At 45.1% G+C, this 1,153,433-nt stretch overlaps 45 protein-coding genes, 3 long non-coding RNA genes and 1 other non-coding gene across 139 annotated transcripts in view; 21 read left to right on the top strand and 28 right to left on the bottom strand.

Annotated features, from left to right (window-relative positions):
• LOC116424550 (uncharacterized) overlaps window positions 1–93,338 on the bottom strand; it is a 114,264-nt gene extending 20,926 nt beyond the window's left edge. For 3 of the 6 annotated variants that reach the window (XM_076367529.1, XM_076367533.1, XM_076367532.1), the window contains exons 1-3: window positions 92,819–93,336; window positions 92,264–92,511; window positions 9,555–11,228 (exon numbers count right to left, since the gene is read on the bottom strand). In XM_076367529.1, the coding sequence (XP_076223644.1) occupies window positions 9,555–9,711 (157 nt within the window). In that variant the 5' untranslated portion in view covers window positions 9,712–11,228; window positions 92,264–92,511; window positions 92,819–93,336. The other 3 variants (XM_076367530.1, XR_004234488.2, XM_076367531.1) reach the window with 3 other exon arrangements.
• A 246-nt stretch (window positions 93,339–93,584) lies between these two features.
• Window positions 93,585–99,916, top strand: ppan (Brix domain-containing protein peter pan). Of its 2 annotated transcripts, XM_031971112.2 has the most exons (8): window positions 94,773–95,681; window positions 95,968–97,413; window positions 98,016–98,134; window positions 98,240–98,520; window positions 98,603–98,813; window positions 98,900–99,226; window positions 99,298–99,631; window positions 99,705–99,916. In XM_031971112.2, the coding sequence occupies exons 3-8, from the start codon at window positions 98,117–98,119 to the stop codon at window positions 99,791–99,793; spliced, it is 1,260 nt and encodes a 419-aa protein (XP_031826972.1). In that variant the 5' UTR covers window positions 94,773–95,681; window positions 95,968–97,413; window positions 98,016–98,116; the 3' UTR covers window positions 99,794–99,916. The 2 variants fall into 2 exon arrangements, with proteins under 2 accessions (XP_031826973.1, XP_031826972.1); XM_031971113.2 differs by lacking the exons at window positions 94,773–95,681; window positions 95,968–97,413 and adding an exon at window positions 93,585–93,722.
• A 19-nt stretch (window positions 99,917–99,935) lies between these two features.
• On the bottom strand, window positions 99,936–110,580 carry LOC116424546 (uncharacterized). Of its 2 annotated transcripts, XM_031971084.2 has the most exons (6): window positions 110,313–110,580; window positions 109,936–110,170; window positions 109,600–109,834; window positions 100,968–109,532; window positions 100,717–100,887; window positions 99,942–100,632 (listed from the first exon to the last, which is right to left on the bottom strand). In XM_031971084.2, the coding sequence occupies exons 1-6, from the start codon at window positions 110,464–110,466 to the stop codon at window positions 100,486–100,488; spliced, it is 9,507 nt and encodes a 3,168-aa protein (XP_031826944.2). In that variant the 5' UTR covers window positions 110,467–110,580; the 3' UTR covers window positions 99,942–100,485. The 2 variants fall into 2 exon arrangements, with proteins under 2 accessions (XP_031826945.2, XP_031826944.2); XM_031971085.2 differs by lacking the exon at window positions 110,313–110,580 and having other exon boundaries at window positions 99,936–100,632; window positions 109,600–109,764; window positions 110,009–110,074.
• Window positions 110,581–110,977: 397 nt separating this feature from the next.
• Window positions 110,978–114,498, bottom strand: LOC116424556 (leucine-rich repeat-containing protein 40). The gene is made up of 10 exons (XM_076367535.1): window positions 114,351–114,498; window positions 113,387–113,580; window positions 113,097–113,300; window positions 112,897–113,020; window positions 112,574–112,743; window positions 112,291–112,433; window positions 112,018–112,218; window positions 111,580–111,912; window positions 111,313–111,498; window positions 110,978–111,244 (listed from the first exon to the last, which is right to left on the bottom strand). Exons 1-10 carry the CDS (start codon window positions 114,496–114,498, stop codon window positions 111,139–111,141), a joined length of 1,809 nt encoding a protein of 602 aa, XP_076223650.1. The 3' UTR covers window positions 110,978–111,138.
• Window positions 114,499–115,194: 696 nt separating this feature from the next.
• Tsen54 (tRNA splicing endonuclease subunit 54) lies at window positions 115,195–118,604 on the top strand. Of its 4 annotated transcripts, none has more exons than XM_031971100.2 (7): window positions 115,195–115,344; window positions 115,503–115,563; window positions 115,636–115,788; window positions 115,872–116,211; window positions 116,286–117,065; window positions 117,152–118,305; window positions 118,379–118,603. In XM_031971100.2, exons 3-7 carry the CDS (start codon window positions 115,748–115,750, stop codon window positions 118,518–118,520), a joined length of 2,457 nt encoding a protein of 818 aa, XP_031826960.1. In that variant the 5' UTR covers window positions 115,195–115,344; window positions 115,503–115,563; window positions 115,636–115,747; the 3' UTR covers window positions 118,521–118,603. The 4 variants fall into 4 exon arrangements, with proteins under 4 accessions (XP_031826960.1, XP_031826962.1, XP_031826961.1 ...); XM_031971099.2 differs by having other exon boundaries at window positions 115,222–115,367; XM_031971102.2 differs by lacking the exon at window positions 115,503–115,563 and having other exon boundaries at window positions 115,197–115,344; window positions 118,379–118,604.
• A 165-nt stretch (window positions 118,605–118,769) lies between these two features.
• On the bottom strand, window positions 118,770–127,592 carry Su(var)3-9 (suppressor of variegation 3-9). Of its 7 annotated transcripts, XM_031971108.2 has the most exons (9): window positions 127,412–127,576; window positions 126,675–126,738; window positions 126,460–126,570; window positions 120,289–120,522; window positions 120,036–120,194; window positions 119,726–119,955; window positions 119,509–119,653; window positions 119,199–119,368; window positions 118,770–119,118 (listed from the first exon to the last, which is right to left on the bottom strand). In XM_031971108.2, the coding sequence occupies exons 1-9, from the start codon at window positions 127,481–127,483 to the stop codon at window positions 118,882–118,884; spliced, it is 1,422 nt and encodes a 473-aa protein (XP_031826968.1). In that variant the 5' UTR covers window positions 127,484–127,576; the 3' UTR covers window positions 118,770–118,881. The 7 variants fall into 7 exon arrangements, 3 of the variants coding, with proteins under 3 accessions (XP_031826968.1, XP_031826966.1, XP_031826967.1); XR_012998533.1 differs by lacking the exons at window positions 118,770–119,118; window positions 119,199–119,368; window positions 119,509–119,653; ... (1 more) ...; window positions 120,036–120,194; window positions 120,289–120,522 and adding exons at window positions 120,935–121,869; window positions 122,103–122,155; window positions 122,257–124,338; XR_012998532.1 differs by lacking the exons at window positions 118,770–119,118; window positions 119,199–119,368; window positions 119,509–119,653; ... (1 more) ...; window positions 120,036–120,194; window positions 120,289–120,522 and adding exons at window positions 120,935–121,869; window positions 122,103–124,338.
• A 38-nt stretch (window positions 127,593–127,630) lies between these two features.
• Dhap-at (dihydroxyacetone phosphate acyltransferase) lies at window positions 127,631–132,650 on the top strand. Of its 6 annotated transcripts, none has more exons than XR_004234493.2 (9): window positions 128,381–128,642; window positions 128,889–129,238; window positions 129,312–129,722; window positions 129,805–130,312; window positions 130,382–130,665; window positions 130,758–131,011; window positions 131,092–131,449; window positions 131,867–132,036; window positions 132,367–132,650. XR_004234493.2 is itself a non-coding variant. In XM_031971105.2 (8 exons), exons 2-7 carry the CDS (start codon window positions 128,956–128,958, stop codon window positions 131,413–131,415), a joined length of 2,064 nt encoding a protein of 687 aa, XP_031826965.1. In that variant the 5' UTR covers window positions 128,381–128,642; window positions 128,889–128,955; the 3' UTR covers window positions 131,416–131,449; window positions 132,367–132,650. The 6 variants fall into 6 exon arrangements, 1 of the variants encoding a protein (XP_031826965.1); XR_004234491.2 differs by having other exon boundaries at window positions 131,585–132,036; XR_004234495.2 differs by lacking the exon at window positions 128,381–128,642 and adding an exon at window positions 127,631–128,021 and having other exon boundaries at window positions 131,092–132,036.
• On the bottom strand, window positions 131,618–134,223 carry LOC116424561 (uncharacterized). The gene is made up of 5 exons (XM_031971122.2): window positions 132,676–134,223; window positions 132,326–132,593; window positions 132,089–132,272; window positions 131,849–132,018; window positions 131,618–131,764 (listed from the first exon to the last, which is right to left on the bottom strand). The coding sequence occupies exons 1-5, from the start codon at window positions 132,771–132,773 to the stop codon at window positions 131,618–131,620; spliced, it is 867 nt and encodes a 288-aa protein (XP_031826982.1). The 5' UTR covers window positions 132,774–134,223.
• A 165-nt stretch (window positions 134,224–134,388) lies between these two features.
• PKD (serine/threonine-protein kinase D3) lies at window positions 134,389–141,131 on the bottom strand. Its single transcript, XM_031971098.2, has 13 exons — window positions 140,981–141,131; window positions 140,237–140,525; window positions 139,868–139,999; window positions 139,587–139,792; window positions 139,211–139,490; window positions 138,162–138,319; window positions 137,969–138,030; window positions 137,757–137,886; window positions 137,545–137,677; window positions 137,268–137,453; window positions 136,441–137,187; window positions 136,282–136,367; window positions 134,389–136,172 (listed from the first exon to the last, which is right to left on the bottom strand). The coding sequence occupies exons 2-13, from the start codon at window positions 140,499–140,501 to the stop codon at window positions 136,059–136,061; spliced, it is 2,499 nt and encodes an 832-aa protein (XP_031826958.1). The 5' UTR covers window positions 140,502–140,525; window positions 140,981–141,131; the 3' UTR covers window positions 134,389–136,058.
• A 65-nt stretch (window positions 141,132–141,196) lies between these two features.
• GluProRS (Glutamyl-prolyl-tRNA synthetase) lies at window positions 141,197–148,619 on the top strand. The gene is made up of 13 exons (XM_076367523.1): window positions 141,197–141,345; window positions 141,664–141,871; window positions 142,172–142,354; window positions 142,433–142,842; window positions 142,971–143,322; window positions 143,400–143,571; window positions 143,648–144,049; window positions 144,153–144,606; window positions 144,675–144,911; window positions 145,005–147,365; window positions 147,471–147,862; window positions 147,940–148,083; window positions 148,162–148,619. The coding sequence occupies exons 2-13, from the start codon at window positions 141,829–141,831 to the stop codon at window positions 148,325–148,327; spliced, it is 5,316 nt and encodes a 1,771-aa protein (XP_076223638.1). The 5' UTR covers window positions 141,197–141,345; window positions 141,664–141,828; the 3' UTR covers window positions 148,328–148,619.
• LOC116424549 (uncharacterized) lies at window positions 147,409–155,629 on the bottom strand. 4 transcript variants are annotated; one of them, XM_076367525.1, is made up of 17 exons: window positions 155,561–155,629; window positions 155,045–155,479; window positions 154,476–154,606; window positions 154,290–154,391; window positions 154,082–154,206; window positions 153,824–154,007; window positions 153,639–153,742; window positions 153,440–153,556; window positions 153,246–153,361; window positions 153,127–153,175; window positions 152,823–152,999; window positions 152,518–152,731; window positions 151,405–152,442; window positions 150,677–150,834; window positions 150,424–150,571; window positions 148,722–150,344; window positions 147,409–148,249 (listed from the first exon to the last, which is right to left on the bottom strand). In XM_076367525.1, exons 3-16 carry the CDS (start codon window positions 154,596–154,598, stop codon window positions 149,409–149,411), a joined length of 3,591 nt encoding a protein of 1,196 aa, XP_076223640.1. In that variant the 5' UTR covers window positions 154,599–154,606; window positions 155,045–155,479; window positions 155,561–155,629; the 3' UTR covers window positions 147,409–148,249; window positions 148,722–149,408. The 4 variants fall into 4 exon arrangements, with proteins under 4 accessions (XP_076223640.1, XP_076223639.1, XP_076223641.1 ...); XM_076367524.1 differs by lacking the exon at window positions 155,045–155,479 and having other exon boundaries at window positions 155,561–155,622; XM_031971093.2 differs by lacking the exons at window positions 147,409–148,249; window positions 155,045–155,479 and having other exon boundaries at window positions 149,491–149,641; window positions 149,766–150,344; window positions 155,561–155,622.
• Window positions 155,630–155,883: 254 nt separating this feature from the next.
• On the bottom strand, window positions 155,884–163,927 carry DNApol-zeta (DNA polymerase zeta catalytic subunit). 3 transcript variants are annotated; one of them, XM_031971087.2, is made up of 18 exons: window positions 163,664–163,927; window positions 163,421–163,568; window positions 163,165–163,351; window positions 162,971–163,064; window positions 162,412–162,891; window positions 162,106–162,334; window positions 160,613–162,016; window positions 159,293–160,545; window positions 159,052–159,202; window positions 158,606–158,971; window positions 158,352–158,540; window positions 157,944–158,256; window positions 157,554–157,872; window positions 157,247–157,495; window positions 157,052–157,165; window positions 156,554–156,972; window positions 156,246–156,474; window positions 155,884–156,169 (listed from the first exon to the last, which is right to left on the bottom strand). In XM_031971087.2, exons 1-18 carry the CDS (start codon window positions 163,679–163,681, stop codon window positions 156,002–156,004), a joined length of 6,330 nt encoding a protein of 2,109 aa, XP_031826947.2. In that variant the 5' UTR covers window positions 163,682–163,927; the 3' UTR covers window positions 155,884–156,001. The 3 variants fall into 3 exon arrangements, with proteins under 3 accessions (XP_031826947.2, XP_076223637.1, XP_031826946.2); XM_076367522.1 differs by having other exon boundaries at window positions 163,421–163,582; window positions 163,637–163,688; XM_031971086.2 differs by having other exon boundaries at window positions 155,885–156,169; window positions 163,637–163,927.
• Window positions 163,928–164,656: 729 nt separating this feature from the next.
• On the bottom strand, window positions 164,657–165,468 carry Ggamma1 (guanine nucleotide-binding protein subunit gamma-1). Its single transcript, XM_031971125.2, has 2 exons — window positions 165,300–165,468; window positions 164,657–165,026 (listed from the first exon to the last, which is right to left on the bottom strand). The coding sequence occupies exon 2, from the start codon at window positions 165,000–165,002 to the stop codon at window positions 164,790–164,792; it is 213 nt and encodes a 70-aa protein (XP_031826985.1). The 5' UTR covers window positions 165,003–165,026; window positions 165,300–165,468; the 3' UTR covers window positions 164,657–164,789.
• A 361-nt stretch (window positions 165,469–165,829) lies between these two features.
• Window positions 165,830–168,624, top strand: CCT8 (chaperonin containing TCP1 subunit 8). The gene is made up of 5 exons (XM_031971111.2): window positions 165,830–166,007; window positions 166,529–166,831; window positions 166,918–167,562; window positions 167,637–168,077; window positions 168,149–168,624. The coding sequence occupies exons 1-5, from the start codon at window positions 165,948–165,950 to the stop codon at window positions 168,335–168,337; spliced, it is 1,638 nt and encodes a 545-aa protein (XP_031826971.1). The 5' UTR covers window positions 165,830–165,947; the 3' UTR covers window positions 168,338–168,624.
• A 31-nt stretch (window positions 168,625–168,655) lies between these two features.
• On the top strand, window positions 168,656–170,319 carry Gip (hydroxypyruvate isomerase-like protein Gip). Of its 2 annotated transcripts, none has more exons than XM_031971123.2 (6): window positions 168,656–168,800; window positions 169,120–169,327; window positions 169,418–169,529; window positions 169,617–169,789; window positions 169,864–169,983; window positions 170,050–170,319. In XM_031971123.2, the coding sequence occupies exons 2-6, from the start codon at window positions 169,132–169,134 to the stop codon at window positions 170,235–170,237; spliced, it is 789 nt and encodes a 262-aa protein (XP_031826983.2). In that variant the 5' UTR covers window positions 168,656–168,800; window positions 169,120–169,131; the 3' UTR covers window positions 170,238–170,319. The 2 variants fall into 2 exon arrangements, with proteins under 2 accessions (XP_031826983.2, XP_031826984.2); XM_031971124.2 differs by lacking the exon at window positions 168,656–168,800 and adding an exon at window positions 168,804–168,842.
• A 72-nt stretch (window positions 170,320–170,391) lies between these two features.
• LOC116424560 (palmitoyltransferase ZDHHC2) lies at window positions 170,392–178,269 on the bottom strand. 5 transcript variants are annotated; one of them, XM_031971119.2, is made up of 9 exons: window positions 177,720–178,267; window positions 177,119–177,145; window positions 176,926–177,020; window positions 176,717–176,837; window positions 176,336–176,559; window positions 176,103–176,232; window positions 175,885–176,011; window positions 173,756–173,886; window positions 170,392–171,848 (listed from the first exon to the last, which is right to left on the bottom strand). In XM_031971119.2, exons 1-9 carry the CDS (start codon window positions 177,865–177,867, stop codon window positions 171,838–171,840), a joined length of 1,014 nt encoding a protein of 337 aa, XP_031826979.1. In that variant the 5' UTR covers window positions 177,868–178,267; the 3' UTR covers window positions 170,392–171,837. The 5 variants fall into 5 exon arrangements, with proteins under 5 accessions (XP_031826979.1, XP_031826977.1, XP_031826981.1 ...); XM_031971117.2 differs by lacking the exon at window positions 173,756–173,886 and adding an exon at window positions 175,043–175,129 and having other exon boundaries at window positions 177,720–178,266; XM_076367536.1 differs by lacking the exon at window positions 170,392–171,848 and adding an exon at window positions 175,043–175,129 and having other exon boundaries at window positions 171,855–173,886; window positions 177,720–178,269.
• A 405-nt stretch (window positions 178,270–178,674) lies between these two features.
• On the bottom strand, window positions 178,675–181,299 carry ifc (delta4-sphingolipid-FADS-like protein ifc). Of its 4 annotated transcripts, none has more exons than XM_031971243.2 (7): window positions 181,137–181,299; window positions 180,952–181,059; window positions 180,555–180,731; window positions 180,086–180,225; window positions 179,799–180,012; window positions 179,468–179,679; window positions 178,687–179,377 (listed from the first exon to the last, which is right to left on the bottom strand). In XM_031971243.2, the coding sequence occupies exons 2-7, from the start codon at window positions 181,031–181,033 to the stop codon at window positions 179,237–179,239; spliced, it is 966 nt and encodes a 321-aa protein (XP_031827103.1). In that variant the 5' UTR covers window positions 181,034–181,059; window positions 181,137–181,299; the 3' UTR covers window positions 178,687–179,236. The 4 variants fall into 4 exon arrangements, with proteins under 4 accessions (XP_031827104.1, XP_031827103.1, XP_031827102.1 ...); XM_031971240.2 differs by having other exon boundaries at window positions 178,689–179,377; window positions 181,125–181,288; XM_031971242.2 differs by having other exon boundaries at window positions 178,688–179,377; window positions 180,952–181,231.
• A 473-nt stretch (window positions 181,300–181,772) lies between these two features.
• On the top strand, window positions 181,773–187,115 carry LOC116424621 (tyrosine-protein phosphatase non-receptor type 11). Of its 2 annotated transcripts, XM_031971239.2 has the most exons (13): window positions 181,773–182,009; window positions 182,097–182,125; window positions 182,628–182,750; window positions 182,865–183,059; window positions 183,212–183,374; window positions 183,497–183,609; window positions 183,685–183,956; window positions 184,033–184,112; window positions 184,188–184,370; window positions 184,463–184,639; window positions 184,821–185,037; window positions 185,130–185,281; window positions 185,380–187,115. In XM_031971239.2, exons 3-13 carry the CDS (start codon window positions 182,674–182,676, stop codon window positions 185,545–185,547), a joined length of 1,797 nt encoding a protein of 598 aa, XP_031827099.1. In that variant the 5' UTR covers window positions 181,773–182,009; window positions 182,097–182,125; window positions 182,628–182,673; the 3' UTR covers window positions 185,548–187,115. The 2 variants fall into 2 exon arrangements, with proteins under 2 accessions (XP_031827099.1, XP_031827098.1); XM_031971238.2 differs by lacking the exon at window positions 182,097–182,125 and having other exon boundaries at window positions 181,775–182,009.
• A 152-nt stretch (window positions 187,116–187,267) lies between these two features.
• LOC116424606 (arginine-hydroxylase NDUFAF5, mitochondrial) lies at window positions 187,268–189,283 on the top strand. 2 transcript variants are annotated; one of them, XM_031971211.2, is made up of 4 exons: window positions 187,268–187,475; window positions 188,145–188,594; window positions 188,657–188,841; window positions 188,918–189,283. In XM_031971211.2, the coding sequence occupies exons 1-4, from the start codon at window positions 187,462–187,464 to the stop codon at window positions 189,202–189,204; spliced, it is 936 nt and encodes a 311-aa protein (XP_031827071.2). In that variant the 5' UTR covers window positions 187,268–187,461; the 3' UTR covers window positions 189,205–189,283. The 2 variants fall into 2 exon arrangements, with proteins under 2 accessions (XP_031827071.2, XP_031827070.2); XM_031971210.2 differs by lacking the exon at window positions 187,268–187,475 and having other exon boundaries at window positions 187,813–188,594; window positions 188,918–189,275.
• Ufc1 (Ubiquitin-fold modifier conjugating enzyme 1) lies at window positions 189,225–190,554 on the bottom strand. Its single transcript, XM_031971215.2, has 4 exons — window positions 190,089–190,554; window positions 189,788–189,919; window positions 189,509–189,676; window positions 189,225–189,428 (listed from the first exon to the last, which is right to left on the bottom strand). The coding sequence occupies exons 1-4, from the start codon at window positions 190,209–190,211 to the stop codon at window positions 189,342–189,344; spliced, it is 510 nt and encodes a 169-aa protein (XP_031827075.1). The 5' UTR covers window positions 190,212–190,554; the 3' UTR covers window positions 189,225–189,341.
• Window positions 190,555–190,608: 54 nt separating this feature from the next.
• LOC116424607 (SAP domain-containing ribonucleoprotein) lies at window positions 190,609–192,564 on the top strand. Of its 4 annotated transcripts, none has more exons than XM_076367714.1 (8): window positions 190,609–191,042; window positions 191,312–191,405; window positions 191,494–191,555; window positions 191,633–191,866; window positions 191,936–192,064; window positions 192,150–192,221; window positions 192,325–192,408; window positions 192,495–192,564. In XM_076367714.1, the coding sequence occupies exons 1-8, from the start codon at window positions 190,992–190,994 to the stop codon at window positions 192,519–192,521; spliced, it is 753 nt and encodes a 250-aa protein (XP_076223829.1). In that variant the 5' UTR covers window positions 190,609–190,991; the 3' UTR covers window positions 192,522–192,564. The 4 variants fall into 4 exon arrangements, with proteins under 4 accessions (XP_076223829.1, XP_076223828.1, XP_031827073.1 ...); XM_076367713.1 differs by having other exon boundaries at window positions 191,312–191,408; XM_031971213.2 differs by having other exon boundaries at window positions 192,325–192,564.
• A 1,614-nt stretch (window positions 192,565–194,178) lies between these two features.
• On the bottom strand, window positions 194,179–213,387 carry LOC116424675 (uncharacterized). Of its 7 annotated transcripts, none has more exons than XR_012998592.1 (17): window positions 210,824–211,981; window positions 209,710–209,894; window positions 209,393–209,589; window positions 202,382–209,301; window positions 202,093–202,304; window positions 201,722–202,025; window positions 201,467–201,645; window positions 201,209–201,395; window positions 200,890–201,122; window positions 200,408–200,807; window positions 200,226–200,334; window positions 199,826–200,162; window positions 199,720–199,764; window positions 199,529–199,645; window positions 199,354–199,456; window positions 195,658–199,279; window positions 194,179–195,529 (listed from the first exon to the last, which is right to left on the bottom strand). XR_012998592.1 is itself a non-coding variant. In XM_031971391.2 (17 exons), the coding sequence occupies exons 2-17, from the start codon at window positions 210,966–210,968 to the stop codon at window positions 197,109–197,111; spliced, it is 11,844 nt and encodes a 3,947-aa protein (XP_031827251.2). In that variant the 5' UTR covers window positions 210,969–211,989; window positions 213,169–213,387; the 3' UTR covers window positions 194,179–197,108. The 7 variants fall into 7 exon arrangements, 4 of the variants coding, with proteins under 4 accessions (XP_031827251.2, XP_076223819.1, XP_076223820.1 ...); XR_012998593.1 differs by having other exon boundaries at window positions 194,179–195,522; XR_012998591.1 differs by having other exon boundaries at window positions 194,179–196,314; window positions 197,019–199,279.
• Window positions 212,978–347,109, top strand: nAChRa3 (nicotinic acetylcholine receptor alpha3 subunit). Of its 6 annotated transcripts, none has more exons than XM_076367708.1 (17): window positions 212,978–213,131; window positions 229,073–229,330; window positions 230,284–230,324; window positions 230,398–230,596; window positions 262,452–262,495; window positions 316,224–316,343; window positions 327,176–327,315; window positions 327,468–327,512; window positions 330,700–330,809; window positions 331,619–331,799; window positions 334,627–334,742; window positions 335,957–336,125; window positions 340,767–340,903; window positions 341,674–341,832; window positions 343,186–343,368; window positions 343,690–343,903; window positions 344,303–347,109. In XM_076367708.1, exons 6-17 carry the CDS (start codon window positions 316,292–316,294, stop codon window positions 344,498–344,500), a joined length of 1,704 nt encoding a protein of 567 aa, XP_076223823.1. In that variant the 5' UTR covers window positions 212,978–213,131; window positions 229,073–229,330; window positions 230,284–230,324; window positions 230,398–230,596; window positions 262,452–262,495; window positions 316,224–316,291; the 3' UTR covers window positions 344,501–347,109. The 6 variants fall into 6 exon arrangements, with proteins under 6 accessions (XP_076223823.1, XP_076223825.1, XP_076223824.1 ...); XM_076367710.1 differs by lacking the exon at window positions 212,978–213,131 and adding an exon at window positions 213,731–213,891; XM_076367709.1 differs by lacking the exon at window positions 212,978–213,131 and adding an exon at window positions 218,984–219,161.
• On the bottom strand, window positions 214,379–219,011 carry Atac3 (Ada2a-containing complex component 3). 3 transcript variants are annotated; one of them, XM_031971077.2, is made up of 8 exons: window positions 218,584–219,011; window positions 218,080–218,182; window positions 217,840–217,998; window positions 217,563–217,760; window positions 217,158–217,494; window positions 216,808–217,077; window positions 216,460–216,734; window positions 214,379–216,371 (listed from the first exon to the last, which is right to left on the bottom strand). In XM_031971077.2, the coding sequence occupies exons 2-8, from the start codon at window positions 218,140–218,142 to the stop codon at window positions 216,114–216,116; spliced, it is 1,560 nt and encodes a 519-aa protein (XP_031826937.1). In that variant the 5' UTR covers window positions 218,143–218,182; window positions 218,584–219,011; the 3' UTR covers window positions 214,379–216,113. The 3 variants fall into 3 exon arrangements, with proteins under 3 accessions (XP_031826937.1, XP_031826939.1, XP_031826938.1); XM_031971079.2 differs by having other exon boundaries at window positions 216,460–216,689; XM_031971078.2 differs by having other exon boundaries at window positions 216,808–217,074.
• LOC116424545 (dynein regulatory complex protein 9) lies at window positions 221,559–228,407 on the bottom strand. Its single transcript, XM_076367712.1, has 7 exons — window positions 228,087–228,407; window positions 226,865–227,056; window positions 226,346–226,444; window positions 225,584–225,824; window positions 224,601–224,807; window positions 223,949–224,080; window positions 221,559–222,758 (listed from the first exon to the last, which is right to left on the bottom strand). Exons 2-7 carry the CDS (start codon window positions 227,023–227,025, stop codon window positions 222,561–222,563), a joined length of 1,038 nt encoding a protein of 345 aa, XP_076223827.1. The 5' UTR covers window positions 227,026–227,056; window positions 228,087–228,407; the 3' UTR covers window positions 221,559–222,560.
• TRNAN-GUU (transfer RNA asparagine (anticodon GUU)) lies at window positions 289,633–289,706 on the bottom strand. Its single transcript has one exon. It is a non-coding gene; the product is annotated as a tRNA-Asn (tRNA).
• A 1,680-nt stretch (window positions 347,110–348,789) lies between the features above and the next one.
• LOC116424544 (uncharacterized) lies at window positions 348,790–351,899 on the bottom strand. 2 transcript variants are annotated; one of them, XM_031971081.2, is made up of 7 exons: window positions 351,430–351,899; window positions 350,980–351,272; window positions 350,693–350,836; window positions 350,472–350,586; window positions 350,229–350,403; window positions 350,036–350,151; window positions 348,790–349,983 (listed from the first exon to the last, which is right to left on the bottom strand). In XM_031971081.2, exons 1-7 carry the CDS (start codon window positions 351,640–351,642, stop codon window positions 349,897–349,899), a joined length of 1,143 nt encoding a protein of 380 aa, XP_031826941.2. In that variant the 5' UTR covers window positions 351,643–351,899; the 3' UTR covers window positions 348,790–349,896. The 2 variants fall into 2 exon arrangements, with proteins under 2 accessions (XP_031826941.2, XP_031826942.2); XM_031971082.2 differs by having other exon boundaries at window positions 348,790–349,975.
• Window positions 351,900–355,263: 3,364 nt separating this feature from the next.
• LOC116424579 (poly(ADP-ribose) glycohydrolase) lies at window positions 355,264–359,016 on the top strand. 3 transcript variants are annotated; one of them, XM_031971160.2, is made up of 12 exons: window positions 355,296–355,667; window positions 355,742–355,854; window positions 355,928–356,088; window positions 356,170–356,286; window positions 356,383–356,541; window positions 356,605–356,858; window positions 356,963–357,063; window positions 357,188–357,347; window positions 357,425–357,743; window positions 357,814–358,048; window positions 358,122–358,371; window positions 358,446–358,590. In XM_031971160.2, coding segments are annotated over exons 2-12 (1,857 nt in total). In that variant the 5' UTR covers window positions 355,296–355,667; window positions 355,742–355,754; the 3' UTR covers window positions 358,447–358,590. The 3 variants fall into 3 exon arrangements, with proteins under 3 accessions (XP_031827019.1, XP_031827020.1, XP_031827018.1); XM_031971159.2 differs by having other exon boundaries at window positions 355,264–355,388; window positions 358,122–359,016; XM_031971158.2 differs by having other exon boundaries at window positions 358,122–359,016.
• Window positions 359,017–359,452: 436 nt separating this feature from the next.
• On the top strand, window positions 359,453–377,581 carry bchs (WD repeat and FYVE domain containing 3 bchs). Of its 5 annotated transcripts, XM_076367907.1 has the most exons (47): window positions 359,690–359,722; window positions 360,237–360,526; window positions 360,627–360,863; window positions 360,974–361,219; window positions 361,289–361,447; window positions 361,538–361,730; window positions 361,807–361,993; window positions 362,065–362,246; window positions 362,337–362,688; window positions 362,757–362,878; window positions 362,955–363,238; window positions 363,306–363,572; window positions 363,637–363,927; window positions 364,002–364,375; window positions 364,451–364,740; window positions 364,905–365,120; window positions 365,196–365,597; window positions 365,685–365,821; window positions 365,899–366,082; window positions 366,232–366,503; window positions 366,585–366,814; window positions 366,897–367,064; window positions 367,138–367,346; window positions 367,427–367,614; window positions 367,708–367,856; window positions 367,940–368,138; window positions 368,213–368,573; window positions 368,660–368,864; window positions 368,934–369,354; window positions 369,429–369,638; window positions 369,707–369,895; window positions 369,979–370,272; window positions 370,345–370,580; window positions 370,666–370,921; window positions 370,998–371,209; window positions 371,283–371,415; window positions 371,493–371,646; window positions 371,713–371,947; window positions 372,037–372,260; window positions 372,344–372,597; window positions 372,666–372,893; window positions 372,973–373,164; window positions 373,243–373,414; window positions 373,480–373,726; window positions 373,841–374,095; window positions 374,384–374,581; window positions 374,653–377,581. In XM_076367907.1, the coding sequence occupies exons 2-47, from the start codon at window positions 360,518–360,520 to the stop codon at window positions 374,765–374,767; spliced, it is 10,338 nt and encodes a 3,445-aa protein (XP_076224022.1). In that variant the 5' UTR covers window positions 359,690–359,722; window positions 360,237–360,517; the 3' UTR covers window positions 374,768–377,581. The 5 variants fall into 5 exon arrangements, 4 of the variants coding, with proteins under 4 accessions (XP_031827017.2, XP_031827016.2, XP_031827015.2 ...); XM_031971157.2 differs by lacking the exons at window positions 359,690–359,722; window positions 360,237–360,526 and adding an exon at window positions 359,453–359,580; XM_031971156.2 differs by having other exon boundaries at window positions 359,595–360,526; window positions 369,985–370,272.
• Window positions 377,582–379,330: 1,749 nt separating this feature from the next.
• On the bottom strand, window positions 379,331–382,301 carry LOC116424610 (uncharacterized). Of its 2 annotated transcripts, none has more exons than XM_031971219.2 (7): window positions 382,135–382,301; window positions 381,691–381,872; window positions 381,188–381,554; window positions 380,528–381,113; window positions 380,312–380,457; window positions 380,133–380,232; window positions 379,331–380,026 (listed from the first exon to the last, which is right to left on the bottom strand). In XM_031971219.2, the coding sequence occupies exons 2-7, from the start codon at window positions 381,705–381,707 to the stop codon at window positions 379,902–379,904; spliced, it is 1,341 nt and encodes a 446-aa protein (XP_031827079.1). In that variant the 5' UTR covers window positions 381,708–381,872; window positions 382,135–382,301; the 3' UTR covers window positions 379,331–379,901. The 2 variants fall into 2 exon arrangements, with proteins under 2 accessions (XP_031827079.1, XP_031827077.1); XM_031971217.2 differs by having other exon boundaries at window positions 382,062–382,278.
• Window positions 382,302–382,883: 582 nt separating this feature from the next.
• LOC116424609 (uncharacterized) lies at window positions 382,884–386,093 on the top strand. The gene is made up of 2 exons (XM_031971216.2): window positions 382,884–385,088; window positions 385,166–386,093. The coding sequence occupies exons 1-2, from the start codon at window positions 383,388–383,390 to the stop codon at window positions 385,217–385,219; spliced, it is 1,755 nt and encodes a 584-aa protein (XP_031827076.2). The 5' UTR covers window positions 382,884–383,387; the 3' UTR covers window positions 385,220–386,093.
• A 4,540-nt stretch (window positions 386,094–390,633) lies between these two features.
• LOC116424674 (uncharacterized) lies at window positions 390,634–392,148 on the top strand. Its single transcript, XM_076367909.1, has 2 exons — window positions 390,634–391,055; window positions 391,919–392,148. Exons 1-2 carry the CDS (start codon window positions 390,915–390,917, stop codon window positions 392,111–392,113), a joined length of 336 nt encoding a protein of 111 aa, XP_076224024.1. The 5' UTR covers window positions 390,634–390,914; the 3' UTR covers window positions 392,114–392,148.
• A 1,461-nt stretch (window positions 392,149–393,609) lies between these two features.
• On the top strand, window positions 393,610–411,174 carry Root (ciliary rootlet coiled-coil, rootletin). 3 transcript variants are annotated; one of them, XM_031971129.2, is made up of 27 exons: window positions 393,610–393,757; window positions 401,354–401,446; window positions 402,218–402,442; window positions 402,520–402,722; window positions 402,781–403,162; window positions 403,239–403,391; window positions 403,475–403,777; window positions 403,885–404,121; window positions 404,198–404,334; window positions 404,401–404,561; window positions 404,620–404,750; window positions 404,810–405,172; window positions 405,239–405,598; window positions 405,658–405,850; window positions 405,932–406,291; window positions 406,362–406,547; window positions 406,637–406,881; window positions 406,952–407,167; window positions 407,250–407,451; window positions 407,513–407,625; window positions 407,696–407,872; window positions 407,933–408,040; window positions 408,104–408,283; window positions 408,363–408,575; window positions 408,652–408,957; window positions 409,024–409,407; window positions 409,481–411,174. In XM_031971129.2, exons 1-27 carry the CDS (start codon window positions 393,749–393,751, stop codon window positions 409,760–409,762), a joined length of 5,922 nt encoding a protein of 1,973 aa, XP_031826989.2. In that variant the 5' UTR covers window positions 393,610–393,748; the 3' UTR covers window positions 409,763–411,174. The 3 variants fall into 3 exon arrangements, with proteins under 3 accessions (XP_031826989.2, XP_031826991.2, XP_031826992.2); XM_031971131.2 differs by lacking the exons at window positions 393,610–393,757; window positions 401,354–401,446 and adding an exon at window positions 401,473–402,118; XM_031971132.2 differs by lacking the exons at window positions 393,610–393,757; window positions 401,354–401,446 and adding an exon at window positions 401,473–402,118 and having other exon boundaries at window positions 402,202–402,442.
• Window positions 400,942–411,966, bottom strand: LOC116424567 (uncharacterized). 2 transcript variants are annotated; one of them, XR_004234496.1, is made up of 5 exons: window positions 411,917–411,966; window positions 411,490–411,565; window positions 411,353–411,409; window positions 411,177–411,247; window positions 400,942–401,242 (listed from the first exon to the last, which is right to left on the bottom strand). It is a non-coding gene; the product is annotated as an uncharacterized LOC116424567 (long non-coding RNA). The 2 variants fall into 2 exon arrangements; XR_004234497.2 differs by lacking the exon at window positions 411,490–411,565 and having other exon boundaries at window positions 411,917–411,953.
• A 196-nt stretch (window positions 411,967–412,162) lies between these two features.
• On the top strand, window positions 412,163–419,787 carry IntS1 (integrator complex subunit 1). 2 transcript variants are annotated; one of them, XM_031971126.2, is made up of 14 exons: window positions 412,165–412,414; window positions 412,556–412,736; window positions 412,856–413,337; window positions 413,424–414,713; window positions 414,786–414,961; window positions 415,043–415,195; window positions 415,283–415,960; window positions 416,032–417,822; window positions 417,888–418,202; window positions 418,281–418,743; window positions 418,815–418,939; window positions 419,005–419,195; window positions 419,272–419,544; window positions 419,619–419,787. In XM_031971126.2, the coding sequence occupies exons 2-14, from the start codon at window positions 412,571–412,573 to the stop codon at window positions 419,732–419,734; spliced, it is 6,219 nt and encodes a 2,072-aa protein (XP_031826986.1). In that variant the 5' UTR covers window positions 412,165–412,414; window positions 412,556–412,570; the 3' UTR covers window positions 419,735–419,787. The 2 variants fall into 2 exon arrangements, with proteins under 2 accessions (XP_031826988.1, XP_031826986.1); XM_031971128.2 differs by lacking the exons at window positions 419,272–419,544; window positions 419,619–419,787 and having other exon boundaries at window positions 412,163–412,414; window positions 419,015–419,186.
• Window position 419,788: 1 nt separating this feature from the next.
• Window positions 419,789–422,525, bottom strand: LOC116424602 (nuclear RNA export factor 2). Its single transcript, XM_031971205.2, has one exon. The coding sequence runs from the start codon at window positions 421,559–421,561 to the stop codon at window positions 419,951–419,953; it is 1,611 nt and encodes a 536-aa protein (XP_031827065.1). The 5' UTR covers window positions 421,562–422,525; the 3' UTR covers window positions 419,789–419,950.
• udt (protein undicht) lies at window positions 422,509–425,617 on the top strand. Its single transcript, XM_031971204.2, has 9 exons — window positions 422,509–422,714; window positions 422,893–423,132; window positions 423,218–423,375; window positions 423,445–423,592; window positions 423,667–424,093; window positions 424,160–424,314; window positions 424,417–424,656; window positions 424,727–424,959; window positions 425,037–425,617. The coding sequence occupies exons 1-9, from the start codon at window positions 422,663–422,665 to the stop codon at window positions 425,211–425,213; spliced, it is 1,830 nt and encodes a 609-aa protein (XP_031827064.1). The 5' UTR covers window positions 422,509–422,662; the 3' UTR covers window positions 425,214–425,617.
• LOC116424673 (protein FAM32A) lies at window positions 425,538–426,420 on the bottom strand. The gene is made up of 3 exons (XM_076367908.1): window positions 426,232–426,420; window positions 425,844–425,976; window positions 425,538–425,769 (listed from the first exon to the last, which is right to left on the bottom strand). The coding sequence occupies exons 1-3, from the start codon at window positions 426,315–426,317 to the stop codon at window positions 425,647–425,649; spliced, it is 342 nt and encodes a 113-aa protein (XP_076224023.1). The 5' UTR covers window positions 426,318–426,420; the 3' UTR covers window positions 425,538–425,646.
• A 332-nt stretch (window positions 426,421–426,752) lies between these two features.
• Window positions 426,753–428,389, bottom strand: Arl8 (ADP-ribosylation factor-like protein 8). The gene is made up of 3 exons (XM_031971206.2): window positions 428,244–428,389; window positions 427,524–427,840; window positions 426,753–427,444 (listed from the first exon to the last, which is right to left on the bottom strand). Exons 1-3 carry the CDS (start codon window positions 428,364–428,366, stop codon window positions 427,324–427,326), a joined length of 561 nt encoding a protein of 186 aa, XP_031827066.1. The 5' UTR covers window positions 428,367–428,389; the 3' UTR covers window positions 426,753–427,323.
• A 353-nt stretch (window positions 428,390–428,742) lies between these two features.
• On the top strand, window positions 428,743–430,406 carry LOC116424604 (uncharacterized). Of its 2 annotated transcripts, XR_004234501.2 has the most exons (4): window positions 428,743–428,995; window positions 429,067–429,134; window positions 429,208–429,290; window positions 429,533–430,406. It is a non-coding gene; the product is annotated as an uncharacterized LOC116424604 (long non-coding RNA). The 2 variants fall into 2 exon arrangements; XR_004234500.2 differs by having other exon boundaries at window positions 428,743–429,134.
• Window positions 430,407–431,405: 999 nt separating this feature from the next.
• On the bottom strand, window positions 431,406–509,790 carry LOC116424691 (very long chain fatty acid elongase AAEL008004). Of its 4 annotated transcripts, none has more exons than XM_031971422.2 (7): window positions 509,507–509,790; window positions 450,965–451,122; window positions 443,810–444,000; window positions 440,727–440,810; window positions 438,098–438,154; window positions 437,689–437,794; window positions 431,406–436,046 (listed from the first exon to the last, which is right to left on the bottom strand). In XM_031971422.2, the coding sequence occupies exons 2-7, from the start codon at window positions 451,020–451,022 to the stop codon at window positions 435,568–435,570; spliced, it is 975 nt and encodes a 324-aa protein (XP_031827282.1). In that variant the 5' UTR covers window positions 451,023–451,122; window positions 509,507–509,790; the 3' UTR covers window positions 431,406–435,567. The 4 variants fall into 4 exon arrangements, with proteins under 4 accessions (XP_031827282.1, XP_031827284.1, XP_031827281.1 ...); XM_031971424.2 differs by lacking the exon at window positions 509,507–509,790 and adding an exon at window positions 506,894–507,093; XM_031971421.2 differs by lacking the exon at window positions 509,507–509,790 and adding an exon at window positions 481,967–482,512.
• A 4,206-nt stretch (window positions 509,791–513,996) lies between these two features.
• Window positions 513,997–572,709, bottom strand: LOC116424576 (very long chain fatty acid elongase AAEL008004). Of its 7 annotated transcripts, none has more exons than XM_031971150.2 (7): window positions 545,706–545,864; window positions 544,958–545,107; window positions 544,352–544,424; window positions 530,580–530,770; window positions 518,912–519,049; window positions 518,038–518,280; window positions 513,997–517,578 (listed from the first exon to the last, which is right to left on the bottom strand). In XM_031971150.2, exons 3-7 carry the CDS (start codon window positions 544,410–544,412, stop codon window positions 517,219–517,221), a joined length of 993 nt encoding a protein of 330 aa, XP_031827010.1. In that variant the 5' UTR covers window positions 544,413–544,424; window positions 544,958–545,107; window positions 545,706–545,864; the 3' UTR covers window positions 513,997–517,218. The 7 variants fall into 7 exon arrangements, with proteins under 7 accessions (XP_031827010.1, XP_031827009.1, XP_031827013.1 ...); XM_031971149.2 differs by having other exon boundaries at window positions 544,962–545,107; XM_031971153.2 differs by having other exon boundaries at window positions 544,958–545,088; window positions 545,706–545,833.
• cdi (serine/threonine kinase) lies at window positions 546,213–646,702 on the top strand. 7 transcript variants are annotated; one of them, XM_076367650.1, is made up of 9 exons: window positions 570,692–570,826; window positions 570,923–571,078; window positions 573,026–573,396; window positions 573,591–573,640; window positions 588,320–590,403; window positions 622,148–622,269; window positions 635,225–635,771; window positions 637,588–638,121; window positions 640,075–646,702. In XM_076367650.1, exons 5-9 carry the CDS (start codon window positions 588,838–588,840, stop codon window positions 640,588–640,590), a joined length of 3,285 nt encoding a protein of 1,094 aa, XP_076223765.1. In that variant the 5' UTR covers window positions 570,692–570,826; window positions 570,923–571,078; window positions 573,026–573,396; window positions 573,591–573,640; window positions 588,320–588,837; the 3' UTR covers window positions 640,591–646,702. The 7 variants fall into 7 exon arrangements, with proteins under 7 accessions (XP_031827001.2, XP_076223765.1, XP_076223766.1 ...); XM_076367651.1 differs by having other exon boundaries at window positions 573,023–573,396; XM_031971141.2 differs by lacking the exons at window positions 570,692–570,826; window positions 570,923–571,078; window positions 573,026–573,396 and adding an exon at window positions 546,213–546,410.
• A 148-nt stretch (window positions 646,703–646,850) lies between these two features.
• Window positions 646,851–674,286, bottom strand: LOC116424575 (uncharacterized). The gene is made up of 7 exons (XM_031971146.2): window positions 673,149–674,286; window positions 653,275–653,521; window positions 652,599–652,798; window positions 652,295–652,498; window positions 651,494–651,721; window positions 650,257–650,720; window positions 646,851–649,720 (listed from the first exon to the last, which is right to left on the bottom strand). The coding sequence occupies exons 1-7, from the start codon at window positions 673,201–673,203 to the stop codon at window positions 647,999–648,001; spliced, it is 3,120 nt and encodes a 1,039-aa protein (XP_031827006.2). The 5' UTR covers window positions 673,204–674,286; the 3' UTR covers window positions 646,851–647,998.
• Window positions 674,287–675,740: 1,454 nt separating this feature from the next.
• On the top strand, window positions 675,741–790,742 carry LOC143174564 (uncharacterized). 4 transcript variants are annotated; one of them, XR_012998715.1, is made up of 6 exons: window positions 677,525–677,710; window positions 682,230–682,352; window positions 728,676–728,782; window positions 757,378–757,475; window positions 789,382–789,524; window positions 790,095–790,742. XR_012998715.1 is itself a non-coding variant. In XM_076368092.1 (5 exons), exons 2-5 carry the CDS (start codon window positions 682,288–682,290, stop codon window positions 782,471–782,473), a joined length of 345 nt encoding a protein of 114 aa, XP_076224207.1. In that variant the 5' UTR covers window positions 675,741–675,820; window positions 682,230–682,287; the 3' UTR covers window positions 782,474–782,496. The 4 variants fall into 4 exon arrangements, 3 of the variants coding, with proteins under 3 accessions (XP_076224207.1, XP_076224206.1, XP_076224205.1); XM_076368092.1 differs by lacking the exons at window positions 677,525–677,710; window positions 789,382–789,524; window positions 790,095–790,742 and adding exons at window positions 675,741–675,820; window positions 782,399–782,496; XM_076368091.1 differs by having other exon boundaries at window positions 789,382–790,742.
• Window positions 676,657–677,541, bottom strand: mRpL55 (mitochondrial ribosomal protein L55). Its single transcript, XM_031971419.2, has 2 exons — window positions 677,388–677,541; window positions 676,657–677,076 (listed from the first exon to the last, which is right to left on the bottom strand). The coding sequence occupies exon 2, from the start codon at window positions 677,073–677,075 to the stop codon at window positions 676,746–676,748; it is 330 nt and encodes a 109-aa protein (XP_031827279.1). The 5' UTR covers window position 677,076; window positions 677,388–677,541; the 3' UTR covers window positions 676,657–676,745.
• On the bottom strand, window positions 678,787–699,670 carry Ctns (lysosomal cystine transporter cystinosin). Of its 6 annotated transcripts, XM_031971414.2 has the most exons (10): window positions 699,142–699,670; window positions 698,123–698,354; window positions 682,268–682,319; window positions 682,094–682,184; window positions 681,811–681,990; window positions 680,854–681,094; window positions 680,661–680,780; window positions 680,276–680,564; window positions 680,087–680,189; window positions 678,787–679,542 (listed from the first exon to the last, which is right to left on the bottom strand). In XM_031971414.2, the coding sequence occupies exons 3-10, from the start codon at window positions 682,305–682,307 to the stop codon at window positions 679,443–679,445; spliced, it is 1,164 nt and encodes a 387-aa protein (XP_031827274.1). In that variant the 5' UTR covers window positions 682,308–682,319; window positions 698,123–698,354; window positions 699,142–699,670; the 3' UTR covers window positions 678,787–679,442. The 6 variants fall into 6 exon arrangements, with proteins under 6 accessions (XP_031827274.1, XP_031827270.1, XP_031827276.1 ...); XM_031971410.2 differs by lacking the exon at window positions 698,123–698,354; XM_031971416.2 differs by lacking the exon at window positions 698,123–698,354 and having other exon boundaries at window positions 682,268–682,316.
• Window positions 714,018–1,109,623, bottom strand: LOC116424631 (uncharacterized). Of its 3 annotated transcripts, none has more exons than XM_076368087.1 (13): window positions 1,109,346–1,109,623; window positions 1,108,413–1,108,720; window positions 1,031,451–1,031,528; window positions 912,460–912,619; window positions 821,469–821,607; window positions 818,861–818,925; window positions 810,011–810,262; window positions 801,615–801,932; window positions 795,564–795,861; window positions 793,801–793,946; window positions 737,443–738,306; window positions 736,548–736,793; window positions 714,018–733,082 (listed from the first exon to the last, which is right to left on the bottom strand). In XM_076368087.1, exons 4-13 carry the CDS (start codon window positions 912,545–912,547, stop codon window positions 732,991–732,993), a joined length of 2,508 nt encoding a protein of 835 aa, XP_076224202.1. In that variant the 5' UTR covers window positions 912,548–912,619; window positions 1,031,451–1,031,528; window positions 1,108,413–1,108,720; window positions 1,109,346–1,109,623; the 3' UTR covers window positions 714,018–732,990. The 3 variants fall into 3 exon arrangements, with proteins under 3 accessions (XP_076224202.1, XP_076224204.1, XP_076224203.1); XM_076368089.1 differs by having other exon boundaries at window positions 1,031,451–1,031,523; XM_076368088.1 differs by lacking the exon at window positions 1,109,346–1,109,623 and having other exon boundaries at window positions 1,108,413–1,108,940.
• Window positions 881,939–906,891, top strand: LOC143174565 (uncharacterized). The gene is made up of 3 exons (XR_012998716.1): window positions 881,939–882,245; window positions 906,556–906,708; window positions 906,778–906,891. It is a non-coding gene; the product is annotated as an uncharacterized LOC143174565 (long non-coding RNA).
• Window positions 1,109,624–1,153,433: the final 43,810 nt, after the last annotated feature.

Genomic DNA, 1,153,433 nt, shown 5'->3' with positions numbered 1-1,153,433 from the left:
ATTAGGATAATTAGGATTAGATATCTTAGGATTAGCTTTCGTACTCGACGATTTTTCGCTAAGGTGTACTCAACATTTTCCGACGAGACGTAAAGCTATTCGTTTCAATATCCCATGTACTTTAAGTATTATTAAGATCCAAATTATTAAGATTCAAATGTTCAATTCAATATTAAACCTTGCGTAACGTATCAACACACAAAACATCGAAGTAAAATAATTCTGTCTCTCAATCTACATAAGATAATCAATTGTGTTGCGAAAAATATCGTCGATATTTAGTCAGAAAGTAACGAATATTTTTCACGAGAAATATCGTCGAGTGCAAAGGGTTAATCTTCTGGTAAGCTTGAGTTTTATTTAATCTGTGGCGTCTCGGATATTGCGATGCATTTCGGTCCGCGAACCAGGCACGGCCGCAAATCGGATGCGAGATCGATCTTGGATCACCGGTCGCAGAGAATACACAGGAAAATCCGACGAAGAAGATATCGACGCGCGACTCTGTTATGTTATTCAATAGCAAAGTGGAAAATTTTTCCCCCCTCCCGCCGCTGGGAACGTTCTACGCGGAGCACCCGATCCCGCCGCGTCCGCTTTGCAACGGTTATCAACGACGAAATCGTGTGACGCGTATATATCTCTTGCGAAACCGCGCAAAGAGGCACGCGTGAATTTTCTCGGAACCCGCATCCTACGGCTGAATTTTTGTGCCCCGATCCAATCTAACGTTCTTGCGCAACGATCCGTCGAACGATCGAGAACTTCGACTGCCTTCCTTCCGAAGGGACAGACGCGAATATTCGCTGTACAATTGGAATTCGCTTTTGGGAACAGTTGTGAGTCAGTAATATGAATTTTTACCGATCGATTTATAAAAATCCATTTATAACGCGTTGAATGCCGCATGATTTCATAGAGCGAAATACCCAGATCGAAAAATATATTAAATCATTCGATGGAATTGCATCATTGCACGTCCAGCTGAATGTCACATTAGGCAGCATTGTTTATAATATAGAAATCTTTTCAAATAATCATCGTTTAACCGAGTGATATAGTGATCCGATTCGGTTCGGGGTCACCGGTGACTCCCATGGGTCACTGCAGCTAATTTTTATGGTATCTGTAGTGAAAATGAAAAATGCTATACCTTCGATATTTTAATAGAAATCTAATTGATAATAGAAGGTCTAATAATTCTAGGGTAGTTTCTTTGATTCATTAAAATGTTTAATATTATAACTATGGGTCATCGACGACTCACGGCATTCTACGCGTTAATTTACGATTCAGCGACGAGCAACGTTTCTCGGGAGTCTCTTAATCGAACCCGGGGATTTCCCCGAATTATCGTTATCGAAGCGATCAATGCCGATTCCGCGGTGGACGAGAAATCGTCGAGGACGCGGCGAACGCGTCGCCTCGCGCTGCAAACGGCCGAGGATCGGGACCGAGTGCACGCGCCGCGGCTCCCTAATTAGCGTTCGTAGAGCGTAATAACACGCGGCGCGAATGCACGCCGATTCGCCTATCTTGTCGCCGGTTTCCACCGCTCTTCCCCCTTTTTCTTTCCTAACGAACGCGGAGACGGACGCCGATAGAAAATTGCCGCGCGGACGAGCCGGTCTCTTTACGACTTCCCCCGGTTCGCCGGGGACTGCTCAATTCCTTTTTGTCCGCCGACGATCTCGAGAAAAACAATTGTAGTATCGCCGGTTCGCTGGACGTGTCTGGTCAGCCGGCGGGTCGCGTGTATTATAAATAAATAGACGGACTGCGAGCTATCGGGGGATGATCGAACGAAACGACCGACGCGTGGTTTCATCAAATTTAATCACGAGGTAAGCTCGTTTTTCGTTCTCGCCGATCGAAGTAGCTTTCATTTCACCGTTGAAGTTTACTTTAAACGTTCGTTCGAACATCTGAAATCTTACTTCGACGAACGCATCTACGCTCGTCTAGTGAAAAATCCAAAAATCGCGAGACGCAAGCGATCGATCCTCGTTATTCAGTTATGCGCCGGAAGATCGGTTTCAAAGGACCGTCCGTTTTATTTTGAAAATAACCGAGCCGCTGGGAAGGGCGAGAGATTCAGCGCGATTTCACGAGAGGCGGCGTGCACGCGCGAGACGGTCGGTCGCGCGAGATTTATCGAGTCTCGCAGTCGTTTTCTGCACTTGGCCCCCTTGCTTCGAAAGAATTTCGGTCACGGCCCTCTTGCGCCATTAGCCTCCGCGCCACGGTAGCCGCTAATGCGGCTGTTTCTGTGCTGTGAGCGTGGATCGGTGTGCGCGGCCGTCTGTGCCGGACCGTCCGTGAACAGGTGAGCCCCGACCGGTGTTCCGTGTATTCGTGCGCGCCCGACGACGTAGCCTGCTCCGTTCTACCTGCTTACGGCGCTTTCGACGACGAGCTGAACCTGTTCTCCGCCGCGGCCAGAGGTCCAGCGTGTCGCTTCAAAGCCAAACCACGTACCTAGCACGGCTTTCACCCCGTCCTCTAACGTCTCTCTCTCTCTCTCTGGCCTTTCCAGACGATTTTCCGTAATCACGCTTCACGAAATTAACGCGAGAAATTTTGTCTAACATTGCGCGAGATGGGGAAATGTTGGTAACGGTAGCTAAGGTAGCTAACGTGTGGCAAAGGTAGATGAGACGGCTAATTAATCGCTGAATAAAGTCGCACATGATATCGTTAACCCTTTGTCCGAGTGCTCTTGGCTTCTCACTTTGAGGTGTACGTCGTTAGTTGATTCAATTACAGCTTAATATGCTCTATTTATTTATTCAAGAATATTTGGGAGTCATTGCAATGTTACTTTTAAATGATACAATCGTGATAGTACAAATAAATATAGAAAAAATTGTTAGAACAGGTAGACACAGGACTGCTAAGAGTTAAAGGATCATTAGCTGCTGCAAAGTAGACAACAGTGATACACCTGGTAGCTTCTAAAAGGTTAAAGTGAAGAGTAAAACGGTATACAAACAATTCGTTCGCTTGTTCTCGTTTTCACGCGAACATTTCCCCGGTTCGCATCGGCTGTTACTAAGCGAATACTTATCGTTCGATTCGATAAACGAAGGTTCGTCGGTCGACTATCGGCAGCCCTTAGGTGGCTATCACCATTGCTGAAAAGGACCCGTAGATCCGATACCCACATGCCAGCGTGCAGCGCGACAACGCGCGCAGACACCGGCGAGGGACGACGCGACGCAGACAGCAGCGGATCCGTAGCGGCCGCCACGAAATGCACGCACGATGAACACCGCCGAGTGGTGCATTGTAATTCGTCACAATGGCTGCACATCCTGGTGTACTAGCCTTTGGCACAGGTGCGCGATTACCTGCGTGTCAACGACAGACAAACGTCGCTTCTCGTGCGCGACGCGTTCGCGTTCACGTTCACGTTCACGTTCGCGCGCTCGGCCCGCAGTCCGCCACGAGTTTCGAAAGCGACACATTTCGAGAAACGCGTCCGGCGAATCTCGATCGACCTCGCGGGAAAATCGATTGCTCGCTTTCCATCCAACTAATTAGGTTTATCTGCGCCTGCGTGTCTTTACACTGCGTTTTCCTTCATTCTCTGTTGCCTATCGAATTTTGGAACAATGTCGGTTTACCTGACGATCGGAAAATCATTCTAGAGAGTACAATTGCGAAAGTAATTACTGGAAGCTTGTCTCGTCTTTTGGATGTATACTGTATGAAAATTACGGATAACTACTGTTTCAGAGACTTGACGAGGAAAGAAGCAGCGCTAACGGGAGTCGAGTATCGCAAGGATCGAACCCGGCGAGTTGAATAAACACGGGGAGCGACTCACCGTCGCGGATAGAATTCGTAGAAGTTCGACGTCATACCGTCGACGCGAAACTCGCGGCCGAACGATCGTTTCCGTGTCAACCGAGCGAACGTACGTTTCCTCCTCGCCGGCGCGCGTTCAATTCTTAGCGATGCCGGTCTCGTCGCGTCGAATTTAACGCATTCCGCTCACACCGCGACACCGCGAGCCTCTTTTGGTTCGACTCGCGTGGCCTGTAAGTAGAATGCGCGTGCATCGCACTGCAACTGCATACGCTCGCCGTTCGACGGTTGGATCGTACGGGTTCGCGATAAGGGTAGCTTCGAATTTCGATTTTCAATCTTGGAAGCTCGACGTTTTCCTGGCTTTCGATTGACCTGACCCTAGTTCCTATCGCTACGCCGTTTGAAGCTAACTAATCGCGGAGCGTAATTAGAAAGGTTATTTGCGACAAACGAACGGTCATCGTTTGCTCGGTTAAACGCTAGTGCAACGGGTTAATCATTGTTCATCTATAATTGCGATCGTAGCGAGCCGCAATTAAACCAGCGAGATCAAAAATAACGCACGTCGTTCCCTTTTTCTAAATCGAGAGGCACCGCTGGAAGGCCGTCTTAATTGCAGCCGCATAATCGTTCTCCTTCGCTGCTGAAAAACTGATAAAAAGTGGCTTGCGCAGGTTCTGGTATCACCGATTCGATCACTCGCGTCACGAGTTTCGCCGTTTCGATTCGCTGTTAGAACACCGATTGATTAACCGTTCGCAGTTGTGTCCGCTGTAAATTACCGAGGCTCTTTAACCGTTGCCATCGCATGGAGGCTGGTACTCGCGTAAAATGAACGTCTATCATCGTATCGAATTAGCCTAAAGTGGAAAACAAACGATGAACTTCGTTTAGATACTATTCATGATCGCGCATCGCATTACCGCCGTCCGTTCCGTGGAAATGAATTCCGAGCAGCGTCACATCTGCATATAAATGCGATCGCGAGGACTTAATAAAAAGGATAGTAATTTCTTCTGTTCGCTGATAGAGTTTTTTCCCTGGTCACGCGATAAGAGCGAGTTCCGATCCGAGGAATCGTTAAAGGTCCATTCCTCTCGCACGCATTTCTATTTACGACATCGATTCCGCGACCTTCGAATCCCTCTCTCTCTCTCCGAGTATTTTCTCGGCGAGCGATAGATCGATTTCATCGAATAAATTCAAATACTTCGAAGGGAAAGACCCCTTTCTTTTAGAAAAATGGAAAAACGAACGGAAATTTTGAGCGCGATTCTAAATTCTACTACGATACGCGGAGCAGCGTCGCGATTTTATCTTCGATCGGGACCTTCGAAGGAAGCACTTCAAGTTTCAACTCCGAATTACGTATTCGGAGGCCGTCCCGAAGGGGTTAATACGAATGTTAAACGGCCGCGCGTAATGGGACAAGCCAAGCGCGCCGAACTGCGTGTCTTGTGCGGGCATCGAAGTCTCCGGCTCGAGCAGCTGTCCGAATCTCGCGCGCCACGCATCGAAGTCTCCGCGATCCGACGCAGAAACACCAGCGGACTGCTCGCGTGTTTTCCTGGCGACGTTAACTTTTCTATACGATATTTCGCGCGAAATAGCGCGGCAAGATTCCATTATAGAAAATCGAACGCTATCGAACACTACGAATCGGTCGGACGTTCGGTTTTCCTTGTAACGGTTCCGAGAAAACTAGAAGTCTAATTAAATCCGCTCCGAAGCATGCATTATCCAGCGTTCTTCCGACTCGTTGTGCTCGTCATAAACGACAAACGAATCGAATTAACAGTCCGGACGCGAGGTTTTGCCTCGCGTGATAGAACCGAGGCGTAGAAAAACTCCGCGCGGACGATCTGCATAAGCGACGCGCGTTTTAATAATCGCGCATTGATTGCACGCAATTGTTCCCCGTAGATCGGCGCCGGGATAAACCGTTGACTCTCATCTAACGGGGAAACGCAATAAATCTACGAAGTGCATCGACATCGCTGCGTATCAATATTCAATGGTTTCTTCCTTCTCGACCGGCAGCGAAGCTGCGAGCGAAACTTTTACGAATTGCGCAACTCTTTCGAGCCAGCGATCGTTCCGAACGTTGGATTACGAATCGATTTATCCGATAGACGTATAAATAACAGCTGCTTCTAGGTTTCGCGCGGACAACTCATGCTTCTGGTCGATGCAACGCGATATTCCGGAGCGGCGCTCCTGAAAATCTAATTAAAAGGAATCACTCTCCCGCTGGAGATGAGTGGATAGTGGATTGAAACTTTGTAATTTCCCTCGATTCTTCGGTTCAATCGTAAAACCGCAACAGACTTTACGATCGCGAGGCTCGCCGCGGAATCAACTTTTATATTAATATTCGATCGTCGTAAAAATCACTGTACCCGGTGCAATCACCGTCGTAAACGGTCCCCGAGGCTGCGAATGGTGGCCCGATCGCGAAGGTCCGACGCGCATATCCGAACGCACCGGCTGCACGGTTCCCGATGCCGATCTGCTGTTCGAATCGACATAATTTGAAGCGCTCGCGTGCTTCGTATCTCGAGGATCTCGCCGCGTCAGCCCACCGGCCCGCCTCGCGGTATTAGCGGCGCGTCCGCCGGCTCGAACCTGTTGGTTTACCTAATGGCAGTCATTGTCGCGATACGCATACGTTTACCGGCCGCGATAAAGACGTTACGATCTAGCCGGCGATAAAGGGGCCGAATTCGCGGGCACCGCCGCTAATCAACGGAAGCGAAACGGTTCCGCCCCGGTTTATCGCGTGACGATCCGGGATCCGGAGGTGGTTCGCGGACAATTTCGGCCTTTATGACGAAGTTGAAATTTACGTCCGCCCTGCCCGCTCTCCTCCTCGTCAGCCGTGACACGATCGTCCCGCGTTTAATCGAGCCGCATCGGCTAACGACGCGCTTCACAATCGTCGCGTACCCGAGGCGAATGAAATTTGCACCTGCGAGCGGCGTAATCGAGCGCGCGAGCGGACGCGCGCGGGGCCATCGACTTCGAAGCGAGGAGAGCAGAGGGAACGGAGAAAAAAGGGGGAAATAGGGGAGAAGAGGAGGCGGCCGCTGGAAAAAAGGAACCGGTTCCCCTGTCCATTTTTCTAAACCAGTTTAGGACCCAGCAACTCTTCGCCCGGTCCAGTCTACTCACTATACCGTTGTAAAAGAACCGCGTCAGACTATCATTCCGCGCTACCGCGCCGAGGAATAGGCGCCCCCGGGCCTAAAACCCAATTAACGCGTCCTCCGGGCAGCGAATTACGTAACTGGAAATCAGCATTAGGAAACTAGGAATTTCGATTTTATACCCCCGTCCGGTTCCCGGCGGGATCGTTCACGGGATCGTTGGGTTTCGATCGACCCTCGCCGCGCCGTTCCCTCGCAATCGGCTCTGAAACGAGCCAAAGGTCTGCGCGAGTCCGTCGAAAGTCTTCAAGGAAATTCCTAATTATCGCGGACCTTCGGAAATTTGTATATAAACTCGGAGATTGCATCCGCGGCGATGAACAATTAACCGTAATGGAGTCTCGGTTCCTTTCCAGTTTCCCGCGAGCCTCCGCGGACGAGCGTAACGATCCGTTTAATTCGCGTTTTTACCCGGCGGGGGGGAAAAATTCAATTCGCGCGGCGATACGCGATCTGCCGCCGGTGATTCTAATATTCAATGTTCATTACGGATTCTATTCCCAGCGTAATCGGCGCGATCGAACGGCGAAGCGTAAAGATATCGTCGCTAATTCCATTTGCTTCGACGGGCGACCGTTTTGCGTTGTGATTGATGGACGCTCCGCCGGGACACCGCGGCGAATCGGCGAGCCGATTTTTCTGGGGCGACCCCCGTTACTTGGAAACTGTATCGCGCGCGGTTCTCCCATGGAAAAGGAGAGAATCGCTCTCTCCCGTGTACGCACAATACCGTTGCTCGCGGATGGCTGTCGCGTTAGGACGACCGTTGCTCGAGAACAAGTGCCGCGACATCAATGAAACGCTTATGCAATCGGTGTTACGGGAACCGTTGCGTTGCTCGCTCGGTTTCGTTCGCGTACGATTGGTCCCATTAACGCGTCGACCGTGTCACGGTGTTTACCGATCACCGATTCCGAATTGCTCGGATACTCGAATTAACGATACGACGGAACCTCTGTTGCGTAGGAATCACAGATACATGGAACTCAAGATGCAACTTTCTTTTACCATTCGTAGAAATCGTAAAGCAGAAAAGCATGCTCCTCGACCGAGCTACTGTATCGCGTCAGTTTCGACAAAAACGAAATCACTTAGCAATCACCGTGCAAGAACGATAAGAGCGTAACATCTGTAAAAGTTTCGTCGCTCGAATCTCCCCGTGAGCGTCGCGGGCACACAGGCTCGTATCAAAAACTCGTTTCTCGTTCGCAATCTTCCTCTCGTTTCAGCCTTATTTGCCGCGCTAATGACGTTCGCTTATTTCGCATACTATGTATCAGCTGCTAAACCAAAGACGCCCGCTCTTATCGGGCATCGTGGCGCAGCGACCGAGAACAATTTATTGCGGCGTAAAGTCGCGGGACGAGCGTATCGACGAGGAGAAGGAGCGAACGGTCCCCGGCGCCCGGCCGATTTCGTCTCGCTAATGCCCCCGAACGATCGAGGGACGAGTCACGCAATTTGCGCGAAAGAGCCCGACAACGAGCGGATTACCAAACGAAATTCGCGAACGCTGCCCGGCTGAGTTGCAACGGCACCTGTGCCGTTGCGTGCGTGCGCGCGCGCCTTAGGTCCTCTGCACCTGCGGATCGAGCCCGAAAATACTCTCTCGCGGTCGCGCTCGCTCGCGCGCGCGCACTCTTTCTCGGAGCGAAGAAAGCGCGTATCCTCCCCGAGAGTCGATGGAAACCGAGAATTTTAATGAGCCACCGAAAACCGGCTCTCTCGCCAATCTCCGCGGTTCATCGATCCTTATCCCGGGACCAATGTCGCCGGGAAAAAATTGTTATAATTTCTCATAACGTCGCCGGCGGAATTTCGCCCGCGGGACTAGCGTTCGTCTTCGGGCGAGTTTCGAATACCTCGGGTTGCTGTCCGATCGGTAGATGTCTGCCGAAGATTCGGGACGGCGTCGTTGAATTTTAATTAGCGCGCTTACGGCGCGACCGGCTACTTTTTGCGCTCGACGGCGTCCTATCTTCGTAATCGCGGTTACATGAAATTTCCAAGGTTTTTTGCAATCGCGGCGGACGACTCGTGCAGCCGTTGATATCGTTATCGACCGCTTCCCACGGTTGATCATGGAAATATGAACGCTTACGCTGGTACCGGTCGCGAGGGAGAGGCGAGAGAAGAATAAGAACGTTAACCCGTTACAGACAACAATCTGTGCAACGATCGTGAATTTCTGCTGCCAGTGAACTAGTAGAGATATCGTTTCCGAATGAAACGTCAGTTCACCTTCAATCAGCTCTCTCAAGAATGGATTAACCCTTTCGTTACCACGTTTGACCCCCTGACCGTTTTCATATAGTATCACGAAGAAACAATTGACGCGCAAGCGATCTATCGTCTAGGGTTCGCTAAGATCTCGAAGACTAAAGTTCGTAACACTTTTCCGAATAGCAATCGATCAATCCATCACGCTGCTTTCTCGCGCGCAACGTGTCCGATCCTCGCTCGGCCCGACGCGAAACGCGGTCGAACGGCGTTGGCCGGCGAGAATGTAAGGGAAGAATGCGAAGGATGACTTACATTGGTGTTTGTTAACGATGAGGCTGAGGGGTTCGGCGCTGAGCGGACTCTCCTTGCCGCTGCACGGCGGCGGGCTCTTTCCGATGTGTTGGGTGGTCTCCAGCAGCCTGAGCTGCTGCTGGTGCAGCCGGTTCTTGATCAGGAAGATCTTCGGCATCCTGAGGGACGTTGGCGCGCGCTAACGTGTCACACTTCACCCCGTACAGTTTCACGCCACCATTCCCACGGCCGGCGGCGCCGCGTTCCTCAGAACCATCAACCAACACCAGAACCAACAAAACGCACTCTCCAGTCTCCGGCCGAATGGGTTCGGAACTTGGCGTATATCCACTGTCCAGGTGAACGATATACCGCGGCGTTCAAACGGGAGAACGGGACGTCTCACTCCGGTACGCGAAGGAAACGCGATAAAGGAAATCCCAAGTGTCAATGGCAACCGGTCCGCGCGCTCGCATTCCACGCGAGATCCACCGTGCGGGAGGGTATTCGTTGTACCGTTGCCCGATTCGAATCCGACGCGATCACTGTTCGTAGCCACTGTCAACAACGAAGCCACGGGTGTCCGCGAAGCGCGGAGATCGATAAGCCTCTCTGTCTTCTCAGTCCAAGGTCTCTCTTTCCTCCCACTGTTGTGTGCGTGCGTGTGCCTCCTTCTCTCTCTCCCTCTTCCCTTTCCTTCCTCCTTCCTTTCTCTCCCTCTTTCGGCTCGGTCTCAGCTCTGTCTCACTCACTCCTTCCCTATCGCGGATTTACAGTTATCCTGAACGATCCACGGAGGCCATGGATCGCGTAAACGCACACGTACGACCGACCTCTGGTGAACGACTGAGGCTCCGTTGCTTCCACGGCGGCCGGGGCCCCGAGTCCCCGGTCTGGCCCCCACCAGTCCCGGCCGGCTCCCCACTCTCCGGGCCGGCTGACTGGCCCGCCTTCCCCCTCCAGGCGGCCGCTAGTCCGCGCTACACCCCATCCTGATTATTTGGTCGCTTTAACAACGCGGAGCCGAGCTGGAGATGGAAACCGCTCGGCGGACAGCGCGCATGCGCCTAACGGAGCATCGTACGTGTGCTGAAGCGTGCGAGTAGTCTCTTTCTCCTCCCCTCTCGCTCGCTCGCTCGATGGTTTCCCTCTCTCTCTCTCTCTCTCTCTCTCTCACTCTCTCTTCCTCTTTCTTTCCGGCACTTGTCCTCTCTTTCACTCTTTCTCTCCTACCGTAGTCGCCTCACCGGTTCCGCCGCCCAATCCCCTCCGCCCTCCTGTTCCGAGTCAGTCCTCCTGTCTCGTTCGCGTCTCTTTTTAACGGAGACTCTCGCGCGTCTTGTCCCGGGATCCTCTTTCGTTCCTCTTTCCCTCCTTCGCCGGTCCTCCCGCCCTCCTCGCCTCACAGCGACGTTCCCCTCGCCTCCTCCCGGTCCCGCCGCGACGCGCTCGCGCGCATTGTCTTCACCGGTAGCCGGTTTTGTCCGACGTACGGGATGCGGGCTCGTGTTTTTCCTGCGATTTTCTTATCTTTCCCCGCGGACGCCCGGCGAAGAGGAAGCGCCCCGGCACTCGAACTTGGCCCATTTTCTGGAAACCCGATCGACGCCAGGGAACGCGCGCCGAGATCGATGCTTTTGAGGTTTCTTGACTCTTACTCGCGAGGAAATTCAGGTCGCCGGCGAGCGATGCGTTCTGGGGAACCATTTTCTTTATGTACTCTTTCAGTGGATACAGTTCATTTTGGTTGTTCTACAGTTATTTACTTAATGTTTCGTTGTTATCGACGTTAGAGAACCAAGTTCCTTACGTGCAACACGGAAATACCGAATGCATTCCTTTTTTTCTCGGCCGAGTTCACGTGTTTTTGCCGGAGACTGGAGAAGCGCGCGGAGATTCGTACCGACAATGCATTATGCAGCGTAAAAAGTTTGAAAACAATTTCTAACTGCACCTCGCCGTTGCATAACATTACGCGAATTATGCGCTCGTCGTGTTTACATTCAATCATTGCCAAATAACAAGGGGAGAATAATAATGGCGACGGCAAGAATGCACGCGGCAGCTCGGATACTCGAAAGTTCAATGCGCTGCACCATCGTGAGGGTCAACGGTGACCTACACCACGTACCTGAACTTCGATTCAACAGATACCGAGCCGATAGTGGGTCAGGATTCCCGCGATCTTTTCGATACGCTCGATAAGAACACGGATCGCGCTTAGAGGCTTCGATTGTATACCCCCGGAACCTTACCACTACCTTTCACAAACACGTGCATGTTCTTTCTTCTCGTCGGAATCGTAAAAAACCTCGGTATCCATCGTAAATCCTCGATGATCCGTTAAAATCTCTTCTAAGCCACCTTTCTCGCTGCACTCCTCAACCGAGCACAATGCCCACGAGAAAAAGAACACACACGTTTCTCGTTAGGGGTTGCTTTCAGCCTGCACCACGCAAAATCTAACGGAAAAGTTCTACAAAAACCATCATTATCTTCTTTGTCTTTATTCGTTCTCTCTCTTTTGTGTTACTCTCTTTGTTTATTCTTAAACATTTACGACAATACTTCCATCGTATTTAGTTCTCCTGCGTTACTTTGCTTCTTCGTGATTATTCATTTCCCATCGAAAAGCTTCCTATCATAAACGTCTTATCAATTACTCTCTTTATTCTTAAACGTCTACCATAATACCCCCATTACATTTCTCCTACGTCACTCTGCTTCATCTTCGTGATTATTCATTTCCCATCGAAAAGCTTCCTATCATAAATGCCTTATCAATTACTCTCTTTATTCTTAAACATCTACCATAACACCCCCATTACATTTCTCCTCATTATTCAGCTTCACCTTCATTATTCATTCCCCATCGAAGAGCTTCCCTTCGCAAACGGCCGATCGAGATTTCGAGGAAACCTGAGTTTCCGACGCAACGAATTTTCCTCGCGCAGCCGAGTGGTATTTCTGCTCGCGGATCTACGAGGCATGCGCGCCGAGGAGAATCCCCGCGTCTACGCCACCTGTACGATCCACGGCGATTGCACGCACGGCCCTCCGGTGGACGTACGTATGTACGCCGAGCTACCTATACACACGTGTCCGCGTACTGGTTTATGATGGACGCCCAGGCTCACGGTTAAGGCTAGGTTTCGCGTCTCTAACCACTATGTCGGTTATGCTGTCAAGCGGTATACACGTAGCGGCGTAAGTTTGAACCGTGCTGTTACGCCGCGGCCACGTAACTCCTCGCCTCTCTCTACAGGGTGTTCGGAAATTCACTCGACTCGCGGTCGCCGTTTCTGCCCGGCCAGAATCGATTCGCGCCGGTTCTTTTTTTTCAATTCAGCCGTCGGTCGTTCGACGTTTGCACTCGATCGAGTCGGCGCTGAATCGATTTACGTTGATTTCTCTTTGAGTTTCTTATCTTCGCGATGGCTGCAGGTTGTAAACTAAGTTGCAAACGAATGACATAATTACTTGAATAGCAAGAGATCAGTGTATAGATAACCTTTTTCTATTTTTCAAGCACTCGATGTAGAATTCACCTTCGTGTGTGGCAAGGTTTGTGCACTTTAACCCCTTGGCGTATTTACTTTCGTTACTAAGCTCGTGTAATATTCTACTATCGATACTTCGAAGGAAGTACTACGAAATCTTCCATTCTACGTCAAGTGGAATTTCATTTGAAGATAATTGATGATAGCAAACTAGTTTACTTTGATCCGTGGGTAATGAGCAACATTGCTTCTTGTTACGTCGAACGCTGCACGATTTCACATAGCAAAATACACAAAATGGAAAAAGTACAATATTCGACTTGCTTGGGGTCACCGGTGACCCCCATGGCATTCGAAGCTAATATTCGAAGTTCTAATTTCCGAAGATGACCGAGACCTTAGAGCTGATTTACGTTCGCAGATGCTATAAATACACGAACAACTGGCAGCTCGGTTATTGTTGATGCCAGACTCGCTGATTGTTTCCGGCGTTTTTCTGTACTTCCTCGATTACCGCGCGCGTCCTACCGCTATAACAGTAATCCCGGATAAGCAAGGGGTTACGCGGCGAGCACCGAAATTTACATTTCCCACGGCGCGAATTCCTATCTTTTCTATAGCGTACGCCCACACACGTTCATCTGCGAATCCCGGGGAATTCATGCGCGTGATTGCGCTTCCTCGAGCGGTTACAGTAAATTGGAAACGAAACTGCATTCGATTCGATTCGATGGCACGTTAACCCTTTGTATACTGCATCGATACGCGAAATATTGAAAGAAAATAGCTTTGTTCCCTAATTTATGTGTGATTTCTTGATAAATTCATTTTAAAGAATCTCGTCTACATCCGATTGGAAAGTATTGAATATTTCAAGTGAAAAACTTCCGAGTTAAACCGAAGGGTTAAACCGAAATGCAAAGGGAAATCTCCGTGGCACGGGACGCGCCGAGCGCATAGAAGCACCGTCTACGCCGGTGGCGCAACAGGTTAACGATTATGGCCGCAGGATTTCGTGGAGGTTCGTACGAACGCTAACGAGTTCTTTTCCCGGCGGACTTCGCAACGGGTGAGATGCTCGACGGAGATTCGTTCGGGGCCCGAGCTTTGAAATTCAGACGGCGACGTCGTAATGTGACAATACCGAGTCTGCGACGTGACTTCTAATTTAATGGGAACGAGACCAACTCCATGGCCTGTTAAGGATCCCGCCACTCCTGTCAACGATCGACGCACTGTCGCGCTAGATCAAAATGTTCGCTTCGTACTTCGTACAATGCGTCAGTTTGAGAGATACTGAAATAAAACAGCTTTGTTCCCCGATGCGATCTCTGTTCGAGTTCAGAACATATCGTCTGTTCCTCGTCAGAAATTTTTAAAATATTTCCAGCGAGAAACCTCTGATAAGATTGCAAAGGGTTAATGTAGGTATACAGGAAACGATTGATCTATTTAAGAACAATCGACTGGCACTCGATGTGAGAAGTTTACAACAACGTGTCAGACTCGTGAAGATTTTCAATATGATTTAACAAACATGAATATTACTCAGTTCATTCGAATTCAAAGTAAATTTCACTCTTCTGTAATCAATTATTATACTTAACCCTTTGCACTAGGGAGGTGACTCTCACCACTTTTACAAAATATCGTCTTCATCTCATCAGAAAATGTTGAAGTATTTCTAGTGAAAAACTTCGGAGTGCAAAGGGTTAACAGCGAACATAAACGCAGAATATATCCACAGTTTTCCTCTTTTTCCAATAAATTATCAACGACAAATTATCCGTATCGATCATAGTTGAGAAAGAAATTAATCATAGAGCAAGGGGTTAATGATCGCCTCGTAGATCGATCGAGGCGCGAGCAATAAACTCAAGTTATTTATAGTTCGACTAACAATCTCCAGCTCGAAGAGAAAAAGATAAGGGAAATCCCTCGGCGAAACCTTTCTCGGACGCTCCGGAGGCCGGAGCCACTTGTTCGAATCTCGAGCGAGAAAAAACCACGTTGAATTATGTCTTCCGACCTCGGCCGGATTCAGCAGGTATTCTACAATCTCGCCGGATCTCGTGTATGGGGGAAACCGAACATTTCGAGAAAAATCCGGCGCTGACCGAAACGTTTACGACCTTCTTCACGGGGGACACGAGATGGAATCTCGGCCGACCCGGGCCCCGCCGCACAAGATTTCCCTCGTAGATTTTCTGCAGCTTCCCAGAGGCAGTGCGTCGAGCGTTCCGCGAAACATAAATAATGCTCGAACGTAGAAACATTCCGTTTTCCTCGGAGGTATGTGAAATTCTTACGTAACACCGCGTCGGAGCGATCGTTTCCAAAAAAGTAAAGGAAACGAGGGGTTGAAGTCTGAAGTCTAATGCGAATCGCTTTAAGTGTAATCTATTTACGTCAAACCGATCTAATTAATCCTCGTTTCAACCGAATGTATACGTCAATCGAAGAACATAGCAGTGTTAACACTATTTGTATCAAAGGTATCGAAAGATAGCTTTCGAAATTCTATTTTAAAATTCTTTTCTCGGTTTAATCATTGCTCCTCCTGAAAATAATCTTAGCACCCCGAATTTCTGTTGTTTCCTCGGTAAATATTATTACGATGTTTGATTTGAAATGAATTTTGGAAAGTAGGTGGTCTGTAGAGAGCACTGTAAACGATTTATCTCACTAATGATATTGAAAATAACATAATACTATAATCTACTTGAAAAACATCACGACAAAGAAGCATAGCAACGAAAAAAACCGATATCACGCCGACGCAGGCGCGCAAAGGGTTAAGCGACAAATCGAAAGGAGACTTCCATCTTCGGTAGAAACAGTGTGAAATGCAGTCGTTACGATCGACACTCTCCACCGGACAGCCGACCGATTCCCCGTCGAAGGTTCGATTTGCATCGAGGTCTCGGAAAAGAACAGGTTCCATAGAACGCGGCCGAGGGCCCCGGGAGTGACGCAGTCAGCGCGTCCTTTTGAAAATGAGACGTAAAGGGCAGGTAGCCGAAGTTAAGACACTCGATGGGGAGACGTCACCTATTTGTGTGTCGTTAGACGGCCACACGGCGCGTCCCTTTGTTCGTCCAGCGGACAAGAACCGAGGCCCGGCCCGGGAACTCTCGCTGCGCTTCGAACAATGCTCGGAAAAACTGATTCGAAGATAGACCACGGCCGACCTGCGAGTCAACAATGGAAATAATTATACGGGACTTTTCCAACGGGACGCCTCGCTCGCGAGCAACGCGCATCGACGGGAGAATAAGCGACACGTCCTATAAACCTCCGTGATTCTTCTCGTTTCTCGGAACTCGGTTTTCACGGTTTCGAAACACGTTCCACATCTCTCTCTCTTCTGGAAGGAAGATGCGAAGGAACGGACGATCGAATCCTTTGGTTTCTCGGATATTATTCTTTGCGTCGGTGTTGGGCAGCTAGCTCTTTGGCGACTCTGGAATTCAAGCTGCGAGCATCCCTTAATATTACACGATCTTAGGGGTTAAGGGTCGCTGGTATCCTCATCGATTGAAAATTAAGGCAACGAGTAATACTAAATCCTAGCTGAACATTATTCTAAGCAACACTGTCGAATATCTACCGATTTACAGAGCACAGCGGTCTGCGCATATCGAGCAGAATCGGTGCGCCAAGATCGTGATCGCGAGCACTCCATCGAGCAGCGCGTATCGATCAACGCGTACGCGCGCGACAGAGAAAAACGAGCGAAAGAAGAACAGAAAGAAGTCGGAGAATCAGAGCAAGAAGAAGAAGAAGAAGAAAAAAACGAGCAACACTGCATCCATCGTCGAAAGAGCACGACTCGCGTCAGCGTCGGCTGAAAAGCGTCGAGTCGCGTCGCGTCGCGTCGATGTAAAAAGAAAAAATTATACAACGAGCCGTTGCGCAACCGCGCTCGATCCTTTTTCTATTTTTCGTGTCGAACAACTATCCGGCGCAAATAGTCCTCTCCCCCTTTCCCCGCGCGGTGCTTCTTTTTCTCCGTTCGTTCTAACGACTGATTCATATTTCCTCTCGCGGGCCGCCTCGCCGCGGCGGGGAATTATGTAAAGCGCAAAGGCGTTGTAAATCGCGGCGTTCTCCGCGGCTCCCCTGCCCGGGAATTAATAATCCATCCAGTCGAGAAGATTTGTTCGTCCGTTCCTCTGTTTTCTTCGCTCGGATCCGCGTTGCGAGCCGATTTGCATGTTTCGGAGCCGGTCTCGGTGGTGTTCCCACTGGCCGTAATTGCGCGGCGAAATCGCTACGCGGTGCGGCGCGGCGAGGCGAGCGCAACAGGCAATCGCGAATCGATACGCGCGAATTAATTTATTCACCGGCGTCACACGTTCCTCGCGATCGTACAATTTTTCGATCGTACCCGCGCATTCCGCACGCGTGTCGCCAGTTAATCTTCCCGCGGCGACGTCGCTCGAATCACCGCGGCAAGGTAGTAGATCAGTTTAATTAACGATAATGTTGCCGCGCTGCTACCCCGCGGCGAGGATCTGTCTCCTTCGCGGCGGAAGTTCCAGGTAGCGAACGGAACGAGTTACTCGTCGATCCGATTGCACGGTGGAACGGGTAATACAGGATTCGCCTGGTGAACGAACCAAACGAAATGAAACGAGCGCGCTCGGAAAAAATCGAAGGATACCGACGTTTCCATTCGACGAGCGTTCGCGTCGGTCGCACCGGGCAATCCTGATTTTCCGTGGAAATCCGTGATATTGCCACTGTCGTGTAATCAGAGCGAAATGCGAGTAACGAGGAATCGTTCCCTTCGACGATCGATTGCACGGTATCACCGTAATTACCGGCGAACCTTGCTCTTACCATGGAGACCGATTATCTGGGACGAGACTCGAAAATGGAAACGGAAATAAGATTAAGAGGAACAGTCGTTGGTCTCTGGTTATACGACGAGTCTCCATCCGCTCGCGAGTGAACAGTTGAGAGACAGAATCATCGAAAGCGTAGCCGCAACGAACAAACGATTCGTTGTATCGCGATCGATTAAAGAAACGGGCGAATCGCTCGGTTTCGAGTGGTCGCCGATGGTGACCATTAACATTCGATCGTAAAATTTATATAATTGATCGAGTTTATAATCAGTAACGATCATAAAAGATTTTCGTTGACGACGTAGCCACTCGTCAAACATACCAGTCGCTCGATTTTTCGGTATCTTGTTATTTTTGTCAATTTTCATGGAATAAATACTATTCTACACTAACAGAGCCTACTCTTTGAAAACAGATTATACACTTTTCCCATCAAATGAATAAATCACCAATGTTTAATCCCAATACAAGAAACACGAAGTTTCCCGATTTTCCTTTCCTCAACCTAACCACATGGCCTCCAAGCGACTCGCGAATATATCGATATCGGGAACTCGAATCGCACTTCGTTCTGCCGGTTGCAAAAGGAACATTCGGCCGTTCGGCTTCGCAGAAGTACGTTTCCCCGGCCGCGGGCAGGGAAACGGTGGGAAAGCAAAGGTTCAGGGCGACGCGACGCGAGTTAGAGCGGCGATAACACGCCGCTCCGCCGCTTCCATAAAAGGCACGGGATTCTACCTGGCAGTGCGGCGGATCGCATTCCGTTCGATCCCGTCTGCGACCGATTAAAAAATCCTCCCGCCGAATCGCGTCCATTCTTGGTTACGCAATTGCGCTGTTGACCGCGACGTCCTCGCTGACGATTCGATTCGACGATGAAAACGATCCACCTAACCGAGACCAATATCTGGGACCCTTTCCCTGGAAGCTCTAATTAGAAGCTTAACCCTTCACTGCGAGCAGCGCCTATAGACAATTCGAGAGCCTAACAATGCGCACTGACCTATTTACTTCTTACATATTGCCATCGCTTCTTACTCCCACAAATTATCTCTCCGCCATATCTCTTTTAGTGTCATGAGAAAGACAGGTGCCTGTGCGAAGATAACCGGAATTTACTAAGGTTTGTGAAAAAGCTCATAAAAACCAAAGGAAAAGTGATATGTACATCATTCCAAAAAAATTCTTGCAATGAAATTAAGCCATTTATAATGTCTTATAAATTTATTCTGAGATAGAGTTCTCTCGCGATGCGAATAGTAGCTATTGGACGCGCAACGATATATCGTCGCTGGCACTTTTCGCAAGTGTTGCAACGATATATCGTCGTCCGGCGCTAAAAGGGATATACAAGCGCGAGATCGGTCCGTTTGAATTTTGAACGAACCGCAGTCGGTGGGTTAATTAAAACGGTCTTGTTGTCTTCGGGACTGCCCTCTCTCTCTCTCTCTCTCTCTCTCTTTCTCTTTCTCTGTTTAATGGGAGCAAATATGCGGCTCGGAGACACGTAACGCCCGAGACCGAAAGGTATGTATGGTCGGTCCGCTGCTCGACTGGTGCAGCGTATCGCTCGGGCGCTCGGTCGGTCGCGCGCGCGTGCACACGGGTTCTTGCGAAACCGTTCCTCGTCCGAGACTGCTTTGGCGTCGTTGCTTGGTCGTGGTCGTGATCGTGATCGTGGTCGTAATCAAGAGTCAAAGTCAAGGTCGAGATCGAGGCGAGAGAAACACCTTATGCAACCGCCTCGGCAGCGCTCGCAGAAACGTTTCCAGAGGGAAAACGGTGGGGGGACGCGGCCGGCCGCGGCAAACACGGATCGTTGCGGCACCGGTGACCGGCTGCGCCGACGAAACAGGTATGAAAGAACTGTTACGTATTCCCGGGAAAACTGACTGCCGGAGAGAGACGCGTTCCGAGGAACGGATCGACCGACGCCGCGCCGTTCGCGCTAATAAACATTCTTCTCCTCTCCCTTCTTCGTCCTCTTCTTTCGCTGCCGCTTCTTCTCTCCGCGCGTGGTTTCTTCTTCTTCGTTGCTGCTTCTTCGTCTGTCGCGGTTCCATTAGGAGAGATCGCGGATTCATCAGTGAACGACCGAAGAGGAGAATCTTAAATCGGAAGAGACTCGTCCGAGGAACACGCCGATTCGGGCCGATTCGCTTCTGAGAAAGGATTAACTCGCGGACTGCGCTAATCATTCGTCGCGATTAACCCTCTGTTGGTGCCCGAAGGCACTCAGAAATGCGCTTGATACTGGCGCTAGATATTGCTTTATTAGGTCACTAGATGTATCGTGAGAAGCGATGTTGAAATTTTCAGCACGATTCAATAGAGTACAAAGAAATAAATGATATTGTTTTAACACTAAAACTACCAGAGGGGTTAAATGACCCATGATGTCTTCTTTTTGCAATTATTAGAAAGGTAGCAAACGTTTCTCTGAGAAATTATTAAAGAAATTCATTTGACACTATACAAATTCAATTGTGAATCAATTAAAATCTGAATAGATGCACCCTTGGAGTTTCTGTAGCGAAATTTTCAAAAGTCAATTGAGCTGCTTGGTAGTTTTAGTGTTAATGAGGTGGAATTTAGCATCTCGATCGTTCGAACATTCTCAGAAGTGTACACTTAACGAAAAGCTTAAGCTTCTCTCGACCGAATTTCTACCGTATGGTACAGCTGGTGCGCAAAGTCTGTCAACGGGTTAATTACCCTTAACGAGGGTAATCGACCTAATGAACGAACGGGGAATCGATCGCTCCTGTGCGGAAGGTACAGGTCTGGCACGAGTCGCGATAGAAGCACGCGAAAACAATGCACGATCCCTAGGGATCATCTGACCATTGAAAGGGGTAGCTTTCCCGGCTTTTCACCGGGAAACCCTTTAGCGTCGCGGCGAGCCTCGATTATTAGCTCCGGCGATATCCGGCCAGCAAGGCGGAAACAATCGCAGGTAAACATTCGGCCGTCGTTGCGTCGACGTCGACGGTTACCTGCACTTTCTCCCTCACCCCCGGTTCGGGGTTGCCACGGATTTCCCGAGGCGATGAACGTCTCCGACCGAATTGGCGTTCGGGGGCGTCGCCGCCACTTTCGAGGCGAACGCTCATTGTCACGAGCGGCGATCCACTCGCGCGAACAATGGCCTCGAGCTGGCCACGAGCTTTGTTCGCCGGGAGACCGCTTTCCCGCAGCGTTGGGCCGACCCACCGACCGTCGGAGTATTAAGCGCGACAGTAAATTTTGCGGATTGCGAAACGAGTGACGCGCAGGTTTAATCAACGATGCAAATTGAGGGAAATTCGAGCATCTTCAGGTTCAACCTTGTATGGTTCATACTAAATCTAGACATAGAGCATGGAATCTTTTTTAGCAATACATAAACATTTTCCGACGAGATATAGGTGATATTGTTTGAAACTAGTTTAACGATAATTCATAGGTAAATTAAGCAACAACATAGTTTTGTTGTATCGAATCATGGTGACTGAGAGTCACGTCTCGAGTGCAAAGGGTTAACGCAACCCAATGAGATTTACGTTCGTTGAACCATATTAGAAATCTTCGCCTCGCGTCGGACATGATGCTGTAAGACGAGGGTTGAAATGAAGAGGGGCAAGGGGAGACGTCCACTGGCGACGCTCGGCCCGATAGCAATGGCGGAATTAGTTTCGGCACGACTTTGTTACTGGTCGAGCCGCGAACTGAGGTGGAGCGTACCGAATCCCCTTGCTCCTCTTCGCTGTCAACCCAATGGTATACAATGACGAGTGAGACTCGCAAACATTTCTAGATTAATTGAACAGAAACCAATGTTGTTCATTGCCCACGGAAGCAAAGAAATATTTGGCTATTATCAATCTATTATCAAGTGAAATTTCCGCTTAACACATTAACGCCGGCGTGACCCACCAGGTCACACATGCCTTTTTTTAAACAGGGTATAAAAAGCGCCGGCGTCAACGTGTTAAAATAGAATGGAAAATTTTGATCTTCCAAATCGTCGATAAATTGTTACACGAGTTTAGTAAAGAAAGTAAATAATAAGTCAATAGTCACTGTAGACGATCGATGAACGAATCGATCGAATTTCATTGTCAGAATCGACAGGTGCGACGGGAGAAGCGCTAAAGAGCGCTATCACTTGGGTTTTCGAGGAGTTGTACGTAAGCGGAGTTTCTAGCGTACAAATGCACGCGTTATGCAACGACCGATATAATCGATGAGTGATCGCACCTCAGGTGGATTTGATGTAACGATGACATAACGCGTAAATTATAATTCCCCGGAAGATTGGCGGAGGCGTTCGCGATCGCTACGATTTTGTAGAATGACGTCTCAGTCGGTCACGACACACGGAACTGTAACAGGAGTATTCTAATATCATCGTTCGACAAAGAAAATCTGCAAAAACAGGTTCACGCTGCATCGGGGACTAAAGATAGCCGCGGGAAACGGGCGACGCGACTTCCTCGACCTACCGATGCGCGACCGATCACTTTTTTACGAAAGCGACTCGCAGCGCTGGCATTTATACGTTTTCCAAGTCTAATCGGTAATGGTCGAACTGGATTCGTCGGTGTTACACGTGCCAGAGGTTTCTGGAAAAAAATTTCTGAAAAAAAGAATTTCTGGAAAATCCCTAGGAACCGACGTGACGTTTAATGTGCTAATGTGTTAAGTTACACGGACAACGAACGGCCACGCGAACGAGAGGAAATCAGAAGCGACGTTAGTTCGACCGGGACGCGACTGAGTGATCGAATCCGGCGTTTTGAAGTTCGCGTTCGGCCGGCGGCGGCCAGTCAGCCCCATCGCCGTAGGCAACGATGATTATCGTCATCATCGCGATCGTTCCACGTATCGCGGACCGATGTCGCTAAAATCCGGCCGGTCGTTAGTCACGGAAAGCAATCTTCCTCGAGTTTTCACGGCGACACGTACCTCGTCGGCTTCGTCTTCTTCTTTCTCCTTGAAGTTCAATGCCACCAGAGCTCTCCCCCCCGTTCCCCCTTCCGTTCCTCCGGCTCCCCCGCGAGAGTTCCGGTTGCAGCTCGTCACCGGCGTCCCTTTCTTTCCGTCAGGACGTCGCGTACCGTGACTAGGCTCGCGGGTTACGTAACCATCGGCTCTGTTCGCTTTTTCCGTCCCTTAACCGTGAATGATTAACCCTTCGCGGACGAAGATTCTTTGAAATTCACGAAATCTTCAGCAGACGAATTGCTCAGATAATAGGAAGAACAAACTACGTGCTGATCTCTCGCTGTTTGAGTAATTAACCAGTTAACTGTGTTTGACGAGTTAATCAGTCAGTGTTACTAGTTAAACGGTCGATTCATAGGCTACACGTTAAGTGCATGCATATTTCTGTGTTTCGGCTATTTATTTCGAAGCGTATAGCTTCGCCAGTTGGAAACTCGGATTTTACCGAGCAAAGGCCGATCCGGAATACTTGAACGGGTTGTATAATCGTCGGATCTATCGTAAATAATTGGACACGCGGTTCGGTCGTCGAGGAGTCGGTTCTCTCGGAAATCTGGGTCAGAGCCCGAGCACAGTCATCCCGGAATGAACGATTCCATCATAAAAGATGATTCGACTCGGTATTCGACCACGTCCTTCGACAATTTTTCATCTCCGAGGATTCTCGCGTCTCACTGTAATAGATTAGACTACCATAGGAATTCCATCTGGATTCACGCGTTTTATCCCTGCCGCGCTCGTACGGCTAACTGCGAGCATAAATCGCGATCGACTGACTCGCCGATTGACCGTTCGAACGAATGAAATATCGAAGGGGGCCTGGTAGACGTCTCAATAATCCGGGGTGGCGTAATTTGCGTGGCGGTCACGTTTATTGGAAGGCGAATCGTTTCATAATTCATCGGTTCCTCGGGGAAAGGGAATCCGGTGCGATATTCGCGCGTCTCGCGCGTCCCGTACGGCGCGCGATAATGCCCTTTACGACGACGAGCGACGCGTAAACGTCCGGAGCCAGGTCGTTATTCATCTCCGATCGCGTGGCCGCTCGCGAGCACCGAATCACCCGGTTAACGAATAGTCCCCGCAACGCACAGGTGGATACGAGCGACGAGAGTCGACCTTTCGCCGTTCATTTCGCCAGTCAGCTTGCTAAGACGACTGAGAACGATGTGATCACCGGAGTTTCCAAGTTGTTCGAGGAAAATTCTAGTAAGACGTTGCATCAAAATCTATAGTAACATAAGTAGCTAATCATGCAAGAAGCACGTCTATATCTTTATCAAATCTTGAATAGTACTAAATTCTCCAACCTTTCGCCGTTCACTTCGCTTGCTAACGCGTCGACTGAGAACGATGTAGGGATCACCGGAGTTTCCAAATTGTTCGAGGAAAATTCTAGTGGAAAAGTTTATGTTGCATCAAAATCTGTAGTAACATAAGTAGCTAATCGTGCAAGAAGCTCGTCGATATCATTATCAAATGTTGAATAGTACCAAGTTCTGCAACCTGTTCTCTCACTGGTATCGAAGCTCAACGTCTATTACATAAGAAATGTATGTAAACAATTCTCAGTTTTAATTACCAGTGTTCTCTGAAATCGGAACTGATCCGATTCGCCTCGGTTTACCGTACCTCCGGCGAGAAGCTCTCGAAAAAGCAAACGGTAGACATTTAGACTGGCGTCGCTCCCTCGGACGAGCAAGCCAAAGACGTGATCATGTCGACGGCCAGCAACAAGGTAGATTCGAGCGTGACAAGGTTGACAGGTGGTTTTTATCTGGTACCGGCTTATCGGAACGCTGGACACGGCAGCAAACGGACGAGACGAAGAGAAAGAAGAGTGCAACTCCGACGACGACGACTCCGACGACGACAAGATGGCGGGAGAGGGAGGCGCGCGCTGTCGAAGAGCCTCGACTGATCCGAGGTGGAACGGCTACGGAAAATTACGTTGTTACGAGGGGCTGCGCCGAGCCGCGCTGCGTCGAGCGCACGCTCGAGCGAACGCAACACATCCACCATTAAGAGGTCTCGACGGAAGAGGCCCTTAATTGGTCAAGCCGGCACGCTACCGCGGGAAGTGTACGGGACCTGAAGACGTGTCTTCTTCTTCGTCGTGGTGTTGCGTGTTGCCTCGGTGCACGCACGCACGCACGCGCGCGATCCCATTGCTACACTCGAAACTCGCACGCGTGCCTCGCGGCTGTTAGCTTCAATTTCTCTTCTTTTTCGTTCGTGACGCTCTTATCGGCCGCGGAAGATGTTCGCAAGACAACGTCGCCGGACGAACGCCGACGGTCCGATAAGCGGATCAACGGCGTGCCGCGAATGCTAATTAATTGTTCGGCCTGTAGCATTCGTTCGGAGCAGAGATTCGTTGGATTTCGTTAATGGGCATAGTACTCTGTTCGGCTTGGTTCTTTTTGTTCGGAGAAAGTGGCGGCCGTAGTATTCGAGGTCTGATTGAGAGGAAGGTCGCGAAGGGAGGGGTTAATGCGAGCATCGTCACGTACTTGTGACGCTTGTTTCCTATTTCAATTGCTTTCGCGTTTCATGGTAGGCTTTACTATCACGCTGGAACTGACTTTTCGAAATGTTCTCATGGAGACCATCAGTAGTGTTGCTATTGAGATCTCCATCGAACAATTCGGTTTGTTGAATTAATTTCTGTAGTGATTTCTCAGATGCGTCTGCTGTTTCTCGATAATTGTCGAACGAAGAAATCGGTTAATGAAGTATCGTAACTGCGAAGATTGTTGCTGAGACGAGCGCTAGTCGCGAAATCTCGCCAGCATTGCGTTAACTCTCGGTTAACGGGTTAGGGGAATAATTTCGCGAGCTTCTCGAGGTTCGCGGCGCAGGAGCGTTCGGTGAAACGGTCGGTCGGGCCGCGCGGCGTGGAAAAAAGGAACGTGGCTCGAACAAAAGAAGTCGCGGAGCTATTCTCTCGGTCTCGCCGGCCGGCTGGTTCGTCATCCCGCGGTTCTAGCCGAGCCACGTTAACGGTATAACAACTTGCGACGCGGCTCTACTCGGAAACCGTCCCGGCGTGGCGCGCGCTCGGCGATGCTCGCGAACCCGGCGTATTCGAATTCCCCCGATCCGTGACTTTTTGCGCGTCCGCCGCGACCGAACGAATTCTACCGGTCTGAACCTGTTAACACGTCGACTGCCGCGGGAGTCTTCGGTGTTTTGCGCGTCGCTGATCCTTTCGTAAGAAGGACAAATCGAACGAATGATTAGCAATTACTCGTAACATCGTAACGAGTAATTGCAGGGGAATTGGGTGGACTGCTTAGCTGTCGATCGGATTAGTCGTCTGGTTACTATTATTTTTTATTATAGAAACTATTATCGTTACGGTTATTATCCATCAACTTTGGCCACTGTAGATTTTGGCATATTGAAGATCAAAAACCGACACTAAGAATATGTCCTTAAGCACTTCTAAGAAAGTGTATTAAAACGATCGAAACTGGATCGAACTGAACGGGACCAATCTAAACTAATCAGATGTAAATGATATGCGACTAACGGAAGATGTAAGTGTTGAAAGAGTTCACTTTCGTCTGACCCAAGAAAACGCTGCTGCGGTTGTTGTCGATACGAGCATTTCAGTTCGTTTCGAGTGCGAACCGAACGCCTATGAACGCTAAGAGTACACCGACAGGAAATATTCCAAGCGTCTTCGGCGTCGACAGTAGCCAAAGGGTTAATCCTATTAGCAGTTGATCCAATGAATTCTCCGATCGCAATTATCCTCGAGCGATTCGAGAGTGGCAGCGATCGGTGACCGGTGCGGCAGTCGACGCGTTAACGAGACCAGCCGTGTGCACGCGTGTTCGCGTTCGAGCGGTCGCGAGAGTGGGAACCGGAGCGTTATCGGAGAAGGTCGGAGTTATCGCGGCGGCTTCGCAGGGGAACGCCGTAACCTCGCCGGGGATCTGCGAGAGAAGGCGAGGCCAATGAATGCACGACGCCGAAGAACGGGAAGGAAGGTGAGGCGCGATCACGGTTCTGACCTCAACAACTCTGGCGAACAGAAAAAAACATCGGGGTGGGGGCACCGGCAACAGAGAGAGGGAAAGGGAGGCGAACGGAGGGAAAGGGAGGACGAACAACGGAGAGAGAACGCTCCAGAGAAAGAGCGAGGAAAGCGGGCTGAACGGGTTGAAGGTGCCGGAGAACGAGCAGGAGAAGGACCAAGGATTCAGCGGTGTAGGACTCGCCGGTTACGTTTCACCGTTTCGCCTTCGGTCAGCTTGTGGCTCGACGATAAAATTGAGCAGTCCAGTAGATTCCCCAATTTTCCTATAGAAATTTCGAGGGCGATTCTGTCAGTCGCAGCGATTTTTATGGTGAACTCTTTGAAAGAGGCACTTGATAATTGATAGGCACTTGATAATTGATAGACATGAATGATTCAAAAGTTTCACCGTTTCGCCTTCGGTCAACTTGTGGCTCGATGATAAAATTGAGCAGTCCGTCGGTTTCCCAATTTTCCTATAGAAACTCCAAAGCGCGTCTACTAATCTAACGCAGCGATTTCTACGGTGAACCTTTGAAATAGGCACTTGGAACTTCGACGCCTAAAATTGAAAGTTACAAGAGAACGACTAAATTAAGAACTTCTCAAGAAGTTCAAGAAATTCTCGTCTACGAAAGGGTTGAGCGTCGTCAAAGTCGCGGGTAGTTCGTCCGAGACGTGACCTTTTTCCGTTGAATTTGTCACGGCGTTGACTCGCGAGCGGAAACTTCTGGGAACCCGATACCCGCTCGAGGCGTGTTCTGGAGGCAGAAATGATTCGCGCCTCGGCGCGAATGAATCTCCGCTGGAGCCGCGCGTTTGTCACGCGAGCGCCGCTCTCGGACAAGATCCCGACTTTCCTGCAGAAGGCGGAGGAGATTATTCGCCCGGCTCCGGCCTGTGAGAAACGTCCAGTCGCCTGGATTTATGTTTATTACGTTGCGGTATTGAGGAAACGAGGCGGAGGGCTCGGGCTCGCGCTCGGCGTGGAAGAAACACGAACAGGAGGGCGGAGGAGGGTTTTTCTTGTTCGCTCAGGTGCGCGCGAGAGGCAGGATCGTTCGTTCGTTGGAACACGGAAACTCGGCCGGACGGCGCGAGTAGCGGAAAATTGAATTTGAATGGCCGTTGGTTACTCGAACGGGAGAGCGGGCGGAATGCGGGTAACGCGTCTGATCGTTGCACGCCGACTCTACTTATCGCGATCGAAAGTTCTCACTCGGATACGGCGACTATGGATCTGTGAAATCGAGAATAACAAGGAATCCTAATGAAGCGTGACACGCTTGCCGCGTTATCGTTCGGCTAAACGAGCTTTGACTAATCGGGATCCGAGCAATTATCGTAAACGTAATTGGGAATCTATGAGATAATCTTCCGAGCAGTTGGAAGTATAAGGTATCATTCGCTCGTCGCGAATACGATAACGACAGCAGAGCGGAACATCGAACAGGAAATCGGTTCTTCCGCGGAAACGATCGTTCATCTTTCACAGCCGAATTTCCCGGGCAGGTCGTTTCCCGAGCAGCGCGGAGCTCGCGGTGGATTTCGTAACACGCTAATCGTTCGGTGGTGCAACGAAACCGGTCCGGTCGCGTGGGATCGGCAACGGGTTGCAGCGGCCTTGGTCCACGCGTCGAAGATACAGGAACCTCGCGCGATCGCCGGACCCGTACGATGCAGCGATTTTTATCGAGCGGCGGGTTTTCGCGAAATCGGCCGCGCGAGCGGGTGGAACGAGCGGGCTGGGCGTAATGGAAGGTGCGTGTGCGAGGGCACGGGCAACACGCGAGGGACGCGAGGGCGCGAGGTATGCGCCTGTGAGAATACGCCGATGTGCCGCTTACATTAAATAAATTACAGTGGCCGCGGACCGGTAACACGGGAACGCTGTTACCTGCTCTCCGCCGAGCATAAAGCCGCGTCTTCACTCGAGCGAGCCGCGACCTCGATCGTCCGGCAGGCTGAAATGGAACTTCGGGTTCTACGCTCGTCGCGAACGAAGCTTCTACCGTCGTCCGCAATTTTTCCGCGATAGTTTTTCTTCCTGCGACGAGTGGAAGAGTGAAAGTGCCGTCTCGTTTCTTGAAATTGAAATAAAACTCGTTAGGGCGCAACGAGGCAAAGCGGATCGGTTGAGATCGAACGGCGAGAAACTAATAGTCGAAACTTCGAACGTGTTCTGTAGGTTTCTTATTAATAGACAGGAATTATTTCTAACACTCGGAAACCTGCGTGTTTCGAGCAAAAAACTGAGTTAGAAATAAATGATTCGATCGAGATCCCGGTGTGAATTGTAAGACGAGGGGTTTTTCAATGTTTTAGTCTTTTAGGATTCTTCCGTACCGTTTCAGTGAGAACATCGCCTAACACGCTCGGCTCGGCTCGGCTCGACTCGCGAGCGAGCGAGCGAGCGAGCGTCGAGCCTCAACCAGAACCCTTCTCCGGTTGCGAACCCCGCGAGTCGAGACTCGTTTCTTGCCTCGCCACCGCGCGGAGGAAGCGGCTTCTAATGGTCTCTTCCCATGACCGTGCGCCTCCACCTTTCCTGCTTTCCTTTCTTTCCCTTTTCCCTCTTTCCACGACACACTGATTTCCCTGCTCTTGGGAAAAGATTGTTTCAGCCGGGGCTCCTCGAACTTTTCCGCTTGGCGAGTCTCCCTAGTCGAGCGAATATCTTTGCGACTCCGTGTATAGAGGCATAGAAATTAGGAATAGGAATTCAAATATGTTCTGGTAATAGATTATGATGAAAGTCAAGTGAATTTGTTAGTTCCGTTGAAATTTCTGTCGAGTCTTTCGCTAAAATTTTAGAACGACGCGACTTCGCGCTGTTTCCGAGCCTGTTCCTCCTATTTTCTGGTTTCTTGGTTCCCTCCGGTTCACGCTCGGACGAAAACGCGGCGCGCCGTGTCGACCAATGATTTCCCGGTATTTCCGGGATTTTCCGCGAGGCAGACGCATTTTTTTAGCGGATGCCCGTTAGCGTTTCGAACCCGGTGCGTTCATGCAGCGTTTCGCATCAATTATAATATTAAAATATTGCAAATATTGCATCAATTATAATATTAAATATTTGAATGAATCTTAAAGGAAGTACCCTAGAATTCTTCGATCTTCCACACATCCGAATTTTGTACTAAAATAAAAGATCGAGGGAATGTTATAGCATTTTTCATTTTCACTGGAGATACCATAGAAATTAGTTGCAGTTGCCGATAAATTACAAAACCATCTGGAGTGCTAAGGGTTAATTTTGAAGTGACGAAGAATCGAGTGACCGACATTCCTCCAAAGAATGCAAGATGACGTTGAGCCACGTTAGCAGCGTTCTAAAAACGACGCGCAGCGTTCGAATTACCAGTGGCGCGCGTAATGGTTGCAAGCCGTTGGCAAAAGAAGCGACACGGCCGCGCGTTCCGCGAAAGAAAGATACCGGAAGCGACGCCTGTTGACCTGTTTCCTGCGATCGATCGCCGGCTTATCGCGGTCCCGAGCCAGCATGCGGCCAGGGAGTCACCGGGTACCAGCATGACGAGTCGTCGCGATTCGCCTTACCGTTGCGCCGCGCTCGTAAACGTCGACGGCGAGATTCCCTCGGCCCTTTTTCGCGAAAACTCTTCCGCGCGCCGTACGAACGGGCTTCGAACGTTCACAAAACTTCACCGAACGCTTCCGTGTCCTTTCGAAACACGTCTGCGCAAGATGATCATGGTAGAACGCTGTATATTTCAGTTGTTTTGCGACAGATTCGATAGGAACACGGTAGGGATCGAAAAAGAGGGACTCGGTCTAGTGGGACTCGTTAACTGTACCTTAACCCCTCGTTTTACGATTTCTTTCGCGACCGTTCCCATGGGAGTAGCGTTACGCTTAATAATCCGCTGGAAAAAGAAAGAGCCTCGGTAATTTCAGCGGCGTTGACTCCCTTTTTATACAGCTCTGATCGGATTCCTCGTCTCGAGTCATCGTTCTGTGTTCTAAACTCCGTTATCGACGTTCGGATCTCTATTGAATGTATGTACGTTCTATTGCCTTGGTTTCGCAGCGTGAACACGAGGCCAAGGTGTCGCCCCGGGGTTAAAGATATGGGATAGTCTATAAAGATATCGCGCACGGTAATGCGCGTATCGGTGTAACCAATAAGTAATCCGCTATTTTTACGATCGATTAACCGTGTAATATACGGCTCGAGTAGCTTGTCTACATTTCTTTGACACGGACGTGGTTACAGTGTTGAACAACTGAACGTACGTTCAACGAAAATGGAAAGACAGCCGATTGAAATGCTCGGAAGGAACGTTGGAAACTTCAGGAAAGGTTAACGAGTGAAGTACACGCTCGAGCGTGAACCGTTCGAAAGGAGGCACGCGAACGCAAGATCTCGATTATTCTAATCTCCCGATTACGGTTGAGCGTTCGAACGCTGCCGGTTTCGTCGGTCGATCGTTGAAAAATACGGGAGCAGCGCGAAACGGCGGTAAAAATGAAAGGAGGTGTGCACCGAGCCTCTGACATCTTAGGAAAGTCCGATCGAAATCGGAACAACTGGTTTCACTCTCGAGCGAGCGGTATCGAGTGTGCGAGAAACGGTTCTTCGAGGTGTCCATACGTTTGTACCGCTTGCAGGGCGCGCGGAACCATCGACGGACCGATCCGCGCCGATCGAGTCTCCGCGGGATCGCGGCGAACTGTCGCCGCGACTCGATGATCGGTGGAAAATGCGAGGCAACTTTTCATCGAATAAATCTTACTTTCAAACGAACCGATTAACCGTTTGCGGACGAACGTCGAGATTTCGAGATCGAATGTTCTTGTTTGGACTGAGTGACGAACATGATTTAATTGCTTGAACAGCAAGAGGTCGCGTAGTTTCTTTTTATCACTTAACACTAGGTTTACTGCCATTTATTGTACATTTCGTTCTATTATTCCTAAAAGAATCGATGCTCGTTTATTTAGATTGTAGAAACTGGAGATTTGATAGTACGTAATTGGAGTACATGTAAGTGTGATCAATCAAAATCGGCGTAAACATTTACAAAATATTTCTAAAATCCAATATGCGTCAATTTGCGTTCCGTAAACCTAGTGTTAAGCAATCGGTATATAATCTGGCTTCATCTGAAGCTTTTGTATATTTCGAAGAATCGTCAAACGTTTTGCTCCTTATTCTTCTGTAGTAAGTGGAAACGGGAAACCATGATCAGACGCGTTCTCCAGGATCCATCGGAGAACGCTAACCTAGTAGACATTCAAATTCAATCTGTGCAATCGAGTTGCAACAGTTTAGTCTACATTCTTCACCTGTCACTTTGTATACACGCGAATCATACGTTATCTAGATAAACTGTCAACGTGACACCCCGTATCTCGCACTGTTTATAATGCAGAGACAACAGAGCAGAGTCAAATGTCCCCGTGCGAGAAGCTGAACCGGTTGAAATCAGTTTTCCAACGAAACTGCCGAGCAGAGGTTGCCGAGGGGTGGTCCAGCTCCAACTGGAGAACACACGGCTGCACGTGGCGAAACGGACGTCGCGGAAACACGAGGAACTTCGCTCGGATTCGATGACTCAGCTAACCTACTCTCCGGATGTTGTCCCACGGAACTGGCAGCCGATCCGAGCTACATTCTCAATCCTCGAGCTTCGATTCATCTCGTGCCTCAACGTTGACTCTCCCTTCCGAGGAATGGCAATCATCATCCCTTATGACAGAGGCGGGCAAACCGTGGCGCATTGGATGATTACAAGTGGATTGCATCATTTCGCCTACTTATTCTTTAAGGACTTCAATAAACGTGCCTTTTGAACTCGTAAATTAACGAATTTAATTGCGAGATCGAGTTCGTTTTCCTCGTCTAAGCAGATCCTGCTGCTATACTATAACTAGTATTATTATATATACTATAACTCTCTATTCTCCTACACAACCGTGAACGTAAGACAGTCGAAGAGATGCTTCAGTTGTGCGCATCTAAACTCGTCTATGAACAAAATTAGCGTATGGCATGCAATGAATGACTGGTTCTGCATATGACAAACGATATCATTGCAGAACACGAATCGAAAAGATTGAGGAATCGATGTAGCTCTCAAAGAAGACAATATCAAGAGATCCACTGTACCTTTCCGAAAGATGATACGTTTCTCTACCAATTATCTTTCGATCTACCCTCGAGACGTGCGCTACGAGTAAGAAAACTACCGCGCAAGTCGAGTTCCGAGCGAAACGCTTCGACAGATCGAGGGAAGAAGCAGCGAGCAGCGATTCTTCCTGTCGTACACCTGTACGCGTACGCGTGCATGCGTGACAGAGAGAAGAGAGAGAGAGAGAGAAAGAGAGAAAGAGAGAGAGAGAGAAGAGCGCAGCAGAAGCAGCAGGCGGGGAGAAACGCACGGAACCCTAACCTGGCGCAAGTTGACCTCCGCACCTGGATTTGCGATCGCGTTCGGTGTCGGGTATTTAACGGAACCCGCGAAGAAAGTAAAGTAGAAGGCTGGGGGCCACCTGCACAGCTGGCCTTAGCCTCGCGCGCCGAGAAAAAACACGTCCCTGGAACTCGTTCGTTCGACGTCTCCGTTGAACCGCGCGCAACGGAATTTGTTTACCGGCCGACCGCCATAGTCGGAATCCTTGCCCGGGAACGACGTCGGGCAAACCGAACAGCTCTGTCGAGCTTGTAATCGAGGCGATCGTGACCGTAGATCGGCTCGTTTAATCTACAAGTTCTGTTCGCCTGCCGCGGAACCTCGAAAAGTTGATCTGAAACCTGTTACTCGTTTCGCAGGATTTTCATTGATCTTCGTATTGGAAACTTCGCCTCTGGCGATTTTGTTCTACGATGGGGATCCTAAAGTTGGTTAAACGGAGCGTGAACGAATTGTTGTTAGGTTGCAACGTTTAGGGCGAGTTTCATTGATATTCGTATTAGAAACTTTTCTTCTGGCAATTTTGTTCTTCGATGGAGATTCTGAAGTTGGTTAAACGGAGCGTGAACAAATTGTTGTTGTTAGGTTGCAACGTTTAGGGCGATTTTCATTGGTATTCGTATTGGAAACTTCGCTTCTGGCAATTTTGTTCTATGTTAGAGATTCTAAAGTTGGTTAAACGGAACGTGAAGAGATTGTTGCTGTAAAGTTGCAATTGTTCGAGGTACAGCTTCGATATACAGAAGAAATTGAACGTGATTCATTGTTGGAACGACGCGATCGGAGCCCATATAAGCGACCGATCCACCTGACCCGATCCATCGAAATAGCCGGGCGCCTACGTGTTCCGCGCGAGCGTCGACGTCGTTCATCATCCTTCCAGGAAGCAATGTTCCCCCGATACGCATGAAACGAATATTTGCCGGGACTGACGCAACCTCTGGATCGTTCCGGGTATCGATCTTCGATTGCGCAAACCGGTGATTCGAATTTTTACTTCTCCAATGAGATCAGAGTCGAGCAACGCGCGTAATCGCATTGTATATTGGTAACGATCATCGAAATATAACTGATCGTTCCACTACAGGCTACCTGTTTACTCGATGATTATCACTTTATCATTGTCCGATGATCAAGCGGATGTCATTCGTAAAAACGCTGTCGAAGTGCAAAGAGAAAAAATTTCGTAACATCTGTTCGATTCGGTGTCTTTCAACCCTTTTCCCTACAATTTATTTCTCAACTATGATCAATGACTGCTTCGTCAATAATTGATTAAGAAAAGAACAGAATCAGAGGAATATTCTATATTAATCTCTCCTCTAAAATATAATAATTTATACCAGAAGAACAATATTTCATTTGAATCCAAAAGAATCCAATAGTATTCATGCTTCCTGTTTAAAATCCACACCATGTCTGACGTTATTGCAAGGCAAAAGGTTACCAGAATCGGTCTACACCGTTGCCACGTAATTCTACAACGGTGGTAATCATTATCAGGCATACAGTGTCAAGTATTAGAAAGCATTAGACTATACCATTGCTCGAAAGGATCGGTAGGGCAGCGGATTCGACGTATGCCCCGGGTCGAATCGATCGTAGCGCGCAGTCGATCCACGTGACCGGCGGAACCTTGAACGAAGCGACGGGCAACGACCTCGCCGAGATTCTCAAAACTCTGGGCTTTCCTCGATGTCATCTTCTGGACCGTCTCGCTTCTCATTTGTTTCCCCTGGTGCCGGATTTCACGACGCCGACGGGGGACACGCGACGAAAGGGGTCAACGAGGGAACAGGGGAACATCCTCGGCGAATGGTTCACCCAGTGTTCAACCCTTTCACTAGCAGCGTCCGCTATCAAGCATCTACGAACATATTCGATTCTTCGTGTCACTGCAAGAGTTCACTGTTCGGAGTTGGCTGGGTCACGAACTGACCCACCGTTCGCTTAACTTTTTACGGTGTATGCTTGAACCCACCCTGAAAAGTCACTCGTAGACGTACAGTTGAATATTTTGAAAGCTTCTCGTTCTAGGCGATGCTATGAGCTAACGGTAAATACGCGAAAACAAACATTTCGAGTCGAAACGCTTTGGTGAGTTGTCGAGGTTATTAAGGTTGAATTGTGCGGTGAACTCTGTAGCTTGGGTTGTCTTGAAAATCGAGTGCTTCGAAGGGTTGCAGGGAAATTCTATCGGACGTCGCAACTAAATACAGTTCCAATCGAAATGAACCTTCGCACTCGAGAGGTCATTTGCCATTCGATTTGATATAAAAAATCATCAAATCTTATTACTCAGTAAAGTTGAACAATCTACTGAAAAACTACCAACAGCAAATGGTTGAACAAACATCCGCTGTTACTTTACATCCGAAACAAACGAGCGGATCAACAAGACTCGAACGAACCCAAGCGAATCTATCAACGGGCCGACGTGATCCTGTGAACCGAGGTACACGGAACCGGAAGACGTTCGGCAGAACGGGACGCGGAAGCCTCTCCGTTCTCCATGATCGGCGAGAGGAATGCCGGGCTTACCGGTGGCCGGGGACGCGCAAAAGCGCAGGCCCCGTGTGCCGAACCCGACTGGTTTCGTGACCCGGAAAATCAGCGAACCTCGCTAGTTCCCTCTTCGACCGGGAGACATTTGCGTTTCCGGTTCTGGCCGAAGGCTGCGGCGGCCGCTGTTGCTCGACGGCTGCTGGAATTCAGTAGCAGAAACCGAGGGGCGGCCGAGAGGAAAGAGACCAACGTAGGAAAGAAGAGAGAGAGACGCGCCGGTAAAAAGGAGGATAGAGTGGCCGAGAGTTAGAAGAGGCCAGAGGAACAGAGAAAGAGAGAAAGAGAGAGAGAGAGTGAGAGGGACAGGAGGAAGAAGGCCAGCGAAGGCGGAGAAATAAAGAAGGAAGAGGCAACGTGGACTCTGGGTTTCGCCAAGAAGACGTAACGGTAAATCCGCGGCCGCTGGCGTCCGATGAACCCACTCTCAGCCTCGCACGGCCCGTGTAGCCTGCTGAACACGCATTCTTACCTTGTGTCCGTTTCATGCTGCTGCTGCTGCTGCTGCTGCTGCTGCTGCTGGTGCTCTGCTGTTGTTGCTGTCGCTGCCACGCAGCTGCCAGCTGCGCGCAGCGCTAATGGATTCGCACTGTTTCGAAGCGAATTTATTGAGATTATAGCTCGCTGATCGATTACGATGATTAGGAAGATCGATGGCCGATGATTCTGGGAGATGCAGGTGTATGCTCGACGAGTTGTTTGCCGGTGAACCGGCGAGGGTTCAAGATGGACGGGGTTGAGATTAGAACTTGAGACGCGAGGTCTTAGGGGTTTGTTTGTAGATTCTGCGAGGGAGGGAAACACTGACGTTCATTTTGGAATTACTGGTGTGGGTAATTCACTTTATTTTCTGCCTATAGAATCTTCGGAATTCGGTTCATTGAAATTGCATCGCCGATCATCGACGCGTCGAGTAATTTGAACGATGGGCTCGCTTAACCCTTTGCTGGGAGAGGTGACTCGCCGCTGGATTTTATACAAGAGAATTATAGTGTTGTGGAATATTGAAGTAGAATAGCCTTGTTGCTTGATTTTTCGTTCTCGTTCATCAGCTTGGAACATCGTTTATACTTAATCGAGAGACGTTGCAGATTTCTAGAGGAAAACTTTATGAAACCGACCTCAAGTTGATAATGTCGGTGCAAATGAATTTCTAGTAAAGCCTGGATAAAATTCGACGCGTAAGAGACGGTCTCCCGTGAGTCACTCGACTCGAAAGCACTCGGCATCCTCGTGGTTTTCCTTCGGTCGGGCCCGAGCGGGGCCCGAGGCCCGAGGCCTGCAACGCAACGGGCGCGCGGCGAGGAGGGGCCGGGAGGGTTCAGCCGGGTTGCGTCATCGCCTCGAGAGAAGGAAAGGGTTAGTATCCGGAAATTGGGTCGTTCGAGTTTGGTGGACTTTAATCGGCCGAGTGTCCACCTCGCGCCTCTCGAACTTTTGCTGATCTCACCGGTCGATACTGCCGCTCCAAGGTAGCTACGCAAATGATCCCTCGGGGAATGAGATTCGCTCCAGATAAACATGTTTCGCGCACGCAACAAAGCGGGTTAAATAAATAACTGAAAGTAAACGTCGTTGGAGGTCGGCAACGATACGCGGCGATAAGCTCATTCAACGAGGAACACTGTGTTAACCCTTTTACACTCGAGAGGTGATTCTCAGTCACCATTTGGTTTGATACAATGAAACTATAGAATCTGATATTTAATATTATACCTTGTACGACGCATCAATTTGAGAAATATTGAAGTAAAGTAGCTTTGTTCCTGAATATACGTGCGATTTCTCTTCGAATTAGTCTCACAAAATATCGTCTTTACTTCATCGGAAAATCTTACAATATTTCTAACGAAAAACTTTCGAGTGCAAAGGGTTAATTAACGTATCTTCCGATTGTCGGGAGGAGGAGTTGCTTAAAAGCGAAAGGGCACGGTGCAAGGGCCGTGAAATCTCTTGTTCCGGCCGAAATATTGTAATTTCACGGAGCCGAGCAGCGATCTACTCGAATAACAAATGAAGCCTACTTACGAAACTGCACGCGACCTTGAGGCCTCGCGCAGTCCCAGAGTTTCCGAGGGTAAATAATAACGACGTCTACTGGAAACGCGTTAAATTGCGTAGAATCGTCTTTGAATCGGTAATTTAACCCTTAATGAAACAGTATAAACGGCGCGACACTTTTACTTACTGTATTCAATGCCCGAAGTTCTTCCAGTCTGTTAAGGGCTGAATCTACAATTGCACAGAAACTTTCCAGTGCAAAGGACTGATCTTCTAAGTTAACGATCGAAGATTGTTCGCTAGAAATATTCGACATCTCCCGGACGCAGACGATCTTTGGAACTATATATATGTATAGTTTAACCCTTTACAAGTTTAAAACTTTACAACGTTTAACCCTTTGCACTCGGAGCTTTCCAATAGAAAAACATTCTACACATTCCGATGAGACACATACATTACTTGAAATGAACTAACGAGAAAGCGAACGGCAGTTAAGAAACAAAGCAATTTTATCAAAATATTCCGCATTAATAAATATTAATGCATCATACAAAACTGAATATTCTATAAAACACTAATTTCGTATATCGTATCAAGTGCCGACAGAGAGTGTTCTTTCGAGTGTCAAGGATTAACTGTACAAAGCTTGAGCAATCGAAGGGTGAAATATGCATAAATATCCTCGTTATAGTTACGAGTGTTCCGCGGCGAGATACATGAACGGTGACGAGCGTTATCGAGGGATCGGTGCAGCACAGAGTGCGGGTCGCCGCGCGATAGTCGATGCGGGTCACACGCACTCGTTGACCGAGGTGAAAAGTGAACAACCCGGAGGGAAATTGCGCTCGCGGCCGACCGGGCAGCCAGGCAGGCCAGGTGAAATGGAAAACGGCGGACTCTCATCTGCGAGTCGTATCGTTTACGTAGCTCGCCGTTAATTTCTCGTCGGCGAGACGGTGTCCGGTTACGTGCTCTCCGCGCGGTCCCGATTTATTCCGCGACACGTCCGTTCCCCGATTACGTTTCCCCCGCGCAGATCCTCGTCGCCGCGAACGAAACGATTTCCGTCTGGCCGGCGCAACCTCGAAGATTCAACGAGGAACGGAAGTCGACGACGACTGAGCCGCTTAGAAACCAATGCGTTTAACCCTTTGCGGACGGAGATTCTATAAAATATGCGAAACCTTCGGCAGATGAAGCTGAATTACTCTCAATTGCTTGATGAATATGAAATAGGGAACTACGTTGTGATATCTTGCTGTTCGAGTAATCAAATCATTCGTCCACAACTACCATACCAGTCAAAATGACTAGTTTCAGAGAAAAGAAATCAAGAAATGATTTTGAAAATAAATAGCTTCACTCGAATACTATAATGAATATCTGGAGAGACTGGTTTCTTTCAATGTTTTATCTGTCGATGTATTGTACAGAGTTTAGTATTAAATAAACTTTGTAATTTTACTGTGTTGAATCTGAATTTTACTATGATGAATATTCTCAATGTTTCTTTTCCGGGCTTAGCCACATAGAAACGCGCATATTGCGAGTCGTCCTATTTCGGGAGCCATGTGCCCGATAGATCTCGCATGCATCCTATGAATGCATAAAATCGACGGAACGACGGGACGCGTGATGCAACATTCGGAAAGCGAATGAGGCTTCTTCGTTACATCTGTTTCAATGTTTCCTAAAGAGGGTACAAGAGCTTCAAACAACTTTATCAGAGCTTCAATAAATCTTTCTTAAAGAAACTACCCTAAAATCATTAGAATTTCTACACATCCAAATTTTGCACTAAGGAAAATAAAAGATCGAAGAAATGTTAATGAGATACCATAAAAATTAGTTGCAGTTGCCGATAGATTACAAAACCATCTGGAGTGCTAAGGGTTAAATTAAGATTCATAACTGCGTCGACGCAGTGGCGGCAGAAGAAGAAACGCCCCGAAAGATCGGAGGAGTACGGAGTACGAGGAAGAAAAGCTGGCGTGTTCGACGCAAGAAGTCCAGGCATCTCCTCCTCTCATTGTCAGGAGGGCAAGGATTCGAGGCGAGGAGGAAGCGCGAAAGGACACACGGAGGAAGGGAGAAAGGACAAAACATAGTGGAGGCAGAATACAGTTATACCGCGGTCGGTGAGTTCTTGCGGCGGTCACGTTGCCCCGCTCTTCTTTTCATCTTTCCTGCCATTATCTCCATCCCCGCTTGCACTTTAATTAGCCCGGCTCGGGAACGAGAACCGCCGCAAGAAAAATACGCGGTCCGACCAACAAAATCCGAGTCGAGCGAAAAAAATACAGGGAACTCTTCCTACAAGTCGAACATCGAAAGTTTGTCGTTGTCCTCGTGACTCGAGCAATGCAGAGTCATCCTTGTCCTCGTTCGATTATGTATATTCCGACGTATAATCCAAGAATCCCAATTATTACAATAATTTATATAAACAGAGGAACCTACATAAATTAAGAAACAAACCTATGTTTTATTCTCATAGAAAACTCAATGCCCAATAAACTCTTGCTTCTTCATTAAATATAAAAACTCCATACACTATTTAAACTTCCTACATCATATCACACCTACATTTCCTTTCAAGTATAATAGTTGATTACAGAGGAATAATATTTACTTCGAATTCGAATGAACCGAGTAATATATATTTGTTGAATCATGTTGAAAATCTTCACAAGTCTCACTCGCTGTTGTAGGGCAAGGGGTTAAACATCAAAGTTTCCGATTTCGCCGCGCCAAATCGAACGGCGACCGAGAGAATCGACTCCCGGGAGCAAAGGGTTAATCGAGTTCCCGGCGTGCATCGCGTCGCGCAAACGGAGCAGTAAAAGTCGCTGTTCGAAGACCGGTCGATCGTTCGCTCGCACTTTCTTTCGGCGAGCCCTTGTTCGATTCGGCCGGCGACAATGGGATCCTCGAATCGTCCCACACGCGGCGCGCGCGATCCGCGTATACCGCAAGCTCCAGAGACACCGCTCCGCTCGGTTCACTTTTGCTGGTTAACGGTAAGTCCGTCAAGAGTCAGTGAGTCAACGAGTGAACGGGGGCGCAGCCCGGTCCCCACGCACTCGGCCCGATCGACCGGGAATCGATCTTCTTACGCGCATGCATGCCTCGATGCACCCTCCCCTCTCCGCCCGGAACGACTCTCCCCACCTGGCCGAGCTCTTTTTCTGTCTTTCTACCCCTTCTTTTTCTGTCTTCGAGCCTGCTCCTCCTCTTTCTACCCCGGCTCCGATCCGCGCCAACGCGCGCCGTCGATCCTTATCGCTCTTACTGTCCACGTACTGCTTATCCGATGACGCAATTCTTACGTGACCGCGCGCTACTTTGATCGTTACACCTTCGGCTTCTTGGATTTCGACGGTTACGCGGGGATCCTGTACTCGCGCCGTGGTTTTCGATTGAACGCGGAGCGGTCGAGTGGTTTCGGGATCGAATGGAAGCGGTGAAGCGACCGATTGCAGCGATTTACCCTTCGGTTATGGGGGAATTTTTCGTTGACGTGTGTTTGTAAGGAAGCTTATTGAAATTAAATGTGAAATTATCACGTTTATTTAACCCTTTGCACTCCAGAAGCTTTTCACCGGAAATATTCAGTAATTCAGTATTTTCTAAAGAGATACAGATGACATTTTCTTAGATTGAATTAAGAAATCTCACATGCATTGAGGAAGAGAACTTTCAATATTTCGCACATTGATGCATTATACAGAGTTTAATATTAAATATCAAACTTTACAGTTTTGCCGTGTCAAATCATTTGGTGAGTGAGAGTCACCTCTCGAGTGCAAAGGGTTAATAGAAGGATAGAGTGGAGTAGTAGATGATCTGTATTTCTATCTTTTGATACATCCAGGTTTTCAAGATCTTGCCTACGAGTTATCAATATTTCTAATGATCCGTCTAAAAAATCCCTTGTTTCATTCCAAGTCAAAACAAATTCGTCCTGAAGCTACGGAATATAACGAAACGTTCCACGGCTGAGGATGTTTCTGTTGCTCGGACACCGCGCGGAGAAATCTAGTGGCGTGACGGTGATCTACATTCGGTAGATTTAATTTCCCAGCGCTAATTGGAAGCGAAGATTTCAATTTAGGAAGAGTTGCGACATATGGGATACGGGGCTTGGAAAACGATCTTTCTGAAGCTGGTCGACCGTTTTCCCTCGGACCAGGGTAATTACGAGCTGCTCGGGTTAGCGTGCTCGAAGGGAAAAAAGAAAGAGGAATCCATTGAAACCTGGGTTTTAGACCCAACAGCCGCGGCGGGGACCAGCGAGACGTACCTGGGGGCGAAAAAGTGGCCTTGTAACCTTTGATATCCGGGCTATAAATTACCTGCCCGTTGGATGGCCGGCTAAATCCGGGGGCAACATATGTTCCTTACGAATGAATGATCGCATTCTCACGAGACGCTGGCTTTTAACGAATCACCGAGGAACGACGAGGCGTTTCGAGCTCTACATTCGATTTCCCTGCTTAGAAGCCTGTAATTAACCCTTTGCACTCCGAGCAATTTTTAATATAACTTCTCAGCAACTACGAATCAGTTTTAATATGAACTTTCAGCTGCGAGCGAGCCTCTGTAAGAGATTTAAGACCCTGCTTTGTCATTAAAAAAGCGCGTGTACATTTTAAAGTTATGTTTGACTGAAAACGAAGTTCTAAACTTATCTTATAATGTCAAAAGAGTGCAAAGGGTTAATATTCCGCGATCGAAACGAAAACTGCCCTACTTCCGATTCTCAAATTCGAAAGTGCTCTTGGAGAATGTCTAAAGAAATACTAAAGAAAAGCGTTGTTCAGTTGAGAAAGATATTTGAAAGGAAAATATAAATGTTCTGACTAACTAGAAAACAATCGTGACACAAGATAATGTCGAATGAGAACGCTTAGTAACATAACTAAGTTGACAATGGTGTAATGCAAACGTAACGTCAAATAATGAATAATTCTCCTTCCTTCGTTTGCTATAATAGGAAAACTATCGAAAAACGGATAAGACTTCTACAGCTTAACCTGTTAACTCGTCAACTATCGATGCTTCCACCTTAAGCACTAATATTACGCAACTCCAGAATCTATCCCCGGGAAGATAGCGACCGGCGAGCTTGAACAATAGCTGACAATGAAATGTGTGGTCCGCGTTCCCAAGATCCCGCCGCCTAATGAATCGAAGACGGTAATGGCGAGGATGAAGTGCGCGGCGAATAGACGGTAATGAGATTACAAAGGTGTTCGGGACACGTCAGAGACGCGGCCGGGAATAATTAAACCCGAGTCGTTCCATTAACGAGCGGCTTAACGACGCCTGGACGTCTCGCGTGCTCGGCCACGAGTGATCGCGAGCACCGCCGAGTAACATCCGTAAGCTCGTTTCCAGGCGAAATGTCTTCTGTGTTCACCTATAAACTCGAAACCAACCCTTCGCGGTGGAAAATTGATTCCCAGTCACCACTTGATCTCCCAAAATTACCAACTTTTATACAAGTATCAAGTATCTTGCCGTACAATGACCAGTGAGACTCGCGATGAAGATTTCTAAACTAATTTAAAAATAAAAACTCGAACGTTTCGCCGCAAAACGAAATTTACACAACGTTACAGTTTGCCTGTAACCTGAATCTTCCGAATTTGCATGAAGCTCTGTAGGCTACCGGGGGTACAGGTATATAGTTCACCGCGCCAAGCACTTTATCATTAACGAGTCGCCGGGAGAAGCAAGTACGAAGCCCGTGTTATTTATAGCCCCACCTATAGTGTAACCTATGGTCTTACGTTGATCACAGGAAAACTATCTCGTTCTACAGGTTCTACCGCGATTTTTCCGCAAACGAGTTACAACCTGTGTTCGTTACTAAATATCATACCCTATATAGTGGCTGAATTCCGTGTAAATCGCCGAATTGCGCGGCGAAAACTATCTCGTTCTACAGGTCCTACCGCGATTTTTCCGCAAACGAGTTACAACCTGTGTTCGTTACTAAATATGTATACCCTATATAGTGGAGGAATTTCGTGTAAATCGCGTTGCGCCGAATTGCGCGTAAGGATGGGCCAGAGAGCGTCCTTCGCGGCGAGGCGTGTCGATTACCGTAGGTAAATTGCGTGACAGAGCGACGCCATTGAGGAGAACCGGCGCGGCGGACCTTGACAGTGCCGAGGACTCCTTGACGGTACTCGCGGTGTCAGTGAACCGGTCTCCGCAGGACGACGGACAAGCGGGAACGATCAAGGATACGCATTCTGTGTCGGCTAGCATCGCCGTGTCTCGCCTGCTCGTTCCTTTCTCGATTTTACTCCACTCCATTTTGCGGTTCCACGTGTTACGTAAAACGCCGAGCGTTACGATGGCAGCGAGGGATCGAGAAACATCTAATCCGATGCGTACTGTGTTCGAACGAACAAGTCAAATCGACGAGAACAACGCGATTCTCAAACGAGGAGTAATTAACGAATGCTGTCTGTAGTCGTCACATGCTCGTTACGACAAATGACGACAATAACTTGAAATTATTAGATTTTTCACACATCCAAATGTTGTACTGAGAAAGAAAATAAAAGATCGAAGGAATGTTATAGCATTTTTCACTTTCACTAGGGATACTATAAAAATTAGTTGCAGTCGCTGATAGATTACAAAACCATCTGGAGTGCTAAGGGTTAACTTGGGTTTTAAGATAACGCGTGTACTCGTCGAACACGGTCAACCGGTCAAGGGGATTCCGTTGATGATATGGGACTTCGTCGAGCGCCTACCGATGCGACGCGTTAACGCTAGATTTATGGACGTTTATTCTACACTTTATTCTATCGTTCTCAGAAAACTACGCGTTCGTCTCTATAAATCGAGAAAATTGTAGCTTGAAAACTAGAGCATTGCAATGCGTATTCGTCGAATCGCACGAATCAAAATCGACTGAAACTATCATTAAATACCGTTCAAAAAGTTCAATATCCGTCGAATCGACGGATTCCGTAAATCCGGTGTTAATTCGACGGAATCGTAATCGAGAAGTGATACGCTCGGTTCGGCGGACATTCTACCGCATTCCGAAGAAGATAAAAGTTCCGTTGAATCGCGTTAGAACAGTCGGCCGTGCCGGGAGATCGGAAGATCGAAGATGCCGTAAATGTTCGCGGACGATGGTTTTACTGTTTGTTATTACGACTGTCCTGGGAACACGCGTGATTTGCGAAGCGAAGGACGACGGGACTCTAGCGGTTCTAAATTGCCGTAGCTATTAGCGGGATTCTATGCAATTGTGCTATCTGTTCCGGGCAGCCCTCGTAATTACGTTTTCGTAGTAAAATATGTTCGGCGCAATTTGCCGTCTAATGGGACAAATAACGACGCCGATATCCACGGTGCATTAACCGCTAATTATTATTATACCGGAGGACGGATCGCGCATCCGCGATAAGTGTTCGCGGTTGATTGCTTTTCGCCGAAAATACGCGGCGCCTCCTTTCCTGGCCTCGATCCGCGCGTGCGCGCTGGTAAGAGGATTTCCTGCCAATCCGGATATTCGCCGAGAATGTCTCTTAAAATATTTCTATAGCACACTTGCACGATTATCGGGATAATCCCTAACTGGATTAAACCGAACAATGAGGAAATCGGATTCAAATTCTGAGGAGAAACTAATCGAATTGAGAAAGTTTGTTTTCGGACTTCTTATCAATAGACATTCAGTTTCGATATAAGTAAATTGAGAATTAAGGTTTATTTTCAGACTTCTTATGAATAGACATTCAGCTTCGATATAAGTAAAAGAAATTTTAAAGAACTTGGGAGCCGTTTTATAAGCAAAACACTGAAAAGAGAGAAATATTCGATGAACTTTGGGTGGAATTTCTGTAACTGTGATTTTTCGTCTCTACTGGAAATGAAATTCCCGAGTACCAAATGACTCCGTCGTTTTTGGAGAAACGCATTCGCTGAAGGACCAGATGGAACACTACCGTAAAACGAATCCGTATTCACGGAGAGACGAAGATTGCTTAGGGACGAGCAATAAGCCGGCTAATTGAACACTCCCCTCGATTCGATTGAAAAGGGTTCTACCGTTCGGTTACTCGCAAATAAATCATCGTTCTCCGATTCCGCACAGCCCATTGTCGAGAAAATTGCCCCTCCCCGTTGCTCCCGAGTCCAGTGTAGGCGCGACCGTCGTTAGAGACACAATAATCGACTTAATCCTTTAGTCCCTCTCGCTCCCGGCTTTCTTTTTCTCTTGTTTACCTTGGACGGAGTAGCTCGTCAGCCGAAATCACGAAGCGAACTCCGGGAAATCTAAGTATTTCACTTTTAAAAGACGCCATAAAACCCTCCCCTGGTACCAGGAGAACCATAGACGTACCAAATGCGAAATGTTTGGGAAATAACAACTGCAGTCATCGGGTTTATCAACGCGAGGACCGATGCTGCAGCACCGTCAATATTTCCGATTTCTATTCTTCGAGACAATGACTTGTTTAATCGAGAAGTAAGCTTGCCATCGCAATCGAGTGCTCATCGACTATTAATCGCGATTGCCGGGAACGAGGCAATCGAGCTATTTTACGACAGGATTTGCCAATGGCTTCTCGAATGTTTACGGAAAATATTGACGGTCCCATGGGACTGCTGCTAATCCTCGAGGTGTATAAAAAAAATGCAGAGCCAGAGAGCCGAAAAGTAAGAAGGGTCGCGGATTTCAAAGGGTAATCCAGAGATTCTCGGGCTCAACCCTTCAAATACGTTGTAAACCACCCCGACGGATTGCAGGCTTCGGTTAATCCTTCGAGTGGCACGCAGAGTCAACTTTTTCCATGTTTTTTTTTTCTTCCAGGCCATTCGGCAAATAGAAACTTCTGCTTAGGAGCTCGACGCTTTTTTCGAATCTTTTTCCGACGTTCAGATTAGAGCTTGTTACGGGCGACACGTTTTTTCGCGACGCGGAAACCGAAAGTTAAGTATTCAATAAGCGAAGTCATCTTTTTTCGCTCTCCGAGATGTTAGCAAAAAACGGCCGTTCCAATGGCGCGTGCAACTAGCCTAAAGAAATCACCCATGATCTTTACCACCGTTCATCGTTCCTAATTAATTGACACGTTGAATTCCATAGGGATCACCGATGATTATTTAAAATTTCTATATTACGTTTCGTGTATTTTACTTCATGGAATCAAGAAACATTCAACGTATTGACTGTGTTTGTTTACAAATGCAATCTTTTCATATACGTGTGTGTAGACGACACGCAAAGCAAAGCGAAAAACGCTGCAGCTTTAACGCGTTAATCGACTAGCCCATTATAACGCGTCGAAATGGGTCGTCGCGGTCGGTAATTATTCCCGCTGCATCGGGGCAACTCGTTATCATAAATACAGTATCTATTCCAGCATATCCTGTTCGTCTAATCGGAATGCGTCTAGGAATATCGGTCGAGGCGACCGAGTAACGCCGCGTTCGGAGCAATCAATTTTCGAGACTTCAACGACCGCACAGGCGATCTCCGCCGCGATACCGTGTCGCAAGCACGGCGCGACCGATCGGTCGTTTTCTGAACAAAACTCGATAACTGGGAAAGTATCAGTGATAGAAAAAAATTCTTCCGACAAAAGTTGTGGGGTACAGAGCTAAGTATACGGTGGTTGTATCTTTTTTTACACTGTAGGGATAGTATGAAGTTTGTTCAATGACAATGGATATTTTTCGATTCGAACGTTATGTGAATAGAGAAACTGATTCGCGGAAGTATTACTATTTTCGAAATGAGAATCATTTTGTATAGCAGAGACTAATTAGCGATATATTAGTAATCTGCAATCTTCGTTACTTTTACTCCCGCGTCGTCATAAATTAAACTTCGCTTATTACATAGGAAGATTCGTTTCGATACATGGTTTCCATGCTCTATTAACTCCTTAACCGAAAGGTTTTTCCACGCAGAGGATCGATTAATGATAATTAACTCTCCCGAGGTGCTCGGCTTTATTCACACTCAAAATGTTCGTCTTCCTCCGCGTTGCTCTTGAACAATAATGTTACATCAACTGATACGCTGTTCTCAGCGTGAAAAGTTATCCTTGAAAAAAGCTAAGCGTGCCAACTCGGCGTCGCGTCAACCGCGAGAAACAGCAAAAAATGTTTATAAAAATTGACTCGGTGGTCGTCGGCGTGAAGGGTAATAAAGGGTTGAAAGCGTGAGTAAAGGGTCGGCGCTGACCGCGTGTCTGCAGAGCGCGGCCATCGAGGAAAACGAAGGATCTCCCGTAAATTCTCCGAGCTTTGAGGAACGAGAAAAAGGCAGAAAGAATCGGGGATATTAAGGCGATTTCGCTTTTTCCCGACTGTGTACGGCCACTGGAAAAGCGCCATAAACTCCGTCGTAAAAATCAGACTCTCTGAAGCGACGTTGGCGAAAAAAAACCGCCGATTCCGTTACGGACAGTAGGCAAGGCTTAAAAATGGTGGCCGCCTCTCGGGGCTTCCTCGAGAAATGTCCGTTTATGGCCGTGCACGCCGCGGAGGGTTGCCAAAGCGTGATGCTGACGCGACGCAGGGTCGGTCAGGTATGCGCTTACCTGACGGATTTACCCGAAAATTGGAACGATCGTGGAACAAACGCCTTCCCCCCTTATTTACTGCCCTTTATTACCGTCCCCACGGAATCCCTGCGACCCTTTGCTGTCGCGCTCGTCTTAGCTCCGTAATCCTTAACTTTTATTTCCCTATTTTCGTCTAACTTTTATTTCTGTCTCGGCCATTGCGCCTTCCCATTCCCATGCCGATTCTGTACTCTTTCCATTCTACCTCTGTTTGCACTTCCGTTCTCTAATCTCCGTTCACATTCACCGTGCACACTGCGTGTTTGCTAAATACACCGAAGGCAGCCTATTATCATTTTACTATTATTATTATTATCACCGCTCCCCATTGTCTCCCTCTCCCGTGGATAAATTTGCATTCGGATAAGTTGAAATGCATCGGTGCAGGTAACCGAATCCGTGTTTAACTTAAACAATTCCACTCCGCGGAGGACTGTCCGTACGGCGTTCTCTTCCGGCCTCGGGCCTCTATCGGCCAGCAAATATTTGCAGCTACAAAGGAGTCATTCGATATTTTAGCTCGCTGCGCGTCGGACACGTTAGATGCTCCGTTGACCCCTGTGTTGCTCGCAAACGGGACACCGGACGAGCTACGCTTTTACATCGGCCGCAGGACCGTTCGGGTTTCCATTTTCCGCTTCGCGTCACTTGCCTCGCTTCGGTCACCGGTAAAAATCATCGTCGGGCAATGATAGTTGCATAAAAATCGCGTTCTTACTGACGTCAGAGTGCACAGGTGCTCCAGATTGTCCAATTAACCGTCTCGTGTTTCTACAAGCCAGAAACCGCGATCGAACCGAATTTTCGATCCACTTTCCCTTTCTTCAAGTATAATTCTCAATATAATTGCACCTGACGACAATGCACCAGGAAACAAACTCGGAGAGCACACTTGTCCCGGTTCCCAAGCTCGGAAGGATTTCGGAGCAGGCCTTCCCGATCGAAATTCAATCGATCCCTTTCAGACAAGACGCGACTTCCTTCCTCCGCCGGAGTTTCGCTCTTTGTCCTAGAGTAATGGAAAAGAAAGAGCGAGGGGCAGGGAAGCAGGGAACCAGATCTATTTTTCGCTCCCCTAGAACCTAGAGCTGGTGGGTCCTCGTATTAGAGGCTATCCATCCATCCATCCATCTATCCATCGGTCCATCGCGAAGGAGCGTGGGAGTGAGGGACAGGTGGCTCGAGATACCCTGCCGTATCCTGCACTCTCTTCAGTAGCACCTTACCGTATATTCGATATTTCTGTTCCATATAGCCGGGGGCACACCTTGTGGGAAAGCTCGGCCGCGCACCGATCGGCCGGCCCGGAAAAAAGGGACCGCGCGATCGGTTCCTGAAACGCCCACTATCCTCGCCTCGAAACCCACGAGACTCGAGGATCGACCGCGGGAAATAGCTACGCGGTTACTGCTGAACGCTTGATAGTAAGATAGGTTTGCGAAGACAAGATAATGCCGTTATCGTCGCGGAAAGAATATACCTATTTCTGGCAATCAACCCCTTGGCCTATGATTTCTCAACTCTGATCGATACGCAAAATTATAAATTTTGGGATTCACCGTTAACCTGTGTATACTGCATCAATACGTGAGATATTAGAAAATAGTTTCGTCACCTAATTTATATACGATTTCTTGTAAAATTCATTTTAAAGGATCTCGTCTACGTCAAATTAGAAAGTATAGAATATTTAAAGTGAAAAACTTTCGAGTGCAAAGGGTTAGAAGCATCGAATATCTGAAATGATCTTAAAAATAAATAGCTTCACTTGAATACTATAATGAGGGTTTGAAGAAACCGGAAATAATTTATTGTTACAATTTTTATAGTGATTACTATTTCTAGTGTTATAGTAGTTGATTACAGGGGAATAATATTTCCCTCGAATTCGAATGAACTGAGTGCTATATATATTTGAATCACGTTGAAAATCTTCGCCACGAGTCTCGCTCGTTGTAGGTCAAGGGGTTAACCGAAGATCGTCGTCACCCGAGTGCACGTTACAAGGGGAACGATATATTTTCGATTGCATCGATCGCTTATGGGCGAACGTAGAATAATTTGCGCGTTCCGCTCGCAGGGAACCGCGGCGAGCAATTAATGGGGATATACGCGAGGCGGACGGCCGCAAAAAATTAGTCGAAAAATTGCTGAAAAAGGAACGAGGCGAGCTGATTAACGAGCAGGTTCCCCTTAAACGTTCGCCGCAACGGACCACCCGTTCAGAAAATCGAGCAACCCGATCGGCGGCTTATAGTCGGCGCATGTTGTTGTCCGTGCGCGAACTGCAACGATTATCCGCGCGCATGAATCGCGCGAGCGCGCGTTTAAAACGGGACAGGGGGGGAACGGCGGCGGAAAAAACTGCGACAAAGAAAACCCGGTTGTGTACTCGTCCAGTCGGTCGTCTGGCCAGATCGAATTATCGTGTTCCGTTCTGCACGCTTCTCGCGGTTCGTAATTCTCCTTCGATTACGGTTTTTAACGTCGATTCCACGGGCGAACCACGGAACGACGTGTTTAAGAAGCGCAGCCCATTTGTATAAATACCTGCAGGGGCGCAGCGCGATCTCGAAAGAAGACCTGTTTACATCGTTGGGTCAATGTTTCGACGATGGCGTACGATCGTCCGGTCGCGGCAGTCCCTCGGAATTTCCCAGTGTTCCGACAGAAAACCTGTCCGCTAACGATTACCACTGAAATCATTTATTTGGCATCGAAGCAATTTGCCGGCAAACAAAGCGTTTGGCTCGCCGATCCCTCGCCCGTAAACGAACCCGTATTGTTTCGCTTCTATTATCACCGTCTATCCTCGTTTCTACTATTACCGCCTATCGTTAACGTTGTTACTCCGTCGAAAACTTTCTTATTAAGGCGAGTAAACCGATACGTAATAAGAACGAATCGATATAAACGCGTACACGATATTGAGGTTATTACGCGAGGAACACTCGATTCGATGCTCGTCGATTTACAGGGAAAAACTGTGCTTCGTTCGGTTTTAAAGGAGAAAAACGCGTCGACGCGAGGCCGGTTGTACAGGCGTCGAAACCAATTGGGAACCTCTGTTCGTAGGAATGTCCAATGCGCGCGGAGAGGATGAGTAATCGGAAACACGAATGTTTTTCGCGGTCGAAAATGGCCGTGAAACGCTGGAACGCCGGCTGGCTAATTTGGCAGGCACGGTTTCTCGAAAGGGTAAGCGCGAAGAGGAATCACCTGTGCAGGTGACGTCCGCGGCAAGAAGATGACCGTAACCGCGTCTCTAAAAATAAACCCGGCACGTACGAACGGCCGCGGAATCCTGAATGACGAAATCAAGTTCCGTTACGAATTCCTGGGAGGTACCTTCTGGCACCGCGTCTGACGTAATTTTTCCAGAATTACCGCCGGCCGCGATAATCGACGGACCTTCGTTAAAAAATCACGCGAAACTTCGAACGACCCGTGAATCCTTCGACGGGAAACGCGTTCCGTCCTTTCGTTTCGCATTCTACAGGCTTCGATTCGTTGAAGATGTATCTGTCCAACGAACGGAACGTTGTTCCTCGATTGTTTACACAATTGCAGATAAACAGTCGATTATCTTGTCTACTTTTTATTCGACACGTTTCTCCGTTTAACGCTGAAACCACCAGATGCATCAGAATGACCGATTCCTGATTTCTTTTTGCAATTATTGAAAAGATAACGGATGCTCTGAGAAATTATTAAAGAAATTGATTAATGCGCAAAGTGAATTGTAAATCAATTAAAGCCTCAATAGATGCATCATTGGAGATTCTATAGAGAAATTTCAAAAAATCAATTTAACTATTCAGTAGTTTGAGTGTTAACCCTTTGCGGACGATTGTTGAAAGTATAGGAAACCTTCTGCAGATTCTGCTAAATTAAACATTGAATGCTTACATCGTAGAGAATAATGGAGCTGCGTGCTGATTTCTTATTGTTCGAATAACTAGATCATTTGTTTGTAATTTGGTATTTCAAACGTGTAAGTTTGATTACGCAAAATGCCGACGTTCGTCTGCAAAGGGTTAAAACAGCGAGGGTGAAAGACGTGATAAAACGTCCCTGTATTATCTGTCTATCCCGGAGATTAGCATGCAATAAAGACGTTATAACGTTAATAATAATATCTGGAACAAGCTGGGCTGCGGCACCATAGGGAAAGAGGACTCCGGGCTAATCTCGTGAAATATATAAACATCGTAGAGCCACGGGTTACGATGCACTGACGATCGAGCCGCCTCTAAAGGGCATTAGCGGTTATTGAGAAAATAAAGCGGGCCTAAAGGGTCGGTCTTCCTACCGAGAGTCCCGAATAATAATGTCCCAAAGGAGTAACTCGTATCCGACCGACAATTTAGCAAATAAGCCTTCCAACGAAGTCGGAGCTGTAAATTTGCCAGCATCGCTGGGCGTCATTGTTCGCCGTTCGCTCCACCCGCTCTGTTTCGTCCGCAGAGAGGTTCGGTTAACCCCATCTTAATCTGGTTGTCGTAATCCTGATCGTATTTCATCGGTTTCCGGACACTCGATTTCAAACGGCCTTTCCGTGAGGGTAATCGTCGTCGAAAGTGTACTGTAATCGTCCTTCGTGTTGCGAGACTGTACTAACCCCTTGTACAATGACGAGTGAGACTCGCGATGAAGATTTCTAGACTAATTTAACAATGTTGTTCATTGCCCACGGATCAAAGCACAAATGATTTAATTAGTCGAGAAATTAGTACATAGTTCTGTTTTTTGCTGAAAGTCTTGTATATTTCGAAGAATCTTCAGAGCTAAAAGTTAAACCTTTGGTCAGCGTTGAAAGGTTAGTTTGTAGAAGATGTTTTTATACCGCTATTAATAATATTTTCAATCTTAGAGGACATATTCTGCACTTTTCCTTTGTGAGAAGGTTCAATTACAGTCGCGAGACGAAAACGTTGGCCGGAAGACGACAAAAGGCACGCATCTCCGATTTTTCTTTCTCACGAAACCGATCTGGTCCCCGTACACGCCGGTCCCATTGAAAACGTGGCCGAACGGTTCATAGAAAACGAATCCATTCAATATTCACGATCCCCCTTTCTCGCCGCTGGAAATACCTCGAACGAAACCCCTTTCAGCCCGGTCCCGGCGTGAACCAGCGTTATTATGGCGACCCAGATTTCCCTGTACGCGGAGGTGGCACGCATCTGCTGTGAAAACATACCGAAAACGCTGAGAATTCGGTTTCGAGGACCACGCCGTGATCCCGTTTCCACGGGAAAAATCGCAACTCGAATAATCGCCGATTTTTACAACACTTCATTCAGCATCGATCTATCATTAACCTCTACGTTAAACTGTATCATTTATTACGTACATCTAATCGAAAGGTTCTATTCCATTCTCTATCAAATCCGAAGTTCCTCGCAGGTCTCACTCGTCATTGTACGGCAAGGAGTTAATATGTCAAGATCAAGGTCATACGAGGGTCACTCTTCGTACAACTACAAAAACCTCCGGACATATTATAACATCGAGAAAGTCAAAGCCGAGCGGTCACAGGTGTTGGTTAAAGTTGTGTATACAGACGACATTGACTTGCGAGGAATCAGTGTTGTAAATAATTAGCGAACATTCTGCTAACCCGTCGATCGGCTTTCGCGAGCGAGCGACAGACGACGAGGCAACGACGAACAAAAAGACGGACACCGTGCGGAGAGGAGATCCGCCGAGGTTCATTGTTAGAAATCGATTGTTCGCGGCTCCGTCCGATTCCGGCGCGTTTCAATGGGCATTCTGGGCCAGAGAACGGTGAAGTTCGCGGGTACGAGTCGAAAAGCGCGGCCGGCTCGGGCCAGAAGCACGAAAACGGAAATGCGTGCGGCACGAACAAGTGCCGGCCACGACAATATGCTCGGCCGTAACCCTGCTATCCTCTTCCCATGACCCGAATGCATTGTGCGGACGCGCTCGCTTTATCTCTGCCCGCGTTCGTCTCTATTCTTCCCGAGCCGATACATCCGAGGCGTCGACGCACGCGTCGCGATCATTGACGGCGCACGAATGCACGCACACCGAGTCCTCCTTTTCTATTGGCGCGCTCATTATGCGCGCGACCTGAAAGGCTGCCACTCGGACAATAATCGCGAATCATTCAAGAAGTTCTCGGAAAATGTGCGACCACCCTAATTATTACCCAAGGGGTGAAATGATTCGATACAGCGAAACCATGAAGTTAAATATTTAGTATTTTAAATGAAGCTTTGCATTGCTGAGTGAGATATTTAAATGAAATAGCTTTGTTGCTTAATTTATCTGTGAATTATCGTTAGATTAGTTTCAAACAACATCACCTATATCTCGTCAGAACATGTTGAATATTTCCGTTGAGAAACTTTCGAGTGCAAAGGGTTAATAACATCGATGTATCGGTCGTAGAAGCCAATGCAGTACTTTTTAGTTACTCGAGGATTCACTTTGATTGTTCTAGATCAGAAAGCCCTTCGTAGCTTCGAAATATGTTGTATCGATACTTCTTCCCGGCGCGATTCCGACGGTCTTTTCTCAAGCGAGCTCTTTCCGGTCGGTCGCGTTGTAAATCAACGGCGATGGTTTCACGCGGATTAGATAACGCGTCGATAGCGTGCTCGCGGATCGCGGGCGAAGCGGCGAGAAGAGGTTGCACGGCCCAACGATATCTCTATTTAACGCGTTCGCTGTTCATCTATCTGAAATTGAACTGGCCGGATAACAAGCGGGTTTTTTTCAGAGCAATAACCGCCAGCCTCCTTTCAGCGTCCGCGCAATCCCATTCCTCGCGGTTTAAAAATAGCTCGCGGGTTGATTATACTCACAATGCGCTCGCGATTCCCCGGCGCGCGCGGATTACGAACATCTTATTTAAAATTATCATGACCCATATATTGGTCACGCAGCTGTGAACCTGTTAATGATAAAAACATCGCGCACAGAGCCCCCGGCGACCGGCCATCTTTTTATTTCAGTTAGGTACGATCCCCCGCCGTCGACTGGTTCGCCGACAAATGCGATTAGGATCTCGACGTTCGCACGACACGGCTAACCTGTTAGCCACCCCTTCAACGCCAATGAGATCCTAGCACCGGCTCGAACGAATCCTCCGACCAACGTCCCGTAACAAATCTCTGAAAGCTCTAAGACAAACACGCCATCGATCAGCTCTCGACCACTCTCGGCCAGATGAAATATCATTAACCCCAGGAACGACGGAGCAATATACCATACACGATAAACGTCCGTAATCCTAGCGTCGAATCGATTATAAACCATTCCCTCATCCCACGATCATCGATCCGTTCCATCCTCGTCCATCGCGAGCGAACGGAAGACTACGTCGAGCTACGGCGAGATCGACAGCGCGATCGATCCAAACATCCCTGAAAGCAACGAAAGCCTGACATCCGATCGGCCCGCCGATCCCCGCGTCCGGCGGGCTGAAAGGTCCCGAGTGATGAACTGCCGAACGCGATTAATAAAGTCGTCCCTGAGGCAGCCAGCGGCGGGATCGTTTTTTCGAAAGGAACAGAAACGAAGGAAGGGAAGGTAAAACCGCGAAAAGATGAAGGAAACGAGAAAGAGAAATACGGAGAGAGACGGAGAAAGAGAGAGAGGGGGGAGGGAAGAGAGGGAGCCGACGAGCCGGCGAGCCGGGGGGTGGAGAGGACAGGACAGGAGAGAGGAGGAGGCGAGAGGAAGATAGGCGAAGCAGGGAGAAAGAGATCGCGAAAGAGGCGTCGGAGCGGCTGTCCTTGGATGCTCGCGGATCGGTGGCCACCGGCAGTCAATGACCTAACAACGCTCTTGTATCCACGTCGGTTGGCTCGCTTCGTTCGCTTGGTTCGGTTCGGTTCGCTTCGGCTCGCCCGGCCCTGCCGCTGCAAGCTCAGCGAAAGGCTGGCTCTCTTGCCCGACGCGAGAACCAGGGAACCAGGTTTTCTGCCCGGGAGTCTCGAAGGGCTTCGTCTCGCCTGAGACACGGCTCCCATCGCCTCGACGCTTCGCCCTGACATCTCTGATCGACCGCTTTTCCTTCGCGTTTCCTCCTCCGTGTCGTACGTCTCAACCGCTCCCTCGACACCGGTACGTCGGAAACGAGATAAGCTTCTTGCTCTTGCTGTTTGAATCCGATGGCTCCGCTGGCAGTTTGCGCGGAAGAACTACCTGCATCGTTTCTCTATATTTATTGGTGTGGATTTAATGTTCTTTCCTCGATGTTAGGATTAGTAAGAATAACACGATATTCTGATTATCCAGATTAATCGGCTAATTAAGGGCTTCTTCTCGCCTGAGACACGACACCAATCGCCTCGACTCTCGGCTCTGACATCTCTGATCGACCGCTTTTCCTTCGCGTTTCCTCCTCCGTGTCGTACGTTTCAACCGTTCGCTCGACACCGGTACGTCGGAAACGAAATAAGCTGCTTGGTCTTGCAGTTTGAATCCGATAGAACTACCTGCATCGTTTCTCCATATTTATTGGTGTGAATTTAACATTTTCCCCTCGACGTTAGGATTAGTAAGAATACCAGGATATTCTGGTTATCCAGATTAATCAGCTTGTTATCGTTGAAATTTACCGTGTACATTATACTAATGTTTCCTGTCTACGTTACACGACTCACTTCGCTACGTCGAACGAAACGACGACCGTTGTAAGCGAGGAAGATCCTGGATGTCCGAGTATCTCCTAATCGCGTCTGTAGTTGTTCGTCTCCGCGGCTTCGCGGTCTCATCGATGTTCCGCCGCAGCTCGGTTTGTAAGGCTCGCCGATAACTCGAGGCGAGAATTCCGCCCGCTGGAATATCTACGATTCCTCGTGTCCACGGTGCAGATCGGCCCATTCGATACCCTTCGCTGGTGATCGAGGAATGCGGAGATGATTTAGCTGGACTCCCGAGACGTTCCACGCGCAGGTCGCATAATCGAATGGATTTTATGCGATCGTAACGCGCCGCGCGGCTCGTTCCGGTGCCGCCCGGTCTCCGGCGGGTTCCAGCCTCGCCGAGATACTTTTGGCTTCCGGTCGCGCTTCGAGATGCGTCCCATTTCTCCGTAGACCTCTCCTCAAAGTTCTTTCTCTAAAGATCGTCCCTAACGCGGTGAAACTTGACCCTCAACTTCGACATCCGAACGAGATCGCTAAGCAACGTCTTTCTTCCAAAGGTTCTCTCGCCTGTCGTCTTAAAACGTATTTAGGTGACGTCACCGGCCTAAGCGCATAGCCGACGACTCTTCCGCGGGAATTACGCGAGCAGGAGAGCCGCGAAACCTAGAATTACGCCTGAACCGCGGGCAAACTTGGCCGAGGGAACGGGAATGAAATTGCTGCTATTACAGTAGCCAACTAGATCTCTTTTCGTCGCGATTCACCTGCGACATTCGCCGTATCTAGATTTCCACGATCTCCACGCGATTCCCTAATAAAGAACACTCATTCGACATACCTTGATGCACATTTAATTAACACATCATTACGATCTCCGCGTTCTGCATAGACCAACGCGCAGCATAAAATGGCGGTAAGCTATGGCGCCAGGAAATTCAGAAATCGCAGCTTCATCGGCAGAAGCTGCTTCATTGATACAAGAAATCTAAACGCGATTGCCATTTCATCGAGTATCGGTATCGATGAACGATCTCTGTCATTCGACGTAAACCGACGCGTACCAAGAGACAGCGGCGTAGTAGAAACCGTTGTTACACCGACAGAAGTTGTTTAATTCATGTACCGCAGCAGATCGGCTCGTGGAACGCTTGGAATGCGATAATCAGATGAACGGGCGACCAAGTGGGATCGGTTTTATTCGCCGGTACCGGCGGAGGGCTGTTTGTCCGTATAACGCGAGGAAAACGAGGCGCGGCGCGCGATAGGAAGATGGCCGCGAGTTCGGCCGTTTACCCGAATACGGGAAAAATGTTGACGGGATCGCGCTGGCACGCCGGCGCAGGAAGATACGCAATAAATCGGGCCCGGGTTCGGAACGCGGCGCGGCGCGGCGCGGCAGGAGAGCCGCGTGTAGCAGCGGTCCGGTTAAATCGACCGGCTCCGATCCGAGGCGTGCATGTGAGTCAGTAAGACGTTCGCTCGGCACCGCCACACCCCGAAATGCATTTTGCATTCCGCGCCGCGGCGCAACCGCGAGCACGGGCCGCCGCACGCATTCCACGAGGACCTGCGCCGCTGCCTGGCTTTCGCTGCAAGGTGAAACACTTCCGATAGCGGGCCTGCCGGCGTTCTTGCTCTTGACATCCCGAGGATTTATACAGGGTGCAGCGGAGCACGCGAGTTTCCAGTTTCGCAGGTGAATAAGGCACCCGCGGATAACGAACGCGCCTCGAGCGAGTACCGATCCTATTCGAGCTCGCCTCGAGGTCACGCTTTAGCGTCGACGATGATCGGTGGACCGAATGTAACGGTTGGCTCGAGAATTGTTCCCTTGTCGATTGTTGTTGTTTCCGATCGAAACTACGTTGGTAACGGTGAGAGTTAATGAGTCGCTTTGAAGCCGATGCGGTTTAGGAAAGAGTTGGGATTCGTGTTCTTTAACCCTTTGCACTCCAAAGTTTGTCACTAGAAATATTCTATTTTTATGAGGTATAGATGAGATTTTTTTTAAGTAACTTAACGAGGAGTCTATTCACAAAATAAGGGAACAATGGTAATTTATTTCCACATTTTGCGTGTCGACAGATTACTCGAGACTTAATGTTACACACGAAATTTTACAATTTTGATGCACAAATCGAGTGGTGACTGAGAGTCAAAGTTAATAGATTGGTTTTTAAACTTTGTTGTTATTCGTTTGATCGGGAGAGTGTTGATACAGGCTGTAAGAAAGGCTGCGAAATTTGATACGCCCTGTATACTTGCGTCGCCCGAGGAAAATGTCTCTCGGAACCTCCGAGACTTCGAGACCCACCCCGACTGTTTCCCTAGTGATCGCGTGAGAGCTAATTCTAAATGATCATGACTTATCATTACGCTAATGGCCGGGTAGCCAAGCTAAAAGTATATTAGTTCTAGAATTAATTGCTACTTAAAAACAAGCATTTTATGTACGCGCCGTACATGTAATTATCGGGATACAGCCATTCGTGAGCACCTTTATGAATAGATCCGCAGAAACTGGAATCTCCGGAAAATCCCCTTGATACGCTGGCCCTTTAATAATAACGATAATCAAGAAATCGAAGGGAAATCACTTGGAAATCGAAACCGTCGGTGGCAGGTGCAGCTTAATTGCTTATAATGGGAAAGATTAAGTCCTCGCGAGAAATATCTTACCAATTTCTACTATAATTACTTTCAATATCACGATTGTATCTTGTGTAAGCACGATTTCAATCGTTTGTTCTTAAAAATTTGGAAAACATTAAAATTGTGCTTACAAATAATCATGATATCGAGAATAATAGAGAATAATTACAGAATAACTACAGTAAGTACATAAATTGATAAAATATATATCGATTGCATTCAATCATTCGTTCACGGATATTTGGGAAATACCAAAGTGTCGTATCAAAGTATAATTAATTATAATTAAATGAAATAATACTGCTACAAGCTTCAAAGTGGAAAACGAAGAATAGACCGCACGCTTCGAACCACGAAACGTTCGAGTACAAAAAGCGCTGGTTTTTAGACAGTCCGCGGATAACGAGGAGCCAAACGCTTAACCGTGCGGCATCACACACGGAGAAAACGGTCAAGGACACCGTGCGTGTGGATGCGCCGCGCGCTAGACCACTCTAGAAAGCTGCAGTCGCCGGTGCATTTTCCGAGCACATCGGCTAGACTCGGCCTTCGCCACTCGACTACAGCCGGGAGAAGGTCAGGACCTGGATCACCGCTTTCCCCCTTGAAATCGAGCACTCGATTATCTTTCGCAAATATTATCATCGCTTCGCATTGCATATTGAACACCTGTATTTGAATATTGCATCTCGCGGCACGAAACACGTGCGCTTGGAACGCGAGATGAACGTTTCGAGGTTCTATTGCCTTCGGCTCGAAGATTCAGCGACACGGCTCGTGAATTTCGAGATGCGAGGAAGAGGCGAACTTAGAAACCAGGCCTGCATTTCGTCCTAATAGTCGAAAATTCCGAAAATATAACATACTCAAAAATTCCGGAAATATAATACTTCGATTCCAAAGAGGAACTCTGTTGTCTCCAAAATGCAACGAATCTTCATTACACTTATGCCTAGCACAAGGTTTACCATTTTGACCCATTTCGAACTTTGAAATTACAGAAACTTGCATCTTTTAAAGAAAATGTGTGATTTTGTTGATAAGTGAAAATTGACCCGTGTCGGTATACAAAGATGTCGATGAACCAAGCGTTATTAATATCGTCGAAGAACGATTGACGTATTCGTTCGTTAATTTCACTGTTCCTCAGTGTAAGGCAGTAGCTCGTGAATCACTAATAAATAAATAATAACCCGGACTCGCGGACGATCATTCGAGGCCGGCCGTCGTGGTTCGATTCGAACAGCTCTCCCGGAGGTTTCGCTCGCGGAGAGCCGCGCCGATCGAGCGTGAAACGATTTCGCGCGATCCAGCTATTATCGCGGTTTACGATCATTGGCTACGCAGCTCGCTTTTTTTTCGGAAATCTGTTTATCGTAAATGCCAGCGGAATACGCGGCGCGCCGGGCCCGGTTACGACTCGGATCATTTTTTCACGCCGCGGCGAACGACAATTACTCGATAGTCTTCAGATTTATAGTGTCCGTTAAACGGCGAGGAATCGGGGAAGATAAAGAGAAAGGGCGAGATACGCGCGCGCGCGAAAAAGTGAACTGTTCAGAAGCAGTTTCCTTCGTTGCGTTCGATTATTTCTGTTCTCGGTTTCATCTAAGCGCGCGCCGACCGCCTCTCCGTTGTTCCGCGAAGAATGTCCCAGATAACCACGCGGCGAACGCGAACAGCACGAAACACAAAACTACAAACTCTCCTCTGGAAGTGAAAGATACAATCGCATTTCCCAGAAACGCGCGAGGACGCGTAAACTCGTTTTCCGATTATCGTACATTGAATTTTCGAGGAGCACCTTACGATCACCGTTCGATTTCATACACTGGAACTAAAATCCAATATCCGATACTAACATTCATACACCACAATCAGAAACAGAATAACTCTGCTCGTACATTACATACATTCGTAAGAACCGATTCATATCTCCTAACACGATCTCAAACGACTGCAAACGGTTGTCTTCAACACTTCCTACGTCTCGTTCGGAACGCAAGCTCGATTTGCGTCCCGTAACACGAACGGTTGAGGCGAGACGCTTAATTGGGGCTAATAATTGTCCCGTAGAACCGGAAATACCAGGGCCGGTCGAACGGTGCCCGAAAGTCGTGACAATTGCGTCGGCGACAAAGAGGGCTTCCACGAACCGGTTGCGTTCGGGAAGTTCCCTCGGTCCCGAGGCGAATTGCACGACCGTATTTTATCGGGGCACCGGGCCCTGCCGGCCGACGGGGACCGTTCCGTGCCATCGAAAGTGGATCGCGGATTACCCCTGAACGGGCTCTGCGACCGCTGTAAATGTAGGCAAACCGAGCGGCCGAAGAAAAGGAGCAGGCCGACTCCTGGAAGGATTCGCCCTCGGCCGAGGCGTAATTTCCCTGCTCCGAGGAAAATGCGAGAGGCCGGGAGCTCGTTTTACGACGCGGCCATTACGGCCGGCCAGTTTTCGCAAAGCGAGCCCCGGCCGAACAATGGCACCGCAATTAAATTACGTGTAATCGGGTCAGAAACGAACCGGCCCCGCTTCCGCGAATCGAGCACGCCCCTCCTTCTGTTCTTATCCTTCGGCTACGGACCCTTTTGCGGCTACCTAAGGGAGGCTTACGAAACCTTTCGTTTATTGCTCGGATTTCCGAGCCCGCCATGCGTCGATTGCCACTGGAGGCTGAGTGTTTTATATGCCGTTGCTTATTATTCTTTTACGGCGAAGACAAGTGGTGTTGTAAATAATTATTAATAACTTGATCACAGGTATAAACAGCGGCGTAAGGTCCGGATTACGACTCGTTAGGCCCAATACAGATTATCGTCCCCCTCAGGGCCCGCTCCCGATGCATTCAACGTCCTCGCTCGGTCCATTGTTCCCCGTGAAAGAAGGTAGAGTGAAATCGAACCGAGCCCGGACCGGGGACCACGTGTAAACTGTGAATCACGCGCTGTAAACAACCGAAGAATATTCCAATGACCTAACCAACGGATCGAGAGCCCGCCGAAAGTCTGCACCGGTGGTAATAACTGTTCATTTCGGCGGAACTGCCAATAAGCGTGAGTGTTGTCGCTTCTGTCGAAATCCGTGCAACAGGTCCGAGTATGGAAATCGCTCGTTTGTTTCTTGTCGTGGCTATTTTCGAACGACCTGGAAGCTCGAGTTATCGCCGATCGAAGCGTTAACTGTTTATTAAATGCAACCTGGAAAAGACGCCGAAGCGAACCGAGATTCCGAAGATAACGGGCATCCTGAAGTTAACGAAGATTTCGAAAAAATTCCGCGCCGGACGCGCCGACGCGACGCCCGATCGATCCGGTTTGGCCCGATATTCAGCGTGGCTTGAACTTGCGGTAGGAAAGGCTGTTCGGGTAATTTTCCGGCGATGGAAACGGAAAGGTCGAGCAGACGCATGTCCTGTTTTTAAACCGCGATCGCGTGATAACTTTTAACATTGATAATAAGGCAATCGTTTAGTATTATTCCGACAATTTTTCTCGACTGGTCAACTATCGGTGTTTTCACCTTAACCCTTTGCGGTTCGAAGTGCTCTTGGTTCCTCACTTTGAGGTTCACGTCGACGTTCATTCAATTACAGCTTAATACGACGCTCTATTTATTTATTCAAGAATATTTGAGAGTCATTGAAATGTTACCTTTAAATGGTACAATTGTGATACTGCAAATAAATATAGAAAAAATTGTTAACCCTTAGCACTCCAGGTTGTTTTGTATCTATCAGTGACTGCTACTAATTTTTATAGTATTCCTAACGAAAATTAGAAATGCTATAACATTTCGATCTTTTATTTTCCTTCTCAATGCAAAATTTGGATGTATGGAGAATCGAATAATTTTAGGGTGGTTTCTTTAAGATTCATTAAAGTATTTAATATTATAAGTGGTGCAATATTGGAACCTACAGAGTTCAAAGGGTTAAAGCAAGTAGAGGTTGCAATAAAATAGAATGTTGACTACTAAGGGTTAATCATTCGGTTATTCGTGATTTCTCCTGGGAACGCTTTCGTTGCTCGCCTGAGTGAATTAATTGATAGTTACCGGCGAGTAACGCCGTTCAGCGTGCCGCGCGGGAAGTGGACGCGCGGTTTAAGTATCCATGAAACGAAGCTGCAAGCGTGCGCGAGTCGCTCGCGTTAACCTAGATTGTTTTCTCGTGGAACGGTCGTGCAAATGGAAGCGCGAGGCCTTGATCTTGATAGATAGAGTCGCGGCTGGCGAGGAGAGCCAGGGAGAAAGGGAGACGGAGGAAAAGCTCGACGAGGGAGTGGAAAATCGGCCGACGAATCGCGTCGCGTCGGTCGCGAGCGATCGAGGATAGACCGGAGCCGGGCGAGTATTATTCGCTAAATGAAGAATAAATTCGATACGACTGTTATTCGCGAGTAACGAGTAACTCGGGCAACGAACAACCGAATAACGATTAATCGTAGACTCGTTAGTGTCACCTAAACAGAGTTTTATTCGAATAACGTGCAACGTTCCGACGTCGGAATCGCGAAAAGCCGCAACACTGGCCAACCGAGCGTTCAACCTCGCCACGCGATTTCTTCGCTCGCGGTCGCCAGCCGCGATTAGGCTTACGTAACCGATCTCTGGATGTTATTCGGATAAACACGATATTCGCGTAGGAAATCGTTTCGAGCGAAACCGCAGTGATACTGCGTCGGCTGTCTGTCGCGAGGAGCAAGTTTTCTCAGGCAATCCTCCGTACCTGCTTCGATCGGATGAGATTTTGTTGCGAATAACTTGGAAGTATTACAGATCAAAATACAATTCTTGGTTTCTTTTATAATTACTGAAACGCATAGATACTTTGAGAAGCTATTAAGGAGACTAATTTAGTGCCTATATTGATAAATAAGCCAATTGAAATCTCCCTTGTCGTACAATGACGAGTGAGACGTGACGAAGATTTCTGAACTAATTTAACAAGAATCAATGTTCACTACCCACGGATCAAAACAACTATTTTGCTATCAATGTATTATCTTCAAATGAAATTTCCACTTGAAGTAGAATGGAAAATTTCGTTGTATCTCTTACGAATTGTCGATAGTAAAATATTACACTTAGTAACGAAAGTAAATACCACGCCAAGGGGTCAATAACTACACACTCATGGCTCAAAGAAATTTGAAGTCAGCTCAAGTACTCAGTACTTCCAGCGTTAAAGCGCCAAAGTCTACCGATTCGTACTATCAAACAGATTCCATCTATCCTTCCAACGATCCACTTTCATCCCCCTTCGTGCAGCCTTTTCCCACACGAACACGCCGAAGCGCAATGCAGTTTCCGAGCCGAGGACGAGAGAACTACAAGGAATGACTTTCGAACGGTTCAACCGTATAATTCCGCCGCGTCGAATCGGCCGGCGACTACGAGTCGCTTCTCGAGTGCAAAGGGTTAGTAGGAAATTACTGGCAGCGCTCGGCGTCACGGGGGAAGGGGAAAGTTCAGAAAAGGAGCGAATTCAGTAATTCCTCGCGCGGAACGCGGAGCCGGGCCGGGCCGTTCCGAGCGGGATCGGACGGAGGTGTGTGTACGCGTTAGCGCATGACGTCAGGTAATTTCGAAGCGGTGCGTGCCACCTATGCACGTTAAAGGCCATGGCGACGGAACGTCGGAACAAGATGAGGAAGGTGGAACTGGTCGGAGTCGCGGACAAGACACTTGTTTACTCGAACGATCGTGGCCTCCTTTTCGGTCGTATACCTTCGCTAATTCACTTCACTTCCTCTGCCCCCGCCGTTCTTCTCTTCTTCCTTTCGTTCGTTCTTTCTTCCCGGCCCCCCTCTTTCGTTCCCTCACTCTCTGTGCGTCTGTCTGTCCCCTCCCTCTCTCTCTCGTTCTTTCGCTGCTTCTCTTTCTTCGTCGTTCTCCGTCCCTCCGTACGTCTACCTGTCTCCACTGTCCTTTCTTCGACAGATCCTCGTTGCGCGACACAGCTCGCCGGCAGGACATCGTAATCGACGAGGTCCCCGACGATCTCGCCCCGTCCCACGTCTATTTTATTTATCGCCGTGCCACGCTGTCGAGAACCATCGGTACCGGCATCGAAAATCCTGAGCCGCTCGGTTCTGCAGGCTTCCTCCGACGATTTTTAACGCGTGAACGCTGGCGAACGTAGGTGCGAACGACGACGGCCGTCCTATATTCGTGGTATTTCGAGTAACAGAATACAACAATGTTATTTTGAGAGCATGAGATCTAGATCGAACTCCACAAGAGTGAACTAATCGAGCGAAATAACAGAATTGCTCTTGTCGTCCGTCAGCGACTTCAAAGTGAGCGTCGACGCGCGTTAAGCTTGAAGCATCGGAATGTTCAGGGTCGTCGAGCTTCGGTATTTAGATCATGTTTAAGCGAATCGGCATTTTCACCGGTTAAATAGATCGGCGAGCTACTCGGGGAATTTTTCGAAGTATTTCGTGGAAGCTTACGAAACCGAGAGGCACGGAAAGGATCGACGACGACGGAGCGACTTATCTCGCGGTACGCTCGACGCGAGGATCTCGAAAAAGTCGTCGGGCGTAGGCGATCGAGCATAACGCGATCGCAGCGTGCTTTCGGTTCACCTAACCCGCGAGTAAATCCTATTTATCTCGATCTCCGCGAGCAATTCCCTCGAAAAATCGCCGCCGTTAAGAGGCATATCTCGGCGTAATAATATTTGCGTTCCGTTCTCTTTTTACGGAACGCTCGCTGCTCCCCGAGGAAACTGGCGTTAATAATTTACGACGAAATCGCACGGGTCGGCCGAGAATTTCTTTCGCGGCGCACCGCCACACCACGCCACGCCACGCCGCGCCGACTCGTTTAATGGATCGGAAAGTTCGAGCGGAGCGAGAGGGCGAGCGAGCCTGGTGGGAATCCTGCAACGAGAACCGGGCATTCCTGCTCGCTAACAGGATAAAGGATAAACGTGTCCTTGAGTGCGACTGCCATCTTCGGCGGCGACTTTGCCGCGCGAGCGGTATTGAAACGTACCGTAGGCCCGTTCTCAGTCGCTGCCCGGTTATAAAACACCGAAACCTTCCCTCGAGTTCACCGTATTCGCCCCGCCAACTCCCAGTCTTTCCGTCAACCCACTCATCCGATTATACCATCGATCCTAAATAAAATCATCAACTTCCACGACGAGAAATTCGAGAAAATTCGAGCAAATTAGGGGCGTAGAGGTGTAATTCAGTTTTCTGCCACTCGAAAAAATTCGAGAAAATTAGGGACGTGGAGATGAAATTCAGTTTTCTAGCATTCGAAAAAATTCGAGGAAATAGGGACGCAGAGATGTAATTCAGTTCTCTAGCGCTGAAATTCGAGAACAAGTACTCAAAGTGGAAACGATACTTCGGTATCGGCTCGAAGGCGCAGAACGTCGAATAATTCGATCGAGAGGTTGTAAATGAGATAATCAAGTTTCTAGAGAGATTCCGGCGAAATTAATGACATCCAAAGGCCCTGCATAGAATGAAAACAGTGTCCAATGCTTGAATCAAGGAAGTGCCCGTTCTCGCTATCGCCAGGCATCCGCGCAGAACCGGCAAAGCGAATACGTTTCTATCCTGAGTAAACTGATATTTCAGCCGGTTGCTCGAAGTGCAGAGTCGAGGTGCGCTGCAAACGTAGTTACGAACGTCCAGTCGCGATACGGTTGCGCCGGGACGGGTAAGGTTCCCGGCGGTGACCGTCGCGCGTGATTTCATTCCGGCGAAGGTGTCGGCGTTCGTCTGACGCGCGTGCGCTCTCGCGAGACCGTGTTCGTCCCATCGCTAGACCGGCGAACCCGGCTCGCCACGATTGTGCGAGCCAAGCGGAACGTGTCCTTGACTGCACGAGTCCGCTATGTCCTACACACCCACCTACCGGCCGGACACCGTGAGCCGGAGCGGACCAGCGGAGGAACGCGCGACCGCTCCGCGCCGCGGAGGATCCGTATGCGCGGAGACCGAGGCTCGATCGAAAAACGAGCAGCAAAGGAAACCGGCGGCGAGCGGAGAGGAGAGGCCGGCGAGAGGAGGGAGAAAGGGACCGGAGGCGGCCGAAGGTACCAGGCCGCGGCGGGCTACGCGGATCTTAAGCTCCCTGCACACGTTCGGGCATGTTGCGATGCACGGTTCGACCCGCGGTTTTCGTGGCGCGTGTTGCGATGATCGCGACTGCTCGGAACGAGAGTCCTATTGATCGGAGTTTGAGGCTTCGAACATCGAAACTTCGAGGATTGGAGCATCGTTTGGAAGTTTCACGATTCGTACGTCTGAGAACTTCGGTTAAGTACTTGGACAATGCGTTCAATCAGCTGAATCGCGTTAATCGACGCCGCAAACGCGACAGAGACTCCCCTAGCCCCGCGTTGGGTGCTAACCGCCCAGCAACGCGAAGTACGTGGTTCGGCATTAGCGAATCCGCGTTAGAAGCGACTGGCGTCACACGACAAACCGAGGAGAGTCATTAGCGCGGAGGCAGATGACGCCGGTGATGCAGGTTTTACGCAACTCGAGGTATCGGGGCGCGCATGGCAACCTGTTTCGGCGTGTGCAGGGGGCTTTAACTCGCGCAGGGCGCACACCGAGAGAGACTGCGAACTGCAAACCGCTCCGGCTCGGCTACGACCGACCTTCCGATCCCGTTTTCTTCCCTTCGAAAGTCCTTGCCTGGATATCTCGCCTTGTTTTCTCCGCCGGCGCTGCCTTTAACCCTCTCACGGCCGCACACGCTCCATCGGCGACGACCCGGTTTTTCGTAACGCGCCTCCTCGCTCGCCCGTGTCTCTTTCTCGTTCGCTCTCTTCAATGGTCGCTGTCGCGTCTCTCGTCGCGAGCAGAAGGTCCTCCCGAGGGACGACGAGAACGCGGACTCGAGATGAATGATCCTTCGGGGACTCGGTGTTCCGATGCACAGCTAACCGGTGAATCGTCGTTCGTTTCGATGTGGACGATAGACGGTGCGAATAAACGCGTCGAAGATGGTGGACAGTCGACGAAACGCCGGTTAACCCCTTGCCGTACAATGACGAACTCCTGATGAAGATTTCTAGACTCATTTGGCAGCAATCAATGTTCATTACCCACGGACCAAAGCAAACAACTATTTTGTTATTATCAATTATATTATCTTCAAATGAAACTTCAAATGAAGTAAATAGTACGCCAAGGGGTTAAGGGTCGCTGGTATCCTCATCGAAAATTAAGGCATCAATGAGTAATACTAAATCCGAGCTAAACATTATTCTAAGCAGCATCGTCGAATACTTCCTACTACTACACGAGCTTAGTAGCGAAAATAAATAGTACCTCAAGGGGTTAATAAGGTTTACACCTGGTTTGTTTTCCAATTTAAGGAAACGATAATGTACCACCCGCTTTTCTCTGCGGGACGATTCGCTGTAACGAGGAACGTTTAACGCGGACAGACCGCAAAAAGGAAGCTTTGTTTGCTAACCGTTCCGTCTATTTTCGACGAGGGGTGAATACTCTGTGCTCTTGCCACCGGAGATGATAGAAGTCTGGGGTTTCCGGTTCGTTGAACTGGAACCAAGGCAGACTCCGGGATTCGTTCCGCGATGCTCGATCATGGAAGACCGGCGGCTGCTTCTGGGAGAGAACGCCCGGATTATCGACACTTCGGAACAATGCCTTTTGTCTCGATGATTAACTGTTAATAGAATTAATTAACCCGCGACGCGCGTTCGCGAGAAATGCTCGGAGACACGGGTTAGAAGGGAACGGAATCCGAATGGACGATTAACGAGGGAGAAGAAAGAGGTCAACGATTAGTTTAACAGTTTCCTCATTAATTTCGCAAACTTATTATCGTCTTCTGAATATTTAGGACTGGTATTCGAAAATCATTCACACGTGATTTGGTTACTGTCCCTTATCGACTCAAGAAACGCGTTTCGAGGATCGATTAAGTCGGCGACGAATGGAAACGCGTCAGTTTCGCCGGAAGAGAACTCGATTAGACGACCCGTACACGTAACGAGATCTTTACCAGCGATTCGTCGGAAACGGAGGAACGAGTACGTTGCTCTTATAACACTTGAAATCATCATCGTCTTCCGACAATTACGGCTGTCGCAGCGCGACGGTCATACTAATTCGGTCGCCGGCCGGAAACAAAACTTGACCGGAAATCAGACCGTCGTTTCGTCATCGGGAAGGGAGTTTGAATACACGATCGAGTTCCATGATTCCCGGTGTTCCAGCTTGTCGAGCGCAATTCGCTGATTTTCTGAAACTCTGCTCGAGCGTTCATCTGCAGCTAGCTTTGAAGTTGAACTTCGAACGATTCGATGAAGAGAATTGCTTGAATTATTTGATCGGTCTGTACGATGACGGTCACTCGGATTCAACGTGAAATTCAATGATGCGTACAATTAACGAACATCTCGCGTCGGTTTCTGAGGACAATAGAAATCGAGTTTAACCGATAAGAGTTTGCTTGTGCAACACCGTCCCGCGCCGCGTGACCGAGGACGCTCGAGCTGTTGACGCTACCGCGGCTGAATTTTCGCAATGAAAATTACTATTTAATATGGACGAAGCGATTATTTCATCGGGAGTGCGATTCACGCGCGACACACTTGTGATTCATCCGTTCGAGCCTGGCGCGTTCGAATTCTTTTCGTGTCACAGTTGTTGGCGCTCGACCGTCTGCCCGCCGTCCGAAAACAACCGACTAGTCTTCGGCCTAGAGCCTAGTGTGTATTTGCGTGCGCTGCCGCAAAAATTTTAAGTATCCATCCGCGGTTACCTCAGCAATTGACATAAAGGAAGCGATTCGCTCGCGGTTTCGGATCGTACAAACACGCGCGAGGTTATCGTATCGAACGTTGAAAATTCTGCTCGCGTCGCAGCCGTGAGCTAAAAATCTGAACGCAAATCAGCCACGCTGATTTAAACGAGGCGAGCGCGTTTTATTTACCGCAGCGAGGATGAATAGAAACAGTTACCAACCGTTTGCCACCGCGATCTTCACGTTACAGTATTATCGAGTCACTTTCGTCGGATAATTTATTCAAATTAGCATCCGAACATCAATTCACCGTTTCGTATAGTATCGTTTACTCTATTTCATAGCAGCGCTGGCAAACGATGCAGGATAATCATCGTTCCTTTTTGCGTAATCGCCGAGGAACGCTTCATTGTCGGAGAATCGGCTTATCTTTGTTTATCCGGTCGTTACCGGCTTTTAGCCCGTAAAATCGCGATTTCGCCCAGTGCGCGACAGTTCTCCAGAAACGGGTCGCGACGTAGACGAAGTTAGACGGTAAGAGCCGGTACGTATCGTCGGAAATGAAAAAGCTAATGGGGGACCGCGTATAATTAGCGGTCGCGGAGTTTCCTAGTCGCGACGTGACAGTCGAGCCGGCTCGAGAGGAGGGAAAGGAGGACTCGGAGGAGAGACGTGACGACGACGCCGACGGAGACGGACGGGGGGAGGCGAGCGAACGGGAGAGGGCAACGGAGAGAGGGCCACTGTCACTGCCAGGGCTACGGTGAGGTAATATCAGATTCCATGCCACGAGGCACGCCGTCCGCCATCTTGGTGTACGCTGTTCTCCACCGCGACTTTGTCGTTCCTCTCCGGCCGAATGCCTTTCGATTCGTTCACCGCGATTCGAATTACACAATTGCTCGCGTGTTTTCTTGACACTATCGTCCGTCCGCGACTCGGCTAAGGAACGCTTGTCCAATTGATCATCGTCTTCGATTTGAACCCTCTGCGCTCGAGAGGTGACTCTTAGTCAGCGCTTGATTTGATATAGTTCAATTATAAGGTCGTATGTAATAAGCTTCGAATACTGCATCGATACGTGAAATATTCGAATAAAATAGCTTTGTTTCTTGATTTATGTGTACTCTCATTGGTTGGTTTTAAACGTCGTCTATATCTCATCGGAAAACATTATCTCCAGTGGGAAATTTTCGAGTGCAACGGGTTAAGTCCGTTGGTTCGAATCGAATGAGACACGAAGAAGCTGGGTTCATTTTGACCCAGATTCTCGTAGCCAGCCGATCGCGTCGAATTCGTCACGATCGACCTATCTCGTAGAACGCCGAAAGAAGCGTCGCAGGAGATTCGCTAGCCGAGGATAGTCTCAGGCACCGGTGTCCACGAAGTCGTCGAAAATGTCCTTCTGGCAAAACAATCGCCCGCGGCAAGACAACCCGGAATAAAGGAGACGGACGCGCGATAATCGAAGGGAACGGGCACAGGCTTAGCCAGCGGCGGTCGCAGGAAGAGAAGGCGCGTCGTCCAGCGGATTCGAATTAGGAACGAGGAAACGCGGCGGTTGGTCGTTGTTTAGCCGGCCGAGGGCGATGACATCCGGCCGAAACGAGGCTTCCACGTCGTGGAACCGAGCGGGCTCGTTGTTCGCCGTCTCGTAGCCTTCGCTAGCCGGGCAGCCGTGTGGTATGTGTTCTGTCGACTCGGCTCGGGAGAAGAAAGAAGGAGAGTCGGAGTCGACCGACGAACAAGGAGGAAGTGGCTCCGAGCGGCCGGAGAAAAGGAGAAGGAATTCGGTGGCGCGAGCGAGTCGCGGAGAACCAGCGAGAGAGCGAACAGCGAGGAGGAGGAGGAGGAGGAGGAGGCGCGTAGAAACTCGGGAGGGAAGAAAGAGACGCGGCGAAGACACACGGAGGGAGAGGAGAACGAAGAGAGGGAGAGCGTGGCATCGCAGGACGTTCACCTTTCCTCTATGGACTCGTGAGCAAGAGCCGCGGCCGCCATTACACAATCGTCGGGTTCGCTTGGCCGCTGCTCCTCGGCCACGGCCGCCATCTTGGTACCGGTCGGTGCGTCAACCACGGTTCAAGATCTCTTCACGGTGAAGGTCCCGAGAACCTCTCTCTCCGCGCGGCGAACGCTGCACGCCGCGCGGAATCTCTTTCGTTTCTGTCGGTCGCTCGCAGTTGGATAACGTCTGCCCGTCGACGACGGTAACGTTACCACTGGGCTGAGGATTTTCATGCGTTTATGGGAAATTTGAGAGTGCGACATTGCACAAGGTGTATAGGGAATATGTGAGATGTCTAATTCGCGTTTTCTATGGTGCTCGCTAGGGGAACCTTTTTCTATCGTACTTCAGTTTTCTAGTAACAATTCGAATTCGTTTAGAGATCGGCGGTCTAGTTGCGAGAGCGCGCTCTTTATTTGTCAGGAGCGAGGTGCTCCCTCGCTATTGGGAACGGTTATTTATAGCGTCGGTGTCTTGAAATAATTATCGGCGCGGATCGCTTTCCTTATTCTCGCGCACGCCGCGCTCCCGTTTACGGGCGAGCGAGATGTCCAGCTATCTCGGCGCGATTATCACGGACGGGTTCATAAATCCTCGGATATACGGGTCACCTCCGCAATTTGCCTTGCTGAAAATCGTCGCGAAAGTAAGAACTGGTTCGTGGGACGGACGCCGGATCCAAAAACTGGCAGCGCCAGGCTAATCGATCGGGAATCCCGATGTTCTGGTAGGTTCTTCGCGGCGCATGTTAAGCGGAAATTTCGTTAACGCTCGACGAGCCAGCTTCTTCGCGGAGCCGGATCGCGAATGCCATTCGCAAAGTAACGTGTAGTTTCGCCGAGGATCCTGGATACGGGGAAAGCAATAAACCGCAGAAGAAATTTCGAAAAACTTGCGCCATACAGGGAACGTTTTATGCAGCGGGTAGGAAAATAATTAGCAGCCGGTTAGGCGTGCTGGCCGGATCGGATCCGTTGGAACGACGCGTGCAGGAATTACACGATTCCGCTTTTAAGCTACCAGGTTAGGGGATCTCTGAAAATATCCTGGCTGGATAGCTTCTACCGCGATAAGCGATTGCGTGACAAACACGGGATACACAAAGTAGACATTTCTCGCATATCCTGCACGCATCGTCTTATATCGGGTATCCTGTCATTGCCGCTACGATAAAAGAGACTCTAAATAATCCCATGCGATAGAGAGAGAAAAACCTGTTCACGTAGACGTTTATTTTTTAAACGAACTTCGCACGTTCGCCTGTTGCGTTTAGGAAAGAAACAACTCGAGTAATGCTCGAAATCTTTCAAAATTTATACTGAACACGCAACAATATCTGTACATTAAAATATTTGATATCTCCCGAATGTACGTCAGCTCGTAAAGCAATCGTTCCGTCGTGTCGGTCGGCGTTACCGACGAAACACCCTGTACGCTGTTCCGTTGGGTTCTTACGATTCGTGTTTCCTGGCTGCGAAACAGAATTTATCGTGTTTCTTGCGCGCGGCCGGTAACAGACACTCGTGAAATCGTTAGTCCGTACGCCGCGCGGAAAAGAAAAACGATCGCGGCGGGCGCGGCGGAAGAGAGGCGATTCCTCTCGTGGAACGGAATATGTATCGTGGGAGATTCGAACGCATGGGTAGGAAGCGTCGGGCTAGGAGCGCGTGTACGCGTTTGGCCAGCCCACGTACCGCGTGCGTGCTCCTCGAGCGCGCGGGCGCGTCGGTCGCCCGGACATTACGAACCACGCGATCCAGTCACGTGGCGGGATTACGAAACCCAAAACCTGCTATCAAAATTTCGTGGCGAAGTCGACGAACTTTCCTTTCACACGAAAACCGGAACTATCCGAGACTTTTATCGTGAGAATCGCCGTCGACTAGAAGGATACTCTGGCTACAACCTCGTTCTATCCGCGCGACGAAGACCGAGACTGCCACTACAATAAGATCATTAAAGGAGTTTAAGAACTGGAATTACTGGAACTTCGGATAATGCAAATAATACGAAACAAAGCAAGAACGAGGAGTCGGAGAATCGAAAAGATTCCTTTCCAGCCGATCGAGGCTACGCAGAATTGATCGACGATCAATTGTCCGTGATCCAGCGGGGAAACGAGACGCGCAATAGAAATTCTTCGGAGTATCGATCGCGCCGAGTTTTGTTTTACTCGGATCTGTCCGAAGAACTGAATTGGTATCCAACCGGCGAACGTGGTAGCTCCGCTCTTGTTAGTCGCCACGTTGCCGGCTCTACAAATTGCGAAATTCCTCTGCGTACCTGTCGGCCATTCTGGATATTCTCCCAAGTATCTCAAGCGAGTCCACGGCCGTAAATCTCAACGACTAGGCCAGTGCACTGACCTTCCTATCGAATCATTTCGGCTAAATCTACCGAGCTGCGGCTTCCTCTTTAACACCGGCTTCGTTTCAATTCACGAAATCCCGTGATACTTGAATGTCTCTCGATTATTCGACATTCTCGCTATATCCTCTCGTTGGACACAGCACTTTGACCCTTTTGCAAGTTTTTCACTGGAAATACATAACATTTTCCCATGAGATATAGACGACATTCTTTGAAACTGACTATAAACACGCGTAACTTAAAAAACAAGGCACGTATCGATGCGTCGCACAAAGTAAATGCGTTGCATACCTCCATTGTAAAGGGTTAAACAGTTTGATAACACTTACGGAGACATTCTCTCGTATCTGACGTTAGTGTACATATTGCAACCTGTTTGCACGGTGAAACATGGGAGAAAGGTTACTGTTATTTTCGATTATTAGGCAAGAAACATCGGAGAATCTGAATGGCGGTCGTTGAATGATAAGACAATGAAGATTCTTCGCCGGACGTCGAATCGGTGACCAGTTGAAACGTCATGAATAAATACCGGTCGGCGAATAAAACATTCATGCTGCAGCGGGGTTAACGTTGCCCGGTTGGCTCGACGATTTTACACGCACAAAGGACCGGTCCTCATGCGTATTCCATTCGCGACTCTTCCTCGTTGGCCAGGGGCCCGCGGCATTCGCGCACGTCCACGGACAAGGAAAATCTAAGGTCAACGGCGATGCTCGGCGAAAAACTGCCTGTCGAAAAATCGCGGAACGATTCGACCGATTTTCCATTTCCACGCTCCATTCGCTGGTCAGCCTATCGTCTTGCGTTTCGATCATTAGATTGGAAGACTACGCGTTCAGACGACGTCAGTATCAAATGTGAACGTCCGTCCTCATTGAACAGAATCAATGATTCGATCGGTAGTTCCTTCGAAACCAATACTATCGGAATTATAGGAGTGTACATATTAAGATTCTCATCAGCTTGTATCTTCATCGATGCGCAGATAAATTTTCTATTTGCTAATTCCTCGCCTATACTTCCCCAACTATTGCAAAGAAACGAATCAGGTATTTTTGAGCGGTTCGGTGGTTCCAGCGTGAATGAACATTTATTCCATTAATATAACGAATAATTATTAACGATACGTTCGAGTGCCGAGGGTTAACAGGAGGTCCCTCGTTAACGAATTTCACGGTGGTTGAATCAAAGCGATATCGCGGCGTCCGATCGAGCCTGGCTCGATCCGTCGAACCCTCCGCCTCGTCCGGCAAGTGCAAGGCAACAGTCCTTAGGCGTTTCTCGGGACGAGACCGTGCGTGAACGTGCGTGAACGTCCGTGCATAAGTAGGTCGGTCGGTTTGGTCGGCTGTCCCGTTACCGAGGAGGGACACGTGTAATAACAAGACATTACGCGGCTCCTTCTATTTTTCTCGGCGTTCTCACATTTTGTTCCTCTCCTTCTCCCTCCGCCGCGGACACGGCCGAACGGCGGCGGCGTAAATTCGCGACCTTTCAGACGCCGGCCTGGCAGGGCGCTAATTAAAAATTCGCGCCGCTCGCCAAGGTTCCCGCGCGACTCTCCTAAAACGCGCTCCGTGCCGCAATGTTTCGCGATCGGCGTTTCCCTGGATGTAGTTCTTTCATTTGCGCGAGAAATGCTCTTTATTATTACAGGTGCATCCTACACGTTCGATTTGCAGTGCACACTTCGCAGTCGAACTTGATCTGCGAACCAATCACTGAGCCATTCCTTTCGAACAAATGTTCCTTTTCAAGGTCGAAGTTTCCTCGCGGAATGTAAACTACATTACGATTTGTGCGAGAAACTCGAAATAAGTCGCTCTAATTGCTCAATTCTAGCGTTTAAAAACATTGTAACTCAACGATAGACAGATCAACCCCTTGGCATACCATTTACTTTCACCGCTAAGCTCGTGTACCATTTTACTATCGATAATTTGGAAGAAATGCAACAAAATTGTCAATTCTACTTCAAGTGGAAATTTTATTTGAATATAATGGTAATAGCAAAATAGTTTGCTTAGATCCGCGGGTAATGAATAACATCGATTGTTGTTCAATTAGTCTAAAAATCTTCATCCCGAGTCTCACTCATCATTGTACGGCAAGGGGTTAACCGGTGGTTGAATCAAAGTTTTCTGAAGTTTTCATTTTTTAATGAACGAAATCGATACTGTTTAAGAATGACCAAGTAGCTGAATCGCGGAGCTAATTTTTCGATATCGGATTAAATTTTTTACACCGATCGCTGCTCGATCCAATTGGGAGTCGAGTGTACCCACGATTTCAATTTCTCGCGCACTGCTTATCTCCGATCGAAGGCGGAGACGGTTGATTAAGCAAACGCGATCGACCGGCGGACTACGGCGGCAATATAACGCGTCTCGTTGCCCGCCGCGCGACCACCGCCCCGCTAATTCCGAGATCTGTCGACGAAGTCGGCTATCGCGACGACGAATTAATTCAGCCATTAAATTTGCATGTAAACCGCGTACTAAACGATGTATTTACGACACGCGTGAGAGAGCCCGGCCGACGAAAAAACGGCAGCGCGGCCGGACCGCTGTCGAAAACCGGATTTCCCCGTAAAATGTATCGTAATCTCGGACTGGTTACGGTTTGTCGCGCGATTACGCTGCAACGCTCGGAACGCGGAGCCTCTCCCGGGAGCGGAGTGTTCGGATGACAGAACAATCTCGTTCCCCTGACACCGAGTTCATTAATTTTCCGTATCTCTTGTGGATACTGAATTATGGGGATTCGGTTAATCAGAGTGTGTCTAGGAAATTGAATCTAAACGGGAATAGATACAGCTATGTTCGCTTGGTTCGTATTAATCGAATTTCACAGGTAATTTTCGTTTCGAAAATTCATCGATGGTCAAATAATTCGAATGAAACCACTGATTACACTTGTACGATATGGACGACATTTTTTGGTAATCAGGAAACATACTTAAGATAATGAGAAAGCTATTCTCTATCGATATTCCACATCAATGCATTGTACGAATTTTAATATTACATATAGGATTTTATGATTCTATTATATCGAATCAAGTGTCGAGTAACAGTCGCCTCTCGAGTGCAAAGGGTTAAGCACGTTCGAACATCCGCACTTAAATAAAGGTAGAATTAGCAAACACCGTTCGCAATGGCGTCGATCGTCTTTGTAGCAACTTTTCAAGATCGCTAAGTACTCAGTTCAAGCTACGGTTCCTCCAATGAAGTGGGAAAACGCTCGAGCACGCGCGTTAGGCGGGATCCGCGACCCGATCGAGTCGGCGAAATTCGGTTGCGCAACCGGGAATCATTCCCGAGAGTGAAAAACCACTTTTCCGCGCGTTTCGTGCGGGAGAGGGACTCGGAGCCGTCGACGACCGCATTAATTTCTCGCTTCCGCGGACAAGCGACGCGAGGACGGTTCGAAAAGAGAAAGAGAAGCGCCCGTCGCCGGCGCGTTACGCCGTTCAGCTGTAATAGTCGGTTGAGTAAGAAGAAAGCGGCCTTGCGCTACTTTCCACCGTTAGATAATATCGGTAATACGATTTTCTCCGGCTTCGGAACTCTCAGCTGTGGAACGCGGGAGGAGACGGCGCGAATACGCGTCGGCCGTACTCAAATAATCGGTTGGAGAATCCGCCGACAGTGTTTTCCATTGACGAGGATCCGATATTCTCGGATCGTCGGAAATCCAGTGACGTTAGGTTCTCGATCGACAAGCTTCCAAGTGTAATTATGCGCTCCATTGCAGTTCGCGTGATTAGTGTGGACGCTTAGATCCAATTCTCGTATAGAAACTATAGAGATCGATTCCTTAAAATTCCAATTGACATCTCAACACTAGAACTGCCGAGCAACGAAACAGCTATTTAGAACTTGCTATAAAAATCAGTAAAGCAGATTTACGATTCGAAGAGCTTAATTAAAAATTAGAAATTCCTCACTGAAGCGTCTTTGTCATCTTAATAAAGTCAAAATAAGAATCTCGAGCTTCTAGCGTTAATTCAGGCATCGCCCAGCTGTTTCGATAATTCCTCAAGCAAACATTCGCCTCCTTTCGATAACCTGCATAAACCCGCGACGAATCGTTCCATCGTTAGAACGGCCGAAAAACAGTAGCGCTACCTCCGAAGTGACGCAGTCGAATTCGCGCGAGAGCCGATCCGAACGATCGGTGGGGGTCAACGGGTCCGGAGAAACAGGCCGAGGGATTCGGCGGGATTCAGAATCGAGATGCCCCGGGTTCAGTGGGTCAAGGTTGTGGTGAGAGTTCCAGAGTGATCTGTCTTGGCTCCGTCCCGGTCTGGCAACCGTTCACGAAAGAGAAAGAACTCGGAGAAAGAGCACCGGACGGCGACTCGTGCCGGTGTATCACGGCCGCGGCGCTGGGGGGGAAGCGGCGGGAGGGACGTGGAGGGAATCCGCGGGGAGAGAGAGGGCAGACAGGATGAACAGGCATCCGTCCCGTGAGCGTAACACTTTTACGGATTACGTTTTCGTGTTGCACAATCGCGCGGTTGCGCAACCGCCGTTAGATAATCGCCGAATCGGCTTTTCGGGCGAGCCGTGGGGACCGTTAGACGTTTCACGAACAGGTTGCTGCCCGTAGAAATGGCCGGCGAGCGGGCGAGCGGGCGAGCGAGCGACGGGGTTAGCAACCGGTATACACGGGGACGGCTCTCCTCCGCCGCCTAGGAAGAGATCCCTGCAAATATTTGCTCGGAAGTAGACCGTTCTCGAACTTTTGCCACGGCCGCGGAGCGCGGCGTTCGTGGAACGGCCGGGAACTTCTCGCCGAGATTCAATATTTTACGAGCCGTTCCGATGCGCAAACGGAACGCGGCGTCGTTGAACCTTGCGCTCCGAGGGAAACGGTCTCGGCTATCTTGGGTCGCGTTCGAACGTTTTACGATGTTTGCTCGCGGTGTGAACGCTCTTCGACGCGCTCGTTGTCGGGAGAATGTCGAGCGTTTCGTGAGATATTATATGATTGGATATTGTTTACCCTTTGCAGTCATTTTTAATATGACCTTTCACGCCGATTCCTTCTGATTGAAAGAAATCGCACAGCTGTTCGTATTTCTGTTTACCTTTGAAAAGGTACTATCAATATTCGTGGAAAGTGATCGAATTATTGCGCTGCGATCGTCTTCAAACTTTGTAACCCGTAATTACGCGAAACGGAAATTTCAGTTGCTATCCTCGTTGTTTACATGCTTCGTCGTTTTCTAATACTAAGGAAAATTCCTGCGTCGCGAGGAAATCGGGAAATACTCGCGGATTCGATGGAATCCGGGAGGAACAAAGAGGAACGCTCCGCGCGGCTGCTGAAACGCGTTCTCTCGCGATGAATAAAATCCGTCGCAGTCTCGTACGCAAAGATCCGTTTCTGGCGAGCCGAGCTGGTCGCGAACGTACGCTCCGTAATGGCGAATCGAGTCAGTAGGGTCACTCTAACGGGCTAACGGGTCACAATAATGGCGTGCCGTGCATTACGGATACGCTGACGTAATCGTTTGACCGGCTCCTGCCGTTCCCGGTGGGCGAAAGTTCGAGCCCCGCCGGGAACAATCGGAGTCGAAGGTTATCGCGGGTCGCCTCGGAAATTGATCTGGTTCGGTGATAGCCGGCGCGAATTCGCGTATCGCGCTATTAGATCGGTGCCGACTTTCCATTCGGTCAGCGAAACGTTGCTATTCGATGTACTTTGTCGTTGAGTAGCTCGTAAAATAATGTCAATGATAACGGAGAATTATCGCAGTTATCTTCGGAATAGTTTCAAGGAAACACGACCTGATCCGCTAGTCGATTAACAGTGAAACGATGGAGACAGCGAATCAAAGAACAGAATCAGACGAATATCGCGGAAAAGGATAGCAAGAAGGAAACGTCATAGAGTCCAAGTTTTGTAAAATTGTTTCGTTAATAAAGAACAGAGTACGTTGAATCTCTCGATCGTTTGAGATCTGTAGTTTGACAAAGACCAGTCTCGAAGCTTGCTGAAACAGCTCAATACTTTAGCAGTCTAACTGTATTGTAACAGTTTCCTGAAAATTCTGAAAGATAGATTCGATCGTAGCGAATCGAAGAGGAGGAAGAGTCGAATTGGAGAAGAAAGGACGCGTGTCTGGGCGATTGTCGTCGGGGCACCGTCGGAAACGAGCGGATCGCGCGCGCACAATGATCCATTGCGGCAAGTAGGCGAACGTAACTGTTTTATTAAACCGTAAGCTGCGTCTTCTCGTTCGGCCGGCGCTTACGTAATCGAAAACACGGAGAGTGAAAATCAAGCGTGATCCTACTTTCGTCGGCGAGAAGAAGCGCCTCCCGGCACTTTTGCCGTGGCCGGACCGTATCAACCGACTAACGGCCGACCTTCCGCTGTTCCCAGTCCTCCTCCCTGGACGTATGAGGTCATCGGGATCTACGCGTAACGATCTAACGTAACGCCAGTGTAAGGAGATCGAGCGCGACCGGCGAGTCACTCGTTCCACGGAAACGAGCGAAACGCGTAGTATTCGCACGCGCTATGGAAATTTTCGACATTTTCAGCCCTTTCGCTGGAAAGCTGTTGGTTAAAATCGTTCGAGAGCTTTTTTTGAATATGGACCACATTTCGGGGAATTAACTTCGATAGAAACGAATAAATTGATTTATATTGAATCGAATTACTACGATTCACTGGACTGAACGATGATTATTCGAAAAAGCTGCTGTATTTATTTATTTAGGTGTTTAAAGATAAGAGAATGGAATACTTTCTTGAAATTTTGGAAAACGAGGGAAGGGAATCTTTATCGAAGGATCAGATCGTGCCGGACCGATTCGAGATTCAAGATTTTCGTAATTAAAGGTGAATTGGAACGAACGTCGGGTTCGCTTCTGATCGCCGCTGGGCAGAAATGAATCGATCGGTTAAAAATAAATGGCCACGATTCAGGGACAAATCGCGCGTTCGAAATGGACTGGTTACCATCGCGATCCATCGATCCCTGTCCCCGTTAGCCGCTTCCCGATCAAGGCTGCGCCACAAGGTTCAACGGACGTACGAATCGGAGCACCAGCGGTGCGTGATTCTCGCGTTAATAATAATCATTTCCATTAACCCCTTTCCTTACAGTTCCCTTCTCAGCTATGAATAATTCACCGAATTAAAACCGACAAAAATTCTAGTCATATGCTCCCTCCGAATCGCCACGCTGAATAACAGAAGAATATTTAATTCTGTATTCGTGTTGGTTAAACTCTGTTCGAAATCTCTCGCGATTAATTCCGATCGCTCAATTAAGGGATACTTTTCACGAAACACTTCATCTGTGAATTCAGAATTTCTATCGACCGCGTATTCCCCGTATTATATAATTCCCCAGTTTTTTAGTTTTCATTCTTCAGCGGCTTCCCGATCACTAGCAATCTCCGCTGACCGCTAACTGCCGATTACTGACAAGCAGTGTTGATTAACTGGCCATTACCGGCCGGCGCGTACGGAGCCATTCGAGAATAATTATTCTTCCGCGTCTAATAAAGCCGAATAATGAACGGCGTTTAATAATTCAATATACGCGCGAGTGATATTCGCGCGTTATATTTACCCCCCGCGCAGGCTACGATGGCCGCTCGAGATTTACGATAGCCACTCGACGCGTGTACCCGCGAGCGAGGAAAAACGAGGAGAAAGAGGGGAAACAACCTGCTCGCGGCGCTCGAATTCTAATAAGTTAATTTAATATCCGCCAGTAAATCTGGTCTAGCGCGCGAGCGCTGGGGTTTAATCGGAGGATTTTTCGAACGGGATGTTTGCTGGCTGAACGCTCCCCATCGACCGGCCGTTTCACTTTCTCGCTTTCGTTCGTCGCGATGACGCCTGCGGGATGCAAAGTTGAAACGGCGAGGATAACGTTAGCGTAAACGGTACAACCCGTGAACTGTTATCCTCGGCGTGGAACAGACGAGGGGACCCACTGGCCCAGCAGCGATCACCGCGACGCCTCAGTTCGCTTAACAATGTCGATTCGTCGACAGTTCTCTCAAAAATCCTATTACATCTGTGACCAACGCTGTTTCCCGAGAATACCGAAGAAGCGGTATCGGGAATACAGTAACCACTGCGCTTTTCCGATCGGTCTATCGATCTTCCGCAGTCGGTTCTGCGAGTTTTGGATTTAAACTTTCAGGATCTGTGTCGATCGAGCGTTCGTTCCCTCTTCGGTGAGTACTATGGATTTTGTTAAAAACAATGTAGTTCTAATTTATCGAGGCATTGAGGTATCGAATCAACTTATTGATTAATCCTTTGCGGTGAAATGAAATGTTCTTATTTGAAACTTCATATTGCAATTATTTCAAAACACCCACAGAGTACTGCTGGTACTTGTGTCTTGATTGTAAAATCATAACGACACGCATGTCGTTCGAACAGTTTCGAAAAATGATCTCCCGAGTCATGGCGCTAATTACCGAACGGTTATAACCTCGTCGCGCGCGATCGATTAAACGATTCGCGAAAGCCGAACGTCTGCTTTTCGAAACGCGCGACGCTCTTAAATGTTATTCCCTCGGCGTTCGACGGCGTGATTAATAGCGATTTATGAAACGTCATTAGACTTTCAAAACGCGTCGCCTGCTGTTTTCAAGCGACTCCTTTTGCTAAAACCGAAGCGTACGGTATTACGAGGAGCCTTGCGAGGAATAAAGAGAAAGAGAAAGAGAGAGAGAGAGAGAGGGGGGAACGTGTTAGATGGGACTTCGAAACGCGTTAAATCATCGAATCATTAGTGTCTAATTCCCACTGTTTACGACATCGTCTTCTGCCGCGTTTATTTTTAGCCGACAAGTCCAATGACGATCTAATAGATGTACACAGCCGATGATATAGGCAAAAACGACCGTCAAAAGTTTCACGATTCAGATAAAGATCGGATTCGTAAGATTAAATTCGGTGTTACGACGTTCGTCGCATAAATTCGTTAATTTTAATGGCACAAAATCGACGAGACGCTGTTCGAAATGGCGGACGTCGAAAGCGAGCTTGTAGAACTTCCACGGGAGCACGAGCAATTTTGTAAGAAACGACGAAAGACAAGCGTTATCGGCGACCTTGTTGGCGACCGTGTCGGTTTCGATCTAATGGCCGCCGGTCGGTTTGAATAATACATAATTTCGAAAGAACATCAGCCGAGAACCGCCTGCTTCCTTATTAGACCTAATATAAATAACCGATGACTTCACCTCTTCAAGGATGCAGACGTATACTTCAACGAATGATCTCGGCCCGATATTAAACGACTCAATCGTTCCGCGCGGACAGCGTTTTCTTTAATATGTTCATAAACACCAGCGTACGCCTTTACGGCCAAGATGGCCGGCTACGTCAGCGGGGGACGTTCGCGAAACTCTGTCCGAGGGAACCGGATTAAAGGTACGTTTCCACGCGACGTTAATCCGCCGCCCCGCGACTGCGCTCGCCGCGATCATTTTTATCGTGGTTTATTCGAAGAGAAGAGAATCCTAACTTTCACTCCACACCTGCGTTTACTCTCGACGAAGTGGAATATTCTCCGGTAATCTTCGTTAACCGTAACAAAGCACAAATACTCGATACCATAGATTCCATGAACTTCAATATCGATCTCCTTCAATTCGAAACTATCCTCTCGTTTCCTTGTAAAAGCTTCTCTTACTAACAATCGGTGACGATTTTGCGTTCATGAAATGGGACCAAAACCGATGCCCGAACCGAATGGCACTGTTTACCGGGGAAATTCGACGGTCAAGAGGTTACCAGTCGCCATGCGACCGGGCGCGGGTTAAAAGAACCATCGAGAAGGTCCGTCGGGAGGGGAGGGAGGGTCCGAGGCCGTTTCGTTCGATTCACGTTCGTTAGCACGGGGATGCAAAGGGGATAGCGCGAAGCAGATATCCTGCGCGGTTGGTTGGCAGCCTGTAGAAGGGACGACGATGGCGTAGCCGTCGAGAATGCCGGTGGAACGGCCGAAGGAACGGGTGAGAGTGGGACAGAGCTCGAAAAAAAAGAGAATCGGCGAGCAACGGCCAGAGGGGCGGGGAGGGGAAAAAGAGGAAGACGGAGAATAGTAACGCGGAATGCCCGGACAACGCTCCCGTGGAGCTGGGGCCAACTAACGGTCCACACCACCACCATCGCCGCCATCAACTTCGATGGTCCTCATCATCCTCCTCTTCCTCCACCTTCTCCTCCTCGTCCTCCACCTCCTCCTCCGACGCCACCGCCGCCGCCTCTTTCCACTCCTTCCGTCTTCGTTTTTCTGTCCTCTTCTTCATGACGTCGTTTCAATAACGTATTACACCGTAAGCCGGTACCCTCCGACGACCGGCGACTCTCAATCTTTTCTTTCTTCTTTTCACCCTGGTAATTGTTCGATCGTCGCCTATAATCGCTTGTCCTATGAGTTTCGCCGGAACCGTGATCGATGGGACTGCTTTACCGTGAACACTTTACTCGAGCAGAGCTATGTCGCGTGTAGAATTGAAAAGCTCTGATGGCTCTTTCGACAGTCCTCTGTTTTCGAGAAAAATGCTTCATGTTTGCATGATACCGTAAGACGAGGAAAGGACGCCTGCAGGTTTTGAATCGCCGTGCTTGGAATTCTGTTTTGCCTCTGTTTTTCTTTGCTGTCCTTTGAATTATAATCTCTGGATAACTTGTATTTTGTTATTGTACAAATATCAAACTCACTTCTCTCGGAAACGGGGAGCATTATCAACAAAGTCACGAAGCCTTTTCATTTCTAGGTGTAACACGCATTAGTCACCGCTTGATTTGATACAGTACAATTACGAAATCTTCTGTGTAGTATTAAGCTATCGTTTATATTCATTAAACGTATTAGAAGTCTTCGCCGCGTCCACCGCGCGATATTCCAAAGAAACAGGTTAATTCTCGAGTGTTCGAGCTCGTTACCCTTGAAAAGAATGGTCTTCGGTTTGCAATTGTTCTTGGAGCTGAAGCGTTCCGTTGCGCAAAATGCGACAACGTGCAAGTATATACACGGCGGAAAGTATTGAATGCATCGGAGGACCTTGTAAGGAAGGTGAACTTCGATTCGACGGTGACCTTTGCAGACTCGCCCACAATAGTAACGCTCGCGCGATCTCCGAGCCGCGAAGTAAACGCGAGAACGTTCGCGATTGTCCGCGGATCACGCGTGAAATCCGTTTCCCGTCGGACTCGACGAGATTCCTTTCGTTTCGTACGGGGCGCTGTAACGAGCCAGCTGTTCCCGGCCCCTGAATATCCGTAAGTCACGCGGAACTCGCTTACCGGTCTTCATCATTTCGCCCGGCACATTGCCGGCCAACAGATTGCCGCGTAGTGACTGGGCATTTTCAGCGACCCGTTTCAAACTTTGATCGATCACGACTCTATCGGGCCATCTTTCCAATTGAATGTATGTAAGTACATACTGGAGGATCGAGGAAGCGGAGACTCGCGGACAAGCTTCGCGAGGCTCGATCAAGTTCCTCGACGTTGAAGTTCCGAGACGTTCGAGGCGTACAGTATCGTAATTATTTCGTCTTATGTATTGAGTCGCTCAGAAGTCGACGCGGCGAGGTCCGGAAGAGAAGAATCGAGGAAATTAATGTTTTGATCGAAGCTGTCACGGTGCCGGACAATTAACTCTTTACGGAACGTCGACATTTCCATGCAAATTGTCATGTTTGCCATACAAAGTCGTAAAAGAATTGAATGGCTCAATCAGCAGGAGATCGGTACGTAGATTCCACTCGTACTATTGTTTTACCGATCGATGTATAATTCAACTCCAACTGCTGAAGGTTTTGCATATTGTGATACATCTTCGTCCGCAAGGAGGTCCTCGTTGCGTATCGTGTCCAAGCGTTTTCGGTCACTATCCGATCCCCAGCGTCCGAGATCCTTCGCCTACACCGCATTCCTATGCAGTCGGTTCGCGGAGGTTACCCGGATGCGTCCAGACGCATCTTACATTATGTTAAACACCGACGTACACACAGTTGCCATTCAAAAGAAACGGATACCGTTATTAATTTCTCCCCCGTCCTCCCTTTTTCCGCCTATCGATCGCACGCGTAAGAATCATTTCGCAGGGATTCCCGAAGGATCCGAGGACTCCGTCGTCGCAATCATGGTCGACGTTCAATCGTGCTTCCGATGGGTTCGCGATGAACCTCTGTCCGTCTTCTTGTCGAAGGATAAATTGGATTTCAAGACTGGGATCCGTAAACCTCGTGGATCCTCGAGCGATTCTCACGCAGCGGGAAGTCGGTCGCGCAACCGACTCCGGTATCCTTGGGAAGGACCGTCGAAATTTCCTGTATCCGTGGAGATCCAGGTACCGATCGAGATAAAGGAGTTCCCGGCGCGATCGGGGATTCGAGAAAATCTCGAATTACGAAGCCGAGATCCACCCACCGTGGCCGGCTGCGCTGTCTGGCCGCCATTAGCGTTCGTTCCGCGATCCCGTTCTCCTCGGTGGCTGGGTTAGGCGCAAAGAAAAAAGGAAGAGCGAGGTTTTTGTCGCGCCGCAATAGCACCGCAGTCCTCGAGGTGGATCTCGCCGGAAAATCCTCGAGGCCTACGCAACCCGTTGAATGCAACACAGTGCGGCCGAACGACCGTTTTCCGGACGAAACTTAACCCTTTGCACTCGGATGTTTCTTACTAGAGATATTTAACATTTCTTTACGAGGCGAAGACGATGTTCTTCGAGACTAATTCGAAGAGCAATAGTACATTGAGGAACAAAGCTGTTTTATTCCAATGTTTCACGTATCGAGGCATTATACAAAGATTAACACTAACCCTTAGCTCTCCAGGTTGTTTTGTAATTGATCAGCAACTGCAACTAATTTTTATAGTATTCCTAGCGAAAACGAGAAATGCTGTAACATTCCTTCTTTAAGATTTATTAAAATATTTAATATTACATCTGGTGCAATATTGGAGCCTACAGAGTTCAAAGGGTTAATATCACATTCTATAGTTCTACTGTGTCAAATCAAGTGGTAACTGCTAAAACTAGAGAACAAGAACTAAACCTATGGTGGTTATATTTTGTTCTCACGCGGATATTAGGAAGTTTTTTCGATGACACTATATGTTGCGATTCGGCTCCAACGTCAGAAAAACAGAGGGATGGAATTTCTTCGCGGGAAATTTGTAGTTTTCAAATGAGAATCATCTTGTATGTAAATAGTCGAATTCAAGGGTTTCTACAAGCGGCTGCACACTGCGAGCATCGCTGCAAGCGACGGGCTCGAGGCTTTCGAGATAGCAGAAGACACGTTGCACTCCAGCGAATCGTGAAAAAGGCTCAGACCCGTCGCTCGTAGCGACGCGTGCATGCTTCAACGTATATATAAGTCTTCCCGAGACATTCCGGTGGACTTCTTTCTCCGTCCCTTGTCTTCCCTCTCGCCTCTGTGACTCCTTTCTCTTGAGCCGTTCCCCTTGTTCCTCCGACTTGCAGGCGTCCGGAGTGCGCGCGAAGTACTCCTCGTGACTTGTTGCTAGGAGATCGCGGCAAGTGTGCCCAATTCGCCGGTGAATCCGAGAAACTTTTGCTGGAGGAAAGTTTCGGGGGACAGGCTCGTTTGGCGGAACCTCGCGACTCGTTTAGCACCAGAGAAACCTCTCCGGCGATCGGAAGAGTCGAGGGGTCTCCGCCAATTCGCGCCTCCTTTTTTCGTTTGAAATTCTGCCTAGATACTAGCTATCGTGCAGCATTTATTTTCAGGATTAATTGGCATGAGCGTGAACGGCAACGTTAGTCTATGTCACTGAATCTGTATGGTACCCCGTTCGTCTGTGTCCGGAAGTTTTGCGGCCAAGTTGGGGTGATTCTTTTCTCTACGATCTGCATTGTTTCGCAATTTCATTGTAGCATTGGATCCAGTAATTAAGACTGCCGCTCGTACGGCATTGCTCGGCGAACGGTTAACTCTTCCCAAGATCTAAACGAACATCGATTCTTCTAGGAACAATACAACAAACCGCGCAACAAACATCCACGAGTCTATCCTGGATCCACTGATAAATACGAAAAACCCGCTATTTAAGAATCGAACGTTCGTCTCCGAAAGTCTCGTTCATCTCGGAAGGAATCGGTCGAAGCCGGGCGGGGAGATCAGAACCACCCCGTATCATAGAAGCGATCGCGATAACCGAATGTTAATGCCGGTAACTGTACGCGGTACTCTTTCCCGTGGCGGGTCTCGCGTTTCGAAATTGATTAGTATCACCGACGCGCAACGACTTCAATTAATCGGATTAATATCGCGTTACGCGGTTGCCTCACGCGCGCTCCTTAATTCCGATAGTCTCGGAAGGATACCCTGAGAATGCTTCTCACCGGTAATTACCGAGTCTGGCCGATCCGTTGAACGCTTTAATAAGTTGTCTCATCAGGATATCTCTGTTCTGTATCGTGCTCGTTACGTTGTCCGCTCTCGTTCGGCCGCCTCTCCCTCTTTCTCTCGCTCGCCGCGCGGCGGCTGATAATTACGGCCATTGTCGCCGTGACGAGGCGACGGATCATCGGTTCTCGACGCTTATTACCGGCGAATAAAGACGATCGCCGGCCGAGGAACGAACGCGTCGCGTCGGCCGACGCCGGGGACACGCGCGTCCGTTACGCTTTTCCAGCCGGGGCGCGTTCGTTCTGGCTCCGCGCACAAAGGATCTCGGAAGCGGCGTACAATGAAACGCGCCGGAGGTAAACAGAAGGGGAGGAGAGGAGAGCCTTGTAAATTACAGGCATCCTTGGAAACCTGCGAGGAGATTATCTGCGCGGGAATCCGGCGAGAGACTCGCGCGCCGTAGGTGGTGCACCAATTTCCCCCGGTCTCGCGACGAGCCCCGGGAAACTAAGTATCGATTGTCCGGCACTGGCCGTGAATCGCCCAGCGTCTATCGCGGACCGAATTTCAATGAAAATATCAGGTTTCCTTTGCTGCTCCCCTTATCTATAGGAGAAACAAGCGTTTCCGCTGGGAGCATTCAACGCCGATGTAAGCCGATGTACTTGGTCGCACGTGTTTAAGGAAACTTAATCTTTCAAAAGGAATACGTGAAATTGTTATTATCCGAGGAAAAGAAGTACGCTTAGGTGCTCGTTAGAAACAAATTATTTTAGTGAATAAATAGTACGCGAGTATCGCGAATCTCCTGTTCTCATGGATTGTTTGATGAAAAATTGAAATTCTGTATGGTAAATCGTGATTACGCGATGCAATTATAGAGCAGACTGCGTTCACGGAGTCTTCCATTGGATGCGATTAAATGCATTTTCGGCGAAGTATATAGAAAAGCAAGGATTGAAAGAAACGGCTGGATACCGACGACGATTCCGCTCGCCGTCCATTGTTGACCGGTCGAGCGAACGGTCGTCATTCGCTAATTTTCCAGGATCCGTTGTTTGTCCTTCTGTTTTGCATAGTGTTATGCAATCTCGTCAAGGCGGAAAATAACGACCGGGCGGTTGGCACCGCGAGAAACAGTCCAGCTGCGCCTCGGACAAAGATCGGATCGGCGAAAGAGGATACGGGGGAAAAAAATGCGACGAGCTTTCCAAGGTAATTCACCTCGCGAGTTCGAGCGTGCACATTCACGGAGATGCAACGGGCATTACGCATTCGGCCGACGTTCCTTCCGGGAAAAAGGTAGGAAAGAAGAGGAAAAAGGAGAGAACAGAGGAAAAAAGAACAGAAGCGGCTACGAGGAGCGGTTTTATTCGTGGCTGACCCGTCCTCGTGACCCGTTTCATGGATCTATGCTCGGCCTACGTGCGGACACTTCGAATTTTCGTATTATACGATTATTCCGTGTCTGACCGGGTCAAAGAGAGACGGAGAGGCAGACGGAGAGAGAAAGAAGGAGCGAGAGGTTTAAAACGCATTAAGGTACGTTTATAGCGGAGCTGCGATAATCGATCAGAGCTGCGATGAGAGCGAACCGAGGAAATACGTAATTTTGCTTGAAACGAAAGCGTCTACGTTCAGCATTCAGCTGCGTACAGTTACTTAATCAACGATACAGGCGTTGCGAATTCCGTTTCTTTACTCTAGTTTCGTCGCGATACTTTATCTCGATAGTGGACATAGGAGAGCTAAGTTGATACTGTAGTACTAAGTTGATTAACTAAGTAATTAAGTAACTAAGTACTAAACTAATCAAGTAACTAAGTTGTTAACTCAGTAATCAAGTAACTAAGTTGATTAACTGAGTAATCAAGTAACTAAGTTGATAACTTAGTTGATAATAGTGTAATGCAAACATTGTAACGCGAAATGAGTAATAATTGTCCCTGCTTTTCTTTGCTGCAAAAGAAAAACTGGGAAACGCTTAAGATTTTCGTGGTTAAATTTCGTGTATTAAATTTCTAGTTCTAATATTAAATAAAACGGAAAATGTTCTAAATAATGAGACGTGGTATATAATGAAGTATATATAATAAATAAATATATTACGATATATGATTTCATACAGCATATTTCCTTCGCGATTTAATTTTGTTCGCGCAGCTCGAGAATAAAGCGCGCGTAACCGGCGAGATATTCCCGCGCGCGCGCGATTTGAATCGTTTCGAATATGCACATGCGCACATAGCGTGCGTTGCTCGGCCGGCTAGCGCGTAATATTATACAATATTCTCGTTACGATAATCACTTCCGACACGTTAGTTACACATCGGTTCGCGAGGCAACGACTGGTAGACCAGCTTTACCGCAATTTCCACGGACCGACGAATTATCGCAATTATTTTCAAAAGCGTTCCGTTCGGAACACGTGTGCGCCTTTTCGAGGAACAAAACCATTCGTTACTGTTACCTAAGAATTGTATCCTAGGCGAGGGTTCTTTTATTTCGATGACTATAAGCTAGTGTAAGTTTCCGAGTACGTAACATTCGGTACACCTTATATAAGATGTCTAAATAATCGTTACCAATGGTAACCGAGTGGATTATGGTACGACCGGGACAAATCATTTGGGCCCAAGGGCACGAGATAAACTGGTTACGTGATTTTTCGACTATCTGTATAAATCTGATGATTTTTCACGAGAATTACCGAATAAATAAGTGAGGAAACGGAAAAGTCATTGAAAGGTGACGGTGAATAAGAACAACTAGTTGATTGCTCCCCCCCCCCGGTTAATAGGTTAAGTCAGCGTTGGTCGACCGAAGCCAAATTGGATTCGATTTCGCGTGCCCTCGGCACAAACTAGCACAGCAAGATCCGAATCTTGCTCGCCTTTTGTTGATACAATCAAACGGAAACATCGTACAAAACAATTGTTACGCACACGTGTACACTGGCATACCTGTTCGACTGCTGCCTGCTGAACTTCCGCGCAGTAGGTTACATTTCACACTGCCACCGGATTTGCAATCCAAATTAACGAGGTATGTTAATCACGGCGAATGTACACCAACAATATAGACTTTCAACAAATCGAAAACATTGCACATCACGACAGGACACTCCCGGGCAACGGACTGTAATGCGTCAATTTCAAACTTGTAACGGACGTCCAAACTACGCAGGCGCACGCGCACGTTTTCGTTTCATCTGAAAATATCGATAAATCATAAACGATTAATAGAAATTCATGGAAACGCCCTTTTACTGGGGAGTATAACGGTATCGTTTAGCGTATAATACTTTGAGTCATACAGTTCTTTATCAAATGGTAACTTGTTTAAACAATTAATGGAGATTGCCATCCGTTTATACGTTTAGACGTTCACACATTTATAAAGCAAAATTTCGGATACCTATTTACCATTGTCGGAGCTACTAATTAATACAAGATAAAAAGGTAACACAGTCCAAATTAATAATGTAACTACTTTACATCTGATAAAAGTATACTAACCGTTACCCACGAGCCTCTGTTCCCCAGGATGGTAAACAGGAAACTACAAAAGGTGTGACTTTGTGTTTCCGAATATGCGCGAACATGCCGTGACCTTACAGGTGACACCGTATTTGCTATTGATTTCACGTATGAAATTCTAAATTGTTTATTTACCTAGCCGCGACCCTTCTGACCATTGCAGACGCATCGTAGACTAACACTTTGCCACGTCACCCGAATTCGTAACACTATTTCTCACAGAAACTTGACCGTTAATTATCTTGATGACGTACCGAACAAACGGAATTATGTTGGATACACGAGATACAAGAAAAATAGTAGAGTAATTATCAGGAAGAATCTTGACCTCTCAGTTTCTGGTTAACGAAGGAAACTGTTCCGAGTATCACGTGACATAGTGCTAAATGTATACCCTCGATTTATGAGTGTTTAACCGAACTAATTTGTGCAGCGTCGATAACAACGATTTGTACCTAGCTTCCCTGCCACGCGCCAGGACTCTTGCTTCGTTAGCTGTAGGGTGGCGCTTCATCGATCTGTCTTCGATCTATTTGAACGTGGTTTTTCTCGAGATGAATCGCGTTCGTTTTATTACTGTATCGCGCGTGAAACGTGCTAAAACGTTAATCCTAGAAGAATGTCGGCGGCTAGAACGAGCACCTTCGAACGCATCAGGAATCCGCTCGTTTCTACGGAAAGTATCGGTAACCATGAATCGTTGACGTCGAATAATATCAGCAAGCACGAATTCGGCAATTTCCAGGACACCGGCGACTGGATAGAATGCGAATCCACGAGCTACCCGGGGAATACGTACTTTTTTAACCTGAGAACACGTTGCAGTACGTGGATAAGACCAGTCGGCCGTAACGTGACACTTCAACGTTTCCGTAAACATCCTGTAAGTAAACACAGTGCTCTTGAAAAAGAGCTGTTCTTCATGCATAACTCATCTGCTAGGCTAGATTGTTTATTGTTTTATATGCGAGATAAATACATAGATATCTATTTCATTAGCCCTCGAGTACCTTAATTGCTTTTTAATTAACGAACACGTCCTAATAGCAAAAATATTGTTTTAAAATCTTCTTCAAAGCCACAGTTTTTGATACGAATAAAATACTAGTAAATGTACATATGTTTAAGAAATGAGAAAGTATCAACTAAATGCTCTATAGATGGTATTGATAGAAATATTGAACGATATTTAATCAACGATAATTTAATCGGCCATTGCGTCCCTTAATCGCTAAAACGAAGCTGTGTTTCTGCAGAGGGTATACGATAAGAATTTCACGCGTGAACTAGACAACGCGACGATGATCGTGTCATCGGAAAGCGAAGAGGATTACCATTCCTCACAAAACAAACGTTCCAGGTCACCGTCGATCACGAATAGCCCCAGGTTTCGAAGAGCTCGCGAGAAGATATTCGCGTTGCTCTATTGCAACGCCGACATAGGCGATTGCCTCAACGACAGCGACAATAATAATGTCGACGATTTCGTCCCTGACACTCTCAAGGACCTCCGTCACGAGCAGGACAGATCTCCAGAGTATTACGAGGTCTCCGGGCATTTCTTAACGAACGACAACGACCACGACAAGATTCGAATTTCGAAGGATTGCCTGCGCCCGAGTTCGCCGGCGAAAATGGTCTGCGAGATGAACGGAGTGAAAACGATTAGTTTCGAGCCCGGCGAGATGGAACTGCCGCCCGGCGTAAAGAGGACGAACCTCAGCGACAGCAGCGTGACCTCCTCTTCGACGGGGGGCACGCTGAGACCCTCCGTGCCGAATAAATTCGAGTTCGCTAACCTAGGCACAGGAGTGCAAAACCTCTCGAGCGACTCGAGCTCGAGCTGCAGTTGCTCCACGTGCACGTCCTCGGGAACCAGCGGATCTTCGAGCACCTCCAGCGGCTCCAAGAGAGAGGAATAATTCCAACGCTCGCATTAGTTATTATATTTCAAAAAGATACTGACAAAGGTCAATCGAGTCGACTGTTTATGTTTTTAATATGAAAGATTCTTCAGATTTCCACGCAACTGGCACGGCAGTTTCCTTTCTTTAATTACGCCAGTCAGCAACTTGGCTTTTTTTTTTTAAACATTGACATTTTTGAGGTTTGAGTTTTTATGGAATTCGATACTCTTTTTTTCACCGTAGACCCAACGCTGTTGGAGTCGTGAGAGTCTAAGTTTTATACTTGAACGAGCTTCGCTGCAACGACAGCGTGTAACGGTTTTTTATGTTCGATGACAATTGAGGATGCACACGTGGCAGAGACGAGATTGAGTTTTTATTCAGGATGAGACGGTGAAATTAAGGAAAACCTCGAATTAACGGGGTGCGAAGGAACGTCTGGTGTCCGCCGGTGAATACGCGCGATCGGCGAAGCGTGTGAAACCAGTTTCGTTGGTTCTTTTTTTTCCTTTTGCTTCATCAAACCGGCTTATTTAAATAAATACCGTCGGTCATTCGTCTTTCGAGACAAACGAAATTCATCCGTTGCCTGTGCGAAACACGTAGGTACTACACACCGCTTCCAGGCATTATTGGTACTTTACAGGCAGGCTCAGTAAGGTAGGAGTGCCAGGCGGAGGGCATTCAGTGGGTACAGGTGCAACGGTGCGCCTTTAAAGCCGAGTTTCCACGCGTCTAACCGTTGTTGAATTCCGTAGGGAAATAAAGAAACTTGCACAATGCATCTTGAAAAGTTCAAAGATTTTTTTACTAGCTCCATGCCAGCTTGTACGTGTCTCCGCCTTCGTAGACTGCCCCGGGAAACCGTAATTAAATATGAACATGATTCTACAGAATTTATTTCTTCTATTATAGAGAAGTTACTGTAACTGAACGTAAGTTTCAAGTGTGTATCTTCACACGTTCGCTACTAGCGCTTATTTCGGTCCCCTCAATTATATTCTCTTCAATCCAATCTAAACAAAATATTAAATCAAACTGAAACAAGTCATTGAGTTTCTAAATATAATGTAGTTTATCATTTCTAATAACAATATCTATTCATCTCATTTCCATTATAAAATATAAGATTACAACCGTCAAATATGTGACGCTAGTAGCGAACGTGTTGAATTACATTCAAATATTCGATTGAATTCAAACATATTCACTTGGTTGCAGCGTTCCAATGGATGCGATAGAATACCTGGAACGCACAGAAGACTGAAGTAAGCTTGGATTATCTACAATCCACTGGAACACCGAAATAAAGTTACAATTCGGTGGTAAAAATCCGACGACACAGGTTCCTCGATTGATCCATGAATTAAGAGCAAGATTAACCGACGATAATTCTAACCGATCCCGTCACGCGATAACCACAGGACTGGTGGGGGCGGAGTTCGTTAGATAGCGGAAGAACGAACGGACCTAGCCACCTTTCTGCATTTCGATTTCCTCGGGGCAAACGATGCCGGCAAAAATCACGGCCGGTTTCTCGGCACCGGCATATGGCAGACGTTACCTCAGGACGCAGCCGGTGCACCGTACCGCGACTATTATCCGCGTCGCCATTAACGAATCACACAGCGCTCAAAGCGTAACGGCCACGGAGGACGAAGCCGGAACTACCGGCGTGGAATTTGTCTTCGTCGCCTGGCACCCGATGGAGGCTGCATCTTCTTGTCCGAGGAGGAGGAGGAGGAGGGTACTGGCCGCGCGTTGAACGGTCCTACGTAACTGCGTATGCAACATCGATTAATCGCGCGAGCGGTTTGTTATTGTCGTTGAGGACATTGGCCAAACGCGACGCGGCAGCACTACTATTCGCTGCTTAAAGCGTACCCAGGATCAAGGATGCGGAACGGGCCGAGAGACGGTGAACTCGCGCGTCGTGTACCGATGGAATATTAAGACGTAACATATTGGAAAGCTTTAGGATGGATTTAGTGGATTGTCCTGCGAATTTTCCTACCGAATGATGGCAATCAATGATGGGTTTATCTTGTAGTATTGAGACAATCACAACTGGTATATGAACTATTGAGATTTCTTTAAACGTAAGCTTATCATTGCTGGATATCAGTATCAGTGAGTCTATAGACCCCTAATGCTACAGTGGTACAGTTATGAATAAATGATATGGTATGTAAACCAGTAGCGTTCGATTCAATCGTATGTTTCTGAAACAAAGGAATATAATAGAAACGGTTTGGAAGGGTCTAAGAAAATATCAAACGTACACGATGAAAAGAGCACGGCGGTGGTAGTGAGATTATTCGTATACCTTTTACATGCTCGTTATTGGCGACGTAATTTCAACGTGTAACGAGTCTCAAGGGGTCCCCGAACACGGCCAGGTAGATAGAGATCGACGCGCTGGCCGTGAACTTTGCACCGTGAGAAGACTTTTCTTTGCTTAACAAGTCGCGCATCGAAGTTCCCGCGCTTGCGAACAATGAATCCTTCCTTCTAGGCGGTGAACAACCGTGGTCGTTTCCAGGATTCATAATGGGAAGGGAAGTGGTGTGGTTTTGCAATCTCTTGCCGCGGCCTTCCACGGGGTTCAGGCTTAAACACCTTGTCGGCGAACACGCTGGAACAAATTGACACGTTGACTGTTATGATGTTTGTAAATGGATGTCGTAATGTTTAATTAATATCTATAAAATTCGTTTTCTCATTGAGATATCAAATGGAAATTGTTCTCTGTAGTCTGGAAAAGGGGAGGTTCAAACGATTCGAGAATGTAATTAAAGAGAGAGATGGAAAAACGTATAAACTTTGCATATAATACTCATTAATAGTGGTGGAATTAATTACCTAGCCGACACACGGGTTAATTATTTCGGGGCGAGAATAGTGAGACATTCTTTATTGCTTACAGAAGAATTTATGATAATATGTGTTTTGAAGTTGCTCATGGGAACATTAGTAACAGTGAATATATTATCTGTACATTGTATTCTTTTTTACATTCGCGTCTTAATTATTCAAGTGAACGAATTTTCTTAGATAGTAGTAATAGCGAAATATCGAATTTGTTACACACAACGCATTAAATTTAACAAATAAATGATAATAAAGTATCTGAATAAGATATTTTATACAGATGAGAAGATATAAAAATATATAAAACTGATTTCTCCGGGCGATTAAGTAATTACTAAAGAAATTCGCTAAATTATACTATGAAAAATAGTATAACAGTGGTTTTCATTGTGTTGAAGGTATCTGATTATGCTTAGCCGCGCGTGATGACAACTTCACAGTAGTCTAACTGTGTAAATACACGTGATAGGAAACTTAACCTCAAATCAACGCAAAAACCATGGGGCGTCGAAAAAAGGTTTGTATTTTCTTTATATTTCTATAAATTACAAAACTTGTTACAATCATAAATGAAATGAGTGTACCAAAAACTGTCTTCCTTCTAAATGTGAACATTATGTAGGGTCGTTGTGTAAAAAAAAATAAACAAATTAATCTGGAAGAAAATCCAGATGTAGTGAAAGCACCTCATTCGTTTGTTATTCATCGTGGTTTACCTGGAGAGCATATCACAGAACTTACTAAAGATTTCCGTAAAATTATGGAACCATTTACAGCATTAACATTAAAGGAAAGAAAACGAAATACAATTAAAGATTTTGTATCTATTGCCAGTGTGCTCCATGTTACACATATGTGTATTTTCACGAGGACAGAGCAATCAATGTATTTTAAGTTATGCAGGTATGAGTACAATTAATATTTTACACTTCTATCGAGTATCAATATAGAATAATTGAGTGCTTAAAGGATAAGTACATTGTAGATTGCCGAGAGGACCTACGCTTTCATTCAAAATACATAGCTTCTCTTTAGCTCGTGATGTGGTATCTATGTTAAAAAAGCAAATGGTATTCGAAGAATTATTTAAACATTCTCCACTTGTAGTATTAAACAATTTCAGTGGAGAAGGTATGCAATTAAAGCTTATTGCTTCTATGTTTCAAAACATGTTTCCTACAATAAATCTAACTAATGTGAGTACCAAAATTACCTATGAAGTAGGTGCATTATATATGGCACTTAATATTATAAAAACATATTTTTCAACACTTCATTTTAGGTAAATTTAAATACAATACGTAGGTGTTTGTGTTTAAATTATAATGAAACATCAAAAACGATTGATCTTAGGCATTATGCTATTAGAGTTGTGCCTGTTGGTTTATCAAAAGGTGTTAAGAAAATAGTACAAGCTAAAGTACCAAATTTATCAAAGTGTAGTGATTTTTCTGAATTTTTAACAAAAGAAACTGTCTCTGAAAGCGAAGCAGAAAATGACCCTGCAAATGAGATCACATTACCACAGACATTATCTTCACGTGGTAATTATGCAAGTAGTAAAAGTGCAATTAGATTATCTGAATTAGGACCTAGATTAACATTAGAGGTTAGTGATCTTTCTCTGTTCAAGATTAAACATTGATTAGTAGTTAGTATCTATGGTAAAAATCGTTTTAGTTAATAAAAATTGAAGATGGACTTCTGGATGGCGAAGTACTTTTCCATGAATATGTTCATAAATCAGAAGAAGAAAAATTACAAATAAAGAAAAAACGAGAAGAGAGGAAAAAATTGAAGGAAAAAAGAAAGAAGATACAGGAACGAAATAAAAAACGGAAGGAAATAGAGAAAGAGGAACATAAAGAAAAATCTCTGAAGGGGATACAGAAAAAGAAAGAAAGCGAAATATTATTACAAAAAATTGCGAAAGAATCGGTCGCAGAGAATGTTGTGGAAGAAGATGATGATGCACAATATTACCGTGATGAAGTAGGAGAAGAACCCGACAAAGGTATTTGCAACCTTTTAATTTTCAATTAATAGGATTTACTAAGGAGTTCTAATTAGTATATTTTTTAATACAGATCTTTTTGAAAGAAAAGTTGGCGAAAAAAGACCCAAAAAATTTACACCTAAATACAAAACAAAAAAACTAAAACTAAGTCAAACGTGAACATTTGAATAAGATAATAAATCGTAAAGGTGATATGAAATACATAAAATAATCTTGTACATTTCATAGTAATATTCCGAATAAAATATTTTTTAATAAAAATAATTTTATATGATTATAAAAAGTATATAATTTTTATTTATTATTTATTAACCATATAATTAAGTCAATAGTTCTCAAGTAAAATCCTTATTATGAATCACAGTACTAATATTGAATTACTTACAAATGTCCGATATATGTATACTGATTATTTACATTATTTAGAATAAATACATGAACGTATGGTACAAATTAGGCTACAGAAATTTATGCAAATATAAGTTTTCATAGATTCATTTATGTATGAAAATTAAGGGGTGTCCTCTCTCCACCTTTTTCAACATTTAACTCGACAAAAAATAAAATAAAAACTTTAATGAAGTTCTTACTTTAGTATGTTGTGCAGATCCATCTATTTTATATATGCATAAAGTCCTAAGCCTAACCACGTAGTAAACTAGTTTCCCGGTTCTGTTTAAAGTGCCAGTTAATTGCACGTTGTAGCGTATATACATATAAACATCTTATGTTCTTTTAAAAATACTGTCGCATGGAAATGGAACGGTTTCCATCGTCCTAGTTTTAAAATGATATAATGTAATCGAATATAATGAATTACTAGAATATCTCTTTAACGGTGGTTTAAATGGTCAACGAGCAACGGATTCTTGCGTTCTCTCTAATTCTTTGAATCTATTTATCTCTGTCTCCAGTTCCTTAATGCGCCGAGCTCGGGAACGGCACAGATCTTTCAGCAGTGCGTTCTGTTTCTCCAGTTTTTGTATTCTCACGTTATCCTGTGTAAATAAAACATAAGAAACGTATATATCACAAATTCAAAAAGAAATTAGAACAGTAGGAGTATTATAGCTTCAACTAACCTCGACAACGCCGCTGTTACTGCCACAGAAACGTACAAAATTGCTAGGTATCGTCTGACAACCCTGATCTTTCCTATTAACACGCCAACGTCTACAAATATCGCATTCCCACGCGTTGACATCGTTCACGGTCCTTTGAAGTTTCATTATTTCCAAGTTCAACTGTTTATTCTGTGACAAAAATCGTATAATTACCTTCTCAATATTACAAGATTATATACATTTATTTACACTTTTGTTTACACACGTACCTTATTCCGAAAACCAAGCAAGTGTTCCTCCAACTCCTTGCACTTTCTCTGATACGGAAAACTCTCGCTTTGAATCTGAATTTCTAACGTTGCAATTTTCCCATTTTTCGACACCAGCTGCAATTCCAACTCGTGGATCTTCTTGTTCAACTGCTGACACTTGTCCTCGTATTCGCTGATATGCTTGTCAGACGTCTCGCTCTGCAACTGCCTTTTTACACTTTCATTCTGTACATTGCTTCTCGATTGAATCTGAAGTTCTGCAATCTCGCTTTTGAACTTGTTATTCTCCTCCCTCAACAGCTTCAACGTCTCCTTTAATTTCGAAATTTCCACGTCTCGCTCGTGAACGGTCGCTGCATATTTCCCCAATTCGATATCCAGATCTTTATTCTTAGTTGCTAAATCTCGTATCTTGTTGACACACTCTTTAAGCTCTTTATCCTTCTGACTAAGCAATAACTCTTGCAACACGTCGTCCAGTTTTTCACCTTCCCTCGACAGATTCGGCTCGTTCAGCTTGCATTTGTACACCTGCAATACCTTCTTAACTTCAAGATTTTCCTTCGACAAATTGTCACACTGCCGCCTCGAATCCGCCAGCTCTTTCATAATCTCATACTTTTCACCTTGGAGTTCGGTAACACGGTTCCAAGCACCCTCTAAATTATTTGGTACCTTTTTGCTGAAATCCCTTGATTGATTCATCGACACTTCATTGATCCCACTGGTATCGGCATTGTTCTGTTTCATTTCTGTCTGTTTCCTGAAAGCGTTCAGTTTCGACTGCAAGTCGAAATTCTCTTTCTTCAGTATACGAATAACGTTCTCGTTCTGTCGGAATTTAGTGTCCTCCGTCTGCTCGGTGTCCATTTGCAGTCTCATTTTAAGGGCATCGATCTGGTCGCGGAACTTCTCGTTCTCCTCGGTGAGATTCTTCAGTTTCTCTTCTAATTCGCTGATGCGAGCGTTCTCCGTTAAACGGGAGTGCAATTTGCCTTCCAGCTCTGAAATTTCAATGTTTCGCTCTTGGATTATCGACGCGTACTCCTCCAGTTCGTCGTCCAGTTCCTTGTTCTTTTCTTGCAGCTGCTGCACCTGGCTCGAATATTCTTTGATCTCCTTCTCCTTTTGAGTCAACATCAATTTCTTGTACTCCAGCTCTAACGCGACCGTATTTTTCTCCAATAGAAGCTCGTCCAGCTTACTTTCGTGTATCAACGAGCTCGAAGCGTTGTATTTGGTTTCATAGGTTGACAACGTTTTCTTCATTTCGGTGTTCTCCTGCAGTAACAGATTATACATAGCTTTGGCGTCGGTTAGCTCTGTTAGAGTCTGGTTCTTGATCTCCTGGAGTTCCGCTACACGGTTGCACGCACCTTCCAAATTACCTTGCAACCGCTTGTTCGCCTCCTTCAGCTCTTCTATTTCTGCCTCTGCTTTGATCTTGCTAGTGCTGTTCCTGAGTTTCCGATCCAACTTAGCGTTATCTTGTTGAAGCAGTTCGTAGCTTTCCTTCAACTCGTTCAGTTCGTCTATCAAGGCAACATTTTTGTTGTTCAATTCATTCAACTGCTTAGTTAATCCGGTATTTTTTATTTCCTCCGACTTCAACTTGTCTTTGATGATGTCCAGTTGCTCCTCCCTGTCTTTCTTCAACGTCTCGATCTCCTCCTTGTAGCGTTCAATGACTGCCTTTTTATCATTGATGTGTTCCTTCAACATTTCGTACTCAGGCATAATGGTTTCAAGCTTTGTTTTGTATTCGGACACCATGTCGCACTTGTTCTTTAAAATCATTGCAATCTCTTCTATGTGAGCAGTCTTTTTATCCACTTGCTGACTCATTTCATTGTAGGCATCCGTAAGTTGCTCAAATTCTGCATTCATTCTCTCTATGTACTGATTGTTCTTTTTTATCTCAGCTGCATTCGCCTCTATGATATTCTTCAATTGTTTCTCATTGGCATCGAGCCCCTCTATGACACTGTTCATCTCGATGTTCTTTGTTTTAAAGGTCTCTACATTGTGTACAAGGTCGTTTATTCTTTTCTCGTACATCTCCCTCTCAGATGTTAATTTTGACTGGAATTCCAATTCCTTGTTCTTAAATATCTCCTGCGCTTCTTTTTCTCTCTTCTGAGCTACAAAGATTACTCCCTCTTGTTTGCTGTCAATCTTGCACCGTGTATCGAGTTCTGTTTGTAAATTGTGCAAGTCCATTTCCAGTGTCTTCATATTCTTCTTAAGAGTTTCGTTATCGTGAGTGCTCTCTCTGAAGAGATGGTTCAGTTCAGAAATCCTGTTTTCATATTCCTTTTGACAGCGTTCTCGTTCCGTCAGTTCCACCTGCAATTTCTCAATCTCAGCTTCCAATTCCCTCGCCCATGTTGTTGCCCGCTTCTCCGTGTCCACGCATTGCTCAATTTCATCTTCCAACACCTGTTTCTCCCTCTCGAAAGTTTCTCTCAAAGTTTTGATCATCTCTTGCTCCTTCGAGACAAGCGTTTGCAGCAGGATTATGAAAATCTCGTTCACAGATTTGCTGTAAAGATCAGTAGGTTTTATGCTACATTTAAGCGATTTCAATTCCTGCGTTATACATAATTTGATATCATCTAACTCTTTGTAAAGTTTCTCTACGTCTCTCGTTAGATCTTGCTCTTTACAGGATACGCGTTCGTTGCCATTCATTACTTCATTGTACTTTTCCTCCATGTTCCTTAATCTAGTAACCTCTTGCTTCAAATTCAGATTCTCATCAACATATTTGTTCAGCGTATCGTTAAGCTTTTGCAGATTGTCCTCAGATTCCTTAATGCGATGCTCGTATTGCGTGGACATTGAATAGAGTTCACTTTTATGTCTCGTTTCTAAGTTATTCGTTAATTCGTTTAATTCAGCTTCAGTCGCTTGTAATTTCTGTAGTAACACACTCTTCTCCTCTTCACTTTTCTGAAAGAGTTCTTCCATGTGGCAACCTTTCCCTTGGAGCTCTTCGCACAAACATTCTTGTTGTGTCAGTTTTGTTTGAAGATTTTCCACACGTGCCTCCAATTCCTGCACTAACTCCTTACTATGTGCCCTCTCATTTTCCAATTCCTCGCATTGCTTCTTCAATGCATCCGATTCCTCCTTATAATTGCTGGCCATGGAATTTAATGCGAGCAACTCCTGCTTCTGACCTGTAACTAAATCCAAATCACTTCTCAAGGAAGAAACACGTTCGTTCAGTTGATTAATTAACACATTCTTATTCTCCTGTTCAACTCTGAGACCTTCTAATTCTACCTCTAAGGTCAGCCTCTGGTTTTCAAATACTTTTTCCCGTTTAGAGAAATCCTCGATTTCCTTACTCATATTAGCCAACTCATTCTCTAGAACTTGTACCTTCTCTGCTGCGATATTCTCATTCGCAGATATTTTCTGTTCCAGCTCTTCGTTCGTCATCTTCAAACTATTAACTTTCTCCAATAAACTTGTCTTCTCGACTCTGAACTGATTCAGCATTGCGGTGAAATTAGTGCTATTCTTCTTCAGATCATCTATATCGCTTTTCAGCCGATCAATACAATTCTGAACTTGCTCTAATCTGTAGCCCTTCTTATCAGAACGGTTCTTCGGCGAGGAATTAATACCCGACACATCTAGAATCATGTTGCTCTGAAGCTGTCCAAGCTCGGTGCACTTGTCCTCGTACATGACGGTCAACTTATCGTGGTCCGCTTTCAACGTCTGCAGTTCATCGTTCAAATTTTGAATTCTCTCCTCGATGAAGCTCACATTCATATCGTCCACGAAACTTACACTCACGGACATATCGCGTCCGCTTAAATTTAATTCCTGATTAGCTTTGTTCTTCAAGACCTCGATGTCCTCGCACTTGCGATCGAACTTCCTCTGCAGATCTTCCAACTTTTGATTCAACGCCTTGGCCTCGAACTTCAGAGCTCTCCGACTGTCGTTCAAGTTCTTCAAATGAGCGCATTGACTGCACGACGTTAATTTCAGGTCGCTCAACTTTTTATTTAAACGAGTTAAGTGGTCGATCTTCTCTTGCAACATTGTAATTTTGCTTGCCACAGCTTCTTGATTCCCCTCGTGTACAATATCCTGCGTGTCGTTGTCAGCAATCTCGGTCCCATCATTGAGCACTATCGAAGAACGTGAAGTCTCGTGAAGCGACTTTTCGTTGCGAGAATTATCAAGGTCTTCCATGGTTTGCAACAGATCATTCGAGAATTTTGTGTTCTCTTCTGACAACGTGGTCACTTTGCTCTTCAATTCTAGAATCTCTGCCCTCAGCATGTTGTTCTCGGATCTCAAATCTTCTGCACTATCTCCGGGAGAACTTTCATTCGTTGCCAAGGACTGTTCTGTCATCTTTTTCAGCATTTCGCACTGTTCCTTCAACGAATCGTTTTCTTCAATCTTATCTATTAAATCGGTGGAGAGTTCGTCGTTCTCCGATTGCAGACATTCGTTTCTCTCCATGAGGACAGCTATCTTTTCCTTAAACATGCATTCATGGTCATACAGGAGCGACTTACTTTCCTTGATGCTCTCCAGTTCCTTCTCCTTGTCCGCAACAGAAGATGATAACTCAATGTTTTCAGCCGTCAACTTGTCAATTTTATCTCTATAAGATGCAAACAATTCTTCCTCGTTACTGACCTCTACCGATTTCGAACGTAACAATTCCAATTGATCATTCAAAGCTGCCAAGTTGCTCTCTAAAGTAATTTTCTCGTTGGTAACTTCAGAGATGCGAGTGTAAAGTTCATCGATTGTCCTTTGAAGATTAAGCTCCGCCCGCGCTGCATTCTCTTGTTCAGTAGTTAATTTAGTAGCCATCTCCATATTCTCATTTGTCAACAGATAAATAGTCTTTTGTAAAGTCTCTATGTCCTGTTTAAGACTTTGAACGTCGTATTTTATCTCTTCCAATTCCTGAGTTTTTAAGTAAAGATTCTCTTCTAGTTGACTCTTATCTGCCTCCATAGTCAGCATTAAAGCCGACACGTCTGCAGTGCTGTCATTAAATCTATACCAAGAAGTAGAAGACTGATTGTCCAGCTGGTCTTTCAGGCTTTGATTCGCAATTTCAGTGTTTGTTGTATTCTGCAGGTCTTTCAGGCTTTGATTCGCAATTTCAGTATTCGTTGTATGATGCAAGTCTTTTATAGAATTCCCAAGACTACCATCCTCATTGATACAATCACCATTATTTTTTGTTTCGAACACTGTAGCCTTCTTATTCAGTTCATTAATCTGCTTTTCTAATTCGCAGATCCTTTCGGCAGAGTTCTGTTTCGAAGCTTGATCCGTATTAACCAATGATTCTAATTTAGAATTCTTTTCGTTCAACTCAGTAATAATACAATGTAGTTCATTTTGTTTCAACATAAAACTTTCAACTTTGTTTTCCAGTTCTAGTATTGTTTCTTTTGCTTTCATAATTTCTGCTTGTTCAGCTTTGGCTTCCACTTCAGATGTTCTTTTATCCAATTCCATACGCAGTTCATTTTCAATTGCAACCTTCTCAGAAACCATACTTTCCATCTGTTTTTTCAGTTCTGCAATTTGCTCTATCGCGTTTTGAGTTTCAGTCTGCTTTAATGTTACTGTAGCTGTTAACTCAGAACGCAATTCAGCAATAATACGCTCCAATTCACTTTTCTCAGTTACTGATTTGTCAATTTGTTTCTCTAACTCTGAAACCTTCTCTTGCATCTGCTCAATTTGAATATGTTCCGTTGTTGTTTTCGCATTTATTTCTGAAGATTTCTGAACCAATTCTGCTTGCAATTCAGAATTATGATGTAAAAGCTGATTCTTCTCAGACGTGATCCTTTTAATATCATCTTCAAGTTCGGCAATCTTTTCCATCGATTTTTTGTACTCAGTTAGTTCTGATGCTTTTGTTTCTAATTCTGAAGATATCTGGTTCAATTCAGCATGTAATTCAATATTAGTACGCTCGCATTCACTTTTCTCAATTGTTATACATTCAATTTGTTTCTCCAATTCAGAAATCTTCTTCGTCGCCTTCTGATTTTCGATTTGCTGCAAACTTACAGTTTCTTCCAATTCAGTTTTTGTGACTATCATATCCTTCACCTGATTTTCTAGGTCAGACACTTTCTGCAGTCCCTTTTGGTGCTCAACTTGTTCTAGCGTTATTCTCGCTTCAAATTCGGAAGTCTTTTGATCTAATTCAGCCCGCAAATCAGTATTAACACGTTCGAGTTCATTTTTCTGATTCTGTATATCTTCAACTTGTTTTGTTAATTCGGATATCTTCTCAATCATCATCTCCTTTTGACATTCAATCTGTTCTAATTGTACTACCTGTTTCAATTCATTTTTCTCTGTTGCTAGGTTTTCAATTTCCCTTTGCAGTACAGAAACTTTTTGAATTGCTTCTTCATGCATGGTTTCCTTCAATTTTATAGCAGACTCAAATTCAGCAATCTTCTTATTTAACTCAACGTTGCAATTTTTAAGTTCCTGTTTCTCGGTAATAAGATTCCTAACTTGTTCTTCTAACTCCAAATTCTTCTTTACAGATTCTTGTGCTGCAATTTGCTCCGCTATACTTTTTGATTCCAAACTTGATTCTAATTGAATCTTTAAGTCAGCGTTAACGCGTTCAAGTTCAGTCTTTTCTAAAGTCAGATTTTCAATTTGTTTTTGTAACTCGCAAGCTTCTTCTGTCGTTTGTTTTTGTGTAACTTGTTCCAGAATAACTTTTGATTCTTTATCCGAGATCATCTGATTTAATTCAACCCTTAAATCTACAGTAGTCTGTTCCAACTTGGCTTTTTCAGCTGTAATTTCTTTGGTTTGTTTCTGTAATTCTTCTACTTCTAAAGATTTCTTGTTTAATTCCGTGTACAGTTCACGACGAATATGCTCGAACTCTTTTCTTTCGGATATGATATTGTCAACCTCTTTCTGTAATTCTGTAATTCTTTTCGTTGAATCGGCGTTCAACTCTTCCACGCCTTTTTTCTCTGACATAACACTCTTAAGTTTCTTCTCCAATTCCAAGATTTTCTTTATTTCCTCTTCTCTTATACTTTCCTCGGACATATTCTTTAATTCCAACTCTGTTGTTTTTTTCTTAAGTTCTGTACGTAATTCGCGACTCATATATTCAAATTCGTCTCTTTCAGAAGTGATATTTTGAATTTGTTTTTTCAACTCTGAAAACTGTTTTCCCACTTTTTGATTTGCATCTTTTTCCAAGATATTTTGTTCTTCAATTTCCTTAAGTTTACCGCACAATGCACTGATTATACGTTTAACATTGTTCTCCTCTGCAAGATTCAGAATTTTAAGTCGTTCTCTCACTTCTGGAGTGTATTCCACCATGTAACATTCTGAAGCTGGTTTCTCTTGTTCCATTTCTTCCAATTTCTTTATTCTCTCGTCTTCATCCGCATGACAGTGAATTTGTTCACATAATAACTGTTTTTCCAGAGTTGTGAACTCACGAAGCTCTACGAATTCTTTTGTCAAATCTGTTATACATCGTCGTAAAACATGTTTTGGCGTGGAAGGGGATGCTTGATAGCTCATCGTTTGAGTTGCTGTATTGCTCCTCGGTGGCGTTGTATTAATTTTCTCTGGTGTTATACTGTTGTTAGATTTAATGCTGCATACATCATCCTTGAATGTAACACGATGTCGGCGTTTTGTGATATACGGTTCATCTTCGCTGTCGCTGTCTCCGTTTACCCGGTCACGTTCGCTCTCAAATAATTCTAACTCAAAATCAGTAAAAGCTGTTTGAAAAGTTTGGTTCATTAGATCAACAGATTGAATAATACTCTTTCTATGTGACTTAACGCTGGATGTTTCTTTTATAACTGGTAAACCTGGTGCCGGTTGGAAAACAGGTAACTGTTTATTAAACATTCCGGGGCCACCCCATGTCTGTCTTCTCTTAGACTTGGACTTGAAGGAATCATCGCTTGGTGCATCTCCAGAAACGATTCGAGTTTTTAGTAACTCTATACGTTCTTCCAGTAACTGGTTAATACGTTCTTTTTCCTGCAACTTAGATTCCATTTCCTCAACTTCAGCGACCCGATTTTCGGTTTTTATTTTATGTAATTCTGCCTGGAGTTTCGACAATTGTTTCGCATAACGTTTCAAAAGCGCTGCATCAGACATCACTTCGTTCACTTGCGGTTTATTCTTTACACTTTTCGCCCGAGATGCGAATGACAATGTACATTGGGTTTCATCTAAAGCGGCGGGTGTCACGGCGCAAATTATAGCTGTCATAGCATTGCCACCTAAAGAATTTTGAAGTAGTCTTGTTAATTTACTGTCACGGAAATTTACATACTTTTGTCCATCTTGCAGTTCGCTCAATTGCATAATTACTAAACCCAGTGTGGAAAGAGATAAATTAATATGTAGGCCTTCTTTAAATCTTTCACCAGTTGCTCCTGTTTGCCGTGCTCTTTCAGAACCGGCAAGATCCACTAAATTTAATTGTGACACTTGAATTGCACCATCCGAATCTCCTCCAGCTTCTCTACTTTCAATAGTCTACATAGATAAACATATAAACACTGAAATACCATATGCAGAATATTAATATTTAATATCTACTTACAATTCTAAATATAGTATGACTCCTACTACTCCGCTCATTCATGTTAGTAGTTCCTGTTCTTCTATTCTTATCACCCTTCTTCATTATAGACATCATATTTTCTGGAGAGTTTGTAATCTCTTCTTTGCATTGTAAAATTATCTGTCCAGTGTTATCTTCTTTTAACTTCAAATCAATACCACCTCTATTTAATAAATCATTAACTTTCTCCTTATAAATCTCTAAATATGATATTCTAAAAGATAATAGTGGTGCAAGAATTAATCTTAATTTTATCCTATTAAATATAATATCAATGACACAATAGTTCTGTTGTTAATGAAACTTTATGCCAACCTTAATAAAAATTCTCGTCCATTTGTATTTGTGATGGCATCAAACATGTGTTCAATAGCAAGTGGTATAATACCTGGTTCCTCTAATGTACCCATCATCGTATATGTTTTGCCAGAACTTGTCTGGCCATAAGCAAATACGGTTCCATTAAATCCATTTACTGCGGCATCAACAATAGGTTTTACTATAGTATCAAATACATCTGAATTCGATGCGTTCATGTCAAAAATATGATCTGTGAACAAACAACAACCAAAAACATGGACATATATATAATAAGAAATCCATTGAAACGAAATTTAATACATATATCTCGAATGTTGAACAGTTACGGATAATTAATAAATATAATTCATTAATAAATAATTAATAAATACCGAAGCAAAATCCTCCATCTCCACGTTTCTTTATTTCCGTATCCGTGGATACAATAGAATTTCCTTGAACCACCCATTGAATAGTCTGATTTTCGTCTTTCTCACGTTTAATTAAAGGTCTTACTTTAATCGCGACCTTTATACTATCCGACATATTCGCTTAACTAATCACTTTGACAAAGTATCTTAACATTTACTTCCCTCGTTCATATTACATGACGATAACGACTCGCATGTTATTTCAACTGCCGTTTAAAAAAGCGTCCCAACCAACTTCCATTTGAATTTGAATTCTCTGTCATTTGATTGGTTGCTACGAACATAGATTTGCTACGAATGAGATGGGTAAATATAAGAAAGAATGGCAACAGTACTACACAGTAGGTACTTCATACTTTTTGTACGTATTTAAAATATTGTTATTAATATACGATATATTATATATTATTACACATGAATGTTATCAGTATATAATTTCATATGATTATAACTAATGTATTTTAATTCTTGTAAAACTGAGCGGTCACCTCTATGGTATCGCCATCATGTGGCAGGAATATAATACTATCCACTGAACAATACAATCTTAAACCTTTTGTCACAAAATATGGCGGGCACTTTAAATTATGTTCTGCTTCATGTAGTGTTCGATAAGTTATTAGGCAATAATACATTTATTAAATACAGTATAGTAAATAAAATAAAATGTCAATGATGTTGCATCATTAATGCGCAAATTTTTCAACGCATATTTTAATTAATCTGTCATCTTTCATACAGTGTTCTAGAATCAACAATTATTAAATAGCATTTTTATTATTGTATTTCACTGAGGTATTCTATCTCTGAGATAAGCAAGTATCTCTTCTGTAGACTTGGCCAAAATTGCTTGTCGTGGTTGTTTAAAGCAATTCCCTGATAAAGATAAAGTTCTGCAAAAAGAGGAATTATAGTTTGTAATTTTTTTTAAAGATATAGATGTATATATACTTTATCTTACCTTAGATTCTTTATATTTCCAAGTTCTGGTGGTACATATCCAATATTATTATTAGCTAAATTCAATATAGCAAGTTTTCGTAACTTTGTCAGAGACGACACATCAATATCAGTTATTAGATTGTCATTTGCTATAAATATTTCTAATGGCTCAATCGCATAAATGGATTGGGGTATTTCTTTGTACCTGTATTACATGTTTTTACATGAACCTATGATAATGCTAATGATATAAAATAATTGAAATACAACTAAATACACGTAATACCTGTTAAATGAAATATTAATTTCTCGTAAATATTTCAATAAGCCAAGGTTGGAAGGAAGGGATTCTAATAAATTTTTACTTAAATCCAATGTTTGTAAATACTTATATTTTTCACCGATCCATTCTGGTATACTGTTTAATTGATTAGATGTTAATTTTAAATCATCAACTCTTTCAATTATAGATAACTGATCAGGTAATTCAGACAACTTATTTCTGCTTAAGTCCACTGTGCTTACATCAGCTTTACATGCATTTTCCAATACTTCTTGTGACAACTCAGTGAGGTTTTGTCCAGCCAAACTAAGTAATTTTGTACTTTGCATTGTATATCTAGAATATTATAAATGATTTCAAAATTATTTACTATTAATAATTTCATTCTATGCAAATAAAACTCTTGGAAAATGTGTAACAAATGTGTTCATAGGTACATACTTATCTGGATATATACTTGTATTAACATCTGTTACTGCATATTCTTTTGTATTTAAATTTGTACTATTAACAGTTTGTCGTATGTACTTTAAAATGCGAGATGTACCGCATCGTATTATATCGGTTCTTATATTTTGTACATCATTTCCATCAATCACAAATTGCTTTAAATTTGGCATTACACCAATTATACTTGGCACTCTATAAAACAATAGCCTTTTTAAACACATTCTATTACATATAATGACGATATATGTACATAGAATAACATACATGGTAATGTTATTGTTTGATAAATCTAAAATTTCCAGATTTATCAACTTTATTATTTCTTCAGGTATCGTATCAACTTTATTATTTCCTAAGGTCAATATTTTTAATTTTCCTACACCTTCCAGACATAACATATCAATCTCCTAAGAAGTGTAAAAATGAATATTGCATACTTTCTATTATATAAGATACTGTAGTTAGCATGTTATTTTAATATTAAAAGCAGATTTGAGACATAAATCTTGTTTGTAAACTAACTGTTATATATGCATGTAATACATACTACAATGTTATTATCAGCCAAGTGTAGTACTCTGAGAAGTGTACAACCAGACACATTGGGAAATATTGTTAATTTGTTTGTTTGCAACATCACTGTTTCTACCTTCCTTAATTCACCCAGAGGTGGTAATATTTCCAACTGATTATAACTTGCATCAAGCTTTTGCAATGCTATTTTCAAAGGAATGTGTAATTTCTATTAAATTATTACATCATATACATGTAGGAAGAAACAGTGTGAAACTGTTATTTAGTTTTTTTAGTTCTTATTGTATACTACATACATAAGAAAATAATGAACTTCTTTTCAAAATGAAATCTTACCCCTCATATTTGTTAAATCAGGTGGTAACTCTTTTAGCATATTATGGCTTACATCCAAGGACTTCAATCTTACTAGATATCCCATTCCCACTGGCAGACTTGATAAATTATTGTAAGATAAATCCTATATACATAAAGTACTTCAGAAATGTTACTATATACAATTGTTGTAGTGTATGTAAAAATGTATTATAATTTACCAAATGAGATAACATTATTAAATCCCCAATTGCTGAATCAAGTTCCATTAAACTATTGTTCTTTAAGCATAATTCTTGTAGCTCATTTAGTTTATAAAACTGGTCAGGTAATTTTAGTAACTTATTATTCGATAGATTTAGTATTTTTAATTTGCTCAAATTCCTAATTTCAGGTGGTAGATCTTCTAATAAGTTGTTGTGCAACTAAAATTATACAGCTTTAGTATGTACAAATTTAAAGATAAACACTATCTATGTACATATACATTTAAATTACTATTAATACATACAAGCAATGTTGTCAATTCTGATAAATATTCTATTTTTGAAGATATTGTAGTTAAGCTATTACAACTTAAATCTAATATTTTAAGTGGTTCTTGTTCCCACCATCGTTCATTTTTATGTACATAATCAAATTCAAAGTGCAACTCTTTTAGCTCTTCCTCTGTTAATGCATTTATATACCATACTCTATCAGGAACTGTAACACATTTCAATATTATTAAAGCATACACATTAATGATTACTACTTTAAAATATATATGTTTGCAATAGACATACAAATTTCATAAGTAATAATGGCTTACCTTAATGGTGATCTTGTATGTTATGATCACAACTATTGCTTGATCTACTGCATTATGCATAGTCTAACATGCAAAGCTATCTATGTACTGAATGTAAAAAAATAATATTATGAATACCATAACATTTAATATAAGTTATATCTAATTTAGATATAATTTTCACTTGTTGGCAAAAATATATCAATTACAAAATGAAACAATGCTATGAAACACGAAGCAAATAGCGCACAATTATTTATACCATAGCTTTTATACCCATAAACCATTGATATTTGCAAATATATCATTGATGATAGTACGAATAAAATATTTGAACTGTGTTATAGAACTTTATGCTAAGTTAACAGCTACAAAATAATGGAACAACCGTTTATCATTGCCAAATTAACAATATATTGTCTCGTTCATTGCATTTACAGAATTAACGCTGCTAATACAAAACTTGATTTTATAATGTTATTATCATTTAAGATCTTTCTCTGTAACAAATGTTGAAATAACGTCAATTGAAAAGAGTGGAATAATAATATATATAATATAAATATGAACATGCAACATTAGCTCCTTTATGAGTGCAACATCGAAGTATTAAGCATCTGAATGATTACCAAAGTGTATCTAAATTAACATCTAAACAACATTCATTTCCAAATGTTGCAAATACCCGTGTATAGCCCTCTCGACGAGAGATTTAGATTTCCGCTGTTTCTTGCCGATATAATGTTAACCTCCGACAATTCGGCATTATCGTCATTTTTTGTGCGTTGTTTAAACACCGCTAAATGATTAATTTTTTTCTTAACGCCGCTCATGTTGTACTTATTGTGCCCATTATGTACTGATCGACATTTTCGGTATAAGATGATTTAATGATGAATCTTCCCCCTCTTTATTCATAATGACGCATCGCATAAAGCACAAGTTTTCTAGTATATGCTTACGCTGAAAACCATTCAGTTTATTTTCAATAGAAAAAGCGAGAAATAATTTACACGCACCACCTTGCATAATTTGATCATTAATTGTATCTTATTATTTACTTCGAGTTCACTTTACCGAATACATAAGAAAAAATTCTAATGCAAAAATAATTAAATAATAAAACATTCTTTATAAACGAAATTCAGAATAATATCTCAAGGATCGATCGATGTTAAGGATTTACATTTATCTTTATATACTGAAATGAATACATTTATATTTTTTTTAAGTTTAATAGACTTCCGAATAAAAAAGAAATGGAGTTTTCCTTGACATTTATTTTGTAAATCTCTCGTGACAAATGTGATCAATGCAAAAGACCTATACATGCGTATACTTCTTTTGTACATGATACAAAAATTCGTTTTTTTTTCATACTTTAAAATTGAATTTATTTTTCAAGTAGTTAAATATTGAAAAATACTTTAACAATTTGTTGCTATATGATACGAGCTATGGTTTTCTTGAGTGGGAGTACCCCGAAAATGATACCACATATCCAACACAAAAAGGTCTAGTGCGTGTGTAACAAAAAATTGTCATTATTCCTACACCAGAAAAAATAATATTCATAGTGCAATAACATAACGTTAAAATGAAAGGTTCTATGTGTACACGTGTATACGTATATATTTTAACCTTGTATAAGACGTACCATATATCCGAGTATCATTAAAGTGAGTTGTATGTACCTACAAAGGTAATTTAAAAATGTGTATGATCATGTATGATTGTAGTTCATTGACATATGCAAATTTAAATGTTTACTATAATTTTTAAGTTATTTTTTACTTAATGCTGGTATATTTCAAGTTTTATGGCTTGTTTCCTACAGTTTCTTTAAAAAATATAATCATCATAAAAATTAATGTTACTTAAAACCATTCAGATTGACAGTAAGTTGAATTATTAAAAATTAATTATTCAAAATGAAGATCAATTATGTAAATATATAAATTTTTATACAGATGCTTTACACGCATTCTTCATGACAAAGGTAGTGGGACTATGGTGTATTCTATTCATGAAGTGACCGATTAAAATAATTGTTTAAAGCTGTACTAAAACAGAAACAAGAAAATGACAGAAAAAGGAAAGAAATTACCTACAAATTCATTAACGTGAGTATTCTATTAATTTTTATAATCATTATTTTCTAATAAGTGTGCAATTATATTAATTATTAAAAATATATGTATTACAGGGCAGAGGAGCTATTACAAAATAAAGGTATTAAATGTAATGCTTGGGATGAATATGAAAGATCAGCCAAAACTCTTCCCAAGACTGGTATGAAGCAATTTGAACCAGATGATTCTTGGTTACAAAATATGCAAATTGAGAAGGGTATTAAGTCACGTAAAAATTTAATAGCTGTAGAAAGAGTAGATCGTATTTCGCAATTAGCTAGTGCTGAATGGTTACCTCTACAGAAAAGAGCTAGGGTGAAGAAATATTCTGGTCAAGATTGGGGTAATTTTGGCTTAGAAAAGAACTGTGCCTTGTATTTGTTACCAGAAGAAGCATTGTTTCTACTAGAAACTGTATGTTATTATTATGTTAAAAATTGAATAGTTTAACATGGTATGGGAAAAAGTAAGGTGCTATTTTGTTTTAGAACTGTTTGGAACTTATTTGGAATAATGTACCATTGTCCATTCAACAAGCTTACGAACTTTTAATCGATAATATTGAATGTACAATAGAGGAATACAGAGTTTATAGCCATTTAGCACGTTATGGTTATCGCATACAACGTTTCATTTATGATACAGAGAAAAGCACAAGAAGCGATGAAAGTAATACTGTAAAACGTAAGGTTATTGTTGAACCAGAAAATGGTCTTTGGAAACATACTAATAGTAATGCAGATACAGACAATGAGAAACATGTCAGTGATCAAGAGAATACACCTGTAGATGCTAATGATTCTAAACCTTACTCAGATGTATGCGAATATACAGACATACTGGATGATGTACGTAAAGTTATAGATGATCTTCTTGATGCAGTAAAAGATATTGAAAGTGAAAAAAATGATACAGAAAATTTGTTATTGGACACTAATGTACCTACAGAAAAACACAATCAAGACAAAAGGAAACGAAATTCTAAAGTTAAAATAATATCAGAAGAAACTTTACCAGGTAGTATTAAAGTTATTACAGATTCCAAAAGAAATTGTTTGAAAGGAAATAATTCAATGATAGACTGGCGATCAGCGCGAATACAACGGAATGTTAAATTATTGCCCAAAAGAACTGATAAAATGCTTTTACCTACTCCTGATGTTTCCATACTTGATTCTAATACTAAGAGTCTTGAACCAAGTTCAGGTAAACATAAGTCATCTTCACCGCTCAGAGAAGAATCTCAAAATAAAAAATCAAAACACGAGGTAAAATTTGTAATAAGTACAATAATAATGTCTTTTTTGTGTTGATATATTATAATATCAAAGTAATTTTTTTATTTTATAATTAGGTCATAGAACTTTCTGATGATGAAGTTGAAGAAGTACCACAGCCTATGTCACGGATGGATCTATTAAATTTAATTCCAAACATTGCATGTCAGTCAACTGTAACAGTGAAAATTTCTAGAGGTTATATACCACATAGTATAAAACCTCAAAAAAATATTTATCGCTATGAAAATAGAAAATTAAGAAATTTACAACAAACAGATAAAAAGTTGCAGCAACCTGGTCGAAATGTAGATACTTCAAATGGTAATTCAAGTGGCAATACACCTCAGTGTAATAATGCATCAACGAGTAATAACATTAGGAGGAACACACATATTGCTACATTGAATCACAATTTAGCAGCAGATATACACAATGTTTTTATGCAAGATTACTTTTCTATGGAAGGTGGACAGTATACAAATTTTAACACTAATTACATGTACAATAATAGAATGCCATTTGCATACAGTCAAAATTCTTATTGGCACCATAGGAATACTATATTTCAAAATGTCTTTGTGGCTCTTGAAAATCATAGTGCAGCTATTCAGAACAGATTCATGTCAGTACAAATGAACAATTTTTCAGTGCCAAATATGGGTAACAATATAATCAGAAGTTTTGTTGCCCGGAATCAGTTGTACCATAATTTTCAACAGAACTTCTTACCACCAAGAAAGTTATGTCACCACGGAATGGTAGAGAATATGTCAATTCGCTGTAGTGTAGCTAAAAATGTATCTGTATATGAACCTCGTCAAAGATACTGGCCACGTAATCATTACAAAAATTCCAATTTCTCGAATCGTAACGACGAAGTCAATCAGGCATCGTTTAAAATACTACCTGGAACGTCTTCCTGGTCAGAATTAAAAACTAAATGGCGAGAAGAAAAAACAATCACCATTGACGATAAAGATTCGCACAAAGATGACGAATGCGATGAGATACAAGTAGTTGGTCGATTAAGAAGCCCACTTATCGGGCCAAAAAATGCAAGTACTCTTGAGGAAGTTTTTAGCAAGCTTAAAATAATCAAGTCTGCGCCCGAGAAGACCGTAAGAAGAAAAAAAAGTAGATACAAGATATCGTACAATGTTTATTCAAATATACATAATTATAGAAAAGCAAATCCTGGTCCACCACTTTACCGGATAGTTGTAATCAGGTAACTAAAATTTTGTTACGTTAATAAATTATACTTTTGTCAGATACAACTTCATTTCTCAATTATATTTCAGGCAAGATGATCCATTTTTACAACCAATTGAATTACATCGTTTGGTGCAAGATGCAAACAACTCACCAATAATGTTAGCCTGCGTTTCAATGTCAATTTCATACATTCAACCAGGATTTGTATGTATACCTAATTTAACATAACCAAAATAAAATATTTAATTACGTTTATCCACTCTTTAAAGTCTGTTTATTTCACGAATCTATTTCACGCCAATTAATTATATACATTAACACATTCTGAACTCATCAACCATAGTAAGATGTTGAAAGGACAGAATAGCAAACTAATATACAAGAAATATATAATTATTAATATTCTCACAATTACTGCAAATGATTGTTTCACGGAGGATAGGAATTACAGGAATGATGCATCATATACTACACAAATAATGTGTATTTCGAACTTTATTATAAACGTTTCAAGTAACATTTCACGTTGTAGAAAGTGTTTTCGGTTTTGTTTTATTGTATTTTTGTGTTTTTCATAATATTCATGGAATTATTTTCGATCTATTACCGGTTCTATTGTTTGCCCACCACAAATTTGACCCCAGCCGATCAAACGCCAGTGCTTCTCAATACGACGAGACAACGCGATCTTCTCTTCGATTTCCGTACACACGGGATTGGTTAAGCTGATTTTAGCCAAATCGGCACGAGTGGCTATTACACGACCTCCGGTACTCAGAGATCCGATATTTACCAACAGTACTTCGTTCCTTGATAATTTAGGTACCTAAACGTTTCACCATATTATTTCATAGTTCTCATGTAATAAAGAAATACACTAGTTTATACGATGTACGATGATCTTACCCTCGCAGCCTTCTTATCACCTTCTGTCCGGACCCCTAACAATCGTTTGAGTAGATAGTACGATATTTCCAGTTCAATAAATATTTTTGGCAGAGCCCCTACAGCTCCCAAAATCTGACCGACTAGACGATCCGCTCGGCACAATGTTGGTTCAATTTTTGTTCCAACACCTTAAAATGTAATACACAAACCTTACTGAGTCCTTCGCCTTCATTAAGTACATAGATGTGTCATTAATATATTCAAAGATAAAAAAAATTACATTTAGCTTTAAATCTAAATTTCATACTATGAATGTATTATGGCTTACCAATCAAGCCACCTGGAACAGCAAATTGAAGTTCATTTTGTTCAGCGAACAATGATACTATTCGTGAAAATATGGGTCGACAAGTCAGTTTTCCATCGCTATCTTTTGATACTAATCCAGGTCGTACTTCAATTTCCATGCCCACCTACGACGCAACGAACGTTTTAAATTACATACAGAAAATGTAATGCAAAGATAAAATTAATAACTATCGTACTTTTAATACTCCTCTTAAAATACTTCCCCCAGCTACACCTCCTTTCAAATCATCTACCTCACAACCAGGTTTATTTACGTCGAATGATCGAATTACAATTAATCTCGGTTCCGAAGTAAAGTCTCTTAAAGGTACTGGAATCTTCTTTGTGATGTACTCACACAAGACTTCAATGTTGTATTTTAATTGCGCTGATATTGGTATTACAGGTGCTCCTTCAGCTACTGTACCTAAAGAAGAAAAACGAACTCTTTATTATATCTCTGAAAGCAATAGAATAACAATTCATAAATTATGATAATCAAAATACCTTGCACAAATTTCAAAATTTGTTCATGCTGCTCCTTTGCTTGAGCTTCTTTGACCAAATCTATCTTATTTTGCAGGATTATAATGTGTTTCAGTTTCATAATTTCAATTGCAGCTAAATGTTCAGATGTTTGAGGCTGAGGACACGATTCGTTTCCAGCTACAAATAAATGTTTTCATTAAAATCTTTCAAAGTTATCAATATTAAATGAGATTGATCATAAGTAAAATGTTATTTTGCAAAAACTGTGTACCAATTAGTAGTAAAGCTGCATCCATTACAGCTGCACCGTTCAACATAGTTGCCATAAGAATGTCGTGACCTGGACAATCTACAAAGGACACATGACGTACAAGTTCAAATCGTCCAGTACAGACAGGACGCAAACAGGGAAATGTATCATCTTTGCTTGATCCTCCAGATATATAGCATCCTGGTCTTGGACATTTTTCATTGTTGCATTTGTAAATCTTGGCATTCGCATAGCCTGAAATGAATCAAATTAAACAAATTTATTGTATTACTTTAACTGAACACTTGGTTCCTTATCTCACATTAACAAGAATTTCTTTTGGTCGAGAATTAAAAAAAGGAATACTATACTAAACAAATTTGACCTCAATATTTAGTTTCAGGAACTCAACTGAAACACTGCTTTGTAAAGGAAATAATTTAAATAAAAAACAACGAGATCAATCATTAATTAAAAAATTTAATAGTGATAATATTTTACATTTCTTTGTAAATACCTTATAGATGCTTAAAGCGTATAATAAAGTTTTCCTATAAATTTCTTATAAATATACAAAATGTTCATCTTACAATCGCTTAAATTGTATAATAACACACAATAATCATCTAATTTTAATTAATTACAAGTAGATTAGTAAAATTTCAGATTATAATTTGAATAAAGCTTATTTTATTAAATAAGAATTTTATATACATACACATATTACCATTTCGTAATGAGAATATTTATATTACGAGTATAACTTGTTGAAACTTCTTAATGTACATGGCAATACCACTAGGTTGTACTTTGTCATTTCATTTGATTCACTATTTACCTCCTATGTCTTACAAACATAATTTATTTTATAACTAAATGAATCAAGACAGTTAAACAAATCTACTTTGGATAGAACAACATAACTTCACAGACATATCAATAATAAACTAAAGGTATTCTATAAATTTTTCTATGAAATGTACAGCATACATAAAAACACAAATTCTTGATAAAAAAAAAATTAGGAATTCACAATTTATAATTTTTTAATTAAGTGTAGAGTGACTCACATAATCAATCAAATGTTTTAAGAGACATTATAGTTTGAGCAAATATTTAAAAAAAAATAATATACAAATTCTGATGTGTGTAAATGCACATTATACTGGTAATAAAAGTAAGAAAAATGTTTCTCAGATAAAACAATTTCATAGACCTGTTAGACAAAAATTAAATTAATTATGTGTCTCACTGCAAGCACAACTAATTTTTATGGTACTCTGATAGCAACATACAATTTGGTTAATAAAAATAAACATTTCCATATTAAATAGTCATTATATAATAATATTTTTGTATGCAAAACATCAATCTCCTTTATTTGAACATTATTATAATGCATAGGATAGGCTTAAGCAACTTGTCTGTGCCAGATACAAGCATCTGTCGTTGCCCTTGGGTAACGTTCACGGTAGAGAGTGTGGATAATATGTTCTTCCTCACTATAAGATCATTGCCCGAAGAGGCGTGGTTTTCAAGTCAATGTCTAGCTACGCCCGGTGACATGAAGAAATGCCCGTATGGACAATGAAGTGCCCAGCCCTGTTATAGAGAGTCATACTTAATTTAAGCTCATTTAATGTAAAAGTAGATGACTTTTAATTAAAGTGAGTAAACATCTGATGGTGTCAAGAACATTTAGTTTTACACTAAACTCATCAGAAACATTCAGAAACACAACAGCACAATCATTCCTCTTTCACGTCATAATTGCTTCTATAAATATTCGTGCTCATGTAGAATCCATATCAAATTATACACATTAAATATCGTACCTTCTAAATACCTCTGACCAGCTTATCCGAAGCTTTATTCTCATCGAAAGAGACTTGAAGATATAAAAGTTATAAGATATGCACATAAGTATGTTTTATTCTCTAGATAAATCTTTCAATAGAAATTTGAAAACAGTTTCTAAAGTTTACTTACTGCTTAATCAATCTTTTTTAAATGAGATGTCATATTTAAGTTTCAGTTCTCCTTCTGTCCTGTTCAGATTATGAAACGTTAGTTATGTTGGCACTTGAAGGACTATTTTATACGATTGAGAATAATCGTTTTACAAATGAGTAGATTATCTAATCTTACAACGTTTGCAATTCTTAAACAAGATAGTTTGGATCATTGAAACTGAAATTAATGTGTATACAGTTTTATGTAATACTAATGCTGTGTAATAAATTTAAAAAAGAAAATATCAAAACAGATATTGTCTACAATTTCGAGCACCGCATTTGCATAAAGTTTTACTGTACGACGAGTCTGACATTGGCGTTTCCGGTCGTATTTCAAATTTGTCTTGAGATTCGGTAATGCCTGTATTTACATTGTCTTTCACCAATATATCTTCCTTTAAAGTTTCGCTATTTCCAGATATCTGGCATGTATAATCAAAAGTGATCTCTTCGTTCTTCTTAATGTCTCTGGTCGCGAACAAGGCAAGTTTCGGGAGATTCGGATCAAGACAATCGATCCAAACAGCATAGACTGCCAAGTTTGGGTCACAAGAATGGTTAATAAAATGCGAAATATTACCATACACTGCAGCATCAACAGTATAAGGACATTGTCCTTCAGTTTCATTATAATCTAGATCGAATAGATATGTTCTACCAGCAGCATCATATTCTTTGCCACGTTTCTCAGCTTCTTCACTTGTGATCACCTCACCCACATACTGTGTCACAAAAGACCCTTTTTTAATTGACTCTAATGTTTTCACACCCCAGCCTCTTCCGTTAGCAGTCCTAAATATACAAAGTTTCATCTCTGTTCCGCGTTGTACTACACGATTAATACAGCTCATATCACATGTACATCTCTTGTTGCATTCATATATTGGTGTACCAGGTTGAACTCGTATTTTACACGTGATAGTATAAGGGCAGTATCCGCCATATTGTCCAAAACAACATTCTGTTTTGGAATTACAAGTTCTGCATTCACAACCAATGGGTGGATCATCGGGTATTATCACTCCAGCACCAGGTAAATAATCATCTATGTAATAAAAGTTTTGTGGTGCTTTTTCTAAATCTACTTTATTTTCCACCCTTATCAATGGTTTACCTTTAGTAACAACATTCATCTCTTTTTCCCAAAGTAGTAATGATTTCAACTGTTCTCTTCTTAAATCAGAAATCAACATACACAGAATACCATCTCTTACAAACTCGTATCTTGTATTTTTAATGTATTTCTGTCTTAAAAAATTTGACATACTAGTAAATAATGTATCTTCATTAACTGATATAGATGTTATTGTTTTTCCCTTATATGCAAGTTCTTTTAGAAATTTTTCAATGTCCTGTTTGGTTGGGTAGAAGTTTGCTTTCTTTTGAAATGTAGTGAGCAATTTTAATCTATTTCTTTTAAACTCCTCTAACATATCTGAACAATTAATTAAATTTGACTCTGGCTCCCAAGTATTATATTCATTGCCCCAGTTCTTCCATTTAATTAAATATAATAACTGATCACCTTGTTGTTTTTTTCCAAGAATCTGTTCTACTTCCCATAAATCATTTTCTGAAGATGGTAAATTTATTTTATGTTTTTTGTCATGTTTTACATCTTTTAATACGATCTTCAATTCCTTTAACTTAAAATTGTCTATATTGTACTTTAGTTGTAACTTCTCAAAGTAGCTACCACTTTTTACATTAAAATTAGTATTATCACTACTATTCAACTTATTCAGTCTGGTTCTTTCCGTACTAGTTTCCTTTTTATTCTCAGAATACTGTGTGCTTCTGATACTGTTTCTACTTGTGACTTGTGTGTTATCTTCACAACTGAAAGATGCATTATTATTGCTCAAATATGTATCTACAGTCTTATCTGAACTAGCGTCTTCTAAAGAATTAAAATTTTGTTCATATTTTGCTTGTTTCATAGATGGTTGAGTGTTCCCTGGAGAGGCTGGTCTTTTTCCACATGTGTAGAACATTTTGTTCGTGTCGATAAGAGTATCTTCTATATCCCCACTGGTATCCTCCTCTGCATGAGTGTCTGTAATGCCAAACATTTAAAGGATGTCATTCTCTCCAGTCATATATTTCTGTTTCATTTAACTTGTACAATTGTGCTTCCCCGTTTTCTTAGCATTAGCGTATCACTTTGCATTCCAAAATATTTTGCAAATCCTCTTCGTTCTTCTCTTTTGTGCAAAGTGCCAGTGTAAAAAACTATTCCTTATCAAATTATATTAGTTATTTACATTTTATCGCATAACATTCACAAAGATATATAAATGCGAACTGACTAAAGCACACCTTAATAATAACTTCTATCAGACTTGTTTCTCAATTTTCATCTTGCATTCAATAAATCTTTGAAATATAACATATATAATAAGTAAACCATGTAACATATGTACTTTTTTTTAATATTTCAAAAGTATCTTGCACTTTTTATTTACATGAAGTTTACTTTATTAAATATACCATAGATTTTCTTTATTATATATTACTTTCAAGGATTTTGTTTTCAAGAAATAAAATGCAGATAATTTTAATATAAAAAATGTGTTTTATTGTTTTTTAATATATGCGTAATACAAATATGTGATATGTTGTACATTATATATTAGTTACATAAAATTATTCCAATAAATTCAAAATATATGCATGTAAAAGATATTCATTATTACATGTAAAAATTTAATAGCATATATATAACTATACTTACCTTTGTTCAAATTTTATAATTAAAAAAAAATTATACTTACATACACAACTATTATTTATGCACTTCTCATGTTAATATATACAATTGCAAAACTTCTAGTATTTGTAAAGATATTTATTAAGGTATGCTTTAATCAACAATCCATATAAAACGTTGAATTATTACATTTCACTATGTGCCAACCGTTAATTATAACAAATGAACACATATATCTTGAATTTATTGAACAATAAATTTAAAAACAATATCACTACTTTAATCACTTATCCGTACAAATCGAAAATTAATCTTATTCAATTTTAAAAAAAAAGAGGGAAAAACTACTTTTGACATACGTTAATCAATACACTTCAATGTTGGGTAAAAAAAATTAGTATTCAATGTACCATTTCGAATACTTGAATGTTGTTTAAATATTTAAAATGAAGGATATTATATGCCAAAAAGTGTCGAGAAAAATAACAAAATTATATTGTTGTTCTCACCTTAAATTAAGAAAAATAAAATACAAGTTTAAAACGGTTATACGGCGTAACCGTTAACTAGAATTCTGTAAGAACTAGAAATATAAAACAATCTTCATTGCGCGCGATCCGGAAATACACCCTTTTATAAGATGGCGCTAATACAAGCGACATTAGCGCCATCTTTACGACAAGTATAAGAACTGATGAACTGCATATGCATCTCATTAAGACTCACATATGTATACTTATGTGACACAGCAGACAAGAGAATTGCGGGAAGGTTGTGAGACACTGGTAAGATAAGCTTCTATTGTGCAGCACTGATATTGTGTAATATACATATGACTCGAACAAAAAATTTAATCCAGCATAAGATTAGTTTTTCCTAATCTTATAAAATGTACACCTCATTCGCGTTGTTCGCAAGAAAAGCCCTGAAAGGAATGCAGGTCGCGTTGGTCAACTTTCATCTGTTCTCATATCGTTTTCGATACTACTTTGCTATTCGTCAACATGGTTACACATAACCAATCAAAAGCATAAACAAAATCCCTAGCGAGAGCCCCCCCTTGCCCCTGTGCCGTCCCGAGACTATTCACGTGAACAACGCGGTGTCCCTTACGTATGAACTATGAAATCATTTCTAAACATATAAGAAAGCAAGAACTGGAAACTAACAGTGGCATCGACCGAAGCCTCTAATTTATTATTATTCTGTAGTTTTATCTGTTTATAAATCAGATTGTAAATTAACTTTAAACTATAAAAAGGCTTTTCAAAATTTCATTCACAGTAAAAGAATGCAATGAATTAATATTTCAATAGTCATGGTAAGTAACGTTTCTTAAATATAATTTGGTTGTACATATAATCAAAATATTAATGTAGAAAATAAAATTTGATATTGATATTACATGCAAAGTACATATTGCTCAATTCATTAAATATAACAACGTGAATTTCTCAAATTACTCACCAAGTTTAATAGTAATGTTCCTTTCTAATTCATTTTTAAAACGAACAGTCTGTACTCCTGATATAGCTTTTACAATTGTGGATTTTCCATGGGCTACGTGACCAATGGTACCTATGCAAGAGTTTCATTATGTTTTGTAATTTATATTGTGTGCATTTATGTAATTGTAAATTACTTGTCAAGTAATCTTTGAACACAAAATGTTGTATAGTTACCGATATTGATTGTAGCTTGTCTACTGATGACCTCCGGTGATAATGCAGTTAATTTACTTACATCCTGAACAATAAAAATTTTATGAATCTCAATAGTATATCCACAGAAAATATATAGAACCACAATTAAAGAAACATACATTAATGATATTTATAAAAATCACTGTCTGCTTTTAATCAATTTCTTCATTGAACCATAACATATTAGAAAATGAAACGAATGCTTGTGTTCAAATTATAACAATGACAAATATTTTATTCACATCGGATAAATACTGAAAAGTTTTATTAATTTGATTTTATCACACTATACAACTACACTTATATATAAATTAAATGTATGTAAAATAAACATAATAAAAAATTCCTTTGTTATGTGCCAGCTATTGTTTTTGCGGAAGAATGTTATAAAAATAACAAAATGAACTCGAACGGTAAAATGTTAAAAAGAAATATGTAAAAGGTTATAAATATAATGGAACAACTCTGAACCAACTCCAGATGTCATTAATAATTGTCACAGGATAAATAGTAACGTGCTAAATAAGTTCTCCACGAAGTGGACGCTATTTGAACGCGATATTACTTCCTTTCGCACATAGCAATTAAAATTTTCATTCAAATTATCGCGAGCGAAAAGTATTACAGTATGCCAGCAACGGCCAGTATTGAGGTTATGGAAAGTATAATGAAAGCTTGTCAGATTACAAATGCACATCGGCTTCGACATTACTCACTAGCTTCGACAGATCTTGTTTATAAAGATTCGGTTGACCAGTAGTCACTCCTAATCGTTCTTCACCACCCATAATCACTAAGTCAATATTCGCGATATGCAAACCACGCGAGGAACACTTCAAAAAAGGCAATAGCTCATTTAAAGTCGAGAACACCGACGACTCCTATACTGAAAAGAAGCTAAAAAACTGTGAGCAGCGCCACGTGGAAACATTACGAATTACTGTATCCTCGCGGTATAAGCTCGGTAACTAGGCATCAATAAATAGAGCTCTTAAGTCTTACACTACTTACTTACACCGATACTTGCCTACTTTGAATAAGGATACTCATGTATTTAGAGGGAATAATAAACGATGGTAAAAATGAATAACCTGTAACATACATGCGCCATTATTCCGGAAACATACGTAAATGGTAATACAAAATGGGTAACTAACATTCTTATATGACGAAGACGACAGTAAATGAAGATTTACTTGGTCAACAACAACGATATAACAGGAAAAACTCTCCAGTGCTACTTATAAGCTGTATTAGAAGTTCTTATTGCCATCAGTGAACTTCTACAGTTTGTTTCACATTGCAAACCGAATGGGAGCGTATAAGGTAGGTGCAACGAGTTTATATCGTGTGACTGGAACATTATTTCTCACTCTCGTTATTAACATGGGGAAAGATTAAAACGATAGAGAGAATAACTGTACATTTCTAATATAGAAAATAATATGAGTCCCCATCACAAGAGTATTGGACTGTTTATTTATAAATAAACGAGAAAATTGTTTTTTTTTCAAGAAATTTATGAATTATTTCCTTAAAGTCATGTCGCCATTTTAAACCATATACAGAAACTTCATATATTAACAATTTGTTATAATCGTTAATACACAGATCAAAAATTGAATGTAAATTTGTGTAAATTTTTGTTAAAAATTTGTTGTGAAAGTTCTTTTACAATGGGTAAATCGCAATTCAGTGAATAATTCATTTGAAAGCGCAAACCTTGGCGCCATTTGTAAGAAGTTGAAAAGTGTGATCTTAATTTAAATAAATATTTTATTTGTAAATATTGCTCGTACATTCCGTAATAATATACATTTTATTAATGTAGAAATTCAGATATGCAAAATAAAAGTGTTATTATTAACATCTGTTTTCCGTTTAATGAAACGGCGCAGTTGGTTATTAAAGAGCACTTAATTTAACAACAACAGAGTATTTTAAATGGTAATTATACAAACAATAATATCCGTCGAATAGACAATTTATCATGAAAACTATGAAAGTAAGAATATAATCTGCAAACGTTCAATAATAACTGTTTCCGAAATGTAACAAAATTATATGAAATACAATGTAACTTACGGTCGTGCAAACATGTTACGTGTTCGCAGAATAAATTTTTAACGTAATTTGAATTGAAAATGAGAGAAATCTGATCGTTGGACTTTATTTTTCGTGTTTTCTTTTCAGCGAAATATCCATTTATGACAGACCGTTGTTAAACCGATGAAATTAGTATAACCGCTCTACGTTTAACATGGATGAATACGTAGATTTGTTACTTGCAAGACGAAAAGATTGTGATATTTTATGGGCTTCTCGATCTATGGATCCACTATTACCACATAAACTTTCTTTAGAATCTAAATATTCCAGACATCAAATGATCGAGGCAGTATTAAACGATGAAAAAGTTAAATTAGCGATTACAACTTTGGCTGCAGTACAGCATGAGAGCATAAATAAAGTTGTAAAAGATGCTCGTGTAATGATTAATGAAATGGCCAGTAAAGCATGCCTAGCTACCGTTCGCTGGTTAGGTAAGATGAAGATCTACTAAAAGAAATGGTAACATTTATGAATGAAATTATTAATGTTTGTATTAAATTTTAGGTATCATTATTACAAAAGTTCTTAAAAGAATTTTCTTAAGTATTTACATAAATGAGTCTACATTATTGAGACTACAAAAGGAAATGCAAATTTCTCAAGTTCAATATGTTTATGTCCCTTCTCACAGAAGTTATTTAGATTTCATATTATTATCATATGTTTTGTTTTCTTATGATATGGCTCTTCCAAATATTGCAAGTGGTATGGACTTTTATCAGATGCATGTAATAGGAGAACTGTTAAGAAAAACAGGAGCTTTTTATATGCGACGTAGCTTTTCTAATGATTTATTATACAAACGAGTATTTCAGTCATATGTAATGTCTCTAGTAGAGCACAGTGATAGAGCAATAGAATTTTTTATTGAAGGTACTCGCAGTAGAAGTTTGAAAAGTATAATACCAAAATTTGGTATGTAGAAATGAATGATTTTAATATAATTTTATCATAAATATCAGCTATCAAGAACATAATTTATAATTGACATTTTCAGGTCTTTTGTCAACCATTTTAGAAAGTTTACTAGAAGGTGGAGTACCTGACATTCATTTTATACCTATAAGTATCAGTTATGAACGACCACCAGAAGAACTGTTATTTGCATATGAACTTTTGGGTGTCCCAAAACCAAAAGAATCTACAGTTGGCCTTCTTCAGTCTTTATCCATTTTACAGAAACCATCTGCTTATGGGTCTGTTTTCTTTAATATTGGTGAGCCTATTTCTGCTTGCAACTTCTTAAACATGGAAGACCGTAAAGCAAGAGTGTTATCACCTTACGTAAAACTGCCATCAACTGTTCTTGAAAAATTGGCATACTGTGTAATTGATTCACATAAAAAGAATACTGTTCTTATGCCTTTTAATTTAATTGCTTTGCTGTTCAATGAAAGGAGCCAAGTGAATCTTGATAATCCATATACATTAGATAGTTTAGTTAATGATTATGTTTGGTGTAAAAACCTTTTACAAACATTTAATGCAACTGTACATTCAACAAAGTAAGTACTTTTAAAAAAGCAAAAGAATTTTTTTAAGATACAGTCATTATTAAAGAATGTTTTATGTAGGTCATACGATTTAAATGATATGAGACAAGAAATATTAAATGCTCTGAAAACTCAGGAAGAATTACTCACACTTGATCCATTAGAAATTTTAAGATTGAAACAAAGACACAGAGGAACAAAGCTACAAATTAATACACGCATTAAAGGCCATACTCTTTCAGAGAAAATAATGCAAATAGCAGTACCAGTTATCAACATGTCAATTTATTTAAACCCAACTCTTTCTTTTCTAATAAAACCTGCTATGGTGACATTAGCAATAGGAAAAGAAGGAGTTGAATACGGTAATGTTAATATTAATACCTTATTTATTATCCTTTATATTCATGAGTAATGGTATATAAAATATAATGTATCTTTATTGTTTTACATTCAGGTTGTGGTTTTGAACGATATGCATTACTCAAAACAATACTAAGCACAGAATTTGCAATGCCCCTAATAGATGATGAGTCTCTGATAAAGTTAGAATGGGAAGAAACATTAAATGTTCTGTTGAGACTTAATTATATAAGTATCCAGGATGACAAATATACTGAAGGACAGAACTCACAAGTATTTTCTCTTTTGTATAATGTACTACTACCATTTATAGATGCCATATATGTCACATATCTTGTCTTGTTTGAGGTAAAGTTAAAAATATATTTTCATGGTATTATAAAATTGTTGTATGTTCGTGGGAAAACATTGCTTTTTTTTAATTATAGTGGGATGAATCAACCGATATAACAATACAAGCTGTTTCAACTGAAGCTCAAAAACGGATAGAACAAGCATTTTTTAATGGAAATGAATGGGGGAAACATCCTTATTCATTATGCCTTGATTTATTTTCTACATCGATAAATAATCTCCTAGTGCAAGGCATTTTAGTGCCAGCCGAAAGACGGTGTACATACCAAATTGATAAAATTCGATTGGCATTACTTCTTGAAAAATTGCAAAATCTTTCGTTGAAACGACCGCCAATTTCATATCGTGATATTGTATTGTTATCTTTTACACCGCCAGCTATGCCGGCCAAGCTATAAACATAAGTAAAACTTCTCTAAAACCTTCACTACAGTAAGTTGAACTGGTTAAACCAAGGATTTATTTAACTCTTAAAATTTTGTAATGCAATTCGCATCACAGCCATTAATCTAGTCGATACGTGATCATCTTTTAAAATTATTAATTCCTTTTATAAATTTTTCATAGTAAATTATTTAATATATTACAATTGCGAGTCGATTAAAAATTAGAGGTGTATTTGTCCACGATATTGAGTATTTTAACTGTCTCTTCGTCAAATGCGTTTATGGATTTTCTCCTTCTACCGAGGAGTAGAGTTGTTCCAGTGGGGTTCGGTGTTGGATTATTCATGTTTCTAAATAAAAGCTAAAAAAGATAATTACATGAGAAGACAAGTATATGATTATTTGCAATATCGTAATGAATTGTATACAGTTAAGTTAATAATACCATAACTAATCGAACAAGGTATACTGCAAACGTGAGAAATGAGATAGCCATCAGTGCACCTTCTAAAGATGGAAATCCTGTGGCATTATCGTGAGAATCATAACTGTGATCATAATGATCTGTGCCTCTTTTTTTTCTACCGGGTATTAGAGTCTGCGTGAGTCGAGATTCTTAAACAATAATTATAAGTAAGTATCTGTTCCATGGATTTCTATATTTCTTATATAAATCATTCATTACCTATCTCAGTTATTAATGTTCGTTCAAATGTTTTTAAGAACAAACGTTTCCCCTCGCTAGATGTAGATTGCTGTCTTAAAGTTTGATGAACATTTTTTAGTATATTCAATGGCAAGTATTTTAAAATATCCATATCATTTGAATTTATCGATTCATTGTAATATTCATTGTTTGTCTCCTTCTCCTGAAAAGGAAAGCTCATTAGTAATGTTACTGATAGAACTAGTGCTACCTTACATTTGTTATTGAAAAGTCTGTTTCCTCTTCTTGTTTTTCAGTGCTGGTTAGGAAAGAATCTTCTTCATTGGTATACTCATGAATCGTAGTGTCGCTATCAGAATTCTTAAGCTCGTGCACCACGAATCTTCCACTTCCGTTCACCGAAATTTCTTCGCTTGAGTCTTCGCGAGGATCATTATTATACATGAAAGGAAATTGATTTTCCGCAGGGTTTTGGGAAAATGGAAATGGTTTATGGAAATGGTCCAGTTTCGAGGGGGGTATTCTATGTGTAAAAGGTGTAAGATTTTTAATAAAGTATTTATATGGATTTTTTCATCTATTCTAATATAATTCTTCACACATACCTGTATATCTTCTTTTCATCGGAAAACTGTGGCATATCAATCCATTCTGCCAAACTGATGTTCCATAAGAATATGCTCAGTATACTTGATATTAACATTTTTAAGTTGAATAAAAAAATTTATTATTGTTCCGTCTTTACTGAAATGACGTAAATAATATTTTCACACAATAAAAACGGGAAATATCAGTTTATTTGTTGTGCAAATGTCGCGTTCTAGAAAATGCACGGATATCGTGTATTTGAATTATTACAGTGACTAACTGAGAACGTTCTCGGATACGTAGTGTGACACTCAGCAGGATGTTATTATTTCAAGCAGAAGTTCTGTTAGAATTAACGAGGACAAGACGAACAATGATATATTCTCTATAATGATGTCAATCGACGGATTTCCTTAAAACGTTGTGAAAGTTTTACATAATCTTTTTAAAATTTATAACGCTAAGTATCATTCATAATTTATTTATTCACATTATTATAAGTACAATAATGATTTAACATTTTAACATTTTTATGAAAATTTGTTAATTTCACTTAAAATCTATAATCTGTTATAATTTATTACTGCATTTCATTTAAGTACTTTTTATCTGGTAATTGTATAATTGCAAGTGATGTAAATAAATGGAACGCATTATTAGCTCTTATGGAACAGAATGCACGTGTAAACATTTTTAAACATTCTTGGAACAATAAAAATTTTTTTAAAATATATATGCAACAAATATCTAAGTAGTTAAATGACACATTAGACTCATCTTTTACAACAAATAGTGGGAAAACATAACATGAACCATATATCAAATTGTTACTGATATTACATTTGCATATATAAAACATTCTATGCATAATAATACCAATCTAAATTGCAGAAATTCTCCTACACATAATAAACATATAATTCTTGAAAAATGTTGCACTCATATCTATACTTATTATACCAAAATTATGCAAAAACTGTGTTCCATAAAATATTTTGCTATCATAAAAATAAGCATTACAATAAACGCAGTATACGCATCACATAGGTAAAAAAATTATTGTACAATGATTTTTTAATAACATAGGCCGTGTCATGCATGTACATACACTCTACATTACATTAATCAAATATATATGTACTCCAAAAAATACCTTGTAATAAAAAATGTAAATAAATTATATGTGAGATTCAGTAAATTAACCGGTGCACTTGTAAAATAATTTTACGTTAAAAAATGTTATCTTTCAAAAATAATCACCTTGTTAAAAAATATTTATTTACGATCGAATAAACGCATTATTTTTATTAAAATGCCAAATATCGCTATCCAAGAGCAACTCAGTCTTTGTAAGATCATTCATTACGTAGTTTCAAACTACATTTGTTTACATTTGAATTTTAAATTAGAGGTAAATTGTTTTCTCTTTCTCAAATATGAATTTTTTACTTCCTTACTAAGAATATACTTGATCCTATACCTATTCTCCATTATCTTTAGTAGTTAGAAATATTGCAAAACACTGCTTTAATAAAAAATATTAAAAACTATTATGTTAGTATTATAATTAATTTGTTATTAACTCCTTCAAGATGATTATGATAAACTAGTTGTACACTATGTGTTCTTGTTTTTGAATCTTAAATTTTCATATATGGAAAATATATCATCAAATTATAATGTACGTATATCTACCACATTTAATGTGTTTCATAAATAATGGAAGCAAATACAATAAAGGAATGCATATATTATAAAAATAAAATATATAAACCCATCTGATTTTCTTTAATATCTTCTAAGTTCACTGCGGAATGTTTTTAATTTACTTCTAATAAAGTGATAAAAAAAAAAGTCATTAAAAATATACAGAAACTGTTCAGTAGTAAAATGGAACAATAAATACATTCAGAACACTCAACTCATTTCTACTGTATGCCAATGAGCGAATAATTTTAACAGATTTTTGATTGCTACTTCCTAATACAAAATTTATCACATTAGCGATTATGTCCACAATACTATATAGGACATCCTTAAGGATATTTCCAAGAAATGTCCAATTATTTGAAGTGTACTTACATTACAATTAATTTCTTTCTTTATAATCAGTACAGGCGAATGTTTGTAGTTGGAAGCATTAGGAAACAATATTCATGTTATGATCTTATTATAATACTTTGCAAGGACAGACTACCAAATGTCTATGACTTCATTAGTAAATTGCTATGTTTTCAAAAATCAGATGAGAGATATAGACATTGAAGCTTCTAATTTTTAAGTTTAGACACTTTTAAGAGAAAATGCGGAGTAAAAATCTTTTTTCTTTATATTCTTGTCTAATTCTACAAATTTGAAAAGAAGCTTCTACATGTATATAATCTAATCCCATCATTAATTTCAAAGACATGCCAAATATTTAACCAGATCGTTTCATTAATGTGACTACTCAAAATATCTCTACAATTTACAGAACAAATTTTCCTTAAAACAATGGTATAACTTAATTAGGTAATCTTGAAATCTGAGGAAGTTTGATTTCAATAAATGTTTCGATATTTATAATAGTACAACTTTTTTTTCATTTCTATTTTACTGAAAACAATAAAAGTATTTTCAGTGATCACATTAACTTGGTCATTCTGATCATAGTACACAATGCGTAATGCGTATTATTTGTAGTTCTTTGTATGTAATATATTATTATATTTATATAAATCTACTAGCAGTACTTCCAAGCAACATTTGTGCAATTATGAACTATACTACAGTTTCAACTCTATATTAAATCAGAAAATATGTTAGATGTCATTCATGATACAAAATTAGTATTTATAAGTTACTTGTAAAATATTATGCATTTAGAAGAATATTAAAGTGATATAAAAACGCAAAATAATTATTTATCTAAGAAAACGAAAATTATGTAATTGTTATAACATATTACACAATTATACCATGTATACCATTCTTTAAAACATTTGTTGTTATACAATCTGATAACTACAATAAAATCTCACAATATTGAAGCATATTTAGATCTGTTATTTAACTTTCACTGAAGTTTTAGAGTTTGTATGCACATTACTGTTGCATTTCACTACAATATCTTGTTCAGTGTCTTATCTTACATATTGCAGTCTGATCAAAATGTCATTAAGTAAGATTCTTATTTCCTACGCAAATATCTTGAAAGATACGTTCATCATTGATGCGTTGGTTTACTATCAGTATTCTAACATTTAAAATAAGAGATAAAATTGTACTCCCTTCTACGAACTTATCCAAGTCAGGCACGAATAAAACGCTGTAAAGTGGCTCGAGCTTTTCGAGCCCAACCTTTGTGTAATGACAAATTATTTGGCAATGTTTTTATGTTTAATGTAGGCGAACAATTCTGTCATGTGCGTTGATTACTGTACGCCAGCCACCGAGCATCATCACTTTCATGAGTTAAATAACGATAACCCACTTTTGCCTCTAATTCTCGTAAATCACACCACGTTTGATAATCCTGAAAAAAATAGAAAAACTTACAGTTGGTTGTTCCTAGTGTTGTGAGGTAATTTCAACGTTTGCATACGATACATATGATATTTCTTTAAGATTTTTTAAATGCTCACTTGTAGCCATGTATGCTGTAAACTTTTGTCTACAGTGTATCGTTTCCTTTGTTTTACTTGTAATAAATTATTTATTAAATCAATTGCTGAAAAAAAGTAAATTATATTTAAACAGCATTTATCATTAAAAGACAAATCATAAATTGTCAAATTCTATACCATCCGACGAAATCTCTTTCCATGGATCAGGAGGATACATGAAAGCAGCATTTTGAATTTGTTCATTAATATCTTCCTCTTCGTTAAATGGGAATGTACCGCTTAAAGATACATAAATAATTACACCAACACTCCACATATCTAGAGATCGATTGTATCCTTTGTTCCTTAAAACTTCTGGGGCTAAATATGCAGGAGTACCAACAACGCTTCTTCTGAAACTTTTCTCTCCTATGATTCTTGCAAAACCGAAGTCGCACAGTTTTACTTGGGTAAATTCATTGTCACTGCTTAACAACACGTTTTCTGGCTTTAAATCACAATGCACTATATTCTTACTATGTAAATGTTTCAGCGCTATCAGTATCTGTGTAATTAAGAATTTAGTGACTCTCTCACTGAGGCGGCCGCGTTCCGAGCTCAGTATCATTTCTAACATATCTCCTTTCAATTTCTCCATTACTACAAATATACGTTCTGTAGTTTCAAACATCCGTTCTAAATTAACAACACCGCTATGAGAAAGATTTTGTAGAATAGCAACTTCATTTTTAAGCTGTGCTTCTTGTTTTGTAGGAAAACGTAGCTTATCGATAACTTTTATGGCAACTGCTCGACCGCTCTTACGATGAACACCACCATATACAGTACCAAACTGACCAGAACCCAATACCTCATCTGGAAAGATCTCATACAACTGAGACATGTCTGTGACATTTTCTTCTGGTTCTGTAGACTGTTCTTGACCTAAAATAGTAATAAATTTATTATCAAATTTCTCATAAAAACATGTACATGTGTACAGTAATAAGAGCGAAAATACCCACTACTCGATACAGTTGTTACAGGCATAAGAGCCTGTCTAATAATAGTTTCCCATGATCTAGCTACGTGTACTCCAATTCCACTTTCTGGAGGAGGAGGAACTTGGCTACAATTATCTCCAAACGAAGAATCTTCCCCAACATAATACTCAACATTGGCAGTTTTAAACTCAAAACAATGCATTGTGCCTAAAACATAATCAGAATATCATTAAATAAAAATATAACTAATGTTTATTTTATGACTTTAATAGAATAAGAACTTTAATTGAATACATACTTGAACGAGACGTTTTTGCAGTTTCAATCGATATTATTTCAACTAATGGAATTTCTTTATAATATTTGGAACTACTTTCACTGTGAAATAATGTTATAGCTTTTGTGTCAAGACGCCAGTAATGTTTTTTTCTCTAAAAAATAATTGAATGTACTTTTAAATTTGATTTTAATATAATCGTTTTTACGTGTGTGTGTGTATTAATTTTTTACCATTGGGTCAAGGTTTGTAAAATGCACCATCCAACCTTCTTTCAGAACTTTTGACCCACGTCGTTTTCTGTGCTTTATACTTTGCACTATACGCATTAAAGGAATGTTATTGCTTGGTGTGGAACTGCAACTAGTAAAATAAATTTCACATATAATAAAAAATTAATGTTGTACTACACTCGCATACCTAACTATTGAAAGACCTAACTTACCTCGATGGTCTCGACTTTTGAAATTCATCATAAATAGTATCATCATTGCTTGGAACTTGATCCTATAACATTAATTCAAATGAATACAATTTGCTAAGGATTTTAGTAAATTAATATTTTATAGGGCTCATTATTAAACATAAAAATAGCATTACTATATATGATACTTCATGATATTATAAATAAATTTTACAGTGTAATCTTCAGAAGATTTTGTTTCATCTCCTGCAAATGAAGAATGTTGAGGGGGTGATGGAGATTCAGCATCACTATCACCGTCGCCTTCTTCATTCCTTCCATCGCATTTACCTTCTGGTTCACTGCCAACTCCACTATCAGGATACTCATTACCTGTATAACAATTTACATTAGAACAGTACTCATTTATGTTGTCTACTTAGGTCTGCCGAAAGTTCTATCTTCGTAATTAGAAGCTATTTTCTGTTTAAGAATATTAAGAATTATTTTCATTGGTAAAGGTAACAACTAACATAAAATAATACTCGAACAGATGCATCACTTGGGAATTACACACAAATATTTATAATGTGTACTGCATGAGCTGATTAAGAATTTGACATATTAATCAACAATTGATATCAACTATTTTGAAGCTGTTTAATTACAGAGAATATATGTGATATAATATCTTAAAGAAAAACATACATTAAATTTAAAAAACTGTGCTAATTAATAGAAAATTTTGCTTGCATTAGAAAGTGTAAGAGCTTTATATTTGGTGAGACTAAGGAAACTTATTTTGCTTAAAATTCAACAAGTAGTGATAACAATAAGTGGAGAAACGATTATAGATTCTAGCAAACAGAAGGTATGAAATTTTACACCATGATAACGTAAGGATATATGCGTTTTTAAAGGTATAAGAAAGAATCAGGAATAAAAATGGAAAGGATCGCAATTACTCTTTATATTCTTCAGACTGCACCTTCGAATTATCACCTACTCAGAATTATCTAGGATTTCTTAATAAAAGAATAATTTTATTATCTATAGTCGGCTTGATTCGTGTAACTTATAGACAAATTCATATTATTTAAACAAACCGCAATCTTCCAAAAATAATATTGAAAGTTTTCTTAGAAAATGGGAAGAAGTCACAAATTATATTTTGATATAAATATTACAAAATATATTTATGACGTTTTTGACACTGAGTTTCGAATCGAGAACAAACAGAACTTTCCGGGAAACCTAATGAATAATGAAGCAAATAAATAGAACCTGTATTGTCTCGTGGATTTTCTCCGGTACAGTCTTTAGGTATTTTATCAATACACTTTTTATGTGCATTATACTGACAATCTTTGCATTGGAGGCCTTGTTTAAATAAACCTCTTAGCAATTTTTTACAGTGTCCGCATACAGTTGGCCTAGTGTATGTATGCACCACAAATGTATGCGGAATTTTTATACGTGTTGCAAGTTCTCGTTCGACCCATACTGGTCTTCCTCCAAGTGAGGGAGAGCGGGATTGTTTTGGAGCCATTATACTTGGTATTGTCTGAATACAGGAGATGATTACAATATACAAAATATAATATTATAATAATACAGAAAACTAAATAGGTTGTATGTTAGGTGTTACAAAAAATCCTACCAAAGTACTACTATTTTGGCTCACATTCGGCATATTATTTGTACTATGATTATCATCACTGATGCTGGTCAAACTACTGGTAGATCCTTGACTCGGAGATCTGGGTACATTTAGCATTGCTGAACTGCGACGTCTTTGATTGACATCTTGTGAGCAATTATTAGGTATTTTAATAACGCATCTTTTATGATAATTCATTCCACAACCTGCACAATAAAAAACATTGAACTTAATACATCAATCATGAGATATATTGTTATTATATTTTAGAGTTTATTTACCTTCACATTTCAAACCTTGTCGAACAAGACCAAATAACATTTCTCCACAAAAATCACAAAATGTTGGAACCTTATATGAGTGAACACTTAAAGCATGAGAACGAATGGGAACTTCCTCGTTTGGCACTTGTGCTGAGACAAAAAATGAACTAATTATTTGCTAAATAAATATTTTTACTTTTATTTCATTTATTTGTATTTTGAAGCAATTATATGTTTCTGTTTTAGAACATTAAAACATACAAAGCACTTTTCCTAAGTTATTTTCAAAATTTGTCTTCTAAAATAGATTCTGTGATTTATAATACTATTGTAAAAAAATGATTGTTGTAAAAAGATAATTGTTATTAATAAAAAAATAATATGTACCAGTCAAAACAATCTCTACCAAAGTTTCATCAACAACTTCTGTTGTATTTGTGATCAGTTGTAATATATTGGTAGAATTATAATCATGCTTAAATAAAAGCAATCGTTCAAACAAGTGATTCAAACCATGCTCAGGACATTTAGTGTTTATAAAATCGCAGGCAAATTCTTTAAGAGCCCTAAGAGTTAACGTGCTGCCATCAACAGTGACAGTGTCACGAGTCAAACCAAATTGAAATAAAAATGTTATTTCTGGTCCCTCCATGTTATATGTATTATTATCTGCAATCTGTAAACACATTGATAAGTCAATATTCCTTGAATAAGCTCGGCTAGATACACAATAAATTTATATATAAATTAATTAAAATGCTATACTTAAATATTTCTTTAAAATAACGATAAAAAAAAGTTTTATTTTCTCCTCAAAATATAAAAATATTATTTTTTTCAGAAATTATATTGCTAGAAAAAAAGGTTCTTTTTGGCCAAAATAATTACAATTGTTATGCAAAATAAATGATTACCGAAACCAATTTGCAATTAATTAATGTATCTAAAAGAAATACTAATAAATAAGTAAACCAATATTACTCAATCAATCGCGAATATTTCCACGAATTTTAAATTACAGTCGAACCATATGAATTTCCTACAAAGGAATGAAAAGGAAAAAAAACAGTAGACTATCTACTGCAACTGAAATAATACTTATTTCTTTTAAATAATAATTGTATTACGTACATTGAAGTAAATTGACAGAAGACGCTGTTTGTCTATGTAGCCGCTCTCTTATCAATCAAATTAATATCGATAGAACATAATTAATGTGACAACAGATCCCACAAGTGTCACCGATGAGCGTCAAATCCATTCCTGACACACATTCGTCGATGACATTTTACAGTTATCTCCAGGTGACCGACCCACCTTCGCTGTACACTTCTATCTGTTATACAGTACCCTCACGATATTAGCTCGGAAACTAGGTCTCCCTAGGAGCTCTTAAACCAGCAGAGTATATGATTTTCGAGCTCGGTGAATTCAATGAAAATTTTGCACCATGGTAGAAGTTAAGAACTCGCATATTATTTGCACGCCGCCACTCGGTATGTGAAAGTAACAGACTTTAAAAGTTCGCTATATTGTCACTAAAACAGAATATTATAAATTAATGTTCATCTTCAAGATTCTTAGGTATACGATTTTTTCAATTTAATCGTATACGATTAGTATCTCTGAATCAATTTTTACTTTGATCTTGAAATTACTTGTACAATATAAAAATTATGAAGAAATTGTTATTTTGTTTTCTTCACATTAAGTTCATCGATTTAACATTGTAACAAAAATGTAGTTAAACTCTTTGTAGCTTTTTCTACAAGTATTTCTCTCTGCAAGAGTTGTCACAAAGAATTGAGTTTTAGAATAAAAAGAGAATGTCACGATGGACCTTGTGTATCATCACTGTAGAACTGGATTCCTATCTATGGCGGTGTCATTTATGACTATACACGTGGTGAAGGAACAGTTCTAACCAACGTGAACATACTTATAAAAGTTACAATTTAATTAAAAAAATACAGAGAAAAATGACACATAAACTTACGGTGGATTCAAAAAATCCCCCGACTGGTAAGTTGTATCTAATTATCGTACACTTTTAAGTTAAAAAATTCTAAGACTACGTATGTTTCGAAAAAAGTTGAAAACAGATGTCAGACTGGTTTGCCGACAATGTGATAATTAGTTTTCTTTCAAAGAATTTTAGTTGAAAATGTTATCACTATTAAATTTTCATTTATTAGTCACCAAGAATAAGTATGTGCTTATTAGAGTATTATCTGAAAATCTGATGCAAGTTTTGGTATAGTGATACTAGAATGTATTTCTTATGTATAATAATATTAATTAGAATCTATTTAATTTATGCAGAAGCTTTGATAATAGTACAACTAATTAACTCTGAAAGTAAAGAAAAAATCGAGGTAGTTTGGTGTAATGATTGGAACAATAAAGGCAATGTCCAATTAAAGGACAGTCAAAATAAAGTATTAGCAGAAAGGAGTAGTGATGTTTGTCGTTACTTTGCTAGGACTACACATACAGATCTCTATGGTAAGTGCACATAAGTTCAATGTTTTATTATTTGATGAATCATATGTATTACTTTTATTTATTATGTCTTTCATTTAGGAGGTGTCAATCCTCTTGAAAAAACTGAGGTTGATCATTGGCTTTCCTTTGCGATCGGACCTTTAGGATCTCTTCCATTGAAAGAAAACACGCTGCAATATTTGGACAATATATTAATGACATCTACTTGGTTGGTCTCCAAACAGTTAACATTAGCTGATATCTTTGTATTTTGTGCACTTTTGGAGAAGGAGTTTATAACAAAGTTTAAAGAGCAATTTATTAACATAAGTAGATGGTATAAACAAATTCTATCACTGTCTGCTGTTGCAGAAGCATTATCCTCAGTTAGAAAGAATGCCAAAATGGTTGTTAACAATGCACGATCCGAAAAGGCTGCGAATAAGCAAACTGGCCAAAGGAAACAAGAAGGTAAATTCATTGAATTGCCTGGAGCAGAAATGGGAAAAGTGAGTGCTTTATTTTTATAATGTAGTTTGTATATTAAACTCATGCTCAAATAATAGTAATACTTCAATTTTATATTATTCGTGTAGTATTAAAAGAATACTATAAAATAAGTCTTATTTTATGATAGGTTGTAGTACGTTTTCCACCAGAAGCAAGTGGATTTTTGCATATTGGTCATGCCAAAGCAGCTTTGTTGAATCAGTATTATGCAGAAGCTTTCAAAGGACAACTTATTATGAGATTTGATGACACAAATCCTGCGAAAGAAACTGTGGAATTTGAGACAGCTATTTTGGAAGATTTAGAATTATTACAAATTAAACCAGATCGATTCACACATTCTTCTGATTACTTTGATTTGATGTTGGAGTACTGTACTAAATTAATAAAAGAGGAAAAAGCATATGTAGATGATACTCCTGCTAATGTAATGAAAGAACAACGTGATCAAAAGTTAATGTCATTAAATAGGAATAATTGTGAGCATTAATGCTTTTGAACATTAAGTATGGTATTATATTTGGAAATTCGTAAATTAAACGTATTTATTTATTAGCTGTTGAAAAGAATCTTCAATTGTGGAACGAAATGCAACAGGGAACTACAAAGGGACAGGAATGCTGTGTTAGAGCAAAAATTGATTATGAATCAGCAAATGGATGTTTACGAGATCCAACAATATATAGATGTAAACCAGAGCCTCATCCTCGAACTGGAACGAAATACAAGTATTTATAATATATCTAAACATATATGAAAAATAATATAAAATGTATAATGTAAATTGTATTCCCTTTTTATTAGAGTGTACCCGACATATGATTTTGCTTGCCCCATCGTCGATGCTATTGAAAACGTTACACATACTTTACGTACAACAGAGTATCACGACAGAGATGCTCAATTTTATTGGATAATCGATGCTCTAGGCTTGAGACGTCCTTATATATGGGAATACTCGCGTTTGAATATGACCAACACAGTACTCTCTAAAAGAAAACTAACTTGGTTTGTCAATGAAGGTCTCGTTGATGGATGGGACGATCCGCGGTTTCCAACAGTAAGAGGTATTTTAAGAAGAGGAATGACCGTCGAAGGATTGAAACAATTTATAATTGCCCAAGGTAGCTCCAGATCTGTTGTTTTCATGGAATGGGATAAAATATGGGCATTTAACAAAAAAGTTATTGATCCAATTGCTACTAGGTAAATTGGTTTAAAAACCTTTGCAATCCCATGTTTGAAATCAATATTTTAGTTTGAATATCATTTATACAGCAGTATATAAGCAACTTGAATTCATTTTCAGATATACTGCTTTAGATTATAATAAACTTGTACCCGTTCATATAACCAATGCAAAGGAAGAATGGTTAACAGTTCAAAATCATCCAAAAGATCCCTCTAAAGGTACCAAACAGGTGCTAACAGGTTCAGTGTTATACATAGAGAAAGATGATGCAGACGTATTAGTTGAAAATCAAAACACAACCTTCATCAATTGGGGCAATATATTAATAAAAAAAATTGAAAAAAGCAATGGAGTTGTTACGAAAGTACTAGCTGAATTAAATTTGGAGAATAAAGATTACAAGAATACATTGAAAATCACTTGGTTAACAAAACCTTCTGATACCAGTGACGATGATATTAGTAAATCTAGTCTAATACCATGTTATGCTGTATATTTTGATCATATTATAAGCAAACCAGTTTTGGGGAAAGATGATGATTTTAAAGATTTCATTGCAAAAGCTACAAGAGTAAGACTTTGATCTTTATCAGTTGTAAATGTAGTGAATCAATATCGTCAACTTTATATACATTTTAGGTAGAGACACAAATGGTTGGAGAAACGGAATTGAAACGTGTGAAGAAAGGAGAAATTATTCAATTACAAAGGAAAGGGTTTTTCCGGTGCGATATACCTTACGCATCTGCCAGTCCATTTTCTTCTAGGGAACAACCCTTAATTCTATTTCATGTACCGGATGGACATGCTACCAACCCCTCAAAAACTCCAACCACTACACCAACAAATACGAACAAAGAAGCTTCACAGAAAAATGTGTGTAATATATTATAATTTCATAAGTTAAAAATACATAAAAAATTTAATGATGCATACTTTCTAATGTTATATGTTTGTTTCGAAATATAGGGTTCCACGCACGATGCTAACGTGATCAATGAAAAAATTATTACTCAAGGCGATAAAGTGCGTGTTCTAAAATCCCAGAAAGCAGACAAAGCTGCAATTGATGCAGAGGTGAAAATACTTGTAAACTTAAAAGCCGAATATAAGGCATGTACTGGGAAAGAATGGAAACCAGAAAAGACTCCAAGTAAATTACCACAAACCACAGCATCCGTTAATTCGGATAAAAATAAATTGTCCGATGATATTGTTCAGCAGGAAAATAAAATTAAGGAATTAATGGAAAAAATAAATCAAGAAAATCAACGCCTTTCCACATTAAAGACAGAGTTTAGAAATAAAACAGGCAATGAATGGACAGAAACAGGAAGTCAGAATATATCACAATGTAATGCAACAAGTGTTGATAAAAAACTTAGCCCGGCAACTGATTTAAAAAATACAACAGAGCCTACAGTTGATCAACTCTCTGAGAATATACAAAAACAAGGAGACAAAGTGAGGCAGTTAAAAGCATCTAAAGCTGAAAAAAGCGCTATCGATCAAGAAGTAAAGTTGCTTCTTAAGTTGAAGGCCGATTATAAAGATGCAACAGGTCAGGAATGGAAGCCACCTGCTGCAACACCAATTAAAACCGTAAATAAAGAAGAACTCAATACTGATCAGCTTTCAGAGAGTATACAAAAACAAGGAGACAAAGTGAGGCAGTTAAAAGCATCTAAAGCTGAAAAAAGCGCTATCGATCAAGAAGTAAAGTTGCTTCTTAAGTTGAAGGCCGATTATAAAGATGCAACAGGTCAGGAATGGAAGCCACCTGCTGCAACACCAATTAAAACCGTAAATAAAGAAGAACTCAATACTGATCAGCTTTCAGAGAGTATACAAAAACAAGGAGACAAAGTGAGGCAGTTAAAAGCATCTAAAGCTGAAAAAAGCGCGATCGATCAAGAAGTAAAGTTACTACTTAAGTTGAAGGCCGATTATAAAGATGCAACAGGTCAGGAATGGAAGCCATCTGCTACAACACCAATTAAAACCGTAAATAAAGAAGAGCTCAATACTGATCAGCTTTCAGAGAGTATACAAAAGCAGGGAGACAAAGTGAGGCAGTTAAAAGCATCTAAAGCTGAAAAAAGCGCTATCGATCAAGAAGTAAAGTTGCTTCTTAAGTTGAAGGCCGATTATAAAGATGCAACAGGTCAGGAATGGAAGCCACCTGCTGCAACACCAATTAAAACCGTAAATAAAGAAGAACTCAATACTGATCAGCTTTCAGAGAGTATACAAAAACAAGGAGACAAAGTGAGGCAGTTAAAAGCATCTAAAGCTGATAAGAATATCATTGATCAAGAAGTAAAAGTTCTCCTGGAATTAAAAAGTAATTATAAAATGGTAACTGGTGAAGAATGGAAACCACAAACGTCAGATGCAACTTCCAAAAAGAAAAAAGATATCTCTAAGACTGAGAAACAAAAGAATTCTTCTAACAAAGAAGTAGTAAAAAGTGAGGGTGTAAAAGATGCGGACAGTGGAAAAACTGGAACCAGATTAGGAATGGAAGTGAAGAAAGAGGAAAACTTTTTCGATTGGTATTCTCAAATCATTACTAAAAGTGGTATGATTGAATATTACGACGTGTCTGGTTGCTATATTCTTCGCCCGTGGAGCTTCTCCATATGGAAAATAATAAAGGATTACATCGACAAGGAAATAACACAACTGGGTGTACAAGAATGCTATTTTCCTATTTTCGTTACACGAGCAGTCTTAGAAAAAGAAAAGACACACATAGCAGATTTTGCACCAGAAGTTGCTTGGGTTACAAAATGTGGAGAATCGGATTTAGCAGAACCAATTGCTATCAGACCAACGTCAGAGACCGTCATGTATCCAGCCTATGCCAAATGGTTGAAGTCTGATACTGAACTTCCTTTGAAGCTTAATCAATGGAACAATGTAGTGAGATGGGAATTCAAGGACCCCAAACCTTTCCTACGTACAAGGGAATTTTTGTGGCAAGAAGGACACACTGCTTTTGCTACTAAGGCTGAAGCGGATGAAGAAGTACTGACGATTTTAGATATATACGCTAGAGTGTATGAAGATTTATTAGCAATACCTGTCATTAAAGGTCGTAAAACTGAAAAAGAGAAGTTCGCTGGAGGTGATTACACTACCACAGTGGAAGCTTTCATCTCCACAAGTGGTCGTGCTGTACAAGGAGCAACTAGTCATCATTTAGGACAAAATTTCTCTAAAATGTTTAATATTCAAGTGGAGGGTGCAACAGAAAGCGACGAGAAAACATTCGTTTATCAGAATTCGTGGGGTTTAACAACTAGAACGATTGGTGTCATGATAATGGTATGTATACAAGATCAAGATACCGGTTAATGAGAAACTCATAAATTTAAAAAAATGTTTATTAATACAAAAATATTTACGGACAAAATGTTACATTTTATGTAGGTTCACGGGGACGACAAAGGTCTAGTGCTCCCACCGAATGTGGCTTGTATTCAGGCTATTATAGTACCTTGTGGAATCACAGCTAATACAACTCTAGAACAAAGAGAACATTTATCCGCTGAATGTAACAAACTACTGGATGAGCTTTCAAAGGACAAAACAGTTAGAGTAAAGGCTGATTATCGTAGCAATCGAACTCCTGGTTGGAAATTCAATCATTGGGAACTGAAGGGAGTGCCTGTAAGAATTGAATTAGGACCCAAAGATTTGGAGAAAGAACAAGTCACATTTGTACGTAGAGATACTTCAGAAAGGGTAGTTGCAAAAAGAATCGAAGTGCTTTCCGCATTACATAACTTATTGGCTGATATACAGTCTAACATGCTTGCAAAGTAAGTAGATTTTATATATTTTATATATGAATGTTTTGAACCGTTACATATCAAATGATGGATATTTTTCTTAATAGAGCGAGGAAAAATTTGAATGAGCATATTAAACGTGTTGACAACTGGGATGATTTTTGTCCTGAACTCAATAAGAAGAATATACTCTTATCACCATTTTGTGGAGAAATATCTTGCGAAGATAACATTAAAGCTGATAGCGCTCGGTAAATTTGATTTACATCACTACTTACCATTCAAATCCCTTAATGCAATGTAAATATGTGTCTTTTTACTATTTATAGTGAGAACGTAGGAGAAGAACTTGGAACACTCTCAATGGGCGCTAAAAGTCTTTGTATACCTTTTGAACAGCCAGCCTCTCCGACCCATCTAAACGAACAAAAATGCGTTTATCCCGGTTGTCAGAATAAACCTAAGTTTTATACACTTTTTGGTCGCAGCTATTAAACTCTTTTTACAAACAAGATTTGCAGTAGTTAATAAAGTATTTTAAAACACCCGTTCTTAATGACAGTTTTATTACAATTATATAAATATAGTTCCGTTTTATCGCCATGTTGATTTCAAATACTTTCTTCACACCATATAATTAGTTTCTTTTTTCTTATATGTTTAATAGTTCTTATTCAAGTTTATTTATTGTGCTATATTTATTCGTATACTATTAATAAGATACTATTTAAAAATCATGTATAATACTCGGTATAAACTAAAATATAGTGTGACATAGAAAAAACGATTAACTTTGTATATAATAATAATAATACCTACAACCATAAATAGCAGTGAAAATCATATATTGTACATATTAACGATAAAATTCGATTTATAAAATACATACAATAAAACATGAACAACAATAATCAGGAAATATAACACCTATGATGATAAATATAATTATTTACTTGGTTGAAATTGCGCATAACAGATTTTACTACAATTATACAGATACGCAACAACATAAGTGTATCGTGCAAAGATCAAAACACATTTAGAAGTAAAGGGACGATTAGAAGGGAATTTTCGAATTTTTCTCGCGATAATTAAGGCAGCAAACATAATGGTTTATCCTATATATTTACTGTTGTCTCAAAAATAATAAGTAAAAAAGGAAAACTCGAAAACTTAATGACTATATTTTTAATAAAACACTTACTTAATACCAAGTAAAATAAAAATACAAAGATGATTTATGCAGTTTTTAAGTAAAAATGCAATAAATTCATTAAGTTATGTATATATATAGATAGATATCTATTTTTACAAGACTTAAAAATAATATAGTATTACTAAATATGTTAGATATTACTACATACAAAAACAGTGTCTATCATTATATATGTATTAGTCTCAGGAATGCAGTTTTTGCGAATAATGTAGTTAGATTAATATTTTCATAATCTGTAAGTATAGATATACATAGATAGATATATACATATTTATATCACGTTATTTATTGAAAGAAAAGCATTTTTCAAAATGACATTTAATGAACTTCAAATCCTGTTTTTGGCGAGCGAACGAAAAATTATTGAAATATTTTGTCCCTCTTCTTATATTGTCTGGAGATATCACTATCGTTCTTTATGTCATTTCTTTCGTTATCTTCACTTCTATGGCTTTTCAATTCTGCTACCCGACCTCCAACCGTGGATAACGTAAAATTTCCAAGATGCTTTGATTCGTCTATCACTGAACCCGAAACGTGTCTGTTCGTTATATTAATTCTTTCGTTTAAATCGTTCCATACCTTTAATAAACCTATATCATCAATATTTTGTTCGTCATTCTTTTTTCTATCTTTCGAGAATAACTCTAGGTTAGTATCAATAAGGCTCTCTATTTTTTTTAGATCAATGCTTATTTTAAAATGGATTCCACTCACACTTCTTTTGTTCTTCACTTTATTATTTACACAGTGCGATTCCGTTAGGTCAAAAATATCATTCTTGCCAAAACCTTCGGTGTTAGTGTTCTTTTGTTTCACATTGTTAATATTTTTGAAGTGCTTGTCATTAGAGTGCGTAATAAACTCATCCGTATCGAAAGTATTCGCAGAGTCGTTCACTAAATTAACGTTCTCCCGGTAACGCCACTTGCTATCTTCTTCGATCACTTTAGACGTATTGTACATTTTGTAATGTGTTAAACTACTGTTTTCACTTTGATTATTACCATTATCCGCTGTAATTTTACAACATATCGGATCCAAATTTTCCTTGGCATCCTCGCAATAACTCTCTGACTGGCCGTTAATAAATAGATCATGTTTGCCATTATCTTTACAAATAGGAGTACTACTCTGTAAGCTATCACCAGGCTTAAAAATCGAAGTAATTTCGCTGTGCGTTCTCAAATACTTTTGTTGGATGTTCTTCCATGTAGAATCGAAACCAGCATTGTTCTTCATTATAACCGAATTCTCCATATTAATATTTACAGAGAACTTATTATATAAAACCATCTGCAAAGTGATTACGATTAATGCATGTTTACAAATGAACATGTTGTATTATTTGATTAAAAAAGAATACGTTACTAACCAGTAAATTATTCGAATTACACACACGGAACTTCAGATCACATAAGCGTATGTATTCTGGTATTAGTCGATAGTTATCACTTTCGGTGTTTTTATTTTCTTTTTTCTTGAAATCGCTGACGTTGGTTCCGTGGTTTGACATGGTAGCCCTACAATTCAAATTTCTAATGTAGAACCGAAATTTTCTAATTACTTTGTAAACAGTTTGATTGTCTTTAACTAAGAAACTATGGATAGAAGTAAATGATATTCACATCTCAATATCGTTTTGCGATTTTTTTTGCTCCGATGTTCCTGATGGCAGAAAAGAATGTCTGAAGTATCCTTTTGCAAGGTCAGTCCCTTCATCTGTTGGGAAGTGTCTGTATCTTGAACTGGTAGCAGCACGTCTGGTGCCTGCATCCGCGTCACACTGTTAGAATTTCAAATTATACATTGAAGAGAAGGTACGGGGAAATAGACTTAATATACAATCCCCGTACCCTGCTACTTTGGATAAGAATCAGCCCTTAAACTAAACAACAATTTTCATGCCATAAAGAGTAATATATACAAAATAAAACTTCACAACTCAAACATTTATTTCTGTCCTTAAAAGTAACAGATACTTAGTTGCCTGTGTATATACATATATATACACATACGCACAGGCACACACACAAGTATATATAATATCAATGATACGTTAACAATGTACTTTGCATTAAATGATACCAATCCAAAGTGTATGTAAATGAAAGATGAAATTTAGAATATGGGAAGAACTCCCTCCAAAAATGAATTTAAGGGTTAATAATATGAGATTTAATTTCATATCACTTTATTTTCATCATTGATTGCACAGGGTACAGAGATAACTAATAGAAATATAATGGTTTTATTCCTCTCTGTGCATGTGCCTAATTGAAAATATTTTTCTACTTAGAGAGTGTATTTGGTGTAAAATAAAAATGTACAATAACATTCAAATTATGTTACTTACATTTTTTATATCTCCTTCGATATTTTTGTTTTCAGATATTTCCATCTCACTATTAGTTTCACTATTACTGTTGCTTCTTCTTTTACATTTTGATGATACTGAAATATCATCATCATCATCATCATCATCTTCATCATCATTATCGCCATCTTCATCATCATCATCCTCATCATCATCATCTAATATCTTCAAAATATTTTCTTCTGTGTGGTTTACATTAGGTGTTTGAGTATCGAATAGAACATCAGTATTTCTAACTAAGCGTTGTTCAACTTGAACATGCGACTGATATTTTTTATGTGTCTTAAACATAGTTGCAAAGGTATTACTATTATTACTTTTATTGATTTGTGTACGGTCTGCATCGAGTGTTGGAATTGAAATATTATCAGCAATTTTTTTAGATTCGCTAATATTTTCAATGTCTACAGATACAGGTAATGACTGATCCTGTTGTTTATATGCGTTAAAATTTTTTCTCTTTTTCGATTTCTCTTCTAATGCACTGATCGAATTCGAAACAGCATTATCAATTTTTCTTTTCAATCGCATTTCGAAATTATCACTTTTCGATCGTGAAGAATGTGGTCTTGAACTAGAATTTTGTTGTAAACATTGAGCATTGTTGATTTTCTGTTTGTCATCGACGAACGATACATTTTCAAATTGATCGGGTGTTAAAGAAATAACATTACTAATTCTGATATTTGAAAGCGAGTCACTAGAATTACTATCAGTTTCTATATTTAGTATCGTTCTGTCCAAATCAACTGATTTTAGATCTTGTGAATTGTTTTCTTCCAATTTACCAGTCTTTACTTTTAAATCCCTTAAATTATTTATCAAAGTATTACTATCATGATTTTGTTCTGAACTGTCTGTACGTAGTTTTTCTTTTCTAGAAGCACTAACAGTTTGTACCGTATCGTCGCTTTTGTCTTTAACATTATTGTTGTTCAATGGACACAAATCATTCTGTACAGGTTCATTAACATCGACAATTAATATTGTATTTTCCAGTGAACTAATAGATGCATTCTGTAACATTGGTGTTTAAATTTTAGAATTTATTTTATTTTAGTTAGTTAAATTTTTATAAATTCATATATTTACCATCTCATCATGACTATCGAGCGTAATAATACTATCATCTGAAGTAACTGTTGTGGATTTGCAATGTTCAGTTACTGAATTGAGCTGTTCTTTAGGTGAATTTGATTTAGAGATGGGAGTATTTTTATTATTTGCGTATTCTTCTACTTTTGTTATATTCAGGGCCGTATGCGTTTCTTCGATACACTGTTGCCTATTGTTGCTTTTGTGTGACCTGCCAAACATTATGCATCTCATTATTAGTATTAAATGAGGCCAATAACAAATATATAAATTGTGATATCCTATAACTTATGTATACTAACTGTTCCATTTCTTTGGCAATTTCGTATTGTCTTAATTTGAACGATCGTGGACCGGGACGTACGTTAATGGCACGTATCTCTTGCGTTAGAACAGGAATCGTTATGTCTGTTGTACATGGTAATTCTGTGCCAACAGAAATATCACTGTCACTTTCTTCTGAGTCAGAATCATTTCTCCTGAAATAAGTAAACATACATATCAATCTTCAGTAATATTAATAACTTACAGTACTATTTTAACTTTATAATATTATTTAATTATTTTGAATAGTTACAATAGATAAATGAAAAACAGAATACATACTGTAATGTACTTAGAGATGTGTTTGTATTGATATTTTCTTTGGATTTATCTGAAAAAGAATAAATTACAAAATGTTATTGATAAGTATTTTATATAAAAAGTATTTATCGAAACTTTACCTAAAATGGAAATGCATTCTGAACATTCCCAAACAGGATTACTCCATTTAAGTTGTCCACATGCCATATGAATTCCTTGAGATCCACAAGTTCGACAAAGTGCCAGCTCCCACTTTCTGTAGTAATATATTTTGGAAATAAAATAATATACAAGAAGTATTTCATAAGAAAATAAAAAATACATTTTCACTTACGCATTAAAACTGGTATATTTCCTGCCCTTAGGACATAGACATATTGGAGCATCGCATTGATCGTGTCTGTATAAAAGTTCTTGAAATGCATTTGGTTCAAGTTCCCAAGAAGCATCTCTGAAAACATGAACATGTTGTTAGAACTGTAGTAACTTGTTATTATTTAATATAAAGTACACCAGATTCTTTTCTGACTTACTGTCTAGGAATAAAAATACCAAATTCTAACATTTCTTTCTGGAATTTTCTTTTATTATTGCACAAGGGACACTTAAAAAAATAACCAGCACTCATAGCCAGTTGCTGAAACATAATGTTTGTTATTAAATAGACATTTATGCATACTCAAAAGATCCTGTACATTCTGAGAGATCATTAACTTACTTGAACACATTTTCTATGAAACCATGTATTCTTTTTACAACATGGGGCCCATATTGTATCAATTCTATCAGCTGGATTCACATCATCATAACATATATAACATTTAATATCGGTAGTTTTCTCTAATTCACTTTTTACTTTAAGGTCTATTTTTTGTCTTGGTCTATGAATTTGACAATATGACCTACAAAACAATAATGAAAATATATACATGTCTAAAAAAAATATTGATTTGCAAATAAGAAATAAAGTAGACACCTAAATTCACCAAAAAATTGATTTAAGGATCCAGCCCTTAGACCACAGGGATAATGAAACATTTTTTTACATTTGATATTACAACACCCTAAAGTGGCACCACCTTTTTTACAGTGTGAACATACCTTGAAAAATAAACAAAGCTTAGTAAAAACAAGAAATTCATTCCTTTAATATTACTTATGTTTTGTTTAACAATATCAATTACCAATCGTTTTCCTCTACGTATCTCCTTTTGTATATCTGTTTTTAAAAATCCCAAAATGCCATCATTGTCACCTCCTTTTTGTTCCATGTTTGAAGATAATAACTATAAATTATATTATACGTATAAAAATATTATAGTGTAAATATGTGTTTTATATAGATTATAGAAATTGTATAAAGTATATACCAAACAATAATAATGTGTGACAATATCACCATATTCATAAAATTTTCCAAATTGTAATTCATCATCATCTGGTAGTCCACAGAAGCAGCAGATCTTCCGGTCAACTGACTTAAGTTTCGACATTGTATTCACTTCAAAATTAAACAAATAAACTTATAATAGAATCCATCAATAATCGACTGTTTAATATTAATTAATAAACTTTAATGTAATTTGGAATATCTTGATGTAATGTAATAATATAATCTATGTGTTCTCTAAATTATATACAGCCTACCTTATTTCTATTTTAAGAACGATTACAAATAAGAAATTATAAATTCATTTACAAAATCAAGAGCATTCTCATATTCTTTTATACATGTAAAACAATTCTAATTTGAATATTTATATCGTCAAACTACTTAGCAGGAATTCATCTTCTATTGATGTAGCTTATAAATATTTCTTTATGTTACTGTATGCGTAATTAGATGGTAAAACAAAAATAAATGCTCACAGTACTAAACATCTTACATGTATGAATGAAATACAAATGATATGATAGATGGAAATTTCGTAATGCTTACCTACAATTTTACAAGAAACTCCAATTACGTGTGTTGAAGTATGTATACATATATCAAAAGTCTTTTTGGAATTTTTCGCTTTACAAATGCATGTTCAAAAGGAGTATGATCATGGTGTACATACGACTGCAGCAATTTGTAGTATGTCGATAAACCAAATAATCATAGCGATAAATCACTGTACTTTAACGTGATTTAAAATGCATTTTCACAAGTTTTTATTAACCGAACCGGTAGTCAATGATATGGACGCCAAATAAAAAAATTTTGATCTATTATACTTTGTGACAGGATCCCTCGTATTTACCATTCAATTAATATAGTCGCCCCGTTTCAAAACCAATACTGCGCGGGAAAAGCTTCGTGTGTAATGTGAATTAACACTACAAATCGGTGTTCACATATTCAGTGGCATTACGGATTCTGCATTGATAACTTTAACAAATTCAACGAATAGAACTTCCGTTAGATTAAGCGGTCAAATGCTTTTTGATAAAAACGTGGTAAAACACTTACGAGAAATCATAAACCACTAAGAACGGACACATCCCGTGGTACACAATATGAATGGTATGACAACTATGGCGGTACGATTAACGTTCGCCACTAGAGGGCTATGATATCCACCATTTTTATGAATTCTTCGTTAAATAACAAAATTTGTTTGAACACAATGGAACTTTGCTTAATCAACCCTCTATTGTCTGAATGCGCTATTATTCAAATAAAAAGTCCGTAACACGATGATTAATATGAAAGTTAATTTCATATTATCATTTTCTTTAGATACTGTTAATACATAATGTTACAAGTCTTAAAAATATATTATTAAAACATTAATATGTAGTCATAACAACAGAAGGTATATTCTTTATTTTTCTGTAGTATAAAAATAATTTTTTACCATAATTCTAAAAATACAATAGTCTCAAACACAAGGAAGAATAAAAATCTCTACTACGTGTTTCCTTTTTCTGTATGAAAAATATCACGGTTGGAAATGATATTGTTTAAATATGGTATCTGAATCAGGTCTCTTCGAGCTTGAACTGAACGATACAGAACTGGACAGTCCAAAGACTCGCATTTTACATCGTCCAAATAACCGGTACAGGATTGGCAAATCTGAAACAAAATTGAATGAATCTCTCATACAAAAATAATTACTGACACAGAAAAATTAAGAGCCATTATGTCATACCGTGGTAAGTTTAGAATGAGTACGTTCCAGCCACCTGGTTTTTTCATGTAAAATGATAACCGCTTGATTCGGATTTGCCATACAATTTGTACAGACATCTTTCTGCGATTGACCTCCGCAAACAGCGCATATAGCTGTACTGAAAAATTGTCGAATGGTTTGTTTCTGATTGTCGGTCAACAAATTGATTGCTTTGTCAGGTGTCTGTCGGTGAGACATTTCCCTATACCTAAATCCAAACATATCAGTGTGATAATTCAAAGTAAAGAAAGAATGATTAATATGATATAAAAGATATTTTCTTATACCACGTATTGACATCGATCCCAATTAGGTTTAAACACCGATTAAGGGGTGGTATGATAACCTTTGTTACATAATACATAGAATTTGGACTTAAACCTTCATCTAAAATCACTTCCATTGGAGTTCGTACACACTGAATGAGTGGTTGGTTTGGTGCTCCTGCTACTATCACGTAACGTACTCGTTCACCGGTACGGGGTATTGCTCGAGGATCTTTGCGCATTAATCGTCGCGTTAATTCTAGCGCGGGAACACAAGCGTTAGGTTTGTAACCTTGTAAACCACGGAATTCCTTTGCAAAAGTCAATTCTTGTATGGATATTTTCCTCCGTAGAATTTTGTCAAACTGTCTGGTAACGTACAGCTTTAATAAGGAAAGATCTTTAGTATCGAACAAAATCTTCAATGACTTTTCAAGTATCTAAAAGTAAAAATTGATTATAGTTAAGTAACATTAGATTAAATTTTTTGATAAGCAGATTGAACGTTGTTTGGCTTACTTTAGCTGCAGCTGGACAACCATCTCTACGGACAGTCTCAATACCTTTAGCTAAGAATTCAGGTTTCTCTTGATCAGGAGACTCGTACATGTAACCACAATATCTTTTCTTAGTCTAAATACAAAATGATTTCTTAATGTTACACATTTTAATTATTAGATATTAAATATTAACATTATAGTAGAAGAGCGTTACTTGTAGTATTGATGGCTGTAAAACTTTCTCAAATTTCAGTTTTACTGGAGGAGGATTGGCCGCAGTAACTGTATCAGCAATTTCAGCTCCAATAGTAAATGCATCATTTTTTGATTTTCCAGGCAAAAGGATGAACAACGAATCTGTGTCACCATAAACAACTTGTGCTCCCCATTTCGGCGTCGATTCTACAATTTTAATTGCTCTTTCCAGTGTTTCTCTTCCTTTGCTAACAACACTATCTCCAACCTGGAAGAATAATTATAATTACTTTTAATTACTTTTAATATAAGTGCATCATACGTACTTCAATGCAGGGCATTCTTCCACTAAAATTAGCAGATGTATAACCGTATGTAACGTTTGCAATTAATTTAAGACCCAATTGTTGCGAGTGAAGCATTCGTTGTAGTACACGATTCCCACTTTCATGAAGTTTCATAGACTGTTTCACCATTAATCGTGTATTTAAAATTTCAGTGAGCATACGTGGTAATATGCCAAGACGTACTTCTGGTTTTACATAGGATACGCCGCACGGCGCAAAATTTATTTTATTTTGTATCTTTTTAATAGTACTTGCTTTTACTTTTAATGTAGCTGCACCAAATTCAAATGGTTCATGCCTGGAAAAAATAAGCAAAGCATATGTATTGGACATTTCAGTAAGTATGAAAACATTTAATATTATACTTACTGGCCAACATGTTCTATTCGACCTAAACATGTAGAGAAACAATAATTGTAAGCAATAATAATACTTGGGTATAAACTCTGAAAGTCTAAAACAATCAGAGGATCGGTATAGAATATAGATTGTGGTTCCATAATAAGAGGCAAAGATTCAGGTGCTCGCATTTTGGCTCTTTGTTGTACAGATGGTGAAATGGGAATATAATTTAAAGGTTTTGCAAGTCTCAACATCATCGATTCAACACGGAATTGAGAACCCCGAGAAAATACTTCATAAAATTGTATTCCGAATAGTCGTGCAAGTTCACAAGTCCTTCCTAAAACATTTCATTGAATTAAAAATAAAATAATACGTAAAGCTTGTAGTCCATTGTATTATTATAATTTGTATATTACTTGGAGAAATACCAACCAATTACATCAAGATGTATTAGTATTCTCAGCGTGCCAACAACCCTTATAACATAATGAGAGATAACTTTCCATTGTACTGTTACATTATTATACTTCCACCAATCGGTTAAATGTTGAAAAGTAGGACAAGAAATTCTTTCCCGTAGAACATGGTACATAACATTTTCAAATGTATAATTCAATAGTGCTGTAAAAAATATAAATGTAACATGATATACAAATATTTTTATTTTCCTGAAACATATATTTTACCTATTTCGTGTCGCATTATTCTCCATACATCAAGAACAATTCGACCTGGTATCTTTATGTCATTAAAGTTGTCTTTATCTGATGTCTGTTCCTTCAACAAGGTTGGAATAGCATTTGAAATTCTTGAAATTTGCCATACAAGATTATTAAAACCTATGTGGACGGCTCTGTGTAAAATGTAACCCCATGAATGAGATTCTATCTCCCAACCAATTAAAATATCTGGATCACAATGTCTGAGTAACATTATCAGGCTATTCAGTAAATCTTTTTCACTTGATACATACGATGTTGTGCACATTGCACTAGTTGAATAAATATTTTTTATTTTTGAATTTTCCATAGAAGAATTTACAACAATAGCCCCTGAATAAATAAATATTAATTTTGTATTTAACCAGTAATGTTTAAATAATGTTAACATAATATTATATTTCCATAAATACCATGTACTATTTGTTCAGTGTCCGAAGATGATGGAATATCATTGTAAATAGCATAGAATATTGCTTCAATTGGATCATGTTCTGGGTCAGGAAGTAGTTTACCACGTGTTATGACATGTATTTCCAATGACAATACTGTTAAATACTGATGCTATAATGATTAACATAAAAGATTATAGTAATATTTATCATAAAACTGCATCATTTTATTAAAAAAATGTTATTACAGTGAAATATTTACCATAAATTGACCTCTAGCATTCCGAAAATTTTCATCTGCGACATTACCACTATGTTCTTTCACAGAATACTCAATCTGACCATATGAAATTCCCAAATGCTGTGTGTCATCATTTTTATATAATAAAGGATTTTCAAGCATTTTTTGTAAAGAAGGGTTGAGACTATCATTAGACTTACTCGAATGGTATGAAGTATCAGAAATTTGTGACTGTTTTTTTGGATGTTCAATATTATCAGCTTCAGGATTACTGAATTCATATAATTTTCTATCAGAGTCATCATTTAGTACATTTTCTTCTCCATTTTCCATAACTTTTACAACATCTAAATTTCTCTTTATTTCAATATTTTTATTATTCTTTTTTAGTAAATATTTTTTAGCTTGTAACCAAGTTCTAACACTCCTTAGAAGTGGTGGTTTAATAAGAGGTTGAATCACTATTAAATTATGTTCTGTGAGAACTCTTTTTATGTCACAGGACTTTATGTTAGATCCAGAAGGATAAAATTCATTTATTTTCACTCTACGCCAAAGTTTAATACCAGTGACTCTATCTAAAGTAGACTTGAAGGGAATCACATCATTAATATTGTTATTTTTTATAGAATTCTCTTTATACTTTAGAAGATCAGTTTTATTACTAAAAAATGCTCCATTTGATCTTGTAATATTATATGTTATTATGGTATTAATAATTCTTTCTCTAGTTGGTGGATTAAATTTTGTTGTAATAGTAATTAATTTGTCTGTTGTAATATTGCTTGTAGATTCTGATGAGAGGAGGTTCAAATTGTCTGCTGCAGATTCTAATTTTTTACTAAGTAGTTGAGTATATGTCATATTACAAATATTTTCATCATTTTCAATATTTTCTCTCTCATCTTTTTGTAGTACCTTATTTGATAAATCATCTTCATAATTTACTTCCTCATTGTTTCTCGTGCAAGTTTCAATAAAACTTTTATTGTAAATGAAGTTTGTCATAGGAACAATAGGAAAATCAGTGTTTTCATACGACTTATTCGTAATTTTTTCTGCTAAAGACAAATGTTCAGAATTTTCGTCAATATTATCTTTTACAGAATCAATTTCTTTATTATTAGTATTGACAAAACTCAGTCGTTTACGAACCTCTTTATTACTTTTAGGAGTAATATGTTTTTTATGCTCTGTCTTTACTGAATTATCTTCTATACAATCTAAACCAGTAGACTCTTTGATAGTTTCAATATTATTTTCAGTAAGATGCACTGAAATATATAATCCATAAACATATCAGTGACAAATGTTAAATACATTTCAAATAAAGTTACTTACCTTGTTCTACTTTAGATGATGAACTATAAATTTTCTCACGCAGTACACTCATTCTCAATTGATCCCTGTTTCGCTTTGGTGTATTAATCAAAGATTTCGAACTGCACTGTCCATCACTTGGAACATTTTGTTTTTCAAAATATTCTTTTGCTTTTGGAGACATTATTGTTATATTAAGGGGTGAATATTTCCCTACAGAACGAGGACTTTGCAAACCTTTTGCTTTAACTGGAGTATAATACAATTCACTCTGTGACGTATCCGAAATCATGTTACGTAGTTTCGGAGATTTCAAATTCAAGTCTTCGAATTCCAGCTTCCGTTTTTTCGTTGCAATATTTATAACATTTTCTTCAGTTTTAGTTTTTGTGCATGACTTGTAAATGCAAATACGTTTCTCTTGTCTGTTGGTAGAAATATCTGAATCCAAATCAGAATCACTAGAACTGTCTACTGTGTTACCATCAAATGGCGGTATTTTTATTCTCATTGAAAAATTGTGAACTATGGAATGTGATTCATTATAATCAGTTATATTTTTTAAATTTAAATCATTAATTAATGATGTACAATCTATATCGTCTATATCATATACATCTAAATCTTGATGGTCCCATTCATTTATATTTAACATTTTCTTAGAACGTAGATGTAATAAATTCTCTCTAATAATATGTGTAGATCTTTTTTCTGCATTCTTAAAACCACATATTTGTTTCTTAAAAAAATTAACGTGTATTGGAAAACTGTACACAATATTACTAAATAATGTATTATGTATTGTATTAAATGCAATTAATTTTGGAAGAGAACATTCCAATAAAATTTGATCCAATCTTTTCCTTACATCTGATACTTCATTGGAGTTAAATTGAAACATTATTATTGCTTTTTGCAATACATCATCAAACTGCTGTATTTTACGGAAGTTCAAACGATTTAACGTTATATATTTATGAAATAAATGTATGATAGTTTTTTTTTCTAATTTACGAGCTGAATTTCTTCGTATTTTTGTTATATCAGCTACAGATTTTTTCATTAGCTGTCTTCTGCTTTCAAAAATTAAGTCATTAGGACCATCATATTGTGGAAAATTTAACAAAGATATATCTTCAACATCATTTTCAAGCATATTAGATTTTTCATTCCTATTTTCAATTTCAGTTGTACTTAATTGACTAGCAGCTTCAGAAATTGTATTCCATGAACTAAGGTGATCTAAATCTAAGCTTGTAATGTTTAAATCTTCAATTTCATCATCTTCAATATCTTCTTTTAGTTCATTATTTAATACTGAATACTGAGATGCTAACACACTATCATTGTCTATAGTGATATCTTCTTCGTTTGTTTCTGCTAAGTCACCTAGCATGTCAATTAACTCCATATCATCTATATCCACTAAAAATAAGTTAAAAATCAATTATACACAACATACATAAAAAATTCTATTCTTAAAAGATACTTTATCAGTCCTCAGTTTTACTTACAAACACTATCTATAGTTTTATCTTGTGATAAAGTTTGTTTTGATAAATGAAGTTCCTTAATATTTAATGATTCATTGCTCACTGGTACTTCATTTTTATTTTTTTCATTTAGTGAGTGTAATTCAAAATGATTTGATACACCTGAGGCATTAAGGATATTATTTTCATTTTCTACTTCTAATGGATAACTAAGTGCACTTGGTGTTACTGATGCTGTTGTGTTACTCATCTTATTGCAGAAAAAAATAAGAATTAATTAATATTTGATTTAAATAGAAGCTATATATTATACTACTATTGTCATACCTTGGAAATAGTTTGTAGTCTTTGTATCAATCTTTTTTCTTGATAAATATCGTTATCAGTTGGATCATAAATTCTATCATTTGTATTTGAATGCAGTAATTGTGATTCAGGTTGCTGTAAACCTTTGGCTTCCCTTCTATTCTTTTCATTATTCCAAATTGCTGCAATACCAGGATTCAAATCTGAACCATTTCTAATTTCTTCTATATTCAGTATTTCAGTTGCTTGTGCATCTACTTCTAATTTACATGTACTTTGTCTAGTAATAGATTCAGGAAGGTATACTAGAGAATGAAATGAATTAGAAGGACTTTCATTTTGAGAGTTGTCCTTTAATTCTATTGTTCTATATTTCCTATGTTTAACATCTTTCAATTTTATTAAGCTCATACCATAAAGATTATAATCTATCATAAATTGTAATATGAAAGGGATATGAGCTTCATGCGGTTGTAGAGATTGACTAAGTATTGTGCCATTCTGTAATAACAAATTCACTATTACCCATATGTAATATCTATACAATAAAAAATTGATTAGAAATATACAAATTATTTACTTGTAATAAATCAGCTGCTCGTTTAACCATTGCTGGATTATAGAAATATATTTTAAAAAACAAATGTTCCTTTTCATGATATCCATAGAGTGGACTAAAATATATATTCAATATGTTAATAACATAAACTAGAAGAAAAATTTACGTATTCAAGTCTTTGTTGACTTCTTAACAAATTAAGATAACTTCCTTACATTCCAGAAACTTGTTGGATTTTATAAACATGTTGATTTTTCGATGATGTTGATCCTAAAGATACATTAATTGCAGTATCTATTGCTGAGGCTAATTTATACATATAACTATCAATGTTTTCTTCTATTATACAGGGTACATAAATGTATGGAAATACCCCATGTACATGCAAACATGTTTTTATACCTGAATAAGATAAATAATTATGAGATAATTATTATAGAAAAATTTTAATAAGATAACATTATGATTTACCAGATGGAGTGGACCCAAATATTCTAATAACTGGTACATGTTTAATTTCTGTTCCACGAAAATCCGAAAATGTTATGTCTAATCCTGATAATGGTGAAGATTGATAGCTATCCAATGTTATCAAACTAATAGTAAACATACTTGATACCTGTAAATAAAATACTAAATAGTATTAATAACAGTATTAACTACAGTAAACAAATAATTAATACTTACCGGTTCAATTTTTAGTAAGACGTTTACCTTTATGTACCATGGCATGTGACATTCGAGGTTAAATTAATAACCTTTATATTAAATTCCATGATTAATACTGAAATATTCTCTATAAAACAAAAATTATTAATGCTAGTAGATTAAAATCTCGATAGTTAAAATCTCGTTAATTAAATAAATCTTGACATTTTTAAGCATTTTCAGCCTCATCGTCATGCAACGATCGAAGTTCCACTTCGTTCGAAACAGTTAATCGGTTTCAAATGTTTCTGTATTTTTCAACCAATGCATTAACCATAAAAAATAAAAGATTAGATTTCGTAATTCATGAAAGAAAATGGTATTAATTATCATAAACATATATGATGGAAAAATAATAAAACTTATATTATTCATATTACTTTATTTTATTAAAATTTAACATTCTTAAACATACTTATTACACACTTGTATACACTTGCATAATTGACAATATAAATACTATCAAAATATTCTTATTTTATATGAAAGTGGCAAACCTTCCAACAATAGTTTTGTAAATACATCTTAATCGGAAAAATATTGACATACAATATGGGTATCATCTTAACATGTTTATAAATTTTATATGTATATACATATTTCAATACAGTAATATCAGATATTCTTCTATTTTTCTGTTTGTCCAAATATTGTAATTCCTCAAATATTTCATAAAATCAATATTATATAAAATAGACTTTCACTTTCAGTATAGAGTACATATATTAGTGTGTAAAATTGTTGTATATAAATATGTATATATTTTTATTGTACATTTTTAGGCCAATGGTATAGCAAGAATGTGATATTAGATGTTTTCATGAGATTCATTTTCTTGCTGACTGCATCCAATGTATAAAAAAATAGATTTGTTTCTATGGAAGATTGTTTATATGGAAGCAATAGTAATAAATTGAATTGAATATAAGAAATGAATTATACGAATGACTGTAAGTGTCATTGATACAAATAATAACCTAGATAATTATACAATAAATAAAATGTGTCATATACTTTAATAATTCCACAGAGAAAGAGTTTTCTTTGTTTTTATGTGTGAAGATAATAAAATAATTTGAATACTTGGAAAAAAAGATTGAATTAATATATTCTTCACTTTAAGCATGCTAGCTTAAAGAATGGCACACGAACTTTTTTCACGAAAGGGATTAGACTTCTGAGATGAAAAACCAACCAACAAGCAATCTTCTTGTTCATGCTCGGTGATATATTTCATAATATCTTCCACAGCTTTGCTGACTGTAATCCTCTTTAGAGCAGCTTCACGACGAAGCTGCTCTGTAATTTGGCGTTGTTGTTGTAAATTTGTGATCACCATATCCATAACAGTTGCAGACAATAAGATTTTCTATCAAACATTTGAAAAATATAACATATTTACTTCATGCTTTCTTTGATGTTTTCATTATTATAACTGGATAAGCTATCTATATATTTTCCTGAATCAATTTTTTAATTTCTATTCACTTCTTGTATCAATAAAGTAGAAAAGTGACAAAGAACTTTAATGAGTTCCACCAAACGGAAAAATTTATTAATTATCGCTTCCAGTCGGAAAAATATTAATTATTTGATAAATTATATACGCAGAAGTACTAAGAGATATATATTTATTACTTACCAATTTTACAACAGCTTATAAATACGTAAATGTCCGTTTTTCCTGAAAATTCTCAATGTTTATCAGAGCTTATAATGAAAGCCTATCCCTTTAGGCTGGTTTTCATGGCAGAAATATCCTTTATTGTCATTAAGACTCTTTTTAATAAATACGTTTGTTAAATATTCTACTATAAATAAAACATTTACGCTTGAGATATTTTTAAGAATTTAATTTCATACTTGTTAAATATACGATTATCTACAAGTACTAATTTATTTTTATATCGCAAAAATTATAAAGCATTGCCGGTAATAGAAGTTTCCAGAAATAAATGCGTAAAACTATCAAACTCATAACATAAAGTGTCTATCATTTTATTTACCTACAACGTTTTCAACTTAATTGAAATTCTTTATATCAAGTACAAGAATGACATAAAATTTACCATAAAATTATGTCTGTATTCAATTTTTCTTCAAATCTTCATTTAAATTTAACTATTAATACTACGGCGAACATAAGAACCTCCTCGATGGTATTACACGCATGCGCGCTATAAGTTGTCTTCGAAATAAGACCGAAGTTTTGCTTGAATAAAGGTGTTCTGTGGTAGAATATCAATTGTGAATCGCACGTGAGCAAGAGATCGTTTAATTTCCAAAAATTATGGCTTTACACGTACCAAAGGCACCGGGCATAGCCCAAATGCTCAAAGAAGGAGCCCGTGTAAGTTGAGGAAATCGTCTGTAATATTTTACAATAGATATTTCCCATGTTTCTGTAACATGTTATCGAACCACGACAGAATAATGTTTTCCTGTCGATGTGAATACGATGAACGTTGCCTTTTATAGGCATAATTCATTCCATATTATTCAAGCTATACTAAAAAGTATATTTCTGTTGGATAAACTAAAATTTCTCATTTACTCCTTTTTTCTTCCCTTATTACTTTAGCAGTTCCTTACCGGTTCATAGCCTATAAGTTGTCAGTTTAATTACAACGAGTACGAACAGAATTCGTACATTTCAATTAATTAGGATTCGCATTCCAATGAATATTTTATTCGTTATTACAAATATTCTACATTTTATTATTGAATTATACGTTATATATTAATATATTCATAAAATAAACTTATTAATAAACTATGAATATACATATAATTTTAATTTTTTAAAACAAATATTCAGTGATTAGCTGCCATGAAATTAATAATTTAATATTCTTTTTGCCTTTGTATTAGTATTTTTCAGGTCTTGAAGAAGCTGTATATAGAAATATACAAGCTTGCAAATTATTTGCGCAAACTGTAAGAACTGCATATGGACCAAATGGCATGAATAAAATGGTTATTAATCATATTGAGAAACTATTTGTTACTAATGATGCTGCAACAATTATTAATGAATTAGAGGTTGAACATCCAGCTGCAAAATTATTGGTTTTGGCATCCAAAATGCAAGAAGCAGAAGTCGGTGATGGTACAAATTTTGTTATAATCTTTGCTGGAGCACTTCTTACTGCTGCAGAAGAATTACTTCGTTTGGTGAGATATTTAAATATTAATATAATTGCTGACATTGTTGCTCAATATCATAAAATGACATTTTAATGTAATTTATTTTATATTAGGGAGTTAATATATCTGAAATAATTGATGGATACGAAGCATCGTTAAAGAAAGCTTTGGAAATATTACCATCACTGGTTTGTCATGAAATTAAAGATTATAGAGATGAGGAGAAAGTTAAAGTTGGGATAAAGACAGCTATTATGAGTAAACAATATGGAAATGAAGATGCTCTCACTTCGCTTGTTACAAAAGCTTGTGTATCTATTTTACCTGAAAAAACTACTTTCAATGTAGACAATGTACGTGTCTGTAAAATACTTGGCAGCGGCATATCTAGTTCTGAAGTTGTACAAGGAATGGTATTCAAGCGACAAGTGGAAGGGAATATTACAAAAACGGATAATGCCAAAATTGCTGTTTACACATGTGCAGTAGACATTATGCAAACTGAAACAAAAGGAACTGTATTAATAAAGTCAGCAGATGAACTAATGAAATTCTCTCGAGGAGAAGAATCTCTATTAGAAAGTCAAATAAAAGCAATTGCTGACAGTGGAGCTACCGTTGTAGTATCTGGAGGAAAGTTTGGTGACATGGCATTACATTATATGGAAATATATAATTTAATGGCTGTTCGTATACCTAGCAAGTTTGATATTAGAAGATTATGTAAAAGTGTTGGAGCTATTGCATTATCAAAATTGGTAAATAATTTTATTTTACATATTTCATTATTGCAAGAATAAAAAATCTTTATAAAAAAATTCTTTTACATTAGATACCACCAACAAAAGAAGAGTTAGGGTATGCAGATTCCGTATATATTGACGAAATAGGAGAAACTATTGTAGTGAAATTTTCAATAAGTGGCAAAGACAGTCGTATTAGTACCATAATCGTTCGAGGATCTACTGAAAACTATATGGATGACATTGAACGTGCAATCGATGACGGTGTAAATACGTTTAAAGGAATAACAAGAGATGGACGATTTCTTCCTGGTGCAGGAGCTACTGAAATCGAACTAGCATCACAGCTTGACACTTTTGCAGACACCTTACCAGGTTTAGAACAATATGCAGCACATAGGTTTGCAACTGCTTTGGAAATATTCCCAAAAACTTTAGCAGAGAACAGTGGAAGTCATGCTCCTGAACTTTTGTCAAAACTTTATGCAGCCCATAAAGAAGGCCAAAAAACTTATGGCTTTGATATCAATGTATGTTTCTAATTAATTCATTTAAAAACATTTCTTTTAAAAGAACATTACGAATAAATGTCTATTTCTAGGTAAAGGGTACAGAACTCGTCGATGCAGCAGAAGCTCAAATTTTAGACTCATTCTTAACAAAGCAATGGGGCTTGAAATATGCCGTCGATGTTGCATGTACTGTTCTTAAAGTCGATCATATTATAATGGCGAAACGTGCCGGAGGTCCGAAAGTACCAGGTGGCGGTGTTCATGATGACGATGAGTGATAATATATATAAAATCACCTTAATTCCTTTAACCTTTATGTTTAACTTATAATGTTGCACTTCATTGGCTTTCAGTGAATTGATCTTAAATATCATATGCGAAAAGTATTTGTAAAAATGTTTATGCAATCATTTACGTCATATAGATATGATATTACAACGCTTCAAATTTTTTAACACGTAACAATTCATAAACTAAATTAAAGTATGCGCTATTTTATACTTTCCTTAAAAAATAAATACATTCAATCCTGATATATTTAATAAAATTTAATTATACTATGTTACTTTCTTTCTTTATTTTCCCTTGACTAATTAATTGTAACAAGAAAATATAATAAATATATTAGAATTAGCAATATCATTTTTTAAATTTGAGATGTATTAAGCAATGTTAAATGAACATGATGGTACATGAGTAGTAAGAAGAAATTTGTAAGTTTGATAACATCTTAAAATTGAGGTTAGTATTATGATTACTTATCTATATTAAGTGCCTCTTAAGGTATAGTGTTTATATTTTTTAATGAAAAAATCAACTTTTTAAGTCAAATAAAATTGAAAAAATGTAACTTTATGTATGTACAGTAATTATATAATTTAAGGAGTGATACAGTGAAATATTTATTTCTACATAATCACACTAAAAAAAGATAATTCTTATCTAATTATGTTATAGTAATGTACACTTTATTTAGAGGAGATAAGGCACTTACATAAGTCATACTTCTATAATATAAAATTTTCTTTACTACAAGTAGTAATAAATCTAACTTTAAAAGGAAACAATCAACATGAGTCTAAAGTTTGCTACCAACTTGTCCTTCATGTTTATGGAGACACCATCTATTAAAGAAAGATACAAATTAGCAAAAGAAGCTGGTTTTAAAGCTGTGGAAAGCGGTTTTCCTTTTGGTTTTTCCATTAATGATGTATCTGAAGCTAAAAAAAATGCTGGCATTGAACAAATTCTCATAAATGTTTACACAGGTATTTATAAACAAATAAAAGAGAAAACATATTGGAAATTATTATTTCAGCTTTTTCATAAACATTACATTAAGGTATTTATTATAATAGGTGATGTATCAAAAGGAGAATTAGGATTTGCAGCAGTCCCTGGAGAAGAAGAGAACTTTAAAAAGAGTATTGATACAACAATCAATTATGCAAAAGCATTGGACTGCAAAATGTAACAATATCTGATACACTAATTAATTATAATTACGAATCTCTATGTAAAATTGAATTTCTAACTCATTTTGTATCTGTTTACCAGAATCCATGTAATGTCTGGTAAAGTGAATGATCCAACACATGTTAATGATGATGTATATGAAAAGAATCTTTTGTACGCAGTTGAGAAATTTCAGAAGGAAGGAATTACAGGTGTTATTGAACCTATCAATAGTATTACTGTTCCAAATTATTATATGAACAGTTTTGAAAAAGGTAATCATGAAGAAGTAAACAAAATTCATCATGCTAATAAATATTATCGTTATTAATATGAAATTTTAATACAGGTTTAAAGATAGTGAAAAAAATAAATAATCCAAGTTTAAAATTATTACTCGATGTGTTTCATCTACAGCAGATATGTGGAAATATTACAAAAAATATTAAGGAACTTTTGCCTTATATAGGTACAGCTTAATTGTTATATGCATATGTAAATAATTGGATTACTCATTTCTTTTTTTCGTTTGTAGGACATGTACAAATTGCTCAAGTTCCAGACAGACATGAACCTGATACTCCTGGAGAGATAGATTATAAATATATACTTTCTGTCTTAGAAAAGGAAGGATACAATGGATATGTCGGTTTGGAGTATCGTCCAAAATCATCTTCAGTGAAAGGATTAAGTTGGATGCAAAAATATGGTTACAAGTTGTGATAATACTGTTTCCATACAAAATAATGATTATTGTATTCTTTAACATTACATAGGAAAAGAATAAAGAACATTTTACAAACATTACATGCATTTTAAAATGTGTCATATTTTTTACAATTAAATTTTTATTATAAACATTATATACATACGAAAAAAAAGCAATTGAATTTATTTTATATATATATGTGTGTGTGTGTATTAATTGAATAAATGCTTTATAATAATTAATGTATATTGTCGCAATAATTAGTTTGTGTTTCCTGTTATTTATAGTAGACACAAAAACAATGTATAACGAAAGTTTTAATACCTAAAATCAAATTTCCTTTACTTATTTTACTTATTGCTTGGTAAACTTATATAATATGTTCTTTATTTAATAATTCATTTTTTTCAATTGCCTGAAAGGAAATATATTTTAACTATTTGTTATTGTATTATACTATAAGGTTTACAAAATACATAAATGTTTAAAAACAGAAATATACAATACAAAAAATGCAAAACAATGTATTAGTACAAAAAATATGAGATGTTTAAAGGAAATTGTTCTATGTTTGCAAGCATGTTACATGTATCAGTCAAAAATTGACACATTGTAATCAATTATAATATGTACTACTGTTGTCATTTCTACTATACACATATGGTTAACAGTTTACGAAACTGTTTATCATATTTTGGTAGAAACAATTGAAAGTTTAAGCACAATATGTGTTCAGTAGAAATTCGTTAATTGAATTCCTCCTTTATTAAAATTAAACATATAATTAAATTAGTAATAATGCGGCTAAAACCAGTAATAGTTTTGAATAAAGTAGTTATACAAATTTTTAAAATCTTTGAGACAATAGTTCATTTGTTTTAGTATGTCTGAAATAGGAAATGTTTCATAGTTTAAAGCAATTTTTCCAATTCTTCATGTATTTTGACAATTATATAATTGTCAATAATTTCATTAATAACCACGGTATTTCTATTAATATTTAATATTCACTGAAATCTTAACTGTGTATTATACATGTCTGTAACATTCACGGCAGTAATTTCTTTTAGTTATAATTTACATCGATCATTGTATCAATTTTTCATTTTCTTATGCTTTAAAGATAAATAATCTTTTAATAGCAACTTATTAGCATTTAAAGACGAAGCCATTACAAAATACAATAACAATTACATATGCTATTATGTATAATAGCTTCACCATTAATGACATTGCATGTTCGAGTCAAAAAACCTAAGTAAATTATTATGTATTTTAATTATTGTAATAATTTTCCCGTTAATGTACGTAGAATATGATGTATAAGACTGTTAAACTCTGTACTATACGTAGTCTTTACATTAACCCTTTGTACGAGGTAAACTCGTTAACAGGGTCAATAATTTATCTGATAAGAGTTTTGTTCATAGAATACTTAGTTGCAAAATAATGATACATTTGCAAAGGATTTATGTAGAGACTTTGAAATCAGCCTTTGTTAAACATTAACAAAGAGCTGTCTGTCTGTAATAAAGATGAAGGAAATTTAACTGCTGTGTCAAACAACTTCGGTTGTATCCACCAGTGGTTGATTTGCATCTGCAGCAAAACCTATTACAGTAGTGCTGTAAAATATTCGAAATGTATTTAATCAAACTCAAAGTTATTAATACAATACTTTCAGATATTTTTAAAATCGTAATTATAATTTTAGTAATAAACAATAATGTAATTATTTAACATTAGCATTTCACTTATAAAAAATAATGTTAGATGTTAGTTTCTAAAAGCTGTAAAAACATGAACACATGCGACAATACAATTTTATTATGTACAGTTTCAAAAATGTTCATATTGATGATAATTCCAATAAGTTTCTCACATTTCTAATTTCTATTTTGCATACCTTCCTTACAAAGAGTTCTGCTGTCTTAGACATTAATTCGATACATGTGGGAGTAATATCTTTAAACATAATATATATAAAAATGCTTTTGAATTTTAACTTAGTAACATGATAAGTTACAGAATGTTAAAACAGATTAAATGTACAATTAACACCATTCTATTTAAAGAACGAGAATTGTGGATTATTATATCAAAATAAGTATGTAATCATATATTTTTGAATAAATGTATAGTTATAATTTGAATCAATTAGGAATGATTACAAAATACATTAGTAAATTCACACATATATAAAGTTAAAATATAATTAGATTTTATAAAATATGATATGCAGAGTCACATGCGTTTTTACTAACAAATAAGCAATTACAATGTTTCAGTTTATCATTTTCATGAGTAATGAAAGAGATAAAATTACTGTAGTTAATTTTAAAAGTGTAAATAGAATTATTAGATAAAAGTTGAATTCTAGAAATTTTGTAATAAAACGATTTAATTGGATTAAAACATACAATCACAGATGTAACAGACAAATGTACCTTAAATTTTTTAATTATTTATTAATTTTATTAGCATTGTACGATAGAACATGCGTATCTACAGAAGTGAGAATAATCTACAATCATGCATAGCAATCAACTCTAAAAACTACATTGGATACATTAAATTTTAACTGTATAGAAAAATTTGTTCATATTCTACAAATACATACAATTTTACAACATTACCAATTTATTCTTCTGTTTTTTAGTTATGGTTTTATTGTATAATAGACAGTAACATTTGATATTTATCATGTACAATATTTCATATGTATCCTGTACACTGACAGATACACAAGGAATGTAATTTTATTAATATATAGTTCATACAATCTTTATGGACTTCATTAGGCGTAGTTCTTTATCTATAGTTTTATCATACAAATTACGTTTGTACTAAGTATTATAAAAATGTACATTCTCCATTTGACATTAGCCTATTCTTAAACAAGTATACACATTAAAACACTGATCTCTTTAGTTTAAAAAAATCTGTATAATGGAAGTTGTACTTACATAATGTAAGAGTTCATAAACCGTTTATCGATTAATACTCATAATCAAAATATGTCACACTGTTAAGAAATAAAATGATTAAAATATGTTAGCTAATTAACCCTTGAAATCTATATCCACCATATATTTATGACACGAAAAAGTAGTATACCTGTTTTTAATAATATCTGTAAATTTCTACTTTTAATAGTATATATTCCTTTCATTAATGCTTGACACTTTGATTAAATTTATAAGGACAGTGTAGAATAAAGGGTTCACATTAACAGTAACTAATTATTTGTCTTAATCATGTATACAGCATTAAAAATGTTCTAAAATGAACACTAACTTTTGTGTCATGAGGCAACGATAATAACTCATTAAGAAGGAAAAGAAGAATAGTGTAATGTATAAGCTCATGTGAATTATAGAAGTATTCACAGGACCAAATCTATTTCTTTTATGGATGTTATAGACAGAGTAATTGCAGCTAACAAAGCTTTGCATCAGGAATACTGTAGCATGTTGTTGGACACTGTATTTAATTGCACAGCCTCAACGTAGGGATTCAAACTACACAATACCTGCTTGCGACCCATAAGGAGGTGGAGAGTCAAGCTCGGTCTCATCACCCCACTGTTGGGTAGTATGCCCCAACAGAGTATGCGTGTCTTCATTGCACAGCCGTTCAGGAAAGTTTACCCCATCGCCAAAACTGTAACCCACACCCTACCTTCTACTCGATGTTATCCCACATGTACTCAGAAGTAGCGTAACTACTCGCTTTTAAATATCGTAGGCTCGGAATTTACCATGAATTTTAATCTTTAAATATAAAAGTCTTTTGCACAGTTGTTTGTGACTTATTATCTTCGATGTGACAAATTTACAGAAATAATGTTATAGTTATGCCACTTCTAACAATTTATTATGTATCAGTCTGTAGGAACCAGATGCACAATACCTCTCAAAATTGTAAGAAATTTGTAATCATAATCGATTAATGCACAATATGATGCATCTACCTAAAAGAAAGAAAGAACACGTGCACTGTTTAAATATCAATTTAAAATGAAGCTAATACCTATTTTTAAATCCGTCACAATTAATGCTTATCTGCAGATGAATTGTACAGACACAGATTTAAATTTATTTATAAACGCTGTTATAAATACCATCAATGTCAAACATATATGTCAAATATTGTACAGACTTAAAATAGTGATAACAATATCTTTGAATGTAATATACATATTATATTCTTTAATGTATTGTCGCAAGTTAGGTTTATATTGACTACAGTTTTAAAATTGCTTAGCAACATATTTTAATAAGTATGAAAGCACATATACCATGAGTGAACAAACAAATAAAAGGCATGGAGTAAACATTTAGTTACAGTGCCCAAGTCATAACTTTGTTAGTATTATTACAAATAAAATATCAAAGTTAATAGTAACTGAACAAATTTTACGAGTGTAATAACTACTCTTTATGATATTGCTATATATATTAGAAAAAAAATATATGAACACAATGGAAATAAACAGTTGCATGCATCAAGAAAGCAACATGTATGCATGTTCATTACTTTGGAACTCTGTGTAGAATAAACAGGAAAGGAAAATATTTAAAACAAGAGATGTTTCCTTTATAAATTAAATGTATAAATCTAAACAGAAACAGGAATAAAGAAAATAAAACAAAAATATGAAGAAAATGTTTTCCTTTAAATAATTATATACAATAACAATTAATGTTACTATTCAATGAACTATGAACTGCCTTTCAATCAATGATGTTATAATGAGTTCCATAGTAAAAGTTATTACAACTATCAATTTGACATTTTACACTTTTATAATGCTGACCTGTTTCGAGTACTGCCCATGGAGTCGTAAGTATTGGGTGGGCCTTGATGTTGCGCGCGTACTGCATACGTGACACCGTTTCCAAGACTAAAACACAGTCAACGCACCCATCGCGATTTAACTAATTAATATAGTTACTATTAGATAAAATAATGCAGTATAATCAATTGAAATATTGAAGAAATTTATAATGAATAGTACCTTGCTAATAGAGATAATATTTTTGTCTTTTACTTCCTAGTTTGATGTTAAACGAAATGAAAAATTATTTTATATGATTCTGATTTTTAAGGCAGTTTATAAATCTATATATATATATATATGTATATTTACAAAGTATAACACTTTTTATCATTTTACTTTACCATTTTCTTCATTTCATATCTTATCTGTGAAATGATAACTTCTTCCTGAAGTCATACTACATGTCTACCTGAGTCATATATCAAAGAAGGAGTACGATATGTATACGATACGTATAAATAACGCTACAGGTTGAATGTAGTTTTATAAGAATTCTAATTTTCTATATATAGTCACATTTAATATTTAAAAATTCCAACATCTGTAATGAGTGATATCTAACATCCATGGATATACACTAAATTCTACTTTGTATATTTTTTGTACATATATGTAAGTACATACTTACAATTCATGCTTATTACATAATAAATATATTATTACACACAAAATAAGTATGAAATGTAAGTAGTTAGAAAAATTGCATTAGTTTTTCATATTGTGCAAGTGGTTCACAGTTTAGTCTTAAACATTTTATATTATTATAGTGAAAACATTGTTAAGAAATATAACACTTGAGTCATGTTTAAAAAACATACCTAGTAAAAACAGGAAGGAACCATAGTTTAGGATTATCACCGAACACTTCTTGAAAATTATTGTACTTTCCAAGACTGAAACCATCTTTATCCTTTCCTGTACGGAACATAGGCGGTGTAAATGCCTCTGAAAATGTATTATAACAAATAATATTTAAATTATCTAAAATGTTATACAGTGTAATAGGACATGCTTTTTATTTTAACATTTTATTTACCTAATGTTGACCTATTATGTAAAACCAGATAACAATGGTACAGAAAAAGAGAATTTAGGCTAACTGTGAACATCAATGCCACAAAGAATAAGAACAGAAGATGAAATCTACCCATTCCATCCAATTCTCCCTGAGTAATAAATGTTTGTATCATTATAGGAATAAAATATCAGTTTTAAATATAATAAAATAGTAAACAATTGGATTAAACTGTTGTGCAGATTTATACTTACTTTGCAAAAACGTATAAAATACTGTAAAGATGTAGCAGTAATGAATATACAGTAAAGAAGAGCATACGCCAGAAACAACATGAAGAATTTGTAGTTGTGAAAGCCTACGCAGTTATTTACCCATGGACAATGGTGATCCATTTTTAAAACACATGTCCTGCAGACATTACAATGGTGTGCTCGATCTGGCTTAATTAACTGACATTTCTCACAGACACGTATTACTAAAAAAAGTAATATATATGAAATACGTACAATATCCACCAATGAATTGTTGTCGCATGACTATTGATCATAAAAAGTCATATATTAATTACATTTTAAAAGGACTAAAGGACTATAGATACATAAATAATTATATGAAAAGGTAAACAAACACACCTCCTGTAATGGTAAGATTTGTGACTGGAAGATCTTGCGCAAATCTTTCTAAAATTTGTCTTCTTGCTTCTTCAGTTTCAGCTTGTTGAAATTTTATCATTTCTACATCTGGTATTCTAAACTATATAAAAATATACATGTATATATATATATGTATATACATAAAGCATTTATATAATGTAATAATTACTACAGAATTTAAATTTTACCTTATCCGGTATTATTACTAAATCTGTAAATACAGTTTGCCAATACGACCATAAAAACATTAGGAATAAGGCATGATAAAAAATCAGGTAAAAGGCTGTCAACAAACAAACACAATGTAATTAACAATTTTAAATAAATATATTTCTTATTCGTAAAAATATTATTTAATTGTATAAACAAAAATTTACATACCTTTTTGAACATAATTATCTACTGTATCTAAAAGAAGAAAAACAAGATTAATAGCAATATATAACTTGCATAATATAATCAAGTATTGATACACACAGTGTTTAAAATTAAAAAGTTGAATAGGAAAAGTGGGCAAATTAAATAATATTATTAAAATTTAAAATATCAAACTGAGACTAAGCAAACTTTTTAATAATAAAACCTTTAATTTTTTTTAATCGATTTTGATGTAAAAATTGAAAATTATACTAGAAATTATTTCCAATAAAAATTAATATTTTTATTTTATTCATCAAGTATATGTTTCATATGGATTATGGATCTCAATATGGATCTGGAAGTAAAAGTCTATGTAAACAATTCCACTCATAAACTCATACAGATTGTACACAGCAATAAGAACATTTTTAGATATTGTAACATTCGGTTAAAGGAAACATTAATTTATTGTTTGTTCTGCGTGTATTCAATCTTTCTTTAGGCGACAGATTTGATTATTTATTATAAACAAACAGTAAAAAAACAGAATTATTTAAAGAAACATTGATGGTAACGATAAATGGTGTTGTTGGGTATGTTAGAATCGAAAAATGGTACTTACAAAAACATAACTGCACCACATAAGCATAATACGACCATACGATAATCGTTAAAATGAAAATAACTGGTATCCAGGTGACCGTCTTCATAAACCACCAACAAGATCCGTCTTGCTTTCCCATTCTATTTACTGTTTTGCAGATATGCATTTGTGCACAAGATTATTCCCCGTTTACGTATACATTATTTTTTTCATAATCAAAACTCTGCATCGTCGCGGACACCTTGTACGAAGCACATACATGTAATTCGATGTTCCATCGAAACACAAGCCATTGTACACTGATTCACTTGATTCGTTCCGCCCTAGACGACATGCGTGATAAACGATAAACGAATATTCCTAGAAAATTAGCCTTTCGTGTATCGTTTAAATTTCCTTCGAATCGATCATCAAACAGATTTAATGATTACAGAATTAACTAATAAGTATGGAAATCTGTTATTGTCATGGATACATCAACTTATAATTCATATCGATAACTGCTTTTTTCTTTTCCCATTCTTTCAAACATAAAAAAACCAAATTATATATTGAAAATGAATCTTCAAGCTTGGAGTAACTAAATGCATATGCATAGAGCTGAAGTACCACTTACTTATTTATGATTATGTTGGTAACATGATTGAAAGCATCGTTTACATTAGTTGCAACTTTCCCCGCGCCAGTAATTCAAAAACAGCCATGGATCATATGAATAAACCATAATGGCACTGCGGAATTGCCTTAAAGGAATTTTAAAAGATATAAATTGATCCGTTAAGAGATATATTTTAAAATGTAAATACATGTTTAATAATCTGTAATGCTTAACTAAACTAAACTGTAAATTTTGTACGTTTATGAAATATACAGATATGTAACAAAAGTCTAATTATTACATTATTGTTCTATAACTTTCAAGTTACATATACTTAAGTTTCTACATAAGCATTAGTGAAGAATACGATTATTCTCTTGTTTTGAATACATGTTTATTTAATTAAAGCATTATTATTTACAGTAAAAAATATATTGATATATGACTAGATTACAAATGTATGGAATATATATTTCCATTGTGCGCATTCGCCTAGAAAGTAGCGTAGCAATATCTTTAACTTTTTTTACTGTGATTACATATATTATTTCCTTTATTATATTTCAATTATTTACAGACATTGTTAAATCCAATTTTTTCTGGCTTTAAAACTTCCAGTTTCAATTTAAGTACTGTAATAATGTAGCAGGCACTAATACAATTTTATAAATTTTCATTTAGAAACACGATATTTAAAACTTAAAAAAAGTAGTATGTCTTCAAAAAAAAACAGAAAAATTTAAATATTTACATTTGAAATTAATTGAATTTCACCAATAAAGCCATTTGGTGACTGTATGAAATTTTTAACATGTAATACTGGAAAGAATATAGTAAATTAATCATAATACTCAATATATTAATTGTGTATATAAATTTAACTTCTAAATTATATGATTTCAAAGTATATAATTTTGGAAAATATGATATTTCTACGTTATGAAGAAAGTCCTCTATGTTTCCTTTTTATTCTAGCATAGGGACCAATATCTGGATCAGTAACAAAGTCGTACAAAACAGAAGTCCAAGAATTATGTTGTGGTAAATTATCATAAAATTCGGGGGCTATTCTTTTCACCTGAAAAAAGTGAAAAATTAAAAAGAATTTATACGGCATTAATATTGTTAATTTAATGTTTTTTAATGAATAAAAATAATCTATACTCACCTCTGGTAATCTTGAACCAGGAACAGCAGGAAAATCATGATGTTCATTGTGATATCCAACATTAAATGTAATCCAATTTAATGGACCATAGTAACTGTAGGTTTCGAAACCTTTTTTATACATATAGTGTTCTGATATAAAATGGCCAGCTACAGGATGTAAACCCATAGCCAATGCTGAACCAGAAAGTAAATAAACTAGAACTTTTCCACCTGCACAAAATTTAGCACGTATATAGTATTATACTCATATTATTATTCTTAGATAAACATTAATTTTACAAATATTTATACATACATTTGAATGGTATTTAAAGAAACTTAAAACTTACCAAATAAATACCATATGAACCCATCAAATATAAGTTGTATTACTAAATTAATAAACTCCATGTATGTAGGTGCCAATGGATAAACAACTAGAGGCCTAAAGGCATAAAAAAATGGCTGTAGAAGTACCCAACAGAACTTTCCGAATGTTGTGCAAAATAATTTGGCTTCTATTAATGTTGGTAAATCAGTATCCAATACTTCATCTCCTTGATACTATGGATTACACATTAGATTAATTATTAATCTAATTTTGTAATAAAAGGTCATATTGTATTTGTGTACTTACACGATGGTGTATAAGATGATATTTCTTGAAACTAATAGACACTGGTATACCTATAGGTAAATTGGCAAAATATCCAAATAATCTATTGGCCATAGGTCTGGAATGACCAAAGGCAAGATTATGTGCTATTTCATGTATTGCTGAAATATCAGAATATATATTATTAATATATAAATATCATAAGTTTCAAAAAAAGAGAAAAATATTATATATCAGAACTGCATAAAACATGTAACCGAATTATCGTTTCTTAACTGTTTATGAACTTGATTAGACAATATCTAATACTTTATCTGCGCAAGTGGCATCACATTCAACAAATACTAATGTACTTCGATTGAAGCATACCTATACATTGAGAGTTATCTTGGAAAGATACACTTATTTCCTCTTCACTATAGTCTTAATAGTAACCATATCTTAGTCATAGATTAAATTTTATGTATTAGTAAATAGAAGTTATATGTACCTAACATAAGAGAGTGATTAATCACCCCTCCGAAACAATATGCTACAAGGAGAAGCATTGGATAGCTCAAATCTTTTACAAAATACAAGGATATAAATTGAGTTAAAACCAATCCTGTGACTATCCATTTGAACATTGGATCGTATCCAAACAGTCTTTTTATTTGCGGATATTTTTCTGAAATGGAAAAATAAATGTTATATTTTAGATGCAAAGCATTTATTCATTTCATACGAGTACGCGCGCGGATGTGTGTGTATGTGTTTGTTGACTGATTAATTTATTTCTGCTCTTACATTGATAATGGTTTGATGTGCTTTGAATAACATAATTGAAATTAGAATAAACAAACTAAGCAAAAAAAGAAAATTACACGTATACTATTTTGTGTTCATACCCAATATTATTTTACGCCGTGATGCATGCGGTTCTTCCGTGTAAACCCATTCGAAATCGGTCCTCGAAACATACTGACCCATCCTTGCATGAATAATATTTTTCTAAACTTCAGTAAGTTTTTATTTAATACAAAAAAATTCAAGCTATGTAACATATAGCGATCTTACTTACATTAATACATACTAGCAACTATACCATACTCGAGGACCTTTCATAACCGGCGGAATTGCCTATCAGGAATATTAATCATTTAGGTTCTGATTACAGCGCGATCTGTCATAAGAAATATAAACATACGCACGTCAGATACGTCAAGTGCTGGAAAGCTGGCACTCTCGTCTGAGTGGTCAGATTCTGGTTCTGGTATATGATTCGCTGAGACACTCTCACGCACCAATCGCGTCGCGCGCCAAAGAGCGCGAAGAGTTATCCTATGACGTCACGAGTGCCAGCTTCTCAACACTTTCTTCGAAACAGCGGACGGTATGTGATTGTTTAATAAGAGCGTCATAAAAAAATCAAGTTCAAAATCAAAAGATATTTTAAAATAGATTAACATTCATTTTTATTAAACTTACATATGCAAATCTTTAATATGCTTTCTATTTATTTTCATAATGATATGCTATATTCTTCGTTGCAAAAATATTAAAAATTTTTAAAAGAAATTTTGTTTCACTTCTCTGGCGGTAAATTTTGGAAACATAAACACAATTGTTATAGATAGTTAACAATGCGCGCGGTAGTAACACGTATTTAGTTACTTCGTTCCATACGTAAGCGAATTTGATGAAAACGGCATTAGGTTCGGTAGTCCGTTCTCCAGGAAACGATATCCACTCTACAGTTCGCGAAAATCTATGCCAGAATGTTTTAGTGCTTTCGGTTTTTTTGTTTTCGTGCAAAGTGAATATGTCAAAGACCGTGGCGATGTGTAGTTAGCGTTAAGTCGAAGGCAATTATAATTGTGAATTATAGGCGCGGGTATCGATGAATCGTTATGAATTATTAATAACCAGGTGGTCATAGTTGGATTCACGACATGGCATCTCGCAGGTGAGGCACGTTTTTATAGTTGCATAAAAGAACACGTAATTATTATAATTCACGGACGTTCGCTGAACAGGCCTACTTATTTATCAGTGTTAACCGCGGATTCGTCAAACTCGGAGGTAAGGTGTACGCATTTAAATCATTTAAAACCGTTGAATTTTCAATGCCTAAAAATGGGAAGAACAATTCTAATTTATACAAATATCCGTCATGGATATTTCTAGATGCAGATATTCACACTTTTTATTAAGTTAATTATGTGTGTTCTCATATAGTTTGGAATCGAAAGTTTAAATTGTTTAAGCAGAACTTGTAATTGCGTTCTACAATGAATTCTCTTGTACCTCCTAAAACACGTTTAATTATTGTTATCATCTTTATTTTAATTTACATTAGTAGTTTTCATAGTTAATAATTCAAATAAAATTATATCTTCTACATCTTATAATGTTTCACATTATATTTCTAATGTTTTGTCTTTTAGAATTTATGTTGGAGCAAATGTTTTGAACCATTTATACAGTATCTACCGATTTCTGTAGAATAGTGTTTATATCGTATAATTATTGTTTTCATACAACTTTGAGGAAAGTATTAATAATGACATGATATTTGTTACAGATGGTTTCATCCCAATATTTCGGGTTTAGAAGCAGAGCGTTTATTAATGGAACGAGGTTATGATAGTTCATTTTTGGCACGCCCAAGTTCATCCAACCCTGGTGATTTTACATTATCTGTAAGGTAAGAGCATAGTATACATTGTGTTTATTATCTTCTCACATAATTGTACATATTCTTGAGAAAGGATTGACTCATGATAGTTTTATAATCTGTGTTTTTGTATTTTCATCTCAGACGAAATGGTGAAGTAACTCATATCAAAATACAAAATACAGGAGACTTCTATGATCTTTATGGTGGTGAAAAGTTTGCCACGTTATCTGAACTTGTGCAATTTTATATGGAAAACGGGGGACAGTTGCGCGAGAAAAATGGAGAAATTATTGAATTGAAGTATCCTTTGAACTGTGCAGACCCAACAACTGAAAGGTATTTATTTATTCAAAGCGAAACATAGCTATTGTTTCAACAATAATTATAACAATAAGTTTTGTCATGCATTGGAACATTTTTTCTTGTGATTATTACTTCAAATGCACGCATATAGCATGGTATGTGTTAATAGTAAAATATGGGTAAAGGTGGTTCCATGGCCATTTATCAGCTAAAGAAGCAGAACGTTTAATGCTGGAGCGAGGTAAAAATGGATCATTTCTGGTGCGTGAATCCCAAAGTAAACCTGGTGACTTTGTATTATCTGTACGCACAGATGATCGTGTTACACATGTTATAATACGATCTCAGGTTAATTATATCTTTTATTACATGTTACTTACATATATCATTTTTTCAATACTTTTCAATTTATTACAATGTATAATTATAACTTGTGGCATGTTGATATTGAAAGGTAACAAATGTTATAGGATAATAAATACGACGTTGGAGGAGGTGATAAGTTTGACAGTCTAAGTGATCTGATAGAATACTATAAACGTAATCCAATGGTTGAAACAAGTGGAAGTGTTGTTCATTTAAGGTAGGAACTGCATAAACTCAGTCACTATTTATACATGTATATTTTTCTACATATATTTATTGTCTATTTATCAAGGCAACCTTTCAATGCTACCCGTATAAATGCTAGTGGCATCGAAAGCAGAGTGAGGCAGTTGCATAAAGAAAATGGCTGTTCAAATGGATGGTTGTGCTGGAATGGAGCCACCGGTAGTAACGAAGTGGGAGCCGGACGTGGTAAAGGAAAAGCTGGTTTCTGGGAAGAATTTGAGTCACTGCAACAGTTGGAATGTCGTCACTTATTTTCTAGGAAGGAAGGTTTACGTCCCGAAAACCGCGCAAAGAACCGATATAAAAATATTTTACCTTGTAAGATGTTTTCTAGTTTGGTTGTTCTTAATTGTTTTGATAAATAATTGTTAATTTCCATATAATTATTACGTAGTTGATCACACAAGAGTACGCTTGAAGGATGTAGATCCCAATGTTCCTGGAGCTGACTACATTAATGCTAATTATATTAGGGTAAATTTTTCTGCATGAGTTAATATTTGTTTTTCTCACATGTACTGAAACTTGTTTGCACATAAATATTTATAGAACGAAGAAGGGGACGGACAACCTAACGCAGTCATTACCGTTGGTGACGGTGGTACATTTAATAAATGTTATATCGCAACACAAGGTTGCCTTCCCAATACAATACCAGACTTCTGGCATATGGTATATCAAGAAAATACCAGGGTAATAGTAATGACCACCAAAGAAATGGAGAGGGGAAAAGTGCGTTACTTGAACGAAAATACATCTAAATTATTTAGAAGTTATGTATTTATACATGCACACGCATATACATATATATTTATTTATTTTAGAATAAATGTGCTCGTTACTGGCCAGAGGAAGGCGAAGTTACAGAATATGGCGGTGAATGGAAAGTACGTGCTTTGTCTCGCACTTCAACAGCAGATTATACACTACGAGAATTTATTTTACATGGAAATAAGCCGTGTTTTGCAGAATCTAGGAGGATTTATCATTATCACTTTCAAGTAATTTAATATCAATTTTAATGGAGTAATGGTAATGTTCTTATGGCAGAAGGCAACATTGTCGGTCATTTTAATAAAAAAAAAAGTATTTTGAAACATACTTACAATGCTGTTACTTCTCTATTTGAGCAATGTCTTGTACAGTAAAAAGTAGATTGTGACATGTACATTAAACTTGTAGGCATGGCCTGACCATGGTGTTCCTTCAGACCCTGGGTGTGTATTAAATTTCCTTCATGATGTTAACGCAAGGCAAGAATCAATTGCTGCGTCTCTAACATCAAGTGGCCAGAACGTGCCTAGTATAGGGCCAATTCTTGTGCACTGTAGTGCTGGAATTGGTAGGACAGGAACATTTATTGTTATTGATATGATTCTTGATCAAATTAAGCGGCATGGTAATATTCAATTCATAATATATTCTGTATTTTATTATTTTGGTATAATTGCTGTGCGTTTTTATAAAACTTTATAAGCATTCTATTTGCAGGTTTGGATTGTGAAATTGATATTCAAAGAACGATTCAAAGAGTACGTTCACAAAGGTCAGGAATGGTTCAGACAGAGGCACAATATAAATTTGTGTATCTTGCTGTATTACACTATATTGAAACTGTATCACAGAGAATGCAGGCAGAGCAGGTAAACAAATATATGTAATTAGCTTTACCTATATGTATATATATATATATATATATCTCCAAGTGATACTCATACATGTTTCTTTAACGTCTTTACAGAAGTCTCTTCATTTAGGTCGAGAATATACTAATATTCGTTATAAAAGTGAAACAAACGCTACAACAAATATTGGTGACATACCTATACCTACAAGTACTGCATCGACTATTACAACGTCAGCACATTTCACGTTATCCAGTCCTATCAGTAATTTGAGGCCAAAGTAATTCTTGTTAATATCAGTTGATTATCGAGATCTTTGAAAAGCAGAGAAGAGGCTTTGTTACTCTCATCACATGTGGTTTAAAGCTTTGATATTATTCTCGTAACATGATCTGTTTGTAAAAATTTCATTTTGCGAATTGTTCAATCGTTTCTAATATTTCTGAACATGTACACTATGTGTTCAGAATACATATTGAGTGAGTGAATGAATGAGTGAGAGAAAGAATAAAAGAAAGAGAAATAGAAGGAGAAATTTAGTTGCTTGTATCTGTATGCAGTGCACAGTTTTAATTTCGAAACGGTGATTATTACTTACAGCATGTTCGTAAAGACATAAGAGAAAAAAAAATATATATATATATACATATATATATAAAGTAAAAGATTATAATTCCAACATTTTATAGTTGATCACTTAAAAGTAATTAGCAACGTTTTAAAATTAAAAATTGTATTATAAAAAAAATGAAGAATATTTTTATGGCAATTGAATTGCAGTAATATTCCAGAACATTCGAATGAAAGGTTTTACTAATAATTATTTCAAGTATATTACAAATATATCATTGCTTTCATACAATTAGCTTGCTATCTGTATTACATCAAATATTAATTAGGTAACAAATTTATCTGAACATAGACGATTATTTTTTATGCTTATTTCTAAGAACCAATAGTAGAAAGGCTTTTTTATGGTATACATATTTTCTTGAATATACAACGAAACTCCCTAAAGTCTCTTCAGTTTCAGGTGTAATATTATATATTGTACCTCAAAATGTATAATGATATTTGTTTTTTTTTCTGTATTGTGATTATATAACTGTACAAATTTTGTTAGTAATATCTAGGACTGACTTTTATATAGAATTTTTCTTTTAATATTTACCCAGGATTATGAAACATTTATTAATTGTAAATTTTAACATATTAGAAGGCAGAACACGCTAAGATGAAATACATATAAATAATATTTGTATTGCAATTAATGATTGTTAATATTAAAATAATTGTACTTAATTATATTGTTAAACATTATTGGATTGAACTCTACTGAATCAGTTGTGTAGACGAAAATAGTATATAAAATAAGAAAATGTAAAAATGTCGTGTTTCAAATCATACAAGAATTTAAACTAGCACAATATTTATAATCTTACATCTATGTTCTAAACATTTTTATTAGATTCATTTTCACGCTTAAGTAAGGCTACGTAGAAATTACAATTTTTTATAAACTTACTACATGCTTCTGCTATGTATGTAAATTTTTCAATTTTTATACAAGTTCATATTAAATTATGTACACATTTTAATATCAGTAATATTTTTTTTATAGACTTTTTATATTACGAATTACATAAAACCTTTACTAACACATTATACAAATTTATCCATAATAACTCTTAGAAGTATACATCTGAGTGGGTCCTGCCTTGCAAATTAAATCAATAATTCGGTACCTTTAAAAATATTTTATAATATTATTTTGAAACCAAAACGAGAATCGCTTTATTTAATTGTGTAATATATTTTTTTTTAAATTATTAAAATAAATTTTTAAATGACATTGATTTTTTTATATGGTCACATAAAATTGTCTTGTTTGACTAATATTTCAGAACGTAATACTTTTTATTTATACGCTGTCATATGATACTATATTTGCACTAATATATTCTTTTAATGAATATTTCAAATAATATATTACATTAAATGTAACAGGAATACTCGAAATATGCACACAAATTTACTCAGAGAGAGAGAGAGATACACAGACACACACCCACACACAGTCACGCGTATATATGATGTAGGATACCACGTGAATGTACAATAACTTATCTTTGTCTCTTGAAAGATATATGTGATTTTAGTAAGAAAATATTCATTTATGTATAGAATTTTTCTATGCAATGTTTTCTTACAAGTAAGAAATGAATTACAACACTTTTAACTGTAATGATAAATACGTCGTTATAAAAATGATGTAATAATAAAATGTTATGATGATAAAACATTAGCGTTACATGAATTCTAGAATTATTACAAAGTTAATTACCTCCTTTTTACGTTTATTTGCATTATGATATTTGTATATTATGAAAATATCAATAAAAACATCGATTCAAATTGCAGATATTAAAATGTAAAATTGAAGAAAATTGATTCAATATTTTTATATTATTTTGAAAAGATGAATAATAAATGATTATTAAATGTAATAATAAAGTACGTTACATTTATTCAAACACAATCTTAATTATAATTTAATTCAAGAGATAACATTTTTCGATCGTAACTCGTGAGAGCTGTATAGGTTATGTTATGAAGCTGTTGTATTATATGCATTATCAAGGGTGATATTTATCAGATATTCTGAACGAATATTCTATAAATATTATTATTATTCAGATTACACGATTGTTGGAAGGAAACAAAACATAAAAATGTTAAAATTTCATCGGATCAAGGAAACGCATGCATTATTTGAATGTTGCATATTTCGGCAGACATTTAACAATCAAATTCGTCGTATTGTTAGTAGTTCATTGAATTTCGCACTACCATCTGATAGTGTTATGTACGTTTTCGACAGGAACGCAAAACTTCTTCAAAGAGAACGAGCGGCGTCAGCATCTGATGTAAAACTATATGATTACATCAAAGATGAAGTAGGTTACAGACTGTCAGATAGAGTATTTGATATAAAGAGAAAATTCAATAAAACACTTGACTTAGGATGTGGTCGTGGTCATGTGTCCAAACACCTCTCTGCGGAGTCCATAGAAGAATTAATTTTAATGGATATGTGTCCAAGCTTTTTAGATCAAGCGAAGATTGCAGAAGGAATTAAAGTAACAAGAACAGTTATGGACGAGGAAAATTTTTCATATGAACCGGACAGTCTAGATTTAGTCATAAGTTCATTAAGTCTTCACTGGGTGAACAATTTGCCAGGCTGTTTTGCAAGTATCAATAACAGTTTAAAGAAGGATGGAGTATTCTTAGCAGCTATGTTTGGTGCAGAAACATTATATGAATTAAGGTAATTTAATGTTCAAGGAAAACAGGATTATTAGTACTATATGTATTACTATTTATCTCTAGGAGTTCTTTGCAGTTAGCAGAGTTGGAAAGGGATGGTGGGATTTCAGCTCACATTTCACCATTTGCTGAAATTAGAGACATTGGAACCTTGTTAAACAGAGCAAAATTTACAATGTTGACAATTGATACAGATGAAATAACTATTGGCTATCCAAATATGTTTGAGTTAATGTGGGATTTAAAAGGTACCTATTTATTTTTTGATTTACAAATAAATATGTATTTTATTCATGCATTATATTACAGTATTTAATTTTGTAGGAATGGCTGAAAATAATGCAGTTATTAAGCGAAAATTACGTTTAAATAAAGATACTCTACTTGCTGCTTCTACAATATATAATGAACTGTATGGAAAAACTAAAGAAGATGGTACAACATTTGTACCTGCAACATTTCAAATAATTTACTTAGTAGGTTGGAAACCAGACCCTTCACAACCAAAACCACTAGAAAGGGGCACTGGAGAAGTATCACTCAAGGATTTATACAAATTAGATGAGATTATAAAAGATACTAAAAAAATTAAAATAGATGAAGATAAGTGAGATGTAAATCATTGTAAATATTTAGTAAAGAAATTGGTATGTTTATTGTACAAACCTTTCCTTAAGATTAATACATAAGTTAACATTAATTAACAATTAAAGAAAAATTATTTCATTTATATTTTACAATAACAATGTTATGATTTTTTATCTACATTATCTTTATGTGCTACAACACCTTTCTCTATAAGATCAGGAATTTCAACTGCCATCCATGGTCCAAGCTAAAAATATCAATTTGAATGCTTACAAAACTATGATAATTTATTAATTAATAATTATAGTTGTTAAATGAAAATCTTACTCCAAGTGCCATGGCATGGGCAATTCCAAATTTTGGAACATTCCTTGCCCATAAGGGTTTGAAATGATCAGTAAGACAAATTTTTCCACCTCTATACATTTTTGCAGTTTTACCATCTAATTCGGGTAAAGCAATTTCAGGTGCTGTTGTCGGATATGTAACTGGAATCTACAATTATCTTTATATTATTTATTATATCAAAATTTTTAAAGCTTATTAAGTAATTGAAATTATTTCAAAGTTACCTCTGTATATACACTATCAAAAAAAGTAACTTACATCAAACTCAACCTCAAATTCATACTTCAAGAGATTGTGAATGTACCAACATTTTCCAAACCATCTTGTACCCTCTTTGTTTGATTCCAAACGAAACCAGTCATTGTCAGATTCTTTATTATTTTTTACATACTGAAATGTATACAAAAATTATGTTAATTAATAAAGTCTGTAAAAATTAAAACTCAGTATCGTTGGATAAAGCTACTCCAAACGTGTTTATAACGAAAGTAAAAATAAATTAAAATTTGTAGAAGGATAGTAACCATATGGAAAGCATACGTAGTGAAATATTATTTACTTTAATTAATGCTTGATATTCTTCCTTTAATCTTTGCACCCATAGATCCTTATCTCTGGGACCCGCTTTTGTTTGTAACAATGGAATGTTACTTAATGTTTTCTTCGTCGATTCATCTACCATTTTGAACTACTACTACGGCTATCATAAATGACAGCTGAGTACTTAAATTTTTGTATCGTTTTGAACTATGATCACACGCGCTTCATATTAAGTTTCGAGATTCTGTAACAACCTTAGGAAACGTGAATTGTATTATCGATATGTCGAATCAGAATTTACGTATGAAAATATTATAAATCTTACTTATAATTACGTATCTTTAATTTAATTATTATAATCACAGATATAATTAATTGAAGTTGTTCTTGACAAAACAGGTTTATTAATACTTGGTGCTTTATTTTAATAACATTTTTATTAAAATTTCTAACGTAAAGAATAAAATGGAAAATTAAAATGAAAATATCATCAAAGTAAACCAATGAATATTAATGAAGTAACGAAGCGAATTTATAAATGTCTCTGTTTTCTTTTCATGTTAGTGGTAAATTACCGGCGTAATAGATCTGTCGATAAAGTATTATCTATGTACATAATTCCTCCTGTAATTGCGTTAATAAATTTTGGGTATTAATCGTAACCACCTTAAAATTAAATCCATAATATTTAGATTGAATTTATGGCATTGAACAATTTAATAATGCCTCTTTTAATTATTTATATGTTTAATTAAGATCCAATCGATTACTAGTTTGGTTGCAATCATGAAAGTAGTAGTGCATCATACTTTTATATTGTTCGCGATTTAGTTTTCTTAGTAAGGCTTCAAGAGTAAACTGCAACGGATTGTGACATGTTAATCGGGAATCGAAAAGAATTATCAATTGAAATAAAATAATCATGGCTGATTCATCTTATGAAAAAGGACTGACGGAACTTTCGAAAATGAAGGTAACTCGCGTGCATTCTTGTTGATATCGTTCCACACCCGGGAAGATAACCTCAAAGTTACTTTTGTGCACAACAAAAAATTCCTCTATTTACAATCTTGTTTATACTGGGAATGTGTAGTTGTTTGGAAATAATTATTAAGTTAATTGGGAAATTTTGTCAGTTCTTTCTTTCGAACTGAAAGAAATCAAGTTTTGTAATTGAACCATTTATTATTTAATTTTTAATATTATGTCCTTTATTATAGTAAATATGTTATTGAATATTAGGTTGCAGATTTGAAGATTGAATTGAAACAAAGAGGACTTCCCACCAGTGGTAATAAAACTGAATTGGTCGAAAGACTTCAGTTAGCAATTCATGGTGGTATATGTTTTTAAATGTATTTTGAAACATACTTGTTGCTTCCTATAAATATTACATATTGATAAGACAATGTTTTCCTTGGTAGACTCTGCATTATCCTTGGATGAAACAGCAGAAGAGATTTTAGATGAAGATGCAGTCCTTGGTGTAAGTTGAACAACATAATATGTAGATCATAATTTGATTTTTAATAATTCAACTGTAATGAATCTTTTCTTGTGTAGGACGACGAAATAGAAGAATTATCAAGTAAACCAGATTCTCAAGAAGTTAGTGATAAAAGAAAATTATCCACAGAGAGTAATGTGAGTGCAAAAAAAATAGTTCTAAACCGTAAACCAGTGATTGAAGAAACTAAGAATGAATCGACAGAAAAAATTGAAACTGACATGAAATCAACTGAGACTGCACCACCAGAAAGAAAAATTATTAAATTATCAGAGCTTGGTATCAAAGAGGTAACAATTAATATTTTCTATTGAAACTTAAAAGTCAAACATGTTAACATAACTTGTTGAATTGTTTAGAGATTAGAAATGAGAGCTAAAAAATTTGGAATGCCGCTGTCAGAAGCTGCTAAAAAGGAAGCCAGATCTGCCAGATTCAGTATTAATAATCAAAACAATAAGTCTGCTGCTTCTGTAAAAACACCTGTGGTATATGTTTATCTTTAATTACAATTAAAATACCACTTGATACATATATAGGTATATATACATAATTCATTATATTTGTTTACAGCATACAACATACGAAGTTTTAAAAAAACGGGCTGAAAGGTTTGGCATGTCTGTATCTACTTTAATGGAGAAGGTAATAAATAGAGCAAAATAAAATATATATTATTCAATTTTGCTTGACTGTAAGTGTGCGCGCTCGTTATATATACGATCCTTACAAATATAATTGTTTTCAGGCCGAGTTGGAAGCCAGAATAGAAAAAAGAAAAATTAGATTTGGCGAAGTGACATCGACTAATGATAAAGTACTTCAAAATAAAGTTAAGATTGTTAAATGATATTCAGTGTTATATACCAAAACAGCATCTTAGATTGCAAATCTTATTCTAAGTTTTCTTATTTTCAGTACAATCTACAATTATTGTATGCATAATAAAAGATCATCGTATTTGTTATAAAATACTTTGCACAATGAATATTAAAGATTTCTCTTTTGTTACGTTAACTATTGGAAGCGCGTTTCACGTCTTGCAGGAAATAGTGTAAATACACTCGATACTTATTTAAATTTTCTTAAAACATTAGATGTAACAAAAAGATATTACATTCAGTATTACAACACTGTTGCTTCTGATTCATAACACATCTCTTAACTTTGTTTTCACATTATTAAGTCTACTTCCAATCTCCATATAGGAATAAATAGTCCGCTTGCGAAACAATGTATATTCGTTATATCAAAGTTTTATATTGGTACAAATTCGAAGAATGAAATAAATGAAATTTCATGTTAACACAGGAAGAAGTCGAACTGCTTGGTCGAAAGAGAAAAAGTATTCTACGAGATTACTTCAATATATTGAATTTTATTATAAAATGTTTGTATTTAGGCTACAACATGTAATATAATAATTGCGTTTGGTCTAGACCCTTACGAAAAGAAAAGCTAAACTGCACCACATTTACAGTTGTCCCAACGAGACACTTTCGTCAAGTTTACGTTTCAAGGAAACATTCGTAAATGTTTTCTCTGTTTTTAGTTACGCATTCAAAAGGTACACGCGTCAATTTCTTATCCATTGCCGAGAGATAATCACTGTATTATTATATCACGCAACGTGTTCTGTAAGAAATATACGAACATACATATGTATACATACAGTGTCTGAAAAAATTGGTTTTCCCTCTGGGTTTTATTCTCTCTTTATAAAGGTCAGTTAAAAACAAGTCTTCGGTTATTGCGAAAGACATAAACGACGATCATCTTTTTTTATTAAAGATCGGGCTCTAAGATTGAGAAGTGACGTAGTAGCCACGAATTTGTATTCAAGAATATTTTATAGAAACGTTACGCACGATCAATTAACAGCCATTCGATCGAATGAATTCGTAATTATTCCTTGAAGCGCACCCTAAAAGACGAATGGGCCGAGGACACACACGGTTATGTTAAAGAAGACGATAGAGATTGTACATTGAAACGGTATAAAACCGAAATACATCATATAGGTGTAAAAATAATGAAATTATAGACATAGTAAACATTTCTCTCTTTCTCTCTCATTCTATCTCTCTTTCTCTCTCGTTCTCTCTCGCTCTCGCTCTCTCTCTCTCTTTCTCTCTATGACAATTATACGATGTGTAAATTGTGTTATGATAATTCACAATTTGGTCATTGACCCATCACGACCAGTGTCCTATTTTGATGACCGGACTGTGCATGCTTATGCAACTTCGTATCTTCGCTTAAGAATTTAAAAGGAACTGAAATATAATAAAATTGTTCTTTCTATATTTGTAATTTCATCAAGTCAAGAACAATATACAACTTTATGAAATTCTATTAAAGCTTGAGTCTTATTGTTCTCTTTTTTTTGTCTTCAAGGAGGGGAAGGGACTTCCATGAAAGATAGAAAGATTGCATAAGGATCCACAGTCTGCCGGTGAAACTTTCATTTAAAGTTTTCGCGGTTCTCGTAAAGAATAATAACAAAAAGTTCAAATAAAAGTTGTCGTAAATAGAACGCTGAATATTAAATGGGACGAAGACGGTCCACGAAGTAAAGGAAACTATTCCAAGCAGCTAATCCTAAGATAATGTATTTCCTTTTTTTATTTATATAACTTCTATTTATATTAGGTATGCACGTATGTGTGATAACTAAACAGATACATGATCTTTGTGGCGCAAAGAGACACTACCAGCTTTGCGATCCGATCAAAGAGCAGGAGGCTGTCGCGCTGATAACAAACAAATAAATCATAAAAAGAAATAACATTTTTCTTTCTCTCACTTTCTCTCTCTCCTTTTCTATAAATATATCTAGATTTGCACGTAATCGTATCTGTTCAGCGAATCACTCGATCGAATTAGTTTCCGTTATCTTTCCCGTCTCTTCCTCGCGCGAATCCGCTGCTTGAAATCGAGGAGGGGCCGTCAAGGAGGATTTTCTTCGAGTGTTTCGAGCAAAGGATTCGACGCGCGAGATTTCCCCTCAAAGCTTCGCTATAGGTACGAGCAATTCTGGCCTCGAGTCGACACCGTGATGATTTATAATAATACGACATGTTTGCGTAATATATCTTAATTAATTCTTTATACTTTATTACATATATATCTCTGTATGTATATATATATATTTTTTTTTCTTTTACTTAAAAGCTTGAAAAGCGTCTTAAAAAAAAAATCTTCTGATACAAAAAAAAAAGGGAAGAACGATTGAATAAAGAAATTTATATATATATATATATATAAAGAAAGAAAAAAAAAAAGGATTTGTTAGTCTTTATCGGTACGGTTGCACATGCTTGAACAAAATCATATACATTCGCGCCATAGATTACATATCAATTATGTATTTGTAATTGCACGCCACAATGGAATTAAAATTTCGCCGTTTTCCATAATCTCTGTTGGCCGATTATCTATACACACGCTCTCCTCGTATCGAGTTAATTTAATGTATTCCCTCCTCCTCCTCCTCCTCCTCATCCTCACCCTCATCCGCGTTTCCTCCAGTTTCTACTTTCTTAGAATTGGACTCCCGGCAGCCTCCTGTTCTCCGATATATAACTATATGTATAATCAATGCTCTTGTTCCGTCCTCTTCTTTAATAATATAATAATAATCAAGTAAAATTTGTAAAATACAATATTATTACTACCTATATCGTAAATTCTTAATCTTCTTCATTTATAAATAATTATAGTAGTAGTCTTCACACCATTTGTTAATTTATTATAATCGGATCTCTTGCCGTGTTCGTTCGTTTTTCACTTCCCTCGCGTATTTTTTTCTCCTCCCCCTTTTTTGTTTCCAATTTAAATATTACATTTGTGCCCTTTGCACTAACTCATTTTATAAGTATTCCGAGTGATCGCTGTACGTGTCCTCCGTGGTGTGTTGTACATGTGGTTTTCTGTTCGTTTATACCTGTATACTGGTAATCTGTATGAATCTGTATATTTCGTGTATATGTGTATGTGTGTGTGCGTGCATTCGTGCGTGTAGATTGTGTATCGGTGTGTCTATATATATAATACATGTAATATAATCTAAAGGACTTACTGTATTTACATATGTACACGTAACAACGGTGCGTAGTCCGAATTTGTTAATAATTTTTTTTTCTTTCTTTCTTTCTCGATTTCTCCGTTCCGATTACTACTAAGATCGACTTCTTTCAACAGCAAACGTTTATTTGGGAAAGGACGCCTACGTATCTACGCCGGATTTTCGAGGTCGGTTCTTTAATAAACTGTGCATTACGATTCTCATCGTTTTTGTATATATATATACATACATACATATAGATATATATATATATATATATATATATATTTATATATATATACTAACGGGGAGAGAGTTAATAGTTAGTTAAAATTCTGGTCAGATCTTCGTGTAATCCTCCACTAGCGTAAACGCGATTATATTTCTCTATCTGTCCGCGTTGTAATCTAACGTGTGGTCGTTATTCGCATCCATATAAATTTTAATCAAACCCGGAACTAATTACAAAAAGCTTACAATTCTTAGGAAATAGGCTCCATTGTCAGCGATTACTATATTAATATTTCTTCCTTTTATATCTCACTTGGCCAACCTTGGATTTGGTTTCGCCGGCTTGTTCTCTCTCTTTCGCTCTCGTTCATACGACGCATTCTCTCCCTCTCTTTCTCGCTCCCTTGCTCTCTTGCTCTCTTTCTTCTCACGTTTTCATCTCTGAAAGTGTAAAAACCGTCAGACAACTGTTTGCTTAAGAGGTCGAAGAGGAAGACAATTCTAACTCTACGCGTGTACCTTACGTGTTAAAACGTTATTACAGTACGATGTTAGTAGAAAATAATGCTAGAACGTACATCGTTGTCGTTCACACGTTCAGCACGATGTGTCCGCGTTCCGTTCGAAGCAGGACCACCCCTTCGTTTCACTGATAATTCTAACGGTACGTTAAAAGACCGCCTGTTTCGGCGGTAAACGATAAAACAGTAGGTCGAACAACTACTGACCTACAGTCTGTCCAACGAAGCGAGATAGTTTCAGCTATCATTCGTTCTCGTGTACCTTCATCGATTCGTTTCGTTGAACCGACTACATAGGTCATTTAATTGGTTAGACATTGTTGCTTCTTTTCCCTTGAAATTCCTATAGGATGTAGTTCGCTAGCTCGCATCGTTCTGAACATGTAAACGTTACCGCGGATACTCTTTCATTCGTTATTTCGTTACTTCGTTATTTCGTTACTTCATTATTTCAAACATTTCAATGCCCCGAGACACATATATTATATGTATATAATATATATCTAATTTTTTTTTCTTTCATTTACGATTACATCATTACACGTGACTAAAGCTCCTTCTCCCCACGTTTTTTTTCTTTTATCTCTTAACCTTGTCCCTCTCGAGCAAAAGTTGCAATCTTACCTGGGCCGTCAAAACACGCCTCCACGCGGCGCGGCACGCCACTGCCGCATTTTACCTAACGATTCAGGGTTGGCCAAGATCTCACTCATGCTACGAATCAAGATCGTCCTCTCTCTGGCTACTAAAGTACGACACTAAACCACCGAACTCTCCCGAGCCCTCCTCGTCGTATTGTTTATTCCCAGCGGCAGCGTCGTTCGGGTGCGGTTGTTGTTGGGGCGGCGGTGCTTGGGGAGGTGGCGGCGCTTGGATGGGTGGTTGATTGTCCGCGGGGGACGAGAAATGGTCCGCCGGGTACGGAGAGCCTTGATATGCGGCCGCGTCGTCGGCCGTGGACATTGGCGGGGGTGGTGGATAGGCACCGTAATGGTAATTCGGAGGAGGCGGTGGATGATACGGCGAGAAGTTGCCGGGGGGTCGATTCGGCGGCGGGGAGGGTTGCTGCATATTATGGTTGACCGGCGAAGCGTTCGTGAAGGGTGGCATCTGATGCCTGGGACCCATGGGATTGTCCGCGAACCTGGACAACGGAGGAGGCCCTCTGACGTAAGGAGGGGGCGGCGGAGGCGTGGGACCGCCTCCTTTGGCTAGAGGACTTCCGGCGGCCGGAGGAATCATCGCCGGCCCGGGTCCGAGCGGAGAGCTGCGGTCCCTGTTATTGATCGATATAGGCCCACCGCCGGATGGAGACGGGTCCATGGGATGGTGAGGCGTGTGATACATCTGCGGACCGGGCACCCTCATCCTCATGGGCGGAGTCCCCGTTCTTACAGCTGCGAAATGGGGCGGCATAGAAGTCTGGCCGCTCTGCCTGTACGGCGAAGGGATTCTTCCGCGTGGCTGCATATCGTAACCCGTTCTAGGACCGCCCAATATCTGTCCTCCAGCGTTCGGCCCGCCAAAGTACTTGTGTCCCATCGCCGCGGCTGCGGCGGAGAACGACTGCGGACTGCTCGACACGGGCTGAGACTGAAGCATTCTGGTGATAACGGAAGACTGTTGCTGATTGTTCGGCGGTAACGACGGGTAGACAGGTTGCGTGGTTGGAGTTTGAGAAGCGGGCGGCCCCTGCGTCGTGACTACGCCGGCGGGCGGTGTGGACGGTGCCGAGCCAGAAGTGCTGCTACCTGGTGTAGGAAGTACATTTGGTATATCGCCAGGTTTGATCTCCGGATTCGAGTCGGTGCCTATGCCAATTAGACCAGCTTCGGCAGCAGCCTTGGCTGCTGCCTCTGCGGCTCTAGCTGCCTCCAAAGCTAGAGTCTTTTTGCCCTTACCACGCCCTCTTCGTTTAGGTTTCATTGGGGACCCGTCAGGATTGAAAAGTTGCCCGTCCGGTCCTGTCATCATTGGAATGTGTCCTTCGCTAGATCTCTCTGCCTCGGGCGTCATAATCGTTGACATACTGGATACCATGGTGGGTGACATATTGCTCGTTACGTTCTGTGGCAAACTAGTTGGTAAACTGGTAGATAAACTGGTGGGTAAACTGGTTGGTAAACTGGTAGGCAAACTAGTCGGTAAAGTGGTAGGTAAAGTGGTGGGTAGAACGGTAGTGTTCAAATTGGGAGCACCATCTCTGCGCATTTGTTCGGCGAGGATCTCGGCTTTACTGCGGCGGCCCCTTTTCTTCTTTTTCGGTATCTCCCCGTCGGTACCCTCTGGCGCATTAGGATCTCGTTGCCTCTCGGCAGCTAATATTTCTAACGCCTTTAGACGTGCCTTCTCCAATTTCTTGGCTTCGCGTTCTTCTTTCTTCTTTTTTTTCGCTATTTCAATGGCTGCAAGCTCTAACTGTCTTCGACCGTATTCTTCGTCCTCCATCATCATTTGTTCCAGTTGCTCGTCATCTAAGTCAGCCAATTCACCGGGACCGAGACCTGTCAAAGATCCTTCTGGAACATCGCCGCTAAAAGAACCTGCCACCGACATTGTGGTAGCAGACAATCCGACGTTCTCCGAGAGATTGTCGTCTATTTTAGAATCTATATCTGCTATGGGATTGTCCATAACGTTAACCATGAGATCTTTCTCCCCGTCTGGGTCTTCCCGTCTTTGAATTACTGAACCGACCAGAAAACTTTGCTTTCGTGCCTTGTTCTTACTACCAGGTTTGGGGCCAGGTTTTTTTCTTTGTTTCGGCGTCCCATCGTTCATCGTTTTCCGTTTACCTCCGGGACTTTTGCTTTTCCTTGGTTTCCTGGTTTTTGGCGATTTGTTTTTTAGCTTATGACCATCTTTTTTTGGATTATATATGTCTCCTATAAACGAACGCGTTTAAAATTAATTAGCATTCAAAGTTCAAACACTTTGTTTCCAAAGTTTCCAAAGTTACCTGAATCAGAATCTTTCTCAATGTCGTCGTTTACATCTTCACCTTCGTTCACAACGAATTCATCTTCGCTTTCTCCAGTTCTCCTTAGTGCCTTTTTTAATTCCTTTAAAATCGGAAGAGATGTATAATAGTTTTCAAAACCTTTCCTTTCTATATTTGACGATTGATTTATTACCTCTTCGCTATCCGATGCTATTTCCTCTTGATAATTAATTTTCCTCCCTCGAGTTCGTCTGCCTAAAATTTCCTCCTCTTCCGGTTTGTTTTCGTCTGGAAGTCCGCCGTAAATGATCTGAAAGTATTAATTGAGAACACAGGTACATAAAATTGAAATACATTATTGAACAGACATAATGGCATACGTACCTTTCTACGGATCATTGGAGTTTTCTTTGGTTTCATCGTGTTTTCCTAAAATAAATAAAAATTCAATAAATAAGAGAATAGAATTCAATAATAAATGTATACTTACCCTTTTTTTCTTTTGTTGCGTAACTTCTGTCGCTGGCAGAATCGTCGGTATTTCAGATATTTCAGTATTCATACCCTCCAACTTTTCATCTTTCGCTTCATTTATGTCCAGATTTTCATTATTCTCATTTACATTCCCAAGTTTGACGTCCAACGCTTCTTCGGTCACTATAGGTTTTATATTCTCTAGCTGTGACTGCGGTTTTATCGCCACCTCCTCGTTTGAATCCTCATTATCACTTTGATTATCAGACTCGATGATACGTTTTCTCTTTTTTTTCTTTCTACTTTTCGTTTTTGGCAATGCTCTGTATCTAGATGTTGATATGGTTCTACTTCTGAAATGAAGTTACAAAAAGTTCAGCTGATAATTCGACCAGATAACAATAACGGTGTCTTACTTTTTCTTTCTCTGCCGCCACGAGTTGTCGCTGTCTTCGTTATCGGAGTCCCAAGTGGATCGAGATTTCTTCCTCTTCGGTCTATCGCTTTCCTCGCTATCATCGTTTACTGTGAACAATTTGTTATTCATAATTTTCTATTCTATGTAATAGTCAGCTTTAAATCGTTTCATTACACTTACTGAAATCTTCTTCGTAGCGCATAGTTCTGGCCCTCGTGCTTCTACGAACTGACCTGGAATCCCCCTTTTTACCGCGTCGTTTCACATCAGCAAAAGTACTCTCGTCGGAGGAGGTTAAATGATCATCGAAATCCTCTTCCTCCTCTGAACTCGTCCCCTTAAAGTCCTCGTCGCTTTCTGGATCGTCTTCGCTGCTTATGTCGAGACTGTTCAATTTCCTGTGTTTCTTACGCGATAAAAATTTCTTCACTCCTCCTTTGTGCTCCTCTTCTTCGTCCTCCATGCCGTCCTCTGCCTCCATTTTATATTCCTCGTCGCTGTCTTTCTCTGATTTTTTATCTATATTATTTTTACTCTCTTGCGCCTCCTCCATGTTTAATTCCTCATTTTTGAAGTGAAGCTGCACAAGAGTTTTCGTTAAAGGTACCAATTAAACGTGAAAACTGAGGAGTCGTGTTAAAGTACACGATTAATTAATTTACCTCTGCTTCCTCTTTCTTCGCATTTACTATAGTCGCTATATCTTTCCCTCTTCCTTGGTTCCCGGCACCCTGAACCGCTTCCACCTCATCCTGAATGGCAGCGTTAATCATAGCGTCGTAATCGTTGAATTTATATCTATTAGCTGATCGCCTTTCGCGTAATTGGTATACAGGTTCACTCTCTTCGCTGGACGATGTTTCTGAACTCGAGGAAGAGGAAGCAGTCGTTGATTCTGAAAATGTTTTCATGTATTTTGGTAATTTACAATAAGAAAACAAGAAATCTTTAATATAAAATCGTTGAGAGAATATACAATACCATTGTCAGACTCTTGACTAGACGCCTTCGATTCTTTTTGGCGTGGCGCTTCATTTTTATGAAGAACATTATCCAAACTTATACCAACGAAAGCTAATCTTTTCTTCCTTAACACTTCGTTTTCGTGGCGCTTCGCTAATTGATCATATGCTTTCAAACTTTCTTGTAATTTGGTCACTAACAGATTCTGAAATAAATGTCAATGATTAATTTTTTATTATTTAAATTGGTTGAACACATTGTGAACAATTAACTTACATGTTGACACGGAGGACAGAACCAATCACCTTCAGGTATGAGCATAAGAGCAGGTCTTAGACAAGAACAGTGCCAACCTTTGTCACAAGAATCACATAGCAATATCCATTCTGGATGATCTGCTTTGCCACATTTTTGACAAGCGTATTCATCATCTGCTTCTTCAACGTCACTCTGAGCTAAAATTACAAAGATGAGGATTAAGATTAGCATGTTGATTAGCAGTGTTGATAGCATTCTAATCACGTGAAATACCTTTTTGGGCAGTTCTAGCTCTTCTTAATGGTTCGGACTCCTGATCCTTTTCAAGGTCACTTTCTGGTGAAAATTCATGGTCGCTCTTGAAGAGCAATGACCCTTCACTCTCTATTTCCTCTTCTTCGTCTTCCTCTTCGTCATTTTCGATTTCTTCGTCGCTACTGGAACCCGAGGAACTTTGCCATGGATTTGCTTCATTAAATTTAGATAACATTTTCTTCTTCTTTCTTTTTCTCCGTTTCTTCTTCGACTTTTTTTCTTTCTCTATTTCCTTGATCACGACTTCCTCCTCGCTTTCAGGCTGAAAATTATTACAAGTATCATAGAATACGTTGACGTCATTTCAATAAGGAAATATTTAAATTTACTTTTTGCTTTTTCCGCTTCTTCTTCTCTGTGGGGTCTTTCTTCTCTTTCTTGTCATTTAAAGTCTCCTCCTCGATTCTTCGTTTATCTGCTTCTTCTTTGATCTTCAATTGTGCTATTCTCCTAGACTGTCTGACCGGTGTCTCGTTCTGGGTTACTCCTGACTGTTCTTCGGCAATGTCTCTTCCAATCTCAAGGCCCAACACCATTTTTCCTGTAAAGAATATTTTCAAATAAAGTACAAGAAATGACATTGTTCCTCATACAAATAAAAATGACACGGTGGCTTACTTTTCTTTCGCTTTTTCTGTGAAATTGGTGTCAAGTTCAAAGAGTCATTGGTAGTCGCTGTCCCATCAAGTTGAATCTCAGGCGATACCTCTGACACCTGATTACTTTGAAATTCATTATGCTTTGGGCGAGTCGAACGCGCGTTCCCCCTGTAACCACGTCTTCGTCTGCCTCTAGGACGTCCTCTCGCTTTCCGTTCGATCACAACCGAGTGAGTAATACTTTGATCGTCGCTACCGTCTTTCACTTCCAATTCTTCAACTTTTTCGGGACTACATTTCACAGCTTCGTCTTCTGAACTGATCGTTACGATGCGACTGTTCTCCACAGATTTTCGTAGTTGTTCGTCCGGTATACGTTTCGCGCGTAGCTTTATCCTTTTACTTCCCATTATTTCCTCCTCGTTCTTCTGCTTCCCTCCATCCTCCGAGTTGGACTCGTGAAAACTGTTCCGCCTTTTGCGGGAGACCTTCGTGGGCTCTGTAGAATCTAATTTCCATCCGTCATAAATGAGTTCAGAAACGGGTTTAACGCGTAAACCTATCTTAGGCACAGGAGGGACACTGTCGTTCTGTTCATTCTCATCTAACTTTTTTGGAGTATCTTCATCCGTACATGCTAAAGGATCAACTTCTTCAGAAGCAGTATTAAATAGATTCTCATTATCCAAACCCATTGAGTCATCCGATACCAAAGAGATTGTTTTGATTTCGATACTCTGAATCTCTGAATTTCCTTTCCCCTCTTCGTCTTTACAGCTGCTCTTTTCTTGGTCATCGGTTGGTGTGTTATCTGCTGTACCAGGAATTGTATTAGATTCATCCTTCGTTAGCTGTGCAACTCTGGTTTTGGAAACTGGATCCTCGCTTATTTTAATTTCACTAACTGGCGCGTCCACCTGATTACAACTGTCCGCACTTTTGTCCAATTGCACTTTAGAAACTGTTAAATTATCTAATACTTGTTCATTGGAGTCTATACAAGGAGGTTTGGATTTTAATGGAGGAACATCTTCAACGTCAGTAACATCGTTCAATCTTTTACTAGCTTCCTTTTTATAATCGTACTTTGTAACAAGTTCTGGTGTTACTTCTTGCACATTAAAAATTGCAGTGCTCTCGTTCTCTTTCAAAACAGAACTCTCTGGAAGAGGAACTATAGATTTATTCGTAGGATGAAGAGGTTCTCCAAATTTTTCATGGTTTTCCAAAATATTCAAATTATCTGACTTCTCGGGTATAAAATTTACAAACTGTAAATTGTCCATAGGCTTGAACTCTTCTGATATAGCTGGAATACTATTCTTACATATTTCTGTTTTATCTATGTTTGATGATATATTATCCAATTTCAATGGTGAAGTGTTTGGTATCGAGTGAACGGATGAATCGATTTCCTTTTCTTTATTTAAGTGGTTTTCATTGTGTAGATGTGTATCAGATTTTCTTTCTTTGTCGATAAAGTCTGATAATTCGTTAATTTTTTTACATGAATCCACAGTTTGAAGTTCCTCTGCAACATGTTTCATTTCCTCGTTCTTATAAAATTTAATATCATTACCTACATTTGTTATCAATTTGTCCTCCATAGGCTTTAAGTATTGTTCTTTTAAATTTACATGGATTACTTCATCGTTGACATCGTTAGATTCGCTAGACCGATTGACTTCTTTCGTTAGTTCAGGTGGTTTAATTTCATTTACAGGACATACTGTTACAGAACTGCTTTTTTCCTCGACAACCAAGTTTTCCACTTTCTCTGTATTAGAAACCGAACTGTTGCTTTCTTCTGTAATTTTTACAGTGTTTATTACATTGTTCGATTTGGTTAACGTTAAATTTATACATTCTTTATTTATTTCATTCCATATAGCTTCAGTATTCATCTCAGACGAAGCTGACGACATATCAGTTTTTGTTAACATTGAACTATTGTTCTCTTCTGAACTATTTACATTTTTGCTTTCATTTATTGATATGACTGATTTACTATTTAAATCGTGTTGTACAACATCACGATCTTGCTCTTTTTCATCGATTCTTTCATCATTTGTTTCCTTCTTTTTGCATTCAGTTTCAACATTTATCATTTTTCCAGTATCCTTTCCTATTAACGATGCTGACTGCTGATCGTCAGTGAACGAGCTCTGTACTTCATTGGATGTCGTGTCATCCTTCAAAGTTGATTCTTCTTGACTTTCTTTTTCAATTCCCTTGTCAGCAACCGTAGTTTCTTCTGAATTACCGAAAACATTATTTTCAGTTTCAGGCGATTCAGTTGTAGCAGGTTCGAAAACATCGTCACTACCATCATTGGAATCGCTGCTTTCATAATTTGCAACTAAAGATTGTTTAACTTTCGTTGCGGATTCTGGAGGATTCACAGGTTCTGTACTCGTTAAAGATACGGCTTCCTCTGATTTTTTAATGTCCTCATTTTCCAAAATAGTTACATTTTCGGAGACATCACTTGTTAACTTTTGTTTCTGATTTTCCAGATTGTCCCCTTCAGTGGAGTTTGAAACAACTTTGCAATAATTTGTGTTATTCTTCTCTGAATTTTTGGATTCCACCGTGGTATCAGAAGACTTTGGGTCAACATTCGCAAAACCGAGGTTTCGCGTATTTTCATCTTGGGCAACGATACTAAGTGCATTAGTTTTACTTTCTTCAACAGAAGACGAATGTATTTCGGATAAGGTATTTTTATCGCACGTCGAAGTTTCAGTTGATTCATTAGATTCCAACAATTTATCATTTACAACTGTATTCTTATTCGATTGTTGATCAGCACAGGAACTTTGGCTTTCCAATGCAGCATCCTTAGATTCATTCGCAGTTTGAACCAAGTTACATAAATTTATTTCTTTTATATTTTCAATAGTATCGGATTTGGATGGTTTAAAATTATTTGTGTCAGGTACTATCTCTGGTAATACACTGTAAATAGAATATTCATCTTTAAAGGACGATTTCTCAGAATGTAGTTGCACTTTATCACTTTCTTGTAATAAAGTGTTTTTCGTGCAAGCATCATCCGAACTACTTATTGTAGGAACTAACGCATCTTTGTTACATTCTTCGATTAACTCTGAACTAGTAACAGCTGAATTGTCCGTGAAATCTAAATCAGGGTTAACATCAGGCACAGAGTTTTTGATGACCGAGTCAAGTAACATATTCTCTTTCATTTTTTCAGAATTTCCTGAAATCTCCTCTTGCATGCTTGTCTCCTGCAAGGCATCCGCTTGTTCACTGCTTTTATTATAATTACAACTGACCGAATCTACATCAGAATCAATTTGATTTTTCATCATTCTCTTATCACTGTCTATCGACCGTTCCTGTTGGTTAGTATATTCTGAGAAAGTATCAGTTTTTTCACTCTGTTCACTACACCTTTCACTTGCCGAATCGGATTCTTTATCAGAAGTCTGTTCTACTTCTCTACTCGCTGAACTATCCACCTGTTGATAAGTGGAACACTTAACTTTACTCGCATGATTTGATTCGGAACAATCATTATCATAGTCTGTTTCTGGTTGTGAACTTGAACAGGAATTATTAATAAATGCTGAATCTGTTCTCAATTCACCATCTTTATGGATTATTGAGTCAGATGATACACTTTTAGTTTTATCTTCTGAACAAGAGATTGGAATTTCTGAAGTTTTAGCGATACTTTCAATGTCTGTTCTTTCATTTTGTAATTGTCCTACAAATGTACTGCATTTATCTTCTAATGGTTCGTGTTGCATTGATTCAATAGATGAATTAGTAGGTTCTATTGCAGATGGTGTGACAACTGTACTTTCGAGTTTTGTATCCGAGTTATCTTTATTTATATCATTAGTGCTATGAGGTTGTGAAATTGCATCTATCCCCTCTGTTCTTTTAGGTTTCATATACTCATCTGTTGCATTTGCACTGCTAGAAATGGGATCTTGTGTAGTATCGCTAACAGAGGACTTTAAATTATCTTCTGGTTTTGACTTTGATTCAGATTTAGAGAAATTTGCCTCTATCTTTGATACTACACAGTGTTGTTCTTCTACCGAATATTTTGAAGAAACCGATTGTTCCCATGTATTAGTTGGTTCTTCAACTAATTCCATTTTGCTCTTGTTATCATCCTCGCATAGCGAATTGTCGGATTCAGATGTGTACGATTTAACCTTCAATGAATTATTATTCATTTGCGTTACGTCAAAATCGTCTGACTTGTAAGAAGTAATCATATCTTCAACAGGTTTTGAGGAAGAGACACATTCGTATTGCAACGTGTCCGACTTCGATTGTATAGTTGTTGAAACTATATGATCAGATTGTGATTCAAATGGTTCTGGTCTTGAAGTGTACGATATACAATTAGGTCCAAAAAAAAATCTCGGTGGAGATGTTGTAGGTTTACATTCGTTATCCACTTTTTCTGAAGTGTCAGTCTCCTGTGAAACCACACTGTCAGAGTCACAAATGTTTTGTAAAACTTCTTTATCGTTTATCGAATGTGTCGAAGGTGTCGCTTCTGTACACGAATCAAGAACTTCTGAAGTATCCGCTTGACATAAGGATATAGACGAGTCGCATTGAATAGCATCTTGGATCGACGCATTTTGCTTTTGTTCTCCAGAATTATTCCCGGTGTCTTCTTCAGAATGCATCACTTCTAGACTTCTCTCCTGCAATCTTGCGTGCTCGTTATTTACAGAGTTCCCGTCTACTTTAACGTCTTGCTTTCCGCTAGTCGAATCCTCGCATTCAGCTTCATTCTTCTTCGATGATATGTCTTTTTCATTTGATATGATACTACTGTCGCACTCTGTTTTTTCGCCTGGCTTCCCCACGTCCCACCGCGATATCCTCTTCACAGAGCTGCTGGTGTTCTTAGGTATAATTTGAATGCCTAACGTTGGTTTGAACTTTGGCTTCTCTTGCGTAGAGCCTACAACCTGACAATTACTCTTTACAGTATCGCTAGACTGGGGAAAGTTTCTATTCAATTTTATGGTACTTTTAGTCGTTACTAGCGAACTAGGAGATACTTCGTTTACGAGACTGTCCTCGGTCAAAGTTTTATTCGGTGACAAAGACGAAGTAGCCGAGTCAGCTTCGTTTTTTGATTCGTTGCTTTCTTTATTGTCAGCTGATGCGTCTTCGCCAGGATTGCCTGTCTGACACTCTTCACCGGATCCTTCTCCGTAAAAAAAAATGATAGGTTCTTCTACGGCTTCGCCAAGACCAGGGTTCACGGCATCGCAATCGCTGCCGGATCCTTCACCTTGAATCATCATCATCGGTTCTTCTATAGCTTCACCAACCTCGTCTCTCCAGTTTGCACCGATAAGCGATCTCTTATCCATAGACCCTCTGATCGGTATCACGTCAGCTCTTATTCTCTTCAACATATCCTGTTGTATATCGTTCCCTTCTAAGGAGCGTTTCACTGGTGTTGCACTCATCCTCAACGATGTTATTTTACTTGGATCTGGAAGTATCGTGTAATTTGGTAACCTATGGTCTTCTTTCGTTGGTAGTCTCGCGGTATTATGGTACGGCGTGGATGCCATTTCGTAACTAGGAAATGACATCTGCCTTTTACTCAAGTCCGCTACCATCGCATGATTGCGCATCATTACAGCCCGAGCATCGTACGGTAAATTTGTAACCTCTGGTTTATTTAACTTTTTCGTACTAAGGTCCATTTCTCTATGCTGAAAATCTTGCGTTCTATACCCGGGAGAGGGTAAATCCAAGCTTTTATTAAATTTTCGACTAGATAAATCTATTCCAGAGAAATCCATTGGCCTATTTTGTTCATTAGCACCTTCCCAACCTCTAGGCAATGTAGACAAATCCATACCCCTATGTCCTCTTAGTACATTAGCTTTCTCCGATTGACTTCTCGCACAAAAGTCTTGTGGCAATCTGTCGTCATCTCCGTTTATTGTATTCCCCACAATACTCCCTGATCTTGCCAAATTTTCAGCTATTTTTTCTAAAGATTTCGCGCCGCTTGGCTTTTCAAGCTTCTCCGATTGTATCCTTACGAGATTTGCAGCCAATTGATCGATTGGTTTAACGGACAATTTACTATGCGTCGTTGGCATATCTGTCGATGGATAAGAAAGATTATTTTTACTAGGCAACTTATCAAGTGTTGGTTTCATGATTTGTTCCATTAAATCTTCGTGTTTCTTCACATTTAGCGCTGTACCTGTTAGAGTTGGCCCAACAGTCAACTTCTCTTCGTGCAATTGTTTCATTTCAACAACATTTACCAATTTAAGAGGGGAAGTAATAACAGGTGTTTCAATTGATTTAAGAGGCATTAACTCTTCTTCATCAGTTTTAGAACTACATACTGCCATGTGTTCTTCCGATTTAGTATTAGTCACAGTAAGAGTAACTGCAGTTTCTTGAGGTATATTCATCTCCTTTTCTCGAGTTGCAGTTGTTTCTTTTTCCAATAGTGCACCAACTTTGCCATTAACAACTTTCAAAGGCGATACCGATACTAAGGAAGGTGTTTGAACAAAATTCGGTTCTACTACTTGATTTTGTATTGTTTCCTGAGAATCATCTTCTTCTGTATTTTGTTTTGAACTGTCATCGTTCGTTATTTCATCCTCTGCATCCATTTCTTCCTCAACACGATTGGCTTCATTAGCATTACTTTGCTGTCTTTCATCTTCACAATCTTCACCTTTGTTCTTTTCTAGTTCCTTTTCTTCCGTACCTTCAATGTGAACACCATTCTCTTGCACAGTTTCATCTTCCAAACTTGGAGATGTTGTTATTTGCCCCGTATCAATAATGGGTTTCTCAGAAATTTCTAGACTATTACTATCTTCATTGATTGGAATAGCTGCAATCTCACCATTCGACAAGGTGTTTATAAGACTTACAACACCCTCTCTGTCCCTGGTATTAACAAAACATTAACTAAGCATTTACATTAAAATGTATTTATAAGTTGTTCGAAACATAGAATATGTGCTAACTGAAAACTTACTTAGCTACAAGTTCCCAATTTTCTTCATCTAAATCTTCCCTATAAACCCTTATATTGCACTCTTCGTCGAGCTGACACCAATATGCCAAACCAGATTTATCTCTGCCCAATGGTTCCACACGTAATTCATTAGCTGCCAATTTATTCACTTCATTTTTAAACTTTTGATTTAAGTCAAATTGTGTCTCCAAAAGAACCTGTAATAATAAAGGCTTTCCATGTAGAACAGACTGAAGTCGTTAGATTTTTGCAAGTATAAATTTAAACTTCATTTATCCTTATTTTTATAAAATGTAGTTAATTCATTTAGTTTATACTTTGAGTAAACGTAGCTTGACAGCAATGCGGGCTTTCTTGTAACCAAAACGTTCAAGCTCCCATCCATCCTGATTAGAATACGTATGGCAAAATTTAACCAATGCTCGTTCCCACTTTTCTGGTGATACTGTTTTACGCGTTTTGCGTAACAATTTGATGTGTAGATCTATCAATTGTTGCGGTACTACAATAAAAACAATTAATTGTAGTGAAAAAAAAAATACACATTCAAATACAAGTAGTTAAATAATCGATTCTTTGTAAAACTTGTATTAGTTTCCTAAAAAATAAATGACAATAAAACACTTCAAAAAGAAAAATAACATCATAATGCTGAAATGATTTATAAAGAATCTAAAAACGTATATAAATTCTTATGGGATTTTTTATGTGGATTGGATTGTTTATCAACCTACCATTAATAATACACTTGGCGCGACAAATAAATATCGCCCGCGCTAATTGACTTTCACGCGCGTTCCCAACAAATCAATCATTTCTCGTAAAATGATATTGTCAAGAAAAATCAAACGACGACCGCCGTATGAATGAGTTTTGTCTTTACGGTGTACATTTGAAAGATCGCCGCGCGATTCATAACTGGCAATCACGTGTAACCGACGTTGACAACAAGGGAGGTGGCAGCACGAGAGAAAATAACAACAGACGAGAGAGAGCAAATCGAACCTGCCTGTCAATAATATTATTGAAACGTATCGATGAATCGTAACTGCTAGGAATGATTAAAAATCGTTGGTCCAGTATCGTCGGCCGAATCAACACGGACGGAGAGTAGAAAGAAATAAAAGACGAGGGAAATCAGTGAGAAACCATGACTAAAATTCCGCTGAAAGCAAAAAGGGATAAAAACAGAGTTACCAGTAGCGTGTTTACTCTGTTGATAGAGAATCGGTGGCGAACGATCCGTAAAGCTAGCAGAACTGGGAATAACGAGGAAAGACGACGAGCAGGGGAATAGGTTCGAAACGCGGATAGAAAAACGATAATATCAGATGCGAGACTTTTGGCCTCGCGGGGGCGGGTCAGTCATTCTCTCTCACTCTCTCGCTCCCTTTCGTACGCATACACGTATGCAGGCTCGAGTTTACTCACCATCCTGTGTATTCTCGAGCATCTCTTGAAGGCGTGCAATATCCGGATAAACGATGCCACAGGGCTTGCCAAAGCACTCGAGGAACGAGCAGATCACAGCGAAATTTGGGTCACTCGCGCAAGAGGCTTCGTTATCGGACGCCATTTTTCCGCCGCTTCTCTCTGGGCCCGTCGCCGCTAGGCGATACACTACGCTAGGCGGCCTAACAACTCGTATCGCATTTTCGTAAAACCGCCTCCGCTGCTCGAGGCCGAGCGACTGCGGGACTCGTGTACGGTTCAGAAAAACGTCGAACACGGTCGGGAAGCGACGAAACGCCGGCCTTTAACGAACGTTCCGACGCCGCTTCCCGCTTCTCCTTGCCTCGCGCTCCGCCGATATATATACTTTTCAATGTTTCTCTCTACCTGACGCTCGCTCACACCCGCATCGAGGGAGACCACAAGCGCGAACACACGAATGAGCGTGATACACACGCGCGCGCGCGTCACTGAAACACCAGATCGGAAAACCGAGAAACGGGCCAACTCGGGAAACGGGCAGCGAGGGAAACAACCGTGGACCGCGCGAACCTTGTTTTTCTTCTCTCCACGCAACTTCCCCACTTTGTTGTTGCTATTGTTCCCCGACGATTCAAGAAAACGAATGGTTTCTCGCTCGCTCGCTCGCTCTCTTTCTCTCCTCTCCTCTTCTCTCTCCCCTTCTCGTTCACTTCGCACTTTTCCACATATCACGGTGCTCGACCGCAAACACACCGACACAGCCAAGCGGAGATCGTTGCGCCTCTCGAGTATAATATACGACGATGTGTGTATATATTATGTGTGTCTGTCTCTCCTCGGTGATGTGTAGTGTGTGCACGCGCGGGGAGCGCGCGCGCGCGCGCACCTTCGCCCGCAATAATAACGATGCACGTAATCACGGGGTATCGCGTTCTCTGGACACGTTACTTGTACCTCGCTGTTCCGTCGACGGGAATCGTTGTTGCTCTCGAATCACTGGCTGTATCCGGAGAAATAATGATTACCACGCGACCACAACACAACGAAAACGGTCCCCCTTCCTTGCACCGTGGCGCACTGGACATCGCCTTCGGGTCCGGGCTACGAAACATTTAGGGGGTTCTCAACCTGCCGTCCGACGTCGCTCCCGATCACCTGCAAACCTTTAACCCTTTATGCTCTAAATCTAAGTTATGCTGTCTTCACTTGTACTCTTGTTAGTTCCGTTTCAGACGTTTCAACGCGGTTTAAATAACACATGTGCTAATTATAAATGCATTTTACAATTGTTCAGACATAAATCTGTGTACTGTCATTTTGGACCGTATTAAATGCAATTGAACAAATTTGGGAATTTTTGTATGTAGCAGTAGCAGTTGAATGCCTCGAGGCATAAAGGGTTAAACTATGTTTATAATTATTATTGTTTGAAATGAACATCCAATTCCAAGTACGCTTGTGTCACATTGTAAGGCTACTGCGAAGCAGTTTTGCAAACTGTAAGTTATTTCTGTGAGTTGATTGATTTCGTATGGTAAACTATTTATTTCCAATGTTTTTGCTTTACTTCTTAGTAACATCTATTCGTGTAAGGTATTCGAATGTGTCAAAGCTGTCTTTTAAATTCTACATTCTCAGTTACCTCGCTTATGTCATTCTCATAAAGTCCTGTACATTAGTCCAAGCATTACTCTTTGCTTGGTATCCCGAACAATATGTAACTATATCTGATTCATATCTAATTAATTGTGTTGTTACTTGAGAGTAACATTGGCAATAAGTATAAGAAGATCGTTAAGTTAAATTCACTATCCCTAAAACAGTGTTACGTATCAAATTTACTTGAGACAAACTTTCAATGCTGTTTACAATAAAAGTCCTTTATTGCCATAAATTATCTTTCACTCATACTAAATAAAAACAATAAGCCTTGTTTCATATCAACTACAAATTCGAATATTTCAAAATTTAGTACGTCATCTTTTCTAATTTTTCTTATCGTATATCGAATATCAGTTAAACCAACCTATCGAAATGCTATCATTCGAAAATTTATTCAACTCGAAATCCCCGCCGGAAGACCGATTCATTAGTGCCAACGGATGATCCATAAAGTTTGTTCGATCTGGCTTTCAATTTCGATTGTATCGAAAGAGCGCGAAAAGTTCATGACGGAACGTTGTCGAGCGCACGTTTCAAGACTTTCAAGGCTCTCCCGAGCGACGCTCTCGCTCAATGACGTAGTTCTGCGTAGTTCCGTGGGACTTCAAATAGCGGGGGCAACGATTCGATCGATCAGGGCCAGGTATAGTGTATACGAATATTTTGTTCGCCAACCTTACCGTCCCCGAGGACACTCGCGATCGTTACGAATTACCGAAAAGAAACCAGCGTAGACCAACGGACCGCACGTAGACACGTACAGAGTGTCCACCGTTCCAATTTTCACACCGTTTACGACGGGCTGGAACACAGCCACCTATTCTACGTTGCTATACATCAAACACGGTAAACACGGAGACGTTTCGCGGCAGGCCGAGATTGTGCGACTGTTGCGATCGATCGCGACGGCCAGAAACACGAGCGAACCTGTGTATACCTATATGCAGCATACAGACTCTTTGTCGACATCATTGTGTTCGCAGCAAGCGAAACAATATTTTCTCGCATCTTTGAAATTATTCGCAACCCCTATCGACCCGTACGATTATCCGTTAATTTCGTGGCGAAGCCTCGCTGACATTCGAGGGGAGACGAAACGGAAATCCATCGAACCGATCGATAAGCAAAGTTTTTAAAATATGAAAGTTTTCGTGGTAGACGGTGCTGCCGCAAATCCGTTTCAAATCGATAGCGCGGGATATATTTTCGCCAAGGTTACCGATATTCCTTCTACTCCGTCGAATTCGAGAAATCGATTGTTCGTAGATTTTAGTCGTTACGTTTTTTTTCCTGTTGTTAACTTTATCGGTATTTAAGAGTAATCAATTGCACGTTGGACGTGATTAAATCACCTAAACGGTACACGAGTTCTGTAGGCTGGCGGATCATTCGATGTGTACTACGTGAGTCTATTAAGTACATTCGTAGGGAGAAATCGATGGGAAGTACAGTGGAACCTCGATTATCCAAACTGAAAAGATAGAGGATACTTAACCTTCTTCGATTAGAAACTCATGAGTTTCATTGATTTTCCCTGAAAATTTTTCTTTATTCTACGGTATCACCTAATATCATTCAATGTTTAGCTAAATAACTATTGCGTGACGTTTTGGACTTCTCTTTAACTTCCTATTAAATTGCAAAGTCCTCTCGTGTACTCGAGAATCAAAGGGGCGTTCCTTTTTCTTTTTTCTTAATTTTTTGGCACACAGTTTTCACTTAACAATTATGGTTTCTCGTTCATATTGAATTGTGCACAAATATATAATGTACAGGTAATAGATCGAATAACGGAAGTTCGGAAAATTGAGATTCAAATGTATGATATTTAAGCGAGACTTTCGAGAACGTCTGTTCGATATTAAACGGTATAATAATGTACATAACTCGTGAAATATAAAATGTTTATTTTTGAATGAAAGTTTTCTAACTTTGCATTTAACAAGTTCTATTAGCGTATGTATAAATGTTTGTATTTACAATTTATATTACTAGAAAAAGTCTTAGTATTATGTTATTGGTTGCGTTTGATGATGTTCGATACTTTTCAATTCCCTTTCATACTTTATACACTGCAGCACTTTTACCTGAGTAGACTACTTTCTTTCTCTTTGATTCTTTTGCTATACATGTTCCTTTCGTGTCCTTAAACTAGGAGTTTAAATATAGAGAGTTCTGTTCGAGTACATAGCACCATACATGCTGTTAGATAAAAAAAACAAAGGGACCTGCCAGTTATTTGTTCACAACACATTATGAATTATTAGTTTATGCGTTTTCAGGATCGTTCGAAAGATATTTGGAATGAAATGAACTCGTTCGTATGTAATTATACGAAGCGTGACAACAGTATCTAAACAACGCACGATCTGTCTTTCTAAAACAATTTTTATTTTACACTGCTGCAAGGTTCATTCAATTCAATCATTTGCTTTCCACATTTCGCGTCTCGGACGTTCGGTTCATAAAAAAATATCTTCTTTTTTTCTTTTTTTTCTCTTCTCACCGGCGCAATGGAAAACTGATTACGTTATGATCAATACAATATTTTACAACTCCTGAACCCTTCGCATCTCACAATAAACTTTTCCACCAAATTTCATTAACGTTTTCTTTCTTCTTCAAAATATAAACAGTTAGGAAACATTTATTACTTTTATAAGTTTTATCGATCATAGAATTTGAAAACCTTTATAGAAATTCTTTATTTGTTTAGTTACTTCTCTTTTTCGTGTAATTCTAGTTGTTTATCAATACTTCATAATCATTTTTTTAATAGTTACGTAACCTTATGATGTATATAAAAATTTACTATGTACAAAATAGATCATATACAATTTAAAAATACATATCCGTCTATTTCTATTACTTACTTCATTATATATTTTTTTTTTCTTCTCTTTTGTATTAAGATGTTGCAACGTATGTTCAGTATGAAAATTTTATACAGTGTTTTAGTAACTACTGCTCGTTAATAGTATTTCATAACAGAAGTATTTAAATAGTAAGTATTAAAATCGTGTAACATGTTTACGCATCAACGTCCAATCGTTTTGGCGCAGAAAATTCAATTAGAATTATTTCGAAACTAGCGATACTGCATATAAAAGGGAATTCCGTTACAATTCACTGCGAGATATCATGTGGAAAGCAAAGAAACGTCTTGTGTGCTTACATACATCTTTAGAAAAACATTTTTTGCTATATAAGTCAGACTTAATTATATATATACATATATATATATGTATATATATATATATATAAATGTGTGTATGTATCTCTGTGTGTATGTATATATTCTATGCTGCTTTTATAAAGCACGCATGTATTAAATAACATAGAATTGTGACCTGTAAAATGAAAAACCGAAGAATCTCACAGATTCTTTATGATATATTTTACAAAAATGTAAGCAGTTAGTGATGAAAAGCTTGCGTAAGTACTATTATAATGCTATGCAATGAGAGACTGAAGTAAAAACATCTTGTAGTATAGAGATACAATTTTCAACTGAACTCCTCAGTAAGATTGAAGAACTGTATATGTAAAAAAAAAAATTCCTTTGTAGAAAAAGCAGGGCTACTCATAAAATGAAGCTTAATGCAAAATTGATAATGCTACAGAATCACTTGGCTGATCTTTGCGCTGTAATGGTTTTCAGTTGTTGTTTATAAATTTCTGCCTCTTGTTCTTTCTTTTGAAGCCGTTTACGATATTCGGCTGCTTGTCTTCGTGCTTCCGCTAATTGTCTATTCAAAAGAGCAATATCCATTACTGGTTCGTTATTATCTGTATTATCGTCTTCGATAATTTCTTCTATATCATCGTCTAATTGCAAAATTATTGGCTCCGTGATTTTTGTTGGTGTACCGACGACCTTGCTCTGTCGAAATTATAAAATAAAAATGCATCAAATATGATACGCTATTATTTACTTAAAGAAGAAACTTCGTAAAGAAGAATTTTCGTACCTCTGGCGAAGAAACGATGTTTTTGGACTGTGTGAGTGTCGATACGGGTGTAGTATTAGAAATAGATGAAATGAATAATTTGCCAGCTTTATTATCTACAGAAGATCTTTTCAATATATTCGGTCCTCTAGAAGGAAGCATGGGTGTGGTATGATTTAAAATTTGATCTGCTCTAATCGCTATCACTTTTCTTGGAGATTTCTTCCCAGCTGCCTGAAGTCGTTTCACTCCTATCGAAGAGTTTCTGGTTAAATTTAAAGCAAGCTTACCAGCTTCTGCAAAAATATTTCGTCAACAGTAATAAAAGCGAATTCAATAAGCTCTGCTTGATTTTGAAATATTTTGTACCAGTCAAAACAACTGTTCTTCCACTTTCCATAGCGTTCTCCACAATTGAAGAGTCATTATCTACAGGTATCATTGTGATCCCATGAGCTTCTAATAACCTAAACTGCTTGTTCACTCCTCCAACAGCTGTAACGTCTTTACGTTTCTTAATGCTATTAGTGTTATTTCCATTAGGAATTTCATCCACATCTTCGATCCCTTTGTCTTGGTCGTCGTTAGTGTTTGGTCCAACATGAATTTGTTGGAAAAGCATCCGAGATTTCTTCCCTACTTGAACGTTTAATGAAAATTAGTTAATGTTTTTTAATGAAAATATTTCGAATAATAATTTTTATAATCAAGTAAAATACCATGAGTAATCTTTCCTCTTGGTTGCGTTTGTTGTTGCAACAATTCAAATTTTTGGTCTTCTTCATCTTTTTCAGATTCTAAATGTATTAAATTATGAGTTGCCACTTCGAGTTCCGCTGAATTCGCTTGATTCTGTTGATGAGCTCTAACACCAACAATTTCTCTTTCTTGTTGCAATATATCTACCAAATCTAATCTGTCATGTTCCAATGCAAGACTTATCGGAGTTTTATCAAACTTGCTAGTGGCATTTGCATCTGCACCATGCTCTAATAAAACATGCATTACTTCTACGTGTTCCCTTTCAACTGCCCAATGCAAGGGAGTCATTTTTAACTGCAAACATTGTCTTTATAATGTATATTGTAAATCAATTTCATTTATATAATTCTTATTTTAATTACCATATCTCTACTGTCAACGTCTGCACCATAACTAAGAAGTAATTGTGCTATCTGGTGATGGCCTTCATATGCAGCCATATGCAAAGGTGTTCTATCTACTTTTGTTCTCGCATCCCTTGAAATTCCTGCTCTCAGTAAAACTTCTGCAGTTTCTGTATGATTATTTTGTGCAGCAAAGTGCAACGCGCTAGTACCCAACTGAAAAAGATACAATCAATATTGTCTTATCATACAGTCATTATTTCGTAAATAACCAGTTTATTATTAAAATGTATACCCAGTCTGTAGTAAACGGCGCTCCTCTGCACATTAGGTCACGAACATTATCAGTGTCTCCATACTTTGCGCTAAAAAGCAGTTGCTTTCCTAGTTCTACTATCGATAAGGCATCTTGGGATCTTGCACGATGAGAAACGTCACAAGAAAGAATTTCGACCTGAGAAAATAATTCGTAGCTTAAACATCCCTTAAAACCATTAAATAATAAGGCATACCATAATGAAATCTTTGTACGTACAGGAATAAGAGTATCCGGGTCCAGACCCTCAATATCATTAGTACAAATACTTTCAGCTTGCATTTTTGTGTATTGAACTCAGTCCCGTTCTTTTTGATACACACTAAAATCAAATGATCCATAATAATCATTGAAGTCGAGGTTTTTCTCAAACTAAATACGGCTAACTGTGACCATTCCATTTTTCACTTTGAACAATTCTGTCTTACTGTTGCACGACCTTGAGTTACCGGAATCGAAAGTAGGTCGGAAAAAATTAAAATTCGAGTCGAATTCAACGGTATCAACGCGATCTAGTTGGTTTTGCCTACTTGCTCAAAAACGTAACATGTGTATTTTTCGAAATTTTCCTCGGTACAGGATGTTTTTATTTTGCCATTTCAGATTGTGAGGAACTTCCTGTTCCTGTTCATTAAACGGAAGTCCCATGCCATAGGCCCCGTGTTTTGTGGTCGAAACTGAATCAAATCGTTGAAAAATAGCACGGAAGGACAATATACTTACGGCCAGTACATTATTCTTGCTTTTTCGTAATTTTTCCTCTAGTTTTCCGACACGCACACTCCCTTTTAGGAATTCTTCCTCTCCACAGCCTTCTCGATTTACCGTCTTGGTAAAGTTTCATGAAAATGGCGACACCTTGGCGCCATTCCTAATGCAATTTTTCTTATCGTTCTAAATAGTTTTCGGCGGTGAAAAAAATCGGTTTACACGCTTAAACATGTTTCTTCCATACGGACCGATGCATTCATATCAGAGATTCTTATCGTTTTATTCGAAAACTTTCGAAAGAATGGTTAAATATGTTTGATTGTACGACGAATCGCAGCGCCTCGTGGTGGTACATGTCCAAAATATCTTCTATTAAATAGGTTAGGTACGTGTTCAGTTCAAATAAGGTTAGGTTACATTGTAAAGTTTTCTTCTTAGGTTGTATTTCGAAACAACGAATTAATAGAATATTAACGTTCGAAATAACGAACAAGCGTGAAATCTCTTTCGATCTCTTAAATTTCTCGACTGAACACGTGCCAAGAGAACCAACGATCTAACAGTCAATATGTACTTAAACATCATTTATGGTAGGCAAAAGTATTTGTTCGTCGTATGTTTCTTGAATACGTTTACAGAGTAATTGGATATTCAAATTTTTTTTCTTATAAGCGAGCAAAGCTTCGATTTTAGGTAACAATCGAAAAAATGTTTAAAAACAAATCGTAGTGTGATTTATTCTCGATGCTTTTACTGAATTTTTCTTTCGATGCTCGAACTTCTAATTAATTCCTCGACTCGGTGTTCGCGGAACACTGTTCTCTGAATTCAAGTCTCTTCCTTTTGCGAGTGTTCACTTTCTCCGTTCGTAAGTTTCTCGGTCATTCGTTTTTCATTTCGATACAATTCTCGTCTTATTAGCTGCGTTCTAGTTTCGTGCTTCTTAATTCGTCTCGCGATTAACCCAGAATCGCGAAGATAAACATGGAAAGTGTAACAATAATGCATTCCTATGCGGAGGGCTACGGATACGCAGCTTGGAAGAATACGTATGCTCCTAAAGAATGCATCTTGATATTTTAAAGTCGAATTCACATGTGTGCAGTAACACGCATAACCGATGCTTCAACTACGCATGATCAAATATTACCTGCCGAACGAACGAGTATTGAAAAGATAACTTTGAACGTTCAATTTAAATTCGAAGCGAAATTCTCGATTAATTTCGTACATTCAATTTTTTTTTGCGGGAGCTTTTCAATTCTCAGTTCCAGCGGATTCCGTTCGTGTCGGTTCACTCATTCCATTCGTTCTGGTTTGTTCATTCTACTCGTTCCTATCCATCTATTCCGCTTCTGTTTGCTTGTGTTTCTCTTTCCTTTGTTTCTGACATTTTGCCTGAGAAAATCACGAGCCCACTTACGACTCTTGACTTTATCTTTAAAAATGGTTTTCTTTCCAGTGAATTTATGCGTGTTCAAAACCCAGCCTAAATCTCTGATTTTTCTGTGGTAAGGATAACTACCATAGACCTGGAATAGTTATCGATTGCTGGTTATGGTTTGTTGTCGCGACTGATAATACCGAGGGCTCCCATAACGTATAAGCGTGAATTTTCAAAGTTAAATCGAAAAATAATATTCACAATAATCAGTTAATTTTTTTTTACCAGAAAGATTACATAGATCAATTATCTGATAACTTTCAGCAACAATTTTGTTTATTGTTTCATGGCTCTCATTAAATTAATTCCATTTTAACTTCTAGAACAGATCTCGAATAAAGCATTCCAGCGAGGTTAGGTCACGTTCGACTATTAATCCATAAGAATCTTACAGATTCCAGTAAAATATCACGAGTGGTACAATTATCGGATGTAATTATGCCCCGCCTCCAATTATTTCAGCTTCGATATTCCATCGGGGGCCGAGTGCATGAAAGGAAAGATTTTTACGTGGGCGTTCTGTTTTTCATTAAGAGAAATCACTGTTCGGTTCGGTCGTGCCATGAATTACGACGTAGCCTGCATAAAAGCTGGGTCAGGAAAACGGTGCATATATGCTGGCTGCACTATCGGGTGCGTGCACCGCCACATCGCGTTAGCCATTCCTTATATCGTAATCTAAGGAGGTGGCTGGCCGCACGGTCACGGGGGTGAGCTTGCATGCTTTCAAACAGAGTAGGTTAGAAGGTTCCTGAATTTCTCATGAAGGAAAATGCACGGTCCGTCGTTGTCGGCCACCTAGCCAGCAACTTTCTCTTCGGCAAAATGATGACCAGTGTCACGTGGACGTTCGGGGACTGTCCGAAAATGATCTTCAAAAATTTACCATTCTTGCGATGCACAGCGAGGAGAAAATGTATTCGCCTGTTAACTATCTGATCCACGTGATACTTAAAGTTAAAAATTCATTTCTTGCTTAAAATTCAGATGGTAATATTCGGTGATGGAGGTTATGGTAACCTATTTGTTGCCAAGGGTGCCATTGGACGTTCAGACAGTTTGGAGGGAGGCAAAACTTTGATAAGGATTTTGGTTTTTAACTTATACAAACGTCTTGGAATTGATTTACCATGTCTCTGAGCTATGTTAGTTAATGTACCAATATTTTCGCACACGATGTCTTCGCTTTTCGAGAGAGGGTGCTACCCAGTAGATAAAAAATAATATGAAAATAAATTGAAATTTAGTATAGAGTTTATATAATTTTAACAATTTCTGTGAGGTTTAGATGCTCGAAGGGTATACATAGGGTGAACCACCAGTCGACCTAAAGTATTTCTTCTATTTTAGCCCTAATATGGTTCTTTGCTAGGAAGAAGAACTCGGTGGAAATGACCGAGGGAAGAACAGTTGACGCGATATTCGAGGTTGCGTGGCTGCCTGCGAAAGGAACTTGAAACGACAGGGAACTTTTGGAATGACAGTCCCGCGTTTTCGGCGCAAGGAGAGAAAGAGACACAGTATACTTCATCATTAATTTTATCTTAACATTTGATCCATTCTCAGTACATTTGTTAGTTACTTAAGTGATTGAATATTCCTATTATTACGAAAAATAGGTGTAAACTATTTTGAAGCGTGGAGATGTGTATAAACCTGGGCAGAAGCAATAGAAGACATAAAAGTGTTAAGAAATTTCTAAGAATGGGTCACTGGTAAATTTCTTGCATTTTGTAACCGACTGGCGAAAGTTGAGTAGCGAGATATCTTTTTGAACTTGGTCGCGTCGAAAGTTCAGCGTGACCTCAAATCACGACTCGGCGTCGGCGTTGCCGTTCGAGGATAAGGAAGAAGAGAAAGTGTTGATGTAATATTACAGTATACTTCGCGAAGACACGAAGAGAATGCGCAGAGTGTTGCGTGCTGCATGCGGCATCGGGCGGCGACCCACGTGGACTATTAGGGCGCACCGCGCGGCTTTTCTGACCACCGCAGGATACCCAGGAAGTGCTGCACGGGAAATGAGCTTCTTGCGTGAACAATACTGCGCCGGTGACTGTTCCTCAGCTTCGTATCTCGCCGTGAACGAGAGGAATCGTGGTCTCACGTGGGATCCACCTTTTCCTTCTGCTTACCTCCGAATCACTTGTACATTTTACGTTTCTTAAAGAGTTCTTCAACATGTTGAACGCCGTACGATTTACGATTGACAAACTTTCCTATGGTCTTAGGAATTATAGTCGACTCGTCCCGAGGAGCACGCTCCAATTTCTTTTGCAACTGTCATTCAAAGGAATCGTTAGTTCTCTTAAGTAAGGGTTAACACTAGGTTTACGGGCATTTATTGTACACTTTATTCTATTATTCCTAAAAGAATTGATGCTCGTTTATTTAGATTGTGGAAACTGGAGATTTGATAGTAAACCTAGTGTTAACAATGAAGCAATAGGTCGAATAGGTTCAAAGAACATGCATCATTGCCGAAGAGGGAAAATGAAAATTCATTAACGTTGAAAGTGATTGCATAAAGTTCACTGAGACTGAATTATTTCTTGTTCTTAGGCCGCTTCTTCTTTTTTTCTTCGGGTCGATACGGCCCCAACTTCCGGCGCACCATGACGCCTCGCCACCAAGCTTGAATCCTGATGGTGCTTTTTTGCTCGTGCTCCCTTCGCTCCTTCTCTTTCCTCAGCGCCTCTTTCTCCGCCAGACACGTGTCTATGAATTCCTGCTTATGGCGATACTGTAACGGCGTTACGGGTCCCGTTTAAACACCGCCGGCAACATCGATTCGGTGATTGAAGTCGGAGGAAGGGTGACTGTGGCGGGTGGGGAGCGGAAATAAAAACAGGAACCGAGGAAACGAGCAAACGGATGGACGAGGAACGTGACCGTAGTCCTCCGAGTTCGATCGTATTTTTATTCCCACTTCGTGTTGTTATTTATGCTGTTAACGTTGGCGAATATAAGTGGCGTCGAATTGTATCAACTCTGCTCGAACAGATTGGAATTAGGCAATTATTTCGAAAGCTACGACAGTTAGAATAGTTTTCAACGGTACACTCTAGTAGATTTTCCTCGCCGACGAATGAGGGTTGAAGTTTCGTTGAAGTTTCAACGCTTTTTCAGAACATCGGTACAAGAACATCGGATAAAAGATTTCTTCAGTGCACGTTCGCGACGTGATCACGGGAAGAGTGGAAATTATGAGATCGCATGACGCGGAATTAATTCTTTTTTTCCTCTCCCTCTCTCTCTCTCTCTCTCTCTCCTTCCCTCTGTTCCGTTCGCACTCGAGGAATTCCACGTGATTTAGAATAGCCACAAACAGGTTCTTGACACGAGTTATCGATTTCCCTGCAGAATTTCCGCATTGCATGTAGAGATTCTAAGCCTACAGGAGCAAGCTACAGAGCTTGATTTCCAATAGGCTTAACGTGATGCGGTTAATCACCGGTTCACGCCGAATTGTTAATGAGACGATGATTGCGTTTACGCGTGCGGCCCGTTAGTTTTTCGCCCCGTGACGTGGCGCGATCGATTCCCGTTAGTGTCCGACATTTCGAAATTCCCTTCGAGATAAACGATTGAACGACAGCCGCTCGAGCGCAAACGTCTATTCACCGATAACTCGACGTTAAATGCTATTCAATCTCGTATCTTACAACCGACGACAACCCGCCGCGAGCGCGATTCTTCGCCGGTTCATTCTTGCGGCGCGAGGGACGAACTTTCGAACGCTCTTAGCGATGCATTAGGCGCGAACGATCGGAAGATTAAACGCGCCCGGTATCAACAGGTTAAACTTTCGTTTGCCGAGCAGTGATAACTCTTTGTTAGGGATTTCGCTTAATGCGATTCGCTTCGGCGGTGAAGGAGCGTCGGGGGAGCGGAACGACGGGGAGAGGTTCATTGTTTGGTAAGCTAGAGTACCTCTTCTTTAAGTTCCTCCAGTTCTTTTCGACGAGCCGCTATCTCGATGCGTAACCGGCGGATCCCCTTCTCGTACATTTCCTTCTCCCGGATGTACCGCGCCTCCCACTCCTTCCTCTTCTTCTCGAACGACTGCGATATATCAAGGGAAGCGAGCTAATCACTGTACATCTTACGTTCGGTTCGTCGCGGGATTTCCGTCCTCTCCGTCGCCCGGCGAACACGATCGGTCGAGCCGGTTGAAAACGCTCTGTTTTAACACCGAGTAAGAGAACATTCGGAGAAGCAACGCGGCGGCAATGATTCGATTAATTAATTGACAAAATAACACTTGTTTCCTTCGCTCTCATCTTTATGAAAGAGTCTTTGATACCGCCGAGCGCGCATGAATATGCGCATGGACTTATTACTTCCGCGAACGAATTTGCCGAAGAAAGAAGAAAACGAACTCTCGGCGAATCTTTATTCAACATTGAGTGCACCGACGAATAATTAGCTTGTTTCTGGAATCGTTAGGCTTCTTTTAATGGCGACGCGTTTGGATACTCGACGATTCGTTTGGGCAAGATCGGCGAACGTTCGCCGTTTCGCGAAGCGTGACGCGCGACGGAACGAGAACAGATTTCCCGTGGAAAATTGCGCGGCTACTCACCTCGGTATCCCGTATCAGAAAGTTCGTTCGCTCGATATGAACGCGCTCCTCGTTTTTTTCGCGCACGCGGCACTCGTTTAATACCTTCTCCAACTTTTCTATTTCCATGTTAGCGCGCAGGGCGTTCTGCTCGTATCTCGCCGTTTCCCAGGCGGTAACATAATCCAGCTCCGCGTCCGCAATTAATTTCAGTTTCTCCGTGTCTCGCTGCGTTGTTTGAAAAGGGCGGAATTACTATATCCCAGCGAATGAAAAATACACTCGCCGCGAGAGCGTAGCCGGCGAATCGTTCGGAGGAACGAGCTTCAATTTCAACCCTTCGCATTTGCGTTGCGGGAGAATTATCAGGCCTTATATATAACGCGAAGCTTCGCGGAACGCATCGATGGAAATGTGTGAAAGACATCGGGGCGAGAGAAGTTATCGTGGGAATATGTGAAAGAAATATTCGAACGAAACAGCTTTGTTTCTTAATTTTCTCGCTAACTACCGCACCAGTCAGAACGACTGCTTTCGATTCTTTTGTTTAGCAATTATCGATATCTTCGAAGCACCGAATATTCGAAATGATTTTGAAAATAGTTTCATTTGAGCACTATAATGAATGCTCGAAGAAACTGAAAATAATCCATTGTTACAATTTTTATAGGAATTGCATATTAATCGTATTAAATCGGTAGTTCTAGTGTTAAGCGCCATGATGCTTCTGAACTAGAAAGCAATTGCAATCTTTGCTACAAAAGAATAAATTCAAAGTAAAACGGTCAAGATTTCCATGGCGCTTAACGTGTTAAATAATTGTAAAAATTAATCGACTGGTTGCTTTAATTTCAATTCTTTCGGATGTTCGTATTAGCAGTCGATTATCGGCATTATAGGTGCCCCGAGCGTTCCACGGGTTTTTCACGCTTCAAGCGTATTAACGCGTGCATGGGATTATCGCGTTTCATTAGGATCATCGAAAATTCCGTGGGAAACGCTACCTGTTCCTCGGCCAGCTCGTTCAGCATCCGCCTCTTCTCTTGCTCGTTCGCGATCTTCTCGTCGGCGATCGTTCGCTGCAGCTCCTCTGCGAGGTTCTTCAGCCTCTCGCTCTCGTTTCGCAACGCCTCCTCCTCTTTCTCGTGGCCGAGCAATTTTTCGACCTCCTTGGTCAATACCTCGAACGTTCCCTTCTCGCGTACCTCCTCCTTCAGGTCTTCCATAATTTTCCTCAGGTATAGACTGAACACGTCATTCTTTGAAATTCGAAGCTTCCCTTCCGGGCAGCCGGAAATCATATTTCCCTTCGTCACACGTGAGGTCAGCGTTTCCTAAATTTCTCATCTTACGACATATTCGTTTTTATTTACCCGAGTATTTTACGTACATGTGGATCGACAAGAATTTGACTGTGAATATTTCTGGAATACGGAAGAAAGGGGATGAGAGTACTGAAAATACTGAGATACTGTGTTTCTCTCGTTAATAGGTTCGGGAACGATACTCGTCGGTGATTCGCCGCGACAATTTAGGAAACGCTGCTCCAGGTCGTGAGATTCTCTTCGATTCGCGCGAGGAGCTCTCCTTTAATTCGGGCCAATTGCATCGGACCGTTCGTCGCTCCACGAAATCTGGATAGGTTCGATCCAAGGACTCCGCGGTGTAGCATAACATTAAGTTACCCTGATTTACGCGCGGCGGGGGCTCGAAATCGAAAAGAATTCCCGGGGAAATCGAACACAGCACGTTCCGACTCGTCGCACCTGTCTTCGTAAAGTTTCGCAGACGCAGCTTGTTCCTTCAGTTGTTCGATTCTTGCGACGTCACCGGGGCTGAGCTGCATAGCCGACAGTTCCGAGTCACTGCCACGCGAACAGACATGCAACACAGAATCTCATTCCTCGTTCGACTTCCCGTTTTTCTTTCTTTTTCCCCGTTCCCTCCCGCGTCCGTGTTCGAATCGTTCCGCGGACGCGGGACGTTAGGCTCGATCCCATTTAACGCTGCAATTACTGAACGTTTCAGTTCTTAATCACATTTCTCGATAACCATTTCTTCTAATCAGTATATTTTCAAATAGGCGATTTTCAGTTGTTCGGTAGTTCCAGCGTTACACGCGTCCATCGGTCTCCGAAATCAAGGAACACGTTCCAAAGAGATCATGGATATTAAATTTAGTTGTCCCCGCGTGTTACCGTGAAAATTCGTTTCTAAATCTCGAAGGATCGTGTAACACGCGTATCACCGATACGACAACGGTCGTGTTAACGTTCGCAACGTACTCGATACTGGAGAGAAGGCAGTCGGCGATGTCGTTGTCGTCTTCCGCTGGTTTTTCCAGGACGTTGTGGTAAATAGCCAGAGCGGTCGTGTACTCCTCGAGCGCGGCTAGAACCGTCGACCGCTCTTGCGGGGATAATTGCGAGACGCCATTCGCTTCCATCGGGAAACTTTTTTCGCCGTTTCACTGTACCCTGTGGGTTCGAACCTTGACTTGAAATGCGAGTCGAGCATTAATTCAACCCGTTCACCGGTGAGCATCGGGTGATCGTCCGTTTACACTGTGTCATCCAGTGACTTTTCATGTTTCCGTTCATTGTTCCTCGGTGAACAGGCTGAAACTGTTACAATTTCATTCGAAAGGAATTTACGTCGACGTATCTTGAACGCGAAGACTGAAATATCTATGGAAATCTCACGAAACTGTTGTTTATAGTGTAGATCGTGTATTTTGTTGTTTTCAGCGACGAAAACGATATGGCGTCATAATGGACGTCTAAAAAGAACGCGAGAAACCTTGAATGGTGTGTCTATGCGGTGTTTAATAAATAAATAATAAAGTTTTATCAGCGACTTCTGAGGTTCTACGTAACTTTCCGCTTCTTCTATTTCCCGTGGCAGTGCCTCCGTTTACAGAGACGCAACCGAATATGGAGAACTTTACGGATCCATCGTATTCCGCGAGGTTCGATTTTCGCGATACGCGCATCGGAGATGTTCCAGCCAGCAGCAGGTGTTCCCTGTGTTTGCCTTTGAATTCATATACATGAATCACGAAATTACTGTTCCGTATTTTCCTTCTCCAGTTTTTATTCTCCGAGATTTCGCTGCCCGTCCGCTGCGCTTCGCGGCAGATATGCGACAATGTACGAATCGATTGGCGAAAACGGTTCAAGATACGATGACGACGTTTATCATCGACGACTGACAATCCGAATATCGTTGTAGAAAGTCTGGCTAATAATATTCACCCTCCATAGACCGACAAAACAACCTGGAGTGCTAAGGGTTAAAAATGTTTAGGAACCATAATCACGTAATCAATCAGAATCAACCCAAAGATTTACCAAATAATGTTAACAAATCTCAACACGTGTCGCATTGGCTCCGTAAATCTATTGTTAGTGCGAACGTGTGATCCCGCGGTGCATACATTTTTTTCGAGGCAAGAGGCGAGTTCGGGCTACAGAGGGTGAAGCGTGGTAATCGGTTTTAGCGTCTCACCTAACGACCCGCAGTTCCGATAAAAGAAATCTCGTGGATGACGGGCTGCCGATGTTTAATTCATGGCCGAAGGAGACGTCGCGGCAGCCGGCTGTAAAACTAATCATGATACGGCGCGCTTTGCCAGCGACTAAACGCTGCTCGATAAAGGTGGGCTCTCGCGGAGCTTTAAAACACGTGATACGGTTTGATCCATTGGCCCGCGTTGCCCGTGGAAACGAGCGTCGGGACGCCTGCCCGGCCGGCCGGCCGTGTATTTATACCCTCTCGTTGTTACGAGGGAATTTCACAGTACTTAGCAATTTCTGCCTCTTTCCTGGGGGAACCGCCATCGATAACAGTCCCCGCCCCCACCTCCCCACTTCGCGAGCTAATATTTTTCTAGCATTGATTTGTAGAACTCCTCTCTTCGGATCCCCTATTTTTAATCGTTCGCACACGACAACATTCTCCGTTACGGATGCCCGTCGTTCCCCGTAAGATCGACACGTATTGCAATGGACGCGACGAAGGAAACGTTACAGAAAATTTGACTTTGAATCGAATGCGACTGAGGGTAGTCTTTCGAGTGCAAACGGTTAACTCGCTTCTAATCCCTTCAGGATCAACAGGGTTTTCAGGAAACACGCTGGAAGCTTGGAGGATTTTTCGAGAACAGTGGACTTGTTCTACGAAGAAATGAATCGTGGTCGCCGTTCCTATGATAGGAGTCGTAGTTGTGCCTAGAACGGTTAATCGTAGTAAAGTAATATGAAAATAAAGCTTCAGGAATACCTTCCACCGTGATAATACAGAGCACGAGAAAACGTGGACCGTACCTTTTACTGAAATCCTCGCGAAATGAAAGAAATGAAGTATTCCGATACATTTTTTAATCCATCGCGCTTGGAGCTCGGAGACACTCGGTGTAATTAGCAGTCCCTTTTAGAGAGACCCTCGACCGTCCCGATTTTATTATTAATAATCTTAGTCGTATCGGTTTCCAGGCGAGCGAAGAAGTTTCGAGTGTCCGAGCGGAGGAAGAACAGTCGCGGAGAAGGTCGAGCGAAGAACTGTCAAGCAGTCAACTTATGGAAAAGCCCGCCGCGTTAAAGCTCCAGCCGGAGAATTCATCGGTGAAGGATATCCTTGTGGACACTGGACGACGTTCTTCTCCGTTCGTCCCGTCGGCCCTCTCTCTCCCTTTCTCTCTCCTGTCCCCGGCCAGTCAACGAGGAAAGAAAGGCTCACCGGAGCACGTACCGGTCTGATTGGAAAACTTTTTCGTAGCTCACGGACTTTAATCGAATCTGCATTAACGAAGGGCTTCTCGTCTCGCGGGTCGATTCGGGATCGACTCGCCACGCCGCCGTTTCTGTATCGTCCCGTGAAAACGTCACCACGCCTTCGAACGTTCGGCGTAACGAGCATTAGACGCATCGACGAACGATGCTCCGTCCTTGAACTCGGCGTGAAGTCTTGAAATCCGTGACCTGATCGAAATTCTCCTTGTACTTTCGTTGGATTTCCTTTGGATTTTCTTTGGATTTCCATTCCAACGCGTCTTGTAGAACCTAAATAGATATACAATTAGCAGTTTTGAATTCAAAATTCATTTTGAAAGGAGAAATTCATTCGAAGGTAGTCCCATTCGATGAAGGTTTAGGACCGCTGCACGGTTACAGTTCGACGATAAGCAATGATAATTAATATGCCGTAGAATTTCATCCTGTCGTTTTACTGTCATTCTCCCGAATGAAATAATTTTCATACACCCGGACCCGGAAGTACCTCCGACGAGATAACGTCCTGCAAAGACCGGGTCGGCCATTGCGCGCGCTAACTTCAAATTACACCTAATTTGCATTCCCGCGGTCGCCGGAAGCCGATGAGACGTCGTTTTTAAAATCCCGACCAGATTTCATTTGCGATAAGCCGGCGGAGTTCAACGATGACTTGTCTCTATCCGATTGAATCTGGAAATTTCCGCTGAAAGGACAAAGACAGAATATTTTCATTCAGGCGTCGGTTTTTTTAATTTCAAAATCCACCGGATCGGTTCTTTCGGAGAAACCGGATGCCTCGAAACAGTTAGCGCGCATGCGCGAACGCTAAAACCGCCGAGCAACATTCGTTCGTGATCTCTCGTGGAAATTTCAAAAATTCTACCGTCTCGGTGATTCAATAATCTTCGTAATAACCGGTGCTCTGATTTCAGAGATTCTATAACAAGAAGCTCGAGGCGATGCCACGATACAGGTGAGCGGATACCGTTAAATTTCCCCCCGAGATCGCGCGAATCGACTCTAACCTCTAATTACCTGTTCGCTAGAGCAACGAAGACGGGGTGAACGGCGTGCGACCGCGTCGAGCAGGAACTTTATCAAGCTGGCGAAGCCGGAGTTTGACAAAGGTGACGGAAACCTGTCGGGAACATCGGTGGCGTGATTCGACGCGCTTACGAGAAGTTCCGGGCCGAGCACGGGATCTCCGTATGGCGGGCTGCGTTCGTCGAGACGCTATTTCAAACGGTAAACAGTCACACTTTATTTCGAATCGTGCGTACAGGTTCGTTAACGGGAAATACGATTTACCGTCGCTGGCTGATGATACACCGTCGAGGAACATTATTTAATTTCCTCCGTGAAACGTAGCCTCGCGCGAGCCGCGCGGCACGTAATATTCGAAACAGTATTTAAAATATTTTTTCCCTAAATTTAATACGGCTGCGATCGCGGGCAGCCCGGTGGGGATCGGGGTGACGCGAGGGGTACGCATGCGCAGAATCAAGGCGGCGTCGCGCACGCGCGTTGCCGCGGCGAGTGTGGCGAGGCGCGAGGGCGGTGTCGGTGGTGGAAGCAGGGAAACGTTTTCTACCCTTTGCGAAGTGGTCGCTGGTCGTTGTCATCGTACGGTCGTCTGTCGTTTCGTTTGCTGGCAGGCCCCGCGTCGAACAGTGAGTGTCGTTTGTATACCGCAGCCCCCGTGCTCGAGTCGATAGAACGCCGCGGTCGTACGGACCCGTGTGTCCTAGCCTCTATCGTCGTGCACCGTTCTCACCGATCGCGTATGATACCACGACGTGTCGACCTGTCGAGTGGTAGCCTCGATCACGGTGGAATCGAAGGTTATAACCTGTCATCGTCGCCATCGTCATCGGCGCCGTCGACGTCGTCGTCGCCTGTCCCGATCAGCTGCCTCGCGGGTGAGTAAACGAAACACAACACACGTTCGTGTGTGTCTCTCTCTCTCTCTCTCTCTCTCTGTCCCTCTGTCTCTCTCTTTCTTTCTCTCTCTTTCTGTCTCTGTTTTCTGTCCGTCGTGTGTGTCGAAGCCACCGTTACGCGAACGCTCGAGTTAACCTAGTTGCGAGCAATTCGAACGCCCTCGTGTTTATGCCGCGAAAACTGTGAAACATTTGAAACGCCGGGGCGTAAGAGTGAAGTCGCGAAAAGCCGCGTGATCGTGCGACGCCGATCGTACACGACGCTGCCGCGATTCTCGATTCTCTCGATTCTCGATCTCCTCGGTATAGGACGGCGCGGCGAGATTATCGATCTATCGGTTCTCGGCTGGCAGTACCCCGCCGCTGATTTAGGAATCCCGTAGGGAATTCCATACCTATCAAGATTAACCTAGTTACCAATCTTCGTACCGCCCGAACGTTTCTTCCCCTCGGAACCGAGAAGTCTCCGCGAACGTGTCTGACAATTCGATATCTGTGCAACGTGACGGAACAGTTTCGGGAGCCGAACGGGTGCCGCCGTTGTGAGTAATCTTTAATACGATACCTATCGGTGCGCCTTGTTGTTACTAAGCCTGGCAATCATGCGTCGTTTCGATTAATTGATGCTAACGGTCCTTCGCACTTTATCTGCAGTCTGCCACGCGTATCGAGTCGATTTTGCGTAACGTCAACGGTGGCGTGGTTCTCGTGTAATGATCGGTATCGTCGTTACTGTAATCACGTCATTCTTTCGTAGATGTCGTATATACATAACTTACACTCGATAAATCTAAGAAAATATTTTTTCCATTGATAATTGTTCGTCATGGCTGCCGATAGGATTTGGCGGTAACTTAACCCCTTGACTATTTACTTTCGCCGAAGTTCACGTAACATTTTAGTATCAACAATTTAGAAATGCAACAAAATTGTCCATTCTACTTCAAGTGGAAATTTCATTTGAAGATGATTGATAATAGCAAAATATTTTGATTCGTGGGTAATGAACAACATTGGTTACTGCTCAATTAGTCTAGAAATCGTCATCGAGTCTCACTCATTGTACTGCAAGAGGTTACGTTCCGTCACAGAAATTATATATTCTGCTTATGTTTTGCCAAATGTTACTGCATTAGACACCATTATTTCTGATATAAAAATATTCGCAAATAACGATGGTTTAATTGACTGAATTCTAATTCGATTTGGTCTGGGTCACCGGTGACCCGCTCGTCATTCACCGTGTTACCTAGGCAACCGCCTAAAAAGAACAACTACAACCTCCATTATCTTCAATTGAACTTCAATTAATTCGGTTAGAAACTTTGTTCTAAAACAAGCATACTTGAATTGCAAATAATTCCACTCGAAGACTTACCGAACAACAAAAAAGATAAATAAAAGACAATACGTTGCTTGGAAACTGGGAGATCTAATTCGTTTGGCTGAGTGTTAATTACTCGAACATACGAATATTCTATAACGCACGAGTCTATTCATTCCGATCCCCGAAAATCGGCAACAGAAATAAATCACTCAACGAACAAATTGCGTTCCGCTCTCGAAAACAGTTTGGCGGGTAATTCGAACGAGCGAGCGCTATTGTTTGATTGAAATCCGTAACGAGATGGAATAACTTGGTTGAAAATTGATCGCGGCCCGTTCTGGTTTCGGGAACGGTTTGCGGACAATCGGAATGAATAAATACGGTTAGAAGGAACGGCGGTCCCCTCGCACGACCCGGAGGCAGCTCTGTAGCGGGACGCGCAGCGTCCCGATTTCCGTCGGGGTTAACCCAGTTACGGGATCTTCGGAACGCCCTCGTGTTTACACCGCGAAAAGAACGGACGTTCGAAAGTTCGCCGGGAAGCTCGGCGTGCGGTTCGGTGTGCTTCCGGCCCCCCGAAAGGTGTCCCACCGTGCAACGCGCGGCACGGTGCACTCTCAATATTTGCGCTCCGTCCCGTTACGCGACATCGATACTTGAACTTAATTAACGACATTAATTAGGTCGCTAATTGCCGAGTGCACTCCGCGCGCACGCGGTAACAAATAACGAGTGACGATTTCCTTTTTAACCAGTTACACGATCCTATTTTATAACCGCGAACGAGGAGCTTAAGATTTTATTATCATTACTGACGAGATCCGTTTCACGGGTTCGCGTTGCCGACGCTTGGAATTCGAGGTGTATCGATTAACGGATGAGTTCGTCGAAGGATATTTCGCGAAATTTCCGCGGAACGTTAAGTTGACAGATGTTCAGGGATTTGTTCGTAATTCCTTGGGATGCGAGGAATGTTCGCATTCTGGTTGGAACGGAATCATTGACCCTTTGCACTCCGAATTTCTCTTGCATTTTTTTCATCGGTGACTCTATTAGGATACTTCATTTGAAATGCGTTTTAGAAATAGAGACTCAGCAGTTTTGAGTTCAGGCCACGTTGATGTGCTTTCAATCGTGGAAAGGGTATGGTCACAAATTACTAAGTGTGATATGTTCAATTATTATTATAATAGAAAACAAGCATCTTTTCGAAACATTCCGAAAACCTTTGAACATGACTGATTATTCCCAAAAAAATATCTACGAAGAATAGATGTTGATTCCTTGAATTTCTGAAAGCCTTTATTGTCTAAGAATGGCACTAAAAACGATGGGAAGTTTCGGACGCCCACTGTATTTCGAGACGTCACGGAAACGCGAATATCGATCGTTCGCTGTGAAATCCAGCGGAAACCAGCCTTCCTCTGGCACACGATGCAAACGAAAATTTTATTTTACCCGTTCGATTCCCTTTTTTTCCGCGCGCGGCACCGTATCACCGTGTCACAGACGAATCTCGTGTAAAAGGAAATACACTCTAGCGGAAGGGGATTCACCGAAGCCGCGCGGCAGTAGCGCGAGCTCGAATTGATCAGACGTCTCGCGGTTTATCGGATAAATGGAATTCTCGACCGACGTTTCCACCGTTTTTCTTTCTTTTCGAATCGTTTCCTTTCGGTCTCTCATCTTTCCGCGGGAAAATCTTCCCGGTCGCTTCTCCGACCGGTCGACCGCGGACCTTTGACCGGAAGTTCGCCATTTTTACGGGCCAGCCGGCTAGAAACAAAATCAGAGACGCTGTCCCTTCGCGATTCAGTTGTCCTCAATGGAAATTAAACGAAGAGTTCGTTAACTTTCGCGTTAATTTTTCTAATTAACACTAGAACTACCAGTCAAAATGACTGGTTCCGATTTTTTTAGCAATTATTGATATCTTCGAAGCATCGAATATTCGAAATGATTTTGAAAATGAATAGTTTCATTTCAGTACTATAATGAATGTCTGAAAAAACTGAAAACAATCTATCGTTACAATTTTTATAGAAATTACATATTAATCGTATTAAATGCTCGGTAGTTCCAGTGTTAAACCTTCGTGATCCCACATTGATCATCGCACAATTAAAAAATCTAACAAGAAATAGAAGCACCTTCAAGTTGACCACCGATACAGTTACCCATAGCTCTGCTTGGAATCCAAAAGGTTCAATCTGCCATAAATATCCAATCGCATTTCAAGAGTTAAAGGGGTGTTCGCGTTAATCTTTGCCTTCCACTCGATACGCAGCGTATCAGGAAACGAAGGAGCACTGTCGTTAATGCACGGCCGCACGCGTACGAAACGAAATCGCGTTTCGACGCTCGCGTCAAAGGTCCCGGTTTCGCGTGTAAAAAGCCACGGACACGTCGGCGACCGTCGCAACGGTGTATTCAAACACACGTGAATAGAGAGCCGGCTGTAGCCGCGCAACCCGCTAATTAAGGAATTTATGCTCGGCCGAGGGGCTACACCCAGTTCCCTTTACCGAACAATATTTCGTGGCCACGAGATTTCAGGGTTCTCGCACAAAGCAATCAGCGGGATCGATCCCCCGCGCGAGAGCCTAAACGTTCGCCCGAGATTCGAGTAATTACGAAATTCCTCGGACAGAATGAGGCTCGGATTCGTGCCGGGGCAGGCACGCGCGTCTGCCGCGACTGTTTCGGAGCCGTTCCGACTCAACCGGCGCAAAAGAGACTCCTCTTTCTCTCCGATACCTCGATTCGCCTTAACGCGTTAAGCGCCATGTCAGCCACTGGTGACTGACGCTTCTGAACGACTAAAAAACAATCGTAACATACAGGACAACCGATGCGAAATAAAAATGTTTAATAAGGCAACTAAGTTGATAATAGTGTGACAGATAATAGCGTTGAAAGATACGTTGCAGCTGCAACGTTGGAAAATCATTCTACTGGTGTCGAGTTAAAGTACATAGGACGATGAAACTCGCAAATAAAATACAAAAGAATCCCGCGGAACACCGGCCAATTCGAGGGGAACTACACCGTCGAGTAGTTCGGAATGCAAATTGTGGATTTTAATCGTAAAATGCGAAGCGGCGTAACTCGATTCGGTGTAAACTTCATTACCGCGTTCGCCACGGTTTCGCGAGCAAACGCTCCCGCGGCGTACGCTTCTTCCCCAGCAGATTTTTCTGCTATTAAATTCGTTGCGTAAACGCAATTTGTTTGTCGCCGCGGTGACTGTACCTTCGTTTTAGTGGCCACGTCGAATCCGATTATGAATTCAACGTTTCCCCGAACAAGCGCGCGGGCGCGTTCAAACGGTGAGCGAAAATCGACGACGACGACAAAATACCCGGTAGTTTCCCGTCGAGTTCCACGCTCGACGTCTCCTCGTTTAAGGAACGAGACAATTATAATAATCCATTCTCGGGATTCTTAATGCCACGGTAGTTACGCGCGGCGATACATCACGGTGGGAAAATGATTACGAATGTAATACGTTTGAAGGAACGCGAACCGTCGAGTTTAGTTCAGGTCCCGAGGGTGCCGTTCTCACTTTTTCCGCTTTTCCAACTTTTCGTTCTCTTTTTTTTCCCCAACCGGATCCTAGAGACGCGCGAGCGAAGAGGGGAAAACTCCACGGAAACGGGAAAGTAATTCGAACCACGTAAAATAATCCTTTTAAGTCGTCCGCGGCGCACGCTTAATAATGGCGTACTTAATACGCGACAATGGCCGTGCCTGACGCGTATGTAAACCAACCACTCGGCCGCGCGAGACCGTCGTTAATTAGTAGACTGCGGATGTTTATACCTTTACAACGTTCGCTAATACGTGCAAATTACGCTTAAATACGATCTTCGGCGGCGCGTTGTTCGTTTCTCCAACTGTCCGCGAACAGCGTCGATTTTATGGGGGAACGAAGGAGTTCCTTGACGCGTCGCCTATACCTATTCTGCTGTAACCGGTTCGAAAATAAAGGTAAACAGCTGGAACGGTACCCTGTTCTCGTTGAAAAGGGAAGCGAAACAGAAGAACCTGTGTAGAGCTCTCCTCTGATTACTAATATACTGTTACGAATTTTCCGTTGAGAAATTTCCTGATTTGCGATAAATATAATTCCTATAAAAAAGCATTTAGCGAAGGTCTCGCGTCGACGGAACATACGTTCTTCGATTAATCGACTCACAGGGTTAGTAAATTTCGGCGGTGTCTGATTGGTCGGCCGGTCACGTGCCATCAATCGCAATCACCGATTCCCTAGGCGGCGGTTGCGATGATTGGTGAAACGCCGTTGGCGGATTTATGGCCGGAATTACTGCCGACTCTCGTCGGCCATTCCCCTCCGCATTGTTGTCGGTTATTTACAGTCGCGCGGAGGTAATGGCAGGTAGTTTTCATTCGGCTACGGCCGGGATCTATCGATCGGTGTTATTACTTGTTTAAGAAGGTTAATTGGCGGTAATGGCCGGCCCGGCTCTCGCGATATTACGCCGACGCTGGATTGCTGTCTTCGACGGCACTGAATCTTCGACGTTACGCACCCCTATTTATCCCTATTGGGAATTATAGCGGGTGATCTGAAGGTTTTTAACCATCGCGACTCTCTCTTAACCTTTTGACATACAGTATCGTGTCAGACGCGAGGCGAAAATCTCTAACATGGTTTAACATGTTCGCGGACAGTAAAAATTTTAATGAGCCGCAAGAATAGAAAAATGCAAATGCAGTACTCCGAGGGTTAAACTGCACAATAACTTCAAAAAATTAAGGCTATATACAATTAACTTCATGACAACGTGGCTTATAAATTTCGATGCTATAGCATTCATGTCACTTTGCATCAGAATGAAAATGAATGCTATAGCACTCACGTCCGCGGACGCGTTAACAAACATAAATGTCATTGAGTCGCGTTAAGTTCAAATGAAACATTATTGTTAGCAATTTGTATGGTTTATACTGAATTTAGACATAGAAAGAGAATGACCGATTTCAAGATTTTATTCCGCCATTATTAAGATGATAAAGACTCGTGAAAAATTTCAAAGGAAATCTCTGCGAGTGGCAACAGGAAGCTCTTCGAATCCTAAGAAATCTAGCTCCCTAATTTTTCTAACAAATTGTAAATAGCTCAGTCTTACTCGGTAGCCTTAGTGCTAAAATCAGTTCTAAGCTCTTCATTCTATCTCCGAATGAGCAATTCGATCGATAGTTTATTTATTCCCAACGACTCGAGACTCGTCGAAGCTACAGCGACTGTTGCCTCGGCATCTCCCCACAAACGACACGATCCAACTCGCGAGTGGTCCGATCGCGTAGGAAATTTGACCGAGTACCGAGCGTTTCGTACGCGCAATCAAAGTCTCGCTGACCGATTGTTTCGGGGCTCGTTCGAGAGCGAGCTGATCTAACCCAGTTCCTTTATCCGTTCGGCGGTGCCATTTTTTTCTCCCTTCCCGTTCCCTCTTCGTTCTCCTTCGGCGACAACCTATTTAGCGGAAGCCTTTTAATCCCTTTCTCCCTTGCAGACACAATTTGTGTCACGCGCAATTAACTTCTTTGGGCCATCAAGTTCTTTAATGCCCGGCCGTTTCTGCGGGACGACGCGAAATTATTGGTTATATATATTTTCGCATGGCTCCTCGGGTTCGTGGCCGCCTCGCCTCGCCTCGCCTCGCCTCGCCTCGCCTCGCCTCGCCTCGCCTCGCCTCGGCCCGCCCCGCCTTCCGCGGAGCGTGTTTTTAATGAAATTCCGCCCCGATAAATTTTCCATAAATCTTTGCCGCGCGTGTGCCGCCCGCGAGGATCGATCTCCTCCCGGTCTTATCGTCCGTGATTTTTCGTACGATAAACCCCGCCGGCACTGTCTTCGCCGCGCGCGGCGCGATGGGTTCAACGGTTTCAATCAAGCTTTTCGTGTCGGGTCTACGGCGAAAATACAGCCGCCGCTTATTGGCGGATCCGGGACCTTCGCGGGAATTCCCTCTTCTCGAATCATTCCGAAACGTATTAGCAGAAAAGCTGGAACCAAGGTTCCCCGTAACAAAAATGTTTTCATCGCTTTCCTTCGCGATCTATATCGTTCAGCCCCGATTCTCCGCGAACTCGACACTACGGACTCTTAGATCCCACCTCGGAAACACGCTTCGAAGAACTTCGCGAGTCCGCATTATCCAATCGGTTAATCGCTTAATTGAATCGGATAATCGACGTTCCACGATCCTATTTCAACCGACGTTGCAACTAAAGCATAGGTACATGTTCGTGCACCTTGAAACTTTGAAAACTTTGAAAACGTACGTTTATTTTCTGTCCGTTGAGTCGAAGCTTCACCCTAATCACGTGTTTTTCTAACGAATCATACGATGATCTCTCAGTCACTGATGAGAATAAAAGGAACGATTGAAATGCTACTGTTCCTGTTTATAGGGCCCAAATTTGAAAAGCCCACTTTTAGAAATGCCATACGATAATGAAAAAATTTCAGTAAAAAGTTGAAATGCGACAAAGTCGCATGGTGGTTCGATTAGGGTTAAAGGTGATCTATAATTGGGTAAAAATGATCGGGCAGGCTGGCGCGACTGCTCGAGCACCCGGTAGAAACGTCCGCAGTCTGGTGACAAGTCTCGAGAGTCCTCTCGCGACTGGCGCGGGGAAGCTCGGCTCCTAGAGGGATGGAAAGTCGGCCCGATATTAGCTGGGGACTGGAAAAGGGGGTGAGAGTTAGTTAGCGGCCGGGCTCGGTCGCGTCCCGTTTCGCCGGGACGGTCGGACGTTTAAACGCGATAATTAAAGTTTTTTCTTTGAGGCCGCGTGTCGCAGTGGACCCCGAGAACCGACCCGTCCCGTCTCGGCGCGACGCGGCGCTCGCCTGCAACCTTCCGCATATATTTCCGTATTGCGCTAACAGGCTGCTTAACTATTCCGCGGGCGTTGCGGCTCGAGAGAAAGAGAGGGAGACAGAGAGAGAGAGAGAGAGAGAGAGTGAGAGAGCGAGAGGGCAACGGAGAGAACGGTTTCACGCGAGTTCCGCAACGAACTGTTGGATGGCCGAATAAACAACGCCGCGGGAATCGGTTTCGATGGTAATTCATTCGACCGGATGTGTTCCAGGATAAGTTAGGGGTCGTTGATCAGGAAAGATTAACCCCTTGCCGGACAGTGACGAGTGGGACTCGTGATGAGGATTTATAGACTAATTGACAATCAATGTTGTCCGTTACTCACGGACCAAAGCAAACTATTTCGCTGTTATCTATGCATTATCTTCAAATGGAATTTCCACTTGGAGTTGAGTGGACTATTTTCTTGCATTTATTGTCGATATTTCGAATTGTCGGTAGTTAGATCAATTTTGTTCCAAACTGTCGATAGTCAAATATTACGAACTTAGTAGCAGAAACACAGTACACCAAGGGATTAAGCTACCTATGGCAAGAACTGTGGATTCAAAAGAACAAAAGTGAACGTACGAGCGAATTGTTTCATAGAAATATTTCGTTGACCTAACCAATATCTGATCCATGTCGAGTTATCTTTGCGCATTCCGAACGCCTTCTCTAGACCTACGCAACATTCCTTTCAGAGACTGCGCATCAAATACACGCATTCGGCGCACATATCCTCCGAAAACTCAGGATCGCTCCACTTTCGAAACTCTCTCCTTAAGTTAGATCCTTTAAGTACCAAGGGAAACCCGCGAGGACAGTTGAGTTTCTTTGAAATCCTGCGTTGTCCGTTGTCCGTTAGTGTAACAAGTTCCCTAGAATAAAGCAAAGCGAAAGCGGTCGAGTGAAGTTTTCTCCGTCACGATCTCCCGGAGTCATCGCGACGGCCAGCGGAACGTTCTCTTTCGGTGGCAGCGTCGCGAGGGACGCCGGATGCGTCGTCCGCGACACGATTTCCGGGACTCGGAAGCTGAAACTCACCGTGAAATCGGACGCAGCGGGGTTGCGTGCCATTTTCCTCTCCCCCCTCCCGGTAAACTGTAATCGTTTCCTCGCTTCACGGCCGGAGACTTTGTCTTTCTTTCCGGCCCGATGAATTAATTCGAACGGATTGATCGGCCCTCCCGCATTTGCTCTTCTCACTTTCAATGGGCGCACCCGGCGGGCTAATCCCCGCTTAGTGGTCGCGTTTCGACCCGGTTTTATTGAACCCGGGTTATCGTTCGCTGCTGCTCGGGGCGCTGGAATCATTCTTTTTCTTCCTACCCTTTTGTTCTGTTGTGTGTTTTATGTTTGTCAATTTTTCCGATTTTCCGTACGCTCGGAACACTCGCTATCGGGAGCAGAGAAGATTCCTCTGTACAACTTGGCTTTCTTTCTGCACAGATTTACTCGTATTTCGTTATTATCGATGTAGAACTAGATGTTAACTTGAACCCTTAAAGTTCCACGTTCGGAGTACCAAGTTACGAATGATTCAGCTATTCGAACAGTAGGGAATCAGTATACTTTCATTAGTCACGATTGAAGCATTGAATTTAGCAGAATTTGCAAGAGGTTTCGTATAGTTTCAACAATCTTGGTCTGCAAAGGGTTAAGTTTATTATCGGATAACCGATTAATTGCTAGTCCTACATTAATGCAACATTGTAGATACGTATAACACAAATCCAAACTAAACTGACAACATCGAATTCCTTGTTCTTTTCCGCAAGTTACAAATTCCGGTTTGATCGACGTTTAAAAATATATTAATATAATCACCGACACTCCCGTTTCTAGTAGCTGAAATTTAGGCGTTCAATGCGTTAATAGCATCGCCTCGAAGGCAATTCGAGGGTAAAAGTCGCGATTTCTATTGTCGCGCTAACGTAGCTTCCGCGACGCTCGCGAGCCAGCCACGTGTAAACGTCCCTTGAGGGCTTCCAGGCATCCCTATAGGTCTTCCATTCTTCGTGAACAGCTTCAGGGGTGGATGGTCTCCGGACAAGCCTGTTTTTTTATGATTTTTTGACGACGAACTCGAGTCCCGTTTGCACGCCGAGCGAGCGAGTGACGCGGATAACGCTCTCGTACAACGTTGCAGGTTCTTATCTGAATCCCGCTGAGTTAGGGCCGCGGAGATCTATCTATTTTCTTGTTACCTTTCTTATCTACTCCGCCGTTCCGCCGCCAGACCGTGCAAAATGATTCTCCCCGGCGTTATGCCGCGTGTAAAAATATTCTAATGAAGAAAAGGAGTATCTCGGCCGAGCATCTCCGCCGTAAAGAAGCCGAACCCCAGAACAACCGGCGTCTCGATCGATCGCGTCGATGGATTCTCGCGTATCCTGTGTACAGAACTTTAAGATCGGGGCGCTCGATAAGGCTCGCCTCGATTAAAGCCAACGTAAACTCCGACGTGGGCGCCTTAATATCTCCAGTGTAAACCGAGAGATTCGAAAACCGTTGATTCGAGTGCGTCGTTCCAGCGTTCTCCATTTGCATTCGAAAGTTTCTCTGGAAAGGAAGGTTTCTCCGACGAGACACATGTTCGTCAACTTAACAATCATTCGCGCGTAATCGAGGGACTATTCGATTCCAATGTTTCCCGCGTGTGTTCCGCGCGAGATTGAATATCGAGTATTAAACTTGATCATTTTGTTGCATGGAATCAGGCTCGAGCGTAAACCGTCGGAGCGGGTTTCGAAAATTTCAATCGAACTCTTCTTCATTGTTCTCGTCGTTACATCGATACTCGACCGCAGGAAATCGAAACGATCGGTTTCCATTATTTAACTCTGTTTCCCACGCTCGTTTCTAATTACAACCGAAAAGAGATACGTACAGGCTGCTCCCGGTCGCGGTCGCTCCGGTCCCCGCTCGACACCGATAACAAATAATTAAAAGTTCCATCGATATTTCCGAATTCCCGAAACCCCGTTGTTTGCCGGCGATCGCGCGCGTTCAGCCGATTGATAATGGAAAACGATCGCGATCCGGTTGCCCGTGCTCCCTCGTTTTTTTCGTCTTTCACCTCGTTCGCGACGAACGATGCTCTTTGATCGGGAGCACGTTTTTCGACAGTCGTGCCCGTTGCGCGTTGTCTCTTTTTGTTTCTTTCGCTGACGGCAGAGTTTGCTCAAATTGGCTTCCCTCGAACAAAGGATTCAAGAAAGTCGACGGAGAACTTGAGCTCGACTCGCCGTGCGCTTTGCGCAATGAAACCTACGACTTTGTTGTGTGTAGCTTGAACACCGAAACTTGCAAGCAGGCAATTGAATTATTTAATGCTAGTACACACTACGGAGCAGTCGAATCGACCGAGTTCCCGTTTTTCATTGAACCTATTCGATTATGTTCATTAACAGATCAAACTCTGGTAACTTGTAAGAAAAGCAGTGTGTCCCTCCAATCAATATAGAAGGTATTTCTTTCCTACTATTTGGAAATTCGTTATATAATTCAGCTTCTCGTGAACATGATTTTTAATTATTTAGAACACTGCGCAGCCTAGAAAGGGTTAATAATTATACCGAAAGAGAGAACGATGGATGTCTAGAGGTATCGAAGGGAAAGACATTGCCGTATCTCGCGACGAATGAATATATTGCCTGTTGAACGAGCCGGAATGGTTTAAGACAATCGGAATTGCGGTACAATGGGTTCAAGTTAATTCTTTTCGACTAAGTAGAACGAGGGCCGGGCTTTGACAAGGGCGCGGCCGCCGCTCGAGATAGCTCGAGGCTCGAGTCTCGCTGGAAATTGAAGATAAACAATTGAAATTATTTTCTTTTACAGCGAATTACTTCAGACCGTTTGAACGGGTATGTTTGAACAGTTTGGGGGGCCCGGAGGGAACTTGGAAATGAAAAGCGATCGGAATCCGGGTTGCTTTCCCTCTTTTCACACTCTGAACGTCGCGTCCGCCAGAAATGGGCCTTATTTTTATTCGATCAATGGATAACCGGAGGGCCGGCAGACTTTTTCGAGATTGCGTGCGCTGTGTCCGCGACGCGAGAAACTCGGGAGGAATGTCGGACAATCTTTGGACACAAAGGAACTGAAAACATATTCCCCTAGTTTTTCTTCCGCATCGTTTACTACGATATCTACCAAAGCTGTAATATACAGTATCGAGTGGAATATTAGATCGATTGAAAAATCATTCCCGAATTCTCGTCGAATTCCATTTCGCTCCTCGAATTAGGATTTGTATTTATACATTACGCCTCCCCTACCCATTATTCGCGGAGCATTAGCCGGTTTTCATTATTATTCCCAGTTCGTTGTTATTTAATCACTGTTCAATGTTTGCGGCGGAAGTTATCCGCGGCTGAACCCAATGTATGAGATAATTAACCCATTAACAGTTTATCCCGACTGTGGGCCGGGTAGAGCGTCAAGTACCGAGCTGTTTATCACGAGAGGAGTCTCGGTCCGAAACTGTTTTGTCTACCACGGGTAACAGTTTAAACTTTAATTGCCCTTTATTATTAGCTTCATTACTCGTCATCGCGAATCAAGCTCGACCGTCTAACACGCGACAAAGACATCTTCCCTTTTTCAATCCTCTTCGTGCATCAACAATCTATCCCGAAAACTAAACAGAAAAATCAAAGCACACATTCCCATTGTTATTCATTAGAAAAACGAATACTCGACAGAGCAACTCGATGTAGGGCTAAAATAAAAACCAAGTTTCCAACTTTCTCCGAATTCCATCGCTCATCTCCCGGAAAACCGGTGTACCTCCGCGAACGAAATCCCGAATGCTGCTTTCAGTAACTTGAAAAGTAGCGATAGAAACAAATGCTTCGAACAGAAGTTGCATGCGATGGTCCTATCTCTGTTTACATTAGATATCACGAAGTTCTAAACGACAATGGATATTCTGCGTTCCGATTCCGTTATGGAAACAGAGCAACGGAATTGACTCGCAGAAAATTTCAATTCTCCTGTAGGGCTGCTGAAATGAAAACCAAGTCCGTAGTCAGGTTAAATATATTTATTACGCGATGTGGCTCTAACGAACGGCGACCAACTGCATTTCCTCAGTTGCCATTCTAAAAAGGAAAACCCTTGGTCACAAATTAGTCAATGAGCCCGGACTATCTCTCAGGCCAAGTATCGACGCGCAAAAGGGCGAACCGTCTTCGACGGTTTCAATATTCCGAAAGTTGGCGTGCCATTCGATCTCATCGAACAGCCTTCATTCCACTTTACAACCCCCGGTCGCATTCCGCGCGTTCGAATCGCGAGCATCAGCGTCGCTCGCCGAAAATTCCGTCGCGGTGGACGCGGTAGACGCGTCGGAGCCCTATTTTCCGATCATTTGCCCCGAAACCGGCGCGTGATAAGGGCTGCAAGTTTTCGCGGAGGCTTCTCGGAGCTCTCCGGCCCGATAAGAGCCGGTGAAGAGATCGAGGGTTGGAGACGAGAGACGAGAGACGGGGGTGGCAGAAGAGGAAAAGGACGGAAGAGAGCGGGTCGCCACGGCACGTGAACACCGAAAAAGATTTTTCACGTGTTGCTTATCTCGGGTTCTTTTAAGGTCGTCGCAATCGCTTATCGACCGGCGGAATTACCGTCGTTACGGGCCGCGCTCCCCTTATGCGGTAATAATACCCATTGAAGCCCCTTCCGATTTCATAGAAACTCGATCGACGTTTCAGAAGAGCCTCCTCGATATCGGTGTCTACGAAACTCTCCGCTCCTCTTTCATTTCGCCGCCGCTCGAGATACGTGGCCGTGTGTGCATCCGTGTGTACGTGTTTCGTGGCAAGGAGAAACCATTAATTTTCTCTTCTCCAGTCTCTCTCTCTCTCTCTCCCTCTCTCTCTCTCTCACACGCTCTTTCTCTGTTGCCTGCTCTTCCGTTGCTCTCTTTCGGTCTTCCCGTTCCGTGGATACTTTGTCTCTTTCCGATCCATGCGAAATTCGCGGTACGCTTTCGACGTTGGTCAATCGGGGCATCGTTTTTAAACGGGGATACGATTTATCATAGCACTCTGGTACGTCGGGTTTTTACACCGGCCGGACTTTCTTCTCTTTACTATCGGTCATCTCCGATGGGTTATTAGCGGACCGCTAATAGATTTTAAGCGTCCACGGATTGCCATTGATTTCCGGTTTTCATCGGGCGAGAAGATTTATGGAGCGGTGTTTCCAGACGGTGGGGTCTTTGGGATTTCAGCGTGCATTTCAACATTGTCAACGTTGCTTTGTCATTAACCGTTTGAGTCCCACGGGTTTTCGTAAACACCTAGTCAAAAAATGCCAAGCGGCGCGATCGCGCTTCTTCTTTAAATATCGCGATCGTTACATTTCTCCAGTTTTAGGCGGGTAACGAGAAAAGTGAAAATGAGTGATTAGAAGGAAAAGAAGTGAATGAATAAGTGAACGGTTAATAATTTATTGGAAAAAGAGAAAAATTCTAAGCATATGTTACGCCTATATGTTTTAAGTGTAATGGTTGATTAGTATCGTGTCAAGCTTCACGATGACGTGTGTACTCGTCAAACACGGTTAACACGTTAAGCGCCACGAAAATCTTAAGCGTTTTCCCACAGAGTTTGTCTTTTGTAGCAAAGAAAAGTAGGAATAATTATGAATTGTTTGGCGTTGCAACGTTTGCGTTACACCATTATCAACTTAGTTGCCTTATTAAACATTTTTATTTCGCAACGGTTAAATATGAACTGTCAGTAATTAGTGTCTTCTCTGATCGATGTCTATCCGCTCGACGTTTCCGTGTAAACGTAAAGCGTCCGGTGTTTACAGGGACTTTCGCTTTCCCCGAATCCCGAGGTCCCGTGCCGCCGACCGGCCCCGTGTTAACGAATAAGCGAGTATCCAGCTTTAGACCGTAACGCGGGCAACTTGGCGGCCGGTAATACCATCTGCTGCGAGCAAATCCCTCTGTACACGGTATAATGTCGCGTCCCTCCCCTGGAATGAGGAGTTACGGGACGGATGCACACACCGGATGCGTGTTACCGTAGCATTCGTTGCACGCTTAACGCTCTTATTTCTCAGCGAACGGAAACCGAAACTCCGTTGTTCGATCGGAGTTGAGCGAATCTGATTCGCATCGCTGAATTATTAACACATTGCGTACCGGCTAATTTTCAGAAATGGCAATTTTCAGTGAGGTCAACTTATATCACTATACATAGAGAAACTCAGACATCATATATATATATATATATTAATTAGTTCATTCGAATTCAAAGTAAATATTATTCCTCTGTAATCAACTGATTCTTTCAGCGATGAATTGTTTATTTTCTCACGTAAACATGTAATTCTTCGTTTCGCTTTGATCTTTCATTAAAATATACTCTACATGTATTTATCCTGCGTTCGACGAGTTCACGCTCCATTTTTCGATTTCACTGCGCGCGGAACCAGAGGTTTTTCCAACCAAATTCCATTAACGGTTAACCGGTTAATAAGTTGACATCATTATGGAAAAGCTGGTATCTCCTTGTCGCGTTACACTTGGTAAACTAAGGTACACCGCAATTTCAACGTTGACTGCCGAGTTGGCTTTTAAATCGACTCACACGGTTAAACGCGATATTGGGCAGCCAAGCGGATCCATGTTTAAACACGAGATCCCGCGAGCAACTCGTCCCGGGACCTAACCAGGAAGCGAGCCGGGTATCCAGCATTTCCAGGTGCATTAACGAGCTTCCTGGAAAGCCACGGTAAATTATGCATCGGAACCCGTCGGTCTGGTTGATCAGTTTCTTTCTTCGCCGCTTTAATTTGCGGCTGATCTCCCGTCTCGTTGTTTCACCATTTTTCTGTCCGTTCGCCCGCGCTCGCCGCTCTCTGCCTCGCGCATTCCATTTTCCACGGGACCTCGGCTCGGTTCACGTGCCTTACAGGCTCTCGAAACTTCGTATCATTGGATCGACGGCTTCTACGCGAGAAATCTCTCGTGAGATACTCCATTGAGAATTTCGAGCGTCTTAAAAGGTTCCTCTGAAATCGCGAGACGCAATTTTTCATTCATCAACGAACCGGATTTTCTATAGTTCTCGAAACGCGAGTTAGAAGTCCTCGTGAGACAATCTTAGCGAAGTCGAGCTGGTCGCCTGTGTCAATCGGTGGCTCCTTGACACTAGAGCTACCGAGCATTTAATACGATTAATATGCAATTCTTATAAAAACTGTAACAATAGATTGTTTTCAGTTTCTACAGACATTCATAGCAATTTCCAATAGCACCACGTTGAGGCCACCGCAAATAATAAACGGGATGCAACGGTGTCACCGGACGTGAAAGTGTTAATATTTCATTTAAAAAATCAATTCACTCATAAGCAAGGTACAATCGAAATTTCCGGTGGCGCGGAATGTGTTAAGGGAGAGCGTCGGCGAGTCTCGGGCGCAATAAACAGAGCCGCGCTGACAAGAGGGCATCCTCCGGCTGAACAGTGCTCCTCGGGCATTCTTTCTTCGGCCGAGGAACGTCGCAGCGGAGAGGGTACTGCTCCGAGTTTCCGTTTTATTATTCAACCCCCAAAATCCCATCTTACAGTCGCATCCCGCATGTACGAGGGAATCATAGAACAAAGGGTTAAGATCGTCGTGGGGAAAGACGGAGGAGAGGATACAGGGTAATCGCGTGAAAAATCCTGGCGAAGGACGACGCGGACGAGGGAAATGGGGAGGGAGGAGCCGAGTCTGGCGAGGGAGGAGCAATTTTATTGCGCCCTTGTGTCGCTTTATGCAATTACGAGTCGTTGTCGGGCCGCCGTGAAAACACGTCGTTCATCTTGTCGTGCTCGCGCATACTCCCGTCCTCTCCGTCCTCTTCCCTCCGCCGCGCTCGATGTCTCGTGTAATCCAAGTCGCTTTTGTACACATTTTATCCCGGAGGGTAAATAAACTTTCCTTTTCTCCCCTGGCCCGGCGAAGGAACCGAGACGCGCCATCGGGTTCTTTCCTCTCGCTTTTCTCATCCGCACTGGCTAATTTCTGTGAAGTCGCCGGTTAACCCTTCGCCGATGAACCGGTCACCCGGGGGTAAACGTTCTTCCGTTGGAATTTGGAGCGTGCCTCTCCGTTTCGACTGGCCGTCGTTTGAATTTGCATTTGATTTTCGTAATGAAGTTCCACGCGTGTTGTTGAAATCGTAATGTGTGACGCGTGACTATGGGGGTTGCTATTGTAGTAAAATAAATAAAAATTCTAGATACTATAGTAGTATCGTAGTTTTAAGACAGTGGAGCAGCGAGTGTTCCCAGGGCCTGAGTGAAATGTTACCATTAAATAGTACAATTGTGAGACTACAAATAAATATAGAAAAAATTGCTAAAGCAGGTAGAGGTTACCTTAAGGGTTAACCCTAATCGGACCACGATGTGACAGTGCCATTTAAACTTTACTTAAATTCTTCGATTATTTCACATTGCATTCCCGAAAGTTTCTTGGTTTAAAATTTCGGCTCTGTGATTCGTTATAAAAGCATACGTAGTATAACACTGTACTATGGAGAAATGGTACCGTCGAGCGCGAGGAGCCATCGCAACGACGGCAATTTGTGTTTATCATTCCGATAGCTCTCAGAACGATAGAGGAGGGATGAAACAGTGTTTATTCGTACGAGGAAGATTCTTATCGCTCGTAATCGCGACCGTGTATATTTAAGTAGCTCGATTCGGATGATCGTCGGAATTGGCGGATAGCAATTGGAACAACGACACGGCTGACTCGCCGTTGGGAACGGAGTGCTAATAAGACGGAGGAATGATCGGGGCACGAACGAGGGTATTAACAGCAACCGGCGGTCCGGCGTGTTCATGAATTTTTTACGAGTGAGCCGGCTATAAAGTATCGCAACAGCCGGACCGAGTTATCAAGTTACTTTTACGACGCCGCCTTTCCCTTTAATCCGCCAGTTACAGGCGTCGTGCTCGGATGTTCCATCCCGAGCGGCGCTTAAGCGTCTCCGGTATTGAATGAAATTTACATCGGCGATCCTAGATCGCGCGGGACCGTGGAGCTGTTGTTCCCCGCGTTGCTAAAGGGACGACAAGTGGACTCGATCCGAGAACTCGGCGCTCGCCGATTTAAACGCTTCGAGCTTGAGTGCCGTTCAGCTGATCGTCTGAATATATATATGTCGCTAATAATCCAACTTCGACCCTGCGACAGATTCCGTTCGTGCGTTGTTACTTTCCAGTCGATCGACTGCGCGTCTTGGCAGTTGTGCGTTGCTCGCATGATCCCAGTCGGACGCGTGGATCCGTTTGGCCGATCTCGTTGCGCAGCTCGCGCAGAGATTTTCGACAACGAATCCCACGGTTAACCGGTCGAATAACGAAACCGCGGAGATCCTTGCCGAGCAGAGGCGAGGAAAAAGGAGGCGAAGAGAGACGCTCGCGTGTATCCGCGCGGAGGGGTGGCCGGGTAAATAGGTCAGCCAGCTCGAAACACGTAAAGCGACGCGTGCTCCTCGAAAAAGCCGGCCGTCTTTCAATTTTTCTTTCTTCCCTCGGCTTCTTCGCTCGTTTCCTCGCGCGTCCTTCTCTCGGGGCGTCGCTCGGCCGTCAAACGCGGCTCGAGGGGCGCGCGGGGGTGGCGGAGGCGACGCGCGACGGGTTAATTTCGCCATTAGGCCGGATAATTTCGTTTCGAGGAAGCTCGGTGTCGCGGAGACGAAATTTTCGTCGGTCACAATGGACACCTGAGAGGCGCGAGAGAAGCAGCCGGAGAGGGAGGGCGAGGGAGGGAGGAGGAGAGGGTGAGGGAGGTTCAAAGCTTTTCGGGGATAGCCTGGCGTAACCTTCTTGTCTCCCTTGTCAACTCTTGTCTGCAGAGTATCTGCTACAAGTGTTCCGAATGCGCCGGCCCGCCCTCGACTGCTCGCGCTACGGCTGCGTCTACGTTGGCCGACTTTCCGCGGGACCACCGATCGCGAGTCGATCCACCCTTCGCGGCAATCTCACCTTTCCTCGCTGTGCGAACCACTGATCGGCCGAATCTCGGTCAACTCGAAGCGAGACGAAACGGAACGAGGAGCGGAGGGAAGCGACGCGATAGCGTACTCGCTCGTTCAACCCTTCGCGCTCGAGAGCTGACTCTCAGTCGCCGCTAGATTTGACACAGCGGAATTATAGTCTTGTGTAGAATATTCTGCTCCGGATAATGTATCGGTATGTGAGATATCGAAGCGAAACAGCCGTTTCTTCACGCTTCTGAATCGATAGAAAACAATCGTGGCGTACCCGTAAGATAATCGAATGAAAATGTAACGTGACTGTGTCGATAACAGTGTAATACATTGTAGCAAATAGTAATTGTTCCTGCTTCTCACTGCTGCGACAGGAAGTGTCTATGGAAAAAAGAGTTTCGAGATAAGAAATATAACAAAATTTTCCATTCTACTTCAGGTGGAAATTTCATTTGAAGATAATACATTGATAATAGCAAAATAGTTTGCTTTGATCCGTGGGTAATAAACAACATTGATTCTTCTTAAATTAGTCTAGAAATCTTCGTCACGAGTCCCACTAGTCATTGTACGGCAAGGAGTTAATAGAACAAAAGATAACTACGTGTAACTTACTGTTCGACTAATTAGATCATTTTTCGACTTAGTCTTCCAAACCTGATTTCATCTTACCGAAAGGGGTTAACACTAGGGTTGCATTCATTGTACACTTGATTCTATTATTCCTAAAAGAATTGATGCTCGTTTATTTAGACTGTGGAAACTGGAGATTTGGTAATAGGTAATTGGGGTACATGTCATTATTTACAAAATAATATTTCTAAAATCCAATATGCGTCAATTCGACGCGTTACGTAAACCTAGTATTAACATCGTACCTAAGAGACTTAATTCACGTTAGACACATTGAACGTTTGCCTCGGAGGGTTGTTTCATTCCGAGGAAAGTCGAATGGAATCTAGCAACTGCGAAGACCGCCGCCGAATCGAACGCTGGTCGCGAACGCGCGAACGTAAACGCAGCTTAAGCGCGCTAGTTTCAGCGGAACCATCGACCGCGCTCGCCGTTTCCCTCCTTCTTCACCCGTTCCACTCCGCTCGTACGTTCTCGGGGATTTATCGGTGTTTTAACGTGATTCCGTTACCGCCACGGACGGACGGGTTAGGCGGACCGGGAATTATTCGCGACGAGACGGCACGCCGCTCGGCAAACTTCCCTCGCCTCGCCTCGCCGCGCCTCGCCTCGGCGAGCTGATTCCTCTTCCGGTTGTTGCGACGGGAGCCAAACCCGGGATAATTAATAACATTACGCGACCGGAGAATTGTTCGAATTCGAGGGAACTCTGACTTTGTCTGGCGAGCATTCTGGTATACATTTCGCTAAGAACACCGAGCGAACGCGCAGGAGATCTTCGGTCCCCTTTGGACGCTTCAATTCGATTTTCCAGACGCCGCGGTTCGTTTCGCCGTCTAATTCTTGGTTTGTTTCACGAGGAAACGAGCAGAATGCTTCTCGTTCACCGTTGCTTTCATTCGCGTTTGCGTTAGGACGCCCAATTTGGTAGGAACGTTCTTCCTATCGTTTGTACAGCTTGATTCGGATCATGCGAACGTTTGGAAATTCCAAACTGTTTTATCGAGACAATACCTCTTCCAAACTAATCCTCGTTTCTCTAGAGAAATGCAAATTCCATAAAGAGATTAACCTCTCGTCTCACAATATCGTGTCAGACTCGAGCGGAGATTTCTAATATGGTTCAACAAACATAAATGTCATTGAGTTGCTCAAGTTCAAATGAAACATTCTTGTTAGCAATTTGGTACCAAATCTAGATGTAGAAAGATGGAATGTTTTCCTTCGCTGACACATTATTAACGATAAATAGTTCTAACAAACGCACCCAGGAAATTCAATCGTGAGGCAATGTGTTAATCAGGTTTTTCCAGCAGCCTGGCAGACGCTGTGAATAAAATCCCCTTTGAGTCTCCGAAGAAAGGGACGCTGGACTCCGGCAAATGGCTGGAAGCCGAGTAATCCAATCCGCGTGTCCGAGAGCTAAGAATTAGATCCGAAGGTCGAAGGGTAACTTTTCCTCTTCCCTTGTCCCCGGCTCGTTTCTGCCGTTCCGCGGTCTGCCTTCCTTATTTATTTCGCTCGGTTCCATCGCGACTTTTGTGCGCCGCGCGCTGGAATGCCCGGGCAATCCCGAAAGCACCGCGGCTGGAACAATCGCGAGGACTCGCGTGTGGTCAGCGTCGCGAATGTCGAGTTCGCGTGTCGACGGGACGAGGAACTACGCGTCGGAACGGTTCGATTGAACTGCGGCGAGGATTCTTTTTCGGCAAAAATTAAATTCTACAATCTCGGGCCCCAGCAGTGGAATTTAACCGAGCAGAACAGGAGGTTATTCGCTTCTAAGAATTGACTCGATCACAGACTGATAGACAGAGGATCGATAATCTATCATCTGATTTAGTCGACTGATTGTCTTCATGGAGGCTATCGTACAACTGTCCGTGTTGTCGACAGTTTCGAAATTAACATTGCTGCGACGTTAACAGCGTTTCATGTGTTTATCCTAGGATATTAGCAAGGAGGTTCTTAATTTGAATCGTGATTATTTCAAGCTACTATATCGCTTCGAAACTTGCAAATTGCAAAATCTTCAAATTTTCGAACGTTCGAACTTCCAGTTTTCAAAGCGGATATGCGACAGCTCGGTTCGCCGGGCTTCTATCTATTCAGCGCTAGATGGAATCTCGTTTCGCTCGCGTGTTTCGGCACGGTAATTGATAACGATAACAACGATAGTACTATAAACCGAGCAATGTTGCAATAACAGAGAAACCGAAGCTGAAGGAATGTTTCTCGCGGCAGGAGCGAGTCGAGTGGACGTCCCGTAAGTAGAGGGGATATTATTTCGGCAATGCGGCGTGGGATTCGGTAGTCTTGACCGATTGCGGTCAGACGTCAGCGGCAGTAGTTCCCGATGGTCATGGTCGGACACATGATTTTCGCTCGCGTCGAGAGACAGCTTCGCGAACTCGCCTCGTTCACGCGGCGCGCGTGATAATTACAATGTTTACGGTAAATAAATTGCAGCTATGACTACAATCGAATCTAATCGAACGATTATTATATAATACAATCGAACGATCAATATACAATACAAACGCAACGTTCGACGAGTATAAACGACCTACACACGGTAACACGAAACATGCAATCGACGCACTTTCCGAAAGATTGCTCGTTCGACGCGAAACATTTTGAAAAATATTATTGGAATCACGCGTCCGCGATAACGATCGCTCCGCGATCGAAAAAAGCAAATTAATTTTTAAACTGGTTTTCATGGAGAACCGCAACCACTCGGTTAATGGGATTTCTTCGTTAAATTTTCACTATTTTTCACGAATGAGCGCGCGCGCTTGATGAAACACTAAAACGCCGAAGATCGAAGAGGAACGCCATTAAAACGGACGGTTAATTTTTCCGCGGAAAAACGGGGACCGCGACACGCGAATTTCGTCACGGGTGCGCGGCGGTCATCAATTTCCGATTAATATTATTGTATGATTTGGCATTAGCCGATCGGAATCCATTATCCGAATGCACTTACGTGTTATAACGCCGGATTAAACGCGGATAACGCTCGGCCGGCACCGCGGCGATCATCGGCGATCATCGCGGAAATTTTAATCTGATGGGCAGAATCAAAATCGTGACGTCACGCCGCGGGAGAAATGAATTAACGGCTGCGGGGAAATTTCATTTCGACCGGGGGCGCGTCCTCCCAACGAAATAAAGCCGCCGCCGCGTTATCCGCTCGGGAATTCGATTCGAAGGGTGCCGCTTTGAATTCTCGATGGTGTTTGTCTTGAAACTATCCGCCCACTGCCCCCGTAGAGTCGAATCTTTCAAAAAGGAGGAGAAGGATAATTCCATTCGGAATACGCCTATCGAGCGTCGCTCGAACTTTCGAACTTCGAACGTAAAGTAGCAGTCGACGCAACGCGTACTAATATCCGATTTCACACCGGCACCACGATTAACCCCTTGGCGTGCTATTCACTTTCGCTACTAACACTAGAACCACCGTACCAGTCAGAATGACTGGTTTCGATTTTTCTGTTTAGCAATTATCGATATCTTCGAAGCATTGAATATTCGAAATGATTTTGAAAATAAATAGTTTCATTTGAAAATAATCTATTGTTACAAGTTTTATAGGAATTGCGTATTAATCGTATGAAATGCTCGGTAGTTCTAGTGCTGAGCTCTGATGTTTTACCATCGACCACGTAGAAGAAATGCAAGCAAATTGAATTCTAAATCAATTAAAGTCCGAACAGATGCACTCTCGGAGTTTCTACAGCGAAATTTTCGAAAGTCGATCGAAGTGCACGGTAGTTTCAGCGTTAAACCGATCGTCCGAGATAGCGGTTAGCGACGATTCGATGTTCCGGCGATAGTATCGCGACGGATTCCCGTCGATCCGCGGAAAGCTCGTCGACTGGAGAGGCTGAATGATTCACGAGCGATGGCTGCGTCGGGCCAAGTGGCGCGGGCACGTGTTCTCCGGGTGCCGCTCCTCCTCCCCCCGCGCGCGCCCTCTTTCTCCCGCGTCCCTTTCCCACCCGCCGGATCTGTTTTCCGAATGCTCCAGTTAGTTTTACTTGGCCGAAACTCGGAACGACAGTTCGGTCGGAACTTTTCGCCATGCAAAGTATCGAATATTTTATTGGGGCATCCGGGTAGCGGCGCGGCGTGTTGCCTCCGCGCATTATGCGCCCGTGTTATTTAACGTCGACCATAGTTGCCGGCGTTTCAAGGAGGAACGACGGAGGAGAAGCTTCCTGGATCAGACGGCGCGCCCCCGAAACGCCGCTCCGACGTCCGACGTAGTTATTCCCGTTATTCCCGTCGCGCGTAACGCGCCTTTAACACGTTCACTGCCAAATCACCACTCAACTAGATCTCCACACAGTCAGAACGATTTTCGCGATGAAACAAACTGAAAGCTCGAAATTCTTTATGAAGATTTTTCTCGTTGTTCTTTCTGTGTTTAACCCTTTGCACTCGGAAGTTACTAAAAATATTTAACATTGACATTATGCTCATTTCATTCCCCAACGTATTTGTTAACGTTTCGAAAAACGATGTCGGAACATCCGTCGGAAAATAGGGGAAGCTCGTACGCGGCGATGATCGATACGTCCAACGTCGAAAGGAAGGGATTAAAGGCCTTTATGCCTTTCGCTTCGATCGAGCTAACTTTGAGTTGTCGCAGTGGAGAAGACTCGTTACTTAACCGAAAGCTCTCCGAAGTTTTTAATCAGAGGACCGGTTGCTCCGCCAACGACCGACAGAAACCTCGCGCGTAAACGTTGCCGTTCGTTCGGCGTTTCACCTGGAAAACCGTAGCGCCAGAAACACACGGAGCAACCGCCGTTGGGTTTCATTCGAAAACAATGACGACTCTTTCACCGCCGAAAATTTCCACCGTTCCCGAACCAAATTTTCCTCTCCGCTCGATCCTTTCGTGCCGCGTCGACTATCCATTAGGCGAAATGCGCGCTCCGATCGTCGGACCGCGATGCACACGTACCCACGCGTGCCTCTACGAGCGTTGATTACCGCGAATCGGTTCCACACAGAAAAATACCGTTTACACTAGATTTACGGGACCTCTGGAATTTCATATTGCATTTTCGCTACGTGATTTCGCAACGATTCGCGTAGATTTTCATCGGTGCAGTTATGCGAATGCATATTAGAGTTCTCCACTCTTGAGACTAATTTCTGTGACCTGTACTAATAATACGTTAACACTAGAACTACCAGACGGGTCAAAATGACCCATTATTGATGATTTTTTGTGAGGTTTCTCTAAGAAGTTATTAAAGAAATTAATTTGGCAATACGCGAACTTTGAGTTTCTATAGAGGAATTTCAAAAGTCGATTTAACTGCTCGTTTTAGGGATAAACGATCTCTCGCAAGCGTATGATTGTGAAGTTTCTCAGAAGAGTTTAACATTTTTTGACGAGGCGAAGACGATATTCCTTGAAACTAACTCGGAGGGAAATCACAAGTACATTGAGGAACAAAGCTATTTTATTCCAATGTTTCACGTATCAAGGCATTATGAAAGGTTCAACATTAAACATCAGATTTTATAGTTTCACCGAATCAGGTGGTGACTGAGAGTCGCCTTCTGAGTGCAAAGGGTTAAATTTGATTCTGCTCGTCGTGTATGCAACTTTGTAGTATAGGCCTTGAAATTAACTTATAGGGAAATCCCAAGAATATCGAGGAACAAAGCTATTTTATTCCAATATATCATGTATCAAGGCATCAGACAAAGTTCAACAAATATCAGATTTTACAGTTTCACCGCGTCGAATCAAGTGGTGACTAAAAGTCGCTTTCCGAGTGCAAAGGGTGAATAACTGGGGAAGAATTTAGGAATAGGTCAATTTGACCCGTTTGCTAGTTCCAGTATTAACCCTTTGCACTCGAGAGGTGACTCTCAGTCACCGCATGATTCGATAGAACAAAACTTTCTAGTATAGCCTCTTCTCACATCGGAGTAGTCCCTTTTCCGAAGGTCGGAGCGAACGTTCCAGTCGCTCTTTTCATCCGTTTCCATCGAATCGATGCGCGGAAGGTGAGGAATCACGGCGCGCCGTTCGCGGCAGCTCGGCTCGCGACGGCCGATGATCTCGTGAACGGGATGCCGGAAAGACGCGTCACATTTTCGCGGAGAACCGGGATACGCGACCGGTCTCGCCGCGTTTCGTAACAGCTCTCGCTGTTCCATTTAACGATAGCCGGCGCGGCCGGCGGTCTTCTCGCTTCTCCTCCATCGTCTCTTCTTTTTTCCTCGCGTCAGCGGAACGGGAACATTTTAATTTCCGCGAAGAGGCCAGAACCCCTCCCCTCCGTCCCCGCCGCTTCGAGTCTGAGCGTGTTATTTCTGCGGAACCGATTCCCGGTCCGTTACGTAGCCCGCGAGAGTTGATCAAACATAAACGAGGCTGGCCCCGGATCGATCTTGAATTCCTAATCGAACGATCGTCGGCTGTACGCGGCCGATAACACGTTCAGCGGCACGAAAATCTTAAGCGTTTTCCCATAGAGTTTGTCTTTTGTAGCAAAGGAAAGTAGGAGTAATTATGAATTGTTTGGCGTTGCAACGTTCGAGAGTCACCTCTCGAGTGCAAAGGGTTAAGCGGTCGTTTAGGTGTCGATATCTGAATGGTCCGAGCGGTCCCTCCGCGAAAAAAAAGGGAACGACTGCTGAATGCGCCGCGGAAGAGTCGAAATAACGTGTGTACGCGCGTTTCGAGTGCAGCGCGCCGCAGGCACTCGGCATTGATTTAGCGAAGGACAAACAGAGATCCACCGGAGAGGCTAATGGTTCTTCTGGGGCGTTCAAGAGGCGCGCGGAACCGTTCCGCGATATTTATTCGCGCCTCCGATCCCATTGACTGAACGAGACAAGGCGGAGCGTGTGCGGCGACGGAGGCCGGGGGATTTTAAAGGCGTTTCGGGCCAGCTCGTCAGTTTATCCCGCGCGCCGCGGCGTTTGCCGAGCCGCTCGATCTACGACGTCGGCTTCTCGAGCGTACACAGCGGCGGAAAGAAGTTCTTCGGCAGGAACGCGGGCCTGAGTGGTCAGAATGGAGAGGGTGCCGCCTACCTCGCGCGGATCGACGACTTAGGCGTACCATTCGTCGGAACCAAGAGAGATAATGCGAAATGAAACCGATCGAAAACATTCTTCGTTGAACACACGACCAATTGTTTTCTCGTTAGTTCGTTTCAAGTGTCTACGTCTAATTGGAAAGCGTCGAATCGTTTCACGGGACTGTCGCTCGCAGACTTCATGTTTCGTTCGTATAGGTCGCGGAAATTAGTCTTGGGAACAGAGAATTATAATGTGCATTCGCACGATTGCACCGATGGGAATGATCTTAAATTGTTATGAAGTAATGTTGAGAAATTGTAAATCTAGCGTTAACGCGTCGGATGCTACAGTTGAAACGGTTCTTAGTTGCTCGATATCGCGGTTCTCGCGTCGTTATCATTATGCTATTATTATTCGACCTCGGTATAATGTCGCTCTAGAGATTAAGGGGATCGCGGGATTCAAAGCGTATTGACCGCGTTCGCCGTCGACTTTGCCGTCAAAGGGTCCGCGCCAGTTTCGACGCGCTGGAACAGATTCTTTGCCGAACGAATAAAGTTCGGGCCCGGTTCACCGTTTTCTGTTCTTGTTTTTTAATGACCCTGAGTCTGTTCAACTGAAAAGGTCGCGTTTGTTCGTGCAACGAATGCACACTTCATCAAACTTTTATCAAAAGTTTTTCATTCAGTTACCGATGCTATGAACCAACGGTAAACACGTGAATTAACACTAGAACTACCGAGGATTTGATACGACTGATATGTAATCATTGGTAAGTTGTCGAGACCGTTCTGATTGAAGTAGCCGAATTCTCCGGTGAATTCTATGCGGCTTGTTGTTTTCTTCTCGAAAATCGTGCGCCTCGAATAGTCGACGGTCTCGGAATCCCGGCGAAGATTGGGCGCCATTATCGATAGACACTAGAAGACATTGGTACACCTTTGGTCGCGATGTTTTCGCCGCGCGGAAGGAAAAAAACCGTGGAACGAGGCCCTTTCGGGAAATACACTTCAGGCGGAGATATAAAAGAAAATGAAAAATATCGACCGGCGGCCGAGTTGACGGGTTATCCGGCGACGCAGCGCATCGCGTTAGGGCGAGGAGCTGCGCATGCATGCTCCTCGAGCCTCGGGACCGCCTTCGATTCGATTCAATTCGACTCTGCCTTTCTCCGGCTCCCTCGGTCCAATAAATATAAGCTTGCACCCTTGATCGGGGATGAAAGGGTGCGTCGAATTCGGGGTACATATATCAAACCATTTCGAGCCTACCATTTCCCTCTCGTCGGCTTTCCTTCTCGCGGCCAGGGGAATGATCCCGTGCCCGTTCTTTGTGTCATTCCTGCGGTGTCTTGAGAATTCGGAAGAGTGTTTGAAATGTTTCAATTTAATAATGAGTTGCTCGGATGCCAGATTAAGTCTAGACGAGAAAATGAATGTTTCGGCTTCTGAAATGATTATATAAGATATTCAGAAGCTGCAAACAGTGCTCTTTGATTTAGAGCAAACGAAGAAGCTAGTAAATCGTGGAATAATTAAAAGAATATTATTATTTATCCGATGGAAATTGACAAAATTCAGGAAACACGAAGAAATCGACTTAACCGTATTGGCTTTCGAGCGATCGAAATGTTTGATTAATTCTGTCGTTCGCTGTTAGCGGTACAAAACGACAGGAAGAAAGTATTTCCGATAACGTTATCCGGGCATTGATTATTCGGCGATCGTTGAATGTTTATAGCGCGTTTTACAGCCGAACGGGGCATTACATTATTAACAATTTCCGTCAGGGTGTACAGTCGAAAAATCGATGAACCGATCGGACGTTTTAATGAACGTTTAATAGGGACTTAATTTGCCCGGCGCGGTATCCGAATCCTCCGGCCGCTGTTCACGGCACCGGTTCATTATACATCCTGTCCGCGGACCGTCATTTTCCAAATAATAATTACTCCGTATCGTTCCCTCGAGGCACGCGGCGGAATTAAACGGTCCCGTTCACACGTATGCGGCCGGCCGCATTATCGATGCGGCCCGGACGATCGAATAAAAGCGTCGTCGTTGTCGCCGTTTCATTTTTAATCGCGACGGCCGGACGGAATCCGTTCGGATAATTCGAACGGTGAGCGAGAACTGGCTCGGATAATTCGATTAACGCGCGGATATGCTTGAATAATTGAAAGACGCGACCGCGCCGGCCTGGAAAATCATTGGATCCCTTCGCGAGTCTGATCGTGCTCCTCTTTTCTTCTCCATGGAGCGACTACTTGGCTCGACTGTACGAAAAACGCGTTCATACGAAGCGTGTCGATGTAGATTTATTTGCTCGTGATTAGCAGAACTTGATAAATCATTTAGACTCGGGTTTTAGAGCCATTTCATTACTCTACAATGATCCATTTCTTTTTAACCCTTAGCAGTCCTATGTCAGAATCGACTTTCTATTTCATTGCGACCTCTACTTGTTTCAACAATTTTTTCTATATTTATTTGTATCACAATTGTAACATTTCAATGACTCCCAAATATTCTTAAATAAATAGAGCGTCGTATTGACCTGTAATCGAATGAACTAACGTCGAACCTCGAAGTGAGAAACCAAGAGCACTTCGGACCGCAAAGGGTTAAACGTAGCCTAAGTCCACTTTCCAAAGAATCAAGTTAATCCTTGCAATAGTTACAATTCCACATAATCTTCTTATTCTTTGTTTAATCTCTTAAGTGGACTTGAGTCACTTTCAAAATAAACGGTTCAACCGACGTAATCAAACACTCTGATCACTCCTCGCGTCCACGGTCTGTTCCATCGTTCGTCGCTCGCAACGCAGGCGAACAATGAAAGATTCATACTTTTATAGGAAGGAAACCGTTCCAGGGCGTTGGGGATTCGGAGGATGTATTTTGGGGAGCGCGAAAGAAGTGACACAGTCTACCGTTTCTCAATTCAATCTTTCAATTTCTAAACGTGCAATGAATAATGCCGGTTGGTCGGCGTACAATATATATCTCTCCGCTAGCGGCGGGGGAGTGACGGACGCGTGGTTAGGGTTGGTTTTTCCCAAAAATTGGGAAAACCCTACTTCCCCGCCAGCGGTGTGTCGGTTGGTTCCGTCAGCCGGAGACTCGGAAACTTCTAACGACCATAGCAGCAACAGCCCTAAGGATCGCCTCGACTTTAAATTAAATAAATATAATTCGAAGCTATTGCCTATCTTGGGCTCAATCCACGGATTAAAAACGACGAGCAATGGGTCCCTGGGCTTTACTGCTGCTAGGATAGACTCGCAACGGTTTTTATATCTAAACGCCTACACTTTCGAATTCGAAAGCAAACATCTCCGTCGCCCGGACGAGCGCGGATGCCGAGGAATGCGCGGTACGCCTGAAAATCGTTCGACGACAGCGAAATAATGGCCGAGCGGTGATGCCGGCGCTGATGTCCCCTCGAACGCGGGAATGAAATATCCCCGGTATGTTCCTGGGCGTATCGGAACGGCCGGGCCCGTGGAAGAGCGGCGAAATAATGGCGGCGAGGCCGCGTAAGAATGGCCTCCGGCCGCGATTTATGTTCCGCCGGGGGAACACGCCGCGTAACGATGATGTTCCGTGTTACGATCGCAATTTCGCCGGCCATTACCCCCCGTATGTAACGCGTCCGTCGCGATACAGTGGTTTATTAAGAACGACACGGCAGCACGCGCCGGTTTCTTTCGGCTCGGCTCGCTGCACAGCGCGGCTGCGTTTTCTGGACGAAACACGAGAACCGAGACAGTGCGAGCGATTTTTCATTGGCAACCCTCAATTCTCGTTACGCGAGTAGTCGAATTTTGGGGTTTGGTCACCGGCGAAAGTATAGTTTGCAATCGCAGCGTAATTTCGCCCGTTGTGGCTAGATTTTCCTCGCGTGGATTGGAAACTTTCGGAAACATCGGAAATGATCAACGTTGAGCCACCGATGACCGACGCTTCTGAATTACTTGAAACAATCGTAACACGCGGTGTCGAATGAGAATGTTTAATAACGTAATTAAGCTGATAACAGTGTGATGCGTGGATTATGTGATCAATGAGTTCCTCTTGAATGATTCCTGCTAACGAACGGACACGTTTTGCTTCTTAATTCGCTGAACATCGCGTAGATTCGACAAAGCGCGAGTCTGCGTTTTATTGCCCCGGCGTTCTCCATTATCCCGGCGAATGTTAAAATCCATTGTTTCTTCCATTTGTTACAGGTGACCGTCCAATAGCAGCGTTTCCAGCGTCAACACGGCCTACGGTGAGTCGATATTTCCTGGTATATCCATTCGGCGAGCCCTTTCACGCGCTCGTAAACTTCGCTAACGCGTTTAATAGCGGCGAAAGTGGCTGCGCATTCGCCGTCCGCGTAGAACTTCGAACTTCATTGTAATAACTTTCTTCTCTCCATCGCGGGGAGCGAATTTCTCACGGAATTCCCGTTGCAAAAACCCTTCGAGCTCTTCGGCAAATCTCCCTTAACCCCTTCAGAATGTTCGAAAGTATTCAAAACATTCTTCGTAGACGTCTGAATTATTCATCGGGCTGTTAAGCACCGGGAAAGAAGGAAACCGTGTATCGAGCTTCCGTTACTTAAATAATTCAGTTATTCTCTCGATAATTTTCGATTCCAGATGCCTCGGTGTCCATCGATTTAATTGTTACACGCGGCTATCGGAGTTTAGAACTGTAGGATTCGGAAGTTAGAACGATGCCATTAAGACATCGGAATTATGGAGCTCCAGATGTAATAATCTATTTCTTGGACGGCGAAGGGGACCGAACGATCGTTGAAAAAATCATTTCCTCCAGAATTCGCTTCGCGAAATCACTCCCCTGGGCTCGGATCCTAATCTACATTCACCCCCTTTAATAGCCACTCGAATATGATCCGAGGCCAATCGATCCCGAAAGATGCTAAAAGAGAAATCAAACGATCGTCGCTCCTCCGCCATTAGCCCTTCTCCTTTTCTCCGAGCGTCTCTTCTTTCGTTTTTCTCTTCGGTCCTCGTGAACGTTCGCGGACCTGAATGCTACCAGCAGGTAATTGCTCGAGAAGCGGACTCGTGAAGATTTCAAATGGAATTTAAAATAAATGTACTTCGATTCGTTTGAATTCTATGCATCATTCCTCTGTTATCGATGATTATGCTTTAGAACATACGTTGAAATAGAATGAGGCTGGAATTTTCTTATGTTTTCGATTACTGACCCCTTGTTCTACAACTAGTGAGGTTGAAGATCTTCAACATTCAACAAATATACATATTACTCAGTTCATTCGAGTTCAAAGTAAATATTACTCCTCTGTAATCAACTGTTACACTCAACAGGAAATATAGACACAACATGCTCAGTTTTCCTCTTTCTCAATAAATCATTAATGCAGCCGTATCGATCATAGTTGAGAAAGGAATCGTAGGTCAAGGGGTCAACAACAACGTAGTTACCCCTAATCGCACCACGATGTACCCTCAGTCACTTATGAGAATAAAAGGAACTTTCCAAAAATTTTGGAAACTTTGGAAAGGCAATATGAAATAATGAAAAAATTTAAAAAGTTGAAACGTCACTGACATTGTGGTCCGATTAGGGTTAAATCGACCGCAGTTCAGAAACCATAGGGCAAGGGACCAACGCGAACAGCTTCTGGTTTATCATCGTGAATCGACGGGATCTTGGAGGCGTCTGCGCGATCCGGAAAAGGTTAAGAAACACTGTCCCGGACGAACGAGGGGAACGAGCGAGCGAGCGGTCCACGGAGTAGAGGAAATTGCTCGAACAAATTGAAAAGCGCGGACGCTTCCCATTAGGCCGAACGAGCCGAGGCACGATTTCACGGACCGCCGGAATTATACTTTCAAAGTGCTTCAGAAGGCGCATCGGCGTCGGTCGGGTTCTGCTTCATCCCGGAGCCCGAATCTTTTTTCTGGCCCGCTGTTCCCCTGCTGGTTGGTTCTCCACCCCCTCGTTCGCGGGATAATGCGGGATCCAGGCCCTCTGTCTTTCGCCGATACTTTCCCGCTACTTTCATCTCCTAGGCTCGCCCCTCGCGATTTATTCTACAGGCTGGTGCAGAATTGCCTGGGTCGACGTTTGGTTGACCTGTTCCACTTGGCGCCGTGATAAACGAGGCGAGGGTGTTACGTCGCTCGGGGAATTTCGAGGCGAGGCCACGGTTTTTCGGAGGTTCGTCGGATGCTGCTAACCTGTTAACCCTGTGAACTCGAAACCTCCCTACGAACATTAAAGAACCTGGATTGGTAGATGAATTAAGGGTTGAAATTATACAGTGGTCTTTAGAGTATTCCTCATGGGAGGAAAATATTTTTGATATGATTCGAGAAAGTAGAATTCTGTATTTTACGACGCTTCTGTCAGCGAAGGAATTGCCACTGAAACCTGCAATATCCCCTACACAAGGTTTTTTACTTTTCTTCCCAATAAAATTCGGCGATCTTGTTTCGGAACGCCCTGTATATCCTCGAGGCGGAACTTTATTCGGCCGTTTCGTCGGATTACGGATATCAAGCGGACTACAGGGTCGAATACGCTTAGAAAAATGTTGCCAATATTCCTAAAGAGTCTCCGGAGAGGACGTAACGAGCTTTCAATGGGGACGATTAAAATTGCGAACGTAGTTTAGTGTCGGGGTGTCGCTTAATGTAGTTTTTCGATGTTTTCAGCTTATCAATTAACACGGTGGAAAATAGTAACGCGCGTCCCATGATACATAGTTCTATAGTTATATTACAGTTATGTAGTTACACTATTATATAGTTATTCACATCGAACATTTTCTTTTCCGTTATTTACTTCGATTCGTCCACCGCGTCGACTATTCTAACCGTACCACTAAGTGCCGCGACTCTCGTATCTTCCAACGGAAATGTTCGTTTCCCCGGCAGCAGGCTCGCCCATTTCCATTTCGCAATTACCCCGCGTCTCAAAGAAAATTCCGCGATCCTTCGATCGAACCGGCAAGCAGCCTCCCGACGAATCCCGGGAAGCGAGACCGTGGAATCGCGTTCTAAGAGCGCGGTTTGCCCGTGAAATCCGACGGGATCCGGGAACAAGACATTCTCCTGGGGAAATGTCGACGCATCAGCGCAGGAACGGCCTGTATATTCCCAAGGCGGGGCGTGATTCAGCCGTTTCGCCGGATCACGAATACCAAACGAGCGACGGCGTCGAGTGCGCTCGTTCCCCGGGCGAAATAACATTTTTACCGCGCGCGTCGCGAACGCTCGGCCATTTCCCCGTCGAAATCAAACAACTTTCGATGGAATTAATCCCTGGTACAGCGTTTCTTATCAAACGTCGAACTTAATCAGTCAGGAAATTGTCGGGTTGGCTTGCAACTCAGTCCTGTTAACCCTTTGCGAACGAACATTGACATTCCGTAGAGATCAGACGTTCATGTTTGGAGGACTAAGTCGAACAAACGGTTTAATTAGTGAAACAGCAAGAGATCGGCACGCTTCCTTTCTTATTTACCCTTTGAACTCTGTAGACTCCAATATTGCAGCAGTTGTAATATTAGATATTTCAATGAATCTTAAAGAAACTATAAAATTCCAGAGAATCGTTATAGAATTTCTCATTTTCGCTAGGAATGCTATGAAAGTTTTCTTAATTAACTAAGGGGCAATTAAGCGATTGGCGTATAGTTCAACTTCATCTGCCGAAGGTTTCGTACATTTCAAAGAATCTTCGTTAACAAAGGGGACGATCTTAATCGCATTTCAACGAGTTACATTGAGAACGAAGAACAACTCGAGTAAGTAATATTGTGCGGCGATTATAAAGAGTATTGCAGCAGTACGTATAATTAAAAATGCTTTCTCAGTGATAGATATTTAACACGTGAATTGCTTGTTAACGTAGAAGTCAATGCGTAAATATTCAAAATCGCGAAATCGTCGGTTTACACTCGTCGCGGGGGGAAATTGTACGAGAAGCAATAGCGATAGTTTGTTTGAACTTGAACGCGAGCGAGCAGCTGAGTTCCCGCGCAAGAAACCTTATTGAATTACGAGGGGCTGATTCCCGCTAAGCGGACCCGAAGTTATTGCGGTCAGATTCGGCTGCCAACGAAACGCACCGGCGTGATCGCTCGCGTCGATCGGCGAATCGCGTGCCGCCGGGATCCTTTCGGATCGTTTCGGATCGCTTTGGATTGCCCGGCGAACGGTTCTCCGCCGAATTTTACGGCTCGACTGCGTCCCCGATCGTAAAACCCATCGACGAGGTCGAACGGGTTCTCGGCGCTCGTCTTAATGAAGAAACTTCGGTGACCCGGCCAATTTTTATTTCCTCCGGATCGGTGAAAAGTCGGCCGATCGCCGGATTATCGGATTACTTTTTGTTTAACTACGAGGTGCGAATCGAGATGTCTCGATCGTGGCGCGGGACACTCTGCTCGACGATAGATTAACCCTTTGCACTCGAGAATATTTTTCTCAACGAATACTCATTATTTTCTGATGAAATATCAATGATATCTTTCACAACTAACACAAAGAAATACCTTGCATGAATTAAGTAACAGAACTATTTTATTTCGATGTTCCACGCGTTGATGCGTTGTATGAAAATTTAATATTGAATCTTAAATCTTATCATTTCCATGGATTAAATTAAATGGCGACTGAAAGGCGCCTCTCGAGTGCAAAGGGTTGACACTAGAACTACCGAGCATTTAATACGATTAATATGCGATTCCTATAAAAATTGTAACAATAGATCAGTTTCTTGAGACATTCATAGTACTCAAGTGGAACTCTATATTTAGTTATGGCCGTTCGGCCACAGATATTCGTTATACCGATCACACCCTTCCGCATACTCGACGCTGTTTGGATAGTGTTGAATGACTGATGCTAAACTAGCAAAAGCAAAAATGCCCAATGTTTGTACATCTAGTCTAAACAAAGGCGACCAGATGTATCTGAATTTTGTCACATAGTCAAGAGAACTTGAAAGGGCTTGTTTTCCAAAGCCGTTACGTTACACTGTAACACATACACTGTTCCATTATTTAACACTATTTTTACGGAACGCGTCAATCTGACGCAGATTGAATTTTATAAACATTATTTGGCAAACGTTTCAATCGGTTTTCGTTGAACCAATATAAATCCTGATTGTCTATTTCCACATCTACAATTTCCAAAATCTAAATGATCGAATATCGACTTCCCCAGGAGCAATAGAATAAACTGTACAATAAACGCCCGTAAACCTAGTGTTAATCACCCATTCCCAATAGATAGGAATAACCTCTAAATTAGTGAACCACAATCGTCCCGCTGACACGGAATTCGCAGCGGCGGCCATCGCGCGTCACGGCGCATTCAGAGTTCCGACCGAAAGCGGCGCGTTTGATCGGGACAACGAAGAACAGATAGGGGGCGATCATTCCGCGGGTGGCTCGGGCCCCCGTTGCGTCGGGCCGACGATCGCTAACGACGATAACGATGCCGCCGGCCGATAACGACGATCCGAGGCGTCTCGAAATAATTATCCGCGAGCGCGGCCGCGGACCCCCGTCGAAATGGACAACCCGCCCGCCGAGCACGGGAACTCTCGACCTTCCCGCGAGTAGTCTCCCACTTAATTGGAGCACGTATTAATTACGCAATTTCCGACCGGGATTATATTATTCCTCTATCTCGGCCGACGCCGCCGGCGAAACTTCGAACGCGCTTCCCTCCCCCGCGAAATGATATTTCTCGCGTTCGCCGCGGCGCCGTATCTACGCGCGCCGAGATCGCGCCGAAGGGAAGCAATTAAGCTGATGCTAATAGTCGTCGTAACGCGCGTTCATCGTCGCGGGGAACGAGCGTCGCTGGTTCGCCGTCGATATCCGTCGAAGCGGTCGACGCTCCTGTGACGCGGTATTCTTACGAATTGCTCTTGTCGTCGAGGTGACTCTGAGAGTGTGTTTCAAGGGAGGAAGATTCACTGGATTTGTAACACTGGCTTTTATTAAGTCGAACTGAGTACAATGTTTTAGTACAAACGCAAAGTCGCTCTTTTAAAAAAATAACTGAGTCCTCTTTTCCGTACAATTATTTTCTCGGTTTAATCATTCTTCCTCAATTGAATTTTGAACGTTTCCTACAGTTAATTTTATAATCGTCATTGGAAAAGCCGAGAAGTCAGTTCAGAATGTATCACTAACTTGGGAAATAATTTTAGACTTGCTTTCGAGGCTATACTGTACTTCTCGAAGCAACGCTATGAGTTCGATCTATTGTTGTTCCGAGGGCCGTTTCTACAACCAACGTTGTAGTTCCCAACGCCTCTTCTTTAAGCGGCTCGCTTCGGTCCACTCCCTTCCACTAAATTTCAATCTGCCCGACGAGAATGTTCCGGTGCTGGGATCCGTGCGGCGGAAATCGGTGACGTACGATCCGCCGCTTTTACCCCGGAAAGACGTAGGTTCGTCGAACGTCGAATTTTTATTGGGGTATTCGCATCAAGTCGATCGGAAAGTTCTATCGCCGGTACGGCTTAAAAAGGAAATAGATGCGGCCGTTTGATTTTTATTATATAGAAGCCTGTATCCGGGGGATCCATAAACGTTTTATAGCGCGGTACAAATTTCGGTTCGATCAAACTGGGAACGAGCGATTTATCGGGCATTCTTTAATCCTCGGAGAACACTCGTTCTCGACTAGTGCACAGCCGAGTCGCAGGATCAACGCGAGACCCTGTTAATCGGTGTTAGTTTCGATAGTCTAAACGGTTTCATTCTCAAAATCGTTAACACCTTCCTCGAAGGATTAGAGTCTACGCCTTTCAATTTAACGATTGCGACGGATCGGTTCCTTCTCGTGTGGAGTATCGTAAGTTGCTGGGAACCTGGCACTCGTGACGTCATAGGGGCGGAGACAGTCCCTTGGTCGCGCGACCCGATTGGCGGGCGCGAGCGTCTTAACAAATCAGGTGTGTGCCTTCGAATCTGACCACTCAGACGAGAGTGACAGAATTGCTGCAACGCACGGTGGCACGAATCCTTCGCAACGTAATCTCGAACTTTCATTTTCTTAGTGACGTATCGAACTAAGCTGTATTAGATGTATGAGATATAAGACGGTAGGTGACCTCTAGGTGAATCACGTGGTGACCTCTCGAGTTCAAAGAGTTAAGAAAACAATTTCGATCGCACAGGAGTCTCGAGCGTTCACTTAGCAGCCAAAGCAACGCGTTAACTAATCAAACCACCCGAAAAGTACACGATCATCGACGATTCCAGCGATCGGTCCGCGGTTCCCCGATCGAGTCGCAGCGGTGCGGTCGCGCCGTTGAATCTTCCTCTCGTCGGAGTCGTTATCCGACTAAAGATCGCGGAAAGGAGCCAGTTAGCCGGGTAGCGGGCCGGGATGAGGGTCGCGGGCACTCCGCGTCGGGTTGCTCGGCAGGTAGGGCTCAGGAATCGACGTTCCGCGAAATAGTTCCACGAGGTGCCTGCCCCGTTCCCCCGCCCTCCCCCGGCGGCACCGCCACAGCCGCCGCTGCCGCCGCCTCATTCCCCCGCACAACGGCCTATTTTCCGTATTTTCACTCTCGTCCTCGTCCCGCGCGCAGCTTTTGTTGCTCCCTTTTCACATCGCCCCGGCCCGTGGATTCAGGTCAGCTCCGGTCGTTGCTTTTACAGCGACGACCCACCGCGCGCTCCATCGGCCCACCTACACACGTACACCTACTCGCACGCGCGCGCGCGCGCGAGCTCGCGTACACAAAGAAACAGGCGCAAAGGTGAAACACACGGTGATCCGCGGCCGCAAGCCCATCGCGCGCTGCCCTCTCCCTCCGATTCCGACTGTGGGATAGGGGGTTGGATCCGAGACGGCGACGACGTGTGCCGGCCCGCGAAAATTGCCGGAAACGCGCTACTTCGCCGGGAATAATTGCCGACCGGGTCCTGGCGGACGCCTGGCATCGATGGGAGATCGATTCCCCGTTTACGCGAAACGACGGCTACAGTAATACCTCGGTTAACCCCTTGGCGTACTATTTACTTTCGCTACGGATCGTGTAACAGTTTACTATCAACAATTTGGAGGAGATGCGAGAGAATTGTCCGTTCTACTTGAAACAAAAATTTCTTTTCGTGATGATTGATAATAGCAAGATGGTTGTTTCGATCCGTGGATGACAACATTGATTCTTCTCAAATTAGTCTAGAAATCTTCACGAGTCTCACTCATTGTACGATAAGGGGTGGACACCAGTAAAACTATTTCCGAAATTCAGTTGCTACTTTCTGAAAACCTTCCAGTTTCAATACTTCTTCCCACAGAGTCTCTTTACACATGCTCTTCATCGATTCGTTAACTAACGTTTATTGTGGTCACCGATCGGAGTCTCCGAATTGTTTGAGAACAACTCCATGAGATCGACGCGAGATGAAAATGTTTCACGCAAATGCCTAGATCTCCGAATAAATGGACATACGAGAACCGGTTCGAACGCGAGTTTATCATACGGAAAGCACGGGATCGGCGACGCCGACAGGTCGAACTCTTCGGCTCGAACCGTCCGCTTCGTTTGCATTGTATTTACGGCTCTTTCGGGGATGCTCGCGCCTCGGCTCGGGTCTTAAGGTTTCCGAGTCTTTCCGTTTCGGGAATCCCCCGATCGGAGACTTCGGGAACTGTTTTGGGGTCGAGTCTTTGGCTGCGGGGAATCCGACGCTTCTGGAGTTGGAAAGTTGCGATAGCTAGTTCGGCCTCTAGATTTGGTAATCTCTGGACTAGAGATCGAAATTTTCGAGGCTCGCAGCCCGGCTCCTCTAGGCCTGGGAAATTCTAATCTTCTCCGGTGAATTGTAGGAGCTTGCGGGGTTTAATCTCCAGACCGGGGAACGTCTTGCCTCGAAATCTAAAATTCGTTTGGATCGTTTCGCGTTTAATTTGCCCCGCCGGAAAATCCTCGGCGGAATCTCTCGCGTATCGACGTCGGTTCGATGCGATCGCCCCCTTACCGAACCGTTTGATCCTTTATCCGAAGACCCCGCCATTGTAATTTTAACAACCGGATATTCGAGGTTCATAGTTTTCTGGTTTAGATCGGTAGATTTCGAGTCGCGTCGGAACTCTTGACCCCCGATCGGTCCGATTCGAGTCCCTTTACCGTGGATTAGTCTCATTCGAGTCTCTCAACCCCACTTCATATCGATTCGTCCGTCGGCTCCGCTGCTTCCGATTCCAGTCCTCGATCCTAGGCTCGTCTTGTTGGCGCGTGTTTCAGTCTAGTGTCGATCCGGCTCGATTCTCTCTGGATCGAACAATTTCACCGTGCCACCGGGATCAGTTTCCTATCGTTATCTCGTCTCAACGAATACCGTATTTTATTTGATTTCGATCGCTGATTCGATGTGTCTTCTCGACCGTCCGTCTTATCGTCTGTCCGGTTTTAAACTCGGAACGATGAACGATAACTCAGGGTAATCGGGAGTCTCTGTATTAGAACTAATTACGCGTCCCGCCAATTATAACGATAACACGGTTAAAGTAAACGAACGATCGATGAACGATCGAATACCTTGAAACCTTTAACCCTTTGCACTCGAAAGTTTTTCGATGGAAATATTCAACGTTTTCTGACGAGATATAGGTCGTACTGTTTGAAAATAATTTAACGATAATTCATAGATAAATTAAGCAACAGAGGTGTTTCATTTAAATATTTCACGCAGCAATGCAGAATTCTATTTGAAATGTTAAATATTCAGCTTCATAGTTTTGTTGTATCGAATCAAGTGGTGACTGAGAGTCACCTCTCGAGTGCAAAGGGTTAATCCTCCCCGCTCGCCGACACGAAAGAAGCAACTAGTCATTCGTTGACGCAGCCGTTGTTGGCACGGACGTTTACTTGATTACTTCCACCGGGTCGGTTCGCGCGATCGTTCCCCTGCCGCGGCTCAGCCACGAAAATTCCCCAGGATCGGAAGAATTACACGTCCGCGGCGTCCTCTATTTGACCATTGAAACGACCGATTGTCAATATGTGAGAATCGTTGCTATTTTTCGGTGCGCCGCGCGACGCTCGCAGCCGGGAAAGATAAACATTTCGGAATTGGAAGTTCCCTCGCCGAATCTCCCACCTCCGAGCCGCTGGTTCCGCCCTCCCTTTTTTCTCCAGCCGAGTTTTCGGAACCCGTCCTCGTCGACGGGGATCGATAGGGAGCATTTTGTTCGGCCCGGTGTGATTCCTCTCCGTTGTTCGTTCCAGTTCCGTTAAGCGGAGTCCGTACGCGTGTAAAGTGACCTCGGCGTCGAATACACCATCTCCGGATCCGTGATACGCTCGAACATTCGAAAAGGAAAACACGAGTTTCTCCGAAATATTCCGTCGATGGAAGCGATGATCTGTAACGGACGGCAACGTTTCTGCGATGATGAGATCTTCGAGTGAATATTCTTCAACGATTGAACGTGCTGTAACGACGAAGTAGTTCTTAACCCTTTGCACTCGAGAGGTGTGAAGTTAGTTTAACGTAGGAAAATCATAAAGTTCGATATTTGATTAAGTTTTGCAGAAATCATTGATGTATGGAATATCGAAATAAAATAGCTTCGTTCCTCAATACGTGAGATTCCTCTTCGAGTTAGTTTCACAGAATATCGTTTCTCTCGTCAAAAAATGCGAAAATATTTCTAGTGAAAAACTTCCGAGTGCAAAGGGTTAATAAATTAGCTTCGAGAATGTTTATGTCTCGCGTTGAAGGTTTCTATTGAAGCAGTGTGTAGCACAACGGCTTAACTTTGCTCGAAGCGCGACAAATAATATTTGAATACTTAAGAAATCGACGAGACGTTTAAACGATTAAGTCGAACGAAGAATTCCCGAAAATTCTCCGCAGAAACATTGTTATCGAAACGGGTGCACGATCCATCGTGGAATTCACAATGCCCGGTCTCGTTTACCCAATACCCAGTCCCCCCCACGGTTCTTCGTTTTTCTTGGCGCACTTCGATCGGCGAAGTAACTAGCCAGGCGATTTAACTTTTAGTCCCCGGGAACACTGTTGGTAAACGGTATTAGCAAACAGTGTTCGCTGTGGACAGAAGCGTAGCTGGTGTGCGCTTGTGCGAGCTGCCGGGCTCCGCTGCTTTCGAAGCGGGACACGCCGCGAGGGCTTTTCACGCGATCGCGTCGGGAAATTTAATGAATCCTAATGAAAGAAAGCTGGTACAGGGAAAAAGAGAGGAAAAGAGAGAAAAAGAGAGAGAGAGGGGTGTATTAAGGGCGGCCGGTTCAATCCCGCCGAACGAACGTTTCGGGCTAATATAAGATCCCGAGGCAGATTTTCGAGGGGAACACGGGAAAAATCTGACGGTCGTCGTTAAGGCAAATTGCATCCACTCGAGAACGCAATATCGGATGCGGGGGAGGCGCGCTCGGGCACGCCGCAACCGGAATTAGGTAAATAAGGACAATAACAAGCGTTCGAATCGAACGCGTTTCCGCCTCCGCGTCCTCTGCTTTACGCTGCTCCCCGGTTTTCTTCTCCGGTGACGTTCGCTCCTCGCCTCGTCGCTGCGAATGGAATTACCGGTGACTCCCGACGATCCGAATCACCGGTTTTAGCTTTCGAATCTTACGAAATAACGACGCGCCATGGAAATTCCACTCGTTTCAGAAGAAAGTGCGAAGTTGTCGCTTGTCGCGTAAACGTTTCCCTCGTTGGATTATTCGATCACATCGCAGCAAATCTATCGCTGAGACTTTCTAAATATTTCACCGTTCACAATTCGCTGGGAGTATTTGAAATTCTCCGCAGAAACCCTTGGATTCTCGATACGGTTCTCGAACCGTTTCCTTTTTAGATCGTCGCTGTTTGCTATTATTAGACATAGGCTCGTTAGATTCATCAATAAGAATTTGTCAGTCCGCTAGATCCTCGGGAACGTCCGGATCCCGAGGGCTAGAGGATTCTTCGTTCCCGGAACGCTTCTTGCCTGTCCCTGCTCCCGCAAGGATTAATCGGTTGTCAGACGCAGCGTTCGCGAGCCCGATTTTTTCGCGAGTTCCGCGGGAGAATAATTGGCCGGGCCTCGGGAAATTCGAGCCGAGCCGTGGGACAAAAGCCTCGAAGTTCCCAGTGAATCAAACGGAAATTATTCCCCCTTTGATTCCTGCGATCTCTTCTCGTAACCCACACCATGTCATTCGTGATGGACAGACGTAAAAGACGTGACATTATATTCGAGTAGAATATATATATTCCGAGTGGAAACTGATCTCTTTCGGAATTTTAATAAGTCGAAAGTGCAATATATACTTTGTTCCATCTTCGAGGGAAAATTGGAGAGTCTCGGGGCGAAATGAAAAAGACGGTTAAATTGAAGCGCTGATTCGACGTGTCGAGGCGAATTTCGTCTGGAGACGCGCGGCGCGCCGTTGCAAAGGGGAAGGGAATAAAGCGGAGGAAAAGGGAAGAAACGAAACGCCGCGGAGCGTTCGTACGAATGGGAACTCCTCGTAGCGGAGGGTGCGAATCGTCGACTCCGAGGCCGAAAACGGCTCGCCTCTTATCTCAATCCGCGAGCAGTCGGGCCACGTTATTTTCCTATGGAAATTGCGCGAGTTATCTTCCCGCGGAAACGGTCAAACTTATCTCCCGTCGAACCACTCCCCCCCATCCACCACCCCATGGTTCTGCTTTCGCTCATGAAAATTGTAAAAGTTACCATTTCGCCGGAACGATCAAAGTTATCTTTCCGTTAAACGTTGCCCGCCGGTTATTCCGCGTCGAACACGCTCGTCGACGCTTATCGCCGGCACGCGGGAACGCTCGAATTTATCGCGGCCGGCGAATTTACACGGGAGGAAGCGATGCGAGCGAGCGAGCGAGCGTTCTCGAGGTCTCCTTCGGGTTCGCGTCACGAAAAACGCCGGCTTGACCGAACGATCGTCCGTTTGCACGGGAGGAATGATGGCTCGATGGAAAAACCGGTGGTTCGGACGCTTTTTCCCCGTGGAATGCAAAGTAGCCTTCTCATGGGGAGACCCTAAGGGGAGGCTAACGAGACTGTGCGTTATAGCGAACGTGGTTCCTCCATTTTTTCGACGGTTCAATTACTCTCGATTTTCCCTTTTCAGTTCTGATGATCGATTGAGAGGACTTTCTGAATTACTTGCGCTTTGTTATTGTATTATTCACCATCTTATCACAGTGACATACAAACTTGAGACTCATTTTCCTCGGAAACGGTATAGCATCGTCGAAAAAGCTTCGAGAGCTGTCTAGATCTACCACATCATAAGGTTTCGAAAATAGATCTTTATATAGAGGTAATTAGGGAGTTGCTTATTACTTAACAGTCCCAGAGACGCGAGAATTATTATAACGATCATCTCTAGTTCCGTTTTTAGCTCTCCCTCTCCGTCGCTATCGTTCGAATTCGAAACGACGCAGGCTCGCCGAGAAGAAAACGTGAAAGGAACCCGCAGTGCGGAGGGTTAACCGGAAGTGGACACAGTCGACAAAGCTTCGAGCACTGTTTCCACTCCGGTCGCGGCGGTCCGCTTGAAACGGGGGCGGTTCGCCGTGGAATATTTCGCGTTCGCCGTTAAATCGAGTCGCGGCGGTCGCGGCCGCCCTCCCCGTTTCGTTACCGAGTCCCCCGGGCGGAGCCGCGTAATGACCAGACGTTGTTACACGTGTTTAGAACGGCGAACGTTAACGCCTATGGAGGCAATTTGCCTCGAACGGGGAAACGAGTTTACCCGCTCCAACTCGCGAGAATTTCTCTGTTTTTCAGCCGCGGGGCTGCTCGCCCTTTGTCGCCCTTTGTCGCTCCGCGGAATTCGACCGCCTGAACGGAATCTATCGGCCCTTGGAAAGTTCAATTGAACACCGCTGGAAGTACCGTCACCCTGTGTTAACTCTTTGACTACCGCGACCGAGAACGGCGAAACTTGTTACGTGCGTTTCTGAGGAAGATTCGAATGATTTATCTCTTTGTACTATGCACTGAATTGTTAAGGTATGTAATAGTGTAACGTATTGTGAAGAAGCGTTAGTGTTACGTTTATTAGATTATTAGATTTATTAGCTTATCAGATATATTGCAAAGAAACATTAATATTACGTTTATTAGATTATTAGATTTATTAGGTTATTAGCTCTATTGCAAAGAAACATTAATATCAAATAATCTAACACAGCCATAGTCTCAAGAGTCTTAATTCTCAAGCATCTACAGTACAATAAGAGCACTGTTTTTAACCGTCATTTAAGGGTCGATAGAATTCTGCTTTAATTTCAGCGAATTATTCCACATTTGTACGAGTGTTTAACGTAAACACGCGAAAGCTCGCGGTACAGGTAGCCCAGACAATGTAGTTTCTCGAAAAGCATCGCGCGACGCGTCGGATTTTCACCGGAACGTCCGTCTCGAAGGGAAAAGATGGACGACGTCGAATCCTGACTACCCGGCGTGTCCCGCTCGACTAAGCTCAACAGGATTTTCATGAAGCGCCGTTAAGGGCGAGAAGAGGAAGAAAAGTTTTCTATCCGCCGTGAATATTCGCGCTCGAGTTACCTCCTTGTTCCGTTTCTCGCGCTCCCCGCCCTCCCCTCTGCCCCTTCCTCGTCGTCCGACGCTTTTTCATTTTATCCCGACGCGACGTCGGAGGAAACGGATCGAAATTAGAACGAGGTATCGGACGAGCCTGTAATTACCGGACCGTCCACCTGTAACAACAATCATTTCGTCCCCTTGATCGGGAACTTGGTTAATTAACGAAAATCCACCGACTTTCCGATGGACTGCAAACGTTCGCGCGACCGTAGGAATTCAGACGTTACTCTCGTGGAAACTGGAGCTTTATGAAAACAACTGGAAAGTCGACCGTTTCGAACGTTGCTTCGTGTTGCGATTGGGTTACTTGTTCAACCCTTTGCACTCGGAGGTTTTTCTCTAGAAATATTTCAACATTTTCTGACGAGATAGAGACGATATTTTGCGAAACTAACTCGACGAGAAATCACACATACATTGAGGAACGAAGCTATTTTATTTCAATGTTTCTATGAATGATTGTTAAGTGATGGCGAGAATTTTCAGAGAGTCGCGTTGACCTGAGAAGAGAAAAGACTTTCTATTTATTTGTATTCTTTCAATTATCTATTCCTGTGTTTAAAATAAAACACATTGAAATACCATTAATACCACACATATGATAGGATTATGGTTAAAACTGTCGAAACTATGGTGAAAAGTCACGTTACATCCTACAGGATGCCAGGATATTATGCTACTTCCGACCTGCTCCCAATCGACCGGAGAAAATTCAGATCCGCGGTTCAGCCGCGTCGCTATCGGATAAATATCGAGTAAACACGGAACAAGCGACGAGCCATAAGCGTAAACATCGCGGCGACGTTTATCCGGGGAACGGTCTCGAATCTTTTCGATAAGTTGCGCAACGAGTCGCGCAGGAGTGTGCTTCCTGCGGTCTTGCGTGGAACTTCCTTTCCGTTCGAGCCTTCGTTAAAACTAATCCCCGTTGAACCCGTACACAGAAGCGTTAATGAGGTGTGTTAATTAGAACGCTCGATGGGGCTGCTCGCAATTACCCGCTTAATCCTTGCTCCCTTCGGAAACCTCGTGGCTCCGAGCCTTCGCTGTGCCGCCCACGGCTCCTTCCTTGTTCGCGTTCCCATTGCTCTCCTTCCATTGTCTGTGAGCACCGCTAAACTTTTATCTCTTCGTTTCAACAATCCGAACGACGGGAACACCGCACTCGTCGAAATCGATGCTTTCGCTTTTCTTATTCCGCGACTCCTCTGTCCCAAATTGACGCGTTCAACGTACGAGATGATTTTCGGAATAAATTGTTCCACTCGAAATACAGAAGAATACATATGGAAACATGAGACAAATCAATTGTGGAACTTTTCACCCTTATCAGACCACGATGTGACGAAGAGAAATCATACGTCCATTGAGGGACAAAGTTATTTGAGAAATATTGAAATAAAATCGAATACATCGATTAACCCTTTGCACTCGGGAGTTTTTTACTAGAAATATTTGAACATCTGATGAGATAAAGACGATATTTTGTGAAACCAACTCGAAGAGAAATCATACGTTCATCGAAGGACAAAGTTATTTGAGAAATATTGAAATAAAGTAACTTTGTTAACAAAGGGTTAATCGATGTGTTCGACTCGTAGGTCGATTTCCTATCACGAAAGAACCGCCGCGTGTTTTTCCAAAATCACCGTGCACACCGCGTGAGCATCTTTCGCGGATTACAGTCGGCACACACGGTTCGTTTGCATTGTTATAATTAACTTCGTAAGCTCCTTCCGCGGCGCGCTTCCTCCGCGCACTTGATCTTGAACATCCATCGCGCGCGCCGCGTTATCTCCCGGTACCCGCTGTAATTTAGGAGTTAAATGGTAAACGACGTAAGCGGCAGAAGTGAGAATATTCAGTATAAATGAAGAGCCGCCGCAGTCGACGTCGGTATTTACGATCCCGGCTCTACTTCGCGACAGCCCTTCAAGCTCGAATAAATCATCGCGACACTTGCATCGTTCACTGCTCGCATTCGTCCTCAGATTTCCATACTTTCGCGCTAAACAAAGGCGAAACGGTTGTTTATTGCACGCTGTTTTACATCGGCGATCGTGTGAACCGGTCGATCTTCCGATCGTCTCGTTCGAACTAGAATCGACGTTGCTTTAAATTAAATGATTAATCAACTTGAACTTTTATATACGCAGGCGTTTACGTTCAACATCATTGTAACTTCAAAGTTACAAAATACAATCGTTTTAATAAAGCTATTAAATGTATTGAATACATGTTTAATTGGTGTTCATATGTTGATATTTATTAATTCCATACTGCATAAATTTTGTTATAATCGCAAAACAAAGTTCGACCCGTAGAGGGTTAAAATATAACTCGATTGATATCAACGGACTTCTATGGTTTCCAGAAAAAAATGTTTAACAATCGATTCAAGTAGTTCCAGCGTTAATATTATTCACGATTTCTCATTTCCGTTGTCTACGCCGAACATTCATCACAATATGTAGTATCGAGAATATTTATTGTAGGATGAATGGTTTGTTGTGCGTGCGTAAGGGCGACCAGGTCATATTGCGACGGACCGGCGCCGGGATGTTTGGGAAATAGGGTGACTGCGTTTAGACAATTTCGAGTGGCTGAAAGAATGCGAGGAAGAGTATCTGGAACTGAGCGACTGAACCGTGAGAAAAGTGTGTACGTGACTGCGTGAGTTTTGACCATGGACGAAAGATGCGAGTGAGAAGGGTGCAAGGGTGAGAAAGACAGAGCGAATGGGGGTGTGTGATAAAAGCGAGTGGAAATGCGTGCAGGGACACACATTTTGGTGAGCGACAGCGGAGTAGGACATTTTGGTGAGCGACAGCGGAGTAGAACATTTTTGGTGCGAGAGTCGTGTGTTGTATTTTACGTGTTGTTGTCCGTATTGTTTCCTTTATCTTATTAAATATATTATTGTTTTCCTAATTCTCTTTTTACTAAAGATCCACATTTTCAAATATCATCTAATAGTAAACCACCACCGATATACTATAAATATAATGATGATTTCCAAAGGAATTTGCAATATTTCACCGTTTTATAGCGCTAATACCGAAACAAGCAAATTCCTGTGTTAATGGCCTTCTTTTCGCCCCCGATCCGAATATTCCCGTTTCCCGGCGCCGTCCCCCGCCCCACGGGTTTTATTTCCCGTCCACCCTCCTTTTTCCCTTCACGCGTCCCTTGTTTCTGGCCGGCCCTCGCCGTTTTCTTTTTCCTGCGCGGAGCAGCGTCTTCTTTGTTCAATCTTTCCGCGTGTTTCTTATTTTTCCCCGCTGGACATCCTCTATTTTTATCCCTTTAAAAGGAGAAGCTGCCCCGGGCAGCTTCGAAACCCTGTTTGTTTCCTCGCGAGCGAGCGAGCTGCTCGTTGCCATACCCGTGAACGCCGTTCCTCGCCTCCCACCGTTATTTTATTACTCGAATCTCCTTTTACACCTCCGCCATCTTCGCTGAACCGAGCATCGATGCCCATTCCCGGATGGTATATTTCTCCGATGCGCGCTCGTCGAGCCCCAGCATTCGACAGGTGACTCACGGTCGCCATTTCCTTCGATACAACAAAATTGTTGAACTTTGTTACAGTCTAGTTTCGAGAGCTCCATGTTAATTTGTACGAGTGATATTGTCCAAAATTAGATTTTCCGTAGTTTTCTGCAGTAAGTAATATCCAGAGAAACTTTCTAATGCAGAAGGTTCAACCTTATACTTCGTTCTCCCAGCATAACGAGGTCCGGTTGATATTTTCCTCAACAAAATCCTGTAACAAATCGTGCAGTAATTCTCGTGGAGCAGCGCGATCCCCGAAGATCCTGAGGACTATCCAGGATTCCGAGTCGATTCGAGATGTCCAGGTTTCCCCGGAGTTTCTCCGAAGGTTTCCGAGGTCTCCCGGAGATCAGAATCCTACGGCGACTTTGCGGAAATCTCTGGGGACCGTTCAGAGGTCCTGTACATCTTCTGGACCTCTATTTTCATTTATAGTCTTCCTAGTTCTACCTCGTATCTTCTTAGACGCGCACTCGCGACTCGAACGTCTACACAATTTCGCTTCTTTTATACTAGTGTAGTATCTGGAATGATTAGCGTAGGTTAAAGTATTCTTAAGAAGAGTGAATGTATTATCTTCAAATGAAATTTCCTGCTGAAGTCGAATGGAAAATTTTATTGTATCTCTTCCAAATTGATAGTAAAATATTACACTTAGCAACGAAAGTAAATAGTACGCCAAGGGGTTAAGAGTTTTAAGACGACGCGTATACTCGTCGAGCACAGTTAACCGGTTAAAAGCCGCTATTACGTCGCCCCTCCGTTCCGAAATTTCCAATCGTCCGCCATTATCCGCTCCAGCGTCGCTATTTTCGGCTCGAAAGCCGGCGTTCCATCGCCACGTCGGCGAGGCGGCGATACGAGTCCTAAGAGAGCTTAACCGGGATCGCTTTTCCTCTGCCCTTTTTTCCCGGACCGCCATCTTCATCCGGCGAGCGGCAGTTCCTGCGCGGACGGGGTTGAACGGGCGGCGCGCGGCGAGCGGGATTATCGGGGCGAACCGATGATAACCACCGCGGGGACTAGTTTCCTTAATGATCTACGTATCGCGCCGACTACCCGGGGACTACACGAAAGTTCGCGACCGTTATCCGCGGAACTGGGAACTTGGAAACAGCCGTTGATGACCGACTACGCGGCCAAGATAAAGAGAAGTTTCAGCTCCTCCGAGCGTAAGATACAACCTCGTAAAACACTTACAGTCCCCGGATTCCCGGCTCCCCGTCAACTCGCGGGATTCTCGATCAAGATTCCGCCAGGTGCAAAAACTGCCGACTGCTCGGGTACTTGGTTACTTGCCCGTTCACGAAAAAACGTTCCACCGGCGCTGGAGATTGCGGAGTTCGCGACCCTCGCACCGCTTCGTGTAAACAGCTGCGTTACTCGCGTCTAATTTTTCGGATCGAGTACTCGTGTGTTCGATATTCTCCACGTTGCAGCTTGTGGAAGCTGGTTGGAAGTCAAAGAATATTCAGATGAAAGGGAATCATCGGTTTTGATGACTCATTGCTACTCGATTCGATGTAAGGAACCATAAAATCTAATATGTAATAAATATTCAAAGTTTTCCTATGAAATATGGACGACATTCTTCGAATTGAACTAATGAGAAAACACACGTAAATTAAGGAACCAAACTGTTAACTGATGCGTCGTACAAAACTGAATATTCCACATGAGACCTTTCAACTTTCTTGCATCGAATCAAGTGGTGAATGAGAGTCAGCTCTCGAGTGCAAAGGGTTAAGAGGAAGTAACTTCCTTATCGACTCACGTATGTTGTCTCATAACTAAGTTTCCAAGAATGTCGTCCATATCTCTTCGGAAAGGTTGATTACATCTAGCGAAAACAGCTCGACTGCACAGGGTTAACGCTAGAACTACCAGATGGGTCAAAATGACCCATTTCTCGAAGTTTCCCTTTGCGATTACTGAAAAGGTACGAATACCTTAGAGGAATCGCTAAAGAAGCTGATTAAGTGCTACCTAAGCTAACTTCCAATTCGAACCTTAACCCCTTGTCCTACAACAACGAGTGAGACTCGTGAAAATTGTCAATATGATTCAACAAATATATATGTTACTCGGTTCATTCGAATTCAAAGTGAATATTATCCCTCTGTGATCAACTATTATACTTCAAAGGAAATATAGGAATAAGCTTCGAATTTTTCTCTTTTTCCAATTAATTATCAATGACAAAGTAGCTGTACCGATCAGGGTTGAGAAAGAGATCATAGGTTAAGGGGTTAATAAATTCACGTCTCTAGTTTTTCTAAAGAAATTCTCAGTTTACAAACTCGCTAGTTCCAGTGTTAACAACAAGGGTCACTCGAGAAGACAAGATATACACGAGTCCGCGAAAAATGTATTTTAGTGCGTCAGGGTCGGTCGAAGGGATTGGACCGTGAGGAAAGGCGAAGGGCGTCCGGCAACTGAATTTTATTCGAAGCCGGGAGGAAAGGGGATCGCGCGAGGGCGTTTATCGCGGCCGGAGGGATCGAGTTCCGAAGTGTTTCCATTCTGACCCCTCGGGGCGAACGGTCCGAAGGGTCGAAACTCGATTTGTCGACGGAGCGTTGCAGTCCCTGGATTTTTCGCGAGGGGATGCTTGAAAGCGAGAGATCGTTCCCGTGGCATCGCTTCCTTCGAGCTGTTCCATCGTTTCCTCGTTTCCCCGGCACGCCTGGATTTCTTCCAGTGTGTCGGTGTTCCCGGTCGACTAACGAGTTATTCGTATTATTCCGACTGTTCGGCATTAGTGGCAGCTATTTCTTCGAGATCAACGTATAAACGAGATTCCAAACTTGTACTCCTCGTTACGATCGAAAGGTTCGCTCGTAAGAGGATTATTTAGTCGATCTTTTATTTCTCGCTCGAACCTCCGCGTTCCTCGCTTCCGAAAATTCTCGAAGTTCGACGCGTAAAGGTCTCCGGCCAAAGCACGGTTTCCTCCGAAAGTTTCGCTGTTGGCTTCGAAATTGGAGTGAAAGCGAGACGACGAAAGGAACAAAGTATCGGCGCGAGTAGCGCGATCTCTAGGGACATGAATTTTTCTGCGTTGATCGAGGTTTCCGTTCGATTCCCGCTCTCGCCGGACAAATAAGCGTCGTCGCGGATTCCCGACGACACCTGAATCCGCAATCAGAAAATTGAATGTGCCACGATCCGCGTTGTTCGCCGTGAATATCGGACGATCCTCTCGCGACCGGTTATCCGTTCGAACACCTCCAGCGAGAGGCGACGTTCTAATTCGCTTAATACTCGCAGCGATCCAGGAAACGGAAGACACACACTCGCGATTCGCGAAGCGTCGATACTGCCATTGATCGAAACGATCTCCGGAATACGCGTCGAACGATCGCAAATGTTTGCTCGCCGGCGTAAAAGCTAACGCGAGAATATCGGTCGCCGGGAATCTCGCGACAAAGTCGGAGCGGTTTGGCGATACCCTTTGAACGCCGCGCGAAAAACGAAATTTTCATGCTGCGAGGCGGGCTCAAAGCGGCGCAGCTCCGAGGCTAATTAATTGTTAATTCGAACGTTGAATATTAAGTTTGTCCGAGGGCGTTGCCTTCGGAATGGTTTCGTCGGGAGTGTGGCAGCGAGCGAGCGCGCACACCAGCCTCGGATGCATCGATCGCGGCGTTTCCGGTGTTCGCTCTCCAATATCTGTTTTTAAAACCGGCGCCGAACTAATAAAAACTTTCCGCCGGAGAAAATAAAAACAGCGATCAGGGGGGAAGACAGGCGAATACGAGGTGTGCTGCGCTGTTACGGCGCTCTTTTTTATCCGCCCGGACGGCGCGAGTCGTCAAAGCGACGTGTTCCCCAACTTTTCGGTTACTTCCCGCGAGTCACGTGGCGCGGATTTCGGAGCGGCTGCCGGGGAGCTGCCGCTGGAACGGTTGCGGCTAATGAGCTCGCGATCTCCTCTTTCTATGTAGCGACGACGATTATTCCTCTGAACGTACCGCGTTTCCGAGCTACGATGGTACTGAAAGAATCAAAATGCGAGTGAATCGGGAATACTTTTGAGAACATTTCGGGACTCGAACTTGGGAACTTAGGGACAGAAATGCCTTGAAAAGTTTGTTCGCGGTAATCAACAAGTATGGAACGGACGTCTATTGACACGTCGCGCCGGGAAAATCTTGACCGTTTCTCCGTAGAGTTTTAGCAAAGAAAAGCAGGAATATTCGTTACTTCTTACATTATACCGTAATCAGCTTAATTACGTTAACCATTTTCATTTGATTATCTCGCTTGTTACGATCGTTAAGAAATCCAGAAGCGTCTGATCGGTGACGGACATGACACTTGACGCGTTCGCTATCAGTGTCATATTTGTCATCTTATATCTTCTATAAAGAGAATGAAATTAATCCTATAGTTCGTTAACGTTGTAAGCTACGAAATTACATTTAGCGATTCAGTGCCGCGTTACGGCATTGTTCGTTTCGTTTCTTCCAATAGGTTGTTCAGATTTCTCGAATCGAATGAAATATAACTGAGACGTAATACAGTGATTCTAACAATTCCATCAACACAGAGATTGACTTCGGATGCTTGTTTCTAGAAGTCGACATATTTATAGGAAAAAGGAGCGTCTACCGAGCGGCCAATCAGCGCGACTTTGCCGGACGCGTACCAATGGCCGACGGATAGAGGCTCTTGTTTCTCACGCGACGGCGGTGTCTCACTGTCATTTTTGGTAACATCCGGCACAGGATCCAACGGAAATCAATCGAAGTCTGCTTCGACGATAACGAACCTCGGGACGACGGCCGACGAGCTGGGGGCAGCGGCAACTTCCGAATAAATCTATTAGAATCTAAACAGCGTACAAATCGAGCGGGGGAGGGGGCCGCGTTTCGGGTAGTTTGGAAAGTGGCCAAGTATCGATAATTAGTTCCTGCATGGGCACAAAGAAACTGGAACGAAATTAAGACAACGGGGGCCGGCGGCGGGGACGGCGGCCGGTCCAACAATAAGCCGACTCCGGTGTTCGAAGCAACTTTGAAGCGGACTAATTTACGATAATGGTATCCCCGGGGGCGGCGGGGGCGAGCCGAGGGGGCCCGGGACGCGATTTAAGTCGTTGCCACGAGCACCCAGCCGGGGAAACGCCCGCGGAGAATTATTGTTTGGACGTTTTACGGCCGGCTGAAAACACGGTAACGATCCGCGGACGTTATCGAGGCGGGAATCGTTTCGTTCTCTAAGGACGCGCGACGAAACAGGCGACGCTCTGCGCCGAGCTTTGTACGCGAGCTCCTTCGGCGAGCACTCGCGATCGCGGAGGATCGCCTTTTCCGTGCATCGTCCTTGGAAATCTATTCCGGAACTTCGTTAGAGGCGTTCGTTGGCGACCATTAACGCGTTAACGTTGTTTGTAATCTATCAGCAACTGCAACTAATTTTTGCAGTATTCCTAGCGAAAATTAGAAATGCAACATTCCTATGATCTTCTATTTTCCTTGTTATTACAAAATTTGGATGTGTGGAAAATCGAATAATTTTAGCAATATTGGAGCCTACAGAGTGCAAAGGGTTAAGTGTGAAATTAGATTTTTCTTTGGTAAAACAAACCAGTTGAACACACTTATCACCCTACCACTGTAAGAAGTAGGGCCCGAGCGTGAATCGCGAAGTCGAAAACAAGTAACGACTAATCTCGTCGCGAACACTGGATGTTCGTTGTACAACTCCGATGGTTTACGTTTCTCATGCAAGAGGTAACATCAGAAACGATCCCTTATCAACGTACCTGTGCTAGGTCCACGAGTTCTAAAGTCCATTCAACGACCAACGAGAAAGACAGACGCTTTTTTCCAGCGAGGTATCCTCTTCGAGCGATAAAACCTTTCAACGATACACCCGTTCGAGCACAGAAGGAACCGATTAAAAGGAACGGAGACAGGGATGGGTGGCCAGGGAGACGCGGAGGAGTAAAGGTCGGTCCACACTATCGGTCAGCTGCCGAGCCTGCTGCAAATCCGATCGAGTGTCATCCGATCGTTTACGAATCAGCCGTTCGTGCCGTTAATCCCGACTCCATCTCGTTCCGTCTTCGCTCGCCGGGGACGATAAACAATGGAGGAACATTCGCGCGCGGCGGGAACGAGCCGATAGTGTGAACCGACCTTCAGAGACGGTCGAACATCGTAGAATCAACGTTCCCGTGGAGAGGGACCGCCGGAATTACCGGCTAAGAGCCGGCGGGGGAAGCTCTCGCCGGTGGAATCGGAACAGAAGGGTTTATACGTGGGCGGAACGGTTCTCGGCCTGTTCTTTCGCCGGTGTATTGCGAAACGGCCAGAGGCTCTCCCTCGATCCCGCCTGCAGCTTACCGATAAGCTTCCCGAACCTGCCGCGATTGCCTCCGATCTTCTCCGCGACGATAATCACTTGCCACGTTCGACGGCTGCCCGGATAGATATGTACGATTCGACTGTGTGGGGAACTGTACGTGGCGTGTTTTAACCTTTTGCTTGAAAGGTGACTATTGGTCACTCGATACGATGCATCGAAATTGTAAAATTCTGGGTTTAACGCGTTAAGCGCCACGGAAATCTTATGCGTCTTCCCGTAGTTTTTCTTTTGTAGCAAAGAAAAGCGGGAACAATTATTAATTATTTGACGTTACTATGTTTGCGTAACGCTGTTATCAATATAATTACGTTATTAAACATTTTCATTTCGAATTTTTCTGGCAAGATATACTTTGACTATCAAAAGTAGTGAAACCATAGCGCGAAATCGTGGGTCTCTCTATCTCTCTGTCTATCTTTATCTATCTATCTATCTATATATCTATCTATCTATCTATCTATCTATCAATCCATCTATCTATCTCTCTCTCTCCATCTATCTCCCTCTGTTTCTCTATCTCTTTCCCATTTTTCCGTAGGGATCGTTTAGAGACAAAAGAGCAAAAGTTGCAACGTGCCAACGGCAGATGTTTCGCCCCGGCGCAACACACCGTTCCAGACGCAGTTGAAAGTTAAATGAGGTCGTGAACGTGTACCATAACCCGCGATACTGTCGCCGCGACGAGAATCTGACGTGTCCTCCCCGGCAGCGCGCGCTACAACTTGTCGAGTCACTCGTAATCATTTCGACTCCGCCATCGATCGACTGCGACGGTCCCACCGTTACGGGCACTTGACTCTCGTTACCAAAGTTGCGAGGCACCCGCTCGCGCTCCTTCTTTTCTCGGCCGTTTTATGCGAAACCGCTCGAGCCGGCCTCTGTTCTCGACACGTTCGAGTGTCGCGGCGTTCTTTTTCCTCTTTCTCGTAATTTAACAAGCTGCTTTTGTTACCAATTACGTTACATACTTTCTCACGTGTATCGTGCAGTGAAATTCAACTGCTTATCGATAACGTACAACAGATTTAATCTGCGTTTATCGCATTTCGAAAAAATTTTGTAGTATTCATTTTTCTATCGTTCGATGTTACCTCTAATTTTCTATTTAGAAATACTTAATTTCAGTATCAGGCATCTTATCACGTGTTACACGTAATAAAATGCGATTCTGATTGCATAACAACAGCGTAGGTGATTTAATATCCTATTGCATATTACAATGAATCTTAAATATTCCATTTAATACTCTACTTTGCTCAATGAATTCTTTGTTTTAATGTTTAATAAAAAAAAAGATTTAGCATCAGATATTCCTCTGACAACCGTCGTTGCGATTGATGGAAGTCAGGGAGCGGAGTTTAATCATGGATCATCTCCGACATTCATCACTTGCTAAATCGATCAGTGATACACCAACTGAATGACTGCCGAGAGCCTCTTTCGCCTCGGAGATATTACCTCGGCTGTGCAACTTCAACTGCGGGAAAATCCTCTCGGCATAGACATCTCGCGGAGATTACGCGAACTACGTGTAACTATCCACGTCTACCGCGTTTCAAACGATTCTTTTTTTAGAACATATTCTCGATTCCAAATCGAACCGAAGATTAGATTCCGATACGACGTTACAGCCGCTGATAACGTATAGAAATAACGGAACGATATAATATAATCGTAACGTTTCCAACCGTTCAATTCATTGATCAAGTATTTTTAATTTTCTGAAGATCTACAGTTCACTCTTCCACGTGGTGACATTTCGAATATTCGATGCTTCGATACCAATAATTGCTAAAGAAAATCGAAACCAGTCATTTTGTCTGGTACAGTAGTTATAGCGTTAATACTGTTCCTCATACAACGCATCGATTTGAGAAATATTGAAATAAAATAGCTTTGTTCCTGAATGTACGTATCCTTCGAGTTAGTTGCACGAAACATCGTCTTTATCTTATCGGAAAACGTTGAAATATCTCTACCGAGGAATTACCGAGTGCAAACGGTTAAAAATTGCTCGGAGTGCGAATGGTTGAACTCGAAGAAACGGCGGCGGATTCCATAATTCTATAACAGCGCGATTCTTGAAAAACGCACGGCCGGATGGCGTGTCAGAGGTTCACGTGCACGTCTCGGATCACGAAACTTATGAGCGCACGTGCCCGCGAAAGAGGCGGCGCGGCTTATAAAAGAAGATTTGCGATCCGATCACGTACATGTCTCATAAAGCTGCATCGATACGCACGATATGCATAATGCATGCAGCCCCGCTGTTTTATACACAGGTGTGTGTGTGTGTGTGTGTGTGTGTGTGTGTGTGTGTGTGTGTGTGTGTCGCTCAGATGGGATCTTTTCGTCCTTTTTTCTGCCATTCGAAATGTTATTGGTCTTGGCAGTTCGATCATCTGTTCGAACACGTTTCCGTAATACGCGACACCTTTACGATATTAGAAATAATTATAGCAGAAATTGTCAACCCTTTGCACTTAAAACTTTAAAATCTGATATTTAACGTTGAACTTTGTATAATGCCTCGATACGTGCAATATTGGAATAAAATAGCTTTGTTCCTCAGTGTACTTGAGATTTCCCTGCGAGTTAGTTACGAAGAATATCGTCTTTGTCTCGTAAAATATTGCTAAATATTTCTAGTGAGAAACGTCTGAGTGCAAAGGGTTAATGTCCAAGTTTCTCTGAGAAATAGTGTCATCGAATTCGAGTCAGTGTTTAGCCATATGGTATCAGGATAAAAACGAGCAGGGGAATTAGCGAATTATTTTAATCGTTCAATAGAACTCGCGTGCGATAAGGCGTGAAAGCTATGAAAAATCGCTATTGCGATTTTTCCAATAAAAATTGAAAAAAACAACGCCCCCGGGTGGGCTCGAACCACCAACCTTTCGGTTAACAGCCGAACGCGCTAGCCGATTGCGCCACGGAGGCTGTTGATACTCCTGTCGCTTCAATTCACTATACATTGCTCAAGGTTTCTTCCTCCCCACCACTTTCCCATCGAAGGAGAATGGACAACAATATTTCAGTATTCAAACAACCAAGCTTGTATTAGCTAACATTCTCTTATCGATCGATTGACACGTTGAGTGTCGCACGATTGCGTAGAGCAAAATACACTAAATGGAAAAAATATAACAATCATTTGTTCGAATTGCATTATCATTGCATATTGATCTAGCTGAATACGATAGGTATCATTAGTTATAATATAATTGGATGAACTGTAATTCGATTCGGGGTCACCGGTGACCATGGCATTCAACGTGCGAATACTTCACCTGGAATACTCAATCATTTGTTTGAATTTCATTATTATCATTGCACATTGATCTAGCTGAATACGATAGGTATCACTATTTATAATATAATTGGATGAACTATAGTAATTCGATTCGGGGTCACCGGTGACCATGGCATTCAACGTGCGAATATTTCACCAGAAACACTTGAATAACCAATTGTAAAATACCAGCAAACCGGAAAGCTTTTCTCCGATGAAGGTTCAATTCGATTGAAAACGTCGACTATTTTCCGCCGTTCTAAGCAGAAATTAGTACAGCCGAGGAGGGTGTGCGAAAGGATGCGAGGAGCCCCACCCTCGGCGACACGGGAATAGATTACGATCCGAACTTCTCTGCCGGATACAACTAATCTCGTGAATATTTCATTAATCTTGCTCGCTTTCTCTGGCCCTTCACCCCTTCCCCCATCCGCCGCAGCGTCCGACCGCCCCCCGTCCCCCCCAAGATGAAACTTTTGTTACACTGTCATTTCTAATCTTAGCCGGATGAATATTTAAAAGCCCTTTGATAAATATACACGGCGGATATTAAGTTTCCGCGGAGCTCGTCGGACACTTCCCGGTTAAGCTGTTTATTACGTAACGCAGCCAGCCGAACAGTCGTCGCGACGTGAACGCTCCGCTTCGAAATTGAAACGGTGAAATTTCAATCGGGTTCGCCCGTCTTTCCGAATGAATTTTAGCCGAACCGAGTCGTTCGCGTCGTCGAACGCGATCTCCGATAGAGCTCCGTTCCGAGGGCGACACAGAAATTCGACTTCTCGCCGAGTTCGGGGCGGTTTCTCCATACCGGAATCTCTTCCTGCGAACCGCGACCCCCGACACTCTTGTTTCGAAGCTGAAAATCGAGTACGATCGATCGGCCGCGTTTAACCCGCGGCACAAAAGATTTTACGGCGGAGTCCGCACTGCGGTCAACGGCGATCGTGTCGACGCGCGTTACGATCGCCGTTGAATCGCCGGTACGGGACGAAGTTGGCCGACTCGCGCGATAAATCGCGACGCGTACGGGTCCCTTAAAACCGCGGACCTTAAGGGGAGAGGAAGAGGAGGAGGAGGAGCTGGAGGAGGACAGGCCGCGGCGACGGAGAAAGAAATTGCCCAGAAGCAATCTCTTGATGGATTTTCTGATTAAATGTCCCACGCAACAAAGCGCCGAGGCGGGCGCATATCTTTTTCCCTCCACCTTTCGCTCCCTCGGTTCTTTTTTTTCTTGGTCGCATAATATTCGATAATTCCGGCCAACAATTTCCTTCCGTCTCCGGCTGGCCGCCGGCAACCTTTGCTCGGCCTTTGACATCCCCGGGAACGTTTCCGTTGCCTCTGCCGCGTTAATTTCGCGTCGAGGGGAAATGAGAACGGATACACAACGAATGTTGGCTTTGCCGCGCAGCGCGCCGCTCCGATAATGTTTTCGATGGTACCGAGACCACCCGGGCTGTTCTCGTAATTCCTCCTTCGCGGAAACAAATTGGACGGCTGGGCTTGTTTCCTTTGCAAATGCTTTCTGTTGATTCGCTGCGAGCCGTGGAATAATCCCGTATAGAATAGGAGAAAGAAAACGATCGCGCGGTCGAGTCGCTTTCGGACGACGATCTTTCGAGCTGCTGCCGAACCTAAGGTATCTACGAAATGGCACTCGACTGGGAGTGATGAACCATCGATACGGAAGTTGCTAATCAATGGTCGAAGAGAGTTTTCATCGAAAAGTGGCGAGAGGAGGAAGCTGATGTCAGCTAAGGTTTCGTAGACGTAAACACAAATGGAGAAACTTATTTGAATATTACTTGCTAGTCGGAGTTCACCCTTAACTCTGTTTACCGCTCCCCTTTTCTTAACACTTAGGCGACCACCTAAAAAGAACTATAAGTTCCCCTTCGATTATCTTCCGCGAACAGGGAAAATCGATCGCGCGCCGCAGCTCGTTAGACAAGAGCCGTCGAAACGGTACGCGTTACTCGAAATTTCATCGCGGAGCGCGCCCGCGGCGATAAAACGGTATTATTTAATAGGGCATCGTGTTTAGTTAGCCGGCGGCATGCCCGGCCGGGCGAGTTATCGTTCTGAAAAAGTGGAGCTGTCGCCGGAAAAAATTTAGTGCAGCTGTTTTGTGCGCGCCCGCCCCCCTCCCAACGCTTCTCTCCTCTCCGGCCGGCGTTGATAACATTACGTTTCGTGGCCCCGTATTCTGTCGAGCACGCGATCTTTCCCAATCGAGGTCTCCTTATCTCGACGTCAGCATGACCTTATCGTTAACACCGAGCATTCGACCGAGAGCGAAGAGGATGGCTGGAGAGACAGAGAAACGCTCAACGGAAGAGAGCAAGCGACCGACCGACCGACCGACCGACCGACCGACCGACCCACCGGCAGACGGAGAGGGCGGAAAAGGGAAAAGAAGAAGAGAAATAACCGCGCGCACACCTTCCTCCTCGACGAAGAAATCACCGAAAGTGCGCGGCCTTAGCTGATCCTTATCCCGTTCGTCCTGCTTCCACGACGATTGAATGTCTCCCGATACTTCCAGCGAAACGCCATTTTTACGTCCACCCGCGAGCCAGTTCCACTGAGTTTCGGGATCCGTGTTACGGCCGCTGTTAACAATCGACCGACCGATAGCCTGTTAATCGGCTTTTTATAACTGACGCTTAGTCTGAGAGTCTTGAGTGACTGGGCTGTGAGGAAAGCGTGTACGCGACTGCGTGAATTTTAACTATGGACGAAAGATGCGAGTGAGAAGGGTGCGTTTAAACCGAAACAGAGCCGGCGCCAGGGTGAATCTGTGTCTGAGCGGCCGGTCGGTAAAGTGTTAACACTCGACGGATTATAAGTGTTAACGCGCGACGGGTTCGAGGATCATCCGATTCGCGTTCGATCTTCGTTCGATCGATGCAGTGAAATTCGCATTACCCGGACATTGCGTTACCCCAATTCTCGCTTACCCGAACGAAGTCGTTCCTCGTTCAGTTTACGGGTCGTTCGAATTACGTGTCCGATTATCCGAACGATTGTGCTTTCCGACGAATTTCCAAGGAAATTTGCAGCGCGTTGAAGAGAAGTAGAAGTCGATTGAATCTCGAGGTTGCCCGGGAGATCTTCGAGAGCCCGCGAGTTTCGAAGATCGGCGACTCTTCGCATCCGAATTGTTACTTCCATAGCAATTAAAAACGCGAAACTGTTTCATAGGAAAACAGTTTGTACGATCGTGCAAGGGTTGAAACGGAGTCGTTCGCGGCGGAGAATAAACGATCGGTCGTTCCCGCGAACGGATTCACGCGCGCGTGAACGTTCAGCGTGCCGACGCAGGGGAACGCGAGCGAATGTAAAAAGCGGCGTTAGTTAATAACCCGCGGGAAATTATATCGACCGAGAAAGTGGCAATTTAAAGGATTATCCTCCGGGAACCGGGCGGCGTCGAAAGCAAAAAGGGGAGCTCGCGTGTTTATAACGGCGGAGTCTCACGGTTCGTCGCATCGCGCGGCGTGGCGCGGTGACTGATCGATTGTCCGTCAATGAGCGGCCGGAAAAACGAGCTTTTCGGTGTCGACGCTCAAATAATAGCCCGGCGCCGCTCGGTATGCAAAATTGGCCGTCGATCGGCGGACCGTACCGCGGGGAAAAGCGAAAAACTGCGAGCGACGCGGGAAACGGGGGCAAAAATAGGCGAGAAAAAAGGCGCGAGCGGGAACGACGGGAAAAACCTGGACGGCCCGCGCGAGCGATACCTTCCGCATCGGTGAAACTCTGAGCAACTTCCACCCCCTCCCCCCCGGATCGTGTGTATTGTATTATTTACTCGCCGCTCTCTCAGTTTCCCCGCGATTTTTATTCATTTATTTGCCGATTTTGTTATTCAATGTCGCCGACAGAGACGCAGTTTGCTCCTCTTTCCGGGCGAACGGGGACGCCGGAGGAGGCGGAGGCCGGCGCTCCCGCGGGAAACGAATTCGGGACGGAACGATTGAGCACAAAGCTGCTGCATTCGATTTTCTGCTTGGACGCGACTCGATTTCCCGGGGTTTTTCCTTCGATATTCGGACCGACGGGACGGGACGACGCGACGCGGCGCGGCGCGATATATCGGCAAGGATGGATTTTCATTATCGGGTCGGTCGTCGGTTTCAATCGCCGGGACGATCCGCGGTTCCGTTGTAATTGCGGCTATTCGGCACGACCGAGCTTCCAACGCGTTTACGATAATCGCGGCTGAATAAACAACGCGGACGTCCCGCCGGGAATTTGGCTTTCGAATGCTCGAGCCTGAGGATCGTAACGAGTGATTATCTCCATTCGCGTTTGCTGGATAAATCGAGTTGTCCGGTGAGTTCTTCGCGAGCGTTTTCCAGGATAGTCGAAGACGTGTCCCTCTTTAACGAATGTTCACCGAGTGATACAGATTATAAGCTCGTAATATCCGAAGAATTCAGAAAAGTTCATTTCACTGTCTAGTTCTTAAATCAAATCTATATGAAACCGTCCATTTGCGAAATCGAGTCGATCGAGATCTGAATCTCACGCCTAGGGTTTTCACGGGAAGTGAACCTAGTCTGGAGAAAGATTCAGTTGCTCTAATATTATCTCCGGCGAAGCCTGCAAGGAGCAGGCAGGAGATGCTTAGTCCTCGAATAATCTGTATTTGCATAGCTTCGCAGTCACAGGCGTGTACACGGAATTAACATCCTTTTGGCATACACGAGCGACCAGCGGGTCCCGCATTATTCAAGGATTCCTCGCTCAAAAGAGCAGAGAGTGAGTGAGAGAGGAGAGAGGAGAGGAAAGGTGCTCGCATGGTAGACGCGACGGAAATCCCGCGATTAATATCGACGGGCCGCTGTCGGAGCTCCGAGCTAGCTTTTCTTGTACGTTTATCGCGCGACCCGCTCCCGACCGCCCCTCGAGGAACTTAAGACACTTAAAAGCAAATCGTGATCTACGAGGAGCTTGTAAAAGGGGCTCGGCATCGAGGGAGCGGCTGACTTGGCTCGAGACGCCTCGTTCGAGGCTCGCCGCTAATTAAGAAATACTCCACCTCCGTTAATGTCCCCTCTAACGAGTCGGTGACGCGTACTGCTTCCAGCCGGCACCCCGTCCCCCTGTTTTCCGTCATTATCCTCCGCTCCTTTCGCTCCTTCCGGCAAACACGCCTCGAACTACACGCCCCCTTTCTTCTGGTTTCTTTCCTGTGCGGTGTCGTTGCTCGATCTCCTCGTCGATTCACCTCTGCCCGACGTACCGGGTGACTCGTAACAGGTGGTCTTGTTAGGCTAATGTCTCCTTCCCCAATGAGCAACGCTTTTCCCGGCTCCGCTCCGTCGGAGTCGGACTCGCCGAGACGCTACAGTTGCTCCTTTCGAACGATACTCCGACAGCACTCTGGCGACACAGGACCAGCACTAGACCTTTCTCATTCTTAGCTTCAAGTCAATTTGTATAGCATCCGTTGATCTTCCACTAGTCTTTTTCGAAAATCTCTCTGCAACCTCTCTTCAACTTAATTACCTAACATCTATAATAAATTCTCTTTCAGAATTTCACGGGGTCATACTCCAGGCAATCCTCTATCTCTTCAAGTTACCATCGATCAGACCTACTTGATAAAATAGAAACTTCCACTCGTCTAAAGCCTCTACCAGGTTTACCGATTTCACTGGTAGACCCAAACGAAACGCACTCGTCCAAAGTTTTCCTAGACCATCCTTGCCAGTAAATAGCGCGGCCGCGTCGAATCTATTGAAATTCGCCAGATAACTTGTAATTTGTGAATCTGGCAGCCGCAGATCGCGCGAGTGGTCGCAGACCGTCGAAGATCACCTCCAGGCAACAACAGGTTACGATGACCATCGGCTGCATTATTCACGGCTACCACTTGTTACGTTACGCCGACTCGCGGCGGGATCCGACGCCAGGCAGCCTGGGGATCCGCAGGATTAGCCTGCCGCGCTTCCGATCGCCGCCGGTTGATCGACGAGTCGCGTGCGCCCTGGTTCGGGCGACGCCGGGACCCGGCCCCGGTTCAGGAAATTTGCCAAACGGCCGGAATCGCGGGGGGTCCCCCGCGGCGAACACTGACGAGTGGTCAGCGTCGCCGGCGACGTTTAATTCGACGATATTTGCCGAACGCGTGTAATCACCTGTTGCACGCGCGGCCGGCGCCGCGCGCTAATCGCGACCGGCCCGAACGAATTCGAGCGCGGACGCTGCGCGAACACGTTTCTTCGTGGTCCTCGGCCTCTTCGCTGCGATCCCCTGACTGGACGCGACCCTAATATCCTCTGACTTGTTAACCCCTTGTACAACAACGAGTGAGACTCGTGAAGATTTTCAACATGCTAAGTGAAGAGTGGCAGATCTCATTCGGTTGGCTAAGTGTTAACACTAGAACTACCGTACCAGTCGAAATGACTGGTTTCGATTTTGTTTAGCAATTATTGATATCGAAGCATCGAATATTCGAAATGATTTTGAAAATGAATAGTTTCATTTGAGTACTATACTGAATGTCCGAAGGAACTGAAAATAATTTATTGTTACGATCTTTATAGGAATTGTGTATTAATTGTGTTAAATGCTCGGTAGTTCTAGTGTTAACCACTTGTCCTACAACGAGTAAGAGTCGTAGTGAAGATTTTCAACATGATTCAACAAATATATATTACTCGGTTCATTCGATAAAGTAAATATTACTCCTCTGTAATCAACTATTATACTTAAAAGGAAATATAGGCGTAACATATGCTTCGCCATTGATCGCCTATTGATCGCCATCGAGCATTCGATCGATCGGGGTCCGTCGAATGGAATACGGACGACGAGAAGTATGCCGGAGCTCGCGAGTCTCGACTGATCATGGAAATTGGGAGGTAATCTCTATTGATGCCGTTCCTTTTCCCGCGGCTCTAACTTCTTAACTGTGCGTGGTTCAGTGGTTTCACCGTGGATCCGCCGATTTATTTGATTTTTTCCTATCGGCTCCCCGGGTTCCAAACGAAATTACCTTCAGTTCTTCGCTCGCGAAGCACTCCGGCGATGTCTCCGCCAGATAAAATAGATCGGAAGAGACTTTCGAGCCTTTCCCCTCGATAAAGGAGAAGTCAGTGTTCGTAAGCGAACTGCCAATTGGATCTCGCTGTTCGAGCACCAACTAATTATATGGAAAATTTCCCTTTCGCCCGATCTAAAGTACTATTTACCCTCGCGCGAACTCGGTCGTCTATCTATTTATTGATCCACTTGTCCATCCAGCTATCTATCTTCATCGCGAAGCGAAATATCAGACTTCTATACTTTCACTTATTTCCCTCTTAATTCTTCAGAGTTACGTAAGCTAAAAACTGCCCTTTAACTTTCTATGCACAATTGCATATATTCTAACCTCGAACGGTTGTCACTCATAGTTCACTTTGACTTATTAAAAGTTCCTCATCGAGCTAACGATGCTACGAACCAACGGGAAACGCGTAAATACGCGCAGCAAACATTTACGCAAGTCGAAACTCATCGGTAAGCCGTCGACATGCAATTAACGTTGGCGAATTGCGTACCGTAACGAAGTCTGGATTGTCTTCCGCGTTAAAACCGCGCGGCTGGGAGAGTAAACGAAGTTCCCAAGTTTCCAAGAGTAAGAAGTTCCTCTCGGGGAAAAGAGGAAACTCCGGGGGAAAAAGGAAATCTCGAGCGTGCTCGGCGCCGAGCACCGCGAGATCGGTTAATTGTCGCCGCGAAATATGCCGGGACACGCGTAATTGATTCGTGCTCGTTTATTGGATCAGTTTTCTGGCGCAGGTCGGCCGCATATATCTGTGCTATACGCTCCGAATGGCCTTCGAATTCCAGGGCGGAATCGTGCGCTCGCGGGGACGGGCTCTGTAGGCGGATAGGACCTTCGAATACGTTCCTGGTGTCGATCGGGGCGGCTGAGAGAGAGAGAAAGAGGGAGAGAGAGAGGGAGGAAGACGGAGAGAGGTAAGGGGACACACGACGGACATATTGGGATTTTCAATTGAACAGACACCGAACGTCGTGGAATTTAACTGGGTCGAAAGTCGAGGAATGAAGTAATCCTCCCGGAATGAACGACCTTTTCTGCGGCGTGAACTCGGCCGTGTACGCGTTGTACCCCGGATCGCGGGGATTTTTCTCGAGATTATTGTCGATCGCGCCCGGACGCATTATCCTCGCGCCGGCGCGCACCGCGGACGCCTGTTTGAGCGTTCTTAAAATTCAATTTCCTTCGAAGGTTCATTTTCTTTTGGAAGATCGAAGGTTCCGAGTGTTAAGTAGTCGCTGCTATACGAAATGGTGTTCATTCGAACATCGAAATTTATTGCGAATCAATTCCGTTGCTCTGTTTCCATAACGCAATCGGAACGCAGAATGTCCATTGTCGTTTAGAGAACGTGATATCTAATGTAAACAGAGATAGAATCAATTGAATCATTTTCCTGCGACTTAGTCTTCCACATATGAACGTTTCGTCCGAAATGTCGACGCTCGTCCGCAAACGGTTAACAACGATAGAACCGGAGGGAAACAATGGAACGAGGGAGACACGAAAGTATTAGTCGGCGAGTCACGGAAACCGCGAAGACAGCGACGGACACGAAAATCCCGTGGATAGTTGTGTAAGACGCGACGGAGGAGAAATTTTTCGACCGAGTCCGAAACGGACGAGTTTAGGCGCACACGAGGGTCGAGGTGGGCTTCCAGGGGAAAGAATAAAGAGTTCCCTGGAAGTATGCGTCTCGATGGAAATTGAAGTGTGCGCGGCAGAAAAAGAACAGAAGGGGTATTCTTTGCCGTGTCACCGAGCTTAATATCGTTAAGAGTACGTCGCTGCGTCTACCGCGCGATATACTACGGCTAGTTTCCAACGTAAATGCCAATTTTTCTTTGAAGCGAGCCCCGACGTACGCTGCATAAAAAGTGTCTTAACGATCTGCAAATGTTTCTGAAATCTTTGAGCGAAGTCGACGGGGAACGCGCTGGAAGTACGGGTAATAAAATGTCCCATAATTTCTAAATCGTTGTAAAAAGTGAGCGATCGCGCATTAACCCTCTGCGCTCCACATAGTTTTGTGACAGGTTAATACCTTATTATTTCATAAGTATTAAACGAATAATCAGTTCTAATGAAATTTGATATTTCTTTAAATGGTGTGGTAGTTCGCAAAATTACAACGATAGGTTTAAATGAATAAATGAATTCCGGTACGCAGCGTGTTAAGGTAGTTTCCTTAAAATTCATTGAAATATTTAATACTAGAACTGCTGCAGTATTGGAGCCTACAGAGTTCAAAGGGTTAAAGTGGAGAATGATTGCATTCCGCGGCAGCGTGAAAAGAGCGTGTCACCGGCGAGTCGAAAACCGGGCGAAGACGTGCCGCGCGTGAGAGGGAGGCGGCGAGCTCTCGAGGAAAAATCGTCGAAGCCGGCCTCGCGGTCGAGACGAAGTTTTCCGGGACAGGGGGACTCGGCCGGCAGGCATGCACGCCGGAAGAAAAACGAGCTTTCCCGCGTCCCGGCCAGCCACTTTTCTCGTATATAACAATAAGAGGACGGCGTTAGGGATCCTCGAAAACTCGCGACGCTCGCCCGCAGAGAATCCGTCGTTGTTTACGGAATCCTCGACTCGTACGTTCGCTCGCGGAAAGCTGTCGCATCTATTTCACCGAACGCTACAACAAATTAGGCTTCTCCTTTTTCTCTCCTCCGAGGAAGTTTGAAATGTGTCGTGGGAGAATGTTGATTTACGATTGGAACGGTCGGGTGTCGCGTGGCTATTGGATTTAAGGTAATTAACCCTTTGCACTCGAGAGGTGACTCTCAGTCACCACTCGATTTGTGAAATTATAAAGTCTTATATATAATATTAACCCTGTGCGCTCCAGAAGTTTTTCATTAGAAGTACTCAATATTTTTTAGTGAATTACCAATGATATTCAAACTGACTTGATGAGAAATCACTTGTGTCAAATCAGTTGGCGACTGATGCATCGATATATGGAATATTGAAATAAAATAACTTTCCTTAATTTATATATGTTCCCTCGTTAATTAGTTTCAAAGAACATCGTCTGTACTCATCGAAGAATATTGAACATTTCTAGCAAAAAACTTTCGAGTGCAAAGGGTTAAGTATCGAATGCGATAGAATAGATGAACAAGCAGCAAATGAACATAGCAATGGGATAATTATGGTAGCGAGTGAAATCGGATAAAAGATGATGTTTTTATTAGCGTGGAACATCGTTCTCGATGTTTTTTTCGAGGAAGCCAGAGAAAGTTTCATTACGAGGTTCCGAGGAATCCATTACTGCGTGGTTTTCATTAAATTACTACGTGCCCGTCGAGGAACGTAATTTCGCGTAATTAAAGTGAACGTGTCATTACGCGCCGTAGAAATCACGACGCGGCGAAGGGGAGGGAGGCCGAGAGGAACCGTGTGATTCCCGTGAAACGTACTGCAACGAGTTTTCTGGGAAGTTCGGTGCCGCGATTCCGCGGAGCGTATCGTTACGTGCCTCGAGAATTGCAATAACGTTTTTAGAAGCTCGTTCCCGCTGAAGTTTCGGAACTACCTCCCGCGATACGACCCCGCGTAATCGATCTTACGATGGAACAACGCCGGCCAAACAAATCAATCGAAGCAGTCGAAAACGCGTGAACGCGTCGGATCGAAAACGGCCTCGAGGCGGACGGACGCGCGAACAAACAGCAATCAAAATTCTGTCGATAAAACAAGAAGCGCGCAGGCAGAAGGGGAAAAAACGAAAGGAAATAATTCCATTCCGCTCGGGAAGGTTGACGCGGCCCGTCGCGACGATTCGATCGAATTCGACCGGTTCACCGGGAGAACTCGGTTTCGACTTTGGAAAAGCGACTCATACAAAATTAAAAGGAATATTTTATTGGGTGAATTCTGCAGCTTCGATTTTATGAAGATGGATGCGAGCAAGTGAATTCTCTTTGATCTTGGAACAAGGTTCTCTTATCGTCGGATCGAACTCCACTGATCTATGTGTCTGAGATGATCCTTTGCTTACAAGTTACTGTTCAATTGCAGTTTTCCATTTTGTGACAAAACACTCTCGCTCCTCTTAGTAATTGATGTCCGTGTAGCAGAGGACACCACGTTCCTTTTTCCACGGAAACTTGAACAGCAATTCGCCAGTTTGCAACAGCAAACGAATCATTCCGACTGTTTATCTCGGCGACTAATAAAATACAATACAACGATAACAAATTTACCCTTAGTTATCAGAGTAAATTTCCGCTTTCTTCCTTTTCGATGGGATCGAATCTATTCATCTAAGTGTGTGTGTATGAGCGAGCGATAGCCAATACCGATCGTTTCTTTCCATCCTGTACAATTAGCCGCGCGGCCGCGAGCGAGCGAGCGAGTGAACTTTAACTTGCAAATACGGAGACGGAAGCGGGCCGGGCTCGTCGAATCGATTCGTTTCCGAGCGTCCAATTAATTCCCGCTCACGGAAATTCCGCGGGCATGACGCGCGTCGTCAAATTCAATTTCGCGGGAGCCCGACGCCGCGATCATCCCCGCCGCGTCCGTCCCGTTCCCCGCAGCGGCCGGATAGAATCTTATTTTAATGAGGCGCGACTGGATCGAAATGTCACGACCGAAATAAAGAATGTTCCGCCCAGTGTTACCGTGAATCTTTTAGGACGGCTAGGTTCGAGCGACGACGGCGAAGGGAGCGTTCGGTACTTTTGGCGATGGCTCGCGCGAATCTCGGTGGAGAGAGTTTAACCCCTTAACTTGCACGCTCGAGTTAATTCTAAACAGGTCAAACTGTGAAAATAATGTGAAAGCAAGGGGAAAAAATCGTTTTATTGATATTTATCATTTACATGGGATTGTGAGCTGTAACACTTATTTATTCAAGAATAAAATATAGCCTTTTTCCATGGAACAAAAACGCGGTATACGCACCGACAGTACTATAATTCGCTTCGAGACTGTTACATTTAGTCACTAACGATTCTCGAGAATCATCAGAGATTCCCCGTTCCCGAGAATCTTTGAACAATGAGACATTAACAGCGAAACGAATGATATTCAGTTTCCATCAGACCGAATCAGGAATCTTGAGAAAACTCGGTGCCGCATACGTGTATTTTCGCCCCGAAAATTGGGGCTCTTATCAGGAGTCTTCTTAAAGGAGACTAGCTGGAGCGAAGCTACGGTTACTCTCGGCATGTACAGTCTCAGCTCGCAGGTAGTCGGTCAGTTTCCCAGGGGCGTGTCACGTAAAGGTGCGTTTATGCTAGTCGCGTCCCGGTTCTCATCTTATTCGCGATAACTCGCTGTTCGTCGATAGGGTTACGCGTGAGCAATCAGAACCAAATATAAACGGAATACAGAAAGATCTCCGTTGCCTCTGAGCAGTTCTGCCAAACGTAGAGTCATCCAGAATACCGGATTCAAAGGGCAGAAGATGAAAACGTAATCATTTAGTAGACAGGACACATTTCACATGAAATTTTTAACAATACCCTGCCACTTGATCCCGACATCTAGTATTGAGTTCTGTTTTATTGTATACAAATCATTGCAAAGATTTATTTACAATTGACCCAGAAAACGATTATACATAGCTGTACAATTCAATGACATTTTTACTCATTCCAATTAACTGTGCGAAAAAGCGAATTTTACCGTTGCCTCTGAGCAGTCCTGCCAGACGTCGAGTCATCCCTAATTGTACAAACGTTCCTGTCCGAATTAACGCGTCGACGAACGGGTAATGCGGACGCACCTTTAACAGACGATCCGGGAATCGTCGCGGAAAGATCGGCGGTATATTGAAATTCAAGGGAGCCGCGGGCTCGTGGCAAGGAGAAGAAGCCGCAGCCAACAGCTAACGGTTTGCGGCACCCTCGTAACCCAATTTAGAAGAGGACACAAAAGAGTATTCGGTGATATTGAGCCGTGAGATGCGACCTACTTGCGAACCGACCGACCGACCGACCGACCAACCGACCGACCGACCGTTTTCTCCGCCTCTCCTCCCTTTTTCCCTTTTTCCCTTTTCCCTCCTCGCGTTCGTTCGTGTTTTTACGCGGCCGAGCGCCGCAGTTAGATTCACTCTGCATATTATCGACACGTGGTCCCAACAACCACTTCCGTTTTCGCGAACCGCCGCGCTGCCACGTGTCATCGACCGCATCCTGCGGGTTACCGTATCGCCCGTTCCCTCGCCCGGCAAGAAACTGCGCGACCTGATTGAATAACAAATCGCGGCTGGATGGTTCACGGTTTTGCTACCCGCGCATCGTCCGCGGTGTCTAAGGTCCTGTTTACAACGGGGCGCGGAGATACACGGGAAGAAATATGTAAAATACCCGGCGCGAGGAGCTGCCGGACTAAAAATTCCGGTTACACTGACCGGCGAGTATCGATAGTTTCAACTGCGACTCGACTGTGACGACCGAGGCTTCGCGATTCCTCTTGTATTCTAAAACAGTCTCTTCTCTGTGACTACACTATATTCTACAAGATACTACGCAGTGTCTTCCAATAATTAACACTTTGCACTCGAAAGTTTTTACTGGAAATATTCAAGATTTTCCGACGAGATACAGACGACGTTCGAACCTGATCTAGCGATAATTCACAGATAAATTAAGCGACAGAGATATTTTACTTGAATGTTTCGCATAACAGTATAAAGTTTAATTTGAAGTACCAAATATTCAACTTGATAGTTTTGCTTATCAAATGGTGACTGAGAGTCACCTCTCGAGTGCAAAGGGTTAATAATCCGATTCCGTAATGTTCTTAAACACCGTTGGAACTGCACGGAGATCCTCGATCTAATCGCCGCGAAGCAGAGGCGCGATCTTCAAAGCGGAGGCTAACATTGTTCAACGGTAAATGCCTCTTCCACTAACAAATTCCGTAGGTAAGACCCTATCATTCCAGCCGACTTGATCGGCCCAAAGGCGGCGCTGAAAGACGCCTATCGATGAAATCTCCAGACGTTGAATCGAAGGAAGTTCGGGGCGTCTGAACGGAGAGAAGGTGCGTGGATGATAGAAAAAGGGCGGTGGGAGGGGTCGGAGGGGGCGGAGGCTGGTCCGTGGATATTTAATTTTCCATGAGCCGAACCAGCCGGCAGTCGAATTGATTCGGCGGCTGGGCGAGAGACGTTCGATCGGTTGGTAGGCCGCCGCTTCTGGATGCCAGGATTTTCCCACGGAATATCGCCTCTGCCCGCTTCGTCTTCCTGCTGCTCGGCTCGGTCAGCCGCGCCGTTGACACGTTCAGGTGGTTTTGTAATCGATCAGCGACTAATTTTTATAGTATCCATAGCGAAAATGGAAATGCTATAATATTCCTTAGATCTTTTATTTTCCTTCTTAGTAGGAAATTTGGATGTGTACAATCGAATAATTGTAGGGTAGTTTCTTTAAGGTTCATTAAAGTATCTAATATTATTCCTGGTGCAATATTGGAGCCCACAGAGTTCAAAGGGTTAAACGATCGAACCGCTTTACTCCCGTAATGTATAGTTTTCGCTCGGTCACGGGCTTCGTCGTTTACTCGTTCGCCGCGAAGCGTAAGATCCTCGAGAGAAACCGATTTTCGAGCGAGTGAACTTATAGGAATCCCTGCCTTCCGTTCGGTTCTAACGGCTTCGAAAATATCCAGAGCCCGGCGAAAGTCGGAGAGCTTTCATATGTGCCGACACGTTCTCCTCGGAATATCACGTCCATCGGAGTTACGTCCGCGCGTATCGAGTCCCAGCAGAAATCACGAGCGCGACCGGCGCGGTCGTTACCATAAGACGGCGAGAAGTTTGCCCGCGGGAACTGTCCGCTTCGCTCGTATCGAAGAGGCTCCCGGCATAAAGAAGAGAAGTGGCCGGTGGATCCCGCAAACTCGGATTAGAAGCCGTTATCGCGGCGGCACGCGGCTCGAATTGAACGATACCCGAGCCAAGTCCCGTCCTATCGGCGCGTTCGGGGATCGCTGCCAGATTTTCCGCGCGAGGCCACGGGGAAATCACAGGCGGCGGTGATCCTCTCTCGCTCTCCGCGGCTGTTCACGCGTGCTCGAGTTGCGCAGGATGCAAAAGTATCGGTCGACCGCGTCGACGAACCGCTCTTATCCAATCGCGCAGAAACCTGTTCAACCGTGCAGCACGCGATAACGACGAGTCGACGATACAAGAAGATCGCGTTTCAACGGGCTCCACTGGCTCCGCGACGCTCGTAACCAGCCCCAAAGAAATCCCGACGATCCGCTGGATACCGAAACGTGCCAGTCGCGATCATCGCCTTCCTTGGCTCTACGACCACCGACCCGCGGTAATCCCTTCTCTTCCGCTGCTATTCGTTGCGATTTCGACCATTCTTCGCGGCTTTCGCCGAATAAACGCGAGGAACGAATGCCGTATCGCCGACGACGCGGAATCTGCTTGTCCGCGGAATACGGGATACGCTAGTTTCCTTCGTCCTCCTTTCCCGGAAGCCGTCAATTTTGTCTTTTCAGACCCCATTTCAGTTCTTCCGCGTCTGGACGTCCGATCGACCTTGTTTCTCCAGGTTTTATTTCGAAACCTGTGCATTACTCTGATCTCCTATCAAAGTACTCTTCGAGATGAATCTCCCAAATGAATCGTTCGAGTAATAGCCGTTTCCTAAAGTATCGCGAATTCGGAGGATTCGTTACCCAATGAAACCGATTCCAAGAACTCTGATATTGAAATGCGTATCCTTTATAAAGCTTGCTCCGCGCAACGATCGCGACGCTGTCGAGATTTCGATACGTCCCCGGCGAATGGACCCTGGATGATTCGCGGGAACGATTGCGTCGGGACCAGCCTCGATCTCGATCGCGACACGCGGATTTACGATTTTCCGTAAATCGAGTGCCGGCGACGGACAGCGCCGCCGAAGGGTCGCCCGGCTGAAAATGGAAACGCGGATGAAAAATACACGCGAAGGAGGAGGAAGGGTTCGAGCGACGTCTCCTTCGACAAGAGATTATAAGCTGCCGCGATTTATCACGCGCGCATCGCGAGAATGGGGGTCGAGGAACGGCGGAACGCGTGCGCGCGCGCGCGTATGCCCGGGCGCCCCGTGAAAAATGTGCGCCGGTTTTTACGAGTGTATTTCTCCGGGGCTGGGCGATAAGAGGGATGAGCTACACGGCGACGACGAAACACGCGAGATTTACTTCCCCGCTGGAACTTTACTCTTCCTCCAGTGGTTTATTGTCACGCGTACCAGCGCCGTTCCTTTCGGGGATCGCCGAGGAATTATCGTGTTCCGAGTTATTACTTCCGGAACGCGTTCGTCGCGAACGGCACGGAATGTTTCAGCGGTTCCCGCGGACGTGATCTTTCCGGGGAGCATCGGGAATCGTGGGAACGATTTTATTACCGTTAATGGACGATATAATCGGAGTGCTCGGCATCATTTCGAGTTGAAGCGTCGAACGTTGATAATGTCGATGAGAGTTCGTTATAGGAAATTCGATCGTCGGAATGGAATTTCGGTTTACTCCGCAGCCTTCTCGAATCGTTTAATCTTTCCGAATTCCGTTTGAGGAACCGAAGGTATAGTGAATATAGATGCATCATCGCGTTCAGGAATGTTAAGCCTAATGAGAGGGACGAGCTTTTATCGCGTTTTACGTAAACGAGGGCCGCGGAAACGCGTAAACGGAATGAATTTACGGCGACCCGTATCGTAACTCATACGTGCGAACGAAAACGGGCATTAAATTCTTGTTTACCGGCTCGCCGGCCGTATAACTCTGCCCGCGACGCTAAAATACACGGCGGGCACTGTTAAAAAGGAAAAAGGGGTGCGTAGTTTCATTAAGCGAGTCCGCTCGCGCGTACAAGTGTAATCCAAATTCGGGGAATTCGAATGGATTACGGGACCGCGAGCGTTTGCATCGACGCGCTCGTTTACGGATCGATTTATTATCGAATGTCGCCGCAATGGATAGCACTATTTATAATATAGAAATGTTTGCGGGTAATCGTCGCTTCATTGAGTGAACTATAGTACTTCGATTTGGGGTCACCGGTGACCCCATGGCAGTCAGCGTGTTAAAGAACTTAATTAAGTCTTCGTAGTTCGCGTAGGAAAGAGAATTCATTTAGTCGAGATAGAAAATTGATGCTCGTTCAATTTCCCAATGGAAATTTCGTTGTACAAATTAGTTCAATCCTCGTAATATCATCGACTGATTTATTTCTACAATAAACGGTGCGAAAATCCAACAACAGGCCCTCCTTCAACAAACAGTCTCGCGGTGAACGTCTTATTATCCTATTTCGTATTCAGAAATTCTCGTTAATATAAAATTTCGACTCGACGCTGAAAATAAAGGAACGCGCGCGACAGTTTCCCGCGCGAGTCGTTAAACGCGGATCGTCCATCCGACTTTTTTCAGTTTTCGCCGGGCGGGGGAGGATCCATTAAGAGTTTATCATCTTCTGCGGCGTGGTTCCCGCCTTCGAGATGATTTCGAGCGGAGAGCCGCGTGAAACCGAGGCTTCAGCGGTTTCGTCGGATTAAGAGGAAAAACTGCGGGCCCGGGAAGAATTTATGCGCGACTGGGGCGCGGCCGGCCATTATGGTTGCGGAGTGTCTCGGGATAATCGTGGGAAAGTATCAGATGTTTATGGAAATTCATATATCCGGGCGACGGTTCCGGAAAATTCGGATTACACGCGTATCCATTTTTTCGTCCTCCCGTCGCGACATTCGACAATTTCGCGTTTGCGGCGGGCTTACCAACACGTTGACTGCCGCGGGGATATTCCGTGTTTTATTCACGTAACATCCGCGATATTAGAAGTAACGATTAACGATTCGGTTCTTACGTTACGCTATTGTTTGAATCTCGTCTCTAAATAATTTTCTGTTTTCTATTTCGTCGAATGAAGCATTCGTTTGAATTACCAAATTTCGTAACGTCCCCAGTTTTCTCGAAGTGCTTCGTACGATTCATCGAGCGACTCGTGTTGAAAGGCTTGAATATATTAGGAATATATCTTGAATCTCTAAAGAAGTGTAGAACATAGAATTTTCTCAGTTTTCTGTTTCGTAGAACGAAGCATTCGTCTGAATTACCAAATTTCGTAACGTCCCCAGTTTTCTCGAAGTGCTTCGTACGATTCATCGTGAAACTGGTCTCGAAAGACTCGAATATATTACGAATATATCTTGAATCTCTCCGCATAGAAGCGCGGAACATAGAGAAATGAAACGAAGAAATCCGATACGTTGAAACTTATCATCGTATACCGATCCCCGCGAAATTGTCGAACTTCCCTCGGAGAAATCTTGCCATCGTCCTCGAAATCTACGGTCCCCGGTGTCGATGAAACGCAAGTTGCCGATAACAGCCTTAAGCCGAAACGAGTAAATAAACAAGGATAAGGATCGAATTGAAAATTCATTGGTGGAACGAGTTTGTACTCCGCGGCGCAAGAAGCTCCGGGAAAGTTTCCTTTTTACCGGCCCCGTTACTTTCTTGCCGCGGCGCGGCTGCGTTGTATACCCAAGGCATTTCGCGGCGCAAAGTTCAGAGCGTGGAAGTTTGTTCCGATACTCAGCCATTAGCCCCGATCGCCATTCTTCTTCCTCCGCGGTGGGACAGGACCGCAATAAATAAATCGTTGGTTAATTATTCGGTCCCCGGGAACGGTGTCACCGGGGGTTAAATCTAGTATCGAGGAACCGGGATCGATCGTCGTTCCTCGTTCTCCGTTCATGAAACATTCAGATCTCTAAGTCCCGACGATTCCTTTGCTCAGTGAAAAACACACTCGCCTCGCGCGCGATCGAGCCGATTTTCAGCCGGTCCATTGAATTCAGAGTACCGCTACCGAGTTTCGATTCCTTACGAATTATCGACAATGAAATTAGTCGAGACTCGCAAAGTAAACGATCTCGACGTTTAGATCTCTAAGTCCCGACGATTGCTCTGCTCAATAAAAGACACGCTCGTCTCATGCATGATCTTGTAACGCGTCCCAGCCGATTTTCAGCCGGTCCATCGAATTCAGAAGACCGCTGCCGAGAACGATTCCTTACGAATTATCGACAATGAAATTAGTTGGTCGAGACTCGCCAGGTAAATCGACAAACGAATCGTAACGGAGATAACGATCCACGATGAATCTTCCCCCGGCCGAGATCGACGTTCGTAAACTCACGGGCTGAAGAAAGCATGATGGCGGGCCTCGGGCAGGGTTAAAAAGTATACTCACCGGCCTGGCAGATTGTAATCACGACGGCTAAACGGGATATCGACAAGTTGCGGTCGATAGCCCTTTTTCCAGCGCGCGCCGGGACACTGATGGATGAAGGTCTTAGGGCCGGGGCAATAAATCATCGGGCATCGGCCGACGGATCGGCGGCCTCCGATGATAAGATGACGGGTTGATTCGTCGTTTCCTTTCGGCTCGATTGTCATACAAATTGGCCGCGCCGAGTTCTTCCACTTCCATCCCCCAATTGCGATGCATGAGGTGTTCGCAACGATCTTCGCCTCTCGAGGTCTACCCGAAAATGAGCGATCGCGTGTCTGCGAATTCATCGTTCGGATAGTGGATAATGGCCGCCGTAATTACGTGGGATTCGAGGTGTTCGTCTTCGAAGGAGAAACCGCGCCTTTTACCTCGCGTTTCCGATCCTTTGATTTTCAATGCTTTCTATTAAGTTCCACTAGGTCCATCGCATTTCCTTTCTTTAAATTCTGTTAGAGAATGTTGGGCTTCTACGGATTTATCGGTAATTACCGGTAGTTCGTTTAACCGTTCGAAAGTGGCCAGCGACGCGATCGCGCCTCTCGTTCCTATCCAGAAACTCAATTGATTAAACTCTATTTTCCTTTGCTACAAAAGACAAACTCTACGGAAAAACGCTTAAGATTTTCGTGGCGCTTAACGTGTTAAGCGGGTTGCCTATCGGACGATCAATTAGCGATTACCAGCAACGCGGATCTTCGGAGGAATGAAATTTTCGAACGTACCATCCTTGTTACATCGTGTTTACGCTAGCACTTATCGCCGGCGCGGATATAACGGCGGAACGGCACGTAGCGTTTCCGAATTGTGATTCAGCGAGCGGCGTGGCCTCCTTGCTCGCAGGTTTTCGGGCGCAGCTTTTCCTGCTCGGAACGGTCTACGGCTGATCGCGATATTTAACCGCACTGCGGCCGTACAATTTCGCCGCATTTAATTGTTCCCCGCGGCGATGCGCCGCTATTATTGAATTCATAAATCTTATTTCGCCGCTGAGTTACGGCACCTGCCGCCGTTCCGAGCGGTCCTCGCGATTTAATGGCGGCTGCTCCCTGTTGGATTCCGAGCGGCAACGCGCCGACGGTCCGCCTTGTTTGATTATCCTTCTTTGTTCCCCGTTTTTCGATCGGACAGCCCTTCCCGCGGAGATCCTCTCCTCGTAAACGATCGAATTATGAGCATTTAATCGCGGCGAGATTGAATCGCGCCAGATCAAACAGCGCGAATCGAGTCTAATTCGCCGGAGCCTGGGAAAACGAATGAAAAAGATCTCGGGAAAATCATTGAACTACGAGCACTCCTTCGCAACGAGATTGAACCGTCGAGTATCAAACACTACGAATCGAGTGCAACTTTCGACTTGAGGGCTCGAGGAAAGATGAGAATTAATTTGAAGTATCATTTATCGCAGTATTTACCAGGGTATTCTTCAAACTATAATGGTTTCATTAGAAATCTTAGAATCTCCATAAAATTTTTATTTTAATCGTATTAAATGCTCGGTAGTTCCGGTGTTAAATAAGACCGTCGCGGTTTTCCCGTTCGCCAGCGTTGCAAACTTAAATGATACATAAGCACAACCGATCGCTTGGCGCATTGTTGTTCCAAAGGGCTCGAGGAATATCTGGCGAGATCCCGTTCGAGCGGGCGCTACACGCGAGGCCGCGACAGAAGTTCCGCCTCGAATATCCCGTTTGAAGCGGGGGTGGGTCGCGAGCCCGCGTATTAAAATTAATGAAGCTGCCCGGTGAATTTATTCAGCAACAAGTTGCCCGGGATTTCGCCGTCGAAGCGTATTCATCGGCGTGATACAAAGGTGCGCGACGATAGCTTTGAATCGGACCCGTGAGCCGCTAACTACGCGAACGAGTTAATAGCGCGGACGGGAAACGCTTTTCGGTCGATGGAGCGGTTAGAACCGAGCAACGCTGCGTCCTCTGCGACCCGGTAGCTTCAGCGGCCATTCTTCTTTGCGGTCGGATTAAGGAAACATTTTTTCTCCGCTTCGCGTTCGCATTCTTTCGATTTTCTGCGTGAATCTCATCCTACGAGCGATCGAACATTTTCAGTGTGTTTTAGGCTTGACAGAGCTGTTAACGCTTCTAAGATTACACGCTCGACACGCAATAAATATTGACAATTCTCGTGTAATAGAACGTCCATGTAACTTAATTTTTCTCTAATAAGTTTGAAGAATGAACCAGTTAACTGTGACGAGTATACACGTCATAAAGCTTGACATGATATTAATTCTTTATTTTTTCACATAGGCATGTGATTCTTCGTTTCGCTTTGATCTTTCATTAAAATATACTCTACGTGCATTCGTCCTGCGTTCGACGAGTACTCCATTTTTTTTACTGCGCGCAGAACGAAAGGTTTTTCCACCTACTTTCCACAGTTAACTGGTTAAGGAACTCCCTGGAATTCTTATCGACACGAACTTCTGCGATCGGAAACAATCGTCTAATCGAATGAATCATTTATAATGCAATAGGGGCGAAGAGTTATACCCGCTCCAAGGATTACCGACTCCGAACCGTAATAAACTCGAACCTTTCCGAAACTCTTTCCATTCGATCACGATAACTGTCCGTTTCGGAGACATCGCCGACCGAAACGAAACGAAACGGACGCGTAAAGTTGTTCCCTTCGGGGGCGGAGTGGGATCGAGTCTTTTCTTGCGGACGCAATTAAAGAATTCCGGTTCGACGATCTCGAGTGACGTGTCCCGTCTCCAACTTGGATATCTGTGCGCGAAAATTGAACAGAAAAAGGGGTGGGAGGAGGGTGGAGGCAGAAGGGATCGGAACTTCGGCCGAAGAACTTTGCCGCGCGTCTATATGCGGGAAGTATATAGATTCAGAAGTATATACTTCCGAATTTTCTCCCGGACAATTTATTCTTTTCAAGCTCAGTCGTATCTCTGGCCGCGCCACGCCATGCCGCGCCGCGCCGCGCCGCGTCGGCTGTAATCCAACCCCGCGAGAACCTCCTCCGCTTTTATTCCTGGCCGGAAGTTATTTCTGCAACGCGGACCGGGGATCGATAACCACCGAACTCTCTTCTCGCCGGCCGGCCCTCGAAACCGGCTAATTATCCAGCCGTGCTCTCGAATTTTCTTTAATATTCCTCGACACGGGACCCGTCGTTTTCACGGATGTTGAATGTCGAATCGCGGACACTGCTTTGGGAAAGTTCCCGTCGATTTCCATCGGACCCTGCGAATACGTGTCCCGATTTTCGGATATTTCGTTCGACACCAAAGATCCCTCGAATTAATCTTATCGCAATCGTTTTCGCATTTGAAGGTTGAAGCTTATCGACCAGACAAACGGTTCGATAATCGCGCAGCGTTTGTTTCTTCCCAAGCGAGTCGCAGCGAGATCTCCGCCGCTAAACATCCCGTTATCGCGTCCCGGCACAAAAGCTGCACCGCGTTTTAGCAAAAGTGTTTACTTTATTGTTCCACGTGTTTACGAACGCGCGGAATCCACAGCCTAGTAACAACTTCCCCGTCGCATTTCCGAGAAACGTTCCATAAAGTGATCCGCGTCGTCTGGCAGCGTGGAATCGTCGGTTTTACGGGTTCGCGTCTGAACGGAAAGGAAATATTACACGCGTAAATTCAAGGGAGGAACAACGAAATCGGAGGAGTCCGAGAAGATTCCGCGCGTGATGCGATATAAATCAGTTGAACAGCGAAAGTTGCTGAAATTCGAAGCCGGCGCGACCGGGAGTACGACGAAGGAGCGGCGACCGTAAAAACATAGAGGTGTACGCGTAAAAATGGATTAAACTCGCGACTAGGGCGATAAAAAACGCGGCAATTGCAACGCGGGGAACGGTCCGAGCGGTCCCCGCTCTTAAATATTTCAAAACCATCGAGTACGAACGGATTAAAATGTCCCAGACCGGCGATATATTCGATTCGTCGCCGTTTAACGCTTCCCGCTCCCCGTCCCGTCATATTTACACCGTCCCGTTCCGCTTTATCGCTTTATTATTTAATTGGCCCGTATATTCGCGTGCTACTACATTGATGAACGCGCGTCAATTGCGCTGAAAAATCCCTTGAATCGACGGCGGTGCGAAGTTTACAATTACCCGCGTGCCGCGAGCGAGATACGGCCGCGCGCTGCCCGACAAAATGGCGGCTCCGCCGATCTCGATGCGGTCGGCGCTCGCTTTCGCTACAGTTGCTGTTCAATGAGAATTTTTAAACCTTTCCGCGCTGTTCTCTGATAATTTATTCCTGCGATTAAACGCGAAGCAAAGTTTTAGTACAGATTCAAGCTGCTTATGTAATTATAGTCAGAATAAGCAAAATAATACATCCGAGTTCATCGTGCGAAAGTGAAGGATCAGCAACAATCGTAAACACAGGCTGTTTTTAAACGCAGACTGTTTAAATTCTCGCGAACCGTTTCGTTGGAAGTAAACTACTCGGTCTCGCGACCGTATCAACGCGCGGAAAATATTTTTTCCCGGCCGGTCAATTTTTCTTAATTGAAGGACAGCTCTTTAACGGACGACGGTTACGAGTCGCTGGTTGACGGTTGACGGACACTGACGGATAAACAAAGTTTGTGCCTCGAAATGCCATTAAACCGTTGCGCGGCGTGCTCGCGGCGTGCCAGCGAAATTCGCGCGGAATTTCGGACTGTCAATCTTGATCAGAAATTATGATATCCGAGCGAATTTTCCCGTGAAACACGAACAATCGAGTGTCCTGTAAATTCCCGCTCGGAAGGCTGGTAACGAATTTCGTTTAATTTCTGGCCAGCGCGCGCCGTTTCTTCTCCATCAATTATGCCCCGTCAAACCCGCTCCTCTTTCGTCGCTCATATTCTATTAAACTGTTTGTCCGCCGGTTACGTTCGATCAAACCCCGTTTTCTTTCGCCGTTCCGCGCGGCCGGCGGCCGTTTTCGGGTCAGCTACGTTCCGTCGGGCTCACCTTCCATTAGTTACACCCCTGCCGAAGTTTTTCCCGCGGTTAACGTCCGTCGAACCGCTCCTTCGGCTACGTTCCGTCGCGTCGTCCTTTTTCTATCGGTCGGCTCGCATCCTTTCCGCGAATCGTGTCCCGCCGAGCATCGTTTTCACCGGTTACGTTTCATCGAACCCTTTTTTACCATCCGAGCTACATCGTGTCCAATTTTATTTCGCCAATTACTCCCCGCCGAACTTCCCTCGCATCGTGGGTTACACTCCATCAAATTTTATTTCCGAGTCGCGTCTAATTGAACTGTCTTTTTATCATCCACGTTATATCAAATTTCATTCGGTCGATTACTATCCATCAAAATATCTTTTATCGTCCATTACGCTCTCGCCAATTTTATTTTGCCCGTTAACGTTCCATCGAACATCTATTCCGTCGTCATGGAATGCTTTTTGCTCGACTGGAACAATCGCGTTCGATTGTTCCTCTCGTGATCACCGAAACGACACGGTTTCTTCCTGGAAGGTTACTTCTCCACGGTGATCTATTATAATCGTAATCGGAATCGGGCGAGCTCGCTTCAGCTGCGCCTGTGCGCATTTTTATCGAAGCTAATTGTCCCCGGAGCGGAGCGAGTCACACGTGAGGCCGCGAACGATGATTTATGGAGCCGGATGGCCGCGGTGCCACGCGAAACACACCGAGACTATTCCCGGGCTTACGGTACGCTCGCGATAGACGGTTATCAGTGATTAATTAACATCGGCGCGGGACACTGGTAACGCTTTTCGCCCGGCCAGATAACGGATTCAATTTTCTTTTACGGCCGGATTCATTTTCTCGGCTGGCCGAGCACGGAAGCGGAGATCCCCGGGTAAACGCGTGCCGATCGGCAGTCGCGGCGGGACTTTTAATTAATCTCGCCGAGCGATCGAGACGTTGTTCCTTCGACGAACCGTCGCCCGTTTATCTCCGTCGACTCTCGTTCCGTGAAATTTACCAGCCAACAGCGACGCGATCTCTGTCCCGAATATCTTGCCCATCTTCTCTTTCCAGAAGGAAATCGTTTAACACGCCTCTCGCTGCGCTCTCGAGTTTCGAGATCGTACCTTTGCAACTTCTAACTGATCGACGAAGAATTATACTCGTGATTTCTGTGAAATTACGAAAGGAGCGATACAAAATTGTTTTATATTCATCGCGTAACCGTTTTAGTAAGAAAATCGTCGCACAGAGTGGACAAAACCCGAAAAATCGACTCGCGTAACGAAAATTGAAGATTACCAATGCGTCGCTAATTCCGTTGATTTTCACTTGAAAAGTAAAATTTGCGAATCACTTCCGTTTATTTATATAACGTTCAAATTGAAACAAAAATACAAGCACCATATTAAGCTCTGTACCTTACATCTTTCGTCCGAAATTGCCTCCATCAGTCACACTTCTCCAATTACAATTTTCCCCAGAAAACGACGGTTCAACCGCTCTGCGCCGATAACCCGAAATTTCGAAGCTCCGCTTGTAATACGGCAGCGAACGTTCCGAAAGACGCCTCGTCCGGAGAAACTCGATACGGCTGGAGCGAGCAGACACTAATCAATAGCAGCCGCGTAATCCTGTCGCGATAGGATTCCTAAACTAGATCCCGTTAACTGCTCCTCGAACACGCGGGAACAACGAAGCGGCGAAAGTTAGAGGTGAGCCGTTCACGTTTTTACGAGGATAAATGGCCGGTCCGGTTGTATCCCACTCGAAACCGCCACTGAGTGGTTTAATTGGCGCGCGATGGATGGACGGCCATTTATCAGGGAAAAACGTGGCGGCCGGCGTTCGATCGTAAGTAGTCGTTATTCGCGGCGCATCGGCCGGTCTACTCCACCCGGGCAACCGTTTTCCCTGTTACAGTGCTGGAACCGTGAAGGGTCCGGGGCGCACGAGGGCGAGAAGAAATGAGTTGGACGTGACACAATGACATGATGAAGAGCCTGGTGGGGATCATGTGGATAGTGTTGGTGCTCATATCAGGTAAGTCCGATAAATCTATCGGGAACAATAAGGGCGGCCGGGTATATCAACGGCTAAGTCGGGATGGACGTTGACGTCGCCGGGCGAGTTTATAGGCGCCTGTCAAACTGCGCGCAACTCGCGCGAACCGTGGCCCCATAAATTATTCGATCGTCTTCCATTAATTGCCCTCCGCTCCGGAAGGAGTAAACTTTCGCGCGAGCGTCTTCGTCTGCGCGGATATCGGGATATCGAGAGTTCCCCGTAACTTTCCTGCGATTTATGTTCAGTTATTTTCGCGTTCGTATACTTGTTTCTTCGATGTATATTTGTAATCGCATAGAATTCGCAGCGTTTCCTGTGCGATGTGAATTCTGTCGATTATATTCACGTATTCGTTCGATTAACCCTTTGCACTCGGAGGTGCACAGTTTCTAACCGAATTAATTGAATCAGTTCAATCGAGGATAATGGAGGAGGTTGTGGTTATAGTGATTTTTAGGCTATCGCCTAAATTACGTAAAGATTCCAAGTAAAATTTCGATACTTTTCTTGCAAGTGAAAAGTTCGAGCCGAGCCGACTCCGCGTGTGCGCTGAAAGGGTGTGAAACGTTTATTTATAGGAATATTATATAACGGCGGACGTTGAAGAGCGCGGGGCCATTGTGGCCACGATGACGCGCGAAACATTTACATCCGAATGGGAACCAATGGGAACGCGATATGCATATGCAGGGGCCGCACATATCTTACGAGACGCTCGTTGTTTCGTCCAGCGATTATATTTGATGGTCATTGTGCGCCGTTGATGGGATTTACGGGGCTACAACCGCGATATTTGGATTGCAAAAGACTGGAACTTGGGATACGGGAATGTAAGACAATGCCGCCGGGAATTTCAATTATCGCGGATTTTCGGCCGTCAAGTGTTGAGGATTTGCGGGACGATCGCTGCTCGAGTCAATTTAACACTAGAATTTCTTGTTTAGCAATTATCGATATCTTCGAAGCATCGAATATTCGAAATGATTTTGAAAATAAACAGCTTCATTCGAGTACTATAACGAATGTCCAAAGAAACTGGAAATAATCTATTGCCACAATTTTTATAGGAATTGCGTATTAATCGTATTAAATGCTCGGTAGTTCTAGTTAATTAGACCCCTTCATCCGAGCTCTGAAGATTTTCTACTGTCCTTCGATATCTAACGCTAGTAACATTTAGAAAACATTTGGAAAAATATCTGCTTCAAGAATAAAGTTCTCGCGAAACCCGTAATTTAGTAAGTTCGACCGAGTTTGTACTCTATCGATAAGGTTATCGTTAAAGATAAATTAATAATTGGACGGTGTTCGCCGAGCGAGAGAGACGATTGTTGGTCAAGTTGGAAGGCACGCTGACTTATTTTGTAGAAATAAGCTACGCTCGGACGGATACCATCCCATTTCACTTATCAGCTCGCGTTTCGTGCTCGTCTGACCAGATACCGTGCTATTCTACTTGCTCGAATACACACGGTCCAATACCACCACCTTCATCGGCCAGTTTGTCTGGCCATAACTTTCTCCATTCTACCGATTCGTGTGCTCCGGCCGGAACTTCTCTTTATATAAGTCCGGCTTCTATCACATTGAACTGTAAATTCGCGCGAGCACCGCCGCTCGGACCGGCGTGCAACGTTCGAACAAATAGGGCTCTCGATTCCCTGCCGAAATCAAATATTTCACAAATCATCTCGTCCGCTATTCTAATTGGTTCTCAACCCTTTGCACTCCGACGTTTTTCCCTAGAAATATTTCAACATTTTCCGACGAGACGAACACGATATTTCGTGAAACCAACTCGACGAGAAATTCACGCGAATTGACGGACAAAGCTGTTTTACGTCGATATTTCTTAGATCGATGCATTATACATAGTTCAATATTAAATATCAAAATTTATAGCTTCACTGTAGAAGTTATATATTATCAGCGATACTTGCGCTCTCATTGTGCGCGCAATAAAATCAAATAACGAACTGTGTACTCGTTAAATGCGGGCCAAATGCACTTGAAATATATCCTAACGAAAAACTAAAGCGAAACGAAGAATTACATGTTTCTCAAAGAATAAATAATCCACCGTTGAAAAAGTTAGCACAATTAAGAGTTTTAAGATGACGTATACTCGTCGAACACAGTTAACCGGTTAAGATAAAATTTCAAATTGCCGTTCGACACGGTAGAAATAGCGTTAATAGCAAATGTCGTAGTTTACGATGTTGCCGTACGAAATCAATTGGCAACCGAGAGACGCCTCTGGAGTGCAAAGGGTTCAGAGGTCGCAGGAACGTCGAGGAAAGGCTGACAGCGAGGCATCGCGCACGTTTCCAGTCGCGTGCGGCCGGAACGCGTCGGACGAACACGTGCGCGGGAAATTTATGCGCGTCCGTCGGCGCGCAGTCGGTTCGACCCGCAGCGATGAACTTTCGGGAACGTTCGGCTATATTATAAATAGAGGCGGCGATCTTCCCGTGGAACTGGGGCAGGGCTATAACTCCGGAACGACGCCAGACGCGGAAAAAAGTTGAAAGTGACGCGGCGAATTAAAACGTTGCGTCACGAGTCGGAACTTTTTCGCGGCAAGTAATTTGATCGCTCTTTCGACGGGCAGACCGGCTTCATTATTTAGCGGTACGAAAGTGGAATGAACGACCGGCCGCTTGTGTATTTTTAGGTGACGAGCGTGCGTCGGGAGTGTTCGTCGCGATACGTTCTCCTCGATGAACGAAAAGTTTGATTATTAGCTTTCGAATTCATCGCTGAATCTATAGTTCATTGTTTGGAATTCGAGTGCGAATGATTTTCTGGTTGAACAGTTGTTCTGTTGCTAGAACGGACGAAAGGTTTGATTATTAGCTTTCGAATTTATCACTGAATCTATAGTTTATCCTTCAGAATTCGAGTATGAATGATTTTCTGGTAAAACAATTGTTCTGTTGCTAGGAAATTAGACTTGTTGTAAATACCGACGATACAAGATTGTTTGAAAAATAAATATGAAACTCTAGAGAGTTTAACCCTTAGCATTCCAGATAGTTTTGTAATCTATCAGCAACTGCAACTAATTTTTATAGTATCTCTAGTGAAAATGAAAAATATAAAGTCAATCTTTTATTCTCCTTCTCAGTACAAAATTTGGATGTATGGAAAATCTAATAATTTAATATTATAACTGGTGTAATATTGGAGCCTACAGAGTTCAAAGGGTTAATGAGTCGTATATCGATATCTTTAGTAGAATAACAATGGAAACGTTTTTCCCTTGGGTGAACCGATAACCGATATTTTTTCGTCACCCTGTATACACCGGTCGCTTTCATTTCGCCGAGTAATTACATACTGTTTGTCCGGACAGATGCGATCTCGCTCGCCTTAACAAAGTGGACACGGTCCTATTCTACTCGCCGGACAGACTCATTACACTTGTCGGACCATGCGCGGCTCTTCTACTCGTCCGTTCAAGCGCCCTTCCATTCTACTCGGGCCGCGGAGCAAACACGATCTCGCGCTGCTTACGTCTTTACCTTGAGGCCACTTTCCGCGCCTGACCATATTCACCGTGTTCTACTTGGTTAGTTAAACCTCTGTTCCCGCATCTCTCCCGTTTCACTCGCGACCGAAAATCTACCGCGCTAATCTTCCAGTTTCGTGTTTCCTCCTCTGTTTACGCAACAGGTTCGAGAACAGAATCCTTTGCGCGTTGTCTTATTCTAGTCTGAGAACTCTTCTTGAACACCGTATCATTGAACACCGTTTCGAACAGTTGAACTTTTGGAATTTTCGAAGAAAGATTAAAACGTTTGGAAGTCGTTCTATCGAATCGAGGATGATTATGTCTAGTTTCTCCGGAATTCTTCTCGAACAATGGAAATATCGTTGATTCTGCTAAAGTCACCGCGGCGGTATCATCGAACACCGTTTCGAACAGTTGAATTTTTGGAATTTTCGAAGAAAGCTTAAAACGTTTGGAAATTATTCTATCGAATCTATGATTATCATATCTAGTTTCTCCGGAATTCTCGAACAATTAAAGTATCATTGATTCAGCTAAAGAAGTCACCGCAGATCTTCCATCTTCGAGGCAGTCATCTTCGAAATTCCATATTCCGCGGGACTTTCGAACATTGTTTCCCAGCGATTGAATTCCGAGAAAGGCGTTCCATAAACAGTCCAATCGGCCTCGAGTCGCGGCCGTGCGCCATGAAATAACCGGCGAAATAAACCGTGAAATAAACGATGAAATAAACCATGAAATAAACAGCAGGATAAGTGGATAACGGAGCCGCGAATAAAGAGTCTTTTAAACGTCTGCCCGCGCCGGAAGCCAATATTTCTCGATATGTCCGGCTCATCGAGCAATCCCGTGCCGCGCGCGAAATGCAATATCGTCTCGGTTACACGGGGCTCGTGTTCTTATTGGCGAAACTGGCCGGGCCGGCCGCATCGGAGCAACAATTTCACGGACGTCGATTCGCCGACTGATTGCTCCGATGGTATTTCTTTTTGATTCCCCGGGCCACACTCGCGACGATTAAAACCGGCCGGCGGTTCCCTCGATTTCGATTCTATCGCGGTTATCGAAACGAACGCTGGCATCAAACTACCCGAACAGAGGGATCGGCCTCTATAGAAACCCGTGTAGATTCGATTAATTGCGACTAACATTTCCACAACGCAATGTACAACCGTGAAGCTAGATATTTCGGAATGTTTACTTTTCAAGCAAACTCGTTTCCAAGCAGATCGCATACAAAATTCGACATTCTCTCTCGTTAGTACATCGAATTTCATCGCTCCACAAGAATCGTCTACTTCAACCATTTCACGAATTCTTTTTCCATGAGTCCACTCGAATGTGCGTCTTCAACACTACGTTTACGGAACGCGCGAAAATCGACATTCGATTTTATGGCAACGTCAGCTGTTTTTAACCATTTTTTCTATATTTATTTGTAGTATCACAATCGTACCATTTAAAGGTAACATTTCAATGACTCCCAAATATTCTTCAATAAATAAATAGAGCGTCGTATTAAACTGCAATTGAATGAACGTCGACGTGAACCTTTTATTTTGTTACAATTTGATAAGGTCGACATCACTATCAAATAGAATCTATAATTGCGATAATATGACATTCACAAACAAAAAAATGTAGATACACCAAATTTAGTCCTTGAGGAGGCCATGACTGAAAGGGTTCAACCGCAACCGAAATACGCTTCGCGGAGCCCAGTTCCACCACCGTCAGACAGTCCGTTCGATCTCTATTGTCCGACAGGTGCAACAAAAGGATTACACGAGAAGAGAAAACAAAGAGGTTCGATCGGTGCGATCGGGAGCAACCCCCGAAAATGTTAGCAACAGCTGACGACGTGTTAATGCCTCGGTGGAAAAAAAGAGAGGAACGGAAAGAGAGAGGAAGCGGCTCGAAAAATACTTCGGTGCGGGGTATGAATTTTTAGACAGAGCCGTGTAATCGGTTTCCACGAGCCGACCCCCTTTCCCAGCCGACCAATTCCGCCGCGTCGCTCTATCGGCCGACTGTGCCTACATTTTCACGATTCTTTTGCCCGGCCGTAATCGCTCGAGAGAAAAAGTTGTGCCTGTCTGATTCCATTAGCGACCCACCCACCTACCCACCCCCTCCTCCTCCTCCTCCTCGTTTCCCTCTTCGTTTCTCGCGACCGTCAAAATCCGGCCGGATCGAAAATGAATTTTTACTCGGCCCTCCTTTCTCTCTCTCTGCACGGTTGTCGATAACAAACGCACCTTTGTCCGTGGCTTTTGTCTTTGCCCGGCTCCCTCGGAGCCGTATCGAATCGATTACGAGCAGCGATCGAGCTTTCCTCGACTTTTCCCTCGCAGATTTCCGAATTTCCGAGTCGGTTCGTTCGTTTGAGGGTAGTCGGATGTTTATTGACAGATGCAGGGGAACTTGTTCAATATTCGTCGAGAACTCATCGTTGTTGACAATGGTATTATCATTTTTTTGATACATTGATGATCAAGGATTTTCATCTAGTTTTCGGTATCTGGTTGAAATATTCGTAGTATCGTAGTTACCCTTTGCACTCGAGTGACTCTCGCCACTTGATTTCATAAGTAAAACTATAAAATTTGATATTTAATATTACATTTCCTATAATGCATCATTTTGAGAAATGTTCAAATAAAATAGCTTTGTTCCTCAATGGACGCGTGATTTCTCGTCGGCTTAGTTTCACAAAATATTCTTTTTTTTTTTAAATGAAACATATTTAAAATACCATTAACACCACATATTTTCCAAACGTCTTCAGCCGTTCTCCCGAATCGCATCGGACGAACGAACGTCCGACTTGCATTACGGAATGTACTTCGGTAATCGCTTCTGTTCCAAGTTGTTACCGTTACGGGCGTAAACTAGCCGGTCGGAAACGTCAGGGATCATTCGCGCCGTACACACAATCGTTGACCCGCGCTACTTATCTGATTAGATTCGAATCGCTCTACCTTTCGACTCGATACACCGGATACAGCGTGCCTGCTTTTTCGAGATATACAATAAGGGCTGGCCCGACCTATACGAGACAATACCACTCACTTCATTAGGCGTACATTGATTGGCCGACATTCGGGGGCTACTGCTACTTACCGCATCGGTCCATTCGCACTTCACTAATTTACCTCGAAATCGGTCGATACTACTTAGATGATCAGTCGGAATCTCCGTCGGTGGCCTGTGGGGAATAATTCTCCTAGCACATCGCGATTCGCTCGACTTGTTTGTCGTTTATCGTACAACTCTAGTGTCCGAGCGATCCGAGCCGATTCCGCTACAGTCTGTCCAAGGGAATTCTTCGGTAAGTTCGTCGAGCGAGCCGGGAAGTCGATAAATTAAAGATAAGCAGCTGAATTTCATTCGATCTAAGAACATTCCTCCGAACGTAGATTTCGTCGGACTAATCTAGGGAGCGTCAATGTAGTATCTAGAATTTTTAGCGTAGGTTAACCAGTTAAGTGTGGAATTTAGAAAAATCTCTCAGTGCGCCCAATAAAATCAAATAATGAAGTGTACACTCGTTAAAGACCTGTACACTGCGAGCTATCGTTTGTATTTATTCGTATTTTATTCAATTATCTATTCCTGTCTTTTTCAAAATAAAACATATAAAATACCATTAACTGGTATTAACTGGTATTAATAAGCACTCCACATAGTTCCGTGATACGTCAGCAACTCCTACCAATGTTGACAGTAGTCCTACTGAAAATTAACAGTGTTATAACATTTAGACCTTTGATTCCCTTCTCGGTATAAACTTTGCATATTTCGAAGATCCAATAATCTCAGGGTAGTTTCCTTAAGATTCGTTAGAATATTTAATATCAGAACTGGTGCGATATTGGAGCCTACAGAGTTCAAAGGGTTAATAGCACATCAACGAAATAAACATCTCGTCGCACGCTATAAGTGCATAAGACCAGCACTATCTAAGCATCGTGAATAATTTATCAGATGAACCGATCCGCCGCGTGTTCCGTTTGGAATTCCTCGTTTCTAATCAGCGGAGGATTTTCTTTCCCGAAGTGGAAGAGGAACGCCGCGGGTGGTGGGGGGGTTAAGGATCGATCGATCATTCAACGCGGCGCGCGGCGCATACCGTGTTCCTGGTGTCGGGAAACGATTGAAACGTCGCGTAGCATCCTGATCATTCCTGAAGATTCGGCGAGCGGGGGCCTTCGCGATTCGTTGTATCCGCTTCCTCGAAAACCGAGCTGGCACGCTCGGCCCGCACGTAATTTCCGGCTAGTTAACCGATTACTCACGGAAGATTGCGATCGAATCGATGGCCGTCTGCTTGTCCGACGGGGTAATCATTACGCCGCCGATCCGCTGCGATTTCCTACCGAACCGAGCCTTTATTATCCTTCGATTCGAAATTCATCCTGCAATCTTTTCAGTCTTCCTCCTTCTCCTCTTCATCGCTCTAATTTTCTCGCGTCTCTGTCTTAACTCTAATCGTACCGCTATGACTTTAAGTGACATTTGAAATTACTTAAATTTTTCCAGTATTTCTTTGCATTTCCAATAGTTGCTTTGGACTTTTAAAATTTGGGCTTTAAAATTTTATTCTCATAAGTGACAGAGTCACATCGTCGTGCGATTCGTCACAAAAACACGTGGTACGATTAGGGTTAACCCTTTGAACTCTGTAGGCTCCACTATCGCACCAGTTATAATGTCAAATATTTCAATGAATCAAAGAAAGTACCCTAAAATTATTAGATCTTCCACACATCCAAATTTTGTATTGAGAAGGAAAATAAAAAATCGAAGGATACCATAAGAATTAGTTGCAGAAATTTTCCATTTCTACGTCCGTTTTGATCCTTGATGCGGATCTTCATGGGGTTTCGACGATCTCTTGCACACCGTTGCGTACATTAATCGAACACGCAGATTCTCTGCTTATATCTGTCCCTCTTTTGTTTCTACTCGTGTCCGGAGTTCTGGTATCAAGAGTAAGCGAGGCGAATGGAAATATATAACAATGATTACGAAAGGAGAAGCACGGACCCGGTCGCTTAATGAATATTTAATATTCCCGCGAGCCGTAATATCAATGCCAGCCTCGTCGCTATGCATTTCCTTGCTGCAACTTTTACGAGCGCCGGTATACCATTATTATTTTCAATTTAATTCTCCAGTGAACGAACTCCGCGATATCTATACTTGTACCTAGTCTTCGAACAATTCTTTCACTTCGTTCCTAATTATTCTTACCCTTACATTAGATCTGTTCGTGTCTGTCGATTCTCCTAATTCCGTAAGTTAGAAATTTCCGTTTAACGCTCGCGTTTTTAGTAGCTGAAATTTAGCCGACGTTCAACGCGTTAAGTCCAGGCACCGAGCGAACGCGTCGCGTCCCCGATGATCGATGCCGTACGCCGCAAAAGAGAGACGCGACGCGAGGCGTCCCGCGTCTTCCCGCGGGCACGCGTCGCCGATAGAGGCGATAGAGGCGATAGAGACGTTGCGCGCGCGGCGCAAGGTGTGTCGCAGCGATCCCCTGGCACCGCTTCAAAATTGAAATCGTCGCCGGCGTTGCCCCGTACACGGTCGACCGTATTATGAACCACCCTGATATCGCTCCAGGAAGCTCGTAAAACACCGATAATATAACGTTCGGAAGCGATAAATAATAACCCCGGGCCGCCGTGCCAAGCGAAATCTATTACGAGATTAATGAAAAACGTTGACCAGAGATCACCGAGCCCTATAACCCGGCCGCGCCGCGTACCCGTCTGGACTTTAATCGGTAATAATTGCTCCCGCGCCGCTCGATCGACTCGCGATACGCGAATACGCGCGCGGACGACAATACCGATTGATCAGCCGCTCGCTTTCAACACGTTGCGTACCGGCTAATTTTCGGGAAACTGAATTGCGATGGCAATTTTCACAGAGGCCAACTTATATCGCTAAACGTAGAAAAACTCAGATGAGAGGTGACTCTCACTTGATTTCACACAGTATAAAATTGATATTTAACACTAGGTTCACGGAGCGCGTCAAATTGACGGATATTGGATTTTAGAAATATTATTTTGTAAATGTTTACGCCGATTTTGATTGATGCGATCACAATGACATGTACCCCAATTACCTACTATCAAGTCTCCAGTTTCCACTGACATGTATCCCAATTACCTAAATAATTCTTTTAGGAATAATAGAATGAAATGTACAATAAATGCCCGTAATCCTAGTGTTAATATTATATTCCCCATAATCCATCATTTTGAGAAATATTCAAATAAAACAGCTTAGTTCCTCACTGTACATGATGTCTCGTCGACGTTCACAAAATATCGATTTCGTCTCGTCAGAAAATGTTAGAATATTTCTAGTGAAAAACTTCCGAGTACAAAGGGTTAAGATTGTAATCGTTGCGGTTGCTTAAAGTTTCGTTGGCTAGGTTCGATCGTTCGTTAACGATCTCGTGTCGCTTAGTTGGTAACGAAGGCATCCGAAGATCGTCTTTCTCCCATCGGTATTGTTTAATACGACTCGATGGTAAGCGGCGTGCGGTCGGACGCGATCCTCTTATCAGAAGACATCCGTCTCGAGTTGGGAACTGCGCGAGATCCTTCGGAAACAATGTCCCTTATTTCGAAGGCAACGGGGACAAGTCGAGCCGCTTGTCATTCCGAACTTTCGCTCGCATACTTCCCGAACTCGTCGTCCCTAACTTTCATAAACATCCGGGTGCACAGCCAATCGGTGGATAAACCGTGCACCTCCTACGACGCGTCTGCTCTGTCCGATTTCGAGGTCGCGAGCAACTCGAGATCCCGCGGGAGACGCCTCCGCGCCGATTCCGAATAGTTTACTATCCTCTGAAATTTTTCACGGAAGCTTTCAACTTTCCACTGGCAATCAACGAATATTTTAGTGCTAATAGTCGATTCCGCGAGAAATTTATTTTTCTGAATGTTCGCGCGAATGCGATGGATGTTCGATGTCTTTGTTCGGGAAGAATCGGTCGAAACGGTGATTTATCGTTTCCGTGAACGATTGTTGCGTCGAGCGAACGAATCGAACCGAGATGAATTAGCGTAGTATCTAGAATTATTTAGCGTAGGTTAAAGTATCGTAGGATGAATGGTTTGTTGTGCGTGCGTAAGGGCGACCGGGTCGTATTGCGACGGACCGGCGCCGGGATATTTGGGAAATAGTGTGACTGCGTTTAGAAAATTAAACTTGGAGGTTCGTCCGGGATCGCTGTATTAGTAATCGTGGTAATCTCCGTGTGTTGCAGGATGCTCAGGAAATCCAGACGCCAAGCGACTGTACGACGACCTCCTGTCGAATTACAACAAGCTGGTTCGTCCAGTGGTCAACGTCACAGACGCCCTCACCGTTAAAATCAAGCTCAAACTCTCCCAGTTGATCGATGTAGTGAGTGTCGATATTAGAGCCGCGTGCCGGCGATCACGAGTTCAATCCTCTTCGAGAGAAGAAGCGTATTCGTGTTCGAAACCGACGCGGCGATTAACTTCGCCCGCGAAAACAGCACACGCTCCCCCCGTAACCATTGCGTTTCTTTGCAGAACCTGAAGAATCAAATCATGACGACTAACCTGTGGGTCGAGCAGGTGAGCCCCGCATCGTACGCCGGTCCTGAACGCGCCTTTTCCCTTCTTTTGATTTTTTCAACCTCCTCCAACCCCTGGCTGACGTCCAAGACACCTTCCACGCCTTCCGATTTAACCCCTTGGCGTATTTACTCTCGCCACTAAGCTCGTGTACCATTTTACCATCGACAATTCGGAAGAAATGCAAAATTGTCCGTACTTCAAGTGGAAATTTTGTTTGAAGATGATACATTGATAACAGCAAAATAGTCGTTTTTTGATCCGTGAATTCAATTCATTATTTTTCGGAATCACAATCGTGTTTCTTCGTTGATATCGTCATCGACGCCGTCATCGATTCGATCATTCCCGATTTATAACGGAATTCCACCTCCACGGTATTGTTCACGCTCGAGCGGGATTTACTTCCCCAGCTCCGCGAAGGTTCTCGAAAGAGAAATTTCTAGATTTTTGTGTTCGGCGTAGCGCGATGAATCGACCCGTTTCCGTTCGCGATCGCCGCGATCACGGGGACACCCAGTATAAACACGCGGACGGGCGCGTCGCAGTCGGTAGAAGCGAAAATCGGCCAGAAGCTTCCACTCGAGGCTCGCAAAATAAGTCCGGTGAACCGTGCAACCCACTTTCGAGTGCAGGATTACGTAAGACAGATTCGCGACCGTCTCTCTCCGCATTCTGCCCCGTCCCCGCGCCGCTCCCCGCGCCTTCCGGCTTTTTTTCTTCCATCGATATTTCACGCAAACCGTGGAAATCCTCGTGCCCGAATTAAATTACCGACGGCGCGGCGGAGCCGTTGAACTTGCCCCGCGCGAACTGGATTTGCCGCATTGCCGGAAGAACAATTCTGCGACACCCTGTACACGGAAACGTTAACCGTTTAGCCCATTGTTCGCGAACGACGGCTGCAGCCGTCCGTTTTGCGGACTGTACTAACGCATTTATTTGTTTATTCGGTAATGCATTGAACGAAAATGACGTAATAGTTTGGATAATGTTAGTTGATTTTCTATATGATTTTTCGTGACCTGAATAAGTTAACGAATTAAAAAATACTGCCTTTCTGGGCACGATTTTAACAGTAGAACTACCGGTTCAAAATGACTAGTTTCGATTTTGTTTAGCAATTATTGATATCTTCGAAGCATTGAATATTCGAAATGATTTTGAAAATAAATAGTTTCGTATCAGTACTATAATGAATGTCTGAAGAAACTGAAAATTATTGTTACAATTTTTATAGGAATTGCATATTAGTCGTTAAATGCTCGGTAGTTCTAGTGTTAAAACTAAAAGCGCAGTGGGTTAACGGCGTCCGACGAGTATTTTTACATTCTTGTAACGAACTTTCTAATTCTACGATTCTAATGGAAAGCAACTTACCGATCGAATCGTAGATCCGTTCCGTTGAAATTTCATTTCGCCCGATAAATCCTCGAAACGGCGAGAGGTACGCTTCCGTTTGCTTTCCAAATTGAAAGCGCGAATTCGTGTAAACGTTCGGCTGTCTGTCGGTCTCACGACGGATTTCTTTAATATATGCGGGCGACGGTGTGCCTCAGCTTTCCGTCGAACATCCGAAACGTTTGATATCGGTCCCCGTCGTTATGTACTTATGGCCGTTAACCTGTGACGCTGCCTGATAGATTAATGGTCGGCAAATACCGTCGCGAATCCCCTCGATTGCGTTTGAGTGCGCTTTATCGGACCAGGAATAGAATCAATTAAAGGAAATTGACCGGCATGATTGCATTACACACTGTGTTTCTAAACCGATCGACATTCCCGTTAGCGTGGCTCGATGTTGTACTTCGCTAAAAAGCAATTTCTCACGCGAAATAAACGCGTCGCGCCGCGCGCGTGGACCTCAGTCGCAAAAGATTCCCGTTACACGGAAACATCGACGATCGCTAATTAACCCTTTGCACTCGATTGGTGCTGTACTACTAAATTATTGAAACTATTGAATATACTGTTAATTCGTATTCGTATGTGGGTATTTATTAATTTTGTATTACATAGATTTTGTTACAATCGTGAACGAAAATTCGACCTATAGAGGGTTAATTCATTCATCAAATTCATTCGCGTATTATTCCCTCATTTTTCTTATCCATTTCGAAACTCTATGTGTTACGCATGGCGATAGCTATGGATATTACGAATAAACCCACTCGGTAAACGACCAAACAAGAAGTTACACGAATGTCGCTGGGTCAAAACGATCGCGTTAATCCGAGGGTCCGTCGTTCCTCCGGCGATTCGAACGAATTCCCGTGGAAATCTGATCCCCGACGGCCCGTCAAAACCGTTGAACGCCGCGAACAAAATGGACCCGGCGCGGTGACGGCGCGATGGCGGCGCGATGCCGGCGCGATGGCGACGCGCCGACCAACGGAAACAATCCGCCGCGGAAAACGCTGAAAGAGCGGAATCGGCCGAGATGATAATCGGGGCACGCGTACGACCGGTGACAGTGCCGCGTGCATTTCCATCAAAACTTTTCGCGCCGTATCATTCCGTCACAGTTTTCACACACATACCCACCATTTTCCTCAAAATTCGGTTTTTTCCCAATTTTCAGTTCCCGACTCTCGCACCTCCCATTGCAATATTTCTCCATTTTTCTGTATTTTTCAAATGTCCCTCCGCTTCCAAGGGCGGAACGATATCCATTGCTCTTCGCGCAATTCGTAAAACATTTGTTTTTTCCACAACTTCCTCAGAATCTGTTGTTGATTCTCGGATCTCTGCGTCGTTTTTCATTCATAAACGTAATAAAATTCATGGCACCCTTCAAAAGCTAGCGCGTTCGTGAAATTTCAATTTGATCTTTCTCCAATCCCTCTTCTACGTTATCGTTAGTTTTTGTTTTCAATGTTCGGTTAAATGGCCCCATTCCATTCCCCATCGGAGTAGTTTTCGTTCCATTTTTGCATTTTTTTCTACCTCTTTCGGCGGGGAAACGAAATTCATCGCGCGTTCCGCGGACTTCCGTATCCGCGAATTTTTAATTTGCTTCGCCACGATGTTTCCCAATTCGCCCGGGGTGGTTCTCCCCTTCGAGTTTGTTACAGCGAGATTTCATGGGAAAGTGAATTTTTTAATTGGTTCCACTTCCTTCTCTCTTCCCGCCGCGCGAGGAACGCCGAGTTCCCGGGTAATCGAGGTTCCGATGTTCTGTTCGCAGTCATGGTACGATTACAAGTTGAAATGGGATCCCAAGGAATATGGCGGCGTGGAGATGCTGCACGTGCCATCCGACCATATATGGAGGCCCGATATAGTTTTGTACAACAAGTAAGACCGTCGTTTCTTCTTCCTGTAACATTTTCGTTACCTTTCTTCTCCTCGGAATCGGAAGTCGCACGATTCGCCACGAAATCGTTAACCGTTCCGGCGAATTTCAGGCGTGTTCGATGTCTTTGCACGGTAAAACATTTATTCGACACATAAAAGGAATGCACTTGAAATTCGAAAGAACAGCCGTGAAGTCCGCGAAACCCATTTCGCCAGTTAACGGTTAACCTTTCGTCGTACGAACGGGAAACGAAAAACTTCGATTGCAATTTACTTGGAACAAAGCGGTCTTTCCAAGGAAGGTATGATTTACTCTGTTCTATCCGGCGTTCGCGATTTTACAGGATTTTTTCGGGAGAACTCTGGTAGCTCGCGATACCGTTTAGAACTGTTTGGCCGGGTGCCATCGATAATCCCCGAATTTTGTTGCTCTCGTCGAGGGCAACCGAAATACGGTCATAAAGGAGCTTAATTCGCCGTGGATCCCATAAAATTTAATTGCCCATTAACGTGCGCCAAAAATATTAATACGATCGTATCCGTGTTGGTTAATGAAATATTCCAATGAATAACTTATCGCCGAGTTTTTCGTTTCTCGTTTCATGGCGCGTCGCGAGCCGCTTTATTTTTACTCCCATCTAATTGAGAGGATATTAACGGAGAGATCGAGATCGGATAAGACAATCGAAACGTTGCTTCTAATTCTAAATCAGCTACTCGCGATTCGAAAACTGGACTCTCCGTTAGTCTCTGTAGATCGCGCGGATCGCGATCGGCGATGTAACCGATCTTTGTCCGTTCTGTTCCAGTGCCGACGGTAATTTCGAGGTGACGCTGGCCACGAAAGCGACGCTAAATTACACAGGCAGGGTCGAATGGAAGCCACCGGCGATATACAAGTCTTCCTGCGAGATCGACGTCGAATATTTTCCGTTCGACGAGCAAACGTGCGTCATGAAGTTCGGCTCGTGGACTTACGATGGCTTCCAGGTAACTTACGCTCCGCTGTTTGTCCGACAACTTGCTCGTTATCGATTCTCGATTCCGCGCTCGTGTGGAACCCACCGTTCCGGACAGTCGAAACTCTGCGGAGGAACGAGTCGAAAGTAAAAGCGAAACTTCTGCTCCCGAAAAGTGGAAGTTGCTAAGTAGAAATTAGAAGGGGACAATTGCTCTTTGGTCTTGAGAGGATCTAAACCTAAACGTTTCTTCCATTATTCTTAGAGGAAATGTTCTCGCAGTCGGAGATAGTCGTTAAGAATTCGTTATTCGATCGGGAACTAGAATTCGTTGAACATTTCTATTGTTTGTCAATATAGAAACCTTGGATTTTGTGTTCCATGTAATTCTGTATAACTACGAATAGTTAACCTCTTGCTTACAATAACGTGAGATAAGTAAAATTTAACAAATACTACTCAATTACTTTCAACTATAATTAGATATTATTCTTTTGTCATCAATGATTATATTCTATAACTAACGTAGATATGGAACATGCCTATTTCTCTATTTTCAACGATTATTAGCGATGAAGTCGCATCGATCACAGTTGGGAAATAAACCATAGAGCAAGGAGTTACCACGTCGACTGCCACAAAAACCTTCAGAGTTTTCTGTCTCTCATTCTTCCGTAGCAAAGATAAAGAGGAACAGTTACTTATTTTGCTAGTAATTTACGCTACGAAATATTTCCATTCGGCGTTAGTTATCTGACAAATTGTAATTATTCTCAAGTAATTTGGAAGCTCCGGTCATCGGTGATGGCAGTTAACGCGTTAATCCACAAATTTCCCGCGATCAAAGCAGGAGACAGGGAAAAGCTCCGCGTCGATTCATTTTTGATCGATTCCGAAGCGAGCACGGGTATTGCCGGGCAGTCGAACGCGCGAAACGGTCCTCGGAAAAGAGGACATTCCCTCGGAGAAGGGAATCTCGCGTATTTACGTGTTCGGATCGGCGGTCTTCGGGGGTTTTATCGTGCGATCGGGAGGCGGTATCGGTCGTCTTGACTCCGATCGTTGTCTCGGAGGAGTAATCAAGGATTCCAGGGCAGTTTAACGGGGGTAATCTCGTTAGCCCGGGCTTAACGGGCAGAAATGGACGCAAATATCAGGAGCATCGAGTGGCATGCCGTTAGCCACGAGTGGATCAAAGATAACTCCGCCGCCGCGATACGGCCTGACGTTTCCTCGAACCGTGTAATCGATGTTAATTCGTCGCTGTCAATTTCCTCGTCGATAATTATCGCGCGATCGCCGCTTTAACGCGGACCGGTCCTTTCCATCGGAATTCCGCGTGCTATTTCTGTTTGCTCTAAATGAAACTGAAAGCATTTCTTTTAATAATAATTGAGATAATTGGACATCGTAACTCTCAATAAAGAAACCGATTAATTACAAGAAATTCGAAAAGAATCGCGCAGCTTCCTCGATAGAGACGTCGATCCGATCGTGGTTCTCGAACGATCTCGTTCGCGATTTTAATAGGACGTTCCGCGCGACGAGCGAGATCGCGCTCGTAAATTCTGCCAATTGAACCCGGAGGTTTATATATCGATTAAGTCCAGGCCGCAGAGATGAGCGGCGCGCGAGTCGCTACGGTGTCTCGTCGGGAACGGTCGATTTCATTGTATTCTAATTACCGCCGGTAAATTCCTAAATAACAACAATGTTTCGCCGCAACGGGGAACAGGTCGGTCGAACGTTATAAATACCATTAACTCGGAATCAGCGGAAACGTTTCCACCGGGCGACGGTGCCGACGAATTCGCCGCCGCCGATCTGGTTAACCGGTCGCTAAAACGCCGAACTGTAATGCAACGGGAACGTACGGTGCCGGTGTAACGTTTAACGATCGCGTTATCGCGGCCGCGGACTCGCTGTTTACATCCGCGCGCCGATAACAACCGCAATTCCTCCGTTTAATCGAACTCTCGTTAACCCTTTGTCTTATCACGTCGTACCGCGCGAAGATTTCGAACGAGTCGACGAAAGTACACGTCGCCCTGTCGTTTCCGGTTCGAATCGAGCGTTTTCTTCTTCCAGACTGCCCCGCGAAGTTGAAAAATCGCTAAATCGCAGTAGGAAAGTTGTGGATCTTCGAACTCCTGCAACTTCGCGATGGAAGGTCGTGGGATATCTTACCTAGGCTGATTACAAAGATTTTTATTTCTTTTTCAATTTTAATTCTTAATTCAATCTAAGAAAATGTCGTCTGTACCGCGTTAGAAAGTATTGAATATTTCCGGTGACAAACTTCTGGAGTGCAAAGTGTTAAAATCCGATGCACGGCGTTGTCCGCCATTTTGTCGGACCTCGAGAGCGTTCCATCGAAATTGCCCGAAATGATCGCGCCGCGACGCGTCGATTTGATTCTTTGAAGGTATTGTTTGCTAGGAATTATTTACCGCCTGTCCGCCCGAAGATCGATGACGAAGAAGCGAGCGTTCCGTCGTTATTTGCAATTCGATTTTCAATTACTCCTCGAAGAACGCTCGCGCGGTTCTTCTCTCGGATAATAGACCGGAGCAGCGGCGAATGGGCGGAGCGCGAAGCTTCGTTAAAAGCGTCTCACGTAATCAGTTTCCACGGAATGTCAATTCGTGTCCCGCGAAGCTGATCGATCGGCTTGCGCTTCTTATTAAACGATCTTAATGGGTTTACCGCGGCGGGCGACGACGCGTGGACAACATTCCCGTGAGCGGTCGCCGCATTCCTCGTTTTATACCGGGTGTCGACGGAAACGAGCGTTTCGTTCGATCGTTTCTCCCCATTCGGTTGGCTAAGTGTTAACAGCAGACTTCCGCGTTCCACAGGTCGACCTCAGGCACATCGATGAAATCCGCGGCAGCAACGTGGTCGACATCGGCGTCGATCTGTCAGAGTTTTACACTTCCGTCGAGTGGGACATCCTCGAAGTCCCGGCCGTGAGGTGAGTAGCTGCAGCTTCGAACCGATTCGTATCCGTTTAAACGTCGCGATCGTGGAATCGATACATCGGTAACTGATTCGTCGATCAACTGCCACGTGGAATTCGTCGAAATCTGTTTCTCAGTTTTTCTCAGCAATTTACAAAGTCGGTACATTCAAAACGAAGTCCCACTTGATTCTTAATTTACCGGGAACATTCGAGGGTAAAGAAAAGCATGTGATCGTAATTCCTCGAGGAAAGTGTAAATTTGCTTCTTCTCCCGTGGCCCAACAAACACACCATTATCGTAATGAAGTTTATGAGAAATGTAATTACTTGACTCTTTGCCGCGCTTCGTCTCCTCGTTTCCGCGGCGTATTTTTCATCGGATCGGGCTTGTTAACAAAGAAAGAAGCAGAAGAAGAAGAAGAAGGACGTAAATGTAATGAAATTAGCGAGACAGGCTCCGCGTTTCGACGAATGTTCGTAAACTCGCGTGCGAGCGGACGCGCGCGGACAGCGGTAAACTGAATTTCAACGCGCTCGCGGCCAGCGTCACGTATTTTCAACGCTGGACGTTTTGTGTTTTGCATAATGAAAATTCACGTGGTTCCGCGCGTGTTTTATTCCAACGTCGTAACGCGTCGCGTAACCGGCGGATAGTTGGCGAGTGTTGTCCCTCCTCGAACTGGATTTTCATTTTATAAGATTCTACGGAGATTGCCGGTGAAACGAACGCTGGTCGCGCAGACGTTAACCCCTTGTGGCGAAGATTTCAAATAGAATTTAACAAACATAAATATTATTCAATTCGTCTGAATGCAAATTACAACCTATTTTTCTGTTATCGACGAGTATACCTTAGAGCACACGTTGACGTAGAACAAGACTAAAATTTTCTCTTATTTTCAATAAATTATTAAAAACAAAGTCGCTAGATCGTTCACAGTTCACGAAGAAATCATTAACCCCTTAACGAGTGAGACTCGTGATGAAGATTTCTAGACCAATTTTAACATCCAATGTCCAAAGCAAACTATTTTGCTGTTATCAATGTATCACCTCCAAATAAAATTTCCACTTGAAGTAGAATGGAAAATTTTGCATTTCTTCCAAATTGTCGATAGTAAAATGATACCCGAGCTCAGTCACGAAAGTGAATAGTGCCGCAAGGGGTTAAACCAACGATTCGCGCAGACCGTTCAGGAACCGTTCCGCCGTGCTTCATTTTTCAGAAATGAAAAATTTTACACGTGCTGCGACGAGCCTTACCTCGACATCACGTTCAACATCACCATGAGACGGAAGACTCTATTTTACACCGTCAACCTTATAATACCGTGCATGGGTATCTCGTTTCTCACGGTGTTGGTCTTCTACCTGCCAAGCGACAGTGGCGAGAAGGTGAGTTTCCACTGAATTCAACATTATCGGTCGTGTAATAAGAAACATTCAATTTCTTATCGATCGCGAATCGATCGTTGCATCGATAAGATATATTTCAGCGCGACAACCGTTTGTCTACAAGCATATAATACATATTTTCATGCACGAATAATATCTGTGACCACCATGAAATCAAATATTTCCATCTTTTCCTATAGGAACTATAGAAATGCTATGTCCCGAGAGAATCCCCGTTAACACGTTGAATGCCGCACAATTTCATGGTACAAAATACATTGCATAATACATTGCATAATAAATTGTTATTATTGCAGATTCATCTAGCTGAATGTCACCACATTAGTTAGCATTATTTATAATATAGAAATGTCTTCGAATAATCATGGTTTAATTGAGTGAACTATAGTAATTCGATTTGGTTGGGTCACCGGTGACCTCCATGGCATTCAACGCGTTAACCGCTTCATTATTTTTCTTTAAACGTTCGTAATCGTTTGAACGGTTCGTTAGCCCGTTTAATTCCTTCGCCGGAACATTACGACTAACCGGAGACTACAGTTATTTATCGTCCACTAATCTTCGCGGGTTGTCCCATCCCTTAAACGCGGGAATTTACAACGGCACGGTCGCATGGGCGCGGGTCATACTGCACCTTGAGAATTAACAATTTACATCGGCGCGCGCGGTCGTCTCAATCTTCGGAGACTCCGTTCGTCCCTTAAAAATGGAGAACGTGCACGAACGGTGTCTTATCGACCTTCGGGGAGCAACTCTGTCCCTTGACCCGTCCGACGCGAATTACGCACACCGGGTATACGACGGTAATGAGTAGCCAGCCGAAAAGACTCGCGCACCGTGCGTTTGGTAATCGTGAACTTCTATTATCGGTTTATCACAACGAATTCAAATAAAACAATGGAATAAACTGTTATAATGAACATCACAATTGTACCATTTAAAGGTAACATTTCAATGACTCCCGAGTATTCTTGAATAAATAAATAGAGCGTCCTATTAAGCTGTAATCGAATGAACTAACGTGAACCTCAAACTGAGAAACCAAGGGCACCTCGGACCGCAAAGGGTTAATGAAAGGTCAAAGCGAAACAAAGAAGAGTTACGTGTTTATGAGAAAAAATCAAGAATTCATCGCTGAAAGAATTGGTAGACCAGTGACTCAAAAGTGAAGAGAGGTAGGGAGGGGCGGCTCGGCCAATAAGAAAGGCGTGCCGACACTGAGCCGCCATAACTATCGGGTCGAGCGCCGCGAGTGGACGTCACCCCTTGCCCCTCTTCACCTTTGAGCCGCAGGCCGACTTGGTTAACGTGAGTGACCCTACAGTGACCGAATGCTGTGCAGTTACGGATGCAAGCGACAGAGTGCAAGTGAGAAGTTACAAGGTTATAAAGTTATGTGGAATTATGTAGGTTGTGTGGAAGAAAGAAAGTGATCAGGTGTGAACGTTAAAAGTGCGTGAAGTTCAGGGCAGTATGGGAGTATGAAGAGACTATACGCGAGTCTATTGCGAGCACTACCTTGTTTTATTATTAACACGTTGAACGCCGCACGATTCCACAGAACAAAATACACAAAATGGAAAAGATACATCAAATTTGATTGAACATCTAATTGAACATCACCGCATCAGGTATTAATATTTATAATACTAATATATTATAAGCGTTTATCTTATGCATTATTTATAATATCGAAACATTCAAATAATCGTTTAATTGAGGGAACTATAGTAATCGATTTAGTTCGGCGTCACCGGTGACCCCACGGCACTCAACGTGTTAATCATTCAGTTTTAATTAACTGTGTTCCCATAACCCTTCGAACTCCATAGGCTCCAATATTGCACCAGTTATAATAATAAGTATTTCAATGAATCTTAAAGAAACTACCCTAAAATTATTAGACCTTCCACATATCCAAATTTTGTACTAGGAAAGTAAAAGATCGAATAATTCTCGCTAAGAATACTATAAAAATTAGTTGCTGATAGATTGCAAAACAACCAGGAGTGCTAAGAGTTAAACCCGCGAGTTAAGGGTTAAATCGCGACACAGAAAACATAAGAAAATCGTCGCTTCGAAGCGGCCTCGCCGAAATCGTTCGTCACGCCGATCGGTCGAGCATCGACGAATATTCCCGCTCGAACCCCGCTTACTTGAACCTCGCTTGAACCTCGCTGGAAGTATTCGTAACGAAGGGTAACTGGCCGAAGGGTGGGGCGACACGTCGCGGAGACGGGGCGCAGAGGCAGGGACGGTCGGTATTCCGCGGGAAGCCGATTCGTTCGATCGAAACGGATTCCGGGTGGAGAGGGTGAAATATCAAAATCCAACGGGCGGAATGCGGACCTGTAAATACCGCTCGGCCTCCATTCCTCGTGGACTCTTGACCTCGAGCCGATACCCACTTGACGCCGCGCTCGCGCTCGCGCGCGCACCTCTATAATTCAGTCGTATTGTTCTGGCTCGAAAAAGCCGAGCGAAAGGTAAAGTGGTCGTGGGGAGCGAAGAAAAAACCGGGGGCGAGAAGGTCAGATGTCAGCGTGCCATCCGCAGCCGAGTCTCCCCTTTTCGACAGTTTTCTCCAGCTTTCTCTCTCTCTCTTTATCTTTGCTCCCTCGTTTCCGATTGTTCTTCGTTCTGCTTTACGTTAGAATGTATTATAGGTGCATTTGGCCTGCGTTAGACGAATATACACTTCGTCGTTTCCTTTCGTTGCGAGCATCATCAGAGATTTCTGAAATTAAGTTCCACAGTTAACAGGTTAAAGATTTAGGAATATTTATTTTTAATTGTCGAGTAACTAGCCTGCATGTTATACTTGTTTTCTTGTTTAATTTTATTGTATGCACATAATTATTCTAATGTAATTATATTAAATAAGAATAAGAAATTTTAAATTCCAAGACACATGTACTTACATGTATCTATTAACGTTATAATTACCGAGTATTTGTCTCTCGCACATTCTTCCATTCGTTCCCAAACGGACACCGCGAGACTGGACTCTCAGGCTCGCGATTCACGATCGTTCAGTTATACGGCGGGTTGTACCGTAAGATTTCGGTTGTATCGCGAAGTTCCCTTTTAGGGGATGTTCGTTTACGGCGTTGGGTTACCGCTGGGTTTATCTTGTGGAAACGGGGCGGGTCTGTCGGATCACGCGTGACATTTACGATTACGAATGGAACGATCGGACTGGAGCCTTCGAAATACGCGTAGCGTTGCAGTTCGTTGGTATTATAGGGAAAGCCGATATCTATCGAATCTGTCGTGGTTTAGAAGTGGTCAGTTGTAGGGTAGATCTTTGTAGAATTGGTCTGCTTGTTCGGTTACTTTTGTGAAATGGAAACTTGGGGAACGACGAGGGGAATGGTAGACACGTTTTAGTAAATAGAATTGCTCGATCGTAGAATAGAGCTTTGTAGAATTATTTGGAATTCGGTTACTTTTGTGAAATGAAGACTTAGAAAACGAGAAATAAAATTGATCGATCGTAGAATAGACCTTTGTAGAATTATTTCGAATTCGATTACTTTTGTGAAATGAAGACTTAGAGAACGAGAAGGGTAGTGCACAGCAACCCTGTACACGCAAGTTAATTAGATATAAAACGAAGGCTAGTCGAAGGTTTCCAGATGTTTCGCAGTTTCGTTCCATTCGGAGAGGATTAGACGCGAGTGCGAGCGCGGAGCGGTCCGAACGATATTACAAGAAGCATTGGCCACGACCTTAACACGTTTCGCGATACAATACCGTGTCACGGCGGAATGAAAGGAACGTTTTGTTCGTCGCACTTAGCCTCGAGGGCTCTTCTTTGTCTCTTTGTGGTGGGCTCGGTCTCCTCGAGCATGCCCTTCAAATTCTAAATCGGATCAGTACATTGCCTTCGATCGTTTCGCCTTCTTTGCGCCACTTTCCCCCGTTTTTGCAGACGCCGCCCTCCGTTGTCTGTGTTTTATCGCTCGGACATCGCTCCGTCCCGCGTAATTCGAGACGGTCGGTCGGATCGGTTCCTCGCGAAAGCTTGAACCCTCACGCACATCTTGAACGTACATGGTGTCTATTGACCCTTGAACCTTTCATTCTTTCCTCCGTATCTTTTCTTACCCTTCGCTTAATATTTTCGTCTAGTTTCTAAGATTTCCTTTAATATTCTTTGCGGACGGATACTGGCATTTCGATGAGATGAAATGTACAGATTTCGAAGACTAAGTCGTGGACTAATGACCTAATTAGTCGGACAGCAAGAGATCAGTTTTATTTTTTTCTATCGATTAATCGTTTATATCCTTTGAAGCTCTTATCGAGTAAAAGGATACTCTGAAAATCACTTTCAGACCGTTTGAAAGTCCTATTCTTCTTACAGAGGATAATTACTAATACTTTGACTACTGTTTACTAAAGGCGTCTATCGTTTAACAATATTGCTGTATTAGATTATTAGATATTTTAGGAGAAACGTTAATGTTAATGTGAAATTCTTATGCACGCTAACAATTCGGAATACAAGTGGAATTCGTTAATGATGCCTCTCAAAGTCTACCGTGGTCAAAGGGTTAAGCAGCAACGATCGGCGAACGCCAGCGAGTTTAAAACATCGACTTTTACGGGTTACAGGTCAGCCTATCAATTTCGATTTTACTGTCGCTGACTGTGTTCTTCCTCCTGCTGGCCGAAATCATCCCGCCCACATCGCTCGTGGTACCGCTTCTCGGTAAATTCGTCCTTTTCACCATGATCCTAGACACCTTCAGGTATTATCGACGTTTACATATTACAAGCGAAAGCATTCGCGTCGAAGAACGTAACAGGAAACCGACGAATCCGTCGAACGTACTTCCGACTCTTTCAAGACCGACGAAATAACGCGTCTCGAAATGACTTCGATGAAACCCTGTCGCGACCACCAGCAATCTTTGTGTACTTTAGGTCTTGAAAGGGTTGCACGCGGTGAACCGTCGACCCTCTGCCCTGCAATATCGTATCGGTCTCGTGGTTAAGATGTCAAACAGAATTTGAACCTAAACGTTAAACACGTTTGCCTCACGATTTCACGTAGCAAAATGCATAAAATGAAAACAATGTGACATCAAATTATTGAATCGTTTTATTATTGCACTAATCTTTACCAATAACGATCGTTTCATTGACTGAACTATAATACTTCGATTTGATCGGGGCTACCGATTAGCACGTTGACTGCCAAGGCTGTTCCTGAAGCCAATTTGATTATCACACTCTATTATTCTTAAAATACGAGATAACTATTCGTTGTCCTATGAAATGAACTACCAGTTATCTCAACAGTCAACGTGTTAATCTTTCCATACACAGTCATTCGATTTCCCGCGGTGTTTCGCAGTAAACGCAGGTGCACGGTCCGACGAATGGTCCTCCATCGACAGTAAACGGATCGACATCGCAGGGCACGGCGGTCGGCAACACGTGTATTTGCTATGACCGAATTGATATTCGTTTGTTCAAGGAAGGTTAGATCTGACGTGTTGAAATATATACGTTTCAGTATATGCGTAACCGTGGTAGTCCTCAATGTTCACTTCCGGTCGCCACAGACGCATGTGATGGCGCCGTGGGTCCGTCGTGTTTTTATCCATGTTCTGCCAAGACTACTGGTGATGCGCAGGTATAATACGTCTTCGAAGAGATCCGATTACGATTCCAGGCAAGATATGATTCCTACGAGCGTTTGGACGAACCCCGTTGGGCCTATGCCAACCAGCATTAGAACGTTCATTAGTGGCTTCGCACGTGACGCTAGGCGTCACGTCGTCTCTGCAACCATTAGCACACCGACCATCCTCTCCACACATTCTCTATCTATCTCTCTCTCACTCTCTCACTCTATCTCTCTCTGTTTCACATACACACACACGGTCTGTCTCTCTATCCCGAATAGAACATACTTTGTTAGACGAAATTCAACTTGAACCGAACGGACACCTGTGTTCGATGATTGTTAGATAATTGAACACCGAACACTCGGAATGTAAACCACCCGACAATCGGAGTGCTCCACGTACAGATTATGGAGCGCCGTTGTTGGACCGCGGATCTTCGTGAGCTCGTGGGAAATACCGCTGAATAATGACCGGGAAGATGAAAATTTCAAATGCAACCTGAACACGTTGATTGCCGCCGATGACAACTTTCGAATGAACCTCGGGAACTATTGTAACTAGAGGACTGATGCGTCGAATACTAATAGAGATTTAGTTATTTTGGAGATAATAGTGTTACGGCGATTGTCTTTGCCGCGAAATTGGCAGTGAACGTGTTGATATTCCTGTTTGATTAACGAAAGTAGTTGAACGTTTCTTTCGGTGATTCCATGAAAACGGGGATTTCCATGAAGATCCGCGGCGCGGTTAGCGGAATTTATTGTTTCCAAGTGTAATTGAAATGATACTTATCGTTCGTTTTGATCGGTGAAAGGAATCCCGTGAATACTGCACCGATAGCTCCACAGTTCCATTCGAAACATTTTGCACGGTTCAGCACCGCCATCGACAGCACTTTGCCCGAAATTTCACTTTCGATGTCGATAGTAAATCGTCACCGACACGCTTCATACAGTCCACCACTGGTAACCGTTGGAATACGATTCGTTAGTATAGAAGGTAGACACATAAGCTTGAAATTCGTAATTTGTTCCGAAAAGTAACGATTATCCTTGACTACGATCAAATAGTATAACAGTATATCTATATATGTATAAATATGTATATAAATAAATATATATATAAATAATAATAATAATAATAATAATATAAATAATATATATATATATTTTTACTTATGATTAGATCCCAATCAGAATTATTTAAAGTTTACAGCCAGACACTGAATATTTCTGGGTATTCTCTTCCAAATTCAGACCCATGACAATGGTTTCACCGTTAACTTTCGAGAAACGCTTCGCGAATTTCTTGTTTCGAATAAAATCTAGAATATATTCTGCTCTTTTACCGCTGACTTCCGTGCCGATTGTAATGTATGTTTGTTTATTCTTGAACAGGCCGCAGTACCAGATAGATAAACGTAGTATGGCCGGCCATCACGGGCAACGCGTGATGGTCAGGACGTGCAACGGTCTCGAATTACGGGACCCATCTTTATTCGTGGAAACATCGGCGTCGGAGCTGGTTGAATCCTCCGTTTTATTCCCGAGTCTCGATTCGCGGGACGAATTACACCCTCGGTATTCAACGTATAAACTATTCGTTTCAACGAACACAATTCTTTACGTGTAAACTCGTTAGAATCGATCTTTGTTTCGCGATACACTTAACGCATCGTTGACCGGTGTATCATTATAAGGAAACTATGAACTGTAACCTTTTCTTCAAATTTAACAGTCAATAATATCTATGGAAAAAAAAGATATGGATCGGTATCTCTGGTCAAGAACGTTGCGTTAAAGTATTTCGAGTGAAAATAGCAAACAGTGATAGATGAGAATAAGTATATTTAGAGGCGAGTTTGGTTTGATGATAATGCGAAGGAATGTTTGAATGTTCAGGGAATTGGAAGCGGTGAATTTGGGAAGCGCGTGCCGCATTCACGGGTCGCCAGCAGCCACGGCCGCACCTCCACCTCAACTCCCGACCGAGGAGAGCGTGGACGCTCTCTGTAACACGCTTCATCATTGGCATCACTGCCCAGAACTGTACAGGGCCATCGAAGGCATTCGTTTCATTGCCGACCATACGAAGAGAGAAGAGGACTCGACTAGAGTACGCTCGAACCTTTTTCAGTAGACGTCTGCCAAATAATTCGTTCTCTTATAATTAATTACTAACGAAGTTGATAGTCTGTAAATTTAAATTTAAAATCAATATGATTCTAGTACCGAGTTCAAAGATGATAGAACTAGAGTCGAAGGTTTTTTATAAGACACCTAGCAAATAATTCACTCTCTCGCAACTCATACATTAATCTCACAATTAACGACTAACGAAGTCAGTCTATATATTCAGGTATCAATGTTAAATCGTCAGGTCACAGTATCAAAATCAATACAGCTTAGTACCATGTTCCCGATGATCTCGCTGAGCATCGCCGACCGATAACCACTATTGACCAGAACTGGCCAGTAAGTGACCGCTAACCTAGTCGATCTGCCTGTGTTCCAGGTCAAAGAAGATTGGAAGTATGTCGCGATGGTACTCGACAGGCTATTCCTGTGGATTTTTACACTAGCCGTGGTCGTCGGCACGGCGGGTATCATTCTCCAGGCGCCAACGTTGTACGACGATCGCATACCCATTGACGTGCGACTATCCGAGATCGCCTCCACCACTGCCAAGCCACACATCGTCACGAGCCTCTGAGGGACAATTGTTAATTTCTTTCGTTACATCCACGTACAACGCATGCTCACGTACACACAGTACATACACATACATATATAAATATATACATTAATACATGTACGCAAAGGCGCAAAGGAACAAATATAAGACGCGTTCACGTTGACCAGGGACTTTTGCGAAGAATTAACCCAGACGCGTTGTTTCCGATCGTTCTCACGCGGTTGTACTGTACCGAGTGGAGCCTAAATCCTGCCGTTTGAGTTTCCTCGCGATCGAGTCGTCCGAGAACAAATCTGGAGTAATCTGGATTAGGACGAACGATTCGTTACGAGTAATTATATCGTGTAGCTTTATTACTCTTTATTTTAATAACACGTTCTGTTATTTCAATGAGTTCAAAGTATCGAACACGTAAGAATCTGTATCAAACGTATGAGTGCGAAATTGCGTCAGTAGACTGCGGATGTTCTTGTGAATGTATCGTACACCTAAATTGCAGATCTATGACATAATTTATCACTGGAATTAATTGCTATTGCTTCTTTATTTTATCGCATTCTATCGTCAAGACCCGCAGTCCAGTGTTCGGGCGTTAATTTCCGTTTGTCGTTTGAACATTCGTTTAGGCTCTGTTCATTGGTATCGCGTGATTCAACGGAAACGTGTGGACATGTACTTAGATTACTTTGCAATAAGAGACGAAACGGAGGTTTCTCGTCCCTGGTGTTAATGACTGAAAGACTGAAGCCTCGACGAGTCTTCGATTTTTCGCGTGAATTGAACGGTTAACGGCCGATTAATCGCGGCCTGCTTGCTCGGATTGCAAGGATTTTCAATGCATACGCACACGGACAACCAGAACCTGGAGATGCGAAATAAGGAACGGAGAGTTATTATTCTCTGGGTGTTAAGAAAACAGGGTACTCTCACCTGTCATGCGCAATTTCAGATAGAACATTGTTTGTATTACTTGACGATCGCGGTTGGTTGACGTTATTCATTTTTATATCACCGCTTTTGCATTCTATGGAACCGATTGTTAGCCTGTCACGACATCCAGAGAATTTCGCCGTGCATCTCTGTACCGCACGATGGAAAATTGAATAAACTAGACAGTGAAACAGATAGTATCTTTCGGAGATTGAAGGTGAACGGGTTTCTTGATCTATGGTTTAACTGGTTCAGTTAAGAAAATTTATGTTGTTTCAATCTCTCCATATTTTTATAGAATAGAGAAACGAAATAGAATGTTACTCTCGATTTTAATTAGCTTCCATTGATATGGATTTTGTTGTATTTAAAATTTTTCCATAGTAAACATCCATTGTGTCCCCATGGTTTTCGTGTGTACGGTGTTCGCCGTCGACAAGCTGTCGCCAGAACCCATAGAACAAGAAACATGCTCACGAAAACGCTGGTAGCGACACCGCGCTCTAGCTCCACGGTTTTATTGTTAATAATCGCGGATAAAAGAGAAATTGTAAAGTTTAAAAACAAGGTATTAAAATTATAGGGAACGAAATCGGCGGCCGACGTACGCGCGCGTAACGTAGAATTAATAACGGAGCGATTTAAAGAGAGTTCAATTTTATGCCAGTTACATTGCCGGCGCAATTGTGATCCTTCGTACGAAGAGGACAAGGGAACGGTTGCCATCGGGAGTCATCGAGCATTTTAGTCGGAAGACAACGTTCAAAGCAAAGTGAAATCTATAATATTAATATACTAACATAGTAATTATCGAAGTACAGAGCGAGGATGGGAACTAACGTGTTCGGTTCACCTTGAAGGGTCAATGCAAACGGAGTAAGGGAAACGACAAAAATGGGACCGAAATGATATATTTACGTAGCGTCTGAAATGGTTTTGCGAGAACGAATCAGTTCATGGACGAGACGAAGATCACAATGATCGATGTGGATGGCATGAAATTCAACGAAGCCTGTTGCAGACTCAGGAACAGACAGAATGCGGATCACCGTTTCCGAAATTTACATCGAGCCTGTAACAATGGGGCCATATTTTCACAAAATAAAAGAAACAAAAAAAGATGGGGTGTGTTGGGGGTTGGGTAATAGAGAAGAATCGTGAGGGAAGCGAGTGCTGAGGGGATGACGCGTTTGTCTCGTTGGGGTTATGCAATTCTAAATGTCCACAGCCACGCGGAGGCGCGGAACACACGGGACAAAACGGGATGGAACGGTTGTGGGCCTAAGAAAGTTTAACCGACTCAACTTTTATTGCTCATATATACGTATATGTTCGTAATAAGGTAACTTTCGTAATCGTATTCGTTCCAGCACCACCGTGGACGTTCATTAGAAACTTTACACACAGCGTGCACGACGGAAACGGGAGGAGTGCGAGCCGTGTAACGGGGAAAAGGAAAGAAACACGTAATTGTTTATTGTACGATCGCGTTCGAATAATTTATTGTCTTCCTGAGGTACGAAATTACGATTTAATTTCGACGGGCAGATGAATCATGTGTTTTCGATTTGCCGCTGCCCTCGCCAAAGAAATTAGCGGAAAAACGATGAAAAGAACAAAAAAACACACACACACTCACACGTACATACGTACACACACACGTATACACATACACGATAAATAAATGAGAAAAAGAAGTAGAGTCTGATTGGTAAGCTGCTAGTTAAGTATATGTGAGTAGCCACGATACGTCTTAAAAAAAAGCGAAACAGCGTTCCGTCATTCGAGAGGTTTCTCTTCTTCATTGGTGTTTATTGATTTGACAATTAATAGAGCCTTTCGATCCATCTTCCAGGTTGATACTTTAATTGATCGCAGCCGCGGACACCCTGGATCCGTTCAGAGATGCTACAGGTGTCCGCGGGGAGTAGAGAATTGTCTTAAATTTTTGTACACTAGGCCCTGAGATGTCTGATCAATGAATCACTCTGCGGTGTACATCGTTTAGAGCCTTAATGTTATTAACGTTTGTAATAAAGAGATTTTACTTGAAACAGGCTAGCTGAGAACTAATACAAGTTTCATGTACAAGTGGACTGTGAAAGTATTGAAAAATATATAAATATATATAAATATATATATATATATATACTTAGGTACTCGGTTGGATAAGGTTGTGTAGGTCAGAACAAAATTCACGAAATCTTGCGTACAGTCACGGAGAGACTACTTTGAAAATGAAAAATAGACGAACCAAATGTGTAATGTTACGTTCGCATAAATCGTTGCATGTTTTTGAATACTTTCATGGATCAATATGGGTGACCTTGAACATGAACAAACCACAAACTCAGAAAAAAGAGAAGAAGAAGACGAAGAAGAATACAAAGGGTCGTTGCGGCCATTGCACTGGTATGAATTTCACACGTGAGAGGTTTCCTTTTCTTTTCCTTTATTTGCCGTTTGAGTGAACGTGAGACCCATCGGCGTGAATGTGCGAAAAGGTCGTACGAAGGAAACGAGACGAAACAACCGGAGAACGGGAAGAAAGAGAGAGAGAGAAAGAGGGAAAGAAAGGAAAAAACTGATTACACGTTATTACGGAAGTAAACGCAGTGATAGTTTCTCAATGTAAGTTAAAACAATTTAAACGATATACATATATAAATATTATAAATAACCATTACACACACGATAAAACAATATGGCAAGATATTTTGTGAGTGGTGTCTATAAGCTCGATTACGAGAACCATAAATAAACGAGACAGTTGTCTGACGTTCACAAGAGAGAGAGAGAGAGAGAGAGAGAGAGAGAGAGAGAGTGAGAGAGAGAGGGAATCCGTAAAAGGGTGGGGTTTTATAAACGGTGTTGAACATTTTAACGGTCGTCATTCACATGAAATGGCCTTATTCAGCACTCAGATTCACAACGCATTTCAGGGAAAGAAGTGTTGCTGTATTAAGAAACAAAGAATCGTAGTATATAATCATCGCAGCGAAGTAACCGGGTTCTGTGTAGCGCACAATCGATCGACATTATGATTAAAAACTTTTATCATCGATCCGATTCTGTACCATCACTTTTTACACGACTTTTTTCCGTTAACACGATCAAACCCATGCGAAACAATGTAACCGTTTCACGGACTAAAAACCTTCTCGGGACTGCGACAAGGATCATTTTTAGACACTAACGTTAATTATTTAAGCGTAATGTCACTCTTTATCGACATACCTACCTTCAGCTTCGAATGTTACAGGTAAAAGCGTTCATTTTATACAAGTTGTTTCAAGATGGGTGTCGAATGTAATAAATGTAAACAGGTGTCGCCGTATAGAATTTCCTTCGAGTACCGTATTCATTATTGTCAGATATGTATCTTGTTATTATTTTATTAGACTTCTTGTATTTCGATAGTACAAAGGAACATTCAATGTCTAAAACTTAGAACAGTTAAATCGGAGATCTTTCACGATTAAGAAACGAAATGACAGATATATTGGTTTCTATTTGATATAGCGGTGTGTTAAGGTCACTTTCAATATCATTTCGTACGACACTCATCTTCAAATGACCTGCCTGTATTGTATCAGAAAGGAAACAATGATAATTGTAACTGTTTAATTGCGGCAAAAGACGACATGCGTTTAAACATTCGCAATAGGATCTCTCCCTGCATACAGACATTGCCATGAAAATTAAGGTCGCTTCAGTAATTTTAATATTAATTGTTGTCTGATCGAAAACTGTGTTATACATTTGTATAATGCAACATGTTACACGATAAGTTTCTAAACCGATGTTTTAACGATTTTTAGAAATACGACGATATATTATCGAGGCGTGTACGCTGTCGGCGTATTGAATACAATTTTATTCGAACAACGTTCGTTTATAATATTTTTCATTAAACTGTATAACATCGTGGAACAATTCAGCCTAAATACATGTACTATATTTTATTGACACAGTCCAGAATGATCGGAAATAAAACTTTATATATCTAGGAACAGCGTGTTACTTGAATCATATTTTTGTTGTTATATATCATATAGTTGTTCAACCGTTTGCGATCTACTCCTTTCATTCAACCGGCGATACCTTATTTCAGAGATCTTATTATATCCATTATGACTCTTTGGTTAATCAGTTGTACACCATTATCTTATTATCAAAAATTCTAACATGCCCAAAAAGTTCGCATTATAGTTAAAGCTTATTTCATATCACAAAACCTTGGCTAATTAAAATTCTGATGTCACTGTGCTTGTATTTAGCATATAACAATTATAAAATTTGTGTGTTACAACACGCTCAGCTTGCTATATTTGCCATTAGCTTACAAGCATGCGAATGGTTGAGTTCTTTATCTACATAGGCGTAAATATATAAAACTTTTGACTACCGTTTTTTGTATTAAAAACTAATACCAATACGCTATACATATAAAGTTATTGAAATTCGAAATAAAGATTGTAAATTCAGGCAACTTTCGTTTGAGTGTTGTTGTAGGAATTATATATAAACGATTCATCCAATTTTGCATTCCATTTCCGGTATCTAGAAATCTGCAATTTTGTTATACGCGTTACATTATTCATTATTCTCTTCTTTACTGACCTCGTCCACTGCATCTGTTTCTGGTGAGTTCATTTCATTTGAATCAAGCATTGATTCAGGTTCATTTTGCTTAGCCTGCCGAATCCTTTTAAGTTTTTTTTTAATAGCTATTGCACCTAACATTTTAATTCATAAATTATTGGTATCATTTGTAAAGTATTAGAAAGTAATTAATACATGACAGTAGACTCACAGAGCATAGTCTGCCATAGTTCAGTCTTTTTTGATCTGTGAACAACTTTCTTTAAAGAATCCCTATGCTTTTTTTGGATTTCTGCTAGTTCAATTGCCTCCCACGTTGGAGGTGGAAATAAACAAATCTCAAGCCAATGAATAGCTCTTGCACATCCAATCAGTCTAAACCACACCTAAATTTTTAAATTTATAGTATACATTGTTGTTTTGAATATACACTGTTGTATGAAAATAATATTACCGAATCTATACACTCTACAATAAACCACAGCCATAAGCCTAGCTCTACTCGTGTATAATTGGCCTTCCCTGGCCATAACATTAATTTGGGCACAAAGAATACATACAGGTATGTCCTGAAACATTGTATTCAACAGACAAAGTTCTAATTTACGTTTAAAGAAGAATTTTACTCTAAGTAAAATTTTAGAAAATAATTCCTTTTTATGATAGCATACTAACCAGGTAAGACAATGAACGAAGAAAAATAGTTTGGCTTGTTTCTTGCCACCAGATGGTGGTACGCATAACAAAATTCTACATAAATTTACAAGAATTGTATCAATTGCCTTATAAAACAGGAAAGTGCTTACAATTGTACACCATCTGGAAAAAGTTATATTTAAAAATATAGACTGTAATGTCTAAAACTAATTAATACTATCATCATGTTACAATGACAAGTATTTTAACAAAGAATACGGTACAAGTAATCAAGCAAAGTTATATTAAAATGAAGGATATTATACTTTTCTTCGTAAGGGTTCATGATGAACGATGCAAATAGCAAATTTGCCCAGCCCTTTGTCCAAGCTCCATTACAGAAAATCTCTATTCCCGCTCGATGAAAATAAAAGCTTTTATGTAGGATCACTCCCAGCTCTTCGTAAGTCACTTTACGTTCTCCAGAGAAGACATTTAGTGTTGCGACATTGGATGATTTTAAATAACAAATACTGCCAAAGCAAAATCCACAATTCCACACAGCCTCAATTATTCTACTCCGTTGCATCAATGGTATACGCATACGGCGTAGCAGTGACTGTGTTAATAAATGAAATCAAAAGTATCAAATGTAGGCTTGTTACCCTTTATTCGCACAGTTTGAAATTAACCAAGAAGAAACACAGTTGATAAGTATATTAATGAACGCAATAAAGCAACGTAAAAGCAGTAAATACCGGAACCATGGCACTTACGTTAAGGCACTTTTCATACATAAGATATAAGATCACCCAAAATAGGACTAAGTATCCGGTGAGGACATCAGCTTTTTTTACTTTTGCATCGTTTATGTGTTGTACATTGGAGAATTGTTTGTCCCATAGATTCGGAACCAGCGGCGTAAATTCGGATGTATCGAAAAGCGAATGCAGCCCTACGGCCCAGATGTTTGCAACCTCTTCCAACATTTTCACCCCCTTTGATCTTCACCCTCGAATCGATTGAAAACCTTTAATTTGTGAAATTCATTGACATCGTATAGTTCAGTGTCATTCAAGTGTTGAATTATACAATGACAAAATCCATATGTATTGCTAATTAAAATTATGTTTCATAACAACAAAGATTCCTTTTTATTTCACCTCCTCGCTAACTACTGACTCGGTGCACAATGCAGCAGAGTGCACAATGCACAATTCCGTGCGCAATCGAATAGTGGGGAGGAGCAGAGATCAGCGCCGGTAGCCACGAGCAGTGACGAAAAGCGCCGAACGAAGCCGAGCACCTGCGAAAAGTGGGGGTTGTCTAATAAGGGCGAGCGCTTCGCACTTGCAATCAGTCTGTCCTGAGCTTTAAGGGAGGGTGGTTTTCTTTTCACTTCATGACACCCCCCATCTAGCGGAGAAGGCTCGAAACCATTCGACTAGAAGTTTGAGGGTTCTTCCAATAGATGGCGCCACCGATCCTCGACTCAAAGACAAAGATCGATATACAGATCCAAGAGGGACAAAGAGTGGATTTGGTGGTGCCATCTAGTGGAGACAACTTGAAACTACTTGGCTAGAAGCTTGAAGGGTTGCCCACTTTGCGGCGCCACCATTCCTAAATAAGAAACAGATTTTGAAAAATTATTATCTTAATTATTATTATCTTCAAGAGACCCCTCGAACCCCCGCGAGAGACACAGGAGAATCACCAAGAGACCCCTCGAACCACCACGACAGACCCCTCAGACCCCCACGAGAAACCCCTCGAACCCCCACGAGAGACCCCTCAAAGGCCATCGAGAAACTCCCAAATTTAAACGAGGGACCCCCAGGAACCCCCACGAGAGACCCCTCAAACCCCCACTAGAAACTCCCAAATTTAAACGAGAGACCCCCAGGAACCCCCACGAGAAACTTCCAAATTTAAACGAGAGACCCCCACGAACCCCCAAAATTTAAACGAGAGACCCCCACGAACCCCCAAAATTTAAACGAGAGACCCCCAGGAACCCCCAAAATTTAAACGAGAGACCCCCAGGAACCCCCACGAGAAACTTCCAAATTTAAACGAGAGACCCCCAGGAACCCCCCAAATTTAAACGAGAGACCCCCACGAACCCCCCAAATTTAAACAAGAGACCCCCACGAACCCCCAAATTTTAAACGAGAGACCCCCAGGAACCCCCGAAATTTAAACGAGAGACCCCCAGGAACCCCCGAAATTTAAACGAGAGACCCCCAGGAACCCCCCAAATTTAAACGAGAGACCCCCAGGAACCCCCACGAGAAACTTCCAAATTTAAACGAGAGACCCCCACGAACCCCCCAAATTTAAACGAGAGACCCCCACGAACCCCCAAATTTTAAACGAGAGACCCCCACGAACCCCCGAAATTTAAACGAGAGACCCCCAGGAACCCCCGAAATTTAAACGAGAGACCCCCAGGAACCCCCGAAATTTAAACGAGAGACCCCCAGGAACCCCCCAAATTTAAACGAGAGACCCCCAGGAACCCCCACGAGAAACTTGCAAATTTAAACGAGAGACCCCCACGAACCCCCCAAATTTAAACGAGAGACCCCCACGAACCCCCAAATTTTAAACGAGAGACCCCCACGAACCCCCGAAATTTAAACGAGAGACCCCCAGGAACCCCCGAAATTTAAACGAGAGACCCCCAGGAACCCCCGAAATTTAAACGAGAGACCCCCAGGAACCCCCCAAATTTAAACGAGAGACCCCCAGGAACCCCTACGAGAAACTTCCAAATTTAAACGAGAGACCCCCACGAACCCCCCAAATTTAAACGAGAGACCCCCACGAACCCCCAAATTTTAAACGAGAGACCCCCACGAACCCCCGAAATTTAAACGAGAGACCCCCACGAACCCCCAAATTTTAAACGAGAGACCCCCACGAACCCCCGAAATTTAAACGAGAGACCCCCTCGAACCCCCACGAGAGACCCCTCAGACCCCCTCGAGAAACACCCAAACTTAAACGAGAGACCCCCACGAACCCCCAGTCTTTCGTGGGAGTTCGAGGGGGTCTCTCACTTAAATTTGGGGGTTCGAGGGGGTCTCTCGTTTAAATTTGGGAGTTTCTCGAGGGGGTCTGAGGGGTCTCTCATGGGGGTTCGAGGGGGTCTCTCGTTTAAATTTGGGGGGTTCGTGGGGGTCTCTCGTTTAAATTTCGGGGGTTCCTGGGGGTCTCTCGTTTAAATTTCGGGGGTTCGTGGGGGTCTCTCGTTTAAATTTGGGAGTTTCTCGTGGGGGTTCGAGGGGGTCTCTCGTTTAATTTGGTTGTTTCTCGAGGGGGTCTGAGGGGTCTCTCGTTTAATTTGGTTGTTTCTCGAGGGGGTCTGAGGGGTCTCTCGTTTAAATTTGGGAGTTTCTCGAGGGGGTCTGAGGGGTCTCTCATGGGGGTTCCAAGGGGTCCCTCACGGGAGTTCGAAGGAGTTGTTGTTTTGAGTTCTAATTTTTTTATTGTCCCTAACAAAAATGCCACAAAAATTTGCAATATATCACATTTGTGGTTCAAAGTAAAAAAGCTCGAAAACGTCAAGACAGCGTACCTTTAACTCTTACAAAAATGGCTCAAAAGCTCGAAATCTCCAACGATTTGTGGCTCAAACTAAAAAAGCTCCAATGTTTTCGAAATTTTGTACATTCTACGGAAGAGAAAGGCGGCTCAAAAGCTCATAAGCCCCCCTAGATTAGTAGCTCAAACTAAAAAATCTCGAAAGGTTCAAATTTTCGTCGGTCCTAGAAAACTGAATATGGTTCAGCAGCTCGCAAGCACTTTTTGTCGTGATCGCTCAAACTAAAAAGCTCGCTATTTTTTGTTGTGCGCTACGGCATTGGAGCTGCGAGCTTTTGAGCCACTTTTTGGAAGTTAAAGGTCCGCAGGCATGCGCCTTTGAGCTTTTTTAGTTTGAGCCTCCGTACGGGTGAGTTTTCGAGCTTTTGAGCCACATTTGTGATAGTTAAAGATCCGAATTCGCGAGTTGCGAGCTTTTTTAGTTTGAGCTGCAAGGTGTTGTGGCTGCGAGCTTTTGAGCCACTTTTTGTGGGAGTAAAAGATTCGAAGGCTTAACTTTTTTAGCTTTTTTGGTTTGTGCCGCAAGATCAGAGTTTGCGAGCTTTTGAGCCATTTTTTGAAGGATTAAAGATGCGAAAGGTGGAAGTTTTTGAGCTTTTTTACGTTGATCCTAAAGGCCCGAGAGCTTGCAAGGTATTGAGCTATTTTGCTGTCACTATGTTGAGCATTGATTACTGAATATATGTGAATGAGGACAGTGCAGTTGATTTGATGACGCCACGAAGCAGTACCGACCTGGTACTATTTGGCTAGAAGTTTGAGCGTCCTCTCACTACGTAGCGCCACCATAGCTGTTTTAACAATAGGACTTTTAATAAATTAGACACGACTATTTTGTGTTATTGTTTTAATATTTATTAACGAAAGAAAACAGGCAATTACAAGAATAAACCGTAACAATCAGGCAGAGCGTGTAAATGTCTCCCCTTATCCAGCAATCCGATTAACCGATCGAGCAGATTGCAAATGGGAAGAGACGAACTTACATGATCGGTATTGTAAATCATTGATCACGAAGTCGTATAAGGTGTCCAGTCTATCTTATCCCTCGTCGATGATATAATTTCAATTCCTACCAAATGTTGTGTTTAGTTCTGGAAAGACGCGCATAATATTAAAATATGAAGTATAAATGTTGTTTTTATTAGACTTGTTGAATACTATTTTCTGTTACTTTATACATACGTTTCTTTTCTTTGTCACAACTTCAAGTTTTTCTACAGTAAATTTAATACCATTAAGAATCGTGGCGGCAAATGAGTTCTCTGGCAACCACAAATGTTTACTGTTATATTATAAACGATAATTTATTAAAATTATTAGTTCCGCCGTAATTTATTCTTAACCTATCGAATAATTTTTTTTCAAGATACGTTATGTATTTCCTTTATATTATTTTATTTTCGTACGTAAACGTGTTATTTTTTTAAATTCTATCATTTATCGGTATTTATTACATGTTATTTGTAATTTTTGTAGTTGAACAACTATAATGTCAGAAGCTGGATTGTTATTTGATGAAGAATTACATTCACCAGATATTTTCAATGATTCAGACAATGCTACAAATAACCATGAATTTTCTGATGATTGTAAGAGATTAATATATGCATCAGTTTCACCTGTATTCCTGAATTTATTATTAAATTATTTGGTTTTATAAAGCAAATTCAATATCCATTGACATGGACAAACCAGATTCTCCTGATGATTTACCCGAGTGGAAAGGTGTGAGCATGGATGAAATTCGTAAGGGTTTAGGAATATATAGTTGTCAGGAGCTTCCTGCCATATCTCCTTCTGCATCTCATACAGTATTAATATCGGTAAGATTAAAATGAGATAGAATTAAATAAAAGTTTTCAGTTATTACTTTTATATTTTAATTAGCATGTTTTACGAAACAGTTACCATTACCTGCACATGGAGTACCAAAGCCTTATCCTCCACATCAAGTTGATAAATGGTGTCAGGATTTTGTACGAATGCCACATTCAAAACATAGTCGATATCCGATAGATCAGGTATGTACTAATAATTACAGTATGCAGTAATATATGTAATGTTATATTTCAGAAGTAATGCAATTTATCTCATATTTTCTTTATATTTGAATGTAGGATAGAACCCGGCATTGCCGTAATAGATGGGAATTAATACAAGAGTCTTTACTTCAAAATTTTGTGTCAACACAGCAATTGGAAACCGCGATACTTTCTTATAATCACATATATGCACAGCGTTGGGATTTTGCAGCACTGCATCATTTTTTTGCTGAGGTAACAATTACAATTTCATACGTCTGATCGGATATTCTGATTACATAGTGTTTTCAAATCTAGGTATTTGATGAGGATGAAACAAATATTTTCTTTGAGGATTTGATGCCAAAGATGATTCAACTTGCTTTACAACTTCCTACTTTAATAACTGGACCAGTGCCTCTTTTAAAACGCCATACCAATGCAACAATTAGCCTTAGTCAATTACAAATAGCATCTTTACTAGCTAATGCATTTTTCTGTACATTTCCAAGACGAAATTCAACTAATCCACAATCTGAATATGGAACATACCCATACATTAACTTCAATAGGTATTTTAATAGACATTGAAATGAATTTGTATTAAGTAAGAATAATCATAAGTAATTGAATAGTTATGTAAATTTCATTTTAATATATATATACATTTATTTAGATTATTTTCAGCATATAAGGAAGAAAAATGGAACAGATGTGAATCAGTAATGGAAAAAATGAAGTGTATATTTCATTATTTTAAAAGAGTAACAACAAAAGGTGGGTACACGTTGCTTTTTACCTTAACCAAACTTATATTCAGGACAAGATTATTAAATATATTAGTTAATTTTATTAGAATGAGATAGGATTTGAACTTTACTATAATCTTGCCATAGAGCAGCCCCAGATGGTGTGGTAACGATCCAACGACGGTATATCCCAAAAGCAAATTGTCCAAAATGGGACGAAAAAATGCAGAAATTACCACCATTACACATTACAAGCAAAGGAACAATAGAAACCGATGGAGCTGGACTCTTACAAGTGGACTTTGCTAACAAGTATTTTACGTTTTAAAAATTAATAATGTATCAAATAGATCACTGCAATATATTATCTTAACACCTTATATCTTCAGATATGTAGGTGGTGGTGTACTTGGCTTAGGCTGTGTACAAGAAGAGATCAGATTTGTTATCTGTCCTGAATTATTAGTAACTATGCTTGTTACGGAAGAATTAGATGATACGGAAGCCTTAATTGTTTGTGGTGTTGAGAGGTATAGTAAATATAAAGGTTACAGTAACACTTTTAAATGGATGGGAAATTTTCTTGATGAAACACCCAGAGATAGTAGCGGAAGGCGAATGACATCGATTGTCGCAATTGATGCTCTTTATTTCAAACAGTCTCAATCTCAATTCAATATAAATAACATAACAAGAGAACTTAATAAGGTTATTAATTGAATGCTACACATAATTATAATAATGATTGTACAATGCCTAATATTGTAATTCTGCGCAGGCATACGTAGGATTCGCCGGATGTGAAAGTAACAAAAGAAATTTGCCCGCAATAGCAACTGGAAATTGGGGTTGTGGTGCTTTCCGAGGAAATCCAAAATTAAAAGTATTATTACAGTTAATGGCTGCCTCTGTAGCAGGTCGATCCGTTGTTTATTTCACTTTTGGCGATAAAAATCTGCGAGATGATATAAACGAGATGTATACACATTTCATAAAAAATGAGACGAGCATAGGTATTAACTTCAACTGAATCTTCTTTGAAATATTTCACATTTATGGATCGGATTACATGTATTATTTTTTCAGAGCAAATATTTTCTTTGCTGTTGCAATATCAAGAATTTGCTGGAACTCGTGAAATGGATTTTTATAAATTCTTATATAACAGAAGTAAAATAAAACCGTCGACACAGTATTTGCACAAGACACTGCTGTCGCAGAATTCAACAACTGAACTTGCTTTTAAGAGAAGTAAAAGCGTTAACATAGATGACAGAAGATCTTTTTATTCTGACGTTAAATATTCGCCAACCGAAGAAGAGAGAATACAAGGATGGTTGGCTAGTTCTGAAGCAAGTACCAGTAAAAGGAAGACAGAAATCGTAACTGAGGAGTACACGTATGTTACAGATGGGGCAGGAAAAGAACAAAATCGAGATAGAGAAAAGAATGAGAAACACATTCAAGATAAGGACAGCGGAGAGAAGAAAAGAAAACAATCTTTATGGAAGCTCTCAGAGGATATAGTACACACTAAAACGATTCATGAACATCGATTGTCCGGTCTTGAATTGTTAGATAAGAAGCAAGAACTTATTCCCCATCAAATGACTGACGCTTGCAACACACTAGCAGAAACTAAGAGCCAACCGATGGTGATATCACCTAAAGGGCATAGTACAAGCGAATCTATTCAACTATCAAACGAAACTTCTGCAGTATCAGCTTACAGGCGTGACTCGTTAATTAAAAAGTCTGGACAGCGTAAAATTTCTGATTTTTTCCAACGTACATCTTGAAAGTTATGGCACAGTACAGATCGAATATTTTAATTGAAAATTTTCTTATGGAACGTACTTTGTACATAAAATAATATTAAGATATAAAACAAGTAATTGTAAATAACCATTTCCCTTCGACCAGTGATGAATGCAATTACGAATATGAATGTATGAAGTAATAAACAAAATTCTCGTTCGCATTCCTAGTATATTTTTCTGTTATTACATGTTATAAAATACCTCGTTTTTGAGTTTGATTTATACTAATTAAACCATATTATTTTCATACTGCTTTTTCTAATAAAACTGGAATATATGTTCTGTTATCGTGACTATCTAAGATTAACATTCCAAGTAATTAATTTTTCATGAAATGTCATTTGAATCCTTCGCATCCTAAATTACGATATTTTTATCGTTCGTCCATAAGATTATTCAAATGGCACACCTATTGAATAAAAATATTTTTACAATCATCATAAAACGCGGCCGAAACGAATGTGAAATATTTTCAGGATATAAGGAGGTCAAATAACGAAGTCGAAATGAATCGAATGAAAAGTGAAATTTAAATTAAAAGACGAATAGATCCGCGATTATTGACGGTCACGTGATAGTTATCGACGTATCGTGTCAGCCGTGGACCGAAGAAATCGGTCGAATAAACGAAGATGGCTGCTGCCACTGAATTATTAAATACTCTCGCCGAAACAGTAATTTTTCGAAAGAAAATGTAGAATTTTCCGGGTTGCGACGCGTTTCAGGTAATAACTAATCTATTCTCAATGAGTTTAGTCAATATTCGCGAGCAGTTCGTTTAGTGTTGCTCGCGAGATCCGTGGGCGGTTACGGAGAGTCGTTTTTACTTCGGCCCACTCAAACTTGACATTTTGACAGCCGACAGACGTAAATATTGAACTAAGTCATCGATGAGGGACAGTGTCACGAATCCAAAGCGCGAAAATTCCTGTGATATACGCGTGAAAAATTAATTTGTTGTGATTAATGGACTAAGTAACTTGGTATCTTGACTCGTCTTGCAGTACGATGTGCCATTTTCACATGTTACACGTTTCTCGATATGTTAACATTTCAAATGACAGTACAATCAGCGTTCTAATGTATTGGGTGACCGTTTGTTAACGTTTATCGCTTTCCGTGGTTTTATTTCATTTTCCAACGAAGTCTACTCTAAATCTATTTTTCATAAGACATCTCTTATACACAGGGATAGATGAGACCAAATGTCCGATAATTTTTAATTGCATAGTTGTAGCAATATATACTTTTTTTCTTTGGCGTTATATATTGTTTCAATGTATTCTTTTGTGAATTATTAGTTTTTCTTGTTAATTATGGTTTACTTGTTCTCTATAAAATTTATTCAATATGATTGAATGGAAAATTTGATATATTACAGGTTCATATTCCATATAGTTTATGTACATATGTTTATATAATTTATAATGTTAAGGATGATTCCAAGTCATTGCAGTTGCATGTTTTTTATCATAAACTTTGTTTCTCATGTTACACAATTGATATTTGACAGACATTTCTTAAATACCACTTAAATAGTACTTTAAATTATTGTCCATCATTGAACTTTGCAAATCTTGTTGGTACACAAAAAAATGTAGATTTCATTTGGTAAAGTGAATAAAATGTAATGGTTATATTATATGCAATACCCATCATAACATGAATAATGTAAGTTCTGAATGTACCAATGCCATATGTTTCACTTATTGAAGTTTAGGAATCGTTTTACAAGTATAAAAATTGATTCATGTTATTTATTTTCTTTTAGCAAATTCTAAGTATGAACATAATGCGTAAATTAAGGGGGGGTACCAGTGTCGGAGGCATGAGTTCCAGTAACGCAGGTGGTATAGATGATTGCGTGGGAGCTACAAATCCTCAACACACTGCTCTAGGTCTTATGCACCTTAAAAAACTTTTTTCTGAGTATACCCATCCTTCACATCCCCTCTCAGATGCTGAACGTGACGACAAGCTATATAATATGTTGCCATTATTTTGTAAAGTAAGTGAATTTACTTTTATAACATCTGGATAGTTCTAATAATATTTATTCAATATATATTGTTTTTATGGAAGAATGAAGTGTAACAAGTATTGTTCATTAATTTTCAGGTATTTGGATCTAGTCCTGCAGGAGATATGAGTGAGAAATTTTGGGACATCTTGGCATTTACACAACAAGTATCTAGACTAATGGTGTCCGAAATTAGGAAAAGGGCAAGCAATCAGAGTACAGAGACAGCGAGTTGTGCCATTGTAAAATTTCTAGAAATTGAGAATAGTGAAGAATCAAGTAATGGCTGGATGTTATTGTCTGCATTAAATTTGCTTGCTGCAGGTGATACTTCCCTGATACAGGTACAGACAACATTTTTACATTTTATTCTAATGATCAATACATTGTGTATTAATATAATATTTCATTAGGCAATGACTACTGCTTCTGTTCCCTCAACATTGGTGAAATGCTTATATTTATTTTTTGATTTACCTGAGATGATAGATGACGAAGCTGATCTTGCAGATACAAATAGTGAATTTACCCCAAAGCAACGTAGGATACTGTTACAAAAAATATTCGTGCAAGTAAATACTTCACATAAATACTTATCTTGATAATATTTTAATGTTTCAATGAATTGTTTATTTGAGATATAAACCTTGTTTAATTTATAGTTATTGGTGAGATTATGCAGTCATCCTTATCCAGCAGAAGAGCTGGCCCGCAAAGATGATCTTACTTTATTATTCTCAGCAATAACTAGTTGGTGTCCTCATTACAATGTGATGTGGCGTAAAAGCGCGGCAGAAGTATTAATGACTTTATCTCGACATGGACTTACCCAAAATGTAGTCAGTTACATTCACAGTAAGTATCAGTTCAGATTTAATCCATTGAAATAATACATTTAACTCTTTATTCCCTAATACCACTTCTATTGTAGAAAAAGGATGTATAGCACATTGTGTTGATAATATGCAACGTGTACCTGAACTGGCACCATTGGAAGTAGTAGAAATGTTTGTCACAGTATTTTGTTTTTTAAAAGATTCAAGTGAAGTTTCACAAACTCTTCTGGATGATTTCCGTGCCTGTCAAGGCTATATCTTTCTATCAGAATTTCTATTGAAGTAAGAAACAAACGTCATTTTTTAACTTAAAATTTCATTCGTTCCAAGCTTTATAAATATGTTTTTTACAGACATGCCCCATCCAGATTAGAACAAGATAGTAGAGCAGAAGCACAAGATGCTATACGAAATTTAGTTCTTATGTTAGTATCTTTAACTATGTGTGGACATACCGAATTAAAGCCAAGCCAAGCTAGTATGGGATCTTTATTTCAAATGCTTGGCTTTACTTTACCTCAGCCTAGTAATAGAGGTGTGAACTTTACAATATGAAAGAATATATATTCTTAATCGTTATTTCTCGTTCAATCAATTTTAATATAACGTTTTGCTATAATTGTAGGTGGAAGTGTTCGAAATATCCAGGCATTCCAAGTATTACAATCTGTATTTGTGAAATCTAACTCGTCTCTTTTATGTTGTACTATTCTTGATGCAATATCTAGCGTATATCACAGTGATAATGCCAATTATTTTATACTCGAAGGGCAAAACACATTGTCCCAATTCGCAGAAAAGATTCACTTAAAAAATCGGGAAATACAGGTGAAGTTCTTTCAGCTGCTGGAATTTATAGTGTTTCAACTTAATTTCGTGCCTTGTAAAGAACTTATATCTTTATCCATACTACTTAAAACAAATAATTCAACTAACTGCAGTATCTTGTGCATGGAAACACTCCTTAATATACTCAGGTAATATACAAGGGTTCTTGCAAAAAGCGATGTACCGAATTCCTATTAATTCAAATTTATTCCTTTAGACATAATAATATATTTAAGGACGTGTATCGAGAAGTAGGTATGCTAGAAGTCTTTGTTACGTGTCTTCACCGTTATGCAACTTTGCTTAAAGACAAACAAGCTGCATACGATCAAGGATTAGGTAAAATTGACATTCTTATTTGCATTACTAAACAGGTTTATCTTGTAATTCGAATCAACTAATATTTTTCTTTCAGAATACAATATATGCCCAGAGGATGAACGGTTGGGTGCCTTAGTAATGGATGCTTTGACGACATTATTAGCGGGCAATGTTCAAAATGCTAACGTATTTAGGGAATGTAGTGGAGCACGCTGTGCTCATAATCTTGTACCCTATATAGACTGTCGGTACCAAGCACTTGGTATTGTTAGGGAATTGATACTTAGCGCGGGGGGAGACGATGATATGGCTACATTATTAGGTGTTATGCATTCAGCACCTTCCAATGCCTTGGTTTTAAAAACACACATACTGAAAGTTTGTATCTCGAATTTAACATTGTCTAAAATTATAAACGTCATTGTAAAATATCATACTATTTCAGTCCTTGCTGGCTTGTCTACGAGAGTCTCACCGAACTAGGACTGTGTTCCGAAAGGTAGGAGGTTTCGTATACGTGATGTCCGTTTTAGTATCCTTGGAAGGTCAATTGGGCACGCAAAGGGTGGAGAGCGCTGAGATTTCTAACGATATAATAAAAAGGACACCGCAGGAAGAAGCGCAACTGTTAACGCTCCTGCACGTTGTATTCCACACAATAAGTACAGCTATGAGATTTGAGCCGGCGAACGCGAAATTCTTTCATCATGAGGTAAATATTTTGTAATTATCCTCATCGTCTATGAATCTACTGATACGATCACCATTTTGTGTAGATATGTCAATCGAGTTTATGCGACACATTGCGACTTCTTGGATGTTTCTCCGTACAAACGAAACTCACGGAAATAGATCTAATACCGACTACGAATTACCATAATATGTTGTTAACATTGTTTACTGGAAGCGTATTAGAACCTGTATTTCCAGATCTCATACCAAAAACACTAGCATATGCATGTTTACTGCTGCGTCTTCTATACGACGTCGCACTCGACTCTTTTGATAAGCCAAATTTAGCAGGCTTAGGAATGAGGTCACCAAGTCACAAACAAAATAGCGTCGAGGTGATTCACAATTTAGAAATATAATATTACTACCGCCGTACGAACCATTCATAACTAAACATAATCGTTTTTAGCAACAGAAATCATTTGATTCTCCCGGGAGTGGAAAGAGGAGCGTGATAAACTCATTAAATCTAAACCCCCCTACTCCAGAACCAATTGTAGTACACCCTGGTATAGTCGTTGGAATGTTACACTTGCTCCCGTCGATCTCGGAGACATCAAATTGTCAAATGGCTTTAGCTTTACAGTTATATGTAGCCGAAATCATTAAAAGCTTAGTACGCTCAGAGAGGAATCAACAGATAATGTGCGACGCTGGAATGGCAGGTGAATTGCTGTCCGTAGGCAGAATTGCTTTACAAGATGAAACGCACCCTTTACATCAACCACTTCAATATATCATAGAAAGATTAGCGGCACAGTCTTTAGAGCCACGTGACTTGAGGTAGACTGAACTTATCAATGCGACCGATAAAGCGTTATTATGTTCAGTACATATATATGTTATTCCTATTTTCAGAGAATTTTTACGACTAGGTGATCCGTTATGTTGTATCTCACTGGACGACATTGAACCGAATAAACCTAGAGGCGGTCCTGTACCACTAACACGTATTAAGACTCTAGTGTCAATGACAACACCAAAGGATTTCCGAGCTCATGGCTCGTGTACTCTGCCACCTTTCGTAGAACTTGACATGAGCGCAGAAGGGTTCGCATGTTTATACTTGCCTAGTGTTGCCCCACAGAGTACGACCCCGCCTACAGTAGTGGCTGCTGACAGTAGTGTGCTCGGTGGGATCGGTTCAGGTAATAATTACCTTTTTAGGTATACTATACCTGTACCATTCTGTGCACGCACTTAATCTCTCAAGGTTTAGTTCGTATTTAAATGAAACTATTAAAGTTAAAATTCAGGACTGGTCCTAAAGTGGTCCTAAACTAACGAGTAACGTCATATAATTAATTTTTAGGTGACAGACTATTTCCTCCGCAAACTGGACTTACTTATAGTACATGGATATGTGTTGATAAATTTAGCGACCCTAGAACTGATCCTCACTGTGTACGATTATTGACGTTAGTGCGTACCCCACAGTCTGCAAGAGATCTAATTTGTTTAACTGCGGTCCTAAGTGCTAGAGATAAAGCTATTATTGTATCGACGCAAGAAACACCAATATCGCAAAGTAAGTTTTTCACTTGACACGTAATGTACAAAGTCTGAAATTTAAGTAATTAAAATTGAATTATTGTTCGTGTAGATGTGGGTGAATGGGAGCCAGAAGGAACTGGTGAATGTGGTGCAAGAGTCTGGTGTCCTGACTTGCTTCACGAGGGACAGTGGCACCATATAGCTATAGTGCTCAATCGTGCTGTATTAAAAAACTCAAGTTTCTCATTATATTTGGATGGTCAGCATATTCACAGTCAGAAGCTTCATTATATCACGCAAGTTCCCGGAGGAGGAGTAGCGAATTTGACTGTAGCATCGCCGGTTTATGGGTACATAGGTACACCGCCCTGTTGGCGGCGATATTCTAAACTGGCGTGGAAGCAAGGGCCATGCCATTTAGTGGAAGAGGTGTTCAATTCACAGAGTATAGCAACTTTGTTTAAATTAGGACCACATTATATGGGAAGTCTACAGGCTCCACAATTATCAGGTATTTGTCTAAGCGATTGTTCAGATTCTTACAATGATAATTATAATTACCATTTGGGCATAAATATAAGTGGTTCTTTTATTACAGCACAAGAACCTTTAACGCCTCTTATCGCAGAAGAAAAAGTTGTGTTTGGATTAAATGCTAAAGCGATGTCTCAGTTGACGTTAGCCAAAATTAGAAAAGTTTATAGTCGGGCGGATAATAAATCAATTGCCAAACAGGTGCGTGTAATATTTTCTACGAGTAAATATAGAGGAACTTTTAAATGTTACTGATTTGAATGAATTACTCTTTGCAGCTTGGTATGTCGTCACACGAAAATGCTACACCCATTAGAGTTCTTCACAATTCTGCGGGACACCTTAGTGGACCAGCAAGGGCACTCGGAGGCGTAGTCGTTGGTTATCTTGGTGTTCGGGTTTTTAGTCCTCGGCCCGTAGCTACAATGATTGATAACGTGGGAGGATGTTCAGTGTTATTAGGTAATTGAAAATTCTACATTTCTGATATCGATTATGGATTTAAAAGTACAGTGAACGTCGGGTAATTGCAACGCTCATCGGGACCCGGTGTTGCAGTCATTTAATGTTCACTGTAATGCTAATTAAGCACTTATATATTGCATCAACAGGTTTAATAGCCATGGCTCAAGACGTAGAGTCTTTGTACGCTGCCGTCAAAGCGTTAGTTTGCGTTGTAAGATCGAATCAAGCAGCCCAGCAAGAAATGGATCGTCGAAGAGGCTATCAAACATTAGCAATGTTACTACGGAGGAAATGTCCTCTCTTGAACAGCCACATCTTACATCTGACGTTCAGTCTTGTTGGCACGGTTGACAGTGGCAGAGAGACGAGCGCGATACCTAATGTTACAGCGTTTCAAGATCTCCTTTGTGATTTACAAGTACGATTCGTTGATCACAGCTTCGTTTAAAAGATGATTAGGAATAATAATCACTGACAGAAACACTTAAATTGTCTTTAGGTTTGGCACGAAGCACCGGGAGAATTATTGAGATCACTTTTGGAACATCTGTACGAACTAATAGCGGAGTCAAGTGAGAAAAGGACGAATTTACGTTTAATGAGAGATTTGCAATTGGTGCACAAGCTGTTGCATATCTTAAGTGATGTAAAACAAAGCAGCACACGGCAGATTTTGCTTGCGCTGCTCAGTATTCTGTTGAGTCAACCGAGACAAGCTGATTTACTTTGGTAATTTCTATATGTGATAAGTTGGGCCATCAATTCATCCGTTTTAAGTATTCATATTGACAAAAGTATTTGTTTCTTTAAGGTTTGGTCAATTCATAGTAGCTACGTTACCTCAAAGTTCAGAGAAGCACTTGATTCTTCGAGAAAGCGAAGGTAATAAAGAAGGAGAAGGGGAACATATACTTTTACGGAACCGTTGCTTGCAACTTTTACATTCTTTGTTATTTAATGGACCCAAGGTGAATGTAAAGTAAGTATTGCAATAAAGTGAAATGGGAAATGTGTGTGTTATGATGTATTTTGATGTAACAATTGTATTACAGTATGTGTGAAGAATTATCTAAAGTACTGGGCTTAGATTGGATATTATTGTTTCTTCAATCTGGTCTTCATAGTACGACAGTGATATGGGGCTTGCGAATATTGGTGGCTGTCTGTTCGGTACAACCAATATTACAGAAATTTAAAGAAGGCACTAGCAATGGTGGTTGGTTACGCCATACGGATCATAACAAAATGGCACTTGCACTTGGTATGCTTGTAGAAAACATTGGATTTGAATAGAATTAACAGTGAACCGATCGTTCTTCATAACATGAGTTTTCTGTTTAGGTTGTCATCAGCAAATGACAGGTGGTGAGATTAAACCATCTGGTCTCCATGTACCAGGGTTTCAACATTTAGGATGGTTGCTGCCACAGCATGTGGACCTTGTTCCAGAATTGTACTTTCTCTTTATCGCTCTTATGATGGGCCAACCAGTGAAATTATTGCCCACCGATTCAAAAGTCATTTTAAAAGTTCAGTACGAGCACAATACTTTTACATACCATATCTTAATAAGACTCAAACGAGACGTAAATGTAACAAATTTCCATACTTTGTTGTAACAGCTCGACTTGGATAACGTGTGGAATTTCTTGTTCGGTGTCCCAGCGAACCATACGCTATCTTCCTTTGCAAGTAGAATTAACCTTTGCCCCGAAGCAGTGGTTACTTTGTTAGCTATGGTGCGAACAATGCTTAATAATTACTCTATGAAGTAAGTTTCCGCATCGTACTATTGAAATAGACTAATCGATTTCATAGAAAGTTCATTTCACTTGTAAAATTTTTATTCAATAGCCCCGAATCTCTACCCGATTGGTTAAGTGATTATCCAGTGACAATAATACAGTTCCTGTTCTTCCTCTATCACAATTTCACAGACTTCATGCAAGTGTTCATGTCTGCGGAAGTGTTAGGCGCACTAGCCGGCACTTTGTTTCCAAAACCTACGAGTTCTAGTCAAGATAGTAGTGGAGCTAGTACCCCAGCAGATGAGGTAACTATCACAGATAAATATCAACTCTGCTTTCATCTAAATCCGGAAGCAATTATATGATTTTTCTATTACAGCAAGAGCCAGTATTGGTGAGATCTCCTTCGAAGGATGTTGGTTTGATAAATCACCCAGCGAAAAAATTTGTGATGGACTTTTTAAGGGTCATCGTAGTAGATTCTCTTTCTTTACCAGTCACTGCAAAGTCTCCACCAGCCATCGATTTAGTTTTAGAAGCGTGGCCAGAGCATGCTTCTACGGGTCAACAAACACGTTACCAAACGGAAGTTCTATCTATTCTAATGGAGCATTTATTAGCCGCTGACGTTCTGATCGGAGAGCAAGCGGCGTTACCTGTAGTTCCTGGCGGTTCTGTCAACAATATTACTAACAATGTATGTTACGTCGCAGCCAGAATAGTGGATAAACTGTGGCAAGGTGAATTCCATGAATCTCATTAATACTATATTTTTATTCATATGTTTCCGAATCAGTTTATTAAGTCTCTGATTTCCGACACGCAGGTGCTTTGACGAAAGATCCGCACGAAGTGTTTGACTTTATCGTGAAATTAATTGGACAAGCTAAAAGACGGCCCGGTGTTGTTAGCATGGAAGGTCTACATCATTGTCTGAACAGAACTATTCTGTTCTTGTTGTCCCGGACAACAGACTCGATAGCTGATCAAATGGCTGTCTTCGAAGCATTACATAAACTTACGACTCATAGGTAGACTAGATACTTGATGCAACGTTTTAATAATAAATTCTATAATGTAACCATAATTGTGTTTTCTAGGCTACTAGTTTTTGGTGCTGGCAATCACGAATTGGAATTCATCGGTTGCCTAACGTACTGCCTCTTACAGTTAACAGCAGATATTAAAGTCATGCTGGACACAAACATGAAAACCACGTGGCACGTAAATCCACAAGTGGAAGCCAGCGATGACAGACTAACTTCGCATCAGGGGCACAACTTGATGTCTGTCGCGGCAATGAGAGTTTGGGACGAATTATATGTATGCAAGAAACCCGCTATAGAAGAAGTGTTTAAAATAACACTTCCAGCGCCTGTAGGAAACGAACGTGCTCCCGAGCTGTCGCAAATAAGAGATCAATTAAACGAAGCTGCAACCAGGCTTTGGATGAATTACGTTGTTATGGAAAGGAAGGCTTCGTACAGAGTCCCTTGGGAACTACACAATCAAATACAGTCGGTGAGGATTCCAGCAATAACTGTAACGGATACATGAGGAGAAAACGATGCTCAAACGACTGTACAATGTTTCAGAAAATTCAAAAGGTAACAGGAGGCTTGACAAGATTGGCGAGTAGGACAAAAGTGAGGAAAGAAGAATCCGTGCGCGTTAGGCTACGATTACATCAAAATACAGTGGCGCAATGGACGGAGCAACACGTGGCATTGGTGCGTGAATTAGCTGCGGCTAAAAGACTACAATACATCCAAACCAATCAGCACACTCAGAGATACGTGTATCAAGTAAGAAATCAATTTGATGTTGAAGACAAAGGAAGAAATAAATATATTACTGATTAATCAATCTACAGGAATGGTTGCAAACTGAAACTGAATTAACGAGAGAACGGGGTCTATGGGGACCACCGACACCTACCAGACTGGACAAGTGGATGTTAGACATGACTGAGGGCCCATGCAGAATGCGAAAGAAGATGATGAAAAACGAACTCTTCTATATCCATTATCCTTATCGACCTGAATTGGAACACCCAGATAACGTATGTTGTTTTTATGGAAGTTTGTAATGTATAAAATAATAAGAGTTCGTGAATTCGAATTTGTGCGTTTCGACCATTTGCAGAAACAGCTGAAGTATAAAGTTGCAACGAGCACCGACAGCAAGGAGTATTACTTGAAACAACTTGGTAATTCCTCCGGCATGTTTGAACGAGAACGCGACCCCGTCATCGACGACACTCCGTTGAACGTCAACGAAGCTTCTACAGAAAGTGAACCTCCCATGGTACCTTGCACGTTGGAACGTCACGCCAGTGAACCCGATGAAGTAACAGAAGACAACGAGCAAGAAGAGGAAAATAATCAGGCTGTTCCAGACAATCAAACTTTGATACGATTACTAGAGGAACACGAAAAGGTTTGTCTCCCAGACATAAGTGACACTGGAGTGGGTATTACAGTTACTTATTTTATTTATTTGTATTTCCAGATAAGTCACATGTTCAGGTGCGCTAGAATCCAGGGATTAGATACCACGGAAGGTTTATTATTGTTTGGAAAGGAACATTTCTACGTGATCGATGGGTTTACACTGTTAAAATCCAGAGAAATAAGGGATATCGAAAGTTTACCCGAGGCTTATGAACCAATATTGCCATCGCCAGGTTCTCCTAGAAGGTCTAGAGCAATGAGGCAGTGCTCGAAGTTTAATTACGAGGATATTAGGTAATAAATTACGCAAAGAAAATATTATCTTGAATGAGAAATGTTAGTGAGTCAGAGTAGCAGGATAATTGTCTGCGTTTCACAGGGAAGTGCATAAAAGGAGGTATTTGCTACAACCGATGGCACTGGAAGTATTCAGCGGAGACGGCAGAAACTACTTGTTAGCGTTTCCACGTAAAGTGAGGAATAAAGTTTATCAAAGATTCATGACATTCGCAACAGCGATAGCTGACAGCGCACAACAGTCAGTGGCTGGTCAAAAGAGAACTGCAAACGTAGAGCAAGCCACGGGTCTGCTTTCAAACCTAATCGGAGAAACATCGGTTACCCAACGATGGGTGGTTAGTATCTTAATTAACGTTGTATTCTTTTATTCGTGTTATGGCGTTTTATGATGTAATGCATTGATATTTTCAGAGAGGAGAGATATCTAACTTCCAGTATTTGATGCATCTCAACACTTTAGCTGGCCGTAGTTACAATGATTTGATGCAGTATCCAATCTTTCCATGGATATTGGCTGACTATGATAGCGAGGAACTTGACTTAACTGATCCAGTGACATTTAGAGACTTTGGTAAACCTATGGGTGCACAGAGCCCTGAACGATTATTGCAGTTCAAGAAGAGGTACATTAAATTGATGATTTTTTATATATTCTGGATATATAGATGAATTCAATTTGAATTTGTATTTAAATAGATATAAAGAATGGGATGATCCTCACGGAGAAACGCCTCCCTATCATTATGGAACGCACTATTCTTCCGCTATGATAGTGTGTTCCTATTTAGTGAGAATGGAACCATTCACGCAACATTTTCTTAGACTCCAGGTTTGTAAAAGCAATTGTTTGATAATTCGTTTCCTGTCATTAATTTCATATTAAAATTTGAACGATATTTTCTATAGGGTGGACATTTCGACTTGGCGGACAGAATGTTCAATAGCATAAAAGAAGCTTGGCTTTCTGCTTCTAAACACAACATGGCGGATGTGAAAGAACTTATACCAGAATTCTTCTACCTTCCAGAATTTCTCGTTAATTCGAATCATTTTGACTTAGGTGGATATCATGTTTTATTGTGTTGCTAATAGAATCGAATAAACTGACATGAAATTATTTTCCCAGGCTCTAAACAAAGTGGCGTGCAATTGGGAGACATTGTACTTCCACCATGGGCGAAGCAGGATCCTCGGGAATTTATACGCGTGCATCGACTCGCATTGGAATGCGATTACGTGTCGCAACACCTTCATCAATGGATTGATTTAATATTCGGTTGCAAGCAAAATGGACCGGCCGCAGTCGAAGCAGTAAATGTGTTCCATCACTTATTCTATGAAGGCAACGTCGATATTTACAAGTAAAACTAACGTTACACCATTACTGTATAATAACCTTTTAACAGTCATCTCATTTCACCAAATCTAATCTTAACATACGTTCCTTTAGCATCGACGATCCCCTAAAAAAGAATGCTACCATTGGATTCATCAATAATTTCGGTCAAATACCAAAGCAGTTATTTAAGAAACCGCACCCGGCTAAGAAGATGACTCAAAGAACCAGCGTTATCGATCCTGGACCAATCACTCCAGGCTTAAGTATTACTACGTCTGATAAATTGTTCTTCCATAATCTTGACAATTTGAAGCCATCGCTTCAACCTATCAAAGGTTTATTATCTTTATATCTGCATTATGCTTTTTCTTTCTTATTAATTTGATCATACGTTAACATTGAGTGGTCTATTTAATAGAATTGAAAGGTCCCGTCGGTCAGATACTTCACGTGGATAAAGCAGTGTTGGCTGTTGAACAAAATAAAACGCTGATTCCTCCGACGTATAATAAGTACGTTGCATGGGGTTTCGCGGACCATTCGCTTAGAATAGGAAATTACGACAGCGACAAAGCGATGTTCGTTTGCGAAGCTATGATGCAGAGTAGCGGAGAGATAGTTGCTTGTGTTTGTCCGTCTTCCAAATTGATCGTAACCGCTGGCACAAGCTCCGTAAGGGCATTCAATAGTCTATTTTAAACTTCATCGACCCGGACCTTTATGGTACCGTATTTCAACAGGTTGTAACCGTTTGGGAATACACGAAGAGGCAACTTTCGATCAAACAGTGTCTCTATGGTCATACCGATGCTGTTACATGTTTGTCGTCAAGTCCAGCCTACAACGTGATTGTATCAGGATCTCGGGACGGTACAGCAATTATATGGGACTTGTCACGCTGCTTATTTGTCCGTCAGTTGAGAGGACATGCAGGACCAGTGGCCGCAGTAGCCATAAACGAATTAACGGTGAGTTTCATACGATCAATGTAGAAGACCAAGTTGATACACATTTCACATTAATTTTTTTTTCTTTTTTATCTTGTAGGGGGATATAGCAACATGTGCAGCTACATGGCTTCACGTGTGGAGCATCAACGGTGAGGAACTAGCGAGTGTCAACACATGCGTTGGACGAGCTGATAGAATGCAGCAAATTCTGTGTGTGGCGTTTAGCCAAACTCACGAATGGGACTCGCAAAATGTTATTATGACAGGTTCGACAGACGGTGTAGCTCGTGTAAGAATTATGCTATTCATTCCAGTACGATTATGAGAATCAATTGTAAACGAATAACAGGGACGATTAAAATTCTAGATGTGGTCAATGGATTACGTGCAAGTGCCTGCGGAAGAAGATAAACCCGAGGAAGTTGCAGCTGCCAAAGAAAAAAACACAAAGTCGAGCAAGACTGATAATCAGAATGAAAGTACTAAGAAACGGGTACACGAATTGGTTAAGCAAATGAGTATATCAGCTGAAGGCTCAGGTGAATACCTATGGGAATAACATTAGTGTTATATTGTATATTTATTTTTTTATTTATTTTTGTAGCTATGCTTGCGAAAAGCGGTTCAGAAAGTAGTCTTTCGGAAGCGGAAACTTCTAAAGAAGCGTCGAGATTGCACGAAGAGAAAGAAGAGTGCTCGGACAACGATTCAAGCAATGGTTCTAGTAGCAAACCATCACCACAGAATAATAACACTCCTACTGTTGTGCTTCGTAGGAAAAGTCGTGGAAACCCTATGTTTCGGAAGAGCGAAGGCGGAGGACGCGCAGACAGCGAGGGTACTCAAACCAGGTAACAGAACTTGACCCTTATTTAATCCTATAAGGCAGATTTATGTTTACCTTGGGTCCTTGAGGGATTAAGTATGCATTAATGATGATAATACCTGGATTATTAACTTCACAGTGAATTGTCTAGCACTACTGGAGACTCTGAAGGAGCCTTGCGAGCCAGTAAAAGCGATACCAGCTTAACAGACAGTTTTGTGATGGTCACAGAAGCTGACACAAAACCTAGAAGAATTAATCCACAAAATGTCTTACGCGATGGTTTTAAATGGCAACGGCAATTAGTATTTAGAAGTAAATTAACAATGCATACTGCATACGACCGAAAGGATAATGCAGAACCAGCATCTATAACGGCTCTCGCGGTTTCAAGGTAAATTATTATACTAGTACACATGTTTCGAGTGTTCTTAAATCTACAGGAATATCCTTGTCGCTACATATAGGGTAATTCGACACGTTTTATCCAGTTACATATAAGATTACCATTTTTCAGTCTCTGATAGTGAGGTAAAGTATGCTACGATAACTTAAGAAACATGAGCAATACAATGTCAAGAGTTAATTAGGTGATGCTTACAGTGCTACTCTCAGTTACAATATTTGTGTTAATATTATTGATGTAAAGATAAAATAACATATACTGTGAATGAAATTTCAGGGATCATAGAACAGTATACGTAGGAGATACAAGAGGTCGAGTCTTCTCGTGGAGTGTATGCGAGCAACCGGGTCGCACAGTCGCCGATCACTGGTTAAAAGATGAGGGTGCAGACTCTTGTGTTGGTTGCGGAGTTAGATTTAATCTTTACGAAAGAAGGCATCACTGTCGCAACTGTGGACAAGTATTCTGTTCAAAGTAAGTCATTAGAATTGTAGACAAATTATATTTGTATACGTCTCATTAATTCTTTCCATTATTTCACGCAGATGCAGCCGATTTGAGTCTAAAATCTCGAGGTTAGGAATTTTAAAACCTGTCAGAGTTTGTCAGGGTTGTTATTCATCATTGCGCTCCCAGCTTTCCGCTGAAAGCAGCGCTTAATTTGGCAGCGTATTTTATGGTTTTCTGTAAGTGACCGGATCGAGGGTGGGTACAACTCAAATGTACATAATCACGGGTACCCTCTATATGCCTTTACCTGAACTTTTCCATCAGGTAAACTAAACGTGCATTTCCGTTTCATTTTTTTTTCGTATATATTGTGCAATATCGGGCTCTCTTGCATTTCGACGAACTGCACAGGAAGAAATCAATCGCTGTATTTTTTATTATAATCTGACCGTTGATTGACCCTAGTTTTTATCACCAGTGATTCGTTCCTTCTGTTCTTCAGTAACGAATAATTAAATTACGGTACATTCCTGTCGATCCTATAAAATCGCATCTAGCATACTTTTAACTTATAGAAACTGTCACAATAATATCTACGTTGTATCCTAAGAAGATCGGCCTGCTTTGCTTCATCGACAGGGTTGTACATCATTTTCGAAGTCGATGCCCGAAAATTTACCAAATACTGGAATGTAGATTACAAGTACACGTTCTCCTCTTTTTTATATATATATATATATCTATGAATTTTGATCATTTTCGAACATTTCTCTATGTTTCGTATATTTGCATTTTATTCGTCAGAGAACAATATATAAAGTTGTTTTATATGTTGTACATTTTGTTTGACAAAGCTACACTTTATCATCCATTTCAGCGAAAATTAATACTGACCGAAAAATCTATACATACGAACGTATATAGCGAAATTTATTTAACACGTAATCTGTGATTATTTTCTTTCGTATTTTAGTAAATTTATGATAAATAAATTCGAGAGGTGGTCATTGACAATTATATATACATATATACATATATAGATATATATGTATGTATGTGTGTGTGTGTGTGTGTATATATATATATAGAAAATGTTAATAGTATTAGATGATTATTGTTAATATTTATTTTAAATTATGATAGAATAGTATACAAGATGTCAATATTGTTAATGGAAAAATATAAGATTGAATATTTATCAGAGTTACCAAAAAAAAAATACATATATATACATATATACATATATACGTATATATATATATACCGTGTATTATTTGTACCAGTGTTTTTGTATTACGTTTTGTTTACAATTGCTGTTTGATAAAATGTTTGTTTTTCCCTTACGATAACGTCATGTACAAAATGCAATAATAATACGCGGTGTGATTCATTGTAAGGATTGTCGAGGGTATATAATTTATTATTGCATCGTAAATGACAGGTCTTTTATTTTTCCATTTTGTAGAATTGACGAACTTCAATGGTTTCGAGAAATCAAGCATATATGTATTTTGATTCTTGAGAGAGAGAGAGAGAGAGGAGATATTGCAATTGCAGTGCACTACATTGTGACCGCTGCCTATACAGGTGTAAAACTCGTAACTTTATAATAGACAATACCTTTAATTACGTAAAAGTGTTATGATATAACTGTAAGTTGGTTAACAAAAAAAACCATAGACTCTAAAACCAGCAGTAACGTAATATAAGCAATGTCGTAAATGTGGAATACACTCGTTTGTTCACAGAGTTAGTATATGTATGTATACACGGTGTTCGGTTACAAATGTGACAAATTTTAATAGGTGATACTACCAGATAAGACAAAAACAAAAAAAAAAGAGTAACATAATATAGGGTGTATCTGTATCATTTCCAAATTACTGAGAATTGAAAGATCCACTAATTACAAATATTAGCTAAATTTCTCTACTCCTGAGTTTTGTCTTACTTCGATGTGTAGGATCACTTTTTAATATTTATCTCACCTTCGACTGATCACATTGTATATATAAATATAAACGTATACATAATACATATACATATACATAGATACGTATATTTAAATATATGTATATATATTATTGTGACCGTGTCTATAAAATTAATTGTGAAAGCAGAAGTAATTTAAACGAAAAAAAAAATATGCGTGTTCTTGGAACAAGTATTTTATAACATTTTGAAACGGCAAAGAATCGCAAACGTGATGCATTTCTTCATGAAAAAATTGAATTTACCTAATGGTTAGAATGAATCCACAAATGCTGGACTAATCGCGCAAGAAGAGAATTTGTATAAATGCGAAGATTGCGGTACTTGGAAGATAAAAAAAAGAAAGAAAAAAGCATTGTCTCCCTATACGAATAACAAATTCTACCGTTTGTATTCTATCGATACACTTCCATTTTTCTAAAGGCACAAATTTTATAAAGATCATGGAATAGCGTGACAAAATGAAATTGAAAACGAAATGAACGCAGTTCAAACACACTGCAGAGTGTTGTTTCAACGTGGTACTTTAATGTCACTAGTATTGCCGTTACTAGTCAAATAAAAGAGAAAAATTATTCGGTCATAATCGCTGTCTGTTGCTTTCATTTGGCAATACGATTGTTAGTATATCCACTGATTTGAAAGTGAAGTACGTCAATCTGTAATTTTTATAGAATACTAAGTTCTTATGAGATGGACTAAGAAAAATTTGTAACTCTGCGTTACACGCGGGAAACAGTATTAACAATTGAAAGCAAAAGGTGAGCAATGTATGAATAAATTACTTGTATCTCTCACTGTGTATTATCAGCACTATGTCTAATGCACATTCTTTCACCGAGAATGTGCTCGACATGAAAATCAGAGAAAACGCTGGAAACTTCATGAGTGAGGTTCAAGGAATGTTGAAAAAAAATCTCCAAATCATGCAGATGCATAAAAATAGGAAGAGTTACCACGTATCTTATGCAAATAATATCTGTGTGTCATTATTACATGCCAGTTCTAATAAAACATTGCCAATTATCTTTACTTTTGTACTTCTACTTATACACAAACAAAACAAAGCTTATAATTCATTGTATAATGGAATTGGTGAGCTTACACTTAATTCTAATCGAGAAACATAGATTTTGATTTCGTGAAAAGTTTCTTAAAACTCTTGTTCTCTTTAAAGTAAACCGAGGTAATCTACAAAAACACGAGCGATGTGAAATCTTTTAAGGGCAGGACGAACCTAATCTCAAGAGAATGCATTATTTTATTAAGATTACATTGTAGATGATTATATGTAATTGGAACAAAGTGATCGTTTTATCGTGTAGAAGAATAAGTATTATTTCTAGTCACCGTGAATACCCTTTATTGTTTATCGATGCAGCAAAATTTCATTTTATAGTTTTGAACAGTATTATTTGTAATCGTATTGAAATGCGCTGGTGTCTGTGTACCACATGTATTATAAAATAGAACTTTACATACATTTTATTGTGTATTTTATTACAATGCATTTTGTACAAACAACAAAAACGATACTCTATTTAAAAAATAGTATGTTCAATTCTAATGTTATACAACATAACACCCAAACTGAAAGAATTAAGAGTTTGATTCATCTGATTCCGCACATTGCATTACTCTGTCATCACTGTATGACATAAATATAAACTTCATTTTTCTGTGTTTCTAACAATTTCATACTTTTATTTTATGTAGTACTTCACTTCCGAAAAGCTAAGATCAGATGGCAACAACTTTTTTTTAAAAAGTATTATGTAGAACCTACCTGACAATGGTCACTCAATGTCAAACAGGATACCCATTCTCGCCTCCTTATCTGAACATTTTGAAAGATTTGCAAACAGGGCCTGAAAAAGAAATGAACGTCACTTCTGATTTATTTATGATAACAATTAATGAATTTATAATGTACTTTAACACCTCAGTTTCCAGGGTTATACATACCACAGTTCTGACTCACACTGCCAAGAACGGCTTATTAGGGAATGATCCAATGTACAGATAACATGTGCAGTATCATTTCCCTCGTACAGATGGAAATTGTATATAAGACCAACTAGAAGTCAATAATGGCATCAAGGGAGACCATCAGAGCTGTCCTAAAAAGCTTTAGTTTAATTTCAACTGGACGTGGCTCATTGATTATAGGTATTTCAGAGGCTTATCTCCAAAGGATAATCTATTCCTAGCTACAATCTGTGCCATCATAATCATGGATTCAGGAACCTGGAGTTTGGAATGCTGAATAAAGGATAATTAGCTACTGACATATGCAGACATTACAAGATGCCAGAATATGGGATTCTGAGTTGTATATTCCACGTTATCCAATTTTGGATAAACTGACTGATCGTTGCAAAAAGCACCTTCCTGAATGCTACATGCTATAGGCGAGGAAATACCATATTCGAGACAGGGTGTTTAATAACCTGGGTTCGAGAATTTCATATGATTTCTGGTAATCGTGCATCAATGACGCACATACGCGTCATTCGTACCCAAAGTTAAGAAACCAAATTACGCATGTGTGCGTCATTCAGCGCGAATGCGTTAAATTGATTATTTAATTATAACTAAACTATCGTTTCTTATACAAATTTACATTTTTATCGTCAAAAATTATGAGGCTGAAGTAAAATGATTTATGAGGCTGAAGTGTTCTAAAGATTTATGAGCCACAAGTGTATAAGAATCCGCAGTCTAGCTATAATAATCGCATAACTTATCGAGAGACTGTTAAAAAATATATTTGCGTCAGGGTACACTGAATTGTGTTTTATTGTGTATTTTTTTAAGTATTTAGAACAAGGTCACTATTAATTTGATGATGTATATTAATACTTCTGTAATATCACTTAATCCAATGAGGCATATCTACATTACATGACTCAAACCTGCATTGTATATTTATAAAAGTGTACAAAAAAAAAGGAAAATATTGAAAAGTATTAAATTCATAGAAATGTATAATACATAAAATTTAGAGAAAAGATATATGGAATATTTTAATGACTAATATTCAATACGGGTATACATAGGTTCGTACGTGTGTGGTTCTGTGCATAAAAGAGTATGTTTCCCACCCGCACATAGGAATTACGTACATATATACATAATAACCATCATCATATATGTACACTATATGTAAGTAGGCCTATTGTTATATTAGTTGCCATTTAAAAAATATTGTACAATATATTTAGATCGGTATAATTATATTAAATGGACTAAAATTATAACAAGTTTACTTTACCATTAAACCTGTCCACATAGACGATTAATATATGTGTATAGAGTGTATAAAAAAAAGGATATACTTCAAGATTGTAGTTCACAATTTCTTACAGCAAGCTTGATGTTTTTTAATTCTATCTGGATGGAATTTTCTCGTACAATTATTACATCCTACAAGTTGAGCCTGGTACTTCTCCCAATCGATTTCAGCTTGGTAGAATTCTAGTATGAGAAAATTGTAACATTTATTCAATCAATTGACTACAGCAAAGTTAAACTTATCTATATTGTATAGTATACAGTATATATACTATATAGTATAGTTTACCTTTGAGAAATGTGGATTCCTCTCCTGTCTTTCTACTAGTGTTACCAGAAACTGGTGTTCTTGGTATTTCATTTCTTGGTTTCATAGGATTAAAGCTATCCTAAAGAGATGAGAGAATATAGATATATATATATGTGTACCTGCTGTATTATTTTAATAATTGTATAAATATAAATTACGTTAGATATTTCCGAAGATCCACTTTTATTGTGTTTTTGAATTTTAGAAGTCTCTGCTTCTTCTCGAGTAACTGACTTGGAAGTTTCATTTGACAAATGTTGTGCTATTTCCTTTTTATTATTTTCCATTGAAACATCCTTGATTTCTTTTTTAAGGATAAATATCTTAAGTAATGTATGAAATATTATTAATATATGAAAAAATAAGTTACTTACCCCCTGAATCAGAACTTGCATTATTTTTCTGTGCTTGTTTATCCCCATCTAAATGTTCCTTTCTTCTATTAGATCTTAAAGTTACCATACCATGTTCTATATTTTGAAGATATTTATTTGTCCGTTTATCTATATCTTTTAATATATCATCTGTTAAAGTTCCTATTTCATTAGAGCGAGATCTTCTCAAACCTTGTTCCTCTGTGTTCTTTTCCCTGTGATTTTTTTTCTCTTCATTTGAGGTGGATCTCTGTTTCCTTGTATTTGTATTATTCACTTCAAGACTGTTTTTTGAAAGTCTGCCTCTTCTTTTAGGATGTTTAGAGTTTTCTTTACTTTCCTCTTGCATCTCATCTTCTTCATCAGATCTAAATGTTAGCCTTTTAGAATTTCCAAACTGTAAAGTTGGAAGCTTATATTCTTCTATGTTAGGAGTTGAACTGTGGATTTTAGTATCTGGACTAAAAACACTTTTGTGCGCAGTAACATTTTTAAAATTTTTGTTTATTATTTGTTTATCCTTCTTTACTTTCGCTGTTTCACTGTTTTCCAAATGTTCTTTATTTTGTTCTGAATTATTTTTCTCCTAAATCATTGGAACAATAATTATATGAAATATCGGACATATTATCAACTTTTTCAACATAGAAATCTATTTACCTGATTCTGACAATTTTTACATCTACATAGTTCACCACATGGCATATTCTTTTTTGCGCAACCACATAATTTGGAACTACAATTCTTCTTACAATTACATCCACGCATTGAAGCACTCTTCTTCCTTTCGCCTTGAGATTTTATATTTGTTCGTGTAGATTCAATAGGTTTAGGAGTCTCAGCTATATCATTAGAATGTGTGACAGTAATGGTTGGTGTGGTTTTCGAAATTGCTGTTACTTCTTCAGCAATATACTTTCTTAAATGATCATTTTCAAGAGTAAGAAGTCTCACTTGTTCCTGCAAGTGTGCTATTTCCAACATTGGATCCTTATTACGCGTTTGAGTCATTGCATTCCTTTGTTTACTGAAAGCAACAACGAAATAATTGTCACACGTAATAACTATGGTAAGAAAACCAATGAAAAGGTAAATGTAAAATTTATGTGGAAATAATATTTCAATATTTCACAAAAGTAACGTAAGATTGGTAAATTTTTCACCTCTTTGTTTTGCTCATGTTTGTAAATTTAAATAACTTTACAAATCGCTGAACTTGATCGTCAAACAATTTTCCAGTCGCAATTTATTCCGAGGTAGAAACTGGCGGTTGACAATACACCCGTATTTAAATTCAGACTGGTTGGTGGCGGAAGGAAAAAAGTTTTCCTGTTCTCTGTTTTCTCTGAAACAAAAACAAAGCACCGAACTTAAGTGTGAAATATTCGATCCATATATTACTCTGATTATACGTAAAACAGTTCATTTAAAATATACAAAACTTTGAAAAAGTTTTATATTGCGTTTCATTCAAATGATCACCGAAGATGGCGCACGTGTCACGTTCAAAATGTAAACAATAACAGTCACTTACAAACAAAGATTGAAAATAATTATGATATCGTTTCTGGTTCTTGAAACAATTACGAAGAACCAAAATAACTCACAACTATTCTTCAATATATCGGGTTCGGTTCCTGTTCTTCAGAACCAATACTAAAATCGGTTCGGAAACGGTCCTGTAACTGTTTTTTTCAAACCACAGGATATAAATATTCAAGACTGATTATAGCGTCCTCTTCTTAAGGAAGACGGCCATTCGAAGAACTAACTGAAGCAACAAGACCGATAAAGTGTCCGAATATAGATGGTATTTAGAACAGAATGTATTTCGGTTGCCTAACATTCAGGGGCTCTAGAACCGTTACCACGCCACTGCTTTTGGGAAGTTAGGGGATGAAATAACTTATTCATCGACCAACCCTTATACTCCTTATACTAATTATTTAATTTTAATTTCTGCTTCAGTCTCAAGCAATTTAGAAAATAATCTTCCCTTATTCCTACTTCTTCCCCTTCAATCGCCCTTGTTTAATTCATGGTTTGTAAATAAACACTCCGACCAGTAACGCGTGTTCTCTTAACACGTTAAGCGCCACGGAAATCTTAAGCGTTTTCCCGTAGAGTTTTTCTATTGTAGCAAGGAAAAGCAGGAACAATTATTAATTATTTGACGTTACAATGTTTGCACAACGCTATTATCAACACAATTACGTTATTAAACATTTTCATTTCACATCAGTTATCTTGCACGTTACGATTGTTTTCTAGTCATTCAGAAGCGTCAGTCACCGATGACTGACATGGCGCTTAACGTGTTAACTTCATCAGAGACGTTCTCGCGTCGCCGAGACGTTCTCGAATGAAACGAAAATAAAAAATTACGCTACGAGACGCTTCGATGGGAACGAGGACTCGATTCCTTGTTTCTTTCAGTCGGTTCGCGGCGGCATGATTAGATAAGCGGTCGGTTCATAGTGCGCCCGAGATGCAGAGAGCATAAGAGACCAGGAGGCTCGTGGACCGACCTCAGTTAAAGCCGTTAGTGCATACTGGCGAACTCGATTGGCGAACCGCGAGCATCGCTTCTTCCACCAAAAGACGCGGCGAACCATCTCGCGAGAGACTCGCGTACACGCGCGCGCCTCGAAGGAAACAGTTGCGCGTTCGACGGTAAATCGGTTCAGCGCACGGGAGTTCTTTCTGAGATCAGCTGCCGCGAATCCCGGGGCGAGATATGAATCCGTCTTCGAGGAGGAAATCGTGTCAGCAGACATATTCGGATTAATTCTAACTCATCAGACCAGAGGATCGGACCGTGAAGGATTTCTCCGGTGAACAGGCGACTGGAAATCGAACGATGCCAGCCTGCAGGAGCGAGAACCCGTCGAGAGTGTGGTCCTCGAGTCCGCCGATCTCGAGGAGCAGCAGCGTGTCTCCGCTCATACCCAGCTCGCCGCTGTCGACGTCGCCGCCCCTGGTGTCGCCGATATCCACCCTGAAGAGCTCGACGTCGAACGCTTCGAACTCGTCGAAGATATACCATGTTCCTACATTGACGAACACCTCGAGGACTCCCGCCGTGATCGTTTCACCGAGGCGTCAGCAACAACAGCAGCAGCAGCATCTACAACAGGGGACGCAACTGAATTTCCAGCCGCTACCAACACAAGGTCAAAACCACAACCGGAACGAGCCGTTGCTGTTGAGGATACTGACCGCGTATTTCGGACTGCTGCTGGGGATCTTCCGAGGAATCGTCAGCGTGATCAGCTACGCGATCCGGGCGCCGGCGCTCTGGGTGTCGGTCTGGGTTTACATGATATGGCTGATTTTCCAGCTGCCGTTGACCGCCCTCAAGTGGTTCATCACCGTCCTCCACACGCCGGCGTTGGAGCGAGTGCGCAGCAAACGGTGCGTCTTGATCAGCGGCGGTAGCACCGTGCAATCCGTGCACCTGGCTCGCAACTTCTACAAGGCCGGCGCCAGGGTGGTGATCTGCGAGCTGGAGGGTCTGTTCGGGCTGGCGAAGTTCTCCACCGCGTGCTCCAAGTTCTACACGATCCCGAAGCCCAGTCCAGGGAACGCCGCCGAGTATGTAAAAGCCCTGAAGGACATCGTTCACAAGGAGAAAGCTGCGTACTACATACCGGTCAGCGCCAGCAACACGGCCTACTACGACGCTCTGACTAAGCCCTACCTGGAAGTGATGGGCTGCGAGTGTTTCGTGCCCAGTGCGGGCGAGGTCGCCGTCCTCGACGACCCCATGGAGATGCTGCGAAGATGCTGCTCGCTGGCCCTGCCCACGCCCTATCATTGCATCCTGCGTTCCTCGGAGGACGTCTCGCGGTTCTACGAGCAGAACACGGTAACCACCGGCAGGTACCTGTTGCTGGCCGCGGGTCCAGCAGGGATGATAGACAGGACGAAGATAGCACTGCCGCCGACGATCAGGGAGTTCCGGAACCAGCAGCACGAGGTCAGCGACAGCAAACCGTGGCTGGTGATCCGCGACCCGAGCGGCAAGCATTACATCACCTGCACCACGGTGAAGGAGTCGAGGGTCGTGTCGAACGTGACCTGCCTGATCGACGGGCGAGGCTTGATCCCCGAGGAGCGGCCGGAAGTGACGCAGTGGCTGGACAGATTCATCGGCGGGCTGTTTTGGAGGATCAACGGACACTTGAGCTTCAGGTTAGCGGTCACGGAGGATGGAGAGTTGGTGCCGATCGGCTGCCACGTGGGCGTCAGTCTGCCTTACATCTGTCACACGGGAGTCCATCCTCGGCTCGTCTGGAAACCGTGCAGACACTTTTCCAGACAGAACTCCGGGATCCTGAGCGCGACGGACAGGAACCAGCCAGCCGACGCTACCACCTATGCCTCGAAGCTGCCTGCCGGGGATACCTTCCCTCATCTGTTGGGCACCTTGCTGAACAAACGGGATGCTCTGTTCACGTACTGGGACCCGCTGCCCTACTGCATCTACTACCATCTGCAGCTGCCGTTCAGACGGCTGGCGGGCATGATCAGGCCGCAGCAACACAACCCTCCGTTGGCGGTAGTGCAATAGCGTGTAACCTATGAATACATCAGAATTATCCTCGAGAATTCGCTAATGAAAGCTGTTTTGAACAGAGTCGGAGGAGGGTAAAGAACGGATACTCGAAGGAGGGACGCGCGTGTAGGTGATCCTCGCGCAGACGGTCTTCTCAGTATTCGCGGACGCCCCGGTCGAAAGGGTCCCCACGAGAGAACACGCCTCGGCGATGGAAACGGCGATCCGGCTAGCAAAGGTCAAGTTCAGATCGAGCTTCGGATGAGAAGCGGCCGAGCGAGAATCGAGCTGGGACGGAGGGCACACGCTCGAATCACGTGCCGCGCCGGCCATGTAGTTTTTTCTGCGCGGCAAGATAATTGACGCGTGGTTCCTATCTTCGGGCCGGCACGAGAGGAAGCTGAAACGTTCGAGAGCTTTCGAGCCCGTACAACTTGTATCGCGTATCGGCGAGTGTAAATAGTGGTGCGAACAATCGGCCCAATAACACTGGCGCGCTCGTCCGTCCGTGCACGATTTCTCTTCCGCTAAGACTCCTGCTCTCCTTTTTCTTGTTTTCCCGTTTGAGACGGTCGACTTTGAACTCGCTAGATAAATAACGCGACGCGCACAGACGCTCGGAGAATGACTTTACGGATCTGATATTTAGAACTGTCCGCGCCTCGACACGCCGTGTCCGGGGAATGGTAAATAACGTCCAACTTTAGGATGCTCGGTCGGAAGGTCGAGCATCCCCTGGTATACGGTTTCTGAATCTCGCGAGTCTCGCGGGACACTTGTATCTATAGTATTTCGTATTTCATAAGTTAACAGGCAATAAGGTTCCGTGTACATACGCGTGCAGATGCCATACAGTCTGCAAGTCAATAAAACGTAATCTGTTTTTCTAATGCCAGTGTTTTCTTTTCCCCCACTCTCCACCGTGCCAGATTCCCCTCGTACATTCTCAGTTCTATTGGCGAGTGCTGATTAAGAATTGACAATTGACATGTTTCGCAACGTTAGAACAGAGTCAGAAATCTTGTCTACTTTAACGATGTTGATACACACGCTTCTCTAAGAAATTCTTCGGCTGTGTTCACTAGTTTCTGTAACTTGCGAACGACAGTTGACTTTGACACCGCATTCCCGCTGAAATGCAGTTGGAAGCGAAGATCGCGAATTTCGGAGGGAGGAGGATCGATCGACGCGCTCGAGCGTCGGACACCTCGCCAATGAGAAATAGTTCGGAGAGGGCGAGCGCACGGACGAGCCTAATCGGATCTGTTCGATTGTGCGCGTGAAACCGTAAATAATGTTGCTTATAGATGAAAGGATGACCCGGGGGGCAGCAGAGCTTGACGGACTTTGAGAGGCCGGGGTCGCCGGTTCGAGAGACGCCGTCAGCGTTATCGGCGATCTGCTTTCCTCCTTTCCTCTCCGGCGATCGCTCGCCTCTTCCTTCTCGGCGAATCTTTATCGCCGTCGACCGTTGTCAGCTGGCTGGACCAACGTGTCTGCACCGACGTCGCTGATCTCTGCTCGTCTTCTGTCTCTTCTTTATCTTCGCCGCTGAACCGGCATCACTGAAAACAGAAATAATTGTAAGAACCAGGTACCGGTTCGCTCTCCCGAACGAATACGATCGGTCTCGATCGCGACGAGGCTTCCAAGCTTAACTCATTTTGTCCTGCGAGCAATTTGTTTCGAGTTCCTCGTTGAAAATATCTTCGACGAGTAATTAAGTTTTTCGAAAATATATTTACTAGACAAATGTTCAGTAATATTTTCGAGAAGCTTAAATACATTATGAAACAAGTGTACTACAAAATGTGCAAACTGCATTATAAAAATTGAATGTACCTAAGACAAGATAATTCTCATATACTCAGAAATAAATTTAATCAATGAAACTACAGACGACTAATAAATTCCTTTCGGAATTGCGGTTTGATTCATCGATGGATAATGAAGATGATTCGATCCATATATTAAGAGATAGTTTAGCATCCTCTTTACGACATTTTCATAATGCAGTATAATGCGGTACGACTGATATCTCAATAATCGAATGAAAAGAGATTCGAGAAGGATCTCAGCGAGGTTTCGTGATAGAATGGAATCGTCTAGACGCAACAGTGAGGAGAACGATCGACGGGGATCGTAAATATCGGCGATTCATCGGACGATAGGTAAAACACGAGCCACTTTTCGCTATGAAGAGGCAGCCAGCAGCACGCAGAGATCCGAAGACGCAGGAGCGAAGTGTGTAACGCAATCTTAACATGCGATAATATTGAAATGCAGTTCCTTGGCGACCGCCGCTGAAATAAATCGATACGCGGACAGTTCTATTTCGTCTCTCCTTTTTTTCCCTTTGCTCTCGTTTCATCCGATGAAAGCACGCGAGAGGAATTATTGTTCCTCCGCCAGGAATCGTTTAAACTTCGCTGACGTTCCTTGGACTCGACGGTGGCGGCCTGTTGTCTTTCGTTTGACCGAGGAACGAGCTAATAACGCGGAACGGAGGAACATCTGCCACCCGATGATTAACTTGGATGTTCAACTCCTATTCGTGACGATCCAAGCTTTTTCGGGTAATAAGCTAACGATACAGTGTGGAATTAAGAGATAACCGACCTATCCACGTCGTTTGTATCGTTCCACGGGAAACAACGCGGTGAGCAATTATGCAATTACGCTACTTAGAACCTGAAGGATCTCTAGGTCTCCAACTTTAGGATAGAATAAATCGATGGAAACTCCAACGGTGCTACTATTGAGATTCCTATTGATTTACAATTCGGTTTGCCTACTGGTGAATCAATTTCTGTAGTAAATTCTCAGAGAATTATCCGTTATCTTTTTAATAATTGTTAAAGAAGCAATCAGGAAGGGGGCAGTTTGACCTCTCTGGTAGTTCCAGCGTTAAAATTTGCGCTGTCAGACTGGTGATTTCGTTTCATCGACCCTCGTTATCCAAGGATAACATGCGAGATTATTGTGAAGTACTAAATGTACTTCATATTTCATCGACTGTCAAATACTTCGAAAAAATCCACCGCGCGACACCGACTTCACGGAACTTTGCAATACCGATAAACATTTGTTTACGATGGGCCGGCTTGCACCGGGCCGATTTACAAAATAATATAATCACGACAATATTTGTTACCGGATATCCACTGATTAAAAGTCAGAGGAACATACGACTCGCGTAATCTACTCAAATAAACAATCCAGTAGTTTACTATTTCATTGAAACAGCAGTTAAATTATACATAGGATAATTCCAGGAGAAACGGCCATATTTCTTTCGCAACGCATTTAAATAAAACCTAAAGGAATTAGAACAAATTCGATTCCTAAATAAGCTTCAATTATTTTCTCACAAGATAATAAGAATTAGAATCACAATTGAGAACCACCAATTGCAGTTGTAATTGGATAATCTCCTCTGGAATTACCCTGTGGCGAAAAGAACAGCCAATGATGATTCTAACTCAACAGCTCGTTCGTTCTTTCTGGTTCAGTCGTTCTCCAAGCGGAGAAAGCTGTCGAAAATCGTTCCGTTGCGGTCGCGTTCGAGCGAGTGAGCGCCAGTAAAGGGAACCGTAAAGGCTCTTAACTGGATTCGTCCACGAGTAACAAGAAGGAAAGTCATTTTCTTGGGCGGCTTGTGCCACGTGGTTCCAGGCACGGCCACTGTGAGAACAGATTCACCTGACTGGCATACCGATGGTCTGTGTACGCCGCCGCTGTGCCGCACAGCTTACACCTCGCCGGCAATTTGCCTGCGGCGAGAACGTTTAACGCATCGACACACGATCCTTACGCGGGAACTGCGCCTCAATTAACGCCAATCTGCTATCGTTATTCTTTTCCCCGTCCCACGGTGAAAACATTACATCATTCACTGATAGAAGCGACGATACACGTACGGCGGATGACTTAACGCCAACCATGGAGGTGACCAGCTGAAATTGCAGCTACGGATCGTCAGCCTGTACAGTGATCGAAATCGCTTTGCAATATCTGAAATCAGAGAGTTGAATTCGATTTGATGTGGGAATAATTGAATTAAATGTTTCCTCGATACTCACCGAAGGTCAATCGACGGGCTGAAAGAAGAATTTTGTAATCAAATTTCACTTTGTTCCTGCGTTGCTATCATATCAATGGAATTTATATAGAGAAGTTTCTGTTGAACTATCAGTTTTGTAGATTGTTCATGCAAACTTTTGTTTGTACGAGATAAGCTTGTGCAGCTTAGTTCCTTCAGTGCAGAGCATTGGATTTTTGGTTAATTGGAGAATCTATATCCGAATTTCACGCGGAGAAATTATCGGATACAGAATCCCGTTCGCCATTATGGAACGTTCACTTCAGATCAATATTTACAGAGTTATCGTGCGGTATCGGGGAGAGCGTGACCGTGGATTCTTATGTGGCGATTGAATGAATAATAAACGGTCAGGTTGTTTTGACAAGTGTAACGATATCGTGCGCGAGTTCCCCCAATCTTAAGGTCGCTTCGCGGAGCGAGTCGGGTTTGTTGCTTGAACCCTTCGCGGATTTCTCAAAGTATCCAGAACTTTTAGAGGCGGCTGTATTATACATTTAACTTTGGAGAGGAAACGAAAGCTATGGTTCGATCTTCTGTTACTCGAAGAATTCGATTGTTCCTTCGTCATTGAAATGACATTCGTTTTCAAAGGCTTGAAGATAATCGAGGAAATTCACTGCGTGCATCCGCGTCTCCCTATCGCACGGTTGTTCCACTTGAAGCGCGCAGCGCCGTTAGTTCGCGATCATCGGAGACCGAACGTTGCTCCACGCGGTCGATTCGATCTACTTGAGCGATCGCTTGGACTCTGGACAAATGTTTGCGGCGTTTAAACGCGGTTAAATTGAACAAATTTGACGTTTCTTTGTAGTTGAAGCTTCTACTCCCATTTTCCAGGTGAATTATCCTCACCGTAAAGATCTATATTATCTTACCTCATTATTAACTGAACGTGATATTACAATATCTATTATTTTACCTTACTACCGTCTAACGAAATATTATCATATTGACATTACTGTTGTATGTAATAATAATGATCTATAACTAACAGAACTACCGGACATCTTGGATTTCTTACGCAATTTTTCAGAAGACACAAGCTTTTCTCAGAAATTCCGTTCAATTTCAAATCGTCTCATTCAATTGAGATCTCAATAAACACATTTCTGTAATTTGCGCAAGAAAATAAGTATTATACAATGCTATTGCTAGGTAGTTTTGGCGTTGAAGCGAATTCTCCGGGCTTCGAAATCGCGAACACCGAAAATTATCGACGGTTCGAGGTTCGCGGGGGTTCGGTTTCCGTGTTTCTCTCGCGTACGTATTCCGTTGCGCGGCGAACGCGCGAACAAAATAAAAGAAAGACTGTCGGATGCACGATACCGGCCGGCCTGTTGTATCTAATCTCGGCGACGCTGAAGAAGCGTCCATCGCGAGCGCAACAAGAGTAAATAATGTACCAGAAGGGGGAACTTTCGGTGTATCGATGACGGTCGGCTATTAATACTGTCCGGCTGTTGGTGCCACACGCAGCACCAACCTCCTTCGATAATAACAAAACCGTGTTTTCCATCTGTTCGCCGGATCGCCGCCGATTCCGAACAATCGGCGAGGCACGATTGCCGCGTCGCGTCGCGTCGGCCGGTCACGCGGTCGGTTCCGCTTCCATTTCGTCGCTCGACGTGCGGCTGCCCGCGCATTTCTTTTTCTCCTTTCTCTCCTTCTCTCGTCGGACACCGCGAAATCTCGGTGGGAACGTCGACTCGACCGGTGGAAGGAGGATGGTCCTGTTCGCGGTGTTCCTCGCGTTCAACGCTCTCGCCGCGACTGCCGAGAGAGCGGACCAGTGCCGGTGGAGGACAGATGAGCAGCTTATCTGGGAATACGACGTCAGAAGATCGTACAGGATCGGCGGGTACCAAGTGCGTGCGATTATGAACTCCCATTTACTCGGAACGAACTTGAACTTAGCTTCGGTGGATGGAAACCAACGAATTTCTACGGGATTATATCGGTCCTTGTAACGTTGAAGGTTTTTATGGAGCTAGAATGAATTCTTGTATAAGCTGAAGCTAGTCTTTTTATATAAACAGCTTAATATTGCGGATAGAATAAAATAATAGAATAGAATTGATCAGAGAGTCTCTGTTTTATAGAATGACGTTCGAAGCTGTGAGTTTGCAGGAACATTCGTAGTCGAACGAGAATCATAATGATACGGTTCATACGAGCGTTTCTCGCAGCAATGGGACGTTGCTTTCCATTCCTCCGTCATAGTTGTCGTTTTAGTCGTTGCTCAGTGTCCCGGGCGTTGCCACACTCGTCCACGGGAAGATGGAAGGGGAAGCACGAGGAGTCCTACCCCATCGTGACAGCACTGGGTTACTTTATCGGGGGTGCCCGACATTGTTTCCGCCTAAAACAATAGCACGTATTAACGGCGCGTTAACGTCTTCGGATTTATCGTCGGTGGTTAGACTTGCCCGCTGCTTTCTCTCCTTGTTCCAATTCTTTTTCTGATTCCCTTATCGTTCCACAGATAAACGCCAGGTCGGAACAGCTGAGGCGACAGTGCCGGGACACGATACACGTTGAATTATGTTGCTTTCATGGTTTATCGTTATCTTCATTGCAGACGTCTACCTTGGAGACTGGTCAATCAACGGATGCATAGTTAACGAATGTACACGATAGCTGAATCGAGTGAAAATTTATATGAAATTCGAGCGTAGACTCGCAGTGTCTTCGGATCGTGAAGAGTTCACGCGTGCAACGTTGATTGCAGGAAGTAGAAGCGGATTACGGGCCGACCAATGCGACCATCACCTGCATCGGAGTCGACTCCTTGTCCCAGGAGAATAATGGCGCCATGTGGGTGACTTCCGGTGGGATCGGCCACAACTTCATACGGATCAAGTTTAGGTCCAAGTACTCCAGAGGACTTCACTACCGGGTGTACGTTTACGGGAAACCTCACTGAACAGACAACGATGATGTTGTTATTAACAGACTGCGCAGATTTCAATAAACCTTCACTATAATCTTACCGTTCTCTTCTATCAATATCCTGTCCACCTACTTTAAACTTCGTAGCATTCGATTTAAGATAAGCGCGTCACGGATATGGCTGAAGGGACTAAACAGAGGATACCTACAGCTCACTGTAATGAAACATTCAACCATAAACGTATACCTTTCAGAAGTCTGAAAGTCTAACTCTTTACGAAGTCTACTAAGGCTACCAATGATGACATTTCAATTTTTTTCAAATCAAGAAACAAGTCCCTCGAATTTCTCGGTAGTTCTAGCGTGAAAGAAGTCGAAGAAGCTTCCGAACGGAGACGGGGACCGGTCCCGACGATCGTAAATTCCACGGTCGCGATTCCGCTCGCGGAGGCTCGAATGTCGTGACCGGAGCAATTCGTTTGGATAAAAAGTTTCCCGTCGGAACTAAAAGGAGATCGGGAAACCATTAACCGCGGGGTACCAGCCGCAGATTCCCGCCGGCGACAAGTTCGACGAATAACGGGATCGGGCAACATATTTTTTCGCTGCGTGCACGAAACAATCATCGCGAGACGGGCACCATGCGACCCGGGACTTCCTGGTTCTACTAGAATAATTGCTCGGAAGGAAGGAAGGAAAATTTGTCAACTGATAGCACTTGATCGTCCTCCAGACCGTTCTTTCATTCCATGAAAGTTCTTAGGGTATGCTGTCTTACGAGTATTCACGTTAATCGACGGGAGTAAGTTAATTCACCGGCTATATTCTACCTAGTTCAACTCAGAGGTCTCAGCGTAATCTATGGAAGCATCGATCGCGTATCGTTTACCTTCCATACAAGATAAGTCCCTACAAACCTACTCTTATTTACATCTAGATTACGTCTCCGTGGCTTTACTGGCGCGATTGGAAGAGCTCTTAACAGCTGGAGTAGCAATTATTAGAAACATTCATATGTTTTCATAAGAAACGTCGAATTCAAATTGACCTACGAGACTCATTAACACGTTGGACGTGAATATAGCATTCATTTTCATTGTGATGCAAAATTATATGAGAGCAACATTGAAATTTATAAGCCACATTGTCAAGAATTCAATTCTACATCCTTAAGTTCTGCAATTATTATGTCCTTTAACCCTCGGAGTAGGACATTCGCATTTTTTCTACTTTTGCGTCTCATTATAATCTGTACTGTCCGCGAACGTGTTAACTGAGGAAACTAATTGTAAGTTTACAACGCCGAAATAGGCGTCCCGTGTCCGACCCGCGGAACAACCCTCCGGAGATCCGTGGATCGGGCCGGGAGCAAGGAGTTCCGCTCGCTCGCGTGGCCGGACACGCGATCAACACGCGATTAGAATCACGGCAGGAGCATCGTCGACGCCGACGCCGACGCCGACGCTGACACCGACGCCGACGCCGACGCCGGCGCTTCAGTGAAGGCCAGCCGTCCGTCCGCGCCGAACGCAGCCGAGACCCGTTGTCCGTCGACAGGCCCCGAGGAAACTGTATCGCCGCCGACCATCATCCGATTATCATCTCCGCTTTTCTCCAGATACCGTTCACCGACCAACCGTACCCTCGCTGCAACCCAGACCTGCAAACAATGTCACGGGTGAGACTCCTCTTCAGTTACATCGCGACCTGTTCGCTTTTCATTGGCACTAGGTTTACGGAACGCGTCAATTCGCGTTGAATTTGGTAAATATTAAGGCGAAGGTATCGGTGATTGACCTGGTACCGGTAGTTGACTGTTTTTTAGGGAAACGTGAAGAATAAGATTTTCAACGGTAATGATCTCCCTATAAACGCGCGATCAACCATTGGTGCTTTTACCTTGTTTGGTATACGCTCATGGTGATGATCGATGCGATTTCTAATTGTCTTTAAACTTGTAATTTCGAAGATCGAGATGAACAACGTAGCATTTCGGTATGTATTCATACTCGCAATCGTGCAAGTAATTAATTCATAGTTATTTAAAGAAACTTTAATCCATCGTACCTTTCAACTTCTGAACCGATTGAAACGTAGACTCCACACGTGTACAGTAGTAATCTAATAGTTGCTCTTGTTAAAATGTTGTACATTTATCTGCAAACGTTGAGTATTAATAGGTTTCTAGTGGAGTATCGAGGAATCCTTTCTCAATTGGAATATCCTTGGTGTGTTCCGTTAATCTCCACGCAAGTTTTACATTGAATTTTCCTAAGTGAAAGGTAGCTATTCCAAGGAACTTGCAGCGAAGTTTCGATGGAACCAGTTCCGGGGGAAATTGACTTCGAAGTGGCGACTCGATCGCGCCCGGAGGAGCAATCAGTCAGCGGAAGTATCTTCGATCCTCCCGCGAGATCATCGTGTACCGATAAACTCGAGGAACGAGATAATTAGCGCGAGCAGTTAACTAGTTTCGCACCGGCGTGGATTGATTGACTCCTTCCATTAACTCGGTCCCGGTGTGTAACAACGCGTAGGATCGAGAAAACGAACTCGACACTGGTTACGCTCAGGTTTCCGACGATCCACGGATAACGATCTTCGATCTACGCTTCTGTACCAACGGAACACCTCCAAGTCTAATTGCGTTCGTAACAAGAAGTCAGGGCAGTTTCGAACTACGGCCGTTCCGTACGCAGTTCGCACCTCCGCCAAGAGTATCGTCGACTTCCCTCGCGGGGTGTTTCCAGAGCAATTGGGAATCGCGTTTCGCTCTGTGAACAGGGGTTGCAATCTTCCAAAGCTATCTACTCGCAAGGAAACGTAATAACTATTAGACTATCGTAGCTTCTTCAAATTGGTCAAATAACATTTCTTCATAGCTCTAAATCATGGTAAATAGATGAACAATGCTTCTTCTCATCTTTCAAAGTTAGGAGTATCTAAGTAGCTACTCCACCCTGTACAAAGAAAAGAACATTTTAAATAATAAATTCTACGTATTTTATTCGGAGTATTTCCTAAGAATTCAGAATCATTCCTTGTTAGGATAAAGTCTAGCCAAGTACGCTATATAACAAGGAGTTTGAACAACCGGCGAAAGGAAGTGAATGAATTTCATTGATTTTTAAGTAGAAGGGACACCCTTAACGCTCGGAAATCGTGTCCCGAATGGTCGTATGAATAAATGATGCCCAGTTACGATAGTAGCTTGACCGCTGTCCGGTTTCACAGGGCCGTGACGCATGGTTCGAGGGTTGGCGCGCAATGGAATACAGTAATTAGGCCGGGGTTACTTCTGTCACGTGTTACCAGGTCCCACCGTGGCCGGGCCACCACGTGCCGGCTAGATTATCGAGTACCATAGCGCGCGTTTCTTAAAGCCGCACTCCTGCTCGCGGGGCGAGCGTGTTCCCGTTACCGAGTGCAGTTCCAAGTGTAATGAACCTCGGGGCTGCAATTTTACGCGACTTTGAGAACGTCTTAAGCCGGTCTGCAGACTTACAACTTGTTGGGATTAAGTTAAAAGGCTTGCTCGGGCGCACGGGGACGCTTCCTTAGAATCAGCGATAGCATTAGAGCTGCGCTAGAAAGAATATTAAACTCTTCTACTAGTAAAACTACTAGTTTCATATTAAATATTCAGAAAGAGAAGCTACGTCGCGAGAAATTCATAGATTTCTTAGCGTGAATCTTGGGAATCGTGATCTTGGCATTGAACATCTGTCGGACTTCGTTTGACATTATTCGGGTACCGTGAGCAGAGCTCTCTTCAAGTACGCCCATTACGCTTCCGTGCGGTGCGCTTCCTACACGCAATCGGCCGTACATATGTCGCCTTCGTATTCGGTCGATAATGTCATGCTGTTGCACCGCAAAAAGTGTGCGATTTTTTGCGAGACCATTACGTTACGGAAACGCGGGTAATAGTGCAATTTTTCTGGTCTTGTTTCTCTGGGCAATCTATATCTTTCAACGTGATAGCGTCTGACGTACTGATACCTTCCTATCAATCTGTAAATATTTTCAATATTAATTACTAATAAGAATTAGTATTATCAAGTACCTATTTTACTACTTCAATAAATAAAATTGATATTAGCAGCAGTTTGTACCGTCGGTATTAAATAGAATAAGCTTACTTTAATATTTAAATTTTCATTTAAGAACCAACGCGAAGTTTATCTGCCACCTAATACTTTTCCAATGTGACGTATGTATTCGTCGAACATAATTAACCGGTTAATCAGATTACTGCGACTCCACCGAAGTAAACGAGGGATACATTCGTTTCTATTTACTAAATCCGTCACCTTCAGCCGAGGACACGCTGCTCGCGTAATACTCGGCGACTTCGGCGACTCTACTTCGCGCACGAAAGAAAAAAAGAAGGTTCCCTAATCGGGCCGCAGACGACGAATCACGTGCAGAGTCTCCTCGAGCTTCTCCTTCGGGTCTCGCAATCGTTCCTCCTCCGCGTTGCGTGAATCGTATCGCTCGGCGCGTGAACCAGACAAACGATGAACATTGGCCGTGGTAATTTCCCCGGCTCCGTGAGACGTTCACTTTGTCACGTCCAGCTGTCCTTATTAATTAACGAACTCCTGATAGAGAGAAGTGCATGTATTCCCCGCTCAGATAGTTATTAATACCACGCGCCTACTTCCTCGAAGGCATGATAAAAGGAGTGAACGGTGATCTCGTTGCGAAGAGAGAATGATGCAAGCGCCGAATCGTATGCACTAGGTTACTTGGGCTTCCTAAAAGAAACAGAGGAATGTTTTCTATATTATATCTGTTTCACGATATTGTCTATTCAATATTATCTATCTAAAATAGTTTGAAACCTTCGATCAAAGACTCTCACTGGAAAATCAGCGTGGCAATTGGAAGAGTTCTTCGATGAATCCCATCTTCTTTTTATAAAATGGTCTTTGGCCTGGAATCGAGTACTTTTGTACTCTCAGCAGATTTTTTATTGTTTGAAATATATTCCTCCAGATGTAACAATTTACAACAGTTCCGTCAGTGAAACCGTGTAATTCGAGAGGAGACACGATAGAAGCCAGACGATAGGTAATCAGGCGCCTCCGATAAGCGACTCAAAGACCAATTCGCGCACAAAATCTACTATCTACGCGAGCATAGGAGCTGGACATTGACCGTCGTTGATTAATGCGGCGGGTTGCCATTGTTCATTTTTTAGTTCGCCGTGTTATCTCGCATATTTATGATGTAACGATGTCTAGGAACATTTTAGAGGAATCTTAATAGACCTCAGATTGCGGCTTCCAAGTGACTCAGAGTAGATGATCTTGATTCCGCTTCGACAGGCTTCGAGCCTCTTATTATCCAATCGAATCGAGCGTTCAAGAGCGGAAAATAAAGTCGAGGAGCGTTAATCGTTCAGCCTGAAATGAAAGGAAACTCGAGGCTCGTTAGGACGATCCAAGAAACACGAGATCTCGCTCGAGGTGCAAATTGATTTCGAATCGCGGAAGTTCAACGGCGGTTGGGAGACTGTAAATCAATTCGGTATTCGAAACGTTTAATCGGAGCTCGTTCCGGCATGGTCAAGGACGAGCTTAGGCGTCCCTTTGCGGAACTATGTGACCGTGAATTCCGTGTAGCCCGAATTCCCTCACGCTACACCGTTTCGTTGCACTTATCGGCGGTGTTGGCGATCGATATCGCAACCGGTGAAATTCTTCGTCGCAAATTCGCGATCCCGTTCGCATTCGGAAGCTCGTAAAGCTATCACGATTTAGACTCTATCGAGGGTGCAAGCCGCAAAGTGTCCCTTTTGAAAAATTATCTACGGCTTTCGTGCGCCGATAAACGTGCCATTGAACTCTCCGATAAAACTAGCTGCACGGCTAACGAAACTTGGGGATAGTTCTTTCCAAAAGGCAGAGATGGTCTGACACTTACTAACTGAATATTTTTCTTGGATATTTTTAAAGAATTCAACTATAGATTCGGTACGATAAATAATAAGAAAAGTAGTAGTACTTTCCACAAGATCTGTTAAGACAATTTTCTATTGCAACTCTGTTCATCCAATTATACCTTTGAACATTTGAATTCGTACAAAGGCCTGGAGTCTAACGATAAATAATAATAACAAGAGAGGCAACGTTCCGAGCTTTTAAGAGACGCGACACGATCTCGACTTTGTCCGGCGTACGGAGACCAAAAAGAGGAAGCGAGGAGCAAAGAAAATCAACCGAAGTTACACGGCCGCTCCGTGTAAACCAGTGTCCTGTTATCACCGGTCGGGATAACGTGAGAAAAGTGGGAGGAAGCACGAGGGACGAGGTGAAGAAGCCTCAATGACCCGTGGAACGATCGTCTGCAAAAAACTCGTTTAGATAGGCGGGCCGAGCAGTTTAATCTGGTTCGCATGGCGTTTCCTTCGTCCCGCTTTGACACGGTTCAAACTCCAAACGATCGTCCGCAATCACCGATTTGGCAATTTGTCTTTGCCGGATTGTCTGACACGCTGTCGTTAGGAACTTGCGCGGCGTCGAGGGGGCGCCGTTAGAAAATCCTGTCGCGTTCCCAGTGCGCGACAACGTAGTGTGTTCTATAATAAAGATAATTAAATATTAAGTTAACAATAGAACATACTACGATGCAACATTTCTAAAATATATTATACTCAAAAATTGTTTACTTATCACCATACATCTCCTGTCTTCGATAACGCGCTAAAGACAATGGTCTATTGTCTCACAGAAATTTCGTTTTTCCAATATAATACGTTCTACGATTGATCATTTATATTACAGTCTGATTATTCTAATGATGTTTCAGACATTGATAAACCAATCTACAAAGATGTACCGTGTCGGCACGGAACATCCGCAGTCCACTCATAAATCTTTTCCGCCGCGATCGGCCCGGCAAAGTTTACCGAACGTAACGAGCCCCGTTACGCCCGGTGTTTGAATCGTAATTGGAAAGATTGATTTACGGAAAGAAAAGTTCGCTGAGGATTCGATGAATTCCGTCGTCACGGGGTTCCCTGATGCCGGGTAATTACGGCCGGCGCGGTGGAGTTTCCGAACTCGATATCGCGTCGGCCGCGGGACACGTGATCGAAAACCGGCGTGGATTTACGAACGAGCAAACTTTCGGGCGTCGTTCCCAACGGCTAATTGTTATTACTATCGACGCGGAGGATCGGCTGTGCCCGAGAGCTGCGGTTTATCTCGTCGCGATTGTTAGTCCAGCTGCGGGATTCTCAGAGGGTTGCTTAAACCTTGCCTCCGCGCCGTTCCGCCCGTACGTTGAACTCCTGGGGTCATCCCTCGCGGTTCGTTCGTGCTACAGATTGCGGCGATACGGTTTCCAAAAATTCAAGGAAAACGAGATACACTACTGACGAGTACATCAAGCTTATCCCGAAAGACAGGAATCTGTATCATTAGTATTCTTACAATTCATTTTACGCCTGGTTTATTCTATCATATACCAGTATTATCTTCCAGCAATCTTCGCATGATTCTTTAGACTCCAGTTGCTATTTTGTCTTAAAGTTTCGTTTAAAGTTTCCTTGATTTTCAAAGGATCTCTTCCTCTCTTCCCCGGTCCTCAAGTTTTCTAAATTCTCAGCAGTTCTTTAACTCTTCGAGGAACTTCGATAACTCGAATATCCTGAAAACTGAACGTGAACATTAAAAATCAAGCGTACAGTGAAATCGTTAGATTAGATTGGTAAATATTAATGGTACCAATGAGTCTGCTTACGGTCCCGAGCCGAGAGTACCGGGCTGCATGGGAAAGTACGATGAAAAGATGGTTTCAGAGCGAAAGCGCAGGGTCGGAAAGGGTTGAAGTCGTGCGCACGAAGTCGTAGAAAAGTTAGGACAGTGTATTCGAAGGGTGATATCCTCGCGGGAACTCGGGCTCGCCATATACATATCGATTGGTGCCATTCGGTGCCTGGCAGTGGGTCGTGCTTCTTCTACTTCCATTCGCGCAGACACCGGATACGACAAACCTCCGCCAGCCGAAAGAGGAACATCGAGGGAAGAGGGCTATGCTCGTTTCGTTCCGACGGTGGATCGTTCCCGCGGACAATTAGGATAACCGCGTCCCCTAACGCCGCTGCCATGAACGCTTCTTCACTCTTGTTTGCCTTAGCTACCCGGAGAACGATCCTTCAAGATCGTTAACGCGTTCCCGCGGACAGTCAAGTTTACCGACTCGGTTTACACTTGACATTTGAACCGAGGAAGCAGAAACAAGAAGGATACCGATAATTAACCCTTTGTCTTAGGGTTTCTTTAGCCGCGCTCCTTAGAGTTACATTACTTTATGTAGCTTTATCTTTGTTTGATTACTTTAAAATGATTTTACCTGATATTTCGTTTTCCCAGGCCTTTTCAGTGGAAAATGCTGAAATCGATCGATCCGCGCTAATTTTCGAGAATAGTTTAATGGCACTGTTCCCCAGGTGATTCGTACAGACTCGTTTGGTACAATCATTTCGATGATAATAGTGCCGTGTACCAGTGTCGTACCATTTGTACAATGCCCTCGTGTCCAACCGCAATACACTTTTGCCATTAAATCTATCGTTCCACGTTTAGAACGTATGGCGAACACATATGGCCCCATAGCAATCAAATCGTACGATTCGCCCGTCGATTCTACGGAGAAATGTTGCTTTGATTTAAGAAACATGCTAGATCGTTATGAAGAATCCCGACTTGCTCGTTTCTGCTTCAAGTCAACTGACTGCATAGAAGTTTTGACGAATGTTTACTTGGCAGTCAGTGTTAGAACCGATAGGAGCTAAAGATCCGAGGAAAGGATAAGGAGCAGAAGCGAGTTCCGAATTAATTGGACGCAACGAGCTGGAAGTTTCGCGATCCGATAACGATAGTCTTCCAATAACTTCGGTGCTCTCGCCAACGCAGATTATGCTGACCTAGCGGAACAATAACCGGTTCGAAGCGCGTATGTGCCGCAATTAACGTCTGCTTGTTCATTATCGCCTTGTTCTTTTCCTTGCTATTTTCCATTCGCTTATCAATTGAAATGATAATTCCGTGCAATAGAAATGCTGACACCAATGTGACGCACGAAGACGGTCGGCTTCTTCGTGTTGCGTCGATTGCCCCGGTGGTCACCGGTGACCGGCGCTTCCAAATAGCTAGAAAACATGGAAAATATGAAAAATGATTGATGTGGAATAGAGATGCGTTTAAATTGAATAAATAACGCTGGGAGAGATTGAAAATGATTGCGAAAAAATGTGTTGCAGCCATTATCCAAAGGTATTCCACAGCTATCAACGAGAGGACAGATGGAAAGGCGGCGGCCACCGTTTCTTAGAGGGCCTAACAAGACGAAAGAGGTATCTGCAGACCTTAAATCGTTGTTTAAATAAGTTTTAATTAGTCGTTGTCAGTCATTTTGTCCCGTTTCTTTGGAAATCCTTGTAACGATCTCAATCATTATAACTATGTCAATCTTTAAACATATTATAAATAAAAAAAATAATCTTTTCTATCAATTTTGTGGATTGATACTTATTAAATTTATAATTGCTTTGTAATTAATTTTGTGCTCAGTCATAAATCTCTTAATTGTCATAAAATTGTGCAACTTTGTTGTGCTATTAATCAAAGTTTGGTTTCTGCTATCCAAACTGTAATTGCATGTGTTTGAAAATCGTCGTGCATCATGGATGCACTATATATGCGGACGCGTAACTACTCACGCTACGTGAAACCGCATGTTGCATGTGTGTGTGTTCGTATACAGCCCTCCACGCACCCTGCCAACCGACAGTAAACAATAAACAGAAACATAACCTCGATGATTAATACAGAAGTTTTTATTCGAGGGAAGTTTTAATGGATACGTTACTATGACGTGTTTGAAGCTAATGAATTAATGAATATGTAATATAGATACAGTAATGAAATAAATAATATTATAATTTATATTAAGGGACTGATATTTTGCTTCCCTTTGATTTTAATCGTGCAAGTCAAATAATGTAATATAAATAGGTTTTTATAAGGTATTTATTTTTAACTATTGTAATACTTTGTTTCTTTTATATCTTACGTGGTTTGATAATTTTGACGGTTTTCCATAATTAAGATTATATCCATTTAAGACGGACAAAACCCCAAGTAGTAAAATGGATTCATCAAGGAGTGTTACCAGTGGTACGGGAGATAGAAAGGACGATGAAGACTTGTCGCCAGATGCTTTAGTCAGGCAAAATTTTGAACTGCGTCATCGTCTTGAAGAGGAAGCCGCTAATTATAAAAGGAGATTAGACACGTATAGGCAAGCACAGCAACATCAGGCAGCTCTTGTTTCCCGTTTACAAGCCAAAGTAACTTGCACATCCGTATAAGAGTTATATCACTAAATACTTTTATTACATAGAAAGTTAACAGTTTATATTTGCAGGTTTTACAATATAAACAAAGATGTTCAGAACTTGAAAATCAGGTCGCAGAAACCAGTGCATTTGATTCGAATAAACTCTCTTCTTCTATACCAGTGGTAACTACTCCATTAGATGCAGCACATCAAACATTAAGGGATATGCGTGAAGAACAGATTCATGATTTAGATACTGCCTTAAAAAAACTCGCAGACGAACGGAAAAAGTAATATTTCATTGCTGAAAACACAAGGAATAGGTGCAGTACATTACTCCTCTTTTAGGTGTGAAACATTGTTACAAATTAACACAACATTAAAGGACCAATTGGAAGAATCGCATCAAACGAACGAGGCGCTCACCAATGATCTACAGAAGTTAAGCAATGACTGGGACATACTGAGAGAAGAACTAGCTATCAAAGAAGACGAATGGAGAGAAGAGGAGCAAGCATTTAATGAATATTACACTTCAGAGCACAATAGATTGTTAAACCTTTGGCGCGACGTTGTTTCCGTAAAACGATTATTTGCAGAGATAAAATCTAGTACAGAAAGGGACTTGTTAAAAATGAGGAACAATATTAATTGTACTTTCAATGATGTCTCATCAGCGTGTACTAACATAGGATTTGCTATGAAGATGCAGGCTGCTGTAAACCCAATGGTAAACTTATTCCATGGTGTCTATTACCTGTTTTCAGTTACGAATATTAGTTTTATTTATTTCCGTTATATTGCAGATATCCCAACAAGTTCAACACGCACAGGAACAGGAAACGACCGACTTGAAAATGGAATTAAACACGCTTAAACAACAGTACGATGTAGCTCAAAACGAGATTCGTGTAAAGGAAGACAAAATCAATCAGCTCATTCGTGACATTCACACTTTGGTAGATCATGGAGCCAGAATGTTATTTACAAAAGTCACAAAATTGTGTTTCATAATGGTAGACACTTTATTCCCCTTATTCAGGAGGAAAGGTGTGGAGAGGCAGAGGCGGAAGTGCATCGGAACGTCCGTGTACACGAAGAAGTTGAAATTTTACAATCAGCATTGAGAGACATAGCGCACGCTGTAATTCAAGATGCAGAAACACGCGAGATTGAAAGTACTCAGGCGCCGCCGCATCTCCATCTAACTCCTAGCGTTTCCATCCCCCAGAAATCACCGAAAAGAGGTACAAGAAGCACCACCACCCCAGCCTTTGCTGAAAGTACAATCAGTGCTGTACAAGCAGCTCTGCATAAATATCAGTTGACTATACACGAGCTTCAGGTGTGAAGATTTTATATTGTATGCTTTGGTAAATTGTAAGAGCACAATATTCATCCTACAAAGATGTTCAAATATTTTATGATAACTTGAATGCTTGCCTGCGATAGGTGAAATTACAAACTAACAAGGAACAGCTGTTGACCACTCGAAAGCAATGCGAGAATGCCGAAGAAAATATCAAAACTCTGGAGAAACGGGTGGAAGAGTTGATCTCTGAATTAGACACGGCACGATCGCAATGCTCGCAACTTAACCAAGAGAAAGATATGCTACAAAAAGGTCTCGATACCGTAAGGGTAGAAAAGAATGCGCTTGATAAAAGTAGAGTTGAAATTAATAGTATGGTACGACATTTTTTATCACGCAAAAGTATGCACACGCTTTGTTGATGATCGGATGGATAAAGAACATGTTTTTCAGATGGAGAATCTGAACAACGATTACGAGAAATTGCAGAAAACTAACAATAAATTACAAAAACTCTGTGATAATCTTGAGGACGAGAAACTATATCTGCAAAGCGAATTGAGTAGAGTTACCAAAGAAGCGGAATTACGGTGTGTTAAGTACTAACCGTATTTTATACTTCCACTAATTAACACAACTTTCCATTGTGTCGTTAGGGAGATAAACCTTCGTTCGGAGGAGGACAGATGCAGCAAAATGAGGGAGGAATTGTTGACTTTACGAGAAGAGTTAAATAAAACGTATCTTGCCAAAGACATGTTGGAGCAACAGAAACTAGAAACAGACGGTCTAATTTCTCAAATTGAAAAGAGTAAAGGTAATCTCTGTTGTAACTTGTTATTTACGATTTACTACTTCCTTTAATTTAATTATAGGGGATTTGGAACTGGAGTTAGAACGCGTAATGTTGGAGAAGTCGGACGTACAAGAGGTCTTAATGAAGTTGGAATCGCTTTGTAGCAATCACGAGCAAGAAAAACAGAGATTACAGGAAGAACTGAAGAAGGTATTGTTTCTTAGAAAAGTGTAGCATATTGTTCGCTGAAAGGTAGCTATTGACTTCAGGTGACGGAGGAAAAGAATAAGCTGACAAGTCAATGCGCGGATCAACAAAGTGATTTAGGCTCCCTGAGGAAGGAACTGCTTCAGGCCGAGCAAATTAGACTGGACTTGGAATCAGAAAAAGTCACGTTGAACGAGAAAGTGAAGTTTTTAGAAATCGAGAAGGAGAAAACTGAAATAGAATTGGCACAGGTCACACGCGAACGTGGAGATCTGAGCAATCAGTTGTCGGTTTTAGCGCGGAAGAAGGAGACGTTGAACGAGGAATTGATGAGACTCAGGCAGAGATTGGAACAGGCAAATGAGATGAATGGGAGGATCAACCGGAATTTGGAAGATTTAATTAAAGACAACGAAGAGAAACAGGTAGCTTACAATTAATTCGTGCGTTAAATATTATATAAATGTAAATTGATTTATATATTGGGACAGGTGCTTCTGGAAACCAATGAGAAAGAAGTTCAACGTTTGCAAGAACAGCTTGCATCGATGCGCAGCGAAAAGGAAACGCTGGAAGGTGTCCTGTTCGACACGCAAACCAATCTAGAAAATATGCACGTGAAGAAGACTCAGTTGGAAAAGGAACAGAAAGAGCTGTTGGTCAACAAGGAGAACTTAAAGGGCCAAGTCGAGAGGCTGATGAAGGATTTAGACAACAGCGAGAAACGAGCACAAGAGATGAGGCAAAGTTTGACGCAGCAAAGCGGCGATCAAGAGGCTGAATTCCACCACATTATTTCTAACTTGAAAAAGCATAGCGAGGATAACATTAAAAAGCTGAGCGAAGAAAAAGTAATAAATTTATATACGCATAATTGATAAAGCTGAAACTTATTGGACTTTTTTCACAGGAACAAGTGAAAATAAGCTTAGAGAAGCGACTTCAACAATCTCTGTCGCAACTTACTGGAGAGAAGGATAACGAGATTAATCAGTTGCAGCAAAGAATAGACGAGCTCCAGCAACAAATAGAAAATTTGTGTCAGCAGCACGAAGAGGTTCTTCTCAGAGCAGAAAATGACAAGCAGCAAGCTCTTCTGATGGGTAAGAAATACACTCACAGAATGTGAAATGTTGATTAGATTTAATTCTAGTTTATTGATTCCATGCAATGTAACTTCGCAGCTCACCACGATCAACAGGCATTAATGGAGAAACTCGAAGGCGTTTTACGAGAAATGGAAGAAGAAAAGAACAACGTGGAGAGGATAAAAAGGGAGGCAGCTGCGCGTGCCGAGCAAGAACGTAACAATACCAAGCAATGGCGTGACGAATTGAGTCGTCTCAAGACAAAATTGGACGAGAATAAATTGAGATCCGACGAAGAGAAAATAAAGCTCGATTTGAAGATCGAGGAACTCTGGAAGGAACGCGAGTCAGCGCAACGGGAATCGGAGGAGCTGCAAGTTCAGTTGCATATGACGGAAGACAGGGTCGATAGTTTACAAAATCAGCTGCACGAGACAGTCAGAAAACTTAAAGATGGTCGTTTCTATTAATATCCTTTACTCCTAATCTAGTTATTATTGCTACAACGATGATTACCTGCTTACAGCTGAAACTCTTAACGAAACCTTGCGCAAGGAATTGGTGGATGTCAGAAGACAATTAGCTGACTCCACGTACGAGAAGGAAAAGTACCACAACAGCAACAAAGAATTACGGGAACACGTGAAACGTATTGAAAGCGAGAAGAGAGAACAAAGCAGGACATTGGAAGAATCGTACCAAAAGATTGCAGGTATGATATGATGTAGCAATAAACGTAGACAAATGATACGACAGTTAAACGGTTTGTTCATGAATGTATCGCGTGTAATGATTGTAAAGCTCTGGAGGACATGAAAGTAACTATAGACGCGGAAAGATCGCGTCTTCAAGCGCAACTTCGGGACATGGAGAGAGAGGCTTCGCAACTACAAAAGCAGTTACGGTTTACGCAGGACGAATTGCAGAAGTGTCACGAAAACAACGAACAAGCGCAAAACGATGAAAAGGAATTGCAAGCACGATTAGCGAATGAGACAGAGGAAAGGGAGCGTTTACAATTGCAACTGCATCAAGTGAAGAAACAGGTAATACAAGAGGTATTCTAAAACAATGAAGGTACATATTCCTATACGCTTGTTGTCCTATTTCGGTCAGTTGGTAGATGTGGATAATAGTTTGGAAGCGACAAGGCAAGAGCTTGGAAGACTACGTTCACGTTCCGACGAGGACGACGAAAGGTGGAGGACGAGGGAGCAGGAATTGTTAGTTCGACTGGAGGACTGTAGATGCAAGGAAAGAAAGCTCGAAGATCAGAAGCACAACTTGGAAGTATGCTTGGCTGATGCTTCTCAACAGATTCAAGAACTGAAGGTAAAATAACAATGGATAATTGAAGTTTTAAAGAACAAATTGTCTGACTGGGAGCAATGCTTTTCTTATATACGTTGTTCAGGCGCGTCTTGGAGGATCCGAGGGACGAGTCAGAGCCCTGGATGCTCAGCTGTCGCAACTGGAAATGGCGAAGAAGGAAACTGAACAAAAATTGAGCAGCGTTGGTTCTACATTACGGCGTATCATTGGTATTCAAATGGATGGAAGTGTCAATATGCCTTTTAAACTGATGAGTCCTTCGAGGAGATGGAGTCCAGCCAGAGGTAAGCAGTCGCTAAACTGATGTAGAAGATCAGCTAGTAATGTGGCTTTGATGCGATTCAGTTCAAGAACACGCTGACTCCAGCAGAGATATAATACTCGACGTTGATCCTGAAGCAGTTAGGAAGGGTGTGCGTTCTTTCATGCAACAAGTGGCGCAGATTGAACGCGAAAGGGTAACTGCTGTTTCCCTTAGTAAACGTCTACGTATGGCTTCAATTAATTTTACACTTAAATGAATTCCAGGACGATTATAAAACCGAATTGTGCAACCTGAAGAAACAGTTGACGGAAACCCAAGAAATTCAACACAAATCAGACTCTCAAATAAACACGTTATTGGCTAATATCAGAATTCTGCAGGATGAAAAGAACTCGTTGGAAGTGAAACTTTCTCAAAGACAAGGCAGTTATGACATGCAGGTATATTTTGCGTGTAGTATTTTAACATTGATCTTTAAGTTACTAATAAATGTTTTTTAGCTGAACGCATTGCAACAAAAAACGGACGAATGCGAGCAGTTACGTGAGAAGGTTGGAAACCTTGAATTAATGATCAGCACTAGTGCTGAAGAAAAAGTACAATGTGAAGTAAGAATATATTTCTCCTTAAAAAAAAATGAGTTACGTTTTTTGCATTATAACGATTTATAGGATAAGTTGGAAAAGATGAAACAAGCTCTGAGTCGGGTAGAAAACGAGAAGCGCAATTTACAAGAGGAACTGAACAGAAGCGAGTCTCGGGCTACCAAGCTAGAATTACAAAGGATGTCGTTGGACGGTGACCTTCAAAGACTGCAAATGATGTTCCAAGAGAAGGAAACAAATATTCATGTACGCCGTGTATCTGTACCTTTAAAAGTCGTTCAGTAAATGTAAACGCTGTTAATTTCTTTTAATCACTTGCACACAGAAATTGCAAGAAAGGAACGAGACCCAGGGTCGCGCCATGGCCAGTTTAGAGGAACGTTGTGCTTCCTTAAAATCAACAATAGAACAGCTGAATTTGACGTTGGAAAAGTCATCCAACACAGAAAGTGAATTGAAGAGTGAAATTAATACCCTGCAACGTAACGTTTTGGAATTGACCACTTCGATACAGACGTCTAATGAGAAGACCAAACAAGTAACTAAAATTTTGATTAGTTGCCTCTAAGAATAATTTTTTTAAAATTACCGTAACGCCAACATGTTTGTTTCAGCTGCAGAAGCAACTGACGAACACTGAAAACGAACGGAGAGTTTTGACAGAGCGCATAGAATCGTTGCAGCAATCCTTGAGCGACTTGAAGCGTACGAATCAGACGTTAACGGATCAGATAAACCGCTTACAGAATGAACTGGCAAATAACGAAGTCCAACGCTGCACTTTGGAGTCGCAGTTGAGGATAGCCAGTTTCCCACAAGAGGAGACTACAAATAAGGACGAGGAGCTGCTGCGTCAATTGCAGGCTGCACAGAGGGAGAGAAGCGAAATGAGAGGAAAAGTGGATGCACTCAGCGATAAGGTAAATATGCATTTAGTTTATCAAATAAGATCAACGAATGAAACGAGTACTTCTATTATGTTTCAGGTGAAGATGTTAGAAGGCGATAAACGTAATTTGGAACGTCAGATGTCGTTGATTAAGTCGACCAGCGTTCGCAGTAAGAGCTATGAACGTCCAGAGAAAGCGCACACAGAACTATTGGGCACCAGTTTCGATGTAGACCACTATGAGCAGGAGAATAGGGAATTAAGATTGAAAGTCCGCAGATTGGAAACTCAGCTGGCGGAAAAAGAAGCGGAACTCATAAGAATGAAATCGAGCTACGTTCACAGCCATTCAATGTATGATTTCAGCCGAGATAGAACGGGAGAAATTGAGAGACTTAGAGCTGCACAGCTACAAGCAGAGAAACTGTTGGAAGCAAGAGAACAGAGTCATCGTCAGCAAGTTTTGCGTCTGGAAAATCAGGTACTAATTATTACTTCTATTTCTTTGTAATCTATATCAGTAACAACTCTTACCGATTCCCTGTTAACAATAGATTCAGTTACTACGGGAACAATTGAATCAAGAAATAAAACGCAGACAGTTGTACGTGTTGCGAAGTTCAAGAGCTGGCAGGGAAATGCAGCAACTGAGACAAGCGTTGGGCGACTCGTTGAGAACAGTGGCCCAAGATCCATCGCTGGACGCAGTATTATTAGAACACGAAGCTCGTAAACTGGATTCGACTTTGACAAGTACCACCAGTTTACCACCGTCGTTAGCTTTACCTCCGTCATCAGCGTACGACAGATCTTCCACGCCCGCACAGCTCAAATAGATCATCATTCCGTTTGAAATCGAACTAAATACGAGAACTGCCAATGTTTAATCGTATTCGCCAGAAGAATAGCGTACAAACGATTCTTCCATACGTGGGAACATGGGTCTAACGTAATTCGTTCCAGTCCCAAGTGTACTTAAACATTCATTGCCATACTGAATCCGAGGATCAGTGATCTCTTTTTCTCACTGTAAGCCATGGGTTCGTTCATCTCTCTGATTTTATTCGGAAACTGGAACGTATCATGACTTTTTGATAATAATCCACTGTACCGAGGTCTCTCTGTGCCTCTTTTTTATACGAATTTGGAAGCATCCGACTAGAGAAATTTGTTCAGCCCTCCTGACGGTATAGAATGATCTCGTTAGTAAGAGAGTTCTTCCTTTTTTAAAGAACTTTTTCTATACCCCGTACCATTTTTTAATGTCGTCTAAAACCTAAGACACGGAATCGTACTTAATCTCAATCCGTCCATACGTATGTGCTAACGTTTATCATTTGTCACGGTATTTCCGTATAAGTTAGCGTTAAATTATTTTAGCGTTAATGGCTATTGATTTTGGAATATATATTCGGATTGCCAAGCGTGCGCTTATGATCCGTATAATGGAAAGCACTTTCAGAGTAAGTTGTACTGGTAAGAATAATGCTATCTTTAGTCTCGTCCCGAGACCAAAGAGAATCACCAAACAAAAGCATTGTAGAGATATGCTTCTGATAGATGAGTAACTGAAGTCTGCCGTAGCCATAGGAAGTAGGACCATGGTATCGTAGAAAGGAAATATCAAAAGGACAACGTGCGCAGGCACGGAATCGTCGACGAATCGGATTGTGTCTATTCTTTACTGTTAAGAATATAGACATCTAATCCAGCCGAAATATTTAGCTGGCTTAACCAAGCTGTCCTGTTTGCGGATCATGGAAAAATTCAATTGTCCGAAGACCATTTTTTACTTTTCTCGGTAATAAACGTTTGCACAATAATAGAACATTCTATTGTGTTCGTGTTTTTATACTTTTAAAACTCGATTATCATAATATTCTTTTCTAACAGCGCAGTCAAAATTGTTACATGTAATTTAAGTATTTTTATTTTTCTGTGCTTCATCCTTTTTTTGTACTCATATTTAAAATGGTCATTATCGAAATGCGTCATCGCCGAAAACGATACGGTTACAATAAAAATTCGTCTACTTAAATCGACGAAAAAATATCAAGGTAAAGAGCTTTTATAATTCTAGTCATAAAGAAACTAATGTTATTACATTTCTCATTATACGAGTATATTATATGTTAATTAATGTTCACTTTTGTAGATCTATGTATACATAATAAATAATAAATAATGTACTGCAAATTTAGTGTTTGTGTTTAAAAAAAAAAGTGAATTAAGATAGAGGATTTAACTTACATATTGTGACTCAAATTAACTTGCTGCTAGGCGGACGAGTAATCGGGATCTCTGTCGATTTAGGCTGCATCCTGATAAAAAGAAAAATGTATTAAAACCTGCTTTTAAATGTATAGTAACTGTATTCTCGTTTTTCTAAATGAAATAAAATATAAGAACTGTGCGAGAATACGGACCTTATTTTCCTGAGAAATTTTTAGTCGAAACTTGTTTGAAACCACTTCACGAACACTCTGAAAGAAAATAAAGAAAGATAAAAGTATATATACGACATAATTTTTCTTTAACAACTCTTATTTTAATGGCAAATGACCTTTTATTAATCTTCTAAAATAGAATTGCAGATTTATTTGAACAGATCGTTGACCGTTATGGCGTCAATCACGCGCCTTTTTTGTCAAATTTAAATGAGATATACAACAGAAATATAATGTAATAAAACATATCGATAAGTAGTATAGAAAAGTATTCTTGTTCTTAAATATATAATATTATTATATTAATTCAAAATCTTTATTGCAAGTACACTAATTTATGACTTAAATGTTCGTTTTACTAGGCGATTAGAATTTAGGCCTACATATGTTTGAATCGTTGACAAAAAAATCAAGAATTAGCTCTCAAACTGTTTAAAATATCGATTAATCAATCTATTAGTAAAAAAATATACGCTTAATTAGAATATATTACAAAATGTAGTAATAGATTTGAAAAGATAGGAATTCAAACAAGTTAATTACCTACAAAGTTTCGCACGCAATTATATCGTGATTGACACCATAAAACTGTGTGACATAGATGGGAATGCTATTTTTAATGTCTCTTAACCAAAACTACTGAGCTATTTAATAAATGTTATTTATTCGTTCGTAGATTATTACATTCAATAATGAAATATTATGTAACAATATTTTTATTTACAACTTCTAAGTGATTAATACATTTGTATTCATAAATGCACAATATTTATATTCATAGTACTGCGGCAATGAGTTAACCATCTATTTCTCTCTATTAAAGCTTCAAAGAAGCGGTATCCACAGTGGTGTCTGCTACTGTTGTTGAACGAAACGCTCTGTTTATAAAATAATTATTTTGTTGACATATGAAAATATTGTCACGTCTGGATTATCACCTACACTAAATAATTTGGGGAACTGATGTCATTAATAATATACAATGTTAAAAACACTTCGAAACTGCGTTTTCTGGAAATCAACTTTATAAATGTTGAATAGGTTAGAGCATCATAGAAAACATTCCTCATTTTACAATCTTATAACACTCATTCAAAAAATTAAAATTCAAGTACAGTTACTATCTAGATGACTTAAGTAGGAGAAATACTAGTCCTAATTATTATTTATGTTTTAATGTAGAAAACATCAGTCACAATGGACCGTGGCAAAGCAGGAATTGGTAGAGGTGCAAAGAGTAAAATTGCTCAACATCCTTCTGACTTGTTTGCACTTGGATCTAAAGGGTCACGTAATGAAAGTTCAGATACTAAAAGACCAGGCGTTATTCATTGTAAACCTAGTACTAGTTCTTCTACTTCTGGTAAATAGAGTAATCTTATATTAGCATAATAATCTTCTCCATGGAAAATGCAACAAAAGATTAACAAACTATTTGTTAGAACTAACATTTCTAATTTTAATTTAAATATAACACTATAGGGAATGATAGGAAAAAAGAAGCACCATCAGGATCAGTTCCACCTTATCAATATATTCCACCAAAGAAACCAAAGCTTGCAACTCATGTCTCTCATCCAAGACCACCATTCTCAAGCGCAGAGGCTTGGGAATTAGTAGCCATAGACATTGATCCAGCGGATTTTGTTCCAATGGTTCTAGAAGCTAATGACAATGATGAAGGAGACAAAGTTATAGGACTTATTTGTGGTGCAATTAAAACACTTAAAAATCAAAAATGGAAGCCAGATACATTAATTTACATGGGGTTATTGTATTTAGCAAAAATTCGTGCCTCTATTTTTTCACATGATTGCATATTACATGCACTTTCATCATTGCTGAAACGAGACCAAGCACACAATTATAAATCTAAGGGAAATCCATTGGTTCCTGTCCTTGCAGCCAATCTGTTAATGAGAGGATTTCATGATAAAAGAAATTGGCCAGAGATTTTTGTTAAGGTTGTTTACATTCTATTAATATATTTTATTTTACATTAGCCTTATATGTACTTCATATACGAATAATTTCTAATTCTTTCTTGTAGTTATATATTGAGGATGCTTTAGGTGAAAGAGTATGGATAGATCACGAAGAATGTAAAGGTTTCGTCGATAATATTTTATCAGGATTTAATACGCGACATCCACCAAAAAGCGTCTTACAACCAGAACTATCTGTTTTAACACCACGCGATTGTCATAGTCCATCTACAATAGATGATGAAGACCCAGGATCTTCTTCAGCACAATTTTCTGGGGATAAAGAAAAGATAGACTTCCCAGTGACACCTAGATATGCTCATTGTATAGAAAATATAGAGTTTATCGTGCTTGAAGCTATAAAAGAACAACTAAACAGAAGGCAACCAGAGTCAATTACCAAGAACTTCTTAAAGTTACTTTCTTCAGCCTGTGGTTTTGTAGATATACGTAATACTGCTGTCCCTAGATTAGAAATGTGGTTGCACAATCCTAAACTGATGAGACCTGCTCAAGAATTACTGAGCTACATTTGTTACAATTGTACTTCTCATACACAAAGGGATGTGGAAGTTATAAGTCAATTAGTAAAGATGAGGTTGAAGACTAAGGCTGTAATTAATTTATACTTAAATGGTGTAAAAGAACTAATTGGTTTACATCCAGAAAACTTAGCTACTATTTTGAAACATACAATTTACAATGAATTATCGAATGCACGAAATCCAAATAATATGCCAATGTTAGGCGTGATGTTTCAAACTCTGCCTGAACAGTCGGCTAAACTACTTGCGGAAATATTTCAAGATTTATTAATGAATCGGGAGGATTACCTACGACCTTTACGTGCCTTGCTCAGAGAAATAGTACGTGTCTGCCGACACGATATCAATTTAATTACTTTCGCTCGCACACTGATGTCCGAGAGACAGGACATAGCGCAACAGTTACTTAACTTTGAATTCAAAGAACGAGTTTTCATAAACATTGCAGATTTACTATGTTTATGTATGTTGTTAGCCATCAGTCCACAAGTTAAGGAAGCTGCGGCCCTGGCGCAGAGAGGCGATAAAAAAGACATAGCTTTGTTACATCACTTTCAAAATATGGTGGCAACAATTCAATTTGAAGCTGTAATGTGGTTGCAGAATTTAGCTCCACAGATGTATGCCATTGGTAGAAACGAACTTCTTCATGCTTTACAGAAAATTTTACTACTCGAATCACCAGAGCATTATTATAAGTTGGACAATTGGCCACCTGAATCGGATAGAGTGTTTTATTTGCGACTGACTTCTGACGTCCCTTTATTACAGAACACACTATTGAGATTGTTATTAATTGGTTATTCAAAAGTTAGTACCTGAAATATTAACATCTGTCTCCTCTATGATAAGTACAGGAATTACAGATATTTTATATTTCAGGAAAATGGTATCAGTCATGCTGAAACTCTAGATCTGGTAGATCAATTGATACGAAGAGCGGCGGCTAATTCATCTGAAAGTTTTCCAACTTTACAAGCAGATAAATTAGATATAATTGAACTGATCTTTAATCTTTGTATCTATCAGCCTCCGGGAACTATAAATATACCATCCAGGTATTTAATATATTTTTAGTATTATAAATTTAAAAGTGTATATACTTCGATAGTTATCGTCACTTATTTCTTCTTCTATAGTTATGTACCGCCAACATTGGCTATATCGAATCTATACTGGAAAGGGTGGATAATGTTATTGATATTAGCTGCCCATAATCCATCCACTATTGGTGCTGTTGCGTGGAAGCGGTACCCTATTTTAAGAACCCTCATGGAAATGTGTATAACTAAGTGGGTTTACGATTCTTTAACTTTCCAACATATAAGTATATACTAGGAAAACATACAAAAATATTTTAATATCACATTATTTTGCAGTCACTTTTCATATCCTCCACCGACGATGGCTTTACCAGAGGTCATAGAACAAGAACGTTCGAAAGAATTACAAGTCGAAGCTATTGAGAAACAAGAAATACTCGAGTATGAATCTCACTTGGCAGCTGCTTCGACAAGGATACAGATATCGGAGCAAACAAGCTTGCTATTATCACAATTAATCACCATGGAACCAACCGGTATTGCAAGGAGGCCGCCTCCAGCAGTATTAGAACAAATACAGTCATTGAACGTGTCCCACAGATTAGGACATTTACTTTGTCGGTCTCGAAAACCAGATTTTCTGTTGGACATAATACAAAGACAACAGCAAAGTTCATCGCAAAGCATGCCTTGGCTGGCTGATCTTGTCCAAAGTAGCGAAGGTTCACTTAGTCAATTGCCCGTACAATGCCTTTGCGAGTTTTTATTATCTACCAGTTCCCAAGCAGTAGAGAAACAGTCAAGACAACAACAGTTGTTGGCCCATCTTCAGATGTTGTTAACCGATCCAGAACAAGATCGACAACACGCTTACGAAGTATTAGAATACTTTTTAAGAAGACTGAGTAGTCAGCAAACAAATAGTCGTCTCCAAGCAATTACTGGCCTAAAGATGGTACTTGGATCTATACCCACCGAAGAAGAGCCCATGGACATAGACAACGAGAACGAAAAGTAACGTAGCAAATGAATATTTTTTTTATAAAACGCTTTTAACTGTCGAAGCTAAAGCAGATTTTTTTCAGGGAGATCTGGCTTCTTCGCAAATTACCATCTATACCGCATTTCTTATCTGTACGAACTTTGGTCTCCACTGCTCTTCGCGGAGCTTGCCAAGTTGAAAACAATCCAGATCTTGTTCACGCTTACATATCGTACCTTGCTGCCCACACTACCGACGATGAACTGCCAGAGTTAACTGATCTGGCGAACGAGATATCTCAGCTGGTAGTTGAGCGTAGTACGATTATAGCGGCCATTTTGCCGCAAAACGAATGCGATAATCCACAAGCTAAACAAACTCTTCATGCTTTCATGGCAATTTTCTGTAATTATTTGGAGAAAGCTCGATCCCCTAGAGGAGAGGAATACACGTGGTCGGAAAGCCAGGATCAGATATTGGTTCAATGGAGTACAGGAGAAGAATGCACTATGCATATTTTAGTCGTCCACGCGATGATCATTCTGTTGACATATGACTCATTCGACGACGATGTATTGTTTAATGTTCTTCTTGAGACATGGTTCCCAGTGAACGCAGAACCTCCAAAAGCTTTCCTGGTGGATACCAGCGAGGAAGCTCTACTTATACCAGATTGGTTGAAATTGAGAATGATCAGGAGCAATGTGCCACGTTTGGTGGATGCGGCTCTTAAGGATCTAGAACCACAACAATTGGTTCTGTTCATTCAAAGCTTTGGAATTCCTGTACCTTCGATGAGCAAATTGCTTCACACTCTGGACGCAGGGGTGCAAATCGATCCAGATTCTGTTGGTGAAGCGGTGCTTGATAAAACGTACATGGCACAATTGGTTGAAGTTCAACATAGAAGAGGTGCCACTGGTGGACTGGTGTTTGTACAAGTTTTGCAATTAATGGAGCCGCAATTACCTGATGAGAACCCAGTAACCATTGGACAGTTACAAGAACCATTGCCTCCTAGTGCTATGGTTCAGAAACAATCCGTTATTCAGTGTTCTGTTAAAACGGATGTACCTCATTTGATCAATAGGTTGTTTATAGAAAATATATCGATGAGCCAGAAGATGGACGCGTATCGTCGATTGCATAAAACATTAGCGAAGGACTTACAAAAATCTGCGAAAGAGAGTGGCGCGGTCGTATTGGCCATACAACACATATGCAGTGTATTGAGTTCGATGCAAGTGAAACAGTTCTTGGCCTCCCTTGTTCACATGCCACAGTACTCGTGCACGTTAATGCGGATAATACTGTTGCCTCTGAAGAAATCTTCTACTTCCAAACAAGTGGTAGAATTGGCACGCAACATGTGTTTAAATTTAATTCAACTGATAGGGGATGTAAAGGCACCAGTTCTATCGATTTTACGAGACTTTGCGAACGTACAACTGACCAAAACACCGAAGACTGTGGAGTTGACGATGTTGATGCAAACTCGTGACCTTGGGTCTATCTTGGAGAGTACGGATCCTGTTAATCTAGAGGCTGTTGGACGCAAATTGTTGGACATTTGTTTCAAGCAACAAAAGACCGATATTCTTGTCGAGGCTATGGCGAGGTTATTAGTAAATGATAGTAATGAAGGTGTTCGAAGGCCAAGGACGGGCTTGCTGATAGATTGGCTAGCTTCTGTAGAACCAGAATTGATTGGCACGTGCCCTAATCTGCAAATGAAGCTTCTCTTCGGGAAAACAAAGATACAAATGAAAGTTGACAATAATGTAGTCAGTTCCCACTCTTTTAGGCCTTACTTATTGACTTTGTTAACGCATAGAGCAAGTTGGGCGACCTTGTACAAATGCGTCGGACACTTGTTAGATAAATGCGACGATGGGTAAGTTGTAAAGTATCCTAAACATTTGAAATAATATAATACCAAAGAACTGATCACAATTACAGATATGACCCGACGGCTGTGTTAGATTTTCTTTGGGCTTTAACATGCAATCCGAAACTTTGGCAAGGAAGAGACAAATTTACGCCGAAACACTATGTCCCAGAAAATATTTTACTTCTGCGCGAAAAACAATTGTTAACGCTTGTGACTTATATAGTTGCTGAAGCTATCATCATTTGTAATTGTCATAGCAGAAATGCTGCTTTAGCTAGGATGGATTCTCGTCTGGATTTATTATTACATTGCATTTCGACGGACGATCATCTGATATCCAGTGTTGTTAGATATTTGGCTGATCGCATGATGAATGATCCAGAGTATGCGATTCATTTCATTCAATATCGATCTTTTGTTTCATAATATATTGCAACATACTCTATGTTTGAACTTTTCAGCGTGGACTCTGACATGGCACACCAGTTTTTGTTACATATGTACATGAAGATACCCAAGGTGATCTGTTATTTAGACACTTTCCAAACGAAAAAGTTTGTTGAGGGAGCAAGAATTACTGACTGGACAGGTTCTGTGTTGGATTGTATGAGCCATTCTCTATTAACGGCCTTGGCAGCGACACCGAGACAGAAGTCATGGAACTCTAGGTCTCAAGAGTTTGAGATGTGTGCTAGAAAAATGGCTGCCGTTCATCCAATTCTAGTGTTAAGACAGCTACCAATGCTAGCATCATCTTTAATGGGCAGATATTATTTGGACTTCGGTCAGTTTAGATCCGGCCATCATTTGAATCTCTTCATACAGATAATGGGTCTGTTAGAATTATTGCAGCCTCATTTGTTCAGAGAAGAACATCGGAGTGCTCTGGAGGATACATTAGAGAACTACTTCCAATGTTTTCAAGTATGTTTAAGCACTGTTAATGTATGATTTATTTTAGTAACTTCGAAATTATTCATTGATTTTATTTGCAGAATTATGGGCCAATAAAAGAACTCATACCACTGTTAAATAGATTTATCACGTTACTGCAAGCATATATATCTTACGATCCGCAACGAGCATTGAAATATTTGCAGAAGCATGCTCAACCTCTTCAGTAAGTAATCAGTGTCTTTGGTCACTTCCATCGAACTTCAGACATCAGCTTACACTTACATATAGTGAATTACAGGTACACTATCCAAATCTAGTTACCCTTCGTACACTCGTATCAGGAATTCCATTGCCAAGAGAAGGAGAAGATGTGGAGGAAGTTTTAATTACGGTACCTCCTACTCCACCGCCTACAGAAACCATTATCCCACAACATTGGACCTCATTGTTGTCTGCTCTGAGCAAACTACATGGTGACGGTACGACGTACTTCACACTTTTAATTTTAATAAAAAATTGAACGACATTCGCAACGTATATTTATCTTCATTTCAGACGTGTTTAATGCTCTTCAAGAAATTGAGCATTTGTCGTCCCGGAAACCTTCAGTTTTAGAACCCATAACGGATAATATAGTTGATTTACTTGTGTCTCCTCAGGGTAACATAAGAACACTTGCTCATACTTTACTAGCAAGAATACTGAAATATCGTCCATCAACAAATGCAAATATACTGTCCGCCTTTCAAAGGTGTTTGGACAGTCCTAGGGCCGATGTACTAATGTCGGCTCTAGAAAAATTGCCAGAAGTTGTACTATGTATGCAAGGTAAACTATTTTCATATTTGATCTTCGATTCGTTTCCTTCACATCATATTTTGATTAATTGCATTTTGTTCTAGAACATGCTCTACCATTGATGCAGAAGGTATTTGAATTAGGAGTAAACTCAAATGTGAATACAATACCGTATATAACTAAAACCATTGCTCTGTTAAATACACAGCAAGGTTGTTAGTACCATGAAAATTGTAATTTTTATTTTGTATAAAATAAAATTAATAATTTGTAATAAAAAAAAGAGTCATTGCACTTATTTTATTCCGTTTAAGAAATATTACATTCACATCCTACAGAAGTTGATGAAAGTATTACAAAATATGTTACATACAATATTTCAAATATATACATATTCCTCTACATATTATATAATTCTCTATAAAATACTAGTTAATTATATAAAGGCTTCTGGTGGTACATTATTAACTGTATACATGTTCATAAATGTTGTAATAGCAGCTCTTATATCCCAATTGGCTTCTTGAAGATATTGGTGACAAAACTTCATGTTCATTGTAGTTAATTCATGTAGAAATGTTAGCAACTGTTCCTTCTCAGAGACACTGAACACAGTTGGATCAAATTTAGGTGCACTTCTCGATTCAAATTTCATTTCATTGTTTCCCGGTAAATTACTATTTGCAGGTGTTCCATCAAGGTAGCACTGATCATTAGTAATACAATATTCATTGTCCTCTTTTTGTACAATAATAAAAGTCCTATTGAAAAACATTGGTGGGCATGGAATTTCTCGAAAAGAGAAAGTGCCTTGCACAGAAACTGCTAAATGACTATCTTCTTCATATAGTAAATCTATATGAAAAGATTTGAAATTATGTATTGTAGGTGGTTGATTTCTGAGAGCAGAAATAATCTTTTCTGGTCCACGCAATAAAAATTCTTGGCACTTAGCATAATCAACAAATTTCAATAAATTCCTATTTGTAACAAATGTTTTAGTTATTTGTTTATGAGCATAATTTGTTAGTGGCCCCAGAGTCATAGAGTAAAGTGCATCTCTGTCATATAATCCATTCATCACTTGTCTATCATCTTGATCGTATAATGTGAAATAGTGTTTTAAAAATTGTTTAATCAGACAGGTTTTTGTTCCATCTCTTAGAAAATTAGTTTGGACATTAGGAACAAACTTTTGCTCTGTGTCTATAACAACACCATCTAATTTCTGTAGATGGGGAAAAACAGTTTTTACAGCTTGTACATAATCTTGACACTTATTGTATTTTGTACAGAGTGGATTTCCATCCAACCAAAGTTCGCTTATCTTGAACTCACTGAAATATCGTAAATAATCTACATCTCCAATCTGATTATACCTCAGATCTAATTTAGTCAAGTGATAATTAAAAAATTTCTCAAACAAGATAATGGCTGTAATTTTGTTGTACTTCAAGCTTAGCTCACGAATTGGTAATCTTGAATCACGGTTGGTATTTAAGATTCCCATTCTACTGCATCTTAAAACAAATTGCAATACTTTAGGTAAAGATACAGGACAATATATGGAGCCCAATGATTTCTCATTCTCAAAATCATCAAGGTTCAATACTTTCTTTGTAGGTTCATATCTGTAATATAATGCTTGAGCAATAATCCTGTTAGGATTCAATTGTAAATCTTTGGAGTCTAAGAATCCTAACACTATATCAATGTGTAATTCTTGTCCGTTTTGTAAACTCACACATAAACCTTGTTTCACAAGATTTTCTATTGCAGTAGGATTACATTTTGCCAAAAAATTGCTTTTATTTGGACCTTCTTCTTTATACATAACTGGTAATATAATTTCCGGATCACAGGCAGTAATGATTCTCCTCAACACTTCTGTTGCTTTGTATTTTCCTATACCGTATAAAATAAATTTGTGCCATAAATCCTGGCGAGCTGCAAGAGTAGATTCTTGACTAGTGAACGATGGTTTGATATGTGTTAATCGTAGTGGTTCCCAATTTGCTGGGTTTTCAGATACTTCTGCACTTGCCATTATTATTGATGCGGTATGTGATAATATTTTGTAAATATTCTCATAAAAACGAATAATTACATTATATTGCACCACATAACATGAAATTAAATCACAATATAAACGATTGGTTTATACATTTTATTCATGAATGAAATAAATTTGGAGTACACAAAACTTGAATAACCTAATTTTACATAGTTAGGGAACACTTAAGCACATTTTTTAACAAGATTTGTGAGCTATATAATAGCGCATAATTCACTTGAAAAGTTCCATTAAAATATTTTATGTGAAACTCTTTTATATACGCTAAATTTGAGGGTTATAAATTCATCGAGTTTACATGATACTCCATGCTTCCTAATACAAATCAACTTTAGTTACAGGAGCGTAATTAATGGGGATATTTTTCCCCTGAGATATTCTTTTTAACTGTGCGTGTAGAAGTAGAGTTAGAACTTCTTTTTCTCACTCAAATTTTATAAACAGTTGCCGTGGAAAATATAGAATTTTTATAAATAAATTCACTATTCGAGTGAATGATAGATACTTATATGATGTGCTTCACAAACAGAAGTACCAATTTTAATAGGAAACATCTGTATAACTATGTTTCCTACATAGCTGAATTAATATTCTTTTTAATATTTTGTAGAATGCCAATATGTGATTATCAGTAAATCTATTCTATTAAATTTTATTAAAAATTTTAATAACAAATTCGTCGGTATTGTATTAATTACCTTTGAAATTCCATTCGTATGAAACATACTTTTTCTTGTGTTAGTTTTAGCAGTTTTGGCATGTTATTCACAATAATTTTTCATTAAAATCGATTTCATTTAACACAAAAATGCTCGATTAACTATTATTCCAATAGTGAATAATTAATTATAAGTAAAAAAATAAAAATTCAAAATTCAATTGCAGAGACTTAAATATGGTTAATTAAAAAAATCACAAACGCGCAAAGCTCATAGATTTTCAGATGGCAGCACAAGTGTGATTCACAAATGGGTTGGGCGTTGGAAAAAAGTTTTTCAGCGCGTTGTAACACCAATTACAATTAACGTAATTCCTTTTTATTATTAAAATTATTTTATATGACTAAATGACAAGATGACAAAAGAGTGGCACGTGTTTCTGTTTGCCGTTTATTTTTTGTGGCAAGGTAAGATTTTAATAAGTTTCAAATTAAATGTGACTGTTTACTATGAGTACACGATTTTTCTAAATTAAATTCAATTTTCTTAGAATAAAGAATTTTATTGAAAGATAATGATATATTTAAAATTGATATATGTTTTATATCGCCAAAATAATGCTTAACGATTACATTTGGTTTTCAGTTACAGATTCTTTTCAGGAATGTCAAATTCCGTCTGTCATAAGGGGATCATGGTTCTCATGGGAAAACGGTAGAAATACTTTAACAGAAATAAACGCCGAGAAAATGACCAACCGTGGAAACTGTGTAGCTATGCTTGAAGAATTTCATGTTAATTACACATTTGTATTTCAAAATGAGGAGTGCTATCACTGCGTTAAATTGCTTGTTAGAACAGTAAATGTGCTAGAAAAACTTGAAGGTATTGAATTTATTACAAATTAAATGAATAGCTAGCAGTTTGACTATATGAAACATAATATAATTCTATTTGTTTTATGTTTTAGCGAGTTGTGTAAATTTGCCTAATGATGTTCAACCTACTGTAGAAAATGTATGTAAAAGTATCAGACCTAATCAACAGTTGATAACATTATTTTCTGAAAATTATGTTCCCGTGAACTGTAGATCATCTCTTGAAGGTGTTTGGCAATTTGCTTATCAGGCAAGTATCAGATTAAAAAGGAAAGGGAAATTATAAAGTGATAAATTAATTCTCCTATCATAATTACAGAACCGATACAGATTTACAGGAGAATGTGATCACCCAGATGCGCAAATTCGTTCTTGTCAAACTGCAGGAACACAATTTTTAATAACTAATCAAAAATTCAATATAACATATAAACAATGTTCTGGTATGAAGGATACTTTTGATGGAGGTAATATTACTAGTTATATTGAAACAAAAATGTTATAAAATTCGTGTACTATTTTTACATAATATATGTTTCAGTTGTTGAATACAGCTGTTTGGGAGATTGGTTTGTGGATAAAAATCACTTTTTCGCAGTTGCAAATACAAAAGAATCTAGGAAAGATGAAAAATACAGATGTTTCTTAAAGAATCGTGATGATGACCTCTATATTGGAGTTTCTATTACAGCAGAGTGTAATAAATTGAAAACAGTTGAAAAAAGTCCTGAACGTTTAAGAGTAACACCTGTTAAAGCTGAGGTGATTGAGCCAGGATGTAGATTACCAGAAGATATGACTGGGAAATGGATAAATACAGCCAATATTGATGCAGATATATTCATCAATGAAACACACATAATTGAAACTTGGTATCCTGACGAGGGCCGTTATAGACGTACAATTTACGTGTGCCGAGAATCAAGAGATACCAGAGTGATGATGGCAAGATTAACTGTTGATGGATGGTATGGTATTATACACAAAGCTTATATTTCATGATAGTATAATAAGTAAGCAAATCATATTTTCAGTCAAAAAGATTATGTTTGTTTCGACTTCGTACGACGACACCATAACATTATTCGATATCGACGAGGTCTCGCTGTTATTAAAGACGATTTCCACACTGTTTGTTCTTGGGTACAATTCCCTAACAAGGAAGCTTGGAAATATGACTTATTTCTGGGTTAGTATAATAAACAGTGGAACTTCTAACTGCTGGACAATAGTATCAGTAATTGATACGTCTATCGAAATATGTTTTATCAACATGATTTATGTCTTTTAGCGAAAGATCCTGTACCAGTACGTTGTCCCGTGGCTGGAAAATACATGTTCCAACAAAAAGGAGACGTCCTGTTTGAAACTAGAATTTTAGGTGGCGTTACGTTGTCTCCACGTCCAAATATCTATTGCAAACAAAATATTTCAGATTTTTCTGTATGCGACACCGATCAAAAAGAAATCGCCATTGATGAAACATATTGCTTGTCAGTTGATCATTTAGGAAGACCTGTAGATATTTACAGTAAGTTGTACACCGTATCACAGTTGTAACGAAAATATTGAATATCCTTCACTTTACTTTTGGTGTGCAGGTTTGCCAGATTATAAAATGAAATGTATTGGATTTTGGAAAGAAAATTTGAAATCATACTTGATAACTTACGACGAGTTGGATCCTTTCAGTAAATACCGTTGTTGGGTATATCAAAGGGCTGATTTAAATAAAGTCCTAATGTCTCAAGCTATTGGTCCATTCTGTGATCTTAAGCAAGACGTCACTAGTAGTAATTATACTGAAGGTGCTGCAGTTGCATTGGAGATGCAGGTAAACGAAAAGTACTACTGTAGATTTTTCTAAATATTATTGACAATTACGTACATTTATAATAATTTCGAATTTAGGAATATGAAAGAGAACGTGATCAATGCCCGATGTATTTTGACGATGGCAGTAATCCTTGGAAAGTAACAGAGAATTATATAAAGATATTTCATTATGGCAACGGAGGTACAACAATTTCGTATTTTTATCCGTCCATTATAACTAGTGTTGTATTATTACTTGGATCACAATTTTAGACAGTAACTTTTTTAAACTTTTAATATATAAATTCCGTCCATTTTATGTATATACACTGTTAGATTTGTATATTGCAATTTATACAATGCACATGTGTCATATATTACATGTTATGAACAAATTTATTGTATAGCATGATGTTGTTACAATGTAAAACATTTTGAGAAGTCTGCCTTATACATATGCCTACATATTTTACTATTGACTAGTACGTTTGTTAATGTAAAACAAACGTTGTAATAAGATTATAAGATTCAGTAGTCCATCCATTTTAGGATTAGAGATTTGATATTTATATTTTTTTATAAATACTTGCAATAAAGTACAATTTTACACAAAAGTAAATGTTAACTTTAATATTATTATAATTATTTATGTTTACAGTATGTATGTATAAATAAAATGCTAATAAACGAACACATGCACCAGAATTTACTTAGTCCAACTGACTTTTGGTATGTCAAAGTGTTCTGTCAAACTGTCCAAGTGTCTGTTAAATTCTTCTACCCGTTGTTTGTGTGTCATAGAGGCTTTCTGCTTTATTCGTTCAGTTTGCTGAAAATAATAACAGAACAGTAATGCTTCCCTTCCTTGAAAACAATCTTTCATAACAATAAATTGCTATTTACCATTTTCTCTTGCATTTTTTGAAAAGCTATCTCTGCTTTTGTCCTATTAATTTCTTGAATTTTAGGCTTTTCTTCTTCTTCAATTTTTGATACTTCCACTAACTTTTTTTTCTTACCTTCTTTGTTCTTCTTCCTAATTAAAGAAAAAAAAAAACACAACAATAACATTACTTTATTTATCTACTAATAATTGTTGAGTAATTAATAAAAACATTTCTATTACGAATTCCGGACTATGAATGTTCGAAACTTGACGTAAATGAAATAATTGCATTTCTATTATAAATAATTATTTTGAAAGATATATTTCTGTGAAGATTTGTTTTGATATTACTTGTCAAAACACCCACATAACCTAAAATAAAAATGAAATCTATTTTTTACATACTTTTTGCTAACACCTTGATCATTTTTCAATTTTAAAAGACCCTTGGCTGCGTGTGCATAGGGATCATCATCATTTGAGGCTGGCATGTTAACTTTTTCGAATAAATAGAAACTTTCAAAACACTGTGATCTTTTTCCGACTATAGTTTCTTATACTTACACGTAATGCGCAAGCGAACACGCACATGATCTCATAAATCGATTCTCGACTTAGCATATAATCGATTGCACTATGACGTTCTACACCTCGACCAATCAGAACTTTTCTGAACTCGTTTTAAATGGTTAAAAATATTGGTGAATATTGTCGTTTTAAAAACATACAATATTTTATTTTCCTTCTCCTCAATGATTGTAGAAATTTCCTCAGAGACCATCTTCCATTTAAAAAAATGGATTACATCATTTTATTCTTTTTATATATATATATATATATGCATATATGTGTATATACGTGTATATACATAACACAACTGTCATATTTTCAAGGATCATAATAAATCGGTATAATATAGTTAATCATTCTCCATTAATTATACAAGTTTACTTAGCATCATATTCGTGTACATATAGCGATCAAATGTACGTAATCTCTATGCCGTGACTTATTAGTAGTAATTAAATATTTTCAAGAATGTGTACTATATGATAATTGATAGTATGCGCGCCTGTATTCGTACTAGCTACCACTGTCTCTACGTTAACCGTTTAAATGCTATTTTCGTCTGATGATTTCATATTAGAACAACAGCAGTGTTAAACTGATTACCTAAAAACGCAATATAAAAAAGTTGTTACTTATACCTAAAGTGCTCGCAAGGATGTATGTGTCTCGATATCGTTCGCTCGAACATATTTGACTTAAGCATAATTTTCTTGGCTTTCTTTATTTTTAATGAAATTTTCTACGAGTTTTTATATGTTTGAACGAAGAAAGCTAAAGCTTAGATGTAAAAAAGGAAATTTTCTACGACAATCAATTAATTCAGAATAAAACTGCCGAACACTTCCTCGCACGTTTGATCCCAATTCTGCTATCAATATCTTGGGTTTCCAATAAGAATGTATAAGAACAGAAAATTTGTTACACGTATTAGCGAACACCACTTCTAGAATGTGCTATAAGCCACTGCAATGTAATATCAATATTGTCTTTTTCTTTGCACGAAATACTATAGCAACAAATCTCACGATCTTGAATAGCAGCTAAATTCCTAAAACAAGAAATACATGTCCATTAGAATTATTTTAATGCATTGTATTTTATATACTCCTACAGGAACATGTACATACATTCTTTCTATAAGACCATTCTCATCCAAAGCATGAGCTAAATCCCTTTTGTTACCAAGTACCAGCACTGGAATACCAGCTAACTGAGGTTTGTCCAATAGATTGTGCAACTCGTTGCGACTGGCTTCTATTTTTTCAGAATCGGCTGCGTCCACCATATATACTATTGCATTCACCCCTCTACAGTATCTTTCCCACATAGATCTAAACCTCGGTTGGCCTCCAATGTCCCATACTTTTATAGTGACATTGCCTTTCGTTATTTTACGCATGTTGAAACCGACAGTAGGAATCATATCTTCGCTGAACTGTCCCGACTGCAAGAATAATGTACGTGTCGTTAGAATAAATATTCATAAAATGTATAACAATTGAAATATCAAAACAATACAAAGGTGAAATTTCTGTACCAGTTTTGTACAATTCATAAATGAAACAAGTTATATCCCATTCTTAAACTAAAGAAGAAAACAATTCAATCGAATCATCGAAAAGAATTACGTATTTAAGAAATATTCATTTAAGGGCGGGTACGAAGACGGTTTACATCGATGTCAAGTTACTTCGAACCGAGTATGAAACCTAACCAATATGATGCATGTACCACAGTCATATCGAAGGGAATCTTAACATTTTATCATCGGGGGAATGTAGGTAGGCGAGGTCTAAATTAAGAAAATTCAATCCATGATTCGCGACAACGTATTGGGACTTTCGTACCGCTATGACATTTACGAAGGTGGTTTTCCCACTGTACTGCAAGCCGACGAGGGTGAGCTCCATTTCCTCTTTCCAAAAGAGGGACTTGAACCAGTCCAAAATTCGATTGATAAGTGCCAACATTTTTTCGACGTTTGGAGGATATCCAGCTCCGTCGGCAGAGATACAAATAACGTTCACTTAAAGTACGCCGCTCACTGGCTTTGACATGTAGTCATTTGCGTTCGAGTACGACGTCAGTCCGTCAGATCCAAAGGTATGCACCGCGCTAGTCAGTGACTGGCGCTGACTAATCGCGCGGTACCCGGTGTTCCCGATGTGTCGCTAGATGCTGATCCCAAATTTCTTCTACGATAAAACTGATATGTCGCACACGGAACGAGTTTTATCACCGTTGTTACTGTACGCTCGCCAAGCGGTCTTGACAGTTCGGGCATTGACGTGCAGCAGAAGACGTACCCAGAGATTCTCAACTCGAGATGCTATCCTGTTTCGAGCACCGTTTCGTTTCCTTTAATAATTCAACGGCGAACTAAACATTGGCGACCTCTGTTCACTTTTTCAGTCAGTACTCTAATATCTAGACTGCGGATCTTTGTTAAGAAAAAATTTTAATAATATTTAACATAAATTCAATACTCGCTATTCAGTAAATACATTCATCGAGATAGCTCTTTTGCATTTAATTAAACCAGCCAGCTTTAAATAACGCGGATTTCTATTAACATCCCTAGTCTACTAATATGTATAATGTACGTTGCAATAGCATCTAGAAAAAATACATATTTATATAAATTAATATGCAAGAAAATATTCTGTGTAGATTTATACGAACGCAGAAATACTTATGGTGGACTACGACGTCGATACCATTGAAATTTATTTTGTGCGGTAGGACAAATATTAAAAGAAAAATAAAGTACACATTAACACGTTGAAATACAGTAATTGACCGTTATTATAGGTGAGTCGGTTGCAGTGGGTGACTTTCGACAATTTCAGTTGCTGCGAGACTATATATTGTACATACAGTGGTTATCAATCCGGGTATTGTTGAAATTCTATTTTACGATCTTTTTCTTGAATATTTTTATTATTACGATCTTGCACGTATGGCGAGTTCCTTATAGACAGACACGGGTAATAATTGTTCATCTTATAAATACCGTTGTAATGTTGTAGGCGAAGTACATTATTCAGTACGTTTATTGATCGTTCGAATATTTGACATCAGGTCGATTCAAATATTGCAACGTATTGATTGAGAACAATCGTTTCTGTATTTATAGATACCATCGACGACGCATCGTGCATATCGAAGCATGGAAATGAGCTTGCGACGAGATCGATTCATTTTCTTTGCCATCACTGAGAAATATTACAGAATCATTTAATTAGCAAGACAAAAATGTTATACGATTATACTGAGTCGTATAATTCTCATGAGTTTAATCGTTCGAACATTTTATTATTTTACACGTCATCAACTTTTCCACGATGTCAATTTTTTTACAGTCACGCGGCAAATGCAATTAACTTGGTACATTGTCTGAGGAGGAGAGATACGATGCAATTAAATTTCCGTTGCATGTATGAGACAATTCTATTCATCTGATCTATCGCTCGAGAGATAAGACAATGGCCTATGGCCCTTATACTGCATCATCCACCGCTGCCCACATTTGAGTCTGTAAATAATCTCCCTTAATTAATTTAGATCCATTTCGAGATTTGCACACCATTATCTCGTTTAATGTATCTTATCGAACACACAGCTCCCCAGTTCCATTGTGTTACGATTGATAAGCAATAATGGTAAAAAATGGATGTTATGTTCCTATTTATACGAATTTCTCCTTGATACAATGTATAATATCTTAATTTATTATACGCTTTATTCATGTGAATCTTTGCGGACTAAAATGAAATATTATTATAATGAGAACGGACAACGAAGTGATAGGTCATTGTAAATTATCTACAGGGGAACTTAGAAAAGAAAACCGGAAAATACGCATAATTCAACGTGATAACTCGAATCATGTATGAGCATAGACGAGGTATACTATAGATGTAACACGCAATGTAAAATTTTGTCACACCCTGTCAGTACTAGTACCCCTTACCATTTTCATGTTACGCTGTTATATCATCTTACTAATAAACAACATGAAGATAAATAAATTATTATTTCATCTATTTCTTTTTACTATAATAACATTAAAATTAAAACTTGAAATAACTTTAAAAGGTAACATTTGGCTACCAGTTTGAACATTTTGCCACTAGAGGCGCCACGATCTATCCTTGCCGATTTCCATATCGGTAACATTTGACTACCAGTTTGAGCGTTTGGTCGCTAGGGGCGCCACCATCTATCCTTGCCGATTTCCACATCGGTAACATTTGGCTACCAGTTTGAGCGTTTTGCCGCTAGAGGCGCCACCATCTATCTTTGCCGATTTCCACATCGGTAACATTTGGCTACCAGTTTGAGCGTTTTGCCGCTAGAGGCGCCACCATCTATCCTTGCCGATTTCCACATCGGTAACATTTGGCTACCAGTTTGAGCGTTTTGCCACCAGAGGCGCCACCGTCAATCCTTATGAATTTCCACATCGGTAACATTTGGCTACCAGTTTGAGCGTTTTGTCACGGATGGCGCCACCGTCGATCCTTGTGAATTTCCACATCGGTAACATTTGGCTACCAGTTTGAGCGTTTTGCCACGGATGGCGCCACAGTAGAAAATCCAGAGTTTTTGGAAGCAGATAATTCGTGCCGCAATATACATTACATACTATGCAGAGAACGGCAAGAATTATTTGTTGTATTGTAAAGCTTATGTACTGAAATAAAAAAAAAAAAAATTTCCCTGAGCTATGTTGCCTTTCTTCAGACAAAGATTGTCAGTCAATATCAAAGAGAATTTCTAATTAAAAGAAATTCTTTTATATCATCATCCTGTCAATGATTAGGTGCAGGTCTTCTCCCTATCGTCAAAACATTGGAGAATTTTTCTCACTGTGTTTTTCCACTGGAGAATACTTATTAATTATATAATTTTTGATACCAATATCAATTATTAACTAAACTATTTACATATTGCTAAAGTTTCCACGGTCGTTCCGCAAAGATGATACATTTAAACACCTCTACGTGTTTTTTTTCTTAACAACTTTTTATTCATAATAATATTTAAATGTAGATTCGTATATAAATTATCATTATGCGCACAGTAAACTTAACATTTTCCAACATCCATCCGTTTAATTCCCCTGTTCCGCGGTTGGTCGCCGCGGAACGTGGCACAATGATCGTTAACCTCGGTATTGTTCAATTAGTCCTCGCCTTACGATAGTACAAAACTAGTTTACCTATGTACAAGGTGTACAAACCGTGCAGAGCGAACGAAACACCAAGTGGACGTTTTGTGTGCATCGATCGTGTCACGTTCATTCGATCATCGTATACGGTCTTCATATTTCTCTCTCTTTCTCTCTCTCTCTCTCTCTTCCATCTCGTGGCAAAAATCTTCGAGTGATCGATCATTCACAGGACCGCGTGTCCTGAGCGTTCGCAATTGTATATAGGTAGACGTATAACAACGATTGGTTCAGTGTTTACATTTTAGGTGATCTCTACGAGAACACATGAGCAATTATCATTGACAATGTTTATACCTATGTTCGCTAATTTGGGCAGAATGGACAACGATGATTCACGCGAATGATCTACATCACAGATCTCCCCGGGTCACGAGTGTTCCGCCTATATAAAAAATAGAAGTATCTCTCTCGCCCTCTCTACGAATTCCGGATCGCTGGCTGAAGAAAATAGAAATGCTCGCGGATGCTTCCTAAGTCTAACAATCGATTTCAACAATAACAACAAACATGATTCTGAATACCCTCTGTCGCTAATTTAGCACTGAGTCAGGGTCCTGGACCCCGGTTCGAACGTCTCTGTGAACCCCTGTCCTTATAACACCTCGTCGAATTCTGAGCATTTTTAATTGAATTTGCCAATCGCTAAAACCTTCAACACTAGAACTACAAAATCATTCCTGATTGCTTTAATAACGATTAAAAATATAACAGACAATTTTCAAAGAAATTACTACAGAAACTGATTCAATAATAGGCAAGCTGAATTACAAATCCGAAATCTCAATATCACTGAAGAATTCTTCTTTCCACAGAAGAATTTCAAAAAGTCTGTTCGGTAGTTCTAGCGTTCAGATCTAAATAGATACAATATTAAATTCCAGATTATTTCGGCATCGAAGTTCATAAGGCGAGGGGTTAATTCGGGGTTCCCGGCGACGCGCGTCGCGACGGAAAATCTTATTGCCTAGATCACGAGGACGCGCGTCCTCTTCAGCTGACCGCGTCGGCGGAAGCGCGTCTTAAGATGGTTCGTTCGTAAGTATCATTGTAAACCGGAGGATCCTCGCGCCGGCGTCGCCGGGACGTCCCGGTCGTTAAGGCACATGTCGGGTTGCACGCAAGGCACGTAACAGGAATCGAACGTTTCGGTTTCGAAGACGCACGCGTTCCCTTTTCGCTTTGTGCGGTTTCGCAATTCGTAGAACACGGTCGGTTGAATTATCGAACGAAACAATCGAACGATTCGAACGGGACACCCTTCTCTTCACTTCTCGCGCACGTGAAACCACGGGAAAAAATCGTGGACTCTATTACAACATACGCGATAATAATTCCGCTCGACCCGCGCGAGTTCGACGCTTTCTGAGATGTTTGCGCGAGCACAGGTGTCCCGGTCGATTCGCGGGAACTGGATATCGCACGGGAAATTCCTTCATAATCCCGGCAAAAGGTTCTATATCGAATTCCCGATAGAATAGAAATCGCGTTATATCACTATCGGAGAGCGTGTCACGGAGTCGCGTGTATATTCCGAACGCGTGAAACCGCAGCCCGCCGATCGCGAGTTAAAATAACACGATTCCGGTTCGATGGATTTCCCGTTCCTATCAGGTTGCTTCTCTAACGGGTAAGTTCAAGCGTAAACGTCACAATTTGGTGCATCATTCTACCGTTCTACGTTTAGAAACTATACATTACTTCGTTAAATCGTTAGGTCGTTCTTATAACCGATTAGTAAAAAAAAAAACCGCATACTCCGCGTCGCGCGCGAGAAGAGCTCTACAGGCGAACACGGCGTCTTTCGCTGTGCGTCCCGCGTGCGCGCATTGGTCGCCCGCGTAGCCGTACAGACGAATAGTAAGTTAATATCGAAGCCGCGACGAGAAAAGATGAAAACTGACCAGTCAGAGCCGCATTCCTGCCGCGGCTCTTCTCGCGAGCAACGCGGGTACTTTGTACAACCTTCCCATCTATCGTTCAAACGTAACTTCTTTCACTTTTCATTTCTTTCTCTCTCTCGTACACACACACTCTCTCTCTCTCTCTCTCTCTCTCGCATACACACATACAGACACATACGCACTCTCTATCTCTCTCCCCGTATCTATAATCCCTCTTCCTCTCCGTCTCTCTGCCTTCCTCTCGGTTCCGACTGAGCGGCTTTTGACTCGGGCGTACCGAAACGGACGATGTATTTTATGTACAATGCTAGAACGCACGGGCGCACCGTGCGCAACGACCGCCGCGCAGATCGAGAGCACCTCTCTAACCATCGGAATTTATTCAACGAACGATTCGGCCCGCGATACGCGCCAGGGTATGCGAGCGACGCGAACGCGATGTCCAGGCCGGTGCACGCGTCCTCGAAATTACGCCGCTGAAATTCGACGATCACCGGAACGCGCTCGATAAGGAGAACAAGAACAAGAAAACAATAAAAGAAAGACGATGGAATCGGCGAGCCGATTTCCATTCCGCTTCCGGTCTAGCCCGATCCCCGGCGCGTCCGGCCGAGAGACGGATTTCACGCGTGCCCGCGCCGATCCTAGATCCGGTTCCCGCGCGCTCGCGCCTCGGCCGTTTTACGTAACGCGGAGGAAAGCGCGCGCCGGCCCGGCGATCGCGGCGACGGCGACTCTGTTCACCATCGGCCGCCGAGAGAGCCCGCCTAATTAAGGTCGCCCCGGTTCTCTATTGAGCAAACGAATTTTCTAACGGGCCGGGATCAACGGTCGGTCCAGCCGCCGCTCGGGTGCCCCGCCTTGACTTCCTAAACCGCACGGGGAAAGAGATCTTCCCGAATTGCGTAACTAGATAACGGTCCGCTGCGGCATTGTTGCGTAACCGCGATCCAAGACTCACCGTTAACGCTCTTATATAATTCCTTGTTTTTATATAATCTAGGAGCCGGCTCGCGCGGAGGGGCCGACGGCAGAAAAGATTCTGCGGGCTCGCCGCCTCCGCCCCCGCCGGGCCGCGTTACTAAATTATGGAAATATCCCGGTAAACAATGTCTGGTCTAATGAAAAGGAACGCGGAGAGAAGCGGAGAGAAGCGGAGAGGAGGAGACTAGCCAATTTCACGCGGATTTCAAGATTCGTCGGCGTTGCTTTCTTTTCTCCGCTTCTCTTCCCGGTCGCGGAAGCCGCGAATTTCACCACGGTCAATAAGAAGCGATTGCCTGCCCGACCCGCCTGCGACTATCCTTTCGGCGTCCGCGACGAGCTTCCGGTACCGCGACGCAACCGCGCCTGTTCATGCAATACCGCACCGCGCGATTCTATCTTACTCGACGGTAGCCTTGGTCAGAGTCAGTCGAGGTTTACAAAGTATTATCCGTGAATTTTGATTACAATTACACCGATTCCCAATCGAACGAGCGTTAATTCTAGCAGCGATAGACAATAAGTCTGCGATAGCGTTGGACGATAAAGAGTATACTAAAAAAGTTGAACGGTGAGTCATAGGACGATCGAAACAGAATCTAGGTTCGTCTGAATTTCGTTGACTTCAATGATAGCAGGTTCTCTTCTCGTGCGGCTCGGCGGGTGTACACCTAGCGAACCGAGAAAATCGGGGTCCGTGACATTGAGTCGCACATCCGGCTACCTGTTCGGTAGCGTTGCTTCGGTATTCATCTTCATCCTTCCTTCCTTTCGTTCTATCTATCTACGTATCTATCTATGTAACCTTATCTATCTATCTATCCGTCTCTCCTCCAGCGGACACGCGGAGCAATTTTGTACTCTTTCTCGCGAACGTCATTCCGTTGATTCACGTTTACTGTACAGGGTTCGGCCGATGGTGAACGGCCGTCCCGGGCCGGCGGCGCGAAGAAGCGAAGCTCGGATGCTGCGACTCGGAGGATCGATGATCGAGGAGGCGTAGATAAATTCGACGGGGGTCTGCCGATGACGCGCGCCGCGGCGACGCGGTCACTCGGCCGTCGCGTACGATTTTCGGAGGTTCAGCTCGGACGCCGCGAGGCTGTCGCCTTTGACGTAGTAGTCGGCCGCGTCCCTTCTTCCGAACGAGGTGGACGCCGCCGTCCCCGCGGAGCCGTTCGACAGGCCGTTGCTCTGCTGGTGGTCCTTCTTCGACACGCCGTTCATCGTCGTCCGCTTGTTCTTCTGCCGGTAGCTCTCCTGGTAGAACTCGCTGAACAGGAAGAAGAACATCACCGCGTGCATACCGATCCACCAGACGAACGCCATCGGGTAGTTGCAGTCGATGAACAGCAGCTGGAACGCGTGCACCATCACGGCGATGAACTGGATCATCTGGAAGACGGTCAGGTACTTCTTCCACCACAGGTACGGCTGCATCTTAGGGCCCAGCGCGGCCAGCAGGTAGTACATGTACATCACGATGTGCACGAACGTGTTCAGGAAGCCGAAGAAGGTCGAGTGACCGCCTGCAAGGACATCGAGAGTTAACAGGCTGATTTGATGGCAGCTGAGATAGGTAGGTATGAATACTCGATCGGGTTTCGTTCTGTTTTAGTAGTTTCGATTATAAAGGGGTTTATTGGAATTTTATGGGCTTCTAGAGATGCCATTTAATTATTAAGTAAGAAGAGTTATTTAGTCATTTGAACTGGCGTTTAGAAGTTAGAATAGGTTTTCAGTTTCTTCGGATATTCGTTGTAATATTCGAGTGGAATTTGTATTCGTCATTTCGGATATTCAATGCGTTAACCCTTTGCGGTCCGAAGTGCTCTGTTTCTCACTTTCAGGTTCACGTCGACGTTCATTCAATTACAGCTTAATACGCTCTATTTATTTATCCAATACTTGGGAGTCATTGAAATGTTACCTTCAAACGGTACAATCGTGATACTGCAAATAAATATAGAAAAAACTGTTAAAACAGGTAGAGGTTGCAAAATAGAATGTCGAGTCTGACTCGAGGATTGCTAAGGGTTAAGACATTCGTAATCGCGAAACAAAGGAATCGGTCATTTTGACTGGTACGGTACTATTAATTATTATTAATATATAGTCTCGAAGTGTCCAGGATACATGGAAAGTAGACTGCTCTCCGAGTTTCGAACGTTACTCGCAGTTCACTCCGGATTTAAACGAGAGCAGTTTCCAGCGTGCTCCGGATACGGCTCAAGGACAAGCCGAGAGTTATATCTAACGGGGAATCGCGTGGGAAATTCATTTATTCCTGATCAAGGAGAAAAAGAAGTTGCAGCCGCGCTCGACGAGCATTGGCGGTTGCAAAAGTCGGAGCGTTCGAATGTCCGCTCGCCGGACTTTTCCCGCGGAACGAGTTCCTCCGCGCGGAGCCGCTTTAACGGCGCAGCTTCGGGACCAGTTTTATGGGAGACTCGCCGCGAATTGGACACTGACCGACCCGAAACCGCGTTCCCCGGGGAGAAATAAAACGACCGAATGACACGGATTCCGTTGACGAGTTGTGAAACAAGACTGCGCGCGTATTACCAATCGGAGACCACGCCGGTAGCCGGGACTCTGAAAAATTCGACCCGAGGCAGATCTAAATAGGCACGTTGATGTAAATACCGATTAAAATGCGGCGATTTCTGGGTGCCGATCAACTGGACCACGGGATTTACGACTTCGTCACGATCTTTCTCGGCGGAAGGCCAAGTTCGTGAAAGATTGTCCGGAACGCGAGTTGTATGATTAAAGAGCTGTTCAAATTCAGAATGACTATTTCTTTTCATGGATTTATTGTTAAGACATTCAGCTTTAATATCGGCAAAGGAAATTGTAATAAATATAATTTGAAACTCATTTTTCTAGAAAATGGGGACCATTGTTACTGCTTTTGATTTCTAGATGTGTACTATGCATAGGGTTTCATTAGAAAACGGATTTTTGCCTTCTTGTAAGACATTAACGCTAGATTTACGTTCGGACGTTTATAATTTTATTCTATTGTTCCTAGAATCAGAGTTGACTGAAATTGTTCTTAAATAATATTTAAGAAATTCGATATCCATCAAATTCGATATACTATATTAAATCTAGCGTTAATGTTGTAGCGAAAAGTTGTCGATTTCATAGAGGTTGATCTTTACGTACCTGGTGTGAACTTGACGCCGAACCACACCGACATCGGCATGCAACCGTGGTGAATGACGTGCAAAGTCGACACGTGATTGTTCTTCTTCCTCAATATGAAGAAGATCTACAAAGGCGAGCGAATGAACGACCGGTCTTAGAGAACATCGGTAACCGGGGGTACAGTTACGTCGCGCAGTGCGGCTAAAACATTCTTCTGAACAAATCTCGATAACTCGAAAAGTACGAGCGATAGGAACAAATGTTTCAGACAAAAGTTGTAAGGTATAGAGCTAAGAATATGGTGGTTACCGTTTTATCGGCTAAGTGGCCGATACGTCACCGGCGCTCAATGTATTAACAGTCGAATTTTCGGGTTTCGCTCAGAGCCGCACTGCGCGTTGCCTCGAGTCGGCTTTCGGCTACTCACCGTGTCCATGAACTCCGAGAACTTCGATATGTAATACCACCAGGAAGCGTGCGCCATCTGCGCTATGCAAAAGATCGATTAGAATCATCTGCCGCGGCTCGTTCCGAGATTCACCGAATAAGGTAAATGACCCTTTCTTCCGACACGCGGAAGTGCAATGGTTCCTTCGAGATGCGCACCGAGTTTACAGAATACACGAACAACTCCCTTGAATATTATGCTGTTAACCCTTTGCACTCCAGAAGTTTTTCACCGGAAATATTCAATACTTTCTAATGACAGACGACATTTTCTCAGATTGAATTAAGAAATCTCACATGCATCGAGGAGAACTATGTTCTTTCGATATTTCGTACATTGATGCATTATACAAAGAAATTATGAATTTTCGCAATTTTTCTTTTCTCTACTTGATCGATTACTCGTTTGGTGCTCTCGTTGTCTCAGGAGACATCTCGAACAGGAACATTTACCTTACATGGTGACGGAGGCAAATATTCGGAGATTCGATTTCGATCTCGTTTGAATCGTTCATTCATAATGAAGATCTTATTTGCGAGGCCTCCGAACATTTGTTCCGAACAGATGCTTGAACAGTGAGTTAAAGCCAACGATAATAACGTGTGTGCTTAGCCCCTTGATTTATTTTTTAACTGCGATCGATGCAACTACTTGAGAAAGAATTTTGATGCTCGTTTCTTCAAATTCGGTTTACAATTATCATCACGATATCGTAGGTCAAGGGGTCAAGCAGAATGACAATCGAGTGGACTGTAAGTGCATGTAGTTCGCTGTCGTGTAAGTAGTGTCTGTTTTTGTATGCTTCTGTATACTTGCACTTTAACACTTTAACCGCTGCGACAGTTATCGGCGCGAATCCTTCATCAGAATCGAAGATAAATTTCTATCGAATTTCATCGAATATATCAATTAGCGTACCATAAACGCCGACTGTTCGCTCTCCGTTTCGACTTTGCAGCGGTTCACGTGTTAAGGACGGTGTTAATGGCGTGAAGCGGCTATTTCAGTACTTGTTAGCTTGCCCAAGTAACTCTACGGTAATTTCCAAATACTACTTGTGTACACAGCAGCAGATAAAAAGACCGGCTGAAGAAAGTTACGCTAACAGACTACATAGATGAGAGACAGAACGAACGATCGAGACAAAAGCCTCTGCTTGCCAGGACTACGATACGACCGTTCGGATATCTACCGTAGGGGATCCTCCGAGGAGAATTGAATTTGTGCGAAGTTACACGTCGCGTCGGATCGTTCCGCGATACTTGGAAATAGTACTTTTGTTACTTGGTGCGCTTTCAAGGCCGACAGGACGACACATCGCGTTTACTTTCGCAACGTCCGATCAGGTGTTTGCTCTACCTGCATCGGTAAATCATCTTCCAACGCATTGACACGTTAAGCGCCACGAAAATCTTAAGCGTTTTCCCATAGAGTTTGTCTTTTGTAGCAAAGATAGGAATAATTATGAATCGTTTGGCGTTGCAACGTTTGCCTTATACTATCAACTTAGTTGCTTTATTAAACATTTTCATTTCACATCGGTTGTCTTGTGTGTTACGATTGGTTTTTAGTCATTCGGAAGCGTCGGTCACCGGTGACTGATATGGCGCTTAACGTGTTAAGCGTACACTGGTAGAGCAAACATCGAAAGTGAAAACATTGTACGCTGTGTAGAATGGAAGTCAGTCTTGAAAGGGTTAAAGGTAATAATGAAAACTGTATAGAGTGTACAAACGAATCCCAACAGGAAGTTTCGAGTTCTGATACTCCTTAGCAAATCGAAACACGTAGTCGAAGCCAAACGATCGTTAATAAAAACGTTCACTTGGAGTTACGAAACACTCTGTACGGCGATTGTTTTGTTCAGTGCGGCCACGTCCAAGTAGGGCTTTCGCCGGCTACAGCTGCGCCTCGAGCTGCGCGTCGAGTCTAGCTTTCGAGGAGTGGGGGTAGTAGTTAGGGCTTGCGCGGCGGCCCTATCTAGCGTCCCATTTATGGATTACTTGTTTACAAGACTATCTAAGGATCCAACTAATCTCCATTATCAACAAGCAAAATATTTCTTAGTATCGATTGAAGGTAGCTCTTTGCTAATGGATAGCTGTTTTCAATTTTAATTTCAAATATCTATTGATATTTATATCGATAGATACTAAGGGATATTTTGTCCATAAGACTATTTAAGGATCCAACTGATCTTCGATATCAATAGACAAAATATTCCTTAGTATCTATCGATATAAATATCAATAGATATTTGAAATTAAAATTGAAAACAGCTATCCATTAGCAGATAGCTACCTTCAATCTCTAACTAAATTAAACATAACCAATCAGAAATTTCGGTTATATCTTGCTTATAAAGCGTACTGATCTTTTATCTGATAGATTAAGTCACATTCAAGCTTTCGCTGACTTTGTACCATTCTTAGCGTGTCAAGTAGATCATCGATAGCTTTCAGCAACCGGAGAATTTACTCTTTTCCATGACAACCACCAAGCTACTCTCCACGCTTCGAGCTCGACGCAGGATCGACTCTCGCCCGACTTGGACGTGTCGGTTTTCATGTAACTTGCGCAAAGTGTTAATAGGGAATGAGTCACCAACCCTTATTGCCATGGGGCGATCACTGGTGTCTACGGGTTGGCACCTTAGAGAATATTCGCCAGTCAGCCATCCGGACATTCCTATCTGCAACCACAACCGCCCAGAGGCCATTCTCCGATAAGTGAAAAAAGAAATCAACAAATGGAAGAGAAAGGCGTATACAGCTAGAGAGAGAGAAAGAGAGAGAGAGAGAGAAAGGGAAAGAGAGTGGGGGGCGCCAGGCGGACGCGCCTGGGGGAAGAAAAGCTACGACCGACGGTAAATCTGCTCTCGGTCGCAGTTGATTAATGAAGGTCAGACGCGGACGCATCTTCGTCGCCGGAGCGCGTTCCGCGCGCGCTGCACGCGGGTTCTTACTTACGCGTACGGTTGCTCGCTCGTTTCGCTCCCGCGAACACGCGGCGCGGTTCGCATATCGCACACGGGCAACAACGCGCGGCGGAATTTCCCGATCGGTAACACGATTATCGAGAAGAGAGGAGGATTTTCGAGCAGCTCCTGGTCCCAGTTGGTTTCGTCCGGCTACAACCTTCGTGCTGCACATGCGGCTCGGACTGGACACGCTCGGGGAACAAGCGGAGACAGAAACGGTTCTACTGTTGCTACGACAAGGCAGAGTGGAAGCGACTTCGAGCGGAGACGAGCAAGATCGACGTTTCTATGTTACATTCTCGTCTAGAGTCTGGAACAGTTTTCGATGGATGGACCACGATGGATACTTCGCGTGATCTTTCGTGAGGGTGCTGGGGTCACTCGGGAGTCATTGAAATGTTACCTTTAAATGGTACAATTGTGATGCTACAAATAAATATAGAAAAAATTGTTAAAACGGGACATAGGACTGCTAAGGGTTAAGATCGATGATTTTTGTCGGACGAGTATACCGAATGGTTGACAGGGGAACCGAACGAAGGGACGTTTCCGGTGTTCTTTGGGAATGCTCGCCCGTCTCCGGCTCGAAGATACAATCGTCGATTATACAGTGTGAAAGCGTAAAAGCGTTTTTAGTACGTTTCACTCCTCCATCGCAGCCTCCGTTTTCCTACCCTCGAGTCGAAGGCCTACAAAAGCAGCAAACAACCCGCGTGACATAGCTTCTCCACTTCTACCCATTCAAAGTACCAGCTGGAAACGTTTCATTCGCTGCCGTGTTTTGGGTACAAGTCGGCCAGTTAGGGGTTGTCTGGTCGACGGCTCATCGAGGAATCCCATCTAACGTGTTCTGCGCTTTAGTTGAGATATATATGCTCGCGTATACACTGTCGCCCATAAGTAAATATCTAAGCAACGCGGTGGACTTGGAGAAAATAATGATCGTTCGCAACGACGTTAATCGAAAAGAATTTCAGAGTTAACACGTTTAACCCTTTGCACTCGGAAGTTTCTCACTAGAAATATTTTAACATTTTCCGATGAGACAAAATCGATATTTTGTGAAACTAAGCCGACGAGAAATCACGCTATTTTATTTGAGCATTTCTCAAAATGATGCATTATAGGAAATATAATATAGAATATCAAATTTTATAGTTTTACTGTATGAAATCAAGTGGTGAGAGTCACCTCTCGAGTGCAAAGGGTTGATAGACTAAAAACCCATTACTACCCTAATTTCCATATCTTCCAATTGACTTCAATCCTGAAATTCGAATGTTCCATCGAAACCTTTGATCATTCGCAACGAGAAATCGTTTCGACTGCGAACGGTTAATCTGAGTTTCGCGCGACAGGTTGATTACCGTTTCACGTTTCACGGTGTTTATAAACCGGTAGCTTATGGACGGAAGTGTTACGCGCGCGGTGTTCGATGGGAAATCCTGTTGGATGCCGGCAACACACCGTCTGGTTATTGATATTCGTGGGTGTTGATCTCGTCCATCTGTGGAAGAGAGTGCGGAGAACACGGATACTTACCCTGATCGCTACCGGATTGTCGGAATAGTCCACCGGTTGGCAATAGAAACTATAGTGGCCCCACCATCCGCCCATCAGGCACTGTTCGTTGGTCGGAAAATGAATGTTTCGTCATATTTTTCTGCGTTACGCTCGCGGCGAAGGTTAGTCCCTATCGAGCTCGGAACCGGTTACACACCCGCTCTTTCAGCTCGCGTTGCCCGTACGCACTTTATCATTATGATCCCCCTTTAGCATACCACCTTTCGGTCTCTCACTTTCCAGGGTTCGTCGACTCCCGCCTGTTCTTGGCCGCTAAATCGACTCGGAATTCGGAGATTTGGCAAAGATCTTACGCGAACAATTCTATGTTTACCTATTCGCAGCTGTACAATTTTGTTTATCAATATTCCTGCATAGAGTGGTACGTTTGAAGACAATCTGGCATTGATATTGATGCGTATAAAATGTCATTAGTAATTTTCAAAGGAAAGCTCGACGCGTGGCACGTCTTCGCAAGTTAACACGTTGAATGAGGCTCACCGGTGATCAAGCAAATTGGATCACTATATGCTTATTGGCAAACATTTCTATATCATAAATAATGCTACCCATTGCGGTGACATTCAGTTTGATGAACGCGCAAAGATAATATCCAATTCAGTCGAATTTGATACTATATTTTTTCCATTTTGCGTATTTTGCTGCATGAAATCGTGCGGCGTTCAACGTGTCAAGATGAACAAGTATATAGAGCTACCACAACCATATAACTACGTTCGTAGTACTCTGCTAGCGAAACGAGTGGAAAACGGCTGTACGATTCTCGTTTCCCGGTTTCCCCGGTGGCAAACTGGTTGCGACGAAATGGCGGAGCGGCCGGCGAAGGAAGTCACGTGGAAGGGAGTCGGCGAACGTGCGTCCCCGTTAAATGCCGATCGATCTTTTATTCGGACGCGAGCTGCGCGCGGTTCCGAACTCGACGACTCGCTGGTTCGCCGGATTCGAATGGATCGTGCCGCGAGGACTTTGCTCCTTCGGTTCCTTATTTACGCTCGCTTCGTCGGCGACCGTCGAGAGGGGGGATTCGGGGTTCACGGACAACACGCGCGGGTGGGTGCAGAGAAAAGACGGAGGAGAAATAGATCGTCGAGGAACGTCGACGGTTCGACGCAGAGACAACGCGTTACCTCGTAGAACAGCCACGCGGAGAAGAGCATCTGGAACAGATTGTAGGCCACCAGGACTTTCTTCAACTGAAACGGCTTCCTGTTCTCCATCAGCTTCGGCCCGAGGACCTTCACGAAGTACACGTAGCTCAGGCAGATGAACAGGGTGGGGAACGGTGAACGGATCATGAACCAATTCGTCGTCCTGCGGTCTGAAAAGAGAAATCGGCTCAGCGAACGATTGACTCGTTGACTCGGGGACAACTTAACGCGGTTCAGAGTACGTATCGCGATGTTATTCTCTGCGTTAACACATTGAGCACACCTAATACAATGGCAAGATGTCACATTATTTTCGTTTTGTATATGTTTCTCTGTAACAATCGTGCGGCACTCAACGTGTTAATGGTTACTCTTCGAGGTCTTCGGAAGTTATAAGTCGCTCAGAAGCTAGTGTGGTTAAGTCGATTTCTGGATATTTTAGTTGTTCAAGGATTTACTCGTTTCGTCTAGGTCAGAAAGCGCTTTATAGCTTCTGAATACTTTGTAGAATTATTCCAGAAGCGAACACATTCATTTTCTCAATGTTTCTTTCATAAACTTGCTTCCGAGCGACTGAAATACGCGAAGCTCGTCTAGTAATCGATCTTATGTTTCATAAACGTAGTCAAACATTGCTACATCCTACTCAAGCACTCGTATTCTTATATATTGTTATATAACATAAACTGTTTACCTAAATTATAAATTGAATCTACCAATGTAGTATGTAATATATAATACCGAAACATTGATAAAACTTTTCATTTCCAAGCGATCCCAAAATGAGCGACTTTCTCCCACGATCATTTAGTTAAAACGTTGATCGCACGCAATAAAACAAGAAAGAGACCGCGAAGGAAGTTCGAGGATCGAGCGGTTCACGGTGGCATGAGTCGTCTGCCGGCTCGGGCACACCTGGCGAGGCGACGGGTAAAAGTGTAACAACCTCGACCTTGAGGCTCTTCACGCGATACCCTTCCTCACCCTTCCCGTCCTTCGAAGGTTCAATCAACTATCGCGTCACCGCGTCAAAACCAGTTGTGAACTCCGTTTCATTGAATCATCCCCGGCCGGTGTCAACGTCTCAGCGGCCTTGCCGCGCGATCTCCGTGAGGAATAAATCGTTCCGAGGTCAATCAGATCCACGATCGATCCTCGCTCATTACAGAAAATTCTATGATCTAGTCCTCCGAAGAATATTCCGACGTGTCGCTCTCGCAACGACCCAAGTTTCCCGTTGCCTTCGACGAGATCAACGAACCAGCGACCTTAAGCCGCTTTCGTTGGACTACTCAGGGTCCTCGCGGGACGTTCAACATTGATCAATGTGCTATCCGGACGTTGAATAAAGATATAACACGAATTTATCGATACGTAGCGGAGATTATAATTGGAACCATTAATCACTGGGAAGCAGATTGCTCGATAAATTCTGGGAGGGAACTTGAATTAACCCTTTGCGCTCCAGAAGTTTCTCACCGGAAATATTCAATATTTTCTAATGAAATATTCAATATTTTCAAATCATTTGACCCAGAGGCGCCTCTGGAGTCCAAAGGGTTAAAATTGAGTTAGTGTCACGTTGCTGAATTTTCTATCATTCACTTGAATTCGAACAAATATAGTTCTTTGTCTCCATTTCACAGTAGATCTAGCTTGTCTTTCTGATATTTTTATGGAACTTAAAAGAGCAGAAGAATTACAAGAGCGTCACGAGATTCTCCATCTTTGCAATAATTACGAAAAAAAAAATCATTTGGATAGATTCTAGTGTTACTAAAGTCACTACCAGAGTTGCCAGTGTTCAGTTTCAAGTTTAACTACTCGGAGACTCGCAGTTCCTGGGGAACACCGAACGAAAGAGAAACGTAATCCATTGAAACCATAAAAGAATCTTTTCCTCGATGTTTCATTCGTTTCTAAAAATGTCGTCTTCGAGTTCCAGGAATACACTTTCGTGCGTGTTTGTGCGGCTAAGCGGTGGCTCGAAAATCTTCCTCGGAAGCCCGGGTCGCGCGCACTGAATAATTCATTTCCGATGCAACGTCGCCGCTGCACAACGCGACGAATGACGTTCGCCTAACTGCAACGCGATTCCTCCTACGTCCGCAACGTCTTCCTGCTTGCGCGCTCGTCGAAATCTCCGGATCGACGCACGGCGCGGCCGAATGGCCGTTTCCTGGACGAAACTCGGTAACCTTTTGCGCTCGGAAATGTCTCTTATTAGAAATATTTAGCAATTTCTGACAAGATGAAGACGATATTCTTTGAAACTAACTCGAAGGGACATCGCAAGTGCATTAACCTTTACTCCAGGTTATTTTATAATCTATCAGTAACTAAAATTTTTATAGTATTCCTAGCGAAAATGAGAAATTCTATAACCTTTCTTCGATCTTTTATTTTCCTTAGTACAAAATTTGAATGTGCGGAAAATCAAATAATTTTAGGGTGGTTTTTTAAGATTCATTAAAATATTTAGTATTATAACTGGTGCAATATTGGAGCCTACAGAGTTCAAGGGGTTAAGAAACAAAGCTATTTTATTTCATTTCATATTGAGGCATTATACGAAGTTGAATTAACAATAATGCAGCTTGAAACGCTAACATTCACTTTTATCTCACGCGACGGTATATAATAATAAATTTATATGACTCTTCACTTTTCTGCGATCTTAATTATCGTAGACGCAATCGAAGAGGATTGTCGTTGTTTCCCTCAAGCCGCGATCACCGTGATCGACCGAATACTTTTGAACAGTAATTTGCATTAACGACCACGAACGTGTCAATTGTCTCGCGAAAATAATACGCGATTAGGCTTTTTGCGTAGGAACATCGACTCCGACGGATTACGAAAGCCCGACCTCGCGCGAAACACCTCGCCGATGAGATTCTTGTCGTCCGGGTATCGAAATCCAAGGAATCGCCGTGTTATTCCATAGTCGAATCAGATTACACGTGATTCCGTCGAGCGACGATGAAGCCGGTTTTCGAATTCTTTCGCAATATCTCGCCCGCTTTCGCCAATATACTCGTGTTGCCCCTTTTCATCCTAAATCGTATTCAAAAAACCATAAATTCTAATCTGAAGAATCCAAGAAAAAACTTGTTTCTGAAACTTTAACCGAACTCGATTCTGAAATCTTATGAAATCGATGATTCAAAAAGAAAAACGAACCACGGGTAATTCCTTTGGCAAAGATAGGTTTACGGAGCGCGTCAATTTGACGCGTATTGAATTTTGTAAACATTATTTGGTAAATGTTTCGGTTGATCCGATCACACGAATATATATCTTAATCGTCTATGTTTGAATTTATAATTTTCAAAACATAAATAGGCGAATGTCAACTGTTCTGTGAACAATAGAATAAACTGTACAATAAATGCCCGTAGACCTAGCGTTAAAAAATTTGAAAAACGCGAACCATGTAATGGAAATGAACGAATTCCGATTGAACGGAGACGAGTTTCGATTCCTACGAGGAAACAATCGAATTCCTTCGGCTGAGTAATTATATTCGAAGTTCCCTCAAATATTCGAGCATTCGCGAATGAAATCCTCGTTACGTCTCGCGTCTGTTACATAAACAACGCGAGCAGCGAGACGAAATCGCGGCGGCGCGCAAGCAAACCGAGGAATCTTTATTTGCAACGTGGTTTACGCGTCGCTCGAGCACTTCCGTCGGTTTCCACGGATAAACCGCGCGACAGAATCGTCGTAACCGCTCGAAGATCGTTTTTCACGCCTCGAGTGTCACGTCAATTGAAATTAATCTTCTTCCGCTAATCTACGGGACAATATTTAACCTCATAGTTATCGATTATCGACGCAGTCGTCTGTTCTAGAGTAAAAAGCACATTGCTCGTAGTCGCTACGAGAACAAGAAATTCGCATAACCGTAAGACACGACCGCGAGGATGGTTTTTACTTAATGACGCGTCAACTTATTAGCGCCACAAGTTCATTAGCGACAACTCGGCGCGTGGATGTACAGAGAACTAATTACCAGATTAATACGGTCGTATCATTGATTAAACATGATTCGCGTCGTTAATTCGCAAACTCGACAAGATTAATGCATCTCGTAAAAGTATCTTCGATATTAACTTTATTTCACACGGAAATTGATGGCGAATGAAAAAGTTTAGTAATAAACTAGATAACGTAATCTAATAACCCCAGTACCGAGTCATTAATAAATATTTTCAACGCTAGCTTCTGCAAATACATGGGAATGTTCACTCGATTCTTCGAATACCTTCAAATTTCGAAACTCAGCTGTTCGATCGGTTTGAACGATAATTAGTTACGCGTATAATTTTCTAACGAGCCATCGAAGTTTCTGTTCGATCCAGGCTCTAGAATTCGTTTCGCAATCTGTAAATACCGAGTCACTATTAACGCTAGATTTACGGACGTATTCTACACTTTATCCTATTGTTCCCAGAAAGCTGTTCGTCTACAGAAATCCTGAGAATTGCAGCCTCGAAACCGCGTATTCGCACAATTCCATGAGAATCGATCGAAACTGCTACCAAATAATCAGTAAAACATTCAGTATCCGTCAAACTGACGGGTTCGCTGAACCTGCAGTTGAAACGCACCGCTAAAAACAATCGAAAATAGATACTCGGCAATCTGAACGAGACGGAATAACCTCACCCGGAGTTATCCCGGTTAATTAGGAATTTTCCCGAGAACATTATTGTGTAAAGCACGTTGCGCTCGGATTTAATTGCGATCCTCGAAGTGTCGCGATCGTACGCCGATTTTTTCCCATCGAATTTTTTTCCTCGGCTCGTGCATCATGCATCGGTGTCGCTGGGACGGTCGCGTCGGTTCATCTCGTCACGGAACGCCGCTCGGTTTTTCTCCTCATCCGCTTGTGCACTTGTAATTAGCGGCAAGGGTTTTATTAGTTATTAATTACTTCTCGCCGCACGAGCCGTCTCCCCGTGACACGTCGCGCTCCGTTCGGCTCGTGTTCGTTCTGTCATATCTACGTCCATTTTTTCTTTATTTGTTTCGGCGCGAGCAAACACTCAGTCGCGCGGAAAATTACGGATTTTCCCGGGCCTCTCGCATGCGAGCGATTAATACGGCGTCGAATGTTTGCGTGATTTATTAGCGGCCGCTCGGGACAAATATGCGATTGCGATTTACACGGTTCCGTCCGTTTCAGTTCGTTCCTGCCGAGTAGAATTGTAATGCCCGGAATTTTCACCTATTGCACTCGCTGATTTTTTAATCCTCCGACCGAGAGTTTTCATCCACTTGATTTCACACGGAAAATTGCGGAGATTGATAGTTAATATTGAGGTCTGTGCAATGCATCTATAGGGAAACACGTAAATCAAGGAAAAGAGTTATCTGATTTCAGGGAGTTTATTTTAAAGACTCTTATCTGCTGATTCGGAAACTATGATCATTTCTAGCGGGAAGCTTTCGAATTTCCTTTTTAATTTCCTGCACTTTGTCGAGACATTTTTAACCCTTAGCACTCCGGATGGTTTTGTAATCTATCAGCAATTGCAACTAATTTTTATAGTATCTCTAAATGGAAAATGTTATATTGCAACGTCTCTTAGATTTCTTTATTTTCCTTCTTAATACAAAATTTGGATGTACAGAAGAAAAGCAAGAAATCAGTGGATACTTTGACCCGTCCGGTGGTTTCAGTCTTGACGAAATTCGAAGGTAAGTTTTTCCCGATAGAAATCGTTAACTGCGGCAAATGCGGTTCTACTTGACACCGTTTTCCCACGTTGCTGTATAAAAGTAATAATATGCGTACGAACCGGCAGTCTAGTTTTATTTGTTGCATAGTGCAGTACGTTTCTAAACAACTAACCGCTTGATTACGCGATCGTGTCCAAAGGTTAATCGCCTTTTACGAAGTCCGGTTGCAAAATTTCACGGAGCGATAAATTAATCATCGGAACGGTGAACTTTTTAAAGGTTCGAAGTTCAGTGTACGGACGTGTTTCGGTCGGTGAAGTTTACGGATATTATCGCGCGGTTGAATGGACGTTTCATCGAAAGTTATCGATGACACTTGTCTCGCAAAGTCCATTTTTTATTTTATTCCAAGATTATTCCAACATTATTCTAACCGTACACAAAGTGCGTTAATTAGCACATGGATTCATCTCGCGCCGATTGACTCAACTCATTGTCGACCGACTAATTAATGGCTATACTTAAAATAATTTACAAACCGTCGAAGTTCCACTGCTAAAACGTTACACTCCCACAATTGCTTAACCAGATGCTAACTGGTTAGCTAAACTGTCAGCGGCACGTCAATAAAATCTTACGTTGTATTTCTATTACCTCCAATTAAACGTACGTATTCCTAAAGATCGAGCTTGGGGAACTAAACTTGAAACTTTATCGAATTCCAGCTAAATAGAAATCGAATTTAGGAATGTGCAGGTTAGAACCATTGAACAGTCGGATCCTTCCTAGATTTTCTAATTAAGAGGTCAAATACTAAAACTATGTAGCAGTTAAACTAATTTTCTAATTCCTCTATGGAAACTTCAAAAGTACATCTATCGAGACTTCAGCTGATATACAGTTTAATTTACGTATTGGTAAATGAGTTTCCTCAATAATTTCCCAGAGAAACATCTGTTCTTGTAATTAATGCAGACAGAAGGCATCAATAATTGGTCGTTTTCACCTGTCCAGTAGTTTTAGTGTTAAAGTCTTTACCGAGTGCTCGCCTCCAATGTCACGAGACACCGAGAAAAAGAAAGAAAGCCGTTCATCTCCTCGCGCGTTCTCCTTGGTCGTCTGGCGGCCGTTAATCGACACGCCGAAGGATCAAACGATTCAGGGACAACGCGTGTCCAGGAATTCGCGTGTAGTTTCGTTCGGCGTTGCCCGACGAAAGTAGACCAGGACGACGGAGGAGAGAGAGAGAGAGAGAGAGAGAGAGAGAGAGAGAGAGAGAGAGAGAGCGGGAGGCAACACCGTGCCGAGTCTTTCCTGTTCTTTCGTAATGAATTCGCATCTGGTCACCGGCAAACGGCCGCGGCTGATCGTCCCTGAGGTTATTTCTCAATGCTCGAAGGCCCGTTCACGTAGCCGGTGAACACCGAGAAATCGCGCGTCGCTCACCTGCATGTTTTTCGAATATCTCGTGGATCCGGTCCACGTACTGCATTACGATCGACATTGTCGCTGGCTGATTCCCGACGGTGTCTTCGCACGAGAGAACGACGCGTCTTCCTCCTCACGCCAAGGGCGCTGCTCCACGCAACCGGATTCCTGAGTTCCTGTAACAATTAGAAACCGACGTGTTATTCTTGCGATTAGTGTAATCGTGTGTTGTATCAGAGGAAATGATCGTTTCAATAGTTCAATAGTTTCACTTTAATACTGTAACGAATGTCAACTGAAAATAATCTATTGTTACAATGTTTATAGTGATGCATATGAATCGTATTGAACGATAGTCTAAATAATCCGAAGAAACTGAAAATGAACTATTATAATTTTATCCGTGCGAATCGTGTTAAATGCTCGGTAATCTAAGTAAATCCAAAGAAACTGAAGATAATCTATTGTTACAATATTTATAGTGGTGCATATGAATCCTATTAAATTCTCGGTAGTCTAAATAAAAATCTGAAGAAACTCAAGACAATCTATCGTTACAATATTTGTACGAATCACATAAATGCTCGGTAGTTCTAGTGTTAAAGCAGTGCTCTCTCGAATGCAAAGAGTCGATTCGAGGCAAACGGACAAAATCCATCTAATCTGTTTCGAACACCTTTCTTCCTCCCTCCACGCGAAGTTCCGAATGAATCGATCAAATTCGAACTAATCGAAGTAAATTCCAAACAAACTAAGAATCTCGAGTGATCCCGAGGTAGTGTCAGGGCGAGCGCACGCGACCGATTCCCGAGGAACTTGCTTCGCGCGAAAGGGGGGCGTGTTACTTAACGCCGGTCGCGTTACATAAACGCCGGACGATCCTCCGTCGCGATATTCGGCTGCGGCATTGAATCAGAAGCGGCTGTTCGCGGGCCAAGATCAGCCCGCGCCGAAATCCGTTTGCGAAACTATTCGAACACTTTGTTATGGATCGCGCGCGCCGCTCCCTCGCGCAATTCCACGGGCCGACCATGAATCGGCCGCGGCCTTGAACCACTGCCGGCCGAGCAGCGCCGATTCCGAGCAATTTCGCCGGTAATCGCTGGCCACCGGGTCTTTATTCGAAATCGAAGGTTCTCCGAGCGACTTTGGAAATCGAAGATCGACGGTGAAACCGCCGAGCAATTCGAGTGACCCATTTCCAATTGCATACGAAAATTAGAATATAGTCTATTCTATAGAATAGTCTATCTGTAGAAATACGCGAATTGAGAATCTCTCACAGGAACTTCGTGGTTTAAATGCAACATAAAAATTCTCCCGATCAATTTGACCCGTTCGGTGGTTCCAGTGTTAACCTGACCTAGCCCTACGGTTTATTTCCCAATTACGATCGATGCGGCTATCTTGTCGTTAATAATTCACTGTTATCCAGGGTTAAATTCGTGTGTTTGTGTGTTCATGTTAAATATAAAAATCAGAGTTACTTGGAAACGATCGTAACATGCACGATAACCGATGTCGAATGAGTGTTACAACGTGACTTGATAATAGCGTAACGCAAGGACTGTAACGCCAAGTAATTAATCATTCCTTCTCTTTGCTATCAACGAATAACCCTATCGAAAAACGGTCAAGCCTTTCGTGGCGCTTAACCCTTTGCGGTCCGAAGCAACGAATGACTGGTTTCGATTTTGTTTAGCAATCATTGATATCTTCGAAGCACCGAATATTCGAAATGATTTTGAAAATAAATAGCTTGAGTACTATACTGAATGTCCGAAGAAACCGAAAATAATCTACTGTTACAATTTTTATAGGAGTTGCATGTTAATCGTATTAAACGCTCGGAAGTTCTAGCGTTAACGCGTGAAACGATTCCACCGGCGACATTAACGATTCCGTGTACGAGCGACGGGTACACCGCATCCGTCGTAGTTGTTCTGGGTTATGAATTTTATGGGCTGCGCGCCTCGTCCGCGCGTACGTGGGAAGCCATTAAAAGGATTATAATAAACCATTCTTCCCTTGGAAATAATTGATGACTAAATGCGCGAGTAATGGTATCTTACTTGTAAATGATGCACCGGCATCGCGAGGAATGCCGGAGCAATTTATTAGAATACTATTAATATCACCGATACGCGGAATGTAATGGACAGTCTCCATTCAGGCTGGCTTTATTCGTCGAATAAAATTTTTATCGGTGAATGGCGAACGGATCATGCAAATCCGCGGTGTTGTATGCACGGACGAAGAAAAACAGGAATTAAACGCGTCGGTAAAAGTCTCGAGCTCGTAAACATCGGTATTTTGTAACGTTAACTCATCGGTATTTTGTAACATTAACTTACTAATTTAAACTGATTCATTAATTCGTTTTTGTGATTTGACGTGTCTCGCCGAGATTAACGAAACGACCGGCACGTTCGCCGTCACGGGAGTGTCGAGCGTTTTGCATATCGCCCGTCCTTCCGTGACAGAAGTAATCAGTATCACGATTCCCGCGTTACATCATAATCCGGTCATTAAGCATTTTTATTTAATAACGACCGCCCGACGTGTTGCGCGTGTTTTCGAGCGGTTCAAAACAAACGGAACAGGACGGCCCGAAGAATCCAGTCCGTGTTTGTCCCGTCGCGAGTCGTATTTCTCAATTTCTGCTTCTCATTTTTAAAATCCAAAAATCTTCCAGTTTGCATCGTCGCCTACTAAGTTATCCTGTTAATCTCTTTCCTCGCACTTCTACCGTAAACAATTAATATTCACTCCCGCTTTTATTCATCCTCGTTCCATTCCTCGATTAACATCATTCTCCAAATCCGATTTTCTATGGAAAAACTCGCGAGAAACGTTACTCGTAGGATTACCTCATATTCCTATTTCTTCACTGTCAAACGGAAAACACGAGGATTCTCGGTCTGCCGTAATTAACCCACTTTCGATTTCATAGAACTGCGAACAGAGGGAAAAAAGGGGACATTACGGTGATCTAGTTCTCGCTGAGCGGCGCGTGAAATGTTCGTAAACGGGCGTTCGCCGTCGTCTAATTACCGGTGCGGCGATCACCTTCGAGCCGCGGCGGCGCCGTCATTGTTTCCACGAAGACATTTCCTCGCGTTGGAAACGGAGGTCGCGGAAGAGGAACGCTGGCCGCCGCTTAATTGTTTATTTCGATGCCGTAGGTGGCCGCCGGCAATTAATTACGCGTCCCTGAGGCGTATGTGTATTTTCTGCGCGCGTGTGCGGCCACGTTCCATCCGCTGCTCACCGCCAACCGCCGCCGCCGCCGCCGTCGGTGGTCAGCTGGACGGTTTGGTAACCCGTTGAATTTCGCTTTCAATACAACTCGGACGACCAGAGAATTCTCGCCAAGGCCAGCCGGCCGGCGAACGGTCTTGAACGGGTGCCGTCGTTTATCATCGGGCCGGCCGGTCACCGAATCGTGTACACACTGGCCTGGAGAATCGGGAGCTGACCTACTCTACTGTACTTTGCCCTTCTTCCTACCGACAGGCTCGATCGAAGGAGAAAGAACCAATTGATAGATTCGACGTAGAGATAGAAGTCCTCTGGAAATGGATAATTTTGATTTCAGTGAACCTCTTTTGAACATTTTTCACTAGAAATGTTTCAATATTTTCTGATGAGACGAAGACGATATTTTGTAAAACCAACTTGAGAAATTCGACGTACAGATAGAAGTCCTCTGGAAATGGACGATTTCGGTTTCAACCTCTTTTGAACGTTTTTCACTAGAAATACTTCAACATTTTCTGATGAGACGAAAACGATATTTTGTGAAACCAACTCGACGAGAAATTCACGTGAATTGGACAAAGCTATTTTACGTGAATATTTCTCAGATTGACGCATTATATGAAGTATAATATTAAATATCAAACTTTGTAGCTTGACTGTAGGAAATTAAGTGGTGCAAAGGGTTAAGTGGGTTTTCCTTTTGATGGACATTGTTTCGATTGTGCCTTGACCTTTTTTTTGGTATCTTGATCGAGGGAGAGAGACCAATTGATTGCTGATCGATCCTAGCTTGAGAGGGAGGTGTTCTAGACGTGTCTGATTGTCTCTGATCACTCTGCTCAGTTTATCTAAGAACACCTTCGTAAAACCATCAGAAATTTACTAAACTCAGCATTCCTATATTAAACTTCTTCCTGTCGTCTCGATCGAAGGAGGAAAACTCAATTGATTTTTAACCGATTGAAATATCCCTCCTAATTATCTCGTCCACATTGCACAGTAATTGACAATGTCCTCGCTAACATCCCAAAGAATCCTCGGATTGAGAATAATCAGAAAAAGAAAGCGGTCCACGAAAGAAGAGAAAATCGAGCTAGAAACAACGAGTTCCGCGCGATATCCAAGAAATCTGCCAATCCCTCGGATCGTAGATCGCGTGGGTGTCTGCCGAGCCCGAGTTTGTCATTCTCGGGCCCGTCTAACCGACGTTGGACCCTTGCACAACCGGCGTCCACGCTCGCAGAAATATTCTACGAAAGTATCAGCGCGTGCCTAGGGTTAGAGAGATCGGATAGGGTAGCGGATTTTCGTGCCAAGTGGGACCGAGTCGAGCAGCTATAGAAATTCCGCGAGAAACAGCGGAGAGAAGGGAGAGAGAGAGAGAGAGAGAGAGAGAGAGAGGCGAAGGGAGAGAAGGAGGCGCAGGGGCCAGGGTCGATCCGTTGGTCCGCGATGGATCGCGATCGCGTCTCGTCCGCGTTGCAAAACGAAAAGTCGAAAACGCGCCGAGCAAGCGAAATACCTCGGGAATAATGTTGCGAAAACTGTATACATCAGCGGTTCTCAGTCCACTGTGTTATCCGTGCTACACGGAATTATATCATATCTGAGACTTACGCACGAGACGGGAGAGCAGGCGAGATACGCGACGCTCGCGAGGACAAGCGAGTAGTCTGCGTGTCGAGTACGGAGTTTCCTTCTCGTTGCGTATTGTTCAAATTTAAGATAATTAGCATTTTTATCCCTTTGCACTCGGAAGTCTTTCACTCGAAGTGTTCAATCTTTCCTGGTTAGATGTAGACAAGATTCTTTAACCCTTTGCACTCGAGAGGTGACTCTCACCCACTAGACTTCATACAGCGAAACTATAAAATTTGACATTTAATATTATACCTTGTACAGTGCATCGATTAGCGAAATACTGACATAAAATAGCTTTCTGGTGCCCATTCAGATAATTAGGCACTAATTTTCCATCGCACAAACGAGGTTCCACTGCATTGCAACAATCGGCACGCGGAAAATATAGATTGAGAGCCACTGCCGTGCACATTATAATGGGCCGGGGCCCGGGCCCAGACCAGGCCCGCAGAAAACGGGCCAACGTCGCCGCCGCTTCTGTCTCCGTGCGTATTACACGCGTTACGCAAGGAAGAATCGCTTCGCTCGCTCGCTCGCTCGCTCGAACCTCCGTGTGTCTCGACGCTGGAATCGTCATTAACGATAGGATGAACAAACCACTGGCCTCAATACGCGCCGGCTAAATGTTTCGATTCACTGGCAACAATCGCGACCACCGAGCGGCACACCGTCGTCGTCGTCGTCGTCGTCGTCGTCTTCGTCTTCGTCTTCGTCTTCGTCGCGGCCCACCGTCTAACGCGTCACCGTGGATCATCGATCATTCCACGCTACAACGCACCTCTCCTGTGCCTGCGGAACGATCTATCGATCGTTTATTGGTCGATCGATCGGACTATTCTCGGACGCAAAAATGCTCGATCGATCTCGAGATGGAAATTGCTTCCGGAAAATCTCAAGCGAAAGTGAGTATAGTCTTTTAGAAATGTTCGGGAAAGATGTTTCGCTCGAAGCAAATGTTCGATAAAGAAATGGTAAAGCTATGTATTTAATATTAATAGGAAGTGATAAAGTTGAATATTTAACCCTCTGTAGGCTCAACTTTGCTCAAAAATTCGGCCCATAAAGGGTTAATAGAAATAGAAGCTTTGTTACTTAGTTTACACGTGTTCTCGGTAGAATTTCTTTTTTCCATCAAAAAACTGTCGAGTTAATAGACGGGTTAACGCATCGCGTACCGGCTAATTTTCAGAAAACTGAATTGTGATGGCAACTTTCACTGAGGTCAACTTATATCACTATACATAGAAAAACTCAGATATCATATTGTTACGTAATATATTTTAAATAGATAATCAATTTGAATTAAATTTTATATTTCTTCAATGCTGCGGTAATTAGCGAAGTTATAGCTAAGTGTCTTTATAAAAAAACGAGATTTCTCGTTACCGGTACGCAATGGGTTAATAGACGATTAATAGAGAGAACGAATAATTACTGAACAGAAGAGAAGCTGCGCGAGCTTGCGACGGATTGGACGATCCTCGGTGGCAGCGTTCGTCCGCCAGAAGCTTGCCGCGGGTTCACATCGCACACGAGAACCTGTCAGCAAAATTTTCTGACACACTTTCGGTGCTTCACCTTGCGCGCACTGCCTCCGATAATTCCTGCGTCTCGCGTCCGGCCTACGTACGGCGCGACCGGCAACTGTACGACCAGTCTAGAGCGCAGAAACTAGAGCACGGTGTACGCTTATCGGATTAATTGCTGGCACCGACGCGTTTTGATTACAACGATTCCTCGAATCGGGAATTATCGGGGAATGTTAGAGGCGGCTCCTCTAGCGCGACGGATCCCCGCGTTTCTGCTTTCGATAGCGGGACGCGTTCAAAATTCCGTTCACTCCGTCGAGCGTGAAAATGAATTCGGTGACCGCTTTTAACCCTTAGCACAGATGGTATAATCTATCGGGAACTGCAACTAATTTTTATAGTATCTCCAGTGAAAATGAAAAACGCTGTAACGTTCCTTCGATCTTTTATTTTCCTTCTCAGTAGAAAATTTGGATGTGCGGAGAATCGAATAATTTTAGGGTAGTTTCTTTGATTCATTAAAATATTCAGTATAACTGATGCAATATTAGCCTAGTTCAAAGGGTTAATCGATCACCAATTTGCTTTCCATGGTGTTCTCTGTTCACTTAACGCCGAAATTTCTCAGTTTCTCAATGCCAGAGCAAAATCTAATCAAACATTGCGTAACGTGTGATTCGCGGTTGCTTCTCTTTAAATTCTAGATTCAACAGACTCTAAACTAAACCGATACACTTATATTCTTCGATTCCATCCAGTTCTATACACAATTATCCAAAATCCAACGAGCGAAGCTCACCGATTCGAACAGCGACAAAAGTGCAACGAACTGTTTAAAATATGTAGACTTCCCAGCGAATTTGCATTCGCGAATTCTAATTTCACCGAAGATATGCAGCTGTATATCGACGCGCGAACGCGAAAGCCCGCAGATTCGCGCAGAAATCGGCGGGAAGTACTTGGAGCGTACGCGGAGAGCGATAAGGCTCGCGAGCGATTGTTTGCAGAAGACTTATCATCAGATAAACCGCTTCGCGCGGCTCTCAGACGAATCAATCACGGATCGCGGAAGCTTCGATCGGATGTTGGAAGCTGCTCGCTTCCATTCTCTCTCTCGGATAGGCGTGTGTTCGGGAACCGAACCGACCGATAGGGGCGCGTGTGCGTCGACGACGTTGCGAAGTAATTACGCAACGATACGTGACCCACCGCAGCGGACTGTTAATTGCTGGAAGGTGTTCGTTCGTCAAGGTTGCGAACTATAGATAAGTAAAAGCTAGAAACCGAAGTGGGAACGGGAGGCTTCCTCGGAATCCGATGCAGCTCGATTTTCGAAAGGAAATTCCCTCTGGTAACACTGGCTTTACGGAACGCGTCAAATTGACGCATATTGGATTTTAGAAATATTATTTTCTAAATGTTTACGCCGATTTTTATCGATGAGATCACACTGACATGTACCCCAATTACTATCGAATCTCCAGTTTCCACAATCTAAATAAACGAGCGTCGATTCTTTTAGGAATAATAGAATGAGGTGTACAATAAATGCCCGTTAACCTAGTGTTAACCAGTTAAATGTGTCCGACGAGTATACACGTCATAAAGCTTGACGCGATACTAATTCTTTCAGCGATGAACTCTTGATTTTTTCACATAAACATGAACACTCGATCGTTGGTTAAGCGAAGAACGAGACCTCGAGTCGGTCGAAACACGAACGACGTATCAACTCGTCTTTCCCGGTTGACAATCACGTTCGCAGGACAGCTCGTCACGGCGCAACGATTCTTTCCTCGCGCACGTCCGAGCGAAACGAGGCATCACCTTCGTTTTATCCAGCAATTGCACACCGGCGAATTACCTTGCCTTCGAGGACGAACCGCCGCCGTCTTCCTCCGGCATTCGGCGATCATAGATTCCCATTAATTTTTCTAGCGAGTTCTAGCTTCGCGCTGCATCGTGCAATATGAAATATCGAACCGATTGTCCGCGAGCCGATCGATCAGCCGATTCTAGAGCATCCAGCGGCTTCAGGTTCAGTCAACCCTTCGTCTCGCAGCATCGAGTGAAACTCGATCAAGATTTTCAATTCAATTTATTCGTTTCGTTAATTTCCGATTCATTACTCTAACCCTTTGCGGACGAAGATTCTTTGAAATACAAAACCTTCGGTAGATGAAGTTAAATTATATATTGACTGCTTAATTAATAGAGTAGGAAACTACGTACTGATCTCTTGCTGTTTCACTAATTAAATCATTTGTACGCGAATTAGTCTTCCAAATATGAACATTTCATCTCGCCGGAATTTCAACATTCGCCCGCAAAGAGTTAACAATCGAAACGCATTCTTTTCTATCCCAACCAAAAACAGCACATTTTCAATGGCCACGCTTACGAACAGAGCCATAAACGCCAACAATCGCCTAATAATTATTATCAGCCAGCGAATAACCTCCAGAAATCGTCCACGGAACTTGCAGACCAACGACGAACGTGTTCAAAGTGAGTACCTGTTAACCTCCATGAACAAGATGATCGTCGACCGTCGTCGACGGAGCTCTCACGGAAAATGGAACAAGATGTTCGCTGGTAGAAGTATCGAGGAATCTTCTGAAAGAATCCGGGAGGCTTGACGTAACACGCGATCCGACGCGATAAGTTATCTGCGATCCGTACTCGTCCGTTATCGTCGCGGAAGGCTCGCGCCGCGCCGGGACGCGACCGATCGATAAGGGAATTTGATTTTCCGCGGTGAATAACGAGAATCTCAATAATTCAGCGGGCACGTAGCCGGTCACGAACACGATTCGCCGTGCAATCGCTGCCTCTTCTTCGTTTCGCCGAGATAATCGTGAACGCGTAACCTTCCGGCGAACGCCGCGAGATCTCGATAACTCGAAGCGAGCGGTAATGACGAATGGAAGATCGTCGATGCAAGATGCTGGGAGAGATCTCGAATGAATTCCAAATTGGATTCTGAATTAGAGAAAAATCGGTTCGAGAAATTTGGAAGGGATTCGACGTCCTTCGTAGGATCTTAGATCGATGTGCTTTTTGTTCAAAGCATACTATAGACTGAATAGTCACTTTTCACCAGTCTAACCGAAACTATAATCTTGAAGACACTGCGTTTGAATGATTTATGTTGATGTAGATATCGCGACACGGTTTAACGCGAGACCTTTTAACTAGACTCAAGGAACCCAATTTGGCGGATACTGAATGTTTTAAACGTTATTTAGTAAGTTTTAATTATTAAGGTACAATCTTTGTGATCTATATTAGTAAACACGTAGTTTTCTAGGAACAATAGAATAAAGAGTAGAATAAACGTCCGTGAATCTAGTGTTAAGCCCTTGCCCTACGAGTGAGACTCGTGGAGATTTTCAACATGATTCAACAAACATATATTACTCAGTATATTCGAACTTAAAGTAAATATTATTCCTCTGTAATCAACTATTATACTTAAAAGGAAATATAGGCGTAACATATGCTTGGAATTTTTCTCTCATTCCAATAAATAATTAATGACAAAGTAGCCGTATCGATCGGAGTTGAGGAAGAAATAGGCCAAGGGGTTAAACGAAGGAGAAAATTAGAGATTACCGAACAATATAGATACACGCAAGTAACGAGCTTCCTGTTCATCGAATACACGAGGTTCTAGTTGTCCACCAATGAAAAATGCTATTGCTAATGAGATACCGAAGCATCCAGTAGATCGTCCCAAACTTCGCTATCTTCGTGCATTTCCACGAGCGCCGGGAACAATCGAGGCTCCGCCGCGAAAAAAAGGAAAGGGGACCGTAAAAATGGCGAGCGATACCTCGGGGATTCGCCGCGCATCGGCCGGCGTTACGCAAAACACCATTTATTTGCAATTCGAATGAGAGATAAGATATATAGGCGCGCGGGTCGATCGAAGCGGCTTCTCCCCGGAGATTTTCGTGCGTGCGCCGCGTCCCCGCCGTTGCAAAACGCGCGCGTTTCGATATTTTGCAAGTTCCCGCGATCGCCCTCGACCGGTGATATTTTCGGATGATGAGGACGTTGCGACAGCCGCGAGGATTCGCGAGGATTGCGCGCGAGAGACGAGCGTTCGCTCGTTGATCCCCCGAGGGCCGTTTAATATCAGTTGACGCGCGTTATTAGTCGCGCGTGTGGAAACGAGGTTCGCGATTAACGGACGAATGTACTCGGAACCTCGATTATCCGATTTAATTGGACGCTCGGTAGACCAGGTGAATGGAGAGGAGAAGTTCCTCGAGGCGTGTAAAGCCTGACCTCGCGTACTCCGAGGTGCCATTTAAGAATCCGAATTAATGAGCTCGTAACTACTGAGTTTGCAATTATTGACTTCGCCACGGTGGACACCGATGATCGACGCTTCGGAATTGCTCGAAGATAATTGTAATATGCACTTAGTGGTTCATGCACGTCGAATGAAGCTGTTTAATAACGCAATTTGATAGTGTAATGTGAAATAATTCGCTGCGAAATAATTCTATGGAGAAACTATCAAGATTTTCATAGCGTTCAACGTCGGTGTTGACATCTACCTTCGACTCGAATGTACAAACGATAAAGCGATTACCATTGGCGCGTTCACTGCCGCGGGAAACGATCTCGTTCGAGGGAGGTCGAGAGCAAGCTTCTCGGAAGCTTTCGAGACCGTTGTGAGATCATTGCTCATACCTCTCAGTGACACAATCGGTATTTATACCGACAGGTTGTCCACGAGACGGCCGAGCCGCGTAATAGTCTTGCGTGCGTCCAGGGGGATCGTTGAATGACGAAAGATCGCCGATAGATCGACGATAATCGATTCACGGATGGCGCGTGTGCGTAATCCGCTTGCATTCACGGATAGGGGATCCCTTTCGAGGCGAGCTATTCAATTGACCTTTCAGCGAGCATTCGCGATTGCTGAATGCTGAAAATTGCCAAACGTAGTCTAATGCGTATATTGTTTGGAAACTTTCATTTTAGAACGCTAACGGTACATGCTCGAGGAGCAATGATAAATGGATGTTTGTTAGTAGTGATGATGTTTGGAACAGAAGTAGCAACGACCTTAGCAGTCCTATGTTGAAGACCTCTACCAGTTTTAACAATTTCTTCTATATTCATTTGTAGTATCACAATTGTATTTAAAGGTAACAGTTCAATGACCCCAAATATTCTTGAGTAAATAAATAGAGCGTCGTATTAAGCTGTAATCGAATCAACTAACATCGGCGTGAACCTGATGTAGTTGAGAATGTGCGGGGTTGAAAGTTCAATGGACTAATATATTCGCTTTGCTATCGTCAGATTGTTAGTTAGATCTATTAACCCTTTGCGAACGGAGATCTTTATTTTATCAACAAAAATTCCTTCAAACTCATTCTATCGAAGAACAATTCCGGAAGCGTTTGCCGGAACTTTCGAGCGTCACTTACATTTTCATCAGAGAATTATAAAACTTGTGACAACCATCCTCTTCGTAGTAACTCCGAGTATTCATTACAACGCGGGAGCGGAACAGAGCGGTTGATCAAGCCTCGAGTAGATTTGATTTTCTGCCGCGGTTACGGTACGATCCTCTCCGCCGCGAAATTACACGTTTCTGCGGCACGTGTAAACAACCGGCGCGTAATGAGGTTGTTTCGCGTTATTAACACTGGAACTACGTACCAGTCAAAATCACTGGTTTCGATTTGTTTGCTTCGCGGTTATTAATATCTTAAAAGCATTGAATGATGAATATCCAAGGAAATTTAAAAGAATTTATTGTTACAATTTTTATAGAGATTAGTGTCCTCGCTTGCCACTTTGAATTCGTTTCCCTCCCTTTTCTTTTTCCCTGATCTTCTCCTTTCCCAGAGTACACTGTCCTCTTATTTGCAAGTTTATAATCGTTTTATTTGTGTTCGATCAATCAAGAAGTTCGAACGTATCGCGTGTTTGAAGCGAATACTGCTCGAGCGACAAGGCTGGATCGCGTTAATTCGCTACGAGAAAACCGTCATTATTATTATTACGCGTGCGTGAGTCACGCTCAGATTCAATAACGCTTCCCACATTTCGCTGAGCTTCCGCCGAGTGACAGTATATTTAGAAGAGTCGCGGCGCGAATAGACTGCGCTGGCTGCAGTTCTGTTTAAATAAAGGCGTACCCAGATTGCGAGCTTGCCTCCGTGGAGATTATCGTTTTATTGGTTGGATTCGGAAAGGAAAGGTTTACAATCTCGGACTGCGAGGAATGTTAGCTTTTCCATTCTGGTCCGTGGGAAATGTTGAACTTCCAATTCTGGGTCGCTAGGAATATAAAACTTTCAATTCTGGACCGCATGGAATATGGAACTTTCAATTCTAGACCGCAAGAAACGTTACATTTACAATTCTAGACCACAAAAAATATAAAACCTTCAATTTTGGACCGCAAGAAATATTAAGCTTTCAATTCTAGACCGCAAGAAACATTAAATTTTCAATTCTGGGTACATAGAATATAAAGCTTTCAATTTTAGGCCTCAAAGAATATAGAACCTTCAATTCTGGACCGCAGGAAATGTTAAGCTTTCAATTCTATACCGCAAGAAATATTAAATTTTCAATTCTGGACCGCAAGAAATATTAAGCTTTCAACTCTTGACCGCAAGAAACATTAAATTTTCAATTCCGGGCCACGAAGATAAAACTTAGAATTCCGGACCGCAAGAAATATCGAGCTTCCAATTCTACACCGCGAGGAATCTGAAATTTCCGATTGCAGCCTGCCAGAAACGTGAAATATTCGACCGGGACACGCAGAGAGCATTAGAATTCAATGCCTCGGCAAGAACAAAAGCAGCCCAGCGGCGGTTTAAACGTCGGAGAGGCGCGGGCAGCTCGTAAAACGGCGCTCAGCGGGAAAGTGGAAGGCGCGTGGCTCGGGCCGGGGCCCGGCTCGCGCCGCTATGAAAGTGCAAGTGTAACTATTACCAGGCGACGCAACCGTGGGCTGCCGCTCTTAAGTAATACGCAGAGGCTGTTGCGCGCCTTGAGTAACGCGAACCCGCGGAGAGATGCAAGGGAAACACACGCGCGCGCGCGCGAAAGGAGAAAACGAGAGCGCCGGTCGCGCGGCCGCGACGAAGATAGACTGCGAAAGAGCAAAACGGCTCGAACAAACGAACAACGGAGAGAGAGAGAGAGAGAGGAGGTGCTAAGCCGAGGAGAGAAAGGAGCGGACAACGCCGCATGCCTCGTTGTTGACACTCGCCTCGAGAAATTGCGGCCGCGCGCAACACACCCGACGAAAAGTGGAGGACGTCGACGCAGACGTGACTTCCCAGCCGGTTTATCCCTCCGGCCTCGTCTCTCTCTCCGCCTGCTTCTCGATTGTGTCACCACGCTTTAACCCCTTAACCAGTTAACTGTGTTTGACGAGTATACGCGTCATCTTAATGGCGTTAACTTTTTCAACGACGGATTGTTTACTTTTCGAGACGAACGTGTAACTCTTCGTTTCGTTTTAGTTTCTTGTTAGGATATATTTTAAATGCATTTAACGAGTGTACGCTTCATTATTTGATTTTATTACGCGCAATGAGAGATTTTTCAAAGTAAATTCCACAGTTAGCTGGTTAAATGCCGAGCCTCCGATGTGTCCTAGCAGCAAGGATTCACCAAAAGAAATATATATAACAAGCTGCATAGAATTCATTGTGCAATTCGCTAACCTTAAGCCTTTACAGTCGAGAGATGACTCGTCTTACTGAAAGCTAGTGCAAGGGTGAGATAACGGAGCTAGAGTGAGAGATATAAACAAGGGTAAGATTATGAAGCTATCGTGAGATTAAGATGATGAAGCTTATCGCGTGAGAGAAGAAAGCGTCAATGAACTGAAGGCTAAGATATTATGAACTAGTGCGAACGGCGATCGTCTGATGTCAGGAGACCAAATCAATGATCTAATATAATAATGAAACAGCTTCATTTTTCATTCACGTTTCAATGGTGTCTTCTTGGGTGGCTGCGCGACAACCTCGACGCCATTCCGCCACTTCCGGAGCTGTCACACGACTCGGAGCCTGAGATTGTTAACCCGCGGAATTGAAACGTCGAAAGATTTCGCGGATGAAGTTAAATTCCAGCGAGAAAGGAAACTTGGCGCTGATCTCTTGTTATTCGAAAGATTCGATTGTGTCCTTGTGACTTTCTATTCTACGCAGGGAAGCTTGGTATCGCCAAAATTACGATATTCGTCTTCAAAGGGTTAAGCGTCTTGGATAATCGGGGATGGAACGGGAAGAGAATTTTCCAAATTTTTCAGGATCGATCGGTGTCTCGTATCGTTACAGATGTTATTCACCGATGAATCGGTGCATGCATCGCGCACGCTTTTTCGCGTCCCTCCGCGCGTAAAAGTGACGTCAGCGTTGATTCACGTCCAGTCACCGGTTCAAACGAAAGGGAAATGCGTTTCTCGAATCGCGTCGTGTAAGAACGAAAGTCAGTCATCAAGTGGGTCACAGGCGGGTATAGTCGGCCGGGCAGGAACGAAAAATGTAGGCTACGGCGCGCCGGCCGAGCACGAAAGTTCCAGACTACTTTGGCCGCGTTCCCACGTGACTAAACGCTCTCGGTTTCGAAAGGTAAACGAAAAATTGTCTTTAATAACACCGTTCGAACACGCGGAACGCACTCGCGGGGGAATAATATTCGCCGGTCTCCATCCGCGGTATTATTAGCCCGCGCGAAGTTGCAACAACATTTCAGGAAACAATTATGCTAACGAAGCAGTACACCGGCCGAGTGTAACACTAGTGTTCCGACAATGTGGCAGTCGGCAAACTTTTCAACGACTATCTTCGATTGTGCGGTACACATTCGAGCAATATTCGCGTTGAGCTTCTTCGTTTTGTAGTGTCGTAGGTTTAACCCTTTGCGCACGAAGATTCTTTAACGCGTTAAGCGCCACGAAAGTCTTAAGCGTTTTCCCATAGAGTTTGCCTTTTGTAGCAAAGAAAAGTAGGAATACTTATGAATTGTTTGGCGTTGCAACGTTTGCGTTACACTATTATCAACTCAGTTGCCTTATTAAACATTTTTATTTCACAGACATGGCGCTTAACGTGTTAAGAAATTTCGTGCGCAATGAACGAGTTGCAAGCGACCGCAGAAATCATTGAGGAGCGCGAAAGGTCAGAAGCTTCTGGTCCTCGTACGGAAATTTCCCCGATGGAAACTCGTTTGAACTGTTTTCGGAGGATTAATGCGGTGCAACTTTTGTTTTCTTCTTTATCGGTCGAAAGCGAGATGAACCGGCCCCCGCCGTTGCAGAATCCATCGCAATCGCGAGCGGGAGACCGCCACGACCACGGACGACCGTCCGGAAAAGAAACGAAAGTTTCTATAAACGGAAGAATGGCTTGTTATGGAGTAACCGTTGAATCACGGTTTTCCATCGTTCGGTTTCCTACCCGACCACTTTTTCACGCGTTTCCTGCACGACGGATCGCAGGCGAGCTGAACGAAACGGCAGCGCGACTGGAATGAGGTTCTTTGATTATTTTTATCGTTTCGATTCATTGAATCTCGAAACGAGTGATTTATTTTATTCTGCTATCCCACGGAAGAGATAAAAATAATATAAACCTGAGAAAATTATCATTAGATGGAGAAACTGGTGCCTTTCCCTTAAATCCTTGAAATCGATATTAAATTCGAATATCTCCCTCTCGCCCTGAGATTCATTTTCGTTTCAAAGCCGACAGAAAGTGGTATGAAATAGTGGTAAATATTTGGAGAATGTCTTTCGCAAATTATTCATTAAATTTCTTTGAATCTTCCGCACTCGATGCACGTTGCAAACCGTCTCGTTCTTCGATGCAGCTAACCTCGCAGGATAATTGTCGCGGGAACAAGCGATTCACGGTTGAAAGCTCCGAGAACGAGGCTCGAAGAGCGGAGAACCGTTTAACCCAGATTCAAACGACTCAAGGATGAACGGTCGATGGTTTTTCGGTTGTCGGACGGTTCGACGGGAAGGGAGGAAACGCGCGGGGTATCGTCACAGACGGCAGAACTGTGGAAACGCGTGTCGCGATCCACGTAGCGAGCAACGATACGCGAAATCGTTGGAGCGGACTGTGTCGAGGTCAGAACGGTTTCTGTATTCAGAGCGTTAATTAGACACGTAATTTTGTCGTACGCGGAAAGAAAGAGTACGATCCGAGCCCGTTGCCAGCGTGTTCGGCTCGCGCAATCAATCATTCGCACTGACTGACTCCACTTTTTCTATCATTTCAAATCGCGCTGTTAACCTCTTACCTTGAGATTTATTTCTCGATGATCGATGATATTACTTTGTCATTGATAATTTAGTCAAAAAGAACAATTCTGAGGATCGTCTCGTCGTTGATTTCGTCGTCATTTTTATCGCAAGTCATCGTTTCGAGTTTGCAATTTCTTCGTCCTCTGAATGTAAGAGAATATTATTTAAATGGATTAGAAATATTCGAAAAATTCCACTGAGAAGTTTCAAAGTTTTAAAGATCAATATCTGTGAACCGTTAGAAACGAAATCTTCGTGCGTTATGTCATCGAGTCTCGGTTAATCGTTTCTATAAGGTTTTCATGGTGAAACGAATTGGCAATCTTTGTTGCAAACACCTCCGCGATTCGTTGCGAGTACATCAATTCGGATTAAAACCGCTGCACGATCGAATGTCTGATTAATGGATCCTTACGAGACACGAACAGCCTTTTGAAAATTGATGATCGACAGCTGATGATTTCTTAAGAAATTTCTGCAATTGCATCGACTATCGTTACTAACGTGAAGAATTTCTTCTATTAATATTTGAATAGAGGTAAATATTTAATGAGAACATTCTAATTTAAATAGTTTGAATCAAAATGATGAACTTATTATTTCCAGTAAAGAACAGTAACAAATAGTAGAAAATATTCCAATAAAAGTAAATCAAAGGTGTAGAATAAATCTTTCTCATTCGATCGCAAAAATAAAACATTGTCCATGTTCATCGTGATTTTTGATGATCTATAATTGCAAAGACGAAAACTTATGGAAAAGAGCTACTCGATATTTGTTAAGATACGTCCAAGCTAAAAGTGATATGTGATCCTCGACAATAATTTCTCACAAACAGATCACTCGCGTATCGACTAAAACAGAGAACTAGTCGGCCGCAGGAAAAACATGGATTAAAAGCTGCACAATATTTTCTGAAACGCCTCGATACGACCGAGAAATTCTTTACTTGAAGAATCTGAAAAGGAAGTTGTAAAGTTTTTGCAAATCACCTCGACCGACGAGTTCTCTCGAGTGCCTCTCGTGTCTGTCCATTACCGGCCACTTCTACTTGCGCCGCGTTCATGAATAATGCCCGGCATTTCGCAATAATTCGATACAGATTAATAGTTGGGAAATATTTTGATGGAAAACAGCCTGCACCGTGTTATTACAGCTCTTTATTCTGCACAGAAAATCTGAGCAATGCACGGACACGCTCGACAGTCTCGTTGAAAAGCACGCATACCTCTGCACGTTCCGATTTCATGTACACCGTAAACTATTTTCGTGGGAACGCCCGCTAGACGTCATTGCAAATTGTTTGTTATTGTTATAAAGTTATCTCGAAGAATTAGACTTCAAATTTTCAAGTTTCTGACTGTAAATATCTTGTCTATCGTTAGACTGCGAAGGTTCGTGCGAAACAATGTTTTCGACTGAACAATGCGGAGCTGAAACTGGAGCAACGGTGCAGTAGATTTAACATTAGAAATACCGTATCAGTCGAAATGACTGGTTTCAATTTTGTTTAGCAATTATTGATATCTTCGAAGCACTGAGTATTCGAAATGATTTTGAAAATAAATAGCTTCATTTCAGTACTATAACGAATGTCTGAAGAAACTGAAAATAATCTATTGTTACAATTTTTATTGGAATTGCATATTAATCGTATTAAATGCTCGGTAGTTCTAGTGTTAAGCGGTTCGTTTCTCGCGGAAATTGAAATTCAAACAAAGTTACAGAAAAATCAATACGAAACGAGCAAATCCGAACAGATTTCTCGCGAGTTCGATTGGTTATCCTTATCGCAACTGCAAAAAAACTGAATATGTAACGAGCAATTAGACTTATCTGCTAATTTGAAGCGTCGTCGAGTGCGAAGTGCTATCTATAACATTAGTAAATATTAGCGAAGCATTAGGCTACCGTTAAAATCGGAGCACGCAGAGGAAAAAAATAGAGAAACAAAGAGAAGGGGCTAAATATTTGTAGGATTAATTTGTTAAAAATCCCACGTGTTGCCGTGGTGAGGAATAACAAAAAATAGACTCACTGGGTAATACTAACAGATACTTTATTTTAACACTGGGTTTACGGAACGCGTCAAATTGACGCATATTGGATTTTAGAAATATTATTTTGTAAACGCCGATTTTGATTGGGGACCGGTGACGCGCGAGCGGTAATTTATGCAGCTGTAAAAGTTCTTTCGCGGCCGCGCTTCTCGTCTCGAGTGTCCGGCGCGAAGCACGTGCGGCGGACACCGTTGTGCACGCCCGGATGCGCCCGACGAAATGCAGCGCGCACACGGTGGTCTTTTATGCTGCGCGTCGCGTTTACGTTCACGGTGTTCCGATCAAGTTCAATGCGCGCCGCTCTCGCGGTGTTTCGCGATGCATAATTTATTAACAAATTAACTCTTCCGCCGACGAGCCGCGAGGAGAGGATCGACGGCTGACGCGTTGGCCATGGTAAACATTTTCAGCGCCGTGTTTCAAATGTTTGATAATTATATTGTGTTTGCGAGGTGATGATTATTAATGATTTGTTTCTCTAGTGTTTACGTTATACTGTTTGTCTCTTTGCTGCGTACCGAAGTTACTGTATATGATGGATAATTATTGGCGATTTATTTTCTAACGCTACGTTGTACTGTAGTAACAGAAATCGACGCTGGTGCTCGGTAAAATTTGAGTATTGTTTGCAAGCTTTAAATTCTCCAATTCTCAAATTCTAAAATTCTTAAATTCCCAAATTCTCCAATTCTCAAATTCCCAAATTCCTAAATTCTCAAACTCTCAAATTCCCAAATTCCACAACGGACAAACATTAGACATCACAACGTTAAAAACAACTCAGTGCTCGCCAGAATCGATCTATAAACTCAAAAACCTCATTATTAGATCGAGATTAGATAGCGTAATAGCTATCGGAAGAATTTGGGGAAAGTTCAGCGATGGCAACGCGTCCGCGGCGAAAAAGGCGAATGTCGGCCGGCGTGGAGGTCGACAGCTTGGCTCGAGGTTGCAGATAAATTTCGAGATCCCCGTGAATTCCGAGTGTTATCCTCGTCCGAGCATACTCGGACGTTCCCGCGAATTGATCCTTTTTTACCGATTACCGATCGCCGTGTTCCCGGGAATTCGCTTCGTTGAGAATCAGTTTACCGGGAACGCGATTTCGATGACATCATCGTCTACAGCTGTTTACCGAAAATTTTGTTATCGTTGCCCGCTCGACAGAGGAGCCTCGTTACCGTTACCGATGACGGCAACAGCAGACGATCGGTAATCCAATTGCAATACCGTTTCTCGATTATATCATTCGATTTAGCGCGAATCCGCGACATTTCCTACGATTTTTGCATTTATTGTAATAAATAGTTCACTGCTTTGCTGTCATCATCTACTTAACGCTAGATTTACGGAACCCGTCAATTTAACGGAATTTTTCAATATTGTTCAGTAACAGTTTAATTCGATTCGTGAAATTACTCGAATACGCGTTGTAGTACTCTGGTTTCGAAGCTACAACTTTCGCGACCTACGCGAACGAACGTAGCTTTCTAGGAACAATAGAATAAAGTGTAGAATGATCGTACATCTAGTGTTAATACTTTTAACCCTTTGCACTCGATTATATATATATAATATTTGCTACAAAAAAAAAAAACAGTGAGACATGCAAGGTACTTCGCGTTCGAACAAGCAACGTCCGACGTACTTTCTAAACCCACGAAAATATTCTTCGCCTGCAGGCCTCGCGAGCGCGATTTTATCCGGAGGAACGCTGCTTTCACTCTCAAAGGCCCGGTGGCAGGCCATTAATATCGATGCGCCGCGGATTAAGACACAATGCAACTGACAGTCGAGTTTTCATTGCGCCGCGCGACTCTGCGACGTCGTTCGTCCGAGTTCCGAGCTGATTCAATCGGTTGATCGATCGATCGATCGCCAACGCAACCTGTACGAAGTACACCGATATATATACACCGATCGTTGCAAATTGTTTATAATAATTCACCGCTGCAGGCTCACCGATCTCTCGAGTGCCATCGAGAGTGCACTTCCGTTGCAGGATGATCGATCACGGGCAAAGTTGATTATCGATGAAGTTCGAGTCGAAAGAAAAACGGAGACAATTTATGATCTACATAGTGACTCAACGGTTCCAATCGGCTACTTTTTATTAGCTAAGACGAATGACGTTAGAAACTGTTAGTTTGATTTCATGATTCTCGTGTTACGCTATTATTTCGTTTGTATTATGAAATATTTGTATTATCGAAAATAGTGTTTAACGATTTGGTTTCGCAATTGTTACGTTACTGTATTATATAGTTGCTCGCGTTATTAAATATTTTTATTGTTGGATATAATGATTAATGATTTGGTTGCACAATTCTTACGTTAGACTGTTATCTATATATTCACGTCATGGAGGATTTTTATTGGTAGAAACAATTATTAATGACTCGGTTTCGCAATCCTTACGTTGCACTGCTGTCTGGTGTGTTGCTAAATATTTTTCGTCGACGTGTTAATAAATCAATAGAGTGATTCATGCGCGCACTGTAATTATCTCTCCGCGTTTTCCTGCTTCCGAAAATTCCAGATCACGGCTGCTAACGAGGGCGGAACACCTTAAGCTCGCGGTTTCTACCTGCCGGTGCTATTGGCTCGGTCGTATAATGAGATTAGCTCGCGCAATGAAATTTAATGTTCACCCAATAAAAACTATTGTTCGTGTAATGAGATTTCTGTGCGTACATACACGTAGTTCCCCGATCAGTCTACCTTTTCCTTTCATGTTTGCGGAACAAAAACACGAGATTCCGTGAGTAGGGCGGCGCGTGGCTCGGGTTCGGATAATAAAGCTTAATCCGCCTTACCGTTCACTGTTCAATCACTCTCCAATTTCAGTGCAATTTTCGATTTAACAATCTGAAGAGATTAAGCAACCTCGAAGTATCTACAAACTCAAAAGCCAAGAAATAAGTTCGATGCGCGCCGATGCAGAAGTTGAAGCGTTAATCGCGGAACACGCCAGCCCGACGGTAGGCATGGTGATCGAGTTTTCCTTTTCCTTAAAAATCGTAGCGCCATAAGACACGGTCGAGCACGGGGAAAGTGCATAGCTGCATGAAGTCACGGGTCCGTCTAGAGCCGCTCTAACGCGTTAATGGTACCGCGTGCGCCTGGATCTCGACTAGGAAGAGTGGTGGCAGCAACGCGGGAGAATCCTCTTACGCAACGGTCGCATTAGTCCTTCCTTAACGTCGAGCAACGGTCGCGGAACAAACGCGAAATTCTTGCAAAAGGTTGCAGCCCGTCCGAGTGGAATCTGTGCCTTTATTTGAAACGGGCCTAATTGGAAATTCACTTCTGCCGTTCGCAATTTCATTAGATCAAGCTTCTCATTCTACTTATTCTCCGTTTGATTTTGTTAACCCTTAGCACTCCAGATGGTTTTGTAATCTATCAGTAACTGCAACTAATTTTTATCTCTAGTGAAAATGAAAAATTCTATAATATACATTCGATCTTTTAATTTAATATTATAACTGGTGCAATATTGGAGCCCACAGAGTGCTAAGGGTCAAACTGTGCTTCGCGTTCCCTTGCCACGCTTGCTCTTACAGTTTGAAAAAATTTGTGGATTTATTATTTGAAACGGACCTAATTGGAAATTCACTTCTGCCGTCAATTTTACTAGCGTACCGTGGATTCGGACTGTGTCTGTCTCGCTCCTTCTCATTCTACTTATTCTCCGTTTGATTTCGTCAAAGGTGCTTCGTGACCCTTTGCACGTGCTCTTTCAGTTTAAAGGAGAAAAGGGTATCGTTTGTAGATAACAGACAAATATTTAGACAGTAGATTTATATGTTTAACCGCTTGGAAAGACGTGCTACGCATGTCGTGACGTTTTTGTTCCAAATTTGCCGACGACGTTGTACACATCGATAGCCTTATTGGATTACATATTCCAGGTTGTTTTAAAATCAAAACTAGTGTACATATCGGTATACAATAGATGAATCCTGCCGAATTTCTGAATTCTTTGCCACCGTAAGTGGTTAAGTAGATATTTCTCCTGAGCAGCCATTACCAGTTTTGCCTTGAATACTCAACAATCGCGTATAAGGCAGTTCTATCGGTGATAAAAAGAAAAGTAAAGAAACAGCTGGGTAGAAAAATACCTAATTTACATGCCGCGACCATTTGTTTGCAACAAAATATCACCACGGAACGTACGTCATCATAAATTTCAATGTACATGTAGCTGCCGAGCGACTTCCACCGTTTAGGAACGTCTCTTTCCTTAATAAAACAGGAAAATAAAAACTGACGCGCAACCACGGTGCGCGTCGAGTCACCGGATAAATTTCTTACCGAGTATTTCTTACCGAATAACAAGAGAATAAGCTCGCGGTATCTCGCGATAAAGGGAAGACAATACTCGCGCGTCCCCACGCGAAGCGACCGGCGAAAATGAATTACGATCGTCTGCCGGGCAAAACACCGAGTGGAAACACTATCATCGGACGTGTCTATCGCGACGAAAGGGGTCAATGATGTCGCCGCCGTCGTTCATCACCGTACTCAATGGAGAGTTAATTGTTCGACGCGACGAGACGAATTAAGGGAAACCAGGATTTTCTTGTCAGGTATTCTCAACTGGCGAGCAATACTGATTCTATCGAAAATAGTATAGTAAAATGATACAATTTAACCCTTTGAACTCTGTAGGCTCCACTGTCGCACCAGTTATAATATCAAATGTTTTAACGAACCAAAAAACTACCCTAAAATTCTTCGATTCTCCACACACCCAAATTTTGTAGTCAGGAAAATAAAAGATCGAAGGAATGTTACGAGCCAAATCCACTTCGAAGCATCGTTGCTCGCAGAACCATCGAAAAACCGTCCACAGCCCCTGATGAAAGAAATGGTCCAACGAAGTTGCACGTGACTGCTAAGCCGATCATTAACAGGACCGATCGGCGTGCTGCGAAACCAGGCCGCATTCCCTCGAGAGTGCAGGTCAGCCGCGGCCTGGCCGAGCAGCGAACGCATCGAGCGGATTTTCTCTCCTTTTTCCACCGGATATGCCCGCGCCAGATACGCGGCCACGAAACTCGGGTCGGATCAGGCTGCCCGGGAACTTCGAAAACGCGCGACAGTAGGAGAGAAAGCAAAACTAGTTTCGATCTTTGCCAGAAAATTCGCCGGGTGTCGCAACGTCCTCTCACCCGAGCAACGGCGAAACGGACAGACACGCGTTGCCGCGGGACAAGCCAGTGTATCACCTGTTCACCGTGTCCGATCCTGTCCAGAGAGAATTCATTCTCCCGGCGAAATTTCGCCGATTCCGAGGACGTTCGCTGAACGTAATACGCGTATTCATCGCCAATTCATTTCACGTGACTGACACGATCGCGGACGTTCAAGGAATTTGGACTTTGATCCGTTGATGTCCTGCGTTCGACCTCGATCACTTTAGAGGATCGTTTCACCTTAACCCTTTGCGGATGAATGTCGATATTTCGAGATGAAGTATCTGTGTGTTGGAAGACCAAGTTTTCTAGTTTCTAAGTTCCGAATTTCCCAAGCTCCTAAGTTCTCAAGTTCTCAATTTCCCAGGCTTCATAGTTTCCAAGTACCTAAGTTTCAAAATTATCAAGTTCCTAAGCTTCTAAATTCCTAATTTCCTAATTTCCTAAGTTCCTGAGTCCCTGAGTCCCCAATTTCCCAAGCTCCTAAGTTCTCAAGTTCTCAATTTCCCAGGCTTCAAAGTTTCCAAATACCTAAGTCTCAAAATTATCAAGTTCCTAAGCTTCTAAATTCCTAAGTTCCTGAGTCCCCAATTTCCCAAGCTCCTAAGTTCTCAAGTTCTCAATTTCCCAGGCTTCAAAGTTTCCAAATACCTAAGTTTCAGAATGATCAAGTTCCTAAGCTTCTAAATTCCTAATTACCTAAGTTCCTGAGTCCCCAATTTCCCAAGCCTCGAAGCTTCAAATCTCCATCGCTTCAGATTAGAAATTCGAATCCTGTACATCTTTCCAGCAGAAAATCAAAGATCATTGTTCGCCCGACAAAAGTCCCATCATCTCCGAAGCAATGGCATCGTTTCCAGCCGGCAGGCGATTACAAATTCACCGCGGGCCACACGAAATACGAAAAACTTCCGTGTGACGGGTCCGCTCCAAGGCTCTGCGGCTCATTTGTCGCGCTCGGTGAGGTCGTGCCTGTTCGATTTGTTCCTGAGCGCGCGACGCCCGTGGAAACTCATTCGACGCACGGCACGCAATGCTCGCCGCGGATACATGCATTATTAACGATGCACCATGAATATGCGTTAGAGATTAGCGGCTGACGTTGTCAATTAAATTACTGACAACGCGCAGTGCGCGTCCATTAGGTGGAAAAATGAATTCCGATCTTTTGCGATCTATTCAGTTCAACATATTTGTACATTCAACTAATGTCAATGTCTACGACACAACCTTTCAAAGAAATCCAAGAAATGCGGTAATCAACGTTGTCCGAAACTAACTTGAAAGTAGGAAAAACATAACCGAATCTAACGATAACAATGACACGTAAACATTCAAATGAATCAATCGCGAAAGATCAAAGTTCAATTCTCTTCTGGAAATCAAATTACGAGATCCTAATCAGATAATCCCGGCTGAAATTCGAAAACTCCGAGGAGCACATCGTGTTGCATCACATCATCGGCAAACTCGTCTAATTCGAAGGATCGGCCGTTTTTCGTTGGTGCCGACACGACAGGCCGAAAAAGAGAGAAAAGGAGGACCGACACGTGGAAGGACGATGATTTATTTGTCAATGGAGCAATCCCCGAACGCGAATGTGCGGCCGCAAAAAATATGGCGATGGCGTGCAATAAAGTTCGATGATATACGGCGCTATCTTCGAGGAAAATCAATTATGTCTATGTAAATCCGCCGCTGCGGATATTTAACGGTTTACCGTCGCGCTCGATGTTTAGCAACAGTTTTTTTTCTGCCGAGCGTTCCATCGAATAAGTGGACGCAGGCTTAATACGATTTTTACGATCCGGCCGGACACGGTTTTAAAGCTAGTTAAAGAATTTTTTGCGCGTGTCCAGGCGACCCGAGCGGCCAAATTATTTGGTTGGCGGTCGGGAACATCGTTTCCCGAGGGTCCCCGAGTCCTCGTTTTTCCAATGACGGATCACGGACGCCGGCAAACGAGCTTATCTACTTTCTGCGCGCGGCGACATGCTAATAAGCCCCCCGGTTCCATTAATAAATTATCCTCTTTCCGAACGGTATCCCAAAAAACATGCACCGCCGATACCTCGGAGGAACGATACAGAATGTCGCGACACCGTTCGTGTTATCGTGCCTCCGAAGAAAGATTCTTAAATATTCATAGGACAAAGTGGTTGGCCACATTTCGCGAGTTTTTTCTCGCGAGGCAGCCTCAGAGCGCTTAATTAGGAAGGTAATTCAATCGAACCTTCAGCTCTCGTCCCGCGGAATTCGTCACGGTTTGCAAATCAAGAGAGCTAAATGTCAGAATGAACACAATTTACATCGTTAATTGACTCGTCGATTGCCGTGATAGTCGATGATAATCTGATGTTTCCAAAATGCTGCGGATCAATTTGCAAGGAAATTGGTGTCTGTTAAAAGTATTTGCCGTGACTAAACAATAATTAAATCGTGTGGTCGAGGTTCTTCTGGCAATTCAAAAAATATGTTACTGCTGTTATTATTATTATTATTATTATTACTAAACAATAAATGAATCGAGTGGTCGAGGTTTTTCTGGCAATTCAAAAAATATGTTACTCCTGTTATTATTATTATTATTATTATTACCAAACAATAATTGAATCGATCAAGGTTTTTCTGACAATTCAAAAAATATGTTACTCCTGTTATTATTATTATTATTATTACCAAACAATAATTGAATCGATCAAGGTTTTTCTGGCAATTCAAAAAATATGTTACTCCTGTTATTATTATTATTATTATTACCAAACAATAATTGAATCGATCAAGGTTTTTCTGGCAATTCAAAAAATATGTTACTGCTGTTATTATTATTATTATTATTATTATTACTATAATATCGTTAATATCGTTATTATTACCATTGTGACGTACGAATGGCTGGCAACGCAATAATTTCCCATTTTTCTTTGTGATGCAAATGCGACTTACTTCCTTGAGAACGCCGCCGGGACAGGGGAAGTCCGTTCGGATCGGTCGATTGTCGATTCGATCCTCGGAACGGCGCGTCCTTCGCGGGATCGCAACGCGACCGAGAATCCCGGGACTTCCGCAAAATCTCGTTTCGCTAAGGATCGAGAAATGTCAAGGCTCCCGCGGCGATTACCATACCCGAAATGTTTACGGATTCCGCGGACGTAAGAGATCGTCATCTCGCGCGCGTTTTTATGCTCTTTTCCCGTCCTTTCCGGTGCGGCCGCATGCGAGTCACGCGCGGATCTATTCCGATCTACGGAGCCGGCGTGTCACCGGAGCGAACAGCGAACGTTTCCAACCTTTGAACTCGAAAGTTTTCCCTTTGAAATATTCAACGTCGTACGGTCAAGCGTACGCGACACTCTTGGGAACTAATTAACGGGAACAGAAGTATAAATTAAGAAACGGAGCTTTGTATTTTAATGTTTCACGTACTCGCGAGTTGTATGAAGATTAAAGTTTATAACTTTGCTGTGTAGAGTCGGATCAAGCGGCTAATTGTTAAAGACACGTGAAATTCATCCGAACAGATGAAATCTGATGTTTCCCAGGCGATGATATACGATTGGTATGAGTCTAAGGTAATTGGACGTCGTTAATTTCTTCTCGTTATTACCTCTTCGACTCGTCGCACGAGACTTCTTCCGACGAGCGGCAGATTAGATGGAAATTACCGTCGCGGCTCTTACGGAAGTTATGCGAGCGTCGCGTGAAAAAGGAACGACGCGACGGAGCTGAAGAAACCGGGTAAAAACGATTGTCGTCCGCGCCGATCGAAGGAAAAAGCTATGAATATTTACGATTCACGAACAATATAATCTTGAGACATTGTTAGGGGTGCGATAATTCTTGCGAGTAGCTTCGCGAGATAAGGAATTAGTTTTTTGCGCGGATGATGCATCGGCGCGTGGAACGATCGCGAGAATTAATGGACCTATCTGATATTTACGACACGTAGAAACGATGCGTCACGAATAGACGTTTTTGTTTGTCTCGCGGGTTTTCAATTATCCTCGCGGCTAATTGGCGCGTGGCAAGAATGATCCACGAAACTGTCTCGAAAATTGAATCTAGAATCATCGACGATTCCGTTAGCGCGAGTCGTTTGTTGCCGTAATTTCATGCTGTCTCGACGCGGAGACGTCGGACGCGAGATAATAATAATAACGGTCGCAAATATCGCCGGTAGTATCTGTGAAGTGACCGCTTGTATAGTCTGAAGGCTCTTATCGGCGATTAATGCGCGTTATCTGCTGCGGAAGATGCGTATCTTACACTCGAGCAACACCATAAACGGTTGGAAACACTATTCTCCGGTCGAGGAACATTATTTTCACCGATTCCGAAATTTCGAGCGATCGTCAGTCTTATCGAATCGCGTTGCGAGGGAATAACAATTGATCGGGAAGCGAAGTTTCGAGGGAGATTTCTTGAATGAGGAAACTTGAATGACGTCTTTCGATTGCATTTATTTATGATATTCAATCGATCGTATAACATTGCCACATCGAAATGAAAACAAAGATTTCTTCATCCATGCAGTGATCAAAAAGTAAGGGAGATCTAATTATGAGCACTACTTCATTGCTACTACAGTAATTCGACATTCTATTTTACTGCAACCTCTACCTTTTAACGATTTTTCCTATATTTATTTGTAGTATCACAATTGTATTTAAAGGTAACATTTCAATGACTCCCAAATATTCCTGAATGAATAAATAGAGCGTCATATTAACCCTTTGAACTCTGGCTCCAACATGGCACCAGGAATAATATTAAATATTTTAATAAATCTAAGATCGAAGAAATGTTGCATTTCTAATTTTCGCTAGGGATACTATAAAAATTAGTAGCAGTCGCTGATAGATTACAAAACCATCTGCTAAGGGTTAAGGTATAATCGAATGAACTAACGTCGACGCGAACCTCGAAGTGAGAAACCAAAAGCACTTCGGAAAGGGTTATTGTTATTGTATCTTATTATTCACCGTTACTTCGGTGATTAATTGGGACTCCCCCGATATTTCTCATCCATATTTCCCGGTACCACGGTTCCCCATACATTAAACTCCCGCACAACACGTTGACAGTAACAACAGCATTAAGGAATCAGAAATCCGGTTACGGAGAGTTAATAATATTCCCGTGTTCTTTCGGTAGCAGGCCGTTATTCATATCTAAAGCAGAAGGGAACGCGATGCAAATCGACTTCGCCGAAAATAGTTGGTTGGCCGGATCGTGGAGCGTTCCTTGCGCCGAGCAACGTGCGTGCACATTGTTTTCCCGATGCTCGGCGAATACGTAACGAAGCGGGTCCCTCGCAAACACTTCCCTGAACGGAGGTTCGAGAAAAGAAGGAAACCAGGGGAGGAAACGAAAGGAGCGACGAGGATAAACGGCAAGCGGAAAATTTACGAAAATCGAAAGGCTTTCGGAAACTCGTCACCGACGAGGGAACGGGAGACACGTCGAGGCATGGCCACCGTACGAGCCAGGACGTGAATTGAACCTAAATCGACTGATCCCGCTGATTCACGCAGCCCACCGCGATCGGGAACTGGGAAATCGGTGTTTCACGATCGGCTGCTGTCGGTGGCTACCGTTACGCGTACTATTTGCTATCGATGGATGACTTAACCCTTTGCACTCGAAAGGCGACTTTCACTCGCCATTCGGTTTAACCCAAAGAAATTATAAAATTTAAAATTCAGTATTAAATTTTCTATAATTCACTCGCCATTCGATTTAATCCAACGAAATTATAAAATTTAAAATTCAGTATTGAATTCTCTATAATCTGCCAACGCATGGAACGTCGAAATAAAATAGTTTCATCACTTAATTTATGCAAAGTATTTCTTTATGTTAATTGTAAATAATACCATTGATATTTCATCAGGAAATAAGGAATATTTTTCATTGTGAACATTCATTAATCTCGGACGAAGTATCAACACTAGGACTACCGAGCATTTAATACGATTAATATGCAATTCCTACAAAAATTGTAGCCAATACCAACGGTATTCGTCTAAATTTGATTACGTTCATTGAAATCGCGAAACTCGCGTTCGACACGTTCGTGCGTGCAATATCAACGATCTAGTAACCAATAATCCGTAAATTTCGAAGATTTCATACATCTGCTGCTATAGATTCTCATTAGAAAGAGAATTCAACGGAACGATAGGTGTTTCTGTTAGAAATTCCAAGAAATTCGAAGTGTAACGGGTATCAAACGCCGAGGGAAAAAATCCGAGGAACGCGGCACCGTTCGACGAGACGCGCACGTGCGCTTTAAGTAAACGGCAACGATCTGTCGGTCAGATTACACGTTATCGGACCTCGTAGCGATAGTCACGCGAAAATCAATGATCACCGGTTCCCGGTTCGCGGGCGATTTCATTCAAAGCCGCCCGGCGCGCCGAGAGACAGGCACGCTGCACGGTTAAGGTCTGTACACATTGCGATTGGTGCGCGTTGCTCGTACACGCGTCGTTTCAATCTGCCTCCCCAATTTTGAATCTTTCTATCAAATCTCGTGACATCGATGTGTTTCGAAATGTTTGCTCCTCTAATCCTAGCTCTACTTCGACAACAGGATCTACAATCCTATCAGGAAACAAAGAATTGACTACAAAGACATTGATCTTAGGCTCTTGATGTCATTTCGATCTGCCTCGATACTAATTTTTTAATTTATTCCATACCAATATTCGAAAAGTCTCTTCCAATTCTAATATTACTCTCAACAACAACAGCTACCAGCATCGCGAAGATCTCTTAAGCACGTCTCGATCGTTGATACCGATCTCCACCGATCGTAACGCGTACCGCGAGAACGAAGCACCGAGGCGTGCGCCAGCGACGCGCGCGACGATGTGCAGAGGCCTTTAGGTATATCGTTTCCGCGTGACGGTCGTCTCGTTACGTCAGGAGGAGAAACAAAGTCGTCGGTCGGCGTGTTTCTCTCTAATCGGCCAATCGTCCGCGGCTCGCCGGGCTTAACTTTCTTCACTTACCGAAGAGTGGTTCGTCGTTTCCCCTGGATCTCGGGATTTCTCACGTAACCGTCTTCCCGGCGTCCTCGTAACCGAACACACACTGACCGACCGATCCGTCCGTCCCTCTTTCTATCTGCCCGCTGACACTGGCGACCGACGATCTACCGGCAGCCGATCGAACACAGCTGGCCGAGGTTGTCGTTAAAAGAGCGAAGAGGAAACGTGCAACTGCGCGCCACGGCTGACGATCGATTTTCCGAATTCGATCGCGGAGGGAAAGAGAGAGGCTGCTTCGACGGAAGGCGACGTTTCACCTTCGATCGGCTTCCGATCGAAAGTGCTGTTCGGTGCGAGCGTTAAAGGAAAAGAAAGAAAGAAAGAAAGAAAGAGAGAAACCAAAGGTGACCGAGAGAGATAAACGCCGATGCCAATGGATCGCGAACGAGCCGTCTCGCCGATTTTATTCTCGCGTTTAACCACCGGTTCGATCGTGTACTCGCTACGTACGAACACGCTACCGCCGTGCTGAGTCGCGAACTGACAGCGCTTCGCCCGGTGGATTGCTTTTAACCGAGCCGCCATATTGGTACCGCATCCCTCCTACCTTGGCGTGTCGATCCTTTGGCCGCCGACGCGGGACCAACCGGTGCGCGCGCGCGCGCCCGCGTAAATGGCCGTCTCCCGTTTCTCACCGCTTTCTTTTCCGCCAATCGACAATTTCCTTTCCGCGCGTGTGCCCTTTGCGCGACACCGATTATCGGCCGCGCTCAAGTTCAATATGTACCCACGCGATTATCAAGGAACTCGCCGACGCAGCTCCGCGGTTCACCGGCATTCTCCGTCGATCGTTTTCATCGGCGATCGCGACGATTCGCCGTATCGTTGTTTCACACTTTTGTCGCCGCGTCACTTCGAGTTCGGAGGCTTTTTTCGAGTCGCTTGAAGGTTCATGTTTGTTGATGCGCTGAATGAACTGGGCGTGGAGTTGGATAAACGGGCTGCGAGAGGATTGACAGTAGGTTTGATAAGGAACTTGAACTTTTCAGACGCGGGAAAAATATTCTAATTATACGAGGAAGTTCGTGAATCGTTCGAGGAAATTTTCAAAATTTTTAGTGCAGCAAGTTAACGCTATATTTACGGACGTTTATTCTGCAGGTTGTTCTACTGGTTCTAGAAAACTACGTTAGTTTATATAGGTCGCGAAAATTATAGCTTCGAAGCTAGAGCATGTGCATGATTACGCGAATCAAGATCATTGTGGTTAAAATACAAGTTTTTTTCATGTTCAGGTACATTTTCCGCAATTTTGCATTTTCAGGATAAAAATCCTGTCTATATATTCCTCGTAGAGCTGCCTTGGCGTCTATCGGAACAGAAGGCAATGTTGCAAGCGCCTAATATTTATCGAGAGAATGCACAGGAAACGGTAGATCGTTGATCTTCCAAAGAGTTCGCAGAATGTCAGCGTCAAGGTAAGTCCGAGACGTAGTCACCGGACTTCTCGCGGAGTCCGGAACCGTATGGCTTGTGTTTTCTGTATTATGGTATTGCGCAACGGCACTCAGCCACAATGAAACGCCGGTGTTTAGACCGGTGTGCCGATTACACTTTAGATCACGGTCTAAAGTGCGATCACGCCGTCTAGGAACTCGTCGCCCTCGGATTCCTGCGATTCATCTAGTTGAGACGTGCACGCGGCAAGCGTGCTCGAGCAGTCGACCGAAATCATCGGTAAAACATAAATCTTTCTGAAGTCGATGTATTTTATTCTACGCCGAGCATTCAGTAGTTTTATCAATTCAGAACAAAATCGAATACGTCCGTTCGTTTGTTTAGAAATTTCGTAGAAGTCGGTATCTCGCTCGCGAAATTTGCGAGCACGGAGATCGATCGTTGAAATAATATTTAAAAATGCTCGAAGGCCGACGAACATATTTTCTAAACGTTTTCAGCACAATGTTGTAAGTTTTACGACTGCCGCTGTCACGTATAATGATACTGTTCGGAAACTGTTATCGACTGGCGTAACAAAAACGCGATTTCATTCCGTTAATATTTGTCCGCCGGTATTATGCACACGTTACATAATTTAAACGGCGGTTATAATTGTTATTCAATCAATATGTTCTAATTGCTTCGTGATTGATCGCAAGAAAAACAAATCGCAAACAGATCCCGCCCCTGGCGGTCGGATTAATGTGAGATATCTGTAAATGCAAATGGTTATTAAAATTAATATTACCTATTCCAATAAACTGCAATTACAGTCAAACTGACGCACATTAAGCGTGATAGATAAAAAAAAAATGGGTCTTACGTAAAGTGTCTCTGCTTCTATATAATTAGTCTTACTTTTGCATCATTATCACTCAGTATACAGTGATCCGTGAAAGATTTTTTTTGCGTCAGATGCAAAATGTCCCATCAATGTCATCAGACAGTTACGAACGATCATAACGAAAAATCTCGAGCGTGAAGGGTTAAATTCAATACGACTAATTTCTTCTATGCGAATCAGAAGGTATTGTCGCGAATTGAATGTTATCAATAGCATCTTGATAAACAGAGGGGAACAATATTAATTTAAGAAGGTAATTAATCAAGAAGTTCATCGAGGAAATATACTTGAAGCAGTTAACGATCGTCCGTCGCATCTCGCTTTCATTTTCCACTCGTTTCGTTTAATTTGTGCGGCGTCGAATAAAACAGAGGAATAAAAAATCACGAAAGCCAGAGAGATCATGCGCGCGCGCTGGAAATATAGATCGTTCGATCTCGCCTCGCAAGATCTCTGGAAAGGCTGCGACGGAAATATGAATTATTAATGCCGCGGCGATGACAATCGACGAAGAAATGAACGTGAGAGCACGCGCAGCGCGCGCGCGCGCGCGAGTCGCACGGATCACGGACGTGAATCGACGGCCCGCTTTATGGAAACTTCAAAAACGTTCGACGGTCAAGAGGGTTTTTTTTCCCAACCGCGGACTCGTCCGCTTTACCTTGCCGCGAGCGAGAAGCCGCTGAGAGAATCAACCTTAACTTGTCTCTGGGATCTGCGTTCTTCCGCCTTCGCGGATGCAGCGATTAACAATAACAATATGTAAACGTTTCTCCGTGGCGACGTGCTTTGAAAAAGTATTCAAGGTGAGGAATGTGACACTACTGTATTTGCATAACAGGAGCAATTACTATCACAACACGAGATTTAGCCTTTGGACTCGTACGTCACCTTCGCCCCTCCCTTATTTTACCGTGGCACCGCCCATAGTTCTCATTGGCTCCTCACTGTCTTTAGCTCCTCCCACAGTGTCGAAACTTGGTGAACGAGAATGATATATATAATATTCAATTTTGTATGATGCATTAACCCTTTGAACTCTGTAGGCTCCAATATCGCACCAGTTATAGTATTAAATATTTTAATGAATCTAAGATCGAAGAAATGTTGCATTTCTAATTTTCGCTAGGAACACTAAAAATTAGTTGTAGTTGCTGATAGATTACAAAACAACCTGGAGTGCTAAGGGTTAATACGTGACACATTGAAACAAAGAAAAAACAGCGTCGGGGAATGTTGAATATCCAGTGAAAAACTTTTGACAAAGGTTGAAGTTTTCCTTTGGCATTCTTAGACGAACGTCGCATGAATGTTTGCGTTTCTTCAAACCGAAGAAAATATTTTTCATGAAGTAACCTACGATTCTTCTCGTCACCTCTGAAAAGTGTTAATCGCGTTCCGAGAATCGGTCTCACGTGGCTGAAGGAAATTTTTCAATTTTATTTCCGCGTTTCGAGTGGCAGGCTCGTCGACGGTGCGCTTGGACGTCAGCAGTCAACGACGAGCTCGACGAAAGTGTCAAGAATGAAGCGTTATTCCTACGATTCGCTGTTTTGTCATGGGACGTATCACGTGTTCCTCCGAAAACGCTCCGCGGTTTCGACACGGTTTACGCGATTCGATCCCGATACCGACACGTCGCGTCCGTTATACACGACCGGTTGCGCAATCGGTGTTACCGCAATGCACGATCACCGGTTAAACTCGCCGGCAAATTAACACGATCGATTTCGCGGTTTCCACCGGAAAAAGTTCGATTCGTGGAATTAATTGTGATACACTCGTTCAGAGCAAAAGGAAACTTGTAGGTATTTATTTACTCGTGGACTGTACTGCGGAGATATACGTTCCCGACGTATTCATCGTGAACGAGTATCGCAAATAAAACATTATTGTAGCCTACGTTATCCTTCGCAACGATAAATGACGCGTAAATCTTAGAATTTCTATTTAGCCCCGCCCATCTATGTTCCTTGGCTCCTCCCACTGTACTTATTGGCACTCCCCCTACTACTTTCCGTTAGCTCCGCCCACAATGCTCAATGTTCGGTGAAAGTATATCAAACATACTCGAATCTATGCACAGTTCTAATTTATCCACGAGTATTTTTACGTGTCACAAGCAACACCGAGCTTAATCCAGTAAGAGAGTTTCTGGAAAGAAATCTCGGAATTTGTTTTTGTCCTTGAGAAAAGAAGTGGTGGCATCGACGATTAAAAATCATGTGCTCGATCCTTGGATCCGTCACAGATTAAAGATCATTTCAGGCTACTCTCGATATCGTTGAAAAATGCCCGACGCAGTTTTGACTGATCGCCAAATCCAGCGTGTGTACACGACACTTTCGCAACGCGCGAAACGCTTTCGGCCGGTGACGTAATTCCTCGTTCACCGGTCATGTCACGTTCGATGCAAACGCAGCTTTTGGGGCTAGGCTATTTGCACGGGCGCGAAGATCGCCTATGAAACTTTTGTTTTCCTTTCGGAGCGTCCTTCGCCCCCGCCTCTCGCAGCCTATTGTGGGGTCTGCGTAGACCCGGATCTGCATATACGATAGAGTACAGTTCGAGTTACCTTAATTAACCCTTTGCAGACAACTTTTGGAATTGAAATATATTCCACGAAACACTGAGTTGTGCATGGAGAAGTTAAATATTAGAAAACAAGAAATCTCGCATGAATCTCTCGTTATAATAATAATAATAATATAATAATATAATAAGTTATAACAATCAGATCATTCGTTTGAAGCTTTGAACTTCAGATACCGAAACTAGAAGTCGCAAAAACCAACAAACTTAACCCTTTGCACTCCAGAGGCGCCTCTAAGTCATAGAAAATGTCTGTATCTCATTATAAAATATTGAATATTTCCGGCGAGAAACTTCTGGAGTGCAAAGGGTTAACACTAGGTTTACGGTTCCTAGAAAAATTCACGTTGGTTCTATTCGGATTTTGAAGTTTGATGTTCAAAAATAGACAATTAACGTACACACTGATGCAATTGCATCAATCAAAGTCGGCGCAAACATTTACCAAACAGTGTTTATAAACTTCAATATGCGTCGGATTGACGCGTCCCGTAAACCTAGTATTAAAGTAGCAAATGATCGTAACAGCAGCAAACTGTCCAATCATCGACAGCACGCGTCCAATGCCGATCGACTAAATTTCAAAACAAAACTCTTCAATCCTACACGCGAGTCTCTTGAACAGCCGTGCGAGAGGCTTCCGTAAACAAACGCACGACTCATCCTAAACGCCCGATGACTACAGCGGTCCTGGCGATTCATCATCGTTCTGTATTCCGAAAACGAGAAGGAAGAGGAAGAAGGCGAAAAAAAGAGCGGGGTTCTCGTGTTTTCAAAGACACCGAAGAGCGTATTTGGCATTCGCGCGTCAGGAGACACTCGATGTTTGAAGACGCGCCAGAAGACGAAGAGGGTGCGCCGACGCTTCTTCGGAGCCGTCGTCAACGAGAGGAATAAGGAGGAGCGTAGCTACGCTCGAGGCCGGCGGAATCGGCGATCGACAGGTGTTTGGTCTGCCTACTTCGAACGGAGGATTGCGACAGAGTTGGCCCGACGAAGTCGTCGCGTGTCCACGAAACGAGCACGGGGGCTGCGATAGGTTCAAGGTCGCGTGGATTCGCGCAAATAGCTGATGGAATCGTTGACATGGTGCCATGACACGCGTTGAACCTAGAAACGGTAACACTTGGAGCTGTTAACGCATTGCGTACCGGCTAAGTTTCGGAAAACTGAATCGTACGGATGGCAATTTTGGTTGGTGCAGTTACAAGAATACACATCGTAATAACCCAATTTTGAATCCCTAATTTCCAAGATCCAAACGGTCGAACATCAATTTTTCTAGGAACTTCTAGGAACTTCTCAACGAATATTCATTATTTTCTGACAAAATATCAATCATACGTTTTACGACTAACATAAAAAAATACCTTGTATAAATTAAGCGACAGAACTAGTTTATTTCGATGTTCCATGTGTCGATAGATTAAAGAAAATTTGATAGTGAATTCTAAATTTGATCATTTCGTTCGGTCGAAAGAGGTGTTATCGAGAGACCGCGAATTCTCGTTCACTGGTGCGTCGCGCTGTTCCCACACGTAATCACCTCACTATCTTTAGAATTTGAAAATAAGAATCTGATCTAATTAAGCGACCTGCAGTGCAGGAGATCAAAATTTCAGATTACCTAGAAATGCTTTTGAATTACAATTGTTTGCTTCAAGTGCGGCGCATTAAGCGCAATCTAGTTCCCACGTTGATATCGGTGACCTTAAGTTTAACCCATTGTAGTCGATGATTCTTCGAAATATAGAAGACTGTCAGCATAACAAAACTAAATTACATATCGATTGCTCGAACAGGAAAGAAGGAAACTACGATCTCTTGTTATTCGAGTCATTTAACCATTTGCTCGCGAGTTAGTGTTCCAAATATGGAGATTCCATCTCGCTGAAATAACGTTCGTTAGGGCTCGATATTCGTGAACCATTTTCAGTACAGAGTTTTAATTATCCACTGAGATCTCTTTTAGCTGTTCAATCTGTTTTCCGCGTTAGCGGAAGATAATGTGAAAGTGCGAACGTAACTATAACTTATCATTGAATCTCCATCGACGAGGTGTAGTGCAAGGTACAGTAGACGAACAACCTTCGCACAGCGATAAAATATTCGTATCGATTAACCTCTCGCGTTCTAATTGACTCTCGGTGAAGCTTTGAACCTGTATCTCATCAATTATCGCACCTATTAATTTTAAATAAGTAATTACGACGTAACAATTAACACTTGCCAAGTAAACAGTCGTTAAAACTCGAACGCAGTCAAAACAGTTTCCTTAATGAAGCGGAAACCACAAAGTCATCCTTCTTCGCAACAATTGCTTGTATTATAAATAAAACCTTGATTAAGGTTTTAATCGACAAAGAGAAAATCGCTTCTGTAGTTAACCACAACGTGAACCTGTTAACACGTTAAGCGCCATGTCAGTCACTGGTGGCTGACGCTTCCGAATGACTAAAAGACAATCGTAACATACAAGACAACCGATGTGAAATGAAAATGTTTAATGAGGCAACTAAGTTGATAATAGCGTAACGCAAACGTTGCAACGCCAAACAATTCATAATTGTTCCTGCTTTTCTCTGCTACGAAAGACAAACTCTATGGGAAAACGCTTAAGATTTTCGGTATTCTCGAAGAAATTCGAATCCAGGCATGCTCGCGATCGCAGAGAATAAGGAAAGCAACATTTACCGGGCAGACATGGTCGAGCACGTACGACGAGTTAACTCGTCATCCCCGACGGTCGGCCCGTGGCACGGTTACGTAAGGAGGCGAGCTCAACGGAGCATTTCGTACGTAAATAAATTGTTATGCGATCGAGGGAAGACGATTTTCCTTCGGGCCCTAGCTCGTGTGTGCTCTGCCATTAGCCTGACACGCTTTTTCTCGTGGATTTCTGGACAATTAACTCGCCGAGCGGCGCCGAGCGTACTCGCCGCGGTGAAAGCACGATTTTCAGGCCGGAACACCTTTGGATTCAGGAATTAGGAAATTCTCGTTCATTTCGACAGCTTTTACAGGGCAACCCGTGCAACGCATCTGTGTGTTTCCTCCGTTTGAAGAAGTTTAATGGAGTTTTGCGCATTTCGAAGGTACAAAGTTCCAAGTTTTTAGGAGATCATTTACTTGCATCCACTGTTGCAAGATTTGTCAGACCTTGACCATGATCATTGAGCAAGTCATTGATTCGGGGCGCCTGGAAGCCTATTACACGCCCTGTTTCAGCGTTTCAAAGCGAACTTGCGTTATTTCTCGGGATAACCGTCAAAATTCAACTGCAAGTACATTTGTCACTTTGACATCAAAATTGTCGAAAATGTGCGAAGTGACAGCTCGAGATTCTACGGTATATAAATACTTTCTGATTCATTTCGTTTAATCTCGAACTCTCAGCCTGACTGGCAGCTTCATTTTAATATGACTGCTAAATCGTCTCGAATGTTGGACCGCAAAAAATATTGAAATTCGACTGTACAAAGGAAACGAATTGACGTGCATTGTACTTCAACGGTAATTGAGCGTCGTGTTGGTCGTCAGAACTACCAACGCGCAGAATAAAAAAGGGGAGGTCGAAGAGCAATGGGAATATCAGACGCATCGTCGCAGTCTCATTAGTATTTAATGTTCAGTCTATTTCAGGTTAGCAAAATTCCGCGTAAAAAGCCGTTTTATGGCCAAAAAAAACTGCTCTAGAAAGCCTCCTTGCGACACGTGTTTGACGGTCACGTGCTCCGCGGACACAGTGACCGCAGAAAAAAAAATTGCGCTGAAGAAAACGTTCCTGCTCGAGCTGTTCAATTTTGTGGCGGAATCGTAGCATCGTAGCTTTAACCCTTTGCACTCGGAAGTGTTTCGCTGGAAATACTCCACGTTCTCTAACTATACAAAGACGATATTTTTTTCAAACGAACTCGAAGAAAAATCACAAGTAAATTGAGAGACAAAGCTTCTTCATCTTTTTAAATAAATAATCATTTCCATTAACACCACAGAATTTTCAAGGAAATTCAAGTGCCGCAGCTTCGACGAAGTTTCTTTATGAACATAAGAGAAGCGTTTTAGTCGAGATACAGAATGCTTGCGAAATAGTTCGCGAAATCCAGTTCCCCAGTGCATGCAAGTGAGACTCGTAATTCGAGTTCAAGGGTTCAACCTCGTGGAATCGTGTGACTTCAGCGTCACAACTCGCTCGAAACGCGAGACCTTGAATTTCGGAGTACTTGGCGTTTTTGCGGGACTGCGAATGCTTTCCCAGTCATTAGTATCGGGCACGACAGTAGCGGCAGGAGACAGTGAACTTTGATTACTGCGCTTTAAACTGGTAACAGGGAACGGCGCAATTCTTTTTTGCAACCCCTGTGCCTGAGTCGGTTCGTCTAAAATTATACTCGAAAGGAAAAGAAACTTGGCACGTGACGGGTGCATGAATGTAATTTTTCTTCGACTACGGAAGCTGGTAGACAAATATGTATACGTCCCTTCGACGGAATCCTTGAACGAAGAAGTTCATCGTAGTTCATCGCCTTCCTAGTAGGGAAGGAAGAGAACTTATGGTTCATCGATCGTTTCTACTGTTTACTACAATTACTAGATATTTGGGAACTTTGTGTATCGAAGTTATTCTCATTCGATTGTTAAGAATTCCAAGGTTATCAAGATTACCAGAATGATCAGGAATTTGTCAAAACCAATTTCACTCAAGGATGACTTCACTGCTTTTAACCCTTTGCGGTCCGAAGTGCTCTTGGTTTTTCACTTTGAGGTTCTCTATTTATTTATTCAAGAATATTTGGGAGTCATTGAAATGTTACCTTTAAATGGTACAATCGTGATACTACGAATGAATATCGTCATCGTCTCATCAGAAAATGTTGAAACATTTCTAGTGAAAAACTTCGGAGTGCAAAGGGTTAATTATCCAAATAATGAAAGTGTGGCTTTCCTTTTTCTAGTATCTAAGACTTCGATGCGCAACTCTGGTTTTTCAGGAGAAAGGTTTTGAGAAGTTTAACGAATCCTCGTCGGTGAAGGGTGAATTGAATCCCCAGGAAACCAGCGAGCACAGGTGAACGATTGGCCGCATGGAATCGGTCGATCCATCGACGAGGAGGCGGGTCACTTGAGGATTCCGCCCTTGGCCCACTTAGCCCGGTAAGTTTGAGCCGATCGGTCTTCTGAATGACTAAAAAACAATCGTAACATAGAAGACAACCGATGTGAAATGAAAATGTTTAATGCAACTAATTTGATAATAGTGTAACGCAAACGTTGCAACGCCAAACAGTTCATAAGTATTCCTACTTTTCTTTGCTACAAGAGACAAACTCTATGGGAGAACGCTTAAGATTTTTGTGCCGCTTAACGTGTTAAACTGCGAGGCTCCCGTGAAAAACTGAAATAAATTCGTGTATTCGCAAAGATACAATAAGAGGCCCTTCGAATTTAGAGAAATGTATTGTTATAATTTTGATAAAAACTTAGAAACAAATCACTTCGATTACTCGGCAGTTCTAGGGTTGTCTCTCGTGAACTGGGATGACAAAAGATCAAAAGTAGAGCAAAATGAAAAAGAGCTACGTGTTCGTTTGAAAAAGTAATCGGTTGTCGAAAAAATCGATTATTTTGGGTTTCAAGATGGCGAGTGTACTTCGAAGATAATTAATTGATTAACGCGTGGAACATTGTGGAGGTCACCGATAGGCACTCGACTTTCCGGTGGCGCCGTGGGGCTCACAGGCGACCCTCGATAGTTGCTTGTAGACTAATCAAAATTACAAACTGTAGCGGTACGTGGCTCGCAGCGTTGGTAGAAAATAGCATTGACCGCTTACAGACGTTTAGGTATAGGCAATTAGGCCTACCCTAAAGTCTGTAAGTCGGCGAAAATATTTTACACTTTTTACACGTGCGTAGCTGAATAGGCTACCCTACCATAAACGCTGCCAGCCATGTCCCGTTAAGGCTTCTTCGGCCGCACGGTCAGCGCGGCTCGGAAAAAACATTGCAAATTAGAAATGCATAATTTTTCCCCTACCAAAAATCGAGGCGACGTTGGAGAAGGAAACTAGCTCCACCCTCGAAGTTTCTAAGGGGTAACGCCTTTCCGAAGGCTAGTATAAATAAAGCGGAAAGGCGCGAGGAAGCACCTTTTTACATTACGTTACTTTACATTACGACACATTACCCGTTCTGCCTCCGAACACTCATCTACGCAAATAAATAACTTGTAAGCATATTTGTCGCGAATATTAAATAACACTCTACATTCCGACAAGTGGTAACCGCCGACGTGATTTTGTGAAAAAAACATTTAGTGACAGTAATAGTACAGACACAAGTGATAAGTGCATAGAAAATTAAGGAAGAATCAATTCGGAGGCTGTCGAGATCGCAGGAGCAGCAAATTCAACAACTCCTGGAGCACGAGGAAATAGCATCTATGCGAACTATCCTCGTAACACAAACGGACGCATCGCTCGACAAGATGGCAGAATTGGCCGATAAAGTAAATGAATTTACCCCTATCGGTAGATGTGCCACTATCGCCACGGACACACGGTTCGAGATGCTCTGTGAACAAATGGCGAGGCTAACGCAGCAAGTCGCGGAGCTGACAAAAAACAATTCCACGACGCAACATCATAAAAGGTCATCCACTTTTCGCGGACGAAGAAGATGGCATCACCGCAGCCGCAGCCGCAGCCGCAGCCCTAGCCCGTCGCAACCAGGTGTGTGCTGGTATCACCGGAGGTTCGGAGACAAGTCGACGAGATGTACGACGCCCTGCACATACGTCCAACAACAACAGGGAAACGAAGCCGATCGACGCTAGATGCGGCAGAGCCTGTCGATCCCTCTACGAGCCGCTTATTTTTAACCGACAAGCAAAGTAAGGTACAGTACCTTATTGATACCGGCGCCGACATAAGTGTATACCCGCGTAATTTAGTAAGGGGACAACCCCCAAAGTCGACATTTGTTTTATATGCCGCGAACGATTCGACCATCTCGACGTATGGCGATATTGTTTTAAATCTAAATTTTGGATTGCGGCGCGTTATAAAATGGACTTTTATTATCGCGGATATTTCAAAACCCATAATTGGCGCAGATTTATTAAAATATTACGGCTTGTTGGTAGATATTAGAAATAAGCGATTGATCGACAACACGACAAATTTATCGATCCAAGGACAATTGGGTGTCGCGGATTTAAATTGTATCAAAACAATTGCCGGCGACTCTCCGTACCATAAGATCCTTGCCGAATATAAAGATATCACTATTCCAACGCGCGCAGGTGTAGTCGCGAAACATAGAATCACCCATCACATTAAAGTAACACCGGGTCCCACAGCTTTCGCAAAACCGCGCAGATTAACCCCCGATAAGTTAAAGATAGTCAAACAGGAATTCGAGTATTTGTTGTCAGAAGGCATAATCCGACCGTCGAAGAGCCCGTGGGCCTCACCTCTCCACCTAGTCCCTAAAAAGGATCAAGGCTGGAGACCGTGTGGTGATTATAGAGCTTTAAACGCACGTACAGTTCCCGATCGGTATCCATTACCCCACATAGAAGATTTTTCCCACTCACTGTTTGGAAAACGCATTTTTTCAAAGGTAGACCTTGTCAAAGCTTATCACCAAATCCCGATCGAACCGTCAGATATAGAGAAGACAGCAATTACCACACCCTTTGGCCTGTTCGAATATACGAAAATGCCGTTTGGTTTAATGAACGCCGCTCAGACATTCCAAAGATTTATAAACGAGGTTTTACATGGTTTAGATTTCTGTTACGCGTATTTAGATGATATTTTTATAGCTTCCTCTAGCGAAGAAGAACATTTTTCTCACATCCGTCAACTTTTTGCACGACTTCAAGATTACGGTATTGTTATTAATCCTGCAAAATGTATATTTGGTCAAGATACCATAGAATTTTTAGGCTATACTATTAACGCAAAAGGAACAAGTCCCAACTCTGAAAAAGTAGATTCAATCGTAAAGTTTCCACAGCCCAAAAACGTAAAGGAATTGAGAAGGTTTTTGGGAATGATCAATTTTTATCGCCGTTTTATTCCAAATGCAGCTAGATTACTGGTTCCGTTAACAGATTTACTCAAAGGTGCACCTCCTCGCGGTAATCCCGAAATTATATGGTCAACCGAAGCAACAATAGCTTTCAAGCAGGTAAAAGAAGCCCTGGCGGAAGCTACCCTCCTAACGCATCCACTACCTGGTGCGAAACTCTGCATCAGTGTCGATGCATCAGATTATGCAATGGGAGCGGCGCTTCAGCAATGGGTAGATGATACCTGGCAACCGTTGGCATTTTTTACAAAAACTCTGTCATCTGCACAACGCAAGTATAGCGCATACGATAGAGAACTTTTAGCAGTTTACTCCGCGGTTAAAAGATTCAGATACCAATTAGAGGGTCACGTTTTTACTATTTTCACTGACCATAAACCATTAATCTTTGCTTTTAAACAACGCCCGGAAAAAGCTTCGCCTAGACAATTCCGTTATCTTGATTTCATTGGACAATTTTCAACTGACATACAGCACGTAAGCGGGAAAGATAATATAGTCGCTGATACACTATCACGAGTTGACCAAATTAGCAAAGTGGTCAACCATACAGAAATGGCTCTGTCTCAACAGGCAGATGAAGAGCTTCAAAGCCTCTTACTGTCTGAGACAGCCCTTAAATTAAAGAAAATGCGTTTTCCAACCAGTGAAGGCGATGTAGAAATCTTTTGCGATATCTCCACCTCTACTATCCGCCCGTACATACCAAAAAATCTGCGTAAACGAGTCTTCAATACTCTACACGGATTGTCTCACCCGGGAATTAAAGCAACGCGTAAACTCATCACCGATCGCTTTATTTGGCCTTCTGCCAACAAAGATTGCAATAAATGGTCTAAAGAATGCATACCGTGCCAAAAAAACAAAATTACAAGACACACCACATCTCCGTTAGGAAATTTTCCAGTACCGGCTGCCCGATTCCATCATATCCATATTGACATAGTAGGACCATTACCCATTTCACAAGGACACAGGTATTGCCTTACCTGTGTCGACCGTTTCACCCGCTGGCCAGAAGCCTGGCCGATCGAAGACATAACTGCAGAAACAATAGCAAATACCCTGTTAAAAGGCTGGATATCACGCTTCGGTGTTCCAGCGGTTATTACTACGGATCAGGGTAGACAGTTTGAATCTCAACTTTTCAAAGAATTAACACAATGTTTGGGTTCCCGGCACATTAGAACCACCGCTTTTCATCCCGCAGCAAACGGTATGGTAGAAAGATTACACCGACAATTGAAAGCAGGAATCCGTTGTCACGAAACAGACAGGTGGTCCGAAGTACTGCCGTTAGTTTTATTAGGCATAAGATCTACCTACAAAGAAGATTTACATGCAACCCCAGCCGAATTAGTTTACGGATGCAATCTTAAATTGCCCGGAGAATTTTTTAAAAACAACCAAGATAATCCAGTAACATCCGATTTTGTTTCGCGTTTCAAGCAGAGCATGAAAAATATACAGCCATGTAAAGCGTCACGACATGGTACACATCCAACCTTTGTACACAAAGACCTGAAAACAACTTCACATGTATTTTTAAGACAGGATGCAACAAAACGATCATTACAACCGTTGTATGACGGACCATACAAAGTTATTAGGCGAAGTGATAAACATTTTACTATTATAATAGGATCACAGGAAAGAACAGTATCAATCGATCGACTCAAACCGGCGCATATAGACATAGAACATTCCGAATCAGAAACCGAAACTACACTTCCGAGTCTACCATCAAGCGCAGCCAATCAAACAAATACAAATAAAAAAACGAAAGGTATTTTAAAACAGTCTGCGCCGATTAAAACTCGTTATGGGCGAGTCATTAGGTTTACCGATAGGTATAAGGCATAATAGTTTGTAAGAATACATGTTAATACTGTATATATATTTTACACATATTGTATAGCGTTATCACTGGCAAGGGGGTGATGTAGCGGTACGTGGCTCGCAGCGTTGGTAGAAAATAGCATTGACCGCTTACAGACGTTTAGGTATAGGCAATTAGGCCTACCCTAAAGTCTGTAAGTCGGCGAAAATATTTTACACTTTTTACACGTGCGTAGCTGAATAGGCTACCCTACCATAAACGCTGCCAGCCATGTCCCGTTAAGGCTTCTTCGGCCGCACGGTCAGCGCGGCTCGGAAAAAACATTGCAAATTAGAAATGCATAATTTTTCCCCTACCAAAAATCGAGGCGACGTTGGAGAAGGAAACTAGCTCCACCCTCGAAGTTTCTAAGGGGTAACGCCTTTCCGAAGGCTAGTATAAATAAAGCGGAAAGGCGCGAGGAAGCACCTTTTTACATTACGTTACTTTACATTACGACACATTACCCGTTCTGCCTCCGAACACTCATCTACGCAAATAAATAACTTGTAAGCATATTTGTCGCGAATATTAAATAACACTCTACATTCCGACACAAACGATGTATCGCGAGCCAGTGGTATTTAGCATACGACGGTAATGCCATTCAATCGAATATTTTCATATATTTTCTGAACAACGTATATTTTATTTTATGAAAGCTACCGCGTTGCACAACATTCGGCGTTTTCATACATCACTTGTTCTTCCGTGGTAAAAATTTGTAGAAATAATCATTGACTATTCACTGTCGCGATTTTCAAGTCACGCTGTTGTCTAGTTACGAACGGGTTATCGAACATTTTCATTCGACGTCGGAGGTTTGTTGTTGTAATCGTTTTCGAGTGACTCGGAAGCACCTGTCGTTAACCCATTTCGTTATCCACGGATCAAAACAAACAACTATTTTGCTATTATCAATTTATTATCTTTACGTGAAATTTCCACTTCAAATGGAATGGACAATTTTGCTGCATTTCTTCCAAATTGCCGATAGTGAAATGTTACACGAGCTTAGTAACGAAAGTAAATAGTACGCGAAGGGGTTAACGGAGCACTCGTTGTTTCGTGAATCGCGATCGACGCGATTCGATATGCTCGACATTGTGTTCGTCCTTTTTCTTTCTCGGCCACAGCTGATGCTTGACACGCCTCCCGGGCCCCCTGACCTACATTATTTTTCGCAACCCGGCTCACCATTTCGGGAAACGCCACCTCGAGATGCCAGAACGCTTTCCGCTCGCTGTGTCACGATCTTGACGAGCTTCGAAAGACGTTCGCTAGCTTTTATGTGTATCAAGTTTCAAAAGCTACCATGAAACCGTCTTCGCCTCGTGAAGAAATGCTAAATATTTCTAGTAAGAAACATCCGAGTGCAAAGGGTCAAATATCCGAAATGATCTCACCGCGAGAAAATACCGTAATGTAGATAGGCGGAAAGAAATTCACAGAAGAGACCTAGCGCAATACTTAACGCGTTCATTGTAGATATTACAACGATAACAGTGAGAAGAATAATAAAATGATTGAGACTACAATGAGATTATAACATCAATACTATAATGACTGCACCGAGATAAATCCATCGTTACAATTTCTCTAATCACACATTAATCGTATTAAACGCTCAATTGCGGCGTCAATAGAAATCAATTGACCGTGCGAAGCTATTGGATCGTAAAGCGTAAATCCCGCCGCTGCGTTCCGTGTCGCGAAAGACAATGGCGTCCAAAAGGAAATGAACCGAATCGGCGTCGGACGAGCCGGCGGTGAATTTCACGGGGCGAAGCGATAGTTGCGCGGTTTCAGGCTCGTAACTCGAAAAATAATAGTTCTCGCTCGGCAGTCCTCATCGTCGTCGATCGCCGATTACATCCGAAGAGTTCACTCGCTCGCGTGAAAGGGAGGGAGAAGGAGAGGAATTTCTGATCGAGCGGGCTACCGAGGAGAAAGTTTCGGCGTCGACAAGAATTACACACCTCCGGAATGATTGTTCCCTCGCGCAAATAGTCATCGGCCTACAGTCCGTCCGAGCGTGATTAGATGCTTCCATGGATCGATCGTCTTTTGTAAATGAGGGCTGTTTATTAACGTTTCAACCTTGGAATCGTTTCTTCTGTGCTTTCATGAACGAAAGGAAAGCTTTAACCAGTTAACCCATTGGCCTATGATTTCTTTCTCAACTCCGATCGAAACGGCTACTTTGTTATTAATAATTTATTGGGAAAAAAGAAAATTCTAAGCATATGTTACGTATATATTTCCTTTTAACATTTTGACTGCCGGGTAAACACTCATCAAAGAAACTACCCTAAAATTATTAGATTTTCCACGCATCCTAATTTTGTACTAAGGAAAATAAAAGATCGAAGGAATGTTACAGCATTTCTCATTTTCGTTAGGAATGCTATAAAAATTAGTTGCAGTTGCTGATGGATTAGAAAACAACCTGGAGTGCTAAGGGTTAAGTGCATTTCGCCTGCATTTAACGAGTATACGCTTCATTATTTCATTTTATTGCGCGCAATGAGAGATTTTTCAAAGTAAATTCCACACTTAACAGGTTAAATTCGAAATCATTCGTTTTCTGCTCGAATCAAGCTCCTCGCGAACACTGTTCACCTTTAAACACGATAAAGCAAGATTCATCGAATTTCTCGGTTTGAAATCAATCATGTTTTTCATAAAACACACGATTACTTCCGCCAACTTGAAAAGTCGCTTGTCACCGAGGATACAGAATTGTAATCGTGACTTTTGCACACGACAACTTCTTCTGTCTCGGACGTCAAAACTCGGTTATGTAATATCACATCGGTTTGTTATTCGCGCCTAATAACATTAACATATTCGACAAAAAGAAGTCAATCAATTTCGAAGAATCATTAGCCACGTTCCTTCCTGATGCGATTACACAATCGTTACAAGCGATTGTTGCCGTTATCGATACTCAAATCATCCGCGTCGCGTTCTGTCAAAGAACGTGAACTTCTGAAGCCTGCGTTCGAGTGGACAGCGGACGAGGCAACGGCTGGAGAAGAATCCGAAGAGACCGAGGAAGGACGAGAATAGCGAGGACGTTAGAAATGTAGGGCTACTAAAATAAATGTAGTATCTAGAATTATTTAGCGTAGGTTAAAGTATCGTAGGATGAATGGTTTGTTGCGCGCGCGTAAGGGCGACCAGGTATTGCGACGGACCGGCGCTGGGATGTTTGGAAAATCTCGAGCGGCTGAAAGAATGCGAGGAAGAGTGTCTGGAACTGAGCGACTGGACCGTGAGAAAAGCGTGTACGCGTGCGAATGCGTGCGAGAAGGACATTTTGGTGATAGACAGCGGAGAAGAACATTTTTGTGCGTGATAGAGAGTCGTGTGTTGGCCTTCGTGGTATTAACTTGTATTTTTACGTGTTGTCCATATTGTTTCCTTATCTCATTAAATACATATATTTATTCCTAATTCTCTTTCTACCGAAGATCCACCTTTTCAATATCTATAATAATAGTAGCCCCACTATAAACTTGGGGGCTCATCGGGGATCACTATATATTTATTACGCGATGTGCTTTTCCTCAGTTGCTTTTCTAAAAAGGAAAGGTACCCAGGTCCTGGTCCCCTTGGTCATAAGTTAGTCAATGGGCCTGGCCTATCTCTCAGGCCCCCAAGTATCGACACGCAAACGGGCGAACCGTCTACAGAAAGAATCAGCTTTCGAATGGCCGCTGAACTTTGACGCGAAACTCAAACGAAATACCCTTGAGGAGGTTCATTAGAAATTCTAAAACATTTTCTTACGCGTTCCGAGCGTTGACCGGCGTCCTTCGCGCGAACGGTCGCCACTGGTAAAGTGTATTTTAGCGAAGACGCCGGTCGTGCTCGCGGAGCCAGTGTCTCGATCGGCACGTCGCGGCGCATTCGAGTTTCCTCCGTTGAAATTTTCGTGATCCGCGCGGATTCGATTTCTTCTCACGGCAAAATAGACCCGTCGGGTCGTGGATAAGTCAAGGTCCAGTCTGGGTCAAGATCCGCAAAAAAACTACACAGATGTTTGCACGAATGCATTGCTATCACGTGTCTCATGCATATGCGCATTCCGCTGCGCCGGCGTCCGGGGATCCGAATTTAAAAAACTAATTCATTAGCCTTTGCTTTATAACGGCCGGCGAGGCTCGCGACGGAGATATTCGCGTTAATTTGTGGTATTCTTCTTTGAACGAATAACATTCGTCGGGAATCCGTTGTTTTCGTTCATTTCGTTTCCGATACATTCGACGACACTTAACTGCCAATTCATCGGAAATCGATGTTCCTCGTTATACGAGGATCGGAGGGAAGACCGCATTGTTTTCGATATTTCGCCGTGGAATCTGGCGTTTACTCGCGATACGCTGATAGAAAATTAACCCTTTGCTTTGATTTGCCACAGGAAAATTGTAAAGTTTGATACGCAACATTAACCCCTTAACTTGTATGCGCTAAACAGGCCAAACTGTGAAAATAACAATGTGAAAGTAAAGAAAAAAAATCGTTTTATTGATATTCATCATTTACATGGGATGGTAAGCTGTAACACTTATTTATTCAAGAATAAAATATAGCCTTTTCCCATGGAACAAAAGCGCAGTGTATCAAAATTGATTTTTCTTGCCCGGTTTTTTTAAAAAAAAACTGTGCGTTAAGGGGTTAAACTTTGTACAATGCTTCGATACCTGAAATATCGAAAAATAGTTTCGTTCCTCAATGTATATGCGATTTCTCAAGTCAGTTCGAAGGAATGTTGGTATCTGATTCGAAAATGTCGAGTGTTTCCAATGAAAAGCTTCCGGAGTGCAAAGGGTCAAGCCTAGTCGTGAAAATCGCACGACCAAGGGTCAATCCGCGATCGGACTGCGAAACGCGATCATTTCTACGGCGAATGAAAGCGATACGCCGTCCAAAGGTCGCCGGATTTATTTTAGAAAACGGCCTCGATGCGTGCAGCGATCGTTCCCGCGATGACTGCTTCTTCGCTCCTTCGTAACGCACAGAAAAGGAAAAGGTGATCGCGAATTTCTCGCGCCGGCGATCGAAAAACCCGCGCGTTCACGTAACGCGCGCATCGCCGGCGAATCGATAAGATAAACGGTCTAACGACGAGAGATTTCATTGAAACCGCGACAAAATTCGATCGTGTATTATTCTCTTTCTCGTTTCTGTGAATTGTCGCGCTTAACTACGGAAAAAACTGTACTCGTTTCGCCGGGTGTGCGCCGCGGGCATCGTAAACGTCGTCGTTAATGCCTGTGAGTGACTGATGGCAGCCGTTCCAGGCTTTTGATAGCCGGCGCACGAGTTCTGCGTGGAACTCGAAGAACTTGCTGGAGGACCACCAGTCGCGAAGGAAACGAATCTCGAAATTTACCGCGCGACCCGTTTGTTTAGAATTCGTTCGAACGATCGCTGATTAGAGCATTGAGAGCAACGGAGTGCTGTTAACACACTATCGGCGAGTAATATCATAAGCTTGACTCACGTATAGCGAAAATTAGTTTTTTTTCTCTTGAAAATTAATAAATTTAGGACTAAACTGGTCAGGCTTTACGAAAAACAAGCAAAAACATCATTTCTGCTAAAAAATTAGTGACAATGAGGAAAACAAGCATTGGAAAGTGTTTTACTAACACTTAGCGTACGTTCTGCATAAAATTGTTGATCGTGAATATAAATATAATATTTGATATTGCATTTTTTCCATTTTGTGTATTTCGCTCTATGAAATCCTGCAGCGTTCAACGTGTTAAGGTATTAATGACTGCGAAACAAATCGAAACCAGTCCTTTTGACTGGTAGTTCTAGCGTTAACGCTAAAAACGTTTGATGTCCGTTGCTCGGGTGCTAACAATGAACTAACAATAAGCCGCTTGTGTAATCAGCAGTGAGATCACGAGGAAATAGAGAAAAATCGTGGCAAGACTGGTTGTTTCGGTGTTTAACGCCTGCCGTTGCAATTCTGCTCGCGACTATCCTCTTTTAGGTGTGCCATCTTCGACGATCAATTGCGAAACAAGTAAATTCTGCGTTCTAGTCTACGTTTACCATGAAGATTGAATGAAACTCTCAGCGGGAGAAGATCGCTTCGTTTCGACGTACAAGGACGGAATGCCACTTGAAAATCCAATTACGGTTCGCGAAAAAACAATTTTATCGTTGTATCAGCGATCGGTTAGTAACTTTGAGCGTCCGGGTGGGCGTTTTTACGGCGTATGCCTCTCAATTTGTCACGTCCACGTGACGAGCCGACGAAATTGCTTCGAATGCCCGTTTTTTGCACGGTTTTGCGTCAATTCATGTGCCGGGGGCAAAAAATGTATGCAAAAATACCGCGATTTTATCGTTTGAGCAAACCGGAACGCTTCGATACGCGTCGCGAGGATGCCGAAGACGGGACGTAAATTTCACGGCGAAATTGATAGAATACAGCGGGATTTGATAAAAACTAGATTCCTCGGGAACGGGCAATTTCGCGCGGGTTTTAAGCATAATTAACAGCTTCCCCGGCGGTTTTTACAATCGGAATTCCCTCCTGTCTGTCGCCGGGGAACACGTTGTTTAGATAACGCGACGTTCGAAAATAACAATCCTTTGTAACGTACAATGAAGAACGATGAAGACCCGACTGTGTAAATATGATGTAGCAGACGTTCTTGCGTCCATCTCGGGCGACCTTGCCAGCGATACCTGTTGCAGGGATTTTTTTGTGGTTTACAGGGTCGTTAGCGACGGGTCCATTGACTTTGTCGCTGGATCCGACTTTCTATCTGCGTCGCTCGCTCGATCGAGATGCTCTCACCCAAGGACATCGATATTCAATTTTTCATCAATTTCCTCTCAAACGCATGTACGTCTGTTCTACTGATAGTCGATTACTGATAGTCGATAGTTCTACTGAAGATCTCTGTGCGATTCGATGAAACGCGTGGAATCTTAACCCTTGGCACTCCAGATGGTTTTGTAATTGATCAGCAACTGCGACTAATCTTTATGGTATCACTAGTGAAAATGAAAAATAGAAAACCTAATAATTCAGCTTTTCAAGTTCCCAAGAGAACGCAAGCCTCGATTGATTCTCGCAAACTGGAGTAAACATTATTGCTCAGCCGGCTCACGAGCGACACCGGAAACATACAACACTATGAAGTGTCGCTAGACGCAACAACCTTTCTCTCGCTGACCCGTGAACGAGATTTCACAATTCCTGTAGGGTGTCGGACATAGTCTCTCGGATTCCGTGCCGCCTTCGATCTCGTGTATGTCGAAACGTCCTCTATTGTCAGGGAATTGGTCAACACCGTTCAGCTCTGCATCAACTTTCCCTCCCTCTGCTTTTCCCAACGACACAACGCACGTCTCTTCGGCTTCGCGATCGAGGCACGAGTCCTCGACCTTCGCGTCTGCTCCAGAATCGACGCGCCGATCTTTCTAACGTACGCTGATCCGCTCGTAACCTACATTCGAAAGTTTTTTACTAGAACACTGCTGTATCCCCAGTCGTGGAAACGAGTGCAACACTTAGTTATTTTATTATAAAGGTTCTCGACGTGTGGCGAGGTCGCCTTTTACACAGTGTACGACTAAGATCTAATTTTGATGGTTACGGTTTGACAGTGCTGAACCGAGTCTGCTCGCAGGATCGATTTAGTCCTTTTTAAAAGAAAAAATAGGAGTAGTGGGGATGAGATAGGGCGAGGATGATAAGATAGAAACAGAGGAAAAATAGGAAATATTTAGGGAAAGGATAACTATTGATGACTGTCACAGAAGCATGTTTGTATAACTATGTCACAGCAGACTGGCATCCAACAATACCCAACACTTCCCTATGAGATGTAGAAAAGAACAATCGAGGAAATGAATTTCGCTTTTGAAACTACTGTACAATATATTCAGAAGCTATAAACAAGAGCTTTCCGACCTCGAACACACGAGGAAACGAGTGAAGCCTTGAATAGCTAACGAGAACGTTACATATTCCACAAAAATTGAATAACAAGCGGAAGGCGATTGATTACTTAATAGGAAATTCGTCCAGGGAGTCGCGGGGCAAAGTTCACCAGAGATTTCCGAAATTATGCATTCCGTGCGCGAGGTGTCGTTAACAAAACGAAGACACCGCAGGAATCGGTTATGCTGTAATGCAGTCGCGAGAATTATAAACGATTGTCGATATTCAAGCGCATGGGAACTTTCCCTTATTTTTTGACCCCTTGTTTCCTTCGCCGGGCACAAACAATCGAGGTGACACGCGAAATACGTAATTCGCGAATGTCATGTGATTGTTACGTATCCGCTGATCCGATCGCGGATGCAAGCTGTCGGGTCCTTGAAGTCCGAAAGCGAGCGCAAAGTGCGCCGATCGTATAATCGAGGAAGCGTCCCAGTTTCGGTCTGGCCGTATTGATCCCGATTCCGTCCGTGGAAAACTTTTAGTGCCAGCGTTTCGAACATTTTCAGCGACCCAATTTCCCTAACCGAAAACCGACGCCGCAACGAGGCGAGACTGTCAGGTGCACAAATGAATTCGATCTTTGACCTCTTCGTTTCACCTTTCGACTCCGATTGATTCGGTATAGCAATATTATAAAGTCTTCGATACAGTATTACGCTTTGCATAACGCATTGTTACGTGGAATATTGAAATCGGACGAAAATGGACGAATATTCAACTGTTTGCAGTAGAAGGTTTTTCATTGGGAATCTTTAATATTTTTTGACGAGGTGTAGACATTGTTTGAAACTGATTTAACGATAATTCATAGATAAATTAAATGATAAAGATATTTGATGTAAGTATTTCCTATGGCAATTTAAAATACTGAATATTCAAAGTTTTGCACTTGAGAGGTGACTCTCAGTCAACACTTGATTCGATACAGCATGAAGTTGAATATTCATAAATAAATCAAACGACAAGGCTATTTGATTAGAATACTTCCCATGGCAATGCAAAGTTTAATTTAAAATACTGAATATTCAACTCCATAGTTTTGTTGTATCGAATCAAGTGTTTACCGAGAGTCACCTCTCGAGTGCAAAGGGTTAAGTCTGAAGAATTCAAAGCGAATTTCGAAAAGCGAATTAGTTTCTATGGATAATACATTGACTAGCGATACAAACATTTCTAATTACCTCGTACTTCGAGAAAACTCGATTCCCCTTTATTGCCGAGGCAATAACAGGATGAAACGCATTTTCTAAATTTGATTCTAATCAAATTGTATCACAGATCGACGATAAACGGTTTCGCTGAATAAAGAAAGTCTATTAGGCATGCGCTAAGAACTACTTCATCCGACAGTGTTGCATATTAACATCATAAACCTATTTTTTCCAACATTCTCACTCGGGCACCAACATTAAGTAATCAGTGACCTAACTCTGATGTCGACGTGTTTGTAAACCGTGTCCTTCCCTGGCAGAGCTAATCAGTTCATCATTGTAAAAATACTTTTCCACGACTCCACATACATTTCCAAGTGAACCGAATGTCAACAATCCGGACATGCGAACAATCGAGTGGAATACTAAAAAGGGAAGCATATTTCTCAGACATTGAGTAATCCTCACAGCCGGTCTCACACGACTAAACAACTAACAGAAAACAATTACACAATTCAAAGTACGAAACGACTATCACAAACATCATATCACACCTAAGCATCGCAACAGTCAGCACCGTAACTGCTAATCAACTCAAATATTCAATTAAAATCAACAATAAACTACTAAAACAATTCCAAAGTAGATTCCAACTTAAAACCACTTAATCCTGAATTCAATGATCTCTCGTCGAATGCTGATCCACCGGGGAATAAATCTGATCGCCCGAACATCGGCAGCGTCCCAGCAGCACTGTAATCGGGTTGCGTGTCTCCAGGGGCCGGCGAGGCGCCAGGTGCTGCCGCGCAGTGGCGTAAAGCGGCGCGATGAGAAAACAAACACATGCGAACGGTGTGCCGGTATGTTGGCGATCAGCTGATCGATGGACGCTCACACTCACCGCGGCACGTTGCGTGCTCCGTCGCCAGGACACCGGCAGCCAGTGCGTTCCTCACTTGTTGCTGCGCTCGTCCTGCTTCCGTTGTCTCTGGGCTCCCTCGTTCTCCAGCCTCTTCCTTCCTTCCGTTCCTGGTCCCCTGCTGGTCGATAGGCGCCGCACACACGCGACCGTTCCCGGGCGAACGGTCGAAACGCCGGCACCACACGGACTTTCGTTGGGCACCGGTTAAAAATATATACAGGGCGGGGCTCGCCGGAGACGCTCGAGCTTCCTCGATGGTGTTCCTCTTCCTTCCTCTGCCGGCGACAGGGACGCACGGCGACACGCGTACACCCTACGATAGTGGTTGCCAAACTTCTTTCCAACGTGTACCGCTTGAGAGCAGAATCTATGGATCCCTTCGTGAACTGATTCTATGCTGTTGTATTTGGAAATTTCTGTGGTTCTTGAGAGTTTAACAGTAGAAGTACCGAGTACTTAAACTGACTTTTGAAGATTTTTGAGATCCACGAGTAGTTATGATTCCAATTGGCTATTATATCAATTTAGGTATCACTAACGCAGTTTTAGTAGTAGTTTCTCATACGAGTATCTGTGCTTTTTCAGTCATTCTGGAAGAAATCGGGAATGTGAATCGAGTTTTGATGAGCGTCTACGTGGCAGTCAAAGTGTTAAACCGCCAAAACTTGGCCTTCTGCGAGCGTCTGGTCGTTGCTCCGGTTGAGAACCAGCGACGCAGGACCGTCGATAGGTTCACGGTGGCCCCGGTATATCACTGGGATATTTTCGTACCGAGCGACCGATATAATGTCGTTTGGCATGAGAATAGATCGACACGCGAGTCGGACTTTCGGTTTGGTCGATGACTAGTGGCGTTGTCGATGCCAACGCTTCTTAGAATCACTGGCCGGTCGTTTCGCAAGGAATAACCGTAGTTCGTACGACACTGCGTTGTCGCTAGGGTTCATGGATGTCTGGATTTTTCATCGCTGTATCCTATACAGTCAATTATTCCTCTTGTATGGTTACCGTTATCAAGTAACGATCGCAGGTCACAGGCGTTGGGAATAATCAAAATTCAAAATGGTCGGCTTGAAGTTCTCTTCTTGTTCATCTTCGATGATAAAATATAAATGATCTTCCATTCGCATTCTGATGGAACAAACATTGTCTGAATGGACGACGTAGCTTGCAACCTGCGGGTGACAATTTAATTAGTAGTTGAGACAGGTGTGCGGATTATCATGGTAATTATTCGTCGGTATTACAGGCGTCGAATAAAAGTCTGCGGCTCCCTCGATACCTGCTTGAATAAGTCTTCTCGATGGCACTCTGGTCTAGCTGATGATGCTGAGTCAGTTTTCTCCAGTTTGTTGCACAGTTTCTTCGTTATTTACACTTGAATCAGGCGTGGTTCTCCTATTTATTATATTTTTAAACAGCAGGTTACATCACGATTAATATGACATAATTAGCATCTCAACGGATATTATGTCACAATGATACTAAACTTTCCTCCGAACGAATAAAACAAAAATTGAATAGTACTCATTATGGTTTACCAGTTAATGTGTGATCCGTTACAATGAGATTATCAATCGTTCCAAATACAGTGAAGCGTGCATTACGCAAGGTGGAATAATCATAAGAGATAATAGATGAGTCTGTGAACCGGAAATCCGCTGTACGATGCGTTCAGCGAAAGCCAGTGTGTGGCGAAGTACTTCTCAAAGGGAATTTTGCATTGTTTTCAACTATGCACTGCGGAGACACTCGCGTTTCTTCAAGGAAATGACGCGATAGATAAGAACCAGTTCTTATCATACGGTGCACGCAAACCGCAAATCCGGAAATTGTCCGGACGAAACGCTGCCGGATATGTGAACGACCGTGAAAAGCTATTGCCAGTTACGAGGCGATCGCGTCTGCTGCCGCGAATTATTTCGGACAGCAGAAATTAGGATTCGTCGAACTGCCAGTCGCAAAATAGACGACGCTTCCAGACGACGAAAATTCATAAAGTATGGAACGAGAATCCTCGATTCTTATATATTTCATGTTTACATTATGCAATAATTTCTAAATAATCGTTTCACTGAGTATTACAGTAATTCGATTTGGTTGGGGTTCACCAGTGACCCCCATGGCATACGTTTTTAACCCTTAGCACTCCAGGTTGTTTTGTAATTTATCAGTAACTGCACCTAATTTTTATAGTACTCCTAGCAAGAATGAGAAATATAACATTTCTTCGGTCTTTCATTTTCCTTCTTAGTAGGAAATTTGGATGTATGGAGAATCGAATAATTTTAGGGTAGTTTCATTAAGATTCATTAAAATATTTAATATTATAACTGGTGCAATATTGGAGCCTACAGAATGGACAGATAACAATTTTTCTAAGAATGACAGAACAAACTGTACAGTAAATGTCAGTGAATCCAGTGTTAACGACAAAAAGAATCTGTCACGTGTACACCAGGACTCGGTACAGACGTTCCTGCAGCGAGGCGCAGTGGAAAATGTTTGAAAGCCGGCTGGGCTTGGCTCGTAACGTTCGCCGATGTTCGTATTATGGTGATTCCGGTTCACCGTGGAAACAATTTTACTCACGTGCACCGTTGAGTCTCGATGTTTTGGTCACCGTTGACACAGCAAGCTCTGCCATACAAGTTTGCTTCCCGCCCGGCGAACGTCACGGTCGTTCTGGCATGTTCGTCGTTTTATTTCATCGTTGACGGTGTTGCACTAATGACCGCGAACGAACGACGAGTCCAGTCAACGACATTCCACAAACACCGGCAAAAGGTCCGCGGATTGTCTCACGAAACTTGTTTACACACGCCGAAACCACGAGCACGCGGTCCGACAAAATCGAAACGTCTCGGTCGCTGCCACGTTCTGCGCAACCGTCGCGACGCGCGCCGGCCTTCCGGCGAAACAATGCGCGCGACGATCGTTATCGATAAACGGTTCCCGCGTAAAATATTTGACTATTTATCTTTGGAGTATGAACTTATGAAAATTAGTCATTGTTAGAAATTAATTACAGTGGAATATTGTGAATAAAACATTATTTTGTGAGGACACTGGATATGATTCTTTATTGTATAAATTTAAATGTTATTTATCGACTGAGATGTAACCCCTGAGATTAGACTACCTCCGTGCTGCGCTGTACGAAAGTTAACTGAAATAAAAATATTTGACTATGAACTTATGAAAATTAGTCACTGTTAGAAATCAATTGCTGTGGAATATTGTGAATAAAACATTGTTTTGGGAGGACACTGGGTATGGTTCGTTATTGTATAAATTGGAATGCTATTTATCGACTGAGATGTAACCCCTGAAGTCAGACTACCCTCGTGCTGCGCTGAACGAATGTTAACCCTTTGCACTCGAAAGTTTCTGGAAATATTCAACATTTCCTGATGAGATATATTGTTTGAAACTAATTTAATAATTCATAGATAAATTAAGCAACAGAGGTGTTTTAAATATTCCACGTAGCAATGCAAACTTTAATTTGAAATATTAAACATTCAACTTCAGTTTTGTTGCATCGAGTCACGTGGTGACTGAGTCACCTCTCGAGTGCAAAGGGTTAAATCGTTGATAGGAGTATCGAAATTTATTCGAACTTCACTATGAAGAAAGAGGCATTTTTTGAAAATATGGAATATTCAATAGAATCGTTTCTAAAGGGCTACAGTGAACAATGAAATAAAACGGACACCGAGTTTCCCTGTGTTCATGGCTGAAGGCAACTCGCTCCTTTCAAGTTCACTTTATTCTTGTGTCAATTCTCCCCAATTATGTACAAAAATATAATGAGAATCGATAATCATTACAGAGTTCGTAACATTATGTAGGTACATGACGATGTGTGTGCTCTTGTCTCCTCGGGCTCGACACCTTTCACCGTGGCTAAAACGGTTTCTGAAAGTGAAAGACGATCGATCATCGACTTGACGTGTCCGTACGCGTGTAGACTCTCTCTCTCTCTCTCTCTCTCTCTTGCTCTCTCTCTCTTTCATTCCCACCTACGAGAAAGAATAAGAAACGAAGGAAGAAAGGAAACGAAAGAAAAATACACAGGAAAAGAGCGATCGACCGACCAACCCTCTATTTTTCGGTGTTTCTTGTGATCCGTGTGTCGCGAGCAACCGGGAACGAAGTCGTCAATGACTCCGGTCGTTTCGTGTCTCGTTGTCGGTCGAAACAGGGATCAAAGAAATCAATGTTCAGTCGGAGAGTTCATCTAGTCTATTCTTTGGAACGCGATCGTCGCGGAATCAGTGGGAATGCACGCGACTCCGCGCGGAGAACCGCCATCGTCAATACCGGGCTCGAGGCTTCCGCGTTTTCTACGCGAAGAACGTTAGAAAATGATTTGATCATTCCACAGCGCGAGAGGTTACAGTCATTCGAAGTTTTAGTTGGCTGCGTCCAATAGAGTTAACCCTTTGCACTCTAGAGGCGCCTTTCAGTCGCCAATTGATTTGAGTCATGAAAATGATAAAATTTAGAGTTCAATATCAAAGTTTTGTTATTTAATTTACGCAAGGTATTTCTTTGTTAGTTGTAAAACATAACTGATATTCCATCAGAAAGTAATAAATATTTGTTGAGAGTATTTCGAGTGCAAAGGGTTAAGTATTGTCAGCATTAGAGCTGATCATCGGTGTCACTGATCGTCTTTCGGTTGATTTCTTCGCAATTCGCTTCACCCAATCAATATTGTATTATGCTATTGACAAAATTGCAATGAGAAGAAAATACATGGAATTGATCATCGGATTCGATTACCGGAAGTGCCATCCGCAATGGCAGCCATCATGTTTTCTTGTTTACCTTATGATCTGTACTTAGTTCCCATAGTTTACGTATCAATAGTTTAGCAATTCTACTAACTTCCTCCCGGAAATGACAAAGAGTCCAGTACAGGATGATCTTCCCGAAAGTCTTCGGTTGAACCGGAAGTCCTCGAGCCGTGATCGACGAGCAGCTCCGCGAGCTCGCGGGCGAACCTCACGGGAACATCCGTATCTTCTAGGTCTACTAACAGTCATCGAAATGTTCGTTAGAAAAAGTGCACGGCTCGGCGGAAAAAGTAGCGCTCGCGCGTGTACGTGTCTTTAGAAAAATACGAAAGTTGTTGTACATCGAGAAGCAGCCTTTTTTCGTTCAATTTCTTCGTCGTTTTTACCATTTTTTTTTTGTTTGTTCGTCTGTTTTCATTCTTTACACCGCATCGGAAATCGAAACGGCTTCGGTTCTTCGATCGTGACGAGAAAACGGCGGGAACTGTGTGTGTGTGTGCTTTTTTTCTTGTTTTTGTACAAACGAGTCGAAACGTTACGAACATCTAGAATCTTCTACGAAACGTTCTCCCGACGTCGACGTGGATTATTGTCCTCACTGACAGACACGGGCTGCGGATCGACAGAATTCTTGTACGGCGTGTTCTCTCTTTTTCTCCGATTCTCCTCCATTTCCGGCAACTTTCGCCGTTCGCCAGGGCGCAACTTGAGTATCCTTTGCGAGACTTTAACAGGTGCGAGATTGCTTTGTCCCTTAAACGCTAGAAGGTATTTTCCGCGGAGGTGGGTGTGCAGAGTGCGCGCACCGTCGTTACCGAGGACCTCCGTTGTCCGAACAGCCAGCTCGATCGTTCTCGTTACACGTTGAAGCGTCGATTCATATCTTTGCCACCAAATCGCCATACAATCAGCCAATGTTTCCACGGCGATCAACGTGTTAAGAACTTCTCTTATTCCGATCGGAACCGATCGCAAAGCGTAGCGCTACTCGCTAACCATGTAACGCGATGGAATTCGGTAGCTGGAAGGTAGTTCTAGAACTATTGAATTAGCAGTGGATAGCCTTGGAATAATTGCGAGCGTCTTCAAATATTAACACTAGAACTACCGTACCAGTCGAACTGGTTTAGATTTGTTTCGTTATCGGTATCTTAGCATTCAATGTTTGAAATGATCTTAAAAATGAATAGTTTCATTTCAATACTATACAGAATGCCCGGAGAAACTGAGAATCTATTGTTACAATGTCTATGTAGATCACATATTAATCGTATTAGCTCGGTAGTTCCAGTGTCGATATATCAAAAAGGAAATTGAATGGAAGCGTCACGACACGTGGCAAGCACCGAAGAGAAATTCGAATTCCCTCATCTAAATTATCACGGACTAGCTGCTGGCGGTTCGGATAACGGAGGTTCGGCGTGCTACCAAAATGCAGTCGTAGAAACAATTGGAAAGGAGCGAAGGGTTCGATAGAGCCACGATGCTCGCGCGAGTGTGGACGCGATGAAAAAAGGTGAAAAAAGGAGCGTGACAATTGGTTTCTCGCGTTCGATCGTTTTCCCGAATCAAGTTCGAAACTCCCGCTCGACCAGTCGGTTGATGTCGCGGATCGATTCTCATCACTCGTGACCGGGGAACACGCGCGCGAGTCCGCGTGGTCTCTTCGCGGATAGGAGAGGGCGAAGGGAATACATAACACGCTTGAGCGCGGACTCGTCGCTTCGAAGGTAGAAGCTTCTTCGGTAAATCGGTTAACCTCGACGATATCAATTCCTGTACAGTTCGAAAACGAAATATGCAACGTGCATAGAAGCCTAGCAGCGTGTCCCGGAAGAAAACACTTTTCTTCGGGGAATCCCGGCGTTAACCCCTTAACACGTTAAGCGCCGTGTCAGTCACTGGTGACTGACGCTTCTGAACGACTAAAAACCAGTAACATACAAGACAACCGATGTGAAATAAAAATGTTTAACGAAGTTGATAATAGTGTAACGCAAACGTTGCAACGCCGAACAATTCATAATAGTTCCTGCTTTCCTTTGCTACAAAAGACAAACTCTGTGTCAAACGGGACCGTTAAGGGGTTAACGGTGTCCATTACAAGACGCGTCTTTTAACGACTATAGATAGCAGTCTTTATCAACGTGTTATTTTCTCTCGTATTCGTTTTCTTTCCTCTAGTCTTATCTCCCTTCTTCCCCTATAAATCGTCGCTACCCTCCTCCTCGTCGTCGAATATCTAACACGTTATTTAAAACTTGGCATTAATAAACATTCTTCATTTTTTCTTCATTTATATACGAATACTTTCACCAAGAAAGCACTGTCTTCGACACCCATTATCAAACGTCAACGTTCTTCATTTATTTTCGCGATCGATCTAAGTTTCCCTTGTAAAAATATACAACATCGAATTTGTTTCGCAGGATCGAATTCTTCTCTCTCTCTCTCTCTCTCTCTCTCTCTCTCTCTCCCTCTCTCTCTCACACACACACACTCTCTCTCTCTCCCTCTCTCCCTCGCACGCGCATTGACCTATCTTATGTTTCTGTTGTCTGTTCCTTCTGTTCGGTGTTTCGTTTCTCAAATGATCGGTTTTATTGTTTGCGCTCGTAAATGAAAAGTACCTTCGATCGTTCTCCGCTCGACAGGAAGTATACAAAACGTTCGGGAACCTTGACAAGCGGATCCCAACCATGATTATATCTACAGTTCAACGTTTTCCATCCTCTCTCCTTCTGAATATCTTTGTCGCGCGCGTCGCGTATGCATACGAGGAACGTCTGGAAAGTGATGCTGCCCCTGAGTTAATAATCTACCATTACCATGAAATAATGAACGACGCATCAAATTATCGAGATTCACGTGGTCAACGTGTCAAGCAGTGAACCGTCCGTGCGTCGCGAACTGTTCAACGATTCCTGGTGAAACACGGCGTCTCGCAACTCTGGCAGCCTCCGTGGTCCAGGCACCTGCGACTTCCGGTTGTTCTCCGAAATCGAAACGATTCAGACGCCGAGCGAATATAATGAAATACGATCCAAGATGATTCTGAGGAGTGTTTCCATAAGTGGAAGGATCGCAGGAAAAAAATTGCAGTGTCGGACACTTTCCAGGCAGTCCTCCTACACACACACGCACGCACGACTGACACGGACCAATCAACATCGCTCGATTTCCTCGAAAAAACGGCGAACAACGGATAAACCTTTCGTCAAAGAGAATTTCGAGTGCTCTTCGGAAGCTTGATTCCGCGGCGTCCCCAAGCGCGCAGCGCGCACACGTATACACAGAGAAAGAGAGAGCTTGCAGCGTCGCGGAAATTCGACTAATTTGAAAAACACAATCGGTCGCGTGGCCCGTCCCGAGCCGGTAAAAAAGCTAATTACCGCTGACAGCACGGTGGCCCGTGGTGGTGCACGATTCGCCCGGCGGACGACTCTCCTCGCCGGAACCAAGCTTCGAGAGGAAGAGTGGTCAGCGAACTGGTCGTTGACCTTCGCGCGAATCGACGGACGCTTATTTCCTACGACGAACACCAAAGCTTTGAACACAATCGGGGGGCGATAGAGAGACAGAGTCGGGCAACGATAAACGGGGTGGGATCACGGTTAAACGATAGAGGTCCGCGGATATCCGAAATTCGTTTCGCTCGGGCCGTCGTTCCACGGGCGGTGTCGCGTGGCCCGTAACGTCTCGCGACGGGGTGACAAACGTCGACGCTCAATCTGCGCGTCACGGAGCGTCCCGTGCGTGTGTTATCTACAGGTGACGGAGTACGCCGTGTCGAAACGCAAAGGAACAGTCGAAAAGAATCATTCGTATCCGAGGTGTATTAAAGGTGCCGTAAACGTCGAGCGACCGGGCCGCAGATCGAGCGTCGAACACCACACGCACAGTACACACGCATACACAACAGAAAACTGACTGCGGTTGGATTTCAAGTTTCACGTGTCTCTTATATTCCAATATAAAATAAATTATAATTACATCACTTAGTATTATTCGTTCGCAACCGCCTCTGCCCCCCACCCCATCCAGCCCCCACTAAGGTTTCTACAAAGAAGTGGAACGACGCGCGACCCGCGCGGCGAACAAACGCGGATCCCGTTCCCGCGGGGGTCGCGCGCACGGTCCGAGGTGATAAAAATCTATTCTGTGCGCGCGAGATCGGACATTCCCCGTTCCCTCGTCGAAGCCCCGTTTCTAGGATTCCGAGTCCTGAAAGTGTTCAGGTGACCGCGCTCCGCGAAGACGCCAGGGGGCTCGCGTCTCCGGCGCGACCCAACAAGAGAGAAATACGCCTGATCGCGAGTCATGGTAGAACCTCCGTCAAACGAACACGATCATCAACACGCTCTCTCGTTCACGCATATTATCGCTAAGAATATTTAATACATGCGCGCGTTCACACGGACGATGCGAACGGGAGCCGACCGGGCCCGAGCTCGACGTCCGACGTGGATCGTCGGCGAACCGGGTGTCCCTCGCCGATCGTGTGCGCGTTTTAAATTCTCGTCGGCCGGCCGGTCGGTCGCCGTTCGAAACATCCTCGCGCTCATCCTCGTCGTTCCGCCGGTTGTTCCCGGTTTCCGGCCGCCTCCGCGAGACAATGGCCGCCGTTCGCCGGGAATCGGTCGACGCGTGTGTGTTGACGGTCCGCAAGCCCGTTGCGGACTCGGCGCGATTAACGCTCTCAGTGGTTCGTTTTCCAATCATCTTTCTCTGTTATTTACTTTATGATCTGTGTATTATGTTACAAACGGTCGACATTTCGAACAAACACACGCAGGCACGCACGCACGCGACAATATTCTTATTTCATTACATTCTTCTCTCCTTCCTCGTCTTCTTCTTCTTCTTCTTCTTATTTTTTTGTAATTATTTTCTTTTTTAGACAAAAGATCGGTATGTGTGTATGTGTGTGTGTGTGTGTTTGAGTGTATGCTTGTGTGTGCAAGACGAGCCCTTCTTCCCCGCTGGTGACGATGATTAAATTTTATTCGATAATAGAGTTCTTACGTGTAACAACCCCCTTTTCTCGGCGATAATCCCCATTCGGTAGGACGATGAACGCGAACACAATGTCCCGCGTCAGCTCGGTTAAAGACGGTTTTCTTTATTTTCTTTTCTTTTCTTTTCTTTTATTTGACGAATGAGAAAAACAGCGTGTGCTCGAAGCGTTTCTTTATTTTTCTTCTCCTTTAGCCGATGATGATCGAACATGCGCGCGACTGGTCGTGGTCCTCTCGCGCGGACCGGACGCGGCCGGCTTCCGAACACGCGCGCCTGAACACAGAGAACCGCGAACCGCCGTCGACGTAGGAGAGTTTCCTCCCCGTTCGTCCGGCGATCGGAACCGCTGCCGCGCGATCATCGCCGACCGCCGCCGAGGGTTCGAGCCGCGTTAAATGGATTTATTAAATATTGCGTATCGTGCGATCGATTCGGTGTCCCGAGCTTGTCTCCCACAACCAGACGCCGCCGCATACTGTCCTAAGCGAGCTTCTTCTCCGTGTTGTTGTTGGCCACGTAACCGTTGTTGGTGCCGTTGCTGTAACAACTGTTGTATTCCTTGTTGTAGATCGTCGCGTAAGACGAGACGCCGTTCTGCCGCGGCGTCGAGTCCTCCTCTAGCACCGGCATGCAGAGCCCGCCCGCCGAGCCGTTCTGCGAGCTCTGCTTCCGCCTCTTCGTCGTAGCCATCTTGTCCACGTATTTCGTCTTGTAGAAGTCCGAGAACAGACCCAGGAACAGCACGCCGTGCAGACCGATCCAGATCATGAAGCCGCGCGGGTAATTGCACTCCGTGAACAACAGCTGGAACTGGTGGCTCATGATCATCACGAATTGCACCTGGAAAACGGGACGAACATTAGTTTGCGATTAATATTCGCTGGGATTCTCGCGTTACTGTAACCAGTTACTGTATAAGCATTTATATATTCTGATCGTTAGAAGTACGTTGCTGATACGTCGACGTTAGCTTCCACGGAATGTGAATCATTCCAGTTTGCCTCTAATATCGATTCTCTCCGGTTTATCGTGTGACACCGATGCGTGTATCAGCAACGTGTAATACCATAATGCGCGGGGAGCTTATTAGCCTCAGGCTTGTAAGTGCTGGGAAGCTGGCAGTCGTGATGTCATAGGACATCGCTTCGCGCGATTCGTTGCGCGATCCGATTGGTGTGCGTAAGCGCCTCGGCGAATCGTGCAACGAGAACCGAGGCTGACCAATGGGACGAGAGTGCCAGCTTTCCAGCGCCCGATATCTGCGCGTCATGGGAATCCGAAGAATGCGGCCGTGCTCACCATTTGCAAAGTAGTCAGGTACTTTTTCCACCAGAGGTACTTCTGATACTGAGGGCCCATCGCGGACAGCATGTAGTAGAAGTACATGATTATGTGAACGAAAGTGTTCAAGAGAGCGAAGAAGGTGCTATGGCCGCCCGGCGCGAACTTCAAACCCATCCAAACGGAGAAAGGCATTATTCCGTGGTGGATCACGTGCAGCGTCGACACCTGCTGATTCTTCTTCCTCAGGATGAAAAAGAGCTGGAAGAACAACACCAGCGTGATTCTCCTTGGCACACTTGCGCGCCGCGTTCGCCGCTATTTATGAAACCGTTTGATCGCTCGTTCGATTAGCCGGGATTTTCCTAGCGAAACTGAACCCTAGAAAGATCCAGCTTCGCGATTGCGCGCCTTATCCGCCTGCTTCGTCGTTTTCCTTCGTTCTTCGATCCCGAACTTCAAGATACAAATAATCGAGTGATCTTCGAGTACTTCTCGAGAAGTCTATCCTTCGAGCTTTCCGGAAGCTACATTTAAAACGATGTAATCTCTACGAAATGTTGACTCACTGAATCTAATACTCCAATCATTTAACACTACCGAGCAATGAGACTGAGCTTGTAATTTGTTATGAAAATTAGGAAAGCACATTTCTTGAGATGCTCTATTAAAACAGTAATTTTTCATCAACAGGTCTAAGTATCCTCCGGTTTCCAGTAGGATTTGTCAATGGAACCGTTTGATTGCAAGCAAAATTCGAAACTCGCTTCCCGAACGAAGAATGCCAAGCAAACATCCACGTCTCGATGCATCCGTGCAGAAATCGAACAATCGAACAATCGAACGAACGAACGAACGAAACCAGACGCGAACGACATCGAAGAATACTCACGGTATCGAAGAACTCAGTGAACTTGCTGATGTAATACCACCAACACGTTGCCGCCATTCGTATTGCTAGCGGGTTGTTCGAGTAGTCGACCGGTTGGCACCGGAGGCTGTATCCTTTTGCCCAGCCACTCATCAAGTACTGCAACAAGAAAACGCCGGAAAGTGAGGACAATAAAAGGGCCCGGCATTCAACGGACTGCGGCGCACCGGCGACGATCGGCCCCCTCCCGCCCCCTCCGCGCGCCGCTTTTCACCGCGAAAAACTCTGTCCCGGCAGCTTTGTTCGATCAAGGAGCTGCGTGGGTGGAAACGCCGCGCCGCCGAGGGAGTTCCGCGTCCGCGTCGAGGAGGGAAAAGCTTCGCGGAACGAGGGCCGACTGATTCGAAGGAGGAGAGCCGAACAAAAGGGAGTCCTCGCCGGTGGGACGGTCGGCGGACCGTCGCTCGTATTTAACACTAGGTTTACGAACGTTTCAGTCGCCAGAAGCCGATGCAGTTAAGTCGAGAAAAGAAAAATTCAGAGAATTTACGTCCTCCAAGCTATCTGCAGCTTCGATATTTTCGGAAGCTACACAAAGGGCTTTCTTACATAGAAAAAGCGATGAAACTAGTAAATCCTTGATTAAGTATAAAGGATATTATTTATTCCAATGCAATGTACAAAAATCAGTATCAGAAAATCGACTTAACCTGACCTCTGAGCGATTGATTTATTGCACCGTTTGTTCGATGGATTGGAAAGCTTCCGTAAATCACCGCTCGGAACTGTTTTATATCGGTCTCGATTGAAACATTTCGTTTCTGCGGATATTTCGGGAAGTAATAGTTATGGAATTGATATTGAATTGAAGTGGAACCGGACGCGATGTACCTGATAACAATTACGAATCTATTTCGGTCCTCCATAACCGCTTCGGGAACGGTCGCCGATATTGTATGGCGTTTTATGGTCACGTTTGTTAGGACTGCTTCAATTGTCAACGTTACACTCTCGTTTCTTCGTTTTTCGAAGGGAACCACTCGTTTCGCCGGCTTCAGACGAGGAACACAAACATCGATGGGATTCATTTCGCCGGGTCTGGACGTTGCAGCGTTAAAATTCTAAAAGTTCGCGTGCCGTTCCTTCGAGAACGCCGAACAATAGGTCTGTTTGTTTCGCGTTTCAGTTTTCCTCGGATTTTTCCACGAGAACCAGGCCACCGCGGCTCTCCGCGACCCTAAAAACGGGGATCGATCCGCGCGGCCAGCGGATCGCGATTCAACCGCGGCCAGACCTAACGCGAACGCGCCTATCCCATCGGCCATCTTTACGCGCCGGTTCTGCACGAGTCGGGGAACTCTTTTCGACGTAGCGCGACGATTGGCGATTAAGTTTAGACAGTGACTGTACTCGAACTTTCATATTCTTTTCATGATCAAACGTATAAATCGACTTATCGGGTAATTGGTAAATACTTTTAGCAATTTAACGAGGCAGAGGTGTATTTTGTTCGTACGAATGTACAAAGTTATTTTCTGTTCGTTTCGAGCTAATCCTAGAAATCGGATATTTTGTACGTTACAATCTAATCCTCGGTTGTGATCGAAAGCGAATGAAACGTGCGGCAATAACTAGATCGAATCGCTGGCGCGACCGAATAGAACGCGCCGGCGCGAACGCTACGCGAAGAGGCCGTATCTACGGTTGATACTCGGTAATCGGTTGATTCCCGATTAGCGGAAGCCGGTCGTGCTCGAAATTGAGACCGCGGACTCGTTCCGCGGCAGGCACGGAAGTTAAAAGTCGCGAGGCCGTCGCGATAATTGATTAACAAGTGTAAATGGAACCGAGATTCTATTCGCGAGCAGACCATGAGCAGCGTTCAGATTGTACAAAGAAGATTCCTCTCGCCGAACTTCTTCGACCGATCTTTTATCGTTTCATTTAAACGCCTCTCGATTCGTGCGAGCTTGAAAGAAGAAGTTAAGTTCACCTTTCGTCCAGTTATTACAGAAATTTCATTGAAAATCATGAATTCGAAGGATCCGAGGATTCACAGCGGAAAGTTCGATCTGTGTTACAAGACGATCGCGTCTATGTTAACCGATAAATAGAGCATGTTCCTGTCACATTATCCTTGATCGGTCGATCCGGTGACACAGAAAAAACGAATAAAATAAGGAGTACGCGTTGTATTATTGAAACTTAATTAGGTACTTATGCACCGCGTCTTTTTCCCGTCACGTTTTTTCCCTGAATTTTACACTCGCGAACAAGGAAACACATTGCGCAACAACGATCAAAAGAACATGATCCACTTGCGCAATTGCGGAAGATCTTCCACGGGAAAGATGACACGAGTGGATTCCACGAATTAGAATACGGAATCGTATCTTCCTTGTCCTCTGACCACTCGATCGTTTCCTCGATGCATGCGCATTGCAACGTGAACGATTTTTCGGGCAACAATCATCGCTTAACTCGCTAAATATCCTATCTAAAAATGTAACGACACGTCTCACTAAGATAATCAGAGGATCAAACGACGTCACGGGGTCAAATGTAAACGGAAACAAATAAATTCTTAAACGTAACCGTAGCTGGAGGATCGAACTAGCACGAACGATCGAAAAATTGGCGACCAAACGCAAGAGCTGAACGCGAAACTTGAAAATACGAAAATCGACGGTCACGGCTACGAAGTTTCCGTCGCTCGAATGATTTTATCGCGAGCGGGTGTACGCCGTAAGCTCGAATTCGTTCCCCGCGCGATTCCAACTCGACGCAACAATTTCAACGCGACAAAGCGGGCGTTACACAGTAGAAAAAAACAAAATCGCCGCGCTTTGAATAAGTTACGATCGCGCGAACCGCCGCTTTGCGACTATTGAAAAATTCTATGCATCCGTGAGCGAGTCACGTCGCCGGTCTCGCCGCGCTCCGCGAGTTTCTCGCTTTGAAATTCCCTCCTGTTCCCGTCGTTCAGCTGCCAACGGGCTTCTTCGACGAATTAGAGGACTAATTAAAACTTCCGGTTGTCCTGCGCGCCTGGAAAAACGGCGTGAACCGTTCACCGATGGCCCCAGGCTATTCCCCGGAAAGTCGCGCTTCGATATCGAAGTTGAAAGCTCGTTTCAGCAATCAAGTTTTAATTCGTCGACGGAAAATCGAGCGACTGTATCTTCGTTGAAGAATATCGAAGCACTGCCTAAATATTCATTCTATTCAGAAATTTATCCGTAAATACGTAGCTAGTAATCGTTCATGCTCGAGGAACCATTAACGCGTGAACTGTTACGAGAATTTTGAACTAATTCTCTCGCAACGAAGATAAACGGAAACAATGATTAGTTCTTTAGATTCTTGGATCTCACTGCTATCTAGTTACAAGGGAAGTTAACGAATCCGGAAACTGAACGAATTATTATGCGTGTGAGTAGAGCCAAGCTTAACCCTTTGCGGACGAATGTCGACATTTCGGCGAGATCAAATTTCCATATTTGGAAAGGTGAAACAAATGATTCAATGTGAATGTGAAACAAATGATTCAATTACTCAAACAGCAAGAGATCAGTGTATAATTTCCGTTCTGTCTATTATTTAAGCACTCGATATATAATTTAACTTCATCTGCTGGAGGTTTCGTACACTTCGAAGAATCTTCGTCCTCGGTTAATACATTCCAATTGATTTTTCAATCGGTGCATTAGTGAAAACCCCTTGAAATTTTTCAAAGGGTGATTACATCCCTTCAAAGTGAAGGTTTCTATCACTTTTCGCCTTTGAAATTCGGCACGATAAGGAATCACAGTGTATTAGGCTCGATTCGCTCTATTTACACGCGAAGTTTCATAATTCGTTGAATTTCCGGGTTCGATAACTCGCCTTGTTACTGGATGAAGGCGCAGCTGTGAAAAAGACTGCAGTGCAAGGGGTTAACCGGTGAAAGGATCTCGGTCCGGGTCCGCGAACGAAACGAGAGACGCGGCACGGGAAGGAGCAAGCTCGGCGAAATCGTAATCACCGCCGATAAGCCTTTCGGTGGAAACGGTTCTGGCGTGCGTACAGTCTCGGGCACTCGGCCTTGGCACAGAACCGCGAGCCGCACGCACGTGTTCTCTGGAGCGTGTGTTCTCGTTAAAGCGCGAGCCGGCCCACGCGACCGTGCCGCAGAGCTTTTCTGGCCGTTTAACGCGGTCAAGTTTAATGGAACATCGCGTCCCGTCGATGACGATATCGGGCATCGCGGCGATCGGGTTTGTTGCGACCCTCGACCGCGATAACGCGACCTCACTCGGGTCTCGTCGCTTTTCGCGTTCTCCTCTAACCGATAACAGTTCCTCCGCGACCGTGATTAACCCTTAACGCTAAAACTAAACGGTTCGAAATGGACCATTCCTGATTTCCTTCTTGAAATGATTAAGGTAAATGTTTCCCTGAGATACGATTGAAGTAATTGATTTAGCAATACGCAAACTGAATTGTAAGTCGATTAACACTTTGACTGCCAAGTGAACATTTATTGAAACTTATATGCAGTTGAAACAGTTTTTCGAAGTTCAAGATCCTTTCAGCCCATTTGCAAATGTTTCGTGTTCGGCTATTGAAGCTATGGGGATGTTTCTCTGAGAAATGATCAAGAAACGTGCCCTGATTTTTATAATTGGTGGTCGTAACGTTAGAGGGTAGGAACAGTGGACAAGCATCTACGCGTCGGAATCGATGTAAAAACGGTCGCAGGTACTCTCGAGATACGTGTCGCGTGGAATCGTGTCATGGTGTCAGAAAAATTACGTTGTCCGCGTTCATTACGGTACTCTGTAACCTCCCCCCGTGCTAGAACGAAACGATCGGCTTGGACCTTCGCGGCGTACTAATGGCTACTCCTTCCAGGCGGTCGGGAGAATTCCTGCGACGTCTGCCGGACGCCATTGCGATCTCTCCGGACGGGCTCGTCTCTAACGAAAGCTGTGATTCGAGGAACCTCGAATATTCGAATAAGATCTATAACGATTTTCCTTCGAAACAAACGAGACTGAAGGGACTGACTTCACTCTTGCAATTCCTTTGCATTCTATACCATTTGATCTCACACAGCAAAATAACCTTCGATATTTAATGTATATTTTAAACATTAAAATCGCAATCAATATTTTCATCCTCCAGCACTGGAAATTAACTCAGAGACTTGGCAAAGTGCGCGAAGAATGCTGTTCTTTATTAATCATTTTATATAGAGTAATCCATTTCAAAACATTCTAGCATATGTAATGCAACGAGACTATCGACGCGTATAAAGCGTCAATGGCAATTCTGGGTGAGAAATAACCTCGACGCGCGCGATACATCTTTCCAGCGCAAAGGTTAAATACCAAGAACTTCGCGAGACGTAACGATCCGCGTTCGATCCGCAGACTCCTCCGAGACGCTGTTAATGTACTGATTATCCACCTTGGAAATGCGGGAGCATAAAAACAAATACATTAAACGTGTGGCGATACGCGCGGAATTACTCGATCATAAATTTGAATACATTCCCGACGGCCGTGGCCGTCGAAATTTGCATCGATCATCGATTCGCGTTTTACGGCTTGATAAGGCGGCGTCAACGAACCCGGCGAAGATCGCCGATCCCGGCGTCGAGCGGCATCTCGAGACGACGATGCGTCTCGAGGGTCAAATGCTCTCCTCTGTCTCGGATCGCGAGCGCGAGAAGAAAAAAAGGATCGATCGCTCGCGTCGGCGAGCGATTATCGATCCCCCGAGACGCCGTTTAATTCGAGAAAACGACGGCGCGCGTAATCTCGACGGTTCGCCGCGTCAAAGAATCCGCGGCTCGCGCTTATCAATCGGAAATTGTCCGTGGAACCGTCTGCGCGCGCGCTGATAAACGAGCTATCGAAATCGGCGTCATTCGTGACTCATTGTTCGACAGATAATCCTTGTCATTGGCCAGATTTCGGTCACGCGTTCCGGAAGACCGACGCGATTAGTCGATTAACCGGCGAACGCAGCGTGCTTCTGAATTGACGCCAGTTTCTTGATAACCGGACACTCCTCTGTCTCGTGGCTCGTGAATTTCGGCGACCGTGAGATCGGTCGATCAACAAACAGATGTGCGATAGAATTTCTGCGCAGCAACGTTATCGTACACGATCGTTCAAATAAGTTCCCAAACAATCGACCCGATCTCGATCGACGTCTAACGCTGGAACCATCGAACGGGTCAGACTGAACCGTTACCGATTCCTTTTATCGCAATTGAAAAGATACTTCGAGGAACTGTAAGTTGATTTCATAACACACGAACTGTAGAACAGGTCGATTGAATTTTAGATTGCGCTTTTGCAAGTTCTATAGGAAGAATGGAGGATAGACAATTTCATTGCGCAGAGCGTCATCGGTATTCAAAGATGGAACTGTAACAACCGCGACACGGGCGACGGCGATAAATCTCTCGGAAAAGAAACTCCGTCAGAAGTGAAACGAGGCGGAGAGCCCGAAGTTCGAGGGAAAAGCCGTTGTTCGGCAGCGTTGCATTCTTTTAACCGCGTCTAGGGACACCGTCGACGACCCTACACCTTAAGAGCGAACCGCTCGACGCGGAAGCGCCGCGATACAGCGTGCTTGGCTAATTTCGCGAGGAGACGCCGCGCGAGCTGATAAAAGACGCTGCGACGTCGCATCGATCGCAGTTACCCGGAGTCGGGCGGCGAACGGCGTCATGCTGCGTTCGCAAATTTCATTTGAATTCTATTAGACCCGTTTACATGGCCGACAGAAAACCGGGATGTCGGAAACGTCGCCGTCGTTCATGAATATGTCCGAAGATTCATTGTTGTACCACGCTGGCACGGAGATTTACGATTCACTCGGTTTGCAGACCTTATTCCCGGCCGAATGCGAACACGTCGAATCGGCTGATACCGTCGGTACCCACGGGTAAACGAACCTTTGCTCTTTCCACGTGGATACACGGATTCAACGCTAACACTAGCGAACAATTAAATTTTGAAATTCGTCTATGGAAACTCGAGGAGTGCATCTATTGGGACTTTAGTTGGTTTCATTCAGTTTGCGTATTGGTAGATCTTTAATAATTTCTTAAAAACATCTGTTATCTTTTTAACTCTTAACGTTACATGAATAATAGATAACGAATGAAATGAAAGAATGGAATAAATTCGATTCGAAATGTTTATTTGCAGAATCTAACCAAATGACAGAAGCAACTAGTTGGCGAGAGGAGCGTATTACCGGGACGTTTACCTTAGTCGAGCACGTGCTCGTTCCGTGTTTCACGATTTCAATAATTGGATGGTCAAGCCGGGGAGCGGATCGATTTCGCATAAAATATTCAAATACCGTACGAATTTATCTTTCCGAAATTCCAGCCGATTCATCGACCACCGAATTCCCAGCTCGTCCCTTCTCGTTGTTTATCGCTTCTAAAAAAAGCTATTCCGGAACGAGCGACACGTTCGCGTTAAGTTATCGTCCAATCAATATTCAATGCCATCGGAGTTATAAATAAATCCTGGGATCTTTCTATTTTTGGCAACAAACACGAGGCGCAATTATGAATTTCCGAATACTCGTCTTTTCCTTCCAGGTGTTACGTCGATGGTGTCATCGGTTCCAATTTTAAGAAGACCTCGAGGTTTACCTCGCGTTTCTTGCGGGATCTTCGGATTCCAAGGATCGCGTATATATCTCGGGCTCTCTAATTTAATTAACCGCGTCCTTCGGTCTCAGCTCTAGAATCCAGGCTTCCCGGCAATGCCCACGAAATATTTCTGACGTTCGCGACGCACGAAAATAGCTTCGATCGTATCGGAATCGATCGGATACCTTACAATCGACTACATAATGTATCTTCAAGAGCTGAGCCTCGCTATTAAATATTTTTTCTCTTATTTGATACTTTTACGCTCATGAATATCAAGTAATTAAACACTTGTTGACTCGACCGATCCAGACACTCGCGGGCTGCGCAGCCTCTGAATTATTCGATCCGCAGAGCGACACGCGAGTCCCCAGCTGTTCCGGATCCCTGCCGTTAGGGCTATTCGCAATATGGCTCCGGAGCCATGAATCGCTCAGTGTGTTCTGTTCCATTAAGTCCCTTGTACATGTATTTATGAGCGCATTACCTAGCTAGAAGGGTTCGATCGAATACCTAAACATCCATCATTAAAACGATAATGCGTGTCGCAAGGCGTCCGCAGCAAATCAACGTCTACGTAATACCACGCTCGGAATGTACTAAAACCTTTGGCCTTCGTCTTATTACTAGAACTAATTAGACGGATCAACGTCATCCTTAATCTATCTTCTTACAATTACTGAAAAGATACAGGCTGACGTGAAATCGGTTGTCTTGTATGTAATACGATTGGTTTTTAAATCAGAAAAGATTTGATAAATGCGATTTCGCGAATACACGCTATAATTCTCTGTTCTTGATTCCCGCGATCTATATAAACAAATTGTCTTCTACGATAGAATAAAGTGTAGAATAAATCTCTGCGAAGGAAATGCTAAGAACTCTGAACGTTCGATAGTTCTATCGTTAAAAGCGGCGGCTCGAATCTCGACGGTCGATTTCGCTGTAAAAATCTCGCGATGACGCCGAGGCGTTTAATTTTCACGCTGGATCACCGAAAAGCCGATCGCGATCGGCAGCGAAATAATAATCCGACCGACGAAAAACGCGTAGAAAGTTACGAGCGACGGCGGTCCCTAAGTACGTGAGCACGATTCTCACGGAATAACTGTACACGGGCGTGCACGCGACATACTAAGCGCAAACCAAATACGATCGGTATTTGATTGAATACGCACGCGCATTCTTGACCCCTAGTCCGCCGAGCAACCGGAACGCGCCGACTTCTGCTGTGCTCAGGATCCGTTTTCGTGGCTCTGGAAACCGCGATCTGTCCGGAATCTAACGGAACCACGACTACGAATCTTACGAAATTCAATTAACATTTTTACACTCGGGTCGAGTTTGAAATTTCCATACGCCGCCGAATTTCTGGGCAGGTTGCGCAACGTTTCGCTCTGCGAACGGATCGCTGATATCTACGCAGTTTCCTGTTTTTCGTTCGTAACTTTCGAAGATCGACGTTCAGTAGGAATTTCTACTGATTCTCTATTCATCAATTAGGTGTTAAATACGTTTCAGATAATGCGAAGTTGGGAGAATTCGTGTCTGCGATTGTTTATAGGATTTTCGGCAACTGGTTTAGAAATTGGATTCTTTCTGGGAGGTTTCTATTTGATGGGATTTTTATAGATTTTTATTAAACCTTTGAGTTCATTGAATTTTGTAGTATTTCTGAGTTGTCAATGATTTCTTGGGCCTCTCGCGTATGTGAAATTCTTAAGAATACAAACGGATTGCGCGAACGAGACGTTGACAGGTAACGAAAGGAACGAGCGGACTCGAGACGATAATAAAGCGGTTGCTAACGCGCGTTATATGTCCATAAGATTCGATATACGTTCTCGATTTAGTTGCCAAGTGTCGTATACTGTGTACTAATTCTGTACCAATTAAACTTGTTCCAATGAATAATACATTTACCCGATGAATCACACGTTTCTCCTAAGGCGGACGCTAGCGGCGCGAACCTGTCACGTCTAAAAGCGAATTATCGTTAAATTGTTGTGGCGTCATCAACTTTTCGCGAACGATACCTTTTACACTGGAACCGACGAGTAAGAATGACTATTCCGAAATTCCCCGTGAAAATTACGAGAAGAGACATGTTCATCGAAGTTTCGCTTATATTCGAATTTAGACATCTACACCTAGATCGATACATTTAATCGTTTCTCAAACGGATAGTTTCTACTGTGAATAAAAAGTGAAATTCTATATCCAACGTACAAATATCAGAAAAGGAAAACCAGTATCTTTTGTTACCATAGATCGTTAACGTCAAACTTCATATTCACAAGGAAAAGTGAAAGAATACTCGATTATCATTCTACTTTCAAAACAGTGCTCGCAACGAATGAATTTCTTTCCTCGCAATTATTGACATTAAAATCAGCTCGCAGCGAAAGAGAGCAAGAGGAGGTATTCGTAATTAATTATTCGTACGCAATATTTCGGTGCAGACACGAAACGAGGCGACGTTCGCGTTGAAAGGGTTAAAATACAGAGCGTTCAGCAGTCTGCGGTTTCTCGGTCGCGAGTCGCGAGAGTATTTCGTCCGCGCGACGAATTCCATTGACTGACACCGAAGTCAGCGGCTTATGCAACCCACGAATCGACGGATCGTAGCCGGCAGGCGATAACTTTCACGAATAAGGGACGCAGAGAGCCGCGTGTCGCGTCCGAGGCCGGCTATTAATTATTCTGGACGGGATCGTCGGTACACGTCGGAATGGGATTATTTCGTACGGCTCGAGCGGGCCACGGTCTTACGCCTGTTTTCTATGTCACCGTAGAAATCGCCGGAAGTAAAGGGTGCGCGGCTACACGAAACACCGTGGTTTCTGGTGCGTTCACCCCTCGTTTCGCGATTTCTTTCGCAACCGAGCTCATCGCGACGATTCTTTTCTAAATTCGGACGTTTATTCTACTTTATTCTATGATCCGCGGATAGATCGATGTTCTTTCTATTAGATCTTCGAAATTAGACGTTTACATCGATGGAAATCGATGCTTACGTTCATCAAATGATGTCTAGAAATCCAGCGTTCACGCTTTGAGCGACAAGCGTTCGATTTTTGGGAACGAAGAAGTGTGTTTACTTTCTCACGTGTTACGTAAGGCAAAAACGAGGCAGTAAAAAATGGTTTATAGCAGGCGAAAGTAGAAGCTTCACGGTTCATAATGAGCACAGGCGGAATGTCGTACGACTTTTTATTGCGGAGCTATAGTAGTGCGAAAGCGGCTATGTTTTCGATTGCAACGCAGCGATTCTTTGATTCTCTCGAGCGTATGTTCGTTATGTTTGACAATTAGATTTTATTATCATAGCGGCATTGCAGGCGCAGATAATTTGCTAAATAAAAAAGGATTCTATGTTCAATCGAGAAGTTAGAGAATTTCAGAGGAACGATATTGCGCGATTTTCTGATTTCGCTCAAAGGGGATACTGTTTTTCAATTCGCTGAAATTCGCGTCGCTGTTTGCTCGGTAAACAGAACATATCGATCATTCGCCGATTGTTTCGATTTCATAGCTTTCGCGAGAGTCTACTGCAAAAAGGAAATCAAGTAGCATTTGTTGTTCGCGAGCCGGCGCGTCAAAGTGAACGCAGCGCGGAAGTGAACGGGTCGAACGAAAGGCTAATTAAATAATGGACAACCGATTTCGCGTACGGGCGCATGTCGTTGATCGCCGGCTTCCCCGTTCCCGGCGAGGCGAGCATTCTTCCGCGAGACGAGCCGAAACAGATATTCGAAATTCCAAAGCGACCGGCAAAATTGACCGTTCATCGCTGGGAACGGACGAGCGTCTCGAAGCCGAGTTGAGCGCCGCTGCTCCGGAATGCGTTAAATAACTCGATCTTCGAGAATTAGCGCAGTTAGATCTCCAGTCCCGTAGTCGAATCGGCGTAAACAAACAAAACGCCTCGACCGCGAGGAGTCCGGCGCGTCGAGGCGCCGAGAAACGCGTCGCGCGACCAGCGGAAACGGAGCGCAGAGAAAAATAGAAAATCAGACGCACCTCGTAGAAGATCCATGTGGAGAATATAGTTTGAAGGAAGTTGTACACTATCAGGATTTGTCGGAGGGTGAAGGGTTTTTTGTTTTCCATTAACCTCGGTCCCAAAACCCTGCTGAAATAAGCGTAACCGAGGCATATCGCCACCGTCGGGAAAGGACTGCTCATCATCGCCCAATTCTTCACCCTGGGATCTAGAATCAGAACACAGTCCGTTAGAACGTGCGCGGGGTCACGCAGAGGGGCGGGGGTATGTTTCACGTAAAAAAAAGACAAACAAGCAAAAATAAGACAGACAAGAGACAGAGGAAAGAAATAAGAGAGAGAGAGAGAGAGAGAGAGAGAGCTGGAAGGAGCCTCGAGGATTCGTTCGGTGTCTTCCGGCTAGCAGATTTCTCGTTTCTCGAGACCAGAGGCTAGAGGGTGGTTCGCTTAAAAGACAAGCTAAAAGGAACAAAAGGGAAAACAGGGGAGAAATGGGACCAGAAGATCCCCTCGGTGTGTCTTCCCTCGAAATTTCGTGTTCTCGAAAAGAATGAGACGAATTACGATTTTTTAAATTACTCCGCTAGAGAGGAAAAAGAAAAAGAAAAAAAAGGGTGGGTGACGCGTAGCCTAAATTCTTCCGTTCTCGTCTATCAGTCCGTGAGAACCAGTAGGAGGCCGGGTGAATCCGTCGGATCCGCGGCGGGGCTGATTAATATCGCGTTCAATGGCGGGTCGTTAGGAAACCGCGCGCAATCGAGGGGGTTATCTCGAAATTAGAAGGGGCAACGACGACGGCGGCGGCTCCGTTTCGAAAGCCGCATTAAAGTCTAGCCGGCCCCCGCAAATGAAAGATTCCGCGAGCCGAGATGGAAATCCCGGCGCGGCGGCGTATCACCTCGCGAAAATTCACTCTGCCGAGCGAGCGAACCCGCGAGCGAGGCCGGCCACTTCATCCACGGTTACTCGCTAATTAAACTTCGCCGCCCGCGCCCCTTGTCCTTGTCGCGGTGATCGTGTTCGAACCGCGGTTTAATTATCGGATCACCGGCAGACGGCGATCGCTAACCGGAACGCGAAAGGTGAGCGCGGTTAAAGAGTATCGCGGGTTAAAGTTCGACATGATCGATTGGGACACTTCAGGGGTAGACACTGAAATCGACTGTTTCGAGATTTGCATTTCACCGGTGGTGTAATCGTGAGGGTCTCGTGGGAAATTGTAAGCTCGATTCGTTTATCTGTATGAATAATGGCAGGTGCTGCACTTTTCGAGGAATAAGGTACTCTAATTTTGATAAGAGATGGATATGATACTGTAATACATTGAATGCCATGGGGGTCACCGGTGACCCCCAACCAAATCGAATTACTATAGTTGACTCAATAAAATCATGATTATTTGGAAACATTTCTATATTATAAATAATGCTAACTAATGTGGTGACATTCAGCTAGATGAACCTGCAATAATAATGCAATTCAATCAAATGATTTAATATTATAGTTTTTCTATAGTAGTAGTATGGATATTTAAGTATGTTTTAGGGGGTCAAGAAGGTTGTTTCCTTGAATGAACCGTTTACAGGCTAATGACTGACTTGTAAATTTTCTTCGAATTCTAGTGACACTTGTGTAGAAGTTGATTGGTTGTTTTATTTTTGCTAGTTCTTTTGAAACGATCGGGCTCGTCCGTAGGCAAGAGCTCAGCCTAGATCGTTTTCTCGTGTTTCTTTTTACCGTTTCCTTTTTTTCCACGATTTTACGCATCGCTGTCGCGGCACGAGGTAGCGACGATATTCCTGTGATTACGCGACAATAAGGTACAACCTTCCCGGTTCGTTAACCTCTTTGCAGCGCGATTATTCTTAGGCGAAGAGCAAAGCAACGCGACACTCTCTTTAACAGACGACTGAACGGTTTGGCACGTATTGGGAAAAAATGGATGATGTGTCTAGCAGAGTGGGGACGGTCTATCCGTGGACTATATACGACTCACTAATTTCTTCGAGTTGTAACAGACACGGGAGGAATGAATGAGACGACTCTTTTACGAACCGATTCGCAAAGTACATCGTGGTTAAGGTTGAACACTCATTAGGGAATGAGAGCAGCGAGAAAAATAGAGAAATAATAGATCACAGACTTAATCAAACTTTAAGAAGAATACTTATAATTTGTTAGAAAATTGGGAAAGCAGATATTTCGAGATTCGAAGAGCTTCCTGCTGCACTTGCACAAACGCAGGAATTTATTTGAAATTTCTTGCGAAAGCATCGTTATCGTAATAATGGCGAAATAAGGATCTTGTAATCGGTCATTTTCAACCGTCTGGTAGTTTTAGTGTCAACAGACAAGCAACTCGTGGTAATTAGAAGCTTAAACTGACTATAAATTCGGAAAAAACCCATAATACTCGGAGTATATCGGATAACTCGTAGGATTCTCGCGTTTATCGTTCGTTCGTCCCGAATAAAGAGCACGCGAGGTGTGCGATGAATAAGTTAAGAGCCCGCCGGAATGTTCCCCATGCCAGCCTGCTAAAAAATTGCCAACGCCGCGAAACGCGGACACTTGAAACTTCGAGCGGCAATGCATTTCAGGCTGATCTCCTTCCGTTGTTTACTTTCTTCGGCACTGTTCGCCGCGACAATGGCGTCATTAGGAGCATCGACTCCGGCCGGAGAACAATGGCCAACGCGCGACCATGGCGGCGGCTGGTAGAACGAATGGAGCACGGGATAATTATTCCGATACCGAGATATTCGAAGCTGCTCGTTAAAAACAAAACGGAAATGAAGGGAAAACGTGGAATATTCCAATTCGAGCGGGCAGCGCGACCAACTTATCGAAAGTAACCGGCCGAACCAATTTCAATGGAATACTTCGTTCGAGATATCAGCGGAAATCTTGAGAGTTCGTTGAAAATCATCTCAAGTTTTGGATGAACGAAGCAAGGTTTCACTTTGATAAACAACCACTGTACAGTGCTGAGAATCGTTGTTAGCAGTACAATTGGCAATGACATCCATCTATGGATTGGGTAAAATTAGAATCAGTTAAAAAGGTCGGATCTCAATCTCCATGACAATATTTATAAAACAAGTTAATGCAGTCGTTCGTTACGTGACAATCTATTGTACCCGACAGTTTACTTATAGTCCTCGTCCAATCTAAACTGATTCATTATTCCATTGTAGGCGACACTCGTGATACGAGCGTCAATTTAAAAATGAAAGGGAGAAAAACATTCGAGCGATAGTTCCAGAAATAGTTTTCCCTCGAAGATTGCTTCCCTCGGGAATATTTCACGCGAGAACGTTGACCAGCCGAGCTGCTGGACGGCAATTGGTTAACCGAAGCTGTCCGTTCCCCGATACGTTGAATTCAGCGCGAAACGAATCACCGGAGGACCGACTCGTTATTAAACAAGGGGGCTCGAAAGTAATAATATTAATTAATCGATGACCCAGCTTCGCCAACGGGGAACCGACGCGTGAAATCGGATTATCGATTGCACAAGAAAGAGGAGAAAATTCACCGCCACACTTCGATAAGTACGAAAGAAACTAATCGCGCGAGCTGCTCACCGAAAACACCGAAAAGACCGGTGCGTGGGTTATCTTTCCTCTCGCGATCGGGACGAGCGGAACGCCGATCGATCGATTCGGAATTTCGCCGATAAACGCACCTATACTGAACGTACCTATTCCCACCGTTCAAATAACTGTTTATCAAACAAAAGTAAACAAATAAAGGGGACGTTTCTCTTAGCGAGAACAGAACAGAGGGAAAGACAAATATAAGAACTGTTGTGCAGTGAAATGGACGCAGAACACAGGATCTTTCAGCGAATTTTAAAACCGGTCATTTAACCGGTCGCGTATTTACATTTACGGACACTTGCCTTTCATCCTATTCGGGACGAGAAAATTGTCGACACGAAAACCACAGACGGCGCACAGTTCTCTGTTTGCCTAACGCTGGAATCGAAACGCGTAACGTGCATTGTCATCGAAGAAACTTCACGATATCCCCGTAACGCAAACAAAAATCTAACCGCCGAATGTTCAGCTCTACAACTTTCGTCTGTGCCACTCGTACTTCCGAAGTTATCGAGTTCGGAAAACTGGCGTTCACAGGCACTGTGCCGAGAGAAGTTGAACGACTGCAATTGACGAACGGTGAATTTTTAAGTGGCACGGCTGTAATTCATTATTTCGTTTTCACGACGCCGATTACAATTTCGCGGCTCGGAACGGCGAGGCGAGACGAGAAGTGGTTCCCGGCCGTGAACGGCGTGAGTCACTCGGGCCTCGGATATTTTTAATGTCGCTAAATAGGCGGATATTTGAAATTCCAATCTCGAATTTGAAAGTTTACCGCGCGGCGACGCATCGTCCTTGCCGCGACGAAACGGTCCGTCTGAGTTTCGCTCGCCTCGATGCGCAAGATAATCGCGTAATCGCCGCCGCGGTTGCATCGTCCGATTGACAACGGACGACGGGTAAGGCTGTTTGTTTGTTTTTATCCGTGACCGATGCGCACAATTGTCTTATTCACCGTTATCCCTTTCCGTTTCTCGTTTCATTACCGATCTGTTTCTCGTTTCTTCAAGAAATTCATTTCATCGCGATGCAATGCGATTCTCCGGAAGTTGCGACTTGCAAATCGAATTATAATCGTATTCATCGTGATCGATTCTCGAAGAAACCAGCGCAAATAAACAATAATCTCGATTTGTGAACGAAGCCGATGAAACTCGCCCGCTGAATGCATCATTGCTGGAAACCGATTGTGCCGGACGGCGATTATGCGTGCCGATGAATATTAAAAGGTCGCCTGCGACGCGGAGCTGTTCGAAACGAGGCGTTCGAGTAACTTCCCGAAACGCGGGAAACGCGCCGGCGAGAGGGAAAAAAGCGGGGAACCGTGTTTCTATGCAATTACAGCGCGACGGCCCATCGATCCTAGCGTTTAACGCGCGCCGAACGAGCGGCAAGTGGCGGCGAGCGTGTCGGCGCAGATGGACCCGATGCATTCGCTTAAAATCTTCGCGAGCGCTCGCAGCCCCGGATAAAACGGCGGCGCGATATACGTGCACGCTAACGTCGGGTTCTCATGTGTTTAATTAATTTCCCGGCGATCTCGATCGTCGTTTCTCATACGAGACTACGAAGAGTTGCGGTTTCTTTCGGTAGAAAAGATGGACATCGTCGTTTCGAAAGCGTGCTATCATTTTCTGTCTGTTTCAGGAACTCCGGCAAAAAGAAGCATGAATGGAACAGATCTGCCGATCTCAAACGATCGGCAACTTTCATCTGCGTCAACCCCTTCGCTTCGGAAGTTCGTTAGTTTCCCGGGTATCGCGACAAGGCAACCTCTCGTCGAACGAAGGATGATCTCCGTCAAAGACGCGCATTTTCACGCGCAGTTGACCGTCGACAGGCCGCAATTTAACGTCGCGTCGCGTCTCGGGATGGCACGTTGATCGCGGTGCACGGAGAAATGACGTCACAACGAGACAGGCGAGAGCAAGGTGACATTCCGAGATCAAAGAACGGAAAAAAGGAAAGAAGTCAGAAGGATAATGAACAAATGGACCGTCGGGGGTTCGAGCGTTTCGTAAGCCGGTGTTATTAGAAGAGGCGAGAAGTGGAGCAATCGGCACGCGATTTAGAAGCGGCACGCTTTGGTCCGCGCTCGGCCGTGTTGTGCAATAATGCAATCGCGGATGCACGCGCCGCATCACGGCACCTGTCACGCGCAGGTATCAAAGTTCCACCTTTCCGGCGCGGGAAGGCGGTTACGAGGCGAATTTATTAATTAATTTAGGCCGTGTTGCGGCCGAGGTAAGAAGGACGGGGTCAGAAGTAACGCGGCGGGAGAGTCGCATCGTAAATTATTCAAAATCTATTGTCTCCACCGCCGCAGATTCTGGGCATGTGATGCGACATTATCTTTGGCGTGTATGCGCTCGGGCTCGAATAATGTACGTATGCAATTAACACGTTGACCGCGATTGTCGCCGGTGACCGGAACTTACAAATTGCTCGGGAACTAAGCAACCTGTGAAAAATATTTAGTAACAGGAGCAGCTGGATAATGTGATAATTATTTCTTATACTATTCGCCTTTATTACGAGAGAATAAATATTCCGATAGCTACTTCCTTTTAATGCTTGAGAAGTGAGGAATAAATATTCTTTGTATAGATGAGTGATTTTTTTTGTTAATCTTCAACTTGATTCTCTGGATGTTACACAGATCGTTGCCTAACAATTTTAAGGTCATCGTTAGCAAGGATTTGTAATCGACGTCTGAAAGCGTGAGGACGGTTGTAACACTTTCTCCGTTTTTCATTAATCATTCGGATATTGATTCTTATAAAATGGGACTGTTGTGGCTTAATAATGCCAGATAATTGCGTAAGATTTCGGTCTAAGAATCTCGCCGTGAGTGCGATGGTTTTTTGCGTAATCGTGATCCAAGGTCAAATCGTTGCTTTTGACCCAGGTCTCTCTTGCTCGCCGATAACGTAAGATCGCTCCCCGAATGCATTAAAACCGGACTCGCATAATAAAGGACTGCCCAAGAGCGGTCACCGCGATCCCATTGTGTCATTGGGAAATGATTAACGAATCGGACCGCTGATTGCGTACGCTCACGTCTAACATTTACGACGTAATATTTCTTCGCCATATCGCCGGACACCGCTCGAAACGGCTTAGCCGAATAACGGGTGAACGATAAAAATAACGAGTGAAATTTTGTTTGGAAAACATTGAGTTCGATGCTAATGAATAGACAGCGTATGAAATGTTTGTGTAATCGATGTTACACGCGTGTCTCGTTAGTTCTGCAAGTCACTGAAGATAAATTGTTTAAGTACACTTAGAACAGTTGCTTGAGAATTATGAATGACTATTATTTTAAGGAATTTACATAAAAGTTAATAGTCAGTTAACACAGCTAACTTAATCTTGAGAATTTAGCACTTTACTAATCAACAAATGGAAATCATCGAACAAAGATCTCGGAGAATCGAACATAAATCGCGGAAAGTTTGAAACGAAATTAGAATGGAAATTAGAAACCCTTAGGAAGTTTCTTTCGACAAAACGGCAGGGGGAAAATCTGTGCGTCAACGTGGTCGCCGCAGATTCTCGAGATGCGTGATAAAGCAATTCGCTGGTTATCGTACGGTAATTCGCAGTTACACAGCTGTTATCCGCAGCGCGGCGGCCATTGGTACGGTCGAGATTGCGTCCGCGATAAGTGCACGGTCTCAGATTTCTTCACGCCGCGTTCATGCACAATGCGAGCTCGCGTGCGCGTTTCGCAGCGAAAAGAATTCATCGATAAACGGTCACGCGAATTGTCAGTTCTGTCGTCGTATTTATTCGACGAAGCGTATGCACGCCTCGCGCGTAACTTTCCTAGGAATCTTTTCCTCTCCGACTGTTTCTCGCGCGCTCGACGGACGATCCCGGGCGAATTCCGTCTGGCGAAGTTGAACAACAGTTGCTTCGGAGGTGTCTCGCTCGGAACAGCCTTCGGGGAGTTTAATTAAAAGTTCAACGTCGAAAGGGACGAGCTTAGAGGCGCGTGAGATCGCTAACCGGACTTAATTTCGATTAAATCACCGGTCGGCTCGGCTCGCTGCGAGCAACCTTCACCCAGTTTCGCGATTAAAATAAGTAGCCTGAGGAATGGAGTGCACGTTCCTTTTTAACTTGCAAATGGTGATCTCCGCCGATGATTTTCATTCATGAACGTTGCGCTAACACGCGCGAATGGAGGACAAAGGACAGTCGGGAGTGCAACGACCGACGCGAGGAGCCGAAATCTCGTTTCCACGTGAATCGTGATCGATGACCGGCTACACGGCGCTCGCACACGCGCAGAGAAGGTTATCAGGTTCGGGCTTAGATGGTTTACGACCACTAAATGCAAATTCAATTTGTTACGAGCTCCCGCTCTTTTCGGGGCTAAAATTCGCCCCACCTGTTGCCCCACCTGAACGTACGATCAATTTCGGCGACGGTGCGACGGATGACCGCGTATGGGTTCCTCGGCGCTACGGAACATTTATAATTTGGTAATCGAATGGGGGTCGTTAAAAAATTCACGAGTGAATTTGCGGATTCACAAATTTAATAGCTAGATGATTTTGAAATTTAGAAATCGATATTTAACCAGTTAACCGTGACACGATACTAATCCTTTCAGCGATGGATTCTTTATTTATTCACGTAAACATGTAATTCTTTGTTTCGCTTCGATCTCTCATTAAAATATACTCTAGCATTCGTCCTGCGTCCGACGAGTACACGCTCCATTTTCCGATTTTATTGCGCGCAGAGCCAGAGGTTTGTCCAACTGAACTCCACAGTTAACTGGTTGATACCTCGCAATTCAGAGTTCTTTACTTTTCTAAGCGGAAGAAGTTGAATTCTTCGCTGAAAAATGTCGTCTAAACACGTCGAGTCTTAAGCTGAAGATGTTTAATGCCAGAAATAGAAGTTAATCTACAAGCTGACAGAGTCATGGAGAATATTCGGAGCGATAAAGGGTACTTCGTAGGAGCCACACAGAGACACGAGAGCTAATTCCGACAGAACGAAACGCGGCCAAAACGAGGGACGGACGAGCGAGCGGGCGATTCGATTAGGCGAGGCCGCAGGAGAAAAAGAGAAGGCCGAGGAGCGAGCCTCCGCCGTGGAAAATTCGCCTTCCTGCCTGGCCGGTTGCCCGTCAGCTTGGATAAATTTCTCGGCCAGTTTTTTTTCTTCGCCGCAGCCCTACGCGGCAAGACGCGTCCGGCTCGTTCGGAACTCGGTTGGCCAGGCCAGCTTCCGGTAAATTAGCCCTGCGCCTCGCATCCGCACGGTCGCGCTTTTGCTACCCCCTGCGACGAGAGCACGGAGAGGGAGGAACAGAGGAGAGACACCGTCGGCGTTTTCACGTTGTCTCTGTTTTCGGGACGGAGGAAACAATTGTAAGGAATCTGGAAAGACTTGTTATTAAATATTCGTCCGTGTTACGGAGAACGAGATTATCGAGAACGAGAAAGAGATTTTGGGGAATCTCAGAAATGTTATTTTGTTATCTCCGACCTCGTAGAATGCGAAACCGACATTTACGTGTTTCGCGGATTTATCAACTAATTTGAATTTTCAATCAGCGCGTGTTTGCGCTGAAAGTGTTTTCGGAAATTTGACTGGTTAGACTGCATAAAGGATAAGCCCGAAAAAATCAATGAATGATCCGATCGTTCGTAACATCACCCCTTGACGTCAACCGGCCGATCGGCAAGGAATTCGTTGAAAAACATAGTTGTTTTCACGGGTTTACGGTAGTAAACTACCTTAGTATTTTTAGGAATGCCAGACGACTACGTGTACCCGGGCATTGACAGAAAAAAACGCCACCTTTCTCGAGCAGGCTGCACTTTTTGCCGGGAATGATAATGAGCCGAACAGGCGATAAAGTGTCCGACGGATGATTTACGAGCTGAGATTTTAGTATCAGTGACATATCGTGACCCGTCCTGTTTCCACGGAACTGAATATTTTCACGGGGAATTACCATACGGGGGCTGGATTTTGAAGTTGTCCGATCGGACGATTCGGTCGATTCGTTCGAACGGCTGCTGGAAAACCCTCTCGACTCTCTAACCTTCTGCACTCGAGAGACTCTCGGCCGCCATTTGCTTCGACGCAGCATAATTGTGCAATTAAAAATTCAGTATTGAGTTTCGGATACTTTGAGCACGCGAAACGTAGAGACGAAATCGTTTTTCGAAGTAGTTTGCTGGCAAATAGTATGAATACTTTATCAGAAAATAACGAGTGTTCGCAACGAGGAGTATTATCGAGTGTGAACGCATTTAATGCGATTAATATGTAATTCCTATAAAAATTGTAACAATAGATTATTTTCAGTTTCTTCAGATACTTATTATAGTACTCAAATGATACTGGTTATTTTCAAAATCATTTCGAATGTTCAATGCTTCCAAGATATCGATAATTGCTAAACAAAAAAATCTAGTAGTTCTAGTGTTAATTGCCATTCGAGAGACAATCAAACGCCAACTGAAAGGGTTGCCCGATTCTACGGGCATGTTTCAAGATTAACTCACGCACGTGTACGCGGCGAGCGTTGAAACTTTTACACGTGTTCACCCTAGAATAAAAACACTATGTATAAATAAAAACGAACCCTCGCGGGACACAGGCAAACCCTCCACAAATACTTTGAAACCCGAGGTCCCGCGAATACACGCCGAACAACGATAAACAATCTACCGCTCTTTACGCAAGGGAAACTTTCCTCGACGGGATCTACATCGAAGTTGCACGGAATTCTATTTGATCTTCGTTTGACTTTTCAATCGATTCTGATTTTCGGTGAAACGAACTTTCAAATAACCTTCGCTCTTGCCATACATCATTCTATAAATAATATCGTTCCTTATGTAAGTTCCAACGGAGAACCACAGAAACTTCACGAAAGAGACATTGAAATATTCATCGGAAAGTGAGGGAAGGTCATAGACAAAGATAGTCAAGAGAAGTTAATATGAACACTAGATTTCCATACATCTATTCTATACTATTTTACTGTTAGAACACTACGTTCTACAAATCTTGAAAATTGTATCTTCAAAACCAGAGAATTTCAACGCGTATTCGCATAACTGCACGAATCAGAATCGACTGAAACTTACTAACGTTTAAAACATTCAATATCCATGAAATTGACGAGTGGATCTAGCGTTAATTTCCCAGAAGTTATCATAAAAGAACGTAACCGATAGGATGACCTGATATTTCCGACACAATTCGTGCAACGGGGAATAACAGGAACGCATAAAGATCCTCTAAGTGCAGCGACCGGTCAATGAAATGGTCGCCAGCGAAGTTGATCGTTCTCTAGGACACTAAACGCTGCCCCATCTTTGCCGAGCGCGTACCGTGAACGGGTCGGGGACGAAACGAAAGCACGAAGAAGAAAATTTCGCCGATATTATCGAGCGTCCCGATGTAACGGTTTGACCTCTTTTCCACGGCTCTCCTGGACACGACCGGGAGGATTTTCCGCGGCGGTGAACGCGTTCACCGAATGACCGTCGGGAAGTAAATGCAAGAACGGATTCCAGTGATGCAGCAGCCTCGGTGTAATCAGGCATCTCTCTCTCTCGCGGCGAGCGCGGCCGTTCGTCTACACGGGACGCGATTAGCGTGAAAACGCACGGGCTGCTGGCTCGCGTTGCCGGTATATTAGATCGATAATCAGTGCACGGGAACGACGCCGGAGAAAAAAGGAGAAGAAGGGCCGGTCAATTCGAGTCCCCTTGACACGTTGCCGCGAGAATTTCGAGCGTTTCGTACAATGTATCATTTTAGCACGTTGAATGCCACGAGGGTCACCGGTGACCCTCCAACCAAATCGAGTTACTATAGTTCACTCGATTAAACCATGACTATTGGAAAACATTTCTATATTATAAATAATGCTAACTAATGTGGTGACATTCAGCTAGACGAACAATGCAACTCAATCGAATGATTTAATATTATATTTCTTCCATTTTAAGTATTCTGTACCATGAAATCGTGCGGCATTCGACGTGTTAATGGAATAAGTAACCTTCTGTTTAGTTAGTAAAGGATTTACTCGTTTCTTCTAAATCGGAAAGCTAATGTTATAGCTTCTGAATATGCACAATCATTTCAGAAGCCAAAAGATGAATTTCCGCAATTGTTCTGGACTCAGGCGCATTGGCTTCTCGTTTTCCATTCGGAAGGCATTGGTATCGGTAACCACCATGACAGTCAACGCGTTAACCGCCAGCAACTGAATCTTCCCAGCGTTACAAGGGGCTGGTCACGAATCAATCGACGACGGCGCAGAAACCCGAGCGATGCAACGGCGCAACGCAATCGTCTAAAAGTCTAACCCTTCTGAATCGCCTCTAAACGAGCCGCGGATGACGGGCTTCGCCTTGTCGTGTCACTTGTAAAGCTATGCAAGCGCATGCTAACTCGTTCACAGTTCACAGAGATTTTTTACCCCACCTCAACCTTCTGCGCTTCGACTTTCTTTCGTGTTCCCCGTTTCGACGACTCTGTGTTATTCGAAATGCCCGGACCGAGGTGAGCGGGGTCATCTTTTTTGTTCGACAGATCGAGAATTCCGACAGAGCTTCGAAAAGAAACGAAGTGACTCTTGGGTATAACGCGTCATCGGTCTAGAATTATTCCGACCGGAGTATTAATTATAACAGGTAGGTCGTGTCACGTGTTTCCTTCGAAAACAATTGGCAATAAACGACTGGACTACAGATGCATTTCGTGAATTAGGATGCGCGAATGTCGGAGGCATTTTTTGTCCACTGATTAGAAACTCTAAAGTGGTTTCTGCGTGTTTTCTGAATAATGCATTGCCAAAATGGAAACGTGATACTCCTCGATAGTCAGCCATTACCTGCTGCGTTTCACTGTTTAGATCGTAGAACAAAGGGATCGAGATTTCTACGCCGAATATTCGGAAACTAACTCTTCGCGGACGAGGACTTTTCGAAGTCGGGGAGAGATCGCTTTTTAAAATCTTCTAAAATTGAAAAAGGAACTATTAACGTCGTGAACATTATGGACTTATCAGTTTTCGAATGGATCCTCGAATCGTCTTGTCGCGAGAGATCGTTACTTTTCGAACTGTTTGTTTTATTCGAATGTTTGAAGATACTTTTAACTTGAACGGTTGATCTCTACGATGCAAAGATACTAGTGTTAAAAATTGGAATAGTCGAACGAAACTCGAGCTTCATTCGTAGCGGTACGAGTCGCAGAACTTCGTTAGCCGTGTTCGAATGATAGCATCGATGTTCCCTAAATCGTACAAGTCCGTGTTTCCATCGATCTGTCACGCCGCAAGCTGCGCGTGCGACTGATCGGAACACTTGTATCTACCAGTCGTACGGCGATCAATTTCGAAGCAGAAATATTCATGGTCCCTTGCGCCTGACTGGCGTATTTCGGATGGGACGCTTGAACGGGAACATCTAAATATCTCCCCTGTTTAGAAGTATGTACACGAGAGGCTATTCGGGGAACATAAAACTTCTCCGAGGGGCAAACAAAACAGAAAGTGGATAGATTTTCCCCGTGGTTCTCGAACGGTTCGAGCGTTCCTTCGGATCGTTTCTTCTTCGATTCGTAACGCTTTAGAAAGGAAAATCTATAATCAATACGCACTTGTAACACTTAATCGCGAAATGAAACCTGATGTTCTTATTCGTGCATATTTCCTTCTCGAAGAATGCTAACGATCTTCGATACTTTACTTCTCGAACGGTGATAATATCTGTTACCCGAAGGTAATCGCGAGAAGTCTCTGTGTAATGAAGAGGTTATTTACGATTGAATTAGAATTGAATTGAAAAATCGATGTTGTCAGTCACTAGTGTTTAATCCTTCGTCCTGATTAGCTCTCCACTTTGAAAATTGATTTAACTCTCGGGAAGCGCTAAGGTCTTATGTACACATGATAACGTTACGAGTAATTACAGTGGAATTTGGTGAAATACTTGAACATTATGAAATTGCATTGTCGAGTGTGCCTCGAGTACTGCGAGGGGTTCGAGGGTCAATCGAACGTCTAACCTCCGGTGGACAAAGTGTTGATAAGGTCGTGGGAAAGTGCGATCCTCCGGCTATCGGAGACAGGGTTCGAGGGTTGAGGTTCAAGCTGGACTTGTCGAGAGGCTGAGAAAATCAACTTACCGGATTTGTTATCCATGAGGTCCCTGTACCCGTGCACCAGATCCGACACTATACTCGTCATCTTGGCTCGGCTCTGAAACCAGACACAAAGCGTGTTCGTATTACTTCGGTGAACCGTTGAAATCTCTGCGTTCAAAGGGAACGGGTGCGACTTTGAACGTCAACGATAACGCAGTAACATACAGCGCACGGTAGAAATATAATAAAAGAGTCACAGGCAGTTTCAATCGTTCACGCAATTTAACAAATATCTCTACCGAGAATATCGAAAAACACCTTCCGAATTGTTAACTTAAAATTAGTTTCCAAGTTTAGTATATTCTGAATTGACTTTTCGACTTTTCCAATAGCGATTATAAAACGAACTGTAGAAAATGTCGAAAAATTCAATCGTGGAAGAATAATGAAACCGAGAAGATAATTTGAAGTTGAAATTTCAAAAGGTGTCTTGTAACAGCTTCGGTATAGTGTTAATTCGAGTTACAATTACTCTTTCTCCGAGTTGGTCGTCGACGACGACTCGAATCGCGGGATATCCATTAAAAAATGACTCGAGCAGCGTACAGGGAAACGAGAACAATAATAAAGGCAAGTTTCTTAAGTCACTTAAAGGTGCGATTCATTCTTCCTAGCGAAATGATGTCAAAGGAAGTCGTCGAAGCTGCAATGGGCTTCGACGAAGAGCAACGTCTGTCTCATTCGTCTCTTTCTTGTATCCCAGGAGGGTGCACGTGTTTCTGTCCACCAAATCACAATCTACATATATAGATACAAAGGGTTAGCGCACTGAAATCCCCGGTGCTAGTCCTTCTGACCAGTGATCAACGAGAATTCACCGAATCCTTGCGAATACTTCAATCGTCTGTTATCAGACATTAAACATCATCGTGCGTTATCATTTCTGAATTCAAGACTCTCATCTCGAGATTCGAAATCAACGAGAATTCACCGGAATCCCAACAATTTAACGGTTTATTATCATCTATTATTATATTAATCGACTGTTGTTAGTGTATTATACATTATTCATATCATTACGATACACATTCACGATATCTAAGCACCTGAATTCAAGACTCTCATCTCGAGATTCGAAATCAACGAGAATTCACCGACATCCGTCAATAATTCAACGGTTTATGATCATCTATTATTATATTAATCGACGGTTGTTAGTATATTATATATTGTTCATATCATTACGATACACATTCACGATATCTAAGCACTTTCCAACGAGAGCATCGCGATCACTGGGCGGACGTTGGATTTCGGTGAACACTTTTCGGTCAGAAGACTGAAACCTCGCACGGCGATTCCAACGCAATCCGGACGGCATAATCGACGATGTTACCTTTGACTGATGTACAACTTAACGAAGAATAACGAATACCACTGTTCCTTTCCAGATCTTAAATACGAACTTCCCACCTCCCCGGGCGAGCCGTGGTGGGAGTATCGTCCACTAACCCCCGACCGTCACGAAACCTCGCCAAATCCGATCCTCCCGTCTCCCAGGGCTAATTCTATTCGCTTGAACCCTGCGCGACGGACACATTTTTTCACGCGATCTTTGCACGTTTCCACGTAACCTCGCGTTCACGCTCGACACGTTCCGCCACGGTTTTTGCGGAGCGCCGGGACAATCGAACGCCGCGCGGATAACGTCCCCGCGAATTTACAACGAACCTACAGCGGAATACAAAATAAGCGGATACACGGGACGAACTATTAAAGAACGTTATGAAATAATAAAACGGGCCTGTTTAATTATGGAAAGCGTCAGTCCACCGGGACACCGAGTACAGCGCGGCAAAAACGATCGACATGACGGGGATCGTGTAAAAACGACATGAAGAACCGCGGTGGACTAGTAAGGTATCCGTGGAACGATGCGCGATACCGTCGTTGCACTCGTGTGCGATTCGCGTTTGACGTTCTCGTTTCAACGCGCCTCAGTTCGTCGCACAGTACGGCCACACGACCGTCTTCTGGACGAAACTCGATTACTTCAAACGCATGAGTGATAGAAAACAGTGCTTCGAACAGAAGTTCTAAGGTATAGAGCTGAACACATGGTGGTTACGTTTTGTTTACTTTATGGGGGTAGTATGGAGTTTCTCGATGACAATGGATATTCTGCGTGTAGATTTCAAATAGAGAAACGGAATTGATTCCGTACAAAATTTGTAGTTTTCTGATGAAAATCATTTCGTGTAGCAAGGACTACTCAACGATGCTTTGGTAATATTCAATTTTTTATGCGAGTAGTCGAGTGTGGTGGATTTTGTCCGCACTGTGCGTCGATCGCGTCCGTTCGATCGTCATTCAGAGATATTCGTTAACCCTTTGCGGTCCGAGGTGCCCTTGGTTTCTCACTTTGAGGTTCACGTCGACGTTAGTTCATTCAATTGCTTAATGTGACGCTCTGTTTATTTATTCAAGAATATTTGGGAGTCACTGAAACGTTACCTTTAAATGGTAATTGTGATGCTACAAATAAATATAGAAAAAATTGTTGAAACGTGGCAGTCAAAGTGTTAATCGAATGCAACGATAACGCGTTCGAACGTTTGGCGCGAGCGAGTGCCAGCGTGCGCGTGCGCGAACAAAGGGAAGTTCGCGAGGAAGTTTCGACGGGGCAGTCGTCCCCGTTCCCATTTTTTTAATACTCTCCTCGCGACCGGCTGAACGCCGGCACAGAAGGCGGAGTAATCTGCGAGGTTCAAAGACTGCTCGATTCGGGGAGAAAGAAATGCATTCATCCGGATGGCTCAGGCAACTATCAAAGGAAACGAGATGCACCGAGCATTTTCGCGTTCCCTTGTCCCGCGGACAATATCATGGTTACCCGCGGCCGGGGATTCGCGAGAAATTTCATTCGAATAATGGACCGTTATGAAAGCCGCCGCGAGAGGCTTGGAACGCGGCGGAGTCCCCGTCGATCGTACCGGGATCGATTTAACACGCCGACTTTCGTGACTAAGACAATGTTGGGATTGATCATCACCCCACGCTCGTAGGATAAAATTATGCGATTTCATTTGTATCCCCGAACTCGACAAATGACATTTCAGATCAAACTGTCATATACGAAATACTAAGTTGCAAACGAATTGCTTGAATAGAATAAAATAGCTTTGTTCCTCGATATACTGGCGATTTCTCTTCGAGTTAAGAATATCGTGTTCGCCTCGTGGAAAAATGTTACATATTTCCAGTAAGAAACTTCCGAGTGCAAAGGGTTACATTCGCGCAGGACTCGGTATTCCAGATACGAGAATTCGGAAGTTTCTCTTTTATTCCGCGCGGATCTCGCGGACAATATTAAGGTCGGGCCGCGGATTGCCGGGCGAAAGTCGCGAGGAGGAGAATTTGAACGATCGATCCGCGGCGGAACGAGGCGAGTCGAGTCGTTAACGATGGAAGTGCGTGCGAAATGCAGCCGGGGACAAGTGTTCGCGAAATCCACTCGTTCCGCGAGCCGCGAAGTCGTCTGGCTCTCCGCGGAAGCGTAAAGCGCATCGATCGTCGCGCCTTTTCAAGAGGGACGAGAAGATATTTAGGTAAAAGCCCCAAGAAACGGCTTTTCAAAGGGAAACGAGGAGGAGGGAGGGAACGAGGAACGTAATCGTCTGGTATTCTCTGTCGCGTGCATTCTGTAATGACGTATACTCGCGCGTGTATTATCTGCACTCGATATATCAATAAATACGCGTTATTTATAACTGAACATTACTCTGAAGCTATCGAAGCGATTAAAAATTGTTAGTTACAGTAGTAAATAACATTTCATCGGATCTACTACTGATGTATTCGTACAACAGAAATCAGACGTCTAGATCGTGAATGATCCAATTAGACTAAGGATTTTCTCGCGATGCTCCACATATTTGATCCATAGCATCACGCGTTGCTAGGTACTCGCGATTTCCCACAAAATGAGAGAAACGTAACGAATTATTCAATTTAGTTGCATTATCGTTAGACGCTTGTCTCTTGAAACGAGACTGCTCTATATCGCGTCAGTTGTAGCGGAGATAAATTTCCGAATGTTCGTCCGTTGATTGAATGAATTATGATAATTTGATTTCGGATCACCGGCGATCCCCACGGGATTCAGAACATGTTAACGAGTAATTCGCGGACGGGCCGGCGAAACGAAACCGACGAATGCGTCGCGGAACGTGGGGTCGGTGTAACGACCAGTTGCGTTACCCAACTTCCTTTCGCGAAGGAAGCTCCTCGCGGCGTGCAAATGCGATGAAAAACCGGGGCACACGATGACTGCGCGAATCGATTAATTACGCAAGGAGAGAATCGAGGAGCGCGCGTGTCGGCCGTCGCCGACATGTTCGAGCGAAAAGTGAAAAGGGAGGAAAGAAACGCGCTGGGGAGACGCGAGACAAAAGCAGCCGCCAAATTAATATGCTCTTAATTACAGCATTCTTCGTTTCCGACGGCGGCCACCCTCGTTCCACACGGGTCGAAAGCGTTTCGTTCGCGTATACGTGCATCGCGGAAACGTTTCATCATTAGCCTGTTGCTTTGCGACACGTGTGGCCGATTTCACGTTGAATTTGTTAAATATACGTGCATGTTTAACTACCCTTACATATGCAACTCCTTTTTTTCACGGGATTCCCCTGGCAAAAGGTAGCGCAGTCCTCGCGGACTCAGTTACGAGGAAAATTACGAGCCAATGAACCGACAAGAAATACACATAACTATTTATACGATATCCGAGTAAAAAATTCATTGCATTCTGAATATTTGTAGCGAGTGCTTTTTAGACTCCTCATGAACATTCGTTCGGCCGTTCATTAGCGAGGCCAAGAGACGTGGCGTCGAGAGTTCAATGTTTTTATGCGCGTTCGTTATGATCCTAATTAAATGAATTAATACATCGAGATCTCCACGAAACACGCGGATATCGTTCCGAGTGTTCAAGATTCTTGGAAACGAAACGGGCCACGGGGTACTTTCGAATAGATTCGAATTCAAAAGTGACTCCGCGTATTTCGAGGCGTCCGCGACACAAAGGATTAATCAAGGTTTCTCTTCTCCTCCGAGAAGAAAGAAAGAAGAAGAGAAAGAAAAGGGAACCCGAGCGAATGAAAGGAATAAAAGTTGCCCGGTTTCTATTATAATTTAACGCGCGGCGCGTGTGACGCGCGCGCGATCGTTCGATGCGTGCGCGCCAGACGCGGAGAACCGGGTCACCGAATTCGCCTGTTGAAAACGCGACCGCGGTTCGCTTTCTCGGTGGGCACTGTATTGTTCGAACGGTAACAAGAGGAGGCACGAGAATCGAGTGCCGCTCAACTCAACGGCACCGTTCCGGATGATTCCAAAGTGCCCCGGCCGTTCCAAGTTTTCTGATAAACCGATAATAGAACGTACTCGAGGGGCCGGCATCTGTTGTACAGATGCTATGCTAACGCGAGCAGGGGGACGGGGCGGGGGCGAGACTCCGCCGAAGGAAACTGGACAAAAACTTGCCCCTATTTTCGAACGTTCCCTTCCACAATGGATTCCTTTTCGTTTATTAACCCTTTGCGCTCGAGAGCTTTTCACTGGAAACATTCGAGATCCTCGGACCAGATACGGACGATGTTCCTTGAAAGTAGCTTAACGATCACGTGAATCAAAGAACTATACTTCGTTTCACTGTTTCGCACGGTGGCGCGTTACGCAAAGTTTAACACCAGATACGGAAGTTCATCGTTCTGAAACGAATCAAGTAACCGATCGATTGATTCGGTGAAGTTATAAAGCCTTAAAACTACCGAGCAAACGACTTTTCAAAATTCCTAGAAACGAGCGCATCCATTAGACCTTAATTGACTTACAACTCGGTTTTCGTATTGCCTGATTACTTTAATAACTCCTCAGAGAAACGTCTGTTAACTGTATAATAATTACAAGAAGACATCAGCTCATTCTGACCTATCCGGATTCAGTTTCGTCTCTCAGTTTATATAAGTTCCCTCATTAATCAATTCCAAGGAATATCGTCTGCGTTTAACAAAAAACTCTTGAATATCTCTAGCAAAAAACTTTCCAGTGCAGACGGTTAATTCGAAAATCGATCGAATCTGTCGGGCGGGAGATCGATCGAGATAGGGGGCAAAGTCGCGGCTGCTTATCGCGGATGGCTCGAGCGAGGGGCGTAGCCGACAGAAGTCCGCGGCGAGGGGCGCGTAATTGCGCATCGGGATCGAATCGGTCGGGTTTAACGAACTATCGATCAACGATCTTCCGTTCCCGCCGCGGCGAGTTGTCGCGGCTGCCGAGACTAAAATTACTCGGCTCGTTAAAAACTCGGCATACTAAATATAAAAGACGAGCGCGCGCGCTGTATCGAGGCGCACGCGAGACCCCTTTCCGCCCCCGTGAGCCGGCTGCACGCGGTTCTATTGTTTACGGGCAGGGTAAACAGCAACGGCGGAGGCCTGGGGATTGCACGGTGTTATATTATTGCGCGAATCACTGTGTCTAAACGGCGATACGCGCCGCAGGCGGATATATTCAGTGTCGTTCACGCTTCGAGCACCCCTCGCGAGAACGCGACAGTAATGAAACGACTCCACCTAAATGCGTACTCCGAGAAATACCTGTAAGCATTAACACTAGGTTTACGGGCATTTATTGTACACTTGATTCTATTATTCCTGAAAGAATCGATGCTCGTTTATTTAGATCGTGGAAACTGGAGATTCGATAGTAGGTAATCGGGGTACATGTCAGTGTGATCGCATCAATCAAAATATGCGTCAATTTGACGTTCCGTAAACCTAGTGTCAAACGCATTCCAATAAATTGCGTCCGTTTCTGTAAAAGAGAACTAACATTAACTGAGCGATCCCATCAATGGAATGTGTTGAAGTTTTTCAGACGAATTAATCTGAGTTCATTATAATTACGTCTATTACAGAAATCTCGTATTAAGTAGTATTAAGTAATGAGTACAGTATCCAGAGGCTGGTCAGTAACGACTTTACTCTTAATCTGACCCTCTTAAAAGTAATCAGATAAAAATACTTGAGTAATAAAAAGTAAGGAAGAATGTTTAAATCTTGAATTTAATCGGGATTCCGAACAGAAAAGTTTCACCTCGCCGAAACGACGAGATTCCTCGAGGGATTAAACAAGTCGAATTAGGCGACTCGTGGAATTTTGTTAGATTATAATCGCCATTCCGCTAATAAGGCCGAATTTTTCCGCGTGATTATTGTCCCAGTGAAATTATATTGTTATGTGGGCAAGCTTGCTCGCCGAGCAACGCCCCTGCACGCAACTCCATCTTTAATATTTCGTTTCACCGTAGTCATTTACTAATTAATTCGTGCTCCCCTTTATCCCCTTTTTTTGTCCGCTGTATCGCGCCGTCATATGTTTAGTTTCTCTATTCGTTCAGCCATTACAGTCACTTTGCGTTATTAAAAACGCAGGTGCCGCGTGGAATTATTATGAATTAATGATTCAATTACATTTATTTACCTTTCGTTACCTTTCTATTCCATTTCTCTACCGTTCGTGTCTTAAGTATCTTTACGATAGAACGTAAAGTACAAACTTCGTTAACGTAATCACCTAAATTTTACCACCGCATTATTTTCTTATGTTTCTATTATCGCTATTGTTATTGACAGTTTCGCGGAAAGAATAATAGTTCCATGAAACTGTAGCCGCAAGTCAACGGCGAATCGTAAAACATTTTTTACAGACTTTCGCGAGTGGATGATTTACGAGAAAAACGCACTGCGCAAATTTGCGCTGACCCACGGTTTCGCGGAATCGATCGGATTGAATGCGATTCGATGTACATCGAACGACGTGCGCGGCAACGTTAACAATCGGCTGCCAACTATTTCTTCGAAAACTCGTCGATATACCCGATGCGTCGAGAAATAGCTAATGACACTCGAAAGTGTACACAGAACAAATTCCTCGGCGATTCGTGTACTCTCGATGTTCTCGGAATCGAATTTATTTGCGCTTGCTTAATATTTTCGTCGCTTCACCTGTGTTATCTGTTTCTCCCTAAGCTCATCGAAAATGTGGGAGCAGTAACAATTTTCTCGAATTTATAAGTACTCTTTGCAAAATAAGAGCGCGATTAAATTGGAGAAACTCGAACGAACTAAGGAAATGAAAATCCGATTGAATTAACACTAGAACTACCGAGCAATAAGACTGAGCTATTTATAATTTGTTATAAAAATAAGGGAAAGCAGATTTCCTGAGACCCGAAGAGCTTTTCATTGCTGCACTTGTACAAGTACGGTACTTCACTTTGGAATTTCTCGCATTTGATTAAAAGTCTAATATCGGTCTAATCGGTACAAACCGTAAATCCCGTTTCCGAAGAGAAAAATCGAAGAATCACCTGCGGGTGAAGGGTCGGTTATAAGAATACGTAGACGTTCGCGGTCGTTTCTTGAAGATTCCCTGGGAGCCTCGCGTTTCTGACCGGCGACACGTCGAATGAAATACAACGGCGTACCGTTCGCGTCAACTGATCAAATTTCCCGAGCGATTGTCGGAGCTGGTAATCGCACTGGGGACACAATGAAAAGCGCCGCGCGTACCACGTTCGATCGTGATGGAGGCAGACACGGTGACGCGGTGAATCATAGGAACTTTTTACCGAAGCACGCATACAGTCCGCCGCAGAAGTGCAACGAACAACTTCCAAACGTTTCGAGCGAGTAAAAAGTTCCGAACGTCTCGCGCGGAAATCGAGTGCGAAACGGACGCAAGCGAAACAGGCGAAAGGGAAGAATGAAAAATGGAAAGATTGAATAAAATTGTAATTTCATCGTAAACGCTGAAACGCTAATGAAACTATCAATTAACCGACACCAAATGAAAGGACGAATGCATCGGGTGCACGGGAACGTTCGAATAAAAATGGCTCTTTGAGCGGCTGATGGCTGAATCAATGGCCATAAAAACCCGCGCGATCGAAGTGCACGATCGATTCAGTGAAACTGAAACCGGAAAGTTACGGCTCGATCGATCAAACTCCAAAGAACGAACGAATGAACGACCGAGAAACGTCGAGGACCCAGATGTTACTGTTTCAATATTCACCCTTTAATACGGCAAGGTTCGAGACGGTCTGCATATCATAAATATAGTACAACTGCGATTTCAGGTAGAATTGTCCACGTAATTACGTTAGATTCGACTATAATGTGCACGACTATCGACGTTGGAGAAGGAATTGAGCTGCTATAGTGGCTTACCGTTCAAAAAGACGATATTCACGGAATCCACTATAGCATCGTAGAGTAGTCAACCCTTCGCGGATCAAGATTCTTTGAAATGTACAAAACCTTCAGCAGATGAAGCTAAATGATCTATTAATTGTTTAACCCTTTGCAGTCCTATGTCGAGTCAGACTATTCTATTTTATTGCAACCTCTACCTGTTTCAATTTTTTCTATATTGTAGCATCACAATTGTACCATTTAAAGGTAACATTGCAATGACTCCCAAATATTCTTGAATAAATAGAGCGTCGTATGAAGCTGTAATTGAATGAACTAACGTTGACGTGAACTTCAAAGTGAAAAAGCCGAAGTGAAGTCATCCCTTGAGCAGTGAAATTGATTTTGACAAATTCCTAATGATTCTGATAATCTCGATGATCTTGGAATTCCTAACAATCGACCAAGAGCACTTCGGACCGCAAAGGGTTAAATAATGGAAGAAACAGAAACTACGTGCTGATCTCTTGCTGCTCGAGTAATTCGATCTGTTCGCACAGTCTTGGAAGCATGAATATTTCACGCCGCCGAAACGTCGACATTCGTTCGTAAAAGGTTAAAAGGTTAAAAGTGTGCCAGGTGCGCGCGGGACTTTCGTGGTCGACGGTACATAGTTGCGAGTAAACTGTATCGGTCGCGTGGCGTGTTGCAACCCCTATTTCCGCGAAAAGAACCGCGCTCCGCACTTTGCCACGCACCCAGCGCAGCCGGGACGGAGAGAATCGCTCGTCCGCCCCCTCGTCTTATCGCCGCGAATTGCAAATGACTGGCGAGAGTCCCTTCGCCGTTTCCCGAACACGACTCGATAAGAAAGAATGCATCCGACAAAGACATCTTCCGCGTTGCACGCTTTCACCGGCACCGTACAACTGCGACGAGTAATTCTAACAATGATCCACGGACTGCAGAGTTTTATGGGATATCAGAATATTCGAGACCATTGTTTAACCCTTTGCACTCGAGAGGTGACGCTCAGCCACCACGTGATTCGACACAACAAAACTATGAAGTTGAATATTTAATATTTCAAATTAAAGTTTGCACGTTGAAATATTTAAATAAAATACCTCTGTTGCTTAGTTTATCTATGAATTATCGTTAAATTAGTTTCAAACAATATGACCTATATCTCGTCAGAACATGTTGAATATTTCCAGAAACTTTCGAGTGCAAAGGGTTAACCCTCTGCGTTCAACAGACGATTCTCGGTCGCTGTTTGGCTTGATACGTTAAACTTGGTTCGATATTCGGTAATAAATTCGTTGTGACTGAGAGTCGCCTCTCGAAAGAATTCAAAATTCAAAATAAACGCGTGAAAAGCGTCACGTGTATTTTCACTCGAATGTCGGAGTGCAAAGGGCGACGGGGAGAAGTCATCGCAGGCCAAGCTTCAAATCTCCGAGGTAATATCTATTTGCATTTGATCCCTGTTTTGCAGGCCGCGCGCGCATGCTTGTCACGGACGCATAACATTCAGTCTGGCCCTGCAGGATGCACAGAATGCAGTCTAACTATTACTTTCCGTTTCGTGCGGAGTCGCGGCGCTTCGTCGTAGTAATTTCGGGAAGGTAGCACGAGCAAGAAGTACCCCATCGATGTAAACGGACGCGAAGTTAACGCGATCGCGCTAACGTTTATTTGGAATTTCCTGGTGTCAAACTGTACCTTGGTCTCATGCATAATAAACGTAGATATTAACGTAATTTCGTCTAACCCTGAATGTCGCGCGGAACTGTTGCCCGCGGTGACCCTTTATGCGCGACCTTTTCGAGAGGGCAATAAATCAGGACATTATTGCATTGTTAGAACGTTTATAGCACAAAAATCACAGCGTTCCGTCAGATTTTACGGAGCCCTGAATTTTTTTGCGGTCTCAAAGTGCACCGAAAACTTTTCCTTGCACGATCGTCGATGAGCTTGCAAGCTCTTTCCACGGCGCAGCCTCGACTACACGTACACTAATTTACTATCTGTTACTCGAATTCAGAAAAGTTTCATTTCATCTATTCCTAGCGTCTAAATTTCACTTGAATGAGTGGTCGAAGACATTGCGTTAGTAAGAAGTATCATTGAATTCAATTCTCAGATCAATGCAACATTCGAATTAATTTAATTAAACAACCTTAAAGTCAACTTTCACTCTTTCCGATCGTCTGATGTGTCTCCACGATGCACTTGTCGATCAAAGGTAATGTTTAACAGGTATCACGTAACCTATGCTAGTCCGTTTCACCCATAATTCATTACCATTGTACATTGACCTGTTACATTTTTACTCGTCCTCTCATTAAAACGTAAATACGCGAAAACGTCTGCGGTCTGTTTGTCGAAAACGCGTGCTCTGCCCGTGATGTTACGCAACGACACTTCCGACAGTTACCGCAGGTCAATTCCGCCAATGCGCGAACCTTTATTCTTCCTCTGCTAATATTATGCGGCAACCGGCGGAGCCAATGCATTTAAAACGCATCGGACAATAATAATTCGGTTGCGTATTGTCCAAGAAATTTCCACTAAAAATAGAAAGAAAATTCATATACTCGCATAGAAACGAAGGAAACGCGCTTCTCAATCGAATCTATCATTAACCACTGCCAGATTCCAGAGAACTACTAATAAAACGAACAATGAACAAATCAAATCCCATCAATCTTCTACCTTACGACTTACTTCGTGCCGCATTCGCGACCATTTTGTTTCCTAGCACCAAACTACTGAGTAAATCGAAATGGCCGCCTAAATTCTTGTACAATTCTGGGAAACAGATTTCGAGAGAGTTCATTCAAAACTGAAATCCGCCGCTCTAATTCTTCTACCTTCCATTTAAACGAGTTTCAGCGTGGATACAGGCGTCTCCAATACGACCGCCATCTCCATCTCTAAATAGGAAGTTCCGTTTATATAATTTCCCCCCGATCGGCGCGAGCCGAGGGACCGTTTCTTAGTTACGAAATTCAATTCGAAGCCTCCCGGTCACGTGTCCGATGTTACGGGAGAACGGCTGAAAATCTCAACGATTTTCCAGGAATCTTTCGGGTTCGCCTCGTCGTCGGCGAGCGGTCCAACGGTTATACAGACATCGGCGAGCATAATTGAACGATCGCGCGGACAATCGGGGACTCCTCCGCATGAAACATTCACGACACCGTCCTCTTCGATTCAGCCACGAATTTATGCAGAATAAACGCCGGGACGGGAAAACCAGCCGGAGCGTACACAGCATCTGCATAATTAAGAAATCGGGATGCGATCGCCGGCGCAACTGATTGCCTTTTTCCCTCGGCGCGGCCTTTATTTGCTCCGTCAACACGACCGTTGCTCGTTTTCCGCCGTCCCGCGGCCGGTTTCCTTGCGAGACGTTACGAAACGGAATTCCTCGCGTCCCCCGGCGGGTCGCGTTTTTGTAAACTGTCGATTAAAGACTTTTTCAGGAGCCGTGACGCGTGACGTCAGCCCGCCTCGCGGTGTATACCGTCGACGTGGAATCACGAACCGATGCGATCGAAAAGCAAATGACGGAGAAAACGAACGAAACTCGTCTTGGAACGTGAGTATAGTTCAAGCGTCATCGAAGCTGATGGTTTATATATTTCCCTCGTTCACCTTCTACACGATTTTCTTTTATTAATCCTTCTTCTCGTAGTCTATCTTTTCCTTAGTTTCCTCCTATACAGTTTAATTTACTTCCACTATTCTCTTCGAGGCTAATCTTTAAACGTTAATCTTACTATCAACGATTTGCGAAGGAAACCTGATTTATTATAATCGCGTATTACCGTTGGAAATCTACATACTACAGAATCTTATCGTTCGCAAGCGTGTCTGATGTTATTTACGATTACTTACAAAAGCAGGACAAGAAACGGAATGAGAATGCGAGCAGAGAGGTTGTCAGTCGTCGACGGTTACAATGTTCTCTACAAGATTTCGCCGATTTGTTCGACGGACACCGGTGGCCACGGTAGCGGTGGACGTGTCAAATCGCCGGAATTTCTCTTTCGGGCACCGTCCGCGGGCATTCCTATGAAAGAAAAAAGGAGCCGTCCGCGGGGCCGAGGGGCTTAGCTGAAAAAGCGGGGGCCCGTCCGAGGAGAAAGACGGTGAAAAACGGGGGAAAGGGGTCGGAGCGACACGAGGCGGCGACGTGAAAGTTACTAAACACGTGGTTACGTTGCGACGAGATCGATTACACCAGATACCCGACGCAACGTAACGACGGAACGGAACTCGGGGACCAATTCTGGTTCCTTCCCGCCGTCGATCCGCGCGATCGGTTTCCGTTGCATTTGTAATCGCCGTCTCGCGCTCGACGCCGCGCTTAAAATGCAGTACGCGATCCGTTTAATGCTGTTTTTACTTCGACGATTTTACAGCTCCCCGTTTTTATGCGTCGTCTGCGATTTTGCTGAGTTGGTAATGAGTTCGTTGTGCGGCTGCGACGAGTTCCGCATAATCGAGAGAATTTCGATTGCATATGTATGCGAGGGACGAGACGGGGGCAGGAAAAACACAATGAATGAGATGCAACGGAAATGAATGGAACGTATGTATAAGATCATTCACGTGGGAAGCGTAGCAAGGATATTTGTCTCGCTTCGCGTCGGGAAAAGTGGTACATTCAGAATTGCCGGATAAAAAGTTGACAGGATTACGTTCGAACGAATTAGTTGGGAACTGGGAACGGCGTCGACATTACCGCGGGACAAGCGCCGATTAACCTGTTAGCCGGTGGCAGCGATTTAACCTGCCGGTGATACTTAGAAGCTTTCTTCGATGATTTTCTTCGACTCCGCGCTGGAAACTCGACGGTTTTTGCTCGTAATTGTACAGTGATACCTGCGGCAGCGGGAATCACATTACGCCGATACTTTCCGCGGGATGGATCGTTTCGGATTGTTATTACATTCCGCGAACCAGGTGTTCACAGCCGAGAAATTGTCCGATTAACAGGTGAACAGTTATCTCTTAATTAAGCTTCTAATGCAGGAAGCAATCAAACCGAGAACAAATAAACGGCCCCGAGTAACAGAACGTAACAACCCGTGTTAGGATTCTCAGGCGCCAATTAGTCAGTTCGTTTTCAATGGTCGTCGACGTTCAGCGGTCTGTTAATAAGGCTACAGTCTGTCAAGATCCGCGAAGTCAATGAAAACGATGCTCGCGAAAATGAATGCCCGCGGCGAAACGCGAAACGAAATAAATTTGGTCCGCGTCCAAGCGTTCCTCGAGGGGGTTGAGGAACGAGCGCCGCAATAAATCCCCACTCGCGCGGTTCGCGTTCCGGCGAAAACGAAAAAAAAGCTTCGTTTTTCGATCGCCGTGAAAGCGTCGGAAGGAAGTTCGTAGCGTTCGAATAAACGTTTGCCGAACGGCGTTCGTAAGATTGAATACGAGTGAAAGTGACTCGCTCCGTGAATCTAGTTTCTGAATCTTAATTAAGGACTCGGAGTAGTTCTCGAAATATATACGAATTTACGGCGAGCGCGATTCCTACGATTTAACGCACGCCCGACGATCGTCACGGACGTGTTCGTGGACGCGGCTCGACGCGGCCGAATTTAATTTGAAACTCGACGCGCGGCTAATTTATCGGTGAATCGAGCGGCAGGTGAGGAATGCCGGCGCGCGCGACAGAATTTCAGCTCTTCCGGCGGACTTCTAATACCGTTTAGAAAGTATTTTATTAGCGGTCGGGCCGCCTTCTCCGCGGCCCGTCTTTCGATCTGTCGAGTCTCCGCCGACGAACGTTGCGAAACGCGAAAGAAAGAAACGCTCCCCGTCACAGCTCGGAGATTAACTGAGAACGCTCGACGGATAGATTGCGACTTGATTGTTTTAAGCGGCAACGGTGGAGAATCGACGGTAAAATCTCATTGAGCAGGTTTCGAGTCGGGTTCGTTTGCTTCAGACGAGGAGGACGATTATGCGGCGTAAAGGTTAAATCTCGAAAATGGATCTTTCTCTCGCCAGACGATCGCTCGCGTCTCGATAGCGTACGTATCTACTCGTGTATTCGTTGACACACTTTTTCTTTAATACCACGGTATCGCATATTAAGTATATATGTTCGGACATTTATTCAACCGTAATGTCCCGTTAACTTTTTGCGTTAACGCAACAGATCTTTTATGTAACGATATGCTGGCTGCTAATCGAAGAAACGGCGAACAAACTGGTGTAAAACTGTTTAATTGAATCTTAATAGCCGCGATCATCGGATAAAGACTAATAAACGGATCGCCGCGCTGCGATCCAAGGTTTATCTTTTATCTAATCTGTTTATTGTAGCGACATTCGTCTAATTGATACTGTCAACGTAGTACAGCTGCACTGATCCGATAACGCGGAAACGTGACTGTTCCTCGAACACGATAGAATCGAGATACTGAATTCTCTATCCTCTCATTTCTAATCCTGTTATATCGTTCATTCGGAATTCGAGAATTTCATAATTGTATTAATATCGATTGCTAAGTTTCTTCCTCAATCGACAAGTGGCAAGCGCGAGCTCCTTTCGTTTCAATGCGGAAAGCGAATAAGGCTTTTCTATTTTCGCACAAGAAAATTCTAAATAGTGCGTTTCGTTTACATTTCTAAGTTGGTAACAACAGAAATGAAAATCAACGATGAGAAGGAGAATAGATAAATAAATTGAATTTCATTCTACGAACCGATAAGCTGCCACTTATAGGCAGTGTAACGGAGAACGCTTGCCACTCAAACGGTTAGTAGAATCGAATCGAACGATTTCTAATGAACACGAAACACAATGCTATTTACACGTGTAGGAGAGACGCGGATTCCCGCGTGCATTATAAGAATGCGTGGTTTGTATGCATGAAATCCCGTTGAAGGAAAATTGGGCGACCGGTCGCGTCATAACGGCGAGTAGAAAAACAATCGACGTGCGACAGAGTTCTCGCAAACTACCGCCGCCGGAGAATAATTATTTTAATCAACGGCTGACAACTACACATGTATCACTTTTCATATGACACAACTGGAATATTACTTTCCCCCATTCGGAAAGTGACGCAAATGGAAATGAATGAAATCGATTATATGTAATGTTTACGACGATACGATGTGGACAAGTGCACGCATAAGGAATGATTATTGAAAGTCAATCTGTTTGTATAACCGTCGTTCACATATTAATGCGGCGGGACTTTGTCTCCTGCGCTACCTATTAGCATGACACGTTCCTGTCATAATTAAATCGCATGTGAACTTGAAAAAAAATCAACGTACGACAATGCCTCAGGAAATTTAGTATCATTCTTGCGCAACACCTTCTTCTCGCACGAGCTCTTATAATTCTAACGCTAAACTGTTGTTTAAGAAAAAAATACTTGTACATTGTATGCGATACTATTTAACACGTTGACGCCGGCGCTTTGCAAGACCCCGTTTAAAAAAAATTCGTTTTCACAATGGTAACCCTCTCGAAGCTTCGGCTAACGTTAAAAAATTCCCGCGTGTCCGGGAATGATGCTAGAAAATAGGAAACGAAAGTTCCGAAGGGACACGCGGATGGAAAAACCGTAGGAATACGTAGAGAAAGTACCGGAGAACGCAACCGGCTCGCCAAATCTAAACGAAAGCGAACCAGGCCCGGCGGAGACCTTGAAAATATTCGGGAAGATAAACGGACGAGAAATAGAAACACAGCGAGGTGAAAGTTGACCGAGACGCCGGCCGAGTGCAGGAAGGAATGCCTGAGAGGACCTTGCTAGGGCTCCCGTCGCTGCTGAAACCTTTCGACCGTCGGAATTTTTACACCTTCACTGCCGCAAGAATTTCGAGCGGTTTGTAGAATAATCACACTGCGGGATCGTACGGATTCATCGGAGATCTGCGAGTTCGAAGTCGCAGAACGCACGCGATACGTGGAAATATATGAAATATCTGAATTTAATCGGAGGATTCCGACTGTGTACAGTAGTACCATGGAAAAATGAAATTTCCAGGTTTCATTCGTAACGAAACTTTCAACCGAAACTCTTATCTTTCGTCTGATTTGCTCTGCACGCTTTTCGAGACGTTCATGCGACAGTGGCGATGATAAAATCGTCGAATACGGTGGTCACGCAATGTTCAACCTGCTAACACACTTTGCCGATCGCATTTCAGGCGATCGTTTTACTTATTAACAGAAAAAATACACACTCCCGTTCCTACGAAGTCACGTTTACGCGATGCTGGCTGATAACCGGTGGTTAGCGATATCAAAGTTACGTGACAGTGACAGTCAAAGGGCAAACAACGCGGGAAACGAGTGAACTCCTTTCTCGTGTCCGGCTGTGTGTTCCAACGATTTACTTCGTGATTTCTCGGCAGGATTAGAAGTTTGTATTTCTCTTTCGCGTTCGCGTTTAGCGGGAAATAACATTGGTAAACGCTGAACGTTATTATCCTTCGAACGATACGCGTGTCTGACCTGAAACACCGAGAGAAGGGATGAAATGCGACGACTATGATCGCTCGCAAAAATTGCAGTGTTTAACGCTGAAGCTAGCGTTTAAGTCAACGTGACCTACTTCTGATTCCTTCCTCTGCAATCATCGAAAAGGCGCAGACACTTCTTTGAGGGATTACCAAAGAATTCGATGTAACAACACAGGAAATGTCGATTGACATTTCAATAAACGAAACTCCGCAGTGTCTATAAAAAGATTCAGATCAACCAGTTTAATTAATCGGTGATTTCAATGATAAAGGAAAAAGCGAGATCGCAGCGGAAAACCGCCTCGGACAGAAACAGGAGTAACACGAATTGATCGCACATGTTTACTAAATTAATACTGACCTTCCGCGGTCACTCTTACGTGATCGACTGGCCACGATTTTCCGGGTGAAAAAGTTGCGTCGCAAAGAAGTGATCTTCCGTCGTCTTTCGTTGATTGAGCCGGGACTGACGAACTCTTTTTGTTTTCATGAATTGTATTTCAATAAATCAACCCGAGGGTGACGCACAATTATTTCCTGTTAACACGAGGATATATTGTGACAAATCGGTTGGGTAACTTGCTTAATCGTTTCACGATTTACATGAATATTATAGCCTGTATTGCACGTTGTGTATAAGTAGCTGCGTTATTTTGATGAAACGTTTTATTACGAGGAAAATCGTTCAATAAATCGAGAACACGATCTAACCGGCAATCGAGCTTATTTACTGGTCACCGAAGACCAGGTAACAACCATGGCTTCTCAAAGAATGCAAATGAAGCCAGCGAAGCCAGAAATTGTCATTCTTCGAGCCTTTAGGCTCGTCGGAGCTCCTTTCAGAGGAGTCTCAGCCATCCTCGGGCTTTATCCTCAATCCTGCTCGGCCATCTGCGTCCACTCAGCGTGATCGCCACTTGGACATCTTTGGCTTCACGCCCTGAGCGTATTTGGCTACCTTCAATCATCCTTTTCGATTTCTTTCAACCATCCGCGATTAGTTTCTTTCCAGTGCAATCGGCTACCTTCGATTCCCAATCTTTAGTCATCGTTTACAAACATTACCGATAGACGATTATCGGAAGAATTCCCATAGTCACTTCCGAAAAGAGATCATTTCCAGAAAAGAGTACAAGCGTACGTCACCGAACGTGTCCATCACAAAGTCATTAACACGACTCCTTTCAACCCTTATTCATCAGACCGGCGGCTCCAAAACTTTGCGCCGGAGTCGTTGAAATGGAATTGGCGAATTTGAAACACGCGTTTCGTTAAGCCCTCGCGGACTTTTCAAAGTGCTCGAAACCGTCATTAGAGCCAGCTAACTTTTAACCACTAGAAAAAGAACTGTGGGCTCGTTTTATATTTGAATAACCGAATTACTTGTTTGCAACTTTCTACTGTAGATATGAAACTTTGCAACCAGCCTACTGCAACTTATGCAGATCTATATTCTGCAGTGGATCTGTTTTAAGACGCTTTACGTAAACGCTCGAGACGTCGAGGTTTCCTTACGTTTCATTTTACGTCTACTATTCCAACTTCGAGTGCAAGAGAAGAATCCTAATCTCTTTTCCCTGGAAATTTAGAAATGAAGACCGTGAATCAGTCGAGATCCTCTCGGCGATGGATAACATTTCCAGGCCAGGTGTCGGTGCGCTGAACGTACACCGCGGCCCCGCACGCAGTGCGTTTCTCACGTCGCGTGCATAATTTATACAATCGTGACGGGGGCACGATCATTTTCGTATTGATTTTCCAGTTCCTTCCGTGCGGCCGGCGACCCTTGCTTTCTCCCGTAATTTAGGGGGTGGGTCGCCGGCCACGCACGGCGTGCCCCTTTTTCCCTCCGCTCGCAGCCACGTGCCACAGATAAAGCGCGAGGCGAAGAAACACCGGTAACGCCGGTGTTGTTACAACGCTTCCGTTCCACCGAAACGATATTGGAACAGCAGGAACGCGTGCAGCGGCCAATAAAACTGCGCCGCCGTGCGCAATCGTAATTTGTTAGGTATACGGTACGATAAGCAGGTTCGGCCGCGAACGCGTCCCGATTTTGGGAATTTCATTTGTGACTTATCGCGAGTGCGTGCAATTGAGAGATACGAGAATCTTCTGGTTCGTTTGGGGGCGGCGTTGTTACTTCACCGCCACGTGGAATTAATCTTTTGGGTAGTGACTCACGTTGAAATGAGCGGTGACGCAGGCGGTACGAGCGATGGGTTCGAGGCTTTTTCACTTTTTGCTTGGGTGCAGCGTGTATCGTGGAAGCTGGAGTCTCGAACCTGTCGCTCGTAGCGATTACATCACAAGTTTCAATGTGGATGGGAGACTTTAGATGTAGCGGAATTATAAAGCGTTACTTTCAGTGAAGAACTTGACTAGTGAGAAATCTTTTCGAAGAGTTATGGATACGGAAAGACGTTCGGTTCGGTCGGCTGATCGATTTGTTCTAACAGATCGCGTTCCCTTTAATGGAGACCAAAATTCGATACGATCTATGACACCGAGAAAAGCATACTGAGCTTATTTGGAAGAGATACGGGGAACGCGACGGACCGTTTACGAAGAATTGTTCGGTTTCACCGTGACGCACCGATATTACGTAGCATCTGCCGAATGCGAAGAAAGTGAAGATGTTTATCTTGTTGCCGGACGGATATTCGCTTTCGAGCGAGACTTTTCTACTAGAGGATTTCGCCACTGGCAGACGTAACCTCTCGGGACGAGTGCACCGAGAGCCACGGCGGCCTGTGTCGATGCAAATGCGGCTGGCGCTTCTGAATTTTTCACGTTTCTCAAACGAGAAGATCAAAGTAAATAATCAACATTCGACGACGCGCGGATGCTGCTCTGTTTCTGGACGATGTTAACCCTTCGCGGACGAGGATTCTTCGAAATATACTAAACCTTCGATAGATGAAGCTAAATTATACAGCTAACTCATAACGCTAACTATCGGAACGCTTTAGCAGATCTCCGACTCCTCTGATTGAACGTTGCAACAGGATCTCGATGAATTCCTAACAGAAACTTTCAGCTCCCAACCCACGTTCGTCCATCTTCCAATTGGGACAAACGATATTTCGGATGTTTCGTTGAACTCGAAGATTACCTTCCGCGAAAGAATTCATGAGTCACGACGTACCTCGAGATTCCTGAACTTCTATCAGCGATTAATTGAAGAGATCACTCGACGACGTTATATATCGTTTCCCGGGAAGCGGTATAACTAATTCGCGATTCGCCGAACTCGGGACCAAGACGGCCGCCCCCGAAGAATTTTCCACGGAAGAAAGTTCCGCGCCGAAACGTCCGCTTAATTATTACCGAGCGCCGAGTTTCAATCCCGAAACTGCGGGCATTATTGACGAGGCTGTGTCCCGCGGACTCCGGCGGCACGTCTGTCCCGTTTTACGTCATCGGACGATAACGCGGAAACTGAAATCTTTTTATCGGGCACGATTAAAGTCGCAATCGATAAACGGTCGACTTATGGCTTCGCGTCGGACGGCAAATGCCGTTTGGCATTCGTCTCTCTATTGATTCCCTCAAATCCGTTGTCATCCTCGAATACTCCGAACAACCGCTTCTCCGTTGAGTCGCCACGTTAACCGTCGCCATCTTTTATGCAAGGCGACGAAAGAAACCATCGATGACAGATGAAAATGTAATAAACCTTGTTAATCTTATTGCATCCCATCGAGAAAGTAGAAACTTGGAGGCTAACGACGATCTTCTCGTACTTTTGTCAAACGCAGAAGTATCTTTGAAGAAATGGGAACGTTAGAGTTGACTCTACATTCCGTAGACTTTCGAAGAAACTTTCGCGTGCTCCGGAAGCATAAATTCTAAAATGCAGCGATTACAGATCGTATAATTATAATATAATGTAATTACACCGCAACCATGAAGCCCCGAATGTCCCGTAAGCAGCAATTATCCGTTGAAACCCGGCCAGACAGAATTATTTTAATCCGACCGCGAGATAAGGTAATCCCCGGCCGATACACATCGAAATCACGAAGTCGTCGAACGCGGTCTGGTGGGAACCGCGCGTAATAAAACGATAAAACGTGACGCGACGCCTCTTTACGTCCGCTGAAAATGATTAGCGACGCCGGCAGAAACTATTCCCCTGAATGATCCCTGGGCCCGGCGTTTCCCCGCTTCGAAAATTTACGAGCGAGGCGAGGAAGAGAACGCCGCGGCGAGGTCAGAAACAAATAATAGGAACGAGGAACAATATGTGCTCGGTGTACAAACGGAGAGAGTCATTGGTATGTAACAGACAACGATGGGACTCGAACTGTCTTAAAACAATCTTGAGTCAACGAACCAGACCCCGGGAACCGTAAAATGTTTCGCGAGCCGCTGAAACGTTGAAGGTCTTCTCCGTTGGTACGTGCCGGCGAAAAGAAGATTCAATTGTTAACAAGTCTAAAATAGCTTCTGCCGAGTATCGCTGCCTGCTAAATATAATATTGCACGCAGATAACGCAGCTGAGATGAATACAGCGGCGAACGCAGAGATTTGGATTAGACCATTTGCGATACAGTGAACACCGTGGAAAATAACTGGCGAAAACAAGAGAAATAAATTATGACTTTTCATCGCATTAATCAGGCATCTATTTCAAATTTAAATGTTTCCCTTATTTCGAGATGTTCGATTTGTGAAAGATAGTCATAATGCTGAACGAGTCGGGAACAGATGCCGAAGTTCTATGGTTAACATTTTTCACGCACACGTAAACAGAGGATTATTTACGGAAGAAGAATTACCGCGTGGAAAGCAGCCCCTCCGTTACGACAGACGCAAGAATAACGTTATCAGCGAACCGCAGATAAAGTGTTACAACATCCGAGGCTTCACGCATTCTGAAATTTGATTCCGAGCAACTGGAGACGGCCGGCTCCCGATTTGTACGAAAGTTTCCGGGCAAGAGTATTAAAGTTGCAGCACTGGGGACGGTGCCAAACTAGCCGGCCGCGCGGGGCCAATTCCCTGAACAATTGCTCGCCTACGTATCAACCGGATACTTGATCGATTCGGAATAACGTGTTTGATTCCCTGCTCATCCTTGCACATCATCGACGTGTACGTTCCTTGAATTTCATTCGAACGGTCGCCCTTTTATTCGAACGATCCGAGCAGGGGACCGAAGAAAATTTATTCCGACGGTTCGATACTTCCGCGTAGCCACCGTGTTTTTTCGATTCAATCTCTTTAAAAACATACGCGGGTAATGTAAATATAATGCGATAACATTTTCGAGTACCGTGCAATTTCACTTCGATTCTAACAAGCGGCGAATTGTTATTCCATGCGATGCGAGTGGAATTTCCTAGGCGTGTCTTCTCGATTCCGTTCGATTTTCGGGGTAGGGAGAATTTACATTCGTAAATAATGCGACCGAACTCGCGACCCAGCAGACATCACTCGAACGGAATTGGAGAGAATCATGCGTTGAGAGCTTTGTGTCAGTCTCGCTGCGGCGACGAAGAAATGATCTATTTTGTAGAAGGGTTGCCAAGAACTGAAGCTCCAAAAGTGATCGTGATGCGAACTAATAATGAACGAATGCCTCGATCATTATCTTCTATTCTTCGAGGCAATCCCCATTATTGCATTACACTTGCTTTATTCGACGTCGGTTATCTTGTATGTCACGATTGTCTTCGAGTAATAGAAGCGTCGGTCATTGGTGACTGACGTTTGTGTTAGTCGATGCACTGGTCCGAATCTTCCGACCAGTGAACGCGTTGCAACGCAAATCGACGCGAATCGGAGAAAATCGAAAATCCAAGATATCCGAGGCAAACGTTAAGTCCACGAAACGGCCGAGGGAAAGCCGTCGACGGAGGCAGCCGTCGAGCAGCAACGAGAGTCAATTGTTACCGGAAATGAACATTACGACCCCGCATTATCATTTTCACATGTGCCGGCCACGCAGTTTCGGAATTATTAATTTAATAACTCGCATAAACAGGAAGCAACGACATGCACGTGGAACAACGCGATTCTGATTGAACTGAATACATAAACAAAGTCGATTACTGGAATCGAAACGAAAGCGATACGCGTATGTAGAGGATCCGAACAATAGGATAACGATAGAAGCGTTTTCTAACGCGGTTGCGCTCGATTCGTTGGCTCCCGGCGCACGGGACCGGAAGCGAGCACAATGTCGCGCCAAAATCGGCCAGCGAACGTAAACCGTGAATCACGTCTTCGCGATTCACTCGCGCTGCTTTCTTCTCTCGCGATTCCTCGCGCAACAGATTCGCGACCGAATGGACCGGTCTAGTTTCGTTGGTCCGTTCGTTTTCGATGGAGGATCACCATCGAGGCCGATTTTTGCTTGCGCTCCTTACTTTCTTGGTCGAGTACTTTTATGCATTGGACTTTGGATCGTTACGCATTCATTCGATTGTAACATACGAAACGTCCGATTTTTGGGATTAGCTTGAAACGAACAGAAATTCTTTAATCGGTATTTCAAAATAACAGTCGGAAAAGGGAAATCAGATTCCACGGTGATTCTATGTTTCTCATTTGCATTCTTAAACACCTGAATCCGCAGAATGATTCGGAGACTATTTATAACCAGAGATTTAGCGAAAACGCACTGGATAAGATTAAGTAACGGCGATGTTTAGAATATGACGAATCTCGCGGTGCTCTTATCTCGCGCGATAACGTCTGAACAGAAATACTGATTTCTGTTATATTCTCTTCCCTCCGTAGCATCGTTGACGATGAAGTTTCATCGGTTTCGACGTTTGCTCCAAGGTTCTCCTTATCGAGCTTTCGGAGCGTCCATACTTCGATACGTTCGACGAGCATTTTTTCGTCTTTCAGCTGTCCTATCGATTAGAGAATTACAAGCAGCTGTACAGGAGGAATCGAAGATTGACCGACCTCGCGAAGAATTACCCCGGTGAACGCGAGAATTACGTGCATTGTGCTGTAACGGATATTACGAGGCGGGCAGCGCAAACGATAATTCTGAAACCGAGCGATGAAAGACGCTCAAACATCATTAGAAGAGAAAGTCGAATGCTAACGATGAGATAATTCGCGTTGCCCGGCTGCCGGCGAATTAAACCGCCTAATATAAGTGGAACCATCCTGTGCGAACTGCTCGGGAGCACCGAATCGTACGAACGGTTAAACCCGTAATTGCGATCTGCAGAGATTTTAGAAGGCCTTCGAGCAACCGATGCGGCGATCAAAGGAATCTAAATACAGCGTGTTAACGAAGGTTAATACCCAGGTTAAACGATGTTGTCCCGCGATCGTTGTACAGGTTGCCCAAAAATCAACGGCGCAACCGACACGACGCGTATTCAGAGGGTAACGTTGAAACAATAGGCACTAGAATAGACGCACATCAAGCAGGCCGGAAAGGAATAATGCGCAGACGTGTAACAGAATCATTAAAGTGGTTAATTTAGAAACAATGCGTCGGACGAGATAATTTCCATCGTAATGAACGTGTGCCCGACATAATCGCCGCTGTTGTAACCAGCGCGATAAAATGTCGGTTAATGACGGAGAAAAAGTGGCGACGTCAATTGAGAGGTATCGATGAATATTAACGACAACGTCGAATCCATCGACTTAGCCTCGTGCGATTAACAAATCGACTTAATTACTGATTACTACAAATCAACTAATTTCCTTCTGGCGAGATGAAATTTTCATATTTCGAAAAGTCGCAAACGAATGATGACACGAATAGCGAGAGATCGGCACGTAGTTTATTTTTGTTCTATCAATTATACGATTGATACGTAATTTAGCTTCATCTGTCGAAGGTTTCGTGCATTTCGAAGAATCTTCGTCCGCAAAGGGGTTAAACGCGTGCACGAAATCAGGTGGATCGAGCGGAGCCACCGTGGCCACGCGGCGCACAGAAAACACCGTTTTCTCCTCGATTTATGTAACTTTAGTGCCTTTTCTCGTTGCGATGTATGATAGTTAAAAATGGGGAATTCGTGTTACGCGGCACACACCTGTCCGCAGATTACATTCCCCGAATCGAAAGGATTTCGTTCGATGTCGGCTACGATCTTTCCGAGTTCCGTGGAACGATTCGGAAAAATTGCTAGGAAAATTGCAAGAATGATAAAACGAGAAAGTGAACGGAATTTTTCAATTTTCAGTTGAATGGAGAGTACTGTTGCCTGTCTCTTTCATGCGGACCAGTCGCAATCATAGTTAGCAGGCTACAGTGAAAAGTGTACTTTACGAGTAATAAATGAATTGCAATAATTATTTCAGTGATATATTTGAATATTTAGTTCGTATTTTTTTCTAGTCTTTGTTTCGCGATTCGTTGACAGTAGAACTACCAGATGACCCATTCCTGATTTCTCGTTACAATTATTGAAAAAGTACCGATGCTTCTGTGAGAGATCGTTAAGGAAGTCGATTTATTAGTACTTATACTGAAACACAAGTCAATTAAAATCTTCATAAATACACAGAAGTTTTACAAAGGAATTTAGAAAAGTCAGTTTAAGTGGTTGGTAGTTCTATTGTTAAGAAGGTCGTGACATGCGATTCGGTAGAGCCAGTGCCGGAGTTAGTGTAAACATTCCGCTACAGCGGGCCGTTATCTGGACACCGATAGCCATGCAAATGATCGAGATTATTTGTCGAGTTTCGATCCTCCGGTGAACGATCGGTGTACACAAATCCGCGGAGCAGAGTGAGCCCGTTGTTACGGCGAAAAACGGAGTAGGTGTCACGCGAAGTATCTCGTTACGAAATCGATGTAACCGTTATAACATCATCGCCGTACGGTATTATAGAATCGATTCGGTTTGAGGTTAGGTTGTCATTCCATGGCGAGCTGTGAACGGACCCGACCGTGCCTCGTGAATCGTTTACCCGGGAAAGTAAGTTCCTCTGGTTGGCGAGACGAAATCAAGATCGACAGGAAGCGCGATGATTCATCGGCCGATCGGTAATCGCGACGTGGATCGAAAGGTGAATGTTGTCGCCGGAACTGACAAATGGGTCGCGACAATCCGTTTCGGATTTCCGACGTGACGCTGATCGGAAAAACGCGAAGGTTATTTTTCTCGAAAATTCACAAGTGAATCGATCGATTCACGCGTACCGTAAAAGTCGGTCGGAAACGTGGGTAAACGCGGCCGCATCGTTTCCACGGGGACACGCGAAGCCAGCCACTTTCACTGGGCAGAGGGTCGAACGACGAAGCGAATGATTTCCGTGCGAGTCAAGTCGCGATGGGTCGGCGCGTCTCGTTTCGTTTTTGTGCGGCTCGGAATCGATCACGGGCCGTCCTAACCTCAAAAGGCGCGCCGGCGGCACGCCTCGAACCACCGTTACGGTACGCACACACTTATTTGGGAAGGCGAGCGAGCGAGCGAGCGAGCGAGCGCACAGTATGTCAAAGGACAACACCCACCTGCGTTTACGTGGTTCCTTGTCTCGTTCTCCCTCCTCGGAGCGTGTTTCCTCGCCGACTCACGATCGTCCTGTGACACCGAGGTTACCGGCTTCCCCGCCGACAATCGAGAAGAAGCTTTCCTCCAACGGCCCCGTTGTCCTCTTCCTGTCACCTGGCCGACGGTACATGCAAGGAGAGACACGCCGCTGGTTCGCGCGGATTACCGGAACGGCGATGCTGCGCCCGTTCCTCTCTATTATCCTCTTCGGGGCCCCGTGTGCAGTCCAGGCGACGACGGTCGGTCGGATGACGATGATCTGTTTCGGTAGCCGTGTCGCGAAACGGGCGAAAGCAGTTCGAGTCGCTCGCCGCTGTTACGAGCGAGTGAGCGCGAGTAAGAACAACGACTGCTCGTCGCCGGTTTTCTTCATCGGTGGCACGCGTCTTCTTCCTCCTCTCCGTGGTCGCGGGCCCGTTGTATCACACGGATGGGGAGGCGAAGAAGGAACAACAAAACGAACGGGGGATAGGAAACGTAGGCGGAACGAGGAAAGTATGAAGGAGAGGCGGAGTGCGAGGGAAAAAGAGAAGAGGAAAAAAAAAGAGGAAGGAGAAGTCAGTGTCGACGAATCCCTGCCGACAGTTTCCTGTGCACGCGGTCGTACCCGACTGACGATTTCTTTTTCTACAGGCTGTAACGCGCGGCCGTTTAACGTTTACGCTACCTAACCGCCCGGCCCGTCCACCTTGCTCGCAACTCGCCGTCACCCTACTCCTCGTCGCCGCGATGCTTCATTCTACCGCTAGTACTACTCCTCTCTCTCTCACTCCTTCTCTCTCCCTTTCTTTCTCTCTCCTTTTTTCTTCCTTCCGTCCTTTTTTCCTTTTCTCTTCCTCCCGTTTCGGTCTCCCACTTTCGAGCACTGACCGATCCGTGTTCGTAACCTGTCACGATTCTACGTGCTCGCATACGGATCTCCCACCTCGACGTTGCCCGATCTCCATACGATTGATCTTCGTCTCCCTTTTGTCACTGGTCTACTTGCGCCGGGGCGAACTGCTCCGTGATCGTGCACGGGGAACCGAGTCCCTTTTCCCTTCTGCCTCGAAACGGGAACGAAAAACGAAAGACCGCGGCGAAGATGGGGACAACCACGACGACGAGGACGACGCGATAAAGACGACGGAAACCGAAGGCCGCCACGCCGTGCCGACGACGAAAACTACCGCCGCCAACTTGCCATCTCGCGGACGACACCGCAAGCTTCCCCGTATGGTTCTCAAACCGCGGATCGCGTACCATAATACTTTTTCCCGTTGCACGCTGCTCGTTCGCTTCCTGGGAATATTCGTCGGGAATGTGTATCGTTGAAATATTATTTTTCACATTTCTGACGACGTATACATTGAAGGCTTCGAGTGTACATGAGAATTCCGCATAATATGGTGGACGAGTGTACGTCTCGACGTGAGCTCATGTAGGTCATTGATTTTCAGTAATTTCTACTTTTGTACAGGAGAAAGGACGCCGAAGTGATTAGGATTCAAGCAATAACGGATTATTTATGAATTCGAATGTATATCGATTGTACGACAGTTGGGAGGAATTTGAAAATTGAAGGAGCACCAATGGGCTGGCTCGGCGAATCGGAAGCTCGGGTTTGCGCGGGAAATAAGGCCATGGTTAATTCATATGTGTTTGAGTTTTTAGACCTTTTTAATATTCCTCCGGAGATTACGAATGTTTGTCCACGCTTAAGATGCGTAAACTTGACAGTGTAATTGTTGGCAGTTAAACAAACCCCAGTTGCCTTTCGTAGCGACCAGTATTGACACGACGATGTTCCGAGGTTCATTGAAAATTATAATTTCAGAGAATATGGGACAATCGGTGAGTTTAGCTGCTTGTACTTTTTTCAATCTTTGACATTGCAAAGGCGCTTCTCTAGGAGATTGTTAAACAAATGAAGTTTTTACACGAGAACGCAGCGTGGTCGTTTCAATTGTTTAATACATTTGTGTTTCTTTACTTTCTTCGTGCGACGATTACGTCATTAATATGCGATATCTTCTTTGTGTTTACAGACGCTTATCCGTTCCACCAACGCAAGAAAATAATGACGAGCTGCTGCGATGTAAGTTTCGTAACTGCTTCTTATTCACGTGAAAGGATTAACCGTCATTTGCCATTAACGCGAGTACATAATACAGTATTGTCGACACTCGATATCCTTAAAAATAATGGAAATGACTTACTCGTCGTAATTTGTTTTCCTTTATAACTACATCTTCTAGAATATCATCGTGTCTTCGTGCAGTACATCTAACATATGAATTTAAATCGTTACAAGATAACACGAGCGGTGAGAACAGAAATTCATGTTCTCCCCTGAACGTCGCATTAGCGTAGTAATTAATCCGCCTGTTTAAAATAAATTTATGTTCGAAGTAAAAATGAATCCTAAACTAGCGCAGCAACGTTTCAATTATAAGTAAATTTCTAATCGATCGAACAAAGAAGCGCTAAATTAATTCTCTCATATAATACTTAGCTAACCATGAAAATGCAACATCCTTGAGCACCTGGGAAGTTTTCATATTTTTACATGTCTCCCACTTGTGATTTTCGCGAATGCATAATACATGCAGTATATTTACAGGCGGAAACGCGGATCTGCTTACGCACATCTAGCGTACCCCCAGAAGCTTTGGAAATCAATATTTATTACATGGTATTGCGATCAGTCGATTCTTCGATATTGAACTACTTCATCGCCAAGGCCGGGAAAGTGGCCAATTGTCTGTTGCAAGCCATATTTGTTCAGCTTAACCTACTTGAAGTCCATCTGAGATGGCGGTGGCCCTTCGATGTCAAACGTTACATCACATCTCCTTGAAAACTAACTTCGAACGTGTTTTCGCGATGCAATTTTCTTCCTCGCAACAATCGAATCTCTCCCTGAGACAAAACAAACTGTACTTCCGCAGTTCTCTAAACTTTTTGCGCGTTCGTATGACTATCACCGGCGAAGCCATCGAGTCGGGAAGTCCGTGAACTCGATTCGATTTCGAAGCTGCCTTGAAAATTTCAGTTCGTTTCGACGGACTCCAACGAAATTTTCATTCTTGCTCTTCGGCTTGATATTTTTATTCCTCTTGTTCTTCTTCGCGATAATCCCTTAAAGACGCCTGTAGTCCTCGGAGAACGTACGACGATTTCATTAAGCTGAAAGTGACGTTTCCTCCGTCGCAGTTCGTTCGTTGCGCTACAAATGAAAAATATCGATTCGGTTTTTGCTCGTCGTATAAAATCCAACACCGGCCGCGATTGTTTCTCGTCGTTGAACTTCCACGGGCGAACGCGACACGAAATAATTCGTGTTACCGAGCTCACGGCGCGGCTTGACGTCTTGTTATCTTTTCGCATGATTAACCGCATTTCCCGTCGACAAGGTACCGCATTTTCCTCCGTTGCTAAATTTAAGACTCCTCTCGGCTTCGAAGTTCCCAGGGCTGCTCGGATTACCTCGTTTCCGCCCAACTATTTTACACCGGGTGTCTCCTTGCGAAAAACACACTTAACAAGGGAACGAGCTGATTGCTCTCTCGTTAAAAATCACCGGACACGAACGACCTCGCGGACAACGGCGATTATTATTCGCGGTGGGAACGTAGATGCAGCACGATCGAAGAAGATCCTTGCGAAGAAGCGTTTATAATTTACGCCTGCCGTGGATCTTCGATTATAACAGACTGGTAAAGCCAACTGGTAGGTTCAAGTGACGACTACCAGGAAAACAACCTCTCAGCGATATGAGTACCATTCGAACCATTTCCCATTGGAGACTCGTCGATCAGTTTCCGATCGCTGCAAAAATCCGCGAGAAATGTTGATCTCCGGAGCGGAAGATTAAATATATTTGAAATATCGAAGTCGAGAATATCAATAACGAATGCTGATCAATCGATTGAAAGCGTATTCATTCTAACATTTTAAGGAAAATGAATGTTTTACGTTCTTGTAGAAGTAGAACAGAGTATTATGATAGAATCCGACAACTCTGCTTCGCGTTTGTGTGGAAAAGCAGCGAACAACGACTCAGGGATGCCACGGAACGCGGCAGATTTGATGCGAGGCTGTGCGTCATGCTCGTTTCCCGATCAGGTAGAGAAACACCGGGCAAAGTGTACCGGAATGAGAGTAATTCTGACTACCAAGGAAACGAACAGAAAGTGTAATGCCGTGTAACAGCCTTGCGAGAGGTTATGCAAGTCACGAGTAAGTAGCTTGGCCGGCGATGACGATCGGCGAAAGTGATTCTTGGTCGACTTGCACGGTCACGAGATGTTTGCGAATCGTTTCGTCCCCTTCGAGACGCTTCTATTCGGACGCGCCGTCGGTTTCGTAGAATTTTCTCGTTCCTGTAACCCCCCGCGCCCTGATTGTACTTTGAAATGCTACCGTTTCCATTAAAATTCTGCTACAAAGTATGCGTATTTGAATGCTTCCGTTCAAGTATATTTCAATTTCAAATTTCCGCCGTTTATACGGCAAGAACAGGAGACAAGGAAAATTCAAAGTGCAAATAGTTAACGCCTGAGCTGCTGACGGTAATATTTTTACTCTCCGAGTGTTAAGTGATGATATATTCGCTTCGTTAGGAACTGATGATTTACAACGAAGGATTTCCCGATAAGGTTTTCATCGGTTTTCAATGAGAATTTCCTCTGTGATTATAGAGACTGTGGAAGTGTTAATGTTGGGAGGAAAATTATTATCCTTTTGTTCAGCACAGCGCCAACATTGAAAAGCTTATTAATATTAATACGTGTACGTCTCGTAAAGTGTTAAATCCAACAAGAGGAGACTTTGTCTTCCAGCTGAATAATTTCGATCGTGCTTCTTCTCCGCTCCCTGGCGAGGATAAATAACTCATTGGAAAATTAAGCTGCTAATGGCGTAGAATAGGAAATAAATTCGACGAAACCGCAAACTGCGGAGTCATCGTGATGATCGTTTCTCTTAGTCGATTCGTGGTCCACCTATAGTAGAACACAATGCCGCAGTTCGGCGTTAGCGATGCGGAGTAGCCAAGCGTCTACAATAATTTAAGCCTTGGAATTTTCACTCGTCATTGCGCTCGACAACTGTATTAACCTCTATTGGCACGATTACAATAACAGTGATTATTGCGCTTTATTGGTGGCTCTTCGCCTGTTCTCAGATAATTATGATAAAAACGAGGAACAATTATTCCCCTTGTCGCAGTCACGAAATTATACGTATTAAATGAAAAAAAGTAATAAACAAAAGCAGATGTCACGCGTTCGACAGAATTTTCTTCGTCTCGCTCGCTTCAGCGCCTTAGAATGTTGCATGGTGTTTGCTTTACGTCAAAGCAGTGTTTACCGTTCATTCTTCATTAGGATTACGAATCCTCCGGAGACGCAAATTAAAAACAATTACACACATGACAGCGTCGTTGCGTGCTGAAACTGCGTCTAATCTTTCGTCAAACTGATTCCCAACGTACCGCGCAGGACAAATTGCATGGAAGTATGAACAACGCGCCCGTCGAGCCATGAACTTCCTGTCGGAATCCCGGATGAGAAACCAATAGACCGATCTTACATTGATACGCTAAACGACCAAATCAATACTGGAAACCATCTACTGTCCCGTAACCCTGTTACGTTCTTCGGGTCCTTCATCCACGTTTCTTAAACTAACGGCACGTTTTGAAACAAAATTGAAAGATCGAACAGTAACTGCTTCCCACTGATTTCGAATCCACGCCTGAAACATGGATAAATCGGAGCTATTATTACTCACGAGCTTACACGATCATCGCAAGATTATTCGATGGCCGGCGAGTAACTCAGAAGTCTAAGCAAAAACACTTCGGAGTTGTCTGGCAACTTTGTGGAGTCAGACAGGTTGACACGTTCCCTGCCACGAGAATCTTAAGCGTAGCGCGCATTCTTAGGTAATAAAGGTAAATAGAAGCAGCTATTAATTATTCGCTGTCGCAACTCTCGCGTTACGTTATTATCTAATTAGTTAAACCAATAAATATCTTTATTCGGTGTCAATCATCTCGCGCGTGTATTGTATTCGCTGTCAAACGATTCAGAAGATGCACGATGGATACAGCTAGCCGAAGAATATCTAAGCACGTAGACGTGATTCTTGGTTCGTTTTCCGTTGTCCGCGAAGAGGAAAGTTCTGGACCGCGGCTCAAGAGTTTCTCGTGCTCGGGCGGCGCACGGTTCCTCATCCGATCTGAACCGTGCCAAGCTATTATGCAACAGGAACGACAGGTTACCGTCTCCGAATTATCTGAGAGAGCGGATGAACGGAGGCCCGTAACAGCGATACTTTCACAGCGAGGGTTCAAGGTTCTCCGCGAATCGCTTTCATCGGGCCGTTGTCACGCGAGATTCGTTCGCCTGGCCGTTCGTCCTGCCAGTATAATTGCAACTAGAAATAGCATACAGGTTGCAGCCGTTTCAAAATAAAAAACAAAAGTTTCTGGCTTATTAGAAATTTGTATACATGTACATATGATCTGTGATATTTCGTGTTATATCCTGTGTAAGGTAAAAATAATAATTAACCCTTATAGCGTACAGCAATATGCGCTCAGAAGTCAATGCACTTGAGTCCAGAAAACAGAAATGAGAGTTAATAAATATACCTCTATACTGGATAGTAGAGGGTGGTCCAGGAAAAGTGGTCCTACCAGAAATTCTCAAGAAACTGCGGTTCGCTCGCACGAAAATAAATGTTGCTTGATAATTTTCCAGGAAGCCGTTTAATGGGCCTTCCGTAAACACGCGACTGCGAAAACAGGGGGCAGCGTGGAGTTGCGGTTACATGGAATCTTTTTGCACGTCGGTGAAGGTAAATTAGAAGGCCTTATTAACGCCGGCGCACATTGTACACCAAAGACCGAGAGAATGTTTCCAAAGCTATCCTTTCGGAACGTAGTGTCCGTGGATCGAACGGAATTTACGAGGAATCATTGAAGGCTAAAGATAAATATTCGCTCGCAGACACGTGTCTTCGTCCCGCGCAATATTCGGAATTTCTAAATTTGGAAGGTAGGCGAGACGTTGCGAGAGTCGCACCCAGTTTCCCGGATTTTCTCGTTGATCTTTTCAACTGCGATCCAACCGACTCGCGGGATCGATTCCCGTGACCCACATGGGCTGATCAAGAAGGTATCTTTCATAACGCGTCGATATAGCCGGCTGTCGATACTGAAATCAGTTTCTGCCGCGTCGAGGATCGCGAACACGTCTCGCTGTATCGGGAATCGTGGTCGCGTCGATGAAGAGGAGCGAAAGGTCACTGTGTCGGAGGAACGTTGACTCAACTGCGGGGACAGCGTATTTTTAGGGGTTAAAGGGATCGATTCTCGTCGCTGCGAACGATGAAATGTTTGTGTTAAACAACCGTTTCCCGTTCGGAGTACGAAAAAACTGTTTGGCAGAGGAATGACGAAACTGCGGACGGCAGTGTCGATTCCACGGTCGACGTCTAAAATTAAATATATTTCGATTCGTATTGATTCGAACGGCGCGCAAAGGTTAACGGCGGCGCGAATCCTTTGAATAGTTAATTAATCGGACAAACTAACGACCCTGGTGTTTTTCGCCTTGCCAGGAATGCGCACTTTTTTTCTTCTCCGCGTCGTTTCTCATACGACGAACTTCTCGGAATGACGTCGCGTACCCAAATGACGAGGTGTTTCGACAAATAATGTATTATATATACTTTGACCGCGTGTCAACATTGTTTCAACGTTAGCTCGTTTTATAGTTCAATGTATAATCGCGGAATTGTACTGAACATCTATTGACGCAAATCCAGTTACCGGTTTATTGTTTTTATTAATGTGATTACAACTCACGATTAATGTTTAACCTTCGATGATCATTTCGCAGTCCACGTATTTTTCTTGGAATTCTACCGGACATTGTTTCGGCCTGCAAACATTCGATGCCAATGAACTGCGTCGTCAAATCGTTTAAGAGCGTTCTCCGAAAGATCGATTTCTAAATATTCAAATTATATTCAGTCTGCGTCATTATCAAGAAACAATGTTGAATGTCATGGAAATTGTAATTACGATTACAGAGACGAGGAAGTGATTCATTAAATGATACAAATTGCACTTACGATCTAAACAAAATTACATAAAAGAGCGAACGGTCCAAAAAAATGCGCCTGAGGAGAGTAATATAATTCTTACATCATTAACATTGCCTCTGAATAATGCAGCGTTAATGGAGTCTGTCGTAATATCAACACTGATCTACCAATCAATGTTCTAATGCTAACTTTTGATTCACCTTGATTCAAGTGCTAATTTACCCTTGCTTTAATTTCTCGATTCCGAGCATCGATCCTCAAACTTCGTATCCCAAATGAAAGCTAGATCAACAAACCTGTGCGATATCATGGGAAACGCAACGACGTTCACACTTAGTCGCTACTTGGATTCTGTCGCAAGTGGACAAACGTTTGACAGACTTCTGTAATTCCCAGCCATCGAATCCTCTTCGCAGAGGCTGGCGTTTTATCATTACGCGTCGCGAGCTCTAACGAAATAGCATTGAACGACGACGTTATCGTGGCTAATTGACCGCAAACAATAGAATCCTTGGTCCCTGTTTCAGCATACGGTTATAGGTTGCGTTAATGACGGCCAACTCGCGCGGACCCTTGATTACGAATTCTCGTTTCGCGCAGCCCCGAGCCGCGCGGTATCGTAATCACTGGTTAAAAGCACCTGTCTATCTGTCGTAATACATTAGCACGTAGAACGCATGCATTAGCGAGGCGTATGCAGTTTATCCGGGGAGCCTCCTTTATGTCGCGTGGCTCACAACTTTCACCGACCTCCACTTTCACCGATGAAAATTAGTGCCGGCGCGTTTGTTCTGTCGCGGGACCAGCTAGATCGCCACCAATCGTGGACCGGGACGCGTCCTCCTCCCGTCGACGCTACGAATCTCGACCGTGACGCGTGACACGCAGAATTATTTAATCGCACGACGACGAGCAAACGCTCGGCGTACCTTTTTCGACGTGAAATTTCGTCGGCGTCGTTAAGCATGCGACAAACGGGTAGTTACATATTATTACCCAGTCGCGTTTTGCTCCTTTTAGATCGTGCTAGTAGATCTTTAATTAACCTTTTAGCTACGGCGGAAGCTATACCTCTGTGCGGCAAGGTTCGACGCAATCTGCATATCGTATATGTAATGTCACTGCGATTTCAGACTGATAGGATCTTTCACTGTGCAATTACGTTAAATTAGACTGTAATGCGCAGAACAATCGGTGGCAGGGAAAGAATTCTGTCGCTGTACTGGCATACCGTTCGGAAAGATGATACACGCGAAAGCCATTATGGCGGCGTACGGTAGCTAAAGGTTAAATTGAAAAACTGCAATAATACTAATTGAACGTTGGTTACTCATTAATGACAATTATTGCAGATTCATTAATATATGCGTGGTGTAAATAGCGCGCGAGTGATGCAGATTTTATGCTTATTTATTTATATGTATGTTATTGTGGAGTGCGTTTAAGGCATACATTATGGAAAACTTTTTTAGTCTTGCGTATTAATCATGTATACGTATTACAGCTGCTTAGAGTAATCGTTTTTTTCATGTTAATTAGATTTACTTGGTAACATAGTACCTTACTTTGGAAAGCAATCTTAGTGATTACACGCAACGTAATTTTTTAATCGCATCCTTTTTTATCTGGTTAGAGATTAAAATACGATCGTCCAATAAATCACTTAATCTTTCTTCAATGGATTTTTCTCACTGCGAAGGCGTTAACAGATAAATGAAATGATGCGTACATACGTCATTTGCGGATTATTCTTTTGTGTTCCTTTTGGATCTTGAATTCCCTTGATTAGCGTTAATTACGCTCAAACGATCAAGAGAAAAATTTATATAATGAACTTCACCAGTGATGCAACTATTGCTAGGTCTCCACAAATGAATTTTATTGTCCATATTGCTATTAATGATGCTATTAGCGTAACCATTTTCCTTTAAATAATTGTACATTGAAGAGTTCCCAGAAAAACAAGGATTGAAAGTCAAGAAAACAATATTTTGAAAATATATTATGCAATGGCATTTTTCTTCTGTATTTGAAGTGCCATCATATTTAGAAATAATACACTAGCGGCCTCTACGTATGGAATGGACATTTATTGAATTACATAAGCATGCTCATATATGATAAGTTACTAGGACATTTTTAACACTTTGTTATTACCACCGATGAGAGATAGGGCGCCCTGGATATTCAATAGAAATTTTTGTCATAGTCTGTGCTTTTGTTATACGGCCAGGGGCTGCGTGACACCCTTGACAATCTCATGTCATTTCCAACTTTGCCAACAGAGTATAACTAAATACAAATAAATAAAAACGTGTTGCTTTCTATTTTCTTCTTTCAATATTAAATTGCTCTATCTACTCGCAATTTCTTATAGACATTTCTATTGCTTGCAAAACATTAACAAAAATAACACTGTTTTTCCGTATTACTGTCTATCGGTATTTCAGTGTGCGGTTCGTGAACGAATTGAAAAGAGGGTGCTACGATCAGTCTTGAAATTTGTGGGTCGGTAAAACAGTCATTGCGCGAAAGCGTATAAAATATTCAATATATTCTTATACCTATTGCTTGCGACTATACCTGACAGGAAGCGTATACTTGAAATGTTTAAAAAATAGAGAAAATAGAATAAACTGCCTTGTGTACACATTTTAAAAATTGCTATAAAGATATAGTGTTTGTGTTCTCTAAAGTACAAAATGTGAAAACTGATCACATCTTTAACACGCTTTTCCTTCTTGTAGCCTTTTCATCTTTTCTAATATTTGAAACATTGTAATAATTTGTCACTGTGTTCACTTTTATACTTCCTCCGTATAAAAGCAGCGTCATTTTCGTATTCCAATGTGCTCGAAAATCCTTTCAGCGATCGTACATTAAACCCTGATTAATCACGTTCCACCGCGGCGACGGTATTCGTGTCGCACAGTAGTTTCAGTGTTTTTATGATACACCGAATTTCGTTAGAAGACAGTGAAAGGTAAGTAGGTATGCTTGTACGCATACATGAATTCTCACACTTTCATTCTGTCCGGTAAAAAAGCCGCTGTTTAACGGCGCGGAGACGGGACGGTGGTAGTTAAGGTCGGAATGGAAATTCACATAAATTATTTCGTGCTGTGAAATCGCCGTTTCGTGGATTTTCATTGAACAAATGATACAATTTCTCCACTCTTATTCTCACGGTGTTACTTTCATGGTAACATTGTTCTTACGCCGAATTTAATGAAACGTCGTTCACGCATCGCTCTAACGTGGAATGCCGCTTTTCCCTTTCACGCCGATAGAAAAAAAATTAAAAAGCTTCCACTGAACTGACTGGAACCGGCATTAATTGCCAAGCGAATACGATAAAGCCGGGGAAAAAATTCCGCGTTTGCAAGATTAATGGCCTGCTAGATAGACATCGTCGTTCCCCTCGGTTTAACTTCAGCCTCCACGTGACCTTCGACTTTTTCAAGGGCGGCTTTATGAATACCAAGAGGAACTCCGAGATTGATAAGAATGATGAAGCAACCTTCGGCCAGTCTTGCGCTAATATTGTTACCGAAAGAACTTTCCGCCCTGAGAGAGTTTCAAGAGAAGTTCTTTTCGAATTAATTGAAAAACAAATTGCATCGGTGAACGGACGGGGACCATTTTTGCGCCACGATAATGTAACACACTTCATGCATCAAGGACGACAATTGAAAAGCTTAGCGAATCGAAATACAAAGTTTGCAGCATTCTCTTCGGCCTCTAGTTTTTTCCTGTGCCGCACGCGATAACGCGTTTATGCTGTGCATAATTTAAGAAAGCGATTTGAATAAGCCTGCCGTATGGAACATGCTATGTCCGTAGAAAGAAAAACTTTGCAGTCGAATAACGACAAGGTTTTTGTCTGTTCAGGTTGAAATATTATCTAAACAGAGCATTCGCAGTCATATTTTACAGCTTTGATGTCATCGTTCAGCTATTCAGTACGTAAAACATGGAACGAAACTGTATCGGTACAACCAATTGCAAGTTTTGCAATCTCTGAAACATTTATATAAAACAGCTTTGTTCCTTAATATCCTCTTCTCATTACTTCGTTTCAAATAGTACCGTCTCTCATCGGAAAGTGTCGAATATTCCTCGTGAAAAGCTTCCAAGTGCAAAGTAACCCTTTGAACTCTGTATGCTCCAATATTGCACCAGTTACAATATTAAATATTTTAATGAATCTCAAAGGAACTACCCTGAAATTATTCGATTCTCCACATCCAAATTCTGTACTAACAAGGAAAATAAAAGATCGAAGGAATGTTATATCATTTCTAATTTCGACTAGGAATACTATAAAAATTAGTTGCAGTTGCTGATAGATTATAAAACCAGCTGGAGTGCTAAGGGTTAACACGTTAAATGCCATGGGGTTCACTGGTGAGCCCCAACTAAATAGAATTACTATAGTTCCCCCAATGAAACGATGACTGAAAACATTTCTATATTATAAATAATGCTAGTTACTGTAGTGGCATTTAGCTAAATGCACTTGCAATACTAATAATGTAATTCAATCAAGTTTAATGTTATATTTTTTTCACTTCGAATATTTTGCTTTATGAAATCGTGCGGCGTTCAACGTGTTAATATCCACTATAAAATTTGCTAATTCCATCGCGTCGAGGCGACCGGCGGATAGGGTGAAGCCCCTGATTCGAATCGTTCATCTGCCCTCCCCGTAATCGCGGCGACCGCATTAATCACCCGAGTATTCCGTGGGGGTAAGTATCGCATCTTTCGAGCACTTTCCCGTGGAACGAATTCGAAAGAGCCGAGGCCGGCAGGCACGGTCTCTCCGCATTCGATTCATTTAGCAGATGCAGGTGGACGGGGTGGGGGCACGCGGCGAGCGTCGCGTATCGCCGGTAGACGGCGTGCGTCGGACCAGTTCATTTCTGTAATGGCCGCCGTCTGGCGTTGTCGGTGAATCGGTCCGTTTCTCATTCTCGCGAGCGTACCCTGCGCATCGTTCTTCCCCATCGTCTCCGAGGCGAACAATCGGCGAGCAACAGTCCTGTGCGTATCAGTCCGTAGGTGTCGAGGATCGGTCGTGCGTACAGTGGTTAATACCGTGGTGGTGGAGGAAGCCAGTGGAAGACAGCGGCGTACAGTGTCGGGTCCGCCGTGGAAAATTCAAACGCAGGTTCGCGGCGGTGTTTCCGGCGCTGTTTACTCGTCCCGCGGCCTGGGGAGGCAGCGTCAACCAAGAACAGAGACGACAGTGTGCCCGACAGCCCGGAAAACGGATCGGCCGATCCCGGGGATCGTGAGATGCGATCGGTCCTGGGGGATCCGTGTGTTGTGTCGCGGGAAGAGCCGACCGAGAGGCCCGTTCCGAGACAGTAAACAAAAGTGACAGCGTGCGCGGACGCCGAGAGAGGTCCGGTCATGCCTCCCGTCTCCGCCGACGAGCCTGTCGACGGTGTTTGACGGCGTGTTGTTCTCGTCCCGAGCGGTCCGAATTCCCTCGCGTGGTTCAAGGTCTTCTAAAATCATCCGAACGTCCACGCTGCCAACGAGGCCTCCTCAGTGAGTTTCACGCTGCGACACCGATCGAACGTGTTGTTGTTCCACGGGACTCCCCTCGTCTCGTTGCTGCTGACAAGCAACGTCGACCGCGCTTTTTCCCCGCCGGCGATCCTCGTCCACCCGTGTTTTGTGTTCGTGTCTCTCTTATTCGAACCCCCACCCGTCCGCGGACGCAAGAGTACCGAAGGTAGAATATATCGCCATCGAACGCGGAAAACAACGGGGGATAACGTGGTCCTCGGCTCGCGCAAGGTACGACTGGATTATGTCTTGTTCGATGCTTGATTTTTTTTTGCTAAGTAGACACCGAGCGTCCAACTTTCCATCGCGGTTTCGCGTTTCCTCGTTGTGTCCGTTGGCGGAATGGACGACTGTTACTGGTCGAGGAAGCGCTTTGCATTCTTGCACACTGTTGTTTCACGGCTCGGTTACCAGTGGTCGGTTGTCAGTCGCCTAGAGGAATGTGTTGACTAGTGTTGTTTCGTTCTAACCTAGACGCGCGTTGTGGCTCGTGTGCTCTGCGGTGGCAGTGATCGAACGTGCTCCTTCGGTTCTCTCCGTACGATCGGCCGTGTTACTTTTCAGTCGTTTCCTCTGTTTATTTCGTGGATCCGCTGGAACGCAAAGTGCTCTCCTCGATCCACCAAGTGGCCGCGATTACGAGCGGTTGGTAATGTGGACCTGTCAGATCTGGGACACGATTTTTCATCGTGACACTTGACGCGAATGTTTTCTCGTTGTTCGACGCTGTTTCTAGCGAACGTGTCGGAAGACACGTTTGCAATTTTTAACCCTTTGATATCACAAGTACATTGAGGAACAATCAAAGTTCAACATTAAATATTAGATTCTATAGTCTCACCCCGTCAAATCAAATGACTGAGAGTCGCCTTCAGAGTGCAAAGGGTTAAATTAAAATTATTTTACTCTTTCAGTAACGATTATAAAATTAATTATAGGAAATGTCCAAAATTCAAGGACAAATGATTGAACTGGAAAAATAATTTTCAGTGAAAATTTCAAGTATCTTGACACCTTCGGTAGAAATAGCGTTAAAACGCAGCCCTCTTGGCGCTGTACTTGCTGGTTGCATGCATTTTACAAAGGTATCCGCGTATTTACCGTAAACGTCTCGTTTCGCCAGTCGAATGATCGTTTTGAAGCGCGGGGGGTTTCTCGCGCGACCGTTTGACCGCAGTACCGCAGTATCAGAATTGTGTCGTACTGCAGGCTGGACCGCGTAGCGTAGCGTACTGTCGGTACAATTGTATCTACGGTTCCAGCTTCTAGACCGAGCACGTTCAACGATTTCTCATCAAACTCGAATTCGAGTTATCCGTCGGATAAATTGAAAACCTTCTTCCTAGTTCCAGGTACGTTTTTTCACGGAAATAGGTTGCAGTTCATGCGTAGATTAACAAGGAATCGAGTTTGAGAGTTTCACCGATTCGCATGCATTCGCGAATGCCACGGGTCGACTCAGTATGCAATTAGTATACGCGTGAGCCGAGTCCTACTCAGTTATTCGTGCGGCTAATGAATATTTAAATACGATTTAATGGCGGCTCGTTCGGAACAGCTTGATTCTACCGTTTCTACTCACTTTTACACGCGGAACCACCCCGTTTCCGGTTGTACCACCGCCGCCGTTAACACACGACAGCGTGTACCTACGCGATTACTTACTCGTTCGAGAGAAATCAATTTCACGTCCGAGACCATCGTTTAGAAAAATGTGTGTTCCAAGCAACGAGGCGACTCGTTAACTCGATCGTTGGATTATCAAACAGAACGACATACCGCGCGAGGAATTTTCTCGCGAACACGTTCGTGTAATGAAACTTTAATGATAAGTCGGCGCGAGACAAAGATCGTCCGAGCAGCAATTATTCAAATAACTCGCAGAAGTTTAGATAACGTCCGTCCGTCGGTTCCCGCGATCGCGGCGTGTAATTCACATCGAGCCGCGTCCCTCGCGTGTGAAAACGATCATACACGGGCGCGCGTGAAAAAAAGTAGCGCTGCTTTGTAAATCAAATCGGCGCGCATTAGCCGCGCCAGCGTTCAGCGAACATGCGCGCGCTCGCGCGAGCGTCCGTGTTATTTAACGAATCCGTCCGCATTCTCGAGTAGGAATTCGGTGTGTTGCTGCACGGCACACGCTGCACGCTTAGCGCCAACATTTTCAATTGTCCGCGTCTCGTTTGCACCTGCCGATGAAAGTCGTGAACGATCTCGTTCGCTTTTGACCAGCTTTAAATGGAACTTGAACCAGTCTTCGGTACCGGCGAGCTTTAATCAACTCGAACGGCCAAAATTGAAATGGAACTTTTATCGAGCATCGTTCAGTTTTCGTAGGAAGATTTTAGAAATTTGAAGAATTCTCTTGGAATTGGATGGAATGTTTTCAGATGGAAATTTGATAGTGGTTTTGGGGATTGAAGGAATTCTGTCGGAGTTAGATCGAATCTGTATATATCTCGAATAAGGCGCTGAGGTAGATGAATACCTATGCCAGTCAAATTAACGGAAGTTGTGCAACATGCACGTACCGGATAGGTCAAAGTGAACGCGGATTAGGTATGGGTCAGGTGTTCACTGCATATTGATGCCGCGGTAAGTAGGATAGATATAGATTAGCTCAATACACTATATTAACGCAGCTTTAATATATATATGTATATATATATATATAAACATATATTGGGTGTGGGTTACGTCGGTTAGTTATGGATATGGGTTAGGTCAATGCAGCATAACGATGTCGTGCCTCGAGGTTTAATCTGATCCAACAATGTATATCTCATTCCGCAATTCCCTTCGATCGAAAAGTTGCGCAGATCGCTGTTATACTTCCTTAGTTACACTACCAAACAATACATTAATTTTACTGCGAAAATACAGTACAGTTTCTCGTGTCCGAATGCTTTAATACCGAGACCTTCGTCTACAGTGACCAAGGTTCGCTGAAACCTCGATGCGACCCTGGACACGAGAGGCCGTGCTGTATTTCGAAGATTCGATGCGGCTCGAAAGATTGCATCGCACGCACGAGAACGCACGACTGATTGGTATTCATTGGACGCTTTCGGCGCAGATTTCTTCCAGGAAAGCCAAAGTCTTCGGAGTTTCGAGGCCGCTGAAAGAGGAGAGGCAACAGAGATACGACTAGACGGGCAGCGAGAGTGAGAGGAACGGAAAGAAGCAGCAGAAGAAGGAGAAGAAGAGATATACCAAGAGAGATGTGCCAAGTTTCGTCGTTGCGGATGTTCCATGTGGTGCTCCGGTTCGTCTACGCCGGCCTGCCGCACTGCGTCCCCTTCTAGGACCCATGCCGTAGCCGACAGTGATTCCGGATCGTGATCCCACTGGCAAACACGATCGCGCGCGCCGTTGTCGTACCGATTAAATGTGATCCAGCGATGTCGAGCTACCGCCCGGAGCACGTAGCTCGCCGCCTTGGAAGTCTTCCCGACCGGGCGTCGACGACCTCGCTCGTTTGAACCGCGTGAAACAGACTGACACTCGTAACTGGTGTGTGATGCCGGACGAGGAGGCGGCGGCGATCCTCCGTCCCCGTTCAATCGAGACGATCCCAGCGCAATAACGGCGAACATGTTCGGCAAGGTGCCACCCTCGAACACACCGGGACCGCCGCCTTGCTCCAGCATCTCGTCCATTAAGTCCTGCGCGCCGAAGTCCACCGGGGCCACGTGTCTGCCCTGCTTCTCGTCGGACGAGACGACCAGCGGCCAAACCGACGAGAAGTCGAGACCCTGGCGGCCGAAAGACAACTGCGCTTCGGTGGTCTCCGAGGCGCCGCTCGCCGCGACGGAGGACACCAAGCCGAAACCGTGGAGGTCCAAGGACAGCTGCGAGGAGAAACCGAGAACTAGGAGGACCAAGGAAGGTTCAACCGAGTCCACCGTAACGGAGGACAAGTCGAAAGCCAGAAGATCGAAAGACAGCAACAACCCCGAAGCGACCTCTTCCCTGCTCGAGGACAAGTCGATAGTGAGGAGAGGCAGCAAGGAGACCGGCACGCCTACCGACTGTCCCACGATCGAAGATAAGAAACCGTGGAGGTCGAAGGAGAGCGCCTCGCCGGCTTCCGAGACGGCCGCCGGCGATGAGAAGCCTCGAAGAGTCAAAGACTCGAGCGCCGAGGAGTCCCACAGCGGCTCCGTTTCCGCGGCGAATTGTTCCCAAGCGTCGACCCCGCTCGCAGAGGTCAACAGAGCAGGCAGAAGCGAGGGGACGAGTTCTTCCACCGTGAAGAGCTGCTCGAAGTACAAGGAAACTTGTCACGGCCGGAACCACGCGGTGTTGGTAGCGAAAACCAGCTCCTCGAGCCCCGGCATCCACAAATGCTCCTCGAACCCGAACTGCCCCAGCTTCGCCAAGTCCTCGAGCTGCGCGTCGGTGACCAAGTCGCAGAGGGTGCTCGGCTCCAGCAGTCTGAGCAGTCTGAACGCGGATCCAGGCGGCAGAGAAGCTTCCTCCAAGCTAGCGAAGAAGCACATCGGCTTGAACCGCGAGTTCTTAGCGGCCAAGGAGCGAGAGAGCGGCAAGTCCGGGATAAGAGAGTCGCAGAGAGTCGCGCAGACCGTGGTGTCCTTCAACAAATCTTCCTCCAGGTCTTCCGACCCGGGTCGCCTGGTCTCCAACGGCAAGGCCGGCGTCTGCGAGTCCTGCGAGGACATACCGGACACCTTCGCCGAGTTCGTCGCGGTTCAGTCCGGCGAATCCTGCCAGAAACCCGGCAAGGGGTACGTTGACAAGGACTCTGTGATTTCTTCCGTCGTTTCGGTGGTTCCTCCCGGCGGCTGCGAGCGGAATGGCAGAGGCGACCCGACGATAGACTGGGCGAAGAACGGCGATGCGCTGCAACAGAGCTGTATATCCTGCCTGCCGCAGGACCTGCCGACGGAGCTGCAGTTATCCTCGCCCAGGACGTACAGGGACCGCGAGAAGTGCCGGGACCCGTGGCGGCCCACCGAAATGGAAAACAATATGTGTAACCTGAACGTGTGCCCTGGGGATACCTATCAGGACACCAGCACCAAGAGGAGGACCGGCGCGTCATGCCAGGCGCTGAGGCACGCGGTCGCGTCCTTGAATCGACTGGACGATTTCTACATGGAGAAGATCGGCGCGGGATTCTTCTCCGAGGTGTTCAAGGTAGGATTTGACTTTTCGACTCTTTCTACTCGACAGTTTTTTCCTTGGATGTATTCGTTAATATTTCACGAAGAATGCTATTGAATTTTATAGTTCTCCGCTATCAAAAGAAACGCGATTACGAGTCGACTCTCGAGTGCGACGGGCTAATCTTTGTTTCTTGCGCTTGCCGCGTTTCGATCGTCGGTTATTCGATGCTCGCGCCGAAAGGTATCGCGTATTATTAAACCGTACTCTAATGACCGATCAGTTTCGTAACAAGAATGAGAAATGTTCGTTCGTTCCGGAATACGCGGCCGAGATTGGAGAACGAGGTGGACTGTTGCTCGCGAATTAGGAGAATGTTTTCTCTTTGATATAATAGGCTGTTGCCCTTTTCGCGTTTTACCGTGTATCGCGCGATTCGGCCGGTCGTTTCGCAATGCCCCTCGTTATCGGCGCGCAGATTATCATCTGCCTAGATTAGATTAGAAGCGCGTGGCTCGTCGAATTAATTCCAGGCCGCAATCACGTGATCGCTCGCGCGGTAACGAGGAATCGCGCACTTTTTCTCGTGGAACGTTGCTCCTCCGTCCGAGCTGAATTTCTCCGGTGGCTTCGTACGTAAACATTCCGCCGATCGTTCGCCGGCGATCGCGTGCCGTTCTCGAAAACGCGGACCGAGCGGGCCCGCGAAACAATTCTACGCCTCGCATCCCCGATAATCGTTATTATCGCACCGCGGAACGCGAGACCATTTGCGCATCGAAATTCCACGATCGCAGTTTACTTTTCAGTTATCGGAACCGCTCGCGGGTCAAATTGTATTTCGTTCGACGCGAACTCCTCTCGGTTCGCCTATAGAAACGATATTTTACGCTGGAAAAATGATATCGGTGACTATAGTTCGTAAAAGCGTACGGTTAAAACAAAAAATATTGCTGGATATTCCGTAAAACCGTTTTTACGCTGGAACTACCAGCGTCTATACAATCCATTTCCAAAGCGAACTAACTCCGCTGTTCGAATAATTTTCAATTTCACCGTTAAAGCATGCGATCGGTTTCGTTGACGAAATTTCGCAAGATTTCTCCGGTTTTCTTTCTGCGTAGTTAATCTGTCCGACTATCGGAGAGATACGTGGAATCGTGAAATCGATTCAGCGATGCGCAAAGTAAGGTACAAGTGTTAAAAACGTGATCCAAGATGGTTATGTTTGAACGCGATTCACGTTCGTTCCGCGTTTTCTACGATTTACAGGATTCCGCGATCCAACTGATTATTTTATTATCCACGCGTCCGCGAACGCATCGCGAAGGATCGTTTCAGTAACTCGCGCGGCTCGAGGCTGAACACGGCATATGGTGTTCTCCGCTGCTCTCTCGCTGTTATTACTAGGTCATTGTCCCTAGCCAGCTTCTACGGGAGAAATTGGAAGTTGCCAGAGACCTTGTCCTAATAACACCGAGATGCGTTGCATTTGCTTCCACTCTCGGCATACCGTTTCTGTCCAGTAGGAATTCCAGACCGTAGAGACCTGTTTTATATTATGCCGTTGCTGCATGCGAAATGCGGTTTCCTCTATTGCAACCTCTATCACGCGCGGATCCTGCCAACGGTCGCGTATTTCCTTGAAATCATTTCCCCGTGAATTCGACGAGTTTCTTTTCACACTCGGTCCATCGAGTCTTCTCATTAGTTTCTCAATTAGGCTAAACAACGAAGACTTGCTTCGTTTTTCATCGTTCTAGTAAAGAAAGACATCATATACATTTCAAGAGTTAAATGCTTGTAACGGTTCGACGTTCACGCTGATGAAATTAAATTCTTCTGTAATCGACACATGCAATTTCGCTTGAAATACGGCCAACGGTACTCGAACACTCCCAGGAGTATACGAAATGAAGATAACACCGAGCATAAGGACACCGTAATTTAAAACACGGAGGAGTTAAACGTCGGAACTTCGTTTCGATAACATTCTGTCCATCTCTGACCCCGAATCGCGTCTTTTAAGGACGCGTTCGAATTTAAATTTAAAATTCTCGGAATTCGAAGCTTCAACTGCTGATTTCATTTAGTTAGAGCAACGTCACGTTTCAAGAACTGACATCAACGTGTTCGCGTGATTCCTTATCGCCTGTAACGAAATGCAAAGAAGAATGTAGCAGTACAAGAAAGTATCTAAGAATCTCGTTAAGAGCACTCGCGTTGCGAATCACTCTGTTGATTAATTCCACGCCGTTTTTATCCAAGTTCCGACGATCCCAGCGACTCATCCCCAATTCCTTCCGCTTCAAAGGGTTTCTCGCGCTCGTCCATTCGCACTCGGTGCCAATATCGCCATGAATCTTCGGCCAATAAGCTCCCCGCGAGGCGCAACTTTTCATTAAACGCTCGCGTTTCATTTACGGGGTCGTTACGCCGGTCCCATTTATATCATCCGGCCTTTACTGCGCCGAAACAATCAAACAGATACTTAAGCCGTATTTCACTGTTCATTGCCCGGCTGATTGTAGCAGGAGCGCTTTACGAGTCGGCGGATTACATATTTCTGCGGCGGATCGTGGATGATCACCCTCGCGCGATGATTCGGGAACGCGTTGTGAAATACGGCCGCGTTTACGTCTGCGTCTGTTGCCTCGGTACGCTCTGACGTAACGACGCGACTCGTCGCGGCGGCGGGAAGGGATCGGTGGTCGAATTACGCGTTGACCCTTGCGGCGGCGAACACCGCAAGGGTTAAACGTCGCTGCGAATCACGGTCCTTCCTCGTTCGCGAGGCTTTCATCGTCGCGACTGCGGCGGAGGCGGGGAAAAACAATCATCTCTTCGGATCTATGTTGGTCAGGGCTGGCTGCGGCTGGTCGACTTTTTACGGGCTCGTGGCATCGGCTAAGCTGCGTTTCGCGCGGGCTCGCGGCGAGCGCAAACATTGGCCGGCGCTTTCGTGACAGATTATTTATTCCGACTGCGAGGGATTTTATGCGCGGGTTGCTGCGTTACGTTACCGTTGCGCGGCCGACGCCGATTCCAGGGAACATCCAAGAAGTGCCAGAGAAAACGGTGTATATCACTCTCGCGTGGAATAATCGACGTTCCTATAATCGCGATACGTTCTAGCGGGAATGGAGTTCTCACGTTCGTTCGGATAACATCGAAAATATCCGTTTCCATCTGGAATATTTTTAGAAATTCATTTGTCGTGTCTCGCGTGCAGAGAAACATCGGAGACGTTAGGAAGATCGTCCTTAATTCGGTGAAGATCTTATTCCTGCGCGCGCTCGCGTAGATCGCTTTCCACGATTAACTTAATTAGCATTAGCGACAAAACTGATACGTTGCGGAGAGGAATACAGTTAAACGAATTTAGCCTCGGAGGTTTTCGAATTCCCTAACGACACGCGAATCGCAGCCGATGCATCCTTTCGTTTACAAAATGAGCTTACGTAAGCGGCGAGAGATCCCGTTGAATGCGTGCGGAATAATCACGCGTGAGGAGTTGCGCTAGATTTCGAGGGAAAAGTTTTCATGGAAATGAGCGACGCTCGAGCACACCGCGCCGTTGGAGGCGGGTTTCTCCTTCGCCATCGCTGCATCGGTGCGCCGCTGCATCGCCGCATCGCGGTGTCCTGGAAGGATGCTATAAGTCACAATTTCCTTTTACTCCGCAACCGCTTCCTCTATTGCGCGCACCTTCGTCCCTGCGCTCTCTTCCTTTCTTAACTGAGGCCTTCCTTATCCGCGCATCTGCTTGCTTTCCTTCCCTTCCTTCTCTCATTTTCCTTTTCCTCTTCTCCCTCCTTTCTCATTCCTTGTTCTCTCTTTTCTCTTTATATTTTCCATCCTCATTATGTTTATCTTCTCTCCTTTTCTCTTCCTACCTCCTCGGTTTTCTCGCTCTCTTTCGTCTCCTCTTCTCCATTCTCTTTTTCTATTTCTTATCAGCCTCCTCTCCGACTTATTTTCCGTCTCTTCCCTTTCGCCGGTTCCACCGATGATCGTTCGGAACGCGAAAGGTAAATATTAGGGCACAATCGTCGGCCGCGAAATGCACGGACAGGCGTGTGACTCACCGTAAATGGGTCAATAGGAAATTGACTGCGGCCCGCGAGCGACGCCTGACGCTTCCTCCGCGATGCCGCAAGCCTGTTCCGTTCGAAAATAAATCCGCCGGCGGCGTTCTACGGCGCCCGCTGTAGGATCCTCGCGATCCGTACCGTAGGTCAAAGTCTTCTAAAGTGCTCTCGACTCCTCCACTCCGTCCGTGTTATTAGTTGTTGCCATTTCTGCGCCGCGATGAAATCTTTTAGACACTCCAGATGCACTCGGCTCCGTTGTTTCGTCGATGAACCCCGATGTTCCTCGCGCCGTTTGTGTCTGACGCTCCAAGTGTTTCGGATCCGAGCGATCTAGAGTCTCGATCGAAATTCTTTTCGAACGAGGTTCGAACGAGCTTCCGCTCACTCGTTCATTCGTGTCTATTGCTGGGTTACCTACGAATCTCCGTATACAAGTCGCTTAGAAGCCAATGCGGTTAAGTTCAGAAATCAGAAATTGAGGAAATTAAGGTTTTGGCTTATGAAACGATTATACAACGTATCCAGGAGCTATAAAAAGGGCTTTCTGACCTAGAACAAACGAAGAGACGAGCGAATCTTCGTTTATTCCATTATAATGTACAGAGATCAGAAAATATCGAGGAATCGACATACTGCATTGGCTTCCGAGCGACTCGTATGATAGTTCGTATGAATGCACGCCTCATACTTGAATAGAAAGGAATAAGTGGATAAATATAGATCGATCTTATACAATGGTTCCAATGAATACAGAAGAAAATCGTTGGCCGCACGAATAAGGAAACGAAGAGTTACCAAAGAGCGAGGTCGAACGGGAATGATGAATTAACTCGTCACCAATCTGGTTATCGGGCCAATTAAGCCGATTACCATTCGAGAAGCTCTGCCCCATTAACGAGCCGAGACTCACGCGCGCAACAAGGATTATCGGTATTTACGGTTGAAACAGTTGGCATCTCGAAAGATCTCTCCCGATTCGAAATTCCGCCGGGCCGGCCGATCGGCCGTTTCACCGGCCAATCGACGGCGATGTTCGAGGTCGCGTCCTTGGATCGTCATTACCCGGGGACCGATGTGAGCCGATTTGCGCGAAAGTCCCCCCGGCCGGGTGGTGAAAGTTACGAAAGTCGATCGAAGAAATTGCAAAAATCGGATGGAGAGTCGCGCCGGGACACACGCTCGATTAGGCCTTCGACGCCGGTGCCCGCGGATCCCCGAAGTCGGCCGGAGGGGGATCGAGAAATTGGAAGTGGGTCGACGCGAGATTTTCAAGAATCGGAGGATTCGAGTTGGCGAACCGCGGCGACCCGGTCTTCGTTCACCGGGTTTCACGAATTCTTGGCGACGAGCGCGATGCCTGGCATCTTGGCCCGCCGCGCAGCGCGGCCGCCTGTGGACAAAACTCGAACATTCGAGAATTGAAGGTTACCAATGCGTCGCTGGGTAGTCCCCGCTGCACAGAATGATTTTCATTTGAAACGTACAAATTTTCTGCGAATGAATTCCGTTTCCTTCTTTACATAACGTCGGGATCGACGCGCGAAATGTCCATTGTCATCGAGAAAACTTCGTAATATCTCTGTATTGTAAAATGAAATATGACTGTCATATTGCTCAGCTCTATACCTTACAACTGTTGTCCGAAGCGTCTGTTTGTATCACTCGTGCTTCTTAAGTTATTGAGTTTTATCCAGAAAACGGCCGTTTGGCCGCACCGTGCGCCAGTTTCCTTGATGCGAGTCCGAGAGGACGATTTATGTTCTCGGCCGAGCGCGCGTCGCGATGGGCGTGCGAATCCAAGTTTTGGAGCAAGTCGATGTCTTCGAGATTGTCGGAACTCCAATCGATCGAGACACTTGGCTCTAGCTCGAGATTTTCCAGACTTCGAGGTTCGTCTGAGTTAAAGACTTCAAAGACTCCGAGCTTTTCGAGACGATTACCATTCAAATCACTCGACAGACTCTTTGTCAGCTCGAAGTCGAGACTTCCTACATTTCCGAAGCTCTCGAAAGTTGGGAACTATCGAATCCTATTCGAAACGATTTGAATTGTTCGCCGTGTATGCATAGTCGAGACGACTGAGAACAAAAGCGATCGTCGACGCTAGACTCCCGAAGAACTCGAGTTCACGGTAAGACGCTCGATCGCACGTAGCGAGATCATGACTCGACGGATCCGTTTCACAAAGACGATTACGAAACCGTAGTATTTGGAATAACGTCAAGCGCCGGGCGATCGGTGCCCGGTGTCGCAATTAACCCATTTGCAAACAAAGACAGCGTACTGGCTGGACCTAAACATCGAGCAAGGCGACGTCGCCTCGTAATAATAGTGGAAACGATCAGTTTCACGCTCGTCGCATATTAACCAGTTAATTCTACCTTTCATCCCCAGTATTTAATTATAGAAGACAGTCTTGAGAACGGGTTGACCGACGATTGTCCTTCCTTTTCCGCGTGAACCGTGGAAACCCGCGGGTAACCCGGCGGGAAGCGCGAAAGGAGTAACCGTAACAGAGCGCTCGTCCGTTGTCCTTCGCAAACATCAGCCTCGTTAATCATAATTACGTCGCGGTCGCGTCTCGACGATGACGCGGCGTCATCGCGACGATAAATCACGGCGTGTTCGGCGCTTCAGAGGATTTTATTTCTTTCCTCGGCGCTTCAACCCCTCGCTCTAATACCACTTTCGTTAATGCGCTCGTTAACTTCGTCGCGGGGGGACGCCGCAATTTGTACTTCTAATTTCGCGGGTATCGCGGATTCCATTAACGACGATGCGGCAAATAGCAGTCGTGAAATCGATTGTGATCCAGAACAGAGAGGACTGATTAATCTTTCGTTCCCCTCTATCTGTAATTTCTCTTCTTAATCGACGAGGAATATTTAAATGAACGAACTTGCGAAACAGCTCGCGCTAAGTGGAACCAAATGAGCGGCTAATAGGCCGTGGCTAATTATAGACGACCGTTTCGTGTTTTACTCGATCGAAGAATTTACGAAACATGGAAAGAGATTCGCTCGAGAGATAATATTCGCAGGAAACGAATGAAATTTAATGTTGCTCCGAGGATCGCAGTCGCGGGGAATTCTAGCCTCTCGATCGTGATCCCGCGGTGACTCTCAGAAATTGAACGACAAAACCGACGCGCCGGGGCCAAAGAAAAAGGAGGAAAGCCGCGAAATCCAAGCGGGGGTGGAGAGCCGGTTCTATTTTTGCGACTCGTTCAACTTCGATCCCTGGCCCCGCGGCCCTCCTCGCGATGGATCCGAAATTTTTAACGGAACCGTTCGCCGCGACCAACCTTCGGCCGTTCCGTACACTGTACGATGCAATAATAGATCTAATTTAATCGCGGGAACAACGGACACGCTCGGATTCCGATTTCGAGTTCAATTCGAACCGTGATTTCACGCGTTTCCAAGCGACGCGCCGCGCACTTATCAAACAAGGAAACACTAGTCACGATTACTCGTACATAGAGACGTCGTTTTTTATTGGCCGCCCGATCAGCCTCGAGATAAAGGCAATTAAGACGGTAACGCGCGGTGTCGCAAGATTCCTCGAAAGTTCTCGTTAACTCGTCGATTACCGGAGCTTCCAGATTGCTCGAAAAACAATGGCATCGATAAAAGGATAAAATCCATTAGTAAATGGTTGGATAATAGCGTAGCGCGAGATCCGCGATACGGAATAGCTAGGAATTGTTTCTCTTCGTAAAAAGAACATAGAATATTCGAGACTTTCGTCACAGTGAACGTGTTGAACGTCGGGGCCGAGGAGTATCTCGGTTCGCGTTCCAGATCCTCGTTGCATCGTCGCATGAATGATTTAGCGGAATTCCGCATGCAATTAAACGCCGTTACGAAGTCCGGCAATTTTGCGGGAAACCCGGGCTGCCACCTGCATCGCGGCGGCCGGGTTCAATTAAACTTGCCGGCGCGGGTCTCAGGTCGCTCGGAGTAAAGCCGGTAAAAGTTTGATCGGACGACGCACCCCAGAAATTTCGTTGGGAACCGCCGCGAGATTGAAAACTGTAACACGATGCACAGTTGGCGTCGCGTTCGCGGCGCGCCGCGTCTTCTGGGCGTCCACCGAACAACGAGCGTGTTATATATCGCGGCTGAAGGTTGCAACGTTCCTTTATTGCTCGACGACGGCGGGAAGTAACATGGGAACAGTCGTAAAAATAGTGCAAACGATAACGCGACGGAATGACGTTAGAAGCGATAACCTTTCGCGCTCGAAGGTAACGTTTATCGGAGGAGAATAATATGTTATTCACCTTTTCGTAAACAAAGGATCGCGAGTCGTTCGTTGTCAAACGTGTAACGGATTCGCTGAGCTGCGATAACAGATCGTTTTACGTAACGATACTGTTTTTGTTCCGTGAGTTCGTTGTAGGCACGTCTTGCTTACTTCTTTATTATTCCAGTTAATTGCATGTACAGATGCTTTTGCAATGAAATACTTTGATTCACGGATCGATCCTATTGAAATGGACATAAGGAACTTCAGCGTTGACATTTTTCGAATTACTCGTTCTCCGTTTAATTGGCTTAAATACTGGAGAACTAGATAATGTTCCTGATCACCTTGTAAAGCGGTTCAACTTGCGAGGGAAGTTGGATATTTTTCAGCAAAGTTATCTTTTCGAAAAGACACCGTCGTTATCGCCTCGGTGCGAACGACGCACGCAGCGCGTCTTATCAATCCTTATCAACCCGTATTTTATTCTTCAACGCAGTTCCGCCGCATGATTTCCTGTCGCGAAACGCTTCTTCCAGACACAATGCAGTCGCACCTTGCACGCGCTCCACTTTTATACCGTGTCCCGCTTCGCGATGGAACTTCCCTCGATCCTTCCTCTTTTTTCGAATTGCGTCAGCAATCGCAACCTCTAAACATTGCCAATTATGCTGCAACATTTGCCCTAGTTTTTCCTTCGCGTCTGGAAGTTCGAAACTGCTGCTTTCCCTCATTATCTTTGCTCAAACGAGCCTGGTCAAGGGGTAAACTGCGAGGTATTGGCGTACACAATTTCTACAGTTTATTCCTATCACTCATACCCAGTTTTTCCTTTGAATTTTACCGTTCAAACGGATATTAACTCTTCGCTCTCGACAGACAACTCGCAGTCGCCGTTTGATTCGAGTTAGGAAAACACTCAGTATGAAATTTAATGTACTGCAGTTACAGGTACGTGAAATACTGAGAGCAAACAGCTCTCTCTCTTGATTCCTGTATCATTTCTATTTAACGCGTTGACGTTCACTTTGCAATCGGTGATGGATGGACGATAAAGGCACTTTCTTTTTGTTAAGTTCGATCAAGATTCCATACTTTCCGAATGAAATTATTCTATTGTTTTATTCAAAATACTAAGAATAAATACTAACCATTGCCCTCATTTGCATCGGCATTTACGTAAACGCGTTAACTCAGTAAAAAATCAGATCACTATTCCATCAGGAAATTATGAATATATGTATCGACAACGCAACTTCATTTTCTATACGTAACGAACGCACGCTACTCCGCAGAACCGAGGAATCGCCACATAGTACTCGCTAATCTGCAAGGTAAATTCGTTATAAAAAGCGATGCTTCCGCTTTCGCCTTTTAGCCGTTTCCATTAGCCACGTTTCCGCCTTGTGCAACGAGCGGCAAAGTAAACACGCTTTTTCATTTCCAAAATTTTACGCTCGCCACTCAAACCGCTCGTACGATTCCATTCACTCGGCTCGCGCGGTCCGCTCGCGTACCTCGAATTAAATGGCCCGCAGGTGTTTTCGTAACTGGCCGAGTCTATTGTGCAAATCCATGCGCGCGGGACTACTCCACAGCGGCGAGCAGAGGGTCCTCTCGTGTTTTCCCCGTTTCTAATTCCTGCCGGCTTGGCCGCGGCGCGAGCGAGGCGAAATTGCCCGAAACGCGGCTCAACTTATTTGAATATTACGCAACCGGTTAATTACACGGCCGCGGAATGTTCCACGGTGGAACAATCCTTTCCCGCGAACCCTCCCGATGCACGGGGAACGCCGCGTCGAGCCTTTCCGTCGGATAATTCGAATCCTCTCGCGTTGCTCGCGATCGAAATCGCGTTTTCTTGAGCGCCGGCCGGACTCGTGCTGGAACAATAGTATTGATTCTGACATGCAAATTACGATACCGCGATGAATGGCATCGGTAGCTACGAGGAACGGCGGACCTGCCAAAGTATCATTCATAATGATTCATTATAAAGTATCATTAAGCCCGGGGAGTCATCAGTCTTCATTAGCACGTCGTGAATTGAACGAGCGCGATTACGGTATGTAAAATGATCGGCATCGAATATAAATGTGTAATAGCGTGACTAACTACGTAATAGTTCAACGTTGGAATCGCGATATGAAAAAGTTAATAATTCCGTCTATCTTCGCTACGAAAGTGATGTATGAGCCAAGATTTCCTCAATGAAATTAACCCTTCACAGAGCAGTGCCGCCATATATTCAATTTATTATTTTTCTCACTGTTATTGTAATATTTAGCGTGAACGTTAAGTATCCTGCTAGGTCACTTCTGTGAACTTTCTTGCTATCGATGTTACGGTACTTTTTGGTGGTAAAATTGAAATACTTCCGGTTAACCCCTTTGCCTATGATTTCTTTCTCAACTCTGACACGGCTACTTTGTCATTAATAATTCACTGGAAAAAGAGAAAAATTTTAAGCATATGTTACGCCTATATTTCCTAAGTATAACAGTTGATTACAGAGGAATATTTACTTTGAATTCGAATGAACTGAGTAATACATATATTCGTTGAATCATATTGAAAATCTTCACGAGTCTCACTGGTAGTTGTAAAACAAGGGGTTAAGGGTTGATATCCCTTGTTCGCAATAATCGAGAGAAGCGATGAATCCGCAGCCGATCGATAGGCATTGGCCTCCGTCGAGCGATCGTTTCGAGTGTACACTCGTTCGACGGGGAACAAGGCGCCACGGTCGACTGGCGCCTGATAAGGGACGCGAACTGGGGCAAAGAAATCGAATGAGCACGCGCAGAAAAATGCACGGAGATTCTTTTCCTTTCCGCGTCGCGCTGTGGGAATAAATCACGTCCGAGCGAGCGCATCGGGCCCCGCGGAATGCAATTATTACCGACCCCGGTAATGCCTGCGTTTACGCTCGCGGATGTAGCCGGTGAAAATGCGGTAAATTACCGGTAACGACCCGGTGCTTGATGACAGGCCGCCTTATATTGCCGACACGCTGAACGGAAACCGACCGGCCACGTATCGGAATAAGGTCGTTTCACCTGGGACGTCTTCGTTCGGCTCCCCCTTTTCCTATCTATCAAGCGGGATAATTATATTACCGTCTCTCGAATCGTTGCAGCTTTCCTCGGTAATTATCCTGTTATAGGTGGCACGGTCTACGTACACGGCGTCGCATTTAATTAAGCTTCCTTGTTCGGCCACGGAATGGAATAATGATCGTGCTAATAATAAACTAGAATTATCATTTAATCGAGGATTACAATTATTATCCTGGGAATACACATGAAAATTCTACGAACTCTTCGCCTCGTGATTATGTTAATCTCGGAGCTTATTCCGCGAATTATTCTAGTCGCGATGCATCGGCGAGCGCAGAAAAGTTGTCTGTCGGAAACTGGAGCAGTTTCCTCGGAAATTTCTCTCGATTTCAAAGAAGCAATTCCGTTCGGTGATTTTTATAGGGAAATGTTGATTGAACATTTAATTCCCCACATTAGAATTAATCTTTTCAGAAGGTGACGCTTTCGTGACACGATCCTCCGTTTTCGAACCTTTCACCGCGCAGAATTGCGAATTGAAGAACAGGATGAAAAAGAGCGTTTTGCAGGGGGTCAATTAGTCGGTCGCGTCGGATAACGCGCGATACCGGCTCGTAAAGCGTCGTTCGCCGGAGTTCAAAGCGCGCAATTAAGAAACGCGCGGCGACGTTACGCTGATCGATCTTAATAGCGCGTCCGACGATATTAATACGGCCGGTGATATAATTGCCGCGTAACTCCGCGCTCGCGCCAATTAAGCGGAGCCCGAATCCGCGTGTGTCGGAACTGTCCGGTCGATTGGTCAAAGAAACGCTGCTGGCTGCTCGCCCCTAAAAATAATTTCGTTTGAGCGGAAAGTGGTGCAACGTTGTCGTGTGCGGCCGGTGAACGGAAGTGTTGTTTCGCTGGCCTGCCGCGGCTGCCTCGAGCGGACTTCCCGGGGAAAATTCGATCGAAAGTCGATCGAAAGTCGACTGCGCTAGTGAAAGATATTCTTGCCTCGGTGATTTTTGTTTTTGGTTGTTCGTTTATTGATTTGTTCGATAGAAAGAGCCGCTGCGCTGCGTTATAGAAAGAATGGAATGAGTCGCGTCGATTGTAGCTCAACAATATTGATGTATTGATCTCTTGATGCAGATGGATGTAATAGAAATACGCTAATCTAAACAGTTTGAATCTTGAGGATTTATGATTCTTAATATATCGCGATCATTGCTAGACACGATATAATATATTGAATAAATTTTAACGAAGTTGCAACTTTCTATGAAACTGATATCGATAATGCTTATCAACGTGCTACATGCAACGTTATCAATGTGAAAGCAAGAAGCATTCTTGCATGAATCCTTTTCTCCCAGAAGTTAAGATTTTTCTTTTACCAGTCGCGTTCCTTTTATTGTAATTTTCTTTCCATAGGAAACTTCGTACCGGTACCTCGTGGAATTGTAACGGAATATTCGATTTCACGGTTCGTTTTTATCTCTGATCCACAGAATTTCATTAAAATCGACGCGTAAACATTCTCGATGTTCCCTCGTTAGATGGGCGGGTACAGTATAAAACTGGGAAACTAATTGCCCGGTACAAACGATTCGTTAAATTCGTTTGCGCGGCGATAAAAAGATGGCGCGTTTATTCCCCTGGAAGGTGAAACCTGCCGCACGGTGTCATCGTGACATGGGGCCAACATGATGCGGGTCAGTTTCCCAATCTCGCGATGATCGCCGGGAGAAAGTTCCATTATGTGTACTAATTTCCGTCATACTCTACTTTGACGCGATACGAGCGTTTATTTACGATCAATGCGCGAGAGCGCGGTAATGCAAGTAAACTGCCGCTGCCCCCGCCGCATAATAAACAAACAAGAAAAACGAGCGATCGCTGAAAGGTGAAATCGAACACGAATGACGAGAGCTGAGTAATCCCGTCACGGATTAACGCACGTGTCGCTCCTCGCCGTTTCTGCGACCCCATAATTGTCTGCGCTGACCATAGTAAATAAATAAATAGCCCGAGAAAGCGCGGACCGTCCGACGAGAGGAGGAAGAGAGGGATCGACACGTTTAACCTTTTGCACCTCGAAAGTTTTTCCTCTTTAGAGCCGCTCCAACGCGATGCTTTCTCGATGACACGTTCGACAACTAATGTATGACAAGCTATTAACCCTTTGCGGATGAACATCAATGCTTCATTTAGACTTCCAGCGTAAATATCTGAAATGCAAACTAATGAAGTATTAATATGTTTCCTTCCTCTACTATTAAACAGCAGTTAATTTCAATTTCCTTCCACGTATAACCCAATTTCCAATGGAAGGAACTTCTTAATGCAAAAACTCAATCGGAAATTTAAATTTTGCTTTCAATTCCCTTTAAAAATCACCTCTTCAAAATTACGTATTCTCACCCTCATTTCCTTTCTGACTTCATGCAATTAAATCGAAAAATCTCGAGCATTCAATCCTACGTCTTCAGTTAGAATGAAATATTATTTTCCCAGTATCAATTATTAACCATATCGTATCTCGTCGAAGAATATTGAACATTTCTAGTGGAAAACTTTCGAGTGCAAAGGGTTAAGGGTTCCAAAGAAACCACTTGATTTGCTTTGCAAAGTTACAAAGTCTTATATATAATATTAAGCTTTGTACGATGCATCAATATATGGAACATTCAAATAAAATAACTTTCCTTCTTAATTTATGTATGTTTCCTCGTTAACTAGTTTCAAAGAACATCGTCAGTATCTCATCGAAGAATACTGAATATTTCTAGTGGAAAACTTTCTAGTGCAAAGGGTTAAGAGTTCCAAAGGGAGGCGAGCTCGAAAAATCCTCGCCCTCGAACGGATTCCCGCGAATCCCCGTCGCGTGACGTTCTCGCCGACGAGAAGGAGACCTTCGTAAGGCCGTGCACGCTTCTTCGGGGTAACGAACGGCTCCTCGGAAGTTCCGGCGTCGTTCACCGGCGCCGGTGACCTTGCCGAGCGCGTTCCTGCTCGAAGAAGGTGTCCGCCGCGAGCGTTTCCTTCCTCCGGCGAAATAAAACGGCTCTCGGAGCAGGGACGAGAAAGCCGGTCACGCCGCGCTGGCCATGGAGTACGAACACTCTCTAATGAGCCTCTGTTACGGCTGCGGGCTCCTCCAGCTCATTTTCGTTCCGCGAGCGATTCATTAGCCGCGGCCGCGGGACACGACGCGTCGCCGGACCCATACGCGACTCGTTCCGCGGTTCGAGCATTCCCGATCGGACCACGCGATCGGGAATCCTCTCTCTTTCCGCGGGACTCCGCGGAAACCGGCGGGATTCACGGAACCGTGAAAGCCACCGCTCTTTAAATAACGGTTGCTCGTTCCCTGCCTGCGCGATCCTTCCTCGAACGATCTTTTCGCGGCCCGAATTCGTTGGAATCGACATTTCTTTTATTGTGGATACATTAACGTTACAACTTCGAATTCGTGGTCGGTAAAGGAATTAGGCAACGAGATCGAAGAACATTGAAATCCTGTTAATTAACGGTCAGCGACGACTGGAGCACTTAGATTGCTTGGAAACGATTGCGAGGAAAACTAGTGTGTCAGTGAAGTATCTAGTTACGTTTGAAATACTAGTACCAATTAGAAACCATATCAAATCGTTAACAAGAAATTCTAATACCTGCGTCGAATGCTACACGAAACTGTTGAAATTCTGACCAATGAGTTGATAAGGAAATATTTGGTTTCCGTCATCGAATATTCTGTTTACACGTCATCTGAGAATATTCCGAATATCGGAGGACCGATGCGAGTATCTTAAGTTAACCGAATTTCTCGTGCACCGTTCGATTAACGTTTCCTTCGGCGAACGAGATTAATTCGTTCCGCGATCGGTTTCGTTTGAGCGCGTCAAAGGGGACAGAGCGAAGTTGCTCGAAATTCGCGTGCCGTAATGCACGCTCGACCGGTTTTCCAAGACGACCTCGCATACTTCACCGGAGAAACCCACGGCGACGCGGCCCGCGATTTGCATGCCGCTCGGAGGCGGCGGCGTTCGCCGAGCCTCGATTTCCCGCGAACCGCCATTTTTCTTCTTCCTTTTCCACCTCGCTGGTGCCGGCGTCGAGAGGATCGCCGATCGTCTCGGGATTAATCGAGTGTCACGGTACGTTTCAGTTCCCGAGGGGTGACTCGCTTTCCAGCGGAACTGATAACGCTCGTTTGTCGCGTAGATTTTCTCCCGGAGGCTTTTCAGAGCGTAGATTTCGGGCTTTTATCTCTGCAGAGTGGGAATGTTTGGAACTTAGCTTTATTTATCGTCTGTTCTTAAATTACATTTTCGTAGTTAATCTTTCGAATAGAATGGAACTTAACAAATATAAACGTCGATTCTTGCGAGTACAAATTATTTTTCTGTTATTGATTGCAATTCAGAATATAAAGATGTAGAGGAAGCAATTATTTCGCAATTATTGATATCTTCAAGGCATCGAATATTCGAAATGATGTCGAAAATTATTTTCACTTGAATATTAGAATGAATGTCTAAAATACTATAGTGTTAATGAGTGACTAATAAAATAGTTCTGCACTGCAAGGAGTTAATCGAGCCAACAGTCGCTCGTTTCTCGAATGTGTTACCGTGTTCGAGACGGTTCGAGTGCTCCACTGTTCAAAATTCAGCAACTCGTTCGACTTCGTCCGATGATTTATTCGAGACTCGCGGCAGAAACGTATTCCGAAAGAACCGTGCCTTACATTATACTTTCTAAACTAATTACTTTAATTGATACGCCTCTCCGGAGTTTCCGTTCCCAGTAATCGCGACCTCATCGTTAATGCTCCGCCGCGAGTCGTGCTCCTCTCCCGAACATCTCCGTTCCAAGGTTCGGCGTATATTTCCGAAATGTTCGAACATTTGTACACGGTAACATATGTATCTCCCGTCACGACCGATTAAATGTCAACTCAGTTTAATAGTCCACGCCAAAGAAATAATATTTTCTACGGTCGATTGGCCAAATTCCAGTTCCGACGGGGCGTTCGCCAGCGAAAAGTCGTCGCTAACGGAACCCGAGAAATCCCGGTGACATTTGGCGACCGGTAGACGCCATGGCTAAATGATCCCGCGATTCATTTGAACGCCGACCAATTTCTACGGCGACTCGATCTCGGAAACAGCGTTCGACTCTTAACAATCCACTAAATTTTTCTACCGTGACCAACTAGTAGAAAATTATTCAAATGCAACAAAATTGTCGTTTCAATAAAATTTGGACGATAAACCAAGAAGTCTATATTAAACACAACAATACAGCGATGAAATACCCAAACCTGTTCTGCGAACAGAAATTTGGAAACACGTCCTACTATCCGGTTAAGAGAACGGTGATTTGAAAAATCGATGAACGCGTAGCAAATTAATCGTTCAGAAAATGTAAAATATGCTCTCTCTCTTTCGTCTGTTTCCTGTCTCGTCCAGCATCCCGAGAAGAAAGTAATTATTTACCATCTGTTATGGTTTCACAGAGAAGGCGATATCGCGACAGATGCTTGATCGGATGGAATTTCTCCGGCGATCGGTAGCCGGATACAACGGCGTGCCTAATCGGAATCTCCTGGTCGATCTCGCTCGTCTCATTAACATGAATGCAATCGATCAGCCGGCGAGTCGGGGACGGTCGTTAACACACTTCGATTCGATGTTTTATCGCGCGAACGCGCGTCGCCGCGCGCCCGTAATAAACTCCGACAAAGAGATTAAGGAGGATAATTGGATGCAAATCACTCGGCGGAGTGCGTACAGTTGCTTTTACGTTTAAGAATGTTACGCGCCGGGCTCAACCCCCCCGGGGGAGCCTGATTTACATTTACATTACATTTATTTTTCCGTCGCGCGCATTAGATATCGCGCGTCCACCGGCTCTGGAATGCCCGGGACATTTCTCCGGTTTTTTACGCGTTCCCGCGTTCTCGCCGTCGTCTTCGTTTTTGCCTGTCGCGAGTGTTCCTCCTCGTTGCTTTCCACGCGCGAAACGCTACCGTTAAATAAATAACTAGTTCCGCGAGTTCGCCGCGAGAAGCTCAACCCTTTGCACTCGAGCGGCTCGCGCAGGAAATATTCAGCGTTCCCTGATGAGATGCAAATGGTTCTTTTCGAGACTAACGCGTAGAGGAATTACATGTTAATTGAGGAACTGAGATACTTCAGTTCGGCGTTCCGCGTGTTGATTTATCGGAGATTCGTGTGTCGCGAGGTTTAATATTGAATATCGCGGTTTATAATTTACCGCGTTAAATGAGCTGCCCGCCGAGAGTTGTCCCTCGAGTGCGAACGGTCTGTATAATGCATCGATATAGGAAATATTGAAATGGAACAGCTTCGTTTCGTAATTTATGTATGGCTTCTCGGTAGTTAGTTAAAATAAGTGTCGCCGGTATCTCATCAGGAAACATGGAATATTTCTAATGAAGAATTTTTCTGCCGCGAACCGTTAATTGACCGTTCATGCGTGCAGCTTCATTAAAGTTCTCGGCTTCTTGTTGTCGACCTCGCGTCGAACGCGTTAATCAGGCCCGAATCTGCGTTTCGACATTTCGCACCGAAACCGGAATACCGCCCTCTTCCGGCCCGGATTCGGCCAACTGAACATTTTCGCGGTAATTAAGACTGTCTCAGAGATTTACGAACTTGTTCCGAAACTCGTTAAAAGCCACACTCGGGAATTTCACCCGTCGAACTTACGCTCTGTTAAGCTAATCTCGATCTATTATGGAAAATTAACGAAACGCGGACTCCGTCGCGTCGTGGCAAAATTGAATCGAACACCGGAAGTCGGACGCAGCACAGCTGAACGCAATGGCAGTCGAACGACAGTCGAAATTCGCTATTTTCGTCGTCTGACGGTTGAGAGATCGACTGTCATTGGCTCCGATCGGAGTAATTTAGTCAAACTGAAAATATCATTAGTCAATCTGTTAAACTTACACATTCTTCTTTTTCCACTTTTTATCCAAAGTGTAATGCTTTCTATAATATTCATTAAGAAAACCATCTTCATATTTAATTCTACTCTTAATTATACTCGACACTTCAACTCGCATAAAAATCCTCAGTCTAATTACAAACTGTAATTGATTGTCTGCCAATGCTATTCTTGATCTACCGTAAACTACATTTCATTGTTTATTATTAATTCAGTTTGTCGTTGATCATTCTGTGGATGAAAACAATAATCCCGCGCATTCGACGCGCAGTCTCCAGGGAAAGATTCGCGTGATCCGTTGCGAAACTGTTGAATAATCGGAGTATCGTTCGCCGAATCGATTCCCGACGGTGTTACGATCGGCGATCGTTTTCTGGGCCAGTAGGAAGACATTCCGTCACTTTCCAATTTCTCGCTCACCTTGCTCGAACGGCTCTAGGATACCACGGACGAGCTCTTCCGCCGTTTACCGGAACGGAGATCGTTCGAACGGGAATGCGAACGTATCCCGTCACTTTCGAAGTGAGCCGCGCTCGCGATCGCACGCCGGTTTACGCTGTAAACTTTGTCGATTTCCGAGGAGCACCGCGGAAAGAGAGAGGATTCGCGACACGGTTCCAATTGGGAACGGATCCAACGATCTTGAAGATTAATCGCGCGACCCGTGTGTATCGTAACTCAGACTCGCTTGTCCTTTTGATAAATAGACGGATCAACGATTTTTCCCAGATTCAAAGAATGTACGCAATATTTTGCTTGTGTCAAGAATATTTCATTTCGCTGATCATAAATTGGGTAAACTTCCGCAAATTTTCACTGGAAATACTCAATATTTCCTAATGAGCTGCAGATGAGATTCTCCAAAATTGATTTGGCAAGAGGTCGCGCGTACATTGGGGAAGGAAACTATTTTCTTTGAATATTTCATATTAATGCATTATACAGAGTTGAATATTAAACCTCAAACCTTACAATTTAGCTGTGTCATATTAATTATTGGTGACTGAGAGGCGTTTCCGGAGTGCAGAGGGTTAAAATTGTGAATATTCGGAGGATACCCTCGTCTGGACTGTTTCGAGAAGTTCATTAGTCTGACAGAGGGAATGTTTCGCTAGAAGCGAACGTTCTGTTTGCCGATGGAACATTTTATTTGCTTTAGCCGTGGTTTATTATACCAATGAAACGAATTACATGTTTGCGTCTGCTGATAGATCACGATCTAAACGCGAGATCCGAGATTACTCGGGTTATCTCGTCGCTTCCTTGCTTTGATCCGTTGTCGGAGATACGCGGGGCGTAGCTATCTGATTTTTAGCGCACGAACTTAATATCTACTATCAACAACGTTATCGCGGATTATTACAAAGACAAAGGGATGATAATTGTTTTATAGAGATAGCTCCGAGAAGTTCCATTGTCCCGGTATTTGCCGTGAAGATTAACGAGGAGACTTGTAATAACGTGGCGATAAAATGACGTTCCAAAAATGAAAGTTAAATCACTTGAACTTTACGATTGCCGATTTCTTAATGACGGTGCAGATTATTAAATGAGTCATTGGCCAAATCGGTCAAAGAAAACCGCTTGAAACATCCTTGAAGTGATACTCATTATCGTCGTAATTTTCCCGCGGAATTCCTGTTATTTCGTACTGAAATCAATAACAAGGAAATTCATTTTGAATACAAGTTCAGACAAATCTGAAAAGATTCAGAATTCAGTTTACTTCAATTTACCCACTCGTGACCAATTACACACCAGTGAAGTAAAAATGAAAGTACAAAGAAACTCGTACTAATTTCAGGCTAAGATCTCGAAGTGAATTCCGATAAGAGAACGAACATCTTTATCGATTTACGTTGCAAATTTGCGAACGACCTTTGTCGTAAACTTCCTTCGGTTTATAATGAAAATTTCAAGGAATCTTTTAGTCGTTAAGGAGTCCGTTTTAAACGAAATCCTGCCCCCGGACGGGTTAATTGATTCACCGTGAAAGTGCACAGAATATCGGTGCAGCAGCGCAGCGAACGATCGTCGCCGACGATCCTGCCGCAACAATGTTCTTTATTCGGCTTCCGGTTACTCTCATTATATCAGCGAGTCGTTTCGGCTGGAAGGCCGGGGGAAAAAACGAAGATAAAAGAAGTGAAACGAAGTGACGAGGAGGAGAGTGATTACACGCTCGCCGGGGCCTCGGCGCGCTCACAATAGCCGCGCAGCGGTTCTTTCAACGATGTTGACTTTACGGTGAACTTTCCTTAAGTCGCAATTAGTAGACACCGGGTCGTGTGATTACACTCGGGTAATTCTTCCGCTTCCAGTACCATTTGATCGTTCTATTGGGAGACACAGAGAGACAGAGAGGGAGAGGGGGGGAAGAAAGAGTGCGGCGACGAGTTAATTATACATTCGCCGGCCGTGCACGGTAAATCATAACGCGATGCAGATGTTTAAGTCCGACTAGACTATAAATACTCAATTACCTGTGCGAAATCGTGCGTCGATGCGGCCTTTCGCAGTCCGGTTTTTTAGGAACCTCTTATCCGCAGTGTGCCCTTTCTCTTCGAAATATCGGACTTTAACGCGGGGTTCACGAACACTTGTACACTTTATTCCATTGTTCCTGGAAAACTAGTTGCTTCGTTTACCGAGTAACAAGTAAATGTTGCGTTGAGAACTCTGGATGGTTCTCGAAGATTAGATTGTTAGTCTCGACTCTCCTTTGCTGTCTAAAATCGGAAGCTACAGACGAATAATCGAAGAACCGGAGTAACTAGAGACCTGATATGTGTTCATATGATTACAACAATAGATAAGTGGTGTGACGAGGAACGAACGGTTACGTCGAAAATTCGATCGCGCTGTGGGAACGGGCTCGAAGGTTACTTAATTCCGGCGAAAAGTAAAAGTCGCCGTTAAACGCCGGCACCGATAACGCGCGGTCGTTAATGAGTTTATTGGTGAACCGGCGAACCAACCACACCTGTGGGACTGGGCCCATTCAAGACTCTTCCTTTATTAGAGGATTTATGTACGCGCATTCATTTACTGTCCCGACCTTGGGGAAGGTGATTATTACACATCATTAATCTTCACGCCCGTAACGTTATCTGCGCTCTCGTAAACTTTACGGTACGGCGTGTCTGGATTTTATTGCGAGGCTCGCCTTTTTACGCACACTTATCTCGCTAATTAAACTGTACGAAGTCTCGCCTATCTTAGATGTGTTACATACCGAAATCAGACCGTCCTTTCTTGCTGGTATTGGTTCCAGTGTTCCGCGCCTATAACAGTTCCCACAACCCCAATCCTGGATAAACACCCGAGCATCGACGTTAACATTGCACGAACATTTTCAACTGAATAGTGTAAACACGAACGCCGATCGCTCTTAACTCCTTCGTTGAAACCTACACTGTTTTACTGCCAGCAATGGCTGATCTAATATTCCTATACACACCTTCGCTTCGAACCTATTTTTATCAGGAAAATATATTACCACGTTTTATTTGAAACGAATGTTACAATCGGTGCATTAAATAACAGTCCTTTGTTGGACAAGCGCGCATTTCGTAGGAAAATGAGGTCCGACCGGGTTCGATGGAGATTGGTTATCTTATCAGTAAAGCAGGCTGTTACGTCGACTTCGCATCCACACGAGAATAAAACGGAATCCAACGTGTGGATGTTTTACTTTCTTCGCGCCGATCGGATCGTTGAACTCGTAAAACGTTGAAAATTATTGTTCAGTTTCTTTTCGCGTCGATGTACCCGATGAAAAGCTAGGAGTTGGTCGATTCGTATCTCGCGATTCGTTAAGGAGAACGGCGGCCCGACGGACGCGGAGACGAGGAAATTAAAGAACGAGCGATTAAAGGACGCGGATCCAGGCTGCAATTATGATTCGGATCCGAGCGTAATTACGAAAGCGAAGACACAAGCCGTATAATCTTTCAGCGAGCCCCGTGACGTTTAGAGGCGTAAACTGATTAGAAATCTGCGGAGGATGGGATCGTAATTATCCCTGAATTTCGAGATGGTAATTGATAAATTCGATGTTACAGTTGTGTAAACGCGGGTGCGGATTTCTGCTCGGGTTTTCTTGCCGGATCGAGACGAGAGGGGAGGGAAGAGAGGAAGCCGGACGTTCCGCGGGGAGAGAAACTTTTCGCGAAAAGCGATCGGAAAAATATTAATATAGAAACTACTCTCGCGGTGAAAGTGCGCGGGCAGAGGCGAGAAAGAAACTTATCGCGACTTCTCGGTGCATATCTGGTCGCCCAGAGAAATCCTCGCCGCGAGCCGCGCGCGTCGTCTCGTCTCCTTTGATTCGCCTCGCGGCGGATACCCGGCAATTGAATCATCCATTCGCCGACGCGATTCAATCTACGAAACGGCGAGTAGAATAACTCGATGGAATCTCGTACGTAAACAATCAATCAAGTGTTTCAGTTGCAAAATGTGAAGAAGTCGAATATCTCGCGACGACCTGGAACTCGGAACCGAAGTCGAGTGATTTAATGAAATTGTCGAAACGTTCACATTGAACGGTGGCCTCGCATTATCGCGTTGTTAAAACCGGAATGAAACTAAGAATCGTATTCCTTTGATTTTTCGATGAATTGATAATTTCGAAAGATGTTGGAACGTGCATTTGAAACGTATACTTGAATTGCGATACAGCGATGTAATTACTGACGGTTAACCTTTCAGCGGTTGATTTCGATCGGCGTTCAATGTTTATAGATTGAATTGCCCGAACGTTTTAGCGTTAAAGTCACGGAAACATTCGAAAAATGGAGTTAACCACTTCGAACGACTCGACTCGACACGCGTAAATCTCGAGCGACGCTTGAACTTTCGCCGAGCGAGTCCCACCGGGGGCAGAAAAAAAACTCTGAACTTGTGAAGCCTTACAAGGCACGGCCTTCGAGGCACGCTCTTAATTGGTAAATCGTTCCGAATAGAATGCCGGCTTTCCACGGACGGAGCCGAGGCGACTCTCGCGGACAATTTTCCGCGACCGTTTCGTTGTTGCTCCAGGGAAGTTTTATATCTCACTTCTCGAGCAGACGGTAGAAATTTCTTAATTACTAGGTCGTAACATAAATACCCTGGAACACGTTCAACGCTCTTCTCGTATTATTGGCTTAGCAATGAACCAGTGAAATAATAACGCCGCGTTTAAATCGACTATTAAATCGAATTTATTAGGTGCAGAAATAAGTGCGGTTTTTTGTTTCAAATAAATTCACCATTTATTCGTAAGTAACACCACAAAACTGCCTATTCTAGAAACATTCGCCGTTAATTTCGACGATATACCTTCAACACCTTAAACGATTAAAATGGATTTCTAAATAATTTCTAAATCAAATCTATACAATAATCACTTAATCCTTTCGCATTCGACCGAAATATTCTTCTGTTATCAACAATCATACTCTACAGCAAACATAGGTACAGAAAATGTCTAGAATTCTCTCCTCGAATAAATTGTTGACAAAGTATCCCTGTCGCGATTGAAAAATAAATCGCAAGGGGTTAACGACTCGTGGATCGTAAATTAATCACTTTTCTCCACGGTTGTAAACGACGCCTCAAAAGTGCTCGCTTTGCAACAATATTATTAGTTTCGTGCCTCGATCTTGACGCGCGAGTGGCCGCCGAGCAAATAAATCGAGCACTTTTCGGAAATAATCGAGAGAGTGGAAAAAGCGACGCGCAGAAGTACATTGCGGGCGCAGCGAATCTCTCGTTAAACGAAGAAGTGGTCGGCCGTCCTCTCAATTGACTTTCGTTGGAGCCCCGTGGCACGGTTCGCTGCGTGAACTTTGAACCAGCAAAGGTCCCCTCCGGGCTCACGGTATTTTTAATTGGTGCGTGGACTTTAATTATGCCGCGAACCCTCCCCCGGAAGCGCGCGAGCACCCCGAGCTTCTTCGTTATTCCGGGCCGGTGTTTGCACGGGCTCTCCGCGCGAGTCAGACGATTCGTTACCCGCTCGGAAACGAGCTTCCGATTCGAGGGAACGAACAGTGAACTTGACTCTTTCGGGATCAACGATTCTCGGGGAACGCTCGGCGGAGCTTGAAGGATCTCCGCAACTCGACGTGCGGGCAAAAGAAACTTTAACGTTTCAGCTGCACGCAATGGGTTTTTACGGCGAAAGAAATTTTCTTTTGAAAATAGAATGCCAAGATAAATAATAGAAGCGAGGAACGGCGGAAAATTTAACGTTTCAATCGAGTAGCGGCTGTTCACTGAAAAAAAACCTTTCGAACATAGAATACTATCTAAAGAAATAACACGAAAAGTGGAGGAAAACTGAACGTTCCGGTTGAACGCAATGGATTTTTACCGCGAAAGAAATTTTCTTTTGAAAATAGAACGCCAAGAGAGATAATAAAAGCAAGGAACGACGGAAAATTTAACGTTTCAATCGAGTAGTGGCTATTCGCTGAAAAAAGGAACCTCTGAACATAGAATACTATCTAATGACACTGGGAAAAGTGGAGAAAAACTGAACGTTCCAGTTGAACGCAATGGATTTTCCCTATGAAAGGAACATTCTCTTGGAATGGAACATTGTATAAAGAAATAACATTAGACAAATATACCGAGTAATACGAATAATAGTAACAATCTGTAACCGAACGATGACAGATCAAAGGACTTTTCCGCGTGCCGCCAGCTCCATCTCGCTTCCGTCACCTTTGCTCTTCTCTTCTCAGGCTGGCCGGCCGTTTCCGGGAAACGAGCCGACTCCGTCGCGTGACCGACGCCCACGGCCGCGAATTATTTTTCATTCAGCCCGATAATTGGTACGATTAAGGCGTCGTCGCAGAAATAGCTACCGCTATATCGGTCATTTCTCATCCGCGGCCACTTCGGTGCCGCGGTTACAAATAGACGTGGCTGACCTTTGCTGGTCCCTGCTCGCTTTACAGGCCACCGCTTTGAATAAAGCGGCGCGCGCTCGTAAAGCGCACTGTGTTTACCCTTTAATTGGCTCGTCGACCTTAATTGCTTCGCGGAGATTTATAATTCCATTCTTATCTGGCTGCGGGGATGCCCGGCGACGATCTCCTCGCGGCTCTTATTGAATCCGGCGAGCAATTAGCGCGGCGAGCGCGAACTCCTTTCGCTCTTTTTCCACCGGTGGCTCGGCTGGCACGAGGAAACATCGGGTCCGGCTCCTTTCCGCTCTTCCCCGACGAAGCTGTCGCGTTAATGGGGGTCGGTCTCGTTCGCCTCTTTTCCGGGCAGCGCAGCTTCGCCGATCCGCCCGGAGCTTTCGAGATCTGCTGCTCCGCCGCGCCCTAATTGCCCCGTCAATTCCCATTTCTGGGTTAGATTCCCCGTCGTCGAGCATTCAGATTTGATCGACGGATTGCTGGCCTCGCTCTGCTCGAGCCTTCACGGTTTCTTCGCCGGCCGATCCTGTTAGTTCGCGTTATTCTTCCTTCGGCCATTAAGAATCATTTATTCGCTCATTTAGATCTTACGGGGCACTCTTTAGAATACAATGGAGGTTCGAAGGAAGCAACGTAATTAAAAGATGGACGTGGGGATAGCAAAGAGAGATTATAAACATGTTCGTTCTGGAAGAAGCAATTTAGACTCTGAAGCGTCACGATCGAGTCGGTCAAGAGCCAATGCGGTTAAGCGGATTTTTCGATGTTTCTGACTTTTGTACATTTTCAACGCTTCTTCGTTTGTTCTAGGTTAGAAAGCCTTTCATTTTATAGCTTTTGAATACGTTGAATCATTTCAGAAGCCAGATCGTTCTCTCAGTTTATCATTCTTGGACAATTCACTTCCGAGCGACTTAATCGATAGAAAAATATTTCATTTAGACTCGATGGAATCGACATTCACATTCGTTAAATTCCATTTGTATCCTTCGCGACTTAAGGAAGTTCAGCTCGTTATACGTGGAATTCGCCGGTTTACGGAAATGATTAGAACACAAGATTCATCGATCAGCGTGCGTTCGAGACCGAATTTCGAGGGAACTGTCTCCCGAGAGTGTGTTACGGCCTGCGATCGCTCTCCGCGCGAATAATCAGCATCGGCGTTGCTTTCTCCGCGCGTACGCTAACAATGAGTCGAAAGAGGCGAGCAAGCAAGGACGCGTCCACGCAGTCGCAGACGGTGAGAATTATTGAAATGAGCCGGCGTTGCGGCGGCTAATTATTTCGGCGTCCTCGTCGACGGCGTCGACGTCGACTTTCGCGGTGCTCGAAAGACAGTTTCGGGCTCGCAACGCTTGCTTTCAGCCGCCGGGTGAAAACTACTTGGCATAGTTTCGTCGTTAGCAAAAAGGCGACGGCGATATTTCGAGGCCCCCGCTTTCAGAGCGAACACAAAGGTGTCTCGTAATTAACGTCTTCCGACGCAGGGATCTCCGCTCGGCGGAACCCGTCCGCGTGAAACTCCGTGAAATATCCGTTTCGGTGAAACCACGTCCCGTGGGAAATTGAAAATATTTTACGGCTGTTTGTTTACACCGGCGACTCGCGGCTCGCCGGCTGTTTGGAAATTGAATTCGCGCTTTTAACGGGGACACCGACTCGGTTTCCGGCGGCGTTCGTCGGCGAAACGTCGGCGCGTTTCTCTTGGCGATTCTCAATCGGTTCGATTGATTTTTTTATTGCTTTTCCGTGGATTCAATGAACCGCGTTTGAGTCTGTTACCTTTGACTCTTGGATTACCGCGATTGCATTGGTGCGGATTGGATTAGAAGGGAAATTTTCATAGACGAACCTTGGAGTTCTTGTAAAGAAGTTTCAAATTTCAAGCTTCGAACATCAAGTTCTGACAAGAATAATTGAATCTGTAAATATTTTCCAAAGAAACAGGAGATAGACGAATGCGCTCGCGATGCCAAATCTCGGATGCTCCGCGTAAATCACGTGGGAACGCGGCTTAAAGCCACCGTTGCGACAGAGGACACCTATCTTCGCCGCGCTCGCCCGGCTGAAATGCATCTTCGGCTTCACAATGTTTGTGAACGGAGAGTGGCGAGAGCAGAAATTGCGGGGAAGTGGCGCGGGTATGTTAACGAAGAGCGAAATGGCTGTACGACGTCAGCGGCCAATGGCATTGTTCCTTCAATTCATATTTCTGCTATCTTCTCCTTAATTACGATTTGCCTTTCACCCCGCGTAATAAATTCAGTCTAATAATAATCCAGAACAAACTCCATCGCCCGGCGATTCCGCTTCTGCGAGCGAAGCATCGACGAAAAACATTGAAAACGAGCGTCGGAGGATTTGTTAGAAATCGAAAATCCCGGAACGCGTTAGATAATAATAGACGGTAACAAAAGCTGCGATAAACAGCTCCAAAAAAGAAAAACCAACGGGGAGAGGAGATCTCGGGAGCTTCGAGTTTCATCGAGCAGAGCTTGAAACTCGATAGCCGGCGTGAATCGATCCGGCCGGCGAATCCATTGGAATTAGAAACATTACGCCTGGTCACGGACAAACAGATGGCAGCGTTTAATTCGATTAAAATTAACTGCCGTATGATTGACAATTGAGACTCGGGACGTTTTCCATTTGATTCGAAAAAGCTCAGTGTCCCCTATCGCGTGAGACCAAATAAAAAACAGCTTCTCCAAAACCACTATTCTTCGATAAATACATTTCTCCTCGAATTATTTTACTAACAATGAAATAAACTTGTCAAGATAGACTCAACATTTATTCGAATTAAGTAGTTTATCAGTTTCCACCGTACCTGTATCATACACAACTCAGTTGCCAAACGTCAAACACGATCAAACGAAATTAAACTGCACCCGAACGAAGCGACGTCGATCCGATGACAGTAAAAACCGAAGAAACTCTTCGATTCGCGACGGGGTTAAGGAAAGAGCGGGTCGAGAGACGAGGTCGCGCGGGACAAAGAGGCGAAGAGAGAGAAACTTTTTCCCGCGGCGCGTGTTACACCGCGACAGGAATTCGAGCGGAATTCGAGCGAGTCCCTCGTTAGCTTCGCTTTCTCCGTTCGTTCGTTTTCTTTCCCCACCCGCGGGCCGTCCTGTCGTTCTTCTTTTTTATTCTCGCGAAACGCTCGATTTGCAAGCTCTCTGTTTACCCGCCGGCTCCGCGGCGCGAATTCGTCATCGTTTGGCCGTGGCCCAACTAAGCCAGCCACTGCCAAGGAATCCTGGCCAGATTCCGCGCGGATATTCTCGACTTTTTAACCCGCGGAATTTCCATCTCGCGACACGGCTCCTCTTCATCCTCGTTTTTCCGTTCCGCGTCCGGCCGTCCTTTTGCATCGTTTTCCCGCGCGGATGCTCGATCAACCCGATTTCCACGCGAATCCTAAATCTCTGGGTAACGGTAAACGCTTCGCGCCGCGATCCGCGTGTCTTGTGGGCATATACGCGCGCGAATAAGAGCTCGCTCGTTACGGAAGCACGGGAATTCGCAAAAGTGCGGGACGACGCGAACACCGGCGTCCCGTTACGCGAGCCGCTCGCCGGCGAATTAAAAATGGATACCGCGGAGACGATTCCCCGTGGCGGTCCGCCTACGCTGGCGAATCGGCTCGCGGCTCGGTTTGTCACTTTGGTTGCCGTATCACTGGAATTCGACGGTGCGAATCAATTTTGTATAGATTAAAGAATGAATTATCTTAACGGTACGCGGAACGAATCGAATGTTGTTAAATCTGCGACATTTGGAGATCAGAGATCGTCCCAGAGAGGTTAAAAAGATTTAGGGAGCAATCGTTTCGATTTTCAATATCCTTAACACTTTGACTGCTTAGTAAATACTCCTCAAAACTTCCATGCAATCGAAACAGTTTTCGTAATAAACCAGAAACTAAGGAGTCAAGATTCTTCGTAACGATTACTCTACTATCTTCCTTATATCTCATACATCCAATGAAACTTAGTTGAAAAACATGAATGTTCAAGATTACGTTAAAAATGGCGTTACCTGTATTCAGGTGAAGTGGCAGTCAGTGTGTTAAACGCGTTGTTTCGATTGTACGAGTGTTAATTCGACAGTCAACGTGCTAACCGAGAAGAGGAAGCGTTCGAACAGGTCAATTTGCTAATTAATCTTCAACGTAGGAATCCTCGCGGCGCACTATCGAGAGGAAGCGTCGTTTATTAATCATAATCTTATTCGTAACTCTACGAATTGCCTCGAACGGTTGCCCAGGGGGACGGAAATATTCATTGCAACTTCCGAAACAGCGAACATCCATGATTTCTTTACGTCGGGCGAGTTGAATACGAAACCTCTGAACCGCGTTGCACGTATAAATACTCCATGGAGAAACGGGCCGCGATGGGACGGACTATTTACGCGAGCGGATCGAAGCGCGGAATGGCCGGCGGTCCTAGCGACAACGCGGATTCATCGCGGCGCATTGTGCGCGCCGACGTTGGTCTTCGATTCAACGCGAAACAAAACGATTCATCGACGGTCCTGAATCGTCGTCGTCCGTTTGAATAGCGCCGCTGGCCTCCCCCCGCGCGCGCGCGCGCGCGTTTCATTAATAACAGTCCTCGCGTCGTGTGAATCGCGACGGCGCTCGAGCTGTGAGAACAACACGGCCGCGGGTGTATCGCGATCGAGATGCCGTGTCTCCCGCGCGTCGTCGTTGAAGGGGAACGCTTAATTACGGGCGTAATCCGCGGCGAGATCGTTTCTTCAGTGGCCGCGGAAACGCTCGGCGCGGTCTGAGAGTCGACGACTCGCTCGTAAATGTTCCTATTCGCAATTATCGGAAAGACAACGGCCGCCTCTCGGAGAAATCGCCGAAGAAATCGATTTGGTAATACGCAAAGTGAATCGTGGATTCGTCGAAGTGTCGATAGATGCATTCTTCGCGGAGATGACTTCGTGCTTTCACTCGAATATCAGTTTTTCTGAGAATAATGGAATAGACTGCAAATTTCTGTGAATCTAGTGTCAAAGAAATAGAAATATTAGCTAGAGACGTGTTCGTGCAGTTTTTTTAAGTATTCCGTTAGACTCTATCTAATAAAATAAATTTTTCATCGGGAATATTCAATATTTTCTAATGAGATACAGACGACATTTTCTCAGATTGAATTAAGAAATCTCACAAGCATCGAGAACTATTTTCTCTCGATATTTCGTACATCGATGCATTATACAAAGTTTAATATTAAGTATCAAAGTTTACAGTTCTGTTGTGTCAAATCATTTGGTGACTTAGCACCAAAGTTTGGAGTGCAAAGGGTCAAGTATATAGGATCGTGGCCGTTTTTGGAACTGAAAAGTTCGTTTTGAAAGCGGTTATCGCGAGCCGTCGGGTTATTGTTAATATAATCCGCCGAAGGCCCGGCGAAACGTCGGTGTAACACTTATGCAGATTTCCTCGTAAGACGCGAAGACACGAGAAAGCGAAATCGCGTCACGAAAACACGATATCTGGCTCGCGTTTCACGCGGCTATCCCCGATCGCCTTATTGATTTTATGGAAACCATCAATTACCCTGACTGACGCTCGTAGATCATCGTAGAGTATCTCGAACCGTTTTCGATTTTGATTTTATTTCCGAGCACGCGCGGTGTACGCGAACTTTCTAATTCCCTTTTCGCGGTATACGAAATGAGTTTCACGCTTTTTTTTTCGAAGATTGTCACCCGGCCACGCGTCCGTTCCACGACGCGCGGTGATCATTATTTTTTCCTGTCGCTAATAGGGACTCACCGACGCGTTGCGAATCATCCTTGTTATTTCATGAACGCTCGGTTTGATTCGACGATTTTAGAAATTGCGCGTTCGTACCGTTGTACGATCCGCGATTCGGTTGCAGGAGTTTCTCGTTTCCTCGGATGGAACTGGTTCGAAAGTTCGATTAGATTCGTGATTTAATGCTAAACGTACTGCAACAATGATCGAAAAAGGAGATCGAAAATTGAAGTTTGTCAATACAGTGAAAGTCGCCGCTTTTCACATTCCATTTCGAAGCCTTCGCGTACATAGACACTCGATCTAAATCCAGTTGTTACGTATTTAGATTGCATTACGAATTTCTATTTATAAACTCGTATGCTAATAAGATACTGGTACTTAATGTTTCGAAATCGAGTATTCGGTTATCGATAACAGTAGTCATTGTATCTTGCTATAAATTCCTAAACGAAACGCCATGGACGTTTCTCAGGAAGATTTTCGCGTGTCTAAGGTTTAAAAGTCCTCCGTGTTCCAACGTCGCGAGCGACGATTAGACTACATTTCAATTCCATAACGGTTTAGCGCGACAACTACGGGGTCCGTTAAAAAAACGCTCAAGTCGGTCGCCGCGCGCGTCAACGGTGAAACACGCAGCGGTCCCGTGTTTGCTCGGCCACCGTGGAAATCGGCGACAAATCGCACTGAACACGTGTCCATTCTTGTTTCCAGGTTACACACAAAGTGACGAGTCAGGTGATGGTGTTGAAGATGAACCAGCTGCCGGCGAACAGGCCGAACATGCTGAAGGAGGTTCAGCTGATGAACAAGCTCAGCCATCCGAATATACTGAGGTAAGTCGAACCGAGGATCCGGTCCACTTTTACGGTAGAGAAACTCGAGATGGCGATCAGAGGAAATCACCTCGGCGCGAGCACGCGCGAGCCGAATTTCCTCGGCCGTCCTCGAGCCATCGTCCGCAGGGGCTGATTAATACTTTCCCCGCGAATGAACATCATCCTCGCTCCCCCAGAAACGGCACGTTGTTCTTGGCAGCGGAACTTTCTATTCTAATGTTCCGTTCTATAATGTTCCATTCTCTGTTCGAATACTCTACGATACTCTGTAACATTCTAATCTAATCGAGCATTTATGAGCTGAAACTACGAAATTACACGAAATACATACGTCGAACCGAATTATAAGTCGATTAAAGTTTCTAAGAAACAAGTTTCTACTGAAAAATTGTAAAAACTCAGCTCGAGTGCAGTGCTAACGCGATCTTCTCTTATCGTTTCTTGTGCCGTCGTTCCTCTCGCACACGCTACGGCGTTCAACAATCATTATTTTCATTTGCCAGGGGAACCTTCATTATTATCGATAATCATCATCCTCGCTCTTCAAATAATGGCACCAAACAAAATTCCATAAACACGATAAACGACGTAAGAACCTTGTCCCACTATACGAGAGTATCGGCCGATTTCCTTTCGTTTTATTCCCCCTGGTAATCTGCAGCGGAGTCGTTCGAACGAATCAAAGGAAAAATAATAAACGGTAACGCGTACGCGCTCCGCCAGCGAACCGCGGGTATCGGAAGTCACGTATCTCATTGGACGGCCACTTTCTTCCGTCGGCTTTTCATTGAAAATCGGAACGGCCGTTGCGTCGTCCGGACACCGCGATGAAAATAGACGGTCGTTCGACAGCGAATGAAAACGCAGTCGGCCTGGGTTATCGGTAATCCGATAGGATCTGGCTAGCGACTCTTCTGCGGCCGCCCATTAGTCGTTTCAATTTTATAGAGTACCCGCGCGAATATTATTGGGTCGCAGAAAATGGAATTGACCGAACCACGGGGATAGCTGAATCGATAGGTTAATATCGCGGAGTAACCGGCGGAACGGTACATTCGGATTCGAGGTTTAGGCTCGCCCGCTTTGCTGCACGGGAAGAACAGGGACACTTAGGCACGGGTACCTCGAGGAAAACATTCATTTTCTCTGGTTATGGTGCCTGCACCGCAGTGGCCGGCGCAACTGCACCACTTTGCGCGTGTCAATGCTTTTCGATTCGCGCTTACGGGAACGATAGCCCGCTGCGTTTGAGAATATTCAACGGATTCAGCTCAGGGAAGTAGAATTTATTACAGTGAATCAGCAGGCGCTTCCAAGTGTTTCATTGCTCAGTACCGTAGGCTTAAAGTAAGTAGTTCCACGTGATTTTACGTTTTGTAGAAGACAATCTCAACGTTTCTCAGTTAATCATTTTATACCTCGAACGATGTTCTTTATACCAAAAACGATGTATAATCAATGAATTGAATCGTATGGCGGATTTCTAGAATCGGAGATTGAAGCTTGAAGAAACATAGGATAGCGGAGGGATTTAAATGTCGCGCGCGTTCAGCGTAACAATGGCCGGTGGCGCACGGAACTGGTTTTGGCGCGAGGGAACGTGTCTCGCGAAAACACGTCGCGTTCGCCACGGTTGACGCAACTGGTCCGGCGGAGCCGGTTGCCAGGCTAATGCCAAAAGAGTTCCGCGGTTTGCGAGTTACGAGTTATGACATAATGGCGTTGCCATCCGCGCTGCGCGGCGGATCTTCCACTAGACCCGCGACCGGTATCTTCGCGTCGCATCCGCGGCGACAACGCATTCCAACGATATAAACGGCTTGGCCCAGATTCGCCGGTGTGTGCGTGTGTTTATCCCGCCGCGCGGTCAGCGGATCTTATTTCTGGCATTTCTCTCGTTGAAGGCTGCGGAAACCGCGGACACCGACGCGCTCCACTGAGTCACGGGGTACACGGGGAAAAGGACCGAATCTATCAACCGGCTATTAACACGATTAACTGTTGCAAGGTAGCTTTCCAACTCGTCGAAATCCCATCGAATCGAAACGATTTCCTTAAGCCCTTGTTCCCTTCGATTTACGCGAACACCTTCGTCCCAAGAATTCGCGAGAAGCAATATTAAACGTTGTTAATTACTTTAACATTAAACGAATTCATTTTTCTGTAAAGTGAGGATTTCCTGTTATAAGGAAATTGGGGCAAGATTAATTCTTGATTCGATGCTCGAGAATAAGACTGCTTTCCGAGAAAATTCAGTAGTTAAGTGGTTAGAGCGCGGTATTCCTCGTACCAAATGAGATCAACACTCGAGGTTTCGAGACTTCCGAGATCCGGAACCTTACAGACCTTCAGATTCGAGTTTCAAGAGTTTGGAATTCAGATTCGGATCGACCTCTGGTAAAACGCACTTCAGTTTCACCTGTTTACAACGCGATAAGCTTGATCGCCGATCGCGTCCGGTGCAGGACCTTTCACGCGACAAACGATTCGATTTCGTAACACTTGGAACGAATCCCCGCGCGCCAGGCGCAGCCGTACCGTTCAAGCGAATATGGATGAATGAAAACGGTCGATACACTCGGTGTGCCGGCCGGTATCGGCGCGGCTGGCGCGATTTACTACGAGCCACGATCGATCCCCCGCCCACGGTCCGCTTTTTCCTTGAATTTCGTCCACCGCGGGCTACGTGCTCGCGATTAAATTCGCTCGCCTCTTCGTCCAAGGCCCCGCTACCTTGAAAGGTTCAATTAGGATGCGCTCGATCCCGCGAATTTGCAGAATCTCGAGTACTCGAGCGCGCGGACGTAAGAAGCTCTAGGATCTCATCGATTCCCTCGGGAGCGCGAGGCTTTTTCGCTAATTAGATGATTTCCCTTAATTAGAAGCTGGCTGCGATTAAAGTGGACGAATATTGAACGATGCTACAAACAAAATGGGGCACTTCTGTTTTATAGTGATTAGTGTCGAGTATTAGTGTTTCCTTAATTTGTACCGACGCGACATTAAGCGATTGCGATTTGTATTTCGATATCCGAATGGACGATTCCGAATGATAATATTTACTTTGATCGGTAATCGTGTTAGTTCTCACGGAATTCGAGCTTACAGGTGTCGCGTTTCAGAACCGCTTGTACACAAGTGTTCTATCCGCGTTTATCTTCCTCGGGCCTACATATGGATACCGGGAATTCGTGAAACCGATACGATAATGTTTATTGTTTGTCCTCGCTTAGGAAGCGAGTATCTTATCTCGCGATTGAAAGAAGCCTCGACGTTGATCCGCGGTTGTTCCGTTTGAAACACCAGCCACGGTTCTGTCGCGATTAAATCGATACCTGTTCTAACTGTTCCTCCGACGAAGAAACGGCACGGACGGGACCGTTAACGTAAATTGCTCCGTTACGGAATAACCGAGAGCGCGAGTACGGAGGAGCAGCTATAGGATTTTTCTTTATCACGGTTGCGTTGGCAGCCAAAATGCTTTCGTTCGATATCTGTTACTTATTGCAATATTCAAGCATAAATCTCTCGTTTTTCAAGCATGTAGCAACGCAGAGATATTCGAGTAATTAAAATCAGTAGTAATCTAGGCAGTAATCTGGACAATTAAAGAATTTTAATCTTTGAAATTAAACCTGTTTACTTTGATTGTTCAAAGTACTTTTTGATTTACAGATGTTTCTATGATTTATTGATGGTTTAGACTCTTTGGTGTCTTTTATAGGTAACTTTAACCCTTTGAACTCTGTAAAGAAACTACCCTACAAGTATTAGATTTTTCACGCATCAAAATTTTGCACTAAGAAGGGAAATAAAGGATCTAAGGAATGTTATAGCATTTTTCATTTTCGCTAGGGATACTATAAAAATTAGTTGCAATTGCAGTTAACTTTATAAAGTAGAAAGGAACGTTAATTAAATGACGAGGAGCATGTAAAGGCGCTGAAAACGGTGACTCCCGAAGGAGTCGAAGGATTCGTAGAAGTTGTACAGTCCAGCAGCCTCTCAATATGTAGCACGCGCGGCCGAATAAAAGGTAAACGATGAATCGAGCAGCTACAATGCTCGATTGTTCTATAAGGAAACAATTCCTTCCTTTTTCGAGGAACAGGTGTTTTGTCCCCGCACGTCGCGTGACTCACCGACGAGAGTTTTCCAGGAGGACCCTGCCTTAGGCGCGATTACGCGTCCGAACGGTTTTCTATATAGGGGGTGACTCAGCTATGTACATTTAATGACCAAACATAGGCAAGCTTTGCATTAAACAACAGCGACAATGGGTATTCAAGCTTTCGTTCGTGCAGCATTCGAAATTGAAATCATTCGCGCGGACTCGAGTACCGCTGGAAATACAACTGGTGTGGGAATGGAAAACCCCGCTCTAGATCCTTAACCTCTTTTTGGAGAATAACGAGTGGTTGCGGCCGCTCCAATCAACTTCTGCCCGAGTGCAATTTAGCCCGCACTGTTGTATTACGTGTCGCTAAATTAATTCTTTAATGCATGCGCAAGCTATGTTCCCATATAGCCACGTATCCAATCCATTAGAGCAGTCGGGGTGGAGTGTCTCGTCGTTGCGACGATGAAACAATTGGTACCTATCAATTTCCGAAATTTTCCAAGTCTCAAAGCTTCAAGTGTTCAAATTTTTTAAATTTCAGAATTTCGAAGTTTCAAAGTTTCAAAGTTTCAAAGGTTCAAGGGTTCAAATTTTTTAAATTTCAAAGTTTCAAAGTTTCAAAGTTTCAAATTTCCAAACGTTCAAATGTTCAAATTTCAAAGTTTCAAATTTCCAAACGTTCAAATGTTCAAATTTCAGAGTTTCAAAGTTCCAAACGTTCAAATATTTAAAATTTCAGAATTTCAAAGTTTCAAAATTTCAAATCTAAGAAATCCCAAACATCGAAACTGTACATTTGCGCGCAGCATTACTCCACATTCCCATCCGATCGGCGACGACAAAGCAACTCTCACGAGCCGCTCCGAGGTAGCTCGCCGAACGCGAGGGGGTTAACCAACGCTAAACACGGATCATCATTCCATCCGCTGATGAGGATTGCGTCACGATCGCTTTGATCCCGGCGATACCGAATTGTCTCCGGTAACGCGATTCGCGGTGGATCGCGTGCGAATTTCGCGGTGTCGACAGTCGCACGATCCACCGAACGGCGGGCGCGATGCGATGCGTCCGATCGTTTGGTCTACCGATGGCCGCGCGCGATAAAGTCTTTCTCCGCGTTTCCACGCAGATACCGAGATAGCCGCACGCCAGGCCGAATCGTCGACGTCCGGTCGTTGCCGTGATAAATTTGATACCGGTCTCAATAACATCCTGCGAACTTTTACCGGCGCTGCGCTCTGACGTAACGCTCGCTCGCTCGTTCACGCGATCGGCCGCTTCCACGATCCGGCGCTCGCCGGGAGAACAGCCAGCCTCGAGCTCCATCTTTCACCTTTCTTTTATATAATTGTTAATTACGAGGCTCGCTCGGACGGTTAATTAATTCGCCGCGGTGAAATTTAATCGGTCGCGCCCGCTAAGCACGCTTCTTCGGCTCCGCGCGGATCGCGCCGATAGGTTTAGGCGGGCGAGTTTACTTTTTTTCGAGAAACCGTTCCGCCGGCCCCCCACCTCGCCTGTTAATTATGCCGTTGTTCGGGAAGAATGTTGCTTGATCGTTCAATTGCCTCGTTGCTCGTTACGGGGCACGTATTTCGTTGTTCCGAGCGGGAAAGTGAGATCGGCGCTGAATTACTTGGACGGGTTCTTGTCTTTGAACTTGAAGCTCCCTTTGTTAACTTGCATTTATTCCACGCTTTATTCTATCGTTCTTAGAAGACTACATGTTTATTCATATAATTCTAGAAACCAGAATTTCAAAAGCAGAGACTCATATGCATTGGCATAATTGCATCAATCAAGATCGACCCGAACTGTTAACGAACAATATTTCAGGAATCCAGTATCCGTGAAATTGATGGGTTCCGTAAATCAACCGTCAATCACCATGACACGCTCGTGTCATGCTTCTATTCTTGTACTTGTCGAATCTCATTGCGTTTCGAAGATCGTTCTCTCGAATCCGTGCGCTGTATCCCAGATGAACCGCATTCGGATGCGCCGCGACTCGGGCGACTGAAAATTCATTAAGACCTGCCGGTCGTCAAAGTCTACGAAGGATATTGGAAATCCTTAGAGAGCTTGGCAGTTAAATTACAGTAGAAAGTGCTAAAGAATTAACTGACTATAACTGCAGCGACTGCGTCGAAGAAAACGAAATCGAACGCGCGATTGAAAGAAAACGAAATTGGAAATACGCGGCGGATAATCAATGGAAGGGGTTCGATCTACTCCATTTCCCTCGAACCTTGACCCTCCCGTTCCTCCCGGATAACGGCTCGGTCGCATAAATCATCGATGATCTCCGGAGCAGCTGTCGGCCGTCGGATAACAGGGCGTCGCGTCGGCTGACAAATGAAGACGCAACGATTACCAATGGAGACGGCCGCTAATTGGCGCTTATCGCGTCACGGGAATGTCGCGTCGAGAGCAATAGTCGCGCGGACGGTCCTCAACTTTGCATCAATCTCTTATCTAATCTCCGTCCAGCATCGCTGACTCGCGGCTACGGCTTTCCTATGGGACACACCGACGATGATCCTATCGTTCCTCTGTGAAACTCGAGTGATAAACCTAGCGCAATTACTTGTTCGCGTCCGCTGACAACGCTAAGATGAATGGCCGGATAATAGATCATCTTCGCTCTATTAAAAATAATCGAATTCACCCCGCGCGGCTCGAGGGAAACTTCTTGCCGGTTTTCACTGATGCGAGACAACCTTTCTGCGTTTCCCTGCGAGAAACACGTTAATGATTGGAATTCTATAACCAGCGGAGCTTGGAAACGCGGTTAAAGTATATCTGTGACGGGAGCCGTGGAGAGGATGCGTTGAGTTGTTTACGCTGACGCTATCGAGCTGTAATGTGATTATTACACGTAGAATCCCTCGCTTGCTGTGTTTACGGAGCTGACTTTTGGGAATAGAGAACGTTCGAAATTGAATTGAGTAATGTAATCAGATTTTTATGGATTGACGAATACTGGGAGAGGTATTGTATGCAATGATGCAAATATCATTGAACCTATGGCGATCAGATACAATCGATGATATTGAAAATTTCTTCCCGATTATCGCTAGAACAACCGAGCAGTTGAATCGACTTTTAACCCTTTGCACTCGAGAGGTGACCCAGTCACCACTTGATTCGATGCAAAGAAACTACAAAGTTGAATGTTTAATATTTCAAATTAAAGTTTGCACGTTGAAATATTTAAATAAAATACCTCTGTTGCTTAGTTTATCTATGAATTATCGTTAAATTAGTTTCAAACAATATCACCTATATCTCGTCAAAGTGTCGAATATTTCCATTGAAAAACTTTCGAGTGAAAAGTATAAATTAACTGCTTTAATAATTCCCAAAGCATTCGTATCTTCTCAATGATTCGCTCACAAGCCAGTGTAAGTCGATTGTTCGATACTTTCCGATTCGGTGAATGCTCATGGAATAATTATCCTTTTTAGTTATTCAATTTACGTTTGTCTAGGTCAGAAAGCGCTTTTCATAGCTTCTGAACACGTTGTATAATCATTTCAGAAGCCAAAACATTAATTTCCTGAACTTAACCGCATTGGTTTCTGAGCAACTCAATTATAAAAGAAGGAATATTGGGTTGTTCTCATCCAGCCGGTAGTTCCAGAGTTAATCGATCTACCGATAAACACGCCCAACACACGAAGCACGGTGTGCAGCGGCGGCACGAGGCGAAATCGAGTGATATTAATAAATCAGCCAATAAATGGCCAATTAATCCGAACGAGAGGGAAAGCTCGACTCGAGAAAGCGTGCTCGTCTCGGAGCGAGCTCGAATTTTCCGGTTGTCCGGTTTCCAAAGAGGATCGAGGGGTCCCTCGTCGCCAGACGAACGCCGGAAGCTCCGTCGGCGGGCCGGGTGTCAATAGAGCACCGTGGCGAATCGATACAAGCTCCTTAATCGCCTTAGTCCCGGCGCGGATTCGCGGAAATAAACTGCGACGCGACGCGGCGTCGTTCGCCGAGCAGAACCGCTCGCCTTTTTCCAGGGAAAGCTAATTTATTCGAAGCAATGTCAACTGTACTTTCATGCGGGAATCGACCGTTACGGTTCTCTTTTCTTCGCGAGCGCCATTAATCGTTTCTTTTCTTCCTCCGTGGCCGTTGGATCCTTTGATTTCCGTTATTCTTCTAACTGGACCGCTTCGTTCGCGCATTTACGGAACGAATCAACGTTTCTTCAAAGATGAGTTCCTCGTAGCGTCGCGTCTAGTTTGTAGTCACGTTTGAATCGGAAACTATCGAATTAAAATTATTCTTGTCTCGCTGTTCTTTTACTATTATGTTTAGTTTACTGTTAACCCTTTGCACTCGGAAGTTTTTCACTAGAAATATTTGAACATCTGATGAGATGAAGACGATATTTTGTGAAACTAACTCCAAGAGAAATCATAACGTACGTTGAAGAACGAAGCTATTTTATTTCAATTCTCAAATTGATGCGTTATATAAGGTATAATATTAAATATCAAATTTTATAGTTCTACAGTGTGAAATCAGGTGGTGAGAGTCACCTCGAGTGCAAAGGGTTAATTACACTTTCTTATTCTACTCTTTCCATACTCAAACTAAGACGATCAAGATGATGATTTTTTGTTGTTGATGTTGTTAGATTACGACTTTTGATTGTCGTTCGACTATTCAAGCTTCTCAGTTTCGTCGACATTCTATTCCATAACGCGCTACAGAACCATTATTGCTATTCAGAAGTACCGCGAACATTACCGCGCTAAAACGTACGAATTAGCTGGTGACCGTCCGCGCGTTAGACAACCGACGCTAATAACGAAGGTCTAACAACGACGGAGTCGACGAGCGTGTTTGTGGGAACGTGTTAAACATTCGAGAATGTCGGCTGAGAATGTTGGAGGTGACTTCGGGATAAGACTTCGGGATCAAGTCCGATGCACAAAATACGTTGAATTTATTGCGAACGGTTCGAGCGGCGCGACCGTGGTCCAAGATAAACTGGTTCAATTTTAAAATCGTATTTTTCAAACGATAAGTCAGTCACTCTCGTTTCGCGCGTTTCTTCTGCATTTCTTTTTTTCGTCCGTCTAGATCACCCGCGATTCCTTAAACGCAATGCTACGATTCCGTTCTAGGATCAGAAAGTTCCACTCACATTCCGCCCCGAGTTACGCTGAAAAACTCGATACGTGTCTGTACCTCGCTAATTCACGCCATCATTATACTCATTATCTCACACGATAATCTGTGAGCGTAATCGAACGGCGTATCTCGTTTTACACTTGAAACTTTCAGTTCGTTCATCCTGCCGCGCTGAAACCAATCGATTTCCGAGATGACGAGGAAAGTTTTCTTCTTAACACGTTGAACGCCGCACGATTTCATGGAGCAGAATGTACAAAATGGAGAGAATATGACATTAACCTTTGCACTTCGTTGTCGCCGTAACGGCGACATTGTAAGATAAGTTTATAACTTCGTTTTTAGTCAAACATTACTTTAAAATGTATACGCGCTTTTTTAACCCTCTATGGGCTGAATTTTTGTTCATGATTATAACAAAATCTATGCAGTAGAAAATTCATAAATATCCACATATGAATACGAATTAAGAATGTATTCAATAGTTTCAATAATTTCATCAAACGAATGTATTCTGTAACTTTCAAGTCGCAATGACATTAAACTTTCTCGCCTGAGCGTATGAAAGTTCAAGTTAACTGATCACTTAATTTTACTCACCACTTTGAGTGCAGAATGAAGTAAATCAACAGGATGCCAATATACTGATACGTAACTTCAAAGTTACATGAGCCTACAGAAGGTTAATGACAAAACAGGTTAAATCTTTTACAGAGGCACGAGCTGATAGCTCGTATTAAAACTGTTTCGGAGTTGCTGAAAGGTTACATTAAAAATTGTTCGGAGTGCAAAGGGTTAAATCATTTGATTGAGTTGCGTTATTATTACTGCGTGTTCATTTAGCTGTTCACTGCATTAGGCAGTATTGTTTATGATATAGAAACCTTTTAAAATAATCATAGTTCAACTGAGTGAATTATAGTAATCCGATTCGATTGAGGGTCACCGGTGATCCCGGCATTCAACGTGTTAATACCGTCGAAAAGATTCGCAGTAATAAACAAAGAGAAGGATAGTCGTATTCTGGAAGCTACCGACGTCTCAGAAATCCAAGAACAAACGGACACCGAGTCACCGTTCCTTGAACGTCGAGGTATTTGACGTACTCCTCTCTATATTCGACAAAGCAAACGTCGATCCACGGCGACGAGGCTATTTATAGCCAGCCAATTTAATTCATTGCGAAACCTCGAATTCCTCGCAGCTTATTCGCGGTCTTTTTCGCGCGGATTATGCTCTATACGTATTTTTCCTCGAGAATATGCAAATAGGGGTTCTCAAGGCGCGAGTCTGGAAATTTCGGACACTGCTCTACATATTCACGTGAATGATTCGATCCTGAAAATCGAGTATATAAACAAATAGAGCGTCACATTAAGCTGTAATCGAATGAACCAACGTCGACGTGAACCTCAAACTGAGAAACCAAGAGCACCTCGGACCGCGAAGGGTTAATGTCTAACCTTTATCCTATTCTGTCCAGCCGAAGACGCGCTATCTAGTCCCACGAGCGCGTTGTCGTCGCGCGCATTGTCCGGTCCGCTTTCATCGGGCCGCAACAATGAGAGACATTCGTTGACCCGAGAGGGCCGGTCGCCCCAGAGTCGTATCGAGGCTTTTTATTCGAGGCTGTTTCGCGCGGCGGCTCGTGCCGCCGTATTCTGGGTCGGAGACCTTCGTCCTGCCGCTGTCCTCGGCTCCGGAACACGAAGGTCGCGGGCCTTTATTGGGAAAAGATGAGTAACGAGCGAAACGACTTCGCGCTTCGTGCGTGGATTGGCAAGGAGAACCGTGGCCGCCGCGACTCGCTTGGCAATTAAATCGACCTCCTCCCCGGCCTCCGCGAACTTCGCCTTTAACGCCTCGCCTCGACGCGTTCGGCGCCTCGATCGAGCCGGGGAAGGACGATCGAGCCTCGCGACGTTCGGTCGCCGATCGTTTCGGCGCACAACGCGGCCGCCTCCGAACGAAACCCGAAAATCGACTATTCGCGTAACGAAAATTGAAGATTAACCCTTTGCACGTTTTTCACTGGAAATATTTCAACATTTTCTGATGAGATAAAATCGATATTTTGTGAAACTAAGTCGACGAGAAATTCGCGCGAATTGACGGACAAAGCTGTTTTACGTCAATGTTTCTCAGATTGATGCATTGTATGAAGTGTAATGTTAAATATCAAACTTTATAGCTTCACTGTAGGAAATCAAGTTATCGAAGGATTATGGCAATTTCGAAAACTCCGAGTTATCGAAGGATTATGGCAATTTGCAACGGAGAGAGAGAAATCTGTAGAATTGAAATGAACCGACAATTCAATGCTGCCTCTGAGATTAGCCGCATACCAGCTCTAAATAAGGATGACTGGGATTGAAGGATCAAATATTGCTTCCATGGGAATGAAGCTTTACTCGAGGGAGATTCATCCTTCGCGTTCGAACGATTTCTTTCGCGAGGCTATCCCGATCGCGCAGCGGTTTCCAAGCGAGATTACACATTATCTCGTCTCCTCCTCGCAAACGAAGGGAACAATCTTCCGAAGTTCGACCTCGTGCTTCGAGAAAATCACCCGTCGAGGCAGGCCAATTGCAGGGATAGTTAGACTAGACTCGCAGTTAGCCAGACTTGCCAGATTTATTCCTTGAATGGGCATAGCCGAACCTCTGCCCTCAATTACGCGACGTCTGCAGTCAACTTCGTAATGGGATCTCGGGATTAGGGGCAAAGAAGGAAAGCAGAAGAGTCTCGCAACTGGTACCGGGAACGGCAATTAGAATAATAACGACAACGTTGATAATTATACGCCGCGGCAGATGCTATTCCGAGTCGGAGTTAGAGCGTAATGGAATAAACTTCTTTCCAAGCTGCGAGCGAGTTGCGTAAGCGTGAGACTCGGGGTTGCCCGTTCGGGACGCGGAAAGTTTGGACGAAACCGAACTTTTCTTCGATCCAGGATTTTCACGTCCAAGATTTCCATATTTAAGGTTTCAACCCCTTATAGGCGGACGTCGACGCTTTGACAAGATCAAAGTTTCACGGTTGCAATACTGAATCGTAAACGAATGATTTAACTACTCAAACAGCAAGAAACATAGTTTATTCTATATTACCTAGAATTTGCAGAAGATTCTCTGAAATCTACAAAACCTTCAGCAGATGAAGCTGAATCATCTATTCATCGCTTAACACTAAAACTACGTACTAGTCAAAATGACTAGTCTCGATTTTTTTGTTTAGCAATTATTGATATCTTCGAAGCATTGAATCTTCGAAATGGTTTTGAAAATAAATGGTTTCATTTCAGTACTATAATGAGTGTCTGAAGAAACTGAAAATAATCTATTGTTACAATTGTTACGTGAATTGCATATTAATCGTATTAAATGCTCGATAGTTCTATTGTTAAGCAACAGAAGCGGAAACTAATCTCTTACTCTCTGAAATGCCGACAAACTCCAACACGTCAGACCTCATATTCAGTATCTCGACATTACTAAAACAATACCATTAACACTATTCCAAACACAACCCATCACCCTCGACATCAATGCAACATCCACCCAAGTAAACCTCCAAACCAGCTGCACCCAAGCCAAACACGTCACGAAACTCCATCATCGAAACATCTATCGATATTATCATTCGAAGCTGGAGCGTCGTAATCCTCGATCCGATTGGTTCCAGGTTCATGGGCGTCTGCGTGCACGAGGGTCAGCTGCACGCCCTGACGGAGTACATAAACGGCGGCAGCCTGGAGCAGCTGATCATGGCTAGACACACGCCGCTCCCCCATCTGATCAGGATGAACCTGGCCAGGGACGTGGCCAGGGGCATGGCCTACCTGCACAGCCGTGGCCTCTTCCACCGCGACCTCACCTCGAAGAACGTCCTGATCAAGAAGGACGAATCCACCTCCGAGATGACCGCGGTGGTCGGCGATTTCGGGCTCGCCGCTAAGATACCGGACCCGAGCACCGGCTACAGGCTGAGCACTGTCGGCAGCCCCTATTGGATGTCGCCGGAATGCCTGAAGGGTCAATGGTACGACCACAGGTCGGACGTTTTCTCGTTTGGCATCGTGGTCTGCGAACTGATCGGCCGCGTGCCGGCCGATCCGGACGTTCTGCCACGGTCAGATAACTTTGGCCTCGATTACCTGGCCGTGGCAGAGATCTGCGCCGCGGCTAATCCGCCGACGGAGTTCCTCCATCTCGCCTTCAACTGCTGCACGGTGAGTTTCCACGCGATACCTCGCGTTTTTTCCGTTTCCACGAGCATTGTTCGCCTGGGAGTTTGCTCGGCGCAGCGCGACGCGACGCCGCTCGCCGCGCGGGTTACTTAACGCTCTGCTCGGCGGATCGGACTATTAATAGGCTTCCCGATATCCGTGTTACATCGGGCAGATGAAGAAGTTCCCGTCGGCGATCGCCGCTTTTTCGCGGACGCGCCGCCAGCTTTGTGGATTAGAACGCTCCTGGAGCGTGGAAGATGTTTTAGATAATAGATGATCATTTCGCTGGAATGGCTCTTTATGCTTTGCACCTCGACTGTGGAGAGTAGGAATAAGGGAAGTTGGATAAGAGAGCGTTCAGGGAGATGGTAATGACGAGTTCGAGCTTTCATATCCAGATCGAAAGCTTTGAATAAATAATTTAACGATTAATGAGGTAGACGCGAGGTTTCCTTTTTCGAGTATTCAAGATTTCGATGTGTAATTCAATTATTGATAGATATTGTTTACAGAAGTTTCAGAATTTCTCATTAGCAAAGAGTTAATATGTTAAGCGAGCCTTAAAGGAATCGGTCGTGTTACGTGATTCTTCGGAAAGACCCGTCACTTTCGCAATGGCGATTACTGTTACTCTTAAAAGATCCGAGATATCAGTTAATTGTCGAACAACTTCCTCGTTTCGTTATTCCTCCATTCGATTCCGATCCGATCTTCCAGCTGGAAAAGAATGTTAGTGGATTAATTGTTAGTAGAGCTGAAACTTCTCCGCGTGTTCCGCGGCGCTTTTAGCGATCCGCGTCGGTACGGCTTCCAAAGAAGTCGACGTATTTAGAGGCAAAAGAAGCGAGCGATCCCGCGTAACACGCGATGCGTCATGCGTCGCATTAAATAACGCCGCGATGCTAACTTTTCTGGCAGCGGTGCAGTTGGTCCCCGATGCGGCGGAGCCCTAGACACATTGCGCCAGAGATCGCGGATGATGAACGCCCCGGGGGCCGGCGGTCAGCGCGAACGTTCGAAGCCACTGAACTTACAATAAGCTAGCCGAATTACATAAGCGTTAACGTGAAACGGGAAACGATTTTATTTGCGCGTTTTAAAACGGGACATTGGCAACCGCCGGCAACGACGTCCGAGACGTATGCACCTGCCGCTAACAGTGTTTTACAAATGTTGTGAAATTAATACCGAGACCACCGTTCGCGTCCAATTTCGTACGCCGCGCAGACTTTGTTTCTCCGTTTACAACCCTCGACAATCCGATTTCATTGACGACCATTTAGCTAGCGAGCGTCTCAGTTGGCTAGAAAGTCTCGGCGTTCTTTCTCGATTATACCTGTTTTATGGTACATTAACGGACGTTACGAACCAACGGATCCGCTGAAAGGTATTAGAAACCGAATAGCATAAAGAACACCTCATTCAATAACGTCTAACTTCGAGAGAAACTCACCTCTAACCCGTTAATCCGTGGCCTTATGGTAAAGGTCGTTTCAATCTCTAAAAGTTGGGAACATCTTCCTCCCAACGTTTTCTATAGTTTATTTACTTAGATGAGTTACTATAATTACAAAAACATCGTATATTAACCCTTAGCACTCCAGATGATTTTGTAATTGATCAGCAACTGCAACTAATTTTTATGGTATCTCCAGTGAAAATGAAAAATGCTATAACATTCCTTCGATCTTTTATTTTCTTTCTCAATACAAAATTTTGATGTGTGGGGAACAGTTGCGAAATGAATCCCAACGCGAGCGTCAACAAACAATGAAAACTCCATCAGCGAGAGAATCCTAAACTATGATTGTTTCAGTACGAGCCGAAGTCGAGGCCGACCTTCCCGGAGATCACGGCCAGGCTGGACAGCATGATCGCGAACGACGAGGAGGAGTCGAAGAGCAGCATCGGCAAGTGTCCGTCGGTGGACCCGACGCTGATGTCCAGCATGGACGAGATCACTCGCGAGGGCAGGCCGACGAAGCGCAAGACTGCTCGCCTGCGCAGCCAATCGGCGGACGCGAGGGGCTGCGACAACGCGACACCCTCGGACAAGGCGAGGTGTCACTCGGCGAGGAGGGTCGCCGAATTGGCGAGCAGACGGGACCCACACTACAAACCGATGACGGCGAACCCGTTCCACGCGCTCGGCGGCGTGAAGAAGATCCTCGGCGACCTGTTCTCCAGCTGCCTGGAGCTGCCCTCGCTGGAGGACGTCAGGCCGAGCGTCACCGATGCTATCGGGAAGTTCAAGCCCGCGCAGAACGACAGTATCGCGAAGATCTTGGACAGGAAGAAGCCGAACTCCGAGCCGAGCAGCCCCACCGCCAGGAAGAAGTGGGAGAGAAAGGTAAGAATGCGGACCGAGCGATGCTTTCCTCCGCTAATCGCCTGGATAATTGGATGAAATCGCTGATCACTGTCGGCATTAGGCCGCTAACCACCTGGCCGATGCCTAATCTCTCTCTCTCAGCCGGCGTGTAAACGAAAGTGGATCGGATCGGCGATCTTCCCGCGCAGTTGCGTTGCCTTTTCAGCGGGCTTGTTTTGCGGAGAAACCTAAAGCTTCTGTGAAATCGTTGAGAATGTTCCGGTCAATTTGATGGACAAGCGAACGAACAGATCTTCGTGCGAGTTTTCTCGAGTTAATCTGCGAGGAGCTTGTATCTAGGGGATCCCCCTTTTGAACTGGATCTCCTACCTCGTTGGTAACGATTCGTTCTCGTGCCGGAGGTATTTTCGCGTTCGAAGAAAGAGGCTACGGCGCGCATTGTCTCGGTTGAACCTCGGGTAAAAAGCACTTCCGGCGCGGGGGTAATCGCAGTTAAACAATGTTGATGGAACGACGCGCATGAGAAGCCGAAGCGCAGACCTACAAACCCTCGACCTACCTCTACAATGTTGCCAGCTGGCGTGAGGTAATAGTGGGACTCGCGCCCGGTTCACGGTCAAGGAAGTGACCTCGAGCAGCCGATACTAGTCGCCTCGAGTGTAACAGACGCGTTGCATAACGGTAGACTTAATAAAACGAACGTAAAGAATCGGACTGGGCGCGTCAAGTATTGTCTCTCGCGCTGCCTCGGTTTCTCCTTTTATTGTTTCTCGCTCGGCGACCGGGATCGCGAGGACCGCGAGGCGTCGTCGTCGTTTTGCCGAAATCGAAGCCTATTCGAACGCTAATAAACCCGCGGGACCACCATGGAGTTTCGAGAGGCGGCGCGGAACCGAGAAATGTCGGAGGTCGACGCGGTCGTTAACCCTTCGCGGTTCAAAGTATTTTCGATCTGTGATTTTGGGACCACCACCGAAATCGCGCGGCTCGATCGCGTTTCGATCGTTTAGTTCGATAGCACGTGTGCAATATTTAGAGAGTATCGAGATTATTTTATTGTAAACTGAACGGTTAGTTCGCGGTACAAATTTGTTCGGAGGAATGTAAATATTCGAGAATGTTAACTGAACAAAACACGCTAGTCAAATCGAAGAATCACTGAACTGTAATGGACGAATTGTTGATCTTTGGACTCCTGTAACTTTCTAATAAAAAGTCATACGACATCCTGTATGGATTCATTTTAAAGCGTGGCGCTTCTACTTTCGTCTCCTGTGAGCCATTTTCTCCTGCGATGTTTCTTCGAGTATCAGTCAAGAGAGTATACTTCCCCGTTTCCGAAATCGTACGAATTCGAACGTCCCCACGAACAAATTTGATTCGACGCTGAATCCACCAGGGATTTGAAGACCGAAGTCTCATTTACAACGGCCCCTCAGCACTCTATGTACGACTTTTATTCGCCATTTTGTTGACCCTCGCCGGGCGTCACGCAACGCGTAACGAACCCGGTGAGGGTTCACCCTTCGCGGACAATGATTCATTGAAAGATACGAAACCTTTGGCAGACAAATCTAAATCCAATATCAGCCACTTAATAGAAAGAAACGAAACTACGTCTGCTGTTCGAGTAATTAAATCATTTCGCTCAGTCTACCAAACACAAAAATGACATTCGTCCGCAAAGGGTTGAACACTAAATGAAAAGTGAGTAACTATTTACAACCGATTCCTCGTCGATTCACTTGACCTTCAAATATATTGTCAAAGTCATCAATCTCAACTGTTCCCCATACATTACCGATAATACACGAACACCTAACACACGATAACACACGAAAACCTAAATCAAGTCCCACATATTCCCAGGTCACCAAAATCCCAGAGGAATCAGTGTCGCAAATAATTACCGAAAAGTGTACCCTAGACATTGTAACCACAGTAACAATCCCGCGTTTTCCACGTTCGCAGGTGGCAACGAAGGTAGGCGCCGCGAATCTGTTCACGCATCCGCTGTTCAGAGACGGCTGGGAGCCGAGGCGGCGCGGCAGCTGCGAGTCCGGGTTCTGGAGCTGCGTCGGCGAGGACCTCAGCCCGGAGCCGCCGAATCGCCGGCACACGTCCACCCTGAGCAGCTCGGCGGCCAGCAGCCTGTTCCTGCTGGACGACCACCGGACCAGCTCGATATACACGGACTCGTCCGAGGACATCGCCAGCCTGGGCGGCGGCGACTCCTGCTGGGAGGACAGATTAGGCGGCATAGGGTCTTCCAGTAAGACGATCTCGAAGATCGTCGAGTACTTCGAGAGAAAGCAGGCCGGCAGCTTGAGGCTCGTGGACCACGAGCCAGGCTCGAGCAGCAGGCTGACCCTGCTCAGAGCCAGCTTGGAGGGGCCGGTCCCTCTGTGCAGCATCTCCGCCGCCCAGAGGCTGGTCGTCTGCGAGGGCGCGGTGCGCAGCAAGCTGCCCCTCTTCGATAAGAAGTGATACGCGCCCCGTGGAATCTGTTCCTTAGGGTTTCTCGGCTCTCCCGCCGATCCGCGCGATAAACGCGGCACGTAGCGCGCGCGCAGAGCGAAGCGGAGCGGAGTCTGGGACCGGAGGGTTTAGCGGCGCTGGAAGCTTCGCGAGCTAGAGTATCGGGATTAACGGACCGACGCCGGAACTATCGGGTATTTCCGTTCACTGCCAGATTCTTGAACGCTTAATCGGAACACGGAGTTTGATTAATATTCGACGCTCGTGAAAGTTGGGAGAGCTTGACAAAGTCACTCGATATCCGTTAGGAGGGACTATTAATTGAGATACGTTTGGCTGGTCGATCGAGACGCTCGAATATTCAGACGCGCGGATATTCGAATCGGTCATTCCGACTGGCACGGTAGTTTCGGCGCTCAGCTCGGACAGAGAGATATCGAACGCTTCCGATGGCGTGGCGCGAGTCTCGTTGATCGCATAATTTTCAAACGATTATGCGTGAAAGTCGGCGTCCAATTCGGCGTCCAATTCGGCGCCGTTCGTCCCCGTTGTACCTTCCAACGAGTCGCCGTGGCGCCCGACGTGTCTTGCGTTTGCTTAATCACCTTCGCCGGCGTTAGTTTGTATTGCTCTTCATTTTGGAACGAAACGAAGAATAAATATTACGGGATAGCAGGTGTGTCGAAGGAGGCGGTTTTTCTGGCGTGGGACACCGTCGTCTCCGACGTGTCCGAATTTTCGGTGAAAAGATGCCTCGAGAAAGCAAGACGAATCCGATAGAGATCGATGCGAGAAAGTCGAGTTTTTGCCGGGAGCGTCGCTAAATCCCTCGGCTCCTCGGGCCACGACTGTGTGTGACGCGACGAGAATCTTGGAAAACGGCGGCGCATCCGGGGAACATGGCTCGGTTTGCCAAGGAATGCCGCGTCGGACGAGTCCGCAGCACGCGGGGGGACTGAAAGTAAATGGTAACGAAGAACGACTGTATCTTCATCGGACTCGATGACTCAGGGGACCGCGAAATAGACTCGGAACCAACCGCTTTGTCGTCGATTCGTCTGTAGCGTGTTACATTTTTGGGACCGTCGACGAACGCGTGGCGAGGGTGAGCCGGGCTTTCTTCCTGGCAGCCTAGTAATTTTATAGTGTACACAGAGTGTCCTGCAATCGGTGCTGCAACTGGAAAAACAGAAAGTTTAGAGAACAATTTCAAGTAAACAAGAGAAGAAAGAAGTTAACAGTTTACAATAAAGAAAGGAAGCAAAGAGTAATCTTCAGAAAATATATTAACATTCGCAATTGGTAAAATAAGCTACTAGAATCATTAGCTTCTAATCCACTAGATTACGCGCTGAATGTCAGTTTCGCACACAGCGACCTCTCCGTTGCATCAACGTTTACAGAACACCCTGTACAAGGTAGCAATACGCGTTCGTCCCGTACAATAGATTAATACTAATAATAGCACACAACAACGTAGCCAGACTCGAGTCCGATGGAGACGTAATCAGCCACGAATTTTAGCAGGCGCTTCTCTCTAAAATCTAGTAACCTGACTGTGATGTTTTTTGATAATCTACATACATTAATCGATCCGTACGACTTAAGTGTCGGTGAAGCCGTCGGCGGGGCTCGTCATTCCGTGGGCTGCGGTCGTTCGGCGTTTCTCGTCGAGTGAAACGGTCGGTCGGACAGAAAATTCTGTCGGTAGATACGCCTACATTGAACGAAGGAGAGGCGAGCGTCGATGATATTCCACGGGACGCACGGGACGTTTCGCGCGCGTCGGTTCGGCACACTTAACGCTCTTTCTTCGAGATAATAATGTTTGTATTGCCGATAGGGATATTTATTATCTTCGAGAAGAAGGCTCGGACGAGGATGAACGTTCCCAGGGATCGACGGAAGCAATATAGAATTTGATTTCGAGACTGCGGCAACCGGATGCCAGTAGAAACAACGCTGCTCACGTTCTCACCTTTCGCAGTGCCTCGCAGTTCCTAGTTAGCCACCTCCGTCCTTTATCCACGAAGACCGACTTCTCAACCGATCGCTGCCGTGGCGACGGTGCAGATCGGGAACGCGAGTTTCGCCGATTCCGTGGTTCGCCGGCGCGTCGAGCGGCCGGATTTCAGCGCGTCGCGTTGCCACACACACCCCCGAGTTGGTCTGTTCTCGTTTGTTTCACCATTTCCCCGCCATCGTGTTCGGCGTACGGATACTTCGGGTCGAGGGTCACCGTCGGAGGCGTTGCTCTTGCGCTGGAGACGCGAGCAGGTCGAAGCGGACACGAAAACTACGACGACGTACAGGAGAAAACGGCGCTGTTTCTGTTATTTTCTTGTGAAAACCGAGTCACTTTCGTTTGCGGTTGTCCGAGCGAACGCGGGACGGAAACACTCTCTTTTAGTCTGTTAGATTGTTAGATCGTTAGACGGTTAGATCTTCGATGGCACGTTTAGAGGATCATCGATACTGGTTCGTCGGTGTTGGTGACGCGAGCGCGGAGGCTCCGACGAGTTTCTTCGAGCGAACGTTCATAGGGAAAAATGTTGTGCCTTATTGAAATGCCACATGTCCTAGGTCAGGTAACGCGTCCAGCGTTCAACTTAGAATTTTTACACACTGATAATCACGCAACGTTAAAAGCAATTTCAGTTTTAGCTGTAAATATTCGTTCGGGACTCCGTGGCTCGTCTTATCGAGATCCGCCGACCGGTATCGTTGTTTCCTCTTAAGGAGAACCGAAGATTTCTAACCTTCCGTCCGATTTACGTTGGAAAAATGTGTTTTTTAATTAGGACGTTGTATCCTGAAAAATTTCGGTTTTGATTCATTGATAGCGTTTTATTCGTAGACCACAGGGTGAGCGAAAATTATGAATCAAAGGTTCAATCGAGAACGTCTCACCCTGTGTTGGTCAAGACAGACAAGTTCAGTTGTAATTTTAATTTATCGAATTATCCGAGACAAATCTACAGTCCGATGACCGTGCTGCCGTCTTCTTTTGTACTGTGTCGTCGCGTAGAGATAGGAGGGATATCATCAAGGCCTATGCTGCGCTTAAACGAGAGTTTTTATTACATTTCTGATCGAGCGATGGATACTTCCGTGGCGCCCCGCGCGTCGTAGATTAGCACTCAGGATGCGAGGAAGCAAAACATAGTATATTTTGTTGACAGAGATGACACCGCGTGTCCTGAATATTTTTGTTGACGTAAACAATCGGGACGATTGTCCATTTTTGTGTAAGGCAGCGAGCGAGCGAGCGAGCGAGAGAAAGAGAAATAGAGAGAGAAGGATGCAAAAAGAAGCAGCGTGAGTGGAAGCGCGAATGAGAAATAGAATGTAGAGAGACTGAGAGAGAGAGAAAGGGAGAGAGTAAATGAAACTGATCTAGTCAGTGTATTATCGTGGCGGCCTTATCTTTTGTATGTCGTAGCGCTAATAACTTAAGTGTTCCAAGGGAAATGAACGAAGAGCGAGAGGGACGGAATGCGAGAGAGATGGAAAGAGGTGAAGACTCTGAATCCGAATGAGTCCCGCGATCGTCGGATCGCCGGCCGATCGGTGAAACCTCGTTTCTGTTAGAGAAGGCAAGCGGAACTCCGAATGTACACGGTAATTTATAGTGAATGCGTGTGTGCCTGTATACGAGTGTGTTTGCTACTGTGCGAGAAGAGAATCGCGTGTGTCCTTTCGTTGCTTCCTCGAGATTGCGTCTCCGTCAGCTGGAAACTTATCCAATCGGGAATACTGATAGCCCAAGGTCACCCAAGGTCGTCTGATTATATTCCGTCATTCTTAACTCGGTGAACCTTTGTTTATTATATTCGCGAACGAACGACTTTGAAATTCATTTTAACCCTCTGTAGGCCCATGTAACTTTGAAGTCAATATTGGCATCTTGTTGGGGGTCACCGGTGACCCCCAAGCAAATCGAATTGCTATAGTTCACTCAATTAAACGATGATTATTCGCAAGCATTTCTATATTATAAATAATGCTACTCACTGCGGTGACATTCAATTTGATGAACGTACGATGATAGTAATCCAATTCAGTCGAATGGTTTAATATTGTATTTTTTCCATTTTGTGTCTATGAAACCGTGTGGCGTTCAACGTGTCAACGTCATTGTAACTTGAAAGTAATGTATTGTACTGAATACATTAACTCGTCTTCATATGTGGATACTTAATTTTGTACTGCGTAGGTTTTGTTATAATCACGAACAAAAATTCCCATAGAGGGTTAATTCGATAGAAACGTTCAATTTTCTACGTGGTAGAATCTTATTCGTCGATGCTCGTGTAATATATTGAAGGATGACAGTGAGCTCGAGTTATCAGTATTCCCCGGGCAAACACACGGTGTAACCGAAGCGAAATGACACTGAAAGTTGGTGCACGACCGGAGGAACGAGCTGGACGCAGCATGGGGACACATCGCTCTTTAGTTACGCGGTGTTACTCTGGTACGGTATTCTCGAAGCGACTCCCGAAGAGGCGAGCGTCCGAAGTCTTCCTGATCCTGAGTTTCCTTTCGGTTCCGTTAGTCTCTTTGTCCATCGAACAAGCGTCTCGAGTCAATTTAAGTCTACAATATTGCTGCAGCGTAGCCGGTGGAAAGTTCGTTTCGTGTACTTTGTCGTTAGACGGTGGAAGTTTATGCGTATTCGGAATTAGAAGGGATCCAACGAATGTATCCGTTTATTGATCAGTTTGACGGGTTACAAGTGCATAAGATTCCGCGGTCTAATCGTCGTTGTCGCCGCGCGGCTGACGGAATACCGTATCAGCGTAGTAGTCGACGTCGAGGGGACGCTTTAGGTAGGTAGCAGTTCGCGGGTCAGCGTGAGATCGTTTCGTCGACCCGGCTGCGGGACGAGTCGAACCAAATTTCTACTAGAATAATAGGCCACTATACCTTTTTACTTGTCAGAGTTCGTTCACGGGTTCTACTTGATAAGACTGCGTGTTTGTTAAATATGTATGTAAGTAGTAAGTCCTTGATAGTTCGCAGTCCCTTCTTCCTTGCCTAACGGAATGCACCGTCGACCAGAATTCAACGTGTTCTCTCACCTTTCGTTTCGCTCTAGTCGAGTTGATGCAGCGGTACGAGCACCCGAACGGATTTCACTTAAACCGATCCGCAATGGAGATTGCTGCACCAAGGGGATTCCGAGCGATCGTTAGATTGCCGTGAATCAAACGTAAAGCAGAATGTTTGTTGTATTAATTTCATTCGATTGAAGATAATACGAACAGGAACGAAACTGTACGGAGCTTTCGATTCGATTCTTTCCGGAGGATTCACCGGTGAACAGAGATCGGTGTCTAGCGATCGCGTTCACAAACAGGGACACTAACGTTAGAACTCTTTCCAAAGTCTTTCAAGAAACTCACGCGGAACGCTCAATCCTTACTACTGTAGTCTTTCATATGCCGTACGGGACAACTGAAAGTTCATTCGATTTGCCTGTTGGTGTAGCAACTTTCGTCGTTTTCAAAAGAATCAGGAACGAGGACTCATGGGGAGGAGATTAACCCTTTGCACTCGAGAATATTTTTCTCAACATTCATTACTTTCTAATGAACTGTGAATGATATTTTTTACAATTAACATAAATACCTTGCATAAATTTTATTTCGATGTTCCATGTGTTCGGACGTTGTATAAAATTTAATATTGAATTTTTAATGTTACAATGTTCTTGGGTCAAATGAAATGACTGGAAGGCGCCTCTCGAGTGCAAAGGGTTAAGGAGAGAAGTTTGAGCATCGATTCGACAGAGATGCGTCCGCTACCTTTGCATCGAGTCGACCACGCAAAGAATGATGCGTTCTGTTTCGACGCGTCAATCGGTACCTGAAGAAACCTAGAAGCAAGGACTGCGAATGGGTTTTATTTTTAATAGTCGCGGACATATCAGGAGTTGGGCATATCCTGAGGAGAATTTGTTGCCGGTGAGGAATGATCGTCGAGTGTGTGTGTGTAAGAGAGAAAGAGAGAGAAAGGGACAAAGGGGAAACTGTGGAACAGCGAGCGAGAGGAGAGTGAAAGTGTGTGACGAAGTCGCGTGAGAAATGGAAACAGTAAATCGGACTTGTAAGACCGAGAGGCGCATTTTTCTTCTTAAAAAGAGGGTTATTTATTTTAAGTAAAAAAAACAGGTAATTATAGGTACACATTTAGAAATCCACTTGAATCGTCTCTTCCAATATACTTTTCTCGGACTATCGTCCGCGTGGCCCGTTCGCGGACACAATAAGCTGTACATATTTATTGCGCGTACGAGAGAAACAAAAAAGAGAGAGGCGGCGAGAAGAAAAAGGAGAGAGAAACGAAATGCTGCAAAACACTGTATCTCCGGAGAAACCGTTTTTCAAGCAATTTTCCAATGGTCGGGTCGGTTCTATATACAAAGGAACAGCGGGATTTCGCTCTTACGATCGTCCGTTCGACATAAATAATTAATAAGGGAAGAATGATGGGTAGAAAACGCGATCGAGGTTGTACAGATAATGACGATGGTACTGAGGATAATAACAATTCTAACAACTAAGAACTAAAATAACGAATGAGAAGAAGAAAAGATTTCAGCGAAGCTATATATATATATATTATATTATATATTATAAATATATATATGTATATATATATACATATATATATAGATATATATGTATATGTATATATATATTGTAAAAAAATTCCTATATACAAAAATAAAGTTAAGGCTCCAATTTTTACCAAACATCTTTACAGCCTTCTTCCATAAAGCCATTCAACTTCGCTCGCCGATGGCAATTTTCGTTCGAACGGTGCAACGTTCGACATTCACGGTTAATTGGAAAAGTTGATCGATCGAATAACAAAGTAACAATTAAACAGAAACCGATATTAACACGTTGAACGCCACACAATATCAAATCATTCGACTGAATTGGATTACTATCATCGTACGTTTATCAAACTGTCACCGCAATGGGTAGCATTATTTATAATATAAAAATGTTTGCGAATAATCATTTAATCGAGTGAACTATAGTAATTCGAATTGCTCGGGGGTCACCGGTGACCCCGTGGCATTCAACGTGTTAAATATCAATATGCACGATTGTCGGATCCGTTAATCTGTTAACTGATTCCTCGAACGTCGGACTGCACATTAATTCCCAAATCCAACATAACAACGATCCTGTCGCAACGAGCTGGACGCGAATCAGCAAACATGGAATAAAATAAATAAGAAATCAAGTACCGAACATCGAACTACACGAACGAATTAATCTTCTCCAGTTAACAGGTTAAAATCCAGATCAAAGAATTCTGTAACCGACAGACTCCAATTCCCGAGCAAACAGAGCTCGCTAAAATCAATCGCTCCGATTAAAAATTCCAACGAAACACATCAGCGTTCCCTCTCGATGTTGTGCCAAGGCCTGCCCATGTCCTCTTCCGGTATCAGAGGTATGTACCTGGTCCTGGGGTCCTTCTTCCTCTCGTACGCGTACGGGAACACCATGTTCCTCCTCGTGGAGCTCCTCACCTCGCTGGTCTCCTTCACCCTAGGGATCCTCTGGATGTTCGAGTACGAGCGGGACTCCGTCTCCTTGGAACTCGGCGAGATCTCCTCGGAACTCGAGAACTCCTCCGCTTCGGGTTCAGCCAACGGAATATACTTCTTCTCACTCTCCAGCTTTCCCTTCGAGTCAGCTTCGCTCGATTTGTTCGAACTCGCAACCTCCAATAGCACTTCGGTCTTCCTAGGTGCGACGGAGACCGGAGGCAGCTCGCTGGAGACGTTGCTCGAGTCCTCGGGCAGCTCGCTGTTCACCAGAATAGGCACCCAGTCGTTCGAGCTGCTCTCCGAACCGTCCTCCGTCTCCACGGACCAGCTGTAGTTCGCGTGCTCCCAGTTTAGCACCCTGGAAACGTTGAAGTCCCTCCGGGACACGGCGTTCAGGGACGCGGAGGAGCTTATAGGCACCCATTGGTTGTCCGACGCACTGTCAGCCCTCTTAGCCTCCGAGTCCGTCGCGTTCGGCTTTATTCTATCCGGATACACCGCCTCGACCACCGCAGCCTCTACCGAAGTGTCATCCAAGGAATCGGACGAGGTAGCTCTTTCAGAGACAGGCTCGACGTCTTCGCTTTGATAATTACTCGACTCTGGCTCCCTGTTCTCCTCGGAGGCGATGTCTCCGAGAGGAGGGAAGTACTTAGGCTCCTCGTACCGCGAGCCGGTCACGAAGCTGGGCGTGTACTGCGAGATCAGAGGCAGCAGAGTCTGCCTGGCGTACCTCTCGGCCTGCGCCAGGATGCCAGCCAGCCTCTCCGGTAAGAACTGCACGGTGAAGGACCTGGTGGTCGATGATGTCTCCTGAATCTCGTCCTTCTGCTTCTCCCGAGGGTGAACCTCGTTCCTAGTGTTCTGCCTCGCGGATCGCGGCCGGAGGATCGGCTCCGTGATCTCCGGGAGCTTCAGCGACCTGCCCGTCTCCTTCTTGTTCACTCGGAGCACCGGCTCCCTGATCTCCGGCAGGAACTCCGTGGTGGAGTCGGTCGGAGAATCGGCAGACGGAGCTCTCTGGAAGAAGTTGCTGCCAGAGAAGCCTCTGCCTCGCTCCGAGTCCGAGTTCTCCAGGGAGTTCGAGTCCCCGTCGGCCGAGATGTCCGCGATGTTCCAGGGATTCGACGCTCCGCGCCGGTTGGCGGGCTCCTCGAAGCTGTTCGGCTTGAAGCTCTCCTTCCGCTCGGCTATCCGGAGGTTCTGCTCCTTGGTGAACGGCCCGATGCTCTTGGACGACGCGGACGTTCTCTCGTTTGGGAACGTTTCTGCCGGGTAAGTGTCCTTCGTTTCGTAGTTCTGATCCTTCGTGAAGGGACCGATGCCACCTTGTTTTTCTTGCACGAGGCGCTCCAGGACCGGCGCCGTCGAGTTCTCGGATTCCGCCGGCACGTTGCACTCGCCGGAGAAGAGTGGCAGGTACACGGACTTGCCGGACTCCAGGTTCAAGCCCTTCCTGCAGATGGACAGCGTCTTGCCGAAGCTGTCGATGATGGCTACCTTGTCGATGTTCCAGGAGACTAGGCCGGACGAGATCCAACCGCTGTACGCGGTATATTTGATCTGGAATGGACAGTGAGATGTAATGATGGATTATAGATAGACATCGTCAGTTTACAATTTGATTTAGATGTTAATTTTTTAGCTATGGCGGAACTAGCAAAGCTGTACCTCTATGTGGTAAACGTAGCACTGCGATTTGAGACTGATGGAATTTTCCACTGTGCAATTACGATAGATTAGACTGTGCATAGCTATCGATGACAAAATTGTGCTACAGTAGCTGCCGTTCAAAAAGATGACACGAAAGCCACAATAGTGACGTACAGTAGCTAAATGGTTAACACGTTGAATGCTAACTAAATCGAATCACTATAGTCCACTCAATTAACCGATGATTATTTGGAAACATTTCTATATTATAAATAATGCTACCAGATGCGGTGACATTCAGCTATATCAGCTTCTCCATTTTATGTATTTTGCTCTTTGACATCGTACAGCATTCAACGTGTCAGTAAATCCGATCAGGTTTCCATTTAGATACAAGAAAAATGCTCTTTAAATAAAACCAACATTCAGACTCGAAGCACGCTCACCTCTATAGCCTCCAAGGTCAAGATCGCCGGATGCGGCACGATGATCTTCTGTAGAACGGATCCCACGTGAAGTTCCTCGTCCTTGCGCGTCATGGCGAAGCTGTCGTTGAAGGAACCGTCGCCGACCAGAGTGACCTGTAGCTTCCCGTAGGTCCTGGTCGGCCGTTCGCTGTGGCTGTTGTAGACCCTCACCTGGTACTGATGAGCGCAGAACGGTTCCTCGTCCCTGGTGACCAGGTAGAGCTGTCCCCTAGCCGGCGACTCGTCGCTGTAGTAGCCCATGTCGCCGCAGGGTCTGCCTACCCCGTTGTTCATTCCGCACGGGAAACACTCCCCTTTGATCAGACCGTCGTACCCTCGCTCGCAGGGGAACGCCGGGAAACGACACTTCGGGCTGACCGAGTCGGTGAACAGTTTGTACGCCCTCCGGTGGTTGCACAGGGACCTTCCCTCTACTGCGCTAGCTGCGGTTCGAACAAATTGATGCGATGTAGCGTTTTGCGACGAGGGGAAGAGGAGTGCGTAGCTGACACTACGTTGACACTCCAGAGCAAGGACAGGTGATAAAGATGACAGGTGATAGAGGGTAAAACCGTTGCAGTGCTAACAAAAGGAGGAAACTTATTGTTTTAGCAAAGGTTCGAGACTTTTGGCTCGAGGTGCTATTTGTCGCCTTCGCTACCGAACGTTCAAAGCAGCGCTCTCCGAATATCAATAGATCGAATATATAGTATAACACTCAGTAATCTTTAACCCTTTGCGCATGGAGATTCCTCGAAAGATACCAAACCTTCAACATACGAAGCTAAATTATATACCAATTGCTTAATCGTAGTTTTGATGCTTTCACGGCCTGGATTGTTACACTCATTTCTGGCTTTCGGGAGAGAGCCGTGTACTAGGAGTTTTTTCCTAACTTTTCGCCAGCACTGCAGCTCCGTTGGGAAAAAATTCCTAGTACACGGCTCTCTCCCGAAAGCCAGAAATGAATATTTCTATAGACTGTTTGGGAACTAATTCGGATAGCCTAACTCTGAAGTCCGTTTCCAAGGATATCGAACGTGTCGCAACGGTGTTTGGATAATATTTCACAGGACATCGGGTGACCTGCTTTCTTTCGAGCAAAGAATTCGATACACGTTGCGGACAAGGTAACATTATCTGACGCGTGAAAATCTTGCGGCGAGCTTTCTAATGCTCGATCTATGGAAGTTCGCGGCACGTAGCGGGTACCTACACCAAATGATGTCGGACACAGCGCCCAAAAACAGATTGGAGCAGCCGGTCTGCATCCTCCCGCCGTTCGGGTAGAAGTCCACGTCGCCCATCGGCTGCCAGGAGCCCAAGCCGCCGAGCAGCAGCTGCTCGCCGTTGCTGTGTATCACGTCGACGAAGTTCGCGTCCGTCTCGTCGAGGCGGGCCCTTGGATCTTGCGACTCGAACAGGGGTCCTGCGGGGTCCAGTCCTGTGGAATTGAATTCGCGTTGTTAACGCGTTAAGCGGCACGAAAATCTTAAGCGTTTTCCCATAGAGTTTGTCTTTTGTAGCAGAGAAAAGTGGGAATAATTATGAATTTGGCGTTGCAACGTTTAAGTTACACTACTATTAACTTAGTTGCCTTATTAAACATTTTTATTTCACATCGGTTGTCTTGTGTTACGATTGTTTTTTAGTCATTCGGAAGCGTCAGTCACCAGTGGCTGACATGGCGCTTAACGTGTTAGTAACATTTACAAAATAATATTTCTAAAATCCAATATGCGTCAATTTCACGCGTTCTCTAGTGTTAACAAGTTGCTGAAGGAAGTTTTCATTTGCAACTCGACAGAAGTGAGACACGCAGGTTGCAGGTAGAATTTAATCGATTTTCCTTTTACCAACGGTAGCCTAGGTTTCGAAGGACGACAAGATCGCGCGTTTCGCAACGCGGGAGCAATAACTGCGAAACGAGCGGGCAGCTGTCAATAAAGGAGTTCGCCTAGTTTGCCAATGGACCAGAACGAGGATGGACGATTCCGTCGTGTTTCTGTGCGTTCACCTGTTATCCGGGACACGTTGGCCAATTCGGCGCCTGCGAAACCGGCGACGTGCGCGCCCAGGCTGAAACCGATCAGATGAACCTTCTCCAGCGGCACGTTCAGGCTCCTGATTAGCTTCGCCAGCTGCCGGCCGACCAGCCGAGTGTTGGCTGCCGCTCTTACGTAGTTAGGAACTGCGCTTCCTGGACCCCAGTCGACGCAAACTGCAAGCGGATGTTGCGTAACAGCGTTCTCCTCGGGAGAGACGTTGCGCCAGAGATGGCGAAGGATGTACAACGTACGGTTCAACTCGGAGATACGAACCTATGTTGCATTCGTGCACGGTCATCAGCGCGGATCTCATCTCGTAGACCCAGACGTGATCGCAGCTGGACCCGAAGCCGTGGACGATCACCTTGGTCGGCAGATCCGGATCTATGGCACGGTGCGCGTTGTCGTTTATGTCGTCGGCGGGAACCTCCATCGGGATCGATCTCGCTTTCCTGCTACCGTACACGAGGAATCTGCCATCGAGTTAAGAATTGTATTATGATACGAGTGTATAATTAGTCACTTCGATAAACGAAAAGTTTAGATTTGGAAGACTAAGTCGTTTATTAGTCGAACAGCAAGAGATTGGCACGTGGTTTCCTCTTTTTCTATTGATTAAGCAATCGATATATAGAGCTTCATATGTTCAAGGGTTAACACTTTGACTGCCACGTAACAGTGAAAACTGCCATGTACTCGAAACAGTTTTCTTCATTAACTAAAAACTGAGAAGTTAAGATTCCTCCTAATAATTGCTCCACTTATACCTCGTAGATATAAGAAATCGCTAAGAAAATTATCCAAGCTTCTCTGAAAATAGTGTCACCCGAATTCGACGTGGCAGTCAGTGTTGAATGTTATTAGTATGAGATGAAGGATGATTATCTATTATCTCTGAATTATTTTGTTCACTTGATTTTTCTAAACTTCCTTAAATTCAGCAATGTACCTAGTGCCGACGTCCTTAGGCGGCGATGGCAACATCTCCAAGTAGCTGAAGGGCCCCGTGTCCTCGAAGCAGCCGACATCCTCGTAGCACACCTTCGACACCTCCCTCTTCGTCCTGTGGCTGAGTTTCCTGTGCAACGTCCACTGTTTCATCGATTCAACGACCGCGCGGAAAATTTCTGCGTCGTTCTTCTCGTCCGCGGACTCGTCGAGAGGCGTCGGCCACTCCTGCGACACCGCGGGATCTCCTGGAACATCGAACATTTCGATAACGACACCGTCAATGACAATCCTTAACCCTATGAGCCGAATTTTCGTTCACGATTCTAACAAAATCTATGCAGTACGAGATTAACCCTTTAGATTAACCCGAACTGTCACGTCCGAAATGCGTATAAGAGTTCAAGTTAACTGATCGCTTAATTCTATTCACCACTTCACCGTGCGAAGTGAAACAAATCAGCAAGCTGCCAATAAACTGATACGCGAATTCAAAGTTACATGGGCCTACAGAGGGTCAACGTTTCGAGAACTTCTAGCAGTTCAATTTAGCGCGTCGGTATGCAAAGAAGGCGGACCGGGTTAGACGTAAATTGCAAGCGTACAGAGCCCGAGCGAGCCGCCATTAGAACGGATTTACACCTGCCGTTGAACTCCTCGCCGAAGGGGACGTCGGTTTCCGGTGAGTATTCGCGTGTCCCCGTGGACCGACGCGAACTAAACCGAACCGAATGCAAACTGCAGAATAATCCGTCTCCGGCGATAGAATGATGATGAAAAGAACGCTCTTTCCGATGCAAGGATAAATGAAATAAAGCCGACCACCTTGTGTAATAATAATCTATCGCCGAGTGGTGTATCATTATTTGCTGCGCCGTTTCTTCCAACAACCCAGAATAACTTCGCGTTAGATATATCGGTGTCAAGAGCGTACTCTCGCGGAGAGCAAACACCGCTCGAGAAACGTCAACCGTTTCTCTTAAGACAGGCAGCAATAATTGCTGGTGCACACCTGCGGCTGAGATTGCTGTGGAGCCACCTTCTTTCCGGAGGTTGCGAGACTCGGGGTAAGACATCATCGGTTACAACATCCAACATTTGCAGGACTCGGTTTCTCACAATTTCCCTTTGCAACGGAAGAATAAGTTGTTTTTTGATCCGTGGGTAACGAGCAACATTGATTCTTATTAAACTAATCTAGAAATCTCCAGCACGACTCTCGTCATTACGGCAAGGGGTTAATTTCGCGATATCGAATGAAACGGTAAATGAAAGTGACCTCTCGAGTGCAAAGGGTGAAGATCCTCCTGCGCGCAGCGTAGATTGATAGATTCGTGCGAACCTTTCGTAACGGTTTCCTCGGCTCGTTGCGCTGTCATTAGCATAACGCCTGAATAACAATCTCCTGGAACGCGGGGCCGTTCTTCCCGTCCTTGTTCTCCGGTCCCGCCGCAAATCGAACGAAAGGTCAGCCGTAAAACTCGGCTAGCGGTGTCGATCCCGCCTCCGATTGTTCTCACGGCGGTCGAACGCGGGAAGCGGAGGCCGTGGATCCGCGGACCAGAAACTCGACGATCGAAACGCGTCGCTCGGGTATCGGGGACGCGGATCGGAACCTGTCCAGCGTCCAGGAATCGCGAGATCGCCGCGATAGCCGTGAGAAGGGAAAGTTAGAGGACGCGTTGATCCCGGGGATCGCGCCGGTAGAACGTCAAGGGTGAACGTCGCGTCGCGCGGTAACCGGTTAATTGGACGAGTAGATTTCTAAAGAAAAATTTACGCAAGCCAATATCGGACGTTGATTGAGCTCCCTCATTGATACTTGCCGTGCAATTTCCTTCGCGCTCGAGTTACTTCACTATCGAGAAAACAAGACGATTGCAAGTTTCCTTCGAAGATGGGAATATTGGGAATAGCAAAATAATTTTAAGCAACGATTACCGAGGCTCCTCTGAAGCAATCTTAACCCTTTCGCAACGGCGTACCTATACTTCGCCACTTTTCGCGACTGCGCGACTGACCATACTTTGTCGCCCACTGTTCGCTAAATTGTGTATGTCATTTTCTGTGTTGCCTAATGCCAGTACTAGCTTTATTTTGAGTTCGCTACTTATTTATTTATTTGAGTTCACGGCACTCGTCGCGAAAGGGTTAAGAACCTAATGAACTCTTCGTTACGCTGAAGTTCAGAGGCTCATAGATCGTAGGAACACAGAGGTTACCATGAGCATAGAAGGCAGTCTACTAATTAGGAGTGATTAATCTGCAACAGACTTCCTCGAGATCCTTTAACCTTAAACGTCGCGATCGCGTTAGCAAGTTCCTGGCTCACAAAGTTGCGAGCGATCTGTAAATGGCGTAACGACAGAGGAAGTATGTCTCGTGAACTGCCGAATTAATGAATTCCTACCGTGCTCCGATTCACGCACGATTTTTAATAGAGGAAGCTGTAAAGACGGCATAATCGAGGAAACGAAGCGATCGGCGACGTCCCGATTCGCTTTCCAGTCCAAGGTGGCAGCTCGAGGAAAATCCCCGGCACCTGTCGCCCGATTGCGGGTCGAGGAGTCGCTCGGAGATCGCGATCGTCTCCTGAACTTACGACCCAGATCCGCCGGCGGAAAGAAAACTCGACGGGTCAGGGAATCGCGTTATCTGGAGGAATGCGTGCCGGCGGAACGGGTTCCCGCGAGAACGGAGGGAAACTCGAGGCTGCACGCCACAGTTTAAGCAAACGCTCTGCCCCTAATTGGGACCAGTCGGGGAGCCGGCCATCGGGAAAATCGGGACGATCGCGTGGCGCTTTACTTTCCTCTCTAATCCGTGTCTTCCTCGACGTCGCCGAATTCTGTCAACCCTCTATAGGCCAAATTATGTTTCATGGTTGTAACAAAATGTCTGCCGTACGAAATTAACGAATATGCACATGTGAAAACGAATTGACAATGTATTCGATAGTTTGAATAATTTCATCAAACTCTTAATAGAGAGTTCAAATGTGAGAACAGCGTTCAAAGGGCAAATCGACGTGCCGATTTGAAATTGAAGGGAAATGCAACGATTACATTGGACTGGAAATAAATCGAGCGACTACGACCGATTAACTTCTACCACCGGTAAATAACGCGAAACGAAGTAAGCGAGTTGTCTTTTAGATTCCGCAGCTTTTAGTGCACTCGTAAAACGTTTCCGCTCGCCAGTCGGAATGGTTGCAGCGCTGTTCAAGCGCGATCGGCGGATAGGAGACAGAAAACGGCGAGGAGAATCAGCCGAAGAAAGTCTCGCGATCGGCGAGCCGGCAGATAAGAAAGAGAAACCGTTTTTGTTGGCCGCGGTGGCCGCCGGTCAATTATCTCGTTAGAGATCGGCACGGAGGACGAGCGGAGGCGGCATAATCGGCGGCGATAGGCCGCGGGACGGCTTGTTTCGCGGATGAACCGACCAGACCAGTCTGCCGTCGAGTGAAATTCGGAAAAAGAAAGCCAGGAGCGGACCCGGGGATCGTCCGTTAATGGCTAGCCCACTCGGACGAGAGCGGTTCGAGCTCCTCGGGTTTTTATTCGTCGCGTGGCCGGCCACCGGCAAAAAGAGCGCGGTCTCTTGAACCGGGAGAGGCGTGGAAAAGGGAAATCAGAGGAGCTGAAATCAGGATTGTCGGCTGACACCTGGTCGTTCGACTGTCTAGTCTACTGTTGTGATTCGAGCCGCTTCTTTTTAACCCACTAGGATTTGTTTCTCGATTACGATCGGTACGGTTGCTTGTAGTGATAGTTTGTCGATAGAGAGAACGATTCTGGGTATGCTCTACGCCTATGGTTGCTCGAAAGTACAATTGAGTCGTTTGGAAGCTAATACCTTTTGCACTCGAGAATATTTTTCTCAAGAAATATTCATTATTTTCTGATGAAATGTCAATGATATTTTTTACAATTAACGTAAAGAAATACCTCGCGTAAATTAAGTGAATTTTAAGTTTTATCATTTTCTTGGGTCGAATCTGAAAGGCGCCTCTCGAGTGCAAAGGGTTAAGGAAATAAAGATTGAGGATTTATGTTTTCTAAGCTGTTAGCTGAATATTTTCAGAAGCTATAAAAAGGGCTTTGTGACCTAGAACAAAGGAAAAAACGAGTAGATCCTTGAGTAACGAAAGAGAATATTAAAAACTGGTCTTAATTGCATTGGCTTCTGAACCACTCAATGATTAATAACAGGAGAATCATGTTTCATTCGAATTCAAGAGGATTGAGTAATATCTCTCCTTAATAGATTCTCTTTGAAATATTCACGAGTCAAAGAAAATAGCTCGATGAGGTTTGAATTCCATTAAGCAAACGCAGAATTCATCGATCTGTTACGACAGAGATGATCGAGCATCGAACAAGATCGCAGACTTATTAATTCGCTGGTCGTGATTACGACATTAACTGCGTGCAAGCGATATCAGGGTAAGTGCGCGCACCGATGATCCATTATGGTTAATGAAGGTGAATCAACGTTCTGAAGCAGTTTCGAAAGCTTCGTCCGTGGTTGTCGGGAGATATCCGCGCACAGTTTATCATGTATGCGATTCAAATCAATTCCGAACGCTTTTCTCTAATTAAACTTTAATAATCCATCTCCGCTCGAGCTCGTAAATGATCAATCAAGTTTTTCTAACGCGCGCGTGTCGCTTGCCGCAGATGCAGCTGCATTTGCATCGGAATTTTCGATCCTGGGATACCTGTGATTTATGGCATCATAATGAAGCGTGTATTTCCACTTTGATCCTTTCCTGTCAACTTTGCGAAACCAAGACGATTGCGTGTACGTGCGAATTTTCACGGAAAAGAAACTACCCTAAAATTATTAGATTCTCCACACATCCAAATTTTGCACTGAGAAGGAAAATAAAAGATCAAAGAAATCTTATAGCATTTCTCATTTTCGCTAGGAATACTATAAAAATTTTAGTTGCTGATCAATTACAAAACAACGGTGCTAAGTGTTAAGATCGTCGTGGGTATATACACTCCTTTGTCAACTGTTCAGTTGCGTTACATATCTCTTTCGGTAGCAAATTTTCTTTTATTGGTCATATTACGCTCGAGTTTTACTTCTCTTCCGTTTTATATTTGTTGCATAAGCAACTGCTCGGACTGTTGCTTGCCAGGAACAGAGTCAACATTAGACATCAGCGAAAAGGAATACACTTGTCAGCAGTATCGCATGCGAGTCTTTGAATCAGCAACCATCGTACGGTAACGGTATTCATAAATGTCAGTGTGTCAATGTGTTTCGAGAAACTAGTGTACGTTTAATATAAAGGACCATCAGGGCGTATCTGCTTATATAATTATCTCGACACGTTGATCGCACTTTGCAACGTTGTAGCCTGTTTTCAGTGCTGCGTCGACAGGTTTCTCAGAGACACTCATTTAAAACAGAAAAGAGAAAATGAAATGCAACTCTGATTGGCACGCTCGATACCGCGTCTCTGGTATTTCATAATCCTGGCAGACTTTTCTCGCGGATTATGTAAATCGATCGATTCAGGGCGACGGTTTTTACCGTGGTAAGAGTTGATCGAAAGAACAGTGGAAGTTTGCACAACGATTTCAGGCAGCGATTTATTCTGCAAAGAAAACGAAACGTCGCGGTCGTTGTCGGTTGGAAGAGATAGTCGCCGAGGAAGCCATTACCGGAAAATCACGAGGCGTCGTGCATTCCTGAGGACCGTTTCGCTCGAGGTCCTCCCGTGTCACAACTTGTACCACTAATTGCTAGATTTCGCCAAGTTTGCTCAACGGAGTCGCAGAAGAATCGAGAAACCGCGTCGCAGACATCCGTTTGACGTGTTCGATTCGTCGGCCGGGCTGCCCACGTACTAATTATCATTGACGGTGCGTAAAACGGTCAGGCTCGCTCGTCATCGTCGCGAGAACCTTGACACAGACCGGACCGGGCCCTCTGGGACGCAACCTTTGGATCTTTCAATGGCGGCTCGTCGCTGGGAACCTTCGGACTACCTTAACGCGTCCCTCCTTGTCTTTCTGTCCTTTGATTCAACACTAAAACTACCGAGCACTTCAATCGACTTTTGAAAATTTCGCTGTAGAAACTCCAAGAGTATCTGTTGAGACTTTAATTGATTTACAATTCAATTTGCGCGGTGCTAAATGAATTTCTTCAATAATTTCTCGGAGAAACGTTTGTTACCTTTCTAATGATTGCGAAAAGAAGACATCAGGCATGGGTCATTTGACCCCTCTGGTACTTTTAGTGTTAATCTCTGAGATCGTCAGCGAAATAAATGGTAATAATTATTGTTCTTCGATTCCGTTATCTTTAGGTAAATTATAAAGTCCCGATCGTCACAGGTACGTGACGATCGTGGACGCGTTCGCACCGTGAATCATCAACGAGCGAGAAAAGAAGACGACTCGCGATTAGTCTCATTGCCCAAGCAGGTCGGGACGCGACGCGAACGTTTGACACTTGTCTTTTGTTAAACGACTGTGGCTCAAGCCAATTTCTCGCTTGCCCGGCTGCAACTTATTGTCATTCCGTTTCCCGGCCGTGTTAATTATGCGTAACGGTCGTGCTCCTTATCTTTTTCTGCGAGGAACAGAGATTTAGACCGTGTGCTCAATTAGACGAGGCCCACCGACAGACAGACAAATGACCAGGAGCGCAACAATCCGCGGATTTAACGGTACAAAGGCGCTTTGAGTGCTCCTCACGGTGCAATTGCTCTCCGGCGACGTCCGCTGTCGCTGCGCCGGCCATTTCCTGTCTGGCTTTTTAAACGAGACCCTGCGAAAAATTGCGGCTTCGGTGTGGTCTGATTGTACGGCCTACTTTTTCTGGAAACCGGCTGAACAATGCTGAAGAGGATGATGTATCCAATCCTTCCATTTCGAATACTAGAGCATTTAGCAAGGGTTGTAGGGAAACAAAACGAGAGATGAATATTGAGGAGATCGTGGATGCATGTGGATTGGTTAAAAATGAGAAGAAACTATTAAGAGAATCAAAGTAATAAAATGAGAATAAAATCATGTAATTTTATAATAAACCCTCTATTGAATTTTATTCAGCAACTAATTCTACTAAATTATATTCCTCTAACAAACGTCTGCAACGAGAAAATAAAAAATAAACGAAAATCTGCAATAGGCACGAAATAATGGCGTTAGCTGTAGTAGATAGGTTATGTAGGCCCGCGCAGTCGCGGTGATTTCAACGCATGGTAAGGGCAGCACTGTCGGCGCGTCGCGTCGAGAAAATCGAAAGTACACGTTGCTTTTCGAACTGCTATCGCGCAGCAAAGTAAAACGTGTTCGTATCGTAAAAGAATATTAATTGCAGCGATAAAGATGCGATCGAGCGCTGCAACGATCATTGTTATTAAATTATTCAAGCGTAAGGGCAATCGCTCACCACTGAACTGCGGAATCCTCATCGCCCACAGACAATGAAACACTGATTAGCCGTCCAATCAAATCAAGCATCGGTTCGCGTTAATTCTGTCTAGATAACGACTAATTCTATTCAACATCGTTGCGAGCGCACGCCGCCATTCGCGTCGCGCTGTTTTACGTAATTTATTACACGCGAATAAAAGCGATGGAAACGAGCAGCAAAAACAACAGACAAAGCGGTCTCTCCGGCTATTGTGCTCTTGTGTGTCCCGGACATCCTGGACCCGGATCGTTTCCGGCGGACGCCGCTCGAGTCCGACGAATCTTCGCGTTCCGCGTCGCAGACAACAGTACAACAAAAGAGATTCTCGAGCTGAGACCACGGAGAAGTCGAATATGGGTCACGCAGCCTGCGAACTGGTTCTCAGCAGCCGTTCGATCACCGTCCGCTTTTCACGCCGGCTTATGCAAAGATTAAACGCCTTTTTTTAAAATTGAAAGTCTCTCCGCCTCTGACACTCTTTCAGCCACTATATTACGCTCAGGAAATCGGTGATCATTCCGTCACAGGTTTCCTTAACGCTAGAGCAAAATCAACTGTTTTGTATTTTCATATAATGAGGGTGATACGTTACATGCATTTAATACTAAATGATACAGAAATAATGATTCTAGACGAGAACAAGTACAATAAGATGAGTACAATATATAATTCAAACTCACTTAAGAAATACAATTATACTTAGTTCATCATGTTTTTCAATCAAGAAACATTATCTTATCATTTGGATTATACACTTTTCAATACATTTCCATTAAGAAGACTTTCACCGAATGAATTGTAGCAACGACCGTGTCTCGGTAATAGTATCATAGAGTATAGGTTTCTGATCGGTTACAAGGGACTAAGAAGCTGAAAAATTCTACATTCCGAAATTGCGAAGGCTTGGTTCCAGCTGACCAGAGTCAAGGCAGATCACCAGTTTGGTTGATCTCAAAATTGAGACGGTGACACAGTTTCCACCGTGGCGAGGTGAACGAACCTCGACGGCATAACCAGCCGTGTCTTATCTAGCGATCGGTCAGCCGAGACGCCTTCTCTTCCACTCGAATCTCCTCGATTCACTTTTCGTGACCCACATCGCGCTCTCGCGGTCAAGCTGGACCGTGGTCTCGCCCGCTGACCTCTGTCCGACAATAAATCAGCCCTCTCCCGATGGAAAACGTTTAACGTGGAAACCGTTATGCTGTTATTCCAGTCGGCCAGCGGACGCAGCGCTATCCCTATGCTTCTGACCTTAAAAGAGAATTCCTGGCGTAACTACTTGTGGATACCCGTTATGAATTCTCGTCATTCGCTCGGCAGCGACATTCCTCAAAAATTCTGGAAGCTGATTTTCCTGATTGCCATCCCTTGCGCTGATAAATCCTACCGCTACAGCTGGATTTCGTGTGAAATAGACTTGATGTAGATACTTCAACGTCAAATTTGGAATAGAGTCTCTAGCTTCCATTGACAACGCGTCTTTCTACTTCTCTTCCCTTTCTTCCTTCTTTTTCTCCTATTTCCTAGATTCCCATTAATCCTTTGCGAAGATTCTTCGAAATATACAAAACCTTTAGCAACAATAGAAAGAAAGGGAACTACAAGCTGGTCTCTTGCTGCTTGACTAATTACATCATTTGTTTACTTAGTCCTTCAAATACGAGAACTTAATCTGAAATGTCGACATTCGTCACAGAGTTAAACTATCGTTGATTGTTTTAAACGTCCTTTATGCTTAGAATTTTACCATAACTTTACTACTCGCGACAAATCTCCCGTTCGAATAGAAAGCAGAGCGAATGTAAATTTCTCGCAAGAAGCCTTCGGGAAAGGCAGCAGCCCGCGGGAACGCGGAGGAGCTTGAAAGCGAGAAGAAAGTGATCGGCGAGGAACTAAGCGCGAGGAATTCGCGACGTTGGATCCGGCTGCACCTCGAATCTCGGTTGGAAAGGTCTATGTCAGTGAGTCGCGTGGGCGAGGACAGTCGTTTCTTGTTTCGAATCTGTGCGTAGGGTTTTGCATCTGAAAGGATTCACGCGGAAAGTGGACGCAGCACGTGGCGATAGCGTCAGATGAAAGTTACCGATCCTCGCAGCTACGCCTTTCTCGTTTCACCGTTCACGGGCCCACTATAAATCTCTTTTCAAGGTCTTAGCGCGTTGCTGCCGCCGAGTCACGGCCGTAATCAGATCAGTAGATTCGTTAAGAGACGCCCCCTGATTGTCCCATATTCTGACCGAGATTCGCCGCTTTCTGGCGATACGATCGTTGTTCCTGAGTTACGTTGAATTCTTTGAGAAATCCTAGATACATCTGATATCGGTTCTATAGTGTTACTATATTATAGATAATGAAAGAGTGGATCTTGAGTAACGATGGTTTACTTCGGAATAATTAAATCGTGAGTCAATGCGGTTGAGTTTGGAAACGAAGAATCGAGAGTTAATGTTTCTGGAATTATTGTACGTGTTCGGAAGCTTCTTAAAAATACCTTAACCTACGCTACAAATTCTAGACACTACAGTTCGAGTTGCTTTTGCAACGAACTGGTCTCTATTCCGGTAAACGTCTGTTTTGCTAGAAAATCATTCGTTGACAGTAGGTTAGACGTCGGTTTGAGACGTATTGAGTTTTAGAAATATTCTTTGATAGACATTGAAATGTTTGCGACGATTTTCGAACAGAATTTACAAGTAGATGTTCGTGGACCTAGAGTCGAGGAAGCGGTGAATCAGTTTTAAGCAATAGTGTGTCAGAGGGTCTGTCGAGTGGAGCGAACGATGTAATATTTCAGAAGAATCGCGTATCTCGCACTACATCTATTTGATTAATTTGTAACCAGCTCTAATAGCCTCTAAGGTAGATTCACCGGAGAGAAAGGATACTTCAAAATTTCTCTTCGTGCCTACTTACTTCGATGCTGATGGATTCCTGATACTTGCGAGGGAGAGTGTACCTACACGCGGAAATGGACGTTACTTTTTTCAGAGTCTACCGGTCTTGAAAATGGAGTGCAGTCCTAGTTAGGACGCTGAATAAAATATCGGTATTTCGCGGAACGGAAAGAAACTGGTCTATCGTGCGCATTTCAGAAATCTTCCATTCTTTCCACTGATTCTCGTTAATGTTCTTCGACGGAAAACATTTGCGCTCGAAAGTTTTCCACTGGAAATATTCGACATTTCCCGATGAGATGTAGACATTCTATGAAACTAACGACTGAGAACACGCATAAAATAAGGAAGGAACCTATTTTATTCGAATATTTCACCTATCGATGCGTTACAATCAATCTTTCTAATTTCGCTGTATCGAATCAAGTGATAATTCAGTCACCACAAAACATTTCTATATTATAAATAATGCCAACTAATATGGTGACATTCAGCTAGATGAACCTGCAATAATAACAATGCAATTCAACCAAATGATTTAATATCATATTTTTTCCATTTCAAGTATTTTGTACCATAAAATCGTATGGCATTCAAAGTGTTAATTAACTCGACTGGATCGTCAACGATTCGCATTTGCTCGAGCACAGACATCCGTGCGATTTCCTGCTCGAGAAGTTATACAATTCCCGGGGGAGTCGCGTGTCCGTTCATTGCCAACGTAAATAGTAAATTATGCGATTAAATAGAGGAAACGCGGAAATATTTGTCGGCGATGGCGCTTATGAGCCGGAACGGCCACGGTCAGGAGAAGTTTGAAAGATGGCGGACGGCTCTCACCGGCGGGACGGGCGGAATTTCTAACCGGAAGGCCGACGGTTTTCAAGAGGAAGACGCTCGAACGGGGAAGTGGACAATGGTCGCGCCATCGCGGCCCGTTCTTTCGCAATTCACGTGACGCGACGCCTCGCGTTCGTCTCTCGACGAATGCCCCTCGATTTAGCGATTCCGTGCCCGGTTCCGGAAGTCTGCCGCTCCTCCATCAATCTTAGTCACTGCACGGTGCCGGTTTCTACCAGAAGCTCGTACGATTCTGTGCAAATTGACTCGTGACGCACGACGGAGCAGAGGAAGCTAATAACACGCGTCGCTCGGAAGCCAATGCGGTTAAGCGCGGAAAGCAACAACTGAGGAAACGAACGTTTCGGCTGAAATGATTGTACCACATATTCGCAAGCTATGCAAAGGGCTCTAACCTAGAAAACCCGTGTAGATCCTTGAACTAAAGAGAATATTACTCATTCCATTAAAATTGACAAAAATCAGGAAACATCAAAATGTCGACTTAGCATTGGCTTCTGAGCGACTCGTATACGAAAGAGAGGAAACTAGATCGAATTGAGAAAGGATCAAAATATTTCCTCGTGATAGGAGCAGAGAACTATCAACATATACAGAAGACGGCGTTCCGATTTGCCTGCGTTCCATTTAATCTCTGAAAATTCCGTCGAATCGAGATCCAAGGAGAGTCCTCCCCGCAGACAAAGAGTTGATAAAAACGAAACAACGGCGAGACGCGGAGAAAGTCGAGGCAGAGAGACGGTGAACGGCAATAAAAGATATGAAAACTAAATTTTCAGTAGATACCGCACGCGATAATTGACAGAAGAGGGTGCGGTTTAAGTATTACGCTTTCGAGAGCGAGTTCTCTCCTGCGCGTAGCGTTCGAACGATTCCCCGATACCGGCGAAGACGGTGCTCCGTCCGCGGGAGTACTCGTTCGAAATGCAACTCAGTGAAAGTACTATTTATTTGCAACGACCGCCAGTGACACCTTTACGCCCGGCGCTCTGTTATCCGGCTTTATTATTCGTCGGTCCTTTCCCGCTCGTTACTTTCTAGCCTCCGCCCGATAGCCGTGGCCCCGAGATCAGGCTTACAGCGGTCGTTCGACGATTACAGACCGCAAGCTGCAATTATTTCCTTAGTGGTCCGCATACCGGCTTCCATTTTATCCGGCGCGCGTAAAGACGTTATTATTTCGACTTACACGGACGCACGCGACCGACAGCTTTCCACCGCGGAATCGACGCGGTCGTTCTTTCGATCCCCTTCGATATAATCCTGTCCCCGTTTCGGCGGAGGCATTCATGTATATTCATACTCTATATCAGGATACGGCCATAAGGAAATTGTTCCCGACGTGCGCAACTCGATTTCCGCCGTGTCGGATTTAACCCGTCGTAACTTTTTACTCCATTCCACGTACATTTCATTCTCCTCTTAATCGCGATTTTCTTTCCTCCAGCGTATAATCGTTCCGTTCACCCGCGACGAAAGTGAAACCCCGGTTTTCGGTATTCGACATCGCTACCGTGCACCGCGAATGATCTATTTATGATTTATGGAAACTGGAAGAGTGTTTCTTGAGACTCGAAGCGCTTCTTACGCGTAAATGTATGTATGTTAATTATCCAACGAACGCAAAGGAAATCGCCACAGCAGAAGTGTTGTCAGAATCCTGCGTTTTCTCGAGATTGAACGAGGAACAGAATCGAATACGCGATCTTCGAGTCGGAAGATCTACGCGATATGCGGGACGAATTTCTTGGGCGAGCGCTCGCGAGCTCGAGGTGCTCTCCGATACGGAGAGGATTCGTGGCAGGAATGGAAAAAGGAAACGAACGCAGCTTGCCGGAGAAAGTATCCGCTGACTTCGGCTGTAGAAATTCTCGACCTCAACCTACGCGCATCCAAACGCGCGTGGACGCGAGGCGACGCACGATTCTCTCGTAGTTCGTTCCGCCCGTTGGCGTACCGCGGAACGTCGATTATCCGAACGAATAGGGAGACGACTTTGCCCGTGAAATCGGGCCAAGATCGACGAACAAGGAAACGCGTCGATCTTCCAACCTACCGCTGTCTTTTTAGAAAAAAGAAACGTGCGTCGGCGAAACACGTGACAGAGTTCATGGATTTCGTTAGAGCGGTCGATCTTAATTTAAATATTTCACATTGCAATTTGGCTGTATCAAATCAAATGACTGAGAGTTTCGAGTGCAAAGGGTTAATATATAATTCAGCTTCATCCGTTGAAGATTTTGTAAATTTCAAAGAATCTCTGTCCGCAAAGGGTTGATATAGTATTATAATAATAGGAAAGACAAAGATAAATTTGTGAAGAGAATATTCGTAGAACTATGATTTGCTATTTAGAATTGGATAAGTTTGCGAAGAGGATATTTGTAAACCTATGATTTACTATTTAAGATTGAACAACGTAAATGAGTGGGTTAAATTCACGGTTGGAAGAGGAAACGTTGAACAGCATCTAGATAAAGGAATTCAGAAATTAGTTGGCCGATTTGAGAATAGTTAGCGGTTGGGTTACACAATAATTAGAGTGCTAACACCCAACATTTCCCTGTCAAGGCTCGATCAAGACTGCTCTGTTCAGGATCACGCAACTCTCGCGAAACAATCGCCAGGATCATTACGCACCGTTGTCACGCTACAAAAACTTCGTTTAATGCGGAGAGCAAATGGGCTGCAATTATACAGAACGCGACGCGTGACTGGAATCACACGCGTTACCTTCGTAAGAGTTTCTTTTACGCAAAATTGATACACCACTGTCCGTTACACGTTCCAGACATCCTGGTTCTCGCGGCGCACGTCACGCGTACGTGACAGTCATGCTTTTATCTTCAACGCCGAACGGTTCGTGTTTTTGTGGATTCGCGGGACATTCCTGGCTTTCCTCACCCGAGGAGAAGTGCAATACAATCCTCGCCACCGTTTCTCATTCCGAGAAGCGAGAAATATCGTTTATCGTCGCTGAATGCATACAGAACAAACATGGTACACCGAACAATCTGTTCCGCCGATCTTCACCGTAACAATCGATATCACGAAAATTGCATAAAGGCAACACGAACGCAATAATCCAAATTATCGCGCGGTCGGGGCAACAGAAACACCAGGCAGTTAATTAGACAGTGTGTTCGCGGAGAAGATAACGAAGAACAAAAAGAAACAAAACGTGACGCGCCGACGATCGCGTGATTTATGCATTTCTCGGTTGCCGAGCACAAAGGCGGCCACTCGGAGAGTATTTAACGCGGTGGATGTCGCGCCAACAGCACGGAGCAATTACACGTCAACCGTACCGAGGAGAATTACGCGAAATTATAGTAAATTCGTTTCCCAGATGATGTCGCGACCGTGACGACGTCTCGCTGCTTCCGTTCGACTCGGTTGGTAGCGTTTTATCCGTCGCATCGATCGGAACACGCTCGACTGACGTAACCCCGGTCTCATTGTGCATCGGATAATGGAGGTGCCATTGATCTCGAAGGAAGTCTAGGCTGGAACCTTGCCGCGGCATGGATCACGCGGCGAATCGCGATCCTTCCCGCGCAGAATCGCGACCGACAGCTCCTGCTCGAGGATTCCCACGTTCCGGTCCCGTTCCTAGCCTAAGCAGAATCTGGCGCCGCGAATTACGCGTTTTCCGCGGTGCTTTTCTACCTCTGCGTTTTCTTTTAACCGTTCGAGTGCCGCGAGTCCTTGCGTCGGAAAATCCCGAGCGCCGCGATCGCGCTTCTTTCATTTTAGAAACGACGCTTTTCTATCTTCATGTGAAGAAGTTCTAAAAAATAAGAAATAAGGAAAGTATGGTATAAATTAGAGGAAAATGGAAGAATACCTATAATAGAAGCTGCAATCTTTAAGAGTTTATATGGAAATTAGAGTAAGCGAGGAAAGACGGCGCCGACTTTTTTCATGTTTTTTTCGCAATTTTCGCGTTTCACATTTATCGAGTTTTGTACTTGTAAAAGTTCAACAGACGCGAAGATAACTAAATACGGAAGAGAGATAAGGAAAGTATAGTATAAATTAGCGGAAAATGGAAGAATACGTGTAATAGAAGCTGCTATCTATCTGAGAGTTTATATGGAAATTAGAAGCGCCGACTTTTTTCATGTTTTTTTCGCAATTCGACGAGCGCTTCCAACCGGCTGAGCACGATGACACTCGAATTCATTGTCAGAAAGAAACCGCCGTGGAATACAACGCCGTGCAATTACGCCCAGGAACCTGCAACGACGGAAATGGGAAACAGTTCGTTGTCCCTGGCCAGCTGTGGAACGGCGTTTCAAAATTACTTTGCACCACGACGGACGCGGCTCGTCGTTTGCGACGAGCTCGAACTCCGGCAGCCTCTTCAGGCCAGCTACGCGGCTTTCTATTTGATCGATAAATCGAGTTTCCCCGATGAACTGCCGCTGACTACGCTGCGGACGGAATTGAATTTCGATACGTGAAAACGGAAGCGGAGCTTTCGTTCGTTTAACTGCGATAAATAATGGGACTGGTAATTGGTGTCAACTGGTGACTTGCCAGCATATTTTTCATTAAAGATATTCATTACTTTCTGACTAAATATTAACGATATTTTTCGCAACTAACACAATTATCTTCTATAAGTTAAGAGATAGAACTATTTTACTTCGATGTTTTATGTGATACATTACACAAGGTTTAATATTCAATTGAAAATTTTATAAGTTTGCTGCGTCTATTGGAAGGGTTAATAACAGAAGCATAATGGAAAAACTTGTTGCATAATAGTCCTTCAATTATTGTATTACAAGGAACAGAAACTTTGAATCATTTTCGAATAATAATTTGATTACAGATTACGTTACTTCAGGTAACTTCGTTCAAACGTTTCATTAGTTTGAATCACTGCTTATTAAATATTTAGACAAACGTGGAATTCATTTGTTAATACAAAATGCATCGCGTTTGACGTACGAATTTACTAGAAAATTATTTTTACGAGACAACGTGTGTTAGTCGCAGGCAAAGTTGCAGTAGAAAACGTTTCGAAATGTTGCCGGCGAGTATTTGACTGATTAACAGGGTTGAGATGATAGTAAAACAGGAAAGTACGCGTGAATGTGTCGTATAGGTGGGAGCGATAAGGCAATAGAAGATTTTCGGTCACGGAACTCACGGCTGACGTGTTCTATGCGGGCCAACTGAAAGCGGCCAGCCATTTTGGGACGTGTGATCGGCCAATCCTTCGTTGCCGAGAGAAATTACGCACACGGAGAAAGGCGAGTGAATCGCGGAATTCTGGATGGAAAAAAGGTCAGATCCGTCGTGCGTCAGTTGTCGAACCTGATCCGTGTCGAGAGTTGTCCTAGCAACGCTCGTTATCTGATTCGAGGGAATTAATCGTTGACTCAAGCGGCGGAATCTTCGAAACTTCTTATTTGCGCTTGCGAAAATCACCGAAATTATGAAACTTTGTATAGAATATTAAGTTTCGTATAACGAATGAATATGTGAAACACAATAGCTCTGTTTCTCAACCCTTTGCGGAGGAAGATTGTTGAAAGCATACAAAACCTTGCAAATCCTGCTAAATTACACTGAATGCTTAAATCATAGAGAACAAGGAAACTGCGTAGATTTCTTGCTGTTCGAACAGTCAAATCATTTGTTCACAACTGAGTATTCCAAACATGGAAGTTCGATCTCGGCAAAATGCCGACATTCGTGCAAAGCGTTAAATTATGTCTCCTCGTTAGTTTAAAGGAAATATCGTCCATATCTCGCCAGAAAATGTACATTTCTAGTGAAAAGCTTTCGAGTGCGAAGGGTCATCCTCGATGATAACGTCGAAAAAAGAAAAAGTACCGTATAGAAATCATTACATAAAGGAATCAGCGTCGTTGTCGGCGTAGACAGCGATAGTGCGAATGAAAGGGGTGTTTCAACGGCGTTGTTAAACGCGATGTTTCACTCGGGGATTGAACATCATTAACGATGAATTATTATACTTCTCCGGGAACGTTCCGCGAAGTATAAAGCTTCATACGCATTTCGAAAGTAGGCTGTAACTGAAAAAGAAAGCGTTCGCGAATACTTCGGCCGGATCATTTTCATTGTTTTGGTGTGTAGAATACGGGGAAACGTGCCGAATTAATTGTCGGAGTAATTAGCGGAGGAAATCTGCCGCGTGCACGTGTACGCGCGACTCTTCGTATCGTTACCGATAATCATCGGCCGTTTTTCGTGATGTCTTTTAAAGAAATCGAACGGTTTTACGTCGCGCCGCGGGTCTTCGCTCGAATTCCTCGTTTCTTTGTGTATCGGCGTACGAACGTGGGCGTGGTGTACTGACATTTCTCTCTTTAGGATGAGGAAAGTAACTGGTTACAGTTTCACGGTCACGGACGCAACAAAAACTCACGCACCTACACGCCTGGCGTGTCCGCGCGTTACATGAACAGCGCGGAGCTAGTTTGCTTTGATTATTTCACCAGCGTTGATTCGATCCGAAGTTTTCAGAGTTCGTTTTGGGATTCGAGCGCGTGTCTGAAATCGAGTCATTAATTTCTGCTTGCTATCCGTTTTTGCGCAAACTACTTGTTTTTATCCGCCAATTATCTCTGGAGTATATCGACAGCTCGTTCGTGTAATTTGCAGGAATCATTGGAGGATCATGTTGCAACCGTTTATTCGCTGAATAGAGAATAGAGAGTGACGCAACAGAATGTACTGATTTGAAATCTCCCTTTAACTGGAGAAAAACATTCCATAATGTTCATCGATCAAATAAATTTTGATATCTTTATCAATTAAATGAAGTATTACTCGATAATGAAGTAAAATATTGGAATACACGCGTGGCTGAAAGAATATTTCGCGATCCTTGAGCCCGATAGTAACAAAATTTGCTTTAAGTGTGAAAACGTAAGAGTCGGTCAGACGCTTTAACGGTAGAATTGAGAAATATTTGAAACCCGGGATTCACCGATGTGACCACAGAATGATTTGCGATTCTCCGAACACGCTGCGGGCACAATGACTCGCGCATTCGTTCGCGAAAGAAGGTTTGCCATCGATTCATCGGAGCGACTCGCTTGAAGCGCGCGCGACGGGTGCATATAATATCGGCGCCGCGACGGACTCGCTTTCACTGGCTGCGAAATAATGGCCGTGCACACTTGGAGACATATTCGCTGACTGACCGTGAAATTCCTACCCAGACCCGGAGTTTTCGTTTCACTTAATATACAGTTTCCATGCAATTAATCCGCGCACCGTGCTATTGTACAACGAAACCGCCGAAGTTCCTTTTCGAATCTCGCCCGAACGATTCCGGAGATAGTCCCATGAAAGTTTTGGTGCTTGACGTGCACGCTCTGGAAAATGGTAATTACGTGGTAAATCTGTGAGGCGACTGATCTCGAATTACCGAAATTAGAAACAGTATTCTTCCAGCCGTTGTAAAATTACGAGCGCGAATGAAACTCCCATAATTTAGTCTCATGAATGTTCAAATGTTAATATTTACATCGTAACTGTCTGTTGCCCGGCGTTGATTAGTCCGCTTCTACATAGTGTTCTATTTTTCAGCGTTGACACTGAGCGCACAGAAGCACGAAATTATATGTAGAAAGTTTCCCAATCCCTGACAAATCGTTTCTGTTCGGCTTCGATTATTGCTTCGAGCTATGGGCTACATCCAGCGGTTCAAGTGAAAACGGACTTTGATGGTCGGACGCGAGGGAACAGGTTTGAAATTTAGAGTAACGCCGGCGGTGACCTCAGGCGGCCGATTACATGATTAAATAATTGTCCCCGATTCGTTAACGGTTCATCCAACGGAATTTGTACGAACCGTGTACGCCGGAGGAATGAGCAAGACTACTGCTCGCGGATCTCGCAAGTGAGTCAGGTAAACAATTTGCTCGTTTCAGTTACCTGCGAACGTGCCTGGCCCCTGCTGCGAATATTACCTAATGTCCGTGCGAATAAAGCAATCGATTAGCAATTAAAATGCTTGTGGAATTGTGTGCAATTCGCGTGTAAATTGTTATTTAATTCCGTACGCTGAGAATGTACCGTATACACCGCTGTCATTAAGATGTCACCGAAGTAAACGTGCTTACCGTGTTATTTCCGGTTTGATCTCATTTCCACCGGGAAAATTCGAACGATTGACCTTTGCACTCGAAGCTTCGATATAAACATACTCAAGTGTAAATAAATGATGGTAAAAGGAGAAGTGACCGATTTTATCGTCTTTTTTATTGGTTGATACAAATATTCTGACGTATTCAATGACGAAACTTTACAGTTTACAATGACATTAACACTGGAACTACCGAGCATTTAATGCAAATAATATGCAATTTCTATAAAAATTGTAACAGTAGATTATTTTCAGTTTCTTCAGACATTCATTATAGTACTCAAATGAAGCTATTTTCAAAATCATTTCGAATATTCAATGCTTCGAAAATATCAACAATTGCTAAACAAAAGAATCGAAACCAGTCATTTTTACGGTAGTTCTAGTGTTAAATGACTCCGCTCCGAAGGCTTCGAGTGCAAAGGGTGAATTGAACTGAATCCTGTTTCACGTCGTTAGCATCGATCTACGCGACGTCGCGACGTTGAAACAGAATTCTACAGGACAACGAACACGCGAGGACCATTAGAAACAACATACCGTAGAGGCTGATCCATCCGAGTATCCAAAAGCACAAAGTTAGTTTGCCAATCATCTCACGGTTGGTGGATCAGCCGGCAAGACGAGTGCCTCCCTTCAAAAATCCATAATCCGCGCGGCGGCAACTCGAGGATCGCTGAAGCACGTGTCGGTCGTTCCGTTTCGAAGTAGCTCGGAAGCACGCGAGGGATCAGCGTGCGTTCATCTTCCCGTCCGTTTCACTGGCATCGACGATACGGAACAATTGCGAAGCGGCGGAAACACTCGAGGCGCGTGCAAAAGCTGAGGATCGACGGCGGATCGACGCCGCGGCGTGACTCGCTCGATCCGATTCCTCGATTTCTCCTCGTCCTTCGACGCGAGCGACTCCTTGCTCCTCGACGATCCTCTATCGTCTCATCTTCAAGGTTCGCTACAAGGCGAATCCGCCTTTTCCTCGTCGCGGTTCCGACCGCTGTCGATTTCCACGAAGCGGCGAGCAACGAGAGAAAGGATCTCCGAAGACGAGGAACTCGAATTCGAGGAACGAACCTCGAAGCGGCGATCTTCGGGCTGTTCGAGCCGCGTTTGACTTCTGCTTTCTCCTAAACGGTCGAGACACTCGGGCGATCGGCAATCGTCAGGCGCATCGCTTAGAGAAGAGTCCACGGGTCCGACGATCGGCTGGGCTTACGAAACTCGTGAGGTTCATCGGTCGCAATGATCCGGACACTTTCGCGGGAACGATCGCGTTACCGTCCTACGGACGCGCCGCGGGAACGGTGCCGTTCCATTCCGACGATCACGGTTTTATAAAATCGCCGATCACCAAGCCGCCGCCGATCCGGCTGTCGGAGCCAATGGGGCACGGGAGATCGCGGGGCTGTCCTTCGGTCGGAGATCAGCCGGCGGCGAACGGTCCGACGATCGTTTTCACGCGGTTCCCCGTGGATTCCGTGTTTTCATTGTCCGGGCGGATCGCTTTCGTGGCGATCTCGGAGAGCTCGGTTTTCACGGAGCGGCGCACTCCGGCAAAACGAGAGGCCTGGTGCGCCAGCAGAAACTAAGAGAGAGTTTGGCTCGAGCCGTCGCCGCGCTACACCTGCAGGTACACCTATACCGGAGCTGCTACCTCGTGGCCTACTATAACAGAACTGACTCCCACCATGCTCTCCGCGCGTCTCTTTACTCGCCATAACCGAACGGTGTTTACGCGGCGCGTACACCGGCGTCGATTATTCGCTCCGCCCGCGCCGCTCGGTCCCTTTCGAACGTGACCATTCGGATTTCGAGCTAATCGAACGGTAGAATGTGAAAGGGTTTTCGTAGATTTTAATATTAACACTTTGCCGCGCATTTATCGCATCGTTAGGTTGGCGTGGGCGAGTATGACGCAGGAAGGCAGCAGACAGTTTCAAAGTAAAAGAAGAAACATCTGCTTAAAAGATTTTAACGAAAGACGATCTGGTAAATTGGGAAGGGAGAACAGTGCAATTGTTTCTCTAAAAATAAAAAACGCGTACGTGACTGCGGCCGATAAAGTGTTAACTCTGAACGGACCGGACGTGTTTCGAGTTGACTTACCGCCGAAAGATACCGCAACATAGATAACGAGCGGGGAAAAATTCGCAGAAGCGACCTAGCACGATACGTGTTCATTGGAAATATTACAATGATAACAATGAGGAGAATAAAATGATTATTTCCACTATATACGCGGCATTCCTCCATTAAGGGTTTTTGGAGAACGCGTGACGTTTATTGTATCGTATGCTTGAATCTCCTACTGATTGTAGGATATCTTTAGGTGGTTGAATAAGGGACTACCTTTCTCTTTAAACAATATTCCCTTCATCATCTTTGTCAACAAGGAACTGCGCAACTCTTAAAGTTTCTATTGTTCGTCCACCGTGCAAATAAATATACGACGCGTGCGACGATTCGCGTTCACTTGTAATTAATTCTCGATGCGTATTGGCGCCTTACCAGCAGACCGCTGTGCAGGAGGTTTCAAAAAAGGTAACACGGCCTATAAGCAATTTAAACGACCGGAAGAAGGTAAACAAAAATGTGCACGTACAATTTCGAACTGTGAAGTTCCTCGCGGTAACGTTCCGTTTCGAAGTCCTCGCTTGTGAACTTCTCGCATTGTTTTCTCACGAACACTGCCAAGTATTGTGGAACATCCTGTACAATGGTTGCCCAACGCAGAGGCCGCAAAATTTTCCTAGGTTGTCGCAATAGGGAAGTTTCACCATCATCGAAAGCACCCGAACCATTACGGACGCGCGGCACATTACCAAATATTATATCACGATATCCACGCCGAAAATGGGCGGCAAGACGCCCCCCTTCTCGTTAGAAAGGAGTGTGATTCACTTTCGCGAAACAATCGGCGAACGAGATCGATCAACGCAATAGAGGAAGCATTCCTACCCCATCGGAACTTTTGCTTTTCTTGTTTGAGGAGTGTTATTGATGCTCTATGAACAAGAACGCGCGACGTTATTTAACAACCGAGAGTGACAGCCAATCGGCAGCTTGTTGTGAAAATAACACCTGCCTGATAATTAGAGCCGCGACACGCGTCATCGAAATTTCAATCGACAAAGTGAAACTTTGCAATAGTGTACGCAAACAGTAGCTTCGCGACTCTGATTTCTTCTGGCTGACATTTTCTATGGGGTACGAAGGTAAAGAGAAATATGGAGAATTCATTAGGTTTCGAGTTGGACCGATAAGTTTTGGTAATATTTTTATTAATTGAACTGAGTTGTGGTTCGTTGGATATTGGATAATTACGGAAAATTGGATGTGAATTTTCTTTCGTCGAACATATGGGAATGATAATTTTTTTATTGACATCATTCGATCCTATCTACCGGAATGGGCACGGTGAAAACGTGCGTTTATATCAATAACAATTGCCTCACAGGACATACACTTCGACATAAAGAAAATTATAATCATTTACTTTCACTTTTTCCATCGATAATCATGACGCGTGAGTGCTGCCCGTAATTGATATCTTTTACCTGGTCCCTCGGTATAGCGTAATTTTATTGACCTCGGATACGGTTGAGGGAATTGAAATTATTTCTCATACTACTATGTACGAAACGAAATTTCAGTGAACAGAAACTTGAGAACAAATAATTTTTTAAACAGATTTTATAAACATCTACATATTTTAGAAATATAAATAAGACTGAGCATTGCAATAGAGTTTTATTACTGTTTTATCTTAGAACTCCATTTATAGAACATGTACTGGTCTGGATTAGGTCAAATGTCATCAGCTAGAACTGCTAGAGCTATGTATATTACTATGATATAAAAATAAAATTATTTGATTTGTCTTATAGCTTCTCACGCTTGCATAAATACAGCTCTGTTATATAGAATATATAGTATGGAACAAAGGTTCTACGAATAGAGCTCTAATTATCGAAAGGGAATATGAAGATTGAATGAATGATTTGATAGATAAGTTGCAAATATTCTCAGTGTTCATACAATATCAAAAACATAACACAACAATGATCTTTTAATAACAATGTAAAATGAATGGCTCCTGTTTATAAATTAAATACAACTATGAGATCCTGACAGACATTGCTATATATTTTTTCTATAATACTTTGTTTCGTCAAAGTCAATATCTTCGTATTCTTCAATTTCCACTTTATACTTGGGCTTACGCCTTTGTAACCTCATTTCACGTTCTTCTGCACTAAGTTCTTCAAAATGAATAGGAAGCGTAATTATTTCCCTTGGTGAGTCCTGGTCTATAATAATGGAACTACCATTTGGAAAAACAAGATTGGTAGGGTACGTGTTCTCATATATTTTTCTATGCTTCTTCGTTATCCCCGCCGTCCAACAATTAAAACTTCTGCGAATGGTTAATGCAGTCAGTGTTGTTCGTAAAAGCGAAGATACGTTCATTCTGAAATATGAATAAATAATCGTAAAGATTGAGACAAAGAAAATTCCTTAATTCAATAAGAATCGAAAATTATTTTAAATTCAAGAATCATTTTAAATGTTAATGGAAATATCATAGAGAAAAACATTCGAATATGTACCATGACAGGTTATGTTTGAAATATAAACTACTGAATATTAGAAATGTAATTCAAACATTAATGCTTATTACTTATTGACATTTTTGTTATTCAGAATGAATTACTTAACGGTAACGTTTAACTGTCTTTTGCGATACCGTACATAATTAAATTTTAAACAAGCAGAACTTACCTCTCTTTTAAATAACACGAATAACCTTACACAATAACACGTTCTGCGCAAGCTTCGAGAAGTCATGTGACAAACCGCTTATCGAACTTAATCGTATTTCGATAGTTTCGATAGTTTCGATAGTTTCGATACTCGTTCAAATTACGAAAGTTCTGGAGAAGTTGGTAGTTGGTGCGTGTTGCGAATAATCGTCCGCATAAATTACATAGTTTTTTAGTGAAAAAGAAACAAAGTACTTGATTTTTTTGTTTTACTATTTGGCCGCCGCTAAAGTAGTTCGCAAGACGTTGAAATTTCCACTGGGGAATGCATCAGGTCATTCGGTAAGAACAAATTTTCATCTATTATATCCGGATCGAGCATAACGGCATCGATGACGGCGTATATGCGTTCGTGTATTTGAATGATAGATAGTTCGCTTGTTTATTAGAATAAATATAAATAAGTCAGTCAGGGGAAACAATAGACAAACCGCCAATTGCACTGTTCGATGCTTCTTCTTGCGATCCTTCGTAACTGCTACCAGGTATTTCAACATATTCTTTACGGTCCCTGTAGAAAGGAATTTTCGATAATCTGTATGTAGAGAATACCTTTTTTAACTAAAATGGCGACGGATGGAATATGATTTTCTAAAAGAAATATTTTTCTACCATAAAACCGTACTGTCCGTTGATGGGAACAAAGTCAAAGACGGGAGATATCCGGATGAAGGTTTAAAATTTTAAATAATAAAATAAAGTAAGTTCGTCTCACACACGAGTAAAATTTGGACAGCACGGCTATAAGACACAAAATCACGTGCGATGCGTTTTTATTTATAATGAGTCAGTTTAATTAGTGTTGTTAGTAAAAATTAATAAATATGCACGTTCACCCACATACACACTAATACATACACACTCAGTTATGCATGCAATACTTGGCTTATACTAACTTATCGTACTAAATTTGTACAAACACAAATATTGTTACATCACTAAGGTACTAACATCTCAGTGGAATGTTTCTTATCTCATAACATACACATCAATTTTTATTAAACAGCCAGTAACCTTTCTCTTATCATGCAAGATAAGTCCATTATAAATGACTGAAAATTTTATTTGCTACATAGAATTTTATTAAGAGTTCTTATGCGACGTCTGAAAATTTATTGTGAAAACTGGATACATCAATTTCAATAGAGACATTCTTTTTTTTTTATCTGTTTTAATAATTCTGAATCATTATGCAATTAACAGTTTATCCCATAGTATACAGATAGCTTTCGTACACACTGCATGCAGCATCAATGGCACTCTTTACGCATCAACTTAAATAACGTACTACAGCTATTCTTGTGACAACCATGGTATTGTGATGTAATGAAATTATAAGATGCTTTGATAGGTCAAAATGCACAAAACCACAGACAATTTTTATTACAACAATAACAATAATATAAATATATAAATGTAGGACCTCGAATAATTGCAAAATATTCAAAATTCTTTTATGTTTATCATTATCCGTAACAAAGAAAAACCAGAAATAAAACGTTTACACTGGTGAACTAGAAAATAATACCACCACCAGGTGCATAATGTAATATACTGAAAAAATATGCTTCTATTCTTCAACATATTTTGCTCTTAACATCACAGACACTAAATACATGTCTTATTTACAAGTACTTAAAATTTGGCACTATAATATATTTACAATTTCTTTTTATCAGTAACAAAACTATGGAAACTATCCATCCAATTAACATATTGCTATAAGTATAAACATAGCATATTTCTTTTTAAATCAATGAACATAATCATGTTCAGTTCTTACATGTATATACACCTATTAATCTACGTTGTCTCTCTTTTCTTGTACTTATTCCTTAGTAACAATCAACAGAGATTCATCTAGACACTCAAAAAAATAGAAAATAATCTCAATATTAAGATGTAAAAAGGAATGTAAACTTTAAGCTACAATATAATAATAGATATCCACTAAAATGCTTTAAATACTGAATACTGAATTTTCATTCATACTGAAACGAAAGTTTACAAAATTTCAACAACAGATAGTTTTCTTTAATGTCCCGTTTTCGCTGTTATATATATTTTCTTGTTTGTGAAGTGTTTCATCACTTGTTCCATTCCTGGTATCTAGTCTGCAAGAATTTATGATTTTGCAGGGTATGTGCAATATGAAATGTAAAAAGGGGAGGTGAGGTGATTATGATGCAAACTTAATGAAGAATATTTATACTCTATCTTAGTTAAATATAAAAGCTCAAAACATTTCTTCATCTTGTATATCAATATATATCTACAATAACAAAATCATGCATGCATGCATGCATATATTATAACAGAACTGGTTGGTTTACGTAAAAAAGAAGGAAGTTATAAAAATTTGAATATAATTTTTTCTATTGTTATAAAGAAATTAGTAAGAAATCTTTTATTTGGACATGTTACTACCGAAGCAAATAGTAGCAAGTTAAAATACGTATAAGTAAAAATAAGTATAAAAAGAGAACATTGCACTGGTTCATGCAACATGCATTTGTTAAATAATGTAATATCAAAATTTGTAAAAAATTCCAATAGTTCATTACAATTCTACAGAAACATTACACTTGTTAATGCATGCAATGTTAGTTTAAAAAATGATGGGTGACAAATAGAGGGTTTAAATATATATATACGTACCTATATAATATGTAATGTTGGATAATGAAAAATATATCAAATGCAACCGAAAAGAATCCTAGTCCAAACTTCGTTGGGTCTCCAAAAATACTTTCCCAATCATCTAACGAAAAAATTGTGCATTAATATTTTGAAATTAATTCACGTATCTTTTTTCTATTAATTACAGATTCGTTCTTTATACTTTACCATAATTGTATGCATTTAGTATCATCTGCAACATTGATAGAATACCGCCAGTAAAGTCTAAAAATATATTGCCAATACTCCAGCCAACGGTGGACTTTCGTTTGTAGTTGTAAAATGCTTGTGGAACGTATTTGATTAACGTTATGCATAATTTAACGTAACTACAATAATACAGGAAGTCTAGCCACGTCAATACACTACAACCAGCAAGTATTACAGAAATTAATATAAATAAGGCGAATACACCGTGAATAACACGTGCGGTCGTAGATACTCTTTGAGTGCCCCTCTAAAAAAATACACAGTTTTGTTAGTATTTGTTCTGTTCTATTAAAATAATTCAATAATAAGGTATATTCTGCTGAATTTATTTTTGATTATTTACCTCAAAAATGAAGCACTGAATGATAGTTATCACAGTGGCAAATGTTGCATGCAAGGCAAAAAATATATCATTCACTTGTACAGGATTCAAACCTCTTGGGTATCGTCTAAAATATTCAAGCTGAAAAAATGCAGTTGTGCAGTTATATATTATATATGAGTTTATAACGATTTTGAGCAAATGATTTACATACCTCTACTTCTGGTATCCAATATAGGCCACAATTAAATAGAGCATACATAACAAAACCAACGATGTTCAACGATAAATAATCGAAATTTAAACCTATTACGCTTTTGCGTTTGTAATTGATGTATATTTGGGGATAGAAACTGACACTCCATGCTAGAAAGTAGATCCATCCCACTACGTTACTTATATGGTAAAGAGTCTCTGATTTTTCAATAGTAACTCTGACAAATGCTTGTGAAAAACTGTAACAATGTCAGAAAAAGAAAAAAACATTAAGATTTGACACTTGCATGCTATAACGTATCTTTTTATTTCAATTCTTACTTTAAATCAACTTTATTTAATTGGTCTTGAGGAATCAGTATTACTTTAAAAAGTGTCATTATCGTTTAATTGCAATTACTTTGATAAAATTTCAATTATTTTTATACTTCACACTGTATAAATGCACACCATAGAACTTTAGAAACAACTGTAAAAAATCACTTTTTGTTGGAAATTTACACATTAAATTAATTATTATAAATACATTCGTCCTTAGCAATTAATGTAAGACATTCTAGCCAGAGCAGGAAGTAGTCCGCTCAAAATCTGAGCACAGACTGACTGAAGTTTAAGTTTAAGATCCGATGACAACTATAGGTCAGGAGGCTATCTCTGCAAATAACTGCCACTGGTTGCTAGTGAATGTGCTGTTGATTAAAATCTTTTGGAACTCAGTCATAAAAGTAAATATTGATGTTTTCCTCAATCATTACTTAATCGTAATTGATATAAAAAAGAGTGGGGAACAAGATTAATTCTGTTAATGTTTTTTATTTGTATCTCTGTTTACTTTACCCCCTGTGAATCAATATATTATAATCTTTACTTGAGACTCCATCAAAGCTATTTACTTAGGTCTTCCAATTTTTATAGTAAATCAGATTCCTCTTCTTACTTTACTATATCTACTTACTCTGTGACATTCATAGGTGTAACATTAGCACTAACAATAGAATGTCCTGCATTATGGCCCAACACATTTATTGTCCAATTCTTACTGGCTCCATTGACCAAAAAGTTATCAGGAGAAACAGAGAGCAAATCTGAATGTTGTACATCTAGTGTTACTGATACACTATTAACCACAGGTTCTCTGCGAAATAAAATATAACTATTATAAAACCTGCATATATTTAAACATTTATTCGTGTTGTTTAATGAATAGAGTCTATTTAACAATATTATTATACACTCACGTTAGGTACAATATAAATGATGCATTATTATTCACATGAACTTTCAAGTCTTGGTTCGACACTCTGAAATCTGCCCATGTTTGTCCTACAACTGAAAGATTAATTGTTATTTATTATAATGTTTTGTACTTTTCAGAGGATTCTCCGCGAATCAATTAAAATCCAACAACTCACCTAAAAGGGCAAAAATCCCAATGTGCAATAAGGAGGCCATGGTTGCTCACTTCTGGAACAAAGAGGAAACAAACTTAGTCTCAAGGTATTCTACTTTCCACATTCTACTCGATAACTCCATGTTCAGTTTACAACGCAGGTCATTACGCTTAGCCAGACTATTGCATAAAGAGCTACCAGATATCTCAGCACTCCAACGTACAGGCTATCTGTGAGGAAAGTCAGTCTTGAAATCCAAATAATCGCGAAACGAGCGTACACGTCTGCCCAGGAGGAAATTCTTTTAGCTTGTGAAGTCTTTGACCGCTTGACACGCGGAAAAAACAAGGGAAGACGTACAAAGTGTCGGGCACTTTGCCGGATGCATGCCATTGATACTGGCGGAGCACCTATTCGTCTGGGAACTGTCATTCGCTGGAGATCGATAACGGAATCATAGATAGGAGAATGTTCATCGCCTGAACACCGGCCGGTGCTCGTCCGGCCGGAGTATCGAGCCGGGTTACGAGAACAAAAAGCGACTCGCGTGGAAAGACACAGGGAGTATCAGTCGAACTTAACCTCGGAAGCACGACGACCTCGATGAAACATGCCTCGGGGCGTTAAAGGCGATAAGCACACGCGTTCTTAGAACCTCCAGCATTTTGCGCGACGCCTCGCCGGGCTTATCGCCTCGCTGCGTGGCCCGGCATCCTCCACTAATATCTGCTTCGCAACGAGCAAAGCGAAAAATCGATTGAGCCCACGGGCGGACGTAAATAAAAGTCAACTGGAACCACGCGGTCTCTGTTTATGCGACTGTTACTGGAACTGGCGGCGTGAAGGATGCATCTTGGATCAGGGACGTAACCGCGGACCCTCGCACCAGGCTTTCTATCAGTTTTTGCATCCAAACTGCAACCAGTTCATAGAGAGAACTTAGGTGGTTCCACGCTTTTGGTTCATTATATTTTTGTATGGATTCGTACTTCAGCTGTCTCGTTGTCCAGTGATTATTAATTTCTATTACTTGGCTGGTAAGAGGACGAATTACCTAGGATTGAACTTAGCTGGGTAACGAACGGATGATAGACTACCTGTTCGTCTCTTCATGAAATAAACATGAGGATTTCAAGTTCTCGAATTTAGCGTGAATAGAATTTGTTCTTAGACGTGGCTCTGCGCCGTGCTTGATCGAATGGAATGATACACTCCGGGTTGAATTGTGCTTAAGCCGGAGCAACCCCAGCGAAAGGCATTTATTTAGTAACCGTGCCCCTGCACATGGAAACCGTATAATGTCCAAGTCATTTACAAGATTTTATAGCGCACACGGTTATTAAAGTTTCAAGTTTCGCGTCGTGTCGCGGCACCTTGGACAATGCTGGAGGCTAGAGAACAACTTTCGGCTAGCTCATTTTCGATTCCAGCTTAATTAAGGAGTGATAAGGTGCCTGAAACCGGTTCTGTTTAAGCTGGCTGCTTTCGAATTCATTCGCGGCAATTTGTCGGCCGTGTCCTCCGAGAGTTACTGGAATCCTACTCCGACGTGAATCGCTCGCGAAATTATTTCAGTGAAAGGGTGAAAAAGATTTCGGAGAGCCGTATCGAGAGATTTGCATGGAAATTGCGGGCGCCATTAACGGGCCCCATAACGCGGCGCTTATTCGCCTAAAGCGCAATGTATCACCGTTTTCGCTCCCATTATATTTCTTCTCCGCCTATTAATTTTCGTAATGCTCCTGGTGAACTCGCGGCGTCCGCTTTTTCAGGCGAATCGTATTACTTATCAGGGACATCGGGCCGGTCCCTCTTCGAAAGTGTCTTTTCGGTGGCCTGGTTGCTGCTAGACTCTCTTTCCCTTCGAGCCCACGTTGCCCCTATCGTTTAATTGTCTCGACGATTCGCTCTGTATCGGAGGCTGACGAAACCGGGGATTTTCCTCCAAATTTTCCGTGCTATTATCTACCGATTACTCATTGCCTAGCTGCGCCGACCCATGCCGCGGGAACGTGCCCATTCAGATCGACTTTCCTCCTCGCAGTTCCTGTTTCGAAACGCACGAACGATCGTAGGAACCGCGCACAGTCCAAGTTTTTTTCTCTCGACCACCATTCCAACAACGAAACGCGACCACGTGTGGTACACGAGCAAAAACCACAATAGCAACAGCTGTCATAACTTACCGAGGACAGTGACGTTCCTTTTGAAACGCACGCGTTAACCAGAACGACACGAAGTGTCACTAATCATTCTCGTTATTCCAGTGTAGTCAAGCTAACGACAAAGAAATGTGTACTCGGTTGAAGTAAACGTTGAATATTCCGCGCCCGGAACCTCGGATCCGCAGAAACGCTCGAAGCTCATCGGCAACGTCCGCGAGGAAATAATTCCCGGTGAAATCTTGAATTTAAGGTCGTCGTAAAAGTAATCGTCGGTGATTTATCATGCAACATTTGGTTGCCTGGCTACCCGGTGTTTCAGAGATCGTTTCTCGAAGCGCCGCGCCGTCCTCCGTATAATTATTACGAATAACTCGCGCGGATCGATTACGGGTCCCCCCGTTTCGATTACCCGCCGGAGAAAAGTGGCGATCGTTGTTAACGAAATTGCGGCGGGTAGAGAGCACGGCCGTGTTATCGAGGCGAAACCGAGCCACCGAAGGGACTTAAATTTCCATGATAATGTTATGTTAATACGCAAAGTCGCATTCGGCGTGTAGCTCGCGAGTTCTCGTCGCGGTGCCTCGCGACGGTTCAGCCGAACCAGCCGGGGAGGCGGCAGCAGGCGCGTACGCGCTCCGCCGCTATATACATTTCGAGATAGAATAAATCGAAAGAGAGATCGACGTTCGAGTGCACTCCACGTCCCAAAGGGGCCTTCGCGAAGCTTACACGGAAACAGCTCTGAAAGTCGATCGGCAGTCTGCTGCCGCTTTTGTTGACGTACACAGGCTTCCCCGCCGCCAATATTTTCCTTTGCGTCATATCCCGGGTCCGAGTCGGACCGACCTAATCCTCGAAGATAGCTACCCTCCCCCGCCTCCGCTCCGCCGAGGCCGTCCGGGCTCTTTCTCTCCTTTCTATCATTTTCAATTCGCCCACGATATGGATAAACAAGATCGTTCCTGGCCGAACGATCGCCAATATACCTTGAAATTATTCGGCCGAATCATCTCTCTTCCAGGGAGCTTTTCTTCGGATCCAGGAATTTAGGAACCTTGACGACGCGGACCGTCGCACAGACCGTCGCACAGATCCTTCGAAACGTTCCGCTCGAACCTTCTGTCAGGGATCATTTGAACACCGGCTTTATCGGACCGGTCAGCTCGATGTCTGTTCAATCTTACGAACAGTGTTTAGTAATTGACTGTCTTTCAACCCCCGATTTGCTAGATTTAAACTAACGAGCAGCAATTTTTGTAGGAACGGTAGACTAAATTGTAGGGTAGACCGAGGCGGATCGGGTCTGTTCGGATTTAACAGGGAAAAACTGATAGTTAAAATGAACATTTTTTCGTAGATTTCTTATTAATAGACATTCAGCTTCAATATCAGTGAAAAAAATGGAGTAAAAAACTGAGAAACCTTCGTGTTATAAGAAACCGGGGTGAATCGGCTATTTCTCACTTTTCAGTTTTTTGCTTATAACACAAGGTTTTTTAGATTAATTAATTTTTCTACTGATATCGAAGCTGGAGAGATAAGTAGGGTGTATATACTAGACCCTGCCAAGTAATTTCGGGTTCACGAAAAAGGGCGAACGCTAAAGTGGCCCGTGTTGCGCCCCATCTTTCGGCAACGGGAACTATTCGAAACGGGTAGGATTTATAGTATCGCGAGCTGGTCGTTTAGGGATCGTTTACGGAATTGTCGGGATCGATTTGAAAATTCAACGGCTTTCAGCGGGTCGACGCCGATGGAGTCTCGGTAATCCGAGGGAGCGGGACACGCTCGAATTAGCGGGGACACGGATTAATCGGGACGAGAACGATCTTATCGAGACAGTTTTTCATTGACGGGCCGCCGCGCCGTTTCATCGGTCGCTGAATAAACAGGAGTCTGCGGATGGCTCGCGTGATGCCCCCAGTAGCGCGATAGTGCATCAATGTGACTAATTTTTATGGACGTTCGCTCCTCGCCAACGCAAACATCGGTTTCGTTCGGATTGCGACCTCTGATACGGTGAATCTCCGTTTCTGATTAATCCTCGGTGGACCAGCGATCATTTCCAACTGGTCCATTCTTCTATTGTCTATCTCTTGTTGATAGATCCTCAATTGTATTTCTCCGACATGCGTCGACCCTTGTTAAACCTAACGAAAATAACTGACAACCGAATGCCTTGGACGTTCAAATAATTCCTTCGAATCGTAGTTGAAACGTAAGCCTATTTAGAATAGACAGAATTAATCTTTTTGCTCTTCGAGGACGTTGACTGAACTTGTTTCCAACTTTATACCGTTCAACTTCAGCTTCCGGAATGCCGTGTCATTCATGTGTCACCGACAAAGCGTTAACGTGACCGATCGTGTAGCGATATCCTCGGCTGATCCTTACAAGCTGACATTTTCCATTTTGCAACGCGCTGTCTGCGTCCTCCTCGTACCTATCGGCGACAACACTAGTCGTGCGCTCGTTGATAAACTTCGTGCACTTTAGTGGGTCAAGTGTTGGTGAAGTTCCATCGAGATTGCGGAAACCGCTGGTCGTATTGAAAAGAAACGGAGAGGAGATAACGCGCGAATGGTATCGGCGTGATGTACGCGCGAGAGAGAGACAATGGGAGGTCGTGGCAATTATCAGCCGGCCGAAAGGTTTCTAATTTATTGCCGCGAAACGATACGGAGGCGCTCTGCGGAATGTTTACGCCTGAAAATATTACTTATTCGCGGAGTGTCTCCGCTTATTTGTATAAACAATCGATTTATTTGCATCGATAAACGGCGGGGATAGCGGTATCTACGAGAGAACCGAAAGCGAGAAGCTGAAGTCGGTTGAGAAAGGACGCGACATTTCGTTGATCAACCGCTGGGAGCCTTGACCAATCTTCTCGCTCTTCGATTATTTAGATATATTAGTTGTCGAAGATACAGCTGTCGATGATTCGTAGCGCCAATCGCTTCGTTGAAGACAGATACTCGCGGGAATAGCGTTCACAGACATTTATTGTACAGATTATTCTACTGTTCCTAGAGAAACTGATGGTTGCACGTTCTGATCTTAGAAATTAGAAGTTTAAAAATACACGATTACGTGTACGCTTGTGTAATTGCATCGAATCGACGTAAACATTTACCGGATAATGTTTATAAAATTCGATACCGATACGTGGGTCAACCACGTCGTTTATTGTACCTCGTCTAAGAGCTGCAAGTGTCTCGGGGACAATTGTTTTGCCCTACTGCTCCCGAAACGTTCGGGAATTCTTTTAAATTTCCAATACGACTCCGCGAGCTTATCTGCCAGCTGTAAAGCACGGTAAAACCGTTCGCAAATAGAGAGATCGCGCAGCAGATATGCGTCGCGGACTGAAAACAGCCTTTGCGAAAGATTATCGTCGGGAACCGCTGCAACTCGGCAACAAGGTCAGTTATAATGAAGGCCTGCGCGAACTTCGAATTGTTTCGAATTCATTCAAGCTCTGTGTCGCGAGATTAAGTACCCGGGAGCCTGATATCATCGGCTGTTACGAGAAAAATGAGGACTTCCGATTCACAGCGGAATTACCGCAGATTACAGCGTATTATTTCTTGTCCCTAATAACAACATCGAATTTCTGTTACGTAATGGAAACGCAGCAGATATCCCGGCTGTATTCGGGTTAATCCGTCGAGAGGATTCTTTTACGGGAAATTTCTGAAATATTCAAACCCTTCACCGGAGGAAGCTGAATTACACGCTGAACTCATAACATTACAGGAGAGAACAATGTAAATACTCGTATCTTATTACTCGAGTAACTAAAATTACTCGTTCCCAACTTTCTATTTGAAATATCCGGGCGAAAGAGAATACTTTATTTGTACGAAGAATATATTCAGTACACACCGATGCATTCATCTTATTCGCACGCTTTCTAGAATTCTTCCGTCAACATGCGTAAACTTCACCTAAACCTCGAATATTCTAGATTCCTTTAACAAGACATCGTTAACATATCAAGATCAATATTACAGAGAATCAATTTAGTCCAGAATATTCCAATTCCTCAAACATTTATTCAAAGCACACGCGTTCGTCGTTCATCTACACATCCATTCCCGCGATACGATAGTCCGGTGCCAGAGCGACGACACTCGTCCTCAAAGGGTTAACAGAGCTTCTTGAACAGTATCCTCGAGGGAAGTTCGGCGGACAATCGGCCGGTTCGATGAATGAAAACTTTATCCGTTGAAATTGAACGAATCGAGCAGAGAGGTTCGGGTCGCGTAAAAGACTGCGAACCGGCGCGGAACGGTTTGTCAAAGTCGGCGGATCTCTTTTTCCCCGGACGAGGCATCGGACATTTTTCATGCAGCGTGCACCGGCGCGTTATCTTCCGGCCAGTTGCATTATCCCTTTCATCCAGGAAACAATTTCCCCGAACAGTTTCGCGTGAGCAGTATTAAAGGCCAGTCCGCCGGGTAATAACGGTTAGCATAAATTAAAGATTAACTTTGTTGGCTGGATCGGGCTAGGTAATGCCCGTCCCATGCTAATTTCTTATCGCGGCCAATTACTTAATCGCGGCCCAGTCGAATGCACATTCGGCCGCGTCCACCGAGTGATACGGTCGCGAAGGAACGCCCGTGGAAATCGGCTCTGTACCGTCGCGAATTTCTGTTTCCCCATTTTCTGGGAAAGAGCACCGCGGCGAGGAAATTTGAAAAAATTCTTGCGCGGCGAGAGACCGCACAGGCCGCCGTAGGATAAAAGAGTAACGAAAATTGAAGGCTAGCAATGTGTCGCTAAATACAGTAGTATTTGATATGAAAAATGATTTTCGTTTAAACTACAAATGTGCAGATCAATTCCGTTTCTCTATTTATATATAGAATCGAAACGCAAGATATTCATTGTCATTGAAAAGACTTTGTAATATTCCCGTAAACAAAAATAAAATCACCGTATCTTTAGTTCTATTTACAACGTTTGTCTGAAGCATTTTTTTATCACTTACACTTCTGAAGTTATCGAGTTTTGTCCAGAAAACGGCTATTTGGCCGGACTGCTAGTCGTGCCGTTTACCGCAATGGCGACCGACATTACGCCGCTACGGGTCCAAATTGAAAATCGAGTAACCTCTGCGGTCATTCTGACCGCGCAGTTAATTCTAAGACTGGGAAACGTTGGAAACGAACTATCCGTTGTTGCTGACGACTTTGAATATTCGAAGGGTTTCGATAGAATTCAAGATGAAGTTAGGGCATGGAAATTTGAAAATCTTATGGATCGGATGTTGGCGAAACGTGTGACGAATAATTATTTTGATTCGACCAGTCGATGGAATCGTGTTTCGAAGAATAATTGAGACAAATCGTACAGTTTCGAAGATGATTTAGCGGCGAGTGATGAAGCGTCGCGCGTTACACAGCGCTATGGGATTGCAGCTCGCCAGTAGTCCGCTCGAATCCGCACGATTGATCGGACCGCCTGACAAGGCATTATTATTCTATCGACAGAATTATTAGCGCAATTAGCTGACGGCTAAACGGTTTTAAATACCCGGACAGTGTCGTTGTACTGCTTCGCAGATCGGATGATCGATGGAGCTCGGAAAGTACGCTTTCATTGTTGTTATCCGATGTAGAACGTTCCTTCTGCCCATGTTGATTCTATCTCGTCGTGTTTTACCAATTATTTCAGACGATGTTTCTCAAACTGCTTGTTTAAAACGCGTCGGTATTTTCGTTGCATCTACAGAAACGGTTTCTCGTGAAATGAGAACGGATAAATCATTTTTCATAGTAGTACAGATATTACACTCGATAAGTGCTTTGTAAATAAATCCTATACGCAGATAAGCTTCTTAGTTTCAATGATAAACTGTTCATAAGGGTCTCGGGATTTTTCCCTCTTATTCCTGAAGCGTTTAACACTTTTATCGGCGCGGCGCGCGTTCCAACAGTTTTTCATTCCGCGTTCTTTAGCCCGCGTCCATTCATCGATATAATTTTTCATTGGGAGAGCGCTATCGAGCGTCACACTTCTCTTGCCAATAATATCGCGCCAGCCATCGTTTCCGTGTTTTTCACGTTAGATCCCCGTGTCATCAGATATATTCCACGGCTTTTCAGCTTCGCCTCTTCTTTGTGCCGTTCGACCGATCTCCAATGTAAATTCACGAGCTTCGTTGCGCCGGTCTCGCTTATTTCGCGAACTCTCGATCCTTATGGAATATTAATGCAACGCTGCGTGCTCGCCGACTACGGGGACACGTTTCCTTGGACGGCACGATAACGTCCCGCGGAACCGTTACGCGCAATCGCGAAGCAATAACGTTTGTCAGATGAACGATTTCATTCCATTACTTTATTCTGCTCGCCGGATTGAAATTCCAACCGTTTCAACGATAGAATTAACTACGAACGCCCCTTTCAGCGTGGACGACAAAGCTGACACGTTCTAGAAAAAAAATTCGCTCGTTAATGCTGCGACAAACGCCACGCGAATCCTCAGGAGAAACAGATAATTGCGAACTGATCGTTTGGATCGGCTCGACGGTTCTAGTCTTCGATAGCGTAACTGTCTTCGCTTTTTCAAACGTTGAACTGTCTAAAAGATAGAATTTAAAATATAAACAATGTTCTTAATAAAAAGAAACTAAGAAATCAAGGTCCCTCATAATAATCGTGCTACTATGCTTATATCTCATACATCCAACAGAGTTCGGTTCGTTCGATAAGTCATCAAGGCAATTATTCTTCAAGTTTATGCAAATAGCGGTGTCACCTGAATTCGGAGCAGTGACGGTCCAAGTATTAAATGTGAATTTGCGAAAAAGACTACTTAACTACAAGGAATGATACAATTAGTCCACGGTTTCTTGGACCATGGTGAGATGTCTGTATTTAATATTTCGAAAATGGCGATCGCGCGATCGGAGGCCAGCATCCGTAATGTTCGTCGATCGGTTCAGTTCGGTTCGCCACGTCGCCCCGTGTCCATGGGAAACTTCTTTTCCTCGAAGTGTTTCCACCGTTCCGGCCGATTTCCAATGTAAATTTACAAGCTCGTGGCGGCAGTTTGGCTCGGTCCGCGGATCCTGTCCCTATCGAATATTAATGCGCGTTTGACCCGCTCCTGGAAACCGATTTTACGGGACCGCCTCGTCGCGCCGGCGGAAACAAAACAAGAAAGAACGAAACCGAGGAACGGTGACCCGCGTCGACCCAGTTTTAACCCTGCGACTGATCCGATTGATGATACACGATACGAAATCCGTAATGGATGTTATCGAGCCACGAATTCATTAACGGAGAGCTCAGATTATTTTATTTCGCGCGTAACTGTTTACTTTTTATTCGCTTTTAGGGGAATATTGGAAGATATTTATTTCGTTCAATATTTTCAGTTTTTCTGTTTCGCAATTATTGATATCTTCGAAGCATTGAATATTCGAAATGAATTTGAAAATAGTTTCACTTGAATACTAGAATGAATGTCTGAAGAAACCGAAAATAATCTATTACTACAATATTCATAGCGATTACATTTCAATCGTATCAAATGCTCGGTAGTTCTAGTGTTAAATGTCAATGTTATCATGATATACTGTTTAATAAGTGTTAAATAATTTCTTTATTAACCATTAGAGTTAACGAACCATCTTCGTCTCGCGAACGTCGTGGATATTAATGAAATCAGATACTTTCACGGTACCGTGTCTTTCATTTTCGTTAAGGCGGGAGAACTGTAACGCGCAGTATCTGCTCGGAAAAGTTCGTTCCGATAGGTTCCCTGTTTTCCTCGCTGGCGAAATTGCGGATTGCAACCCCGTTTCCCCATTTCCCCGAAAAATAACCGCGGGACGGGAAGAAAATAGGTTTTTGGAACTGTTGGCGGTGACAGCGTTCTCCTTCGAAAACTTAATTACTCGAAGAAAGTTCCACCCTCCCGGAGAAATATTGGGAATCTTCGTCGTTTCGATCGTTCGACGGGCTGTCGACTTCCCGAACGAGTTCCGAACTTTCTGACTCCGGATTTATGTCTGATTTCATTTAGCCACGGCGCGTAATTCCATTATAATTCATTAGCATTCTTCGCTCGTAACGTTTCATCTTATTCCAATATCGAGGCCAAGCCGATTCGTCGATCATCGGTTTAATATATCCTGGACACATGAATCACGGATATAGAATTAATTACGATAGAAACGCAACGAGACGTTTCGTCGCCGGAATAAATGGGACAAGTTGAATTTCGAGGATTTAGCGTAACTTTCCAAAGTCCGCGACGCTCCTCTCCCGTTCGCAACGATTTTTCAATTGACAGCGACAACTCTGTTTTCCAGAAACTCGTCGGCGAACGTCGACAGGCAAGTTTCCGCGATAAACACGACCGACTTGGGGAACTTGGGGAACTCGGTTCGTTCCGGGATCATCAGCTGACCGATTCTATCTAGCTTAAGTGGCACCGGGCGTGTTCATACAGGCCGAGTAGACAGCATAAAAAAGCTTTCCTCGTTATTAGCAATTGGACGAGCCGATCGATAGGCCGGCCGATCTCGCGTCTCGATTCCTAAACGACCTCTTTCGGGTCGCGCGAAACGCCAGGCCGTTAGCCACGTGCCGATTGATAAAGAATCATTGTGCCCGGCCGTTTAAAGCGACCTTAATCGTGGAACGGTACGAACGCTTGAAATATCCCGTCCCTCGGAACGCGTTCTAATCGAGACTCGTTCCGTCGTGTCAATTTGAAGCGTTCCGATCGTTCAACTGGCACCATTATTCAAAGAAACCTCCCCCCCCTCCGCCGCGCGGAGGTCTAATTGAACGTATTTAGCGGGCAGGGGATTATCGGCTGATTCTTCAATGGCTCGCTATTCTCGCGACGATAACGGTAACGGCAGAAAGAGACCGTTCCACAAAGAACAGCGGATTTTTCATTCGTACCTCGGCGAGCACGCCGGTTCATTTGCATCGCCGGTGATTCGTCTTCCGTTGAATCTTCACGCACTTAGAATTCATCGAAGTTCCCGTAGAAAGACCGCTGAAATGTACAGTTCAATAGGGGTTCGGAACGCTTTCAGACGATTCCCTCTCGGGCGGAATGGCTGCCGCGCGAAATAGAATTCCGCGTAACTCGACCGTCTCGAAGCCAGCCCGCGGAAACGGGCATTTGCATAAATATCCGCGGCCTTAATCACGAACCCATTCGGTTCCCCGACGCGGTCAAACGGCGAGAGGCGCGAGCGTTAACGAATTTCCCGAGGAATCACGAGGCGGGTATTTTTTCATTTCGGAATACCTCGAGTCTTCGCGTTTGCCAGGGCATTTTCCCGGCGCTCCTCTTTTTTCCGCTCGTTTCGGAACCTTGACGAGTTTGAGATGCGTCCGCCTTAATTGAAGCATGATACGTTGCCCGCGTTTTGCATTTTTAATTCCGTTCCGAGGCGGAAAAGCGAAACGTTGTTGAGGCTACAAGCTCCGCCTGATTATACGCTTGCTCCCCGGAGCGCGTTCGTAATTATTTGCGGACATTCTGCGGCGGCGCGATGGAAATTTCAAACGAAAATCCTCGGCCGAGAGAAAAGAACGGCCGGTTGATACGCGGATACCGATTCGGCCGATGTATTCGGTCGATCGGCGTGTGCGCGAGCGCGCGCGGGAGTACCGAAGGCGTCGTCCGCCGGCACAGTATCGGTCGGTGCATTAGTTTATCGTGTAACAAGCGAAGTTATTATGAACGCTTAATAAGCGGGCTGACGCACGACTAATAAGCAGCCAATTATTTGGCTCGTCGGCTACATCGGACCAGAATCCTCGATCAATGTTCATCAGTTTCCTATTGTCCGCCGCGGCCACTGAAATTCGCCTAAGAAAATTGAAATGCGCGCGTCTCGTTAACCCTTTACCCGCCGTCGGTTATTCGACGACCTTTCGAACATTAGCGATCGACGGTTCACTATTTTTCAACGATACACCAGCAGTTTCTCGAGCGAACTTCGAAATTCATTTCGTGATGGTGCACTCACTGGATCGCTATTTTCTGACCGGTTAACTATAGTCTAGTTTTAGTACCGCGACCAACGCAGAGCAAATGCATCCGAGTGCATCGAAGGAATTACATGTATATTCGAAAAGATAATTGTTGCAGAAATTAATGCTGAGGTGAGTGGTATGCTCATAGAGCTGATTAAACGACAGTAATTACAATCGACCGACGGATCATCTCGAACGACACGAAGCAACCGTTTCTCCAGGCGGCGTCGTTTAAAGAGAAACTATCAAGTTCATCTCCGAAGCAATGCAGATACTGATAAGCTTATTAATAGGTCCGCCTCAGGTAAAGCGTGAATATTTCACGAGCAGCTCGCGAAAAAAGAGGTCGCGGGCTTCCCGGGGCGTTATTTTTCGGATTAAAAGCCGTATTTAATCCCGGATTCCTTGCAGCGAATCCAGGGCCATTCGAGTCGAATAAAATTATCCTGACAAAGTAAAACGCCCGATAACGCGATTACGTCGGAATTTATTTAATCGTGGCCGGAGTCGAACGCTCTGTCCCCTTAACCTGCCGGCTAATCGGCCGCGATGACTCATTCTCATCTCCCGAATTTCGAAGTTAAGGATGCGAACGAATCAAGTAACCAGCCGCGTCGAAGCCGATAAATACGGTTTACCTTCTTGAAAAATTGATTCGGAGGAAATCACCTGACGTCGAGTTTTCGAAAAATCGCCGCGCGCTGCAGCGCGATTAAGCTCGTCGCTCGTATCGCGACAATAAAACCGATAGCGTCGTTTTGTCGTTCGAAGATCAACGATACGAACGCCAGAGCGTTTCGGGTAATTCGCGTATATATCTTCCCGATCACCGGCGGATCGGTAGAACTCGAGGGGCGACGATTGGTCACGGACGCGAACCAGTGGCGCAGAATTGCCAAGACCTTTACACGGTAATTAATCTTGAACGCCTTTAACGGCTGGATCGCGGCGTCGTCTTTGATTGACTTGTTGCCCGGATTAAACGATTTATCGTCGGCCGAACGAGTTCTGCGCTCGCAATTGGAAGTTAACCTTTCAATAGCGCTATCTGGAGCTGGTTATCTCGAACATTTTGAAATTTCGACCGATCGATTGCCGGCGGTCAATGATTTCTTTGTTCGCACGATTGTATTGTGTTGTTACGTTAGAACCGCTAGACAAGTGAACTAGACTTATCTCAGAATTTTCGTAAATATTTAAGTGTACAGATATACAGAGACCTTCGAATATTGCGGAACGCGTTGTCACAATTTTTAGAAGTTAGAAATAAGTTGATTGATCTCTGACTGCTGGACAGGTGGAATGTTAAAGGACACGGCGTTTTCCAGAGATACCGACGTCGAAAACGAATATATCCTTGTCGCGTGGACTCCAATTAGCGACAAAGCCATAGAAAAAGTTTCCGCCACCCAGGAGTTAAGTAATCGCAGCTGGGTGTTCCGCGGCCACGCCGGAAGCCGGGGAATCATCTGTTCTTCCCTCGCCGAGAGTTTCCGTCCGATTCGATTACGAACCGTAGGAATTAACTGTCCTTATCGGGCTCGGTTGTGCATTACTTCCGGTGACCTCGTTGGCTTCCACGAACGCGAAGACATTTTTCCACCGGTTTTGCAACGATTCACGTAACGGCGCGACACACTCGCGCGGACCCACGTGACCACCATGTGGTTCGTGACAGTTTTTATCGCGAGTCTCGCAACATTCATTGGCATTCGCCCGGATCGCCGGCCGATGTTGCTCGGGAATATCTTCGCAGCGGGAAAATTGGCTCGAGAAACCTACCGGTGACTTCGAATTAGCCTCGCCGTACTCCGACAGTGTTCGCGGGCACTTCGAACTCGCGTACGGAGTGTTATTCAATGTTTACGGTTGATCTCGAGTACCTCGTTCAAGCAGATTACGATAAAGTCATCGAGGTAATCTTCGAAGTAGCACGAAGACACGAGCAGGCGACAAATCGCTTCTAAGAATATTCTTGTAAACCGACGTTCGTCGGAGCGCAGTCCGATTGCCGATAACGATGACCGACGCGCAATCGTTAATGAGTTACATTTTTCTTAACTCGCAATCGAATCAACTGTCGCGAGCAGATTACGTTTCGTCCGATTCTGTTCAACCCTGTAGCACAACTTGTCAACTTTCCGCAAGCATTCCGTCCGTTCCGTCTATCGTCGTAGGTAAAACTCGCCGGTGTCAACCTGGAATTCCAAAATTAGCGCGCGAAGCGTCGCTTATCTACCCGTCGATTCGTTAAAACTGTTGAACCTACGTCTTCTAAGCGCGATAAGCGGCTGGCATTCGAGATAAACGGTGTCGTCCTCGCTTACCAGTTAAATTCGCCGAGCGTCCATCATCGGGCCGTGGCTCTCAATCCGGGCCCCGCGGACCTCCCCGACCGGAAGTCCCGGGTCGGACGCGCGAAATCGAAAATTTTCGCCGGCGCAGGAGTTGAAGAAACTCCTGTCTCTGACTGGAACTCGCCAAGTATTCCGCTTACGAAAGCTGTCGGCGGCGTTCGCCGTGTGCGCGCGTACGTGTGCAGCAGAAGAAACGTGTCGATGACTTTCGTATTCGCCGTCCCCGTTTCCCGATTCTCCAGCAGCCGACAAGCGTCGAAATCGATTTCGATTTGACGGCTAGTTTCACGGGAATCATATTGTGTCGGTGCTGGCGGGACGGCTCGTTTGCGAATCCCTGTCGATCTAAACAACTTTTTCCCCATTTTTCGCGGAGGAATTTCGTATTTCACGTCGGAGAGAAAGGGAACCTTCGTCCGCCGCGTATCGAACTTCGAGCATGTCTTGCGGAATTAATTGTGTATTGTTCCCGTTCGCGACCTTAACGATTTTTTCCTGTTTCGCGGAGGAATTCCGTTCCTTTCGCGGGAAAGTCGGGGAATCTTCGTTCGTTACACATTGAATTCGGAATGTATCTCGCGGTATGAATTGTATTCGACGGAGAATTTGAGAAATTCAACAGAGAATTTTCTTTGGTTATCAGATTCGAAGTATATCGGACGGAATCGGTTGTTTAAGGTTTCTTATCGATCTCGCGTTATCTCCGAGATTGTGACGTTTTAATTGTATAACGTGTAGTTACGAGACTATGCAGTAAGACTATGATCCGGCGGTATTTTATCTACGACTTTTCACGTCAGTGTCGTTCGAGTCCTAAGATCGATTCAAAGTCTACGTACATAATTACGGGCGTAAAGCCCGATGAAAAAGTTCTTATCGAAATTCCATTGGACGTTCGATTCGTCGTTATTTCATTCCCCCTCCTCATCGCGGTGCGCGACAACGTAAAGAGAGAATCGTTCGGTACGTGTCAGATAAGAGATACCGCCGATCGATCATTACGTTCCATTTAATTGAACGACGAGCGCGTTTGAAGTGTTCCGCGCCGGCTGTAACGCGCCCCGCGCCCCGGAAACGGCGAGCCCGATTTTACATAATTTATAATAATTCGTGCCAATGGACCGAATAGTCATTCTTTCCGGATTATTATCGCGGCGCTCGATAATGCAAATTTTCTACTAATAACAGTGTAATCCGATTTACTCGTTAAATCGCGACGCGGAACGGTACACGCCCGTGTGTCCGCGCGCGCTCAATTTATATCTCAAACGTTTCATCCGAGTTTCATTAGATCACGATTTACGGACAAATTGTTCCGTGGTTTCGCTCACTCACCTGTCGAATTTCGTTCGGCCGCAAGAGATCGGGTGACAGTTAAAGCCTGCCGTAAGCGAATCCGATACAGAGATGTCCAATCCCTCGCTCTCTCTCCCTCTCTCTCTCTCTATCTATTTATCTATCTCAATCTTTCTCTCTCTTATACACGCGTACACACAAACGCGCGCAGTCTTCGTCGCTCTCTTTCCGTGCACGCTTTAAAAATCTCTTTCCTCCCGTTTCGAGCTACCTGCAAGAACGAGCTTTCCATTAAAACCCGCCGAGGCGACGCGACGCGACGCGACGCGACGCGAGGCGAGGCGGCTCGTCTCTTCCGTCGCGCGGACAGAAACGATTCAACTTTCGCGCAATTTTTCTCGTGCACGGCCCCGGCAATTCCTCTGCGATTCCAACGGTCCGCCGTCCGTCGAACGCCTCCCGTTCATATCTATCAATAACCGAGCGGTATTTTAACCAATTCCGAACACGCCCGACGGGCTGAGCACCGGACTCTCAATTTTTCTAGTTTGATTTCCGAAATGAAGCCGTTCCTCTCTTCGACGCGGGTTAATTGCACGCGTTGCCGCGCGCCGAAAGAGTCCAGAGCAACAAGTCAATTTAAAGACCGAAGTGGCGAACTTTCGACGTATAACGCGTTCACCGTGTTCTTCGTGTTTCTCTTTGATACCGGTACCGGTAATAACTTGAAACTGTGCTCCTTAACCCTTTCAACTCGAAGGTTCACGAGAAATATTTCACATTCCCCGATGAGATAGAGAGCTGATTTTCGAATCTAGGTCGAATAGAAATCACGCGTGAATTAAGGAGCAATCGCTTGATCACTCTAGGAATCTAATTCTTAAGTTCCTACTCCGTTTCCTCGTTACATCCATACATTCCTCTCGATTTCTCTTACTATTCCTATTCCACCTCCCTCCAACGAATCTACTAGCATCTCATCTTCGAAGAACAAAAAACGCAGCTCGCCCCGAACTCCATCGAGCCGGGCGGAATGACGAGGAGTCACGCGATCATACCTGTCTGGAATAAACGCCCCTATGAACCGGTCATCCGCTGCAGCGCAATCTTCATCCAGGCGAGCACGCACTCTCGACTGCTGCCAGTTTATCCGGCGTATCCAGCTTGCCAGGCGAGGAACGCCTCCTTTTTCACGGCTCCGGCCTTGAACTTCCAGCGAGAGTGTCGCTCGTTCGTCCCCTGTATCTCTTCCGGCCTGGCCCGAACATCAGTTCCGCCGTGTCCCGTGTCGTCGGCGTCGACCGAGCTTCCCCTGGATCCGCGCCGGGCCGATTCTCGATGCCGTCGAGGCGGAGGCGGCCGCGATAACGTGGCGAGCGCGCCGCGTGCGCTCGATTTTCTCGCCTAGCGGCGACGCTAGGCCGACAGAAGGTCTCGGGCAAATTTAATCGCGAGTGAAAGGAGAACGTCGACGACGGCCGAACGTTTCGTCCCACCTTTTTTCCACACACCGACGATCGGCCGGAACGATAACGGGCGCGGCGTCGCTTTGGCGAACACGGCTCGCAAATGGCTAGCCCGAGCCTGTCGAACGTACATATAAATCGGTTGCACGATACTCTCCCCTCTCTACAAAAATCCCCACCCCCTTCTCGTTCCTTCACGGTTCTTGCAACGTTCGATACCGTGATCCGTCCGGTTGCAGGCCGTTCCTTCTTTTTTGCGAACGCCGCACGGCGAATCGATGGAAATCGCTTCGAAGCGTATCACGCGTTCTCCCGAAGAATGCTGCAGAGTGCCACGCGGCCGTTGTTTCGCTGCGCTTTGTTCCGCAGGCTTCTCAGTCAGGTTCCGCTGTTTTCGAGTACGACTCGGTTCTTCGATTCGATAGCGGTATGCATCGTGCCTCCGGTGTAGCTGCTCTGTTGTTCGATCGGCGGCGGTTTAATTACGCCGTGAATCGTTTGTGCTCGATTATTGTGTAATAAGGATATGATATTCATAACGGGGAATTCCGAGGTGTCGCCAGTAGTTTTTCAGCGATAGTGGAACCGTATCCAGGCGAAACGTCAGGGGTGTTTTCGTCGGTGCGATAAAAATGTTAACGGAAGGTTACCGGTTTCGACGGGGAAACCTGTAGGAAATAATCAGTTATTTTCGCCTCGGTGAGTCGTCGATTTATGGTTAATACTTTGATCGTGAATCCTGGTCTTAACCGGCCGCGGCATGTAGGAGGAAAGTCGCCGAAATGTTTACTGTACGTTTCGATGAGAATCGGTTGATCGATCGTAGACGGGAAATAATGTGTCGCGTAACGTTGCGACTACCGCGGATGATGCAAGATTCGTACAAGTTGTTCGACGGAATATCGAAAAACGCTTGGGAACGCATCCATTAAGCCGCCCCGTAAATAACGTCGTCCCCGACGTTAATTTTCGCCGCGAAATATTAATATTTGAAGGTTCAGAGTGATTTACGTCGCCCGTATCTCGCGACACGCGCGCGAACGATAGCGAACAGTTTCTATTCTCATTCGAACGAGTTTTTCTGGTTCGAAGCATTGACAGGAGACACGGAAAAATGACTTGCAACGCGGAGCACGGGTGTGTAATGATGGTTCGACGGGTAAATAATAATCGATGGTTAAGGATGGAAATAAGTGTATTAACATTTTCCAGCGGAAATTAGCTCCGGCAACCATTATTCGCAATTTCAGAGAAGAATGTTAGCGTTTAGCGGGCAATAATTGAATATAAACATTACACGTGCATAGTTCGTGTTGCGTGCGAACCTCCAGCGACGGGCTGTTTGAAAATTCGAGCCAAAATTCAATGAATACGGTACCGAATAGTCTGAATAGTCTGTGTAAGTGAAATTCATCGGCGTTCCAACGTTCGAACGGTTGCTATAATAATGTAGATTGTTCGACGCATTACAGCTTTACTAAATTATATTACATCAATCGCTGGAGCTTATTGATTTGTATCTGCCATCGAGCTATTTTCGTCTATGTAACACACACACACGTGTATCGTACAATATATACACGCGAATACATATATATATATATATATATGTATATATTATAATATATAATACGTATAATTTGCGGCTAGGTCAGCGAGTCAAGAGACCAATGGCTTCTAATTGACGGTAAATTACAATCGGTGATATTTGGTAACACGCCGGTGTATATACACCGGTATATCGGGAAAATCGCCGATAATTGATTCCACCATGAGAGTTCGCGTTTCGTTCGACCGAAAGAGTTCCCATTCGTTTCGATGCCGCGCGGCCCGGTTAAGTTCGCAATTAGCGCAACAATTATACATCACGTTGGTATTAACACTTCGGATTTCAACGATTTCAAATGAAAATCGATTACCGTGCGATTAATATTGTCGAGCAAACATTTTTACCGAGTCGAGCAACCGCGTGCTACTGTCGAGTAAAAAGTACCGTAATGGATCATCAATAATCGTTATCAATTACATGTTATTCCTACACGAATCGAATAAATGGTATTTATACGGTACTCGTGACATTTACGCGACAATCATCGACTGTGACAAAATTCTGTTGCTAACAAAGAAAGGGCCAAATATGTTTTCGAATGGAATCCCATTCATGAGATAGTACATATCTAGAATTCATCTTCGAATTGTAATCTCTGAATGACTAGCATTTCATTACTACAATATTATTCATCATCTTTCTACGATACCACAAATCTGAAACTCATCCTTCATTCCGAGACACGTATTACAACAGGCATAGAGTTTAATTTGAAAAACAGATTTTTACGTCATATTCCGGAGCGATTATCTGATTGACCGCATCGCGTCCAACGCTCGAAATGACTCAGTAATTCTCGCAAAGCGAGTCATCTTACCCCAACTTAAGGAAACCGCCGTTATCGTTTCTCCTCGTTGCAGTGGAATGAAGATTCAGCCGTGACCGGCATTTATTTTCTCGTGTGTCACGGTCTTGCGAAACTATCTGTAATCTCGATCGAAATCGGGTCGCGGAAAAAATGGATCGCGCCCGTTCCCGGTAACCGATGACCCCATTCCGCGATAGCCGGAACGCGGATCGATCCGTGGGAACGGCGCTGGTCATTTTTTTCCGGCGATTTTACCCCGCGATATATGTATAATTCGAGAGCTCGCCCGCGCGCTGGCGCGCGCGCACGGGAATCCCCCGTTCCTCGGCGATCGCGGCCGCTGTTTGTTCACTGAAAGGCGATACGCGGAATCGTAATGTACATTGACACGCTGCCGGATCAAATGGTTTCGATTGAATTTAATTGGCCGGGTCGCACGTTCGTCGCGTCTGGGCTAACAGAGAGTCTCGACGAAACTGGCTCATATGCACGATTCCGATACCCATGGTCTGCCAGTTATTCTGGTCGCCCGAAAATTCCCTGAACACCTACGGACAGATCCTACGGGAATTGAGATATTAACGCCCGCGGATTTCGGGAATGGTGCCCCGTGGAACGAATCCGTTTTTCCGTTGACGTTATTGCCCTGTAACGGAGGAGATTAGGCGACCACTCTGGAATCTTGATTATCGACTGCTTCGCACTTATTCGATTGTCATCGAAATATTCGTTATCGTATCTTTCATCTTTTGTGTCGGAGATATAACACTCTGGGAATGTGTTGTAAATGGCGGTGATCTCTTTTTAACTGTTCGAGGTGATTTTAAAGATGACGATCCGAGCTGCACAGAATTCACCACACAATTCGCAATAGTTTCGACAACTTATTAACCCTTTGCACTCGAGAGGTGACCCCCAGTCGCCAGATGATTTGATACAGCAAAATTATAAACCTTATTTACCATTAACCTTTGTGTACTGCATCAATACGTGAAATATTGAAAGAAAATAAAATGTGAAATTGTATGACTATGAGTGACTCCAACTTTTGGTGGGTTAAAATGTCCCACCATGTATAGGAAGCTGAGCAAAGGGTGGGGCAGTTTGAGCCCAATTAACCCCAAAGAGTTAATGGGAGACTGAGAGAATACGGAAATATGATTTTTTCATGAGCGAAGATGACTTTGAGCTTTGGCGATCTGTAATAGAGGATATTAGAGGAATACGCTTCTGTGAAATCTTGATAATCAATTGCTCGCCTTCGTTCGAGTCTAATCGAGATTCTAGAGAGATTATAAATGTAGCGTTACGAATACGCGTTACAAATGCAAGTGGTTTCGCTTCAATCTGAGATTGATAAGATACAAAAACGCCAATTGTCCTTTAATTGAGAGCAATTTGGGCTTTGCTAGATGGTATCTGGATAGTCTTACTCCACGTTCCAGAAGTGTGCTACTCCAGATCTTAATTGGAGTCATCATCTTCCGCCCTAGTTCGTTCTCATCTCGAGCGGCGATACCATAGAACAATAAAGAAAGGTGTTCGAGATTAGTGGAATCGCGATTGCACCGTCCCGAGGATTCCCGCCTCGAACGTATCGAATCTCGACGGGGAAAGAGCGATTCCTTATCGAGAAGGAAACGAACGATTTATAAAAGTTTAATTAAGTCACGCGCTCGAGAGATTAACAAATATCTAGCGGGGATTTTTGTTTGTTTCATAAATATTTCAATCGCGATATCTTAATCTTTCTACCGGGATGCGATATGGATTTAGTATTATATTACGCGTTGAATCGATACAATTATCGATCTCCTATTAAAGACTCCCGTGAATTCCACGATTAATCTAAATCACCCCAGCAGTCTAACGAAATTGACTTCTTGAAATAAGGCTCCTAGTACTAAATTTAGGTGATCGCCAGCTCGATCTCGAACGATTCCATCGTCGAGAAACTTGCGTATCGAAACTAATCACGATACGATATACTTCATATCGCAAACGATACGAAGATAGGATCGCCGTCACGATTACTATATCTGGAGTATTCATCTGCGGCGCTTACGTTGACCCACGCAAAGCGGCTCTCCATTGTCACGTGGCATCGGTATCAGGCGAAAGATAAGTTGTTCGCGTCGGGTGAACAATAAGCCAAATTTCGGTTTCTACAAAACAATTACCCTATCGAAGCAACCATGCTCAATTCCTAATTCATCGTTCCATTAAACAGCCGTAAAATGTTGCGCAGTAATCGGACGAGAAAGTTCATAATTTCTCGATCTAAATGCTTAAATCATGTCACGGGCCTCTCCCTCTGGGCAATAATTACCGTTCCGCGATTGATTAAAAATTCCACGTGATTCGATATTGCATCGCGATCGACGTTTCAATAAACCATCGCCCGAATTGTGCGCCCGTTGTATTTACATTCGGTTATCGAGCAGCGGGGACGCGGAGCGGCGGTTACGTTAATAACAATATTGGCGCCAGAATAAAATAACACGGTGCAATAGTAACAACAACAGTAACGTTACATACCGAGGAGCACAACGGCGCAGGCTCGAGCCGAGGTTCCTGCGTGTCATCGAATGACGAAGCGACTCCGCGGAAACGGCCGCGACTTGCCGCCACGATCCGATCGCGTAGATTGCACAGTTTTGGCACGAATTCCAGGACCACTGCCACCGCTCGACCGCCCCCCCTGTAAATCTCCGGTTCGCCGGCGAAAAACATAAATTGTCGGTCCCCTGGCTGGCGATAAAAAAAAAACAAAGGGAGGAAAGAAAGGGAACACTGGGCGAGCGGGATTGTGGGAGGGGAAGGAAGGAGAATTCAGGGGACAGGTTGCGCACATGCGTCCGCCGGCGTGATATAGAATTCGCGAAATTAAATTAAGTCCGACGTAAAGTTTCGGTAACAAACGTCGGCCCGGTCCCCGAAATGCTCGAACCCGATCGAACTTTTTCGCTGAATTATCCCCCTGACCTGGTGTTTCTTTTTCCGTTTATTGACTGTTAGCGTCCGTGGCCTCGCGGCACACTGCGCGAATCCTGCGTGTCATCGTTAATAACGTTGTAATGTTTGCGTAACCCATTTGGGACGGACTTTTTCCTTTTTTTGTAACCGGTCGTGCGGCGACCTGTGCGAAATGTATTCACGCTGTATTCAGTGTTTTTTGGAATGATTATCTGGAGCTCTTTATTTGTTCGTTTCGATATTGATCGAACACCTCCGTTGAATATCTTGGATTTGATGAATTCAGTAAAATTCTGTTATTTTCTGTTGGACACGTTCGCGTTTGTTATTGCCTGAAGATTATTCGATGAATTTCTGAAGTGTTCAAGGTTTTATGCTGATGGCGCGCTCGAGGGGAAATCGACGAAATGCATAGCTGGTAATGGAATCGTCGATTTTAATGAATTTCGACAAACGGCTGGTTGCCCGGCGAGGAGTGACATTTTTATTCTTCGGTCGACCGGTCCGGTGAATTGTCTTATCGCTAAGCGTCAATGGACGTGAGTTAGGGATTCGGATTGCATAATCAGCGAAACAATCAACGAATATAAATAAGAGTCAGGGACTCGAAAATGTCAGGGACGTTCGCGGTAGAGGTTTAACCCTTCCGCCGTTTCCATGACAGCGAATTTCACGGAGGTTGTGTGGGCGTGACGCGTATAAATTAATATTAACTTCTTGACGGCTACGCTGATTTACGCGGTTATTAAAATCGTCTGAGATAAAATTCAGTGATTACCGCTGTTCCTTCTGTTCGAAGCGACAGCGAAGCGAAAAATTTTGTATGCGACACGTACACCTTTATCTCGTTACGGTTTGTTTCAACATACCTTTGTGATACAAGACAAAAGAGAAACGTGCGCCTCGTTGTGTCGTTTACGATGGCGCGATAACAATTCGAATGAAACATTCGTCGGAGGAACATCTATATTCGGAGTCGACCCAACGTTTATACTTCTATACAATACGCTGATAGATAGCAGTCATTTTATCAAAATTAAGCGGCACTCGGCCGGGATTACGTGATTTTTCATGCGGACCGCGACGAGATCGGACAATACTCGCGCTTTTGGCACGGATTCCGAGCCCGGCGAGTCCCTTTCCTCTAAATTCCCGAGTGTCCCAGTGAGCCGGACACAAATCTCTCGAAAAAGAACAAGAAATCCCCGGGCAAGCATAATACATAATCGATAACTCGTTCCCGGTGCCATTAATCATTTAAAAGGGGGACCTAACGAATTGCCCGAAACGTATATCAAGTTCGTTGATCGCCGAATTTCCTCGCTAAACGCTAGATTGCCGCAAATCGAATTATCGCGATTGAATTTTCTAAATATCATTCGCTAAATGTTTACCCCGATCGATGTGATTACACCAATTACTCAATCGTCTATCTTTAAACCCGATCTCCAACATCCAAACATCGGCTCTCCCGGGAACAAAAGAACGAACTACGATAAATGTCCGTAAACCGGTTAAACGATCTTTTATCGATGAAAATATCAGCAAAATATTATTCCATCCTTCATCCTTCCATTCGTCGATTCGACAAACTTTTCCTCGACGCTGCGAGTTTACCTGTTACTCGCGTGATCGCCCGACGGACTCTTGCCCGTTGCTGGGTGCATTCTTCATCGTTTCACGTGATTCAGCAGGTTCTGCCAGTGAATCGATGGGGTCCGGAGTATAATGGCCGATCGATGGGGAACGATTCTCACCTGATCGGCGGCTTTGTTTTTTCCTCGGTGTCTCAGGTAGGCGGAGAACAAGATGGACAGAGAGGAACAGAGAGAGAGAGAGAGAGAAAGTGAGAGAGAGAGAGCAGTGGTGCGCAACCGTTGGGCCGTGTGCGGCCTGTTATGCGGTCCACGCTCGGAATGCGGCTCGTTACATCGCACTGTGCGGTCTCGCGTGCCGCGTGCGGTCCACCGCGCCCAATTGTGCGGCTTGCGGTCCCTTATGCGAACCTCGGACATGTAAGCCTTCTCCGGAATTTTGCGTTTCCGCGGCACCCTGCGAGACAAACGCTGCGCGACCCTCCCTTCGGGCTTTCTCCTCTTTCATCGGGGATTCGCGTTTCCTCCGAGGACTCCGATGGCTGCGCACTACTGTGGCCAGACGAGTCGATGTCTGGCGAGACGAGTGACGTTCTCTGCGATCTCTGCACGATCGTACGGTAATTAATGGATGTTATAAATAGAACGCGCAGGGAATGTTGCCCTTTGTCTCTGTGTCGCCTCGAGAACCATGTGGCTAGCGACGTGGAATACAGATACGGTTCGACGTCTAGGTTTTTGTCTATGTTTCTAGGTGCGATTGATTACGCGTCACTTGACTAATAGCGAATTAGCCTTCTCGTTGTACTGGTATGAGTGTATACGTATGTTTATTGAATAAATATTGAGCGGTATTTTCAGAGAACTTAGTTGTGTTAACAGAGTAGAATATACATTGTGATCCTTTGTTCTCGAGGCACGTATTTCTGAAATCTGTGTGAACGAACATTTTGTTTTCTAGGAGTAATAGACTAAATGTAGAATAAATGTAAAGCTAGTGTTAAGAAATCATTTTCTTCGAATTTAAAGGAAAGTTGCTAGCGGAAAATGGGATAAAAAGGAGCAGCACAAGGAAGGCGAGAGAAATTCTCCAGTTTTCCTGGTTACGCGCCGGCATTTAACCTCGGCGAATCGCCGGCCGAAGAAACCGAGCGGCGGATGTGGGATAATTACGAGCTAGTTAAGCGGCGATAAATTTTTTTAGCGCCGAAACGAAGGCAACGCTCCGATTCCGAACGATTGGATTTTACACGGCCCGTAACGCGAGCTTTCAAAATTCGTAATCGGCGAGTTTCACCGCCTGTGAAACGCCCGTTTACAAGCGCTGTCAAATTCACGGGAAAAAGGAAGGTGAAAAGAGGCGGGAATAAAAATCCCCGCGCAGTTGGCTTCTGTCGCGCCGTATCCACGCGGAACCGTTGCGAAACGGTGACGCGTTGTGATCATGCGAGCGAATTACTGTCGTACTTCCGCCTCGCGGACCCTCCTTGTCGATCGTCGGCGCTCATTTTGTTATTAAAAGCAATAGAAGCATATTAAGGAGCCGCTCGCTAGGACATCGCTTAAATTGCAGTCGAGCTTTCTGCATCGCGCGCTGTGGTCTCCGTCGTTGGTGCATCGACTGCAATTCTAAGTTGTTCATTCTATTCTACATCCCCAACACATCTATTTCTTTCTGTCGATTCCTTTTGCCTAGAAAAATTTCATTTATCTCGCGACGCTCTAAAAGCTTGTGTAGGCATTGCAAAACCGTTGCAGCACTGATGGAAAATGTAGAGTAGAGCCTATTGTTTTACGAATGTCTCCGAATGTGAATAAATTGAATATATAGTATAACGTTTGTCATCGCGCTCCATTCTACAGTTGCGTGACAAAGTTCAAGTAACTTCGCCCGTAACCACGGGAGAAACCGACTATAATCGCGACTAGCTGTTCTAAATTTAGAAGGCCATAGAAAAAATAATCGGAGTAAGTTAATCGATCATCCCCCTCCATCGACGTTAATCTCACGACGTATTAATCCCGAAGTCATTTATTTCCCGAACGTGCACCGCGGGGTAATTGCTGTCCCGCCGCGGCCTAATCAACGTAATAGTTGGCTCGTTAAGGCCGCGGACGAGTTTTCCTCTTTTCCCCTCGTTACGGCCAGTTACTGCCATTTTTATAATCGTCCCATCCGAACAACCCTCGAACGAGATCGTATCGGGGGACAGCCGAGTTTAAATTAGATTTCGACGGCGGGAAGCGTCTCGGCCGGGCGCCGACGAAGACGGCCGAGGATCGCCGCAACAATGTACGGTATCCGCGGCCACGATATCCTCTGAAAGCGAAGGGTCCGGCGAGGATCCTTTGGCGAGAAGTTTTTTTTTTTAAAACGCCGGCATACATTAATTTCGCTCCGGCCCCCGTCTTCGCCGGCCGGGGAACCTTATTAACGGAACGGTCCGGCAATTAACCCTACCGTTATTACTTGCGGGCTTTTAAAGGAATTTAGCTAATTCCGAGACCCCGGACGATTAAAAAAAGAATAACCGTTTCGCAAGGCGCCCGGCTCGATTCCCTTGATCGTGGTTTACGGCCGCCATTAATTCGCTTCGGGCAGTAACATTCGCGGCACGCGTTTCCAAGTTAACCGGTTCACCGTGTTCGACGAGCGTACTCGTCGTTTTGACATCGAAAGTGACACTGATTCCGACGGTTATTTATTTACTTCGATCGAACGGGATTGTTTGTCTTTTGCTTTGGTTTCTTATTTGAACGTTTGTCGGTTGTTCCATGTGTTCGCCTTCGACGCGTATACTTGTAGATATTTTGTCATCGTAGCTTCGTTTCCTAATGTTTCCTCATTAGTCTCGAAGAACGACGTTTACATCTCATCGGAAAGTATTGAATATTTCTAGCGGAAAGCTTTCGAGGGCAAAGGGTTAATAATTGCAAGGAAACAAACCTGAAATGCATCGTTTTAACTCATCCACCGGATCCACTGTTAAACGATCTATCGGAAGTCATCGGCGAGACACGGCCACTCAGCTCGCGCCAAGATTTTTAACCGGCCGAGGCCGAAGTTGTCGAAATAATGCGTCCCGAAGGATACTTCGTTAGGTGTGGCGAAGTTCGCTCGAACGTCGGCCACAACGATATACATCCGCGGACTTTAGGCACGTAAAGTCTACGTTAAATCAACGTCGGTGCACAGTTAAGGATAACTTCGGTCGTTTATAATCATTTTACGGGTACTTTGGAAATTTATGAGACACCCTTAAAAGGAGACCGCGCGCAGCCTCCTACCGCACACGTATAAACGTTATCGCGATATTAAGGGAGGTTTTCAGCGAGTTTCGCGGCCTGGGGTCGATGCTGTTCGCGATTAAAATATGCAGGATTAGTATCGGGGCAACGATCGGCCGGTTAATGGGCAATGAAAGAAAGGCGGCGGACCGTTGTCGCGCAACAAAGAGTCCAATGGCCGACAAGTTTCTCAACCCCTTGCCGTACTTTCAGGCGACCATGTCGTCAAATGTATTTCGCTTTCATAGTCTACGATGGTGCAAAAGATTTCTTCGTTGCAACTGCACAGTCGCTTTGAGACACGTAAGAAAATCATCTGTTATTTCGATCTATGAGCAACGAATAATATTTTCATTAAAGCCAGGTGTAAAACGCCTTCTACTGTCACGATCCTGATAGAACAAGGGTCGAAAGCAGCTGCGATATCGGTTCCGATTCCCAAGACAGTCACGAGAACGGGGAAGGTCTCTGTAACCGTTATTTTTCAGTTCCGCGCGAGTTCTACGTCCGGCAACTATTATTTTCGAGCTCGTATCGATTACAACTACGTTCTAAATCGCAGTAGCTGATGCAGAAGCAAACAACGGTTACACGGGATGAACACGGAACGAAAACTGAAACAGATGTAGGTCAAACACTGCACATCTATCAAGCGGTTATGAATATTTTCTCGGCTCTCGTAACTGTTTCTGTCAGAATCGATATATAACAGTCCGGAACAGTTATTTTCGGAACCGTTTCAATCGTGCCTGCGGCTGAAGCCCGCCGCTCTCCGATCTTTCCCGCCCTTATCGTTCGAATCGTAAAAAACTTGCTCGTTCCTCCGCGGGTCGTTCGGGAGAAAAGAGCCGCGAGTAGCGGATCGCGAGAGTTTGATCGCGTTTAACAATCTCCCGCGAACTTTTTACTCTATCCTGCTCTCTCTCTCTCGCTCTTCTTCTTTCTTTCGTTCCTCCTTCAACGAACGTACAGGTCAAATTTTTTTGTCGATCGGATGTTGACACGGAGTCGCCAGGAACCGATCCGCTTACCCGGTCGCCCCGATTCGCCCGCGGATTGCCCCAATAACCCCGGCCGCGTAAAATTAAATGGCGCATAAAATTGGACGAGTAATCGAAACCGCTGAACTTCGCGATACGTGTTTGCGCGCCGCGATACGGCTGCCCCGGAATCCCGTCTTGCCCGATTCCGAGTGCCAGTTATCGCCGGCACACAACCGCCGAACTGCGCGGTCAATAATAAAACTCTCGTCCTCCCCCGGCGGCGTTCCCGAGATTCCCGTGCGCTGCGTTTCATAGTTTACGGTTACGTCGCGCGGGATACAATCAATTCCGGCTGAGGCACGCGTTATCGGCGGATTACGGGGACGGATAGGAAAATTGTATTCCTCGTTCGAGTCTCTTTCGATAGGAGACATCTATTCCGTCGGGTCGTTGACGATTCGCTTTGTTGACCCGGCATCATCCAAAGATGAAAAGCTACTCGATTTAGTTGTACGAAATTTCCGCGAGACACCGTCGTTCCCAAACACAAGCTTTTCACGGCGAAACGGACGGTTCCGTGATTTTTCCAAGCGCGTTCGCTACGAAGCAGATAAATCATCTTGAAACGGAAGATCAACGATTAGAAAGGAACCCGACGATTCGCCGTTCGAAGCAACATTTCACCCGGCGCAGGTCGAGGGTGGCACGGAGTCCAGGTTTCACGTGTTCCGCTCGGCGAGATAGAGTCGTCGGCGTGACAGACGATCTCAATTGCGCGGCGCGGGGGCGACGTTAGGTAACAGAAGCCGGCGCGAGCCTTCACGAGCGGTGTGGGTGGACAGGACGCGCGAGGTCATGCGTTATTTTCCAATTCGGAAACGCGGAGCATCGCTGCCACCATTGATCTCCGTTCGACGGGGACCGGTTCCGCCTGCGACACGGCCTCGCGCCGCGTCGCGCCGCGTCTCGCCCCACGGCGTTCTCCTCTCTTTCGCTCCCCGGACTCCGATAAATCGATCGGGCCTGTCAGTTGACCCGGCAGAAGGAAACCTCCCTGAAACGTAACGTCACCGTCGTGTCAGCCCTCCGCCGTGTCCTCCGGTTCGGAATTTCCGTGCGATCGAGCCGTGTCTCGCGGTTACGCCCCGAGCGACGCAGCTTCTTCTCGCGAGAGAGATAAATCCATCCCCGAGATCGTTGACGGCTCGGGACGTTGTTCGAACGATCGCTATTGTCGTTTCCGCTCCTTTTTTCCCTTTTCCTTCTTTTTTCTCCTTCCTCCCCTCTGCTTTCCTACCCCCATCCCCCTTATCGTTCGTTAATACGGGGACACAAGCGTTTCCCGACGTCCCCTCCGCGTCCGAAAAAGGAGAATCGCCGAGCGTAAAACGGGCGCTGTGAGCTTTACGCGCTGACCCGTGCTGACAAACAGCCCTTAGCGATAAAAAACAAAAGCGTCCCCGCGAGCCGCCTCGCGGCCCGTACAAATGCCCGGCTTCTGTCACGCGAACACCGCCGAGATAATGGCGATGCTACAACCGATAAAGCGCTGAAACAATGCCCTGTTGTCTAAACATAAATTGCCGGCGTTTCGTTATCCGTTTCATTGTCTCGCGTGCCCTTTCTCTCCGCCCCGCCGCGGGTTTAATGCCTCGGGCCCCAGCGCGGACTGCGAAACGACGTCCGGACGAAGGAAGGCTTCGACTTTTATCCGCGATCGGATGTTGTACCGGTTACAACACTAGCGAATCGGATTGTCGCCGCGCTCGAAAATTAAATCTCCGCTTCGCTGATTACTTTGAACGCTGTCGCGTGCGTTTCTTTATTGTATTTTCCGATCGGTTGCTGTCAGTGAACGTCTTCCTTTTAGTTCTCATAGGATCTTCGGCAATTATATTCACCGACCGCCATCAACATTATATATGATGATGATATTAACCCTTCGCACTCGAGTGGCGAATTTCGAGAACAAATTTTGTACAACACATTACCACACGAAACGTTGAAATAGAATAATTCTGTAATAAGACAATTCGTCGAGTGCAAAAGGTAAAAAATCGTCATGTTCGCGATGCTCTTACCTTCTTCCCTATGGCGTCGTCCTTCACGCAGCAAGCGACGATTCCGAAATCGTCCCCAAAGAGTTCAGCCAATCGCGAGTCGAGTGGCGCGACGCCCGAATAGCATCTTTCGCTCTAAATCATGGCCAGATATAGAAGAACAGGAAGCGGAAGGGAACGAGACCGGCCGCTTATCTGCGTCTCGGCTCGCGGGTCCGCGATAAATCATGATCGCGGGACGTATTTCGATCGCGGCACGTGCCGCGCAGGGCACGGACGATTTATGCGTGTGCGTGTGCGCCGCGTAACACGAGAGACAGATTCGGTCAATCGCGGCGGAGGGTAAAGGGGTGAGTGGCGAGGAGGGGCTTAAATCGAAAGAGGAAAAGCAGGATCGTGCGCCGGCAATTGACCGCGTCGACGTAACACATCGGCCATAAATCGCGCTGTCGGAGCCGGCGGCGTCCGGGGGGAAAAGCTTCGAGCTCCCCGGGACTCGTTTCCTTTTAAAATCGAGCCAAGGAACCGGTCTTCCCGCCGCTTCACGGGGGAAACACAAAAATCCGCGGCGGCTCGGTGACCCCGAAATCGCATCCCCGTCTCGCGACGGCGATCCTTGAAAGAGCCCCGACGTAAATCCCGCGTCAAAAACATCCGACCTCGACGGAAAAACGGCCGGGACCCGTTCATGCCTTATCGATATCGGTCGGTTCGCCTTGTCGGAATTAATAACGTCCAGGATATTTCGTAACGACGGCGAAAGCCGGTTGATACGTTCCCCGTAAGACGGTTGTTCTCGTTTCGATCTCTACCGCATTCTCTTTCCGTGCTCTGTAACATTCATCGCATCGTTAACGTGACACGTTCGCTTTGAAAGTGAAACGTTGTTAATTGGGGAACACTGTTTTACTCTGGCAAGCAGTAATGTTGAGTTTCGTTCAATCGAACGAGAAATCGGTACGACTGTCGTCGAATGATCAGAAGATAACAGTTCCATCGAAGATTCTATTGTTTCAAGAATAGAATCAAAGAATTTACGAGTAGATTGTTTAATTAACGATTAAACAATAAAATGATATTAAAGCAGGAGGAAAATGGGGCAACGGAGGTCCTCGACGATTCGAATCAAACACCCTCCAGTTTCGAGCTTCGAGATTTTATTTGAATCTCCCCAATGTAGCAAGACACTGTTAACAGTATTTATAATAATTAACACGCTCGCGTGTCGCCGCCGCGGCAACAAACATTGCTGCGTAATATTCGATTCTTTATCCGTCCTCCCTTCGCCACGTTGACTCAGTCTGAGATTCGATTATTGCTATTTTCCTCGTTTTCATCCCTCTCCGCGCCATCCTCGGCAACGCTCCGCGCCGTTCGCTCTCCTCCGTCCTATGCCCCGTCACGTGTTCCGCCATCTTGTTTCGACCATCTTCTCAATCCCGAGATCTTCGCGCGCGCTCGACAGAATTCTGCGAGGGTTCCCTCGCCTCGTAGCGTTTCGCAGGGGACCGCAAACGATTCGTTATCATATTATGGATTACCGTGAGAATTTCCGTGTTGCACACCGTTCGTGTCCGTGTCTGTATAATGTTCGCTCGTGTGCGCGAGTGTGGTACGCAATATACTCATCGCCTCCTCGTTGCGACCTTGTGTATATATAATACGTTATATACATGTATAGTTTGTTACAAGGCACAGGTAGCTTACACGCTTGATCATTCGCAAAGTTTCGCACTTCCTCTTGCTCTCTCGCTCTCGCTCTCCCTCTCTCTCTCTCTCTCTCTCTCTTTCTCTTTCTCTCTCTCTTTCTCTCTCACACACACTTACGTACACACGCTCTATCTCTCCTTCTCTCTCAAGCGCTCTCTACCTTCGACGCTCCCTTCCGCTTCGCGTTACCGCGAGCTCTCCGACTCTCTCTCACTCTACAATCACGCAGTATTGCTTTTTCGTCATTCAACCCGACAGAGATTACAGTAACCCTTGTTCAACGGCATTCTTATCTTACTTCGGTTACATGTTATTCTTTCGTTCCCTGTTGCGTTTCCGTGAACAGTAATGGGCACGATCGGAGCACGATCAATACTCGTGTAATTCCCACGTGGATTTTCGGAACAGGTGGAAATTCGTTCGACTGTCTGGCGGTAATCGCGAAATCATTTCATCCTTGCGTTCCCTTGTTCCCCGAGGCAACCGAAGAACACGCGTTCCGTTTGATTCGTTAAGAACGTTCCCGGCAACGTAAACGTTTACCCGTTACTCCTCTGCGAAAGTCGCGAGCCGAGCGATTCGTTCCGTTAAATAAACATTATCGTTCGCGAAGCATTTGCTCAACGGTGAAACGTTTAGCGTTCCTCGAGCATGTCGCGACGCACGTAAAACTGTTTTTTTTAATAACGCTGGAGAAGATCGACCGTTGATCCTCCGTCGGGTAGATCTTTTTCAGCGACACGCAACGTCGGAGCAATTTCGAGGCGATAAATAAGCGGCGAGAAACCTCTTCGCGTTACCGTCCGGCGATTTCGTTCGACGTCGTTAAGAAAGGTAATCGCGGCCGAGGCGTGAAGCGCGAAGATCGACGCCGATCAATTTTAATCCCTCGCCTGCAGTCGGCGTCGGACACTTAGCCGGTGGTTCCCCGGCGAGGATCGCGTGTCGATCTTTAATCGGCGCCGATCACGATCGCCGCGACGCGCCCCGTTGATTCAGCACGATTACACGATTCGATTCGCGACGGCGAAAAGTCGTAATCGAAACGCGATCCTGACGGACCGGCCGCGCGCCGCCCCGACCCATCCACTCCAGGCTCGTCAAATTGAATCGTTCGACGCGATTAAACCCCGAACCGGCTAATGATCGATCGTTTATGCCGCCGGTGAATTGCACGCGACGCGGGTGACGGGATTGTAAACGATCCACCGAACGAACTCTATAACGCGGTCTACATTGACCCAACTACGGCCGCTGTTTCGATCATAGCGTACGAAAATACGGATTGATGTTTACCCTGCTAATTGCATTCGATAAATTGTGAACCAGCGGAGTTGTGGCAGAGGTATTTATTAAAAATATCGGGTACTTTTCAGTTGAACCATCGCTGATTCAATGTACAAGTTCCATCGGTACGCTGAAATTTCCGTGAAACTCTTGCAAAATCAATCCATAACATTCGATAATCCAGAATCTAAAATTTCAATGCTCCAGATAGAAATGCCTACTTAAAACAACGCACTCAAAAAAAAAAATACAAACGATCCAATTCACGACGAAAGATCTTTCGAATCAATCGGAGAAATCGTGAATCCCACGAACCGCGGGCGGAGCAACTAGTTGTAGCGCGAAACGGTTTTCCAGAGCGAAAGAACGCGTAGCCAAGAAATCGTTTTGTTTCCCATCGACGCGAGGAGCCGGCAGCCACCCAGTATATAACAAGGGACGCTTGTTATACAAACGCTCGAGCGCTGTCATTTTATCGGGCACGTTCGTCAAGCGGCGTGGCAGCTTTTATATCCCCGATCGCATCCGACACGCGTCAGCCCGGGAATCGACATTCTATTAACCGTTCCACCGTTGCGCCGCAGTTTTCTCGGGGATGCTACTATTTTTACGCGGTCCGTGGAAAATCGTTTCGCTGACCGCGGCCGCGAAACCGCCCGCCGCCGCCGCCATCGCCGCCGCGGGCACTGTCCCCGATAGCTCGACCGGCTAAATAAGGCGAAACTTCTTTTTCATCCTCTGGCCTGACCGTGACCCGCTCCGAACGAACTATCCGTGAATCAGCCAACGGCTAGCCGGCGTAATTATCCCGGCCCCGATTTCGCTTTTTAACCTCGCCGATCTTTATCCCTAATTATTCGATACGGTTCAGCCGAAATTACTGCGATGAAATCGGGGCGGCTTCAATGGATCTTTCCCCCCCTTTCTCCCCTTCCACCCCGTTTTCAATGCCCGCCGGAAGAAAGAAACTGGACCAAATACTCCGGCGTTGCTCGATGGAAAGTTGCGAACTTTCAGCCTTTAGCTTGTTGGCTCTTCGACGGTATTTACGCTCCGCGTCTTCGTTAGGCTTTGTTCCTTTGTTTTATTTTTTACCGGGAACCTTGCGCGAGTTACTGTCCACTGGTTGAGCTAATTGCGCCTTTTTCTTACTCTTTGCGGTTTGTAATTGCTGGAATTTCGATCGTTGGATATTCTGAAACCCTTGCTCCGTGGTCGCGTATTAGATTAAAGTCGATTTTATTTGGAAAATATTAACAGTCACTCAAATAACTGATTTCTGACAACTATTGTAAGATCATCGGTGTTAATACAGATCTTCGATAACGTAACTAAGCAACAACAGCAATAACTGTGTCCAAGTATCTCCTCCACGAGTGAATAAGTGATGCGCGAAACGCTCGAAGCTCCCATGGCGGTCAACGCGCTAAAACACCGTGAACCAAGTCCGAAAATCCTATCTGTCCCGCGAGAGGGGACTTCGTTTACAGGCCCGCGTGCCTCTGTTATCTCGCTATATTGTTATCTCCGAGTATACAATATTATGTTCATAGAAAACAGAGAGTACAAACTGGAGGCTGAGAGCGGAGGAACTATCGGAGACGGTGTGGGGCAAGTTTCCGGAACTCCGGGGGCTTACGTCGAATGGCGTCGCCGTAAGAGATCCCCCGTCCATGAACAATCCTGAGATACACTGCGTGCGAGCTAGAGCAACCGGTGAATGGGACGACTCGGTTAACGCTAATCCGGGGCGCAATGGTTGCACTAATCCCTGTCTTATCGTATCGACCCCCGAATATTCTCAGCCACCGGCTCCTGCGGATTGTTACTACTTCGCGATTATCGCGAGTTTTTCGAACAAATCTTTCTTTTCTCGTTGTTCCAGTGTGTTCCCCGTTTTCTTTTCGGTATCCGGATCACGTTCCCCATTAACTGTTCGAGGAAAAATTACTCTTCGTACGAATACTGCGTCGGGGCACTCTGTCGCGCCACAAGCTCCCGAGACCATTCCCTTTGTTCTCAACATTGCCCCGCGGTCTTGTCCCTCGAACGCACTGCATCGCGCGCGCGCTATTTTCTGTAAATTGGAATCTTTGCATACACAATACACGGTAATACGTTTGCATACGCCGTTACAACGAAGGTATTAAACTTCGGAGTTTAATGAAACTTTGATGCAGCTCGTGCAGCTCGGTGGATCGGGTTTTTGAAATGTTTGTTCTCGTGTCAGCCGTGCGACAGCTGAGAAAATTCCTTGTCTTCTTATTCGGATGCGCGTTGCTCGGCTTCGGTTTGGAAACAGCCGCTCGAAGAATTCGTCTCGACGAACCGCGAGCGCCGAAACTTTCCGCTGTTCGCAGACGTCCCGAGGAAATTCGGAAATAAAGTTTAATAGCTTCGTTACGGCTGTCACGCGCGTATGATAATCCGCGCGCAAACATACAATAGCGGATCGGTTGGAGGTTGCTCGGATCCGCGAGCGCAACTTTCTCGCTCGCGCGCGAGTTCGACGGCGAGCGAACGAATCCCTTGGAGAAATGGAGGAGAGATGAATTTCGGAGCGCAACGCGGAACTAGTTTCCCGAGGAATCGAACCCCTTGACGCTGACCTCCCGGTTCATCCGTTCTGCCTACTCGATCGTGGCGACTCGGCTTTCTTTCTCTCTTACGTCAGAAACACTCTCCGTTCGTCGTGCTACCCTTCGATTCTACCGGGGCAACTTCAGAAATTTCCCCTTGAACATCGAATTTCCGTTAACTTCGATCGTTTATTGTTCCTCATCGTTAACAGAGAAGATTCTTATGATACAAACGAAATTCTCTCGCACGCATCGTATTTAATTACACCAGAGCGCTGCAACGAGCGAGCAAAAACACAGATAAAAATTTCATCGTCGTCCGACGGTCGGTTCGCTCCGTTTCAATCTGCCCGGTACAAGAAATTCTTCTCGATCGTTCCTTAATTAAACAGTCCGTCGGAGCACAAGCGAGATCACAGGAAAAGCAACGGAAGAATAATACAAACCAAGAAGGAGTAACGTAAAACGGCATCCCGTTCCGAGAACAGATCCCATCGGCACCGTCAAGGGGTTAAAGAATTGACGCACGCCGTGAACGTTATAACACTGATAATATTCATTTATTGAAAATTAAAATAACAAAGTGTCGGAGAAGTTTGTATGCTTTGTCAGTATAAAATATTGCCTCCTTCGTCCAGGTATCCCTCGTCCCCTCGGACTTTGTCCAGTTATAGTTTGCGAATTCTCTCTCACTCTCTCTCTCTTGCTCTCTCTCTTTCTCTCTTTCTCTCTCTTTCTCTCTCTCTCTTGCTCTCACTCACGCGCACACGCACTGTCTCCCCTATTCTCTCCGTTCCTATCTCTCCGTACGTGTTCCTTCGACCTGCACACGCCCACGCACGCGCACACACACTCACTCAGCCACGTATTGCTCGAAAAAACGTACCCCCGCCGCGAAAGAAAGTATTCTCGTCGTTGTTCGATGATCGGTCGCTGACGTATTCGTCCGCCGTAGGGACACGTCGGGCCGCGATGATTCGATAAAAAGGTTCGATTGCTCGTCGAGGGATGATTGTCCCTTGATTGAAAACCTCCCCGACCCGGTGGAGCGTGCACTGCGGAGAGAGAAGCTCGAGGAACGGGATCCTCCCGGCCCCATATGGCGCGGCACGCTGCCTGCCCTGTTTTCTAATCTTTCAGCGGCGGCCTCGAATCAACCAGGATGCGTCACGCGGAACCATTAAGGGTTGCTCGGGCTATTCACGTCGCGGAGGGCTCGCTTCTCCAATAGAAATCTCGCAAGATCCCCCTCCCCCGCGTCCTCCGACGTGAAGATTCTCGTTTTTTAGTCGAACACGCCGGCGAGCTCGTTAACCTGTTAATGGAGAAGGCGAGCGACTCGTTCCTCGCGTTCGCGTTTCAGATATTCCTCGTTCTTCTTAGCCGATCGCTGGACTCTTTCGTTTACTAGCGACGGATCAACGGCGAAGCTTGCCACTTCAATTTGAGATTGAAATTTTGGATGTCTCGTATGTGAATCAGATTTTGAAGCGAATCAATTCCTGCTGAATCGGTTGGAGATTGACTTGATTCGAGTTTTGGAATAGTACCGTTACCTTATCCCTTTCTAGTTTTACTGTTTCTATATCGATGATACTTTCTAACGTCAAGAACAATCTTGAATAAGTTAAAGAGTGCTATACTTCATATAATCTTCAACCCAAAATATATCAAATTCTAATTTCCATAATCTCGCCTGAATCAAATCTCAAATGCGTTCAAGTCATTCCACCGTATTTAATCGTTCCAACGAAGTCTGCCAACGATTAACCAATTAACTAGTCGTCGAGCAAAGAGAGCCGATCCACGTCGAGAACGAACCAGAATGAACCATCCGAGAGTTCTGCTTGTAATAGGCCGTTCCGACTTCGGCGTCGCGCAATTAGGTGCGCGCCGGATGATACCGCGAATCGTTCGCGTCTCGCGGAGATTTCGCAGCTCGGGTGAACCGCAACAGTCGCGCGGAAGCCGGGAGAAACGCGAGCGAGCCCGCGAATCCTGAAGGACTCGGCTTTTAACGGCGCCGTGCGGCACGGGAACGCGAAGAAGATTCAAGAATGAGCGGGTAATCCCCAGTATTGGAATAATAAACTGCGGTGGAGCAGCCGCACCGACGCGGAAGTAATCCGATAATCCCATTAGACGGGTTTCCATAAAATCGTTAACCGCCAACCGGGTCGCGCGAACCCTGGCTCCTCTCGCTCCCGCGGAGGACAACTCGGCTCGTCTTTGTCCCCGTGGTTTCGCAGCGAGTTCTCCTCCCAGCCTCCGCTTGCTCTTTTTGTCCGCGAGTTATCGCGCCGAAACATCCCCCGGCAAAATAAAACGCGAGATCGTATTGGGTTTATATTCTCGATATCAGCGTTCTCGATCGGGGCGCACGGAATTCCGAAAGTTCCCCGAACGTTCATCGCCGCGTGATTTTTCTGGCGGAATATCCGACATGGACAACGGAACTTTGACAAGTAGAACAGTTTTGTTTTAATAAACCGTGGGATATTTTATTTTCGCGCCGGAATTCGGATTTGGAGATCGGAGATCGAGAGATTGGCTTGGCGGAGCTGAACGGAATATTTCGCAATGAAGGCTGATTACTTTTAATGCACATTTCGAACGAGGTATTTCATTTTCGAAGGTGTGTGCTTGATTTAACGATAGCGTCGGATGAGAGACATCGGCGAATGCTTTTGAAATTATTGAAAAGATGATTTTCCGCGGAACTACCGAGGATATAATACGCAGAGTGAATAAGTTCGGCGAAATCTCGATGCACTCTTAGGTTTTCGCGCAGAAAAATTGAGAGAAGCCAGGTTGGCTCGATAGCTTTAGTGTGAAAATGCGAAGAACCGTTCACCGTTTGAAATATACATATATTACGCGACAGTGTTTCGAACTTGCTTCGATATCCGATCGGAATTGCACGAAAACGCTTGAGAAGCAACGGTCGATCGCGATGGTTGCTCATGGTCTGCGCTCCGTCGTTGCATTGCGTCGCCGAATGAAATCAACCCCCTCCGACGTCCGATGAAAATACACACACACACACACGGAGAAATGACGGCGGCGACGCGTGGTTCCGATAAACCGTTGAAAACACCGGGGAGAAACGCGTCAAGTTGAAATCGGCTCGGCGGGGGACGCGCGATCGGCGGACGATGGAAGAGTGGAGGTGGGCGAGTTTGTGCAAGCAATTTTCTGTTTCTCATTACCGACTGCATTAGCGGAATATTCGCGTGCGATATTAGGACCCAATGTAAATTAACTGGATTAAATGCGTAGGCCGATTGCATCAATCTCATTAAGCGAAGCGCATAATGTTTGACGAGAGGCCGGCCGCCGCGCGAGCGCAGGCGGTCGGTCAGTAACGATGTTTGGGGATGCTCCGATAATTATCAAATCCCTGCGCGTTGTTTGCGCCGGGCAAACCGAAAATAATAGAACACCGGCCTCCCCCGTTGGAACCGATCTCCCTCTCTCTTTCCTCCCCACGAACCGGCGACCGATTCTTTCGCGTCGACGCACTATCTCGACGATCTTGCGTCGCCCGACCGTAAATGATTTGCTTTTTCTTCCTTCTGATTTACCGTTCTTTTCGGGGAAATTCAGCTCCGGATGCTCGCGATTTGTGGAAAAAACGTGAGAACGTTGAAGACGGAATTAATGGTGTTTGTGAAGTTTGATCGAGGACTGTAGATTCTACGCGTTAATTCTGTGTTAAACTACGATTAGCTGTATCTTCAATTTCATTCCTTTGTAATCGGAATTTGAAATTTCAAATATGGAATTTTAGTCCTAAATAGCAAATAGATAGCGTTAAGGGATTCGATCTAGTATCATTAATTAGCGATTCCTCCACATCGACAACGAGGAAGATCATCTGTTCATTCTTCTCCTCTACTCTGTTTCACTCGAAACTCAAACCGAAATGCCCGTGGCTCGAAGGGAAAAGCGCAAAAATATCTAACGGACCACGGAAAACGCTCGCGGAGAGGTTCGATCGAGGGCCGCGACCGGTTCTTTGACTCGAATCGACCGCCCGCCCGGATATTTGAACGTCGGGCCGCTGTTTGACTTTCGGTATGATAACCGTAGTTCAAACAGATTCAAAGAATAGAAGCGCAGACAACCGGACAGTCCCGAATCCGGGGGTATTTAAACGAGGAGTTTAGGGACCGGCGTCTCATCGCTCGAAAAACTGCAACCCCATGGTTCCCCGTGATTCCCTATGGTTTAATCTGACTCCTCTGCGCGGCTCTCCCTCTCTCTCCGTCGCCGTGACCCGCACACATTCGACGTGAGCATCGACGTGTTCCATATACGCGCACGCTCCACTTCGGATCGGGGCTGCTCGCGAGAAGCGCGCGACAGACAAACGATGATTGCGACGCTGACGATTAGACTGCGGATCTCTATGCAGCTGCGGCCTCCTATGGATGTGTTTCGTTACAAAATTCCTGTCAATCGTATTACGCTCTAAACTTTTCGATACTTCCGTTTAACCAGCTTCGAAAGATCAAACGCGTTAGGCTAAGCGTCCGTTCGAGAGCGACACTATTGCGATCTCTCGCGTCTCCGGCGAGTACTGCGTCGAGAATGAGTTCGACGATCCTCTTACATATTCAACGCAGTATCCGCTAAGGAAGAATCTCGGCAGCGACTCTCGACGGTTTTCTCTTAACCAGTTACCTGCATTTAGTTGAAGAATCGAGTGCGTAACGGAATCAACCAACGAGTATACGCGTCGAACGGTGAATCGTTGAAAGAATCAATTAACACTAGAACTACCGAGCATTTGATACCACTGAAATGTAGCAATAGATTATTTTCGGTTTCTTCAGACATTCGTTATAGTATTCAAGTGAAACTATTTTCAAGATCATTTCGAATATTCAATGCTTTAAGATATCAATAATTGCAAGAAAAACTGAAACCAGTCATTTTGATTAATAGTTCTAGTGTTAATATTACTGTAGGTATCAGGATGACGGGTATACTCGTCGAGCACAGTTGACAGGTTGAAAATGATCGCGTACCTTCAGGCGTGCATAAAATCCGAGTCCATCGACGACGAAAGAAATCGATAGGGGTGAAAATTGGTGAACGGAGGATGATCGGGGAAATCGGGATTGGTTCGCGATTCGACCGCGGGGCATCTGATTGCTGTCACAATGAGCTTATTACCCCTATGAAGCTAGAGAATCCTTAACCGCTAAAGTGTCACCTTAAGGTTAACGCTAAATACGCTGCATTTTTTTTTCTCTTAGGTACAGTACGGCATTTCTAAGGTGCTAATCGTTTAAAAGTCCTAACCACTAAGTGTCCTCTACTCGTCTGGCGTGGAAACGAACGGAAACATGAAAATGAGAAACGGTTCTCGTGGCGGGCCGCCGCCTGGCGGACACGACGGAAACGGGTCCGGCATATGCGACTCGCTTCTCGCGAGTACGCTCGTCGAGAAGCCCGACGAAAACTCGACGATCGGGCCCTTCCGTCTCGAGGAGCCCGAAAACGAGCGGCTCTTGCTCGATTAAATGGACGCCGCCGAGGGAGGGGCTTCCGGTTCCCGAATTTTCTCCGGCGAATCGTTTTTCTCAAATTGTTCTCCATTGTTTCGAATCCCGTGCCGCGATTCCTAGTTACCGATATTCTCCTTCTGAGGAAACAGGTGATCTTTGCAGTTACGTTCGAAAGGTTCATGAAACCTTTCAAATGATAGCGTTTTTCATTGATAGATACGTTATTCTTTGATAAAAGAATTTCTCGATAGAGATACACTGACGGTCATAGCCACTCCACTACCAGCACCCAGATGTGTCTTATAAAAATGGTTGAGTAGGAATCGATTCCTTTTATTACGGGTACCGTTACGATAGTAATATAAAAGCTAGAGTACAGTGAAATTGGTTAGTTTCTCGTGCTTCATGCGTTATAAATCTGCAAAGTCTGTAGCATAGGGTGATCGTGGTGGAATGGTTATTAGAACTATCAGCGAAGACTCTTCCGTCGATGAAGCGACTGTGCAATAAGTTAACGAGGGTCGACTTTCAAAAATTAAACGATTGCTTTAAGACAATTTTTGGGAACTGGTTCAAAGTAGATCTAAACACCGTCCGAGAATTAAACGCAGCAAATGTATATAATCCAGGAAGAAAGTATTTCGTTTTAAAGGAGAAATTGAAATTTGAGAAACGATCGGAAGGAGATATCGATTGTAGAATACCGAAACCCGCGACACGGTTCCGCGACACGATTCTTAAGGACCTCGGACGCCTCCCTCGGCCGCGTCGCAAACGAACACCAAGTAAAGCGTTAACGGCGTATAAACTACGTTTCACCGCGATTGGAAAAGTGGTAAAATAGCGATCTGCTTCTTTTACGTTTCGTTCCTTTATTCTCGCACGCGCATAATTCTCGTTATCGTTCGTTCTCCCTTCCCCTTCGTCGGTTTCGTTCCTTGTCCTCTCTCGTCCTCTTCCGTTCCGTAGTCTCCCGTCGTGGCTCCGCTTGCTTGCTCTCGTGTTCACTCCCCACTCGTCACTCGGTTCGGGTTAATTATTACAAAGATGCTTGTACAATAATATAATATATAGACTCTGTATTAGTTACAATAATATCGTAGCGTTCTACCCTCGCGATCGATCGGTCCGTATTCCGCCGTCGCTTTCGTCCCCGTGGGTTCGCTCGTCCGTTCGTTCGTTCGTTCGTTCATTCGTTCGTTCCCGTTTCGCCCGGCGAATCGCGGGGATCCGTCCGGACGAACCAATATAATGGAATTAGGGCTGGGTCACTCGAAACCTCGGAACCTCTCGAAACCCAAGAACGCTCCGAGCTTCGAGAATTCGAAACTTTGCGCTTCATTTGTGACTCGAGACTCTTGAAACTCGGACGAAAAGGATATAAGACTCGCGAATGGAGAATCATCGTTCATTCCGCGAACGTTAGTTTGAACTAGGATCTGAATTGCATATTTTCGTGTGTCACACTTTTCTTCGTATCCGCTGGTAGCGAAGATTTCCCCGGGAATGTTCTCGTACCGGATGAAATCGACGCTTCGAGTTTCGACAGTTTCCGGGAGTTTCGAAAGCCTCGGATTCGAATTTCGGGAATTTGAAGTCTAAGCTCGGACCCACCCCTAAACGGAACATCTCTCGGGTGCAACGTTCTCGCGAACACCACCTTCTCTCTCTCGCTCTCTGTACAGAAACGTCTCACGTGACACGCAACATCTCGCATTCGTGTACATACATGGTTGAGCCGTTGCGTCGGTTTATTGCTTATTGCTTACGTTAACGCTCGCGTTCCACGCTCCCGCCGAAGAAACCCGGCACCGTGGCGTTCCACGGGATTCTTTCTTTCCCTTCCTGCGAGGCAACGACGAATCGCGGGCCACTGGTTGCCGTCGATCCTCGCGGCGTTCGATTCGATCGCTGTCGACCACTTCACACTTTACCCACCTGCCCGTTACAGTAGAATCCGCTTAATCGTCGCGTGGACGATTAAAACGTTACGATCATAGGATTTAACCTTTGGAATTTTCGTTTCGTAAACGCGCGTCAACGTGTGGTCTTAATCAGCTGAACTTCGATTACTTCTCTCGGATTATCGAACCATTTTTCAATACACGATCATCGAGGAGGTTGTTGGTAATCTGTCGGCGGGTAAAATGTCAACGGCACGATATCGGACAAGCGACGTGCAACTAGCAGAATTCAGTAATCTATACTATTCGGTATTGCGGGGATTGATACGATACTATTAGTCTTAATCCCATTGGTTCACCCGTTTCGAGCGAAACAATACCGCGACACGTTCGCATGCTGTGCTAAGTGGACGACATTAACCCTTTACATCCCAAACTTGCTCTAAACTCGGCGTAAAAAGAGCGTCGTCTTAACCCTTTACAGACGAATATCGACCTCAAACATGATTGAACTATTCAAACAGCAAGAAACCAATACGTAATTCATTATTCCTCTATTATTTAGACATTCAGTGTCTAATTTACCAGAATCAATAGGATCTTTATACGTTAAACAACCGTCCGTAAGGAGTTAAACGAATGTCTCGTTCATCAGCGAAAATAAATTTGTCAAGAATGCGATTTCAATTAGCATTGGATATCTTCGGACTCGAATCACTCGGGAGACGGACGTTTAGGTTCGTCGGGTGTTGTTCGAGTAATCCCCGACTCGCCGCGCAGATATCGTTGAAAAATAGCAGCGACGTAATTCAGGACATAAAGGATTAAGCGGTGCTCCTCGCGATCGGATCCGAGACGGGACACACGCGCGGCCCGTCCCGTAAATCACGCGACGCGGCGCGCTGCTTGCCGGGAATTTCATTTTGATTCCCGGGACGGCCACGCGACGTCCGGCCGGTCGCCCCCTTCTTCTTCGTCCCCCGACTATTTAATAAAATATGCCCGCGACTCCCTTCTCTCTTGGTCTGATAGGAGTCGAACAAGTGGTCAATTTGTCTCCCGCGTTTCGAGCGCCGAGCCCGCGACCACCGCCGCCGCCGATAAGCCTTGAATAATTGCTCGCGCGGCCGTTCCTCTCCGGCGCGCGTCCGCGCGCGGCAAAGAAAAACGAAAACGACGCAAGATCGCGGCGAGGAAGAATCGGACCCGCTGTCCTGCACCTAAAGGGTGCTCCCGAAATCCTGCTGAAACGAGGGACAGGATGAACGTTTGATGAGATCAAAATTCTGGATTGACGCGAAGGATAGGTTCTATTCTTTTCTTTAAGTTAGTTAGTTTAAGATTCATTAAAATATCTAATATCCTGGTGCAATATTGGAGCCTACAGAGTTCAAAGGGTTAACCCTTTGCACTCGACAATATTTTTCACTAAAAATATCCATTAGTTTCTGACTAATATTAACGATATTTTTCGCAACTAACAGAATTGGTTATCTTCTATAAATTAATAGACAGAGCTATTTTACTTCGATGTTTTTGTGTTGAGACATTACACAAGGTTTAATATTGAATTGAAAATTTTATAAGTTTTGAACTCTGTAGGCTCCAATATTGCACCAGGAGTAATATTAGATATCTTAATGAATCACAGAAACTACCCTACAATTATTAGATCTTTCACACATCCAAATTTTGCACTAAGAAGGAAAATAAAGGATCGAAGAAATGTTACAGCATTTCTCATTTTCACTAGGGATACTATAAAAATTAGTTGCAGTTACTGATAGATTGCGAAACCATCTGGAGTGCTAAGGGTTAACAGAGATTTATGGAACCTGTCAATTTGACGGATACTGAATTCTTGAAACATTATTTGGTAGCAGTTGCAGTCGATTTTGGTTAAATTATGCGAATGCAAATGTAGAATATCTTGTTTCTCTGATAGGTACGCGTCAATCGAAGTAATTACGAGAAGTAGAAACGGCGAGCCACGAACGGACGCGTCGGTTTCAAATTTTCGAGTATGATTATCTCGGAAATGAAGTATTCTACGATGTTATTAAGATGTTACTCGATATTTCGAAGTTATTCCTTTCTATAGATTTGTTTGACAGATTCCTATAGATTTGTTTGAATTGTACCGCGATTTCAGCCTGTGGATTTTACGTGTAACTCACCGTCAAAGGGGAATGTCCGACGTGACTCGGGGCAACGGCACGGAGGACTCATCACTGTTACAATTTTACACTTTACACGACCGGCCGTTTGGCTACCGAGGTTCCTCCTTTGCGCGATCCTTTGTTCCCCTCGATCATTGTCCGGGGATATCTGATCCGATTACGCCGCATTAAATTACTCGTGAAACAAGTTTCAAATATTTACCAATACCGAGCGTAAATAGATCGTGAATGCTGCGAACGGATAAAATCCACATCGTATTAATTACAAATCGCTGCGGATCGATCGCGATTGTAGGTCAGCGACGGTTAACGACTGCAGAAAGTAACTCGAAACTAATTGAAATTAATTATTACGTTTGAATTGTTATCGGTAATGCGTAATCAGATCGCATTTCGACTGATTCCGCCCCACCACCGGTGCTCCGCTGTTCAATCCGGCGGTATCGGTGTCTCTGATCCGACGCGATGATCCATTGAATTACGGAAAAATGTTCGAAGAAATGATTCCGAGACGAGCGCGCGTTCAGCGTGCACTTTAAACGACATGTCCGCGAGATGGGAAACTAGTTTACCGAAACGGATTGACATTTCGTCACGCGTGAAATTTTCACCGACTTCGTTTCTGTTCCAGCGATACTTTAATGAAGATCTGTCAACCGAAAGGCCGTCGAATGAAAACCGGATGCATCGAGGAAACGGGAACACGCCCAGAGGATGCACTATTCAAACGTTCATCCGGTTCGTACTTTTAAGACACGAAATTATTAACGTCGCGCGCAGTTACCGAGCAAACGTTCTGGCAACCCAACGATTCGAGCGCGGTTCGATGTTAAACGAAACAAAAACCAACATTCCTCTGCGCTCAAGATCCCTTGAAAATTCTACAAACGAAACTTCATTCTTTCGATGATACGATGAATTATTGCAACGACGAGTAATAGAGATGATAATAGGTATTTATTTCTAATCTAGACTCACCAAAAAATTCAGTAATCTCAAATCTTCGAGCAATCTAGATATGCTAAAAATTCTAAATGACGCAAAGAACTCACGAAAAAATTCAGTAATCTCAAATCTTCGATCAATCTAAATGCTAAACATTCTAAATAACGCAAAGAACTCACCAAAAATTCAGTAATCTCAAATCTTCGAGCAATCTAGATATTGCTAAAAATTCTAAATGACGCAAAGAACTCACAAAAAAATTCAGTAATCTCAAATCTTCGAGCAATCTAGATAATGCTAAAAATCCTAAATGACGCAAGAAGTGTCATCAACGAAGAAGCAAGTTCGCCACAATTCAACGACCTCGAATCATTCGATTAGATGATCGAGCGGTGATACTAGTCTGAAAGCCAGTTCCGAGTTCTTCCTCGCGCCTCTCGTTCTTCCCGCCGAGTAATTCCCGCTACAGGGCAGATCGTATTGCGCCGGAATCACCTCTGCATCAGTTTTGACACTGTCCCGCGGCGCCGTGGGTGTCGATTCAATTTCGCCCGTCACGATTATTCGACCCGATCGCGAACGGAACGCGTTTCGCTCGGCAAAGGGTTTCCCGTGTATTTTTAATAAATCCGCGGCCCATCGATCGTTTGTCCGGCCTCTCGAAACATCGTGGACGCCACAGAGTAGCGATGCGATCTTTCCACCGTGACGATAGAAAAATAACGCAGGCAACCGGAAGCTTTGAAACGCGTATATCCTTTTTTTCCCCTCTTTTTCCCTCCACTATCGCCCCGCCCCTCCTCCTCGCCCCGTCTCCGTCCCTCTTTTCCTTTCTATTCGCGACCCCACTCGGTTATTAATACAGCCAGCGGCTATTACAGCTATTATATAATAGCGACGGCGCGAGCGTTCAGCTACAGCGAGGCTAACAGCCCTTTGTGCTGTTACATAACAGCTACAGAGCAATCAACCTATAATACGCTCGCTAATATTTCCCGCGGTAACCGAATCTCGCCGCGGGCTCGACGGATTGTCCGAAAATCTGTCGCCGATTCGCCTGCGAGAATCGTTGCCTTTCTTCCTATTCCTATGTGGTTTTTCTGTTGAATATTTCGAGTTGCCGGAAATATAACGTTCACGATGTTTCGAGAGACTATCTTCATTTTCTTTGTCTACCGAGGAAGTTTGGGGATAATTGACCTTTTGCACTCCGCTGTCACCTGCGCTGATATTGTAGGATATATAACTTTAATGGATAAGTTAATGATAAGAATCATCAGGAAACATAACTTCAACGTATACACGCGTTTTTTGCATTGTTCAGAGAGGCACGCACTTGTAAATACTTCTGGAGTTGCGAAAGGTCCTATTAAAAATTTGCTCGGAGTGCAAGGGGTTAAATCTGAGTTAACAATTTTTAAGTAACATTCTATCAAATTCGCGTTAATCCTTCAGACTCGGTACAGTGTTCTTCGTTGAGATCTTTCGTGTATCACGATTAGATCGAGGATATTCATGCGCGTATAACGCGTGCAAATGTGTAAAATACAAGGCAACGGGTTTAATAACGAAAGTTTATAATACCTTACTTCGTTTCTATCAAAGGATGCTCTAGCCGGCGAAAGAAAAGTTTCCTTTGCTCTACGTTCCGCGAAACAGCTTCTAATAGCGAGAATTTGCATAAGATCCGGAGTATAATTATGACGGTGAAATTTTTAGAAGAATTTAGACCGTACCGAAAGTAATGAAAGTAGCGCGTTAAAGAGACTATCGCTCGCTAGATCAAATTACTTCTCGCGCAACAGACACAGCGACAAAGGTCGAAGGCAAGTCAAATTGTTTTATAGGTCATCGTGCGGAGCAGCCCGTCCCATCGAATCGATCTCTCGTTACATTCTCACCGAAGAATACAACGGAATTCCGGCGAGCCCGAAGCGTCGAACTTTCTTCGATATTTTTCCCGCGCGGAACATCGGACAGTACGGCAGAAACGCGTGCGAACCGTGATCCAATTAAAACTTACGAAATCCTCGATGTTCCGATCCGCGACAAGATCCAGGAGAACAAAGGTTCAATTCAATTCGTTCGAAGTACACGAGGAAAATGAACAATGATATCATTACAGTATGAATGTATCATTATAATCGTAGGATTAAAACGGAATAATTACAATCCATAATTGAGTCGTTCAAACGTCAATGCAGTTAAGCCCGGAAAAGGAAAATTGAAAAAATTAATGTTTCAGCTTCTGAAATAATTTCGCAACATATTCAGAAGTTATAAAAACTTCCTGCTCTAGAAAAAACGAGGTAATCCTTCAATAACCAAAAAGAATATTACTTATCCATTAAAAACAAAAGTCAAATATCAAAAAATCTACTTAACCGAATTAACCTCCGAGCGACTCAATTACAGACGATAATTACAAAGAAGATAACGATCACTCGAGAAACATTTGCCGAATAGAAACCGTCCCCTTAAAATTAAAACAATCCTCTAAGATTCCACGTCAACTAATGAATATTTCGCGACATGTTAATGCTGACTAACTTTCGGCAAGTTAGCGTCGCAATTGAGTGTTTAACCCTTCGCACTCGGAGGTCGCTTCTCAGGTGGGATTTCGAGCGTACTGAAATCCCCGAGTGCAAAGGGTTAAAAGGCAGTGACCGTGTCGATGTATCGTTCACCTTGTCCACCGAACAAGGTGCGTCGCTATCGTCGGGCGTGTTCGCGGGGGTGGCCGCCGCGTCGGTCCCGTTTCACCGTGTCGGTGCCCTGGAAAATCCGAATCGAGTTGCGCCGCGATCTCTCGGCCCCGTGATATGAGGTCCAGCCGTGGAAACTCGTCCGCCACCTCGTCAGCTTCCGCTTGACTCTTTAATTAGCTAGTGCCTACGAGCTACGTCGGTAAAAAACCTACTGGCCGCTGGAAGATCCGTGCTCGACGATCGGACCGGTGTCCCGGCAACGAAATCGGAGTTCCAGCCCCCTCCCGTCGCGACGAGGAGCGAATCTCTCGAGGAAATTCCCTTCGAGAAGGCCCTCGGCTCTGGGAAAAGGATCCATCCGGTCCTGCGCCTGATTTCCCCTGCCCGTCCCGAGGAGGATCCCCCCTTAACCGTTTGAGTGGCAAGCGTTCTCCGTTACGTCGCCTAAAAGTGCCGATTCGTACAATCAAATTCAGTTTGTTCGCGTGTTTTCCTTTTATCATCCGTTCAGAAATAGGGAAATGAACCCTCGCCGTTCAAAATCGTCCTAGAACATAGAGAAGCGTAACTCAGTTTCCGAGGTGAAACGAAAGAAGTGATCTGGCACTTATCTATGGGACTCGCGAGGACACTCAAACGACCAAGCAAGTTGAAACTCGCGACAGGCGACGCTGGAAGCGATGGGTTTCAGTCTTCGAGGTTTCACGATGCACCTTGCAGGCTGAAACCCATCGATCGCGTCGATCGTTACGTTTCAACGTGTATAAGGGACTTAGGCGTGGGAGAAATCAGAAATTTGGCTTTTCTGAGTATTTTCTGTTTATATGAGAGACGAATCTCTTTAGGAGATGGAATCAGCAACGATTGCTTCGTTGGAGGCTCAGGTTTTTCAATGTTCTTAAGGATTCTCATCGATTTCTGTGTTTCCCTGGCGTCCCGGTAACCCGGCGAGCACGAATCCTCCCACGACGAACCGGAGAAGCTAGCTGGAGCTACGGACGCGAGCGTTTCGCCGCCGAAGAATCGATTCCTCCGGTTTTCCCTTCTTTTTTTTTCTCTTGTCCCTTCCTCGCTCATCGGTCGACCGATCTTCTTCCTCGGTGTGATTCGCGACGAAGGTTTGTATATATATATATATAATATTTATATATATATTTATATATATATGTACTTTTTTTGTATTATACACGTGTACCATCCCTCGTTTCATTCGTCACCGCACACGGTGTCCAGTAATGTAGATTACAAACGTCGATTTAACGGTCGTGAGATCGTCGCCCGATTCGATTAGAATCACCTGTATATCGCGACGATCGCCGTCAGGCTGACGACCAGGAGGTACGTCGACCGAGCGACGGCGCTCCTGTTCTCTTCCATGCATTGGCCTGGAACAAGAAAACAAATCGAATTTTATATTGTTACTTGAAACGTCGTTGGGTAGAACGATGGTCTTGGGATCGTTGGAAAACATTGGAAAGCATGGATAAAGCAATTTATAAGTAGGCTACTCCGTAAAGATGAAGAATGACTGACGATCAAAAAATTGTCGACCTTCGAATTTTTACACTTAGTATTCTGAACATGAAAATTTCATCCGAAAAGTCAACATTCGCCCGCAAAGGGTTGAAGTTCGCTAAAGTTATGAAAATTGCACAGATGCATCGATTGTTCCGTTACAATTTACGAATGCTTTAACCCTTTGCAGTCGAAAGTTTTTCATTAGAAATATTCAATATTCTTCGATGAGATACAGACGACGTTCTTTGAAACTTATTAACGAGGAAACATATATGAATTAAGAAGGAAAGTTATTTTATTTGAATATTCCATATATCAATGCATCATACAAAGCTTAATATTATATATAAGACTTCATAATTTTGCAAATCAAATCAACTGAGAGTCACCTCTCGAGTGCAAAGGGTTAACATCGCAAAGCAGTGTGTTTACAAGGGGGTGATCGGAAGAAAAGAGATCGGCGATTAGCGCAACACCGTTGCGCCGTTGTCGATCGTCCCAGCCCCTAGTCCCGCAATTAAGAGTGACCATTTAAAGCCAATCCGAACTCTCGGCGGCGAACAAAGCGGCAAGCCGATTTCACGCTTAAGTCGAAAGTCGTTTTCCAGCCCTCGCTCCCGGAGAGAAAACAATTCGCGGTGGGTCGGCCCGGACGGTCAACGGTCGTCGGTCACCGTTCCCTCGGATTCTGTTTAGCGGGCGGCGCTTAATTCGACGTTCGTCGAACAGATCGTCACGGTACATTTGTCAGGCGAAGTCGCCTGCGTGTCGCGGCAGTAGATTACTCGCGGCTGTCGCACGCCGTCTGCGCCGCGAATTCAGCCGACGCAACGGACGGCAATCGCTGACGCCACGCGATTTCGATTGGACACCGTAACTCTGCCGTTCCGTCGAACCGCGTTTAGCCCGGTTTCCATCGACGCGACCGAGAACCTGCTCAGTTTCTTCGTTGAACTCCGCGCTCGCGATTCGAACGTTTTCTCGATCCTCCGGTTGCTCCATGATCTTTCTCGCAACTGCGTGAATCACGTTATCATGAATAATCGACTGTCACTTTTGCGTTCAAACAAAAATTGATCCAAGGAAGCAGGATTATCCGAAGAGAGGAAGGAAAACGATCTTCGTATAACAAAAACCGAAGAGTCCAGAGCTATTATAAATGCAATTACGCCGAGAGACTCGCGTTATCGCGTCAGAAGCGTGCATAACAATAGACCGTACGCGAGCGTAGCCATTAAAATACCCCGGAATTCGTTGAACGTCGGATTTATGGGGCCGCGGAGAACGATACGGTTATTTCGCGGGGAGCGCAGTGAAACGGAAAAACGGGATATTCGAGCGGCGGGAAAGAAGGAAAACGGTGGGAACGCGTCAACGCGCGAACGTGTGTGCAGCCGCGGCTTGATCACGCCTCCGCGAATCGTCGGCCCCTTCAATAAGAGAATTCTGGAGTGAAACGGCGTAACGAACAAGCGGCTGGAGTAGTCGACGCGGCCGGGGGAGGGAAACAAAACTGAAGGATCCTCACCGGAGTGACAAGACAACAGTCTAGGCAGCCGAGGACGCTTCAGATTGAAGCACCGGCCCCGAGAGCGCGGCTGTATAGCCTGATAACATCAAACAAATCGAGGAACTCGGCCCGAGCGTATTTTTCCAGCGTCGAAATTGTAAATAATCGGACTCGCCGTGGGGCTCGCCGCGGCGGAAACTCCGGCTCGCACGCTTCTGGGTCACGAAGACGCACGAACACCGCCGCCGGATGCCGCGAGTAAACTAACGAAGAGTCTCCCTCCTCCCCCTCTCGATTTCCTTACAGATTTTAATGAAGTTTAGAGGAGCGAATGTAAAGGCTCGAGTTGTTTGTCTTTCTTTCCCTCTAACGGGGAACTCGAGTTCGGTTCTACTCGACCTGCTCCGCTTGCTTAACGTTACGATCTTTATACATAATGTGCTCTAGATTTTTGGAATCTCGTTGAAACGTGCACGAGTAAATGTTGTATGAATATCTGCTCGTACGCGTAGGTTTCCGTGGAATGTTGTGTGAAAGATATTTCTAAGCGTCTCGTTCACGACGTTGTATTCTAATTCGATTCTGTTAATGAAACGGCGCTTTCAATTGCTCGAAAGCGAAAGCGGCAATTGGGATTTACTTATCAGGAAAATAACACGGTAAGGAAAGGGGGATAACGAAGGGTGGGTCGGCAGGAAAACTTTCCCGGCCACGTTCCCGTCACGCGTCATCAAACCGAACAACGATTAAGGAACTCCGCCGAGGCGGGGGCGAAGTCTCGGCCGAAACGAACGAGCAATCGTAATCGAGAAAATACGTGTCTCGAGACGCGGCTCCCCTATAAGGCTAATGGAGGACCAGCTGAAAAAGGGGAGGAAGACAGGAAAGAATAGCAGCGGAACGAGGGGGGGAGGGGTGTCGTGGAAACTGTCTAATTCCTTCGACAATGGGCTCTCCGCCGAAATCTCCAGACAAAATACTCGAACGGCGGGACGTTCGCGAGCAGTTGCCGAACAAAACGCGAGACGCGATTCGCTGGGCGGGCCAGTCCTTAGAGCAGTGGTTCTTAGCGCTAAGACTACCGAATGGGTTAGATCGACTTTCTTTTACACTTACCGAAAAGCGGACAAATGCTTCTCTGAGAAAGTACTGGAGACATTCACTTAGTAACGCAGACTGAATTATAAGTTAATCGAAATCCCAAGAAACTCTTAGAGGACAGACAAATTTAAAAAAGTCTAGTGTTAACCTCCATCGCAAAGGGAGTTCACAAGAAAAATGTAGATAATTCGACAGTTACTCTACAAGTTAACGTGAGTTAACTTTTCGAACGGAGCTGGTACCAAACTGATAGTCAAAATAACTGGTTTCGATTTTTTTGTTTAGCAATTATTGATATCTATTACCTCTGCATCGGAAGGACAAGTGTATCGCAGGAAGCTACAAGCTAAAAATTCTCGTGGCAGTAGGTGCGTTAATACTTTCACGTCCGGTGACACCAACGTGGTGCCATTTGCATCCCGTTTATTATTTACGGTGACTCAACGTGGTGCTATTGAAAATTACACATATTTACACATATCATTGAATAAAAAGCAGCTAAGTTTACTATCTTGTACTGAATTCTACATTTTATATTTGCACATTTTAACGAACAACTTTTCAAAAAGTTCCGGCGACAAAGAAAATTTTTGCGGACGTGAGAGTGTTAAGAACCACTGTCTCGAGGACCGGAGTTCGAGAAACAGCGCGGGAGGAGAAGCGAAAGCGAAGGTGGATAGAGTGAAGTGGTCGAAGGGAGTAGAGTAGTAGAGGTGCTCACCGGTACTGGTAGCGTTGAAGGCCAACATCGGCGGGGGCGGAGGTATTCCCCTTTGGCAGGCCACCTCGCTGGCAGTCAAGCTGACAACTCCTCCGCTCTCTTTGTACATGAAGCACAATCTTCGGCTGTTCCTGTAGGGCTGGGGTCTGTTGTTCTCGCTGGTCCAGGCCGTGCCGGGCGCCAGCTGGGTGGCGATCACGAATTGGGTGCCCTCCGCGTCGAACCACCTACCGTGGCAGGAGTACGCTGCGGAACAGAAAGCGGCGGGGTCTCCCTTTACACGCACACGTACACGCGCGTCCGCACACCGAAGCCTCCAAGGGAAGCGAACTTTCCCGGTATAATGGGGGCGGGGGAGAGGGGGAAAGGTATCTCGAGGGCCGGTCGTTACCCCTCGAGTGCCATTATCCTCTAAATAAACTTTGACAAGCTCCCGGGGGCGGGGAGGATGAATGCCGGCGAAATAAAAGACCCTCCATCGGCGCGGAAACGGATCCGCGCCCGTCCGCTCTATCGTTAATGCGATTTTAATTATCGACGATTTCCGCGACTCCCTATTCTTGACAATCGCAGCTGGCCGGACGGCCAAGCTCGACGGACAGAGACGAACCGTCGCAATTTTTAAACGGATCCCGTCGCGATCACCGGAATACCGTCGGTTCGAAGCACTTGACAGACGAATTTCGCGATTCGAGGATGGAATTCGTTTGTGTTTTATTAGGAGTCGAGGGATCTTGAGATTCGAACCGTGTGACTAGTTATGATTTAGAATTTAGAACACGTTTGTTCGTGTTAGAAGTTGGTATTGGGTAATTTCGGTAATTTGTAGAAAAATATTCAAATGCCGGCGACTTGATTAGACATGTTCGATCGGTTCAAACGTGACTATACTCACCGATAGCGTTCTCGTCGACGCAGTCCGTCTGGAACTCCATCCTGTCGGCGGTGGAGCATCCGATGGTTATGGTGGTCACCTCCGAGCTGCACCTGGAGACGTCCTCCTCCCTCTTCTCCCTCTTCTCCAAGGACTCGTCTTCGGGATAGGTCTCCTGGATGTCCCTCCTCGCCCTCGACAGATCCTTGTACGTCATCTGCCGGTAGTTCCTGCCGGACCTCTTCTTGGGCAGGTCCGCGGTGTCGGGGTAGTCGCCGAAGTAATCCTCCTGGACCTCCAAGATGCTGGACCCGTCGGAGTCCTCGAAGTCGGTGGTCCAGAACTGTCTGATCCTCGCGAAGTCGTCCGCGTCCACTCGGAAGTCCTCCATCTTGGGACTCCTCCTGGATCTGTCCTCCACGTCCGCCTCGGTTCTCGTCGAACGCTTCTCAAGGTCGTGAAGTTTTCTGGTCTTTGACCTGGCCGGGGTGTCGCCGGAGCGTTGCTCCTCGGACCACCTGAGCTTGGACCTGGAATGGTCCCAGAGGAGGTCCTCGATGTCCAGCGACCTCTTCGAGGAGGCCTCCTCGAGGCTGTGGTCCCGGTGAACCCTGTTGTTCCGGTTCGACCTGGCTCGCCTGCCCATCCTCTCGTGCACCAGGTACTCGTTGTTCGCCCGACGCTTCTCCACGTCGAAGTCGAGCTTCCTGCCGCGCCGGTCGTCCTGCGTGCGCTCCTGCGCGTGCCGCACCTTCTCCCTGTCCCGCCTGACCCCGTCCTGGTGCTGGTTCCGCCGGCTCTCGCGGATGTTCCGCTGGTTCCGGTTCACCCCGGTCACCGTGAACTTGCCCAGGTAAGGGCACGTACGGGGCTCCGGCGAGCTCGCTGGAATTTCGAGAAAACCGCTCGGTGAGACGACGCCGGGGAATTTATTTTTCAGGGAAATTCGGCCGGGATCCTTCCATTAGAATATCGTTTATACGCGGCCACGGAGCCGCGCGTGGCTGCTCGACCTTCCGCCCGCTCGATTTTAACCGTATTTTCGCCGGAAAACGGGCCCCGCGGGAGGAAGCACGTCCTGCGCCGAGAAAATTGGCGTATCCGGCGACATTAACCGTAACTGTGCCGTTATCGTTGTCATTTTAGGGGACTTCGTTGCGTACGGTACAGTTTCGGTTACGTTGCCACGGGTCCGATTCTTTACCGTTGGAAATTGCACGGAAGAGCGTGGCTTATTGTTATTTAACAATGTTGATAATGATATTCGGGATATAATAGTTCTTTTAGAAAAAGTCATCCACCCCTCGCCGACTGATTCTAGTTTACCGTTTCGTATATTTCATGCTCGAACAGGAATATTCCCTATTGTTCAGGTTTTGCGCTACTTCTAAAAGGGTTGAGCAACGCATCCGGTTCTTGCAAGCTGCACCGAGAGGAGCGCATTCAGAGGGAAAATCCGAATAATCCAATTACGACGAATTGATGCGGCGCGGCTGGAACGAGCACCGAAATTTTGCTGCATTATGAAAGAGAATCCGGAGTCGTGGCGCGGTTCGGGAAACGGGAGTGCCGTTTTTACACGGACAGCGAAGGGACCGGAAGAGAGGAACGTTTGCTCGAGGAACTCGGACCTTTGCACGGGAATTAACAATTTAGAACGGGAGATTTACCGTCACCTCGGATGCCGGCGAAGTAACAAGACGCAGGGGAAGGAATATGCTAGCGACAAATCGCGGAATAATTTATCCTGCTTCGGGACACCATCAGAATCAATTAACGCTCGTTTCCTAATTCCGGCGAGGCAGCGGGCCGATGAACGATCGATCTATAAACTCCCGTTCGGGGACTCCTTAAACAGAGATACTCGCAAACTTACCGGGAGGAGGGACATCTCTCGGCCGAAGATCGGCTGAATCACAAATTACCTGCTCCAAGTGGAATCAACAAGAAACTTTCCTCTATCGATCTTCCCTAACGACGTTTTCTTGCGGGGCCGGGATCGATCTGCCGAAGGATCGGTCAGTTACGAAACAGCCCGGAATATTCCTCGAGCTTTTGCAGCGGAATTTCTGCCGTTGCATCGTTAATCACCGATTAGTTCCGCTCGACGTCCGTTTTCAATACTTCCAGCGCGTTTCGAATCGAAACAGACGCAGAATTCGAAACCAAGCAGAACTTGAATTCAAGATGAATCCGTTATTAACCAGTTGCCCTCGTTAGAGAATCAAACAGAATAATAAAACGTCTCATCGGTGAACGTTTTCAACGTACTTCCGTGCCCGATACTCGAGAAACTCGAATGCTCGAGCGCAGAAAAAAAGCCAACTGAATTTCGCAAGATTGGAGGTATCAAGCGGCGCGATCCGAGGCGTCGGGAGTGACGTGATCACGGCGGGGCGGCGTTGCGGCTTTAATGGAGGCTCGTTAGATACCGAGGAGGAAAAAGAAACGAGGTCTCGTCGAAGGACGGAGGAGCGAGGAAGCGGACCGCTGCGACGGGAGAGCGTAAATCGGCCATAGGCAGGCACAATGCGAACTCTAACGAGACAAATCTGACGTCGCACCCTCGGGCCAGTCCCTCGCGTCCCCTCCGCTTAGGCAGCATCCCCTTCGCTATCTTGCCGATGCTTCGCGACGGAATATCCCCGACCCTTCCGTCTTCGTTGTCTCCGGACCGTCGCGGTATTATTTTCGGGCTTAATGAGGCGGCTGCAGCCTAGGCAAGAATCCAAGATGCTAAACAAACAACGGCGAACCGACGCGACGCGACGGGATATTTGCGAAACTTTCGCCCTATCTCTGTTCCTCTTAGCCCGTCGCCCTTGTCCTCGGACAGGCGCAATCGTTCATCGATTTTTCAGCTTCCGAATTCCCCGGGAAGCCGGACGTTGATGTTTGCGGATTTTCTGGGGTTTCCTTATCAGATGTTTACCGCCGTAGATCAGCTCAACTGTTCTCTCGGTGCAGCTAGTTCCGCTGGGATTAGCAGCGTCGCCATTAACGCACTTAGCCGAAGTTCTTCGGGGGGAACTGGGTCGTGTCACGGTTTCGTGTGACCGTGGTTGAAGGTATCGGGCATAGTAATGGATCATAGTGGACGAAATTGATGTAATTTTTCGAATGTATATCCCAATTGTCTGTCTTTAACACTAGAACTATCAGGTGAATCAAAGTTCCTAGTTACTTCTTTCACAATTATTGCGAAGAAGTATACTTCTTTAAGAAATGATTAACCCTTTGAAAGAATGAAAGATCGAAGAAATGATTAATAATGCCTAAACTGAAATACGAACCAAATCTTAATGAATTCACGCTTCCAGCTTTTATAAAGGAGTTTTAGAAAGACGGTTTAAGTATTTCGTAGTTCCAGTGTTAACTTTCTAACTTCCAACATCTTAACAAACGAACACGAATTTTTCCATGGAAGGAACTTCGCATAATCGTGCGTTAATCCATTGTTAACCAGAAAATCCGAGCGTCGAAGACGACCGCGATAAAAGAGGAAAGAAAGGAACTAGATAAAGGTCCGCGTGCATTGTCTAGCGTAGTCAGCAAGTCCCTTTTCGCGGCGCGATCGGGAAATTGATTTCGCCGTGGCTGCCCACACAAAAATCTCGTTATTTTTATGGTTAATTAGACATGTATTGCGCCGGGCCGGAGGCAGGAGCCCGGCAAAGGGAGACTTGATTTTTCCGTCTCGTTAGGCGATTCCCGATACGAACCAGCCGGCCAAAGGGAAACCGGGATAAGGACGAGATCCCGAGGCCCCGCCCTGCTAGGCTGAATTGGCCACTCTCTCTTTGTGTTTCGATCGGAGAGAACAAATCGCGAACTTCGACGATCGTTAGCCACGCTCGCCCGCCGAAACTTTTGACAATGTATTGCCGGAATCGCTGCCGCCCGGCGAATTTCAATGCCGAAGCCAGCCAACCTCCGCGAACCGCTCCTCTAACTTTATACATTTTGTTCGATTTCGTCGCGCTTCGTTACGCCCGGCTGTCGCGAAACCTTTTCCATTCCGACCGGTCGATAATTATCAGACCGCCGATTTCCCTCGTTTCTCGTGCCTGTCTTCGCTCTCGCGGAATTCTGTTACGACAAAACATTCGGTCCTGACGAGTACCGCAATGACGAACTCGAGCTTTCATATCTAAAATCGAAAGCTTGCCGATGGATAATTTCATTCTCGAAAAGTTCGTAATAAATTCTCTTTTCTACTATTTAACCGTTCGAAAAGTGGTAAGCGGCGCGATCACGCTTTCGTTTCAGTTTAGAAATCAACGCTTTGCGAATTTTCCCATTTCTAAGTACCGAAAATAGATAATTAGAAGGAAAGAAATCAATTTAATATGATTCTACGAACCGATAGACTCAAACTTTTAGACAGTGTAATTAACCCTTTGCACTCGAGAATATTTTTCTATCTTCTTATCACTTCTTTATGAGATACCAATATGTTTTACAACATAAAGAAACACCTTGTACAAATGAAGCGACAGAACTATTTATTTCGATGTTCCATATGATAGATTATATAAAATTTGATATCGAATTCTAAATTTGATCGCTTCGTTCGGTCAAATCAAATGGCGATCGAGAGGCGCCGCTCGAGTGCAAAGGGTTAACTTTCGGTTTCTTTGGTACACGAGGGAGCCTCCGACAGGAAGAAGGAATTTATTCCCGACGCCTTGTTCAGTTACTCGGGTGCCAGGGGATTTCTGTCCACCCAGGGCGATAGTTCCGATGGCTGCTATGGGGGTCCGCGCGAATCGCGTGTCGATGCTGCCTCGAAGGGGAGGACGGGAACGGAAATGGGCCACGCTATCCGCGAGCCTAGAGAGCCGGTCTCTTCGACACGGCACTTGGAACTTTTTAATTAATCAATCGACCCCCTCCCGGCGGGTTCACCCTCCGGGCCCCGTCGTGCGACTTCTTTGTCGCGCGCGCGTGCCGACGAAATGGCCGACCGAGCCGGGGCAGGCGGCCGGCGGTCTAATCGATCGCGAAAATTTTCCACTTTCGGTGTACACACAGAAAATCTCGTTGTTTCTTTCCGTTTCGAGCCGTCGGGAAATTTAATTACGCGATATTGGGCCTCCGCGGGGATACCCTTTTTGTTTTTCCGCGAGACGAGCGAGCGAGCGTGCGAGCGTGGCTCGTCGCCGGAAAACGCGGAATGAAATTTCGCCTATCACAACGCGGCCGCAATTTACGTCGCTCGATCCAAATAAAAAAGACCAATCTCCACGGCGTTCCCGCTCTTTTTTCACCTGCGTTTTTGCCCTTTTTCCGCTGCCCCGTTTGTCGTCTACGAACGTTTCCCGCCAGAGGTCGATCGCGAAAAAAAGAATTGATTATGGCGGACAATTCTATTTTTCGCTCGCGGTTTATCCTACCGTGAATTCGGTAGGAAGATTCCCCTGTGCGAAATCGTCTCTGTCAGAGTGTAAAGTGGTCTGTTGGAACATTTTATTTTTAATCGAAGATTTAATTTCGATACTAATTTTTTCAGCGACGAATTCTCTATTTGTTCACATAAACATGTAATTCTTCTTTGCCTCGTTTTGATCTTTCATGCCTTCGTTCTGCGTTCGACGAGTAGACGCTCCATACTTCGATTTCATCGCGAAGAACCAGAGGTTTCTCCAACTAAATTCCACAGTTAACCGGTTAAGGGTTGAAATGGAAAAATTCAAGAATCGAAATACTCGAAGAAGTCCGCGTTCCACGGTGGCATCGATTTCTCTCGGCGCGTCGATCCGGTCGATCCTAATTGCGTGATCCGCGGCGGAAGATAAATAGAAATGGATGTATCGTGGAAGTCGTGGGGCTCGGGCGATAACTCGCGGCGGCGGGGGAGTTTTCTGGCGTTGGCCGGGCGCGGAAACGTGACGCCGCAGAAAACCACAATACGTTATAGAACATTTTCGCGGAGCCCGAAATAAATCGCGTTAAAGAGCAAACACATTATTTACCGCGGCACCGGAAGGGGACGATAAATATCCAAGGTTTCTCTCCTTCGAAAGCCCCCGGGGGGAATAAATCAGCCGAGCCGTAGGTACATTTAACAATCGTCAGCTTGCGCGCCGTTCGCTTCTCTTTCCGGGAAGAAATCACTGCGGGGGCGGGTGGGTTTCGCTGCGGGGGTGGCAACAAGAAAAAAGGCCAACGAACTAGAGAGAGAGAGAGAGAGAGGGAAAAAGAAAAGAAAAGAAAGGAAAGGGAGGAGAGGACGCGATAGAACGGCACGCCAATTATCTTTCGCGCGAGGTCCCGGCGACGCTTTCTTTGTTTCGTTCGTCCGGAAATGACGCCTCGATTCTCGGCAGAGCGATAAATTTCCAGCGGAAATAACTTTTGGCAGTGAAAGGGGGCGTGCGCCGCGCCCTCGACGAAACAGGGACCTTCGCTCTCCGCTGTCGTTCGCCGGGGAAACAAGAATGGCCTTCCAGGGATGCTTTCCCCTCCAGACGAAACTTCTGACCGTTCCGGGGAGAGCATTAACCCTCTTGATTTTCATCTGTGGAAACGGGACCAGACGCGGGATCGCGGACGCGAATGTAACGGGGACGACGGAACTTCGGGAAAGAAACACCGCAGATTTGGGTATCCATTACTCTCCGGATATAAACAGTTTCGGAAATGAAAGTATCTTTCCCGTCACAGTGGTCCATAAACCGCTTCGCGAGCCACGGTATCTCGTCTCCCGAGACACTCCCGCGAACGCAAACAACTCTCCCGTTCTCGTTCGCTATCAGGTTTTTTCAAAGACACGGAACACGTGCTCTCCAGCGCGAGATTTACATTCGACGAGGACAACCGCTCGCATTCGAAAGAAACCCGTGCCCGTACGAGCGGGAAGATCGACGCAGATTGCCCGCGGAAAATTGCGTTACAAGGTTGAACTGCTACCCGAGAAATATCTCCCGGAAGATTGACTCGGTAGTTTCTTTTGGCAGCGAACGGTTACGGAAACGCTGTTCGATTTGCGGAACAACGGACAGGGTGGGGGCGGATAGAAACGTATTCCCGCGAATACGGGAAACACTTTGCGCGGAATAAAGGCGTGTAAAAATATTTATGGGTCGCCAACGAAAATATTTTATGGCCGGCGAATGCGCCCGCCCGCGTTTATTAAATATTTATGCCCGTCGCGGAAAACATTTTCCTTCGGCCCGATGTAAATTCCCCCTCGAACCGTTCCTCCCGGTCACGCCTTCGCCCCCCCTCGCCCTCCCGCCGCCGCCGGTGAACTTCCTGTTTTCCCCGGCCACGAAGACGCAACGTTTGGAAATGGGTTTCCCTGGCCGACGACGCCGGAATTGGATTTTAATTCGCATTAACTTCCCACCCGAGCGACGAGCCCGGATTGATTCTCTGTTCTTTGATTTCGCTCGAACGGGTGCGACCAATATTTTCGCTTAGCCCCACCTTCGACATCGGACTTCTTTATTCTTTCGCTTTTCACCCTCCTTCTTCTTCTTCTTCTTCATCGTTTTCGTCGGTTTTTCTTCGTCCTCCACGCCTATCTTTTTTTTCCCTCGAGCAACTACCACCGAGGTACCTGGTAATTCCTCTCCCCCGATAAAAGAAGAGCTTTGTCATCCGCTCTTATTTCCCGAGTTAATGGATTGTTGGCCCGCGCACGATAACAGAGAATATTCCTCGCAGCGAACGGGCGCCGGTTAATATTCTAATTTTCGAACAGGCGTAAGCTCCGCTTCCTCGCGCCCCGCGAGCGCTAATTTCGTTGGGCGTCACCGTTTCGCGCAGCCTGAATTTTCGAGTACGCCGCGGAAGTATTGCTGTGTCGTCGTTGAATAGTCATGTGGCGGTGAGGTTGATTGAAATCTTTATTTTAGTTTTTTCAATTGAAACGGGCGGTCGTCCTGCTATGAATATTTGGCGTTTCATTTAATAGTAGTTTTTGTGTCGCAATTATGTTTCGAACGCGTTCGATATTCGAAACGATCTTGAGAGTAAATAGTTTTATTTGAATGCTACAATGAATTCAAGGAACTGAAGATAATTTATTCATCCAATTATCATAGGTATTACATATTGTTATATGTAATGTTACCTTTAAATGTACAATTGTGATACCACAAATAAATATAGAAAAAATCGTTAAAACAGGTAGAGGTTGCAATAAAATAGAACGTCGAGTCTGACTCGACATAGGACTGCTAAGTTAATCGTACGAAATGGGTAGTTCCACTGCGAAACATAGTTCGTTCCTCTCTAATACGTTACCGACCATGCACCAGAGAAAAGAATCGCGAGGAAAGTCGATTCTACTTACTGGAAAGCAACGGAAGCCTTCGATCTTAAACAACTCGACGCCCACGTTCCCCGATCTTATTCCCCACGAAAACATTCGCAAAGCGGGCGAATTAAAGAAGCAGAAAGCCAAAAGAATCCGAGGAGCGGCGCTTCCGGTGAAAAATATCCGCGGCGGGCGTCTCGCCGTTCCCAAAAGAACTGGACGAAACGCGGCGCGAACCGCAAAGGATCCGTAAGTCGGCGGAAGCCAAACGTTTCCGAATAGCGGGGAGCGTAATCCGAATTCCGTGTGGTCACAGGCGCATCGATAAAGGAAACGCGGGGCGAGAGACAATCGGTCGGTCCGCGAATCAAAGGGCCGAGCGGCGGGTCTCGTTCCACCGGGTAGATTTCCAGCGGTGTCGAGCGGATTCGAGCGGAGCCGAGCGGATCGGTGCCGTTCGATGCATTACGGCCGACGAAATACACATATCCGCGGCGGTAAACACGCATGACAAGCGATGTAATTAAAGCTGAGTGCAGCTACACGACATCGAGCTTGGACGGCTTGATTATTATTGCCCGGCCAACATTTCGACCCGATTCTGTCAAATATAGCCGGCCGCGTAATTTTGTATCGCGAATATTAAACCATTAGGTGTAATGACCGATGCGTGCAGCGATGCCGCGAAATTCATCGGGCCAATCGCCAGCATCGCGCCACCGCCGCCGCCGCCGCCGCCGTCGACCAATATTCGTTCCACGAGTTCCGCGCGCGCCACGGATCCCGTCCGGCCTGGTCGGCACTTCAACTTTCAAATGAATTTTCCTCGAATAATGAATTTTATCATCGGCGCTCCGTTGCGTCACGCTCCGAATAATCTGCGGCGCCGATCGGCCCGGCCGGAGAGCATAAATTTATTTAATTGCCGTGGCCGAATATTCGAGCCCGGGGTATGGGCGAAAAAAAGGGACGGTTCAATCGAAATAATTATCGCGCGTCGTTCACGTTATTACTCCATCCACCGTATCGTTTCGTTATTAATGCCGGCTCGCGGAGAGTCGCGGGGGGCTGAGTGAATTTCAACAGATGTAATAATGCCGCGCCGTTAATTGATGGATACGGGGAGCAGTTATCTCGCGACGAGCCGTGCTTCGAATTTCAATCGTTCGCTCGCGCGTACGGGCTCCCGCGAGTTCGCGCGAGGAGAGTATCTTTTCGACTGACTATCGTGGGGTTGTTCGGTTGTCGGCTGTGTATAGTACGAGAAATTGAGACGTTCGCAATTACGTGGAGACACGATGTCGACTACTGCTGTCTCAGATAAATACTTAGCGAAAGTAACTGTAACGCGAGAGTTTCGATAGCAAATAATTACTCGTTTCTACTCTTTACGAAAGAATAAGTGAATCGTCAGACAAATCATTCTATTTCCCGAACAGCAGATTCGTATTTAGTTCCCTTTTCAACATTATCTAAGCATTTGGTATATAATTCAGCTTCGTTGCTAACGGTTTTCTACTTTGATGACATTTCTGGAACAGCAGATTTGTATTTAGTTTCCTTTTTAACATTATCTAAGCATTTGGTATATAATCCAGCGTCGTTGCTAACGGTTTTCTACTTTGATGAAATTTCTCGAACAGCAGATTTGTATTTAGTTCCCTTTTCAATATTATCTAAGCATTTGGTATATAATCCATCTCCATTTGCTAACGTTTTTCTAGTTTAATAAACCATCCACGGTTAACCTTTACAAACTCGAAACGTATCTAACCCTCGTTAGAATCTCTGATAGCCAAACTATCAACACACCATAAATGAAACCGTAAAGTATAATTCCAATGCTCGAACACTGTGGTGCAAAGGGTTTGAAGGAGAGAGCGGCGAGCAAAAATTGCGGTCGTCTCGTGTCGTCCGGTTCGTCGGCACGACGGAGTCCGTTGAATCCGCGTCGAAGCCGTCCGAGAGGAGATCGTGGAAAGAGCGAGGACAGGAGGAAAACACTGGGAAGAGAGGACGAGCCCGGCTCGATGAAGAGGCCGCCGTTCCACGGCGAGAGGAGCCGAGCGAGGGGAGCAAGGATCCGAAGAAGAGGCTGAAGCCGCAGAGTCAGGCGACCCGTGTCAAGTTCAAAGACGCGAATCCTAACCCTAGCAACGTTTACTCCGTGCTCCTGAAAGGAGGCCTTTAAGAGCCACTAGCCCCGATGTGATAAGGTGGCCCCGTGATCGATCCACCGTGAAAACGCAGCTACCCTTTGACGCAGAAATTATTTTCTTCGCGACTTTAATCCTCGTTTACCCGCCCCGGCCCCGCTCCGCGGGTCCTTGATGTCACCGGTTACTCCGGCGAAGCGCGGGGAATGGTAATTATTCGGGATGCTCTCCCTTGTTCCAGTTTCAACACGTTAAGCGCCACGAAAATCTTAAGCGTTTTCCCATGGAGTTTGTCTTTTGCAGCAAAAAAAAGTAGGAATAATTATGAATTTTTTGGCGTTGTTTGGAGTCACCTCCCGAGTGCAAGTTTTCAAAATGAAACGTTAATTTTCCTGACGCATCGAATCGAATTGATCGAGATGGAAGAGGGATAAGAGGGCGATTACTATGGAGACTCTTGACTTTCAGTTGCCCGATTAGGACAACTGTTTACACTGCAGTTTTGATGATTACTTATAAATGTGACGAAGGAATTAGAGGAGTTTATGTGGTAGAAGTTGGCTCTTTGAATTCGAGAGGCTCAGTATTATAAACTTTCCATTGGGAAGTAATGAATATTTGTAATGAGAAATATTGTGGAATACCATAGAGGATTGGTAAATAATCGTGTTCATTAAAAGCTGAGATAACCAGTTTAAAAAAGAGTTCGTCTCGAACATCAACGTTACGTTTCTCCGCTTAGAACGCTTTTCTCCTCGGGCGTAATTAACGCCCGACCAAGCGGTCCGGCGTTCCTTCGCGCGTCTCGTCGCCCGTTTCTCTAGACAGCTGCGACACGATGTAACATCCGGCGGCGTATTTATTTTTTGACAGAGACAGCCCGGCGTCGCATGGTAAACGCGGCTTGTCACTTACGTGCGAGAAAATTCGCGCCGCGGCCGGGGACAGCGGCGTTGACAGAGGTTGCTCGCGGAAAATTGTATTACAGCGAGTTTACCGCCGGGGGAGAAGGTTTCCCGAAGATTTTCAGATTTCTTTCCGGCCGGCACGGCGTCGCGAATATCTGGGAAACGCGGGCGGCGTTCCGACAGTTGGTTCACGGGACGTCGCCAACGGAAAATGCTCGCCGTTCCTCGATTCCGACGCCCTAAACAGATTTCTCGGCCGAAACAGATTCCTCCGATGCGATTACAACGGTCGTCGTTTCGAACTCGGTCGACGACTTTCTCTCTGACGCGTTGATTGCTGGTGGAAACTTGAGAATCTGATGTATTACTCCGTCCCATCGGTGGTGTCGTTCCTTATTTTACTTTCTAAGGTATTTCTTAATGCCATCGAAAGTGGCAGTAAAGAATTAATCGAGTAATAGGAGAAGGTTATGCACGACGGTCAGTGCATCGACGAATAGTTGATACAAGTATTAACCCTTTGAACTTGAGAGCTGCCTCTTAATTATCGTTTGATTTGATATCGCATAAAAGCTAGTATAGTATATAGTAAATAGTAAAAGCTACTATATAGTAAATTGTAAAAGCTAGTATATAGTAAACGCTAGTAAAAAGTATAAAGAAAACGACATTGCTTACAGGATGATCTAATATTACTCATTCTTTCGTAACAAAGGTAATTATGAAGGATAGTCTAATGTAAGTAATGCGGTACCAAATAATTACTGACTGTCTGATTACTTAAGTTATTAAACGTATCTGCTTTCAAGCGATTCGGACGTACCGGTCATTAACGATCAACACGAGAGTGAACCTATTAATTTTCACTTATCGAAATGGGATGTAGGGGTGTAGGTCGCAGAGATTCGCTCGCTAAGGGGAACGAAAAGCGGAATCATCTTATTCTCCAGTTCCACCCTCTTAAGGATCTTCTTTACGTGAACCAGAAGAATCGCGGGTTCATCGTTTTCATTCGATCCACCCTCGCGTGCACGGGAGAAGAGCGGATCGCGCAGGCATGTATTTAACCCGACGTTTTCCCTCGCTTCTCATTTCTCTACTCAATTAACCCTAGAAAGAGCAAGGGCCGGTTCGCTCGCGCCCATCGATTACAAAATATCCGAAGCTTTCCATTCCGCTCGTCTGGAATATCGAAATTCTGCGCGCGCGTCGGTATTTCAATGTTCAAATTCGAACATTTCAAACACAGGTATCGTTAATCGTCGCCCGTGAGTTTCGGCGCCGCCATTGAAAAATCAAGCATTTCGACCGCGCCGAATCGAATTAAATGGAAAAATATTCGCTATCATAGATTTATATCTCGGTTTATTGTTCGGTGTAATAGACGCGCGATAGGACAATCGAAAAATATGAAACCCGAACGTTCGCTTCTGTGCTTTAATTATTTTCTCGGACTACCTCGGTCAATGCTGATTTAACGTTTCCGCTATTGATAGTTATTCCACTCGTACACTTTTATTAGCGAAACGATCGTTCACGGGCGATATTAAAATACAACGCGATCTTTGTCACTGTCCAGTATCTCCGCGCTAAAAGATATCTGACACCGCAAAGGGTTCATTACCCATTAACCCTTTGCACTCGACAATTTCTCACGAGGAATATCGAATATCATCTGACAACCTTTAGACGGTATCCTCTTAAACTTCAAAATATCCGGTACAAAATGTGGAAGTAAAACGAATTCCATTACACCACTAAAATATAATATTAACCCTTCGCGGACGAAAATTCTTCGAAACCTACAAAACCTTCAACATACGAAGCTAAATTATACATCAATCGCTTAATTAATAGAAAGAAAACTACGTGCTGATCTCTTACTGTTCGAATTAAATCATTTTTCCACGACGTAGTCTTCCAAATCTGAACATTTCATCTCTCCGAAGCCAACATCCTCAAAGGGTTAAACATCATAATTTTGCTGCAATAAAATCGAAGAGCGTCTGAGGGACTCTTCTCGCAAAGGGTTAAACATCATAATTTTGTTGCAATAAAATCGAACAGCGTCTGAGTGAGTCTACTCGCAAAGGGTTAATTTTCGCGCAAGGATTCCACGGCCATCCGGCTGCCGGGGGATGTTTCAGCCTCGTTTTTATCATTTTCCAGAGCAGTATCAGGACAGCCCCGCTTCCGTGTCGATCCTCCCCCTCCCCCCCGCTCCTCCTTGCTCTCACCCTCGCATATTGATTACATAAGCGACCGAATATACTACCCTCGCTAAAAACATCCGACCTTTACCACCCCTTTAACGACCGGCGGCAGCGTTTTCACGACACCTACGCCGCAGCCATCCCCGAGAACACCTTGTCACAGTTAAACGGGGTCGGGGGGTGAGCGCGTATCAACACAACAACCTCCGGAGGAACATTTTCTTCGCCCCGGGCCCGAGCAGGAAGTTCACTTTGCGAATTTTACGCGAGACCCCCGTGTTCGGCAGCCATCTTACATCCTCCGGCTCGGAGGCGCGTTCGAGAGGCTCTCGCGAGCGTAAATAATGGGACGCCGGTTCCCGTGTTTAATTAACGGAATACCGAGACCCTCCGCTCGCGACGGAAACCAATGAAATCGGACTGTTTTTCCTGTTTCTCTTTTTTTCTTTCCAATTTCATCCTCCATTTTTGACCCGCGCATAGAGGAAAGCAATACGTTTCATTTTTTCCACGCTCCTAACCGTGGACGCGGAGTGAAAATGATTCCGGCGGTTTGAACGGTCCGCGGAATAGACCTAAAACGGATGTTTGTCTTCCGGTATTTTCCGCGACCGGCGGAAGTTTAAACAAACTTCGGGCGACAACTATTTACGCGCGGCGCGATGTAGCTATTCGTTTGCGCCTTGCCCTGTTTGTTTTTCATTCCGGCGCTATTTCATCGAACGGATGTACGGCCTGTGACAAACTCCGTGTACGCTTGACGAATGACAAATATTTAGAATAAAAAAGGGACCCCGCTTTGGACAAATGACGATGATTTTTCTGTTTGCTCGGTGGCGCGCGCCGGCGGATCGAGCATGGTTCAACTCGGAACGACCAGGTTTTTCATCAGCTTTTTCGCGTTATCTCTTGTTGGCGATTCTTCGAGAAGTAATTAGCTCGTTGCTGCTAAATAAAGAATTGGCATTTCAGACACTAGGAGCTTAGTAGCTAAATGAATCTTGTTACAATCAGCCTAGGGTTACAGGGTAAACGAATGAACTAATCGATGAAACGATTAGAAACCAACGAAACCTCGCATCTCTTTTCTTAAGTATTCAAAACTGACGATACTTCATCTCCAACCGTCAACAAATGAAAATACCAGCACGCGCGCACCTCGATGACACAGAGATTAGCTGAAAAGGCAGCCGAAATTGGTCGCGAAGGCAACGAAGCGTAACCGGCGTCCTCCTCGGCGGGCCAGATTTTAATTGCGCTTACAGGCGAAGTCGCGGTGGACGCGTTTGTCGTTTCGCGCATTGTCAACGGCCGTTGTTGTCCACGGCGGCCGCGGACAGAAGAAAAGCCGCACGGCAAATTTACCGGGGAATCTCGTTAATGGCCGTGTTTAGTTTAATAGACCGTGACCGGAGGAAGCTTGTCGCAGCGAGAGCGAGCGAAATTTTATTACCGAACGCCGGAAAATATATCCGCGCGCGCGCGCGCGCACGGCCGCCGGGAAAATGGGTAATTTGTATGCCCGCGACGCGTAATTCCATCTAACGTTAAAATCGAGCTGCACGCCGGACGAATAGTTAGTCAAAATTATAACTTTTCGGCGGGGATATCGCTCGCGCGCCGCCCTTCCGCCCTCCGGGGCCGCGGCCGTCCCTCCGCGACGGGAATTTAATATGCGTTTCGCCGTTTCTCCTCCTATTAAAATTGATATTTGAGCAACGCGGATGCTTTAATGTTCCCGGCGAATCGCCGGCCGTTCAAACGGCCGTGCTCCGCGACCGCGCCGGCGTCGTCTGAAGTCTCGAATAATTATCTATATTATAGATAATGAAAGAGTGGTTCTTGAGTCGATCTGTCATTGTTATTTCATTTATTTAGAGTCTCAGCGATCACATGTATAGTGTTGCTATATTATAGATTATGAAAGGGTGGATCTTGATTAATCGAGTAATCGTACGTTTTCACGGAATAAATAATATTCTTTGTAATTGTTAAAGAATTCACTTCTTTCTTCGGTTATTCTAGGTCAGAAAGACCTTTCCGTGGCTTCCGAATTTGTTGTATCATCATTTCAACAGCCAAAACATGAATTTGCTCAATTTTTGCTTTCTAAGCGTAACCGCAGTGGCTTCCGAGCTACTTGCACGACGATACTATAGTGTTACTATATTATAGATAATGAAAGAGCGTTTCGTTAATATTTCGTCTGGCAATTGGCGAATTGGCAAGGATAATTGTATGATTTTCGTGCAACGCGTAGAATGGGAGTCGCGATTTCCTCGTGGTTTGTAAAAGTTCGTTTAGCAAAATACGGTTTTGCATAGACATCGGGGGGGCGCATTATAGAACGGACACCGAGTTACTTCGTTCGCGGTCACATTCACGGCGGAGAAATTAGTGGCGGAGATTCACCGGGCCATTGTGAATATCTTGATGAATATCAACTTTAGTCCGCATTGTGCGTGCTTACAAAAGGTTTCCTTCTGATTGCAAAGCGGCATTCAGCGGATAGTATTTCGCCTCGTTCCGTAAGAAACGTATTGAAGCGGTCCCAGGGCTTTCACGGGCCGGGTTCGCCGGGAGGAGTCCGGGAAAATGTATCAGTATCGTCGGGAACGGCGAAAAAGCCACGGGGGTAGCGAGATTAAGCGGCGGGATCGCAACCGGCCCGACAAAAAACCGCGGATTTCATTAGAAACCCGCGGAGACAATGGCCGCGATTCTTTTCAGAATCGTCTGAAAATGAAAAAACCGGCGGCGGCCGGGAGGGGTGGAAAATTTCCAACGTAAATAATAAAACGGGCGGCGGGGAGGGGAACGGCGGGGGCTGGGAAACAAAAAATCACCGGGATCCCTCGGAACAAAGAAGGTTTCCTTTCCTGCTCGCTGTTCGTTTTCCAATGGAGCAGGTTAATTTCGTTCCTCCTTATTTTCGCATTGAAGACATTCGGGGAGGAACGCTGACCGAGCGCCGGCGAACAGCAATGGGTCCGCATAATGAGAAAATATTGATGTTTCCCTGGCGAAAAATCAATGTTTGCTTTTAACAAAATGGAACGGTCCGTTCGATTAACATCGGAATGTCTGCTAATAATAGATAGAAGAATTCCTTTAGAATGTAACGAGGAACTATAGGTAATAATGAATATTACGAGTATGGAGTAACTGGTAACAGTAATAATCCTTAAGAACTACCGAGCATTTAATACGATTGATATGTAATCTCTATAAAAATTGTATCAATAGATTATTTCCAGTTTCTTTAGATATTCATCATACTCAAGTGAAACTATTTCTAAAATCATTTCAAATATTCAATGCTTTTAAGGTATTAAAAGCTGCGAAACAAACAAATCGAAACCAGTCATTTTGATGTTAATCTCTTAGCTACGGCACAATATTCCCTTAATGCGTATTTCTAAGAAAACGTATCGAAACCATGAAAACAAACGAACTTAAACCGTTCTAAAACAATTAACTTCACATAATACGACTAACGATGTAATTATCGAATTAGAATTCGCTTACGTCCGACGTAAGCGAGCTCTCCTGCGATAATCGCTAATAAAATTTCACCGGCGTCTGCAGTAGCGTAAACTGCATAAAATAATTGCCGCTCCCCTACATAATTGGCAAATTCGATTTCAGTATCGCTATCATATCGCGTCCCTATTATTCATCGTTGTCTTCGTTTATTCAAAGGTCACAGACGTCTGACCGGCGAGCCCGCGATCTTGCTCGCTGTGCGTCGGAGGAGAAATTCCGAGCAGGACACGCGCGCAGAAAAGAACGGGGCCAACGGTGCACGCCGAGTGGACCGTGGAAGGGATCGTTGTTTGTTCTAGCGGGGTATAGTCGACGGAATAAATAGAGATAGGAGGCGAATGATGCGCAAACACGTGACTGCATAACTGGGCGGCGGCTGAATGAAACGCGCGACTGGAATACCGAGCGCAACGTTGCATAACGTGCAAGATAAATAGAGAACTTCTGAACGATTGTGCTGCCGCGAGCGCGAGCGCGCGCGCGCGCGCTTCTTCGCGTTTAAGGTTTATTCAAAGCCCCGTGAAAGCGGACGGAGCAACTCGGCCCTCCGTTCACGGAGGAGGATTCAATCTCCTCGAAGAGATCGATGCGCCGGCCGAATGGGGAGCTCGCGAACGAAACGAAACTAACAATGAAGAGCGAGCAGCAGCTCTCGCGTCCCGTTCGCCGGTTTCGCGCGCTATAACGAGAACTGTCCGTTTAATGGCGGTCCTTTCACGCGCGAGAAAGGTAATTCAGGATGCGCCGCGCAAAAGCAAAAATGCCGGGTATAATGAAAATATACGAACACATATGGGAAAGCGCGGAGAACGTTAAAAAGGAAATGATGGAATTGGGAATAGAGAATACATTGAATATATTAATTTTTTTCAATTTGAGAGGTGATTCGCCCGTTCGAATTGCTATAGCGAAATTAAGTCCCCCGTAGAATATTCCCGCGCGATGCGCCGGTGCGTGGAATATTGAAACAGAACGAATTAGACGGTTAGTTTCGCGGAATGTCCGTATTTCGTCGGGAAATGTTGGATGTTTCTTGCGGAAAACTAACGAGTAGAACGGATTAAAGCGAAACGAAATCCATATCGAAGCCGCACGAGCGCGCGAAATGAGAGAAGAATTTCAACCGCGGACACGCCGCGCGCTCTATAGACACAGCGTTGGCGCGAAATACTTTCCTTTCTCCCGTTCCCATTGGCCGCGCAATTTCCAAGCGGAAAGATGACTAGTTTGAATTTCCAATAGACGTCGATTCCGCTCGACGGTATTAATTACGAGCTCCGGCCGCGATAAATCGGGCTCTAATAATGCGACAATCATTTATTACGGGCCGCGAATGCATATTCAGCTCGCTCGCCGCAATAATAGCGCCGCGGACAATAACCGGCGCCTGCAAAAACCAAACAGGTCGGCGGCACGCCGGAAGTCGCTAGCGCCGACGTTAACGCTATCAAAATTTTAGCGTCCCCGCTGCGGCCGTTTCCGCCGGTCCATTTTTCCGCGATTACAACGGAAACTGCGGACGCTGTCAGCCCGAATCCGCCGGACCGCGGCGGCGCTTGGAAACAGGAGCGCAGCGTTATCTTCGGATCTTTAGAACGAACAATCGAGCTTCATGCTGAAACGTATTTTTCAGTTTGCTCGCTCGAATAAAGAGCGCCGCAATATTTATCAGCCGAACGCGCGTTAAACGCGAATTCTATAAACGGATTAAGCCGACACGGGGATTTTCCGGAATTCCGTTACTTTTTCATCTCCAGTCGCGAAGTTCATCGGTAAGCTTTGATATCTCACGGAAATCGCGGGATCATCGCTCTCGAGCGCGCTTCGAAGACAGGATAAAAGCATGCGTCATCTTTTCGCTGGAAATCGGCCGGCCGCGCGTTACGCGTCACCCATAATTTGTAGCTTGTCGTTGGCAGAGCTGAAAACGGGGGGAAAAAAAAGAGTCAAGCAAAACGAGGCAAAGTGTCCATGAAATTTCAACGTGCGTCGGACGCGTCGCCGTTAAACGTCAAACCGTCCGCGGACCTGTCCAAAAATGCGTATCTACATGTCGGCGATGCCAGCTAGTCGGAAAATTGAATTTCCATCGGGCGAGGCGAGGCGAGGCGAAGCGGGTCGGCCCGATCGTTTCCGCGAATTGCTCGACGTTTTGATACCGGTCGCCGCGCCGGTCCCCTTCGTCGGGCCATTGTTGCGCCGCGATTACTATCTGCGCTCCTCCATACGAAAGTTACGCAACTAGGCGACGTTTGGCAGCGCACGAGCGGCCGGTCGATTGATAAAATATTGAAAAGTCGCCGGGTACACAGAGGGCCGCGTTTCATTCGCTCGGAACCCGATCTACTCGGCCGTGAATTAAATCGACGGAATAGGGAAAGCTATTCTCTGCCTTCGGTTTAGCTCGCCGGGGAATTATTCGACAAATTTTTTCTGTCGCCGCGTGCACGTTTTTCTTAGAATTCCTCCGCTGCGCTGGATTAATCGACTGCCGCGGCGATGCGAGTTCGTTCGGAAGCCAGTGCGGCTGGGCCGGAGAGGAAAATCGAGAAAATTAAGAAAATTCATGTTTTGGCTTCTGAAATGATGCAGAAGCTATGGGAACAAGGGATTTCTGATCTAGACAAACCAAGAATATTATTTGTTCCGTTAATATTGACAAAAATCGGAAAGTATGAAGTTAGCGTTGACTTCTCAGCGACTTTGGTGGCCACGTATTGTTTTATTTTCATTGAACTTAACTGTCTTATTCCGTAGGAATAATAGATTATTTCCAATACCATGTATCTTTTCCACGAAAGAATAAATATTGCTCGAAATTTCAAGCTCTCGTCGACGCGTTAAATTAATCGTTTCGTCTGTTGCAGAGGTGAAAGAAGCTCGCTCGAAACTATTTCCAGAAGGGCGGGGAATTAAGGGCCCGGAAAAACCCGGCAACGAATTTCCAAGGAACGTCCGCCTTCAGGTAAATTAAGAGTCGCCATATTTTCCTATTATGTCTTGATCAAAGGTATCGCGAGTGGACCAGCGATAGTTTCTTGATTGAAACGAGATCAAACAGCCGAAGGTGCGAGGTTCGTTACCCGTTCGCTAACGGAAGTCTAATGAAAGACAAATATCCGCGCTTTGAACGGTAATCAAGGATCTCGGCGGGGCTTTAATCGCGAAAAGAAATCGCTGGTCCGCAGCCGAGGATATTAACACGTTCACAGACACGTGGGTCATCGGCGACTGAAACTCCCGAAAACCTCCTCAACAATTAAATACACACATCAATCATACTCCCAAATAATCACTAACCCTTCCATATATCCTCATCACGACAAATTTGCCTCATAGAAGTTCCATAAAGAGCTATAGATATAGATAGAGTATAAATACAGATTTCACCTCGCAGTTTCCCAAAATTCGAATAAAAATATACGACCAAACGCGAGGGCGAATCGTGTTACACGGTTCCCATATTTCGATCCGCCGAAACGCTCGCGACGAGAGAGGCGCGAAGAAATTGTACAAGTTACAGTGCTTCCGGAGTTATCGAGCGGCGAGCGCGAATAAAACTCCGAAGATCCTCGCGGCGGTCAGCGCGTTAAATCGCGGGCAACGGGGGAACTGGGTTGCGATGAAAACAAGCCGTTGTGTACGGTGTCGCGGCGCGAGTATATTATACGATCGGCGCTCGTTTTTCACGCTTAATCTCATTAAAGCCGCGCGCGCGCGCGTGTGCTCCGTTGTCCCTGTTATAGGAGCGGAGAATCAAATCTGCGAGAATATACGGCGCTCGACGGGCGCGGCGCGTGTAAATACGCCGCGGGTAACGGGATTACCGTGTCCTGTCGATGATCCTTAATGCACCTTCGCTGCGATATCGTACCTCGCCCGGGAAAACAACTTTCCCCGCGGACCGCCGCCCGCGCGCGCGATCCTCGGGAAACGGGCCTGTGATTGGGAGGCCGCGGAAAATATGGAAATACGCGCCGCTATCTTTCCCATCGGATCGCCCGCTGGATCTCTATTCGAAGTTATCGACATCCTCCGCCGTTCCGCTCGACTTTACTCCGCTTCGCGCGCGTTAACCTCTTGCTCCACGATCTGTTTTACAATTGCTTCGGCTAGAATCTGCTCGGTCGTTAACCGGTTAACTGTGCTTGACGAGTATACATGTCATCTTAAAATTCTTAGTGATGCCAACTTTTCCAACGATGGATTATTTATTTTTTGAGACAAACATGTAATTCTTTGATTTTATTGCGCGCACAATGAGAGATTTTTCAAACTAAATTCCACGCTTAACCGGTTAACACGTTGAATGCCGCACGATTTCATAGAGCAAAATACACAAAATGAAAAAATATAATATTGAATCATTTTTCTTCTAGCTAAATGTCACAAAATTAAGTAGCATTATTTGTAATATAGAAAAGTTTCCAAATAATCGTCGTTTAATTGAGTGAACTATAATAATTCAAACTGGTTGGGGGTCACCGGTGACCCCCACGGCAGTCAACGTGTTAATGTAACCTACTAGGAACCGAGAATTCAGCGTAACAATTGGTAACAGAATAATATCGAACCGATCGAATTCGCTAGTTTTTCTACAGCAACCAACGAATGTTTCTACGTCACGATGCGACGACGCGGAAAGTTAGCGTCGTCAGCGTTAATTCGAAGTCGAAGGATTCGGGCGACGTTCATTCCGATTTAGTCCCGTCCGGAGACTTCCTCGCGAATCCGACGCGATATTATACGGGGTTAAAGCGCGTTTCCTCGGCGTTACGAGCTCGCCTCGCGAGTTTTTGCAGCCCGGCCTCGCGCAATAACTCCGCAGAGCCATCGGCAAACGGAGCTCGCGCGTTGTTTTCCGCGGGTAAGTCGAATTTATTGAAAGTAAAACAACGTGTGACGAGCCTTGTTTAATATACCGTAGGAATCGATACTACCCGATCAATATTTGCCTCGATGGGAAATCCTGCGATACGTTCCGAAGAACGTATTCGTATTTTATTAGGCGCGCGCGGAGCGGAAGGAAGACGGGGATATTTGTAAATAAACCGTGGATAAACGAAAGATTCCGGGGAAACGTGACGGGAACATTTTTCGAGCACTGTTTCCGTAATCTCCTATGGAAAGCTTTCTCGTGTACCGTCGGTGGTAATCGGTTTTGTCGGGTAGCGCCGAGAATAAGTAGCGTGTATCAATAGCTGGTCGGACGAGATTGCGCGATCAATATTCAAATTGAAAATGTTTTCTCGTACAGTTGTTGATTCGATTACCAGCGATTCGTCGTGTATAGCAAATCGAGGAGGGGCCGGGGGGGGCGGTTGCTCGCTTGGCTGCGGGCGGGGGGTGGGAAAAAAGAGAAAATAAACGGGTTACTGGGTGTAGTGCCAGAGAACGGGGTTAAAAGTTGCGAAACGTGTTCCATCGCTCGCCGAAACTGCCGCGTAAATATCAATCGGTTCCGGCTGCGAGACGCGGTCGAAATTAATTTTCATTTCACGGTTACTCGAACGAACATCGTCGAATCGCGAACTGGAATCTTCAACCCTTCGCACTCCGAGCAATTTTTAATATAACCTTCCAGCAACTTCGAATCAGTTTTAATATGAACTATCAGCTACGAGTCGTTAAAAAGGCGCGTATACACTTTGAATTTATATTTGACTAAAAATGAACTTATAAACTTATCTTACAATGTCGCAGTGGCGACAACAGAGTGTAAAGGGTTAAGATTGATCAACGTTGATCGCCGCGGTAAATTGAAACCGATTGCAGTAACCAAATTAACGCTAGATTTACGAACGTTTGACACTTTATTCCATCGTTCCTAGAAGACTAGGACTAGACAGAATTATAACGTGAATTCTAGTAATTGCACCAATCAATCGACTTAAACCGTTACGAAATAATGTTTCAAGTATTCAATTTCCGAATTGACGGGTTCCGTAAATCCAGTGTTACTATAGAATAAAGACATTCAATAACACAAGCAACTGCACACTAACTTGGTTAATTTCCTTCGCGTAAGCGTCATTATACCGAACAATTAGTAATTAGGTAGTTTCATCTGCGTCACGAAGTAACGAACGACTCTCGCAGCAGCGAACGCGTTAATCTATAGACGATACCGTAGCCGGCGACGTTAAATAGCGAGCAAACGCGTATTGCAATAGAATCCAGTCGAGTTGGCCAGCTTTTACGAGCGCGTCAACTTTCGAGCGGGCCCGGCAGATTTCACGCGGTAACGCGGCCGTCTACGGGTATCAGTTTGTTAAAGAAAGTTCCCCGGTTCATTACGTCCCGCTTCTTCGAACTGCGGGGACGTCGTTCGGATCCGGAGTTCGCCGAGAAACGCGTCCGCCCCGCGCGGAACGCATGGAAAACTAGTTTTCCGATTGCAATCCGCTTCGCTCGCGCGGATCCGACTCGGCCGGGAGGCGGACGGAATCTTATACGCGGGCTTGACCCGAAATCTTGAACCTCTAACGATGATTTACTAACATCGCCGGGTATTCCTCGATTATTCCTTGATCCTAGTATCGACAGAATTGACATTACGTTCGTTACGCGTTAGAAATCATCGCGACAGTTGCTCCTATCCTCCGACATGGCTTTTCTACATGATTTCCCCGCTGCCCCGGCGCGGAATTAATCCTTTCAAACGTCTAATCTCCCCGGAACAATACGGTATTTAGGGATTAAACGATGCAGTCGAAATTTCAAAGGAGAAGACTACGGGCGATCCTTTAAAAGGACCTTACAACGAGGGTGCGTCGGTACTCAGCGTTCATTTATCAAATGAAAAGCGAACGGTCGCTCCGGCGAATTCAACTAATTAGCTAAAGACACGCGGGGGTTGAAGATTATGAAAGAACACGCGACGCGACGAACATTGCGAAGAAATCCGGGGAGGAGGGCGAGCGACGGAGTGAGAGACGGCGGGCGACAAGATGGAGGAAGACGAAGCGCGGGATATATAGAAGCGGCGGAGAGGGCGGAATGGAGTTTCCGGTGGAAACAGGAAAAAAAATGTACAAAGGGGTAGTCGAGGAGCGGCGGCGGGCGGGTGGGCAGGGGAGGAGAAAAGAAGCGCGGCGGGGCCGGGGGAGGGCGGAAGAGCCTAGCTGCGTTCCAGTATGCGAGCGAAAGGGAGTGCAAAAACCGAAACTGCAAGATGTGCAACTGCAAGCTCGGTTGGACGAACGCAGGGATTGCCAGCGACGTCAGCAGAAGGCTCTTTCGCTCCCCTCCCCCGCTTTTTCTTCGTGGATTTCTTCCAACTCTTCGAAACGGCTTACGAGACCGGTTTCCCCCCTCGCCCCAGGCCCCCTCTTCCTCGACGGTATCCTCCGCTCCACGGCAAGACACTCGCGTGAGCACACAGGATCCTTTCAAGGATCGCGGAAGAGGATTTCACGTCGATTTCACGGAGAAATATTCAGCTTCGTACACAAATGATGCGATTGTGCGCTGATGCAATTATCGGCGCGCCATTCTCCGCGGAGAATAAACGGCCGTGCGCTCCGTTCACCGGTGACTCCGATCTCGTCCGCGGACAGTGGTTATGTTCGACTCGAGGAGGGATTTGTGTTTTGGAACGAGGAAGAATGAAATCGTAGGATGAGAGTCTTGAGAAGCGTCAGCGTTCGTTGTTCTTCCGTAACAATGGGAAGTCGAACGTTCGCGTGAAACACGTGTTTTCTATGTTGTATTCGTTTTACGTTAAGATACGTTCGGAACGCTAAGAGGAACGTTGGCAATCCTAAACGCGTCTATAACCGCGAGTGTACGTCTACCGCATAGTTGAGATAAATTAGAATTCAGGTTAATTTGCTTCTTCCGCGGTGCATTGTTGCGCGCGGTTCAAAGGATTATTTTCGGCCAAGAAATTCGCACAATACCGAGGATTATAAATTTCAAGAATCTCGTTACTCCGTTGGTAATTGCTCCATTACGGCCGCGGGGACTCGCGCGTTGTTTCCTTCTTTCGTCGGGCCGGCCAAGAAAATAATATCAGGACTTAAAGCGTTAACAGTTGAACGGCTGCTTTTGTCCTTTGTAAATTCCCCGGGCCGCTCCGCGAAGCCGGCCAAGCTTTTACCTTTCGCCGAGCCTCGCCGACGTTTACGACCCTTTAAAACGACAAGTATGATTGCGGAAGATGATCTCGCGTTCCCGTTAATGGCGGACCCTCCGAGGAGTATAAAGACCGTCCCACGGCGGGCAGAAAGGGCTCGGGAATTAGTTAATTCGAGCGGCTCTCCGTCCTTCTCTCGCGACGAGCAACCCGTGAAAAATGAATAATCGATGCTCGAGGCTCGCGGAGCAACGGTCGGCGTCCCCTAAACGTCGAACCCGAAGATTTCGCGAATTTCCGGCTCGCCTTCCGGCCCCCTCGATCGCGGCGCATTTATATGTTAATTCCGAGTGTCTATTTCGGAATGGATTTCATGATGCATTAATGGAGCGCCTTCGGTACTTCATAAACGCATGCAACCCCCGTATAACGCGGCGTTCCTGCGACACGGCTGCCGCTCTAACGCGGTTAGAGAATTGGGGAAACTCCCGATATAACAAGGCAGTCCCGCCGAGAGGGCGCGAAATTCAAGAGAGAGCCTCGGAGCGCGTCGCTCCATGAAATTTCGCGTGTTCTCCGAAGTAGAGCGTAAAACGATAACAACGATTCCTCTTTATTTCACACGTGACCGTTCGAACTGCGAAGGGCCGCAAGTAGGACAGATTCACTTTAAGCGGCGTCCCCGTTGAACCCGGTCACAACGACGTTTATAAAAATATTTACAATGACGGCTGCAATCGCGGAGCACGGACAATGGAGATGCTCGGGGACAAACAATCGTCCGCTTTAACGTCGCTCGACGGCCGCGGAGGAGGAGGCATTCGTACAGGAAGAAACTGGATCGTAACGAAGCATTTTGTCACGCATTCATCTCGCAGCTTCTTGTTCCCGAGACTGCGATGATTAATGACGATGCAGCGTGCGCTTGAAACGAACACTCGAAACGTCCGGCGCGTCATAAAGATTTCAAAACGAGTCTCCTCGACGGAACGTCCGGTGAATGCTCTAGGTATCGTCGACGGATATTGTCGCGACGAATCTTGATTCTCGTTTCCGTTTGGCAAAGAGAACTCTTTCGAATTTACTCTCGGAACGTTCTAAATAACTTTGCGTCGGTTTTCTCGGTCGAAGAGTGGAAAGGCTGGCCGAGTCGTCGAAATGGTCGTCGAGGATTTAATTGCGCGAGACGGAAATTAATTCGGCGAACTTATGCCAGAGGAAATTCGAAGTAACGCCGTAACTCGGGTCGGGAGAGGGGGATTTTCGAGGGTCTACGGGATCCCCGGCGGACGTTCCCGCGCCGGCGATTCGCGAAACGAGTTCCGGCCGGTGGACCGTCACGAGATGGCCCCTGGGTATCGCCAGCCGCAGGTGGCGAACCTACCTGCCGTCCGCGCGGATGCCCGACTATCCCTGCGCCACCTGAGAATTGGCAATTTGCTTGCAAATTTCGCGCCACGCTCCGTCCCCGTCTCGACGCCTGCGGCCGTCCATCCTCTTCGAGGTTTCTTCGGCCTGATTGTACGGAACGACAGCCACTGTTTCGGTATCATTCTTATCGGGAACTATCGACCAGTCGTCGACTTGTGTTATTTAATACAACTCCTACGATTTTCTTTTTGACAGAACTGGCCTGTGGATTGAGCCTAGGGGTCTTTGAAAGATGGAGCAAAGGTTTACCAACTTTTGTTCTGTTTAGCAGAGCTACTTTGATATTTGGAATATAAGAGAAGTTTCAAAAAATTTGTAAAAATTGCCTGCAAGTTAATTGCAACATTAGCATTATTTAATACAACTCCTACGAGAACTTTCAGTGTTTTATATATTGCTCGTTCTTTAGGAAAAATGAGTAGAAGCAATTAATTATCGAACATTTACGACCTGTATCTTCATAGCTATCGTAAAAGTGTTCCTTCTTCATTGGGTAGCTACCACCAGAACTATCAAACAGATCGAATTACCCCTCTTTCGGTAACGCAAACCGAATCATCGGTCAACTAATCCCAGTACACTCTTACAAGATTGACAAAAGTGAATCCAGCATTAAGAATTACAATTACTTCGAACCCTGGTTCAATCTCGAAACAGCGGATGCCTACCGAAGCAAACGTCGGACACAGATCAATGAAAAATAGCTCGAGTCAGAGGCGGCCGACGCGATTCAAACTCCGAATTCCTTGACACATTAGCTTCGCATTCGAACTAACTGGAACTTCGAACGGCCCGAACTTTCTTCGCAGCCCTTGGAGCAGGTACTTAGCTGCATGCCCGGCGAACGAGCCGGTCTACGGAAGCAGCGACGCCATTTTCGGCTGACGAACACCGAAACTCTTTCACAGAACCGCAGAGCCTCGACCGTCCGCCAAACTCCGGGATTTATTGCACCGCGAAACTCTCTTTCCATAATTTCGCAACGCCTCCCGATGAACACTTTCTCGAGCTAATTTACTGCCCCTTTCCGCCCACCTCCGCCGCCCACCCTCTTTAATTTTCTCGCCGGCGACGAATACCGTCTGAATACTTTTGTTATTCGCGGCCCTTAACGAGCCATCCGTCTGTCCGCCTTAATTCCGTTACACGGGCCCCGGCTACGGGAAAATGAATTTTCAAGTTTCCGCCGATCCGCGGCGCGCACGGCTTATTCCTGTTCCCCGTCCTTTGTTCCCGTCGCCGCGGCGTCTATCCCGCCGGCAAACTTGAAAAACTTCGACCGCCTCGAGCCACCTACTCTCTCTCGGCCGTGTATACGCGCGCGTGTATCGTCGTCGTCGTCCCTTCCGCCCTGTCGCCGCGGTTCACGCTTCGCGTCGAGGGTGCGACGACTTTGAAAGTCAATCGAGCGCGCACGTGCGTGCGGCTAAACGGCAAACAGGCTTAACGAATCGATGCGACGAGCGATCGCGGATCTCGTCGCGATTCAAGTTGAAGTCGAGCCTCCTGGCTTCCTCTTGCGAGGCTCATTTGTTCTGATCTTCGTCCTTTCGTCATTTCTCAACTGTGGTTTAGAGAGAATCTTTGGATGGTGGAATTGGATCGTGTGAGTGACGTTCTAGCTGTTGCAACGGTTGGCAGAGTAGATGGGATTGTTAGAGTTAGAGAGATATCTTTTAATCGTTATGATTAAATATTGCTATTATTAGACTGCGAATCGTTGTGAATTTTAATAAGTGTCAGGCTGCACAGAATGTTGATACGAAAGAATGAAATATGGTGCAGGAAAATCCATTTTCTATCGTAATGCTATTTTCCCAATTTTAGAAACTTTGGCTCTACAAAAAGGGACGACCAATGAAACATGTGAAGTGCAGTTCTCGTGACGTTTCTCAGGAAAATCCATTTTCCGTAACTCCATTCTCCCCATTATAGTTTAAGAACTTTGAATCTGCGTAAAGATCTGGTTTGTATGTTATTGTGACATCTCTGTAAAAATCTCTGAAAAGAAAGCGAACGCTTTAGGTTCGTTCTCTGTTAATCTCAGCGGCAGCAGTCTCTCCGGCTTCGTCGCTGTCGCGATTTTCGGTGTAGGCGAGCAACGCCGGGAAGAAATGGGGCGAGGTAAGCCGTCCTTCCGCGTGTATTTCCATTCTCCGGGGAAGCGATTGCGCGCGTAATACACAATAAGACGCGGAATATCGCGGCGCGCCGGCAATGTAATTAATTAAACGTCTCGCGGTCTGTCAAAACGTCGCGGATTCAACGCTGCACGCTCGCCGCCGCGGTACGATAGCTTTTAAACGTCCGTCGCTCCCGTGTCACGGGAACCTCCGACCCTCTCCGGAATATTTAAATCGGCCCACGCAATTTTTCATGTTCATCGCGGGTGAACGTCGTGTCTTATTCTGTGCGAGCTATAATTTTCCTTCGATCGTGTCCTGTGATCTACTTTGACCGAGTTCTCGTGTTTACTCTTATTTGGCAACCGTTGACGCTAGTGTCGTGAAAATTCTAGTGGAATCAACGACTAGGAATATCTATAATGACAAGGATATATATTTTTATAGAGTTAATCGTTAAGATAGGGAACTAAAGCGAAATGAGAGACTCATATGTTCATTTGAGAAAGTAAATGATTGATTCTCGAAAAATTCTAGTATTATTATTTCCAGCATCAAGTATTATTAAAGTATTATTTCTAGCATCAAGTATTATTAAAGTATTATTTCTAGCATCAAGATGAATATACTCGTCAAACAGTTAACTCTTTGTATTTTATCGAGTTCGACTAGTGATAGAAATTTTGGATCAAACATAAATTCCACGAGACTGACTCCAAATAACAACACGAGCGAGATAATTACAACTCGGATTATGCCCAGTCAAATGGTTCGACAAGTTAATCCAATATTCTCAGGCGACTGTCGAAATACTCAAGAAAATTGCAAGAAAACACCCTCACCCGTAGACCTAGACAAAAGATTCCCGCCTCAAACGTCGCAGACAACTGGCTAGGGTTACAAAGGCAACACCGAGGCGATTCGCGCGATCGGCGTAGCTAAACAACGTCTGCTTTCTTTGAACACATTATCGAACGCTACGGGCCGGGTCTAAACAAGTTTATTTTGAGCAGCTTCGGAAACGGGCGACGCTGGCCTCTTCCTTTCCGCCCTAAATCAGTCGGTCCAGTTCTTTCCCCGGCTACCACGGGACGGAACGCCGTCCATTATTTCCCGACGGAAACGCCGGAAACGGATTACACCCGAAACAGTCGGGGCGACTGCCCCGGGAAGAAAATGCTCGGCAGGACGTCGGCGTGTCACTTAATATCGCCGCGAAGTCGATTCGCCGGGCTCGCAATAAATTCGATCGGAAGGACGCGGAGACGTGTCCGTCGTCGCACCGCACACCTTCGGATTTCCCGTTCGGCACGCATTACTGACGTTTATTAGGTCGAAGGGAGAAGCCGATTTTTCGTCTGATATAGCCGCGCGAGATTGAAAGGGCGGACGGCAATTGTTTCCCTCTAATTTACTCGCCGGCCCTATTCCGTCACGGAATTGGTCAGCCGCGCCGATCGCGTCTCGGCCGAGGCTTGATCGATCGAGCCGGGGGACCGGCGGCGAGAAATCCCTCTTGTTTCCTACCGTGTTCCTCTCGCCGCTCTCCGGCGAACTATGATTCATCTTTTTCAAAAAGTCGCGAAGAAACGTGACGTCTCCGTCGGCGCGCCGAACTGATTGTTCGGGGGAGCCTGGGATTTCCTTCGGAGTAAGAAACCGTGTCCGATATCGGGCCGAACACGGGAAAAGAATTACCGCGGCTGTATTCTTGTTGCTCGGCACCGTGGCCACTCGCGAGCAGAAATTAATTGATCTCCGGCTTCGCTGGCTCGGTTAAACCCTTTCGAACCTGCTGCACCCTTGCAGCGCGCGACTTCCGTTACTGGGAGGAATTGGCTGCACTCGCTCGATATCTTGCCGCTGAAATGTGAAACTTACGAGACTGATCCCCTTCGATCTATGTGGAATGTTCGTCTCGAAGTAACGGAAACTGAAGACATTTTTATATAGATGAGAGAATTTGAAGTTTGAGAGGATTCACCCTTTGAACTCTGTAGACTCTCATATTGCACTAGTTATATTAGATGTTTTAATGAATCTTAAAGAAACTACCCTAAAATTATTCGACTTTCCGCACATCCAAATTTTCTGCTAAGAAAAATAAAAGATCGAAGAAATGTAGCATTTGTAATTTTCACTAGGAATATTATAAAAATTAGTTGCATGATAGATTACAAAACAACCTGGAGTGCTAAGGGTTATTCCTTTGAGACGACGAAGAGAAAAGACCTCTGATTTAAGCGACCAATTAACTTTAGATTCACCGATATTCTACACTTTATTCTATTCCTAGAAAACTACGTTTCTATAGAAATCATGGAAATTACAGCTTCAAAACCAGAGAGTTGCGTATTAATGATTGCGCAAATCAAAGTCGACTTAAACAATTCCCACGCAATCTCCGAAAAACTCAATATCCATCGAATCGACGGGTTCCGGAAGTCTACCATTAACACGTCAAAATGCAGCGCGAGTCCGCAGGCAGGCTGTAGAAATTGATAGACCGCGCGGAGCCCGAGGGACGCGGGTAGCAACATCAATGGCCTAGACGGTGCCGGTCGAAGACAGTTGCGCGCAGAGGCAACGTCAGGAGCAACGAATAATGGAATTTCGTTTAGGCAACGATGAGAGATGAAATCGTGGGGGGTTGCTCGGCGCCCCGTTCGCCTTGCCGCGTCACGTCATTTCCGGCCGGCGATCGCCGCGGGGCGCGCGTCTCGCGTTTCGGCGCCGTTTCCGGCCGAATGCGCGCCGCGATGAGGCGATTTAATCAAAGCGCGACGCGAATCGAATTCCCAGGCTAATTGAAAAATCGTCTGCGTCGGGTCGGCAGGCCGCGCGCGGCTGCGGGAAGTTTCGAGCAGCCGGCTCTCGCTCAGAAAATTACACGGCGAGCATCCGGGGATTATCTCCGCGGGCTCGACTTTGTAATGCGCGTATAAATCAGCCGGGTAAATCTCGTTCGCGATTAATTCCCGACAAGTTCCCGGTCGGTATAAATATTTGACTGGTCGCGAGCTCGCGCCAGGCCGGCGGTAATCCTCATTATAATAAACCGGCCGAGCGTGGCGGCCATTGCTACCGAGCTGGATAGGTGAATCTGTGTCGCCGCTGTTGACACGTGACCGCGCGATGGCTAGATACCGCGTCAAGTATAGTGTCGCCTTCCGTCAACGCGGTATCGCGTCGCTCGAATGGTGATAGCGAATAAATGAATAGTTTGTGTGAGAAACGAGTCGTGCGGAAATGGGATTAGTTAAAAATTAGTTGAAATTGAAAATTTAACAAGGTTAGTCGAATGTAGCGTAGAAGTTCATGTTCAAAGGTTGCGACGTTAACCTTCTGATTATTGTTGGTGTCTATAGATGGTCGTGAAATATTGACAATAATTGCAGCTAGCTCAATTACATCTTCTGTTAGTCTATACTATATAAACGCGATTATTTCAGATTACTTCGGTTTAGTTCAATTCAGTGTCTTCATTTCGACAAACTTCCCCATAAATACGTAAAATTCCATCAAAGAGTCAAGAATCACTCCGAAATTCTTTCGATCGCAATTTCGACGGCTCGAGGACACTATCGTGTGATCGCCAATGAAATCCCATCAGCGGGAAGACACAAAAATGATCGGGAATCGGCGTTGGAAAGGATCGTCGTGATTGAAATTGAGTGACGGCGGGGCGAGGCGATTCGTCATTATCGGAACAGCGGCTCTGTATTAAAATTGTTAGCAATTCGTTCGCGCGTCAATTCATTAATGCATCGTTTCCGACTGCGCGGCGATAGCGCTGGAAAACGCCGAGAGATCACGATTCCGTCGAAATTATCGGCGGAGCGTTAGTCATTATCGAGTGTAACAATTTACGCGGCACACATCGCCGATTAAATTCTCATCCAGCTGCTCCTGCGCCCACCGGTTGCCCCTCGACCCTCCCCCCTTTTCTTGCCCCTCGACCGGCCCCGGCGTTATTACTTTCGACGTGCTCCTGGAAATTTATAATACCCGCGAGGGTGCTCGTCCGGAATGTCGTCCGGCGAAAAAATGAAAATCGACGCTGTTTCCCGCGCGACGCGACGGGACGCGACGCGCGATTACCGGGGTCGTCTAATTAACGAAACCGTGCCCGCCCTGAATCCGTTCGATGGCCGCGCGCGCCGACCGTGAATCATCATGCTCCGCTCGTTAACGAACATTTTGGAGCTCGTGCTAAGCAGCGAAACGTGCCGCGCCGATTAAATTCGCATTTTTCGGTCGCGCTTATTGTCTTCGATCCGTGCCGCTTTCGCGCGTACAGGAATTACATCGATTTCGATGTAGCGTGATTAGATAAGTATCGAAATAGAATAGTTCTATCGTCTAGAGTTGTGTACTATTTTCACCAAACACAGAATTTAATAAGTTCATTAGGACATTATGAATATATGTAGCGAGAAACTTTCGAACACCCAAGGTTAATCTAAGATTCATTAAATAGAATATACAATAGAAACGTGGAAAGTCAATTTTAACGGAACAAATAATTCCGCTTAGTTGCGAAAGGATTCGTTTCACAGCTTCCGAATATAACGTACAATCATTTCATCAGAAACATGAATTTCCTCAATCTTTCCCCGATTCACCCGCATCTTCGGAGCGGCTCTATCCTAATCCAAGCGTCCGCAGCCTAATTACAAAGCGAACATCAATTTCGGCTTGTCGCACGAATTACAGGACGCCCATTCGATCGCGCGACGTTACCGTTTCCCAGGCGCCGGACCGCGACGCACGTTTCCCGACGTCGCACGGTGAATGTTGAACAGGCGAAAGCGGCGTCTCCATCCAGAAAAACTTCCCCCCGACTAATTCCCGAGCGTTTCAGCCTCCCCCCGACGCTGGCTGGTTCCTCCGGCGGCTTTTATCCGGGGCAGGTAGCCGAACGGTCCCCCCGTTGCGCAGAATTTGTCCAGCCTATTATTCGTCGGCGTCCCGTTAAAAGCGAATTCGATCGTGCGGATTAATTCGAGCGAAGCTCGACCTTGGCAGCCGCCCACCCTTCCAGCCTGCTAAACTTTCCGGTAGGTTGGAAGGTCAACTCGAGTCCTCGGGAGTCGCATTCGTCGCCGACGAGTTCCCCGAATGGAACGGCTTACCGGATGAAAGGAGCCCGTCGTCCTGCACGGGGAGAACGACGTCGAGGACGACGACGTTGTTGTCGTCGAATGAAAGGGTTGCCACGGAAGATAGGAAGCCGGTTGTTCGGGGAGGGTGGAAAAAGACGGGGACAACCAAGAGGGGTCGCGAAGAGGGGACGTAAGTGACAAGTTGAGGGATTGCCGCGCCTACGCGGCTGCATCTGCGCGATCATCCCCGACAAACCGTCGTGTTTACCACCGACTGCAACCTTTCCAACGTTTTTGAATCTATCCGGGTCCTGCGACTTTCCCGGAGATCCGAATTGACCCGACCCTTTCCGTTGTTAGCTAATTGCTGCGTCTTTCAGTGAGTCCCTTTGATCTACTCGCTTCGTTCGATCTAAGCAGGAATTACCGGTGAATATTTCACTTCGCTGGAATATTTCAATTTTCGGAATTGTAGACGGTTCTTTTGATTGTCACATTCCTTCATTCTTCACACACCAATCGCATCTTTCGTCGCTCCATTCGTTCTCACTCATTCAGCGCGCATCTCGAACTCATTCAAACATTCGCTCGCTACATAAAGCGCAGAAGACTAATTCGCAAAAGGAAAATCAGTGTCCCTGTCTTCCAAACATAAATCCCCCGATATTCGCGAACACTCTTCCCAATTCGATTCCCGCGTACCGCTCCCCGCTGCATCGTTTGTCCAAGATACTCGACAGACTGCCGCCCGACGAGCCAGCCCATAATTTTCACCGGCCCATCCAGATTGTCATGAAGCCAGGCCGTTGTAGTCCGCGATCGAGTCGGACAGGCTCGGATCGCGGCTAATAATTCGCCGGTTTTCGCGGCGCGTTTTCGAAAACGACAGAGCTTCGCATTCGATTATGGGAGGCTTGTATGCCGGTTCCCTTCGGGGAATTGCGGTGGCTGACAGCGGCGGCGACCCCGCCGCCGCCGCGCTCGCCCGGCGATCTCGATTCCGGCCGGGTAAAACAATGACGAATGCGTTCTCGCCGCGACAACCGGAAAAGCGGACCAACACCGGTCGAGATCGAGTCGCGGTGTTATCGAGACGGTTCCCCGCCGCTGGTGTTCTACACGCGGCCGGTCCGCGCGCGATCGTGTCCCGACGAAACCGGCGACACCGAAAGTTCGCTCGGCGACAGCGACCTGTACCGGCCGTGTCGTTCGTGCGAACGTTTCGGTTGATAGAGGATTTTGTACTCTGCTTTTCGGTTTGCGGACACGCTCGAGATTGGACTGGGGAATTTTGTCTTTCGGTTATCGTTACGCGCCCAAAAACGCGAACAGTTACGGATAGGGAACTAGATTTTTCGAGTTGATGCTTGATTTTTGAGAATTCTTTCAGATCGGAGAGGTATGCGATTGGAAGAATAGAAGGAAGTATGATTGGAGAATATAATATACGCGTATCTTGTTGATTTGCATGGGGAACGATGAAGAATTTAAAGCATTCGAGTAGATGGATGCTCTTGGCATCTTTAAATAACAGTAACTAAATGAAGTCCGCAAAACGAGGACGCAGTATCACCGATCAGCCGAATTTCGGTATACTTCGGTGAAACAGTTCTGCGGCTAGAGTTCGCTCTGCTTTTAATTAATTTAATAGCTGGGATATTTCGCGCGGCTCGAATGGAACGGGAGCGACCTAAATATCAGCGGTTTGACGTTTCCGAATGAATTTCCGGCCGGCCGAAAAACTTGGTATAAACTAATTGCAGCCGCGGACGTTCATTATCAGCTGGGCCGATATGCCAGGAATTTTTTCTGCATCGCTATTGCCCGATTGAACGGAACCGGACCGTGAAGCTAATTATAGGGACGCGCCGGTTGAAAGGCCCCGGGATTCGATACGCATAAATTATATTATAGTGGAGTGCGCGATTCGCGAATGAATTAGAAACGCGCGAGCAAGCGGAGATATCGTTCCGTGTATTATCGGCCGGCGATTTCCGGCACGTGTTCCACGCGAACCGGCACCGGCCATTGACGAGTCTATAGATAAAACAAGTCACGTAGGACGAAATGAACGTTCCTGTACCAATTACTTGTCCTTTCAACCCTAAATTCGCGTGAACCGAACCCCGAAATCAATATTACACGACGGCCTGTAACTCGCGCTTTAATCAACGATTAATTTAATCTAATAACGCGACGGCCCGATAATTGCGCCCCTTAATTCCCGTATAATTACGGGGACAAATCACGATATAAACGTGTCACGGCAAAAATATGCTCCGCGCGGCTAAATGAAACGTCACGTAATTGTCCGCCCTTAATTAAAAGTAATAAACTTTTCTTCCCGACGCGTATTAAATGCTCGCGGCGCACCGTCGACCGTTTCCTCGTTGAATAAACTGCGAATACAGTGCTCGGACAACCCCTGCCGCGTGATTATATCAATCGTTAAGCAACGGACTCGTCAATTTTCCTAACGGATAATTCAGTAGACCAAGGAGAATTTAGAATTGAATTCTGCGTTACCTTGAATAATCTCCGAAGCCAACCAAATTAAATTACTGATAAACTGAGGAAAAGCAGTTTCACCGTTCCTCGTTAGAGCCACATCGCGTAATAAAAATATTTCACCTGACTTAGTTTTTATTTTAGCCCTACATAACGTTCATCATTCGGCCTCTAACTAGTACAAGAATTCAAATGTTAGCAGCTTGTGTTTCTAGCTCGCTGTACAGCCTTCTCCGAGCACATCAGCGCAAGTTTAATAAGACGGTCCGAGGCGTTTCCGCGAGCCGCGTATTCCGGCGGTTTGCCCCGAGAAGAATGAAGCTGCCGGCCGCTTCAGCTCCGAGGATGGAGTGCGAGTGGAACGGGGAAAAAAGTCGTTCGAAATTCCGCGCCATATGCTCAATGGGTTCTCCAGACTGCCCCCTCCTGCCTCCGCCGGCCCCGGCGTCCCATCCTTCGGGGGCGCGAGCGCCGGTGGCCTCGCCGCAGCCACGGAGAAATTCAAATTTACGCACCGACTGCCCCGGGTGTGTTTTTCGAACTTATGAAAAATGAGTCTAGCCGAGGGTCTGCGCCACCCCGCCGACACCCACCCGCGCGCCGGCGAGCCACGGGGTTTACCGTCTTCGGCCTCCACGCCTTTTCCCTATTCCCTATCGTTTTCATTTTCGCCGCACCGCCGGAGTCGCTTGCCGGAACGGGTAATTAACCTCGCGCTGGAAATCAATTTAGGGATTCGGCAAGGTGTTGCTGGGAAGTTTGGTTTTATGTATGTTACGTAGATACAGTAATTTTCTTTATTCTGTACTGTCGATGCGTAGGTGGCAATTTTGGAACAATGGTGGGTCTTCCTTGCGCATGAGAACTCGTTGAGGTTTCGTTTACATTCGAAGGATGTTGAGACCTAGATTTACGTTCTTTGTGCCTCATCATTTGTTTATTTGTGTTTAGGAATATCTCGGATGGTAGGCATTGTAGAAAAATAATTGTATTTCTAATAATAACTCGATCGAAGTCGGGATAGCTCTTTCAGCATTTTCATAGAGAAAATTTCGAGTTCGACAACTTGGTAGCTCTTCATAGACGTGTGCTTGCGGAGAGCATTGGCGAATTCATTCAATAGCGTTTATGAATTTTAAGGATAATTACTTTTGTTGTCCATTGTACCAGCGACTGGATTTATGAATTTGTTTTCCGGCAGTTCAACAAAGGAGTCTTTATTTCGTCAAGAGTGTTCGATTTTCCATTCGATGATTGGATTATCCGCGCGAAACTTCATGCGCCGGAGAACGCTCGATCGAAAAGCGCGGGAAGAATTACCGCCGCGGTATTAATTGGTGAAAACAAACTATGGACGAGCGGGTATATCAATGGATCCCTTGTAAACAAGCCTGTTTTTCTATTCAATTCGACGCAGAACCGCTCCGATTCCGGGCGGCCCTATCGAGTCCCCATTCTTCCGGTTTTTGTGCGAGTTTAATCGTTGCTCGATCATCCGCCGGAAGCAAACAACGTTGTTAACCTGCTAGCGAGCATCCGGAATCAAGGCAGCCGTATGTAAACCCGTCACATGGAAACACCGGGTGCTTCTTCTTTTCCCGCATTACCATATCTTTCGCGTACCTCGTCCCATTTTTCTTCCGTTATTGCGGCCGGTCCTTTAACTCGGTTCATTTTTCACTCATCCAACGTTCCCAACGGCTGCCCCGAATACGGGAAGCTGCCCGGATCCAGTCGATTTCGCCGTTTTCTCGGGAATTTCGTCGAGTAGACCTGGGTAATATGAATCCCATCGTATTCATTACTTTGGATCGAGCACAAAGTTAACACTAGAACCGAGTAACAGGGTACAGTTGATTTATTCCCTGATATTCGTTTCAATAATGATACCAGCAATTGCAAAACTAGAAAATTAAAACCATTTACTAGTACGATGCTTCTATTTTACTTCGATGTTCTATGCGTTGATACGTTGCACACGGTTTAATATTGAAAATTTTATAAATTTGCTGCGTCGAATCAGATGGCGACTGAAAGACGCCTATCGAGTGTAAAGGGTTAATAAAGACATCGAAATGCACGAGAACCAGGACAGATTCATCCTCGGAACGTCCCTCCGCCTGTAGCGTCTAATAACACACACTACGTTAATCAGAAGATTAGCCGAACGGAGGATCAGCAGAGTTGGCCGGAAGATTATTCAAGGTTCGCAAGAACCTTATCACAGCCCTGAATAATATCCTCATTCACATGAAACTCGGGGCTAACGACGCGGCCGCTTGCGCGCTCGCGCTCGCGCGCAATCGTATTTCTTCCGTTTCCCTTTCATCTTTCTCTTTTTATAAGCATATATAACGCGGACGGGTAACGTAAAGCGGAAATGGTTTTCAATCCCGGGAAATGAAAATAAAAGCCGAACGTTACGATGCATTTCGGACGAGCATTCCGCCATTTACAACGGCGCGGCGCGGCGCGGCGGGCAACGGTCCGAGATAATCGAAGTTCCTCCGGCGGCGGCGGCGTCGGCGGCGGCGGGCGGCGTCACCGGAAATCAAGATGGCCGACGCGCCGGGACGGGGAGCGCCCCTCGGCTCACGTTTTCACGAGCGTTTTTTGCGAGCCCCCGCGACCGCACCGCGATGAATTATGGCGCATAACCTCGAGAGACACGGAGCCACGGTGCATATAACCTATATTTCAAGTTCTTACCGCGAAACGTGCGCGCTGGTACAGTGCACGGTCGCAGTAACTCGATCCAGCCTGACCTGAGCTAACGTTCTATGGGCGAGCGTAGGGCTACACGCCGCCGTACAGCCGTCGCTCCCTTTTCCGGCCGACCTTTTTACCCCTCCCCGTATCGTATTTTGACTCATCTTCCCATGCGTTTTTCATATTTCCCTGCACTCGTTCCTTTCAAACGAATACGCCGGGCTATAAACGTGTCGCCGCGGGAGAGCGAGCCGTTCCTAGATAGCGGCCATTCGTTTCGGTTTGGTGCCGGCCCGCTTTAACTTTTTTCTTGCGGCCAAAGCACTCTCGTTTCGGTCTACGACTGTTTCGTATTTTATTCCCGAGAATTCGCTATTAAGAACGAACAGACACGGTACATTTATCCTCGAATTCCGTTTATCTCTCGAATCACGGTGTCGCTTCGACTTAGTCTTTCATTCCGGACCGCTCTCGCTTCGATCCGCGATTATCCCACGGCGTTATTCTAAATAATATCCTGGAACGTGTTCATCCCGAGCCTCCGTTCGCCTCTCGAATCGCGATCTGTAAAATTTTTTTGCTAATCTTCCCGGGCACCGTGCCCGGACCGCCTAATGGATAAGTCGGCGGTTCGCCGGGCAACACGGACAAACAATTCTCGATAAAGCGGCGGGCATAAAAGTAGCTGTTCAAATATTTATCTTTGTATTAGATTCGACGGGGAAACCCGGCCACCAAACGGCTCGGCGTGCCTGGAACCTCGGCTCTCCCGCCGCTGCCCGGCTGAATTCAATAAGAGGGTTCCGGACAAATTACACGCCACTCGTCCCTTTTCGTCCGTCCCGTAGTAACCCGGACGAAGAATTCCTGGCCAGCTGCGAGGAAATTCTAACTGCGAGAGAGGCGATGCGGACATTACTGGAGATTATCCGTCTCCTTTCGCCCCCGCCATTGTTTCCCCTCGCGTTTCACCGTTCGCCGACGCAAGGAAAGGTCAAGTAGCCCCGGACCGTGAGTCCGGGGGACGGAGACTCTCGGTCTCGCGCCGCTGGCCCGCTCGTTTACCATCGTTTCGAGCCTTAACGAGGCTAATCGCGGACTGCGCTACGAGCCCCGGGATCCTCGAGGCCTTTGAATACCTTCACGCGGCCCACGTTCGCGTTTACTGCCTCCGCTCGGCTTCTTGCATATTTATCGCGCGTCCCGTCGTTTCGCGACTACGGAAGGATGCCATTCTTTCTTATGTACATCGATACTTGTAACGCACACTCGCGATTGGTAGAGCTTCTGTGGTGACTGCTTGGATGGATGATTTCTGGTTTCTGATATTCACTGTTTCAGTGAAACTACTTATTAAAATCATTCCGAGTATTCAATGCTTTTAAGGCATACTCGTGGAACAATGGAACCGAAACTAGTCACTTTGACAGGTACGGTAGTTCTAGTGTTAAGATTCATGATATTTTAGTATTGGTGATCCTTCTAGTCTTCTCTAAACTTTCACTAAGCTAAGCACAGTGCACCACTGTATTTATAGATACACCCAAACTTCTCGCATCTAAAAACGATGTGAGGTTCAGCTGACTGCTTCTCTTCACCTCTTATTTCCCATCAAACATACAAACCAAACGTCAGAACAAGAATCATTCGAAACGCGTCAGGCCACACTCCTCGATTTCCCACAACGAATTCCTGCAACGCGAACGCATTACGTTTTACGCGGGTCTCCTAATAACAGCGCGCCATGGAAGAGACATAAATACACATTCCCGCAGTCCGGCAGCTTCAACAATCGCCAGCGCGTCGGCCCGTTTCCGCGAAACGGGCATCCGACCCCCAAAGATAAGTGACGGCGATAATTCCGCGGCGATCTCGCGGCGCGATCGCCTCGCTTTTCGCCGGTTCCACGAAACGTCGCAACGATGCCGAGATAATTAGCAGGAAGCGAGCGCCGGCCTACGAGGGCATTAAAAGACGGAAGAGCCGCGCGACCGCGGCGCAACGGAAGCCGTGGCCCGCGAGACCTCTATCTTTATCGACGTGTCGTAAACGCGAGGCCGCGGGGCGCACGCGACGCGCTCGCGATGCGCTGGATTAAAATTGCGGGATGCGTACGGCCGAGCGCGCGCATTCGACCCCGGGATTACAAACTCGCGTAATTGCCGGCGAAACGCTGTCCCCCTCCGCCGGCGAGGTAATTCGATTCTTTTTTCATTATTCAAATTCGGCGCGCTTCGGCCTGATCGAATCGGCCGGGGAAATATCGAGCGCGCATCGGGCCGATCATCGGGGCCATTTTTTTTATCCCCGGACCTGTTGTGCGTATGTTCTTTTAATATGAATTTTCCCGGCGGGAGGTTACTCGATTGGTTCGGTTCCGCGCGATTATCGCGCTCGGTTGGTTTTAATAATTGTTTAGCAGAGGCGAGGGGATCACGGTAGAGCTAGCAAATAGGTCGAAACGGAGCGGTTTTGGAATCATTGGAAATATGGATTGTGGATAAGTTGATTTCGTAATAGGCAGGAATATAGGTCGGCGGAAATTTGCGTCGCTCTCTTATAATTCCCACGAAGGAATAATAAAGGAGCGTATTTCGTTGCTCCGCGGTTCCACGGTGAAAACTCACGGCTTCAATTTCATACGTTTCCTCCGACACGGGCAACGATCGCGCAATATCTCCGTTACCTTGAAAAAACGCCGCGGAGAATATCTCCGAACAAACCTCCGGCTGAAGGCTCGCAAAACACCGTACGGAACGTCGACCAACAATATTTCTCTTCAATCCTAGCGCAATAAGACCGACGCCGCGACGCGAACAACATCGGCGCTCGTATCGATAGAGAATCGAACCAGCAGCCAGCGAGAGCGCGGTGCCCGGCTATCGGTACGCGCTCTCGTTGTCTCGATTAAATTGACGTGGAGAGGGCCTCGAGGGCCTCGGGGGCCGGTTATACGATTTAGCAGGGGCGCACTATTGATTATTACAGCATTACAAAAATGCGGGGGAGTGCGCGCACCGCCTCGATAGACCCGTCGGTTTTTATAAACCGTCGTGGCTGATGGCTGGAAAACAAACGGGAAAAACCGGCGGCGGCGGCGGCGGCGGCGGCGAGGACGGGGGAAGGGGAATCGAATTAATGCCCAAAGCTGCCGTTTTAAACGTCGCTCGCTCTCGGCCGCGGTTTCCCGGAGGGGCTGCTTTAATAACGAGAGAGTCGTAAATTTTCGAAACCGAGGACGGGGCTTGCTTCGCGAGCCCTGCGCTTCTTCTCCTCGCGGCTCGCGCGACGTATTTAAATGCGAAGAAGTAGAACGCCGCTACTTTCCCCCGTTCACCCTTCCTTCCTCTTCGTTCTTTTTCATTCGGCCGCGCGTGAACGAACCGCCTCGCACGGTGCGACCTGTCGACGAAACCCCGAAATTCGACTAGTGTAACGGAAGTTGAAGGTTTCCAACGTGTTGCTGAGTAGTGCTATAGAATATTGTAGTAATGTTATATAATACAGTATTGTAGTGGTGCTATGCGATCTTGTTACTAGTCCACGTGTTTCGATTTCTCGACTATTTTCAATGAATAGATGAACAATAGATTAACAATCTACATTTCAGTTAATTCCGTTATTGATATCTTCTAATTCTTCTAATTTTGATAATATTCTGTTCAGTTTTCAAAGCATTCACTCATTTCTTCGTTCGTTCGTGAAAAAGCCCTTCCTCTCGCAGCTTCCGAACACTTGACTTACGACTCAATTATTCCGAAGTAAACCATCATTACTCAAGATCCACCTTTTCATTATCTATACTATAGTAACACTATTTCATTCGAAACACAAGAATTTTCCGCGAATCAATTCCGATTCTCTATTCATACAACGTTCGAATCGCAACGCAGGACATCCATTGTCACCGAAAAACCTTCGTAATATCTCCGTGACGTAAACAACAATGCAACCACCATATATTTAGCTCTATACCCTACAAGTTTCATCCGAAGCATTTCCCTCTAGCACTCATACTTCCCAAGTTACCGAGTTTTCTCCAAAAAACGTCCGTCTGGTCGCACTGTGCGTCGGCAAACCGCGCGGTTGATTATTCCGCCGATAATTGCCGAACGATCGCCGCCTCTTAACCCTCGAAAGTCGATCCCCGATGGAGCCGCGTCGCGTCGCGCTGGCTTCCGGCCGGGAACTTTATTTTAATGAAAGCCCGAAACGCGCTGCGGGGCCGGGAAATTATAAATTAGAAAAGTTATTTCTCGCCGGCAGGAGGTCAACGCGCGATTATTTAGGAGCGTATCGCGGCCACGCTTCCGCGGGGAACAATGGAAATCAATAGTTCAACGGACACCTCCCCTCCGCCGCTCCGCGTTTCTCGCTATCCGCGTTTCGAGTGTTACTTTTCGGCGGCGCTAACAATCGAAACAATTTCTTGTCCGTTCAAACCGGCCGGCGAATCGATAGCTGCCGCCGAAATTCACCGGGCCGAACCGTCGGAAGCGTTCCTCGGCGAAACGGCGAAAACTGGGCCGAACGGAAACCATTCTTTTTTTCCGTTCCCTTTCGGCGGGAACGAGCGAGCGAGAATGGAAGATACGGGAGACGTAATTACGTCGATTCTTCCGGGCGTGATCGGCTGCTTGGAGGAACGCGGTGATATTCGGCCGCTGTCAATTTTAACCGCTCCTCTGCTACAATTAAGAAATTGACACTTTCATCTCTCTAAACCTATCTCCCTTCTCCGATTAAAATGACACCAAACACGAGTACAATTGTAATTACTCGTACAATACAAGTTTTCGACATAGACAACGAACCGTCGAAATAGAGTTCAATAATAACCGAATCGTGTTACAACCGTGGCCAGTCGTTACAACCCGTCAACGGGAACCCAGTGGGAGCGACGACATTGTAGTTCTGAAGAAGTTCCTGATGTTGCAATTATCCGAGCTTTAGTGTGCATTCTACAAGGCACTACATATCCGTTTAACGGATTAAAATGGGACACTCTGTAGGTGTGCAGGCGTCACATAGATCTCGCGCCGTTGCTGCCGCGACGCGTTCTAATACGAGCATCTAGACAGGCCGCCATGTAGCTGACAGGCTACGGAAGCAGCCAGCGTGCGGATGATTTAAAAATATAATATATTCAACGGTTGACCGCCGCTGCGCCGCTTAACCAGCCGACCGTACCAGACTTTGAGGCTCTCTCATTCACTCTCCCTCGTCTTCTGTCTCTCTCTCTTGCTCTCTTTCGCTCTCTCGCTCTCTCCGACTCACTTTGCATCGCTGTTCCACTCTGTCCCCGGTGTCCTTTGTTTCCCTTTTCTTTCGATCCCGTTTTTCCAACGGCAACGTCGTCGTAATTGGTGTTTAACTTCCGACTAATGCGAACGCTTTTAAACCGTGCCAAAGAGAATTTCTTGGTCGGACTCCGCTTGCCTAGGCTTCTTTGCGGTTTTTAAACCGCCATGAAGTAATAACGATGATCACTTTTATCGGGAAGAAAGGAGTCCTCCGTGACCCGGCCACCGCGCGAACGCGGCTCGCTTTAACCCCTTGCCGTACAGTGAGACTCGCGATGAAGGTTTCTGGACTAATTTAACGACGATCGATGTTGTTCGTTACCCACGGATCAAAGAACAACTATTTTGCTATTATCGTTGTATTATCTTCGAATAAAATTTCCACTTGTAGAATGGACACTTTTGTTGCATTTCCAAATTGTCGATAGTAAAATGGTACATGAGCTTAGTGGCGAAAGTAAATACGCCAAGGGGTTAATCCTCGCACAATACGCCCGAGTCTCGCTTCAACCCTTCGGCAGCGCCAACAATTTATTTTCAGAATCATTTCGAATATTCAATGCTTCGGAAATATCAATAGTTGCCAAATAAAAAAATTGAAACCAGTCATTTCGTTAACATTCTGCTTCCAGGATTCGCAGACTGCGTCGAGCTCGAGGTTCGCAGTAGAACGAGTAGAAGTTAGCTGCGACCGATCACGCGAATGAGGTACCGGACTGTGAAGTTTATGGAAATACAGGTATTCGAGGATTGGTATCAAATAGACGTCTGGTTTCCTTGCGGATCGTTCGACAAAGGTCCGGTCGAGATAAGAGTTTCATTGTTTCGTATGAAAGTTTTTATTACGCCGCAGTTTTAGGGGATCGTGTCTCTCGTAAAGGCATAAAATTCAAGATCCAGTAATTACAGAGCCGCCCCGCCGAGTCCCGTGTCCCTGGCGTACAACCTAATTCCTTTGACCATAGATTGGGAAGAGTTACGGCCACGGGGAGACGGCGGAAGCCGCGTTTCGCCTGAAAAATGGCGGGACTCGCTCCGAGGCCCGGGAACACGCGAAAGTTCGATCGCGTTCCGTGTCGCGGCTCGTCAAAAGATTCGAGATACCGTTAAAGGTTGCACGGTTGCCTGTGCGCCACTTTCAATAAGTATTTACGATTTCATTGGCGGATCGTTCGTTCGTATCGAGAGTATCATCCGCGAGTCATTAACTCTGCAGCTATTCGCATACGTTCACTGGAGACCAGAGTAATTACGATTCCGAATCGTTTGGAAATAATTGCGATTCGATTAATCATAATATAGAGATTGATTCGATGTGTTTAGAAATGAATCCTTACACGAAACGAAATTAATGCTGAGTAACGAATCCTTTACCATCAAATCATATTTCGCGCAAAGTATTTCTCGAACCGACGAATCGGGAATTTATTCGTTATGAAATTGTTTGCGCGGTGATTTTATTGAAAATAGGAAACAAAACGTGTATTAAGAGGTTAATCGAAGCTGCTTTATTTCGACCAGCTTCTGGCGTACGATCGACGAGCTGGAAACATTATCGGTCCGGTCATCGTATCGAAGGGATTGAATTATTCTAGCATGATTTTGGCTGGTGCGGTGATTTCATGATTTATGGGGACCGAAGACTGCGCTCGGACGCTGTTGCAGCGATGCTCCGTTCCAGCGGGCAACTTTGCCGTTCCGATTACTCGGACGGCCGTTGTGTTGTTCATAAACGCTTAACCATGGTTTCGAAATCGGTTTAGGGGTTTATGAAAAGCTTTTCGAAACGGAATATAGTAAATTGTTTAAAAGCTGGCCGCGCCGGCGTTATCGATGAATTTTTCCGGGAAAATCTGCTGCGCCGATGCACGCGGCCCGTATCTTCCGTGTATTCCAGCGGTTCTCAATTCATTTTCATTACATCAACGTTTTCGTTCTATCAAAAACTTTTCCCTCTAGCCGTGAAGCATCGATAATCCTCGAAACTCCACTTCAATCCATCTCCTATAGCTATTCAACCTAACCCGACCTCTCTATTCCCATTCTAGTCTGAACAAATCATCGTACACCTCAATTCTTCACCTGTTTCTCTGTTATCGATTCCACAAATTGCCCAAAATTCATTTCAAACGTCCACCAAAAACTTGGCTACCAATTTCCAAACGGCGGAATAATAATTATACAATTATTTTATGCCACATATGATGCAGCAAAAATCATTATCTTCATCAGTGTTATCGTGTAACTTTAAACTCACATATCAGTATATTGGCATCTTGTTGATTTATTTCATTTTGCACTCGAAGTGGTGAATAAAATTAAGTAATCAGTTAACTTCAACTTTTATACGCTCAGGCATGAAAGTTTAACGTCATTGTAACTTGAAAGTTACAAAATACACTCCTTTGATGAAATTATTGAAACTATTGAATACATTGTTAATTCGTATTCATATGTGGGTATCTATTAATTTTGTACTGCATAGATTTTGTTATAACAATGAACAAAAATTCGGTCCATAAAGGGTTGACTGGTTAAGTTGGTCTAGAAATCTTTATCGCGAGACTCACTCGTCATCGTACGGCAAGGGGTTAAGTCATCTTCTCTCGTCGTTCGCTGATAAAGCGAGTACTTCGTTGAACTCCGAAACAATAGCAGCTCCGATATTTGCCCGCAAACCGCCGGCGCGCGTTCGAGCTAACAGCTGAGCCGCTCGGATGTCCCCGGTCACGATGTCCGAACACGAAACACAATTTTAATAGGCGATAGCCCCGGCAGGCTGCGGATAATGACGGAGGGAGGGAGCGATTTATAATCGCGGGTCATATCATCGCGGCGTACACGCACGGCCGCGCGGAGGCCGCGTCACAACGATTTTTTACATCAACGTGCGGTGGCCATAAATCAATTAAACAAAAAACCGCGAGGCCTGCGAGTGACAAATTCAGCTGCGCGACTCGGTCGAGCCACCTGGAGCGGATTTGATTCGCGCACCGACCGTTGTGTTGCCCTTTCCGGTTCGTTACGCCTCTGACCCCGCTGTTAAACAATCCCCGCCGTTGTCGTTCCTATTTTTATTCCCTGTTCGACGGATCAACGAGTACGCGTGTCTTCGCCCGCTCCGCGGGAACCGTGTTTTTTCGTGACAATTCGGGACGCGACTCTCGGGTACCACTCGATTCGATGCAGCGAGATTGTAAAGTTTCGCGTGTAACGTTCGGCTTCGGAACGATGCGTCGATGTGTGTAATATTGAAGTAAAATAGCTTTGTTTCTCAATGTACTTGTGATTTCCCTTCGAGTTAGTTACGAAGAATCTCGTCTTTGTCTCGTAAAATATTGCTAAATATTTCTAGTGAGAAACGTCCGAGTTTCTAGTGAGAAACTGTCTCATCAGGAGACGTTCAAATATTTCTAATGAAAAACTTCCGAGTGCAAAGGGTTAGTAGGTTGGTATAAACGAGGTTTGTAGTCGTCCAATGCTTGAATATGCAAATGACGATAATGGCAGTCTCATAGTTTTAGCCCTTTGAACTCTGTAGGTTCCAATATTGCATCACTTATAATATTAAATTAATATTAAATTAATATTAAAACAACCTAAAGTACCAAGGGTTAGTATCGCAAATAAAAGAATATAATGATTTAATCAACTAAGAATCAACTAATTAGCAAAAAGAATTGCTTCTGACCATCGCCGATTTCAAAGTGAGCGTCGTGTTATCTGCATGTTTTCTGGTTAATTACAATTTCGATAGAAAAATATTGACTTCCCAGTTCTCCTTCCATTAATTAGATTCACCCGATTCTCCAACACTCTTCCAATTTCAGTAAAAAATTTCGTAGCACTCACTCCGGCAGTTTTTTCTTAATACCTTCATCCACCGGGGCACCGTTCCCAGTTACAATTCCATCCGCAAGAGAATATACGGGTAAATCGGCGCGGCAATTCCGGCGAATCGATGAAATTCCAGGAGGCGGAGCGGGACGGAGCAGCTTGTTCGCCGTTCCGTCATGTCCCCTCGGTTTTTGTCGTGCGACGAAGATGTTACGCGCCGCGACGCGTCTCGCCGCGTCCTCGGAGGAGGTGAAAACACGGTGTCGCGCCGGCAAAAGCTTAATTGCTCAGGGATTCGAGCTCGTTAGAGCCAGTGTCCCAGGTACTCTTACGTTCTTCCGGGCAGTCGCCTCGTCCTCGATTTACGTAATCCACCTGGCATCCCTTTAAAGAATTTCCGCTTCCCAGGACGCGCGGCTCTTCCGCGTCCTCGCGCGTCAAGAAGCGGGAAACATCGGAAGAAAAAGACCCGACCGATTCGATTCCCGGCAAGAATTTCTCATTTAAATATTTCCACGGATCGACGAGCGAATGAAACATCATTGTCGCGCATTGTCATTTGTTCGTACGCGCACTACTTTGGAAGGCTACGAATCAGGCAGATTTCCAATTTTGCACACGCCTACCCAAAGGTTTATAAAACCCACACAAGATACGGAGACGATAGATGTACAAGATAGATTCAAGCTAGACAAACGAGACGGAGTACACAGATGTCGTTGCAGACACTCGCACGAGTATCACTGAATTCTCTTAATAAACAGCATATTTCCACCGAAGTAAATATTAATACAGTCCACTTCCAATCAGTCGCGCAAAGTTTCGAAATAGAAAACGCGTACTCGACAGTCATCGTCTTCCAGCCTCCGCGCGATTCGTTTCCGACGGTGTTAACGGCGAACAGTTTCGCTTTATTCTTCGTTAAGGTGGATTTTTTGAGCAGTTAGGGCACGAGGCGGCCCCTCCGGGAACGTTACGGTTCCCGTGGGATTCATTTCTCTCCGGCGCCGCTCCGCTCACTCACGATCAATTCCAGACTTTGCTTCTTACCCCCGCGCAACTTCGAATTGGCCGGATCCGTGGCTCGTTATATCCCGATGTCGTGAGTGCACTTACACCGTCGCCGCTTACAATCGTTTCACTCACCCGGCTGATGATGATTTTGCTTCCGGACCTCTTAAAACTTCGAGCCATCCCGCGGGAATCCTTCGCCGCCCACTTATTACGCTCGCCGGGATCCCCATCAATCTAACTTCAAAATGGAATTTCGGGATTGCCCGGCCGCGCCTGTCTACCGGCAGCGTCGCGGCTCGTCGCGGAAATAATGCGCTCTACACGGTTCGAACCGCTGATAGGTCAAAGGGACTGCGTCGGTTACTAATCCCTTCCGCTGGGAAGCTTCCCCGTAGAACTGTTCAACGTTTCCCTATGAGAAAACGTCCGTAAATTAAGAAACAAGGCCATTTTACTTCAACATTTCGGGTCTTCCAAGTGGAAATCCTGCAAATTTCACCTCATATATTTTTCTAGATTATGACCACTCTGCTCATTTTCAATGATATCAGATCATTCCTCGAGAAATATTTTCCTGAAACTTCATTTCGAACACGATACTAAAATTCTATTATCAAAAGTTCTTTCGCTAAGTTCCTCGCGGTACGCGCCATTAGACGCGCGAGGAGCACCAGGTAGAACTATAAGCAGCCGCATACGCGGTGACGATAAAGAGCACACGCAATTAACTCATCCGCGACGCTGGTGGGTTTATCATCGTTCGAAGTAGCTAATCTCGCCTCTCCGGCGCTCCATAAGCTGGAAGCGACCCGTAGAAACTGGAAACTTGCCGGAGACACGTCCTCCGCGGCCCTAACTTCTACCCGCGATTCTTCCCCGCTCGTCAATGGAATATCAATGCAGGTGCTCGCGGTCCCTGTACTATTCTCCGTCGAGTGCTCGTAAAAGTTTCGACGGGTATGCTACTCGACAAAGAAGCGGCGAGAAAGGAAGAGGGAGAGTCGGGGACGCCGGGGAACAACGAGGCAGGAAGGCGGGTTGCGTGGCAAGAAAAAAGATGGATGGCTGCTGGATGGTCCACTTTATTGCACCGGCGGATATTGTATAGCTTATGGCTGCGGGCCGCAGAGGAAGAAGGAGAAGCCGGGCTCAAGGAAAGAGTTTTCCCTGGGAAAACGAATGATCTATCGCCCGGCGCACGGACCGGGTCCCGTCTAGGGCGGGCCACGGAACGAATTTTTGGTCGGACCGAGCTCCTAAACCGGAAAATCGCCGCCCGGCCGAATTACCCGGGCGATCTATGGTTCTCGTGTTCGGTTCAACGTTCTCCTCGCTAAAAATGCTTCTGTAGTAACTCAACGTTCAACCTTCGCTGCGAACTGAACGCGTTTTGCGCTGCTTAGGGAATTTGGTCGAACTTTGCTTTGTGATTTGGTTGCTTCTGCGTGTAGGAGAGATTGTAGGGAATTTAGTTATTTAATGTCTAACGAGAATCTAATTTATAGTCAGTTCTAGAACTTAGTCTAAAATCTGACGAAATGCTCAACTTTGCGATTTGATTGCTCCTGTGTGTAGGAAAGATTGAAGAGAATTTAGTTATTTAATGTCTAAGGAGATTCTAATTTATAATTCATATTAGAACGTAGTCTAAAATCTGATGAAATGCTCAACTTTAAGATTTGATTGCTTCTGTGTAGGAAAGATTGAAGAGAATTTATAAGTTATTTAACGTCTAAGGAGAATGTAATTTATAGTCCATTTTAGGGCGTAGTCTAAAATCTGACGAAATGCTCAACTTTTGTAGTAGATATTCGATTCGATTGTACAATATGATGAAACAGCGAACGTTTAATTCGCGGCTTAACGATCCCCGCAACGGCGCACCAGCGACCAACCCCCGCTGAACGAAAGATTTAAGCTCGAACCGGCGCTCGATCGATTCGCGCCGGGGCGCGAACTTTCCCGCCGATCTCCGGGACGATTATAATTTTATAATCTGGCATCTTCGCAAAAATGCCCGTTCCCTATCGAACTTCGAGAGTCGAGTTCCCATCGAAATCGGTCATCCCTTACCACCCTTCGAAGCTTATCTCCGAACTTTGTTTATCCGTCCGGACGATTCTCGAGGATTTCCAAAAAATTTAAGACCGTCGGAGTCGCAGAGGTCGCCGGGACTTCTCCGGGAACCGAGAAGTTCAGCGAATCGCGATGGGAAACCAACTGCGACGCAGGCTATGTGGAAATGAACTCTTAAATGCAGTGAATGGCTTTCAGTTCACGCGATTCTTTCTCGAATTTTAGTGTTAATTGTAGTAATTGTAGTGATAATGGTTAATTAATATTGTCTATAATAGTGTTGAGACGTAACGAATAGCAGCACTAATCCCTCGAGCATTCAATTGAACAATCGATCGCGATAACGTTATTGTAGAATATATCGATTCCATTACATAATTCTATGCAACCGTAATAATTATACTATTGACCTAATTTTCCTTAGTTTTAGGGATCAACGCTAGATTAATTAATATTATCTTTAATAGTGTTGAGACGCAACGAGCAGCAACACTAGTGCTCGAGCATTCAATTGAACAATCGATCGCGATAACGTTATTGTAGAATATATCGATTCCATTACATGATTCCGTGTAACCGTACTAATTATTCTATTAACCCAGTTGTCTTTAGTTTTAGGGAATAACGATAGGACGCAGCGGTCACGGTGTATTTGTAATTACAAACACGATGTAACTCGCGTTTACAGTTTCATGACGGACGCAGGGGTAGGGTCATCGGAGCTGGAATCATGGCGGGCAGGGAGAATGCCCATTAGCGGCAGATGTGTCACTTTGGAGGCGACTTCCTGAATAGTGGATGCCTCGGCTACCCTGTTGATGTACTAATCAGGTAAGCAGCTCGAAGACAATGCATGATGTACGAGCAATTCGAGCTGACCAGCCTCTGGGTTCGCGCGAGCTCGTTTCGACCAATAATCGCGCCTGGCCTGCCATCGACCGACGAACCAGACGAATCTACACCAGAATTGAATACAACGAGGAAAGTATTTCGCGCTCAACTATCCAAGTCTTTTCCAGCAAAGATCAATCGCTTGAGAATCAGTTGTCAATTATTTGGCATTAGTCTCTACGTTACGCTATTACATATTCATCATTAGATAAATATTGTCTATTGCTTAATTATTATTGATGCTTATTATCACCACTTCTTGCTAGATCTAGCACTACTACCGAGCATTTGATACGACTGAAATGTAATCGCTATGAATATTAGTCATAGATTATTTCCGGTTTCTTCAGACGTTCATTACAGTATTCAAGTGAAACTATTTTCAAGATCATTTCGAATATTCGATGCTTCGATATCAATAATTGCGAAACAGGAAAACCTAAACCAGTCATCACGGTAGTTCTAGTGCTAGTTATCATTACTATACTCTATTACACAATTATTTCCAAGGAATTCGAAGACTCCGTTCATCGAACAACTCGAGTCCAACAATCATCCAGGTTTCCCATTGATCTTCGCAAAGGAGAAACCGAGCAGCGCTTCGCCGGATCGAGCGTTCCCGAGGACCACGGAACGGGGCAAAGAGATCGAGAAGGTGAGCGAACGACCACTGGATCAAACCGAATCCAATAACTCCCGCGGGATTACAACTGCGACCCTCGGGAACGCTCGGGTTCTCCCCGAAGACGTGGAGGTTGCGGCGCGGAGGAAACCAAGGGGAGCGACGAGAGAACGGAGTGGGAAAGGTGTTGGGATAAGGGAAGGTGGCTGAGAAAGGTGGATCGTCGCCGGGCTGGGATATTTCGTCGGGGCCGAGCAAACCTTATATCGCAGCCCGCATTCGTATCAGGTACACCGAGTAAACCTGCCCCGCTCGGGCTCCATACCCGGCGAAGAAACAACGGCGGCTTGTCTGTTGATTTTCTGGCGAATTTTCCGACTGCTTACCGTGACCGGGCGCACGAGGAATCGACAACACCGAGGCGATTTTTTCCTACCGGAATCTACTCGCTGCGTCAGACGGTAACAACGAGAAGCGAGTCACTGATGAAAACCCTTTGCACTCGAGAAGTTTTTCGGAAATATTCAATATTTTCCAACGAGATACAGACGACATTTTCTTAGATTGAATTAACACAAACTACCAGAGGGGTCAAATGACCTATGCCTGATGTCTTCTTTTCGCAATTATTAGGAAGGTAACAAATGTTTCTCTGAGAAATTATTAAAAATTCATTTAGCACTATGCGAATTGAATTGTAAATCAATTAAAGTCTGAACAGATGCACTCTTGGAGTTTCTACAGGGAAATTTTGAAAAGTCAATTGAACTCGGTAGTTTTAGTGTTAAGAAATCTCACATGCATCGAGAACTATTTTCTTTCAATATTTCGTACATTGATGCACTATACGAAGTTTAATATTAAATATCGGAGTTCGCAGTTTTGCTGTGTCAGATCATTTGGTGACTTAGAGGCGCCTCTGGGGTGAAAAGGTTAACCCTTAGCAGTCCCGTGTCGAGTCTGACTCGACATATTTTATTGCAACCTCTACTTTAACAATTTTTTCTATATTTATTTGTAGTATCAAAATGTACCATTTAAAGGTAACACTTCAATGACTCCCAAATATTCTCGAATAAATAAATAGAGCGTCATATCAAGCTGCAATTGAATGAACCGACCGCAAAGGGTTAATGTTCGAATATTTTCGATATTTCAGTGCTGGAATATTCGACTTTGCAAACATTACGTGTTAACGAGGATAAAATGAGCTACACGTAGCCCGGTGAACCAGCACCGAACACGTGCGAATGATCTCACGAATGACCTCTGTTAGCCCAGCGTCCCGTCAGTGGAAAGAGATTGATATGCAAATGGAGACACAGCGCGAGCCGATAGGTCTGGAGCCACGGTAGCTGTTCGGGCGTGTGCGCTAATTCCATCAGCAGTGCTTGGTAGGCCAATACGAGTCTTCCTAATTATTCTCACGACGCTTCGAGGTGTACAGGTGCGCGATGCGTCCATTAGGAACGTTGTTCCAATGTTCGGAGAGCGGTGCGGCCGGCTTCATCAGAACTCAAACGACTCATTCGGGAATAATTTGTCTACTTCAACGGCGAACGGAGCCCCTATTTTCCTGGGGGAACATTTTCAAGTCGGGAATCGTTGATCTCGTCGCGATAACGAAAGTTTTCTTCCTCTCGTTCCCGTTCGAGCCGAGTTTCCACGGAAATCCGCGACTTTACGAACGCGCCGGCAAAGAGAGAGAGACAGAGGAGGATGGAAAAGGAGAGGAAGAAAAATGGAAAAAGGAAGAGAGGGGTCGAAAGAGTTGGAAGTTTTCAGAGCGCGGAGGTCGAGGAATGAAAGGGCTTTTAATGCGAGAATCACGGGGCGAGACCGCAACGGCACGATTAAAAAAGAATAACCGGTCGGCCGGCGGCCGCGGCGCACGTCGAAACCGGCAACAAATGTAAAAACTGCGCCGGCCGACGGGGAAAAACAAAACACACGGAGGAACAGGTGATCGGCAAACAGTGCCACGGAACCAAACCGCGCGCGAGCCATCGTCGGAGCGGCGAAACAAAATATTTGTGCGGTTTCAACGATTTCCGTGGCGCGCACCGTCGGCTCCCTACAAATTCAATTTCTCCGGGAAGATTCGTTTACCGCCCGTTGCATAACACCCGCGCAGGACACGTGCACGGAGTACCATATGCACCTCCGTCCGCGTCACTCTCGCTCCAAGGAACTGCATAAACGTAATTCCTTCCGACCGGACGATGCGCGTCAACGCGTTATTCTTGGAACGAAACCGATTAACCGAAATCGTACCCAGTTCCTCTTTACCCTTCCATCATCGTTGTACTTTGGAATAGACACGGATGTTCCATTTTAGATCGTACAGACCTCAATAGAGCAAGAGGTCGAGTGACCGAAAATTAGAATCACCTCTGATCGCTTCTACGATGTTCCCTCTAACAGAAGATCGATTCCTCGCTGCTCGATCGCTTCCCGACAGAACACAGAAACGCCCCGTACCGAAATTGCTGAGAAATCGTACAAGTATCCGAGTATTCGAGCCGAATTTCCCAGCCAAAGCGGTATTGGCACGCTAAATCGTCGCTCCGCGGGAAGAGAAACTTCTCCGCGAACTCGAACTTGGAGTTTATTGGTGTCGGAGGCAGTTTCCACTGGCCGCATTTTTTCCCGTTGTCCCTCCTCCCACTCCTCTTTCCTGAGACTCAGCCGATAAAATTGGAGGGCCAGGCAAATCGAGCGTAACCGGGGAACCCGGTGCTCGATGGTGCTCGAATTCTCGTTGTTCCCCGGAAGTCGATATCGCGTGCGCGCGCTTTGCCGCGACTTTCGAACAGTCGTTCAAGTCCGGGGGAACAATCGGTAACGACTGCGCTCGATGTTCCGCGGTGTCGGTGGGAACACCGGGGCTCGGGCGTTCACGTGCCACCGTAAAATGTCCTTTTTCTTTTTACGACCGCGGGCGACTGTGATTCCGACGGCGAGTTTGTTACATCGGCGAATAAATCGGATAGGAATCCGGACGCGGACACGTTCGACCGTTTCCCGAGAACTCTCGAGAGATGTTCGATAAGAAAGGACGCGGCTGGGACAAGTTACTCCTCGCCAGATGTATCGTGACCCAAATTTTCCTCGGGGTCGACTGTGGGTCACGCGAACGCTGAACGTCGCGAGTGAACTATCGTTTGTTCCGTAGCTCGAGGAGCTGTTTCTCCAATTGAAAATTTCCTAATTAACCCCTTGCCTTACAATGACGAGTGAGACTCGCGATGAGGATTAATTTAATAAACATGAATATTGTTCAGTGCTCATGGATCGAAGCAGAAAACTATTTTATTACCAATATATTATCTTGAAAGTAAATTTGTACATAAAGTGCAGTGCATTCCTTTGCGATTTTCCTAAACTGAAACATTTTGCAAATAAGGCAAGGGGTTAATATTTCCGCGACAACTATTCTAATGTTGATCCAAGTTAGAGCAACGTGGTTTCGTGCGGAATTATTATTCAAAGAACAATGGAACCTTTTAACGATGCTAATTGTAAGAACACAATAGAACGAATGAAACATCGATCAACCGAATGGAGGTTGACGGTGAAAAGAGTGGTACTCACTGACTAATGTGAGGAAGGGTATATTGTGCTGCTGGAAATGCGGCGGGCTGCAAGCTTCCTCCGGCCTGGAAACGGCGCTTCCGGTCTGCACCTCGACGACGTGACCGTCCCTTCGGTAGAACGACATGCACATGAAGCCGCTCCGGCTGGGGACAGAAAGCAGAGGGGCGTGTGGGTTATAAACAAACGAAAAAACCGGCGCGTCTCCCGTACGCCGCGCGGAACCGCGGTAAAACGTTTCGCCGGGAACAACAGCCGACACTATTTACGGCAACAATGTGGACCGTTGTGGCGGGCGTCCGGCCCGGGCTGTCCCGCTTCTCAAAACACTGCATTATCGAGGCTCTTTTCGCCTTTTTGCCGCGTCGCGTCTAGTCGCGTCGCGTCGCGTCGGTTTTGCGAGACGTTTCAAAAATATTCCGTCCGCGGTAAAAACGTAGCCAGCGAAACGGAACGGCCGCGTCCACCGTTAACACACGTGCAGAAGCAACACCCGTTTACGGAGCCATTCTCCTCGGCCGAAAATACGACTTTGTTCCGCGGCCGTCTTTCTTCCGCTCCTTTCCGCCCCTTCCCCGCGACCGGAGAGCTCCGGCGAACTCTGAAACGGAATGCGAAACAATGCCCGGCCGTTGTTGATGAAATAATAAGAACACCCTGCACTCTCTCCCTCCCCCGCCCCCCACCCGTTCCTCCGTTTCTATCTTTCCCCGCAGTGCCTCTTCGCTCTAAACTGTGCACTTTCGGTTAGCGCCAGCCGCGTTTCGCGGTTCGGCCGCGATAACAATAGTCTTTACTCGCCAACTTTTCTGCGAACGGGCGATACCGTGGCCCGCGAACTTTCGGAAATTTCGAAACTGCCCCCGCCTGTTCCCGCGGCAACACACCTCCCGCGGATCCGAGACGGGCAATTTCAGCCGCGGAAACTTTCATAAATGTTGCATTAGACACCGGCGCGATAAAGTCTTGACCCAGTTGCCGCGTCTTTTGACCGGGTCAGAATGCTGGCCTTGTCGGGAACTTTCGTCGCGAAATTTACGGACCTTGTTCGCGGCGCCCGCGCTTCCGCCGCCGGATAAATGACCGCCCTTTTAGCTCCTTATTTCCGGGATACCGTGTATTTCACCCCCGCCGACGTTTCGTTTGACTTCGCCGCGGCCCAACAATGGGACTTTTGTTTCGGAGCGCACACCGGTGAAGCGGAAGGGAAGTAGATTTCTATGACGCCGCTGGTTCGACGAGTAATACTGTATTCACGGGAAACTCGCGGATTAACGGGGTTATGGAAGCTTTGAACGGATTCTACTTGAAACACGAATCGCCCAACGTTTTCGAAATATGTTACATTATAAATTTCGATGAGCTAAGTAACGGTTCTACAAGGTACTTGTAACATATTCGAATAAAGACTTTCCTCTCGCAACGGATAATTCATCGGTGTTAAAAATATTCTCGATAATTGTACACTAAAATTACTAGGACAAGCATTGCTAGTTAATTATTCTACTGAAAACTACGCGTTCGTCTATATAGATCGCGAAAATTAGCTTCAAAGCTAGAGAATTTCAATATATATTCTTATAATTGCAATCAAAGTCGACCTACACTACTAATACTTAAAACAATTTAGTATCCGTCAAATTGGGTTCCGTGAATCTAGCTATCAAACAATCATAGTCCAACTATTCTATATTCCCATTTGCATTATGTCCCAGACGAGTCTACAGTAAACATCGAAACACAATCGAAACTACAGTACTCACCATCCGACGGTGAAGTGCGCGACGAGCATGGTCATCGTCATCGCCTGCGCGGCGTTTGTCTGCTTGATGCTGTTGCAGAGGATCTTCACGTCCTGGTCCTCCTGGCCGGGCACGTATTGTCCGTCCAGGGGGCCGGTCTCGAACCTCGAGGAGCTGGTGTTCGATCTGGTCACGTGTAGGGACGCGTTCCTCGGGTGGAACGTGTAAGACCTGGTCAGATCGAGGGTGTGCCAGGTCAGTCCGCCGCTGGAATGGCCGGTCAACCAATTGGGAAATCGGCACTGGCCGGGCGGCGAGACTGGAACACCGTACAGGAACCAATTTATTTAACGCTGATTGAACTGCCTCGAGTCCCCCGGGCTCCTCCTCTCCTCGCCGGGCCGCGCGTTAAGCGGGAAGCTTTAAAGCTTTCCCCTCCCGCTTTTAAAACGTATTTAAAGTATGGACTTTGTAATTCCTGATTGCCAACTCGGCCCCCGCCCCCGACTTCGTTCCTCTTCACCTGTTTCTTTCTCCTCGGTCCTCTCTTTCCGCCTCGAGCACCGTATCGCACGGTTCGTTTCGCCGGCGCCGATGGAATATTTGACGAGCGCGACGAATGGACTCGCGCCGGCCGATCGGAGCGACCTACGGGCCGATCGGTTAATCGTGTTTGATCGTCTCCGGTCGCCGCGTTTCGTCGCGGGTCGACCCTACGCTACACAATGCCTCGAAAGTGTTCCGTCGGAATCGTTAATTCCAAGGGCGAGGCGTTTGTTCAACGGACAGGACGCGTTAACGAGGAAGAGTCCGCGAGCTTCGAAGGGAATCGCGGGACGACAAATACCGAGTCTGTCTCGGAGAATATCAAAGGACGTAAAACGCGCGTTCTTCTTCTCCTTTCTTACTTCTTTCGTCGCTGAAATAATAGACGTTCCCACCGATTTACCGAATACAAAACGACGCCGTAAAGCGCCGCTGTTACATCTGCCCCTTCGTTACTTCTTTTATCATCATTACACGGTTTAGTGCATATTCGATGTCGTATTCCTCGGGCCGCGAACGCGTTTTACATGCAGAACGGAGATTGAAGCTCGAACGGCGGCGTTTAATATTTTTTATAGTCGCGGAATGGTGTACGGCGCCCTCCGCCGATTCCGATCGCGTTTTTCGCGTGTAAACAGCACGGTTTATCGAACGGTAATTGATTTAAACGTAGCCAAAGAAAATATTCAAAACATACATCTTTGTAAAATAGTAGATTTTAATTGCACACTCGTCAAATCCAGGAATGGAGATCCAGAAATCAGCATTATTGCCGGCGCTCAAGCGATAGACTCCGAATCCCGCGTTTTCACGGGGCCGGTGAATGTTGAGGAAAGTCACGTTAATTAAAGAATCTTCTCGGAAAGCCCGTAGTCACGGTTGGCCCAGATACGCGAGCCGTTGCCGAACGCGCCGATTAATAAGAAACGGTTCGCGGTAGGCTGAGCGGAAAGGAACGATCCGTCGCGTGAACGTTTGCGGCGCGTAACCGGTCGGGGGACCGAAAGAGAAAGCGGGAGAGAGGAAAACTTTGTTCATTACACTTGAAAAAGAATTCCCTTTTCGCCGTTCCGACCGTCGATCACTGGGAATCGTCGAATTTCACTCTGGAACGATTCAAACGAAATCGAGAGTGTAGTCGAGCGGACGAAGAAGAGATCAACGGAGGGACGGACGGGGGGCCGGCCGGGGACAACCTCCAAAAAGTTCGCAGTCACCTCCCCCCTCGGCCCATAAAGTCCTCGACGTTCCGGAACGACAGCCGATAAAACGTCGACGTAGGTATTCGACGGCGAAACAGAATAGTTGGAGTATCTCGCCGGTCCGGTCCGCCGGAAACCAGTCTTTTTATCGCGCTCCCTCTCTCTCTCTCTCTCTCTCTCTCTGTTCCTCCCTCCGTCCTTCCACTTCCACTTCCGCGCCGCGGGTGTAAAATCCGAGCGTGAGAAGGAGCCACTTCGATGGTGTTGGCCGCCGGGCGACTAGTGAAAGGGTTGAAGGGGGAAAATGGATAACAAGGGGGCGCCAGCACGAAAACGAACGAGAGGAACACGCTATGGGATAATAGCTGGATGGACGGATGGATGTACGGGGTGCGTTAAAACGTGTCTTGGAATGTTTGTGCACCGTCTGACAGGTGTTTGGACACAGTGGATCGATCGTCGATCGAAGAGTCGGAAGTAATCGAAGTTGCTTATGATTTCGAACAGTGAAATGGATGTTGAACGTTATTAACCAGTTAAGTGTGGAACTTAGATTGAAGAATCTCTCAGTGCGTGCAATAAAATGAAATAATGAAGTGTATGCTCGTTAAATGCAGGCCAAATGCATTTGAAATATATCCTAACGAAAAACTAAAGCGAAACGAAGAAGAATTACATGTTTGAAAAAATAAATAATCCATCGTTGAAAATTTGACACCATTAAGAGTTTTAAGATGACGTGTATACTCAATTGGAAGTCTTCCGAAACACTAATGATCAGCTTCCGGCACAACGCAATAATTAACGCATTCCCGAACGAAAAGCGATCCCGAGCCGCGCGATTCCATCGGCTCACCCCGTATACGAGAAAAGAGAGCAACGCGGGTCAATCGAGGAGGAAGAGGGCGAACGAAAGCGGCCGGGGGACGAAGAGGGATGATTGAAAACAGAGAACAGGGCGGAGGGTAAAAGTGATAGCGATAGTGTGACAATAGAGGTGTAAAGAACACGGTACAAAGGGCGAGCAAAAAAAGATCGTACACGAAAAAAACGAGAGAGAGAGAGAGAGAGCGACGAGGAGGCACGATGACGTTGCGGGGTTATAGGGAAAGGAAAAAAGAGCCCGAAGAAAATAGTATGATAGAAAAAAGAAACACGAGGGCGCGGCGGAGTGTACGTTCGGCTAGTTTTATGGCACGTAAAAGCATTGTTGCACGGCCTGGGAAAGAATGGGAATAATTCAGCGGCTCCATCGATAAGTTCGGGACGCGGGCGAGCGAGATACAAATTCCGCGATCGTAAAAATCGTATGGCATTCCCCTTGTTTCGCTCGCTGTCGTCCTTTATCCTTTCGCGGTATCAAGCAACGCGCGCCCTCGCGCCCTCTCTCCTTTGGTAGCTCGATCATTCTCCATCGAACGCGTTCCTCCGTCCCTCTCTTCGATTTCGCGCGTACCCACCCGCTCCCCCTTCGCCGGGCCGCGCTCTCTCCGTTATTTTTCCCGTTCCACGGGCGTGTATTGCCAATCTGCATTTTAACGATACCGATAAAATCTGACGGAAAGTTGAATTTGTAACTCCCCCTGCCCGATCGGCTGGCTGCTGCGAACGACGCGGCTCCGAACGTCGAAAGGGATCCGTCGGTGTGTCGCGATTGATTTCTAATATTCATGCCCGACGACTCGACGGATCCTCGCGCGCGACCGACGCTCGTTCGGATGTTTCTCGTGCGCCTTTTTTCTCTTGTCCCCAATTCCCTTTTTTTCCCGTTTCTCCTCCTTTTTTCTCCCCGGCCGCCGCGTTCCTCCTCGTTTTTCCTTCGCGTCCCCGTTCTCCTTTTTCGATTCCCGGCCGCTGGAAGGGAAAGTTCGCGCGGCACGTTCGCTCGATTAACGTTTCAGCCGCCGCGGGGTAATTGCCTATCGGAGGGTGTCCCGCGGAACGCTTCGACGTTCCGAGACATCTTCCGCGCCGCGCCGCACGTTCCGAGCAGTTATGAAAACGCAATCGAGTCATTTTGCCGGGGTATTGACTCTGCCGGCGGAAGAGTCCGGGCTAATTGAACAAACTTTCGAGACGGGACCGGTGGATGCGGTTAAACGCACCGCTCGCTCGCTCCGCGTCTCGGGGAGACGGGGGGGAGAAGGTGAAAGTGTCTTCGGTTGAGCGCGAGGGGAGGGAAGGGACGAGGGAAGCCGCGAGGGAAACCGAGCCAGAGAAAGGGCGAAAAAGATTTAATGTTAATCCATTTTCCGGGCTGCTTCTCCGCGTTACTCTCTCTTCCCTTCCCCCTTGCGCTTCTCTGCGGCGTTTCCGCAAGAAGGATCGAGGTATTAACGACCACGGATGCTTACGAGGCACACCCTCGACGCACCTGCTTGTCTCGAGGCCTCCGCCGTACCCCGTTTTTCAGCCGCGACAGTTTTATCCGCGTGTCGGCGAGTCCCGACTCGAGGGGTGTTTCTGTTTCTTGGCCTGTACTCGGGGATTGCTGCGGGATTTCTTTTTGCCGACCGAGCAACGTGTTTTCCGGGATTTACGTTAAGTTATGCGAGCGTGGAAATTCTCTTTCGATTATTCGCAAATGAATTTCAACCCTTCGGGCTGAGCAAGGTTTTTGACCAGTTAAGTGTGGAATTTAGTTTGAAAAATCTCTCGGCGCGCGCAATAAAATCAAATAATGAAGTGTGTACTCGTTAAATGCAGGGAAAATGCGCTTAAAATATATCCTAACGAGAAACTAAAGCGAAACGAAGAATTACATGTTTGAAAAAATAAATAATCCATCGTTGAGGAAGTTGGCACCATTAAGAGTTTTCAGATTGTTTTCTTGCAATCGTGATATTTTCTACTAAGAAAGTATATAAAAGAAATATTAATCAATTAGGATCTCTTCCAGTTTTCAATTTTAAAATTTTGATGCGATTCGATATTTCTGTTCGTCGTATCCAGAGATTCTCCAGCGTTCTCTCGAATGTGGAGCATCGCGGAAAACTACTCGCGTTGTAGCGCACTCGTTTCCGCGAACCGTTGCCGAGAAATCCTTAGCAATTATTCAAGGAAACCGTTCCTTCACAGATCGCGAATTACGAGAAAAGAATTTTTTTAAATCGTTTCCTTGACCCGGGGAACGGGAGTTACCCCATAAAATGATCCGAACGCGGCGCGGCGGGGGCGAGAGGCGGTTGCGCAAGGCGCAGCTTAAAGCGAGAGAGATTCTGGAAATCCGCTGAAGTGAAATCCGTTAACGAAGTTTGCCGTGAAACTGTACGCAGTAAGGGTACCGGCTTGTAAACTCCGGCTGGAAAGAGGCGGACCTCGAAAAAAAAGGAGGGTAGGAAGGAGCCCGATGCAGCGGAACGAGAAGAAAAGAAGCTGTACACCGGCCCGGAGTCGAGTAGCGTGTAAATATTCCTCCTCCGCGCTGCGGACCGCCATTTTGACGCGTTCCGTTAATGACACTGCCGTAGAGGGGTGAATTTTTCACGCTGCGATTTCGCAGACGGCGGACGTTCTCCGCGCCTCCCCCGGGATTCGTTCTTTTCAACGTTCCGTAACCCTCTGACCTTATTCCCGCGCGTCGACTTTGTCCGTCTTAATCGCTCCAGCCTTCCGCGTCGACGCGGAACGCTCGCATCGGCGACGCACCTGTGCGTTCGTATTCTGAACTGCCTTTGCTCTTTGAAAGCCATTGATATCTCGAGCGTCGTCATTCCTTTCGTGTATTAAGTAGATAATACTCTTAACCCTTAGCACTACAGATGGTTCTGTAATCTATCAGCAACTGCAACTAATTTTTATAGTATCCCTAGCGAAAATGGGAAATGCTATAACATTTCTATCTTTTATTTTCCTTAGTACAAAATTCGGATGTGTGGAGAATCGAATAATTTTAGGGTAGTTTCTTTAAGACTACAGAGTTCAAAGGGTTAACTCTTAACGGTAACATTCAAACGATAAACGATCTCGGTAATTATCATTTCGATCGATTGCATCATCGTTCTCTCAATTGGAGATTATTTCTTTGAATTACGAGAGGTTACCAATAAAACTGAGTGTAACGAATGGAATAACGTGAAGTTAGACATTTACTATATAATTACAAGGATTCGTAGTGCAAGACTAAATAATAATATCCATCAGTATATCGTATCCAGTTCCCGTCGACCGCGTATCTCTGAATCGGATTCGTAAACTGCGTTTCGCATTCGTGCTGAACGGCGTTTCGGTAAACAAGACAAATGCTGGTTGCGATTACGGGGTCGATACAGCGAGCGTGGCAGGGCAAAGCGTTTCAAGATGGAAAATCACGGTTCCTCGTTACCTTTCATGAGAGTCATGGTCCGCGATCCCTCCATGGGGCTGAACAGGCCGTTGCACGTGGCGTCTCCGCTCTGCGCTACCCGGTATATCTCGGCCGCACCCTCCGGCACCGGTCCGCTCTGTAAACCGACATCATGATCCATGGCTCCCATGCCCATGGCAGCTCTGTGCAGATTACCCTGCACTGTCTGCCCGGCCTTCTCGTAGACGAAGCATCGGTATCGATCTTCGTTACTGGACGCGTGTCCGTGATGTAAACGGCCGACCAGGTAGCGGCTGCTGCCCTCCTTCCAGGTGGCCAGGCATTCCAGCTCCTCCACTGAAACCGACGAAACGACCGATTTTCAAGCGATACTGCTACCGACCTCGCGCTGACAGATTTCGGTTATACTGTCTTGTTACTCGTACGACGGGGAATACATCGTATCGTTGATCAGGGAAACCGAGGACCACGCACAGGAAATTCGTTTGGTTTATTTTCGTGTTATCGGTTCTGTTAACGCTAAAACTACCAGAGGCGTCAAATGACCCATGCCTGATGTCTTCTGCTTGCAATTATTAGAAAGGTAACAAATGTTTCTCTGAGAAAGTATCGAAGAAATTCATTTAGCACGCAAATTGAATTGTAAATCAATTAAAGTCTGAACAGATGCACTCTTGGAGTTTCTGCAGCGAAATTTTCAAAAGTCAATTGAACTCGGTAGTTTTAGTGTTAAAGTGTTCTCGATGAGTTCTGCTTGTAGTTTTCGTTGTAGGACGATAGGAGCTTATTCTTATTTTTTAACCCTTCGCACTCGAGGGGCGCCTTACAGTCGCCACCTGATTCGACGCAGCAAACTTATGAAATTTTTTTTTATAGATTTCTATACAAAAGCTATAAGCCTGAATCCATTAAGATTTCAATTGGCTTGCAGTTTAGGTATTACTAAATCAGCTCCTTCATTCCTCAAAGAAGCGCCTGTACATTCCAGTAACATCGAAAACCAGGAATAGATCATAGCGACTCTGGAGATTCTCCTTAAAACGTTAAAACCATTCCCAGCCGAACAGCTTCCAGAAACCAAACTCCCTATCTCGCCATCAAACTCCCTTCCCGCGACACTGAACGTCTCCGACTACATCCCCGCAGCGCATAAAAACCGGGCGATTGTTCGGCGAGTATCCGCGCGCAGACTTCTCGCCGCGAGGAATAAACCGAAGGCAGGTTCGCGCGCCTCGCGCTCGCGATCCCCGCGTCTATCGGCAAGATCAAATTCGTCGCCGGGAAGAAACGTCGTCTGAGCCTCGCGCCGGAATCTGTCCCGGCTGACGAGCAAAAGAGCACCGAGGGCTCCGCGGAACGAGCTTTTTTCGTTCGAATCCTCGCAAATTGCTCGCGGCGTCTCCGCCGTGCCCCGGGATCAAAAAGGGAAGTCGGATGCCGGCGCGCGCGGCGGGGCGAGGAAGAAGAAGAAGAAGGGGACCAAGGGAAAGGTAGAAAAATAAGAAAAGCCATAGAAGAGAAAGAAGGCGAGGAAGAAAGTGGCGGAGGGCTGGGGGAGCCGGAGAGTCGAATGGGGGATGATGAAACGGATGAAGGGGACGCGCGGCGGGGGTTGGCTGGCAGCTAGAAAGAAACGCCGGGAAAAAGAGGTAGCCGACTTTTCCGCGAGATGTGATTTAGATACGCGCCTCTCCGGGATCTTGGCTCCCGGTTCGCTAGGGGCGAGCCTCTCGCTAGCCGGCTAGACGCTGCCCGAGGAGGGGAAGCTGCCTGCTGGCCGAGGATCCCGCCGATGATATCGGGCTCTTTACCCGTGGCTTTCCTCGGGGCCGCATCCGGCACGGCGAGCCGATAATTGTTGGTTTCTTCCGTGTCCTCGGACGTCCTTTGCGGCGAACGGAGCCGCCGGACCCGGGTCTCCACTTCAAAAAGACCACCGACGGCCGCCCGGCCGAACCGGCCGATCGTTTTTCACGCGGAAATCTCGCCATCCGTTGCCTGCCTGCCGCCGCCGCCGCCGCCGCCGCCGCCCCCGCGGCTTTTATTCGCCCGCGTTCCTCTCTTTTTCCGGCGTCCGCTGAATAGCTTCATTCCGACCGGACAACTATCACCGGACCGCCTTCCCGGGGAAGCCCGTTAGAAGGGACCGCAGGAGGAAACGAGGGGAACGGTAATCGGGGATACCTTCGTTGCGGTTTTCGGCGCCGGTGATGTTTGCGGGATCGTGTCCTCCGGGCTCCGGCTGGAATCAGGTTGCGAAACCTTCGGGAGCCTCGGCTTTGTTCTCTTTCGTTTCCTTCGGGCCTGCCGGCGAGCGCGATTTAATTGCGGCACGCGGCGGTTTTGAGTGATCGATGGCCGAACTGCAGGTTTACGTGGGTTCGCTTTTCGAATAGTGGACGAAGTTAACTTGCGCTGACGTGCAACGCGCAAAGAGACGTTTCTGTTGCAATTCTCAGTTGTGTGTTTCATACGTTGACCATCTTGCTGCGTTACGCCCATTAGATTACTTCGAAATGTATCACTCTATACAGAATGATTAAACAAAATAAGTGTATCAGCGTAAAATAGGTAGAAACGAAATTCATCGCAGGACTTGCCGTATCTCTCAATTCATTTCCAGCGGAAGTAGGGAACCGTGCTCGAGCGTGAACGTTGTCTTAGAAAGTGATATGTTTTTTGGGAAACTTTGAATAAACATGTCATTCTTTATTTTGCTTTCGTTTTTCGATCGATTTCGTACGCCTCGTGAGAGAGTTTTGAATTCGAGTTAATTGGTGAATTCTGATCCTACAGTGTATTGTTCGCTTTTTCCCCAGGATATATAGGTGACTAGGGTGAATGTCAGTCTCGTTAATTACAGTTCCGTTAACTGTAGATCGCGGATTATGGTGTAATAAACTCGTCGCTAATTCGTCACAGAGGGAAGTCGCAAGTTCTGAAACGAGGACGAGGGATACGTTTCGAGTAGAGCGAAGGAGCACTCCAGTGTTTCGCCGTTACCCGGAGAAAGTATAATTTTTACTGGCTTTTCGAGTACTGTTTAAAACTTCATTCCGGGGAACTGGAAGTTGGGCTCTCGGGCTTAATGAAAAAAATCATCTGGCTGCTACGTACAGGCACGTAATATATGTAATATAACATAACTTCTTATAATGTAACGTGTAAACGTCGAATTTCCAAGTTAGCACGCCTACGTTTACCAGAAAGATGCTAATTTCTCTTCGAGATCCTTGTCGCGACTCCGACATTGTAACGCAACGAGTTAAACCGTTACAGCCGACGTTTCGGTCTAATCGGGCAGGCTCGTTAACACATTGAACGCCGGCTAAATTTCAGCTACTAAAAACGTCGATGATTATATTGATACATTTTTAAACATCTAAAACATTTCAACCCTTCGCACTCGACAGTATTTTTCACTACAAGAATTCATTATTTTCTGGCGAAATATTAACAATACTATTTGCAACTTACATAAGAAACATCTTGCATAAATTATGGGATAGAGTTTTACATTGAACTTTTTATTTTATCATTCTGTCGCGTTCAATCAAATGGAGACTGAGAGGCGTCTCTCGAGCGCAAAGGGTTAACGAACAACTTTACAAAAAGTTCCGGCGACAGAGAAGAAAATTGTGAACCGTGCGGACGCGAAAGTGTTGAAATGAAATAATAAACCCTTTCCCCCGCCATCTTGCGCGATATGTAAATGTTCTACTCGCGCGCTCAATTTTCTGATAGATTACCGGGTGGCCCGGAATGTTCAAACGCGGAACCGTCCCTTTGAGGCTTACGTAGTATTCCGAAATGAAAACAAAATCGAGCGGGCCGCGCGCGCGCCCAAAGGATTCAATTCGTCTGAGTGCTTTTAATAAATACACACCGCGCGACTCGATTCTACGGGCGCGGCGCGATGCGGCGCGTTTCTCGCCGGTTTCCACGGCGGGCCGCGCGACTCCGCTCGAATTCGAGCCGGATAACGCGGCCGGAGTTTACGTCACCGCTTTCCGAAACACCGGTTCAATTTAATATCGAGCCGGAGCCGCCGAGCCGCGGCTCAGACGCTCCGCGCGAAATCATCGCCGTCAAAGCTGCCGTATAATGCGAGCAATTCCGCGAAATTATATTACGCACCGTTTAAACGCGCGCATGCTCCGTCTCTAGGAGTTCGTCTGAATTCACTCGTCAACTCTGACGGAAACTGTGCCAGCTGCCGATCGAAATTCCGAATTTCCACGGATACATCTCGTTTTGTGTTATATTGCTTATGGAACGAATGACTTCCTTCGGATCGTTTCGGATGGCGAAGTATGAATTTCCGTGGTGCACTATGGCGTGTAAGTTTAATGGTGAATCTAGCGATTTGAATCCGAATTTGTAGTAGTTTCCGAGTTTTCCGAAGTGTTCCTGTCGTTTGAGGATAGTCGACTTGTTTGTGAAAGGTGAGTATCATTGAAAATAATGGCAAAGGTTTCGAGAAGTGAAAGATGCTTTATTTGAGTCGCTCAGATCGGTTAAGTCGATTTTTTGATATACTCTTGTTAATCCTTAACATTCCAGATGGTTTTGTAATCTATCAGCAACTGCAACTAATTTTTATGTATCTCTATTGAAAATGAAAAATGCTATAACATACCTTCGATCTTTTAATAGAAATCTAATAGTTAATAATAGAAAATCTAATAATTTTAGGGTAGCTCCTTTGATTCATTAAAATATTTAATATTATAACTGGTGCAACATTGGAGCCTACAGAGTTCAAAGGGTTATCAGAAGCCCTTATTTTTATAGCTCCGAATATGTCCAATAATTTCAGAAGAATGTTTTCAATTTTTCTCAACTACGATACATTGGCTTGAGCGACTCATGTCTAAACAGATATATTTGCTTCAAAGAAATCGACGACAGACAGAATTTAACAGCTTTCATTAAAAAAATTCATCCAGTTAATTACTGCGTTTCGTTAGATCTTTTCAAAGGTTGCTCGAAGAGTTTGTCGCAGGTTCTACAAGGTACCCGAGAAAGGACGGACGCGGAGTAACAATCGGTTTCATCGAATTCGTTGATCAATCGGACCCGTGTCCGCGGTTTCGATGCGGTCTGCGGAACGGCGGACGGGAAAGGGCAGCCCTCAAACTGTTCGATCCTCGTTACTTTTCATTGTTCCCGGTTCTCGCGGGTTTACATCGAAACATGATTCGATTTAACGCGGACACGGCGTAGCCCGCGAGTTTTCGGTGCAAATGCCCGTCAAAATGAAAACAATTCCGGCCGAATGCAATCGACGGGACGTATCTTTGGCAGCTCGGCGGAAGCAGTCGAGTCGATCACGCGAAGTATTTTTAAAAATCAAATCGCTGCGCGGTCACCGTTCTACGCGTATGCGCGAGCGCGAGCGTGCTCCGATTACGCTCTGCGCCTAACCGTTTCCGCACGAAGAACGGTCACTTGCGAATACAGGGCGAGCAAATGAAAATACCGAAACCTCTATGTTATTCATGGTCGCATAGAAAAATGTACAAAGTTACTTTGTTTCATGGGACGTGGCTTTGAGCGAAACAGTTCTTCTCGAAGTTACTGTTTCACTGGATTTCACTTACGACTGTTTCCAATAGAACGGCTTACAGTTTCACACGTAAAAGAATAAACGAAACGATTCTTACTACTATAGTGTTTACTATATTATAGGTAATGAAAGAGTGTATCTTGAGTAATGATGGTTTACCTCGGAATAATTGAGTCGTGAGTCAATGTGGTTGAGTTCGAAAACGAAATCTAGAAATCGAAACACGTAGACTATTGGTCGTTGTCTTGCCGGGATAATGATTTTTTCCGTAAAAGTGTTTTGAGACGTGTAATCAGAACATTCGCAATGAAATTCTGGTCTCGTCCGATTGGCAACAGGAAGCGCGTCTTCGAAAATAGGGAAATTATTCGCGACCGAGATTCAATCGGAACTTCGCGTCGCGCGTCGGCTTCGGAATAGAAGTTTAACGAAGTCCGAATGGGGCAAAACGTGATGGCGGTTTCGGGAACCCTTTGCGACCTTCGTTAGGGTGCGAAGGGGACGGTTCGTTGTGTCTGTTAACCTTCTGCCCGTTCCACTCGTCCGACGTGCAGGGCGATTTATGAATGAATAGTCCCCTGGGAAACACTTTTGTCTAATTAATGACGTTAAAACGATGATAACACTTTATGTTACCTTCAGGTCTATTTGTTAATCTTCAAGAAGAACACAGAAATTACGTTGAAATACGCTGCTGGACGCAACGGTCCAAAAAGAGTGGAACACGCTATAGGACCATCGGTCATTTCCCTCCTATGAATTCATACACCCTAAATGTAAACCAGCAACATGGCCGTAGCCGCATTCTACCGGTCGCGCTTTGCAATTCGAATGAAATTGTAGCGAAAACAAGGTGGCTTTTGAATTAAAAATATGTCACGGAGTTCAACTGATCATTTCGCGTGATACGATGGGCCGGCACAAATAGCACTGTCACGTTGCCGTAACGGCCACGGAACGGTCCAATTTTTGCGGCCCGGGGAATCGACAATTTTGATGTACGAGACGAACGGGAATTGAGGTTTCTGTTTAGACTTACGCGGTTATTATAGTATTTATCTTATATTACTATGTTTCAACGTAGTCATTGAACGTTAACTTCTAAGTGAACGATACAAAGCAAAAGAGTATTAGAGGTTATGTAAGAAAGGGAATAGTAAGGAATCAAATTTAGACATTCTACGTTCTTATTTCGCCAATAATAAGAAAGACCCTTTCGTAAGAAATTACAAAATAAATTCCTACTTTTGACTAGTGCAATAGGAAGCTCTTCGAATTTCAAGAATTCTGATTTACCAATGCTCCTAACTGTTGAATATTTATTTGTAGAAATAAACGACACAGTTTGAAAAGCTAAATGTATATTTATTGAAGTATGTAGTACGGTGCTTTACAAAAGCTGAAACACGGAGCGGAGAAAAAAAGAAAAACGCTCATCAATGGATACCTTGCAGTCATTAAAAATATACTTCATGCTCATTCTCGACACTAACAAATTCTAAACAGCTCTGCCTTATTGCTCGGTAGTTCCGTTAAATAACAGTTCCAATCTGTTACACGAGGCGTGTCAGCGAATCGTTAATCTCGAGGTCGTCGATCCAAGGACATCGATAAGGGGGACGCGATAGGTTCGACACGAATTTACCTTTTTCCCCTGCCTCGCCCTCCGTTTAATTTTCCACCGCAGAAACCGTTAGCCCCCGTCAATCCCTTATCGGATGTGCGTCTAATGGCGAACGTCGGCGCCCTCCGCCGGAAATCGAGCATCCCCCTGTCCGGGGCAACGACTAACGAATGCACGGACGAAAATCACTTCTAATCGCGACGTCACCCCTGACCCTTTCGACGATTCATTCCACCGCGAGATGAGCGCGAGAGTTTCGTGTCGAAAGTCTCGCGTGCGTCCTTTGCCGAGCTCTCCCTCGAACAAATATTTTTCAAGCCTGTCGTGTTAGGGTTATAGATCCTTGCGATTCGAACGAATGTACGGGGTGGCTCGTGTAGGGTTAACTTCCGTGATTAGCGCCGAATACGACGAAGAAAGTAATGAAGAATATTTGCAAACAAGGTCAACAAGGAAACTCTTAAAACGGAAGTGGTTTGTTATTAACTTTTTACTCGGTACTCAAATATTTACAAATATTTACTATAATTTCTTTGGTGAAACATTCCGATAGTTCATTGACACTTTGACTGCGGAGTAAACTCATTAAAACTCATGCAGTCGGAACAGTTCTCTGAACAAAGCAGAAACTAACAAGTTCCAAGATTCTTTAATGATTACTTTACTATCTTTCTTATTCACGGATCTGCTTCGTTGCCGAGATATTTTTAACATAGATTATATTATTACGTTATTTCCAATATTAGTAGTAAGAAGAATTTACACTGCTCTCTACAAAGTATCTATCTTTCCAAATAAAATATTATAATAAAAGAAATTCAGTGCGTGAAGTGTTAACCCTTTGCACTCGAAATTTGTTCACTAGAAATATTCAATATTCTTCGATGAGATACAGACGATGTTCTTTGAAACTAATTAACGAGGAAACTTAATAAAATTAATACTATATATAAGACTTTATAATCTTGCAAATCAAATCAAGTGACTGAGAGTCACCTCTCGAGTGCAAAGGGTTGAAGTGCAAGTTTCTCGAAATATCCGCAGCTTCCCAATCCCTCCGCGAAACCAAACGAATTTCGACGCGGTCGATGGTACGAACATTGGTGCGCTTGTTTCGAAAATCTCGGGGGAGTAGGATCAATCAGCGAGGAGTATCGGGAGTTCGAAGAACGACCACCGATAATTCCTCGCCGATTGGTCGGATGCGGGAAGAATACTGACCTGCGCTCTCCGAGGCGGGAATGTCGGGGCACGCCTGGTATCTGAAGAGCAATCTGCTGTCGTCGGTGCAGGTGTCGACGTTGCTGACGGGCACCGAGCAGGTCCCGTGGCCTCGATTGTAGGAGAAGGTCATGGGACCCCGGAAAGGGCACGGCACGGGTGTCGCCTCCTCGCGGAACATCGAATAGAGAAGCGCATCCCCCGTGATGGACGAGCACAGGGATGCCAGGGAGCTTCTACTGTTACAGTAAGCTGAAACGGTGAACAATAAACACGCGTTAAAACACGCTGCGATAGTTCACGAGTCGACTCGTTCGCAGACAACATCGATAGACTTCGGTTTCTCGAATGTTTTCAAATTTTCAGGTAAACGCTTAATTAAAACTCTTTCCATTTCATTTGAACGGCTCGATTACCTGTTAATTAAAAGTCTGCGTACGATTGACACAGGTAATAACTGATTGCGGTTAAATAAATTGTACAATATATACGAGCTTCGTAGGTGACGGGCGAGATAATTAATTCGACCGTAAACGAATGATGCATGGTAAAGAATGACTGTTTAACGAGCGATTATTTGGGGAATCACTTTTTCATATTTACGTTCGCGTCTGCGTACACGTGTGTATAAATATTGACCGGAAATTGTTATGAATTGCGAGGCAATGGTTTCTTATTGAATATTATTTTCAAATGTGATTTCTCTCGGAAAGAGTGCAGAAGGAATCAACTTTTATCGTGGCATATTTCCTATGAACATCTGTCAACGCTCAGTCAAGTCCATTGTTTGATATTTTCCAAAATTTTAATGGAACAAACATTCTTTGCAGCTATTAAAGGATTCGTCTTCGTTTGATCTAGATCAGAAAACCAGAGAGTATGTTGTATATTCATTTCAGAAGCCGAAACATTAATCTTCCAATTTTTCTTTTCTAAACCTAACCGCATTGTCTTAACCCTTTGCACTCGAGAATATGTTTCTCAACAGATATTCATTATTTTCTGCTTAAATATCAATGCTATATATTACAACTAACATAAAGAAACACCCTGTGTAAATTAAGTGACTAGATTATTTCGATGTTCCTTGCGTCGATGCATTATATAAAATTTGCTATTGAATTCTAAATTTGATTATTTTGTTCGAATCAAATGGCGATTGAAAAGCGCCGCTCGAGTACAAAGGGTTAATCCGATGATCCAGCACCGTCTCCACAGCGCACATCAGAATATAAACGCCACAGAAGCTAGAAATAGTAATTCCGAACGACAACTGTACGAAACAACTGTCGACGGCAGCGCCCGAGCCCCGGAAGCATTAACTTCCGAAGAGCCATAAGTTCTTCCCCGTCGAGGTCGACGGGAAATCGGCCCTCGAAGGCTGGCGCGGGGGGCGCGCGAGCGAAAGCGGACGATGACGAATCTTCGCCGAGTAGGAAGTTCATAGCCGAAGTAACTTTAACCGGGGATGCTCCCGCGATTTCTTTCTTTCCGGCTGGAAAAGTGGCGGGACTCGGCTGGAAGTTTCCCGGTGCGCGCAGGTGTTGCCGCAGCCGTGACGAAAAGCAAAAAAAGGGAAGCGGGGGGAGGATGGGAGGGGGGAAAAAAAACGGAAAAGCCGATCGAGCCGTCGGACGGATGCACGCTCGCAGCGTTCCGATTCCGGCGTCCGCCCGTCGGCCCTTTGTCGCAGAAGGCGCGACTCCTTTTTAATTTTCTTTCGCGAAGAAAAGTCGTTTCCCGATCGAAGCCGAGGGCATGTTTACAGCTGAGAGAGCTGCGAGCTGAGCTACGATAAACTATTCGCTTCCGGAAGTTTCTTTCGTCTTACTAGTATGCGATGGACGCATCATTTCTCTCATCGGAGTGGTAACGTATTTTCCACGTTTCCATTAGTCTGAACATTGCGAGTAGTCTATAATAATTATTTATATTATTAACCCTTTGCACTCGAGAGGTGATTCAGTCACTACTTGATTTGATACAGGAAAACTATAGAATCTGATATTTAACCGTTTGAGTCCACGGGTTTTCGCAGAAACTGAATTACGCTTTGTTTTTACAAAAATAAATTTGAAATATGCGATCGTTACAGTTTCAGGCGGGCAATAAGAAAAATGTAAATGAATAATTAGAAGGAACAGAAATAAATAAGCTTCATCTGATTCTACGAACCGATATACTGGCACTTTTGAACAATGTAACAGAGAAGCGCCATCGCCACATTCGAATAAAATAGCTTTGAGACTTTAAGACTTAATCTCAAAGAATATCGTTTTCGCCTCGAGAAGAAATGTTAAATATTTCTAGTAAACTTCCGAGTGCGAAGGGTTAACACTTTCATTACGTTTATAGATCTGTCGAAAGTTGCTGAAGCTAAAGGATTATATTAATCTTCAAGCTTCGCAAAGTGGTGTATCGCGGAAAAAGTGCAGTGAGCATAATTGTTACGTATGTTATTATCCGTATCACTGTTCAGTCGCGGAGCGTAGCTTTGTGCGTTCCGACGCAAACCTTCCATTATAAAGCGAAAGCATGCATTTCTATGTTTCCCTTTCATCGCGCATGCAGCGTCGGAGCTCTACAGTGAGCGTACCATAAGTGACGGGTCGACGACCGACGGGACCGATGAATGCGACCTCGTCGAAGACGCGTTGCCCGATTTCTAGCTAGCTAGCGAATGAACGAATGAACGAGCGCGATCGATCGTAATCCAGTGAACGGCGAAATCCTGAATGGCCCCGGTAGCAATAACAAAAGTCCTTTCTTTGACTCGCGTCGAACGGTTTAGTCGAGCGCGGCGAACGAAAAAATGTCGACGATTTATGATCGACGTCGACGACCGTTTCATTGTCTGGCCGTTCGCCTCCGCCGTGCCGCTCTCGTCTTTAGCGTTTTCAACGGCCGACCACTTCGCGCTCGTCCCGGGGACGATGGGACTTGTCTCGCTAGAAATACTCGGAACGGCTGCTGGAGATTAAAGACGCGCTGCTCGAAATTCACGGGACAGTTAAATTTAGGCAACGGGACGCCCGGGGAGCGCTATTTTCGTGGAGAATATGGAGCAGTGTTTGTTGCCTGCAGATGGAATCGGATAGTTTTTTTTTAAAGGTTTGGATGTGAGATCGAAGAATTTATTGACCCTTAGCAGTTCAGGTTGTTTTGTAATCTATCAGCAATTGCAACTAATTTTTATAGTATTCCTAATGCTAGAACATTTCTCCGATCTTTTATTTTCCTTAGTGCAAAATTTGGATGTGTGGAAAATCGAAGAATTTTAGGATAGTTTCTTTAAGATTCATTAAAATATTTAATATTATAGATTATAGATTCGAATATAGACCGCACGTTGCAATGACAATATTTACAGAATACTATACGCAACTTGTATTTTAACATTAAAACTACTGGGCGTATCATTTCTGATATCTTCCTTTTGCAATTATTGAATAGATAGATGTTCCTCTGAGAAATGATTAAAGAGATTGATTTAACAAAACTAAATTGTAAATCAACTAAGGTCTCAATATGCACTCTTGAAGTTTCTACAGAGGAATTTCAAAAAGTCAATCTGCTCGGTAGTTTAACTGTTGATCGTTAATTAGACTGCTGGTCTCAGCATTCAGAAGAAGTTAAACTGTAACGTTGCATAGTATCACCATGATGCGAATAAGAACAGAAAATATAGTAGAAGTACATTAGTTCCTGTATCTCTCAGAAAAAGGCCGTTTCCATCGTAATTCAATTGTTCGAACGACGTACTTGTACTCTCGAATTTGGCCAAAGTTGCCCCGTCTAGTGATACCGGGGCGATTCACTTGAACTTTAAAGCGATGTTTATGAATGGGGAACGACCGGAACAGGAAAGAAAAGAAGTTAGATTCGGCGGCTAGGTAATATTCCGCGCGGAGGTAAATCCGAGCGACCTACTCCGGAGTTAATAAAGGCGGAGAACGCGTTGTTGCATCGGTCGCGCGGCGTTCCCGCGGGAACGGGAGCTCGAACTTCGCCGAAAGGAACGCCCGAGCGTTGTTTCCCGTTCGACCAAGTTTTCCTCTTACGCACGCCGCCTGTTACGAATTATTCAAATAAACGGATATTTATTTACAGGGACGCCGGTCGCCGCGCGAGCGAGAATCGACGGGGACGCGGGAAAAACGCGGAGCGAACCAATGTAATTTTCAAAGCGTGGAAATGGAAAAAGTGCAATGTCGTGTCTTCCACCTATTTCCAAGTTTCCCCGCGCTCATTTATTTATTTATTCTTGCGTGGATGCCGGCCCGCCCGCTCGCCCGCGCGCGCGCTCCTCGTGTCACCCTTTCGTTTCCTCTCTCCCTTCCGTTTCTCGCGCGAGCCTTTCAAATTTTCATCGTCATTTATTCGTTATTAGGATCGGCTTCCTTCCCCGGCCGGGCCGTCGCGCTCTCGCCAAATTGCGTCCGACCGTCGTCCCGACATAATTAATTCGCCCTTTCAGCGGGCACGTCTCGCTGATTAATTAGCCCCGCTTTATTTCCCTCGGTCACGAATCACAAAGTCGCGGAGTTGTCGCTAAAAAGGGTCGCGTTAGGGAAATTGAAACGAATCGTTCCCTCCGTTCCGTCTTCCCCTTGTCCCGCTGGAAACCTATCGATTAGAGTCCACGAAAACCGCGGTCCTTTCTGGTCCCGGGTAAAACGGAGTCGGTTAATTCGACGGAAAGCTACGAAATCCATTTCACTCGACGTCGATCGAATTTTCATCGAGAAACCGATTCGAGGCAGCGCTCGCGTTGCGAGTGGAAGACGACGGGACCACGACCGCACTGCGACGCGCCGTTGTCGTCGTTTATTTCACTGTTTCGCGGTGTAAGCGATAAAATACTTCCCAACGGTGAACTCGAAAAATTCCCGCGTCCCGTTCCCTGTCCGCGCGCACCGTCATAATCCCGCGGAAAAACGACGCTCGGCTTTTTTTCGAGTCATTAGAGCGGCCAGTTTGCAGCCGGAGACGGTCCGCGAGAGCGTAACGCCGAAATTAGAGGGGCTTAAAAAGTGCAATCCCGTGTCCCGAAGCGGACTTATCCGCGCGAAACTCTCGGCGCGGCCGGCCGCGCGATAAACTCGCTCGCCGGCGGCCAATTAATTTGAAAAACCGCCCGCCGCACTGACGGACAGCCGTCCCGCGCGCCCTTAAACGTCCCCCGAGCTCATCTTTGCGAACGCGACGCCGCGGAACGGCGCATCGTTGGTGTTTCGCCGGGCGGAAGCTCCTCCACCGAAGGTTCCTCCGTGCACGCAGAAAGGGGAATACAAATAAAGGGCCGGGCAACGCTCGTTCGAACGCGAGTCGAGCTTTATTTTCCTCGCGTGCGCCGCGTAATGAGAACACCGACGGGGAAACGAGTCGACTTCTTTAACGAACACGGGGAACGCCGGTGCGCTTTCAGCTGTTAACCGGTGACCTTTGCTGACACGCGTGCCTGTTTGTTCCGTGGACTATGTTCGAGTGGAGGAGAATCTGGAGTACGCTCTGAATAACGGTTAAGGACGTTCTGACGATTACACCGCGGGATACAGTGTATTCCACGAGTCTTCGAACATTCTACGAAATCATTAGGATACCGGTCTCTCCGTGATTCTAACATTACTTTCTCAGTTGACTCGAGCGACAATCACTGGATTCAACCGTCCATTCATACTGTAACACTAGAACTACTAGTCAAGTTGACTTTTCAAAATTCTATACAAACCGAAGAGCGCATCAATCGAGACTTCGATCACTCAAAACTTTGCGTATTGCTAGAACAATTTCTTCGAAAATTTCTTAGAGAAGGATCTATTTCCAATATTTGGGAAAGGAGGATTTAGGAATGGGTCATTCTGACCCATCTGGTAGTTCTAGTGATAATGAATCACTACAACGTAGGTACCGCGACCGATCAAACCCTTCGAGTCACGATAGTCCATCGCAACGTTCTCCATCTCTGCGTCATCAACGCATCAGAAATCTCGACTACGCCTCTCGAGTCCAAATGAAAAGACACAGACGCCTCGCGAATCGAATTTGATTCGGAACGGGCCCGTGTATCGCAGTCATCAAGGAAGTCCGCAGTTTCCATTCATTTGGCCGCCCGGAGCCACGACGAGCCCTTCCCCGCCCCCGACACGCTGTCACCGACCGTCCGCATCTTCCCCGTTTTCCACGGAAACGACCCACATTTCCCCGCACGCTGACGGTCCGAATGCAGCCTGCAGGCGACGGTATCTGCGGTGTGACACTATGCAGATTAAAATCCGATAAAAAAAAAAGAGCGGACCGCCGCGGCGCGAGCGAGACGGGAACAGAGACAGTACGGGGGTGGGGGGTTGGTACCCGAGGGACTTTGACAAATCGTCGAAAAATGCGGATGCGGGAGGGGCAGAGGGGCGGCAGAGGTCGGTGTCCCCCTTTTTCACCGTGCATATATACGCGGACACCGGGTCCGCCCTCTTCTTTCCTCCCCGGCTTGGCTCCGGTGCCAAACTTCACCTGTCTCGCGTTGTCGCGCCCTACCTTCGGTACCGTTCTACGGCTATACAGCTCGTTTCACGTTCGTTCGATCGGCTTTCCGAGCCGACCAGCCAAAAATCGGCTCCCCATGGTTAATGGATGGATATCGCGGGTGCAGCCGCGCCGCGGCGCGTTGTTGACAGCGTGTATCGGAGCGGCGGAACCTTTGTCATAGGAAACCCTACGGGATTCCGCGATGTAGGAAATTCTATGTTGCACGCTGCTGGGAAGACCGAGGGATCTTTGTATATGAGGTTCGTCTAGCGTCGTCCTGTTGGATCGTTGGTTTATATTGCGGTGTTGAGGTATTAATGATATTTTAAATATGTTTTATTTAAAAAAAGCATAGGAATAGATAGTTGAATAAAATAGAAATAAATAGAACGATATAGCTCTCAGTGTACAGGTCTTCTCTCTTAAATTAACACGTTAAGCGCCACGAAAATCTTAAGCGTTTTCCCATAGAGTTTCTTTTGTAGCAAAGGAAAGTAGGAATACTTATGAACTGTTTGGCGTTGCAACGTGATTCCATGAGTAATCACTTTGATAATGGTATCAACGAGATAATCGAGAAACGGGAATCGAATTGGAAGGTTCAACATAATTGAATCCCTTTGAAGCTTCGCTCAGATATTAACGCTCGTCTCGCTGCCTCGAATTTTCTCGAAAATTCATACGCGACAAAAGATCCGCTCCATTCTGACCAATTAGTGCCGCATTCCTTTCAACCGGTCTTCTTTCCGAGAAACGAGCACGCTCGCAATGCCTCGCGTCGATCTCCGAGGCATTCTCGGATTGTCGAGAAGCCACGAGCGCCGGTTGCCGCGTTCGTAAAAAGGGGCAGCCCGCCTTTTCTAATATTTAATACGCCCTCGATCTATCGTCCCACATGTGGGTCAAGAAGCTTCTTACCGGCGAGATGCAGCCTCCGTCGCGAGGGCCCCGCGAACCATATATGGGTCAGCGCGACCGGCGACGGTCTATAATTCACGAGTTTCTTCCAACAACCGGTTCCCGATTCGTTGTAAGCCATTGTTCCCGTATCGATTTGCATCTGGGAACGGTCTGCACACGGCCAGGAATGCTCGTCCACAATGCTCGCTAGTTATTCTTGTTACAGCCAGCAATTTCGGGCTTCTTTCAGGCAGAGAGCGCCTAAGGGCCTCGGTCCCGCCGCTCCGCGCAACGAAAGACATCGACTCGAGCGTGCAGGTTGGTTTTGTTACCTTAGAAATCGGGCTGCGCGACGTATACATCGAACATCACTCGCGAAATCAATTAACCCCTTGCCGTACGATGACGAGTGAGACTGATGAAGATTTCTAAATTTAACAAGAATCGTAGTCTTGATGCTTTCACGGCCTGGAATATCATTACATTCATTTTTGGCTTTCGGGTGAGAGCCGTGTCCAATTGTCCAGCTGACCAATTAAAAATTGGTAACCACCGATCCGGAACACGAACAGGGTCCACGCTTTCCTCGCGGTCCAGTCAGTTCCAGACACTCTTTCTCGCATTCTTTCAGCCGCTCGAGATTTTCCAAACGCAGTCACACTATTTTCCAAACATCCGGTCCGTCGCAATACGACCCGGTCGCCATTGCGCACGCACAACGAACCATTCATCCTGCAGTAATGCAAAGCGGAGCACTCAAGAATCGCGGGCTGTAATTCGAGGCAGGAACCGTGGCCGGCGGCTAGGCCGCGCAATAATCCGCGCGCGGCGGTCCTCGATAAATATCCGGAACGAGAACCATTATCACGTCCCAGAAAGTTCGCAATCCGTTCCGTTGACGGCGTATTAACGAGGCACGGGGCTGATTGCACGACAGAATCCGGCGAAGTGCTCTCGATTTCTTTTCCCGGTGTAAACGAACCCCGTAGCCCCGGCGCGGAATTAGCAGAACCGTGCCTCGTTCCCCTTGTCTCCCTCCCCCTTGCCCCGTTGACCCTCCGGCAACCCGGGCGTGTTCCTAGCCGTTCCGTCCCCCGAAACGAACGAAAGTCGTTAAGTTCTTCCCGGAGAATTATTCCGGGAGCGGCGCGCGCCCCCGCTCCACGGATCGTCCACGGTTTTCTTCCCGTCATCTTCGAGCTTTTAATTACCGATCGGCATTCTAATTAATGAATGGATTTCCTCGGGCCGGCCGGGAAATCGTTATCGATCGCTCGAAACAACTGCTATTACGAGGTCGACGGAGGAGGCTGAAAGAAAAGGGAGGGAGAGGAAGATGGAGGGAGGAGAGGAACGGTTAGCAGCGGAGCGAAAGAGAGTCCTCTCTCTCTTTCTCTGGCAGTGTTCTTCCCGAATTGTACTTACTTTCTTTGTACTGGAGAACGTTCGAGTGCTTCTCGTGAATGACGACGCAACGGTAGCAGGATTTTCTGGAACAGAACGGAAAAGCGGGGCTGTCTCTTATTCAGGTCTTTCATTCGATACCGTTCGCCGGAATTAGAACGCTTTCCCCTTGGTCCCGACGTTCGTTCTGTCTACCTTCAAGTTCAACGTGTTTGTTGGTAGCTCGTCTCTCGCGAGATACAGGCTGAGACGGGTGAGCGCGTTGAGGGCCGCGTTGGTCATTACGGCGATGCGAAGTTCGAGAATACTTAATGCTTTACGGATTTTAACATCGACATCTTAGTATTATTGTAATGTAACAGTGATCACTTATGAGAGAGGAAATAAATAGTTGGAAATAGAATTAGATGCTAAGAATCAGAGAATATTAGAGAAAGAAATGAACCTTTATTGGAGAGGAAAATAATTGCAGTTTCTCTGTTAATGCTATTAGTCAACGTAAATGTCAGGTCAACGTAAATCAGAGAATATTAGAAAAAGAAATGAACCTTTATTGGAGACGAAAATAATTGTAGTTCGAGAAGTGAATACTAATTTCTTTATCGTATTATTAGAATATAACAGTGATCACTTATGAAAGAGGAAATAAATAGTTGAAAATAGAATCAGATGATGCCAAGAATCAGAGAATATTAGAAAGACAAATGAACCTTTATTTGAGACTAAAATAATTGCAGTTTCTCTGTTACTGCTACCAGTCAACGTAAACAAAAGTATTAATGTCATTAGCTCAGCGTTCTCGTGAACCGCGCGCCCGACGAGCTCCGCGAAAACATTGTCCACGGGACGATGAATCAGTCGATAGACTCACGGAATCTTAGACGATTTATCGTGTATCTGCGGCGCACAGTTCGAACTCCCGAGTCGAAAGTTAGCGGCCCGGCGAAACTTTGTTCCATTACGTTAGTCGATTTAAGGCGGGAAGAAAGTTTGCCGCGTCATTAGTCCCTTCGGATCAACCGTTCCCACTGACGGGAAACGCTCCTCGTTTCATTGTCGACGTTGTTTTGCGCTCGTACCACTGGCCGGGAGTAAAGAGTCATCGCGCCCCGGCAAAAACGATATTGAGCTAGCGCTAATAGCGTTCCCTGTTCTTCGACGTCCGCCCCGCGGGAAATAAATGATTCTAATAGCCGACCGGCGGCCTGGAACGTTCATGCTAATTTACTGGTGTTAGAAATTGTTCAGTTCGCGAATCTCGCGGCTATTCCGGCAAATTAGAGCAGCACTAATGGGGTTAAGTCATCGATATTTTCTTATTTCTGTAAATTTCCATGGAATGAATATTCTTTGCAGCTATTCAAGGATCTACTCATTCGTGTTTCTAGAAAGTTCTTTCATAACTTCTGAATATGTAGTACAATAATTTCAGAAACATTAATTTTCTCAATTCTTTTCAGGACTTAACCGCGTTAGTTCCCAAGGTACTCATAAAAATTCTTTAGAGACCAAACAATTTCTGAAATTAAACGAAGCCCAATCAATGAAACACTAAGAAAATGCCAAAAAATATGTATCTACACACTGACTGATTCGAAGTTTCGCATTCGTAAATTCTCGTAACTACCAGAACAGCTGGAAATAAATTCCCGATTCGCGCGGGATCGACTTAAACGGCGCGCGAGGGTTAAGTCGAGCGGAACGAGAAAGCTCGATGCTCAGTCCGTGCCGCCGTGAACTTCTATTGGTTTCCGTCGCGGCAGATGATCCGATCCGGCTCGATATTCAAATTCAAAGATAATATTCGCGGCTGGTCGCCGCTCGAATTTCAGCCCCCGGGCGGCTGTGTCGCCTTGCCGCCCCCCCGCCCCTTGCCGCTTCCGCCGGCGCTCTTTCTCCTCTCTCTTTTTTCCCTATTTCGCCGGTCGTATCGATCGGACACTTTGCAGGCGAACCCGATAGGAATCTCCACGAAAAGTTCGGGCAGCTCGTGTGACACGAGCATTACGCGGCGAAACGGCGACGTCCCACCCCCTTCGGCGCGCGCGCGAGCGAGTTTCTCCGGCCGGAGCACCGTCGTCTCGACGAACCTCGCTTTTAATCCCTGGCAGCCTTCGGGCCAAACTACGAGGAACGTATCGCCGCGAATTCGCGCCAGGTGTTTCTTTCTTCGCGCCTTTCTCACGATTTTCTCGTTTCCACCCCGACTTTCTTGCTCGCCGAGGTCGCGGAGCGATTAACCCCGTTGCACTCGCGACTGTGACGACGTATAGAGACCATCAATGGGGAAAGCTGTTCTAATAACGATTAATGATTTTGATGGTGGTATTAACACTAGATTTGCGGGCATTTATTGTACACTTCATTCTATTATTTCTAAAAGAATTGATTCTCGTTTATTCAGATTGTGGAAACTGGAGATTTGATAGTAGGTAATTAGGGTATGTGTCAGTGTGATCGCGTCAATGAAAATCGGCGTAAAAATTTACAAAATAATATTTCTAAAATGTAATATGCGTCAATTTGCGTTCTGTTACTGACTCGAGGGTTCAAGGTAAACTGTTATAATATAACAGTTTTACTTTAATTACTGTCGTAATATACCGATATCACTGAAGCTTCTACTCACTGGTTCACCAAAAGGAACTTGTCGCCCTCGTTGTGCAGACACCTGCCCTTGCCGGACAGCTCGTTCCTCGAAATCACGATCGGATGGGTGACCCCGCTCTGGAACCAGGTGCCCTCCCACCTCGGTGGAAACGTGCATTCTGAAACAGCGGAGCAAGCAACCAATTAGCAAAAACCATGCTCGCGAATCCATTGTACCGCCGCCAATAGCATCGCGCGGTGCAATTAGCTGGCAGCTAAAATAATATAATACCCTAACCGCGATAGCAACATTAATAATCATTCGTACAACGGTTAGCCGCGAGCAAATTATAGGGAACAATGGTAACACGTTAATCATTAGCCCCAGAAATAGAGTAGCGATACGAGTAGCAGAATTCGAATAAAATCGCCGAAACTAAACCGCCGAAACTAAACCGCGCGGCTTGGACCGTCGCGCAATTTACCGGAGGCTCGTGAAAAAGTCGGCGAGATCCGCGCGTCGCGGTACGTTTTCCTGGGAAAGGAGACACGGGGAGGCGACGTAATATTCCCGGCGAAGTAATTCGGGACAAATCGTGGCGGGGCACGAAGACAAAAGGGGTTCAAAGCCGTGGAGATGGCGAGGGAACGCGTCGCGCGGGTAAGGGTTGAACGTGGCAGCAGGCTGGAAGGGAGCATAACCATGGCGTCGGAGATGGGAATTCCCGGGACGGGATAATCCCGGGGGCGAAGCGAATTTCCGGAAACTACTGCTATAGCACGGAAGGGATACATCCAGCCGAGTTATCGACGATAATCGAAACCCGGGGACGTCCCTCGTGCCTCGTTCCTTTCTCTCGGCAGAACTTCGCCATACGCGGACCCGGCCAACACACCACCGTGCGCTTCGATCGACGCGAATCCGTGTCTGCGATCGCGCGTCCTGAAATCGGCGGGTTCGATTAATCTTTCTAGCGAAAAATGGGAAATATTCGCTTCTTCGGTGTGTTGTTTTAATCGTTTCAGTAGCTACAGCTGCTTTTATCATGAAATTTTTAGCTAAATCTTGTAGAGATCGGTATTATTTCTTAAGCGTACGTGGAAATGAGATTGTTTTGATATTATTAGTCTGCAGTGACATAATTGTGGTAGATAGATTTCTGCATCTTAGCGGATCGATAGGAAAGGAACATTGAGTAGTTAGAGATCAGTGATATTTTGGAGAATTGTTGCACAGAGGCTGGTTCGATTAATCTTTCTCATGAAAAATGGCGAATATTCGCTTCTTCGGTGTGTTATTTTAGTCGTTTCAGTGCTACACCTGCTTTATCGTGAAATTTTTAGCTAGATCTCGTAGAGATCGGTATTATTTTTTAAGCGTACGTGGAAATGAGATTGTTTTGATATTATCAGTCTGCAGTGAAATAATTGTGATCGATAGGAAAGCATTGAGTAGTAAGAGATCGGTGATATTTTGGAGAATTGTTGCACAGAGGCTGGTTTCCATGTAATTTCCATTGACGAGATCAAGATTCGAAATATTGTGTTTCGTACGTCGAATGAAAGTTGTCTGGTTAACGGAGCTTTTCAGCCAGTTCCCACGAATGCCGCGTGTCTCCTATTACCGTGAGCGTTTCCAGGCATCAATTTCGCTTCGACGAACGTGTGCGGACACTTCAACGATAGAAACACGAATCTCGTGCCGCTAAACGGCCCGTACCGCATAAATTCATCGCGTGGCAAGGTAACTCGACGAGTGGCGATTCGAGTTCCACTTCTAGCTGCCGCGGAGAAAAATCGTGGAACGCCGATCGCGTGTCCGACCGGCCAGTCGCGGAGCGTAGGCGCGCGATGTTCGAGCTCGGACTGCCGAATGAATAAATCAATCGAAGAACGCTTCCCTTCGACGAACCGGCTCGTCCTATTTCGAGTTTTTTTCCAATGGAACGAAACACTGGCTTGTTGTTATCAATGCTTTATCTTCGAGGTACAATCGCGCTGGAAATAAACGGACCTTTGAAAAAGTTGTTCCGCGTTCCTTGCAAATCATCGATAACAAACCTGATCAGAGCTCAGTCAATGCTTCGAAGATATCAATAATCGCTAAACTAAAAAATCGAAACCAGTCATTTTAACTAGCACAGTAGTTCTAGTATTAACAGTAGGTGTACAGGCATTTATTGTACAGTTTATTCTATTGTTCCCGGGGAAGTTGATATCCGTTCATTCAGATTTTGGAAATTGTAGATGTAGAAATAGACAATCATTAATAGATTAAAACATTTACCAAATAATGTTTATAAAATTCAATCTACGTCAAATTGAAGCGCTCCGCAAACCCAGTGTTAATTTGACACACAAGTCTTTAGAGATCCGCTGTATGAAATCAAGCGACGACAGAGTCGCCTCTCAAAGAGTTAAATTCCAAAGAGAAGGATGATAAAATATTGTTCGAAGGGGATCGCGTCCTCGGACAAGCCTTCCGCGCGGCGTCTTTAAGCGAGAGGTTCGTAAATAAAGAGTGTTGTTGCCGTCCCCGGGGCCTGTTGATTCATCTAATTGTGGCAATCGTTTCCGCGCCACCGCGGGAACAGAGCCACTCCGAAGAGAAAATAATCGAGTTGGATTCGTCTTTGACGATTCGCCTCGGCGGCGGCGGCGGCGACTTACTCTCTCTCCCCGTGGTTTCGCCGGCTTTCTCCCCTTTCAGCGAGCCTCGGCCGCGTTTCGGTCGATGGAACAGATGTCTGCTCCTTTCGATCCCGCGAACGGGAGAAAAAAAAATACACGTTCACCGCCAATGGGGACCAGCCACTCTCGCCTCGGAGGAGCTTGTAGAATAATAAAGCGCGAGAAAAGCGTTTCAAGCATTCCCCGCCGCTGCTTATCTCGGACGGACGGCTGATATTGACGCACGTCATTCGGAGAAGTGTTTTCGCCGACGTCGCCGGAGGACCGTCCTTTTTATGTTATTCGTAAACGTCGCGCGCGCCTCCGTCGAGATTCCATTTAAGGCGTTTGTCGGGGCGACGGATCGCTGCGCGGTATCTCCGTTCGCGCGAGAAATTAAACGGAAATATGAAACACCGCGAATTAAATATAAATACAGGACTGTTGCAGAAGTAGTATTGTTTCTCGTATCGGCAGTCTCTATTACATAACAGTATCATGACGGAACAATATTCTCGTTTCAATCTCTCCGTTATGTTCATTATATATTTCTCGACTCATATAGATTTCTTATTATCCATGAAACACCGCGAATTAAATATGAACATAGAACTGTTGCAGAAAAATCATTCTTCCCGTAAAACGAAAAAATTCCGTTACTCGGATTCCCATTACCCCGGTAATCCCGCTTCACGGCAGATTTATTTTCAACGCGTCAATCCGGCGCGCATCAAATTTCCCAAACATTCTTCGGTAAACATTTCCATCCCCGATCGATGCGATTACACGCATTCAAACTGGCCATTGCTAACCGTTCGAAACCAACGATTTCCCGGGTCCGGACTTACGAGCATCAATTTTTCTACGAGCGGGTACAACAATCCCGACAAATAAACGTCCGTAAATCTAGCGTGAACGTCCCGAGCACCCTGTATAACGGGGGCGAGAATCTCCATCGCGACCGGCGCGAACCGTGATTACGGATTTCGAGTCTCGCTCGCGGATTTTACGAGCCCGCCGTGAATCGCTTCGAGCCCCCGTCCGCCCCGCCGCTGGTCAGGAGCGGCGCGGCCCCGCTCTGCCAACCCCCTTCTCGTTTTGCTCGAGGGGGGAGCAACGAGCGGCGTACGAACCGCATGGAAATAAATAAATGGCCGGGGTAGGTGGCCGGCGGATTCGCTCCAGGGAGCCACCACCTGCTATCGATTTCACCCTCGAAACACGCGGAGCCCCGGCGTCGATCCGACGAATCGCTTCTTTTCCACGATTTCCTCGCCACCCCGCCGCGGAGTGAAGGCGATCTTATAATCATCGTCCGGTTGAATCAGTATCACGTGTCAGCGTGTTTTGACGTCGCCTTCGCGTCACCAAGACAGCCCTTGGACTACTGACGCTCTTTGGAGCATGGGGTGCGTTAGCCAAGGATGACGAACAACCCTCAAAATCCTTGTATATATATGTTATAGTGGGGCTACTATTATTATAGATAATGAAAATGTGGATCTTGAGTAATCATGGTTTACCTCGGAATAATTGAGTCGTGAGTCGCGGTTGAGTTTGGAAACGAAGAATTGAGAGAGTTATCTGGAATCATTGTACGTGTTCGAAAGCTGCGAGAGGAAGGGCTTTTCACTTCGAACGAACGAAGAAACGAGTGAATGCTTTGAAAACTCAACAGAATATTATCAAAGTTAGGAAAATGAAGAGATATCAATAATGAAATTAACTGAAATAGTCGAGATATCGAAACACGTAGACTAGTAAGAAGATTTTCCTAGTATTCCAAAGTTCGAATTCTGTTGGATGAAACATGGATGCGACTGATTTGAGAAGCATTAAACGAAGTGGTACTGAAAGATTGAGAAAGTGAGAAGCTGATAATGCTAGGCTGGATAAAATTTCGAGAGAACTGTCGAATGATCGATGCACGATACAGCCTGATGCAGGCAGCGGATTATTCCGTTTGTTTCGCGAGAAAGAGAACTGGCCGGCAGCAGAATTTTAATAATGTCGTAGAAATAGGAAAAACTCGTCGGACGAGTAACACAGATAACGGCGGGCTCGATAAACTTGAGCCGAGTAAATTGAAAAGCAGTAGCAGGCGGCCGCCGCGGCTGATTGAAGATTTTGTTATCGAGAAGCGCGCGAACAGGCGAACCGGAAACCGGCGCGAGAGGAAATAAGCAGGGGAAAGCGCGCGCGGCGGAGCTTTGTAACTCATCGCCGGCGCGGTTTTAATATCGATAAATTTAGCGATATCCGTTAACGGCGCGCCGCGGGTAACCGGTCGCTCGAGCCGATGGAGAAACTTTCGCGGAAAAATTCTATTTGCGTGTAGCTGCCCGCTCGGAATTCCGAAGAAGCGACGAAACTAAATCCCCGACTTTTCCGAAAGCCGGCCGACAGCAGTTCGTCGAATTAATTTTGATCACGCTTCAGTCGCGCGAATGATAATCGAGAAATACGGCGCCGCGTTTCGCGCTGGAGGAAGCCGAATGAATTTCGTGCGCGACATCCGGAATATCGACGACCATTCTTCATTACGTTTGTTCAAACATTTCACCAAGGAAACACGTCGCGTTTACTGAAACACTGTCACCGGGAATTCCCTAATCGAGACGAATGACGACTGCGAACTGGTTGATCAGTTAACTGAGGAGCTTCGAAAAATTCCTCCTCGACTGTGTAATCGAATTAACCTGTGACGAGTATACGCGTCAAGGCGAGTGCACCTAGTGCGTTAAAATAGAAAACGTAGAATGAAAGGGAAATAAGGAAATTTATAGGAAAAGTGGTATTGGATCAATTAGTCTGATCTGAACTGTCGACGCTACTTAAGAAATACTTTTTAACCCTTTGCACTCCGTAGCTTCTCAGTCGCCAATTGATCTCACAGCAAAATTCTAAAGTTTGATTTAATACTGAATTCATCGATATTTCAAGCATCGAAAGAAAATAATTTTCTTTCTCAATATACGTGCGATTTCTCGTCAATCTCAGAAAATGTCTGCATCTCATTAGAAAATATCGAGTACTTCTAACAAAAAACTTATGAACTGCAGAGAATTAAATGATCCAATACAAGGGGCTTCCCTGTATGATCTCGAGCGTCAAGATGGCGGATGTACTCGTCAACACAGCGATGATCAATGAACGAGTCGTTGAAGACAAGGTGCAGCGACGCATCGACGCGGGAAGGGAAGTTGCGCCGCGCTGTTTAGTCGGCGCACGGGGGAGCGAATGAAGTGTCGATCCGCGAAAATCCAGGGACGTTACTTTTCGTTAGCCAAACGATTCCCGGCAGTGGGCCGGGGATTCGAGGAGCGCGAAATTACGCGGAGTTTATTCTCACGGACGAGTCATTACTTTCCCGCGACCTCCTTACACCGGCGTATCCGGCTTCCTCCGCTCCATTCACCGGGCGAATAACGATCCCCGGGTGGCTGTATGTCTCCCCGGAAATGGGCCGCGTTCCCCAATTGGAGAATGATAATAAGGGTAACAGCGACAGGAATAATAACGACGATGATTAGAAGAATCGCACGCGAGCCCCCTGCCGCCGAAGGAATCCCATTTGTTTGCGAACACTTAGCTGGCAGTTTGCTCTCGTTCCACACGGTGTACAGGGAATTGTGGTTATTTTTCTGCCATCAAAGAAACTCATTTCTCGTTAAGTGATCGTCACATTTAACGAGCACATCAATTGACTTTTGAAAATTTCGTTATAGAAACTCCGAGAGTATCTGTTCAATTTGCTAAATGAATTTCCTTAATAATTTCTCAGAGAAACATTTGTTGTCTTTCTAATAATTGCAGAAAGACATTAGGCATGAGTCGTTTGACTCTGGTAATTTTAGTGTTAACCAGTTAAGTGTGGAACTTCGTTTGAAAAATCTCTCATTGCGCGCGATAAAATCAAATAGTGAAGTGTATACTCAAATGCAGGCCAAACGCACTCAAAACATATGCTAACGAAAAACTAAAGCGAAACAAGGAATTACAAAAAGTTAGCAGCATTAAGAGTTTTAAGATGACGCGTATACTCGGCAAACACAGTTAACTGGTTAATAACGCGAATTCGTAACGAGGTTTGACATTGCGTCTCAATGGAGGATCGATTCCGCGGTAAAATTCCATCCGGACGATTGCGATCGCGGGATTACCCGGTTCGAAAGGGGAGAGCCGACTTCAAACGTAGTCAAACATGCTCAAACATTCGTAAACGGCCAGCGAGTAACGGCAAACACTAGACGAGAGGATCTTCGTGAATTTATGGCGATCGTTGCTAAGGAAAAGAAACGAAAACTAACGAGTTCGAATGCTCGGGGAGAGTGCTCGATGAGAACGGCTATTTGCCGTGCTCTGTAACCAGATCATTATATCTGTCCGTGGCACTCGCGGTAACCGGGCGAGTCGAAAGGCTTCTCGAAACGACAGAGGAGGGCAATTGCGAAAGGAAAATATTAGAAGTAATATCAAGAATTCCTCCCGGTAATTTCCCGCGATTCCGCTGCTGCTCTTCTTTAAACGGCCGAGGAATTCCTCCTCGAAGGAATCTGTCTTGTTACCGTTCGACCGATGAAAATGTGAATATTTTACAAGATATTTCATTCATCGTATCGGAAACTTATCCCCCGGCCCGATAAACGTCCGAAACTTCGACAATGGCGTTACTTTGAAATTTATCGACGGGCCTCCCCGCTTTTCCATTATATTATCCCCGGGAAAATCTCCTCGATCTCGGCTTGTTAGCAAAGAACTATAGCCCGCTCGCCCCACTTTCCACAATCAACTCGCGTCGGACGTGACTCGAATAATCCACGCGCGCGAGGCCGCCCCCGCCTCCCGCGGGACGTCATTATTATCGATTAACATTCGTTTCTTCGCGGCACGCGTGCGAGTTTCACGCGGACGGTCGGGACGGCCGGGCCGAGCACGATTCTCCGCCGAAATATCGTCGGGAATGTATGCCCGATGTTAATAACGATACGACGCGTTTTAATCGCGCGACAACGGGCGCGGTCGTCCGCGAAAAACATGGAATTTTCCCGGTTTTTTTTTGTTTTTTTTTCGTTCGTTCGTTCGTCGGTGGGCGGGGGGGCGAGAGGGGAGAGAGAAAGATCCGTCGGACAATACACGCGATACAACGGTGCCGGCAATTTTTCATTCTTTATCCCCGGCACAATCCATTTCACCGGTATTCAAGCAGCCGTAACGACTCCTGCGTGGCCGTAATTTAGCCCAGAAATGGCCCACGACAAAATACACCCCGGTCTATGGCCGTGGGGGCTGGCCGGCGTTGGGTCACGTGGCCGGCCCCGAAATTTCTTGATTAAGACGACGACACGCGATCTTCCGTGGCCGCGTGCGCTCGTTCCTCTTCCGGCCGCTCGATCGATCTCTCTGACCAGCCCCTCGTTCGATGACGCTCGGAACAGCGCGGAGAAGCGACAGAGGCTGGAAACGAGAACGATCTCGATTCTCGATTTTAGTAGGTAGAAACTTGCGTTGATCGGGCTCTTAATCGCGAAATATTGTTGTTTATGTTTTAAGGTAGATATTAATATCTTTGGCTGTGATATAGGTCGTTTAGACGCTAATGATTAACCCTAAGTAATCTGTCAGCAACTGCAACTAATTTTTATAGTATTCCTAATGAGAATGAGAAATGATATAACGTTTCTTCGATCTTTTATTTTCCTTAGTACGAAATTTGGATGTATGGAAAACCTACCCTAGAATTATTAGATTTTTCTCTTTCAGAAAAATCTTCCTCTTCTCAGTTTAACCCTTTGAACTCTGTAGCCCCCAATATCGCACCAGTTATAATATTAAATCTTAAAGAAACTAATAAGATTCATTAAAATATTTAATATTATAACTGCTGCGATACTGGAGCCTACAGAGTCCAAAGGGTTAAACTGAAGAGGAAGATCGATGAGATTGTTTTTGCTTCTGAAATGATACAATATATTCGGAAGCTACAAAGGAACTTTCTGACCTAGATGTAACGAATAAATCCTTAAATAACTAAAGATAATACTATTTGTTCCATTACAATGTACAAATATCAGGAAATATCAAAAATCGACTCATAAATGCTCGCGATGAACTTCTTCTAACGAAGTTCAGCAATTACGAGTATTATCCTCGTGTTCCCAGTGGTTCCTTTCTTCCGGTTAATTATTGTTCGCGTTATTGTTACCTCGTTGACAAGGCTCGATCCGCTAGTCGGATAATTAATCGTCATTATCAAGTCGGAGTCGCATCAAAGAACAATAAAAGAGGTTCGAGGTAGAACGGAACTGGAGAACTCGTAAGTCCGTTTGCGCCCGTACGGCGCTCCATTGTTCCGAGGCCTTTGATAGTGGCAAGAACGCGGCTCGCATCATTTCGCCGATAAATTGTTTTCAATGCAGCGGCCGGCACGGCATTATCGGGCCTCTATCTCACGAGCAATTATCAGCTGCAACATCGTTAGCCCCGCAAGTTCCAGATCACAATGGGAGCTCGTCGTGTCCCGCGGGAGATTCGAGGAGAGCCGCGTCCGATCTGAATGGCGCAGATCGAAACGCCGGATAGTATACAATCTCTCGGATGAATTCCTATCTGCGGAGCTTCTTCAGCGTGGATATCGAGCCGAAATTCGATCCGCTCGATGGATCATTTTTCAATGGTGAACGTTTACAAGTACGATCCGTTGTAAGCTTGACACGTTCTCTGCCATCAGAATTTTAGGCATTCTATACAATATTCTTTTATAACAGTGACGAATCTTGTAGTAACACTGCTAGCATAAAATGTCTGATTTCATTTGTACTTTCAATTTATTTTCCTTTACATTACGATACATTTCAAATAACCAAGATTGTACCAAACTGGCAGCGAATGAGTTAACGTAAAGAATTCTCGACGATGAACGTGAAATATAATTTAGAGTCGACATAGACGTTACGACGTAATACTGTGGAATCATTAGTTCGATAATTATTATTCCATAAGGTCGACAGTAACAAATTTCTTCGAAGTGAAGTTTTTATTGCGGATTTCCAGCTCGTCGAGGCGAGTGCGCGTAATCGCGCAGCATGTAATGAGAATCCATAAATACAGGGAATCTCGACAACAGTAGTACACCGAAAATAACACGACCGTAGCATTAGCACTCAACGAGTTACTAACTCACAGCTTACACAAATTAAGGAGTAACCTATGATATTCTCCGGGGTTAGATTTAACGACGGTAAATTCGCTAAATCTCTCCCATTGCACCGGCACACAGCCTCGTTCCGTACGGAACTGCAACGTTCGTATCGTCGAATAACGTACACCGGCACGTTCGAGTGAGCACTAAAGCCGCATAATAATAATAAATACCGGTGAGCTATGTTACAATTTAACGTATAACCATCGCGGAAGCTCTCCCGGCCGGCCGGCCGATAGCAACTCTCGATCCGCGAGCCCCGTAGTTCCCGGATTGAGGTGTTTCCGTGGGACGCGGGGCCAACAAATAAAATCCACGGAGAAAATTCCCCGCGAATGGGTATTAGACGGCGGATCTCGAGTAACCGGAGATTTACGGCGCGCGAATGAAATATTTGCCAATACGGATGCCCGGTCGAGATTAAGCAGCCGGATACCGTTCCCCGCGGGAGTTGCCGCGTTGATACAGACGACCTAAACTTTGGCTATAAACTGCTCGCGGTCCTAATATATATCATTTATCAGAAGGAAAAGTAGCGTCAGCCTCGGTCCTGCGGGGGCCATTTTCCACGGCCGGTCTGTACAAAGAATCCACCTGTACACGAACTCCAACGGTGGATGTAAATACTCGCTGGAAGACGCTCACCTTTGGATACTATAAAACTTGTCCATCTTTTTAACCATTTGCAACTTCGTAGGCGCCGCTCGGTAGCAATTCATTCGACGTAGCAGAATTGTAAAGTGTGATGTTTAATATTAAACTTTGTACGATGCATCGATATGTGAAATATTGAAAGAAAATAGTTCAATTTAGGTGCGATTTCTCGTCGAGTCAGTTTGAAAGAATGTCGTTAGTGATTAGGAAATGTTGAATATTTCCAATGAAGAACTTGTGGAGTTCTAATTACTGGAAATAGGTTTCCTCTACTTTGAGACGGGATGATGTGTTGGAAAAGATTTATCGCATAAGAGAAGGTTAGGTGAAAATGTTAATACTGTCTCGATGTTCTGATTGATTCGACTTGCGCTGGAAATGAATTTAGAGATTTGACAAATTATCGCGATGAATTTTTTTACCTATTTTACAGATGTGTGGACATTAATTTCGTTTGTCAATCATTCTGCATAGATACGTTTTGAAACAATCTAATATGTGCAATGCAAAATTATCAATGTGCAAAAGACATGAAAAAGTTCCAGCGCAAGAGGTTAAACTTCGTTAGCTAAAAGTTTAGCGTATCGTTATCAGTTTCAGCTATTACCCAATATAGCAATTCGTTGAGAGAAGGCCGACTCATCTGAAATATTTTCAGTCGAACATTTTCATCTGATGTTGAATGTCTTTTTCACAGAATGAAGCTTCTTTACGAAGATCTTTCGGTTATTGCGGCACGAATATCGCCGAGCGAATCACGGCGGGAACAAGAAGTTCGATCGTAACAGGCAAACAACCCCGTTACTCGATGCCCGATCAAATATCACGGCGGGTGTCGCACTTTTGTCCCGGCAACGGCGGCGTTCCCCGTGGGAGAACACGGTCACGTCCAGCAGCGCCATGTCGGACCGGCACGAAATGCTCGTACAAGTAACTATTAACTATTACAACCCGTCGGCAGTTTTATTTCCGGCGCGGACGCACGCGACGCGACGGGACGGGAACAACCGTTCGGCGAGGATCAACGGGCCGATACGTTGTAGCCACGGTGTTGCATCCCTTTACTTCCTGTTCCGCCTGTTCCCGGCCCCTTCGTCCTTTGCCCGAGCTTTTCAAAAGGTTTAACGAATTCGGCGATCGACGGGTATCAATTGCGATCGTTCGCCCGTTTTTACGCGCGTGTTTCGCCCTTTCTCTCTACAGCTTCTCTTTTTTGTAGCCTCTCAAGCAAGGCTGCCTGTCTTCGCTGTTCCATGGACGACGTAAAAGACTGTTCGTTTCTTGTTAGCTTCTATTGTCGGTTCCTTGAGTTAGATATTATATCGAAGGATTGGAATTTCCGAATGGACAGACTCGATTCGAGAAAATTTATAGTAGAACTACGAATGCCTTGGACAGCGGAGGAAAGGTTGGCGGAGCTTACTTTGAACGCGAAACGGCTCCTAAGTCGAACAAGTTTTTATTCAAAAAGTTCCCGAGCCTTCCGGTCAAATCTCGTATTCGGTCGAACGCGTTTCACAGAGTTTCGAGTTCCATTTCGTCGATGGAAAGTCATTCGATATTTTGACGCGCTTCGTGTTGCCGTTTGCTCGATCGCTCCGCGCGCGAGATTTTGGAAGTGTCTCTAACCACTCTAATCTAACTGACACTAGGTTTACTTAGATACTATACCGAATATCTGAAGAAACCGACAATAATCTATTCTTACAAAGTTTATACAGATTACAGATCAATTTTATTAACACTGGAACTACTGTACCAGTCAAAATGATTGGTTTCGATTTTTTTGGTTGGAAACTATTGACATCTTCGAAGCATTGAATATTCGAAATGATTTTGAAAATAGTTTCATTTCAGTACTATAATGAGTGCCTGAAGAAACTGAAAATAATCTATTGTTACAATTTTCATAGGAATTGCATATTAACCCTTTGAACTCTGTAGGCTCCAATATTGCACCAGTTACAATATTGAATATTTTAATGAATCAAAGAAACTACCGTAAAATAAACCATCTGGAGTGCTAAAGGTTAATCGTATTAAATGCTTGGTAGTTCTAGTGTTAAACATTCTGCACTTCAACTATCACACTACATACTAACACCTTTCAACACCTGGTGTAAAGTCGCCGGTCAATGTGTTAACATCGTACGACATCGAACGCGTTAACGTCACAGTTACAGCCGACCGCAGAGAGTCCACGGAGCAGCGGAACGCGGCGATCCATTATCTTTTTATCGGCGGCTCGCGACGCCGAAACGAGCGAGGGTGGTGCGGTCCTGTGTCGGATCTTCGGGACGCCAAGTGAATTATTGTCAGTCGGCTGGGAGAAGAATACCGGTCCGCGGGATCCCTGACACTTTGACAGTCGTCTGGCGACGTAGACGCGCGGGAACCGGGACTCCCAGGCAGCCGGGATAAGTGGCGGAGGGGCGGGAAACCACGGCCACCCTCCGTCCTCGTCCTCGTCCTCGTCCTCGGCCGTCATTGACAGCTGTCAGCCGTCAGCGCTCGAAAGTTTTACGAGGACGAAAGTTGATATTGCTCCGCTTGCAGCTTTCGCCCCTCGCAACCCTTCCTCGCCCCGGCCGTCGCGCGGAACTATCGTTTTTTCCACCCCCCCTCCCAGAGGAGCTTTCCTTTCGCCGCAGTTTCCCTCCATCGGCCCTCTCCCTTAATCCATTTCCCTTTTTTCAACCGGCCATCCGATCCACGATTCGTTTCAATTCCGGTTTTTCTTCCGCCTCGCGACCAGCCCCTTTTGTCCACCCTTATTTCGCAATTTTCCGTTGTCCGCAGCCCCGAACCGCTCCCCTCGTTGTCTTTTTCAGCCGACCCGCGCTTTTTTCCGCCTTCGAAATTGATGTTGTTGCAGCGGACCCGTAGCCACCCCGTCCCATCCCCTTCCCGCCGATACTCGTATGGACGTCTCTCGACGTTGCTACCCCAACTTCGCCTAGGCTCGTCTAGTTTCCTTTAATTGCTCGTGCTTCTACTTCTTCCCTGATCTTTCACCCTCTGTTTGTTCCCGTTTCACCCTCCGAAGCCACTTCATCCCCCAGTCCCCTCGCTCCGGTACACGGTTCGAGTCGATTTTCGAGGCTTGTATTCACCGGGGAATTACCAGCAGCCAGCTTGATAAGTTCAACCCTTCGAAATGTTTTCGCTAGGAGTATTCCTAGCTGAACGTCTCTCGTATTCATTCGAACATTATACGTCAAACTTTACAATCCCGCTCGCGAGAGTCGCCCCTCGACTGCGGAGGATTAACAGCTTAACCGGGTAACGAGTAAAAAGCCCGACTTTCGGTATAATTAACAGCGTTCCCATATTATTCTCCATCCCCCGAAATCCACTCGGAGAACCGCGGATCGGTACGAAAGCTCGCGTCAACTCCAACCCTCTCGCTCCGGGAGTCGTAATCCTCACGTTTCGCGCGAACGAGCGGCGAGGCTTCTCGCGGAATATCCGGTCGGTCCAGGTCCTTTTAAACGAACGGAGCTCGTCGCCGCCCTTATCGCGCAATCGGAATGCCCCGTTCGGCTGCGACGCGCCGCCGGAAAAGGGGTCCGTCGGCGATCGATGCCCGGCGATGGGGTCGATAATCGACGCTTCAATTTCGATGCGAAAAAACGAGCACGGAGATTGGAAGGACGGCCGGGGGGACGCACCGGAGGGTGAGAAAAAAATCGAAAATGTTCCCGACCGCCCCGGCCGGGGCGCAGGGGCGCGCGTTCGTTCTCGATGACGACGTCACGGATTGAAATGGCGCGTAAAATGGCCACTGCTCCCAAGGGCGAAATATTCGAAGTCTCCAATTTTATTCATTCCCCGTCAATCGTGCTCCCTCTCCGTCTCTGTCGTTCGTTTCTTTTTTTCTCTCTGTTTCCCTCCTGTTCCCCCGCGAGCGGCGCCTCGTATTTCGCTCACGAGCATCGAAACGAACGTCCTGAGGAGAACGCGGGGGGCAGCCGGCAGTCCCCCGAAACACATTTGTTATTCGGGGGAACAGGTTCTTGTTGGCCGAACGAGCGCCGCTATGAACTCGGAGGACGAGCGGGGGATGAAAGTGGCCGCTGATGGGAAAGTAATCTCGATTAGCAGCGTGGCGCGGAGAATGATCGTGCTCGGTGGAAGATTGATAAGAGCAATGGAGATTAGTGTTATTATTTTCATTACCGCGCGATTCAGGTTTCCAGGCTACAACCTTTTATTTGTTACGTCTCTCGTGTCCGTGTCGTCTGCATTTGAAAATTCTATTCTCAGTTTTCTCTAGTTTCTCTATTTGTTCGGTAAGCTTACGTTACCATTGAACTGTGAACTGAATCAACGCAATGGAATTAGTCGTGCAAGCTTCGAAATGCTCTTTGTAAAAGGAAGTGAATTATATTGGGAATCGAAGATAGCGTTCAATGCGAGGCAGGTCAGAATCACGGTACAAATGGCACCGAGTCGCGCGGTGATCGTGTAATTGTTACATAAATAAGGGAGCGTGTGCCCTGTAATAACACGGGGACCGAAAACAGCTTTGATAGCACGGTTCCGAACACAAAAGGAGACGAAGGAAAAACAGGGAAATGAAAAGGGGATAAAAAGGAGAGCGAGAGGACCGCGGCGCGACGGAGGAGGGAAGCGGAAGCTGGACGCGGAACAAAGGAGAGAGAGGAAAAAAAGGTCTCGGTGCTTCCATTCGCTGTGCATAATTGATTGGCGCTTCAAAGGGCCCCGGGAATAATCCGGGCCACTGTATAACGTTGATACGGCACTTTTTCATCCCCGGCCCCGGCCCCGGCCCGCGTCTCGCTCCCTCGATAGAAGTCCGGACTGGACATTGGCATTGATCCGGATCACAATGGCCGCCGATATGACGCGCTCAATGTTCTTGCACTTTTCTCAGCTGGAAAAGAGACAACGGCCGACGGGGGAAAACAAATGGCGACGGCCGGACGATCGCGAGCGCCGATCGCTTTTGATTAATATACTTGGGGAACGCTTATCCCCGCGGGCTCCGCGGGAAATAGGGTGAACGCGGCGCGAATGGGTCTTAACTTCTCTTCCCTCTATGAAACCCTTTCGACGTCGATTTTAAACGTTCGATATTTCACCCTTTTTCCCGGCCGAGAATGTCGGAACATTAAGACCGTTACCATTGAGATTTCGAGTGACTTACTCGGCTCCTGTCTTTCCGAATCAATTTCTTCGGCGATTCCTCGGAGAAGCGTCTGTCGTTTAACCCTTTGAACTCTGTAGGCTCCGATATTTAATATTATAACTGGCGCGATATCGGGGCCTACGTAGTTCAAAGGGTTAAACTGAGAAGAGGAAGATTTTTTTCTAAAAGAGAAAAATCTAGTAATTTTAAGGTAGATTTTCCGCACGTCCAAATTTTGTGCTAAGAAGGAAAAGATTGAAGAAATATAAAACATTATAAAACAACCTGCTAAGGATTAATCCGAAAGAATTCTAGAATGTATCTCACCTCGTCCGAAGTTCTAACGATGCTAACAGAATCCAGTCCCCGAACACTCGTAGAACTCGATTAATCCCCGACTACAGTACGTCAGACAACAGAGTATTCATTAGTGGAAAGCAAGAAGAACGCAAGATTCCAAAGGCAATATCGGAGGAGACTACGAATCGCAAACCGGTGTTTAGCGGCAGACTGGAGCAACTAGCGCAAGATAAACCGTCTAGTGGCAGTCCCTTCGTCGCGTTGTTCTTAAAAGAAAATCCCGAGTTATCACTGGGTCCGCAGGCCGAATGACGAAACTCGGTAATCACGCGCCCGTGTCCCGTGATTCCCGCGGTCGTAGAGTTCAATTTGCAAAACGCCGATTCGAGTGGCTCCGGCGCCGGGCGTCGGGGCATTAACAGAAACAAGTTTCACGATTTACTCGGCAAAGGGCACGAAAGGGTCGGCGAAGAGTCGTGGATTGCCAGCCTCCGGAGAGAGCACCGCCGAGAGAGAGAGAGAGAGAGAGAGAAACGCGACGATTCGAGTGGAAGAACGGACGGAGAGGGTCGGAGAGGGGAGGGCGGGGAGGGAGGGACCCTTATTGACCCTCGAAACGAGTTTAAACCGAGGGTGAAGCGGCCTGATTTCCGCGCCGATTGTATTCGCCGCGGCATAATGAAAATTCTTCTTGCGTCATCTGCCCCCGAGGATAGTTTAACGGCATACTGAGATCCTGCCCCCTCATAGTTGCTCGCCAGTTGATCGCAGCCTCTGTCGCGGGGTCGGACTCCTCTAGACCTCCTCGAAATCTCCGGGACTCGGAGGAAATTAATTAAGAGCGTCGCGTGTTAACGCGAGTTTTACGCGGATCACGGATACCCGGGTCTGGCTGCGACTGTCGCGGTGAATTCGGGTAATCTTGATTGACGTTGGTCCTGCTCTTTGTCTTCGGTTATGTGTTTTATATATCTATCTTTCTATTAACCCCTTGGCACTATTTACTTTCGTTACTAACCTCGCGTAACACTTTACTATCGACAATTTGGAAGAAATGCAACAAAATTGTCCATTCTACTCGAAGTAGAAATTTCATTTGGAGATAATACAATGATAATAGCAAAACAGTTCGCTTTGATCCACGTGTAATGAACAACATCGATCATAAAATTAGTCTAGAAATCTTCATCGCGAGTCTCACTCGTCACTGTACGGCAAGGGGTTAAAGAAACCCTAAAAAATCCGAGTTTCCTACGAACATCGAAGACTCCGAGACAGCCTCGGGGGTCAACATTAGCGAAATTCGCCGGCGGCTTCGAGCGAGAGCGCCGGCGCTTTTATCTTCTTAATATTTCCGCCGCGTCGCCGAAAATAAAAGTACTTTGCGAGGATTAGAACGGGCGGATGGGGGCAGGGGGGAAGAGGGAGAGTCTCGCGGCCGGCTGAAACCGAGGCTCATCCCGTAATCCGAATTAAAACGGTAAGTAGCGATTCGACGGAGGCCAATGCGATTCAAGGAGCGCCGGACTAAGCTAACGTCATTAATTCCTCAAAATCAACCGGGAACATTCCCAGTTCCATTCGGGCTCTCTCCTGTGTCAACAAATTGCAAATTTAACTGTTCTTAGCTCGGGCGGCGCGGATCCGCCGCGCCGGTATCCGTTTAATTCCGACGGGACACATTTACTCTGTCCCGTCTACGTCTATACGATTAACACCGGCTTCCTTCCGCGTCTACGTCGGATGCCGCCGCGATATAAAGTATCCCTCCTCTGTCAATCCATTTCAGCCATTGTTTCGGCCTGTGTAGACTGTCATCAATCCGAGCCGGTAAACAAAACACGGTTTGCGCGGCGGTGATCGAAACGGGATTGCCTTGGATCATCGCCGTGGAAATCCTCGGAATGATAGCTGCACGGGGGAACGTAATTTACCGATCCTTGTTACCGGACTAACGAGTTGTCATCCGTTGCTCCTTCTTTAACGCGTTAAGCGCCGTGTCAGTCACCGGTGACTGACGCTTCCATGATGTGAAATGAAAATGTTTAATGCAACTAAGTTGATAATAGTGTAACGCAAACGTTGAAACGCCAAACAATTCATAATTATTCCCACTTTTCTTTGCTACAAAACTCTATGGGAAAACGCTGAAGATTTTCGTGGCGTTTAACGTGTTAAGACTGCAGTCGAATTATTTATGCTGTTCGAATGCTTGTAAAATTCAACGTCGTCGAATTATTTACGCTGTTCAAGTGTGCAATTCCACGTCGTTGAAGTTCAATTATTTATATTCAAATGAAACATTGACAGTAGGATTGTATTATCAATGCTTAGCTACAGATTTTCAAACGATGTATCAAGTAGTGTTTTCTTAACATTTTCACGTCTGCACGGTCCACAAGAATTTTCTTCTCTGCCGGAACTCTTTGCAAAGTTGTCCATTAAAATAGAAATATAATGTATAAAATTCATTACAGCATAATAAACTTAGCTGCTTTTTATTGAATGGTACGTGTAATATATGTAATACATGTAATTTCCAATAGCACCACGTTGGTGTCACCGGACGTGAAAGTGTCAAAAGACAGAAACTAAGACTACGTTACCACGATTCCTCCAGAAACATCGAACAACGCCGAGCTACGTCTCGAGCGCGTTAGCATACAACGGCCGCGTTAACAAGAGCTCAAACGACAACGACACCGAAATCAAAGTCCTCCGCGAGCGGAAGCGACCGCAATCCTAAAGAAGATATTCAGAAGCGCGGCTGCTCGACGAAGCTTCAAATTGCGTTTACGCGGCGCGGAACGCTCGCGCGACAAAATATTCCGGCGTTCCGTTCGCGCGGTACCGGCCGCGAACTTCGCGAAGTTCCTTGAATGTTAACGACCTCGCCGCGGGTAAACAAATTGAAGTTGTTAAACGGACGGAGGTCGAGGCAGCGCCGCGGGGCAGCGCGATCTCTGGCGGATCGGCGTTGGCCAGACGCTCATTCGTTATTCATTCATCGAAATCACTCGCGGATCCGCGGCTCGGTCTGCGCGCGGAATCACCATAAAACCCGTGGAAATCCGCGACACGCGGAAGACACTGCACAATTCATACAGTTCCGCGGGACGCGGACCGTAACGAGACCGAGCGCGGAAGCGGCGTGGAAACGCGAGAGGAGAAAATTGCGTTTCCGCGTCGGCAGACGCCGGAAAAGGTTCTTTTCTTCGCCGGCGGGATACTTCGCGCCTCCTCGCCGCGAACCGCCGGCAAACTGTTTCGGGAAGCCGGGAACTGTTACGCGTGAAAAATCGTTTGTCGGAGTGAACGATAGTATTGGAAATTAAACCGTGAATATTATACATTCACGGGGAAAGGGGAGTGCGCACCGTCGAGAGTAGAATTTTATAGAATTGAACTGCTTCCGGTGCTGATTTTAGAATCGTGTTGTGTCGTCGTTGATTTTGTAAGGAAATAACAGTTTCTTTTTAGTCAATGACGTGTTCGTTGTTTCAGGGAAAACTGAAATTTCTTCGTGACGAGTACATTCGTCGTTCGCAGTTGAGAGGTTGAGATTTTCGAGATCTAGATTAGCACTAGGTTTACGGGCATTTATTGTAGTTTATTCTATTGTTCCTGGGGAAGTGATATTCGTTCATTTAGATTTTGGAAATTGTAGATGTAGAAATGGACAATCAGGATCGTCTGCGTCAAATTGACGCGTTCCGTAAACCTAGTGTTAGAGGAACTGAGAAGTATATAGAAAACGAGTAGAGAACTAAGTGGAAATTGGAAATAATTCATCTTAACGATAGAACTCTTCGAATTGATTTTTTGAAATGAGATAGAAACTCCAACAGTGCTATTGAGATTTCTATTGATCTACGATTCATCAATTTCAATAAATTCTACAATAATTTCTCAGAGAATTATCTTCTCAGTAATTGTACAAAGAAATCAGGAATCACTTTGACTTAGGTAGTTACAGCGTTAATGAATATTCCATCGAATTTCGTCGGCAAATACGTGGCAATTAGCTGCAGAATCCTAATGCGACGTGCAACAGTGTTTCAATGGTTTCCCGACTCTCCGTGTATTTTTGTCCGCGAAACAGGGGGAAGACAAGGGACAGAGGCGACAGGGATCTTAAAAGAATCATAACTAGGTAGTCGCGCCGCGGTCCCGCGGCCGCTAAATAATAAATATTCGAGCGGCATGAAAATTTCGCAGCCCGGCGTGGCCGGCGTCGCTTCCTGAAAGTTTCATCGTGAAGCCCCGCTAACGCGCTCTTGCGGACAGCGTCCCCGCAAGTATCGTCTGCTCTGAAATTGCAAAGTTTCCGGCGTCCGGAATGGATTTCGTTATTATATACTCCGGGCTACGAACACTTTCCTCCTATCTGTTGCGTACCCTGACCTTCCCGCTAACCAGACACGCTCACGATCTTTCTCAAACATTCATTAGCGTAGCCCTCTCTCAAACGGAGATTAGCTGAAAACAAGGAACTTGTATCAATTTTCGTCTCGCGACACTTTCGAAGAAGTTTTATGAATTAATATAGACTGTCTTCAAATGTTTCCATAGTGGCAGAGAATTCTCTTGGACGTTAACGCGTTGACTACTATGGTGACTGATGATTGATGCTTCGAAATTGCTTGAATATTTATTTATTAGGTACCAGTGAGTAATTCGGCAACTGTTAAATTTCCAATCATTTCGAATTGCTTTCAAATGAAAATACTGGTAACAAAGGAAACTATCCAGTAACTAATAACATAATACAGTAAAGCAATAACGGTAATATTGAACAGTGAATAATTCAGTGGAGCTATAAAAGAATGTTACCTGAAACTCTTCAAATTTTCATGACAGTGAACGCATTAACGGATATGAGAAATCCATTAGCGGGGCGGAGAAAGATAGTCGCGAAAGGAATTCGTCGAGGCAACGATACACGAGACGACACTGTCGTCGGAACTTGGCAGGATTCCGATATCTCGGCCCGGTGTCACGCCAGACAATTCGAACCTATTGATTATACTTCTCCGGCTTGACTTTAATCCGTCCTCTCCTTCTTCCGGCTCCGCCGTAAATATACCGCGGCCCATATTTTACCGTTTACTTAACGTCACCGGGCCGGATTTACGTTGCCAGCGATTCCGCGCCGCAGTCTTCTAATTTCCAAGCCCGCGGTGCCCGGCGGGCATTAAAAAAGCGCTGGCGCAACCCTGACCGTTTATTCTCGTCGGGGAAGTGCAATGGGAAACAAGAATTCCCCATTGTTGCCGTCGATTTCGGGGAACGACGGAAATATTGCTGTGCAGGCACGTCGGGAAGCGGTTTATCATCGTTATTCCATTTATTTAAAATCTCAGCAATCGCAGATTATCGAAGATTACAATAAAGATATAAACATAAACATACAACTTGGATTAACTTAACGTCTTAACTGAATAACACAATCTACTTCCGTCGAAGGAATGGGTAAATCTGCTTTGTTCCACTACCCCCTGGAAACTTTTTCAACCTTATATGGTTTCTCGCATATATAATACACACCGGATCGATGCGCCAACTTTCGAATTGATGTGCATAAAGATTCCCGGCGAAATACCCCGAAGAGCTTCTTTAACTTTAACTTTCTTCTTAAGAAAATTAAACGCAACGATGATCTATGGGAAATACATCCCATAAAGTTTCGAATCACCGAATGCTTTCTAAACTTCGAAACGACTGATACCGTTCGAGGAATAAAATTCCAGGGTATTCTTCGGTTTTGGGGAATATTCAGCGGAACGCGCGCGTGTGTATTTAGTCGGAGGGAATTTCAATTCGCGTATGTTCCCCGTCGATCCTGTCAGCTCCCGGCGGCGCAGAAATTGAAGAATCCTCGAAAGTCCCCGAACCGCGTCCCGGCAAACTTTCCGCCGACAGGTTCGCGGGACGAGACAAACGCAATTTGAGAAATTCGCCTGGATTATAAACAGCCGGGGCTCGGCGCGGATACGAGCAGGTGCGCGCGGTCCCGCCGCCTCCACGCGCGCCCCGAAACCCGATAAGAAGGAGAGAAGTTTCACACGGAATCTTCGGGAGCCGCAGCCGCGGAACCGTCTAATATTGTATTCATGAAGTGACGAGCGTTCGAAGCGTTCTGAATAAATAAATAAATAAACGAACACGCGGCGGCCCGACACGTGTGAGACCAGACGCGTAGACGCGCCGGGAAGGGCGGAAACGGGAGTCTGTTTTCCGAAAAACACCGTTGCTCTTCGGAGTTCCCGTTCCACGGTCGGCAGCCGCGAGATATTTCAGTCGCCAAGAGGTTGTCGGAGCAGGGAAATTCGTAATCGAGTCGAAACTAGACGTCGAACTTCCGTATTCTCTTCTTCAACCTTCGATCGGCGCGCATTGACAGCTCGTGCGGGAGACTTTCGAAAATTTCTATCCTCGATGACTGAAGGAACCGTAACCATTGGAACGCGAACGAGCAAAAATTGCGAGAGAACTCGGAAAGGAACTTCACGCCCGTCGTTAACGATACAATGGAAAAAGGACTCGTCTTCGCTCGAGAGCACACCGGTTGCTGAAAAATCATATTCGATTCGACGCGAGTCTCTATTCGGGAGCAAGTGGTCGGCTCTCGATTGTTGAAGTTAATATAACAGTTTCACGGGACGAGCACGTTGAGCGACACTACACCCAACAAGTGCATGAAACTCCGTCAACAAAAGATCCTTCGCATTCGAAACTCTCAATTCGAAATACACCGGCGACGAAAAACAAAAAATGGGGGAGGGAAAAATTGTCCCCGCTGTGCGACCGTCGACGGAACAATCCCCGGTTTTTAATCTATAGCGCGTGGCATAGGGAAGTTAGTAGGTCACGCAAACGAACGCGAACGTTAACCCACGGGTTTTTATAGCGGAAGATAGACAAGGAAGCGGGGACGGGGATAGAGCGATAGAGCGGCGGCGGGGCGGGACGGAGAGGGGCGGCCAGCGGTGGAGGTTGACAACTTCGAGAGCTCTTTCAATTTATCTCATCCCCTGAAGCGTCCTCTTCCTCCCCCTTTTGCTGCCGCGCATTTTTATTCTTCCTGCCGTTCTCTTCTTTGTCTTTGTGCGTCGCGCCCCTCGCCGCGCTCCCTCCTCCCGCGGTCTTACGACGATATTTATTAAAGCACCATCACGTCGCATAAAGGAAGACGCTCTCGCGGACGCCGCCGGCACATTCACGCGGAGACCCGTGTATCGGATCAGTTCATAAATCCCGTGGAACTTTTTCGACGACGATCAAAGACACGCGACAAACGAGCCCCGATAAATAACCCTCTCTTCTTTTTTCGAGCGTCTTTATAACGAGAGGAACACGTTGCTTAATCCTTGGCAGTCATCGACGAACTACGAACGTTCTAGTCTGTGTTGCAAGTAAGTCGGATGTAGACATTGATTCGCTGTTCTCTTGTAATATATTCAACGTAATGGAATGTTTATGAAGGAAATCACGTTTCTCAATTTTCGTGTTCGTCGATATTTTTGGCGATCGAGAAACGGGAGTCTTAGGTTGAATTGAAGGAGAATATCTCAGTTTGAATAGCTTTCGTGTTTCTTTCATCGATAATCGTTAACCCTTAGCAGTCCTATGTCGAGACTCGACGTTCTATTTTATTCCTCTACTTTTAATAATTTTTTCTATATTTATTTGTAGTATCTCAATTGTACCATTTAAAGGTAACATTTCAATGACTCCCAGATATTCTTGAATAAATAAATGCGTCATATTGAGCTGCAATTGAGTGAACTAATGTCGACGTGAACCTCAATGTGAGAAACCAAGAGCACTTCGGACAAAGGGTTAATATTCCGTGGTGTTTCGATGAAAGGTCCATGTTTTTCTCTAAAAGAATCTGCCAAGGAACTTTTGGACCCGAGTGTCTGACCATTGATAGGTTGTTCTACTTACGCGTCAGACTCGTAACGCAAATTTTAGGGAAAAGATTGAACGTACAGTGGAATTAAGAAATTCGAGACGAATATTTCTGCTAGAGTATGGAAGTGGATAAGTATCGTATTGCGCAGACGTGTCAGAAGAATGGTAGTTTATTCTACTGAATGATCTCGGCCAGAGGAATAAGGCAGCGTTAATATTTTGTAACCGGAGCGCTCGAGAAGCCTTATTTATAGGCTTCCCGGAGTTAAGCCCGGCGTGTCTGACCAGTGGTAACCTTTTCTACTTAAAGGAGGATAATATGGGTGTGCTGCTAACTCTCTTCGGTTAATGTGATTGTCTGGTGGAAGTCCTAAGTGATTGTGCGAGGCAATTCCGCGCCTCTGTCAGTGCACGTATTAAGTAGATACAGCCGGCAACGCACAGACACGCCGCACAAGTTGAACTCAATTCCGCGCGAACTGGAGCAGCATTTCAAACTAGATTTTCTCGGTAGGGAAGCCACATATGAAAAATATTGATTCGCCGGTCACAATTTAATACCGCGCGAAGACCGATTTCTCTTTTAACGCCCTCGCCATTTATTCCCGTGACAATGCTCTCGCTCGCGACATTCTATTCGACGCGATCGATCTTACAAACAAAATTTAATTCCATTCGGGAATCGAATAACTCTTTTTCGTTTCCTTTCTTCGAGCATATTTATACAAATGATTTTACGCTCCGTGTGTAAACTACGGAAAGAATTACTTTCCCCGCCGGATGCTTCCAAAGTTAATTATATCAACTTCTCCTGCAGCTTCGAGTTACTTTTTCCGTTCGATACTTGCACAGTGAATTACGTTAACCTTTTTCACCGCTTCGGGGTACTTTTTCTCCTCGATACTTTCACGGTGAATCATGTTAACTGTTTCCGCCGCTCCGAGTTACTTCGTTGCGTCATCGGCGAGTCTGACAGATAAAAATGCCGCACGGAAGTTTAAACGCGGATCCTCGAGCATCGAATTATCCGGGCGTATCAATCGGAATCGCGGGTCAATCAGTCGTTTAGTCCCAACATTGGGTGGTCCTTCGAATAATCAGTTGAGGATCAGCTCAGCTTCAATCGGACTCAGTTGAGAATCAGCTCAGCTATCGGTCGATCGGTCATTTAGTCCCAACATTGGGTGCTCCTTCGAAAAACTCAGCATATACTCAAAAGTGCTCGCGACAATCGGAGTACTTTACAGGTGCAGTCGTTTTTCGGTCGCGGAATAGGATAATCGCGGAGGGTGGTTGTCGGAGAGAAAAAGGGAAGATGAGATACAGTGCGTCAATTATTCGGCGCGACACACCGCGTGCTGTCGATGCCGCGGCAGCAATTATTGCCACGGTTTGCGGTCTCGGGATCGTGTAATTATATCGGCCTGGGCCCCGGCTCGCGCTGCAGTTATTACACACGGTGAACCCTCCGCGAAATAATCTCAATAACAATAACAATAATTATGAGAATGATAACAATAATGATAACGGTAACAGAATTACGGAACGTACAATTTACCCGGGCAAAACGTCGACCGCCGCGCCAGGGTATTAATAATTACGCACCCGTTATAATATTCCGACAATAACGAGAACGACAATAATTAGATAGCAGTCCCAGGAAAAACTCGAATTACCTACGCTTTGCATTCTCCTTTTGCTTCCGTCTCGTTTCAATTTCTCTTTCTCGTCAAATCTCGTATTTACGATAAACGACACTCAAGTTAAAACGAGCTTTTATCATCCACGAAAAAATCATAATGCAAGTTCAAGTGTTCATTAGAAAGAGAAAGCTACAATCAACAAGACTACGATGAATATAACCTAGAAAAAAATTCTTCGAAGCTTCTGACGTTTGATTGTATCCGAAAAATTTCTTTAAACAAAACCTTCACCTTTAACCTTCACCTTAAACCTTCACTAGTAATTACTATAATTATATAACTAATTTCTTTTTAGGTGGTCGCGTAAGTGTTAAAATGATCCCAAGTAGACTACAATTATTTCCCACAAAGTTACAACTCGAAGGATCAGTTACGAAACCAACGTCGAAATATCTTCGCCCTGTAGCTCGTTTCAACCCCTGCGAGTTTCACTTTCCCCTGGCGTGGGTAGGTCCGTCGTTCCGGCGTCTTCCGCGAAATCCGTTCGCCGAAAATACCAGGACAACGAAAGCTTCGGATTACCGTTAACGAAACAATACAAGGGGCCGTGGCCAGAGCGGACAGCTTCCCTTTTGTCCGAATCCTGAGAAGCTCTCCCGTCCCGCGTGCGTCCGCGGCCCGTCGACTAGTTTGTAATAAAATACCGGCCGAGCCTTCCCTCCCGGGATTATATTGCCCGTCACGGACCCCTCGAGCCAGACCCGGACAGAATATCTGGATTCCTCCGAGGATTGGAAGAATGTTCCCGGTCTCTCGCGTCAGCTTCGAGAGCCTCCAGGTATTCCGGTCCCGATCTCCACCGAGGGTAATTAACTACGAATTAATCGGTCGGTCGCGAAGTCTTTAGCTCCGTTGAGCTACCCTCCGACTTCCAAAGGATTTCGCCGGGCCGGCGCAGGAGTCAGCCCGGCTGACGGGGACGGACTGCGGAACGCGATACTTCGGCATTCGTGGATTGAATGCTCCGACTTCGCCGGATCGATCCGGCTTTTTATTCGAGGCGATTCCTCGAGAAGAGCGAATATTGTTAGATATAGATTGGGATATGCTAATTGCTTCGATGTTAATCTATTGATAATATCGCGTCGGACGCGGAGATTTCTAATGCTGTTTAACCCTTTGCACTCGGCAGTTCTTCGCTAGAAATATTGAATATTAAATATGAACTAGAAATTAGAAATACGAACATTTTCTGATGAGATAAAGATGGTATTTTGTGGAACTAACTGGAAGAGGAATCATAGTTCGAAATAATGCATACGTAGTATAATATTAAATATCAGATTTTATAGTTTTTCTGTATGAAATCGATGAGTCGCCTCTCGAGTGCAATGAGTTAAACAAATGAGTTAAGTTCAAAGGAAAAATTGTTCTCGTTAGAAATTTGTACACTAAATCTAGATACAGGAAGCATGGAATTTTCATCTACTACACGAATAGAATTGAGACCGCGCGAGGTTCGCGTTCCCGACCGAGCAAAGTGAGATCATAAAATCGCGAGCAGAAATTGAACGGGCCTTCGTTGGCATCGCTAACAGATCATCCAAAGTAGCCAGCAGTAGCAGCATATATTTTCCCCGGGAACGTTTACGGGAAGTTTAAATACTACTCGGGAAGCAGCTTTCGCGAGGCGAAGGATCCCATTTGGTTGTTTTTAGTTTCCCCCGCAGCCGGTCGCCAGTAAAATATTGGAAGAGCGTTTATGAGTTACAGTGTCCTTCCGCGATGCTTCGAGCGGCGCGCGGCGGGGCTTTAAATTCCGCGAGGAATCGCGGCGAGATCGTTCCGCGATATTAGACAACAGTATCCGCGGGGCGCTCCGTTCCCTTGGACTTATTTACTGTAAACCCCGGCAGCGATTCCCTTCGTTCCCTCCTTGTTCTTCCGTTTCGCGGTGGAAAACGCGTACATGACAAACCCTTTGCACTCGAAAGTTTTTCACTCGAAGTATTCTATACTTTCTAATTAGATGTGGACAAGATTCTTTGAACTGAATTTAACAAGAAATCATACATAAATTAGGAACCAAAGCTATTTTCTTTCAATATTTCACGTATTGACGCAGTATACGAGTCATGTGGCGACTGGGAGCCTCTCGAGAGCAAAGGATTCATTGACTCATTGATTGATTCGTTGACTTTTGTACACACCGATACTCAGTGCTTCCTAATTGCTAGAAAACAAGTAGGTTAAAATAACTCACAACTGATTCTTAAACCGGAATTTTTGTACAAGAGATAGAAATCTTAGCATTGCTTGTAATTCTCGTGACAATCTGAACTGCCTAACAACGCGTCAGCAACGCAGTGTTCGCCAGTAATCGAGAATTACAGCGTGGTATAGGTTCTTCTCCTATTACCAGACAAGCGTCATCGGAAGCTGAAGGATTCCCGAAATTTTCGGTGTCGTTCCAGCGAGAGAAGATTCGATTTCCGTTCAAAGATCTAATTAGATAAGTAGGATGGCTCGCGCAAAGACCGACCCGGTTCTGAAAGCGTATCGGCGCTCATTATCTAAAGTCACGTCCCCTATCAAAGGATTCGGAGCCGGAGGAAAGAAGCCAAAGCGTTTGGAAACGTTTGCATGAAAGGATCCTGAAAGGTTTTACGGGAGCGGCGGCCCCCGCCGAAGAAACTGAAACCTTTTGAACGCTTTTCAACCCGAAACGACGCCGGCAAACAGGCCAGCCTCCCCCGGTCGGCGAAAAAACATGAAAATCCGATCCGAAAATCGGCGAGCGAGCCTGCCACTTAAAAATCCGATGGTTCGCGCAACAGGACGCTTCGAGGGTGAAATCGACTGGAAAAATTCCTATTGACGCGCAATCTTTGAGCACCTTGGACTCTATCAGCTACCTTCCGAAACTTTTATATCGCGCTTTTCGACGATCGAACCTTCAATCTTCGGATAATCTTTGCACTCGATGCTCCTTCCGCCAGATACGCTCATCGTTTTCTAAAGAGACGTTAACGATACGTTTCTCAGGCAACAGAAAAGTGAATAACACTATAACCAAAGAACAAAACCACTCTACACAATGATACTCCAGAAATTTTCATATTCCTCAAACTTTCTAAACTTCCACACGAAAGCAAACACGGCAACAAAGCTTACCTATAAAATCGCTCGCTAATCAACTAAAGCGAGGCGCTCCCTCAGACTCTATTGGTTCAGCAACAACGATCCGCGCAAGCTTTTGAGCATCAGATTACCCAGTTAATCGCACGAGCCCGAATCAACCACTTCCATGCACTTCCAGCCCCATTTTCCGCCGAGGTTCCGCTGCAATACGCTGCGACCTTTACCGTACGGGTCGGTAGATTTTTCCGAAGGTCAGAGAATTCGAGAGAGAGCGGCTCGGGACAGGGCTGCGGCAGGACGGCAACCTTCGATGGGCCGATGAAATACGATGCAGCCGTTTGGGAATAATTAAAGGCCGGCGAACGGGGGCATAACAGCGCGCGTCGATGGATACCCGGCCGTCGATAGGCAATTTTACGGGCCGTGAATGCGGGCTTAAAGACTCCGCCATCGGCGCCGGCGGTGTCGTCGGCGAAGGTCAATAACGAGAGGGTTTTACGCGGATGACACACGGCTTGACAAATTGCCGCCTTAAAGTCGCGCCTGCGAGCGACCGACCGACCGACCGACCGACCGACCGACCGACCGAGCAGTCGCCACCTCCGTGAACCAGATTCCGATGGAATTTATCGATTCCCAGTTGCCGCCGGAAATCTACTTACACCGGCCGCGCAGACATTACTCCCGGAAAATGGGTTGCTCGGCCGAGATTTATAACGCCGCCCCCGCGCCGCCCCTATTACCGAGCGTGTCCGTATTTCACGAGATCGGACCTCTCGATCGCGAGCAATCCCCGCGCGAAAATTATTCCGATCGTCGCGGATTCTACGATACGAGCTGGTCCTCCGGACGGACTAGCGGATTCGCGCTCATCGATATCGGGAACACAGGTATTCTTGACACTAGGTTCACGGGCATTTATTGTGCACTTCATTCGATTATGAAAGAATTGATGCTCGTTTATTTAGATCGTGGAAACTGGAGATTTGATAGTAATTGGGGTACATGTCAGTGTGATCAATCAAAATCGGCGTAAACATTTGCAAAATAATATTTCTGAAATCCAATGTGCGTCAATTTCACGCGTTCCGTTAAGCTAGTGTTAACACTAGAACTACCGAGCGTTTAATACGATTAACATGTAATTCGTATAGAAATTGTAACAATAGATTGTCAGATTTTTTTGGACAATTATAGCATTCAAATGAAATTGTTTACTTTCAAGATCATTTCAATTATTCACTGCTTTAGGATATTAATAAATAAACGAAAAGATCGAAACCAGCCATTTCGACTGGTAGTTCTAGTGTTAACTAGATTTATTCTATATTTTATTCCGTTCCTAGAAAACGCGTTCGTGTATGTAAACCGGGAATTGTAGGTTCGAGCATTGCGATTCGCGTAATTGCGCAACGTTGACTGGAACTAAATAATGTTTAGTAGCGTTAGGAATTTCGAATGAACTGTTAGTTCCCATTTGCTTATGAATAAACTGTTGCCACACAGTGTTTATTAATGTTCCTTTTCTAGAATCCGTAATGACTGTACAAACCGCGGGGATTTTGCGACGATTTAATTAATACTCGATGGAAAGGAAAAAGTCAAGCTCTCTTGTCACGATAAACCGTTATGACTGATTAACGCCCGCCAAGCCAGTCGTTAATTTCTCCGTTGATCGACGAGGGTCCGCAAAGATCACGTCGTTAAGCGTTCTCTTCTCACAATGAAATTTACCGACTGCACGAAAGGACTCCGCCAGCCCGTTTCGTATTCTTTTTCGTTCGCGAGCCGGCGCGGCGATACACTCGAAATTAAAAAACTCCGAGCCGGAGCTTGTTGCCCGGGAACAGGGAAATTATGTCGAGGATTAATTGCTATTCGTTCGCGCGAGCGCGTCCCGGGTAAGGGTCAGAAACGAACGAGCGAAACTTTCGTTCCGACCCGATAAATCCCCGAGTAGGACTTGATCATTCGAACACGAAAGTTCGAGGGCCGGGGTGGGGCTGAAGAATGACCGGCGTGAACTTTGCTTTCGGAATGATCGTTCTCGCGCGCCGGAATTGGAAAAATCGAACGCTGAGTTAACTGCGCGTTTCCCGCGCGGAATCATCGGTGGAACCGTAATTCGCGGCGAATTCAATTAACGCGGGGACCATTGTGTAACGATACTCCAATATTACGTTACCATTCGACGGAGTAAAAAAATTATTCGCCGAACGAGAACGAAGATCTACCGAAAAATGAAATGGAACTCCAATGACGAGTTTACGGATGAATGTCATTTCGAGATGAACTTTCCGTAGAAGACTAAGTCGCAAATGAATTACTCGAACAGCAAGAGAACCACGCAGTTTCCTATTGTTTAATCAATTCATACACAATTTAAATGCCGAAGGTATCTCACATATTAAAGAATCTCCGTCCCGAAGAATCAATTCGTCCGAAAGGGTCAACCATACGAACGAAACACCACTTCGCCAGGAACGCAGATATTCGCCACCCCATTGCGCACAAACGAAAACCACGGGAAACCAAATCGCGAAGCAGCAATCTCCAGCAGTCCGAGCCCGCGGAGGCTCCGAGAACGTCCCGAATAATAATTCCCGCGTCGATCGGGAACTCCCCGAGAAAATTGAAAGTCGCCCTGCCCCGGGAATCTCTTTGCCGTCGATTACAAAGTTGTCCGATCGTGTTTCCAGCGGGCGTGCCCGGGGGTTTCTTCGTTTCCCGGAGGAATTAAACCGGCGATCCCCGGTAAGAAGACCTAATTACGTTCGTGTATCGACACCGGCCGAAGGAGGCGAGAGAAACAAAAGCAGAGAGAGAGAAGAGAGAAAAGAGAGAGAAGAGAGCGACGGGATATCGGAGGGTCGGGACAAAGGCAGCGATCACGGGGACCGGAGAACGCGTTTCCAAATTCCATGGAAGCCCCCGCGCGCAGCCCCGCGGCGTTCCCGGCTCCGGCGGATCTTTATTTCACCGTGGGCGTCGTCCTCGCGTAATTAGTCGCGACGCGCGTTCCAATTACGAGACGCGACATCGGCCCTAATGAGGCACTTGCAAGTAAGCTGGGCGAGGGCTTTGACTAATTAAGTCCCAGCAGGGCTCGCCATCGGCGACCTCTTCTCTCTCACTCTCTCTCACACTCTCTGTCACTTTCTCTTTCCCTCTTTCTTGCTCGTTCTCTGTTCGCGGCGCTGGCCCGCGTTCCATCCACCTTTTTTCCCGCCAGCCCCCTACTTCTCGGTTTTTTCCTCCGCCCTCTCGCTCGTTGCACGCCGTCGTTCTCTTCTGCTTGCTTGGCGCACACGTCGGGCAACTTTTGTCCCGCGGACGACGACGACGCGATGTATCGATTACGAGATACCGGGGAGCCCGGCCCGACGCGGCTCATTGTTTCGGGGGAAATAATGGGCCGTGCATCGTCAGCTAATAAGGTACGACGTCGCCGGGCTCGGGCAATTTGTATACCGGCGAGAGTCATCTTGTCGACGAGCGGATCCAGCGCCGGGAGACGCGCGGGACAACAGATACCGGCTGAATAGGCGAAGGCGCGTCCTGCGCTACCTGCGAACCGGATCGGAATCGGTCGATACGCGCGCCGCTCGGCGCTCTTGGGAACCGTCGTTGGTTAAGTGGAATGTGGAACGCGCGTAAGCTTCGATCGGCTGTTTTCGGTGTTGTCGCTGCGTATTTCGCGTCGATTGCTACGCGAAACTGATGACGGGTGCGTGGGCGGCTCGTGTAAGACGAGCGTTGGCTTTCTAGAATCTGTTACTAGGAGTTGGGTTGTAGGGATTGAAGAATTAATTTTGATTCGACCCAAGAAAATGATAAAACTTAAAATTCAGTATAAAATTTTTATACAACGCATCAGCACATGGCACGTCGAAGTAAAATAGTTCTATCACTTAATTAATAAATGAGAAAAATATTCTCGAGTGCAAAGGGTTAATAGAAGAAACAGGTTTAGGCTTCGAAAATTAGATCTATGGACAATGAAAGTGAAGAGGAATATATTTTCATGTTATACTTAAAAGAAATGTTATTTGAAGTACTGATTGATCAAAGATATGTTATTCCTCAACCGTATCGCGTTAAATCCCGTGTCAGGTTCGTCTGTATCCAGCATAACTGAACGTGTTCATCTCGCAGTGCATCGACAGCAGCTCAAACGAGGTGCTTCGGAACAAAGGAAAATTTACCGGCCACCGAAGAACGCTAACCAACCGCAGGATCTCTGAAAAGAGTCATTGAAAGGTACGCGTCCGCAAGGGGCGTGCATGTGGAAAATGAATCCGCGTTTTTCCGGAGCCCTGAAAGATCCATCAGGCCGGCGCGGCAGTAAACTGGGTCTCCGGCAGCGAGAAGTACGTCGAAAGGAAGATTTCCCGGGCCACTGGCCTACAAACTCGGCCGGCGGAACGCTAAATTAATCCGGGAAGCGAAGAAGAACCGAACTACCCGGAGCAAATAAAAAGTCCGGCTGCTCCTCTGTATCATCCCGCCGCCGCCGCCGCCGCCGATGGAAACTAACAAAGTGCGCCCGCGTCTTTTCCGGTCAGCGGGATTCATTTCCTTATTACCCGGCAGTCGAAAAGCGAACGGTATCTCCCGCGCAACGCGAAACCGAGTTGCTTCCAGCGAGCGGTTAAACAGGATTCAAGAGTGCATTAAGGATGGGAGGTTGTTTGCGTTCTGGCAGTCGAAGAACGCAAAGCAACCGAGATTTTGTTCGTGGACACAGTCATCTGGGAAACGGAATACGCGATAAACGGAGAATTTTGTTCTGCATTCGGAAATAAGGGAGAAACGCAGGAAATTTGGAAGTTTTCCATCGGGTAGCGAAGTATTTCACTTGCGGAAATTATTAATTCCATGGAATAAACAGTAGAGAACTTTGAATGAATTAACTAGTGCAAAGAGCATTAAGCACTAAGATTCGAAGAGAATCTAAAAGTGGAGTTACTGTAACTGCAATTCAATGTTCAGTTCCCATTTCAATGTTTCCGCGCGTATCATCGGATTGCCGAACGTCGAAAAGAACACAGTTCACGAACCCGTAACCTCCCATCGAAAACTCGACTCGCCTCGACGCTACAGTCGGCTCCGCAGAAACAACGGTGGCGAGGGAGGGCCGCGCTCATTTCGCGGACGCGGCAGCCGCGTTATTGTTCTCGCAATTACGCTTCGAAAATCCACCTTCAGCGGCCGGCTCTAACGAACTTTCGGCAAACGCGATTCCCCGGGTTCCGCAAATATTTGCACGGCTTCGCGCGGCCGTTATCCCGACGTCGCGTCGCGTCGCGTCGCGACGCGACGCTTCCGCCCGCGCCGCGGCCCGTCCGCCCTGAGTCCCTGCTCGCGGAAAATCTCGCGCGATTACGATTTTCCCGGCAGCGCGCGGAATAAAAGAAGAAAAACGGAGGAGGAACGGTCCCGTTCGTCCTTCGCTTCCGCGGGGAATCCGCTTGGAAATTCGGCCATTCGCAGCTGCCCGTCTTTCTCTCTCCGGTCGGAATGTTCGAGGATAAAAAACGAATTCAGCGAGCCCGCTCCGGCGTTCGGAGGAAAATGCGGGAGAAACTGTAGGTTCCTCGGCTGGTCCGCCTCCGACGCCTGTTCCGCCTCGCGCGGAACGCGTTCCGCGCGAGCTGCAGCCGCTCGGGAACACTCGCGTCGATGTAACGCGATTAAGAAGCGCCCCGGCATTTCGAAAAGCGCGCAAACATGTCGCCGAGAAACTTAATTACGCGCCCGGAGAAAATGGTACGGTGAAAGGGGTCGGACGGGGGTTGAACGCGCTCCATCTTTTCCAGGGGAATATTTTCGAGCGGCCCGGCGAGCCCGAACGTTCCCGCGTCCAGCGTAATCCGGAGAGTGGCGTGTATATTCAACGCTTCTGGAAATTTTGGTCGTTCCCTGAATACCTTCTATTCATTTTTCGACCGTCCGGGGCTCGTCTTCTGCTTCCACCTTTCGCCCCGCCGATTCATTTTGCTCCGTCCCTCTCTCTTGCACGCACGCTTCCGTTCGCAGTTTCTACGGGTCCGAAGCGAAACGAAACCGTGAAACAGTTCCATTTGGGAAATGAAGTTCCGCAGGTTTTTCAGCGGCCGCCGGCCACTGGGAAACGGGCGACGAACGGCGCCGCGGCCGCGGATATGTTAATTGACGCGTTCGCCGGCCGCCCCGCACCCGCAGCGGGCCGCGTGATCGATGGGCAAATATTTGCAAAATCACGCGAAACGATAACCCGTTTAGCGCGGTCATTTGAACCGGCGCGCCGCGCCGTGCCGCGCCGCGACGGCTGACAGCGCGGAAATTCATTTTTACGCCGGGACCGTGATCGTGACGTGATGGCGTCGTGATTCTGCCGGCCGCTATCTCTATATCATTCTTTTCACCCGTCTAAATCCTACGTAACGGTCCGCTGTGTGTACAACTTAATCTGCGTCGCGTATTTTCGCTGCTCGAAAATTTATTTCCGGCGTATAGGAAATTCAGTTGCTTTCGCGCGAGGTTTTCGCGTAAAACAGTGCGATACGGAACAGCGAGCAACGCGAGAACGGAGGAATCTAATCGAGAACCATCGAGCGACCGTAGAAACGTGTTTGTCCTAAAAACGACGAGATCACTGGAGCCCCGAAAAAGTCGCCGTTAATCGAATTACACGGCGCGACCCGAAAAATCTCTTCAGTTTTTGCGCGCGTCGTTCGCGGAGCGGAAGATTAAAGGGATCGCGGGGATCGCGCCATTCGACGGAAGAAAGCGGATGCTTCCGGTGGAGGGTTAATTGAAAGTTGCGCGAAAAGCGTGGCCAAACGGCAGTTGAATTCGGGAAGCCGGCGTGGCGCGGCCACTTGAACGCCGCCGCCGCGGCGGAACAGCCGGAAGGGCAATTAAATAGCGGACGTTCAGCGAGAACGTTCGCGATACTTGTCTCCGCGAATAAATAAAGGAGCCACGGCTCGTTGAGCGCGAACGGGGGAAGGGTGAGAGTCGTGGAACGTGAAAGAACGAGGCGAACGAGAGCGAAAGTGTCACGGAGAAATGTCTTTTATCGCGCGCCGGCATTATGTGCCCGCGCCGCTTTAAGACTTCTCGCGACTTTAATCCTGTTAACCTGCAATCGCTTCGCGGTTCTTCCGGTTTCTACGTTGAGGCGCGACTGGTCGATTCGTCAACTGATAGAAGAAATCACTCCGTTCGAAAATAATAAAGCGTGGATATATTTGTTAAAAATTCTATTAATCTAACCTATAGGGAACGCAACTAAATTGTTTGATCATGCCGTAGATGTATTTATCAATAATTTATTTCACTCATTCTCAAGCTCTGCTATCATCCATATCGAAATCAACGTATCATACCTAAAAATAACGAAGCATAAATCTATTAACACTTTCACTGCTAAGTACTCAAAATCCCTAGGCAGTTTCCTTACTAAACCAAAAAATTCTTTAATAAAAATTTCTTACATCTCACACCAATGAAACTTAGCTCGTACGTCACCAAGAAAACAAATGTCTAAGTTTATGCTACGAACGAACCCGAATTCGAGTGACACATCAGTCAAAATACCAACAAAATCTATCAAACTAGCCCACCAAAAAATACATTAAATTACTCAGTCATTCTTCGACATGTCAACGACTCTGCAGCACGAAACAAGCCTCGAAGCGCGCGGGGCGAACAAAGTTTCCGCGCCCGATGTCCGGCGAAAGTTATGAAACTGAAAACGGACCCCCGAATGATTTCCTCCCACGCCCTAATGTTTTCCAGGCGGGCCGCTAATCGAGACTCCCCGATTTACTCGTCAACCCCGTGGTCCCGCGTGCTTTCATTCGCCCTCCGGCCCTCCGGAGGCCGTGTTCACCCCTTTCCCTTGCGCCGCGACCATCCCCAGTGGGTCCGGCCGCCCCCTCTCGAGTGGAGAAACTCGTAAACTACCGGAACCGATCTCTGGTCAGAGAACAGGACTCTAACCCCGGCGCCGGGATCTCACACCCTTCGGGATTGGCGCAATGTCGACCCCGCCGGCCGGTTGTTCGAAATTGCAGCCACTTTCCGAGCTATTTGTACGCGCCGGAGGCGAGCCCGCGTTTCGTTGTTTTCCGCCGAGCCCCGATTTTCCGTCGCTGCTCCCTCCTCCGCTCGGCGAGCCGGGAATCGATACATTTTGAAAATACACGCGAGACTCGGTCGACGAAGAGCGCTTCGCGGAAGGATGCACGATCAACGAGGTAAGGAACGGTTGACAATTGTTGGAATACTTTTACGTGTTGCTAATATCAGCTTCATTGATCGTTTCTCAAAGAAGTATCTGTGCCTTCGCAGTAATTCCAACAGAAGAAATTAGGAATCGGTCATTCTGACCCATCTGGTAGTTCTAGTCTTAACCCTTTGCACTCGAGAGGTGACTCTCAGTTACCATTTGATTCAGAAATAATGAATATTTATTGAGAAAAATATTCTCGAGTGCAAAGGATTAATAATTGCAGGGTAGTTTCTTTAAGATTCATTAAAATATCTAACATTATTCCTGGTGCTATGTTGGAGTCTACAGAGTTCAAAGGGTTAAGTCAATCGGTTGGTTTAGAATCAGGTTCCTCTGACTCAAACGTTTCGCATGGGAAAAGTGGGAAGGTGATTGTAACGTTTTACTATTGGAATAACTAAGCATGAGTAGGTAGGTTTTTAGTATTTAGGTAGATGTATAATTTAGTTTCCTCTGCTTGAATTCTGGAAACCTTCCGACTGGTTGAATCTTTAATCCATCGCGAAGGTTCTTTGAAATGTGGAAAACCTTGAATAGATGAAGCTGAATTATACATCGATTGCTTAATTATTAGAAAGGGATACTGGAATAGCAGAGGTTTAATGAACAAGATGATCGGGCAGATGACGAAAGCCAGTGTATAAATCTGAATCTACCGATCTGCCGTGTACCATTGAAGCTACTTTGCCAACCGTCTCTTACCTGGCCGTTCGAGCGAACAGTAGCCGTAGCGAAGTGAAACGCGAGACACGAAAGATCGTAACGTCACGGGAACAACGTGAAAAACAATTTCCATTTCGCAACAGGTACCCTTCCCTTTCGATTACTCGCGGCGATTGCCAGCTGGCAGCCGGCGTTACGGTTATTTTTCTGCAGCGCGAACAAATTTACGCTCTGACGGTTCGACAAATGCGAATCGGTTGTTTCGGCTACGGGGTACACAGACGCCGCCGTGCGTCGCTCGGCGTACAATTTTCCGTGGACAAAAAAAAAAACGTGTTGTGCTTTGTCGCAAACAGCCGCCATCCGATCGTGATTTTTCTTAAACGAAACGCGTCACGCGTCCCGGCGCGCTCCCGACGAATCGGCGAGACCCGACGATCACCTCTGACATCGATCGTGTTTTATTTAGCTTAGGTATTTAAACACCATCGATCGGATTTATTATTTCATCGCGATGCACAGAGATAACGAGGAATCGCAAATATTTGAAGATCCACTGAACATTTTTGCCATCCGCGCATCGCGCGCTAAGAAATTATGCATTTATTTATTAAAATATTTATTAGGTAACAAATTTCGAACTCTGGGACAATATATTAACGGTGTTCAACGTTTCCCGGGGTTCCGGCACCGACGTGCAGAGTATCGGGCGTCTAGACACACGCAAAACACCAATAACACATTTGTCATAGCGATTAAAGTTGATTCCTGATTCTAAATTGTGATTAAATTGATTCATACACCAATATCAAACATGGCAAAACTAGCTCCGCGATATTAATTTATCAACGTGTCGCGGCTATTGCGTGCGAGGGGTCGATCGCATACGCGAGCATTCCCGCCGCGCGTTTCCCTTTTTCGATGGAATAATATCGTGTTACCGCGAATTATGATGGACTGCTGGAATAATAATCATGATTTACTTGGTGATGACTGGTTCATAGATTCCTCTGCACTCGTGGCTTGCACGGATCTTCGTAATATACTTATTTCTTTGAGTATCGAACAAAAGAAGTTCTTTTTTTCAATATATAAATCACTCGGAAGCCAATAGTGTTAACCCTTTGCACTCGAGAATATCTTTCTCAATAAATATTCATTATTTTTCGATGAAATCTTGATTAATATTTCTGCAATTAACATAAAGACCTTGCATAAATTAAGTGACAACTATTTTATTTCGTTATATAAAATTTAATATTGAATTTTCAACTTTACAATTTTCTTCGGTCAAATCAAATGGCGACTGAAAGGCGCCTCTCGAGTGCAGAGGGTTAAATCGATTTTCTAGTTCTCGATTTTAGTAAGTTTTCATGGAATAAATAATATTCTTCATAGTTATTAAAGAATTCACTCCCTTCTTCGTTAATTCTAGGTTAGTAAAGTCTTTTTCGTAGCTTCCGAATATATTGTATAATCATTTCAACAGCCAAAACATGAATTTGCTCAATTTTTGCTTTCCAAGCTTAACCGCAGCGGCTTCCGAGGTTACTGACGACACTGACAATGATTCTAGTCAACTTTCACGACCGTTCGGTCTCGCGAGGAACAAAGCCGCAACAAAAATCGACAAGAAATCCCATTTTCTTGTGACGCGGTGAACGTCGCGTGCGAGGAAACAGGGACCGGTCCCCGCTCGTCAAGAGCGTATTCATGTTCCGTCATTTCTGCGGTTCCGCGGCGGTGAACGCGGTTCGGTGGGCGGACTCGCGCGGCGATGAGTCGCGAGTGCCTGGAAATGGACTGCTTCGTTTCGAAAATGCGCGACGGCACTCCCATTCTAAAATGGATATGAATCACCGCGATACACGCGAAAACCCGGCGATTTATGCGGGAGCATGGTCTGCTCGAACTACTTTCGCAATGCTATTCGCAATGAATATTTTTCGTCATTAGTTTTATGGAGTATTCAAACAATGCTGGCTCTGGATTGAACAGAAGCGGCTTCATTCCGAGCATTTCCCACGAGTTATGATTACACTCCCAGATTTAGGGAATATTCTCTTGATTGGCTATAATTATCTCTTGGTCATCTCCACGAAAGATGCAAAATATCTTTGCACTCGAGAGGTGACTTTGTCATCACTTAATTTCACGTAGTAAAACTATAAAATTCGATATTCAATATTGAACTGTAATGCATAAAATATTGGGATAAAAAAGCTTTGTTTCTCAATTCACTTGCGATTTTTCTTTGAGTTAATTTCAAAAAATATCGTCTGTGTAGTTAGAAAACGTTAAATATCTCTGACAAAATACTTCAGAGTGCAAAGGGTTAACCACTGAGACCAAAGCTTTTAAACCAGACGATCCCCAAGAACCACTCCTCATCGATTTATTTAAAAAATGTAAGATTTTGCAGGTCTTACCTTAGTGCAAGGTTCAATCTCACCACACCTTTAATTTCTCATTTGTTTCTTCAGGTCTACGTTGTTCGTCTTATCGACTAGCTACTGCATCACTTAGTCAGCGTGTAATTAGTCTCGAACCGGTTAGAAGGAACAGAAAGAATCAAGACGAGGATCTGCGCGAAACTGGAAGCCGAACGAAGAATGGCAGGAGGGAAGGGCAACGAATACCCAATTCGAAATTCGGAACTCGTCGCGACCCGATACGCAACCGGCGGAACTTTGTTTCGCGAGGAGAGTCACGTCCCCGTCGAAGACGGCGCGGCGCCGGCGAATTTATCCGTGCGTTATTAATAAAGCTCCGGCCGAGCGAAGTCCGCGGAGTTCCGCGGAGTCCGATTTGCATAGACGGCGCGACACTTACCCCCGGAGATTAGCCGAAAGTTCCGTTTACGAGAATCAGACGTTTCGAATAATTTCGGAATTAGTTTCCACCGCGGTCACGGCCTCGGCGAAGTCGGCCCGGCGCGGGAGGCCGCTGGAAGACCCGAGAGGAAGTAACGTGACTTTGCGGAACTGCTCTTCCGAAAACTGCCCTGTAATCCGCGATTTTAGCCGTTCGACGGCATCCGTTGCACCTGGATCGTCTCCTCGACGAACTACGAACGCTCTAGTCTGTGTTGTAAGTAAATCAGACGTAGACTAATTCGCTGTTCTCTTGTAATATATTCAACGTCGCAATCTAACGTTTATGAAAGAAATCACGTTTTTCAATTTTCGTGTTCGTTGATATTTTTGGCGATCGAGAAACGGGAGTCTTAGATTGAATCGAGAGAGAATATTTCAGTTTGAATAGCTTTCATTTTTCTTTTATCGATAATCGTTAACCCTTAGCAGTCCTATGTCGAGACTCGACGTTCTATTTTATTGCAATCTCTACTTGTTTCAATAATTTTTTCTATATTTATTTGTAGTATCACAATCGTACCGTGTTTACCTATATACCTGTTTTAATCATTTTTTCTATATTTATTTGTAGTATCACAATTGTACCATGTTTACCGTTGTTTTATGATGTTTAATTATTCATTTTTTCGTTGAGACCTTTATTCGGAGAATCGTCCGCGTATTCGATGCTGGAGGGATTAATATGTTTATTAATAGAGTAGTTAAAGTAGCCGTTAAGCGTTTCCCGTGCTACGGAAAGATTTCCCGATGGAACGTTGATAGAGAAAAGTCGAGACCACTCTGTTCCCCTTGTGGAGAAAAAACCGCGGGAACGTCGCTCTCCGTCGTAATCGTCGCCGATTAATATTCCCGCGCCGTTTAGCGCGGCTTTACCCGCTGATAATAGCCGGCCGTGTATCGGTAATTACGCTACTTTTTCACGTCTCCTTTCCCGCGGCGACACCGGCAACACTCGAGTTACGCGTGAATAATGCGCCGCCGATTAATTGCTGGTCGCCACTGGCGATATCCCTGCGCGAGTCTCCCTCCGATTCTCGTTAAAGAACCGGCACGATTGCAGCTACTTTAATTGAAACTTAAGAATCCTGCTTCGCGAGTCGCAAAATTCCTTTATAGTTCGTAAAATATACAAATTCTAGACGATTAGAAAATTAATTTCCGAAGACTTCAGATCTTGAACCATGCTGAAAATCTGGAATAAAAGCTTGTTGACAAATTAAGCGCTACGAAGATCTTAAGCATTCCCGTAGAGTTTTTTTTTGCAGAAAAGAAAAGCAGGAATAAATGTTTAGCGTTGCAATGTTTGCATTACGCTATTATCGACTTACATTATTAAACATTTTCGTTTCACATCGATTACCTTGTGCGTTACGATTGTTATTCAGTTATTCAGTTATCTGATTCTAGTTATTCAGAAGCGTGAGTCACCACTGACACGCTTAACGCGTTAAATAAAGCACCGTTAATAAACAATTGAAATGGAAAATTGATCTACGTTCATCAAACTTTCGAATCCTTTAACACGTTCTCTATTCTTTTTCTACCAAAAATCGTCTTATGGTCGATCCACCGGGCGATCCGCACCACGCGGACAAAGATAATCGTCCGCCGACGGGGATTCGCGCGCGAGCTCATTAATAACGAGACACAAATGATCTCGACGTATCGGTCGCCGGCTGCGAATCGAGCAATCATGAGCCAGTCGCCGGCGCAGAAAAGGTTGATGCCGAATTAAACAACGAACTCATTTGCGCCGCTAATTGCTTGACTGTTACAGCGCACGGCGGCGGCGGCGGCGGCGGCGGCGGGCGTCGAGTTATTAAAACGCGTACAAATTAATCATCATCGGGGCCGCGGCCGGTAATTACCGTTCGATTCGGAGCTTCGGCCCCGAATAAAACGCGGCCGGTTCGGGCAATCTTTCCAATGGGAAAATGATAATTAAATTCCGCCGCCCGCGGCGGTTCGCCGGCCGCGCGACCCTGCGCCGCCTCTGCCAACGGAATACTAAGTTCGCCCGGCACGCCGTCCGCTCCGAGAGAATGAACATTCTGGTAATTGGATACTCTTTGCCGCGGAGACTACGAACACCGTTCATTTAAGTGGCTGATTTCATTTGGAAATCGCCGCCCGGACATCGCGCCGGATATCGCCGCGATTCCTGACGCTCCGCTTTGTCTCCTCTGTTTCACTAGCCCGATTCGGGGGACTTTACCGGTGCATGCACCAACGTCGCCACTTGCGTCAGACGTATCTGTATAAGGGCGGTTCGAATAATGAGTTATAACATTAAACATTTTAATGAATCTTAAAGAAACTACTCTAAAATGATTAGATTTTCAAATTTTGTACTAAGAAGAATAAAAGATCGAAGAAATGTTATAGCATTCATTTTCGCTAGGAATACTATAAAAATTAGTTTCTGATAGATTACAAAACAACCTGGAGTGCTAAGGATTAATTCAGTTCAATTCAGTTTCCCTGATTTCAATACATTTTCTTACAAAGGAAGCATTCTCCCATAGCCAAAGATTTAAGTAACAATAAATTTTCATCCCTTACTCTTCTATCCCCTGAACCAAGAGTTGCAACTGATCAAACCCGAGAAGTTTCTCCGGTAAAATCGTTACGATAAGAATTCAGTGTCGAATCGAAAGGAAGGACTCCACCGAAGGAAGACAATCCGCGCGAAATTCTTCGAGCAGCCCCAAAGGAGTTTTCCTACGAGTCATCGACGGTTTCCCAGGCTGGCGCGAGAATGACGGCGCGTTCGGAATATTCGACGAGACTCCGTCGATCTTCCCGCGGCGCGTCGGCGTCGGCCCGCTGATTGAAACGTGACGTTACACGCGATATCGATTATCGTGCAGGTAGAACGGACGTAAACCGTTCAGGTTCCCCGAGCAGCTCGATCCGTCCCGCGCGGATCGAGGCGGAAGCCGCGACGTACCCCCTGGGAGCTAGCGTCTTTTCGCCCCCGCGCCGATGCGCCGCTGCTTTTTCGCGGCGGTTCCGAGTCGCGAGACAAAAAGCGATTCCAACGCGCGCTTTCGCCGGCAGCCTTTCACCCGGCCTTTTTCCCTCGGCTTTCACGGCCCCATCGATTTTCCGGGGGCGTCGCGGCTCGCTCGACTCCCGCCGAGTACACCTACAACATCGCGACGCGCTGGAATTTTTCGTTCTCCCCTGAACGCGTCGCGTCGACGACCATCACAATCCTACACCGTCGATGCAGGTTTCTTAACGAAAGGGGGCAGTCGAGCTTTATCGCAGCGGTTGCTTAACCTTACCGCATCTCGTCGGTCCAACGGAATTCTTTCGATGTATCGTTGAGACGAATCGTTTCGAAATCTGAAGATTAGGAGTTTACCGTAATTGAAGTGGTAGGAGTTGCCTATTGTAGACATCATTCGACGAGAGATAGGGGTATTTATGAAATATCGAAGTATCGGAAAAGAGTGAATCTGGGGAATATTTAACCCTTTGAACTCTGTAGGCTCCAATATTGCACCAGTTATAATATTAAATATTTTATTGAATCTTAAAGAAACTACCCTAAAATTCTTCGGTTTTCCACGCATCCAAATTTTGTACTAACAAGGAAAATAAGAGATCGAAGAAATCTTATAGCATTTCTAATTTTCGCTAGGAATACTATAAAATTCAGTTGCAGCTGCTAATAGATTACAAAACAACCTGGAGTGATAAGGGTTAAATATATACTGCACCAATATACCTTGCAGTCATTAAAAATACACTTCATACTCATTCTCAACAGTCTGCAACGTGGTATTTCGTTTCTGAAGGTTCGATCTCGCGAGAACGTCGACATTCGTCAGCAAGGGGTTAACTTCCACAGGTGAAATGCCCGTTTAAGATCCACGCGGCAACCTCGAACGTAATCAGAAACAAGGAAGCCTCTAGGTCCAGCAGCGGGCTTCCGCGGATTATTTAACGCGACCGGCAATATGAATGCCCGCTGGAGAAGGTCGCTTAACGGCGACCGCCGTCCGTCGCATTCACCTCTGAATTTACTGGAGTGGTTTATATTCCTGTGACACGCGCCGAGAAAAGTGGATACAACGCGTGAAACGTGTAAATTCGTGTCACGGGGAATGCGCGCGCCACAGAATAATGACTGAGCCCACTACGTTGTCCGCGTGTTTATTATTTATCGCCCGATTTCAAGCGCGAAGAACCGTAATATCCAGCGGGCGGGCTTCCGCCGGCGTTTTGTTAACTTTGAAATTCCGATGGGCGTTTCTATTCGCGCGCCGCTGCCGCGCCGCACTCTTTGCCCGTTTTTCCTTCGCGAATTGTTGAATATCATCAACTCGAGCGCAGAGATCCGCGCGGAAATAATTACTTCAACTGGACTAATGGTTTCAAAGGAAGTGCCTCACCCTTTCAAGATTTTCTCGAGCATTCGCAACTTTCACCGTGGAACACATTATTCGTTAAGCTTTCGAATACCGGCGAAAGCGAAAACCACTAATCTTTCGTTATTTAACCCTTTGCACTCCGTCGCCTCTCAGTCGCCAATTGATTTGACAACAAAATTAGTTTGATATTTAATATTAAACTTTGTACAGTGCATCAATGTGAAATATTTCTTGTCATCTCAGTTTGAAAGAATGTCGTTGACATCTCATTAGGAAATGCTCAGTGTTTCCAATAGAAAACTTCTGGAGTGCAAAGGGTTAAGTAAATCACTCGTTCGCGAGTTGCCGTAAATACGAAAACCTGTCAATATGGCGGTATTCCTCCTCAAACGGTGGAACATCAGAAAAAAGGAAACTACGCGTCAAATATTGAAATTACATGTTCCCAATTCCGCGTTACGGAAGTTTAACGTCCGCGGAATCTCGAAATTAGTATTCGCGAGGTTAATTATCGCGCAGGAATCGCGCAGACCTCGAAATCGAACGAACGACTCGCGAAGTTCGGCGAACGGCGCGCGCGAGCGTGTTTGTGCCGGCATTAAACGGTCCTGCACACCCTCGGAGGCTGATAATACAAATAATAGGGGAGGGAAGATTCGTTGGCGGTACAAGGCCCGAATGAAATTCACCCCAGCGAGTGGAAAACAATCCCCAAGCAGCGTACACGGGTAATCCGAGCGCCGAAATTGATATTACGTTCCGGCGTCGAGATAACGTTCGAGCTCATTAAGGGAGAAAAGTGCGCGGTTGTTAATGACTTTATCAGCCGACGGGGCGGCGCGGCGCGACGGTGGAACGCGCGGTTTCCGCCGGTCGCTAAGACGGCCCCGCATCGGGAGATTTAATCGCCGAGTATTTAGCCGTTTCTCTCCGTTGCCTCGAAGCGACCGAGATTAATAGCCCGCGAATTTGCATCGCGACCCGTTTTTTCAGAAAATTGCCTCTCTAATTCAGAGCGGGCCGCCCGCGCCGTAATATCCCGGTAAAATTTCTTCGTGAAATATTTCCCCGATCTGCGAGGAGCATTTCCATTTTTCTCGAACTCTGTTAACCTGTTTAGAAAACGGCGAGTTGAGTTCGGAATAGACGGTTGCTTTTGGAGATAGTTCTGGGAGAACAGCTTCGATTGAAACAATTTCTCAATTGATGATGTTGAATATTTGAAACGCTAAATGTATATTTATTGAAGTTTGCTCCGAAACTGTACGAACGACGCGGAGAAAAAAGGAACGCTCAGCGCGTCCACCAAAACGATGGCTGTCCTCGTGAAAAACTGACCGCGAAACAGAGGACTGCACCAATACCTTGCAGTCGTTAAAAATACTTCATGCTTATTCTCAACAGTATGTCTTCAGCTTCGAGAAATCTCTTCTACATCTCGCGACAAGATCTTGAATATCTACGAAAAACTGTCGACTGCAGAGTTAATACCGCTACCATCGTAGCCCCAATTTCTTCAGCTGGAGAAACATACAAGCGCCGACTCGCGTATCCAACTCGTAACGTATCATATCCGAAATGTTCCCCGTAACGGTGATCTACTCGAAACGCGGCAACTTCCCCGAACTTCCCCGAACTTCCCTCTAAACCCAGCCGGAAGCTTCCTCTTCAACTTACCAGCTCGTTCTGGGTACTCGCGAGCGAAGCGGGAACAAAACTAATATGAAAAATATTTGAATCCCTAGAAATTGCGCGGCGGTCCGGCGTCAAAGGCTCCGGAGCGTTTCAATTAATCGCGAGTTCCGAAAGCAGCCTCGGCGACTTTTATCGCGGCGCGATGAAAATTAAACCGCACGCCGCCGAACGTCTGCGCGATCCCGGGCGCGGCTGAAAAACAAGCTGATTCGCGATTAGGCGAGGCAATAACGTCCTCCGCGGAATTTACGCGGAATATTCGCCTTCTCCCACCTTCCCCTCGTTCTTTATCCCGTCCGGCGCGACGATACGAGGGATTCCCGTGCAATATTCGCGACATCGGGCTTCATCGGCGCGCGCCGCGCGGCGACGTCCCGCAATTAATTACGAACCGACCGCTCCTCCGGCGAGATTCCGCCCGCGGCGCGCGCGGACCGGTCGACGGAGATTAATCGAAAAAGAGGCGAAAGTTCCCGGCGACGAAGTGCCGCGCAAATATTTGCTTTATAATTTGTCGCCGGGAGAGCGCGGTTGCTCGAGTTACTCGTGCCCGGTTTTTCTCTTTTCGCGGGACCGCGCCGCGGAACTTCATTTATTCCGAGCGTCTTCGGGGACGACGTGTGTGCATTCAATTTTCGGCTTGATATTAGAATTTCCCGCTCCTCCGTGTTTGTGGAGTCCTGCCCGCGAGTTCTTCGACTCGGTTTCCGTGTATTTTTGAATTTTGTAAGGGAGGCTGTCGAACCCGACGTTCGAGAAGTAGGAAACATCGTGTGTAAGTACAGGAAGTTGACGATAGTACATTGTTATTGTAAGTTTTCTGACGAATTTTACTTTGAAGGGGTGAATCATCATTTGAGTGTAATGCAAACTTCTCTTTTCTGTGAATTATCTTGGGAACAAGTTTATTAGATGAATTGATTATCACTTAACACTAGAACTACTAGTCAAAATAACTGGTTTCGATTTTTTTAGCAATTATTGATACCTTCGAAGCATTGAATATTCGAAACAATTTCGAAAATGAATAGTTTCATTGGAGTACTATAACGAATGCTTGAAGAAACTGAAAATAATCTATTGTTACAATTTTTATAGGAATTGCATATTAATCGTATTAAATGCTCGGTAAAAATTTGCATTCACTGCTTCAAAGCGAAAATCGACAGCAAAAATACAATTGCAATGTATCATCCTCAACTTACTCTACCAACACACGATGTTCCATACTCTTGAATATCGTTCAATAATTGCCCTTATTAGTACATTCTTAATTCCCATCGCACTCGCGGCAGGTTCGTCGAGTTTCAGTTCGTTCGGGGCTTCGAATATTCTGGAGGCGAGTTCGACGCGAGATAACGCTCACGGTTCAACGATTCCCGCGAATAATACCGGCGGCGCGATGGCGGCGGATAGCAGCCGATGTCCCGCGATTAATTACAAGTCGGCGAGTGCCGATCGATCCGGCGATATTCGCCGGGCGAATGTTGCTGCTCCTGGTCTTTCGCGTCGATTCGGCCCGCCGAGTGCCTAAGTACACACGAGGATCGAAAGCGGTTTAAAGCGGAACAACCCCGCAAATTTCCGGCCGCAGTCGCGATGCCTCTGCGCCCCCGTTGCTCTTTGGCCCCGTGAAAAATACACAAGGTGCTCCGCGAGACGCGACGAATCGCTTTCCACGTTGCACTCGGCGCGCCGCGACGCGAAGCACCGATTCGTTTGCGTTCGGCGCTTCGATTAGTTTCAAGATAATCATTAAACAGAAACATCGAGTCTCCCGCCTGCTCTTTCGCAGTTTCAATCATCGTGCGCAATAAAACCATAGGATCTTATCAACTTTAGTTGAGTATTTCAATTCCGTTCAGAGATAAATTCAAAGCTGCGCCTGTTTCCCGAATCAGCGAAACAATATTTCCCGGCTGTTTCTCACGTTCCTATTTGCTTAACCCTTTGAGGCCAAATGTCGACATTTTGACAAGATTAAATTTTGATACTTGGAATATCATGTTGTAATCGAATGATTTAAGTAGCGGAACAGCAACAGATCAGTAGCTAGTTTCTCTTTCTTCATTATCTAAGCATTCGACATATAATTTAGGTTTCGTATACTACAAAGAACAGTCGTCAAAGGGTTAAGTATTACAGATATTCAGGCGCTAATAAAACTACCAACTCTTTCCTCGCGCACCTTCCACTCTGTCGTCGAATGGACAGATCGAAGAAACTCGAAAGCCCGGAGAATCGAACTGCAACCACCCGGCAAATACGCAGCGGGAAGCTCCCGGTGTCTGAATAACGCGGCATTACAGGTGCAGCTATCGCGGGCGCGGCGTTCGTATTTCCGCCGGTCGAATTACAATCGGCCGCGAGTTCCCCGCTGAGAGCCCGGGAAATAACGTTAATTTCGGCCCAGGGCGTACACACGGCTCGATTATGCCCGCGATTATCGTAATTGCGACACCGGCGCCGGCTCCGATAAGGCCTCCGCTGTGTGCTTCCCGGGACAGAGGAGCTAAAGGTGAAAACACGTGCGAATCGATTGCCGCTTCGAGCAGCCCCGAAGGACCTCCGGGCGCAGCTGATCCCGATCGCGCGGCCATGAATGTTGCAACACCGAATTCATTGTCCCATACCGCGACGCCCGTGGTAGTCGTCGTTGCAAATAGATTCGGACAACGTGGCGTTTTGCGCGGGGCAAGCTGATACGTGCCTGTTCAACGGTATACCAGTCGCTCGGAAACCATTGCGGTTAAGTCGGTTCCTTGATATTCTCTGATTAATGTCGATTCTCGCGGAGCGAATGATATTCTCTTTAGTTGTTCAGGGATTCACTTGTTTCTTCGATTCTAACGTGGACGGCTCGCTCTTTTGCTTGTCGATTGGGGGCCTTTTTTCCTTTTTAGAAAAGCAGTTAGACGGCGTTTCTCGTTAGAACCACATCGCGTAATAAATATATTCAACCTGACTACGGAGTTTTTATTTTAGTAGCTCTAGACTAGATCAGAAAGCTCTTCTTTCTGTAGCTTAAATTTACTTCGCCTGGAAATTGCTTAGAGAACACGAATTTCCTCGATCTTTTCTGGATTTAACCGCATTGTCTCAGTGATTTAATATAATTATGTAGATATTGCAGTTCGTATATCTCGTACAAGTGATTCAGTTAATTAAAATTCCCGCAGCGTTTGAGTGATTAAGGAAAGATTAGATGTATCGATGACAATCGATTTGCAGCGAAACTACGATAGAGCGATCAAGAAACGAAGAGTAGAATATTATCGATAGAGATCGCTGCGCCCGTGTACCGGGCCATGGCGCAGCGCAAATAATTCCGGAGGCTCTTCAGCAAACAGAAATAAATGCTCCATAGATTAAGGGTCACAGTGAATGGGGACGGCGTGCAATTTGATCGAATGGATAAACGCCGTTTCGAAAACGAACGACTTCATTTGTTCGCGCGTACGTACAACGTTTTATGTCCGCCGGCTCCATCGGGAGGCTCGCGCGAGGCCAGCTTAACGAGCACCCGCATAAAACACCGAAAACTTCGTCGGGATTAATTAAATAATTAAAACATGGAATTACCGAGTCCACCGTTGGTGTCCGCGTGCCTCGCGCGAGGTACACAGAATCATTAACTGCGGAATACGAAGGAAAAGTAGACGAAATTTGGAAGAAGAATCGTCTCTCAATTGAATGAACTATAGTTCTCTATAGTTTTATATAGTTTTGTACAATTTTATATAATTTTATTTAGTTTTTCACAGTTTTATATACTTCCATACAGTTTTATATAGTTTTACGATTTGATTGATTCTAGGTCAAAGTTTCTATAGCTTCCGAACATGTACAATCATTTCAGAAAAAAATTCATTTCCTCGATGTTTCCTCTCTGCACTCAACCGCATTGGCTTCTGATCGTCTCAATTATCCAGTCGTTGTATCGCATCGCGCAAAAATTCAGGTAAATAGTTATTCTAAGAAATGGAAGTAAACTTGCAAACTTCGACAAGCGGTTCATTTGAAACACGGGTCGAAGTGATTGGTCCGCTCCCTCGCATCGCTCTACGAACATGGCGCGTCTTTATTTACAGTTAAGCGCGCAGAGGGTGCAACGGAGACCAGTAATAAGCTTATTAACGTCCAGCCTCGCTGGCTTTTTCTTTCGATCAGCTGGTCCCTTTCGCTTGTCGTCTGCTGCGGATCCCATGGGAATGATGGAGTCGCTATTCGACGGAATTGATATATCTGGGGCAGAACGAGGGGACCGTTGAATAGGCCCGTGTAACTAATTTCTACATAGGTCTCCGAGAAATAATCGTTCCCCGGTATACTCGAACTTGTCCCTTTCTCACGAAACGCGTCGTTTAAAGCAGCTAACTAGCAATTATTCGTAGCCATCGAATATTTCGGCCGGAAAGCCAGACAGTCCCAGTTTCGTCTTCGAGGCAACCGTTACGGAGAACAAGCCGAGCACTGTTCCGAACGCGAAACTTGCTAAGGGTAACTAATTCGCCTGGCGTAAGAAATACAAGCCTCGAGTCTCTTGCTTCATCCATTCTCGTAATTTGTACTCTGGAGTCTCATTAGAGTCTGTATCTGCGCATCGATCTCGGGTCGAATCTATACAAGGAAACTCTTACAAAAGTTACATTTTCCACGTTGTACGAATTCCACCATTATAAAGAAACTACTAAAAGAATCAAAATTAGCAGAAAGATACAATGAACGAATTCCAGTCACAACTGCATCACTCCGAAAAATCTCCGAAGATGAAAATCGCTGAACATATATTCCAGCGTGAATTCCATCATCGAATCTCCGAAAGTGAAAATTAGCATAAAGATCCTCGGATTGGGGGGTAGCCAGCTTATTCCCACGACGATGTCAGCGTGACGGACAGTATTCGCGAAAGGAACGACGAAAGAAGCGACGCGAGCGCGTAGCCCGGGGGTGAAACAGGGCCGACCGGTCGTAATCAATTAGCAACGGGCAGAATTCGGCGACAGCCCGTGCACGTTTTTCCAGGCGGAGGACGCCCGGTTTTTCCCACGGGACGTCGCTTTCCTGGCGGGCGGGGCGGCCGTGAATTCCCTTCGCGTATGTACACTCACTCCAATCACGAGCCATACATCAGTTTGCGTCGTTGACGAGAAGAAACGAATAGGACGGAGAAAAATGTCCCGATTGTGAAACTCCCGGGGGGGATGAAAGAGGGGCGCGCGCGAGCCTCTCGCTCTCGCTAAGTGATAGATCGCGCTGTCTCGCCCCGTGCGACCGACTCTGCGAACTTTTGTACTCCCTTTCCGAACCTATTCTGCTCCGCTGACAATAACAGTGATAATAATAGTCCTGCGTTGCATGCGAAATGGTTCGAATAAGAAAAGAAACGGTATTTACGGCTGTACAGCGAGATAACGGGAATAATGGCGACTCCCGTTTACTCTCGAGGCGCAGGAAACTACTGATTTTAATTATCGAGCTGCGCTATCTTTGGACGAGAAGTATTCGCACTTGCGTAAGGGTTTTCAGACTGTTAATTATTATGAGATGATGTGATGTAGTAATTAGATATTATTAAATAGATTCCTTTAGAAACTTCTCAGACAAGGATCTGTTATCTTTTTAACTGAGAAAGAATTTATGAGTCAGTTCGAACAATTCGGTGGTTTTAGTATTAAACCTTTGCGCTCGAAAAATTTGTCGCTTGAAATATTCAATTTATTTTTATGAGATACAGATGACATTTTTTTAAACTAACTTAACGAGGGGAACACTGGTATTTTATTTCCACATTTCACGTATCGACAGATTACTCAAGACTTAATGTTAAATACGAAATTTTACAATTTTGATGGGCCAATCGAGTGGTGACTGAGGCACCTTTCGAGTGCAAAGGATTAAGATTTTATAATAATTGTAGACATATATTACGAAAAGTAGCTGTTCCATGACTGACGTTTGAGCGAAAGGAAACTACGTAACGTCGGTATCCAGGAGAATTAAAAAGTTCCCAGTGACACGTCGCCGGTGACAGGCGAAGAGGGCGAAAGTAGCCCTACAGAGGCTCCCGAAGGGATCTCTCGCTAAGTGATAGATCACGAGGACTAATGCGACCGTCCTGTCGCGTTACACCTCCGAAGCAGCGTCGTGAGTAAAATTTCGTTGTTCGGCGGGTCCCCGGTGTATATTTCACCATCGAGGCGCTCGGACGTGTCCACAATGGCGCAACAGCGAGCGGCGCGCGGAGAATCGGAAAAGTATCATCGTTCGACGAATTCATAGCGCGGCGGATCCATTCGCGTCCGAATTATTGCGCGTCGGGATAAAGAAACTTTCGAATAATAGAAGAATCACTTTCCAGCAGCGGCCACTAAATTTTCATCGACTCGCACGGACAGTCCGCTCGAATATTTATGGATTCCGCGTCCTTTCAGCCGTTAAATTACGGAAAGTTTTATCGACGTACGGAGATTTCCACTAAATCATTCAGCGCAGCGTTTACACGACGCGTCGCGTCGCGCGGTGTCGACGAAACTGAAATTCTACTATTCGCGTAACAAAAATTCAACGTTACCAATGTATTTAAATAGTCACTGCTATACAAAACGATTTTCGTTTCAAAATTCAAAATATCCTGCAGATCGATCCTGTTCTATTACCTAACGTTGGAATCGAAACGCAAAATATCCGTCATTGGGAAAACATAATATCCCCATAATGCCAAAAATATAACCATATGCTTAACTCTACCTTACAATCTTTATCTGAAGCATCTGTATCACCGATACTTTTGAAGTTACCGAGTTTCCTCCAGAAAACGGCCGCATTGCGCGTCGAGGCGATCGAGACGCACGCGTGCCGATTCACGCGAAAGAAGGTAACTTACGAGTCATCCACAATGGCATTCGATAATTTCATCAGCCCGGATCGCGGCGATCCGCGCCTGTTTCCCGAGGATCGGCGAGATCTGACACCCGCAGCTGGTAATTTCGGATTTCCAGATTGAATTCCGGTCGCAGGGCCGCGTCGCCGACAGCCAGCTTCCTCTCCGCTTTCCTTCGTTCATCGGCATTCAGACCGAATCAAAATCCGACGCGGATCGATACACGGCAGCTCGCCGCGTTAATTCGTTACGTTTAATCCGACGAAAAACTCGCGCGCGCGGATCCGCCGCGGCGCGAGCCCGGTGTCTGTCTGCGAGTTTTTAATTAATCACGCCGGTAGACGGTGAGATTTCTGCCCTCCCCTGTCGCCCTCTTCGAGATAATACTTCCGTTACAGCGCGGCCGTGCCTTACAGTTCTACGGGGAACCGGTCTTCCGAACGGAACGGTTCCCATCGAACTCCCCCTCTCCCCGCTGTATTTAATTAATTAAATCCTCGACCGTACGCATCGGAAGCAGAATTCGTTTGCATTGTGCGATTCTTTATGCAATTCGGATTGATTCGTCGACGGGCTTTCATATTTGATCGCGAAGACCGCGCGCCGCGATCCAGCTAATGAATACATTAACGAACCGCAAGGCAGCGCTCCGCGTATTCTCGTATAATCGAAGCATCGGAGCGTCATACGGAGCGAACGAATAATCGCTCGAACGAAAATATGGGGGAACGGAGATAATTTGTACGGGCAAAGAAAGTAATTTTCTTTCGCACGCAACATCGGCTCGTAAATCTACCGCTTTCTCCATTTAAATTACATCGAAGCTCTTAAGCCCGCGTTTCGCCTCTGTTCCGTCGAGCCGCGGAACAGAAAAGCGTCGCGTTCGATACACGAGTCGTCCGAAACGGAAACGGCTGGTTCCAGCGTCGCCCATCCCACGGAGCGATCGAATCACCGCCGCTCGGGGGTGGTAATCGCCTAGACCCGAGATCGCAGCGACGTCGAGCACGAGGCAATTAGCAACGCAGCTAGGCACACGGCTCCGGCGGTCCCGTCAGATATTCCCCATAGGTTCCGGATCCGGAGACCGAGTCGTGTATCTCCGATTAAGGCCGACGACAGCACCGGCTACACGTTCTACAGGCAAAACGCGTTAACGGACGCTAAGTAATGGACGACGGTCCTGCGCCGGGCCTCGATTTATTTTCGTCCCAGACTTTCGATAAATCATTCACGTGACCCGCCGAATATGGATCGTCATCCGGTCGTCTTGAAATTCTCGACGGCCGTCTGCCGGATTACCTTTCGACTGGGATTATCACATTAGGGAACTTTGGCAGAGAAATAAGTTTCGGCGAACAGAAACAGTTTTAGAGTAGACGGGGATGGTTTTTAAATAATCTTTCCGAAGACTTCACGTCAATCTTTTTCGTATCACAGGGAGACAGTATCGGTTTTTATCAAATATCACAGAAGCTTTCATTGTAGTCAATCAGTGTTTCGGTAGATTAAAATGAAATCTCCAGAATTAGATCGCCTAATTGCATCTAACACTATATTGTAGTAAAAAGCTACACTCAAAGCATTCTCTCTTTCATTATCTATAATATAGCAACACTATAAATAGAAGCTTCCATCGTAGTCATTCAGTGTTTCGATAAATCACAATGAAATCTTCAGAATCAGATCGCCAAATCACATCGCTTAACACTATATCCAAAGACAACAAGATTCACACTCGTCGATCTTGCGAGTCTCTTTTCCCGTCAGAATCAATTAACTCGATGCGAGGCGAACAACTCCTTGCATTCAGCACAAGGAGGCGAAAGTAAAAAACGCGCGGAGCGCGCTCGGCGTAAAGATCCGGCGGCTGTTCTCTTGAATCCGCGTGTTCCGCGGGGTATGAAGTGCAATTATATCGGGAAGAAGGTTCAGAATATGCGGGACAAGTGGCGGCTGGAAAGGCCGACGAAATTCTGGGAACGGGTTGAAAGTGGCTGGCTTGGGCTCTTCGGCCCGGTGAAAAAGCGGATCCCCTCGAGGGGAACGCTTGTCCCCGTAATTCGGAACACACTTCGCGTACGCGGATACGTTCCATGGATGCTGAAAGCTACTCTGTCCGCCACTTGTCGCGACTTTTCCCCTCCTCGACGCTGATCTCCACGGCCGCCGCGCTCCCGCGATACGAGCACGCCCCGAAATTGACGACTGTTCTCTCCCGTTGATATTTACGGATCGCGCGACCGATCGATCGTTTTCCTTTTAACCTTTCCGCGCGCATCGGGAACGAACGGCACTTCAGTCTTCGCTCTTCGATTCTGTGTATCTACGCGCACTCGTAGATTTCCGATGCTCTTCTCGAGACCACCTTTGCCGGAATGAAAACGGTTGGCGCTGGTCTTGGAAATGTCCGCGTCCGGATGCATTAGAATTGGAAATATTTGAGGAAGGAGCCTAACGGTTGGCGCCTGGAGATGTTTTACAAATTTGGTTTAAGCGTAGCGTTGGTGACCGAAAAATGTTATCGACAATAATTGGCGGAGCTCGGGTAGATTTTATGAAAATGAATCATAATGTAACAGTGACATATTCTGTTGGTAGTACATTATATAAATATGATTATTTTCGATTGGTTTCATTTAGTTCAATTCGTATTTCATGGATTCAATACACTTTCTCAAAAACGTTGATAAGTTCCGCCGTAGCCAAAGGGTTAATACCGCTTGAACAGCCGAATGTCTACTTAACCATTGACTTTTCTACTTAAATCAGACCAACGCATGGACGTAACTGTACAGGAATCGCGAGAGATGTCAAGATAACCGTATATTTCACCGGGACCGCAATATCAATAGCAATTTATCCACGAACCAGGGATCCTTTCCGAATTCCACGGTTTCGAACGGATAACAGAAGAATGATAGCAATCATCGGGAATGAATTCCCGAGCAGAACGGGGGAAAGATTGAAATGGAAAATCTGCGAAATGAAATTCGAAAGACAAAAAGAGGATGAAAAAACCAGCGGCGCGCGATCGCCGGTACCGCGTTACAGGATTGAATGTACCAAGAACTATTATCAAACGCGGTGAACATCGAATCGGCGTCAGCGAATAAGTGTCGGGTGTCGGGATCCCGAAAGTCCCGGGCTATATCGGTGGCCGATTGATTTTCACGGGGCGGTGGAGGTTTCATTTTTCGCGCGGAACGAATTAACCGCTGAAATTTCCGCGATTCTGTCCCGTCGCTCGGCGCCTGTCCCTTCCCCGCTCCGCGCTCCAGACGATCGGGCATTCGTATTGTTATTACATTTCCGGGCGCGGAACGGGAACGCCCGGCCCCGGCGCGAGGGGTTACGTCATAAAGCGACATTAAAAAGGGAGAATCACTTTCCAATTCGCGGCATTACCCCTGTTATTGCGCATTCTTGTTTAACCGAAGATATTCGTTCCCCGGACGAGCGAGCGCGCCTCGCCCCGCGCGAATTCCGTCTCCTTCCGCCGCCGGCCGGGAATATTTCGTTCGAATTTATTCTAATCGGACCTGTCCGCTCGCCGCGCGCGCGGAAATCGTGCAAAGAGACGGGTTAAACGCGTTTCGGTGAAACGGCAGCGCGTATTCTAGTGGCCGCTGCCGGCGCGCGGCCGGTTAATTCGAATCAATTGGAAATAATTCGTGAAACACGGTAACCAGATTCTTCGAGCGCCCGCCGCCGCTCGATTTCTACTCGACCCGAAACCGTCCGCTCGAATTTCCTAATTGTGAATCGCGACCGTCCGTCCGTATTTAACTTTCACGAGGATTAACACGAGCATGAAACGTCCCATTTTCTCTCAACAAGATCCCTATTCGGTATCGAATATAAAGCTCCGAGGCCCTCGACGCATCTAACACGCGAATCGCTAATTCCCCGCAATCTTGTGCAAGCCGCATTGCAGAAAATGACATCATTATTATTATCGTCGAACGGGAACAAGCGGCATTTCGCTCGCTCCTGTTACCTGGACGTTATTAAAACTTCTCCGCTCCTCCCCCCGCGGAAGGTAATTCGACCGATACTCTTCCTACATTTTTCATATCTTCATTATAAGAAAACCGCGTGGGCAAACACTGGTCGTGGCGCGCGGTAAGAGCTCGGGACGATAATAACAAGCGCCTCGTCGCCGCGAACGAGAAGAGGAAATATTCCAATATCGCTCTCGCGTCGTTGCAAATGGCCCGGTTAGGTCGGGGCGACAAAATCTCCTCCTCCGAAGGCGAACGAACGCGTATCCTCGCGAGGATCAGGTGTAGCCCGGAACGCGGGGAGGGAAAGAGCGTGAGAGAGAGAGAGAGAGAGAGAGAGAGAGTGTGGCGTCCTCGGGACGTAGGATCGCGTGCGCCGGGCGAGGAAATATTTTTCATTAATCTGATTATTTATCACCCGTCGGGCTTTCACGAGGGTTTCCAGCAGACACCCTCTTACACGCTGTAATCCCGTGTACCGGGGCCCGTTGTGTGCCGGCGCGGGCGGCGCGGGCGGCGCGGCGCGCGGTTACGCGCCTCGCCTCGAAGAACGGAGAAGAAGGGCGACGAGACGACACGCAGGGGCAAATCTATCGTTACGAGCCTCGGGGTTAGCCGTCTACCTCCCTTTTCTTTCCTTCTCGCCTCCTCTCTGTCCCTCCGCCGCGTGTTTTCATTTACATATTGAACGTCTGCTTGCACAAGCTGTTCGAAAATGTGGTCTAACAGCGGCGCGGATCTTCGAGTCGGCTATCCTCTTCCACGATCTTTTTAAAGCTCTTAGGCGGAGCTTCGCGCGATTAAATTAAAGCCGGAGGTTTATTAATCGATTTCCCGTTCGCGTCGTGTGATCGTGTAGGAGACTGAATAATGTTGATGGGAATCGATGGGTTATATTCGAGATCGACTGTTAACCGAATGAAATTTATGAGCTCGCGACCGAAGTGTCGCGTTAGAGACGTCTAAGAATGAGATCTGGGCTGGGGAAATAAACGCGATTTCCTCGGGCCCGATGGCGAAATCACGAGCCAGTGCCCGACGAAAAACAGCGGAATCCACGCGTCGCATACCGATGAGAATATCGCTGGGAACGGGATTGACAGAGATCGGCGAATCGCGGCCGAACCGTTAAAACGTACTTCATTGAACGACACAGTCCCTATTACTGTTCTGTCCCGTTCCGTTGTCCGGCCGCGCCGCGTTATCGCAATTACGCTATCTTTCACGGTCTGTCCGCGCTGTGATCGGCAATTCGACAGTTTCGGCAGTGCTCCCTAGGTGATAGGCAATTAACCTCATTGATCAGGCACCGAATGCACGCGCGCACCCGCGCGCGCCTCTAGAGTACGTCGCTTAGAGCCTGCAGTTATGGATTGACTGATCTGTTGAATACAAATTTATTTATTATCGCGTATGTACCTCGTCTTGAATCGTACTATTGAACACCCTATATGCTTGAATGTCAGGTGTCTTATATGAAACCCAAATATGTCTTTTTGAATAGGACTTTTGATTATAGACGAGAATATTCCATTAGACGTTCATTCATCGTTCATCAAAACAATTTATCCCATCATAGTTCTAAAAATTCTAGATACTACAGTATTATAGGATACCTTATAGAATCTTTAGAGATTATATCGCGATTCCTAAGGGGTCCGGCGGAACTACGATTCCGAGGTCCAATTATTCCGGTATCCAGTTAGCGACGCGGCACATTAGACTTCGCGGAGCACCTAAACGGTTCGAATAACAGGCGCGCTCTCATATACAACGGGACCTTACGTTCTATGTCTGTCGCGGTACAAGACGGTTCGGATAACTGACGATGAGAGCCTCGTGTAACACGAGTTCGCATAGTTCCGGCGGTTTCGCTCGTTCATCCCTCGGAGGACGGAACGCTAACAGTCGTCGCTGGCGTTCTCGTGACGCGAGTACCGTTTCACGATGATTCTTTCGGCCGGATAGAAATCTTCCGTAACCGAACGCATTTCGCAGAATGCGACTTGACGTTCGGCTGGAATTTTACTCCCTTGAAACCTAACTCTGTTCGTTAATATTGCAGCGCGAAACCTGCTGGATGTAAGGGAACAGAAATACCTCAGAAATAATTAGATAGTGTAAGCATTGCGATATCAAATAAGTAACTATTCCTTCTTACCTTTGTTACAAAAAAATAAGCGTAAAAATTTGAAGGTTTCCGCAGGAGTCAACGCTTTACAGTACCATTTCCATATCACTGAAGACAATAGAAAAATTCTAATCCTCAAATAAGAATTCTCAAAATTGATAAAAATATTGAAATGATCAATAAGTAACTTAATTCTCAACTACATGGCAATGTTTTCTAATTACCAGACCACTCGAGCCACATATTTGACGCTACGTCTAATGAGCCAACACTCTAATGAGATATCTACTGTGAGCTACCAGTGGTACACGCCGGCGTGAACGTGTTAAAGACATCAAGCACCAAGAAATAGTGTACAGTGTATCATGCAGAACGTTAGACTGTTCCTTTCCAACGATTCTCCTTTTGTCTCGAAGTCCATCTCCTAATTATAGAGACCACCGATTACATCGTTTCCAAGTAGAAAACCGAAGCCGAGTCGATGCGTTACGGTCGACCGGTGTCCAGCTTATGCAACGTTAAACTCTGAAATTTGTGTTTCATAAAAGTCGGCGTACAGCCGTTGAACGATGCCCGCTGTCAGTGAAGTCCGTTGCCTGGTGAAATACGATCGTTCCGGTTCGCGCGACACCGCCGGGATGGAATCTTCACAAAGCCCGGCGGAGAATAGCGTCCGAAATAGAGGTGGTCGAAGGTTCGCGGCGGTCAACAAGCGAGTTCCTCGTTTTGGCCGCGTTCGACGGAAGGGAGGCGTCGCCGTCGCCGCGGCGCTTTCTGCCCGCTATTTCTGGCGGCAAAAACAATACGATGCCGCGCTGTCAGGCGCCGCGACTCGTTTCAGATTCTCAGACACGAACCTCTGCGCTATTCTCTTTTCTGTCTCGAGTCGCGTGGCCGAGCTGCGTCCTCCGGTTCGATTATTTTAACGTTTCACCCGCGGACAATGGGCTATCCCGTTTCCGAACGTCTGTGTTCCAAAATGAATTACTGCGGTCTGTCGTACACGCGCACGGGTTCTCCAACGAGAGACTAGGAAAGAATCATTTAAATTACCCGATGTAGGTTAAACGCGCTATAAACGTCTCGGCGGAACACTGTGAATCAGATTAAATCTCCACTCGTTTCACTTGCGTGCGACTTCATCGTTCGTCGATGTTACAACTAAATCTTATTGAAATTGCAGCGTTGAGACGGACGCGGCGGACACGACGTAATCGTATATCTGTAAGTGTCTACTTTTAGTGTGCACTAAAAAATAGAATATTGATATATTTAGCAAGTTACAAACACGTAAATAAACCTCGACGTCCCGAGCGTTCGTAAGTCAACGAACTGTTCTAAAAGAGAAGTCGCTAACAGTCGAACGACTGCGCTGCTCTATGACAAAGGAATCGATCCAGCGCACTCGTAGTACCGGTTTCCTCGAGGAAAATTTCAAGAAAGTACGCGCGAACGACGCGAGAACAGACACGCTAGGAGAGGAACGCGAACAACGGCGAAGGCGCCTTGCCGCGAAACCCTTCGCGCGTTAACTGGCTGCCGTTAAATCAATTTACAACGACAGCGGTGGGCTTATCGCCGCGGCGGCCCTCGATATGCGAGCCCCGCCGCACATTAACAGTTTATGTAACGAGGGCGCGAGAGGATTGAAACATTCAAACCGGCACGTTGCGCGCGGCCGGTCTCGCCGGCCGCCGGCGCGACGGAGGGAGGCTATCTCGAAATTCGAACACGGCAGGTGAATATTTCAATCGAATACCGAATATCCTTCGCCTCGATTTACCGTGCGATCCGCGTACGCGTGTTCCTGAAGGAATTTTAAAAATTCACCCGTCGTCCCGGCCCGAGTTCGCTCGAGTCCCTGCCTCTCGAGGCGCCGGCCCCCGCTCGCTCGCTCGCTCTATTTCTCGCTCCTTTTTTTCTTCCCCTCCGCCCCTTCCGGCACAGACTGTGGAGTATCGATTCGTCGGAGGCGGCGGGAGAACGAGCATTTTAATTAGCCTGTTACGCGATCAACGATGAAGAACACGCGAAGATGCGCCCGTTCGCGACGAGCGGGTTCGTGAGGCACGAGGGCGAGAGCAATCGCGTGAAACGCGGAATTGAGACTTTATTGCCGATCCGAAAGAACGGGCTGTCGTGATTCGACGCGGGCAGAGTCGCGATCGTTACTGATCACTCGACGGTTCCGAGGGTCACGTGTGAATACGGCTTTTTCAGGGTTACGCTGGGATTGCGGAGTTTCGGGGGTAATAGAGGTATTAGCGTAGAATTAACGCGGAGCTATTAATGTAGAATCGATATGGAAATTAACGTAGAATCAACATAGACTTAGTGACATAGTAATCAATGTAGAATTAACCCTTAATGGAGCAATGCTGAGATATAAGCACCATGGCGCTTTCACTTTCTATGTCCAACGCGCATATAGTGGTGAAAATCATTTGATTAGTTTTACCACTGTTGGTGTAATGTTTACAATTAACGCGTTGAGTATCGTGCTAGCTGCCTTCTGCAAATTTCTGTAATTCCTGTGAGTTAAGGGTTAATAGAGTTTGGTCGATGACAATTTTAACCCTTTGCACTCGAGAAGTGACTCACCACTTGATTTCATACAGTAAAACTATCAAATCCGATATTTGATATTATACCTTATATAACGCATCAATTTGAGAAATATTGAAATATTGAGTCAGTTTCACAAAATATCGTCCTTATCTCATTAGAAAATATTAAAATATTTCTAGTGAAAAACCGAGTGCAAAGGGTTAACACTTGCCTGTATCTCATGAATACCTTGCCTCTACAACAAATTTTGTCTTGCATCGATTTCAAACCGATCATTAACTCGTTAATTTCACGACCATTCGTCTGACTATCAACAGCCACGATTCCAATTACTTCCATCGTCAGCTATAGACCTGTCGCCGGAACAAATTTCATTGAACCTCCGGTTCTTTTTATAAGACACTCGCGTGACGGTGGTTCCGAACGGAAGAGAGGCGATTCTAATTGATTCATGGATCGTACGTGAGGATTGGGAAGCGAGATCGCGTGGCTGGCGCGCCCGGCGTGTAAAACGAGCCGCGCCAGCGCGGCGCGGGGGCGGTTCCGTTTTTTTCACGGTGGTCCGCGCACGAAGCGGCGGTTCCCGGCCGGAAAGACGTACGACGTCGCTCGGGAAGAACTACACGAGAGTCCGCGCCTCTTCCAGTCACTATTATTAGTCCTAATAGACCGTATGTCACGGGAAATACCTCGTTGTTGCCCTCTTGTTCCATGGCGCGGGTCGCAACGACCGTTTTAAGGAGATTTTCGGATGAGAAACGTCCAGTGGTTGCTTTAGCAAACCGTGATCTATGGTAATAGATTCTAAACCACGCGGAAACGCCGCGGAAAATTCCGACGAAACAGAGCCTCTTAGTTTTTAACCTCTTCAGTCAGTTTTCTTAGAGTCCTAGGATTCAACGAGAATCAATGTTACTCGATGCGCGTAGCTCCAAGAAATTAGAACATAGAATTGAGAGTTTAGCGCTTGGATTCAAAAAGTTTGACTTCTAAAGTGAACGTATCTATGATGAACAGAGAAATTAGAGTTCTTGGTAATTATTAGTAAAAGGGATGTTAAAGTTTGATAATATTAACCCTTTGCACTTGAGAGGTGACTCTCAGCGCTTGATTTGATGCAGGGAAACTAAAATTTGATATTTAATATTGAACTATAATGCATCGGTGTGTGAAATATTGGGATAAAGAAGCTTTCTCAATTCACTTGTGATTTCCTATGAGTTCGTTTAAAAAAAAATCGTCTTTGTCTAGTTAGAAAATGTTGCAGAAAGAGTGCAAAGGGTTAATAGCGAGATGAAGTTGATGCGTATAGTTGCAGAAAAAATCATACGCGAGAGGTTCTAGTGTACGAATCATTCGCGAGAGATGCTTAAAACCGATCGTGACTTGTTTCCCCGTGGAAACGGGGGACAGGATATGAGCCGTCCCATCCGAGACGAGGCAGATATCCGGCGCGGCGGAACGCAGGCGAAATTTTCCGTTAAAGTCCCGTGTCGCGTTAGCGTCGATCGTGGTTTCTCATCGTGTCCCTGACTCCATTAAAGCGCCACGGTGTTCTTTGAAAGTGCTTTGCATAAAGTAGAAGCCATTCTCGTAATGATGATCGACGTTACGCCGCGTCCTACGGGGCTTTCCCGAAGTTATATTTGATTTAATTAGCGGATATGAGGTTATAAATCGTGGAAACGAGAAACGTCAGGTTTAATAAGTGCCCGTATTAAATAAGCGCGGCAGTATTATTCAAGCGTCCATCTAAACTGCAACACTGCTCGCTCGGAATGAATTCCCTACGCAACTCCCCGGACTTTCACCGGCCATATACTTTCCGGTAAATATTTAAATCGGCCCATTAACGTGTCGCTCGTCGCTCGGCGTTCGCTCGAGACTGTTGCATTTTTGCTAATCAACTAAGCGGAAGCTCTATCAAATTTTATAGAATATTCTATACGTCACAAGCAAACCTCGATACAACTGAATGTTTCCTCAATTATTTCCAAATAATCTAACACCGACAGACTGATGCATTCGTAAAACTGATGATCGACTCAAACCACCACGAAAGCAAAATATTATAGTGTTACTATAGTATAGATAATGAAAAGGTGGATTTTGAGTAATGATGGTTTACTTCGGAATAATTAATTCGCGAGTCAAAGCGGTTCAGTTCGGAAACGAAGAATCGAGAGAGTTAATGTTTCTGGAATTATTCTACGTGTTCGGAAGCTGCGAGAGAAAAACTTCACACTTCTTAAAAATACCTTAATCTACGCTAAAAATTCCAGATACTACAATATCGTCAAGCAAACGGACGTGTCCACGTGCGATAATAATATTCATAAAATCTAATGCTCGCTGTATCTCGCTATATAAACGAATCGTTTGATAAATGAAAAAAACGCGACGTAAATCTTTCCGGCCACGTTCGAGCCCTTAATCGGGGAACGCCCCGTTTCTCGTATCGGGTCGAGCCACCCCGGTTATCTGCCGGGCCGCTGCGCAAATCAGGATTTAAATTACACCGCGTATCATTACCCCCGCACCAACAGAACCATCGCAATTTCTCACGTCTTCGGGACACGGCCGGGGCGCCGGGCGAATCTCCTTCGACAAAACACGACAATTATTAATCTGCCGCGGTGTACCCGTTCCGCGAGTCTCCGCCGCTTCCGCCGCGGTGATTCGTCATCGAAGCGCTCCTTGAGCCCGCGATAATTCGAAATCGTCGTTCGTGCCGCCGTACGTATCGCTCGGAGGGCTGCGCCGCGACACCGGCATCCGGCATTATCGTTGCATGATTTACACGGCTCTGTTTCACCCCAACTCACCCTCTCTCTTTGTCTCCTCGCGGGGAAATCTGCGGGAGAGACAGATCGTTCTTCCTTCCCGTTGGCGGCGCTCGGATAACGCGGCTAACGGAGAGTGGATAACGGAACTTGAAATTAACGATTTTTTGTGATTACACGAGTGAAACGCGGCTGTCGACGATCAACTAATTCGTGGATTTTTTAACCCGTTGTTGCGCGATATCGAGACAGTCGCGAGGAAGTATACGAAGTGGATGCTGAAGTGGAAGTTGCAAAATTTAAGTGTCATCCAATTATCCGTTCGAATTAAGCACAGTTTATTATGAATTCTTGGGTTCTGAGGTACTAGTGGATATGGGAGAATTGGGATTTGTTTTATTTTGGAGAATTGTAGCGTAGTTATGAAAGAAATTAGGATAAAGGATTGAAGTATTGATATTGTCTATGAAGATACTATCTGTAAAGCAGGAATTCGTGTTGCATTCCATGGAAGAACCAGTCACTTTGGTTCCTAATCTTTTACTTTTTGCGAGGGTCGTAGAAACTATTATTGAAACAGACGCTGGGGTTGAAGTGAACATTCCGAAATTTGTATTATTACTTTAATTATATATAAACTGAAAAGAATAGGAGTCACGAGTTTCACGATGCCTAGTGTCGATCAGCAATATATATCATAATAAGCAGGTGCCTTGAAATCGATGCAGCGTCGCGAAACCTGTCGTCGCGTGCATCAGCCACGCGCATCGCGACGCGCGGAGGTCTTTACTCCGGCAGTTGCCGCGTGAAGAAGTGCGCAAAGACAAAGGGGGAGCGAGCGGGAAAATGGCGGAGATCAGAGAGGAAAAGGGAAAACAAGGGGCCACGGAGAAGTTAAACGCAGGCGGCGCACGTACGGACGCGCGTTTTAAGCGAGGTGTTATTTGAAAACACACGGGGAGCTGCAGTTGTTAGGTGGCGGCAGGACATCGCGGCAAAGTCGCCGCGCGAGGCTGCGGCTAACGAGAGCCGGGACAAAGGATAAAGAGCGAGAGTAAAGCTGGAAGACGGCCCGGGAAAAAGAAGAACGACGACCACGGTTAGATGGCTTGCTAACCGAAAATAAACCGTGCGTTATTGTTCATGTCTGCCGAGAGACGTTTAACGCTATTCGCGACACCGAGTTCGAGACACACAGCAACGTCAGATATTTTCAATTCTTGACGTTCGAAACCGTCGGTGTATCTAGAGCTCGTTCTTTGTATTCATTTGTCTTCGCGTTCGAACGTTTTTCGTCAGTACTTTAACATTCTCCGAAGAGATGCAAATTAACCCTGTGCACTCGGAAGTTTTTCACTTGAAATATTCAGTACTTTAATTAGATGTAGACGAGATTCTTTAAAATGAATTTATCAAGAAATACATAAATTAGGGAACAAAGCTATTTCCTTTCAATATTTCACGTATCGATGCAGTATAAAGTTAAATGGTACATTTCTCGCACTCTCGAGTGCAAGGGGTTAAGGGTCAAAACTATTATTTCAATATTTCACATAATGACGGGTTATAGAACGTTTAATATTAGATTCTAGACCCTATAGTTTCGAGTGCACAGGGTTAACCCTTGTTCTGTTCGCGGAACTCTAGCACAGAATTCTACTCGAAACCGTCTATATTTTCGAAAAACGCTGACGGTAAATTTCAGACGGAAGATCTAATTTAAGTCAGCAGAAGAATAAACCGAGCCTTCAACAGCGCGAAACTTGGAAAATCCTCGCGCGGAGGAGAACAGACGGAATATTCTTTCAAATCTAATACGTTATCTTGAATATTTGACAATGGATTTCCCGGCGAGAACGTTTATCGGCCGGCCGTGCGTTTTCCCGGCAGACGCGAAACATTCGGAATTCTCGGCGGCGAGCGGGGAGCATCGGGCGCCTGTCGTTGCTCGATGTTGCGGCGCCAGAAATACTGGACCGACGAGAGAAGCGCCGCGAGAGCTTACCACTCGCCGGCCGGAACGAAATTAATCGCGCGCCTCCGCGATTCCGGGGCCAGGCGGGGCCGAGCGGCTTCGGGACGGAGGAAGGTCCGATGACGGTTAAATATATCCGACATCGAATTACGCGCGGCGTCCGTCGAGATTTGCATAAACAGCGGGCCGGGATAGCCCGGCGACCGATTTAAAATCGTGACAGTGACGAAGAAACGCCCGACGGCGAACAAAAGCCTCGCAGCTCGTTCCCGAAATTTATTGCGGGCGTACACCGCCGCCCGGACACCACTTTGAAGACGCATCTCGCGCGCGGAACACAATTAAAGCGGCGTCGCGCCGGCTATTTTTAACTTTTACCGCGTCTACCTTTTCCGAAAGGAATGCTCGGAGCTCTTACTCGTTACAGAAGCGGCGGATGATTTAGGGAACGCTTTGGTGTATAAATAAACAATTTACTTAACGCTTTACCGGCTGCTATCGCGTACGCGTTCGCGTGTACCGATTTCTCGCTGTTGCAGTTAAATCAATTGTTTGCAACTTTTAAACATGAAAGTTCAATCTCGGCGAAATGTCGACAGCAAAGGGTTAATATTATCGAGCAGCTCAAGGTATCCCAAATATTTCGGAACTTAACGAACGAGCGATGCCGGGTGCAGCTTGACCGTTTGGTTAAGGAATTAATTAAAAACGTGGAATTACGTTTCTCTATTTTTACATGGAAAGACTGTAAATAGCGCGATCGTTCGGTTTTTCAATTTCCAAGCGGGTAATAACAAAAATAAAAATAAATAATTAAAAGGAAGACAGAGTCAATTTGATTCTACGAACCGATCGAGCGACACTTTTAGACGGTGTAATGCAAAAGCGCCATTTGTCACTCAAACGGTTAAAAATACTCTGCTTCGATTTCCATTTGACCGAAGCTCGTCCACGGAGACGCGCCCTTTCGCGAGGAAAACTTCATATTTTACACTCATCGGAAACCGCGCGAATTCGGCTCGACGTTCGACGAAAGCGGCATGAAAAATTATAGTCGCTCGCGTGGGGAGAGACGAGAATACCTCGGGAGAAGAAAGGAGGAGCAAGAACGAGAAGAAAATCCGCGCGAAGGACGGGTCGAGGAGGAAATACGGGGTGAAAGAGACGGCGAGCGGAGCGGCGGGGGGGAGAGAAGGGGAGGACGGAAAGGAGCGCCGGTGACGAGTCACTCTGTCATTTCGTTATGAGTTACCGAGAAGAAACGAGGCGGAAGGAGGAAGCCGGGAGACGAGCAATTCCTTCTGGAATTTCGGGAACGCTCGAGGGCCTAAATCGTTCTACTCTTCTGGAAGAAGAAAGGATGTCTCCGTTGCCGCGATCAAAGGCGGCGGCGGCGAATCGCTGCGCGCCCCGAAATTCAAAGTCGTGCGCCGCGCGCGCTCGCGCGCGAGCAGCCGAAATTATTTATCAGGCCGAGCCCCGTTTCTCTCGTTAAACGAGCCATGCCGGGTGGGCACCGCGCATCCGCGACGATCCGGCCGTTCGTCGGGAATTATAATTAGTTACCTGTCCATAACCGGACGCGCCGGGAATATACTCTTGAATTTCGAATCATTCCAGTGAGATTTCCAATTTCAAACCACTCGCGGAGTTGCTCGATGGTTGTTTTAATGTTTCATTTGTTAAACGAGCGTTCGAAAAGCTCGAATAGTTGCTCGGCAGCGGTTAAACCCGCGCTGAATTATTTCTGCTACGGAATTATTCCGCGTAGACGTTTTTCGAACGACCGGGAACTAGGAAAGCGGGAAACTCGCCCGGCGAATTAAAGAGGGAACGTACAGGGTGGAAATTAATTTGAAAAATCATCGAAGGAACACGCGTCGGGTCGATCTTCGCGTTTGTTAATTTTGAACGGCGAGAATCAGCGCGCGTTCCGTATTCACTGGGAATACTTTCGAGCGTGTCCAATTAAAATAAGAAGCGTTCGCGAGGCGACGGCGTCGGCGAGGAACCGATCGCCCTCGATTTTCGTCCAATATCCGATTCGCGGCCGTCGTCCCCGGCTTCTTCGTTCCCGGCCCCATCCGAGGCGGAGGTTAATTGAAAAATTCATCGAGCAGAAACGGCGACAGGCTGAAATAGCGCACCTGCTTTGAAATATAAACAACTGTTGAACCGGTCGACTTGAACTCGCTCCTCCACCGGCGACGGAGCCGGCGAGAAATGGAATTGCTCGGGAAATGGCGATACAGAGGCGAAAAGGCTGGGAAACTTTCGCAACGCCTCCTCGGTTATCAGGTTCCGATCTTTCCTCGTCTTTTCGACTCGTGCTCTAATTCATTTCGCGAGACGTAATCGATGCACGTTTATTTTCGACGCGGCGCTCCATCCTGATTACACTGCTTTCTATTCTGTAGCTTTATTCCCTTTTATTCGTTTCTGTTTCATATTATAGTGTTACTATAAGATAATGGAAAGGTGGATCTTGAGTATAAATAATATTCTACTTACTTCTACAATATCTTATTAGATTTTACTTCCGTTTGCATTCCTTGTTTCTTTATTTCCGTTGGACTCTCCTCACTTGCCCGTATCGATACGTGCGCGTGTCATTTATTGAATCTCGAGCCATTATTGGTCTTATAAAGGGATCCCATTTCCCGCGTACAAACAAATCGAATCAATGAAATGTAATATTCGGATGGCCGATGTGCATGGTGAACGCGTGTGAACCGTGTAGCCAGAGATTTTCATAGGGACGCGGTAAACAATGTTCTCGATTTCACAGGATTGATATTAAAAAGGGAAAAGCTGACCGTTCGTCTGGTTAAAAATATTAAATACAACTCCAAAAGCCCATGAATAATTGAATGAATCAATGTTTTCCGGGTGGCCGGTGCCGGACACCCTTTTCATGGAAATCTGTAAACTTCGACGGTTACAATCGCTCCCGCGGGTCACGCGAATAATTTCTTTTTAATCTGTCTTCTAATTATTCTATAATTCTACCCTATAATTATCGCGGATTTCAAGTTTGCCAGGCATTAGGTGCATTGATTCTTGCACTAAGCGATCTGCCGTTGAAAGTTCCGTCAATTAGTGAATTTATTTCGCTAACGACGCCGCTGCGAGCCACTGGCTACCGCGTAAATAAATGCTTGAACTCGAGGGTGACGCGATAAATGTTTCCAAAAGTGTATCAACCGGAGTTTCCCGCGAGGCTACCAAAATAATCAGCTTGACAAGTATTACAGTCCATCAAAGGTTCGCTGATAAGTCGGTATAACAAGTTCGGAAGCTCCTCTCGCAAGGAAATGACGACGGGACTCTATAATAATCGTTCTGACTTATTCATAGAGTCTCGAAAACTTACAGCAAAGAACGTACGCGAATCTGAAACGATTAGTACCGCGACAACCGATACTTTCGACTCGTAACTTCTAACTCCGCGTTAAAACGAAACGTTCCATTCATCGTCGGAAATTGTACCCCGCTTCCCTCTCGATCAGTCACGAATCCTAATTAAACAAACGTCAAACACGCTGCAAATTGATACGCATCGACGCACTGGGCACTCAATTCAATGCGCCTCAAACTATTTGCAAACCGTACATTAGATAAACACGCAAGTGACGAAATGAAAACGTATCGATATTCGGCGCAACTTGAAATCACAGCGTGATCCCTAATCGCCTCTAATCACTGAATCGCGTCTAACGAATTAACAAACTGTTAACCGGCAAACTACTATTATAAATAACGAATAACCGTGTTTACTTCAAATCACGCGTACAATCCAGAAACCGAGATACCAATTTACCCGAAGAATATCGAGAGCAAATATTCCCTTACTAAATTTTATTTTACTTTCGTTTGCATTGCTTTTTTTCCCTTTAATTCATTAACCCTTTGAACTCAGTAGGCTTCGATATTGCACCAGTTATATTAAATATTTGAATGAATCTCAAAGGAACTACCCTAAAATTATTAGATTCGCACATTCAAATTTTGTACTAAGGAGAATAAAAGATCGAAGAAATGTTATATTTCTAATTTTCGCTAGGAATACTAAAAATCAGTTGCAGCTGCTGATAGATCACAAAACAATCTGCCAAGGGTTAATCGATGCACTCGAGCAACAGCGTGGCAAACACGCGTCAAGCGAATCGTCGACCAGCGCGAATCAGAAGTACGTTGGCGCGCGATTAGAGGATCGGGGCGCAGACGTCCGCGCCGCAAAACTCGGTGAGCAGCCGGTGTCCCGCGCCGGAATCCGATTTGTCTCCGTTTCAAAGGAAGTTTCGCCGTGTTCCGGATCGCGGGACCCGTCGCTCGGCGGATCAGTCGAATTAATGAAGTAAACGTGGGCGAACGGAGGGGGAGGAGAGGAAACGGAGAAAAGCCGAATCGATGAATGAGCGGCCGCGCGGGCCGTGCCTCGTTGCGAACGATGGACGCGGTTCCGAGCTAATAAACCGGAAACCTGATGCGGTTCGGCCTAATAAACCGGAATTACCCGTATTAGGTGTCGGATCGAACGGTGTATCGCGCCTAGCTTCTCGGCAATAATGCGAATTTAGATTGATCCGGCCACGTGGAACGCGGAGCGTGGCCTGGTTCACCGAAACCGACGAACGGGCTCTCCCGTTTCAATTCTCCGCCCGGCCGAGCGCCCTCCGATCGATATGAATTTATTAGCGAGCCTGTAACAACGTTCCCGTCAGAAGGATGAATATGAATAAGCGAGCGAATCGGGGCGGAGGGAATCGCGGGACGAGCGCCCGACCGATTCCGAGATTCTGTTCGCGAGGAACCCTGCTCGGAGGCAACGATCTATCAAATCGTGCAAACACACGGCCTTCGATAATGCTGTTAACCCCTTGTACCCCGAGCTTTTTCATCGGAGGCATTCGACGCTTTTAAATCGGACGGGAAACACGACGCTGCTTTGTCTCGATGTTTCGTACGACGCGTTGCGAACCGTTTGGATGCTGAACAACTTTTGTGGATGTTTACCGAAAATGGTGATTGGGTGTGTATGCAAGAAAGTTAAGAGTAGTTGTCTAATGAGATCACAAATATTGTATTAGAGGAAAGTATCAAATAACATTTATTCAAGTAAATTTACTTTGATTTATTTCTTCAAGAATATTAAGAAAATTATCATTGATTTTGGCATAATACAAGAGCTATAGCTCTCCTCAGCATAAAGATTTTATAGTTTGGATATATCGAATTAAGTAGATCGAGTGCAAAGCGTTGACAATGAAATTTCAAGCAACGCTACATAGCTGCAAACCTCGAGCGAGATTTGAAGCTAAAGAACCTCCATAAGAATGTTGAATAGCAAGCAGCGTATTTTCCCCGAGATCGCGCGGCGCTTCCGCAGAGAATCGTCCCGTACGTTGGAATTAGTTTTTACAATGGCGTTTCATAATTCCTGTTTAGATAACGCGGTCGGAATAAATTTGACCCGCGGCGAACACGCCGGTCCGCCGCGTATCTCTCGTTTCTCGATTTATTTTTATCGGCGAGAAATGGGGCGAACGAGTATTTGAATTGCAGAATTAAACTGCCGGGATTTATGTTTCCAACGATCGGGGATATTCCGTTTCGGCCGGGTATCGTTTCTTATTTCAGATACTTTCGCGGCGCTTTCGCGACGCGTGCAGACAGTTTCCGCGATGACGACCGGAGGAATTGCCACCGGCATGCTTCCGCGGCGGCTGTCTTGGTATAGAGTTAACGTTCTACAAGTGTTTCCCTGTGTTTTATTAATTCAGGGAATCTTGTTGGAATTCCGCCGCGGGTCTACGTTATTCTCCGGAGTTCTACTCGGGTCCAAAAACAACACCGAGCCCGCCGCCACTAGTCACGGCAAGTTTGTTCGTGACTGCAGTTGCTTATTTCGCGTTGGAATACAGCGGCAGGAACAATTACGCGTGCGCGCCGCGTAACACGCTCCCCGTTGTACGCTGTTAGCTGTCCCGGTGACTGATGTAACATTTTTTCCTCCCCCCTTAACAAATTGCCGGCGATTTCAACTCTGAGATTTACGATCCGACCGGAAGCCTCTTCGAAACGTTTTCTTTCTCACTGTTTCCTTAAATCGTGCTTACTATCGACAATTTGTGAATACAACAAAATCTTCCATTCTACTTCAGGTGGAAATTTCATTTGAAGATAGTACATTGATAGCAAAATAGTTGTTTGATCCGTGGGTAATGAACAACATTGATTCTTAAATTAGTTTAGAAATCTTCATCGCGAGTCTCATTGTACGGCAAGGGGTTGAGTTAGCTTCAACTGGCAGACTCTGAATTATCAGTAAATTAGGAATAAAATAAAGAATTAACTCAAACGTTTATGATAGTTTCGTTTCGCACTTCAAAGCACCTTTTCCAACGTTTCGGTAAACTGAAAATCGTTGACGGCAGTTCTCGGCGAAAAATCGCCGGCGAATTCGAATATCCACGATACCGTACTCCCTGAAATTGCCGATGAACTCAAACACCTGCGATATTTACTTTCGAAAATTGCCGCTAATCCCAAGGAGCGTATTCATCGAGTCGCGGTAAGATTTACTTCAAATTCGAGTCAACAGCCGCGATATTTTCTTCCGGAGATTGCCCGAGAACTCAAACATCCGGTCACTTTCGTTCGGCACCGGCGGCGAACGAGGCGATAACGAGAATGACCGTTGGAAGACTGTTGCGATCCCGCGAATGTTCGGAATGCATAAGCTCCGCGTGAATCGCGGAGATTTTCGCGTGGCGAGCATCGCTGTCGGGGTCGGCGGCGAAATAATCGAGAGCCGGCTGTCGCACCGGAGGACAAAAGAGATATTTCACCGTCCGACAAATTTCCTCGCTAAATGGCCGTGCGCGAGAAAAAAATCCGGCGTGACGCGAGGGCGGGTCGGAAAAACAAAAACAAAAACGGCGCCGGGCCGAGCCGGACCGACGCAATGTCGGCCGGGAATCGGGACCGGAGGAATTAAAAACTCGTCGCCGGGCCGCGCGATAAATATAATAATAATTACCGGCGCGGCCGCGGCGCAATTAATGACCGATAATTATCGGACGTTTTTAACCGGCGACACGAATATTTCAAGCCCTTGCTCCGCGGCATCGATCCGCACGCGCGGCGAATAGGTTTCGGGCCGGAATACGATTATCATTAGTTATTTTTAAATTAAAATCAGATCCATTTTTCCCTTACGCGCGCGGCCAGTAACCGAGTAAACGGGAGTTCGCGGTGAACGGAGAGCTTAATATCTTCCCAGCGAGTTAGCACACCGATATGCAGCGTTCGTGAGCGTAATCGTCGAAAGAGATGATAAAACAAAGGGGTTAATCAAAATCCCGAGGTACGCGTTTAAGTCGGAACCGGCGAGAACGCGAGGCCGAACATGCGGTACGTGGATGGTAACAACTTTATGGGAACTTGAAATTACCGCCGAACCTAAACTTAGTGTTTTAGGTTGTACGAGGTGGCCATTACTCGGGGCGTAAACACCTATTCAACCGGCGAACCTGATGCTCCAATTTCAAAGCGCTAATCCCACTGTACAGCTTGAAATAATAGACGCGAGACGAGTGAACGAGAAAATTCGGAGAATTCGGGGAATCTAGTTGACATCTTAACTCTGCTGTCGCCGCCGTTCGAATGCCAGTGATTTCGAGATTAACGTTTTAATATCCGAGCTTTTCACTTGGACTACTGTGTTTCGTGATTATTGATATCTTAAATGCACTGAATATCCGAAATGATCTTGAAAATAAATACTTTCGCTTGAGTACTATAACGAATTTCTGAGGAAACTGAAAGTAATTTATTACAATTATTATAGGAGTTACATATTAACCCTTTTAGAATTGAAAATTCAATATTTAATTTTATAAAATGTACGAGCACATGGAACATCGAAATAAAATAGTCACTTAATTTATGCAAGGTATTTCTTTATGTTAATTGCAAAAAATAGCACTGACATTTCATCAGAAAATAATGAATATTTATTGAAAAAAATATTCTCAAGTACAAATTTTCAAGTGCGAATTTATTTCAATATAATATTCCAACAATAGACACAGCCGTTCGCGAAAAAACGCATCGCAAAGTTGTTCACAATGGAGCACGGTTTCCCAGCAGCCCGCCGAATAATGAGCAACAGATAAATCGTTAAAGGGCGCGCGACAAGTAATTGGGTAAACCGCTTTTCGTCCCTTTTCGGAAGAACGATTAATCCCTCACGGTTATTGAGCGTTACATCGGTCGGAGGCGGGCGGGCGCGGAAAATGCGCGGGCTTTGAGCCGGACGATAACGATAATAATAACATTACGATCCCGCTTACGGGAACCGGGAAATCGGCGCGCGTTCGATCCGCGAATCCGCCGCGGCCGGAACAAAACGGGTCCGGACGGGTAACCGAATTTTCGAAAACAATCGCGCGGCCCGGTTAATGATCCATTTTTGCGCTGTAATTTCTGCTCGCGCGTGCACGCGCGCGAAAAATAATTCCCGGCAGAATCGATATTTACGGAGCGGTTTCGGGCACGTTCGGCCCGCGGACGATTACGCGGAATAAAAGGAGCGGGCGCCGATCGTTCCGACGCGGAATGACAGCGAACACGTAGCGATATTAAAAACGACAGCTCGCCGGAAACGCGGAGGAATAATAAAAACGCTGTCGTTCGGGGAACGTCGATATCCGCGAAATAATGACAGAACAAAATTACCCGACACTCGTCGATTCGATCGTTCCATGCCGGCCGCCCCAATATCGTTACGCGGCTCTCGCCCGACTTCCATTTGTTGCCTCGAAAACGAGCGGATCCCTGTCGAGCATAATTGCGACAGATTTCTACTCGCGCAATTCGTTCTTTTTTTTCCGCCAGCTGAATCCTCGCGATTATACTTTCCTATCGGTGTCCCGCGTGTCTAGGAATGTATTCGCGACGTAAGAATCGCCGTTTCATGATTATATTCAAAGTTAAATTTGGACTTAGGAACTTAACCCTTTGAACGCTTAGGAACTTAGCCCTTTGCACTCGAAAGATGCCTCTCAGTCACCACTCTATTTATTCAAGAATATTTGGGAGACCTTGAAATGTTACCTTTAAATGGTACAATTGTGATACCACAAATAAATGTAGAAAATATTGTTGAAACAGGCAGAGGTCGCAATAAAATGAAATGTCGAGTCTGACTCGACATAGGACTGCTAAGGGTAAAAAGAATAAATATTACCCTGAGATCTATCAAGCAAGCGTTCACCCACGAAAATAATTATCACCGGCGCGTTATTTAAGACGCTCTTTTAAGTCAGCAACGCGTGTAACGAGGTTTATTAAAAGCAGCAACAGAGTAAACGGCGAACAGATTCATTGGATGGAGCGGCGCGCCGGCTGGTCTCTTTTTCGTCTGGCAGCGTATCAAAGTGCTTTGTCTCGGCCGTTTGGAAAATGCCCGGCGACCAGAGGGCACGCGGAGTCCGGCGGAATATTCATGAACCGCCTCCCTCTCCTCCCTTATTCTTCTTTTTCCTCTTCCAGCCCCCCCGACTATCGATGTAAACGCGTACACCGGCGACCGATTGTTTGCGTTCCACTTTATCGCACGTCGAAACGATCTGAGGGTTGTTAGCAACCCCCGCGAACCTTGGCTAGAATTGATTACCGACGTAACCGATCGAGCTTTATTAATTTCTCGGATTATGCTACGCTTCTTCTCGATTCGGAGGATAGACACTCTTCGACTGTTTTTTTGCTAGCTTTTTAACGATAGACTTACGGGCGTTTATACTACGTGTATAGTCGTCTATGTAAATCGCGGTAATTGTAGCTTTGGAGTATTGCAATGCCATTCGCGTAATTGCACGAATCAGAGTCGACTGGGACTGTTACGAATAACGTTTAAAACATTCGGTATCCGTTAAATTGAACGGTTTCGATCTAGTGTTACTAGAAATACTAGATACATCGAAATGATTCATTGTGAGCTTCCTGTTTCCACAATTATTCTTATGCTTTATTATTCTACTATTTCTCTAGTAAAATTCTTTGATGGATATATAAGAAATCTCAATAGATCCTTATAATTTACACCAATGAATACAAAACAGTCGACAGTTCCGTGAATTTCTCACTATCGGTTTCGGTTTTTTCGTTGAGCAATTATTGATATCTTCGAAGCATTGAATATTCGAAATCATTTTGAAAATTAATAGTTTCATTTCAGTAGTATGAGTGTCTGAAGAAACTGAAAATAATCTATTGTTACAATTTTTATGGGAATTGCACATTAATCGTATTAAATGCTCGGTAGTTCTAGTGTTAACGACATCAACCTCCCGAACGAATAAAATTATACAAACCTGCATCTCCCGAATCAAGATCCGCTAAAACCGACGTCCAGCCGATTTACTTACAAACGCAGTTGAAAGTGAAAGGAACGACGAGCTCGCAGAATCGAACGTCGAGCAACGGGAAGCAACGGAGAGCGGAATAATCCCGCTCAGCCGGGCGAACGGGAAACAGCGCCGCGAACCCGGGAAAAAGCAAGGGCCGCCGCGGTTAAACAGAAAGAAGGGGCAGGGAAAAAAGCGGGGGAAACAACGGAGCAACGTCGAAGCAATAAAATTCTCATCTACTCGGCCACGCTCGCCATCACCGTCAGGCTCGCCTTTCCCCGTTCCCATCCCGACAATCCGCAAGGGTTTAAACCACGGTGCAGAAGCCCGACGACGCCTCGGCATTCCGCGTAGCACAATTTACGAACAACGGGGCGCAGCTACGAGGCTGTCCCCCGCCCCGCTACCCGCCCCGCAGCAGCGGCTCCTCGACCGGCGAGCAAGTTGCTGCGTTTCGGTGCGAGGTCGCGTTTCCACCGACTACCCCGGTGTATATGCGGGGTAGTTTGTCACAGTCAAGTGCTCGCTAAGTATGCGCGACCATTTGTCTCCGATCTTCTATTCTGGCCCGGCCGTCATTCTACGTTCGCCGCAAACGGAATTAAATGTTTCTGCCTCTAGCGCTGCGCCACGTTCCCGGCGTTCCCGCCGGCTCGCCATCTTTTCGCTCGTACGGAAGCTTTCTTGCGGAGTCGCGGGGTCTCTCGGCTGCGCTTGATTTTCGCCTCGATTCGAGCGTCTTGGCGAAGGGTTTTCGATGGAGTTCGAAACGTCTCGAGTGATCTGGTTCTTGTAATTTCAATAGAGAAGGAATATTTCAATTGTTGTCTGATTAACCCATTGCTCCCCCTATTTTGTGAGTAGATTCCTCGTTAAGTTGAAAGAAATGTCATCTATACCTTATAAAAGTAAATTGAATATTTCTAGTGACAAATTTTTCGAGTGCAAAGGGTTAAACGTTACGTGTTAATTACGAAGTTAGAATCATGGATGTTTTAGGGATTCCTTTGTTGAGTGATAGAATTATTGTATCTAAAAATGAAGTTTCAATGCGATCGACGTTGTCTTAATGTATACGCTAAATTTAACCCCTTGGCGTACTATTTACTTTCGTTACTAGGTTCGTGTGATATTTTACTATTGACAGTTTGGAAGAAATGCAACAAAATTCTCCATTCTACTTCAAGTGGGAATTTTATTTATAATCCAATGATAATAGCAAAATAGTTCGCTTTGATCCGTGGGTAATGAATAACATCGATTGTTGGTTAATCGCGTTTGAAAACGAAAGAGGGCTGCTTACAAGAGAGGCTGAAGTTTTGACGAAACTTCGCGAAAGAGACGCTACGCGACCGGGCGGCGTTCTCCGTTGAAACTCATTTCGAGATATTTATTCGCGTGTCGCGATACAAACCGCCTCATTGAAAAAGAAGAATGAAAAGACTTGCCTTGTCCAACTGACATTTTTTCCGGGTCTGTCCCTGCAGCGCGAGAGCGGAGCCGCGCGCAACGCGGCCCAGGACCGTGAACAGTTTACGGGCATCGTTTTTCTCGTGGCCCGGGCTTTCCCGTCGAGTTCCGCGGAATTTTTGATGGCTCGTTCTCTCTGTTATTCATACGAAGTCCCGTTCCGACGCGTCGACCGCGGGACAGATGGATTTTTGTCAGCCCGGGAACTTTTCCACTTTATCGCGGCCGCCCGATGGCTTTCCCTCTGCGCGATTTCACGCGTTTCCGCGGACGACCGGTGAATATTCGAGCCCGGTTCTCCTTCGGAACGAAAGGAAACACCTTCCGGAACCTGGAGCATTCCAGCGGCGCGCAGAGATTCGTCGCGGAATTTTCCGCGGGGTTAATAAACAGCGGAGATTAAATTATCGCGTCATTTCGCCGGGAATAAAGCGATTCGTCCGGTGTCGGGTCAAAAAGCGGATTGCTTTTATCTGAAATCCATTAATGGCTTGTCGGGAAGCTGGATAAACGAACGCTTTTATTATTTACGCGCTGGAAAGGAGATACGTTTGATCCTGTTCAACACTTAGCGACGGCGTTTCGGCCGGCCTGCTTTTGACATCGGCCGGCGAGCGACGTCAGCTCACGGGGAACCGAAATTCATTTTAATTATCGACCACGACTCGTTACCAGACATCGTCCGTGTACTCTCGCCGATTAATATTCGACTGGCCCCGAAGCGCGAAAGAAAGGACCGCCATTCCGTGCTTCGGAATAATTCGGAAAGTACCCGGACGAATACGTTACGCGATGAAACGAGCGGAACTCGTCGCGATTTCAACGTCGCCTGTTACCCCTCTGCACGCGTCTCTGCTTGATAATTGCTTCTTCCCGTATAAAGCTCGCTTTCTAAGATTAAACATCGCGCGGATTATTCATTAAGCTGGCTCGCATTGAAGCCGAAGCTTGCGCGAAGCCCTTTTGCGACGCGAAAGTAACAATAAATGTTTTCCAAGGAGACCGGGGGAAATCCTCGCGACGACGGATTTCTATTAAGGAAATTTTTATTCCGCGGAATGCACGGCTGCCCCTCGTTACCTTTCATTCGCAACGGCTCCTCCCGCGGCAAAGCAAATGGACGGCCGACGCGCGGCGCCGGGTAAAAGTTGGATCTCGAAATGCACTAGCTTTTAAGGAATTAAATCCGACCGAGCCGGCGCTGCTGCTGCGCGCGCGCGAGCGAGCGCTAGCCGGGGCTAGCTCGTTCGCGTTGCCATACGCGTTATTGTTTTTCTATGTATGAAATATTAATTTCGCCCATTCGCGTGCGTCCTCGCGGGCCCGATATTCACTCGCGATCGTTGATAACCCCGGGCACTAGTGTTTTAACGGCAACTAATTCGCGTCGTCCCTTCCATGCATATCAATTCCGTGTTTCCCGTTGGATCTATTATACGCGGAGCCTCGTTACCATTAAGCCCGCGCCGGGACGCGGATCGAAAACGCAGAATAAACGTTCGTTAGCGCGCAGCTTTATTTTTCGAGGGAATTCCGGCCGAAGATTTACCTGTCGGCCGCGCATTTTTGCTCGAGCAAGTAGAAACGCCGATGAAACAGACGCGCCCCCGCTAAGTGCCGTTCGATGTTCGATCGAGGCTCGAATTGAATTTTCTCGAAAACGAAGCAAAACACGCGACGGTTTTATTCCATTATAATAAATGGACCGCGGATGTCTCTGCTGTTTCGCGCTGGTTAATTTTTTACTTGATTCGACAGGGGAACCGTCGAATCAAAGCGATCCGTCTAGGGTTTCCGATTTCGTTCGACTCTGGTGAATCGACCGACGCGCATTCTACGGTAGATAGAAATTTTAACGGTACCTCCGTGATTTCTATGAGGAAACACAATTTGGCCGCGAAATTCAGAGAGAATTTCCTAGGCAGATTTTCACCTCTGCATTATATTAAATGGGAGTCTCGCGACAGCGTTATCGGTGTAAATACGCGGCAGCAGAATTAATCGGGGGGAAGATACATTTCATTTAACGGAGTTAAAAAGGAAAAGGGAAGCGGGATCGTCCCGCCCGGAAGGCTCGAGCAGTTCTCGCTGCTACTCCCTTATCGGCAGCGAACTCGTGCGAAACTCGCGTGTCCGGGGACTTCAGTTCCACGAGTTTTATCTGACGGCCACTTGTACCGCGAGCCGAGAAAGTTACCGGGCGAAGAGCCGGCGAGATATGGAGACAAGAAGTCGAGCCGTAGAAAAAGACCAACAGCCGAGGCTCGCGCGCGCTGGGAAAAATGTCGCGGGAGTTCCGCCGCCTGTTCTGCTCGCTCGCCCTGTCCTTTTTACACCGCGGGTAAACCGTATGAAAAACCGTTCGACGAAATAATCATGCCAGACTTTTCGTCCGCGTCGAAACGCGCCCGGATAATTGCAAAACGGATAAAATTGCCGGTGAATAACTTTCAGCTTCGAGCGTGGTTTCCCGCAATTAAATTGAAAAGAAAAGGAACAATTTCCGATACGTGGAGCCCGGTAACTTTATAATCAGCCCGCGCAGAATGTAGCGTGACTTTTTTATTACGAAGTTACAGCGGCTCGAAGACCGACAACTTTTCCATTACAACTACGTAACCCTTTAATTCCATGAAGCAACGTATATTCAGAAAAAGAATAAATCTCCGTCCATTCCGCCGGTTTAAATGATAAAATTCATACCGGAGATCGCTTAATGCTCTCAGAAATTCAACCGAGCTTTCACGTTTCCCGGCCAATTATCCGGTCGTTTCATCTACTAATGCGTGGTATTATCGACTGGTGATCTACTATTCGCCGATACGCTTGCGCGTAGCGTAATCGAACCTATTGTAAAGCACTTTCGAGTGTACGCTGAATTTTTCTCGAAGGACCCAATATTGGGACTAAATGTCTGATTGATAAATGACTAAGTGATATACCTCCATGAATGGAGGTTTCTGAAGTGGTTCTAACTCGTCTGTTTCTAATCCGACTGAAATGGACCTCAGGGGCGGTTTTTCTATCCCTTCCTAAGCATGATACCTAGTCCTGTATCATCCCCTCTCAGTAGGGGGTGACGGAGTTGGTCGCTATGCTGAACGAATGCTTGGCAACGCTGGGAAATTCCATTAGGTCAAGATCCTCGAAGACACTTTTTCTAAAATTCTAACGGACCCTCTGGAACACGACTCTACGATACCTGGACTGAAAAAATAGACAATGGTTGATTTCTAAGCTGAACCGAAAGCTAACTTTTACGAACATCTCTAAGAATAATTTCCCGTATCGTAAAATTGTCCCCTTGTTGTCCTAATACGTATAAAATAGTAAACTAGAAAGACACGTCTCCTATGTTTCGCTAGATGTTGAATTATCTTGACACCGTACATAAAGAAGCTCCCGAGACGAAGCGGACAGTTGACTCGAGAGGAGCCAGTCCAGCGATGCAGGAGACAGCCTGTTGCCCTCGGAAAACTGATTAACGCGATCTCGTTAGAGGAGCCGCGTCTCCGGGTCGCGAGTCGGGGGATCAAAGCGCGGACAAACGGCGCGGGACGCGTCGCCGCGGTGAAACCGGCCGCGTATTTTGCTTAATTACAAGTCCTTTCGGGCTGCGGCATCATCGGACGGCGGTGCGGTGACTCGCGCCGACGCGACGCGTCTTTGCCCGGTTCCCCGCCCCTGGCCCCGCTTCTCCGCCGCGACACTTCGCGATAATGGCTCGCTTTATTAAGGACGTAAACGACCGTGGTAATTGCGGATCCCGGCTCGTTTCATTGGGCCGCGGTCTCCGGGCTACAAGCTCGCAGCTTAAACGGTTTCGGGTGACAAAGGGTCACCTGTAAGTTGAAACAGATTCGCGCTGCGAGCAATTCCCGAGACTTTGTCGGGATTAGAAATACGGAGCCCGGGCCATTTATGAAATTCCCTCGCGCCCCGTCTGCTCGCTCGTTCGTTCGTTCGCGCCGGCTGAGAATTATATCGGGCTTATCGTTCGCCGCGGGCGCTGTCGATTCGCCGTTTCGTCGGCCCGTTTATCGCCCGGCCCCGCTTCGCGGAGAAATCGCGCTCGCCCGATGAAATAAGAACGCTCGTTATCGGCGCGTCGCGGGACGCCAGCGCCGAACGGTATCTCGATGCTCAGTCTTCTGCCGGTGGAACCGTTCGGCTGTCGAGTTGACTTTTCGTCGGGTTCGCGTGAGAATTGTTAGAGTATTTATTCTATAATGCTTCGAGGGACTTGTATCTTAACGCTTGGACGACCGCCTGGAAAGAAATATAACTACAACCTTCTCCATTATCTTTAATTGAACTCATTCAGTGTATTTGATGAATTGCAAATAATCCTACGTCAAGACTTACTAAATAACAAAAGATAAATAGTGTAAAAGGCAGTACGTTGCTAAATGAAAAGTGGGAGATCTCCATTCGATTGGCTAAGTGTTAATTTAGGTACTGCTGAATCGAGTTGCAGCATTTGTAGCTTTTCACTGATTGTGAAAGGAGAAATCGGAAATGGGTGAAATTCTGGTGCTAATATAGTAAGATTGTAACATTGTCTGTAGCAAAATATTCGAATCAGTGTACAATGTGTACTCAAATAAGTTTGATTTTTATCAGATATATTTGTACTGGTAGATAACGAATGTTTCTTCGCGAGAGGTAGCAAGTAGAATAGTCGAGCAATGTTCAGACACACTAGTCACGCCACGTTCGATTATTCCCGGGCCCAACGAATATTTATTTCGACTCCCCCGAAAACAGGATGTTCGCAACAGCCGGTTACTTTCCGCAATTTCGACCTACTTTCGCGCGAGGAACCATTTGGCTCTCGGGTGCGCTGCTATCCCCGAAACACGCTGTACACGGGCAACGACGCGACACTTCAACGTCACGAGGCTCGATAAAAAAAGTGCTTGCCGCGTTAACGACGCGACCGGAACGACAACTGAAGAGCAACTAAGCAACTCGTCCTGCGAGCGAGGCGCACCTGTAAAAGCCGAAACAGAGCAGAAGTATTTCCCAGCGTTACGTCGGAAATGCTTAAATTCGTGGATGCTCTTTGAAACTTTATTACTGGACCATTTCGACGCTGCAGCTTCTGTTTTCATGATACGTTCCGAGTGCCTTATTACCGAGAAATTAACACAAGACTCTTCTAACGGTTATCAATAACAAAACTACGAAACAAACTATACAATTAACTAACAACAATGCAACTGGCACCATTATTCAAAAGAAACATGAAAATTATCCCAATCGCCGATTCTTTCGTTTCACTCGAAATCTCCGACGACTTATTAACCCCTTGACGTACAATGATGAGTGAGACTCGCGATGAAGGTTTCTAGACTAATTTAACAACAATCGATGTTATTCATTACCCACGGATCAAAGCAAACAACTATTTTGCTATTATCATTGTATTATAAATAAAATTTCTATTTGAAGTAGGATGGACAATTTTGTTGCATTTCCAAATTGTCGATAGTAAAGTGGTACTTCAGCTTAGAGGCGAAGGTAAATAGTACGGCAAGGGTTAACGAAGAACAGCTACGGTCGGTCGAGCTGATAAGACACTCGATTTCGATCATTGCAATCGCACGATCGACAAGAAAGTACGAACCAGCTCGCCGAACGTTCCCCGATTCCGCGCGCGTGTGCTCCGCCTCGATAATCCGGACCGCGGTTCATTATTCCGTAACCCTGTTTCCCCGTAATTGCATTAATTACGCGGCATAATACGGGATTTACGATGCACAAACAGTATCCAGCTCTTTATCAGGATCGACGGGAACACGGCGGAGGCCTTACTGCCGTTTAACACGTGCCGCGAGGCCGCGGTCCGTTGTAGAGCGTTTTTTCGCCACTCGGTGCAGTTCGAGGGCCATGCTCACGACCCTCGCGACCGGCTAGGCCTATCGCGCCGCCAGGGATCGAGATCGAGCCTCGACGGATCGACGAAACCGCCCCGTCAGCTTTTTCCAGGCGACAAGGCGGAATTTCAACGGGGACGCTGATTATCTCCCGAGGGATGGGACGCTGTTTTAACCCTTTGCGCCCGATAGGTGGCTCCGTTTGCTTTGACAAAATGATAGAATTCAATGTTCAATATCGTATTCCGTGCAACGTGATTGATAAAATATTAAAATAAAATAGTTTTCATTCAACTTCTTGAACGGAAGAGTGACTCGACATTAGTTTTCTTCGCAGGAGTGATTCCTCGTCAAGATATTTTTCAAATAAATTATTTTCCATATTATTAGTAAGAAGAATCGTTTATACTGCGCTCAACGAACTATTTTTCAAATGCATTTCAGATCACAACATCGTAACAATACAGTTACCGAGGGAAAAATGCGTAAGAAATTCAAAGCGCATAAGATAGACACACGGAGGGATACAATTTCCGAGCGGAGAGGACTGACGTGGAACACCTGGACCGTCCGAATGTCTAGGAATCTTTCTAGCAGGTGTTAATGAATTTCTGTTCTAATACCCCGGCAGCCGTATTTGTAACTTGTTGTTAACTTGTTCACCAGAAACTATGCGGGAGTTCGGAAGTGCGATAACGGTGTGTAATGAAAAGGAGGAGGCGTCCAATTTCCGTGATGGCGACGTATAACGAAAGGAAGCCGCGTTTAAGCGGCGGCGGGAGCAAAAACGGACACCGGCGGCGGAATTTTCTGCGGAGGAGGCCGAGCCACGAGCCCCGACGTTCATATATTGTCGCAAACTGCGATCAAATAGGAGATAATGAATAAAGTTCGCGGCCGAAGTTTAAATTGCAATATAGGTAAGCGATGGAGATGTGATTAAATAGAGCGACAACTTAGTCCAATACGCCGCCGACAATATGCTCGGTCCGTTCGAAGGGAAATTGTTTCTGAACCGTCGTTTCATATCGATTCACCCTACGGACAACTAAAACTGGTAAATATTAAAGCGGCTAAAGTGTCCTGCAACGCTTCGGCCACCTCGGAAAGTCTCTCGTCGCGACCCTCTGACCAATCGAACGCGAATGAAACTATAAATAGTTTTATATCCCTTCATTTCTTCTAAATCCCTTCAATATTCCCGTTTTCATTAACATTTCTTGGAATGTTCCATTAAAACCGTCGATTGATTTAATTAATAGATTACGAGCATTCAATAATCTGACATATTTCACGCTGTTACAGCAAGTAATAGCATCAGGAAAATTAAAACCAGACGCTTCTCGAAATTTCTCTATAGAAACTCCAAGACCATCGACCTTTCCCTCGATTCAGAATTCAGTTCGCATTGCTAAATTTCTTCAATTCCTGAATCATCTGATCCTCCGAATAATCGAAGAGAAGAAATCAGGAATGGGTCAATACGGCTTAACCGACAGTTCCATCGCTAAAATAGAAGCCTGTCGTCCAGGATGTGAAGGGTCCACTCGTTCGCAAAACACAGGGGCGGATAACAAGCTGAGAGGTGTCGCGGAAAAAAGGGAGGCCGAATATCACCGAATCAGCGACATTTATTATCGCGCGGCGCGCGCGGCAATTACCGATCTCTCGGCCCGTTGTAACTCAACGGCCATTAAATCCCCAGGACAAATGTCCGGCTGCCTCCGAAATCACTGTCGGACGGGAATTCTGTATTCCGCAGCATCGCCGTGTCATTTGGTTACCGGGGGAAAGAAGAGAGAGAGAGAGAGAGAGAGAGAGAGGGAGTGCAACAATGGAGAAGCAGAGATAAAGGGGGAAAAAGGAGCGCGAAGCGGGAACAGCAGTCGCGTTTCTCGGTCAAGTCAGCACTGAATTTTCCCATTTTCCCGGGTTGGTCCGTGTTTCGCGGGGTTCGTCGACCGCTTCTTAATTAGACGCTTCGCCTGTCCGAGTCCCCGGCCTCGCTCTCGTCGCATCGGCGCGGCGCGACGCGGCGCCTTAACGAACGTCGCGCGTTCCTTTTTTTCCAAAGCGGGTACTGGCTACGTGACCGCCTTTGTTGGCCGGCAGCCGGCTTCACATGCGAACGAGCGTAAAACGTGCTCCCCGCGGATCCCGGTCTCGACGCGACGACCCAATTTGCTCGGGAACGAACGGTCGCCGACGGAACGACCGCGTCGCCGGCGATACGGTGATCCGATAGCGACAAGCTTGAAATATTAATGCCTTACGCCTGATTCCTTCGTTGCTCGGCGACTCGGGCTTATTGTCTAACGTTTCGGCTTGGGCGCCGGGAACGTACGCGATTCGAGCGAGCTTCTTGGCTACCCGTTCCTCGTGCCCCGTTCATTTCGGGATTTAGGGGAACGGGGATTGATAGCGGAAGCCAATGTTAAGTCTGGGAAAGGAGTATAGAGGAAATCGGTGCTTCGGCTTCTGAAATGATTGTAGGATATATTCGGTAAAACCAGTGAATCCTTGAATAACTGCAAGGATTATTTATTCCATCAACCCCTTGACGTACTGTTTACTTTTGCTACTAAGCTCGCGTAATATTCGACTATCGACAATTTAGAAGAAAAGCAGCAAAGTTGTCCATTCTACTTTAAGCGGAAATTTCATTTGGAGATAATACATTGATAGCGAAATAGTTGTTTGCTTTGAGCCATGGGTAATGAACAATATTGATTGTTGTTAAATTAGTCTAGAAAACTCCATCACGAGTCTTGCTCGTCACTGTACGGTAAGGGGTTAAGATTTACAGGAATCAGGAAGTAAGGAATCGATTCAATTATTGAAACGCGAACGGCTGATAGGACAAAGAATCCTATCCTAACCTACAATCGTCCAGATCTCTTCATAAATTGAGTATCTCCAACGAAGAACTGTCGAGTTCGAACTGTCAATGATTCGACTAACAAGAGATTCATCCCCAGTGGAATTTTCCCGAGAACCAGAGAATTAAACGAGAACCGAGATAGCGGCAGCGTTGATGGGAGTCTTCTAGGTACGTTGACACCGCAAGAACGCCCGGATTAACTTCCGGCGAGATGGCCGAAGAGGTTCAGCGGGGCCAGAGATTTCGAGCGGCGGTAAGTACCTTAATCGAGAACAATAAAACGAAGTATGCTCGCGCGTCCGCGGCAGACAAAAGGAGAAGGAGGCGGGAAGAAGACGAAGAGGGCCGGGGACCGCGCCGCGAAGAGCAACGAGACATCCGGAACCGCGCTAAAGATAACTCCGACGGCTTGTTTATGTCTTGTAAATTCGCGGACGCGGCCGAATAAACCCTCTTCGTTCGCGGTCGAATCTGCTGCCGCGTTAACGAGCGGCGCACGGTTCTTTACGAGCCGCGCCGGAAAGGGGGACGCCCGTCACGGAGGACACGCGAGCTCACCATTAAAATTCGATCAGATAATCTTATTTGCGCCGCGATTAGGCCGATTCTTTCGGCCGACCCTCCGCGATCCCGTGGAGCGGCGACTCTCCCGTCGCTGGCATCCGGTGACCAGACACGAGCACGAAAATAATTATAACGGTGCGTGTTTATTGGGAACTCGGTCGTCGCGGCGAGCAGATAAAACGGATGAAATGTTCCAAGTTTAGCGGCGCGATGGCGCTTCGTTCCACTGTCTGAAAGTGTCAGGTTATCGGTACGTGGAATCGAATCGAGTTTAATCGTCCGTTCTCTTAATTAGTTACTCTTATTCTTGTTACTTGCTTAGAAACGGAGAAACGGAAATGTTTACGATAGTTCTATGTGAAAAGAGAAAGGCGTCATTCAGTTTCTGAAGTAACAAGGAGCGATCGCGCTTTGCCACTTCTCGACTGGAATTTCGCAGGTCGTGGCACTCGAACAGTTGAATGCCAGAAGAATAGAGAATGCAAGAGAATTCGGGAGGATTTAGGGAATTGATATGGATTCTGAAGATTGCTGTTTAATGTAGATTCATGTGATGGATTGGTAGATTCAATATTAACCTAACCCCTTTCACTTTGGCCTCTGTCGAAGACACTACAATTGATAGCAGAGAAATAATATTCTTCTGACAAGAGATTAGAGAGGTAATACAGGCGAGATCAGTAATTAGGAACGAATAATACTCAAAGCCGCAGAAGCGTGATCCAAATTACGCGGTAGTTGGAGTTTCGAAGCAATGGCGGACTTCGAAACAGAAGAAACTTCGCGTCGGTTGAAAAATACTAACGGTCAGCGGTTCTCGAAGGGTAACCCTGATTCGGGGGAGGGTTGCGAGCCGAGGTCTCGTCCTGGCGTGGAATCCTTCGCGCCTCGGCGAAATTCCACTCGCACCGGGCCCGGATCTGGGTCAATGGGCGGCTGGAACCGCTATCTCGGAGTTTAAAGGGTTACGATAGTGGCGTCGTTTTCGGCCCCTTCCACCCGGAGCCTCGCGTGAAAATGAAATCTCGAGAGCCCTGCCAGCGCGGCGAGCCGGTAATCCAGCTGCGGCACGAATTGTGCCCGGCCAATTGAAAGAAGTGGCGTTGACAGTTTTAAATGGAAGGAAATTGTAATCCTTTCGGTACAAAGGCGCGCCGCTCGAAGATTTCGCCGATGCGATCGCTCGACGCGTGGATATTCGATTATCAGTGCTTCGACACGAATCGGTTATCAATCTTTATCGAACTCATATCGTGCGACGAAGCTTCTTCTCAATTAACATTTCTTTCATCGATTCGAATCAAGCGGCTCGTTCGATCTAAACGAGTTCAGATCGGATCTTTCGCTTACGATAAGACTTCATCGTTGTCTTTCATTTCTATTCCTTTTTCCCGAGAAGAACAATGAAATTCGTTACAGATCGAAGATTACGCAACGAGATTGTCCGATCAATTCGCATCGCGAAGGTCGTTTCGAAATGGACGGAGGACAACGGAGGAACTATCAAACAATACATCGCGAACGTGACGCGCCGAGCAACAACGAAAAGGTAGCCGAAAACAATGAGACCCGCGTCGAAAGGGAGCTCGCAGAGAGTTTCCCTCTGTCCCGGTGTCTGTTCCGCGTCTCTGAAACGCGGCGGTGTTTCGCGCGTAAATAGTTTTCCAGAAACGTATACAGCCGGAAGTTCAGCGTTGACACGGCACCGGGCGAGCTCCTCTTTCCACCCCTAACAACTATTTGCTTTTGAGGTGACCTTAATCTAGGAAATGGCCACTAAGGGGCGTTCGCCGCACGAACGCGGGCAAAACGGGACACGGGCAAACTGCCGGCGAGGCGGAGGGGATCAAGCGAGACCGCCGCCGGAGCGGGGGCCAGATGAAATAGAAACTTTTCAGGATATTGTAGCGGTTTATCGCTGTTTCCCGCGAATGAAACGCGCCCGACGAATTCTTCCCCTCCGCGATGCAGACTGAATTCTCGGCGATTCGCGGGAGAATCGGACCGTTGTTCGAGGAATCATGGAACTGACTGTAAAACAATCATTTCACTGATGATTCCATATTTCCGAGATCACCTCTACAGCACATCGACAAGCAAAATGAAAAAAATTTAATTTGAAAACTAACGCGTAAACAGAGACGCATCTCCCAAATTTCCAAGGAGTTGCGAACGAAGAGATTATACTAATCCAATATAGTTTCATTACAATAGCTCGTCCAATTATCGCCGCCGACACGCCACATAGTGTTACCGTCAACACTAGCCACGGCGAGTCCCGAGTGACCCAGCTATCGAGTCGACACGCGAATCCTCGCAGCCGACAACAATGAAAAAGAAAGAAAGAAGGAAACAGCGACTAAGCTTGTCGACAATCGTTCGCGAAGAAAAACAGCGCCGCCGTGAAACGCAAACTTCGCTGGGCAAATATTTATTGCGAGAGCGTGGAGTTCACGCAACAGGGAGCAACGACGGCGGGCCGGCCGGCCGGTCGGTCGGTCGTTATTCGCGGAACTTGGCCGTGGAAAGCCGTCCTGTCGAGAGTTACGTAATTGAAAAACAGGACGAATTGGGTCGTCGTCGTCGTCGTCGTCATCCAACAGGTCCACGGTTCCCGACGGTCTCGCGTTCCGTCCGAACGACCGGCAGCCGCGCGCAGCTCGCCGGGCGTAAACGAGACTCGGCAGCTACGGGTATAACCGAGCCGCGCGGAAAGTCGGTCAACGACTTAACCAGATTTTCCCGGTGAAAACTTTCTGAAAATTGACGTGGGACGAGGCGGTGCTCGTCGTTTCGCCAACGCCTCTCGGCGGCCCTCGGCGCGCCGGCACCGTTGTCACCTCCGCGAGGACAAAACATCTCCGAGAAAGGACGGACGAAGGGATGGACGGGCGGTTTCTTACCTCCTTGTCGGGAGCTGAAGGCACCGGTGCTTCCAGCGATGATTAGAAGCAGCAGCGGGCTTAATAAAGCTCTCGAGGAAGGCAGCATCTTTCCTGTACTCCTCTACCGGCGCCTGCGCGTCACAGGGTCCTTTAACCGGCTTCCCTCATCACAGCCCCTCTGCGAAAGAAAAAGGATGAATGGTAACGAGCGAGTCTCTATTAGAAAATCCGTTTGTTTCTCTCTTCTCCCAGCGAACACTGGGCTCTGGTTAACCTCGTGCGAGGTTTGTTCGTTTGTTTGACAGTGTTTAGTCCTTTCGGAATTAACCATTTGCACTCGAGAGGTGATTCACCGCCAGATGAATGGTGAAACTGTACAATTTGATATTTAATATTATACCTTGTATAACGATTTTCCTCTAATGCAAATCCCTCTAATTTCCTCTAATCTAAATGTTTCTACTGAAAAACTTTCGAGTGCAAAGGGTTGATCGTGTCCTTATGTCTAAGACAATCTAGATTTCAGAATGTTATAAAAAAATGATTACCAGTTTATACGTTACTATATTCGTTTAGTAATGTTTCAGATGTATAGATGAATCAAAAGTACAGCAACGTTGAAACATACATCTCTCTCTTAAGTAAAAGTTACCGAAAAATTTGGTTCAAGCTATCGACGCTGTCGTACTCGATTAATTACTGAAAATATCTATTTAACGGAAGTGAAAGTTTGTCCAATTCCGTGGAATGCGCATCGGAAAGTCGCAGCATCGAAGAAACATCGAGATCGGCGCAGAACGGCCCCGCTTGGGACAATCGTTATCGTTTTCGGTTTACCGGAAGCGCGTGCGAAAGGAAGCCATCCGACGCGTTACGATTTTCGTAACGAGACGCGGTACGTACGCGATCGCAACGAGCGAATTCCGGCGCGCCGCTTAAGAAAGGGGTGCGAACGGTGTAATTTTTACGTGGCCGCTTCGGAGACGCGGGAACCGATCCTTGCCCGGGCGCAATTAAGCTCGGGCGAAATTGGACTCGTTCCTGGGGCGGAGGCGACCGGCGCTAACGACTCCGAGCAGCTCGTCGCTCCTCCCATAACGAGGCCGCGTTATCGAAACAAATTTCGGTACATTATGAGCCGGATAACGCCGGAGCGAGAAGGTTAACCCTTTGTTCCGTTCGTCGATCGCAATTATCTGCCGGCTGCAACCCGATTACCCGTGTAATTCTTTTTCAGCCGGCAATATCCGTGCTTCCTTTTGCCGTTCGCGCGCCGATCCGCCGAGTTAATGAGCCCGGAACATTTAATCCGGCGTCCATTAAGGCGTCAACATTTGTTGCCCCGGCTGCTCGAGAGCGTTCCACCTTCTCAGATCGTTGCGATGGAACTTGATCAACTTTGATCGTTCGGCGTACTGGTAATCGCATGAAACCGATGGAGCTTAACTTTGTACTATTTTCTTTGGTATTCCTTCGCGGCGTCTTTTAGATTGTGGAAATTCTTATGTGACGAAGTTTTCGTTGGTTTTTATATGGGAATGAATCAGTTTTTATTCAACTGAAACAATGAGTAACGGTACTATTGCTCGTAATGAACGTTAACTTGTTTTATAAATATTGTCAGGGAGATTCAGATCTGTTTTCACTTTTAATTGATTTCAATTTTATCTAGTCGAACCGGTAGACGGTTGTCATCGCCAGTTTCATTTATAACAATTTTCAAAGAAGTTCGAAGGCAATCATTTCCTTGGTGTAATAATATAATAATACTGATTATAATACTATAGTAGCCCCGAAAAATAACGATACAGTAATCCTTTCTCAGCGAAATGAAGGCGTCCAGGAAGTTGCAGCTGCGATCCTCATACAGCAGCTAATTCAATACGAAACTTCCATTCCGAGAGTAAATTGAAATCAAGAAGTAAACAGATTCCGGCCCAGACGGGGGTGGAGGCTCGAGACAAGAAAAAGTGGTAGTCGCGAAGAAGAAAGTGGTCCCCCCGTCGAAGGGAATCGATTGAACTGATTATCCTGGTAGCTTCCTCGGACTCCTTCGCGCGATCGGGCCGATTCGGGGCGGCGCCGCGCGGAGCGGCGCGTTAATTAAACGATAATTAGCCCGTTATTCATCGGCCGTTTATTATATTTCAGCGGCTAGTAATTGCCGTTGCAATTTCTCCGGCGTTATTGTGGCCCGAATGAAAATGTAATAAAATTCGGTCCCGATTAACGACCGCAATCCTTTGTTTCGCGTAATAAACGTTGGCCCGCGTAATTTACATCCGCGCCGCTGCGAAATTTCAATGGCAAATGATTCACCGGCGCGGCCGGGCATCGCGTGTCCCGGAAACCGGGTCCCCGGGATTCGCCGCGGATTTTTCGATGCGTTCGTGACACCCTCGATCACGGCCGGATATTTTTAACCCGCCGTTAAGGGTCATTAGGCTCGACCGGTGGGAAGAGACGGCGATCGCCCTCCGAGCCAATTGCCGCACTAGACACAACACCGCGAATACCAAATAGGACAGAATGCTTCGTTCCTCGGTTCTTCTTCCGCAATTGTTCGGAAGACGGCAGCTTTACGTCGAAGTCACCGAATTAATTGATTTCGCGATCTGAGACGCAAGCTGATCGAAATTTTGATAGTTTCGATAGACGTCAGTTCCCTCGGTTCTAGTGCCAACGTGTAAATGCTGCATGATTTCAAGCTATAGTAAATTGTTTAACCTATTGCTGTACAATGACGAGTGAGACGTGATGAAGATTTCTAGATTAATTTAATAATCAATGTAGTTCATGGCCCACTTGAAGTAGAATGGAAAATTTTGTTACATTTCTTCTAAATTGTTGATAGTGAAATAATCACCTGCTTAGAAAGTAAATAGTACGCCAAGGGGTTAAGTTACGTTATCTTTAGACATTCATCGAATAGTCATGGGTTTATGTAATGATAGAATAGTAAGTAGTAGAATGCGATAAATTTCGTAAGTACAGGAATCAATCGAGAGTTCTAACACTAGAATGTCATCGGTCTCTCTTTGGTTCTTCGCGTTGAAATTATTGTACGGGCGTGAACAGAGCTGCTGAAAGGAGGAAAGCAGTGCATTTCCCGGAGTGTAGCCCATCGTTCTTCGTTTTAACTGGCAAGCAACGTCGATTCTTCTTCGGAAAGCTAGTTCCACGAGTCGAAGCGCGGATAATGGCAACCGTGTCACCGTCCCGTCGCGTCGGACTCTGTTTTGCTTGGAGCGAGCATCTTAACGCTAAACAGCTTCTCGAACTTCTTAACTCGAATCTTGTCACAGATCTACTTCTGCAACTGGGAACGCAGTTGCGGGCCACGAGCACCGTGTCCACGGAGTACGAAACGCTGTACGGCCCCTTCGCGACGGCCCCGCGAGAATTAACGCTAGAACTACCAGTCAAAATCACTGGTTTCGATTTTTTTGTTCAGCGACTATTGATGTCTTCGAAGCATTGAATATTCGAAATGATTTTGAAAATGAATAGTTTCAAAGAATCGACAAAGGGTTAATTGATAGAAGATTCAGTTTGCGTGAATCAATTTCTCTAATAATTTCTCAGAGAAACATCTGCAATCTTTCTGATCATTGCAAGAAGAAATCGAGAATGGTTAGTGTTAAAATGATTTCAATTCTCTTATTGGGCAGTTATCGATATCTCAGAAGCATTGATCCGTTCACTGTACGTTACACATTTGTGACGACGATAAACTTATGCTTTACATAAAGAAAATTAAATCGATAGTATAGATATCGTTATATAAAGTCACAAGACACGACGTTATATTTAGAAAGTCGATAACTTTCTGCAGCGGTATTGTTTCAAATATTTCATTAGACGTAACCGAAAGAGATCTACCGGTGAAATTTGTACGAGGATTACGTATTAATCATATTAAACGCTCGGAAGTTCCGGCGTTAACCAAATCACGGTCTCGCGACATTATATAAAGTGTCTCCTTCCTCGGATCCTTTTAGCCGGGATATGGAAATAGATCGATTGCGCGCTTTAACGGGAAACGGAATCCCGACGAATCGTCCGATACGAATAATTCGAACAGAAAATACTTTAAAACAATGGCCAGCGGTGCATAAATCGGAGCAGGTTAGCAGCAGCGCTCCGAACCGTCGGTTTTTCACACTCTTTCTCCCGTTTCATCGTGTACCGTTTTAATTCCATTGTACTCCACTTTTCATTGTCATTATTCCCGGTATTATTCGTATTTTCAGATTGCATTAACCTTTATTTCCGTTCGCTGCCGTATTCCGCATGATGCCGCGCATTACGAGCATCGCGCCTTTTATCGAGGAATGTAATTTTATTTGGCAAATTGCATCCGATCCCGCGAATCGATTCGATGATAATCGAGCGTTCCGATTTACATACTTGCTGACCGCGAGCGCACGACCCTTCCAGAACTTTTACCAACATTCGACCGGCGCGTTTGTCAAGCCGACTAACCGCGCAAAATGAAAAACAGGGAAATTTGATAGAATCAGTCGCATAGAGAATCAATTAAACGTTTCACTCGATTGTCTCGTCCGATTGTTTCCATCGGAACGAACGTTTTTGTTCGATTTCGTTCGACCGAATTGCCACTTGACTCTACGCTCGTTCGAAGAAAGAAAACTAACCAATTACATCTACATTCCTCATGGTCATCGAGTAGCAGACAAACAACATGGTTTTGTAATTTATCAGCAACAGCAACTAATTTATGGTATCTCTAGTGAAAATGAAAAATGCTGTAACATTCGTTCGATATTTTATTCTTCTTCTCAGTACGAAATTTCGATGTGTGGAAAATCTAATAATTTTGGGGTAGTTTCCTTAAAATTCATTAAAATATTCAATATCACAACTGGTGCGATATTGGAGCCTACGGAGTTCAAAGGGTTAAACCCTCTCAAAACTTCTAACACACAATTCTCCCAATCGAAGGTAAAATCTCACTATCAATGCTCCTATCGCAATACATCGACTACCTTCTAAAACACACCCCTACAAACGCGTACCGATCGTCCCGAAAGGGTTAACACGCCGAGGAACTGAGCATTTCAATGCAACTCGCTGCACGAGCGTTCTCGAACGCGTCGCAGTGTGACGCGCGCGGATTCAGCCGCGGTAAAATATACAGTTGATATTTCAGCAGGGAAAAACGCGCGCAAAACGTCCCCGTACCGTTGGCGTTATTCGCGAGCACCGGAGAGGAACGAACCGAGTCCATCAACGGTCGCGACAGATCAAGCGGCGCCACTTCCGGCCGTTTGCCCGAACTTATTTATTTTCCCGCGGCGGAACGTGGCCGGAAAGCGTTGCGAGACACCGCGGAAAGAAGAAAGGAGAGAAGGGACCGCCGCAGCGCGCGCGCCTCGACCCCCGGGGCGCGTTGGGTTTCCATTATGCTAAACCGCAAATGGAGTCCTGCGATCGAGTGTCTCTCCGCGCCACCCCCGGAGGCGCACAAAGCCGCTGGAATAAGGCTCCTAAGGTGTAATGTTACCGAGAAATTAAATTCTCTCGTTCTCCGCGACCACCCCCGCCTCTCCGTCTGTCCCTGCGTCCGATTCCTGCAGCTGGTTGTTTCGCTGACTGCGCGACGACTCACGCCGGTTTCTTCCGTTGGAGATTACGCGATCGCATTTTCTATTAACCCTCTATGGACCGAATTTTGCTTCGCGATTGTAACGAAATTTGTGCGGTATGAGATTATTAAATATCAATGTATGAACACAAATTAAAAGTGCATTCAATAGTTTTAATGGTTTTATTGAAACCATTGAACATTACAAGATCCGAGGAAACGTAGGTGTACGGGGTTCGTAGAATTTCTGCCTGCTAGAAAGATTGGCGATCATTGGAAGATCAGTGGCGCGAGAGAAAGTTCGTCGAGAGGACAAATTGTTCATTTATAGAGAAACTACTGAGTCTTTGAAATATAGGAAACCTTCGGCAGACGAAGCTAAACGATACATCGATTGTTTAAACAATAGGAAAAGGAAACTAGCTGATCTCTTGTTCGAGTAATCGAATCCTTCGCGACTCGCGAACACGAGCATTTCGTCTTGAGACGTCGGCATGTTGACAAAGGGTTAAACTATGAAATTTAAAGAACTCGAGAAATCTTCGTCGACATAAAAAAATCATTGCTACTATTAGGTTAGTCTCGGAGGTTCCTCGAGGGTGGAGAATCCCCGGGGACGCAGTCGGCAAAGGAGCTCCGTGGAAAAGGGTTAATTCAGGTGAAAAATGCAACGCTGCAATTCAAACGATCGACGGCAGATCGATCGTTACGCTTTGCCTCGGAAACGGAATAACATTTCCGAGGGAGCGCTTGGCCCCGCTCGCACGTTCCATTCCGGGCTCGTACGCCCGGGAGAGACGGTCGCGAGTCATCTTTGAACGCCCTCTATTCGGCATCCCTTCCACGGCCGGCGTTCTTGTCACGGCAACAAACGAACCCCGCGAAACCGTGTCTCTTCCCGCGCCCGCTATCTGCACACGTACGCGAACAAAAGCGTTCGCCTGACATGGGAGCCTTTTTGCCGGCGAGCACGTACCCGACGATGATTTTCTCGCGAACCGGTCTCCCGGATCGTCACGGTGAATTACGGTGAAGAGCTCCCGGTGAATTTTGATCGCTAGCCGGTTGCCGGTCCCTGGAGCCCCGCCTCGTCTCGCAAAATACCGCCCGAGGTGATTCCGCGATCGAAATCGACGGGAAGGGCAGCGGTGGCGGCGGTGGCGGCGGCGGCGGCACACGAGATCGCGAGCCGAATCAATCCCCGGGACGGAAAACCGCAAAAATTCTTGTTATTCGATGCGCCGCGTCCGGATAACAATTGCGCGGCCCGATCGGCTAATTATACTATCCATTAGCCCGAACAACGATGCGAACAATTAGCATTGTGATCGCGATAATGCGCTACATAATCCATTGTAATTCGCCGCGCGGATCTAACAAGACACGCGCGCAACCGGCGATGCGAACGCTTCGAATGCCGAACGAATCGTACAATTTATTCTCGATGCTTCGTTGGCTAACCGGTTGCCGTTCGGTATTATTCAGCGACGTTCGTTGCCGCTCGTTCGAACCTTCTCTAGCGAATCATCTGCCGGCTACGCTGCACAACTGAATCGTTTCAACCCTTATTTCACTCTTTGGGGTTTGCTGGGTTAACTGTCTCACCAGTTCCTGTACTTTTTACGCATGGCGTGTTTTAACCTGCCTGAAAAGTTGAAGTTATAGTCGCGTGGTTTAATGTTTTATTTAAAGTTTCTCGGTTGGCGATGCTGTGAACTAACGGTAAACCATAAACAACGGTAAACCGGAAACAAGTGAAAACAACAATTCATACAAGTCGAAACGCATTAAAAAGTTGTTGAGACTGTTGTGATTAAAGTTGGCGAATTGTGTAGTCTTCAAAATCGCGTGTCTCGAAAGGTTCACCCTTTGCCTTACAATATGGCGATGACTTCAAATTCAATTTCTCTTAAGCTCGGCTGAAATTGAAAGTTTTTGATGATTAAATTATAACTTTTCTCAAAGATATGATACACATAATTTAACAATTTACTTTAATATTTAGTAATACAATTGAGCATGATACATGATATATCGATAGCGAGGGAGCAACTATAGTAGCGTGTCGTTCAGAAAGACGACATCCGCGAAAGCCACTATAGTCGTGCCTAAGAGGTTAATCCCTTCGAAACGATATATCGCTTTCCCATGATCAATTACAGTGTTCCGCGGCGAACGGCTCGAACGATTCCGCTCGGTCGATATTTTATTCGTAGTCGGTGCCTCTGACCCGAATAAAACTCGCCGCCGGCGATCTTTCATTTCTTCGGTTTTCGGCGTGAAACCGCGGCTGCGAATGACACGCGTCCACCCCGCAACAACGGAACACGCTCGAGCGATAGCGCGCGGGGGCAGGAAGCGGGGGAGGGGAGAATAATGCACGAGCGGTCGAGCACGACTGGATTTCTAGGTGACCCCTTCTGTTTCGAGGCCGTCGAGATTGGATATCAGAGTTCGAAAGAGCTTCGACGAGCCGGGAGCCGGCAATTCCAGGTAAACCAAGCCACATTTTTGCCGGGATTTCGGACGTCAGATTTTTTTGCGGTCGATCCGGGGGAGGAACGTTGCCTCGGAAACTTTCCCGACCGGCGAGGTCGGGCGGAAATGTTTTTCCAGGGCGGAGGCGCGTCCCGGCGCCCATCGGCTCGATCGGCGAACGCGGAATTCGAAACTCGGGCGTGTGCGACGACGCCGGCGACGCCGGAGTGATACTCGGTGTGCGCCTCGAGTTTCCCCGGGAACTTCGTTAAGTATAAATATTGAATCTCTATCAGGATTCCCGAAGTTCCACGCCTGGTTAATTTTACAAGCCGCTTTGACACCGCCGCCCGCCGGCTCCCTGCTAAATGAACGTCACAAAAGGGGCGGCCCCGATGCGTTTGTTTGTTCGCTTGCTCCGACTGTACACCGACGCGCGCTGCAGCCTTTTTCATTATGATTCTAGCGACACATTTATCTGTTTATTCGTTTATTTGCTTATTTATATACGCGCCGAAGTAGAACGAACAGTGGGTAATTTCTGTGGCGTATTCTTTAGCGAGAATTTGCCAAGGCGAACGAGAATCGTTTTCGAGGAGTCATTGTAAAGAGATTCCAATCTGTGGAAGTATTGGAGAGTTGGTTTTAGAAGAATTTGTAAGGACAGATAGGATTACAGGAAGAAATGGCCGACGGGAGGTCAGAGTAGAAGCTTCGCGCTGTAAAATAAGATAAGGTAGAATATACGAATTTTCGTTACGAAGTTACAGGAATTCAACCGACAGTTTTTAATGACCGATCTTCAATTCCTGCAGCGATTAGAATAATAAATTCGAACCATGCGTCCATCAATTCAACTAATTCCCATAATTTCCGAGGTGGAAGCGAGAACTGTAATAAAGGGAAGTGGAATTCTACAATTTAAAGAAGAGCCGCGAGTAAAATATGCCCGCGCGTAGAGCGGAGAGAGCCGCGAGCGTCGAACAATGCTGTTTAATTTGAGAAAAACTATTCACGCTATGCCAGTTATGAACGCCGCGTCTCTCCGCAGGTGGCCGAGTATTTATCAACCGAGATCGCCCGATGCTCCTCGTGTTCCTGTCGCTGCTTACGAGGAAAAGCGGAGGACGAGAGGAGGGAGAAAAAAGAGAGTCGAGAGGAGGAGCGAGGAGGAAGCGAGACGCGGTGTCGGAGGTAAAAAGCAGGCGGCCGCCGCGGAAGGATAAGAGGGAAGCTCGAGGAATGCTCGCTCGCAAACAATGGAATTCTACGCGGTGAAAAATTTTTACCGAATGGAAAGGAAAACTTGTTATACCGGGTCGGTGGAGGGAGTCCCCCGGCCGCCGAAGTGAAATGTAACGGGGCCGGGGGGGAGCGGGTTGCGCGCGGAAAAATCAGGATTTACGGGGAGCGACGGAGACGCGGCCTGATAACAGGCGTCGATGGCCGCGATGAGATATGAAGTCTCGGGAGAGGAGAGACTGTAATTTGTAGACTGCGGATCCTCCGCGCAGATAGAAACTCTCGCGCGCTGATTTATGAAAACTGGAATCAAAGGGAGATTCGTGTACTTGATTAAAAGGAGGAAATTCATTCGGAGGTTTTTCCCCTCGCAACGGACGCTAACGCTTCGCACTGTGTAATCACGTCTGGGATGAACGTTACGTGTAACGCGGTTCTTGTGCATTCGGGGCTCGACGCGGCGAGTTCTCTGTGGAGGGTTGGCTCGTTAATGCAACTGCACCTCGTTCCTTGAGGTTCGATAGATTTGAGGTCTTAACCCTTTACTTGGATGTTTCTTAGTAGAAATATTTAGCATTTCTTTACGAAGACGATGTTCTTTGAGACTAATTCGGAGAGAAATCACCAGTACATTGAGGAACAAAGCTGTTTTATTCCAATGCTTCACGTATTAAGGCATTATACACAGTTTAACGTTAAATATCACATTCTATAGTTTTACTGTGTCAAATCAAGGGTTAATCCTTTGCACTCGAAAGTTTTCACTGGATTTAACATTTTTCGACGAGTAGACGACACTGTTTGGAACTAATTGTGGTGACTGAGAGTCAAAGTGCAAAGGGTTAACATTCTACTGTGTAGTAGAGTATGAAAAATAGGTGATCAGTGTTGTTAGTAATTCGGCATAGATTTTGAATCGATGTAGAATTAATTTAGCGGTTGTGAATGAGTTGACGCGAGTCTAAAGTTTGAAAAACTGTAAGCAGTAATTACTGGAAGTATGGAATACGTAGTGTAACGATTTTCGAAAAGGAGGTTAGTCGAAGAAGCCTAGGACAACGGAGTAGGAAAGGAAAAGTGAGAAGCAGGAAAAACGCGCGGTTCCGGGTGAAATTCGATATCGGGCAAAGTTGATCGTTAACCGGACAACTCGCGCGATCCGAACGAAACTATTCGAACAACGGGAAAACGAAAGTCCGGCTGTTCAATTATAAATTCGACGGTAGCCGTGTCCCGCAACTAGGGCGAACAGTTTGAAAAATTGTTTATCGGCGGAAAAACGGGGCGCGACGGGATATTTCTATAACGTAATTAAATTAATGAAGATCGGCCGGAATTAATTTTTCAGCTGAGAAGGGCAAATGTGTGCGCTGGATAAATTGCACACGGTATAACGGATTTATTGTTTCAGTAAACTGATGGAGTATTGACCGTGCCGGCGCACACTCGGCGTATCAATTGCTGGAATAACTGCGCAACCGTGAATCGTTTCGGAATCGTTTTTATTTGAATTAGTCCCGACTTCGGCCGCCCGCTGTACAGCCGACCAGAACCTCGCAGGGGGTGCTGCTCTGCGAACGAACCGAGGCAGAAAAGGATTAAGGGCTGCCCGCGCGCTCTTGACATCGTTGATTACTATCCGAATCGGACTTCATCTTGATCTACCAATTAGCGGAGCTACCGAGATCAATTTCGAAGTCGGCAGCTGGAAATTTCTCAGGTTCCCTGTGCAACTTCTGAAGTTCCCAATGTATCTGCTCAACATTCTACTCACAACCACTGAAACTCTCAACGCTACCAAACTGACAGTCCAATTTCTCTATAAACCTCATTAACTAGAAGACTCAAGAAAATAATATTCATTTTCAACGATTCCTCCGCGAAATTCCAATCGATTTGAATCCCAACTTTACCAGTCTCCGACCCTCGAAACCTAGAACACCGATTCATCCGAGGAAGGGCCCGGAAGTCGGCTAAACGGAAGAAATACGACACGTATCGGGAAGCATTCCGCCAAGAAGTCGAAGGCGAGAAGCAGAAAAGCCGCGGCAAGAAAGAGCAGTCCGGGAAGAGGGATTCATGGCCGACGAACAATGCGGCTTCGCTGCGGGGGAGTGAAAATTTCCAAGGGCTCGCGCGCCGGAACCCGCGTCGATGCGACTTCTTTTGTGCCGGCTGGCAAGCGTACCGAGCCTCGAGATCGGCCATTTGCCAAACGAGATTGAAGATTTGCGCCGCGCCGCACCGCCGGTTATTATCGCCGACGCGTACAGATGACGACGACGGGGAAAAAGGACAACGCCGACGGAAGAAGGAGGCGCCAGTGGTTTCCGAGCGATCTTCCCCGTCCACGAGGAGGGAAAAACGCGCGAGACGAAGACGAGCCGGACGATCCGCGGGATCGGAAAATGGAAGAGTTGCTGTCGGCTTTCCTTGGAATTTTCTTTGCTCGTTGACTCCCATGCGCGTTGTCCTTAACCCCTTGGTACAATGACGAGTGAGACTGATGAAGATTTCCAGACTAATTTAACAGGAATCAATGTTGTTCGTTACCCAAGGATCAAAGCAAACAACTATTTTGATATTATGTAATGTATTGTCTTCAAATGAAATTTCCACCTGAAGTAGAATGGAGAATTTTGTTGTATTTCTTACTAATTATCGATAGTGAAATATTACACGAGCTTAGTAACGAAAGTAAATTGTCCAATTTGTCAACAAAGAGCCATTGTTCTGTGAAATTTGAAAGATTCCGGAAAGAGCGCGATTTTGCAGATTGTTTTCGTCCAATAATTTTATTTGTCGATGGGTACGATTCGAATAAGTTGAATAGTTATAAGTAGAAAGAATTCTAATAAGTTCGATAGAAATGATTTAAGAGCGTCTTTCTCTTTATTCGAAATGAACGTTGTACATAGCTGCGTCGAGTGCGACAAGACTTTTTGGCAAACCTGTAATGTTCCTCGTTTTACCTCACTTAGGTGGTGCCATTTACAACGTCGAGAATCTACGGTAAAAAGACCCGGAGCTCTCGGGAACAGAGAGCCCATAGGTAGCAAAGAACTCTAGGGAAAAAGGGACCATCGAATATCCTCGTGTCTAAAGCAGAATCTTCCAGGTGGCTTGAGGCATAGCGATGAGTCTACCAGAGAGTCCTATACAAAAAACTCGCCTCTTTTATCTCGGCTACTATACTCGTACCAATCCCAAAATTTCGCACGGTCCACGAAAAACCTGGCCAACTACTGTGCTCAACTCTTTTCGAAGATTCGACCACATCAGTCGCCATTCGACGCAGCGAAATGATAAAGCTCGACATCCACCACCGAATTCCGTATAAATATTGAAACACGACAGTTCCCCAATTTACGTTCCCCTACTCGCGCAAAGCACGCCATCGATATCTCATCGCAGAACGATGAGTATTTACCCGGAAAAAGCTGGCAATCGCAGGGCCGAAGTTGTAAAGCGAATTCCCCGTCCACCGAATGACGCCGTCGCGAAACTGTGTAACGAGTGTCAGCGTTCCGGGTCCACTCCGAGACAGCCGAAAATCGAAGCGGCATTAATTAGCTCGGGGAAGGTCCGATCCGCGGCAGCTCGCGGATCAGCGAAGATTCCGCGCTTCGAATCGAATTCCCATGGAAACGGGGGCGCGTGAAATCGTTCCGTCGTCGCGGCGTTCCGCTATTCGGCACCAATTACCGCGTCTCTCATACTCGGGCGGCAATTAACGTCCCTCTTTGTTGTCTTTCCCGAAATTACCGGAATCCGGCCGGGCGAACCGCTCGGCGGGAAGGAGGCGGCGGGCGCCGAGCGAATTCACGACAATTTGCCACACGCATCGAGAGTCAAACTCCGTCGGAGCTTTTCCCGCGTTCCCCTCTAAGATTCCGCGAATTGAATCGACGCGGTAACCGGTGTAACGCCAACAATATCGCCCCCTCGCGCCCCCGCCTCGCCCCCGCGCGCCCCGACGTGCTCGTCGTCGCGGTGGCTTATACAATTCCGTGTGCCGCGCGGAGCCAATTACAACGTAAGAAACGTTAACTTAGTTTGTCAAGCAGTTAACACGAGGGAACTCCTCTTCCCGTGAACCCGTGGAGGGTGCGTGTGCGTCGATAGCGCCGCCACCCGAACAGATAACTAGTTCGAGCTTCGGGCAATCCCGTTACTCCTCCTCCTCCTCCTCCTCGTGCTGCTCATGCTCCTCGTGCCGCTCCGCTGCCTCATCCTGCACCTCCGAGCAGCCCTCCGCGCGTACGTCGACGCGTGTAAGTACACTACCCCGCAGAAGTATCTTCTTCCGGCGGATTCAACCGGGCTGCTTCTCTTTCGTTTCTTTAATTTATTCAGCGAGCTCGAAACGTCCAATTACGCGCCGCTCGAGTGGCACTCGATGCTTGCGCGACGCGTCCTCGCGGGAGCTCGCGGATCGGATACTCGACTGTTCGACGATATTAGTAAGCACGCACGCGTTCGGAGTCTGTTTTTCCGCGGGCTCTTCTGCGAGCGGAAGGATGTCTTGAAATAAAAGGGCACTTGTTACAGGAATCGTTATGCGCGTATTGAGATTCGAGGGGTTGCCTGTTTGAGAGCGGATGCGATTTGCTCTGTTGGAGAATAATAAGCGTGCAGCAGACGCGATTGGCTTCGGCTGTTTCCTTCCTTTCCGCGATCTCTGCGAGCTGTTTTGGTACATAATTTAAATACCGCGATACATTCGACAATAGGTTTACGAACGTTTGAATCAGCCAATGCGGTTAGGTCCACCTTTTATTCCCCGACTTTCAATTTCGATGCGGATAATATTCTTTGTTACTCAAGGATTTACTTCGTTATACGTCAGGATCTTTCTATAGCTTCCGAATATATAATCATGTCAGAGAAACATTAATTCCCTCGATCTGTTTTCTATTAACACTAGGTTTACATTTATTGTACACTTCATTCATTCTTCATATTCTTCCTAAAAGAATCGATGCTCGCTTATTTAGATTGTGGAAACTGGTAATTTACAAAATAATATTTCTAAACTCCAATATTCGTCGATTTAACGCGTTCCGTAAACCTAGCGTTGACCGCATCTTAGCGACTCGTTCGTCGCGGCCGGCGCGAAAGAAATCAATTCGAACACGACGAATCGAATCGGACACGGGCGTCCGAGACTTCCGCCGCAAAAATGTCCGTCAGACCCGGCGGGCATCGTGATCCCCTCGGACATTTTCACGCGACGTTCGCCAGGCATTGCGAATCGAAGGGAAGCGCGGCCTCTCCGGACCGTCCAGACACTTCTGGCCCGTAGTGTACGCGCGTGCACGCGTGTCCACGTAGCCGGGCGTACGTGGAGTCGGCGGAGTGCCTCGCCAGCCTGGAATTCCAGGGGCGGCCGTTCAGGTTCCGACAGTTCGGCGCGAAACCAACCCACGCCGCACGCGTGTCTCGGATGTTTGGGTGCGTGCGTGTGCCCGGCTGCTAGGAATTCGGCCGCGCGCAACGAGAAAGAGAGGGTCGAGGACTCCGATTATTGCTCGTCGATGTCCGCGAGGAATCGAGGATAACTCGGCCCGGCCGCCGCGTTGCGGACATTTATCAGGCCGACGCGCCGCGCCGTTTAACCCTTCTCCTCCCGGCGATCCGAGTGTACCGGTATTATCGATGAAATTCAGTTTCGTTTGACCCCTCGCGAACGGCTTGCGGAAACCTGGAAAGCTGTTTCTATGGAACACCGAATTAGACATCGGAGTTCCGATACTGGAGATAGAATGACTCGTTCCGACCTATCGACTGGCATTCTGAGCTATGCAGCGATTGAAGTTTTAGGTGCTGTTGAGTTTCCGTGGGAAGTTTAGAAACGTTCACTAGTTGTTCCAGTTCTGGTCCTTGCAACTTTTGAGACTAGTGTCGTTCGGAAGCCAATGCAGTTAACGGGGAACAAACGTTGGAGAATGAGTGTTTTGGCTTCTGACAGTGTTATTGAAGTATTCGGAAGCTATAGGAAGGGCTTTCTGACCTAGAAACGAGGGAACGAGGAAATCCTTGATGAAATAAAAAGGATATTTGTTACATGAAAATGTATCTCTCGTCCTTGGAAAGTTTAGTCGCGAAGAGACAATCGTCTTCGATTCTTCGCGAGAATTCAATATTCAGATAACCCGTCAGAGCAATTAGACCCAAGAACGCTATTGTTCGCAATAACGTATCGCGTTTCCAACGTTTCCGTAGTCGCATCGTTTTTTGGTCGGAAACGCGCGAGCTGCTTCAGAAACCAATCGGGAAACGCGGCCGCGTCGAGCACAGCGTGTTGTTTGCCCCGGCGCAACGGAAATATACATTAAATTCTATTTTCTTCTTCCGCGAGCTCGGCTTTATTTTGCGGCATGAGGTTCTTTCGTTTAATGTAACGGCAATTAACAGTTGGTCTCGCAAGGCTAATTCGCGCGCGCCTCGGGCCCCTCGTAACGTTCCACGCGAGAAATAATGCGAAAGTTTCGAACTTTCCGCGAGCAACATTCCTTGATAATCCTGCGCGCATTTTTGCCTTGCCCGGTGACTCTCGGCGAGCGAATGCTCGGGAAACTGAGGAACGGATGTCGCAAGCCTTGCGTGGAAATAGAAATAATCGCTGAGTCACAAAATTTTTACTCCCGCACGTCAAGAACATCCGAATCTTCATGTCCCACGTCCCTCCGTTCGCATCGCCTCAAAACTAATAGCAAATGATAACTTCGCAATTTACCATTGAAATTTCTACTGTAGACGGTTCGCCCTTTTGCGTGTCAATTTGCGTGTCAGTTTTCCTTTTTAGAAAAGCAACTGAGGAGAAGCAGGTAGTCGCCGTTCGTTAGAGCCACATCGCGTAATAAATATATTTAACCCGACTACGGACTTGGTGTTTATTTTAGTAGCCCTACAATACATTCAAAAAGATCATTGAAACTGGCGATCGCGTTGGATTTACAGAAAAGTGTCTACTTCGACGAAGAGATATTCCAAATGAACCGATCCCCCGAATTCTCGAAAAACGTGACACGCGCGAAGATTCCCGAGGCGCGACACGCTCAGCTCGAACTTCCGTGAACCGTGAATTCCATGGGCCGCGCTTCGCGGGTCGCTCCGTCGCGGCGTAGTTTCGAGGGGCGCGTCAAACGCGGCCCGAACAGCCCGAATCTTCCGCGAAGCGGCTAGAATGCAATTCGCAAATGAAAGCTCGCAGCCCGTCCAGGGCCGTCATCCGTCGCGTTCCAAGCGTTTCCAGTCAAGAAATTCCTCGGCAGACTCATTAATCATTCCGGTTGGTATATCGAACTCCGGAGACGCGTAAAACAGAGGGAACGAGTCACGGGAACAGGCGGCAATTCATTACAAGCCGGCAGAGACATTACCTCGGCGGTGCTCGCACGCACCGGCGCGCGCGGGAGCAACCCGCGTAACCCCCGTATCCTTCGGCGTAGCTAATTGAAAGCAGATTCACGAGTTAGCGCAGCTGCGTGCTCAAAAGGTGATACCGCCGGTGGTATGCTCCGGTAACGCGACACTGTTACACCGGGGAGGGAAAGAGGCACCGGCGCTCGCTGAGATACACCCGAGACTCGATAACTCGAATCCTTATAACGCGTTTCGTATGCGTTTTACTTCTACGGCTTGAATTTAGGAATATTCTTATCACCAGAAGTCGATTTTCGTCGACCTTTTCGTCTTTTTCTCGTGATCATTGTATTATCTTTGCATAAAATTTCCACTTGTAGAATGGACAGTTTTGTTGCATTCCCAAATTGTCGATAGTAAAATGGTACATGAGCATAGTGGCGAAAGTCAATACGCCAAGGGGTTAAAGATCTTTCGCTTGGAAATTTGATACAACGAAACCTCTGTTCAACTCCTTTCCTTGCTATCACCAACGTTCAATTGTATATTATGAAACAGTGAATAGCAAATAATTCATCTGACAACATAGACTGTTGAGAACGAAACATTTCATTCGAGATGGCATGTTTTCAGATTAGTACTCGACATATCTTCTATTAACGCTATTTACTCGAAGATCTAAACAACCGAACATCAACCCCTCCAGGAGCAATTGAACAAATTCCACAACAAACGTTCGCGAAGCGAGTGTTAAATATTAGAGCTACGAAAGGGAGAGAGAAAGGCAGCAGGTTACGGTAGTTCACGGTGTTTCGCAGTCCTCGCGCACTTTAGGGCGCGCCGGTACAACTCCCGTGTCACGGCGTAGGCCCTCCGCGATCCTCGAGGAACAGTATAAGTCCCGGTACGATGCCCAAGGTGGCTCGCAACTGTTATAACTCGAATAAGTTTGTAACCAAGACCCAGCGCCCGCCCCGCGCCGCCGCCGTCCTCTTCGATATACCTTCGAGACCTCGTAACTCGCGGCGAAACGCAATTCCTCGGGAAGTAATTGGCTGCCGCGCGGAATTGCCTTCCCGCCTCGGATCGTTCCCCGGAAGCCGAGCCAGCAGCGCGCACGCCCGATCCGAGAATCCTCTCGCAGGATTTTGCAAATTGCCCCTCGCCGACTGCCGCGCTACCTTCGAGGTACAACGGTATTACGACGCGGATAACTGGAACGCGACTGGTTCCCGATGAGCGGGGAATGACGATGGATTTCGGTGGCTTCGGTTCTTTCCTCTTGTCTTTGCAGAAGCGAAGTCATCGGGAGAATCCGAACGAATTCCAGACGCTTGCAAACAGCTTCGACTGACTTCGATGCGATCGCGTTGTGCGAAGTGTACGTTCGTTAAGCAATTTCTAGGGAAAATTGGAAACTGCAACTAGTTTAATAACCGGAAAGTTTCCGGACTAACGTTTGATAATTAGAAAGTTCGAAAACTGTAACGTCCATCGGCGGAAAGTTCCTAGATTCTAATGCTCGACGACTAGGTTTTTCTACTGGCGTCGGGCAAGTATGTTAGGAATTTGTTAAATTACCGGGGGGAAAGTTTCCACTCGAAACACTAATTTCATCGCGCTCCCTGCATTTTAAGTGGACCGTCCGTCCGTTCGTTGACCAATGGGGCCGCTTTGTGTTCTCTTTATTTTCCGTTAATAACGATCGAAACAGCGGGACACACCGGTTTCTCCGGCGACGAGACTTCCGTAGCGCCAGCGGGCGTCCTAATTAAAAATCGGAGCTCAGCCGAGTCGCGTGAGCACGCTACAAATCGATGGCTCCCTGGCCTCATCAAGGATCCAGGCTAGCCCTCTTCCAATCCACGTCCTTCATTTCCGCAGCTTTCGGTTTACGGCAGTTTTATGGCGCGTCGCCAGCCGGTTAACGAGACGTCGAATCTACGGATACACACCCCGGCCACCGTATTATGCTATTAACAAAATGGCGCATTATCGTCGATGGAAATTCCGGCAGCATGCCCGCCCCCCTGATTCGATACAAAACACTCCCTAATACCTCCAAACTGAAATTCCTGTAAATAAACTTGAACGACGAAGAACTCGAATGAACGAGACAAAAAATAAACGAAAACAGTAAATAACTCATTCACAAAATGATCGAATACCTTAATCACTCGACCAAACAACGCTACGGAAACATTCCTATATCACAATGCAACTCCGTAGAATAATCTCGCATTATACTCTTTGGATGCAGCCTGCTCGAATACGTTTCCTTCGGCGCATCAAACACGCCATCCTGCACACTCGATCGAATTAATTCGATCTCCACAGTAGCGCGCTACTCCGAGGAACAGGCTCAGCAGAGGAATAAAAGGATAACGCTAAGAGAGGAGACTATAGTAATCGTATTAATTTCCGGAGAACGATTTCGTTATAAAGGAACCGCGGCCGGGGTATAATACGCGTGTACAAATTCTTTCCCGGCGATGCATTTATATTCATAGTCCGTGAGAATCCGCGGACCGCCGGAGGAAGACACAGAGAGCCGGAGAAACGATAAAAGGGGAGTGAGAGGCAGAAAGAGAGAGACAGAGAGATAGAGATAGAGAGAGAGAAGAGGAAAGGGTAGTCGCAGAGCTAACAAGTCGAAGTAGCGAGGGGCGGTCAGGGGTTGGCGGTGGCGGCGGTGGCAATGGTGGAAGGAGATGAACGAAGTCGTGCTAAGCAACTTAGATTAGTTGAATCGACTGGCCTCTGCTGGCGAACCGCCAGGCCAAATTGTCAAGAGAATTGCTCTCCAGTCTTGCTGCTACACCGCACCGCCATTCCTCACCATCTCCTCCCCGCCGCCCCCCGTTTTTCACCGATCTACCCTCTCGTGCGCGGTAAAACAAAGCGAAGAACCGTGGACGCCTGTCGTCCGCGCGGATTCCGCAAAAATTCGTCGGACGAACCGGCCGTTATTCTTCGGCGAGCGCGACGTATCCAGCGACATTAATATTTTACAGGGACGTCATACGAGCGTGTAACGTCCCCTTCTTCCCACTTTTCTATCCACCTTTTTTCCGAGTTTTCTTTCTTTTTCTTTTTCTTTTTTTCGGGGGAGGTTTTTTGCCTCCGTCATAACAACGTTCGGGATTAACCCCCGGGACGAGAAGGGTGCACGCGCGAACGTTTAACTTCGGTCGGACGTTGAAAGTTGAATGGCGACCGCGAACGCGGAAAGCTTTTGAATATCGCTCGATTGTTATCTGCGCGAATTAAAATATGAAATATGGAATACCGGTCGCGTGAAATATAGATTATAAAAGCGCGACGGAACGGACGGGTTCGTTAAAATTTGAACTACTTCTCGCGTTGCCGGAGTTTGATCGCTTAACCCCCTCGCCTTGTACCATCGAGAGGGAAGTTGTAAAATCGTGATGGGATTTTAAAACTGAATTTTAAAAACGTACCATTTCTACCTTACCAGATGAAATTCAATTCCTCCGTTCTCCTTTTAAGGTAATTCTACGAATTTCGCCTGTACGTTGTCGGAGGACGTTGGGTATTTTTAGCGAAAACCTTCCGAGTGCCAAGAATTCGCAACGTAACTTTAAACAGAACGAAAACAATAATTCCTTTCACGTCCGGTGACACCAACGTGGTGTCATTGGCAAGTAGGTCATTATTTAACGATGATACCAACGTGGTGATATTGGAAATTACACGTATTACACGTATCATTTAACAAAAAGCAGCTAAGTTTATCATGTTGTAATGAATTTTATATTTTATATTTGTCCATTTTAACGAACAACTTTGCAAAAAGTCCCCGCGACAGAGAAGAAAATTCTTGTGAACGGTGCGGACGTGAAGGTATTAAGGGTGCAGTGAGAAAAATTCATTAACCGTCGCAGCTGATTAACCTTCAGCTGAAGCCGAAAGAAACCGCCGTGTTTTTGTATCGCGGTTAATCCAGCGGTGGAAAATCGTTCTCGTATTTTCGGTAGGTCGAAGGTGCGCGGAGCGGAGGGCGCGGAGGTCGAAGGAGACCGGGAGCAATCAAAACGGTCCCGGGCGTGCACCGTGTTCCGGGACGGTGGTAAAAATGATTGCCCGAGGACACTCGAAGTTGGCCGGGAGTACGTGTTACTGCACGTCGGGGGCGGTTTTATCTGGATCCTTTATTTCCTGCGCGGCCGATCGAACCCTGTATAGGGTTCCGGCACGCGGTTTCGTTTTATTGGATTCCGTGGAAGGGCGGCGTCGTTTTTCCAGGCTGCCGGCCGATGGTGAGGCAGTCGCGTCCTCATCTATCATCCGGCCACGCCGGCACCGAGATCATTTAACAAACGTCTCCTTCAGATTCCATATTGCGGGATACGCGTTGCGGCTGTTTGCCTCCGCTGCGAACCGTTCGATCCTCGCTCTCGACGTATCCGACTCGCGGACGAAGGATTTCCATTCGCTTCAGTGACGTTTCGCCGACGCGATCCTGCAGCAAGTGTGGACTAAATTGTTCGGTGGTGATGGGAGAGGGGTTGATAAGGTATCTTCGACGACTTCTATTGGTGGTTTTATATAGCCTCTGAATTTTTACTGTCCTATGACTTCGAAGTTCGAATATTAATATTCAATAAAAATGGTAATTGACGTTTGAACTGAATCTGGGCGACAGTGGTTTTTAGGTTAACTTAAAAATTGATTTTCTTAGCGACGTATCGAATCCAACGTTGATAGATGTAAATACAGAAAGAATGAGCAATCGTTACGAAGAATCTCGACTTAGTTTCTGTTGCATTAGGAATACTGTTTCGATTGTATGGGAGTTTCGGCCAAATGATTTGACACAGCAAAATTATAAACCTTGGTATTTACCATTAACCTCTGTATGCTGCGTCAATACGTAAAATATTGAAAGAAGCTAGCTTTGGTACCTAATTTATGTATGATTTCTTATTAAATCCATTTTAAAGAATCTCGTCTACATCCAATTAGAAAGTACAGAATACTTCAAGCGAAAAACTTTCGAGTGCAAAGAGTTAAAAATTGATATTCCATAGAAAACAGAAGGGAATAAATCTCCTCAGCTCCAGAAGCTTCGGAAGCGCAAGTCGCACGTGCCCACGGGTTTATGGACACCGTCTGCCCTTGAATTTCTCGGCCGGCCGATATCTTTATTACCGGGAGGAATGGTAAATCAAAGGTTATCGTCGTCGCGGTGGCTGCGTTTGCGCCAAAAATCAAGATGGAAACGTTGTCCGCGGCGGAAGGGTCGACGCGACAATTGCTCCGGGCTGATGAACGCCGGTTGCGGGGTCCGGGCGTGATCGATAGCAAAAACTACTCGACAGGCTGTTAGTCCGGGGGACAATTCCCGTATCTCGGCACGCTAACAAATCACGACCTCCTTTTGTCCGTATCGCGCGCGATCTTCCGCGCGACAAGCCAGATATTGTCCAGCTGGGAGCCGAGCCTCCGGCGAGTTGCGGCTTCGCCGCGAAACTCTCGGATCCTTACAATAATTGGGGGAACGGAGTTTGACGTGGCCGAGCGCAAACTGGCCGCCGCCTTCGCCCGCTTCCGGTACACTTCGGGGATTCTGCGACGGGTTTAATCCGACGCGGAACTAACAGTCTCTTCTGCCGGTATTAACCGAGGCTTCCACGGACGATGAAGGTTTCTGGCGATCGTTGACGATCGATTGCATCGCGAGATGATAAGAGTATTAGTTACTGAGATATTGTTACTGATGATGAATTCGGTAGTGATACATTTATTTATTGAAGCACTTTGGAGTTGACATTTGCGGACGTTTATGTATTTTAATTTATGGGTTCTAGAAAATTACGTAATTTGTATAGATCGTGAACATTGTAGCTTCGAAGCTAACGTGACAATGTGTGTTTGCATAATTGTTAGTAAGTGCTTAGAAGATTCCTAAATCATGTTGAAGAATCTAGTAGTAAAGTAAATCTATTAGTGACGTGAATCTAGTAGTAAAGTAAATCTAATAGTAACATGAATCTAGTAGTAAAGTAAATCTAATAGTAACGTGAATCTAGTAGTAAAGTAAATCAAATAGCAACGTGAATCTAGTAGTGAAATAAATCCAATAGTAACCTAAATCTAGTGTTGAAGAGTTAGTAATAAAAATGAAGGTGAGACTAACTCAGCGAATATAAATGTAAATAGTGATCAGTCTCAGTATGGGTTAGCTATGATGTAGTTACAATAGTAAATAGTTCTGTTATTCGTATTTCAAAGAGAACTATAACGCAACGTATGCTATATTTCCAGTTCGGACAGCCGAACGAAAATTTCTAGACACCCGAGACGCGCGTTTCGCCTCCCCGAAATCCCGTTAACGTTCTTAAGAGAGATAAAGGATTGGGAAACCTTCTCCTTATTCCCGGAAAGTCTATCCTGTTGTCAATTACCACGAGCTCGCGACGACCGACAGACGGCCGGAGCTGGCGTCGCGATTGGAATCACGTTTCCAGGTGGATACAAATTTTATAGGAGACGTTCTACCTTCGTCAGCTGGGCATCCCGAGTGTCCACGGGAAAATCTCCTAAAACGACACGGGAGAAGAATTCCCTGTAACGAAAGAACATCCTCCCCTACATCACGCTGTTAAATCTGATTTTTGAAAGTCATCCTTCGCACGATTCAAAGTCTCTCTTCTCATATCTAACCTAAATTTCAACGCCTATAATTACAAAACATCGTTAACTCCTTTCCATCACAAACCGGGCGACAGACAAATCCAACGAAACTCCACATAGAGGGAACAAGTGAATCATTTCAGCACCAATATTTAACCAGTTAACTGTGGAATTTAGTTGGGAAAACCTCTGGTTCTGCGCGCAATAAAAAAAAATGGAGCGCGTACTCGTCGAACGCAGGACGAATGGACGTAGAGTATATTGTAATGAAAGATCAAAGCGAAACAAAGAATTACATGTTTATGTGAATAAATAAAGAATCCATCGCTGAAAGGATTAGTATCGTGTCAAGCTTTATGACGTGTATACTCGTCAAACACAGTTAACTGGTTGAAACTGAAAAACCCAGCTCGCGAGCCTCTAGTCTTCCAGTGTAGATACAGCATGGAAAAATGTACGGTCCGATTTATCATTTACTCGAGAATATTAAACACGATTCAACGCATCCCGGGCAGCAGTTATTCAACGCCAGGTGGTAGCCGGTCTCCATTGACACTTCAGCTTTATCAAGGGCGCAAGTGTTCCCACTCATATTCCCGGGTCGTTTATCAGCGAAGTTCCAGGGTATCGTGTGTGCCCAAAGGGATCGACGGTAAGAACAACGTTCCCGGGCGCGGCGTGTTCGCGCGGTGTCCGGGAGTCCCCGGGTCGATCCCGTTCCCGGGGTTCCTCCGCCTCGGACTCGTTCCCGGCCCGCTTCGAAGTCATCGACAAATGCGTCGGCGCCGTGGTCCCGACGAGTTGCCCCGGGAAACTGATACGGGACGTCCAAGACCGATGGACGTTGCTTCGAGCCGGCTTATCGACGCTCGAAATCCTTATCTGTCCGGAGGGTTAATCTCGGGGAATCCCTTTTGCGCGGGTGTTATCTCCGGCGAGTCCCGGAGCGGCGTCTCGTCCGGTTCGTGGCGGGGGATGGGACGTGGGCGAGCGACGCCAACGAAAACGACGCCACCGCAACTTTTTAACTCGGCTCAATAAATCTCGCCGCTTCCTCGATCTTCGCCGATCTCTTTCTTCCGGCGAGCCGCCCCCGGCCTCTCGCTCTCCGCTCGCTCTTTTTCTTCCTCCGCCGCCACTCTCGCTGCGGCCGTGCTCTATTTCGTTATTGTTTCTCCTTTCTTTCTTCTTCGGCTTCGACGCGCGAGAGGGGCGGTGGCATTGTTTCACTGTCGCTGGCCAAGGGTTTGCGTTATCGACCGCCGCGAGGAAATTCAATAAACGGGACTCGATGAACTACGTGCACAAATAGACCGGAGCTCGGACGGACGCGAATTTTCTTGGTGTTTCGCTTGACGAGTGGACCGTGGCTTCTTATGCGGTTATGGGGATTTGGGGTAGATAGTGTAGTACCTAGAATTTTTAGCGTAAGAATGTGAGTGAAGGACTTGCGCAACGTCGCGGACCCAAGACTGCAGGGCCAGCTTTCCAGGGGGCATCCGAGTGTTTGTGATGAGAAGTGAGAAGAATGCTTGTAGGGGAGAATGATTTTTGGGAGAGAATGCCTGTGAGAGAGTTGCGGGAAGAGTCGCGTGTTGGCCTCCGTGGCATTGAGTTGTTTTCACGTGTTGTCCGTGCTGTTTCCATATTTTAACCCTTTGCACTCGAGAGGTGACTCTCAGTCACTTGATTTGACACAGTAAAACTATAGAATGTGATATTCAATGTTAAACTTTGTATAATGCCTCGATACGCGAAGCATTGGAATGAAACAGCTTTGTTCCTCAATGTACCGGTGATTTCGAATTAGTCTCAAAGAACATCGTCTTCTCGTAAAGAAATGCTAAATATTTCTAGTAAGAAACATCCGAGTGCAAAGAGTTAAATACATGTATCTATTCCTACTCGATTGCTCAAGATCCACTCTCTCATTACCTATAATATAGTAACACTACAATAGGGTACGGTGAAATGTGTAATGGTATCTTGTTTCCTGCAACCACGAAGTAAAAGACGAAATAAGAGAAGTCGAAGAATGTTGAAATAAGTAGCGAATGAAGTTTCGAAGCTGTTCGATTCGACTCGGAGAACCTCGTCTGTCTCTTCCGTTCCGAAGCCGACTACGATTTTTCTATGTTGCCGCGGGCGTATAATAGCATCTGGGGAGAAGCAATGGTGTCGGGAGGACCGCCATTGGGAGCCTCCAGACGTCTCCGGCGCGAAGAATTCACGGAGCGTTCCTCATTTTAATTTATTTCTTGAATCGTTAAATACGATGATTCTCGCGGCTATTCGCGCCGCGGGATACTAACGACTCGTCGCGGATAAGAAATTCCGCTCCGGCCGAAAGAGAACTCTCGACGCGACCCCGGCTTTGTTTCCCTTTTTAACCTCGCCGAAAGAGGTATTAAATTATATCCAGCGTCTCTCTCTCGTTCGCGCCTCGCTTCCCTCCCCCGGCCCCCTCTCGTCGTCGTTGCAGCTGCCCCGCAAACCGGATTCTCTTTCTCGCGGCGTCCCCCGCCGGTTATTTCGTCCCGGAGGTCAGCCCGGTTTGCAATAACCCCGGATACCGTTAAATTCCATTTCGTCTTTATTCCGCGGAAAATAAAATGGGCCAGCTTTGCTCACCTCCGTCCACAGGCCGTTTCTCACCTCTCCGCGTCTAGATTCCCTTTGTTTCCCGACGCCGACGCCGACGTCGACGTCGGCGCCGCGCGTAAACCTCCTTTGGCTCTCTGAATTTACCGGGAACACCGAGATCCCTCGGCTCTCCGCGGAACCGCGCGGTTTCAGTGCCACTGAAATTTCTGCGCCACTGTTGATGTTTGGACGCGTTCCCCGAGAACCTAATAGAACCCAGAAAATGTTCGCTTTATCGAAGAGCGCGACGCGCGAGAGAAATACGCGCTTCGAGTATCTCCCGGCGTGTTACATAGAATCATCCCTCGTTACGTCGAACTACAATGATCCCTAATTACAGACAGCTTCCGAGTAACGCTCCGCGTTAGCCGAAAGCGGCAGATTCGCCGGGCATCGAAAAATTAAATGCGGCGCAACGGCGCGGATCGTTTATTGACTCTCGGCCGCGCGAATCACGGCGGACCCGGCAAATATCGCGGGCCGCAATTTCGCGGCGGATCCGGCGATAAAGCTGTTCCTCGCTCGCTAGCCGGAACGATATTTCGCCCGATATTTCGAGCCGGGGAATCAGAAGCCGCCGATGAAAATATTCGCGCCGAACACGTCAGACGGCCCTCGACGGGGGCCGTTTTCGAGGGCCGCCGAAAAATATCCGCGGCCACTCGCCGCTGTAAATCGGGGCATCGGACCGCGACGCGCGATCTGCAAAGTCAGATTTGTTGGCATCGACGTAAGCTGATTCCGCCGTCTGGGCCGCGCGCGAACCCCGCACTTACGACCCTCCGCTCGGTCGTATTTCGGTCGGATCGGAATACGGCGCAACGCGGAACACCGGCGCCCCGGCGTCCCCGACGAATTACGATCGGCCCCGTGCACGCACGCACTCTTGATTCAATGCCTCGAACGAGTCCCCTACTCGTAAACCCGGACCCGATCCGTCGGCTCGTTTCACCTACTCTCGTGCCACCCCTCGCGGAAGGCCGGCGCGCTGCTCCCTTCGACGAGTGGAGCCTTTACGAGGCCGTGATGGCGCTCTCTTGGCCACTTATCGCGTCGATTTGTCCGCCGTAATAAGTTCATTCGGGGACGCGCGGCTGGTGGCGCGTGGACCTGTAATTAGGATTTTTATCGATTCACGGGGCGTTGCGCGCACGAAATGACGGTAGGATACCGTCTGAAACCGCGCGTTCGGTTTCGTTTCGACTCCCCGCATTGTTTATCTTTTCGGTCGACTGATGAAATTAGACGATTGTAACGGGTAGGCTTGAAACTGGCCGATTGGGTGAATTTGAGTGGGCCAGTGTAACGAGTAAATGAGAAGGTGAATGATTGCGATGAAAAGTAGATTGTTGTTTTATTCCAAGTTGTGTTTAGCGGGATGAATGCCATGCCACCGGTGACGCCCAACCAAATTCAGTCACTACAGTTCACTCGATTAAACGATTATTTGGAAACGTTTCTGTATTACAAATAGTGCTACTTAATTTCGTGGCATTTAGCTGGAAGAACGTGCAATAGTAACGATGCAATTCAATCGAATGATTTAATATTATATTTTTTCATTGTGTGTATTTTGCTCTGTGAAACGAAGGGGCGGGTGAGATAGAATGAAGCGTTTGAGGTTGAATTTTGAATTTCAGTTAAATTTGAATTGAATTTGAATTGAATTTGAATTGGGTTTCAATTGAATTTGAATTTGAGCGATCGCAACGAGTTTTTAAGGTAGAATTACGGTTGGAATGGCTCTCATAATGTTTGTTCTTTTCGATGAAATACGTTGGAATATTAATCTCCGTTTATTTATTAATTGAAATTGTAGTCGGAATTGCGGTGTAATTTAGAATAACCGCGGGCGAGAGCGGGATTCGTTTTAAAAGTGGTATTACGCGATTCATCGTCGTCAGAAGGTGTTAATCATTTATATTAATTTGTCCGGTATCCGTTGCCGGATTTCTATATTTCTCGTTCACGTTGCAGATTATCCGCGTTCGGAGCGCGGGTATGATTTATCGCGATATCCTTATTGAATTATAAACACCCGATGGAAGTGCACTTTACAATTACCGCGGGCACTCCTTTCGATCAGCGAAATTCGGATTAACGCATAATGATTTCACGAATTTCTCGGCCGAGTTTGAAATCAATGAATGCTTCAGTTATTTCCGCGTGTCCGTTCCCGTATATCGAGAATATCTCGCGCATAATAAACACGTGTAAATTGTATACGATTTTACCTGAATTACCGTCCTGCGTTCTATATTTCTATCGCGATCGCGTTTCCCCGATACGAAATTCCGCGGTACAAAATATTTTATAAATTGAATCGCGCGCCGTGAAAACATTGTATCGCGTATTTAATTTCTCAGCGAGAAACCGGCAACAACCGTTCCCCAGGTATCTCGTTATCGGGCGCGCGCGCTCTTCCGATGCCGTACGCTTGTATTTCGTTTTCGTTTGAGAGGTTGTTCCGTTTCATTCGATTCGAAACATCAACTTTTTCCTTTCCGCTTCTTTTCGATCTTTCAAACGTTCATGACGACATTATTCACAGCGATAATTCAAAGCTAATATTATTCATAACGATGTTATTTACATTTTATAATAATTAATAATAACGTCGTTAATAACAATATTATTGCAGTTATCGACGCTTTAAATTATTACCTTTGGCACGAATTGCTACTATTGAGCATACAATTGTATCCGTTATAAATTCCTAAGTAATTTGCATTTCTCATTTCCCAGGAAAAAATTTGTTAAAGATCTACCTATTTCTGCAAGATAGAGTTAAATCTAATGTGAAGTAAATTTAGTATTGAACAATTACTACAATTCCTAACTAATTTGCATTTCCCATTTCCCAGGGAAAAATCTGTTAAAGAAGATCTACTTATTTCTACAGAATAGAGTGAATCTAATGTGCAGTAAATCTAATATTGAAGAACTACTAAAATTCCTAACTAGTTTGCATTTTCCATTTCCCAGAGAAAAATTTGTTACAGAAGATCTACTTATTTCTACAGGATAATGTAAGTCTAATGCGAAGAAAATCTAGTGTCGAAGAATTACTAAAATTCCTAACTAGTTTGCATTTTCCATTTCCCAGGGAAAAATTTGTTAAGGAAGATCTAGCTATTTCTGCAAGACAGAGGACACTTTCGACTCGCTGTTCGTCAAAATTAAGGAGGAGCGAAACAGTCGACGCTATCAACACGAAACACACAGAAAATGCAAATAATATCGAAGCGGCGTTCGCTCTGCGGCGGAAGAACAATCCCGCGATACATCCGCGCGCGCCGAGAAAATTCCGCGGGATCCGTCAAAGCCAGCGAGCTGTGGGTCTCTTTTGTTCGCTAGACACGACCTCGTAAATGACTTTTATAAAAGGAGCGTTTCGCAACGGCCGCCACCTGACGCTGAATAATTTAAGAGGAATACCTGCCGCGCGCGCCAACTACACCCATTCCGCGGCCACAATATTTCTCAATATTTCTCCTGCGGCATGAATTATGCAAAAAAGCGTCATGCTCCGATACGCGACGATTCGATTTAGTTTCAATCCCGCGGAGTGAAACCTCCGCCCGCCTCCCGCGTTTCTCTTCGACCGGAAGCTGATGAACTTCTACCCGGATTATCTCGCGAGCATCCGCGGAACTCTTTCTGTCTCGCCAGACGCAACCGAATTAACTGCGTCGGCATTCCAATTTTTAGTTCATCGAGATCACTGATATACTACCAGCAACAGATACGTTTTGTCTTCGTTACTCGACGACCAACGTTTAAATTCTGTTTTAACCCTTAGCACTCCAGATGGTTTTGTAATCAGTGACTGCAACTAATTTTTATAGTATCTCTAATGAAAATGAGAAATGCTATGATATTCCTTCAATCTTTTATTTCCCTTCTCAGTACAGAATTTGAATGTGTGGAAAATCTAATAATTTTAGGGTAGTTTCTTTCATTAAAATATTCAGTATCACAACTGCAATATTGGAGCCTACAGAATTCAAAGGGTTAAGCAAAGGAGTCCAAGATTCATCTGATTGCTTGAACTGTTTAATCTTGAAGTTATTGTACATAAATATAACACTACTATATCCAAATTAAAATTTAAATAAGCAGAGGAAAAGAATTCGTTTTAAAATAACTGGTCGGCGAAGTGTCAGCTTAATTAACTGAAACACCGCGATGCCGGTTAACACGGGGAGTGGAACGATCTGTGTCCAATGTCAGTGATTCAGTGCTAATTACAAACGTGTTAAATTGCACTGCCAGCGAGGATCAAGGGAGCACAAACGCGGACACCGAACTCCTCAGCGGAGTTAATCGAAGCGTCCAAAGCATCTTTCCTGCTTGATTCTGATTCGAGTCCCCGAAATCCCAACCAGGACGTTTAATTAAGTCGTCGCCGCGAGTCCCGGGTTGTCTCGGGGCAGCGGACAAAGCCGATTAAACGAAAGAACACGATGAAACGGGCCGCGGGGCTGCGAGGATCGCGAGTATCCGGCCGCGGTGGAAATTAATTACCGGTGGCCGCGAGCCCCGCCGGCGGTTTATCGCGGTTCCATCGGTGGCAACAGCTTCAGCGAGCGCGGGACAAACGGACGGAGCCGCGATTCCGTCTGCCAAGATATAAGGAGGACGACTTGGCCGCTCATTTCACGGCCGAGCAGCGATTCTTAGTTAACACTAGAACTACCGTACCAGTCAAAATGACTGCTTTCGATTTTTTCGTTTAGCAATTATTGATATCTTCGAAGCATCGAATATTCGAAATGATTTTGAAAATGAATAGTTTCATTTGAGTACTATAATGAGTGTCTGAAGAAACTGGAAATAATCTATTGTTACAATTTTTATAGGAATTGCATATTGATCGTATTAAATGCTCGGTAGTTCTAGTGTTAATCGACGACGCTGTTTAATCGGTCCACTTGAAAATGGACTGATTTCAAACTTACAATCGAAATCCTCGAGACTATCGAATCTTAACCCCTTAGCCTACAATATCTCTCTCAACTCTGATCGATACGGCTACTTTGCCATTAATAATTTATTGGAAAAGGAGAAAAATTCTAAGCATACGTTATGCCTGTATTTCCTTTCAAGCATAATAGTCGATTACAAAGGAATAATATTTACTTTGAATTCGAATGAACTGAGTAATATATTTATTTGTTAAAAATCTTCATCGTTGAAAATCGTCAATTAATAAGAAAAATATTGTATTTCAGTTCTACACAAATTAGAATGCCCCTATCACACTGCACGTAACGAGGCTTCCCATTAAAAATATCCGAAAGCAACGTTAAAAACAGAGAAACGCGCAACCGCAACAAAATTCGGTAAATAAACTCGACCATGCCGCAGCGGCGCGGGATTCCGCGCAGCCGCGGTCGTCTTGAGAATGAAATTACGCGCTGAATTATTGAAACGAGTGTTCCCGGTCGCAGTCGCTTTTACCAACGAGCGAAGGGGTTAACGAATTTCGGAGCGGCCCGGAAAGGAAAGCTGATTACCGGGTCGTAGCGGCTGGTTACACGTGTAACGGATCGCGGGCGCAGGAGGAAGAGAGTGCGAGAGAGGATAGAGAAGAGGGAGCGACAGCTTTAAGCTCCGCGAGCGAAAAAACAGATGGCCGGGGGACGTGAAGGGAAACACGGGGTCGCGGGCGGATACGAAATCCGCGGCTATCGACGAAACCTCCTGCGAGGCACATTAGAGCCCTGGGTATTTTTACCATAGCAGGAATAAAGCCCAAGGAACCGTTGCTTCGCTAATTCAGTCGCAGTTGCTTCGGCACGTTTCGCCAGTTTCGTAGATTTACCATAGTTTCAACCTTACATCCGTTTGCCAGAAGTCGAGGCGATCCTTGGTTTTATCGCTCGCTATGGTCAGTGACAAGAACGCTCGGGACCCTTGCGCGGGTCACCCGGGGCTGTCGGCGACCTCTAGGATCACTGGTTGAGGGGAAGTTAGTCCCACTCGAAGGAATTTGTTCGTACGCCCACTACCTTGGAAGGCTACGAATCAGGCAGACTCCCAATTTTGCACACGCCTACCCAAAGGTTTACAAAAACCCAAGATACGGAGACGATAGATGTACAAGATAGATTCAAGCTGGACAAACGAGACGGAGTACACAGATGTTGCAGACACTCGCCGACGAGTATCACTGAATTCTCTTAATAAACAGCATATTTCCACCGAAGTAAATATTAATACAGTCCACTTCCAATCAGCCGCGCAAAGTTAAGGCGTGCGACGTACGGGTTTCGCTATTACAATTTCGAAATAGAAAACGCGTACACAACAGCCGGGATTTCACTCGGGCGTCCGCGCAGCTAACGCGACATCGGCGCCGGGACGATGTAACGAGTTCCAGGCTCGCCTTCGTCCAATTTGCCCGTCCCCATTCCCGGTCCTCCGCGCCTCGGCCGCCGCGAGCTCCGTCCCGCTCTTAATTAGGCGTCGAAGCGGAATTAGGAGTCAACAATGCCGACCCTGTCCTCCGCGCAGTCCTTTCTTCGTCGTTGTCCTCTTCTTCGTCCCTCCGAATCCCGCGGCCCACACGCGCCTCGCAGTTCACCCCCTCCTTCCATTTGTTTCCGTCCATTTCTTTATTCGCGCCGATCCGTCGGCTCCATTGTACCGGCGCGTTCCGTCCACTCCGGTCTTCCTTCTCCTTGGCCCCGACTCGACGCCTTTTGTCCCGGCCATTAATTGCGGAGATTCGCGGACGCGGCCATTTTATCGCGAGACATTCCCCAGGCTCTTCGAAATTAATACGAAATCGTATAATGGAGATTAAAATTGGATTTAGCCGGGCGTCGCTCGCGCGCGGAGGAGCCGGCGCGCCGGGTTTCTCGGGCAATACTCAAATGGCGGAAGATTTACCGGGGACAGCGTCCGACACTCCGGGCTGACCCAAAGAAACCAGGAGAACTCGCCTGGCCGTCTCCGTTTTATTGTTCTTCTTCTTCCTCCTTCTTCCCCCGTCTGTTTTGTCCACTTACCTACACCCTTCTTCACGCCTCACTTAATTTACGACTTCCCTGTATCTCTTCCGGTTACCGTGCGTCGCGTTGTAATCCCGTGAAACAGCCCCGTCCGGCGGTGCTCCTCCCACGCGCGCGAGTTCTACCTCCGGCGTTCGAGGATCTTCGGTAATGAAAAGTTTTATGCGCGATTTAGCGGAAAAAGATGCGATCCGGGGAACGAGCGGCGTGGACGGCGAGGTTTGTAAATCTCGGCGCGAGCCTTGTTACGCGTACGGTCGCGGACCGGCTACTGGCCGCCTTTTACGGTCTCGTTTCGTCGAGGGAACTTCTGGAAGAGTACGCAAAAATTATCAATACGCGCGATGCTTCTATACCCGTATACGAAACACTGAAATCAAATTTGATAGTTCGTCAACCTTTAACGGAGCAATGTGCATATGATGGCAAGCATTTAATTACTTTCATCACTGTTATCGTTGTAATATTCATAATGGATACATTAAGTATCGTGCTAGGTCACTGCTGTAAATTTCTTTCCGCTCGCTATCTGCTCCGGCGCGTAAGAGTTAACCTTTGCACTCGAGAGGTGACTCTACCACTTGATTTAATACAGCAAAATTATAAAGTCTTATATATAATATTAAGCTTTGTATAATGCATCAATACGTAGAATATTGAAACAAAATAACTCTCCTTCTTAATTCATATATGTTTTCTCATTAATCAGTTTCAAAAAAGATCGTCTGTATCCTATCAGAAAGTGTTGCATATTTCTAATGAAAAACCTTCGAGTGCAAAGAGTTAATTTACACGAGACTCTCGACTTAGTTGACAAAGTCTCACCGGATACACCAGAAAGTAACGGCTCTAATGAAAACTATCGACGAGAGGGAAGGATTAACTCAGCTGGAAACACCGGCGATTCGGTGAACCGGTTCTCTCGTCGAATTATCCGTGGAATCGAATGCGCGGCTCGTGCTTTTTCCGGTACGATCTTCACGGCGGCGGTCTCATCGATCCCGAGCGACCGCAGAGGCCGGACATTCTTTGCAGGTTCATCCTGGCCCACAAACCAGACCGCCTCGTCGATCCTTGCCCGTTGCGTCGCTGGTCCTCGGCCCTTAGCCGCGGTCGGGACTGCGGTTGCGAGCCGTGCACAGCCAATCCACGAAATCACGGACGGAGCTTTGCTTGCCCTCGGAAAAGAACCGGCTGGCTACCGGGAGTAGCCGGCTAAGCCGATTTCCCGATACCGGCGGATCCCCGATACCTTCTCCTTTGCCGCGGCCACGCCGGTACAAAGCGACCTCGGACACAAGCGCTTCGGGAACCGTTTCCCTCTGCCAACTCCCTCCTCCTCCTTCACCTCCTCCTCCTCCTCCTCCTCCTCACCCTTTCGAACCGCCGCAGAGAAAATCTTCCGACGAAGAATTAGCCCTTGGAAACGAACAGTACCGCACAGGTTGATTCTGGTTTCTGATTCTTAAAGCGACCGTCGGGTCGTTAGGTTTTCGAGCGGGAATGTAGGGATCCAGGCTACACGTTGATCAGTATCACTGGCAGTAAGGTGTTCTGAGACGCCAAGATACATGAGACGTATAAACGAGACAGTTTCATCGAGGGGAAGTTTCGAAGAGAATAGCGATCGCCTAAAAGAACTATAATCTCTTCCATTGTATTCAATCGAACTCGTTCAGTGAATTAGAAACTGTGTTTTGTAAAAACAGGAACTATTTGATGAACTGCAAATAATCCCACTTCAAGACTTATTATATAACAGAAGATATACAGAATAAAAGGCAATACGTCGCTAAGTGAAAATAGATCTCCGCACTCGGTTGGCTAAGCGTTAAGATTCGTCGAACGGCAGCGCGAAGAGACGAGGTTACATGTACAGGAATGTTTGATAATCCAGCATTGTTCAAGGAATATCTACTGCCGGAGCCGAGTCGCTTTTAATCGCGGGTTTCAACGCGAAGAACGCATACCCGGGATATTCCGCGTTTAATAGTGGAACCGTAGAAATTGAAACACCTATTAACCATCTATTCCACTCCCATTGGAGCGCGCGGGCCGGCGTACGTGAAATCCAGCGGGCGTTCCGCTCTCTCGATTTCCGCGTCATTAACATCGGCACCGCCGCGCAATATCCCCGGTACACGTGGCCCGAAAATTGATAAAAATCCGGGAGCATCCGACTATGAAGAGCGATTTTCCGGCGGGGTATCCCGGCGAGAGAAAAATCATCCGCGGTTAATCGAATCGCGCCGATGGAGAAAAGAAATATCATCTGGCCGGGGCCGGCGCGCGGGTGCGCGCCAAGTTGTTCGATTATCGAGGCAGGAGATTATCGGGATTGAAATTCTTCGGGCGCAGCCGGGAAACAGCGGCGACTGATCCTTCGAGTCGACTTGTGCTCTCGCCGTAGCTATCGACCGCGATGCCACTGTTTTACAAAACGAAATCCCAGGACTCCGACCCGGCCAGCCAGCCAGCCAGCCAGCCAACCAGAGGCAGCGCGCGCACAGCGCGAGGATAGCTGAGGGCCGGCGACGGGCGTGTGTTGTCCCGAAGTAAGCCGATTTTATGGGGTTTTCTCGCGAGGAATACCCTATCTCCTCCTCTCTCCGGCTTTCTTTCTTTCCTTCTTTCTTCCGGACCGCGCCGAACGATCCGCTGACACTGTGGAAACGCAACTACATCTCCGCCAATGACACGGCCGGCCGGCCGACTGCCCGCCGTCTTACACTCCATGAAACATCGAATTTTATTCGCCGCCTCGTTGTACTTTAAAATCCTGTCGCTGCTTTAAATTTAATTTCACTTTACTTGCGGGACACGGGAACGATCCCGTTCGGCTCGTAATTCTTGCCGGGGAACGTGGGGTCGCGCCCCCTCCGACCGATTCTCGACTGCATCGCGCTCGCCGCTGCGGTCCCTCGCAGCTCTTCCACGATTGACTCCGTTTATTCGACTTCTATTGTTCGGGGACGGTCGGATTGGAGTGTACGTGTTTTTGGGAGGTGTGTTATTAATTAGTAGGAGGGAGGGAACGTTGATATTTGCAGTGTTGGTTTTGTTGAATTTTCTTCGTGGCAGCATTGCAGAGGTAACGTTTACCTTTACAACGCGTTGGTTTTATTTAATTTTCTTCGTGGCAGCATTGGTTGCCACGACTACGGGAGCTTTAGTTTGAGTTGTTTATTACAGGCTCGCGAGAAATCAGTGGGCAATAGCTATAGCGACTCCCGCGTACTTCCGGACAGACAGTGATACGCCGTTTTAAGAAGACTCCTGTTTGCTCCCCGAGAACTGTCCCTTCTCTCGCAGCAAACCGCCGCGACACGTCCGTTGCCGTCCGAATTTCGCTCGAATACGCCCGCCTAACGCGCGCTTCCTCGTTTTAATACGAAATTTCGAGTCGCCTGTGTAAATGTCGGGCAAAAAATTGCGGCAGCTTACCGTGGAAAAATACGGGAAACATTTTTCGTGAGGGCGCGTTACATTTTATTTTCCGGGACGGAAGGATAATAGAGACGACGCGCGACCTAATATTTCCCCGGGAAAGTCCGCCGCCGCGTAATTGCGCGGAACGTGTCGTCAAGCTTCGAACTTGTAAATACAGCGAGCGGCCGAGCGCGCGGTGAATTGCGACGGGCGCGACTAGCACGGTTTACCGAGCGGTCGGCGTCGGTTAATTGGAAGTATCGGGTGTATCGGGTGCGATCGGGAGGGTTAAAGGCGGCGAAATTCTAACCGGAGAGGTAATTAACGTGAAACGGCTGGCTCAACGGCGGAAAAAAGTGAACGCCGGGAACGTAGCGTTTGCGGGACGCGCGAGAGACCGGACGGAATCGAGCAATCCGGCCTGATAAGCGAAAGCGTCGCCGGCCGGCCGCGGAAATCGAATCAATAACGTCGCTCGGCCCCGGCAACAAAAGAATCTCGAATCATTGAAAATCGAGCATTCGGCTTAACGTTAATCTCCGGGATTGCGCGGAAGTGCGGCGAACACGGGACCGCGATCCCGTCGCGCGGGACTCGCTCCTAACAGCGCAAACTTCGTTTACCTTTTGCGGCGGCTCGCGCGCCGACGTCCGTGCTCTATCGTTTTTAACGCTGGAACTGCCCGGCAATTAGACTTCTTCGGAATGCTCTGGAAAAAGTGGCGAAGAACATTTCGAGAGATTTCAAGCTTTTATTGTTGGATTTATATGAGTACGGATCTAGTTTGTCGTTTCAGTCGTCACTGTTTCGACAGTTCAGTCGATGAGAAGCGAATGCTGTTAAGTTCGGATATTTTCTGATTCTTGTAAAAGTTCATGGAATAAATAATATTCTTCTTAGTTACTCGTAATCATTTCAGAAAACTTAATATTCATTTTCTCAATTTTTGCCTTTGTACTTTACCATATTGGCTTCCGAGCGCCTCAGTTGTGAAATGGATTTCCTGATGAGTCTTTTTAGTATCTCTGGTAGATGCACCGTTAAAGGAAACAAAAGAGGGTAGGAATCGAAGGCAGACCGATAAGGTTCGGCGACAGACAGAGTCGCGACGCTCGGACGATTTATTTCGAGAGAAAGGTACACGAGTGAATTTTTTAATCCCACGCCGAGCGAACGAAAGACACGGGTTCCGCGACCTTTTATTCCCGAGGAGGAAACATTTGTCGAGAAGTTGTCCGGGAAAGTTTCAGACAGATTAGGAACGGAATTCAAATTCTGCCCGTGAACGAGACCGAAGGGACCGAGAAAAAAGTGGAACTCCGGCATTGGTCGACCGTGATAAGAACCGTAACTTCGTTTTCGAGGCGGGAGGGCAAAGTTCGCGTCCCAGGAACTCTTAAGGGCGAGAGACGGGGATACGGACACGTACCTACGCGGACCCCGTGATTGCGAGGGGCGAAAACGAATTTTCGCCCCGAAACTGGGAACGGGAGAGCTCCGAAGTACAGAGAGAAACCTTATGCGCGTGGTTTTAGAGTATTATACCTGCCGCGCTGGAACAAGTATAATTTTCCTTCTTGCTTAACACTGGAAATATCGGACAGGTCGAAGCGATTCCTGATTTCTGCTTTCGAAAATTATTGAAAAGATACTCGACGATTCTCTGTGGAAATATTAACCCTTTGCACTCGAAAGTTTCTCAGAAATATTTGGACATTTTCTGATGAAATATAGACGACATCGTTTGAAACTAATTTAACGATACTTCACAGATACTTCACAAAAAATTAAGGAACAAAGCTATTTTATTTAAATATTTCGCATTGAAAAATGAAATTTTAATTTAAAATACTGAATATTAAACTTCATAATTCTGCTGTATCAAATCAACTGGTGACTGAGAGTCACCTTTCGAGTGCAAAGGGTTAAAGAAATTAATTTAGTAATACGGAAACGGAATTTTAAATTAATCGATAGCTATATAGATGCACTCTTAGAATTTCTATAGAAAAATTTCGAAAGTCAACTTGACTGCTCGGCACTAGTGTTAAATATTCGAGAATAGCTGTTACAGCTGTGGGAAACGCGAAGTCCGAAAAGTACGGTCTGACTTTGGCTGTCTGCAGCTACTGTCTCCCTTCAATAAATTCAGAGTATCTCGAACGTGCGAGGTTTTAAGCTAATAATGTTTGACTATAAGATACAAACTGTTTCTTTTATTTTCAACCGTTAATCAGTTATTCGAGATTGAGTCGGTAAATTTGTGTTCACCGGAATAAACGATTAAAGAATGAATCAATCGGGTTTAACGAAGGAAGATTGAGATACTTCGAATGAAATAATATTTCCAACGAGGCACAAATGAAACAATACGAAACTCAATCTCTCCTTGGAGTGCTCAAACGAATAAGAATCTCGTATGTTTGTCTTGATCCTATGCACAATCAACTTCCGAGAATTCGTTTCTCGCAATCAGCACCGTCGAATCCGCATCCCGAGCTCCGCGGAGATCGCAGCAGTTTAAATAACATTCAAGTCTGCTTATTAGGTTATAAAGGACTGGTAGCATTCAACTGGGCCGTCTCTACGCTGTTACGGGGAAAATGTAACTGTCCATTAGCGTGCAATGGCACGCGATTAGAGTTCATCCGAGTAACCGGGCCCGGCCGAATCTGCCATCCAATTGTCCAGAAATCCGAGTCAGCGATTGGTCGACGGATATCGTAACGCCGTAACATCCCGCATCCGCGTCTCGATACCCCGGGGAACGAGAACGCTAAGGAACAAACTCGAATTTCGTCTTGAAACGCTCGAACAGAAGCACTGTACTCAATTAACAATAGAATTACCAAACGAATCGAAATAACTCCTCTTTTACTTCTTCGGAATTATTCTGAAAACTAAAAATCTCCTACAAATTAAATAACCTAATCTCATTACTACAAACTGAAACACGAATCAACCAGAATCTCGACAAATACACCTACACACTTCCCACTCGAACCTTCGATCTCCAGTAACTCCGCACAAAAACATCGCACAACATACAACCATAGCTCGTTGCAAAGCTCGAAACCTCTATTTCGTCCTCCAAAAACCATTTCTCCCTGCGACGTTGGCTCGCTTTATAGACAGCGCACCAAGCAGTCCGTATCGCTTCGGAAATATCACGCCAGCCACTCGAAGCATTAACGAGTCCGTTGTAGACGAGTGGGGAAGGTTACCGCGGCGGGGTCGGAGGTCGCTTTCCGAGTCGTTCGAACGGAATAAAGTAATAATTCGTAGCACGTGCGACCGCAAAGATAATGGAGAGCACCGGCGAAAGTTTTTACCTGAAAGCGAATCCATTCCGTGGCTCGTTAACAAAAACCCGATGAACCCGGGCGAAGTTCGTTAACGAACCCGGAGACCCGGCCGGGCGAGTACGACAAGTACGTAAACTCTGAAAGGCGCTGCAGCCGCGCAGAAAATAATGACGTGGGAGTGGTGAGGAGAAGTGATTTCCGGCGGAGCCACGAGAGACGAATTTAATTCGCTGCAATTATGCAGCCCGCTGTCTCTCTCTCTCTCGTCCCCCCTCGCCCCTCTCACGAAGCGTCCCCTTTCCCATCTCGCCACCCCGATTCCGGGAAGAAGATGCTCGTCCCCGTTCTCCGTCGCCGCCATCACCTGTCCCCCCCTCTCGCAGGTCTCTCCTACAAGCCGACGACGCAGCGTTCGAGTCGATACGAACGGGTGCCGCGCGGTTTCTCGCGCCCCAAGGGGTAAACGTGCGATCAGTTTTTCCCTTTTGCCGGGGAACTGTTCAATCTGTGGGGTGGACCAGCGGAATCGTGCCCAGGAGTGCGAACCTAATTGCAGCCGGTCGTTCTTCCGCTCACGTACACCCGGTGTGTCTCGTTAGTTTGTTCTTAAGCTCGGATTAGCTTACGCCTCCTTCACTTCCGGAGCGCGTATCGGCCGCGGCTGGTCTCCGTTCGCGAGCTTTCGTCAGGTATTTCGCGTCGAACGTTGTTTAACGAGAAATATTCATTGGTTGATGAAGTACTGATAAGATGATCGATGGTTGGCGAAGAGGAATTGTGGATCGTTTAAGCATTTGAGAGGCGAAAAGGATAGGTGAAGTTTTCGTGTTGAATTTTGTGGATGCAATGGTATGTGAAATATTGAAAATTGATTTGTTTATGACTTCTTGATAAATTTTTGGAAGTACTTGCGGTGTTGATGTTATTATAGACGAAATTTCATATTTGATGTTTAATTCCGAGGTGACTGAAATCACGTGACTCGACGTTCGAAGTATGCAATGGTTCTGCAGCGCAACATTTTCGACTGCACGATTGCCCGGCGCCTATTGACGATTGCGTAATTCGACGATGTAATTATTGGAACCGCGGGGAACCGACCGAAAAGTAACCAAGAATCACAGGAATATTCCCCGGCTCCTGTCAATAACTTTATTCCCGACTCGAAATAATTACCAACATTTTCACAGACGGGCATTCGTCAAATTCGAATCGAACGCAATTGTTTTCTTTAAATATCGATACGCAAACAGCGGCCGGCCGACTTTCGTCAATCACACCGCCGACAATCGATACAGCGCAATTTATCGTTTCCCTGTTAGAATATCAAAAACAGACGGCAACGGTTTATTATTTTTCCCTCGGCGAGATGATGAAAAACAGAATTAATAAAAAAATATGGAAAAACGATCGAGGCGAGGGGAGCGAACGATGAAAATTTCAAGCTGCGCAGCCTTTCGTAGCGCGATCGCGCCACTTATCCGGCGATCGGAGGTTGAAAAATTCATCGGCGAACGGCGGGGTCCTCTGCGAAATTCCGTCGCCGAAGTTGCACGAAGGGACACGAGCACCGGACCATTTCCCGTAAGCGAATGACACGTGCGATCGCACACGGCGCTCCGGTTTTTTGCGAGCGCCCGGCCACCGGGCCCGAGCCGTATCCGGCAAGGGTTCGATGGTTAACAAGGGATAACCTCGTTAAGGACCACGGAACTGGCTTGTGTGTTTTACAAGTTAGGAATTACGTTGATTAGTAGGAAGTCGAACGTCCGACCAGCGTGAACCAGTGTCGCTCGTCACTCGAATCCCCGATTCCTTCGTCCCTTCTTCCCGTCTGGTATCCAGAAAAATTCCTATACGCTGATCGCTTAGCGGCCAGCGAATATTTCATCGTAACATTGTCAAAACTATAATATTCCTGTAACTATAACTCATTCATTAACCAGTTGAATCAGCGTCTATGAATCCTAAGATGTAATCTCCCAGATTGCCGAAACTTCAAACCGAGCTTCAAATTTGTACATTTTTGGATAGATCTCTAAAGCGTTTCAACGGTAGAACTTGGCTTGTTACTATAGATTTTTCTCAGTTTCCTTAGATAGTTATTACAGTATCGAAGTGAAACTATTATCAACGTCGTCTCAGGTATTTAATGCTTCTAAGACGTCAGTAATTACGAAGAAAACTCGAATTGACACGGCACTTCTAGCGTGAAGCACTCGCATTGTCTCGACACGAGGAAAAGTAGCGCAGCGAAGAAACTGCAAACGCATGAATTTTTCGCGCAGTTCACGCTCGGGGTCCTGGTACCGCTCGCTTAGCTTAATTCCCGGGCGACCGCAAAAATGGCTGCCGGCGGCTCGGGTCCTGTTTTCGGCAAGACATGTTACATTTTCCAGACTTAATGGAGAAGTTACCGGTGCGCGGCCGGGTTTCTTGTACAATGCGAGAAGAATTTGTAACATTTTGGCAGGCTGCCACTTTGAAACTTTACCAAAGAGCTGTCGGGACCGGCGTGATCTAGACTTAGCATAGTTCTAAGGCCGGTCCCCGCCCGCCGGCTGGTGTGTTAACACGATTCCGTTCGGTATCGCTCGGAAAGAAACGGATCCGGCCGATAAATCTCGAGCCGCGCGATGACGCGCAGCTGCGCCGGCAAAGAAACCCGCCCGGGGGAGGGGAAAAAATGTGTTTGCCCGGGTCCGCGCGTTTGTATCGGTTATGCGATATCTATTTGCGGAGACGGCAGGCATTACTCTCGCGACGCGAACTTTAAAGTTCAAAGTTTCGCGTCGCTGGCCCGGGAGGACGGGGCGAGCCTGACAAACAGGCCGGGGCGGACGGGGGAGACAAACGGCGCCGTGAATCTCGCCACCCTTCTGCTTTTAATTCCTTTTCCCGTCTCATATGTCCCGCGGCTACGGCTTAAGGTCTTCGGAATCAGACAGCTTTTTGTCCGCGACGTTCGGAGCTTCGGGTCTCGACGAAAGAAACCTCGGATATCAAGCGAGCAGCGTCGAACTTTGAATCTCCTCGCGGACAGCGTAGGTTTGTTACTCTTTCACGAGTAACTTTTCTGTAGTTGATCTATTTGTAGCGAGAATATCGATAAATTAATGAATATTCAATTGGAGATGCTGTCTACAAATGTAACTTCCATTTCGGATGAAACGTGACGCTCGTAGTGATTGAATGGCAGCACGTTTAAATTCTCGATTTATCGAAGAATAATGGTAATACTTGTGAAATGAACATTTAGTCGATATATTGACACATTCATTACCAGCGGAAAATACGTGGTTTTACTGTTTTGAATTCATTTCTCTGAAAGGATATGTTTAATACGGATCGGAGACACTGGTATTGTCAGTTCCGAAGGCTTCCCTAACGAGTATATTCGTGACTAGCAGCGAGTGAGTTAATAAACTGGTGAACAGCTGAGCAACAGCCCGGATCCCGAGGAGAACACGCGTTTCCCGCGTCGCGCGCGTCGCGAGTCGCGTGCAAGAACGACGGAAAGGAAAATTCCTCGGGCCGGGGACAGAGGATGGCCCGGTTCGAGGGTGGTTTTTTGTCCGGTACGAAAAAAGCCGCCGGTGATTTCATTCCGGCACGCCATGTGTTCCGCAACGGGGTCGCCGGAGCATCGAGTCTGATTCATGAGGGCCATTAATTTAGAAGGAACGAGGAGGCCCGGCCGCGTCACCGGACGAGGAACGAGCCGCGGATGTACACACTCGACCGCTTAATCAGCTCGATGCTTCTCGAACGACATTGAAAAAAACGAAAGAGTATCGTCGGGACAAACAGCCGGAACGGCAACGGTTAATCCCCGAAGAACGCTTCGAGAGGAGGAACATGTGAGTCGCTCGGAAGCCAAAGCGGTTGGGTCCAGAAAGCAAACATTGGGAAAACTAATGCTTCTGAAATGATTATCACTTTGACTGGTTAAGATTACGTTAGAAATGGTGTCGCCCGAATGACGTGGCAGTCAAAGTGTTATAGAACATATTCGGAAGATATAAAAAGAAGTGCTTTACGACTTCAGGAAATATCAAAAAATCAATTAACAGTGAGCTGCTCATATAGAAGTTGCTGTAGGATGATCAGTGTCTATTTAGAGCGATTCAGTGATAAAGAAGGATAGGGAATAGATAGGAAATAAAGGAATTGTATCGTGACAACTAAATGATAGTCGGCTTCTCGTCGTTCAACCCTCGATCGAATCATCCAGGAGCCAGATACCAAAGTAGAATCGAATCACCGACATTTCACTCTTAATTAACGTCCAAATCCCGTTGTCAAAGACTTTCTGCAAGCACCGACAGCTATTACACCGTTCAGCTTTGACACTAACACCGTCGAATCGCGACTTTCATAAAAGTTCTATTCTAAACGATTCCCGCGTGTAAGTTTATTCCGGAACAGCGAATAACCGGGTGATCCAACATCCGAACGAAGTTTAAACAAACAGGCGTCAACAGATTTCGTTGTTTTCTTTGAAAAAATCCTCCGAGCTGCCGGCGGTTGCCGAAAAACCGCTGATCCCAAAAGAACCGATTGCCACCGATGTTCTGCGATTTGCACAGCAGAGTACACTATAATCTCGCAAAATCCACGCTCTATCTAGCGCGGTGCTGATCTTCGTCCCGGTCTGCCGCAGGATTCTCCATCGCGATCGCGGCCGCCGCGGAAAAAGCGGCGCTCGCTTTTTAATTCCCTGGCGCGCGGTGTTTGTTTTCAATCAAGAAGTGGCCCGCTTAACGGGTTAATCGGTCTGACTCGGTGCCAATTACCCCGGCGGACCGGCGGCGGTTATAGTTGCCCTCGGAACGAAGGAGCCGGGATTTCACGTGCCACGTGTTGAATCGTTGGGAACGCACCTTTAGCCGGCGGCCGGCCGGTTTCGCCGCGCGCGCGAACGATATCGAGCAGGGCAACGGCGAGGCGGGGACGAGATAAGGGGTCGGAGGGGGTCGAAGTCGCTTTACCGAGCAGGAAATTACACGTCCTTCCGTGCTATAAGTTCACCCGGGAAGGGGTTGCGCGGCGTGTCTGCACGCGGCGCGGCGCGGCAGCGCGTTTAGCATCTTGCTCGTATCGTTTCATTGCGCCGGGGATCGGTATTAATTGCCGTTCGTGTCTTCGACGCGTAATTAATTGTCGAGATTTGTCATGCGCCGGTATAATCGAGGCCGGCCCGCCTCGGATCCTCAATTTCCGTGGAACGGGGAACCGCGACCTGCGCCGACCGTTCCGTCTTGTTCACGCGAACCGCCGCGCGCGACGCCATGCCGGCTCCACCGAGATCATTATTTTCCGTCGCTATTAAATCGCACGTATGAGCCGAGGTTTTCCGATGTTTGTGTTTAATGCTGAATGATTACACGAAATTGTTGTACAACATGTAGAAGCTAAAAAGGACTTTCTGACCTAGAAGAAACGAAGGGACGAGTCCTGGAATAATTAACCCTTTGCCCATAGGCGCCTCACTCGCCACTCGATTTGGCACAGCAAAATTATGAAGATATTAATATGTGAAATATTAAAATGAAATAGCGTCTCTAATTTTTGTACGATTTCTCGTTAAATTAGTCTCACGAAATGTTGACTATATTTCATCAGAAGGTGTATTGGGCGTTTTTGGTAGAAATCTTAGAGTGCAAAGAGTTGCGATTAAAATTTACAGAAATCAGGACTCATATTCTACTGAACTCCACTTAAGTATTCAGGTGCATTCAAGTATTCAATTCTACTAAATAAATAATGAAAACATTGTTCGAACTAAGCTCGTGTTCGAAGCGATTCTAGATGAAGCAAAATCTCTTGAACACGGATTGAAGAACACTGTTCATAAATTGAGAGAAATCGATCGCGCGGTATATGCTGTCCGATTGAGAATCTCCCGTCGATGCCGATCCACATGGAAAATCGGTCGCGACGAGGACACGGCGGAAAGTTGTTGGACGGGCGTCTCGGCAGGAAACGGCGACGCGAGGGACGGGTAACGAGCAGTATTGGGATTTGCCTCGGCAAGTTAGCCTGAAAGAAGTAACCGACTGCCTCCGGTGACATTGTCGCGTCGGGGGATCTTGCAGGAAACTCTCCTCCGGCCTCCTGCGAGATTAATTATACCGGAAGCGAAGACTCCGCGCGACCCTTTCGCGACACGGCGCACGCTTGCCGGCTGCGGTCGCGGGAATATCGAACCGCGGCCACCTAAAATAATCTCGTTACTCGATCATCGCGTTCACGCGCCCCGAGACATTTCCGGTGGCCCCACGTGTGCCACCGACTAAGTTTGTCCCTAGAATCTGTTGGCATATTCTATTGAAAGCGCGCCATCCCCGCGGAACATTTTGTCAGCGAAGTTTCGAGGGAGGAAGCTGCGAATTGCGGCGTTATTTAGCTTTCCAGTGTGATATTGTTACTTCAGCTGATCGATCGAACGCGAATCTCTTTAAATACAGTTTGTTTTCCTCGTTTCACGTGTTACGAACGAAGTTGTGCAGCGAGGTAGAATATTAATTCGCTTAGGTAACGAATCAATTTATAATTAAGATGTAATCCTGAAATGCAGTTCGGAATGGCATAGAATTCTCCATATCAATTTATGTGCCATATTTCCCGGCCATTGATTCAATCGCGCATCTCCCGGAAAGACAGCGGAAGCTGCTGCAGCTATTTTAAAATCGAAGTTCATCCGCGTTGTCTCCTTAACACAGGAGCAAACAATATCAATTGAGTCCTAAATATAATCCCGCGCATCAAAGTGAATTACATTAGATTACCCCCGTGCGACGCTTCGAATAGAACCTTCCGGTTCCCCGAAGTCTCATTGGTATTTAAAACCGCGGTGAACGAACTCTCCTCCTAAAACGGAACTCCGTCCCCGTTCGACCGAATGAAACATCGAACGCTGTAACATTTCATCCGTCCCAACTAACTAAATATTGAAGCCGAGTTGAAATTGTCGTTCGCGCACTACCGCCGGCGAACGGGCGAAGTTGCGCGACGGATACCGCGCGTGAAGATGGAAAACCAGGAATTAATTATCGTTCAGAGATTTTATCGGGGAAACTGGGTCGGCGTTGAAGCAACGCGGATCACCGGGTCCGGACTGTTATTAAAAGAACGAGCGAAGAGTCTCGTCGAAAGTTGTACCGCAGTTGAAATTTTCAACGCGACAAAGGGGAGAGAGATCTTCGGCCGAATTCTCGAGATAGCGACGACTGAAAAATCTCGCTCTAAAATGTACAAGCCGAAGTCGGACGGGGAGTCCAGGAATCCGGGAAACGACAGAACCGGCGAATCTGATTACCCGCTAAGCCTTTGCAATTTAAATGATATTCACGGGGAGCGTTCGTATCCTTATCTATGGATATCGTGACACGGTTCTCGGAAGCGCCGCCGTCGGCGCGCCGCCGGATCCGAAAATTACACAGGCCCCGTTGCGCCCTGCTAAGGTAATTGTTGTAATTTCGACAGGGCCGCGATGCCTGCCGCGAACGACAGACCAAAGAAAAACGACACCGCCGCCGCGGCTCGTCCCGGGGCACACGGTTCACGCCTTTTGCATGTCGATAGGGATCTCCGAAACGGTTTATAACTTTTCGTCGGACGGATAAACGTTGCCGTAAATCGCCCCCCGCCCGTCGGCCAGGAACTGCAGAGTGATTTCGAGAGGTTTCCGCGGTGAAGCGTGGCCGGCGCTGAAACCGCGCGTTCACGGAACCACGATCAATTCGTTTCGACTCCCCGCATTATTTATCTTTTCGGCCGGCTAATGAAATTAGACGATTGTAACGGGTAGGCTTGAAATTGCCCGATCGGGTGGATTTTAGTGGGCCAGTGTAACGAGTAAGTGAGAAGTTGAATGATTGCGATGAGAAGTAGATTGTTTTATTCTAAGTTGTGTTTAAGTGTGACAATTACTTTCAACGGACCGTTTTATTTAGAATGAAACGTTACTCGTGTCGTGAATGAAGATATTCAAACTGTTGGTGAGTGTTGGGCGGCCAATCGGTATGCGTGTCCGGCAAAGTCGCACTGATTGGCTCGGTAGATGCGCCTTTTTCCTATAAATATGCCGACTTTTTTTCCTTGAGCGTCAGTTAACAACATCGGCTCGCGTAATCAATCGCAAAATCGAAAACAGAATCAACGACTAACCTCGTCGCGGACGCGAACAGTGAAAGTAAATATAATAAGCGTCATTCGTAAGTTTGTCGGAAAAACAGGGATTTCTCGTAGTATCGAATAGATGAGTTTTAGAGCGACCGGGAATCGATGAAATAAATCGATTCGGTAATACGAGGACTAAGGTAATCCGAGAAAATGTAAAACAGTCTATTCGGTTGCAACGAACAACATGCAGCGATCTAGCCGCGTACGTAACGTATTCTTGAAATATTCTACAGAGTCTGTACTTATCCGCGGACGAACGCAGCGGGATGGGAAATGCTATCCTTATTTTCGGCCCTTTCATTTCGTTTCGGAATTCAGGGCGTAATTTGAAGGTTGCGAGCGGGATACTTCGACGAGCGTAGCGCGGGAACATTCATGATCGTAGTGTTTGTGTATGCGGGCTCTACCCCTCGCTCGCGATAGCCACGGTTCGTTGATAAATTAACCCTTTGCACTCGGAGCACTTTCCGATACAGTCAACCAGTAATTTCATTTTCGCAGTGCAGCGTTCGGGAATCTAAACTTTTATTCTAAAAAGGAAACACAAGAACCATTTACGTCCTTTCTATTCTGCTTTGGTATCAAAGAAAATTCAACCACAGTTTGAAAATCTCTATAAGTTATTATTCCAACGTAATCGACAATAGATTGCAGTATAAATCAAAATTCAATTGCTCGATTCGAAAATCATAACTTATTCCAACATAATAAACGACAATAAGTGATTGCAATATAACTCAAAATTCAATCGCATAATTTTGAAATCTCTGTACATAGAAAATAGGAAGAAAAGAAGTAGATTTAATCATTCCACGTAGTTCATTACCAAGACGTGTCATCGCGACACAAGGATCCTCGAAACTGCGAAACGCGAGAGGAGAATCGAGAAGTATCGATTGAGCGATAGCGGCGGGCCAGGACTTTCCGCGATTCATCGAAAGGGAAAGGATATTCGATCCCTCCTCGACGAGGCGCACGGTGCCGATGATTTTTATGGGCGCCGGCTGCCCGCGAGAATAACAAAGCAGCCGGGAACGGTACGAAACGAAACGAAACGAAATGTCAATAGCAGAGATAGCCGGCCGTCTCGCCTTCGTCGCGTGCAAGCCGCAGAAACGTAATTGAATATCGAGGGACGGTGTTCCATCCCGGCCGTTCGATTATTAACGCTAATGATTTTACAGCCCCGTGGCTGATTTAGTGCCGTTTCGCTGTTCTCCGTGCTTCCGTTTTCCACTCAACCCTCCTTTCAACCCCCCCACTCCTCGCATACCGATCGTGTTTCACCCTTTCACGCCGGAGAGATCGGATTTATGTCGATGTCTGATTTGACGCGAGCACGCGACTTTAAATTTCTTCGACTACGCTAACTTCCGCGATAAATATATCAGTACATACGCATATATTATACTCTATCAATTAGGAATACTCATTAGACGCGTGAATCATAGCTCGACGCCTCAAAAAATATATATTCAATCACTAGAACTAGAACTGCGAAGCTCGCTTAGATCCGACGTGAATGAACTCTAATTCATCAGCATTAGTCATATATACAGTGTTACTATATTATAGATAATGAAAAGGATCTTGAGTAATCGAGAACTAGGAATATATGTATTCAATAAAATATGGGAACAACACAACGCAATTCTTCCATTCACTCTTAAAAATACGTTAACCTACGCCAAAAATTCTAGATACCACATATGTAAACGTGATTATTTTATATTGATTGAAGCTCAGTATCTCATGGTTTCAGTACCTTCTTAGAAACACGCGTGCAACATACTACCGTAGCCAAAAGGTAAATTAATACTCTAGAACATTCGCATCCAGTCCTCCAGCTTTCGTCGAACGCCCGAATTCCCATGGACAGAGAGACCGTACTTGATAATTCGAATGAGCATCACCTAGCCCGAGTAAATAGTTATTAATGTAAGTAATAAGTTCCGTTGACCCACGTCGCGCTCCCTAAAGGGCTGATTTATGGCACTCCCGAAGTGTCCGGCGCGACCCCTTCGCCCCGGCCCCTCGACCGCGGATAATTATGATTAATAAGGAGCTTCGGATTCCCACGACCGGTTCTTAACTACTTTATCGAGCGCCGTCCAGCTTCCAGATAAATACTCGCCGCGTTTCACGGACAGTTTGAATAATCGCCGACTGCATCTGCTCGGCCCGTGTTCCTCCCCGGCTCTTTCCTGGCCCCCTCGCAAGCGGCGGCCCCTGTTATCGTCCGATACACGTACGCGTATCTACACGTTCCCGTAAACTCGCCGGTAACTAGTAACAGAATCGAACTCGGCCGCGCTCCTCTCCGCTTGTAATCGAGACCCCCGTCGAAGCCCGGCTCGTGCCTCGATCGATGGAAATTAGGATGTTCGAATCAGTTAACGGTGTTGCGCGCGGCTGGTTCCACGGGATTTCTACGGTATCGCCCGACCCGGCGATGCTTCACGACTTCGGTTAATAAACGGAGAGATTACGCCGCGTTATCCGACGGTATCTCCGCGAGATTAAAACGAACAATTCCGGAGGCAATATTATATGAGTCGCTCAGAAGCCAGTGCGGTTCGGCGCGGGGAGGAGGATCGGGGATATTAATGGCTTGGCTCCTGAAACGGGCGTGCAACAGATTCGGGAGCTATAAAACGGCTTCGTGACCTAGACAAACGAAGGAACGAGTAGATCCTTGAATAATTAAAAAGAGTATCGTTCGGTTGGTTAATATCTACGAGCATCGGAAAATAGGAAATCGAATTAATGAATTAATAAATGAAAAATGGATATCGGTAATGATACTTTGGGAATACGTTAGAAATACTTTGTATATATCTCCAGTGTTCGTAGATGTACAAAGTGGAAGGGACGGTCGTAAAGAAGACGTACAACCCGAAGAATTGTTTAATCGGGAACCTATAATTTCCTCTCGTTCCGGTCCCTACGTAGCAATCAGCGAGCGCGGCACGCAAAGCGCAGACAAACGATTAAAATGTAATCGTCCAATCGATTACTTTCCGCGATTGTTAATCGCGAGTCATCGTAATTACCCGAATCACAATCGCGGCGATGAATTATTACCGAACCGGGTCGGTAATCGAATTTATTATATCGCGTAATCACACGCAATCGACGATATTACATTTCAATCACGATCTTCGAGCTACGGATTTTATGAACCTTTAATCTCCGGCACAGCGAACCGCCCGACGGAGTTTAACGAAGTCCCGTCCTCCTAGAAACACGGCCGAACCGGTAATACAATAAACCAATTCTTTTCCAATTCCAATTTCGATGAAAGCCCCATATACATATCCGCGTAAGGATCCGCGGCTCCGTCGGTGACTGGTAACCGCGTTACACTCCGGGCTCCTCGAAAGGGAGCAGAGAAGAACGAGAAGGAACGGAGGAAAGGGGGAAAACAATCGTTCGAATGATTAAATCCGAGGTTCGTCTAGCCCGACGAGAGTCGCGGAATAATTCATCGGTGTGGCGTAATATCATTCCCGCGGATCGCTCGAACTTCCCAACGACGGCCGCCGGCCGCTTCGACGACGCGTATTTTCCCGAGCATCGAAATAATAGGAATGCCGCGCGTCCGGGCCGATAACGAAAAAAAAGGCCGCGCTGATCAACAACCGCGCGCGCGCGCGCGCGTAGCGCATTATCGGGTCGGCGTACGTCTGCATCGGAATGCCGTGGCAACGCAATAATTAAATCACGGAGCGGCCGCGCGCCGCGACTGGCTTTGCCGGCGAGTGCCGGGCGACGTTGCAATTTTATTTCGACCGCAGAATTTCATTCGCCGGCCGGGCCGTACAACGAATCACAATTATTCCCCGCCTTATGTATTTCCGCGCGGGGACGCACGTACGCGGCCCGGCGACGCTCGTCAACGTCGGCCACCGACAGAATTCCATTTTTGTAAAATTATTCTTCCGCTTGCAGCGGCCGGCCGCGATCCCGCGGAGTGGCATCGTGCCACGGAACATAATAAATCATTCCTCTCGTTCCGCGCAGCGCCGCGGCGACCCGGCCTGCCTCGCCGCCGCGCGGCAATTAAACGAAAAAACGTGTACGTTCCGATTAACCGATAACCAGCCGGGCTTCGACGCCGCTGCGGGACTCGCGCGATTATCGAGCGCCGCGGCGTTCAACCCTTTGCGGAGCTCGGCTTTTCGGAGCATCGGTGTTCAGGGAGCTGAGTGGTACGTTGAACTTTAACCCTTGCCGGAGCAACGCCGCTGCGTGAGCGTCGTCGGTGTGATATTTACAATTAACACGTTACGCGCTGGATCACCTCTGTGGATTTCTGTCTACTTGAAATACTTTTGGTATGTTAACAATAGAACTGCCGAGCATTAATACGATTGATATGTAATCTATAAAAATTGTAACGATAGATTATTTTCAGTTTCTTTGGATTCATCATAGTACTCGAGTGAAACTAGTTACTTCCAAAATCATTTCAAATATTCAATGGTTTTGAGATATTAATAACTGCGAAGCAAACAAATCGAATCATTCTGACTGGTACGTAGTTCTAGTGTTAAAGATTAAATACTAGAAACAAAGAGAACTAATCTTCCGTTATTCGAATAACTCAGCTTCCCAAGTCGCTTCGAATTAGGAAACGGAACATAACCCTTTGCACTCCGAAGTTTTTCGCTAGAAGTATTTCAACATTTTCTGATGAGATGACGATATTTTGTAAAACCAACTCGACGAAAAATTCACGCGAATTGTCGGACAAAGCTATTTTACGTTTCTCAGATCGATGCATTATATGAAGTATAATATTAAACATCAAACTTTATAGCTTCACTGCAGGAAATCAAGTGGCGAGAGAGTCACCTCCCGAGTGCAAAGGGTTAAAATGCAATGTACGGGAGTATTTGGGTTGATTTACTAAGGATAACGATGTACGACACGCTAATTGTTAGTTCGCGAGTCTGCCAGAACTTGAATTATTCAGAGAAAACGGAGGAGGACGAATTCGGTCGTTGATCGAGTCGGCGTCGCGCCTTTATCGCGCCTCGCCGAGGAGTTCCGATGCGTCAGCGCGGAACCGGGTCGGGTCCCGAAACAATTTCGCCGGGAAAGAGTTTGGTTATGCAAGCAGCGGGGCGGAGGAAGTTATTCGCGGCGGTCAGAGTAAGTGGCGCGCCTTGTACGCGGAGACGTGGCCGCATACATAAATGCATACGCGTGTCAACGTGATCGCCGCATACATAAATGCATGCGGGAATCCGTGTGCGCGCGCGGCGGACCACGAGGAGCCGGTCCCCGCGGACCAATTAATATTTCAATTCGAACTTTCGCGCGGAAGTAGCTCGCAAGGCGCGAACCGATCCTTCTCTCGGCGAACTTTGCTCCCCGATGGGTACGCGCCGGTGCTCGAGGAGGCCGGCGAATCCTCGCGGAATCAATCGCCCGACGAATCGCGAAGAGTCGCGCGATACGACTAATCTCTAATCGCTCGGCGGAATTCGGAAGATTGATTGCGACCGAATCGGCCGCTTAAATTCCGCGACGGGGAACGGCGCGTTCGAAATCCGCGGGCGAGTTGCGCCGATGGGTTCGGATAATCCATTTAGTTAATGCCCGAGAGAAAAATTCCTTGGCAGAGCGGTCGGGCTGGCTTTCGAGTACCCCGGCCGAATGAACTGATTAAAAGGCGACGGTGCAATTTATCCGTGCCTCCTCGTCCGCGGTTTCGCCCTCTTAGTTTTCCGCTGCGAGGCTAAGCCGACCGTCTTAGCCGCTTCGCGAGTGGATTCGCCGCTCTACATCGCAATAATTGTATTCTCGACTCGACGCATCGTTGGCTGCCAGGATAAACGACGACACGGGACCGACGATCACCTGTTTTAACCCTTTGCGGACGAATGTCTTGCTGAGATCAAAGTTCCTTGTTTGGAATACCCAGTTGTGAACGAATGATTTGACTGTTCGAATAACAAGAAATCAGTGCACAGTTTACTTATTCTCTATGATTTAAGCATTCAGTGTTTAATTTAGCAGAATTTGCAGGTTTTGTATACTTTCAACAATCTTCGTATGCAAAGGGTTAAAGAGCACCTTTCGACTGAGACACCGATGGTCGCGCTTTGAATTTGAACTCTTCGCTATAGAAACAATGATTTGAACAACATTAAATTAATTTGGAATGGTCACGTTTATAATATATGAGTAACGGAAGGTGTAGTTGTTGAATTGTGCAGTTATTAACATCTTACGGACGCCTATGGGCATGGTACACCATAACCGAATGTTTCAAACGTTTACAGACGGCAACAGTAGCCAAAGGTTAAACAACTATTATCAGTGTATCTTCAAAGTAAATTTGCACATAGAATAGAAGATATCCTCGTTCCTTCCCTATCGTTGACAATAAGTTACACGAGCTTGGTAGCAAAAGTAAATATCACAAGGGGTCAACTTCGACACGGTTCGAACGACGGAGAGTCAACGTCGCTACGGACAAGTCGTTCCGTACGAATCTGTATAAATAATGATTGGTTATCCAACGGCATGCAATACCGCAATAGAATACGCGGCTGCGTGCGGAACAAAAAGTCACGCAAACGAAGGAAACGTGTACGGTATCCGCGAGAACGCTTTAGAGTATAGTAAACTGTTTCCGAGCCCGGCGGAAAAGAATGAAAATATCGCCGGCACTGGCAAACAAGCTGAAGCCGCGGCACGAGTTCCGCTCGAAGCGGAGTTGAATTAGTAAAGACGCGTAACCCGAGTTCCGAGCGGCCGCATTCGGATTACGCGAGGACTCGCTTACGGGTAATCTAGTTCCGTTTCAAACGCGGGCACGTTTTTTAATCTTCCTTGTTCCCGGCCGCGTGTCCCTCCAGTCCGCCTCGAACCGGATGTTTCCCGTTTTTAAAAGCGCGCGTAACCGTAGTATCAACATCGCAATATCCGCTCGCCGTGTTCGGGACTTTTACCTCGCCGTCCCCCGACGCGGCTGCGGTTTCACGCGTTCCTTTTGTTCCTCCGAAGCGCTCGCGAGCGAATCGCCCGAGCGCGCGATAGCTGAGCGCAATGGAATTTCACGAAGAAAATGGAAAACAAGCGCTATCGAGGAAACGCGTTTGAAGATCGTCGCTATCGAATCAACGAGTTCAACTTGGAAACAGTATTTAGCGAGAACTCTTCGCAAAGGGATAATTCCGCGTTGCCAGCGCGATGAACGTTCGATAGACAACTCCGCTAACTTTCGACCATCGCGTTTCGAATAATCCCGCGATATCTATTCCGCACAAGATCCTCTTTGAATTCCCTAAGCTCCGCGGTTACAAAATCCGAAAGAATCGAATTTCCCGTGAAACACCGTTATACGCGAGCGGCACGCGATACCCGCGTATTTCGCCTCGGAAACTGTATCAATCATTTACGAGCGGGGCACACACGCGACGCGTGGAAACACTAGCCGCGGAAGATCGTTTCGCAGCGGCCATACTGGCCATAGGACGAGCGTTCCGCAGCGGACGGCCGTAAGCGGGCGCAGTTTCGGCGGGGTTAGAGCGGCGTTTCAGCGGCGGGCAGCCCGGTGGCCCGCGGATCGATGAAAAATGTATCAAAGAATGAGTAGCTTTCTCGATTAATCGTCCGGGATTAATTGCACCGCGAGCGAATGGACCGGCGCGGCCGGGCTAAAGCAATTAAGGCGATCGTTCGCAACGATAGCTCCATGGAAAGCGAGCGGAAGGGGGGGCCGGGGGCTGGATATCGAAAGTATCGATAAGTTTTTCCGTCAATTACGTCGACCAGCCGTCGGGCCACTTTAAAAACTTCTTCGCCGCGCGGCTCGGATGTTTCGAGAGCGCGCCGCGCCCGGAAGGAAATCGATCGAGCCGCGAATTTCCCGAAAATAATTCCCTCCGCGCCTCCGCGAGCTTCTCCGTCGCCGACGTCGTCGTCCTCTGAATCCCGAGTTCACCCGGTTCCGTTGAACGGCGCGGCCGGCCGTCGAGGGCCGGTCAGCTTCGAGAACGAGTCGTCTCTGGTGTCTGTTTGCCCCGCGGACCCTCGCCGATCGAGAATATCGGCCGCGGTTTTATGGTAATTGCATTAAAAGAAACTCCCTCCGCCTTAACGACCGACCCGCTCGCGGAAATTGATTCTTCCGGCGGATTCTTGGCGGCGCTCGCTGGGACCAGCCATTACCGCGGTACACTTCCCGCGATTGCTCCGGGAAAACGCGTTTCCCCGGCCCGGCCGGACGGCGATTGCCCCCGTGCGCTCCAGAGTGATTAATCGAACGCACCGATTCGACGTAACTTCGAATTTTCAACATTGTTGATTAATGGCGCGCCCGCTGGGCGGAACAAGGTTTGTTCGCCCGATTTTTTACCGCGAATCCGGCCTCGGGGCTCGATGCAACGCTACCGGCCCGCGGCCGTGTCCGTTTAACGGAGTCAGCGTTTATCAACGCGTCGGGGAAGCTGCGGTCATTCTTAACGACGGAGATTTTCGCCGCGGAAATAATGTTCCGTGGGAACAGGGGGTTGATGCATATTAAATATTCTTGAATAAAAAAATAGAGCGTCATATTAAGCTGTAACTGAATGAACTAACGTCGACGTGAACCTCAAAGCGAGAAGCCAAGAGCACTTCGGACAAAGGGTTAACCATTTCGATAGAAGTAGATAGTCGATTCCTTGAGTGTATCATTCAAAGTATTTCTATTCGTAATGGAAATTCTCGAAAGTATGTTGAATAAAAACAAATAAATGTAGCCGATATAGGTTGCAATGAACAAAATGGGCACGATGTAAGTTTCATGACGGTTTATGCAGAAGTTTCCGAAACGCATTTAGGAGACATATTTTTCTATGGGAATTCAATAACGACAGGAGACACCGTGCGTCCGTTATACATCAATAAAACGAAAGAAGCTCTTGGGAGAGCCGAACGTCGCGCGTTGTTCGCGCTATAAATACACCCGAGCGAGTGTCATCGGTCCGGTCGTCCCGAGACCGTCGCGTCCACGGACGAAAGAACATCTTCAGCTCCGAATAGGCTGTTCCTTAAAAATAAATGGTTACGTCGGAAGCGATCAATCCACGTGACGAGCTCGGGCGGCGGCGAGCCGGCCGGGGCGTCGCTCGGCGATAATCTAAACCCGTCGCGAGAGGCCACCTCGAAAAATCGGGGGGTTTTCGCGCGTTTGCTTCCGGCCGGAGCGCGCCAACGAAATTGATTACGTCGGGCTTAATCGCCGTTAAACCGTAACCGTGCATAATAAAGGGCCGGCGTGCAAACTGTTGCGCGCGGAACGCGCGGCGGTTATGCTGAAATTTGCTTATAAATTTGCATCGCATTAACGACGTGTAAACGGAATTACGTATCTGTAACACGCGTGTGCGGGGGCGGCCGGTACCGGCGGCCGTCGACCGTGAAAATTATTCCGTCGGCCGGCGACCGGCAAAAAACAAGGAACCCCGAGCGATTCCCGATGCGCCCGCGGAGGAAAGTCGCTCGTCTGACAGCGCGACGGGTCATTGGCATCGGAGCGTCATTTATATTCGACCGTCGCCCGTAATTTACGTTCTTGCCCATCGACTAGCTTCGAAGTTAGAATTTCTGGAATTACACGACCAACGAGCAAAGTTTCCGCTACGCGGTAATTTAGTAATTTTAATAGCCCTCGCGTCGGACGAACTTATGTTTAGGTGTAATTGAAACGAACACGACGACGTTCGCCGACCTTATTCGATATTTTCGTCGCGAGTCTGCCGCGATATTGGAAGAACCGGTTGAAGGAACCGTTATAAACGGATTCTTATTTTTTCGGGATGGAAATAGACGTCGGCGGCAATCTTTAGACGCTCCGGATTGACGGACATGTGAAATTTTCATCGGACTTTCCTCGCGAGTTCGGAGGTCGATCACGCCGATCGGGCCGGGAGACGTTCTGTAATTTAAATGGAAAATCCGATAGCGGCGACCGTTACCGCGTTACCGTCCGCTTTGTCATCGTAACGGGCTATAGTTACAATCGACGCAAGCGGCGCGCACAAAGGGAGAGAGAATCTTATTACCGTGCTGGATGATGTTGTTGCTTTTCACGGAGCGCGCCGCGCGACCTTTCGCCCAGACAGCCGCGACCGCGGCGCACCCGCCGCCCGTGATCCGGTTGTTCCAATCGTTTTCGAATTTACCGCACTCCACCGCGCGACTCTTTGCCCCATTTTGACGGATCGCTGCGCGCCTATCCGCCCGCTGTTCGCCATTGTTTCCGCGTAGGAGCTCCGCGCTCGGCGATCGATCTTCCTGCTCCGCGAACCGGCGCCGATTTTCCAGGGAAAAACCGGTTTTTCGGGGACTAACGAACAGGAAACGTTCTGCTTCAGGCACGTTTCTTTTCGTAATATGAAACTGAGCAGGAGAATGAATATTCAAAGCATCTGAATCGTTAGTATTTGAAATCGATCTAAGTCGAAAGTCATGCGAGTAATATCAGAATAACGGTTACTGGGATTTGATGGGAGAAGCGACTAAAATGATTTGACTATAGTCGTTCAACTGTTGCCTGCGGCAGAGATGATTAATAATTCAAAAGTCATTCGATCGGTCGCTGCGATACGCTCGTATACGGGGTGTTTGTATAATTAAGATACGCTCGGGATGGAAATCATTCTGCAGGGGAAGGTAAGACGTTTTTAGGAATAAAAAGATTCGATCCTATAGGGTTCCGTTTTCAAGGGAATCGATTTTAAACGCGTGTATAACGGGAAGCAACTCGGCTCGTTATAAGTAGATACGGCGTGTCGTGTGCAGCCGTCAACCTGTGCGAACTGTAGATCCCCCTGTGCAATGTCAGGCGAGAAAGGAACGTTGCCCTTGACGGTACAGTTTTTAGAATGCTCGATGCTCTCGTTACCCTCGTATCTAACTGTAGAGCGGAGGCAGAAAAAATAAACCGATCAATGATTCATACGGTAATAGTCCAAGTATAACCGTCGATCTTGCGACGGGCAACTTCCAGGGCAGGGAAACTTGCGGTAGAAAGTCTAATCGAGAACTTCACCGTTTGCAAATCGTATATCGATTTTCCAGATATAAAGAGTCCACGTTTAAAAGAAATTCCAATCGATAGAGGCTACTTCCCGAGGTACGAAGACTTCGCTGTCTTTCGAAATAGTCGTTTCAAAACACGGAACACGAATGACCCTTGAAATAACAGTAGTTTCCAACTTAGAAACATAAGCTTTTGATCTGCGATGAAAACGTTTCGAAACGACGCATAGACGCATTAACCAACGACACGATCAATATTCACTCGTTACCACTAGAACTACCCTTTCAATCTAAATCACCGATTCCAAGATCCTCATTTCGCCATTATTAAGATGGTGCTACAGAAGTTCCAAAAGAAACTGCATCTGCAACAGGAACCTCGAACCTCAAGAAATCGAATTTTTCTAACAAATCATAAACAGCTCAGTCTTCTCTTAACCAGTTCCGTTAAGCTTCAGGTTTCAGTCATTAACCTAGCCATCTCGATGTGTGTCCAGAGTACACAATCGAGCCGAAGCCTAGGCAACAATCGCAGATCCGCGAACGCCAAGAAAAATACTGCACCGCTTAATCGGCGTTCTCAGTTCCCATCGCAGCTCCGCCGTAAACGCACCGTAACTCTCGGCCTCGAGCACTCGCGCGGTCTGCTCCGCCCGCCCGCACGCACGCACGCACGCACGCAGGCAGGCACGCACGCACGTCTCGAAAAGCAGCGGCCGGGAGTAATCGTTACCGCATTAGGAGGTTCATTGTCGGCGACGGCGTCTAGCGGCGACGTCGACGTCGGCGGCGTTGAAAAATGAAAGCGCACGGCGAGCGAGTGGTTTTCGAGTGCGCGAATGCTCGCGCCGGGGCCGAGCACTCGCTTGGGTCGAGTACTCGTCTCAAGCACCCGTGCCATCTCGCCGCTGATCCTTCAGTTCCGAAAACCGTCGCGTCGCCCGTTGCGAGCGCGGCTTCACGCATCCTGAGGACTCCGTGACGAACGCGGCAAATGGACCGGGGATCGATAAAATTCGTCACGGCGCGACGCCTCGCCTCGCCTCGCCTTCTCGAGCCTCCCACGCGTGAAAAACCCCCAGACGTATTACGAATGAAATATGGCGGCCGCCCGGCATCCGTGTCGGGCCACCTTCGTTCAACATTCCTGACACTCCGTTTCTTGCAGACCCGCGCCGACGGTACACGTGTTTCTGAAATCTGCTCGCGGGGCGCGGCCGATTTGTCATTGGGAAACCGGGGCGAGCCGATGCTGCGCTGCGAAACAGCGAATCCGCGCGAGGGAAATGGAAATGTTAGGAGAGATTCTTTGAGCGCCGAAGTCAGTTTTCATCGATTCTGCTATTGTACTGTTGGACGAAACTGTAAAACTACCGGACGGATCAAATGAACCATGCCTGATTTCTTCCTTAATTAATTATTAAAAAGATAATAGAGGTTCCTGTGAGAAATTATTACAAATTGATGTAGCTCTTGGAGTTTCTATAGGGAAATTTTCAAAAGTCAATTGAACTGTAGTTTTAGTTAAGATAACGAAGAAGGTTCTTGAAGATACGCTATATACTGTGAGATTCATTTGTCGAATTGATACTGTGGAACGAATGTAGAAAGGTTCGGTGAAATTGTTGAAAGCAGCGATGAGACTTGAAGGTGTAGAATGGTTGATCGCTTTGGCCTGCGAAGAGTTCGTACTTCGAATCATCGGGGAACCATCGTTCCATCCGCAATGCCGTAGAAGATAATTTATTATTTTCCATCGAACAAGAGTACAACGATGATTGATACGCACGCGTGGCTCTTGGCACGCCTCAAAAGATTCTCTCGCCTTTGAATAAAAAGCTCGGACGGAAAAGAACGACTGCAAGAACCCTTGCTTTGGAAAGTGCTGTCTAACAAACGGAAACTGCCCGGAGCATCGAACTCGTTTAGCAAGTTCCGTGCTGTTTTGAAGCTCTCGCTCCAAGAAACTTGTACAAAGGAGTGATTGAAATTAATGCAAATCGGGGATGAAAGTGAACTTTATAATTCACTTTGTTCGCGTTGGAAATCGCGCAAAAAGGTATTGGGAAAGAAGCTTTCGGTACACAAGCTGATCCTCGCGATTGTTCCCATCGATCTGTCCGACGGTGCGCGTACAACCGCGGAAAGGAATATTATTAACCCTTTGCGAACGAGGTTTCCTTCGTTAACCCTTTGCACTCCGAATTTCGCATTTTATCCTCGATACTGTATTATTACATTTCATTTGAAATGCATTTGAAAATATAGTTTGTAAAGAGCAGTGTAAACGATTCTTACTAATATTGAAAATAACATAATATAATCAATTTGAAAAATATCTTGACAATCACACCTGTGACTAAAACTGATGTGTCACACTCATAGGAGCGTAAAAGTTCTATAGAAAAGTAAAACATATATTATCACTAGAACTACCGAGTATTTAATACAATTAATATGTAATCCCTACACAAACTGTAACAATAGATTATTTTCAGTTTCTTCAGACTTCACGTCAAATATCGAGAGCTTCTAAGATATCAATAACTGCGAAACAAAAAAATCGAAACCAGTCATTCTGGTAACTATGTAATTGCCTCCTACTTCGAAAGGAGCTTAATTCAAAATGTACAATCCAAAATTCCCAAGTGGTCAATTCGCAAAAAGAAACACAAACGACGAACTGTTACGAATCTCTAAGCGCAACTCGCGCCTCGAAGACAAGTTTCTCGTCGCAACGCGCGAGCGGGAGCCACGCGACGTCAAGGTGGGCGAGCATATACGCGTTGACGAGTCGGCAATAAAGTTCGCGCATCTAAAACCGGTGCAGCTGTCCGTGGGACTTTCGTGGGCGACGTTCGAGCGGCCGACAACGCGTAACAGACGCGGAGGAAGGTTTTCGCGCGGCAGCCAGACAGGAAACTTCTGCGCCGGAAACGTCACGTCAGGCGCCTCGTTAAAGGAGCGAGCGCCGGATCGACGCTTGAACGTGAATTCTTCATGTCGACGCTCGGGCCTCCGCTAAAACAGGAGCCGGCCAGCTCATTCCGCGGCCCGTCCTCCCGTCGTCGTCGCGATCGTGGAAATAAAAGATTGATGCGGCTCGCGGCACGCGCGAACGCCGACTGCAGCGTGTTTCCAGCGTGTCGAGGAGGAAATCGAGAAACAGGACTGACGTTGATCGCGCGAGAATTATTTCTTCCCATCTAAACCTCTCAACGCAGTAGAACTTCAGTATCGATCGAAGATCACAAAGAAAAATCGTAGCAAGAATAAAGAAGCTTCTAATTTTCTATCACCTACACCCATCACTCCCCACCGGAGCATCGGCCCGATCGATTCCATTAATCAGAAATAAGAATCAACGAATACAGCTCGAACCTGAATATTTCATATCCAATTACGTTGCATAATAGACGACACCGAGCATTGAACGCTACAATTTCGCACGAGACCGGTGACTGCTAGTCGGCCGCCTGCTGCAAAGAGTTCACGCGAGAGTCCCGCCGCGATTACAAGCGCCATTGTCGGCAACGCGAGGGGCGTTTCGCCGGAGCCGCCGCCGCTGCCGGCGCCGGTGGAATCGGTATCGGGGAGCATTAAGAAGAAGGCGCGGAAGACGCGGCGGCCGAGGGGCGGGCGGAAGGCAAATAGAGTCGTCTGACGAGGCTGCATCGAGGCCGCGGAATTATTAATTTTAATTACACAACTCGGGGCTGCGTTCAGCGCGTCGAGGAGGCCCGGCTTCCGTAATAAACTTACAGCAACAGCATCGGTACCGCCGCCGCCGCCGCCGCCGCCGCCGCCGCCAACAGCAGCACCACCGCCGTCGACACAGACGCGCTCTACTTCCATCAACACCGTCTTTCCCGCACTCCGCCATCGCCATCATCTATCCGCAGCAGCATTACGTAGGTATTGATTAAACGCAACGCATCCCACCCTTCGACCGCCGCGGCCCTCTCGCTCGTTCTCTCACGACCGCTTCCCTCCGCTTCGCGGCGGGGGTGGGTTAGGGCCAGTCGTTGGCGCGGGAGTTGGCCAACAATTAATATTATTTATCGACGTCTTAATCGGCTGGCCGCATCTAACCGCGCCGTCCCCCAACCCCGGCGGTGTGCTTCGAGGCGGCCGGGGGTTGGGGCGGCCGACCTTGCCGCAACGGAGGCGGCCGACCTGACGTCGCCGGCGGACCGGGGATGGGGAAACCGGTCCCTACTGCGGACCGGTCAGCTTTTATCGGGGAATAACGGGCAACGGGTCGACGAGCCTGGTAAGTGAATAACGGAAACGGCGAATTAAGGGTGTCGCGCTGTATATCCTGGCTTTCGCCAGCTGGATTTTTCAGCTGTTTCGAACCGTTGGGTATGGTGAATTCTGCGTTAGAATCTTGGGTGTTGGAGAATTATGCGGTGATCGAAAGGAATATGTATAAGGTGGTGTTGATTTTTTTGCGAAGACGATCTGTTGAACTTTTGAACGCCACTTATTGTTATTGGAATAATTTGGTTAGTTGTATATTTATATTGGAGATTGAGGGTTTGATTAAAATGATTTATTGAAGATTCTATTGTCTGTAAGGTAGAAGAAGTTTCTGATCGCAGATGTTTGAATGAGACAACGCAGTGTCTGAGAATGCGTTGACTAATACTACTTACAGGTAATGGCAGAGTAATATACATCAGCGGCTGACCCGATACTGATCGTACTACTTATACATTCTCTACCGGAGGCAGTAAAGAATCCGAGTGCTCTGTCTGCCTAACTGTCGACTGATTCTACTTGCTGGAATCTAATTGAATCAACGAAGTTATACCTAATTTCGTATCACTCACGCAGCAAGCACCTCTATTCGATGTATCCAGAATGATTCTCCGACTCACCTGCAACAAACAGAATAACAAACCATTAATCCAAGTAAAAGAAATAAACATTACAAGCAACAACTAAAATTTCTACCGATTCGTTTCATCTTCCCCTCGTTTCCTTCCCACGAACGTATAGTGATTACTGTCGATTACTCGGCTATCGGTATAAACTACCGAGGATTCACAATTACTAACAGCAGAAACGAAAAAGAAAAGACGCGGAATTAGAAGATACAGAAAGTTCCTTATCATTATCGCTCCCCAGAGCCAACGGACGCGCGGCTCCGTTTCCGTTCCTCGTCCATGTCCGTCGATTCGCTTATCCTTTTCAATCGCCATAAGTTATTTATAAAAGTTAACTGGATGCGGTGTATCGGCGCGGATCGTTCGTGCAGTCGACCGAAACTTTGCTGCTTGACAAAGAACGCCGAAGGACCCAGGAGGATGAACGCCGAAGGGACGGAGGAAAGAACAAGAGAAAGGAAAGGGTGAAAGAACGGGAAGGGAAAAGAGAAAGGGTCATGGAACTCTGATCCACCCTATCACCTTGGAAACTTTACCGCAGTCGCCACTCTCTCTCTCTCTCACTCTCCCTTTTGCCTACTTTCCTCCCGCGATCCTCGATTCACCCATTTTTTCCTCTGCTCTCCCCGCGCCTCCTATTCTTCCGTGACAAACAAGTTATCGAATAATGATTTAGCAAGCCCCGGCTCGCGGCGGGGCCGGGTTTCTTAATTTGAATCCCACTCTGGCGTCCATCGGTGGGTACCCTTTCATTCCGCGGCATAATGGGCGACAGCTAACAAATTGTCTTTGGCCGGGAACCTCGAGAAAGCCGGTGGAACGGGAGCAGAGCGGAGCGAGCTCGAAGGGCGCAGTATTTTTCTGAAATCTCCTTCGTCACCTTCGTGCCTTTCCCATCGCGTGACTCCCTCCCGCCGCATTCAGCTGCGCCGCCCGCCCCTGCCGCCCCTCCCGCCCCTCCGGCGCCCCCGGCCGCTCCTCTTGTTCGTTTTGCTTCTTCCCCGATATTTTCCCCAGTCATTTATGCGCTGCCATGACGTAGCTGCAAAGTCTATTACGCGGGACGGACACTCGGTTAGCCGGAATTCGTCCGCAGCCACGGAAAAAGGCGAACCGCCGTGAAAGGCAAACAATGGTTAGCAACACGGGCTAACGACCAGCTGCTGCTGGACCCTCCCGATTTTTCGAATCATCTTGCGCCACCCCGATCATTTCCCCTGGAACTACTTTGGATACGTTGGTTAACGAGAAACTTGAAAGCATATACTTGAAATTTCTTAGTTTAAATTTATGCGCTTCACTCTGTTAAAAGAATTTTAGTATGATCATTCTAACAGGTGTGTTTTAATCCGTTGCACTCCAGTTTTTCATTAGAAATACTCAGCATTTTTTAATGTGTCGAATCAATTGGCGACTGGGAGCCTACGGAGTGCAAAGGGTTAAATGAAATTTGATGGTAACTTAATCATTTCGTACAATTAGCAACTATATTTGATGAATATAGTCCTCTCATTTTCCAGTATCTAAAGGTTCGACGTGTAATTCAGTTTTTCACGGAGAACGTTCCGGATGTTTCAGATTTCTTTCTGAAATTTCCATCTATAACGGTTAAACACCTTACGGTGGCAAATGTGAATAGATCATTGAATAAGTAAGAAACTTCTCTGATTGCGTTCCGCCCGAGTTCGACTGAATTCCAGCCGGGAATACCCCGGCGACCGAGGAACCGAGTTAGGAAAAGTTTCTCGATGACCAGCGCCTTTTGTTTCTTCCGCCCGTGGACTGGCTGTCCGGGATGACTCGGGGACTTCCTTTTTTCTCTTCGGTGAATTAGAAAGGAGATGTTTGACTTCCTCTTGATCTTCGTTTCGTCCACAATCAAGCCCGCCCACCCGGAAAATCCTTTAAACCGGAATTAAAGGGGGTTGAGGCGTTGTTTATTCAGCGTCTCGGTCGGAGCGTCTTTCCCGGAAAAATCGGCTGGATTAACGCAGATTAAGTGACGAGGAGGGTACGTCACGCGGGGATCCTCGTTTCGCTGTGGCTGGTCGGTGGTCCGGCGATGCCCGCGACTCGCCCATCCCTTTCACCGGACCGCTGTTCCTTTTTCACGCGATCATTGCTCGTTTACGAGAGTCGCGCGGCGACGGCTGCTGCGGCGAAGTGCGTCACGTCGCCGGATTATTAGACCGCCGGAGAGTATCTCATGATTTCAGGTGAAAGAGCTTCTTTCTTCATCAGCAACGAACCGGGGGACGTCGAGGAACGGCGATAATAAAGATTCCTCTTCGCTGAAAGCTGAATTTTATTCTAATATTAACCCCTCGCATTCGACGATATTCTTCATTGCGAATACTCTCATGAATTAAGGGACAGAACTTTCCTATCTTCTATACTTTTTTAACCAGTTAACTGTGTTTGACTAGTATACGCGTCATCTTAAAACTCTCGATGGTGCTAACTTTTTCAACAATGGATTATTCATTTTTTGAGACAAACGTAATTCTTCTTCGTTTCGCTTTAGATTTGAAGAGTATACACTTCATTATTTGATTTTATTGCGCACGATGAGACATTTTTCGAACTAAGTTCCACACTCAACTAGTTAAAAACTAACCGATTCTCTCTAAGATTCCAAAGTTCCCAATACTCAACCCAGGATTCGCAAAACTAGATCACGTAAACGCCCCGCCCTCTTCCTTAATCTCAACTCGCGAGGATCCCAAGTGTTTACTCTGGATTGAAGAGTCTCAAAGAACGAAGCAGCGCTGTATAAATCGAAGATCGTTGCGTCGCAGCCGCAGGGATCGAAAGTTCCGCCGAACGAACGGCGGGGCGCCAGGGAGGACAGTCCGATCGAGATCGATCCGCGGCGGGCGACATTATTCAAAGGCGCCGCGGTTCAAGGAATTTTTATCCGGCATCTCGGCTGGGAAAGGGAGCCGGGGGAAACGGGCAAGGAGAGATCCGTCCGATTAAGGGAGATTTGCTGACCGCGATAAGCAAGGGAACATGCGTCGGAATGGGTCGTTCTCTTTTATAAAGCAACTCGGCCGCGCAGCGACGGGACCGGACGTAATCCCGGCCTCGGATGGCGCGGCGCGACGCGACGCGGCGTGGGCGGTCGGTAGCGGGCCGGCTTCTGTAAATGGCAGTAAACCGGGGAATCAATTCGCAGCCGAGTTAATAGCCGGTTACAGTGGTCAGAGCGATTCTATGTAAGAGCAAACGTGGTCGGGGGCCACGGACATCCTGCGGGCCGAACTCCGGGACGAGAGACTCTCGCCGAGTGGCGCGGCGAGTCGGAACTCTACCGGGTGTGTTCATCTCGGGAACTTTCTCGGCAGCCGTCGATATCCAAAGTTAAGGGGACGGCCGCCCCTGCGTGATATCTGGAACGTGATAAACTTGATAGCGTCTGCTGGGGAAACCTTGACGACAGGCCGGCATTGCCGATGACAGACATAATTAATGTGCCCTTGCCATCGGTACAGCAATCCGGGGAACCCATCTAGATAGATCATTCGTTCTTTTCCCTCCCCCTCGGGCTCGTTTCCACCGTTACGATGTTGTGGTCCATTTTGTACGTAATTCCCTCCCTAATGGCCGGGAGATTTTAACTTATTCCCCGGTTAAGGGTCGCGCTTATCGCGTTTCAACGGGGACCCGCCGTAATTGACCACACCTAATAGGATAATTTTGATCGTCATCTGCCTCTCCGCTCTCTATTTTTCGTCTCGCGAATTTCTTTCTCGGTTTTCAACGGTGATTCTCCTCTACAAACTCGAATCGATGTGCTGGAAGTAAGGTGTTTGTCATTCCGATCATCAGGATTCGAAAGGTTAGCTTCTCAAGAAACGGAAGCAACGATTGGAATAGACGTTCGTGTAATTGTATCCATCGGAATCGACATCTAGCAAATAAAGTCTAGAGAATTCAATATGCGTCGACGCGATCGGTAGACCCGGCGTTAATCTACCAATATTTTTTCGCTCGGCGTGCTGGCAGTCGTCGCGGCGGATGTAGGTCGAGCGCCTAATTGTAAGTTCCTCCCGATCGCGCCGCGGCTCACCGTAATCGAGTAAATAATTCTCGCTGCGCCGGCAAGTTCCCGGTGAATTATTTCCCGGCGCGATTCTTAATCGAATCTGAAAGTCGCCCAGCCGGCGCGGCGAGGTCGACGGGGTCGTTTATTCTCGCAGCGAATGAAATTAAATAAACACGTGGAGGAAGATAGCGGAGTCGAGGTGAAAATTCATTCCGGCCGCTCGTAAACGAGGAATCTCCGATCGGCAATCTAGACGAGAAACGAGTTTCCCTATCCGCGCCGGCCGACTAACCCCGCGTCAAGAAATTACGTAGTCGCGAACGACTCCTCCCCGATAGACGGACACGCCCCTGAATAATAAAATTACCGGATTTTCCGCTCGGCCGGGGACCCGCGCCGCGTCCGCCGAACGATTCGATTCGCTCTGTTTCTCGCGTCGACGGCGACGGCTACGGCGACGCCGACGGGACGTAACTGCGTCCCTTTGTCGCGGCGGTTTTTCACCGGTTCCCCGACAAAGGAACGCGGGGAAAGTCGAGTCGCGAGTCGGATCGCACGATCGTCGATTAAAAGTTTAATCAACGGCCGCATTAAGCGCCGCCGTTGTCGCGGCCGTTCGAATCTGATCGAAGCTTTTTAATTACCGACCAACAACCTTTCCCCCAGTTTGTTAAATAAACGGATATTTAATGCGCTCGCCTCCGCCCGCGGCGTTTAATTGAACCCCGCGCGGCTTTTGTGCTCATCCATCGACCGCTGCTTCGACGCCGAATTTCCGGCGCGGTTTTTCACCGGCCGTCTGCGCGGAACGCCCGTTAAATCTCCGTTCGGCCGGACCAGGCGCGCGGTCCCGCGCGGAGGCGACGCCGCCGAACAATGTCCGCGTCGTCGTAACTCGCCGCGCTCTGGAAATGTTATTCCCGGAACGGAAAAACATAAATACGACCCGCCCTGCTTCTGCGCTGTATTTTTCTTTTGACTTCTAGCCGCCGCTCCGCGGTGATACTGTTGATTTTCCGACGAATTTCCCGTCTCGCCGTCAACATTCTCGAATTCGGATCCACGGATTTCGCGATACGCCCGCGTGCTGCGCTGCGAAAAGGGAGGATCGCTTGGTGACTCTTTCTTGCTGCAGCTTTGTTGCGTAACGTGATCTGTTTCTATGGAACTTTGTGGGACAAATGTTAAGTAGACGAATGGTTGAGGTAATGAATTATTCGCTCGATGATCTAGCACTACAACTAACAAAAATCACTCGAACATTTCTATCTAATTACTGAATTCAGGGAAATAATCTTCCGGCAGATTGCAGTGTACTTGTCGCTAGAATTATTAGAATTATTATTCAGTAGATTATTATTAGGATTCCTAAACACCGAAGTGATCGCGCGGTAGCCCTAGCACCAAGATATTTCTCGCGTCCAATTACAAGGGACGCTAGGTTTGATTGAACGGACACTTTTCGCCAGCGGCGGCATGAACTTCCGACCCTTTCAGTCGCAAGGTATTTCTCTCCCGTCCATTTCTCGGCTAAATAAATCATGAGAACCCATCAGGCAGGACTCGCTCGTCGCATAGACGGACAAACATAAGTGATTGCTCGGTTTGGTTCCGTCTCCCTCGCTCGTCCCTGTTCCTCCCTTCCTGCCGTTCTCTTCGGAAGGCCTGGTCACAGCTGGGTAGCGGCGCGAGATGCGGCGCGGATGGAAATACGTCGCAAAGGAGAAAATACTGTACGTCGACGACGCGGGCTCCCGTTTATCGGTGACGTTGCCCAGCGCTCGATCCATCCCCGCGAAAGGGTTCCAAGCGGTATTCTGTAATGATTGATTAGAGGGAAGGAATAAGTGAAAAAGGCAGCGAGAAACGGAAGTGTCTCGCCCTAGATCCGTTAGCGGAATCGTCGATAAGGCTATCCTGATAGATCTCTGCCTTGGACACAATGGTATATATCATGCAACGCATTTATACGAATGACAGGAACTGAATAGGAGAAAGATAGACGAGTATGTGCTGTCCGTCAACGACCTAACACAATCAAAGCGGCGTCGCGCCGGCTATTTTTAACTTTTACTGTTTCTACCTTTTCCGAAAGGAATGCTCAAAGCTCTTGTTCGTTGCAGAAGCGGCTTTGGTATGTAAATAAACAATTTACTTAACACTTTACCGGCCGCTGTCACGTACGCGTGGTTATCAGTTCGATGCTTGTACAGGAATACATATCGATGCTATTTTTAGAGAAACAATTGCTTCCACTGATCTCCCTTCCCAATTTATCAGATCGTCTTTTGTTCAAATCTTTTAAGATGCTTCTGTTAGTTTGAAACTGTCTCTTACTGCCTTCCTGCGTCATACTCGTGAACCTAACGATGCGATAAATGTGCGGCAAAGTGTTAACTAGCTTTACAGACAGAAAACTACGTGTTCGTTCATATCGCGAAACTTGTAGCTTCAATACTGGAGTTTTACCGTGTTCGTATAGTTACACGAATCAGAATTGACTGAAACTGTTACTAAATAATATTTAGAACATCCAGTATCCGTCAGTCTGACGGGTTCAGTGGATTCAGTGTTAATGGCTAGCTCACTGTGTGTTTTGCTTATAGTTTCGATAGGCTACGAGTAACCGGATAGCGAATTAGACTCAAAGCTGAGGTAAAGGCTGACCAATTAGACCGGCATTGTTTAGTATGACCATTAAGTCCTAAATGGACGATAGCAGAGCTCCAACGGCGAGAGTAGAAGACGCCGCCGTTGGTTAATCACGGATTCCTGAGCCTCAAACGGAGGATCGCTCCGGAAACATCGGCGGAATCACATCTACCGACCAAACTGCGGCCTTATGAAAAATCCCCCCCGTCCTCCGCCATTCAATTTTTCATTAACGACTTGTCCCGGTAACTGGGTCGTCGTTCAATCACGATGACCGTATTCTCCGCTGCTTCCCCCGCACGGTCTGGATCGCAGACATCTTCGCCGCCGGTGAAGAGACGGGCAAAGAGGCGGAAAAGCAAAGGGACAGCGGGAAAGAAGATTCAAAAGGGAACTGGCACGTTAACGTCGACGTGTTTTTCGAGGCAGACGCGTTGCTCGATCTTTGCGAGCCTCTGCTGTCAAACGATCACTGCTGGCCGTGGAATATTCGATTATTGACCCTTTCCGGAAGATTCTCATTGGAAATACTCAACGTTTTCTAACGAGACACCGACGACGTTCTTACAAACCGACTTGAAATCAAACAGAAATCCAAGAATCTATTCTCTTTTAACCCTTTGCACTCGAAAGTTTTTCACTAGAAATATTGAGTATTTTTGAGATACAGACGATGTTCTTTGAAACTAATGAACGAGGAAACATATAAATTAAGAAGGAAAGTTATTTTATTTGAATATTCCATATATCGATGCACCGTACAAAGCTTAATATTATATATAAGACTTTATAATTTTGCAAATCAAATCAAGTGACTGAGAGTCACCTCTCAAATCTTATCAAATCTTAAATATCAAATCTTATAATTTCCTGTGCCAAATCAGAGACTAAGAGGCGTACGGAGTTCGAAGGGTTAATCGAGGATGTTCATACGTTCGTGTTTTATTAAACCTTATACTAACTTCGTTCATCCCATAGTTCCTTAGTTCAGAACTACGGCGAAGTTATAGTCAGCCGTGATAAAAGGAGATTAATCTTTTCAGCAATGAATTATATACTTTCCAAAGTACCATATCGTTTCATCGAGTTACACGCGCAATTTCTCTTCGTTCGACGTGTACCCACTAGCTCGACATTAATTAACGCTAGGTTCACGAGCATTTATTGTACAGTTTATTCTATTGTTCCTGAGGAAGTTGATATTCGTTCATCTGGATTTTGGAAATTAGATATGACACGCATAATTTAACTCTAACAGTTTAGAATAATAATTAGTAACACAATTGTGTATAATATATGGCATATTGGTAGCGACGGAGCCACTATGGTGGCGCGTCGTGCCTAAGAGGTTAAGCAGCTCGCGGCAGATATTCCCCGGGCTAAATTCCACGGTTAACAGGTTAAGAAACGGTTAATCTTGACTCATTAGGAGGGGTCGGTGACGATCGGGTAGGCATCGATCAGCGGGGGTTTAAGTGTTGCGGGTTAAAAGGGCGGCTACGTTGCGGCGAGCGGCGTGGCGCGGGCCAGCCGGCAGATTAGGTTGGGTTCGGTGATAAGTGATCGCGGTTCCCGGCCTGAAACTCTAATTAATACCTCGACGCTTCGTTTGAGCCGGTGACTTACGGGCCTGTCGGCCGGGCGCAGAATTACGCTCAAACTGCCAGCGCAGCGGCGTTGTCCTTCGAGGGCGGCGCGGCCATTTGTTATCGGAGGGGGTCGAAGGGCGGACCAGCCGACCGGCCGACCCGCCAAGTCGAATTGTCGTCTTCGACGCGGCGCCCCGGCCTCGCGATTCAATCGCGCCGCTGAATGCGCCCGCCTCGCGCGCCACGCTTAACGAACCGCGCCGAGAACGCACCGATCGATCCGCTCATTGATTTTAATTGTCCGCGAACTTTCGACCTCAATGGAATGTTACACCTAGACAGGATAACGAGATAACTTCGTCAGCATCGGTCGCATTAGCAACGCCTAGTAAAAGGTGTCTCGATGCTCATCGATCCTCGCGACAATCGACCTTTGTGCTACAATTGTTCTTACCGTATTTAATCAGTTAACTGTGTTTCACGAGTATACGCTCCATTTTTCGATTTTATTTTAAGAGGTTTTCCGAACTAAATTCCATAGTTAACTGGTTAAGTTAGTTCACATTGAACCTGTAGTCAGAACGAACCTAGAATTGCTTTCTCTAATTTTTAACCCTTCGGCAACGGTAGAATGTGTCAACGTGTTCCTAAGAAAGCGTATGGAAACCATGAGAACTGAACTAAACGAAACCAATCTAAAAATCACGTTTATATAAACGACTAACGGAGGACGCAACTGTTATCAATAACGCCACTGGCGTCTAGGGACATAGTACACAAATGTTCAAGCCATCGGTAGCCAAGGGATTAATTAAAATTTCCATGGCAATAATTACGAAAAAGCTCGTAGGACGAAAGGTTAAACGCCCATCTCTCGAATGCACGTTTCACCCGGACGATTCCAAATAATCACGTTGGAGTCCAGCCCGGTAGAAGAAAGAAGTTAGCTTCCTTCGCGAGCCGCCGTGCGCGTGAACCCCGTGGGACTCGCAGAGCGGCCGGCGAGCGCGTGGGTGTTTCGCTCTCCGGGGAGAAAGAGTAAACGAGCAACGAGCGAGAAAGAGTGACGAGAGAGGTCTGCGCGCGCGAGAGAGAGAAAGAGAGAGAGAGAGAGTGAGTGAGAGGGGAAGAGACAGAGACGGGGATCGAAGGTGGGCGGTTGAACTGGCCGTACACGAAACAGCACTTACACCCCCGCAACCGACAGCCCCCGACCCTCGGTCCGCCTCCGGGTAACGGTCGGACCGTGCGACTGGCAGAAGTACGTCTAAACTGTAGGTAGCATCGCGCCGCATACCGGTGGCTTCCACGGTGAACTTCCACCCGCGGAGTTTATTAATATGTATATACACCGCGCGGAATATTTCCGGCCGCTAAGTGAAAATTGTGCCGGCGCGGATTCGTCCGTAAACGTTGACTTTAATGGGAACTGTCGCCGGCGAGCGCGACACGCACGCGGACAGGAGGGACGCGCCGCGATTGCTCGGGACGCCGAGTCCCTTCAACGGATAGACGAATGGTCGATAGCGTGTCGCGGGGAACGGAAATTTATGCGATCGGGAAGATTTAGGGTATGCGAAGTTAACAGGCCGGGAATGGATCTATTTTTCTCCGCGTCTTTCGACGTTTTTGGTTCCTTTGTTCCTTGGCTCTTTTTTCGTAGACAGGTTGGAGGAGATAAATTATTACTGTTTGCAAGGTTTATGCAAAATAAGGACTTTTCCACAGTCAAAAACAAGAGATCGGGTGATTTCCTTTGTTTCTATTGTTTATATATTGATATATGATTTACCTTCCGCGGAAAGTTTTGCATGTTTCAGAGAGTCTCAAGCGTGAAGCAATCTTTCCAAAGGAAGACTTCGCGCGGGTGTCTGAGAACGACGAGCCGATTCACAGCGGAATCGGCAGGCGGCGCGATAACCGTAACGAAATATAGAAGTTCGAACTCCGCCGCGCATATTTATGAAGTCGCGCGGCCGACTCTAATTACACGACAGACGGCCCCGGTCGTTAATATTTCGGGCGCGTCTCATTCCGTGCCGCGCGAACGTAATTGTCGTAACGATAATATATTCGAAAAATGTTTCAACAATTTCGAGCGAGCGACAGCCGCCCCTACTCGCGATATTAAACTTCAATTACGAAAGGGGTTGCTTTTTAAAGCGTGCACGCGGTCCAAACATCCCCCGAATGCCCAAGTGCCGGCCGTTCAGCCGGCGCGGCGTCCGCGCAATTTTCTGAACGATCGATTCCCGTCGACGATTCCGACCGACGGAAAATATGAAATCCGCCGGCGAACACGGCAATCCACGGGGCAAACCCACCCCCTCTAGCCGGGCTACTCGCAGCCGTGCGCGACGGTACCGAGTTTCCTCGGTGCCCGAACGATCCTCTACCCCATGGGTGTACAAGCTCTAGCCTGGACCACGTTCAGAAAAGAAAGAATCATCTTGAATTGCATAGAACAAGCACTTGCAACAATCTCCATGATTCTTTTGTCCTTGTCAATCGAATATTTCACACCTACATGAGACAGCTGCTTAATGGATCGAACACAACTCTGCATTCTATGCTCAAACTAGATAATCAACTTCATCTCTCAATTATCTTCGTCATCTCTTTCTACTGTAATCATTCCCGACACCATAATCGCTTACTGAATCGAATACAACTCTGCATCCTATGCTCAAACTCGACAATCAACTTCATTTCTCACCACCTTTGTCATCTCTTTCTACTATAATCATTCTCAACACCATAATCGCGTTACATATAGCTTCAGTGATTCCCAAAGGTTTCACAAAAGTATTATACAGTTAAATCACTATATTCATCGCGTATCCTATTGTTCCCAGAGACAACGCGGGTATATATTCCAGCAGCCGAATCACTTAATATCGACGCGTTTCCCAAGGCTGCCGTTAAGCAACATCGATACAAGTTCCAGCCCGGGGAAGCAAAAGCGCAGTATTACGTATACCAGGCTGCGTGTCGGACACGATTGCTCGAGCGTTTTCCCTCCGAATTCGTTGCCCGGCCCGGCCGGTCCTCTATAAACGAGCCAACTCGCCCCGGCGGCTGGAGGAGCCTCCCTGGAATTTGCCGCGGCACCGCTAATGAAAACGAATCGTTCTTCCTCGGCAACCCCTTTTTCACCCGCGCGCGTCGGCCACGCTCGGATGGAGCGAGACACGAGGGGCTCAGGTAGACAAGAGTACGCGGAGGGTCTGCGAACCACCCTCCTCACCTAGGGGCCTGCGCGTTCAGCGAGACAATTAGAGGATCGCTTGTTCGGGTGACTTCGTCGGCCGTCAGGTGTCCGATACCTTGAAAAACAGGCCGGGGATTCTCGGCTGTAAGGGCTCGCTCGGACTTCGCTCGGCTGGTGTACAGGTGTATAGGTTCACCCTCGGCGCGTCTCGTTTACACTACGGTACGGGATCGGGGGAAAAGATTGCCGGTTTAAGTGTCGATAATTGATGATTGCGAAAGCGTGGGCTGCAGGTTGAGCGGCAGGGCGGAGCTCGGTGGAATTTGTTAATCGATGGCGGCTCTAGACCTCTGCAGGATTTGTTTAACACTAGTTTACGGGCATTTATTGTATAATTCATTCTATTATTCCTAAAAGAATTGAGGCTCGTTTATTTAGATTGTGGAAACTGGAGATTTGATAGTAGGTAATAAAATATGCGTCAATTTGACATGTAGTACTTGTTTTCGACATCATTTCGAATATTCAATGCTCCTTATTCATCCGTAATAAACAGAAAACCGAAAGGAGCCATTCCGACTGTTAATTCTAGCGTGAAAGTGGTCAAGAAACACGAAAGATTTTTCTGATGTAATCCAAACATGACTCTACAATTACAATTCGATTTCTCACCAGAGAATACTGAACACTTCCACCGAGAGACTTCCAAGTGCAAATGCTTGATAATCAAGCACCGAGTCACCCTGTTCTTACCCTTAACGGGTATTGATGCGACTTTCGCTTTCACCCATTAGTACTCGAACGCGCGGCGCGCTCGTCCGCGGAGCAAAGTTCTTTCGAGCTCGCACAGGCTTACGGTCGGAACGGCGCGACTGCACGCGCTCGGCAGAAACATTTAACCCCGTCCGAATGCTTACGCTTAATGTTCCCGGCCGCGCTCGCCCCTCAGACGGGAGAGCGGCTTTGAAAGAAACGTTGATGGATCGCCTGCTAAAAGCAGCGGGCCGGCAGTCCGGCTATTGAAAATTCACAAAGGGCGCGGCGGCTTCTCCGGCGACGACTAATTTCAGCCGGAGTCTGCCGAAACAAATTTCCCGCCGGTTAACTAGCTGCCAGGAATATCATGACTCGTTAGCAGGTGGATAGCGAGCGAGCGGCGGCGCGGGAGAGCAGCGTCGAACTGGCTGGCACCTCCTAATGAAAAGAAATTGCCCATTCCTCGCCGGCTGGCCTGCCCCCGTCCGCCCCGCGCCGCGCCGCTGTACGGGGTCTACGGGACAAGATGAAGGATACCGCAGCGGCGGGATGATGTAAATTTGTGCGTTACGGTCGGCATCGAAGTTGCCCGGCCGGGAGGACGGGTAATGAGAACGAATTGCCCTCTTTCCCGGTTTTTCTTCGCCCCGAGGCGGCTCGCCGGGCCGCTCTCTCCTTTCCTCGGGGTCCGTTGACGCCCTCGGACAGGTGGCGGGCTCGCTGGAAAAACGATTCGTTCCGTCCCGCTCCCTCGGGACCTCGTCCTCCCCTTCCGAACCACGAAAAGTACATCTGCCCGCTTTGTTATCCCCGTTTGATGTATCCCGCTCTCGAATTGAAAAGTTTACGAAAGCGCCCCTGAACGAGCCACGGCGATCCGGGGATAGTGCACGGCGACGCGTACTTGTTGCTCGAATTTAAGAGAAATTAAAGGGGGGATGGTTTATTTGTGGAGTCTGGTAAGTTTCACGCATGGAGGAAACATACATCGAATCGAGAGGGATGATGGATGATTGTGTTGAAGTGAAGCGAGTACAGTCGTGTAATTATTGAAGTCTCTCTAAAGTGCAGCGTTCAACGAAGATTCGACGTTTGTGTCGTCCAGAGTCCAGCGACAGCTCTAATGAGCGTGCATTCAGCAGTTTCCATAAATTACACCTGAGAATTAATGCGCCTGTATAATCATTTATCGACGATAGCGCCTCCGCCGTCTCGAGGAACGTCAGCCGCGAACAAAGGGAGCCCGAGGAACACGTTTATTTCTTGTCTGAAGGTTGCGCGGAGCTGGAGGACGTCCCTGCGGAGGCGCGGGAGAAGTCAGGACGGACAAGGGGCGAAGATAAGGAGAAAGTACGGAAAGGGAATAAATTTCCATTCCCGAGCATCAAAATCTACACCGCGGCGGCGGCGACGGCGGCGAGGGGGCCGAGCCGCGATAAAGCCGCGGTTTTCGCGCAAACGCACGAAAACAGCCGGCGGTACTCGAGGTGTCTGCGGAGGGGTGGCTCCGACAGACCGTCATCAGCGAAGGGAGCGAAGAGAGAGAGAGAGAGAGAGGGAGAGAGAGAGAGTGGCAGGGGTCGAGACAAAGACCAGAGGTGTATAATATTTCACGAAATAAATATTCCGAATATTATTTAAATGGCCCGGCTTCCCTTCGCGCGAGACCGTATTTCAGCCGGGCCGTAAAATTCCGACGAGTAAAATCATTTTTATAATCCGAGCCACAAAACAAAATATTCCGTTCGAATAATCCGGTGTAAAACGAAGTAGTCCTGTTTGAATTTCGCGTAAAGTATGGGGGCGTGTTTACGCTCGCCGATGTATCTCGCGCGAGTCAACATTACCGGTAACGTTCGAAACCAAGAAAATAAGTCGAAGTAAATAGATAAATTCGTTCCTCGAATGAAATACCGCGTTCGAACGTTACCGTGTCGAACGAAACGTATCATCCGCGGAGCCGTGTTGCTATTTAAAAGCAAAATAGGGGGTCGGCGAACAGAAAAGGGAGACAGAGGAAAAGACACCGCGGAAGAGGATTGCGTTACCAGCGGTAACCCCGCACTTTTTTCCAGCTGCCGGAGACAGTTTGAAAGTTCGGTCGGAGACCGGGCAGAAAGGCTGCGCGCTCGGCCCCCGTCCGTCCGTCGGTCCGTGCGAGAACGTTTGCGCGTTCACGTCCTCGGCGCCGGGTCTCTTCTTCGTTTTCTTGTTCCGACGGTGTTCCCTCTCCGTTTCACCCTCTTGGCGGCCGGGTACCGCGTCTAATTAGGCGTCCTGCACCCTCTCCGTGTACTCCGCGCGGCAGTCTGAAGAGTTCTTCTGGCGCCGCGTGCCACCCTCCGGGCTGATGCTGGAAGAAACGCCATCGGTCGAGGGAGAACAGGGAAGAGAAAACACGGGGGGAGGCGGGGACCGGGGACAGGAAAGAGGAGAAGAGAAAGAGGTCGCGATGCTGGTCGAAATCAGTCGGATTAAAGTTCGTAATCGCGCTAACGAAGCTTTCGCCCGGCCCGGGCCGCCTCGGCCGGTCCGTTTCATCCGGTCGAAGGATTCCTCGAAACGTATCTCGCCCGTTTCCCTCTTACTCGCCTCCGCAGATGTCACGGGATACGGAATTTCTCGCGGGACCGGCGAATCGCGTTTACGCGCGCTCGCGAGCCGGAATTCGGGTCGCCGGCTGGAACGGAGGCACGAGCGCGGTCGTTTCTTACGGGGATCGTTACGGCAGAATTGGTCCGGTATGTAGGGCATCGGGATTGAAACACGGAACGAGGGAACGGAAGAAATGTAAGAAGATTTTCGAGTCGTTCTTGGGAACAATTGTTCTTGAGAATTTACGGTTCCGGAGGCAAGAGCTGTGTACCGTCGAGTACTAGGAAGTTGCTATTAATGACATAGGACGCTTCTCGCTACTTGTGCGATCCGATTGCGTATGCGCTTCAGCGAATTCTATAACCAGAAGCGAATCTGACAAATCAGACGAGTGGCAGCTTCAAAGAAGTTGAAGGCACGTCAGCAACGTCGTGAATCGAGTTCCTCTTCCCAATTTCTCGCGAGCGATTACAATATAACAGTCAACCCTTTGCACTCGAAAGATTTCTGGAAATATTCAACATTTTCCGACGAGATGTAGACGACATTGTTTGAAACTAGTTTAACGATACTTCACAGATAAACTAAGCAACAAAGCTACTTTATTTCAATATTTCACAGCAGTACAAAGTTTCATTTAAAATACTGAATATTCAACTTCATAGTTTTCGTATCGAGTCATGTGACTGAGAGTCACCTCTCGAGTGCAAAGGGTTAACCATCCCCATTCATCTCCATGCTAAAAGTACAAACGACACGGCGATGATAAAACGCACAAAATTCCCGTGGCACCCGACGCGTGAACGAAGACTACAATAAGGAGCGTGACTCCGGCGGCCCCGATCGGTCGCGAGGATCAACGAAGTTGCTCGTCACCGTGACTCCGCGGAACCAGCCGGCCGAGCACCGGTAACGTTGCACGAACTAAGAGCCGGCCGTCTTGGCGTAGCCTGGCCGGAGCTCGGTCGAATCAATTAAAAGCTCGCGAGTCGGCTGAAATTTATGCGGGAAAAATTAACAAGTCAGATGTCCTCCCCTATCCGGCGCGCGGCGGGGCTGCGGCCACGAGCTGCCCTGCTCCCGGCCGCGCGCGGCCCACGACCTCCGGCGGATATTAAATTAACGGAAATAATGAAATGATAACGGAGATTCGAGGTCCGCGGGACTCCGCCCTGGCTCCGGCCCTCCGGAGCCCGGTAATCCTTCAAAAAGTCGGGGCCGAAACACCGGCGAGGGAGAGCCGCCGGATCGATTGTAATTATGCGCAGAGCCCGCGCTTCTATAAATCGTACCTGAATTCGCGAATTAAATGGGGTTTGAATAATGTCCGAGGCCACGGCGAGAGGTTCACGCCGGGCCTCCCGGACTGTCTCGGGAGCACGGTGATCGGGATGTTATTGGCAGCTCGCTTCTCAGACAGAAGGTCGGCGAGATAAGACTTGACGCGGACGGACTTTGACGCCGCCGGATACGCCGCCGCGCGCGGGGAACGGCCGTTAATGGGCTGCGCATTTTAATGCGAAATTGGATTGCCGCGGTCGGAACACGACGATTTTATTTCCCGCGGTAATGGCCGTTCGCACTCGGCAGATTTTCGATGGAAGTGTTCCCCGCCGGGATGCGGACGACGCTCGTTGGAGCTAGTTTAACGATCGGATCAATTCGGAACGGAACTATTGCACTCCGCCGTAGCGATGCATTGTAGGAGGTTCAATATTAAATAAACTTTCTAATTTCAGTCTCTCTAATGGAGCGGTGACGGAAAAAGCTCTCCGCAGAGATGAGTAGGTGGAAATTGACACGGAAGATATCGATTTTGCGGAACTTCCTGTGATGCTTTGTTTGAAAATAAGTTCGTTGGAAATAAGCGTTGGACTCGTAGAGTTTTTAACCTCTTGCCCTCTGGTTTACTTCCAAATTGTGATGGATATAACTTTGTTATTAATGATTCGTTGGAAGAGAGGAATTCTATGTATATTCTACGTAGAAATTTGCTCTATAATGTAATAATTGATAACTGACAAATATCTCATTCGAATTCACAAGAACTGATATTTGTATTCGTTAATTGCTCATTTTTTATTACAGGGGTTCAAAAACATCATTCCTGCCCAAAGATTAGTGACAATGCAAAAAAACAAGCATTGGTAAGTGTTTTATTAACACGTTAAGCGCCACGTCAGTCACAGGTGACTGACGCTTCCGAATGACTAAAAAACAATCGTAACATACAAGACAACCGATGTGAAATAAAAATATTTAACAAGGCAACTAAGTTGATAACAGTGTAACGCAAACGTTGCAACGCCAAACAATTCATAATTACTCCTACTTTCCTTCGCTACAAAAGACAAACTCTACAGGAAAACGCTTAAGATTTTCGCAGCGCTTAACGCGTTAATTAGCAGTGTTCCACGTTCCGAATTCGCGCGGCCGATTCATAAAAATCCCCGCCCGGGCCCGATCGCCGATGAACGGAACTTGTTACCCGCCCCGCCGGCCGGCGTGGTATCAACTGCATAATAAAAAGCAAAAGTCCGGCGAAATTCGCGGAAGTTACGCGAGCGCGAACGGCGAAAGTTATCGCGGCGATAATTAAAAGCAAAACCGGGGCTCGGTCCGGGAGAGGAGCAATTAGTACGGCGGTATTGGCAGGGTAAACTTAATCGTGCCCGGCAAAGGTACACGAAGAATAAGGCGGCCCGATACCGGCCCGGAGGCCGGTCACAGTAATTAATCAGTGCCGTATGGTAAGCCTGAGCGCCGACGGGTCCGCCGCGGCCAACAGCAATTAATAACCACCCCCGCCGCCGTCCCCCATTATCAGTTATGCGTAACGATTACCGAGGACTACTCTATAACGAGCCCGCGCTTAGAATGTAAACTTCAAGAAACGACTTCCGTTATTAATGGCCGCGATATCTCGCCGCGGGGGAACCCGGCGAACTTGTCGTCAAGTTTTTTCCACCGACGGGAGAATGAGATTCAATTACGACATTATAATTTCTGAAAGTCTAACCTCGGAGGTCGCGGCCGGACCCTGAAAAATGAATGCGAAGCGGCGCCGGCCGAACAGGAATTATTAGATTCCGCGGAAAGTTTCTTTCGCGCTCTGCAGCGGGAGAATAGAATATAAAGCGTTAGGCGGTGGGAATTCATTATGCGTCGACTCTTCGTACTCGGAGATTTTGTCGGATCACTTGTGAACGATGTTTCGTTTTTAATGAAACACTGTGTCGGGAAGAATGACTTGGAGTTTGTATTTAAATTGTACTCGGATTATGCTTCAATCTGTGGCTCGTTATAGACATCTAGACTCTGTGGAATGTTATAATTGAAAATATTGAATAAGGAACGGTATATTCCTTGATACGAGACTGTTGAGTGCAGTTAACCCTTTGCACTCGAGTGACTTAGTCACCATTTTATTTGACGCAGCGAAACTATGAAGATGAATATTCAGTACTTTAAATTAATCTTTGCATTGTTATGTGAAGTATTGAAGTAAAATATCTGTCTGTATCTCGTCGGAAGATCTTGAATATTTCCAGTAAAAATTTCGAGTGCAAAGGGTTAACACGTTAACGAAAGTCTTAACAGTTTTTCGGTAGTTTTTCGCAGCAAAGAAAAGAAATTCATTATTTGCCGTTACAATCCTTGCATAACATTATCAGCTTAGCCATCTCGATTGTCTTCGAGTAATTCGGAAGTCTCGATCGATGACTGACACGGCGTTTAACGCGTTAATAGATCAAAAGAAATTCTTGATAAAAAGTAATAACCTGCTAGAGGTTCAAGCGTTCCGAGGAAGCTCTCGAAGATTGCTCGATCGTCGACGGAAAGGAACGACGGAGGATGAAAGGAGAATTCGAAAAACCGACCGCGTCCGAAGGCATCCGAGCGCGGGTCGCGCGTTACGGTGCTCGAAAGGAGGGACAGCCCGGCCGGAAGGAATCCGCGGAAACTCGGCGCAAAAGGACCTTTCGATGTTCCGTGCGCGCCGGGGAAAAAATCGACGTGGAGACGCGTTATCGTTTCCATCGCGCATGAAGGAGCCCAGACTCGGAGTTGCGAACTCGTCGCGAGTTCGGAAAAGTTCCACCTACGTGTCCGTGCCCGGGCGTACACGTCTCGGAATTGTCGCGAAAGATTGGAGTTTAAGTTAAGCCCGGCCAGACCGAGGAAGAGGATTCGCGGACGCTGGGAGATGGAGAACGGAATAGCACGGTCATTTCTGCTCGATCGCGAGGGTTAACGAACCGATCGAAACGATTCGAATCACTGTAATAAACGAATATCAATATTCGGAGATTAATTGACGCTAGATTTAACTTCCTAGACAGCGTTCGTCTATATAAATTGCGAAAATTCGAAGCTAGAGTATCGACTCGAATCAGAATCGACTTAAACTGTGAATAAAGTTTGAAGCATTCGATATCCGTCGAATTGACGGATTAAATCAAGTGTCGCTAGAATCGAGAACCGAATTTCATCGGCGAAAGTTTCTCGTTGAGTTGGTAAAGTTCGTTTAAAATCGCGGAGTTAATAAATAGGAGTGTTGATATTATTCTTGGGGAATGAATTTGCCAAGTTTCATGACTCGCGGAGTATAATAGATCTTTAAACGGTTCGCGTTTTACGCTCGCAAGGAATCTGGTCGCGAGTAATCAGAGCGGCGCGGCCGGCAGTTTCGCGCCGTTTCGGCCGGTAATTAGTGTCAAAAATTTAGGGGCGAGCCGCGACGCGAGGAATTACCCCGGTCGCATAAAATATCGCTGCTTTACGCTACGGAAGGTAATTAGTGGCACGTGCTCGCGGTCGTGAGACGTGCAACTAGAAACAATTAGTAACGAATCGCCCCGCGCGCCGGCAGCTGCGACGAATATTTAGTCGCCGCGGGATGGAAAAATCACCTAAAACACGTGGAAGTAATATCGGGCGCAATCTGGCCGGCGGGAGGACCCTTCCCTGCCCCTGACGTGCCGCCTCCTCGAGCGGTTTAAATAGAACAGGCTCAAAATCGAGTTAACTTCACCGCACGGCGCGCGCAGCGCGGCCGCTAGCGACGAAAAAAATCGGGATTGTTGTTACATAAGTTTAATCCGAAATTAATTGCCGGTATTAACGGATCGAACGAGCTTCGCGACCGCGATACGGACGGTTTCTATGAAACGATTGCCGATATAATTCATCAGCGATCGCTCGTCGCGCTGTTAAACGCGGAATTACAATCGTCGAAAAAGAACGCGTCCGCGAGCCGATCCCGGCAAATGTTTTAATCGACGCCGTTTTTCCGCGTGCACTGTCGCGGTTAAAGTCGCTATGGAGAAAATCGAATTCCTCGAATCGAATCACACGCGTCCGTCGGCGGCGTCCACGCGTCGGGAACAAATAATCCGTGGCGTTAATGTGATTTACGGACGCCGGATATTCATACGTTTATAGCCCGTCCGACCGGGGTGCACGGCGAAATAAAGATTTCAATGAAGTTTAACGACGCGCGAGGAATAAAATCCTACTTCATCCAGATCCGATGAAATCGGCCGGAACGGCGAGAGCCCGCGTGAACGCGGCCCGGCCGAATTACACCGGGCCAGAATTACGGTAAAACAAACGAGCGCGAGGGAAACGCTCGATCCTCGGTCCGGGTAAAAAGGAAACAAAGGGAATTCCGTCGGCAAATACGCGCGGCTACTCGATTCGAATGTACACGAATGATAAGTTCCATCGGAAATACCCTTCGGAACGCGCGAAATGTTAACGAAATCGATTCCCGCGATATCGGCCGCGATACGGAGCGAATCAGTCAACGGATCGTTCACCGCGCACGGTCGCTGGAAATCGCTCGAATGAATTACACCGCGGGGCGGGGGGCGGCCGCTGCGAAAGGTGGGAAAGCGGCCCGCGAAATGGCACGTAACGCGGTTCGACGCGTTGGCCGTTTCGCGTGGCCGAAGGTCGATAAATCTGACGTCGATTGAAATATTGCCTCCTTCGATATCCCCGGCAGCGCTGATTTTAACCCACGCCCTCCCGCGCCGCGCGTCGATTCCCGTGTACTTAAATCTTTCTCCGTCCCTTCTTCGCGCTCCCCGTTTCGCTCGCCGCCGCCAAGCGGAATTCTGTCGCGTTCTCTCGCTCCCCGGGTCTCCCGCAGCTCGCAGCCGGCAGGGACGTGCGCGACACGAGAGCCGGAGGAAAATAAATTCCAGGGTGGAAAGTAACGACCGCGATATGAAGCTCGGTGAATTTCATTCGTTCCTCACCCCCAACCCCGCTCTCCCGGCCGCCGCGACTCTTACCCTTCCAGCGGCGCGCTGAAATGTCGATACAGCGCCACCTGGCTTCGCTCCGCGGGTCGAACGCACCGGATCCGAGGCCTTGACCTTCGCTCTGCGACCGAATCCGCTGGTTCCCTTCTTCGCTTGGCTTAGGGAGCGAAGAAAATTTCATTGACGTCTGGAAAACCTATTCTAAATGTGTCGAGCAGCTGAATGCTTTGAAAATTCCTCCTGAAGATGATCGTATCAATTCTCGAATAACAGAATTAACGCGTTAACGAAGATGTCGCGTTTCACCTGATACGATTAATACCAAATTGCCTGAGACCTTGAAACTCGAGTACCATTCGAGGGTGGCGCAACATCGGAAGATTAAAGAAGCTTCCCCTCGACTCCCAGAAAACAAACGAATTGAATTTTTCCAGGCGAAGCTCGCCGGAGGAACTGAAAATCGCAGGATGCGGTCAACGTCGAACGCGAAAACCGTGAATACCGATTGTAGCGGGGTGAAAGGGGATGCCGCTAGAGGTACGATCGAGAGGTAAGAGCGGAGAGAAGCGAAAAACAGAGAGAATCGAGGATGTGCGCGCGTGGAGCGTACCCGGCGTATAGATACGTCGGAATGGGGTGGATTGGGTTGTTGCGCGTAAGGGGGTTGCCCGAGGCGTTGTAGCGCTCCGCGGGAAACGATGGAGAGGTAAAAGGGCCAGGAGTAGACGGAGACCGAGAAGAAGAGGCCGAGAATGAGAGGAGGTGCGGGGAGCGCGAGCGCGAGGCTTCGGATCGGCACCGGAGGTTCGAGGGTGGCTGTGCTTCGGCAAGTTGCCGGGGCTCGGCGAGGCATTGAAATTGCAAATGCGCATTATGGATATTTCCCTATAGAGGGTCGAATACCACTCGCGCTTTCTCTCTCTCCCTCCGGCCGTCTCCCTTTCACGCGGAGAGGCCCAACAATCCCCGGCGCTCCGCCATCTTCCACCGCGGCGGCGCTCCTTCCAGCTCCGTACGCGTTACACTCCGCTCCTTTCGCTCTTTATCTTCCTCGGCCCCTCCCCCCGCGGCTCGCCAGCTTTCTTTCCACGGTTCCCTCTCGCTCTGCCCTTCCATCCCTTTCATCTTCTCCGGGAACACCCCCGCCGATACAAATACCCGACGCGACGCGCGAGCGGCACCCTTTGCTCGCCGTCTCGCTACGGAGTCCCGCTGTCGAAAGAAATATGCTCCTCTTTTTCGGCACCTGGAGGGTGCACTCTGAAGTTGCCGAAGCTACCGTTAGCGGCGCGGATGACAGTCAGTCTGGCTAAATGACCGCGTACAGTCGAAATTCGAAAACTCGACTAGTCGTAACGCTTCGCGTGACTATCGCTTGATACGCAGCAAACCGTTAATACATAACATCGAAATAAAATAACTTCGTTCCTTAATGTGTATGTGTTCTCGTTAGTCAGATTCGGAGGATGTCGTCGATACATCTCGCGGAACGTTGAATATTCGTGGCGAAAAACTTTCGAGCGCAGAGGGTTAATAAACTCATAGGCGCGCGAGCGAGATTGAAACCGCCGTTACCGCGAGTTCCGAACTGAGCGGAGCGTTCAGACCATTGCATTGGAAGCGCGGCTCGCGAAAATATTATTCCCGCGGACGGTCGAAAAGAGTCAACCGCACGCGGCTCGTCCGAAACATTTTTCCCCCGTGCGGTTTCTCTCCGTGGAACTCTCGAAACTCGGCTCGCCCGTTCTTTTTCTCGCATTCTGCGTCCCCCGGCCGCTCCCCCCGCTCCCCTTTCAACTCTTTCATCATTCTACGCAACGTTAGGCTCCCCGACGCCTTCGCCCCCGTTGTCCCCCTCGAGCGACTCGCGTTCCATCCCCTCTCCCCGCGTATCATCCCTTTTAACGCGTGTTTGCGCCAGGCTTCCTCGGAAATTCTCTTGATCCCGTAACCCCGCGGGACCCTCGATTTTTCCGCTATTCCTTCGCGATTTTTCAATATCTCAAACACCCCAGGAATACGAAAACACCGGGCTCCGCGGAAACCGAGACGGCTCCGACCTGTTTTCGCGGCTCCCGGCCGCGTCTGTCGCTTGACGCGCGATAACAAGGTTTCGGCGGCCACTCGCGCGCGGCCGAACGGCTTCCCTTCGTCGTAAACAATCCTCGAGGCGGATCTGCTTCGATCCTATAGACTGCCACGTCTTCTTTGGCCTGTCAGGGATTAAATAAAGCTGCAAAGTCTTGCTGTGAAAGTAGATTCCTTTCTAGCATTTCTAAATGGCATGGCAGTTGAAGTTGTTTCGTGTTGAAATTTTGCGCTAATCTTGCACTGATTTACTCAGTAGTTTCCTGATGTTGACACGCGGATTTAACGGTTTGGAATCATCAGAGGATTAAGATCGATACGTTGAAAGCGATTATCCGCGAACGCTGTCGAACTCGTCCCTTTCAAGGCAGCATCGATCGGGCCGGGGAGAATGGTTTATCGATACGTTTTGATTGCAGTTTCGGTAACATGTTTCCGTAGGTGCACTTGTTTCGATCAGCGAAACGTAATCCATTCGGTTAAATAACTCCGAACGTGCGAATGGAGAACGCTGGAACGAAGCCGGCCGAACGTTCCCTGTTTCCTGCTTTTGGATAAATAAATCGAACAGCGTGTCAACACGCGCCCGGGCTGATTCAATACGCCGGTTTCAAAAAGTTCGAACAACATATTACAACAATGGATATCGCGCTGAAGATTAATTAACACGCCCGCTGATGGCGGGTTTTTTGCCGAAGAAAGTTACAGCTATTTCGTGCCGTTCGTTGAAGTCACATCGCGTGTCGTTCGACAAATCAACCGTTTTTTGTTGGAACTTCGATGAACGGTATTGGAAGGTATCACGACGTTCGTGTTAATTATCAAATTAGTTAAGGAATTTTCCCATTCGAAGGGAGAAGCAGAAGTTCAATCCAAAATCCACGTAATTCATCTCTCGTTTCATCTCCCACTTTTATCTCCATCGTATCCCAATAAATACATCTACAACATCCGAATGAATAAACGATTCACAAAAGTTCCACTCGAAACAACCGATGCACCCAAGACAATCGGTCACCGAGCGAGTACCAAAAATAAAAGGCAGTAACACGGAATAAAACGAAACCGCCGGAAGTTTTCCAGCAGCGAGCGGAGCAGCGCAGATTTCGTAGAGAAAGCAGCGATTCCAAAGTTGCCGAACTTTCGTTCCACGCGAGCGTTGCTTTCGCCGAAGCCGCGGAAGAGTTAAACAAGGGCTGGCCACGCAAAGGGCTCGCCGCGGTAGGTCCCGCGTCGTTCCTTAATCCGTCAAAGCTCGGCTAAACCGGCGGCAAACGAAACCGAGGCTCATAAAACAACGTTAACACGATTCCTCGGCGGACGGAGGACGAAACGGGCGAGGGGGCGAGGGGCGCGAATCGATTCGAGCCGTCGCTGCGGACCCGCCGTAACTCGTCAGGGATTCCGGAGAGCTGCGCGAGGGCTAAGGGACGAAGGGACGAATAGGTAAGTGAATCTACTACATCGGATCGACGGGGGTTCCGATTGCTTTGGGCTATTCTCTGCTCCTTCGGCTTCGTCCCCTCGCCCGGCCCTTCCACGACAGCGGTTGCTGCTTATCCCGTTCTCCGAGAGATTCAACCCTCGGCGCGTTCTCGACCGATCATCGGAAACAAAGACGGCCGAGTGGACCCGTTTTGCCTCGTTAAAACTACGGGGGATTGTTCGACGTGGATTCGGGGCGCACGCTTCCACGCTGTTAACAATAATAACGGCGACGGCAGAGGATGCTCCGAGGGAAATAAAATGCGAAAGAATCATTGGAAATTTAAAGGACTTTTTGTATGCTTCGCGGATCGAGGAGACTTATTTTTAGATGAGATCTGTTGCTTGGAAAAGGTGTGATTCGTAGCAACGGCGTGGAAAGTTTCTGTCGGCGATGTTAGGATACAGGTTGTGTCTAGTGAAGATTTTAAATGTAATTTAATGGTAGAGCTATGGAGTTTTTAGTATGATTCATATGCGATCTCTGTAAAAATTGTGACAGATTATCTTCAGTTAAGAGAACCTCAAAGTGAGAAACCAAGAGCACTTCGGAACGCAAAGGGTTAAGTTATCAATAATTGCGGAACAAACAGTTGTAGTGTTAAACAAACATATTACTCGCGAAATATTCTCCCGTTGCCAATGATTATACTTCAGAGCATAGAATACGTTTAGAATTCCTTTTCCCCGGCAATCTATCAATGGCAAAGTAGTTGTACCGATGATAATTCAGAAATGAATCACTCGGCGAAAGGTGTAATCCAGCAAGACGCCAGGCACACTGACTTCACGGCCGCGTGCGCGTCGTATCGCGAGCCCCGTCGCTCTATAAAACTTCGGCAAACAGATAAAGCGGCCGCGGACGTCGAACAACGGTCACGAACCGACTTTCCCGACGGCTGGCCGGGAAAACGCCGCGCGATTTACAGCGGACGGTGGAAACGGTGGCCGGGGAACGGCTCCGTCGCGAAAGTGCGCCGTCACGCTTGTGCAGCCAGCTGCGACACGTATTTATTTTGTAAACAGCGACGGGACGGCGAGCGTCGAGCGTGAAAGTGACGCCCACGGTTTATTCCTCGTCTCGCATCCCTCCATCGGCGGACAGCCGGCCGGTCGGGAAGGAAACAGAATTCCCTATATTTTCACGCTCATTGGTTCTCGTTAATTAGCACGGCTTTCGTCGCATTTTTTCTTGGAGCCCCGGGTAATTACCGAGCGAAATTGGCGTCGCGATGAAGCACCGTCCGACTTGAAATTAATATTTCAGCTCGCGACGCGGTGGTCTAATTTCGCGAGAAGGCGATTATTGTCTGGATGGAAAAACATCGGCGGCTCGAACGTTAAAGCGAACAGCGCGAGATCGCGTGGGAGGATCACCTGAGAGGAATTAACCCCTTGCACTCGGATGTTTCTTGCTAGAAATATGTAGCATTTCTTTACGAGGCGAAGACGATGTTCTTTGAGTCACCTCTCGAGTACAAAGGGTTAACACCGTAACAATCGCATCCGCGCGAAAGCCGTAAAGTGTGAACACAGCCGAGGTTGAGAGCCACTGGCTCAGACGGTGGCCGAAGAACAGCCAGCCTTTAATAGCCGTTAACCCTTTGCACTGGACGATATTTTTCATGAAAAATATTCATTACTTTCTGACCAAATATTAACGATATTTTTCGCAACCAACACAATTGATTATCTTATATAAAATAAGAGACAGAACTATTTTACTTCGAATTCAGCTAGAATGAGAACACGTTTAAACTCTCCGAATTGTTTCTTGCCCCGGAATTCTAACTGGAAAATAATACTTCAACGTTTGACGATTAAGCAGCATCGACTAAGCGGTACAATTTGTATTTTAAATTCCGCAGGTTCATACGGTGGCACGCGCGCGCATTCTTCTTCATTTGTAGGCGTTCCGCGGCCGGTAATGGACCGTATCTCGCGCGTCAACGGAAAATACTCAACATAATTCAACGTTTAATTTGATTGTACATTATTGCCCGGAGAAACTGCGCGCGGAAAAATATTCTATGGGTTCACCGGTGCGTGGAAAAATTCGTTAGTTTCGGTTGAAATTAAAATACATCCGCGCGCGTGACTCGCGTGCGCTTCGCTTTGAAGCCGGTTAATTACCGACTCAATTATAATTGCGATAAGAGAGGGAAGCCGCGCTCGCGCTCGCGCGCGCGGCGCGTTTGCTCGGTGGAATTGATTAAACGGAAGCCACGTATAGATTTATAATTATTGCCGAACGAGACGCGCAAAAAGCGTGACCCAAATTGCGTAATTTCGGTGCGCGTGCGGCGAGCCGCCTTCGGAGCTCGAACCTTCTAATCGAACTCGATTGTTCGCCGGCTGGCGAGGTTTATCAGCCCTCCAGAAATTCGAGCGAGTTCGAGGATGTAATCAGGCAAGCGTCGTGGAGGCGGTCGGTCGGTTCGTTAAGCTCGGTTTAATTTAAAAAGGCTCTCCCGGCCATTTTTTCACGAGCGATTTCACGCCACGCCCGACTAAGCGGAGGAGGCTGCGCGGCAAGGCGAAGCGGACCGCGAAGACGTATCGGAACGAGCCGAGGAACCGACGCCGTTCTTTAGCCTGGAAACTTGGACCGCCGCCGTCGGAATTATCGGAATAGTTCGCGCGTATTTCCCGGCCGCGCTGTTATCGGCGAATCGTAAGTAAGCAAATCTCCGCGTCGGATAGCTAAATACGGTTAGAAGTTGCCGGATAACCGCCCGGCGAAGTTACCTTCGACGTGCGACTGTAACGGTGCTGCGAGCATTGAAACAAGGAAGAATCGAATTGAAAGTGTATCGAGAAAACTGTGCAGATTCGATCGGTTTATGTTTTAGAATAGATCGATTTGGTGATTGTATACGAAAGCGTTAATTCTACAAGGAACGTATCGAATCGATAACGTAGAGTTCGTTGAAAGTATTACGTTACGCTGATGGATCCGTTGGTTTCTGTTTCATTTGACAGTCGCGACGCCGCTCGTAGAACCCTTTATCATTGTTCCGAAGATTTTCGGGCAACTCGAGTGTTAATAACAGCGACTGTTGCAGAAGAGGCGGCCAGAAAATTGAATATCCAACAGTAATCTTACCGGAAGAATTAAGTCGGTGCAAGTGACAAAGGCACTTTCCGTGTAACGCGAGCCTCGTCGGGGAACGTTTTAATAAGGCACGTAGCGGCGGACGAGTCGTTGAAAGGGGAGGAAGTGCGGGACCGTGAGCAAAGGGGTGAACGAAAAAGCTGGGAAATCTGGCAAAGGGGACGCAGACAGCGCGAGGCCGGGCGCGCGGAGGGTCCCGAAGAATCGCGAGAGTGCATCTCGTTCCGAGAGGGTAAATACTCGCGACGAGACGCGTGTGCGTCGTCGACGGCGGCGTGGGCGGATGGAGCGGCTGTCGATCAAATGCGCGGAACGATTCAATAATTTCGCGATTGTCTGAGAATGTCGTTCAGCCGATATTTCGATACGCGAAATTCGCTGCCGCGACGGCGGAACGCGAAAGAAACATTCGAAATTGTCTGTGCGCGTTCGCGCCGGGGAATATCGAGGTGAATGGGATGCTCGGGGGAACGGTAACGCTTGCAAATACGCCGAGTGCGCCGGAGTTCGCGTTAGAATCAGCTGAGAGAGTGTTCCTTGGTAAACAAAGTTGGTAAGAGTCGATAGACGCGCGATAGACGTTTTCAGAACAGGAACGCGTCGGGGAGTGATGAATAAATCGCTATTGCCGTTGATGTTGTTGTCGCTGGTACTGTTAATTGTTATTCGGTGTTGGGAAGGATTAATCTGATAAGGAAACATAATTAATATACTAGAATGATAGATGGGAATCGATGGACGCGATAGATAGTTATCACTGAAATTAACATTAGAACTACCGAGCATTTAATACGATTAACACGCGATTCCTCTAAAAATTGTAACAATAGATTATTTTCAGTTTCTTCAGACACTCATTACACTACTGAAATGAAACTATTCATTTTCAAAATCATTTCGAATATTCAATGCTGCGATATCAATAACTGCTAAACAAAAGAATCGAAACCAGTCATTTCGACTGTAGTTCTAGTGTTAATGCTATCATCGCAATTGCAACTCTCACTTCACTATCCCTACTAATTATTGTTCAATGTTTGCGAAGGATTACGTCGCGATTAAGAAATCATAATCTCTGGAACAATAGCGTTCCAACGAGGGACGGTGTAAAAACCATCCGTGTCGAAATGCCGCGTGGATTAGGAGCGGGGAATCGGAACGGCGGCCGACCAGCCGGAGCACGTAATCGCAGATCAAACAGGATATCCGCGTTTAATGCTCCGTCTGCAGCCGACCGATAATAAGCGAGCGAGGAATTCTTCGCGTCGGATTTTCGCGCGGCCGCGGCGGCGCTCGCCGGGCCGCCGTGAACGCGACGGCCGACACTCCGAACGGAAAAGTGAATTGGAGAGCTTAAAGTCGTCCCTCCCCCGGTCGGTCGTTAGAATGGTCACGGTAATTGATAATCGAGCGACGGGCTACAAGCGGGCGCGGCTAATTGGCTGATCGCATTGTGATTTAAATGCGGAGATTTCCGCGGGACTCGGACATTAACGGGAATTAAAGGCGAACGGCTAATTGGCGGAAGAGCGCGAGACAGTTTCCTCGCTGCGATCCCCTTCGGCGCGTACGTTCCGTTGAGTGTTCGTCGATGGCCGACGAAAGGCCGAGGACGGCAAAAGAGCGTCAGGAAATAGATGCACAGAACTGGCGAGAGAATCTTGTCGCGTTCCTTAACATCGGCTCGCGTAATCAACAGCCACCCAGTCTCAACAAACGTAGAAACAAGCATCCAAAATCAACCTGTGTCGATGAAATTGTTAGAATCTCTGTATTACTTCGACATTGTACTTTTAAGTGTGAAAATATATTTTTTTGTGAAACTAAACAAACCAGTTCAACAACCTTATTACCCTATCACTGTAAGAAGTAGGGTCCGAGCGTGAATCGCAAAGTCGAAAACAGAATCGACTAACTCGTCGCGCTCGCAAAGAGCAATCATAATTTCCTTCGACAAATCGTCAATCCAAGTGACATTCAAGAAAACTATCTCTAGTCCCCACACGTCGAGTAATTCGAGACAAAACCATCCATGGAAGCGGTTCCGTGTCGTCCGCAGAGAATACAAAGTACCAAGCGTCACGAATACGGCGGCGAGCTGTTAAAAACCGCGACGAGGCTTTTCAGCGGGGCCAACGATCGCCGAGCGAAGCGAATGAAAGCGTTTAGTTCTTCGCAGCTCGGCCGGCTCCCCGTGATTATTATTAACCAGACGCGTGTACGCGAGTTTCGCGTGTCGCGCTCGAAACGGAAGAAAAATCGATCGACCCGGCTCGCCGGGCCCGATCGATCGCCGAGCGCGCGCTACACTCGCGAAACCCGAGTAAATTTGTCGGACGATTTCGCTCGCGCCGCGACCTTAATATTTTCGGAGCGATTTACTCGCGTCCGATGGCTGCATAATGGCCGCGCGCGCGCTCGCTCGCTCGCTCGCTCGCCCCCGCAGGCGCGTTCAGCCCGGCACACCGGACGTTTCCCATTTACATAGATCGTTCTGATGTATTAACCGAGAGATCACTGTCACCGGGAGCTACGTCGACCGGCCAGCTCGCGTCCGGATAACCGTCGGTCCGCTTCCGACCGCGGCCGCTGCTGCTGTGCAAATTAAGAGGTGTTCGCGCGACCCGCGTGAACCGTGGAATTCTGGTCACTCGTACATCATCTTGCCGGCGTTAACCCTTCGCCGGGCGTACCTTTCTACGCGGCAGCTTCGAGAATTTTCGGGACGTCCGCCAGCGATCAGGCGGCCCGGAAAATTGGGGGAAACTGAATTTTCTCTGACCACTGTTGACCACCGTTGGAATATTCAAATGGATACGGTTCCTCTGTTATCTGCGGTCGACCATTCGAGTATTAATACAACTATAATTAGCGATGTAGGTCGGTATTATGTAGCTCGTTATTTCTGGCTCTATGGTTAATTAATGTTTAAAATTAATTACATTTAGAACTCCGGAGTTAACGATGGAACTATTAATGTAGATGTACAACGCAGATACTGTCTTTCTTCCGGGGAACTATTATTTATGGCTCTGCGGTTAATTAGTGTTTATAATTAGGTGTATCCGATGCTCTATTTAACGACAAAAATGTTAATGTAGGTCTACGAGTAGTAAAAGTATCTTGTTTATTATAGAAAATGGTTGTGAATGGATTTTTAAGGTATCGATGTACGCAGCTGCGAAAGAATGAGAAATCGGAATGGGAAAGTCTTTGGGCAGCTTCTACCGACTCGTCGGTGAATCGTCGAACGCGTCGTCGTCGGAGAGCGACGGCGAACGAATCGCTTTCCATCGGGTTAAAATTTTTACGGCCGGTCGTCGGTAGTCGCGGCAGCGCGATATGAACTGCCGGATGCGATAACGTCGATTCGCGGTCGACGCGACGTCCGTGCATACAGGCTCGCGAGCTGCACACGGATGCGTGCGCGCCGGGCCTGATAGGAGCAACGTCGGTTCGTGAAAGGGTCATTGGCTTGCTTGTCCCATTTAACGTCGTTTCGGGTTGGATTGCAACCCATAAAGTGCCTTGAGCTTTCACCTGCACCTCCGGCAGGACGAAATAATTAGAAGTAAGAGAAAACCCTGTCGCAGCCAGACAATCGGGACTAATTGCTGCGTCGGACTTTAATCTCTTGGTTTATCCAAATTACCAGACAATTCGTTGAATTCTTAAACGCGACGTTTGAATATGTTTAACCCTTAGCACTCCACATAGTTTCGTGATATGTCAGCAACTCCTACTAACTTTGATAGTGGTCCTATTGAAAATTAACAATGTTTTAATATTTCTTAGATATTTAATTCCCTTCTCAGTACAAACCTTGTATATCTGAAAGATCTAATCTTAAGGTAGTTTTCTTGAAATTCATTAAAATATTTAATATTAGTACTGGTGCAGTATTGGAGCCTACAGAGTTCAAAGGGTTAAAAGAGAACTTGCGAGGATTCGAATAAGTTCAACTATTTGGTTCGAACATAATCTATTTAATTTGTAGAGTGAACTGAAATCAATCTTCGATGAAGTATTAAATTTACGTAATTTGCACGTTTAGGCTAGTATAAAGTTAGGTTGCATAAAATAAAGTAAAAGGAATAGGTTTCTGAAAGTTTCAACTTTACGCATTTTTGGCTAGAAAATCGATATTACCCGAGTCTCGATGGAATTCGGTGCAGTGACGAGTCGAAAGTAATCACTCGGTTTAACCGTGGACCGGAATCGATGATGATCGCTGCATAATACAGTAATTCGACCGGATAATCGTAATTCTCGCCTAATTTTCCGTCGAGTCTTCATCGCGCCGGAGGAGCTCCGCAAAGTCTCGCACCTTCTGAACGGAATTTTTGCGCTTCCGTGATAATTTGCCGCGGAATTAGAGGAAGCGAGCGAAATTACGGAAATCCCCGGCTCCTGAGAAAATGGCGAGACTGAATTTGAACGGCGGCCGTTCTTCACGAGTCTCCTCTCCGCAATTACGTCGTCGCGTATCACGGACAATCCAATTCCCCGATCAAATTTTCGTTCCCCTCGAAACGAACGTTCCTCGGCGGCCGCCTGTTTTTCAAACCAGTTCGTTAATCTTCGCAGGTGCGTCGTCCACATGATTCGCGTTTCCGCGGCCGTTCTCGCTGGTTAACGCGATTCGCTGACTGGCCCGACTGCACGCGCAGCTGACGTCAATTCTACTCGAACGAGAAGCAATCACTCGGACGTATTCTCCTTAACCTATAACTAGTTGCCAGTGTACATATATATTTATCGCGAAGAAATAGAAATTGCGCTATGACACAATGTCACCGGTAAAAAGTAGTTATCTGCTACTGAAATTAACCCCTTGTCGTGCAATGACGAGTGAGACTGATGAAGATTTCTAAATGTATAGAATAATAAATATTTTGCTGTTATCAATGTACTATCTTCAAATGAAATTTCCACCTGAAGTAGAATGGAAAATTTCGTTGTATTTCTTACAAATTAGTAAAATATTACACGAGTAACGAAAGTAAATAGTACACCAAGGGTAAAAATTCCAATGAAAACTGAAATATATTCGTGAATTTCAAGAATTCCAAACGTTCAGGAACAAAAACGGAATAAAGTGGATAAGAAACGTACGAGGTTACTGTGAAAAACTCTACACACAATTTTCGTGCGCACTTTTAAAAGATCAATACCACTGGTTAACGAATCCAGGCGTAGCAACCTTTCTCCATGCGAAACAAACGAATCTTTCATAAAATTCGAAACGTATCGTTGGAAAAACTTTATTTCAACATTTCCCGCTGCAGTTTAAACACTGAAGTTCCCTTTTGGTATTTACACGTTGTCGATGCGATACTTTCGCGTCGTTTTTCTAGAATAAACCGCCTCTCCGCGATAAGTACCGTCAGCGTGACGCTTTAAAGTGAAGCGGCGAGCTAACGACAAGTCGGTTCTAAAGCGCTGACGTTCGTTAAGGGTTTTAATCTCGGCCGGGAAGAATGTTACGAAAACGGGATGGGATCGTTGGTTCCGCGGCAAAGAAATTACATCGGCGAGGAAGAACGGACTGGGTATTGCTCGTAAATTACAGCGATTTTGACGGGAGCAATTATTATAGCGGGGCTCGCCACACGCGAGGCCGCTGCTCGAGTTATATTCCCCGCGCAATCCGGTGTAACGTAAATAATCTCCGCGGAGTCACGGCATTCGGCCGGCGGGAATTTTTTTTTTCCCCCGACGATAATAAAGCACCGCATTGAAACTCGTCCGCGCGACAACGCTCCGCAACATTTTTCACGCGATTTCTTCCGCGGGAATTTCCCATAATTTATTTAATGTCCGCACGCGACGCGGCCGATGCTTGTATGAGGCGGAACGGGATGTGCTGGATAAATCGAAACTGCTGAATGGCAAATAGCGCCAGTCGCAACGAGAGTTTAGTCCTCGAAAGGTGTACATTATCCTCGTACGCTCCTGTTTCCTGCGCTTTGAAATATCGTCCAGGAGCGAACACGATTCCAAACAGATCTTCGAAATTTCTTAACCTCTTGTGCTCTACGATTTACTTTTTCACTGCAATCGGTATAAACTTTGATATTAACAATTTATTGAGAGAAAGAAACAACATACTCTACTCATGTCTCCTCTAAAGTGTTACAATTAATACGAATAACATTCAACTTAAATTAGAGAATCGAGTAATATTTAAACTAAATTCTGTCTAAAATTTTCACCAGTCTGACACAGTATCATAAGACAAGGGCTCAAAAACGGTTGCAATAAAGAGATCAATATCCACCACAGTCATCAACTACCCAACAATACAACGCAACAGCGAATCCAAAGAATTCTCCTCCATCCCAGCAACGACAGAAGAGAACCCAAAACCCCAAGAAAGATTACCAAAAGAAGAAACCTCCGATCTCGCCGAACCGGTTCTCAGAGGCGAGCCGATACAGCAATAATCTCGGTCCCATCGCGAGACGGCCGAGCCGCGCAAGAAGCGTCGATCATCGGTTCCCGTTGAACAATGGTCGTCGAAAAACTGTCCCCGCTAGGAACGGCGTTCTTGCCGCGCGCCGGTAATCCGAGCACCGTGGGCGGTCTAGGATTTCCATGGTGCCTCGGGAGGGTTTTGCCGGGCGTGGATTCTCGTCGCGGGTACGTGTACACATAACACGGCAGCGTCCGGCAAATAACCGTACACTCGAATACACAAACAGGCATTCGATTCGTGCCGTAGATAGGGGTAGTTACAGGAATCTATTGTGCTCCGGAGAGGTCGCGACGGCCGTAGGAACGGGGTGTGCACTTGGACCGGTGGGGCGAACGGTGTCGAGGGGAGCGGAGAGAGAAAGAGGCTGCCGCGGAACCGGAGGAGAACGGACGGAGATAGCGGCGAGAGGCAACGCGTCGAGGCGAGGCCCGGCGAGGGGATCGGCGGGGGGAGGGTTGCCCGGAGACGGGGGTGAGAGTGGATGGAAAGCGCCTGGATGAATGGCGGCGGCATTGCTGGTAGTAGTGGTGGCTTTTAGCTGGGCGCATTCAACCGCGAGGGTTAGCCGGGGGTTGGGATTAACGCATCCACACGCGGCGTGCGTGCGAGCGAGCGAGAGGCGGCGAGACAAAGGGGGCGGCCGGGGAGGCAGGGGCGGCGCGTTTCGCAAAATCGTCCATAAAATGTATTACTCGCGGTGACGGGACCGGCCACAGAGACGGTGTTTGTTTAATTTACTTTGACGCACGTCGAGGGTCGACGTCGTGCCGGAGCCGCCCCTTCTTGATACTTTTCCACCCTCTCGCGATGGGATCGGCCGTGTCCTTTGAGCCGGTGACGAATAGCGAGCCGAATTGCCCGGCGTTCGGAACTTTTTCTGCCCGGTGTCGCGATGTAAGCGATACGTGGAGCTTGCGTAACGCGGCTTTGCCGTGACGAGATTGATGGTTTTGATTAATTGTTTTCCTGGATGTGTTTCGTTTAGTTGTGGAATGAGTGTTCTGTCGGCTTTGAGGAGTGATCCCGTTTTCGTCGCAGGTTTTTCGAAGGACGCTCTAGGTCCGAGTTATTTGATCGGGCTCTCTTGGAGCCGCTGCGGTCAACCAGCAGGTAATTTTCAGCCGGGCTTGTTGTCCGATGGTTAATTCGCGTTGATGCACGCTTAACTGCCGGCAAACAGTTTATTCCCTTGCTTGTTGCTCGATGACGTTATCAATTTTAAAGGCGCTGTTTACAATGAAATAATGGAATTCCAGTCGCGATCGTAATTGCGCCCGCGAACACGTAATTACGCGTGATTCGTTTACAGTCGCATTTTTGTCTGCTGCTGTTTATCGACGTTTATTAATTACCGTTTATTCGATGAATTTCCCGATGAAATCGCGCTGCGGCATACGGTGTTTTTAAACAATGTTTTGTTAGAGGTGCTCGGTGTGTTTGTAACCTAGATCTTCGATTCCTTTTTAATCGAGTACTACGTTCGATTCATCGATCAGTCGTTAATTTTCCTTTGAGCGCGGCTTCGTCGAATAACAAAGGCAGTTAAATAAACGCTAGAAACTTATCTGTAGCTAAAACAAATCGTTAATTCTTCATCGAACGCGCTTTCTTAGAATACCGAAACCAACGCGTAAGATCTGAAACGTGAGACACTCGCAAGATTCGAAGCGAAGCGGACCTCGCGAGCGTCCCGGTCCGCAGCCGCGCCCGAACGTTTCCCGGCGATTTTCGTCGCTTTCCGTTTGCTCCGCGGTCCGCTCTCCCCGACGGATAAAGGAAATTAGTTCCTCCCGCCCCTGGAACCGGCCACTCCCGTCAAAGTACACGGATCTCCGCGGCCAGCGAGAGAATCCCTTTCGCGTGACGCCCCGCGCCCGTCCCACTGTCGGACCAGACGATTTTAACGAATGAATTTTTCCACGTCGGGCTTCGTTGTTAAATAAATTACAGCGAAATTCCCGTCCGCCCTCCCTGCCGCCGTTGGCCGTCTTCCAACGCGCCGGATCCCGGAGCTTCTCGACAATGCCCGCCGGAATAACCGACGGAACGTCAAAAACTGCTTCCACGGGAACGAAACTTTCCGCCGGCAATCCCGGATAGAGCGCGCGGCGGCCGAACCGAGCTGATCGACAACGGAATCGTCGCGAACGGAATTTCTGTCTTCCATTCTGGCCGACGAGCGGGAATTCGCTCGGAGATTCTTATTCTCCGAAACGCTGACCCGCGATCGCGCTCTTACCTCTGCGCTACTGCGACGTCGGACGCACGGTAACGACGAGGGAATTGATCAGGAACTCGGAAGAAAGGAAAGAGCGGTAAAGTGAAATATCTTCGATACTTCTATAAATTCAAGGAAACAAGAATATTTTTCATCGTGCATAGCGAAACTATCTCTCCTAACCATCAACTCCAGCCGCATCTTCATCTCCCACGGTTCGTCGTAAAACAGGTGCCAGCATTCGCGAGAAGCAAGCCGATAATCCCGTAACTGCGACTCACTTACCCCCGCCGCGCGAGTCCTGATTAAACAATTTCGCTTCCGAATATACGCACGCGTTAATAATCGCTCGAATGTTCCGACCGGAGGAAGCTGCGCGCGGAAGTAGCTTGCATGTGCGGCCACGGCGGGTAGGAGGTGCGGAGAAGACGCGGAGAGAGCGAGCGAGGATACCGGCGTGTTTCATCGGGACTTAGAAATCAAATATTTGCACGGCCGGGAGCTTCGCCTCAGTTTACACGACGAAACTCGTGAATCCTAAATACTCAGCATTTACTGACTCGTCAACGGAAAAGGAAAGGGGTCTGGGGCGAGGATCGCTGGAACGCCGGCGAAGAAGCGGATGTCGGGCGCGGACGGGTCGAGGCGGAGGGCGCGCCGCCGGCGGGAGAAGGAGAGACGAGCAACGAGAAACGAGCACCGGTTAATTTGCTGACCGTCGGTGTTTATAGAGATTCGAAAATCGCAAGCCACGCGATTATGCCGGGCGGACGCGAGTCAAAATAGTGCTGATTCAGCGGCCATTATCGCCGGCAAGCGACCGTTATTATTGCGAGTTAACTCGTCCAGGCGTTTATCGTCCGTAAGGACTTACCCGTGAGTCCCTAATTGGCGCTTACGCAATAATCGTGAGAATCAAAGCGACCGGTGCGCGCCGCGCCTCCTCCGCTCCGCTCACCACGCCGCTCGTCCCGTCCCCGTTCCGTCCCCATTCCGGTTCCGTTCCGTTCCATTCCATTCTGTCCCGACGAGCAGAGACACGGGATCCAGATAACGCTCGCCCTAAATCGCGGCGATTAGTCGATCTGAAACGTAATCAACCGACGGATCTACGATTCGAGTCCTCCCGAAGCGAATTCCAGTCTTCTTTGGAGGTAGACCACGTAAGTGAAGTTACGGTAACAAGCAACTCCTATTCAGACCCTCTGGTAATTTCCCATTCCGACTGATTACTTTCCATTGTTCCCGCCATAGGAGTTAGTATACTGCTAAATGTTTGATCACACGTTCCTCCCGAATTGCACATCTTTGAACCTGTCGACGCGCGAGGACGCGACTTCCACTAATTCCCAAGGCGAGGGGGAAATTGGAAGAGTAATTGCCACTTGTGTTCCGCTGTCCTCAGCGAAACGTTTCGGCAGACTGCCGGTTCTCCCCGCTCGAAAAACTATTCATACGCTCGTCGCGGGGATCTTCCCCGTTGAATTCGCGGCGAATGAAATTCGATGGGATGTATCTTTCTCTTTGTTCGGATCGTGTAGAAACTTTAAAGGAAACATTTCGAATTTCTCCGCCGAGATGAACAGCTTTATGGACTTCCTATGTTTTATCGAGCAATAAATTGCTTCGTGTATCGTACACCGAAAACGAACAAAAATGTCTCTTCTCCTTTACCGGCCACCTAATTAAAGCGCGACGTCGTTTCTGGCGATCGATATTATCCCCGTCAGAAATAACGGTAGCGATTTTTAATTAAACGTTTCGTCATCAGGCGATCCCAACCCGATACCCGCGATAGACGCTGCCGGAACAAATTTCTACCCGACGTTTCATTAACAAATTATCCGTCCCCTGCTTTATCGCGCGGTTTTCCTGGACGAACGACGTCCGGCCGGCATCCGCGCGACTCCGGGAGCCGGCTTACTTCGAACCGCCGTAATTGGAGCGATGTTGCGCGATGAAAGTGATCAACCGGGGTTTCCAGTTATTCCGCAGAGATGGCTGGAACTGCGGAAGCCGCGGCAAAACTCGCGCGAGCTTAATACGGAGGTCCGCCGTATTCTAATCTTTCTATCCGACCAAAACGCGTATGCTGTATGTATAAATATCAATATGTACATCGATTCTCCGTTTCCCAGGCTAATAGCCTGTAACTGCATCCATCTATCCCCATAACGGACTATCCCCTTTCTCAAGCTTTCAATATTATACGTGGCCCTTTCGAGCCGGCAAATGGCGCGGAAAGATCCAGAGCTAATTCCGGAAATCAGTAACCACAGGAACACGCATCTCTTCGAGTATCGAATAAATAAGAACACGACATTCTTAGAAACTACCGAAACTATTGAAGAACACTAGGACTACCGAGCATTTAATACGATTAACATGCAATTTCCATAAAAATTGTAGCAATAGATTTTCAGTTTCTTCAGGCACTCAATATAGTACTCAAATGAAACTATTTTCAAAATCATTTCGAGTATTCAATGCTTCCAAGATATCAATAACTGCTAAACAAAAACGAAACCAGTGATTTCGACTGGTACTTCCATTGTTAATCGAGGTAATATAAATCGTAGACGCGAAACGTGGTAATGAAATTTCCCCCGGAACTCCGCGTAAGTTCTGCGATACATATGGAATAATCTACCGCAGCATTCAAAGAAGATTACCGATATAATCACCGCTGAAACGCACCGTCAACGGTCCTACGATCGAACGAGGCTCATCCGATTGGTTCCTACCTCGGACGCGCGACCATTGAGAGTCACGAGCTATCCCCCGGAAGGCCGTGAATCGCAGGACCCATCAAACGGATGATCAAAGCCGAACTTCCGTGGGTCCCTTTGAAAACGTCCCGACGAGGACAGACGCCGGGAGCCTAATATTCCAAATGGCTGTCGCCTGCGAGCGAAATATCAGAAGTTCGCGTTAAACTCCGCGATAAGGAGCAGCCGGGGCTGGATCGCGGGCGGCTCCTCGCGTTTTCGCTTCGATTTCCGAAACGCTGGCAGCTCGCGGGGGGCGGCGGGGCGAGCGAGAAGCGGTTAAGTAACCTGCGTATCGATGATGGCTCCGTGTCTGCATCGAACTGCCGGGGCCCGAGTGTACGTTGTATCGATTCGGCAGCCCTGCCTCGACCCGGTTCTATCTGTCCGTGCCATTTACTCTGCGTATCGTCGTAATAACCGCGGCTTTCGACTCGCGCGCGCGATAAGCACGATACGCGTCCGCGCGAAGACGCGCAGCGGTGAGCGACGAGGCAACGCGGCGATCGAGCGTGGACACTGAAGACGTTCAAAGGAAACTCGAATCTTCTCGGGTTGGAAGGTAATCGTTTCTGTATTTGACGTTTCAACTGCCGAATGGTTAATAGGATTGACGTGTAGTCGCTATGGAAATTATAGCAGTGGATTATCTTCAGTTTCTTGAGAGATTCAGTGTAGTCAAATGAAACTGTTTGAAAGTTTTAAATGTTCAATGTTTATAAGATGTCAATGATCGGGGAACAAGCAAATTGAAAGCGGTTATGACTGGGATGGTAGTTAACCCTTAGCACTCCAGGTGGGTTTTTAATTGATCAGCAACTGCAACTAATTTTTATGGTGTCTCCAGTGAAAATGAAAACTGCTGTAACATTCCTTGTGTGGAAAATCTAATAATTTTAATATTTGATATTATAACTGGTGCAGTATTGGAGCATACAGAGTTCGAAGGGTTAACTACTGTCACGTTCATCGATTGACAGTAAATTTACGGACGTGTACACCTTGTATTGTTCCTGGAAGACTACGCGTTCGTCTTAGAAATCGCGGAAATAGCTTCAGAGTATCGCAATGCGCATTCGGATAATTGCACCAATGAAAATCGACTTTATTACTATAAAATATTTAAGAGATTCAATATCCGTCGAACCGACAGGTTCCCTGAATCCAGCGTTCATCGCGTTCCAGAACACACCCGTCGCATTAGAACCCGAAGAAGTATGAACTCATTAAAGCATGGTTTATCTACTCAAATAAACATGTAATTCTGTTTCGTTCCGCTTCAGTTCCTTAGTTTAATATATATATATATATATCACACGCCCCAGGAGAGACTTTTAAAACTGAATTCCGCGGTTAACTCGTTAAAGAGAAACCACGCGAGGTCGGCACAGGTTTTAAAACGCAGCAGTTCCTCTATTATCAAGATTCACTGGGTTCGAAATTAATTAGCCGGTCGCGAAAATGCGGAATGAAATTACCATACATGGAAATGAGTGTAATTGAAATCTCATCTAAGATCCCGGATGCTTAATAATTAAAACAAGCGATAAATATTCATTAATACGCGTCTTCTGCGAACTGTACCGTATCGTCTGTGCTGCGTCTCAAAAATGAGAACGCATAGATGCTGATTCCTGTCGATACGGTCGAATCGAAGTGTTATCCTTCTCAAGATATCGTGAGTAGCAATATCAGGTGGTCGGCCGATATTAGGCACGGTTACTCTGTGTGCGGTTCAATGAGAAATAGGGACAGGTGATGAGAGAGAGAGGCTGTGAAGAGAGAGGAGCAATCACGGATGGGCTTCCACATGAAGTAATAGGCGGGTTTGCACCGGGCGCATAATGACTGGAACGACTGGCGCGAGCTGAATATCGCCACTCTACGCCGCCGTATATGTTTATGGGACAATCGATGATGTATGAACGTCATAGAGGCGCTTGTACAGACGTCGGACAGCCGGTCGGGCCCGATCGCGCCGAATTGCACTCGAACCGTTCCGGCCGGCTTGATGCGCTCATCAATGCTCCCGCGATCTATCTTGTTATTATCCCGTTATGAAAAATGTGTCGCCCTATGAACGCTCGTTCGACCGGCTTTAATGCTGCGATGACCCCGGCCATGTGAAATATTACACGTCGGACGCGCGATATGCTCCCGGCGCCGCGGCTATAATCGAACGCGTTACGAAAAATGGATTAACGGCCGATTTGTTTGAATCTGCGGCGAACGCTGCTGCGGAATTCTGAAAGAGTCGAATACGAGGCGTCCATAAATTCGATGGAATTTATAGAAAGAGATCGATTACGTTTACAACTGACAAAATAGCGTTTCTAGCTAGAATTATTATAGAATGTCTCGAAACTTCGATACACCTTCATTTTGAATCCACAGTTTCGATTCCTGAAATATTTTCTTTTATCGAAGTGAATTCAATGGAATAGAAGAGAGGACAGAAATTTACTAGAACTACCGTACCAGTCAAAATGACTGCTTTCGGTTTTTCCGTTTCGCAATTATTGATATCTTCGAAATGATTTTGAAAATAGTTTCACTTGAATACTGTAACGAATGTCTGAAAATAATCTATTGCTACAATATTTACAGCGATTACATCGTATCAAATGCTCGGTAGTTCGTGTTAATTTAACGCACAGATAAAATTCGAAGTTGGCAAAAGGCGTAGGAAATGGGTATCGGATAATAGTTTATGAATCGCACGTGCGCTGGTTAATCTCGGCGAGTTCCCGGGAACGTTTGTGCCTCGAGTAATATCATTTAAGAAGAGGATTCAATTTTATTCGAATCTCCGGGCACAGAGATTTCGCGGTGGACCGTGCACCAGTCAAGATTACCGGCAGGATATGTAACGTTTTTTTTTCTTCTCCGGCGGTTACGCGGCTCGCGCTTTCCGGGACGGACGAGAGCTTCGGTGGCTTGGCAGTTCGGTTAATAAGATAGCCGGGCCGCGGAAGTTACGTAGCACAGAAAAATTGCTCAACCCCGGACTGACCGTTGGAAGAATCTATACGGTTCATATGGTATTCTCTTTTGGACACCGCGCCCGGAGCAACCCGGAAAAGTTTTAAATTAACCTTAGCCCGCCGCGACTTCCTCTCTCTCTCTCTCTCTCTCTCTGCGCGGCTCGGTTCCGCATAAAATGGGATCCGCGAGGGCGGACGTTCGCCGCGGCGAAACTATTAAAATCGTCTTCATTCATTTTACAACGTTTAATCCTCTTTAACCGCGATCGAGAGTCGCGCGCGGAAACGTCCACTCTTTCCACGTTAGTTAGTTATTACCGCGGACAAATATTTGAACATTTCCGGGCCGCGGCGGAGACGCGCGTCCCGCTCCGCGGTTCCGATTATTTGCGAAGAGCCGGTGAAAAATCCGGCGATCCTTTAAGTCTGCTGCCTCGACGTGTCTGTACATTAGGAACGCAACGGACTCTTTGAGGAAGTTCGTACGCTGGATGTTTTCATATCCGGCACGTAACGTTGCGAACGAATAATTTAATTATTCAGATTACCGGAGCTCGCTGCGTAGTTTCCCCTTGTTCCAGCATTCGGGAGTTCAGGGTAGTCAGGTGTATATGGATTTTAGCCAGGTGGATATTTGTATAACCAACTATGCGTGATTATGTGTGACCTATATCTGTTCAACACATTTGCGTCATAGGAAAAAGTGGAAAATTGGACCTCAACGCCACAAATGTTTCAATTAGCGAAATACAAATGGTTCGAAACTTAAAATCAATAACTTCTATAGCTACACGGCAATTATTACTCATAAAATGTATCTTTTTCTTGTGATATACAAATTACACAACGGTTAACCCTTTGAACTCCGTAGGCTCCAATATTGCATCAGGAATATTAGATGATTTAATGAATCTTAAAGAAACTACCCTACAATTATTAGATTTTCACACATCCAAATTTTGTGCTAAGAAGGAAAAGATTGAAGAAATAATATAGCATTTGTAATTTTCGCTAGGAATATTATAAAAATTAGTTGCAGTTGCTGATAGATTACAAAACAGCTTGGAGTGCTAAGGGTTAATAACTCCGAAAGAATTCTAGAATATTTTGCACTAAGAAGGAAAAATGAAAGATCTAAGAAATGTTATAGCATTGTTCCTTTTCGCTAGGGATACTATAAAACTTATTTCCGGTTGCTGATTAAAAAACCATCAGGAGTGCTAAGGGTTAATATTGTTTTCGCGATATCCACCCTCGCTAGATGTATTCTATACATCTTTGTTTCAACAAACGCTTTGCATCCAGCTTCCACCGAGAGTTCCCAACACTTTCGAAGGTCTTCGCAAAGGGTTAACAACAAGTTTTTTGCAGTATAAAGGGTTTCACACCGGAAACGAGGGTGTTTAGCAACGAGATAGAGCGCACGCTCTATCCAAAGCAGTCTCGACGGCCCGTTTATCACGGAAAAGGAGTGTCTTACTTTAACAGCGACCCCGCCGCCACCCGTATAGATCACGTACAAGGTACGCACTGAATCTCCCAGCCGAAATATGACCGATTCAATTACGCACGTGTCTGGGAGAGCGTAGGAGCCTCCTACCGATGTTATCCCTCCCCGCGCCGGTGATTTGTGTGCCCGTTCATCTTTGCGGGTGTCTGAGGCCGCCGCGCGCGTGCACTCCCCGCGCGGCCGGCGAGCGAATTCACGCTCGCGCGCTTGCGTGTCGGCCGCGGAAGACAGGGCGAGCGTGCACGCACGCACAGATGCAGCCCGGCTAATGGAGAAATTCAGCCCGCAACGGAAACCGTTGTGTCCCCTCTCTTCCTCCCTGTCTCTTGATTTTGTCGTATTCCGTTCGACTTGTTTATTGTGTCATACCAATCCCTCGCAGTCCTGTGTCCAGTCTAGACTCGGCGTACAATTCATTCGAATGGTTCGGTGGAATTAAGTCGGTCAGTTTCGACTGCGAATCATGTGTAAGTGTAATCCCAGTGATTTCCGAATTTCGAGTAAATGAAGAGCTGCATTAAACTACGCTTGTCTTAACACTAAAACTACTGAACTCTTCTTTTTGCAATTATCAGAAAGGTAGCAAAGGTTTCTCTGAGAAATTACTAAAGAAATTCATTCAGCACTATGCAGATTGAATTGTAAATCAATTAAAGTCTGAACATGCACTCTTGGAGTTTCTATAGCGAAATTTTCAAAAGTAAAGTGCTCTGTAGTTTTAGTGTTAAAGATCGATGGAAGTGCCAGAGGGAAACTAAGAACTGTTCTGACCGAAAGGTTAACAATATCACAAAACGCAATTTGTAGAACCAACAAAGGTGCAACGTTCGCGTTCGCGATGCAGTTAGACGTGCAAAATTTGGAAGGGAAATTGGAGAATAGAAGTATCATCGGTTGTCAGAGGGAATCGATAGTCGTCGATCACCGTTCATCGACTAATATTTGAACTAGAGATTATAGAAATAAATCGGATGCGTTGGCATTGCAATTCTCTCTTTCCCTCCTCTCTGTTCGTGCTCCGCTGCTCCTCGTTCTCCGACAGCAGTCCCCGTCTTCTCTATTTAGAGTTTATTTGATGCGGATCGGAGTCTCGAGTGGAAGTCGCAGTGGAGTGGGGGCCGGGGGCACTGCTGAAACCGACCCAGGGTCAATTTGAAACTTTCTCGACCCGCTCGAGGGGATATCTTGGAAAGGAAGCTGCACCGAGCCGCGCGAATCCTTCCCCCGGGTCCCGTTCAATGGCCGCCCGCCACGGCGACCGTCTTCCGTGTCGGCCGGTTCCGTTAATGCGGCCGACGACGACCACGTGCACCTTTGCTCAACTCTCTCTCTCTCTCTCTCGTTGTTAGAATGTCCGATGTAGGTCTCGTCGTAATCGGAATTCGCTATGGCGATCTGTTTTTCGATCAGCGGAATCTAGGCTACGGCGAACACGACGGAGAGAAAATATTTAGACTACGGACACGTTTTACATCTTCGTTGCACCGCATCCGCGCGATTTCGGGCGATACGACGAGCGCCACTCGAGGAATGTCGTTCTGATTATGTCCATCAGCTATCGGCCGGTCGGACGGAAGTCGGTTTTAGGTATCTAGACCGGAAACGGAACGACATTATCGGCCGTTTAGTTCTTGCGGCAGGTTTTCGGGGGATGTTTTACATTCCATCGAATAAGCCGATCTCGAGAATGCAAAACGTAAGTTTGACCGCGATCGGGCCCGATGATCGATGGAATCCGGATGCCTGCTGCCGGGCGGGCACCGGATTCTACGGGGGAAGCCGAGTGACACGGAAGAATCGTCGTCATTCTCGAGAAATATTCCTTTCCGAAAATATTGGGACGAGACGGATGTTTCGCTGGATGCCCGCCGATTAATAAAAAGTCCCTCACAGCCGTGCCCTATCCATTCTTCGCCGGGGTATCTCCCCCGGCGGACGGGCGCGCACGCACACAGGCCTATGCTCTTATAAATTCTGCTAGACAGCACCCCGATGCTTCGCCCCGCGAGCCCCCGAACGTTACCCGGCCGCTCCAGGAGTCGATATTCCGCACGAAAGACCGAGTCGCCTCGACGATTTCGTAGACACCTTCCTAGCGTGTCCCGAAATCGACTGGGAATTCGATTCCTCGGAATCAGCGCGTTTCGCCTCGCGCGACAAGCCATGGGAACACTTGATTTCCACGGGAACGGAGTCGCTGCAGCCAGTTAAACGTACGTCGAATTCGTCGGAGGCCTCTTTCGAGACTGTTTTCTTAAACGATATGGAACCTGGAAAGTAGCAATCTATAACAATTGCTCTTGTATCGTTCGACTGTTCGATATGCCAGAAAATGAATCCTTAGATCTATACAGAAAACTGTCATCTATTTCGACAGATTCCAAAGCAGCTCGAAAGACAGTCGAAAATCAATGGACGGAGATTTCCCACTCAACTTTCCGCAACACACCTCTACTACAACATCCCCGAAATTTCGGCGAGAAATAAAATTCCCGTGCAAGTCGGCATCCGGCGAATCGACGTCCCCGGAAAGCTTGCCAACGCACAATCGCCCTCCGCGAAAAAACAGCGAACAGTCCGAGGAAATAAATCGAGCCTTAGGCGGCCCCTCGGTGATCCCGTATCCTCGAAACCGACAGTGTAGAACGGCACCGAAACGGCTGGCTAGAATCAACCCTGAAAGACGGCGGAGCGGCCGGGGTTGGGGGACGGGACGTGTGTCGAGAGGCCGCGCCGGTCGAAAGGCGGAAGCGAAATATCGAAGAAATTCACGCGGAGGGCGCGATTGGGCCAGGCATTTTTGAAAGGTTCGCGTGACCAGGTTGGTCGATGGGGGTTGAGCGTCGGCGGAGAGAGCGGCTGTCGGGGGTGGCGAGCGAGCGGGGGAACAAGAAGGAAAGCTGGTCGAGGAGCAGAGCGAGCGGGTGCGTCGAAAAGAGATGGGGGTCGGAGCTCGAGAAAGAGAAAGAGGGTGGAGGTGTGGGTGGTCGACGTTGGTTCTGGGGCCGCGAGGAGCGAGAGAGAGAGGGGACCAGCGAGGGAAAGAGAGAGAGAGAGTGAGAGAGAGAGCAGAGAGAGAGCGTGCAGGGGAAGGCTCGCGGATCGATTCAGCCGCTCGAGTCGAGTTGAGACTATGCTTCGGGGCTGTACCGTGCTATGTGGCCCCTCTACGTATGCGCCGTATCTTCTCCAGCCCGAAGTCGCCTCTCTCGGAGTAAGGCTCGGTTCACACCAACGGTCAACGGTACGGTGGATCGCGATCGAGGATCGAGGATTCTCTCGAGACATTTGCGATTGAACATAATGGAATATTGATATATGCTTTCCTATTCGAGAGGAACGATGATAATCATTATACTTGGTATGATGATTTAGTTTCCTTGAAACAAATTTTAGGAAGGGTTGTGTTGGAATTTTTTTGTACTGACTTTCAATGTTTGTACGATTCATTTTCTTCGGCAGTTTCTAGTAATTGGTAATCTATAGTTCTTTTCGATGAGTCGTTGACAGTTGGGGATTAGATGACGTCAGGTTGAGAGTGGTACAGCCTTTGATCGTTATTGAACTGATTCAGCGGTCGATAGATTTCGATTCGACTGATAGTTCCAACTGTGAGCGAGAATGACACGTTGGATCGCAGTGTGAATCGACCTTAACCGTGCGCGTGGTTCCAGCGTAGGCGTGCACGCGCGCCCCGGCGAAAGAGCAACGAAAGTTAGGATTATTGGACGGGACAAAGGTGCGGCGGTTCGGGCGAATAACAAAAATTGAAATTTTAATTCGACCCAGTGGCGAACCCCGGCAGCCGCAGCCGTGGCCGCACAGGCGGCCGTTTATAGGGGCTGTTTCGAGCCCGAGGATCGATCGAAAATTGAAAGACGGGACTTCGGTCCCGTCGCTCGGCAATTTAAAAGAAAATCGCTCGCCCGTATCCCGCGCGGTTCGGTTTCTCAGCCGACAGCGTGTTTATTCGGGAAACAAGCTCGCGTCGAGATGTGTACCTTGCGAACCTAGCTTTAACCCTTGCAGTGTCGAATAACGATGTCTCGTTGTTAGGGACGCTTAGTTTGCCGAATTCGCTGAGGAACGTATTATGAAATAAACGGAAAATAAATGAATTTATTCGAAAATTAGGTATTAGACGTCGCCACTTTCCCTGTATAATTAAGTCGAAAGAAAATGAAACGTGATCGAGTAACATAACATTTAACCCCTTGGCGTATTATTTCGCCACTAAGCTCATGTACCATTTTACTATTGATAATTTGGAAGAAATGCAACAAAACTATACTTCAAGTGGAAATTTCATTTGAAGATAATAACATCGATTGTCGTTAAATTAGTCTAGAAATCTTCATCGCGAGTCTCACTTGTCACTGTACGGCAAGGGGTTAACGGAACGTCTATTGCGAGCATCGAAAGCATTCTCTATAAGACGAAATCTCCACCGTCGATTGTCTTTTCACGAAATAACGGACGCGAGAATGCCGAGTGTTCCCCGGTGAACGGTATTCAATAAACACCAATCGATCATCCCGAAACGTGTATCTTCATTAGCGCCGCGCCAGTAAATAATGGATGGAGGAAATATTCGGACGAAAGTGGAAACAACTCGGGCACACCTATGAAAAAATCCTATTCTTCGCGGGCTGATTGGATTTAATTGAGTTTCATCGAGTTCCATTGAGTCCCATCGGAATCCGATCGGTTGCGTTTAGCTTTTTAAAGCGGAACGACCGTCCGCGCGGCGCGGCGCGGCGCGCAGCGGCGGTTCGCGGTCCGGCCGCGATCTTATATACCCGGCGACCGGAATCGATCGGGACAATTTCGCAGGTGTAAGTCCGACGGTATAACCGAAAGCCGCGGAATCATATCGAACGAGGGAAAAGCGAGGAGCGACGCCGGCTGCCGGTGGACATTTATTCACGGGCCGCGGAACAAAAAGGGAAAAGGGAAAGGAGGAAAACGGAGAGCGGAGGCTGATAAAAAATCTCGCTCCTCGGCTTTTATGGAGCTTAATTCGAAGCCATTAAGTTTTAATTGGCCGCGTTTAATCGATCCGCTGTTTTAATGTCCCCTTGTAACCGTCGCGGAATATATAGACGCGCTCGAGTATGCGCATACGCGTGCATGTGTGCAGATACATACATATATTCCGCGGCAAACCATAAACCCATATATCGTATGAATAACAATCGGGGGTTCCCAATTCGGCCGGTTTCAATTTGTATTTGCGCGAATGCGCCGCAGACTGCATCCGCGCGCGGAAAACCTCCCATCATCCCCGGACGCCGTTCTTCGAATGGATATTAGTCGAAGGAATTTGAGCGTAAACATCCGAGTGCTTTTTCAATGGTGATCCATTAACGCGCTGGCTGACGCGAGGATGTCGGCCATTTCGGATAATATCGCTTCCCGCTTTTTATCTCTCTCGTAGACGCTAAACAAGCAGGAAACTGTGCAGCGATCCTTTGTTCTGCGAACAATCGAATGATTCTCCTGCGATTTTCGATTTCGGATATTAAACCTCGACATCGGTAAGTTCACGGCGTTCGTTTTCGAGAGGTTAATGACTAATCCTTAATCAGAACCGAGCGAAACCGTCGGACGACGCCGGACGAGACGGTTTATTTAAATTTCCGCGTGAAACGTTCCGCCGATTAAACTCGTCGCGAGGCGGAGCGGCGGGGGAAGAGGACGGGGACAGAAACTAGGTTTATTACAGGACCGTTTTCCGCCGTTAAGATCTTCCCCCCGGAATAGAAAGAGGAGCTGTAATTGAAAGAGAGCCGAAGAAGGCGTGCTCCGATCTCGGGCGCAGGAATAACACCGGGATATCGTGCCCGAATAATCGCGATCCCGCGGGCGGCGGTGGGACGGCGGCGAAACCGACTCAATTTCGTTCGCAATTTGAACCACGTCACGAAGTCCCGGATGCCGATCCGCCCGCCCGCCCGCCTACGGTGTGCGCGTCGCCGGGGATCGGAGGTGCGGGCGGGCGGCGAGGATTCGCGTCGGTGCCGGCACGATGGGGCGAAACGCGGAACAACAGAGGCGAGACAGGACCGCGGGGAAACGATTTCCGACGCGAGGAGATCGCGGGGCGACGACGACGAAACGCGCCGAGCTGCGGCTGCGACACGGTGAACAGAGAAGGGATGAAGACGAGCGGAGTGTCGGCTAGGAGCCGCAACTCGAGGGAGACAGAGGGAAGTCTGGAGCGACGCAGGGAGAAGAGGGCCAGTGTACAGGTGAAGAGGAAAGGGGAATGTAGAGAGTAAAATAGAGAAACGTGAAAAACGGAGGAAAAAATGTTACGCCCAAAAATGACAGGACATCGTCGCTGTCGCGTGAGAAACAAAAGGAGCCTCTACTCCGGCGGCCAATCAGTTGCGGCCAAAATCAAGCTGTGTTCATGAAACTGTTAGAATCACTGTATTACTTCAACATTGTACTTTTAAGTGTGAAATTATATTCTTTTGTGAAACTAAACAAAGCAGTTCAACAATCTTATTACCCTATCACTGTAAAAAGTAGGGTCCGAGCATATCTCGCGAAGTCGAGAATCAACGACTAACCTCGTCGCGCTAGCGAACAGAGGCAGTGTACAGGTAAACGTGGAAGAGGAAAGAGGGGAATGTAGAGTAAAATACAGAATCGTGAAAAACGGAGGAAAACATAAACTAAGAGAGATATAGAGAAGCGTAGAAAAGAGCTGGAACGAAGAGAGTGAAACGTGGAGAAACAGAGCGGAGGAATGCATAGAGCACAGAGAGAGGGAAACACAGAAAGAGAGAAAGAGAGAGAAGCAGAAAGGGAGCAGCGTAGAGAGTACAGAGGAACACAGGGAGGGAGAGGATACGAAGGAGAGCTGGAGGAAGAGAGAAAAGCAGACACGCGATGAGAAACAGAGGCACGATCTCTCGCCTCCGTAAGCGCTTCTGTCAACTGTATGTTCGCCGTTGGCTCCGCGGTGCATCCGCATTGCTCACGCGCTGCAGGGCCCCTTCATGCCTCGAGTCGCAGCCGCGACGCGCGGCTGTGTGTTCGCGGTACATGCCGTTTGTCACCATTCAAGACGCTGACGCCGAATGCCGCGCGAGCTTCAGCTCCCGGCCCGGGATTCCCCGTCCTCCGCCGCACCCCCGGCAACGCAGGCAGCCCCGAGAACGGCAGCGACGGACCTCGGTCGCCGGAAAGACCTCGATACGCGAGACCCAACCCCCTTTCCACGGGCCCCCGTCGACGATTCCTCGCCGCACGACCAACGGACTCGCCTAAGCGCCGCGTCGGATTCGGGACCGACCGCAAAACCGCGCTTCGTTGCGCAACCGAGGATCGCGCATCCGTGACGCCGCTGGGATCGTTCGGAACCGGTTTCTTTTCTTCCCGGAAAAGAATGGACTAGAGCATTCGTTGCTTTGGAATCCGGCTGGAGTTTCTGGTGTCACGGGCTCGTATAGTTATGAATGATATAATGCGCAATGGGAAAGAAAAAGGACACCGGCAACCGAAAAACTAACTTTCGGAAGAAAGATTACTTAAAATAGAATACAGAGACTTCGGTGCGTTTGGATGAGATTTATGTTTCGTGGGTGGAAGTTTCAACCCTTTGAACTCTGTAGGCTCCAATAGTGCACCAGGAATATTAGATATTTCAATGAATGAAAGAAACTACCGTAATTATTAGATTTTCCACGCATCCAAATTTTGTACTAAGGAAAATGAAAGATCTGAGAAATGTAGCATTTTTCATTTTCGCTAGAGATACTATAAAAATTAGTTGCAGTTGCTGATTACAAAACTGTCTGGAGTGCTAAGGGTTAATAAATGGTTTTATTTGGTAGATCAAGATCGACGTAGTATCGAAATCAAAGTAGGATCTCCCGTGAACTCTTTAGCGTACCGATTGCGATCGAAATACGCGTCGAGCCGCCCCGTCCGGTCGGCGGTCCGAAGATCAGCAATCTGTCCCGGACAAGAGCGGAGCGGATAGCCAGCGGCGGTCGCCGAATTCTCCGCTAAACTATTTAAAAACAGTAGCAGTTGGTACTTTGTCCCCGGGACACGGTTGAAAGCGTGTCGAGACAAAGAGCGGCCCGCTGATCCAATAGAGTCCTTCTGGCCGGCAGTCTGCGCGAGTGGCCCGGTATCTTGCGAAATCGACGAGATTACCGTCGGACCGGGATCGAGTGCGGCCATCTGCTCGCTGTCTGAATCTACTAGCTGCCGATCCTGACCGTTACCAGCTCGATTGCTACGAGAATCTTAACAGCAGAACTATCCTATGGGCGAAATTGGCCTATTCCTGAATTCTCCTTTCGCAGTTATTAAAAAATAGACGCTTCCCTGCGAGATTACTACAGAAATCGATTCAGTAATACCTAAACCGAATCATATGAGACAATTGTGATCTGCACTTTTGGAATTTGGAAAAGTCGGATGTTCGGTAGTTCTAGAGCACTTTAGATTTTTATTTTATTTTTCTCATATTATTATCACACAATCTAGTTACTATAATAGTAATAGTAATAGTAACTTAAGTAATAAACCTAATCCAGAGATATCAGGTTCCTAAGCAACTCGCGAACGCCGGTTGCAGATGACCGAAGTAGCAGTCAACGTATTAATTAGCTACTCGTCTAGGTGCGCGGCATCGAAGGGCTTATTAGCGGCCATTCGAAACGGATAACGTCGTTACCGCGATAATTATCGCTGGTTTAAAAAATCCTGCCGCGCTCGGAGCGATTCCAGCGGCCGGGGACACGGCAGTTTCGATAATTAAAATTTCCATTCGCCGTTTGACCGATCGTTCGCGATAATCCAATCTCCGCGCGCGCCGCGATTTGCATCGCTCCCCGCTCGTTGATATTCCGTTCGGCCGGCTGTCGGGCGACGTTGCTTCTAATAATACGCCTCCGTGAAAAATCTAGTTACGAAGAATAACGCGGACGCTTCGAATCGACGATGCGCCGCGCCCGCCCCCACCGCGCCGTTCTCCGTTTCAGCCCCCCGCGTTAATGGATCTTTCAGGATTCACTCTCCGCGATCGATTCGGGGGGTTTATTCAGGGTGAATGGGAGAACAGCGATCTTTATCGCCGGTACTCGCGGAAACCGCCCTTTGTATCGTCCGACGATCCGTTTCTTCGAGGAGAATTCTGTGTTTTAGGGTTCTTCAGCGCCCAATTACCATGAATTATAAGTATCTCCTCCTGCCGATCAGTTTTTTACGAGAACAAGGTGACTCTTTCTTCTCAGGTGCATTCTCTAATTATAAATGTATAATAGATTGATTTACCATCGATAATCTATATAAAAATCGAGTTACAATCTCCGTTTACCGGACTTCGTTCCTAACAAAAGGAAATCGACGTGTAAAATGAATATTTATGAATATCTCTGGCAAGATTGAGTACCATTAGAAACAATTGAAAATATAGATGTACAAGTGAAACGATACAGAACGATTTCGTCCGGAATGATCCTGTACGAGGCATTCACGCAGAAGCGAACGTCCCGGTGAAGTTGATCAAGAATCAGGCGAATTTCAATAGACGGCGAATCGCGGTATTGGAGCGGAGGATAAGAAAGGTTTAAGAAAAACGATCGCTCGGTTTCCCTTAGAATATTGAGAGGGCGGTATTCAAATGAGAAACCGGTAGCAAATTGGAGCCCAGACACTCGGTGCACCGCAATTTCGAGGTAACGGTCCGGATCTCGCCTTTGTTTATCAATATTCTATTAATGTCCCGTAGTTTGGCTTGCACTCGAACGGACAATATCCGCAGGAAGCTTGCATCTGTCGCAGTTGCGGCGCAGCGGCGCCGCGCCAGGACCACGGAACACGTCCGTCATATGCAATAACGTTAAGATAACGCAAGCTTTATGGCGGCACGTATCTCTTGATCGCGACGCCCGCCTCGCGAAACTGTATCGTGATTCCCGTGATAACGCGACGCCATGCCCGTGCTCGCCGCGCGGCGCCTCGTTCCAGCGGCGACCGGAATTTTTTCGCAAACCTGGGGCCGGACGATAACCGACCGACTTATCGCCTGTGAACCGCTCCCGAAACGCGATAGCTGGGAAAATGAAGCCCGCGATCTGTCACGGCCATCGTCCCGAATATCATAATAGACCGATTCCGCTCCAACGTTGTCGTTCTTTTTTACGGCCTGGCGATGAGCAGCCTTTTGTGCCGAGACAGAATTCGAGAACAGATATTCCGAGCGAGGAACAAACGAGGTATTGAGTATTTAACACCAGGTTTACGGGCATTTATTGTACACTTCATTCTATTATTCGTAAAAGAATTGATGCTCGTTTATTTAGATTGTGGAAGCTGGAGATTCGATAGTAGGTAATTGGGGTACGTGTCAGTGTGATCAAAATAATATTTCTAAAATCCAATATGCAATTTGACGCGTTCCGTAAACCTAGTGTTAATGATTCAATGCTTGAGTATATTAACCCTTTGCACTTGAAAGTTTTTCAGTAGAAATATTCAACATTTTCTGACGAGATATAGGTCACATTGTTTGAAACCAATTTAACGATAATTGATAGATAGATTAAGCTACAGAGGTGTTTTATTCAAATATTTCACGTAGCAATGCAAACTTTAGTTTGAAATATTAAATATTCAACTTAGTTTTTGTATCGAATCATGTGACTAAGAGTCACCTCTCGAGTGCAAAGGGTTAATACAGGAATCATAATTTGCGCACAGTGGAGATTATGGTTTTTACAGGACTAATTGAAATTGTTCTTCAGCCACTCGGTAGGTCGTGGATAAGTTATACATAGTGTGGGGATACAGTTAACTAGGTGAACGATTATCATCGATCGATGAACACGCGCTGGAATCCCGATTAACCGATTCATTTTTAATACGACTGAGCATGCTACTGCCATGTGGTACAAGGTTACCGAAAGCAACGCGGTCGTTACCGTAAGAATAGCCGATCGACCGATCGATCATCAGGCTGTAATTTGTGATCCTGTGCTTCTATTTCCGAGCTAACTCGCAATCACTGGCGATGCACAATGTAGTTGACGACCCAGATAAGTTTACTTTACGTTAGCAACCGGGTAATATAATACACATCGTCGCTATTCCTTCTACTCGCACAGCTAGTCGCTGTCTCGCGAGAATTCGACGAAGTTCCTTCGAATCCCGATTCTCCGGACACTCTCGCCTCGCATTTCCGAAAAATTCGCAGAGAGATATTGCCAAATTATAATCACAATGCCGGAGATTCGGCGAACTGCGAGTTCGGTGGCTTGACGGCTTACACAGGGATTGCCAAGAACAAAGAAACTTCGAAACTCGCTTTCGTATTCGGCGAAAGCGACGCGTTTTCGACTCACCTGTCTCACGATGAACCGACTTGCACCGCGACGATCTTCGCTTTTGGTGGCTGTTGTGCGCCGGAAGCCGCAACTACACTGAAACAAAAACACCGAAACGGTGAGCAGAAAGGAAAGCACGCTCGAGCAACCGGAAGCGGTCGAAACGAAAGGTTCGGTAGGTACGTGTTATACACACGTGCGCGCGTGTACAGGCGTACACACCCGCCGGGGCGTACGTGTATCTACTTAACGAAGTTAATGAATGTTAACGCGGCGCAACAGTTATGAATGAGCCCGAACGCTCTTTTATGCCGGCCTGCGGCTTTGTGCCGGGGTGTCGTTTTGTCGCGCAGCCTCGCATTCACCGCGGCAACAAGCCATAAGCAGTCGACTAAACTAGTTCTATTGAGATACTTGAAAAGTAATCTAGCAGGGATTGGCCCTGTTGCTCGCTCGCTATTCGTAAGCGGGTTTTCAATGGGCTGCCCACGCGTTACGCGCTCCTGCGACGCGCTTTATCACGGCCGCTCTCAGATTCGTCGTGGGAACGTTCCAAGACCGTTCCGTATTTTTTTCCTACCGCTGCTCGAGTCGATCAAACGTATATAAACTAGCTGCACACTGGGTCGGTTAATTAAAGTAGACACTTCCAGCGGTAATTTCACTCGTTGAAAGTTGTACGAGTTCCAAGTTTGATAATTGAAGTATCGATTTCCGAAGATTTCCATACTGGGTACCCCCTTTCGATCGCGATTTTCAATGCGTCAACTTCGTTCTATTTCTTCGGAACTGTTTGCACGTTAAAGTGTGCACTCCGAGGTTTAATTTCATATGTCGCGGGTCGAATTTCGAGTTTCAAAATAGTTGATCTTTCGTCGATATTCCGTCCACACGAAAGTTTTAGGGAATAACGGTGAATGGTTTGAGAGGAGTATTTGTTTAAAAAGGAGAAAGGAGAGTCTAACGAAGAGTTCGATTAGGGCGATTACGATGCCGCGCTCGAGTGCGCGCGTAACCATGAATAATGCAAAAGACAAAGACGGTCTGATGCATGATCGATCAAGTAGCATGCTAAAACGGAATGCGAACAAGGACCGAGCAGGATGTGTAACAATGGCGGACCGACGTCGACACGCGCTGCAAGTGCTCCGATTCGACGCGCAGTTTGATTTAGCACACAATCCGGCATACTCGCCGCTTGTCGAGTGAATGTAACCTTTTCGCAGCTCCGGGCAGACCTCGAAGTTTACTCGTTCCTGACAGAAACTATTCGGAACGCGACGTTCGATTGTGCCGCGTTAGCCCCGCTGTTTTAGTTCCCGATCGTTGAATTCGGCCCGCGAATGCTATTCGTCAATGGACGAGCCGAAGTGGGTCGTCTGCTACCAATTCGAGGCGAGAAGCGTCTCCGGAATCATTCGAAAATTAAGGAAGGAACCAGCGACAGTGAAGAAGTGTAATCACGCATCACAGTTGATAAAAGTAGACCTCGTTAATTGAAAATCAAAGACAGTAGAAAGAAGAGATTAGTACTTATTTTCCAATTCCTCCATAGCAGACAGAAAAGTCATTCGGAAAATAAAGTCAGCTATTCTAGACTAAGAGAGATTGGCACTCTCTCACTTCCCATTTCTATCATATCAAAGAATCGTTAATTGGACACGAGAGGAAGTCAGCTATTTCAGGATACACTGATACTAACATCCTCCTGAATATAACGGCGAGCCGAAAAATCGTTAATTACTCAAGACAAAGTCAGCTATTTTAGGGCGAATCCAAGATTGCCACTCGCGCGTTGCACAATTCCCTGATATTACGACAAACCGAAGTCTAATTATTCGTTCTCAAGATAGCCGGCTATCTCGGGACGAAGTTCCGCGTCGGAATGGCGAGGAACTCGCGAAGAGTCTCGGGAAATAGGTTTAAGACGCGCACGCCGAACCCGCCGCCATTCTTCGCGGGATCGTTGAGTCGCGTTGGCGTTTCTCGGCTGAGCGAGCAGCGGATTCGCCAGAGATACGTTTAACGCGTCCCCTAATGGCTCGTTACTATCAATGCCGCCGCAATCCGTTTCGGGGACCAACTTGCCTGCCGCGTTTCCCTCATTGTGCCATCGGTAATGCGGCCACCCCCCCGGTCCCCGGCGCCCACCCGGGCGAAACGAGAGGAGGACTCAACCTCTGCACCTCGATAAGGATGACGGTTGCGCGCCGGAGACAGAATCGGAAACCTAATAGCGCGTACGAACAATGGACGCGCGTCGTCATCACTGCGACTATTGCGGAAAGTAAATTGCTGCGGCGACCGGCGTCTCCGGCGATCGGAGATTCCGGAGCGGGGACTCGGTGCGTCAACCGATTAACGCGTTCGCTGCCGACGGAATCTCCAGCGCTTTGCGTAACTTGTTTGCATATTGCGGTTCGACCTGAAATGTCTTCTCGCTTAATCGATTAGAAATGTATCGCAGATTAGATGGTAGTAGGATAAAGTGATTGAAAGTACTGTGAACGCTCGAGGAGAAATTCTTTACAAGAGATTAATGAGAGACATTAAAATGATTAATTAAGTTAATAACGTGGCTTCGCTCCTTAACACTTAGCCAACCGAATGGGATCTCCCACTTTTCATTTAGCAACTTATTGCCTTTTATTCTGTGCATCTTTTCTTTTGTTATTTAGTAAGTCCTGACGTGGGATTATTTGTAGTTCATCAAATATTCTTGTTTCTACAAAACATAGTTTTTAACTAAATTAATTAAATGAGTATAATTGAAGATAAGGCAGAAGGTTGTAGGTATAGTTCTTTCTAGGCGGTCGCCTAAGTATTTCCAGTAAAAAACTTTGCAGCGCAAAGAGTTAAAGTATCCGCATCGACACGACGGAAGGTAAAAATCGAACGAGCCAGCCATTTCAGCGCAAATCATTCCCGAACATCGTCGAAACCGGACGGTCCCGCGTCTCATTACAGCGAACTGCGAATTCTTCGAGCGCCGCGCTCAAAGGGAAAGGCGTGCGACGCGGGACGTCTCTGAATGCTCGTCGAATTCAATTACAAGCGTCTCCGCGAGTTTATCAAAGGCGGTTTATTTCCTTTGAGTGGTCGCTCGGCCGGCCCGTCGATAGGCTGCCCCGCGAAAGGGGCATTAAGAAGATGAAAACCGGTCAGCTATTATGACTCGGAATGAAGCTCCGCGCGCGCGGTCGCGGGTGAAACAGACCCGCCGCCGGTGCAGCCGGGGGTGAAAGACACCCCTGGTGGCAGCAATAATAATCGCCGCGTGTCGAAAGGGGTGCCGCGTGGCCGTGCCCCCGCGCGTGTCCCGGGCCCGACGTTATTAATACCGAACGAAACAATTTCGTAACGCGGCTCGGCTTATTATAATCCCGTCTTTATACGGCTGTACACAGAAATCCTCTCGCTTCGTTACGAACCCTTTCGCGCCGGTCCCCTTCGGCCGTCGCGGCCCCTTTTTTCCCCGCGACGCGACGTCGACGCCAAGGATTACCGTGTGCTCGAGGTCACCGAATTATTTTCACCCTCCTCCGGCTCTCACCTCCGTGGAACAGGGACCGTCCCGTTCCTCGGCTCACCGAGCCAACGGGAATGCTCATTTCACGCGCAGCCCACCGGCCCACGGGCTTTCGGGGACGACCGCGTGTTCTTAATCCGCCTGGAAGCAGCCAGTTTCTCGACCGGTTTCAGATGATCGGTGAATAGCCAGCGTTCCCTAACTCGGCCCTCGCCCTGCGCTCGAGAGAATCTCGACGGGGGATCGAGACGAATCTCGCTGGAACTTTTGTGAGGATAGGTGAGCCGGTATTTTTGTGAGAGGAGAAAATTGTTCGGAATATTGCTATAATATACTTAGGAATCAGAATAACTGATATATTCGAAGCATTGGATATTCGAAATGATCTTGGAAGTAGTTTCACTTGAATGCTGTAATGAGTGTCTGAGGAAGCTGAAGATAATCTATTCTTGGGATTTTTATGGAGATTGAATAGTAATATTAAATGGTAGTGTTAATTAGCAATTGGTATGAGCCTTATTTCTCAGGCTGAATCTTGTCAGCTCCTTTTTTTCAGTTTCCAGATGAATGTCAAGCAGGTAAGTGCTCAGTTGCAACACGGTGCAACGAATCGATCCTCTTTCAGGTTATTTTCGAGCAGACGCGAGTCACCTCCCGACTGTCGAGCGGTTAATTAAATTATTTCATTATTGACCACCGATCGCCGACGTCAAACGGAATATCCTGGGAATCCAAAAACGGACCAGGCGCTTGATTGCTACCATATAATTAATGATCTAATTAAACGAAGAAACGTAGCTCTCAGCCTGCGTCCACACCTCTACGAAAGGAATGGAAATGACTGGCTCGCGAGCACCTGCGGGTCCATAGTTGACGTTCCCAGTAGTACACATACACACACACTCTCTCTTTCTCTCTCTCTCTCTCCCTCTCTCTCTCTCTCTCTCTCTAAACGAACGTTTCGACGCGTGTCGTAATTACCATATTCCGCGTTAGAATTTGACACGTGACGCATCGCAGAATAATACGGGATATTGGCTGGGGAACGAGATGGATGGAACAACCGCGTGTTCGTCGTATTTCGGTATATTTACGCTCGCGCGAAACAACGCGCGGCGCAGTCGCGACTGCACAGAAATCACGTCTCGCGCGGTGGGAACCCGATTGCCACTGCTTTTAGTACTTTTTTCTGAATGGAGGTGGGAATAATAAACGAGCAGCGTCGGTGTCGCGCGAAACACTTACGGTTTTCGGAGTATTTCGCGACTTTAGTGTCAACAATCAGACTCTTACTGACTTCTTTCATAATTCAGAGACTCTTATTTTACTCCCAAAACCACAGTTCCTTTCCTAATTACTAAAACGTTAGCTTATTAACCGCATACCTTAACGTGATCATTTATGAGAGCGCAGTTCGAGACGAATGAAATTTATATAGTATACTGTGCAATGATGTACACGAATACAGCACCGCTTGCATTTAAAGTTCAACTCAGGAATTCAGGAAACAGCTTGAAAATCGACTCATTCCCAATTAACGGATTATCAACGAATCTCCGTCAACGAAGAGTGTATCACGAAAATTTCGATTACCTCCGATCACCACGGTACAATCGTTCGTCCGCTGGATCAGTATTAAAATAACCGGCAGCACCCAGAAACACGTTAATCCAGGGAACGCGGAGGTTACGCCTGGTTTTAGTGCCCACTCGGTAGCCGTCTAGACCGGGCAGACGCGGGACCGCGGGAAGCGTTAAAGTGAAAAATAAATTCGTTGATTCCAGAGCCGATAAAGGCCGGTCGTTTAAAATTCCCTATAAAACCGTCTCGTCCGCCGATAATTCCGTCGTCGCGCGCGCCGTCAAAGGCGCTCGGATTTTCGCGATACTTATCGCTTATCTCCGGCAACGTGGCCGCCGGAGGCGGGGGTGGAAGCTGTTCAGAACGTATCGGGCCGGCAATCCATTAGCGTAGATCCCACGCGTGACCACGGACGAGATCGTGTGGTCGGGCTAGGAATCATGGCTTGATCCAGAATCCTGAACGTTCTGGTTTCCGCCGCGGCCAGTCATAGCCCCGGCCATCGGCGCCCCGTTCAAATATTTAAGGCGCGGAATATGATACCTATCGCAAAAATCGAGCGCCGCGGCCGCCTCGCGCATGCAGAAATTCCATCGGGCGTGCCACCGAGCTCGATAATGTGCTCGGACGGTCTATAATTGCTTGGAAAAAATCGATCCTCGCCGCAGAAAGAATTCACCGCGGAGACTTCTGCGCGAGTCTCCGGACATACCGTGGAACAAGCTCCGAGATATATTCTCGGCGATAACTGTGAGTTATAGGGTCCCTTCGTTCGAATTCCTCAGTACTCTCGTTTAAAACGAGAGAGATTAACACTTTGACTGCCGCGTCACCCAAATTTGGGTGACACTATTTTCACGTAAACTCGAAGATGAATTTTCTTGGTAACGTGCCGAACGAACCGAATTTTGTTAGATGTATGAGATATAAAGATAGAGCAATTATTACCAAGAATCTTGACCTTTTAGTTTCTACTTAAGGAAGAAGACTGTTTCGAGTACTTGGGAGTTTTGACGAGTGTTTACTTGGCAGTCAAAGCGTTCAGAGAAGGCGAATCGAGAGGTGGAGGCTCGAGACTAGTTCCTCGATGGAAGATCGTTACTCGTACGAATAAAATGTAAATATATTACACGATTGCAGTCAGAAAAATAGACATCGAGTCTGAAATAAAACGACGCAAGGTTTTCCCTTCTTGTAGGGGCTGGCCCTTCCCACCTCGCAATTTTCCTAACGAATCAACGTTTCGTAGTAATTGTACACGCCCAACAAAAAATGTATAAATAACGACGCTCGCGAGAATTGCAGATCTAACAAGAATTTCGAGCAGACAAGCAAATAAAGAGTACATAACATATTCCGAGTCGCTACATTGATTTCCACAAGTGAATACAGTCCACTTAACGAAACTAAACATTCGCGCAAAGTTAATTCGTGCGACGTACTAATTTAACCGCCGAACATCGTCGGTGGAGAACGCGTACACAAGCAGCGCTGACTCGAAGCCCCGTTCGAAGTGCGAGTAACGCTGCTTAGTAACGTCCCGGAAAATTGATCGGCTCGAAAACGAGCGAGCAGCCGGGCCCCCGATAACATTCATCGTCCGTCAGGGGCCGGCGTAGATACGGGGGAGGCGGCAAGTTTCACTGACCTCGCCCCCCGCGTGGAATTTTCCTAGACAGACCCGAGAAGCCATCAAGCTCGAATGCCTGAGCTCCTCTGCGGCCGGGAGAGCTCCTCCTCGCGCCGATGGGCTTCCGTGGATTTGCACGCGAATGTTTACCTACTAGACCGAAGTCGAAGAGGAGATGAAGGATTAGAGGCGGGTAGGCAAGGTGTCGGTCGGTTAACCCGAGAAGTCGGTGTGAAACCCGAGGTCGGAGCCGCTGGAGGAGACTAGCGAGCGGGAGCTAGACTCAGCAGGTGCGAGGGCCTCCACCAATACTAAATTACCTTGATATTATGATAACGGAGAAGTTCGGTTGTCTTACCGGATAGAGTAGCGGCGGAGCATCTGAATGCCGTTCGGTGAAGTCGAACGCTTTGATGTAATTAACGAGAGGAACGCTGATATGGCTTTGTGCCGGATCTCGTGGCGGGAACGCCCGACTTCCTTGCACGCCGTGTACACACTCTGCCTCCTCCCCTCCTCCCTCCCCCTCTCTTTCCAGCCGGCTCTAGCCTCTCCCGCGCTACGTGTTACCTCGATACAAGATGCGCGCCGCCCTCGCCCGTCCCTTTTGTGCAAACTACCGCAGAGCCGGTGCAGCGCGTCAAAGGCGGCCATTCGATAGGCGATACTCATCGATTCCGGGGAACGGGAATGCGCGACTCGTTCCTCCGCGAAATCGCGCTTTTTCAACGTGGAATTGGAGACCGCGCGCTAAACATTTGGCTCGTCGGACGGCAGAGGCAAAGAATCCCCGTTGATCGCGATGCACGATCTCGTGCCGGCGGCGCGTTACGCCGTCCCGTGCTCTTATTGCATTCTAGACGATTCAATCGGGAATGTTAGTTAACTAAGTTTATCCGGTGTACCGAAGCCAATGACTCGCGCGGCCGAGGGAGAGGCGGAGTTCCAGCGACGCTCGACTGACCCTGAGAAATCAACGCGAAACTCCAACACGGACTAAGCAGATATTCCGCCGGATACCATCGAATCGCCGGTTTTCCTTCGCTGCGGAGACTCGATCGAGTATGCGCGTTAATCGTGGACGAGGATGTTTTTGACGATCTTCGCTGTTGTGATGATTGAGACTCTTGGACGCGGAGCTCTTGCTTCGCTTTCTAATTAGAAATCTTTCCTTTACAATGCTTGGAGTTCACAAACAGCGTGAACACATTTGTTAATGTCATATTATTCGTTAGACCTTTGCGGAAGGAGGTTCTCTAAAGTATACAGAATCTTCTACAGATTCTCAATTAGATATTGAATGCTTAAATAACAGAGAATGGTAAATAGAATAAAATCCCCAAATGTCCGTATAAAATAAGAACTCCGTCAAGTTCAAGACACAAGGATTGACCGTCGCAAACAGAACGAAGAAATTAATAGAAACACAAAATCACATCTACATCCTCACCGCGTAAGCAGTGCGTCCTCGTAGCAAATGGCGCGCGATGCAGATACATTATCGTTATCACAACCAGAAGAAGGAAACTGCAATCCACTCGAGATAGAGCACAATGTCGCGGTAACGTTTGAATCCCGAAGTCTTCTTGCCCGGGCGTGTAGCAGCTTTTTGCCGACTCGTTATTCTCCGAATGGAGGAACGTCTCGGGAACGCATCCCGTTGGTAACTCCCCCGGCGCATACACGTGCTCCGCGCCGAGCACGGGCAACCGAATTCACAGACGTCGTCGGCCGCGGCTCCGCGCTCGAGTTTCTAGCTGCCGCCTCGTCGCGTCGGGCGCATTCGAGTGCGCGACACTGAATCGCATTCAGATATAATTACCGATGCTTCAGCGAGCACATCGCGCGCCATTAGTTACAGATGCCGGCGCGAGCAATAAATTACCATGATAAACACGCCAGTGATTCGTCATATTTATTCAGCGGCGGGGTAGCGCGCGCGGCCGCGCGAGCGCCGGCGTAACCCGTTAATTTACATCGGCCAATAATAATCTTCTTAAGCCGCGCTCGGACCCTTTGTGCGAGCGATATTTTAATTAAAATCCCGCCGCTCCTCGAAGGAGGATCATCAAAGTATCATAAACACGGGATATTAATTTCTCGACCCCCGCCGCGATATCGAGATCGGCCTCGAAGCGTTATCGATTCTTCTTCACCGCCCCGTTCAAGGGATCCGTAAATTCGTTTGCTGCGTTTAATCACCTTGCGTTTCACTTGCTAGCTTGCACTTGCACTGCGCTTCAATCAACAATATAGAGACTAAGAAACTTCCTCGATTTACAGACATTCGCGAAACATTAACCCTTTGCGGACAAATGTCGACACTTCGGAGAGATGGAGTGCTCATATTTGGAAGACTAAGTCGCAAAGAAATAGTTTACTCTGACAGCAAGAGACCGCACAGCTGTTTTGTCGCTGATAATTTATTGGAAAGGAGAAAAATTCTAAGCTTACGTTATTCCTGTATCTCTCTTGAAGTATAATAGTTGATCACAGAATAATATTTACTTTCAATTCGAATGAACCGAGTAATATATATATATTCGTTGAATCACATTGAAAATCTTCAGCACGAGTCTCACTCGTTGTTGGGCAAGGGGTTAAAGAGCCTCTAGTTAGCCAATAGATTAAAAAATATACATACAGAAGCCTAACTCAGCCTCTTCCCTCGAAGACGAGTCAAAAATAAATCCTCGTTCCCGACAACACGTGTCCTTTCCATTCCCGTCCGAAGATATTAGCTCTCGGACACACGCGACCAGCGGTTCAGCCGTGAACCCTTCGGACTCGCTGTTTTCCCAGCACTTGGAGATCGCTTTAGGATCAAGCTCCTGGGTACACAGAGGACCCGAAGTCGTCGCGGGACGGGAGGGAGGAGGGGCGGGGGCGAGGCGCAGTTGGCCGAGCCGAGAAATCGGTGCGAAACTATGGTCGGCTTAGGAGGGTGTTTCACCGGGCAGGTGCGGATCCCGGCTTGCGGAGCCGGCCAGGGGTGCGCGCACTTGAACCAACACCCGCAACAGCGGCCGGCCACCCCCTGTGACCGGCCACGCAACCCATTCCACGGTGCACGCGGAATCCCATGGGATAAAACCGCCGTAGCCGGGGCAAGGTCCGCGTACGTGGCCGTTGGATCTTCCTCAGCGCTAACCGTCCTCTTCGCTCCACTCGACCGCCGCCCTCTCTCGGCCTTCGACGTTCCTCCTCCTCGTCCGCCACTTCGGCCAGACACCCCCGCATCCACGAACAAACGCCCCGGGGCCCCGGCTGCCTGAATATTTTATTTATTCCCCGGCGCCGCGTCTTCTTCCGGTCTTCTTTTCACCGTGTCGACCCTCTGGCCACGGCAAAGCTGCCCCCGCTTGTCCCTGCAGCTTTCTTTCGCGGCTTCGGCTCATCATCGATGCCGCTTGCCTCGTTTCTTGCGCCTCTTCCCTTCCTTCGCGCCTTCTTTGAACGGCTGCTGTGGTCGACGGCTGATTTTGAATTGTGAGAAGGAAGTTGCGATGTTTGACTAACGTTGAATGGCAATATTTAACCCTTAACAGTCGAGTCAGACTCGTCATTCTATTTTATGGCAACGTCTACTGATTTTAACAACTTTTTCTATATTCGTTTGTAGTATCACAATTGTACCATTTAAAGGTAACGTTTCAATGAGTCCCAAATATTCTCGAATAAATAAATAGAGCGTCATGTTAAGCTCGACGTGAACTTCAAACTCAGAAACCAAGAGCACTTCGGACCGCAAAGGGTTAATTCTTTGAGAATGAGTATTGAACTAGTGCTTATATAAGTTAGTTAAAGGATCTGCGTTAACAGTTATCAGTGCATTTCTTATTTCATAGTTCGACGTCTAGTTTAGTTTTCCATGATACAGATTTCTAACGCTACTGGTCTGCGTTCGCAGAGGATTAATAACTCGAGTAACTGAATAATGTAATATAAGCACTGCAGTGATAACAAATAAATACTCGTGTCGATGATCTGCCAAAGAAGAGTAAATGGAGGGTCTCGAGATTCTCGCGACACTCAACGCGTCGATACTCTCTTCCAGCAGCTCCGCTCTTAAGCCTCCAACTTCGATTTCGTCTCACCCATTGTTTTTACTGTCCGCTCATTACCGATTCGTTTCGTCCTTTCCCTGGGCCAACTCCCAATAGGAATACCGTCGACGTTTTATCCGGACGGATCACCGCGGCGCGGGGCATTGTTTCACGGGGAAATTTATTATTCGTCCCTTTTCGGACAACGGGATTACCGTTTCTTTTTGTTTCGCGTTTTTGCGCCCGCCCCCGGCCGCTTCTTCCTCGCCGTTGTCTCTCGGGGCATCGATGGGGCCCCCGTTCCTTATCGATTCTCCTCCCGCGTCCGACTTCCTCTGGCTCCGCTCTCGACGCCGCTTCTCGCCCGCCTCCTACCCGCTCGTCGCTCTTTTTGCCCTTAATCGCTCGAATTTATCTTGGTTAGAACGTCTCTGGGAGCCGGTCCCCGCCCCTCCGGCCCACAGCCACACCGACGCAGGTGTGTACACACAGACGCGCACGGGAGCCGTGGAATGGCTGGCGCACGGACGTATACAGGGTGGTTTCTTCTGTATTTTTCGGAGGATTAACACTAGAACTATCGTAACAGTCAGAATGACTGATTTGTTTGTTTCGTAGTTATTAATACCTTGAAAGCATTGAATGTTTGAAGTGATTTTGGAAATAAATAGTTTCACTTGAGTACTATGATGGATATCCAAAGAAACTGGAAATGATCTATTGTAACAATTTTTATAGAGGTTACATATCAATCGTATTAAAATCGTCGGAAAATATCTTTTCACAAGAATCTCGATAGGTGCTTTCAAAACAAACTTGATCTTAATTTCTGCCACTAATCTAAACCACTATTAACACCATATTTATGATCGACCACAGCTTCTATAAAGACGTTCTTCGATCACTCGAGTCGCTCGCGAGACGTTGCACGGTATCCAGATAAAGGAAACACCCTGTACATGCATACCTATCCAGCCACACGTGTGTAGGTCGGTGCACACGGCGAACTCTGTAACGATCCGACCCCCGCCGCCACTTCCGTCGATTTCCCCGTGACTTCTGGCGAATAGACGCGATAATGTTCTTCTTTTACGACCGCCACGCCCGTTGATTCGTTTAATTATTCGACCCGTACGAGCCGAACGCCGGGAGCAGAGGGGTGGCCCGGAGAAGGGCCCACCGATTCACTCGGCAACTTCCGATAGCACGGACTCGCGGAGATTTTGCAATTGTCTGCCGGAAGTCCGCCGGCTCCCGGAACAACCGGATCCATCGGCAAGTTTACGAGGCGTCGTTGCGGCGAAGAGATCCGCGAAGGAGTTGCGGAACTCTGCAATCCCGGTGATTGCTTCGCGATTTCTGATGATTACAGACACGTCTTTCTTGTGTTCCCCGGGATCACTGGATAGAGAACACTGGCATCGTCGGATCTCTGAGAAACAGCTGACGGAAGACCGAGATTCGAGCAGAGATAACAGGAACTGAGAGGGAACAGAGTAAAAAATGGAAACGACGTCGCGATGTATATGAAATTAATTATCGCGAGATTAGCTTCTTCAAGTGCGATATTTTCAGAAACGTCCACCGACGAAGTTCGCAGCTGCCAGCTAGCCGGTTCTAATGAATTTATTTTTCGTAACTCAAGTTTCCCCCGCATTCTTAAGTTCTTAAGTTCCCTAGTCGCTTAAGCGATCCGAAACTTCCGAGCGGCGGTGCACGCGGAAAAAAGCGTAAGTGGCAAGAACGCGGCGCCGCGGCTGTCACGTTTTACGCGCGGCGTCTCGCGGAAGGTGTCAGAAGCTCGTTTCCTCGGAACTACGGGCGACAGCTCGACGAAACTCTTTTCGCGCTCTCGCCCGCGACTAACTTGAAAAATATCGAGGCTCGCGTCGTACTGGCACGTCCAATTTGCGGCGTAACAGGCTCGCGAACGGGCCTGGTGCCATTAACACGTTGCTGGCCGCGGTTTTTTCGCTAGTGTGTAGTAGCCTTCTCGTATAGTCGGAGCTACAATGTTGAGACTCGGAAGTTTAGAGTTCTATGCAGCTCGAATCTTCGAGGCTTCGGGGCTCGACCTTAAACACTGAGCCTTCGAAGCTTCAATGCTCAATCTTAAAGACTGAGCCTTCGAAGTTTCAATGCTCAATCTTAAAAGCTAAGACTTCGAAGTTGCAATGCTCAATTTTAAAGACTGAGCTTTCGAAGTTTCAATGCTCAATCTTAAAGACTGAGCCTTCGAAGCTTCCATGCTGAATCTTAAAAGCTAAGACTTCGAAGCTTCAATGCTCAATTTTAAAGACTGAGCCTTCGAAGTTTCAGAGTTTCACGCTGAAGTATCGAAAGTCCCATTTGAGCCTTTGAAAATATAGTGGACTACACATTTAAATAGAAAATACGTTCACTTTAAAACACTAGTACTTTTCAGCAAAAGATTCAATCAAGCCTAAAAATTCAAGCATTAAACATTCCAGCTCCCACAGCTCTAAGACCCAAAGCTCCCAAAGCACCACGAAATCTCCAAAGCTCAACGCCAAAGTCCCATTCCTACTAAATCAAAGACGAGACAAATTATAAAACACGGGAGGTACAGCGAAGAATAAATTCCCCGAGATCGTGCATCATGTTTCGTCGAACGCGTCGCGTAACTCGGTTACGCGTGCCGGAGGGTCTCGCGGCCGACTGGGCCCGCAAACGAGATTACGCGGGACGCTGGCTCTCTCTCCCGGATCCCTTCGGCTCGATCCGCGGACTTCTTCGTTAATTTTACATCGGATCGGTGCCCGTGTCCCGGCGTATCGCGGCCCGGCCGGAAACGCGACACGGTGTGCGCTGTACCGGGTCTAATCCGCGACGAGGACGGCCGACGATTTCGTAGGGAATTAATCGATCGGCAGGGGCCAGGCGAATTCGCGCGCGCGGAGGTATTAAAGGATTTCCCCATGGTTCCTGATAATTCGATTGTACTCCCGCGTATACACAGAGCTAACCCCCGCCGCCCCCTCTGGCCCCGGCGCAGCGGCGTCCGCGAACAAAATGAATCAAATCCACGGTAAATTCCTGGTTACACGGGCGAGAAAAATCGCCGGATCCTCCCGCGCCGCGTGGGAATTCCCGCGCACCGAAAACCGTCCGTCTACTTTCGCGGGGAATATTAATTCGTATCGGTTATCGACCGCCGTTGCGGTAACGGAGCAACTCTGCCGGGAAATTCGCGCCGAGGACCTTCTCGATTGGGAGATTTATTGGGCCTTTAATCACGGGGGAAAGTGACCGCTCCGGCGATTGACCCGAGGCCCTCCCTGACCGGTCAATGGAAAGATTCGTATGAATGTATCAACTGGCTACCGTCTAAACGATTTCGAGGGAATAGATCAAGATATAGACATGATACTGTCTTGTCGATGAAATCGAGGAACTTCCGACAGGAACGAGGAAGTTTCATTACGAATGCATCTAAGAACTGATGCTAGTAATCTCTTGATCCCGGAACGAATGGTTGATCGCAAGTTTCCCGAATGGCGACCGTAAAAACTTAGGACTCTGAAATTCCCGGCGAACGGTTTAGGAGAATGAAACCGCGTTTTTCCGGGGGCCGGTCGCGATTAATAGCGAGAACGATTTTTCCGGTCGAATCGATAATCGACAGGCACTAACGGGCGCAGGAAAGAAGCTCGACAATTTGTAAAGCGGCACGTCAGGGCCAGGCTGACATTAGGGACAGTCGAGAATCGACGGACAGGCTTTATCCGCTTTGCGCTTTCGGCATCGGGAAAGCGGGAAAGACGGTAATTGCTTTCTCGGAGGGCCACAAAGAAAATATTGTCGCTGTCGGGGGCGAAGCGCGGTTGATGGCATAAATTTGGCATAGAGAAAAAAAAAGGGAAATAGACGGTAATCGCCTTATCTCCCGGGGATCCGGTGGCGCCCTATCGGCGTCGCCGGTCCGCGTCGCCGCTTTTTCCTCGCGCCACGGCGAATTTCACCAAGATTTCCCGGCGACGCCGCCGGTCGGCCTGCCTCCCGCGACAGCTCGCGTTGTTTACGTAGCCAAATATATGATAATGCATAGTAACGCGCCGAATGAATATGTAACACCGTGACGCCGGCGCTTTAAATAATTCCGCGAGCGCCCGGCTAATAGGAATCGTTCAAATGCCACCGGAATACCGGGTGTCCCTTCGATAATGGCGCAATGGGGAACCGATGATTCTGAGGAATTTTCTATTGTTATTCTATTGTGATTCTATTGTTGTTCCATGTTTTAATTGCGGGGTAATTTGGGGATTTCTTCGTATTAATTGATAACAGCAAATTATGTCGATAGTTATCTACAAGTATTTTGCACGTTGAGATTCAGTATTTTTCAGTGAAGATCGTTATATTAAGTTAGAATAGCGGAATCAGCTTAATGAATTTTTTAGGGACCTCCAAGGTAAACAGATTGAGAGAACTCATCGGTAGGACTCGGGCGTAATCTACAAGCACACAGTTTAGGAATAGTTCAATTTGCCGATTAAGCTTTTCGAACACGGCGCGGTGTTTTACGGTGAATTCAAAGTTTCCCAAACACGCCTGTAATCCGTGGATTACGTGCTCCCGTTGAATCGGGGAACTCAGTCACGCAAAGGTACGCTTCATAACTCAAGACATGTTTGTGACAACACGGCCGGCTTTTTGTACGTTACAGTTTAAGCCGGGTTTACTGCAGTTAATGTAATACACAATAAGTAATGCGATTCCGCTGGCCAGGCTGGGGAACATGCGATTGTTCGTTTCTGTTTCGCCGACGCTTCAACTCCAAACTGTCGTATGGAAGTCGCTTCTTGCAGAAGTTGTCTTGTTCTCGACGGTCCGTTCTACCGGCGGGAAAAAGACGCTGACAGGCGTTAACATTAATCCGTCATATTTCCCGTGTACATCGGTGACACAAGACACGAATCTTAAGAAGCTGTTTTATTTCGATGCTTCATCGATAACTTTGCAATACAAATCGAGTGCAAAGCGTTGATTCCCCGAAGTTCTCATCATCGATGAAAGCACAAACGTTTCAAACCAATGACAGCTAACAAAGAAACAGTTCCTTCGTTAGGGAAACACGCCCGACATCCGAGAATAGACTCAACCCCGCGGTCACCGAAACCATTCGTCCGCAAGTTAATTCAATAAAACGCGAGTGGACACGTGTGCGCAAAATCTGTCGGATTAAGCGGGCAGCCAGCGAATAGGAGCGAGCCCCGAAAGTGGAGAGAAGCGAACAGTGAAAGAAACGACCGGTTCCTCGCGCGGCGACCGCAAAAAGGATAGCGTTCGCGTGGTTTCGCGTCGCGAAAAAGGGTCGAAACGAAGGAAAAGAAAGGATAAACCTCGGCGAGCAACAGCGAGGGCGGTCAGGTAATAGGCTTAAGTTATTAAAAGGGGTCATCAGACGCGAGTATCGCGATTCGCCAACTCTGTTTCGTTCGGTGAGCCGAGATTCGCGCGTTCTCGCGCAAACGGCAAACGCCGGCCGCTCTCGAGCCCGTTGGAAGAAGCCAGGCTGCTCGCGAGCTCCCTTTGCGTTTCCTTCGAGCGTTACAGCGCTTTGATCAGAGAGTAAGCTGGTTCACAATGCCGGCGGTTAGATCGGGAAACGCGTTGGTTTTCCTTATATCGATTCATAACAGCCAGCGACGCGACAGCGTCGGCTGACTCGCTGCACCGACGAATTAATTATGTAGCACGCGTGCGCCGTATAATTAGCGAGCCAGTAATGCAGGCTTTGTTATCGCGCGCGCTTACACCGCGCGTGCATGTTGGACCGTTTAATGGGAACATTCAAACATCTTTGTCCCGGAGAAGTAATCTGACTGCTGAGTCATCGGGAAACGCTCGTATTTCTCGCGCGCGAGGAAAGAATTACCGCGGGGAAGATTCGTATCGGTCGGGGTGTACGTTGCGCCTCGCAACGGACCGGCGAACGCGCATACATAAATATCGGAGCGGCCCTCGGCGGTGGACTCGATCTAAATTTCAGATCTTACGGTATTATCGGAAAAACGCTCGGGGAGAATTCGATTAAAAGATAAATAGGCTGCGAATTAAAGCGCGAATCGCGATCCCGGGGAATCTCGCTCGCGGCGTTGCGATCTCGCGATTCCGCTCGGTCGGCGACACACTGTCCCAGTTCGTCGCCGGCGAACGAAACGATTTATTAATACGGCGTCGCTCGCGGAAGCTCTCGTTGCAATTATCGAAAACGAGATTTATCGGGGCCGGCTCCTTGGACGGCCCGTTTCGGGCTAATGATTTATCGAGCCGCGGCCGGAGGAGCTCGCCGGTTCCGGGATTTTTCCCGCGGCCCGCTCCGTTCCTGTTATTTATTACAAGCTCGGGTGTTCGCGACCGCGCTGAAAAACCTCCCGCTGAAAAGCCAGTAAATCACGGGATCGGCGACTGGCTCGCGGTAAATATAACGCGGCCGAGATTAAGGAATATCGACTCGAGCGCGTCACATGCTAACGTTTCTTTGACCCTGTTCGAAGCGATCGGAGCCGCGAGCGAGCGATAGCCGCCGATTTACGGCTGCCCGCTCGCGGAACGACATTAATTTCCTTTGTTATCGATTATAACGTTGCTCGAGCTGATTTCGTACGGTTACTGGAATATCACTGTCGAGGGGGAAATTCTCTGTGGCTCGAACAGTGACGGCGACTTTGCTTTTTAAAAGACGAAAAATTTCAGGACACTTTTAGTAATTAGTCTGTGATAATGTATCCATCAGAAGAGAAATTTCAGAATCCTTACTAGATAGTTTTACAATTAATCAATTGCGGTATTGATTTTGGACAATTTAATATGCATGGCGCAACCTTGAGAGATGCAAGGCAGTGAAATTCAGAAATGTAAATGGAAGCCATGGATGCTCCAAGAAACTGTTCCGCTTGTTCGATGTGTTACGTTTTCTTCAAACCGAACCAATATTCCGCGTCGGTGCTGACGGTTTAAAGAATACAGCTGTATCGACGATCGATTCGCCGGATAAGAGGGACGTAAACAAATACTGTCCTCCTCGATGAGTTCGATTCGTCTCGATTTCACGTGACGCAGAATTTCGCAGTCATGCATAACGATTCGCATGCTGTCCGCGCGTTCCGTTCCCGTCACATCTTGAAATATGCATCGCGGGACAAGTCGCAGCTGCGCTCTCTACAGCGCCGCGAGGTTTCGTGAACCCCGGAACCCGATAGTTCCGCGTTTATTGAGAAAAGGCACGCACGGTTACTTGTTACCGTTGCCGATCGGCGTAGCGCGACCTAATTAAAATTATCCCGTGGCACGGTGCATTAAACACGCTGATCGATGTCAATCGCATTCTCCGACTAGCGAAACGCTTCTAAATAATCTGAACGCCTGCGTTCCGTGAGAAACACGATGGAGTAATAACAAAGTTAATTCATCCTTCATACATAATGGAAACAAATGGAAAACTTCCAGATTCCGTATGGAATTCTATAACGTTATCCTAATTCGAAGAACCCACGCTCTCGGCTATCAAGGAACACTCTTACAAGAGACCAATTTCCATCTAAGTCCTACTCAACGCATTCCCTGCGTGTCTCAGAAACGCTTAGACTTCGTTTCAAGTGAGCCAAGTGGCCAAGTAACATTGACACGAACACTTTACTTTGTCTTTATTCTCAAATACTTCGAACATAAAGAACCTTATTTCTTTGTTGTATGCTTTACTTCATATTCTTCATATCAATAATAATATTCCACTAATAAATATACAGCTCAAAAGAAAACTATAAGTAATTTCTATACATCCACCAAAGCCAGTAGTATCCCAAAAGCGGAGCACGCGGCCAGGTAACGACACTCGCTGAGAAACGGCTGGAACCAGTTCCCTGGCAAGGAACCAGCTCCAAACAGACACCTCCTCGATCCTGGAAAGGTCAAACACCCCGCGAAGACGGTGCCCGAAACCGCCGCAATCGCGCGGAAGAGATCCGGCGGGCCGATTCGGCATAAGTGTGGCTCGGGACGAGGTCCGAGCGAGCGATTCCGCGGAACAATGGCCGGCGGGGAAAGTTTTCCTCGAGCAGCGTTTCAGGAACTTTCAACTGTTCGTCAAGAACGTAGAAAACAACGGGGCGGAGGTGCGCGGGGGACGGGCCGCCGGCGGGCGCGCACAAAAGCGAAACGTTTCGCGTCCCTCGAACCGCCTCGCATCCTCGCGGTACAATTCCTTGAACGTTGACAAAGAGCCCCGGCGCGGGGAGGCCGGGCGGTATGAAAATCTCGCGAAAATTAAAAATCGACGTCCCGGCCTGGAAGATGCCTCCGGAAAAGGGTTGAAAGAAGCCAACGAACAGGCGCGCGCGCGAGCGCGTCGTTGCGGAGGTATGCGTGGAGGGTGAAAAGGCGGGATACGATATGAGTGGAATGCTTTACGACCCCATTTTTCAGAAGATCACCTCCTGCACCTCCATCCTAGATCCCTCTCTCCTCTCCGCTCCTTTCCGCACTTCTTTCCTCGGTCCCCCGCCTCCTACGTTTCGTTCCGGCGCTCCCCTCGCCGCCTCTTCGCTCGCTCTTGCTCGGTTATTCTCCTTTTCCGTGGTTCCAACAGCCGATGCTTGCCGCGGATTTACCGGGCGCGTCCGTCCTCCCGTGTATTTGCATACTGCAGGATCGCTCGCTTGATTTCACACAGGCTCCGCGATCGGCGGGCAGAAATTTAAGGGCGCGGGCGCGCGCCCGGACTTAAAAGCATCATATTTTACGTACGCCGTTCCCGGCTCCTACTGCTTTTGTTAGCGCGGAGGCTGGCCAAACATCCTGGGAGATTTCCTGGACCCCGCGCGGATGCCACCGTTCGATTTTTACTCTCAAGCTGGGTCCCTGACTTCGTTCGAGTTTAACCCTTTGCACTCCGTAGGCGCCTCTCAGTCGCCGATTGATTTGACACAGGAAAATTATAGACTTTGACATTTAATATTAAACTTTGTGGAATGCATCGACGTGTGAAATATTAAAATAAAACAGCCTTTCTTTAATTTATGTGCGATTTCTCGCTAAAAGTTTGAAAGAATGTCGGTATTTCATGAAAATGTTGAGTATTTCTAACGAAAAGCTTCTGGAGTGCAAAATTAATACTGTGTAGGACGGACTGATTGATATTTGAGCGTTGGTGCTTGGAGGAATTATACATCTAGTTGTGTATTATTTAAGACACTGATTAATTAATACACAGCTGGCATATAATTGCTTTAAACGATCCGGGACACTACGATGATTAATTCTGTCGACCGCGAAGCGTTAATAGTAAAATATACATGAAAATACTATATAAATACTCAGCATTAGTGCCACAATTTCACTCCGAACGGTTCGAATCGCAGAGCAACCCGCGGCGCGAGCAAACCGAGCAGAGCGGGGTTAATCAATTCTCTAAATACAGCCTCGATAATAATTGACCCACTGCCGGCGACGGCCGCGGAAGAAACTCGAAGCCCGGGGGTTGTTAAAACTCCGAATTCGTTCGTCGATGTTTCCCCGGATTAGTGTCGGCAGGATCGTCCCCCGCCGCCATCATCCCTACTCATTATTTTATCTGGTTCGCTGTTCGTGTCCAATAAACGTCGGGGTCGATTGGACTAGCTCCCGGTTTAATGCTCCCCGGGGATCCCGTGTTATTCGACAGAAGTAAAATTTTCAAACGAGCCGCGCCGGGCGTATCTATCAGCCGAAGCTCAACGGGAGCGAATTAAGACGGGGCGCAGGAACGTCATCGCGAGATCGTATCGACCATCCTTTCAACCGGCCCGCGGGGAGTGAGAGGTCAAACCGGCCCCGAGAAATTCGCAGGTCTCATTCCGGAGGCTCTCGAAGCCGCCGCCCCCTCCGCCGTTACTCCGAGGTCACCCCGGCGCGCACTCGTATTTTCCTATTCCAATTTCAAGGGTGGAACATTCGGCCGGCGTATTTTGAATGCCGCCTCCGCCCTCGCGGCGAACACAATTTTTCCACGCGTCTCCGCCTCTCACGGGCACAATCGGCTGGCCTACTTTTCAACGGAGCCCCGGCCCTCGATAATTTATTTAATCGTCGAGCCGGACCACCGGCCTCGTCTCGAAAATCGGCATCGATTGTGCCGCATCGAGCAGCCCCGTTATTCATCGTTCGCGGGAGGAGCGGGACGCGGGGGCTGAAGAAGCTCGAAGAATTTCCGAACAGCGGAAAAGTGAAATTCGCCGAGCCACCGGATATTCCGCCGGACCCTTTCCCCGCCCCCCGATCGGCGTCCATCAGCGAAAACCGTTTGAAAGGCTGAAAGCACCAGAAACGAGGCGAAAGGGTGGAAAGTGGCTGACTTTTTGGGTTGGACCCTTAGAGAGGACGGTCGGGGTATAAGAAATAATAAACGAGACCATTAAGTCCGTGAATTTTCCTGGTGCACGAGGGTGGAAGAAAACGAGGCGAAAGAACAAACGCCCCTGAGCTTGCAGTCTTTACATCCCACGGTCTTTATATTTTCATACTGGCCGCTCTCCTTCCCTTCCCCACTTCTTCCCTCCGCCCTTACGCTCGTTCCCTTGCACCGTCTCCCTCGCGCTCGACCCCTCTTTCTTTCTTCCCGTTCAGCGCCAAAAGAGCGGCGACGCGGCGCGACGCGCGGCGGACTTCGTAAATTTGTAAAAATATCCCGGCGTGTAATCCGCGCACGCGTTTGTTTGCGATCCGGCGGCGCGCCGGCTGAATCGGGAGGACGCGAATTGAAATCGAATGCCGTGCCGAACGGGGGCGGCCTCTGACCCTCCGCATTCCTTGGACCCTTCGTTCCGTCCAGATTACAATGTCAATGGAACCGTCGAAACGGTGTTTTCACAGAGAATAAAGAGATTCCTTTCCGTATCAAGCGGCGATCAAACGATTACGGAGCTACGTATCGAGGACCGCCGGCCGGGTAAACAACGTAAATTTCTAAAGACCACCGCCGCGCGGCCGGGCGAGCCGATGCGCCGGAAAACTGGATTTCGAAAGTGCTCCCCTGGCTGGAACCGTTTCGGACGCTGATTCGGCGTATCGATAACTGGATTCGCCATTGTTTCCACGGTTATTCGGAGGACGGACACTGTCGGGACCGTTCGAAATATTCTGTATTAACACGTTCGAGGGCGATAACGTGCAGTTCTGCGTCGTTCCGAAGCTGTTTTGGAAGAATATCGATCGTATATCATTTAAAAATCTCAGTTTATAGTCGAGTTACAACATATCGCTGCTACTGAATCATTATTTATCATTCGAAACACCTACGCTGCGCGAGAGCTCCAACTTGGAAAGATTACCGCACGAAATACGCGTGGAAATACATTAATCAATTCTCTATATACAATTCCAACTAATCCATTAGTTGCGAAATCCGGTGCCCATGAATATCCCGTATCCGAACGTCAAAATCTTCTCCCAATATCTCACGGACTTATTAATATTTGAGCGAGTAATCCCGGAAAACTGCAGCGTACTTCGATCGGGAGAATTCCGTAATCGCTCCGAGCGGCGTAACCAGATTCGGCCGTGTCCCGAGAAAATCACGGAAAATGAAATTTCCCGAAGATCAAACGAGGCCGGGGGTTTACGGTCCGTGTAGCGGAGCGCGAGGATAAATCAGGCCAAGATCGTGCGCGCGGATCGCTGCGCTGGGTCCTTCGTTGGAAGTTCAGCCGCGGATTTAGGGCGCGGGACTCTCCTCTCGTTTAGGATGATTTTTTTTCCGGTGCATGCCCCGAGAAGAGCCATGACCACCCTTCACCGCTGCCCCATCTTTCCCTTCGGTTCAAGGTTGAGCAGGCACCCTCGCGGGCCGGCCTCGAACGTGTCCGTCGCACGTGACACCGTAGAATGCACTTTCGAAGCGCACGTGCCTCGCTAAATCGCAAATTGATTCCTCTCCCGCGGTCATTGTCCAATCCTCCGATCGTCCGTGGCTGGTCGACGCGCGGCGACCGATATGATAATCTACGGCCTTCCCCGGCTCGATGAATACGGGGGCGTCGACGGAATCGAGGCGGCAGCGGCGTGCAGTCGTAAAACGTCAACAGTAAAACTACCACGTGGGCTCTAACGAGTCGGTTTGAAATTGTTGCCTTTGCAATTGAAATTATGAAGATGTTATTGTGTTGGACATCGATCTATGCGCTTGAAAAGGTAAAAGCGCTTTGATTCTTATGAAACAAGTCGCTGGGAAGTCGATGCTTTTAAGTTGAAACAGGAATTGATGACATTAACACTAGAACTACCGTTTTTCTGTTTCGCAATTATTGATACCTTAATCTTCACGGTTTTGTTAATCTTCACGTTTACTATCCAGTGAAAAGAAACCCATAAACTCGCGAATGAATGTAATATTTAAAAATGAAGTTCGAACGATCGTCGCCGCGCGTACGCCGGGTTCTACGGTGTAAAGATCCACGCGCCGCTTCGTATTCGTTCACGATCGACGTCCCACCACTTTGCTGCGAACATTTTTTGATATCCCATGGTAATTTCAACGGTTCCTGTCAATACCCCTCAACTTGAAAGATTAAATCGAAAGGCGCGGCGCGATGCGCCGCTAAGACGGCATTTCCATGGAAACGGGTAAGAAAATTCCGCTAGGCGCCAACTCCGCCGCGGAATCATCGGTTTCGCGGTTATACCGCAATTCCATGGGGAAGTCTACCGACAATGGATCCTTTCAGCGGCGTCGAAGGAACCCGGGGAACTCTTTGAGCCGCGAATAAATCGTTGACGTCCGACGGGGACGGAATAGCGACGCGAACGGACGGGGAGGGATTTTTAGCGTCGGGCAAATCGCTCGTTAAAACAACCTATAGGGATGGACGGAGTCGCGACGACGTTCGACGATTGAAAGGCGGCCCTCGGATATTCAGGATTGGTCAGGAAGAACGGGAAATATAAATATTTCTGTTACGACTGCGGATGAAGAAAAATACCTACAAACTTTCGCGAAGTAATGGGAAGTTCATCGATGGTTTCTTTCTAGTCGTAACGCGTTTGATTGCAGCTTTTCTACCGTGCACTCTTCAACGACTTCTTGTCTGCAATATCATCTTGCGATGATTCTTTCTTCAAACCGTATCAATGCTTTTCTTCTTTTCCATTATTCTTCTGTTGGTTTGTAATTTTCCTTTCAGCACTTTGCATATGTATTTTCGTTGATTACTCTTATTTTACTTTTATCTTATCTTATTTATCTTATTTTACTCGTTATTACCTGTACCATCGAGTAATGATTAAAACTCTGTTTTAAATGATTGTACATCAGGGATAGAAAGAAGGGTATCTGCCGAAGTTAGCAAGCGAGGTGAAGGGGAAAGAAGGGGAAGCCGCAAGAAATATTGTCCTGGCCGGCGAAACGCTCGCAGGACACGAACGATTACCGGATCCCAGTGGTGTAAACGTAGAGAGCGAGCATCGATCATCTTGAGGAGAATGTAATAATTTTAAAGGGAGGGATCGGGTTCGGGGATTTCGCGACGGGTGTCAGCCCCGACGTTTCTCCTTTTTTCCCGCTCCCCCCCTTTTTTATAGCCTGCCGAGAACAGGCGAGTTCAGGTCACACGGATCTCCCTCTTCGTTCCTCTCTAGGACACCTGTCTCTTCGGTCGACGCGAGAAAGATGACTTTTCTTCTCCATTGTCCTTGCACTGGCAGCTCGCCGGATTCCGGGGGGTAACATTGATTGCCTCGTCGACTGCCACGAGAATTTATGGCGTTCTGTGTAGTATTACTTATTCTCTTACGGCAAAAGCAAATGGCAATGGAATTGATCATCGTTCGATATCGTAGCTCTTATACTATCATCTACTTAACCGTCACAAAATATTTTCAATAAGAGCAATCTCTTGACTCTTGGCACTCCAGGTTGTTTTGTAATCTATCGGCAACTGCAATTTTTATAGCATTCCTAGCGAAAATGAGAAATGCTATAACATCTCTTCGATCTTCTATTTTCCTTAGTACAAAATTTGGATGTGTGGAAAATCGGAGAATTTTAGGGTAGTCTCTTTAAGATTCATTAAAATATTTAACTAGAGTTCAAAGGGTTAACCCTTCGCGAAGATTCTCCGAAGCATCCAAAGCCATCTGCAGATTCTGCGAAATTAGATGCCGAATGCCTAAATAGAGAACAAGGAAGCTACTGATTTCTCGCTGATCGAGTAGCTTAATCGTTTGCGACCTGGTAATCCAAACGCGAAAGTTTGACCTCGGCAATCGACGTTCGTCCGCGAGTTAAATTACACTATTAGTCATCCACGTCGCGAAATACTTTTTGCAACGTCAATCTTCTCGATTATTCCCAAGCAGTCCGGAAGCTCCGGTGATCGGCGACTACGTCACTCGACGCGTCGACAGCGCCGAAACGGTTTCGAGAACCGGCTCGCCGATCCCCGTTATTATATCCTCGGTCGGATAGAACCCAGAAGATCCAGTCGGGAATGAAATCGACCGGGAAACCCAGAACCGGCTCGTCCGCGTGCGGACGCGTAGAGAGAGACCCGGGGGTTCATTGATTTCATACTTGAAATATTTCCCGATACCGTAGGTAGACCGGCTGAATACCGTCGCCCGCGTCGGTGATTCTGCGTTCGCCGACTTTAGTGGGGCCGTAAAAACCCGGCTGATTCGTGTAGAATCCACGGGAGCAGTTTTATCGGGTCCTCGGCGAGAGCAGGGAGAGCCGGTCGCGCGGCGATACCCGTGGAAACACCGAAATCATCTTCGCAAAAGGGACGCGCCGCGTCGATCGCAGTTTTCACTGAACTCGGTCAACATTCCCGACTCCGGTTTGCGACGAGCCAAATTACGTTTCCGGATTCGGTTGTCGGTTAGCGCGGATCCAACGATCAGCCGTCGGATAATCCGGCTGAGAGCGCGGTTATCGCTCGGTCGAATCTCTCCCTCTCTCTCCCTGTCTCTCTCTCTCTCTCTTTTCGTCTCCTATCAGTCTCTCCGTTCACTTCCGCAGCGCCCCGAAAAGTGAACTGTCGCGAACTTTACGTTCCATTAGCGCTGTTAAATTTCGACGATTACCGGCAGCCGAATTTCGAGCGGAGCTCCGGCGGCCCCGGTATATTTCACTCGTCGCAGACTTTTCGGTCGTGGGCGCGGCGCGCGATGAATTCCGGGGGCAAAATCGATCTATAGCCCCGACAGCGTGTAATATTTTACGTTAATTGCACGCGGCGAACAATATCGACAATACAGTATTGCGTTACATCGGGCCGCCGTGAATGAATACGTAACGAGCGGCTCGATACTGCAGGTGGTAATAATTATATCCGCGCCGGGGCTACGGTAACCGTTGTTCGATGATGATTCAGGGGGTTCCCTATTCATCGACTCGCGGAAAAAAAGGGGCAATCGATCGGCTCCCGACGCAAGTTTTATTGTGGGAACGCGCCGGGGATGGGAGCAACGGATGGATTCGATTAATTAAATTAACGTGGGAAAAAATACCTGAGCTACACGTGTCGACGCGTTCGTTTACAGCGGAAGTGTGATTGTTACGTGATCGTCGGCCTCGGGATTCGGAAGAATGTTTTGTTTAATCGTTCGCTTACCGTCGCAGCGACGCTACGAATCCTTCGAACGCCAAGTGTGAAAACGCGCGAATCGATTACAGAGTATACGGAGTTCTCGATTTGAAAATTAACTTACAATTAATTCCGCTCGCTGTTTATCCGCGTCTGGACAATCAGGCATTTCGATGGTATGATAATTGGACTCCTCGCTGATACGACGTGAACGCGGTCGAAGCGCGCCACTCGTAACAAACGTCACGGCGGAGTTCATTAACGATTCCGCAAGAAATGCGTCCGCCAATGACAAGCAAACAGGCCGCTGTTTGAAATCAATTAGTATGAACAGCCACGACTGTTTGAACGCCGCCATAGGTGCATTGAACGCGTAATGAAATAACCCAACGCTGCGCGGTTCAAAGAGGGAAACGCAAACAGTTGAACCCTTGACTAGGAACGCTGATACTTTTAACGCGGCCGGATTGAAACTGTAGCTCTAGAGGGCAAACGGTTGTCTCGGGGAGTACGGTGTCACCTTGGTAACTGCAATTGCTAATTGCAATTTGGAAAAATCGGTTCGACAGCTATATTCCTAGTCAGTCCAGTTAATTATGGGCGACAAACGTATCAAAGCTGTTGATACAAGCGACGAAGATTTCTAGACTAATTTAATAACAATCACTATTGTTACCCACGAATCAAGCAAACGACTATTTTACTATCGTCAATGTATTATCTTCAAATTAAATTTCCAGTTGAGGTAGAATGGACAATTTTGCTTTCCTTCCAAATTGTCAATAGTAAAATATTACGCGAAAGTAAATACCAATGATTGAAAGCATCGAAATTGCCCATTACCCACGAATGAAAGCAAACGACTATTTTACTATAATCAATGTATTATCATGAAATTAAATTTCCAGTTGAAGTAGAATGGACAATTTTGTTTTCCTTCCAAATTGTCGATAGTAAAATATTACACGATAGTAAATACCAATGATTGAAAGCAACGAAACTGCCAATAATAATATAACAATACTAACGAAATAAAGAACGAGTGAAGCGACAAAGTGCAGGATGCGTAGCCGGAGGATGTTTATCGAGCAGTATCCTAAATCTTCGATGTATCCGACGACCTAATATTTGCCGTGGAGATGAAAGCTAGGCTCCTCGCACCCGTCGTCCGCTTCGAGAGGTGCCCTCAGCACTTCTTCCGGTTGCCTGGTCCGCGGCACGCAGTTTTCGCGTGTCAGCGGCGCGTTTACGCGCGTATGACCACCGCACTTGGCTAAGGGTGATCCCGCGCGAGGTAACGAACGATCACGGGGGCTGAAACGAGCCGCGACCCCTGCGCAAAAGATAACCGACCTTGTTCTTGGTATCGCCGAGCTGCAAATATTTTCCCGGCTGCTCGCCATGCTCCGCGATTAACCGGCGTGAACAATTATGACGGTGAAAAGTCGTTTCGGCCGCGCACGCTCTCGGACGTTGCTGACGGTAGATCAACGGACGTTTATTCTACAGTTCATTCTATTGTTCGAAAAGTACTTTATTGTTAGAAGAGCATTCTATTGTTAGGAAACCACGTGTTCGTCTAGATAAATCGCGAAAATTCTAGCTTCGGAGCACTGCAATGCGTAATTGCACGAATCAGAATCCACGTAAACTGTTGCTAAATAATGTTTAAAAGACAAGTATCTGATTCGTATTCTGTAACTGTTACAATTAAACTGCAGATCTTCGTGCATTCTTGAGAACTTCGAAAGTTCGGAATGCAAACGATAGAAGAAAACATAAGGTATCCCAAGAATACCGATTTTTATCCAAACATTTAGGTTTCAAACTTTCGAACACTGATCATGGTATTTGCGATAGTTTTCCGAATGACAGAAAAAACTCGTCTGCTACCTTTATCCCACAGGAACTCCCGGAAAGTTGAGATTCTCGGATCACCGAAGTTTCTATGTAAGTTACATCCATTACAGACTTACACGACGTACTTCGGTCCCTCGAGGAAACGCATCAACGAGTGAATTCCCTCGGCCGAATTAGACCGAGTCCGAAAAATTCGTAAGAGAACCTTCGAGTACGCGCGACGATGTTAGAAATTGCAATGTAACTAGGAACGATTTTACGGGAAAACGAAATTTCCAAGTCAATTACCTGTAAAACGAGGTGACATCTTGAACAGATCTCGCGTAGATTCGCTTTCCTCATGATAGTGCATGCAACGATCGAAGAAACAGCCCGTATACGCGAGGAAAATAATTGGCAAGAGGCAGAGTAGCATCCGCGTGATATTTTACTCGATCCATCGAGCTCCACGTCCGTGGAAAAAGTAATGGTTTCGCCGGGGACAATAGCGGGCCACCGTTTCAGTCAAAGGTCGATATCGTCGTGGACGAGCGGGGCCGCATGATTTGCGAGCTTCTTTCTCCGAAGCGATCGGGAAACGCTGAGTGTGGCAGCGCGAAAGTGGCTGCGGTAGTTAAGTGGACAAATGATAGCTAATAAAACGGAACTGGAGCGGAAAAGGAATCGAAATAGCCGGAGGTTACCGTGCCGCTGTTACGATGCATTGTTAGATAGAAAAGCGATAAAACCGTAATTGATTCTAATGCAAACATTATTCACGTGGATATCCTCGCGTTTTTCGGCTCCCGTTGTCGCCGGAAAGAATCGGACGCTCTCCCGAGCAACGCCATCCAGCCCTCTCCCGGATGGGGACAAAGCTTCGCCATCTAATAGTCTCTGTTTAACACCTCCCCGCCCCGCCGCCCTTATTTATCGTGTCGTTAAAACTTTCTCCTCGAGCCTGCCGCCTTCAAATTTTCTCCGCGCGCAATCGTCCGCGCGTTTATCCCGTCGTCGCGCGGCCCAACTGATTTCGAACTCAAACGTCGCTGGAATTTCTCTCTTGTCACGCGACGTTGATAATCGGCGAACGGTTGAAATATCGAACGTCGACCGCTTTATCTGCAACGTCTCTCACTGGTGATTGCAATCTTAAACTCAGTATTTCAAAAATTCGCTGATTGTCGTTTCGCTCTATTTCGTGTGATGTTGTGTTATAAGTGTAAATCATATACACTTTTTTATCGAAGATTGTTCCTTACTAAGTATTCTATAAATTAAATACACGGATGGTTTATGCGGTCGTCGACTAAATACTGAATTCAAGTAGTACCGGAGAAAATCAATGTCTTATGAATATCTTTCGTGTCGCGTCTGAAGAGGTTCAAAAAGATTTCAAAAAGTCCGGTGGAAGACAGGTGATAACGATCGAAACGAGAAACAGCCGGGAACGAGGAAAAATGGCCGAAAACCACGGAGCGAGCCAGTTATGCGCCACTATCGAGGGTATTAGCCGGAATTCAATTCGCACTTACAAGCGTGTTAACAGTTACAAACGACCTTGTTGACCAAACCTGTCGGCTGTTCCGTGCAAACCGTCTAATGACCCACCGCTAATAACTGTTACCGCTCTTGTAAGCGCGTTCAGAATACGGACCATTAATCCCGCGCCACTAAAGTGTATTAGCGCCGCTAATTTACCAGTAGGAGCCTGTTATTTACAGTCGGAGGACGCGTTGCTGCGACAGCCGTCTTTACGGTCGCCCCGAAACCTACTATCCCGCGATTACGAGCTTGCGTCTTTTTTGCGCGAGACGTTAACGCGCCCAGCGGATTAGCGTGTCTCATTGCCGAGAACAAGGGAGAACGCCTCGCCAGCGATTTACGTGTGCACCCCGCTCGGAGCATTTTCCTGCCAGGATAAAAACGAACATTCCTCGCCGCGGAAGCTCGCCCCCCTTTAATCTCGAACGCTTCGAATCAATTTCGAGCAGCTCGGCTAGAGAATAAAGATCTCGGATCTGTACGGAACGTTACAGTATTCTCGATAATTCTCAAGAGAATATAAATATTTAATCAAATGATATTCGAGCAACTCCAAATAAACTAGACTATTCGTAGATCGTAGAGGAAAACTGAAAACTAGTCGAAGCAAACTTATCCAGCAGAGATGAAACTAAGGGTCGATATTCCAGAGCATTCTACCACTTCCAGGTAGTTGAATTACGATCGACGATGCGGTCGAGGGTCCAGGAATAATTGTTGTACGATAATGCAACGGAATATTGTCCGCATAAATCGCGGATCACGGTTCGGCGGCGCGAGGGTTTCTTTTGTATTCTAAATAGATAATAAATATCGGTACGCCGTAAGAAGTTTTCGGCGTTATTGCCAGCGAAATCGACGGTATCGGTCGGTCGCGCGCACAATGCCCGTTAGGATAAAAGGGGAAGAGACGCCCGTGAAAAAGTGGCCCCGTCTTACGGTATCACCCACTCGAGCACGGGGGTGGACACCGAGTATTAACATATTTACGAGCACCATGAATTCAGACCTTCCACCCCTTTTGCTCTCTCGGTCTCTTTATTTCGTTCCCTTTCCCCCCTCCCTCGGCTGTTGCCGCCCCGGGTTCCGGTGGCATCCCTTCCAGGCAGAAATCGGCATCGATCGACCAGCGAAGCACATCGAGAAAATTAGTCGAGCGTGTCTCTTGTCCTGCTAGACCCTTTCTATCGGGTCCCGTCTTCCCCACGGGCGACGAGGAATTTTCTCACCCCTTCCTCGCACTCGTAAAAATGCGCGTGCAAACTTATCCGAGCACGTACACCAGTGACGCACAACCTTCCGCGAGCGAGGGGCGTGTATCTTCGCGCATTCGTATCAAACTGCGACCACGAACTACCTCGAAATTTATCTTAATCGTGTAAACAACTGTTAAAGCATCTATTGGTAGTTATCGAACGGTTTATCGATTAGTCTGGAAGAAACTTCGAAGATACTCTAGATTTTAGGATTTGATACCTTTAGTAGACGAAGTGAAAATGTTCTCTTTTGCAAGACTTTTGGTAATCAGTTGATTCTTCGAGAGTTTAATCAAGATGTTACGCTTTCAGAGTGAAATTATTATATTGTTTTATTTGTAGTACTAAGAATATAGGACTCAAGGTGTTAAATTATGCGTCGAATTTTTATTTATATTTACTTGTCCGAATAGTGAAACCATTCGCTCGCGAATTCCAGATACGAGAGCCCGATTGTTCGCGAGGAGATTCACGGACCGCAGAATGCCGAAGCATTTCGCAAGTTGTGCATCACTGATGCACACGATACTCCTCGCTCCGTCGTCCTTTGTCCGTCGCAGCGGGCGGTGCCCGACGCGGGCTGATCCCGTCGCGGAATCGCACCGAGAAGGGTCGAAACCGGATGAATCACGGGAACGTCGAGCCGCGGCGGAGTCGCTCCAAGATTTCGAGCGAAGGTGGCTGGCACGATCGCTACTCATTTCGTTCGCCCCCGGGCGAGAGGGGCTCCTCCTCTGTACCTACTCGTGCGCCGAATTAATTCGGTTAACTCAATTAAGCCGGGAAAGTAATTGCGGCGGTCTGCCGTGGCGGATCGGCGCGGCGCCGAGCTATGAATCAACGTCGGGAATAATAACATCTTCGCGATTCGACGCTGAAAAAGGGACGCGATTTGATCGCGGCGCAAGTTAACGCCGCTAGACGCTGCGGTTCCGAAGGAGTTCTCGCGCCTCGACATTCAAATTAACCAATTCCACGCGAGAAAGATTCCCTTCCACCTTTTCTGAAAATAAAATAAGTACCATAAGGTAAGAGGTTAAAATGTCACGATGGAAGCTTTGCTCAAAATACCGGTGGTTGATGGAAAAACGGGAATTTCAGCGGAAACAACGGTTCGTAGTCCCGTACGCAGTATCGATGTCAGGTCAGAGCTGCGCCACATTAGACCGTCTTCTCGCGAGCATCTGCGGCGGGGATCGCGAAGGGATAAATCGCGTTTAATGGTAATCCGATCAGTTGCCGCACGATTCGGAAACGTCAGCGATATTCCGATAAAACCCCGCGTCAATTTAAATCGGGCGTCTGTGACGCGGTCGCTACGAAAGTGGTGTTCGATTCAATTAACCGGCTCGGCGAATCGAAAACTCGGTTAACGATAACGAATTCTTCTTTTTCGCTGATCCTCGGCCGCGCGGGTTTGCCTCGGCTTATTTGGCCGTTGCAAATGAGACGACCCCAAATCGAGCAGCCGAGAGTGCGTTCAGACTCTGAATATTTCACGTGCCCGGGTAACCCTGTTGCGATACGTTCCGCGTGCACTCGTCGATCCCGTAGACTCGGTGATCGACGAGTGGCAAGATTCCCAGCGAAATCGCCATTTTCTGGGCGCATTACAGGTAGAAAGGAAGGGAAATGCTGCATGGAAAGTTACAGGTACGAAGCACGCGATACCGGAATATCAATACCGTTGCATCGTTCAAACCTTTTTGAATATCGCTTCTTTTCACGAAGCTAGTACCGGAAGTATGCGTACACTCGATTGTCGACTTCGGACCGCTGGTGCAGCGGATTCGAGTTTCGAATTCCTCGTCGATGGAACGTCGCTTTAACTAAACTTTTACCATACAAATTCTAATATTGAATTCGAAATTGTATAATTTCGATTTAATAACGTTTTCTGATACGATAAAGACGATATTCTATTTCAATGTTTCTCGAATTCATGCATTATATGGGGTATAATATTAACCCTTTCACTGGAAATTGTCAATATTTTTCGACGCGATACAGACGACATCGTTTGGGACTAATTTAACGATAATTCACAGATAAATTAAGCAACAAAGCTATTTTATTTAAATATTTCACACAGCAATACGAAGTTTAATTTAAAATACTTAATATTCCACTTCATAGGTTTGCTGTATCAAAGTGGTGACTGAGAGTCACTTCTCGAGTGCAAAGGGTTAAATATGAAATTTTATAGTTTTACTATACGAAATCGAGTGACGAGCGAGAGTCACCTCTCGAGTGCGAAGGGTCAATAGACGCCCAGCTCGGAATCTTCCGAATGAACCTATCATTACCAACGACACTCCTCGTCCCCTCATCCCGGCGCTGTTTACTCGGTAAAAGAACCGACGATCGACGAGAGGGACAAGTGTCCCGGTCGTGTTCGCAGGATCGTGTCGCGCGGCTTTGGTCGCATTCACGGCGAACAGAGGCATCCGTCTGAAATCGATATACGGAGGTGCGGGTAAACGGAAACGGATCTGCTGACACAGAAAGGTGGCTGTGGCAGCCGCGATGGCGGGTGGCAGCCAGTCGTCTTTGTATGCAAATCGCCGCGGCTCGGTGACGGTAACCGGAGGAAAGGCGAGAAACTGGCTGGTTGCTCGACTTCGCCCATCGGTAGTGGCTGGCTGCCACCTCCTCGTATCCGTGTGACGAATTCCCTAACGATAACTTTATTCCCGGAAGTCGCCGTGCGCCACTGCGGGACTGTGAGTCAAGAGCGACATCGAGTCGTCGCGATATATTTCCCTTGGTAAACACCGTCGCCCTCGTGCCCTGAACGTCGACCGGATAATCTCGCGATTTGTAAAATCGCTTCTTCCCCGCGCTGATCCCCGATCTCTCGCGCGGTGACGCATTTGCTTCTATTTGATTCGGTTATGCTAAGCAGCAGCAGCAGCAGCAGCAGCAGCCTGGGATCGATGCGGACCGAACCGAACCGCAACCACGCTGAATCGACCGAGTTCTGGCGATCCCTTCGAGTATCGCTAGAGCGAGTTGATACGTCGATTTCCGTGAGATTCAAGATTGCTTGGGAATAATTAGAATAACTCTAGAGCTACTCGAGGTCGGTATTCTTTCGAGATTATTGAAACGATACAGATGCCGGAGGAATGACTATAATATGATTTCAAAGAGTATTATCTATACGATCCATACAAGATTCCAGTGACAATCGACGTATTCACCGCGAGATGCAGCAGTACACTCGAGCCGAAGCTCCGGTTGCCAATACGCAACGCGTGCAAAAGCGAAAACGCGAGTCACAGGGATTCCGACTTCATACGCGGCCGCCCGATGCTTCGGACAATCTTTGCCGCGGTAATGGCCGGAAGACTGATGGCAACGTCGATCGGGAGCTCCGTGAAAAGCTACACGTTCAAAGAGACTCCGGGACGCCGGTGAAAACTTCTGTAGCCGTCACGCTCATTTCCATCGACGACACTGAAATTTTCGGCGGGGGGCGGGGAGGCGGGCGGAGTACATTCGACGATCGAGGGATAACCATCCATCACTCGATGAGAGCACAGAAGGCGAAGAGGAAAGAAAAAAAGGCGGCAGACGGGGAGAAAAATACGATTCTTCCTTTCGACTTGTTGACTTTCCTCGGATTCACTGCCACGGAAGCCGGGGATTTCTCCGTTTCGGCTGTACGCCTGCTGCGCGCCTCTCCGTCCCCCGTTTCGTCGTCGTTTCTCCCCGCTAGTAGCTTCATCGGAATTCCGTCGACCTTGCCAAGTCGAGAGCAAATCCATTCCGGCCGGCTCGACTCGATTCGACGGTGCACACGCCGCGACGCGACGCGACGCGACGCGACGCTTCTTTTCTTCCCTATGTCGCGCTTCTGTCTCGCGTCGGCTGAAAGGACTCCGCGATCCACGTGCGCCGCACACGTATATTTATTATTCTCTAAATATTCCGGCCTCCCCGATACCCCGAGATGTGTGCATTTAGGGAACACAACGCACCGCATGGAATATTCATCCGCCCGGAGATCGCGTGTTCCTCCAGTGTCGATTGCGTGCGCATTTTACGAGGACAGTCGCCGAGTTGAGAAGGAATTCGTAATAGCCGGAGTTCGATCAATTTGTCTCGGGTTCCATCCACCTCGACGTGTTCCGTGATGTATCGATGAGGGTGCGGATCGAATTTTCTTACGACGCAGTCCGTTTGTGGACAAAACACTGAAATTCGACTACTCGCGCAACGGAAATTAGGAGGTTGCTAATGTGTCGCCAAATAATTCCTGTACAAAATGATTTTCATTTGAATAATAAACCTCCTGAGCTAATCAATTCTGGTTCTCTATTTATATAACGTTCTTAATTCATTTAAAGTTCAATATTCACCCTTTGCACTCGAGATGTGACTCAGTTACCATTTGATTCGACGCAGTAAAATTAGAAAATTGAATATTTAATACTGAACTACGTATAATGCATCGGTGCGCAAAATACTGAGATAAAAAGCTTTGTTTCTCAATTTACCTGTGATTTCTCTTTGGATTCATTTAAAAATAATTCTAACGAAGTACTTCCGAGTGCAAAGGGTTAACTTCGCGCAATGCATCGACACACGAAACACTGAAATAAAACAGTCCTCTCCTTGAATTTAACAAGACTCTTCAAGTTAGTTGTAACAAATATTTCCAAAAAAGAAGGAATATTAATAACCAGAAGTGTTCTCGAGTAACAAGTTAAAACTCTTTCCGTCCCACGAATGCCTGGCGAGCGCTGTCCAGCTCGGATACAAGGTCACTCGGCTCCGACCAGAAGCCGGGAGGAAGACGGGCGCCTGTAATCGGCGATCTTCAAGACAAATATTATTCCGAAAAATTGGATTACCGTTATCGGCGCTCGCCAAACGTCACCGGGAACGGCGTCGACCCCGGGCAACGTCGACGCGCGATCACGCGAGGGATGGGGCCACGTCTGGGAAGACTACGGCCGGTCCGCGGTTGCTCTATCTCGCCCCGACCGACATCCAATTTTTCCATTCCCCGGCGTTCACCGTCTCTCGTGGAAATTCCGGCTCCCGGCGCGGGATATCTCAATTCATTCTGTCCCGGTTCGACCGGTTTCACGCGCGCACCCCTCAAGATTCGTGAATTCGCGTCCAGACTGTCGCGCGATGGCCTGGATTAATCTAGCGAGCAGAAAATTGTGTCCCCGCCGGAAAAATGTTCGCTCCCGAAGCGTTAACGCGGTCGCCGAACGAGTTGCCGTGATGAAATATCTGTTCGAGTTCGAGAATGATACTTTTAACCCTTAGCACTCCACATAGTTTTGTGATATGACGGCAACGCCTACCAATTTTGATAGTCCTACTGAAAATTGACAATGTCATAAGTCACAAACGAATGATTTAATTGCTTGAACAAGAGATCAGCACGGTTTCCATTTTTTTTATTTCAATAATTGATATATTTAGCTTCATCTGCTGAAGGTTTTGTAGATTTAAAAGAATCTTCGTCCGCAAAGGGTTGATTGCAAGCTGACATTAGGAACTGGATATTTTTACACAATTTTTATCATTCTTGCACGACGTTTGCCTTTTACTGTGTCCAACTGTAACTCTGTTACAGGGGATGGAAACGATACGTTCAGCGGAGGAACACTTGTCAGACAAGACAAGTAATTTGATGTTTCTTTCCGCTTTCTTTTCCCGAGATCGAACGCTTTTCGCCGGGGTTGACATCTTTTTTCCGCGGGGATTACCGGCGACGCGTGTCTCCGCGAGCGCGGAGTGCCGGGAAAGTTGAGAAACGTGGCGCGTTGCGTTCCCCCGTTATCCGCGTGGCAAAGTTTATATCGTTGTAAGGAAGAAAGATGGTCCACACGGAGGGACGGGGAACGTAACGCTGAACGTGTCTGAGTTTCGCTCGGGAATCTTAACGAATCACGGTTGAAAATTAAGGAACAACCGTGACTTATGTGAACCTTCGTTGAAAGAACTACCGGCGAATGCGTTCGCTGCCCTCGTTCAAGCGAATAACCGTCGAGCTTATCGTCGCGATAAATAAGAGGGCACAATTACGATTCCTCGAACTGTAACAGAACCCGGTAGCTAGGATCTGAAATCGACGAATCCAACGCGTTGAAAATGTAGTTAAAATTCACTTAAGCGCCGAGCAGTCGAGCGCGAGAGGGACGGCCGCGAGGTGCGATAGGAAAATTCGAAAAATAAATTGAAGGTTTATGGGAAAGAATCCTGTCACGGGTTAAGGCGGGAATGGGAATGGAAAGGAGACAGGAGAGAGAAAGAAAGATGCCGACGGTGGGACAGGGACAGAGGAAACTGGCTGTAATACTCTCTTTGATAACTTCACACACAGCGGGAGCGGCGGCGGCGGCCTCGTAATACCAGGATTAATACGCCCCCGGAGCTTTGGCCCTATACCAGTTTATAGAAAGCTGCAGTGACGCACCTGCTGACTTATACGATTGCTGCCCGCCGCGCGCACGGATCTACGTCAAAGGGAATCGAAAGGGATTTAGTCGTTCCCGAAACGACTTTTCTCCTTCTCTTGATTGTAAATAAACTGTAGCGCCGGATCGATTGGCCGGGATGGCAATCTCTGCCTCGGAAACGACCTGTCCATGACGGAATTAACATAGCTCGATTTGCACCGGAGGCTGTCCGTGATTTTTGCAACGTTACTGATAACCGTTACGCGCCCAAAAATGACGGTAAGACACCGTCGCTGTCGCGTGAGAAACAAAAGGAGCCTCTACTGTGTCGATGAAATTGTTCGAATCACTGTATTACTTCAACATTGTACTTTTAAGTGTGAAATAATATTTTTTTGGTGAAACTAAACAAACCAGTTCAACAACCTTATTACCCCATCACTGTAAGAAATAGGGTCCGAGCGTGAATCGCGAAGGCGAAAACAGAATCAACGACTAATCTCGTCGCGAGCACTATTACATTGAATTATTCCTGATTTTGTATAGAACGGTGAATGGCACGGTTGGAGAATATAGAATATAGAATATAGAATAGGATCGCGGAGACAATAAAGTGCTTTAAAATGTAAATTTAACAGAAAGACAATGAATTATTCCTTCCGAGCTGTCGTTAATCTCCGCCCCGCGAATTCCCGCGAATTCCCATGAAGATCGTGAAAAAAGAACGGAGGGAAAATTTCAATAGAATTTCATTCTCCCCGACAGTATTTTTAATCTATCGAAACCATCAGCGGCGGAAGGAAAATTCTATTCCACTTCGAATTCCCGCGGTTCGACTGCAGAATTGTAAATTTGAATAAATAACCGTGGTCTACAACCACGGGCGGTTGATGCCGCGTCGGACCCTTGCACGAAAACAGGAAAAAAATCATTCTCCGATAATAGCACCGCCGCGACTAACCAATAGACCGCGGCGCTGGAAATCCGATGGAGTTTCGCGGGAAAACGCGCTCGCTGGAGGATTATTTTCGCGGTCGCGACGCGTGTCTTCGCGCCGATCGTTTCCTCGTTGATTTACAACGCGTTCCGTTCAGCTTTTTCCTTCCAGCGCGCCGGTTGTAAACGGCCGTCAGCGATTGCGCGTGATTCCTCGTTAAAATATTCATGAAGATTACACGGCCCCGATTTTCAGAACTGTGTCGCGATACGGGTGTTGGATGGTCGAATAAACGTACTGTAGGGAGATCACTTGATAACTGAAATGACGAAACGTTAGAGACGTAACTCGGAATCGCCCTCCGTCAACGGTTGCAACGAGGGATAAACAGATGAGTATAACGACGTCATTCCTGTTCCTATGGAAAGCTAGCAATCTTGCGAGGGTGGAGATCGATACGCAAAGGATCGATCCTCCTCAAAAAGGGGCGAGAGCGAGGACTCGGGTCATTCCTGTAATCATGGTCGCACGAGCGAGTTCTTGTCTCCACGTAACACGCGACGTTGTAAAGATTACAGGGAAAATATATGTACTGAGAATATTATGGTGTACTTTCGGTACACTATAGAGTTTCTTGCAAATGTGGGTCTAATTGAACACTCTCATCTTCCTTAATAATCAATCGAAATAAAGAAACAAGTACTTCTCTCGACCCTACGCCGTTTTGTTAGACACAAAGTCATCTAACTCTTGGATGATTCAGCGGTCAACGGTCGATCGACCCGAAGTCGCTGTGATATCTTATCGTTACCGAATCATTCTAAACTGAAACTGGTCGACTAGTACAGAGGGCATAAATAAAAGCTCCGGCCGCGTTGGGTATCGGCTTCAGAAAGGAATCGCGCCGTTCGCAGAGAGTATTCGGTTCCATTGCGCGCGAACGTCGGATCCCAGGTTCAAATTAAAAAACGTACCCGCTGGAATAATCCGGCACGATGAATTACATCGGGATCAGATTACGCTCCGTGCCGGGATTATCCGACAACGGCTTTTTTCCGCTTCTTCTGTTACGTTAATAACGCGCCGATCTCCCGGCCGATAGCCGAAACCTACACATCGTCGCTCGTTACCATTGTTAGATCTTCATTATCGGAAAAAATATCCGCCGGTAATTCCATTTCGTTAATCCGCCGGAGATTTAAATCACCTGCGAAGAAACGCAAACAGGCGCGCTTCGATCGACGGAAAAATCGGGTTGCGTCGCGTGAGTTATGAACGATACAACTGGACGCGACCTTCGTCAGTTCCAACGTCGAACGCGCATCATTTCCGTTTTCCAACGTTTAACGCAGTTCCTTGATGCTTCGAATTTCCTAGGAACATCCGCGAGAGACCCAAAACTGAAGAAACTAAAGACATTCAACCCTTAACGAACCAATGCCATACATGGCACTTTTAGAAGTGCTCTTCCGTGATTTTCTTTCCACTTATCCGCATTACGGTATTTCCTCGCAAGTCAACGGAACACTTCCCCGCGGGTTAAGCTAGAAAACCCGGCGGAATTAAAACTAGGAAAGTTAGAGAAACTGAAGCTAGAAAAAAAAAATCCGGAGAAACTCGAGCTGCGGAACCTAGAGGAAAACTCTAGAACATCTGAAAAAGGGACGGCCACGAGCGAGCTCCGCTGTTCCCCGGGTCGATCGTTCGCCGGAAGAATGGCCGGCGGATCGGAGTAAGCCCGGGCTTCTCGCGAAATAACACCGGAAACTGGAAGACGCATTAACTATGTAATTATTCGGCGCGGTGAATCGATGTACGAATACGGCGAGATAATAGCGGCGAGCCGGGCTCCGGATGCACGCGTATCGGGATGGGTAGGAAACGCCGCGGCCACGAATAGCTAGACAGGAAGAGGCAACTGAAGTACAAATGCAGAGCAAGTGCATTTCACGGGCCACGGTATTTCAGAAATTTCCCGATACCATCCCTCTCTCTATCGACGTTCCTTTGCCACCCTCTTTCTCCGTTCCCGGCAGACCGTTTCCCTGCGTCCCCCCGCACCCACTCCCCCTGCCACGCCTTGCCTATCGGTATCGGGGTCCCCGCTATTCGGAGGTGGGAGGATTTCCACGCTTCTTCGCATCGGCTGCCTAGACGCATTTACGGAGAAAGGGAAACCCGGTCGATCTCTGGCTTTGTATCCGCCTGGATGGACCGGTTACCGACTCGAGACAATAACTGCACCCCCGGCTCCGCCAGGCCGGTCTCGCGGGATGATTATGAATGCCGATTTTACTGAATACCATCCACCTAGTCGGCGCATTCATCACGAATTGCCAACAGCAGGCTCTTCCTCGCGATTCGACGCGTAATTGCGATTACTCGGCACGGTGCCCGCTGCTCCCTTCGAATTCCGCGTTGAAACAGTGTTAACCCTTCGACTCGCGAACTTTGGAGACGGGCGGGGATGCTCGGAGTCCGTTCTTCGGTGTTCGGTTTTAACCCTTTGCCCTGCGATGACGAGTGAGACTCGTGAAGGTTTCTAGACTAATTTAATAATCGATGTTATTCATTACCCACGGATCAAAGCGAACTATTTTGCTATTATCATTGTACTATACGAATAAAATTTCCAGTTGAAGTAGAATGGACAATTTTGCATTTCTTCCAAATTGTCAGCTTAGTGGCGAAAGTAAATAGTACGCCAAGGGGTTAAAAATCTGTCTATGTATTAACTAAGTTAACTATGAATAGTTTCTTGAGAACAGAACCCCGTGAAATATTATATATTCTTCACGACGAAGAAATGGGGTACCTGAAAGTTTCTCTGCTCGTAGAAGCTATTCTATTTGGAGTCGTGTAATCAGCGTAGAAGGAACTCGGGAATTAGAAATTCAAATGCGTTCTTAGAAGATACTTTTCTACGAGGTGATTGAAAATCGATCGCAGCCTCGATCGTCCTCCCCGATTGGCCGACACGCGCCGGAGCGTTGCCTGTCGAGTTTCGGCCGCACGCGTTTCGCTCGGACGGGGATCGCTGGGCGGAGCTTTGAATTTTTCATTTCCGTTCCGTAATCGCCGGCCAGGGGGAACAACGTCGTCCGCGTTTAGGAAACACGGCGAATGTCACAGCCGAGATACGCGCGCGGGGATCTCTCTTTCGCATGCAGATGTATGCGAAAAAGGAGCGGGCCGCGTGACTCGAGTGCGAACTCCGAGGCACGGAGCGGTGCACGCAACCCGCGTGCGCTCACGCGACTCGCCTCGGAACCGGTCCCGCGGTTACACGGTGCCAACTAACGAGGCCGATCATAGCGATTCAGCCGGCCTAACGATCTCGAATTACGCCCCGCTTTCGCGCGACCCACCGCCAATCGTACCATCGGATCCAGCCTGAATAGAGTGTTTTACTCCACCCCGGCCTCCCCCTGTTTCCCTCCCTTTTTGCGCCGCGACTCGAATCGCCGGCTGAAAATCGCCGCGCGAGGGAGACTCGATTATCGCGCGACGTTCTTAGAGCTTAACCCTTTGCACTCCGGAAGTTTTTCACGGGAAATATTCAATATTTTCTAACGAGACACAGACATTTTCTTAGACTGAATTGAGAAATCTCACGTGCACCGAGGAAGAGAACTATTTTCTTTCAATATTTCGTACGTTGATGCGTTATACAAAGTTTAATATTGAACATCAAAGTTTACAGTTTTGCTGTGTCGAATCATTTGGTGACCTACTGACGTTTATTCTATACTTTGTTCTACTGGTTCTAATACTTGTTTGGTTGATGACGAAAATTGTAGCTTCAAAGCTAGAGTATTGCAACGTGCATAGGCACAATTGCGCAAACAAAGTGGACTTAAGTTATTAGTAAATAATGCTGAAGAAATTCAATATCCAATTCGGTTCGAAGAGAAACCGCAATGAGAAACTTTGTTGAAAGTCTTTCGCCAGTTTACTATTTCATTAGATATTCCATTTTATTTCATAACCTGGTTTCTTGATGCACGATCAGAATAATCAACTTCATCTCTTTCTCCGAACCACTTCCCTCGGCCGACGAGCGAACAATTCTTACGAAACCCGTCTCGCCCATATGAATATTCGATAAAGCCGACGCCACACCTGACACCGGGCAACCCCAGCTGGAACAGACGCAGCTACCTAATCTTCATACGAGTCCGTCTCGACGGACAGCTACGACGTTCGTCGCGCGGTAACAAGTTGAAAACCAACCGCGTGTCGGCCGCGCAACCTGTTCGATCCGAGCCGTCAGTGTCGCGGGTCGAGGGAACACTTGGCGGAACGAGTTCCGTCAAGGAGGGGGCTAGCTAGAATTAAAAAGAGAAGAAAAAGGAGAAAAAGAAACAAAGGGATCCATTGTGCCAATTACAAGAGGGGCGAGCGAAAGAAAGGAACGGTCTCACGTTCCTTTTCAGCGGCACGGAGGGGGCCGGCGGAACCGGAGCCGGATTTTCGAGTCGGACGAGCCGCGATATAATCGAGCCGGTAGCCCGGTCTTAAGCTAAATGCACACGAGCGGTCTGCGGGAGAATGTCGCGTTGAATGTCGCTCGGAGTGACGGAGACACGAACTCCTGTCTCGCAAAAAGAAAGACGAGACTCGATGTACGCTATCGGTACGCTCAAATTTCCTTCCCCGTCCTTTGTCTTCGACGAACGAAGACGGAGGTGGACTTCACTTAACACGTGCATTGCGAACACCTGTAAGGAACGATGGACAACTGGGAGTCTATACTGCAGGCAATAACATCTTGAAACGTACGACCGAAACCTTCCATCGTTCCTCATGCGACCAAAGAACGTTCAATCGAACCGAAGCAGTCCTAACATCAGCCCTAAGACAACTGCGTCTCTATTCCCCGGAAACAATCGCAGCAACACTCTCCACAGCTCCAGCACGCAGTGCACAGTGCCTATCGTTCGCGTACGGACACGAACGGGCCGGCGTCCGCTCGGCGATCGGTCTTGTGCAGCGTCGAGGAGGCGACGTGCGCCCGTGCGCACAGGCGGGCGCGGATTTCACGCTCGAGCGGGAACGCGAGCGGACGTTTGTACGGGCCAGGTAAAACGTGAACAGGAGGAGAAGCAGGTAAGCCGGTGGGGCCCTGCGCCTGACAGCTATACGTCCGTGCAAACTTCCACCCCCTCCGTGTTTCCACCCCGGCCTCCGCTTTACACGATCGCCCTTCCAATTTCTGCTCCCACCCGGCGGCCGGCTAGCTAGCGAGCCCATATCTCCGAGCGTGCGAAAGGAGCCGGAGGAATAAATAAAAGTCGCGGGCGAGAGAGCGCGGGGCGGAGCGAAACGGAGCGGCGAGGGGCGAGGATGGGGCCGGAAGGTGGAGAAGCACGGCACGCTCGTGCAAATAGAGAACGAATACAGATGAGGGGCGAGAAGAGTTTCGGCCGAGGAACGAGGGAGGCGGCGAGTACACGTCGGCCGCACGAATCCTGCCGCGGAGAGAGGTTTCGGGATCTCGCATTGCTGATCGGATCGCTCGTGCATACTTCGCGAGCGGGATTAATTCGACTGCGACTAATTCGAGAATTGGCTGCGAGCAGAGGGACCGGGCCTGCACGCGGCCGCCGGCCCCCGCGCATCCTTCGTCGCCCGTTCACCGACCCCGACGCCGACCTCGGCGCACCGCGCGGGGATCGAAGAGACCGGTGCCAGCCAACTTGCGAGGACTCGCGGAATCGAACCGCCGACGATCGCCAGCTGACTGGTAGTTTATAAGTGAAGTTCGACGGTAACCTTTGCTCGTTAGGCCGGCGTCATCTGGGACGGTCGATCGACCGCGACGACTCGCAGTTTGTACGTTCCGTGCCCGACCGATTTTTGGACGCTTTGGGGTTGGGGTTGAGGTCGGGTTCGGTCGTGCACATCCTGCGTTTTAGGATTGACCCTTTGCGAACGTCGACGTTTCGAGGAGATGAAATGCTGTTTGGGAGAAGTTGCAGACAAAGGATTTAATTAGTCGAACAGCGAGAGATCAGTAGTTTCTCTTTTTCCATTAATTAAGGAATTGGTAATTTATCTATGTCTCTTGAAGGTTCTACATTTCTAGGAATCTTCAGCAGCATTGTCTAGTTACGTTAGTAAATGTATTATTGGAAATAATTACTAATTTGGTACCACGGTAGTTACGATACATTATTGCCTAGGTACTTAAGTCGCTGAGTGATTTTATTATTAGAAATCATGCAATTTGGAACCGGCGGTCACCGGTGACCACCGACCAGATACCCGTCACACGCAAGAAGGAGTTTCCCTTTCCTCGAATCGTCCGCGCGCAGATAAAGTTCTAGCAGTCAAAGCGTGCACGGTTAGCACAAGCGAGCGGGTAGATGAAGTTATCGCGGCAAGTGTGACGACGTAGAATTAGCCTCGCGGCGGCCTATTGGCGAAATTCACGGTGTACCGTGTGTGTTCATTAAATCGAAGACGTATGAACAACGAGGTCATTATGGACTTAAGGCGGTGTTTTGGTGTGTTCGCCGTAGTTAGACGTGCACGGGCGCCGTTCGGGACCGCGCGCGATAGTTTCCAGGTCGTTCCGAGCCACTTACGACCGCGCGCGCGTTCGATCGAGATCCGCCGTCGCGTCCCGCGATCAGAAAGGCGGCTACGTAACGAGGGAAACTCGGCCATCGGCGTGAATTTATCGCGGTACTTCGCACGTGTCGGATACGCTCGCGGAAAGACGCTCGAAAACACGTTTCCGGAATGGCTCGACGATTGGAGTACGCGGGTACCTTAAAATTCGGGTCTGCTCGGTGTATATAATTTTCGAATCGGTCTGCGCGGCTCCCGAAACACGTAATACACTCGGGCGTCCACAATTTCGGCGGCCGAAGCTCGTTCGGGAACCGATATTCGATTCGGGACACGATCTTTCATTCAAGATTCGTTCGAAGTCAGATTGAAAAATTATGTCCCGAATCGATTATTGGGTTCCGAATGAATTTCGGTTCCCGAAATTACGTGTACTCGAACGTATTACGTATTTCGAGACGTTCCCGAGGGGATCCGGACATTAACCGAGCCGATTTCGAGGCACGAGTCCCGGGAATTCGAGTACTCGCCCGCTAGGTTTAGTCGTGAATACCCGGTACGCGAACGGAAGCAGCAATTCCTGCGTAAACAGAAACTCGTTTCTTCGCCGGTGGTCTCTCCTGGAGCGTTACGAGAATTTTTCAATGGCGCTGCTGTGAGTGGGTGAACCGATTGCTAAAATACGCGCGGATATTTCACGGAAAACGGGGGAACGTTTAATACCCCGGCTCGACACGGCTGCTATCCTTCAACTCGGCCGTCGATCGATTCTCTTTCTGGATCGATGGGCGCGGGGCTTAAACGCGGACCCGCCGTCCCGGAAATAGTAAACCGATCCTCCTCATTCGACGAGCATGGTCCGGATGAAAGAACGAGCTGAATCGGCGAATCAGCCCGCGCGTATTCACCGGCCAGGACTTTCGCCGCTCGGGGGATCTGTTTTTCGTTTTCGAGCGTGTCCCCGAATTAACCGAGCAACTGCGACTGCGACATTGCTTTCCACTTACCGTTCGCTGCAATATTAATTACGCGACCGGCGGTGTGTCTCTATCTTCGATATTAAAGTTTAACGAGCGTGCGATCGCACATTCGCGCATACACGCGCGCTGGCAATCTTGTTCCCGGGCCGTTACGCGAACGCGTCTCGTCGTGTCTCCCTCGCTCCTCTTCTGCGCGCACAATGCGCGCGACGGATTCGCAATTTGCGTCTCGCTCGGGATCGTTTCGGTTTTGAGGGAACCGAATAAATGCACGGGTTATCCAGCGAGTTTTCGGACGGCGCTGAATTTTCGGACGATGAACCCAAGATGCGTTCAGCTCGGGGAATATTAGAATGATTCTGTGGAGCTCCGCGAACGTAATTGTTACTAAGATATTTATGGTATCTGTGGTATCTGCGTTACCATTTCGTCTAGTATAGGAAAAGATATTTTCACTAGAAATATTTTAACATTTTCCGATAAGTTCGATATTTCGTGAAACTAAGTCGACGAGAAAGCACGCGTATATTGAGGAACAAAGCTATTTTATTTGAATATTTCTCAAAATGACGCATTACAGGAAATATAACGTTAAATATCAAATTTTATAGTTTTACCGTATGAAATCAAGTGGCGAGTCACCTCTCGAGTGCAAAGGGTTAAATCCTCGGTAATTTCTAATCTATATTAATATCTCGAGACGAGTAGCTCGTCAACTCCGACGCGGATCGGTTGAATTTATAATAAAGAAAAGTGCATCGCGACGTTATCTCGTAAAATATCGCTTGCCCGTCGAGGCAAGATCAATTTCTATGCCGCGAGGTCGATAAACCCCAAGATGCATCGCGTCGCGAACCACACAGGCTGCACTGCCTGACCAATTACCACTCGAGAATGCAAGTTGCGCCACTTGTACAATCAATGGGATTCGTATAGAGCCGGCCCACCCCGGGCAATTGTATTCCCCCGCGGCCCGACACCGGCCCATTATGATCGTTATACTTCGAAAATACAAAGGAACCTGACGTCGAGCGCTGCATTAATACTCGTATCGCATACACCGATACCCGTGCCCGAAATATTAATAGAACTACAATCGAGCGCGGTGCATCGCTGCACGGCCCTCCGCAGACAATGCGCTTCTATCATCCAGTTAGCCCAGTTCCCTCCGAATGAAAGGAACGTCGAATCAGAAGCTACAAGACCCATTTCTATGGAAGATCATCGACTGTTACTTCGGAGCTATCTTTCATATATTTTCCTTTAGAGATTGTAATATCGTGGTTGCATCTACATTTCATGGAAGAAGTGCACTCTGCTGCAATTGAATTATGGCTGAGAACTGTCTGACAAAAGGGAGCACAATGCTCATCAAACTCTAATCGAATATAGAGAGATATTTTCTCTTCTCGATTCGATAAGATCGTCCCGATTCTGGTCAACTCAACAATCTTACTGATTTATAATTTCACTCCGTCTTAACCTACATTATACACCTTCCACCGAACAGACGACCATCATCGACAAGACGCATCCACTGAAAGCAACGCACGAATCCGTGAAACCCGCGACGAAATATTCAATGCGCCGGTAACGAGTTGCCAGGCAGCAAGTTTTTCAATAGCTCATGAGCATCGAGCCTGAATCCGGGACGCGGAACCGGCTGGATGCAGCCCCAATTATCATCCATCGCGATAGAAAAAAGAATAGTTTCGGGCACGGCGCGGCGGCCGGGATTCGGCGACGCGAGAAACTCATCGTGCCGCATTTGTAAGGTACTCCCCGTAGAGTAAGCGTCGCTCAAAGTGAGGATTAACAAGGGAAAGTTTCATCACGGTGGCGAGTCATCAAAGCGACAACGCGACGCAAAAAAGCACGGGGCCGCTTGCTGCGATTTTAAACAGCCCCGTGGCGCGGTTTTCGCTGTAAATACACTGGCAAATGCGGAACAGAGAGAGAGAGAGAGAGAGAGAGAGAGAGATTGTGCGCGCGAGGGCTGCGCGCCAGGCAGAATGCACCGGGTCGGTGCATCCTGATACGGTTCCTTCCCGTATCTCGAAGTGCAGGGCGTGCCTGAAATATGTACGAGACGTAAGCGTATGAAACTCGCGGGATATCGTGTTGCGCGCCTTTTGTTTTATGCAGGAAATGGTTTCCTTGCGAACTGCGACGTTCACCGCCGCTACATCTCGTATACCCGGTGTACGGATAAGATATCGCGCATTGTTTAGCCGGCAACGTCCGGCCGGGATTATTTCTGTCGCGAATATTATTTGTTTCGTTTGGACGCGCTGCTTCCCGCGGATAATTACGGCGAGATTAATCACTGCGTTTGGACTGTTTGATTAATGTTTGCTTACTTCTGGGAGATTTCGCGATGATCCCCGCTGCTTCGGAGGAATGGAGAGGAGAATGGAGGGGAACGGGGAGAATTGTATGAAAGAGTATTTCTCCGGCGAACGTGGATGAGACGTGGATGAATGTTTCAGAATGTTTTTCTAGATTGCGCCGTGACGCCGGTTGCGTACAATAAGTTAAAAGCCGGCTTTAAATGATGAATTCAATTCAGACAACTGTCCTTTCAATTTCCGCGCCGGGAAGACAAGCAACCCGAGAGGTCCAAGGTGTAATCCCTGCTGATTACACGTTACTCCTGCCTCTCGACGCGGCAGACAGGAGTTCCGAGCGTCGCGTACAATTCTAAACTTCAGGTCGCTGCAAAATTTCACTTCGCTCGTATGAAAACACCCGGAAATACGCCATTCCTCGCGAGGAGACTGCGGATTGTGTACATTTTTAACGAACTCGGACCCCCGCGCGTAACATTGCCAAGCATGTCTGAAATATTCTAGTATTTCTCGCGAAACACGTAAACGTATGGTACCGTAGCGAGGAAGAGGAGTTTGACACCCGTCTTTCGATACTTACAGTGAATCTAACACTAATCGTATAATATTCAATTATCCAAATTTCGAATAAGAGAGACGCGACGATTAACGGCGTCCGACGAATCCGAGTGAAACGCGAACCGACGCGAAAACTCGGGAAAACATTTAAGAGGTCTGGGTCAGGTCGCCGTTCCGATGAAAAGTACACGGAAGAGAAGGTTCTCGGCAATTCCTTGGGCCACTCCGCGCGCGCACAGAGAACTGGCGTTCGTGCAAAGGGTCTTTCGCGTGTCTCCTCGCTCGCCCCCGGCGCGGCGAGGCGCGGCGAGGCCGTTCGTTCCTGTGAAGGCATTTAGAGTGGCGATAATGAGGCCGAGACTGTTTAACCCTTCACCGAAGAAAACCCCGTGTTTCGGGCTATCTCGGCCGGGCGATTTTTCTGGCGCAATTTTCTGCTCGGTAATCATGCTGATAAGTCAACAACGATCGTGGTCAGATTAAGGCCGCTGGTAATGAACAACGATTACCGTGGTTTACGCGTTCCAAGGAGGGAGAAATAATTCCAGCGTCTCCTCTGGCCACGCATTAAAGCAACGGATCCCGGGGCCGAAATTTATTTCGGCGGTGCGCGAGCGCCGCTACTAATTACGGCGTCGCGCGGCGGAAACAAAAATCCAAATGCGTTGAAATTAAGTTCTCGCTGGTGAAACAACTGCAAATAAGTAAATACGGTCGGTCATTAATTCCCGTTTATCCCCCCTTAACGTTTCACAACGCATTAACGTTTCACGCACGGTACCGCGCCGCCTGGAAATCCTTCTAATTATTACCCGTTTTTCGTCTCGTTCTTTTTGCACGCTACGTTTTTTACGACCGGGTATTTCGCGTTACGCCACGCATTGTGTATATATATTCGGCGAGCGCAAGATATCGCCGAGTAACGGAAACATCGGAGCGAGAAAGAAGAATATCGCGGCGAGAACGCCTCCGACGACTCCGTTCCGTCCGCGTCGATCGTCTAATTATTCCAAATAAAAGAGAGAAGCTCGCGAGGGGCGACGGGGCGCGCACAATTGCGCGCTTCCTCCAATTAATTTCGCGCGCGATCGTATTCGCGGGGACTCTAATTTAAATGAATAAATTACGTCCGCGCCGGCGTTTAAATGGGTCGTTCTATATTTATGGCCGCGTCGAATACATATATTATCGCCATTCGTCGTTCGGCCGCAACGAAAATTGCAATTTCAATGCTGGCTGTATAAATTATGAAATAATTTCACCGCATACTAGAATATTACACCGGTGTCCGGACGAATGATCGCGGGAGCATCGATGAATGCGGCCGCCGGACAGAGTTAGCGTGTCCGGCACGCGGTCTACTGGTAATACCGTGCTATAGCAAGATTATATAATTATTTTCAAGAATTAGGCACCTGGAAACTATAATTAGATTACGAAATTCTGACGCACAACTTCGAAACTCCCTATAAATCGTTACATCTGTCGCTGTCAAACTCAGATCCGCGAGCTTCGCGAAAACAGTCAAAGATCTTACTAATCTTGTGTTCACTTTTTCCTCTATTTTCAAATATAATAAAACACTCTCTACTCATGTAGCATATCACGTTGCCCCAAATGTCCTCGTGTGTCAACTTGACATTCTACCGGCCAACGTAATTGAAACCTACATTATATCTTGATTACCTACTAAATTCGCGTACGTATTTAAACATGTAAAGTCAATCTACCGTCCCAATCTCCTAACGCGAGCACCTACCGGCTAAATTTTCTTTCTCTCGACGCGAGTAAACCAGACAAGTGAAAGGTTAAACACCCATGAACCGGAAGCCACCCGTCGAATCCTATTTTCGAGCCAGCGAGTCTGCTCCGATTAGCAGCGACCAGGTGATTCGTCAAACGCGAGGATCCGTGATCCGGTTCGGTGGGCAGCGCCGCGGAATCGCGACGGTGCCCGTTTTATTAAGCAGCAGGAGCGTGCGGCCGGGTCGCCGATGAAATCTCGAGATTACCGGCCAGCCCGTTTCCACACGCTTTATCAAAATAAAAGATACGATATCGCGCCGCGGGTAGTTACAGCTCTACTCTGGTCGCGGGTATACCTTACACCCGGCGGCCGCAAAAAATTGTTCGCCACACGAACACCTTCCGGCCAAGCTCGGTCACGTATCCCGAGCCCGGCCGAATACGCGTCTCTATCTATTCAAGGATCGGCACAGTTCACGGGAGCAAATAACGTGACGAACGGACTCCGCTGCCCGCGACGACGTGGATCTATATTTCCTCTATACGACAACCGTCGCGTCTACGAAGCAACGACGACACGGAAGAGAGAACAGAGCTTCATATTTAACGTTCAGCTCTGCATAATGCAATAATATAGAAGCTTCATCCCTTAATTTACGTGTCGCTTCTCGATAAAATAGTTTTCAAAGGTATTATCTGTATTTCATCTGGAATCTTGATCGAGAAACACCGTTCGCTTATACTCGATAAAAACGTTGCGGGACAGTTATTTCATAGATGTTCGGATTCCGCGAAACCTAGCGAATTCTATATTGATATATAGTTCAATACCGCGAAGCGAAATATCTATACTGATCCACGCCTCCATTGTGCCGCGGCGAAATCGTATTCGCGAACGGCCGGTTCGAAATATCATGAACCACGTCACACGCAACAATATTAATCTGTCGCGCGCAAAACCGCGGATATCTACGTTCTCCGCGGAACGGTGACGGTATTTTTCGAAAACCGCTGTTCCCCGCTGGAGCGGCGAGGCTCGCGAGCCGCCGATCCGAGGGAAACCGTGCAACGTCGGGCGCAGAGTTTCGAAACGCGGCCGCGGAAAGGAGGCGAAGCCGCTGGGGTGAGGAACAGTGGCGGCTGCCGCAACGATCGCATCAGAGGGCGCGGCAATTACGCGAAAATTTTCGATAATTCCCCCAAGTAGGAGTAACCCAATCCGCGGGTGCGAAGCTCGGAGCCGCGAGGCGCGGGAGCGGCGGCGGGGGCCGCGTGTGCGCGGCGTCGTTGCAGGTGCAGCTCGCACGGAGCCGTTGCATGCACCGCGAGATTGCATAATGACATAATATTCATGGCGGTGCGCTTATGCTCGCGACCGAGTGGGTAATAAGGGTGTCGCGGATGGCGGCGAGGGGGCGTGAAGGGCCGGGGGGCGGTGTGCGCGAGGAATGCGAGGCGCGGCCGGGGAGAGGGAAGATCGAGGTGGCGTAACGACGGAGAGAGGAGAAAGAATGGGGCGAGGGGGGAACGAGAGAAAGAGGCGCACCGGTTCCCGATGGAAACGAGCGCGAGAGGCGATGGCTGAATATACGAGTGGGTAGGGACCGAGGAAGGTGACGGAGGATATAACGACGGCGAGGCTGACGGGCGGCGGACACATTTTTAATTAAGACAGTTTCGAGGCGTAATTAATTTTACGACGGCGCTACCTAACGACCGGTCTTCTACCTCCCACCTTTGCCCTCTCGCCTCTTCTTTTGCCGAGCAACAACTTCGCTCCGACCCAGCAGCAGCCCTCCCTCCGGCTCGCCCTTTCTTCCTCCCTTTCTCGCTTCCCGGTCGACCATCCCCACACGGAGACCGTTTCCGTCGATTTTGCACCACCGCCGGAATTTCCGCTCGACCGCACCGTCGCTTCGCTCCTCTTCACTTTTTAATAACACTGTTGTCGTGCGCCGGCTCTCGTTACGACGCGCTGGCTCCTCGTCAGCGACGTACACGCTGTTCTCTTTCGTCACCGGTCGCGTCGGACTTCGCGCGACGTCGCGAGAAACTATCGCACTGCTGGACAGTCGCCCAGGTTTCCGTATTTGAGAATAAATTTTGGGAAGTGATTCGTGGTTGCTTCGTTCGACTGCTTTGTGTTGTTTTTGTTTGGTAAGATTGTACGAGTTCTTCGAGTAGTTCAACTGTTTGCGACTCGAAATAGTTTACTTTGATCGTTGATTTTGATTGAATTAGTCTAGAAGACTTCAGCGGTATTTATCGTTGATGGATGTTGATAATTTCTTATTAATCAGAGCACACAGACGGAAGTCGAGTTCATAATTTCAAAGAATTTCCGTGAAACGCACGCGAACCGATGGAACACGTTCGAAGGAAACTCTCGCGCTCGAACGTGCTCCGAGTGGCCGCATTGTTCGCCCCGCGCCCTGTCCTCTCCCCCCTCCCGCTGGAAACTGTTAAGGGAGCAAGCGGAGGGCCAAGCGCCTGATAAATTCCGGCAAAGACACCGAGACTTCTGCCCGGGAAAGAAACTTCGGACAGATAACGGAGACACGGGCCACGGTCGTATCGCCGGTTATTTTTGACTTTTTATCTAGCGCCATCTTTTCCCCGCGTTACAACGACGCGGGACAGCCCTCGCCTCGAGAGAGGAAAGAGGTCAGAGCATAAATTACGAAGCGTCAGGCGATTCTCCTCCCCGCGTTCTCCGAGGACCCTGTCTCCCCGCCATCTATCCCCCACACCAGCGGTCCTTCTTCTGCCAAAAATCGAAGGAAACTTTCATCCGCGCCCCTGTGGAACGTTCCGGATTTATGGCTGCCACAAATTATGTGTTGCGCCCGTGAAAAATGCTCCTGGTCCCGTCGGCCCGGTTCTCGCGCAATCTTGTCGCGAAACTTCTCGGATTGCTTAACGCGAGGCACGTTCGATGCGTATCATTCGACAATTCAATATTGCAACGCGTTCCAGCGTTCGATGATCAAATATTTCAACCCCTTCCATTCAAGAGGAAATAATCGATTCTCGATGTAGGAAAATTACAAGGAAAAAACGATAGATTCTTGAATTAGAGACACTCTCTATTACGACTTCGCAACGCTCGCTAAGAAGAATATTCCCCGAGGGAGTCTAAAAATTCTCGAAAAGCTCGGAACCTCCACTCTGTCATCGGCGACAGGACGTCGCTAACCGTTAAACTCGAGCTCGTCCACAAAAATCCTTGCACCCGGACGCCGACCAGGGAAAAGAGTTCGCAATCCGCAATGGAAAAAGCAAGTTGCATCGTAATCCGGTGTTGCGTTGGTAAAAAAAGCCCCGAAATAAACGCTATCGTTCCGCGTTACTCTATAAAAGGAGCTGCTCAAACGAAATTTCAACGGCAGAGGCGCGCGATTAAAAGCTGAAACAGGTCAGCCCGCGCATCACCGCGAGCGGGGATCTCGTAAACAAGCGTCGGGCGTTATTCGAGGATAATGTTGATCGCCGCGCGACGCTGTTTTTTAACGGTTCACCCCTTTGTGCTCTTCTTACGACACTGTAACGGATTATCGTTCCCGTCGGTGAAAATTCCGGCACAAAGGAGCGAAGAAAAGAGGAGCGGGGTGAGTAGGGGGACGACGGTTTTGAAGCGGAGCCGAGCTCTATATTCGCGGTGGGGCTACTGTATTATACGGAATAATCTACCGTCGACCGCCATTGAATTAAAAACGCCGGGGAAGCTTCGCAGAGCGGATGGGCCGCGCGCCGAAATATATAAAGCGTATTGACGTAGACTGCGAACGATAAGATAACGAGATCAGCGTCAGCGAGTGACCTGTCTGCATAATTTCCAGCCGGTCGCCAGCCTGCCCCGGACCTTCCCGTCCACGAGGAACCACGAGGTAAACGGACGTTTAAGTGACCTCTATTAAAACCGCCGTGGACCGTGCCCGACACTCTTAACGATTTCAATTCGCCGGTCACGTACTCCGCCGCTTAAAAATATTTAGCGAGCATTTTTGGTCCGCCGGCGAGTGTCTCTCCTTGGCACTCGTGACGTTTAAAAGGAACTTTACGCGTGGAGCACCTGGAAGTCTAACTGTTGTAAATTGCAGACGAATGATAGCACAGTTATAAATAATACAAAATCTGTTTGGAAAAACTTTCTCGTTTCGTATCGACAACGGAGTCGTGTAACGGAGTTTCCTATTAAAAAATCCAGTCCCTCGAAAAGTAATCGAAAAGCAATTCCCTTTTAGTGTTTACCTTTAACCGAGTTCGGGTCTAATCTAGTTTTCACTTAGGGATTACCAGATTAGTAGGTTCAGCGTTGTAAAATGTAAAGCTCGCGGTGTTCGTTGGTCCGGCGTCTCCGGTAAGTGGGGCACAATCAAGAGGCTTGGTTTATTATCATTTTCCTTGGTCGCGCGCCAATTATCGAATCCCGAGCGGCCGGTAATTACGGTTAAAACCTCCGGCAGGTTTTCCTTTCGTTCTTGCTCCCGACGCGGCCGCTTCCAGAAGTGTTTTTCGACGCGGCGCTTTCCACCTGATCTCCGGTTAAAAGTTAATTACCCGCGCGCGGAAAATATCTAGTGCGAGCACCGCCGGCCGGGACGGTCTCACGTTTTTCCTTCCGTTCTTTACGGTCAATTCGGGGCGAATAACGGGCGACGGTTTGTCGGTTTATCCGGCTATTAAAGAAAACGACCTGTTAACGGAAGCACGCCGCCAGGCAACCGCCATCCAATAAATGTCGCGCTAAACACCCGGGGCCAGCCTTACGTGTACGCTTTGTCTCTACCTCTCTCTTTCTCACTTTCTCTCCCTCTCTCTCTCTCTCTTTGTCATCCGCCGCGGAAGCCTTATCATCGACACTCTCCGCTAACGATCGATAACGAAACCACAACCGATTCTGATATCTCTATACTGCACCCTGGAGATACGTCGCGACTGGCGCGAAACTTTCACGTTTATACACTTCGGACAAATAGTGAAAGGATAATGTAATCCTGAAAGATTTAGTTTAACTGAGGAGAGACAGATGTAACGAAGAAAACTAGGATCGTTACTGAATAAACAATTGAAGGAAGAGTGCGTTAAAGCTTTCGAGACGACTGGTATATACGTGTACGGTTATATTTCGAAATGCATTAAAAACTTTTACACATTGTAAACGTATGTGTTCCATGCCAGCTTCGAATTGTAAACTTATAGATTCGACAGCGAAAGGGTTTAAAAGGCATGTACATTCGTTGCTGGAATTACTATGGCGGTCGTAGGATTAACTTTGTTCGAGCGTTGTCGTTTTTCGCGGGATATGGTCTCGTGAAAAAGGAAAAGAAGCTTTCGCGAGCGATCAATGGCTGAAATACTAGCAATTTCGGGTTGTATCATATAATGGAACATGATTCCATTCGGCGCGGTCAAGTTTACGAGCTGTTTTTATGGTGGAAGAGAGAAATGGCGATACGCCGGGCAGGTAGTTTATCACCGTGTATCGCGTGCGTATAGTCCGTGCTGCAGGCTGCAGGTTGCCGCCAAGGGCAAAATGTAAGCGCTAACAGGAGCACCGAGTCACCGTTGGACCCTGCAGGATAATATTTAGTATTCCCGCGGCGTCGACTGTCGCGGCTTATAATATTTCGCGTCATATTAATATTCCAGAGGGATGCTGCCCATGGAGGCGACCGGGGAGAGGCGTCCTGGACGGCCAGGATACGGCCGGAACCGCCGGTGCAGCCATTGCAATCGCGCAGGGCCGTAACCTGTGGCTCCCGCCATTTAAATCCATGTTTTCGTTATTTTTAAAAAGCCACGGTCTTTGATGCCGAACGAGAAAGCAGAAATGAGTGAAGGAGCACTGTGGAATATATCAGTATATTTTTGATACTCGATTTTTGTGAATAATAATGGAATAATATTCTTTTTAGTTATCCAAGGATTTACTTGTACCTTCGTTTTTTCTGAGAAAGCCTGTCTTTTTATAGCTTCTGAATGTGTTGAATAATTTTTTCAGTTAAAACATTAATTTCGATTTTTCTTTTCTGGATTTAACCACGTTGACTTCTGAGTACATTGCTTTATTCTATGAAATTAGCTGCAGATCATTTAATCCCTCGGGAAACCACAGAATTCCAGAAAACAAACGGCGCGACGACCGCTCGAGGTTTTTAAATTAAATCCTTAAAGCACTTTTAATATTCAGCGGCGGCGCAAAGAAGAAGATGAATTTTTCACGGCGACGACGAGAAATCCCCAGAAATCGGAATTTCAAATTAAAGAAGAAATCTGGTTAGAAATGGCCGGGCCGCAAAAGTGGCGAACCCTGTAACTAGGCCACGCCGGGGCGAGATAGATTCCAGCGGAACGGTTAATTAGCGGCGTGTCAATAATTACACGCAAAAAGGGCGGGGACAATATTTGCCTCCTAATCCGCAATTCTTCTTTGCGCTGCCGACACGCGACAAAGCCGGAATCACCGGAGCGCAAACATTATCCAAACGCTAAAACAATGGATCGGTCGGTTTTACCGGGCAGCGCGCAATAAATCGTGTACGGGCGGGGTCGCGAGGAAAACACGGAATCCGCGGCGGGGTAACGAGCATCCCGGCCGAATCAATTTACGCGGCCCGGTTTGCAAATGAATCCCGCGTATCTAGTGATGGGTTATCAAGATTCCGAAGCGTTTCGAATATTCGCGTGTCACGAGACATTCGAATCAAATCGAATAAAATTCGACGTCCTCCACCTTGCGAACGTCTTCAAAGTCTCGCCGTTCGAAACGTCTTAAAAACCGAGCAACTTCCAAGTTTCGAAAGTCTCGAATTCGACCTGAATTTCTCAACCGACTCGAATTCTGACAGTCTTGAAAGTTTCCACGCTTCGGAAGCCCGGCAGCAGGGTTCGGTCGCTCGAGTGACTCGAATTTTGAATCTCGAAAACATCCGATCGCTACGAAGCTAGAATTCAAATGGTCATCGCCGGTCGCAGGCGGTTCTCGCGAAGAACGCGGAGTTGGGTCCGAGTTTAGCTACCGACGACCGGCTTCCGGCTGCAAAAGATTCCTCGGTCGTCACGTATGCCTCCCGCGTCGCGTCGCGCGCGAAATTTCTCCGCCTGGAGAGCTTCGATTCCACCGCACGTGCCTCCGTCCGCGCGAATGCTAGCGCGCCGACGAATTCTCTCGCGAAACTTCCGCGGGAACTCGCGGTGGTCACGGGATTCCCGTCGGCTTTTTCTCTCCAGGTTCCAATAAGGCCGGGACTTGTTGATCCAACGAGTCGATTTATAATCCTTCGGAAGCCGCGACCGCGAGTCTCGTCGCGCCGACGCGATGCGCGCGGCCAGCCGATCTGCCTTTCCGAGGGAAAAGTTTATCCCCGCCGACTTACGTCAAACTTTTTTCTTTATCGTCGGAATTAAGTCCATTACAAGACTCCCTTTAAGAGGCTTTCGCGTTCACAGTAACGCGCACGCGGACTTCCTCGGCTTTCCAGCCGGGGCTTCCGGTTTTACGTGTTAAGGCCGCTTCGTACATTTTTCAGCCCTTATTACTGCGAAACTTCATTGTTCGCGTTCCTCATTCATCTTTGATGTCTCTATTGTCTTCAAAGTCCCAATTGATCGGAACGCTGCGCTCGCATCATTCGATTTTAGAATTTATCCCTCGCGAACGTCACTGTTAGCCTCAAACTGAATAAACCCAAAACTGTAATCAACGTAAATTCGATTGAAATTCATAAAAATTCTCTGATTCCACCTGTAAAAAATATCACGAAACGTTACCAGCGTGTTTATAATACGCCAATATTTGTATAATAAATTCGGCAGTGCTCTACAGGGGTAGCGTTTCACAGCCCCTCGTTTCTTCGCGTCTCTCGCCGCATAAATCACTCGATGGATGCTCGGTGGTCGACACCAGAGATTCGATTAATACTGATGAACCCCGACGCGGTATTTCTGGGTTCATGAGCGGACTTCATCGTTATTGATATTCCTCCCTTAGCGCCATTAATTAACATCGCGGCTTGTAGCACGCGGTTTTCCGAACTCGCCGTTTACCCGGTGGCAGCTCGTTACGGCCTGGCCGGCCGCCCTCGCCGTTCCGCGCGCCGATTCGGGCCGCGCCTGCGTTTCCGCTTGTAAAATAGCCGGGCAGAAGGCGCGGGAACGATGCAAGAGGAAGGAAGCAGATTCCATTTGCGGCTAAATGACTGATGCGGCCGCGTGTTGCACGTCAGGCTGTGACTCTGGACGTGCGCGATGATGTATCGTCGTAACCATCGCGGCCCCTTTCGTCGCGCCTACCTTGCGCGAGCACTCATTAACGACCGTGCACGGGAGCGGTGCGCGGCTCGGTACACCTATTCTTCTTTCGCCGTCACGGCCGAAGCGATTGTTTATTTTCGTGCAGGTTTAATGCCGCTTTTAATCACGGTTACCCGCGGGAACTCTGATATTTCGGATTCCGTCTCGTCCCTGCGACAGGTTTAAGAACGACATTTCCCAATTTCTTACAGTACTTGTGATAAGTAGACTAATCTTCATATTCTCACTGCTAACTTGAGAGTGCAATATTGCACATAATGTATGGAACTTGAAGAAATATACGTAGGGAAATCCATGTTCTATCTTAACTTCCAATCACACGCCTGATTGACCGCCTGACCGATGCTCACGAGCAGCAGCAGTTGATCAAAATTCTGGGTTAATCGACTTCCAATGACCTCGTTAAACATTCATAAAACCCCAGGAACGTCACTCCCTCAACCTAATTCCTCAAATTTCCTATACAAGTCACAGATACAGTTTATTTTATCCACCTCGAAAGATTCTTTCTTCCAGTATCCCGCGAACAGCTCTCCTTCAACAATCCTGTCGATCGCGAGGGTGACATCGGTTCGCGATCGCTGCCAGAAACTCGATAGTCCGGACTTCAGGAGCCAGGCGCAAATGTCGGGTAGAATCCGTATTACGTCGTGATATCGCTAATTGTATATTAGCCCGGCCGCTGCATTACCGGTCGATAACGCGGCCCGTTCCGCCATCCTCGTGATTCCTCCCTCCGGTGGATACGGCACTGGGCGGCCCGGTGTAGAATATTCCGGCGCTGACCGTGGCCCGCCGGTCCCGACCGGAAGGGTCGGTATAGCGGTTCCGTGTATATACTTGTAAGAGGCGCGTAATTTGAATATCGGCCTCGGTGGCGGCGCATCACCGCGAGATTACTCCATTATACCTCCATAGACAATGGAAACCGCTTACGTGCCCGTAAATGGCTTCGTCTACCGCGAGGCCGGTCCCTTCCGTTGCTCGCTCGCCTCCCTTTAAATCTTTCTCCCCGCCCCTCGCCCCGCCGCCCACGCCGGTGTATCTGCTACGACTCGGCCCTCCTCGCGCGCGTCTTCGCGTCTCCTCCCGTTTCGACCGCGCGTCCTCCGGCGTTCACCTTATTAAAGCCGTCGTTCCCCGCCGTTTAAGCCGACCGACGAGCACCACGGCGCGCTGCGAGCCGCGGCGGAATCAATTTTCGGCCGGTTAGATTCGCGTCACGATTTCGAATTGATAATTGCGACGCTAAGAAGGAAGGCGCTGATTGAGGGAAGTGATGGCTCGCGCGCATCCTGCCTTTCGCCGGAGGATCGCTGCTGTTTGCGGACCGTTTCGAGATTGCGACTTTCTTGAAATCCGTTCGAATAATTCGTTTCGGTGGAGCGAGTTTGGGAGAGTAATTGAGATCCGTGGACGCCATTTGGAAGAATTCTTTAGTAGCATTGCGCGATGTTTCGATGAAGCGTCGGAAGTTGATGGAACTCTAAATGTGACGATTTCGACATCGGTTCGGAAGCTTCGGTGCGATACGGTGAATTGATGACAGAGTTAGAAGGAACGATTACTATAAAAGCGTACGTGGAATTTAGAAGATCGTATACAATCGCAAGGATTTTAGATTTCTAAAACTGTTCGAGCGAATAGCCTGCAGCGTTATCTAAAACACCTCGCGCTTTCGAGCGAGAAACTTGAGCGGCATAAAACAGGGTAATCTAATTGCAACGTTAACAGCTCGGCGATACGCAAACACCGTATAACCGGATTGAAATCGGCGTTCAACGAAGGCGGTGGAAGAACGACGACGTAAAAATTGATCCCCGGGTCTGTTCGTCGCCGTTTCGAGCGGAGCGTGGCGAGAGAGGGTGTGCCTCGTTAAAGACGTCGTTCCCGTCCGTTAAGCCCGGCCCGACATCGTTACGATATCGTCACGTGTTCACGAGACAGGTTCAAACACGGGCTCCGTTGGCAACGGAGGGGATGTTTGCCGAGCACGAGACGACGGCGGCTCCGGGAAGAGAGGAACAGAGGCCAAGGGAACAAGGAACGGGCGGAAGAACAATGATAATCCGAGACGGAGAGGTTGTAATCGCGTCTCGTCGCGTTCCTCGACGCATCGGCGTTTTTTGCGCGAACGATTTACGATGGATACGCGTGGTTATGGCCGTTCGAATCCTTGTTTAGCTGCTATTCGACGCGATTCGACAGACGGCACTTTGCATTCCAATGGCTCCAGTGCAGCATCGTTTAACGAACGAGCTTACAATATCCTACAATTATCGCGCTCGCTAAGTTTAACCCGACGAAGACTCTTTGAAGTACATAAAGCTTTCAACATATGAAGCTAAATTACACATCGAATGCTTAAGCAATAGTAGAAAGCCGAACTATACACTGATCACTTGCTCAAGTAACTAAGTCATTCGTTTGTAACTTCGTATTCCAAATATGAATATTTCATCTGACCGAAATGTCGACATTCGTCAAAGGGTTAAATGTTGTCCTGCGGAAGGAGATGAGAAATCTGAGAAACATCAGAATATGAAGATTTTAAACAATTTGCAAACGAGACGACCAACCGATCCGAATGTTTCATTACGCGTAGCTACACGCTCGAAACTGTCAGAAGTTTCGATGACTTATCGCTACTCGCAAGGTCTATGCTTCCTCCTCGCCGCTGCTCGTCTATCCAGTCTCCTTTTTCCAGCTATCCGTTTTCTCCTCCGCTTAATGGACTTTAACGAGTCCCAAGATACAACGAGAAGAAACCGGGCCGGGAGAGGGAAGAATCGATAGGGTGCGCCGCGGTTAAATTAGAAAACTCTCCGGAGCCCGGTGCGGCAGGAATATTTAAATTAGGTGAACGCCCGCCGCAAGGACCACCCCTTAATGAGCTGGATGAGCGATCGAGAGTTTTCGGTGATCCTGGGGTTGCGCATTCGCCGAGAGTCACTTTTCTACGCTCCTCGGGAGCGGGAGATCGGGCGCGCGACACGGTCCTGCCTACCGCCGTCGTTTCGGATCCATTCGAAACAATTTTCGAAGGGGAAGAGGTGCTCTCCGTTAGAGGATCTCTCCACTTAAGTAGGCTTTATTGCTTAATAATGTATTCAATGGCCTCGCTTCGATTGATATGGACCGTTTAAATTTCCGATAGACGTACCAACTTTCTTTTCAACGTATGCCGTTCAAGAGCGAACAACGGAGAACATTTGTCTTCGAGAATCTGTTTAAATCTCTATTCAAGAAGCGTATTTCGTTAGAAATGATTGGAACGTTTGAAAAAATTAGAAACCGGCCTCGTTTACGCAGGAACGCTCATCGACGAGGAAGTCATTAGAATGTCAATGCCGATGGAAACGATCCCGGTCGCGATGAAAATTGCGAATTAGATCCCTATGATACAGTTTTGTTAGGTAGGTATTGTCACTGTATTAACACGTCGCGTTAATGACGCAGTGGTACACACCACTTTCTATGGTCATGTAAACGTAATAACGTGCATCAGGCCGCGTACACCGGTCTCCCGTCCCGATGATTAATATTGCGCGCCGTCCGACGATAATACCGTTACACTAACTTTACCGTAATTATTCCAGCAGCTCGATGGATTATTTTCTATCGAGTGAATAACTAGACACGGCGCATCATTAAATTGCTGCAATTCGAACGGCTTCCCGGCCGAAACACCATCGCCCGCACGAATATCGATATCGCGATTCCACCCCCTAACCCGTTGTGCTCGAAGGATCTCTTATTGCATGCAGGCATTCGTTGCTCTCCATCGAAATTAAGGGACCGGAATATTCCATCTGAATTTTTCATATATTATTACGTTACACAAACTTTCGTATTAAATGCCGGAATAATTTCCATCGAACCGAGTGGATATTGAAACGCCCCCTCTCGACTGCGAAGGGCGAAGGCTCGCCGGAGCGAGCCCCACGAAAACATCCGTGAGCATTCAAAAATTCAGCAAATCCCCATGTTTCCCAATGAAACTGATCATCCGATGCCCGAGCAGACACTCGAGGCTCGAGTAATACTCCATCGAGACCGCCGCTCCCGGGGAGAAAGAAACGAAGGTTTCCAATTCGAAGCGTCCCTCTTCTCCCCCACTACGGCCAGGAATTCCTCCAAGGATCCACCTCTCAATTAACGCGATTAACTTCCGAGTCCCGCGACCGTTTCGCTTCGTTATCCGCGCAACACGCATTGGACAACCGAGGCGCGTGCGTACGTACACGAAGTTCCCGGAGTCACTTCTGCGTCGGCCGTGCTGGGTGCGTCGGAGGTGAAAGAGAAGCGGAGGAAGAACGGGAACGAAAACGAGAGCGGCCCGAGGATCGAGAGTTCCGAGGGTAAGGGAAGCATCTTACGCGATCAGACTTCATAAGCAACCGGAGCTGCTCCAGTCTTCGAAAGCAAACAGCCTCTCTCTCCGGCGGTGCTCCCCTCGCTGCCCCTTCCAGAGCACTCGCCCCTCCCTCCAGCCATCTTTTAACCTCTGGTTCCTCTAACTTACAGCGCTCGCCCCCGGGACCGACGAATCCTTCGTCCTTTAAATCCTCCGGCGCAGATGGCACGGAGTGTACCGACACGGTGCACCCTACGGGAGCCCAGCTACTCTCCCCGATATTTTATATTCACCTCAAATCATGCATATTTAATCGCGGAAGCGGCTCGATCCGCTTCCCGAAGAGTTAATCGCAACCCCGCGGAGCACTGCGCACCCCCTGCGAATCAGTTCTACCGTGTCTCGGGATTTCTCCAATTCCGCAACCATTTCTGCTCGACGAAATCCGCTGCGTTCCGCCAGACAATGATATCGGACGGGAATCACCGATGGGACGTTCATGCGCCGTAACGACGTGTGTAATTAGTATTCGTAGAAATTAAAATCTATTACTGTAAGTTTTGGGAACGTTGCTAGTTACATTTAGCACTAGTTCTAGAGTTGAATTTATTTCAGTAGTGAAATTCGAAGGTGTAAGAGGAATTCATTTGTCCTGTCAAGGATTTATATGTAAAGGAGCTAATAGTGAAGATTTTCAATTAATTCCTTTTCCCGTTGGAAAATTACGGGGCGAGGTTGGTTAACGGTTATAGATACTTGTACAGGGAACCGTGTACTGTGCCAAAATCCATGTCCACCGTATAAAAGTGCGGAACAAGGGATCACTTTGTACCGAGCGTACATCCACTACACGCAGGAACAAAGTGACTGAACATTATCGGCGTGTTCAATCGCGAAGCACCTTGTAACTATAGGTTTACTATACAGGATACTATAGTAGCGTGCCTATAGGAACTAGAGTGGCGGCGTGCATGCCTCGCGAAGAGCAAGGAGCTCGCATAAACAATTAACCGAATGACTCTCTGAATACCCGGTGCAAAGTTCTCGGCGGCGCGCGCGGATATTTTCCGCGGAGCTGGCCATTAAGAAATGTATATTCGCCGTGATATGGACGTCGACTGATTCACGACCCGACGGGCGCGGGCGGAGGGCAAACACCGGCCAGCTTTTGTGCTCGGCGCATTCATCATCGTTTCCCACGTGCCGGGGCCGTCAGAAAATTAGAGGGGAAAATGGGGACGGCGGACGTAACGCGCCGAACTGTCATCGGACGGACGTCTCCCGCTGGCGAATCATTCGCGTCGAGCGATGTCACTCCGCGCGGTGTCTATTTGTGACGAGCGTTAGCGCCTCGCTGCGAGCTGGCCGTGAGAGCGCGCGGAAAAGCGAAATCGGGTACGCGGCGAGAGGTCACGGCTGGAACGCTGGTAGACCTAGCTGTTTCATTAAAGCCGCTTCACCTCTCGCGCTGGAAAGACGTATCGCGCATCGTAATGACATCTAAACATCGATAGTCGAGTTGCATTGGGTGTCGAAATGATTAGTACATACATTAGTGTACATATCCGCGTAAAACGGGTACAAAGTTCTTCGCCCAAGCCATTGTCAAACCTCTAAAATCCAGCGAGAGGTCACTAAATTTAGCTTCTAGTAAATAAGGTTTCCCTAATTAAGACGTTGATTGTTACAAGAATCTCAACAACTTCGTTTATTCTTCCGTGGCGAAGATAGACGCGATTATTGATCATTCGGTATCACAATCCTCGCGTTATTATGCAGTTACGGAGGCATTAAGGATTTTTAGTCGACATCGATCACTGTACAGAGTCTTCTTACACTGATGGATGGCTGCAAGATTAAGTAGCCGTGTCCCAATCGATCTCTGATTCCCCGAGCAAAGGAATTACAGGCGAGAAGCGTAAAGAGAGGAACGGTATAAACGAAAGCGTAACAACGAGCGGCCGCTGGAACCTTTATCAGTCTCCGGAGGCGCGTGGTTGTTGGCCAGGATCGAAAACTCCGGCGGATGTAAGCAATGGATAAGAAAGTTTCGCGGCTCTATGAAAAATGCAACGCTCGAGTTATCGTCGACGTGAATTTTTCATCGGCGCGAGCCGAGCCCCGGTTCCTCGGTCACCTCCTTCCGTTTTAGCTGGGCCCTCTCCCCTCGTTTTTTAACCGGTCCACCTTATTCCGTGGCAGAAGCGAAACGGACCGTCGGGGAAAAGTTTCGAAGTTGACCCCTGTTTCGCCGCTCGAGGAAAACTCGAGCCGCCGCGCCTGGGTACGCGGCTGCTCACGATTTCGCGTGTCCGCGCACCTAGCGCCGTCTTATCCATTAGGAACTTGAAGATTACGGTGCATAGGGCTTATGAAAATTGGATTAAGAAAATACAGGGAGAAGTACAATTTCGGGATAGATGCATTTTTAATGATCGTACCGCCGTATCCTTCTACAGAATCGTATCGCCTTAACCTTTGCGGCCGAACGCCGCCATAATGGCGACTTCCAGCTTCGATATCCATATTCGAAAGCTACGAACGAACGATTTAATTATTGAAATAACGAGAGATTGACGTGTAGTTTCCCTCGTTCCAGTATTTAAGACTGCGATGCATAACTGAGCTTTTTATGGAGACAGTTCTTGAAAGTTTGAACAATTCTCGTCCGCAAGGGTTGCAACTGTCGCTTTCTCTCGTGACTATTGAGCGTCTGAGTCAGATTCTCCCAGACACCGTCTCCGTCGCTAGATACGCAACTATTCTCCGTTCCCTAATAGAATATACCAAACGCAAAAGTGTCTAGGGCTCGCGAAATACTTATCCCGCAGCCGCGCGCGGTCGGGAACCCGCGAGAGAATCTTTCTCGCCTCTCGAACGCGGCGGAGAGAGGAAAAGCCGCGACGCGAGATCGAGCCTCCTCGGTCCTCCAGCGAATTCCTTAGCGAGCAGTCGGTATCGGGACCCGTTGTTTCCAATTTCGGTCGAAACTGAGACGCTCCTCGGTGATTTTATGGGGAAAATCTCGTCGAGCGACGCTCTCTACCCCTTTGAGCTGAAAGCCCGGCACGCTCGGCTGAGTTTGCGGTGAATCGCGGAGCCGGGCTTTAGTTCGGAAACTCCGGCCGACTTGTTTCTACTTCTTAGGATCCTCGGCGGCGCGCGTCGTCGCGGGGATATTGTAGAACTTAATTCGATCGGGCGTTGTCGGCCGACCGCCGGAATCTTTCATTATTTTCCGCGCCGCCTTAATTTCCCGTTTCATTCTCGCGGAGGAGAAACGCGCCGGTAGACGAGTAGCGGTCCCGAAGATCGCGGCGGAACGTTTTATCCGGCGGCGCGAGCGCAATCCCACGCTCGAGGGGCGGGGGCGGGTGGATTTTTGAACGGCCGTTCCGCTTGCGGAACGGCCCCCGTGTCGCATTCTCGCCCGGCGAAGAGCGCGCCGTAGGGCACTTGACTTACGTATTCAAATACTTCCTCAGAAGGAGACATTATTGCGTAAGATAATTAAACGGAGTCGCTGGAATGGATAAATTAAATCGTCTACTATTCCTCGGCCCTGTAATTAGTCGTCTACCCGAAGTGCACTGTCAAAGAACATCTCCCCGTGCTCCGTTATCAGGAGACAAGCTGTTAATTAAGTGGACCGTTCCCGGGGCCGCCCGCCCTCCGCGCCCTGTCCCGCAGCCGCCGTCCTCTGTCGTCGCAGATAACACAATCCTGGATAACGGGAACACTTTTGTACAAGTGTAAATGTTCGATGGGCGAGCACAGCGCGGCCGGATTAGAAAATCCCGATGAGCGGGGCTGCTAATGGCCGCACGCTAAATGGAACTTGAGTAATTACCGGGGAAACGGCCGAGAAGAAAGGGTGACGCTGGAAACGGGGCAGCGGCCGTCCGCGAATCGCGAGGCGTTCGGCGACTTAATTCGAAAATGAGGAAATACCTCGGCTCTTAGCCGCTCGCCGTCATTCCCCGAGGACTCCGGCCACCGGGAAATCTCTTTGGCCTCCGTTAGCCGGCGAATTTCGCGACGCCGCGTTATAGATTTAGCGGCATCGACGCGGAGGGAGGGAAATAAAGTGAGAAATGGTTCGACGGTGGCCGAGAGGGAGACAGACGGAGAGAACGAGAGAGAGAGAGAGAGAGAGAGAGAGAGAGAGAGAGAGAGGAAGGCTGCGCGAGAAAGATTTGTCGGTGGCGCTGAAGATTGGAAGCACGATGCGGGGTCACGGAAGCAGAGATAGTGGAGGTTCGAGAGAGGCAGATAGGAGGAATTCTACGGGGCGTGGACGGGATAAGTTATCCCTGTGTCGCGGGATGCACACCGACATTATTTCGTATCTTGCAGGACACTTCGGGCAATGAGGACGTCCTGCCGCGTGCACGCTGCCGGAATCCATAACGAGGCCTTATCTATCTTAGTCCGGCCTCGCGTTCTTCCCTTTTTCCTCCTTCCCTCTGTCCGTCCTTCTCCCCCTTTCTTCCGGCGCGCTATTTCGGAGCCGGGGGATAGCCGGCTATACACGTGTTTCTCTTTAAATTAGAACCCGTTCTTCCAATATCCTGCTCCCCCGCTTTAATTCCCTTAGCTGGAAATTAATGTTCAACCGCCTACGATGGATCGGCGGTCTCCGCTCGTGCCGGTAACGTTGATCGATAGCGGATCGGATAGTGGATTGAGAATAGCATCACGTTCCCCGGGCGGAAGTTGCGTAACAAATTCTGTTATTGGGGTAGCGGCGGAGTTGCTCTTGCCGGTGGCCTGTCTGTGTTCCATTGGAATTCATCGTTAGGAGCCTTTTGTTTTCCGCGATCAATGAGTTTCGGGAAATGTATTTTCGTAATTTATGACTTTCGGTGTCTTTCTCGGATCTCCTGTGCTTCGTACTCTTTAAATGTTTAGCGCTAGCGACGAACAGTTAAATTTCTGCAATTTAGTTCTAGTTCCACACTCAGGCTGCGATGAAATTTTTCCCGTACTCGTTGAACGTTTCGAATGAAATACGCACGCGCTAAGAACTCTGTACAGCTTTGGTCCTTCCCGGATGAATATTAATTACCAGAAAAGTGTCCAGCGGAAATTCGGCCGGATCACACGCGGCTAGACAAAAAGCGGATTCGGCAGTACATCGGTTAGCGTCGATTAACGCGCGACGCACGCTGCCAATCGGGCCGCCGCGTAATTGCAGGATTCAGATGCAATCGCCGCGATACGCGCGCTTTGCTTCCTATATATCATGCAGGCTCGGCTTTTCTCGCTCCGATCACCGGCCAATTTTTCAAGACAAACGAGCCCCGATTACATCCGGACAAACGTGTTTCTGTACAAAGGATCACCGCGCGTCCGCCATCGTTTTTTCCTCCTAACGAAGGATAACCGAAACAGATTAAAAGAACAAAAGAAAATCGAACTTTCAACGAGTCGGCGTTGGGAATCACAGTAGGACGACCGTCGATCGGAAGAAATAATACAAAGAAAAACAAGAGAAAAGAAAACACAGTCGAACGAGGATCGATCGATACACAAAGCCTTGAAAAAGAAACAAGCGAAAAAGCAAAGGTTCCGCGGCCGCGTGTAAATCGTAACGGTTCCACCGAATCCGCGCGATTTCCGGCGACTTTTAAACCGTCCGCGCGCGCTCCGCGGCGCCGCGAACCGCTAATAACAAACCTCGCAGGGTGATTACACGGCGTGATTTCGCGCAGATTGGACGAGTGATTAATTCTTGCGGACAATCCGCGCGCCGGTCTACCCCACCGCGTCACCGGCGGCCGCTTTTGGTCGACCAGAGCCCTCTCCCGCTTTCCTGTGTCCGTCGTCCGACCCTTTGCGGGATTTGTCGCTGGTACCAACCCCCGGCAAGGATATTTTAATTCCGGAGCGGCGGCGGAGCGGTTTGAAACGGTTATTAATTCGTGTGTCGAGGGTCCGAACGAGAGAACGAGCGAACGAACGAACGAACGGACCGCGCGTCCCGTAGCGTCGGCCTAGCTGTTGCCATCCAGGGGTTCCCCCGAATGCCAGCCGAGCAACGGGAGCGACGGAGACCGAGAGGGAAACGATGCTCGTAAAAACAACCCCATTGTTATCGCCGTCCCGTAGCTCGTTTCGCAGTGGGCGGTACTCGAATCCCGGGCTAAAGAGAAAGAAACGAGAAGCAGAATTTCGCGTATAGCTCGCAACCTGCTTCCTCTAACTACTGCCCTATTCCTCTTCCTATTCCTCCGGGCTCACCGTCGTTCTTTCTCTTTCTATGGATTCTACTGCCTCTCTTCCTCAAAGTTTCAGTCGATTCTTCCAGCTTCTGCTCTCTTTCTCCGTCCAACTTCGCGTACTCGCGCGCGAACGTGTACCGGTTGCCCCTCTCCGTTATCGCGAGAACGCTCGGCCGACGCGCGCGAGTCCAGCGTCGCTGATGTTTCTATGGAAGCACGCGGGTAGATTGATTTTCGGTCCATTTTTTGCGACGCCGCGCGATTTTTCCTCGCCCCGAACGACCGCAGCGACACGGAAACGGTTTTATACCGAAACCGGAGGGACGGATTCCTAGCCGGCGGCCGGTGCCGGGCTCGGACTGTTTAAAAACAGTTCACCGTCGACGGTCTCCACTTTCCGCTTTTTGAATTCTTGCGGTCGGACGCCTACGTTACAAAAAAGCACGTCCGCGTCTGCGGAATCCAATTCGAATTCATCAAACTAACTCGATTCGACCGCGCGAAGCAACGGGCCAGTTAATCGAGCCCGCAATCCCGACCGCGATCTCCGCGCCGAAAAGTATAACCACCGCGAAGAGTTAATAACGAGCCTCCACTCGTCCGCAATTAGGTCGGATTCGACGGTCTATAGGAGTCCCGCTTGTTTTCGAGCAATTAGCCGTCCGCGTTTAATCGCGCGACCGTAACGCGGGGCTCGTCGAGGAGCCGCCGGTTCGAAAGATAATAGATTACCATCTAGGATATGAAAATTCCATTGGCCGCCGCCGCCGCAGTCGGTGTTCGTCCATTCACGGGAAAATAAATCTCGAAGGGTCGAGGGGCCGAGCCACCCCACGTGCTTTTATATTCCGCGCGCGACGGGGTGTAGGCGCGAGTACGTCGAAATGAATGGCGCGGGTTTACGTGTGCGGGATTTCGCGAGGAGCCGATTCTTTTAGATTGATTAATGCCGGCGCACCCTTCGAAACTGTTTTGCGACCCATGTTATTCCTCTCTATCGGTCTCCCTTGCTCTTCCCCTCTCCGTTCCCTTCGCAAGCTCGCTCCATATCTCTCTTTCTCTTTTTGTCTCTCTCTCTCTTTTTCGCTTCGACCGAGCGGCAGCCCGTTTCGCGACGACAGACTCATCTCCGATTTTATGCCTCGTTTGAGGGCGCACCGTCTAACCCCTGCGTCCCCGCCGCTGCTGCGCACCCTCTCGCCAGGAAAATCACAGGCCACGAGGCTCGCGGGGACCGGTCTATTTGGTATTTAAATAAGCGTACGTGTACGCGTCGCATCGCGTCGCGTCGACGTCCCGTCGCCGTACGGGCAAGTTCACCGAGCTTCTTTTCAGGAAAAACTGGGGGGCGGCGGGAGCACGACCCTCCGATATTTATGGGAACGAGGGTACGCTCAATTAGAGCCCGGCTCCCGGCGAATATGCTGATACGAACGGCGGCGCGCGCCGCGAAAGTAAAAACAATAATTAATGGGAACTGGCTGCTCGCGATGACACGCGCACACTCGCTTTCACTTGTCACGGCGGCTTGGCCGCTGGCTAATGGAAATTATACGGGCCTGCTTGAAAAGGAGCTAATTGTTTGGGGTTGCCGGCGCGGACGGCGCGGAAAGTCTATTGAAATTGTTGGTCTGGTATTTGGGATAGTTGCGGCCGAGTTAGGGATGCTTCAGGAAGTTTTTGTGGTGGGACATCTTTAATTGGGACTGAGATGGTTCGGGTAGTTAAGTGTGTAGTTGGGATAATCAAGCAGCGGGACGAAGGAGAAACGATGCATTAGTGGTTTAGATGATCCAGATTGCAGCATGTTGTATTTCATTGGAATTTTCTGATCAACTACGATTCTGTTCGAGTTAATGTATTAGAGTCGTAGTAGATATTTAAGGGTGGTCCTCGCAAGACAAGCAAATTGCGCAATAGTCTTCGAAGGACCAATGCCACTCTATCCGCAACTTCAAAAGGAGCCATCTTAACAGAAATTCCATCGGAAGTTGAGAAATTTCCTGCTACCCCTCATCTTGCGTCAACGCTGTTTACGTTCCTCTCGTGAAAACGTAAATCCAGGTGCAGACTTCCGCAGTCCAACTGCTACATGCAGTCTTACTACTTCATAAACAACGGACGAGAGAATAATGCAACGACGAGATCGATAATGGACGCAAACACGCATAGCTTTCTCAACTTGTTCAAACGTTATCAGCGAAAATTGCCTTTCTCTGCGAACACGACGATGATTCTTATTACTGGCACGTTAACCCGAAGCGAAGACGTGGCGCATTCCCCGCATTCTGCGCGAAGAATTCTCAACACGAACGCATGCACGTAACGGAACGCGCTAGTTTCAAAATACACTTATCGATAAATCACTCGTGAAACGAAAACGTGGCAATCTTCCCCCGGGCCTCGACCTTATTTAAACCACTCGACGTTTAATCTCTGAACGCTCACGGCACGAAAGAGCACAAAAGAACGGAGTTTCTGGTAATATGAATAAAAAGAAGCTTCGAGTGCGAAGGGTTAATAATCCAATGAATCAATAACATCTCCATTCTCGCTTCATAGCTGCTCGAAGCCCACTTTCCAAGGTTTCATCCGAAAACAAAGTTGTCAGCTTTGTTCTTTGGAAGATTCGACGCTACAACGAAGACAACCAAGTTCGTTAAAAACCTACCGATCAACAGATTAGGCGAGTTCGCGGGGAGCGATCTTTCGCTCGCGCGCTGCGGAGCGAGTGATACGCGCAGCGTATACCAGTAGCGATCAGAAATATCGAGCCCGTTGATGGTCCGAGGGAAACGGCGATCGTATGGACGCTTAATTCAACGATTCCGCCGATAACGGAAGCCCTTGAAAATAAACTTGCCCCCTCCGGGTGGCCGGGGAGGGAAACGACCGAGTCAATATTGTCTTCCCGTACTAAGCACGGCTGAAGCGCAGCCCGCGAGACCGTGAGAGGGACGGAGAGGGGACGAGCGGAATCCCCTAGCTGGAAACTTTATATATCCGGGTGCGTAGTTGAGAACAAACTTGACGGAATCCAACAATAAGCCGAAGTTCCGTCTCTTACGGTGTTTTCCTTCTTCGAACGGCTAAAAATAAATACGCGGCAACATCGTCGACGGGAAAAGAGTCCCCCCGTTCGATCATCCTGCTACCACGCGACGGACAGAGCCGAGGAAAGAGAAAAATCGCTGCACCGAACTCGGGAATCTGTCGCTCGGAATATTAGGGTGGCGTTAACTGCGGCCGAGGCGTTGATCGCCTCCCTGGCTTCCCTGAAGCGTTCCGATGTAATCTGCCGAGTAATTGACGGTTAAATGTGTCCAACGACGAGCGCGTATAAATCACGTTTTTATAGATAGAGGTTGCTCCGACGGTACCAGCTTATATTTATTCTATTGTGAGCGCAGGGACACTCGGGCTTTCGTGGTACCATGTGGAATGTATATTACGGAACTTTCTCGGAGGGTAGTTCTGCAACGAAGAGGGGATGTTGGAAGAAATAAACATTTTGGGAAGATGGGAAACATAAATGGAGCGGAGTGATATTTGGAATTTATACTGTAATAGTGGAGAATCGACCGTGACGCGTTCAAGGATCCAGTAACGTATCAATCACACGATAAATATGTACGTACCCGGTGTTCATAACTTCGAATCCCTGTTCCGTAGAGGCCGACCTCGATTTAATTAGAATTTAAGAACAAAGGTAATCGAGTTAGGGACAGAGTTTGCCGGTTGCTCGCGAACGACACCAGAATCTGGCCGGACTTTTCGGAAGTATGTAACTTTCGGCGACTCGACCGCAGCCGAGAATAAAGTCTCGAGTATCCGATGCTCCGGCCCGGCCGCGGGAGGTCGCCGTGATAAAATCTAATGAGACGCGGAGAGAGAAGCTCGGAACAATCTGTGGCGAGCAACGAAATTACGGAATCCCGACCCTGTATTTTCTTCGCAATTATTTATTAACGGACCCCTCGTGTAGATCCTTTTCTGTCTCTCGATCAATGTTTCCACGGGAAACGACCGTTTCGATCGGTGCACGTTATTCATTTGCTTTTTATCTTTCAGGAAACCTCAGTGGAGATTTTATATGCACGAGTGGCAAAGTGTGTATCTATAAATTGCATTCGCCGTTTAATTTCCCTTTGGGTTTGCGGCAACCGCTCGGTTTTATTTTCAAATGTGGGACACTTATTTTAACAGGCTATTCCCTATCCTTGTAACATCCTTCAGTAAACCGTGAAAACATTTTTCAGACGAATCTTGCGTACTTCGTCGGTCGTATTAGTCATCCACTGTATCATGACCACGTCGGATTGACGAGATTTATCTGATAATGTCCGAATTGGATCAAACCGTCGGATTCTTCGCCCAATTTCACGAAGATCTCGAAGGCGTCGGCGTCTCTCGAGTCCTCTCGAAGTTTCGGCTTCGATCGAGGGACTTCAAAGTAAGAAATTCGTCGATACACGCGTTACTCGAGAAGGTAAAACCGGAAACATACGGGCCCCGGCGTTCGCGTTCTAATTCCGAAAGACAGGATACTACAATGGCGGAGCTCCGTGAGAGAGGAGCCTCTCAAAGCCGGGTACGAGCCACGAAATTTGATCAGCTCCAATTCAGAAATATCGACAACAAATAACTGACAATGGGGAACCCGTAAGAGCGATAAAGGAATAGGTACGAACTTTGCGGAAAACCACGGAACACGCCACGGTTCGTTTTTCCATAGCGCCGGGGAATTTTCTTTGAATTCGAAGAATCGACGATGGACCTCGAAGCGTGGGATGCGAAAACGGAAGAACGGTTAGAATAATTTTCCTCGTGTATCCTCCTTTATTTAACACATCGAAACGATGAACATTGACGAAAGTCGATCGAGATCGACGCAGACTCTCCAGCATCCGAGAGTGAACTTATGGAGCAATCATATATGGGTCATGTGTTCGTAAACGAATTAACGCTGGATTTACTAAGGTCTATTCTAAATAAATATTTAAAAAATTCAGTATCCACCAAATTGACGGGGTATCCATCAAATCAAGAGCCAAACAATTTTCTAGACTACCGCAAGCCCCAAGCCGAACTCGTCAAGTGTAACATCGATATTAATCTCTCGCTCGTTACACAATGGTTGATCTCATTTCCTCCGGACAAAAACATTCGAAGCTCCAGCATCGTCTGGCCAGCAGCGGCGTCGCACTCCGCAGAATTCAAAAACGACTCCGGAATTACCGGTAGGCAAAATTATCCTGACCTACATACGGTCCGCGCGACGTCGAGCGTGGAAATCTGTGATTCTAACTTCCTTCCGCGAGGATCACGTCCGCGAGACCGGGCTCCGGCGCATAAAGCGGGACTTGCCGTGGAAAACAAAGGTAAGGATTCACGAATCTCGTTTCCCCGGCATCGGGCAACGGAACAACTTCAGCCGGCTGCGGAACAATTCATCGCGCAGGAGACGTAAACAGCGAACCGTCGAATATCTGGAGCCGCGCGGCGCGGCGCGGCGCGCGCGGTTGCGTCAAAGGGGTTGGCCGCGTGTTGAAGTCTCGCTCGAAGAGAGAGGGAATCTTTTGTGAGATGATAAGAGGGAGCGAGCGAGCTAGTCAAGAATAGAGAATACGCCCGCATCGATGTATATCGCTTTCCTTTGTCAAATGTTCCCCGGGTGCACGGCTGGCCGGCGTATCGTTCGCATTAGCCTCTTTACGATCGATTAATTCCTCGGCCGCGGAACAAAACATCTCGCCGTGTGAACGATCTATAAAGTCGCCGGCGGCGGCGCACCGTCACCGGCTTTGTCGGCACGCGCGCGCTACGGACGACAAAGCGCGCGCGATAAAAATACCTTCATAAAAAACTGCGACCCGGCCACGGAACGATTAGCGAGCGCGCGCGATCGCGGCTCGATCGCGCCCTCCAATTTTTTCGCGATCTGCCCCGAAATGGACCGTCCCACGCCCGGCGGTCATCGATCCGACGGGATCACAATGGTGTACGACCGGACTAATCGTTATCCGCATTCCGTGGGAGATTCCGACGGTGGAACTCCTTTTCAATCTTTCGTTGCGGCTTTTAGGTTAACCCTTTGCACTCCGAACAATTTTTAATATCTCTCGGCAACTCCGAGTCGTTTTTACCGTGAGGAGCGCGCCTCTATGGACGACGTCGTTAAAAGAAACACGTATACATTTTAAAGGTATCAGCTCGTCTTACAATGTCGCAACGACGGAGTGCGAAGAGTTAATTATGGCGCTTTAACATAATTGTATTATTTGATTTTGGAATGACGAGTAATCAATGGTTCGACGATATTACTGTGCCGCTCTGCGTGTTTATATTAGATTTGAATGGATTGCAGTAGACTCTGTAGAGACGAAGGTCAGACAATATTTGAGCTGTGGTAAGATATTTGTTGACGAAGGGAGCATTATGGTTCTATTCCTCCGACATTCATCGTGTTTGCTCCCTGTGACTCACTCTGTTTCCTAAAATTGAAAATCGGTGTCGAGGGAAGCCACGTTTACTCTTTGCAGGAGGCCGAGGCAAAAAATCATGGGCCAGATGAATGTCTTAGCCGTCCAACATTCCGACGCTGTTTCGACGAGCGTGAAACGGAGTATTTTGTATCGCGAGGAATTCAGTGGTTATTATTTGTACTAGGAACCGCTGTTATCGCGTCACTCTATTCGTCCAACGTTCAAAGCGTAAATCGCAATGAAAACGGTGGTCGAACGCGAGAGCTCTCCTTTATATTTTATGTCTTTCGCAATTGATTTGATGGTCTTTGCCGGCGACCAGTCGTCCCGAAAAAAATCGCCGCGTTTCACGTTTCGCGCGGAACGAAACGCGGCTGATTAAACCGATCCGCGTACTCGAAACGACCGAGCGAATTGCATTTATTTTCGCAGGAAGGAAAAATCGCTCGCGTTTCAATGAGGCGCCAAACATTTGGCCAACTCGTCAGTAATGTCCCCTTTGCGGAGAATCGAGCAACAAAGCGGGAAGAGTGGCCGCAAGCACGCGCATCTGTTTAATTCGAACTCCAGTGTAAACAGTGAGCGAGCACACTCCGTCAGTGACGTTTCCGAGCCGCATAAAAACGTCGCTCATTTCGAAAAGGGAATTAGCAGCTCGCGGGACGGTCAACAATGAAAGAAAGCGCGCATCGATTGCCGATCGGGGACCCGAGGAATCGACGGTGCCCCGAAGATGTCGGGGCCCGAGCGGTTTCGAGCGCGAATTATCGGGCTCATGTCTCGCGATTCCCGAATTAACGGTCCTGGCTCACGGGCTAATGAAAATGTACAGTTAAATTAGCAGCGTCGACCATTTGGGTCTTGGCCAAGCGTGAAATTTACAAGCGCGATAAATTCCGGCCGCGAGCTCGCGGCTCGGAATTGTCCGTAGGAATCCGCGACAGGTGTAACGAGCCGCGGGTCTCGTCTTTCGTCGGCGTCGCGATCGAGGCACGCGGAAGTAGAAGATCCATTTACTCACTGTTTCGGAGATCCACACCGGCGAATCCCGAAGAACGGTGCGGCACCGCCGGCAATCTCCCAAGAAGTTGGACGCGCGGCTCGCAGTCGAGGGAAACGTTGAGAAAACAGGTCGCCGGGAAGCAGCGGCGGTTAAGCACCAAATACAAACAACCGTCGATCGTCACGTGCCACACAGAGTAACGCACTAGAAGGATCCAGCAGCCGATTCTCCACCACGGATAAACAAAACACTGTGAACGTGCCGCGGGATCGACGAGATCGACGACCGTTCCCGCCCCCGTGCGCTCCGCCGGCAATTGGCTCGCACTGAAAACACGACATCCACCTTGACACCGTCCTTTATCCTCGAGATCGTCAACGGGACCGTGGCCGGGCCGTCGCTGTTTCGGCGGGTCGCGACGGAGCTTGGCAACGGTTCCGGTCCCGGCGATTCATCGAGCGTCGATCGAATTCCCCGCGAAACACGACCGTCCGAGAGCCCGAAGGACGCGGGATCTCTCGAGCCACGCGGGGCTCGAGACGGGAAATTCGTCGATGCGAGCGGGAGGAGAGACGGACACGAGGCGAATCAAGCGGCTGCGAGCGGAGGGCTGAAAAGGCGAGAGGCGGGAGAAAAGAATGGCGGAGAAGAAGAATGGAAGAATCGACGCGGGTAGCGGACGAGAACAGGTCGGAAGAGAGGAACGACCGACACGGCGACGGTCGCGTGGTATCGATTCGTGGCCGTGGAAAGCCGGCGAGGTAGCCGAGATGGAGAGAGAAAGAGAGAATGATGAAGAGAGAGAAAGACGGGGGTGGAAAGGGGGAGAGAGAGCAAGCTTTTTCTTCGCGTTCTCTCCCTCTTTTCCCTAGTGTACTAGTATGCAAGTGAACTTTCCCCGTCTCTCCCTCTCGCGGTCCGTCTCTCCGCCGGTCTCTTCATCCCTCTCACCGTAACGTTTGCAACCCTCGTGCGATGCGGTCGGCACACGCCACTCTCCAGTTCGTGAGAGAGAGAGAGAGAGCGAGCGAGCGAGCGAGAGCACAGTAGTCAGTGTCTCTTATCCGGACAATAATCGCGCGCGATCGAGTCGGCCGGGAGTCGATCGCGTTGCGTCAACGTTGACGGCGACGGTAACGACGGACACGACGACGACCACGACGGAGGCAACGTGCGTAACCGGAACGACGCGTGCGTGCCACGAAAGAGAGACGCGTCTCCCTCGAACGTCCGGGTCGGACTGAGCGCGGCGGGGCGATCCCGAGACCCACGGAGTCGTTCGAGGTACCGACTACCCCCACCCGGAGGAGCCACGCTTCGGCTTTCCCAACCCTCGTCCTGCGCTCGCCTCCCCTCGACTGGAACCCCGACCGGCAGCGTAGCGATGGCCGTTCAACGTCCCTCCGAGCCGAGTTCCCGAACAATTTCGCATTAGGACACTGGACAATTAGCCTTTCGCGGTCCGAAGTGTTCTTGGCTCTCCGCTTCGGAACTTTCGACGGTGTTACACTTCGACAACGTCGCATCGAGTTTTTCCAACTTTCCCGGAGGAACTCGCGAACGGCGCAGCTATCGAGATTTCAATTGAGAGCTGATTTCTTTAGTAATTTCCCCGGGAAACGTCTGTTACCTTTTTAATCATCGGCGAACCCGGGAATGTTTCGGGAACGCTCGAGACCGTTTGGGAAACTTTGAGGTTACAGCTGCGACATTATGAATAATTATAGCGGAAATTAGAGGGATACTTGACTGTTGGGGTGAAACGAAGGTTCGCTTTGACAGTGCGCCAGAAAGGGTTTGAGGTGCGCGTTCGTTTCAGGGTAGAGCCATCGCGAGGGAATTTCTCGTGAACGAATACTGTCTTGCGAGTAACGGTGAGTTCGACGATGCCGTGACACTCGCTGTCGACACTGTGTCCGCTCGTGAAAAATGCTCTCCACGGTAACACGCTACAGTTTTTCTGTAAAATGGACACGTAGATCTAGAGCATGCCCCCAGTGTAGGACGCGGGTCCCGGTGCAACTGGTGGCGCGTGGAACACTGCTTTTACGAGTATCGTCAACCCCCTGTTTTGAAATATTTTCCTCCTCCGAACGGAGTATTTCGGAGTCCGGACTCGCGATGATGTCCGGTAATTTCGAGTTTGAGTGGTGGGGAATTTTCAGAGTGGGAAAGATATGTATGCTTGGGCGAAAGTTCGCAGTCGAATCGTATATTCCTGGAAGCATAGACGTACTACGCGAATCTACGAGTTTCTGCGAAGAGGAATAATTCTATTCCCGAAAGACGAGTAATTAAAAGTTTCAGAATCTGTTTACGAAGATGCCAGTAAAATCATTAAACAATTCTAAACCTAATTCAACGCAAACGTCGCGTGAAAATGGCACAAAGATTCCAAGCTTTCCATTAACAAAGGACAGAAGATGAAACGAAATCTATCAGCAGTCATTAACGAAACAAGTTTCATGTTTTCTAAGGAACCGTAGATACATTGAGTTTCCAGGATTGACTCAACGACTCTAAATGCCTCGAAGCCATCGCTACCTGCAACGTACCCATTCGTGTTTGCCGCGCTCCGTTCCCCTCTGCCCGCTCTCATTCTTTCTCTGTTCCTCCTGCCATCTCGCTTTCCCTACCTATATTTCCCTACCCCTCCACGTAACTCTGTCTCGGTTAGCCCGCTTTTCACCCTCTTTCTCCGGCCGCTACCCCCTCGAACAGCGGTGCGCGCTTTCGGAAACCGTCTCCCTTCTTTCCCCGGCACTCGGCGTTTCTTCGTTCGGCCCTCGCCGCGGCACATTTCGTCCCTGCCTTCGGGGATTTTAAGGCCCGCTCAGCCGCAGCGTTGCCGATTTAGCGGGAGCCCCACTCTTGACAGTGGACTAATCTTTTTATTGATTTCGTTTAGGACAACACCTACCCTTCCACCTGTACACGCGCCACCAACCGCTGCCTCTTGTTTTCGTTGTCCTTCCGCGACTTAAGCCGGGTGAAACGCGGTGATTGTGGATTTGGAAATCCGATACCAACACGTAGGACCTTAGAAAAAGGATTCAATACACTGATACCGCTTGCCAAGAGAAGTAACGAATGTTCCGCAAACATAGAAGCTAATATCGATATTTCTACTGTACAATCTACTCCTTTATTTAAGAACATTCGTGTCGCCGTTGCTTGTAATGCAGCTTGTAACAAGTAGAAACCAGGATTCGCCAAGTAAAATTGGAAATAGGATTATACAATTGGATTAAAGCTGTCTGAAATTCTACAAACTGGACCGGAATTTATTTAAAATAGTCGAACGCGACCGGGCTGGTGGAAGCGAAACAACTTGCACGGAAACGTCCGGTGAAATAACGTCGATCCTGATTGATTAATAAATTGCGGGTCCGCCATTATTTCGGCTCGACGAGCGACTTGGCGCTAAGGTCGCGTTTTGGTACATTGCCATGGCATCGCGGTTCCTGCCTCGACGCCGTCCCCCCCTCCCCCATCCATCCTTCTTTTTTAATACTATCTGTCACTGATATATCGCGCGTATCTGAATCACGCGAACGGTGATTTATGCCGCTCATTGCGCAAGAAGGATCGGGGAGTCTCTCGAAGCTACTGCTGCGCGAATACATCTTACGAATGGGGTGGCCACCTCCGGGAAACCTAAACTCGCCAATCGCATAATGGATTCCCGTATATATCTTTGGGCTTGGCCAAACGCGAGGGAATCAAGATTGAGACGGACGAACGCCGGCTGCGAGGTTCGATTGGCCGGGTCGAAGGTGGTTGCGGCGATGCCTCCGGCGCTTCTCCGCCGCAGTGGAAAAAATAATACAGAAATTTTTGGCGCCCCGAATTGTCTCGTATCCACGTTATTCTTCTCCGACACTTTGATCTTACGATTATCTCTTATTTCTTCTTCTTTTCTTTGTTAATCGCGAACTACACGCATATACAATTAACATATTCTGTTAGTTCAGCAATTGATCAATGAGAATTCGGTTGATTGCATCTTTCACTCGCATGGTCGTGTTAAGCGACCACGATATTAAGTTCGTATGCAGATGAATGTGTGTATATTCCAATTCATATAGGGAATATATTAATTTCAATTAAGGAAACAAAATTAAAACACCTTCGGACGGAGTATATGAAATCGAATTAATTCATAATATAAAGCTTCGCGAATCAACTCCGCGAGCTTTTTACGATCAACGGGAATACCTGCATTTTATCACAACGAATCGAAACAATTCAATAAAGTCTGCCAGTGCACACATCCGCCTGCACGTGCACTCCGTCGTATTAGCGGCCCGAGCAAACACCTTCTTGTATCTCGTCCCGGTTGGACTGCGCATACCCGGTGTCAGAAAGATTTCTCTACATCAACATATCCCGGTTTCCTTAATACATATATTCAAAAGCTTCGATGTTTGCTTAAGCAGCTAGGCCGCGCTGCTCTGCCTAAGTAGCGAGGGTAACTAAAGGCAACTCAAGTATCCAGAACTGCAACCCGATTTCTTGTCCTCGAGATCGTTAAATCGCCATGTAAGTAAACCCATCGAACCAGAAGAGTGCAGTGTCTCTTATACATTATACTCTAAAGAATTTAAATTCACACGAAGCTCCGCAGTCCGGTGATCACCGATAATTGCGGAACCCGTAAATTTAACGGAAATCGAATATTCAAAACATTATTTCGTAACCATTCAAGTTAACTTTCATTAATGCAATTATGCGAATTCACATTATAACTCTCTGTTCTTAACACGCGAATTTCCACGATCCACGAATAAACATGTAGCCTTCTAGGAAGGACAAAACGAACTGTAAAATAAACGTCCGTAAATCCAGTATTAAAAATAATAAGAAGATGAATGCCAAACTTTACCCAGTATCGGCAGTAACTCGACAAAAGCGTAAGGAAAGTACGGTGATTCCGAGCAGTTAATAATCACTTCCATTCTCCAAAGAAGATCAAACGACGCAAGGAATGCTCAAGATTCTCGGGAGCAGCCCCGATACGCGTAACCGGTAATTAGAAGGCGCCGGGGACGTTATTATTAAGCATGCAGAAAGTTTACGGTCCGCGACACCGGGGCAGGGAACGGAAACTTTCCTCGGCCCGCGGCCCGACGTCGCTGCTCCTGCAATTTTTTTACATAACATGTTTATTAATCACGAGTTACATCGCGTTCCCCAAGTTTCGCGTCGCCGGGAGTGACAGCGCGGCGGGGAGTGGGTCGGCGGTTCGAGGCGGAAAAATCAGAACGCTGTCGGGAAAGAACGGCTGGGCGGGACTTTAAAAGCGGACGGCAATTCCGGGGTCAAAGGCTTCGCGGACAGCAGGATATCGACACGCCGCGAGAGGACTGCGGCCGATAGGGCGAAAATACATTGTACGTTCTTATGTGCACGCCGTAACCGTACGTCCGGCTTTCCTAACGCGGCGTCCGTGCGCTCCGCGAAAATAAAAAGCCGAACGGCGTGGCCAGGATTGAAACGGTCTCGCAAATATCCTCGCGACGACGCGACGCGACGCTCTCCCTTGTCTCGAGAGATGTCGGCCGCTCGCTCTCCTACTCTAGGGTCCATTCCCGGCATACCTGACCGCAACGGACAACCGGACGAATTCCTTCTTGCCCAGCAGGTACACGGCTTTCCATCGTGATTTCAGTGGAGTCCGGAAGAAGAATATTTTTAACGCTTGGAGAGACTGCTCCTAGTAACCATTTGACGCGAGACAATTGGAAAACGATGTTCAAGGTTAACTAGATTCCCGAAGTCAATTTGATATTGAAATTGAATTGTTTAAATATTATTCTGTAGCGGTTCAAGTTGATTTTGAGTCGTGCAATTATGCGAATACGTATTAAGATACACTGGGTTTGAAGCTACAAGTTTCGCGATTTATATAGACGAACGTGTGGTTTTTAGGAACAGTAGAATAATGTAGAATAAACGTCCGTAGGTGTAGTATTTATTTAATGTAATGTACTTGGATATGAAGCATCGGAATGATGCTTTGATTCGTATGTTATTTCTGCTTAACGCAGACAAAAGTTCATTAATCAATGTTCTATTAAAAGGTTATGAATATACGTAACGAGAAAATATTCGAGTACAAAGAACAATGGTACTATGTGGAAATAATGAAGGAAAGTCGTGTTTGATACTTGGATTAACGGGATGGACGTTCGGGGATTATTTGAGTATCCCTTGATGTTGGGGTTCGAACATTAAACTTTGAACTGGAATATTATGTTTCCCCGTTTGCCTCAAAGAGAATAAGGCATTTTGCAACAAAGAACCGAACAACAGTGACGGTAGCGAAGTGCAACGGAAGGAAAACAATGAACATTATACGATTGACGGAATAAACCGATAACATCGTAGCAAATTCACTCGGTCGTTCGCAAAACCGCCATTACCTTCCCGGCGATCCAATCAAAGTTCATTATAAACCGCATTTATTTTAATAAGCTTGGCCCCCGAACAATCCATACGCGGATTGTTCCATTTAAAACATTCAATTGTTCGCGGCACCGAACGGCCGTGGCTGTATTAGTGGGTCGGCACGAACGTAATTTTAATGAATTCATCCTTTTAGTTTAATCAGAGTTTACCGATATACGCTGTTTACCGGGGAATCCGGCGCGATAAACCAACGATGTATTATCACGTAAATTACCGTACACGCGGAACGTTTGTTTTCCTTTATCAGGGAATACTAATTTGGCTAATCGAGCCAGCATCGCGTCCCCCGCCCTCCTCGTTTCAGCGACGCGCGCGTCGCCTCGCGTCGCGCCGCTTTCGGCCGTCTTCCCTTTTCCCGAAAGGCACCGGGTTCACCCTTAATAAAATATCCCCGGAATTTCCCGTGCAGAAAGAGCCGGGCACGGGTATATCAGTTTTTTCCCCTCCTGTCCTTCCCCCTATCACATTTACCGGGATCAAAAAAGGATTCCGCGCGACGACGCAGTAAAAGCGGAGAGAGATCCGCCTCTCATGAGGATGAAAGCCGAAAACGGTAATCCGCTCGTTCTCGCTCGAGGGCCGACGGTTTCTCGCGGGCACGTGGAAACCCGGCCTAAGGGAACGGAGGACACGAGACCGCTCGTTTTTGGCACGAGCGAACCCTTCACCTCTTCCCACCGTGCTTTGCATCCCTTCACCCCGCGATTCCCTCGCCGCTATCGGTCGTTCCCGCGCGAATTTGACGAAGGGAGGACAAGAAACCCCTTGTCGAGTGCTAAGATATTTCACGTCGGATCACCGTCTCCCCCTACGGTCGTATATCTCGCGCCGCGGGAACTTTAATTCGATCGGCGGGGATGCAAATGCCGTAAACGTCGGGCGGACGTAACGTATGCTCGTTTCGCCCGTGAGCGTCCGTCATACACTTTCCACGGGAGAAACGCGCGCGGTTGCTTCCTTCCTGCCTGCTCGAACGATTCGTTAACCGGCATACCAACGAGTTTTTTTAGTGAAATTTCTCTCTACCGATCGATCTTTGGCGTTTCTAGCGGAACGATGTTCGCTTTTTTCGCGAATAAAGATGTAAGACGATGTAACGGTATAAATTAAGCTGAAAATATTTGACAAGTGTTTTTCATATTTCCTTTCATTTTGGGGTTAGGAATATATTGAAAAAGATGAATATCGCTGACGATTTATAGAGAAGAAAATTGTTTCTAGACGACGGAGTGCGAAGGGTTAATTAATCTTGCATCATCGAAGGGAAGGTATTCTATGGAAATATTGAAAAGAATGTAGAAGATATTTATAGATATTCACGTTGGAATGCCAGGCGTGCATCGATAGTGTAAATGGTTAACGGCGAGCGTTAATACGCGGAGAAGCGCATTCGAGAGGGAAATATCTCTGAAAGAGGCGCGAAACGTCGGTAGACGCGTTCCTGGGCTGGGACGGATCGCGCATGCCGCGCCGTGGAGAATTTAAAAGTTTGCGAACCTACGGTGGAACTCGGGAAATAAGAATTTTATGGATTATACAGGTACAGTGGGTGGATTTCGCGCGGGCGTGTACGTGCGCCGGTGTGCGCCGTGCAACGCGGAAAGTTTAAAAACATTCCAAGAATGCATTATCGTGTCATTTCCCGGCTACAATGGTCCCGGCATACATCCAGGACGTGAGCGTTTCTTGCATTAAAATTGAACGCGTTCGGGATTATTGAAAACCGATCCGGCTACGAAGCACGTCGCGGTTCTCCATACCGGCAGCCGCCCCTTATCTTTAAAGACTCTTCTTCCTGCATTATGCCAGGCAAACGAAATATGTTTTCTTATTGATGGAATTTTCAAGCCGTGTTGCTCCGTCGACGACCGTCTGCTCTTGTAAACGGGGTTACTGGAGGAATTCCTCCGTGTCTCGGGGCGGCCGCGTTATCGGCGGAATATTAAGGGTTGGAAAATCGTTACATCGGCAGGATGTTTTATGTAGCATCGTAAGCGGTGTCGGTATAAGCGTCAACATATATACCCGAATAAATATAATCTTCCCCGCCGCGGAATTCAGTTGCGCAAATTACCTCCTTCTCAAACAGTGAGCATATAGAAAAGTCTATGCCGAGCACGAACGCAATACTCCGTGCAACCGAGTAGTCGAATAACATGCCGTATAAGGAGCTCTAGGAGTTTCTGCATCTTTGCACGGAACTCGATGGAACGAAGGTTTTAATAAACTTTAATTCCCACCGCAAAAGTCGAAGTTTGTCCGAATCGTTTTCCACGAATCGATAGCTAAACGAATTTACTAATATCCCCGTAACTTCAGCAAAATCCGACGTGTCTAAGTTACAAGCACAAACGCCACGCTTCGCATTACTCTCGGAGCTTCGATAATTGCACGTGACAGAAAGACGAATTTCATTTACCGACAGCAAGAGTAAATACTCGGTTTCCCTCGCGCTGGAGCATAACCGATTCCACGTAGCCGCGAGGAGCTGGGTTCTGAGGGGCTGCAACCGATCCCGCCGGACAATGACGGATCCTCCTTGGTTCCGGGGTCGTCGAATGAACGGGCGCGCGCACCATGGAAAAGAGCGGAGCTGGCGCTCGGTCGGGGGCGCAGGAAACGAAGGTTTTCGGGCGCGTTTGTTCCGGGACTGCCGCAACACGAGTTACGGATAATAACGGGCGGGCTATCCAGCAGCCACCGGAGTCAAACCGCAACCCCATCAACATACGCCGCACGTACCGTTCCCGGTGCACATGCATACGTGCAGGTGCAGCTGCAGTCCGCCCCCGAGCCGACCTGCGGACGACGGCGAACACTCGAACGATCCTCCCTCCCTCCCCCCGTGCACGTATACACCGGCGATCGAAGGTTTGCGCGCGGCTACCGCGGCCGGCGTTTGTGTTTCCCACACCCGACGCCGAAATGGAGCGGCCGGAACAACGCTTCGCCCCCTTTCTTAATTAAACTCTCCATGAAGGAAAGGAGTGCTCCCGAAATTAAACTTTCATTACCGTAATTATCTGATCTTGAATCCGTTGAATTGCCCGGGAACTCGCGGAGATATGATAGTGGTAACTGTCGACCGGCACCGGAATCGCTGTTCGCCAAGAATCCGCTGTGCCCGTGAACGGTTTCTTCGGATCGCGGAGGGTGTAGGATAAACGCGACTGACACGGCTGTTCGTGATATGTCGGGGGATGTATGCGAAGTGTCGCGCGATTCGTCGGTGATTAATTCCGTTATGTCTGCGAAGACGTCCTGTGGTTTGTCAGGACAAATGGTAGCGAAGCATTTCGGTGTTTCGAGAGTCTTTGCCCTTTACTGTGGAATGTCGCCGTATTTGCAGCTTCGAGCTTCGATATCTTGAATCGAAAATTATAAATGAATAATTTAATTACTCGACTAACGAGAGACTGTGTGGTTTCTTTTCTTTTAATATTTGAGACTTTGAGCCATAATTCAATTTTTTATCGAATGAAACGTTGGAAGTTTAAGACAGTCTCGTCCGCGAAGTGGTCGAAAGTTTGTCATTAGAGATACTCAAAATTTTCCGATGAGATACAGATTTGAGCAAGTTGTCGCGAGAATTGGTAACTCGATTTGCACGTATGAACGACGCGGCGGGCAACCACTGTCGAAGCAACCGCGATTAATCATTGTGAACTTCAATAATTCCATCCTGCTCGACGCAAAACAGAAATAACTTCCCCCAAACTCGAGATTAATTAGACAAAATTCCAATTACTCTTCAGCCGAGGACGATTTCAATTTCAACGGAAGGTACGGGACGCGTTTGAATGTTCAGAAACATTTCAAAGAGCATTAATAACTAAATGCTAAAGTGTGCACGCTGACCGCTGCGTACTTTCATGCACCACGCATCCGCGCTCGCATTCACGATTGTAAACCAGCATTAAGAAGTACACGGGGTAGTCGGAGCAAAGTCGACGCGGATAAAGCTGCGCAACCCCTTCGCGCGCATTATAAATTAAAATAGCGGTTCTCAAACGTTTAGACGTCGTGACTCATTAACGTCGTCCGGTTCCCTTTTTGGCCGAGGGAATTCAATTCAGAATTCGGAATTAAGAGGTAACTCCAGAGAGAGAGAGAGAGAGCGAGATAGAGAAAGAGAAAGAGAAAGAGAGAGAGAGAGGGAGAAAGAGAGGTCGACAGCGAAGCGTTTACTTGAAATTAGATACGGAAATTCAGCAGCTCCGTGACCTCCTTAGAATTTCCCTGAGACCCGTTTCCACGTCGGGATACACCTTTCAACTTGCCAACCGCCGTTCCATCCCCAGCGTGCATATTCGCCGCATAAATGCCAGTATACGTGCGTAAGAATTTGAATAAACTGACGTTCGCGAATGCGAGAGGAAAGTTTCCCCGTCGAGGCGCACGTACGCGCTCGCATTGTGTGCCCGTGTGTGTGCGGCTAGGTACGTTCGATTCAGCCCTCTCCCTGCACCGGCACGCTGCATCAAACGCTCGCATTCACCGGGACAGGTATAGACGCTCCTGACCGACAAAGATTTATAGAAATGCCTATAGATTCCGCGGGATGCGGCCCGGCGAGCCTCTCGATCCGTGCATTTCCGGAAAATGGAACGGACGAACGGAAAGGTATCCTCAAGTAGCTCGGAAGTTATCGGTATTGATATTATTCCTCGATATCAGGTATTAACTCTTAAAGCAGGCAGCCGAAAGTGAAGTTAAAGGTATCAACTCTTCGGAATCGAAGAATTCGGACATTTCAAATTTGCGAAATTTTCGATATTATAATATTGACGTATCGACAGTTGCCCGTCGAGTGGAAGCTTTAACGCTTTGGTTCCTTCGCGTCGGGATTGTGCCGAAGAAAAGTTTGATTGTTCGTTGAACGATAATTACCAGAAATATTATCCGAGAGATCTTCGGTCGATAGTGAAATTCCTATTGCTAGTGAAGTTAGTAGAGATCCTTTGCTCTCGGAAGGTTATCGAACAACAAATTTTCTGTCGATCGATTCATCGAACTCGTCTGCCATTTTATCAATGTTTAGACAGACTGCAATCATCGCGGAAACATCGCAGCGCGAGTGACTGTTCTCCAGTGGATGCAGTCGACAATGAACAGCCTAAAACAATCTAGTCCAGCGAGCAAGTCGAGCTTAACCTACTTCGCCAGCGTTGTCAAGGAGACCGAGACAATTCCGCAACGTTATTATAGTCTGTCTTCCGAAAGCTAGTCCGTTTTACTTAGGTTCACGACTCGTCGTCGCTGAAATCTACCGAAATCCCGACCGGAATAAATTCAACGTTTAACTTCAATTACCGGAGTTGAAAGTTACTTCGAGGTCACGTCTCCATATATCCACGAATTTATATCTCTCCTATCTCCTTATGCTACAAAGTCTAACAATTAAAGGAGGCAAAAGTTCCTATCACACCTCAATCCACATTCCTTAAATCAATTTAGCTCAACCCATTTCTCACTCTCTCCTTTTCCGAGTCAATCGTATCCTCGTTTCAATATAATATAAATCAGAAAAATTCATAAAACCCTAGCCACCAGCGTAACGTGCTCCAATTATTTAACATTTCAAAGGTACACGTAAATGAAGGAGCGCAACAGGGTTAAACGTTCCGCTCTAACAAGCTTTAAAAAATCAGGAGTGCCACTGGCGTATAAAATCCTCAGTGTACAGTCGACGGTACCAGTAGAACCCGAAGAAAACGCAACCCTTCCCTCTGTCGACCCGTTCCTTTCCGGCGAGTTCGCACATTCTTTACGGCCTCCACGGCTGAACCATGCGACTACCTATTCACCCATCGCGGGAACGTGTCCCGGCGGGATGCATTCTACGTGCGCGCCCGGACGCGCGGTAGCAGCACGGGCTGGGAGGGTCCTTAGTCCAGGCGGCTGAGACGATTGATAAATAATATCATTTCCTCGACCGGCAGCGGTTCAGCGATACCGGCGATCGATTATCGGACGGAAATCGCGGAGATGCAATTTGCGCCGTCATTGCGGCCGCGTGTACGTTCCAGATCGGGCGCGTTTACCCCCTGCGAGGCGAGATCCGGGCTTCTATTATATTTCCATTATACGAACGCGGAGCTTGCGGATCCGGCGGACGGTTTTCAATTTTCTATCAGTCTCTCTCCCTGCCCCTGCTTTTCACCGGCGTCTACGATCCGGTGATTTGTTATCGCGCGATTTATTCGGAAGGATGTGCTTTCAGCCGTGTTTTGCGGCCGGCCGCGGAAACGTTGCGCCGCTCCGAAACGATTTCGTTGTCCCGGCGAGGGAGGGGCGAGAGGGGGTGCGCGGTGGAAACGATCGCACGGTGGAATCGTTTAATTTCATTTGTCGGAGATTTAGGAGAGTTCGATCTCCTTTAAAGTTTGCTCGTCGAGCGATAGCGCTTTGACGAGCGGAAACGTGTTAATCCTTTTGCAGTTGCGAATGCTCGGAGCGGTTCTCGATATGAATGAACGATAACTGTGGTACCATTTTTCCAGTGAGGGGTTCGAAAATCAAAAGTGTTGCTGTGGGAAGAAAGAGGTTGGAATTTTTTAGGTAGAATAGACCGCGGAGATCAGTTCAGACTTCAACAGGGAAAAACTGATAGAACTTAGAATCGATATGTTCATAAATTTCTTATTAGTAGACATTCAGTTTCTATATAAGCAAAATAAATTGAAAAACTGAAAGATCGTTTTATAAGCAAAAAAACTGAAAAGTGAGAAACATCCGATGTAACTGAAATTCCGGGGTGAAAGCTACTTGTTTCTTTTGAATTCCTTTGGCGTTTTATCTTACGGTAACGTAGGTGAAAATTAGATTGTAATTTACCAATTCATCGTGGAACTGCGCGACTGATGCGAATAAATATTTAAATGGAATACGGATCAAGATTCGCGAACGATACCGGCTTTCCGTCGTCGCAGACGACTGAGACGTTTCGCGGAAGCGGCGAGCCTTTGAATAAAGAAGATCTGCGAGCGAACGAGCGAGCCGTTTGAAAATCACTCTGTACGTGACATAATTTCCCGTGACGAGATTGTCGGTGTTTATACATCGGGTGACAGCGCGGAATATATCGCGGGGCCGTTACTATGCCGCGCCGCGCCGATAATGGCGTTTGTCCCGGCCGCTCAAAGGGAATAAAATTGGAAAGCGTGTAACTACACGGAGCACGGCGCATTCACCTAAATATTCTCATTAATGTTACAAAGTATTCCCTTTCCAGCGTTCACGCGGAATCGAATTATCCGCGAAATGGGCCGAAATCGCTCGTCCGATTGGAGGAACGCTCCGCCGATTGCGCATCCACGGGTTCAATCAGATTTCTTGTTCCTGGGGAACACTCGGAAATGGATTTCGCTTAACTCTTGAGCCGAGCCAACGGGAACACAATTGTCCCGTGAAATTGTAAAAAGTCGCCCGCGAGACTTAACTCCTTTTTAATTGCGCCGGTTTTTTTCAGCGAAACATTGTAATCCTGTATAATTACATGGATCACCGCGTTACGTACGCTGCAGCCTGCGTCTTCCACGTGGAAACGAAACAAGGGAACGCGTGACACGCGGAAATGAATGATAATATTCAGACTAGAAACACGGTGAAACGAACATCTACGATCTTTCAAATCACGATACCCTAATCACCTTCTCACTTTCATAAACCATTTTCTTAATCTTCTCTGCTTCACTTGTTCTCATTTTCTCCTAGATACGTCTGAATTCAAAAACACCGCAAGGCAATTCTTACTAAACTACGTACTCCCACATTTATACTTGAAACAGAGACAAACCGAAGAACCTGCAACTAGACAATAATTTAGAATACTAGAATATAATTGTTACCAATCTGCACTGGCTTCTCAACGAAATTCCAACTGCACGGATAAATATCCGTTGCGTACCGGGAATGAACGCCGCCGTCGCCGATTCGACGTTCAGGAGCGTAGCGTTGCTTACGTGTACACGGCTCGACGATAACAGCTTGCAAGGTACATCTTTCTCCGTGACATTGTGTGCACACACGGGGGCCAGAGGTGCTCCGGCGATGTTTGTCCAGCGTGGATGAAGCGGCCGTGGCGACGAGTTGAAAGCGAAGCCTCCTTCTGCGCTCGGGACATAATGGCGGGTGTATCGTTCGCCGATTATGGGCCGGCGGACGCCGGAAAAGAGAGAACATCGCCGGCCCCTTCAGCCTGGGTAAACACGCGCGTGTGTACACCTACGCGTAACGAGGTCGAGGATGAGGTCGTTCAGAACGAGGCTGTATTCCATTAATGGCGGCCGCTGGAGGGAGCTGGCTGCTCCGCGAACGGCCGCGTCTTCGTGATCTTCAGGGGACGCGAGCAGTGTCGATAAACTTCCTCGGCTAAGGGACCCCATACACTTCGCAGGTCTCATGGAGCCTGGCGTCGGAGTCAGGCCTCCTGCACAAGTTCCATGAGTCCTTGAGCGTCCTATTGGCCTCGAGACAGATGCGTCGACCTGTTGAGAAAAAATGGCGGAAATTGGATCATTTGAACCTGGCTGCTAGGTTAAGTTCCCAATGAGGCATTCTTCTAGGGTGACTCTAGAGGAGATGGCTCACTTTTTCAAAAAGAACTACCACATTGTAAATATTATTGGTATCTGACAGAAATATATTTGTGAAAGCAAATGCAATCGCTCAGAAGATAATCCTAATTTTTGTAAATCCCAATGGAATAAATAATATTGTTTCTTGGTTAAGGATTTACTTTCGTCGTGTCTTCTAGATCAGACAGGCTCTCAATTTTTGCTTTCTCGATGTAATCACGGTATACCACTAGACTTAACTATCATATCTTGAATTATCCTACGTGTTTCGGGAAACAAAACATGTACGCAACGATCTATCCCGAAGATGCTGCGAGAGTTGAAAAATGTAAGCTTCAAGTTCGGAATGTTGTTTCCGAAAATCTGTCGCAACCTACATCCGCGCAGCTAAATACTACGCTCGCCGGGACGCGGCGAGTAAAGTGGCCGAACGTGCGAGTTTGAACGGTGGAAATTCCGGGAACGACACTTTTCGCCGAGTTCCTCGCTCCTTCGAGGAGTCCCCGGGAGATAGAGTCTGGGGCGATGCCGGTTCATCTCGGACGTTCGGAAACTATTCGAACTCTCGACGGAGAGTAGCTTCTCGTCCCATCGAAAATAGCGCGTTTCATCCCGCTCCGGACGGAACACAGCCCGAGGTTGCAGCGCGTCGGGACGGTTGTAACAAGGTGACGAGATGTTTTACATAACAACGTTGGAAGAAATCAACCGATCGCTGGCAAACGAACCGTCGCGACGCGGTTTTAATGGAATGCCGCCGGACGCCGCGACTCGCGCGCAGCGATGCCGAAAATTGCGTCCGGCCGTCCATCATTCGCGCATTATCAGGGTACGAATGGAACACAACGATGGCGGACGGCGGTGAAAATTACTTTGAAATCTGTTTATCCCGACGCGAATTCCCGTGCGCGCGCAGTCGTCTCGCTCCCCGGAAGAAACCGTGTTGTTCCTCGGCCGGTTTTCGCCGAGGAAAAGATGGATAGCGCTCGCAGCCGCGGTGAACTGAGTAGCGTGTTAATTCGCATCGTAACTCAGTCGCCCGCCCCCTTTGACCGTCCGCCCACCCCTTCGACGTACCTTGCCCCGGCCCCGTCCCGCTCGCCCCCGAAATTGCGAAACTTTCTTACGACAATGCGCGGAAGGAGAATTAGTTTCTCGTTAACGAAGTTTACGCTCGCGCTTACGGCGCGCTGCTTTGGGTCCTTCGGTCCTTTCGGACGTATTTATGGCGGTGCACACGCAGGACACGCGTGCTCGGTCCTTTCCCGGGACGGGATCTGGGTTCGATTCGCGCCGAGGGGATCCTGCACTCCTCTCCCGACCACCTGGTTCTCTCTCTGTCGTTTTTTCCTCCCCGGGGCGAAGCGCCGGCCGGGATAAGCGGCGAAAATATGGCGCCCCGCTAAACACGCCACGTCGTTAACACCTGCTCCATCCCGTTGGAATTATCCGACGCCCTTCGACGAATTCCCCACGTCCGTGTCACCTCCCCCTGTTGACAACGGAAAGCGGGGAGACCCGGGTTCCATGTATTTTCCTTTCCTCGGTTCTATATTTTTTTTTTTTATCTTTCGAGCTGCATCGGGAAATATTCCGAAACGGCTGTCTGCAGATCGCGAGACGCTGATGGATCCGAGGCGTTCCCCGAATCGTTGCGAACGCTGATGGAACTCGAAGGCTCTCGAAAGTATCGATAACGTTAGGCGACCTAGTTCGCCGGCTGCAGCTACTTAAATTAAGTTTATTTAGGTATGCAAATAATATCTACGCTCGAATAAGAGAATTTTCGGATCACGAGGCATCCGCTTAATGGAAACCCGGTTAACAGAGTGAACTTTCGCGAAAACTTCTGAAATATTTATTCCTCCATGACGGCTGTGCTTTAGCGCATCAATTTTCTGGGCCACGCTTGTCTTTCGTGTGTCGAGTTATTTAGCGAGATGACGGGAATCGAGATGTAAAATGTAAGAGACGTAATTGTATTGTTACGGTTTTCTTGGGTGTCAGGGATATTAGTTATAAACCGGCGTTAAACATTCACGAGAATCCGTATCCCATTTTAGAAATAATCATCGCCTCGGCGATAAAGATTGGTATAAATGGCGCTCCGCCGTTGGCGGCCGATGTAATTTGGTTCTCGCCGTGCATTGTACCGCACATTTCGGAAGAAGAAGCGTTACGGGGGCGGAGATGTTCGGTGAATAGTCTGTTTCTAATTTCCTATAATAATTCTCGCGACTAGTAATCCGTGCACGCTCCAGATAAACGTTTCCCGCGAAAGCGACGAAGGTAATACAGATATCTCAATACCGAGGATGCGCGCGATGCCCGCGTCGGACTGGATCGATGTCGGATTAATACGATCGCCGGCATGAATGCTAATTCCGTCGGAGATCTGTTAAATTATTCGCCTAGCTGCCGTCGCAACAAATTATTCGTTCTCTTCCCGGCCAGTGATTTAACGACGCAGCTGCGAAATCGAAGATTGAATTTGCAATTTTCATTGAGTCGAGCCGGCCGCGTCCCGGTCGAAGAACGATTGAAAATATTGTAACCAGACCTATCGTCGATCATTTCCCCCCGCGCGCGAACCTCGGTTCATTCTTCCGCCGCCGAACGAGTATTTCCAATACATATTCCAGTATTCCGAATCAGTCTTTACATCCGCGAGCATTACGCGCAAGGATCCTGCATACGTTATCGGTTAAAACCTTGGAATCACTCCACGAATCCATGGAAATGGAATGTTAACCGGTTAACGGTGGAATTTAGCTGTAATAAAAGCTAAGTGCATAATAAAATCAGCCAACGACCGGCGTACATTTCGAATATAGGACGAATGCATTAAAAGTATACTGAAACAAAGGAGTCGTGAACAAAATCAAGAATTGAACGTTCCTTTGAACAACCGAGTAATCAATCGTCGAAGAAATTAATATTATTTTAAGTTTCGAGATGTATCCTCGTCAAACACGGTTAACTGGTTAAATCGACGCGTCTAAGTACCTCCGAATAACTATATTAACTTTAGCAACAATTTCCATAAGTATTAGCCTTCTGGCGAGAAGAAAATTGTCTTAGAGGATACAGCTTCGTCGAAAGTCTGCGAGAGATATCAAAGTTTTCGTCTGTGGCGTAAGTTACGTACAGTGGGAGAGGTTGTTTGCGTTGTCTAATGAATACCCCTCCGCTTTGATTGCAAATTAACGGCGGCGTGTCTTCGTTGCGCTCGCTTCATTTCCATTTCTATTTCCGGTGAGATTAAAGTTTTACCTGGTCGATCGGTGGACACGGTACACAGGTTTGGTGACGCCCTGTACCTGTACATACCGGTATAGGGAAACCGCGCGACATCGAGAGCCAATACCCCTGTGTACTGTGAAACATGATCGTCCTGTGCACAATTAGGACGGCGGTCCGCCTTTACGTCAAGCTCCTGCGGGTATGTGCGCATCTTGTACGGTCTGTCTCGGAGGGATCTATCGGTAATCCTTAAATAGGACTGTCAATACACTCTCAGGCTAAAAGGACAGGCGGACCAGTAATTTCCGACGTTACACGTTAACGTCTTTACATTATGTAGCCGGTAATTTACCAGTCTAGAGATTCAATCGCGTCTTCGAATATTAATACGCCACATCCGATGAATAATTACGCGCGATATCGATTTAGACGTCACGGAGATGCGTTATTTCGAATTAATGCGGCAAGATTACAGTTTTCAATCTTCTGCCACTAATTCTGATACTTCACTGTCGATATCCTGACATTTAATTCTAACAGTTTCTTCGCTGTTCCGATATTATTCGAATCGGGCTGGCATCGGTTCAGAGATTAGATTCTTCTCGTTCAAGATTTAATCTCGACTCAACGGAATCGTTTCATTATTCATAATTCGACGGAAAAAGAACGAAGTCGCTACGTTCGTTCCGATGCGTTATAATTGATAACAGAAAGATAATATTTAATTTAGACTCGGATTAAGCGACACCCCGTACGCGTTACATTCCATTCCAACACGAACACAGCCGGCTGAATTTTCAATGTTTATCGCTGAAGTCGCTTACCGGCGGACCCCATATTTCACGTTTTCGGTGTGCATCGAATAAAGTGCCAGCGCGCCCCGTTCGCTGACATCTCGTGCGCTGAAAAATCAACTCGGATTACAGCAAGTTTCACAGTTTCGCCGGCGACGTTTAGCGGCAAGCATCGCCAACTTCCTCGAGACGTCCATTTTTCAGCTGAAAACAGTTCCGGCCGGGCACACCGTGGAAAAATTCATAACTCACTTCGCGCTAGGTGTATTTACATTAGCGGTCGTTACCCGGGAGTACCGACACTTTTTCCAGGTGTGCTCGAGTGCACGGAACACATGTTTCACCGTGAGCCCGGGACGGCGGAGAATTTACGGACGGGGGATGAAATAAATGAGAACGAACTGCCGCCGCGCTTCGAAAGGAACGGGCGCGTCTTTAATATTCCCTGATTTCTGATACAGAAATGGGCAAACATCGAGGCAACCGGCCCGAAACAGATAGTACGACGATGTTACGCGATATTATCGACGTTGTAAGAGGAACTGCGCGCTTTTCAAATATACACGGTTACCCGAACGGCTCCCGTGTACGTAGCGCCGACTTCTTTAACGGTTTACAATTTCAAATTGAAAGGCGGCTCCACCTCGCGAGAGTGTCCCGCTCCGATCAATCGCGGGGAGTATCGACGATGTCGAAAAATATTTTAACAGAGAATCGCGGCAGACGGTGCCGCGCGAGTAATTTCATTACTTATTACCGATGGGACGGGGCACTTTGAATAATCGAGGATCCTTTTCAACGAAATATAAAACAGAAGATCCGCGCGGAGTATCGGGATAAGTATCTTAACGGGTTTCCCTATTGAAAGGTTTATGATCGAAGATTTATCGAACGAAAAGACTGCTCTCGCTTCTTCCCCCGAGTTTCTAAGACTTTGGACCGGCAAGCGCCGCTGCAACTTAGAAAATTTCCGATGGATCGATCGGACACGGAATACATAAGCGAGTTGTTAGAACGGATGGAACTTGGAAAATTGTCCGAGTCCCATTTATTCTGGCAGCTCGCTGAAGCATCCCGAGTCTCATTGGTTTCAATATACTGCGAGAATTTATCCGAGTTTAGTGAATTCGGGTAAACAGCGGACTAAATACTTAGAGCAACGTACGCAAATGTCTGAAATTTAAACAATTCTAACCAGCTGCTCGGATATAGGTGAACTTCCCTGAATTCTGTATTATTCCCGTATTTTTCGAACGTTGCAAATATACTTCCGGGGATGTATCAACACAGATTAGTATACGCTCAAACAGGAGAATATTTAGCCAAGAGACGTTTCTAAGAAAAATAGACTACAGTCCTGTATAAATTTCTCAGTCGAATTAGGTCACGAAAGTCTACGACACCGAAAGATTCACTCCATCGAATAGAACAGATTGTTTCCTAAACAGAGCATTACAAGAAAACATTCAGCCGGTCCATTCGCGAATAACCCTCACCGGAAGTTCTTTATTTCCCAGTAGAAGAGGAGCGAAAAATCGATAGCGTCCCACGTACCGCGATTCAACACCGAATGCGCCGGAATGTGTGTAACATAGGCGTACAGCGATTCGACCCGTCGAACGAAAAGGATCGATGAATTTTTCAGCGCGCCCGATGAAATACCAGCTCGCCATTCCGACTATATCAGTTTTTCGTACGGATTTCCCGGGACCCATAAATTTTCAATTTCTCCGTCCCCGATGGTAAAAAGAAAAAAAAGAAAAAGTTCCCGTCCCATCGGATCGCGCAGCCCGTATTAATATCCGCGCTGTCGTATTTGGAACCGCTGCGGCGCCTTTGACCGGTTCGCGTAACCGGATTCTACCGATCGGTTTTATTACGTACGGTCGGATGATTATTTAAAAGCCGTAATACTCGCGGACGCTGCCTGTCAATCGCGTTAATTCTTCAAAGCAAAGCTGCCGGCCGGGGCTGTGTGGACGCGCGCGGATAAATGGAGAACGCGCGAAAGAAATCGGCGCCGAGAGAGACAGAGCCGATGAAAAATTCACTAAATTGACGGTGCACCGTACCCTCGCGACGCTCTGCGCGCAGAATAATCAACTTCTGATGGCGAACTGTATTTTCGGCGGCATTGTTCCCGTGGAAACGCGCTTCCCACCGTTCGCCGGCGAATTCTTTTCGAAATCCTTCCGCGGCGTGCACGCGCGCGTAGATCGACCGGCGGGGAATTGTATGTTAATTCAGTTTTTGTTGATTGTAGAGGGGGACCGAAGAATATGTGGACGGAGAAATTTCATTTGAATTTTATTGTAGACGGGAAATATGATTTTAATTCAGCGGCGTCTCTATATGTGCGCCGCGAGTGGCCGCGTTGAAGATGAACGTCTTTTATTTTACTCTTTGTCTTTCAATTATTAACCCCTTGCGGTCCGAAGTACTCTTGGTTTCTCACTTTGAGGTTCACGTCGACGTTAGTTCATTCAATTACGGCTTAATACGACGCTCTATTTATTTATTCAAGAATACTTGGGAGTCATTGAAATGTTACCTTTAAGTACAATTGTGATACTACAAGTAAATATAGAAAAAATTGTTAAAACAGGTAGAGGTTGCAATAAAATAGAATGTCGAGTCTGACTCGACATAGGACTGCTAAGGGTTAAAGTGTACAAAATCATCTGCAGATCCTGTCGAATTACACATCGAACAGTTAATTAATAAAGAATAGGGAAACTATGTACTGATTGCTTGCTGTTTGAGTAGTTCAATCATTTGTTTGCAACTTAGTATTACCGAAGATTTCCAATATGGAGGAAAATCTTTAGTCAATGATGCAAATTACAAGGCTAAAGGAAAAGAGATACACATTACGCATATAGTAAATTAGTCATTGATTCTCGAAAATTGAGTATTAAAAATCTGATAAATAGCTGATTTGCTATATATTATACATACGATGTAATGTAGTTCTATCAGTTTGATCATCGAATATAGGTTATGTAAGAGGCTAATGTAATTACAATTAAAATCGTTTCAATATCTCATTATTATATAAAGAAAACAATTGTGAAAGATACTTACCTTAACCGGATTCGCAGAGATTATTTTGAGCGTTCATTGCAGCGATTTAAATACGTCCACCGAGATGATCCTTATGCTGAACGCGCGTGATTATTTAAATCTTGAATGCTTCGCGCAGCATTAGTAACCTGCGCGAACACGCTTCATATTTTCGTCTAATATTTACAGTGTTCCAGCTTGTCTGCATTTACAGGAATGTCCAACCAGTTCACGTTTATTATCTAGACCAGTGACACAATTTATAAACTTTCTTTACACAATAATATAAAGAAACTTTTCACTTAATTGAAGAGCGCGAAACACTATCCACACGTCCCGCGCAGCCATATTGGTTCCCCGGTCACGTGACCCAACGGCGCGCGGGAAACGAATGCCGTGAACCTATCAGCTTCTAGTCGATCACGTGATTATTATGCCAATATGGCTACGCACGAAGTGTAACAGTTATTTTGTGCTCCGTAATTAAGTGAAAATAATGTGGTTATAATTGCATTATATATATTTTGAACTAGTTACGAGTTACTATATAAAGAATGTGAAACAAACAGGTCTTTGTGCACACGTAAAATTGTTAGTAGACGTTTTATAATTGATAAAAGAAAACAGCACGTTCTCGTGGACGCCGAACATCCCCAAAGAAAATATTTAACCATCAATTAATGCACTAATGCTGTAATCGGTGTAATAGGTAACACTTTTGAAATATACTTTTTTTTCAATGATTTTAGACTGTCAATTGTATAGAATATTGAAACATTGTATTTCCCATTGCGACCATTCTACACGCGTCTGTTTTAATCCCATAATTCGAACACGTTGAATCCCGCTCGATTTTATAGAGCAAAATACACAGAATGGGAAAAATAGAATATTCAATCATTTGTTTGAATCGTATTATTATTGCACGTTGATTTAGCTGAATGGCACCGCATTAGGTGGCATTATTTATAACATAGAAATGTTTTCAAATAATCATTGTTTATCACCGATAACCCCCATGGCATTCAACGTTTTAACACATTGAACACCGCACGATTCCACACAGCAAAACACGCAAAACGGAAAGAATTCAATATTAATGCGAATTGCATTGTTATTATTATTGCATATTCACCGAGCTGAATGTCACTCCGTTAGCGAGCATTGTTTGTAATATAGAAATTTTTCCAGATAATCATCGTATAATTGAATAAACTATAGTAATTCGATTTGGCCGAGGGTCACCAGTGACCCCTATGGTATTCAACGTGTTAATGGAAATCGCACCCTAATTATTCTACGAGCGAGAGACAAATGAATCAGCAACGCGTGATTAATGCTTAGAAAATGGGAAAATAACGATCGTTAGCCAGGACAAAAACACATTTGTCCTTAGCTACTGGCGCGCGCGCGTGGCCTTCACCTAAAAAATCATTGCACCGTGCGACCTGGTAGCCAAAGGGTTGCGGGGAAGGGCTGGATTTGTGCAGAGCTAGCCGTGAGCGCTGGCGCTCGAACATAAACGTCGGAATATGAATCGAGCGGGGGCAAAGGGCCGCGGAAAGCGGTCGGCGCACTACTGTCCGAGTTGCTGGAATTATTATTGCTGCGGGCGCAAAGTTATCCAAGTCTTCCAATGTTGCGAAAACGAAACGTTTCGCGTGGAATGCGCGGCGTGCTTGAAAACTTTAATATTCGGCCAGCGTATCGGCCCGTGAGCAAAAAATACTTTTAGGATCCTCGACCAATTCGCGGATCGACCGCGCGATATCGAAAAACAATGCGATTCGTCCAGGGCAGCCACTGCAACCGAAACATCGCGTTTCTATTCCTGTTCGCAAGGAAATGTGGAAACAATGATACAGGAAATTCAGTGGTTTAAAAGATTTTTCAGATGTAACGTTAAATACGATGCATCGATTGGCTCACAAGATCGTTCGGCATCGTGTCACGGTAGTATCGTCTACTCCCTGCGATTCTCAAGCTGCGGCTTCACCCAATCGCACGGGGAACTCCTGTAATCGTATGCCTCAGTCGAACCGACGTAAGATCAATTATGAATCGCCTCGAACGATCCCCAGTCAGACCCTGTAACTCGTTCAGACCCACCCGACGAAGTAAGACCGCACTGCGCGAGTTCTCGTAATCCCTGTTATATTGGGTCAAGATACTTCGGACCCGAACTATCCCGAATTTCTAATCCGAGCGTGATACCGAATTACAAACTTCGGCCGGCAAGAATTCGTCAAGAATTTCCACTGTTATATAGGTGATGCCGGCGCTGCCCGGGACCGAGGCAACGTGTATTCCCCAGTGATATTTCAGTATTTCCAGCTCGCGAAAGTCTTCTGAAACTGGCGCAGTCCAAGGAGTTTGATACGCTTCTGAATTATACCTGTATTACCGGGACTACTCGCGCAGGAAATTAAAACTTCACTCGACTTAGCTTTCCCTGCGACCTACTACAAAACTGGCCGCACAGTTCTCGCCCCTTTGCGTTCAACGCTCGCGCGAGTTGCTTAAGCCAAGACTATCGCAGGAAACGAAAACTTCGCGTGACTTCCCCTACACCTGTCTACGAAAATAGCAACTCGGCCGTTATCTGCTTTATCCAAAATCCGGCTGAATTTCGGCGAGAAACCGTGATAAGGTAGCGTTCTCAAGGTGTCGATCAACTTTGAGATATCAGCCTCGCGACAGAGGAAGAGGCGCGGTGCCGCGCGTAGCGTCACGGTAACACGACTTAATATCGGGTCACGCGGTCCGGCGGAAGCCGTGGGAAACGGTCGCGCCGGTGGTTGGAAATTAAAATGGCGGGCGAGAATTCAGCGCGGCAGCCCGCGGCACGATCGAGGGAAATTCATCGGCGGAAGTAGGACATTTGCGAGGAAAGTACGCGTCGGTGTACTTAGCCGGGTCTCGTAAATTACCAGAGGGAGGAGCAATATTACCACGGTCAGGCACACGTACCGCCCGTACACAGCCAGGCCGCGGAACATCCACGTACATTTACTGGTACATGCAAACCGTCCGACGGATCGTTCCCCGCGTTCTAGAAAACCGTGGATCCCAGGTCAGCCCGTTTTTCCATGATGGTTGCGCCAGGCTCGCGCGCCCCTCGCAGACAGGGCTGTTTTAGGGGGCGCCGTTCGAGACGCCGCAGCCAAAAATTATCTTGGAGGCTCGGCAGGTGTCGCCTAAGCCTTCGCGAAAGGTCCGCTTTCGGCGCTTCTTACGATTCGACTGCCACGCTTTAAGAATTTACAAAGAGGTCTTAGCTGGAAGCTGTAATTGAAATTAATAGTGGACCTACTGAACAATCAAGTTGAGTTTTCTAAGCTTTTCTGTGGGATTTGTAAGGGTATACTTATTGGGGTGGCGATTGATGAGTCATTTAGTGTATATGGTAACGATTGTAGATTTTTATGCCAATGCGTTGAACGTTATTTAAGGAGATGTTACCACGATCTCCTTGCAAACTGGGAATATCGTAAGATACAGTATGCGTTATGAAAGAATATCTTTCCCCGGGAGAAGAAAATAATCAATCAATATTTCGCGTCTTCCTTCTCCAGGAGGTACGAATGGAGTACCGTGTGAAAAGGGTCGAGGAGAGAGGCAGGGAACGGTCGAAAAGTATTATACGATTCGCGCGAACCCTTCTTATTCCTGAAGTCGTGTTTCAAAAGGATCGAGCGGCTCGTTTACGGCGAGAATAGGGAAGAAGGCGGAAATATAGGGTGACGCGACAGGTCGTTTTAGGTCACGTGTTGGTATACACGTGAATTCATCATGGAGATCGTGACTGGGACCGTCAGGAATGGAAAAGAACCACTCGACGTCGTATTTCTGGCTCGCGCAAAGTGCCGGGAATTAAATTTCCTGCGGTGGAAAGGCTCTCCTCGCGTCCGTGGCTCCTTGAAAAAAAGAAGGAAAGAAAGAGGGGTAAACGGAATGGAAGACAGAGAGAGAGGGAAAGAGAGAGAAAGAGAAAGAAAGAGGGAGACGCGGAGGGAAAGGAAAAAAAGAAGGGCGCTCCGCGGAGCACACGTGAAACGCGCACCTACGTACCGCGACGGAATGCCTTTGATTCACGTAAACCTTAGGCTTTAACGAAGAAACCGGGCCGCGGTAGATTCGATTTCCCGGCCGAACGATAAACGACTTTCCTCGCGATTCCCGTGTTCCGTTGCCGCGAGGGGGAAATTTTTATTAAAGCACGCTAGCCCTTGCCGAACACGCTCCGGTGCGACGGACCGGTCCGTTCCGCGCGTCGATAAAGCCACCCCGTATCGTTGCGAATAAAATTAACGTCCGCCCGGAACGGTGCCGACCGGTCCACGAACTCGTGATTACTGAAAAATTCATGCGACGCGTTACTCGCGTCTGAACGGCGCTTCAAGTTTCCCAGAGTCGGGTTATTTTCGTCCGTGGTTCCCTTCGTTCGGAGTGTCGGGCAATTCCGCGGAGGGTTGGGAACGTTTATGCCGGGTGCACCGCGATGTAAAGTCAACAGGAATACAGTATCGTAGTGTCAACAGATACTTAGATGTTCCATCATTTTTACACACAATTCGCAATTTTATACGTCATTCTGGCGGATCCCCTCCCGCGAGCAAGCGATGTAAAGTCAATAAAAATAGTATCGTGGTTCCAATAGATACTCGGATGTTCCATCATTCGAACACGCGGCTGGCAATTCGATGTATCATTCCGTTAGATTTTCCTCCGCGAAAATCCGCGGGTTACTGCATATTCATTGTAGTAATTATTCCGTAGACTATATCGATCGTTGAAGCAGCCATTCACTCGTCAAACTACCGAATACGTCGCGAGTTTCTCGGTGCCCCAGCCGAGATCCCGCAGGCCGCCATCGCGACTCGTTATAGACCGCGATGCGAAAGTTTCCGCGGTTTCTGAGGCAACGCCGGAAACGCGCCTTTGGGAGGTTTCGAGTACCGGTGAAGCCAATTTGCATAATCTTGCTCTCGGCCCGGCAGCTTCTCTTTCTCTCGCGGCGAGAAGTTCAACCCTTTCTTACGCCCCGCTGTCGTGCCCCTCTCCCCCGTCCGGCCGGTTCGCGGTCCGCGAAGGACGAAGGAGAAACTAACTGTGCTTCGAGGAAGGAGGTCAAGGCTCCGGGCTTTTCCTCTTTGGCCAACTCCTACGGCTTTGATCCCCGCGCGAACGCCGCGCCCGACTTCGGCCGCGTCACAGGGAAAAATCTTAAATTCCGATCGGGGGATGAAAGATTCATGAAACGGTCGCGTGGCGGCCGGGTTAGCTGTTCCCCGGGTTCCACGGCGGGCCGCGCGACCGGCTGAGTAAATTTCGGTTTTATGTAACAAAGCGGCGACCGGCAGTGTCCGAAAGCCACGAGAACCGGGTACGCTTCACGTGCGCCCACCGGGGCCGACCTCGTTCCTCTTTCCGCCACTTCGACCCCGCCGCTCAGGGCCGCTTATAAAACCGTCCCCGAACTGCCGCAAAGGCTCGTCTACATCGCTCCGGGAAAAGAGGACATGCCGAACACGGAAACTTCCGGTAATTGCGACTTCTCGCCGATCGGCTTCCGCCGGAAACTGCCCCGCGCCACGGAAGTATTCCGCTTTAATTTCCTTTCACACCGTCGCGGGAATAAGGGGATCGGCCATCCGCGCGATCCGCTCTTATTCCGAAAGAGTATTCTCGATTCCGTCACAGTCGCGTGTCTATAAGTGCGCTGCCGTTCGAAGCTTCTTTGACGAGAGTATCCCGATGGAAAGTAGTGGAACGTTTATAAGTAAACCGCGAATATTCCAACGAATATAGGTCTTCATCAACAGAGTAATGGAAAAGCGATTAAAGTAAGACTGATTGACACTCCGATCGTATAACTGCGATGCTGAATCCGTCCAGTCTCACGTCAGATCCGTACATTGGATGTTCTTATTTTTACTCGCGTCAAAGTTGTCCTTTGACATAACATCTCAAGCGAACTTACATCGTTATGCGAGACGGGAAATGAACCATCGAAAGAGACGAAATCGGAAATCTGTATTCGAGCGAATTAATCGGAGCGACGCGAAAATATTTCCCCGGTGGCGGCATCAGGTTCCGGGCAACCTAATTCCGACGCGGATCTCGACCTGGTATCAAGAAACACTCTACATTGTTCGTCGAACGGAACGATCTTCGAAATTGTTCCCGTTCGGTCGCCGTGGCAATAAATTCTCGGGTCAGCGTACCGCTAGACCGTCCGATAAGAGGCAGCGAACTTTTTAAGCTCGCGCGAGATGGATTTTCGGAGAACGGGATGGCATGGAAAACGCTATTCTGCGATGCCCACCGCCCCCCGCGCCGCCGCGTCCCTTCCTACCCCCGTTTAACGTTGAATTAGCCGATTGGGGAGCGGGCAGCATCGACAGCCGATAATTATTGGAAATAACGACGCTCCTCCAGCTCCCCTGCTCTCAACCCTCCCCCCGGCCGTCCTTCCGGGTCGAATCGTTCACCGTTACAATCGCTGATTGTTTCGCGACCGTTTTATTATTTCGCTGTGTGTATCGTCGCACGCCGGCCGTGCACCACGTTAACCCAATTTCGAAGCAATCACGACCGTACCCGTGTCCCAGCCGCGCGGACTTATACAAAGACAGGTGGGCGAAGTTGATGGCGTACACCGGTTAATCGGGACTCGAAACTTTCTGCCGTTCCTCCGACAATCTCTGGAGTTATCGTCTCGCTTCGGCCTGATCTCGTTAATTATCTTGTTAACGATTCGCCATTGTTGCGGAAGGATTTCCTTTCGAGAATTCGTTGCAATTATTTATGTGTTTATTCGTTATTTCAATGCATGAAATCCGCTGGAGTGGACGCCTCGAATTGTCACAGAAATGGAATGAGACGAATGTTATAGGATTTTGCAGAATTTTTTCGGTACTCCGTGTAATGGTTCATGGGGAGAATGTTATGGGCTGTTCAATATGGACCATCGTTTATAGTTATCGGGAACGCCGAGCTTTCATTCACAGCGGCACATAACAAATTTCTAAACTTCCACCGACCTGATTACGCGTTTCTATCGAAACTTTAATCATTCCTTCGCGTTAACTACTGGGAACAGTTCGGCGGGAGTGTTAACTTGCCTTCCCGGACGACTATATCGGGACTCTTTGCAGGGAAAATAAATTTCCATTTGACGCCGCGCCGCTGCCGCGGAACTTTGTTTTTAGAGGCTGGAAACTGCGTGAACATTCGCTGCTTAATAATCGTCATTCTTTAACCGTAACACTTTACTCGCTCTCAGAGCGGTAATCGGCTTTTTGATACCAATGGCCGGTAAAACTTTCGCTCCCTTGAAGCATTTCGAAGTTTCTTCCTTCCAAATGAATTCAAAGGGTAATAAGTGAGGAGTTCTGCACCCTGCGAGTCGACTTTTATTCTAAGGGGGCTGGCTTTTTTGACTGAGAGTGTAAATTATGGGGCACATACATTTCGAACTTAAACAACTGGGGTAACTACTGTCTCAAGTTATCTGCGAGCTGCATACGTGTCACGGCGCTGCTCGAAAATATAACTAAGAACGATGGACTATCGTTGCGTAAGCTAATCAGTCCAAGATAGCGACTTCTTCAACTCTCGAGGCAGCTTCTCGAGATGTTCACGGACTCTCGGCAATCAGCGCCGACGGAAAGTCACGAAAACGACGTCCGCTTCGATCGTGAATTCCTCTAAACCGTGATACAGGTTAGAATTAACCGAAGCACCAGTCCAGCTGCAATCCACTTTCCAAGAATTAAGTTCCGCTAACTTAGAAACTGCGGCACGTACGATCACTGTTTGCACAGTGAATGTTACCTGCTCCCGATTCGTCCCTCGAAGCATCGATGCGCACTTACGATCGGTGCAACGGGCGTGTTTAAAATGGAAAATTCGGAAAATTGCGATTTCCCATTTACGTTCCAGAGACTCGATAAAAGAGTGGAACAACGAGTGCGCTTGGCAAGACAAAAGGTTCATTTACCCTCGACTTATAGGATCTGTCAATCCGCTCTAAAGTCAGTGGTAGTATTTGAAATTAAAAGTTCCAATAATTACAGTGTCCCATTTAGAGTACAGAAATTCGAAATAATAGGAACGACAAAGGGTGCTCCGCGGGACAAAAGATCCGTTTGCTCTAGGTCTATAGGCCCTCTGAACCGGTCATCAAAGCGACGAGCATGCTCAAAATTGAAAACTCGAAGAATGGTAATTAGCCGTTTAAGATCGAGGAATTCGATGAACGAGGTAGGACAAAGAGCGCGCTCCCCAGCGCGGAAGATCCATTTGCCCTCGGTCTATGGGATTTTTCAATCGGCCACGTTAGCAGGGAATCGTACGTGTAATGGTGTCCGGGTTAAGTGCGCCTGCCACGCGTTCACTACTGATTATCCCTCTTGTTCGACTAATAATTACGTCTACCGCGGCGTGTCGTTACATTTACTTCGCGTCGCTGCGGCGCGGCCGCAACGTTAACGCGATTTTCCTCGAAAATTACAATCGCCGCGCGCATAGAGGAACAATCACCAGCACGGGCTCGAACGAATCGAGCTCATAAACCATCGTTGCTAACGAGGCGGACGGCGAATCTCGGGATATTTCGCAGCTCGTTTGGCCGCATTATCCTCTCCGAAGACTCGCGTGTTTTCAGCCCCCTCCCGCCGCGCCGCGAAAAAATCGCCTGCCCGTTCGATCGACGGGAGTCCGGGGTATCGTTCGTTCGCATGACCGACCGTTCCGACGTTCCAAAGAGGAACGGGGATAAAAAGAAACGGGGAAATTATAGGCGGAACGTACACCGCCGGTTGAAAGTTTGATGCAGTTCCGCGAATCGATGGAAATGCGCCTGTTCAACGGGCAACTACAAATAACTGCGTCGATTTATGCCGGGCAGCAATCAAGCATTTTGGTAGCTGTTCCTCGAAATAGTTTTAGCTTTAATCGTAGTTTCGGTTTGATCGTTACAAGTATGAATCCCCTGTCACAAGTTCTACATTATAAAGTAGGAAAACAAAGCAGGTACGCTGAAAGTATGGGATGATCCGTGCGAGCGAAGCTTCAGCTTTTCAACGGAGATCTAAAAGAAGAGAGTCATAAAATGTCGGCTTGTCAAAGTCTAATTTTTCGTAAATCTAGTTTAATAGGAATATAAAAGGGAACAATGCCTGGCATCTCTAGTTGCTTTGGTAACTTCATGCATCGCAACCCGTCGGATTCGTCGATAAAATTTAACATTCCGCTAACAAAAAATCGTTGTTGACCATTGTAACCTAACTAACCTTTCCAACAGAATGCAGCTGCATAACGGTGCGCGATCCGCGCAGAGCACTGCAACTTTCACGCGAAACATTTCAATGAAACACGAAATACCGGCGAAAAATATTTCACATGACAAAGTTGGAAGAAACAGCGAACAGCGCGTCGAACACGCGCATCGACAGCGGTCCTGTAAAAGCTCGGAGCATCCGCTCGCGTTTTCCGCGAAAAGAGTCGGCCCCGGACATTGTTCGGCGAGCGGGTGATCAAACATTTTTGCGCGCGGAATGGTGGACAGCGAACGGGTTAAACAGAAAAGGAAATGCAATTATGCTTCGCGGGCACAATTAGTCGGACATTGTCGGGACGCGTGCGCTGTTCCTCCGCCATTAGTTTTTATCGTAACAATGGACCGTTCGCCAGCTCGCGCGAGCGTTAGACCCGATCCACACTTGTGGCGAACGATCGGATCGCGTGAAATCATAATCGACTATTACCATTGCTAATAGGGAAACACGATTCGACGAACGTATCGACTGCAGTTGGCACGACCAACTAAAATCAAGATCTATTCATCGTTCGCTCGCGAATATCACGAATATCAGCAATTAATAGAATAGAAAAACGAAGAAATCGGAACCAGACACTTTAACCGGTAGCTCTAGTGTTAAAACTATCTTCAGAATCGTAACGCAATCTCCTCAATTTCATGTATCTCTATCTTCCCAAAACAATCGCGCCATTTTCCCGCAAACCGCACTGTCGGTACACTCGGACTTACCGCGCATGAAGCTCCAGTGTGAATCGAGCCTTACCGGCACGAAGAACAGCGGAAACGTGCGCACGATCGGATTCATGGTCCGAGGCACGCCGATATTTGTCATCTTCCCGTGGCCCGGGGAACGACCACGTTTGCCCGTGAACACGTGGGCTCCGTGTACGTGATTGCGCGTGCACGCGTCCCGTCCGCCCTGCTTTTTCGAGACCTTTCAAAAACCCGGCTCGCTGCGGAATATTAATTGTCCGGCTTTATCGTAACAGCGGAACAGCATTATCCTCGGTGTACCATCGTCCCGTAATTTCGCCGCAATCGCGCGGCGCGCCATCGTTCCGCGATGTTTTCCATATCGAAAAAACGGGATCGCGGTCTCGCTCGCGGATTCCCTCTCTGTCCGCGTGCGCGCGACAGCGTTCCTGGTTTCTCTCTCTGTCTCTCCGCGTCGGTTCTTTTTTCCCGTAGCGACCGCGGCGGCACGATTGAAATTAAAAATGTCAATTTTCACACGGGAATACGATAATCCACGAACTGTCCGTGAACGGGATCGTTTTCGGCGGTCGCGCGGACGGTATCGCCGAGCAGATTTATATCGTCGAACTGGGTCAATTTCCACATAATACAGGATTCGATAAAATCGCGACGCTTTACGATCAACGGTTATTAAATTCCAAACAATTTACCGCGGTTCCCGGCGCTTCCGTTCGCCCCGTTTCTGGCCCCGGCCGTTAATTATTCGCCGGCCGCCGGGTAATTCTGTCACAGAAGACACCGTCAGCCGCTTCTAAACTATATTTACAGCGTGGAGGTCCGTTAAAAATTCATGGGCCCTCGGAGAGGATAATTCCTTTCTATTATTTATACGCTCCTCCTTCCGAACAACGGCGTTCGCGTTGCTCGACGCGATACCGGCCTGATAATTGCTCGTCCCTCGCGTCTTCCGATTGCGATTCGGTCGACGCTCGTCGCCCCCGAGCGCGATGAACGCTACGATTTTAATCGCGAGCATCCTACGTGTCGCGATTCACAGTATTCCTAGTGCAGCCGCGTTTTTCGGCGCGGTCGTTCGTTATCCGCCATTGACGTCGACGCGGATCATTTTTCGCGTGAAACGAGCCGCTAAAGATGAAATTACGCGTTTCGAAAATACCGATTACGCCCGGAAAATCGGTCGTGAAAATGTACCTCGCCTCCGGTGGTCGGATAAATTTCTCTCTCTCTCTCCACCCTTCTCTGTGTAGCATTTTTTGCAAATTTGAAATGCACGCGAAATTGTGTCGCCGTGTTTACTTAATGGAGGAGGATCAGCGTAGAAAAGTATAATAACTTTGCCCTCGTTGATCAACCTTTCTCGTTACACGCCAGACACGTCCCGATCAAACGGCGGCGTATAATTATCGGATGCTTTCGACGCTCGTGACGTATTCATGGTTTACGGGAAATTTTTAAATGCTCCGCGGCTCGCGGCACCGTAATTGCGGCTTCAACGTTTCCCCGCAATTGCGCGAGGAGAGAAAAAGTTCACGCATTGCCGGTTTTGTTGCGATTACGCCGTTAATACGGTGCCCGATGTAACGCTGAATCGGATATTATTTCCGCCGGGTTATCCAATGAAAATAATTTCGATGTTTGCCGGCGGCGAAAAGTTTCTCTAGGCAACGTTTACGTTATAATTGCGCCTTTTGTTTTTCGATTGCAGCTGTCGATGCTGCAGAATGTTTCCGATTAACGCTTTATTTACTTAGCCGACACTTTATTCCCCGGGAAATGATAACACGCTGGAAAGTTTCGAACGACGGCGCATGTGTCTCGTCTATAACGTCAGATCAACAGTATCGTGTGACGATACATCCCTTCCATAATGTTTGAGCAACGTCACCGGATCCCGTTCGTCGCCGTAAACGGATTAAGGGTGAAAATCGAGGGAGACCTAAACTACCCCCTTCATCGAGAATCTCTGGCAAACATTTAGCGTCGTTTCGGGTTGGATGGCAACGCATACAGTTTCTCTAGGGCTTTCGACTATACCTCTGATAGGAAGAATAGGTAAAACGAAAGCTTCGACAAGTGTTCAAAGTGAAAGATTTACAATGTCCCCTTAAAATCGATTTGTTCGAAGATACTGATGTCAACTCGATTCTTCCAGTTCCTTGGTGAACAGTATCAAAAGACGAACTCCTCATAGCTACAACACTCAAAATCCCTTTCTTAACAATTTAACCTCCAGCAATAGTCGAAATCTGTAACAAACATTCAACGGTTTCTTAATTCCTTTCAATGGCAAGGTCGATTAAAACCGTGATGGACTCGCGTCGGGACCTCGCGCGTTCGTTTCCGACGTAGAAAATTACCCGCGGCGCGGGTATTCGCCAGAAATTAACTGCGACGCGCAATAAAGACGACGAGGGTTGGTGAAAAGCGGGCGAGGGGCGGGGGAGGCTCGTGTCTCGTCTTACAAAGAAGGAAACCGGCTCGCCGGAAGGGCGCTTTAACGTTGCCACGGGGAAGGAGCTTTAAGGTTGCTCGGTACGCCGTGAAATCGTAGGCAGCGAGCGAAATCTCGCGGCGGCGGCCGCGTCGTCGGCGACGCTCATTCAGCGTCGCGTGCCTGCAGCGTAGATGACTCTGATGTGGAAACAGACGGGCCGAAACGCGACGGGGACGCGGACGTACCCGCGAACCGCTCGGAAACGCGCGGTACCTGCAGGAAGGTGAGACGGACAGGAGGACGTAGGGTTAAGGCTGTTGCACATTGTGATGCATGCTGCTTGACACATGCATCGACGCCAGAAGTTTCACGACACTCGCATCGGTCTCAAGCTTCCACAAATTACTATACATTTCTACTTTAGCTGACACTTTCGATGATTCTCAGTTTATGCGAGAACAACGCGTACCGATGAATCTTCTGTGTCAACTACGGTGTTAATTATAATAATAGGATGTACAATCATCGCAGAAAATGTAAAACAAGGAACTGAAAAGGCATAGAGTCTACGCTCCTGATTCCCCCATTGAATGCAAGGTGCGTTAGTAGCGATTCATTGAAAGGCGTATCACGAAACCCAGCTATCGATGCGTGTACGTATTTACCAGCAACACGCATCATAATGTGTAGAGGCCTTTAGGTAGCCAGTGTAAAGAAAGAGAAATAGGGGGAACGGGAGAAAGACATGGAAGGAGTGAAGAGGGAAAGAGGGAGAAAGTTACCGCGGAAGGAAGACGGGGCGAGGAACGGAGGACAAGGGGCGAGAATGGGAAAGTGGAAGGGACGAGAGTTATCGCGAATGGCGCACCCTCGCACAAAAGACCCTTAGTGCGCAGAGCGCGCGGTACTTCAGTTTACTAATGAACCCAGCTGGGGCTGCGCCACTCTAGAAGCACTTTTACTTCTGTCGGTCCTGTCTGCCGTCAGACAGACGGACGCACGGACAGTTTACAATGGTCGTTCTTGGCTGACTCCGTCACGGATTCTTTAGCGTGCGCCGAAAACCGGGGAGCGTTGGTTGGCTGGTAGGAATCGGCGCTGGCCCTGACAGAGAAACCTGAGAAATGGTTTCGAACTTCGCGGAACCGGCTTGTCCTTCGACACAGAGAAAGAGGAAGAGAGAAAGAGCGAGAGAGAGGGAGGGTGGGAAATCCTCGATCTAGAGACGGAGTCCCGGAAATCGCGAAAGGAACGAGAAACTCTTCCGCGATAGTTGAGAGCTATCGGTGCGACGGAAGCAATGGGGTAGGGAACGCGACAATGATTCTTCTTAATTATCGGATTCCATGCGAAAGTTCTGCCGCCCTTCCCGCGATAAATCATCCTGGGAAGGAGAGGCTGTGTTTGCGGCGGCGTGATAGGTTCCCGGGCCGATCCGCGCCCCCCGGGGGAAAGAATTCACGGATTTGTTTCAGGTACGGTGTTCAGTGGGTCGGGGGATTCGTTTGTCGAGAGGATTTGTTTATGAGAATGGGCCGCGTGAAATTATGCGACCCCTCCGCGATATACGGGGTACGTTCGGTGTTTTATCGAGACTCGTTTCAGGACGAATTGAAAATTTCTCTTTTTGCGGCTGTCGCGGAATAAAGACATCGCTCGACGAGTTTATTATACGATGTACCGTGCACTAGCAGTCAGCCCGTAACGAATGTGTTTTCATTAGTCGGTGTTCAACGTATTTTCTGGTATTTGAAAAGATGATAAGGTATTTAAAATAGAAGAATCTTCAAATAAGGAAGAACTTATTTCGGGAAATCTGAAGTGCCGACGGAATTCAATATACTCGACGGTGAAGGAACTATTTTCTTAAACGAATGAACGACTATCGACGTTGGTATGCCGTTGCAGCCGCATAATAATGGTCCCCGTTACAATGTTTCCATCTCCCACGCCGCAACAAGAATATTCTCTTTCGAAAACACGCGACGAGCGACAAAGAGCCGCGCGACAAAAGCTTCGCTGCGGACCCGATTAAAATCTGGATTCAATCATCGTTCGGGAACGACTTCCGCGAGTGAAAGGACGCGGGAAAAACTTGACGGCGTGAAAAAAAGTCGCGTCCGGTGAAAATGCTCGATTAACGCAGCCTCGAGGGCCGCGCGTCCGCGCGAGAGGGACGCGGGACGGCTCCTTTCCCCGGCGGAATTTATGAAATTGAATTCGACGCTCCTCTAAACAAAGCCCCGCAATTCGAGCCGCCGTTACAAGGTATCTCTCCAACGCTCGCGCGATTCCAATCGATACTCTCGATTTCACCACGATCCGACTGCCGTTCGTCGATTAACGCGGGGAACGCTGGTCGCGGAATGATCCGATAATCAGTGATCAAAGAAAATATCGAGTTTGTTCGTCGAGCTCCCGATACTTCCGTCGTCGTCGGGGGGGGGGGGGGGGCAGGACCGCGTGTAATTTCGGCGCGAGGCGCGAAAAGACAGTCCACCGAACGCTCGGGGATCGCAGTTGATGAATTCCCCGGCGTGTAGTAGCTCGTATAAATTGCTCTTATTGCTTCCATAAATTTCCTTTGTGTTGGAGAGAATGAGACGCGCTCATCAAGTTTCGACTAAATTCATGGAAATTGCGAACGAGACGAGGAACGGGCGAAGGAGAATGCTTTGCTCGGTACGAACGACAGAGAAAGAGAGATAGAGATGGATAGATAGAGACGAGAGAAAGAGAGAGAAAGTGGAAAGAGGCGGTAAGGAGAACAAGGACTCGTTCTTAGCAGTTCCGCGTCGGCCGGCTGAAAAACGGATAGTTCGGTGAATGGCGTTTATTGCTTGCGTCTACGTCGAGTCATTGTCTCGGCTCACGAACGCGGAAAAAATTCGGGAACGCTTTTCGTAACAATTAATTACCGCGTCGCGGGGCGGGGCAGCGGTGACGAAATGTCTTCGCGATGACGACAGGCTGCCGATCGTCGGGTCGCCGGGAGACCGATCGTCGGCTCGACGTTCGATGTCGGGACAACGACGACGCTGCGAAAATTCGAGTCGGGAATCGATGGCAATTCTCGCGTTTCATTTGCGAACGTTCCATTCGATGGCGCGAGAGACGCGTTTAACGAGATCATAAGGACGAGCGGGGGCGGGTCAGGGGGGTGGGACGGGGCCGGTCGAGGGAAGAGGGATGGGTGTAACGCGTACAGATGAGAACGCTTCGTTACTGTCGACTCGGAGACAGCGACGGGGGCTGAAATAAAAAATTCCGAAGTAACGAGGGCAGCGTTCATATAATCGTCGGGCTACTTGACTGAAAAGCAACCACACGGTTCCTCGCTACCGTTTAATTGCTCGCACTTTTCCGCTGCGGCCTTTCTCCGTAAAAAAACTGCACGGTGTAGAAGTTACCGGGCGTATAGACCCCGGCCGGCAACATCGGCGAGCATTTTTTTACGAACGAGAAATTCGCCCGTTCCGCCTCATACTCTCCACTCTTCTTTCAGCTCGTTCATTATATCGCAGCGCGTATTTTCGACTGGCAAATCTTTCGGCGTACTCGACGTTTTTAACTGGCGCGGATGGCGTTCGCTGCTCGGTCCGATTGGCAAACTTTGCGTTCACGCGTTCCTTCGATCGTGTTATTTGGATGGCGTAGATTAAGTTAACGCGACAGCACGCGATACTTTTAACACTAGAGCTTTCAACCTGATTTCTTCTTTGTAGAATTAGTAAAAAGGTGAGGTAATTCTCTGAGAAATTACTATAGATTTTGATTTAACGGGGTAACTGAATTGTCGATAGAAACCTCAATCTTAGCACTGTGGAAGTTTCTATAGGAAAATTTCAAATTTGACTATTTAGTAGTTCTAGGGTTAATATCGGCATTATATCAAGTCTTTCAATGACCCCGTAAAGAAGTGGATTAGTGTTTTTTAATCCATTTGATAGTTGCAGTGCGAAATCTCTTAGGAAAAGGATCCCCTGATCGTTTATTTGAAATTAAACTTCGTTTCTGTAACATCAGTTTTTATTCTATTTTAATATGTTTATCTGTTCGACAGATAATTTTCATTCAACGCCAGCTATCCGAGTACAGGATTGAAATTAATTACTCCAGTGTACCGTGATTCATTCGCAATCGTTTTGGAAATACGCGTCCTCGCCGAAATCCAATTCCGAAACGTTAGATGGTCGGGTAATATACAAGGGACCAGGTCGCTCGTAGACCTGGGACGAACCGTGGTACGAGAACACGGAAATTACTGCTGAATTATGCGGCAAGCTAATGCTGTGCAGTAAGACGTTTACATCGTAATTGCGACCAGCTAAATCCCTTATAATTGACTGTCCGTGTGATTCGGTTACCATGCAACAGCGGCGTCTCAGAGTCAATATCGGACAGGTGATTGAGAACCTGGCAACTGAAAAGGGGAACGAAGATGTCTATATGGAAACGTTAGAAACATAAACAATTCAGGAATAGCACGACGCGTATCGCAAATAGAGTCTAACCTCTCTAATCAATTTCGACCGATTCATAGCTACTTCAAACAAGAAAATCACTCACGATTAATCGTCGAATTTCCTCTTAACACTTCAACCTATCCTATAATCTCAAATACCTATAAACTAACTGTAACGAAATTCCAAATATTTCCGTCTACTTTAACCTGCTTTACAATACACATCCTTTGATATCAGAGTGTACACACTACTTCACAGGATTCCATTCATCGAAACGTTAAAATGCTTTCAAGCACTTACATTAAAATCGATTGATTTATTCGATATTTATGTAGTGTTTAATAATCCACTCATAAATATATGCGTTAACATTCATCTTTTAATTGATTCATAGAGAAAGTGCATCTTCTTGTACAGATTGCACACGCTTCTTCCGGGCGGTGTTCGAAACTCGAAATTGATTCGTACCCGCGAGTATACGCATCGAACCGGTTCGCGCGTCGGGATCAAGCGTTTACCCGCGAATTCTAATCGGCAAATTTACCGCGGGAACTTCACCGTCGCGATATCTTTCTTCCCGGCGCGGCTCGGCAGCGGAATACGTAATTCTCGTTCGACGCCGGGGATAGAGATCGCGCGAGACCGGCGACGCTCGGCGCCGAACGGGAATCGGGGGCGAAAGCGGAACGTTTCCCCGCTCGACGATAAAATCGCCGCGGCAGCGGAAAGACCGGTCACGGATTTCCCATCTTGCCACGTCTAATTTCGTGGCAAAACAGAGAAAGGAGTACGTGTTTGTTCTGCGGGGCCCGGTCCACCCTTCCCGTCACGTTCCTCGTTTTGCTCGAACCTTTCGCTCGCATTTAATCCCGGAATGCGTACTCCTGACTTCTCCGCGCTCGTTCTTCCCCGCTAATAGAAATAACAGTAGCTTTTCAATTGGATCGGAACGCCTCCCGTGTTATTTCTGCCCTGTCGCTCCATCAGGGAAATTGATTAAAAAAATTTACCCGCCCCGGGAACCGGATCGAGCGATATCGCAGCTCGCCTCGGGCCCGAACGATTTCGCTGGCAGCCGATTGAAACGAAACGCTAAGAATAATATGAAACAGCGATGCATTAGGCGCGTTACTTCGGAATCAACGGAGCACATTTCGCTTTCTAATCGCGATTAACGGGAGACGAGTTGATTCGCGCATTTATCTTGTCTCGATAATCCTTCGTTCAATCATTTCATTCTTCAAACATTCAAAATTATTTGTTCAACAGTTTCAAAGGTTATATATTCTAATCTCTATCTCTGAAAGCGATTGGTGTATTCTCCGAAATTCAACTTCAGAATCCAATGTTTCCAGAAGTTCATTTTTAACCCTTTTCACTCGAGAGTTGACTCACTCACTTGATATCAGTAAAATTATAAAATATATTTAATATTATATTTCGTAATGCATCAATTTCAGAAATATTGAAGTAAAATAGCGTTGTTCCTCGATGTACGTATTTTTCTTCGAGTTTCACAAAATATCATCTCTATCTCAAAATGTTAAAATATTTCTAGTGAAAAACTTCCAAGTGCAAAGGGTTAACTGCACACATCCGATCCTCGTCAAAATTTCTCGCGAACGACCGCGTCCTGTTCGAAGATCGTCAACTTTCGGAATTCGTGAAAATCGGATCGTTACGGGAAAGTGCGCGGCAAAAAGCGCGGAGGAACAGAATCGTCGCAGCCGGATCTGGTACACGACCACGGACAGCGGGTACGACGAAACGCGGTAGCAGAGGAGGCTCCTCTCCGCTCGTTCGATACGTTGATCCGCTTTGACACAAAGACGGCATGCATAATGCAGTTAAATCACTCCGGCTTTGTCGGCCGCCAAGCGTCGCGGCCGCCGCGCGACTCAATGTTAATGAAATCAATCCGGTTCCTTTTGCGGGGCTCGCCTCGAGGATCTCGAGCCGATTCTTCGCGACACCGCGACGACGCCCGCGGGGCCAAGCGAGGAGCGCGCCTTTGAGATTCATCGACCGCTGAAAAACGGGGAAATAATGAAGAGAGCCCGCTAACGAACGCGTTCGCTCAGAAGTGTCGCGAAACAGGGTGTCCAATTTGCCCGGACGACGGCTGCGAGTTCGATCGAGTGCCTCCTCCTCCGAGGAGCTCGTCGGATCGACGGCGGGACCTCTGTAATTTCGAGATCCGCGTCGGTCGCGTTCGGTCAATCCATGCGTAGAAGGAAATCAGGCGTGTAATTCGTGATTTAGTTACGAGTTGCTCGAGTATTATGAAGTTTCGCGGGAGGTATTGAACTTCGGGCGCGTATGAAATGGATTATGAGTAACTTGGTAACGGGTAATTGGATAATAATAGTTATTCCACTGTCTGTCTATTTACATATCTATTTATCTGTTTGTCTATCTATCCGTCTATACATCTATTTAATTTGTCGTAAGCCAATGATGCTTGATCGGTCAATAAAATTAGACAAGTAACAAGACAGCTCAACTGCTAGTAAGCAAAATCAACAGCGTCATTAATGCGAGAAGAATCTCGATTCGAGTTCCTCGTCCATGAATCGCCCGGATTTCGATACCTGCGTGTATTTCCGACGTCGTCGGAAGTTCGGCTGCACCGAAAACGGGCTCCGTCGGAATTGGTGTCAGCGATCGTCTATTGACAGGTGAGACGGAGGAACGCGGGGCGAAAACAAAGGAAAACTGTCAGAAAACTGATACTTTGCCGGAACACGTGAATAATAGCGAATACAAATTTTTACGCTGCGATGCTCCACCTGATCGCCCGAGAGGATCGCTTTTGTGCTTGGGAACACGCCGCCGAGATATTGGTCGAGGGGGAAAAAAAGTCTTTCCCCTCGCCTGTCCGTGGAGAGAGGGCGTCGATACTGTTGCCAGTTTATCCGGGGGACATTTTTGAAAGGCACGGCGAGTTAGGGTGTTAAGTTATTGCCGGATCAGGTATACAGGAGGCCCGCATTCTTGGTTCGATCCTGGAGCTGGCACCCTTGCCGTCTCACAATGCGTGGGACTGGCCTCGGGGATGGTGTAAAGATCCTCGAATTGCTGAAAAATGCCCGTTAATACGACGCGCCGGGTGTTTCTCGATAATAGAGGAGAACGTAGCTGACGGACCTCGAATCGGTATACCTGTCGCGTAGCTGTGAGCTCGAACGCTCGAAACTCGAGAACTTTGCTCTATTTGTAAGAGAAACATCAATCCAAATTTCACGAGCACTCGTTCCTCGAAACAGATTTCGACCGAGTTTCGCAAAAAAATATCGTTAACCCAATTACATCTTCCATTGGTCGTATATTACATAAATGTGATTATTTCACAGTGGTTATCTCTAGTTCAACCCTTTGCACTCCAAAGGTGCCTCTCAGTCACCACTCGATTGGTGCATCAAAATTGTGAAATTTGTGAATAGATTCTTCGTTAAGTTAGTTGAAAAAAATGTCATCTGTATCTCATAAAAATAAATTGAATATTCCTAGTGATAAATTTTTGGAGTGCAGAGGGTTAATTCAGTGTTTCCATGGTATCGATACACTTTCTTGCTTGCAACATTCTGTTAGCCAAAGGTTTAACAAGGGAGTCTCGAAAGGATTAATCCAAGTTTCCGAAGAGCATCTGATTCCTCAGCTTCCAACGAGTAACTTCTTTGCTACTTCCACTAGTCTTTCAGCAATAGATAAACAAAGACTCGAATCGCAATTCCCGGCAATGTCCGTCTTCCAAGGGTTCAGGCCTCGATAGGGGTAACAGGTTACGTGACTCGCCCCGTATACATCATTCCCCTAACGACGAGAATCATCGTGAATTAGGAGGGACAGGTCGCGTGGTTCACCCTCAACTCGTTCCGAGCCTCGTTACAGCTCCTCCTACACGGCCGAATTGTAATCCAGCGATGTAACACTCATTACCGCCTTATTACCCTTACGCCCCACGAATCCAACCTCCGGAAGACAATGGAGTGACGTATCTTCCAACCGGCCAGAGAGTCCTGAGCACATGCACGAGTGCATCGCGGATCCGTGACAATTTCGGCGTTGATCCCGTGAATTAGTCCGCGCGAGAGGGCGGTTCGCAGCGATTCGTCGCGCTAGGCCGGACCACGCATTATCGCGGAGTCGTTACCTCGAGCAGGGCGGGGGCGACGTTTAACGCGGCAATAAAATCCGGCTCGATCCGATACTCGGGAACAATACAGAAACGACACGAGTGCTTCTATAGGTGGATCGTTAATGCCGGCGAAAACTCCCCTCTCTCCGGCCCGTTTCTTGACCCCTCCCAGCGGGACGGCGATCTCGGATTTCGAAAGTTTTATGAATGTGCCAGCGGAACGCTCGCGCGTGCTGCCTGCCGAGGAATCGAGAGGCCATCGTCGCGAAATTAAACGATAAATCAGTAAATCGTTTCGCAGGGAAGTGATTAGTGCCGGCAGTAAAGTCGCCCGGGGGTGGCGCGAGGGAAACCGGCCTGAATTCCGCCCCGCCGCGCGTGTTCCCCTCTTCCGCCTTGCCGTCCTCCTTAATCTTGCTGCTCGCTGCCACGGATACCTCGAGCTGGCTGATACTTGGCGAAATAAATATTTTAGATACTGTTTGAACGTCTTACAGTCTTGATAATCTGAAATGAAACATTTTATACCGATAATCTGAGAGAAAATTGTCCTCGAAGCGAGGAAGATGAATTGACCCCTTGCTCTCGGAAGTTTTTCGCTAGAAATATTCAACGTTTTGCGACAGTTAAGATAATCTTTTAATTTTCTATCTTTTAATTAATACCATTTTCAAGTAGAACTTGACCTATCAATGTCTCTCTCCGCTCGACGATTCTTCCCCGCGAAAGACGACGAAGCCGTTTGCCGCTTTTCGGTCGTCTCTCCCGAGACGGATTTTAACTTCCGCGAGAGATTCTTCTTCGACGCGATTCGTCGTGTCCCTGTTCCACTCGAGACTCGAGGTTCTGCGACGATCAAGTGGCGGGGAGATTAAACTGCGGAGCGGTTCGCGGCGCGATCGCTGTTATCACTTTCCCCGCGGGGAGCCTGTTAACGCTTCAATCGGTTTCTTTTGAGCAGCGATCGCGAATTACGCGATTAGATAGTGTTATTTGTCGCGACTCGTCGAGCCGCGATTGTAATTTCTATTGGATTGCAGCAACGATTGAAAGCAGACATCAGTATCAACCTTTTGCACTCGAAAGTTTTCGATTAGAAACTGTCAACGTTTTCTGCTGAGATGTAGACGATGTTTCTTGAAACTAAATTGATAATTCATATTCCACGTAGCGACGCGTCATGCAAAGTTCAATATTAAATATCAAACTTCATAATTTTGCTGTATCAAATGAAGTGGCGACAGAGGTCAAAGGTTTAATACTGAATACAATCCAGCTGAGAGTAGAATGATATTCGCGAAGTAATGTAATATGGAGGACCGAGGTACGCGCGGAGCAAATTCGAAAAAACCAGCACTCGTGACGTTTTCCGCGTACCGTTTCCTAGAACTTTGTTGTCGTTTTTAATAAACTTTTTTCAGCGCGGAGCTGATTTATTTTGAACAAACTCTGCAACCCACGTTGTGCTTATTGTGGCGTGCGAGATGCGCGTAGCGGTCTGTTAATACTCTCGGGCGCTGTTTGTAACAATCGCTTTTGTAAATTACAATTTTTTTTCATGTGTTCGTTTATGGGTCAGCGAAGACTGGTTTCGCGATACACATCGCACACATTGAAAAGGCAGCAATTTCGCGTGAATAATGCGAGCGAGAGTTCTGTCGAAACCCTTTGTGTATTCACCAGAGGAACATCGCGCACCCTTTTGTTGCCATCTGCTGTTTATTGCTTCTGGAAAGGAGGAATACCTTCCAAGGAAAATTTTTGTTTCCTCGCAGGGTTTTAAAATAAGCACTTCGCCTCTGCGAG

Source organism: Nomia melanderi, chromosome 5 (assembly GCF_051020985.1).
Source record: "Nomia melanderi isolate GNS246 chromosome 5, iyNomMela1, whole genome shotgun sequence".
Taxonomy (NCBI): domain Eukaryota; kingdom Metazoa; phylum Arthropoda; class Insecta; order Hymenoptera; family Halictidae; genus Nomia; species Nomia melanderi.
The sequence above is the reverse complement of the archived record's forward strand: the minus strand, read 5'-3'. Positions and strand labels throughout refer to the sequence as shown.

Coding starts and splice junctions, on each gene's coding strand:
- LOC143174564 (XM_076368090.1), top strand. Junction 682,353..728,675: donor GAAACAAACTTAGTCTCAAG/GTATTCTACTTT, acceptor TTTCTGTTCCAG/CGATACTTTAATGAAGATCT. Junction 728,783..757,377: donor ACTATTCAAACGTTCATCCG/GTTCGTACTTTT, acceptor CGTCTGTTGCAG/AGGTGAAAGAAGCTCGCTCG.
- Atac3 (XM_031971077.2), bottom strand. CDS start 218,142: ATGCAAGCTGAAAGTATTTGTACTAATGATATTGAGGGTCTGGACCCG. Junction 217,999..218,079: donor ACCCGGATACTCTTATTCCT/GTACGTACAAAG, acceptor TTATTTTCTCAG/GTCGAAATTCTTTCTTGTGA. Junction 217,078..217,157: donor AAGAGGAAAGATTACTCATG/GTATTTTACTTG, acceptor TAAACGTTCAAG/TAGGGAAGAAATCTCGGATG.
- PKD (XM_031971098.2), bottom strand. CDS start 140,501: ATGGAGGGACCAGAAATAACATTTTTATTTCAATTTGGTTTGACTCGT. Junction 140,000..140,236: donor GGTAGAGATTGTTTTGACTG/GTACATATTATT, acceptor TTTTTGTCTCAG/CACAAGTGCCAAACGAGGAA. Junction 136,173..136,281: donor TACAGCATACATGGCTACAA/GTGAGCATTTAA, acceptor TATTTTTTTCAG/GATTATCAAACGTGGTGTGA.
- LOC116424607 (XM_076367713.1), top strand. CDS start 190,992: ATGGCTGATTCATCTTATGAAAAAGGACTGACGGAACTTTCGAAAATG. Junction 191,409..191,493: donor TCAGTTAGCAATTCATGGTG/GTATATGTTTTT, acceptor TTTCCTTGGTAG/ACTCTGCATTATCCTTGGAT. Junction 192,409..192,494: donor ATAAAGTACTTCAAAATAAA/GTTAAGATTGTT, acceptor TCTTATTTTCAG/TACAATCTACAATTATTGTA.
- LOC116424579 (XM_031971159.2), top strand. CDS start 355,755: ATGTCAGAAGCTGGATTGTTATTTGATGAAGAATTACATTCACCAGAT. Junction 356,859..356,962: donor CCATACATTAACTTCAATAG/GTATTTTAATAG, acceptor ACATTTATTTAG/ATTATTTTCAGCATATAAGG. Junction 358,049..358,121: donor AAAAAATGAGACGAGCATAG/GTATTAACTTCA, acceptor TTATTTTTTCAG/AGCAAATATTTTCTTTGCTG.
- LOC116424675 (XM_031971391.2), bottom strand. CDS start 210,968: ATGGCGTCCGATAACGAAGCCTCTTGCGCGAGTGACCCAAATTTCGCT. Junction 200,335..200,407: donor GCGCTACGAAGAAGATTTCA/GTAAGTGTAATG, acceptor AATTGTTCACAG/TAAACGATGATAGCGAGGAA. Junction 199,457..199,528: donor TAGCATCGGATAGCGAAGAG/GTAATAAATCAA, acceptor CCGATTTTAAAG/GAATTAAAAAAGGCACTAAG.
- LOC116424545 (XM_076367712.1), bottom strand. CDS start 227,025: ATGGAAGCGAATGGCGTCTCGCAATTATCCCCGCAAGAGCGGTCGACG. Junction 225,825..226,345: donor GCGAAACTTTACGAAGACAG/GTGCGACGAGTC, acceptor TGACGTGTTCAG/TCTATACCTGAGGAAAATTA. Junction 224,808..225,583: donor ACGAGCTGGCCGAGGAACAG/GTAGCGTTTCCC, acceptor CAAACAACGCAG/CGAGACACGGAGAAACTGAA.
- ppan (XM_031971113.2), top strand. Junction 98,521..98,602: donor ATGTATTTTAAGTTATGCAG/GTATGAGTACAA, acceptor AGTACATTGTAG/ATTGCCGAGAGGACCTACGC. Junction 99,227..99,297: donor GACCTAGATTAACATTAGAG/GTTAGTGATCTT, acceptor AAATCGTTTTAG/TTAATAAAAATTGAAGATGG.
- Arl8 (XM_031971206.2), bottom strand. CDS start 428,366: ATGTTGGCACTTATCAATCGAATTTTGGACTGGTTCAAGTCCCTCTTT. Junction 427,841..428,243: donor CCTTCGTAAATGTCATAGCG/GTACGAAAGTCC, acceptor TTATTCTTGCAG/TCGGGACAGTTCAGCGAAGA. Junction 427,445..427,523: donor AATGGTCTTATAGAAAGAAT/GTATGTACATGT, acceptor TTCTTGTTTTAG/GAATTTAGCTGCTATTCAAG.
- LOC116424609 (XM_031971216.2), top strand. CDS start 383,388: ATGCCAGCCTGCAGGAGCGAGAACCCGTCGAGAGTGTGGTCCTCGAGT. Junction 385,089..385,165: donor AACACAACCCTCCGTTGGCG/GTAGTGCAATAG, acceptor TGTTTTGAACAG/AGTCGGAGGAGGGTAAAGAA.
- LOC116424674 (XM_076367909.1), top strand. CDS start 390,915: ATGGTCCTGTTCGCGGTGTTCCTCGCGTTCAACGCTCTCGCCGCGACT. Junction 391,056..391,918: donor ACAGGATCGGCGGGTACCAA/GTGCGTGCGATT, acceptor CGTTGATTGCAG/GAAGTAGAAGCGGATTACGG.
- LOC116424575 (XM_031971146.2), bottom strand. CDS start 673,203: ATGATTGGCAAACTAACTTTGTGCTTTTGGATACTCGGATGGATCAGC. Junction 652,499..652,598: donor CGTGCACGAATGCAACATAG/GTTCGTATCTCC, acceptor ATCCGCTTGCAG/TTTGCGTCGACTGGGGTCCA. Junction 650,721..651,493: donor TGTGTCCGACATCATTTGGT/GTAGGTACCCGC, acceptor TTCGAACCGCAG/CTAGCGCAGTAGAGGGAAGG.
- LOC116424549 (XM_076367524.1), bottom strand. Junction 152,732..152,822: donor ATTGCCAAAGAAATGGAACA/GTTAGTATACAT, acceptor AATGTTTGGCAG/GTCACACAAAAGCAACAATA. Junction 150,572..150,676: donor TCGCAAAACGATATTGAGAT/GTGAATATCATT, acceptor TTTGAATTGTAG/GGCTACCATGTCAAACCACG.
- LOC116424556 (XM_076367535.1), bottom strand. CDS start 114,498: ATGAGCGGCGTTAAGAAAAAAATTAATCATTTAGCGGTGTTTAAACAA. Junction 113,581..114,350: donor GTCGAGAGGGCTATACACGG/GTATTTGCAACA, acceptor AATGTGTTACAG/TTCCTGATAGAGTATGGTAT. Junction 113,301..113,386: donor CAGAATTGACAACATTGCTT/GTATGTATTAAT, acceptor GTATAATTTTAG/TTGCACAACAACTTATTAGA.
- Ggamma1 (XM_031971125.2), bottom strand. CDS start 165,002: ATGGATATGGTGATCACAAATTTACAACAACAACGCCAAATTACAGAG.
- LOC116424544 (XM_031971081.2), bottom strand. CDS start 351,642: ATGTTGGAAGAGGTTGCAAACATCTGGGCCGTAGGGCTGCATTCGCTT. Junction 350,837..350,979: donor ATGAACCCTTACGAAGAAAA/GTATAATATCCT, acceptor AACTTTTTCCAG/ATGGTGTACAATTGTAAGCA. Junction 350,587..350,692: donor TTCGTTCATTGTCTTACCTG/GTTAGTATGCTA, acceptor ACAATGTTTCAG/GACATACCTGTATGTATTCT.
- LOC116424606 (XM_031971210.2), top strand. CDS start 187,996: ATGTTAAAATTTCATCGGATCAAGGAAACGCATGCATTATTTGAATGT. Junction 188,595..188,656: donor GAAACATTATATGAATTAAG/GTAATTTAATGT, acceptor ATTTATCTCTAG/GAGTTCTTTGCAGTTAGCAG. Junction 188,842..188,917: donor GTTAATGTGGGATTTAAAAG/GTACCTATTTAT, acceptor TTAATTTTGTAG/GAATGGCTGAAAATAATGCA.
- CCT8 (XM_031971111.2), top strand. CDS start 165,948: ATGGCTTTACACGTACCAAAGGCACCGGGCATAGCCCAAATGCTCAAA. Junction 166,832..166,917: donor CAGAAGAATTACTTCGTTTG/GTGAGATATTTA, acceptor ATTTTATATTAG/GGAGTTAATATATCTGAAAT. Junction 168,078..168,148: donor CTTATGGCTTTGATATCAAT/GTATGTTTCTAA, acceptor GTCTATTTCTAG/GTAAAGGGTACAGAACTCGT.
- LOC116424621 (XM_031971238.2), top strand. Junction 183,060..183,211: donor GCAGACCCAACAACTGAAAG/GTATTTATTTAT, acceptor ATATGGGTAAAG/GTGGTTCCATGGCCATTTAT. Junction 185,282..185,379: donor AGAGAATGCAGGCAGAGCAG/GTAAACAAATAT, acceptor ACGTCTTTACAG/AAGTCTCTTCATTTAGGTCG.
- Root (XM_031971129.2), top strand. Junction 403,778..403,884: donor TGACTATACACGAGCTTCAG/GTGTGAAGATTT, acceptor TGCCTGCGATAG/GTGAAATTACAAACTAACAA. Junction 405,599..405,657: donor AAAAGCTGAGCGAAGAAAAA/GTAATAAATTTA, acceptor CTTTTTTCACAG/GAACAAGTGAAAATAAGCTT.
- DNApol-zeta (XM_031971086.2), bottom strand. CDS start 163,681: ATGCCATGGTACATAAAGGTAAACGTCTTACTAAAAATTGAACCG. Junction 157,873..157,943: donor CGAATAGAACATGTTGGCCA/GTAAGTATAATA, acceptor TATTTTTTCCAG/GCATGAACCATTTGAATTTG. Junction 156,170..156,245: donor CTCATTCTAAACTTACCACG/GTATGACATAAT, acceptor ATTTTGTTTCAG/ATTTGCCAATCCTGTACCGG.
- ifc (XM_031971243.2), bottom strand. CDS start 181,033: ATGGGTCAGTATGTTTCGAGGACCGATTTCGAATGGGTTTACACGGAA. Junction 180,732..180,951: donor ACGGCGTAAAATAATATTGG/GTATGAACACAA, acceptor TTTCCATTTCAG/AAAAATATCCGCAAATAAAA. Junction 180,226..180,554: donor TAATCACTCTCTTATGTTAG/GTACATATAACT, acceptor CTGATATTTCAG/CAATACATGAAATAGCACAT.
- IntS1 (XM_031971126.2), top strand. CDS start 412,571: ATGGACCGTGGCAAAGCAGGAATTGGTAGAGGTGCAAAGAGTAAAATT. Junction 414,714..414,785: donor TATTAATTGGTTATTCAAAA/GTTAGTACCTGA, acceptor TTTATATTTCAG/GAAAATGGTATCAGTCATGC. Junction 415,961..416,031: donor ATAGACAACGAGAACGAAAA/GTAACGTAGCAA, acceptor GATTTTTTTCAG/GGAGATCTGGCTTCTTCGCA.
- bchs (XM_031971155.2), top strand. Junction 365,598..365,684: donor ACAGGCTCCACAATTATCAG/GTATTTGTCTAA, acceptor CTTTTATTACAG/CACAAGAACCTTTAACGCCT. Junction 369,896..369,978: donor AATTGGAACACCCAGATAAC/GTATGTTGTTTT, acceptor GACCATTTGCAG/AAACAGCTGAAGTATAAAGT.
- LOC116424602 (XM_031971205.2), bottom strand. CDS start 421,561: ATGGCAAGTGCAGAAGTATCTGAAAACCCAGCAAATTGGGAACCACTA.
- Gip (XM_031971123.2), top strand. CDS start 169,132: ATGAGTCTAAAGTTTGCTACCAACTTGTCCTTCATGTTTATGGAGACA. Junction 169,328..169,417: donor TCTCATAAATGTTTACACAG/GTATTTATAAAC, acceptor TTATTATAATAG/GTGATGTATCAAAAGGAGAA. Junction 169,984..170,049: donor GGAACTTTTGCCTTATATAG/GTACAGCTTAAT, acceptor TTTCGTTTGTAG/GACATGTACAAATTGCTCAA.
- LOC116424691 (XM_031971422.2), bottom strand. CDS start 451,022: ATGTCGATCGTAATGCAGTACGTGGACCGGATCCACGAGATATTCGAA. Junction 444,001..450,964: donor GATATTCGAAAAACATGCAG/GTGAGCGACGCG, acceptor TTCTCTTTTCAG/ACCGCAGGACGACGAATTGG. Junction 436,047..437,688: donor CGGCGTCAAGTTCACACCAG/GTACGTAAAGAT, acceptor ATGTCCTTGCAG/GCGGTCACTCGACCTTCTTC.
- cdi (XM_031971141.2), top strand. CDS start 588,838: ATGTTCGGCAAGGTGCCACCCTCGAACACACCGGGACCGCCGCCTTGC. Junction 622,270..635,224: donor AGCCATCCGAATATACTGAG/GTAAGTCGAACC, acceptor GATTGGTTCCAG/GTTCATGGGCGTCTGCGTGC. Junction 638,122..640,074: donor GGAAGAAGTGGGAGAGAAAG/GTAAGAATGCGG, acceptor CCACGTTCGCAG/GTGGCAACGAAGGTAGGCGC.
- LOC116424610 (XM_031971219.2), bottom strand. Junction 380,233..380,311: donor GATCTTCGGAAATATCTAAC/GTAATTTATATT, acceptor TCATCTCTTTAG/GATAGCTTTAATCCTATGAA. Junction 380,027..380,132: donor GGAATCCACATTTCTCAAAG/GTAAACTATACT, acceptor TTCTCATACTAG/AATTCTACCAAGCTGAAATC.
- LOC116424576 (XM_031971148.2), bottom strand. CDS start 544,412: ATGACGAGTATAGTGTCGGATCTGGTGCACGGGTACAGGGACCTCATG. Junction 519,050..530,579: donor CCACATGGATCTTCTACGAG/GTGCGTCTGATT, acceptor TTCTTGTTGCAG/TACTTGATGAGTGGCTGGGC. Junction 518,281..518,911: donor TCACTGAGTTCTTCGATACC/GTGAGTATTCTT, acceptor TTGTTCTTCCAG/CTCTTTTTCATCCTGAGGAA.
- udt (XM_031971204.2), top strand. CDS start 422,663: ATGACAAAAGAGTGGCACGTGTTTCTGTTTGCCGTTTATTTTTTGTGG. Junction 423,133..423,217: donor TGTGCTAGAAAAACTTGAAG/GTATTGAATTTA, acceptor TTTATGTTTTAG/CGAGTTGTGTAAATTTGCCT. Junction 423,376..423,444: donor TTTGGCAATTTGCTTATCAG/GCAAGTATCAGA, acceptor TCATAATTACAG/AACCGATACAGATTTACAGG.
- LOC116424673 (XM_076367908.1), bottom strand. CDS start 426,317: ATGCCAGCCTCAAATGATGATGATCCCTATGCACACGCAGCCAAGGGT. Junction 425,977..426,231: donor GATCAAGGTGTTAGCAAAAA/GTATGTAAAAAA, acceptor TTCTTTAATTAG/GAAGAAGAACAAAGAAGGTA. Junction 425,770..425,843: donor AAAAAATGCAAGAGAAAATG/GTAAATAGCAAT, acceptor TATTATTTTCAG/CAAACTGAACGAATAAAGCA.
- mRpL55 (XM_031971419.2), bottom strand. CDS start 677,075: ATGAACGTATCTTCGCTTTTACGAACAACACTGACTGCATTAACCATT.
- GluProRS (XM_076367523.1), top strand. CDS start 141,829: ATGACACATAAACTTACGGTGGATTCAAAAAATCCCCCGACTG. Junction 141,872..142,171: donor TTCAAAAAATCCCCCGACTG/GTAAGTTGTATC, acceptor TAATTTATGCAG/AAGCTTTGATAATAGTACAA. Junction 143,572..143,647: donor CGAACTGGAACGAAATACAA/GTATTTATAATA, acceptor CCTTTTTATTAG/AGTGTACCCGACATATGATT.
- LOC116424560 (XM_076367536.1), bottom strand. CDS start 177,867: ATGCATATCTGCAAAACAGTAAATAGAATGGGAAAGCAAGACGGATCT. Junction 176,838..176,925: donor TAGTAATAATACCGGATAAG/GTAAAATTTAAA, acceptor ATTTTTATATAG/TTTAGAATACCAGATGTAGA. Junction 176,012..176,102: donor ACATAATAGGTCAACATTAG/GTAAATAAAATG, acceptor ATACATTTTCAG/AGGCATTTACACCGCCTATG.
- nAChRa3 (XM_076367708.1), top strand. CDS start 316,292: ATGATGAAGAGCCTGGTGGGGATCATGTGGATAGTGTTGGTGCTCATA. Junction 330,810..331,618: donor GATATAGTTTTGTACAACAA/GTAAGACCGTCG, acceptor GTTCTGTTCCAG/TGCCGACGGTAATTTCGAGG. Junction 343,904..344,302: donor GAGAAGAGGACTCGACTAGA/GTACGCTCGAAC, acceptor CCTGTGTTCCAG/GTCAAAGAAGATTGGAAGTA.
- LOC116424561 (XM_031971122.2), bottom strand. CDS start 132,773: ATGTTAATATCAAGTATACTGAGCATATTCTTATGGAACATCAGTTTG. Junction 132,594..132,675: donor GATGAAAAGAAGATATACAG/GTATGTGTGAAG, acceptor TTTTACACATAG/AATACCCCCCTCGAAACTGG. Junction 132,019..132,088: donor AACATTAATAACTGAGATAG/GTAATGAATGAT, acceptor TTATTGTTTAAG/AATCTCGACTCACGCAGACT.
- Ctns (XM_031971414.2), bottom strand. CDS start 682,307: ATGGCCTCCTTATTGCACATTGGGATTTTTGCCCTTTTAG. Junction 680,565..680,660: donor TTCAGTGCTTCATTTTTGAG/GTAAATAATCAA, acceptor GTATTTTTTTAG/AGGGGCACTCAAAGAGTATC. Junction 680,190..680,275: donor ACTAAATGCATACAATTATG/GTAAAGTATAAA, acceptor TTTTTTCGTTAG/ATGATTGGGAAAGTATTTTT.
- Dhap-at (XM_031971105.2), top strand. CDS start 128,956: ATGGATGAATACGTAGATTTGTTACTTGCAAGACGAAAAGATTGTGAT. Junction 129,239..129,311: donor AGCTACCGTTCGCTGGTTAG/GTAAGATGAAGA, acceptor ATTAAATTTTAG/GTATCATTATTACAAAAGTT. Junction 130,666..130,757: donor AAAAGAAGGAGTTGAATACG/GTAATGTTAATA, acceptor TTTTACATTCAG/GTTGTGGTTTTGAACGATAT.
- Tsen54 (XM_031971102.2), top strand. CDS start 115,748: ATGACAGAAAAAGGAAAGAAATTACCTACAAATTCATTAAC. Junction 117,066..117,151: donor ATAAAAAATCAAAACACGAG/GTAAAATTTGTA, acceptor TTTTATAATTAG/GTCATAGAACTTTCTGATGA. Junction 118,306..118,378: donor TACCGGATAGTTGTAATCAG/GTAACTAAAATT, acceptor ATTATATTTCAG/GCAAGATGATCCATTTTTAC.
- Ufc1 (XM_031971215.2), bottom strand. CDS start 190,211: ATGGTAGATGAATCGACGAAGAAAACATTAAGTAACATTCCATTGTTA. Junction 189,677..189,787: donor AATTTGAGGTTGAGTTTGAT/GTAAGTTACTTT, acceptor AGATAATTGTAG/ATTCCAGTTACATATCCGAC. Junction 189,429..189,508: donor CCCATGCCATGGCACTTGGA/GTAAGATTTTCA, acceptor TGATATTTTTAG/CTTGGACCATGGATGGCAGT.
- LOC116424631 (XM_076368087.1), bottom strand. CDS start 912,547: ATGCTGCCTTCCTCGAGAGCTTTATTAAGCCCGCTGCTGCTTCTAATC. Junction 818,926..821,468: donor AAGTTCCTTTTGGTGAACCA/GTGAGTAGAAGC, acceptor GTTCTGTTCCAG/AAAATCCTGCTACCGTTGCG. Junction 810,263..818,860: donor CGTTCTCCAGTACAAAGAAA/GTAAGTACAATT, acceptor TCACCGTTTCAG/CTTACTGTAACAGTAGAAGC.
- LOC116424546 (XM_031971084.2), bottom strand. CDS start 110,466: ATGTCGGATAGTATAAAGGTCGCGATTAAAGTAAGACCTTTAATTAAA. Junction 109,835..109,935: donor GGACGAGAATTTTTATTAAG/GTTGGCATAAAG, acceptor ATTATCTTTTAG/AATATCATATTTAGAGATTT. Junction 109,533..109,599: donor GTCATACTATATTTAGAATT/GTAAGTAGATAT, acceptor TTATCTATGTAG/ACTATTGAAAGTAGAGAAGC.